The 1,153,433-nt window shown below is 46.9% G+C and overlaps 1 protein-coding gene across 2 annotated transcripts; it reads right to left on the bottom strand.

Moving 5' to 3' along the window:
• Positions 1-274,243: 274,243 nt before the first annotated feature.
• YIPF7 (Yip1 domain family member 7) lies at positions 274,244-1,021,266 on the bottom strand. 2 transcript variants are annotated; one of them, XM_069631733.1, is made up of 6 exons: positions 1,021,162-1,021,266; positions 776,281-776,397; positions 736,285-736,436; positions 591,361-591,506; positions 493,361-493,542; positions 274,244-274,513 (listed from the first exon to the last, which is right to left on the bottom strand). In XM_069631733.1, exons 2-6 carry the CDS (start codon positions 776,394-776,396, stop codon positions 274,351-274,353), a joined length of 759 nt encoding a protein of 252 aa, XP_069487834.1. In that variant the 5' UTR covers position 776,397; positions 1,021,162-1,021,266; the 3' UTR covers positions 274,244-274,350. The 2 variants fall into 2 exon arrangements, with proteins under 2 accessions (XP_069487834.1, XP_069487835.1); XM_069631734.1 differs by lacking the exons at positions 274,244-274,513; positions 493,361-493,542; positions 591,361-591,506 and adding an exon at positions 695,595-696,001.
• Positions 1,021,267-1,153,433: the final 132,167 nt, after the last annotated feature.

Raw genomic sequence — 1,153,433 nt, 5'->3', positions numbered from 1 at the left:
GCACCACAACACATGTGGTGCACTATTGGAGGACCATGTTTTTTCCAGCACCTCATTATTGCTCAAAAGCCTTCTGGTGCATGTGTGATTTTGTCACAGCTACATGGTTTGCATTTTTGTTTTCAAATTATCGTTTTCAAACCCTACTGTACCTCATTTGGTATGTAAATGCAGTTATCAACAAAGCATATGAAAAGGCATTAATAGGGGAGTTTACATTTTTTCATACGTGAGGAACCCATTTTGAAATGGAGCACTTCTTTTTGCCCAAAACAGGTAGTGTGAAAAGGAAGGCAGACGCAGACATTGACACAGGAAAAAAACCTGCAAAAGCCAGGAAGTATGATGGCACATATTTAGACCTTGGATTTACTTCCATTGTGATTGGCAGTGAAACAAGGCCTCAGTGTGTGGTGTGTGGAGCAACGTTAGCCATGGAGAGCCTGAAAACAACCAAATTAAGACGCCACTTGGAAACAAAACATGGGGATCGCATTCTCAAGAACAATGATTCCTTGCTCGCAAGTTACAATTCATCTGTCAGAAGAAATGTACATTGGAAAATATTGCTTCTACTCCAGCCAGTGCACTGAAAGCATCTTATGATGTTACCTGCATCCTTTCTAAAAATAAAAAACCTTTCACCGACGCTGAGAAAGTCGTTCTACCAGCAGTCATGGCAATGTGCATGAGAATGGGTGCTGAAAGTGTAGCGGATAAGCTAAAAATGATTCCTCTGTCAGACACGACCATCAGCCGACGTGTGTCTGAGATGGCAGAATATATCACTGCACAATTAATCACACAGCTGCAAACCAGTCTCTTTGCGTTACAGTTGGATGAGGCAACAGATATATCCCAAAAGGCTCTATTAATAGCCTATGTAAGGTACTGTGGGGCAACCACACTATTGGAAGACTTTAGAACTTTAGAAGACATCAGAACTGTTTGACATTTTAAATGATATAATGGTGCCCCTTCAATGGGTGGAGATAGATCGGGGTTGAAGGCCAAAGTGTTGGCAGTCGCTCCACATGTTGCATGGACACACTGCATAATTCACTGTGCAGCGCTTGCTGCTCGGAACATTGACAATGAACTTTCTGATGTACTCACTTCAGCTGTAAAAATAGTTAATGCCATCAAGGAACAACCGACAAGAGCACGTCTCTTTGCAATTCTGTGTGCAGAAATGCGGTCAGAACAGGATGGTTTCCTCTTTCACACAGAAGTCAGATGGCAGTCCAGGGGAAGAGTGCTGCAACGTGTGTTTGAACTCTGAAACAAAGTGCAGAAATTCCTTTTGGATGTGGACACTGGCAAAGCAAACCATCTGTGTGATCCCTGCTGGCTTGTGCTCTTGGCATAGCTTGCTAATATTTTCGATAAGCTAAATACCCTCAACATGTCTTTGCAAGGAGCCAATGCCAATTCATTTACAATGAATAAAAAAGTATTTGCCTTCAAAAGGAAGTTAGACCTCTGGAAAAGAACAATTGGAGCTGGGGTAGCAGTTCAGTTCCCATTGCTTGCAGAAGCAATTGAGGAAACAGAGTACAACCTGCTGCATGTCCTAGAACCAATCACAAGTCACCTAACAACATTAAGGTCCAGTTTTGATAAATACTTCACTGAAGAAAATGCTGGCATTAATGACTGGGCGATGCAGCCTTTTCTGGCAGAGGAGGTGGTGCATCTCCCATATGATGCCCAGCAGGAACTGATTGAGTTTCAGTCGGACACTACTCTGCAATCTGAATTTAGGAACATTGCAGTGGGTGACTTTTGGCTGAAGGTAATCCTGGAGTATCCTACATTTGCAAGGACTGCTATACAGTCTCCCTGATCCCTACAGAAGCACTGCAAGCGGCGCCTTTTTCATAATTTGCCGGGCATTTGCCCATTTGTTTCCACACTCATACGGCCTCCAAAATGGCTGCCCGGCCAGCCAGAGCGTAAAGCCCTGCCTGACTTCCTGTTGTCCCCCTCTTCGCCACGCTGATTGGGCACCATAACTACCTAAAGAGCCAATTGGGAGCCGGCCGACATAGCCGGCCTCCCACCTAAGGCCCACATACAAGACCCTGTTTGCGGTGGAATCAATAAGTGGGGCAACATCAACCTACCGTCCCTCTCATGCACCTGCCACTCGCCACCAAGCCATTCAACTGCAATGTGACTGACTACAATCATTTGTAAGTACTGTAAACCTTCCCCGCCTCCTGGATGCACTGCTTATACACTGGCACACAGGTGCTGTCTGCTGAGCACACCCATTCATCGCCTAATGCCGAATTGAGTTTGCACGCCTGTAACCGCTTACAGACCTGGGGTGAGCCAGTACTATTGGCCTCATACACCTCAGTCAGCCTTCTTCACACCATACCATAACCTTACGCCGTGGCATGTTACCTAACCCCCCCAAGTCACTAACCCGCCAGATACACCAAGTCAGTTCACAGTGTTACTGTACACGTGCGCGATCACAGTTCCATTCTGCATGTATGAGTACTGCCAGTATCTAACTTTTACTTGACTACGCTAACGTCAACCAAGTCAGCCCACTCCAATTCTGTAATGATAATTAGAATAATTTCACTCGAGTTCACAGCTACTATGTGACCTAGCCCACGTTAAAGGGAATCAGCTTATGTCACTGTGCCACCTAGCCGTGAGTCAAGTAGAAGCAGCCCACACTATCTATACTAACCGTGCTATGTGATATGTTATGTTTTATGCTTTACGTGAACATTGTGATATTTGAACTAGCCTAGCTCATTATGTTAACCAGCCCTGGGATATTTGAATTAGCCCATTCTGCCCTGCCCGTGCCACTGGGTGTACTTCCGTTGCCACCTAGATTATTATACTAACATGCCTTCCTCAGTCTAAATCTTCGCTCTAGATACACTATTCTACTTCAATACCTCCCTGGGCCCTGCCAGCCCCTACATTTGTGCCCCCCCCGAACCTGACCAGCCTCACAATGACTGCACCTGTCACTAGTCCCGAAATTCAGCATAGCCACTCTACACAGAGCCAAGCCACCTTATACCTGCAACACAAATATCAGGAATACTAGACTTAGGTCTAGACTGGCCAAACTCTTTGAACCCCTTGCTAGACTCACACCCAGCTCTAACGCTATTATTAACCACTCTCCCAACCAAAATGCAATTAACTCCAACTGTTACAACAACTAATCCCCCTCCAATATCTCCACTGAGCAGTGCGTAGATCCTTACCCCAAGACCATTGACCCCTCACACCAGACTGCAAGCAATGACTCCCATATACCGCCGCTCAAGGGGGCACTATTAAACTCCAGGTCCCTGGTAGCACATGCAACAGAAATTGCAGATCTGATCTTAGCTGATAACGTAGACTTTCTCGCAATAACCGAGACCTGGCTACATAATGCAGCAGGATCCATACTCATGCTAGCCGTACCTGATGGTTCCACTATTCTCAGACAAGATAGACTTGAGTCCCGAGGAGGAGGTATCGCTATTATTGTCAAATCCAGCCTTGCCATGAGACTTGGCCCTTTGTAAAACTTCCAATCCTGCGAAACTCTCACAGTCAAACTACCATTGGCTTAATCCCAAACCTTAACGCTACACCTGATCTATCGACCACCTGGATCAATCAGATCATTCAAAGATGATATCTCCTCCATACTGTCCAATAACCTCAAAAACTCATTGCAAGTTCTATTCCTTGGCGATGTCAAGGGTTTTGACCCATGTTGAATTATAAGACGGGGTAGATGTGGGGATGAGCTGTCGCCGCCCATCATTCTATCCCGGAACGAAACTGAATCAATAGCCTGGGTAGATGTGGGGATGAGCTGTTACCGCCCACATTCATGCCAGAATCCAGGAGAACCGCGCAGTTTGCGCACACCAAAATGGTCACCTAATCTGCCACCCACCACTGCACAGAAAGGTGGTCCTGTTCAAAATCCGTTTTATTGATGTTAAAAAGTTGCTAAAATCATGGCCACAAGACCACTCTAAAGATACAACCTTCTTGTGGGGGGTTCCACATCACCATTCTACTGTAAGGATGCCATCAAAACAATGTTAAGCAAGGGTCCTATACTATCAAACAAAAGACCACTCTATTGAAATGCATTAATTCAAGACAGATCCCAAAAATGGGTGCAGTACCAGCTTTGTCCACAAACCGGCGCTAGCGGTCTAAACTCTGACAGTAGAACCATACCTCAGGAATGCAAGAGGATCCTGAGCTAACTGGGACTTCAAAGGTTTGTTCCCAGGAGGCAGGCTGATTCAATTAAAACACATCAAAGGGCCTCTGTCCATGGGAAGCATTCACACCAGCCCTTACCAGCAACAGCCCCAGAGATCACATGGACCTGCTAACCAAATGCAGGGTGCCCCCCTGGTTTGCTGACCCCAGCCCACACAATAGACTCTTTCCTTTGAATAGGATATGCTAATTTTGAGTGTGGACTGTAAACAGAGCTGCCTAGGAGGGGAGACATGTGATCCCTGACCCACCCAAGCTTCTGGGGGGTGGGCTCAGACACTTAGTGGAATCATATTGCAGCAAATATATGTTTAGGTTAAATGCTTCGAAAATATTGTATTAAGCTTACAAAAATGTGCAATTTGGAGAACCTTAATCCAAGAAATGTCCCCACAATTCAAGACTTGATTCAACTTTGTACCATGTTCTGAGGCGAAACCCCGCTATTTATTGATATTGCAGACACTGGGTTTATGCATGAAACCTAGTAAATTACTAGAATGTGTGTAGAAGGAGGGTGTACACTGGTGTAATTTTTGATACAGATTTAACATTGGTAAACCAATTAAAAACGAAATTTAGTTGTAATATCTTAATGCAAGCCCCCAGGAAGATCAGAGTCGGACAAGCATGGACCATAAGGAATATATAATGTGTACATGTAATTTCAACAAATTGTGTATCTGGGAAATATGTATTTGGATCAGAAATAGATTTGTGTGCACATTGACAAGGGGAGTGTCTTTCTGTAAGCCATAAAGATGACACACAACCCAGCTCCCCAATCAAGGGATAGGGGAGAACTGGGCCAATGACGAGTTGAGAGGGGCAGGCTCAGTTATGCTACGCACTCACCCACTTTCTAAACGCATAAAAGGAGACAGTGCAGGACGGGTGGGGACATTCAATTCCATTTCCTTGCGGAGCACGCTGACCGACGACTTCACATCCAGAGATCCAGCACTTAGACTTCCAAGCAAGACAGAGACCCGAACTTAGAGCTCTGAGTTCCGAACTTACAGCAAAGGCCTAAACCACAAGCTGAGTTCTCTTCAGCAGGCCTCAAAACCAACCAAACTATTCAACAGCCGGGCGAGCTGTTTGAATTCTTTGCCAAGAACTTTTGCCAGAACCAGAGATCCAGACCACTGTGCAGTGCCTCTAGCAGACCCAGACCAGATCGCTGTGAAGTGCTGTGCGCAGAACCAGTCCAAGTGGCGAGAGGACCGCAGCCAATCCTGACCCGATCCGTGACAAAGTCGCATTCCTGTCCAAAATATAGTGTGAGTACCCAGCTAGGATTGTGCCAGAACTAATCTCTTAGTTTAAAATAATCTAATCCAAACTATTTTGGCCTATTAGAACTGCCTCCTAGAATCGTGTCATTCTGTCATCTTTAAAACTGAAAACTGTCATCTGTCATTCTGAGCTTGACTTTTTCTTTTGAGAATCTACCTTCACGAAATCATCCGTATCTCTTGAACCGTTTGCGATAGACGCAATATTTAACTTTCGTCTTAAAACTGAGATTCTAGGCTTTCCAACGAACATAGAACCGACTCCTTATACTTTTTCCGCAATCGCGATTTACGCACTCGCAAAAATTACCGCGATTTGCAATTTGGCCTGATTTTTTCACCTGTAAAAAGATAGCCGCTTTTGCTTGAACTGCTAAAATTCGTTTGCAACCTAATAACCATCCCTGAATCATTGTTAGGGCTGACCTGAACTGATTTAAAGTGTCTACCACTCACCCTGAACCCCCTACAGGGAATTCAAATCAATTTTAGCATCATTTCACTTCATTGCCACCACATTCAAAGCATTTTGGGCCTATGCTTTAAAATCATACCTGTTTTTCTCTAAGCTTGCTAGGGGGGAACTGCATTTCGTATTGCATGTTTGTTGGGATTCTTGAAGACTGTGTGCTCTCCTTCCATTTCTTACATTGCATGGGGGGGGTGAATTGCCAGAGAAAAGTGATTATATTATCTTTTGCTAAAATCATATCAAGTTATTTCTGTACTGCATTTCATTCCTCATTGCTTTTCCCTTGAAACCATAAAATTATTTTTGCTGCCTTATCCATCCTATACCAACTCCTCATTGATTGTAAAGAAGTATGCTAGTGTCAGATTACCCATTGTTGATCAACATTATATTCATAAGTGTGATATCAATTATTAATTTATTATAAAAGTGTGATATATATATATATATATATATACTGTTTAATTTTTCAAATAAAACCTTTTAATTTGCAAAACAAACCTACTTCTTGGCTCAGTGGGGTCAGGGGGATTCTAAGAGAGGGGTGTGATATAAGGGTTGTCATCCAGAGTACATGAAATGGACATAAAAATATATCAATAAGGGTTTCCATCAGCATCCCAGACTAGGCCTTGACTTAGCTGTAGTGTTGAATTGAATCCGTTTACAAAGTGGGGGCTCAGAGCCGGGATATTCTGGGTTAGACTTACCACTTGTGCAGCTTAATACAGTATGCCAACTGACCGGATACACATATCCGGTTAGATCACCATGCTGTTTTACACAGTGAAAGCACCCCTCAAAGGAACGCTCTAAGGAAACGGTCTGTTTTGCAAAATAAAATACAAACTTCTGTAAGTCCGGAAGGAACTCAATTTCCAGAATGACGACACTGGTAGACATCAAAATAGCCAGAGAGCACTTCTTACCTAAGATATTTGTGAGAGGTGAATGGACTGAGCAGGGACAGGATGTGTGGTTGCAGGCAATCACAAAACAGGTCACTGCAACTGGGTTAGATAACTGGAGAGATCAGGGCCCCTTACATGTGGCCCTGAGCGAACTATACATGGCTCCTAAAGCTAAAGATGAACACGACAAGATGGTTAGGATAGCGGCATATTTGTATCTATATATGGGAGCCATGCAGGACTAATGTGCTGAAGGCCAAGATCTGGCAAGTAGGCAACTCTTGGCATTAGAGAAGGCCCAATCTGACCTGGTCTCTTCTGTGCAGAGGAGCCAGGAGTCAGAAAATGATAGTAGGCAGTATATCATTAAAATAAAAGAGGAGCAACAGATCAATTTCAACAGGGCATGCACAGAGCAGGTAGCCACCCTGCAAATCCAACTACACAGAGAGAAAGAGGAAAGCAATACATTGATTTTGAAAGACCTGGATACCCAGGCAGAGTTTGATGAAGAACGCCAGAAAGCTGGTGCCTTTCAAAGGCAGAGAGACGACCTGGCGTCACAAATGCAGGCTCTTGGCCAGGAAAGGGATACCTTAGGCCAGGAAGTCTGCCATTTAAAAAGAAAAATTGAAGAAAATCATTTGGCCCTCCAGTGGCTGGGTGACCTCCAAAAAGAGCATCAGGGCTTGTTAGATCACACCAGGAGGGTGGAGGAGGCTCTGGCAAGAAAGGAGCAGGCCAGTAGGGATGGGACTCAGGAGGTAACCCTCCTGCAGCAGAGACTGGCCCAGTACTCCAGGACCAATCAGGAGGCACAGAGAGAAAATGAGGCTCTCTGCCAGCACAATGATAGGCTCCAGCAACAGGTAGCCATGCAGGAGAGACTGATAGAGTCTAGTAAGGCCTTAACTGAGGAACTGAAAGCGCGGGCTCTTGCATTGCAACAGGGAGCAGGGGCTGATAGAGATGAGGTTCGCTGGGAAAGGGAAACGCCTGAGCATAACCTTAGGAGCCCTGGTACCAGAGGCCTTCATCTCTCCCAGTCCCTGGACTCTGCCACCCCCATGTCCCCTGGCACGCATGAGCACAGGGCCACAGGAATGGCAGAATACTATCCAGCCAAAAGTATGGGGCTCATAGGCCAATACCACCCAGGAATGGATGGGCGGGCATCCGGGCATGGGCACCTAAGTACAGTGCAATTAAGTGGGGAACCCCAGGAGAGTAGGCCCACTAAGGGCATCCTGAAGGCCTCTGCCCAGTTAGGTCAGTGGGGGGGTACCCATCAAATCCTGGTAGCAAGGAGGGATCTGAAGACTCCTCTGAGCGTCACAGGACACAGGACACAGGAGACCAAGTCCCCACATTCTGCCAGCTATTCCCAGGCTTGCAGAATCCGGGAAAACCTGGAAGATCAGACGGGCACCTCTGGGAGCAGTGCTTCTGAATCAGAGGATGAATGGACCAGGGTTGCCCGAACCAAAAAGGCCAATAAGGTGAAAAGGGCCTTGCTTAAAGACCCATTAAAACAGATTAAAGCAATCAGGAGTGTTATCACGCCTTATCATAAGAACGCCAAGTATTCTGTTTGGGAACACTTGGAGCTCTATGAGCAAATGATGGAGACTTTCCATTTGAAGGACAGCAGTAGCTGCATCCAGTACGTCAAATGGACATTCTCCCCTGAATACTCCAGTTTCTTTGCTGGGCTGGAGGACCAAAACCATTCAAGATGGTCCACATATAGGGCGGCCATTTTGAAACATTTTTCTGTACATAGAAATCCCCAAGAGGCTCGCAAGGCAGCCTACAATTTGCAATGTGGGGAGGATCAGGCCCCACAAGAATTCATGCAAGAATTGAAGCGTGCCTTTGCGCATACCACCAGAAGGGTGCGCACGGACAGCAGAGAATTCATCAACACACTTTTCCATGCTCTTCCCAAGTACATAATGACCCAGCTCGTGAGAGATTTTCATGAGAAAAGATCTTTAGACTGGGTCATTGAGCAAGCCAACCGGCTCTATGAGGTGCAGAAGCCCATAGAAAATAAAAGTAATGCACAGAAGAACCCCAAAACCAACAGCACCCCTGCTGCTGCCAAGGTGGCAGAGGTAAAGGTTGCCCCGTTTTAGATTTAGAGATGGGGGGGCCTAAAATCCTGCCTGCACCAAATAATTCACAGCCCAGAAGGTCCTCGGGCCAGTCACAGACAGGGAGTCGAGGAGGTAGTCCTACAAATGGGGTCCCCCTCTCCCCTGACTATGTAAGTCCCTGCTACAAGGGAAACCGACCAATCCTGGGTTATGTGTGGACTCCTCCAGCCCAAGGGGGGGGATCCAGCCAAGCACCTGACCCACGGAACTTCCCTCCTAACTTCCCACAGGAGGGCAGAAATTCTCCAAACACTGGGCAGAACTTTTTTCCCAGGTATCCACAAGGTTTCCAGCCCCAAAACCACCCATCCTTCTTTCCCCAATTCCCTGAGCCCAGACAACCTAATCCGGGAGAGGGGAGGCCAAGGGTGGAGGGGTACCAAAATCTTCCCAAACCGGGGTATTACCAGAGAAGGGATAGCTACCCTTCCCAGGATCAGCCCAGGGGAAAAAACAGAACCCTGTATCAACCTGAGCGGGTTTCCCAACTTGAGCGCCAGGTCCAAAATATGGCACGGGATCTGGGTCACATACTGAGGGCTCAACAGAACCCTCAGATGAGCATGCCACCGAAGAATGCCCCAAACTCTGGACCTGGTGCTCCAGAACAATGACGGGGGCAGCACCCCGATAACCCACCGGTTCCCAGGGAGGAGGCACAAGGGGAAGAGGGTAGTAAAGCCTTGGAGGAAGCTTCCTTCCCAACTTGTAAACAGCCTCTGGAAAACCAGGAACCGGAAACAAAATCTCCTACCCCTGAAAGTCTGCCACGCAAGGAGCAGAGAGGAGGTAGGAGAAACAAAGGACCCAAACAGACCCACTTTGTGGAGGAGGTAGAGGTCTTCCAATTTGAGGGAGAGGGATCATCAGAGGACGCAGGGAAAAGGATCTTCTCCTTCAGAGATGGGGGAACTCCTCCCAAGGAAAAGTGGGTCGCAAGGGATTTCAACCCAGACTGGGTAGATGTGGGGATTGAGCTGTCGCCGCCCATCATCCTATCCCAGAACCAACAAAACCAAAAACCCCTGGTTCAAACCCATCCTGGTGACTGCCTCCAAAAAGGCAGGGGTGGCCCAGAACCGGAACCAGGGAAACCTAAAACCAAATCAATAGACTGGGTAGGTTTGGGGATTGGGCTGTCGCCGCCCATCGTTCTATCCCAGAACCAACAATACCAAAAACCCCTGGTTCAAACCCATCCTGGTGACTGCCTCCAAAAAGGCAGGGGCGGCCCAGAACCGGAACCAGGGGAACCTAAAACCGAATCAATAGACTGGGTAGATGTGGGGATTGAGCTGTCACCGCCCATCATTCTATCCCAGAACCAACAATACCAAAATCCGATGGGTCAAACCCATCCTGATGATTGCCTCCAAAAAGGGGGGGCGGCCCAGAACCCGAAACCATTTCCAGTTGTCAACTTTTTCTTTCAGATTCCCCAGGCTCTTCACAGAATTCTGCCCAAATCTCTTCTCTCTCAATGTCCAAAACCAGAAAGTTAGCCCACCAGTTGTCCAAAAATGTGCATTATCTGTGCCACCTTGAGGAGAAGGAGGGAAGATACTATGCCCCGGTACAAGTAAAGGGGCAGGGTACAATTTGGACACTGGTGGACACTGGATCCCAAGCTACCCTTCTGTCCAAAAGGGCCTTTGATGAACTAAATGCAGGAAGGGGGGAGAATTACCGAATCCCTCTCACCTCTCTTCCTGGACAACTGCAGAACTTTGACAGGAAGGAAATTCCTGTCGAAGGGACTGCAGACTTGGACATTAAAATTGGGCGATACAAGGTGAAACACCCGGTCATAGTAGTAACTCCAGAGGGCACCCCTTGTTTACTAGGGAATGACCTCCTGAGAAGGTTGTCACCCCTAATAGATTGTGTAAACAAGGTCCTCTGGACCCAGACTAGCCAACCAATAAAATTAAAACAGAGTGTCAACCATGTTAGTTTAAACGGCACCTGCCACATGGTTGAACAAAAATCTGACCAAGTAGAATTTCACTTCCAGAACAACCAAATTCCAGACGTGACAGTAATAGCAGTAGGACAACAGACTGGTGATGGGGGGTCCTCTCTATTTCTGAAAATCAACCTTCCTTCCAGTTTAAGGTGGTATTCCACACTGGAAGGAAATACCCTGAAATTATTTACCAATCCACAATCAGACACTCCCACTCCTATAGTCCAGAAAGATGTGAAATCAGCTCAGAGCCTGGCTGATATTCAGCAAATTGGAGAGCAGTTGTTCATCCCTGTTCAGTTAAATGATGGGAAGGACTCTGTTCTCGCTCGAGTGTGTGTGAACAACGGTAAGAGCTTCATCAGCGAAGCCATGTTCCGCCAACTCCCAAAAGATCCAGCCATTCCCACGTTCAAACTGACAGACAAATGGGAAATGGACATGGAAGCACCTAATTCCAAACATCTCCTGCCAAGCAGGTGTATGCTCAAAATCTCCATTGGCAACAAGAGCATAGTCCATAATTGTTGGGTTGTGCGAGACGTCACTGCCGCCTTTTACTTAGGCAGTGACATTCTCAATCGCTTCGCCATTAGTTTGGACCTAATAAAATTCAAAGGTTGATCCCCATTAGCGGATAATCCCATGGGCTTTGATGATCAAGAAAAAGCATTTAGGTCAGCTCAATTGCTACCTTATGCAGTTGAAATTCAGCTTAAAGAGGAAGTGACCATCCCAGAAATGACCCGACAATTCTCCCTGGAAGTGAAAGTTAAAAGAGGACAAAAATTGAAAAACCCTGATGCTTATATTCATCTAAATGCTTCTCTCCAACAGCAAGGGTTAGGGGTAAAGCCAACACCATTAGTCAACATAGAACATGACACCATTCCAATAGAGGTGGATAACAGTGACTTAAAGAGTATTACTCTAGCCGCAGGCACCATTATTGGAATGGCGGTTGATAACCGACATTTCTCCATTGATTTAGGAAATGAACTGTTAGGACCAATCCCCAAGGACTGTTTTGACAGTTTCAGTGAGGACAATACAACACCAGCAGGATTTTCACCTGGCATGGGGGGAACTTCCTGGTGTACACTTCTTGCCCTTATGGTAAGAAAGATGTGACTTGTGACTTCAGGAGGGATGAGGTGATTTTCCAGGTCCATGAGGGCTGCCTTTCCCACCTGAAGCCTCCAGTCCAAATCAGCACTCTGACCAGGGACTTCTCCACCCAGCTGGAGGAGGCCGCTGAGATAGCCAAACCAGAAGTCTTTCCAGGCTTCAGGCAGATGGTGGAAGAGAGAGTCAACCTAGCTGATGCCTGTGTGACTCTGGAACAGAAGCAAAAGTTGAAACAAGTTTTCTTGGATTTCCAAGATCTCTTTGCAGTAGACTCATATGACTGTGGTCGCACCGACATCCACACAACAACAATTCTCACGGACCCTGGCATGACTCCAGTGTTTGTGAAGCAATATCGCTTGCCTCTCGCATCCATGGAGTCCCTTACTGAAATAATTAAGAACCTTGAGTCCCGGGATTAATCCGTCCAATACACAGCACCTTCAATAATCCGGTGCTGGGAATATTGAAGCCAAACGGCCAGTGGAGACTCTGCGCCGACCTTAGGGAGCTCAACAAACGGGTCCATACTTCCCGATGGCCTCTGCCCTACATTGACCAAGGGCTGGCCCAGATTCAGGGGTCACAGGTATTCACAGCAATAGACCTGACCAATGGATACTGGACCGTGCCTGTCAATAGGGAGGACCAATACAAACTGGCTTTTACCTTTGGGGGCCAGCAGTACACATGGACCTGGACTCCCTTCGGATACCTCAACTCCGGCAATGAATTCAACATTTTCCTACATAAGGCCATGCCCAACCTGGGTGCGAGGGGTAGCCTGGCTTATGTAGATGATGTTCTCATCAAAGGTTCATCTGTGGAGGAACAAATAGCGGAGATCCGTTATGTTCTGACACAGTTGAGGGCCGCCAGAGCAAACCTTTCCTTTCAGAAAGCACAGTGGTGTAGAACCCGTGTTACTTTCTTGGGGCATGAGATTACTCCTCAGGGTCTCTGTCCCCAGGAAAAGAAAGTGGAAGCACTTCAGAAAGTGAAAGACCCCACAACTCTGCGGGAACTAAGGAGCCTCCTTGGACTGACTAATTACAGCAGAAAGTTCATTGAGGGCTACGCAGAGATCACTAGACCCCTGATTCATCTCTTGAAGGGGGGGTCAAGTGGGAATGGGGTCCAGAACAATCTGAGGCAGTGAGACAACTCAAGAGAAGCCTCTCACAAGCGCCTTGCCTAGCTTACCCTGTCAGAAACAAGGAGTTCTTTCTGGAGACAGGGTTTTCTAATACTTTCTTGACGGCAGTATTATACCAAAAGCATGACAAGGTCAATAAAGTAATCTCCTATGCGAGCAAAACATTATCCTCTGTGGAGGAAAAATTCAACAATTGTGAGAAGCCACTCCTGGCAACGGTGTGGGCATTCAAGAATTACCTCCCGTTTATCCAGGGGGAACACCTCATAGTGGAGACTCCACACCAGCCTCTGCAATATCTCCAAAGTGACAGAATCTGGGCCGGAAATGTGAGTAATTCCCGAATTACTTCCTGGATTCTGTCAATGCAAGGCTTTCCTGTGGAGGTCAGATATGGCCAAAACAAGAAGAGTCCCCTCGCGCAAGGTCTGGCTGACTTGCATGATTGTGCCAGAGAAAACTGTCTCAAGGACGAAAGTCTAAAAATCAAGGACAACATGGAGGCATACCTTAATTCCCCACACAAAGTCTTTGAAGAAGACAAGTGTGAGGGAATAACCACTGTCTATGTGGATGGATGTTCTTACTATGTTGACAACAACGGGGAGAAAGAACTGGTGGCCGGCGTAGGGAATGCATGGGTGAATGAGTCCCCAGAACCCTCCGCTGGATACAAAATTGGTCCCCGAAGTAGTCAGGTGGCAGAATTGATGGCTGTGCATCAGGCCATCCTCACTGCTGTCCAACATCAACTCCACAAACTGGTCATAATCACAGATTCGGATTATGTACGGAACGGGTTCATGGAACACCTGGTTAACTAGAAAACCAGAGGCATGTTATGTGCTAATAACAAACCCCTGAAACATGGGAAGTTAATCCAAAATATTGATGATCTGGTCACATCGAAGGGGATGACCATCTACTGGAAAAAGTTCAAGGGTCATTCCAAAGTAGAGGGACCAGACAAAACTGGAAATGACTTAGCTGATCAGCTGGCCAAAACCGGGGCCATCCAAGGAGATCTAATAGAAATAGAGTCCCTGTTGGGGGAAATCCAGGTCACTGCTATCACTAGGTCCCAGACAAATGCTCACAATGATCTTTCAACTGCACAATGGAGTAAGGAGACCCCTGATGCTGATTTGATTACAGCTCAAAAGGGGATTCAATAATTGGTAAGTTTTACCAACACATTGAGGACCCTGAGAACTTTCCCCTGACGGATACCGATTACATTGGGAAAGAGGACCTAAGAGTGTTGATGAAATGTCCAAAAAGGTTCTGAATCCAAGATGGTTTGTTGGTAAGGAAATCCGAAGCCGGCCATGATCAGTGGGTGGTCCCTACCTCATTCCGAAGCCTGATGTTAAGTCACGCCCATGATGTGGCCACCGCCGGTCATAGGGGGATTCACACAACACTGGAAATCTTAAGAGAGGTTGCATACTTGCCACACATGGGGCAGGACCTCGACCAATACTTGAAGGGGTGTCTTGTGTGTGCACAATTTCAGCCAACATCCCTCACACACCGGGCGCCTCTCCAAAAGAGGGGGATGACACTGCCATGGTCAGATTTGCAAATCGACTTCGTAGGCCCTGTAATTCGCTCATCTAGAGGAAACAAGTACATGTTGACCGTCACATGCTTGTTTACCAAGTGGGTGGAATGTCTTCCAGCCCCAAACTGCAAGGCAGAAACAGCAGCTGCCCTGATGATTAACCACATCTTTTCCCGTTTTGGTCTACCTCAAAGGATTGAGTCGGACAAGGGTAGTCACTTCACCAGTGAAGTAATGACAAAGATGTGGGAGATACTGGGAGTCAAAAGGAAGCTACATATTGCTTACAGGCCAGCTTCTTCTGGAGCAGTAGAGAGATACAACGGAACCATTTTTTGCATCTTAAAAAAGTTTGTGGCAGATTCTGGGCCAAGTTGGGATATCCGACTACCTCTGGTCCTAAAGGCCATCAGATATACCCCTTCATCTGCAACTAAAATGTCACCATTTGAGTTGATGACTGGATGCAAGATGGTGCTTCCCCAACATTTGCTCTACAGAACCCCAGAGCAAACGTTGATAAATGCCTCCACAACTCATGAGTATGTGGAGAATTTATGGAAAAAACCTCCAACATGCTTTTGCCTATGCTCAGCGGAATCTAGAAAGATCAGCTGATAGCATGAAGACCCACTACGACCTGAAAACCACCAGGAAAGTATACGAGGTGCGGGACCGGGTCTATCTATACAATTTCCAAAGAAACCAGGCCAAACAACGAAAATGTTTGCCTACGTGGAAGGGACCTTTTGAAATTATAGACAAAATCTCCCTTGTAGCCTATAAGATCTGCATCCCCAAAGGTAGGCTGGCGGAAGGGGAAGACAAGTGGGTACATATAAATCAGCTAAAGTGTTGCCATCCCAGGCACACACTGCAGCAACTGGAGGAGTCCTCTGCAATACCAGAGTGGACCGCTCCAGATTAATTCAGTTCCCATCCTACAATATCCCACATATAGTCTCTAAAATATTATGATTTGAAAAAAAAAATGTTTCATATTATATCTTGTTTTTCAAAATAAGAATGCTATGTCTCTTGAGTTATAAAATGTACATGCCGCCCCACTAGATCAATAGTGGTGGAAAAATGTCTATGAATAGGTATTGCCGCTTTTGCTTTATCATCCTAGGAGAGAGGAAACCATGGAGACTGACCAAGGAGGACGACCGGGGACCGGGAGCAGAGATCCGAGGGGCCCGGGGTACCGCCCAATATTTCCATCAGGACCGGCAAGGAGAACCGATCGATCCAACCGGATGGAGGAAAAGATGCTGAACTGTGCCATCTACGGAATTGGAAGAAGATGATGCGGACATACCAGCGCGTGGATCAAAACATCCTTTGCACCCAATTCCCCCGACTCGAAATAAAAGCGCAGTCGGGCTGTGGGGCTTGTCAAGGGTTTTGACCCATGTTGAATTATAAAACGGGGTAGATGTGGGGATGAGCTGTCGCTGCCCATCATTCTATCCTGGAACAAAACTGAATCAATAGACTGGGGAGATGTGGGGATGAGTTGTCGCCGCCCACATTCACGCCAGAATCCAGGAGAACCGCGCAGTTTGCTCACACCAAAATGGTCACCTAATCTGCCACCCACCAGTGCAAAGAAAGGTGGTCCTGTTCAAAATCTGTTTTATTGATGTCAAAAAGTTGCTAAAATCATGGCCACAAGACCACTCTAAAGATACAACCTTCTTGTGGGGGGTTCCACATCACCACTCTACTGTAAGGATGCCATCAAAACAATGTTAAGCAAGGGTCCTATACTATCATGCAAAAGACCACTCTATTGAAATGCATTAATTCAAGACAGATCCCAAAAATGGGTCTAGTACCAGCTTTGTCCACAAACCTGCGCTAGCGGTCTAAACTCTGACAGTAGAACCGTACCTCAGGAATGCAAGAGGATCCTGAGCTAACTGGGACTTCAAAGGTTTGTTCCCAGGAGGCAGGCTGATTCAATTAAAACACTTCAAAGGGCTTCTGTCCATGGGAAGCATTCACACCAGCCCTTACCAGCCACAGCCCCGGAGATCACATGGACCTGCTAACCAAATGCAGGGTGGCCCCCTGGTTTGCTGACCCCAGCCCACACAATAGACTCTTTCCTTTGAGTAGGATATGCTAATTTTGAGTGTGGACTGTAAACAGAGCTGCCTAGGAGGGGAGACATGTGATCCATGACCCACCCAAGCTTCTGGGGGGTGGGCTCAGACACTTAGTGGAATCATATTGCAGCAAATATATGTTTAAGTTAAACGCTTCTAAAATATTGTATTAAGCTTACAAAAATGTGCAATTTGGAGAACCTTAATCCAAGAAATGTCCCCACAATTCAAGACTTGATTCAACTTTGTACCATGTTCTGAGGCGAAACCCCGCTATTTATTGATATTACAGACACCAGGTTTATGCTAGAAACCTAGTAAATTACTGGAATGTGTGTAGAAGGAGGGTGTACACTGGTGTAATTTTTGATACAGATTTAACATTGGTAAACCAATTAAAAAAAAATTAAGTTGTCATTTTTTAATGCAAGCCCCCAGGAAGATCAGAGTCGGACAAGCATGGACCATAAGGAATATATAATGTGTACATGTAATTTCAACAAATTGTGTATCTGGGAAATATGTATTTGGATCAGAAATAGATGTGTGTGCACATTGACAAGGGGAGTGTCTTTCTGTAAGCCATAAAGATGACACACAACCCAGCTCCCCAATCAAGGGAGAGGGGAGAACTGGGCCAATGACAAGTTGAGAGCGGCAGGCTCAGTTATGCTACGCACACACCCACTTTCTAAACACATAAAAGGAGACAGTGCAGGACGGGTGGGGACATTCAATTCCATTTCCTTGCGGAGCACGCTGACCGACGACTTCACATCCAGAGATCCAGCACTTAGACTTCCAAGCAAGACAGAGACCAGAACTTAGAACTCTGGGTTCAGAACTTAAAGCAAAGGCCTAAACCACAAGCTGAGTTCTCTTCAGCAGGCCTCAAAACCAACCAAACTATTCAACAGCTGGGCGAGCTTTTTGAATTCTTTGCCAAGAACTTTTGCCAGAACCAGAGATCCAGACCGCTGTGCAGTGCCGCTAGCAGACCCAGACCAGATCGCTGTGAAGTGCTGTGCGCAGGACCAGTCCAAGTGGCGAGAGGACCGCAGCCAATCCTGACCCGATCCGTGACAAAGTCGCATTCCTGTCCAAAATATAGTGTGAGTACCCAGCTAGGACTCTGCCAGAACTAATCTCTTAGTTTAAAATAATCTAATCCAAACTATTTTAGCCTATTAGAACTGCCTCCTATAATCGTGTCATTCTGTCATCTTTAAAACTGAAAACTGTCATCTGTCATTCTGAGCTTGACTTTTTCTTTTGAGAATCTACCTTCACGAAATCATCCGTATCTCTTGAACCGTTTGTGATAGAAGCGATATTTAACTTTCATCTTAAAGCTGAGGCTTTCCAACGAACCTAGAACCGACTCCTTATACTTTTTCCGCAATCGCGATTTACGCACTTGCAAAAATTACCGCGATTTGCAATTTGGCCCGATTTCTTCACCTGTAAAAAGATAGCCGCTTTTGCTTGAACTGCTAAAATTTGTTTGCAACCTAATAACCATCCCTGAATCATTGTTAGGGCTGACCTGAACTGATTTAAAGTGTCTACCACTCACCCTGAACCTCCTACAGGGAATTAAAATCAATTTTAGCATCATTTCACTTAATTGCCACCACATTCAAAGCATTTTGGGCCTATGTTTTAAAATCATACCTGTTTTTCTCTAAGCTTGCTAGGGGGGAACTGCATTTCGTATTGCATGTTTGTTGGGATTCTTGAAGACTGTGTGCTCTCCTTCCATTTATTACATTGCATAGGGGGTGGGGTGAATTGCCAGAGAAAAGTGATTATATTATCTTTTGCTAAAATCATATCAAGTTATTTCTGTACTGCATTTCATTCCTCATTGCTTTTCCTTTGAAACCATAAAAGTATTTTCGCTGCCTTATCCATCCTATACCAACTCCTCATTTATTGTAAAGAAGTGTGATAGTGTCAGATTACCCATTGTTGATCAACATTATATTCATAAGTGTGATATCAATTATTAATTTATTATAAAAGTGTGATATATATATATATATTGTTTAATTTTTCAAATAAAACCTTTTAATTTGTGAAACAAACCTACTTCTTGGCTCAGCTCAGTGGGGTCAGGGGGATTCTAAGAGAGGGGTGTGATATAAGGGTTGTCATCCACATTACATGAACTGGACATAAAAATATATCAATAAGGGTTTCCATCAGCATCCCAGACTAGGCCTTGACTTAGCTGTAGTGTTGAATTGAATCCGCTTACAGCGACTTCAACCTGGGATTCAATGATCCCCTTGATAAACCCGCCTTGAACATTGCCACCGTCCTGACCGAACACGGCCTATGCCAAAAAGTCTCCTCACCCACCCATAATAAAGGAAGAGTATTAGACTGTATAGCCGACTACAAATGTCATGCTAACATCACCTCCATCTCCCCTTTAACCCGGACAGACCATTCCCTCGTGTCATTTGCTCCCTCCATCACCAGACCTCTCCCACCACTATCCTGAACTGCCCCCCCCACCCTAACAAGAAACAAAAAAACCATGACCGACGAGAGGCTCATCCCAGCCATTCTTCCTATTCTCAACTCCCTTCCTGAGAGCTCTGATCCAGCAACACTGGTCAAGGAGTACAATAAAATCATGGCAACATTGCTAGATACAATTGCCCCAATTGAGATCCAGCAAACCTTAAACTCACCTGAACAAATGGTTCACCCCTTACCTCAAAGAGCTAAGACAAAAAAAAAGAACCTGCGAGGCCGCCTGGCGCCTACACCAATCCGAAACCAATAAGATCCCACTCATCAAGATCTCTACCCTCTACAAAAAAGAAATCTGCCTTGCCAAAAAAGAATCGTACAACACCAGAATCTCCCAGGTTAATTCCAGTAAGAAGGAGTTATTCACAATCCTCAAAGAGATAGAAACTCCTAACTCTGTGCCAGACACCTGTACCAAAGTCAAAAGCTGGTGCTCCAGTATCCAACATGCGCTATCCAATAAAATAGCTACTGTGCAAACTAAAATTGCCCTAAAAAAGCATCCTTGAATTGGCCCAATAATTCCCTGCCATCCATCATCCATCCTATCAAAGCCACACATTCTAACCGGAAGACACCACATCCACCCCACCACCCTCTCATTTCAAATTTTCCAAAATATCTATCCTTGAAGATGAGAAAATCATACTTTCACTCAAACCTTCCAACTGTCAGGGTGACCCCTGTCCAGCCCAGCTCATTAAAGATGCAGCAAGGGACCTAGCCCCTTTTGTCTCCAAGCTTATTAAAGCTTCATTTGCATCCGGCACCATCCCTGCTAGCCTTAAAAAATCTTGCATGCTCCCCTTACTAAAAAAACAAACTCTTGACCCTTCAATACCTTCTAATTACCAGCCCATTACGACCGTACCCTTTTTATAAAAAAATTCTCGACAACGTCGCCTACGCACAAATCCAGAAATACCTGGAACTACACCACCTCCTAGGAGCACGCCAATCTGGTTTCCGTCCACAATATGGCACAGAGATGGCCCTCATAGACCTTAAGACTTAAGTTGAAGAATAAAGTGATGAAGGGAAATCAGCCCTCCTCCTTCACCTTGACCTCTCGGCTGCATTCGACCTTGTGGATCACAAGGTCCTGTGCAGCCACCCGGACTCAGCTGCTCACTTCTCCAGGGAGGCCTTAGTTTGGATTGAGTGATAGGACCATGCAGGTATCTTCGCCTTCAGCAGCCGCAGACCCTATCCCCATCACCTGCGGCATCCCTCAACGATCATGTGTCTCTCCCACGCTATACAACATATTCACTAAGCCCATTTTCGATGATCTGGACAGTCTTGATATCACCAACACTAACTATGCAGATGATACACAGATTCTCCTCCCACTTTCAGAGGATTATTTTAAGGATTTGGCCTTGGTCAATAGGGTGTATCTCATCATCCAGGCCTGGATGGCCAATCATGGTCTATGCCTGAATGACAAAACTGAGCTCATCATCCTAGGTACCCCCACCAACCTCAATAAACCGACTCGAATATGTCTCCTTCCTAATTAATGGCAACCTCATCAAAGTGGCCAGCGAGGTGAAAACCCTTGGCTTCTATCTCGACTCAACCCTCTCCTTCTCCAAACACGTTAACATGCTGGCCTCCACCACCGGCTACACCTGCAAACTCATTAGAACTGGTAAACCCTTCCTCTCAAACAACAGTTGCATCATCGTGGCCAGAGTCCTTATCGTGTCCCGGCTTGACTACTGCAACGCCCTCTACATAGACACTAATAAAGGAATCATCAGGAAAATCCAAACATTCCAAAACAACGCCCTTAGAGCTGCCTTCGGAGTGTCCAGAAGAGACCATATTTCGGAGATTAGACGGCAAACAATTGGCTTTCTACCAATGACAAAATCAAACTGAAAATTGCGTCACTCACCCATAAATCCCTAAACAACGCTGCCTCCAGCTATCTCGCTGAGAGATTCCATAAAAAGACCTCCACCAGACCTTCTAGACTAGCCTATAGCAACTCCCTACTTGTCCCCAGATTTAAACTATCCAAAGTAGGTGGCAATAGTTTCCCCATTAAAGCCGCCCAGCTCTGGAACTCCATGCCTCCTACAATCAGAGAAGGTCAGCCTTATCAGAACTTCAGATCCAAATGTACCATCTGGCTTAAATATTCCGATATCTAACCCTACCTTGTGTCCACTAGCCGTATAATATCTTAATGTCGACAGTAATGTAATGTATAACTTTTTGTCGCCTGCTACCCTGTGACTATCGCTGTGCACATATGTATCATATGTAGCTATATTGTTATCACATATGCATTGTTATCACATATGTATATGGATTGTTAATTTATCAATTGTGTAACCAAGCTGAGAACCTACTTGTAACCTTTGCGCCCTGATACCCTCGGGTCTGGAGCGCTTTACAAATGAATAAACAAACAAACCCTTTGTGTCTTCCTACTTGCACGAAATAGGCTTTTCAGCATTGGCTGTAATGAAAACTAAATACCGCACAAGGCTGGAAGTGGAGGACATCCTCAGAGTGGTGATCTCAAAAAGAAAGCCACCCATATTCACTTTCTGCAGAGAGACAGGCCCATCCTTCCCATTAGTACTTGCTCTGTAAAATCAAATTGCCTTCTGCAGAATATACTAATAGGAATGTATTTTGAGAAAATAAAAACCCCACTGTTTGGACTGGATGTGATTGTCCTAGTGTCTTGGAATGTCTCCCCAACTATATACCCCTTCAAAATTATGCCACTGCGCATTCTGCAGCCATCTCTATAAAAAAGAAAAATAACACCAACACAGAGGGGAGGGGGGGAGTCCCGAACAATTACTCAGGGGGGCCTTGGTATAAAATGTTTGAAGACCACTACCTAAGAGAGAGATTTGGTGTCTGTGGCCTACACATGTGCTTTCTGTGAGGCACAGTAGTGTACTCCCTGCCTATTTCTTGTCCTTGTGCTATTTCTCAATCCCTCCAATATTACAGTAAAGGCAGCCAGTTATAGAAGTGTATGCTCCAGGAAGGTTTGTTGCTTACTGTGCCTGAGCAGCACCAATAATGATTTTAATGAAGTAGAGCACTCCACCCCATCTTAATGCCCAATCCTTACTGAAGTCTGGATCCTGCAGCGGCGACTCAGCCTTTCAAGGTTAATAACGTGAATGTCGGATGCTCCTGCATAAATGTGGCCATAGAACTCAGGGTTAATGATGAGCATTGTGCACACTGATGCATATTCAGCCCCAGGGCGTTTATATTCGGCTGCAACATCAGCCGCGTCTAAACAACCCTGGCGCCAAATCAACGGTGCTGGAATGTCTTTTGTGCCGAAATACGTGCACCAAAATGGTCGCTGAGGCAAAAGAGCCATGCCAAAACGTCTCCCATCGAAAGGTTGGCCCCGAAAAGGGCTGTTCTGTGGTAGGTGCAGTGGCCCTAGTGTTCAAAGCACTCACAGCGCCCAAAACTAGCACACCATCAACCATCTTCTTTTCCTGAACCGAGGCACCTTACCTAACCACGAGGCACTTAGGAGCAGGATGACTAATCAAGTGACATTCGTGTAAGTTCCTCTTTTGTGCTTGATGAAATGGTTACTTTTTGCCTGCTCGGCAAATTTATACTGTACCTTTGACCTTTGTATATAAATAATCGTATTTGTTTTGTTTTCAAAGAGCAGCTGTATGCGTATTTGGAGACTTCTTCATGCTTGACGGAAGTCATACACAGTTTGTGAAATGAAACAGAAAAAATCAGGAACAATGAAACAGGGACGTCATTTAAGGGTCGCCACAGGTCGCTAGAGCGACCGCTGCTGATTGGCCAGCGACCTCTGTCCATCTCTTGCAACCTCTGGCATTTCATCCAATCAGAAGAGGGGGCGTGGCCACAGCTATCATCAAGTAGTGCTGCGTGCTTGGTGGTCCTCCATTGTGCACGTGTGGTTTCTCTTGCAAGACTTGCGTTGTGTGCGCTGCGCTCCTCCTGTCCAATGCCAACTTCTTCCTGAAAAACACAGTGAGTAGTCTTAGATCGGGGTGGCTGTGTGGGCGAGTCTTCTGAGGTTGGGTATGTGCGCTGCTGGGTGGGTTGCTGCTGTGGCGTGTGTGTGTGGTTTGTGCCCTCGCCTGCGGCAGCAGTGCAGACGCAGGCCCAGGGTAAGGTTGGGTGTGTGTGTGCTTTTCCTTCAAGGCTTCACACCAACGGAACTCGCCTGCGGTGAGTGTGGTGGTGCTGCAGGCCCCTGGCCCACTGGCAGTTCCAGTCACACAAGCCAGCCTCAGGGCGCAGGCGAGTTCAACTCGCCTGCGGCTGCGGCAGACCCAGGCTGACCTGTGTGCTTCAACTGCGCGAGTTCTGTTGAAGCACACAGGCCAGCCTGCCTGGGTCTGCTGCAGCCGCAGGCGAGCTAAACTCGCCTGTGGCTGACTTGTGACTTTACTGCATAAGAAGGTGTCGGCTTGACTGTTTGTGAACCACCCTCCCACCTCTATGCCCTCCGTTACCTTGTTTGTGCCCCTCATCCACCCCCATGCCGTCCGTGACCGTGATTGTGAACCCCACCCACCCCCATGCCCCTGTGGTTGTGTTTGTTGTACCGCATGAAACAACTGCAAACAGTACAACACAACACTGAAGGTAACTTGTCGAATCAGCAGAAAATGGGGTAAGTGCCAAAATCATTAAAGACTTTGGATGCCATCGATTAGAAGAATACATGTTCTCTGGTGAAATATTCTCCCTCTCCCCTTTTATCCTGTCTTTCCCCTATCCCCATACCCGCCTATCCGCCCCTGTCCCCCCCAGAATGTGATTTCACTCTGTAGTCCTGTTGAAATAACAGGGCGATCCACATAAAGAGGGAATTTGGGTTCATACACTTCCCATGGTAACATGGACCTTGACACACTGCTGCATACGATGATCCATTCTTGTATGAAATGTCACAATACAGTGATATCGCAACCATATCTTTCTTAGTGTAATGAGGGATAATGCTTTATGATGCCACTTCCTGTGATGTCACGTGGGGGTGTGGTCAAATCACATCACACCCTGTGATGTCACGTGGGGGTGTGGTCAAATCACATCACTTCCTGTGATGTCACTCTTGGGGCATGGCATTGTGATCTCGCTTCCGCTACACCTAGCATTGTGGTGAAATGACGTCCCTGAAATGAAATACAGCAAACGAATCAGAGATGGCAGTTAACATACAAGTGCACGTTCTAAAGAAGAGCCGAAAATGAATTCTAATCCAAGCAGAAGAATGGGACAAACAGAGGGGGCAGGCATCGCCTGTCCTGGGAACTCTCTGATCGAACCATCAGACACATGCCCCACCCCAACCCACAGAAGGAAAACCGCAGGCGGGGCATGGAGAGCAGGTCCATCGGCGGACAAGTGGATGCCAGGATATAAGGTACTGACTGCGCTTTGCTCCCCAAAGACAGGGTCCCTAGGAGTCAGACATGTGCAGCTGGATGGCTGCTCCTGAAAGCCTGTGTCCCTTGGAGTCATGACATATGCAGCTGGATGGCTGCTCCCGAAATGCCCGGTCCCAAGGAGTCAGACATTTGCAGCTGGCTGGCTGCCCCCGAAAGGCCGGGTCCCTTGAAGTCACGACATATGCAGCTGGCTGGCTGCTCCCGAAAAGCCGGGTCCCTTGGAGTCACGACATTTGCAGCTGGCTAGCTGCTCCCGAAAGGCTGTGTTCCTTGGAGAGACAACATATGCAGCTGGCTGGCTGCTCACGAAAGACCTGGTCCCAAGGAGTCAGACATATGCAGCTGGCTGGATGCGCTGGAAAGGCTGGGTCCCTTGAAGTCACGATATATGCAGCTGGCTGGCTGCTCCCGAAAGGCCGGGTCCCTTGGAGTCACGACATTTGCAGATGGCTAGCTGCTCCCGAAAGGTCGAGTCCCTTGGAGTCACGACATATGCAGCTGGCTGGCTGTTCCCGAAAGGCTGGGTGCCTAGGAGTCAGATTTATGCAGCTGGCTGGCTGGCTGCTCCCGAAAGGCTGGGTCCCTTGGAGTCACGACATTTGCAGCTGGCTGGCTGCTCCCGAAAGGCCGGGTCCCTTGGAGTCACGACATTTGCAGCTGGCTGGCTGCTCCGAAAGACCCGGCCCCAAGGAGTCAGACATATGCAGCTGGCTGGCTGCCCCGGAAAGGCTGGATCCCTTGAAGTCACGATATATGCAGCTGGCTGGCTGCTACCGAAAGGCCGGGTCACTTGGAGTCACGACATTTGTAGCTGGCTGGCTGCTCCTGAAAGGCCGGTCACTTGGAGTCACGACATTTGCAGCTGTCTGGCTGCTCCCGAAAGGTCGGGTCCCTTCGAGTCACGACATATGCAGTGGCTGGCTGCTCCAAAAAGGCTGTGTCCCTGGGAGTCACAACATATGCAGCTGGCTGGCTGCTCCCGAAAGACCCAGTCCCAAGGAGTCACGACATTTGCAGCTGGCTGGCTACTCCCGAAAGGACGGGTCACTTGGAGTCACGACATTTGCAGCTGTCTGGCTGAGGAATGAAAGTTCCAAGAGCCTTAGTGCCTGATTTACAAACATGTTTTAACATGGAAAAGTCCCTTTAAAAACATTTTTGTAAATCAGTCCCTTACTGTCCTGCAATGACATTCGAATGAACGCATAGAAGCACAGAACAAAGAATACAACAGCTAGATGAGTGGGGAGGGAATATGGATTATAACAGATGAAAAATCCCCAATAATATCAGCACCCAGCCACTTTGATGGCCCTAATTATGAGTTCAGATCAAATTGAATGCGTACAGCATGGGTACTTCCTGTGTTCCTATTCGGTAACTATTCTGCGCAATCCCATTGGAAAATGTATTGGTATTTTGGTAGCAGGGGGCATTTAAAATACCAGAATGTTTGTCGCCACCGCCATATTCATAAAGGAGTCTTCAGTACATGAGTGTCAGTGAGGACATGGAATATTCTGACGCCCTTTGTGCTCTTGAGCCTAGACAGTGTGATAGGAATGTGATTGGTTTTTACTGATGATTAAATTTAAAGAACACTCTCTGTTAAGCCATCCCGAACGATGATAGCACACTGAGCGCCAATTGATCCCAATGGCACTTACTGAAATAATGAACAGTTTCACGTTAGGCTGTGTTTGCAGAGAGCTTGACTGTGAAATAGTAAAGTAACCCTCAATTGATGAAAAACAGACACCGTAATTATCCTTAATGTGCCTAAAGACTTCGGAAAAGATCTTAATATACCCGGAGTCCATGGCAGCTGTAGCTGGGTTAAATGGACTGTTGAAACCATGAATTACTACAGACACATTTAGTGCAGACTGGCAACTAAAGTGCATCCTGCCTGTTCGTTTTAAAAACCACAGACTTTACAGCACAAGAGCAACACGAAGGGATTACATTACTGTGGTCATGAAAGCAACAACGATGGAGGATGTATCCAACACGTGAAATCATGAGGAACGCCTGAGAGACACGGTATGTAGAGAGAAAAAGAAGTGTGTGGATGATGATGGAGAAAAGGGGACAAAGAAGGCAGCTTAACATTTTTAATTGTGTATTCTGTCCTTGATTGTGCATCTAGTACTTGACCATCGAAAAAAAGCAAAAATCACCAAATCTCCTATAATTGTTTAATCTTTCTAAAGTCCAATTTGACCACTGGCTTAGGTGCTGCTATATAGTTGCAAGCATTATTAGAAAATTGTGCTGGCTTCAGATTTCCGCAATCAGACTTTTGCAGCACCCGCCTCTTGCTGAGCAGCAGAGCTCTTCCAGAACTATCAATGCAATACAGTATTGTGTCTACCCTTATGTAGTGGAACCCTCCATTGTTCCTTTAATCTATGCGGGCTCATGCTGGAACACTTGGTGGAATGATATTGCTCCGTCCCCTTGTTGTGCCTGCACTTACAGCCAGGACCGGAGCTGGCACTGTGATTTGCCAAAGGCATTTTGAGGGCTGCTACTTGTGCCATGGGGCCAGCCACGCCACGTATCTGGAGGTCGGAAAGCCCAGAATGTATGGTGTCAGTGAAGCCAAGGGCAACCCGGGGTCAGATTTGGGCCTAAGAGTCAAAGCATAAGACTAGGGCCCTAATTCACAGAAGCGTTTTAAAATGGCAAAACCCCATTGTAAATCGCTCTGTGAATAAGGGCCTAGCAGTCAAGGTGTTTTTTTAATGGAAATCCGGAATACAATATTATGTGAATCATACAACTAGCAATGTACTCAGTTATTACCACTGGACTGGACGGCTAGAGGTTTTATTGATGTTTTTATTTTTCAGACATTTACATCTGTCATTTCCTCAGGTTTAGGTTTTGAATCATGGGTGTCCCAAAGTGACTCCTAGATTAGCAAAAATGTAATACTCCGAACGGGAATAGGGGAAGACTGCATTCTCGGATAAATTACATCTACACCAGTGCTGTGCCCATGACTGCCCCTCCCCCCCACACTCAGTCCATGTATGCATTGATCATCCACATAACAGGGGCATGCCATTGGCTCGTTCTTGATGATGTAATTTACATTTTCCAAGTGCAAGGTATAAACAACAGCTCTGTTGCTAGATTTCAACTGCCTTTATCTGATGTATGTATAATAAAATTCGAATTCTTCTTCTTAATAAAATACTTTTATTAGCATAAAACCAATCTGACCACTTAGAGCAATCAAAACCCACTTCAAAATGGCCGATCACATTAGCTGGATGATAACTATGTGCTATTTACATTCTGAATAGTCAATATTTTTCACAGATTCTCTTTCAGGGATTTCTTCCCTACTCCACACCCACAGACTTGCGACGACCCCCCTGTCCGGCAGCACAAGTTCAGACGTGGTAAGTTTCTGATGGTCCACAGAACTTTTGGAATTTATCTGGACATCCTCTATTTTGCAGCATTACTTTTTCCAGAGCATTATTATATTAATTCTCCAGCCTATTAGTCTGGGTGCAGCTTCTGTACCCCATTGTTCACCAATGTCCCAATTGTTCTACAGCAAGGCCATTATTGTAAGGAATTTTAGTGTGCCTTTTGACATGGCTATCTACCCATATTCCCAACAGGGTCAATTTGAGGGTCCAGTTGGACTGTCCAGCACCCAACGTTGGAGAATTGACCAGAGGACTGTATCACAGAATTTACTAACTTCTGTGTATCCCCAACCATTATGATACAAATCTCCTATATCCCTTTGTCAACATAAACAGTCATGCAAGTTCTTACCAATCTTTAAGAGTATATATTGTGAATGATAAATCCTATGAAGGTATTTATATACCCTGATAGGATCCAGCAAAACATAGGGTTTGCCAAAATATTCTGTGGAGTCTATAACCTTTCCCTTCAATGATCCTCTATAAGATCCCCATGTCACCCTCCAATTTATATCATAGAAATGCAGAATCCTCAGGTCCTTCTTGCAAAGACTGCAGCACACACACAACCTCCTCATTTCCTCTCCACCCACTGCTCACACAATACCAAGCTTGCCCCAGAAGACCCCAGAGTGACTGTGTAACTGTTCTTGATGTCAGCCATGTGACATGGTCCCCTCGATGTACATTATGCCCAAGAGTACATAGGATTGCAAATGCCACACAGCTAAGCAAACAACTAAAACCTCTGTCTTACCTCTTTCATTTACAGCCTTTGTACCAGAGGTTGGATCATGCACTTTCATTTTCAACTGTTTACTTACATGTTGACCTGGGTGCTTGCATTTTGACCATGTACTTCTGACCTGTGCACCTTAATTCTGACCCATGCCCCTGTACTGTGACCCATTTCCTGCATTGTGAACTGTGCAAGTGCATCACTGACTTTGGCCTCCACATTCTGTTTGGTATGAGCACATAAGCTCACTGTGCACTTGGGATTCCTTACTCATTCCTGCCTGACCCCTATTTGCCTTATCTCCCCTTCCTATTCTATCCTGGTGCTTCACACCTTCCACAAAAATCATGCTAGCCTGCTCTCTACACCAACCTATTATACCCTACTGCCTCCCTATCATTAACTCTCTAACTCCACCATCCCCCTCCTCCTCTTCTGCTATGCTCACCATCTCATTGGCTTTGAAATGTCTAATCTCTCTTTCATAAGACTTCATTCTTCACTGAACATTTATATTCCTATAAACTAAAGTTTGTCACGGAAATGTGGCCGCACCTCCATGACACAGCCACTTGCTGCCCTCGACACAGACACTGCCACCTTCTCCTACCCCCCCCGGCTAACAGGCATCACATAGGAGTTGGCCTCATGATAAACAAGGCTAACCCAATCACCCTATATGTGAGAACTGTATTGTATTTATAAAGCACAAACTATGGAAAACACTGGGGCTTGTATATAGAGTACATACCCATGAGGTTAGAAGTATGAATGGAGGGTAGCAGGAAAGCTTGAATAATACGAGAGCAGAGGGGATGGCGTACCAGTGTGGTAGAATTAGAATTGAATGAGGGATCAGTGTTTGGGGCGATGTTCTTGGAAGAGTAAGGTTTGACATTGCACAAATCACATCCTCACGGCAACTTGAAATTGAGTCTCTATTCACTGATTATTTGTTGACAACCTCAACTCATGATCAATTGACCCCCATACAATGCAAGATATATCAAAATATAATCAGTCTAAAGAGAAATGTACTCTTCTGTACTCCATGGGCTACCAAAGCTGCCCAAAAGTAGGTCCTCCAGCAGAGGTTCCAACACTAGAATGGAAAGGAGTGGCAACAGCAGCCAGTCATGCCTTCTATACCTCCACAACTGAAATATGCATGAAATTATTCCAGTTAGTCTGACCATGGCCTGTGATTACAATCTACAGACCAAATCCAACCCTCTCTAGTAGACCACACATGAATCCCCACTCCACTGATTCAAATGCCTTTTCTGAATTGAGAGACAAGATGCTCAAGGAGTGGGCTGGAGGAGCTAAAACACGGGTGCTGGTCGGCACCACCGGAGATCGGAGGAGATTCATACGGCGGGCGGGGCTGCCTGGGAGGCGGATTCATCCCGCCCGCTCCGCCCACGCCACGGGTGTGTGTGGGCCCACTCCCAGCTCCCAGATGCCAGACCCAGGGAGGGTAACGAGGTGGGGGGCTGCACCCCGGCCCTGGCACCACTGATCATCCCCCCGGGGGCTGGAGGATTCCTGCAGCACGACAGCAACACAGAGACGCCAACACCAAAGGAGGTGATCCCTCTGGCTTGGGACATTGCAGGAGCGTGCCCGAGGCCAAGCTGTAGAGGTGATCACTGCCAGATTACTCGGGGAAATGGCCTGGATGGGCCCCGATAGTGGAAGGAACAGCCTACATGTGGCAGATGCCCCCCACCCCACAGTGGCACAAACAACATGGGGCTCGCCTGCACCACAAGAACACTTTGAAAAGCGACCTCAGGGCAACAAAGTAAGCTGCGTGTGGGTACTGGAACTGGAGTGTCGTGGGAAAGTGCCCGAGGGTAAGCTGCAGAGGAGGCCATCGGCAGATTGCTTGGGGAGGCGGCTTGAAAGGGGCCTTTACACCCAAGGGAATGGCCTATAGGCTGTGAGCACCCCACCTTCCTAGTGGCATGAACAACGGGGGGCTAGCCTATATCCTGTGAATGGTCTAAAGGGAGACCCCAGGGCAGTGAAGTAAGCTGCATGAGGGACTACTGACTGTGTAACGAAGTATGGAGATGTAAAGGCACTTAGTAAAAGGGTGACACGGATACGCACGACTCAACCGGTCATGCCAGTGCGGCAGGAGTTATATCAATGAGGGAACTAAGCTGAAGGTGACCCTTTGCCCAGGGACCATTGGAGGGACATACAAGGTTCACTGCAATACTCAGCGTCACACGCTGGACAACTTGGACGCTATGCTCTGAAGTGGATGTTGGCCTTGCAGCAATAAGGGGTGACCCCTTCGGGGTGGCATGGTGGAGCAGGAGCAAAACAGGCACCAGAGCAGTGATTTTGTCTACATTGACCTCCCCATCGTCCGTAAGAGGGGATCTGGGCGCCTAGACCGGGGGTGTGAACACTCAAGGTGGGGGTTAGGGGTTGGAGGGGACCTGCTTCACAGGAATAATATTGGCAGAGGAGGTCTCACGGTCTCAGGGGGTCCCTTCTATTCTCACAGCGGCAGCCCCCCACTCCTTCAGCAACAAACCTTGCCATCTGCGGCCGCTGAGGGGTGCCCTGAGAGACTGGCCCGCTACCCTGTGGGATTGAACTACAAACACCTGACAGAGCCGGGCAACCTATGAGCTGGAAAGAGGCCTTGGCAGGATACCAGTTCCAGGAGAGAGGAGCAGAAATGGAGTCCGGGGCACTCCCCGGGCGGCGGCAGACCTGGGCACCATGCAGAAGAACATCCAAATGATCTTGGAGGAGATAAGGGGGATGAGAACGGACATGGGGGCTAAATTGGCCAACCTGACGGCAAAAGTGTCCACGCTGGAAGATCAAATGGACGGCGTCGAGAACAACCAAATGTCCACAAGAATCCTGGAGACACAGATGGAGGCAAGATTCATGGAGGCGCAACGTAGGGAAGAGAAGCTCCGCCTCAAAGTGGACGACATGGAGAATCGCAAGCGGAGAAATAATCTGCGCCTCTTTGGATTGGTGGAAACAGAAAGCGAGACCCCATCGGGCCTGGAATGCAAGGTGCATGACATAATTTGGATCATCCTTGGAGCAGACGCTGGAGAGGAGGTCATGATAGTCCACCGGGTGGGGGGAGGAGAGAGGAGGGAGAGGCCCACGTTCAGTGCTGGCACGGCTACACTACTATAGGGACAAGGCCCGGGTCCTGGAGAAGGCTAAGAACCTTTGGGAAATACAATATGGAGACGCCAGAGTTGCCATTTTCCAGGATCTCTCTGCCCTTATGCTACTGATGAGGAAAAAATGTGGTGCCCTCACCAAGTGGCTACAATAGAAGGGGGTAAGATACCGCTGGGGGCACCCATTCTATTTGGCTTTTGAATGGCAGGGGGAGAGGCATCACCTTGTGGCAGAGGAGTGCATCCGGAGAGTCACGGATTACCTGGTTGGAGGCCGTACAGGCCCCTCGATGGAGCGGGCCGAGGAAAATCTGGACCCCACCTGAGGTCTGGGACTTGGAAACTCCCAAAAACTAAACATGCTCTGCCACCATTGGGGGGCATTAAAAGTGAGATGAGACTGCATTGCCAGTGGCCTATGCATTAAGGTGCCCTCTACTGTCCCCGTGGGGACCCAAAGAACTGAGGTATGGGGCCCTGCCAGGGCCGGTTGCCATGGTTGGCTTGTTCTTTTCTTCTTCTATGTTGATGTTTATATCGCCGAGTTTGGCGATGCGCTGTTTGGATGATTGAGCCTGTTGTGTGTGAGATGGATCAAAGAGTTAACAGATGTTACCCTGTGTGGGGGAGGTGGGGACCAGAGGGGATGTGTATGGGGGCTCCTATTCAAGGCACCTGAGACACACCGAATGTGACGGTTTTTATTCGGAGGCGGGGAGAGGGATCTCCTCTAAACAATAAACCTGGTGCAGGGGACAAGCCGCTGATGGTTCATCAATCAATCCCAGTGACTCTGGGAAATGGAGATGGATGCCTCAAAGGGGAGGGGGTGGGAGGGCGGGTGGGGAGGGGAAGGAGAGTGGAGAGGGAGGCGAGGTGTTGGGAGGGTTGGGGGTGATGGGGTGTGGGCGGGAGTAAAAGGGAAGGGGATAGACGGGTCAAGCCATGGACCCTCAGGTTACCGACGCCTTGAGCCGAGGGAGACAGATGGGAATCTTGGATGACAGGGTTAGCGACGACAATGGTTGAAGGACAGTGGGTACGCTGAACGTTAAGGGCCTGGATTCGCAAAACAAACTGTCTCTTAACAGCAACATGTTCCGTAAACAGAAATCGGTGGTCCTTTTCCTAAAAGAAACACATTATAGGCGGGGTGTTGGGCCTCCCATAAATCCTCCAAAAAGGAAGGGGTGGGAATACTCTTGGGTAAATCACTACACCTCACAGAGGTTGAGACAAAAAGGGGCTTTGGAGGATGGTTCCTGGGGATTAAGAGAACATTCGAGGGTATGCGTATCACCCTGGCCACTCTCTACATGCCCAATATGGGCCAGATAAAGTTTCTGCGCAGGGTGTTTGGGGTAATGGATGAGTGAGCAGAAGGAGCTATGGTCCTGGGCGGAGACTTTAACCTTATAGTAGAACCCCGACTAGATTGGTGGTCGGGAAAAGGGGCCTGGGGTGAAAGAACCAACTGAGGATAACCTGGCCATGAGGGACCTCTTGCGAGAATTTTACTGGGTTGACGTGTGGCGGAAGTCGTGTCACAGCCCGGGAGGTTATACTTTCTTTTCCCCCCGCATCAGACGTACACAAGATTTGACCTCTTATTGATATCGGAGGAGGGACGGGGGGAGGTGGGTGTCCCGAGCGTAAAAGCCATTACCTGGTCGGACCATGAGCTATTGGTAGTGGATTGGCGAATGTCGAGGGCCACGAAAAAATTACAGGTGGCGTTGCAATGATGACCTAATGAAGGACCAAGTATTTAAGGAATTCCTGAGGAAAGAAATGGAAGCCTATTTTGTGACTAACAACACTGGGGAAACTGAGATGACGGTAGTATGGGAAGCAGCTAAGGCCACCTTCCGGGGCCTCCTTATCGCGAAGGGGTCACGGACGAAATGGGAAATGGCACTAATTGAGAGCCGACTTTGTGAGGAATTGAGGGCTATGAGGGCAGGGCTTACCCGCAAGGATGAGAATCGAGAGATTCTCATGGGGGAAATGCGCGAGAAAAGACAGCCTCTGCATACAGTCTTTATTGGGGAGGTGATTAAAAAGTTGAGGTGCACGGGGCAGAGGTACTGCGAAAGGGGATACAAAGTGGGGACCCTGTTGGAGCATAGAACCAGAGGCAATAGGATGGAATGGAGGGTGGGAGGCATCTGAGACAAAAGGGGGAGGATGTGTAAGGAGGGGGCGAGTGTAGCGTAATGCTTTGCAGATTTCTACAAGGAACTGTACACCAAACAGGAGGGTGATTTAATAAAAGATATCCACAATTACATGGAGGGGCACCCCCTTCCGAGACTCAAAGATTCAAAACGAGAGGCCTTGGAGGGGTAGATTTCTGAAGAAGAGGTGAAGGGAGTGATTAAAAGACTAAGGACAGGAAAGGCGCCGATTTTTTTAAACAACCTCAATCTATCCTGGCAAAACCAATGGCCAAATTGTTTAACCAGATCAAGCGGAGGGATACGATACCACCGGCATTCCTCCAGGCCCTGATTGCTGTGATACCCAAACCGGGGAAGGACCCGGCAGAATGTGGTTAAGATAGTCCTATCTCCCTCCGAAATATAGACGCAAAGATCTTTGCCAGAATCCTGGCAACGCTGCTGGAAAGATATCTTCCCCGGCTGGTCCATCCGGACCAAGCAAGATTTGTGTTAAACAGACAGGGAGCAGATAGATTTCGAAAGACCATCCAATGTGCTGAATTCAATGGCGGTGCCGGAAGAAGGGGCTCTTCTGCTATCTTTGAATGCCGAAAAGGCCTTTGACAGGGTGAACTGGGCTTTCATGGGGGAAATTTTTGCATCTCTGGGGCTTGGTCCGAGATGGTTAGGCTGGATGTCGGCCCTATACTCCGTCCCCTCGACAAGGGTAGTGGTTAATGGTAATGAATCAGGGTCATTCCCATTGGCGAGCGGCACAAGACAGGGATGCCCCCTCTCTCCACTCATATACGCACTGGTGATGGAACGGTGGGCGGTATCTATCCGGGAAGAGGAGGGGCAGTGGGTTAAGGGTGGGGAACACGTATTGTAAGATCTGCCTCTTGGCGGACAATGTGTTGCTATATGTGACCAACCCATCCAAGTCGGTACCACGTGTGCTGCATAGTTTGGTACAGTATGGAAATTTGTCAGGCTATATGGTTAATCTGGGGAAATCAGTGGCGTTCGTGGCAGGAAACCTATCGGAGGCGGAAGGGAAATATGTTGAGGGGCTCCCATTTCGAATAGGGAGAGACAGGTTGTGCTATCTTGGGATTCAGGTGATGCAGAACCCTGGAGACCGCTTCACCAGTAACTTCCTCCCTTTATGGGTGGCTGTGAAGCGAGATATTTAGGGGTGGACGGGGTCGGGACTCACATGGATGGCGCATCTCAATTCAATAAAAATGGTAATCCTCCCCAAATTCCTGTTTTTCTTTCAAATGTTCCCAAAACAAATACCAAAGCCGTTCCTGGTGGAGGTTAAACAGGCCCTGCTACGCTACCTTTGGGCGGGTAAAAAGCACTGAATTTCCTATGAGGTATTGACGAGGCCAAAAGTGGAAAGGGAAGTGGGGCTCCCGGACCTAGAGATATACTATAGGGCTTCTCAGTTAAGAATTTTTTTTTATCACTTTACTCCGGGCACGGGAAAGCAATGGGTGGCAATGGATAATGAGGTTTTATCCCCAGTCACATTGGATGAGCTCCCTTTATGGGTGGCTGTGAAGCGAGATATTTAGGGGTGGACGGGGTCGGGACTCACATGGATGGCGCATCTCAATTCAATAAAAATGGTAATCCTCCCCAAATTCCTGTTTTTGTTTCAAATGTTCCCAAAACAAATACCAAAGCCGTTCCTGGTGGAGGTTAAACAGGCCCTGCTACGCTACCTTTGGGCTGGTAAAAAGCACTGAATTTCCTATGAGGTATTGACGAGGCCAAAAGTGGAAAGGGAAGTGGGGCTCCCGGACCTAGAGATATACTATAGGGCTTCTCAGTTAAGAATTTTTTTTTATCACTTTACTCCGGGCACGGGAAAGCAATGGGTGGCAATGGATAATGAGGTTTTATCCCCAGTCACATTGGATGAGCGGTTATGGGCCCCCAAAACACGCATCCCAGGTAGGGTCTTGTGACATCCTGTGTTTGCCGTTTTAAGGTCAGTATGGAAGGAGGGTGGTGACTATAGATGGCTCACTACATGGCCCTCACCTCTGAGCTGCATTTTGACTCCCCCGCTTAGGGATGGGATAGACGATCCACTTGCATTCCAACAGTGGTATGAGGCTGGTCTTAGTAGGGCTTGACTACTGCTGGTGGGAGGAACTTTCATGTCCTTAAAGGAGCTGGAGGAGGCCCTGGGCCTAAACAACCTCTCACCCTTTTGTTATTTGCAGCTAAAGCCAGATGGGGGGATCCCCTGAGGAGGGAATTAACAGACTTTGAATTATTCTTGATTTCATACAAGGGAAAAATCTGTTTACCTTCAACCAGTGCTTCAAATAATAAAGTATCTCTTTCACAACTCTGTTAAAAGAATATGATTTCCTGGTATATTCTCCTGCCAGGAATTTCTCAACTGAATCTCTAGATATTCTGCTGTACTCCCTTGCCAGGTATCTGTTTTCAAAAAAGGGCTCACAGCCTGATGTGTATCTTTCACCATGTTCCCTTTTCTTCCAAGTATAACCCAGTTGCACGTCTTCACTGTTTATACCTGATTGGCTTCTGGTATTACTGGACCCAACTTCCCCCGTATTGGCATCCCATATATGGGTGCTGTTCAAGTTCTATCTGCCAATCTCTTCTGCTTCAGCTCTTGGCTTTTGGCAATGCTTGTCCCAAGGTTACTCAAATTGACATCTCATTGACTCTTCTTTGTCTCAGTACTGGAGGCTTTCGGGGACCTGGAGTCCAAAGTAATTTTAAACCTTTTTAAGTTGAATTGCTTGATACATTTGTTTAAATAACAACCATAATAAACAGCAGAAGGTAAAGGTGATTTAGGGGTGTTACGTGGACATGGAGAGTGACAATTGTTTTGCTTTGAATGTTTAACAAAAGGAGTTTTCAAAGTGTTACCACTGATGGGTTCTGAATAATGACAACATGCCATTAGTGACTCTCACATTAAAGAGGCTTTTTCACCTGATAGAGAAGAATACAGCGTCCTCGTAAAGGAGTCACCACTTCTCTCTGACAGCCATCTCCTCCCATGTGATCCACCCCCAGGATACCACCACCAGGGCCAAGATCAAGTAGCAGTTGCCTTTATCTGGTCAAATCGGAGGAAAATTTAGGCCGGGGATGAATGTTGACTCTGCAAGAGTCATCATATCTTTTTGCGGACGAGTTATGATTCAAGCCAGTTGGTCAATGTGCTGCATGAGGAGCGTGTGCCACCAGATATGTGGAGCTTAGCGGCCAGGTACGCTGGTGTGCTACCTGTGTTGTCAGATTTGCTTTTGCATTCAGGTATGCACTTATCTACTTGGGATCAGACAGTAGGTAAACCACACTGGTCTACTGTGGTAGAAATCTATTCTATCTAACATTTCACAGTTGCTCACTGATATTCTATCATCTCGAAACAGCATATCAGCCCCAGCTATCTTCAATCATATACGGCGTGAGAAGGTGTTAAGCAGAATTATATGCAGTACCCTTTGGGAACACCACACACAATTACGACTACACGTGACAGTACAAATTCACTTTTGGTACAAGCCTGTACTACACAGTAAAGTTGTAGTGATGGTTGAGCAGCCAGACTTATCTCAAGAGTAAAGTGAGCAGTATCAATAGTTACACAAAGGACGGCAATTGCTATGATTTAAACAAACACTGACTCAAGGTTTCTGAGTAAAAGAATCTACATTTATTTACACATCAGTTATTAAACATGTCACTATTATCAAGCAGTTGAAAGATCACGCTTCTAACACACTACACCACACCCAATAGATTCTGGACAAGTTAGGGTCAAAATGAAGTGTGAGCAAAATGGCACTCCAGCAATAAAAAGGGAGGGAAAAACAAAGTTAGACAGAAGTTGAGCAACACCAACAAGTAAGTAAGCAGGGCAATCTAGAAACAGGAACTAGAGTGAGGAAATCAAATCAAGAGGCCAGTACTAAAGTCAATGGACCAAAGTCTTTGCAGAGGATCACAAAGTTCAGGGTAGTTCGTTGTTAAGTCTTTGCCAAGAGTTCAGAACGAAGTTGATTGGATGAAAAATTTACTTTAAAGAATAGAGAAGGACAAGCCCTCGGATTGGTGAAAGATTTTACACACTTTCACCGCGGTCGGACGAAACGAACAACCGGGTTAGCACAGTACCTTTAGAGCAGAAAAATGCTGTAGCTGAGGCGGACGTTCCTGGCGGGCCCTGCAGGCTCACGGATCCTGAAGTGATTGTTGGACTGACAAGAAGGAGGAAACTCGAGGGTCCTGCACTGTTAGGGAAGAAACCAGCAGCGGAGCAAAGCGACAAATAAACTGTGCCCTCCTTAAAACCCATGCAGTGTCCGTTCCTCCTGGCTATCCGGTTCACTGTAGTGGTGCACAGCTAATTCGATCAGAGGAGGGAGGCCTGGCTTGCAGTTTGGCAAACTGGTTGTTCCCACCAGCTCAAGGGGAGAAGATTCTTTGCAGATCTTCCCTGTCATCGAAGTTGGAAGATTCGGACCGGCAGCAGGGCTTCACCGGGAGGTTCAGTCGTGATAGAGGTCCTTTTCTGTCAGCTTCTCTTCCGTTCTCTCGATCCAGTGGAGACTCTGCCTTCTCAGCCCCCGAGACCTGCTTTTTATGCAGTTTTCCCCCATTCACACAGCCTGGCTGTCAATCACACAGCAGGGTGGCTGTCCCACTGGGACAGTCACCACAGCCAATCATACCAGAGTGCGCCATGGGTCTCTAAGGAGACCCAGTGCAGGGAGTCTCAAACCCCTCCCTCACATCCTGTCCCCCTCAGAAATTCAGGCGCCTAAGGAGGACTTCTGTGCAGAAGCCTGCCAAAGGTCGGCGAACAAAGAAACCTGGTTTGGCGTGCAGAGAAAAACAGGAGAAAGACTTTCACAAAAAGAAATGGCGACTAAACCCTGCCGGAACCGTCTAAAAACGTATATGGTCTAGCGGGTTTAAGTTCGAGGCTACTAAGATAGCCTAAAACAATACCAAGAATATTTAAAATAACAGCGATAGGAAAAATAGGGTAGTTACCACTGCCACCAGCCAAATCTTAATGAAAATGGAACGAAATAATGTTCCATGAGAAACAGACAAAAAGGGATAAATATTAACCCTTTCCAGAACTCTACGTAAGATAGTTTGTGCTGGGTCTGTGAATTTAAAAAGACTGATAAAGTCAATGGCAACTTTACAGGTTCTGGGAGACAGTAGTCAGTCCCAGAAAATTGAGTTTGAGTGGGAAGTCTGAAAAAAGGCAACCCTGTGTCACTGCACTAAAAGTGCTGTGTAACACACAGTAAAAAGATGCTGCCTATGGAGTAGGTAAAGCTCCACAGTCTATGAACACAAACATGTTAAACACACACAGCAAAACACATGTAAGAGTGGGAAAAAAGGCTCACACTCTTACCAGGTGAATAAAATAAATCCTAGAAATCCAGCAAAGCTGCTGAGGGACTCAGTAGGTTAGGGAAATTAGCCATTTTGGAGAATTCTCCCTAACAGAAGACTTACCAGTATTCAACACTCATCACACCTGCAAACACCTAAACTACCTATGCTGCATGCTGTCATGTCCTGCCAGAAGGGGTTAAGGATGTGCTGTAGAATTACATACATGCATTGTCAGTGGTACATATCCAGTAGAGATATGGGGCGGTCGTAGGAGAAGTGATGTGCGAGTGCTAGTTCACATGAAAAAGGTTTAAGGAGGTCCTGCAAACGTGCAGCTCCATGTCTGTTCTTTCTGTATACATGTCTGTGTCTGCTGCTCTTTCTTAACGTGTGCTTCCAACAGGTATATGACAATGAGGAATGGTTGCCTGCACATGAAATACTGAAGATAAGTTAAAAAAAAGAATCAAATTGAGGGATTCTATCTGTGCGCATGTTCATTTACATGATTCAAGCAAGCATGCACACTTCAAATTCCCCTTATGTCTGGGACAGAAGTGCAACTTGCGGCTCTACAGAGAGTGAATTGCAGGTTGCCTGCACATGAAATACTGAAGATAAGTTAAAAAAAAAGAATCAAATTGAGGGATTCTATCTGTGCGCATGTTCATTTACATGATTCAAGCAAGCATGCACACTTCAAATTCCCCTTATGTCCGGGACAGAAATGCAACTTGCGGCTCTACAGAGAGTGAATTGCAGGTTGCCTGCACATGAAATACTGAAGATAAGTTAAAAAAAAAGAATCAAATTGAGGGATTCTATCTGTGCGCATGTTCATTTACATGATTCAAGCAAGCATGCACACTTCAAATTCCCCTTATGTCTGGGACAGAAGTTCAACTTGCGGCTCTACAGAGAGTGAATTGCAGGGCATATAGTTCAAGTAACATTTAAAGTGTGTGTTGAAATGAACTGTAAGTGTTGTCTGCTCATATAGCTAGTGAGCAACACTTGACCCGTGCATTCGGACTCTTCAACACTTCAAGGAAATATTATCAAACATGCCTGACGTAGACATATCTGGAACCTAACAATCGGGGGCAGCTGCTTACCACCACCTGCTAGATTTTGACAGGTCTGAACCCAAGCATTAGGACCTTAGTGGGAAAGGTGGATACGACGCTTGGAGAAAACAATAAGAATTCATCCCATAGATTTGCCAGACAACTGTTACTCAACCTAGTAGGAGTCGAAGCAGAAGATATAATTCCCACTCTACCACCTGATCAAATGGCACCTGTAAAGGGCTAAAAGAGTGCCTCAGTGCATATTGTGACCCACAAAGGAACATTGATCATGAAAGACAAACGTTCAAAACTACCTGTCAGAATCAAGGAGGATTTATATGCATTTTTGCAAGGAGACTGGAGGGTGTCTGTTGTCATGTCACAAAAACGTACTGAAGGAACCTCTCCGTTTGGCTGCCATTCTCACCTTGGCAAGGACAGAGGCAAAGGCATGTTCACAAGCCTCTCAAATAGAAGCCGGAAAGGACATCAAAGTTGAGGTGATATTTCCAATCTCTCAGCCCTCAAAAGGCAAGTACAAAGTGAATATGAACACAGAGGATATCCATCATGAGGCATGTGTTACAGATGTGGACAATCTTTACCTCACAAAGGTACCTGTACTGCCATAGGACAGAGATACAGCAATTGTGACAAAGAAAACAATTTGACCAACATGTGCATTTCTGCACCTGCGAAGTGAGATCTGCATCCCAAATGAGAATCCACAAGCTATGTCTGCAGCATGAACGAGAGACCCCCTTCAGCTGCAAACATTGACTCTGAAGAGCAAAATTACATAATATTGTAGTTGGTTGATTATGCAGGGTGTGACATGAAAGTACTAGTAGGAGAATCATACTGCTAAATTTCTCATCGACATCGGAGCTACTGTAAACATAATGTGCCTATCCGAGTTCAAGAAGATGAACAATCAACCTGCATTGGTGTCCATCAAAACCTAGGTGTTGCAGTGGGCTTTGAAAGGTCCTGTGGTAAATCAGGCAACATTCCAAACTGTGCTTCTATACAAAGAAGAAGCTACACTCCGAAGTTCATGTTCTGCAAGGTGAAATTACAGGGGGTAATCTGCTAGGGCGCTCGACAGTGATAGCAATGTATACAGCTGCCACGTAAAGTCCACTAAACTAAACCTGCCAGGTGTCATAAATGGCTGCAGCATGAACGTGTGATGCTGAGCAGTGCGGCTAGAGTGCTTTGACTCTTTCCTCGTATATCCAGTTAGAGTGATGACGGACGGATGTAGTGAGGGACGGCGTCTCGGAGAAAAGTTATGTGAGAATTGTGTCCAGCATCCAGATCACCCAGAGCCCATAGTTGGGTGCTGAGATAAGGTGCCGCAGTGCAGTGGTGAGCGAAGGTAACCTCCCAGACCATGATAAGGTGATCGGCTGAACTCTGAACCCACTGCGCAACCATGTTCTGTTACTTGAGTAATATCACAGTGAATCTGTGTGCAAACCCCTGTAAACTATGCCTGTACCCCTTTACACTGCATTCGCCCCCCCCTAAGTCCGACCATAACCCCGACTGCGTGCACTCACCCCTAAATCCAACATTCCATCTTATCTCTGCACAGTGATTCCTATGTGCAAGTGTCTGTACGTCTGCCTTCGGTTGGCAGTTAGATTGGGAGCTTTGCAAGGACATTTCCCCAATGTGAAGTTGCACGGTCAGATCCGTGACTACAATTTGTTGTCTGCGCAGTTGTGGATGTGCGATCATCTTGCGGCAGGTCGTCCTTCAGCACGCCCACATTTTCGCTTGTTCTTGCTAATTTTGCATGTTCGGCCTCCTATTTTGGACTCTGCATGGGCCCAACCCACATTCTGCGAAGTGGTGCGTGCAAGGCGCTTGACTGCTCACAGAGGCCAACCAGACCTGTGCAAAGTCCACTTAAGTCTCAGAAACATTCTGCACAGTCGGTTCCAAGTATCGACAAACAGGGTTTTGCACGCAGAATGGCATGCAAAGTCCCGATTTTTCGCACAGCTAATTCCATGATTCAGGCCCTTTATCTTTTTGGTGGAGACTCTGAATGGGGCAAATGATCATTCTTCTACCTGCACTAATAGGAATATCCACTCACTGATAGACTATTATGTTATCAAAAAAGTTAATTGATAAGGTCACATGGTTTCAGCTGATTGACACAGAGCTTAGCGACCATAAGATATATAGTTTGCCATGGATTTGAAGAAGATCAAAGTGGGTGGGATGTTGAAACTGGACTTTTAATTAACTAATGCTGCTAACCATGTGATATGGACAGAAAATAACGTTATTACATTTAATGCTTTCTGGAAACATCCTGGAAGCAAAGTTGTTAACTATTGTTAAAATCCTTGCATAAGAATGTGTAATTAATTATATCATCTGTAACATGGTCCTTGGATTGGGGAAACACCATTACCGAAGAACTTGTGATGCTGGGATGAATAATATGGCAATTGCCAGTAGGAAAAAACAACTGAATAAGTTTATTAAAAATACTAGACACAAAGCAACATCCCAGCAGGAAAACAGCAGAGAGATTGCCCATCTAAAGACAATTTATAAGAACTGTATCTGGGCGCATAAGAGTCCCATGCTATCTGCCTGTTGGCAGATTATATTTAATGAGCTTGGATATCCAGACCCTAAGAAATTCAGGTCACTTATCAAATGGTATTCATCCCTGGTTCACATAAAAAGAGAAATGAATACGATGTAGGAATACACCTGGGTTAATTATTTACAATCCTGGTATTTTAGAGATTCCAAGGAATCATAGGTTCCCTCCTACTATGAACATCTGGTAGGAGAAGGCCCATTGGGTATTACTTTAGAGGACTTGGAATGTAAAATAAAATGTCTTAAGACCTCTCAGGATCCTGGACCGGATGGCCTAGCGAATGTGGTAATAAAGAACGATCCCTATAACTCGGAAATTGTACCATGTAAGATGTTCATCTTTGTAACTAAGACTGGAATCATACCTCAGAGTTGGAAGAAGTCGATCTTCATTGCTATTCACAAGAATGGGGCTAGGAAAATCCCTGACAACTATCGTCTATTAGCTATGGTGGATAACATGTCCAAGATATGGTCCTCCTTCTTGCTTGATCACCTTAACAGTTGGGTTAAAGAATGTAAGATCTTGAGTATCTAGCGGGTTGGTATCCATAAGGGAGTGGGCATCTTTACTGGTCTATGGACATTGTTGTACCATATTTGTAAGGCCAAGGCAAACAGATTGACCACACTGTACATGTGTTTCATAGAATATAGCAAGGCGTTTGGCTTGGTTGATCGAAACATTCTATGGCAGAAAATGAAGGGTATCGGTCTTCATCCCCAGATACAGTATTTCCTCAAAAGTAGGTACACCAATACTACGATGCAGGTTACACTTAGTCAAGATGGTATCCTTAGTCAAAGCATTATTACTAATCACGGACCTAAGCAGGGGTGCACTTTGGCACCCATTCTTTTGGTCTGTACATCTTGGATCTTGACAGTGAATTGGTTAAATGTAGGAATTGTCCACCTCCTAATAATACCAAAGCCACTGCGTGGTTAGCCTATGCGGATGACTTGGTTATATTTGATATGACTCTTAGGTTTACAAAGGAGTATTGCAACTATAAAAGAGAATGCAGAAATTAGTAACCTGCTCATCAATCGAAAAAAGACCAAAATCGTGGTCATCAATTCAAAAAGAAAATATAGTAGTTTTAGGTGGAAAATTAAGGAAGAAACCTCTGATATAGTTAAGAAATGCGTGCATCTGGGTCCCCCTCACAGATTCTCCTAGTGTTAAGCAATTGGCTTCTGATTTTACTAGTAAAGTAATTTAACAATTCAGTGTGATATGAAGATATGCTGACCATATTGGATAGATCTCATTGGAGGATATGGTTAGAATTTATAACAGCTGTACAATACCTAGTGCCCTATATGCGATGGAGGTGTTCTGTAATGATGAGGTTAAGTGGCTCACTCAATTAGAGATTAGAATCTGGCAAGCTCCCATGGGCCTTTCCTCCTCAACTCTGATCGAAGCTGGAGGATAATAGGTCTTCTTTGACATGATTGGTTTCGGAATCGATTTCCCCATAACTGCTGGTGTGGCAGCTAAATAAATAAAAACGAAGGTGGGAATTTGGGATAGAGAGATTAACTTGTGTGAAGTAGGGAAAAAATCATCTTTTATGGATTATGTAAAACAAAGTTTTACTGTTGATCAACCAACATTGTGAACATAAGATAAGATATCCCATTTTGAGAAGATTTATATTGCAGCTACATGTAGAGCAAATGCCAAATTGGCCTCGCCTAAGTGCCTGGCTTGCTATCCCGAGACAAGAAAAACTGTTGATTATGTCATCGGGAGATAGAGAATCCGAGACATTTGTTAACAGGCTGCCCCATTTTAACCGACATTTGTTGTAAAGGTTACGAAGAATTTAAATGTATAAATAACATAAGAGAAGATCAAAAGTGCACATATATTCATTCAGGCCAGAATATACACTTAAGTTACAATCTGTATTATACATGGCAGGTGATTTTTAAGAAAACTGCAAATGTGAAAACTTCACTTTTTATCCTTTTTAGTATTTTGACAGATTTATATGAATTAAATTAATGTAATATTTAAATGTTAATGCATTGCTGATGAAGAGAATAGCTTGATATTTGTATATTTTGGGTAACTTTATGAAGTGTTTAAAGGTTTGTACCTTTTTGATTTGTACTTTGTTGATTTAACCACAAACACTTTAATCTTTAATAAATAATATAGCTGTCACCATGTACACCATCAAACAGCCACATCATATCATCTCCAGGTCCCTTTCACTAGTCCAAGGACTAAAATGTCTAAAGGGAAAACCAATCACGCTTCACCTTGATGGATCTGTAGCCCCATACATCTTCAGGCACAGGTTGAAAGAGATATCCACAACTTACTAGTCCTCTCGTCTAACTGCATGGGTCTCACATATAGAGGAGCTGCCCAAAAATAGCTATCAATGACATACACTTCTGTGAAGACATGAGATATGCCAACAAATATAGAAAGGGAAAGACACACAGGCATGCATCTAGATGACATGATACGTCTGCTGAAATGTGTTCAAATATTCTCGAAACTCAAACTTTACAAAGGGTACCACCAAATAGAGTTGGATCCTCCGTCAGAATATATCATTACATTTTCTACACACTTGAGGCTATATTGCTATAAGTGCCTTAGCTTTGGCATCTCATCTGTTGCTGAGATATTTCAAGAGAGCATTTAAAAGGTCATTAAATACATCTGCTACTGTTTTAACTACAATGATGACATCATGATATTTAGAATGACTTTAGAGCAGAATGATCAAGCCCTGTTAAAAGTATGTCCATCTTTAATGTCAGCAGGACTGACTCTTAACGTCAACAAACAAGTGTGACTTTCACAAGTCACAAATTACATTTTTGGGCACATATATTCTCAAACGCGCATGAGGTCAGAACCCAGCAAAATCAAACCAATTTCAGAAATTCCTGTTGCTAAAGGTGTCAGTGATATTGAGTAATATATGGGGATGGGCAGCTATTTCTGTCAGTACATCAAGGATGTTGCTGCTAGGAGCACGTTATTGCGGGAACTTACAAAATAAGGGGCACCTTTCCTGTGGTCCTCTCAATGTGATATAGCATTCTAACATATAAAGCAAGGCATTGCTTCTGCTGATACTTTGGTAAGTCTCTGTGTACTGAGGTGACGATAGACGCTAGTCCAGTAGGGCTGTATGCCATACTTGCTCAGCACAAGCCAGGTAGAGAATCGTAAAGGCATGTCATTGCTTATGCCAGTAAGAATCTCACTGATATGAAACAAGCCTATTTCCAGCTGAAAAAAGAAGGGTTTGCTGTAATAAGGGTCTGTGAACATTTCCACATTTTTGTTATTGGAAAACCGTTGACGATAGTAATAGACAATCAAGGTTTGATTACCATTTATGGGAGGCCATGATGAAGGATGCCCTTGCAAAATGAAAGATGGGGCCTGAGCCTTCAAGAGTATGATTTTCACATCATTCACAAGCCAGGAAAGGAATCTCACCCAGCCGATTTCATCTTGTGACATCTGATACAAGCCAGGAGTACATCAACTACCTGACGCAAACATTCCCGGCTGGACAGATAACAACCTCTCTCATTTTTGAGCATACAAAGAACCCACCTTGTCCAGGAGATGGTATTTCATTTCACTGGGCACTCATCATTTTAAAGGGATCGCATTAGTTGAACTGTTAGCATTCAAGCAAGTTAAGGAAGAATTATCTAAATCCACGGAGTGAACACTCATAAGAGGTCAATTAGCATGTTGATTCCCATTAGTTTTCTGTAGGAGATTGTCGACATTGCTCATGAGTGTCATAGTGATCTAGCAGCCACAAAGCATCAGATGAGGCTCAATGTGGTTTCCCGGAATCAATGCATTGGTTGGAAACACTGTATGATCATGGACCTCATCAGAAGTTGGGCGGTATCACAGCGGTAAATGTGCTGGCATACCGCCCAACCCAAATAGCGTTACCGCAACTCAAGTTGCAACAATGCTGTTACTCGCAATTATTTTAAGAGTCCATGGCACCCTATGGGGCAGAACATGGGTGGAAATTGGCCAGATTTGCATCCAACTCAAAGCTGGAGTTAAATATCAAACTTTCCACCCAAACCCGGGATTGGGTGGAGCGGTAATGTGGCAGTAATGCTATTTCCACCACATTTTTACCAGTGCGCCCAATCTCTGATAAGGCCCCATGTAATTTATGACAATTTAGGCCTGCTCCCCAAGCAGCTGGGGAGCAGGTGTAAGTGGATCTAGGTCACCTGGCCTAAGCCTCACCCATCTGGTGCCTTCCTGGTTGCTGCTCTTTTTCACCACTTAGCAAACCCCACCCACCTGGTGCCTTCTGCTTGCCGCTCTTTTTCACCACTTAGCAAGCCCTGCCCACCGGGTGCCTTCCTGCTTGCCACTCTTTTCCCTACTTAAGGAGCCCTCCAGCCTCTTTTCCTTTGCAGCAGGGGAGCAGGTGTAAGTGGATCTAGGTCACCTGGCCTAAGCCCTGCCCACCTGGTGCCTTCCTGGTTGCCGCTCTTTCACCACTTAGCAAGCCCCACCCACCTGGTGCCTTCCTGCTTGCGGCTCTTTTTCACCAGTTAGCAAGCCCCGCCCACCTGGCGCCTTCCTTCTTGCCGCTCTTTTTCACCACTTAAGAAGCCCAGCCCACCTTGTGCCTTCCTGCTTGCCACTCTTTTTCACCACTTAGCAAGCCCCACCCACCTGATGCCTTCCTGCTTGCTGCTTTTTTTGCCAGGAGGATCCAGGACCCAAACTCCTGCTAAGACCCCTCTTGCTTCTCCACTCTTTTTTGACTGGTTACTCTCTGTCCTCTCCTCCCCTCTCCATTTTCCTATCTCCTCCCCTCCTCCCCCTACTTTCTTCTATGCACTTACTGCATCAGAATTGCCCTGGACTTAGTATGATAGCAACCTCGTCTGTCGCTCCCCCATCCCCTTACTGTTCGCCCCCCACTCCAGCAATATCTGAAACGTTGTCAGGCCTAGTACGATAGTCGCTTGTTTTGTTCCTCCCTTCCCTTTCTGCACCCCTCTCCCTCACCTTTTGTTTTTCTCCGGCTCTACCAGAAATGTTGTCAGGCCTAGTACAGTAGTCGCCTGTCTGTTTCCATTTCCTTCCCACTCTCCCCCTCCCTTCCTTATCTATGTCTTAGCCGAGTATGATAGTTCATTTCACATCCTTACTGTTCATGGCCTGTAAGAATGTCATTGTATTTTCCTTGGTTCCCTCCCTTGCCTTGAAGCTCTTTGAAACACATTGTGTATAGGCGCTATATAAATAAACTATCATATCATATCATATCAATGCACCTGAAACCTGAGAAGCCCAAACCTTTCCAAATGTCCAGATTACAGGATCAAAAGAAGAGGGAGCCGTTCCAGGGTTTGAGATAACCCACTTCTCTTACAATATTTATTTTTATTTTTTATTTTTTATTTTTTGACGGCTTGTAGGAAATTGTAGTGCTTTGAATCCTTCAACTTATATTCAATGAGTACTTGGTAAGTTCTGTATGAACTGTATATATTGTCACATGAGTGTTTTATTTTGATTATTAGAGCTGAATATCAATTACCTATCTATATTGTTTTCTTCCCTAAAGGTACATAACTTGTACTTATTCTTGATCTTTTCGACATTTGACTACCGTTCCATAAAGGTAGGAATCACTGAGAAGCGGTGATTTCATTGTTGCTTTTATTTGGTTGGTGTCACTGATATCATGCTTTGGTGTCTTTCTTTAGAATTACACAAGCTGTAGCAAACAGTACTGCATCCCGGCACTAATAAAGTAACTCTAGGAGGGGACACATCCATTTTTGAAAATCAGTGGGACCTAAAGCAATTCATCGCTTCTTGAAAAATTGAGGATATGGATATGCTAAGGCCATCAGACACCCAGCGACCCTCTACTTCTACTGGGATGTACTGATAGAGCATGTAGTAATATATTTCATAGATTGTAAGGCACAACCAGCTTTGAATCATATGTTAGTGCCCAATAAGGAGGATTGCAATGCAGATGGATGTGTCCTACTGTCTCCGGTTCCCAACTCCTCAATAGATTTCATTGCTGACTTGGGTCTTGGTGGCTATAGGTTTTGTATCTTGCCACCCTTTTATTGGCAATATATGTATTTTCTTTTTTCAGCAAGTTAAGATGAATCCAAGTTAATATTATATCTGTCCATCTTTCCCTTTGTCTCTTTTCATCAGTGTATGTGACTGCACAGGATTTGATGCTTCATTCAAGGTATTTCTTCTTGTATTCTGCTTATTAAAATGGATTTGAAATGGATTTTGTGGCATGTGAAAGGTCTCAAAACTCCAGTTAAAAGGGAAAAGGTTTTATCTCACCTCAATAGAGCCAAACCTTCCTTGGTTTTGCGTACAAAACTGCACCTATCAGCAATAGAGGCTGCTAAATTGAAGACATTTTGGTTGGGGAATTGGTGACAAGTGAGGTTGGAAAAAATAATGGTGTCATTATTTTAATTAATAAGAATCCTAGATGTAAAGTTCTATACAGTAAAACTCATGATATGGGTAGATGTATTCTTATTAAACTATCCATTAATTCCAAGGTCATTTTGTTAATGGATATTCATGGGCCTACTACCCTACATCCTTCATTTTGGTCTAATTTAAAAACAACTCTTAATGAAATGAGGTCTCCCTAATTTTCTAGTACTGTAAGATAGGCCCAAAAACCTGAAGCATATAAAAAAAATCCAATATGCCAATAAGTACATGTGAGGCAAAAAACAGAAGTTTATTACATGCAGCCTCGGCAGGGAATAATTCCAAAATCATTATTTTTTTATTTTTTTATTTTATTGTGACTAGACAATTTTTTACAAAATGTGACTCTTCTTTTGCTTGGATAAGTAGAGAAGGGATTTCTTAATTTCCAGTTTATGTATTGTTCTTTGAATTTTTTTTCATCCAGGTCGAGGCTCTGAAGGAACTTAGCTGTAGCTATGGGCAAGGATAGTTCTCCCACTCATACACCAGAACCACCAATCTTCTTCTGATAATGTCGACAGTTGGAGCCTGTATGGTTGGTTGTAAATAAGCCTGAGATGTGTGGCCCCTGTACAGAGTGTGAGAAGATGGTGGACTGTTTCAACGGCAGTAGGATTTTCGCAAAAACAACATCTGTTGCACTTTGATTGATTTCACCGATGTAGTATTTCATTTGTTTTCATAAGGTTAAGTCGAGCCCTCAAAAATCTTGTTCGGAGCCCTTTGGAAACTTTTTTTGATATTTTCTGACCTTGTTTACCTTATGCGAATCCCAGAAGAGATCCATAGATGATTTATATTCATTGGCTCTGTCCAGAGTCACAATCCAATCCCAGATTTTCATTTTCTCCTTAACTTTATCTGGAATATATTCAAGCTGCCCTTGAGAGCTGCCGATTTTGACTAACAGGTCAAGATGGTTTTTAACCCAAGTTTTAAGGATTCTTCTTTTACCAGTAGTTAGTTCGCTATAGAGTATTTCCAGAATTTTTGGTCTCGGTTGTCGTAGAATATTTCCCAGGAAGAGTAGTGTATTTCTCTCTACAACGGATTTTGTTGATGGCAGGCATAGTTCTCTTCGGATTATGGCCATGGGTGTCGAAACAGGAAGTCTTAAAACTTGCCACCAAATAAACCTTCAAGTTTGGTCTATAGTATTGGCGGTAATTGAGGCATAGCATCCGCCCCATAGGTTATTGCCGGAATAACCTTTCTTTTGAAAAAATGTATTACTGGAAGTAATGAAAGTTTTTCAAGTTTTATTTCCAGTATTCCCGCTTGGGTGGTGAGGGTTTTGGTTTTTGCGAAGAGATGTCTTGCATCGTTACTTCGGTGAAGCTCCGTGAGATTTTGACCCCCAAATAGATCAAACTTTTGACCACTCCCAGCTTTTCCGAGTTCATGTACCACTGGGATTTTCCATTGGATTTTGTGTAGTTCTTTTCAATGACTAGTACCTTTGTTTGCTGGGATTGAAATCAAAGTCGTTTTTTTTGAGGTACGATGCCAAGCTGTTTAGTTGGCGCTGTAAGCCTATAGCTGTCTGATCCATGAGTAGTATGTCGTCAGCATATAGCAACTGGGTGACATTAGCTTCCCCATTGTCCTTTATATCAGCCATATAAGCATTGTAGAGGGTAGGCGCCATAGGGCAGCCCTGCTTGACCCCCCCTTGCTGTCGGTATGGAAGAGGATAGAAGGCCTTCAGAATTTAAGCTCACTCTCATAGAAGTTTCAGAGTGTAGTGCTTTAATCGGGTCAAGGATGGTAGATGGACATCTGGCCTTCTCTAATTTTGTCCAAAGTTTCCCCCTATTGACACGATCGAACGCCTGGATCAGGTCTATCGAAGCAATGAATATTTTAGGATGGTTTTCCATGACTTTTACTTTTGGTATGCTTATCATCAAGATGTTGATTGAGGTTTTTAGATGCTTTACAAATCCAGATTGGAAAGGGTCTGATGTGTTGGACTCTTTTTGCCACACTTGAAATACATCAAGGATCAGGTTTCTATAGTTTTCCGATAACATCAAGTAATGCTATAGGTCTGTGATTTGTGGGGTCGTTCTTCGGGCCCTTGTTGTAGATTGGAACGATGTTGGCTGTCTTCCATGAACCGGGTATTTTTCTGGTGGCCAAGGACCTGTTGAAGATCTCAAAAATCAGAGAGGCCCATTGTTCTGGGTCTTGCTTTAGATGGATGTTTGATATTCCATCGGGCCCGGGTGCTCTGGAGTTGTTGAGTTGCTTTATTTTTTTCAAGATGCTAGGCTAGTCATATGGAATAACCCAAGGACCCAGAGTTTGTTTGTCCCCTTTATCTGGTAATGTAGGGGCTTGTTTGAACAATTCAGTAAAATGTTTCATCCAAGCATCTTCAATGATGGTACATGAGACTGCGGATGCTGTCGGGGCTGTTCTTTGTTTAACAATGGACCAAAAGTCTTTGGAATTTCTTTTGCAAATGACCCCATGCATTAGTTCAGCGTTTTGTTGATTGCGACTCCATCTTGACGATTTAAGCCAGTTTTTATAGTTTTTTTAAGGCCAATGTGTGGTCGATGTTTTGAACTGTTGGCACTATTGAGGATAGTCTTGATGCTTTTCTAATGCCTGCTTTTCTTTGCTTTATTTCCTCGTTATGAGTATGCAAGTGCTGCTTGTCAAAGACATTTCTTGTAGATCTCGGCCGTAAATGCGGAATCAATAATGGATAATAGTCCAGATTTAGTGATCTTTTGTCGTTTGTTTCAACCAAAAAGTTGCTCTTGTAAATAGAGGTTATTTGAATACTGTCTTCTTTAGAGATTTTTTAGCCGGGTGCCTTGGAATATTGCATCATTGAATGGTGGCGTATAAAGGGAAAAGCAATGCTGTCACATTTCATACTTTGTTTCGAGATATATGTAAATTCAAATTCACTGGCTGGTTGGTGGTTGTTGCTATATAGAGGAATTTAAACAATGCCCAGCCCTATGGTATATCCTATTCCTTGTTACCTTGCTAATGACTTCCTCTTGACAATTATCTAATAATGGGATTATCTAAGTTTCTCCAGTTTTAATTGGACAACAGACATGTTAACCTTTTGCAACTTGCACGTCAGGGTACATGTTGCATGTTAGAGAGATTTCCTTAACTTGTACTTTCTTTCACGTTTGGGTCTTTGAACTTGAATCCCAACAGTGTGTTGTGATTTTAACAACATTATAGATCCACATAAGGACTGGAAATCTGAGTTTATTTTCAAAAATAGTAAACATCACAAAACATTTTAAGATGTATTTCTGAACTATGCCTTGTGAATGCATGGGTATTAGTCCAACCTAGTGACATCAAATTCACTCACATCCACACCGTGCACTATCACATACTGATTCAATAAGTGTAGGTCTATCTATGGTTGATAAGTTGTTAGATTCACATACAGAATCTATTACAAATCTGACCATGCTCCTTTGAATATATCACTCGAACCTCCTCTTAAACACTATGGTCCTGATTCATGGAAAAGGGTGCATTGAAACCGCAAATGCTGCTTGCCGAAAATGATTATGCATGAACCATCACGCAGAAGAAAATGTGCATGCTCCTCATATTCATAGAAATATCCACACAGAACCACCCAAGGCACAGGCTGTGAGTGGAACACCCAGGACATGCCCACTTGCAAATGATGCACCTCGAAAAGATTGCCTGTGAACCCCCATCACCAAGCCTGCACTTCAGTGGGGGTGCGTGGGGTCCCCTCGAAACACACAGAGAGCCCCATCAACATGCGCAGCACTCAATGTAAATGGTAACATATGCCGGTAAATATGCATGTGAACCCTCGTAAAACACTCCTGTCCCCGATACGCTACTTATGCACACCGCTTAACTTGATCGGAATCTTGATTGCGTGCACACACCCCATAATCCGATTTGCGATCTCACCTTCGTGCAGTGAGTCCCATGCGAAAGTGCCTGTATACTGGCCTTCAGTTGGTGGATATTGATGGCTTTGCCCTGCCTTTTCCCTGCGAAGAGGTTGTGCAGTTGGGTCCATGAATATGTGTCATTCCACGCAAATGTGGCCGTGCGATTGACTGGCTGTGGGCCGTCCTTCGTAACACCCACATTTTCACAAGTTATCCCCCATTTCCAGAGTTCTGCCCCCTTCCTAACCATCTGCGCAAGCCAAGCCCACGCCCTGCTTGGTGTCTCGCGCAAGGCACTCGGTCGCTTACAAAGATGGTTAGGCTGGCGCGAAAGCCATGCAAGTCTATGGAAAGTCCTTCCCAGCCAATTCCATGTATCAACGAACAGGGATTTGCACGCAGAATGTCATGTAAATCATTGATTTTACATGCAAATAATTCCATGAATCGAGCCCTATATGTCTAATAGATGGAGATTTAATAATTCCCTATAATGCGATAATACGTTTGTAGAATATTTTAAAACATTCCAAACATTTTTTTGGAATTATATAAAAATGGAGATACCTCGGTTGTTAACAATTGGGACTTTTATAAGGCTGCTCTCAGGTGTCATATTATTTCATTTTTAGCTAATACAAAAAGAAGCTTTTAAGGTTTCTGATTCTCTGTTGATTCTCTGTTGAATATGATAAATATGGAAGACACCATCAAAAATATTTTTTTACTGTTTATGTGTTAAAGGTTTTTAAACAAATCAAACAACTTGAAACATGATATAATGCAAATCCCTAGATGATAGCATAATCAGTATTAAACCCGTTATAATCCATAGGATTCTTAATCTTGATAAAGACAGAGGTGTTCAATGGTCATCTCAATCCAATTGGGAAATAGATTGTGTAATGGAATGGGATGACAATCTATGAGGACTCATTTCACGTTTGGTGGTATTTCGGTGGTAAATCCAGCAAAATACTGCCAAGCATGATTCCTGTTAGCTCCACTTGGTCAAGTGGATTTACTGCGGGTAGTCGTATGTTTCCATTGGGATGTCGTCAGAATTAACCCCAGTAATAATTCTTCCAATGTTGTCTTTTTTGGTGGTAAGGTGGAGAATTTACTTCCAGCATTTTGCTGTAGGAAAATCCTCCACCTTGCCACCAAAATTGTAGTATGTCAGTGCAGAAATGCAGCGATAATACAGTGGTAGCAATGCATTACCACCTTTTTCCTCACACCGCCGTATTCATAATGAGGCCCAATGGTCTTGGAATAGAGCTGAAACAATCTCTTCATCAGAAAGCCTAACCCAATCTTTCCTTTTCTTTATACATTGGCCTTCCCATCTCCTACAAGATAAATCAATACCAAATGCATAACGGGTGGCCAGGTAACCAGGCGATATGGTGCATCATGACTGCACAGCATGCAATCACTATTCTCATGCTTCATTAGGTCCATGCAGACTTGACCTGGTACAATTTCACATGTACTACTAGAACATCTATGTAAATGTGTACATTCGTATCTTGCACTAATGGCTTGTGAAATCTGGACGGTGTTGCAATATATCCAAGAGAAAAAGCCGGTTCCCTTACGTCTTTGAAAAAAAGTAATGTGAATACAACGGTTTCTTAGTTTCTAAAAGCACCTCCCTAAATATTTGTCATGAATTAGTGCCAAATTATACACATAACGCTTTTTGTTCTCTCTGGCATTTTCAAAGGGAGTATTTATCAATTTGCACAGTGTACATTTTCTGGCATCCTGACACTACACGTGTTTCGTGCACCACTCTCGCGGCTCTTTAGACAATATCTGGGACATTTATTATCCAAATTTAGTCTGATAATTGCCGCACAAGTTATTGCTCATGTCACAAAAAGAAAAATTATTGTTTTTCATTATTTGTAAAAATGAAGTGAATCCATGTTAAACATAGACATAACATATAAATAAAGGTTAGCAACCACATTGCAACACATGTTATGCACATTGGGAGAAATAGATGTACCACATTCAAACAGGAATTAGTTGCTACCAGATTATATAATGAAGCACTAAATAAAAACAGTTATTACAAGCGGTTATGGTTAGAAATATATTGCATGCGTCGATTGGTGAAAAAGATTACATTTGAAATAATAAGAACACCCATTTTTGGGGTGGGGGAAAAAGAGAAAACAAATACAGAAAAATCAAACATGACAATTGGTTAGTGCATTGGAAATAAAAAATTGGCAACATTTTTTTGATTAACAGGTCAAATCCCAATAATAAACCTTTTGCTCCAAGAGTGCATCCAGAGTGCTGTTGGCTGTGTTGGTGGAGGGACTTCGTACCCCTCTGCCGCTCTGTGTTCTTGGCGAATCCCGCAACTCAGATAATTATGTTGCTGCTTATACAGACTATGCAGCCTCACTATTGGTGGAGGAGTGACCTGCTCGCCAGCAGCCAGGAAGAGGTTAAATGTGCCGAATGGCGTGCCCTCACTACAAGAGTGCATGCAGAGTGCTGTTGGCTGTTCGCTGCTTTGTCACTTGCTGTGAAGCTCTTGGAATTAAGGCAGGGTGTGTCTGGTGCTTAGCTAACTGTGCAGACAGTCACAAGGTGACACACTTTCCTGGGGCCAGTTCTCTATTTCCCAGTCCTGAAGAACTTATTAAAAGATTCAATAGACTATAAGCATTGAGCGATCTAGTGTCGCTTCTATTCCATAATGTATGCCCTTACAAGCCTATCTAAGGTACCTGACATACCAATTGATGAGCACATTTTTGCTATGTGAAGGGACTTGCCCCTCCTCGAGTCCCCGGGAGATGGAGGGAGTGATAGCATTGCTCATGCCTGTTTAAGGGTGAACATTGCCAAAACAAACTCAGCGTAGAATACCATCTACGTTAAGTCCATGTAGAACGGAGATGAGGCAGACATGGTGCAGCGGGGTGTCACTCTATTGGGAAAGCGGGACGTGGGTGATCAGCGGGAAGAAACTTTAGCAATCTACCATTACAGAGGAGGAAATCATCCGAAATGTTGAAGCAGAGGAGAATGTTGACCGCTCTCCTTTTCTAAAATCAGTAAAAAAAAAAACCTGCTGGGTCGCTTAATGGCCTCGAGGAGTTGTGGGGGTCTTGTTAATGTAGCCCACACTCTTCAAATATTGTCGGACATCGACACTTCTGATAAACTTAAGACAACATGGTGTGCCATCCAATCATAACGATGTTCAAAATGCTCAAACCGCGTTACTCTCTTTGAACTATGTAACCAGAGCAACCAACATTTCATGCCAGGGGTCAAGAAGACTAGGGACGTCTCTTCAGAAACCATTCTATTTATGTGTTTATGTATTTATTGCTAGCTTGTTGGGTGCTTATACAGCAAGTAAAATACTGTTTCAAAGCGCCCACAGGGCAAGGGGAGGGAACAAGCGAGTAAAACACATTAACACACAATATTAAAAACAGTGGAAGGAGCAGGAAAAAGGACAAATCTACTATGCCTTGTGAATATTCAGAACGTGCAAGTGCAGCAAGTAAGAGGGCAGAGGGGTAAGTGCTCGGGTGTCCGAGCTCATGGGTGGGCCACAGATGAAGAGCCTCCAGGGTAGAGGGTATGCCAAGGTAAGTTCTGAGGGTAGACAGGAGCTGAGGCAATTGGTTGTGGGAGGTCAGGGGCCATGAGGATGCATAAGGGCCCAGGACACCATTCACAGCAACTGTGAGATTAGCAGAGGACAGCTTAACTTCTCAGCCTGAAGGTTGCAGACACACAAAGCAAAATAAAAACACACAAAGTGTCGGGCATACTCTGTGGAGAGTCACTTCTCTTTGGATTTAGGGCCAGAGGAGCAATTGGACTCCCTGAGAGTTGCTAATCACGTCTCTCCAGTGTTACCAGATATCTTAGAGGAGATCGAGATCGCATCAGTGAGTGCTTCACAGGGCGTGGAATGTCCGTCCATGCCTTCTAAACCCCGCACCACTGTTTGTGAAGGAAATGGATTGCAGGGGGTAGCTGCAGCAGGTGAGATAAAGGCAAAATATAAGCATAGAAATATTCGATCTGCCATCGAAAAGACTCCCAAAGGAGCTCCGGTGAAAAAGGTTTAATAGAAACTCGCCCAGAATGATTTTGAGAAACCTGACCATTCTGGAATCCTTCAAAGCCTGTAGGCTTTCCTCAAATAAGTAAACAGTGCCCCCCCAGACCCAAATATCCTCAGTCAATGCCATGTGAGTCAGGAGGAGGATTTTGCCGTAGATAGGGTGTGTCTGTGTCCTGTGGTTCGAATCCCCCAATAGCCTTGGGCTCACACCGTGGGAAAATTTGATTCGCAGACAATCAGCGCCTTCATTATTCCCAGTACATCTGTCCAGCTGCCAGCTGAGTATTAGCTGGCAATAAACGCTGCTTTTGTGCATAAAGATAATGTGCTTTATCGGATCTTGGCTGGGCAGGATGTGAACGCTCTACATGGTCAGGGTAAATCGCTGAATTATCAGCAAAGTGTGTGTTGGAGAAGTATGTGGCCGCAGTGCAAACTTTATTGTATTCAGATGTCGTCAGGGGTCCTTGTGAACATGTCACTCTCTTGGGGGAAAAGTGAATGGCGAGTCATCTGCCACGGCTCAGAGAGGATTGAATACAAATGTGGTCCCTGTGCCCCTCGTTTGTGGTCACGATTCTGAGAGCCACTATACTCCAATCTTGAGGGGACCAACCCAACCAGACTGCACTGACTACAGCCCATCTAAGCATGATTAAATGGGAGGATAGGCCTGAACTCAGATGGGGGACCCCTATGACTCAAATTAGGCATTCGTCTACCAATGGAAGAGGGCTACCATTGGTAGAAACCTGCCTAATTTGAGTCAAAGGGATGGTCGTGAGCAGCCATTGGACTTCCCCAAAAGGTTTGTACTGGAGGGGATCGAAGCTCCTAATCGCAATGTTGTGTTGAAAGAGGGAATGCTCTCTGCTTACTATGAGACCCTGCAGCTGAGAATTATAACTTGTGGAGATATAGAAAGTGTATTTTTTCCTAGGGATGACAGGCTGGATCTTATGCAGTTGGAATTTAAATCCAACTTAGTGGTGAAAATCATCCTCAGATAAGTAGATGGTTTGAGAATGTTGGGCTACGACCTAACCCCAGTTCTGGATAATGAGGGTGGGCATGATGAGTTATAGCATGGCCTGAGTGAGGAGAGGGGGACAAGGGATCGACTCCCGATTAAGGTGACTTGCTCCGTAGGAGTTAAAGGAAATATGTCTGTGGAATTTGCGACCAACAGGGCAATCGATGGGGATGGGCCGTAGGATTGGGGCTTGCTATCAAAAACATTAGTGGGGGACTTTCGAAAGCTGGGGGATAGGAACACAGGCCTCTAACCACGATTGGGGAAGCTCATGCTTTCTCTTCCATCACCTAGAATAGTTTTCTAGGCACCCCAGATCATTTAAAGGCGATTGCGATGTATGATCTGGTGTGACTAAAGGAGGTGAGGCTTACTAAGCTTGTGACAATAGACCCCCTGGGGGCTTCATTCTAGTGGCATATTTTCAATGATATCACTCACACAAGCCTTTCCTTTGATTCCTACAAGCTGAAGCACTATTTCCTGGACCACTCAGAAAGTTACTTGAACAGCAAGTGCTACCACGCGCGATTGTCACAGTGGTTCTTTGAACTTGAAAGGCATACTGGTAAGCATTGATCGCTTCCCCCTTATAGATATCGTCAGAGATACTTTACAAAGTCAGCACTCATCAACAAGCCTATTATCTATCTTTTACAGTGCCATTTTAATAAAGTCTGACCAACATGCAGTCTCGCATTTAGAATGCAATATTAAGATAAAGTGAATTCACGCTTACGAGTACATGAACAGACAGCACTGTTTAAAACATCTCATTACATTTTTTGTTTTCTGTCTTTTTTCTTTTCTTATTTTCTAGCAACCTGTGGCACCCGGACTTATTATGGTATGTTATTATGGACTTTCCGCACTAACAATAACTGTACACTTTTGACTTTGTTGAATGATCTAATTTGACAAACATGGTGTTGTGAATCACACAAATAGGGTTTCGCCCTGAATAAGGAGTACTTAGACTCCGAAATGCATTGGCAATTGAGCCCTATATGTATTCAAGAAAATGCTGACCTCTGACTCAATAAGAAATTATTATGGGGTTGATAAACAATTTTTGACCACGACAACGACCTTGGTCTTTAATTTTGTATGAACACACCACTGTGAACAAATTCCAACTTTTTGCATATCTACTGTTTACATGTTCTCAAATTACTTATAGTAAACCCGAGGGGTACAGTCTGTTAACGACTGGTTAGCTGGATGATTCTATGACAAGACCGGAGGCGAGCATTATGCTTATTCTTCTTTAATTACTGCTAACCACAGCTTTTAAAATCTTCTTTTGTTTTCATCTATAACATTTTTTTTTTTTTTTTTTTTTACTTGAATGACAAAGAAAAAAAGGAAAATATGAAAACATCATCTTTCCAAAACATCATAAACTACTCTTCCCATGAGGCTTCTCTGTCTAGTAGTCTCCAGCCTCTTTTTCAATGTCCAATCAGTCCATCTTCCTCACTATAAACCCCTGAAACTCTGGGTCCCTTCCTCTTCTTTTTTGCTGCGGAGCCACAGATAAGTACACGCAGGAATAATCAATAATGCTGTTGTTTCTGTATTGACATAGACAATTTTAACGTGTTAGGAGCGCGCGCGCATTAAGGTCATAGCGCCGTAGCGTTTGTGCATTTTCAATCTTGACTGACGAGACGCGAATTCGCGTTCGTTTTGACCAAGGTGTTTCTTTGTCCGAGCGGCCGCCTGCCGAGCCCGCGAGTGATCTAGCGCTCGCTGCAGGGCGCAGGCAGCGGCCGCATGGCATCGCGTTTCGGGTGGTTGGGCTCGCGTAGCAGGCGAAGCAAGCCCAACCAACCCTAAAAACAAACGCGGAGCGCGCATACGCAGGAGCGCGGATTCGCGCTCAAATTTCCGTTCCGAATGAGAGAACTGCAGACCCTTTCCCCCACTCGTTTTATAACCCAGATGTACGCGAATTTCGCTATTTAACTAGCGTTTCGCCTGGGACCAGCAGAGGCATTTCTCATCTGGAGAATTTAAAAAAAAAAAAAAAAAAAAAAAAGAGAAAGCATTTATTTTAACTTTCTGCAGACCCTCGGTGTCTTTACTTGAGAAGGCTGAGTCTCTCACCCACGAGCCTTCATCGCGGCACATACAATTCCATGGCTTATAACATGGAGAAGGAGGCTTGGAGTGAGGGGAGTGAAGGAGGTCTGGAAGAAGGTATGGAAGAGGACATTGACCTTTCCCAGAGCTTCAAAAGAGTACTGGGCGATTCATTGGTGCAAGCCGTGACACTGGGAGTTAAGCCTCTGCAAGACAGGCTATCAGTCCTGGAAGAGATACTGGGCAAGAAGACTGGCACGCTCGATGATCCCGGAGAAGGGACCTCCACGCAAGATCCTCTGCGAAAAGGTGAGAAGGGGAAGAAAGTGGCCCGGAAGAGAAAATTCTCTTCTACTCCCCCGGGCGAAACTACAGGGAAGAACAATTCCCTAGAGGTGGCTGATGCCTTCCACAGGCTTAAAAGTGCCTTCCTTACGAAGACAGCCCTGCCCAACCTCGTACCCCCTACCCCAGGGGCGAAAAACATAGGGGACGCCTATTCATCATCCTCGGAGTTCTCAGATCAAGAACAGCCAGAGGAGGATGTGCGCAGCATAGGCAGAGCGAGCGTAGTCTCGCAAAAGAGCGTGGACAAACCCAAAGCCAGCAATGTGGAGGCCCTTCCGGATGAGGAAGACATATCGGATATGTTCGACCCCGATACCATAAGGCACCCCAGATCGACAGACTGGACACCTTCTCCACGCGTAGCCCTATATATGTCCCACAAAATGAGGAAGCCTATGGAAAAGGACATTAGGTTCAGACTCAAAGCAGAATGTCCAAGGCCAGAGCTGAGCGGCAAAGTGGCAGATACGCCAGAGCTCGATACAAAAATGTTGACCTTCATCACTAAAGCGGGAAAGGATACTAGGAAAGGCATGGACAGGGCGTGGAAAACATGTCAAGATAAACTGCTCGACATTGCTGGCCCTATAGCCAAAATAATGGATCTGGCTGAGAGAGCCAGAGACACGGGAGAACCGGTCGACCCGTCTACCTTGGCGAGCTGGGCTCAGAGAGCAGTCTGCATGCTGGGCAACGCAAATTGCGCCATATCTTCGGAGCGTCGCAGGTCAGCTTTATTGAAGATCGATAACAAGCTGGGGGACTTGGCCTCCTATGAAGCGGGGGAAAGCGCCCAAGGCCTTCTTTTCGGGGATACATTCGTCAAGGAGATGAATAGGTTCGTTGGAACATACACAGCGCTGGAAAAGGCGCAGGCTTCCATCAGGAAAGTATTCCCGGGGAGAGTTTTTTCAGGGGCCGGTCGATATAGAGGCCGCTCGACCGGCCGCTTCAATCATAGAAGAGCACAAGGCCCCAGAGCCCAGTATTGGGAGACCCGGCAGCAAGACGCCTTCTTCCCGAACAGAGGCCGAGGCTCGCGAGGGCGCCGAGGGCGCGGATTCTACTGACATCAAAACAATAACTCAGGTGAGAGAACACGCAATGACCTACCCCCCAGTAGGGGGCAGGACAGCGCTTTATTTGCACAGCTGGCGCGAGCTATCATCAGACGCGTGGGTCCATCAGACAGTACAAGGCTTTGTACTAGATCTGCTAGATCACCCAGTTCAGAGTCAGGCCCCGCTCAGAATTCAGATGACCCAAGCGGAAGAATCTCTTTTAGATGCAGAGATTCAGACCTTAGCGCAAAAAGAAGCGATAGAGAGAGCGATAGGGAGCGATCCTTCCTTCCTGAGCAATATTTTCCTAGTGCACCGCAAGGACAAAGTTCGTCCAGTGATCAATCTGAAGGAGCTCAACAGCTGGCTAGTCTACAAACACTTCAAGATGGAGGGGATCCATCTACTAGGAGATCTGCTCAGGAAGGGGGACTGGCTTGCGCGCCTAGATCTAAAAGACGCTTATCTTACCGTGCCCATAGCGGCACCATTTCGACGCTTCCTAAGGTTCAGATGGAGAGGCGAACTCTGGCAATTCAAATGCCTGCCATTCGGCCTAGCATCCGCCCCATGGGCTTTCACCAAGCTTATGAGGCCCGTAGCAACAGCACTCCGAGAACAAGGGTGCCGGATGATTGTATACTTAGACGACATTCTGTTCATGGCCGAAGACAAGGACCGTTTAAGGCAACAGATCCGCTGGGCGATAGAGCTGATCTCCAATCTGGGATTCCTAGTAAACAGGAGCAAGTCGGAGCTAACGCCCACCAGACGTCTAGAATTCTTAGGCTTCACCATAGATACGAAGAAAGCTACGTTAGAATTGCCGATTCAGAAGATGAGAGCTATCAAGAAGGATCTGAAAGCAGCGCTCAAACGACCGCTGATCTCGCTTCGTTACCTGGCCAGGATAGTGGGGCTGCTCGCAGCTTCCATTCAGGCAGTTTTTCCCGGCCCATTACATTATCGAGCCCTTCAGAGGTTAAAGATCAAATACTTGAGGAAAGGCTGGAGATACCATCGGCTAGTGCCCCTAGACGAAGAAAGCAAGGCCGAGCTAAACTGGTGGTTACACAATATGGAAGCCTGGAACGGCAAAGCCATTTTCGGCGACGTGCCAGAGCTAATCATAGAGTCAGACGCCAGCAGGTCCGGCTGGGGAGCGCGATGTGGTACGCTAGAAACAGGGGGAAAATGGTCAGCAGGAGAATTAGAACTACATATCAATTGTCTAGAGCTTCTAGCAGGGTCTTTCGCAGTAAAAGCGTTTACCAAAGACAGAGCGCACTGCAGCATTCTCCTCAGAATGGACAACATATCTGCAGTGAGGTATATCAACAAACTAGGGGGCACCAAATCCAAAATGTTAGCGGAACTAGCGAAGAATTTCTGGCACGAATGCCTGCAGAGACATATCGCAGTGACGGCAGAATATCTACCAGGGGCCCTGAACGCAGTGGCAGACTGGAACTCGCGTCACCTAGTGGACTACAGCGATTGGAGACTACACAGGGACGTCTTCAAGAAACTGGAAGCGAAATGGGGTCCCCTACACATGGACCTGTTCGCCTCGAGACTGAATTCTCAGCTACCAAATTACTTCAGCTGGAGACTAGACCCGGAAGCCCAGGGCACAGATGCATTTCTGCACCACTGGGGGTCACAGAGACATTATGCGTTTCCCCCCTTTGCGATGCTGGTGAGGGTACTAGCAAAAGCGCGCAGGGACAAAGCTCAGATAGTGATAGTGACGCCAGAGTGGAAGTCGCAAGCCTGGTTTCCAGTTCTGATGGAACTTTCTACGGATTTTCCACAGAGGATTGCATTCAGACCAGACTTGCTGGTGGATCCGGCAGGAGCTCCCCATCCTCTGATAGAGGATCGATCTTTATATCTGATAGCGTGCAGAATTTCAGGCACAGATGGCGATTGCCGGGCCTTTCAGAAGACGCTACAAGACTTATCAATATGTCATGGGCTCCATCTACAATCAGGAGCTATAATTCCGCATGGCAAGCCTGGGACTTATGGTGCAGGAGGAGGAGTATATCTCCCATTTCAGCACCTGTAGTACAAGTAGTGAATTTCCTAGCCACCCTTCCTGTAGCAGGGAGAGCTTTCAGGACAGTAGGGGTTTATAGATCTGCAATTTCGGCAGGGCACGAGCTAGTGGACGGCGCTCCGGTGGGGGAGCACCCAGCAGTATCCAGATTGCTGAAAGGTGTGAAGATGTCCAAACCCCCCGGAGCAAAGTATTCATCACTGTGGGATGTGCAGAAGGTGATACAGCTGTTTCAGATATGGCCGGATAATAATTCTTTGTCAGGGAAACAGCTCTCGGGCAAACTGGCTACGCTTCTTTGCTTAGTTTCTTGCAGAAGAGTTTCAGATGTCAAAGCGCTGGAGATAGATAGGAAAATGTATTACCCAGATGGAATAGCATTTACCATAGCGCAGCGTACTAAGTCTAATTCTAAAGTGATTTCATATCCATATTGGCCAAATAATAACAAATTGTGCGTAGCGAATTGCATTAAGCGTTATGAAGCAACGACAGCAGACGTTAGACCGCATGGAGTGAAGCAATTGCTTATAGCGCGTATAAAGCCATACAAAGCAGTCAAATCAGCTACTATAGCCAGATGGGTGAAGGAAATAATGGAACTGGCGGGCATAGACACGTCTAAATTTGGGGCTCATTCCACCAGAGGAGCAATGGCTTCGCGAGCTTTTGCAGTCGGAGTTCCACTGCAGGAGATCATGAAGGCAGCAGACTGGTCAAGCGAGTCGATCTTTAAGACTTTTTACTTCAAACCAGTATCCAATATAGCTGCTGCTGTGGTGGAAAGCTTTGAACAAGCATAATGCTCGCCTCCGGTCTTGTCATAGAATAAAGATTGCCCATGCGACTAGCGCAGGAAGTCTTGATTCTATTAAAGACACGGAGGCGAGCATTATCCCACCCTATGAAATACAGTGTTATGTAACGTTGTGGTCTGTATTGATTCAAATAGATTATGTATAAGTTTCATTATGGCATAAGATGACTGTATTTCCCTTCCCTAACAAGTGTTTTTCTTTTTGCATAGGAGAAGAGCAAAAGAACAGAGATTAGAGTATGGAAGGAGTCAATTCAGCAGATTTAGAGTTCAGCCAGTTGTCGAAAAAAAAAAAAAAAAAAAAAAAAAAAAAGAGACTTTTCAGTTGGAGTTTTGAGAATTTGATTGGAGTTGGACTTTGTTCAATTATTGGATACGCCGCAAAAGAAGAGGAAGGGACCCAGAGTTTCAGGGGTTTATAGTGAGGAAGATGGACTGATTGGACATTGAAAAAGAGGCTGGAGACTACTAGACAGAGAAGCCTCATGGGAAGAGTAGTTTATGATGTTTTGGAAAGATGATGTTTTCATATTTTCCTTTTTTTCTTTGTCATTCAAGTAAAAAAAAAAAAATAAAAAAATGTTATAGATGAAAACAAAAGAAGATTTTAAAAGCTGTGGTTAGCAGTAATTAAAGAAGAATAAGCATAATGCTCGCCTCTGTGTCTTTAATAGAATCAAGACTTCCTGCGCTAGTCGCATGGGCAATCTTTATTCTCATCTAGCTTCTTGCATTGCTGTACCTATAGTCCAGGTGTCTCTGGAACTTTCTCAGTCCCCTTCTTATAACACCTTTTCAAATAACCACATTTGTGGTATCAAATAATGAGTATTTCTAACAAGTGGATCACGATATATGGTGGGGCCCACCTATCTGCATTGCTGGGGCTTCATTATAGCTACCAGGAACTCAGTGATAAAGAAGATGGAAATACTCTAAGACCAAATGTATGGTCTCCTGGTAGTAAAAGTGTGTTTCCAGGTTCTGTGTCAAGAGGGTCCTGTTTTAATCGTTTGTATATACTGGAACCTGTGTGTCAGTTTGGAAGGTTTTTGATCTTAGTGGGAGACTTGAATGCAGATTGCTATGAGGCAGCTCAGGTCAAATATTTAGGGGGTTGGCACAGCGGGAATATAAAGACAATGATGAACAATGGCAAGCAATGGGGATAATTCTTGACTGTTGGAATTTGAAATATCTAATTGGGGTGATCAATGGCGATGTGCCAGATAAAGGGGAGAGATGTAGTGCATCGTCCATTGATTATATGATACTAACCCAAGACCTGTTTGACTCATGTTTGGAAATTAAGGTCTAAAATTCTGCTATGAGTGATCATAACTCAGTAACTGGCAGATTTAAGTATGGGGTGACTGAGTTAATTAATCGCTGGTGTAAAAACCTGCTATTCAATAACGAAGGGAACCGTCTTGCAAAAAGGATAATATATCCCTTGAAGTTTATGGATAAGGTCCATTAATACCATGCCTTTGGAACAGAAGTAGGCGTTAATGACAACAGATCATTTCAAAGGGTTTATTGATACTTCTGGCTTTACGCACTGTGGCAGTAAGTGTCTATTTGGGCCTCAAACTCACCAGGATGACCTGTACATACAACAGAAAAAGAGGAACCTCAGATGGAACATAAGAGCTATAAGGAAAAGGGGAGGTTTAACCCAAGAATGCAGAAAGGAGGAGCAAAGGTTGAGGTTAAAATACTTACAAACTGGTGCAAGAGGCATACATTTATCCAACTGCAGAAAGAAGATTAATCAATGTTATAGACTCTTGCAGAGAGGAACTCTTGCAATTTCTAGGCCTTGATCAATAACACCTTTAAACCCCAGGACCTGGCACAAGTTAATCCCATATCGGAAGGGGCCTGGGAAGAACTCTATGTTGCTATTTTTTATAAAGCGTCTATACAGCAATATTCCTACTCCCACCCAGAATTATCATGGGTGCTGGACTTAATGTATCCAGCATTGAGGGCCTTATTAAGAAAGCCTCAAACCCATGTGCGGCTGGACCGAAAGGGATAACGAATGCACTGATGAAAATGAACCTTGCGCTATGGGTGCAGATTTTGTTTGTTCTTTTTTACGCCGGTTTTAAGCACCAAAACCTTGCAGAGTTCTTGGAGTCGGTCGATTTTAATCCCTATTTATAAAAAGGGAGGCAAAAGTAATCTGGGTGATTACCTACCAATTTCTCTGTTAGACTCGGAAAATAACATTTTTGTCTCAATGGTATTGGGTGAGTTGGAAGCCTACGCGTCCTCTAGTGGCCGCTTGCAACCATAACAAACAGGGTTTCGTAGAGCCCTATCAACATCCCTTGATGGTTTTATTATTAAATGTATGCAGAATAAATCTTGGGGAATGGGAGACACTACTGTATTTTCGGCCACCGTTGATTATTTCTAGGATTTCAAATGTGTCAACCGCCCTCTGCTTTGGAAGAAATAAAAAATTGGAATATTTCCTCAGAGCTTTTGTCAGTTCTGGTCTGCATTTATGAGAACAGCTCTCTGCAGTTCTGCTTGAGCAGGCACGGAGCCTTGTCCACCAGCATCTCCATTTGGTGAGAATTAAGACAGGAGTGCGTCCTTGCTCCATGCCTGTTCAATTTAAATCTGGCCGACCTGGGCGAGCACTTGGGGCAATCCATGGTTTGCCACACCCAAAATAGCCCAACTTGCAGCACTGTATCTCATGTCTGCGGATTACGTAATCCTCCTGGACAAAACTCAAGTTGGATTGCAAAGACAACTAACCTCTATTCAGTGTTTCTCAAGAGAAAATAAGTTGGCACTGAATGAGAAAAAGACTAATGTCATCGGCTTTGTGAGAATCAATAGTAAGAAAATTGGGTTAAGATGGCAGGTGGGCGAACGCGCCGTGATTCTGGAAGCCTCCAATATATTTGGGTCTGTTTATCACCACAACTCTATCACAGAAAATCATGCTTCCACATACTTTGAAAAAATTGAAATTCTTGCAAAAATTAGACCAGCTGATGACAGAAATGAAAAAGATTTGCAACAAATATTGCTGCTTCTCAGTGATGTCTCTAATTACTTACTGTAACATAGAGGTAGTGCCAGTCCTTTTACATGGTATGGAAGTGGCTGCAATTACAAGAGCTTTCAATTGAGGATGGATTGAAAGCAGACTTTGGTGCAGGAGCCTGAAACTCCGAGATTGTTTGCCTGTCAACAATCGAGGTTCGAATTGGGCCTGACTTCTCTAAAGTGCCATTTGCAATGGAAGCTGTTATTCCTCTATAGAAATCTAAAGGTCCCACGGGTTGGATTACTGTATTAGGTTCTTGCAGGGGCTTTGTCCTCAGATAGGTCAATGCCATTTGCAAGTTTTAAGAGCGACGCGGAAAAGGTGTTAGTAGATTGCAATGTGCAAGCATTGGATTTGCTGGAAAACCTGGTGAAAGTAAAAAGAAATTTCTTGATTTTCACTGGTTATGTACAACAGAGGGTATGAATTCCCGTAACCACTATAAGAATCCGTTGGTTGTTAATAGGCAAAGGGGCACTGCGATGCTATACTTGAAAAGGTTCCCCAATGCCAATTGGCGTCTCAATTTCTGAGATTTTGCCTAAATCTATTACTGATGGTAGAGGTGATTTTAAAGCGTCCAGCAAGCAACGAAATCACCAGCAAGTGCGGTTAGTGTAATAAGAGAGATGTACTGCAAACAAGATACCATTTTGTAGTGAATGTGAGGCCCTACAACTGGTGAGGAAACAGGTGTGGTCAAATACGTTCATGACTTCAAGTACCTGAATGTTTTGGGTTTTTACAATAGGTTTATAAGTGACGAAGAAACTGGTTAACCTGTACTATAATTAAATTGTTCAAGGCAGCTGGGGTGATTCAATTAAGATGATAAAGATTAAAGGTCTGGGCGACTAGTTAATTTTGCCATGCACTTTAGAATTATTAATTAATGAACACATTTGAATTATGTTCAGATTTTAGGCATAGTAAGATTTGGGATTTTAACATCACATTTTTTAATTAATTTAAAAGAAATGCTGCTATCGAAAATAAGTGATTTTAAGGGTTTAGTAATTGTTGTATGACATTTTTTGTATTTTTGCTTATCTGATGAATTTGTTTTGTATAAATTGTTCTACACAACCAATATTGCAATTAAAAACACATTTGCTCTTTAGAAATATTGTTCTGCACTATTTAGTGAATAGCAAAGGTTAATGATTCTGTGAGACCCTATGTCCATGTTATCGCCCTTGTTTGTGTTCATATATACCTAGTAATTAATTGTTGTGTCTATTTCTGCCACCATATTTGTGTTTAAATAAATGCTTGATCAGTGAAAGCAGCTTGATTGTAAAGCATGTGGTCATTACCTGTTGTGCAATATAGATTCCTTGAGGGTAGGAATTCTGATACATTTCCATTTGTGTATGATATCTGTATTGATAGCAACCATATTAGTCATTTTGACTAACAGGCTGCACCTCCTTAGTTATTCATAAGTGAATTGAGTATATCATAATTCAAGCCAGACCTTCTGATTGAAACGATAGCAGTGAACTTCTTGTCCTTTTGCAAGTCCCGTTTTGTAGAGGTCCTCTGTCCTCTGTCCGGACCGCGTTAGATCGTGGCATGTAGGCGATCTTAACCATCTTTGTTTGTGTATTTTATCATGTATTGTGAATTGGTCCATGAAAATGAAAATACGACGATCTCTGTTGGAGTTGCGCTGTCCGCCGGAGATGCTGAGTTTCTCTGCGAGATAGCTGGGTGACTTGAGGGCGACTGCCTTATAGATGATGCAGTAAGACTGGAAGGCGATTTGTGTGTGCAGTGGGAGCCAGTGAAGGTCCATGAGGGCTGGGATGATGTGGTCTTATCTGCGTACAAACCTCTCACGTGAATTCAGGAGGGTTCAGTTTCATGTAGTGCATAATAGCCAAGTCATTTCCTCAGGTTACAATGAACAGGAAACACAAATTCAAATAACCACGATGCCTTGTTCAGCCATGCCATGCTAATAGTCTGAGGTTTCAGAGGGGCCATGAGTCACTTAGGCATTGATGCCTTCCACCTCTGATTTTATCTTCTGGGTTACATGGACAAGGATGCATGACTGTGCCTGAGGTATGCATGGATGTGTTGCAGAAATCCAGCTAAGGTGCATATAGTTTTTAACAAACATGTCGCAGTATGACTTTAAAAACGCAACAAAAAGTGGGGAGAAAGGTTGGCCTAATAAACAATGCAAAACATAAAAATGCGGCTGCGCAAGGTCTTGAAGGAACCAGATAGCCGTAGTTGGGAGATTATCAGGGCCAAGGCGGAAGATACATTGGCTGTAAAGACTAGGAGAGAGTTTCTGGAAAATCAAGCGTGGGAGAACTTACTCACAGTTGTTTCCCCTAATGACTCCAAAAAAAAAAGGTTTTGGGAGTTTTGCTTACAGGAGAGAGCAGACCTTGATGGAAACACATGTGGAGGCAAAGGCCTGGATGGATCATTTCTCCTCCTTGTAAAGGGGGCCTTGTTGCTAAGACCACTTCCGGGGAGCATGGCCCATCAATGCACTTTTCACTAAAGGGGGTGGAGACCATGATTGACCAAGAAGCACACAATCATGCACCGGGCTCAGATGCGGTCCCGGCGGACCTCTGCAAGGTAGTAGTGGATCTATGGGCCCCATTGTTGACAATCTGCTTTCATGTATTTCTGCAAATAGAGGAATTCCTACACCCATGCAAAAATTCCATCATCTATCCGATACGCAGATCCTCATACCACTATCTGGGAACTTTGTCGAAGACACAGCTCTAGTAAATAAGATTTACCTCCTCATTCAGGCATGGATGGCCTCTCACGGCCTCTGCCTGAATGACGACAAAACAGAGATACTGATCCTGGGTTCCAACTCTAATCTCCAAAAACTCATTCCTAGCTACCTCGCCTTCAACATAGATGGCAATATAATCAAAGTGGCAACTGAGATAAAAAAAACTAGGTTTCTACCTCGATTCCACATTATCTCTCAAAAAACAAGTCAACTCCTTGGCTTCCTCCACAGCCTACACATGCAAATTAATCAGGGCCTGCAGACCTTACCTCTCCAAAATCAATTGCATCACATTAGCCAACGCCCTATATGCGGGTGCCAGTAAAACTGTCATAAACAAAATGCAAATATTGCAGAACAACGCTCTTAGAGCAGCCTTGGACATAATCATGCAGAGCGCACATATCCAACATCAGGAAAGACCATCATTGGCTAAAAATCAGTGACAGAGTCCTCCTCAAGACGCTATCTCTCACCCATAAAGGACTGAACAACACTGCACCTCCTTCATTTCGGCTATACTCACCAGAAAATCCTCTAGTCACCACACCAGAGCCTCTAAACACTTCCTACTTGAAATTCCAAGATTTAGACTAACCAAAGCAGCGGAGCAAGCTTCCCTGTTATAGCTTCCCGTGCCTGGAATGCACTCCCTACTGCACTGAGAGCTAATCTACCCTATTCTAGATTCAGATGCAATGTGAAAGGTTGGCTCTGGACCAATGACGACTAGCAACCTGATCCTCAGCTCTAGGCAAGGTTCCCTTTATATATTTACCTGTTACGACCGAATTTGGACTATAGACTTTCACATTGCCCCCTGTGATGTGAGGTTTTCCCACTTTTTGTACCTCTTGCAGTCATGTATTGTAAATTCGTTAATAACTCATGGAATGTATCTTCTGTATGTATCCTCTGTATGTAACCTAAGCTTAAGTAATCTTGGTACTGCTGCGCCCGGCTACCCCTGGGTTTGGAGCGCATTATCAAATAAAAAACTAAACTAAACTATCTTTAAGAAAGGTGATCGCAAGAGCCTCCTGACCTATAGACCTATATCAATTTTGGACACATCATTTAAAATCTTTGGTGCATTGTAGTGGGTCACGTTGAGGAATGGATTTCGTCACACTCAGTGCTCTCAGATGTCCATTATGGTTTTAGACCGGGTGTGGGAACCTGTGAACCAATCTATCTGGCCCTCATAGACCTAAGCATCGCCTTTAACAAGTTAAATAGAGATAAGCTCTGGTCGGTGCTTGGGTCCATGGGTGTCCAACTGGGCTACTGAGGGTCCTGCAGTTGGTACACAAAGGCACTAAGGCCTGTGTTCATTAAGGGGAGCTGGGTCAATGTACCGAATAATTTAATGTCAATATAAGAGTCTGTCAGTGTTGTGTCCTGGCACCGGTCCAATTTACATTATATATAAATGGCCTCTATAGGGCCCTTGTCGACTCAAATGCAGATTACCCCTGTGTCGGCAACAAGCTGTTCCCTTTGTTAGCTTACGCTGACGATACAGTCATCATTGCTCAGACACCTAACATCCTCCAGAAACTAATTCATGTGTACACAGGCTTTCTGACAAACTTGGATCTGAAAATCAATACAACAAAGTCAGCTGTCATGGCGTGTATTGCTGAGCAAATGAAGAAAATTGAAATGCATGGGATGCATAGTAATGGCAATGTAATCCCACAGGTGGAAGAGTTTGATTATTTCTGATTTTGTTTCACAGAAAATTGGAAGGGCATGTCATACATACATAAATAAATAACAAAATTCAGTCAGACATGTGGGATAGGTACTCCGTTTTATGCAACTGTGCCAGGGGAAACCGCTTGATTTGCTAATGAGTCTATAATGCACAAACAAGGGCAGCAACCAACCAAGAGGTCTGGGGGGTTCGAAAATGTGTCTTCACTACAGACCATAGAAAACAAATTGTTTAAATGTTGGGCCTACCGTGTTCGGCACCGACCTTTGTGGTGCATGTGGAGCTTGGAGCAATATATTTGGCAGACCCCTGGTACAAGGCCCCATTAATACACTGGCTGAGCATTTGGTCCAACCCTAGAGCATTGGTAACACAAGAAGTCATCCAGGCTTTGATGTATACTGATACCTGGAGTAAGATACCTTGGCTGAAGTTTATTCATGGCTGCACGATTCAGTTAAATGCTCCTAGTCTTTTTAGTCTGGCTAATAAAGATTACCCCTGCTAACTGCGCAGGGAGTATTAATTCTATTAAAGACTAGGAGGCAAGCATTATGCTTCATCTTCCTTTATTTCTACTCTTCAGCAGTTCAACAAAACACATAAAACTTTTTTAAAAAGTGTTCAACAAATTTTTTTCTATTTTTTAACTACAACATCCATGAGTCTCTGTAGTCCATGTTCCCTCAGCCAGTCACAATCCACTTCCTGTACTTGGACTCCTCCTCTGCTTTTACTTGCTCTGAAAACTTCTTAACTTCCTTAACTTCCATAACGTCCAGAACTGATCCTCGCTAACGGTGCGACGATATCTTTAACTTGGTAACTCCACTGTCGGCGGAACTCTGCTCTCAGTATAACTCCGTTACTGTTCAGTTATTCTTCTGATCTTCTCCTAATAGAAATGACACAAATAGGAGACTTAGGGTGGAGTCAACGTAGTGTACATAGCAATATAACACAATTCAATAATATAGACTGTACACTATTAGGGTGGGAATATAATGCTCGCCTCCTAGTCTTTAATAGAATTAATACTCCCTGCGCAGTTAGCAGGGGTAATCTTTATTCTATGACAAGACAGGAGGCGAGCATTATGCTTGTTCAAAGCTTCCCCAACACTGTCCCAGCTAAACTCTCAGCTGGCTTAAAGTAGAATTCTTTAATTGTACGGTTACTTGACCAATCAGCTGCTAGCATAATTTCACTTAACGGTACACCTGCTCTTACGGCAGACAAAGCCATTGCCCCCCTCACGGAGTGCGCTCCATACATGTCACATTCACACCTGCTGCTAGCATAATCTCTTTGACCCATCTTGCGATGGTGGCTGATGTAACTGCATGATAGGGCTTCCTGCGCACTATTAGAAGCTGAGTAGTACCTGCTACCCTATACTCTGCTGTCCTACTCTCATATTCCCTAATACAACGTGCTACGCACCATTTAGTATTGCTTGGGAAATACGTGTAATGCACTGTAGTGGTCCCTTTCTTGGTCCTCTTGGCTATAGAGAAAGTCACCCCCTCCAGACAAAGCCATTGCCCCCCTCACGGAGTGCGCTCCATACATGTCACATTCACACCTGCTGCTAGCATAATCTCTTTGACCCATCTTGCGATGGTGGCTGATGTAACTGCATGATAGGGCTTCCTGCGCACTATTAGAAGCTGAGTAGTACCTGCTACCCTATACTCTGCTGTCCTACTCTCATATTCCCTAATACAACGTGCTACGCACCATTTAGTATTGCTTGGGAAATACGTGTAATGCACTGTAGTGGTCCCTGTCTTGGTCCTCTTGGCTATAGAGAAAGTCACCCCCTCCGGTCCAAAGGACCTTCTGTTAATCTCTAGTGCTCTAACGTCCGACACTCATTTACAGGAAATTAGGCATAACAGCAGTTTCCCTGATAACTGTTTAAGAGAGAGATATTTATCTGCCGGCCAACCTGATAATAATCGTAGTACCGCCGACACGTCCCATGTGGTATTGTACCTGGGTTCTGGAGGAACTCTGAATCTCGCCCCTCTAATGAGCCTCACTACTGTGGGTTGCTCTCCTACCGGGACGCCTTCTATGGGCAAATGCCCTGCCGATATCACCGACCTGTACAGTCCTATTGTACGGAAGGCTTTCCCGTTCTATAATAAGTTTGCTAAGAAATTCAGTATCTCTACCACAGGTGCTGAAACGGGATGAACACCTCTGTTCCTGCTCCAGCTTGTCCACTTCGCCCAAGCTGCGTCATAGCTCCTCCTAGTGGATGGAGCCCAGGATTCCGCGATGAGCTGTGCAGCTTGCGCCGAAATTCCTGGCAGAGCCCAACGTCTCCTGATATCCTGCACGCGGCTAACTGGAGTGTCCCTCTCACTCTCAGAGGATGAAATGACCCAGCTGGGTCCGTGAGCAGTCGTTCTCCTGCCGGGAGGACTCTGGGTATGTCTGTCACTAGCTCCATTAACGCTGGAAACCACACCTGTGACTTCCATACTGGCACTATTAACACCAACTCCGCCTTCTCCCTCCGACATTTTGCTAGAACTCTGCTCAGCATAACGAAGGGAGGGAAGGCGTAGTACGGACCTCCTGTCCACTCTTGCAGGAAAGCATTGGTTCCTTGCGCTCCCGGGTCCAGTCTCCAGCTGTAGTAGCGGCTTATCTGCGCGTTGAGCCAGGACGCAAAAAGGTCCATCTGAAAGGGACCCCATTTCGTGTTCAGCCTCTGAAACAATGCTGGATCCAGTCTCCAATCGCTGGAGTCTGTCAGGTACCGGGAGTTCCAATCTGCTATCACATTCAGTGTGCCTGGCAATTACTCTGCCGTCACCGATGTCTCTGAGCGGAAGCAGAAGTGCCATAAATCCTTAAATAGCTCTGCTAGCATCTTGGACCTCGTACCGCCTAGGTGATTGATGTATCGCACTGCTGATATGTTGTCCATCTTCAGCAGGATGCAAGATTGTACTCTTCCTCTTGTAAAAGCTTTGATCGCGAACGATCCTGCTAGGAGCTCTAGGCAGTTTATGTGAAGGCGAAGCTCCTCTTAGCTCCACTTGCCTCCGGTCTGTAGAGTACCACATCTGGCCCCCCAGCCTCTCTGGCTGGCGTCCGACTCTATTATCAGATCCGGCTTGTCCCCAAAAATGGCTCGTCCATATTCTTTAACCACCACTGTAGTTCTGTGATGGAATCTTGATCTAGAGGTACTTGCTGGTGGTATCTTAGCCCTTGTTGAAGATGCTTTATCTTCAATCTCTGCAGGGCTCTGTAGTGCAGGGGGCCTGGAAATATGGCCTGCATAGATGTTGCTAGAAGCCCCACTATCCTCGCTATTGTTCTGAGGGATACTTGCTGCCTTTCTAAGCACACTCTGATTTCTCTCTTAATGTCCCTTATCTTGCGAGCTGGGAGCTCCAATGTCGCTTTCTTGGTATCGAGAATAAACCCTAGAAAGTCTATCCTCTGAGCTGGAGTGGTATCTGATTATTCCACATTCACTAGGAATCCCAGTGATGCCAGGAGATCCTGCACCCATCTCGTCTGGTATGCCAGTTCTTCCCGATCTTCCGCTAGAAGTAAGAGGTCGTCCAGGTAAATGATCAGCCTGACACCCTTCTCCCTGATTGCTGCTGCCACCGGCTTCATCAGCTTCGTAAATGCCCGGGGAGCGGAAGCAAGCCCAAATGGCATTGTCTTGAATTGCCAGAATTGCTTCTGCCAGCGAAAAGCCAGGAACGGCCTGTACTCCTTGAGTACTGGAACTGTAAGGTAAGCGTCTTTCAGATCCAAACGCGTAAGCCAGTCTCCCTCTCTCAGGGAGTCTCTGAGCTGATGTATGCCCTCCATCTTGAAGTGTCGATATATGATCCAACCATTCAGTTCTTTGAGATTTATAACTGGTCGCACCTTCTCTTTCCTGTGCACCAGGAACATGTTGCTGACGAACTTCGGGGCTGAGTCGCATCTCTCTATCGCCTGGTTGTGGACCAGCTGCTCGATCTCGCTGTTTAGGCAAACTTGCTCTGCTTGAGCTAACTTCTGATATTGCGGTCTGCATAGCTGTACTGGGACTTCTATAAAATCCAGGCGCAGCCCTCTGACGGTCTGCCATATCCAAGAATCGCCTGAAAGCGCGCGCCAATTCTCTAAAAACATGCGCGTCCTACCCCCTACGGGAGGATATAGAGTCGCTCTCACCTGGCGTAAATCCTTGCCCACGTCCTGATCCTCTGGACCTCTGGCCTCTTGGGAATCCCCCTCTGGACGGGAAGAATGTATCTTGACTCTTGTTCTCCCAGTATTGCGCTCTGGGGTTCTGAGGTCTTCTCCCTCCTTGACCGCGACCGGCTGCGCGACCTCTGACACGGCCAGTCCCTCCAAAAACTCGACTGGGGAAAATTTTGCGGATCGATGCCTGCGCCTTCTCTAGCGAAGCATAGGTCCCGACGAATCGTCCCATCTCTTTTCCAAATGTCTCTCCAAACAGGAGTCCTTGGGCCCCTTCTCCCGCTTCATACAAAGAGAGGTCACTCAACTTTGAATCTATTTTGAGTAGTAGGCCCTTCCTTCTTTCTGATGCGATGGCACAATTCGCATTGCCTAATAGACAAACTGCCCTCTGAGCCTAACCCGCCAGGGCTTCTGGGTCAACCTCTTCTCCTGTGTCCCTCGCCCTCTCTGCGTGGTCCATAATCTTGGCGAGAGGTCCCGCTAAATCTAATACTTTCTCCTGGCAACTTTTCCAGGATCTATCAATACCCTTGCAGGGATATTTGTTTGTCTTGGACACGAAGGTCAGCATTTTCGGATCGAGCTCCGGGGTCTCTGCCACTTTCCCTGGAAGGTCCGGTCGCGGGCACTATGCTCGAAGTCGCTGCCTCACTTCCTTGTCTAGCGGTTTGCGCAGTCTTGCTGCCATATACTGAGCTACTCGGGGGGAAGGTTGCCACTCGGTGGACCTCGGATTGCGGATGCTGTCCGGGTCGAACATATCGTCCTGCTCTAGGAAATGCTTCTCCTTACGCACTCTCTTGCCCCCGCTGGGTCCAGCCCAGTCCTCCTCCTCGGCCTCCTCCTCTTCCTGCGAGGCCTGGCCCTCTATTAGCTCTTCTTCCGAGCCTGGGTCTTCTCCCATATTTTCTTCCCCTGGAGAGGGGGTCGTGAGGTTCGGCACTGCCTGCCTTTGTAAATAAGCTTGTTTCAGCTTTGCGAATGCTTCAGGCACCTCTGAGGCCTTTTCCACTGCCTCTTCCCTTGAGCCCCGGGGGTCGTCAGAGGCTTTCCTCTTGAGGGCTGTCTTACTCCCCTTATGTCCCTCTTCGGAGGGTTCTGTGGGCGTGCGCTTAAGTTCTTTGGTGCTATTACGGGGCTGCGAAAGCATGGCTTCCAATGTCTCTAGCCTCTCCTGGAGGGGCCTAACCCCTTCTGCCACTGCATCAATGAGGGAGCTTCCCAGCACTTGCTTAAAGCTGGCAGCGAGGTCCTGCGACTGCTCTTCCTCGCTCCACTCAAATTCAGACATCTCTGAAGTGCTGTGTGCCTAAAATACCTGTAATATCTTGACACGCCCACTGCTCCTTCTTGATGATTTTTTGGGTAAATCCTTTTTTTTAAAATGTATTTATTTATTTATTTTTTCAGTGGATGCACCTTAGTCTCTTATTACGCCTTCTGGCTCCTGCGAAACACTTCGCTGTCAGTGCACCAAATCCCTGCTTAATAGCAGTGTCAACAAACGCCCGTGCTCTCTACTGCACTGGGCTCCGAGAGCTGAAGCTCTTATGAGTGCTCATAAATGCACGGCGCGCGATCGTATGATCGCTGGATTCTTTCCCACAAGGATGACCTTACACCTCAGTAGCTTTGCTGAATGCACGCTGCTAACGCCGGGCACTGTCGCACTACTGTGACGACGGTGTTGCTTGATGCGCGGTCCTACGTGCCGTAGCTTCTCCCACCCGCGGGTGGGGGCTAGAGTCTCGGAGCGTTATGCTGCGCGCTCCGTTCTCCGCTTGCGGTAGCTCCGCCCACCCGCGGGTGGGGGCTGCCACTGTGAACCTCAGGACGCTGCGATCCTCGCACACGCCGGCTCCTCTTCCGCAAGGGAGGGGGCCAGGACTGGGAGAACCGACGCGTCCGTTCGGATGCTGCGCGCGAGGCTGACAAAAAACCCCTGAGGTGTCGGGTATGCAACACGGGGTCGTCCACCTCACTGGGAAAAAGTCCGCCCGAACCGACGGAACCTCCCACGAATTAACACGCGTACTTTTTCGCGCCTACCTCCGACATACAGTCTCTAATATCCTATGCGCCTGCGTGCGCGTAGAACCAACTTCATATAAAACCTATATATATACCTGATCATAAACATTATCTCCTCTCGTACTTCACTGTGCAAACACTTCTCCAGTATTAATGCATTTTCTGACACAACTCTCTCATATATTCTCAGTCAAATCGCTCAGACACACAGAGAGGGAGAAAAGGGTACTTATCTGCTTGAAGAGCAGTAAAAGAAGAGGAGGAGTCCAAGTACAGGAAGTGGATTGTGACTGGCTGAGGGAACATGGACTACAGAGACTCATGGATGTTGTAGTTAAAAAATAGAAAAAAGTTGTTGAACACTTTTTAAAAAAGTTTTATGTGTTTTGTTGAACTGCTGAAGAGTAGAAATAAAGGAAGATGAAGCATAATGCTCGCCTCCTGTCTTGTCATAGAATTTACTAAGACAGTGAGGGAGGAATGATTACAAAAGAAATTTTTGCATTTTAAGCAAAGAGAGACGAGAATCAATGGGGATCCTATTGAACTTAAATAGAAAACACGCAATTCTGACCAAACCCCACATGTCTTAAAGCAACAATCTAGTAACAATCCAGCAGACCGCGTGACAAGAGCACACTTTTATCTTTTATTTCTGCGAGCCAACACAGCGCACTGGCAGGGTTATGTCCAGGGCCCATAATGTTTTGCTGTGCTCTTATTATGTGGAAATGAGAAAGCAGACGATCATTCCGATATTGAAGCAAGCAAAATGTACCCAATGTCGTCCTGCACTAACCTTTTCATTTCCAACAGAACCACTTGTTGTTGCTTGGGCTTTCCTTACTTACTTGAGGAGGGCCTGGAGTGCAAGGAAACACTATGTGGACAATCCCACATGAGTGGGTTTTATGAGGGGGAACATTTCAGTGAGGTACCGTAGCAATGTTATATTTGATAGGACCCATGTATATGCTATTCATTGTATGAACTGTATTTTAATGTCGACACACTGCTGATATTTTGTTGTGTATAAAGTTAAATGGATGTTATACGAATAAACATATTGTTATGATTATGCAGCATACGATTCTGTGCCTGAAGTGCATTAATGAAGATGGTGAGGATTGATGGGATGTCTGCAGTAGCAATGGAGATGTAGCATGCTTTGTGTAAGCACCCCCTTATTCAGAGGTGCAGCCTGTTCATGCTCTTCAATGACTTCCAGATGGATGTGTGTCTCCTTGTCATGTGTGCCACACGCCGGCATTAATGGTAGAGAGTGAAATTCCCATGTAACATTGGCACAGTTCCATTTTATGGCAACAACACAAAGACAAAGTTGTGCCTGTATCTGTGTAGGGCCTGGAAGGAGTTGTCATGTGTCCACCATCCCATGTTTGTTGGCTCAAGTGTTGTGAGAGTCCAAGGGTGCTATTTTATACCTCTAATACCTGTTCACTGGAGTGGATGGCCATCTGCTGAGTGGGTGTGGAGACCAGGCAATGCCTGTACTTGTTCACACTGTTCTCCCAGACAAGACTGTCTCTGTACCTGGTGGCTCGGCTCCACATATCTGATGTCATATGCTCCTCACACAACAAATAGACCAACCTGCTCAAATCACAAATCGTCTGCAAAGAGAGGACCCTCAAACAATCCTTATCTTGCCCCACACCCACCCTCCGGAACTCGATCCTGGCTCAGAATGCCCCACAATTCTTCAATGTCTCAAATCTCTCAAAAATGGCCTATTGAACAACATCTGACCAAGGACTTAACTGAATGGATGCACAGACCAATGCACAGTCCTCAACTTACAGTACGGTGCTACTGTTAAAAGTGGCAAGACCTAGAGCTGGCTTCCCACACCAGGTACAGTCTGCTGCTCTTGAGGTCGGTCACCACTTTAAACAAACAAATTAAATGTAAAAATAAACATATGTATTTGGTTCTCAATGCTACTGTAATTCGGAATGGGTACACATTGGTGCAAGATATATGGGGTGCATCCGACCTATCATGACCTTTGTTCCACCCAATGTCCCTATAGAGTAGTTTTGCTGAATGTGACTGCTGGCCACATATGGCTATTTCCGTAGTGGTCACTTGCTTGTCTTATTTGTGACATAGCCTAAGTCCCAACATGGGCATGGGTGTCAGTTAGTCCAGGAGCTTCAACATGTAGAGTTTAAGGTTTCTCGTGTATGATGGATGTACATTTTTGGTATTAAGCCATCATGAAGATGGCATACATGAGAGACCCCCATGCCGAGGGACAGAAAACGCAAAGACAGGTTAAAAAACCTGTTGTACCATCTTTCTTTCACACAGACACTGTGTGATGTATATGACATTCATTCTGTCTCCTCCATCATGTGGTATTATATGGCAGCTGCTTATCCTGCTTTGATATCTCCATTAGGTTTGATGTTTCAAATCGAAAAGGACTTCTGGATTGTGTGGGTACTACCAATGCACGTGTGGTCTGCAAATGGAGTAGTTGTTTTTAACTGACTACATTTTTGTTGGCAGCATTTTCACTGGATGTCGAAAAAGGATGGCTCAAACATGCTTTCTTCTGGGCCACTTAAATATTTATATCCCATGCTTTTATCGTTGGAGATTTAAAGCACTCAAAGAGAACATTGAGAACATAGAAAAACATATACATTTAGATCCACACGTCCTTTAATATGATATGGCATTTATAAGGTGTCTATACAGTGTTTCAATGTGCAATGAGGCGGGGGGGGGGAGGAACAGAGGGAGGCCAGAGACAGCGATCTTAGGAGGCCAGGTGACATTGAGATTGTGCAAGTGCAGTGGAGGGGCGAATGGAAACGTTCGATGGGGAGAGGGCAATGCAGTACATGGGATCAAACTAAATATAATTAAAAACCAATAAATAAGAAGTACGGCCAGCTGGGGTCAAGTGCAAGTTTAAGTGCAGACATCAAGTGTCAAGTGCTGGTAGAGGACTGTAGGGATACAGAAAACAGACCCCAAGTGCAAGGTTTGCCAAGGGGGCAGTGCAGGAGTGAAACTGGCTGGGAGGGGAACTGGGCCCAAGATCAGAGGGTAGCCAGGTGACCAGTGCAGTTTCTGATACAGCCAGGGGTTCAGCAGGAGAGAGAAAGAGAGAAAGCAGAAGCGAAGCAGAAGGTCTTGAGGTACTTCCGGAACCGGAGATGGTTCTCCTCAAGTTTCAGAGAGTCAGGGAGGCAGTTCCATAGGGAGGCCCCAGCCGAAGAAAGATCTACCACCAACTCATTGCTTGGAGAAGCGACTGACCCTGGGGGATTTGGAGGCGGATGAGCGAAGAGCTCGAGAAGGAAGATATTTACGAAGAGAGAGTTGAAGGTATAGAGGTCCCAGGCCCCAGAAGGACTCGTGGACAATGCAGAGAGTTTTGAACTTAATCCTCGCAGCTACTGGGAGCCAGTGCAGGGATTTCAGTCCTGGAGAGATGCGATCCCTGGGCTTGAGGTCAAGTGCAAGTCTTGCAGTCCTGTTTTGGATGAGTTGGAGAGGGTGGAGAGTAGAGGCAAGCAGATTTAGAAAGAGGCTGTTTCAGTAGTCAAGCCTGGAGAGAACCAGAGCTCTGGAGACCATGAATTTCTGGGGGCAAGAGAAAAATTGAAGAATACCTCTGAGGAGGTGCAGCTGGTAGTGTGACTGCTTAGAGACTTCAGCGATGTGAAGAGAGAAGAAGAGTGTGGACTCGGAGATGACCAAGGTTTTTAGCTTCACAGGTGGGAGCAGGAAGAGGGCCAAGAGAGGCCGGCCAGAGAGTGACAGGAAAGGAGGTAGCAGGTGTGCTGATGAGGAGAATCTCAGTCTTACTCGCATTAAGGCAGAGATCAATGGTGGCACACAACTCCTGGATTGCACACAGACAGTCAGCAATGAGAGAAGGAGAGGAGGTAGCAGAAGGGAACCTGAAAATAAGCTGAGTGACATCCGCATAGCACTGAAAGTTAGGGCAGAGACCGGCAATGCAGTGGGTGAGAAGTGCCAAGTATTGGTTGAACAGCCAGGTAAACAGCACAGGTAGAGAGAGAGATAGAGGAGAGGAAGAACCTAAGTTGAACCTGGGAGGGTCGATCAGAGAGGTAAGAGGTCAGCCAAACCAGGGCCTGATCAGTGATACCCAGGTTATCACGTAGACGGTTGAGCAGGATGGCATGAATGGCCATGTCAAAGGCAGAAGAGAGATCAAGTAAGATGAGGACACAGGGCACATATATTGGTCAGTGGATATCTTTCTCTTCCTTAAGGGATGACCAAGTGACAAAAAGAAAGTATGACGTTTTTCCTAAACTGATTTATATTACAATACTGTAATGATTGCTTTATTAGGGCTATGTGCCCAAAAAGCATATACATAGATTAAAATAGCAAAGATCATAAGAATAGTATAAAACCATAATCAACAGCACAGCAACAATACATTACAATAACCAAGCACTGATAGAGAGTTAAATCACTGCTAATAAGTATTTTCGGGAGAACAATTATTTCATCTTATCCATAATCAAGAAAGTGCAGTTGTGTTTAAAAGTGCAAATATGAACAGTACAATATTATGGCATGGAATCCCATATCCATTATGCAAGTCCACCAATATCATTCCATAGTTCCACTGGGCATGTGAAAAATAAGAGCTGCCCCACCTAACTGCTTAGATACAATTTCCTTTGTTTAAATGCAGCAATTGAAAAGGAACAGACTACTGAGAACACTGTAAAAGAGGAGCAAGATTTCATTATAATATTGGCTTCCCTCCTAGTTCTAATGCCAAGCTGTGAGAGCAGCAGTATTAGCCATTTGCGTCTGGCCACATCATAAAAATGGCACATAATGATAACATGTTGTTCGTCCTCAATGCAGGAGGCAGAGATTGGGATGACATAGCCTTCCCCCAATGTGTGGTGAATTTTGCAAGTAGAAGAATGTCAAGAATGCCAAGACGAATTTGAGTGTATTAAAAATTCAGAATTCTTTCAACATGAAAGTCAAGATAGGGTTCCACCCCCAGGCTGGTTTTGACAAAAATATTGTTAGCTGACAGCCGTCCAGCCTGGCAGCTATCAAGCCTTATTATTAGAGGCCATTAATTGAACCGGTTCTTAGGAATAGTCTTAGTCTGGGGATCAATCATAGATGGGTCAAACCATAACTCTTCAAGACCAAGGTTCAGAAACAAACTTGACATAGTTGAACCATCCTAGAGATTTACCATCATTCCAGAAGAGAACCTCGAATAGGGCCATCCCTACAGTGCACAAGAACATCTGAGTTCTAAATGATTAGCCAGTGCAGTAGTGGCTTCAACATGATTTGCGTCTTGAGCTCTATTTGTCCCTCTTCTCGCAACACTGGGACTAAGGGGGCACTACTTGGGGCTCCTAAAAGGCATTTCAGGAATGTATTTTCCGCTGCTTGATGAGTACTGCAGGATACATGGGCCCACAATTCAGCTCCGTAGGTAATAATTTGGATAACCTAGGCCTAGTATACTGTTAGGGCAGAGGGGAATGATGTCCCCCCAAAATGGGTACAGAATACTGCTATCACACCAAAGTGTCTGACTACAATCAGAGCATTCTCGTCTATTCCAAATTGCTTGTAAGGGTTATACCCAAATATTCACAGATTCTAGCAAAAGGTTATTTACATAGAATTTTGGGGACCCGAGGAACATTTCCTGTAGGGCAGCACATAATCACCTTAGTTTGGTTAATATTTATAGTTAGGCCTTTGCTCTTGCAAAACGCCCACAAAGGCAGAGAGCTGATTTTGAAGCTCAGCAGGCGGTTTGGCAAGGAGGACAGCATCATCTGCAGAGAAAGCAGGCTCCATTTACATGTACCTAGTCTGCGGGAATCCCATGCAATTGCACTCATTTTAGAAACCATATAAATGATATACAGCAGAAATAACAGGGGTGCTAGCACGCACCCCTGCTTACACCTATGTTTATAGGAACTGGGTCTGAGAGTCACCAGCCAGATCCCACCCAATGTATGCATAGTTATCTTGGTATAAAGATCTAATTGCAGTAGGTAACCAAGCAAGAACGTGAAGTTCCTCTGCGTTCCCCACAGAAGATCTCCTGGGATTTTATTGAACACCCTCTGTAGATCTACGAATGCCAAAATGTTAGATTGGGCTTCCAAAGTCACATATTTTTGTAGAATAACTTTCAACCTAAATACCGAATCTAATATTGACGACCCCCTTCCTAAACCCGGCCTGGGCATGCAAAAGAACGGTATCATCAACCACCCAGTCTACAAGATGGCGCAATAACATTCTGGATTAGATTTGTGCTAAGGAGTTGATCAAAGAAATGGGTCTATAGTTGGAGGGAACATCTCTCACTCCTTTCTTATAAAATGGTACAATTGTTGCCCCCCTTCCCCCACTTTGGGGGGGAGCAGACGTTCTATCTATTTCATTGAAAAATTTCATAAGAAAGGGGACTTTGATGAATCTTCAGTTAGCGTCACTTCTCCCTGGAAGGGAGGCCCTTTCCATGAGGTCAGGGAGGTGCATCAGCTAACCTATGTTTACCCTGGGGAAGGTAACATGCAGGAGGACTTCATGGAGAGGAACTACCCTCCTTGGGATAAAGACGTGAGGTTGGGATACGGCCCATGTTACTCCCAATCCCTCAAGCGGACAACCACCTCTCATCCACTTGGGGATAAGAATGTGGCTTTGAGGCACAGCCTCAATAAACCCTAACCCCACAGTTCGGTGATAACATCAGGTCATGACAGGGGTAGGATTTCTCATTCTACAACTGAGCCTAACCCCTTTTTCACTCTCAGGACCCAGAAGGGCATAATGGATACCTTTGACAATATTCATCTGTATTATTTCATTTGAAGTCTCTTGATTATGATATGGATTAGACAATTCTACCCTTTCTTTTGACATCAGCAGGAAGAAGAGGACTGTGATTAAGTAGAGTCGGAACAGGCTACTGTCAAGCGGGAAGATCACAGCCCCAGCTGTAACCTATTAGAGTGGCGTTCCACAAGGGCCATTCTCACTATGAAGAAATCATACAGTAAAGTAAAGAAGGTCAACACCTGATGCCAGCCTGGCTGCTGAACCTCAGCGGACAAGGAAGCTGTCAGGTGAGGGAGATTCAAATCCAGAGAGACCAGAGGATGCAGGACGCTGACAGAGAGCTGAGAGAGTCTCCATCAGGTTTTGCAGGAGCAAAACCATCAGCAATGGAAATCCAAGGAGACGGTGGTGCTGTCTCAAGAAGGCAGACTGACGAGGTCCGTGGAAGTGCTGGACCATGGGTAACGGGAAGCTGAGAGGATGTTGGTGAAGCTGGAGAGAGAAGAGGAACAAAGCAAAGCAGACGCACGCCCCAGTGTCAGAGAAGAACAGAGATGTGCCAAGACTCCTAACCAGGTAATGAGAGGTAAGGGGAGACAGCAGGGACACAGGGATAACCAAAGGGTCTTGGCTTTAGCCCTGGCATGAGTATAATGAAACAAAAATTGTAAAATGGGTTGAGGAACCCTACAGTCAAGCGAAAGGTTTGAGCAGAGGAAATCTTCCTTCTGTCCGTGGTAGACCCAAAACCACTGACCACCAGAGAAGGGGTGAATACCCAGACAGTAAAGAGGACAATCTGTGAATCGGATGAATTCTTCCTTGTGGCAGTACTTGGCAGGAAAGTGAACCAAGTAGGCCAGTCCAAAGTAGAAGAAAAACTAGGCTCTGGGACCCAAAGCAAGAAAGTCATACAAGTCATCTTCCACGTGCCAGTGCTTGTCAGGAAAGTGAACCAAGTGGGCCAGTTTAAAGAAGAGGAGAAACCAGGGTCTGGAACCCAAAGCACGAAAGTGATACGAGTCATCTTTCTCATGGCAGTACTTGCATGGAAGTGAACCAAGTGGGCCGGATCAAAGAAGAAGAGAAGTCCTCCTAACACTTAGAATGAATGTTTTAGGTGTGAGGCACAATGAAAAGAAGACATGCAGAAGGAGTCAATCCCTCTGGTTTTAAGGAACTGATAACACAACACCAGGAGAAGGGAGTCATTTCCTGGTAACCCGGACCAGCAGAATGGTGCAAAAAGTCCTGGGGAAGGGTGTCATACTCCCAAGCTATGTGAGACCTGACATCAGGTTCAGGGAGATATTCCCCTGGCCCACAAAGAAAGCATTGTAGAACTTTAACATCAGGGGAAGGGAGCCATTCCGCCTGATGCATGAATAAGTGTTGTTTGTAGCTTTGCCATCAGGGGAAGGGAGCCATTCTCCCTGACAATGTGTAAAACACAAGACTGTTCTAAGATTTGGGAACTATTTTAACAAACCAGGAACCATAACCCAGGAGAAGGGAGTCATTCTTTGGGACCAGAGCATTACTGCTGTATCCTTTAGTTTCTAGCGTACGGGACAGAAATACGTTTTTTTTTACACAGGGCACTGGACGCTTTTGAGTTGACAGACATACTGACGGTCACCTTACCTCTATAGTTGAGGCAGGGAAGCCCTTCCTTGGAATAGGGACATAGGGTTTCTTTGTCTTTTCTATTCAATAAAAGTCTTTAGCCCCAAACATGCCATCATCTCCACCCTTACAGGACCCATATATCGGGAACTCATATATCAGGATTGCTCTTGAATAGGTCAGCTGGTACAAAATCTGGGTCTGGGGCTTTGCCGTTATACTGTGCTAGGATTGCCTGCTTCCCTTCAAGGCTAGAAATTGGATGGGCTAGGTTGTGTCGGCATCTAGCACTACCACTTCAGCCATAGCAACGGTGCAACCACTTTTCTGAGGCAAGGGTGTGTCTTGATGGTAGAGAGACTGGAAGTGCTTAAGCCACTTTTTTGGCTGGAATATTAGCTAGCTCATGGTTCTCATCTATAATGGAACCAGTCCTTTCTAGGCGATAACCCTTTAGAAATATGGGTCGCAATTGCTGCATCAAGTGCAGACCAAAGTTCCTTTGTGTGTGCTTCTTTCTTTTCCTTTGGTAGCATCTTGTACTCCATCTTAGAGAGCTAACTCTCCCCATGTTTCTTCCACCCTCATCCTTCAGTGCTGAAATATTATTTTCTTTTTCAGTATTATGGTATTTATTGAGCATGGGCCTAGCATCCGAGAAGCAACAGAGTGCCTTACCGAGGTATACAAAAGTACAGATGCATAACAGAACGCTTTTCAGAGGTAACAAAACAACAGATATACAGTGGGAGGTGGGATACAGAGGGACACAGAGGAGGGGTACAGCTGTACCGGGGGTCGAGAGGAGAGTGGCAGGGGACATCCAGCAAGACAGGTGACGCGAGGGGTGATGTGATGGCCTAGGTGTGAGGCAGAGATATTTCTTAATGGGTTAAGCACAGGTTTAGTGTTTCTACAGTCATGATCATACCAACCATGTGAGTAGTTACCTGAACTAGCTTTCCCTGCAGCCCCTCTCAATAAAGTAGAGAAGCATTCCCATCACAGAATCATAGAAAGCCTGATGCAAAAGCACAGAATCGAGTTTGTAGTAGTGTTCCAATAGGGGTATAATAATGTATGTATGGTAGAAAGGTGATCTTTGTTCAGAATGGAAGCCCACTTCACTAGTTTTCAACTCGGTGGAACCTCAGTTCTAGGATGGTTCGAAGGTAGGATGTACTTGTCCGCCCAAATTATGTTAGGCACAAAGTTCATTATCAGAGGATCAGGATCACTTTTGAGGTGCTCAAGTACCTTGAATAAAACTAACCTCCCCAGTAATCCATAGTTACCATTATGTAGTCGATTAGGCTAGATTTAGCCTGGGTGCGAAAGGTGGAATGGGCTAAGGAATCTTCTAGGATCCTCTCATTACAAGCTCTTAGACCAAAGGCATAGATGATCACTCAAATTGAACTTGCGTGGGGATAGCTAAGCAACAGAGGGACTGCTTGCAACGTCATAATTCCCTACGCCTCCTCCTCTAGTGTCAGGTCCACAGAAGACAAAGGTATGTCATCAAACTGACAATTAAAATCCCCAACCACAATCAGAACTTTGTTGGTGCCCTTCTTCATAGAAGCCTTACTTTTAGCAGGAGCATGATCCAGGGACCCAATTGCTTGTTGGTTCTGTCTTAGATATACATTTGAAATGTGTATGTTTAGAAACACCCTTAAGCCCAAGCACCATGTGTAATAAGTCTGGGGACCTGGCTATTCCGGTTCACTCCAGGTATCAATAATATATAAACATACGATCAAACAGGGTGATTCCTAGTCTAATGTACACCCATTTAACTACTCTCTGCGTGACTTGTATATCATTTATTTCATACAAGAATACACATAGAGGAGTCCATATTTATGTTTCCACATTGGTGCAATCACAACAATAACATCAGCATCAACATTTAAAGTGTGGTACATACATGTGTGCTCAGTTCGAAACTAAAAATGGAACAATCATCCAAAATTATACCACCTATTACTGGATAGGGGCTGGTTGGGTATATGTGCCTGATTCCCTAGGCTGTTAAGAGTAGTGAATATATGACACCAATTATATTCCTGACTTGGCGAAACATATGTGTTTCGTCTTTTGGAGCATTTCAGAAGAGGGAGAGACCAATTGACTCACTGGAAAACCTCAAAATCAGTATTAGGGCAACAAAGAAACATGGAAGCCTAGAGAGCACTCATGAGAACTTGAATGAATGCTCTAGTGCTTTCTGAAACCTGATTGGGCATACCCATTCAAAACTGAAGAGGTAAACCAGAAGGCATGTTAAGCCCTCCCCGGAGGAACATTGAGATGGGAAGCAGACCAGAACAAAGAACAGAGGAAGTCGTTGCTGGGGACACTGCCCTGCAAGCAGAGCTGTCCCTATCCGGCCCCCGTGAGAGACTGACCGAAGCCATAGACAAGCAAGCATCCAAGCACAAGAAGCAGCTGGAACACGCAGTCATCAGGAGATGCACAGCCTGCAAGGAAACAAATGCCGCCACCACAACACACAGTAAAGCAGCAGGGGACATGAGAGTCCTGAAAAGACACAGAGGAGAGCCTGCACCAACAGAAGAACACCGGCACGCCCCTTTCAGATACCTGGGTTGCTGGGATAGTGGACTAGGGCTACTGCAAAAAGACAAGAGATTGGAAACTCATGTGAACTGTGAACTTTTTAAGTACATATCAGGCCAAGGGAAGGGAAACTCCACTCAAGCCCCGGACAATATTGAACTGGAGAAACCTGGTCGGCTGACCCCCTGTCCATCCAGGGTATCACAAAGATACAGACAACATGGTCACTGCTTTTTGCAGCTATCTCGTACCACCATCCAGTCTGCCCAGACTCAGTCTACAAGTTTGCAGAGAAAGGCTATAGACTTATCTTTTCCAACCAATAAACTCAAGGTCCCTCCTTCAGAGGCTGCATACCAAGATACATTTCAGGAAAAACAGGAGAATGTGAGAGAAAAATCTACCCTGGTGAAACCCCTCTATAATTCCCAGGAATTGGAGACACCTGAAAGACCCAATGATAGTAAACTGTACACAGATGCAATAGTTGTAGGAGGTGAAGATGGAGACATACAATCCTCTATACCCCCATCTCCTACCCAAGACTGAAAATGCTATTCATGTGTCAAACTTGGTCATCCGACAAGAATGTGCCCCCTTAATATAAGATCACCCCACAACATAGCAGGTGACCGAAGTCCCGAAAAGATCAGGGAAATCCAAAGAATAATTCTACGCTATCTTTCACCACCATTCTTTGTGTAGAGGCCTCCACATTAACCCCAGGTACAGAAAAGAAAGGCCTAGGCTATTCTCTAAAACTAAATCCCAGAAAAAGGGCAAGAACAACTGTCTGATCACAAATGGAAATAACATCTATAAGATACTTGTCAACATTGTAGGGAAGAAGAACTTGACTGACCTAGATTGCAGAAGCAAGAGTTGTTCCATCCATCCCCAATTTCTGCCCAAAGGCTGGAAAGAAGTTTTCCAGAAGGAAGTGCAGTGTGTACACAGCCATGTCGAGACCTACCTTTGGACCAGAATACCCATGCACATTCTGGGAAATTAATGATGGCTGACTGTGGCCGTAATCCACAATAAACTGGCCCAGTTAGTTCTAGGAAGTGACCTGCACCAGTTTGACGAAAGGGTCCACCAGGCGGCACAAATAGAAGTAAAAATGTAAATAGCAATGGGTCAATCTACAACCCTGACAAAATCCTCCTCTATGAAGGCACAAGAGACTTGGCCATCTTCCTTAGAAGGGGAATCCAACGAGATACCGGTCACAGATTAAGGAGAAAACACAGGTACTGCCCGAACTGCAGCCATGCTGAATTAAGAGCAGGGGCCAATATCACCAGCTCCAATATTCCCAACAGGCGGCACCCTTTTTTTGCCATTATGGGCAATGCAGTTGGGGGCTAAAGAAGGTGGACTGGTCTGAACACTCCACTCTCCACACGAACAGCACAATCCAAACCAGGCATCATCAGCACCAACAGCCATTGAGAATGTAGCAATCACCCTTGCGTCGGCGGTCATACATGACAGGTAATTGCCTGCCAGCCAGAGCCCAGGCTAGTAGGCGCCCCGACAAGGAGAAAATAGCTAGTTGCACCCCTAGGTCCACCTGGGGTGCACATAGGTTAATCATTTTTCTTACGTGAGATGCAATCTCCTGTAAAAAGAAAACAAGATTGCCGTCGTCATAGGAAAAGAGACTTGGTCCCCTTTCTATTTCCATGGCAGTCTGAGGAGGGAGCAGTGCCGGAACCGGAGCACACCACTCCAAGGGAAAGGTTCCTTGTTGCCTCCCCACAATCACAAAAGCTGGAAAAAGCAGGTGGTACACCTGATTGGATGAGCACCCTTGCCAGGGTTAGTACGTCTGCCAGTGTATCAAATACTATGTGACATCAGTGAAATATTATTGGAATTAATATGGAAACAGTCATTGTTAATGCAAGTGAAATGTTGATGTACAAATATACCAGAGCTGGTGAAACCACACTACTACAGAAACACTTTTTTAATGTGTCTGATCCAAGCTTTCCAACAATGAAGCGATGATAATTTGACAAGTGTTGGAACTATTGTTTTGTCCATGCATCAACCCAACTATATAGAAGTCAATAAGGTGTTCATATTTTAATGGTACAAGTGCGAATAATTGAATTTTGCTCTACAGGAGTACAAGGATGAGTGAGGGTGAAATGGTCCCCTTATCCCTCACACTTCTACAAACTAAAACCCACCGCTATCATGAAGGTAAAACTGGGACAGTTAAGAGATATGCCTCCCTTTCCTTTTGTGGTAACGTTGGCCGAGGGAAGGCTGTGCTCTTATGAATGGTGGGAATGCGATCCAGTAGGGACCCGAACAACACAGTAACACAGTACAAAATAAAGGGAATGTCCAATCAAGGTTCTATACAAATGTATATACCTTAATTAAACACACCATCTTTTGTTCTTTTACTCTTTATTGTACATCAGGTTATTGATAAAAGCCTCAAGCACATTTATTAAGTCAACTTTAATAACATAACTTAGGAACCATTTTAAGAACACACTATCCACAAAAAAAACAAAACTGAAAACACTATTCAAAATTCCACGCCTGAAAGAACAGAGAGGAAGCAACAGACTGAAGAAAGTAGCCCTCTGAGCATGAGTACAGGGGTGATAGTCAAATACCAACCACGAAAGGATGTGTATTGGTGAAAGAAGGTGCTAAGGTGACATAACAAGTCTCTAGGCTCCCAGTGGACCAAGGGGGCAAATTGTGATCAACAGTACCTGGTTTCCGTTCTTTGGCGGGCTACCAGTTTTGAGCTTTGTGTTGAACTTTAATGTGAGTGGATCAAGCTAAGTTTAGACACTTTGGATCATGTGGGCCCAAGCAGCAAACTGGCGTTGAATAGGTGTGAATGTGGTTGCTTGGTGCAGTCGAAGAAGGGCTCTCCGTGATGCAGTCCAGGGTGGTCCCAGGATCTCTTTGCAGTTGGGCCAAGCTGAATTGGGCTTTGGGCGCTGGATAGGTCAATTCATGATGCTCCAGCGGTTCGAGTCGGCGGGCGATGTCAAAATGGTCATCTTGTAGACATTAACGTGCAGGTCATTGAGGTGGACGTTCAAAGGCTAGCCGGGTGGCACCGTGGTTGTTACCCCTGGCCAGAGTTGGTGTGATTCTCCAGCAGTTTAGATCGGATCCCAGCGTCGAACAGTGGATTTGGGCCTAGCAAGTTATGGGCTTAGCGAGGGCACAACGCAGCATCAAGATGGTTCAAAGTGCAAGCAATTTTTCGAATTGGTGAAGGCGTGCAAAAGCCAGCACCTATACCTTCCCTCTCATTCAAGGTGCAGTGAACACAGAGTGACCAGTTCTGCACAGCAGAGCTTCAGCTGGTCTGGTCCTCCAGTTGTTGTGCGACCCAGTCAGAGGGACTCAAAGGCAGAATGGTTCCATTCATGGTCTACTCTTCCAGCTTTAAGAGATTCTGGTGTAGAGTGGCAGGTCCTAGTTCACAGCAAAGGTTCACCTCCAATGTGCCCTGGGAGTGGGTAGGAGGCAGAACTCTCTTCTGCCTTCTGCCATGAATGAACAAGCGCTAAACAGTGCAGCTTCTGTTGTGAATGCATTTATAACAAAAAAACAGTGTTTGACAGAAAGATATTCTACAGAATATTTATTTAGATAGGGTTCTGATCATCAGATTTTGTATTTTGTCTTGTCCTCGCCTGCTTGTCTTTCTATATAGCGCCTTGATGCCTGATAGCTTTGGGGCTCTATAAATATGTAGAAAAAATAAAATACAGGGCATTAAAGTGGAAGTCTGCCTGCCTGTATTTTTTCTTAAAAAATGTATTTGTCTTTTAAATAGCTCCTTATGCCAAATCGCTGAACAAAAACACTTACAGTACAATATAATAAATAGCATACTATTAAATTCTAAACTTAGGACTGTAGTAGGTACATTTTAAGAGAAGAGGGACATAGAGTAGGAAACAAGGGAACAAAGGGAAAGTGGGACAGAGTGCCCATGATAAGGAGCAAGTATTGATAAAGAGCAGAACCATGACTAGGCAGGTCGAGGAACTGCTAAAAGAAATTGAGCTTGAGACCATAAGACACGCGAGGGAACATAAAATGACACCAGACATAAAAGATACAAGGGTGCAAGTCCATAAAGGGCTTTAAATATGATACAGAGAAAATTCAATTTGAGACATGAATGAAAAGATAGCCAACAAAGAGAACAAAATGATAAAGAAATAGAGTCTCGAGGTGAAAGTGAATATAGTATGCGAACAGAAGCATTGAAAACAGATTTCAGTGGAACCAAATGAGAGACAGGCGAGCCACAGAGTAAAGTGGATCAGTAAAATAGACATGAAAAGAGGAAAACAAGAGTTTAGTAGCACCAAACGCAAGAAAAGGTCGAGCTTCAGAATATTAAAAAGCTGATAGCGACAAGAGCGAGATAAAATCAGGATATGATTTGTGAAAGTCAAGTCAGAGTCAATGTGGAAAATTGATTTTATTTGCTCATTAGTTCATACAATGTAACCTGCCATTATAATATAAACTGCTAAAAGCCATTTATGAAACTGAAATAAATAGGCCTCACTGCAAAATACGTTTACCGCACACAATGCACAAAACCTGCTTGCTTTAGCTAAATGAGTAAGTTCAAGGAATGAACATTATACAGCTTTTGTACGTAGTTTTTGTTAGGTCATCACAGAAGTGATGTGGTTCTGCTGACTTTGATCAAGGTATTTCCTTAAAGTAACTGCAAATTGCAAAGCCTATGCAGAAATAAAGCGCCTGAAATGAACTTCCCTTTTTGCAAAGGAAAGCTGCTAGTGGTTTAAAAGATGAACTCTCACACGGAAGCACGTATAAGTAAGCGCATGCTATTTTTGATGAAGCTGCTGTCAAAAACGTATGATATGTCTGCTGACGTGCATTACCATATATAATGTCTTGACACATACAATAATTATGCAGAGTTAGTATGATGAGATGATGAATTGACCGAGGGATGTCTAGAGCTTTGCGCACATAATGTCTGAAATGTAGGTATATATACAAGACAATTTTGTATTGTCATTTGTCAAAGACTGCGATGGCTGTCAGCTATCATGGTTTTTCTGTCCCACTGAAGTGTAAATTAATGTGGCTGCACTGCAAGGCAAACTTTGAAATCTCTCTTTTGGAGTCTCAGATATCTCTTGTATTTTATTATTCCAAGAAAGGGTGAACCCAAACTGCAGCATTGTAATATTGTTTACAATTTGATATGATATGGCATTTATAATGCGCCTATACACAAGTGTTTCAAGGCGTGACGAGTCAAGGGAGGGGAACAAAGGGAGGACTGACAACGATCCTACTAGGCCAGGTGTCATTCAGATCGCGCAAGTGCATGGGAAGGGGGCAGGGACAGTGCAGTACAAGGCAAGATGATTACAATAAGTAAGTAGCGGCCAGCAAGTCGCAAGTGCATGGGTAAGGGCAGATATCAGGTGTCAAGGGCTGTGAGGGGGACTGTAGGGATCCAGAGACTGTCTCCAATTGCAGGGGTTGTCAGGTGGGCAGTGCAGGTGTGAACACTGGCCGGAGAGGACCTGGTCCCGAGATCAGAGGGTGTCCAGGTAGCCAGTGCAGATTCCAGTTACAACTAGGAGGTCAGCAGAGGAGGGGAGGAGAAAAAGCAGAAGCAAAGAGTAAGGTTTTGAGGATCTTCCGGAACCGGAGATGGTTTACCTCAATTTTAAGGGAGGCAGGGAGGCTGTTCCAGAGGGAGGCACCAGCAGAGGAAAGAGATCTACCACCAACTCATTGCTTGGAGAAGCGACTGACCCTGAGGGGATTGGAGGCGGATGAGTGAAGAGCTTGAGAAGGGAGATATTTAGGAAGAGGGAGTTGAAGGTATTGAGCCCCCAGGCCCCAGAAGGCCTTTTGGATAATGCAGAGGGTTTTGAACTTAATCCTCACAGCCACTGGGAGCCAGTACAGAGATTTCAGTCCTGGAGAGATACGATCCCTGGGCTTGAGGCCAAGGACAAGTCTTGCAGTCCTGTTCTGGATAAGTTGCAGAGGTCAGAGAGTAGAAGCAGGCAGATTTAGAAAGAGACTGTTGCAATAGTCCACCCTAGAGAGACCCAGATCTCTGGAGACAGTTAGCTTCTGGAGGAAGGAGAGGAAAGGAAGAATACATCTGAGGAGGTGCAGCTAGTAGTGTGACATCTTAGAGACATCAGAGATGTGAGGAGAGAAGGAGAGAATGGAGTGGAAGATGACCCCAAGGTTTTTGGCCTTGCAGGTGGGAGGAGGAAGAGGGCCAAGAGAGGCCAGCCAGAGAGCTGCAGGGAAGGAGGGAGCAGGTGTGCCAATGAGAAGAATCTCAGTCTTACTGGCATTAAGGAAGAGGTCATGGTTGACAGCACACCACTCCTGGATAGCAGACAGTCAGAGATAAGAGAGGGAGAGGAGGAGGCCGAGGATAGCCTGAAAATGAGCTGGTTGTGATCCACATAGCACTGAAAGTTGGGGCAGAGAGCGGCGATGTGGTGGACGAGGAGTGCCAGGCATTGGTTGAACAGACAGGGAGCGAGGTTAGACCCCTTCGGGACACCACAGGTAGAGAAGAAAAAGATGGCAGAGAGGAAGGACCGAAGTTGGACCGAAGTTGGACCTAGGAGGGTCAGTCAGAGAGAAAAGAAGTCAGCCAAGCCAGAGCCTGACCAATGATACCCAGGTTATCACAGAGAGAGTTGAGCAGGATTGCATGGTTGACAGTTTCAAAGGCAGAACAGAGATCAAGCAAGATGTGCACACAGGGGGTGTTAGAGTCAAGGTTGGAGAGCAGGTCTTCACGGATGTTCAAGAGCTCTGAAGCCAGACTGATGGTCATGAAGACAACCAACAGGCTCAGTATGGATATTAAGCTGGGAGATGGCCAGTTTCTCCAGGAGCTTGCCCAGGAAGGGAGTGATGGAGATTGGGTGATAGCCGGGCAGGAGGGGCCGGCAGAGGGTTTCTTAAGAAGAGGGTGCACAAGGGAGTGCTTCGGGGGGGTGGGATGACTCCAGTGGCGAAGGAGTCATTGCAGAAATCAGCCAGGGCTGAAGACAGGGAGTCGATGTGGTCCTTGATAGTTTTGGAGGCACAGGGGTGAACCTGTTTCAACGAGACTTTCATAGATCAGACTTGTCTAGAAACCTTGTCTGCAGAGATAAGAGGAAAGGCAGAGAAGGAGGGAGGGGAGGTGGCTGTAGAAGGGCCAGAGGAAGAGCAGGGAGTAAGGGGAGGAAGGGGATAGGAGGAGAGTGAGGTTTAGAGAAAGTGAGAAGCCAGTGCCGTGCAGAGGGCCTGGGAAGGGAAAGGAGAGGTAGACACTGCAGAAGGATTGGCCAGTTCCTTGCAGATTTTAAAGAGTTCAGCTGAGTTGTTAGATGCCGCAGAGATGCGTTTTTGTATATGAGCTCTCTTCTTGGTGAGGACGCAGAGCCGGTATTGCCTTTGCAGCTGGCGGCAGGCCAGTTTGTCAGAGGATGTACATGAAGCACGCCATTTCCTCTTGCATTTTAGGGTGACAAGGTCTGAGTCGTACCAGGAGCTACATTTGGCCTTTGGCTTCAGGCAGATTCTCATGACAGGGGCAAGTATATCAAGAGTATCAGATATAGCAGGGTGGAGGGTGGAGAGGGCTGTCAGGTTGTGAGTCAGCCAAAGGGGGAAGGGGGCGAGAAGGTGGTGGGCAAAAGCCTCAGCTGACATGCGCTTCATGGGTCGGATGACTGAGAAGGTGGGTGGCAGTGATGGAGGTGGCTTGGCCTGAGGGGTAGAGAGGGTGAGATGGGAGAAAAGGAGAAAGTGATCACTCCAGGAGAGAGGAGTGGTGAGACAGGGACAGAAAGGGGAAGGTCTGAGGAGATCAGACACCCAGAGTGTGCCCTGCAGAGCGAGTCAGGCCAGAGGGGAGAATAGTTTGTGAGAGAGAGTCGCAGAGGTTGCAGAAGAGTCCAGAGGGAGAACAGGAGGCATCCAGGTGGATGTTGAAGTCTCCAAGAAGGAGGAGTTGAGTGGTTGAGGCCAGGAGTGTGGAGGAGAGGTCAGCCCTCTCGGAGAGGATGGAGGAGATCTGACCAGGTGGCCGATAGATAGTAGCCACAGTAAGGGAATGGCTAGGGGAGAGAGAGAGAGCCTGCAGATAAGGCATTCAAAAGAAGAGAAGGCCTGCGTAGGAGTGACAGAGGCAGGAATCCACTTGTGGAAGATAAGGGCTACCCCCTCAGCAGAGCGGTAGGACCTGGGCATGGAGAGGATCTTGTAGCAGTCAGGTAGGAGCGTGTCAAAGCTGGTGACAGAGCTGGCCGTGAACCATGTCTCGGTGAGACCAAGGACATCGAGGTCAAGTTCTTCCAGAAGGCGGTAGATATCAGAGGAGGGTTTAACAGCAGAGCGAGAGTTAAGAGTGGCAATGTGGAGAAGGTTGCCATCCTTGAAGGACTTCCGGGGAGGGGTACAGATCAGAGGTATGCCCTATGGAGGTGTAGAAGGAGCCCAAGAGGGGGCAGAGAGGGAGAGGGAAGGCAAGGTAGACAAGGAAAGAGGAGAGGAGACAGCCGAAGAAGAAAGGAAGTTGATGAAATGTCTATCAAAGAGGTGAAGGTTGGCCTGAAGGCCTTGTACCAAGAAAGTCCCATTAGAGTAGATATTAATGATGACCTTAGAGAAATGGAAGGAGGCCAGGAGGGCGTCCCAATGGGTGCCACCATTAAGGGGAGAAGAGGAGAAAGGAGAGAGAACAGAGACCATATGAAGAGTCCATAAGACAAGTGAAGGCACGACAAAGAGGATGTCGGTTAGAGTTTCCTTGGAGGAGGCACTGGTGTAGGTGTCAAAGATAGGGAGGCCTGGGTTGGAAACCAGGATGTCCTTTTTAAACGTCTTCCTACCACATTTTGTGAGGAGAGCAGGATAGTCAATAGAGAAGCAGTTAGAAAAGATAGGAGAGACAGAGAGCACCATAGAGTAGATGCGAGCGGAGAGAGTGGAAGGAAAGGGGAAGACACTAGCGAGGGACACTAGAGTAGCAGAGAAGAGAGCGAGTGGCAAGCAAGTTGAGCAATAGGGAGAAGACAAGTTTGAGAGTGCTGAAAGGGGAGACAAAGGCCGAGTTTTCTGTTATGATGTTACTTAATGCATGATTATAAGCTGGCTTGGAACACTGTGAGAGCGCGTGGAATGTTTGCCTATGAGCTTTGCTCCAGAGCTCCAATGGTGTCAGTTGAGCCTGGGTGGTGGGACCCGGTGGTCTTTCTATGCTTAAGAGCTCATGTAACTTATAATAAAGATCTTACAAGTAACCTAAGAAGTCTATGAAGCAGCTTTTCAACATTGGCGACGGGGATTCTCAAGGACCTGGAGCAGAAGCAGAGGAAAGCTGTGGTGGGGGAACAGCAGAGGAAGAGAGAGAGAGACCACCGCCCCCAGGCATCCAGAAGTAAGTCCCATCACCCAGGGGCCCAAAAGCGCAGGGGGTTTGAAAGAGAAAATATAGGGGAAGAAGCTTAGCCCCAGATAGAAGAAATACCCCAATGGCAAAGCACAGGGGCCATAAGAATGATGAGGGGTCCAGAAATAGGAGTTGGTCGGGAAAGCTGTAGAGCCTAACATTGAATTGGGCTTCCATAAAGGAAGTATAAAGTTTCCAACAGGTTCCAGTCATCGACCCCAAAATGTATACAGTGAAGAAGGGATTTAGAAGGGAGAAGCAGGTGATTGAGCGCCATGGGACAAGGACCTGAAGGTGCTGCAGTAAGTCCCAGCGCTAGAACCAGTACAGTCCCAAGTCGGCATAAGTAAGCTCCAGAAGGCGGAGCGCTTGAAGTGAAATCGTAAAGGTCCCAAATGAGATATATGGACATTAGAGTGGTTGTACTGTGATGGAGCCAGAATGAGCGCCGTGGCAGTGAAGGGGCCTGTAACATTTAAGACAGAGATTGCAAGGCACTTTTTCGTGTACCTGGATAATGACCGTTGGGACATGCACATAGTGGGAGCTCCTTCGAGTTAGCAGGCACTGTTGTAAATGGTGACGTCAGAATCTGAGCGAAGGGTGATCGCGATGCAAAGGAACGTTCAGCTCCAAGGTTCGTTGTCGGTGGAATCCGGACAGCGCACTATTGTATGTGCGTAGTTAAAAGATCTGTCAGTAATATGGTGTTTAGTACTTTCAAAGCAGGGTTTGAGTAAAGGACCCCACGCCGTCACGTCGTGCGGCAGATGACGTCTCCTTTAGGCGTGAGCAAGATGTAATGGTAGGTGTAAATCTAGTGGCAAAGTAGCGTCTGTAGAAAAGACATTTGCCGCATTATATACTGTACACGGGAACGGGAAGAGAAAGTGAAGCGAACTACAAGAATTGAAGTACGCTGTCAATGAAGGGTCATGATGATGACAGCATCGGGTGCCGAAGGAAAGACAAGGTGCTCCGGAGTGAAGGGAACAGAGCATCAGTCACAAAGAATTGAAGTACGCTGTTAATGAAGGGTAGTGATGATGACAGCATCGGGTGCCAAAGGAAAGACAAGGTGCTTCTGAGTGAAGGGAACAGAGGATCAATCAAATGAGAGGTGCCTCTGTATAAGAGTTAATTTGGAAGAAGAAGTTTGCGTATGACAAGGACTCTATGTATCCTTTGCAGTAGTGTATTCTCTGTTTGGCAAATTTTCTTCTAATTGTTATCTGAAGAAGCTCTTGGTATGAAGTGCATGGTGTAGCCTGTAGTACAGGGAAGTGAATGAGGGGTATATGCAGCATGTCGGTATTTGTGAGTGAAAATACTGTTTAAGATTGCCGTATTTTGATTGTAGTATAACCTGTTGAGGAGTTTCAGGAAGGACTTTTATGGACTTCTTAAAGTGCTGCTGTATATATATAATCGTCAGAGCGTAGTTTCCTAGGAAGAGATGTGGAAGTGCCCTATGTGTGTGTGACAATTGAGCTAGAGTAACCTTTTTGAGGCATTTTAGGGTACGTTGCAAATAGCAACATGGACTCTTAGGACTATAAAGCACCATTGTTATTTTTACGGCATATAAGTTGAGTATTCAAGTGTGATGGGTCCATAGTGTGAAGTGCTTCTACATGTTTGTGGGTGAGTGTCCCTAGTGTTAGTGGGTGAATGCCACAAAGTGAAAGGAGGTAGCGACTCCGAGAGTGTGGGTGAGTGCCACAAAGTGAAAGGAGGTTGCGACTCCGAGAGTGTGGGTGAGTGCCACAAAGTGAAAGGAGGTAGCGACTCCAAAAGTGTGGGTGAGTGCCATAAAGTGTTAGGAGGTAGCGACTCCGAGTGTGTGTGGGTGAGTGCCACAAAGTATAAGGAGGTAGCGACTCCGTAAGTGTGGGTGAGTGACCCAAAGTGTATGGAGGTAGCAGCTCCGAGTGTGTGGGTGAGTGCCACAAAGTATAAGGAGGTAGCGACTCTGTAAGTGTGGGTGAGTGACCCAAAGTGTATGGAGGTAGCGACTCCGAGTGTGTGGGTGAGTGCCACAAAGTATAAGGAGGTAGCGACTCCGTAAGTGTGGGTGAGTGCCCCAAAGTGTATGGAGGTAGCGACTCCGAGTGTGGGTGAGTGCCACAAAGTATTAGGAGGTAGCGACTCCGAATGTGTGGTGAGTGACACAAAGTGTAAGGAGGTATCGACTCCAAGTGTGTGGGTGAGTACCACTTAATGTAGGAAGGTAGCACCTCCGAGTGTGTGTGTGTGGTTTAGTGCCAGAAGGTGTAGGGAGGTAGCGCCTCCGAATGTTTGTGGGGGACTGTCACCATAGTGGTCAGTGGTGTCGCCTTAGATGTTTTGAGTTGCATCATCTCTAAAAGATGCAATTTCTTTGGCATAGTTCTCTGGAGTGAATATTTCTGTGAATGCTTACCTTGGCATGGGTGTTGCTTTCTGGTGGTGTCATGTAAGGAGAGGTATGCATATGGTGGAAGTGTTCAGTTGGTCTCCAGCACAGCGCTTTTCCTTGTTAGGGTTGTCTGTGTTAAGGAGGGGTGTGTGTGTGTTGAACATCTCATGATTGTTTGTCATCGGAAAGGGAGGAGATGTGTTATGATGTTGACTGCGTTGGACATCTCATGTTTGCATTGTCATTAGAAAGGGAGATGTGTTATGATGTTACTTAATGCATGATTATGAGCTGGCTTGGAACACTGTGAGAGCATGTGGAATGTTTGCCTATGAGCTTTGCTCCAGAGCTCCAATGCTGTCAGTTGAGCCGGGGTGATGGGACCCGGTGGTCTTTCTATGCTTAAGAGCTCATGTAACTTATAATAAAGATCTTACAAGTAACCTAAGAAGTCTATGAAGCAGCTTTTCAACATTTTCACAATGCATTTTTTTTTAAATACTGATACCGTGCATATTATAGCAACACAGGGAGAAACCACCTAAGTTTGAGAATCCTGAAAGGGGAGAAAAAGGCCTAGTTTTCACAATGCAATATTTTAAATACTGATACAGTGCATATTATAAAATATGGGGAGAAACCACCCAAGTTTGAGAATCCTGAAAGGGGAGAAAAAGGGCTAGTTTTCACAATGCCATTTAAAAAATAAATACGGATACAGTGCATATTATAACAACACGGGGTAAGCACAGTCGTGTTTAGGAGTCAGAAGGTGGAAGGGGGGTAAGCCGGGGAGCTAGTGGGACTATCCTGGAAGGCAGACTGGCAACTGGCGTCCCCTGCAGACACCTGCTGACACAACAGGAGCCGCTACCATGGGAGCCGCCCTCTGCCTTAGGGGCCCTTAGCCGTGGAGCTGCCGGGCAGAGGCTGCCCTGGTAATGCTTGTAATGAGGAGGGGGAGGACATGCCAATCAGAGTGGGTGGGAGGGTTGAGAGGCAGTAAGGAGGGAGGGAACAGCAGCTAGGATCACAGAAGGGGCAGAAGGGAAGCACACAGGGGGGAAAGGAAGTAACCCAACCATTTCACAAGAAAGAAACACAGACCACAGAGGGTCGCAATACCTATGTTAGCAGCCTGCAGTCACCGGCTCGGCCCAGGTTGGAAGTGGCAAGCGCAGTGAAATGCTAGGCTACCTAGTCTGGCCCGGGAAGGCACACCAGCCAATCATTTAGGAGGCAGGAGGGAGGGAGGGAACAGCAGCGAGGATCACGGAAGGGGCAGTGGGGGCAGGGGAGCACACACGGGGTGAAAGAAAGTAAACCAACAATTTCACAAGAAAGAAACACGCACCACGGTGGCGACTCTGGTGTGACTACTTCATCAAGGATGGTTCCAGATGGGCTTTGGTCCACGGTTGACAAGGAGTGGCTGATAGCTGATGATTCGTGGAGGCCACTGCTATAATAGGAACTCAGGTAAGAAGTTCAGGGTTTACCAGCAGCCATGAAACCTCAGACCACATCGCTATACTTCTCAACATTTTGAGTCGCTATGACCGAAGTTCCCCGTCTGAGACCAACGTGACGTTCGCTGACTGAGAGGCTCCAACACAGACTGAGCGTGTGCTGATGAGATAGCTGAGAAATCCGGAGAGACTGTTTTTAGTTATTGATTAATTGGATGAAAATTTATTTTTTATAAAAACACCATGGGAAAGGTATTGCTTTTAAGGGGTTACAATCTTGTGATCACAAGGTAACACAAGGCAATACAAGCCGAGACAGGTAATTGAGATAAATTATGGGAATTGCATGTACTAAGGTGAACTGTTGTGATTTGAGATGTTGTTTGAGAAAGCGCTTCAATACCTTAGAATAGCAGCATGTGTCTACACCTCCTGAAGGAACCCCAGGTTGGGAATTAGTGATTAAGAAAGGTCTAGGTGCAGTCCTGTTTTTGCTTGAATGGCATAAGTATACCTCCAGAGCCAGTGACCCTACCCTTTGCTTTCCTATTCATGGTACTTTTAATATAGACAAAATAGCATATCTTAGAGAGACGTTGTCAGCCAAAGGAGATAAAGAGGTAAGGCAACTACAATGGGAGACTTATAAAATATGGGAAGATTATGCCAGACAGAAATCAATGAGAGAAGCACGGCTAAGGAATAAAAAGCCACAATTAGTAAAAGATAAAGCTAGAGCCTATGAGTTCCTGAAAAAGAAAGAAGGATGGGAACAGGATAATAGAGAGTGTGTGATACAAACAGTAGGAGCATATGTATCTAAATCATGTACTGAGGCTACAGCACCTATGATACACACTGATGAAGAAATTGATCCCTTATTAGAACGCCTTCTCTCCACTAAGATAACTCCCCCGCCTCCTTACCCTCACCCAGAAGTGCATGATGGGTCAAAGGAGCCCCCTCCTCCATCAGGTACTCATATATACCAGACTAGGAGCATAACTGCATCCCCAAAGGATGAAGCTAAACGCTTTGCAAATGCTTGGATAGCTAAACGGGAAGAAGGGATTAAAATAGCCAGGGGTAGTGCGCCACAAGTATAACAGCCTATGGCAAATGAAATTGTAAAATACTTATGTAGCAAAGTGTGGTTAGCCTTTAAAGAGGTTAATAGTAAACAAGAAGGGAAAAGGGAAGAATATGATCTTCCATACCACTACAAGGAAATGGATAAGAATAGCCAAGAAGGACTATTTCTACATATGACTGATCAGATATCACAGTGACACTACTAAGGTGGCTTTATAAAATTCCCTTACCCAGTCCAACATCACACCAGAACCCTACAAGACAAATGGCAGGTTTTGATAGTAACAACCCCACACATCATGTACATGCACCTCTGAATCGTATGGAACTATTATCCTTTACCAAGGACTTTCCAGATATTAGGCAGAATACAGAGCAATGGTATAGCCAAACTATCCATGTGCGAAAGACTGGACCTCTAACACTGAGTGATATTGACAAGCTATTTTCGTGTATATTATCTCCAGACATTTGGAGATAATGTAGGAAACAGAATAGTGAGGAACCTCTCATTAAATCGACAGCATTGGAAGACGAGACAGTGGCCAAATTCAGAAATGAGCAGGGGTGTTTAAACAAAACTATTCTTGCCTTGCCCGAGCACATGATGAGAAGAATAGAACAGATAGTACCCAGAAAGCAGATGAACCGGGATAAGCTTACTACCTTTAAGCAGGATGAAGGAGAATCAGTTGAGAAATATTTTGCAAGGAAAGAGCAGTTTTTTAGCTCTTTTAGCAGAATGGACCTCAGTACTACAGAAGGACAATTTGTAGAAGGATTGCTTCCTTACCTTAAACATAACATTCAAACATATGAGTCCACATGGCCAACCCGAAATGCTGCTCAGATATCAACTACAGCTTTGTATTATGCGAATAGACACAGTAAGGAAAACACTGAAAAGGAAAGAAAGCTGAATAGTTTAAAAACTAGAGCATTGATGCAACAAGCATTTCCAGAGAGAGGACGAGGAACAAGTGTGGAGAGGAAAAGAGGTGTATAGAGGAAGGGGATGAGGCTTAAGTGCACCAGCTTTCAATGAAAGGAGTGGTTCAGATGAAGGTTGACATTATTGCAAAAGGCAGGACCATTGGATCTGTGACTGCTCATTGAGGCCTAGAGGAAGAGGAAGGTCAGGAGGACAAGCTTTTCCCAGAGGAGAGAAGAGACAAAGTAATGGTGAAGAAGTTAAAACTATCCAAGAGAAGCAGAATTATTTTGATCCCAGACAAAGCCAATAATATTCAGCAAGAGATTACTATGAAGATGATACCTGTAGATGATTTTGTAGAATAGGGATGCCCAAGAGAGGGGAAAGTGAGAGTACAGATTCCAGTAGACCCCAAAGGAAAATATGTTGAGTTGTCACTTAAAGATGCAAAACCAGGAAAGATTAAGTTCTTACTTGATATCGAGGCTACCCATACATCTATCTCCCATAAATTGGTATCTACTGTGCCCCTCTCGGAAGGTAAACAAATCAGTAGGGTTTTCTAATACGCCTGTTCATAGCCCTATTTCAGAGCCTATCCAGTTTTCTATAGGATGTATTTCATGTCTTACTCCCGTTGTGCTTACTGACAAATGTACTTTGAATCTATTGGGAATGGATCTGCTTAAGAAATTGCATGCTACTATTTATTGTACGCCTGATAGTGTCTACCTCACATACATGTCTGATTACTTACAAAAAGGTTGTGCATACGCTGCTACTACCACAGGTGAACTTCCTAATGAATTACTAACTGTTGATGAAAGAGTGTGGGCCAAAGGTAAAAATGATGTACGGTGTCCACAGGTTGAACCTGTTCAAGCTACATTAAGAGATAGGGCTATCTACCAAAGAATACCCCAGTACAAAATGACACAACAAGCACTAGAAGGAATCCGCCCAGTAATACAGGATTTCTTAACTAAGGGCATTATCAAACAGATTGCAGGCAGCCCCTGTAACAGTCCTATACTTCCTATCCAGAAGAAGGTTAGTGAAAATGCAACACCTGAATGCAGACTAATAATTGATTTGCGTGTTATTAACAAAGTAGTGCTGCCCCAATTTCCAGTTGTGCCAGATATTGTTTCTCTTTTTACCATGCTCCCACCTACTGCCCAGTATTTTACAGTGATTGACCTTAAGGATGCTTTCTTTAGTGTTCCAATCCATGAGGATAGCCAGTATTTGTTTTCTTTTAACATAGAAGGAAGGTCTTATACATTATGTAGAGCTCCACAAGGTTACACAGAGAGCCCAAGTATTTACAGTTAAGCTTTAAAAGCACAGCTAGATTGCTTTTCTCTTCCTAGTGGTACAGCACTTTTACAATATGTAGATTTACTTATAGCTGCTGACACCAAAAAACAATGCATAAACTGTACCGTCCAACTATTGAATTTATTTGCAGCCTTGGGTCACAAGGCTTCTGAGAATAAGCTACAGTTTTGCCAACAACAAGTTACCTATGTAGGCCATCTCCTGTCAAAGGGAGAAAGGAGATTACATCAACAGAGAATAGAAGCTGTACTTAGTACAGTAGCTCCAACCACAAAGCAAGAAGTAAGAGTTTTTTTCAATATGACGTCTTTTTCCCACTAATGATCCCAATTCTTCTCTCTTAGCAAGACCCTTACTCAATCTCACATAAAAAGAGATACCAACCCCATTACTGTGGTTACCAGAACACCAAGCAAGCTTTGATATGCTGAAACGAGCTTTATGTAATTTGCCTGCTTTAGGGACCCCCAATTACGCTAAGTGGTTTTCCTTGTTTGTGCATGAAAAATCGGGATGCTCTTTATCTGTATTAACGCAACTCCAATCAGATAAAAACAGGCCTTGTGACAATTTTTCCTCCTCCTTAGATACAGTGGCTAAAAGGTTACCAAGATGTCCTTCCTGTCAAACAATCTGAAAGTTTAGTTCAAGGACATCCACTGTTTGTGATGGTACCTCATTGTATTGATATTCTGATGAATAAGACCAAAGCACAGCATATGACAAATGCCAGATTGACTAGATATGAATTAATTTTACTTGCACCAAACATAACGATAAAAAGGTGTAATTCCCTGAACCCTGCCACAGTGCTACCCCTCCCTTCTGATGATTTCACTGTATTGCATGACTATCTTAACAAGAGATGAGGAAACAGAGGGACAGATAGACTTGACTGATGTACCTTTAATTGATCCTGATGGAACTTTGTATGTGGATGGATCATGTTTTAAATTGCCATGCGTTAGCTCCACAGCTGCCTATGCTATAACCGCATTGAACACTGTCATTGAAAGTTACAAAATATCACAACATTCTGCCCAATCCGCAGCGATCATTGCATTAACCCGAGCATGTGAGCTCAGCCTTGAATTGAAAGTGAATATTTATACTGATAGCCAGTATGATTCGGTGTGGCGCATAACTTTGTAAGACTATGGGCTATGGTTTTTTTTACTTCTTACGGTACTAAAATACAGCATGTAATGCAATTCACAAGGTTGTTGAATTCGCTAGTAGCGCCTAGACAGCTAGCTATCATAAAATGTAGCGCCCACAAGAAAGTGAAAAATGAAGTGGGAATAAGTAATGATTTTGCTGCTAGAACATCTAAATTGACTGCCCAAGCACCTGCCTATGTATCAGTGAGTCCACCAGTGGCTACTGAATTTGATAATTCTCTCGAATGTCTCAGACATACACAAACAGATGCATCCAAAGTGGAAAATAAGAAAAAGGAATAGCAATGCTATACTTGATGGTGGTTGTTATGTATAAAAATCTGATAGGATATTATTAATGTTACCTAACAGGTATGGTCCTATGATGGTCACAATGGCACATGGACACTCCCATATAGGTGCAGATGCAATTGTAGCCTTATTGGGAGAAGTCTGGTATAATACAAAGGGGGTCATTACGACCCAGGCGCTAATTGCGCCAACATTACAACCATGGTGTAAACTATGTTTACACCATGGTGGATGGCAGATTTACCGCCCCATTCCAAGGTGAGTGGGGCGGTAAATCCCCATTTTCCCTTCCCCATTCCCATTTTTGCCCCATAGGGCATAATGGGAGTGGGGAAGGCGCTAATTACGCCACCGTAAATTACGGTGGTGTAATTAGCATCATGGCAGGTTAGCGCCATGGATTTTAACGGCTGCTAAAAGCAGCCGTTAAAATCAGAATCAGGCGTTAAGGGTTAACGATGGCGTTAACCCTTAACGCCTGGGTCGTAATGAGGCCCAAACATTCGAAAGACAGCTGTAGCTACATGTCAAAATTGTATTACTTGCTTAACACACAATATAGGAAAGAGTTCACCTACCCCTACAGACCCTCAGAACTACCTTTCAAATGGATTACATAGAAATGCCACAATGTCAGAGATTCAAATATGTTTTAGTTGTAGTATGTTGTTTAGCAAATGGACAGAAGCATTCCCTATGGTGGATAATACTGCTTTGAGAACTGCCAAGACTTTGGTGAAAGAGTATTTTCCAAGATACAGACTGCCCCATACAATCTGGAGTGACTATGGTGTTCACTTTGTTAATAAGACAATGGAACTAATATGACATGCATTGGGACTACACCAACAATGCCATTCAATATATCACGCACAAGCAGCAGGTCTTGTGGAGCGATTCAATTCCACCCTCAAGGGCAAGTTGGCAAACATCTGTGCTAGTAGCCTTCTCAAGTGGGTAGATGCTTTGCCCCTATCCCTAATGTCCATACGTACTGTCCCGCACTCAGGAGTGCATTCAATTTACGAGGTAGTAATGGGACAACCTGTAAATATATGGGGAATCCCAAGTACAAGATAACTGTCTAATGTCCCTTCTCCTGTTGAGTGATTACTGTTTGGAGCTTACTGAGAGGCTGTCTATTATCCATAAACAGGTCAAAGACTCTTTGCCTAAACCTCTGGATGGACCAGGCCACTCTATCCAGACTGTTGACCGGATCTTCACCAAAAGTTTCCAGCGATCATCCAGCCTACAGCCAAGGTGGAAAGGCCCTGTGAAAGTTCTATTGGCCACCCAAACTGCTATAAGGTGTGAAGGACATTGTATCTGGATCCAGTAACCAGACCCTGGTATCGCTCCAAACCCAAACTCCTGTTGCTTCTACTACTCCTGGGTGCATTCCTATTGGGTTTATATTAATTCCTAGAAAGATTGCTCAAGCCTTCATATTCTGCCAATACCTGTTCCATTAGCTGAAGAGTTGTATCATAAGGAACAAATGAGAGAGAATTATTTTATTTCCCTACTTCATCACACTCAATATTGTGCAGGATTCTGATTGTTGGATCTGCTTACAGCTTCCTGCGTATGTGGGGGAAGGGATGCCCTTGCAACAGATACTGTTACCTTTCCTTCCCTCCTGTTATGCGCTCTATTTACTTTTCTTACGTATTGAGATGGTGTATGCCCTTAGAAGGATGTCTTTAGGGTTTAACACCCAGTGTGGTACTGCTTTGAATCACAAAAGTACTTATTCTTATTTTGATGAACATATCCTTAAAAAGGGCCAATGTGATCTGGCGACTGTACCCAATGCTACTTTTCCTCTTTCCTCCTATTTCTGTCCTTTTACTGAAACTACAGACCTTCTTGTCCACTTTTTTCCTGATAAGTTCTGTGTGAACTCCACTACCACCAACTCGATTGCCTTCCTTAAGATAAGAAACATAAGCATCCAGGGTAGTATCTGTATAGAAGCTTCTGGGTCCTATGATGTGGGATATAGCTTACATTGCAACATGACTTATCACATGCCTGTTTTACATCCTTCTGTGGATGCCCCAATGTATGTAGAGGATTCTATTTATTTTATCTGCGGTAGCAGAGCACACACATGGCTTCCCAAGGGCTGGACAGGATGTTGCCACCTAGGATTTATCTTCCCAGCCATATCTATTAAACGCAACACTGATGTTCCAAAACCTGCCATTAAACCCCTAGCACGCTCCAAAGGGATGTGGTAAACCAAGGAGACTCTGCTGCTGATATTGCAAGTGACCTGCTGAAAGCTTTTATTGCCAGGTATGGCCCGATATGAACTCCCGTAGTATTAGGAGATTAGCTAGGCTTTTGGAGGCTACAATCACTGAAACAGCAGATGCTTTAGAAAACATGACAATTGAAATGCAAGCCATTAGGCTAGTGGCACTTCAGAACAGGATGGTGCTAGACATGATCCTGGCTGAGCATGGGGGGTATGCAAAATGATAGGGTCTTTCTGCTGCTCTTACATACCCGATGCTTCCACTTCTGTGCATGAATCTATCAAAAGGCTCCATGAGATTGGTTCCCAGGTACACGAAGACACCGACTCATGGGACATTTTACATTCCATGTGGGGTTTATGTAGCCTATGGGGCGGGAAAATAGGAATGTTGCTGCTTACGGTGGTCCTAATGATCTAAGGATGCTGCCTCTTTGTTAATTGCTTGCCAGCATGTTGCCAGTGTCTAGTCCAACTGTGTGCTCCTCAACCATGCTGTGGTTGCAGAGGCAATGCCCTCATGATGCAGGATGTTGCCATACAAGAAATGATGCAAATAGAGATTACTGAGATAGACATTGTTGGTTCTCAGCTTCCTCCTCTGCCTTTACCTCGCACTAATAGTGGAGATTGTCCAGGAAGAATAACTATATGAAAATGTTCCTTAACTGTGCTCTAAAACTCTTATTGTAGAACTAATGTTCATAAGGGTCGTTTGTGGAAGATTGATTTTATTTGCCCATTATTTCATATAATGTAACCTGCCAAAGCCACTGCAATGTAACCTGCCATTATAATATAAATTGCTAAAAGTCGTTTATGAAACTGAAATGAATAGGCCTCACTGAGAAATACATTTACTGCACACAATGCGCAAAGCCTGCTTGCTTTAGAAAAACGAGTAGGTTCAAGGCATGAAGTTTATACAGCTTTTGTATGTGGTTTTTATTAGGTTATCACAAATGTGATGTGGTTCTGCTGACTTTGATGAGATTGTTTCCTTAAAGTAACTGCAAATTGCAAAGCATATGCAGAAATAAAGGGCCTGACATGAACTTCCCTTTTCGCAAAAGAAAAGCTGCATGTGGTTTAAAAGCTGAACTCTCACACAGAAGCATGCATAAGTAAGTGCATGCTATTTTTAATGAAGCTGCTGTCAAAAACTTATGATATGTCTGCTGACGTGCATTACCATATATAATGTCTTGACACGTACAAAAATTATGCAGAGTTAGCATGATGAGATGAATTGACCACGGGATGTCTAGAACTTTGCGCACGTAATGTCTGAAATTTCAGTAAATATACAAGGCCATTTTGTATTGTCATTTGTCAGAGACTGCAATGGCTTTCTGCTATTGTGGTTTTTCTGTCCGACCTAAGTGTAAATAAATGTGGTTGCGCCGCAAGGCAAACTTTGAAATCTCTGTGTTGGAGTCTCAGATCTCTCTTGTGTTTTATTATTTCCAGACTGGGAAGAGACAAAAGAAGGGAATGTATTAGCAGAGAAAAAAATTCAGTTTTAGAAGAATTCAAAACAAGAAAGTGATCAGTTCAATCAAAATCCCATTAGTACCTGTCAGTGGTGGTGGGGCTACCTCCCAGTCAATCAGGAGCCTATCAGGAGGCTCAGAGTGGAGGCTATACCACATGGTAAAACCTGTGCTCCAAGCCTCCTAGGAAGCGGGAGGCGCCATCCTCCCTGCTGGGGATTCAAGTAAGTGCGCCACGCTGACTTCTCCCTCTTGTCCCCACTTACCTTATGCACTTTTGTCCCTCACCAGGAACACTCGGTCTTCCCAGCGCATCTCCATCACAGCAAGATCCACCATTGAACGGGAGAAGTTACTACATGTAGTTTCCTTCTCCCTACTCCATGGTAGCCATCTTTGTTTGTAGTTTTTTTTCAAGTTGATAAACGGCAAACATGTAATTTTTCAACTTGGAACAAAAATCTATTAGCATCTTGGAACAATGTCCCAGGTTGCTAATAGCAATAATGCCCACCGGGTGGGGGAATTGCCAGGTGTGGTAATGCCCCAGGGCTAACATTGAGGCCCTTGCTTAGCTCTGGCCTGTAACTTGGCCCCAGGGGCATCACCTGACCCGGTAATACCCTAGAACGTCGGGGTATATTGCTTAATTCTGAGAGCTTCAAACATGTACTTCCTGAAATACTGCTGGCCAGGCACATCTTGACAATACCTTTATAACATTTTCTAAAATATTTAGCATGATTCCATTTTACACCACTGCAGATTTCAAAACACAATTTTTCCATCACGATCTCCAATCTCATAACCAAATGCCATGACTAAACTTGTGACCACCAGACTGCAGCCGAAATCGGAATCTTGGTCATCGGCCATTTCCAAAGTCTTAGGGCCTCATTACACGGATGGCCCGTGGCTCCATGGTTCATGCCAGTAAAATACTGGCACCGCCTTGGTGGAAAGGAGAATAACCGCCCCATTCCAAGGTTGGCGGGGCGGTAATTCCCCCTTCCACCATTGCCCTTCCCCATTCCCATTTTTGGCCCATAGGGCTCTATGGGAATGGGGAAGGCGCTTATTACGGTACAGCAAATTGCGGTACCGTAATTAGCTCCACTGGTCCCTTTGCGGGTTGGTTTTTAACGCCTGCAAAAAGCAGGCGTTAAATTCCCCAACCCGCAAAGGGACCTCGTAGTAAGGCGGTAAGGATTTACCGGTACCGGTAAAATTCCGGTACCGGTAAACCCTTACCGCCATCCGTGTAATGAGGCCCTTAATCTCTGGCCAGTCAACCACATGCCTACTAATCATAATATTGACTGATCTTATCTTTGTCCACACCTTTACCACAAATGTCCTCGCAACTCCTCCACCCATTTTCAAACACGCATGTGTAATTCAAATGTCCCTATGCATTGTGAAATGTGATCTCTGTAATGAACTGTGCAGATTTGTGAAGATTATTCCATGCTATAAAAATGCCTTAACATATCTTTAGAAAATACCACCGTAATTTGGTACCAATGAAAATGAGAGTTTAGCATAAGCCAGTGTCCTTGGTCTATAAGCCCATAGATGGTTATAAGCTTTGTTTCCAAATAGTCTCAAGGTGATAGTTTGCAAGCTAAACATGCAAATAAATAGAAATAGTACAACTAAATGACATGAACACGAATCCGGGGTGGGGAACTTTATGAAGTTAGACTATTGACGTGTCAGCAAACCTCTGCATTACATGAGTGGCACTTTCGTCAGGATGAACAGAATGTCAAACTGGGATCCTGTCCATCCAACAATCTAACAGTATTCCTTTTCTCCTGCTGGGTGCATCAGTTTGCTCTTCTGGTTAGTATTGCTGTTAATCATTAAATCATTAGACTGCAGCATTTTGACACTGTATACAAATCAGTCATGTGCACGGGTATTAAGATTGTTTTATTATGATCACATTTGAAGTTCGGATGTAATCCATCCCCAAGTGTTTGCAGGCTGTATTTACTTACTTGCAAAAAGCTGCTTGAAACAGGCATATTTCTTTTAAAACTAATCGCAGAATTCCTGTGTTGCTTGTCAAAATATGGAAATAAAGAGAACTGAACACATCAATATTTATTATTTATCAAAGTCAAGCCCACGCTGGCTGCAGATTGGCACTCCAGACTAGTTTATCATTACCTACCCTGAAATAGTCAATTTCACATATTTAAATCTGCTTGCATTTTTTATGCAAATGTGCATATGTGCACTTTTTTAGTACATAAGCGATGACTCTCATGGCAATTGCTTTGCAAAATTAATACAAGAGATTCTGTTCGGGGACGTTCATAGAAAGCATGCTTCGGAACGGTAGGCATATATCATTTTGTGATTTAGGTAGCAGGATTTGCTGGATACAAAGGCCACTAATGTACTTTTGAATGCCAGTATTAGTTAAATCCAATAGGGTTAAACAAATACATTAGCAATTAAGAAAATACATTTTCACCGAGTAAGCTACAAAAGGAAGTCAGTGCTGCTTTTGATGCGTACTTACCTCGATGTCAATGCTGATCATCAAACTATGAATGTATTATATGTACTATGAATATATTATATGTACTATGAATGTATTATATGCAATATATTGTACTATATGTATTATATAGCAATGTATGGTCTGAACTATTCTATTGAAAGAAAGGATGCCCTGTAATGTTGCTGTCTCGGGCATGCTGGGCAAGAAATATATAAGAAGTGGCCCGGATGGGTGCGCCCAGAAGGAATGGTGTGGAACATGTTTGAGAGCAACATTGCAAAGCTAGTTACACGCTTTGAAGTGAAGAAGAATACAATCCTGGCAAGATATCATGTTGCCACAAGAGAACAGAAGAAGGGAGAAATCATTGAAAAATGTCTAACACTTCGGGGTTTGGCTATTAAGTATCAGTTTAGGCACTGCTGTCAGGAAGAGCATCTCAGAGACCAATTGATGATAAAGTGTGCTGATGATGAGGTGCAGCAAGAAATGTGGAAGGAGAAGGACCCGTACTTGGATAGGGCTATTGAGAAAGCCAAAAAATTAGAACATACGGCATCCTGCATCAAAGAACTTAGCAAGGAAGAAGACAAGGTGACCGGGGAGAACAATGTAGTGGTGAAAAGGAGAGATGATTTGCGATCAAATACATTCACCAAAGGGAAGGGTGATTAGAGAAACAAAGATCAGGGGAAGCCGAACAGTAGCCATAAGACTGGAAGAAATGCCCGATGTTTTGGTCAGGTAGCTAATAGACACATTAAGATGTGTTTTGGGTGTGGGCAACTGTGGTGGGCCAGAAGGAGGAGGCAGGCTTGATACTTCCATTTGAACTGGTGGTGATTGAAACAAAGGATGAAAATGCATATCTTTCCCTAAACTACTGGCTTCTCCACCTAATCAAGCTAACTGGGGTGCTCAGTCTGTGAGTCTAAAATAAATGACTCCCTTCTCCTGTGGACTGCTTTCTGAGCAACCTTTTTCAAAAAGATTTTCTTAAATAGTACTTGGTAACGCCTCTTATCAGTTCGTACAGTTCCTTAAATGGGACTTACCACTTTTCTTGTTTCCCTTGTGGTTCTCGACTCTTTGAGAAATTAGGGATTTGGTATTTTTCTGCTCTGGGTTTCTCACACACTTTATAAAGGATTTTGTCTTTCAATGTACACCCTTTCTCTTGGTCAGTGTCAATTATTTTCTCTTTATTAATATTGATTAGATCTTGTTTATAGTCTTCACTTTTCTTCCACTCTTCTGACTACTGCAAAGAGGAAGGACTACCCAATACAGATCAGTATTCTTTTTACGTCTGTATGTCTCATTGGGAAAAGTAGGAGTAGGTCCTTTGTTATGGCCTTTTAGTTCACTGAAACAAGTGTGGGTAGCCCAATCATTATATTTGCTTTGCTCACTGTAACAAGTATGAGTAGGACAATCGTTATACTGTTCTTTCCTAGTGGAACGATTATGATAATGCCATTAATGATATTCACACTTCTCTGTTACCTGAATATTACTGATACAAGTAACAATATCCCAATTATAATTCCCCTTTTGAGTATGACTGTGCCGATTATGAACAGTAACTTTGTTACGTTCAGCTCCTCTCGTGGTCTCCCACGCCCCTCGTCACCTTCTTCGGTAGGGGATAGTGTCGCCAGGTTTGCCACTTGCACAGGGTGCTCTCCGGTACTTGTCAGGCTGGCTACTTGCTTCTCTGCTTTTCTGCAGCCGGTCCTCTCTAAGGGACCACCCAGTCAGTGGTTTCGGTCTTGCTAATGGACTTCCTAGTCCACTGGGCTTGGGTCAAGTAATCATCTTTCTCTCGCTGACTCTGAGAAGCTTTTACAAAGTGTTTTGCTTCCCCCATCATTCTCGTTCTCTCACTGGTGAGTTGCTCGGTCTTACATGCCAGCTCCGTCCTCACATCAGAAGCTCTGTTCCCTTTTCTGGTTCAGCTTGGCCTTTCCAGCTGGTTTGAATCTCATGGGCTTCACACTTTTCCTGGTTTTTCCCCCTTACTTTTATGACACTGATGTGGGACTTCCCCGCTGGTGCATTTAAGTCCTTCTTCTTTCAATGATTGTATCAACTACTGATCTCAGCCTCTTTTCTGTCTCAGAACTAAACAAGTATATTGCTTTGGCTTGATTCAAGGATTCAACATGACAATAGCAAATGTGAGTGTTAGATGGTTTACAATTGGGTGGGTTAGGGAGTACCTCTTCGGAATGAGAATCCTTGTCCCCCAACGGGGTAGTCTCTCCCTGTGAAGTCCCACTTGCTCTACCCATAGGGAGGCTATGGCATAGCAGGCTCACCTCCCTAGCCTCACAAGGAAAGGCTCCCCCCTGGGGAGAAGTGACTGAATCCTGTAATTCGTCTCATACCCTTTCACTTCTTTTGTTGACTTCCCCTTTTTCATTGACAGGGAATTCCACATTCCCTTGCTCTTGCCCTTGAGATTCTCCAGAGTGACACAGAAGGGTTGGAGGTCTAAAACCCATTTCATTATGCATGCATTCGTATCCTTTTGTAGGCTCATCCAATTGAGAGCAGAATGGTCTGTGACTAATTAGAATTTTTGTACGGTGAGATAGTACTTAAGATGGGTTATGGCCCACTTGATGGCAAGTGCTTCTGACTCTACAGTAGAAAAGTCTTGCTCCCTCTGTAAGAGCTTTCGACTTGCATACAAAATATAGTGTTCTATGCCGTAATACCCCTGCAACAGGACTGCTCCAAGACCAGGTTTTGATGTGTCAGTTTGCAGTATAAATATGCAGTTAAAGTCTGGGACTTTAAGGTCCAGCTCGCTACACAGGTTATTCTATAGGCCATTAAAGATGTCTTGGCATTAGGGATGACATTGAACTTCAGAGGGGAAATGGATTTTTCTGTATCTTCCTGGGATTTACTTGGTGCAGTGGCCATAATCGAGTAATCTTGAACTTCTCAATTGAGCCTTTGGAAATTGAAACCTTGATAGTCTTCCTTCCAGTTCTGAGGAGGGGTTTTTAGATTTCTGGACAGAGTGTGCTTGTGTTGGGGAGCTGCATGGTTTTGGTGTACGGAGTGGCCAACTCCGTAGTGTCATCTGCAGCTAATTCCATAAAATGTATCAGGTAAGCTCATCAAAAAATTGGAAAGAGCATTTGAGGTTGTAATCACCATTTGTGTAGGCGCTAAGAGGCTGTATCTGAGGCCTATTTGTCACAGTTCCAGTCAAAGACTTAAGGATTGCTTTCTCGTATTTAGTATAACTTTGCAAAAGTCTTGAGATATGTAAATTTATTTTCCATCAATTAGCAGCTTGCTGTCTGTTTTATTAATACATGCCAAAATCAGAACTACTTGAGTGTAGGCTATCATTGGTCGAGTTTCTTATCTTGAGTTGTTACCCCCGGGCTTACACAGTGTGCCCTCTGAATCTCTAGAGGGGGGAGAAGGCGAATTTAATGTTGACGGAAGCCATTTCTCCAGCCAGGATTCAGGATCGTGTCCCTTGATCTTCTCCAGTAAGCCGAACACTCTTATATTGTTCCTCCTGTTCCTGTCTTACAAAATATTGACATTGGCTTCTAGCTGGCAGAATGTTCCCTGTATGTGCTCCATACCTGCCATTCTACCCAATAGAGTTGATATTCTCTCCTCTGTATGTTCCAGGCAACCATGACATTGATGTATCTCCTGCTGAAAGGACTTAACCTCATCCTGTACCTCTTGTATGCAGCAATCTATTGCAGACATTGTCCTCTGGATGTTAGTCAATTCAGCCATAGTATCACTCATTTCACTTGGATTTATTATATCTTTTAGATGGGGGGGTCAACAAGCTGTAGTGGGAGCTGGCAAAACACCTTTTCTTTTGTAAATATCAAGGAATTGTAGACTATAAATTTATAAAATCATCGGCCTGCTAATTTGGCATGCACTTGTGTTCTGGAGAAGGAGCATCATCATGAAGTACAGGATTGTGAAAGTGCCCTCTTCATTATTAGGTATGTAAAGCCTTCTTAAAGATGCCTCCTGTTTTATTCAGCCCTTCTTACCAAGATGTATAATGGTACACATACATTAGGGACTCTATAGCTCTGGGAACATGCCTCTTGCACTTACTCTACCACTTTGGGTTATGTTATATGCGATCCGATGAGCTGCTCATTCTCTGGGGCCACTGCACTGCCTGCCGTCTTTGCCACAACTCACCAGTGTCACACAATCCCCTCTAGGAATCCAATCATGTGGATTGTGGGACACAGTCGACAGGGCTTAAAAAACTAGATCACCTGCAGCTGTTGGTGATTATTTGACACTGGAATCGAGAGATTGTTGAGTAATTGGCCATCTTGAGGGCTGACAGCCACACCCCCCTTGCATTTGTGTTACCTGAAGACAAATTAAATGTGTCTGTCAAGGTTTTGGACTTTTTTTTACAGGCTTTGGTGGGTCCAAATAACAGTTGGCTGGCAGGTTGGGTTCCAGTTGACTTGGTTTTGACCACAAGTTATATTTTCTTGTTTTGCTTGCATTGAATCTGAGACAACTTTTCTCCACCCAATTACTTACTGCCAACAAACCTGAGGAAACAAATCAAATCAGATGATGAGGACACCCCATATAGATATCAAAGGCTTTGGGTGTTGTCTGTGTTTGGGTAAAAGTACATGCTACAGTTAAGAAGGCGTTGTGTGAGATGATAGAGGTAACAATACATAGAAGTGGGGAAATAGCAGCCCCTCGGGGAATGCTGCGCATGATTTTTGAAGGAGGCAATTCAAAGAACTCTACTACAGATTGGAATCTATTTTGTAGAAAGCCTGTGCTCAATGAAAGGGTTGACGCTATCATTTCAATGTGATGTCATTTGCCCGGGTAGATGGTGTGGTCAACAGTGTTGAAAGTGGCAGAGAGACCTAATAGCACCAAATCACTAACGCCATCCACCCCTGTCCTGACATCATCAAACAGGTGACTATGGCCTCTGCTGTAACCAGTACATGCAGCTTTTCTGTCATCCATAATTTGTGCAGATTCCACATGCCTGGTAAGTTGTACTGCCATGGCTGGTGAGACAGATGCCAAACACAGTCAGGCACGTCTACAAAAACATACTTTATTGGGCCTATGTCTGTACAGATCTCCAAGCCATCCTTTTTAGGGTTAACCCAATTCCCTCAGTCCTAATACTTAATATCTGTAACAGACAAAAAGATACCTTGGCCCTACAATCTCACAAATGACTGAAAAATATGGGACAGCTGCAATGAGGATAGGCAAACAATGGAAAGATCCAAACTACAGTTGTCAGTGACTCTAATTTACAATTCGAAAACTTGGTTCCCATGGTTGCGATTGCGCATGATTTCAGCTTGGACATATCAGCATTAGAAGTCCACCCCCCACAATATATGCACCGAGCATCATCAGATATGACTGATCAGTGGATCATATTGGATTGTAGTAATTGGATCAGATAGGATTGTAGTAATTGCACCAGTAGAGAAGCACAGGCTAGCCTCACAAAGGAACCTTTCCGACGTGCAACCCCTCCTTTCACATTGATTATATTCTGGTAAAAGTAGAAGAATGGCATAATATAATTAGCCGAGAAAGAGAGGGTGAGGAGGGCACCACGTCTTGTAGTAATTGCTTAGATTAAGAAAATCATAAATTCACTATACAGTACAGTCTTTTATAATGTTCTCGCCTGGAGCTGCCAATCCAAAAAACGGTCCTGTGGCACTAGGACCTAATCGAACAAAAAACTTCCAGGAAACAAAGTGACTCCACTTTGTTAGGAAAGGGGCATCACAGTTAGCCCCAATTAGGTTGCTAATATTTAATATGTTGTAGATTAGGTATCAATTTTTCGATATAAAAGTAATGAAGTTCAAAGAAATGTTTGATTTTTAGCAGGAATTGTGAAATAAGAATCTGAAGTATTTTGATTGCGTAATTCATCCATTAAGTTATCCAAGGGTGGATAACTCAAGGCCTGTGCTGGAGTATAAGCCACCATTCCATTTGTTCTCGCCTGCATTTGGAGTGAATATTTCTGCTTGATTGCTTGATAAGCCATCACAGCACTTCTTTCTGGAAGAGCAATGTTGTTGAAATTTTTTTTTGAGGCAGCCATTCCTGTGTTTTTTGGCACTGGTTGTTTTTTTGATAATTTCGTTTGGCTCACTTTCTTAACCTTTTTCTCTTGAGCCACCGGCGTGAAGATTGGGATTTTCTTTTCCACTTACTCTGCCACTATTGTCAATGATCATCAAGTCCGGCGTTATAATCTTGGTGTTTGATATTTTCTTGATGGTTGTAATGTCATCATAAATTATCTCCTCAATGCATGGTACTGCAGGTGAGATCTCTTTAAGGGTCTTAACTTGAACAATGGATTCTGAGGGCTGTTCACAAGATAAAGTGATGTTTGACATGCTACCGATAAAGTATCAACTACAAGTGTTGGATTTGGATGTTTCGTAAAGGGTATTAAATCCAAGTGAGAAGATTTGGAACTTTGCCCAAGAAGAATTTTTTGCAGGATTTCACCCTGAGAGTTTTGTTTTTGTTCGCCGGCTTGAAATTCATTGCCCAATGTTTGAAGTGCAAAATTCATTGCTTGCAGGGTCACTGCTGCCAATTTATCAGAGTGATGGATAACCACAGAAGTGTTGGTGCTGTGATTATTGGTTTGTAATTTCATCGGTGTAAGAGAATCATCAGAGGAGACTTATTCCACAACACTATGACTGTCTTCTGAGAACATCACAGGTGAGCCTGAGAGATTCTCTGGATATAGGTTATTCAAAAATACTTACTCATTGTCCTCCAAGTCAATAACTGCTTCATCCAGTCGGCTGCAGCATATGGGTTTAGGCATAGCTCCCGCAGGGGGCAGGTTATTCAACATAGCAGTGTCCGATATGGACTCATCTTTTTGAGACATTAAGAGCAATGATTCCACCACCTGCTTGGCAACTAATGCAGTGTGGGGAATAGGTTTATCCAAGTCAGGGGAAGTAAGGCTCACTAGCACTACCATTCTGACATTTGGACTTCCGTCCATTTCACCTATATTTTTTGTGCCCTATATGCAGATAGGGTGCCATTACAAAACTTCCTGATGTCTCAGTTTGCTAACACTCCATTGCTGTTAGAGCCACGCTTGGGTGTGGAGCATGCGTGACTAGCAGGTCGCAGCCGCGCGGCTAAAGGGTCTCTTGCCCTTTGTAACAGGCTTCTAATTGGCATGCCAGTTTTCAATGTTTGCAAAATCATTCTTCCAATCAGGAGACCTTATTTCTATCTAGCTATCTTGTTATTTGTTAGAAGGACTCCTATTAGAAAGGGGCGATTTATTCTAGATAACTTGCAAGGTAAGTGGCGTGTAACTATTAGCAATGTCTCGCTTAAAACATTAAAAATAAAAAAAATTAAAAAAAATGTTTGTGCTAAAGGCACGATAAATTACACTTTAAATGAAAGTATGAGCCCCTTGCATACAATATGATGACAATCACAACTCACACTCACCCACTCAGCCAAACAGCTCAACAGCTCACTTAGTCAATCACTTGAATGCGCACGCAGGATGCGCAACATCCCGTATGATATGGGTTTCCTAGGAGCTTGGGAGCAGGCTCGTTCACGCGCAATTGGTCTAGAATGGAAAGAGGGAGGGGAAACAGGGTCAATGGGCGTGCTGAGGACCAATATGCGCAAGTACTCACATAAAGCAACCCAGCCCACTTGTGTCAACCCAGCCCAGCCCAGCCCAGCCCACTTCAGAAGAGGGCATCCCAGCCCACCTATGGCCGCCCAGTTCACTTTTGGCACAGTTGTTCAAAAGAAAGGTTGAGTTCAATTACTCTGGTTATGGTAGTCTGCCAAGTCTGTTCAGGTGCAGCGTTTCGCCTCAAGCTGCAGCGCGGACCTTCCTCTCACGCATAGGTCCTCAGTCACAGCGCTGTGGCGAAAAATAGCAAAGATTACAGCCACGTCCTTGAGCATTCAGCAGCTCAACAGCTCACTTAGTCACTCACTTGGATGATCGTGATTTCTTGTTCACTTAGCAAATCAAGATCATCAAGTATCCCACAAAAGTACTTAGTTCAGTGAGCTTTATAGATAGACCAGTTAACTTCCTTGGCACTAGCAATGACTTTCCAGATGAGGATCCCCATGAGAGACTAAGGGACATCTCAGTAAATTAAGTTAAATTATTAGTTAAAAAAAAAAGGAATAGTGCCAGGACCCGTTTCGATCCTGGCAGAATTATGTATACACGAGGCCAGTATATGGGCTCCTATTAATTATCCTATTTAATTCTGACTGCACTCAGCAAGATACCCACTGTCGTGGATGACAGCTGAAATAGTAACAATACAATTAAAGGGGTGGTACCTGGCAACCACCACCCCTCGACAATTCAGGGAAAATATTAGATTTTAATGATGACATTTTCTTAGCAGTGGGCGTACCCATGATTGTTTTTAGATTGGTGAGGACCTGGCTGGATGAGAAGGAGGCGTTAATAAATCTAGCTATGAACAAGACTACTTTTTCAGCGTACACTCTGAATATTGATGCTGGGCATATATCCCTTTTGCAGCTGGAGGGTTTCTGGTTTTTGAGAATATTTGCTACTTCTAATTCGGATACTTCTTTGAAGTTAAATGCTGAGGTGGAATGAGCTATTGTTGAGTTGACCGACTGGTCGGGTTATTTGCTGCTCGTTTCTTTTCAATTTCCTGCTGCAGGGAGATTATTTTTGCACACATAGCATTTTGAATGCTAGTACACCAAGTCTCATCCTTGGAGATGATGCTTGGTGGCAGGGAAGGGGTCTCTAGTTTTCAGAGCATTTTAAATAACTCATGTGAGTTAGAGTTGGCCTTGGCAGAGAGTTGTAAACTGCTGCTTTAGCGCCGATGATGGCATGTTTGTATTCCTTGGCTAAAGTAATGAAGGCAGTTTTGGTAAGGTAAGTGGGGTCTTTCTTCCAGAAGTTTTCTGCCTTTCTTTTTTTGGAGCGCTGGGCCACGAGGTCAGGTGGGATCGAAGAGTTGATGTGAGGTATTGGTTTGGCCTTTCTATGGCCGAGCGGAGCTACTAGAGTCATTGCTTTGGATAGGGTGGTAGAGTAAATGTTTGCGAGAATCATTGGGTCAATTGAGCAAGGGTATTACCAGTTCAAAGGTGCGAGAAGTGGAGAGATAGAGTCATGAGTAATGTTCCTAGAGCTGTGGGTGAGTGACTTAGATTATCTGATAGTTGTTATTTCTGCAAGGGGAATGTGAACCAGAGGATGTGATGGTCGGACCAGGGGAAATGGGTGTTGGAAGTGATGGTGATATGACTGTTCATGTCTGCAACCCAATCCAAGGACCTTCCTTGGATGTGGGTTGGATCTGTGACCCGGTGTGTGAAGCCCAAGTCTGTGAGGGCATTTGCTACAGCAGTGGCAGTTATGTCCAATGGGTCGAGTAGTTCTAGATAAAGATCCCCCAAAAGAATAACTCTGCAGGAAGGTTTGATGTTGTCAGAGATCAGGTGTGTGATCTCTTCCTCGAAAGTCATAGAAGGGCCTGGATGCCGGTATATGATGTGGGATGTAACAGAGTATTTGGGGGAGGACATAAGCCTAGCCGACAGGTCTTTGCAGTTGGATTCCATTGAGTTATCACAAGGTATGATTTGTAGGGATTCTCTATGAATGAGGGATACGCATCTGCCTCTGGTTTCCTTTCTGTCGCGCCTAAGTATGGTGAAGCCCTCCGGGAGGGTTATGGACAGAGCTCGGTCTGAAACTTGGTGGAGCAAGGTCTCTTAGATGGCCACTATTTCTAATTGATTGGTATTGATTTGATCATTAATATCTAATGCATGTGTGGGGAAGGATCTGGCACTGACGAGGGCTCCACGGAGGAGGAGAGGGTTAGGTCAGTTGAGGAGGGAATGCTTTCGTCTGAGGTGATTATAGAGTGGGCGGTCTTCCACCGTCTATGAATCCTGTTGTTTAGCGGGGATGCCTTAGTGCTAGCTGGTGATGTGGGACAGTGAAGGCTCTTTACTAGTTTGATTAGATGGTGTGGGTGGATAAAGACTGAATGTGTTGCTCTAGGTGTGTGGTAAGTGTGCAGTGGCCCGTATCCTTATGTTGAGATTCTCGTGAATACATGCTGTCCGGTGGGAATTTGGTGCTGGTTCACATTTGTGGGAAAATTATGTGGGTTCTAGCTCTGAGATGGTGGTAAATTGTAGTGGTAGGGGCGGGCTGGGGCAGTATGCACATTTTCAATGGTCTTATACCCAATCTATTGTTCCTGAATGTTGTATTGCTTGGGTTGAGTGCATACATTTATTTTCCAAGTTGGTAGCAAGTGGTGCGAGAGGAGCTGCACAGGAGGGGAGTACGTGTGAGTAGTTGGTGGCTTGTAGGGTCACTCATTCTTGGGTTTAATAGGGGCTGTTCTTGGCATATGGGTTGACTTTTGTTTGGTTTGTTGATGGAACTTAACCGGACTGGGTTCATTGATTGTGCTCACATGCAATGCCTTTCCAAAGTACGGTCTAGACATAGTGTGGGTTGCGGGTGGCTTAAGGCCAAGTTGGTCGGGGTATCCGTAACGGCTGACTCGTATATGGAATATGAAACAGACTGGGGTGAATGGGGATGTTCTTTAGGGGGAGTGTCGCATTCTAACATGTGTGTGGCTTCTGCAGGTACCGGGGCCCTGATTGTATTATCTATGGGAGCGTTAGTGCTGGGTATATTTGTCAACGACCGTGGCCATTCTTAGATGAAATTCAATTGCCCTTTTTGCTAAATGGCATTCATTATCATACCACTTGGTTGATTTTTTGTTATTTCTCATTTCTTTGGGAGTAACAGAGATAAATGGAATCAGGTTTCTGTTTAGTTTCTCATATTCTTCCAGAATGGATCTAACACTTGAGTGCTCTTCACAAATAACTGAATTCTAGGTTCTCTCTAGGATGGATTACTGCAGGCCCCGACTCATGTCCCCCACCACCCACACCCGCACCCATCCCCGTTGACGGGCACATGCCAGCGGGCCCCCACTCATGTCCCCCACACACCCCACTCAGCCCCATTGACGGGCACCTGCCAGCAGGCCCCGACTCATGTCCCCCCACACCCCCACCCATCCCCATTGACGGGCACCTGCCAGCAGGCCCTGACACATGGCCCACCAAACAACATGTCCTAACAAAACAGACCCATGGCCCTAATGCCAAACCAAATCCTCCTTGCCCCCAGTACAAGCATGCAACCATCCACTGCACCCACTCCCAATTTGCCCATGCCATGACAGTCTTAAAAGAACCACCATGCCCATGCATAAATGCACAACAGAGCCACACAGTGGCAGCACATGACTGAGGCAATATTCATTGAGACATGCACAAAACCAATGATAGTACACAACACCAATCATAAAGTTAGAATAAATGTATTAAAAACATAATGAAATAACATAGAAAATCAAACTTGTAAATTAATAAACAATGACAGATATTACAAAAAAAAACAGAAAATCCAATGAAAAATAAAAATCCACATCATGACAAAAGAAAAGTGGTCCATCGCCAATGTCAATATGAAAAAAATAATTAAAAAAAAAGAAAACCATTGATCCATGGAAAATGTCAAAAAAGAAAGTATGTACAAGTCTTCAACTATATACAATCCATGTCCAAAGGGTCCATGATCCCCAAAACAAATGAAACCTACCAAAAAGTCCTATGAATAAAAAACTATATACATGAAGTGGAGCAAAGTCCATTAACTCAAAAAAAAAGAAAAAACAAAGGAAACCCATCACTAAAGAACTACGTACAAAGGTGGCGGGCAAGTCCAACAGCTCACTTGTTGATGTTCCGGGCCAGGGCATCATCGAACTCCACATCGATGTGCCGGAGGCGGGCCTCTTCCCTGGCCTCGAGGTCTCGCAGGGATGCAGTTATGGCATCCTCCAACTCCCTGCGAGTTGTCTCAAGGCACTCAGCCTGCATCAATGCCCTGCGCATAGAGTTCTCCGCCCTGACCATAGTGAGCCGTGCCTCCTCTGCCCAGCACCGCTCCGCATCTGTCCGCTGGCCCAACCGATGCCACACGGAAGATACTCCCAATCCAGGGTCCTCCTGCCCTCTGGCCAATTCCTGCCCCTGTGATGTTGAAGGCCCCGAGCCTTCATCGCTCCTACCCTGAGCCTGCTGCTGCCGTGCATGTGCCCGGCTTATCGATGCCTGCACAACGTCTTCTTGCTGGGGTCCAGTTGTCGGGTGGCCACCCCTGCTTGACCTCCAACTCCCGACTGTGGCAGGGATGTATCCTCCACCAGCCTGGCCGCTGGGTCAGGGGCAGCTCCACAGGGTGCCCAGGTGATACTTGGGCAGGAAGATGGCACGGAGGATGACTGGCCCTTAGGGGGTTCATTTGAGGAGGGGGTCGTTAGAACGCTAGAAGATCCAGCACACTGAGGAATCCAGCACTGGTGACCCGTCCTAGTAGGTTGACGTGGTCAATGAGGTATTTGAAATGATGTGCATTGTCCACACGAGAACTCTGCACGTCATCCTGAATACCACGTTGACTCATCCCCAACCCAGCTAGGACAGGCTCAATCCGGTCACGGATTGCCACGTCTGCAGGGAGAGGAAGGCCAGTTCTTCGCAAATCCGCTCCCTGAAAACGGATCTGGACGGCCTGTGCTGCCTCCTGTCCCTGCCCCTGGACTGCACCACTAGCACCAGTGGAATGCCCCCCTCCAGGCCCCGTGCATGGGCCTTCCACAGCCTCCTCTTCAACCAAACTCCCCACCAACCTGGATGACTCTGTGCCATCTTCCTCCATAGGCCCCTGTGGGGCTCTGCAGCCCCTACTGCTGCCGAGGAGGCCACCTCCAACCTGGCTGGGGGTTGCCAGTGGTGTCTGATGGTGTTTCCCCTGACATGGCAACCTCCGAGGCAGGTGTGGGTGGGCAACTGGGTCCTGGTTCTGGGTTGTGGAGCGATGGATCTTCAGTCGGGAGTCTTCTGTTCCAGCACCAGTGGTCACAGCAACTGGACCCCTGCAGATGGCTGACGTGCAGGCACCAAATGGCAGGGCACGTGGCCAACAGCAGATGGCAGGTGGGAGTCTGCTCGGGGCTCTGGGGGGCAGGAAAATTGCCTTCTGGGCAGGAGCGTGGTCTTCTGTGTTTTGTCGCGTGGCCAGCTTGATATGGAGTGATTTGGCACGTGAAAAAATAGCACGTCAGCGTGTAATTCGAGGAAAGGCCCTTAGTGCATAAGCGTGTCTGTGAAGTAACACGCACAGGCGTTTTCCTCAGCACGGGTGCATCCACACGTGCAAAAAAATAATGTCTGCTTGTTAATGCGTGTAATTCGAGGAAAGGGCCTTAGCACGTAAGTGACATTACACACGCGGGTGCTGCCTTCAGCACGGGTTAAAGGTGAGCGCAGGCCAGCAGACCACTGTACGTGCTCGTCGTGGAGACTAACTCGTGTGTTTACTCTGCTGGAATCACACGTGATTACTTCATAGCGTCTGAAGTCCGTACCTCTTCTTTTGGTGGGGTGTTGCCTACGCGCACAGGCGCATGTGTTTTTTTTCCACGCAAGGCAGGCGGTGAGTCGCGTACGCTATTTTTCCCACTGTGGTTCCCCCTGTGCATGCGTACCGTTTGAGGTCATAGTAGCTCGCGTATTTCATGCGTACATGTTTTTTGTGTTCCTGGGTGCCACACCGTACTGCTGGAGGTAAAATCCACGCACGTGGGCTACCGGGGTCACGTGCACAATTATTTTTTCTTTTGAATTTTCTGTTCTTATATTTTGTCAATTTTAGAATATTTTTTTTTTGGGGGGGGTGCCTGAGCGTTGCGTGACCCATCATTTTTCCCAAGGGGTCACAGCCAGCCTTGCAGAGGCACTGGGATACCTATTCCATCAAGTACCCTGCCCCCTTCTAGCCAATTGCCCAGGACAATTGTTGAGTGAACCTCCCATAGCCTATTTTCCATCGGTGCCATGGTTGGGAGGCCACCAAAGGCTAAGGGCAGCAAAGCTGGGCATCCTCCCAGGGCTGGGCGTGGTCGGGCACGTGGGCGCAGAGACCAGGGAGGACAGGGAGTCCAAGGTGGCCAGGGTGGTTAAGGGGTGGAAGAGGCAGGGGTGCCCCTCTGGGACGGGATGCGCAGCCACGTGCTGGTGCAGGCATGCCACCACCCCCTGTGGCTCCTGGTGATGCAGCTGTTGCATCACAACCTGGCACCCATATCACCCAACAGCAATTTACATCTGCTGTCACGGGCCCACCGGTGGTGGTAGCTGCAGGTGCAGCTGTGGGCACCTCCACCCGGGCTCTGGGTCAGGCAACGCATGTTTCGTTGTGTGACGAGGACTCCCAGGATGATTTCCATCTTGTCCGGAGATTGGGGTCATGTGTGTCCACTGTAGCTGTGACTGTGGCACACGTATCTGGGGCACCTATGACATCTGCTGCCCCAAGCAGCTGGGTGGTGGTAACTGCATGTGCAGATGCAGGCAACACCACTCCGGCAGTGAGTCAGACCCAAGCCAGACCTTCTGTCCTTGGTCCAGTTCACCAGCGCCACTGCCCCCACTGATCAGTGCCACATTGCCCACTCAGGGTCAGTACCACCGCCCAAAAGGAGGAAGCGTGCTCCTGCACAAGAGGCTGGGACCCCAGACACGGCTCCGGCCGCTGGCACATCAAGGAAGAAGCCTTTCTGCAAGCAGGAACTGGACTTACTTGTGGACTACGTGTCCGAACACCAACACGATATGCTTGTGGGCCCACAATGCCATACAACACATCACCAGCGTTGGTTCCACTGGCAGCATGTTGCGGATGGTGTGACATCCATGGGATTCCAGATGCGCACAGCTCAGAACTGCTACAAGCGCTGGAATGACCTCAGAAGCAGTGCTAAGAAAAAGCATGCCTCCAATTACTCCATGTCTCTGGTGACTGGTGGTGGGCGACAACCAGAGGTGGATGAACTCACTCAGCATGAGGAGATCGCTTCTGGTTGTCGCCCACCACCAGTCACCAGAGACATGGAGTAATTGGAGGCATGAACTCACTCAGCATGAGGAGATCGCTTCAGAGTTCATCCCGGAAGAACAAATCTGTGGAGTGGGAGAGAGGATGGATTATGATGCATCATCTGGTGAGTATTGATGCGTGTAACTCAATGACATGTTTGTTTGGCATGTGTGACCCGCCCAGCTCCAAGTTGGCTCTTTCCTCTCTTCAATCTCCCTCTCCACCTGTGTTGTTCACCAGAATCTGACCTCTCGGCCTCAATTTACAAAGAGCACCTGGCGGCTCTTGACTACTGCATTATCAGTTTCTTGTACGACTTCCAGTGCTATGCTGATGACAACCAACTCATTTCCTGGCTGCCCTTGGCCACCTCGTATTCCTCCCTTATTTCTGATACCCTCATTACCATTTGCTTTTGGTGTACTACTAACGGTCTCTGTCTGAATGCAAGCAAGACTGACATCCTCCTCATTGATACATCTTCACCATCCTTTCCCCTCAATCTCTGGCCAGCCCCACTTGGCCCTCCTCCTACCTCCACCAGCAAGGCCAACAACCTCAGGGTCACCTTTGACTCAACACATTCTTTTTCCACACACATTTCTGACGTTGCTTGAGATGGATTAACTTCTTGCTTCACCTCCTCAAGGGTACTGTGCCTTTCCTATCATTCACCTAAATACTCACAGTCTCAAGCTCTGGTTTACTCAAGGTTGGAGTACTGTGACAGTCTCAATATTCGACCTGCCTCCACACTCCACCCTCTACCCCTAAGCCAGTAAAGGACTGCAAGACGTGTCCTTGACCTCAAGCCCTGGGATCCTATCTTTCCAGCTCTGTAATTCCTTCATTGGCTACCAGTGGATGCAAGGATGATACTTCAGACCCTCTGCATTGTGCACAAGGATTATTTGGGATTGGGTACAAAATACCTTCAACAATCCCTCTACCAATTCTTCCCCTCTTAAGTTCTTTGTTCCTCTACCTCACACTCCCTCCAGGTCAGTCGTTAATTGAATAAATAAGCTAGGAGCAGATCTATGTGTATGGCTGGGAGCTCCCTTTAGGACAGCCAACTGGCCACGTTGAAACTTGAGCAGAAACATCTCTGCTTCCGGAAGCACCTCAACACCTTCCTACTTGCTCCTGCATTAGCCCCTCTTCTCCCCAGCTAACAGTTTCCTCTGTTGGCACTGTGCCCCTGCACACACTCTGTCCATCTGGCCAGGTACCTGCTCAACCTGCCTCCCTACTGCAGTGCCTACAGGCCTCCCATATCAATGGGCCCAGTGTGTGTACCCATGTTAGGAAGAATCCTGTGCAGTTCCCTTAGGGAGCACTACAGAAGATTAAGACTACAGGTATATGCAAGAAAATCCCCTTTGGTATCAGTCTGTACCACAAAGATTTAGTTGGTAGCTGTGGCTAAGCAGTCAGACTTATCTCAAGAGGAAGATGAGCAGTATTCAGGGTTTATATATTAGGACCACAATACTATGGAACAAGGAAACACTGACCAAAGCTTTGTATCAAAAAGAATATATATATTTATTTTACACACTCTGATGTTCACACACAAATCACTATTATAAAAGCAAGTTAAATCAGTCAAGAAAAATATACACAACTCCCTATTTAAATTGTGGACAAGTTTGAGCAAGAGTGAAAACTGAGCAAAACGGCACAGTGTAAACCAAGCAGAAAGGACACTATCAATTTCTTAAAAGGGAGGGAAACGACAAGTTATACAGGGTTATACTCTTTAATACACCAGCAACACTTCCCAAGAAGATTGTGAACAAGTTAGGCCAGTGAGTACTTTAGCATATGTAATACTGAGGTGAAAACCGAGTAAAATGGCACTTCACAAGTTTAAAAAGAGGGAAGGAAAAGGTAGTTATAAGAGTTAGGTGCACCAACACATTCCTAGGTGAGAAGCAATCTAGAGAAGGCAGGTGTAACAGATTTAGCCAGAGTCAATAGGCCTGTGCCAGAGTCAGTGGTAGAAGGCAAAGTGCCCAGGAGCAAAATGTTCTAGTAGCTGCAGTCAAGTCTTTGTTTAACGATTCGAAAAGGTGGTTGCAGAAGGTGAAAGACAATGTTAGATAATAGGGGCGGCCAACCCAGTAGGTAAGTAATGGTTGTAAAACACCTTTAGCGATACCCAATGAAATGGAAGCCCTGGCGAAACAATGTACCTTTAAAAGTAGAAGAGGCTCCTGGCGTGGCGGTAGTTCCTGGCAGTTCCTGCAATTCAGGAGATCCTGCAGAGGAAGAGAGACACTTGTCGTGGAGGAAGGTTCGAGTTACTGCACTGCCCAGGGATGTAACCAGCCGCGGTGCTGCCGACACGAATAAAAGGTACGCTACTTTAAATTGCGGTCGTGGTGGACGGGTGCCTGGCTATCCGGTCTCCGAGTGCAGAGCACTGGCAATTCGACGAAGGCAGGTCGTGGAAGGCGATTGGTGAACTGGTTGGCCCCACCAGCTCAAGGGGAGAAGACTCTTGCAGGCGAAGATCTTCGAGTCGTTGGAGAAAAGTGGTGAGGATCTGCAGGAGGGCTTCACCAGTGGTTCAGTCGTTGCAGATGTCTTCAGCTTCTCTCCTCTTCGGTTTCTTAGTTCCAGTGGTGACGTCTTGTCCTCCAGTCCTCAGGAACCTGCTTTTATGCAGCAAGACCCCATTCATACAGCCTACCTGTCACTCACACAGTGGGGTGGCTCTCCTGGCGGGAGAACCCCCCAGCCTATCAGGGCAGAGTGCGACTTGGGTTGCGTAGGCAACCCTGTCCAGGGTGCCTATTCCCCCTCCCACACATCCTGTCTACCCCAGACTCAGTGGCGCCGAGAGGAGGGCTTCTGTGCAGAAGCCCGCCAAAAGGACGAACAAAGGATCCCCAACCTGGGTTAGAATTATAGAGAAAGACACGAAAAAGATATTATCAAAGTTCTGGCAATAAAAACCTACCGGAGTAAAGTTAATGTTAAAATAAACCGGCGGTATGTTAGAGGCTGTCAGAAAAAGTGGTAGCCTCAAACAATGGGAAAATCCCATAGGGAAATATTCACGGTCGAATATTTACAGTAGTAACCACTGCCAACAGCCAGAAACCTTTGAAAGAGGGATTGTACGGTACCCCCTCGAAAATGAACACTAGGGAAAAACTATTAACCCTTTCCAGTACTTCCATAGTAAAATGGGTTGTACTGGTTTAGTTCATAATTATTGACTAGTAAAGTCAATGTGGACTTTACATGCCCTGGGAGACAGTAGTAAATCCCAGGGTATGGAGTCTAGGTTTGGGGGTCGCTACGATACCCCTGTGGTACGGCACAGAGGGTGCTTCGTACCACACATGTTAAAAAGACTATTCCTATGAGGGTGAGAAAAACCCCATAGAACATAAGCACATAAGATAGCCTACAACACACACTAGCAATCTGTCTAAGAGTGGGAAAAAGGGTCTCACTCTTAGCAGGAGAAAGAAATAAACCCTTCAAATCCAGGAAAGCTGCTGGGGACTCTATAGGTAAGGGAAATTAGCCATATAATGAGAATTATCCCTAACAACCCATACAGTCCCCCACTCTTCGTCTGCACTCATCAGATTTCTCCTTTCCAAATCATCTTGCACTTGCCACTTGATGGCTGCACTACCACTTTTTGAATGGCTATTCTATCACTGGACTTCATTTTCCTTCGTTGGTCTCCTCTGTTTGGCACATACCCCTTCCCCCCCTTCCTGGGTCTTCAACCTTTTATCCCTTCTCCATGCACTTGCATGTTCTCAATGTCACTGTGCCCAGTTTAATAGTTGTTTTGAATTTGTTTTCTCCCTTGTTCCCCCCCTTTGCTTGTTTGTGCTCTGAGCCACTTGCGTACGAGTGCAATCTTGATGAGATGTCATATCATGTCATATTTGTCCTTGGTGCAGTGTGTCTCACTCTGACTGTGCTGATGGCAGTGACTCCCCATCCACTTATGTGCACGATCATGTTCCATGTGCATTCCATGTATGCCCCTAGGTGTCCTTGACCACCTGATCATTGTAGTATTTGTCCAGGATGATCCAAGTGTCATCTCATTTGGACAGCCATGTCATGCTCACTGTAGGTCTGTGTGTCATCACGCATGACTTTAGGCTGTGCACATCTGTATCATGCATATGGCTCCCCCTGTTACAGCCCCACTGTCTCTTTTCAACTGGTGTTGTCTTCTACATGCGTAGATGTACTATGGATGGTTCCTCACTACTCCTCCATCATGTCCACTTTCATCGGCTGTAGTGACATTTGAATGACGAAATGCAATAGACGCATGCCTACACTGTCTGGCAATGCACAGTTCTGTGTAGAACATGTCATTGCCATGGAGTGCCTCCCTGCTATTGCCCAGAGGGTGGGTGTTTCACGGAAACCATGCTACATGGTGCATGCCATTTGCACATGATGGCTGCAATGCCGTTACACTGTCGTCATGTTTGAATATTGTCATGACTATGTACGTGTTGATGTTGTAAGTTGAGGGGCTACACATGCACTGCTCCGAACACACCCACTCCTGTGCCAAGTTAAGCCCTACAACATGCAAACACGATGCTGCTGTGTGATGTTGACCTAACATGTATATACCCATGACCCTCCTTTCACTGTATGGAAAGGCACTAGCGTAGGTGCCTCCTGTGACACATGTACTGTGCATAGTTGATGGTAGTTGGTTGCTGAACATGAACATGCATGTTACATGTATCATGGTGTGTTTCGTTAGATTTATAGCTGTGTCTATTTGCGTCTTCGCACATGCTTATGGTAGGTGCCATCTCTTTGTTCCCATCTCTCATTTTGGCATTGGATATATTCCTGCTAGAGGTTGCGTGTGATGCAGGTGATGTGCAACATGCAATACATGTGTTGCCTTCACATTTTGCACACATCCTTTTCTGCTTTTGGGATAGCCTTGCATTGCAATGCCACTGGATGCATGTTGGGGTTTGAGTTGCATGTGACATGGTGGTTTCATTATTTGGCTGTCCATGTTGTGAACTGTATGTGTGTGGTATGTGCTACTGACATGCGTGTCCTTGTTTCTTTATGTTGCAGGTGATGACGCACCTGCGGCAGAGGATGAAGCTGTCATCCCAGACACGGTGGTCAGCTCATATGACCAACCAGGTACAAGTGGTGGTCGTGGGGTGGCAGGCCACGAGAACCCACAGGTGCTCCAGGCCATCGTGTCCAGAGCAGACTGAGTCAGGCTTTGATGTATCCTCTGACCACTATGTTGAGCCGGATCTGCAACATGACGTGTCATCGCCGGTAGGTGATCCTGTGTTGGATGATCTTCTGTCCGCAACACCTGCAGAAGAGGGCCAGGCAGGGTCGGAATGTCCGCCTGTGGTGGTTACGGGTGCACGGTCACACTCAACACCAGTTGGCCATGTTCCTGGGGCATCAGGTCGACGGAGGGATGCGGTCCTGCAGCCGCGGGCGGCACCAACCCAGCAACGACCACGGCTACTTGGGCCCAGCAGGTGTGGTGTCCAGCAACGCGGTGGCCATGTGCCACCGGGGTCAACTGAGTGGGAGTGTTCCATGATTGCAATAGCACAACAGGGGGAGCAGTTGAGATGATTGCTCAAGGTATGGAAAGCGTGGCCCATTCCATCCTCCCCTCTGTAAGGCAAATGGTGCTCCTGCAGTGGGCTACGCAGTCCACATGCCGCTCACTCAGGCTGGGCATGGCAGCGTCTGACAGGGCGCACCGGGCTGAAATGGTGGCTCTGCGTGAAGCACTTAATGGTCAAGCAGAGGCACACCGTGAGGCCCTGAGGTTGGAACACCAAGCCCTCCAATCTACTCTGGCTGACCTCATGATGGACGAGAGTAGGCGGACAGAAGACAGGATGGTACAGCTTGAACAAACCATCTCAGCTGAACTTCATGCAAGCTGGGAGTCACTCCGTTGGTCATGTGAGGCCATGCAGGCAGAACTCTGTCTCACACATCAGTCCTTGCAGGAGGAAGCACGTGTGACACGTGAGGTAATGCACGCTGACTTAAGTCTCATTGCCAGCCAGGACCTGGCTTACCAGACCCACATGCTTGCTGCCATTGAGGGGCAAGGTGCGGCTAGGCGTGGTGAATCAACTGAGCCACATCCTCCTTCTGATTTTCATCCAGAGGGTGAGGATGACACATAGGTCGGGCGTGCAGGCACTGAGCACAGTACGTTTTTTTTTTTATCTCAACATCTACACATGTGGGTGTTGAGGTGCACCCTGTACCTCCCCCTCCTGGGTGCCCCCACTCCCCTGGGTCATATATGGGCATTTTTGATATTTTTTCTTTTTTCCTGCCATTTTTTTTTCAGCAGTTTTTTTTCTGCAATATATTCAATTTTTCATCAAAATTGTATGGTTTTGGGTATTTTTTTTATTTTCACATTTTCAATTTTACCTTATTTTGTTGTTTTTTCACAATAAATTATCTTTTTTACAATTTATTTTTTCTATTAATGTTTGTTATTATTTTGCTTTATTTTTCTTTATTTTTTACAATTATCTTTTTTTTGTTTTTCTTTTTTTAATTATTCATTTAATTTTTAATATGAAATCATTATTTGATTTTATTTTTATTTTCTGCAGATTTCTTTTTTTGCATTTTCTTTTGTCTATTGTGCATACATGTGACAGTCTGGTGCTTTGTGTCATTGGAAGGCATCCACTGTCTGTTCCAGCTGGGCCCATTCAGGCTTGTCTTATGTATGTGTTTTGCTTGGGGTCCTGACACATATCCTACTCCTTCTTCCCCTTTCCATTGGCTCGCAAGGATGGCTCGGTGTAACAGCATTTCACACATGGACATTCGGCTTCCGTCATATCTGTGGCCAGCTTGCAGTCCTACTTGTGTGTACACTCCTATTGGCTATTCTGGATGGTTTCTCAAATTCATGTCTGCACTTCACTTTGGTGAGTATTATGATGAGTGTGCATTTCATCATGTCTCTTAAGATGTTTGTTTTGTATTGACTGTCTATGTTAATGCACTTCCTGCTGTATGTGGTACCATGCACCCTTTGGCTGTGTACGACACACTGATGGTGGGAGGGGTTCATGTGCTGAAAATGTTGAATTAGGACAGTTTCCCCACAGTGATTCAGATATGCCACATGAAGGCTGCACGCAGAGTTACCCATGCCACCACGCATTTCAATAACCACCCATTCCTTGCTAGCACCACTTTGGCCATCTTTCAGCCCTGGCTGGTGTTTTGATGTGCCATTTGAGGTATGACTGCATTGCTCTTGATTTGATTGTCATTTTTGTGTCCTGGACCTGCTCCCCCCTCCCATTGGTTGTACTTGGCCCTTGTGACAATCCGGACAACCAGGATGCTTGAGCTTGCCACCACTACCAAAAGCCCACAAAGGAGGCCCTGTCTAGACCTGTCCACCAGCCTTCTGAGTCACTTGATTGCCCCCTGTCTCTCCTGCCCCTGCCAGTGTCCCTCTGTCTCCCCCCCCTTCATCATCATATCCCCTACTCTTCTGCACCGTCTGGTTTCCCTCTGCCCCCTGTGTGTGCTTTCTTTCCCCATCTTCCCCATTATGTATTTTGACCTTGGCTCCCTCCTCCCCTCTCTCCTCCCTCTCCCTCTCCAACACTCTTTACCCTCCTCCTTGTACTCTGTCATTTTCCACCACTACCCCAATTGCCATCAGCCAAGGTGATACGTAGGCGCTTGTTCTTTGCAGACATTTGCCCTTCTGCCTCCGTCCTTCCGCACCCCACCTTCAACTTTTTTAGTATTATTTTGCCACTTAATTTTATCATTAGTCCCTCCACCACTGATTACAGGTCGGTTGTTCCCCCATTCCCTTCTGTGTTTCTTCTCCCCCTCCCCAGCACTATCTAGATTCTTTGTGGGCCTACCACAGTTTGTCACTTTTTTTGTTACTCTCCTCACCTCTTCCCTCCTCTTCCCTCACTCACCTCCTTATGTGACTCCTGCACTGCGACTATTGCAGTCAGGCATAGGAATGTTGATGCTAGTTTTGTCATCCAACATTCCCTCCCTACACTCTCCCTTATTGTTCCAGGCACTTGTAATATGTACTTTGATTTTACAGTTCATTATCATATTGTAGACTCTTTGAAGGACATGTAGGAATGTACTGTTCTTCTCCCTTTTTACCTCCCTCATTGATGTGCTTTTATGAACTTTGTGTGTGGGTCGTATTATGAATTTCTATGATTCAGTGATGGGTCACTGTCTGCCATTGTTGATGTGGGGTACTCTGTACATGATATGTTCTGCTGGTCAAAGGCTGATGCAATGTTGTGCTTTATTTTGAGGTGTAAGGGGATGGGTGTGGTTTAACACACAGGGGGGTCCTTGAGTGCAATGTTCACATGTGCTGTGTACGGGACACTGGCACTCACTTCATTTCACATGCATGTATTAGATGCATGTCCCTACTGACAAATACACTTAGGAAACGCCCCCCAACTACATTGCCACCTTGCACACGCGTGCACCCAGATTGCCTTCTCAGGCATGCTGTGTCACGACAATCCATGTTCACTTCTGAGTCATTGATCGTGTCCATGCATGACAGGGTACTATTTTGTTGAATGCCATTTTTTCAGATGATGCTGAAGGGTTTTCCCCAATGCAATGCACACTCACTGTACTGTCCAGTGAGCAGTGTTTGAAATGCCAATTTGCAATTGTACAATGTGCATGGCAACAGGTATTCTGACTTTTGTTGGTTGCACCACTGGTGGCATGCATTTGTGCCACCGTTTTCATGGTCTGAGGTTTTGGTCAGTCATTTCTTCAGATTCCATGTCAGATTTAATTGTCTGGTGCCTATTTACATTTCTCATGTGGCACTTCATGACTATTGTGTCATGTGCTGTGCATATGGTTTGATGTTTTGCCATTGCATACCATCGTATGGTGTGGCAGCCGGGGTTCAGGGATGTTGGGAGGTTTTGGGTGGCATACCAGTACTTTCATGCCCTGTTTAGCAAGGGGGAGGGAAGCACCTTGCATGTGTTCACTTTGGACACATGGGATTGGTTGTGTTTAATTAGCTAGGGATGCACACAATGTGGCACTTCCGTGGACACATTCTCAGGGTGGTAAGGTAGTGACAGTTAACTGTCCCTTTCTCATCATCGATTGTGACCTGGTATGTGCCAGGCCTGTGTGCACTCTGCAGGGGTTGGAGTTTAGGTGAAAAATGTGGCCACAAGCTGGGTACGGGCTGCCTCGCCACATGCCCTTTCCCCTCCCATGTGCATTGGCCGTGCGTGTGGTTGGGGATGTGGGAGCACCACCATGTCCACCAGTACGCCATGCCATGTTGCAATGTTGTGCAGGACACATGCTGCCACAATGATCCTGCACACTACTGGGGATGCATATAGTAGCTGCCCGCCAGAGCGGTTAAGGGAGCGGAAGCATAACTTGAGCACTCCGAATGTGCGCTCCACTATGGCCCTGGTTGCAATATGGGCTGCGTTGTATCTTTCCTGGGGTGGTGTGGTGGGGTTCCGTATGGGCATCATCATGTAGGTGCTCAGAGGATAGGCACTGTCTCCTGGTAAGGTGTTAATGGTTGTCATTAGTTGGGCTTGTGCCTTTGTCTGTGTGTGACATGCATGCATGTGCATAGGCATTTGTACTCACCTAGGAGCCATGTGTTGCCATGCTTCCCAGCTTCCAGGGCCCGTCTCAGGGCAGACATTCTGAATAAGAAACTATCATGGATGGACCCAGGATAGTTTGCATAGACAGAGGTGATGATTCCTTTGGCATTGCATACCACCTGCACATTGATGGAATGCCAGTGCTTGCGGTTTCAATAGATGTGCTCAGTGGCCCAAGGTGGACATAGGGCCACATGGGTGCAATCTATGGCACCAAGCACTTTGGGGAAGTGTGCCACCATGTAGAAGTCCAGGACCACGGCCTGCCTTTCTGCAGGTGTTCTCGGCATGCATATGTGCCTGCAGACTGAGGGGTGCGCAGTGATGATTGACAACACCTGGTGTAGGCAGTGTGACTGCGTGGGCTGTGAGACACTCCCACTATGGCAGTTGTCCGCTGAAATGACCCAGAGGCCAAAAAATGCAGTACATTGAGCCCCTTCTGCAAGGGGCTCAATGCTTGGGAGCACAGGGTGGGTGATTTGAGTTCATCCTCCCACTCCCTGACCAGGTCTAGGATGCTATGAGGTGGAAACCTATACCTGCCATAGACCTAGTCATCAGGCATCCCAAAAAGGCTGGTCCTGGGCAAAAAAATGCGGGGCCTGGCTATTCTCCTCCTCCTGCGGTGTCCCACGATCACTCCTGCGAGGAACGGGACATTCATTGTAGCTGTATATGCGTGTTTGTTGTTTGCGTGCACTTTTATGCTGCGCGGGGGCACTTCCGCCTACTTTCGTGTGGCAGACGTAATTGTGCGTGTGCGTGTGTTTTGACGTGCGTGGGTTTTCCCTATTCGATTCCATGAATACGTGTAGTTTGCGTGCGTGTGGGCGTTCCGTGTACTTCCCAGCAGTACTTCCCCAGTTATGCCCTTATTTTCACATGTTGTTCCCCATTCCGTGTGTTCCGCCCCCTTTTTGATGTGTGCACCGACGTTGTGCGCTTGGGCATCGCGCACAGCGTTCAGGATGTGGAAGTGATGTGTGCGCCGGTGTGAGCCACGTGCGGATTTGGCGAACATCCCGGGAAATACAAACGCAGGGCCTTCCATGAATCGCACGCGTGCGATTTGCACGCATGCGCCAGCTTTTTCACGCTTGCGGCACTAATTTCAGTGCACATTTATTCCATGAATTACCCCCTTTATATGAATCAAGATTATTCTAAGTGTATTTAATGTCCACATCTAGGATATATATTATCAGGAACTAGAATTACACATTTGATATCAACACTGTAGTTTCACATCTTTTGGATTTTGTATCACTGGGGATGATGTTCCAGAGGGAGAGAAGGAAATATGTTGTGGGGCATTTTTGCTTGACAAATGATGTACTGCCTTATGGGCCCAATTTATTCACTGAGTGAGTAGATATGGTTAAATGCCGGTGTGATCCCAAGATAAATATTTCTTGTGAGAAGACAGCCATTTGGTTGTTTAAACCTAAGCAAGGCCTGCCTAACTTGCTACCCCAAGGATAAGCAGTGAATTATAAATGCTTACTGCCATGCAATAATGGCAGGCTTTGTATACTTAATGTGCACTGTGAGGTACAAAAGGGAGTCATATAGATGATTATGCTTGCTTTTTACACCTGCCTTTTGCACCTTGTAGAGAATTTGACAAGAATTGCACAGAGAGGACCTGTTTGCACATATCTCTGTGCTGCAGACTTGAAAAATGAGCACCAGTGTGTCTGATTCTCAAAAGAACAAGCATTACTGGCATAGCATTACCCCTGCACCCCCTGTGATGTGGCGGACCATGCTGTCCCATGTCCAGGGGGGGTTCCTCAGCACTCACTCTGACTAAAGTCAGGGCAAGGGCTGGGCTGGGGTCGAGTGCAGTGATGGCTGGTTGGTGGCATGGGATGGGGGTGCATCACTCTGGCTACCCTGCGCATGAAAGATAGGAACCAGGAAGTTCTCCCTGCTCCCTGGCATCTGTCTCTGTGGAGCGCAGGAGCCAGAGGCCTGGAGTAAAGACATAGCATCAAGTACAGTGCCCAAAGAAGGGTGGGAAAGAGGTGAGAAAGCCTTTTTTAATTTGTGTGTGTGTGCAGTGTATATGCGTATTATGCATGTGTGCGTACATGTCAAATGTGTATGTATGTAATGATGTATGTATATATTGGTGCATTCATGTGCATTGTGCATATGTATGGATGTGAGTGCACATGTCATATGAATGAGAATGCAGTGTGTGAATATTCTGGGTGCACATGTGCAAAATGAAGTGTGAATGGTCTGGGTGCATGTGTGAGTGAATGTGAGAGCAGGTGTGTGGGTGAGTGATTGTTGGGTAAATTGATTATACAGTGATTATGTATGCATGCGATATGTATGCATGTGATCTGCTTGGGCACATGGGCAGGCAGGGTATTATTTACTGGGCATGTACGATAAAGCAAGCATGAGAAATGCTATTACATGGCTAGACTGGCATTTTGGTGCAGCAAGTCTAACCAGTTCTTACTGTGGCATGACATGTTTTACTGGGCATTTATGATAAAGCAAGCATGAGAAATGCTGTTACATGGCTAGACTGGCATTTTGATACAGCCAGTATAGCCATTTCTTACATTGGTGTTACATTTGTTTACTAGGTATCTATGATCAAGCACACATGATAAGCATTATAACATGGCTAAACCAGCATTTTGGTGCAGCCAGACTACCTATAATATGTTAATGTGACATGGCATTTTTACTGGGCATTGATGATAAACAAGTGTTATGATGTATGGCCTACATTGATGCAGCCCGTTTCGACAAGTTTTCGGAGTGTGGCATGGCATGGCATTTTTATTAGCAATGCCAACAGGAGTGTGCACTAATATAAGGTATTAGCATATATTGGCAGAGCCAGCTTGTACATGTTTTCTAATGGTATCATTACTGGCATTATACACAAAGCAAACATGAGTGTTTTTTTTCTGGGAAAGCTGATATATATTGGTGCAGCCAGCATGGAAATGACTGGGCACAGCCAGTGTTAAAAGGTTTTTTAAACTGGTATATATTTTGGGGAAAGTCACCATGAAAATTCAATACGAATTGTTCCTGTTAACTGTAGATGACTTGCATCTATTGGATTTTTTCATGAGTTACCCTACAACATCCATTGCAAACTGGCTTGTTATACAAGTTTTCACAGGAAGAGTTCTGTACAATGCACCATTTTAACCCATTATTAAAATATGTTCATGGGGGAGAACGGCCCAAACTCCCTTGCTTGGTTCAGGTTCCATCTCTACACCCGGTACCTGTTTCATATTTGTGGAAAATATGTACGACCTTCCAAATAAAAAATCACCAGCCGTCACTGGTGTCTGGAAAATGTGGGTGCCAGGGGATAGACACCAGTCCCTTGTTTCTATGCAAGGTAAAATAAAATAAAAAAATGTGTATCTTTCTCCTCCTAGTACAGTGCAGGGTGTGCCCCTGCAGCAACATGACCTTACCTTAAACTGAGACTAGCATTCACTTGCGAATATCTCTGGCGTTGAAAGCAGTAGTCTTCACAGGCCCTGATTTGGATTCAGATATATTCAAGCCAGCACCAAAACCTAATTATGCGCATGCACGGTGTGCGTGCCCCCCACTATATGCTCTTGAAATCTAGTCCATGCTCCTTATGTGAACAAGCATCATAGATCCACGTCCTACGCTAGACCAGCACAGCCCAAGGCTTATACTTAAAATTAGGACCGACAATGTGCATGTCATCTGACCAAACAACTAGCACAGCATGGAACTACCCACAACCTCTACTGCCTCTCCTCCTGAGCCTCAAACCGCTCCATGCAGTAGAACAATCTTATACTCTTGCACACAGAGAGTGCAAATGGCACATATACTCCCAACCCTCATAATATCCCACCGACCTACTTCCTACCTAAGGTACTCCCCTTCGAATCTGAGTATACTTCCAACGGGAACATGATACACCACCAAGAGATATGGAACAAATCCTACACCCCTCCCCCATCAACCCCCTGCCCACTAACCAAAGAAACAAACGCCTAGCCTCCCGCACTCACCCCTTCACCACAAATGGCGCATCTATCTCGCCACCTGCCCTAAGAAATGAGGCACCCTCCCCTCCCATACCTCCAACCATCAAAATGTTCCCAAGTGAAGCAGTGCCCCTGGGCACATCAAAGCCCCTCTGAATCAGCAAACACCATACAAAGAGAAACCCCGAAAACTGAAATTGATGAAACTTAACACTGAGGACACTGCCTCTACAGGCACTTCCGTACACATTAAGGGAGCATGCATCAATGCCAGATCCCTCCCAGCCGACACCTTGGACATTGCAGACCTCATCAAGACTAATGACCTAGACATCCTAGCGATCACGGAAACGTAGCTACACCCAGCAGCCAGCCCAGCCCTTGCTCTGGCCATCCCTGAAGGGTATACTATCTTTAGGAAAGATAGAACCACGACCAAAGGGGGCATCAGAGCGCATATTGCAAAAAATAACATCAGTCTAAGAGAATCCATGGACTACTCACTCCCATCTGGATAATTGATTTCACTGAAAATCTCACTGTCTCCCACCTGCCCCCTCACCCTCCACATTGTCATTTGAAGATGACATTGCCTCCCTCCTTGCTACCAACACTAAACCTTCTTCCAAAATCATCATACTGGGAGACTTTAATCTAGGCCTGAATGACCTGACACCCAAGCAGGACATCTTGCCAACACAATCGAAGCTCAAGGCTTTACTCATCGCATTTCCCTCCCAACACACAAAAAAGGACATTCTGGACTGGCTAGCAGACATCAACTACGTCATAGAAATACTAGCCAACACCCCCTGCCCATGGTCCAACCACAATGTCATTCTCTTCTCCACCACTGTAACAGCCAGACCTGTTAAACTGACCCAATCTACCTGAACAATGCCTTCTAGAAGCCTTAATAACATCTTTCAAGACAATATGCTCTACCTGCTACTAACAATAACTAGCCTTCCACTTACTAATCCTGGCCCTATCTCCATGGTATCCATCTATAACCAAACTGCCCTAGCTACCATCAACAAAGTTGCTCCCTTAAATACCCGGAAAACCAAACCTATTGCCCATGCTAACTCCTGGTTCTCTGCAAATCTCAAAACCTTGTGCTCCACAAAAAGAACGGCCAAGGGCATCTGGAAAATAACGCCCTCATATGCAAATAAGGCTCTCTTCAACACCGCAGCTAGTGAATACAAGGAAACAACCATCAAAGCAAAGCGTAATTCTTATAATCAAAGAATAGAAAATGCCCAATCAAGCTCTAGGGAACTTTTTGCCATACTTTGGGAACTAGAATCACCTGCTCCTAGACCTGATTTTGGTGCAGCCAGACTACCTATAATATGTTAATGTGACATAGCATTTTTACTGGGCATTGATGATAAACAAGTGTTATGATGTATGGCCTACATTGATGCAGCCCGTTTCGACAAGTTTTCGGAGTGTGGCATGGCATTTTTATTAGCAATGCCAACAGGAGTGTGCACTAATATAAGGTATTAGCATATATTGGCAGAGCCAGCTTGTACATGTTTTCTAATGGTATCATTACTGGCATTATACACAAAGCAAACATGAGTGTTTTTTTTCTGGGAAAGCTGATATATATTGGTGCAGCCAGCATGGAAATGACTGGGCACAGCCAGTGTTAAAAGGTTTTTTAAACTGGTATATATTTTGGGGAAAGTCACCATGAAAATTCAATACGAATTGTTCCTGTTAACTGTAGATGACTTGCATCTATTGGATTTTTTCATGAGTTACCCTATGACATCCATTGCAAACTGGCTTGTTATACAAGTTTTCACAGGAAGAGTTCTGTACAATGCACCATTTTAACCCATTATTAAAATATGTTCATGGGGGAGAACGGCCCAAACTCCCTTGCTTGGTTCAGGTTCCATCTCTACACCCGGTACCTGTTTCATATTTGTGGAAAATATGTACGACCTTCCAAATAAAAAATCACCAGCCGTCACTGGTGTCTGGAAAATGTGGGTGCCAGGGGATAGACACCAGTCCCTTGTTTCTATGCAAGGTAAAATAAAATAAAAAAATGTGTATCTTTCTCCTCCTAGTACAGTGCAGGGTGTGCCCCTGCAGCAACATGACCTTACCTTAAACTGAGACTAGCATTCACTTGCGAATATCTCTGGCGTTGAAAGCAGTAGTCTTCACAGGCCCTGATTTGGATTCAGATATATTCAAGCCAGCACCAAAACCTAATTATGCGAATGCACGGTGTGCGTGCCCCCCACTATATGCTCTTGAAATCTAGTCCATGCTCCTTATGTGAACAAGCATCATAGATCCACGTCCTACGCTAGACCAGCACAGCCCAAGGCTTATACTTAAAATTAGGACCGACAATGTGCATGTCATCTGACCAAACAACTAGCACAGCATGGAACTACCCACAACCTCTACTGCCTCTCCTCCTGAGCCTCAAACCGCTCCATGCAGTAGAACAATCTTATACTCTTGCACACAGAGAGTGCAAATGGCACATATACTCCCAACCCTCATAATATCCCACCGACCTACTTCCTAACTAAGGTACTCCCCTTCGAATCTGAGTATACTTCCAACGGGAACATGATACACCACCAAGAGATATGGAACAAACCCTACACCCCTCCCCCATCAACCCCCTGCCCACTAACCAAAGAAACAAACGCCTAGCCTCCCGCACTCACCCCTTCACCACAAATGGCGCATCTATCTCGCCACCTGCCCTAAGAAATGAGGCACCCTCCCCTCCCATACCTCCAACCATCAAAATGTTCCCAAGTGAAGCAGTGCCCCTGGGCACATCAAAGCCCCTCTGAATCAGCGAACACCATACAAAGAGAAACCCCGAAAACTGAAATTGATGAAACTTAACACTGAGGACACTGCCTCTACAGACACTTCCGTACACATCAAGGGAGCATGCATCAATGCCAGATCCCTCCCAGCCGACACCTTGGACATTGCAGACCTCATCAAGACTAATGACCTAGACATCCTAGCGATCACGGAAACGTAGCTACACCCAGCAGCCAGCCCAGCCCTTGCTCTGGCCATCCCTGAAGGGTATACTATCTTTAGGAAAGATAGAACCACGACCAAAGGGGGCATCAGAGCGCATATTGCAAAAAATAACATCAGTCTAAGAGAATCCATGGACTACTCACTCCCATCTGGATAATTGATTTCACTGAAAATCTCACTGTCTCCCACCTGCCCCCTCACCCTCCACATTGTCATTTGAAGATGACATTGCCTCCCTCCTTGCTACCAGCACTAAACCTTCTTCCAAAATCATCATACTGGGAGACTTTAATCTAGGCCTGAATGATCTGACACCCAAGCAGGACATCTTGCCAACACAATCGAAGCTCAAGGCTTTACTCATCGCATTTCCCTCCCAACACACAAAAAAGGACATTCTGGACTGGCTAGCAGACATCAACTACGTCATAGAAATACTAGCCAACACCCCCTGCCCATGGTCCAACCACAATGTCATTCTCTTCTCCACCACTGTAACAGCCAGACCTGTTAAACTGACCCAATCTACCTGAACAATGCCTTCTAGAAGCCTTAAGAACATCTTTCAAGACAATATGCTCTACCTGCTACTAACAATAACTAGCCTTCCACTTACTAATCCTGGCCCTATCTCCATGGTATCCATCTATAACCAAACTGCCCTAGCTACCATCAACATAGTTGCTCCCTTAAATACCCGGAAAACCAAACCTATTGCCCATGCTAACTCCTGGTTCTCCGCAAATCTCAAAACCTTGTGCTCCACAAAAAGAACGGCCCAGGGCATCTGGAAAATAACGCCCTCATATGCAAATAAGGCTCTCTTCAACACCGCAGCTAGTGAATACAAGGAAACAACCATCAAAGCAAAGCGTAATTCTTATAATCAAAGAATAGAAAATGCCCAATCAAGCTCTAGGGAACTTTTTGCCATACTTTGGGAACTAGAATCGCCTGCTCCTAGACCTGATTTCTGCACCAAGGACCAGCTGTGGTGCACCAATATCCAAAATGCCCTCTCGGATAAAATCAACCTTCTCCAAAACAACATTAAAGCAAAAGAAATCGAATCTCAGCCAAGACACCTTGCCTACCAACACTCCCACAGTTTCCTAGACACTCGCCCACAAATTTGAATTCAAACTGGTAACCACCACTGAAACTATTAAAATGATCAAAGGCTTGAAGCCTTCAAGATGTCAGGGAGACATATGTCTGGCCACCCTTATCAAAGACTTTGTCAACAAGCTTGGGCCTTTCTTCACTACCTTGATCAACAACTCCTTTTCCTCCAGCAAAGTGCCTGATAACTTGACAGAAGCTTGGGTACTCCCTCTGCTTAAACGCACCTTGGATCCGAACGTCCCCACTAATTACTGACCCATCACCATGGTCCCATTTCACTTCAAAATACTTGACACAGTAGTATACCTACAAATACAAACTTTCTTACAATTCAACAACCTCCTAGGCAGCCAGTCAGGCTTCCGCCCCCGGCCATGGAATGGAAACTGCACTTTTAGACTTAAAACTCCAAGTGGAACAACTGAAAAATGAAGGGAACCTAGCTATCCTACTGAACTTATCAGCATCGTTCGACCTAGTCAATCACAAGATCCTATGCCAACACCTTGCATTAGCAGTGCAATTCTCCCCTAATGCCATTAGGTGGATTGAATCCTTCCTCTCTAACCGCATCATTAGAGTCTTCTCATCAGCTGCAGCCAAACCAACCCTGGTCTCCTGTGGAGTACCCCAGGGCTCCTGTGTCTCACCAACTCTATACAATGTGTTAACCAAGCCCCTCTTTGACCTCCTAGACAAATTGGGTGTGACATATACGAACTACGCGGATAACACACAAATACTCGTAGCCATCCCTGGATCCTATGATACCGATGCCAACCTCTTAAACAAAATCTACCTCACCATTGAACTATGTCTTAATGATCAGAAAACTGAATTACTCATCATCGGCAGCCAATCCAAACTGAACAACCTACCTCAACAATACAAATCCTTCAACATTGACTCAACATCATAATTGTAGCCAAGGAAGTAAAAACAGTTGATGTCTACATTGACTCCTCACTCACCATTACAAGGCAAGTCAAAGCCATCGTCTCTACAGAAACGTATACCTCCAAACTGATCAGAGCTAGCAGACCCGTCCTATTTGCAGACAACTGCATCACCCTAGCCAGAGCACTTGTCCGATTGAGGGTTGACTACTGCCACTCCCTCTTTGCAGGTTCCAATGGCAGAAATATCAGCAAACTGCAAGTGGTGCAAAACAACGCCATTTGAAAAGCTCTCAAAATACCCAAACATGATAACATCTCCTCTACCAAATGCAATAGCCACTGGCTACCGGTCCAAGATCGGATTAAATTCAAGACCCTCTCACTAACACACAATGCCTCTCCATTAGCGCCCCGGCCTACTTGAATTGCCAAGTTTCGAAAACACAATGAATAGACCCATCCAATCCACGCATGCGGGCCTTGTCGCTATCCCAAGATTCCAATGACAGAAAGCAGGTGGCTCCAGCTTTCCGGTGGTTGCTGCTAAATTATGGAACACCATGGCCAAGGCCCTGAGAACAGACCTTTCACTGTGGTCCTTCCAAAAAAACCTTAAAACCTGGCTCTTTACCCAAGATCTCATTTAACGCTAGACCAATGACCTCACCTGCAGCCAATAGTGGGCATCTTTGCTTTCTTATCTGATCACTAGGAACTCTTCCACTCAGCCACATGATCACATTTTTTGCCTGTAACTAATGTAAACAAACCACCCTTCAGGTGACCGGGTTCTTAACCAGTACTGCTTTTAATAAAGCACTGTAATCCTCACCCTGATACTGTTGTGACCCAATGTTTGCTGCCAATCTGTCAAACTGTAATCTACAATTGTAACCTCAACCTGACATTTTGCGTGACCTTTCTATGCAATCTCTGTAACCTAGTTATCCAAGTAACCAATGTAACCGAATTCTTTAGAAAAAAACACCTAGATGCCCATGAGTTATGCGCGCTATGCAAATGTTAAATTAATAAAATAAATAAAAGATCATCATGGTCATTGCACATGTGTGGTGGTCCAGGCCAGCCCAGAGTGTGGCGCGTCCCCTGCTTTGTTGATGAGTTTTGGGTGGGCATCCTCATGGCTCGCTGGGGGCCCCACCCATTCTGTATTATGCCAGTGACAAGCATATAGGTTGCAGGGCACTCGCCTGCGTCTCCACAGTAATTACCGTGGCATACTGATAGGCAATGGGTGTGAATGTGGTTACTCCTGTTGTTTGTCACTCCCCGGGAAATAAGGAGTTGAATGAGTACTGCTGCAGTGTTTTTTGCATCCTTCACAGAGAGGATAGTCATGGTATATTCTCTAGAGCCATACAACGCTAAAAATGTCAGCTGAAGATAAAAGTTGAAGCGATTTTTCAAATTTCAATGACAGACGCCCTATCTGCAGAGTTGAAAGTAGATAATCCTGCACACCACTGAAATAGCCTTGCATTTGAACAGTAATGAGGAAACCAAGAGGAATTTTGTCGGACAAGAAGGTCAAGTCGATGCATGCCCGGATGATGGAGAAGAGAAACAGCGGTGAGAAGCGTTCATTCATTCCTAGCGCATTTTACCAATGATATGTTCCATTCCGATTTAACTGACTTGCCAGTACCAAAATCCATTTATTCAGTTGTCATTGGAAACAATATTGGTCATTAGGTTTTGAGTCTTTGGGTTAAAATATCAAACATATGAGTACAGATACTATAAAGAAAGTGTGTGTGTGTGTGTGGCACATATCCCCTCTGAGCTGCGTTTTACTAGGCCATCCATAACGTCTTTTCCTTCGAAAAGGTCAAAACCTGATGCAAAGATCAGCGCAAACGCTTTGGAATACACTAATCTACATATTCATGAGGCGTACTTTGGCGTGGGTGAAGGTATGATTTAAAGAATCACTGGTTGAAACTAGATGCCATGTTAGATAGATGATTAAAGGCTTACACGTTCCGTTCCGTTCCGTTCCGTTCCGTTCCAATACTATACCTTCCAAAAAGCAAAACCTCAATTTAATCGCAGCTAATGCAAATCAGCCTACACCCACAGCATCTTAGAAGCGTGCGTTGATTGTTTTTATTTCGTTTAAATGCAAAGTAAACACATTTTGTTTGTCAACTCAGTAAAATATGACCTGTTTTCCGCAATGCATCGTCAGTATCACCTTTCTCTTTTTGGACATTTTTAAGCAGACATCTGTTGTCATGATGATTTTATATACCCCGGTTTTTGAGCTACTTAAACAATGGTGTAAAATTAGAGGTGCATCCGGCACCATCATTTCTTTTCAAAGTCTCCTGCAGTGCATCTTGAAATGTGCTTCCCTAATTACCATAGAAATCAAAGTGTGGCAATATGGGATATGTCACATGAGTAACCCAGAAGGGCATGCTTTAAGCAGCATGCGCAAAGGCGCAAAAAGGCATGCACTTTGTGAGCTTACCAAATGACTGCAAGCGAACAGCAGTGCACAAACAGTGCTTTTCACAGCTGGCCGCTGTAAACAGAGTCCTGGGGAATCCTGATTTCAGTCCAGCTCTTATAATAACCCATGCTAGATCCTTATACCACACAGCCAGAAGATTTTTTTGACATAAGATAAAATCCAAGCTTTGGTACCGGGTATTGGACTAGCTGAAAACATTGCACCTCCTCAGGTTGCTGAAAGTACCATCACTGAAGAGATCCCTCGAAGTAAAAATATTAATTACTCTTGATCCAACTAGACCATCTGACTGACCATTTTCCCAGCAAATCAAACATCAGGATTCCCCCATTAAGAAGCGTCAGCTGAATAAGAAATATTTCCAGAGATACAGTAGGCTAATTATTATTATTATTATTATTATTATTATTATTATTATTATTATTATTATTATTATTATATATTTTTATATGGAAAACCTACCTCTGGAGCAATGTAGCGCTGTTCAGAGGACAGGGTAAAACATTGTTAGTGAGAATGTAACAAGTCACCATGTGCTGCAATTATTTGCATTAAAGGCCAAAATAAGTAACTCACAAGACCCCATAGAGCCTACGGGGATATTATCCTGGCGCTATAAAGATCTACATAATATATCGGCCCAGTAAGTGATGAATGCACTCTCAGTGGTGGATAATACATTGCCTAGCAAAGATTTTTTCCTCGCCGGGACCAATGTTATGGATGCAATCTGCTCTAGGGTGGCACCAAAAAAACCTTAACGGAAGAGGATTTCCAATCTGTGGTTTACTCCTAACCTTATCCCTTTACGGAAAAAAGTCAGCTCGTCTTGCTGAAGTTGGCAAAAGCGGGCTACAGAAGATAATTGCATTAAAGCCAAAAAGGCAGTTACACTCTACAAAAAAGCAATTTTTGAGGCGAAATGAACATTCCTTCATAAGAAAATTAGTGACGCAGGTAATCACTCTAGAGAATTATTCTCAATTATTTCAAAATTCCATCATCCATGTATTAGTGATTTACCTATAACTCCATCTCAGGCACAGGCTAATGCTTTTAATAATAAATTCTAGAGAAAATTGTTACAATTAAGAACAACATTGCTACTCTGAGTTCTGGCCCGTCTGCCCCAGTACCATTAAGTTTTACTGAGAATATGACGGAACAAGAACAAACTATCTCTCCCCAGACACAGTTTAACTTTCACCATGTCACAGTAGAGGATATTAGTATATTGATGAAAAATCTGAAGCCAACAAATTAATGTCTATTTCCGTTACCAGCAGTAGCAGCCAAATGTATCACTGAGGAAATTGCTCCTTTTATTACATCTTTTGTAAACAAATCATTGGATCAGGGTGTGGTACCTGCAATGCTTAAACACACCACCCTGACTCCATTATTGAAAAAGCCTAGTCTAGATCCTCTGGTTCTCCAGAACTATCGTCCCATTTCAGGGATTCCTTGGCCAGGAAAAATATTAGAGAAGGTGGTGACCCAACAACTACAGGCGTTTGTTGAAGAGGAATCCCTTCTTGACCCATTGCTGTCCGGATTCCGTCCAAAATTTGGCACAGAGACGGCGCTGTTAACAGTCTATGACCAGCTGTTGAGGGTGCCTGATCAGGGCAAGCTTTCGCTTTTAGTGATGCTTGACCTGTCAGCCACCTTTGATACGATTAATCATGAGACTCTGCTGGAAAGATTGAGGTCTCAACAAAGGTATTAGGCGCCCAGGTCTGTTGGAAAAGTCTCAGAACAGGCCATTCAATGGTTTAGCTCCTTTTTGGAGAAGCGCCAACAATGTGTTAAACTGGGGGCATTTACATCAGCCCCCAGTGTGATTGACAGTGGTGTTCCTCAGGTGTCCTCACTGTCACCACTTCTCTTTAATTTATACCTCATGGAAATCCTGAGACGTCACAGAATTAGTTTTCAGTCCTATGCTGAAGGCACTCAGATTTTCATCACAATAGACAAGGTCAGAGAAACTTTTGTCAAGATTGGTGTGTGTCTGAAGGAAGTTAGCGATTGGATGGCTTCCAATCAACTACAATTGAATGTCACCAAGACCGAATTTATCTTGTTTGGCCCGGAGCATCTAATGGCCACAATAAAAAATCAACCACTTCCAAAACTTTTAGGAGTCAAACTTACATTTTCCTCCAAAGTCAAGAATCTTGGTTGGATTTGGCAAGAACATTTGGGTAGTGAAAGCTAGGTTGGAGCTAAGTTGAAAGGCATATTTTATTCCCTGAGGCTCCTTCGGCAAACCCTTCCATATATTCCAAAAGAAGACTATGCACAGGTAGTGGGAGCACTCACGAATGCCCACCTAGACTATTGTAATAGTCAATTGGTGGGCATTTTCGAAAAAACTATTTAGTAGATTACAAAGAGTGCAGAATGCAGCAGTGAGGTTGATTTATGGATTAAAGATAAGTTCCCATGTCTCCCCCTCTCGTCGACTTCTTCATTGGTTATCAGTCGAAGACTGGATAAAATTCAAAATAGCTTGTCTGGTATTCAAATGTTTGAATAACCTGACACCGGACTACCTGAAGGATAAACTTATGTATTATCAATTATCAAGATGTCTACGATCAAATGACCAAGCACTATTAATCATTCCATCATCCACATTTGTGTCTAGAGGTGACAGAGGATTTTCGGTATACATTCCAAGACTCTGGAATAGTTTGCCTAGGGAGATTAGGACTCTTGATACTCTGCTTGAATTTCGTAAAGCACTCAAAACATTCCTGTTTAAATAATATCTCATTTATTAGTATTGGTTGGAGTGCTATTTCTGTGCCAGATAAATTTATGAACTCTATTTCTGTACCAGTTTGAGCATAAATTCCATCTGCACCACTATACTTTTCAGTCCGTTCGGGGCGCGTTATAAATAATTCAAAATCAAATCAAGAAAACACTATTAGGATGAGGCAGTGCAAACGATAGCCAGAATCTAATTGTAACATGGCTAAATCTGTAGCGGAAAGTGGACGAAAAGTGATCTGTCGGGATCATGACGTGTGAACGCTACGCTGTTGGTCTTAGCGCAATTGACTGCTGCCTTGTGTGAACTTTAGCAGAACTCCAGCAGAGCGCCGACCGGCGGTTGAGTTCATCTACTGCCACCTACTGCCTCGGACGTATAAGGTGAGCTGATCTGATAAGTGCCTTAACACAATTCGTATCCTTGGCCATTGACAATAGTGATCTGTAAACTGTGAATTTTGATCCTAGCGCATTACTCCAACAGCTGGGCCCGGGCCAGGGAGACTGCGGGGGGTTGACCCCTTTGATCCCTGTGAGCCCAGTGAGCCCGGTGAGATCACTGGCCCTAGCTGACCCGACCCGGTTGGACAAACCTATTGAAAATAAAAACCTGATTGACTGAGCACATTTGTGCTCTCACGCCTGGAAAGGGCAGGCGTAGGATGTCTGCAACATATGGCAAATCCATTACTGAACAGTCGGCACGCGGGAAACAGGTGCCAAGCGCTCCAACACATAATGAGAACCAGATTTGTCATCAAACTAGATTACAGCTGCGCCGCTGGAATTCGCTAGTTTCCTCAAGCAAAACCACACGTGCCCCTGCAAGTAAGTCTGACTGCGACTGCAAGGGTGAGGGAAACAGCATAACACCTGACTTTGCTCTCGAACACGGTCTAACTACTGTTACAGACCAGGCACAATTCGGGAACCTACACTCCAAAACAGACGGTGACACCCTCATGAGCGAAAAGGAGGTTGTTGACCTCACTAACATTAATCACCAAGACATTACACACCCACATGCTGTGAGCTCAAATCGGATGGTGAGCTGCCCGGCCGACCTGTGTCCCGTCAGTTTAATTCTTGATGGAGCCCTCGAAGGAGACTCACTCTGTGAAGCTGAGAGCCAATGTGTTTGTGATCATGTGCCAGATCCTTCTGGTTCTCTCTGTAGGCCGTCCTTCAAAAATGGAGAGGGGGCGAGTCTGGCCCCTGATGCAAGTGGAACCATGTTTCCAGTCTGTCAGACCGAGGATCCCACCCGAAGCTCGCTTACGATGGGTGACGGACTCACACAAACTACCTCAAAGAGCCTCCAGACAAATGGAGAGGAGGCTCTTTGTATAAATTCCAAAAGTTGCAAAGACTTCGCGTTCCTCGATGCTTTGCCTGAGAATGAAAGCCCTTTGCGCAAAGTCAGCTCAAATGATGATGAAGTATTCCTGTAAGCCCATCACTCCACAATAGAGACTCTATGCTGCGATGAGCTCAATACTACGGGAACAAATAGACGAAACTCATTGGAGGTCGTCAATAAAATACTAAACGACATTTCCTCAATAAACAAATCACGCCGCTCTGCTATTAAAGAAAATGTGGAGGCTACGAGACGAAAGCCCAGTACCAAAGAGGCCATAACATCACGGAAGTAATGCATGAGTCTTTGAGTGTCTCGTCAATGCGGAATTGGAATAACACCTATGGGAAATGCAGGAGCATTGAAAATAGTGTATCTCCTACCCTGCCGTGCTCACAGAGGAAAGGCACGAATCCACCAGTCCTGCCAATAAAGAGTATCTTAACACCTGCTCAAATTCATAGCGGTACACAAGAAAACCATCTATCTCTTCGTCTTCATCCCCTGACTCGTTTACCTCAGATCAAAACTACATCAAATCAAGATACTCTAAACCTCGACAGCAGGCTTCTTTTCAACAAAGGAATAAGGAGTCACGTTCTGAGTTAGTGAGTTGTATAATGAAAGAGATCCACCCCATAGTGATGTCGTCGCTTGCAATTTCAATAGCTCCATTCATAAAACTCTACGAGCAAGTGGATGGGAACCTCAAAGACCTGACCACCTTGGCCGCAATGATGAATTCAAAATTGGTAGGCATGGATATGGAAATTACATTAACCAACCAGATACAGCGCTATTCCAACAAAAGAATAGAGGCTTCCTTAAACACCCTGAAGTGGGAGAATGGAAGAACAGGCTCCCACCCTTCCCCTCTCGCGCTTGGCCTAGAGGATCACGGCCTAGACACCCGCCACGAGAGGAGTTTGCCTATCTACCAGACGACCAAATACCCTGGTACAGGAACATACGGATGTGCCCACCCACCTGCCCAGCAGCCCGCCCTGTCCATGCTGACACCTGCGGCATGGATCAACTCGACTAAACCTACACGTCGTTAGAGATGCCATGACGACCTAGCCAACGGTCAGCACACCTGTGCAAACATGTACACCGGACACTCCCACACCAATCCACACGAAGAACATACTCAGTGCTATGACGTAGGCGACAGACATACCCACGGACGTGCATCTTTATTATTTTCCACATAGGCTCTCAAAATGCAGAAACGCAAGACGCATAATGAACTTATCTAAAAAGGCTTGCTCACGCTTCTTCTAAAGAACCATTTACCATAATGAAGAATATAATGGAGACACGATACTGAGGATAGAGCAATATGATACTGTCATCTAAAGCGCTCTGCATCAAATGGTTCCACCTATGCACCAGGCCCAAGTAGGCCGCAAGAAAAAGCTTCCATGAACATTGAATGAGCAAGAGCTCGGTTGCTGACCCTGCAGAATGAGCTTGGCGAAAGCACACCACCAAGGGCACGATGTTGCAATCTCGCACGCCGCAAGCCGACGCCAAGGTCGCACCTGCAAGATAAATCAGGCACACAGTGGGAAAAACAATATTAATTATGATGAATTTTGCCTCAAACACGGTCCCACCTCACGTGACAAAGCCAAACCTGACAGGTTGCCAAGCCCAGGAGGAAGGAGACGCCTGAATCCCACGTTTCAAGACACAGGCAGATACAATTAAAAGACTCATTGGACATCTGCAGCAGTGGGAGTATTCGACCTCCCAACATATGAATAAATCCTCACATTGTTTACACCTACCCATAGTGAAACATTGTTGCAAATGACAGGTGCACCGCGAGCTGGGAACAGCGATGGTCCCTGACTGGGAGGCTCGTGTGTGGACCAATCAGAACATGGGGCTCTTATCACTGACGCCATTAACATTGACCAATCCTCAGAGGTCTCCATGTAACAATTTTCATGTATCAATTTGAAGGGACAACCCAAGTATATCACCTGACTAACCCTTAACCACTAATAATGCGCTCTATATGTATGCTATACTAACCCTACCACTCGAGTAACCAATCCAGAGTGGAAATAGGTTTTTTTGCTAAACTTTCTAAGGTGACGCAAGTAGCGCGTCATACTAAGGTAAAAAGGGCCTGCGAGCCCCATGATTGTGTGTGCGTCAGGACGGACGCGTACGTTCCTTGACCCATCCCTGCCGTTTTGTCTAATAAACAGCAGAGTCACCTTGCTTCTTGTGTGTGTCTCATACTCTATCTCTTTTGGGATATACGGGAGGAGTTGGGGCCTCCCTGCCCAGAGGTCTGCGGACGGCCCGGCCGACCCCGGCAGAATTTCCCCCCGACAAGTTGGAGGCACTGCTGAGATCTGTTTAAGATCTGCTTTTTTATTTTCATTTTTTCCAGGTACTTCCGTTGCGAGGAGGCCCGGCGGCGCGACCCCCTCTGCCATTGCCTCCTTCTGAGGACTACAGGACCATCGCGGAACTGCGAGAAGACCGGACAGCGCAATCCGGATATTGGCCTTCGGGAGCCGGTTGAGAAGTATCCCGCCCGCGGTTGGCAAGTGTCCAGACGTGGTCCAGATGAGGGGAGGTGGCGAGCCGCTTGGAGGGGTGCACGCAGTCGAGCGGCCCCGCATCAAGAGAACTTGGTGAGCATGCCACGCACAACAAGCAATGTGAAATTGTGAGGGAGGGGGGAGGAATTAAATACGGGAGGTGGGAGGTGTTGTACAGGTGCGCGGCGAAGGTTTGACAATTTAGTATAGGCAATGAAATGAATGGTAGCCGAACGAGTGCGAGAGCAGTCGGCTACGTTACGCGAGAGAGGGAGGCGGGGCACGAAAACATCACATGCGGCCGCTCGTAGACACTGATTGGCCTAGGTCGCGACTACGTGTAAGGGTGTGTGTGTGTGTAGTTTCCTACGATTTGGCATTTATTGATCAATGAGTAGATGAGGATCCCTATTGTTCGAGCAAGAAACTCGATAGGTAGATGACGTTTCCCTGTAGGCGGTAGCTAGTTAGTCGCCCAATACGGAAGATAATTGGCTGGTTAAGCCCTCCTGTCGAGGGGCGTATCACACGCGAGGCGACGCAGCGTGCGCAGTCTGATTATATTATTGATTACCTTGTTCCAGGAGTGACAGGAAGACAGCTGTGAGGATTAACGGGGATAGATTACAAGTGTATTTTGGACTTAAAGAATATATGAAGAACTTACCAGTAGTTCGAAGAGATCGGTGACGTCACCAGTAGGGCTTTCATAGGATATCCCGAGCACGAGGCATCTTTCTTTCTGAGAGTGGTGGGGAAGAGAACTGTGGTAAGGGAGTGGAAACGGAGATAAACGGTAATGAGTTGATCGGGGAAAGGCGAAACGGGGGACGTGGCTGCGCACGGAGAACGCCGGCCACGGCAAGTGTAGAAGAAGGAGGAGGAGCAAATGAAAATAGGACGACTGTATAAGAACGTCACAAGGGGTACGCAGCCGCAGGGGGCTACGTGCGCCTCGGCCGCAGGGGGCCGTAAGGGTGTTGTGTAAAGGAAGAACAGAAAGAAGAACATATACAAATGTAAATACCATATTTTAATAATTTTCCTTAGCGGACTATCGCAAGTCCCCAAACTTACGGGGCCAGGTAAAGGTATAAGGCTGTGTATTGCAAGTGTTAGGAAGATAATAGCTACCAAATAGGGGAAGGATAACAAGTGAAGCGCTACTATGTCACACAGGACAGGATCGGGAGGGTGGGGGAACACCCTCACTACCCCACTGCAACACATATGTACAACACTGTCACCCCATAGGGAGAAACTGATCAAGTATAGCATAGAATGGACACAGGGGACGGACAACAAAATGATAACACCATGGCCGCCTAATGGTAGCTTCGATCCATATACCCAACCTTCACTATTAAACCATCTGCATAATACATTCAAAGGGAAGAAGTTGACACACCACGTGGAGGTGTTTAACTTATGGAGGATGTTCCAGGGGTCCCGACCAGGACCAAATGGAATGTTCACTGTGGGGGAAATACCGGAAGAAAAAGAGATTAAGGAGGAAGGAGAGAATGGGAAAAAGGGGAGTGAAGACCCAAAGAACACGGGGAACGGACAAGAGGGAGGAGAAAAGAATAATAACTCAAAAGAAAATGAAATAAAAAAGGAACAGAGCAACGATATACCCCTAGCAAAGGTAGTGAAAGCAGAGGGAGGGGGGTTGTACCCTTTAAGAGAATTAGGAGAAATAGAAAGAGGACAGTTCAGGGCGGCTGAGGGGTACTCTAACCCGGCATACAGCCCGCCACCATATGTGGCTCATGGGAAGATGCCAGCAGGGGAGGGGAGGACTGGAGAAGAACAACCTGTGGAAATAGGACATGATGAGTGGGTAGCTGCGCAGATACTATTAAAATTACGAGGTTCGTTAACAGGAGAAGAGAAGGAGGTAGTAAGGAAAATAGACGAGGATAATACCAGGGAGAGTGGAATGAGAGGGGAAGAGCTGTTACGACAAAGGGAAGAGGTTTTGGAGGAACGACTAGCAGAGTTAAGGGATGAGCAGAATGAACTGATCAAACAGCTCGAGAGGGAGGAAAGAGAGAGAGCGAGGGAAAGGAAAGAAGGTAAGAACGAATTGGAAAAAATAAGGGAACGAACTGAGGAGCAAAGGAGAGAAGCTGAAAGGGTAAAAGCAGCAGCAGAAAGGGTATCAAGAGCAGTGCTACGAGAGAGGAAAAGGGAAGAAGAAGAGAAAGAAAAAGAAATGGCAATGTGGAAGAAGAGATTACTATCAGAAACGACTAAGAAATACGAAGAAGGGAGGGTGATAAAGAGTATATTAGAAAGGGAGAGGGTGAGATGGGAAAGGAAGAAAGAGGATGAAAGGATATTGGAAAAGGTGAGTAGTGAAGTAATGGAGGAATTAAAAAGGAAAAGGGAGGAAATTGGTAGAGAGATGGAGGAGAGAAATGAAGGGGAAAGAGAAGATAGGAGAAGGGAGAGTGAAGTAAGGGGGTATGTATATAGAGACACAGAAGTAGCAACAACATCAGCGCAAAGGGGAGCGGTTGGTAAAGGAGAAAAGGGAGAACCGGACCTAATAGACTTAAAAACAGTAACAATCAAGGGGAAAAAGACAGAGTGGGGGCTGCCGGGTATGAATGACTTTTGTAGTGAGGAAGAAGAAGGAATGGAGAAGGAAGGAAGAAACAGTGAAAGGGAAAGCCTAGATAAGCTATACACCACCCGGACCAATACAGACTCACCATGGATCTGTAGGAGAAAGGATGAGCTGGAAAGAAGTGAGGAGGAAGAGCAAGGAATAGCGGAAAGACAGACACATGAAGCCACACCGCCACCATCACCCCCTCTCCCATCCCACCCTACATGCTCAACCACCTCACGCTCATTGCGTACAATCAAGCTTGCGCCCTTCACAGACGAATTGACACCCTATGCAGGTCGGCTTAGAGACCTCCCTAGACGCAGGCAGGAAGGACGATTACACCCGCCCACATTAAATACAGGAAATGATGGAAGAAGGGGTAAAGATGGAGAAGAAAGAGTTACGAGCAGGGGAAATATGGACGAAATTGACGATGTAGGGGAGAGGGAAGAAGAGGAGGGGTGTGAGGACTCGATTTTATGGAACCCAAGGGGTAAAACGAGACACAACTTAATGCCACTTCTGGAGGGGGGAGGGGTTAGACCACAGTACGTCCCTTGGAAGCATACAGACAAGGAGAATATAAAGTGCAGGCTCCCATCATTAAGTGGAGGTGCGGGTAAATGGATATATGAAATGGAAAAACACACCGCAGGACAGAAACTGGCAGTGGGAGATGTAAAGGGCCTTCTAATATCGATATTAGGGGATGCAGCGGATGACATTTGGAAGAGAGTGGGATTCCCTGGGGTAACAATAGTAAACACATCGCACGATGGGGCACCATTCGCAAACTGCAGACATGCACTATGGCAGGCACTGAGGGTACAGTACCCAGACACATCAGACATAGGAGCAATTACCTCACGCAAGATGCGTGAGAACGAAGATCCTGTTGATTATATCCAGGAAATCCAAGAGAAGTGGCGCATGGAAACTAGAGAACAATGGGACAAAACACCAGCAATATTTTATCATATACTAGTACAAGGGCTCCCAGAAGGAGTTCTGAAACAACTGAAGAAAGTAGTGGGAATGGAAGCAAAAGCATGGCCAGAAATACAACTGACAATAGTGCATCATTGCAGGACATGGCAAGGAAAAATGAAACAAAAGGAAGAGGACAGGAAAACGGAAGAGGCTAAACTAGTACAGAAAAAACTTACTAAATACACAATGGAAGGGGCACTAATAACTACACCTACAACAATGACCCAAAGCCCCACACAAGTAGTGGCTGCACAAGATCCCTCCCAAATACCACCCTCACAGACTATAACACAACAGGTGCCGCCACTCCAACCATACACGACCAACATGGGAGGAGGATACTCAATGCCAGGAGCTGGGTATTATAATTACAACAGGGGAAGAGGAGGAATTATGAGAGGGAGAGGATACGGATATAACACACAACAGCAGGTGGGAGGACTTAGAAATTCCTACCCCACCGGGCAACCAGTATACCAGGACAACACAGGAAGCTTTCCATGGCAGAGTAGGGAACCACCGGTGTGTTGGAGTTGTGGATTAGTAGGGCACATGTCACGCACGTGTAGAGTAAGACCAGGAACACCATCATGGAGCGAACAGGGACAACCAAGGCCCACACAGGAACAGCAGGGCATACAACAACAGCAGACGTTGCAACAGGGAAATGAACAGCAACAACTAATAACACAACAACAGCCACAGACATATTCACTGCCACAACAACAGGTAGCGATAACACAACAACCCCAAGCACAACAAACACAACTGGGTAGGGTGACGGTCCTGGGACACAACCCTTACACAGGAAATGGTCAATCGTTGTACCCTCAATAGGACAGCCCACAGACGGCCTTGGTGTGTCCCATCCTGTCGGTAACACCTAATAGTGCGGAGGAACCACGCATAGAGGTAACGATAGGTGACAAAAAACTATCATTCCTTGTTGACACCGGGGCGACCCGGTCTTGCATAAGGGAAGGTAAATTTAAGATGTCGGGCGAAGCCATGAACACCCAAGGATTCTTTGGGGCTAGAGGGTTGGTTCCTTTTACTGATAACATTCCCTTATCTATAGGAGATTATGACATGTCAGTACCACTTTTATATTATAGTGCCTCACCAGTAAATATACTGGGGAGAGACATCATGAACAGGTTGAATATGACGATCTCCTTTACGGAGGACGGCATAATTTGCTCTACTCCAGGAATTAACATGCTCACAGCACGACAGATTATGCAAGCATACTGCGGACAGACAGCGATTAGGGCTGAGCCAGTAGATGGCAAACTCTTTCAGTACGGGACAGACATGGCATTTGCATGGATGCCAGGGATAGAGGGAAAGATCTGGAGGAGGCCAGCAGCCTATTTGTTCACACCAGAAACACCAGTCAATGAACCAGAAGGAAAGGTGGTTCCAGTGGACATTGAGAGCATTATAGCAACAGCTGATTACATTGCTGTACATGCCCAAGACAGAGAAGGAAGAGCATGGAGGGCAGTGATAGCACTAGCAGAAGGATGTAGACTCACCCAGGTGTCAGATGAGGAGCTGTTCTCAGAAGGAAAGGAGGAAGGTGAAATGGTGTTTATGATGAGTGTGGAGATATGGCTAAGAGTGGCGTACAAACAAGTGGCACAGAAAATTACAATGGCACTTGAGGCACCCACATCCATCCCAGTTCCCTTCTTTGAGGAGGATATGACAAAAGTACCCACATCATTATGGACTACTAGCCCCTATGACGTGGGGTGCATAAAAAGTATAGGTGGAGTAAGGATAAAATTGAAAAAAGGTGCAATACTCCCCAGAGTGAAACAGTACCCACTATCAAAAGAGGCAGATGAGGGCATATATGAAACCATAACGGCCCTTATAGATAAAGGTATATTGGTCCCCTCAGAATCACCATGTAACACGGCTGTATACCCAGTGCGCAAGGCTAAAGGGGGGTCTTGGCTCTTCATACAGGATCTCAGGCCCTTGAACAACATAGTAGAAGCAGAATACCCCATAGCCGCAAACCCGGCCACAATATTGTGTGGCATTCCAGCAGAAGCATCACGATTTACAGTGATCGACCTTAAAAATGCTTTTTTCTCAATACCATTGCACCCAGACTCACAAGATCTGACAAGCTTCACTTACAGAAACACAAAGTGGAAACACACCAGATTGCCACAAGGTTACTGCGAATCACCCTCAATCTTCAACAGAGTAATACAGATGGATTTGGGTAACATTGAAGTGGAAAGCACAGTGTTGCAGTATGTCGACGACATAATAATTTGCAGTACAAATGAAAGAACATGCAGAGAGGACTCATTATAGATGCTGACAATATTGGCTGAAAAAGGTTACAAGGTAGACATGGAAAAGTTACAGTACTGTCAAGAACAGGTACTTTACATTGGTCAGCTCATATCCCAACATGGAAGAAAGATTGCACCACAAAGAGCACAGGCCATTTCAAAAACGCCAGTGCCACAAACAGTGAGGGAACTGCAGCAGTTCCTGGGTCTGTGCAACTATTGTAGAGCATGGGTATTTGATTACAGCTCATACATAGGACCCCTGCTTGAGGCGTTAAAGGAAGCTAATAAAGGGGAGAAAAAGTTGGGGTGGACAATGGAAATGAAAGAGGCTTTTGATGAACTGAAAGATGCGATATCAACTGCTCCGGTACTGGCAACCCCAGACTATGAACGACAATTTTTTATATTTTCACATTGCGACTCAGCAGTAATGAAAGCAGTGTTGGCTCAAAAAACAAGCATGGGCTACAAACCAGTAGCATTTTACAGCGGCCACTTAGATCCTGTGATGTTAGGTCATTTCCCTTGCGAACAAGGTCTCGCCGCAGCTGATTTTGCGGTAGAGAAAGCATCAGCAATCACCATGGGGTGCCCAACTACACTGTTTGTGGAACATGCACTATTTGCAATATTGAATAAACCTAAGTCCACCCTAACCACGCAAAGCGCATCAGGTTATGAGATCATCTTATCCAGAGCTGAACTATCAATTGTTAGATGTAGCACGGTCAACCCCGCAAGGTTCCTAGCAGAAGTAATTAAGGAAGGAGATTATGCCCACGATTGTACGCAAATAACTGAAATGTACTCATGTACTAGAAAGGTTGAAGAAATAGCACTAGAGGGAGGTGAGCTCCTGTTCATTGATGGGTCATCAACTATCGACCAAAGGGATGGTATAAGGAGGACTGGGGCAGCAGTGGTAAAAATGATGGAGGTACCGGTGTGTGTGGCAATGAAATGTGTATAACTACCACAGCATTATTCCGCTCAAGCAGCAGAACTAATTGCACTAATCTTGGCGTTGAAGGAAAGCTTTGACAAACGAGTGACCATATATTCCGACAGCGCATATGTTACGTCCACTGTCCACTCAGGGCTGTTGAAATGGAGAAGAAGAGGGTTTAGGAGAGCTGATGGCACTCCAGTGCAACATGCCCTCCTATTGGCTGAACTAATTGAAGCAATAAATGACCCCCAAGAATTAGCTTTGGTCAAATGCACCGCACACACCAATGGTGAAGACCACATTTCAAAAGGGAATGCAGCAGCAGATGCACATGCGGAAGTATGCTGCATATTTTGGTGAGATATGGAACCCCCCAGAGTCAAAGAGAGGGAGAGGGAGGGGAATGGCTAAGGAGATGTTGATAAGAGAAGGGTACACCCATCTCCCAGCCACACAGATAATGGAGCTACAAGCGGCTGCACCAATGGCAGAAAAAGAAATATGGGTAAAAAGAGGATGCACAATGTCACCAACTGACGCACTATGGCGCCAGGGTGACACTGGAAAGATTGTAATACCACTGGCACTATTGAATACCGCCCTGAGCCAACTACACCACCCAGCCCACACAGGTAAGGAAGTAATTGCAGCACGAATTAGGGAAGACTGGTTCTGCCCCGAGTTAAATTCTCATGTGTCAAATTTTATCAGCAATTGTCTCACATGTCAACAGTTTACGGCCGGTCACACTCTGAAGGTGATAAGAGGTACTATACCCCGGCCAGAGGGACCCTTCCGACATCTCCATATTGACTATGTTGATATGATCAACGTATGTCAAGGAAATAGGTATATGATTGTAGTAGTATGCCCATTCTCAAGGTGGATTGAAGCAGGGCCCTGTTCACACCCAGATGCATTCAGAGCAGCTAAATTCCTAGTGAGGGAGGTCTTCCCCAGGTGGGGAGTGTGCGAGGTACTGCGGTCAGATAATGGCCCACATTTCGCAAACAAAATGTTCCAGCACATCACATCCTTACTGAACATCAAGCATAAATTTGCATGTGCATACCACCCACAGGCCAACGGTATATGTGAACGCCTGAATGGCCTATTAAAGGAGGCAATTGCAAAAATACAGCAAACAACAAAGAAGAGTTGGTTGTATTGCCTTCCACTAGCCCTATTTGAGTTAAGGAATAGACCAGGTTCCGACCACCACCTCACCCCTCACGAGGTGGTTACCGGACATCAAATGCGCCTTCCCCTAACGCCAACATCAAGAGCATTTACCGACCACGAGAGTACTGCAAATGTCCTTGGCGATGAAATGTACCAATATGTGTCTTCTTTGATTACTAGTGTAGTGTTTGTGTCTCAACAGCTCGAGCGCACACGGGGCGGGTCTAACAGCGATCAACAAAAAGACACGGATAAAGAATTGGAAAAGGAAAGACTGTGCAAAGTTGCTAAAGGTGACCACGTACTACTTTGCAATTTCAACAGAAAGTGGAACAGCCCACGCTTCACTGGCCCCCATCTGGTAGAGGAGGTATCAACGAGAGCAGTAAAGCTACATGACAAACGTGCCTGGAACCACCTACACGACGTAAAGATCTACAAACTCCAGACCCGCCCCATCGCCACTGACAGGGCCACTGGAAGAACAACAACAGCGTCACCAACGGAGGAAGAAACTTCTACCACAACTAACGGCCTAAGTGTCCCCATACCCTGCCACCCCTCAGATTCCCCACAGACAACTACTAGAAAAGAAAAGGGTGATCCCCATACCGCCCACCCCATGGTTACACGATCAAAGAGTAAAGAGACTTCCGCCAGTTGAGCCCCAAACCCTCTGCCCATTGACCCCCTACCCACTGTAGTAATAACTGAACTGAAGGACATTGTCTTGCACATATACACTCATTCCTCTTGGCCATAGAACATTCAATGCCCCACCTCCAACCATACTTGCCTGCCCTAAGAGATAGATCGCTTAGATTGGCGTGGGAACAGCTCTTCGCCTGGGCACTGAATGACTACTTGATAGGGAGAGCTTAAAAACGACAAACTAACACTAATAACAAGCATATTAAGAATTTTCAGGCGGGCAACTGTAACGTCGCAAGAAGAAGCTGCCGGACTGCAGCAAGGTAAGAGCAAAATGCCGGTGAAATTAATAAAATTGATAGGGATTTTGATGATCACCGGGTTCTTGGCTGCCTCTGTATGGCAGTACCGCTGTGCTATCGATATTATTGCTGTACCCAAACCTAATACACCCCCACCCCCAGCTGCAACAGGTGTTACGTCAGGTGATACTAGTAAAATCCCACACAAGGAAAATAGAGTTAAACGCAGCACATACTCAGATAATAAAGGTATTGACAACTACATACAAGATTCAGCACACATCTCAAACAACATATGGTACCAACACATGACCCACATAGGTAAACAGACAACAGAAGACAGCTGCTACGTTTGCTCATTAATCCCATACGCCATGAGCGCTTCTCGAACATTTGTGGCCACGGAGATAGATGAAAAAGTAGCACGATGTATAATATACCTGGCACTGTTCCAAACGAAAGGAAGATTTCAAGGGACAGTGGTGCAACTGGTGTGGAAAACACGAGATACATATCCATATGAAAACAACTTCCTCAAGACTTATTTGAGTTACCACAAGAGCAGTTTACATGCTGAAGGATTCAGATACATAACAAGTGGTCCTGAAAAAGGAGAAACAAAGAAAGTAACACTACAGTACCTACCATGTGATTGGTACGCCACTGAAGTCCCTGGTAAAAACGGATGTTGGGAAAGACCACTGGTGATAATAACAGGGAAGGTGTACATGAACAACAAATGGGACACAGGAGTGGTTGGCAGCAACATGGTAACAAAAGAAAATATTTCAACTATTGATGGACACAACCATAGATGTTGGATGACTTGGATCAAGTACGTACCCATGCTCACGTGGATGGAGAAGGATGAAGACCCAATAACAATACTGCCGCTAACTGCGCCTAAGGTATGCTACCAACATAAAGGGGAGGTGGACGTAGGATACAACACCAACTGTGAAAGCGTGATGGAGTTACCTGAGGGGGGAGCAGGAACAGCAGTAGTAATGGACCATTACTGGGCCTGTGGAAAAAAGGCATACCACACACTGCCCCCTCTGTGGAATGGTATATGCACAATGGTGCACGTTAATGTACCATCACTAGTGGTACCCCAGAAACATGTCAATACGGCGAACTTCCCCAAAATGGATGAAGAGAACAAAAGGAAGAAGAGATCTGTACAACCTCAGAAGGGGCCAGAGAGCAAAACCGACGGCAATAATACTGTCCTGAATAGAAAGAAAAGACAAGGAGAACCTCTGACAGGAAATTACCTATGGGGAAGGTCGGAAACAGCACTAACTTCAATTCCACCAGCGCACAGACTATTCAGCAGAGCAGCAATGTTCTTCTCCTCGATAATACATCCAGGACTACAGGCTTACGCAAACGCAAAATGGCTCCAGATAACTCGATGGGAACTAATGATGACTATTAATTCTACGGTAAATGGGTTCAATGCAATAAAAGAGGAACTGCGAGCTGTGAGGATGGTAGCACTTCAGAACAGATATGTACTGGACCTCCTCACAGCAATGGAAGGAGGAGTTTGCGCTAAGATAGGACAATCATGCTGCACATTCATCCCTGCCAACGATGCTGACAATGGTACACTGACAGAAGCAGTTTTACAATTGACCCAGATGCACTCAAAAATGATGGATGAAAGTAAAGGTGTGAAAAAGGATGAGAGCTGGTTTTCAATATTATGGTCATGGATGCCATCTTGGCTGTCAGATGGACTGAAGATCATAGTTGGATGCATTATTTTGGCTGGAGCTGCACTGATCTTAGTAAGATTTTGGAGGGCCCGGAAGGCACGAACCACTGACGAGATGATCGAAATGGTTGGTATGCACCCCTTGATGCCAGCAGATGACGGTCAACACACAGGCATAATAATACAGGAAAGGGAGAAGTTGTGCAACCAGATCATCACCAACCACCTGGACCCACCATCTGTGAAGCTCGAAAACCCAAGAAACCCAAGGAGCTACATAGGGAAATGGGTATACTGCACTCCTGGAGGAACCTGTGCATATATGTATTGGTCATTTGAAGACCATGTTAACCACTATGGACATTTGGGAGGAATAACTAAAATATGGAGAGTAAGAGGAGATAAAGAAAAGGATATGTTTGTGGTCGACAAGTCGACCAGAGGGGGGACTGAAGTGGAAGAATGGAAGAACAGGCTCCCACCCTTACCCTCTCGCGCTTGGCCTAGAGGATCACGGCCTAGACACCCGCCACGAGAGGAGTTTGCCTATCTACCAGATGACCAAATACCCTGGTACAGGAACATATGGATGTGCCCACCCACCTGCCCAGCAGCCCGCCCTGTCCATGCCGACACCTGCGGCATGGATCAACTCGACTAAACCTACACGTCGTTAGATATGCCATGACGACCTAGCCAACGGTCAGCACACCTGTGCAAACATGCACACCGGACACTCCCACACCAATCCACACGAAGAACATACTCAGTGCTATGACGTAGGCGACAGACATACCCACCGACGTGCATCTTTATTATTTTCCACATAGGCTCTCAAAATGCAGAAACGCAAGACGCATAATGAACTTATCTAAAAAGGCTTGCTCACGCTTCTTCTAAAGAACCATGTACCATAATGAAGAATATAATGGAGACACGATACTGAGGATAGAGCAATATGATACTGTAATCTAAAGCGCTCTGCATCAAACGGTTCCACCTATGCACCAGGCCCAAGTAGGCCGCAAGAAAAAGCTTCCATGAACATTTAATGAGCAAGAGCTCGGTTGCTGACCCTGCAGAATGAGCCCGGCGAAAGCACACCGCCAAGGGCACGATGTTGCAATCTCGCACGCCGCAAGCCGACGCCAAGGTCGCACCTGCAAGATAAATCAGGCACACAGTGGGAAAAACAATATTAATTATGATGAATTTTGCCTCAAACACGGTCCCACCTCACGTGACAAAGCCAAACCTGACAGGATGCCAAGCCCAGGAGGAAGGAGACGCCTGAATCCCACGTTTCAAGACACAGGCAGATACAATTAAAAGACTCATTGGACATCTGCAGCAGTGGGAGTAGTCGACCTCCCAACATATGAATAAATACTCACATTGTTTACACCTACCCATAGTGAAACATTGTTGCAAATGACAGGTGCACCGCGAGCTGGGAACAGCGATGGTCCCTGACTGGGAGGCTCGTGTGTGGACCAATCAGAACATGGGGCTCTTATCACTGACGCCATTAACATTGACCAATCCTCAGAGGTCTCCATGTAACAATTTTCATGTATCAATTTGAAGGGACAACCCAAGTATATCAACTGACTAACCCTTAACCACTAATAATGCGCTCTATATGTATGCTATACTAACCCTACCACTCGAGTAACCAATCCAGAGTGGAAATAGGTTTTTTTGCTAAACTTTCTAAGGTGACGCAAGTAGCGCGTCATACTAAGGTAAAAAGGGCCTGCGAGCCCCACGATTGTGTGTGTGTCAGGACGGACGCGTACGTTCCTTGACCCATCCCTGCCGTTTTGTCTAATAAACAGCAGAGTCACCTTGCTTCTTGCGTGTGTCTCATACTCTATCTCTTTTGGGATATACGGGAGGAGTTGGGGCCTCCCTGCCCGGAGGTCTGCGGACGGCCCGGCCGACCCCGGCAGAATTTCCCCCCGACAACCCTGCTGGATCAAAAAAAAACTAATAGCATGGAAAAAAAGCTGCTGGCTGAAATCACGAAAGAGGCACTTAATTTATTAAAAACAAAGAAAAATTCACCTGAGCTCGCTAGAGAGGAGACTATGCTGGCCACTCCGAATCAACAGGAACTGAGTATATCGAACAAGAGAATGAGCGGTCAGGCGACTGCAAATCTGGCACCTTCCTCGAACACTGCAGCCTCCTCGCTTGAACACATAGCGTGCACGTCAGGTCGAAGTCACGAAGAGATTGACCCAATGCTGCCTCCTATAGACTTAACTAAAGATGAATCCACCAAGCAAGATAAAACACAAAGGAAAAAGCCTGGTAACTCATAAGAGAACTGAAGTACTGGATAATCCGATGGAAATCCATACACCATGCTCTACTGCACTTGAGGCTATTAGAAGAGAGGCTCCCGACCTAGAAAATATGTCTTGCTTCGAAAGTATTTTGGAAAAAACAAGATCATCAGATAATCCAGCTATGCTGGACCCACAAACACCAACTACCTCATCAGACGTGAGCAAAAGCGGAACCCTTCAAGTCAGCAATTTAATGATCCCTGAAAAAGAGGAGGCAAGAAATAATGACATCTTTCCGATCTTCAAGGGAAACACTAATCAATTGATTGATACATCTAAAATCCAAGTCAAAAAACCGTCACAATGTAAAAAGTCTAAAAACCAATGCATTAAGAACTTTCGTCGCTGTAACGACTCCATAAAGTTCTTACGTAACATAAAGACTGTAAATGTTACTGTAAATCAAAATCTAAGAGCGGAAAATCAAAAGCTAAGTGCAAAAATTCAAATCCAGCACAAGAAGAACTCCGATACGGCAACTGTAGGTGAGTTCGAAGAAAAAACACCTGTGGATGTTAATAAGGACGATGAGCAAATTAATGAATTATTGAACTTGTCCACCTATGAGGATGTAGACGAATCGGAAGCACACGAAGCTGCGCTGTTAAATGGGACATCGATAGGCCACAAGGTTCCCCTTCAAGAGAAGGAAACGACTAACACTGAGCCAAAAAACATGATTCCAACGTTGCCTCCCACTGAATTAACTCCCCAAAGAATATGTTTGCTGAAACCGAAACTGGTAAAAGCGGTAGAAGAGCTGCACTCAGAGACAAGCCCGATCTTTCTCACAATGAAAGAAAGAAAAGATAACCTCATCAAGAAAAATGCTGACAGAGAAAAATGGGAGATGGACACAACTAAAGACACCCCTTATTTAGAATGCTCGAAGGAAACTCGAGGGTTGTTATCTGAAGTCAGAAAGTTTGTACCCATTAAACAAAATGGGAAGGGGTCATTTGCAAGAAAGGAATTTGTGCCGAAACAGATGCTCGAGGAGTCTAAAACACAAGCAACATTCCAAACACAAAAAAAGTCGTCAAAAATCCTGTTGCATTTTACAAACTGAAACTAGAAAGAATTGAAAGTCAAGACGATCTGATCATGAACAGTACCAACGTACTACGCCTCTTGCACTGTGTACTGCGCCTGAGAACCATACAATCGTCTGACATTCAAACGGTGGAATTCCCGCAAGAAGGCCTGAATGATCATGTGATTCTTCATCTGAATTCAAAAATGATATTTAACATTATCCTAGAGGCAACGTCGGAGATGATGTCACTAGGGTTTGACATTTTGGAATTAACTGACAGAGACAATTATAACGAACATACTCAAGAGCACACAGAAGCTTGGTCAGCTTCGCCTGACAGGAAGAATTCATTCTACCGAGGCTCAGATATCGGGGCCAACGCAACAGGCCCCGAAGTACCAGCCAAATCGGGACTTCGAAAGTAAATACGACTCAAAAAATGTGTCATACAATGCAAACGACTTGGGGGAGCAAATCCAAATAACATTTGCTAGTCATCAAGCCTCCAACATGAAAGCCAGCACAAATGAAGCGAGAAACTCTGAGAAGGAAAGACCCGAAAACTGGGGTGGCTCGCCAAAGCCCTGAATAAGACAACTCAAAGTTAATGCCAATCGGAGCCCAAGACACCAACGATTAAGATCGGATCCTGGAATACCAGAGGATTTTCACATCTGTTTCAAGAGAGCTGGCTTTCTGAGCTGGATATTGTTTGTCTACAAGAGACGTGGATGGGCAACTGCCCTATCTCTGGAGACTATGAGATTGCATTTAATCCCGCCATTAAACAAATGCTGGGTAGACCCATGGCAGGCCTCTTAACCTTGGTGAAAAAAAGTTCTGGACACTACATTATCAAATCGGAGAATGTGTCCCACCATATTCAGGCAACCACAATTGCACAGAAGAACACAGGTAACAGGAAAATGCTTTTTCTAAATCTATACTGGAACCAAGGAACAACATGCAGCATTAGCTACATAGATGAAGTCACATCGGTCATAGACGAATGGCTAGAGGCGGATGCTGCTGCCAATATTGTGATTTGTGGAGACCTGAATATGAACTGCATAGCACCTAATAAATATATAAAAGTGAAAAAGCATAATAAAACACAACTTGCTAGTCAATGGATGTTAGAGATGGAACTAAGAAACCTGATGCTAATGAATGGAAACATTTCAGGCGACATCCCGGCCAAACCTATGTGGTCCAGAGGTAATCAGCCATCTATGCTTGAATATTTCTATGTCAGCGAGAAAGTACACCAAATGTCGATCTCACTCCAGGTGCATCACACATCCCTTACTGATCATGACTAAGTCATATTGTCACTTGCTACAACTAATGGACCCAAATGTCCAGCATGGAACTTTCCTCTATTGATCGAATCTAACAGAGTGAGATTGAGGTTAAAGAAGACGGAGGTCACACACATCATAACCTTGTATGTAGAAGAGCAAAAAGAAACTGAGTATATCCATCTCCTAGTCGATTTCAAAGAGAAACAACAGGGCTCCAAAGCCTGTGGTTTCGTCGCAAAACACAAATTTGATCTAGAGGTGAGAAAAAGGAAGAGAGAACTGAGAGCGCAAATAAGACATCTGCCAAAATTGGATCTCAACACCTACTTAAACGCAAAAAGAGTATGTAAACAAAAATATGAACATTGGCTACGAAACCACAAAGCAGCCATGTTGCAAAATGACTCAGAGCTAATAATGGAAAAGCAGCAAAACAAAAACTCTTCGGAATTCTGGAAGTTATTTAATAATGAAGGAGCGCCGCAAATGGCATTGCTGGCTAATGTTATAACTGAAGCTGAATGGGTAAAACATTTCTCAGAACTAGATAGCAAAAGAAGAACTGTAAGAGAGAGCTCACCTTCCAATCTTGAAAGCTGGAATTTAAAATTTGAAAAAAGCAACATTTAAGAGGTAATAAAAAAAGCTAGCTCCTCTAGAGCCCCAGGTCCCGACGGCTTAACAAACCACACTATTAAAGAAAATCCGGAGCAGTGGACAGAATTATGCTACGCTTTGTTTAACAGAATATCGGCCAATTGTAAAATCCCAGAATCGTGGAAAAGCGCTATAATTATTCCAATCTTTAAAAAAGGGAACCGCGCTGATCCAAAGGACTATCGACCCATTGCGCTACTAGATGTGTTGGGCAAAGTGTATGCGACCCTACTACAGCAGCAACTAGCGAAATGGGCAGCCGAATCCAAACATCTCGACCCACGTCAGACTGGTTTTGTCAAAGGAGTTGGATGCGCCTTGAATCTATTATTGATAAATTTACTCAAAATGGAATCCATAAGAACTGGAACCAAGGTGTATCTAGCCCTGATTGACTTCTCCCACGCCTTCGACAGCATAAATCGAGACCTATGATGGGACAAAATGAAGACTTGGGAGTACCCTGAAAATCTGATCGCAACCATCCGTGAATTACACACTGGCACAAGTATTAAAATCCGACTGGATCAAAAGGGCACCCTTTCTGAAGCTATTAACACCTTTTGCGGAGTTAAGCAGGGTTGCCCATTGGCTGCAATAATATTCAATCTATTCCTATCGGATATTGGAGGAGCGATTGATAACGTCCGATCGTTTTCTCCGAAAATACATGGCTCCCCAATAAGTTGGATGTTGTATGCCGATGATCTGATATTACTGGATTCCACACCAATAGGTCTGCAGCGTAAGATGGACGCCGTGGAACAGTATGTAAGAGATAACGGTTTACAGATTAACAAAAAAAAGTGTGAGGTGCTAACATTGCAAAATTTGAAGAACTCAAAGAAGAAGACATTTAAATGGCATCTGGGGAATGAAAGCCTAAGTAACATAACGAACACAAGATACTTGGGCATGCAAATCAATGCCAATCTGAACGATAGCCCCTGGGAAAAGGTCGCCAAAACCAAATGTCGGCAATCTGCTTGCCAAGGAAGCGTCTTACACAAGAAGTATGGCAAATTCTCTATAAAACCGGTAAGGAACTTCTACTGTCAAAAGGTAGTGGCTGCACTTATATACGGCTATACGGCGCAGAAAACACATTTGGATACTCCTCAGATGTTTGGTCGACTCTAGAAAACATCTTTTGGGTACGAGTCCTGCAATTACTGAAGGGAACCTCAACTGCTTGCATCAGATATGAACTAAATCTAATATCAATCAATGCACAAGTTAGTTGGAACCTGCTGAGTCTATTCCGGAAGGTGACCATGAAAGAAGTAGCCCTGCAGTTTGAGTTACTTCATAATCCAAGCAAGGGAAACCGTGATGGCCTTTTATCTCTCTGGAACAAACGTTGCGAGGACATTTTGGCCTTTTACAACATAGATCTTAAAACTCTTCACGACAATCCAAATGCAGCAAAAAGCAAGGTCTGGCAACTAGATTGGATTCTGACCGGGGATCTAAGGACATCTAACAAGCTAATGAAAGATGCCCCGCTTGAAGCCAGAAAGTTAAACAAGTTGCAGACCCATGTCGAAATGTATCCAGATAATGGTATTAGATCCTTGTATATACAGTTTCGACTTAATGTCTTCAAAACTAAAGAGTGGTTAAGAGAGTCACGTAAAACAGAAGACACCAATGCAGAGTGCAGATTCTGCAATCAGACGGAAGAAACATTAAAACATCTAACACTCTCCTGTAAAGGGCTACATGAGCAAAGATCGCTGACATTGGGGCCACAGCTATTTAAATATCAAACACCAAGTGCAGAGCATGGTGGCAAGCCTTGTTTGACAGTCGGGAGAAGCAGCTGAACTATGCTTTAATCCGTTTTTTGACACTGCTGGAAAAACTGTTGACGTAATAACTAAATGTAGAAAAAAGTGTGCAGACAGGGTACATAAGAAGGTGACAGCGGATAAATGCTAGAACAGGGTTTGTGGGCCATCGTGATGACTAGGATAGGTCGCTGAATGGATACATGAAGAACCTATGAGGGGAAAAACAGACAATTGTAATGTTGTAATGTTGTACGTGTTTCTTTTTTTAAAGGCTAATTTTTGCCAAATAAAAAAAAAAATCTGTAGCTTGATTGGTAGGAAATATATTATGTTTGGAAGGTAGCAAAATACCACATGGTCTATGGGGAAACATTATATTGCGTTCAACACATGACCAGGTTGGGTCATGGAATGGAATGGTCAATGTTAAGAAACAAGACATCTCACTGTTTAATCATAGATGCTAAATGATATAATCTTAAATATGGTAACTGCAACCCACTGTTGTCCTTATTAGCTTTCAATTGGTTGAACGTTATCCTTTAGTTGCAGATGAAGGATGCTAGAGCCCTATGAACCTGCTTAAATAAACTCATTTTATAAGATGTAAAAGGTTGGCAGATAAATAAAGGTATGATACAATTAACATCTTAATATCTTGAAACCTTTCTCTACCAACTCACACCTTTTCAAAATATTAGCTTTAAGGTGGTCCAAAATCTTACATGTGTTCATGAGCCATAGCAAAGAGACACCTAAGTATGTAATATGTTTGCACTCTAACTTTGAACCAAAATGTGCAATTGTATAAGGAGTGCACAGAATGTTAAGCAGTAGAATCGGAAAATACCAAACGCACCCTAAGATCCAACGCCAGCCTTTCTCTGGTCACTCCCTGCTACAAGAGCAAAAGGGCGGGAGGTGCCAGCTTTGCGGTTACTGCCCCCATTCTCTGAAATTCTCTACCTTCTTCCATTAGAAATGAACAATCCTACAAAAAATGTAAAAGCTAGTCCAGTTGTAACTTACTGTCATTGATTCACTGTCCTATGTATGTATTCTCTTCTTACTGTTTGTAACAAACGCTGTGATACCCCTGGGTTTGGGTATTACATAAATGACATAAATAAATAAATACAAATAAAATAAATAGAAACTTTGTTTCTGATCCATTTGATAAGCCTAAGTAAGGAGAATACTGGTCCATCTCAGTCATTATGGTGGCAATTAAGATAAAGGACTTGAAACATATAATAAAATATCTGCATACTATTATCTGGGGGTATTATTATTACCAATCTTCATACCCGGTATTTGCATGCTGAGTCTAAACATGCAAAGTAGGGGCTCTAGTGAGAAAAATAAACAAAATGGGGCCTTGTGGCATCCTTGACATTTTCCCTTTCAAAAAATTAAAGGAGATGATGAGAAGCCATTAAGCAAAGCAGACAATTTCTGACTAGGATATAGGAGTTTAACCATATCACAAATCTGTGGCCCAAAATAATAATATTTTTAAACCTAAAACCTAAAAACTCATGATACATAATTAAGGCCTTTTCTGCATCAAATGACATAAGTCCACGTTCTGCACTAAAGTTTTCAAAATTAGAAATAATATTGCACAATAATCATGTATTATCTGAAGGCAAATCATTAGTAAGGAAGTCATGCTGCTCCATTGGAATTACATTTGAATCATCTCAGTAAATCCAGCTGTCAACACGCTACCTTACATTTTACAACCATTGTTAAGGCGTAAAACTGGCCTGTATTTATTTTTGCGTGCTTGTTTTAGTTTATTAACATTTTTCACAAATTGATACATAAAAGAAAGCACAATTAATGAAATCACGATACAAAAATACCATTACAAAACATAAAATACCATGATAAGCTATTAGAGTAGTAAAAAGAACCATATTTCATTTAAAATGGATTGATTGTACTAAGTGATCATGTATTAATATCAGACCACAGTTCAAGGCAAGAGTCCAGGAAATGTGTGTATCTGCCACTAGGTAGTACCAACATTCTGCATTTAAATAGCTTTAATTGTGTTAAAACTTTCAAAACAAATTCACTGTCAGTGTCACAACAGATGTTTCATTAATTCTAAATTTGCCGGAATTGGGAAGGGATTACAGCCTCTATGATGTATGGCAAGCCCCACTATATGGGCCTCATCTTTTTAATGTCACACTAAGGTTGAAACAAAATCTCATAAATATATAATGGAATTTATAATCAGGAAATCTAACCAGAGAATGGGGAATAGAATAATACGGTCTAAAGGTATTGCCAAACTCTAGATGTAGTTTGTATTTTAGGATTTGATCATGTTGACCATGCCATTCAAATAACAGATTTTTCTTTTACTTTATCAGGGTTCTCTGAAAGAGACTGACGATTGCTGTCCACTTCCAGTAGGATATTGTCACAATCTGTTATAATGGAGTTCAAGGACATAGACATATTATTCAAAACGATTCAATTTAGATCAGCAAATAAAGAATACTTTGGAGGATCTAGAATTTTGGAAAATAGTTTCAATCTGTTTCAGGCAATAATTGAGCTCCAGGAGAGGATAACCAGTTCCTGGCATATTAAGACAGTGAGCAAAAGGAATGCAATCCCAATATTCTTTTCCGAAAATTCCCTTCCAGGGTATTTAACATATTCCAATCTGGCAGAAGAGTAATCTCAAGGCCATATAAGATTGTCGACATAAATTTACCTTCATAGACCTAAATTAAATGAATTAATGAGAATATACAGTATTTGGCCTTTATCTTCTGCATTTGCACATATATAGGGGCCTACTTTGATCCTATTCTTATCAGAATGTCTGATGTTCTGGGTTTAGCATATACTGAAAATCCCAAATAAACTAAGTTTGAAATTATGTTTAGTCGATTTCCATCAATTGTCTGATTAAAATTAGCTTGTTTATTATTATTTTCACAAATTAGAATGGTAGATTTATTTGAGTTGATTCTTAAGTTATTTATTTTCAGATATTGGTTCAAACTGTTCAGGGGACTTTGTAGTCCTATTCAGGTGTTGTTAAATAGGAAAATATTGTCTGCAAAAAAGAGTGATGAAATGTATAAGTGTCAAATTTTAGCAGGGAATTAACAGCATTTGTCTAGGTCTAACAAATATAAATGAAAAATACAGGGGGGAAGAATGCACCATTGTCGCAAACCAACAAAGGTATATACCTTCCCGCCTAAATTGCCACTATTACTCATTCATATTTGTATGGTACTTTCTTTGTACAACTATATGTTCTTTTTAAGTAAACTGACAGGAATATCCCAATTACATAGGTTTTTCCATAATCTAATCCTGTCAATACAGTCAAACGCAGAAATTTGATCAAAGCAAGGCAAATGTAAAGGTGGCTTATTTTTTTTTGGCATGCTGTGTTTGCAAGAGTCTGAAAAATAACCCATTGTGATTGGTGCCCGTTTTTCTCAGAACCCAGTTTGAAATTCAGACGGGCAGCTCCTGTCTTGTTCCTCTCATTAAGATCATCTAATCAAAGGGAGGAAAAGATCTTAGAGATCGTGGAGGGCAATTTCTCTATAGTTGACTCGAATAGAATGGTCTCCTTTCTTGTAAATTGTCACCATAAAGGGAGGAAGAATGCCCCAGATAGAAATCCCAGTGAACAGGTCCAAAAATAATCTCTGTCCGCATGATTAGGTCCCCTTTTGATAAACGATAAGGTAGGCAATCCCAGCCCATTGGCCTTGACCTATTTGATGTAACCTTTTTTGCTTCAATGTCTGAACAAGAAAAAGAACCACTACAAAGACCCTAATCGTCCATAAATATTGGAAGAGTAGCAAGTGTCTGAACAAATTCCCCATTAAATGCTTATTTGAACATGCCTGAGCAATGACGTTTTGAGAAAGGGACTGATCATTTACAAACGTGCTGTTAAAAAATGCCCAAAATAAATGGAGATAATAGTTAATGCACAATTTCAACATGTATAGGGTGTCCTTTAGCATTGTTAATAACATTTCTTATACATCTTGATATTTTCATGTGACTGCATTAGGGTCACTTTTCAAGGACCCAATTTACCTCTGTAATTATTTGTTCTTTTGGCTGACTACCAAATCAAAAATATGAGTTCTGTTGAAATAATCTTTACCCACAAGTGGGGTATTTGTTATCAATAAAGAAAAGGAAACGTTGAAGTTTGATTTTCAACACTGAACACTGAACATTTGCTTTTAATTGCTAGCGAGTTAGACAATCATGACCAAACATCAGCATCATTACACATTGTAATATTATGTCTAGATAGGACTACTTTACTCCACTTAAATGTGTCTATTTGCCCAACTGAGGTCATGGTAGTGTCAATTATTATTATTATTATTATTATTATTATTATTATTATTATTTATTTACTTACTTATTTATTTAAATTTATATAGTGCGCAAACAGCCCAAGGGCATTGAGGCGCTGTTACTTGTAAGAGCTTAGTTACAGAGGTACAGGAATGGTAGCAGTCGGTGGTACATTATAAATACTACAGACATAATTCAATACTTATAGCTTATGCAATTCGTCATTACATTACAGCTTATGCAGTGGGTCATATGTATAGTATTCATTCTGATGCGAGGGACCTTATTTGAAGAGGATGGTTTTCATAGCTTTACGGAAATAATAATAATAATAATAATCATTATTATTATTATTATTATTATTATTATTATTATTATTATTATTATATTCATTGAGCACGGATCTAGCTTTGAGAAGCAACAGAGTGCTCTACACAGGTATACACCGGCACAGCTACATAACGGAGCGTTTTACAGAGGTGTACAACATTACAGATACATAATGGAGCATGTTTCAGTGGTAACAACAGAACATACAAACAGCAGGTGGTGGGCAACAGAGGAGGGGTACAGCTGGACCGGGTGGCGGGGAGGAGAGGAGCGATATCAAGATGAAGTAGATTTCAATGAAAGTATGTTATGATCAAGTCACTGCAACCCAACCTGACTACCTAGCATAAGGAAATATGTTGATACCAAATCTAGAAAGATTTATATTTCATTTAGTATCAAGTTATACATTACTTAGTTTTAGAAAACTACCATTTCAGTACGTTACTCTTCAGTGAATTCAACTTGATATATATCTATTGAGTCAAGTAGACGCAAAGTCAGAATTAAAGTGAAGAGGGATAATAAGTTTCTCAATTCAACACTGCTTCTTCCCAATCCTTCACTATACGTTCAAACCTAATCTGATAAAGACCAGAAGCTGAGATGTACGCCTCCCTTGATAGCTGCTGACCCAGAGGTTTCCTCAGGATGGCATCACTAGAGCTCTGATCCATTGACAAGGCCCGAAGGAGCTCTTGCTTGTTTAAATGAGCCCATTTTATATCGCCAGATGATGCCAGACTATGGGTGCTGGGAGTATTAGGTCTTTTCACAACATCCTGTCCTAGCAAACATTTGTGGTGTTATTATTTGATAAAGAGACTGACTCTTGTTCTGTATTGCAGAGTTCAACATCATTTGACATGTTGCTCTCAGGAGAAACCTTGGAGAGAGAGAAATATGTAAGAATGCTAATAGATGGTTGATCAGGTAGACATCCCCCTCCTTATATTTTGTTTTCCCTTTTTAGCCAGGGGCTTCATGCTGTTTTACAGTTTTTCCCCACCATAAACATTTGGTGATCTTGTATGTCAACATTTGATTCACCCGGGAGAGACATCAGAGAATTGTGATCAGGATTTAAGGATCAAAGACACTTCCTTGAATGTCTCCCTTCATGGGCTCCCTCTATAAATGAAGTTGGTTTCTTTTTTATTTTTTATTTTATTACGCATGTATTAGGCACTTATACAGTAAGTCAATTATGTTTCAACGCGCCCAGAGGGCAACAGGGAGGGAACATGGGATTGGAAAACAATGAATAAATACAGTGGAAGATAAAGGCAAACCTACTATGCCTTGTGAGTGTTCAGAACGTGAAAGTGCAGTGAGAAGAGGGTGAGTGGGGAGTGAGGGTAAGTGCTATGCGGTCTGGGGCTGCATTGGGTAGAAAGTGCAGGCCTACAGGATTCAGGCTGGTGGGTGCTGAGGCAAATGCTGAGAGGTAGACTATGGCTAGGGTGATTGGGTATGAGAGGCCAGGTCCCCGTTGTATACATAAGGGCCCTGGCCACCAATCACAGTGACTGTGAGATTAGCAAAGGAGGGATGAATGGAAGGAGGAGGTGAAGAGGAAAGTCTTGAGGAGCTTCTGGAATTTGAGGAATTCCTTCTCAAAACGGGGAGGGAGGGGAAGGTTGTTCCATAAGAGGGAGCCAGGTGAAGAAAGTGATCCGCAACCAGCCCTCTGTTTAGTGAAACACTTTACACAGAGAAAGTTGATGCCAGAGGACCGCAGAGATCTAGAGCGAGAGTATTTAGTAAGAGAAAGTTGCAGTTAGCGTTGTCCCAAGACCCAGACAACCTTGTGGATGATGCAGAGGGATATGAATTTAATCCGGGCCGCAACAAAGAGCCTAGAGGCTTTAGGACAGGACAGATGCAGCCCCTGTGCTTAAGGCCAATGATAGGTCCTGCTGCCCTATTCTGGATTAGCTGAGGGGTTGTAAAGTGGAAGAAGGTAGATTCAAGAAGAGGCTTTTGCAGTAGTCAAGCCTAGAGAGAACAGGGCTTGGGTAAGATTGAGCTTCTAGGAGAAAGTGAGAAGGAAGAGTTGATGTTTAAGTGAGGAGTTATCGAATAAAGAAAGTGAATAGAACCGGTCTCCTTTCTTTGCACCCTCTTTCTTTTCACCTCCCGTATCTCCTCTTTTTCCTTGCTCTGGCAGAGCCGGATAAATAGATTCTCAACCTCTTCAAGTAGTGATTCATTATGGCGTGGCTGCACTGCACATTAGTATGGACACCTACAACATTTGTATCAGGTGGATGACAGTTTCTAGTCATTTTTCTCAAGTTGAGAGAGTGTTTCCGTGTCTTAGAAGTTGTGATTTGAAGTAAGGTCGAGTCCAACCAGGCATACAAGTCTTGTGCTCCAATATGTGTTGATTTTGCTGATCCGTCGTGCATATTGTACCCAGGGAAACTAGAGCAGGACATTGCAAGGGACATAACTGCATATATTTGGGGTTAGAATATGGAACTTATACTTAGTTTAGGGCATGCCACCACAAGTACAGAACTGCAGTTCGGTACCAGTACTTACACGCCTGTTCTCCATGGAGGGATAGTCCTTTTTAAGGAAAGGCTGCCTCTGATGCTCCCACAATCCAAGTCGAGGGTGCAACAAGTCAGCTCTACAAGACTGCACTTCAATGCCTGCACTTCTGCACCCACGCTCTGTGCGGGGACAGCCCTTTTGAAGGAAAGGCCACCTCTCATGCTCCCTTAATTCAGGTCCATAGTGCAACAAGGTAGCTCTGCAAAACTGCACATCGGTGTGAACTTCCACTGGCCTTTAATTAGTAAGATAGGCTCTTTCTTCGTTTTTGTATAATCACAATAAGGAAATTCTTCAAGGTTTTTGAAGTACCAGTAAGTAGTGATTAAATAAGGTATACAAATGTGTCAATAAAATATCATTAAAATATATATAATATTAAATCTGCATGGCATTGGAAAAGGGAGATTTCTTATCATTCATATTATTAATAGCCAAGCAAGTTTCCTGATATTTAATTGTCACTTTTTTCAATTTACACTTATGATGTAGAAGAATTTTAGGTAAGTTACATTGACCCCAAAAAGATACATTTGAGAGAGTGAATCAGACCTAGGTTATGAATAAAGTCTGGAATAGAAATGATAAAATGCATTAATATTTTTAAGCCATTTTGCCATTAGAATACCAAATCACAGATACCTGAGTTCTAGCACATTTAGCTTTCAGGTAACTCTTCACAATTCTGTCCCAACAATTAGCAACAACTAACTTTACTAAATCTATTACAGCGGATGGAGTTAAGTCGAACTGTTGCTTCAGGAGCTCTTGCTGAGGCCATATGTTTAGACATAACAAAACAGTTTTCAAGCTTTCCCAATATTATTATAAACATAGGGCATAATATTTATGAAAGCATTTCCTACCGAGATTTTGGAAGCATTCCAGTCGTTAAGACTAGTATAACTTATATCATTATTGTAAAAAAAATGTGACTACAGATTTCACAACAGAATTTCAAACAGCATTTGCATTCTTACTCTATCATTCTTAACATCAGAAGAAAACTTTGAAAATTCTCAAGTAATTATGGCATTGTCTAAAATACAGATAGGCTCCATAGAAGTATTACCCATTTTCTTTTTAGTAAATCACAATAAAAGGACAACAATAATCAATTCTGCAATGAGATAAAAGCGACGCCAAAAAGAAAGGAAATTGTTTAGAATTAGGCTTAAGAAGCTTTGTTGATTTTAATAGAGGCCTAAAGCCAGCCTGAGACCTAAAATTACTTAAGGACAGTCTGCCCAAATATAAATCCCCACCACCACTATTGGTTAAATTGCTATGTCTAGGATAATTGGTGTAATTGCTTTCCAAAAAAAACAGATCATCATGCCTTGCACCATATAAACAATTAAGCAGTGACCCCTGAATATCCAGTTTAACATGAATATATTGTCCTAGAGAATCATTCAATTTACTAAAAATGTTCACATTCAAAGGTGTATTAAATAATAGAAAGAAAAACTGATTTGCTCAAAAAGCTATTTCATCATAATACCTGTATCAAATTAACCTGAAAAAAATAGAACAGCATTTTGTTTTTTAATCTAATATCATACCCCTTCTATGTAAGTATATATAGGGAATGTATAAAGCAAAAACCTAGTGGGTAAACAACAGAGCCTTGTACCATTGAGGATGTAGGAGTAGCAGAGGATGTGGCATGCGTAACAGGAGCAGGGGAGTGGGTTTCTAGAAGAGGAGAAATGGGGTTGAGTGGAGCAAATAGCAATTGCCACTAGCACATTGGCCAGCACTAAGAGCATAAACATTTAAAGAAAGCAAAGTTATATTATTTGAGGACAGAACAATAAAAAGTGTTCACATTAAAACTGAAGACACAATTTCTATGAAAATGTTAAAAAAACTGATGAATAATAAAATAAATTGAAGCACAGTAAAAAAGTGAAAAACAAATGAACAAAGAAAAACTACCTGATATACATAAAAACAATGAGAGAGCAACTGATGCAGCATGACCACAACAAAAAAAGACCCACTTGCCCCAAACATGAAGTAACATATCATATCCTAAGCGTAAAATAACCAAAAACATTAATAGAAACATACAACCTGAAAACATGAGTTGCAACAATACACAATTTGTAATAAATAGATATTTTAATCCTATATCTGATTTCCAGAAACATCTTTGAATGACAGTTAATGTATTGATTGAACTTGTCTGTGTAGGGTTTAATGATGTTGATCATGATAAATGTTTGTTAATTGTATTCCATTAATGTTGAAAGGTTGATAATTCAGCCCTAACAATGAAATAAAAATTAAATAAAAAAAGAAATATCTTTTTTGACCATTTCTATTTGTCAAGCACAATTTTTCTGAATAAAGATGCAAACTCTTCCTTCAACAATTAACTTAGGGAAATATTTCACTTATCTCCTAATTGTCAACTGATTATGCCTTGTAACATTATAAAATGGCCTGGCAACTTCCATGCAGCAATTATATGAGCCTTGTTCACCTGGAATGCAGGGGAACCTTGATCATTCGCATATCAGGATTAATCTTCTCAATTTATACACCACCGTCATCACCTTGACATCTTGTATGCTGGTTTAATATTCCAAGGTTATATTGCTTCAATTCAACAAGAACTTCTTTTGGCTACCCATTTCTGGCACAATAGGTTTGGGCCATCAATTACTTCCATGCACTCAATGCTGTTTATTTCCTTTAATTTCTTTATCTGCCACCTGCATTGATTGTCAGATTAACCTTTCAAAGCTTAGCACCTGCTTGCATGTTTCAGTATTTGTCCTGTTGGCTGACACTCCTTCAATGAGTGTCTCAATGGTTGAAGCATCAAGTAGTGCAGATTTAGCTTTAACTGGAGTACATCATCCTCCCTCTTATTCATATTTGTAGGTTGATTTTCTTTTGGATGGCCATGTGAAGACATACTGAAGTTCAAACAACCCTTCTAAATGCAAAGGTGTGTGAAATAACATAAGCACTGAAGGGTCCAATTGGAGGCTATGAATTCTATAATTGCACAGCCCACAAAAACAGAAATGCCAACCAATGAGGCTAAAATCAGCACTGAAGCAATGAAATAATATGATGTGCTGCTGCTCAAAATCAATTGCAGAAGGAATTAACTCTGGGGCACTGGATGAATTGTGGTATCACTAAAAACAAAGAGCAGGAATCATATTCCCAATATCAGATGGGTTCACACAGGGCAATTGAAAGCTGACTCCCCTGGGGCACTGAGACCCTCTGCCCTTAAAATATAGCAGGCAAAATTGCAATTTATATTATTTAATACTAAAGGGCCCCAGAGGTCCAGCCACTGGGAAAAAGAAGAGAGAAAGGTTAGCGAGAGAAGTACGTTTTAAGACCAGAACCTCAGTGTGAAGTAGTAAACAAGGCAATGGTAACTTTGGGAATCTCAAAATGGCGGCTCAGCTCCCTCAGAATCTCACCTAGCCCGGAAATTGGAGTATAATGTTGGAAAAGGAGAAATACTTAAGTATTGAACTGATGAAGCTTTTTGCCAATCAGACCAATCAAAAAACAGGATATTAATGATCCTGGAAATGCCAAAAATAACAAAATAACCTGCTGAGAGGACAATGCTGTAAAAATAAGTGGTCCTTTAGTGCTGCATGCTCGAGCAGCCCATCCTCTTAACAGTCATATATTTGACAACATATAAATTACTGGTGGAAACATATTTCCCTGTACATTGTGATTGGCCTCTACTTCTTGTTATTCCTCAAAAATGTGTTAACAGTTATTTTAGATTGTTGTGAATTATTCTAGAATAAGGCATTGAGTCTACATCCATGGACCAGGCATCTATATCTAAATCCTAATACATGCTGATGTGAGGCATCTTTAAGAAGTATCATTGTGGTGTTAAAAAGGAGCCCAAGAAATGGTAGCCTATCAAGTCTATGGGTTAGGATTTGGGTCACTGTGTCTCATAAACTATTGATATTCTGCACTCAATGAAGCCTTTAATACGCTTCCAAGCAAGCAAGCAGGTAATGGTTTGCCATGGTCTTAGCATGAGCAAACATGTTCATCCATAAACCTAAGTCCCTGAATTTTGGCTGTTAAATGCAACATTGATTTTATCCAACTGTGTGAGTAGTTTGTGCATGGTATATGTATGGATAATGCCAAAACATGATAAATAAGAAATGTGTGGACCAATTCCAGAATCAGTCGTCAGTAGTAAGAGGCAGAAGGTTGCACAGTATTTGAATGGATAGGCTTTACCTGTGGGTTAGGTAGAACATTGATAGGATTTAGTTGAGTGAGGTAGAGCAATAAAGTATATACAATTGAGGGTTAGGTAAAACAATATTACTTAGTTGACAGAGTTGTAAAATAATTGCATTGACATAACCACATGTTGCATGGTTTAACAAATTGAAGAGCCTTGGCGGCTGAGACAGGTAAAAGATTATATTTGGAAAGAAAAACTCTCATAATTCTATTTGTGAATGAAAAGCCTTTTAATGGTTCTTTGTGAATAAAAAGCCTTAGAAATGTGTGTAGGTAATATGTTGTAGTCAGTGGCATTAACAGACTTGTGTGGAAAAGTCACAGAATTATTTGGAAGCAAGAGAGGTTTCCATTCAATGGCTGTAAATCAGCAGAGGTCCATTTTGGTCCAGACCAAATACATGCTGCCTGCAAAGTCTTTAATAAAAAGTCTTAGCAATGCTTTTACACAGGATTCCCCTGTCAGTTGCTCTAACTGAGTGTGTCCAATTTTGTGTGGTCAGTCCACATACTTGTTGCTTGAGTAGAAAAGTCTAACAATTCTTTAGAGGCCAGAGGTTATTTTTATTTTTATTGTGTTATGATCAAAACTGATCTTTCACCAATTCATAAAACAAACATATTTAATACAGTACATCTTATAAAAGAGAAATAAATCCATATAAAAGGTAAAAAAAATCCTTACAACCTCTACAAAATTCCTAGACCGATCACCCTGTAAAATTATAGATATATATTTCACTATGTAAAATGGACTATTCATTTTCCAGTACTTTTAAAACAACAGATATCATCAAAGAAACCTGGTTATTCAATTGATAAAATATGTGCAATTAAAAAAGCAAAATAATTGAACAATCATTTCACAGATAATAAGATCATAAAACTTTAGTCATACACAATTTACCTAACATCCTCACTCTTTCAATGCTTTAAAAAAGGTTCCTGGCCTGCATTCATTCCATCCCATATTTCTTTTATATTTGCATCTGAACGCATGCTAAAATATCTCCCCAGATATTTTGATCTTGTCTCAACCAACATAGGACATTCCACCGAAATGTGCTTCAACGTTTGGATTGCACCTTCAACTTTACAGAAAGAACAAATATTTTCACTCAAGTTCCTATTCGTAGAGCAAATGTATACAATTTCATCAGTTGCCAATAAATTCAACGGAAATCCAAGAATTGTTCTCTCATGGCAAAACAAGGGGATTGTGTCAAATATCTAGGCAGGGAACCCAGAGGTTTATACACCTTTGTGAATGTAGAATTGACTTTATAAGAACTGGTTAAGGCAATAGTATCAATTCAATCAATTTCTTTGACTTTCTTCTTTACACGTAATGAGTTATCAACGTAATTTTTCCATCCCAGTCCCCTATAATCCAGCAGATTCGATACTCTAGCCTTCATGGAGATTAGTAAATTATATGTTATATTATATATTTCTTTCTGTGATTCAGTATTAAGGGCTTTATATAGAGAGTGTTTCTGCGGAGAATACATTTTCCCATAAAGTGAAGCCATTCTTAGTATATACCAAACTTGCATTGAAGATAAACCCAACTCATACCTTAGTGAGGCCATAGGCATAGAATTTGGAAGGCCCAGCACATGTTTCCAGACCCGACACTCCAACCGCTCCCAAGGCAATTTGAGGGCTGTCGGCTCGTTTTCCAAGCCGTAACAGTGCCTTTAGGATAACCTTCCTGACATAGAATCTCAATAATGGCATGATTGAAAATTTACAATATTTGTGATAGATTTGTTTCATTTGATGGTCTATTTGGTTCTCAATTCTTTTCAGCACTATGGGTTTGCTGAGATTTTTTGTCAAATAGAAGCCCAAATAGATGGTCTCTCTCGTTTCTGTGATTTCATACCCCGGTTCAGTGACCATTTAAATCCACAACCCTCATTTTTGTGTTTACAAAATGAAATGTCATTACACTTATGGTTAATTACTAAGTCTTTCTTTTGCACATACCTACCTAATGCAGTGAGTAGCCATTAAAGTCCAATAGGAGTCCAGAAGTGCCACATCCTCGGCATATGCTAGCCAATTAATCATAAGGCCTCCTATCTTTGGCTTATCAAAGAGACCACCTGAAGTGCTTCTTTGAAATCCGCTAGATAGAGGTTAAAAGTGTAGAAAGCAAGAATGCATCCTTGCCTTAGTCATCTAGTTGTGATTATGTTGTCTGATAAATGTCCAGACAAATCTAATCTAACCTTCACCATTGTGTTTGAGTAAATATGTTCCAAGATATCTAAAAAAGAGGGCGGAATAGTCTAATTCTTTAATTTAAGCCTGATCAGTTGTCTATTGACCATATCGAATGCCTTTGAAAAGTCTATCATGGCTACGAATACGGTGAGAGTGGGACATTTCTTAGAGGACCATACCTTATCTTTTAATACTGCTAGGCTGAGACCATAAATGTTGGTAGCCAACCCCTTCCTAAATCCTGTCTGGAGATTTGAAAGAATGCCTTTCAGCTTTCCAAAATCAAGGCTACAAAAATGTTACTATCGTCATCCAACAGAGAGATGGGTTTATAGTTGCAGGCGTCCTCACAGCTACCATTCTTAAAAATGGGTATAATTGTGGATTCCCTCCATGTTACAAGTAAAGTGTGTCTCTGGCGGATAGCCCTAAACAAAATGTAAGCAACATTGTCCACATCTCTCTGTTAGATTTCAATATAGCATTAGTCAGCCCATTTGGCCTCGCAGCTCATGAAGACAAGGCCTTGCTAATTAGACATTCAATATTATCTCTCTGAAATACGACATCCATACATGATGATTAGACAATTGACCATCTTGCCCAGTTTTCCCATTCATGGAAGTCCAGTGTGTGCGCCATTGATGATTTTCAGTGAGCAAGGTGGAACACGAGTACAAGCAGGGCTTCTGGGACGAAGGCGAACCTACTGGAGCAGAGCGACAGACCAAGGGACGAAAGCAGTGGGTCGAACACCCCAATAGTTCCCTACTGGAGGTCGTTGCCTCTGACAGGCCATGAAAGACAAGTGGAGAAGGCCAGATCCAACAAATGAAGACTGCATTATGTTTCAAGGATGCAAGCGACCCTCCCGGGCGACCAGCAGAATTGGGGAGGCGAGGCCAAGCCTGTGGTACTAACCTTGACTCGTGAATTGGGAATCGCAAAACCAAGAATAGACTGGTGTGTATTAAAGTTTGAAATAGCAACGGTTTATCACAAGTGAAGCCTGCACACGTATCGATGAGATACGAGTAAAGGCAGACCTGCGAATGAACTTTGAAGTAAAAGACAGCCGCAAAATCAGAGATACCAAGTAACAGAGTGGTCAGGTGAAAAGGAAGTAGCCCACTCCAAAGTCTCTGTGAAAAAGTAAATTGTTTGAAGTGAAAAAGCAAATTAACGCCTAGAGAAGGGGAGAGTGAAAGTTGAACTGTAAACTTTGAGTTAAAGTGGCCCTGCAGTGGTCTGTAAAGAAAGCCACGCACATTCGAAAGTCTTCAACATCCAAAAGTGGTCCAAGCCCAACAGAAAGAGACCCGAAGTGAAATAAGGTTGGGTAAGGGAGCCCCCTTGCAAGTTTGTGTTGCACTTTGTTCTGGTCACCGGAGGCAGACGCCCGCCCCCCACGCCTAAGGCCCACTAACCTAAGGCCAGGTCCTGTCTGGGCCATTGTGAAATGGCCGGTGTAAGGGCAGGAGCCCCCTTGCCCCATCAGCAGCAGGAGCAACTGATCGACGGAGAAACCAGCTGATCTCTGTGCCACGTATTACTATTCACTGCAGCCTTACATTACACTACTCTGGATGCAGAAGGTGAATATAGTCACAGTCTGTAAATGAGTGGCTCTTCTTTCTGTATTCAGTCTATATACTTGTAGCTGTAATGTAAAAACATCTGTTAGCAAATGAAGGGTCTTCAAAATCCTCATAGGCAAACAGGTGTATTCAGTGGCTGTAATTGACTATGCCATCTTTTTGTGACCCTTTTGCTTATGTATTGCTGGAATTGCAAATCCTAGAATTCTTCGCAAAAGGAGGATATTTAATAATAATGATCAGGAGTTCAAAACACCTAAACCTACCAGATGAAGGCGGGGGGGTATGCTTGTAGAGGGCATTTTACATCAGTGACTGAGAGCTGATGACTAATTGTATGTGGAAACAAGTTGATATTGAATGTGCAGGTATTGTAGTCAGAGGTGGAGGTTAAGTCCAATGTCTCTGGGACTGAATGGGGAAAGATGCAGATTGCCTCTACTAGTGTGCTAATAGAAAAAACATAACGTTTAGGGGAACATGAGTATCTAGGAGGCACAGGACGCACTCTGGTGCAGCATGACAAGCCATTGCAAACAGCACTCAGCCTCAAGGAGTAGAATGAGCTGGAAAAAAAGAGCTCCCACTAATAATGAACTGATTGTGGGAGGCCTTGATTCCGAATCATCACATTTAGTGATTCTGAGTATAATGATGATGATGCACTAACAAAAGATTATGACCCACCTGAGCACTGTAAGCTACAGCACATCATACTGGAAACCACAAACATTGAGGAGGGTAATTCCATATTTATACGGATTAGAAGTAAAGGCAAATGTTTTCACCTATGTAGAGTTCTTTTCAAATGCAATCTGTAAGATCTGGAAGGTCAAAACGTGAGGAACTAGGTCACCAACGCAAGAACCATAACCACCACTCTCTCCACCTCCTTCACCATCACATGTGTGTAGTACACTAAGTGCTAGCCACCCACACAAATCTAAATTGTGGAGTATTTTTCAACCAGCGCATCAGTTAACAACATCTGGCCACCTGTTCATAGCAGAACATTCCATGGGGCTATGTGTGTGCAGTTTATCTGTTCATGCTACATTTATACTTCACACAGACTTGGAATACATTTTACAGAAAGAACATTGCACATCCTTCAAAGGAATATGTAGTGGAATGTCCAGCGCCTCGATGCCTTTGGGCTGCTGGTGCGCTCAATAAATGCAAATAAATAAATAAATAGTGTCCCATGGTTACACATCTAACACATCAATTGAAAAAAATACAGTTTCCACCACTTCTTTCACACTGCATACTGCATATGGGAATTTGTAAAGTGAATTTACTTTGATAGTTTTATCCTTCTGGACCTTCCGAAAAAAAACTGAAACTACTCAACTAAGTCATGTTCAACATTCAGCCACGATTTCTACACAGAGGGTCATCCTAAATTAAGATGACGTTATAGCCTAGCTTTTAGTATTATGTGTCATGTATATGTGCAATGTAACCATTGTTTTTTTTCATCCTGTAGAACAGTTCCCAGATGCCTCCGGGTTGGGTGCGCTATACAAATTTCAAAATAAATAAATAAAATAAATATCCGACTAGGACTCCTGTTTCGTGATCGTTAATCTTTTATCTTCCTCTTTTTAAAACAACTTTTAATTAGCATGTTTATTTTACTGTTAACGTTTTGTTGCGGATTCACTGTGGCACGGCTTGAAGTTCTGTAGACCAGGTGGCTATGGCATTCACGAGAGCTCGACAGCTACATGGTCTACTGACCATTAGCAAATGGTCATACTGTAATGAAAGAAAGATAATACGCATAAGTGCAACATGAAAAATAAACAGAACTTGCTGGCATCGATAGTACTATGAGACCTCTGTAGGTTGAGCGTCCTCTTAGGTTGACTTAAGTACAGCTCTATGATTAATGAAATGGTACTGAGAACTATAACAAGCTGAGACTTAGTATTCAAGTCCTAAAGAAAGAATCCTTTGGTGCATTGACTACCTATCATCTAGCTGTTTTTTTTATAGCAGTGTAATCTCACCACTTGTATTATGTGCAAGAAACCCCTTTCCCCATTTGATTCTGCACCATGCACAGTGGTGTGAAGAACACAGACGTCACTACTACATTCAACAACCAGCCAATCCCATTAAATACCTACAAGGTACAGAGGCTACCCTTAAGCTCCAGGTCAGTATGCCAGAGGCAATTGATCATGAACAAAAAGTGAATATATTAAATGGCAGAGTGTGTTTCTACACCACTAACCTGGTGGTAATTTTAACTAGTGACTTATTCTGTTTACTTTTGCTAACAAACCCGATTTCAGTCAGTTTATGAGTAAAATGCCGGTGGGAAGGCACAGGTCAGTACAAGAATTGGATGATATGGTACATCATGCATTAGGGCAAGCACTAATTCAGTCCGAGAGCTAGAAATTCAATCATCTTGCATTGTTAGGCTTCTCTTCCTTTTCCTTCCATTTCCTGCAAGCTCTGGGTGTGATGCCACAGGGGAGTGGTCTAAAGAAAGCCTGCTGTAAGGGATCTAGTCCTTGCTGTTGAAACAAGTGCCCTTTGCCTTATGACATCACACACATGAACGTTCTCATCTACCCACAGTACTATTTTACAACAGTTTGCATTTCATGGGATTCTTAACAGGGGTGAGTCTGTGCTTGCATTTTTGATTAGCTGTTTGCATCGCTATTGTTTAATTAAAAGTCTATATTTGTATAGACCCTTGACTGGACATTATTTTATTTTGGACTCTTGTGATATTGCTGTTTGGGTTGTTACTGCTATCCCCTCAAATCCCTCCTGATGATGTAGCCTGAGCACTGTCTGCGGTACCATAAAGGACAAGGGAGGCATTCTGTTTGGGCTGTGCCTGTTTCATCTTTTGGATTGGGATCACTGCTGGTTGAGTGGTAGACTGGCCCTGAGTAGATGATTTCGCCAACACTCATCCCTGCATCCCTGCAGCACAGTAGGCATTCCATGACACAAATAAGCATTGTGTTGCCATTTTGTAGGGCAGCAAAGATATTTGATCCATTGTCAGCAGAAAACGAGTTTAGGTTTGTATGGCACCACTGCATCCTCGTTCACCCGGATATCAAATACCCTGTTGCCTCTGCTTTGAAATCATGTTCAACGCTGCCCAGTGGCGTCGCTAGGGAGGAACTGGGGGGGGGGCGGGGCCCCCCCTGTGAAACCCTGTGCCCTCCCTTGCGCCCCCCCGACCTAAGACGAGCAGTGACCATGCTCTCCCCCCTACTTTTGTCTGTGCGCCCCTTACTTTTGTCTTTGGCCCCCTCTGTGCCTCTCCTAAATTTGATTCCTGGTGACGCCACTGACACTGCCAAGAGGGAATCATGTACCAGATGCTCTAGTAGCATGGTGATGTTGAGATTGATGTGGTGGGTGACATCGGGAGTGGGGACGTATTTGAACGTCACGCAGGTTGCATAAGCATAGTGTAGTATATTACAACACAGGAGCAGGCGCAGCGCGAGAAGTCCCATGGAGAAACACAATGGAGGGTGGGGGGTTTGTTGTGGTGATCGTGTAGTTGGCAAAGCATGGGCACAGGGTGTGGTTTCAAGGTGCCTTAGGGGGTACCATGGTAGGGGGGCTTTTGAGCAACATTTGAACAGTAGAGGAGTCATCTTTTGGTAGGCCCATGCTAGGAAAGCATTTCCGCAGACAGCGCATAATAAAAGGGCTGCAGGCTTTTTGTGACAGCAGTATGTATTTTCTGAACAGTGGGCATAAATGTTGCAACACTGAGGTTTCCCAGGAGAACGCATTCCTATCAAAGTTGCTCCAAGAGATCATTTTGAGACAAAAGTGTCTGAGAATAATCGCCAGAGAAATAGAAATGAACTAAAGTTAATTAAGATGTAGCCATGGTGTGGTACCGTTTTTTCAGACTACATTTGGCAGCAAGGTTTGAGAAGGGAGCTGGAGGCCAGAGCGCTGGGGCAGGGGCTGTGAGGCACGAGACATGGAGCCAGTCAATGGAGAGAGTTTTTGGTGTCCCTAGTGTGCAACATTGTAAAGTGTCCTAGTTGATGTCCGCAGTGTACATCATTGGTCAGACTTGGTGTGAATGCCTCGCCCCTTGCCATATCAAGATGTTCTGTCCAATTAATATGCAGTTGTTTATTCATTTGTTTATTGGGCATTTCCAACCAATGGCAAACATGTGTTTTTTGACTGATCAGCAAAATCACGTAATTGTGGGGCAGTGTGGGAAGGTTTGTGATGTCACAGGGTTGTTAATGTGATTTTGGTTCAAGAAAAGGTGCACCCAATAAAGTTCACGTATGGTACACATTCCTATAAGGGCCTGACATAGTCCCACTAATCAGCTCCTGTGACCTGCCCAGCGTCGAGAGCTCATTTAATTAAGTTCAGTTCCACAGGGCTTTCTGTACCGTATCTCCCAGCTGTTTGGGTCCAACGCACTTGTGTTGCTTCTTGCCTGGTGTATACTCCTTTTTTTGGATTACCTTTGGGATTATTTCTGCCAGAGGTCCCCTGGTACATATGCATAAAGTAGCCCACTGCTGGACTTCATGCATATGCTGCCTGCAAGGATTACTTGAGGATCTAGGCCCACCTTGGTTGATCCTTCCCCAGGCCTACCTTCCACCTCTAGCTACTCTAACTCCTCCCCACTCCCCTAGCTGTTCTATTCAAAGGAATTCCAGTGATCAGCACCCTGGTGTGTGTCTGGCTTTGTAATCTCAGTGCTGTCTCTAAAGTATTGTTCCCAGGAGGCCACCTGGGGAAGTTTCTATACCCTAGGCAAAGGTGTGTCCCTCCCCACTGGAGAATCAAAGGAGGCAACATCCTGGCTAGGAAAAAGCTTTGGAGAGTTTCTTCCTAGACACAAAAACACATTACACTGCTCACAGAGTTGACACTGGTATGAGATCAAATTGATGTGGCTTCACAATTGTGCGCTTTTTCAGTTACCATGTCAGTCACCATGCCACATGGCATAAAATAGAGAGTGCTGTTCTCAGACACTATGCCACAGCAAGACTTGTTTAAGCCACACAATATTTATATTTTATATAAAAAGGTGTGAAAGTTAAAGAGCTACCTCTGTCGGTAGTAACTTTGAGTCACAGCAGCTGTCTCTCAAAATTTGGCTTTTTCAACAACACCTGTCCAAATACTAATCCCAATGGGCACACAGACTGCAACTCACATTGCCCTGCTGCTGTTAAAAGATACCAGCTTAAACTCTGGCTAACCACACCCTTTACGGTGCTCCACTGCTCTTGAGCTAGCTCCACACTTTAAACAATAAAATACACAAATAAAACAGGTGACCATAGAATTTTCTCTAAAACACAGCAGAGCTGGCGCTGTCATGTCAGTATGGTTACAGCAATGCATCTATTTGACATGGAGCATTTTACAAGTGGGCTCTGATTAGCAGATCTCCCTTTCAGGAACAGAATTACCCACATAATATTTGAATAATCACCAAACTCATGGGCTTTTACCCCCTTTTAGTTGGCAATCCATCAGACCTCCACATTATGGTGACACATCCCGTCAGCAATGGCTGGTCTAAGATGTGCTTAATTGGCTTGGCCCAGAACATCACCTCACACTGCAACTATTGCTATAGTTCAAGAAACGTCTGCACAAAGCTCAGGTATGCGGCAAGTTGCCACAGCATCGCTTAATGATCATACTTGCCACCCACTGGAATTCTACTTTGCACACGTTGGGATAAGTGAACAATGCAGAGGCCTGATCGATTATTGCAGCAGGCTCAGCCAAGCTTGGAAATGTGCATTTGTATTTCAAGACAGTAGCCACTGCTCTCTAATGTCTGTTGTCAGCTATGGCCTTTTCAGGATGCCTTTATTCTTATGTGCAAGTGAACAGCAGAACGTAATGCTCTTGCTTAAGTGCCGAGACATGAAGTATGCAATGCATATAATTTCTAGAAGGAGCATTTATTTGATTAACTAATTGCACAATAGTGGTCGGGTTAGTTGGATTAAGTGGAGTGCAAAATGAAATTGTAAAAGCAGCTTTAAGCTTTCATTTTGCTTTCCATCTCATTTTTGTGCCTTTCCAAGGCATTGGAGGGTAGCAAAGTGAAGTTTGCATTTCGGCTTTATTTTCCTCCTCCATGTCGGTAGAGCACACTGTGAACCAAAGGATTCCTATGTTTTACACGTGGCGAATAGTAGGCGGATTTCATAGGAAGCCAACATGAAATGCCACCTGCAAAGCTTAATTTTGCAGGTGACGTTTTATTTCTCAAAAAGCAAAAGTGAAGAGTAAAGGCAATGTCACCTTCATGTACTCTTCACAATTAGACTCCGTTCTGTGAGCGTTTAGAATTGCATGCAGGTGGCCAGCAACACATAACTGCAAGCATTGGTGGTCCCCTGTATGCAATCACCATATTCATTATAATTACCCCCTAAATGTGCTAGAGAAGGATTTACATAAAAATGTTTCACTTAGTAATTCTTGAGCTTCAAAGTCAACAATATCCTTCATTTAATACATTGTATTGGACTAACTGACATATTAAACTGTGATGGTAAATCTATAGGGTTCTCGAAGTTCCAGAGACGACTTCTTTAGATGATGTTCAGAAAATAAAATGATCAACGGAAAAAGACACAGGGCTGGTCAAATTTTTTATATATAAAAAAAAAGGAAAACAAATCTGTCACTTTAATCTTCAATGGCTGGAGCAGCAATAACATTGGAGATTAGAAGCAGACACATACTAGGTCCACTGGAAAACAGTTCCCAACACGTGTGCCGGACAATTACATGTAAAGTAGGGTCGCATGTATTTACTCAATGCTGTGCATGTTGTGTGTCCAAACACTTGAGCACAACCAGCCTAATGAATGGGACATGGTATGAAAAATATATTGATGGTATAGAAATACATTCAAAGACATGCAGTTTGAAAAAAACATGTATTGTTTCACACCTTCCCCACATAGTTGCAGGTTACGTGCAACACACTGCCGTCAAAGAGTAGAAAAGCCGGCAAACATTGCTAAAACAAATTATGGATTTTAATAAGGGTAATACACTGTTTTTTCAAACTAATACATATAAGAGGAATATGCATTAGGTTTCCAAAAATTGACAGCACTGCACAGGCAGTGCCATTCATTAAATGCCAAATCTGTCATGACTATCACAATTGCAATAGGGAGAGGTTTACATTTCAGTTTGGAAATTTACAAACAGTGAGATAGCCCTGGCGTCCAGGTCAAATACCTGACTGAACCACTAATTGTATACTGTGTGTCCTCTTAGTATATTGTGTAAATTCCATGCTCTGCCAAAGAGACCTCAGTAGGATATACATATTTTCACATAGAATTAATTTAGTATTACTTGGGATTAGGTGATGAGAGTTAAACTACCTCTCACAGTGAATCCTGCTGAAAGGAAAGCAACCCAAAAAAACGCCAGGAAAAATAAACCAAGAAGGCGAAATAAGTATTGCATCTTTCTGCAAGGAGAAACAAGGTTTCTTACAAGCAAAAAGGACTCAGACGGTCCAGTGAAACGGAACTGACACAGAGCGTGTCTTCTCTCAAGACTTCACATGTTTTATAGTGGAAAAACCGCAAATGAACAATACTATACGTAATAGTGAGTACAACATAATCCCTCCACACTCATTGGCTACTGCCTTTATAACATGCTAATCCCCCCTATAATCCCTGGACTGATTGGCCAGATCTAATCTAAGCCCATTCCCCTAAACACATGGTGTCCTACATAGTCACGACCAAATCCAGGTACCTGATTGTTGGCGTCCAGATTTATAAAATAGTTACCCTCTTTTCCAATTTTTTTCCTGTGTACGCAGTGTGCAAGTATGTGGTCATGTGTTGCAAAACCGCCTTTAACAACGATCCCTCTTGTGGCCATGGCATGAACATCTTGCCTGCGTGCCCTTCACCCACTCCGCACTATACTGTCTGAGCTTAGGTGCATGCTTTGGCAATGTCTTGCACATGTGCATCAGTGGAGTAACATCCCCCATTGTGACAAGTCTCAATTGACTGTCAATACTTACCGTTGATTTACACAGATACGTTTCAGAAAAATAACATATAAAACAAAACAAATAACAGATATGAGCACGCTCCAACAGTTGCTGCTCAAAGCCTCTAATTCTCAATGATCTCAACCTATCTTTTCAGCCGGCGCCGACAATGACTAAAAAATAGATTACAAGTTTTTGGGGGTAATTCATAGAATTCGCCGCACAAGTGGCACACGCAGCTGGCGCACAGAGTGCGTGTGCGACAGTCTGCGCCAGCCGCGTGCGCCAAAACCAATTTCAGCGCACAGCGTATTCATGGATTTGAACATCATAACCAGCCGTGGTGCAGAGCGGCGCAGCGACCCTGCAGCAGCGCCAGTTACGCCCCCAACCCCGCCCAGTGCGCCAAAAACATTGCACAAATCCCCTACATGGCGCAAAGGCCAGTGGACCAGCATACAGCCTCCCAACACGTAAAACGCATTGAAAACTCCCTGTGCACCCCTCGGAATATGCGTACCCTGCTTGCGCTAGCGAAAACGCATGTAAAAGTCCATGCGCACCCCTCGGAATACACGTACCCCACTCGTGCTAGCAAAAACACATGTAAAAGACCACGCGCACCACCAGAATACATTTAACCCGCTCGCGCTAGTGAAAACGTGTGTAAAAGTCCATGCGCACCCCCGGAATACACGTACCCGCTTGTGCTAGCGAAAACGCATGTAAAAGTCCATGCGCACCCCCAGAATACACGTACCCCGCTCGCGCTAGCGAAAACGCATGTAAAAGTCCACATGCACCCCCGGAATACACGTACCCCGTTCGCGCTAGTGAAAACATGTGTAAAAGTCCACGCGCACCTCCGGAATACACGTACCGCTTCCCACGGAGAGCTCGTATGGAGCGATGGAAACCCACCTGGGACCTTCAACCCGTGGTGAGGGAAACGCCCGCGCGCACGTTACGGCACCTTTCCTCAGAATTTACGCAAACGTGCTGTTTTTCACATGCCAAATCACTCCGTATCAAGCTGGCCACGTGACAACACATGGAAGACCACGTTCCTGCCCAGAAGGACGAATTACTGCCCCCCAGAGCCCCGAGCAGCCTCCCACGAGCCATCTGATGCTGCATGCCTGACTGCTGCCACCATGCCCTGCCATTTGGTGCCTGACATCTGCCACCTGCAGTGGTCCAGTTGCTGTGACCACCCCTGCTGGAACAGAAGACTCCCAACTGAAGTTCCATCACTCCACAGCCCAGCCCTAGGACCCAGTTCCCCACCCAGACCTGCCTCGGGATTTGCCATGTCCGACACAACACCTTCCGGCAACAGTGGCAACCCCCAAGCCGAGAGGCAGAGGGCTACCAACTTCAGTGAAAATGAAGTTGGTATCCTGGTGGAGCAAGTCCTGGGTCATTATGATGCCCTCTTCACACCATTGTGCGCCGACAAGGAAGGACGGAAGAGGATCTGGAACGACATAGTGGGTGCCATAAACGCGGAGGAGGTGGCACCCTGTGACATCAAACAGGTCCAGAAGCGCTGGGAGGACTACAAATCCAGGAACCTCAAGAAGGCCCAGTGCCTCTTGGAAGCATCAGATGCAGAGGGGCGCCGGGTCCAGCTAACCACCCAGCAGATGAGGGTCCTGGAGCGCATTCGTCCAGTGCTTCACCACCAGATCCTCAGGATGCAGGCTCATCTGGAGTCGAGCGGTAAGTGTCCATGCATTCTTGTTTAAAAAAGGGCATGTTGCATTGTGCTGGTAGTTAGCTACTTGGCTGCATGTGTGACATGGGTCATGTTTGGATGTGTGTGTGCAGGGACATGATGGTGCTGTATGTGAGTCCAGTCAGGCGTGACCCACATGGATGGTGTATGTGTTACAATGCATCATGCCGAGCAGCATGCAGAAAGCACACATGTATGCATGCCTGTGTCTGTACTTTGACATGTTTGGGGTGTGAGAGATGTGTGCTGCTGTCATGGACATGCATGATGTACATGTCCGTGTGTCTGAGTAGTCTGTGCGCCATGGATGCATGACACTTGTCCGTGACAATGTGTTGATTCACTGACACAGCCTAGCCATCCTTGTATCCACTGTGTCTGGGGGTATACTGGGCCAGATGCATGACCTTCTGGGGATGTGTGTGCAAGTGAGCAGCATGTCCCCTGATGCATGTGAGTATCAGCCCACCATTGGATGCAACTACGGTGCCTTGGACATGGATGCCAATGTATGTTGCATGTTCCATGCCTGTTCCTGCATGTGTGTTGCCTGCACTGACCCATGTGTTGTGGAGGGACATGATGGAAGTGACGTTTGACAGTGCCACTCATGTGCTATTTCTTTGTGTCTAAGGGACTGTAGTTCAGTACCCTGATGCTTGTGTTCAATGTCTCCCTTTACACAGCGATGAGTGAAGAAGAGGGCGGAGACAGTACTGTGGAGGAAAGTGGCTGGGATGCCTCCACTGGCCGGTGACACAAGGCCCAGTCACCCTCCCAGGAAATTCCATCATCCGGGAGCAAGGGGAATGGTGCCGCGTCTGCCACTATGGCTGCAGCGGAAGGGGTGCATGAGCCGCCACAGGGGCTTGCAATCGTGGATGATGGTGCGGAGCCATCCATGTTGCTGGTGTGTATAGAGGAGGAGGAGGCTGATAATCCAAATAAAAGAAAACCATTGATCCATGGGAAAATTGAAAAAGAAAGTATGTACAAGTCTGCAACTATATACAATGGAAGTCCAAATGGTCCATGATCCACAAACAAAAAAGTCCTATGAATAAAAAACTATATACACGAAGTGGAGCAATGTCTGTGAACTCCAAAATAAAAGAAAATACAAAGAAAACCTAACACTAATGAACTATGTACAATGGTGGCGGGCAAGTCCAACGGCTCACTTGTTGATGTTCCAGGCGAGGGCATCATCGAACTCCATGTTGATGTCCCGGAGGCGGGCCTCTTCCCTGGCCTCGAGGTCTCGCAGGGATACCGCCATGGCCTGTTCCAACTCCCTGCAAGTTGCCTCGAGGCACTCAGCCCACCTCAATACCCTGCACATGGAGTTCTCTGCCCTGACCATAGTGAGCCGTGCCTCCTCCACCCGCCGCCGTTCCGCATTTATCCACTGGCCCAACTGCTACCACACGGAAGACACTCCCAATCCAGGGTCCACCTGCCCTCTGGCCGATGCCTGCCCCTGTGATGTTGAAGGCCCCGAGCCATCATGGCTCCCACCCTGAGCCTGCTGCTGACCTGCATTTTCCCTGCTAGTCGATGCCTGCACCTCCTTCTCTTGCTGGGGTCCAGTTGTTGGGGTGGCCACCCCTGCTTCACCTCTGACTCCCGACTGTGGCAGCGGTGTGTCCTCCACCAGTCTGGCCGCTGGTTCAGTGGCAGCTCCACAGGGTTCCCAGGTGATACTTGGGCAGGAAAATGGCATGGAGGACGACTGGAGCATAGGGGGTTTAGTTGAGGAGGGGGTCGCTAGAAGATACAGCACACGGAGGAACCCAGCCTGGGTGACCCATCCTAGTAGGCCGACGTGGTCAATGAGGTATTCAAAATGATGTGCATTGTCCTCAGGAGAACCCTGCATTTCATCCCGAATACCACGTTGACGCAACGCCACCCCAGCTAGGACAGGCTCAACCCGGTCCTGGATTGCCATGTCTGCAGGAAGAGGAAGGCCAGTTGTTGTTCGCGCATCCCCTCCCTGAAAACGGGTCTGGACGAAGGCATCCCTGCTGGTGCGGGATGATGCAGTCACAGGATCAGGGACAGGATTACACACAGGCACCTCCGCGGCGGCCTGTACGGCCTCCTGTCCCTGCCCCTGGACTACACCACTAGCACCAGTGGAATGCCCCCCTCCATGCCCCGTGTGTGGGCCTTCCACGGTCTCCTCCTCAACCAAACTCCCGACCAACCTGGATGACTCCATGCCATCTTCTTCCATAGGCCTCTGTGGGGGCTCAGCTGCCCCAACTGCTGCCAAGGAGTCCACCTCCAAACTCCACCTCTTGGACCTTGCCTCGGCATCTGCAGCCGTGGATGGGGCACCAGACTCCTCACTCTCGGAAGAGATGACAACGTAGGAGGAGAGCTGGGCCTTGCATCTCCGGCTGGCGGTGGGATCCCTGCCTCTGTGCTCCACAGCACCGTCTCTGCCCTCTTCATCAGTCGACGCTGCAGAAAGGGAGAGATAGAACAAAGGCATCAGGGCACTGTACAATGGTCGGATACACATGTCACAGTTTCACATGAGTGGCAGTGTTAAACATTACATATGCCATCACACTCCCCAACACTCATATCATTTGAACCCACACACATGCAGAATTTGACAGGAATCGCGCAGCAGGCAGCAGCATCCATATGTACACACCAGCATGAACATCCGAAGGTTGGCATGACATCACAAGCAACATGGGGAGTGCCGAACACATGCACAAACGCCAGCAGACAGACATGCATCTGTACATCTCCACTACCTGTCACAGTGCAATCATTGGCAACTATGTCGCATCTGCCAATCGGGTTCAGAAATGTCTGTGTCACATGCATCCATGTTGTATCACTGCCACACACGTGCAACCCACACATGCACATGTATTCCATCCACATACATGAAGTTGTAACCAGCATCCATCTGTCACACCCCAACCATGCCATAGTACATACACATAAATACCAACATGTGTGCATCTCCACATGCAGTTGTGGATCATGCTTTGGAACACATACACCATTGATGTGCATCACTCATGACAGGACTCAAATGCAGCACGGTCATGTTCCTGCACATACACATCCATACATGGGCCTTTTCAGACATATGTCCAAGCTGCACACTCCTTTCACACCTCAACATGCACTGCGTCCAATAAGTACGCATGGACACTTACCGCTCGACTCCGGACTGGACTCCCTCTCGAGGACCTGGTGGTGAAGCGCTGGGTTAATACGTTCTAGGACCCTCATGTTGTTGGTGGTAAATTGGACCCGGCGCCTCACTGCATGCATTGCTCCCAAGAGGCGCCGGGCCTTCCAGAGGGTCCTGGACCTGAAGTCCTCCCAGAGCTCACGGACGTGTTGTATGTCGTGGTGCTGGGTGTCCTGACCCACGTTTGGACTATTATGCTGCAACAATTGGTGCTGTGGGCTTAGGAAATCCAAGAGGGCGGAAAAGCCCACATTTGCGCCAGAATACTGGAGAACCATGCAGTTTTGCGCACAGCAAAATGGTCCCCTGACCTGCCACCCACCAGTGCAAAGAAAGATGGTTCTGTTCAAAACCCGTTTTTATTAATGTCAAAAATTGCAAAGATCATGGGCCCGGAACCACCAAACAAAAATCCAACTATGGTTGAGTGTTTTACTTTACTCTACTACAGATCCACATCAATGCCATGTCAAGCATGAATCATATACTATCAAGTAAAATCCTTTCTTTTGGAAATGTATTAATTCAAGACAGATCCCAAAAATAGGTGCGGTACCAGCATTTTCCACAAACCGGCGCTAGCGGTCTAAACTCTGACTGGGGACCTGTATTGCAGAAGCTAAACAGCATCCTGAGCTAGCTGGGACTTCAAAGGTTTGTTCCCAGGAGGCGGTCTGATTCAATTAAAACAGTTCAAAGGGCCTATGTCCATGGGAAGCATTCACACCAGCCCTTACCAGCAACAGCCCAGGAGATTACATGGTCATGCTAACCAAATGCAGAGTGGCTCCCTGGTCTGCTGACCTCAGTCAACACATAGACTCTTTCCATTGAATAGGGTATGCCGATTTTAGGTGTTTACTGTCAACACACTGCTCTGGGAGAAGCCAGACATGTGATCTCTGACTCACCAAGCTTCTGGGGGCGGACCCAGACACTTTTTGGGAATTGAATTGAATGCAAATATATGTTTTATAAAAAACACTGATAACTAATTGTAACCAGATGACAGGAATGTACAATTTGGAGATCCTTAAAATGGAAAATGTACCCTACAATTTGAGTCTAAACTCAATTCGGTACGATGTTCTGGGACCGAACCCCGCAATATGTGTAGAAAGGCGGTGTACATTTGTGCCATTTTTGGTAAACGTCCGATATTGGTAAACCAACTAAAAACTAAAATAAGTTGTCATTTTTTAATGCAAGCTGTTAGGAAGATCAGAGTTGAACAAGAATGTACCTTAAGTCATTTGCAATCTGTACATGTAATGTCAACCACTTGTGTATCTGGGAAATGTGTTTAGTTATGAAAATGATATTCTAAGGTATAAGCAAAGGGGAGTGTTCTTTCTGTATGCCATAAAGATGACTCACTCTGACTCACTGCTCCCTTCTCAAATCAAGTCAAAGAGAAATCCTTGACCTATCAAATCGTGAGTGGGTTGGGCAAAGAAAGTTAACATCCACACCCATTTTCAAAAGACGGGAGACTCCAGACTTCAAATCCATCAATCTCCAGAGACCAGAACTTTGAATCCAGACTCCAGAACAGCAGGCCTCAAAATCATTTGCAAACTATTCAACAGCCGGGCGAGCTGTTTGAATTCTTTGCCAAGAACTTTTGCCAGAACCGGTTGCAGAAACACCCAGAAAGCAGAGTTGTATCCAGAACCGCAGACCGGACCCAGACCAGATCGCTGTGAGCAGAACCAGAGATCCCAACCAGACCAGACCAGAACCAGAGATCCGGAACCAGAGAACCAGTACCAGAAACCTCCCAGAAGTCCAGTCCAACCTGACCTGATCCGTGACGAAGTCGCATTCCTGTCCAAAATATAGTGTGAGTACTCAGCCAGAACTGTGCAAAACCAATCTCTTAGTTTAAAATAATCTAATTCAAACTATTTTAACCTATTGAGAACTGCATCATAGAAATCGTGTCCCTCCTGTTGATTCAAAGCTGCAAAATTGTCATCTGTCATTCTGAGCTTTACTTTTATTTTGAGAATCTACCTTCACAAAATCCTCCGTATCTCTTGAACCGTTTGTGATTTAACTTTTACTTTAAAGCTGAGATCCTAAGCTTTCCAACAAGCTTTAAACCGACTTGCTACTCCTTGTACTTCCTCCGTAATTGCGCTCGACGCACGCGACTAAATTTGCCGCGATTTGACATTTTGCTTCATTCCAGCCACGTGTAAAAACATGTGTCTTTTGCTTCCATTATGGAATTCCGTTTTCAACCTGGTAACCATCCCTGAATCATTGATAGGGCTGGCCTGAACTGATTTAAAGTATCTCTCACTCACCCTGAACCTCTAGATGGAATAAAAATAATTTTTAGCATATTTTTCCCTTCTTTGCATACGACCTTTAAAGTACTTTGGCTGTGTTTAAAATCATCCCTGTTGCTCTCAGCTTGCTAGGGGGGGAATTGAATTCGTATTGTACTGTGATTGTATTCCTGAAGACTGTGTGTGTTACTTCCACCCCCTTACATTGCATAGAGGGGGGGTGAATTGCCAAAAGGGGAAAAGTGATTATATTATGTTTTGCTGAAATCATATCAAGTTTATTCCTGTGTTGCTTATTTTCCACCTTGCATTTCCTTGTATCATATAAAGCATTCTCAGCTACCTTATCCTCTATACTACTCCTAAGTAATTAAACCAGTGTGCTAGTATAACATCATCCATTGTTGATCACTCACTGTCATATGTCTAAGTGTGATATCAAATATTCATTTATTATAAAAGTGTGATATATATCTATTGTTTAATTTTTCAAATAAACCTTTTTAATTTGCAAAACAAACCTACTTCTTGGCTCAGTGGGGTCAGGGGGATTCTAAGAGAGGGGCGTTATATATGGGTTTATCATCCAGAGTATAACTTGTCATTAAAATATATAAATAAGGGCTTCCCTTGGGCGTCCCAGACAAGGCACTGACTTAGTGGGATTGATGAATTGAAGTCGCTTAACAGCGGGTTGCCACCCCCTCCGCATTGATGGTAACCACGATGTCCAGCCAGATCCTCTCCCGTCCATCCTTGTCGGCACATCTTCTTCTATAGAGGGCATCATAATGCCCCAGGACTTGCTGCTGAGAAGCTGGCAGCCCTCTGCCTCTCTGGCTGGTGGTTGCCAGTGGTGTCTGATGGTGTCTCCCCTGACACGGCAACCCCTGAGGCAGGTGTGGGTGGGCAACTGGGTCCTGGGGCTGGGCTGTGGAGCGATGGAACTTCAGTTGGGAGTCTTCTGTTCCAGCAGGGGTGGTCACAGCAAGTGGACCCCTGCAGATGGCTGACGTGCAGGCACCAATGGCAGGGCACGTGGCCAGCAGGCAGGCAGGCAGCAGCAGATGGCAGGTGGGAGTCTGCTTGGGGCTCTGGGGGGCAGGAAAATGGCCTTCTGGGCAGGAGCGTGGTATTCCGTGTGTTGTCACGTGGCCAGCTTGAAATGGAGTGATTTGGCATGTGAAAAAACAGCACGTCTGTGTGTAGTTTCCAGAAAGGCCCTTAGCGCGTAAGCGCATATGTGACGTGATACGCGCGGGCGTTTCCCTCATCACGGGTGCATGGTGACTCTGCACATGAAAAAACAGCACTTCCGCGTCTTAATGCGTGTAATTTGAGGAAAGGGGCTAAGCGCGTAAGTGACGTGACATGGGCGGGCATTTCCCTCAGCACGGGTTAAAGGTGAGCGGGGCCAGCAGTTCACTGTATGTGCGTTTCGTGGAGACCGACGTGTGTTGCTGCTTCCGGTTGTTTCACGCGCCATCACAACTTCACAGCGGATCAAGGACGTATCTCTTCTTTTGGCATGGGTATTGGCTACGTGTGTTTTTCATTATCACGCTAGTCTGACGGTGAGTTGTGCATGCTATTCCCCCCTGCTGGTCCCCCTGTGTATCATATACCCATTTCCGAGGTCATAGTAGCCTGCGTGTCCCACGCATATGTGTTTTTCGTGTCCCTGGGTGCCACTTCATACTGCAGGAGGTTAATTCCACACACGTGGTCTACCGGGGGTTGCGTGCACAGTTTTACTGCAGTTTTGGGGTGCCTGAGCGTTGCGTGACCCGTCACATTATCACCGGGGTCACATACAGCCTTGTGCTGTTAACATCTTGTAACATCTGTTAACATCTTGTTTCCCACTCCAGTTGCCCAGCACAATTGTCATGTACACCTCCCATTGGCACTACTACATCTGTGTCGGCACTACTACATCTGTGCCATGGTTGGGAGGCCATGAAAGGTGAGGGGCGCCTCAGCTGGGCGTACTCCACGTGGCGGGCATGGTCAGGGACGTGGCCGGTGTGACCAGGGAGTAGGGGGACTCCAGGGTTTCCAGGGTGGCTGCAGAGGGGGAAGAGGCAGGGGTGCACCACTTCGGCACGATGTTGTGCCACGTGTTGGTGCAGTCATGCCACCACCACCTGTGGTTCCAGGAGATGCAGCTCTTGCATCTGGCACTGACACCCATGTGACCCGGCAGTCCATTTCATCGACTGCCACGGGCCCAAGGGTAGGTAGTGGTAGCTGCAGGTGCAGCTGTCGACACCAACACTCAGGCTCAGGGTCGGCCAGCGCAGGCTGCATTGGCACCTGAAGAGTCCCAGGATGATTTCCAGGAGGTCAGGAGGCAAACAGTAAGTGCACGCAGGGCTGCCCTGACCGAGGCACATGTCCCTGGGGCAGTATTGTCATCTGCTGCCACAAACAGCCGGGTGTTGGCAAGTGCGTGGGTAGATGCAGCCGATACCACCATGGCTGTGAGTCTACCATCCAGGACAGTCCCGGTCAATGACCTTGGCACAGCACATGTTGCTGTGCAGGGTCAAGTCAAGGGCACCCAGTAGCCACTGACGCAAGTCAGGGCTTCTGTCCTTGTTCCACCTGCCACTCCCTCGGTTCAATCCACCAGCGCCACTGCCCATACTGATCAGGGGGGCATTTGCCAGTCGGGGTCTGGAGCACTGTCCAAGAGGAGGAAGGTTACATCTGCAGCAGAGGCTGGCACCCCAGACACGGCTCCAGCCTCCGGCACGTCGAGGAAGAAGCCTTTCTGCAAGCAGGAACTGGACTTCCTTGTGGACTATGTGTTGGGACACAACTGTAATATGCTAGTGGGCTCGAATTGTCACACTACGGCTGCCCAGCGTTTGTCCCACTAGAAGCATGTTGCGGAGGGGGTCAGTGCAATTGGCCATGAAGTGCGCACAGCTCAGGAGTGCAAAAAGCATTGGGATGACCTCTGACGCTCTGCTAAGCTAAAGCGTGCCTCTAATTAAAACATGACTCTGGTGACTGGCAATGGGCCACCACCTGAGGAAGAAGATCTAACTCCACACGAGTCAGTCGCTGCGGAGTTCATATTACCAGAATTATACGAAGGAGTGGGAGAGATGCTGGACTTTGATGCCCTATCCAGTGAGTGTTATTGAGTGTTTGTACAGACCATGTGTGGGTTGCTTGTGTGATGTGTTGTGCTTGACTGACACTACATGTTATGTGTACATGGTTCTCATGTGCGATTCACGCAATGCTTCATTGATGCGTGCCTGCTGTGCAGCATGCTGGACATGTAGAGCGGACGGGGACTGTCCTCATCACCACACCTGCACCCTGATCACATGTTAGTCACCCGGAAGCCCCTCCGGTCCATATTCCAGTTTACTGGCCCTTCTGCATGTAGCCTGGGGTGTCTTTCCACTCAGCACTGGGACTACGTCATCGCATGACTGGCGTGCAGGTGGGTTCTGCCTGCATGCGGGTGCTCCATGTAGGCATGCTCCCTTGCCCCTCCACCCCCCCTGCACCCCAATTTCACCATGGCACTGGTGGGTATCATGTTGGAGTACTGCAATGGCCTGTTCAATGCTCCTGTGTACATGCTCACTTCCCCCTGCCAACCTGCCAGACACATACAGTGGGGTGTATCCTTTGTCCTTGATGCAGGGTGTCTCATTCAGACTGTGCAGATGGCAGATGCTCCGCAGGGACATGAGTGCCCATTCATGCTCCATGTGCATTCCATGCATGTCCCTATGTGTCCTTGCCCGGATGATCATTGTAGAACGTGTACAGGATGACATACATTTAATGGCATTTGATCATCCATTCCATGCCCACTCTGGCTCAGTCCTGCATCACGCACATGTTTAGGGTGTCACAGTCTGTGTGGGGCACAGGCCTCCCCCTGTTTCAGGCCCCCTGACTCTGTTCAACTGGTGTAGTGGCTTCTGCACACATGGGGGTTCATCATGTGTCCTGCTTACTGTCCCATTCTCATCTGCTGTGTTGTCAGTTGACTCAGATGATGCAATTGACGATAGTCATCACTGTCTGCCAACACACAGTTCTCTGGTCACCCTTTCGCTGCCATGCAATTCCTCCATGAATTTCCATTAAGAGGGGGGGTGCCTGTAGCCATGCAACCCATTGCATGCACATTGCACGTGATGCCTGAACTTGCCCTTACACTGCCTTCATGTTTATTGGTTGACATCATAATGTACTTGTTCATGTAGATAGTGGGTAACGTACACATGTTGTGTACTGCATCAACCCCATTCTGAGCTGTGTTACACCGTTCTACATGCCTACTCACTGCTGCAATGTCAAAGTGACCTGGCATGTATGGTCAGATTTTCATCCCTTCACTGTCAGGAATGCCACAGGCACAGGTGCATCCTGTGACACATGTACTCAGTGTTGGGACACCCTAGCGGGTGTTTAGCAAAGTTGATTGGTCAATCTGCGGCCTATACCAACAGGTTTAGGGCTCAGATTGATTGTAGCCTGCCAATCGGGTTGTAATGACTGTGGAGCTGCCTTCACACGTATATGTGTACACTGTCAGATACTTCAAAGCAAGCAGCTTTGTAGCTGCTTGCTTTGCTGTATTGGATGCTGTTCAGGTTCACAATACAGGTGTATAGAGAAAGGGGTGTTTTTGCACACTTTCACATGTACATATACAAGCAGCTTCTACGTTGTGTAGTGCAACATTGCAGCTACACACTTATGTGTGTGTGAAAGTGTTCATTTACACATGTGTCTTCCACAGCTTTTTGGTTGACTGACCAATATGTAGTTGATTGACGTTAATGCTGGTGAGATTTCAGCATTGCGCCCATTATGTTAAACTAGTATAATCCTGAAGGTGTACTGTTGTTCAGTATGTGTACGCCCAGGCCCACTTAGCTAATATGGTGGGACTTGGCCGTGATGAATTTACACACAGAATAATGGAATAGGGCACATTCATAGCACAATGTGCTCAATCAGGCCCTGAGCAGTGTTCCGGAGGCTTCATGGCCTGCAGCTCGGACGGTACTGGGCGTTATGGTCCCTCATGCTTGGTTGCAGGCCCACTCTTTGCTCGGAACATTCACTATGTCTACATGGCCCATGACGCCCGGTACGGGCTGATCTGCAGATACATGAAGCTATATTGGTGATGATGGTTTAGTGATGCATGTGTACATGCATATTACATGTGTCATTGTGTGTTTGGATTCACTTGCAGGTGTGGGCATTTAGCAGTTCAGACATGCTTTGTTGCCATCTGTCATTTCTGCCTGTGACATGTGCCTGACAGAGGTGGTGTGTGATGGAGGTGATATACTACATTTTGTACTTGTGTAGGCTTTGCTATATAGACACATGCATTTCTCCTTTTGGGATGTGTTTGCATATCAATGCCACTGGATGCATGCCAGATTCTCATTTGTGTGTGACATGTCTGCTTCATGTGTTGGCTGTCGATGCGATGTATATGTGTGTGTGGGTTATGTGCTTCTGACATGTGTTTTTTCCACTTTTCAGATGATGACGCAATGGAGGAAGAGGATGGTGATGTCATTCCAGACACAGGTTTGCTATCACATCAGCAACCCAGCACAAGTGGGGGTTGTGGGGTGGTATGCCATGAGAACCCACTTGTGCTCCAGACCATCATGTCTAGGGCTGGCAATGAGTCTAGGCCGGATGATCACTCTGACGACAATGTTGAGTTGGATGCACGTCATGTCCATTCGTCAACGGTGAGTGATTCTGATGTGGACGATCCTCTGTTCGTGACACCTGCACTGAGGGGCCAGACGGTGGTGGGACCTCTGCCTGTGGTGGATCGGGAAGCGCGATCACACTCCACACCAGTTGCTAATGTGCCTGGGGCATCACGGCAATGGAGGAATGTAGTCCTGCATCTGCCGGTGGTGCCAACCCAACAAGGACCGCGGCTCCTTGGGCCCCGCGGGTGTCAAGCCCAGAAATGCGGTGGCCATGCGACACCGGGTTATACTGAGTGGGAGCAAGGCATGGTTGCCAATTCTGAACAACAGGGGGCAGCAATTGATAATATCGCTCAGATCATGGAATGTGTGGCCCAATCCATGCTCCCCCCTGCTAGGTAGGTGGATCTCCAGCAGCGGGCAGCACAGTCCACGGCCCGTTCGCTCAGGCTGGGCATGGCGGCCTCAGACAGGGCATGCCGGGCTGAAATGGTGGGTCTGCTTCAAGCAATTGCTGCTCACGCAGAGGCACACATGGAGGCCCTGAGGGAAGACCATGCTTCCCTCCGATCTACTCTGGGTGTGCTCTTCATGTCCCAGAGGCAGCGGACAGAGGAGAGGTTGGAACAGCTTGAGAATACCATCTCAGCTGAGCTACGTGCTTGCTGGGAGGTGTTCCAGATATCATGCCAAGCCATGCAGGAAGAACTCTGTGTACACATGTTTCCTTGCACGACCTATGTGTCATCGGCGCACAGAACCAGGCTCACCGGTCCCGCAGACTTTCTGCCGATGAGGGGCAAGCTGCGCATAGGCATGGTAAGGGTACTGTTCCACGTCAACTTTTTGAGTCAGAGGGTGAGGAGGACGACGACTTATCTCCCACACAGGTCGGGCCGTGCAGGCGTTGAGCCCATGGAGGTTTTTTTTATCTCAACATCATCGCATGTGGGTGTTGAGGTGCACCCTGTAACTCCCCCCTCCTAGGTGCTTTCCCCCCCGGGTCGTATGTGGCCATTTTTGATTTGTATAGTTAGTTTAATTAGTTAATATAGTTTAAAATTGCTTGTCTATTGTGCAGTAATGTGACGGTGTGGTGCTTTGTGGCTTTTGAAAGCATCAACTGTCTGTTCCAGCTGGGCCCTTTAAGCTTGTCTCGTGTATGTGTTTGCAGCTTGGGGTCCTGACTCACATATGCCACTCCTGCTTCACCTGTCCATGGGCTCGCAAGGATGGTTCGGTGTTACAACCATTTACACAAGGGCATTAGACTTTTCTCATATCTGTGGCCTGTCTGCTGCTGTACTACTTGTCTTAGCACCCCTAGTGGGGATTATGGATGTCTTCTCCATGGCATGTCTGCAATACATTTTTGTGAGTACGTTATTGAAATGTCCATTTATTGATGTTGATTGTGATGTATGTTATTTTCTTGCCAGTAGATGTGCTTGATGAATTTCATGCTGTAGACAGAAGCCTGCACCCTTTGCCTGTCAGAGTCACACTGATGGTGGGAGGGGGCTGGATGTTGCCAATGTCAAGTTGGTGCATGTTGAGTTCAGCCCCTGGGGATTGTGGCAAAGGAGGATGTATTAGGAATGTGACCCAAGAGGTACAAGTCAGGGTCCAGTCCTCACCTGAGATGTCCACCTATAATACTACTAAACTCTGTTCCCTTTGGATGGCATGTTGTGTCTGTCTTCCCTCTTGGACTTTGATGCTGCCTGAGGGTGCAGTTTTCCTACTGAACTACTGCTCTTTAACTTAACTTGTTTTTCACACTCGGGTGCCTTTAGTCCCTGTTCTTCTTCCTGCTGCTATCCTTGATGTAGATCGGTCTGCCTGTCTGTCGGGCTGTTATTTCCACATACTCTTACACTGCAGGTTTGCCTCTATAGAATTCTGTTCAACAGCATCTTTCTGTCACTCCTCCTGTCTTTTATCTATTACATCCATTCCTTTATGTTGGCTGTTGGCATTTACCAATGCTATTCGACTGTTGTGGCTCTTGACTTGCTGTCAGCTGTTTCCGGCTATCTCACATTATCTGTGCCTTTCAAGACTTCTGCTGTCTCTGCCTTTCTTTGTTCACACTATCTATGAATGATTGGGTTTCAGGGCAACCATCCTGTTGTGCCAGCCTCCTTGGTTATTTTTGACTCAAGTTCCAGCTCTACCTGTCAGGGGACAGAACCTGGGGTTGTGTTGGAGGAGGTGGGATGTAGGTCTCAGACATGGCCCACTGACAACCAGCATGAAGACACACACAGTAAACTTTCAATACTTGTTGATGCCTTTTATGCCCTTTCTGCAGGAAAAGGAGCATCCAGACTACCTTTGCCAGCAGACACAGGTCCAAGAAATACTAAACCCTTGCCACCTTGGGTGGGGCACATGTGCACATGCGCACGCAAGCAAAAGCACGGGGCTTGTGCTCAGACGTCCGACAGAAGCAGACATGTTTCCAGGAGCTACAAGCAAGGTGAGCAGCAGGAGGGGCCATGCCCCAGCCAACCTTCCTCCAGGCCCCTCACACATGCAAGCTAAGTTGCACCAGTGCTGGGGAGGTTGGCAAGGCATTGGGGAAGATGTACACAGTACAGCTAAGCTGCGCTGAGGACAAAATGCCAAGAAGCTTTCCCAGTTGTCAGGGGCACACGCAGGGGGCGTCAGCCATATCCTCGAGTCCACCCTGCTCCATAGAAGCTAAGTTATTGGTGCAGTAGCGTTCCTAGACACAAACTAATACAGCGCAAGGGGGGCACTCAGCACTGCACAAACTCGAGTGCAGTGCATATCATTAGCATATGCAAATTGCCACGTGTGCTACCTATGGAAATCCACAGCTGGCAGAACGCAACTTGTACTGAAGTCACACCTTGCCACAAGCGTCTAGCAGCTCACCCAAGGACTAGTCTATTATGTGTGAATCTTACCACATGGTCTTCCATTTACCGTGGGGCCACGTGTGGCTGCCATAATGCATTAACAGTGTATGACCCATCACGGGGGCGCAAGCAAGAGGATACGAATGAAGCAGCAGACAAGAGTGCTTGTTTGGGGAGGAGTCACTAAGTTTGAGGCATGAATGGTGTTATGTGTTTGGGGAAAACACACACAGAATAGTAACTCACGCTCTCTTTGAAGCATTGAACTGCTCCTGTTACTGGACCTGAGAGTGCGCAGGCAGGAGGCCAGCACTCACCCCAGAGATAAGTCTCTCTTTGTCTCGGCTTTGAGCCATTTTGTACAATGTGCATGAGGAACATGGTTTCTCTGATTGAGTATGTGTAATTGTCAATAGTAGGATTTTGTGTTTTGCCTACGTTCCCTTGCCCATCCACCTCCCCTCTACTCTGCCTCTTTCCAGTTATCCTGAATACCGATGCCTATCCAAACAACGGATCCCTGACCCTCTTTCCCCGCCGGGGTCTCGGAGGCCTGTGTATGTTTGATCTTGCAAGCGCCCATACCGCGGAGGGGGTGGTTGGTTTGTGCAACTCCTGTGCCTGGAGACCGGAGCTGTGACACTACCCATCAGTTGTTGCATCCTCATTGATTATTGTGTACTGAAAATGCTACCCATCCTGTTGATCCATTCTTCAACTGTGCTACCTTGGTAGTTCTTCTGTCATTCTGCTTGGACATGTTCTTGGCCATATTCAGCAACTTCAAGTCATCTACTGGAGACTCTCTTCCAGGGTTTTTGGTGGGCTACAGGCTTTTTCCCAGGTTTGGGAGTTTGGCTCCTTGGAGTTCTCTGCGATTTGGTATTTTTACCAGTCAAGGTGGCCTCTGAGGGGACTGGACCCTATTTCCGCGCAGGGTAGAACAAGGAAACCAAGGGGTAGGGGGATCCTGAAGCCAGGTAGACTAGAAGGAAAAAGCCAACAAACCCCAGACACAGTTCTTCTGAAAGTCATGGTGATGAGTAAATGAGGGAGGGGCTTTTGTTGTCAGACAGTACCCTTGGACAGTGTTTGGGCACTCTCTGACATTGCCATTGTGGGGTACTATGTACATGATGTGTTCTGCTGGTCAATGGCTGTTCCTGTGTTTGCTTTACTTTTCAGGTATCAGGGGATTGCTGTGGTGTGACATACTGGGGTGTACACATAGGCAATGTTCACATGTGATGTGTACAGGACACTGAGGGTCACTTGATTTCACATGCATGTATTGTGTGCATGTCCCTACTGACACACACATTTACACAATGCTCCACCACACATTCCACCACCCCTCCATGCCCACACGTGCACACAGATTGCCTTCTCTGGCATGCTGTGTCCCTGCAGTGCATGAACACTTACCATTTGGGGATCGTGTACATGCATCAACGGGCTATTTATGTTGCTTGTCCTTTTTATATGATGCTCAAGGTGTATCCCCAACAGAATGGCTGCTCACTAAGCAGTGTTTTGCAGGAGACACACAAAGCACATGGGTTAGGGATTTGCGAATTTGGCTTCGCCAATGTGCATGCCAACAGGCATTCTGTCTTTTGTTGATGGTACCGCTGGTGGCATGTATTTGTGTATGACTTTGTATGTGGGGGGGGGTTCTTGGTCAGTCATTTGACCTGATTCCATGTCAGGTGTGACTGTCTCAGGCCTGTTTCCATTTATCACATGTCACTTCATATCTAATTGGTCATGTGTTGGGCTTTTGGTTTGCTCTTTTGCTGTTGCATGCCATGTCATGGTGTGGCAGACAAGGGTGATGTGGGTTGGGAGGGTTTGGGTGACATACCAGGGATTGTCATGGCCTGTTTTGCAGGGGGGTGGTGTGATGTACATCTTTTATGTGTTCCGTTTGGTCACACTGGATTGGTTAGGTTTAAGTAGCTAGGGATGCACACAATGTGGCACTTCCGTGGCAACATTCTCAGGGTGGTAGGGTTGTGACAGTTGACTGTCTCTTTGTCATCATCGATTGTCACCTTGTATGTGCCAGGCTTGTGTGCACTGCGCAGGGGTGGGAGTTTAGGTGAAAAATGTGGCCACAAGCTGGGTCCGGGCTGTCTCGCCACGTGCACTTTCCCCTCCCATGGGCAGCACCTGTACCTCTGGTTGGGGATATGGGGCACCACCATGTCCATCGGTACGCCCTTCCGTGTTGCAACATTGTGCAGGACACATGCTGCCACAATGATCCTGCACACTACTGGAGGTGCATATAGTAGCTGCCCACCAGAGCGGTCAAGGGATTGGAAGCGTGACTTGAGCTCTCCGAATGTGCACTCCGCTATGCCCCTGGTTGCAATATGGGCAGCGTTGTATCTTACCTGGGCTGGTGTGGTGGGGCTCCGTATTGGCATCATCATGTGGTTGCTCAGGGGGCACTGTCGCCTGGGGAGGTGATAATGGTTGTGATTAGTTGGGTTTGTGTATTTGTCTGTGTGTGAAATGCATGCATGTGCACAGGCATTTGTACTCACCTAGGAGCCATGTGTCGCCATGCTTCCCAGCTTCCAGGGCCCGGATCAGGGCAGACATTCTGTATATGAAACTGTCATGGGTAGACCCAGGATAGTTTGCATAGACAGAGGCGATGATTCCCTTGGCATCGCATACAACCTATAAGTTGATGGAATGCCTGTGCTTGCGGTTTCGATAGATGTGCTCAGTGCCCTAGGTGGATGTAGGACCACATGGGTGCAATCTATGGCACCAAGCACTTTGGGGAAGTGTGCCACCCTGTAAAATTCCAGGACCATGGCCTGCCTTTCTGCGGGTGTTCTGGGCATGTATATGTACCTGCGGACTGATTGGCACGCAGTCATGATTGCCAACACCTGGTGTAGGCAGTGTGTCTGCGTGGCCTGTGAGACACCCCCAACTATGGCAGTTGTCCGCTGAAATGAACAAGTGGCCAAAATATGCGGGACATTGAGCACCTTTTCCAAAGGGCTCAGTGCTTGGGAGCACAAGGTAGGTGATGTGAGGTCATCCTCCCACTGCCTGACCAGCTCTAGGATGATACGAGGTGGAAACCTATACCTGCCATAGACCTGGTCATCAGGCTTCCCAAAAAGGCTGGTCCTAGGCAAAAAAATGCAGAGCCTAGCTATTCTCCTCCTCCTGCGGTGTCCCACGATCAGTGCTGTGACAAATGGGGCATTCATCGTAGCTGTGTATACGTGTTTGTTGTTTGCGCGCACTTTTATACTGAGCGGGTACGCTTTCACCTGCCTTCGTGTGGGGGACGTGTTTTCGCCTGTGCGCGTCTTTTGGCGTGCGCGGGTTTCCCGTATTCGATTCTATGAATACGTGTTGTCCGAGTGCGTGTGGGCATTCCGTGTATTTCCCTGCAGTACTTCCCCAGTTACGCCTTCTTTTTCATGCGTTGTTCCCCATTCCGCGTGTTCCGCTCCATGTTCTGCCCCTTTTTGGTGTGTGCGCTGACATTGTGCGCTTTCGCTGTGTGCTTCGCGCACAGCGTTCTGGATGTAACAATGACGTGTGCGCCCATGTGCGCCACCCACGGAATTGGTGCACATTCCGCTGAACACACGTGCATGGCCTTCCATGAATCGCACCCGTGTGTGTGCGCTTGATTTTTCACGCTTGCGCCAGCTTGCGCCACAGATTTCGGCACACATTTGTTCCATGAATCGGCCCCTTCATCTCTTTTTTAGCCTCATAATTTGCTCTTGTCGCTCTTCGACACTTCTTTTCAATTACAAAATACACAAATAGTGTAGTCGACTTTACACATATCTCATCATGATACTCCTTTTCTATTAGCCCCTCAAATACCCTGATTGCAGTTTGAGTCATTCCCTATCATAAACCTGTTTATGTGCTACTAAAGTACTCAGTTGGGTTTTGCAATGACTCCTTCTAAAGCTCCTTGAGCTAGGAAACTGGGCTCTATAGAATACTCCCCTTTCGAACACTTCTTGTTTACATCAAACATCCCCCTGTTACTTTTCTTTATTACCACAATCCCATCCCCTTTATTTTGCCAGCGCCCCAAATCTACTCACCATTTATTTTTCAGCTCAAGAGCTTTAGGATCGTCCCCTCCTTCAATCGGCCACCATCACCTTCGGTCCTCTCAGCGCGTGTGGAAACCAGGAGGGATTCCGTCCCACCTGTATCAATTTTCTTGCAAGAGTTCTATATTGGCCACTCTCCACAGGAAACCTCCCAATCCTCCGGCTAGAAGGTGGAGGGAGACCGATTTTGCAAAAAATTGTAAAGACCTACTCATCGACGGATACTATTGAATCACCCTCCTTCTACTACCATATGAACCTGTAGGCCTTTTAAAAGAGGTGGCGCTCTATAAGATGGATGGAGATGCAGATCTTACTCTCGCATCAATAATCAAACGGACTCAGGAAGTTGGCAAAACACAACTGATTTTAATTATAATTGTCTAAAACAGCGGGTACAACGGGCGTCAACGGACAACCGGCACAATAAGTCTCAATGATTCACGTGAAAAAACACAGTTATATAGTAAAAACCTTTCATAGGTGACGTCATACTACGTGGGAAAATAAGAAAACCTACTTGGGACTGTGTTTGGTCTAGGGGGAACATCTAGGTATACTTTATATGAGATATGGTATTGTGATTGGGTCTCTAAGGTCAGGTGGACTGCAATGCCCACTCCTAGGGCAAGTCATCTTCCATGTCATAAAAATACACAACATTTCATTGGCTTTCAAACTATAGGGCTCTTTGCTACATGGCCCTCTGCAATTGGTTGGCACAATTGTACCCTTCGGGAATATTAAATTCACTAGCAGCACGAAAGCTGGTACCCCATGGGCTAGAGGGTTGGACTTGACCATACCTCCCCATCCAATTAGCCCAACATCCATCATCATTCCTACTGTCTGTCATTCAATTAGTCATTTGAACTCGGCCTTGCAAAGGATCAATGTGCCTGAGAATAAAAGGGAATGAGAGCATGGTCTTATCTTCTGGTCTCCGTGCAGCTCACCAAAAGTCTATTTTCAAATTGACCATGTGACAGGAGACTATGTTCTGAGCTCCTTGGTTGTATTTAATACTATTAAATGAATAAAACTTGGCACTTCTAGTGTTTACAATTACACTTCAACAGGAGCCTGTCTTGCTTCTCACATTCATTGTATCTCCTCGAATAGATAACCAGTTTCTTGGCTGCCCCAACCCTTGACTTCAGGCCAGACAACCCTTCTCGAATCTTCCTTTGCGTCATCTGTTTTATTCTACTGCGCCACATTTTCAGCCCTTCTATTCATGGGGTCCACATTTGCTAAAATGGGTCGTGGAACATCCAGATTCTACACACATATATATATTTTGGAGGCACCGCCTGCAGTCTATTCACTACATATAGCCAGTCTCATGCTTACTTAGTCTACTTGCGTTTCAGCATCTGTGCAAGTATAAAATGGCTTTGCATTTTTTTCAGTGCTCTCCGTATGTGCAATCTTCATTTTGCTCATTAAATGTTGCTCAATTCTTTACTTTGCCATCAGATTCTTTAAGGTCTATGTATTCTCTTCATTGGCATCTCTTCTTGGTGTGTCATGTCTGCTTCATGTGACGCCCCCAGTCTTCTTTCTCACTCATCTTCACACTTGTCACGGAACTTTCTTCAGAAGACTGTCATTTCTTCACAGCTACATCATATAGGGTTTTCTCAAAGGATACCTTGTTTCAAGGACTTTCGCGGTATAGGTACCATCACTGGCGTTGCGTAAGCCGCAATTTCTAGATTCCAACATATAGGGGGGGGGACATTTGGTAGAGGCACTTGACTTCTCCTCTACAATTGGGCCTTGCTTTTGGCCATTTTTGGGAAATGGGGATCAGCCCAGGCCCTGGCCCTCACTGCCCACAGTTATAACTGTGTTGTCCTATATGTTGGAATCAGGCTGCGTTAACATGGTGGCAAGCCCAGAACTCCAGCTCCCCTATCTTCCTGTGAGTTTCTCTACCTTCTGTCAGAATCACTGCATGGAGAGCAGGCAATCACCACATGTGAATTTGTTGTCGCAACTCCGGCCCCCCTGTGTTCCTGTGAGCTTGTGTTCTATTCTGCATCTTCCAGCCTGTCATCAGGTTCAATGAGCAGCAGTTAGATGGGTCCAACATGAAGACGAGATGTGACCAGCTGGATGACAAGTGTCTGTACTCCATTGACTGTGTACCTCTGTACTACTTACGCTGTCTCATGAGCTACCTGAATTTGCATGAATAAACAGCCATAAAATGACTGCCACTATGAGCCGTTTCTGCATGTAACTCCGATATACAACAATTTGGCAATGAGGGGAGCCTTTGCAGCTGTGCGGGAGGGGAAACCATACCAGCAGACACCACCACCAGAAGCCATCCATCCACCCTGGCACCCCACTCTGTGAAGTATGTGAGGCAAAAGCTCCAGCACCTGAAGTGGGAGAGAGAAAAGGGGCTAATGAGGCCATCATCTGCCAGGCAAAGCATCCATAATGAAGTGAAAGGCAATTCAAAGCCATTGAGCCTGGTGTTGACAAGGATCCATTGTACCCACCGAAAGCCAGGAAAAGTCATCTTCAGAAGAGAGAAGGTTTCTCCAGAGATGGTGAGCCAGAGAGTCTAATTCTCCCTTCTGCACTGCTGCACTTTGCAGATCTCATCACTTTCAAATAACTGTGTATAAAAAGAAACCTAATTTTTGGGAACTATCATGCACTTTACAACACAGTTCCAGAACTATTGGGAGGAATTCACTTGCTGAGGTATCCTGTTTTGAAATGCACCCCATGACAACCGTTACTTAAATATGGGGTCATACAGTTGTGATCGCGTGTCAGAGCGTCATTTGATTATTGTCCCCACAGCGCCTACCTTGCAGGGCTCAAATGGTCACATAAGGGGAACCCCTCATTATAAAAAATACGATACATTGAATTAGACTTGAAACAGTTACGAATTAACACCTTTTAGTAAGCGTCAAATCTAGGAATTCAAAATGTACTGCGGTCGAATTTAGTACAAGTTAAACTAATTTACGGATTGTTAAAATTAATTCCTGAAGATGCACGATTAATGCACTGCGGCTGTGGTTAATACATGTTTTGTAGCACATAAATAATGAAGTGAATAGCCGGAGAATAAGCTTCAAACACTGATACAATAATGTACGGGCATGCCAACATATTGTGATCATGAAGGCAAGTTTTCATTTCTGCAAATACAGTCACTAATGGTGCGTGAAGAAGTTAAAATTGTAATGGTGGGAAGCTGTGATGCATTTTCTCTGGGTGTGCATAGGTGGTATGAAAGCATCTAAAATGCACAAGATGTGCAAACCTGTACCACGTGGGATAATCACCTTAAGAGTAAATGGTTCCAGGCGAATGTCAACTGATAAATGTCGTCGGGGAGGAAACTTTATTTTCCTGAATCCTAAAATAGTTTCATCAAATATTCTAGGAGGGGTGTCATTTACGATTATAAACTCCAATCCTAGAATATTTGGGGAAAGTGTTTGATTTTACTGAGGGTGCATATTGAGGTAAATGTTGACCCCTGGCGGCATTTTGCTTAACGAGCTGTTCACTGGATGGCGTGTAAATTAATATGCACATGAGTGCTATGGCTTTGGGCACGAGCACATGATGCATTAAGTCCGGATGCCACGCGCACACCGTGTATAAATTGCCCAAACGCACAATCTGTCCAGGTGTCACCGGCATACTGAGTAGTAAAGGCGCAAAGGCGCAATCTATCCTGGTGCCAGGTGCACACTGAGTATTAAAGGTGCAAAAGCCCAGTCTTGTCACGGGCACACCGCGTATTAAGGGTGCAAAGGTGCACATCCTCAAGGGGCCAATGGCACACTACATCCAGATGGTGCATAGGCCCACTCTTTTCAAGTACCAAAGGCACGTTGAACATAATCCAGCACTAGGGTGCAACTACATCCAAGCACAAGCTCAGGTTATACTAATTCCCGGTCAAAGCACACAGAGTAACACGGGTCCAAGAAAATGGCACATTCCCAAGAGAAACAGTTTTGGGTAAATTGAATGATGAAAGCAAGAGTTGAGTTTGATGATTGAGTTGACTATTGCAATATTTGCACTAAAGCAGGGGTCCTGTCTTGGTAGCTGGAGAACTTGCATGTCTCCTTTCCATCATCAGCCCTAACTTCCTTTCCAGGGGGAACCTTCCCACAAGATAGTCCCCCTGAAAGAAGTTCAGGGCCTAATCTGAACTAACCTTCATCAGTCTCCGCAGTCTCCTTGCTTGCACCCAATCTCCTGACCCTGGCATATTTGTTGGTTTGGTGTGTTCGGGGAGGATGTGTTGTATTCAGCAGCCGCCTGACTGAGGGAAACAGGACTGCTAATTGAATCCTAGCAATGTCACCTGTTGTACAAGTTCTAAGAGCAGCAGTTGGATAGGTCAGATCTGAAGGGTTTATGGTCTTTCCATCTAATGCCATTGCATCTAATGCCATTCCATAAACTTTTTTCCATCTAAAAACTTTGCATCTAATGCATTTTTTTTTATTTTTTATGGTGGGGGTCCACGGGGGATTCCCCACCAGGGGGTTCCCCCAACCCCCATGTTTTACCCTTTATAATGCACCTAAACAAAAATTAAACCTTTACCCCCCAAAAATATGCATTAGATGCAAAGTTTTTAAATGGAAAAAAAATTGAAGGGATGGAATTAGATGGAATGACCAGATACAGATCTGAAGGATAGATATGACCGGTGTCTGTACTCCACTATATAACTATATACAACTTAAGCAGTATCATGTGCTAACTGAATATGTATGAATAAGCAGCCATACAATAACGCTGCCTATTTGAGTTATCTTTGTGTGCAACTTTGATATGCAACAATTTCTCTCCCTCTGTCAGCATCACTTCATGGAGCACAGCATTCACCAAATGTTCATATGTTGTCTGCTGTACCATTTTTCTATGATACTGGGTACTTACCAAATCTTGCATGCCTGATGTGTGTTGATCTTCCACTCCTGATCAATGCATATCCCGCAGCGGTGTGCCAAACAAGGTGAAAAGCCACCTGCCTTTGCTGTAAATATAAAACACTGATTCTGGGGTCAACTTTCGCAAGTTTCTCTTTCAGGTAACATGGGATATGACTCTTGGACTAAGGGTGCAACCTTGCTTTCCCTACCAAGAAGCATAATCCCCCACCTTGACTGACAAGGGTCATTTTACTACTCTAAACAATTACTAACCCCTACGTTACAATATGTTTAGCAACCAAATCTGCAACAAAACCAGTCTTTGGGTCACGAGTGAGTGAGAGCAAAATAACAGCCCAAGGTGTTTTTTTGGTCACCTCTGTCTATATGTTTTAATTGGGACTAAATGTATATTTAAAGCACGTTTCCAATTATAGTTTTGAATGAAAATATAGTTTTTTGTGAGTTGATAAATTCCATTCAGTGCCTCAGTATTTGTAAAAGCATATCCCGAATCACCCTGTGCGTGACTCAGCAAGTGTGATTTATGTCTTCAAGGTACCAGTGCATGTGACTGACCCCTGAACAGTTACGCCACACAAATAAACATGTTCTCTCCCCATGAAAATGTATTCTCTAAACAAAACAGAAATAAAATCCCATCAGACTGTCACGGTATTGTAACAGCCCCCTGCCTAGGTATAATCCTTGGAATCACAGAACACCACTGCTTCAGAAAGCCAGTAAGAAACAAATATTCCTAAGCCTACACAAAGCTAGACTTTCATATTTGGAAAATACGAGTCAGTATTTATTAAACTATGACAATGCTTGTTAATAATTTGGAAACATGTTGGTACTTGCTGGGAGGATAGCTCCGGGGCCACGCGTTTTTCTTGGAAACCAATCAATGCAGAGTAACATTGTGAAAGCAATGACGGTTTTGCGATTACTAGTTGGCACAACTACGTTTTTCTTAACCCATAATGGATGTTTCGTATTCAGTAGTGAAAATAAGCCTGATGTGGAGACGACAAATTTGCAAGTAGTAGCGCCCAGACTCTTGTGAGAAGATGGCAGCCCCGGTGCTCCTCATGAGTTCAGCTTCACGTCGACTTCAGCTGCACGGCTCCACATCCTGCGCTATCCTATATAGCTGATCAATCACCAGAATAAGCACAACAAGAGCCAGTATCTGTTAATATGTAAGTTGGCAGTAAAGCCTCCCCATGTTACAAGTAACCTGTGTGTGCATGATCATTGAGTGGGCCACTAGATAGTTGGCCACAAGGATTCATGGACTGCCCCTGACCTTTAAAATGCAGGGAACAAGCCACCTCCACAATTCTTACAGGCCCCAGGTAGACCAGTCATTCCATGGCTTCAGTGGGAGCTCCTGTTTCAGACATATTTGGAGGCGGTTGGCACGACTGATTACCCTGTGGTATGGAAGAAAGCCATGCTGCTCAATGCACTAGGGGTCAAAGGCCAGAGGACTTTTGCAGGTTTGAATCCCGAAGCTGTGGAAGGGGATGATGACCACGCATATAAAGAAGCAGTGAGGAGGATAGCAAAAAGGTTTTTGTCCAAAGAGAACATAGTCCTACATCCAATCCGGTTCTATAGCAGAAAACAGGAGCCAGTGGAATCGGTTGATGACTATCTGGTCAAGATAGGAGAATTGCCAGCAATGTGTGCATTTGGCAGCACGTCAGGAGACATAATTTGTGACATGCACACCAACATTCACACTACAAATGAAGGAGAGATAGATGGCAGCCAAAGACCAATGAAGATAACATGGATAGACATCAACCAATTAAGTGCCTTAAGTGTGCCAGCACCACCCAATTGGTGAAAAGTAGAGATTGCTCAGTAAGAAACAGGGATTGCTCCAAATGCAGAAGGTTTGGACATTTTGCCTCAGTTTGCACATGGAGAGGGAAGAAAGCAGCGATGGTGGTGCAGAGTGAGGTCAGGGATGAGGCCTCCTCTGAAGAAGAGGTATGTCCCACAGTCATTACGGTCAACAGTGTCACAGCTCGCAGAAAAGCCCTACTGCACCATCACAGTAGACGGATGTGAGACAAGACTAATGGCAGATTTTGGCTCAGCCCTCACAATAATGCCGTTAGACACGTACAAATGCTTAGTGGCAAAGAGAAAGTGGAAGATTGCATGGCCAAGCACAATCCCACAGTCCTTGGTGGGGCTACAGTGAATTTACTGGGATACATCCATGCTACCATGGAGTTCAACGGAAGAAGCACAAAGGCCAAGATATACTTTGCATGAAGGGGCCTAGCTGTTTTAGGATGGGGTCATCTGGCCAGGCTGCAAATTAGACTGGATCCCAGTGTAGAGGGACAGGTTCATTCCATAGCTGTAGGAGGAGTGTCAATCACCAAAGAGGAATTTCCAGAACTGTTCTCTGACACACTTGGGAATATCAGGAACTACGTACACTAAATCAAACTGAAACAGAGAGCTGTACCAGTAAAGCACAAGGTGAGACCTGTACCAGCGGCAGCCAGAAGTGCACTGCAGGCGTAGCTCGACAAGATGCTACTAGAACAGAAGATTAAATCGGTAGAGTTGTCTGAATGGCTCAGTCTGGTGTGCTCATAAAAAAACAAAACACAGGGGATCTACGAATTTGTATCGACCTACGTAGCCTAAATGTTTAAGTTTGGCGGACAGCTCCTTTACCCAGCATCAATGAACTAATTCTGTTAAGGAAAGAGGCTAAAGTGTTTTTGAAGCTCGACATGAGAGACACCTACCATCAAATCAGTCTTCGTCAAGACCTCTTATAGCTTTCATAACTCCATTTGGTACATATCAATTTACACAAATGCCATTTGCCTTATTTATTTATTTATTTTTATTTATGTCTTTGTATTTATAAAGCACACAACAGCCCTTAGGCATCGCAGCGCTGTTACAGAAGTCTTGCTTAGTTACGTAAGTGCTGTAAAAAACATACAGAAACATACATGTTGCCAGACCCAGGTTGCAGGATGGCATACTTGGTTACATAAGTACTAGTAAAACATACAGAAGCATACAGTCATTTTATGTGGCACAAACATGTTGCCCAACCCCAAGGATGCTGACAGAGACCTATCTCCTTTTATTACCAAACTCATTAATGCGTCCTTCTCTACTGGTATCATCCCCACTAACCTGAAACAATCTTGGGTACTCCCACTCTTAAAAAAACCCACCCTTGACCCATCCACACCGACCAACTACAGACCAATCACTACTGTGCCTTTCCTTCTAAAAATCCTGGATATGGTAGTGTAGACACAAATACAAAAGCACTTGGAACTACACCACTTGTTAGACAATCAGGTTTCCGTCCCCAACACAGTACGGAAACTGCCCTTATCGATCTTAAGACCCAAATCGATGAGCTCAAAGATAGTGGCAAATCAGCATTACTCCTCCTCCTAGATCTCTCAGCTGCTTTTGATTTAGTCGACCATACTATTCTCTGCAACCATCTAAACACAGCAGCACACTTCTCTGATGACGCTGTTACCTGGATCAGATCCTTCTTAAATGGCAGAACAATGAGGGTCTTCTCGCCACTAGCAGCTGCAAACCCCATACCTATTACTTGCAGTGTGCCTCAGGGATCATGCGTCTCGCCCACACTCTACAATATTTTCACTAAGCCCCTTTTCGTTGATCTGGATCATCTTGGAATCGCCTACACTAACTATGCAGATGATACCCAGATCCTCCTCCCGCTTTCAAGGGATTATGAAAAGGATTTGGCCTTGGTGAATAGAGTGTACATCATCATCCAGGCATAGATGGCCACACATGGTCTATGTCTGAATGATGATAAAACTAAACTCATTATCCTGGGCACCCCTTCCAACCTAAAAAAAACTAGGATCCAACTACTCCTCATGTATAATCGATGGCAACATCATTAAAGTAGAACGTGAGGTAAAAACACTTGGTTTTTACCTTGACTCAAACCTCTCATTCACTAAAACAGATCAACTCCCTAGCGTCCTCCGTGGCTTACACGTACAAACGTATACGCACCGGCAAGCCATTCCTCTCTGATAGCAGCTGCATCACCCTGGCCAGAGCCCTCATCCTGTCACGCCTGGACTACTGTAATGCCCTTTACCTAGGATCGACTAAAGCAACCTTCAAAAGAATCCAAACTTTACAAAATAATGCCCTTAGAGCGGCTTTAGGCATCTCCAGAAGAGATCACATCTCAGAGATCTGTCGACAGAACAACTGGCTCCCAACCTATGACAAAGTCCTCCTAAAAACGTTGTCGCTTACCCACAAATCTCTCAACAATGCCGCACCTATTTACTTGGCGGAGAGATTCCACAAACAGACTTCCATAAAACCATCGAGATTAGCCAACAGAGATCGGCTCTCCATACCATGCTTCAAATGATACACAATTGGAGGCGGCCAAATTATGGAATTCTCTGCCTCCCAGTCTGAGAACAGACCAATCTTACCACAAGCTTAGATCCAACACCATCATATGGCTGAAATCTAATGACCAGTAATAATGACCTCTGCTTAGGATGCAGAACTCATCGGTTATCGCTAAAGTACCCACTATATGATATGATATCTTCATTTCTCTGTGTGTCTCCTTGTACTTATCTCTGTTCACCTGATTTTATTCTGTATATAATTCTCTCTGGAAATTGCCTGCATGTTCTTTTCCTGTATACTATGTCTGTAAATAAGCACCCACTTTATATACACTCCTGTAATTATTACCTGTACGTAAACTGTATACATTTTTGTGTGACTAAGCTTTGCATATACTTGTAACTATAGCGCCCTGTTACCCTACGTTATAATGCCCATTATAAATAATAAAACAAACAAACAAACAACAAACATGTTGCAGGGTGGCAGCAGCATACAAATGCATAGTCTTTTTAGGTGGCACAAACATGTTGCCCAACCCCATGTTGCAGAGTGGCAGCAGCATACAAATGCATAGTCATTTTAGGTGGCACAAACATGTTGCCCAACCCCATGTTGCAGGCTGCCAGCAGCATACACATGCATAGTCATTTTTTGGTGGCATAGATATATTGCCCAACCCCATGTCACAAGGTGGCAGCAGCATACAAATGCATAGTAATTTTTTGGTGGCACAGATATACTGCCCAACCCCATGTTGCAGGGTGGCAGCAGCATACAAATGCAAAGACATTTTAGGTGGCAGTAACATGTTGCCCAACCCCTTCTCGCAGGGCGACAGCAGCATACAAATGCAAAGACATTTTAGGTGGAATAAGCCTGTTGCCCAACCCTTTCTTGCAGGGCGGCAGCAGCATACAGATGCAAGGTCAGTTTAGGCAGGTGTGGCTTGGAGGAGTGGGAGAAGGGAGGAGAGGTAAACACATGGCGTTGTTGGGGGCACACGGGCACATACCGAAAACCAGGCGAACATAGAAGGGGAGAAGGGCACATACAGGCACACACAGCGACACAGGTGACCACAGGAGGGGTGGGGGGCACATACAGGCACACACAGCAACATAGGCGACCATAAGAGAGGGTGAGGGGCACACATATCATCTGCAACCTGAGTGGGCCATGATAAGAGAACATACACGGAAGAAACTTCACCTCTTTGCTAGCGCCAAGATGCTTCGGCGAGTGTGCACTTTATAAAATAAATGAACAAATTAACAGCAACCTAGGCGACCATAGATGGGGTGGGGAGCATACACAGGCACACACAGCGACACAGGCGACCATAGGAGGGGTGGGGGGCACACATATTACCAGCAACCTGAGTGGGCCATGAGAAAGGAACATATACGGAAGAAACTTCACCTCTTGTGCGGAAGTGCTGCGGCGGTGAACATGATGGTCGTGCATAGGTATCCGTATATACTAGGGAGGACTCCCCTCATGTTAGGGGGAGCAGCATCATTTCATTTGGGGCCAGGATAATGAGTTCTAAATGCAGAGATTGCCTAAGATGCCTGTTCTTGCATGGCAAATCTTCCACCTGACTTAGTCATTGCGGGCGCAACGCAGCCCCAGAGTGAAGCCGTGCTTCGTTACTAGGCAACGTGAGCCTCTTTCAAGTCACAACATCCGCCGGCAGACGGATACACCGGCCAACCTGACAAAGGCCCTGTTTGCACCCTGTTCGCGCACTGGAGTGCTGGTGCAATTCACCAACACTGAGACTACTTGCTGATTATTGGAGGTAAGACACTACCTGCCCTCACTAGGCACTACATTGCCCTCAAGCTAACTCGCCCACTACCACTTCACAGTCACGCTCAGTCTCTCCTTCGGGCGCCCTGTCATGACTATCTTCAATTGAATCCGTGATCGCATCCTCTAGACTAACACCGTGACTGTATCTCCTGTCGTCACCCCTTTCTAGGGGTTATACTATTACTACTATTACAAAATTAGACCCTGTAACTACTGTTCTAACATCTTTGAGTGATATGTTTGTGTCTCCTCTACCGTTGTTTACCGTGCTAATCTGTGTGGTGCCTAGATGCGTTGCAGCATTAAGCACACTGTCTTATAGTGCACCCATTGGCCTGTGCCTGTTATTCCCTAGGCGCTGTATTAATTTGACACAATGTTTTAATTACTATTGTACTTAAATGAATGGCACTTAACATTCCTTTGAAGAAACAGAGCTGTGTGTAATGCAAGCTTTAAAGGCAAGCTGTATAGTACCCACTATATGATATGATATCTTCATTTCTCTGCGTGTCTCCTTGTACTTATCTCTGTTCACCTGATTTTATTCTGTATATAATTCTCTCTGGAAATTGCCTGCATGTTCTTTTCCTGTATACTATGTCTGTAAATAAGCACCCACTTTATATACACTCCTGTAATTATTACCTGTACGTAAACTGTATACATTTTTGTGTGACTAAGCTTTGCATATACTTGTAACTATAGCGCCCTGTTACCCTACGTTATAATGCCCATTATAAATAATAAAACAAACAAACAAACAACAAACATGTTGCAGGGTGGCAGCAGCATACAAATGCATAGTCTTTTTAGGTGGCACAAACATGTTGCCCAAGCCCATGTTGCAGGGTGGCAGCAGCATACAAATGCATAGTCATTTTAGGTGGCACAAACATGTTGCCCAACCCCATGTTGCAGGCTGCCAGCAGCATACACATGCATAGTCATTTTTTGGTGGCATAGATATATTGCCCAACCCCATGTCACAGGGTGGCAGCAGCATACAAATGCATAGTCATTTTTTGGTGGCACAGATATACTGCCCAACCCCATGTTGCAGGGTGGCAGCAGCATACAAATGCAAAGACATTTTAGGTGGCAGTAACATGTTGCCCAACCCCTTCTCGCAGGGCGGCAGCAGCATACAAATGCAAAGACATTTTAGGTGGAATAAGCCTGTTGCCCAACCCTTTCTTGCAGGGCGGCAGCAGCATACAGATGCAAGGTCAGTTTAGGCAGGTGTGGCTTGGAGGAGTGGGAGAAGGGAGGAGAGGTAAACACATGGCGTTGTTGGGGGCACACGGGCACATACCGAAACACAGGCGAACATAGAAGGGGAGAAGGGCACATACAGGCACATACAGCGACACAGGTGACCATAGGAGGGGTGGGGGGCACATGCAAGCACACACAGCAACATAGGCAACAATAGGAGGGGTGGGGGCATACACAGCCACACACAGCGACACAGGCAACCATAGGAGGGGTGGGGGGCACAAACAGGCACACACAGCAACACAGGCGACCATATGAAGGGTGGGGGGCTTACACCGGCACACACAGTGACGCAGGCAACCACAGGAGGGGTGGGGGGCACATACAGGCACACACACCAGCACAGGCGACCATAGGAGGGGGTGAGGGGCACACATATTATCTGCAACCTGAGTGGGCCATGAGAAGAGAACATACACGGAAGAAACTTCACCTCTTTGCTAGCGCCAAGATGCTTCGGCGAGTGTGCACTTTATAAAATAAATGAACAAATTAACAGCAACATAGGCGACCATAGATGGGGTGGGGAGCATACACAGGCACACACAGCGACACAGGCGACCATAGGAGGGGTGGGGGGCACACATATTACCAGCAACCTGAGTGGGCCATGAGAAAGGAACATATACGGAAGAAACTTCACCTCTTTTGCGGAAGTGCTGCGGCGGTGAACATGATGGTCGTGCATAGGTATCCGTATATACTAGGGAGGACTCCCCTCATGTTAGGGGGAGCAGCATCAGTTCATTTGGGGCAAGGATAATGAGTTCTAAATGCAGAGATTGCCTAAGATGCCTGTTCTTGCATGGCAAATCTTCCACCTGACTTAGTCATTGCGGGCGCAACGCAGCACCAGAGTGAGGCCGTGCTTCGTTACTAGGCAACGTGAGCCTCTTTCAAGTCACAACATCCGCCGGCAGGCGGATACACCGGCCAACCTGACAAAGGCCCTGTGTGCACCCTGTTCGCGCACTGGAGTGCCGGTGCAATTCACCAACACTGAGACTACTTGCTGATTATTGGAGGTAAGACACTACCTGCCCCTTCTATGCACTACATTGCCCTCAAGCTAACTCGCCCACTACCACTTCACAGTCACGCTCAGTCTCTCCTTTGGGCGCTCTGTCATGACTATCTTCAATTGAATCCGTGATCGCATCCTCTAGACTAACACCGTGACTGTATCTCCTGTCGTCACCCCTTTCTAGGGGTTATACTATTACATCTATTACAAAATTAGACCCTGTAACTGCTGCTCTAACATCTTTAAGTGATATGTTCGTGTCCCCTCTACCGTTGTTTACCGTGCTAATCTGTGTGTTGCCTAGATGCGTTGCGGCATTAAGCACACTGTCTTATAGTGCACCCATTGGCCTGTGCCTGTTATTCCCTAGGCGCTGTATTAATTTGACACAATGTTTTAATTACTATTGTACTTAAATGAATGGCACTTAACATTCCTTTGAAGAAACAGAGCTGTGTGTAATGCAAGCTTTAAAGGCAAGCTGTATAGTACCCACTATATGATATGATATCTTCATTTCTCTGCGTGTCTCCTTGTACTTATCTCTGTTCACCTGATTTTATTCTGTATATAATTCTCTCTGGAAATTGCCTGCATGTTCTTTTCCTGTATACTATGTCTGTAAATAAGCACCCACTTTATATACACTCCTGTAATTATTACCTGTACTTAAACTGTATACATTTTTGTGTGACTAAGCTTTGCATATACTTGTAACTATAGCGCCCTGTTACCCTACGTTATAATGCCCATTATAAATAATAAAACAAACAAACAAACAACAAACATGTTGCAGGGTGGCAGCAGCATACAAATGCATAGTCTTTTTAGGTGGCACAAACATGTTGCCCAACCCCATGTTGCAGAGTGGCAGCAGCATACAAATGCATAGTCATTTTAGGTGGCACAAACATGTTGCCCAACCCCATGTTGCAGGCTGCCAGCAGCATACACATGCATAGTCATTTTTTGGTGGCATAGATATATTGCCCAACCCCATGTCACAAGGTGGCAGCAGCATACAAATGCATAGTCATTTTTTGGTGGCACAGATATACTGCCCAACCCCATGTTGCAGGGTGGCAGCAGCATACAAATGCAAAGACATTTTAGGTGGCAGTAACATGTTGCCCAACCCCTTCTCGCAGGGCGACAGCAGCATACAAATGCAAAGACATTTTATGTGGAATAAGCCTGTTGCCCAACCTTTTCTTGCAGGGCGGCAGCAGCATACAGATGCAAGGTCAGTTTAGGCAGGTGTGGCTTGGAGGAGTGGGAGAAGGGAGGAGAGGTAAACACATGGCGTTGTTGGGGGCACACGGGCACATACCGAAACACAGGCGAACATAGAAGGGGAGAAGGGCACATACAGGCACACACAGCGACACAGGAGACCACAGGAGGGGTGGGGGGCACATACAGGCACACACAGCAACATAGGCGACCATAGGAGGGGGTGAGGGGCACACATATTATCTGCAACCTGAGTGGGCCATGAGAAGAGAACATACACGGAAGAAACTTCACCTCTTTGCTAGCGCCAAGATGCTTCGGCGAGTGGGCACTTTATAAAATAAATGAACAAATTAACAGCAAAATAGGCGACCATAGATGGGGTGGGGAGCATACACAGGCACACACAGCGACACAGGCGACCATAGGAGGGGTGGGGGGCACACATATTACCAGCAACCTGAGTGGGCCATGAGAAAGGAACATATACGGAAGAAACTTCACCTCTTGTGCGGAAGTGCTGCGGCGGTGAACATGATGGTCGTGCATAGGTATCCGTATATACTAGGGAGGTCTCCCCTCATGTTAGGGGGAGCAGCATCAGTTCATTTGGGGCAAGGATAATGAGTTCTAAATGCAGAGATTGCCTAAGATGCCTGTTCTTGCATGGCAAATCTTCCACCTGACTTAGTCATTGCGGGCGCAACGCAGCACCAGAGTGAGGCCGTGCTTCGTTACTAGGCAACGTGAGCCTCTTTCAAGTCACAACATCCGCCGGCAGGCGGATACACCGGCCAACCTGACAAAGGCCCTGTTTGCACCCTGTTCGCGCACTGGAGTGCCGGTGCAATTCACCAACACTGAGACTACTTGCTGATTATTGGAGGTAAGACACTACCTGCCCCTTCTAGGCACTACATTGCCCTCAAGCTAACTCGCCCACTACCACTTCACAGTCACGCTCAGTCTCTCCTTCGGGCGCCCTGTCATGACTATCTTCAATTGAATCCTTGATCGCATCCTCTAGACTAACACCGTGACTGTATCTCCTGTCGTCACCCCTTTCTACGGGTTATACTATTACTACTATTACAAAATTAGACCCTGTAACTGCTGCTCTAACATCTTTGAGTGATATGTTTGTGTCCCCTCTACCGTTGTTTACCGTGCTAATCTGTGTGTTGCCTAGATGCGTTGCGGCATTAAGCACACTGTCTTATAGTGCACCCATTGGCCTGTGCCTGTTATTCCCTAGGAGCTGTATTAATTTGACACAATGTTTTAATTACTATTGTACTTAAATGAATGGCACTTAACATTCCTTTGAAGAAACAGAGCTGTGTGTAATGCAAGCTTTAAAGGCAAGCTGTATAGTACCCACTATATGATATGATATCTTCATTTCTCTGCGTGTCTCCTTGTACTTATCTCTGTTCACCTGATTTTATTCTGTATATAATTCTCTCTGGAAATTGCCTGCATGTTCTTTTCCTGTATACTATGTCTGTAAATAAGCACCCACTTTATATACACTCCTGTAATTATTACCTGTACTTAAACTGTATACATTTTTGTGTGACTAAGCTTTGCATATACTTGTAACTATAGCGCCCTGTTACCCTACGTTATAATGCCCATTATAAATAATAAAACAAACAAACAAACAACAAACATGTTGCAGGGTGGCAGCAGCATACAAATGCATAGTCTTTTTAGGTGGCACAAACATGTTGCCCAACCCCATGTTGCAGAGTGGCAGCAGCATACAAATGCATAGTCATTTTAGGTGGCACAAACATGTTGCCCAACCCCATGTTGCAGGCTGCCAGCAGCATACACATGCATAGTCATTTTTTGGTGGCATAGATATATTGCCCAACCCCATGTCACAAGGTGGCAGCAGCTTACAAATGCATTGTCATTTTTTGGTGGCACAGATATACTGCCCAACCCCATGTTGCAGGGTGGCAGCAGCATACAAATGCAAAGACATTTTAGGTGGCAGTAACATGTTGCCCAACCCCTTCTCGCAGGGCGACAGCAGCATACAAATGCAAAGACATTTTATGTGGCATAAGCCTGTTGCCCAACCCTTTCTTGCAGGGCGGCAGCAGCATACAGATGCAAGGTCAGTTTAGGCAGGTGTGGCTTGGAGGAGTGGGAGAAGGGAGGAGAGGTAAACACATGGCGTTGTTGGGGGCACACGGGCACATACCGAAACACAGGCGAACAAAGAAGGGGAGAAGGGCACATACAGGCACACACAGCGACACAGGTGACCACAGGAGGAGTGGGGGGCACATACAGGCACACACAGCAACATAGGCGACCATAGGAGGGGGTGAGGGGCATCCATATTATCTGCAACCTGAGTGGGCCATGAGAAGAGAACATACACGGAAGAAACTTCACCTCTTTGCTAGCGCCAAGATGCTTCGGCGAGTGTGCACTTTATAAAATAAATGAACAAATTAACAGCAACATAGGCGACCATAGATGGGGTGGGGAGCATACACAGGCACACCCAGCGACACAGGCGACCATAGGAGGGGTGGGGGGCACACATATTACCAGCAACCTGAGTGGGCCATGAGAAAGGAACATATACGGAAGAAACTTCACCTCTTGTGCGGAAGTGCTGCGGCGGTGAACATGATGGTCGTGCATAGGTATCCGTATATACTAGGGAGGACTCCCCTCATGTTAGGGGGAGCAGCATCAGTTCATTTGGGGCAAGGATAATGAGTTCTAAATGCAGAGATTGCCTAAGATGCCTGTTCTTGCATGGCAAATCTTCCACCTGACTTAGTCATTGCGGGCGCAACGCAGCCCCAGAGTGAGGCCGTGCTTCGTTACTAGGCAACGTGAGCCTCTTTCAAGTCACAACATCCGGCGGCAGGCAGATACACCGGCCAACCTGACAAAGGCCCTGTTTGCACCCTGTTCGCACACTGGAGTGCCGGTGCAATTCACCAACACTGAGACTACTTGCTGATTATTGGAGGTAAGACACTACCTGCCCTCACTAGGCACTACATTGCCCTCAAGCTAACTCGCCCACTACCACTTCACAGTCACGCTCAGTCTCTCCTTCGGGCGCCCTGTCATGACTATCTTCAATTGAATCCGTGATCGCATCCTCTAGACTAACACCGTGACTGTATCTCCTGTCGTCACCCCTTTCTAGGGGTTATACTATTACTACTATTACAAAATTAGACCCTGTAACTGCAGCTCTAACATCTTTGAGTGATATGTTTGTGTCCCCTCTACCGTTGTTTACCGTGCTAATCTGTGTGTTGCCTAGATGCGTTGCGGCATTAAGCACACTGTCTTATAGTGCACCCATTGGCCTGTGCCTGTTATTCCCTGGGCGCTGTATTAATTTGACACAATGTTTTAATTACTATTGTACTTAAATGAATGGCACTTAACATTCCTTTGAAGAAACAGAGCTGTGTGTAATGCAAGCTTTAAAGGCAAGCTGTATAGTACCCACTATATGATATGATATCTTCATTTCTCTGCGTGTCTCCTTGTACTTATCTCTGTTCACCTGATTTTATTCTGTATATAATTCTCTCTGGAAATTGCCTGCATGTTCTTTTCCTGTATACTATGTCTGTAAATAGGCACCCACTTTATATACACTCCTGTAATTATTACCTGTACGTAAACTGTATACATTTTTGTGTGACTAAGCTTTGCATATACTTGTAACTATAGCGCCCTGTTACCCTACGTTATAATGCCCATTATAAATAATAAAACAAACAAACAAACAACAAACATGTTGCAGGGTGGCAGCAGCATACAAATGCATAGTCTTTTTAGGTGGCACAAACATGTTGCCCAACCCCATGTTGCAGAGTGGCAGCAGCATACAAATGCATAGTCATTTTAGGTGGCACAAACATGTTGCCCAACCCCATGTTGCAGGCTGCCAGCAGCATACACATGCATAGTCATTTTGTGGTGGCATAGATATATTGCCCAACCCCATGTCACAAGGTGGCAGCAGCATACAAATGCAAAGTAATTTTTTGGTGGCACAGATATACTGCCCAACCCCATGTTGCAGGGTGGCAGCAGCATACAAATGCAAAGACATTTTAGGTGGCAGTAACATGTTGCCCAACCCCTTCTCGCAGGGCGACAGCAGCATACAAATGCAAAGACATTTTAGGTGGAATAAGCCTGTTGCCCAACCCTTTCTTGCAGGGCGGCAGCAGCATACAGATGCAAGGTCAGTTTAGGCAGGTGTGGCTTGGAGGAGTGGGAGAAGGGAGGAGAGGTAAACACATGGCGTTGTTGGGGGCACACGGGCACATACCGAAACACAGGCGAACATAGAAGGGGAGAAGGGCACATACAGGCACACACAGCGACACAGGAGACCACAGGAGGGGTGGGGGGCACATACATGCACACACAGCAACATAGGCGACCATAGGAGGGGGTGAGGGGCACACATATCATCTGCAACCTGAGTGGGCCATGATAAGAGAACATACACGGAAGAAACTTCACCTCTTTGCTAGCGCCAAGATGCTTCGGCGAGTGTGCACTTTATAAAATAAATGAACAAATTAACAGCAACATAGGCGACCATAGATGGGGTGGGGAGCATACACAGGCACACACAGCGACACAGGCGACCATAGGAGGGGTGGGGGGCACACATATTACCAGCAACCTGAGTGGGCCATGAGAAAGGAACATATACGGAAGAAACTTCACCTCTTGTGCGGAAGTGCTGCGGCGGTGAACATGATGGTCGTGCATAGGTATCCGTATATACTAGGGAGGACTCCCCTCATGTTAGGGGGAGCAGCATCAGTTCATTTGGGGCCGGGATAATGAGTTCTAAATGCAGAGATTGCCTAAAATGCCTGTTCTTGCATGGCAAATCTTCCACCTGACTTAGTCATTGCGGGCGCAACGCAGCCCCAGAGTGAAGCCGTGCTTCGTTACTAGGCAACGTGAGCCTCTTTCAAGTCACAACATCCGCCGGCAGACGGATACACCGGCCAACCTGACAAAGGCCCTGTTTGCACCCTGTTCGCGCACTGGAGTGCTGGTGCAATTCACCAACACTGAGACTACTTGCTGATTATTGGAGGTAAGACACTACCTGCCCTCACTAGGCACTACATTGCCCTCAAGCTAACTCGCCCACTACCACTTCACAGTCACGCTCAGTCTCTCCTTCGGGCGCCCTGTCATGACTATCTTCAATTGAATCCGTGATCGCATCCTCTAGACTAACACTGTGACTGTATCTCCTGTCGTCACCCCTTTCTAGGGGTTATACTATTACTAATATTACAAAATTAGACCATGTAACTATTGCTCTAACGTCTTTTAGTGATATGTTTGTGTCTCCTCTACCGTTGTTTACCGTGCTAATCTGTGTGTTGCCTAGATGCGTTGCGGCATTAAGCACACTGTCTTATAGTGCACCCATTGGCCTGTGCCTGTTATTCCCTAGGCGCTGTATTAATTTGACACAATGTTTTAATTACTATTGTACTTAAATGAATGGCACTTAACATTCCTTTGAAGAAACAGAGCTGTGTGTAATGCAAGCTTTAAAGGCAAGCTGTATAGTACCCACTATATGATATGATATCTTCATTTCTCTGCGTGTCTCCTTGTACTTATCTCTGTTCACCTGATTTTATTCTGTATATAATTCTCTCTGGAAATTGCCTGCATGTTCTTTTCCTGTATACTATGTCTGTAAATAGGCACCCACTTTATATACACTCCTGTAATTATTACCTGTACGTAAACTGTATACATTTTTGTGTGACTAAGCTTTGCATATACTTGTAACTATAGCGCCCTGTTACCCTACGTTATAATGCCCATTATAAATAATAAAACAAACAAACAAACAACAAACATGTTGCAGGGTGGCAGCAGCATACAAATGCATAGTCTTTTTAGGTGGCACAAACATGTTGCCCAACCCCATGTTGCAGAGTGGCAGCAGCATACAAATGCATAGTCATTTTAGGTGGCACAAACATGTTGCCCAACCCCATGTTGCAGGCTGCCAGCAGCATACACATGCATAGTCATTTTGTGGTGGCATAGATATATTGCCCAACCCCATGTCACAAGGTGGCAGCAGCATACAAATGCATAGTCATTTTTTGGTGGCACAGATATACTGCCCAACCCCATGTTGCAGGGTGGCAGCAGCATACAAATGCAAAGACATTTTAGGTGGCATTAACATGTTGCCCAACCCCTTCTTGCAGGGCGACAGCAGCATACAAATGCAAAGACATTTTAGGTGGAATAAGCCTGTTGCCCAACCCTTTCTTGCAGGGCGGCAGCAGCATACAGATGCCACAGTTTAGAAGAATCCATTCAAGAGTTTGAAGAAATACAAAATGAAAGTTGTAAATCGGCGCGAGGCACGCCCACCTTGAACGCTTCTGTGGCCTCTGTAATCATTGAAGACGTGGGGCAGGTTAGCTTAAATAAGTCACTATCACCTCCTCATCCAATCCCCCCTGAGTGCATGGACTTAGAAAGTTCAAGAGCTTCAATTATGTCTGACTATGAACAACCATGTTCCATGGACTCAACAAGACAGGACAATGAGGTTTCTTTTTCACAACCAACACCCCGCCGTTGTCTAACTTCTGAAAAGAAAAAAAAAAAAAACCCTGCACCCTCAGCCAACCCTGTCTTATTAGAAATTACCTTGGGGGCCATTAATACCACCATATCTAGCTTATTTAAGCTATTTGAATCCATAGATCAGAAAATAGCCAACCAAACTACCAAGTTAGATCATATAAGTGATTGGATGAGAAATAACTCACACAAATGCATTAAAAGTCCTTCCTTAGAAAGCCTGGAGCAAAGAGTATCTTTTTTAGAATCCTATTGGTCCCCTCATCAAGGCATGAACGAACAATCTGGTGCATCCATTATGCAACGTCTCTTGAATCTAGAAGCGTGCAACAAAGTCCCACAGACTATCAAGTCAGTCTTACTAGTATTTTCTAAAATCATTCGTCCTATTGAATGTGTGGAAGAAGTTTCGGCAACAAAAAATAATGAGTCCTGGATTAGTGTTGATTCGCCTGTGAAGAGTGCTGACCAACCTGTAGTTAATCCCAACTCTCGTGGATACTCCAAGCAAAACTTACAAAAAACAGGTTGCACATCTGCATACACTAGAAAAACAAAATCTGTTTCAACCAAGGTTATACAAAGAAATATTAAAGATTTTGTTGGTGCAAAAAAACAATCACAAATCAATCTCCCTTCAGGTGTTTTGACAACCACCTCTTGCACTCCAGTTGCTTCTATAGATATTCGCGATGATAACATAAACAATGAATTGATCTCTCCGGCCTCTGAGCCTCCCACAAACAAAGATTTGTCATGCAATCTTCCACTTCCCCAAGTTGCTCCAAAGGAGGTTCATAATTTTCCACTTAATTGTGACCCTCTGAACGAGCTGATTCATTTGGTATCATGTAAGCCTGATAATGTGCGAACAAATCAACCCATCTCTTCTGTACAAACCACTTTGACCTCATACTGTGGTGAAATCTCTGCAGGTGCTGTTAAGTTACCTTCTCCTGTTGTTTCTACATCAGGCGTTGATGATCGATTGAGCTCATTAAGAGCAATGGTAGACTCTTATCTTTTGAAAAGAATTTCGGAGGTATTGCCTGAAGCCGCAAACGTTACTGCCCAGCCTCCTCATATACACAACTCTTTTAATAATATCGATAATGAAGCTCTATCTCTTAAAACCAGAATAGATACTTGCACGAACCCCAAGCCACTTTTCTGTAATAGTCGACGTAATCAAGATCACCCGAAACAAAACACTAAGAAGAATCCTGAATCTCGTAATGTTAACACCAATTCTCACACAAATGACGCTGGTGGCGCCTTGTCAAAGAAATTCAATTTGTTTCACACCTTAATTCTGAAGTGTCGAGATGGGTCCTTTCCGAAGTACGACTTATGTCGTGCTAGTGTCTTTAATATTTTTGGAGACATAGAGGGATTGGAAGCTATATCCTCCAGTGATTTGGATCAAATTGAGTTTCTTTGTGATAAGAATCTTTCTGTTGTTCGATTATGGATAAAATCTGTAATTGTTCGCAATACTTTATGGAACGCTAGAATGGATTTATTCAATTTAGGCTTTTTATTAGCACAAGACCCGGCACGTCAACAATCTAAGGAGTTTGATGTCAATGAATCCATTGTAGGTTCTACTCCGGAACTCTCGAGTGCCTGCAATTTTTGTGCTAAAGAAAAAGCTCCAGACTCTGTCTTCTGCCAACTTTCGTTCATAACCACGAACAAATGTTCTCTCTATGGAAATTTCACTTGCTAGTTGGAATACTCGAGGCTCCTCTCATCTGCAATGGACATTAAATGATCAGTTGAATAGCTATGATATAGTAGCCTTACAAGAAATGTGGCTAATGAATCCCCCCACATGGGATGATCATGAGCTTATTTTACTTCCAGCAGAATGTGGTGGCAAAGGTAGACCCACTGCTGGCTTGATAGTTGCGGTGAAAGCGAGTAAAGGTTTTAAAAATTTTCCCTGGCAAGCTCCAAACAAATGTATGCAATTAGTCAAGATCACCCTCCATTCCCAGACATATGCAATCATTAACCTTTACCGAAATCCAGTGGGAATTATTGATGATAGCTTTTATGCTGCTCTCTCGCTTCTTTTTGAATTCCTTTCTTCTCAAGGCAATATTTCTGGAATTTTAGTAATGGGCGACTTGAACCTTTCTTGCTTTGAGTCGAACACAAGGAGCAAGAATCTTGAGGGAGCAAGATGGATTTCATTTATGGAAGATCTTAACTTAAAAATGGCAAATGGTGCGATTTTGGGTGACATCCCTCCTATGAACACCTTGGAGAGAGGTAGCTCCAAATCTCCAAATCTACAATTGATTACATCTTCATGTCTAACAGCATTTTTATGAACACCAGCAAATCTGTTGTTGTAAAACAGACAGTCAGCAATCACCATCTACTTGCTCTATTCTGGTCGGCTGAAATTCAAAATCGTTCCAAAGCTGAACTTCGTTATAAACAGACTTTATCAGTCAATAATGCCAGAAATCGATTCAAGTGGTCTACTAATAAACTATTAGCATTGAATGGTGCCATTTTGAGCAGTCAGAGGTTGCATAAGGCTGAATCTTATATAGATGTATTAAACACATTCATGAACCTTTATCCTGTCCACAACAAGCCTTTTAAGAAACATGTACATGGGTTTGATTTAGCTCTTTATGAGAGAAAGAAAGCTTATAGAAAAGAGATTAGAACCCTTCGGAAACTACCCAGGAATGTGCAGATCAAAGCTGTTAATATTGCTAGTTCTAGATATCGAAACTGGGTACGGTCAAGAAAAGCTGCATTATATCAATTAGATAGTGAACATTTTCTAGCAGCCTGTCGCAATAAAAACTCTGCTTTGGTTTGGGAGCTACTGAACAAATGTAACACAGCACCCCAAGTTCATTTGCAACTTAAGGGAGTATCTGAATCCGCGTGGGTTACACATTTTACCACACTACATGACGATTCTAAGATGACCTGTCACAATTATAACAGCAATTCAGCAAAATGTTGGTACTTGCATTGTACAAAATCAATCATTCAAGACTTTATCAAAACATCATCCTCGTCAAGAGCGGCAGGCCTTGATGGTCTTACAAATTTGATGTTTAAACAAAATATAAAAGAATGGGCGTGTATTTTGAACAATGCCTTTCATCACATTTTGCAAACCAAAAATATTCCAGACTCATGGCGCTCATCCGTGATTATTCCAATCTATAAAAAGGTGACCGTATGGATGCAAAAAGCTATCGTCCGATAGCATTATTGGACGCTCCTGGAAAAATGTTCTCTAGGATAGTGTTAAGAGACTTTGATGTCTGGTCGGCCACAGCAAGACAACGTGATCCAGCACAAACTGGTTTTGTGACTGGTTTGGGAACTGGCGTCAATTTAATTGCTTTAAATGCCATAAAACAAGCTCAGAATAAGAGACAACCAAGATATTTTATGTTTGTGGATCTTCACTCCGCCTTTGATTCGGTATCAAGACTGAAACTTCTTGATAAGTTAATCGAGGCGGAGTGTCCCTCCACCCTTATTGACATTATTTTTGCTCTTCATTCGAACACTAAGGTCTTTATAAGATTAAATGCAGAGGGTCTCTTATCTTCCCCAGTTTTCACGTTTAGAGGGCTGAAACAGGGGTGTATTTTAGCATCAGCTCTGTTTAATTTTTTTATTAATGACGTACGCTGGATTTTCAGCAAAATACTGGCTGATGCGCCTAAACTGAATGGAGTGAAAATTAGTGTTCTGTGGTATGCTGATGATCTTGTCTTAGTCTCGAAAACACCAAGTGGCTTACGCAATCTTTTGTCTGCACTCTGCTGTTACTTTAAAGAAAATGAATTGGTGGTAAATACTGGTAAAACACAGATTGTTACGTATGTCCCTAAAGGTCAACGTAAGCATCTGCTCGAATGGCAAATTGAGGGGATCCCTATAAAGATGGTTCCAAATTATGTTTATGTTTATCTGGGCCTTATTTTTGATGGTTGTCCCACATTACATTCGCATCTGAATAAAATCAAACAGAAGCTAATTATGGCGATCTGTCAAACACGATTGATTGTTTCCAAATATGGCAAATTTTCGATCAAAGCTGCCATTACATATTGGAATCAGAATGTTGTAGCAACCATCCTCTATGGTCTAGAAACCCAAATCATTCCTCCAGGATTCTTCAACTTATTAGAAGCTAAGTTCTGGCGTGCAATTTTACATCTCCCACAGTGTATTCCTGGAGTGTTGATGCGTTATGAATTAGGTCTAATTTCATTAACTGCTTTACATAATTGGCGCTTATGTGCCTTATTTCGTAAATGTTTGCTATCTTCATTCGATAACTCCACATTATCTTCCATCTCTAGTTATTTACTTAACTCACCCGAAGCATTCCCAAAACATTGGTCCACAACCATTTTAACAATTATGGTGCATGCTGATATACCACTTGATATTCTTGTGTATCACCCTGGGCGCGCAAAGAAGAAAGTAAACTTGATGGACCGGATTGACACTAGAGCTCAATGTTTAACATACAAAGATTTTGACTCTGCAATATTTAGACCAAAACGTTATAGAGACACTGCATCCTATTTATGTTTGGCTCCATCTGCTGCCACCAGAACTGCAATTCTACGGTTGCGGTTCAATATTTGGCCCACTCGTGAGGTTAAAACAAGAAGAAAGCAAATTCCCTCTGACCTTAATTGGTGCAGGTTTTGTAAAAATGCAGCGATTGTCGAACTTCTGCAACATATAATAATGGAGTGTTCAGCCGTTACGAATTTGAGAAGATCTCACTTTGTAAATCATTTTGCGTATTTTGCTCAAATTGATCCTACAAATAGATGGGTCGCTTTCTCAGCTACTGAATGTATGAGCATTAGACTTGCCACAATTAATTTTTTAAAGGCTTTGAACATGGAATGAAAATTGTGTTGCTGCTCTTAACTCTGCTATGATAAATTTGTTTGCAATCGTTTTATCTTTTCGAAATAATGTATTGAGTACTGACATCTTAACTTGTGAATTTATATGAATGTCTATTTTTCTATCTGGGATGTAAATTTTTTTTGTTTTTGACCTTTTATGCTTATGACATTTTTTACTATGTATAAATTGAAAAAGTTGATATAATTTCAACTATATTCAATAAAAAAAAAAATATATATATTCCATTTGAAATGTTATGCTATTTCTTATAATGTATTTTATTCCAACTTACATCGCGGAACGTATATGGAGTTATGTGCTCACTTTTTGGCAGCTGCCGTACATTCCGTATGCAGTAGCTGCCTACAGCTGCTGTTAGCCCATTTTAATGACTTTGCACCGCTTATAATGATTTTGCACTGTATTCACTATATGCATTAGTTGTTTACACCCTGTTCATTCACAGTTACTGTTAGCCTACTATATGGTTCTGCACAGCCTTGATTCACCTCAACCTATTTTTGTATGCATGACCCGTCATTGCCAACAGTCACTGTGTATGTACCATTTGCCATTCCTGTCTACACCCCTTGAACAGAACACCTACATTTAATGACGCATATTCTTGCGGGCGCTTTCTCTGAATGCTTGCCAACCGTACTAGTAATAAGTATCATCATCACTAATTAGCCGCACTTCTTTGAATCTAACTTATGCCAAGTTGTTACCTCGCACGCTTGCTTCTATTTCCTTTACAGTCCAGCTATATTAACACAGTATGATTGCCATCTTCCTGCTTCCTTATGAGAGATCCTCGCACCTCTCCTTTTTAACCTTCCCTAGGTAACATTGTTTGTTTACCTGATTACCAGTCTAGTTCAGTCCTTCACAATGCACTGCCCTCACTGGACATACCGTACACTGCTCCTATTACTCCCTACCACGTTAATTATAAGGTCCACTCTGATTGTCAGCACTAACATCTGGCATGCTCTCACGACTCATACGCAAAAAACATAGTAGAACATTGTTTGCACGGACCACGTCCCCAAACACATTCACTCATCTTACCTGTTCCGCCTTACCTTATCTTCACCCTTTTTTACCGCGCACTCTCACAGCTCTGAGCCCGGCATCATCATGCCATGTATTAATCATTACCTTAACTCCCCAGCCCTTTGGCTTGAGCACGTTGCTACCAGACCCACGCCCAACCAACGATGTGCTCTCCATTTTTGGAACTTCCGATTAGGATCAAGATTCAGCCAAATAACCCGACACCCATACTTCCCATCCAACATCAAACTCCTACCTTACCAGGATAATGATATATCAGCATTATCAGCACCTAATGATCCAGGTATCAACTTCTAAAAACACCTCGATCCCCCATGACAACAACTCTCACACCACAAGAGATATCATGATCAAAGGCGCACTTGGCAATGCCAGATCTATCCTAGCTGATGCGCTTGACATTGCCGACTTCATTGTAACCAAAGACCTTGACTTCCTAGACATTAGGGAAATCTTGTTACATGCAGCAGCTGGACCCACACTGTCCATGGCAATACCCGATAATTATGCCATCATCAGATGTAACAGAGACTCTAACCAATCTAAAGGTGGAGGCGTCGCATTCATCTTCAAAAGATCCCTTGAACTTAGAACTTAGAACGATCCCAAACTTGCAGTTCTACTCCGCTGAGCTACTATCAGTCAAACTACCAATATCACTCAATCAAACTGCTACAGTGCACCTTATCTATAGGCCACCAGGACCCATCTCCACATTTGCTGAGGATATATTTTCCCTTCTACCTGCCAACACCAAACCCAACTCCCAAATTATACTACTCAGAGATCTCAATCTTGGCTACCAAGATCCTAATGATCTCAAAGCCTTGGACCTAGCCAACTCACTAACAGACTTAGGATTCACCCACCACATTCAGGAGCTGACACACATTAAAGGAAGAACCCTTGATTGGCTCACCGATTTGAACTGTGCCATCAATCTGGTGACTGTTATACCGTGCATCTGGTCCGATAATCACAAGATAACCTTTACCATTAAATCTAAGCCCTAAATCCAATATTGCACCTTCTACCCACACCCGCAATAAGAAGGACATCACTAAGGAGAAACTTCTCCCTCATATCCTTCCACTTCTTAACAACGTCTCGGAATCCTGCTCTGATCCTACAATCCTAGTAGATGACTACAACCAAACTATTCTGAAAGCGCTAAATTTCATAGCTCCACTAAAATTGCAGAAGCCAAAACCCTGTGCTCACCTCAATTCGTGGTTCATACCACACTTGCAGGACTTACGCAAAGCCAAAAGAAATGCAGAGGCACCCTGGAAAGATAGACCAACTGACATTAATAAAAGTACCCTGATCACTGCCTCTTCCAACTACAAAGAAGCAATAATCTTAGCAAAAAAAGACATTTTATAATAAGAGCATGCCACAGGCTGAATCCAACTCAAAGAACTTGAATCCCCTATAGCGCCCATCAATATGTGTAACACTGACACCACATGGTGTAATAATATCCAAAATGCACGCCTTGATAAAATCTCAACTCTGCAGACTAAAAAAAAAATCAAACAATGTAGCTTACTTACAGACTCACCTTCAAACTCTTCAGCCAACAACATCTCTGCACCTGCACATGCCTTCAAACCATTCAGCTTCTCACGTCTGTCCATCTGGGAAGTGGAAAACATCATCAAAAAGATTAAACCATCTAATTGTCAAGGTGATGCCTGCTCTGCACCTGTCAAAAAGGAGGCTGCCCATGACCTAGCCCCCTTCATCACCACCTTTATTAATGCCTCGTTCAAATCTGGTATTGTCCCTGACAACCTCAAGGAAGCTTGCGTCATCTCTTTAATTAAAAAACCACCCTGTATCCCAGTAACCCTTCAAACTACAGACCCATTACCACAGTGCCATTTGTACTGAACATTTTGGACCATGCAGCCTATCTACAAATTCAGGCCTACCTAGAATCCAACAAACTCCTTGGTCTCTGTCAATTGGGTATCCGACCCAAACAGGGAACAGAAACTGCCCTAATTGACTCAAAAATGCAAATCGAGGACTTAAAAGACAAGGGCAAGCTGGCCCTATTACTCCTGCTCGACCTCTCTGCAGCTTTTGATTTGGTCAACCACCAAATTCTCTGCCATCACCTCAAAATCGCTGCCCATTTCTGTGATGAAGCCACCTCCTGGATCAGATCCTTCTTGGCAAACAGACCATGAGGGTCTTCTCACCATCCGCTTCACATGGGACTGGTGAACCTTCACCAGTCCCATGTGGGATCCCACAAGGGTCTTGTGTCTCACCCACGTTGTATAACGTGTTTACAAAAGTTTTGTTTGATATTCTTGATTCTCTGGGTGTCACCTAAACTAATTATGCGGATGACGCCCAGATACTCATCCCTATCACTGGCGACTATGTGACTGAGTCAAAAGCTCTTAATGATGTCTACTTAGTCATCCAGGCTTGGATGGCGCATCATGGGCTTTGTTTAAATGATGAAAAGACTGAGCTACTTATCATAGGTTCGCACTTTAGACCTAACAAACTGGATCTAGCCTTCAAATCATTCGTTATTGACGGGAATACCATCAAGGTTTCCAATGACACAAAACTCTTCGCATCTTTCTTGACTCCACCGTATCACTCACGAGACAAACCAATTCTGTGGTCTCAGCCGCAGCATACACATGCAAACCTATAACAGCTTGTAGACCCTTTCTCACTGCTCCCAACAGTATTATCCTTGTAAGAACTCTCATAATGGCTAAAAACGACTACTGCAATGTCCTCTACCTTGGGACCAGTCAAAGGAACATCAACATGCTTCAGGTAACCCAGAACAATGCAATGCCATTAGGGCTTCCCTCAACTTCCCTAGGAAACTACATATCTATGACATATCCTGACAAGAGACAAAGCCTTCACTGGTTCCCTGTGGTTCACAGAATATCCCTTAAAACCTTTGCACTTACTCATAAGTGCCAGGCCAACCTTGCCCCTGAATACCTAGCTAAATGCTTAATTGCCCATACTTCTACCCGACCACTGTGGTCCACCTAAGCCCATTCTCTGACCATACTGAGATTCAAGTTACAAAAAGCAGGTGGTACCAGCTTCCCTGTCCTCGCAGCCAAATTATGGCACAGACTCCCTAACATGCTCAGAGCCAAGCCTTCTTTCCACTCCTTCAAGGCCAAAGTCAAAAAATCGCTCTTCGAGCATGACCTAGCTGCTTTAGGCATATAATGCAAACCTGACTTACAACTGCAACTTGTACCTCCTGAACCTTCTACTCCACTTACTGTATTTCCTGTTGATTCCTCCTTCATTTTATTTGCCTTCTAGTAATTAATAATGCTCTCATTGACTATTATATCCTTGATTCCATTTCAATTGAGCTTCACTGTGTAAATTGCTATTACCTTTTGTATTATACTAAGTAACTGCCTACGTTATCTGTAACCTCTGTACTTATTAAAATATGCGCTCAGATGCCTCAGGGCCAGGCATGCAATATAAATAAATAAACTAAACTAAACTAGAGATGGTATAATAGGTTTGGTCTTTAGCATTATACCAGAGTTACGATAGTAGATGCAAAGTAACAGATTTGACGGCCGGACTGGATTGAAGTTCACACGCGGACATTAATGGGAGTCTTAGTTAGACCGAAGGTACGGATGGGGTTCTGCCATGAGTGCATGGCTTGGGGCAGTGCTGGTCTGTAAGACAGAGTACTTTGGGGTCCTGGCCCACGGCGAGGAAGGGGTGTTACGCTTACCTGGTCTGGAAGCGTTAGGGCTCGGTTGCAGCCCTCCCAGCAGTCAGGTTGTTAGGGTCCAAATTCGCCCTCTGCGCTTATGTGGTGACTTGTGGTTATAGGTGATGCTGCGCGGTACTGCTCCTGCATGGATAATAGGGGGCGTGAGTAAGCCAGCTTGTGTGCCTGATCCCCTTCCAGACCCCTTCTCCCAAACTGTGGTACCCGTGGGATGCGCAGTCCCTGGATAGCTCACCTGCTGATTAGTTTTTGGCGAGCAATCAGTCCTGCTGCTTCTGGCAGGGGCGCTTGGATCAAGTTCCTTTACTGGTCCCCACGTGGTAGTCCAGTCCTGCTGCGACTAAGCCACTATACTTCAGGTAAGTGTTCCTGATTGCCTTTGTCTTTCCCTGTCTGTTTTTGTTGTATTGTAAAGTTTGATGTCTTGTATTGATGTCCGTTCCACTTTTGATGTTTGCTCTTTTGCTTTCTTCCTTTGCAGGTGATGTGCCGGCCAGGCAGAAGGTGCGGAGCTCGAAGTGGCAGCCGGAGGGAATGAGGAACGAAGCTTCAGCAGTACAGTAGCTGGTAAATTGTTAACTAGGGGGCGCGCAGGGTTCAAATGCGGCACGGCCCTAGGACGGATGTTCTAACCTTGCCTTTCCACTTCTTCACAGGGTCCGAGTTTGTGGATGTGGAGTGCAGTGCTGCGGCGTCGGGATCAAGATCACTGGATGACAGGAGATGAGTCTGCAGATGAAGCGATGAAGCACTGGTTTCCTGGAGGTGAGTATGCAGGAGAACGCCTGGTTTCAAAAGTAAGTAAACTGGTCCAAGCGGAAGTGAGCGTCACGTTGCACGCAAGTGCACAGTAATGCGAAGCACCAGCCTTAAGGATGGAGCAGCTTATATAGCTGAGCTTCTGAAGCCACGCCCACCAGGTTCAGCCTGCCTGTCACACCCTGCCACACCTGAAGAGTCAGCACATGAAGACCAGACCTAGGGAGCCACAAACGATGAGTCAGCACATGAGGATGTTCTCTGGAATAAAGGCTTTCAGCTCCTGGAAAGTTCTTGTAAAATAAAAGCATTCCTGCACTGAAATAAAGTAAAAGCACTCCTGCACTGAAATAAAGTGTTCCTGCTCACATCTCTATATGAGCCTGGCGCCAAAGGTGCCAGGACTGAGTCCAGCCAGGGCCCCTGTGTTTATGGGTCCCAAAGGGACATAAGTGAGTCAGGTGACTCATTGCCCCCATCACTAGAAGGTGTGGTTTTTGTGTTCTGTGGCATGTGGCCATGACAGGGGAACGTGAGTGCTGGAAATGTGACGTGAATGGGAGAGTACAAGAGAAAGGTGTTTCTTTCAGAGGTGACAGGTTGAGATGTAAATGCCGACATTCTTACTTTCGGGTATGCTGCTCATCAGTGCAGCAGGTGTAGACAGAAAAAGACAGGGCCCTTACACACGGCCCTTCCAGATATGCCCGGCTTCGCCTCCCGGTTCGGTCGAGTCCATCGATAGATTGAATCTTGCAGCCAATCAGCAGGCTGTACATTATGAGGTGCCTCTCCAGGCATCTCCAAGAGGCCAGGCGAAGCCACAAATCTGGTGGCCATCTGCAGCATGGATATGCGGGCATATGGATCTTTTGTGGTGGAGACTGGATCAGTCTCTGTGCCCCGATGGAAGAGAGGCACAACCTCCTGCTTAGAGCATCAGCAGGGAAATACAGGGCCCTTACACACGGACCTTCCAGATAGGCCTGGCTTCGCCTCCCGTCTCAGTCGGGTCCATCGATAGGTTGAATCTTGCAGCCAATCAGCAGGCTGTAAAGTGTGAGGTGCCTCTCCAGGCATCTCCAAGAGGCCAGGAGAAGCCACGAATCTAGCGGCCATCTTCAGCATGGTTATGAGGGCATATGGATCCTTTGTGGTGGAGACTGGATCAGTCTCTGTACCCCGAAGGAAGGGGGGCACAATCTCCTGCTTAGAGCATCAGCAGAAAAAGACAGGGCCCTTACACATGACCCTTCCAGGTAGGCCCAAGTTCGTCTCCCGGCTCGGTCAGGTCCGTCGATAGGTTGAATCTTGCAGACAATAAGCAGGCTGTAAAGTATGAGGTGCCTCTCCAGGCATCTCCAAGAGGCCAGGTGAAGCCACGAATCTGGTGGCCATCTTCACCATGGATATGCGGGCATATGGATCCTTTGTGGTGGAGACTGGATCAGTCTCTGTGCCCCGATGGAAGAGGGGCATAACCTCCTGCTTAGAGCATCAACAGGGAAAGACAGGGCCCTTACACACGGCCCTTCCAGATAGGCCCGGCTTCGCCTCCCGGCTCAGTCGGGTCCATCGATAGGTTGAATCGTGCAGCCAATCAACAGGCTGTAAAGTATGAGGTGCCTCTCGAGGCATCTCCAAGAGGCCAGGCGAAGCCACACATCTAGCGGCCATCTTCAGCATGGATATGCAGGCTTATGGATCCTTTGTGGTGCCGACTGGATCAGTCGATGTGCCCCGATAGAAGGGGGGCACAACCTCCTGCTTAGAGCATCATCAGGGAAAGACACCTATCCTCTGCCGTGTCGGCTTTCCAACGCATGATGGACTTATTGCTGAAAAATATAGGGAATGTGTCCTCCTTTCAGGACCACATCCTGATATATGCTGAGGATCAGGTGATGCACGACAAAGTGCTTCACAGAGTGCTAGCCAATTTACAGGACACAGGACTTTGATTGTGCTACAACAAGTGCATATTACAGGCTACAAGATATCCAAATCAGGGATCAGCCCGAAGAAGGATCTGTTGCAGGCCATAGTGAAGGTACCCCCACCCAACAGTAAGGAGTAGTTGAGGTTGTTTTTAGGCCTGTCCAAGTACTATGCAAAATTTGTGTCTAATTTCTCTGAAACCACAGCCCCCATGAGGGAACTACTCAAGAAAGGAGCATACTATCAGTGGAGAGAGGAGCAGTCAAAAGCCTTCAAGGACATCAAGGAAGGTATCATGCATGCTCCCTGCCTCCAACAATTTTACCCACAGTGGAGAACAGTGATCACCACTGACGTCAGATCGCATGGGTTGGGGGTGACGCTAACCCAGAAGAAGGGTGACAAAGAGTGCATTGTGGAACTCGCCTCAAAAGCACTGTCACAAGCAGAAAGGAATTACTTCAACATAGAGAAAGAAATGCAGGCGTGTGAATGGGCAGTAGACTACTTTCGAACGTACGTGTGGGGCACAAAATTTCAGTTGGTATGGACCACAAGCCCTTGGTACATATGCAGAGTCCAGGAGGTACACAAAACTCCACTCCCCGCCTGACCCACATCGCAGCAAAGTTGCAAGAATATACTTATGAGATACAGCATATCACAGGTTGGAAAAATGCTCAGGCGGACTGCATGTCCGGGTTGCAAGAGTGAAAAGACACAGCAACCAGCTTCCACAAAGAAGAATGCATAGTTGCATCGCTAGGTGATCTTAGGAGCAAGGAGTTCTTGGAGATGAGTGAGAATCATTGGAAGGAGGAGGCTTCTAAAGATACCACGACAAAACAGGACACTGAATGGGTTCGGAAAGGCTGGCCGGATGAGAAGGCGGTCTCCGAAGGCCTGCGTCCATATTGGAAAATAGCTGATTAGATTTTTGAACATGAGGGGATGCTAATGAGAGGCGATCAGGCAATCCCACCAGTGACGCTGAGAAGAACCATCATGTGCAGGGCCCATGCAGGACACCTGGGGAGCAATATGATGAGGAGGCGTGTTAGAGAATCATACTGGTGACCTGGCATGGATTCGGACATAAGAGCAATAACGGAAAGATGTGACCCCGAAGGCCCTTTAAGAGAAGTAGCTCTATATGGGATGGATGAGGGTGCAGATTTTTTTCTCTTACACCAATAATAAGACTGACTCTGGAAGTTGGCAAAACATAGCTGTTTTAATTCAATTGTTTAAACAGGGAGTACAACGGACATCAACGGACGTTCACTCAAGTCGCTGATCGAGAACTCTCAAAGCATATAATAAAAAACACAATTATATAGTAAAAACTTGTCATTATTGACATCATACTACATGGCAAAATAAGGAAACCTACTTGACATTAGGATAGGCTTAAGGGGAACATCTAGGTATGCTTTCTATGGGGCATGGGGTTGTGATTGGGTCTAAGGTCAGGTGGACAGCTATGCCCACCCCTAATGCAAGTAAGCTTCGCTGTCATAAAATACTCTGCGTTTCATTGGCTTTCCAACTATAGGGCTCTTTGCAATGTGGCCCTCTATGATTGGTTGGCACGCACCCTTCTGGAATATTCCACTTCACTGGCAGCATGCACGCTGGTACCCGAGGTACTGGAGGGTTGGCTTGGTCATGCCTCCCTACACAATAAGCCCAACATCCATCATCACTCCTGCTGTCTGCCATTCGAATTGTCTTTGAACTTAGCCTTACAAAGTATCACTGCACCTGAGAATAGAAGGGAGTGTGAGCATGGTCTTATCTTCAAGTCTCTGTGTAGCTTGCCCAAAGTCTATTTTCATCTGGACCATGTGACAGGAGACCGTGTTTGAGCTCTTTCTCTCATATTTAGCACTATTAAATTCATAAAACCTGGCACTTATAGTGTTTTTCCATTACACCTCAACAGGAACTTGCCTTGCTTCTCACGTTCATTGTATCTTCTCGAATAGATAACCAGTCTCTTGGCTTCCCCATCCCTTGACACTGGGCCAGACATCCTTTCTCGAATCTTCCCTCATCATCAGCTGTTTTTCTTCTACTGTGCCACACTTTCAGCCCTTCTGTTCATGGGGTCTAGGTTGCTAAAATACGATGTGGAACATCCAGATTCTATATACAAATAAATATTGGCGCCACCGCCTGCACTCTATTCTCTACGTATAGCCAGCCTTAATGATTACTTAGTCTACTTTAATTTCAGCATCTGTACAATTATAAAAAATTATAAAAACAGCTTGCATTTTCTTCAGTGCTCTATGCACGTGCAATCTTCATTCCGCACATGAAATGGTGCTCGATTCTTCACTTTGTCATCACATTCTATAAGGTCTATATACTCTCTTCATTGGCATCTCTTCTAGGTGCGTCATTTCTTCTCCATGTGACGTCACCAGTCTTCCCTTTCATTCATCTTCACACTTCTTCCGGAACCTCCTCTAAAAGACTGTAATTTCTCTTTGGGAACATCATATAGGGCTTTCTCAATGAATACCTAGTTTTGAGGATTCTTCACAGTATAGAGACCATTATTGGCATTGTGCATATCGCAGTTTCTGGTTTCCAACATATAGGCAAAATGGGGGCAGGATTTCCGGTAGAGGCACTTGGCTCCTCCTAGACAGATGTCATGAATGCCTCAACAGCGATAGAATACTCAAGGTCAGGCAAGTTCAATTACACCTAACGGAGGTGCCGGAAGGGGTGTTGAAAAAGCTAGTATTGGACTTTATAGACCCGTCGGATTTAATGAATCTGAAACACAAGCATGGGATTGTGTTGGTAGACTACCTCTTGAAGTGGGTTGAGGTACAGTTTGTCCCGGACATCACCACACCCACTGTGATCTGCTCCTTCAAAGATGTCTTCCAAAGAGAAGGGTTATCAAGGGAATTGGTCACGGGCATTGGGATCCAACTTGTCTCAAGGGAGATGGAAACATTTCTGAGGGAAAATAATATTCACCAGATAAAGGCAGCCCTATATCATCCTCGAGCAAATGGCATGGTGGAACGCACAAACCGGGTTATCAAAGGGGCCATGCAACTAGCCACAGCAGCAGGATTAGACCCTCATAGAAAAGTTAAGGAAGCCGTGGCAGCCCACCGCCTCACCCGCATGGGATCACAAACGTATCACTTTTTCACCTCCTCAGAGGTCAGAGAGCAGCGTCCACCTTAGTCCCACCAGGGCTGTCTAAAATAAGGGAAGATGGCACAGTGGACATGGAGGAATTAGTATGGTGAATGAGGAGAAGCAAAGAGTGCATCAAAAGGTGGAACGACAAGAGGAGAGCTCCACAGTGAAGCACTGTCCAAGAGGGTGATCTCATCAAAATTAAACTACCACATAGAGACTCCATGATGGGATCCAAGTTTAGTCAATCCGTGAAAGTGTATCAGCGAGGGACCTAGCATGTGCGCACCCAAGATGGGAGAAGATGGAACCTAGAATGCTAGCTATATATCAAAAGAGAACAGCAGAAATGCACAGTCCATCAGTTCAGGACAATGATAGTGTTTTGAGAAGTTCTTGCGGTGACCAGTCGCTAACCGAAGAGTGGCCTAAACAGGAGATGAAGAAGTCTGAAGGAATTCAAGCTCAAGAAGGGAACAGTCAAAGGAGGAGTGAAGTACTGCGGGTGAGTACAGCAGAGATGGAAACCCTGCCATGCAAGGAAGATGTAGAAGGGACTCGCCCGCAAACAGAAAGGAGAAGACCCAGACATTTTGCAAACTATGTGATGGAAACACTCTTTGTTGCTCAACCAAAGGAGGTATGTGGAGTCGACAAACCGGCAAGAAGTCGCGCCCGACCTCTCGCAAGAAGTCAGCAGCCCCGGCGCTCCTCCTGAGTTCAGCCTAACTTCAACTGCAGCTGCACAGATTCACATCCTGCACCATCCCACATAGCTGATCAGTCACCAGCACAAGGACAGTAAGAGCCAGTATCTGTAAATAGGCAAGTTGGCAATAAAGCCTCCTCCTGTTACAAGTAACCTGTGTGTGCATGATCAATGAGTGGGACACTACACCTGAATATTGTTGCCTAAGCTTTGAAAGTTATCTGTATATTTGTCTTAGTGTCTTATGCTCTGGCCATTTGTACATGCTAGTATCACTATCCTCCCAGGATAAGGGTTCGACTTTCTGAGCCCCTTGTAACCTGTAAATATGTGCTTGGAAAGTAGCTTTAAAATTGGGAACACAGGCAATCAGGGACAATTAGTCAAAAAAGGGTTGTCAATGAAAATCTAGGACATTTGGTATCTCTACCATGAGTGGAACTGGTAAGGGCTGAGGGAGTTCTTGGCAATCCTTCTAATACCTGCTTCAGGGGGTCAAAACATGGGGTGGATGGCTCACTCTCACCCCCAGAGATCACCAGCCTGGCTCTATATGTGAAAAGCTGGTGACCTCATAACATGTGATACAAAGAAAGAAGGAAAGAAAGAACTGTTTTTAGAAAATGTGTAAGTCAAGTGTTCTCTGATTAGTAAGAAAGAGGATGGTATGAAGAACAGATCAAACATGATATTTTAAAAGTGCACCAGCCAAACAACAGTGTGAAATGGGTGATGGACTTGATGGATGCTGTTACCACTCTATAGCATGTTACATCAGGGGTAATATCTTGGTGTATTAGTACTCACGGTGTACCAATCTAAGTATTAATTGTCAGTTTTAGGAATCTTATCAGCATGGATTATCACTGGAGGATCTGGATGTTATTGTTTAAGGCATTGGGTTTTCAGCATCTAGGGTGGCATTATCTGTATCTTCAAGTGTCTGGGACTAAGAGCAGACATGGGTCATGGTGTGGAAGCAGTTTCAGAATGTGGACCCCTATCTGTGCTTTGCCCTCAAACCTTTGTTTTTTGAGTAGGTGGATGGAGATTAGACTCAGCTTCAATGGCCTCATGTATGTGCATGACTGGTAGCAGACATGATAATCCAAAGGTATTCTACTTCGGACAAAACATATGGTGCTGAATTGTGACCTTCTTTAATCTAAAGCAAAAGTGTGAACATAATTGTGTGAATACAATTCAGACCAATTATAAATGGGGCAGTGTAGATCTGTACACAAGACGTTTCACACCACACATTTGCAGATGTCTAAATGGTGAGTTATATATGTTCCACTATTGGGGAAAGAAACTGCAACAGTGGCAGAGGTGCAATATGCTGCTGTCTCATGGGTTGCTGCTGAAACATGTTTTTCTATATTATTTCCAAACTATAACTCCTGCACTGTTAAAAGAATATTGTTGTAAAGAAATGTTGTATTGGCTCATGAATCTAAAATTGCATAGTATGATATGATGGGTTATTTATAACGTACTTAATATCCAGATGTTTCTAAGCGCTGACCCGGAGATCGAACCTGTGTTGCTCCGTGTCCTCTTGCTTTCAAAGTAAGCACGTTGCCCCATAGCTATCCTCCTGAGACCATTGTCTATATAATATATAAATTGTATTATTTAAAATGATCAAACATACAGCAGTTGTCTGTTGTAATGCATTGAGTAGGGATTCCTAATTTTTAACTCCTCCCTTCGCCACCTTCAACTAATCCAGAGCAGGACTGCAAGTCTTATCCTTAGCAGAAAGCACAGGAGCTGCATCTCTCCAGCCCTAAAGTCTCTTTGCTGGCTCCTGGTTGCTGCGAAGATCAAGTTCAAGACCTGCATCATTCACAAAGCTTTCTGGGGTCTGGAACCCCCTACATCCAACTCTCTCTCCCTAAATACCTCCTTGCTAGAGTCCTTTGCTTGTCTAGCACTAACTCTCTGCAGATCAGATGCCTTTCCAAGCAGAGAGTGGGGGGTGGTAGATGGCCTCCCTGCCCTCTCAGACTTGAGCCATCTTCTCTTTCTTATCTTCCTTCCCTCGCCACCTCCCCTGCTAATGTCCCCTTCTGCCACTTTACTGGCTGCCTGGTTCCTTCAGAGTCTTACAAGGCACCAGGCCCCCCTATTCCAGTGAACCCATGCACTTGGTCTCCCGTTCCCCCCACCTGCACTTGCCCTTTGGACCCTTCCCTCCACACTAGCCTGGCTGGGCCTGCACCCCAGTAGCCCTTCCAGCCCTTTACCTCAAACTAAACTCATGGACCTTGCTTCCCTTGCACTCCCTGCTTTACCATGGCTCTGTTAACCTGGCATCCCCTGGCACTTGCTTTTCTCATGGGTGTTTCCGTCCTACTCCCCCCCTGCACTTCTCTTAGTACACTTAAATGAATGGAATGTCAAAAGATCTAGTAGGATCATTTTTGTTTTTGTCCTCCCTTTTCTCCCACCCTCTTGTCTTGTTGCAGCTTGTGTATAGGCGCATTATAAATATCCAATAAATAAACTAAAATCATGGTAGACTTTTGATTCGCCATAAACATGATATTTGTTTGTGAGAACATATTTTTCTCATATTACATCAATTTAAAAATACCTAAAACGTACAAGACTCCTATCAAATGAAAGGAAAAACAAACACACAAAAATGTTTCAAAACTTGTAACCAACAGTATTTCCTTTTGAAAAGCATGCATGTCAGGAATAGTTTGTCAATTGACAACATGTTTGACAAGCATCTCCCAGCCCTTCTTGTAATGTGTAAAAAGCAGCTGTAGGACATGTTTTCCTACTTACAATGTGCCTCATTACGACCCAGGCGGTAAGCTACCTCCTGGGTCGTACCTTTACCGCCATGGCGTAAACTATGTTTACGCCATGGTGGTTGGCGGATTCACTGCCCCATTCCAAGGTGAGTGGGGCGGTAAATCCCCATTTCCCATTTACCCTTCCCCATTCCCATTTTTGCCCCATAGGGCATAATGGGAGTGGGGAAGGAGATAATTACGCCACCGTAAATTACGGTGCCGTAATTATCTCCAAGGTCCCTTAGCGCCATGGATTTTAACGCCTGCAAAAAGCAGGCGTTAAACTCGCTATGGCGCTAAGGGACCTTGTAATCAGGCGTTAAGGGTCGGCGCCGTTTACGGCGCCGTAAACCCCTTAACGCCTGACCCGCAATGAAATCCAATATCTTTTGTAAGAAGCCTGCTTGAGGAATTGGAGTCATTCATTAATATGCCTCTCTAATATCTGGCCTCACCATGGTAACTGATATGTATCCGAATGGCCGCCAATAGCACTTGTATTGCTCATTGTTCAAAGAATGTTGATATCTTTTTCTAAATGCATTTCATATTAACTGTAACGGCTCTCTTTTGTATTTACTTGAACTTTATTCAATACTGGTGATCCTCTCTCTGATACTGCAGCTTGAATTTAGAGGAAATGGATATCAGAGGCTGGATGATATTAAAAAGCAGTGGAGAGAGAGACCAACCCTGAGGGACCCCACAAGAAACAGGGATTGAATCTGAGAAACAATGTCCAAGTTTGATCAACTGACTATCATTTGTCAGGAAAGAGCAAAAGCATGGTAGTGCATGTTTAGAAATACCTGCAATATCTGACAGTCTAGAAAAGAGGACATCATAATCCATAATTTCAAAGCTGCTGATAGGTCCAAAATGATCAGCATGGTGCAGGCTCCATTGTCTGCATATTGAAGTATGTCATCCCACATGGTAACTAAGGCTGTCTCTGTTCCATGAGCTGGTCGGAAGCCTGTGTGTAAAGGATCTCAAATCTGATATTTTTTTCTTGAAGTTGTAAGGAGACATAATTTCCTACAATGTTAGCTGGCCAGGACAGGCCTGCTCTTGATCGATAGTTTTGTAAAACTCTTGGAGCTAATAAGTATTTCTTCAAAAGAGGTGTGATCGCAGAAAACATCAGCGCCCCAGGAAGGATGCCTTGTTCAAGAGAAAAATCAACAAACGTCATCACAAAATAGGCCAGATAATGAGCTTGTTTCTGAGCTCCTTACCTGGGGTCAAACTTTAAATTGGTGGATTTTAACCAAGGATTTCTTCCCAAGAACTAGGGAAGAAATCAAATGGTTTTCTAGTCTGCAAAGCAGACTTAAAAGGATCATCTTCAGTATCAGAATGATCTAAAGACATCTCATTGGGCTTTAATAAATGCTCAATGTGCCTCATTATGGGTCTGGAGGTAACCCTGCCGGTGCTACTGGCGGGTTGCCACCGGACCCGTAATAATTTACCTGCACCTGACTTCCCAGTGCCTCCGGGCTATTATAAGTCTGGCGGCCGGGAAGTCAGGTGTTGGTACATTTGTTAATCTCCATTCCTACAGAGTCCTATGGGACTCTATGGGAGTGGGGACACGGGAGCCCGGGCATCATTACTAACGGTGCCGGTGCTCCCGTGACAAGAATGCCTACCATAGCCGCTGCGGCTGGAAGGGTCAGACCTGTCCGCCACAGTGGCTCCGGCAGGCAGACTTGAAGATTGCCAGTCCAGAAACAAGGGTGCCGGTGAGCTTACCAGCACCCTTGTTTCTGGACCAGCAACATTATAATGAGGCCCAATATTAGTCATTGTGAAGATACTGACATTATGGACCAGATTCACAAAGATTTAAACCCTTCTGATGGGATCCTCCTACCTTATACATGATTCACAAATCCTAAAACGGGAGCGAATGTGAAGATACTGGTAGCTCAGAGAGGCTGCAGGCATTTCAGGTTTTGCTCCAGTTTTAGTTTTTGTGAATCAGCTATAAGCTAGCAGGTGCAAATCAGAAAGGCTCACAGCATCTCTTATGAGCTCCTGGGCAGATCTTTGAGAATCAGGCCCTATGAATTAATTGTCACTGAAAGCTGGATGAAAGTGTATTAACGTGCATCTGGAAGGATAAACTATATGTAATGTGATTGGTAAGTCAGTCGGCCTTTAGCTTGCACTGACTATCAAACTTGTAAATTATATATGCACAGTCCCCGTTCTAGTATTTAATATTTCGACATACTAAATAAACAGTTCCTCTACATTAGTCACACTATATGTGGCTGTTTATTCTTTATCCCCGCCCCAATTAAAACTCAAAACCTTTTTGGGTGTTATTTATGTTCCATATGTCTCTCCACCTCCCTCATTTTGTGAGGTGCATTTAATCTGAATTGTAATGATCCCAAAGATACTCTCGTCACTTTTATTGGTAGTGCACTTAATAGTCTTGGCTTTCAGTTTATGGTGACTGACCACAACCGTAGTAAGCCACACAATCTGGACTGGGTGATTAAGTGGGACACTTTGCCTAGCAGGTTGCTGCACTATATTTTAGATCATGTGGCCATCCTGTTTGGCATCTCCTTTTATTTTATAACCCACTCCAAAGATTCCAACAAGATACTCATCGTATCTCCTTCAGAAACAAACAAAAGCTCTGTGCTCACTATTTGAACTCGCATTTCTCTTACATTAAGTTATGTACAAGGCACGACTTCTCCAGGCCAAAGTTCACTCACGCACAATTCCTTTTGTAGTCAAAATTATTAATGAGGTTGCACTTCATAAACAAAATTATTAAATCCTATTGCTATCAGCAACAAATGGTATACACACAGTTTACATCACCTGAAGATGCTCATCAAATCAGCTAAGCTACCAATTCCATTAGGTAAATATTCAAAAGCTTAAACAATTGGTAAAACTATGTGCTGCCTTTGCATTAAAGGTTCAGCCCTCCGTAGATGAACACCCAAATCCAATCCTTGTTTGGGGAAAGTCTCAAGAGAATTAGGACAAATATTAGTTGCGCATGCCCCATGATTATCGTGCAGGAAGATAAAATCAGCATCATCGGTATGGCAGAAGGAAGCGCATTCCTTTTTAATGATTGAATGAATGACCTGGTGGAATTCAAACATATCATGCTATGGAGGTTGATGCTAATATTGTTAGCCAAAATGTGACAAAATGTCCTGGAAACCCTTGTCAATCTGTGATCATCCATGAATTTGTGGACGCATTAAGCTCTAGAGATTTGATTGCCCCTCGTGCCCTAAAAAAGTATGAATGAAAAGCCCTTGCTTGAACCTGATGTCTAGGCACACTATGAACTCAAACTGTATGTAAGACTGCTGCCAAGTAGCTGCAGACCATTGCCTGCTTGGTGATTGGCAATCTGTAGGAAGCTCCTGTGACAGTTTTGCGCTAAATCAATCTGGTGTATAGTTCTGTCTGTAAACGATTCTTCAGATGCTGTAATAAGTACCAAATCGATTCCATACACAAGTTCCAATGCATTTCCATATATAGTTTAATATGTTTCTCCATCAAATGAATAATTGAATCTGATAAAGCTACAATCATATGTAACGCCCTGAATGTGTTTCGGCCCACACAGGTCTTTCTCAAGTCTGGTTATTTAAATAGCATCATCAAGTGTCAGTTACAACCATGAATTTCAGGGAACATGGTCAAAGACAAGTGGGGGAAGGCACTAGGATAACCGAGGAGAGAAGAAAAAAGGATAATGAGAAAAAATTTGGTAAATCTTAAAAGCATGAAAACAAAAATATCATAATATTGCATCTGTATTCCATCAGAAAGTGAATTCATTGGTAATAAAAGTTAAATGATGCTAGCTATACCTGAACCACAGGGGGAGAAACATTTTAAAGATACATGGAAATGCCAATACAAACTAATTGGAACAATAAGTTAATGTTCATACTACAATTGGATCATTAGGAATCATAGGTCCATCTCGCATAAATCTTACCAAACTGGTTCTTCTCAGTTATTGTTTCTAATTGATCTCCAAATGGTAGAAGAATCAATCATCCCGGGACCGTGCTATTGAAATTCCTCAATCACGCAATTCTGTGTGAAGGAGACGGAGTCAAGGGAAAAACACTCGTTATAAAGCCTGATACTGCAGGTCGTGTATTAATAAAGGGAATAATGAGAATTGATACCTTTGAGCCATTTGAATCACTTCTATGCCAAAAAATACTAAAGTGTTGTTACATGGGGTTGCCGAAATGTGTCCTCTCTAAGAGAAGGGTATGTGGGTTAGAATCCTGTGGTTGACTACTTTAAATATGGAATACTGTGAAGTATGGTGCTATAATCGGCAAGAATAGAGGGAGTTTGCTTACCTACTGGAAATGCACACGTGCTAAATCCATATATAGCCTGTATTAGGTGCCTCGAAACTTCAATGATATTAGAGCTTTTTTTAAGGGTAATTTTGCAACGAATTGATAACTGCAAATAACTTATAGGCATGACTTGTTTTCAATCCTGAATGAAGTTAAATGACCTGTGTCCTACAAATCTATAATGCTTCACCTGCAAAGTATTGGGGTGCATGGTATCTCTCTAGGAATCACCTAGGCAAACATTTATGAAATTAGAAAGGCTGTCCAAGAAAGAAATTAACAAACTTTGGGAACGTACCACTATCAGAAACTACTGAGAACAAAACAAGATCCCTAGGGGGGGCAGGATTTCGATTTTCCCAGACTTAATCAATCCAGATGATTCAAAAATTGCCCAGAAATGGGAGGATTATCTCAATCAGGGTTCCAAAATAATGATTGAATATCTGATCGAACATTCTGATCGTGAGCATATTAGAACCTTATTACAGATTGAGGCACTAAAGCTTGAGATTGAATCAATGGATGCCCCAGCCACTACAAAGGGAAAGAATGACCATGCTAAGTATAGTATTCTTAAGATCCAAAAGGACGAAATTAAAATCTGAAAGTCACATAAATTCTTTAGGGATGACAAGGACTATTGTGAGGATGGAGTATATACCTTTCAGCCTAAACACAATAACACTTACCGAATGAACTCACATGACAGAACCCTAACACTTTACCAGCAAGCTTTGATGTGGACAGTGAACCTGAAACCAGAAGAGACTTGGAAGCACAGAGTAAACACGAGACATCACATGCAAAACAGACTAAGAAAGGGATTTTTTTAGACCAAATAAGAAAGTCAATTGAAACACATTTACCAGACACGTATGCTTTCAAGAACCATCAGAAACAGATACATCAGCAAGGAAGGGGCTAAAAGAGGGAGGTGAGGAGTTACACACAGACCCGGTTCAGAACTAGACTCAGATAGAAGAATAACTAGATCAGGCTACCAAAAGAAACAGAGTCAACAGAGACACCACGTTTAGTTTTAAACCTTTCTCACAAAATCCTCACTAATCTGGAGATGGCACGCCTTAACAAAGATCTATCTTTTTCTCTGTCCATCAATACCAATTACATTAATACACAGATAGATGTGTTCACATTTATGAGGAAACTCCATCTAAAAAGGGGTTTTCTCATAAAAAGCAGAATTGAAAGAGTTCATATCTAGTTACCCCCATCAGCAATATAAACATTGATGACATAAGGAATACAAGGTTATTATGATCATTGCAAGGCAATGACAATATCTCTGAACAACAAGTGTTGTTAGACCTACACATCAATGAGGATACTTTCAGTATCCCGTAACGTAAGAGAAAATCCAAATTTACACCAATACATTCTATTGATAATGTCATTGACACTTTCAATAATCAAATTTACAATATCCACAAACTTGCAGACAAAGAGAGCACACACTCTGTGAGACTTAGAAATAATCTCAAGAGATCTGAGATACATGCACTTAATGAACTTAGGACTGATGCAGAAATAACCATCAAAGAAGCAGATGAAGGTGGCAACATTGACATACTCAATAAGATTGATTACATACAAATTGCCACCAATCACTTGAAAATCCCAGGCTCCTATGAATTACTTCAGCAGAACCCTACTACGGAAATCACAAATCAAGCCAAAAACATAATGTATAAATGACACAGAAAGGGGTTGTTGATGTATGATAAGAGATCATTATTAATTATAGAACATCCCAAAATCCTGACAATATATTTTCTGCCCAAGATCCAAAAGCATTTTTCCAAAATACCTGAGGGTAGACGAATAATGAGTGGGATTGGATGGGTCACAGAGTCAATCTCCAAATACATTAACAATGTGATCAAACTTAAGTCATCAAATTGCCTTCCTATTTAAGGAATGTAATGCACATCTTACATTCCCTAAAGGATGCTATCTTCGAATCGGCACATTTGCTTGTAACTCTAGATGTCAAAGTTCTTTACACATCGATAGTGCATAACTTGGTTTCAGAAAGTATAGATTACACCTATGCCAGAACCTCAACATCGTTCTATACACATGTTAAAATGATCAAAGAACTGTTACAGTTTTCTGTGAAAAGCAACATTTTTCTCTTTGATGGACGATATTACCAACAGACCAAGGGCACTGCCATCTGGACCAATTATGCACCATCCTTACAAATCTCTTCATGGGACTATATGAAAAGACCAATACACTTATGGGTTCAGAATTGTCCAATTATGCTACCAGTTGGAAGAGATACATAGGTGAAGTGTTCATAATTTAGCAGTTCCCAACAGATGTTCTGCAATGATTTTTCATGCACCTGCATAATAACAGATTTGGAATAGAATTGAAGTGCGCAACCCATCAAGTCACCATTTACTTCTTGGAGATATGCATTTCTGTGGAGCAGAACAGATTAGCAACACCTGCTTACCGGAAACCTACAGAGGTTAACTCCACACTACATGCAAAAAGCTGCCATTGTAGGAAGGATATTGACAACATCCCAATGGGGGAATACAATAGAGCCAGGGGAAACTGCAGTAACGATGTGGGCTTTACTAAAGAATGTAGGCTAATAGCAAAATGGTTTCAGTAAAAGTGATATCCAATATCCAAACTCAAAAAATCAGAGAAGAAGGCATTGGCGCTCAACAGACTTGAGCCGTTGACTCCAAAAAAAGGACTAGGCATGAGAACAGTGAAGCCATGAGATAGTTAGAAAATACACAAGATCATTAAAAACATTGTGTCGGATACATTGACCTACTCAGCAGAATTCCCATCCATAACCAAGCTGCACTTCAGCAGTTAACAGCAAAATGGCTACGGTGGCTACTTTGAGCACCACTGCCTTGCATCAAAACTGTGTTTTGCAGCTACAAAAGGATGGCTGCACTGTTTTGCCAAGCACCATTGGGCAAGATGGAACCGGGAGCACACCAAGAAAGGCTGCCAGGGTGTGTTCTGGTGTGTACTATATAAGCAGAGTGAAGAAAGCAGTGCTGCTTTGCTGCAAGCCCAAAGTTTCCCATTGAAAAAGGGAAATATCTTACATTCAAAATGATGTCGCTCCTTTCATCTGTTCTACATTACCCTGCTTTTATCAGATAGGCCCAGCCATGCCCATTCATATTCATATTGTGCTCCAGCAGAAGATATCCTTATTCCTGAATAGCAGGCTGTGTCAGACCGCACGGGAAGACGCTTGACTTTTGGGCTAGAAAATGTCAAAAATTACTGCTTCAAAAGAAACCCCAGCTCCAAGGGCATATGTCAATTTCAGTGGATCTGTGTCTTAAAGAGATTCCTCTATATCTGAAATTGACCAGGGTTGCAAAACAAGGTTTTGAATCCAGATGAGAGACAAGAACCGAATTTGATAGGGAAATCCCAGCAACATTCACCACGTGTCAAAATGTGTTTTTGCAAACCATGAAAAATGCCTGTTTCAAAAGTACATTGATGAATAAAGCCCTTTCCTTGCCTAGGAATGTCAGGGGGGTGTTGTGTGAAAACCTAGATGGGATGTTTTGTTTCAACAGACATGATTCTGATGCAGAAAAATAAAATAACTAAGTAAAGGAATTGGCTGCATTGTGGAACTAGCCAGATAGGTTTTCTGCTTGGGGGGGTTGCTAGAAACAGGATAGGCCTTCCCCCCAAAAGAAGCCACACTAGATTCTGGGACACCTACCTGTTAACTGCTGCCCTTGAAAACTTTGAATGGACCAAGAGAAAGAAATATCACACGCTCGTCAGACTTCTGTCTGGGCTTCAGCTTGAGACAATAAATCTGGGACACCTACGTGTGACTTTTGGAAGTGACAACCACCAGTCACTCAAGCTGGGGAAACTCCAGGACAGCCCTGGGCTGAACTGACATTTGGTGGTAGGCTGAAGAAAAAAAGGGTCCCAGTGGAGGACAAAGGCTGCCCATTTTGGCTCTGAAGACTAGTTTATTAATAAAACTTTGAGACTTTTATTTCCACAATTGGACAACGCAGAAATGCGAAGGTTTCACACTCTAGATGCAATTTTGATGGCTGTAATTCAAGACGTGGTTGACTTCAGTGGCATAAAAGGGACAGAAATGGCAAAGAATTGGATATTCTGAGGAAAGTGTATATGGTGCCACTTTGAAATTCAAGATTAACATGCTTTATGATAATATGTACACATGTATAAAGTTATAGAATTTTAGGTATGACATTTCTCACTGAAAAGGACAAAAAATTATTAGATGGACGAAACAAGTCCCAAAAACGTGAGAATTGGACTCCCATGCTCTTCATAAAATATGTAATCTGCCTATGTAATTTGCGAACGTGCCACAACTGTACAAATGTGTAATTCATGTTAGGATAGATTTTTGGCAAAAAGGACTGTGGGAAGGCTTTGCACCTCATAAAAACACAACCCCATAAACTGAGACCGCTCCTAGAGGAGGCAACCAACAATGGCTGACCTATCCAGTTCTTGGGGGTAGGACTAGCTCAGTTCTGCCCAACAATTAACCCGATGATGTCACCCGCTTTTATATAAAGGGTGGGAGCTCACAGGGACAGGACTTTCTCCTGAATGTCCAGCGCCTGCGTCTCCAGACATTCCAGATCCACCTTTGCAAGATTCCAGACTCTACTGATTCTTAATTGCATCAGACACTTGATGATGCTATTATTTAACTAACCAGCTTTGAGAAAGACCTGTGTGGGTCCAAACACATGTTGGCTGCTACATCTGATTGTAGCTTTATCAGATTTGATTATTCATTTGAGAAAATTATTAAATCAAATATGTTAATAATTTGGAACATGTGTATGGAAACTATTTTTCTGGATATCCTATTGGATGGTGTGCAACATTTCTAACCAATTTGTCCAATTCCAATTCTTCTTGTTGCACATTCCAAGGGTTTGGGTGCGGGTGTCAGCAAACACGTGATGAGGAAGTTATTGTTCCAATATTGGTTAGTGAACTTGATGTTTTTGATGTATGTGTCCAAGTTAATGATAGTGTGAACTATAATGTGGGTAGGGCCATTGTCACGTTGCTGGAAGTCCATGTCCGACCTGTAATTTAACCAGTCCTAGGCAGGTTTGTGGATGGAATAATTGATGTGGTAGTTGATGTCACTTTCCCCATATGCATAGGTTATGTAACATGTATTTATATCTAGCCAGTCTTCCAAGAGTTTTGTATTGTACCCTGTAGAGCAATAGATGAAATGGATAGTTGATAAAGCTTTAGCCTTCAGGACTTGTCTGACCACCAACTGTTCACAGAAGGAATATGTTTTAGTGGCGAGCCTGATGTAATGGCATAGATCAGGGAATACATTGGCCCTACCACCCGTGGCTCTTGTTGACCTTTTGGTGTGAAGGATTTTCTGCCATTGAAGTAGTAGGGATTCGAGAATACAGTTTGCATTGGACTAGATTTCTGTTATGGCCAAAATCATGATGTTATTTGCTTTAATGATTGAATATAGGTGATCCTCATTTTTTGTTCCAAATCATTGATCAACCAAAAGGTGAAGAATTGGTTTAGGTTAGAAGGAGGCGGTGTGGTAGTCATAAGCTTGGTGCTTGCACAAAATCTAGGATTGTGGTATGATGCGTTAGATATTTGCAGATGGTCAAATAGCAGAGCAATCCTATATATTTGAGCATCAGTTTTATTGGTCATAGCAGATTTTCTGGAGCTGATTGTTAATTAAACAAGGCTGGAGAGGTCTCTGTGCTAATTTGTTGGATAACTGTTTGAAGGTAAATATGTTGTTGGTATGGTCTATGAATCTGAGGTTTTGTTTGGGGGTACTTCCATGGCTTTCATAGTGTGGAAATGGTTAATGAGGGTTGGGGTGGTTACTTTGTGTCAAGACAGTAACATTATCATATACGTTAATGGTAAACTTTACATTGCAGGGAGATCCTGGGTGGAATTAAGTCCTTGGCCACCTAGAATGATGATGGTGGTGGTAGTGTAACAGAAGGAGGGGAGCTAGCGCTGTATATAGTGGCAGACACGTTTATTGCTGTGACCTTTTTCTCTTGTTTGATGGTCTAGTAAGTGCCCTAAGAAGGTTCTTAAGGGTTTTCCCTAAGTGTGATTTTCTTATGTTTTGTTTTGCATTGGTGGAAGTGATCTCAGGCATGACGTGAAGGTGTGGTTGCATCCAGCTAAGTGAGTGTGATAAGGAGGTAGGGAGTGGCAAAGGGAAGATTTGAAGGGGCCTAGGGAGTCATCAATCAAGAGGAGTGAGGTAGGATGAGGGGGATCAGAATGGCAAAGGATAATGTACAGGCATGTAGAGAAGAGCCATACCTTGACTCTTGGAAGTGAAAGAAGGCCATAATAAGACGGATACCCAAGTTAGGGTAGGGTCATCAGGGACTGCATATAGAATGAGAAGGCGCTGGTGAAGAAGTGACCTGAGCGGGAAGGGTGCCCCTGGCTGGGGAGTGCTAAAGGACTGGCAGATAATTATGGATTGAGAGCAGGATTGAGTCAGAAACAGAACGGTTTGGAGGTCCCTTTGCCTTTACCTTCTAGTATATGCAACATACAACCTTGAGCTAGTGCCTACTAGGTTCAAGTTAAAGGTTGATCTAAGATGGCACTGATGAACCTTTTGACATACTGGGGAGCAGCCTGTCATTTGATGTTGTAGTATTTGACTAAACATCAATGTGGATTTGAGGTGGTTCTTTCCTTCCTGCACCAGCAGAGTTCAAGTCTGCATATGTTCTTGATTCTGGATTGTAGGCCTCTGAGGATGCTGAGCTTCTAAGCCAGGTAGTTTGGGGTGCTGAGGATGGCAGTCCTCTAGATGATGCAGCAGTATGTGAAGGTAATATGTGTTTCCAGTGAAAGCCAATGCAGTTCAATGGGCGTTAGGGTGATGTCATCAAATTTACAGAGCCCTTTGATGAGTTTTTCCACACATGTAGGACACATCTATGCATGTAAGACACATATCAGTGGTGCTTGGGTGGTCACTCAAAGGTCTTCCAGCCAGGAAGGCATAGACACTAACAACAAAGCAGGTAGGAGAGGACTAAGGCATGGACAGCAGATCTGAATTTGTTTGCTGGGATGAGGGGCTTGATTTTCCACAGGATGGAAAATTGGTACCAAGCCATTTGTTTCTGTCTTGCTATGTGCTCTTTGAAGGAGAGCTGTCTGTCGACAGAGAACCCAAGTCACAGGTACAGGCGATCAGCTGAGGTGTAAATTGCTTGATGTTCATAGTGGAGAGGTAGGTCTGAATGTCAGGGTTGTTGTTCAGCAGTAGGAATTCAAACGTGGAGGGGTTGAGCTTAAAAAAGCACTGGACATCTAGGAGTAGTCAATATGAGGCATGCTTTGAGCCTGTGAATATGTTCAATGGAGGATATCTTGAGGTAGAAATGCATGTCAAATACATATTCATTAAAGTGGATGTTGTGTGGCGCCCAGAGGGTCCTTAATGGTTCCATGTAAAGTTTGAAGATCAAGGGGGAGAGGATGAATCCTTGTGGGGCTTCACAGGTGATGGGTAAAATTGGGGATCTGAAGGAATACACTTGGATGAATTGGTAGTTGTCAGCAAAATAGGATTTGAACCAGCTGTGGACGGCCTTGCTGATGTCCGTGGAATGATGTAGAAGGTTGGTTTGTGTCTGGTCGTCTGGTGGACCAATTTGAGGTATTCAGTCTAGTGCAACAGGTTTGTATATTATTGCAGGAGAAATGGGATAGTTAACCAAATAAACAGAATAATCAAGGGAAATATACCATATTTGTTGGAAGGTAGCATATAACAGAATTTAGTAATAAGCAGTATGATAATGTCTTAGGGATAGGACTCTTCATACTGCAACAGGGGTTCCTCCATTTGACATGATGAAAAGAAAGGTTTCTCGAAATAAACGGCTTCCTGGAAATGGCTAGTCTTGGAGAGACAATAGTGTAAATGTAAAAGATGTTATGAAGAGCACAAGAACATCAGGGCAAATGTAAAGCATGTTTTGACAGTAAGCTGAAGACTAAGAATGATAGAAAGATAGTCGTTTCAGAGGTTGTTAGAGTTCATGGCATTCGAAAGGTCTCAAAGGGATTGATTACCTGTATTTCCTCAGTCTCAGAGGGTGTTGAAATTGAGTGAAAATCGGGTGAAATGTGATGATTGTAGAGTGAAGCAATGAAGATATAATTTCAGGATCCTCAGGGGGAATCTTGAGAAAAGGATGATTTTATGTGGACAAAAGACTGGAGTTAGATCAAATGAGTGGAAGTGAGAGAGAAAGAGGTGTATGTGAGAGGTATGATAATTGGAGGGAAAGCAGGGTGCATCTTGAGAAAGGCAGCGGGAGTTAAGCAGAAATTAATTTTGAGGAGTCAGGAGAACGAGTACCGAAATTGATGATATTCAGAGAGAAAGTGAGGATGCGCAGAGAGAAGGAGTGGGACAAGCTGAAGGTATAAGTGAGGTAGAGCTCTGAATTCCAGTGTGATAGCTGTATTGTATTCAAAATATTGTTTTAGATCGTGTTCTATGTCAATATATTAATGGGAGACATACATGTATATAGTTTAATAGTTCATTTCAGATATAAAACTTTGAATTTTGGGAAACAGATGTGTTCAAATATGTATCGACAGAAAATACGTAGTTTCCAATGAACACTGCTGAAGGAATCATGTTTGCATAGAATGTAAGTATGCTACGTGGAATATGTGTAGGGAAGAGTTTGTTAATGGGGATTACTCCTGGCAGAAGATTACTGGTGAGGGTATTAATTTCCAATAAAAACTGAAATCTATATGTTTGCGTCAAACTCTTTTAAAAAGATCACATTTACATTGCAAAAAAAACTGTTCTATGCTCTTTGTATTCTTTAAATAATAATTGTGTGTAAGTATTAATAATGCTCGTTATTTCATCTATTTTTATAAAAGTGAAAATGTGTGGTTAGCTGGGTTTGTGTCAAAGTGTTGTTCCTTATACAATTCCACACCGTTTCACAACTCACCACATTTTGCATAGTTACCTGTTAGGACCCTCCAGACATTACTGGCTACATGACATTTGTTCACCCCACCCCTTTCCCCATGTTTCAACAAAACTCAGAATTTGTTTGTAGGTTTGTGGCTTGGCAAAGCATTGTTCCTTATACAATTCCACACTGTTTCACCAATCTGCACCAAATTTTGCATAGTTACCTGTTTGGATGCTCCAGACATTACTGGCTACATGACATGTGGACCCCTCACCCCTTTCCCTGGTTTCCAGCAAAACTCTAAATTTGTTTATGGATTTGTGGCTTGGCGAAGCGTTGTTCCTTATACAATTGCACACTGTTTCACCAATCTGCACCACATGTTGCATAGTTACCTAAGATTTGGACACCCCACCCCTTTCCCTAGATTTCAGCACCTTCGCACCTGCAATCAGCGAATTATCAATGTGGTCATAGAAGGACCGGTCTCGAGATGAGGAACAAAACTCAAGGTCCCTTGAAAATGACATTTAAAGGACCCAGGATGCATGATTTCCAAAATATTTGCACTGCAATGCACCGCAACAAACTGCACCACACCAGGGTGAAGCGACAGGTTGGGAGAGAGCACAAAAGGTCTGAGTATACAGCATCACACCAACTCTCGCCTCACCCCAATGTCTGCTCTGGGGTATGTCAGCCAGCCACACGCGCCCATTCTCAGTGCAGTTTACTTCATAAGCGAATCAGCACAGTGACCTACAGGATCATTGATTTTCAACAATTGATGAGTGTTGACATGTCTGTCTACAGAACCCGTTCAGAGAACAGGTACTTTTTGCTAGTAAAATATAAATGTCAATGTGCATCTATTAGTTGTTTACAATTTATTCAAATAACAATAACAATCTACAAATGCATATTGGCAGTGCAACTGGCAAATCCCTTGAACATAGAGATGATATTCTTAAAAATAACTTCAGAAAACTGTTAAAAGAGCAAAAAGCCCATAGAGCAAGGCACAGGGATAGGCAACGAGAAGTTGCTGCCCTTCCATGGCTAATGTAGAAATGAACATTTTGGAAGCTGATAAACTGCACCATCCGATGATCACCATGGCCAGCAGAGTTCCCAGGATCCCTCTACAAAAAACAAAAAAACAGAGGTTAAAAAAGAGAAAAATGAATAGACATTACTTTCTTGATTGGGGGTAAGCAGAGCCAGACAACGAAGAAGCTCCCTTGAATAGTAGTGTAGTGAAAAATGCAGAGCTTGCTTTAGTACATATTCAATTGAAAAAGTCCCCACTGCATGTTTCTTGAACCAGAAAAAGAGACACGAATCTAGCGTCACACTCTGAAAACTAGAACATGACCAATGTGCCCAAAAGATATCTAGATAATTTTTCACCCACAGTTCTAGCCAGGATGCAGCCTATGTTTTATTATTTGCAGAATTGCAAGACAACATGCACACAAATGTAATGAAACCGCTTATTTAATCTACAGCAGCATACCCTTGGAATTAACCTCAGTAGCATGCAATGTATGATGAAATGTTATGCTAGAGAATGCCCTTAATTTAACTTAAAAATTAAAAACACTTTTCAAACGTATTCAAACGTACATTTCATAGACTATACATTATAATTGTTCCAGGCGTTTAGTGCACATAATTGAATTTAAAGTACTCCAGTGCCACTCATATCAATTTCATGTGTTCCCTGAAATGCTGCAAGAGCAAGGATGAACGAGAGTAGCCTTCCTGGCATAAGCTCATCCCATATTATATCAGTAGAAAGAGTTTTAAGGTTGTGCACAGAGCCCTAGAGACCACACCTTCCAAGATAATGTTATCTGCGATTTAATGTGGAACTGCCCTTGATCATCAGACGTCGACCATTTCAGGTTTCCCAGCTTCTTGCACAACTGCCATACTCTAAATTTTCGTTCTAACTTGTTTCTTGCCCTGGGTAGGGTCTTCAGGAAAAGAATAGCTTTTTTTCAGCTTAGACATTATGAAATGCTCCGTAATTAACAAAATGTCTGTAACTATTTTTTTTCACGATGTAGATTACAAGGGATCACAGTAGCAGAACATGTACCAGTTCATAGTTATATTTTTAAATATATCACTTAAAAAAGCAGACGTAAGTGTGGTTGCACAGAATGTCTAATTATTTCAGTTTTTAATCTTTCATCATCAATTGGCTACCACATCCTCTCCTGATTTGTAGGATATGCAACTGGTTGTTTAAGCCCTTAACATCCGAATAGAAAATAAGGCAATTGCTAAAGTGATATGGGGCACATTACAAGTTTGGAGTTAATTGTTAACAGAAGTACCTCTTATTTTTTAAAGTCCTCCCTAATTGAATACCCAATTTATGGTAATACCTCCAACATATGCATGGAAGAATTACCACAAAAGTATGGAGTAATTACTTCAAGTGGCATTACAGCTGGAGGTAATTCTTCGATTTCCAAATAAATACATCAAAACATCAAACTAGGGACAACTCGTAATCCGGTTGTGAATTCCACAGTTACCTGTGGTGGTAACTGAAATTACGTTTGGATGAATCAGCACTGTTCATGGGCCTCAACACAAGCTTCATGATAATGTGGGCTTTTTATCTAAATTACTGCCCAACTCGTTTGCCAATGATAACCACTTGGTCAAGAAGATTTACGGCTGGGTAATGAGTGGTGATAAGGCAGTGTTGATGCTTATTTGTAAAGTTCATAGGACTCCACAGGGATTTGTGTGGGTTTTCCATGCACAGATCACAACTGGTCTGGTCCCGCCTACAATGACAATCCCAGACCAAAATCCTAAACAACTCTTCTTTAAACAACAGCATCCTTGTTGGGCATCACGAGTAAGGTGAATCTGTGTCTCTCTAGGGCACAGTGCGCAGGGGATTCAAGTGTGGATTACCATTGTAACTAGAGTAAAATCCTAAATGTTAAAAATTTGAAACATTTTGGGTGCCCCTCTACTGAAAAGGAACACGAACAACAAACCTGTTCTCTAGAATAGTTCCTGCTCAGGATGGTCTACAACCATGCTTTAATTGACTTTGCCTTTTACAGAGGAGAAATAGGTATTTGCATATCTGTCTGGTCACACCCACAAGCACAGCCTAGCATGAAAATGCTAGGCAATTCACCACGAAACACCAGTCACAACAACATCCCCAACAACATATTTCTGACTTGTTGGGCATCATCAGTAAGGCGAAGCTGTGTCTGTGCAGTTCACATTGAACAAGTGGTCCCCGTGTGGATTACCCTTCTAACTCAGGATGAATCGCCACACATTCCACATTTTCAGAATTGTGGAATCTCTTCTACTGAAGATGTATTGATGTATTTATTTAATCGGCTGCTACAAAGTGACAGAGGAAAACAAGCGTTGACAAAGCCAGTTCATGCATGCAGATTTGCAGAGGTGGGAATATGTTGAGTGGAAAACAGAAGAGGGTGAAGGAGGGGGGAGAAGAATGAATATGAATGTGAGGAATGATGAATGAATAAATGATGAGAGCATGGGAGAATGTGTCTGCAACTAGAATCTTAGATCTTCATGCTGGTGCTCTGAAATTGAATGCAAGAAATAAGAGAATCGCCCTTTTTACAGACAAATCCACACATATTTAAAAACCCTAATGGGGCTGAGGAAATAACTTCAGGAAAGGGGCTTAACAATTACTATTTTAAAAACGTTAGTCATGGCCTGCCATGTCAGTAGATATCTTAAGGTAAAGTTACTCTTAAGATGGAAAATGATTGCCCATATGTCCAAATTCGACTATATAGGCATTCAGTTTGCTTCGTACACCAGACTCATGTACATTCAGAGTACTATATGGTAGTCAATTGCAGGACTTCTATTGCCCTGGTCCCCTCTGGGTTATTACAACTCCCTAAAAGTGCACCAACAATGTCCACACATTTAGAATGTGGCTAACCACCCCTGAATATTAGGGTTTTAATAAAGTTGGCCGTGTTTCCTTAGAATGCGCAAAACCCCTGAATTCTCCACATAGGACATACCATTTCCTGAAATTTTCATCTGAAAATGGTGTAATCACATTTAAAACATCCTCGAGCAGCAGAATTTCCCACATTTGCTTATTTTCAAGCTGTCCCCTTCTGACCAGGTAGTTTAGAAAGTGGAATATTCATTTTATGGTAGGGCACTTGCAGATATGGTGAAAAAGTCTCATGGTTGCCCTAGAATTTTACATTATTTTTCTTGCACATATTTTTCATACACTTAGCCGTAACTGAACATGATAATGCTGTTTTTTAAGAAAAAATATTCTGTATAAAGTTTCCACTAAATCTACTATCACTTGCAGATTTTGCTACTAGTTGAAAATTAGCTTTCTCTGGTAAGTGTCCACACCGCCGCTCCTCAAAGGAATCTATCTCCCATTCTTAGTTTGTTGACCCCTGTTTCAAAGATATTAGTAGGAAATGGTGAATCCCGCCTATGAATCCTGAAAGGTCCCTAAAGGAGGCTTTATTGACGTATAAATAAACATCCTCAGTCCTTTGTTGTCTAGCTTCTTGTACAAGGTATGGATAAAAAGGGGCAGACAAAAGGGGGTGGACTCTGGCTGCCTCTTCCTCTGAGACACTAACAGGTGTTGCACTGGCATACATGAAACCAAGTCTACACTGATAGGACTTGTATTTCTTATAGTAGAACCCAACACAACTTTTTCAAAAGTGCTAAAACTTCTTTATTCAACACACAACAAAGTTTTCCTTTTTTTAATAATAGGTAAACAAACTAAAAGTCCACTTTCACAAATTGCATTTCCATTATATTGTATCGGCATATAATGTCAACAACACATGATTGTTAGTATAACATAGTTATCAAGTGCAATATTACTGTGCATGCACTGAAAATGAGTCGACACTCAAATGTGTTTCCAGCTATGTAACAACACAGGTGTTAATGATGGGTTGTTCTATAGCTTTCCTCAGGACTGTAAATTGAGAAGGAATCGAGTAGTCTTTCGTGTGTTGTTCTGAAAAAACTGTGGATAAGGAACAAGAAAAGGAACGTGTGTTGTTTAAAAGGTTCTACTAGATAGGTAATTAAAAAAGCATGATGCAGTGCTCAGACATACCTGTCTTCAACAGTATTTTGTCTCAGGGCAAAATGATGCATGGGGAATGGCGGATCCGAGTGTGCCAGACCAAGGAGAGATCGTTCTCTTGAGTTGCAGAAAAGGCTTCCACTACAACATATAGGACACAGCATGTTTTAAAGAAAAGTGTCCTACTTCTGTCATGTAATTTGACAACAAAGTGCACGTGCAAAAATAAGTGCTGGTGACTTATTATTAACCGGTTTAGGAATCGTGAGACAGTGTGGCTAACGGTGTAAGGACGAATGTCCTATTCGGTAATTTCTATTTATTATATGAGAACCGACAATTGCTTTTATATGGGGCCTGACAGTCAAATGTAACAAACCTTATGGTCCCAGTACCTTATGGTCCCAGTCAACACCTGTGTTGTTACATAGCTGGAAACACATTTGAGTGTCGACTCATTTTCAGTGCATGCACAGTAATATTGCACTTGATAACTATGTTATACTAACAATCATGTGTTGTTGACATTATATGCCGATACAATATAATGGAAATGCAATTTGTGAAAGTGGACTTTTAGTTTGTTTACCTATTATAAAAAAAAGGAAAACATTGTTGTGTGTTAAATAAAGAAGTTTTAGCACTTTTGAAAAAGTTGTGTTGGGTTCTAGTATAAGAAATACAAGTCCTATCAGTGTAGTCTTGGTTTCATGTATGCCAGTGCGACACCTGTTAGTGTCTCAGAGGAAGAGGCAGCCAGAGCCCACCCCCTTTTGTCTGCAGTGTAAATTTGTCCTCCAGACTCAGGCCCCTCTATAAAACACAAAGAGGACCCCCTTTTCCCTTTTCTAAAAAACCTGGATAAAAAGGGGGAAATGTTCGCTATTGTAGATTTTATGGGCCTGATTTACAAATAATTTGTCAATGGGATTGCATCATTGTAAAACACTTTTGTATATTAGGCCTTATGTCTTTTTTCATGTTCATTAGTTACTTGTGTACTCATTGTAATTGTGCTGCTCATTTTGCTTTTTGACTAGTACGTATAGTAAATAGTTCCATTATATGGCCTTTGCTCCCGTTGCAAGGGAATTAAATGTACATGTATTTATAAAGGTTTGAGTCTATTTGCACTAAAACATTTGACCTAATCACATTTGATCGAATTTATTTGACCTTTTGTTTTGGTCTAAAATGCAGGGGGAGAAACCCCGCAACCCCCACTTCCCCTCAACCTAATCTATACCCTTATCCACCTCCATATATATATTTTATTTAATTTGACTGAAAAAAAGGTCACAAAAACTCGATTAAATGTTTTAGGTCAAATGTTTTTAGATCAATTATGCTAATACCATTTATAAATAATGGCAATTTGCTGAAATTTATGTTACCGTGTCTATTCAGATTTAGGGGGTAATTCATAGATTTCAGCACAGAGGCAGCGCACGCGAGCAGCGCAGAGAGGGAGTGTGCGCCTGCGTGCGCCAGCCCTGTGCGCTAAACAGCATTCTGGCACACCACATATTCATGGAATTACTAAGCCATTTTGAGAGCTGGCACAGTGAACATCAAGCAGTGCCAGTTACGCCCCCAAGAATGCCTCTTGCGCAAGGAAAAGCCATTGAAATGGCCAATGCAGCGCAAAGGGCTGCGCTAACCCTGGACCAGCTTACAGGGCTGCCACACTGTAATCGCGTGAAAATACTACGCGTACCCTGCTCTAGGCAGCCAAAACGCGTGAAAATGTACTTGCGCACCCCTCGGAATATGCATACCCCGCTTGGGGTTGTGCAGGGAGTTTAACACGCGATAGGCCTTGGCCGAGGACGGTACGTGTATTACTGGGGTACGAGCAGGGTACGTGTATTACTGGGGTACGTGTGGAGTTTCACACGCGATAAGCCTTGGCCGAGCAGGGTACGTGTATTACTGGGGTACGCGTGGAGTTTCACACGCGATAGGCCTTGTGCGAGCAGGGTACATGTATTTTGGGGGTGTGCGGGGAGTTTAACATGCGATAGGCCTTGGCTGAGCAGGGTACGTGTATTACGGGGGTGCGCAGGGAGTTACACACGCGACAGGCCTTGTGCGAGCGTGGTACATGTATTTTGGGGGTTTGCAGGGAGTTTAACACGCGATAGGCCTTGGCCGAGCAGGGTACGTGTATTACGGGGGTGTGCGGGGAGTTACACACGTGACAGGCCTTGTGCGAGCGTGGTACATGTATTTTGGGGTTGTGTGGGGAGTTTAACACGCGATAGGCCTTGGCTGAGCTGGGTATGTGTATTACAGGGGTGCGCTGAGAGTTTAACACATGATAGGCCTTGGCCGAGCAGTGTACGTGTATTACAGGGGTGCTTGGGGAGTTACACACGCGACAGGCCTTGTGTGTGCAGGGTACGTGTATTACGGGGGTGCGTGGGGAGTTTAACATGCGATAGGCCTTGGCCAAGCAGGGCACATGTATTACTGGGGTACGCGTGGAGTTTCACACGCGATAGGCCTTGTGCGAGCAGGGTACGTGTATTTTGGGGTTGTGCGGGGAGTTTCACACGTAATTCTGCATTGTCGGCCCTCCCGGGTGTGGCCTTTCCCCCCCCCCATGCCCTGCAGGCAGACCACACCACAGGGGACTACCCCATGCCCTGCAGGCAGCCCACACCACAGGGGACTAGCCTACAACCCCCCCATGCCCTGCAGGCAGCCCACATGGTACCATGCACTCCTGAGCGCACTTGTGAGCCCCAACTCATGTCCCCCTGCACTCCCAGCCACCCAGCAGTGACGGGCACCTGCTGCAGTCCCCGACTCATATCCCCCTGCAGCCCTAGCCACCCAGCATTGAAGGGCACCTGCCTGCAGGCCCCGACTCATGCCCCCCTGCCACCCAGCATTGACGGGCACCTGCTTGCAGGCCCAGACTCATGTCCCCCTGCACCCCCAGCCACCCAGCAGTGACGGGCACCTGCCTGCAGGCCCAGACTCATGTCCCCCTGCACCCCCAGCCACCCAGCAGTGACGGGCTCATGCCTGCAGGCCCTGACTCATGTCCCCCTGCACCCTCAGCCACCCAGCAGTGACGGGCACCTGCCTGCAGGCCCCGACTCATGTCCCCCCCAACACATCATCACGATCCACACCCATGGCCACCCAAATCCCACCCCACGCCACCCCAGTCCAAACACCCAAACAAGTATTCCAACCACTCTACATTGAAATCACCATGTCATGATAGTTCCCAAATAACAAGTATGCACATCAATACATGTCCGTCAGACACACACAATATGGGGGCAAGTGAATGAGAAAACCCACATCGTGACATGCACAAAACAAATGAGAGAATAACACACAAATGAAGCATGAAATCAAAATGTATTAAATACAAAATCAACAGAATTAAAGAAAATTAATAAACAAAAGGCTGGATGTCCAAATTGAATAAAAAATATATGAATGCAGAATCCAAATAAATCCAAATGAAAATGGCTCCAAAGGGTACGTCCATCAAACCAAATCCAAAGGTCAAAAAAAATAAAAGAAAACCATTGCTCCATGGAAAAAAATTATTAAAAGAAGTCAAATCCATTCCGGAACTATATACAATGTAAAAATCCAGGATTCATGAGCCCAACAATCCAAAGGAAACCTACTAAAAACACTACCTAATAAATAACTATATACAAAAATGTGGGGCATAGTCCATGCGCCCCAAATGAAAGAAAAATAGAAAGGAAACTTTACACTAATGAACTATATACATTGGCGGTGGGCAAGTCCAACGGCTCACTTGTTGATGTCCTGGGCCAGTACATCATCGAACTCCTGTTCAACCTCCTGGAGGCGGGCCTGTTCCCTGGCCCCGAGGTCTCGCAGGGATAATGCCATGTTCACCTCCAAATCCCTGCGAATTCCTTGGAGGCATTCAGCCCGCCTCAGCGCCCTGCGCATGGAGTTCTCCGCCCTGACCATAGAGAGCCATGCCTCTTCCACCCGCCGCCGCTCTGCATCTATTTCCTTGGCCCGACCGCTGCCACATGGAAGACACTCCCAATCCAGGGTCCTCCTGCCCCTCTGATGTTCATGGGCCCGAGCCATCATTGCTCCCACCTTTAGCCTGCTGCTGCCGTGCATGTGCCCTGCCTGTCGATGCCTGCACGTCCTCCTCCTGCTGGGGTCCAGTTGTTGGGGTGGCCACCCCTGCTGTACCTCCGACTCCCAACTGTGGCAGGGTTGGGGAATGTACTGTTAATTGTAAACAGCTTTAAGTGAAACAAGCTTGAGTCAGAATAGATTGTATTATTAAAGACTGACTCATGTTAATAATGGACCAAATTGTAATGTTGTATTTTAGTATGACCGTTTTTACAGTGATGAAATATTTGTTATAATTGAGTGATTTGATGAATGGTTTGAGTATGAATGTAGTATGGTTGATGTGCGGTTTGCTGTGGTTTTAGATGGGAATGTTATATCGCATCAGTCCATAGATGAATTTGGTGGATTGGTTTACGAATTTATTGATATTGACATTGACGATTGTGTATATTGTTTATAATTATTTTTTCTAAACATGTTCATAAATAATATTGAATTGCAATTGAGTGTCGACTGGGTTGAATTTAATTTGCTTCATCCCAGTATATGGTTTTTGTAAGACACGTTTTACAACTGTTCTTTGTGCTGCTTAGCCAGTGGGATTATGTAGATAGGTAGACTGCACTGGCACGCACCACATAAACACAACAGTCCTCTGACCTTTAATGTGAAGTATTTTGTGTTCTATCCAGGCCAGGTCACAGTATTTAGATATTCCTGGTATCCCTTGTCACTCCTGTGTTCTGGTGGTCCCCTGCCTGTCGATGCCTGCACGTCCTCCTCCTGCTGGGGTCCAGTTGTTGGGGTGGCCACCCCTGCTGTACCTCTGACTCCCGACTGTGGCAGGGATGTGTCCTCCACCAGCCTGGCCGCTGGGCCAGGGGCAGCACCACAGGGTTTCCCGGTGACATTTGGGCAGTTAGATGGCACAGAGGATGAATGGCGCATAGGGGGTTCAGTTGGGGAGTGGGTCGGTGAAGACCCAGCATACGGAGGAACCCAGTGCTGGTGACCTGTTCTAGTAGGTTGACGCGTTCAAAGAGACATGCAAAATGACTTGCATTCTCCTCACGAGAACTCTGCAAGTCATCCTGCATGTCACGTTGACACAACGCCACGCCAGCTAGGACAGGCTCAACCTGGTTACGTATTTCCATGTCCGCATGGAGAGGAAGGCCAGTTGTTGTTCGCGGATCCCCTCCCTGAGAACGGGTCTGGACGTAGGCATCCCTGGTGGTGCAGGATGATGCAGTCACAGGATCACCTCCGCGGTGGCCTGTGCTTCCTCCTGTCCCTGGCCCTGAACTGCACCACTAGCACCACTGGAATCCCCACCTCCAGGCCCGTGCGTGAATCTTCCACAGCCTCCTCCTCAACCAAACCCTCCACCAACCTGGATGACTTTGTGCCATCTACCTCCATAGCCCCCTGCGGGGGCTCAGCTGCCCCTTCTGCTGCCGAGGAGTCCACCTCCGACCTTCCCCTCTTGAACCTCCCCTCGGCAGCTGTGGCCGTGGACACGGCACCAGACTCCTCACTCCCCAAAGAGATGGCAACCTGGGAGGGGAGCTGGACCTTGCGTGTCTGGCTGGATGTGGGATCCCTGCCGCTTTGCTCCACAGCACCGTCTCTGCCCTCTTCATCAGTTGACGCTGCAGACAGGGAGAGACAAAACACAGGCATCAGGGCACTGTACAATGGTCCGATACACACATGACATTTGTACATGTGTGGCAGTGTCAAACTCCACAGATGGCATCACACTCGCCAACACACATCATTTGAACCGACAAACATGCGCAAGTTAACAGGACTGTTGCAGCAGGCAGCAGCATCCATACACATACAACAGCATGAGCATCTGAAGGTTAGCCTGACATCACATGCAACATGGGGAGTGGCAAACACATGCACACACGCCACCAGACAAACATGCATCTGTAGATCTCCAACACCTGTCACAGTGAAATCATCTCCAACTATGTCACATCTTCCAATCAGCCTCCTACATGTTGGTGTCACATGCCAAATACACACACACACACACACACACGTACACAGTGGAATTACATGAAGGTGGAATCAGCATCCATGTGACACACCCCAACCATGCCATAGTACATACACTGAAATGTAAACATGTGTGCACCCCCACATGCATTTGGGCATCATGCATTTGGACACATACACCATTGATGTGACTCACACATGACTGGACTCACATGCGGCAGACTCATGTCCATGCACATAGACATCCATACATGGGTCTTTACACACATATGTCCGAGCTGCACACTCTTGCCACACCTCAACATGCACCTCGTCCATTCGGTACGCATGGAAACCTACCGCTCAACTCCAGATGGGTCTGCATCCGAAGGACCTTGAGATGGAGCTCTGGGTTTGTGCGTTCCAGGACCCTCATCTGCATGCTAGTAAGGTGGGCCCGGCACCCCTCTGCATCCGCTGCCTTCTTCTAGAGGCGCCGGGCCTTGCAGAGGGTGCTGGACCTGAAGTCCTCCCAGCGCTTCCGGATGTGTTGCATGTCGCGGGCTGCCACCCCGTCGACGTTGATTGCAGCCACGATGTCCTTCCAGATCCCCTTCCGTCCTTCATTGTCGGCACGTGAACTTCCAAAGAGGGCATCATAATGCACCAGGACTTGCTCCACCAGGATGCCAACTTCTTTGGCACTGAAGCTGGCAGCCCTCTGCCTCTTTGCCGGGGGGTTGCCACTGGTGCCAGATGGTGTTGTGTCGGACATGGCAACCCCCGGAGGCAGGTGTGGGTGGGAAACTGGGTCCTGGGGCTGGGCTGTGGAGTGATGGAATACTAGTCGGGAGTCTTCTCTTCCAGCAGGGGTGGTCACAGCAACTGGACCCCTGCAGATGGCTGATGTCTAGGCACCAAATAGCATGGCACGTGTCCAGCAGGCAGGCAGGCAGGCAGCAGCAGATGTGAGGTGGGAGCGTGCTTGGGCCTCTGGGGGGCAGGAAAATGGCCTTCAGGGCATGAGCATGGTCTTCTGTGTGTTGTCGCGTGGCCAGCTTGATACGGAGTAACTTGGCACGTGAAAAGAGTGCACGTCAGCGTGTTATTCGAGGAAAGGCCCTTAGCGCGTAAGCGTGTCTGTGATGTTATGCGCGCGGGTGTTTCCCTCGTGACAAGTGCATAGTGATTCAGCACGTGAAGAAACAGCATGTACGCGTGTTAATGCATGTAATTGGAGGAAAGGCCCTTAGCACGTACACGCATAAGTGACGTTGCACGTGTGGGCTGGTTTAAAAGGTACGTGTAGGACGCCATTTTCTCATACGTGCTTTTTCTGGAGAGCGAGCAGGTGATTCTTGTACTTCTTGTCGGTTCACACGCGATTACTTCACAAAGGTTCTATTTCGTACTCCTTGTATACTCAGACAAAGTTCTACTCTTTTATTCTTGGGGCGTTGCCAACGCGCACACTTGCGTCTTTTTCACATTCTTTTTCCAGGCAGATGGTGAGTCGCGCTCGTATTTCTCAACTGTGGTTGCCCCCGTGTGTCGCGTACCCATTCAGAGGTCATTGTAGCCAGCGTGTACCACGCGTACGCTCATTTTTGTGTTTCTGGGTGCCACAGCGCAGTGCGGGTTTTTTATTCCACGCACGTGGTCTACCAGGGGTCGCGTGCATGTTACATTTTGTTTTCGGGGTGCCTGAGCGTTGCATGACCCGTCATCTTCCCCCAGGGGTCACAGACAGCCTTGCTAGAGCACTAGGGTATGTATTCCATCTAGTACCCTACCCCTTTCACCCCAATTGCCCAGGACAATTGTTTACTGCACCTCCCATTTGCACAACAACATCAGTGCCATGGTTGCAAGGCGACCAAGCAGTAAGGGAGGCAAAGGTGGCTGACCTCAAAGAGGTGGGCGCGGTAGGGGACGTGGCCAGGATGTGCAGGGTGTCCCAAGAGGCCAGCGTGTGAAGGACCAATCAGGAACACCTATGCCCCCCCCAATGTGTCGGGGATATGTAGCTGACACCGTCCCAGCTCAGGCCTTGTTAATCCGGGCCATATTGTTAACCGAACCGGCACAGGATGACTCCCAGGCTGACTTCCGTGTCACCAAGTCAAAGCCACGTGTGGCGGTGAAAGTTGCTGTCACCAGGCCCCGTGGATCTGGGGCAGCCATGTCATCTACTACCCCAAGTAGCCAGGGTGAGGAGGCTGCAGGGGCAGCTGCAGCTCAATCCACCCCAGCTCCGAGTCTCCCAGCCGGGACAGTGTTCGTCCAAGTCCATCACACCGAGGTTGGTCCTGCCAACATCACCCAGCAGCCAATGCCTGCAGTGAGACCTTTGGTCATCGTGCCTTTGGCTACTTCCAGTGCCCAGTCCACCTGCGCGTCAGCCTCTACCAACCAGAGTGGCGTAAGCCACTCAGGGTCCGCACCACCTTCCAAGAGGAAGAAGGGTGCTCTTGCAGTACAGGCTGGGACCCCAGACACGGCTACCCACTCCGCCACGTCAAGAAAGCCTAGTTTCAATGATGCAGAACTAGACGCACGTGTGGGCTACATGTCGGCCCATGGCTACGAAATGGTGGTGACTGCAGGGTGCAAGACTACGCCTGCTCAGCGTAGGGCCCACTGGCAGACAATCGCGGACCACATTAGTTCCCTTGGATTTGTGAGGCGCACAGCTGATGATTGCTCTAAGTGGTGGAATGACCTGAAACGCAGAGCAAAGAACAAGCTGGCTTCCAATCATGGCTCTACTGTGGTGACTGGCATTGGGTCTCCACCAGAGGAGGAATAACTCACTGAACATGAGTCTATAGCTGGAGCCTTCATCACAGAGGATCATATCCCAGGCGTGGGAGACCTACCAGATCTTGAAGCAATGTCCGGTGAGTGCCCATGCATGTGTGTGCAATCCATGTGTATGTTGCTTGGGTGATGTGTTCTGATTGAGTGCCAGGTGAGGCTTTGTAGTCATGATGCTATGGGTCACCCATGTGTTCCCTCCAAACCATTCCCCGGCCTTGGGTTTGGGTTTCACAGTATCCCTTCTGACTGCTGTTAGGGAGAATTCTCCTTCTAGGGCTAATTTCCCTCACCTAGTGAGTCCCCCAGCAGCTTTGCTGGATTTCTGGAGTTTATTTTTTCCACCTGGTAAGAGTGTACATCCTTTTTCCACTCTTACATGTGTTTTGGCCTATGTGTTTTTACTCATTGTGTGATCTTGGGCACTGGAGCACACCACTCCACGGGCCCCTGTTCTTGTATGGGTTACAGAGCACCTTTAGTGCAGTAACCCAGGATTGTCTTTAAGACTTCCCTCTGACTCCATTTGGCTGGGGCTGACTACTGTCCCCCAAAGAAAAGTAAAGTTGCTATTTACTTTACATAGTCATTTTTACCACAGACCCAGTACACCCCATCTTACATGGAGTACTGGAAAGGGCTAATCTGTACCCCTTTTCTGTCTGTACCTCCCTGAGCATTGTTTCGCTCTTTTAACATTTAGACTTGGCTGGTGGCAGTGGTATCTACCCTATCCGTTCTACTACGATTATAGTAGATAAACGTTGTACTGTTCTTGGCTATTATATTAGCCTTGAACATAAACCCGCTTGACCAAATCATCTTTCTGTTGGTTCCGGTTGGGTTTATTCGCCATTTCTTTTTGTTAAAGTCCTTCTTGTGTTTTACTTTGCGCGGCAAACTAGGTTTGCCTTCTTTGTTCACCGTCTTTTGGTGGGCTTCTGCAGAGAAGCCCTCCTCTTGGTGCCTGGGTGTCTAAGTAGACTGAATGTGGGGAAGGGATGTAGTCATCCCCTGCACAGGGTATCCTAGGAAACCCAAGTTGCACTTTGCCATGATTGGCTGAGGTGGTTGTCCCGTCTGGACAACCCGCCCTGCTGCGTGATTGACAGCCAGGCTGTGTGAATGGGGGTTTTGCGCATAAAAGGCAGGCCTCTTGGGCTAGAAGTCAGAGTTGCCTCTGGAACTACAAGGAACCAAAGAGAAGTGGCGAGAACGACAGCTGTTGCAACTACCCCGTCCCGGTGAAGCCCTGCTGCAGTCCTGAGCTATCTTCCCTTCAACGGCTAAGAGGAGATCTAGTCCGGAGACTTCTTCCCTTGAGCCTGGTGGGGATAACCAGCTCATCTTCTTCAGCCAGAGATCTCTGCCGTGGTCGAAATCGCTGCACACCGCTGTAGTGGTCCGGATAGCCACCTGCTGAGCCTCTCCTGTTCTTAAGGAGCGCACCTTTTATTCGTTGTCGCTGCTGCCGGCTTCATCCCTGTGTGGTGCAGACCCCCTTCAGACGTCCTCCTTCACAACGAAGCTCCAGGAATCGTGGGTCTGTGGGAAACCAACAGGACCAACTGCCAGGGCACCAGCTGCATCGTTGGAATAAGGTACTCTGCTCTACTCGAGGAAACTGGATGAATCCCTTTTTTTCATCCTCAAGGCTCGCCCTTGTCTTCCTTCCTTCTTATAACTTTTGCTTCCGAACATTAACAATATCAAAGTACTTTTAGGCTACACTGAATCCTGAACTGTCTAACGGTGGGATCTTCGGCAACAGATCCCCGGTGTCACTTAACTCTGGCTACGACCCTTTGACTTTTGAACTCCTGTTTCTGAGTGTTTCTTTATACTGTCTGCCTAACCTAAATATTGCCTGTGATTTTTGCCTCCAACTCCCTCTGGGTATTTCAGGTGCTAAGTGTGCGTTTCCCCGGTAGCATTTCATGTCACGGATACGCGTTTATTGAGTAGACCGAACTGTCAAAAAGTGATCGCAACTGGGTCCGCGGAATCGTGTTTTGTTCGTAACACTGGTTCATTCAAACACAGGGTACTTACTGTTGGGGGTGGGTACAGCACCCCCGTGCGATGCCCGTAAGATCCCAACCTGTAAGGACTACACAGCACACGTCCTTACAGTTCGGGCTTCCTGGTCGCTCTGACGTGGCCGGGAACGGCCCGTTTATTTATACAGCACGCGGCGGCGTGCAGCGTCACGCCGCAGCGTGCGCGTCCCGTCACAGGGCAGCGCCACACTCCTCCTTTTCCAGGAGGACAAACAAATACTTTATTACTATACACTGCAAACCACACAACACTTAACAACAACATATCACACATCACTTGCCCAAAACCCCTTTATTGTCAACCACCTGGGTCCCCTTACTCAACAGTCCCTGGATTCAGGTTGATCAGCCACATGTCCCAGCACGTAATTGCTGAGGTAAGCGGGTTTCCCTCGCCCAGCCCTCTGGGGGTACCTCCCGCATACCTCCGGCATGGGAAGTCCGGCTCCAAGAGGGGTTCAGTTCTGGGATCCCCCAGCTTCTTGAAGAAACTGACATTCCGGGTGACGGCAGATCTTCCGTCGGAGACAGTCACCATGGACCCCTTTACGGCCACAACGTCCAATGGCTCCGGCTCATAGGGGAGTGAGAGTTTCCCATGGGGGTGTCTGTTGCAGATGAGGACCTTGTCTCCGGGCTCCAGCTGTTGAGGACAGAGGCCCCTTCGCAAGTTCTCCTGATCGATCCTCATCCGCCGGTCCACCTCGACCTGTTGGTTGTCAATCACCCCAGGCTCTTTCTCCCCCACTTCGGACAGCAGACCCCGCGGGCAGAGCTTGAACAGGGCCTCGGCCGGCGCCCCCCCCGTGGATGGATGTGGGGTGGTGCGGTACACCCACAGGAATTGATACAGAGCGCTTTGGAGGGACTGTCCTTGCCCTTGTGCGATCCAGAAGGTCTTATTGGGTGTCCGCATTAGTCGCTCAGCATCTCCATTTGCCCGGGGCCACAGCGCGGACACCTTCCGGTGCTGAACCCCGCAGCTTTCCATCAATTCAGAGAACCGTTTACTCTGGAAGGGCGAGCCGTTGTCCGAACACAGTGTGTGGGGGAATCCATGGGCCGCGAACACCTTCTCCACAGTCACCACCACGTGCTCGAAAGCTACAGACTCCACACACTCCACCTCCGGGCATCGGGAATACTCATCGACGATCACCAGGAAGTGGGTGCCCACGGTCGTTGACCCAAAGTCTGCATGGACCACCTCCCAGGGCCGCGTGGCACCAGAAACATGCCGCCACGAAGTCGTCGACCTTCCGCTCCAGTTCGGGGAATCAAACCTTCAGCCGCAGCCTTGCCTTGGGCTTTGCGGCACCCTGGTGTCCATGGTGGGCCAGGGTGATCACATCTTTTACCTTGGACTGTGGGACCACTATCCGGTCGCCTCGAAGCAACAGGCCCGGCGCCGAGAAGGACAGCTCTTCCTTGATCTTCCATAGCTGCTCTAGACCCGTCTTGGCCTCCTGAGTCCGTCCTGCCAAGGACTCCAGCACCGACTTCCAGGAGCCCTGCTGCATGGAGTGCTTTAGGATTTGGAAACACTCGTCCTCGGCAGCTGCTGCCTCAAGCTCCGTCAAGGGCATTGCGTTGGGCGTTGGGCGTGGCTGCCTCCACCACCATGATCCACGTCCATGATCATCAGCCTCCTCAGCACAGGTGTCATATTCCACTCCCCCAAGGGCTCCCGGATGTCGGGAGAGATAGTCTGCTGCATTGTTGGCCCCCGGCCGATACACCAAGGTGACCCCATACTACAGAAGAGCGAGCATCCACTGCTCGATCCTGGCCGGTGGCTTTGAAGAGGACCCTGCCAGAATGGGAAGCAGGGGCTTGTGGTCGGTCACCACCGTCAAACACCAAGATGTCATTACTGATGTTTAGCACACCCTCCAGATCTGCGAAGGCGCCTCGGATGATATTCTGAAACACCTCTGCAGCCGACGACACCCCGAAACTCAGTCTCTTGTAGCGATATAAGCCCCGGTGAGTGGTGAATGTGGTGATATACCTCGATTCCGGGTGGAGGACTACCTGATGACAGCCCGCCTGGAGGTCCAACTTAGAAAAGAAACGAGCCCCTTGTACCTCTGCAATAATGTCATCAATGGTGGGGGTGAGATGCCGCTCCCTCTTAATAGCCTTGTTGGGCAGCCTCATGTCTACACAGATACGGACAGAGTCAGGTTGCTTGGGCTTCCTCGCAACCACAATCGGGGATACCCAGGGAGTCGGGCCCTCGACCTTCTCAATGATGTTGAGGCTCACGAGGTTGTCCAGTTCCTTGTCCACCTGCTCCCGGAGGTGGAACGGCACCCTGCGGTGTTTCAGGGCAATGGGCTATACAGAGTCATCAATATGCAACCTCACTGGGTTACCAGTCATCCGTCCAATTCCTCTGAAGAGGGCAGCATACTTGTCGAGCAGATCATTAATGTCCTCAAGGTACACTGAATATGCGAAGGTGACCATTCCGAGAGCCTCAGCGGCGGTGCAGTTCAGGAGCGTGTTGGTACTTACTGGCGTTACATAGAATCGGGCCTTGATCTGCGAGCCCTCGTGTTCCACCTTTTCCATGAATGCGCCATCCAGTGGGATTGGTTCCAGTCCCCCAAATGCAAATATGCGAGCTTTCGGTGTCAGTAGCTTGGGGGGCGAGTCCAGAGCATCATAATGCCCCCGGCCCATCACATTGACCAATGCTCCAGTGTTTACCAGGACCGGGACTGGCGATTGATTGACTTCCACCACACACCTCGGTTGTCTCCTGTTCTTGCCCCTCAGGATCCCCACACTGGAGACAAAGAAAATGTTCTCTTCTTCTTCCTCGTCGGCCTCCTCCACGTGGACATCTTCCCCGCCCTGGTCCACCTGGGCCACGTTTGGTGGGCGGCTTTGGCGCTGAAACCCGGTCCGAGCCGGGCATCTCTGCACCATCACAGGCAGGGTTGCCTTGCACACCCTTGAGAAATGGTCAGGCAATCCGCACCTACCACACGTTCTTCCGGCCGCTGGACACTCAGTCGGGTGCGGAAGGTTGTATCCGCATTTCTGGCAAGATTCCCCTGCTCTTCCTGCTCTGTCACAGGGTCCTACCCCAGGCCTTCTCAATCCTCTACCACCCCACCACATGGCACACACCTCCTCCGATTTGACTGAGCGGGACCCTGCCTCCATCCTGGATGCCCGTGCCTCCGCCACCTCGTGGCACGGCCCAGCTCGAGGATGCGTGGTAGGGTGATTCCCGGCTCCCTCAGGACTTGCCTTCTGAGTTTGACCGAGGAGCAGGCCTGGATCAGCATGGTGGGTATCATGTCCTCCGCGTCTCCCCATGCGCATGCCAGGGAGAGGCGGCGCAGGCATCCATAGAACGTGTCCAGCGCTTCATCCTCCTTTTGTTTGGCTGACAGCATTACAAATCTCTCATAGTCCGAGTTGGCAAGAGGGAGAAAGTGAGCCAGGAGGGCAGTCTTTGCCACATCGTAGGAGCCATCCCCTGCTGGAAGCGACTCAAAAATCTCCTGGACCGAAGGCCCCGCCGAGTACAGCATTGTTGCCACCCTGCTGTCATCATCCGTCACCTGTGCGGCCCTAAAGTACATATCAAGGCGGTCAACCCACCTCTTCCACCTTGACCCAATGCTGGATGGTGGGCCCGATACGTCGAACTCCGGGATGGGCTGCAGGGCTGCATGGGCACGTGCCTGGGCCATGATGGGAAGTCCTTGCTGAGCAATTGGCTGTGCTGGAGGCGGCACCGGAGCTTGACCACCGACTTGGGCTTGAGGGAGTTGTTGTGGAGCAGCCACCTGTGGCTGCGCTGGAGGCATCAGGGCCTGTTGTTGAGCTGCTGCTTGACCACCGTCCTCCTGATCCTCCGAATCACTCATGGGCTTGAGCGCACAGGCACCCCCTCCTTGGATACTGGGGGCCGCAACTCAATCACCCACCACCTCTGCACAGTCTTGATGCCCCACCCAGGCATATAAAAGTTCAGTCGGGGACAGAAGGTGGAACCCCCACAGGGTCTGCCACTGCAGCAGTCCACCCAGTTGATGAAGAGGATGAAGATGAGGCCTCAACAGGCTGTCTGCCCCTGCAGCAGTCCACCCATATGATGAAGAGGATGAAGATGAGGCCTCAACAGGCTGATGATGAAGGGGATGAAGAAGCACCAGCCACCTCACTGTAGCAGCCCCAGTGGGTGTAGGAGTCCCAAAAATTGAGCCAAGAAAAGAGAATTGGGCTAAGCAGGCCCAGCCATTATCTCCTAGCTTACACTCGACATAGGAAGCCCAAATGTTGAAAAAAATACAAAATTCGACTGCCTGCTAGCAGTTTATCCAAAAATTAGGCCTGGATGCCACTCACCGCCCAAACCGGAGCTCAGTGAAGTTCCACGGCCTCGTAGACAAAATGGCCACCAGCCGCGTGAGTGATGCACGGCCACGGCATGAAACGAAGTGTTTGTTCGATCCGTTTCAGGAAGAAAAATTATGCATAATTTCACCGCCGGGCCCGGGCATCAGCCTCCACTCGTCGCCACTGTTGGGGGTCGGTACAGCACCCCTGCGCGATGCCCCTAAGCCCCCAACCTGTAAGGACCACACAGCACACGTCCTTACAGTTCGTGCTTCCCGGTCGCTCTGACGCGGCCGGGAACGCCCCGTTTATTTATACAGCACGCGGCGGTGTGCAATGTCACGCCGCTGTGTGCGCGTCCCTTCACGGGGCAGCGCCACACTTACCTTGAGATCTACTGTACAAAGTGAATTGGTTAGTTGTAGTATATTTAACGTGTGGTTTTGTTTAAAGTTTAAAAGAGGTGTTGTGTTTATAACTGATGGTTTAAAAATGAATGTACTTATATTTTTTACCTGAAACCTTGAGTCAGTGTTTGCTTGAGCCACAGTAATTGTGGTCCCTTTGTGTAATCTCTGCTACTGCTCATATACTCTTGAGATAAGCCTGGCTGCTCTGCACCTGCTACCACTATAACTTAGTAGTACATGCTTGTACGAAAGGTAAAACTTGTATTGCCACCTGTGGCCTTAATTGTGTGTAGTGGTCCCTAAGGGCACTGCACAGGATTCTGCCTAACAACCGCAGTTGACAATTTGCACCTGATTACTGCACTTGCCCTTCAAATGTCATCTTGCCACAACATTGTTCATACTATTTTCCTGTTCATTCTGCCTGATTGATGAAATCCTTAGCGTTTTTACCACACATTTGTGTGCCGTACTGCCCCAAATGTAACATACTTTAGTCATAGATTACACCCCACAATGGCCCACATTGCTTACCTTATTATGGGAATTATTTCACCAATCAGGCTGATTGAGTAATGTGCACCCTACACATGGCCTGCACACAATCATTTTGGGGCACTGTTTGAATGTTGAACATGACAATTGTCTTCTGTCATGTCGAAGTGACCAACCATTGATGTATCCATGTGCCTGACATCACTGCATCAATGAACACTGGCTTTGTTGCAGCGTGTGGCACATGCGTGTTATGTCACACTATTTTGCATGTTTTATTTCATGATGTCATCTCACATGGATGGGTGGCAGTACTGATTTGCTACCATCAGGGTGTCCTTGTGAAATCTGCCATGGCTATGCTACGTGCCATCTATGTGCTGGCATGTGTCATGTATGTGTATTGTCCATGCCACTCACAGGCTAATGTGTGATGCCAGTGCTATCCAGTATCCAGCATGCAGCACATGTGTTGGTTTTCCATCTTGAAGTCCTCAGTGTCTGCTTTTTGCCTCCCCTTCCAACTCATTGACAGTGCATGCATGCCAGAGTTATTGTCATGTGTGACATGTGTCATTTATGTACTGGATGTCTGCCTCATCATACCTATGTGTGTGGGCTATGGTGCTCATGCCTGTTTTCATTACTTTTATTTTATGTTTTTGCAGGTGATGAGGCACTTGATGCTGTTGAGGAGGAGGAGATGGTGCAGAGCCAGGGGGACTCACAGCCACAACCGGGCACCAGTGGAGGACGTGGGGTGGTGGTGGGTGAAAACCCATTACTCCTACAGACCATACTGTCCATGGGTGTCTCTGGGTATACCTCCAGAGACCTCTATAAATCAGGTGCTGAATCGGACATTGAGACATTTGTTCCGTTGCAGGTGAGTGGTTCAGGCAGGGATGCTGTTCTGTCCAACCCACCTGCACCGGGGGTAGACCCCTCTATGGGGCATTCAGTGTTGGAAAGTCTGCCTGTGGCGGTTACGGATGCAGGGTCACACTCCACATTATTTGCTCCTGTTCCTGGGCCAGCAGATCAAAAGAGGAATGCAGTCTTGCAGCCTCAGGCAGTGCCAGTACAGCAAGGTGCACATCACCTTGCACCAAACAGGTGTGGTGCCTGCCAACGCAGTGGCCGTGCGCCACCAGGCAATATTGTGTGGGAGAACTCCATCTACACTATAGCATCACAACAGGGGGCATCGTGTGAAATGATGGCTCAGGCAATGGATAGAGTGGCTACTTCCATTCTCCCCCCTGAAAGGCAGATGGAGCTCCAGCAGCAGGCAACAGAGTCCATTTGCCACTCACACAGGGAGGACATTTTGGCGTCTGACACGGAGCAACAGGCTGGCCTGGAGACTCTGCGCACAGCCATATCTGTAGAGTCACAGGCCCACAGGGAAGCCCTGAGGTCAGAACACAGCTCCCTCAGAGATACTCGGTGTGAACATGAGGTGTACTGGAGTACAAGGTCAGAACAGCAGCTGGAGCAGCTGACACGCACACTCTCAGCTGAGCTCCAGGCAACCCATCAGGAGAGCCGGACATCACGCAAGGCCATGCAGGCAGAAATGCATGCTACCCGTGAGGTGCTGCATGGGGATCTCCGTACCATCATCCTGCAGAAACAGACCTTTCAGACCCGCATGCTTGCTGCCATGGAGGAGCATGCCAGGGCTTTGCGTGGTCTGCCTCTCATATCATGCCCACCTTCTAATGTACCACCAGAGGGTGATGACAGCGATGGCAGTTCTCCTACTGTATTGTAGCCGTGCAGACCATGAGCCCATGGAGGTTTTTTTTTTCTCAACCTCCACGCATGTGGGTGTTGGGATGCACCCTGTACCTCGTCCCTCCTGGGTGCCCCCACCCCCCGGTCCACACATGGCCATTTTTCTTTTTTTTATTTTATTTTACAGTGTGTTGCTTTGTGTGGCTCCCGTAGGTATCCACTGTGTATTCCAGCTGGGCTTGTCCTGTCTTTGGGTTAGAAACTTGGGTTCCTGACACACACACCCCTCCTGCTTCCGCTTTCCATGGGCTTGCAAAGTGTGTGACCAAGTGACAGTAACTTACGCAGTGACTTTTTCCTTATATACATGTACCTTCTTCATGTCTTAACAAGCCTGTCTACTTTGCAGATGCAGTTCATGTTGAATGCAGTACACTGACACATTTGCCTACCAGCAACACTCTTTATTTGGAAGGGGTCGATGTGCTGCCTTAGTCAGGTTGTGACACTTGCACTACTTTAATTTTTTACTGTCATATACTGCCACTGTTTGATCCTGTAATGATGTGTTGTTTTGCTGGTAAGTATTTGTTCATGTGTGTTGTTTTTTATTCTTTACTGAGAGCAAATTGTATGTGGCCTGTTACCATTTGGGACAGTGCACTTTGTGACACTTGTGTCATGTTTTGTGCATTCATTTGGTTGCTTTCACATTGCATGCCATGGTGTGTTGGGTAGCTGAGATGGGGAGGGGTTGGGTGACATGCCACTATTTTTATGTGTTCTTTTGCAAGGGGGTAGTCCTTCATGCTTTATGAATGTGTGGCTTTTTCTGACACAGCATTGGGTGTCTTTAAGTAGCTAGGGATGCACAGAATGTAGCACTTCCAGGTGAACAATCTCAGGCTGGTATGGTTGTGACAGTTGACTGTCCCTTTTGTCATCATCATTGATTGTCAGCTGGTATGTGCCAGGCCTGTGTGCACTCCTCAGGGGTGGGATTTTAGGTGACGTAATTTGCCACAAGCTGGGTACGGGCTGCCTCACCATGTGCCCTTTGACCTCCCATGTGCAGTGGGCGTGCATATGGTTGAGGATGTGGGGGCATCACCATGTCCACCGCCAAGCCCCACCGGGTTGCAATGTTGTGCAGGACACATGCTGCCACTATGAACCTGCACACTACTGGGGGCGCATATAGCAGCTACCCACCAGAGCGGTCAAGGGAGCGAAAGCTTGACTTAACACTCCGAATGTGCGCTCCACTATGGCCCGGGTTGCAATATGTGCTGTGTTGTATCTCACCCCGGGTGGTGTGGTGGGGTTCTGAATTGGCGTCATCATGTAGGTGCTCATAGAGTAGGCACTGTCCCGTGGGGAGGTGATAATGGTTGTCATTAGTGGGGTTTTCACATTTCTCAGTCTCTGACTTGCATGCATGTGCATAGGTATTTGACATTCTGAATATGAAACTATCATGGCTGGACCCTGGATAGTTGGCATACAGTGAGGTGATGATTTCCTTGGCATCACATACAACCTGCACTTTGATGGAATGCCAGTGCTTGCGGTTTCGATAGATGTGCTCAGTGGCCCTGGGAGGACGTAGAGCCACATGGGTGCAATCAATGGCACCTAGCACTTTGGGGAAGTGTGCCACCCCATAAAAGCCCTGGACGACAGCCTGCCTTTCTGCAGGTGTTCTGGGCATGTATATGTGCCTGTGGACTGAGGGATGTGCAGTCATGATGGCCAACACCTGGTGTAGGCAGCGTCACTGCGTGGCCTGTGAGACACCCCCAACTATGGCAGTTGTCCGCTGAAATGACCCAGTAGCCAAGAAGTGCAGTACATTGAGCAGCTTTTCCAAAGGGCTCAGTGCTTGGGAGCACAGGGTGGGTGATGTGAGGTCATCCTCCCACTCCCTGACCAATTCTAGGATTATTAGTGGTGTAAACCTGTACCTCCCATACACCTGGTCATCAGGCATCCCAAAAAGGCTGGTCCTGGGTAAAAGAATGCGAGGCCTGGCTATCCTCCTCCTCCTGCAGTGTCCCACGACCATTGCTGCGAGGAACGGTATATTCATTGTACCGTATGAGCTTGTTTGTTGTTTGCGTGAACTTTTATGCTGCGTGGAGCTGCTTACACCTGCTTCCTGCTGGTGTACGTGTTTCCGGATTAGCGTGTCTTTTTTGGCGCACGGCTTTCCCCTGTTCGATTCCATGAATACGTGTTGTTAGCGCACGTGTGGGCGTTGCAAGCATTTACCTCCTGTACTTCCCCCGTAACGGCCACATTTTCACACGTTGTTCCCCATTCCGCGTGTTACGCCCCGTGTTACGCCCACTTTTCTTGTGTGCGCTACACGATGTGCGCTTTCCCTGTGCGCGTCGCACACGCCGTTTAGTGACGTGTGCACCCGCGTGCGCCACCCACGGATTTGGTGCACATCCCAGGTTTCACAAGCACAGCGCATTCCATGAATCGATGAACGGCTGCGTGCGCAGCTTTAGCACACGTGCGCTGCAATTTTCACGCTTGCACTCCACTTTTCGGCGCACATTTATTCCATGAATTAACCTGCATATTTTGTTTCGATGTCTCAAGTTTAAGGGGGATCAGCCTGAAATAAACTTAAATTAAACTTACAGTTTCTGACTACTTTTTATAAAATCAAAGAGCATTTGGTAAATATAAGAATGGCCGCAGATCTTTATATGTCACAAATATGTTGATGGCGAAAAGGTGTATGCTTGACGCTAAGTACATAATGCACACTAGGCTTAGTGCTCATTTAATTTTTCACTGCACTACCTCTAACATTCAAATGTTTGTAAATATGAACCATATATACTCATTCGTATAATCTAAGGATTTGGATGTGAGAATAAAATGGCTCTGCTATCTGTTTCCGCATTCGGATCTTAAGCCTGTCTTGCTTTTCTTTCCAGAGAATTTTAGAACATTGTGGGGTAGGTATCATTGTGAACAAGCCCCCCAGGCACCAATGCACAAGCATAAAGGACATTTAAATTCCCCTCCAGACAGGTCGGTGTGAATGCCTTTGCGTTCATTAGCTTCTCCTCAGAAAAAGAAAACGTCCACACAGATTGCTAAAGTGGCCGATGCTGCAGGGCAGCCTGCTCTGCCCAATTTGCCTGTTCCACCCCTTCCTGCTGAACCTCCCACTGCATGCTTTTACCATTTATTTCACATCCACAGCTACAGTAATTATGTTAGTTTTCCCCTAACAAATGGACGATGGGCAAAAACTAGCCTAAAGTAACCCAAACAACCAACAAACACTAGTTGTATTATAGCCACAATGTGCAGAGTATAGCCAAGTCTGTCAATCATGATAGGTTTCATAATTATATACTTTTTTGCAAAATATGAGTATTTGCGTGTTACAATTTCTGTCAGCGTTGGCTTTTATATTTTTCACCAGCATTGCACCTGCTTCTAGTTTATGTTAAAGGTGTCCGTTTTTCTTTAGTATTTGTCCCTTTCCAGTAAGTTTGATGTTTTTTTGTTGGTCGTCATTTGGATGTGAAATTTTAGTTCACAATGTTATGTTTCCTTTTTTGTGGGAGTAAACCGTTTGTCACAATTCTGTTTGCTTCAGAGTGAAATGCTACCAGTGAACTGAGGTTACCTTTCAAAAGCTGGGTAGGCCTAGCCACTAGTACGCACGCACAACATGGGGCCCAAGTACCCAGAGTAACGTGAACACCAATCTTAGAGTAGCTGAAGTGGTGTGCCCCATGTCAATGGGCAGGGGAGCACCGCACTTCTAACTTTGCAGAGCAAGCAACCATGAAGAGTTTACTAATAGAGGAAGTGTCATGATAGTGCTGTCTACCAGGGAAATGCTTGGGCATAGCATGCCTGGTGCAACCCCCAAGAAACCTATTTATGAGCCCACAATAGTTATTAATTTTGGAGACAATGGTTTGGTGGGGGCTAAATATCCCATTTGTGTCCTCACTCCCCCACCGTGGAAGAAAATAGAAGATGGCATTTGTCTTTGTTTTCCCTCCTCTGTTTAACTGATCTAAACAGCCGAGACAAAACCAAGATTCTCTGTGGGCAATCACTGATCCATGACATGGAGATCAGAAAGAAAATCCACTGTAAGAGCACAACCGCTGGATATGGAAGCAGTCAGATTATTCACGTTGGATTCCCTGAGCTCAGGAAAACGAGCAACAAACAAGCTCCTTTTATTTGAGACCGAGAATCCGGCAGACAGTGCCCTACAGCTCCATGTGGTGTGAGGTCATACTGGATTCTTGCCATAGGGGGAGTAAAATGACACAAGAATCTAGGCATTCCAGGGTTATGAAAATAAATTGGACAGGATCCCCACTGTGCCCTCATGCCCGCAAAGCAATCTGGCAGAGGGTATGCTGTAAAAATCATGAAATTAACCATTACACTGGATTCCTATGGATTCCCACTGCTTTCCACACACTAGCCGACAGGGATCCCTGCTTCTCCACTTCTGCATCAGAATACAGATATGGGTGGATGAATTTGGACTCCTCACGCAGTAAGGGAATCTCCCACTATTGCTGCTGCTCCATAGAGGGAATTTGTGCCAATGTGGTGCGGATGGAGCAAAATCTGCATAACATTTCTTTCTCAGGCTTTCACACATCTGAATAATTGTAACACCCTCATGATTACGAGATTATAAATGCCTTCATAGGATTCCCAGAACCCCATTATGATTGTGATGTTATTTCATTTTTTTCACCTGGCCTTGCACATTCTTCTGTGCATGGCTAAGAGAAATGGGTAAGACCCCATCGCTTTTCAGAATACTACCTCATAATAGAAGAACTATTTTAACATTGGCTTTAAAAGGCCAGGTAGACTATAGTGCCTCGAATGAGATAAGCAAATGGATTCCTATATTATATCCTGCGAGGAGATTTTATATTATGTTTAAGTATAGGTAGCAAAGATAGTATGCTTAAGGGCAGTACAGACTGCAATATTTAAACCAGCAACGGTAGTGTTTAGCACTGCAACAGCATAGTCAAAGCTCTTTACTACTCAAAAAGGCTCCTAGAGGCCTATATTAGCTATGTAGTGAACAGTTGCTATTGTGCAATGGAGTTTTACTAGTAATGTCTCAGACACAAGGAGAAGTGTGTTTTTGAAGTAGCATTCATTCATTTAGGTAACAATTCAGCATAGCAAGGCGCTAAGCAGCTTACCACATCATATTTATGCATGCATGCTTACATATGTAGTGAGTGTAGTTGGATTGAGCAGTCCAAAATAATGTATTCATGTATTTTACGGCCCTGCTTAGTTACATGGCAAAAAAAAATGAGCGCCTCTCTGTGGCTCTTGGTTACATTGAACCAGACAGGTGAATGTTACATTGACAGAAAAACTGAAAAATGGGCAAGGATACAGGCTCAGCAGTTCCAGTAAAAACAGAATGCCAGGGAAGGAGGAAAACCTTCCCTGGAATGGAGGAGTGAGTGGGCAGTAAGTACAATCATCCCTATGCAAACGGATAGTTATAATGAGTAGTCAGTGCAACTAGATCCACTCAAAGTTCTATTCAGCAAAATATACAGAAACTCACTTGGGAGCTAAGAAGAAGCCCCTTCTGCTGTTGAGACCTTTAGCAGAGACACCAAGGACATGTTAGATAGGTAAATCCTCTTGGAGCCATTACTGATAGTTTGACTTGGGGATTCTACTGATAAGAAAGCAGGGAGTCTAGGGGTGTTACCAGCCAATATTGTTTACCATTATCCTAAGGAGAATGGGAGGTACTTCCTATCCAGAGGCCAGAAGCTGGAGCATTCGCCCTAGCGTTTTTGGTAAGAGGGGAATTGGTTTTGTCTTCTTAACAATTCGTTCACTTAGCAAACTGTTCTACTATTGTCTGAGCTCTTGTTGTATTGGTCAATTGTCTGCTTTTGTCTAGTCCCTCTTTGTCTCATCTGCCTGCACCCCTCTCTGTGTCCTTCCCTAGTGTCTACCTCCCACCCTTCTTCATCTCTCCTCTCCCTACATACTCTATGGTGCTCTCTGTTTCTCCTATCTTTTCTAACTGCTTCTCTATTGACTATCCTACTCTCATCACTAAATCTACTAAGAAGAAGTTTAAAAAGGACATCCTGGTCTTCAACCCAGCCCTCCCTATCACTGACACCTATACCAGTGCTTCCTCCAGGCAAACCCTCACCGACATCCTCTGTGTCGTTCCCTCGCCCGACCTATGGACTCTTCATATGGTCTCTGCGCGTTCTACTTTCTCTTCTTCTCCCATTAATGTTGGCATCCGGTGGGAGGCCCTCCTGTCCAACTTCCACTCCTCTAAGGTCATCATTTATGGTTACCTGAATGGTACTGTCGTGGTGCAAGGCCCTCAGGCCAACCTTCTCCTCTTTGATAGATGCTTCCCGCGCCTCATCAATTTCCTTTCTTCTCCTGCTGTCCCCTCTCTTCCCTCCACGGCTTCTTTGCCTCCCCCTCTGTCTCCTCCTTGGCTATCTTGACCTCTTCTCCTTCCTCTCCTGCCCCCCTCTGGCTTCTTCAACACCTCCAGGGGGCATACTTCTGATTTGTACCCCTCCCCGGAAGTCTTTCAAGGATGGCAACCTTCTCCATATTGCAACTCTCAACTCTCGATCAGTTGTCAGGCACTCCTCTGACATCTGCCGCCTCCTGGAAGAACTTGACCATGATGTCCCCAGTCTCACCGAGACATGATTCATGGCCAGCTCTGTCACAAGCTTTGACACTCTCCTCCCTGATGGCTACAAGTTCCTCTCCCCACCCAGATCCAACTGTTCTGGAGGGGGTGTACCCCTGATCTTCTGGGAGTGGATACCTGCCTCTGTCATCCTACGCAGGCCTACTCCTCTTTTTCTTTTTTAAACCTTTATTTTTGGAGTTTTCAACAACTACAAATACAACAACACCCGTAGGGTATATCAACCTTTGCACCTCAGAGTTCTTCCCCTACCAGCTCCCCCATATCAGTTGCAGGCAAAGGATAATGTCTCCTCATGACAACACTTTGTTTCGGGTTCGTCTGCGAATGTGTGGACTAGCAAGCCTCTTTAGGTTACTTGTTGGGTTTGAGTTGGCAGAGTGGAGTCATCAGAAGTGGAGAGTAGGTAAGCGACATATGGTCCCCAATGTCGGGGGGGCGTGCGTGTAGGGGTAGTGTTCTGATGAATTCTGTGTCAATGTCTTGACAGTACAGTACATCATTCAGCCATTTTGCTCTGGTGGGGGCTGGTCCACGACCCCATGACATGGCGACTCTCCTGCATGCAAGCACCAGGATAGCTGCGAGTTTCCTTGTCGCAGGTGACAGATGCCTCGTCAGCCAGAGTAGGGCCAGAGCAGGGATGGGTGACGGGTCCTCTCCAATTATTGCAGCCGTTGTCTGAAGAACCTGGGCCCAGAACCGGGACACCTCGGGACAGTCCCAGGCTAGGTGGAGGAAGTCCACTGTTGGGACGCCTCACCTCTCACACGAGTCCATTGATTCCAGTTGTTGTGCGCATTTTTTTGCCAGGGTATAGTACGTTTGATGAAGATAGTTGAAGTGGATTTGTTTGAGGCGTGTGTTTATTGCCACTTTTTGAGTTTGTCGAAGGATTTATGTCCAATCTTCATCAGAAATTGTGGCTTGCAGAGATTTTTCCCATCTTGCCTTCGTGCAAGTGTTTGTGTGTGTGGAGTCCGCCAAGAAGGACCTGTATATCATCGAGACTAGTCTGCCCTCGCCTTGTGCTTGAATTGCACTGTGTAAGAGGTGCCATGTGGGTGGTTGGTGCAGGAACGTCGAGAAGAGTGTTTGGAGTGTATAGCTGAGTCTAAAATACACAAATGTGTCAAGGGATGTGTTGCTCCCTTTCTCTTTAGCTAGCTGGGGTGTTATGAATATGCCTTCCCTAAACAAGTCTCCTAGGGTCTGTATGTGTAGTTTGTCCTCCCATTGGTGAAAGACTTTCTCTGTGGTTAGGGGGACTCCTGGTATGAACTTGACTGATAGCAAGGGGGAGAACCTGGTTTGGATGTGACATTTCCGTGCCATTTTATTCCAAATCACGTATGTTGATAAGACTATATTCATCGTAGCCTGGGGCACTGGGAGATGACCTATTATGACTGCTCTCAGTAGGCTGGGGGACGCAAGGGCCTGCTCTATTTGAACGTGCGGTCTAATGAAGTGCGTGGCGTACCAGTAGCTCAGAAGAAACTGTGCCTGGGCCATCCAGTAGTACCGCTCCAGGGCAGGGAGTGCCAGCCCTCCGTGAGATGTTGGGAGTATGAGCGTTGCCTGGGCCACTCTTGCTGGCTTGCCCGCCCATAATAGTTCGAGGATTAGACTTCTGACTTTTTTCAAGAAAGATTGTGGCAGCAATAGGGGTATATTCCCATATAAGTAAAAAAGTTTAGGAAGAACCACCCTCTTAACCAACAAGACTCTGCCCCACAGTGTTAGCGGGAGCGCATTCCATCTGTGCACTCGCTCCTGGAGTGACCCCAGCGCCTTCTCATAGTTATCTTTGAATATGTTATGGTGGTTCAGGGACATTGAGATCCCCAGATATTGGACGTGGGAGTCTTCCCATTTAAACCCATGATCGTCTATGAATTTTCTGGTGCCTGGTGTCAGTGGAAATATTACTGATTTAGTTTGATTAATCTTTAAGCCCGATATGGTGCCAAACTTGATGACTTTGCGCATAATGGGATTCAAGTTTTCGCTTGGGTCTTGGACAAAGAGCACCACGTCATCGGCATAGAGAGAGATCACCAGTTTGTGGGGCCCCAGGGTGAGGCCTCTCTGTATCTGCCGGGAGTGTAGTCCTGATACCAAGGATTCCATTATTAAGGCAAATATCACTGCTGAGAGTGGGCAGCCCTGTCTGGTCCCACGTTGCAGGTCTATGTTTGAAGATTTCATACTGCCTAAAATGATGGAGGATTGAGGGCCCTTATATAGAAGGGAGATTAGCTTGATTAAGTAATTCCCTATGCCCATCTGTTTGAGCACCTCAAAGAGATAGGGCCATTTGACAGAGTCAAAGGCCGTCTCTGCGTCAAGAAGGACCGCAACCGCTTGTCGTGTGGGGTCATGTGCCTGTATGACGCCGAACAATCTCCTGATGCCAAATGTTGTACTTCGCCCAGGAACAAAGCCAGCCTGGTCGCCCAGCACCAGTCCCGGCATGAGAGGAAGTAGCCTAGCAGTGAGGATTTATGCTAATATCTTATTATCAAGATTGATCAGCGAAATTGGTCTATATGAAGCACAGTCTTCGGGGGGTTTGCTTGCTTTATGAAGGAGAATTACGTTGGCCATCCGAAGGGTCGGTGGTAGGATCCTGCGCTCTAGTGTCTCCTCATAGACGCGTTGGAGGAGTGGGGCCACTGTGGCCGTGAAAGCCTTATAGAATTCGCCGGCTAGGCCATCGGGGCCTGGGGCTTTGGTGTTAGGTAGAGTTTTTATGGCTTTCATGATTTCTTCTGTCGAGATAGGCAGATTTAGTGGCTCTCGAAGTTCCCTCTCCACCCAGCATAGTTCAGTGTCGTTTAGGTAGCCTTGTAGAGATTCGGGGTCTATGCTGTGTTTGGAGCTATAGAGTTCTTGACAGAAAGAACAGAATGCGTGGACAAATTCTTCTTCTGTGTGTACTAGCGTGCCCTGTGTGGTGCGCACTCTTTCTACATGGCTGGGTTTCCTATCTGCGACTATCAGGCGAGCTAGGAGTGCTCAGGGTTTCTGTCCTTCACCATATTGGCAGATTTGATGACCGCAGCCTAGGAATGTCAACTCACGCTCAGCTTTGGTCCCAAACTTCAGTAGCTCTTCTTTGAGTTCTGCTTGGATTTGTGAACTACTTCAGCGAGAGCACTCAAGTTCCAGCCTTTTTAGTTGATTCTCACTTGCGGTCAGCTCCCATCTGATCAGTTTCCAAGATTCCGTTCTCTTTTGCTATCAATACACCTCTGATGTAGCATTTTAGGGCCTCCCAGCGCGTGCATGCTGAAGTGACAGAGTCTTGATTAACCTCGAGAAATGTTGTGATCTCATTGCGTAGTTCTGCAGCGAACGCCGTATCGGACAGTGAGCCTGGTTTAAATCTCCAATGGGGTGTTTTCCACCTTACGTTGGGAAGGCAGCATTCAAGTGTCATGGCATAGTGGTCAGAGAAGATCCTGGGGAGGATTTGACAAGTCCCCCATTGTAACAGGCTCTGTGAGGATACCATGAGATAATCAATGCACGAGCTGGTGTTGTGGAGAGCTGAGTGAAAGCTATACTCCCTGGCTTCCCAGTTAGGGTGTCTCCACATGTCTATTAACCCAAATGCTTGGAAGGTTTCCTGAATCTGGAGGCTTGCTTTAGACGGTCGAGTGATTGTAGTCGGTGACTTGTCTTTTAGGGGGTCTATTGGTGTATTCAGATCACCTCCCCAGATAATTGTTGCGGAACCAGACCCCTCAAGTTGTGACAATACCCAATTGAAGTTATTCGCCCCGTCGACGTTGGGGGCATAGGAGTTCACGAAAATCACTTCTTTTCCCCCAAGGAGCCCCCTCACCAGGAGTGCTCTGCCTTCAGCGCCCCACTCTGATTTTATCAGGCTGAAGTTAGCTTTTTTGTCTAACAGGATGGCCACACCTCTGGGGTACGATGAGTAAGAAGAAAAGTACCTGTGGCAGCCCCATTCTCAGGCCCAACGGTGCTTGGACTCTGGGAGGAGATGTGTCGCCTGTATCATAGCCACATCAACTTTATGCCTCTTGAGGTACTGTAGGATTCTTTGAGTTTTTGCCGGGAGGTTACCCCCCTAATATTCCATGTGGCTACCTTGAATTCGCTGTGTAGGCGGCAGGATGTAGATAGTATCTACTGGTGTCAACTGCAGACAGTGATTGTGGCAAGATGATGCACCAAGAGCGTTTGATACTTCTTTTCTGATGTGGCGAGGAGATGAGGTTTGTGAGGTTTGGGGGCTGGATTGATGGGGGGCGAGGTTCCCGTAGATGCATTCCCATAACAGTCCTTGTATTCCCTCCCCTGTGTGGGCAACCACTGACTGGCCCGATTCAATATCCCTCCCGGTCTGTGTCAACAGTAACAGTGCTGTGCTTGGGGCGCTAGTGGCCTTCCAAGGTAAGAGACTCAGTTGGCTTTACAGGGTTGTGATTCTCTGGTGGTAGCGATGGCCTTGGTTATACTTGGCTCTGCACCTTGATATCATTTCACTGTGGTAGTCCCGGATTGTCATTGGGAGGTCTGCAGCCGACCCTGTCGAGAAAGGAGTTTGCCTACTCGGGCGAGTTGAAAAATTGGGCCTTCCCATCATGCTGAACTCGTAGCTTGGAGGGAAAGAGCATCGAGTAGATTATCTGATTATCTTGTAGATGGCGTTTGACTCCCATGAAGGGCCTTCTTTGCATCTGGACGGCCGGGAGGAAGTCTGGGTAGAATTGGATGTTGTCCCCATCGAACTGGAGTTCTCCCTTATCTCTAGCAAGTTTCAGGATTTTGTCCCGGTCTTTGTAGTTAAGCAGTTTGGCAATGTTTGGGCGTGGGGTTGCCCCTGGAATTGGTCTGGTAGTGGGGATCCTGTGGGCTCTCCCCACGACAAACAGTCGGGACAGTGCCTCCGCTCCAAAGAGTTTCATACATATTTTTTCAAAAATGGTCTTCCATTTTCATCTGTATCTGTTGTTCCCTGACCCCGACCAGTCTTATGTTATTTCTTCTTGAGCGTCCCTCTAAGTCTTCATTCTTCGCATTAGCTGTTTTCATTTGGCCTTCCAATATCGACACTCTAGCCATCAGTGTTGCGGTGTTGTCATCCAGATCGGACACTCTTTGTTCCACTGCATCGAGCCTGTCTGCATGTTTGTCGTGGCTATGTTGCAATTGATTCACCTAGCAGGAGAGGGCGTCTATCTTGCTGTCGAGACTGCCAATCCCAGCCTTCAGATCGAGTAGAATCTTTCGGATATCAGGAGTTTGGGGGGGTTCGTCCTCCTGGATTGCGTCTTGTGTGGGTGATTCTGGCCTGCTGCTGGATTTAGGTGTCCTGGCTGAAGTTCCAGGCTCAAAGTTTAGTTTACGTTGGGATTTGTCAGATTTCCCCATGGTAAGATCGGAAGGACCGGGAACCGGGTTCCGGACAGCTCTAGGGACGCAACGGCGTGTAGTGCGGTTAGAGCAGGATGTAATCCAGGTGGACTCCTTACCTTGACTCTCCTGGGGCAGAAGAGGATGACTGGTTGGCCAAGGTAGGCTTATACTGGATTGCAAGTGGAGGGTATGGCAGTGTAAGTGCACTGATTGGCCGCAGTAGAGTTCTGTAGAGATTCAGGCGGGTATCTGTTCTTTAGAGGTTCGGGTGTCTGCGATGTGCAGTGACCTGCGGTGTGCTGGCAGCGGGTCGCCGAGTGGCTCCCAGTGTGGACTTTACCTCTGTGTTTTGGGTGATATGAGGGAGTGCTAGGGGGGTCAGATTTCGCCTGCACAGTATTGAGGGCATTGTTCCTGGCAGTTTGTGGCCGTGATGTAGACGGTAGATTAGGGTGGGGAACTCCTATCTGGGGTCCTGCATCACCGGCTCTTCTCTGGCATGTGTGGGATGTGTGGGATGTTCATTTGCAAGATATCGGTGGCCTTCTCCTCGGCGTGTGGTGAATGTTGCCCTTTACTAGAGGCTTTTGGTACATAAACGCTGAGCAGGAGCGATCAACGTTGAAAAGTTGAAGTTGAGTCCCCCAACTTGGTGCATGCTGCTATTGCCGATGGCTGTATAGGGCACAGCATCTTATGTTTGAGGGTCCATCGGATTTTTAATGCCTGTATGTTCTACTGTCTGTCGAGAGAACCTTCCTCGCGGACTTGCTGCAGGATAACACAGTGTTTACAACACCTTGGGCGGGGGAGCGCTATGTTCTGGCCGGGTGCCTCAGCTTGTTGGAGGACCGCGCACCACAGGAAGTTCAGTTCCTCTTGTCCACGAGCCAGCGTCCGAAGCACTGAGTGTGGGGGGTAAACAATGTTCAACGCCTGCAGCAGCCTGCTTGGTCTTCCGTGGCAGCCCTTACCTCCTGGTTCACTCTTTGCTCCCTCGGCTTCTGGTCTTCCGTGCATTGCCGGTGCCATCGCCTGTTCTGCAGATCTGGGTACATGAGGCCGCGGCCTTGGGGCTGAGCAAGATTCTACTTCCCGCAGTGTTGTCTCCACTAGAATCGCCCCCGGTCCGACACTGTCTGGGCGTCCAGGCGAGTTCTTCTCATTATTCACCATTAACCGTAGGGCAGCTCAGGGAGGCGATGATGGATACCCAGCGGTGCTGTTGTTTAACCCCTCGCGGATGGTGCAGTCAGCCTCTGCTGCGGTTCTCATCTACCGCGCCTCGGAGGCCGCCGGGCCGCGTTGACATGGCTATGGTTCAGTTTCTCCCGAGATCAGCAGCAGCACGGGCACACAGGCATATGAGGTGCCAACTGTGACGATTTTGGGTTTGTTGCAGGTGTCGTCGCTCAGTGATGCTTTCTGTCAGGTGGCTGGGCCGTTTTCCCACTGGAGAAGCAGCGATCATTCTGGATTGATTCTGAGTCTCACGGGTGCTCAGAGGGGAGCCGCCATCTTGGTTGGCTCTCTAGCGCCCTCAAGAGGCCTACTCCTCTTTTGAATGCCTTGTCTACAGGCTCTCTCTCTCTCCTGGCCACTCCTTCACTGTGGCTACAATATATCGGCCACCTGGTCAGATCTCCTCCTTCCTCTCTGAGTGGGCAGACCTCTCCTCCTCCATCCTGGTCTCGACCCCTCAACTCCTTCTCCTTGGAGAATTTAACATCCACCTGAATGCTTCCTGCCCTTCCTCGGGAATCTTTTGCAACCTCTGTGACTCTCTCTCACTCTCCATCCTCCCCTCTGGCCTGACTCACTTTGCGGGGCACACTCTGGGTGTTCTCATCTCTTCAGACCTTCCCCTTTCTATCCCTCTCACCACTCCTTTCTCCTGGAGTGATCGCTTTCTCCTTTCCTCCCATCTTCATCCTGGCCACCCCTTGCACTGGGGTCTGTAGCTGTACCCATACAGCCCCCCCTTTTCTTCCTGCACTTATCAGATATACCCTGTCTGCTGCCTTAAACCCAGCACTTGCCACTTGCTAGCTGCACTACCACTGTTTGTTGCCATTATTATTTATTTATTTGTTATATTTATTTATTAACTGTTTCTCCTTTTCTCCGCACTTTCCACTTCTCCCCCCTTCGTTGCACTCTTCCCCTTTCCCTCTCCCATGCACTTGCACATTCTCAATGTCACTGGGCCTAGTAAGATCATTGTTTTGTTCTCCCCTGTTCCCCTCCCTTGCCTTGTTGCGCTCTGAAAATCTTGAGTACGAGCGCTATAGAAATACAATATCAATATCAATATCTCACCCTCTCTACCCCTCAGGCCCAGACAACTCAAGCACTGCCACCGATCTTCTTGGTTATCCGACCTATGAAGCGTGCGTCAGTTTAGGCTTTCACCACCACTTTCTCAACCCCCCTTCCCCTTTGGCTGACGCACATCCTGACACAGCCCTTTCCATGCTCCACTCTGCTATATCTGATACTCTTGATGTTTTTGCCTCTGTCATGAGGATCCGCTTGAAGCCCAAAGGCAAGTGCAACTCCTGGTATGACTCAGACCTCGTCAGCCTTAAACGCAAATGCAGGGTGTCTGAAAGGAAATGGTGTGCTTCCGGTGCATCCTCTGACAAACTAGCCTGCTGTCTGCTGCAAAGGCAATACCGGCTCTCTGTCGGCACCAAGAAGAGAGCCCACATCCAAACCTGCGTCTCTGCGGCATCCAACAACTCAGCCGAACCATTTCAAATCTGCAAAGAGCTGGCCAATCCTGGTGCAGTCTCTACCTTTCCTGCCCCTCCCAGGCCCTCTCACGGCCCTGGCTTCTCATTTCATCTCTAAAACTCAGGACATCCTGTCCTCTCTCTCTTCCTCTCCCCTCCTCCCTCTACTCTCTGGTCTTCCTCTGGCCCCCTTTTGGCCACCTCGCCTCCCTCCTTCTCTGCCTTTCCCCTGTTCTCCCCTGACGAGGGTTCTAGACAAGTCCGATCTATGAAAGTCTTGTTAAAACAGGTTCTCCCCTGTTCCTCAAAAACCATCAATGACCACATTGACACCCTAGCTCCTGCTCTGGCTGACTTCTGCATCCACTCCTTCACCACTGGATTCTTCCCTTCCCCCCAGAAGAACTCTCTTGTGCACCCCCCTCTTATGAAACCCTCAGCCAAGCCCCCCTGCCCAACTAACAATCGTTGATCTCCATCACTCCTTTCCTGGGCAAACTCCTGGAAAAGCTGTCCATCTCCCAGCTTAATCTTTGCACTGAATCTGTTTGTTGTCTCCATGACCATCAGTCTGGCTTCAGAGCTGCCAGAAGCACAGAAACTGTTCTCCTGAACATCCGATTCTAATACCACCAGTGTCCTCATCTTACTTAATCTCTCTTCTGCCATCTCTCTTCTGCCTTTCCCACGGTCAACCATGCTATACTGCTCAACCATCTCCATGATAACCTGGGTATCACCAATCAGGCCCTGGCATGGCTGACCTCTTTCCTCTCCGATCGATGATCCCAGGTCCAACCACTAGGGTCCTTCCTCTCCTCTAGCTCTCGCTCTACCTGTGGTGTTCCTCAGGGGTCTAACCTCTCTCCCTGGCTGTTCAATTAATGCTTGGCACTTCTTGCCCACTGAATTGGCGCTCTCTGCTCCAACTTTTAAGTGTTTTGCAGATGACACTCAGCTTGCTTTCAGGCTCCCTTCTGCCACCTCTTATCCTTCTCGCATTTCTGACTGTCTGATATCCAGCAGTGGTGTTCTCCCAACGATCTCTGCCTTAATGCCAGTAAGACAGAGATTCTCCTCATCAGCACGAATCCGAGTGATCTGACCGCGGCTGATTTGGCCGCTATCGGAATGTTCGCATGAGAAAGGTGTGAACTACCAAAAGTTTGCACCTTTGTCATGCGAACACACGTACTACGGGGGCTGCAGGGGGTGTCCGCCGCAACCCCCGCTCACTATACTATCAAGTATAGTGAGCGGGGTGTTGCCGGGAACACCCCCACATCCCCTGGTTTTTTTCCTTTTCTTTTTTTACGGGTGTGCTGCGGGAATGTCCCTCACAACACCCTGCTCACTATACCACAAAGTATAGTGAGCGGGGTGTTGCAGGGGACACCCCCCGCAGCCCCCGCAGTCTTTTTTTTAAAATTATACTTACCTGCAATGCTACCACCAAAGCTACGAACTTTGGTGTTCGAACCTTTGGTGGTAGCATTTTTAGAACTTTTGGTCATTACGAGCATTTGTTTTCAGTAAAATCGACCTAAACCCATCAGCACACCTGCTCCTTCCTTTCCTGTCACTCAACTGCCGGCCTCCACTGGCCCACTTCCTGTTCCCATCTGTGAAGCTAAAAACCTCAGGGTCATCTTCACCTCCACACTCTATTTATTTTCAATCTCAATAACTATATTTTCAGATTTTTCTTTTTACCCAGAATAAGGTGGGATGTAAAGTAATACAGTAACCAGCATTTAGAATTCTATTGTATTCTGCCTTAAATGTGTTTCACTTTAAATCACGAGTATTCAAACCTCAAGAGGAAGCAGGCTCCAAAATATTCCTGTTATTGTTAAGGGGAACTCAAAACTGTTGGAGAGTTCACCACCCACTAGAAACCCCAGTTTAAGAATGTAACAATACAAGACATGAAGTCCACACAGAACCATTGGTCTATTGTGCTGATGGTGGTTTCTAAGGAGGTAGCCCAATAAAGGCAGTGCCAGTGGTTTGGGGTCCTGAACTTCAAAGGAACCTGTCATAATCCCAGACCTCTCATAAAAAAAACAGTAAGCCCAGGTCATGAGAGGGTTACTGATTCTGTGCACAGCAAGGACATTCTGCCTTGACACACTAATATCATGGAAACTGAGTATGATGGGGAAGTGTCAACAGTGACATCTAATAACCAAAGTCAGCAACCGCACACTTGAAAAATTAACAGAAACGACATATATGTGCAATTTGAAAATCACCAGGTTAAACTTTAAAAAATCACAATTCTGTGATGCAAACTGTGATCGACGTGAATCAAATTGTACGTTGTAGCTAGAAGTCATATCTACCTAACCATGTAAAATTCACATAGGGTGCCACATAAAGATTAGGCACAAAATGGGAAAACCACCTATCCCTGCCATTGTACATCCTAGGGTGGCACTTTGCAAATGTAAGTGTGCGTACCGACCTACAGAGTCTACAAAGTCTTGTAATCTACATTTTATTTAATGTTGCACATGCAATTCCAGAGTTAAGACATAACTAAATTGATATATTTTCATGAGGAGTGGAATTACCCCTCGAATTTTGTCAAGGGACTGGGGAAAGACACACGTAGTCACAAGGTGGGAAGGAGTTAATCTTTCTAAAATAAGCAGGGAAAGATTGTACAGGAAATGGAATATATGGGAGATGAAGCTGGAAGGATCTTGAAAACAACTAGATGGCTGAAAAAATGGAGACCCTTGGAGACTGGTTTTCAGGCAAGCAGGCTGGAGACAGAAGCCCTTGCATATATTGAAAATTGAGTTCCATACAACCAGATGCCCTTACTGAGACACCAATTCAAGACAGAGGGAGTCCCTGATGATACTCCATCAACAAGAATCCACTTTTGAAAAGTAAGACAGACCCTCAAATGTAACTCTAAATGTTCCCTATAAAATGTCCAAGGTAAAAAAGAACTCTGCAGGAGTAGAGGGCTGGCAATCCAGGGGAATGCAAGTGGATAACAGGAACACAGGTCTAGTGTTAAATATGAATGACCTGTGTTTTCCCATTTACATTGAACACAATGTGAGATGTTATTCCCCAATGCATTTTCTATTTTGAGAGGCATAGTTTAAAAAAGATAGCATTTTTGTAAAATTAGGCACTGGTAAACAGACTTCTTGACTTACCCCGACACTGCTATAACGTCTAATGCATTGTGAATTACATATTATGTAGCGGGTGAATCTAGTCATAATTATATCTCAGTGAAAACCTATATTATCAAGAGAATTCATTATATTCATAGAGAATTGTGCAAAGTGTAAAAACATTGCAGTCCATTATCTTGAAATGCACAAGCAGACCTATACGTAATGTGACAGTGCAAGGATGCTGTAAAATTTTACATTTTGACTCAAAAAGATTATGGGCCTCATTACAACTCAGGCGGTAAGGGGTTTACGGCGCCGTAAACAGCGCCGACCCTTACCGCCTGAGTACGAGGTCCCTTAGCGCCATGGCGGATTTAACACCTGCTTTTAGCAGGTGTTAAAATCCATGGCGCTAAGGGACCATGTTGTTAATTACGCCACCGTAATTTACGCAAAAATGGGAATGGGGAAGGGTAAATGGGGATTGGGGACTTACCGCCCCGCCAACCTCGGAATGGGGCGGTAAATCCGCCTACCACCATGGCGTAAACGTAGTTTACGCCATGGTGGTAAAGTCACGGCCCAGGCGGGTCGTAATGAGGCCCTATATCTCCAGCCCAGAACTGTATGGGGACTGAAAACTACGCACAGGCACTGTGCATGTATTCATAGATTGACCGTGGCACGTGTGAATAGATTGAAAGTAGCACACTCTTGTTTAGTGAAAGTCACACACACACAGGTTCGTAGGAAGCTATACCCACTCATTGCCTACCTTTTAAATCACCACCACATAGCCAATACATTCACACACAAACAGGGGAACAAGATAGAATATGTTTATCAGAATCAATTTGATCGACCTGAGTGACCTTTCTCGGGTACCATACTTTTCTTATACTGAAGAAAATGCAATGCTTTTAACACACTTTACTCATCTTGAAATTCTTTAATTGATTTGCCTCTATTGCCTAGAAAAGCAAATGTAGAATAGAAATATTTAAAATGCGTAGGATCTTTTAGAGTACAATTTATGTATATAGAGAGAGAATTGTAATTAATGCTTGTATAGACTGATAATAGTGAGATTCATATAGGCTGGTACATTTGTTTTGTTGACTAATCGTTTTTGACACAAATAATTTTGTAGCAATCTCCATGGTGAAAAGCTGTAGATCCCCTTTGTCTAAATTGGGTCAATTCTTTAGAATACATTTCGAATTTTCAGAAACACTTTCTGTTTATTACCCAGAATTGTGGGATGGGACTATACCAGAAGGGACATTAAGTCGGGCTGTTGCAGTAGCAGAATCCATAAATAAATCCATCCATATACTTCAACAGTACTCTTGTTCAAATGAGAATTCCCCAATATTTCGGTGGGTAGGACCCGACTTATATGTACATGGATATTTTTCCTCCATGAAATGTACAGTGAGCTAAAATGTGGTTTTAGACCTCCTGAGTGGGATACATTTCATGGAACAGGATATTTGAGCCACGTTGATTCTCAGTAGGGGGGCTCTCATGATTTTACCATTTTGTAAAAGTTGTGGTTGTACCCTTAATTATTTAGGGCAATCTAGACTTGTACCCCTTACTTACTGTGCCTTAGTGAGACTTTACCTCACTGGCGAGGCCCAATAAGGCTAACAAGTGTGTCTGGGTTGATAATGGTACTTTTCTTCAGAGGAAAATTGCTTAGATTTTCATTGCTGTGGTGCTCCTGTCGGTGAGACCTGGCTGATGTGTATATTGATATTTCTCCTCTGTGAAGGGTACATTTAGATAAAACATGGTTGTAGGCCCTCCTGAGTGGAATGTATCTCATTGAACAGGCCTTTTGAACCATGTTTGTTCTAAGCAGAGGGGCTCCCACTTTTTTAAAAATGTTCATAATATAATTGTAACAGCAAGCATGGATCAGTAGCTTTCCAAGTTTCTAGGTAATCAAACTTCTTAGTTCTCAACCAACATCTCATAATCACCTTGCTGTCTTGCACACTGTTACAGGCCGATTCATGGAATAATTTGCGCGGCGCAAGTGGGCAAAAACGTGCGAATCGCAGTGGAATAGCGAAAATCGTAGTGCAAGTGCGAAAATCGCACGAAAAGCAGCGCACGTCGATTCATGCAAGTCCGTGCGCGAGAAAACCAGCGGATGTGCGATAAAAAAGTGCGCGGCGCACGTTGGCGCACAGGCCATCTAACAGCGTGCGCCAGGTCACAGCGAAAATCGCACAGGCCACAGCGAAATTCGCACATAGCGCGGCGCACGCAACTAAAGTAGGCGGAACACGGGCGTAACACTCGGAATGGGGAACAACTTGCCAAAACGTGGGCGTCACGGGGGAAGTACAGGGCACAAGTGCGCGGAACGCCCACACGCTCGCCTACAACACGTATTCATGGAATAGAATAGGGCAAAAAAGCGCACGCTCAAACCAGCGCACAGGCACAAACACGACCGCCACAAGAAAGCAGCCGGTAGCGTCTCTGCGGCTGTAAGAAATGTGCGCCAAAAGGTGCGCCAACAAATAGCACCTATATACTGCCATGATGAATGTCCTATACTGTGGCCCTCCTGGAAAAATGACGTGCAAAGGGGTACCCACAAACACGGACACCCGCTGACAAAAAATACGTGTGCGTGTATACCGGGGTGCACGGGAAGTCTCACACGCGATTTCAGCAGGGTACGTGTATCACAGGGGTTCGCGTGAAGTTTCTCACGCGATCGGGCCTGGGGGAGCGGGCTACGTGTATTTCAGGGGTTCGCGTGAAGTTATTCACGCGATCGGGCCTGGGGGAGCGGGCTACGTGTATCACAGGGGTTCGCGTGAAGTTATTCACGCGATCGGGCCTGGGGGAGCGGGCTACGTGTATCTCAGGGGTTCGCGTGAAATTTTTCACGCGATCGGGCCTGAGGGAGCGGGCTAAGTGTATTTCAGGGGTGCGCGGGAAGTTCCACACGCGAATAGCCTGGGCGCGTGTATTTCAGGGGTGCGCAGGAAGTTTTACACGCGAATAGCCTGGGCGCGTGTATTTCAGGGGTGCGCGGGAAGTTTTACACGCGATTTCAGCAGGGTACGTGTATTTCAGGGGTGCGCGGGAAGTTTTACACGCGATTTCAGCAGGGTACGTGTATTTCAGGGGTGCGCGGGAAGTTTTACACGCGATTTCAGCAGGGTACGTGTATCACAGGGGTTCGCGTGAAGTTTCTCACGCGATCGGGCCTGGGGGAGCGGGCTACGTGTATTTCAGGGGTTCGCGTGAAGTTATTCACGCGATCGGGCCTGGGGGAGCGGGCTACGTGTATCTCAGGGGTTCGCGTGAAATTTTTCACGCGATCGGGCCTGAGGGAGCGGGCTAAGTGTATTTCAGGGGTGCGCGGGAAGTTCCACACGCGAATAGCCTGGGCGCGTGTATTTCAGGGGTGCGCGGGAAGTTCCACACGCGAATAGCCTGGGCGCGTGTATTTCAGGGGTGCGCAGGAAGTTTTACATGCGAATAGCCTGGGCGCGTGTATTTCAGGGGTGCGCGGGAAGTTTTACACGCGAATAGCCTGGGCGCGTGTATTTCAGGGGTGCGCGGGAAGTTTTACACGCGATTTCAGCAGGGTACGTGTATTTCAGGGGTGCGCGGGAAGTTTTACACGCGATTTCAGCAGTGTACGTGTATTTCAGGGGTGCGCGGGAAGTTTTACACGCGATTTCAGCAGGGTACGTGTATTTCAGGGGTGCCGGGGAGTCCTACATGTGATTTGACAGTGTGGGTCCTCCCAGGTGTTCCCTGTACACCCTCCACGGCCCCTGCAGGCAGCCCACACCACAGGGGACTACCCTGCATCCCTGGTCATGTCCCGCAGGCAGCCCACCCAACATGGGCATGCCCCCCAGCAAAGGCACATGTCTCCTTGAACTAATGAACACCAACTCATGTCCCACACCACCCCCACCCCCCAGCACTGTGGGGCACCTGCCAGCAGGCCCTCACCCATGTCCAACTCATGTCCCCCACCACCCCCACCCCCCAGCACTGTGGGGCACCTGCCAGCAGGCCCCCACCCATGTCCCATCCATGCCCCCCCCTGCACCTGGGTCCCAACAATCCCCAATCATGACCGTAATGGCCAGCCTCCCCTGCCAAAAGGCCCAACCAACTATCACATCCACCCACACATCAGAGGCAATTACATGTGACACACCCAATGTAAATAACGCAAATGAACATATGTCTGTCACACACAATCGTTGCAAGTGAATGTTGAAACACCCCACATGTCATGCATGAAAGCAATGAGATGATACTACACATTGAAGGATGAAATGAAAATGTATTAAAAATCAACTAGAATGGAAAAGAAATAGAAAATAACCACAAAGCAAAACAACCAAAAGAGGAAGAATGTTGATGAAAAAAAATTCGAAACACAAAGCACAATCCTAAAAAATGGTGTCCAAAGTCACAGTCACAAAAGAAATCCAAGTGTAAATGAAATATAAAACACATTGCTCCATGTGTCCCAAAAAATAATCCTAAAAAATCCATCATCCATCCAAGAACTATATACAAGATGATCCTGGGTCCATGAGCCCAACCAAATTAAACCTAACTATGTCAACTAACTAAAAACTGAACTATATACAAGAAAGTGGCGCATTGTCCAATCGCAACCAAAAAAAAAAGAGAAAAATTCAAAGGAAACCTACCACTAACTATATAACTATATACAATGGCAGCGGGCAAGTCCTGCGGCTCACTCTGTGATGTTGCCGGCCAGGGCATCATCGAACTCCATGTCGATGTCCTGGAGGCGGGACTCTGTCCTGGCCCCGAGGTCTCGCAGGGATAAACCCATGTTCACCTCAAACTCCCTGCGAGCTTCCTCGAGGCACTCAGCCCGCCTCAACGCCCGACGCATGGAGAACTCCGCCCTGACCATGGTGAGCCGCTCCTCTTCCGCCCGCTGCCGCTCCGCACCTATCCGCTGGACCAGCTGCTCCCACACGGAAGACACTACCATCCCAGGGTTCTCCTGCCCTCCGGCCGATGCCTGCCCCTCTGATCTTGATGGCCCCGAGCCATGATGCCTCCCACGTCGAGCCTGCTGCTGCCTCCGACGCCACTGCCTCTGCCAGCACGACGGCATCCAGGATGATGGAAACCACCGACACCGTCGTGCACATGCCCTGCCCGATGATGCCGTCACATCCTCCATCTGCTGGGGTCCAGTTGCTGTGTTGTCCACCCCTGCTGGACCTCTGACTCCCGACTGTGGCAGGGATGGGATCCCCACCGAGCTGGCTGCATTGGTCAGGACAGGTCCACAGGGGGCCCTGGTGGCATCTGGGCCGGAAGACGGCAAGGAGAACGACTGGCGTATAGTCTCCACAGAGGAGGAGAGGGCCGCCAGATTGGCCGACACATGCAGGAAACCCCCGAACATGGCCGATCCCAATTGGGCCACGTCGGCACGGTGCTCTTCGTGATGACGTGCGTGCTCCTCCTGGGAAGCACGCACGGCATCACGAATCACAGCCGTGCGCATCGTGACCCCAATCAGGACCTTCTCCACACGGCCAGGGGTCCCCTCGTCCGCAGGTGGAGGGGAGTCAGATGACATGGACATCCCCTCTACCTGCGGACGGGCCTGGGACGGGGCATCCCTGCTGGTGCAAGGTGGTGCACCCACAGGTTCAGGGACAGCGACATGCACAGGCCCCTCCACGGTGACCTGTGCTGCCTCCTGCCCCTGCCCCTGGACTGCACCACTTGCACCAGCAGGGATGCCCCCACCAGGCCCCATGTGCGCCTCAGTGGCGGCCTCCTCCTCCTCTGTGGAAACCACCAACCTGGATGGCTCCTCGCCGTCTACCACCGTAGCAGGCCCCTGTGGGGGCTCACCCACCCCTTCCGCTGCAGCCGTGGGGGCATCCCCGCCGCCTTGCTCCACAGCGCCGTCTCCGCCCTCTCCTTCACTAGCCGCTGCGTAGAGGGAGACATAGAACACAAGCATCAGGGTACTGTACAATGGTCCCCTAGACAGGAAGCAATAGCAGATGAGTGCCACTGTCAAAGTACACTTCCATCATGTCACACCACAACACATGTGTCAGTCCAGGCAAAACACACACAGTGACAGTCATGGTGCGTGCCATGGACATTTCAATGCATGTCCAATGGACTCTCGAATCATACAATGTAATGGGACTCACATGCATCATGGGTCATGCCTATCACATGCACACACTTCACCTCAGTCACATCCATCTGGCCCCGTACACCCCAATCACAGTGCATACAAGGATGACTAGGCTGCATCAGTGAATCTGTACATGGTCACACACATGTGTCATGCATCCATGGCACTCACAAGTCACAGACACGCAGGTCAGGCACACAGACATGGATACCACATATGTATCTGGCATCAGCACCCATCCCTCGCCCCCACCCATGTCCAGGAACAGAGACTGCCATGCTCTCATGTGTGCAATCTGCACAGGGCTCCCCATGTCGCATTCAAACACATGCAACAACCGTGCGGTTCACACATTACAGGTCGCACATGCATTCCCATGATGTCCCTGCACACATACATGCGTACATGGCCTATGTCACACATGCAGGCAAGTATCAGACAACCAGCACACTGCAACATGCCCTGTCTCACACAGCAATGCTTGGCCACTTACCGCTCAACTCCAGACGGGTCTCCCTCTCAAGGACCTGGGCGTGGAGCGCTGGGTGTGCGCGTTCCAGGACCCTCAACTGGATGGAACTCATGTGGCCCCGGCCCCCCTCCACGAGGCACCGGGCCTTCATGAGGGTCCTGGACCTCAAGTCTTCCCAGCGCTTCTTGACCTTCTGGATGGTGCGGGTTGCCACCCCCTCCGCGTTGATGGCAACCACACAGTCGGCCCAGATCCTGTCCCGTCCTTCCTTGTTGGCGCGGGACGATCCGAAGAGGGCATCATACTGCCCCAGGACTTGCTCCACCAGGACACCAACTTCGGTGGCAGTGAAGCTGGTGCCCCTCTGCCCCTCTGGCTGGGGGTTGCCACTGGTGCCAGATGTTGATGTGCCCGACATGGCAACCCCAGGGGCAGGAGTGGGTGGGCAACTGGGTCCTGGGGCTGGGCTGTGGAGCGATGTTATCCGAGTCGGGAGTCTTCTGTTCCAGCAGGGGTGGACACAGCAACTGGACACCTGCAGATGGCTGATGTGCAGGCACCAAATGGCAGGGCACGGTGGCAGCAGGCAGGCAGGCAGGTAGGCAGGCAGGCAGCAGCAGATGGCACGTGGGAGGCTGCTCGGGGCACTGGGGGGCAGTAATTCGGCCTTCTGGACAGGAGCGTGGTCTTCCGTGTGTTTTCGCGTGGCCAGCTTGATACGGAGTGATTTGGCACGTGAAAATCCTGCACGTCAGCGTGAAAATCGAGGAAAGGCCTTTAGCGCGTAAGCGCGTCAGCACGCGTACGCGATTTCATTGGACCAAAGGCCCTTACAGCGTAAGCGCGTCTGTGACGTTTTGCACACGGGCGTTGCCCTGGCAGGGCTTGGTGATCCCGCGTGACTTTATGTTCTGTACGTGCTTTTCGTGCGGTGCGTGTGTTTTCCATCCGTTGGGATTCACACCCTATTACTTCACAGCGGGTGTTGGCTACGCGTTCTTCTACACGCAAGGCAGACGGTGAGTGGTACCCCGCTTTCACGTAGCACGCTCCCCCAGGCCCGATCGCGTGAAAAACTTCACACGAACCCCTGAAATACACGTAGCACGCTCCCCCAGGCCCGATCGCGTGAGGAACTTCAGGCGAACCCCTGAAATACACGTAGCCCGCTCCCCCAGGCCCGATCGCGTGAGAAACTTCACGCGAACCCCTGAAATACACGTAGCCCGCTCCCCCAGGCCCGATCGCGTGAAAAACTTCACGCGATCCCCTGAAATACACGTAGCACGCTCCCCCAGGCCCGATCGCGTGAGAAACTTCACGCGAACCCCTGAAATACACGTAGCCTGCTCCCCCAGGCCCGATCGCGTGAGAAACTTCACGCGAACCCCTGAAATACACGTAGCACGCTCCCCCAGGCCCGATCGCGTGAAAAACTTCACGCGAACCCCTGAAATACACGTAGCCCGCTCCCCCAGGCCCGATCGCGTGAGAAACTTCACGCGAACCCCTGAAATACACGTAGCCCGCTCCCCCAGGCCCGATCGCGTGAAAAACTTCACGCAAACCCCTGAAATACACGTAGCACGCTCCCCCAGGCCCGATCGCGTGAATAACTTCACGCGAACCCCTGAAATACACGTACCCTGCTGAAATCGCGTGTAAAACTTCCCGCGCACCCCTGAAATACACGCGCCCAGGATATTCGCGTGTGGAACTTCCCGCGCACCCCTGAAATACACGCGCCCAGGCTATTCGCGTGTGGAACTTCCCGCGCACCCCTGAAATACACGCGCACAGGCTATTCGCGTGTGGAACTTCCCGCGCACCCCTGAAATACACGCGCCCAGGCTATTCGCGTGTGGAACTTCCCGCGCACCCCTGAAATACACGCGCCCAGGCTATTCGCGTGTGGAACTTCCCGCGCACCCCTGAAATACACGTAGCACGCTGGGAGACATGAGTGGGGGCCTGGTGGAGGGTGCCCCTGGTGACTGGGGGGTGGGGGTGGTGGGAGACATGAGTGGGGGCCTGGTGGAGGGTGCCCCTGCACTGCTGGGGGGTGGGGGTGGTGGTAGACATGAGTGGGGGCCTGGTGGAGGGTGCCCCTGCACTGCTGGGGGGTGGGGGTGGTGGGAGACATGGGTGGGGGCCTGGTGGAGGCTGCCCCTGCACTGCTGGGGGGTGGGGGTGCAGGGGGACATGAGCAGGTGTGCAGGGTAGTCCCCTGTTTTGTGGGCTGCCTGCAGGGGCCGTCGAGGGGGACCCACCCAGCCTAATCACGTGTGTAACTTCCCACGCACCCCTGTAATACACGTACCAAGCCAAATCGCGTGTGATAATTCCCGCACACCCCTGTAATACACGTACCTGGCCAAATCGCATGTGAGAATTCCCGCGCACCCCTGTAATACACGTACCCAGCCGAATCGCGTGTAAAACTTCCCGTGTACCCCTGTAATACACGTACCCAGCCAAATCGCGTGTGATAATTCCCGCGTACCCCTGTGATACACGTGCCCTGGCTAATCGCGTGTAAATCTTCACGCGTACCCCTGTAATACACGTACCCTGGCCAATCGCGTGTAGAACTTCCCGTGTACCCCTGTAATACACGTACCCTGGCTAATCGCGTGTATAACTTCACGCGTACCCCTGATATGCACGTTACCCGCTTTGCGTTCCTTGTTTGGCAGCCCTGTAAACTGGTCCAGGGTTAGCGCAGCCCTTTGCGATGATTTAGCGATTTTGATGGCTTTTCCTTGCGCGAGGGCGTTCTTGGGGGCGTTACTGGCGCTGCTGCAGGGTCGCTGCGATACTCTGCGCCACGGCTGGTTTGGGAGCCTAAAATCCATGAATACGCTGTGCGCGGAAATCGGTTTTAGCGCACGTGCCTGGCGCAGACAATCGCACGCGGACACGTGCGCCAGCCGCTTGCGACACTTTTCTGCCAAATTCTATTAATTACCCTGTTAGTGTGTGGGTGTGTGTGCGTGCATGTGTTGAACTACTTCCTGCATGTTGCTACTAACTATTAACTCGCTGTGTGATGTTGGGATGTTGAGATCTTGGACACATTTCCTTTTCTAGTAACCTCTGCCTGCTGTCTCCCTTTGACATCTCTCTGTTTATAAGTGTGGCCTTAGCGATGGCTAACAATGTTAAGTGCCACAGTTTCCACTGCCTCGCATCTTGTAGCATTCTGGGATTCAGGGAGTAATAACAGATCGTTCAATTGGACATGGGCCCGATTAATGGAATCGGGTGCAGAAATGGTACAAGGGCTGCTTGCTGAGTAGGAACTAAGTATGTACAAAGGCACCAGGCTAGTCCTCCTCTGCGATCTCACTCAGCCTTTCCACCAGGGCTCAGTCCAATGCCATGCTCCCCTCTCCTCAGGCAGGCCTCAGTTGTTGCCTGGAGGGCTTGCAGGTTGTCCAGCATCTGTGTCTCTATCACACGCGCTTCCCTGCAAGTGGACTCCAGGATGGCAGCCCACCTCCTTGCACGATGCAATGTAATCCCAGCCATCAGAACTCCTGCTTCCCCTGCCCACTGCCTCTCTTCCATGATATGAACTTCATAATGCTGTGCCTCATGTCCATGTGTGTCTCCTCCCTCTCACTTCCCACCTGCCTCCTTTGGGTGGTCTTTCCTGCAATAAATAGCCTCCTCCTCATTGCCACCTTCTGCCACAGTGCCCGGCGCCTGCTACGTTGGTACTCCCTCTGAGCTGATGATGATCCCCGGGGGCATACGGCACCTGCACTGCTCATAGGTGCCTGCTGTCCCTCCATTGCCTGTGACCCTGTCGGTGCTTGGGTAGGCAGGCGTTACGCTTACCTGGTCTCTGCGGGGACGTTGGGGCACAGTTGGAGCCCTCCCTGGACTTGACTGCCCTGGAACCGACTTTACCCCCGGCTGCTGTAGTGTGGACTGCTCTGGTTGCTGGCAATGCCCTTGGGAGAAGGTAAGAGGCAGTGAAAATGCTGCGGTGGAATTGCGATCCCCCTCGAACCCCTCATTCCAAATGAGATGAGCATACGTTTTCCCATTAGATCTCACCTGTTGTTTTGTAAGATGAGCTCTCCGTCCTGCTTCTCTTCAGCAGGGGCGCTGTTGATAGACCTAGTTGCTTCACTGGTCCGTGTGCGTGATGGCTCAGACCGGCTGCGACCAATCCACTTTGGAGGTAAATGTACGTAACAATGATTATGGTCCATTTCCTTTTGCAATGTCTTTTCCCAATGATTATTGTCCGTAATTCTAATAATGTCTTCTCCCTTCCCAATAGCAGTGAAGATGGTCAGGCTCATCGCAGATTTGGAAGCGAGTCTCCACGGTGCCAGATGGGAATGAGAGGGCCCCACTAGAAGGTGAGTAGGATTTCAAGGTGGTACGAAAGGCTTAGGTGTTGTGTGGCCAAGCGTAAAATGTTTATGCAGTTTATAACCTTGTGCGTACCTTTTCTCTTGCAGGGATGGCCTGGCGACACTGGATGGAGAGCGGCTATCCGAGAACCTGCCAGCGGCTGCCAGATGGATAATCCATGAGGATGCTGGACGAGAAGAAGACTGCCGTGTAATTGAAGGCTCAGAACAGGTGAAGATGCGACGCGCTGCAGGTGATGGATTTGCAGAGACAGGTAAGGTGCGCGCAATCGATGCAGAGTTGAAGTTAGCTGCGCTTCGAGCGGTGGTGTGGCTGGATTCAGGTAAGATGCGCACTAAAGATGCAGAGCTGGAATCAGGTGAGCCGCGCTTCGAGCGATGGAGAGGCTGAAATCAGGTAGGTGCCCGCTGAAGATGATGTCCAAGAACCTGATGTGATGCGTTCTGAGCCGGAAACAGGTCAGAGAGCTTCAGACAGCAGTAAGCGTTACGCTGCACCCAGCAGACTAAAGCGAAGCGCCTGCATGTGGGTGGGGCTGGCATAAATAGCCTGATCCCAGCCACTCCCCTTTAGCCCCTCCTTGTGGCCCCACCTGCCCACTCCCACAGACTTCTGCACATGCCTTCCCATGCTTCCTAATGGCCATGCCCGGTCTGGATGCACGTGCTTTAGACACAAAGTGTGCAGAGCACACTTTCTTATGAGCCTGGTGCCAGGATTGGGTCCAGTTGGACCCTTTAGAGAATAAAAGTAATGGGCCTTGGCTAGTGGGCATGACAGCAGGGTGACCACCTCATCTGCTGTACCTTGGACTCCCAACGTAGGCAGGGATGTGAGCTCCACCAGACAGGGCATTGTGGGTGGGAATAGGCACAGGGGGCCCTGCAGTTATCTTGGCGAAAGCCACCTTGGTGGACGACTGGTGCACAGAGGAGGAAGATGGGGCGGTGATCACAGCAGTGAACAGTCCATGGAGTAGACCACGGAACAGGCATGCTGCAAACCAGGCCACAAGGCGATATAGCTCACTGTGATGATGGGCAAGCAGACTACGAGTAGCCTGCCCATCATCACGAATGACACCTGTCCGCCTCGTCAACCTGGCCAGCAGAGGCTGCACATAATCCCGGATGGACACACCAGCTGTAAAGGGGGTGAAGGTCTGGGTGGATACACCAGCCAACAAGGGGGGTTGGGTCTGGGTGGAAGCAGCCTGGCAGGCGTGCACTGCTGCCTTCGATGCCACAGGGACTGGATTTTGCACAGGCACCTCCACGGTGGCCTGCACAGCCTCATTCGCCTGGGTCTGGACTGCACCAAGCACACCCACCTCAACACCCCCACCGGACCCCATGGGCTGAGCTGCAACGGCCACTCCCTCCACCTTACCCCCGTCGAACTGGAGGGCCCCTGTGTGGCATTACCTGGCCCCACCGCTGCTGAGGAGTCCCCTCCCACATTCACCTTCTTGGACTTATCCCCAACAGCCATGCCCAATGTCACTGGTGCTGCCCCAGCCACATCGCTCCCTGAAGATGAGCTGTCACGGGGCGTTGATGTGGCCTGTGCCTCTGCCCGGTGGCAGCATCCTTGCATCCATGCTCCACAGCACTGATTCTGCCCTCTTCATCAGATGCAAATGTGGATTAGGAGACACTGAACAGCAACATCAGTGCACTGCACCAAAGCCGGCATGGCATCAGCAACATTCACAGGAACATGACTTGTCAAAGGAACAACCTTCAACCTCCACACCCACACACATGGACATGCAATCCACATCCATGCAGACACCTGTCTGGCCATCACTCCACATGATCAAATCAAACTACATGCCATTGTCACAACCAATCTATTGTGTATGCTTTACACACATGCATCAACTGCACATGTACATGTGAGCATGCCATAGCAACAAGCACATACACACGTCATGCACACACATCAACTCAGAAGGCCAAAGCAGTTCCATGACCAATCACATCAGAGTACTGTGAACTGCTATGCCTAATCGTGACTGTGGGCCTCATCACGAGTTGGGCGGTAACGCCAGTGCTATTAACGCCGGCACTAATAGCCCTACCGCCAAACGCCCTGGCGCTATTAGCGCCGGATCACAGGTTTGGCGGAAGGGTTATTGCCCATTCCCCATTGGGCCCATTCGGGAATTCCTCATTCCCCATTGGGCCCAATGGGGAAAATTTGCGCTATTACCGCCGGCGGAAATTGCGCTGAAAATCGGAAATTTTGCCACGGATTTCCCCCAGCTTATAGCTGGGGGAAAATCCGCCACAGCCATGATCTGGCGGACCCTTAAATGCAGCAGTAATAGTGCTACCGCTGCATTTAAGGGTTACCGCCAGACTCGTGATGAGGCCCTAAGTCAGACATCCAAATTCACGTGTTGCATCCAGGCGTGAGTGATGCCCAGTCACACATTCCCATTCTGGGCACATTAACATGAGCATCATGCATGCACATGATGTGGGCAACACTACCTCAACTGTCACACTTGCCATCCCGACACGTTTCACACACAAGTAACATTGCATGTGCATGGTCTGCAAGCCAGCACTACAACACACAATGCAAGTAAGACCACATTTAAAATCCCAAGATGTCTGAATGCACACATGGGGCCTCATTACGACCCAGGCGGTAATCTTCCGTCATTACCGCCATGGCGTAATGAGCGTTTACGCCGTGGGCCGATGGCGTAAAGAGCGCCTCATTACGACCCATCACGCACGAGCATTACGCCATGGCGGTAATGCAATTAACGCCATGGCGGAAAAGGCCCCTACCGGCATCGTAAAGCGAGCAAGGTGCACTTCCGCCACCGTAAGTAGCGGCCACCGTAATTAGCGGCCACCGTAATTAGCGGTGGCCGTAAAAAGCAGGACCGGAAATAGCGTCCTCGCGCCGGAACGGCAAACAGCACGTTGGCCATCTTTAAAAACACAATCCATTGCCATCCTACCGAACAACACCAGATCCTACCCTGACACCTGTCCCAACCAATCACCCACCCATCCAACTACCCAAAAATGCCTAAAGCTGTTAAGAAGGCATGTGACCGCCAGCACCAGGAAAGATTCATCCGGGAGGAACTCTGCATGCTTGCGGAGACCCTGCAAGACAACGCAGCTGTCGTTTTCTCCCCTGAAATGACCAGGACAGCGATAGGGAAAAAGAAGGCCATCTGGGCCCTGGTGGCCGAGCGCGTCAGCGCAGTGGGGACCGTACCCCGCACCCCACAGCAGTGCAGGAAGCGCTGGGACGACCTCCGCATACGGGTCAGAGCGGTCATCTCTGCGAACCGCAACCTTGCTATGGGTACCGGTGGAGGGTCGGAATCCCCACTAAAACTCCAACCGTGGGAGGAGATTTGTGCAACCACGATTGGCATGGAAGCCATTGAAGGCGTCGGAGGGATGGAAAGGGGAGCTCCGACATCAGGCGATGAAGGTAGGTGCCTCAAACAAGACATGCCATAGTCACTGCAGTCCATTCATGTGTAGCACAAGGTTGCCCTAGAGTGTAAATGCAACACATTTCCACACTGCCCATAGCCACATGCGAGCACCACCCTGTATACACTGCTGGCACCCGCATACCTGCATCCACATTCCACACTAAAAGGAGACAACCTGCATGGCCCTGCCTGAAATCTGCCTCATCTACTGACCAGAATAATGTCTATCATTGTCATTCGAAAGTCCGCAGACCCATCAATAACGCCCTCCCTCCTTTGCTCCACCACAGGCACAGATTCACACCCCGAGGACCAGGACACCCCTGCGACGAAGAGAGCCAAGAAGGCCAATTATACCGTCCCCGCACCCTCGACCTCAGCTGCAGTGAGGCAGACCCCACAACAAGCAGGACCCACTGCAAGCATACCGGACGTCCCACCAGCAAGCACCCCTGTAGTCAGCAGGCCAGCAGCAGCTGCTCCACCTCTACCAAAATTGCCTGCCACAGAAGGCACCGGGTCAGCGGCCAGCAGCAACATGGGTGAGGCAGCTGCAATAGCTGCATGTTCAGACTCAGACATTGAGGAGCACAAAGTCTGAAGCCCCACTGACCTACTACATTCCCCCTGTTTGTCAGACGCCAGCCCCCATGAGGATCACACACAGGGGCACACAGAGGTAGAGGAGTGGCCTTCTACCCCATGCCCAGTCCTCAGTCCACAGGAGGGGAGCAGCCCCTCCAACACACCACCAGCACTGGCCATGGGCCAGCAGGGGCAGCAGTCCCTCGAGGACATCACAGAACGGCAGCAACAACTGTCCACAATGCTGGCAGAGCATGCCGCGAAATGTGTGGGGGCTAGGGCAACCATTGAAAAGGCCACGGAGACCCTAAGGGCCGAAGTTGCGCAGAGCACTGCCACCCTGAGGGATGCCATGCAGGCCATGTCCAGGGACATCTGTGCTCAACTTGCCGGCTTGCGTCGTGCGCTCACTGAGCTCACCCACACCCTACAGGAGGGGCATGCACGGGGGCAGGCAGGGACATCCTCCACTGCCAGTTCTGCACAGAGCAGCCCCGTCCGACCTTCCGGACGTAACCTGCGCTCCACAGCCAGGGGTGCCCCGGGGGCTAGGAGAGGGGGCTTGTAACAGCCTGTGCCCACTGTCACAGGCATCTGTTGACACCTACATGGGGTGTGTTGGGGTGTGCAGGGGGGAGTGGGGAGGGGGTGTGTTGGGGTGTGCAGGGGGGAGGGGGAGGGGGTGTGTTGGGGTGTGCAGGGGGGGTAGGGGGTGTGTTGGGGTGTGCAGGGGGGAGGAGGGAGGGGGTGTGTCACGATGTTTCATAGTTTAAATACACTTTTTTCTTTCCCAAAATGAAATGTGTGGACATTTTCATTGCGTATGTGTGCTTTATTGGTGTACAGTCCACAGTGTGCATGTCCCAGAGACACACAGTGCCCCAAGAGCAGTCTCCATGTGATTCACACCAGCCGTGTGTGCTAGAAGCAGTGGTCGATGATACTTAGGCGCATTGCACGCCCCTCCTGTGCGTCGCCTCCTCCATGGGGTGCCGCCCCATCTGCACCCTCCTCATCCTCATCGTCAGGTGGTTGCAGTTCTGCGTCAGGGGGCAGGGGCACATTCCGTCTGACGCACATATTGTGTAGCATGACACATGCCATGACGATCTTTGCCACCTTCTCATGGTGGTACAGGAGTGCCCCACCAGACCTGCTGAGGCTTCGGAACCGTGCCTTCAATAGGCCGAATGTCTGCTCTATGACCACACGAGTACGTGTATGTGCACGGTTGTAGTCCTCCTCGTGCTGGTTCTGCGGGTTACGGACTGGTGTAAGGAGCCACCTCTTCAGGGGATAGCCTGCATCACCTGCATGTAGGCGAGAATGTATGTGTCAGTCATGTCGTCTGATCAAGAACATGATGTGCCAACATGTCTTGCATCCAACTGTTACTTTGGCTCACTTCTACATGCACTAATTGATTCACACAATGCAACCAGTATATGCTCATGGCTCCCATGGCCTGTTTTGCATGCCATCACCCAATGTATGCAGAGGGGTTGAGTGCATTGTGAGTGCCCATCCTCTGTCTCCGTTCTCTGTGTTACTCACAGCTAGGTGGAGTATGCATCATCCCCCCCCTTTCAGCCAGGTGGAGTATGCATCATCCCCCCCCCTTTCAGCCAGGTGGAGTATGCATCATTCCCCCCCCCTATCAGCCAGGTGGAGTATGCATCATCCCCCCCCCTTTCAGCCAGGTGGAGTATGCATCATTCCCCCCCTATCAGCCAGGTGGAGTATGCATCACCCCCCCTTTCAGCCAGGTGGAGTATGCATCATCCCCCCCTATCAGCCAGGTGGAGTATGCATCACCCCCCCCTTTCAGCCAGGTGGAGTATGCATCATTCCCCCCCCTATCAGCCAGGTGGAGTATGCATCATCCCCCCCTTTCAGCCAGGTGGAGTATGCATCATCCCCCCCTTTCAGCCAGGTGGAGTATGCATCATTCCCCCCCCTATCAGCCAGGTGGAGTATGCATCATCCCCCCCCTTTCAGCCAGGTGGAGCATGCATCGGTACGTCATTCACCTGCCCACTTCCATGACATTGGACTCACCGAGTAGCCAGGATCTTGGGCCTGCATGTCGCTCCATGTAGCGTGGTATTGTGGAGTTCCTCAGGACCATAGAATCATGGGTTGATCCGGGGAATCGGGCACAACAATGTGTGATGATCTTGTTGGAGTCACAGACCATTTGCACGTTGATTGAGTGGAACTGTTTCCGGTTGCGGTACGGTACCTCCATGGCACGTGGAACCACCAATTCCACATGGGTGCAGTCGATGGCACCAATGCAACCGGGTATGCCAGCTAGTGCATGGAAACCCACTTTGGTGTTTGCAATGTCCTGGGCAGTCCGTGGTAATGAGATGTGGTCGTCTGTGTGCTTGAGGAGGGCATCAAGCACTTGGATGAGTGTTCATGAGAATAATGGTTGTGAAATGCCATGCAAGTGCCCCACTGTGTGCTGGTAGGTGCCTGTGGCCAGGAAGTGGAGTACAGACACTACCTTCAGTAAGGGGGGGATGGCGGTTGGAGTTTCTATCATGCTGACGATGTTGTTGTGTATCATGTCTACGATGGCGGTGATGGTGTCCCGGTCCAAACGGTACAGGGTGTGGATCTGCTCAGCAGTGAGGTTGAATGGATTGGCTCTGATGCGTGGGATTGGGGGCTGCCTGCGTGGTGGCACTGGCTGTGCTGGTGGGGCTTGCTGGGCCTGCCTTGCCCTCCTTCTCCTCCTGCGTCTCCTCTGTGCTGCCTGTTGTTGTTGTTGCTGTTGTAGCACATGCATTGCTATCAGGTCCTCCAGCCCCAACATTGCTAGTCGTATTGGTATCATTGTGGAGTGTGACTGGGTGTGGGAAGGGGTGGGGTGTGCTCTTTTTGTACTTCCTGAGTCTGTATTGCCTTCACCTGTGCTGTTTCTGTGCACCTGTGGCAGCTGCATTCACTTTACATGGCCCTTTATGGTTGGTTCGCGATGGCGTAATTAGCACCATGGCGGTAAGGTACTTAACGGGCTGGGTGATGGCGTTAGGTGCATGTCCGCTTGGGTCGGCATTTGCGTACCTTTCCGCCATGGCGCTAAGTACGGTGTGGCCGGTCGCGTGCGCGCACCCTTAGCTCAGTTAGTGGCAGCGTTAACTACGATGCTGCTAATGGCATCGTAGTTAACGGTCACGGGTCATGATCGGACCTGGCGGAAAACGATGGCGGTAACCATTTACCGCCATCGTTTTTCACTTAGCGCCAGGGTCGTAATGAGGCTGATGGAGAGCAATGTCTTGCCTGGGGCATGCATGCAGACAATCGTCTCAGAATCATACTTGCTGCAAGCCCAAGGGGGTCACTGGCAACATGCTGGTACATGCACAAAACACATGCACCTTAGAGCAGTGCACCACATGGCTACTCACTAGTCAACTCCAGACGTTGACGGAATTCACAGACCTCTCCAGGACCTGCATGTTGTTACATGACATCCGGCACCTGAGCGCACAGTGCCCCTCTGCGGTAGCACAAGTCTGGATTTAGCACAGGACCTTGCTGTGGGTCCTGGATTTTAGATCCTCCCAGCGCTTATGCGCTGTCTTGAAGAGACGGACTGCCACCCCCTATGCATTCCAGATCTGCTGACGCCCTTCCTTGCTGCATTGCATCACAGGGTTGAAGAGGGCATGTAATGCTCCAGGACCTTCTCCACCAGGATGTCAACTTCTCTGGCAGTGAAGTAGACAGTACACTACCTCGCTGCCATGGGGTTGCCACTCTGGTCTCAGGATGATGGTGCTGACAGGGTAACCCCCGATGCAGGTGTGGACAGGCAAGTTGGTCCTGGAGCTGGGCTGTGGATTGGTGGTGGTGCAATTGCATGGTGGGAGGCCAACGAAATAGCTGAGGTGGCCACAGGGCCGGAGACAGGAGCATAGGCAATGGCTGGACAGCAGGCACTCCAAACGCAGTGCAGGTGGGCAACAAGTACACACACTGTACAGACAGCAGCAAATGGAAAGGTTGGAGGCAACACATGGCAGGAGGGGGCATGTAAAATAGCATAGAGGCAGGAGCGTGGGTCTTCCGTGTCTCACAATGAAGGCAGCCGGAAACAGAGTGAAGGGACTTTGCATGCAATAACTGCGAAAAATGTGGACACATGAAATCAGATCAGAGGAAAGGCCCTCATCACGTAACTTATGTGACACGTGCTGCACACAGGTGTTGCGCACACCATATTCGGGGATACATAAGTAAGTGTAAAAACAACTCCAAACGTGCGTGCAAAGGGGAGGAGACAGACAAGTGGAGTACTGCATATTTTGGAGTGCCATGCATTCCATTCACTTCAGTGAATATATGTACTTCTTATTTTGGTGGGGGATTTGCCTCTGCAGTATTCTTAGCTTTCTGATAGCTCTCTGGGGTTCGGGAATGCATTTTCTGTGCCTATTGCATGCCGCTTTTTTCTTATTTCGGAATCTATCCTGGTATCGTGTACACCTTTCTTTATTTTTTAGGGGTTCCTGTGCATTACGCGTACCATATTATCCACACCTGAGGTACACTTCAGCCTTGCTGGACCACAGAACTACGTCTTCCATCACATAGACTGCCCCATCACTCATATTGCCCAGGACAATTACTTGGTGTGCCTTCCATATTTCTGTTACACCTGCAACATGAGTGGAAAGGCCCCAAGAGGGAAAGGGGGCAGACCGGGCCGGGGTCAGGGGTGTGCTGTGGAAACAGCTACCCCATCCCCAAGGGGTCAGGGGAGTGCTGTGGAAGCAGCTACCTCAGCCCCACGGGGTCAGGGGCATACTGTAGAAGCAGCTGGGGGCTGGGTCATGGTGTGGAAGCAGCTGCCCCAAGGGGTCAGGGGCATGCTGTGGAAGCAGCTGCCGCAGCCCCAATGGTTCAGGGGTGTGCTGTGGAAGCAGCTGATGCAGCCCCAATGGGTCAGGGGTATGCTGTGGAAACAGCTGCCCAGCCCCAAAGGGTCAGGGGTGTGCTTTGGAAACATCTGCGTCAGCCCCAAGGTGTCAGGCCATGCCCCAAGCCACTTGTGGTCTGGCATCTGGATCCCAAAGTGGTCCCAGCCACTCAGGAGTGGCACCAACACATTGTGGCACCCATGGCAAGAAGGCTAAGCCTGCACAGCAGGAACAGGTTCAACCCCATGACACAGCACAGGACACTGGCACATTGAGAAAGAAGAACTTCCATGCTGAAGTACTTCAGATGCTCATGGACGAGGTGGCCAGTCACCAACGTGACATGTGGCAGCATCTGGTGAGCACCCATACAACTGCTCAGCGTATGGTGCATTGGCAGAATGTCACAGGCAAGACCAACGCCTTAGGGATTGAGAAGTGCACTGCTGCACAGGTAGTGAAGTGCTGGAATGATCTCACCCGTCACACCAAGTCCAAGCTGGGTGCCAACCTGGCCTCTGCTCTGACAACTAGAGGGGGATCACCAGAGGAGGAGGAGCTGACCTAGCATGATGAGACCAAGAGGCCATGAGCCAATGCATACAACTGGAGCTGGTGCAAGACGTGGGAGGCCTGGAAAATTATGAGGACACGTCCGGTGAGCGCCAACATTGTGCATCCTGAGTATGTGAAGTAATGCATCAGCAAGATGCATAATTGTGGTGCACTTCTGGCTGCATTGGAATGACTGTCCTGGGTGAAACATGTCAAGTGGTGGACTGACTCCTGTCCAGTGGGCACAATAGTGGAGACCAACCAGGTGGTGTACATCAGTGGAACATGTCCGTTTGACACTACTCATCCCCCACAAGCATCCCCCAACATCTGCTACATGATACCACTACATGCACCGTTGTGTGCTACATCCTTCATGTGGGTGGACCTCCTCTTCTAGACATGTGCATGTGTCCCAAATCCTAATTACACTTCATGCCATGCAGGGTATTGCATCTCCTTTCACATGTGTATGTATGAGCTGCCATGCCACATAGACCATCCAAGCTGACACACAACGCACCTTATAGCATGCCCTGAGTGCATATGTTTAGACTGTACACATCCCCGCTGCCCCACTGGCAATGACTCCAGAGGAAAATTGCTGTGACCCCTGCTCTGTGTTACCCTGCCACACTCAGCCAACACTCCATGTGCCCATGCCCCTCTACCTCTTGTGGGTCCTATCTACAACTCCATTAACTTACTCTCTCCATTTCACGGACCTGGCCTAGGTGTTCCTCTTACAGCCATGCATCACCTGGGACTATTAGCTGTTTCCATAACTTACGGCATCCTCTCTTTGTCTAAAGTCCCTGTACCAGGACAACACTGGTGTTGCATATGATGGATGCAGCCTTGTATGTGCATATTTGTGGCTGCCTGTTGTTATGTAATGTAATTGCACATCACAGAGACACATGTCCATGTCCATTTCATAGGTATTACTCAACAGTGTGCAGTAACATGGCCCCTAACGTGGTTCTAAACCCTTGTTGGTTAGCAATGTGTCGACTGGCAGCATGGCCCTGGACAGGGAATTTTTTGGCTAGTCTGCATATGTCAGGCTCACATTGCTTGTTGGCCAAAGTGGGTGGGTGCTGTATTTCTTCTGACTACATGCCCTGCATTTGGTTGCATGCCAACTATGTGATACATATGTTTACTGTAGACACGTTGCACATGACTCCATGTGTCTTTTTCTGTCCATGTGCAGGTGGGAGGCACCAGATGAAGAGGAGGGGGAGGAGGAGGATGAAGAAGAGTCTGTGGTGCTTCAGACCATCAGTAGAGGTTGTGTGTGGCAGGCCATGAAACCCCTCTGGTGCTTCAGACCACCCTCAGCCTTGATGCAGACTCTTCTGAATCTTTGGACTCAGCTGGCTCTGATGCTGAACCGGATGTGCAGTCCTCAATGCTGGCGGAGGTGAGTGCACCAATGGGTGGAGCAATTGGAGCCCGTGAATCTACAGGGTGTCGGGTGCCTTCACAAGGCCAGTCAGTGGTGGCCCCTCAGTCTGCGGTGGTAATGGCTGCAAGGCCACCCTCCCATGTATTGGTTTCTGGTTCTGAGACAGATGCCCAAGGGCGTGTTTCAGACCTGCAGCCACGGACAGGGGCATCACAGCAAGGGCCATGCTCCCTTCCATCAGGCAGGCGTGGGCCCCACACACATGGCAGATGTTTGAAGGCTGGGCAAACAGAGTGGGAACAGCAGATGTTGTGTTCTGCACACAGGCAGTGTGCTGCATTTGAGAGTTTGGCTGAGGGCATGGATAGAGTGGCCACTTCCATGACCCCCCCAGCAACACAGGTGGTGCAACAGCTGCAGTCCATGCGGTCCACATGCCGCTCCCACAGAATGCGCATGGAGACCAACATCAGGAGCCGACGGGCAGATCTGCAGTGTCTGCAGGCATCCCTGCTTGCAGAGGGTCATGCACACAAGGATGCCCTGAGGTGTGAGATGTTGGCCTACAAGGCTGCAATCCATGAGGAACATGCAGCAACCATAAGACTGTTCCAACAGGAGGTGTTAGCATTGAGACAGACAATCTCTGTGCAACCCGTGAGGTTGTGCATAGTGACCTCACAGCCCTCAGTCTGCTGGTGCATTCATCAGCATCACGCATGGCAGCTGCCACTGAGGACCAGGCCAGGGCACTGCATAGTCTGATTCCAGCACCACTTCCACCTGCAGACTTAACGCAGGATGAGGGTTCCAGCGCAGACAAGCTGGGAGGTCCATGAGCCCATAGAGGTTTTTTTCTGTTTGTATTTTTTATAGGACATCCACCCATGTGGATGTTGACATGCACCCTACCCCTCCCCGCTTCTGTGTGGACCCCCCATCCCCATCCATGATGGGCATTTTTTATTCTTATTTTCTTTTGTGCTCCTTTTGTAGACCCCAGGCCCAGATGTTGGCATGTTATTTTTGAGGTGCCCTTTCCAGGTTTATTTTTGGGTTAGGGGGGGTTATTTTTTACTTGAGGTGTGCAGTTGCCCTCCCAAGGCCATGATGTATGCAGTGGTGGATATGCAGGCATGCAGATTGAGGTCAACGTGCATGTTTGCATGGTGGTGCTCAGGGCGGCATGTGCAGGTAACTATGGGTTCAGTGTATCCTGACACATGTGTGCTGTGTTAATGGTATGCTTAACTATGCATGTTGTAATGTCTTGTTATAGTAATCCACAATGGGGAGGTTACTGCTATCCTGGGGGAGTCCCCCGGCACCCTTTGATGTCCATGCTCCCCATGCCCTCCGCCAGACACTGGCCCTCCTGTCACTCATTCGGAGGCACAGTTCCTGGTGAAGGTGATGCGGGATTCACACCATGCTGCCTCAGTCAGCAGGTAAGCATGAGCACTGTCTTGCATGTTCACCATGTGTCACTCTTCCCGTGCTTGCTGCATGTGGAAGTGTCCTTATATGTGCTTTGCATGCTACCATGCCAGGATGGTTTTTTAAGTGGTAATCATGTCACTGTCTTCCTCCCTCAGTCAACTCAGCTACGCCCGACCCTACTGTGGTGTAGTGCATGTCCTTGGCCACCTCCAATCCAGACAGTCAACTCCTTGATGTGTTTTTCACTTGGCGTTCCCTCTCACTGTCACTCTGTATCTCTGTTGTGCTGCACTGCACTTATGGGCAGATCACAATCTATGTCCTGTCACCCTCTTGCACCCTGTAGTCCTTCTGCAGTGGGTGGTCTCAGCATATTTTCATGCTCCAATCATTTGTTGTCATGGATGTGCAGGTTCTTTCTGTTATTACTATGCATGTCATTACATTTAGGGGATATGTCTCCCGGTGGGTTGCGTTGTAGGCAAGGCCGTTGTGTACCCTGTGCAGGTAAGTGAAGGGCATTTGCAGACACTTGTGTGGTGTTTGGATGGGAGTCTTGCATTGTGTGTGATCACTTTGGATTGACTTGTCTTGTGGGGCTCCGGTATTACTTCATGGGTGCATCTGTCACATGGTGTAGTTCTGGTCATAGGTCTGGGCATGGTGTGGTTTCTATCGATTAATGGGGCCAAAGGTTTCAGATTCCAAATTGTGGGGTGGGAGTTCCAACTGCGTGGGCCCTTCTTGGGTGGTTGTGAGTGGGTGGCAGGGACAGCTGTTTGTGGCCAGTGACAGGTGTTGATGGTTGTGCTGGTATGTGTTTCATTGCACTTTTCACATGTGTACTAAGTGACACTTTGCATCCCATGCAGTGTTTGTGGGGTGATGGTGCAACTAAACATTTGGCCGTACTCAGGGTTCCACTTTGATGGTGTGCAGCCCAAGTTACGATCCACAAATAGGGAACCATTTATGCACATTTTTGGGAAGCTATGTTATGAACAGGAACACTATGTTGTGCAGTGTTGGTGTTTTCACATGCAGTCCCATGCACGCAGCACCATGGTGTTTGCAGCTTCAAGTTGACCACTGATGGGTGCATGGTGCTTATGCATTCAATTGAATGCACAATTGAACCAATTTTATACTGTCACAATGAGGCTTGCATTGACCTCGCACTTTTCCCCTGCAACCTACCTTTTGCATGGATTTATCCTTGTTTGCAGTATCACATTGTTTTGTCATGCCTGCCTATGTCTTCCATGGCAGTTTCCTAAGTGGCCAGCCTTCTAGTCTGACATCGGCCTCTGAAATGCTGCCTTAAGCATGATCCTGCCTGGAGTGCAAGAGGTGAGTATTTGTGTACTGGCCTTCTTGTGCTTTGCATCATGGTCTCCCATAACTGTTTTCACTGCACTGTCCCAATGCTACGCTGGTGATGATATGCCTTGTCATGTCATTGCTTGTCTTCCAGGTGTGTCCCTGCTTTTTTGAGGGATCAACTATCTGCATATCTGATGTCTTCTCATTTGTATGCAGCATGTTGACTGATGCGTGTGTTGTGTATGTGCCATCGGCTTGTGAATGGGGATATGTGACATGCACATTTGCTGCATGTCATTCAGGGGGTCAGGCAGTGTAGGGGTTGTTGTTGTTTCTCAGTGTGTGTGTTTTGTGTGTTCGAATTGCATGCAGTGTGCAGGTGTTTCTGCATCTGTGCTGGGACACATGTTGATGGTTGTCTTGTGAGTTGTTTGCATGTCTCCTATGTCACTGAGGGGGGCAGGTGGGTCTTGACTTTTTGGGTGCATGGATGTGCTGGCTGCACTCTGTTTATTTTTTTTCATTGTCTGCAGATCCTTCAGTCAGGGAATGATGGCTATTTCATGTGATGCATTTTGACTGTCGACTGCATGCCCAGGGGACAGGTAAGATGTGCATTTATCTTGATCCTTATGGAATGGCTACATTAGTTGCTGCATGTCTGGATGTGGCCATTCTGATGTGTCGCCCTCTTTGTCACAATTGTAAATTACCTCCTGGTCATTGGTTCTTTTGGGATGTGGTTTATTGTGGTCATGTTGCCAGAATCTGTCACATGTGGATCTTTACTGCACTGGTTTTCAACACCCCGCAATAGGGACATGTGTGTGCGCATCATGCACATTCTCGGACATGTGTGCAGCAATATGCTGTCGAACGGGAAATCATATCATACCCTCTAGATCGTATATATATATATATATTGGCCTAGACCAAGTCGCTCTGCGAAGAAATCCGCGTTGCAAGCTCATGTCCTTAGATCTGTGTTAGCCACCATTTTAGGTTCACTCCCCATTTTAGATTCTTGCTCTAAAGTCACCCTGTGTTCTAAGATGGTGGACAGTGTCGTTTTGAATGTAACATGGGCGTCTTGACCTCTGTGTACAAGTTAATGTGTAAACTGCCCGCAGGCCAAATGTTAGGGTCATGTACTGAGACCTTGTCCTTCGTTGACATGTGTATAGAGGATTACCTGTACCAACGAAGCTAATCCATGAACATATATCGTGCACAATACTGTTTGAGCATCTAATGTGAAAACTTGTTTAACTATATTGTATAATGTGAACGAAGGCTCAATATGAAATCCAAAGACACACTGTTGCTATTGTAACTTGTTGGTGAATGTATTAAGGATAACCCTTAAATGTATAGATGCATAAATTAGGAACAAACTCGGCACAAACCCTAGATCCGAGATTAGTTAACTTACAAGTGGGTTGGACATCATGTTTTGGATTGTATAAAAGGTGCGACTATTCTGATGTACAGCCCCACTCACTGAACACACCGAACAGGGCTGGTATTCGCTGTGTTGTACTGAGGGCCTGATAGCTATCTGTTGCTTTGTCCTTTGAAACTGTTCAGTTGTAGAATAAAGATCTGTGTATCTTTTGAACCCGCGTTTGGTGTATTTCCTTTTGGGGTACTCAGCCTCGATATCTTCTTTTTTCTTTCACAGATGGTGCCCGAATAGGGACCCTCCAGATTGATGCCAGCTCGGTGAAGGTTGACGCGGCTATTGGACCGGGATTGGACGGTGTAAAAGGGGCCCCTTTCCTGAATGAGATGCGACACCTCAGCAGCGCTGCACGGCCCGATCCCTGGATGGTGAGCACGCGGTCTGAGTCGGCATCTTGACGAGGGTCCACTTATCGAGGTGGGGAGATTTGCTGAAATCACCAAACACGAGGTAAAAGTTGTTAGAAATCCGATCGGACCTCCTTAGGCTTGATCAGGTGAGTCGTGACCCGATTCTTAAGTATCCTGATAATTTGTTTTGGGGTATTGTGCTTGCAAGTACAATTATTGACCAGGTAACACCACTATTCTGACATGCCTGGGAAATTTTCTGCCTGCTTCAGGGCGTTATTCCGCGGTGACAGACAATCTTTGGAATTTAGCCATCCAACGCCACGGGAGGGGTCGCCGGCTTGTACTATGTACTGTAAGTATGGCTTTGGAAGTATAGTGTTTAATGATATTTGACACAGACAAACTAGACATGCTTCTGAACTTCAGTGGCCAATCAATGGTAGTTTTGAAATCCCTTCTATTGAGTATTTAGAATCTATATTATTAAAGAAAAAGGCTAGACCTGCAGCATTTGATGTATTACAGAATTGGAGGAAAGAAGCTTTACAGCAGCTTAAGAGTAGAGAAAAACATGCACAGCATCGTAAAACGAACGCCGAAAAAACGTTGTTATATGACCAAGATAAACAGTCTGAGTCAGCTAGGAATATGGATAAGGCTTTCTCACTTGGTATCCAGAAAATCTATCCTTCCAAAGACTTTCATGTTTCCGATGAACTTATCGATAAATTGTTAAATGAATGAAGACCTGGTGCTACTGCGCCACCTCCGTATGTTTCTCTTCCTGCTGGTTTGCCTCTTTCTGCTGTTATTCCTCCTCCTGCTCCTCCTGCTGCTCCTATCATTGCCTCTGTTGTTCCTCCTCCTCCAGTTGTTGGTCCTCCTTTTGTCGCTGCTCCTCCATCTGCTCCTCCACCTTTGCATGTTGTACCAGTGGTAACACCTCCGTTGAACATGTCTACTCTCCCTCTTCCAAGTGGTTCTATACCGCTTGTAGTAGATCAGGGAGCGGGATCAAGGGTTGTCACTCGTAATACTGTACCTCCAGAGAAGAAACGTGAGTTGATTGCATGGGCTAAGCATTGTATGGAGAAGGGTGTTCACGCTAATGTTTTTGCCAGACTTTCTAATATGGCCAATTTTCCTGAGAAACATGTTTTTATTGAGGGATTAGGGATTCATTTGTGTGTAATGTGGGACAGATTAAATGATACAGATCTCCCGCAAGGGTTGAGGGATCTGAACACCTTAGCGTTTTCTAGAGACACTGCGTAGAGAGTACAAGAGCATGTTGAGAGGGTATTTGAGTATAGAAAGGAGTTGGAAAGGTTACAGAATGAGGATGAAGATAGAGATAGTTTGGACATTATGTATGTGCAGAAACGGTTCCTCCCTTGTCGTAAATCGATATCTGAGGAAATGCGAATATGCACGAAAGACGCGATTAAATGGATCTCAGACGCATCGATAACTCCTATTGAAGTATATGACACATATAGTCAGTATACGCCAGAAATGCAGAGAAAAGTGATACAGGTAATGGTAGAATACCTACAGGATGAGTGTGTAAAAAGAAAGATTTGTTGTCCCGCAGAGTTATTGAGTATTTACAAGAGAGCTTTTTCATTTGACACTTCTTCGGCTGCTTTAGTGCTCGATTTAGCTCTGTTGCTTAGTAAGCGTTCGGAGTTGCCTATTTCTCAGTTGCCTATGAGAGAGGTTCCTCCGACATTCTTCCCAAAAGTTGAGATCCCCGCTAATGTTGCAGCGGGTACAGTTGCTCAGGAAATTCCTGCACACTATGTGTCTCAGTTTGTTCATGTCCTGACAGGAAGTGAACACCATTAGGCAATCTATTCCCGACATTAGGAAAAATCTGACAGGGTACTATAAAGAAATAGAGTATGTTTTGCAATCCTCAGTATTCATTTTAAGTGATATTGATCTGTTATTTCCCGTACTCCTGCCCGTAGATTTGTGGAAACAGGTTAGAACTATAGACGATGTAGCAGGGTTAGGAGATACATGGGCTAACATAATCAGACTCGATGTAGAAAGGCCAGCTGGTGAAAGACTGCCTCAGGTGATACTAACTTTGCCTGACAGAATATAATTCCCGAAAAAAGAATTATTTGGGACAAGCTTACTGCATGTGTCCAAGGGAAGTCTGAGGTGCTACCGAGTTCTTTAATCGGTTCGAACAGGTATTCTCGGATTTCAGTGGACAAGACTTAGGCACAGAGTCTGGGAAAAGATTATTTGTAGACAAATGTGTGTGTGGATTGCTACCTGACATCCAGTCGCAAATCATGTTTTCTGAGAGCGCTTGGCAAGCAAAGTCTCAATCAGAAGTACTGCCCATGGCTCAGTACTATGAGAATGGTTTCAATAATGAAAAGGAAAGAGTTGAAAAGAGAAAAGGGGATTTGAAGACAAAAGTATTGTTACAGCAAATTATTAGAAGCTGTAGGGGGTAGTTCACAAATTAGAGGTCAGTATGTTCCACAAGGAAATGTGCCCTTGGGTCCTGTAAACATTAACCAGTGTGCCTATTGGAGGCAAGAGGGTCATTGGCGTGCACAATGCCCGATCCTCCGACAGAGGTCAAATAACACATTTGGGAATATGGGTAGACGATCCAGAGGTCACCAGAGTGTAGGGGGCCCTGGTAGAGGTCAGTTTGCACAAGATTCACAGCAATATTTTTCACAGGATAATCAGGCACCAAGTGTGGATACTAGAAACTTTTTTGACCTTCCTTCTGCAGCTTATCTCTCTGAAGAACTTCCTTTTGACGACATTCTGTTTCGTTAGTATTGCCCGAAGCAGGGTTTGGAACCGATGCCTATTCCCGTTAATCAGAAAGGTCCCTACGTTGAAATGATAGTGGGAAATAGGAAACATATATTCTTGAAAGATACAGGGGCACAGAAGTGTTCCATTGATCATTCTCGGGTTCCAAACATTCCACTGTCAGGGCAAACTAACGTTTCTGTAGGGTTTTCTGGCACACCAGTTGTCTGCCTGGTTTCTTCGCCGGTACCTATTTCTTTGGGTCCCTTTACGACCACTCTCCATTCCGTTTGACTTGGAATTGTGGAGAGAATTTGCTGGGGTTGAATCTGTTGAAGGAATTAAATGTGGTAATTCATTGTTCCTCTAATGGGGTGCGTTTGACGATTTCACCACATCAACTTTCTGTCTCTCATTTCTTGACTAGACCTTTGCCGCCGGAATTTAGGGATGTTCTGGAGTGTTTGTGGGCAATTGACGACAATGATGTCGGTGTTTTGCAAATTGAGCCTGTTAAAATCGTTTTGAAACATGTAGTAAAGCTGCCACGTATTCCACAGTATAAGATCTCGATCGATGGTGAGCAAGCTTTGAAATGCATCGTCTCCAATTTTGTGCATCGAAGGGTGATTGAGGAAATTGCAGGTAGTTTGTGCAATGGTCCGATTTTACCCGTGTACAAAAAAGGTGATAATGCAATTCCTTTCCTTTTATAATTGATTTACGTGCCATCAATAAGATCGTCGCTCCACAATTTCCAATCGTGCCTGATGTGACGACAATATTGACTATGATTCCGGCTTCAGCTACTCACTTTAGTGTTGTAGATCTAAAGAATTCTTTCTTTAGTATTCCTATACACAAGGACAGTAGATACTTGTTCGCGTTCACCTTAGGGGGACGCTCCTTCACATTTCCCTGTGCACCACAAGGTTACACGGAAAGTCTGAGCATCTACAGTAGAGCTTTGAAAGAGCAGCTTGATACCCATGAGTTGCCCTCTACTTGTACGCTGCTTCAATATGTTGATGACTTGCTTTTAGCTGCCAACTCAGAGAGCGCTTGTAAGGAGGGCACTGTGTTGTAACTTATTCACCTGGCTAAACATAAAGCTTCGCTTAAAAAATGTCAATATTGTTGCCAGGAGGTCGCCTATTTAGGCTATCTCCTGTCAAAGGAGGGAAGAAGATTGACGCCTGAACGGATAAAACTCATTTCTAGCATGTCTGTTCCAAATACACAGAAAGAAGTTAGAGCCTTGATAGGAATGGCTTCTTACTGTAGGCAGTGGATCCCCAACTTTTAGTTAACGATTAAGCCGATGTTGACTCTGACTAAGAAGGGCATTTCTTCGCCATTGCCGTGGAACATGGAGCACCAGCGTGAATTTGATTTGCTCAAGACTGCATTGTGCTCGGCATCGGTTTTGGGCACACCAAATTATGAAAAGGCCTGTGTGTTGTTTGTGCATGAATATGATGGATGTGCTTTGGCTGTATTAACGCAGGAACATGGAGGGAAGAATGGGCCATGCGGTTACTTTTCTTCCGCCCTCGATCCTGTAGCATGCACTTTGCCAAGATGTTTGCGAGCTGTCACTGCTGCTGCTGCATCTGTAAAACAGAGTGAGGGAATGGTCCTAGGCCATGCTTTAACCCTGATGGTACCTCACTCTGTAGATGTTCTACTGAACAGAACTGAAACGCAACACCTCACTTCCGCACGGTTGACGAGATATGAATTGATCTTGTTTGCACCACACATTCAAATAAAGAGGTGTTGTGTTCTTAATCCAGCCGCACTCTTACCTTTCCCGCAAGGTACTGCTTGCAGTGACGAAGAGTCACATGACTGCCTTTACACTACCGAACAAGAGACTAAGGCCCTCATTACAAGTCAGGCATTAAGGGGTTAACGGCGCCGTAAAGAGCGTTGGCGCCGTTAAACCCTTAACGCCTGATTCACACTTTAACGCCTGCTTTTTGCAGGCGTTAAAGTCCAAGGCGCTAAGCGACCTTGGTGCTAATTACGGCACCGTAATTTACGTTGCCGTAATTAGCGCCTTCCCCATCCCCATTATGCCCTATGGGGCAAAAATGGGAATGGGGAAGGGCAAATGGTGAATGGGGAATTACCGCCCCACTCACCTTGGAATGGGGCGGTAATTCCGCCATCCACCATGGAGGAATCCGGCATGGACCATGGTGCTGATAGCACCATGGTCCACCGCCTGACTTGTAATGAGGGCCTAAGGGTAGAATTGATCTAAATGATACTCCTTTGAACAGTGCACAAGGGGAGCTGTTGTGCGATAGCTCCTGCTTCAAACTTCCGGATGGTACATCCACAGCTGCTTATGCAATCACTACATTGAGCACGATCGTGGAAACCAAGAGAATCACGCATAACTCTGCGCATGCCGCAGAGATTATAGCATTGACCCGAGTTTACAAACTTTCCGAAGGGCTTACCGTGAATATATACACTGACAGTCAGTATGCCTTTGGGGTGGTTCACACCATTGGGAGACTTTGGTCAGAAAGTGGGTTCTTAACTTCACATGGTACAAAAATCCAGCATGGCTCCCTGATAGTACGGCTACTCTTAGCGCTTGCACTCCCTACTCAGCTGGCTATCGTAAAAAGCGCAGCGCATCAAAAGATTGCAGATGATGTAGGAAGACGGAACGCTTTTGCTGATCATATAGCAAAACAGACTGCCGCTGATCTCTCTTTAGACATGTATTCTTCGAGGGATGCCACAAATGCCTGTACAATGGATGAGGGTATTGATTCCGTAAGGGATATCCAAGCCGATGCCACAGTAGAAGAGTCTAAGAAATGGGCTGAGGGCTTGGGGAAACTTGATGATGATGGGTGTTGGGTGGACAAAGTTGAAGGGAAATGGCTACTTCCGACGCGTACATTATGATGATGGTTGTTATGGCCCATGGTCCCACACATATATGTGCCCGTAAAATCACAAAAATGTCGGAAAAAGTATGGGTAAACGACAAAATCTCTAAGGTAGCTGAATGCTTTGTTCAAGACTGCATGATCTGTTTACAGCATAATGTGGGAAAGGGCACATCAACTCCTAGGGGAAGTTTTGGTCCACCTTCTGTCCCCTTCGAGGTTATACACTTTGATTTTATTGAGATGTAACAGTGTTATAATCTAAAGTATGTGTTAGTTGTCATCTCTGCTTTCAGCAAATGGGTTGAGGCTTTTCCTATTAAAGATGCTAGAGTCATGACTACTGCAAAGACTATGTTAAAAGAATACTTCCCAAGGTTCGGGCTACCAAGAGTCATCTGGTCGGACAATGGTCCACATTTTATTGCTCCTTTAATTCTGCAGATATGCGCGGGATTACAGATCGATAAATGGTTCCATTCGGCCAGACACGCTCAGAGTGCCGGACTAGTGGAAAGGCACAACGGCATCATCAAAAACAAGCTTGCTAAGATGTGTGCTGGCACCAAACTAAAATGGCCTGACGCCTTACCGATCGTGTGGTTATCAATGCGTACAACCCCTCAAACTAAGACTGGGCTCTCTCCCTTTGAGGTGGTAATGGGAGGCATGCTAATATCTGGAACAATTAAAAATGTCGTTCCTTGAGAAATGTTGAAAATGTACTTCTTTCAGATTACTGTAGCCATTTGTCTAAAAACTTATATTTGATTTATCACAAGGTGCGAGAAGCTTTACCTGTACGATACGAGGGCCCCGGTCACAGCATACGACCTGGGGAATGGGTCCTCGTAAAATCCTTCGAGCGATCGTCTTGCCTTGCACCTCGTTGGCGGGCCCCTTCCAGGTCCTACTGGTCACACAGACGGCAGTGCGGGTGTCAGGCCGGAAAAATTGGATCCATGCGACGCACACCAAGAAAATTCCACACCCAGTGCCATACGATACAGAAGAACCAGAACCCCTCATCAGTACTGCAACCAATGATCCCGAAGCAGTAACTGGCATCGAAAGTGTGTCGGGGATTCTCCCAGATCCTGTGAGGTCTGGGGAAACAGCCATTCCACCCCCACACTCTCCAACAATTTTGTTTCCAGAGGCGATCCCCAATTGTGCCTCTAACCTTACTTCTGTTCATTCGCCGCTTCCAGTGGGAGGTGACAACACGTTGTTCACGGATCAATCAGTACCAGGGATCACAAGGTACGATCTGTGTCCAAGTAAATAGACATACGGCATGGTTCGGCTGTGCGCTCGGAGAAGAAGAAAGTCATCAAGGGCTTGCTTTTGGCCCGATTAATTGTTTAAAAAGGAGATTCTGTTGGCTAGGGTTTGTGGAAGGACTAAGAAGATGCTCGGCCTGGAGGTCGCCAGCTAAAAACATTGGTGTTTTTTGTTTGAAGACTACAACGCCGGCAAACCGCTTCCGCTCGTATGGAAAAGGGAAAAGACTGTGTGACCAGCTACGGAAACGAACATTTAACTAAGTGTGCCCCGAAAACGTACTGCTGCTTTGTGATAATGTTAATTGGTTTTATAATAGTCATTGTTTTAGGCTTTTGGTACCTAGAAGAAGTACATCCACTGGAGAATTTGTTGCTGACTGAAAATGTACCTACTGTTTCTACTCCTTTCGTGCATCTGCACACTCTATCTCCTAGAGACTCTCAGCATAGACAGAGATATCATAACAACACATTATTACTCATCATGAATGCTACACATGTCATCTTTAATAAGTCCAACTGTTGGGTCTGTTTACATTTACCGCAACACGGGGATAAGTGGCTAGGTTGGTACATTCATCCTTTACCTTTGACAACTGCATGCTATGCTTCTCTTAGAGCACTATTCTTTGGTCGCTGGAACGATAGCAATCTCAAGAATCTTTGATGAGACTAATTTGAATCTGTTTTGAAAAACGTGTTCTGATTCCCTTGGGGTGCTCGCACTTTGCGAATAGGAGTAAGCCTAATGTTGCTTCTATTAGGCCTTCTGATAGACTGTCTCATCCTTTTCAATCTTTGATTTCTTTTAAAATGGCTCCTATTGGCAATAAGGATGCCACGCCTCCTTCCTACACTGTCAATCACAGCCCCGATTCAGTTTCTTTCTGCATACAGAGGAATGGTACTCAGTCAATGTGTGATTTTAAAGGTTGCGCCAACGTTGCGAATTTGACTTGGGAAGACAGACCTTTGTATGTAGGCAAACCTGTCTACTTTGTTTGCGGTAATGTAGCATTTCCATGGTTACCCAGGGATTGGCAGGGAACTCGTTATTTAGGGATCCTGTTACCCGGGGTATTCATGGCCAGTACTGTAGAGGATTCAAAGACTCGTCCACGGTGGGACGAGAATGGTGACACTCCAGCACAAGTTCTGGGAGATGTAGCGAAATCCTTTGTGCCATTTTGGGGACAAATACTGAACTCAGAAGATATCAGGAGACTAGCGAGAGTACTGGAGAGAACCATCAACCGGACCACTGACATATTCTATAATATGACTCTAGAACAGAAAGCAATAAGGTTAGTAGCACTTCAGAACCGGATGGCATTAGATGTCATCCTGGCTGAACGTGGAGGGGTATGTAAATTAGTGGGATCCACTTGCTGTGTACAGATTCCTCCCCAACTATCTTCAAGGCAATACAGAATATGCATGTCCTAAGTTCAGAAGTGCATGTTCCCAAGGGAAACTGGGATCTTAGTGCTTGGTTCTGGGACTTCTTGCGATCTTGGGGTTGGAAGGTACTTTCGGTCTTGCTGATCATTTTGGGAATTATGTTGTTCCTTTGTTGCTGTATACAATGCCTTCCAGGTATATGTTCGATGTTAGGAGGATGTTGCGCACAGGCGATGGGTACATTAGGATGCAAGGTATACGCCCCAGACAAGAACTCCAATGAATATGTGCTGAAAGAAATTCTGGTAACCGATCTAATGGCAATTGATATCTCCGATGATGATTCAGGGTGTATGGACATTGAGACGTGAAGTTATTTGTAAAGTGATTAGAAGTAGTTTAGTGCTTGGCATAGGCCAAAAGGAGGGTTTGTCGAACGGGTAATCATATTATACCCTCTAGATCGTATATATATATATATATATTGGCCTAGGCCAAGTTGCTCTGCGAGGAAATCCGCGTTGCAAGGTCCTGACCTTAGATCTGTGTTAGCCGCCATTTTCAGGTTCATCCGCCATTTTAGATTCTTGCTCTAAAGTCACCCTGTGTTCTAAAATGGTGGACAGCGTTGTTTTACATGGTCGTCTTGACCTCTGTGTACAAGCTAATGTGTAAACTGCCCGCAGGCCAAATGTTAGGGTCATGTACTGAGACCTTGTCCTTTGTTGACCTGTGTATAGAGGATTACCTGTACCAACAAAGCTAATCCATGAACATATATCTTGCACAATACTGTTTGAGCATCTAATGTGAACACTTGTTTAACTATACTGTATAAATGTGTACGAAGGCTCAATATGAAATCCAAAGACACACTGTTGCTATTGTAACTTGTTGGCGAATGTATTAAGGATAACCCCTAAATGTATAGATGCATAAATTAGGAACGAACTCGGCACAAACCCTAGATCCGAGATTCATTAACTTACAAGTGGGTTGGACATCATGTTTTGGATTGTATAAAAGGTGCTACTATTCTGATGTACAGCCCCACTCACTGAACACACTGAACAGAGCTGTTATTCGCTGTGTTGTACTGAGGGCCTGATAGTTATCTGTTGCTTTGTCCTTTGAAACTGTTCAGTTGTAGAATAAAGATCTGTGTATCTTTTGAACTCGTTTGGTGTATTTCCTTTTGAGGTACTCAGCCTCGATATCTTCTTTTTGCTTTCACAATGCCATTGGGCTTCTTGTATTTTGTGGACATGTTACTTTTGGAGGCCATGTATGGGCTGCAGCTGAGACATGATGTTTGATGAGTTTCACGATTTATCACTGCTTACACATTTGACAGGTATGTTAGTTAGTCTTGTACTCTTGTACTCTTGTACTGGAATCCTGCAGCCATTTCACCTGTCGCATTCATCGATGGCGTATTCACGACAATAGACAACTTAGTAACGACCCATCAATGCCTCGAATTTATACTGTGCGGAGTTCTCAATATCAACCTAATCACACCAAATGGAACCCCGCACCAACTCGAACAACTGGCAGGCAAAGCAGCGACATGGATGAACGAAATCAGAACGCAAAATCTTACTCTCCTAAATCATGCAAAAGATAACTCCACCCCCTTTGTCCCAACATGGAACAGAGGCCATTCAGCAGCAATTATCGACTACATATTTCTTTCGCAAAACCTTCATGAATCGGTCAAGACAGCTCTAACATTAACGTCTGACCACAGGGACCATAACAAGATAACTGTCACCTCACACACCATCAGCCAACAAAACGCAAAAGTTGCAACGCTCGAACTTACTGGCACATCCTCAAGGCTACGAATACCACAATCAGCGCTATCACTCCTGCCGATGAAACTACACGCCTCAACAAAACCAGATCTTGAAAAGTTGAATTATGAATGGATTTTGCTCCCATTTCACCAAACATTAAAAAACCGTCCGCAAAGAACTCATATACACTCCTACAACGAAGAAATAGCACAAAGAAAAAAGGAGCTAGCTAAACAGACACGCCAACTCAAGAAAAACAAAACATCAGAAAACATGACGGAGAGTAGAAAACTGAAACTTCGATACAACAACTGGAGGAAATCACAACAAGCAATCCTCCTCCAGACAGATGCAGAATCAATAATGAAGACCTATAAGGCAAATAATACAAGAGAATTGTGGAATTTACTGAACGACAACCAGCAAAAACAACACAAGCTCACAGCTAACGTACCAGAACAAACATGGATTACTCACTTCTCGACCATGTACGCAGCACACGAACAACAATCTCAAGAAAACTTCAACCTCAAACCCAAAACAAAATGGACTGTAGTCATCATGTACGAAGAGCTACTACACATGATCCAATACCTCAATCCCTCAAGAGCTCCGGGCCCTGATGGACTTTCCAATGCTGTCCTTAAACAAGATCCTGCTGCATGGGCTGAATTTATGACACAGATTTTGGAAATTATAAACAGAAACAACCGAATTCCAACTACATGGAGAACAGCCACCATAGTGCCGATCCACAAACAAGGACCACGTGACCTTCCTCAGAACTTTCGTCCGATTGCCTTGCTTGACCCACTCGGAAAAATCTTTGCAACGGCTCTCTTGAGGCAACTCACTGCATGGGCCACTTCCACTGGACGACTATCACTGTTACGTGTGACAGGCTTCACACGTAACGTTGGAACTAACATCAATCTTCTCCTATTGCACGTCATCAAGCACGAAGCGATAAACAACAAGTCCATGATCTACACGGCCTTCATTGACTTAAAGATGGCCTTTGATGCAATACCTCGCCAAAAACTCTGGGCTAAATTGAACAAATGGAACTGCCCTGCGAATATCCTAGAACCCATTATACAACTTTACTCAAACACTTCAATAAAAATTAGACTCACAAAACAAGGTTTGACAACGGAGCCTATCAACACAGCGAATGGTCTAAAACAAGGATGTCCCCTCGCAGCGACTTTATACAACCTGTTTACATCAGACATTGATCAATACCTCTTCAACACTCAAACAAACCCTCCGAAAATAAACTCAATACCGGTCCCCATTATGTCCTATGCAGACAACATCGTCTTGCTCGACAGAACACCATTTGGTCTCCAATTTTCTCTTACAGCACTAAGCGACTACATGAAACAAAATGAGCTAACAATTAACAGCACAAAAACAAAAACCATGGCTCTAACGAAATCTAAACCAAAAGCAAAAAAAACACCGGATTTCAACATCAATGGAATACGCCTGGAAAATGTCACAACATTTAAATACCTTGGCATCATCATCAATCAATCAAAGACAGAAAGAGATTGGCTAGACAACCTAGAACAAAAGGCTCATGCACTCGCACGACAGGGTTCCATCCTACACAGAAAATACGGAAAATTTTAATTTAAGCCCATTATCATGTTCTACAGACAAAAATACATTCCCATCATAACATATGGAACGGAAACAATGATGAACGCAGACCAGGTAGACTGGGTGAAATTTGAAGCAATATTTTGGCGCAGGATCTTAACCCTTCCTCAATCATATCCCATGGCGAGAATTCGATACGAAGTAGCTACCCAATCCATCGGTTCCATGGTACGATGGAAAAGACTAGACATATACCGAAAAATACTGTCGGACGACAAGACCCGGCAACCCAAATTCTGAAAACTAACTCAACTGCTCTAAATAACACAATACTACAAACCTGGAAAAAAACAATAACCAAAGAAATGGAACAAGAAAACATATCGGAAGAACTTCTAACGAAACGTCCTCAACACGCTAAAACCAAAATGCTACAAAACGATTGGATCAAAACCATCGAAAAGAAAAATACATACAAACGGACTTTGCAGTGCAACAAGGACAACAGAAAACTACATGAACCGCAACCATACATCTTGTCATTCCCTGATCCAACTATCAGATCAACCTTCTTAAGAATCCGCCTGAACACTTTACCAACTAATGATTACTTGGCATCAATAAGACAGATCCCAAAAAACCAGAACCACTGTCGATTCTGTGAAATCATCACGACACCAGAAACCATATTCCATTTGCTCATGGAATGTCCCTCTCTCACCAACCACCGCAAGCAGTTTGGGGCCTATTTTGACATGGCCTCGCAGCAAATGACAACAGATGAAAGATGGGCTGCGATTCTCAGTGGACAAAATAACAAATACACATTCGCAGCTGTCCTTTACCTTCACAGCATTCTCAAGATTAATGGAGGAAAAATGCTTTCCTAGCAATATAGACTACATTGCTGTCTATTCTTTTATCCACGTACTTCGCACGAATCACAAGATGAAAAAGTTTGAGACAAAACTAAAACATCAAAAAAAAAAAAAAAAAAAAAATAGTTAGTCATATGGGTTGTTTCTGGCGCCAAAGGCATGATTGGATTCCATATTTGGCATGGTTGTAGTGGATGGTTGTAGTGGTGTCCTCCCTCTTCAATGTGTTTCTTTTGAAAACACAAAATGGAATGTCTTTTTAGTTCCAAAGGGATGAACGCAAATTTGCACTTCCAAGGGCACTTTCTCAGGGTAGTTTTGTGGCCACAGTGGCTTGGCCCATTGTCATCATTGAATGGCACCTAGTATTTGGCTGGATCATGTGCACTCCGCAGGGGAAGGATTTTAGGTGAAAAAAAGATTGCACAAGCTGGGTACATGCAGCCTCTCCATGTGCCCTTTGCCCAGCCATATGCAAGCGGTGTGCCTGTGGGTGTGGTTGGTGTTCCACTACCATGTCCACCGGGATGCCACGGCATGTTGCAACATTGTGCAGTACACATGCTGCTGACTACTGGTAGTGCATATAGCAACACACCACCAGAGTGGTCAAGCGAGCGAAAATGGGAGTTGAGCACTCCGAATGTGCGCTCCACTATGCCCTGAGTCGAAATATGGGCAGTGTTGTACCTCACCTCAGCAGGTGCATTGGGGTTTCATATGGGCGTCATCATGTATGTCCTCACAGGGTAGGCACCGCCCCCTGTAGATGTGAGAATGGTTGTCATTGACAGTGTCTATTGGTCTGTGTGCAACATGCATGCATGTGCATGGCCATTCATACTAACCAATGAGCCATGTGTTGCCATGCTTCCCAGCTTCCAGGGCCCGGTGTAGCGGGGACATCCTGAAGATGTAACTATCATGTGTGCTACCAGGATAGTTGGCATACACTTCAGTAATGACCCCGGCATCAAACACAATCTGAATATTGAAAGAGTGGCAATGTTTCCGGTTGCGGTAGATGTGCTCTGTTGCTCTAGGTGGACGTAGAGCAACATGGGGGCAATCAATAGCAGCTAGCACTTTTGGAAAGTGTGCCATCCCATAGAAATCCTGGAACACTGCTTGCCTTTCTGCCGGTGTACTGGACATATAGATATGCTGGCGGACAGAAGGATGTGCAGTTATGATTGCCAATAACTGGTGTAAGTAGCGAGACTGCGTGGCCTGGGAGATGCCACCTACTATGGCGGTGGTCCACTAGAATGACCCAGAGGCCAAAAAATGCAGAGTACTGATCACCTTTTGCAAGGTGCTCTGTGCATGGGAGCACACTGTGGGTGATGTGAGTTCATCTTCCCACTCCATGACCAGGTCTAGCATGATATGGAGGGGAGGGGCTATACCGGCCATTGACCTAGCCATTAGGCATCCCACAAAGGCTGGTCCGTGGGTGGAAGATCTGGGTCTTGGCCATCCTCCTCCTCCTGCGGTGTCTCTGGACGATTGCTGCAACAAATGGTGCATTAATCGTGGCTGTATCTGTGTGTTTGTTGTTATTGTGTGCTTTTTATGTATTTGTTAGTGTGCACGTAGACGTTTACACCTGCTTTGCATGGCGTATGTTGGGTGTCCTGACCCACGTTTGAGCTATCATGCTGCAACATTTGGTGCTGTGGGCTTAGAAAATCCAAGATGGCCAAAAAGCCCACATGTGCACCAGAATCCAGGAGAACCACGCAGTTTGTGCGCACACCAAGATGGTCACCCAAGGTGCCACCCATTTTTGCCTATGTTGTGAGCACAGAAGGGCACAGAGCCTAAAACCATTGTAAAAGGGGCAATGCTGATTGCCAAAAGCAACCCATAACTGTTGGGAATTCGTTTTCTTCAGGTCAAACATGGCTAATTTATGGGCACAAAATTATTTTACTGCGGAACTACACCAATGCCATTTGTTGAACCTGGACAACATACTTCCATGTAATATCTCTTGTTTGAAATGCTTGAATTCAAGACTGATCCAGAAAAATGCATGCAGTACCCGCTTTTGACTGAGGGCGGCGCTAGCGGTCTAAACTCTGACAGGGAAACTGCATGTCAGGAGTTGCAGGAGAGGCCTTTACATCAAAGGCTGGGAGTTAATTAAAATCTTAACCACATGCTGTTCCCAGAAGACAATCTGATTTAATTAACAGGCCAAAGGCTGGGAAACCTCTCACCTCCAGAGATTCACACCAGGAGTCAGAATCTCACATGACCTCTTGATTGATAGAAGGCAGACTGGCTGGCAGCCTCCTGGAGACCACACAATAGGCTCTTGCACTTGAATAGAATATGCTGATGTTGCCTGTTGACTGTACACAAAGAGCTCCCAGCAGAAGACACATGTGATCACTGACCCACCCAAGTCTTGGAGGCGGACTCCAATACTCTGAGAACTGAATTGAAAGCAAAATATATATTTTACAGAAACACTGATAACTCTTTGTAATCAAATAACAGGAATGTATAACTTTGAGAGCCTTAATTTAAAAAATGTACCTTCGATTCAAGCCCAAACTCCAATTTGTGTGATGTTCTGGGGCAAAACCCCGCTATATATGGATACTACAGACTCTGTGTTTAAGCTAGAGACATGGGAATTTACTGGAGTATGTATGGACAGGCCGTGTATATGTGTATAATTTTTAATGAAAAAACAATATTGCAAAACCAGTTAAAAAATGCAAAATGTTGCCATTTCTGAATGCAAGCTCTTAGAAACATCAGAGTTTGAACAGAGTATACCTCATGTGATACGTGATGAGTGCATGTAATTTCAAACCACTGTGTATCTATGAAATATGTCTTTAGGTCAAATATAGATTTTTGGGCAAACTGACCAGGGGAGGATCCTCTGACCAATAAAACCTACAGCATCACTCTGACTCACATTTCCTTCCCCCAATCATGGGAGAGGGGAGAATTGGGCCAATGACAAGTAGAAAGGGGTAGGCTTAGCTAGGCCCTGGCACACACCCACTTTCAAAACACATAAAAAGAGCCACTGGAAGCTAGAGAGGACATTCAATTCCATTTGCTGCGGAGCATGGTGACCGACGACTTCACATCCAGAGATCCTACACTTAGACTTCCAAGCTAAACAGAGACTACAGAACTGTGAACCAAGAAGGCCCACTGCAAGCATAAGTATTTGTCAGCAGGCCCAAAATCATTTGCAGACTATTCACAGCTGTTGATTCTGGCCTAAAACCCTGCGCCAGAAAGATCCAGAAGCAGTGCTGTACCCAGAGAAAGCAGAGCAGTATCCAGAACCAGAGGCCAGAGATCCAGAATGACACAGACCGCTGTTAGCAGAACCAGAGAGCTGATCCAGATCACTGTGAAGTGCCGAGACCAGAACCGGAGTCCAGTCCAAAACCTGACCAGATCCGTGGCGAGGCCTATTTCAAAACTATATTGTGAGTACCTAGCAGAACTGTGCAGAACCAATCTCTTAGTTAAAATAATCTAATCCAAACTATTTTAATCTAACCAGAACTGCCTCCTAGAAGTTGTCACTTGTTATTTTGCAAAGCTGTCACCTGTCATTTTCTAGCTGCAAGCTGTAACCTGTCGCTTTGAACTTTAAAAATTTCAAATCCGAAAAACAACCTTCACAAAATCGTTCATAACTCCGTAACCGTTTGGGCTAGGAACTTGGTTTAAATTTCTTCTGAAAGCTTAGAATCTTACCTTTCCAAAAAGCCTAGAACCGACTTCCTCTACTTTCTCTGCAATCACGATTCATGCATTCGCGAATTTTGCCGCGATCTGCGATTTGGCCCGATTTCTTTACTTTAAAAATCAGCAGCTTTTGCCGGAACTGCTCACATTTCGTTTGCCTCTTAAGAACCATCCCTGAATCATCATTGCTAGAGTGAGCCTGAACTCATATTAACTAGATACCACTCACCCTGAACCTCCTGAAGGGAATTAAAAGCATATTTCTCACTGCATTGTCACCATATTCAAAGCATTTTGCCTTTGTTTCAAAACTCCTATTGTTGTATAAGTTGCTGGGGTGAACTGAATTACATTTGATTGCATTTCTAAGAACTGTGTGCTCTCCTCTTCATTTCCTTACATTGCATAAGGGGGGGGGAGTGGATTGCCAGAGAAAAGTGATTACATTGTTTTGTTGAAATCATATTGACTATTTTCTGTATTGCATTTTCATTCAACATTGCATCCATCTGAAACTAGATAAAGCATTCTCTACCACCTTATTCTTCTGTTCCTATTCCCAAGCGTGCTACCTCATCTTTTATACTACTCCTGGGTAATCAAATCAGTTTATTAGTAGAACATTACCCATTGTTGTTAACTGCTCATGTTCTGAAGTGTGATATTAATTATTAATTTATTATAAAGTGTGATATATATATATATTGTTTACATTCTCAAATAAACCGTTTAAACTTGCAAAACAGAACTACTTCTTGGCTAAGTGGAGTCAGGGGGGTTCCAAGAGAGGGGTGTTATATAGGGGTAGTCATCCAGGGCTCATGAACTGGACATAAAGATATATCAATAAGGGTTTCCATTCAGTATCCCAGACTAGGCATTGACTTAGCTGTAGTGCTGGATTGAATCCTCTTACAAATTGGGGGCTCGTCCGGGATGTCTGGGTTAGATTTATCACTTGTGCAGATTAATACAGTGTGCTAACTGACAGGAGACATATCCGGTCGGATCACCACGCTGTGTTACGCTGTAAAGCACTCCTCAAAGGAACGCTCTAAGGAAAAGGTCTGTTTTGCAAAAATAAAATTCAAACTTCTGTAAATCAGGAAGGAACTCAAATTCCAGAATGACGACACTGGTAGACATCAAAATAGCCAGAGAGCACTTCTTACATAAGCTATTTGTGAGAGGTGAGTGGACTCATCAGGACCAAACGGTCTGGTTGCAGGCAATCGCGCAACAGGTCACTGAAACAGGGTCAGATATATGGGGAGATCAGGATCCCCTACATGTGGCCCTGAGTGAACTATACATGGCCCCTAAGGCCAAGGATGAGCACAACAAGATTGCCAGGGTAGCGACATATTTATATTTACATATGGGAGCCATGCAGGACAAATGTGCTGAAGGCCAAGATCTGGCGAGAAGGCAACTGCTGGCATTACAGAAGGCCCAATCTGATCTGGACTCTTCTGAGCAGAGGCTGCTCAGGAGCCAGGAGTCAGAAAATGACAGCAGACGGTACATCACTAAAATAAAGGAGGATATGGATGTGCTGCAACAGGAAAAGGCGGACCAGGATACCAGATTTCTGGCCTTGCAGAAGGAGTACCAAGAAGGTTTGGACTCCCTACTGCAGAGCCAGAAAAATCTGGAGCAACAATTAGACTTCAATAGGGCATGTGCTGAGCAGGTAGTCACCCTGCAAAGCCACCTAGATAGGGAGAAGGCAGAGAGCAATAAACTGATTTTGAAAGACCTGGATACCCAGGCAGAGTTTGATCAGGAGCGCCAGAAAACTGGTGCCTTCCAAAGGCAAAGGGACGACCTGGCGGCACAGATGCAGGCTCTTAGTCAGGAAAGGGATACCTTAGGCCAGGAAGTCTGCCACTTAAAAAGGAAAATGGAAGAAAATCACCTGGCCCTCCAGGGACTGGGTGACCTCCAAAAAGAACACCAGGACTTGTTAGAGCACACCAGCAGGGTGGAGGATGCTCTGGCAAGAAAGGAGCAGGCCAATAGGGACACAGCTCAGGAGGTAACCATCTTGCAGCAGAGACTGGCCCAGTACTCCAGGACCAATCAGGAGGTACAGAGAGAAAATGAGGCTCTCTGTCAGCACAATGATAGGCTCCAACAACAGGTAGCGATGCAGGAGCGACTGATAGAGTCTAGTAAGGCCTTAACTGAGGAACTGAAAGCGCAGGCTCTTGCATTGCAACCGGGAGCAGGGGCGGATAGAGACCAGGTTCGCTGGGAAAGGGAAACTCCTGAGCATAACCTCAGGAGCCCTAGTACCAGAGGCCTTTATCTCTCTCAGTCCCTGGACTCTGCTACCCACATGTCCCCTGGCGCACATGAGCACCGGGCCACAGGGATGGCAGATTACTATCCAGCCAGAAGCATGGGGCTCATAGGCCAGTAGCTCCCAGGAATGGATGGGCGGGCATCCGGGTATGGGCACCCAAGCACAGTGCAATTTAGTGGGGAACCCCAGGAGAATAGGCCCATTAAGGGCATCCTGAAAACTTCTGCCCAGTTAGGTCAGTGGGGGGGGTACCCATCAAATCCTGGCAGCAAGGAGGAATCTGAAGACTCCTCTGAACGGCGCAGGACACAGGAGACCAGGTCCCCACATTCTGCCAGCCATTACCAGGCTCGCAGAATCACGGAAAACCTGGAAGATCAGACAGGAACCTCTGGGAGCAGTGCCTCTGAGTGAGAGGATGAATGGGCCAGGGTTACCCGAACCAAAAAGGCCAATAAGGCAAAAAGGGCCTTGCTTAAGGACCCATTGAAACAGATTAAGGCAATCAGGAGTGTCATCACGCCTTATCATAAGAACGCCAAGTACTCTGTTTGGGAACACTTGGAGCTCTATGAGCAAATGATGGAGACTTTTCATTTGAAGGACAGCCAAAGCTGTATCCAATATGTAAAGTGGACATTCTCCCCAGAGTACTCCAGTTTCTTTGCGGGGCTGGAGGACCAAAATCATTCAAGGTGGTCCACCTATAGGGCGGCCATATTAAAACATTTTTCTGTTCACAGAAATCCCCAAGAGGCTCGCAAGGCAGCCTACAATTTGCAATGTGGGGAGGATCAGGCCCCACAAGAATTTGTGCAAGAACTGAAACGTGCCTTTGCGCAGACCACCAGAAGGGTGCGCACAGACAGCAGAGAATTTGTCAATACATTTTTCCATGCCTTGCCCGAATACATAATGACCCAGCTCGTGAGAGATTTTCATGAGAAAAGATCTTTAGACTGGGTCATTGAACAGGCTACCCGGATCTATGAGGTGCAGAAGCCTATCGAAAATAAAAATAACGCGCCGAAAAACCCCAAAACCAACAGCACCCCTGCTGCTGCCACGGTGGCAGAGGTAAAGGTCGCCCCTGTTTTAGATTTGGAGATGGGGGGGCCTAAAAACCTGCCTGCACCAAATAACTCACAGCCCAGAAGGCCCTCGGGCCAGTCACAGACAGGGAGTCGAGGAGGTAGTCCCACAAATGGGGTCCCCCGCTCCCCTGACTATGTAAGTCCCCGCTACAAGGGAAACCAACCAATCCTGGGTTATATGTGGACTCCTCCAGCCCAAGGGGGGGATCCAGCCAAGCACCTAACCCAGGGAACTTCCCTCCCAACTTCCCCCAGGAGGGCAGAAATTCTCCAAATCCTGGGCAGAACTTTTTCCCCAGGTATCCACCCAATTTCCAGCCCCAAAATCATCCATCCTTCTTTCCCCAATTCCCTGAGCCCAGACAACCTAATCCGGGAGAGGGGAGGCCAAGGGTGGAGGGGTACCAAAATCTTCCCAACCAGGGGTACTACCAGATAAGGGATAGCCACCCTTCTCGGGATCAGCCCAGGGGAGAAAATAGAGCCCCGTATCAGCCTGAGCGGGTTTCCCAGTTAGAGCGGCAGGTCCAAAATATGGCACGGGATCTGGGTCACATACTGAGGGCTCAACAGAACCCTCAGATGAGCATGCCACCGCCGAATGCCCCAAACTCTGGACCTGGTGCTCCAGAACAATGACGGGGCAGCACCCCGATAACACACCGGTTCCCAGGGAGGAGGCACAAGGGGAAGGGGGGTGTAAAGCCTTGGAGGAAGCTTCCTTCCCAACTTGTAAACAGCCCCTGGAAAACCAGGAACTGGAAACAAAATCTCCTACCCCTGAAAGCCTGCCTCCCAAGGAGCAGAGGGGGGGTAGGAGAAACAAAGGACCCAAACAGACCCACTTTGTGGAGGAGGTACATGTCTTCCAATTTGAGGGAGAGGGATCCTCAGAGGATCCTGGGGAAAGGATCTTCTCCTTTAGAGATGGGGGAACTCCTCCCAAGGAAAAATGGGTCCCAAGGGATGCCAATTCAGACTGGGGAGATATGGAGACTGAGCTACCGCCGCCCATCATCTCATCCCAGAACCCACAATACCAAAATCCCCTGGTTCAAACCCATCCTGGTGACTGCCTCCAAAAAGGGAGGGACGGACCAGAACCGGAACCAGGGGAACCCACAATGGCTCTGATCTCCAGTTGCCAACTTTTTCTTTCAGATTCCCAAGACTCTCCACAGAATTCTGCCCAAATCTCTTCTCTAGCAATGTCCAAAACCAGAAAGTTAGCCCACCAGTTGTCCAAAAATGTGCATTACCTGTGCCCCCTTGAGGAGAAGGAGGGAAGATACTATGCCCCGGTACAAGTACAGGGGCAGGGTACAATTTTGGCACTGGTGGACACTGGATCCCAAGCCACCCTTCTGTCCAAAAGGGCCTTTGAGGAACTAAATGCAGGAAGGGGGGAGAATTACCGTATTCCTCTCACCTCTCTTCCTGGACAACTGCAGAACTTTGACGGGAAGGAAATTCCTGTTGAGGGGACTGCAGATTTGGACATCAAAATTGGGCGACTCAAGGTGAAACACCCGGTCATAGTAGTGACTCCAGAGGGCACCCCTTGTTTACTAGGGAATGACCTCCTGAGAAGGTTGTCACCCCTAATAGATTGTGTAAACAAGGTCCTCTGGACCCAGACTAGCCGACCAATAAAATTAAAACAGAGTGTCAACCATGTTAGTTTAAACGGCACCTGCCACATGGTTGAACAAAAATCTGACCAAGTAGAATTTCACTTCCAGAACAACCAAATTCCAGACGTGACAGTAATAGCAGTAGGACAACAGACTGGTGATGGGGGGCCCTCTCTATTTCTGAAAATCAACCTTCCTTCCAGTTTAAGGTGGTATTCCACACTGGAAGGAAACACTCTGAAATTCTTCACCAATCCACAATCAGAAACTCCCACTCCTATAGTCCAGAAAGATGTGAAATCAGCTCAGAGCCTGGCTGATATTCAGCAAATTGGAGAGCAGTTGTTCATCCCTGTCCAGTTAAATGATGGGAAGGACTCTGTTCTCGCTCGAGTGTGTGTGAACAACGGTAAGAGCTTCATCAGCGAAGCCATGTTCCGCCAACTCCCAAAAGATCCAGCCATTCCCACATTCAAACTGATAGACAAATGGGAAATGGACCTGTAAGCACCTAATTCCAAACAGCTCCTGCCACGCAGGTGTATGCTCAAAATCTCCATTGGCAACAAGAGCATAGTCCATAATTGTTGGGTCGTGCGAGACGTCACTGCCGCCTTTTACTTAGGCAGTGACATTCTCAATCGCTTTGCCATTAGTTTGGACCTAATAAACTTCAAAGCTTGGTCCCGATTAGCGGATAATCCCATGGGCTTTGATGATCCAGAAAAAGCATTTAGGTCAGCTCAATTGCTACCTTATGCAGTTGAAATTCAGATTAAAGAGGAAGTCACCATCCCAGAAAGGACCCGACAATTCTCCCTGGAAGTGAAAGTTAAAAGAGGACAACATTTGAAAAACCCTGATGCTTACATACATCTAAATGCTTCTCTCCAACAGCAAAGGTTAGGGGTAAACCCAACTCCATTAGTCAACATAGAACATGACACCATTCTAATAGAGGTGGATAACAGCGACTTAAAGAGTATTACTCTAGCCGCAGGCACCATTATTGGAATGGCGGTCGATGACCGACATTTTTCCATTGATTTAGGAAATGAACTGTTAGGACCAATCCCCAAGGACTGTTTTGACAGTGACAGTGACGACGATACAACACCAGACAGGTTTTTTACCCGGCATGGGGGGAACTTCCTGGTGTACACTTCCTGCCCTTATGGTAAGGAAGATATGACTTGTGACTTCGGGAGGGATGAGGTGATTTTCCAGGTCCATGAGGGTTGCCTTTCCCACCTAAGGCCTCCAGTCCAAATCAGCACTCTGACCAGGGACTTCTCCACCCAGCTGGAGGAGGCCGCTGAGATTGCCAAACCAGAAGTCTTTCCAGGCTTCAGGCAAATGGTGGAAGAGAGAGTCAACCTAGCTGATGCCTGTGCGAATTTGAAACAAAAGCAAAAGTTGAAACAAGTTTTCTTGGATTTCCAAGATCTCTTTGCAGTAGACTCATATGACTGTGGTCGCACCGACATCCACACAACAACAATTCCCACGGACCCTGGAATGACTCCAGTGTTTGTGAAGCAATATCGTTTGCCTCTCGCATCCATGGAGTCCCTTACTGAAATAATTAAGAACCTTGAGTCCCGGGGAATAATCCGTCCAGTTCACAGCACCTTCAATAACCCGGTGCTGGGAATATTGAAGCCAAACGGCCAGTGGAGACTCTGCGCCGACCTTAGGGAGCTCAACAAACGGGTCCATACTTCCCGATGGCCTCTGCCCTACATTGACCAAGGGCTGGCCCAGATCCAGGGGTCACAGGTATTCACTGCAATAGACCTGACCAATGGATACTGGACCGTGCCTGTCAGTAGGGAGGACCAATACAAACTGACTTTTACCTTTGGGGGCCAGCAGTACACATGGACCCGGACTCCCTTCGGATACCTCAACTCCGGCAATGAATTCAACATTTTCCTACACAAGGCCATGCCCAACCTGGGTGCAAGGGGTAACCTGGCTTATGTAGATGATGTCCTCATCAAAAGTTCATCTGTGGAGGAACACATAGCGGAGATCCGTTATGTTCTGACCCAGTTGAGGGCCGCCAGAGCAAAACTTTCCTTTCAGAAAGCACAGTGGTGTAGAACCCGTGTTAATTTCTTGGGGCATGAGATTACTCCTCAGGGTCTCTGTCCCCAGGAAAAGAAAGTGGAAGCACTTCAGAAACTGAAAGACCCCACAACTCTGCCGGAACTAAGGAGCCTCCTTGGACTGACTAATTACAGCAGAAAGTTCATTGAAGGCTACGCAGAGATCACTAGACCCCTGATTCATCCCTTGAAGGGGGGGGTCAAGGGGGAATGGGTTCCAGAACAATCCGAGGCGGTAAAACAACTCAAAAGAAGCCTCTCACAAGCGCCTTGCCTAGCTTACCCTGTCAGAAACAAGGAGTTCTTCCTGGAGACAGGGTTCTCTAATACGTGCTTGACGGCAGTATTATACCAAAAGCATGACAAGGTCAATAAAGTAATCTCCTATGCGAGCAAAACTTTATCCTCTGTGGAGGAAAAATTCAACGATTGTGAGAAGGCATTCCTGGCAACGGTGTGGGCATTGAAGAATTACCGCCCGTTTATCCAGGGGGAACACATCATTGTGGAGACTCCACACCAGCCTCTGCAATATCTCCAAAGTGACAGAATCCGGGCCGGAAATGTGAGTAATTCCCGAATTACTTCCTGGATTCTGTCAAGGCAAGGCTTTCCTGTGGAGGTCAGATATGGCCAAAACAAGAAGAGTCCCCTCTCGAAAGGTCTGGCTGACTTGCATGATTGTGCCAGAGAAAACTGTCTCGAGGACGAAAGTCTAAAAATCAAGGACAACATGGAGGCATACCTTAATTCCCCACACAAAGTCTTTGAAGAGGACAAGTGTGAGGGAATGCCCACTGTCTATGTGGATGGATGCTCTTACCATGTTGACAACAACGGGGAGAAAGAACTGGTGGCCGGCATAGGGAATGCATGGGTGAATGAGTCCCCAGAACCCTCCGCTGGATACAAAATTTGTCCCCGAAGTAGTCAGGTGGCAGAATTGATGGCTGTGCATCAAGCCATCCTCACTGCTGTCCAACATCAACTCCACGAACTGGTCATAATCACAGATTCTGATTATGTACGGAACGGGTTCGTGGAGCACCTGGTTAATTGTAAAACCAGAGGCATGTTATGTGCTAACAACAAACCCTTGAAACATGGGAAGTTGATCCAAAACATTGATGATCTGGTCACCTCGAATGAGATGACCATCTATTGGAAAAAGATCAAGGGTCATTCCAAAGTAGAGGGACCAGACAAAACTGGAAATGACTTAGCTGATCAGCTAGCCAAAACCGGGGCCATCCAAGGGGATCTAATTGAGATTGAGTCCCTGTTGGGGGAAATCCAGGTCACTGCTATCACTAGGTCCCAGACAAATGCTCACAATGATCTTTCAACTGCCCAATGGAGCAAGGAGACCCCTGATGCTGATTTGATTACAGCTCAGAAGGATGATCCAATTATTGGTAAGTTTTACCAACACATTGAGGACCCTGAGAACTTTCCCCTGACGGATACCGATTACATTGGGAAAGAGGACCTAAGAGTGTTGATGAAATGTCCAAAAATGTTCCGAATCCAAGACGGTTTGCTGGTAAGGAAATCCAAAGCTGGCCACGATCAGTGGGTGGTTCCTACCTCATTCCGAAGCCTGATGTTAAGTCACGCCCATGATGCGGCCACCGCCGGTCATAGGGGGTTTCACACAACACTGGAAATCTTAAGAGAGGTTGCATACTGGCCACACATGGGGCAGGACCTTGACCAATACTTGAAGGGGTGTCTTGTGTGTGCACAATTTCAGCCATCATCCCTCACACACCGTGCACCCCTCCAAAAGAGGGGGATGACACTGCCATGGTCAGATTTGCAAATCGACTTTGCAGGCCCTGTAATCCGCTCGTCTAGAGGAAACAAGTACATGTTGACCGTTACATGCTTGTTTACCAAGTGGGCGGAATGTCTCCCAGCCCCAAACTGCAAGGCAGAAACAGCAGCTGCCCTGATGATTAACCACATCTTTTCCCGTTTTGGTCTACCTCAAAGGATTGAGTCAGACAGGGGTAGCCACTTCACCAGTGAAGTAATGATAAAGATGTGGGAGATACTGGGGGTCAAAAGGAAGTTACATATTGCTTACAGGCCAGCTTCTTCTGGAGCAGTGGAACGCTACAACCGGACAATTGTGAGCATATTAAAGAAGTTTGTGGCAGATTATGGGCCAAGTTGGGATATCCGATTACCTCTGGTCCTAATGGCCATCAGATCTACCCCTTCATCTGCAACCAAAATGTCACCATTTGAGTTGATGACTGGACGCAAGATGGTGCTTCCTCAGCATTTGCTCTACAGGACCGAAGAGCAGACCTTAATAAATGCCTCCACTACTCAAGAGTATGTGGAGAATTTAAGGAAACACCTTCAACATGCTTTTGCCTATGCTCAGCGGAATCTAGAAAGATCAGCTGAGAGTATGAAGACCCACTATGACCTGAAAACTTCCAGGAAGGAATATCAGGTGGGGGGCCGGGTCTATCTATACAATTTCCAAAGGAACCAGGCCAAACAGCGAAAATTCTTGCCTACATGGAAGGGACCGTTTGAGATTATAGACAAGATCTCCCCTGTGGCCTACAAGATCCGCATCCCCAAAGGCGGTTTGGCAGAGGGGGAAGACAAGTGGGTCCACATAAACCAGTTGAAGTGTTGCCATCCCAGGCACACTTTGCAGCAACTGGAGGAGTCCTCGGTAATCCCAGAGGGTACCGCTCCAGAGTAATTCAATTCCAACCCTAAAAGGTCCTACATATAGCCTATCAAATTCTGTGTTTCTCAAGTTTATGTGTTCCTGTCTCTTCATTTAAAAAAATGTGCATGTTCATATCTGTTGAGTTCTAAAATATATATGCCACCCCACTATATCAATGGTGGGGGAGAAATGTCCATGAATAGGTATTGGCGCTCTTCCTTTGTTGTCCTAGGAGAAAGAAAACCTGGAGACTGGCCAAGGAGGACGATCCGGAGACCGGGAGCAGAGACACAAGGGGCCCGGGGTACCGCCCAATATTCCCATCAGGACCGGAGAGAAGAACCGATCGATCAGTACCGGATGGAGGAAAAGATGCTGAACTGTGCCATTTGCAGAATTGGGAGAAGATTATGCGGACATACCAGTACATGGGTCAAAACACTCTTTGCACCCGACTCCCCATCGACTCAGATTTAAAGTGCAGTCGGGTGGGGGGGCTTTGTTGGGTGTCCTGACCCACGTTTGAGCTATCATGCTGCAACATTTGGTGCTGTGGGCTTAGAAAATCCAAGATGGCCAAAAAGCCCACATGTGCGCCAGAATCCCGGAGAACCACGCAGTTTGTGCGCACACCAAGATGGTCACCCAAGGTGCCACCCATTTTTGCCTATGTTGTGAGCACAGAAGGGCACAGAGCCTAAAACCATTGTAAAAGGGGCAAAGCTGATTGCCAAAAGCAACCCATAACTGTTGGGAATTCGTTTTCTTCAGGTCAAACATGGCTAATTTATGGGCACAAAATTATTTTACTGCAGAACTACACCAATGCCATTTGTTGAACCTGGACAATATACTTCCATGTAATATCTCTTGTTTGAAATGCTTGAATTCAAGACTGATCCAAAAAAATGCATGCACTACCCGCTTTTGACTGAGGGCGGTGCTAGCGGTCTAAACTCTGACAGGGAAACTGCATGTCAGGAGTTGCAGGAGAGGCCTTTACATCAAAGGCTGGGAGTTAATTAAAATCTTAACCACATGCTGTTCCCAGAAGACAATCTGATTTAATTAACAGGCCAAAGGCTGGGAAACCTCTCACCTCCAGAGATTCACACCAGGAGTCAGAATCTCACATGACCTCTTGATTGATAGAAGGCAGACTGGCTGGCAGCCTCCTGGAGACCACACAATAGGCTCTTGCACTTGAGTAGAATATGCTGATGTTGACTGTTGACTGTACACAAAGAGCTCCCAGCAGAAGACACATGTGATCACTGACCCACCCAAGTCTTGGAGGCGGACTCCAACACTCTGAGAACTGAATTGAAAGCAAAATATATATTTTACAGAAACACTGATAACTCTTTGTAATCAAATGACAGGAATGTATAACTTTGAGAGCCTTAATTTAAAAAATGTACCTTCGATTCAAGCCCAAACTCCAATTTGTGTGATGTTCTGGGGAAAAACCCCGCTATTTATGGATACTACAGACTCTGTGTTTAAGCTAGAGACATGGGAATTTACTGGAGTATGTATGGACAGGCCATGTATATGTGTATAATTTTTAATGAAAAACCAATATTGCAAAACCAGTTAAAAAACGCAAAATGTTGCCGTTTCTGAATGCAAGCTCTTAGAAACATCAGAGTTTGAACAGAGTATACCTCATGTGATACGTGATGGGTGCATGTAATTTCAAACCACTGTGTATCTATGAAATATGTCTTTAGGTCAAATATAGATTTGTGGGCAAACTGACCAGAGGAGGATCCTCTGACCCATAAAACCTACAGCATCACTCTGACTCACATTTCCTTCCCCCTATCATGGGAGAGGGGAGAATTGGGCCAATGACAAGTAGAAAGGGGTAGGCTTAGCTAGGCCCAGGCACATACCCACTTTCAAAACACATAAAAAGAGCCACTGGAAGCTAGAGAGGACATTCAATTCCATTTGCTGCGGAGCATGCTGACCGACAACTTCACATCCAGAGATCCTACACTTAGACTTCCAAGCTAAACAGAACTGTGAACCAAGAAGGCCCACTGCAAGCATAAGTATTTGTCAGCAGGCCCAAAATCATTTGCAGACTATTCACAGCTGTTGATTCTGGCCTAAAATCCTGCTCCAGAAAGATCCAGAAGCAGTGCTGTACCCAGAGAAAGCAGAGCAGTATCCAGAACCAGAGGCCAGAGATCCAGAGTGACCCAGACCGCTGTTAGCAGAACCAGAGAGCTGATCCAGATCCCTATGAAGTGCCGAGACCAGAACCGGAGTCCAGTCCAAAACCTGACCAGATCCGTGGCGAGGCCTATTTCAAAAATATATTATGAGTACCTATCAGAACTGTGCAGAACCAATCTCTTAGTTAAAATAATCTAATCCAAACTATTTTAATCTAACCAGAACTGCCTCCTAGAAGTTGTCACTTGTTATTTTGCAAAGCTGTCACCTGTCATTTTCTAGCTGCAAGCTGTAACCTGTCGCTTTGAACTTTAAAAATTTCAAATCCGAAAAACAACCTTCACAAAATCGTTCATAACTCCGTAACCGTTTGGGCTAGGAACTTGGTTTAACTTTCTTCTGAAAGCTTAGAATCATACCTTTCCAACAAGCCTAGAACCGACTTCCTATACTTTCTCTGCAATCACGATTCACGCATTTGCGAATTTTGCCGCGATTTGCGATTTGGCCCGATTTCTTTACTGTAAAAATCAGCAGCTTTTGCCTGAACTGCTCACATTTCGTTTGCCTCTTAAGAACCATCCTTGAATCATTGCTAGAGTGAGCCTGAACTCATATTAACTAGATACCACTCACCCTGAACCTCCTGAAGGGAATTAAAAGCATTTTCAGCATATTTCTCACTGCATTGTCACCATATTCAAAGCATTTTGCCTGTGTTTCAAAACTTCTATTGTTGTATAAGTTGCTGGGGTGAACTGAATTACATTTGATTGCATTTCTAAGGACTGTGTGCTCTCCTCTTCGTTTCCTTACATTGCATAAGGGGGGGGAGTGGATTGCCAGAGAAAAGTGATTACATTGTTTTGTTGAAATCATATTGAGTATTTTCTGTATTGCATTTTCATTCAACATTGCATCCATCTGAACTAGATAAAGCATTCTTTACCACCTTATTCTTCTGTTCCTATTCCCAAGCGTGCTACCTCATCTTTTATACTACCCCTGGGTAATCAAATCAGTTTATTAGTAGAACATTACCCATTGTTGTTAACTGCTCATGTTCTGAAGTGTGATATTAATTATTAATTTATTATAAAGTGTGATATATATATATTGTTTACATTCTCAAATAAACCGTTTAAACTTGCAAAACAGAACTACTTCTTGGCTCAGTGGGGTCAGGGGGTTTCCAAGAGAGGGGTGTTATATAGGGGTAGTCATCCAGAACTCATGAACTGGACATAAAGATATATCAATAAGGGTTTCCATTCAGTATCCCAGACTAGGCATTGACTTAGCTGTACTGCTGGATTGAATCCTCTTACACGTAGTTGTTTCGGGATTTGGGCATGCTTTTTCGCGACCCAGCATTCCATATCAAATTCCATGAATACGTTTATTTTGTGCGCGTATAGACGGTGCGATTGTTTGACGGTAGAACACCCCTTGTAATGCTCACATTTTCACTTGTTCTTCCTCATTTCGCGTGTTCTGCCCCCCACCCTTTTTTAGAGGGCTGTGCAGGCCCAGCCCACCGTCTTCTTGGAGTCTCGCACTGTCGCAAAAGACGTTCGTCAAGTTGCAGTAATGTGGCAGACCAGCGCGGATTCCTCGCAAGTCCCAGGTAAACCCTGCGCATTGCTTTCCATGAATCGACAAACAGCGATTTGCGTGCGATTTGGCGCGCAATTATTCCATGAATCAGGTTCCAAACTGAGAGTCCAGCACACAAATTCTGGAAACACTCTAGTCTGCTCCTAAAATTGTCCTGAAATTGACTTTTTGGATAGTTTTTGCTGCAGAAAGGAGTAACTACCTCAAAGTTATTTGGTTTGTTCCCATCAATACAGGATCCTTCATTGCAGAATGCGATCCAAGTATTCCTGTATTTTGCAAGCCATAGTTATTGCTATCTTAAAATGGGTGTGGACTTAATAGGGCCTAATAGGATTTCCCAAGACGGTGCTATCTACTCATAGCTGGAATTGCTCAACTACCCTTATGGAAGGTAGGATTCCATTAAAAAAAACTTCTCTATAATACATCAAAACAGAGCATTCTCTATGAGTGAGAGGAAAAAATCTCTTTCTTTCTTGCTTTTGCATTAATTATATATACTCGGTGCTGAACCCCATTTATCCAGTTCCCAGTGGGCTCATTTTAAGAATGTCCCTGAGAACACATCTAACGTTAACAGAAACAAAAGAAACATTCTGAAAAATGAGGCATGCAATCTCTGCATATGTGTGCCCCACTGCATGCCGGTATGAAGGAAGCAAAAAAGTAGTATTTACTTTAAAATGGCATTTTAAATCATAGTTGATGAATTATATTGTTAGGGAGAAGGTTACTTTTAGCTGCCAAATAATTTCTTAGCCGCTGTAAGGCTTTGATATCTGAGCTGAAGAAAAAGATGTGGCGTGTCACATATGCTAAAGGTGGCCATGGTGCTAAAGGCAAGGCGTTGATGCATGGCCGTAGATTTAAACTCCTGCTTATGCCAAATACCAGTTAAACAGCCCATTTTTGGAGGGAGTAAGGTGCATATCAAAGAAACATGTTTCTCGCATTAGCAGGTTCGAAAAATGAAAGCTCTAAATTGTTTCGCAGATGCACAGTGGGTGTGCTGGTAAAGCAAAAAACTGTATAATTTAATAGTCTGAATAAAAAGTTCCACCAATACGAACATTGAAACTATTTAAGGCAGAAACAAGTAATAATGAACACATAAGGAATAAAGAACATGCAGGGAAGAAATCCGAGTTATGAGCTGACTTAGTACATGAAATACAATTATTGGAAATGAAAAAAGTACATACGGATAGGACGGGGACAACTTGAATCCGCTGCTGAGGCCATTTTTTCTTGGTAATTAGTTTGTAAATCGCAGGCTTCGAGCCCTTTAGAATCCCCTTTACCTGCTCCACCCTCCGACTCCCACTTCCCGATTCGCCTGTCCTCCCGCCTCCCTCCCCATCCCTGATTGGCCAAATCTCGCCTGCCCTCCCGCCTCCCTGCAGGCCTTATTCTCCACCGCGGCCCACACTTGCTTCTTTTACTACAATTGTGAGGTGAGTGCAGATTGCAGCTTGAATCCACTGCTGAGGCCATATTTTCTTGTCAATTTGTTTGTAAATCGCGGGCTTCGTGCCATTTAGAATCCCCTCTACCTGCTCCACCCTCCGACTCCCACTTCCCGATTTGCCTGTCCTCCCGCCTCCCTCCCTGCCCTCCCCATCCCTGATTGGCCAAATATTGCCTGCCCTCCCACTCCCTGCAGGCCTTATCCTCCACCACGGCCCACACTTGCTTCTTTTACTACAATTGGGAGGTGAGTGCAGATTGCAGCTTGAATCCGCTGCTGAGGCCATATTTTCTTGGTAATTTGTTTGTAAATCGCAGGCTTTGTGCCCTTTAGAATCCCCTCTACCTGCTAGACCCTCCGACTTCCACTTCCCGATTCGCCTGTCCTCCCACCCCCCTCCCCGCCCTTCCCATCCCTGATTGGTCCCAGGACCATCTTACCCAGGCCATTACCGACCTTCCTTGGGCAGCCCTCTGCCCGTTCAGCCCCCTCGGCTAAGGACCCCAAGGCAAAGGATGGCTCCAATGTCATGGCTCCAGATCGTATCTGCAGGTATCAGCAGCAGAAGCAAGAAGCCAACAATAGGTAAGTGTGGCAAGGGCAGGGACTGAAGCAATTACTTCACGCCATACTACCCTACCACTCCACCCCTAGAAACTACATTGTCCATCTGCGGTGTAGTCTACATTTAGAAAGTGCCCCTAATAGCATATCTGTGGTATAATTGCATCTAGAAAGTCTGCCCAATAGCATATCTGTGGTGTAGCCTACACTTAGAAAGTGTCCCTAATAGCATTCGGTGGTATAATTGCATTTAGAAAGTTTGCCCAATAGCATATCAGTGGTATAGTGTACTTTTAGAAAGTGCCCCTGATAGCATATCTGTGGTATAATTGCATTTAGAAAGTCAGCCGAATACCATACCTGTGGCATAATTACATTTAGACGGTCCAACCAATACCATATCTGTGGTGTAATCTACTTTTAGAAAGTCCACCTAATAGCATATCTGTGGTGTGTCTGCATTTAAAAAATGACTGTCCCTAATAGCATATCTGTGGTATAATTGCATTTAGAATGTGTGCCTAATAGCAAATCTGTGGTATAATTGCATTTAGAAAGTCCCCCTAATAACTTATCTGTGGTGTGGTCCACATTTAGAAGTGTCCCTAACAGCATATTTGTGGTATAATTACATTTAGAAAGTCTGTCTAATAGCATAGCTGTGGTATAATTGCATTTAGAAAGTCTGTCTAATAGCATAGCTGTGGTATAATTGCATTTAGAAAGTCCACCAAATAGCATATCTGTGGTATAGTCTACATTTAGAAAGTGCCCCTGATAGCATATCTGTGGTGTAGTCTACATTTAGAAAGTGCCCCTGATAGCATATTTGTGGTATAATTGCATTTAGAAAGTCTGTTTAATAGCATATCTGTGGTATAATTGCATTTAGAAAGTCCGCCCAATAGCATATATGTGGTGTCGTCTACATTTAGAAAGTCTGTCTAATAGCATATCTGTGGTATAATTGCATTTAGAAAGTCTGTCTAATAGCATACCTGTGGTATAATTGCATTTAGAAAGTCCACCAAATAGCATATCAGTCGTGTAGTCTACTTTTAGAAAGTCTGCCTAATAGCATATCTGTGGTGTAGCCTACACTTAGAAAGTGTCCCTAATAGCATTCTGTGGCATAATTGCATTTAGAAAGTCCACCTAATAGCATATCCGTGGTGTAGTCTACATTTAGAAAGTCCGCCTAATAGCACATCTGTGGTGCGGTTGCATTTAGAAAGTGTACCTAATAGCATACCTGTGGTGTAGTCTACTTTTAGAAAGTCCGCCTAATAGCATATCTGTGCTGTGGTTGCATTTAAAAACTGTCCCTAATAGCATATCTGTGGTATAATTGCATTTAGAATGTGTGCCTAATAGCAAATCTGTGTTATAATTGCATTCAGAAAGTCCACCTAATAGCATATCCGTGGTGTAGTCTACATAAAGAAAGTCCGCCTAATAGCACATCTGTGGTGTGGTTGCATTTAGAGAGTCCACCTAGTAGCATATCTGTGGTATAACTGCATTCAGAAAGTCCGCCGAATAGCATATCTGTGGTGTAGTGTACTTTTAGAAAGTCCGCCTAATAGCATATCTGTGGTGTGGTTGCATTTAAAAATTGTCCCTAATAGCATATCTGTGGTATAATTGCATTCAAAATGTCTGCCTGATAGCTTATCTGTGGTGTAGTCTACATTTGGACAGTGCCCCTGATAGCATATCTGTGGTATAATTGCATTTAGAAAGTCTGTCTAATAGCATATCTGTGGTATAATTGCATTTAGAAAGTCTGCCCAATAGCATATCTGTGGTGTAGTCTACATTTAGAAAGTGTCCCTATTAGCATATCTATGGTCTAGTCACATTTAGAAAATCTACCTAAAAGCACATCAAAGGTTTAGTTGCATGCAGTAAGTCTGCCCAATAGCATATCCGTGGTCTAGTTGCATTCAGAAAGTCTACTAATAGCATAGCGGTGGTTTAGTTACTCTCAGAAAATCTGCTTAGTAGCATATTTGTGGTTTAGTTTCACATAGAAAGTCTGCCTAATAGCATATCCGCGGTGTAATTGCATTTAGTAAGTCGGCCTATTAGCATATCTGTGGTCAGGTTGCATTCTGAAAATCTAAATAGAAACTGTGATATAGTTGTACGTAGATGCAGTGAATAATCCCACCCTGTGGTACAGTTGTGCCTAGAAACTGTGAATAATATGACCCTGTGATATAGTTGAATTTAGAAACTGAATAATCTCACCCTGTGGCATAGATGAAGTAACCCTGTGATATAGTTGAAGTTAGAAACTGTGAATAGTCTCACCCTGTAGTATAGGTGAATTGAGAAACTGAGAATAATCCGATCCTGTGGTATAGTCGAATTTAGAAACTGTGAATAATCTCACCCTATAGTATAGTTGAATCTAAAACTGTGACTAATCTCACCCTATGGTATAGGTGAACTTAGTATATGTGAATAATATCACCCCGTGGTTTAGTCAAACTTAGAAACTGTGAATAATCTCACCTGGTGGTATAGTTGAATTTAGAAAGTACGAATTATCACTGTGGTACAGCGGTAGTACAGCTAATCACAGAGAGTGTGTACAACTAACATCAGGTGGTAAAGTTGTAGTGGGAAGGTGTGAATAAAACCATCCAACGGCAACTATAACACAGCTCAAACTAATCAAACGCATGAGTCCTCCCAACCCACCAAAGTCCACCTAAAATGACCCCCTCGCACCGCCTCCCTTCCCGCCCGCCCAACCTCCCATGCCCCCCTTCACAACCGATCCTGCCCTCCACCACATACCCTACCCATCCCCTATCCAAACACCAAGCCAGAGGAGCACGATGGCGAGTCAACCATCCTAAGACCACTCCTCCTCCCATCCTCTCCTCCCACCCGCCTACTATCATCATACCCGCACTCCCCACCCCCGACCAACGGCCTGTCTAACCTCCCAAGCACTCCCATCCCCGCTACCATCCACCCCCCACTCCCCTCATCAACCCCCACTATCATCCGTCCCGGAGCCCACTCTTTCCCCTCCCTAAAAATTGCACGCCTCGCCCTGGCAAAACAGTAGCCACTTCCCTTTCCCCCTCCGAACCCCCTACCCTCTCTCACACTCCAACCACAACAAAAACACTGAAGAGAAAACGTACTTGGTCTCCCTCATTCTCTCAGTACTCATCGCCACTCCTGTCTAGACCCACCTCCTCATCCTCCCAATTCCGATCATCACCACCCTCCCCCCTGCCTCACCCTACCTGAAACCCCTCTCCCTCGAATTCTCACCGACCACAACCGAAACTCCTAACTCCTTACACCCCACCCTCAAATCCTCCGACCCAAATCCATTCAATCCGTCACACCAGTCCAACCCCTTCCCCCAAACCCACCAACTCAACCGCCTGCCTACTCTTCCCATTGACCACCATGCACCCCCCTCTAACTCCCCATTTTCCACCCCCTCCCTCCCACCTCCCTCCTCTGCAACTCCCTCACCACCCTCCTGTACCGAAGTAAATTGCATCCTTTTTAATGCCCGATCTGTAGCAAAAAACAGACACAGCATCTTTGACCTCCTCGCCTCTGACAAACCCGACCTGGTCTTTATCACGGAAACCTGGTTCTCTGGTGACTTTGCCTGATCGCCAACAAAGCCTTCCCCCCAGACTACTCCCTCATCCCACTGAACCGTCCCTCCAGAGGAGGAGGAATAGCAATCGCCTTCAAGTCTCACTTCTACACCTCAATCATCGACAACCAGCCATCCATTCTTTCCTGCGAATCACTCCTCGTAAAACTCTCCCTCCCCCCTTCATTCTCCCACAGCTTCCTAATAATCTACAGACCCTCTGGCTACGATAGACAATTCTCAAACAACCTCTGCGACTCTATTACCACCCTCCAACTAAACCATCCCAACCTCACCCTTCTAGGAAATTTCAACATATGGCTTGACATTCCCACCAACCCTATGACACACTCTCTGGTTGACGGTCTAGAAGCGATTAACCTCCAACCCCACATAAACAGCCCGACTCACTATAAAGGACACACACTTGATACCATCTTCAGCTCCCACAACCTGATACATCTAAACCCCCCAGACCCCTATCATCTGGTCCGATCACTTCATTGTCTTTTTCGCCATTCGCTCACCCAACCCGCTCCCCTTACCCGAAGCGTGAACCTCAGAATCTACGCAAATGCTGGAAGAAACTAATAATCCTTCCTGACCTAGCCAACACACTCCCTCAGTCTCCTCCCGCTACCTGCCTACTCAATGAACAACTAACCTCCGATGCCTTTGACTCATGGCTCAACACCTCACTAATGCGGCTCACACCCTCTTGCAAACCATCAGCCTGCCATGGCCTTTTCCCTAGATGGTTCACACCTGAACTGAAGATCACTAAACAACTATATAAATCCCTAGAATGCAAATGGCGGAAAGACAAAACACCCATGAGAAGATCGACTTTGGCCCGGCACCTTCATCAGTACAAGGCTGAAATCCGGAAAGCAAAAAAAGCCCATTACAACTCCCGAATCCTAAACTGTGAAAACCCCAGCAAAGAACTTCACAAAATCATCACTGAATTCCCCAAACCATCATGCATCACCACCTCCCGACCCCCTCACAATTGCTGTGCGACTCACTCTTTCTCCACTTTTACACCACAGCTCTTAAAAGAACAAACGCTCTAACCAAAAAACCAGCTCTCTTACACCCACTAGGCAATCCACCCTCCATACCAGGCAACTCACCGCCTGCGAACATTACCCAACCAACGTTCGACTCCGTCAGTCCAATATCAACCAACCAATTTCTCAAACTTCTCTCTGCCCGCAAACCATCCAGCTCTCCGCTGGACCCTTGCCCAGCCACAACCCTCAAAGAAATGTTCGCATCTACCTGCGCAGGAGAACATGCAAGGACCATCATGAATGACTCGTTTTCCTCAGGAATTTTTCCTGACACATTCAAAACGGCTTATGTCAAACCTCTTATAAAAAAAGCTTCCCTCGACCCTCTCGAGCCCAAAAACTACCGCCCCATCTCAAACACCAGATTCCTTGCCAAACTCATTGACCGAACTGCCTACTCCCAACTAAATACCTTTGTCGAAGCCAACAATCTCCTAGACCCCGCTCAATCAAGTTTCAGAGCCCGACAAGGAACCGAAACCACCCTAACCTCAATCTGGGATGACCTTAAAAATACGGCAGATTCTGCGGGATGCACCGCATTAATCCTTCTTGACCTATCCGCCGTCTCAACACAATCAACCACTCAATCCTCCTTGACCGCCTCAACTCCCTAGGAATTTGTGGAACCGCTCTAAAATGAGTAGCATCCTTCCACAATAATATGAACCAAATAACCCTACTCTTCACCTATTCCTCCCAAGCCCCGACCAGTTGACACTGGAGTTCCACAAGGAGCATGCCTATCAGCCCTCCTGTTTAACATCTACATGGCCACCCTCCCACGAATAAATTGTTCGCACAACATCCTGTGCTACAACTATGCCGATGACACTCAACTAATTCTAAAACTCCTGAACTCAAAACCCAACTGCCGACCTGACCTCGCTTCCTGCCTCCTCGACATAGATCTTTGGATGACCATAAACCACCTCTTGCTAAACCCCTCCAAAACCAAAATCATGATATGTGGGACTTCTTCCACACCCACTACCCTGGCCATCTACCATGGCCAACTCACCGACACCCTCTAATTCAGTAAAAAACCTTGAATGCACCCTAGACTCAGACCTAACCCTCTCGTGCAAAGTCAACAACGTCTCGAAGTCCTGCCACTACCAATTTAAAACTCTTAGGCGCATTTTTCCATACCTCTCCTTTCCCAACAGACTCTCTGTGGTCCAATCAATTGTTATATTAAGACTGGACTATGCTACCCCGCTCTACCTCGAAGTACACGCATACCAACTGACTAAACTACAAAGAGCACAAAACGCTGCAGCCAAACTGCTATTAGCGCTTGGTCCAAGAGACCACATCTCCCCAGCCCTCAAAACTCTGCACTGGTTTCCGGTTGCCCAAAGGGTGACCTTCAAAACCTTATGCATTTCTCACCGAGCACTGCATAAATACCGGGCCTCAATATCTTCAAGACAAACTAAAACCCTATCACCCTGCACGTATATAAGATCAAGCTCAGCCGGCCTCCTACTCATATCAAAAAACATACTCAGTAAGGTTAGGTGGATCATCATTCTCAGCCTTGGCCCCCATTCTGTGGAACGCACTCCCACCCAAATCCGACTCACCGAGGACCTCATGTCTTTCCGCAAAAACCGACCCCTAACTCAAACTGGATAACAGCAACTCAATGACATTAGCCCAAAATGCTAGATCATAAATACCAATCCAGCATCATGATCCGAGCAAGAAATCGAAAACTAATAACCTCTAAGGTAAACTAAAATGGACAAACAAAATAGAATGAGTAAAAAGCATCAAAGCAGTGGAGTGGATAAAAAGAATAAGTTGTATGACAGCAGTAAAGTGGTTGAAATTAATGAAATGGATGAAATAAATGTAATGGACAAGAGGATCATAGTGGACGAGAGGAATAAAGTGGATAACAGCAATTCAACTAGCCCAAACTACTAGATCATAAATAACAATAACATAAATAACAATCCAACATCAAGATCCAAGTGAGAAATCGAAAGCTAATAACCTCTAATGTAAACTAAAAAGGACAAACAGAGTAGAATGAGTAAAGTAGATCAAAGCAGTGAAGTGGATAAAAAGAATACATTGTATGAATGCAGTAAGTGGTTGAAATTAATGAAATGCAGGAAATAGATGTAATGGACGAGAGGAATAAAATGGAGGAGAGGTATGTGAATTGGCCCCTAGCGGTCCCTCGTGATATGGAAACAAGGCAATAACCATACACGAAAAGATGCGCCAGACACGAGGTTCAAATTCCCAATGCTAGGGTTTATTGCAAGCAAGAATAGTCCCAATTGGCCAATTCTGGTCTCACGCCCCGTGACGTGAGTTTCCTAGATCTCGAGGGACGCAAGAGAGCGAATTACGTACATCAGTTACATATGTACAAAATGCATATCATACAATCAGCTATGTCATGTTTAACACCCTCCTTTATTAAGTTTCTTTGAACTCGGAATGACGATGGACATTTCCAACGAGTATGACAATTATGACACTTTTGATGTCTATTCTAGTAACAATGTGCAATTTAGAAAGTGTGGAGGCATCTTTTAGTTGTTGAACAGAACACGGTGGTTCTGTTCTTGGAAGCAAGCTGCACACGGGGGAAGAGCCACATTCCATACTTTGCTATCTGTGAGGTGCTATTCGTGTCCTGGTAGCCGACATGCTCTACAGAGTTTTGCGAAGGGGGGCCGTAGGAAAAGCATAATTCAAGCCTTTAGCTGTTTTATTACCATTACCATTGTACGAGACTGGCTGGCAGCTGTGAAGTGATTAAATGCCCTGCAGCTCTCCCTCAAGGCTACAGAGAGGGAGCGTGGGCATTCCTTTCTGGGCTACTCATGAGGAGTTTCAACGAACTCCTCAGTCCCGCGACCTTGTCCTTTCATATTCAGACAACAATGTTAACAGTTGAGCAGAGTAAGCAGAAATCGCAAGAATTGCAAGCTGCAAAGCAGTTTTTAGACAGAAAGCAATGAGCAATGGTTAACAAGCAAAATGGCGATTCTGCTACGTTTAAAATGGCCGCTTGTTGGTCAAGCATAACACTCTATATTTCTATAATTCGGTGCATAAGACGGTTGGCCTACGGCCATCAAGTTACGTCTGTCATTCAAATGAAGGGTATTCACTTTGCCAGATTGACAAACCCTCCTTTTGGCCGTATGCCAAACGTCCTATTCATTCATTGTATCCTCCTCCGATGAGGATAAGTCTGAGGTCTGAACCTTTCATGCTATTATCAGCATCATCTTCATCATTAATGTCTATAGCCATGAATTGTTTTACTGTTTTTATTTCATCAGTGTCTCTGTTATTTTGGCCATGCGTTTGTTTTCCTCTCGACACCATGTGCATACATCCCTTAGTACATCCATCAGTTATTTCAGTGCAAACTATTGGTAAGCATTGTATGCAACAGCAACATGTTATGAATATACCAAGTACCATCATTAGTATCGAAATTAACTTCCATCCCCAAGACCGCAATAATCCCCAAAACCAGGATCCTATCCCCCAACCCCCTTCTTCAGTAGAGAGTGTGGAACTTAGGACATGTAATTTCCGGATTGCTTTAAATATCGTAGGGGAGTAATCATCTATATACACACAGCATGCAGTTTTTTACGAGTTTGCAAACTCCCCCACGATCAACTAATATTATATCGAGAGCCATCCTGTTTTGGAGTGCCATTAGTCTTATTCCTTTTTCTTCTAACGTCATATTCAATAAAATATCCGTTGTTGAATCTATTGTATTTTTTAATATTCTAGACAGTTTTCTTATACTGTAAGAATTTTCTATTTGGGACAAGAATGGTATAAATGATTTGGCTATATCTATTGCTATCATTCCATCCTTGCTACTCCTTTGAGTTCTACCTTTTGTTCGTCTGGCTACTTCTGCTGTCTCCAAGAGGAACACTCCTGGAAACAGTAGACCTAAGTAGCATGTACCTCCCCAGTTCCTAGGTAACCATGGATATGCTTTTTTTCCACATATAAAGTAAACATGGTCCCCTACGTACACGGGTTCTATTTCGTGCTTTAAAACCACTGTGTTCAGGCAGTTGCTAAACGTTCCTACTTTATAGGAACCCTTTTTCTGTAAACACAGGGGAGCAGTTTTGGGGCTGTGATCCACTGTATAGGCAGGGGGCACAGCATCTTTATTCCATTCATCCCTCATTCGAAATGTCATTACTGATGTTTCTTCTGCTGGCGGGGTCGGTCTATTCTGCCTATGTAATCTATCTAGTCTTGTTGTCTTTCGTGTATTCTTCCTCATGGGATCTGGTGAAAACACGCAAGCTTTGTGGAATATGGAACAACCCACAGGACTCATGATCACTTCCTCAAATTCATTCATATTGGTCTCATCTAGCTGACCCGTATTACTCTTGTTCCATTTCCCAAAGAACATTGCACTCAACGATACTTCACATGAATAAACCAATGGTAACGGTTGTACATACCAGCCTATCCCTTTCCCACCGTGCTGTGGTAAATAGGCACAAACCCAGCAATCTTTTTTCTTTAAAACCGCATATGTCATGTTCATGATGAGAAACAATGTATTGTTGCCGTATGCTTCTCTATGTCTTTATTCCATTGGAGGCAAAGTACCAGTGATTACATGAACCGGGCTTTCAGTAGCTGCTTTTGGCAAAAGTGTTTCTAATGGGTGCGCGTACTCCAGGAACCATAGTGTAATAGCTGTTATTGTTGGTACTACCATACTTAAGAAACACAGGACCAGTGTCCAAATCAGTACCTTATTCCTTTTACCATGCTTTTTCCCTAAATTTACAGTCTCTAAATCTATCATCTTTTCAGCAGGGGTGCAAGAGGAGGCTGAAACCGGTCTTGATTTGTTCTTCATCGTCCTTCTCCTTGCTGGCAAAGTTCGTCGCAAATGTCTCTCGTTCTCGATGCCAGAAAAGTTCAATAAAAAATGTCACAGTTCAATTCTGCCAACCCTTTCACAGCCTAGATCACCTATCTACTTCGAACAAGATTAGTTGTTCTTTCTCCCACTGCTCATACGATTTCTGAACAGTTCTTTATTGATAGAGTACTATGTGCATCCAGCTTGTCCCGCTCTGGCTTAGGACACATGTACTCTATCAGCCTTAGTACATATGTGCGTCCAGCTTGTCCTGCTCTGGCTCCTGACACATGTACTTTTATAAGCGCACCGAGGAGAATTGTCCGATTTGCACAACTCTCACACTTCTCTCCTCTACGCCCCTGGCTCCTACTCCGTCCGTGAGTGGAACCAAAGGCAAAAGAAAAGCACCAAAGATCTGTGGATCACTTTGCCTGTCGAGGCCGCAAATTATACTGATTCACTCCTGGTATTGTATGATCCGTGAATAGTGCTGTTGCACTTCCAGTATCAGGCTCAGTGTCAGCATGTGGCACAATGATGGGTAGCGATGAGCGCCGTGGCAATCATGTAGTTTCTTTCTTCGGCTTTGGTGCATTTGCAGAAACTGATGGGCGCCAAAGGGGTACACGCGTTGTTTCTGCTTGTGTTTGCAATGCAGGGTTTGTGTCGCTCGGCAGTGATGTTGTTTCTGCTGAGCAACGTTGGGGCACTTTTCGCCCTCTCCCCTTACTGGCAGCCTCCTCAGGCTCTGTTTCGAGTTTCACTTCTCGCTTGGGCTTTGTTTCAACTTTCACTTCTCGCTCAGGCTGATGCTGTGGCAATGGATTGGCAACAGTTTCTTTCGTTTCCGAGACCGTTTCCTTTCTCTGGTCGACGGAAGTTGTCAGCAGTCCCGGGAATCTTTTGGCATGTGTCGCATGGATCCATGCCTTTCGTCCGTCCACCCGGATGGCCGTTTGCGTCGCCAAAAGTACTTGGTAGGGGCTGCGCCACCTGGGTGCTAAGGCTGTCTTCCGCTCAAAGTTCTTTATTAAGACCCAACTTCCAGGCTCCAGCGAGTGCCCCCGTCCGGTGTATCACACTGGTAACGCCTCCTGCACCTGCTGATGAATTAAACGCAGCTTCTGCATTAAAAGGCTACAGTACGTGCTTAACATAGGATGCTCGACCTCACATAATCTTTTGGGCTGCGGTGCGCACCATACATTTGCCGGTCTCCCCATTATAATTTCATAGGGGGAGAGCCCAGTCTTAGCCTGCACAGACGTGTGCATGCACAATAGCGCTAGGGGTAATGCATCCACCCAACTCAACTTGCTCCCAGCACAAATTTTAGCTATCTTTGACTTTAAGATTCCGTTATGTCTCTCCACAAGCCCGGCAGAACTGGGATGCCTGGAACTGTGGAATCTCTTCTCTATCTGCAGACCTGCAGAGATCTGTAGCACTACTGCGCCCACAAAGTGTGGGCCGTTGTCTGACCACAGGACACGGGGCAACCCAAACCAGGAGAAATACTCCTTTAACATTACTTTTGCCGTTGACATGGCAGTACAGTCTTTTAAAGGATATGCCTCCACCCACTTGCTGAATGCACAAATCACCACTAACACATATTTGTAGTTCTGACACCTTTCCATTTCTATGAAATCAAAATGGACCACCTCAAATGGCATAGAGGGTGGGCCAAAACTACCTACTGGAGTCACGGTTCCCTTCCCTACATTGTGTTGCAGGCACGTAATACAATTCTGCACTAGCCTTTCTGCATTCTTTCTTATGTGCTAATTTTTCCATACTGTGGTTAAATGCTGTACCATCTTCTTCGCGCAAATGTGGGTAGGGCTATGCGCCATCGTAACTATTGCGGTTACGTAACAATTTGGCAACATCCAGTTCTTGGTCTCTTTGTCCACCCAACATCCCTCCAAATCTAACTCAGCAGAGCCCTCAGCCCACCCCTGAATCTCTTCGGTCGTGGCCTCAGCCTGCATTTCTTTGACTGTGGCAACTCCATTCTCTATCATACAAGGTAATTTCTCAGTCTGTACTGTCATCATTTTATTTCCCAAATCTGTGGCTGTTTGCTTCGCAATCCTGTCTGCAAATGCGTTTCCCTCTCCCACTTTACATGTTACTTTTTTATGCGCCTCGCACTTCACTATAGCTAGGCGCTAAGGAAACGTGAGTGCAGACAACAATTGCACAATCAAAAGGCCATGCTGAATCCTGGCCCCATGTGATGTCAAGAAACCCCTCTCAGCCCAAAGTCGGCCACAGTTATGAACCACACCAAAGGCATACTGGCTGTCAGTATAAATATTCACGTTCAAATTCTCAGAGAGTTCACAGGCTCGGGTCAGTGCTATTATTTCTGCGGCTTGTGCCGAATTGTAGGGGATTCTTCTGTTTTCTACAACACTCTCTAGGGTAGTAATTGCATATGCGGCCGTTGATGTGCCATCAGGTAATTTAAAACAAGAGCCGTCACAAAATAACTCCCCATCTGGCTCTTTCTGTGGGATGTCGCTCAAATCAATTCTTCCCTTTGTTTCTTCTTCAGTGACCATTAAACAATCGTGGGGTGGTGATTCGTTGTCACCAATTTCTGCTATATGCAATGGCATTAATTCTGCAGGATTCAATGCGCTACACCTCATAATTTGGATGTGGGGTGCAAACAAGATGAGCTCATATCTTGTCAGTCGAGCTGTGGTGAGGTGTTGCGTCTGTGTCCTATTTAATAGAACGTCTATAGCATGTGGGACCATCAGAATTAAAGTGTGCCCCAATACCATTCCTTCCGTTTGTTTCACTGACGGAGCAGCCGCTGCGATGGATCACAAACATTGTGGTAGAGCGTGCGCTACAGGGTCCAGCGCGGAAGAATAATAGCCGCACGGCCTATTTCTTCCACCTTGTTCCTGTGTCAAAACTGCCAATGCACATCCTTCACTCTCACTCACAAATAGTCTAAAGATCTTTTTATAGTTAGGAGTGCCTAAAACTGGCGCAGCACATAATGCAGCTTTCAATAGCTCAAATACTTTCTGACATTCCTCATCCCACTGTAAAGGCATCACTGCATCCTTTTTAGTTAACTTTATCATCGGCTTCACAATCAACGCAAAATTACTGATCCACTGCCGACAATAAGAGGCCATGCCTATTACAGCTCTCACTCCTTTTTGAGTTTTTGGAATAGGCATACTAGAAATACTTTCTATGCATTCTGGTGTTAATCTTCTCCCTTCTTTCGAAAGTAGGTAACCCAAATAAGACACCTCCTTCTGATTATACTGGAATTTCTTCAAACTTGCCTTGTGACCATGGGTCGCTAAGTGTGTCAATAGTAATATAGTACTTTCTTTGCAGATCTCTTTTGTGTCAGCAGCTAATAACAAGTCATCTATGTACTGCAAGAGTACGCAACCTTTGGGTAATTCTAGCATGTCTAGCTGCTCTTTTAGCACTCTGCTGTAAATGCTCGGGCTTTCTGTGTATCCTTGTGGAATGCGTGTGAATGTGAATGATCGACCTCCTAGAGTGAACGCGAACAGATATCTACTGCTTTTATCCACTGGAATGCTAAAGAACGCGTTCTTCAGATCAACTACACTAAAGTATTCTGCAGTGGCCGGTATCATTGTCAGTATCGTTATGACATCTGGGACCAAAGAGAATTGTGGGTCTACCACTTTGTTTAATGCGCGCAGATCAATTATGAAACGATAGGGTACTTCATTGCCTCCTTTCTTGTAAACTGGAAGAATCGGGCTGTTACACGTGCTACCTGCAATTTCTTCAACCACCCCCAATCTCACCAGGTCAGTAACAATACTTTTTAATCCCTTCTCACCTTCAACAGACATCTTATACTGGGGAATTTGTGGTAGTGTAACACCTTCTTTCAAAGTTATTTTTGCTGGCTCTATTTTCAAGCATCCTACATCGTTATCATGCATTGCCCACAGACAGGTTGGTACTCTACTTAGCTCTTCTGGTAACGCTTTTGACATAAATTCCGTCAACGGTGTATCGTGAGGCCACATCGTGAGGAACACCCCATCTGCCGTACAATGTATGACTGCCCCCAATTTTCTCAACAAATTTAATCCTAGCAAGTTCTCTCCACACTTTTCTGTCAAAGGAAATGGACACTGTTCTGTAAATGGTCCTATTGTAATTGGGACAGCTTCGGACATGGGGTTAATTACTGGTGTACCTGCGAACCCTACAGAAACATTATTTTTCCCCGACAGTGGGATCTCCAGAACCAAGTGGTGGTCTATCGAGCACTTCTGTGCCCCTGTATCTACAAGGAAACGGTGCTCACTATTCCCGACTCTCATTTCTACGTAGGGTCCTCTCTGATTCACTGGAATAGACACTGGTTCCGACCCCTGCCATGGGCTGTCCGATCGCAAAAATAACACATCGTCCGATGTGTGGTCACCGCTGCTGCTATAATACGTGTTTGGCTGTGTATCAAAAATATTCCCATTTCCCCCTTGGTGTCCTCCACTCTGATCATTTCTCTGTTGGCCCTGCCCGCCCTGATTTTGGGTCGAAACACTTTGGTTCAATGCCTGGTTCTGTTGCGCTTGGTTTTGACCATAGGATTGGCTCTGAGTACCTCCATTGGTATATCCCTGCTGCTGCTGCATGCTATTTCTGCTTGGGCCGTTTGACCCCTGATGTCCTCTATGAGGCCTTCTCTGACCAAACCCACCTCTATTCTGTAGGTGCGGGCATTGCGCTTGCCAGTGTCCTTCCTCCTTACAGTACGCACATTGAATTACTCCCAATGACACCCCATGCATATTATTCAAATTTCCTCTGCCTTGTGCATTTCCTCTACCTCTATTGTATCCAATGACCTGCTGCAGTAACACCCCTACTATTGTTCGCATCGCTTCTTTTCTCATCTCCAATGGGTATCCATTGCATATCTCACTTACTTCCTTTACTGACGTTCTTTTGTTCGACATACATCGCATTGTTTCCTCCACCTATACCTGCAATCTTTGTTTATCACCTATTTGTCCCGGTAGCGGCAAATGCTTTGTACCACCTGAAAAAACTCTCGGCGACGATTTTTGCATATACAACCTCGACGCCTCCTTCCTACCTTTCTTAATATACTCACTACTATATTCAGGTGTAGCAAACATCTCAGCATATCTGTTTTCAATTTCATTTTTTACTTGAATGAGTTTGTGCACATGTTTTCTTATATCCTCATCTCTTTGCTCACTGCGTGCTAACTTATTCAAATCTAACAATCGCTGTGGCGGTAAATTCCCAGGTATCTTTTTCCATTCTCCCACCAAAATGCCCCCATACATTCCAACACTACCTGTCTCTCGTCGCTTCTTCAGTACCCATATAATGAGGGCAATGCTGCCGTCCCATCATTTCCTTCTATGTACATTTCTGCCTCTTGCCGTAATTCAATCTTTCTTTCTTTGCTGATCGCGCTTCGAGTTACCTGTCCAAATCCTGTTCCTTCAGCCCCGCCTCTCGCCTCCCCGGTCTCAATTTCGACTTCGGGAGGGGCGGATGGTGCTGAATCTGTCTCTGGAGCGGGAGGTGCGGATGGGACAAGTGACACAGGTGGCATCTGTGAAGGGCCTTCCTGGGTGCTGGGAAATTGCGTGTCCGTGGTCTGCGCTTGTGGGAGGGCTCAAGCTGTGGTTGGGGCTTGGATTAATGCTTGCATGAGGGGAAGTGGTTGGGCTACGGGAGGGGGTACGAAAGCTACTGGTTGGGCCTGCGCAGTCACTACTGGCGTATTTGGTTTCGATTCTGGTTTTGGGCCTCGACCCGTGTTAGTTAACAAATGTTCCATTAATTTGTCTGCTATGTGTAGTTCCCGCTGCGGGTATACTCCTTCTATGTTCATTTGGTCACGTCTCCCTTCCCGTCTTAGACTTGCCGTCCACTCCTCTTCCTCCTTTTCTTCTGCTACATCAAGCTTCGTTTTGTGCCTACACGCATGCTTCTCTCTACTACTAAGTCGGAGAATTGCTTCCCTCCTCCAATCTTTGACAGTCTCAAAAGATGCGGGTCGCGCTTTTTTCCTAATCAGCACCCTTTCTAGGTTATCTATCCTCGCCATCTCAAAGCTACCATTAATCGGCCACTGATGGTCGGGTTGCTTTCTAGTTTTCCTATGCCAAATTTCACAAAATATTATCGCACCCACACCATATTTTGCATACATGTCATAAGCCGGCGTTCCCCCAGGCGGTGCACTTTGGCCATATTCCAAGGACTGTCTACCGCAGCTGAAAAGCCTTGGTAAAGTGGACTCCAGGCATGTTTCTTTAACCTTCCCCTTTGGTTAGCTAACCTTTACCTGGACGTTTGAATTTGCAAAATCAACACTCTACCAAAAATCAGGTTTTTATTTGAATCGGGGAATGACTCACCTGATAAAACAAGTCCTGTGTCCTAACGCAACCTCTCCCAACGTCGTGTCTGCGCTCCTCTGGCTTCTGCCTCGTCTCGGGACCCTCGCCTCCTTTGCCCTCTGGCCCGGTACGTCGATCAGGGATCAGATGTGTGCAGATCTGCGGAAGGAATCTCTCCTCACTTCTACAGGGCGCCCCGTACACTTCTTGATCCCGGCTCGATCGTCCAGTCCTCGCCGTTCTTCCGCCTTTACTCCGTTACAACGTATACGATGGGGCAAGTGGGGGAGGGTCCCTATTCGGGCGCCATCTTGAAAGGGGCCCCTGGGGTCCCTCGTGATATGGAAACAAGGCAATAACCATACACGAAAAGATGCGCCAGACACGAGGTTCAAATTCCCAATGCTAGGGTTTATTACAAGCAAGAATAGTCCCAATTGCCCAATTCTGGTCTTTCTCCCCATGACGTGAGTTTCCTAGACCTCGAGGGACGCAAGAGAGCGAATTACGTACATCAGTTACATATATACAAAATGCATATCATACAATCAGCTATGTCATGTTTAACACCCTCCTTTATTAAGTTTCTTTGAACTCAGAATGACGATGGACATTTCCAACGAGTATGACAATTATGACACTTTTGATGTCTATTCTAGTAACAATGTGCAATTTAGAAAGTGCGGAGGCATCTTTTAGTTGTTGAACAGAACACGGTGGTTCTGTTCTTGGGAGCAAGCTGCACACAGGGGAAGAGCCACATTCCATACTTTGCTATCTGTGAGGTGCTATACGTGTCCTGGGAGCCGACACGCTCTACAGAGTTTTGCGAAGGAGGGCCGTAGGAAAAGCATAATTCAAGCCTTTAGCTGTTTTATTCTAACATTGTACGAGACTGGCTGGCAGCTGTGAAGTGATTAAATGCCCTGCAGCTCTCCCTCAAGGCTACAGAGAGGCAGCGTGGGCATTCCTTTCTGGGCTACTCATGCAGAGTTTCAACGAACTCCTCAGTCCCACGACCTTGTCCTTTCATATTCAGACAACAATGTTAACAGTTGAGCAGAGTAAGCAGAAATCGCAAGAATTGCAAGCTGCAAAGCAGTTTTTAGACAGAAAGCAATGAGCAATGGTTAACAAGCAAAATGGCGATTCTGTTACGTTTAAAATGGCCGCTTGTTGGTCAAGCATAACACTCTATATTTCTATAATTCGGTGCATAAGACGGTTGGCCTACGGCCATCAAGTTACGTCTGTCATTCAAATGAAGGGTATTCACTTTTCCAGATTGACAGAATAAAGTGGAGAGGATGGAAAGATGAATACATGATACGGATGAGTGCACAGAGTACACAGAACTGGTAGAGTGTATGAAACAGATAGATGGCATGGAATGTAAGATTGCATGGTATAAATGGAATTAATAGAATAGACGATTCAAGTGCATGAGACGGGTGTAGTGCATGGGACAGATGGAGAACATAGGACGGATCGAGTCCGTGCGACAAGTGACATGAGTTGAACAGATAATGCATGATGAATGGATGAAGTGAGTGGAGCAGATGAAGTCGGTGGAGCGGATGAATGTCGGTGGAGAGGATGAAGTGCGTAGAGCGGATGAGAGCGTAGAGTGGATGAGAGCGTAGAGCGGATGAGAGCGCAGAATGAATGAGAGCGTGGAGCAGATGAGAACGTGGAGCGGATGTAGGGTGTGATGCGGATGTAGGGTGTGAAGTGGATGATAACGTGGAGCGGATGTAGGGTGTTGAGCAGATGTAGGGTGTTGAGCGGATGTAGGATGTGGCGGTGTTGATCGGATGTATGGTGTGGAGTGGATGTATGGTGTGGAGTGGATGTAGGGTCTGGAGTGGGTGTAGAGTGTGGAGTGGGTGTAGAGTGTGGAGCGGGTGTAGAGTGTGGAGCAGGTGTAGAGTGTGGAGCGGGTGTAGAGTGTGGAGCGGGTGTAGGGTGTGGAGCGGGCATAGAGTGTGGAGCAGGCATAGAGTGTGGAGCGAACGGGTGATGTATGTGACGGAACGGGTGATGTAGGTAGAAGGAACGGGTGATGTCGGTGGAAGGAACTGGTGATGTAGGTGGAAGGAACGGCTCAAGTATGTTGAATAGAATGGATGTAGAGTGTGGAGCGGGTGTAGAGAATGGAGAAAATGGGTGAATGGAACAGGGGAAGTTTGTAGAAGGAATGGCTGAAGTAGGTAGATGGAACGGAGAAAGTGGGTGCATGGAACGGATGAAGTATACAGATGGAACGGGTGAAGTATGTGGATGGAACGTGCGAAGTATGTAGATGGATGGAACGGATGAAGTATATGGAAGGAATGTGTGAAATATGTGGAAGGAACGGAGAAAATGTGAGGATAGAACGTGTGAAGTATGTGGATGGAACGGGTCAAGTATGTGGATGGAATGGGTCAAGTATGTGGATGGAACGGGTCAAATATGTGGATGAAACGGGTAAAGTATGTGGATGGAACGGGTGAAGTGGATGGATGTAACAGAATAAGTGGATGGATGGAACGTGTGAAGTATGTGGAAGGACGGGTGAAATATGTGGATGAATCGGGAGAAATGGATGGATAGAACGGGTCAAGTAAGTGGATGGAACGGGTGAAGACAGTGGATGGAACGGTTGAAGTATGTGGATGGAACGGGTGAAGTATGTGGATGGAACGGGTGAAGTATGTGGATTGAACGGGTGAAGTATACGGATGGAACGGGTGAAGTATTTGGATGGAATGGGTGAAGGATGTGGATGGAACAGACGAAGTATGGGGTCGGAACCGGGAAGTATGTGGTTGGAACAGATGAACTGGGTGGAACGGGTGGAACGGGTGAACTGGATGAAATGAATGAAGTGTGTGGACGAAACGGGTGAAGTGGGTTGAACGGATGAAGTAGGTGGATGAACGGATGAAGTATGTGGATGGAATCGGTGAAGTGGGTGGAAAGGTGAAGTGGGTGGAACGGGTGAAGTGGGTGGAATGGGTGAAGTGGATGGGACGTGTGAAGTGGGTGGATGAAACGAGTGAAGTGGGTAAACGGAAGATGTAGGTGGATGAACGGATGACGTATGTGGATGAACGGATGACGTATGTGGATGGGACGGGTGAAACATGGTGTATGGAACGGGTCAAGTATGTGGATGGATGATACATGGAAAATGACGGATAACTTGGAGACCAGATGATGAAGAGATAACATGTATAGATCGGAAGAAGTGCATTGATCAGAAGGAATACATAGAACTGATCGAACTGATAGTGTGCATAAAACTGAGCGAGTACATGCAACAGATGGAATACACAGAACAGATAGAGGGCACGAAATGGACACTTACAAAAATGATTCGGGTGCATGGAACGATCAGAAGTGCATAAAACGATCAAAGTGCATAAAACGATCAAAGTGCATAGAACGGTTTGGAGTGCATGGAATGGTTTGGAGTGCATGGAATGGTTTGGAGTGCATGGAATGGTTTGGAGTGCATGGAATGGTTTGGAGTGCATGGAACGGTTTGGAGCGCATGGAACAGTTTGGAGTGCATAAAACGGTTTGGAGTGCATGGAACGGTCTGCCATGCATGGAACGGTCTGCAGTGCATGGAACGGTCTGGAGTGCATGAAATGGTCGGAATGCATGAAACGGTCTGAGTGCATGGAACGGTTGGAGTGCATGAAACTATTGGAGTGTGGTCGATCTCAAACACCTAAGGTAAACCACCATATCACATCACCACGCTTACTCTCTTCCTTACACCACCACTCAACTAGAACACAGTGATACTATGACACCATTCGGTATAGCTGTTCTCATACCATCACTTGCCTCATACTCCCCATCATCCTAACTAAACACAGCTGGTTACACACCCTCCAGCCTAGGCATTCTCCTTAGGCCTAACGCAGCCAGAATCGGTCTGGATACAAACAGCCAGAACAAACACATACTCTTGATCTCCCAACCACCACACCTACCGCTAAGAAGCAGCTATCACACGAATGCCACACCTGCTGCATACATATCCGGTGCTCCCATGCACCTTATAACTCTCTCTCTCTCTCTCGACTGACTTGAACTTCGGTTCCCGAGCACGTTCAACCGACCAGCGCCTTGAGATCATACCAATGGTACATAAGGCGCTATATAAATGCAAAATAACATAACATAACATAATGTCGATCAGGGGTGGCAGGGATGTCCCCCCATTCCACTTGATCAACATTATGGGACTTTGGGGGTGGCGGGCCGTCCCCCGCTTCCATAAAATAGGAAAGCGGGGAAGAACAAAGTATAAAAACATTTCTTTTTAAAAGAAAGGACCCTGCCGCTCCGGTTCCCATCCACGTAATTGAAGGGAACTGGCATCGCAGGGAGAAGGGGAGTCGGCAGCACACAGCGAAGTGTGCCACCAAAGAGTAAATAATGGAGGGGGAGCAGGTTAAAAAAGCGACATTTTGGTGCGGGATGATGTTAGTGATTATTGTGATTTCGAAAATTTAAAATTCTGAATTTTTTTTTATAATTGGTTTAATTAAACCTTTACAAATACATAAGTCAAAACATATACATAGATAATACCAATAAAATTAAATTAATTCAAAATAGTCAACATACAATAAAACCAAATAAGACGCTAAAAAAATACTAAAACCTAAAGAATGATAACATGGTCTTAATAATAAAAATACATTCACATCAGATAATTCATAATCATCAAACCAGAAATAATCAGTGAGTATTACCAGATCTACGGGTTCAGGCTTTTGGTAAAGCCTGATAGGGCCAGCCCCTCATGTATATTATGCATATCCAAACAACACTTACATACCAGCTCTTCATCATACGTTATTGAGTTCACTGCTAGGGGCGCCAGATACTTAGCTCTTAAACCCTGTAGAGCTACACACTCGAGAACCAGGTGCCTTAAAGACTCCAGTTTCCCCATACAGAACCTACAGCAGGCTGCTTCTGCCAGAATTTGTGACCTCCTCGGTTGAATTTCCCTTGTACGTAACAGATTCCACCGTACCCTAAGCAAGATGCCTCTATAACATCAGTTTAGGAATTGAAGCAATATCTTCATAAGAGAGCCCCTACGCCTGTGTTCATGCACCAGGTGACTCAGGGAAGAATAGGAATGAAAGTTATCAGTAGTCTGAACCCAGTCATAGTCAAATAAGGCTTGTTTAAACTTCATAGGATTCGTAATCAAGGTTTCCAGAGTCACACCAATTTAATTAAGGGCATGCTCCGAACTCGCCCTAAGGGTAGTTAGTACATGAGGGTAGTTTAGATTTCTTCCCATTAGATGGTGCAAAGTATCAGGAATGGTAGCCTTAATTTTTGAGTATAGAGACAGGCAAGCCCATTGGACCCGTCCCCAGAGAGAGACTGTCCCCAATTCAAAACTAATGGCTGGTAAGGGTACCGCATTAGGGGCTCCAAGAATTCTCCTCCAGTTTCTGTCCTCAATTCTATTCAGGGTTTTACACATTTTATCTGATTTTAAATCCATGCCACAAATCAGTTTCGGGACAATTTTGCCTTTGAAGAACATCACTGAAGGTTTAAGGGAAAATCTTCCAAACTTACGGTCTGTTTTAACAATCTGTGCTTCCAGCAATTTCGCCTTATGTACCAAGGCCTCAGTAGCTATTTTAGAACCTTTATAGGAGGCAAAGTTGAAGCCCAGACACCTAAAAGAGTCTGAAAGCTTCAGAGGCATACCTCCGACAAAGCCAGCAGGCCCAATAATCTTTACCCTCGCTTTTCTGAAGGAAAGAATCTTAGTTTTATTAGGATTTATCACCAACCCATTATCTTTGGCATAATTCTCAAAGTTGTTTAGTGACATTTGCAGCCCGACCTTGGTGAGATGAAAGATCAGAAGGTCATCTGCATAGACAAGCCATATAATACTTTCCTTTCCTACCTTTGGAGCAACCAGCCCTTCCTTCACAATCGAGAGTGCAACATTAGACAGATATTGATTAAGAAGCGGGATGGCCAAGACACAGCGCTGCCTGACCCCCCTGTAGGATCGAATTCCCCTCAAGATATCCCCTTTCTGACTCAGACAGACTTGAATCCCACAATTTTCATAGACCCCACTAATAAGTCTCAGAAGCCCCTTAGGCATGCCCCCACTTTGCCAGTTTATCCCATAGTCTGCTCGGATCAACACAATCAAATGTGGCAGTTAAATCAATTGAAGCCATGCAGGTACATCCCTTAGTTGTTAACCAAGCCTCTTCCTGTATACATTTGAGTGCAAGGCCGTTAATGTTGGTGTAATGGCCTTTCCTAAAACCAGTCTGGAATTGATCTAGTGGGTGAGTGGAGCTTGCCCATTCTTCAAGATGTGAGAGCAGGAACGATGAGAAGATCTTACATTCGGCCTCAATAAGGGAAATAGGTCGATAGTTAGTTGAATCCATCCTGCTACCGCACTTGAATATGGGGACCACATGGGCCATATTCCAGGAAGACTGTGTTATGTCTGTAGATAAGATATCCTTAAATTCCAAATACAGGAGATTCGCAGTCATCTTTAAAGGTGCTATTCGTAAGGCCATTGGTCCCTGGGGCTCGAGATCTCTTGCATTTGGTAATCAGGTAATGGATGGTGTTCATATATAATTGGGGATCCCATATGAGAGTTCCAGATAAGTCAGGGGCCATGGCAGAGGCAATGTTAGGTGTCCCAAACCTGTCCTCATAGAACTGTACCCATTACTGTTCTGAGATTGAATTAAGTTGGGAGATTGCATCGTTAGTGGCAAAGGGCACGGACCTCTACAGTGATCAATATCCCCAGCATCAATTCAGCATCACGTTGCAGGAGACGGTGTTCCACTGATTTGCAATAGTTCTTATAGGACTGCTTTTCCTTCCTAATCAGCTCGTTGCATATAGCCTGCTCTAAATTAGTACGTTGGATAAATCTCACTTCCCTCCTCAAAGTTTTTTTAGCTTCAACTACCTCCGCATCATGGCAATGGTTATGTCTAGCAGGACCTTTCCCCCTGTTGCCAGTCCCTGCGTCAAGCCCGTAGACAAGTGTGCCGACAAATATCCAGACCTCATTTGCATTAAAATGATTAAGCTTCCACTCAAAGGTGGATTGATTGAGTGCATTTTTTACATTCGAGTTCAATTGTCGATTGTTAATATCCGTCCATCTAACGGCATTGCCAGCCACATTAACACATTAACAGTAATTCGGGGCTGTAGCTGGAATTCTCTGGAGCACAGCATCCAAACAAATAAAGCCGTTAAGATGGAATGATCACTCCAATCATTTCTCAGTACAACAAATGACAAACAGTGGTTCATCAGGAACGGGTCAACATAGACGTAGTCAAGCAGTGAGGAGCTATTACCTCTGTGCCACGTATGCCAATCCGAGACAAAGTGGCAATTAACCTTCCTTCCCACTAGAGGTTGTAACCCCCATCCCCACAGTCCTAGAAACCATTTTTGCCCCAAGGATCACTTCCCTGATTGACCAGTAGGCATCCCATCAAAATTCCACAGGGAATGGTGTATACCACAATCTGCATTCAAGTCTCCCACCACGATAATTCTCCCATTCAAAGATCTCCCAGACCACTCCTCTATGACATGGCACACCTTCTCCACAAAGGCATCGACCTCTGCAATACCTTTGTGCCAATAAATATTAATAATCATAATCTTGACCATGCTGTCTGTATTACAGAGTTCCACTCCCAGAGCCCCAAATGGCAGATTCAAAATTTTAGACCCACTAAATCCCAGGGAGTGTTTGATTGCAGTCAAAAGACCCCCCGAAGGCCTACGGCCAACACTATCTTTGGCTGTTTGGACAAAGACACTATAGCCATCCAAGATAGGTGAAGAGGTCAACCATGTCTCTTGTAGACAGATACAATTTGCAAGTCTCAAGTTATTCATACAGGACAGATTAGAGAAAAGGTGAGAGTTGCCGTGGGTGTACCAGGATTTTAGGCATAAGAACACCCCCTCCCGGGTAGTACCAAGACCAAATCGCTAATTTTAGCCACAAGGAGGAGATCATAGTAGGCCGGTCCATATCCTTCCCGCCTCCTTTAACATTCCTCTGGTTCGGTTCTCCTGAATCAATTAATTCTAGCACAGGATTTAGCACTTCTCCATTGGGGATAGTACACCCCTTGTTCCCATCCATCAGTTGAAGTAAGGATTGACTTTGTGTGAGGATAAGATCCTTAATCAGCGGGGAGACAGGTGAAAAACACTAGTGTCCACATAATCCTTCTCAGGGAACAAAACTCTCCCTATGTCTGCCAAAGCCACCAGAGCCAGCGAGGGAATCACAGAGAAAATAGATAGAATATTGGGTCGATTGAGGCAAATCTGATAATTTGGTTCCAGAGTGCTACTCATATTAATTCGATAGGGCCCATTATTATCGCCTTTGTCCTTCGCCACAGGCCCAATGGTCCTCTAGAATTAGCTGTGTTTTGACCACTGCATTGTGGATTAACTGAGATCCTTCGAAGCCCTGCTCTGTTAGCTGGCAATGCCCTCGAGGAATCCCTTGTGACATATCTAGTGGGGTAGTAAAGACGTTGGAGCAAATCCTTCATCCCTGCAGAGACTCAGTGGTAATTGGACTCAGGCGGTATATATCCACCAGGTCCTCCAAGTGCCTAGATTTGCCACTTCCACACCCAACACTCACATTGACAGAGCCAGCCCCAGAGTTTGAGATAAGCAACAATTCCTCTGAGACACCGCCCCAAATCCTTAGGAGTATCCTGCCGGCTTAGTAGACCAGCTGGTACTTCCCGAATAGGGGCTAGATGAGAGAGTTTCATCCCTCCTTAACACCAAGGGGCAAGTACTTTCCTTCCCCGTGTTTTTGCAGCAGCAGTGCTGAGGTAGACGCTCTCTCACATGGGCTCCAGATGGACTCAATACTATTAAGAATTATCCCAGGTGGGTGCACGCCCTTGGTTTCCCCACCCAATGATCTCGAGGGCAGGGGCAATACAGGCAGTTCCCTTAACTCCGGAGCATGACCCCCATCCTTTAGGCCAGTGTCCTCAACATACACCCCTCTGATCCCCAAATTAGGGGAGGCATTGGCCAGGAAAAAAGGGGCTGCCTGCTCTCTCCCGGGATCTGAACCCCCATCCTACCAAGTGGATTAAGGTCAGTTTGTACTATAGAGTCAGCCATCTTGATTTTAGGCGAAGGCTCTGGATACGAAATACTATATTCAATCACCAGGGATAGGCTGGTATAAAAAAGGGATCAATGGGCAGCTCTGAGGGAGAGAATACGATTCGTTTTAGACCCCTGTTTGCGTCTCAATAATTTCCCCTTAGCAGCATTAGCTGCTTTAGGGGCAATTGAGGGGTGCCTAGGGGCATTTAACAACTCCACATCACAGCCCATTTCTCCATTCCCCCCTCTTCCATAGATAGCTCATTGGTGAGATCAATGACTGGGGGGACAAAAACCTCAAGGCCAGGAGAGGGAAGGCTTGTTGGGATTGTACTAGGTTCCATGTCCAAGGTCAGGTTAGTAAAGAGATCATTCCCAGAGACATGGGGCCTCATTACGACCCAGGCGCTAATGGATTAACGGTACCGTAAAAGGCTGCGGCACCGTCAACCTATTAGCGCCTAATTACGAGGTCCCTTTGCGGGACCTGACCTTAACGGCTGGTCTAGGGACCTTGGTGCTAATTACGGTGCCGCCATTTGCGGCACCTTACTTAGCGCCTTCCCCATTCCCATTGAGCCCTATGGGGCAAAAATGGGAATGGGGAGGGCCATGGAGGAAGGGGGAATTACCGTCCCGCCAACCTTGTAATGGGGTGGTAATTCCCCCTTTATCCATGGCAGAGTCGGTAACTTACCGGCATGGACCATGGTGCTAATAGCACCATGGTCTTCCACCAGGGTCGTAATGAGGCCCATTGTCAGAAAGGTCAATAATGTCCGCACAGTCGCTGACCAAAGTAGGGGATGCGGGCTGTTCCCCTAATGCAGCCCCCACATCCCTTTTCCCTCGACCATATTGATCAAACGAGATATCAGCCCCAATATCTTCTAGTTTGAGTTTAACATCAGCCAGCACTGCATTAGTAGATTTTAGCTCGCCCATATATTGTCATAGAGGGAACCAAATGAGCTCAAGACCATATTTAATGCAGATACGGTGCAATGGGTCAGACAAATGCGCTCATCAATCTCCTTGAAGGTGTGATGCATAGCCGATGAATCTCCCTGGCCCCCAGAACCATACAAGGGTGGAGATTGTAGATGTCACTCCTGGGCATACCCGGGAATCACCCTGTCCAACAAATCGACCAGGGGAGTAGGTGAGCCCAGGGTGGATGCATCACATAGTTGTTGTGACCCACTATCCTCAGGTTTGTACTGGATTTCCTCCAATTCTTCCTCCACCTGGTCATCATGTTCTATGATGCTAATGTCCGTAAGATCCCTTAGTCCACAAAAATTTGGCTGTGAGGCCACAATCGAATGATCTAATATTGCTTTGTCTTTCATAGCTGGGAAGATTTTGAATTCCTTACTAGTAGACGTAGGCTTTGTGAGGTAATGGTCTGTAATACATTACTCAGAAATTGGTCTATATTTTGGAGTGGATTTTGGTGTCTTGTGCAAAACTATTGGGATGATTGAAACCGAGCTAGCTTGCACTCATTTATCATCCTAATGAACAGCGGCTTGAGTAAGCACAACCTGTGTGGGGGGACAAGCTTAGATTGTTCATCTGAAGTTAGTACCAGTGTAGGGTCTGGCCAGACTGGGCCGCTGGATAGGCTCATCCCCCCTCCCAGTGACTTAATTGCTACAGACTCATTAACTGATAAAGAGTTGCACTGAATGGTCCGTGGTTGGGGGGAACCTTCATTGTTGTGATCCTGGAGATCATGGCCCCCTAACAGTTCCACATTTGCCTGGGTGGGATCATTGACTGCCACCTGTTTGTGAGTCACTGAATCCAGTCCGGCCCGCTACGTGGTCTGGACCGCATGCTGTTTAGCGGGACTGGCACCGCTAATCCAACAAAATTAGATAGACTTTTAGCAAAATCGTTGAACTAGAAGATAGAGCCTCTCTGGGCCCTAAATCAGAACCTGGGTCAAAGGGAGAGACCAAACGGCAATGCCCAGCAGTCCCCAGGCACGCAGTAAATAGGTTTAAGCACCAGCCCCGCAACCAGTAGTTGAGAAGCTTAGTATGAAGAGTGTGGAGGATTAATAAATTAAGCAGAAATATGATGCTTAGCTGAGGAGTAGAAGCTTACCGTCTGATGCAGCTAACTGCTAATTCGCAATTTTCAGTTTCAAAATAGTCCTAATCGAAATAATCACAGACTTCCAAAATTCTAAATCTGGAAAACTCTCTGGTTCCGCTAAGCGGACCCTAGTCTGATGAGCAGCGCACTGCTAGTTGGGCTCTGCTAAACGCAGGGCTCATGTGTCTGGCTCTTTCCAGGTTACGTGTTTAGGAAAGCTGAAGACGACTCGTGTTGCAATATTACGGTACATTGGCTTTTATATATCTGTTGTAAATATAGCACGTCCTTTAAGGCCAGTTAGGAGAGGCACGATATTAATGGACAAATTAGGGAGACAACAAATTCGAAGCATTACATCTCTCTAAGAGGTTTACGTGGATCAATATTTATCGTGTGCGAGATAATGGAATCTTACTGAGCGTCCCGTCTTTGCTCGGAATAAAGAGTGCAGGCACTGAGCTACAAACCAGCAACAAAGGGACGCTGTATGTAAATCTCCCCTCGCCTGATTTCAAGTGGACGACACAGGCAGAGGGCCAGTGGCTGGGGGCAGAGGCTGTCTTGTCTCACTCGAAACCCCTGCGAAAAAAAGCAATTTAGATAAGGCAATCTGCAGATAAATGTGAAAGCCGCGAGATAAGACGTCTGCCTGAAGAAGCCGAGGAAAAGGTATTAAAAAGCGGATTGCTTGAAGTCACGGACCGTGATCTCAGAAATCACTGAGATAAAATAACGCTTCAATAGGTTTTTTATTTGTGTGCAGAAAAGAAATACAAATGTGAATAGTTGTTGAAAACATAAACATTGTTTAGAAACTAATAGAAAAGGCTAGCAGTTTTTGTAATGTTTTACTAGTAGTGTTTTATACGGTGTTTGCAATTGGATGTGTTTGTGAGATTCTTTGGGGTACACCCTTTTGATAAACCATTTTCTTCTGATTTCCTCGGATAATATGAGTGTCTTTGTTACCAGATTTTTAAAATTATGTTGATGGCAACTATATGATTTCAGGAAATATCCGTCTTTATGAAATCATTATACAAATCTTTTTTAGAACTTCAGCGCATGGTAGTGACTGGATTTCTTTTTCTTAATTGTTAAGAAACTAGTCCACACGTTGTTGCAAGCTTTATGTGCATTTGTCTTTAGTTGTCATTGGAAGCGAACGCAATACATATCAGAAATGTTTGTTTCAATTACTTTATTGAACATCACACCTTTTATTTGCTGATGTCGTCACAGGGCTCAATTATCCCTATAGAATCTAAAGCCCCGAAGAGAGAAGGTAGACCCCGCCACCCCCCCCCCCCCCACCCCTTTGACAGTTTCTGGAGACCACTAGCGCCCCCATATATGTTATTGTCATATTGATGTCAATAACCGCCCCTCAATGAGAATGTGATTGTGGCAGTGTCCTAATAACTCTGGTCAGCACCCCTTGCCACTGTTCTCGCGATTCTGTGCTGCAGAGCATGTGCGATGGGAGGTACTGTGAAACCGGGCATATTTCATACATGTCACTGATTAGGCAAGAGAGGCTCGCCTCTAATGACCGAGGACATTCATTTCATGGAATGTGTTTACTACTTCGCCTCACTTGCAAATAAAACCGAATGCCACATGTATTCCCACAGTGCAAACGAGTGGAGGGCGGGGGCTCTCATAAGGCACACGGGCTTGATTCACAACGCATGTTCATAGGGTGCATCAATCAGAGACCCAAGGGGGCGGTATTAGAGAAACATTGCACCCGTTTCAGTGAATTTAGCAGTAGGGAAATAAAACGAGTGCAAACATATGTTCTTTCAATGCCCTTTTGCACCAGGACAAAGGACTAGTTTAGGACTAGAACACTATTTTCCTGCTTTTAAAGACTATGGGCAAAAGCGTTTTACAATGGCGCAATCCCATTGAAAAACGCTTTGTAAAGCATGCCATACGTTTTTGGCAATAGGGCAATTTTTGCCCTAGACCGAGACTGTACCGTAGCAAAATGCCTGCAGTACTGTCCAGGTACGCTTTACCCAGGAAATGCCTCACCTTTTAATACACACCCCTCTGCTAAACCTCACCAAAGTGCAGTTGTGTTTGTGTCTAGAGTTGTGCTTCTTTGTTTCTGTGTGTCTCTTCATTTGCACTTAAGGTCGTTAGTAATTCTTTTCTTTTTGATTATTTGTCTTGGTTTACAAAAAACCTTTACAAAAGTAGGTATTTACAAAGTGTAACAAGAGAAAACATATCGTAGAGTTCACACCTACAATAAATCATTAAAAGCGATATTTCAATAAAAACAGCAAATCTAGAAAAATGAAAATTAGTTAGTAACAAGAAAAAGGTGGCAGGGATACAGAACGAAAAAAAAATGAACAGGGACAAATAACCAATGAATACAACCAAAAGTGAGGCCTTGGACAAAGCATGTAAAAGATCTAGCTTACTAAAGTGCTATTCGAGATTAATTAAAATCTTGTGCTTTACATGTCTCATAGATTTAAATACAATAAGAGGAAAAAAAAGCAACACATTACAGGAATGTTCCCAACAATTATACAGTAGAGTACCATAAAGCGCACTGGTGACCACCATCCGCATCCCATTGAGCTTCTTAGATAATATTTACCAGCGTAGTTAGTTATCAATATAAGGTGATTCGCCAAGGGATTTACGCTTGTGTATTTAACCTCTGAAGGAACAATCTAACTCCTTTTTTTAGTTTCAAGCCATGATTTTGGGCACAACACTACTCAGTACAGGGACACGCCCCTACTATTTCCCAAACAAGTGCAAGAAGTAGAAGAAAATGGTTTGCCAGGACCTTTGCCAGGCCCGGCAGCATTTGCTTTGAGGATGCCCGAAGGTGATCCTACCAGATGCCAGATGCAGACCCACCCTTTTCGTTCTAAATTATCCACCAATGAACGGGCCGTCAGCCAAGGAAAGGTTAGCATATTGAGATGTACAAACGACCACTCCAAGTAAGATGTCTCCAAATGCAATGAGGAGGTTAGCTGTCCCCAGCATGTCATAAACCAATCTCTCAATCTCTCTCTCTCTCTCTCTCTCTCTCTCTCTCTCTCTCTCTCTCTCTCTCTCTCTCTCTTTCTCTCTCTCTCCCTCTTCCCCCTCCCTCTCTCTCTCTCTCTCTCTCTCTCCCTCTTCCCCCCTCTCTTCCTCTCTCTCTCTCTCTCCCCCTTCCCCCTCCCTCTCTCTCTCTCTCTCTCTCTCTCCCCCCCCTCTCTTTCGCTCTCTCTCTCTTTCACTCAATGCCACAGTATTTTCTCTCTCTCACTGTAGCGGGGATTCGCCATGTCTGCTGTAAACAGTTGCTAGAGTCACCCCAGCCGTTGCTGACAGCAGCTTGACAGCAGCTTGACAAGGGGAAAAAACACAAATATCTAATTGGGGTGGAGGATGCTGGGTTTTTTTTTTTGCAATTTAAAAAGGAAAATTGTTAAATCGTATACTAACACAAAGTGTCTCTCCAAAATGTTAGAATTTCCACTTCCAGTATATATTGTAGTCATAATAAGAACATTACAGTGGACTTACCCTAGAATAACCCTATATAGAAGGTTATCATTCCATGATAGACAGTCTGGCGCACTCCTATTGTATTTTTAGTTGTTGAAACATTGAAGAGCATTTCAGAAACATCATAATCACAGATCTTTATGTGTCTATGAAAAAAGGGCCATATGCTTGATTCACTGAGTATATAAGGCACACAGGGAATAGCACTCGTCATGTTTCGCAGCACTCGCCCAACCATTTAGATGTGGGTAAAGATGAGCCATACATACTCATTCAGACATCGTAAGGCTTTGGATGTGAAGCTGAAATGGCTCAGACATCTGTCACTCCGTTGAGGTCTTAGGGTTGCCTTGATTCGTGTTTACTGTGAATTTTAAGAGAGAAATGCTGGCTCACAATGTAAGCATGCCCAGTCCCCAGTGCACAGACATCCTTCAAGAATTATATATAGGATACTTTAGAGAAACTGGGGAGCAAATAGGAAAGTATGCAGCCATGAGGCAGCCTTTGTGTGGTGCTTAACTAATCAAAAGTATATAACGGTATAAAATAAGTAAGATCCCAATATAGGCCCGTTGTTTTTTGGTTGGCATGGATAAATAAATAGACAAGGATTTTGGGCAGTGGTCTATACCAACGTTTGAACAGAGCTATGCTTGCTAGGTATTTTATGATGGAATCAATGCATGCACTGAGAGATGTGTTTTTCTCCATATTTGCTAGGATGAGTAGTTACAGATTTCTTATAGGTAGAGCAATTGGGTTCACTTTTATCTCCCAGCTGCATGTTGTTGTATAGCAATGCCCAACAGGCCAGTTTGGCAGACTTAACACTCCTGTAGTAGAGTGATTATTTGTCTGGACTACATGCTACTTAAGTCTCTCAAAAGATTACGTGAAAGTAGCACACTCAATGGAGAATTCATTGGGCCTCATTACGAGCATGGAGGTAATGAAAAAAGGAAGGCAGAATGGTATTACCGGCATCGATTACCGGTTAGGGCCATTACAAGCCGATAACCCGGTAATACCGCCACCGCCCGTACCATGCCCCTTCTTACCGGCATGCGCGCATACACGTGCCCCTTCGCGGTGGAAATACCGGGATGCTGCTAACAGGAGGACATCACAAGTAACGCGGGCATGCACTTACCGGCATCCCGAAGGCGGTAAAAAGGGCCTGCACGATGGCGGTATTAGAAGCATCGCAGAACCCCCATAAATAGCAACCTGTGGTGTAGCCATCTGCCACAGGTGCACACAATTACCACAAGTGGAGGCAATGGAGCTTGTCCCAGTACAAAAGGAGCACACCCACACGCCACACCCCTTCCTACAACAAAATGATCCCACTTACTGTTGCAATCCGGGGGCTGGCGGACATGCCTGTACTGCTACACCAGCAACAACAACTACAACTAAAACAGGCAGCACAGAGGAGACGCAGGAGGAGAAGGAGGGTGAGACAGGCCCAGCGAGTCCCATCCGTGCAGCCAGTGGTACCACGTAGGCAGCCACCAATCCTTCACATCAGAGTCAGTCCATTCAACCTAACCCCTGTGCAGATCCACACCCTGTACCGGTTGGACCGGGACACCATCACCACCATGGTGGACATGATGCACGACATCATCAGCCTGATTGAAATCTGCACTGCCATCCCCCCTCTACTGAAGGTAGTGTCTGTGCTCCACTTCCTGGCCACAGGCACCTACCAGCACACAGTGCGCCAGCTGCATGGCATATTACAACCTCTCTTTTCACGCATGCTGACCCAAGTGCTGGATGCCCTCCTGAAGCACGCAAGCATCCACATATCCCTACCACGGACTGGCCAGGAGCCTGCTGACACTAAAGTTGGCTTCCACGCACTGGCAGGCATGCCCAATTGTGTCGGTGCCCTCGACTGCACACATGTAGAATTGGTGGTCCCTCATGCCATAGAGGCAATGTACCGCTATCGTAAGCAATGCCACTCAATCAATGTGCAGATGGTATGTGACTCCAGCAAGATCATCACACATTGTTGTGCCCGATATCCCGGATCCACACATGATGCCATGGTGCTGCGTAACTCCTTGCTACCCCACTACATGGAGCGACATGCTGGACGACGTACCTGGCTGCTTGGTAAATTGCCTGACAGACGCATGGCAGTGCGGTGGGGGGGTTAAATTGGGGGGATGCATACTCCACCTGGGTGAGATGGGGGATGCATACTCCACCTGGGTGAGATTGGGGGGGATGCATACTCCACCTGGGTGAGATTGGGCGGTGAGTGGACAATGCACATACAGCTAAACACTGTTGCCCTGAACATCCCAACCTGAACATGACACATCAATGCCATATGTAAGACCAATGCTGCACAGCAATGACAATAGGCCAGACGCACGAGCAGGCCACCATAGGAATGTCAAGTGATGGATGACAAAACATGATTACACCTGTTACAATGCCGCTAGTGGGAATACATATAGAGTACCATACATCGCCAATATGGGTGGCAAGACATTGTTCCTCATCCACAGTACATTTGCATCAGTATGCAAGTGAACACCCTGCATCATCTGGACAACGCAATCCACACCAGCAGACCATAGTGCAATACACATTGCATCAAATGAACCTGTGTGCAAACATCCAAGGACATGTGCATGTCAACACCAAATAGCTGCAGCCATGGCAGTGATTTTAAATGGTGTCAGGTAAGATATTGACTTACACACACCTCATTGTTCTCCCATGCAGGAGATGGTGGCTATCCCTTGAAGCCATGGCTACTTACCCCTGTACGGAACCCGCAGAACAGGCATGAAGAGGAGTACAATCGGATTCATACCCGTACCCGTGTTGTGAATGAGCAGACTTTTGGCCTGTTGAAGGCACGGTTCCGCTGCCTCAGCAGGTCTGGTGGAGCACTCCTTTACGGGCCTGAGAAGGTGGGAAAGATCACCATACTTATAATAATATAATAAAATAATAATAATAAAAAAAAAAAGTCTTCCAAAAGCATATATGTAATTTGTTGGCTCTACAACATGTGCATCCGGAGAAACGTACCACCGCCACCTGACATTGACCTGCATGCACCGGGTGAAGATTATGAGGATGATGATGGAGAAGAAGCAGCACCCCTGGCAGTTTGTGATGCACAAGATGGCCGTGCTGTGCGCCAATCACCGATTGACGATTTCTTCTGAACCACAGGGATGCTGATGGTTCTTTGTTAGTACTACACTGGGCACTGGGATCATGTGGACATGGACACAGGGTTGTGGGGAGTTGGGCACTGTGCGCTGTCATGAATTGAATAAACACACACAAAATGAAAAATTTCCAGTCATGATATGATTTTGAACACAACGGGTGTATTGGAAATTTAACAATTTTGTTCTTTATCCCTCCACCTCACACACACCCTTCCCTCTTACGGCACTCCTCAAAACCCCCAACACCCCATATCCCCCAACACCCCATATCCCCCAACACCCCATACTCCCCCAACACCCCAAACCCCCCAAATACCCCCAACACCCCCCAAACACCACCAACACCACCTCCCCCTAACCCATTGTCATCCCACACACGATGTGCCAATCATGAATATCCCATGGTGGCAGTTAGCATATGCAGGGTGGACCTACTAGTTCCAGCCTTTCTTCGGGTCTGGGGGCAGCATGTCCGTGTGGCATGCGCTGCGCCTGGTCATGCGCACAGGGTTTGCAGGAGTCGAACTGGCAGGTGTGGTTGATGGAGTGGAGCTGGATGGCTGCGCGATCGCCAGTGCAGGTTGTTGCTGCTGCATAAGGTCTACAATCCTGCCAAGGACCTGTGTAACTGCAGCTAAACTGTCTCGGATGACAATGGTGTTGGAGTTCACGGCCATTATGGAAGCCGCATTTGTCTCCCGTTTCTCACGGCGGGTCAGTTCCCCCTCCGCCACATACTGCCGGACATGTTCAATCATACTGTCCTGTTGGGCCTCAACCCTCGTCAGGTGGGCCTCCATGTTAGTAGGGGCTGTGGAGGTGGACTGTGCAGTGGCAGGGTGGCCCATTGCTGGACTGCCCCCTCATGTGGTCAACAGATGCGGACTCCCCAGTACAACGGCATGTTCCTGCATGTTACTGCATGGGGCATACTGGTGTGCCCTGTGTGGAGTGCTGGGGGTGGGCTGGGGGCTTGGGGTATGAGGACACACCACATGGATGTTGTCCGTGTCTAGGAATTCCTCGCCGTGGACGTCTACGTCGCTGAGGGGGGAAGTGTCTGCTACCTCCCCTATGGAACTGTTGGCAGTAGACTGCGTTCCATCACCCTCTGCCTCTGCAAGAGTTGCTGACTCCGTGGTGGCAGTGTCATCGGCTGGTGTTGTCTCCTTCTCTGCTGGCCTGGGCTGTACTGCTGTCCTGTGTTCCACTCTGGGCGTTGGTAGAAGGTCCAGTGCCTTCTTGTCTGGTCCTGGATCCCTTTGTGGATGTCCTTTTGAGGCTGTTGTGGCCTTTGGGGCACGGTCCTGGCCTTCACTTTCTGCATCTGCGCCTGTGGGGGAACAAGAGATGCAGGGCATCAGTGATGGTGTTACGTGCAAGATGCATGATTTGGTGCTGTTCAGTAGTTCATGTTTCATGCATTGCATTCTTGTAGGTGTGACGCACAGGGTACTTGCAATGGGGGGGCCATATTGGCTTACGCTGTGGACTCTCCTTTCTGGACTGATGTGTACTAGGTGGCATACCGTTGTATTGCGGTTTGCATGATGTGTTACATGTGAATGATCCCTGTGTGTTGGGGGTCTGTTGGTAATGGGATTGGCACGTAGCATGCATTTCATTGTGCCAGGGTTTGGGCCACCATCTGGATATGGATCTGTATATATATGTATGATGGCCCATGCATTGGCTTGGTTCAATTTCACATCTGTTGTGCTACGTCATGCTTTGGTTCTATGGGGTTTGAGGGGACACTCACCTCCACCTGCCGATGACGGCACACCCTTCTCCATTTCTCTGAAGCCCTCGATCGATTCCATGTTGATTGTGGTGCTACATGTCTCCTCCCATTGCATCAATTTGGTGGGTGAGTGGTCCCTGCCGCCTGTAGCCATGGCCTCCCTGCGGTTGACTGATAGTATGTTGCGTACCTGGACACATAGATCGTCCCACCTTTTTTTGCAGTCCTTCACCGTGCGGGTGGTGCCAACCGCAGTCATCTTCCGTGCCACCTCCTCCCATATTTCCTTTTTGCATTGTTGGGCTGCGCGTTTGAGGTCATTGGCAAAGACCTCATTGGCATGGCCTGCCAGCGTGTCCACCAGCATATTCAGCTCCTCGTCCGAGAAGCATTTCTTGCGCAGGGGGGGTGGTCTTGCGAGTTGACTTGGACATGGTGGCTTGATTGGGGCTGCTCTCCACTCAGTACCTATGCTGTGTTAACATGATAGCAATAGATTGTGTTTTTTAAGATTGCCGCCGGCGCATTTCCCGTTCAGGTGCAATGACGTTACTTCCGGGTCCGGTATTTACATGATGGTATTGCCGGGTCTGTTATTAAGGGGTTGCGCCTGGACGGAGGCGGTATCGGTGGGTTCCGTGATGACGCTATCGGAGGTTTGGGGGGTCTTTAGCGCCATGGCTGTGCAGCCATTACCGGTATGGGGGTTCACATGTGCTTGCGCACTCGTAATCAGCTGCTATTAGCAGCATCAAGGGTGCACAGACGCACTAATATCACCATGCCAGTAATGACTGCATTTTTAGCACGATTCTCATAATGAGGCCCCTTTTGTGGAAAACCATTTAATGCAAAATCAGGCTTAAGCCCCCAGCAATAGACAGTGCACTCAGTGTCATCTTAGAGTTTGGTGAAGGGTCCCAGGAAAATGTTGAGTGGTAAAAAATAGGAGAGCAGGAACGTGTAAAGGAAAGACTCATTTTTGGTGATCAATTTAGTCAGATGACTGTCTATAAAGGGCACAGGTTCCCTCACCTCAAGAAGCCCACCTTAGAAGTGAGCAAGCTATCAATGTTTAAGCCCCTCACCAACCTCCCCTTCCACAGAAAAGACGCTTGAACATCCAGCTCCAGCAACACATCGGCAACCATCTCCCACTACAGACTTGGCTCACTGGGTTCAGCCCTAGAAATTGGCATTGCCTCCAGGATAATTGACAGGGTAACCCCTGCCCATTGTTCATCCACGGCAGGTAAGTGACGTTTGACTTTGGTATCGTGCACCTCTCTATATGCACCACTCCAAACACAGGTATTACTTAAAAATGCACCTGTTTCTCCAAATGGAGACTTCCTTCCCCCTATTATTATATTATTGTGGTGAGGTGGTGAATATACAGCAGGTTGGTTGTATTGTGGTGCTGAATGGGTGGTAACATTACTAAAATAACATACATTTCCCAAAAAGCTCCAGGACATAGGGTGACAGGGCTTTCTATGAATCTGTCTTGAGGGCTAGCAGGTAAATCAGCACTTGAAACATTTGCAGTTCAGTGAAAAGTAGAATTGTCTGGTTAGATAATGTACCCCTTCCGGATGTATTTCTCTATAGGTTATTTCCTGCATGACTAAAGGCACACTTAGGGCTGATTCTTATAACACCATAAGGCATATGGCAATTGCAAACATGTGCTACACTATTTCTTGACCGCAAGTTACTTCGACTCATTCGATTCATTCGAGGTGGGTCTCTGCATTGTAACTTTCGCCAAGTTGCTTGCAGAAAAAGCCCTGTTTTAAAAAAAAAAAAACAGTGCATATGTTAGCGGTAACTCTTGTGGGTTGATGCTATCATCTGAAGGTGTGGGTAGCTTTCTTTTTAGAATTTAACAGCATATTCTGTAAATTTCTGAAATGATGACGACATCCTCGGGAAATATCTCCTTTGTGGGATAGAGAGGAATCTGCACAGTACAAAGAGAATTCCTACATGTATACTGACTGCTAATGCCAGCAATACTCTAGAACCTTAGATAAAAATAGACCCGAATTACCTACACTCATCACAGTTCAGTAAGCGTGAGTGGTGGCCTTCAACACAGGTCTATGGTGATGATGGCCACCACTTATACGTACTGCACTATATCCTAACTATCTGCATATTTAATAAACTTTTAAATCTAATAGAATTGGAATGCATGAGGCTGAACTCATTTAGAGAACCATTGGATTATAATATGGCTTCCATGCCATAAATAATTCTGCAGAAAGGTTATAAAGGGAACAATGGGTCTTAATATGTTTCTAGGGGGCTTCTAGGAATTATGAGGGGGACAGAACCACAATGTTCTTTGTGCTGTGGGTGTTCTTGGTGCTCGACAGGGTCGAGTCAGCTTCAGAGCGCTTTGCAGGCTTCTGTGACAGAGTTCAAGACAGGAGTCAGCTGTGGGTCTCAGGCAGCAAGACGGTTCGGTGAGCGATTGCTGATAGGTGGTTCTGAAGCACTGGCCGAGATATCTCAGATGCATTTAAACAGCAGCGTCTTGACAAGGTCAGTGTTGCTGTCGGTTGCCGATCGAGAAACTCGACTGACTCGAAAATGTCCTTTAAGGTGGACGTTGGTAGACGCTCATTAAGGCACTACTCCCAGCTTCTTCAATGGTCTTGTGCCCCTTTAAGGCGGACAGCCCACAGCTGTGGAGTGTGTTGCAGGCAGCTGCCTTGTCCTTTGTTGTAGGCTCAGAGACCTTCTGAAACTTCCTATCCAGGGAGCTTGCTGCAGAGCCTAGCAGGGCATGTTGTTTGCTGGCTGGGTATCAGTTCTTGTGTGGCTGGAGGGTCCTCTGAGTTTTGTATCTCCCTCTGTTCCCTTGGAGATGTTTAGGGGAGGGATCTTGCTTCCCTCTTTGGGTGTCCTGGCTTTCCTTCACTGGCAGACTGTACCTTCAGCGAGGGTCCAAGGATTAGTTCTTCTTGCTTACTTCTTGTGACGTTTTCAGATGACCTGCCTACAGAGGGGCTCTGGCCCTCTTTTAAAGCCAAGTGGGCCTCAGTGATTGGTGTAGAAGAAATCTACCTTAATGGACCAATCCTGGGGTCCTGTACGTGTGAGATCATAACCAGAATGCTTTGTAACAGGAAAGGTAAAGGGGTGAAAACAGGAACAAGGTGTGCCTTAGAACTAAAATGGCAGAATACGTCTCTCAACAGAAAGCTCTGGCCACACTCCCTTGTGACACTAAGTCCCACCCATCCTCCTGTCTGTTGTGTTTAAAAAAGTCTCGCTGGTTAATGGTCCTCTCTATCTGGTTCCTGTTAAAGCTGCAGGTCTCCCTTGAAGCTGTGGCAAGACCAGACTCTGAGGGTGGGAGCTGGCTTAAGGTTGACATTTTGGGTTTCCTGTTTCCTTTGTTAACCTCTGCAGGCAGGACCCATGTGGGCATGTTTGAAGTTACCTTCTATTGGTATGTTAATCGCTGTCACCAGTTGCAGGGCCTAACACAAGAGCTGGGCAGATCCATTGAGTCTTTGTTAGTTAATCAGGCTGACCATGGCAGGGAGAAGGTTGGCCCACCCTCTTCCTGGAGATGACATAGTGCACTCCTGTCTGTCACATTCCAACTAAATATGACAGGGGAGACTGTGCCTTTAGGCTGTGTTCACTCGCAGTACACAGGTCTATGTGTTCGTCATGGCGTGAGCACAAGAACATGTGCGTGGATAACCCCAGTTGTTTTACTGAGGTTGGTCTACCATCATTCCATTAAATTAAAAATGTCAAAATACCAAGGTGAGCAAACACCCACCATGAGGATGGTCGAATTCCTCACAATGAGTCTTCCTACATGGTGAAGAAATGTTCCCACTTTGTAAGCACAATTATTTTTTTCTGCATTTGTAAAGTGCCTAGCAGCCCAGAGGCATCGAGGCGCTGTTTCAAGAAGGTGTCTTGGTTACATGAGGAGAGAGGCAATGCATGGGATACATATGGCCTGTGCCTTACAAGGTGGATGTGCAGGCTTCGGAATACATAGATGAGATACTAGAGATGTAGTACATTGCAATGATACTTTAGGCATAATGTGCAGATGAAGTGGTGGTAGCATGGAACGTTCGAGTTTACACAAACAGCATTGTTTTGATATCTTTTCTGAAGGCTGCGTGGGAAAGACAACTCATCATGTTGTCTTTCCCCTTGACACTAGTATAAAACTACATGCTTCAAAAATACATCATGTCCTTGCTGGCTACACAAATGCCCCTTCCCAATATGTAGGAGCACTTATCATGCTAGCTTTGCCGTTAATGGCAGTATAAAATTGTATTCTTCAGTAAGAACACATGTATTGCTGGATGCACAAATGCCCCCACCACCCACCATATGTGAGAACACTTACCATGGTGGCTTTGCACTTTAACGAGTATAAAATACCATGCCCAGTAATAAAACTTGCAATTGATAGCCGTTTTAATGCGACCCAGGCCCAATAATATAATAGCACTCATCTTGTTGGCTTTGCCCTTATCACCAGTAGAAAATGCCATGACATAATAAGAAAACATGTTTCTGCTTCCTACTGAAAGCCACTCCCCCATGTAAGGACACTCGTCAGGTTGGCATTGCCCTTTACTACTTTGTAGAATGCAATGCCATGGTAAGAAATCATGTCCTTGCTGGCTGCATGCATCAGTTCTCCCTGAGGCCCCAGCCCCTCCTGCACACATATTCATAAACATTCGAACAAGCATCCACACACCCATTCAGTGTCTCTTAGTCAATCATTCACACACGCACACAGAACATTCAGAGTACATTTTTATTCACACGCGCACTCAAACCCATACACACATTTCACAATGAATTCTCATATAGCCACTTACACAGGCAACACCTTGCATGCATACACACACAATACACTTCTGGAATACACACATACAGACATTTGATTTTTCCTTGTCTGTTTTCCAACAGATCTGGACTCAATGGGGCTCTTCAATCAAAGCCCCAGTCCCTGTGCTCCACGCAAACAAGAAGCAGGGAGAGTTTCCTGGTTCCTGACATCTGCAGTAAAGCCAAGCATCTCTGTCTTGGTGCCCATGATTAGTTCATGCAAGGCTGGAATAACAAAACAAACCAGCCTTGCATAGCCTACTGGGCTTGTGCATTGGGGAACTAAAGTGTAAACAGAACTCACATTCCTTTTACATTTTGGTCACTCCTCTAAAATGGGTGGTGGATTGCGGGTCACCCACTGTTGTACATTATAGAAGAGCATCCCATGAATATGGGGGTCTCTAGGTTGATGTGCCAATTATGTCAGTTCTCAATTATATGCATGTATTACTCTAGAATTAATAAAGAAGTCTGAATGGTTAGAGTTTATTTGACTTGTGCTGGGTCTCACAGGCAGAAGCACCCCTCTTCCTCAATCTTCCCGGATTCCTTTGTCTTGGGTCATGGGAGTAGCTTCTACATTTGATATTCAAAGTTGGTGCCTCAAGCAGGACAGTTGTGCGAAGGGACCACAAATAGGAACACCCTAACTATGTTTCTGTTCACTCATCATGCCCAAGATTCCAACGCTAAGAGAAATGGGACTTTGAGACTGATGTCCAGAAAGGTACAGAGATTTCTCCACTTCACTATTCTCATTACTCAATAACAATAATGGATTATGAAAAGGTACATTGTTAAAGCACATACATGTGTTCTCTGAAATTATGCTATCTCTACTTAAAATCTAAGAAGCCTGGCAGAGAGAAACAGGACATTACCTCTGTTGCTTATATACCTATTTGAAAACCTCAGCTATATAGTTTCACAAGGAGGTAAACCTTTCGAAGACCATTCCTGAAGAACCATCTAGGATACCTAGCTTCTCCACAGAACTCGAAAGATAATTCACCTACATCAAGGGTTCCAACTGAAGATGGCTCAAATCATACCTTGCTAATCACCACCAGTTTGTATAAAAGGATTTCCAGATGACCAACTCTACCCATAATCTGTAGAGTCCTGCAAGGATCCATCCTCTCCCACGTGATCTTCAATTGTTACATGGAACCACTCGGAACGCTCCTCGCTCAGCACATCATCCACATCCACCAATAGGCAGATTACGTGTCGCTCTACCTCAAGATATCCTCCCTCGAATACATCCACAGACCCAAGGCCTGCCTCACATTGATGCAGTCACAGATGTCCAGTGCTTACCTGAAGCTCAACCCCTCCAAGGCTAAATTCCTACTTCTGACCAACAACACAGAACACCCCGACATCCAGACTTGGCTCACTGCTATGAACCTCGAGAGCTTCACATCCCACCTGGCCACCTGTGCCAAGTGCCTGGGGTTTGACACCGACAGACACCTCTCCTTTAAACAGCACATAGCAAGAAAGACACAAACGGCTTGGTATCACCTTTCGCTCCTGCGGAACATCAAGCCCTTCATCACAGCAAACAACTTTATATCCACTGCCCAAGCCTTGATCCTCTCCCACCTGGATGGTGGCAGAGACTTTTTGGAAGGCATAACCTGGTACCCCTGAGATGTGAGATGCTGCGACATGTCTCAAATGACATAACAAATTTGACCATGTCATTCTGATCCGCATTGAACCGCACTGGCTCCTTATGCAAGCTGGTATACCTTTGTTCCTAAACCAGGCACTGTCGCCTAAGTGGCTGGTTGGTGCACAATATCTGCACAGCATGAGAACAGTGGTGTACAAGGTCAGTGTGCATAGTGGTGAGGAGGAGGGGACGAATGGCAAGTTTTATCACGCAAGGGGGTGGCCATATTGATTAGATTTCAGACTCCATAAATCCATATAATTCCCAGAGATTTCTTTTTCTCACCACATTAGCAGAGCAGAAAAATGACAGGGAATTACATTTGAACACTCGAAAGTAGAGACGGAATTTAGGAGACGATTCCTGCCTTTTATTACATCCAGCAGTTGTGTAGCTCGGGAATGTCTTCTGAAACTGACCTTGATAAATCTTTTAGGTTACATTCCATTTTAAAATTAATATGTGGAAAAGGTATTATTTTTATTGAATATTCATATTACTGCAGAACTCGTAAAGTGTTTCGACAGTGCAGAATTGAAACAAACCCCCTGTGTTTTTACCATGCAGAGGCAGTCATGATTAGAATCTTAAATTTCGAGTGGGGGATTCAGGGGTGATCGAAAGGAAGATAGATGACTGCATCCTCTGAGAACAGAGGGATTTCTTATATTTAAATACTAGCCTGATGCAATTGCTGAAGGAGCCGATAGAGATGATGGGACCAGATTTGAAAATTCCTTAAGAAACTACAGGTGAAAGAGGAAACCATTGATAGTTGTAAAGCCACCTAGAAGATTCATGTCCAAGTTTGCAGGGTTTCAAGATGAATACCTACATTAACAAGTTAAAGTTTAAGCGTTTAGGGGCGCTGTTGAGCAGCCTACAAAATAGCTGCCTAGCTGTTGAGCTCCATGCCCAGTAACCTGCCATCGGTTTGCATCAGCGGTTTACGACGACATCCCGCATTGATAATACTTGCTGCGTGTAGCGGCTGTCTCGGGCTACATCCCCATCCAACCCCGACAAAAATCGGCCATTTGCAGCCGAGTTGCGGCAGCCTGCCACCTGAACTGAGCGGGCCGCGAGGGCCTACCCTGGGCTAAACTGTATGCATCCTGAGTGCCCGTTCGTGCGCGGCAGCCTGGAGGTGCTGTCCACCCGGCCCCTGCGACGCACCTGGCTGCGGCGCCGACAGTGAACTCTCTCCTTCCTCCTCTGCCCACAAGCCAGCTCGGGGCTGCTGGGGCCATGCCCTCTCTGCTGTGGTGGGCTGAGCTCAGGCTCTGGCTAGTGCTGCTCATCACGGGCACCCCCCCTTGTGCCGGCTCCCTATCCACCTCGGGCTGCCCTGGCCTGATGTTGGGCGCGGGTGGCTGTGGACCCCCGCGGCTCCATCGGATCCCGCGCTGCCGGGGGTGCCGGGGTTGGCCTGCCTGGGCGGGCTCCTGTGCCCCGCCATGCGGCCCCTTTCCATCATACCATCTGGACTGCAGGTAAGGAGCTGGGGTGCCGCCTGATTGCAGCTGTATGCTCCCTTTTACTTGACTATATGGTCCCCTGCTCCTGCAGCCAGTTGATATTACCTCAGGGGACCTGCGCTGCTGCCATCTTCTGCGGGGTCCGCCGGCAGAGCCCAGGGGCACCAAACTAATAAGCAACATGCCCTGTTGGTGGGCCATGCATAATACGCTGCGCACTGGACACTGATTACACCCAGGCACGCAACAGCCGTAGGCTTTAGAGGGAGATCCACCCCTCCATAAGAGCCGGCGCTGTTCTGACATCAACTGCCACCTACATTGTGGCATCATCTTCCTGTGGGAGTCTCCACTCCAGGCCTCGCACCTTGGCCCCTGGCCACAGAAACTCCTCACACTTGATCAGTGCAGTTGGCTGAGCGGACCCTCAGTACCTTGCCCTGCGTGCCCCCGCTCTGCTCTATCCTTACACCTGTGTCCTACTCTGTGCTCATTCCGCCCTGTGCCCTTCGTCCGCTGCGCCTGGGGGCGGAGGAACTTCATACGGCCTCTCACCGATCCAAGGTGGTTGGGCAGTGATCCCGGGCCCTGACCTTGTGGCTGCCCGGCAGGGGCCTCCTCAGAATCCACCAACAGGTGCGCCAGTAATCTCAGACACCCAGCCGGCGCCCACGTCTTCTGCCACCCCGCACTTCTATTCCAGGGGCCTGGTAGACCTGCTCCCCAGACTACACAGGAGGCGCCTGCCTACATCTGCACGCATCATCACCCACCCTCAGGATGTCAAACTGTTCTTGTGGAGCTACTAAGGCTGGGGCTATGGATAAGTTCACCAAGACAGCACCCAGAGCAGAGCAAGGTGCCTACTTCTCAAACCATGACGACATAGAGGCGCCATCAGACCCCCCCAGCCCGATCTCACGGCAATGATGGAGTCTATGGCAAAGAAATTTGCCACTTTCCACGAGAAACTAGATTACATAAACGCGAACGTGGCCTCACTTAGGTCGAAACTAGACCAGCATGGCACCAGAATAAATGAGGCAGAAACCAGAATTGGAGCTAATGAGGAAGGCATACTCGCCCTCCAAAACACTGTCACTGAGCTGATGCGCGACATGAAGAGTGTAAAGGCCAAGTGCGATGATCTGGAGTCGAGGTCACGCAAAAATAACATCCGCATCGTGGGGGTTCCTGAGTCTGCACTTAAGGGTCGGATGGAACTGGCGGTGGAGACCCTCCTCAAAAACCTCCTCGGCGACCCTCCGCTTTCCGCATTCTTCACAGTCGAGCAGGCACATCGCTCGCTTGCTCCCCACCCCAAGCCAGGCGACTTCCCCAGGCCAATAATAGCTAAGATTCTTAGCTACAGAGACCACATACTACACCTTGCACGCGAGAAAGGTGAGCTGAGAATGGATTTGCAAACTATTAGAATTTTCCCGGACTTCTCTGTGGGGGTCCAGGCGGAGCGCAGACAATTCAACGGTGTGAAGAAAATGCTCAGGGAAAGGAAAATCGAATATGCAATGTTATTCCCGGCATGGCTGAAATTCACCCACCATAACAAACTTTACTTCTACAAGGTTCTGGACGAAGCAGTGAAATGTATTGAATCACGGATCCCACTGAGTGAACCTGCAGACGACCTCATGGACAACGACTGAGGTGGTTTGCTCCTCCAATTAGGGGGATGTCCTCCCGGGCGCATCAACGGCCACTTGTGGGAGCTTCTTCTTCCTCGAATGTTATGACAGTTCACACCACCTACACTGCTGGAAGACAGTTGCTATATACCCTTCCCCCTAGCGGGCAACACTTTTCCCCTCTTCGGCGCTGACGCTTGGATGTGGTGGGCCCCGCAACCTTTGGACCTCCCCCCCACAGCTTCTGAGTAGACAGTCATACCCTGTTAACGGCATTCTTATCTCTTCTTTTCTGCTGCCATCCGTAATTATGCCTTGTTTGTAAAACAGCGTACTGAAATACCACCGCCGGTACAGAGGTGCCTATTGCACCGCACTACTTGCAAAATTGGGTACACAGCAGTGGCGACCACCGCTGCAATTGCAATACCTGTATTGTTGGTTTGTTTTCAGCTCTGCCCCTGTTGGGCAAATGGGCTGATGTTGCCAGGTTGGGCATGGTACTCTGGCACCACTGTTCTGGGTGGGGAATGCTACACTGCTGGTTGGGGGTGGGCAGTGAGGGTGGGGGGTGGCAAAGTTGAGGGTTGTTTAAACGAAAACACCATGAGAGCGGGGGCCATGGTTACAAGGCGGTGCGACTTCACTGAGGCTGGGCGCATGGCATTGAATGGCAACAAACATTGCTGCAGCGATGTTCCTTGATACGGCACCATGTCCCTTAATATGACATGGAATGTCCGCGGGTTGAGCAACTTCACTAAAGCTCGCAGGATAACCGCTTACATCCAGAGGCACGCAATTAAAATACTCCTCTTGCAAGGAACACATGACATGGGGTGGCTAGCAACCTAGCTCCGGCCTCGGGCTCTAACAGGTACTACACAAAATACTCTACTCTGCCAAGGGGAGTGCTCACCCTGGTCCACAAATCAGTCCAATTTTCACTGCACACCAGTCATACAGACCCGGAGGGCAGATATGTAATTCTTCACTGCTTACTAGATATTGTGGATTACCTCCTACTGAACACATACGCCCCAAATCCGACGCCCCGGATTTCTTTGAAGTTACCACCGTACTCTTGAGGTATATCCGAGTCCCAATCTTATGGGGAGGGGACATGAACCTGATCCTTGGCAACGACCCGGATAGATCAGGCACTGCCCGCAGAGCAATTTCACGAACGGCCAACCGATTACATGCACACGCTGCCACACTGGGCCTTAGCGATGTGTGGAGGGTCCTACACCCACACGCGAGAGAGTATACCTTTTACTCATCAGTACACGATAGCCTATCGAGAATTGACCTCTTTCTCATATGAAGTGGGATGGTGGGTAGGACCACAGACACACAGTTATAACCACGCACACTTTCAGATCACTCCCGGTAATGCTGCGGATTGAACTGGGGATATTGTCTTCAAAGCTGATATTCTATCCGACATTAACACCTTCTTTGACTGCAATAAAAGACATGACACACCTGATGGGGTCCTGTGGGAGGCATTCAAGGCCTTCATTAGAGGGATGTGCATCTCCAGGGAGGCTGGGGTCCTCAAAGACATAAGAAATAGCCTGCAGTGCTCCGAAATAAAGCTTAAAGAACTCGAGAGGGAGTACGCCACTGCCCCTTCCCCGGTCATACTGGCACGGATAAGGTCAGAACTGGAGACCATTGAGGCCCACGCCCAGAATGAGATACAATACTATGGCTGTCCCCTGGCGGCGCGAAGATACGGTGAGGGAGATAGACTGGGGAGAACTTTATCTAGACTGGTCCGCGCGGACGGGGGTAGAACCCACATAGACTGCATCAGGGACACCGACGGTGCCCAGCACTGGTCCAACCAACGCATTCTCGAGATATTTACCGAATTTTACACAACCCTGTACGCCCCTCAGCGGCAGCACAGCATACCAGACACAAACCTCCTTCTCGATCAAATCCCCATGACCCTCCTTTCCCACGACACTAGAGATCAGCTGGATATTCCGATCACCCTCAATGAGATCACAGTTGCTATCTCGGGCCTCCCGAAGGGTAAGGCACCCGGCCCAGATGGGCTCACCTCTGAGTTTTATCTAGTGCACATTGCCATCCTAGCACCCAGACTCCTTGAGGTCTGGAATGAATCTCTCAGGCTGGCCACCTTGCCCCAGTCCATGCGCAAAGCCCTCATAACCGTGCTCCCCAAGCTGGGTAAACCACCGGACGAAAGCGGGTCTTACAGACCCCTATCCCTAATTAACACTGACATGAAAATCTTCGCCAAAATAATTGCAAATAGATTCCTCCCCGTAATGACCCACTTGGTTCACCCAGATCAGAGTGGCTTCGTCCCTGGTCGATCAACTGCCCTCAACATCCCCCGGCTGTTCAAGGTCATGTCCAGAATTGACCCCGATGCCAGGGCTGTAGCGGTCACCCTTGATGCCCAGAGGCATTTGACATGGTGTCCTGGCAATACATGTGGGCGATGCTGCATAAAATGGGGATTGGCCCCTGTATGATCTCATAAATCAAACTACTGTATACAAACCCATTGGCCAGAGTCCTAATCAATTCCCAGACCTCGCCTCTCTTCACGCTCCACAGGGGCACTCGCCAGGGTTGCCCGTTTTCCCCCATACTGTTCGCGCTGGCGGTTGAGCCTTTGGCTGACAATGTTAGAAACCGACATGCCCGAAGGGGAATATGGCTGCGAGACACTCCAGAGATAATCTCACTATACGCCAACGACGTATTCCTCTATATTAGAGACCCATCTGCCCAGCTAGACCCAATTATTCGCGACATTACCAAAATTGGCACATTCTCGGGCTTCACTATAAACTACACCAAATCTGAAATATTCCCGCTTTCCGCGGCAACCTCCCAACCATCATGTGAATTCCCTCTCCGCTGGTCCCCAGGCGGAAGCAGATATCTCGGGGTCCAAATATCCCTCTATAGACCTTTGCTACTGGCTGACAACTACACAGCCACGGCGGAGCTTGTGGATGCCCGAATGTTGAGTTGGGGCAATCTCCCCCTTTCCCTGCTGGGCAGGCTGTCCCTAATTAAAATGATAATTGTCCCTAAGCTTCTATACATCTTCGTAAACGTCCTGATCTGGCCTGGGAAACAATACTTCAAGAACTTACACACCGCATGCGCCCAATTTCTGTGGTACTCCGGCGCGGTTCTTAAGAAGTGGCAACACATGGCTCTCCCATATGAGAAAGGAGGCTTCACTACCCTTGACCTCGCTCAATATTGGGTTGCTGCACAAGCACAGCATGCTACACACTGGTATACAAACTCAGACCCCCCCCACATGTGAAACTTGAGAAACTAGCAAGCAATGAGGTCAACACTTTGTCCCTTATTCTTCATCACACTTACCGCGCTGACGCCCCGGCGGGCCCCGTGGCTGCCACAATCATGGCGTGGAGACGGATACTGCAGTCCCATCCAGACTCTCACGGGTACTACAAGTGGTTGCCCATCTGGCAGTTCCCGAGCCTCAGCCCAACTCATGACAAACTCCTCATGTGACACTGGCACGATCACCGCTATCGAGCACTGACTGACCTATTTCCCGAAGGGAAATTTATCACTCCACAAACATGGCACCCTGGGCATTCTGGCTCAGCGCTAGAACTACTGCAATACTTTAGGTTGAGGGCAGCGATCTGCGCCAGGTGGCCCTCCTACCCCGACGAACCCCCAGACTCACCTGAAATCTACTTCATAACCAACTCAGCCAGGGCTAAGGGCATAACATCCTCCCTGTATAAAATGCTGCTGGAAAAATTGGGTGACGCACCTCAGACACCGCGGGAGGCATGGAACGGCGAACTGGGCCTGACTATCACTGATGCGGGGTAGGATGTGCATACATACATGTAAGTTCTCTCTGAATGCTAGATTTCGCTGCATGCAATATAAGCTACTGAGCCGCCTATACTACACTCTGAGGGTGGGGAGATTTGCACACAACCAGGCCCATACTTGCCTGAGATGTAAATCCACAGAAGCAGACCACATTCACATGTTCTGGTCTTGTGATGCGCTGGGCCCATACTGGAAAGCCATCATAGAGGCCCTCTCTGAGATAACTGGGATTCATATTGCTCCGAACCCACTGGCCGCTCTGTTTGGACTATGGGATGGGTCCGAGTTGCGAAAGGCGTCCACATTTTTGAACATCGGTACCATGGTTGCCAAAAAATGTATACTACAGTGCTGGAAACGCCGCCCCCCCCTCTTTCGAGTTGTGGCTGAAGACTCTTACCTGGACCCAAAGGTGCGAAGAGGACTATATCAACTCTGTCCCCAGGTCCTCTCGCCCTAAAAACATATGGTCTGATTTTTGTAGCTACCTGAATAGCAAAGATGATATTGAACTGCTCCTCCCCCCTGCCAGACTCATAGGCCCTCATTACAACCCTGGTGTAAAGGGGTTAATGGCGCTGCAAAAGGTGGCGGTGCTGTTAACCCCTTAACGCCTGATTACGAGGTCCCTTTGCGGGTTGGCGATTTTAACGCAAAGGGACCTTGGTGCTAATTGCGGCACCGTACTTAGCGCCTTCCCCATTTCCATTGAGCCCTATGGGGCAAAAATGGGAATGGGGAAGGGCAATGGCGGCATGGGGAATTACCGCCCCGCCAACCTCGGAATGGGGTGGTAATTCCCCATTCCGCCATGGCGGAGTCGGTAAGTTACCGGCATGGACCATGGTGCTATTAGCACCATGGTCCAATGCCAGGGTTGTAATGAGGGCCATAGACTTGGCCACTTCCTGAAATGAGCTAAACTGCGCGAGATGTTGTCTGTCCTTTCTGTTAAACACTGTATGCATTGACATTCATGTGTCTGTAACATTATTTGCCATATGCACCGTATTGTTTGCCTGTTCTTGCCTCATGCCAATAAAGAAAGGTTTAAAAAAAAAAAAGTTTAAGCGTTTATTCACATTACTCCATTAACAATACACACAAGATAACATTAATCCACATTCAACTATGTTATTTTGACAACCGAATGAATTAACAACTCGTGTACAATCAGACAGTTACAATCGAAAGTACAAATACAAACCCCCTTGAGCGAATATTCCTATACATTTCACCCTTAAACAACCACCAGTTTACAGAGGATTACAGACATTAGTCCCTGGGCACGGTTTGCATTTTAAGCAATCTTATGTTGAAGGCCAAATCTAAGAACTTGATCATATCAAAAAGAAACTGGTGCTCAGCACAATTAAGCACTAAATCCATAGCTTCCTTACAAGATCTAATGTTCTGATCCAGGAAGTGTGGTTTTGACCATACCATTCTCTCTGCTTTATGAAATGGACAAATCAAAAGAAAGTGCACACGGTCTTCGTCCAATCCCATGTCGCACAAGCATTTTGGTGAGGCCTTTTACCCACTGGCTCTTTTGGCGAGGGGAAGCGCATTTAACCTAGTCATAATCATTAACCTCCTATCCACAGGTGAATTGAGGCCGCTGATAGGTCCAGCGGCTAAGTCCCCCTTTAGCCTCAGCATACAAAGCAAGCGAAGGCAGAGATTCATCATTGTCTGCATCCGCCACCAACGCTCTTTCTCTAAATCAACCTTTGATTGCTAATTCCAATTGAGCCAGGTTGGTCTCATGATTATCTGCCCCTTTTTTCGCTGCAAAGCTGTCCCAGAGACTGCTCCCTTTCTTATACCATGCAAATGTATCCATGCCCGGGGCAGCCTCCATCATTGCAAAACCAGACAGGACATTTGGTTTATTTGAGTACACCAATTTTAATTTTGAGAATTACATCAGGCATGTGGACTCTGCCATAGAAGAGATACACTGTAACCCTAATTCACTTCTAAGCATACTGCTCTGGCACTTGGCACCATAATTGTATCTGGGCTATTTCTAAAGGCTTGCAGTCGCTGTGTGCCCACACCTCACTGCCATATAGTATCAGTGATTACACCTTTAGCTTAAAAACTTCAATGCACTTGTACCACCTGAGAGCTCCATATTTGAAATCAAATCTCTGTAACCCTTTAAGTTTGACCTTCGCTCTATCTGCCTTATGTTTGTTATGTTCCTTCCAGAGGCTATTCTTCAGAACGTTAAGCCTACGTAAACATATGAGTCCCCTACTCAAATGGATATCCCCTTTATTTCCCACCTAAAGTGTTTCCCCTTTTTCCCAAAGATCAATATTTTAGTTTTGCTTTTATTTATTTAACTTACATTTGTGGCTTTCCAGGAAATCCATGGCGTAGAGGAGCCCATGATTAAGGCCGGCTGGGATTGACAACAAAATAACTTTGTCATCAGCATAAAGTAATGCGCTATGTTCTTTATTCTGCAACCTAGGCGGACATAACATGTCATAAGCCCTACCTGCCTTGAAGCCTGACATAAAAGAAATAAATAGCAAAGGGGCTAGTGGACATCCCTACTTTACCCCCCGGGTTGGTCTCGAAATAGGGTGTATTTACTGCTACTCCTCCATAATTTAGGGCTGCCATAGTCTGGTCATAGCACAGTTGAACCAATCTTAAAATGACTGTGTGGAATCCTTAATGCATCTAGTTTGCTCCACAATGTGCCCACCTTAATTACGTCACAAGCCTTTTCCAAATCTTAAAAGGCAGCAAACACAGATCCACAACGAAGTCTACAATATTTGTCTACTATTGTGGATAAAATGAATCAATGGTCTAACATCGAGAAACCTCGCCTGAAGCCTGACTGTGATGGATGTAAAATCTTGTTCTCTGTATCCCACTCTTACAATCTACCAAGGATACACTTGGCAAGGATTTTGAACATAATATCCAATAACGAGATTGGCCTATAGCAGCGGGGATCCTACGCTTGCCTTACTTGAATATTAGTACTATTATCCCACACCTCCACATGGAACTTTATTTGAAGCTTCACTGATTGCCTCAAATAGTTTTGCCAATATTGGCACCCACCAGTCAGCATACCCCACATAAATATCTGAGGTTAACCTATCCAGGCAAGCAACTTTCCCCTTCTCCCGTTGGTTGATGGCCATTGAAATCTCAGACTCGGTGAACGTGATGCTCTCATTGGTGCTAACCAGTTTGTACTGGTCCTCCTTACCATAGTCTACATGAAAGATCTGGAAGTGTATTACCCACCTACCTTTATCTATGTTTCACACTTGCTGGCAGACTGTATTTTCCACGCCTTTAGCTACAAGCATCCAGAATAGCCTGTGATTGTTTGTGCTCACTACTTGTGCTAAAATGTCCTATTGTTTTTTCTGTTGCCTCTTGTTTCTTTCATTTCAGTAGCGATTTATATTCCTGTTTCAGTTCATATCTCGCTCTGGCCTTTAAAGTACTGTTATTAAGTGCCTCTTATAAGGCTTTCTTCCTGGCCAGGCATTCACAGACACACAAGGGTGCATGTGAGTGTATGTTAGAAACCCTCTTGATGTTCATGTCCTATATTTTATACATTTTGTCGCAAAGGGTATTTGTAAAAGACTCAAAAGCTGCCACAATGTCTACCGCAGTGAGCTCGTTATTCCAAAAGGATTGACTCTGAATATTGATAATTTCTGAGAGGAGGCATCTCTCAATGTGTACACTATCTGGTCACAGACTGTAATATGCCAACAAGCCCAGGGCTTTTTGAATATCATGCTCATGTGTTCTGGTGTGTCTGACCATAGGGGAATGATCACTCTCTTCTATTTCCTCAACCTGGAAGTATGTCACTTTGTTGAAGAAATATCTGACCACCATTGTGTAGTCAATACAGGATGTATACAAGCCTTTGGTAAATATAGGCCCAAATGGAATGTCACTCTGTATCCTACCATTCAGTTCAACCATGGAAAATTCAGAGAGAAGATTGGCTAGGTATCTGCCACCACGATCTGGCTTACAAAGAGCTGCATTCCTCTTGGGAATTCTGCAGGTCTCTTCCAAATGTCTGCTCTCATTGCAGACTTCATGTGACCTGCCCAGCTTAACATTCCAATCTACCGTCACAAGAATGTTGCCTGAATTTCCAACAGCCATAATCTCATTCAAGCAGTCCATCAACTCCCCTAAAGGTGTTGCTTCCTTTTTGGTTGGTGAGTATACATTAATAAGGTATGTCTTGGTCTGGCAGTCACCCTCCAGCCATGTCAGACACAATATAATCAACGACTTTAAGTCAGGGTGCAGTCTGGTCATGCTCCACCTGTTCTGCACATGAGTCATGGTAATTAGACTACGTTATCAGTTATCAGTGGATACAACTAACTCTAGAATTCAAGGCAATTTTGTTGCAAGCTAAAGATTCTACCTTACATGAGGGTTTGAGCATTGCTAGGAATAGAGAGTCCCCTTATGGATTGTAAACATAAGAGTGTGAGCAAGGGTCATCTGATATTAGTGAGCAAAAGAAAGAGTGTTCTTACATTGCAATACGTGATGACAGGACAACGACAACATATCACTTAGTGAGATGAATAAAGATAGCAATAATTATCCACTTAATCAAGCATGCAATTGTTGATATAGGTGTAATTGATATGGTCATCTAACTCATGCCAAAGAATGTCCTAGAGTTAAAAACAATGTCACAATGCAGGGGAAAATAAAGTTTGAGATTGTTGAGTGGTACAGAAAAGGGTGCTGATGATGAGGAGGGTAATGAGATCATTCTGAGAGTACAAGGTACCAAACACAAAGGTCCTTGGAATAACATGGTTGTAGATTGATTAAGAGTAGAGAAATTGCTCAACTGCGGATACCTGTACATTATAATTTCCAAGAAAGTATTTCAGAGGGTGAAGAAAGCGGGCCTCATTATAAATTGGGCGGATTTCCAAATGAAAATACTTCATGAAGTAATTAATCCTATTGCATGTGCTATTTCTGGAATTCTGCCTTATCATGGAAAATCTACCAGGTTGGGAATAACAGATGTGGATTTCCAGAAATATGGCATGTGGTATTTCTGAAAGACCAGATGCATTTTTTTAAACTATTTTTCAAAACACATTTGCATCCTCATTTTGAAGTTGAAAATGGATTGTATATAGTACCAGTCAATAAATCCTCTGTACAGAAACTGTGAATGCACAAAAGCTTCACCTACACTCTTCTTTACAGTGAATGCCAATTGTTGTGAGAAGGGGCATAAAAAATGTGCCCCTTCTCATCATCTTTGGTAGCCCAATGCAGGAAATTACATTTCAAAACTTCTGGGTGTTGTTTAAAATGTTAACCTCAATTTCTTTGGTTGGAAGTAAAAATTGGTAGTGTTTTACAATGGGTTCCATGCCATTTCATCGCGGGATGTTTTGTCGATGGATTTTTTGCTGTGAATTTTTTAATGAAAAAACCCATTGAATTTTTTTTTAATTATTGTTGGGGGAGACCCCTCAAAACCCCCATTCCATTACTTTTTTTATCTATTCCCAAACACCCACATCCCATATCTATAATTTTCTAACCCCCCGAAAAAAATGTGATGGGTGTTTTTCATTCAAACATTTGCGGTAAAAAACCCAGTGAAAAAACATCCTGCGATGAAAGGACGTTGTACTTTACATTGTATGTCATAATCTGGAAGAATTTACTAAATACATTATTCCTAGGAATACCTGTGTGCAGAGAAAATTACACAAATAATAATTTGGTGAGCAGTGGAACTACTAACCATTTCACCATTACCATCATTCTCATCCTGAGGCCCATTGAAAGAGTTAGGAAAATGAGACATAAAGGGTACAACGTCCTTTCATCGCGGGACGTTTTTTTTGCAGGGTTTTTTACAGCAAATTTTTTAACAAAAAAAACAATCTAATTTTTTGGGGGGGTTAGAAAATTATATATATGGGATGTGGGTGTTTGGGAATTGATAAAAAACCAGTGAAAAAACATACTGCAACGAAATGACATAAAACCGACATAAAGTGCAAGGCATTCAAAAGAAAATAAGTCCCATCAACATTTTGGGTTGTGTGTAGTCGGACGTCAGGGACAAAGATAGACCAACACATTATAAATGCATGTGATTGAGAAGGATATCAGAAGACGCTCACAAAACCTCAATAATCGGTTATGTCTCGGGGCGGTCTCTGGCCCCACTCTTTCCTTGCTGCTTTTTATTGACTTCCTCCAACTGCTTCTTCTTTCCTTCCTTAGGCTGGGGTGTATTACTCCATCCTGCACATATGCCTTGACTATCAGCTGTAGCAAACCTTATATGGTATTCACTTAGCCAGCTACAAACATCATTATCTCCTAGGATGGCTCACTGAGAGAAGAAACCCATACACAATCTTGCTAATATGTTGTTTTGTGCAGCATTTGAGTATACATGAATATATCGGGCTAATGTGGTGATGCTTTTGTAACGGATATGGTTTATCCAAGGATTTTCACACCCAAAAAATTGTATGGAGGGATGCCAGAGCCAAAGGTAAAAAAAACCTGACTGGTCCTTATTTGTCACAATGATGATCCTAAGGCAGAATATAAGAAAATGTGTCCTAATTGAATAATAGAACCGAATGAGTTGTCAGACTGACTCTCACCTATGATGCTAGCATGCAATAGTGATGTGTCTATAAGAATGTGTACTGACTTTAGGGACCTTATTTGATGCTGGAAATGCATCGGAGGGACTGGGCCTCTGTATCCTTGTCCTTTACTGGTTTTTATCGTGTGTTCTGTTCTGTTTTCCATGCAGGAGCTCATGTGGGACTCCTGGCAGTGCAGCTCTCTTTTGGTTTGGTGTACAGACCCATGGGATACCCTTATGGCACCCATGGGTGGGGTTACAACCCTGTGCCCCTAGTGTATGTTTTTGGGCACCTCTGTGTGGCCCACAGAGCAGGCTATGGGCTGGTGGCAGCTCCATGCTGAATTTGACAGGTGCTCTGAGTATCCTCCATTTTGGGATACCCAGGCCCTTGCATTGGAATCAGTGGATTCCTGATAGGAAACAAGATGGCCCTGTGGCCTCTTGCTTTCTATCGCCTGTTACCTTGTTTTCCCAAAGTCCTGGGAAACCCTGAATCTGTCCCTTCCCCCTGACTGGCTGTTGGGTGGAAGTTCCATATATAGTGTGGTTGTGAAGTCCAGGCCAGATTGGCTGGAGCCTTCCCAGTGACTGTAGGTTGTGGGTACACCCTGTGGGTGGGACCTAGGTGAATGGAGTGTGTGACGAATATGCACTTCTTGTTGTGAATGTCTAGTTTCTCGTGTTTAACACAATGATTGAGACAGCCCTGCCCGAAACTGGTATGAATGCAGTGTGGAGTGTTGAACGGCTGGGTACTTGTCCCAATACACATAACTTGTTGTGAGTGTCTGGAGAGAAGTGAATGGCCTGAATGCACTATGCCTATTCAAACAAAAAAGGAGGGATAGAGGGGTATGTATCTCCAGCATACCCTCAAAATAAAGTGATTGACCCTTAACACTTTGAAACACAAAGCTAGTGATAATAGTTGCTGCCTTCTCTGGGTGAATCATATTCCGATACCATATTCACTTATGGTGATGAGGAAAACTACTATTTAAACACAAGTTTATAAAAAAAACACACATATTTTATTGTTCAAATACACACAAATATTAAGAATACCGTCCGGTGTATTATTAACGTGCTTCTTCAGTCTCCTGCAATAAAAGTCAAGAAGACACGTTTACAGTGATATATGCACAAGCTTAACCCCTTCAATTGGTAAGTCAGTTAGTTCAAATGCTTAGCCATTAAAGTGTACTGTGCTGTGTTGATTTTCACACTGGGCCATACCTCACTGAGCACATCTCATTCAATCCCATTCCATTCACTCAGTTCTTCATTAATTGTCACAATCTCATTCCACAACCACAACTAGCGCCCGATATGTTTCTTTCCGATTTAAGTGTCTTGTAACCAATACTCGGAAATTCTTCTGGGGCTTGTGTGAGGGGTTAGTAAGACATGCATAACATATCCGTAAACGTAATAACCTATAACCAAACGTTATCTACTAAAAGCATATCATATTTAACAATTCTTGTTAGAGTTCTAGTTGGGGCTTCTCTCCAAGGGTTTGTAGTACCCTTGCCGTCAGTCTACCCGTAAGAGAATCTCCACCTATCAAGGAGCAATAACAAAGAATAGGAGTATCAGTAACCTATTCTGCTGCTCAGCTCATAAAACAACTATTGTTCAATAACAGGAATCTTGGCTCAAAGTCTACTAAACCACCATTTACAGTCAAAAAGAATACATCTATGCATCATGAACAGGCCTAAGATTGTCGGTTCTTAAATATTTCCTATCCTCTCTACAAGGCTATGTTGGTATCTCATAAGGGCAGGGGCAGCCTCTAATCTCCCCCTTCCCGACCGGTAAAAAATGCTGGTGTACTCCACTCACCCTTTTATAAGATGTTTATCCACTGCCTTTAAGGTCTTGATATTGTGTGAAGATAAATGAAAAGGGAAGTGGTTGTCTTACTTCTGTGGGGCGTGCAATCACAGTTGGCTGAAAAAGGGGGAAAGAAAGGCCCATTAGGTACCTCATCACACAAATTATATGACTTCAGTTCGGCACGCTTTACAGTGGGTTTACCAAATTAGGCGGATTCCAATTATAAAATCTTCAACAAGTCATCCAATTTCAATTGCGTTCCGCTTGTGTTCCCGTTTCCTTCTTATCGAGCGGGTTAGGCCCATATGTCACTTGATAGGGGAATCCACATCCAAATGTCAGTCATTAATTGCCTCTGTTGGAGTACATACTTCAATAATAAAGCTAATAAAACTTACTTTATTAGCCTTGCCTCCGTACGTATAGCCTCTGTTCCTTTTCCTTCCCAGCCCGAACGGGTAATTTCACTGCTGTGTAATTCCAGTTGTGTTCGTTATATTGGGGATTTCCATCCGTACCCCTGGAACCTTTCCCGCTGTTCCTGCTCATTTCGCAGCAGTGCTTTCTCTACAGGAGAAGAACCATATAGTTTAATATTTACCCATTACGGCTGGAGTATTCTCTCTGAGTGCGTGGACACCATGCCATTCATCGTGCCCCTCCCATGAGCACAGTTTAACTACTCATTGCGATCTGATTCCCCAATTCTGAGCGAAAAGGTGAATTCATTACTCCTTCAGTGATAAGGGTATTGCTGTTCTTTGTCAAAGCCCACGCAGCCACAAAATATTCAATAAGCAGCTTCACCACCTCCAGGATGCCTGTCGCTAGTTTTGTAAATATTTGTGATATCTCTTACCGTTGGTATTCCGTACGGGTTCTGCATTCGTCCGTGGCTTGTTCGTCCGCGTCCTGTCGAACGTGAATCACTTCCTGGGTAGCTTCAGTTGGATTCAAGCACATGCAGGGTTTTGTATGTTTGCGTTCCAGAAAGGCGCCTGTGCGTTAATGCCTCGGCACAAACCATCCATCAGTGGAGATTTCCTTTGATGTGATTCACTCATAAAGCAAAGTATATCTATAGGTAAGTGTGCCCGGCTATGGATGGTATACGGTAGTTTTATCAGTACTCGTTTATGGAGCTAATGCACTCCTGGGCATTCGTAACAGCCAATCAGGGTTCATGCTTCTCACGCAGTTAGGCGAACTTGAATGTTTAGACCCACCAATTGATTTTCTCGTTGAGTCCTGTAATCATGCTGTTAGTAAGGAAAATCAACTGTTGCTCTTTTTTCAATAGAGTCTTTTTGTCTTTATTGCTATCCAGACCCGACCTTTGTTTGTATATGATGGTCCAACTGAGGTCATCCACCGTGTGGTTATGTTCAATCCACTGATCTACTAGGGGAGCATTCTGAGTTCTGTTTCTGATGCAGCTCCTGTGTTCGCCAATCCGAATTTTAATTTTTCTATCTGTTTTGCCCACGTAGATTTTTTTGCACGGACACCACACTGCGTAAATGACCATGTTTGAATTGCAGTTTGTGAAACTGTTTTGTTGCCAAAGGGTTGGTAAGCCAATATCTACTGCTGTACTTTTAAAGGTAGAGGGACAGCATGTACAGTTCCCACACTGTGTATGACCTGTCAGTTCTTGAAACCCCCATTGCTGTGGTAATGTCTTCTGTTTCATCGATTTCTTGCTGATGTCATTTCTTGCTGAGGTGTTCTTTCATGTTACGGCTTCTTTAAAAGCAATGATAGGTCTTGCAATTGGTTGATCACTTTTCTCCAGGACGTGCCAATTTTTCCCAATGATTTTTTTGGTTCCATGGGAGAGGTGATTATACGTGTTAACAAACACAAGTCGTTTGGTTGTATCTTTCTGTGTGCCCTGTTCCCTATATTCCACGAGTGCCTCTCTATTGTTGTTGTTCGCCCGTTTCCATGCGTTCTGGGTGATTTTCTTAGGATAACCTCTGCCTTAAAGTTTTTCTTTCATTTTGGGGCCTCATTACGACCCTGGCGTTGGACCATGGTGCTATTAGCACCATGGTCCATGCCGGATTCCGCCATGGTGGATGGCGGAATTACCGCCCCATTACAAGGTTGGTGGGGCGGTAATTCACCATGGCCCCTTCCCCATTCCCATTTTTGGCCCATAGGGCACAATGGGAATGGAGAAGGCCCTAATTACGGCACCGTAAATTACGGTGCCGTAATTAGCACCAAGGTCCCTTAGCGGGTTGAACTTTAACGTCTGCAAAAAGCAGGCGTTAAAGTGTGAATCGGGCGTTAAGGGTTTAACGGCGCCGCAGCCTTTTACGTCGCAGTTAACGCCTTAACGCCAGGGTTGTTGTTAGTACTATTTCTTTTTAGCCTCAAGAACTGACCCAGTGGTAAATTATCACGTACATGGCGCAAATGAAAGCTGGAGTAGTGGAGTAGAGAGTTTCTATCCATTGGTTTATTGAATGGTTTGACGTGCAGTTTCTTACTCTCAGGTTCAGAACAGATGGTAATGTCCAGGAAGTCTAGAGATTCCACACTATGTTGGTGTGTGAAGTGCAAGAATCTATTCTGCAAATTGATCCAGTTAAAGAACTGTTCCAATTCCTGTTCATTACCCATCCAGTCTTTACACCTCAATGCAATCATAGTGTCTTGTTGTCAAATATTTCTAAGATGCTCACTACCTTGGGTGTGGACAGGTGGCTTTCATACCTCAATTAAGCCTCAGCATTCCTACAAATAAATGTAGACTTCACTTAACATCATCTTATGTCCTTAGTAATGCTTCTGTGAGCACACTCCTACTACAGGATGCTTTTAAGAGCAGTGTCTGCAGCTTCTTTGTCTCCAGAAATGATACAGGGTTAATTTCACGGAATGCCCGAAGTAAAAAACTTCCACGATGACATACTCATCACTAGAAGGTTGGAAAAAGGAAAATGACAATAAGCGCTACAAAAGTTTAAGAGTGTTGATAAACAAAGGACTGACTTTGTGCTGTGTTAAGCAAAAGGGCAAGGTGGAGGAAATTACAAATGTAGGTCATACCATGAGTGCATGTGGAATTAAATTATGGAGAGAGTTAGTTGATGTTTCAGTAGAGTGGAGATTGCAGATCAAAGATCAATTACCAAAATTGTTAGGGTTTCTGGAGTAGTACTCAAAATATCGCCTTACATTTTCACACAAAAGACATGACGACCCTAATGATAAAAAAGGGTCCAGTTTCAAATGGACTGAGGAATGTAATGGTGAGTTTGATAACTTACAAAATGGCAGTGATCCAAAACTAGTTCGAAGCAGATGTCTCGGGAGAATAGCTCAGGGGCAACATGCTCGCCCAGAGCCTGCTCAGAGTTTAAAATAATTATACACTGGCCATTCTCACTATCCCTAAATAACCTAAAAACATCTGCACTACGTGTCCAATCCTAGGCACTGCCAAGTGTGGGGAGAATCATAGCTAATGTACACGATTCCAGTATTCATCATCTAGCCTCTAAACATGCCCAATAGTTCCAAACTAAGGTGATACAAATGGCACATCTTTCACTCAAACCTCATATTTTGGACTACATCCTTGATCCCTAGCCCATACAGTGCTTTCTTTATCCCTTATCCCTGTAAGCTACACTGCAGGCCAGATATCCAACTCTCTTCCTCAGCACCTGCATTTGCTCACTTCCATAACTTCCCTTCCAGCCTCCAATCATCTCCTCCAAATCCATCCAACACATCTCACACAACAGCTACCTTTTTAGCCATCTGTACAAACAATACCATACTTCCCATCCATGGACATCACCACCTGCCCTGCAAACAATTTATACAAACTTCTGGCTCATCACTCATCATTTTCTACGCATTCTGCCCCCTCTCACTATACCATGTCCTTCGAATACCTCTCCGCACCTCATCCACCTCCTCCAATTGTAACACCTGCTTGCACTCTCTCACCTGTCAACTCCCTTACACAACTTGCCCACCCGTCTGTCATCCACCTCATCAACACGTTCTGCCACAGCCACACCCATTACCATATCTCAAACTGCCATAGCATCTAACTGCATTTTCCCCTTCCCAACTATGCATATGCTTCCCCCTTGCCTTTTACACCCCAATCTTCATCCCCTTTCAATGCCCAATTCTGTTCAACTCTACTCATGCCAACTACAGACACCACATCTCTCGACTTACTTCCTCTCCCTTCTGCAGGACCTGTGCCCATCCACTCCACTTTTCAACCCCCACTGTCATCCTACCAACCCTCATACTGAATAAACACTCACCCCTTCATAGCACCCCACACGCTTTTCCTCCCGTCCTCCTCTCCAGCCCCCATACATCCAATTTCTTCACTCCCCCTTGTCTGATCCTTCCAGCAGTAACTCTTTTGTTCCAACCAAATCATGGCCATAGATTGCTCTGCTTTGCAAGCAATTCTATTCAACACTCCAATCGTCTTATCCACTTTCTCTCTCCCACACATCAAGGTCACCATACTTCATTGACAGCTTAAGTCCCTGGACCTACCACCACCTCACATACTTGTATCACCTCAGCTACTTCCCCTCTCACCCAGCTGCCCCTCTGCAGACTGACAAACTTTTCACCACTGCCTACTTGATAAACGCCTCATCATAATTGATTCTCCCTGCTACTCTCCAACTTTCCCCGCTTTCCCTTTGCAATATTCCAGGCCAAGTACTTCATCACCTTTGTCCTAACAACTACTGACCCCACTCCCAACCCTTTGCAGATATCCACACCCACCTGCCTCATCCTATCCAGCACTTCATGCCCTCTGCTTCTAACAAACAAATAAAAAGCCTTTTAAAATGTGTGGGATGTATTGACCCACTCTGCTATACTATGCAGCCTCACTCTGCTATCTATGGTGCGAGAAACAGCAAAATGGCGGCAAAACCCTTGTGCGTGTCAAAACCTCAAACTGTGTTTTTCAACAAACAAAAAGATGGCTGCACAGCCTGCCACCCATGGTGCATGTGTGGTGGAACAGAGCACACAATGCTGTGGGATGTTCTGACCCACTAGGCTCTGCTCTGCAATATCACTGTGTGCTGCTTTCATCAGAAACAACAGAATGGCCGCCAAAAAGCCCTATGTGCGCTAAAAAATCTTTGAGAAGTGCGCAGGGAAACTCAAAAAATAGGCTGCCAAATCTACCTTGCCTGTGTCAGTGGTAGAACCGGAGACCACACTGCCAAAACTTGTCATTGGGCTGCCCACAGAGTGAAATGGAACTACCTGAAAAGGCAGTTCTTCATTGCCAGGAAAACTCAGAAGTGCTCTAAAATCCGTTTTTCTTTGGCTGTTAAAATTGCAAAATAATGGTTCCCATACACCAGAAAAGATCCAACATCCTTGTTGGGCGTTAACCATCACCTTATTTAAGGAATCCCCATAAGCACAATGTCAGGAGAAGCACATTTCATCACAAAAATATCCACATTCAAAAAGGTGCTTGCCTGGGAAAAATATGTCAGATATGGGTGCAGTACCGCTCGCCGCCTGTGTCCAAGCTGTCATTACTGTTAGGCAGAATCCTGTGCAGTTCCCTTGGGGAATACTGCAAAAAGATTAAGACTACCGGAGTAAGCAGTAAACCCAATTGGTAGCAGTCTGTACCACCCAGATTTACCTGGTAGCTGTGGCTGAGCAGTCAGACTTCTCTCAAGAAGAGTAGGGCAGTATATAGAGTATACACAATAGGACTAAAAACACAGTAGAGCAAACAAACGCTGACCAGAGCTTTGTATAAAAAGTATATTTAAAACTCACTTTAGGCAATACACTAGCACTCTAAATCAAAAGCAAGTTAAAACACAGTCAGGTAAAGTATACACACCTCCCTTGATAACTATTAGACAAGTCAGAGTTAAAACACCACGATTTGTTAAACAGATGTGAGCGCGTAACCTGATAGCAATCCAATAGTTCAGTTAAAGGGAGAGAAAAAGGCAGAGCATAGAAATAAAACAAGTCCCAACACTTTTAGGAGTTCTCAGCAAGGGAATAAAGGCAGTATACACTGTAGAGCCAAAGTTCATAGGCCAGGCCCACTTTAAATGGAGCAAAGCGAAATGTGCCCAGGATCACAAGGTTTAAAATGCACTAAAAGTCTTTGCAGAATGTTCAAAAGAGGTTGGGGTGATTCAAAAAGGTAAGTTAGAAGGTCTGGGGCAACCCAATTGGAAAGCCAAGGATTTAAGGGTCACCTTGGGCAAACCGAAGAAAGGGAGGCCAGGCAGGACACAGTACCTTAAAGAGAGAGGAAGCTCCAGCGGTGGCAGTTGTTCCTGCCAGTGGTTGCAGTTTGTTGTTTCGACCAGGGGAAGAGAGGATCTCGTCGAGGAGGAAACGTGGAGTCGTTGCACTGCACAGCGGTGAAACCAGCCGCGGAGTTCGTCGATAAAAGGTGCGTTCCTTTTATTCGCTGTCAAAGTGGTGAAGCTTGGCTATCCGGCCACTGGGGTTCTTGGCACGGGCGAATCGACCAAGAGACGCCTTTGGAAGGCGAAAGCGGTGAACTGGTTGGTCCCACCAGCTCAGAGGAAGAAGACTTGTCCTGCAGGAGATCTTCTCTTGTCGTCGGGAAAGTTGTGAGGTAGTTGCAGCAGGGCGTCACTGGTGGTGTTGTCGTTGCAGATGGCTCAGCGTCTTCCCTCTTCGGATTCTTAGGTCCTGTGGCGACTTCTGAAGTTCCAGTCCCAAAGGCCCTGCTTTTATGCAGAAAAACCTGCATTCAACAGCCTAGCTGTCACTCAAACATGCTAAGTGGTGAGCTGGGCGGCTCACCACTGGCCCAATCAGAACATAATATTAAATAAAAACTAGCGGTATCTTTAACATTGCACCAAAAAGTGGTGCGTTTAAAATCAATGGGAAAATCCCAAAGAGAATATTCCGGTGGAATATTTCGCGTGGTAACCACTGCCACCAGCCAGAAACTCGACCATGGGGGACTGGACAGTGCCCCCTTGAAAACAGACCCAGGGGCAACATAATTAACCCCTTCCAGTACTTCCACAATATGATGGTTTTTACTGGTTCTGTTCACAATTTAAGACTAGTAAAGTCAATGGTGACTTAACAATCCCTGGGAGCCAGTAGTCAGTCCCAGGATATGGAGTCTAAGTTTGGGGGTCACTATGACACCCCTGTGTTACTTCACTGGTGGTGCTGTGTAACACATACACAAAACAGATGATACCCTATGGAGTAAAAGACCCCATAGCCCATAAGCACACAAAGAGTCAAAGACATACCTCAAATCATGCCTAAGAGTGGGAGGAAAAGAGTCTCACTCTTAGCAGGAGAAAAAAACAAACCCCAAAAATCCAGCAAAGCTGCTGGGGGACTCACTAGGTTTGGGAAATTAGCCTTATAAGAAAATTATCCCTAACAATGACTTATGCTGTTAGTTTAAACTTGTGCATTAAGATCAAGTTGTGGAAAAGAAGAGACTTGCCATCAAAAGCAATATAGGTTGCTACTATTCAATTTCTATGTTTTAAAAAGACTGGAATTAGAGATCTGTGTGTATACTTTTGAAAATGTAAGGTTTTGTTTTAGTAAAAGACAATTTTAAACAAAGTGTTTTAAAGTGAACTTATACCAGCCAGGGGACTTCAAAGCACATTCCACAGTTTGCTCAAACAAAGGGTGCATTCCTTTTGCTCTCTGCCCAGGAACTGTCATTTAGATGGTAATGAAAGGAGGAGGGGATTTTGCTCTGCTTTTCTGGGGAGAGACAATAGGCTTCTTGGACTGAAAGGGAATGCAAATTCGGGTGTCAACAGAAACTAACTGCCAGCAGGAAGAGGCCAGGAGTGCTCTGGACCCAGCCAAACCTTGGGGGTGGGACCAGACAGATATGTGGATCTTAAACTCTAAGAAAATATATTTTTGAAAAAGACTCACAGAGAACTGTGAAAAATTGGTAAAAATCTGTAAATTATAGGTTGTTGACATGAAAATTCTGCCCAGAGTTTGAAACTACTCTGAACTCTGTGCTATGTTCAGAGACAGGAATACAGATAATTCGACTTTGTAGCAATTGTGATGATGCAAGACATATGAAACTTTACAGGATTATGCCCAGATGTCATGCGCATTTATGTAGAAAAATGTGTACAGATCTGAAACTGGGTACCCAACCAAAAGCACGAAAAACTGTCAAATTTGAACCAAAGCTCTCACTGAGATGGAACTCAGACGGATACTTGCTCTACATAATCTGTGATGAAAATATGTATTGTTAGCAGGTTGGTGATATTTTAAATATGATTTATGTGAAAAATAGATTTAATGTACAGAAACAAAGGGGAGGTACTCCCTGGATTGTATCACTATGAAACTAGATTTCCTTCTCAAATCAGGAGAGGGGAAAGACTCTAACCAATAGGATTCCTAGAGGGTGTGCTTAGTATAATTCAGCCTACTCACCCCTTTGGGGAAATACATAAATAGGGACAGTTTAGGACTTAGACACACACAGATTCACCCATCAACTGGTTTACTGGCGAAGCGCTCTGCAGGAGAAACCAAGCTCCAAGACTCCAGAACTTTGAAAGCAGAGAGGCCCAATTTCAAAGCTGAACCCTTCTCAGCTGGCCTTTAAAATCTTGAAACCTGAATTACCCCAGACTTCCAAGGGGCACACCAAAAATGAACAGCCTGGCTGTGCTGTTTCTGCTTCTTGCCAAGAACTCTTGCTAGAACCCAGAGATCCAAACCAGTAGAGCAGAGCTGAAACCTGATAGCTGCCACCCAGAACCAACCCATCCGATCCAGTCCAGAGGACGTGCAGTGTCCATAGTGCCATGCTGATTGCAGAACCGAGTTCCTGAATCCTGTCCAGTGGGCTAGCAGAATTCCAGTCCAAAACCTTTGACCAGATCTTTGACGAGCCTATTCCAAACCATACTTGTGAGTATCTATAGCATAGAATTGTCCATAGCCAGTATCTTATCCTTAAGTAATCCTATCCAACCCAGTCTCTCATATCTAGAACTGCATTGCAGAAAATCTTTTTCGTTTTTCCTGACTCTTTCCCCCATCCACATAGTCCTTTGATAATTGTACTGATAATATCATCTTTGCGCTAATATATTTGTTGAAGAAAGACAAGTGTCTCAGCGGGCAAAAGTCAGAACAGAGGCACCGCTGATCTGGTAGCTGTGCGGCTGGGTATCTTGTATCTTCATAGCCTCCCTAGTATAAAGAAAATTCCTGTTTGTAATTCAAAAGCGTATCTTTCATTTGAAAATCATTTTAAAATATTGACTTCTTTTTGAGAAAAATCGACCTCTACTAAAACCTTCATATCTTCCGTACCGTGCATGATAGAAACGAGTGGCAAATTGAAGCTAACATCCTCGGCTTTCCAACGAACCTAAAACCGCATTCCAACTCATTGTAGTTTTTCTGTAATCGCGTTTCTCGCACGCTGAAAAGTTTGCCGCAGATTATTCGTTTGGCTCAATTTCCTCACGTGTAAAATATCTATTATTTGTATTTGACTTCAGAATTCAGTTTTCAATCTGCTAGTTATTCAATTATCATTGCTAGTGTTTACCTGAAACTATACAAAGCGGCTCCCACTAGTTTTAACTCCAATTTAGAGAATTAAATCAATTTTTCAGTGTTTTTCCAATTCTTTCCAAACCACATTCAAAAGCATTTGACCTGTTTGAAATCATTCCTGTTTCTCTCTATGCTTGCTGGGGGGAATTGGGATTGAAACTGTATTTGTTGAGTGTGTATTTTCCGAAACCTGTGTTCTCTCCTTCCATCTGTATATTGCATATTGGGGGGAATTGAGTAGTGTGCAGGGGGAAAGAGTGACTTTGCATTTGACTGAACCCACACAACGTTTTATTCTGTGCTGCATGATTTTTCTTATCCATACTCCTTCTGATTAAAGAGATTGTTGATTGTAACATCACCCATTGGTGATCCTTGTATAAATATTAAATAGCGTGATATATATATTGTTCAAATTCATAAAATAAATCTTTTAACTTTGCAAAACAACCTGCTTCTTTGTTCAGTGAGCCCGGGGGGGAGGGGGGGGATTCAAAGAGAGGGGAGTGATATAAGGGTACATCATTCAGAAATAAAAAATTATAGACACAAATATTTAATTAAGGGTTCCAGCTGCGCATCACACGCTAGGCATTGACATAGGTGTAGTTTCTGGTTGAAATCACTTATAATGCGGAAAAAGTGCCAGTGGGCTTGATGACAAGTAAACATGGAGTACAGAGGGAGAAGCAGCGCTTCGCCAGTGAAACTCCAAAATTTGCCTGTAAATGACATTTACTTTGCTGCTGAAACTTCAAAATGCCTGTACATAACACTGTCCAACACTCAAAATCTTGCTTGGCCCTAATATTCATTTAATCTAATGAAGCACTGTGAATTTACAAGGTTCTGAAATGTTTAGAGCAAAGCATTTTCTCAGCAAAACTGGATTGCCTGTGAATGACAATTCCTGTCGAATATCTGTGTGCGGCCACACTGGGCTACCTGTGAGTGACAGCCCCTGTCAAATGGGCTCTCCTGATTAAAACTTTAAAGTTGTCTAAAACTAAAGATTCTGCCGGATTAACAAATATAAAAGGACTGTTGCTGAAAGTAACACTGATCTCAGTTGTTTTGATCCCACAGGTTTAAATCTAAGCTTGTTATTTGTCTATGTCATCTGATGCAACAAGTTTGTTTTATGCTGGATTTCAAATCAAGAAATTAAGAAATTAACTTAGGCTGGCTGGGCCTGCAAGAGGTTGAAAAACAGGTTTCCACCCAAGGGGAGGGCATTCCTCTCAGCAGATGCTTACTGACACATGATAATTGTGGGGTAGGACAGCCCTCTGAAAAAAAAGAGTACATCTACTAAAGATCAGTCTAAGGTTATAGAAAAGGCAACTGTGGCAAGGAACCTGACTATAACGGTGCCGATCCGAAAAAGCCTTTCAAGAGGTATGGCTCTAAATGCCGAGTCCCAAAAGGCTCTGAATGGGGTTCCGGTGGCCATTGAGGAGATTGAGATACTGGGTGATGAACAGGAGGAGGAGAGGGAAAAGTCTGAACAAATACCCCGAGAGTTGAATCGCGGGTCCCTCACTCAGCCGGAAAGAGAGTCGCGTCTGGCATGGACAAAGCCTCATCTGTCCATGGGTCAGTTGATGTCTACGCCGACCATGAAAGGAGTTGAGTTAAAAGCCAATTGGGATAACTCCTATGTAAAAAATGGTCATTCAAGAAACCAGGCTCACCCTGACCATAATATAAGATCTCCAGTGGAACGCTCGGCTCTGGACGCATCAGTACCCTCGAGGCGATCTGAAAAAATACCAGTTTCACCAAAAAAGAGACGAGTTAGTGACATTGCAGTTGCTATGCAAAATGAATCGCCAAACAAAAAACCAGACATGATCGCTATCATGTCAGCGATGGAAGTCAACCTGTGAAAACAAATAATAACCTGCAGCTCTTAACGCCCCAGATCGAGAGAAATTCCAGCTCCAAGAACCTTATTGATACGTCGATTAAATCTGACGTGAGAGCTGGTGGTCAGGGAGCGCCACTGATAAAAGTCAACCAACTTGAGCAAACGATGCGCCCTGAGGAAAATATTATACCCAGGTCCCCAAGAACAGGGGAAGAATTCCTAGGTTGTTCGGACTTAATGAATATATCTCTACATTCAGAAATAGAGAGAAAGGAGACAAATAAGCTTCGAACAAAAGGTTTTGAAAAGACGAGGATCGAGGACCAAGATCATTATCATAGCGACATGGATAAAGTGGCTAAAGAGGGAGTTGGCCGGAGAAACAAGAGAGGTCCAACTCAGCCGGATTCCGACGAGGCCGGCTCGATGCTAAACTACACTCAAACGTTGAGGAAAAGCAGGACAAAAGATATGAGGAAAGAGAAAGAAGGAGTCCACCGAATTTCCGATTAGAACGAAATGAGGCAGATAAATGAAAAAGCTCATGGAATTATCTAGCTGAAAGAGGTGAAGTGGAGAATCATCAAAAAGAAAAAGTAAAAGACGAAACACGAGTTTTCAAATTGGACAAATGGAAATAGATAAAAATTTCTTAATATTAAATAGACCAACAGTTCTGCAAATAACACAGGAAAGGAGAACTCTGAAAAAACTCAGAACGGAGGACTTTGCGCTTGTGGAACCGTACCATAGGGAAAAGAAGGCAAAAAGCGTTCTTACACCTGAAATCTGCAGGCATCAAATATATAGACGAGTCCGCTTGCGAATAAATCGAACAAATGGGCTTTCGACTCACGGAAATAAAAAGAAATTTCGACAGAAAAGATGTTGAAGATGCAAAACAAGAAAGGAAGAAACCCCAAATCCACTACCGATCTAAAACTGAGGATCTGTACTGTCAAAATCGATGGTACAGGACCCTAGATTGGGAAAATTCGAGCAGAAGATCGCACCGGAATGATGGGTTGGAGAATCGTTGGTGTGAGGCGACAAAGCTGGACGGCGCAAAAAACAACCGAAGGCAAAATCCCAGTAATAAGGAGCAGTTTGATTCGAGATGGAAGGTGTCAAGAGCGCAAAGAGAGGTAGAGCAGCAGTCCCCTTCACGTATTGAATCAGATCTTAAACACATGGAGAACACGAAGAACTCATATGTATACAATCAAGAAAAATCAGAAGGCTCAAGACAACCTAAAGGCCCCTGGAAGTGGCTAATGTCAAATTGGAACAAAAAGACCGGCAAATAGCAACAATCAGGGTAAGCCCGGCTCGACAACAAGAGAGCTATCGAGCAACCCGCCAAGGAAAATTTTATTCTGGGCTCATGGAATACGAGAGGGCATGCTCATCTGACGCCAGCTGGAAATATCAATTTGGGCCTCTTCGACATGGTTTGTCTCCAAGAGACCTGGTTGTTGAACCAATCTGCTCTTGACGGTTTCACTGTGACGATATCAGCAGCAGTGAAAGGCCTGCTAGGTAGACCATCATCGGGTCTGTTAACCGCAATTAAAACAGGAACGGGCCAGAGTGAACCCACAAAGTGGAAAGAGTCATATGAAATGTTGGTCATGTTGACCTCTCAGGCCCATTCAAATGACAAGAATCAAAATGGTGTGTGTAACCCCTTGGCTATAGCAAATTGCTATTGGAATCCGCAGCGAATGTCGATAAAAACATTCTGCCAGAATATGAGCACAATGATAGATCAGCTATGTGTCGAATTTGAAAAAATTTAGCTTATCATCTGCAGGGATTTCAATGCCAAATGTTCGGTTCCGGTGGTCGACCAGCAAAGACCTGCCAGATTACGGGGAGGCGTAGATCTTACCGTCGAGAGAGGCAAGGCTTGGAGTGAAGTTATTGGCCCAAGAAACATTCAAAATGTCGCCATGCTGTTCCCCAATCAAACGAACATTCTGACATGGGAGCGTGACTTCTCAAAAGCAACCCTCGATTACATATTTGTCTCTAATGGGCTGATACAAGGCATGACAGGCTTCAAGGTTAAAAAAACCGTACACAGTGATCATAATCTAATGATATGCAGATGGCAAACAAGCAGAGCAAAATCAAGTGTATACGACCTAGCTATTGAAACAAATCGCCAACAAAACCTGCTACGCCTGACAGAACAAGACATTGTGTTAATCAAACGGGCCTGGGAGCAGAGGGTAAATAGCAATGTGCTGAACGCAACGAAGGACAGACCGAATTATCTGCCGCTATTACTGTCATTTCAAGTAGCGGGCAAGAACAAACTGAAGAAACCAGAACATACTAATCACACCTATGATAAAGACTTGGGGCCTCATTACACGGACGGCGGTAAGGGTTAATGGTCACCGTTAATGGCAACGGTGACCGTTAACCCTTACCGCCGTACTACGAGGTCCCTTTGTGGGTTGGGGAATTTAACGCCAGCTTTTTGCAGGCGTTAAAACCAACCCGCAAAGGGACCAGGGAGCTAATTACGGTACCGCAATTTTGCGGTGCAGTAATTAGCACCTTCCCCATTCCCATTATGCCCTATGGGGCAAAAATGGGGAAGGGCAATGGTGGAAGGGGGAATTACCGCCCTGCCAACCTTGGAATAGGGCGATAATTCCCCTTTCCACCAAGGCGGTGCCGGTATTTTATCGGCATGAACCATGGCGCTAATAGCGCCATGGTTCACCGCCTTCCGTGTAATGAGGCCCTTGGTTGCGTAAAGAAAAGTGGGCCGCAGACTAAAAAGAATAGCCAAGAAATCAAAGGCAACTGAGGATTGGGAAAAATGGCAACTGGAAAGGAAAAGCTATAACAACTGGCATAAACAACACAGGCGGTGCAATATCAAAATGATGCAGAGAACATGCTGAGTAAATTACAAACAAAAAAATCCAGCAAATTTTGGACCCTGATAAAAGGAAAGACCAGCTTCCAAAGCTCAGCCCAGTGCAATGCCGTGGCGGAGGAAAGGTGGATCAGCTACTTTACGACGGAATTTGAAGGCCCAAACTGTGATCCATCAATGAGTAATCAGGTCTCAAACACACCCTGGGAAGATCTGTCGAATGCAGAAAACATCGAAGTATCCATAAGAAAACTCAAAACATCAAGAGCCCCAGGCCCAGACGACTTGACGAACGTGGACCTAAAAATGTTCCCAAAGCAATGGTTGGAAACAATTTGCAAGATTTTTGCTGAATGTGGTAGAACGGAAATGATCCCTGAATCATGGCAGAAAACGGTGATAGTCCCTATTTACAAAAAAGGACCAAGAAGCGAACCTGAGAGCTATAAAGCAATAGCTTTATTATACATAATAGGGAAAATCTATGCAACCCATCTGCTTGAAAATTTCAGAATTTTGGAAAAAGACAGCCCATCAAAAAACCATCTTCAAACAGGCTTTCAAAAAAACGGTTGTACAACAATTAACTTAATGTTAATTAACATCTTGAAAGCCAAAGTAAAAGAAGGTGCACCAAAGGTCCATTTGGCATTCGTTTACCTGTCGAAAGCTTTTGATAGGATTGATCGGAACAGACTTTGGTTGAAACTTCAAGGTTGGAACTGTCCAAAAAAAATACTCGACCCTATAAAAGCCCTACACTTGCATACGAAAATCAGAGTGAAATTAAACTACCAAGGCACCCTATCAGAGGAAATAGCAGTGAATAGAGGTGTCAATCAGGGGTGTCCTTTGGCCCCGGCCTTGTTCATAGCCTTTTTAGGAGATTACCAGCGCTCAGAAAGTAAAATAAGATTGTTTCCTCCGAAAATTGGGAAAATGGAGATTCCACGGCTTCTTTACGCTGATGATGTGATTTTAATAGACCAGACCAAAGTGGGGCTCCAAAGAAAGTTGGTAAACCTGGAGGAGTATATTGCTGAAAACCACCTGGAGATAAACAAAACAAAGACTAAAATTCTGGTAATTGAAAAAGTAATCAGCAAATCAATGAAAAAACCAAACCGGTTTCTCGACAATACCAAAATTGAAATTGTTAAAAACATCAAATATCTGGGGGTTCAGATGGATAGTTCAAGAACAGATATAGGTGCATAAAATCAACTGTGGGAAAAAGCAAGACGTCTAACCGCCCAGACGAGCTGTTGACTCCAAGTTTGGAAAGTTTTCATTATAATCATTACATTACATTACAAGGTATTTATATAGTGCACTATAGACCCTCAGGCATGAAGGCGCGGACAACAGAAAGAGAAAGAACCAAATAAAGTCCCCTAGTGCCCTAGAAATACCAGAGCTGATATGGGTGGTACTAGAGTTAAGAATCAGAAGAGGAAGTAAATCAATTAGAAACTTCAGACTAGGAGCACGATTGCGATTCAAAAACCCCCAACCACACGCCCACAAGAGCAACAAACTTTGGCGCAGTAACAATACTCTAGCTAATCTGGCCACTGATATAGACTGCAAGCTAGCCCCCATCACCATACATGGCCCATCTCTACCATCGCAAAAAACTCCTGCAAAAGACACATTCATTAAAGCAGCCTTGGTGAATGCTAGGTCCCTATCCGCCCACGCACTAGACATCGCTGACTTCATAACTCATGAAAAGCTTGATCTCCTCGCAGTTACGCAAACCTGGCTTAATGCAGCCTCTGGACCATCTCTGGCCCTTGCTATACCAAATGACTATGCTATCATAAGATGCGATAGAAACACCAACCAAGTGAAGGGAGGCTGACCTGCCCTCATCTTCAGAAACACCTACGACATTAGAGTCATTCAGGATGCTCAAATTCCCTCTGCCGAATCCCTGTCCATCAAACTGCCACTATCATCTAACCACACAGCAACAGTGCACCTTATCTACCGACCACCAGGACACATTTCCTCATTCATAGAGGATATTGTATCCCTTGTATCCACCGACACTAAACCTAATTCACAAACTATCCTACTAGGGGACTTCAACCTTGGTTTTAATGACCCCACGAATAATAATGCCCGTGAGCTAGCTAAGGCCCATCAGACTTGGGTCATACCCATATTATTCATCAGCCCACACATATCAAAGGAAGAACATTGGACTGGCTCACCAACCTTAACTGCTCGATCGATCTTCTATCCAATGATCCATGTATTTGTTCAGATCATCATAAAATAATCTTTTCCATCAAAGCCAACACACAACACCCTGCTCCTATCATCGCTCCAGCCACCCGCACTAGAAATAAGAAAGACATTACACCAGATAAACTCCTACCGCTATTACTTCCCCTTCTTGACAATGTGGCCACCTCCGACCCCACAGTCTTAGTAGACATTTACAATCAGGCAATACTGAAAGCCTTGAATACCATCGCCCCCCTAAAATTGCGGAAACCTAAACCACAATGTCACCTGAATACATGGTTCACGCCGCATTTTAGAGAACTACGCAAAACTATGAGAACTGCAGAAGCACATTGGAAAAAGTGCCCTTCAGTAAATAATAAAAATGAACTAATTCTAGCAACTTCTAGCTATAAACAAGCTATTATACTTGCCAAAAAAGACACCTATAACAAAAGGATTGAACAAGCGGAATCTAACACAAAATAACTTTTTAAGATTCTAAAAGAATTAGAATCCCTGATTGCCCCTATTGATAAATGTGTCACAGATGCACTATGGTGCTGCAACATTCAGAAGGCACTTCTAGATAAAATGGTCCGTTTACAATCTAAAATCAATGCGAAAAAAGAAAGACCTGTTACTCGCTGACCCTGATCACAAACAACTTCCTAACAAGTCACCTACCTTTGAGCCATCCTGTAAACCATTTAGTTTCTCACCCCTCTCAATTTGGGAAGTAGAAAACATCATTAGGAAACTTAAACCATCGAATTGCCAAGGCGACGCTTGTTCTGCTCCGATTATCAAAGCAGCAGCTCATGATCTGGCACCATTCATTACTAACCTTATCAACGCCTCCTTCAAAACGGGAGTAGTGCCTGATAACCTAAAAGACACCTGGGTGATCCCACTAATCAAAAAACCCACTCTTGACCCAGCCAACCCGTCTAACTATAGGCCAATGACAACTGTACCCTTCTTACTAAAGATACTAGATAGAGCAGCCTACCTGCAAATACAGGCTTCTCTAGAAACAAACAATCTTCTGGGACTAAGGCAATCCGGCTTCCGATCTAGACATGGCACGGAAACTGCCCTAATAGATCTCACTACTCAGAATCAAATTTTAAAAGACAATGGCAAACTAGCACTGCTCTTATTGCTTGATCTGTCAGCAGCTTTTGACTTGGTCAACCACCAAACGCTTTGCCACCACCTGAAATCTGCAGCTCACTTTTCTGACGCAGCCACTGCCTGGAACAGCTCCTTCTTGGCTAACAGAACCATGAGGGTCTTTTCTCCTACTGACTCGGCTGAACCCTCACCAGTCCCGTGTGGTGTCCCGCAAGGCTCTTGCGTGTCCCCAACGCTCTATAATGTCCTTGACTATCTGGGTGTCACGTATACTAATTATGGGGATGACACCCAGATACACATTCCTATCTCTGGCGACTATGAAACTGATAGCAAAACCCTCAATGAAATATACGCAGTAATACAAGCGTGGATGGCACACCATAGACTTTGTCTCAATGACGAAAAAACTGAGTTGATTATCCTTGGTACTCACGCTAAACTAAAAAAACTAAATACTGCTTTCAAATCGTTCACTATTGATGGTAACCCCATCCCTGTCTCTAATAATATTTAAACCCTTGGTATCTACCTCGATGCCACATTATCCTTCACCAAACAAACCAATGCAGTAGTAAACGTATTACCGCATCTAGACCATTTATCTCCACTCCCAACTGCATTACTCTTGCTAGAACGTTAGTCTTGTCTAAAGTAGATTATTGTAATGCCCTCTACTTAGGCACTAGCCGCAAAAATATTCACAAACTACAAGTAACTCAAAATAACGCCATTAGGGCATCCCTCAACATCCCTAAGAAGTCGCATATCCCTGAGACTAGACGTAATCTGCATTGGCTCCCTATGGAGCACAGAATATCCCTCAAAGCTCTTGCCCTTACCCACAAAGCCAGGGCTAACCTCGCACCATCCTACATCTCTAACCAACTTACCCCACACACATCTACAAGACCACTTAGAACAGCTCAAGTTAACACTATGTCTATACCAAGATTCAAACTCCATAACTCGGGAGGAGTTAGTTTCCCAGTACAAGCCTCAAAGCTATGGAACACTCTACCTGTTCCAATCAGGTCTGTAACCTCCTTCAACCTATTTAAACGCAACACCAAACGTTGGCTTCATGACCTGGACACATTGATAGCTTAACATCTTAGAGCTTAGATTTACTGCCTACCCACTGTACATATTGTAAATAATATTACTATCTGTCTCACCTTCGCCCCAACGCCTTAATTGCAACATGTATGCTTGTACCTGTAATACCAATGTATGCATTTCTTTGTAACTGCAACTACTGTAACTGTTGCCTAATGCTTGCTAATGTAACTGTAATCTTATGTAACATGATCAAAAAACATACGGCCCGTATGCCCCTGGGCCTGGTTGCGCTTTATAAATAAACCAAATACAAATACAAATAATAGCAGCGATAACCTTCTATAAGACAAAAGGCATTCTACCGCTAACATATCTTTGTACATCCCACGCCATCTCTGGAGTAAACTAGAGGGATATGTTTGGAAAACACTTTTGGGTCTACCGAAATCAACTGCCATGCCCGCCATAAGGAGAGAGCTGGGTTTGGTATCATTAGCATCAATGGTAGACCAAAGTGCAATGAGATTATACCGGAGAATAATCATGTCGGATACATTACCCATTTTCAACACCATGAAGAAAGAAATTGAAACAGGCAAATGTGAGGCTCTGCAGAAATGGGTAAAGGCCAGAAAGGCCGACCTAGCTCAAATAGCATGCACAGAAATAGACTTGAAGGAAAATCCAGAGCGAATTAAAAGAAAAATGGAAGAGATGGACTGGATCCTGACAATAGAGAAAGTGGTGGGAAAGAGACTTCTAAGCCATTTGCCATCCACATTTAACAAATTGAGAAAACCGCTGAACTACTGCCAAAATTTCCAGACAAGAAGATGAGAATCTGTGCGATGAAGGCGGGAATTAACCTTCTCTTGACCCGTGAGATAATAACAATTCGAGGAACCACAACTGAAAAGAGATGTCGCCTATGTAAAAAGGAATCACCCATCGAAACATTAAAACACCTTGTGATTGAATGTGCAAAAACCAACGCAAATCGAAACATATACCTCCCATCGCTGGTTGGAAATCTTTGGATCTTCCAACCGGATGATCTGTGGAATAGACTGATTTCCGGTGAGAAAACGAGATGGACGATAGCACTGGTCAAACTAATTGAACTCGCATTTGGACAGATAAATTGCCTAACATCTGAGGGCGCTCTTGGCCTGGGAGGCCGACAAGAGCCTTCTTGATCAGTAGACACTTTCATCCCCTTCGACGGATCAGTAGTGTGGGAGGTTTTTATGTAGCTGGAGAACTGTTTTGTTTTTCTTTCTTCAGATGATGTGAAATTTTGATAAAACTTATTGTAATTAAGTAGAAATTCAAAGAAATAAATAAAAAAAAAATATCGACATAAAATATATTATATAATAAACTTTGAGTGTCCTGATAGTCTATTCCTCACCTTAACCTGGTTTTCTCAAGACTTACTCCCAATTGCACACACACATTCACATCCAGATAAAAAATAATTGTGCAGAGTTTTGCCAGTAGGGCAGGTGGCATTGCCGTATTCCACAAATACTCCCTCACTGCTTACCCTAAAGACACTTCTCTCCAAATTACTGATAGTGAATTCCTCTTACCTCTTAAACAAATGTAAGGGGCCATATGCACATGAATGTTGCTGCCAGAAAGATGGCTGTAAGCACTGGTCCTGTCAAGTTTGCTTCTGTTTTAGGTGACAGCCAGTGCCGATGATTATGGGTATCTATGCAGCACGTCCTTAGGCTATTTGAATATATGGCGCAGTTGTTTATTTTTCTCCAAAGACCCACTTAAATTGCAAATGGCCGAAAATCTATTTTGTCGCAAAATATAAGGACTGCCTTAATGTTCCCCGGGCTTTAAATTATATACAGAATTAGATATTCAACGGATTTATAATCCTTTTCTGAGTGCACCACTGAAGCTGTGTCTATCTTTGCAGTCAAATTCCAAAGGCCTCCTGGATAACATTATCTTAGATCACATCATGCCCCATCGATGCGCCAAAAAGATCCTGTGGTGTATCCATGTTTTAAAATGTTTAGTCGCCGGGCATGTGCATCATTTGTGGTCCTAAATTGTTGTTCTATCCAAACTGAAAATCAAACAGATAACCATGAAGTGGGGCACTAACTTTAGGGGAAATATGGAAACTGGATTACTTGATGAAGAAACATGTATAGAGTAGCAATCCATTTCGACTACTGGTATTCAGCCATACATTATTTCCACAATGCACATAAATAAACACTGGGCTTTGACTAGGCTCAGCTTTGATTTTTTGCCGCTTAACACGTGGTTTGCCACATGGAATACTCAAGCATGTTTAGCAAATAGTGGTTGCCCTTTTTACATTGAAAAGGTTAAAACTAGCTCACAATTTGTATTATTGTGCCCAAAATATGCTATTTTATGGGTTTATTATTTCCCAATCCTGAAACATATCAACATAAGGAAGCTGGTCTCAAGCAGTGAACTGTGGGTCGAACTCCGCTGTGAATACCTATTTAAGAAATGCACTCTGGTTCAGAACTGAGACATTGGCCCTCATTCCGAGTTTGGAGGTAAGTACCATCCCTTACCGGCAGGGCGCAAATAGTGTGTCCGTGCTGGCACCAGCCCGTTAATAAAGGACTTTTACGACTTTGCGGGCACGAGCTTTGCGACATGCCAGTAAGGGACATAGTGCCATGCTGCAAAAGGCCCCCAAAAAGCCCTTACCGGCATGAAGCTAGGCGGAGATTAATTAATGAACACCGCTATTTTCAGTCACCATTAAATAGCGGAACCGGATATAGCATCATCGCACAGGAATGGGTAGGAGCACGGCGGCCATCTTTAAAAACACAATCCATTGGTGTCCTCAGCACACAGGACCCCTGGGACACTGCAAATCGACCGAAAAGTACATTCTACCACCTAAGAATGCATAAAGCACTCAAGAAGGGATCTGCCCACCTCTGAAAAGAGAGATTTAGCCAGGATGAACTTCAGATGCTTGTCGACATCTTGCATGAGCATGCAGGGACAGTGTTCAGCAGCAACCTGAGGAGGGAGGCCGTGTTGTGCAAAAAGGAGATTTGGGCACTAGTTGGCCAGAAGATCAGTGCAGTGGGCAACACACCTCGCACGGTGAAGGATTGCCGTAAGCGGTGGGATGATCTGCGCCTGAGGGTGCGCAACATTCTATCTGTAAATCGTACCCAGGCCCTGGAAACCGTAGGAGGACCAAGCTCTCCCATTAAGCTCACCCGTGGGAGGAAACATGTGCAAGCATGATTGGCCCGGAATCAATAGAAGACTTAGGAGAGATGGAGTGTGGCGCCACGACATCTGCTGATGGAGGTGAGTGTCCAAAGTAAAAACTGCTAAGCCAAATCTGATGAAAGTCAATGCCAATGTCTGTCCGAAGAGTGACGCCATGGTCGGCCACACACACACTCCCTGTAAAGTATGCCGAAGCAAGTGAGACACATGCCGATGCCTGGTGCAAGGCTGTAACGTACATGACACATACTACACAAAGTAGGAAATTCCATGAGGCACACAGCGTGCATGACCTAAATTGTGAGCATGTCAGACAGCACAGTACTTGGCCAACATGAGTGATGCCGACATATGGCTTCATTTACCACCCATGTATGAAATGACGTGCCCTTCCCAACACAAATGCCTATTACCCACAATTGTGTGGATGTGCAATCGTCCCAATGTATGTATGATGCCTATCCAAACATCCAAACATCACTCATGCCGTCCCTCTCTTTCACCCCCACAGGCAGTGAGCATGACAGTGAAGAGCAAGACACCACCCCAGCACAGGCCAGACCCAGTAAGAGGTCACAGGAGGACAGCAACCGTCCGTCTAAAACCAGGGGACAAGCATGGGGGCGCCGTGCCCCAGCATGCAACTCACAACAGGGACACATACCACCTGCAACACCAAGGCTCGTAGAGGGCACACACCACCCACCCCCGCCCCTCACTGTTCTGCCTGCAGACACCTGTCCGACACCCCGTTCTGAGGAGTCCAGTGTGGCTGTGGAGGTGGCAGCCACGGCACCCCTCACAGTTGAAGAAAGTCTAGATGACATCTGGGGCACCATTGAGGATGATTCAGTGGATGTTGTCCACACCCCAACACAATTGGCATCCCCCCAGGCATCCATGAGTGATAACGTTGATACCAACACCCCAGAGCAGTCTGGGCAAGACCACACCCAGGGACATATCAGTCCGGTATTCAGTCTCGGGGAGGATGAGCAGGCTGGCATGCCAGCCAGATATCCAGCACGGCCACAGGTGCAGCTGCAGGAGCACAGCGGGCTGACCTGCTCACTGCACTCATCCGCGAATTTGTGCAGGACAACCGTCAGGCCAGGGAGGAGTGGCGCACGGAGTTGGCGGCACTGGGCCGGTCCTTCACGGACAACACAAACTGCCTCTACGAGGTGCTAGGGCACGTCGCTGATGCTTTGGGGGCAGGTCCTCCCGCCCTACAGCCTCAGCATGAGGCCACATCATCCACCAGCAGTTCGACCCAAACCAGCCCGCTCCGCCAGTCGGTCTGTGCACTGCGCCGACGGGACATGCCACCCCCTAGCTCTGGGAGTGCTGAGTGGCTGTTCTGACAGCCTCATGTAGGCTTCGTGGACTCTATGGGACTTGTGTGGGGGAGTTGTGGGGGGAGGGGAGGGGGGAGGGTGTGTGGGGGAGTTGTGGGGGGAGGGGGTGAGGGTGTGTGGGGGAGTTGTGTGGGGAGGGGGAGGAGGTGAGGGTGTGTGGGGGAGTTGTGGGAGGAAGGGGTGAGGGTGTGTGGGGGAGTTGTAGGGGGAAGGGGAGGGGGTGAGGGCTTTGTCATTCACGTTAATATTGTTACTTTCAATACACCGGTTGTGTAAAAAAAAGACCAGAGTGGACATTCATCATTGCGCATGTGTCATTTAATCTTGCACAGTGCATAGTGTACATGCACCCCCACACCCAGTGCCCTGTGTCCAACCATTATGTCACCCTCTGCTGACATGTATGTCAGAAATATTGTGCAATCACTGACTGGCGCACAGCACGTCCCTCCTGTGCATCACCACCGTGATGATGTCCTGCCACATCTTCATCATCCCCTTCATCATCATCAGGTGCTAGCAGTTCCATGTCAGGGGGCCGGGGCACGTTCCGGTGGATGCACATATTGTGCAGCATTACACATGCCATGGTGATCGTGACCACCTTCTCATGTCTGTAGAGCAGTGCCCCACCCGACCGGCTGAGGCAGCAAAATCGTGCCTTCAACAGGCCAAATGTCTGCTCGATTACCACACAAGTACGGATATGGGAACAATTGTAGTCCTCCTCGTGCCTGTTCTGTCAGTGTCAGACAGGGGTCAGGAGCCACGGCTTCAAGGGATAGCCACCATCACCTGCATGAGAGGGGAATGAAGGTAAATGTTCGCAAATTCATGTTGGACAACTGTACTAGTTTCAAACGCCTGCAGGTAATCGGTGCCCACATGCACATGTCCCTGGATGCATTGACCTCATTTCAGGTCCCTCTATGTGTCCTGTGCTATAGACTAATGGTGTGGGTTGCATCTTCAAGATGATACATGGTGTGCACTGACATCCTGTTGCACGTGCATCGTATATGCATATAGCTGTGTTGGAGTCAAATTAGTGATGTGTTGTGCTCTGTGAGATTTACTAGTAGGGAGCATTGGCAGTAGTCTGTACAATATTGGCCATTCTGCGCTGATCATTCCTATGGTGACATGCAGCACTCCTATGGGTGTTCCGACCCAGTGACACACTGTGGAATCCCTAGTTGGTTCAGTTCAATGCACTCCCAGGGATGATTGTCCTGTGTGGTGATATGCTGGAGACAGCAACATAGTGCACATGCACTGCATGGTGCAGGATGGCCTTACGGTGGGTGAGGGCCGCTGATGAGTGGTGTATGTGTTGTGGGATATGGGCTGGTTACCTGTTAGTCATGTAGTGATAGGTGTCGACCTTACTTCATCACTATGGGATTTGGGTGTCATGTACCATTTCTGATGCTTTGGGGCACAGTGTTCAGTGATGTGCACATCGTGCAGTCACATCAACATTGCCACCCAGGTGTAGTATGCATCCCCCCCATTCCCAACCAGGTGGAGTATGCATCCCCCACATTCCCACCCAGGTGGAGTGTGCATCCCCCCCATTCCCACCCAGGTGGAGTATGCATCCCCCCCCATTCCCACCCAGGTGGAGTATGCATCCCCTCCCCATTCCCACCCAGTTGGAGTATGCATCCCCCCCACCATTCCCACCCAGTTGGAGTATGCATCCACCCACCTCACAACCCCGATGCAATGCCATGGCCCAGTCAGGCAACTCACCAAGCAGCCAGGCACGTCGTCCAGCATGTTGCCCCATGAAGCGTGGTAGCGTGGAGTTCCGCAGGACCATAGAGTCATGAGTTGATCCGGGATATCGGGCACAGCAATGTGTGATGATCTTGCTGGCGTCACATACCATCTGCACATTGATGGAGTGGTATTGCTTGCGGTTGCGATACACTACCTCCATGGCATGCGGGACCACCAACTCCACGTGGGTGCAGTCGGGGGCACCTACACAATTTGGCATGCCTGCCAGTGCACGGAAGGCAACTTTTGTATCGAATATCTCCTGGGGAGTTGTGGTAGGGATATGTAGTCCCTTGTGTGCTTGAGGAGGGCATCCAGCACTTGGTTCAGAATCCGGGAAGATGAGGGTTATGATATGCCATGCATGTGCCCCACTGTGTGCTGGTAGGTGCCTGTGGCAAGGAAATGGAGCACAGACACTACCTTCAGTAGAAGGGCAATGGCGGTGCGTATTTCTATGAGGCTCACTATGTCATCGTGTATCAGGTCCACTGTGGTGCTGATGGTGTCCCGGTCAAGCCGGTACATGGTGTGGATCTGCTCAGGGGTTAGATTTAATGGACTGGCTCTTATGCGAGGGATTGTGGGCTGCTGAGGTGGTAATGGTGGCTGCACTGGTGGGGCATGCTGGGCCTGTGTCACCCTCCTTCTCCTCCTGTGTCTCCTCTGTGGTGGTGGCTGTTGTTGTTGTTGATGTTGTGGCAATGCAAGCAGGTCCTCCAGCTCCAGTAATGCTACTACTATTGGAATCATCTTGGTGTGGTAGGGGGTGTGGGTGTGCTCCTTTTGTACTGGGCCTGACTCCATTGCCTCCACCTGTGCTGACTGTGTGCACCTGTGGCAGTTTGGGACACTGCTCAGGGCTTTTTACGGCATGTCGGCGATTCCGGTATTTACGCCGTGCCGGTAAGCACTTTTTTCAGCTTCATGAGGCCGTTATTTGCATGTCCGCCTCACTTGTGATCTACTCCAGTTTACGGCATGCCGCTAATGCCGGCATGGTGGGTTGCGTGCGCGCGACCAGACCTCTATTAACTACATCGTACTTTACGATGCCGTTAGTAGCGGTCTGCTTGGTCGGAATATGCCGTAGCAGTAATCGATGCTGGTATTACTTTACCGGCATCGTTTTTCCCTTTGCATTAACCTCGGAATGAGGGTGACTGACATCTATTATATGAGGATCCCCTGGTTTCCGTCCTGTGTTTTAAAGTTATCAATATTGTATATTTCTTTTTCTATTTTTCATCATTGGTTTTAATGTTCTATGTATTTTTAAATATATTATGGACTTTTAATGAATTGAGGAGATGTAATTAGAATACATATTATGCCACTTCATCGTTTGGGGTCACATGCCCCTTAATACCATGACTCACTCACTATAAGCTAACTTAGCTAACTTCAAACCAGTGCAACTTACTCAGTTCATCAATTCATTACTCAGTTGATTGCAGCCCCCACTCACTCTGCTGGACATACCTTAGGTGGAGCAGTTGTGTCCTCCTACAACCTTGCCAAGAAGCCTCCTTGTACAGTGAGAATACTCTGCCATTTCCTCATGTGGCTCTCCTAATCTACATTTTCTCTGGACCTAAAACCCAATCCCACAATTGAAAAGATGGTAATGCCCAAAAAGATTGAATCCAAAATTTCACATGTGCAGTAAATGCGCATTCGGCAATAAAAGAACATGCCGAATCCCATTATACTGAACGGGGGTTGCAGGGGTGTCCCCCACTCCCCATTCTCTATATAATGGGAATCGAGGGCTGCTGGGGGAAGGAAGGAGTGTGGAAAGGATTGATAAAGTAAAAATGAAAAAAACCTTAAAAGAAAAAGATGCTGCGACAGAAGTTTAGGGGTAGGAGACACACTTTACAGGGGGAAGGGCAAGAGGAGGATAAGGTGGGAGAGAAAGTAAATAGCAACAAGCTAAGGTAAGTAGGAATCAGGGATCATGGGTAGGGGGATAGCAGGATTCAACATTTTTGTAATGCGAAGCTTTCCACTTTGCTATATTCCTCCTCAATCTTTTCCATCTAAGCATTTTAACGTAGATCCCTCACTGGGCCTACTATATTCCCTGCCCACCTTTTTCTGTACCCTAAACCATGTTCCTTTTTCTAATTTCCACTCACCCAGCTGGTTGTTGACACTACTACACAAAATGAAAAACTCTAATCATATCCATGAAAGCAGATGTCGTTCAGATCAATCAACACCAAATAGATTTGCCTACTGTGAGAAAGATGAGGGTATTCTCCCTCCTAAACCCCTTGGATCTTCTGTGCCGGTGACCAGGGAAAGGCCATTGCTTTTGGATCCTGACCCTTGCGGTGGAAAAGCGAGGGAGGACCATCTAGGTGGAGGTTCCTTAATGAATGGCAGTGGGGAACCCTTGGTGAGACATGGTACCCCCTTTTCCTATGGATGACAAACCTAACCCTCCCCCTACCTTTATGGGATATTATAAGCCTGTTCCCCTCACTTTCCCTCATGTGACATTTGACAGTACGTGGTTGAGGAAGAGACGACTGAGCATAATGCACACCAACATGCAGTTACACCAGGTTGGTACTGAGATGATTAAGAGGGCCTCAGAGGAGTACCATTGCAAAGACCAGGCATGTCTCACTAATAAGCCAAACTAGGACAGGCAACTAAGAGAAAGCACTCATACCTGCAACCGTTTTAAACAGAACTCTGGGATATAGCTCTGAACTGAATTTCCTCTTTCATCTCCAATAGGTCACAAATTGTATACACGTCTCCTTTCTCCTCCGCTCCTCGCCCTATCCTCCATGAGAAGCTTGTTGGGTGTTCTGACCCACGTTTGGACTATTATGCTACAACATTTGGTGCTGTGGGCTTAGGAAATCCAAGATGGCCAAAAAAGCCCACATGTGCGCCAGAATCTATGAAAACCGCGCAGTTTGTGCGCACACCAAAATGGTCGCCTGACTTGCCACACCCCGGTGCGGGTGTGCTGGGTCAGAAGAGCCATGAGTGAAATGGGGTGCCAAAGAGAAAAACACCAGTGCCTGTTCACTAGAAAGCACTTTAAAAATCACCCTTTGTTTCTCTGAAGGCAAGCTCAGAATGCCCATTTCAAACATTGCAGAATATCCAACAATCTCACTGAACACCAGCAGACATTTGACAGAATAAAGTCTTGTGGGCATACAAAATCTGGAAAGAGGATGAGCCAAAAATAATGTTCATAGCAAAACTGGCTGAGCTGTGGATTTCAGCAGTTTAAGTAAATTTGGACTGAAAGACACTAAAAATCTAAATGTTTAAAAGAAATGAGTGACCTACTTTTGAGTGTCACATAGGTTTCAATTGTTTAAATGTCATAGTTTTAAACTTAGAATCAGCATTCTAGCTGCATGTGTAAACATTGTTAGTTTATTTGAATGCAGAAAACTGGGTAACTAGAAGTGACATTAGCTGGGGCCTGGCTTAAGGAACTGAATTCTGCCTGACATCTACCCCCACAGGAGTTAAAACCTGCTCAGCCACTCTTCCCCTTGCCAAAAGGAGTTGTCACCTCTCTGATTAGATTAGGGGTGGAGCAGCTACAGGGAGTTGAACAAAGGCCTGTCCTGGGCCCAGGCAGATGGTTTATTAGGGTAGTCGTAAATGGCTTCCTTTTGAACAATGGGCCTTCCAGGGCCCAGACAGATGGTTTATTAGGGGGACCGTAAAATAGCTTCCTCTTGGCAGAAGCTGGGAGGGGCAGGGTCTCTGAGCTTGGCAGCAACTGGATAAACTGGTTTCTACACCATGTGACCTGGGAAACCACACCCCTTTGGGGCCAGAACATAAATCTAAAAAGATGGATCATTCATAGAGCGGACTTGTGAAAATTTTATAAGTGATATCATTATTCTTGTGATTTTTCTGTGCACATTTGAAGACGTGTTAGGACCCGGTGGTATGTTCAGGGGGGTTTTTAGCGGAAAAGAGGATATTACTCTAAATGTATGTATGTTAAAAATCTGACACTCCACCACCTAATGCCCACATGCTTTGCGAACATTTGTGTAAATGCGGGGACAAATCCAATATTGGTAACCCGACCAAAAAGTGAAATATGTTGCCATTTTTGAACCCAAGCCCCCAGGAAGAGCAGAGTTTGAACAGGGGATACCTCATGTGATATGTGATGGGTGCATGTAATTTCAAACCACTGTGTATCTATGAAATATGTCTTTAGGTCAAATATAGATTGTGTGTAAAGTTGACAGGGGTGGGTTCTCTGTATCATAAACAGACCTCATCATGATGACACTTCATTTCATTCCCCCAATCAAGGGGAAGAGGAGGAAGTGGCCAGTGACAAGTGGAGAGGGGTAGGGCCTAGAAAGCTAGCCTCTCCACCCACTTTCAAAACACATAAAAGCAGACAGTCAGGACAAATAGGGACATTCTATTCCATCTGCTGCGGGACGCTCTGCCGGGAAAATCCATACTTTACCTCCATCAACCTCCAGAGAGCCAACACAGAGACTCCAATCTATCCACCTTCAGAGACCAAGACTTTACTTCAGAATTGGTAGCAGAGAGGTCAACTACAAGCTAAATCCCTCTTTTGCAGGCCTCAAATCATTGTAAACTCTTCACAGCCAGGCGAGCTGTTTGAATTCTTTGCAAGAACTCTTGCCATTTGCCAGAAAGCAGTGTTGTATCCAGAGAAAGCTGTGCAGAAAGATCCAGAAGCAGTGCTGTACCCAGAGAAAGCAGAGCAGTATCCAGAACCAGAGGCCAGAGATCCAGAGTGACCCAGACCGCTGTTAGCAGAACCAGAGAGCTGACTCAGATCACTGTGAAGTGCCGAGACCAGAACCGGAGTCCAGTCCGAAAACCTGACCAGATCCGTGGCGAGGCCTATTTCTAAATATATTGTGAGTACCTAGCAGAACTGTGCAGAACCAATCTCTTAGTTAAAATAATATAATTCAATCTATTTTAATCTAACCAGAACTGCCTCCTAACTGTCACCTGTCATTTGCAAAGCTGTCACTTGTCATTTTCTAGCTGCAAGCTGTAACCTGTCGCTTTGAACTTTTAAAATTTCAAATCCGAAAAACTACCTTTATTTAATCGTCCGTATCTCTGGAACTTGGTTTAACTTACCCATGGAAGCTTAGAATTCCAGCTTTTCAACAAGCCTAGAACCGACTTCCTACTCCTCATACTTTTGCCGTAACCACGATTCTCGCACTCGCGAATTTTACCGCGATTTGCAATTTGGTTAAAAATCCAGCCACGTGTGAAAACAGCAGCTTCATTGCTTTCCTTTGCCAAAAATTTGTTTAACCTGCTAGTTACTCCTAGATCCTTGCTAAAGTGAGCCTGAACTCATCCCAAGTATATTTCACTCATCCTGAACCTCCTAAAGGGAATTAAAACCATTTTCAGCATATTTCTCACTGCATTGTCACCATATTCAAAGCATTTTGCCTGTGTTTCAAAACTCCTATCTGTTGTATAAGCTGCTGGAGGGGAATTGAACTGAATTCTATTTGATTGCATTTCTAAGAACTGTGTGAGTCCCATTCTATTCATCTCCTTTCATTGCATTAAGGGAGGGGTGAATTGTCCAAGAAAGTGATTACATTGTCTTTTGCTGAAATCCTATCAAGTTATTTTCTGTACTGCATTTCATTCCACATTGCATCCATTTGAAACCATAAAAGTATTGTTGCTATCGTATCCATCCTATAACCACTCATCATTGATTATAAAGAAGTGTGCTAGTGCCAGACTATCCATTATTGATTACTGCTCAGATTAAGTGTGATATTCAATTATTAATTTATTATAAAGTGTGATATATATATATTGTTTAAATTATCAAATAAACCGTTTAAACTTGCAAAACAGAACTACTTCGTGGCTCAGTGGGGTCAGGGGGATTCCAAGAGAGGGGTGTCATATAGGGGTAGTTAACCAGAACGCATGAACTGGACGTAAAGATATATCAATAAGGGTTTCCATTCAGTATCCCAGACTAGGCATTGACTTAGCTGTAGTGTTGAATTGAATCCTCTTACAAGCTTCAAGGTGCTTCGCTCTCTCCTCTGCTCTTTAACCTGTACCTCAACCCCTTGCCTTCCCTCATACACTTGTAGAGGAGCAAGTGGACACATTCTCCCTAGGCAACCCTCCCCCCTATCCTATTGGAATGGCAGAAGAGGAGCCACAAGTTTATGCAACATGTACAATCCACGTTGATTATATGAAAGATGATATGCACTCAGGTAGCCATCCAGAAGATATCCTCACATTTAAACAATGGAGGAAATCTACCAAGAAGGATGTCTCTTGGCGAGTTTCCGGAATGCAGCCATGAATAAAATGGCACACAACATGGATGTATGTGAAACAATACCTAATGACTTCAAAAGAATGTGCCAAAGAAGCTATATGAGTCTATGCTGAAACAATGTGAAAATGATGTAACTGGAATACTAAGAAAAATATGTTCTCCATGATGCAGTACATATAAACACAAAGAGGAATGCAGTGACCCACTGGTCAATAACTGTAAATGCGCTGAAACGCAAGTAGAAAGAATACATAGAAGCTTGCTTATGACAGGTACATATTCAACATTTTGAACGACCATTATAAAAAGATGAATGACGGATTATGTCAGTCAACCCAGTTACCTTAAAACACAAGCGCAGGATTTTACCATGGAAAGATGATGAAGAAGCTGTTTTCCCTTGCAAAATAAAGGAGTACATTGCCTTGGAACCACGGTTGCTATTTCGATAGATGGAAGAAAAGTACAAAGGGAGTCTGTGAGCAGACCATGCGCAAGGACATATTTCCCAAAGATTAGGAGGAACAAGAACCTTTATTGATGCCAAATATTGGACAATTAAAATGGCATGAAGTTAATATGGTACAGAGTGAGCAAGTCTCTAGAGACCAAGAGGAGCAACTGCACCTAGCATAATTGAATCAAATGGTGTTAAAAGCACCATCGATATGGACAATTTCATGGTCTTGTAACACTTGACGAAGAGCTCATAAACAAGGGCTATTCATTAAGCTCAAAGCTAAGATAATGATGGGTTTACACTCCCTTGAATGTCCCAAACAGTTCAGACTGACAAGGTCATCCTCCAAACAAAAGATATACCGGCATGAGGCCTACGAATGAGAGAGCGTAGACTAATTGGGGAATGAAGGGGACAGATGACGTATCTCCAAGCACCTGGGTTTCGTTACTAGGTATGTGCTGCTAGCAAGGTGGTGCAAACCAGTAATTGCGCTGCATGCGTATTCATGGGTTTTCCGAGGCATCAGAAGCCCTGGTGCAATGCACATAAATCAGCGCAAGTAGCACCCCCAACACCCTCCCGTGAGCAGGAAAAACCCAGTGAAATGCCAAATATGGCACAAGGCCCCGCGCCACCCTGGCCCAGCACACAGCCCCCCCATCGTAATAGCGTAAAAAAATCTGTGCGTACCCCGGTCGCACCAGCCAAATCATGTGAAAAGTCCTGCGCGTACCCCATTCCACATCCCAGCATAATCGCATACCCCGGTCGCACCAACCAAATCGCATAGAAAGGCCTGCACGTACCCCTTCCGCACCCCAGCATAATCATGTACCCGGGTCACACAAGCCAAATCGCGTGAAAAGTCCTGCGCTTCCCCCGTCTCGCACCCCAGCGTAATCATGTACCCCCGTCGCACCTGCCAAATCTCGTGGAAAGGCCTGCACGTACCCTGTCCGCACCCCAGAGTAAGTGCGTACCCCGGTCGCACCAGCCACATCACGTGGAAAGGACTGCGCATAGCCCATCCACACCCCAGTGTAATCGCGTACCCTGGGTACACCAGCCAAATCGTGTGGAACGACCCGCGTGAACCCCGCAATATACGCACAAATCCCCTGGAATCACACGCCTCCTGATGGGACAGCCACACCCCAGCAGCCATCAACTGTGACCATACCCAGCTTGCAGCCCACACCACATGGGACCCCCCATCACCATGACCATACCCCGCAGGCAGCCCACACCACATTGAATCCCCCCAACACCCGTGACCCTACCCCGCATGCAGCCCACACCACATGGGACCCCCATCACTCGTGACCATACCCTGCAGGCAGCCCACTGTCATGATGCCTACCCCGGGGATCCAGACCAGGTCCAGCAACCCCGTAAGCAGGCATCAAGTTATTTTGGGCAAGCCCAAAAACCCATGCTAGGGGCTGTTTGGGTGCGGTCCTGGCGTCTATGGCGCCAGGCTCATATGGAGAGTCAGTCCTGGCGCCATGAGATTTGGAAGGGACTATTTTACCTAGGGACTATTTTTTACTCAGGCGGGGCTGGGGAGGAATACTTACCTGGGACTACTTTGGAGGCTATTTAAACCACGCCCAAAGAGCAGCACATGCTTCGTGTTATTCTGCATCCAGCAGCGTAACGCTCACCATGCCTGCAAGTCTGCATCCAGCCTTCTGCCAAGCCCGCCTCGAGTTTGGAGCTCCTAGAAAAAGGGAGAAAGAAGGAGAAAAGGTTAGAACAAGAGCAATAGCTTTGATCCTTACCTGAATTCCCGATCCATCGTGCCTTCGAGCTGGAAGAAAGAAGTTATTTTATTTGCGTCACCTCGCCTGCTGCAGCGCCGCGCTGAACTCACTGGCCTTCGCAGCATCTTCACATTCCACCGCATCCTCCTGCATGTTCCTGCCGCATTCCGGCACCTAAGGAGTAGACAAGAACAGCAAGGTGAGCCAAGGGAATACACAGAGGAATATAAGTAACCCCCCCATAGACTTACCTGATTTTACCACCGGGGTACTATTCCTTTTCACGGGTCGGCGCAGCTTCCACTGCATCTTTGCCGAACCCCGGCCCCTAAGGGGAAACAAAAGGACAGCAAGGTGAAACAAAGGGACTATCAAGGGGAACCCTCCTCACCACATTAGACTTACCTGATTTCACCACCGGAGGTATTATTCCCCGAGACTTCATACTTTCTCTCAGTGCCTGAATAAGGGAGAAAGCAACAGGTTACATATTGACATTATTTATCAAAATGTGTTGGAAATACAAATCCTTACCAGAATATTACCGGTTGCCACGAGGAACTCTTCACTAGGGTCAAGCTGCAATCTGCAAGGAATCGGACAAGAGTGAAAGTCAGGCATTTGAACTCTTACAAACTACATACTTTTCGGAGTCAATATTGTTCTGGAACCTACCAATTCCTTCAAGCCAGTGAAGCAAGTGGTTATAAACGTGCGCCTGGGCTCAATGCAGAATGGAGAGCTCATCTTTTCAAACCATCAGGTGAGACTATAAGAGGGGACATCAAAGGTGATCCGTGGGGAGAACAGCAGGGGGGGATTTACACTCAACTCCACGGGTGGTTAATTCCCTTTCTCCATTTGCAGAAGAATATTCCTACAGGCCAGGCAAACAAAGCTAGGTGGGCCAGTCCAGTCCGTCATCTCGGCCCTACGTGTCACATTGGTGGAGACCGCAGCTGTCCAGATCAGATCGACGCCTCTGTGGGAGCCAGGTGAGCGTAACACCCACACCACATGGGACCCCACCATCACCCGTGACCATACCCCGCAGGTAGCCCACACCACATGGGACCGCATCACCCGTGACCATACCCCGCAGGCAGCCCACACCACATGGGACCCCATCACCTGTGACCATACCCCACAGGCAGCCAACAACACATGGGACCCCCCACCACCCGTGACCAAACCCCACAGGCAGCCCACACAACAAGGGACCCGCCATCACCCGTGACAATACCCTGCAGGCAGCCCACTGCACATGGGACCCCCATCACCCGTGACCATACCCTGCAGGCAGCCCACAACACATGGGACCCACCCATCAGCCATGACCATACCCCACAGTCAGCCCAGAACACATGGGACCCCCATCACCCATGACCATACCCAACAGTCAGCCCACAACACATGGGAACCCCCTATCACCCTTGACCATACCCCGCAGGCAGCCCACAGCAGATGCGATCACCCATGACCATAACCCGCAGGCAACCCACACCACATGGGATCCCCCCATCACCCGTAACCATAACGCGTAGGCAGTCCACACCACATGGGACCCCCATCACTCGTGACCATACTCTGCATGCAGGCTGCGCCTCATGTCCCCACCCCTCACCTGTGACGGCAACCTGTAGGCAGGCCCTGCCTCATGTCCCCACCCCCCACCTGTGATGGCAACCTGCAGGCAGGCTCCGCCTCATGTCCAACCCCTCTCCCCCAAACACACTCTGGACTGATAGACATGAATGCAGAAGATGTTAAATGAAAAGCCACCACACGCTGCACACTCCAAGTGAACCTTAACACCAATCAATTGTACATGCACACCACAACATGCCCCATGCCAATGGAAGTCAAACATGACAGATGCATGCATGTGTGCACACACATGTACAAGAATGGCCAGCATCATGGACATAGAACAGAGTAAGCAAGAGCGAAACTTGGCCTAAACCATCAAGAACAGACACCACTTTGATTTCAAATAAAAAAAATGTATTAAAAACAGTATTCAACTCATACTCATATAAAAATAATTTAAAAATTGAGCACCAAATGAGCAAATTAATAAAAGATTGTCAAAAGCAAAATAAAAGTCAAACAAATGAAGCTGAAAGCAAAGATGAGCTACATGTCCATAAAGTAGTGAAAAAATGAAAACGCAAATCCAAAGAAAAACCATTGCTCCATGGTGAAATTAAAAATATCTGTTCAAAATAGAACAATTTACAAAAATACAAGGGTCCTTTGTCCCAAAAGATTTGGGCCATGTCCATAAAGGTGAGAAAGAATGATAACACAAATCCAAAGAAAACCATTGCTCCATGGTGAAATGAATAATATCTGTTCAAAAGAGAACTATTTACTAAAATCCAGGGTCCATTGTCCCATACCATGTCCGAAAAAGAAGAACCAAAAAAACAAAGAATTATGTACAATACGTGGTGGAAAGTCACAAAACTCCAAAGAAAAAAATAACAAAAGGAAACTTAAACCTAAAGAACTATGTACAGTGGCAGGGGGCTAGTCCTGTGACTCCCCATTGACCCCCAAAATCTCAGCCAGGGCATCATCAAACTCTGCGTCGATTTGCCCTAGGAGGGCCTGTGCTCTCCCCTCGAGGGCTTGCAGGGACTCCAACGTGCCCCTCTCAAACTCCCTGCAAGTCTCCTCGAGGAACTCTGCCCGCCTCTCTGCCCAACGCAGGGTATTCTCCGCCCTGGCGATGGTGAGTCGTGCCCCCTGTGCCCGCTGCCGCTCTGCTCCGATCTGCTGGTCAAGTCACCCCAACACGGAAAACATCCTTGTTGAAAGGTCCACATGTGCCTCCTGCCGATAACTGCCTCTCCTCCATTGGAGGCCCTGAGTCCTGTCGCCTCCTATGCTGAGCCTGCAGCCACTGAAAATCCTGGTGCCTGCGCCTCCGGGACAGCCTCCGGGATGATGACAAACCCCAATGGCTGTCATGCATGTGCCCTGCTGCTTGTTGCCTGCTCTTCCACCATTTCCATATGTCCTGTTGCTGGATGAATCTCCGTGGTGACTGCTTCTGCTGATCCTCTGTCGACTCCCGATCCTGGCAGGGGTGTGGTCTCCACCAGTCTGGCCCCCAGGTTTCTGACAGGTGCACAGGGAGCCCTGGTGGTATCTGGGCCGGAAGACGGCATCGAGGATGACTGGCGCACATAGGAGGCAGACGGGGAGGGGCTCACATGGGTGGCCAGCCCATGCACCCATTGCAATAACAGGAAATGTGCCAGCCAGTTCACGAGACGGCAGACCTCCTTGTGGTGGTGTGCAAGCTCCCCACTGGAAGCCTGCACATCATCACAGAGTCTACCCGCCCCATGATACCAGCTAGCTAGCACAGGTTCCATCCTGTACCGAATGGCGACATGCACAGGCATTGGTCTTTCCGTCTGGGTGGAAGCGATCTCCACCCAGGGATGGATCCAGCCTGGGGAATACCCGCAGGTGCATACTGCTGCAGTAACAGCACCAGGGACAGGATTCGGCACAGGCCCCTCCATGGCAACCTGCACTGCCTCCAGCCCCTGACCCTGCAGCAGTCACACCTATGCCACCACCCCTGCTGGGCCGTATGGGCTGGGCTGATGTGGCCTCCTCCTTCTCTCCCTCCCTCGCCAACCTGGATGCCTCCCCACTGTCTTCCGCAGTGTCTTGCCCCTGTGCGGGCTCACCTGTCCCTGCCACTGCTGAGGAGTCCTCCACCACCTTCACCCGCTTGGATGTACCCTCAGCAGCTGCGGCCATTGACTTGGACGCAGCACCAGTCTCTTTGTTCCCAGAAGACGACAGTACCTGGGAGGCAGACTGGGCCTTGCATCTACACCTGATGGAGGCATCCCTGCTGCCATGCTCCACAGCGCCTTCTCCACCCTCTTCTCCCATCGTCTCTGTGGATAGGGAAACATAGAACACAAACATCAGGGTACTGACCACATGTGTGTTTGTCACAATACTAATGTACATCAGTGGCACTGTCAGAGGTCACAAGCATCATCACTGTCCACTACACACAGGGAAGTCCTATTCACACACATGCACAATCATGTCTCTCATTCACAACAGACATTCACATCCTTTGGCAAGGCACTGGCAGCACATCAGAATTGTGCCTCCAGCTCACATGCATCATGGGTCATACACTTCCCATTCACACACATCACCTGACAGTCATGAAGCAGGCCATGGAGATATCACGTCACGGTGCACTCGAGGGCAAATTGGCAGTGTGAGGCAATCACAAATCAAGAACTCAAGTAGCATACATCCCGGAGTGTTGGTCAGTCACACACTCACTACTCAGACATACGCACATGTACACCATGCATGTCCATGATGTTGACATAAGCACTCATGTGACACACTTCTCACATGCCCCAGTCCAGACACAGGTATGCAAACATGTGCGCGTTGTTACATTCCGGTGCACATCACGCATTGCAACACAGATACCATTGATGTGGTACACGCTTGAATGGACTCACATGCAGCACTGTCAGGGACATGCACACAGACATCTGTACAGGGGGCATGCCAGACATAAGGCCAGGGTGCACACTCCAGACACACGTCAACATGCACATGCACTATGGTGGACAAGAACACATGAACACTTACCAGTCGACTCCAGACGGAGCACCAACTCCTAGACCTGTGCGTACATCACTGGGTAGAAGCGCTCCAGGACCCTCATCTCGTCTGTGGTCAACCGGCCCTGGCGCCCCACTCGATCTTCACCAGCCTTGAGGAGGTGCCGGGCCTTGTTGAGGGTCCTGTACTTGAAGTTTTCTGAGCACTTTTGGGCATGATGGTGGTCGCGGGGTGCCACCCTTTCCGTGTTGATGGCACCCACGATGTCCGCCCAGATCTTCCGTCCTTCATTGCCAACTTGCAATGGGCCGGGGAAGAGGGCATCATGATGCCTCAGGACTTGCTCCACCAGGGTGAGAAGCTGACAGCCCACTGCCTCTCTGCTGAGGTGGCGGAGGTGTGCGAGGTGGCAGAGGCGCCCGAGGTGGCAGCGGTGTCTGGCTCATGCAAGGGGAGCCAGGCCCCCACCCAACGAGGTCAGGAAGCTGCAGGGGCATCTGTAGCATCCACCACCCAGCCTCCAGGTCAATCATCCATGCCTGTGGTGCTCCCTTGGCCCGGTTCACAGAGCTGCAGGGGCAGATGCTATCCGTGCATCGAGGGGGAAGGGAATTGCTGTGCAGCATCATGGCACCGGCACCCAGGTACAGTCACCTGCAAGGGTACCTACAGTCACTCCATCAGTGTGTGATGCCACAGCACAGACCACCAGTGCTCCATCCCCTACTGATCCAAGTGGTCGCAGCCACTCGGGGTGTGCACAGTCTCGTAAGAAGGCAAAGCGTGCAGTAGGCAAACAGGTTCAGTCCCAAGGCACGGCACAGGAGACCTGCACGGCAAGGAAGAAGATCTTTAGTGATGAGGAGCTCCAGGTCCTTGTGGACTGCGTGCAGCTACACCAACGCGACATGCTTGTGCAGGCAGGGATCACACATACGCCCGCCCAGCATATGGCCCACTGGCAGTGGGTCGCTGACCTTATTACTACCTTGGGCCATGAGAGGCGCTCAGCTGCTGATGCAATGAAGCGTTGGTATGAACTGCGGCGCCGAGCCAAAGGTAAGATGGGTGCCAACTACGCCTCTACTCTGGTGACTGGAGGTGGGTCACCAGAAGAGGACGATTAACTCACTCCACAGGAGGAGATCATAGGTGCTATGATTGATGTGGAGCAGATCCGAGGAGTGGGAGAACTACCAATCTATAAGGAAATGTCTGTTGAGTGGTGATGCATGTGTGTCCAGGTCATGTCTATGTTGCTTGGATGAAGTATGTAGGTTGTCTGGCAGTACTGGCTTCATTAGCATGACTGCAATGGGTGAACCATGTCATGGTGGACTGACACGTGCTTGTTAACCTGCAGACTGCATACGCACAATGTGCTGCACACCGCGACGAACACCATCACCACACCTGCTCACTCCTTCCATGTCACTCTGTCCAGGCTCTCTTGGCCCTCTTCCTGCTCCAACCTGTGATAGCGGATAGCCTGTCACAATCTTGCATTCCACACTGGCCTTCTCTGACTGGTCAAACTGCCAGCTGCACCTCCTCAGGGGGATTCCTTCTTTCCTCTGATCCCCCAGTAGCTCAGTGTCTCCAGAGGACTGGTCATGATTATGGTGGTGTACTGCAACGCCCTATGGCCAGTTTTTGTGCCTCTACTCTCTTCCCTCTACAGCTCATCCAGACCTGGGAAGTGGGGATTGTCCTTTTGTCTTGGTGCCAGGTATTGTGTCTCCCTTGGACTGTGATGATGGCACTCGCTCCCAGTGGCTACGACTGTTCATTGTCAATCGCCCTGCATTGTCCACAGGGCCTTATGGCTCCTGGTGCCGCAGTTCCTTCAACTCCATCTTCCTGATTGGCTTTCTTCTTAGGGTATTTGATCATCCCTTTCCTACTCCCTCAGGGTCAGTAACTTCTCTGAGTAATTAGTTGGTGGTTTATGTTTATCTTCGTCTGGGGCCTCCCTCTGCTACAGCCTCCCTGCATCAATGACACTGGGGGTGAACCTTCTCTGGGTCTGGGGGCTCTTATGATCCTTCCTCATGTGTTCAGCATTCTCTGCCTCCTCTCCCCTGCTGGAGTCCTGGATGAATGGGAGAATGCACTAGTCATCGACCCACACTATGATCTCTGACACAGGCCTCTGAGCCACCAGTTGTACCCATGCGCTGCCTCCCTGACATACTCCATACTCTGTGACTGTTAACTGCATCCCTACAACCCTCTAGCAGCTATTGACAGTTCATGTCTGTACATACACTTTCACCAGCACACCGCATTTTCATTGATGATAATGTAGTTGTATTTATATGGTATGCCATTCCCATGTTCTGCACTGCCCACTCCCACTTCCAACCCCAGGTCTCACCTTCACCATGCCTATTCACTTGTGTGATGTCAATGTGAGCTGGCCTCATGGGATGGGTCTGTCTGACTTCACTCCATTCCACCACCCTTGCTTCGTTGCACTGTGTGACACCTGTGTGTATTGAGTTTGTGATTTACATGTTATGTCATGTCACATCCATTGTACATGGCTCTGGTACAGTAGTCAGCAAGTCACATCTAATGCATTATTACAGATCAGGCATGGCTATGGTACGTGGCATATGTGTTTTCGCATCTGTGATGTTGGTGCATGAACTATGCCAGTCAGGTGCTCATGTGTGTTTCAGGTGCTATGCACCATGCACTACAGGTTGTATTTAGCCCTTCCACACAGGTCCATGGCTGCTTTCATGCTAGCCTTCACTTGCATTGACACTGCATAGGTGCGGGAGTTTGTGACATGGCAGGTTGATGTGATGCCTATGTGTATGGTCTATGGTATTTACATGGCTCTTTCTTTTCTGTCCACGTGCTGGGGATGAGGCACTGGATGCAGAGGAGGAGGTGGAGGAGGAACAGGACAGTGTGCCACGACCAACCACCAGTGGAGACCTGGTGTGGTAGCTCATGAGGTTCCACTGGTGCTACAGGCCATCAGGCCCAGACTCAGCCTGAGTCCGCCTCCGAGGAAGCTTTAGGTTCTGGTGGCGAATCAGATATGGGTACCTCTCCTCTATGGTGTCCCATGTAAATGCATCGACTGTGGGTGCTGTTGCATCCCAAACATCTGGAGGGGGGACAACCTCTCACAGGGCCAGCCAGTGTCAGGACGTCCATCTGTGGTGGTTGTGATTCCAGGGTCATGCTCCACAGTATTGACTCCTGGTCCTGGGCCAGCAGATCAAGGGAGGGATGCAGTCCTGCAGCCACAGACGGTGTCATCACATCAAGCGCCAGGTACCCTTGGCCTAGGCAGGCGTGGGGTCCGCCAACGCGGTGGCCCTGTGTTAGCTGACGATACTGTGTGGGAGCAGTCCATGTATGCTGTTGCACAACAACAGGCTGCTTCACATGAGATGTTGGCTCAGGGCATGAATAGGGTGGCCAATTCCTTGAAACCCCCAGCAAGACAGATGGAGCACCAGCAGCAGGCATTGCGGTCCACATGCCTCTCACACAGGCTGAACATGGTGGCCAGCAACAGGAACCGACGGGTGGAACTGAGGACTCTGAGGAATTGCGTGTATCCCGTGAAGTGTTGCATGGAGACCTCGGGCCATCATGTTGCAGATGCAAACATCTCACTCCTGCATGGCCACTGCCATGGAGGACCAGACCAGGGCTATGCATGGTTATCCTCCCATTCTGCTACCAAATTCTGATGCAGCACCAGAGGGTGGCAACAGCAGTGATGGATCCCCCACTCTCCATCATAGCCGTGCGGCACATTAACCCATGGAGGGTTCTTTTTTGACATCCACACATGTGGTGGTCCCTTATGGGCATTTTTGTATTTTTTGTATTCGTTTTTTGTCTATTGTGAATTTATGTGACAGTGCGTTGCTTTGTGTGGCAGCCGAAGGCATCCACTGTAGGTTCAAACTGGTCCCATAGAGGCTTGTCTCATGTTGGTGTTTGTGCCTTGGGTCCATGCACATATGCCACTCCTGTTTCCCCCTTTCTATGGGCTTGCTAGGAGTGCAGCATGTGAAAGTAATTTACACAGTGGTATTGGGCTTCCATTCTATCTGTGGGCAGTCTCAAGTCCAACCCGTGTATACACCCCTAGTGGGATTCATGGTTGTTTGTCCAGCGCACGGTTGCCATCATTTTATGTTTGTACATTGAGATGCATCCTTTGTTCATGTTCCATCTTCATGTATTGCCTTGACTGTCTCCATTGTTGTTAGCCTTCATGCTGTAAGTCCTTCTCTGCCCCCCTTTGGTTAGAAGTGCCACACAAATGTGGAAGGGTGGAATTTAGAAGGGTGGCATGTGCAAGTCAACACACATTGAGGCATATGTGCTTTTGGGCATGGTCACGGTCAGATTAACTCTTGTGTCCTGTGTTTCTGGTTTGTTGTACTGGCAAGTTGATGTTCCTGTGTACATGATTATATTGATGTGTGAGTTATCTGTGGACTTTTTAGGTTGATAGTTGCACGTTTTGTGACAGTGTTATGTGTTGACCATTTATTTCTCTGTTTAGACATTGCATGCCATTGCATGGTGTGTCAAGCAGGTGACATGAAGTGTGGGAGGGTTTAGGTGACATACCAGCATTTAGAAGTGTACTTTGTCATGCCGTTTCTGGCATACTCCATCTTCCATGTGTTCCTTTTGTGCACACCAGATTGAGATACTTTTAGTACTAAGGGATGCAGATAATGTAGCCCTTCCGAGGACACATTCTCAGGGTGTTAAGGTTGGGACAGATGATTGTCCCTTTGTCCATCATCAATTGTCACCTGGAATGTGCCAGGCCTGTATGCACTCTGCAGGGGTTGGATTTTTGGTGAAAAAGTGTGCCACAAGCTGGGTACGGGCAGCCTCGCCATGTGCCCTTTCCCCTCCCATGCGCAACCGCCGTGCATGTGGTTGGGGATGTGGGGGCACCACCATGTCCACCGGTACGCCACTCTGTGCTGCAGCGCTGTGCAGGAAACATGCTGCCACAATGATCCTGCACACTACTGGTGGCGCACATAGTAGCTCAACACCTGAGTGGTCAAGGGAGCGGAAGCATGATTTTAGCACTCCTAATGTGCACTCCACTATGGCCCTAGTTGCAATATGGGGTGTGTTGTATCTTACCTGTGGTGGTTTGGTGGGTTCCATATTGGTGTCATCATGTAGGTGCTCAGAAGGTAGGCACTGTCCCCTGTCGAGGTGACATGGGTTGTCAGTGGTGTGGTTTTTGTCATTGTGAGACATGCATGCATTTGCAGGGCCATATGTACTCACCAATGAGCCATGTGTTGCCATGCCTCCCTGCTTCCAGGGCCCGCTGTAGGGGTGACATTTTGAATATGAAACTATCTTGGGTGGACCCCGGATAGTTGGCATATACAGAGGTGATGATTCCCTTGGCATCACATACAACCTGCACATTGATGGCAGGCCAGTGCTTGCGATTGCGATAGATGTGCTCTGTTGCCCTAGGTGGACATAGGGTCACATGGGTGCAATCGAAGGCACCAAGCACTTTAGGGAAGTGCGCCACCCTAAAAGTCCTGGACCACGGCCTGCCTTTCTGCGGGTGTTCTGGGCATGTATATGTGCCTGCAGACTGAGGGGCGTGCAGTCATGATTGCCAATACTTGGTGTAGGCAGCGTGACTACGTGACCTGTGAGATACCCCTGACAATGGCAGTTGTCCGCTGAAATGACCCAGTGGCCAAATAATGGCTCAGTACATTGAGCACCTTTTCCAAGGGGCTCAGAGCTTGGTAGCACAGGGTGGGTGATTTGAGGTCATCTTCCTACTCTGTGACTAGGTCTAATATGATATGGGGTGGGAACCTATACCTGCCATAGACCTGGTCATCAGGCATTCCAAAAAGGCTGGTGCTGGGTAGAAAAATGCATGCCCTGGCTATCCTCCTCCTGCGGTCTCCTGCGATCACTGCTGCGAAGAATGGGACATTCATCGTAGCTGTATGCGCGCGTTTTTGTACGTGCGCTCTTTTTATGCAATGTTTTTGATGCACGGTGACGTTTATGCTGGATTTCTCTTGCCGGACGTGTTTCCGGATTAGCGCGTCCTCTTCAGCGTGCAGGGCAGCCCTGTTCAATTCCATCAATACGTGTTGTTAGCGTGCATCTGGGCATTGCAAGTATTTTACTGTGGTACTTCCCACATAATGCCCACATTTACGCTTGTTGTTCGTCATTCCACGCGTTCTGCCCCCTTTTTAGGTGACTGTGCTAGACGGTATGCGCGTTCGCTAGGTGTCTCGCGCAAGGCGTTCATGGTGTCGCAGTGATGTTTTGCACCTGCGTGGATTCAGCGCAAGTCTCCGGTAAGCCATGTGCTATGTGTTCCATGAATCAACAAACGGGCGCTTGCGTGCATTTTGCATGCTTGCGCCCGTTTTTCAGCGCTATTTCATTATGAATCAGGCCCGTTGTGTTTAAAACGAACAACAAAAAACAAAGAAAGAATAGCACAAATAAATACACTTTTTTTACCTTACACTTTTTGTTAAAGGATCGACGTCGACCAAAAAGCTAGAACTAGACGGAACCAAAATGGAAGTAAAAAAGACAGTTTGAAGATAGTAAAAACCCAAGAACGATATAACATTTTTTAACAGAAAGTGTAAACAAAGGAGCTACAAAAATAATGCAAACGAAACCTTGTTTTAAAAAAATAATGAACAAAGGTAGGGAGAATATCATGATCTACTGGAATACGAGTGCCGATTGATGGTGCCTACTCATATATAGTGAACTTATATATTTATTTAATTCAGAAGTAATAGAAACATGGTAATAAGTATTGACAGCCTGAATCGGCTTGTTGTAATGTAGGAAACACCTCTCACACATCTATGCAGAACACTTCCAAGATATACAGCCAAGATTATGCAGTACCATTCCGAAGAATGAGGACACTGTATAGAAGGTGAACAAACAGCCTCCTTTAGAGGAGCAGGAGGAAGCTTAGATGACGTGAGCATAAACAGTCATAGAACAATATCCTCAAGTGGGTCAGATCTTGAGGATGCGGAAGAGGACAATAGTTATACGAGTTGGGACATAATAATTTCAGATGAGGAAAGGAAAACAAAATAAGAAAGCGCAAGAAGAGGGTGCATATGGATTTTCAAGAGAATCAAGCACAGATAAAGGTTAAAATGGTAAGATGTAGAGGACCCTATTAAAAAAACACCAGAACCAATAATATATACTAAACAACCACAAGTATGATTGCATAGCACAGTGGCTGCGTCCCCACCCGATGTGAGCAGACTAAGAGCATTGCCAGTGAGAAGACAAGCAGGCAGCTGAGTAGGTGTGACAAATGATCAGGGTTTTCACAGTTCCCACTGTTAGACAAGGGGGGGATCAACCACAATATATACCATGGCTCCAGATGGATAAGGATAATTTAAATGCACACTGCCGAGTTTGACTTCCGGTGCGGGAAAATAGATTAAGGAATTGGAGAAAAGGATGTCAGGAATGACCTTAGTTATAGGCTATATAAAAGGCCTATTACCAGCCATTGTAGTGGAGAGATCTGATGACATTTGGGAAAGAGCAGGATATCCAAAAGTAACTACACAAAACACAGTGCACACTGGGGCACCATTGAATAACTGTAGAGCAGACCTTTAGCGAGAGCTTAGAGTACAATATCCAGATACATCATATATTGGGGCGATAATGAGTAGGAAGATGCGGGAGCATGAAGTCCCCATTGCTTTTATTGAGGATAGATGAATAGATGGAGTGCAGAGACGCACGATCCATGTGATAAAACGGTAGCATGATTTTACCACATATTATGTCAGGGACTGGCAGAACCAGTACAGAGGTGACGATAGGAGGCAAGACATTTTCATTTCTTGGAGACACTGGAGCGACTCGTTCCTGTGTCCATGAGGGAAAATACCCAATGTCAGGCATTGCCATGAATGCTCAGGGATTTACTTGGGAGATGAGTCCAGTTCCATGTACAGATGAATTACCCATTTCTATAGGGGAACATGATATTTCCATGCCATTATTATATTCTAAACAGACACCGATGAACATACTATGACGTGATTTGATCACAAAACTTAACATGGTGATATCCTTTACTGATGAATGCATAGTGCGTTCAACCCTGGGGATGCATTATATAAATGTGAGGGAATTTATATTAGACTTTGTAGGAAGGAAAGCCTTAAGGGGAGTCTCTCTGGATGAGGAAGTGTACTTGTATGGAGTGATATTTTTATTATCATGGTTACCCAAATTGACAAGTAAAATAATAAAGATGCCAGATACATTTTTTTGTCAGGCCAGAAATTTCCATGGATGATGAGGACATGCAAGTTATTTCTTTGGCATTTGAAGCAGCAGTGGTAAGAGTAGAAAGGATGATGCTTCATGGGACAGACGATGAAGAAAGAGGATGTAGAACTGCGATAGCCCTCAATGAAGGAGATAGACTCACAGATTTTACAGATGAGGAACGAAGGGATGGCTATTCAGATGACGAATTTGTATTTTATATAAGTCTCACTTCCTGGATTAAAATTGAACGCACAGAAACACTGCTGAGAATGGCACTGGTAAAAGCAAGCCATCATTTTTTTTCAGGAAGACGTGGAGAAGGTGCCAAGTATCTTATGCACCACAAGTCCATATGACGTGGGCCTATTGAAAAGAGAAGGAGCAGTGAAAATTAAGCTCATACCAGGAGCTATTTTGCCATGTGCAAAACAGTATCCGATGTCCAGAGAAGTGGATGAGGGGATATTTGAAACCATATCCGCTTTAATGAAAGAAGGCATTCTGGTACCATCAAATTCTCCATGAAATGCGGCTGTGTACCCTGTCATAAAATCAAAGGGGGGGTCATGGACATTTATCCAGGACCTTCACATTTAAACAATATAGTTGAGGCAGAGTTTCCTTTAGTTCCAAATACTGCAACAATATTGTGCAATATCCAGTCAACAGCTAGGTATTTTACTGTTGTTGATTTGAAAAATGCATTTTTCTCAATTCCGTTACACGAAGACTCACAGGATTTGACTTTCTTTTCATATAGAACAATTTGCCTGAAACCTACTCGTTTGCCTCAGGGGTACTGTGCATCCTTTTCTATCTTTAATAGAGTCCTTCAGATGGATTTAAGAAATGTTGAGCTCCAAAGCACCATCATTTAATATGTGGATGCCAAATTAGTGTGCAGTGAGACATAAGACAAATGCAGAGAAGGCTCTGTCAAACTTATGACAATACTTGCAGAGAAAGGGTGCAAAGTAGACAAGGAAAAATTACAGTATTGTCAAGAAGAAGTATTATACATAGGACTGTTAATCTCACATGAAGGGAAAAGAGTGACACATGAAAGAGAAGAAGCCATTATGAGAACTGTGCAGCCAAACACGGTGAGACATATGCAGCAATTTTTAGGTATATGCAATTATTGCAGGGCATGGGTCTTTGATTACAGTATATACATTCGACCACTTTTAAAAGTGCTTAAAGAGGTACAGGTGGCTAAAACTAAATATTGTGGACAGAAAAAATTACTGAGGGATTTAATTATTTTAAATAAAAGCAACTGGTACATCTCCTGTATAAAGAATTCCAAATTACAGTGATGAATTGTACTTGTTTTCCCATTCAAATTCAGAAATCATGACAACAGTCCTTTCACAGAAAATGACATTAGGACACAGTCATAAACCATTCACTTATCACAGTGGGTTTCTAGACCGAGTAATGAAAGGACATTATCCCAGCAGCAAATATTTGGCAGCTGCTGCATTTGCCATAACACAGGCTTCAAGTATAAAAATGAGGTGTTCCGTAACTCTATTTGTAGAGCATGAATCATTTGCAATTCTAGAGAAACCCAAAAGTACTTTGCCCACTGAAAGAGCATTGGGGCCTCAAACCATGCCATCAAAACTGTAAGATGTAGTATAGTGAATCCAGCAGCGCTCCTAACTGAACCAGTGGAAGAGGAAGATGATGTGCATGATTGTGTTTTATACACCAAATGTTATAATGATATTCCTCATGTTAGGGAGAATGCTCTAGGAAGAGGGGAAAGGTTTTTCATTGATGGTTCATCTAATATTGACCAACTGGGGTGAGACATTCGGGATCGGCAGTAGTAAGGGTGACCCGAGAGGGCACCTTTGAAGTATTAATGAGCAGACGGTCACCATCAACCTATTCAGCACAGGCTGCAGAATTAGCCACGCTTATTGATGTGTTACGAAGTTTTGAGGATGAGGAAGTGATGGTGTACTCTGACTCCACCTATGTGACATCAACGAAACATGCAGGCCTAGCACGTTGGAAGTGGAGGGGCTTCCTCCGTGCAGACGGCCCTCCAGTGCAACATGCGGGGCTATTGGGCAAACTCATTGTTTGTTTGTTTATTTATTGATATAGCTCTACAAACACAAAGGTATCTAGGTGCATTCCAAGTTACTCAAAAGTTATATGTTACAAGTCACGTAGTATACGATACATGAATATACAATTACAGGAAAACATGTACATAGAATTTGTACATGTTTTTAAGTCAGAAATGTACATATAAGGTTCATAAAGCTATGCAGGCAGTAGTAATGTAGTTCTGAAAGAGAAACAGAAGGTGGCTTATTGGTGCTAGCTATACAATACAATAATATACAATTACAGGAAAGTAGCTACATAGATTTTGTTTTACATGGTTTTAAATCAAAAGTGTACATATAAAGTTTGCAAGGCTATACAGCCAGTAGTTATGTAGTACTCAATGAGAAACAGAAGGTGGCCAACTGGTGCTGGTTATAGATCCCTAGCAAAAAGCCACTTTTTTGTTTTATTTCTAAAGCTGAAGAAGGATCAGTCAGATCATAAGTCTGTTGGCAGGGAGTTCCGCAGTGGAAGCCAACATTGAAGCCTTAAACTTTCCAACAACCATAGCCATTGTGAAATTCACAGCGTATTCTAAAAGAACAGATTTAGGGCTTGATTCACAGAGTGTTTTCTAATGGGATTGCACCATTATAAAATGCTTCTGTGAATCAGGCCCTTAATTTCTTGCTATAATGAAGCCGCAGACTTAAAGGCCAATCATGCCGCATATTATTCAACCATGTATGAAGATTAGTTAAAAGATTTGAAGACAGCGACAGAGCTATGCATGTTGGTTAAAGAAGGATTTAATACAACGTCTATTGTAAAGTTAATTGTAATACAAGGATGAGCATCGCAAGAAGAAAAGGAGCTATAGAAAAAGTGAGGGTGTTCTTTATCCCCCACTAAGGCAATTTGGAGACAGGAAAATACATGAACACCAGTTATGCCTCTAGCGTTATTGAGAGTAGCGCTGGAGCAGCTCCACTATCCTGCATATGTGACTCTAGCGAGTCTAGCTGCTACAATAGCAGAAGACTGGTTTGTACCAAACCTCTGTGAACATAAACTGTGCTGTGTGCCTGAAATTTACAGCAAGGTGCACCCTGCGAACGGTGAGAAGGGTAATCCCCAGACCTAATGACCCCTTTCAACATTTGCACATAGATTATGTGGATATGTTACAAACATGTAATGACTATCGACACATGATAGTTGTCCCTTTACCAGATGGATTGAGGCAGGCCCATGCATGCATCCTGATGCTGTGTGCGCTGCATAGTTTTTAGTTTGCAAGGTGTTTCCAAGATGGGTGGTGTGCAAAGTTTTGTGAACCTATAATGGACTGCATTTTGTGAATGAACTCTTTGAAAATACAGAATAACTATTAGGCATCAAGCATACATTTGCTTTGGCCTATCACTTGCAAGTCAACGGGGTATGTGAGAGAAATATATGATAGCAAAGCTTATATTAACATTATAGAAAGGATGACTACATTGCCTACCCCTTGCATTATATGCACTAAGAACCCAACCTGCTTCAGAAAACCATTTAACGCCCCATGAGCAGATGACTGGATGCCGAATGAGAACTCCTCTCACCCACCTCCAACAAGGGCAAATACTGACGCCCACAGCGTAATGAGGGCATTAGGCAATGAAATGCATAATTATTTTAAAACGATGATTCAAAGAATTTCTTTTCTTTCTCAACAGATCAAGCATCAACAGGAAAGGTCAAAGTTAAATAAAGAAGACCAGTTGCCTACCAATTTGGAAAACACATTAAAGACATTGCCAGTATATATAGGGGACCAGGTGCTAGTATGCATGTTTGTGCGTACCTGGAGTACGCCTCAATTTGAAGGCCCATATAACATGGAGGACATAAGCCCTATTGCGGTCAAGCTAAAGGGAAAAAAGGTATGGATACACATGCACAACATCAAGCCCTATAAAGGTAAAGCAACATTGCCCTTGCTTGCACCTGCCCACAGAAAAGCAAGTATCCCCAACATAGCAAATGCCCACAGTGAAGCAAGAGCAGAGCAGCAAAGGATGACCTTATGATCAATGGTCAAATACTTGGACAAAGAAAGCAAAACATTTTTAGATTAGGATTGATTTATGGATGAATTCATCTGCAGTAATCTTGGAACACCTTCCCTAGATTAAGATAGAGAAGATTATGAAATAATCTAAGAAGGAAAATATTTGCACTTTTAAGTTGCTGATTATTCATACATTCTTACTTGCTGTTTTTTCCTATATACTTCAGTCTTATCCAGCTTTACTACGAAGAACTACGAACATTGTGACATTTTTCAGAGATCCAAAGAGTGGCTTCATCGTTTATAGAATTGTTTTGGCAATCATTTTACAGTTCTTGTTATAATTTATGACTCACAGTTAAAACGATGGAATTGATATATTAAAAATAAAACGGTAAAAATGAAAATATTCCAAGAGGTGAAAACTGTAGCTCCACGAAAGAGATATACCAAACGAAAAATAATTATTAGAGCCTTTTGTGGTATTTTGATACATTGGCATTCACAAATATTATAAGCAGCGAGAAACCAGAAATGAAGACATCCCCCACTAGTCCCATTATTCTTATTTTTCCCATTAAGAAACCAAGAACCCCATTATGTTCTAACATTAGAAAACCCCTTTCCTAAGTAAAATGAGATGCTGAGGAAGATAATGAAAGATAAATCAACTTATTTAGGAAATAACTTATGGTACCAGCACATGAAAGTTGTGATGTCTGCTCCCTAATACTGTATGCCTTGAATGCGGCAAGACCATTTATTGCAAGAGAAATGTCCCAACATGATGCAAACTGTCTCAGTCATCGAGCAGCCTGCACTACGAAAGGCCAATTTGAAGAGAAGTAAGCAACTTTAAGATGGTGATCAAGACAGACTTTTCCATACGAAGATACATGCGTAAAGACAAAAAGGACGAAGGGTGGATTAGGGTGGACAAAGAAAAAAAAGTGTGTATTGTCTGAATTTGGAGAAAAGATAGTTGTTGACATGATGAGAATTAATTGCTCAGACATGACTGAAAAATCAGGGAAACCAGGATGCTGGGAAAGGACACATCTGTTGGTGTATGGGCATGTAGCAACCAGCACTGGCTTGGAAGATGCCCTTATATCATGCCCTGCACACCTGAAGAAGAAGAAATCTGCGAGGTGAAAAAGGTGAATGATAAATGCCTAGAATCATGGGCCAAGCATGCAAGACTACGAACTTGGGTTGAGAACGGAGCAGGGCCAGTGCATATATTGCAAGTGAAGAATGTGACAACCTGCTTCAAGAATGATGGCAACGTCTATGTTGGAATGAACAAAGGTTGTGAAGAAACAATTGAAGTACCAGGAATGAATGGAGGAACTGCAGTTCTGATGGATTGATATTGGGCCTGCAGAGCCAGAGCATACACGCAGTTGTCTAAAGATTGGGTAGGAGTATGCCCCATAGTAAATGTAAATGTCCCAGCACTAGTGATTCCCCAAACTGACGGCCACAGCAAAGAGTTTCTGAAAATGAAGGAATATAACAGAAGGAAGTGATCACTTCAATTTTCCTGACTACAGAGAGAGAATTACTTCTCATCAAAATCAATAGAGGATTAAGACAACATTCCTGATTAGTGCAAGCTATTCAGCAAGACCGCCATGATAATGTCATCTATATTCAGACAAAGACTTCAAGCTACAGTGAATGACAAGTGGCTCCAGATTACAAGAAGGAGGCTGTTGCAGACGATCAATGCTACAATAAAAGGATTCAATGCAATAAAGGAAAGTTGAGAGCCATCAGGCTGATGACTCTCCAGAACAGGTATGTTCTCGATTTGATAACAGCAATGGAAGGAGGTGTGTGCCCCAAGGTTGGACCTTCTTGCTGTGCATTCAAACCTTCTCATGATGGAGAAAATGTGACCCTGACAGAGGTAATAACCATGCTAATGACCCTGCACACACAGATGGAAAATTAAGCTGATGAAACACCAGGAGACGATTGGTTTTCATCGTTGATTGGATGGTTTCCATCTTGGTTGGAAAAAGCTTTTAAACTACTTGGAGCAATATTTCTATTAGTAATGTTTGGATTCTGTCTCATAAGGATCATCTTGGGACAATGACAGAAAACAGCCAAGAAAGGTATTGAAATGAAAGTAATAATTGACATTAACAGCCATACTGGAGAGAAAACACAGCCTGAAGAACATACTCAAGAGAATATAAAGAAGAGTTCTCTTGCACCTCCATGAATGGATTCATATTATCCCCAGAATTGGAAAAACATATGTGGGACAATGCATATTTTGTGCACCAGCAGGAGGTTGTCGTCTGATGACCTGGAGTGTGGATGAACATATAAAAAATGCTGGCCGCCTGAGGGGGAATGACAAAAATATGGGTTCCAAAGAAAAGAAAACATGACAAGATGATTGTAGAAGATGAAGCAGGAATTGCAGAAGAGGAGGTGAAGAGTTTGCTCAAGAATGTGACCAGAGGGGGGAATGCAGAGTAGCAATTGGACACATTCTCCCTAGGCACCACCCCCTCGCCCCTGTCCTATTGGAATGACAAACGAGGAGCCACAGTTGGGAACCCATGCACAAGTTTATGCGACATGTCCATAACATGTTGATCATATGAAAGATGATATGCACTCAGGTAGCCATTCAGAAGATAGCCACATGTTGAAACAATGGAGGAAAGCTACCAAGAAGGATGTCCCTTGCCGAGCTGCCGGAATGCAGCCATGAATGAAATGGTGCGCAGTATGGATGTACGTTAAACAATATATATTGATAGCAAAAGAAAAATATGTGCTCCATGATGCCGTACGTGTGAACACAAAGAAGATTGAAGTGACCCACTGGTCAATAACTATAAATTTGCTGAAATGCAAGGTAGAATGAATACATAGAAGCTTGATAATGAGAGGTATATATTCAGTGTTTAGGACGACCATTAGAATAAATTGGACGACGGCATATGTCAATCAACCAAGTTACCACAAAACACGAGCCCAGGATTTTAATGTGAACAGATGTTTAAGAAGCTGTTTTCCCTTGCGAAATAAAGGAATACATTGGCTTAGAACCAAGGATGCTATTTCGAGAGATGGAAGAAAAGCACAAAGGAAGTTTACGAGCAGACCATGCGCAAAGACATATTTCCCAAAGAATAGGAGGAATAAGAATATTTATTGATGCCAAATATTTGACAATTAAAAGGGCATGAAGTTATTTTTTGGTATAGAGGGAGCAAGTCTCTAAAGGCCAAGCGGAGCAACTGCACCCAGCATAATTGAATCAAATGGTGTTAAAATCATTATCGATATGAACAATTTCATGGTCTTGTAATACTTGACAAAGAGCTTGCAAACAAGGTCTATTCATTAAGCTTGAAGCTAAGATAATTATGTACCTACACTCCCTTGAATGTCCCTAGACAGTGCAGACTGGCAAGGTCAAACCTGAAACAAAAGACACTGGCATGAGGCATACCTATGAGAGAGGATAGACTGGGGAAACAAGGGGGAAACTGAAATATCTCCAAGCACCTGGGTTTCATTTCTATGTATGTGCTACTAGCAAGCCGGATGTCCAAGGTTGGGTTTGGGTTGCCAACCAATTAGAATAGCCTGCCATGCACTTTTACATACAATGTTGCAAAGTATTATTCTGCTGCCACATTCTCTGCTATGACAAGTGTTTTATACCAGGTGTATAGAAGTAGCTCAGGGTGTGTCTTACAGATAACAGACCACCAATGAGGGATTAAAACGCATATATTCTATAGGTAGACATGATCCCCTAATCCAATCTCACTCCTCAGTAGGTTTTTATAGTTTGCCACTTAGAATGATGGCATATATGACGCATATAGCATTATATAAACTAAATATAACCGGAAAGACAGTGTGATTTTGCATGAGTCAATTTGATGAGTTTTTATTTGCCCTGCTTTACTCCTTGAGATTAAAGCAGTATTTTACCATTTCCTTTGAGTCTGTCCTGTTATTTGGTCTGAAATATTTTATTGGTAATTCCATCTAGCACACAGATGCTTCAAGGTGCTAGAGCACACAATCCATTGGGTTATTCAGCTACAACTATGTCAGCGGCACCCAGCTGATCTGCAAAATCTCCAAAAGTCCTTCCTCCATCTCTCCTGATCTTGCAACTTGCCTCTCAGATATTGACTGGCCGATGATAACCAACTGCCTCCTCCCCAACCTTGGCAAATACTACATCATGCTATGTGGAAAAAATGTTTTTCCCTCAGGGGTAGGTGGGGAGCCTGCTTCTCTGCCGCTACCATGCACAAAATAATTGATTCTTTTTCCTTGAAGATTCAGTTTATTCTCATATGATAACCTACTTCTTGAATGCAATGGGGATATACGACTGCAGGCCCATTACGTCTGCGAGTAAACATTGAAAGGGTTACTATGTTAATAATAAAACACTTCAGCTGTTCAGGCTAACTAGGAGCAATTGCCAATCACCAGCAATTGCATCAGACAGAGTTACCATCAAAACTACCACATGGGTAACCCCTGTTGCCTCATGAGAGTCTGACCCGTGGATACTAAATGATGCCCTGCATATGAACACCGCCACCATTGCAGATGTCAGCGTCATCAAGGAACGCACTCAGACAGATAAAATTCATGTCATGCCACATGGAAATACTCCTTTGAACTTGCTGGCATGATAAAATCAAACTTAAGCACAAATCAATGTAATATGTTTACAAATTCCAGGTAATTGTTGAGAGTGCCTTGACCTCCATAATGAAGGTCAGTGACCTGACCAAAAATTCACTGGTGCCAGTGCGGCGTAAGATGAGGCTGCCCAAGAACCTCTAGAAGAGTAAGTCGACATAGAATCCAAAGATGCTTCTTTTGTTGCTCCATCTACTACACTGTCTTCTTCCTCCAACTCATCTCTCAGCCTGGCAATGCTTGAAATCCTGCAACTAAAACAATGAAAAGTGAATTTAGAGGAAAAGAAAATGTGCCTGAAATGAAGGAAGACCAAGAGTTGCACAAGATTCTGCTGCCAGAGAAATTCAAATGCATGTTTGTCTTGGAAGACAAGTAGAAGGATCAAGCTCATTCGGTGTACCTCAAGATTCTAGAGTTGGAAACAACAAAGGCAAAGAAATCAAACATAACATTAATGATAGCTAATTGGGTGGACTTTCCTTTCCATCAACATCTCCCAAAATATTTGGTTGTTGTGGGTGTAGCTGTTTCTGTCATGTTGTCATGGCTAGATTTTCTGCTCTGACATGCACTCGGAGCAAGGTAATTGGGAAGGATACAGGTGCTTATTCAGTCCCTTACCTCAAGGTGGAGGTGAAGCAACTCCAATATTAGTCAGAAATATATTAGCAAGACAAAGGTGTTCATGGGAGAGTTTGCGAACACTGCAACTTAGTATATTAGAGGCTTCTAGTACTTCTTCAAGACAGAGAATGTAAGTTGGGAAGCTTGGGTAGCTGATGGGATGAGGTGCTTGAATGTGTTTTTTTTATTGATGAGAAGGTGAACAGTTATCATAGGCATTGAAACCCTGCCATATTAGAACACCTTTTTCGATGCGTGCAGCGTGGATTTGAATCTGCATCTTGCATACAACAGGGTGACTGACTTCTTGCACTATCTGTAGACCAGAGGTTTACCAACAGTGAGATCCAGAAAGGACAGGAAGCTCTAAGAAAGAAGAGGACCGCCAGACACAGCAAAACACAAACTGCTTTACCGCCATCCTCTCAATGCTGATTTTGTACTTGTATTTTATTGGAGATAGCAGCAAAATAGTGTTTTGTACAAAAGAACTCAACAAAGAGCAAAGAATGATGGTCTCAATCCCACTTTTGTGCTTGTTACAGTTCAGAGTATTTATTAAACATGCTTTGGCCGGCAGGACTTTGGTGCATCAGTTTTGCAAAACATCAAAGATTAAAACCATATAAGATGCACAGAAGGGAAAAGGAGGGACATAGATTCAGGATGTGAATAGGTGCAATAGTTAATATAACTCTCCAATATTTACACTCTTTTGAACAAGAAAGGCCATTGCTGTGTGATTAATGAACCTTGGAACGCTAAGGGAAACATTATGGTGATGCGTAAGATACATGATGGCATGGCTATGTTTGCAATAGAGAAATTGGATGACTTCTACAGAAATAGATGTGTTGGCTAAAGGGTTATGTTGCAGGGTAAGTGTGACAACCGTAGCCTCAAAGTTTGCTATATATACTATGTATAGTCAACCACTATTTTCAAATCTGATGATGTATTTGCCAAGTTGTTACTAATGCTCAGGAAGTGAGGGAGATTGATTTTACCCCATCCTATGACAATACAGGCTTTATTACAAGAGGAACACCATTCCGCAATCTCTAACCTATAACCTATGACAGATTCTCAAAGTGTGTGATTTTATGAGCCCATTCCCAAGTTTCTGGTGTAACTAAGCTAGAACATTATTGCCTAAAGCTTCTCTAAGTTTGTGTCTCGCCAGCTTCTCCACATTGGTGATGAATATGTTCCTCTTATCCTGGACTAGGCCGCTTATTTCACTATTTGCGATTGCTGGCATTTGAGCTTTTCTTAGGCGAAGATCCCTGAGCATAGAGGTTCTTTGCTTCTGACCAGCAGTTCTGCTTAGACTTGTATGGGACTTTGCAGGTCCTCGCAGTTGGCCAGCCAAATTTGATGAGAATACTCTAACTCTTGTTACAGTTCAAAGAGGTGATGGCAAGAGAAGGCAACAGAAAACAAATGGGACTTGTCATGCATGAACTAAAATATGACATGTCTAACACAGTGGGAAAAGGTGGGAAAAGGGCAGGCTTTGTAGGAGGTGGAAGGAGGGAGCACCTAGAACCAGTCCAGGGAAGGAGGGGGAGGAACCAGACAAGGGGAGGTGAATAGGGGACATGCAGAACAAAGTCAGGGAATAAGGGGGAACTCACAGGCAACCCAGGGGAAGACATAATTGCATCTGGAACTAACACAGATAATGAGGGCAGAGAGGGGGCCAAGAACCAGCCCAAGGGTGGATCAGGAGAGGATAAAGCCAGCCCATGGGAGCCAGATTGTTGGGGTACTTATAACTAGTCCAGAGTGCTACTGCATCACAACCAGGGAGCACAGAACCAGCCCGAAAAGGGGTCCAGAAGGGTGGGTTGGGGGTACACTCCCAAAGTCCATATTAGAAACTGAAATGTCATCTACTAGAATAACCCATGACAGTGCATTGCAGTTACCAAGGGATTGCCTTTTCCATGTGTGCTCTGTGAGGTTAGCCGGACAAAGTAGCTATAAGTTAGTAGTTTAAGGGAAGTGCATAGATAAGTTATATGAGGAGGAGCCACTCCAGAGTCTTCCTCTTCTACCTCACTGTGGGTGCTGGGAGGGTATTGTAGAGGTTCCAGTTTGTTGGATGGAGCACCGAGACATGATGACCATGATGTATTCTAGTTTTATTGCATGTTCTTGTTATTTCTATATTTTCTTTTTTGTGGTGTTGCTTTTGTTATAACAATATTGTTTATTGAACATGTTTTTATTTGTATATTGCGTTATTGTATGGTGCTACAGTTGTAGGACACTACAGTTGCTGAAACATCTAGGTTGGTAGATAGACTGAGATGAGGCCAGCCATATGGTCAAGGAACAGACACATTACGAAATATAATATAATGGTTATCATTTTCTTACTGTGGATGCGCATGACCATCTTTCTTGTCCTGCTTTGCACTGTACTAAATCTGTAGGGTATGTATTTGTAGTAATGGGTGTTGCCTGAATTCTGTCCTGTATCCAACTGCTGCTGCAAGATATTGTGATTAATCTTCCAACCCTATGTTTAAGGTCTGCGGTTACCGACCTAAGCTTAGGCAAATGGGTTATATGTAACTGTGAATCACAAATTACACATAGCTTTTTGGAGGGTAGACAAGAATAGGAGATAACAAGTATTACTTTGAATGAAGTGAATATCCACACATATGTATTTGCACATTTAATTCATCGTGTTAAGATAAGTAAAGTTTTTGTGCAGGTAGTCTCAAGACTTGTAGAGGAGTGTTCTTAAGTGGTAACCCTTCTAGGTAGGCTTACCGGCAAGTCTACATTCATACAGAGTCTAAGGATCACTAATTTATCATAAAAAATAGATGGGGTTCTGTATGCCTATTAATTAATCAAACAGGGATTTGTCGCACATAATAAATAGTGGGAGAGGCAAGCAGCAATCTGATTTGCTTAGGGGAATACTAGTAATCATCCTTTGTGATCCCATTTAGTAAGCATGGGGCCTAAAGTAAAAAAAAGAGCTATCGTTATATAAAGAACTCTATTTCAGCAAAATCCAAGCACCTTGCTGAAGCTCAGCTTTGTGCTAAAACCTTATGTTTTGGTGGTTTTGTCAATTTCTTACTCCAGTGAACGCTTGTGTGCCAAAGAAGTTGAACGTTTGCTAGCACTGAGTGCAGTGTTCCACTGGTCCAGAAGCAGTTACAATGCAGCTGTAGATATTCCTCATATAAGGATAGCTGCTGAACTGCCGGAGAGTCTCATGTTGAAGATGAAAAACTGCTGGAGCCTGGGGTTGGCACAGTTGTCTGTTTCTTTGGAGGAGCAGCACCTGCGTTAGAAGGTGCAGATGGTGTCCATTACATACAGCTAAGGAATGATATGTATTCCTCACTGTACCAAGAATTTCTTCTGGGATGTAGCTTTTAATTTCTTGGTCCTAAGCAACTGCAGGCCTTGGTTTCTTTCATCTCTGTGGTGCTCTCTCATCTTTGTGTCAGGTCCTTCAAGGAATGGGTCACTTAAGCCTCCTTGGTACAAAGGTTCTTGAGGACTCACAAGTCAGCTGGTCCTGCTGTGACAAGAGTAGAGCACCACTTCATGCTATCACTCAACTAATGGTAGATCTGATACAGATACTGAAAAAGGGAAGAGTTTCCCCAACATGAAGGGTCTTATGAGTAGCAGGTTCAGACAGGTGCTTGCCATAATCGGTCCCCATGTCCGCATCCTCTCCATGCTTCTGGGCTCATCTAAAAGTATCACTAAAGTAAGAAAGCAGACATTTTTCTTTTCTTAGGAATATTGTGGCTTGGGACGGATCGCAGGTCTCAATCAACGGGTGACAGCCATTCAAGTGTTCTAGAAGCAACCCAATTATTGGAGGATAGTGCATTCAACTTTGGAAGCTTCTTCCCAGGCTTGCTCTCAAGTGTGGATTTTAGGGTTAAACCGAAGAATCCATAAACATAAGTGGTCATATCTTGTTGTAACACTTTTAGCCCCCACAATCTAAGGCCAGCAATCACCATTACTATATAATGCGAAATATGCATCTCACTCCATTGAAGAAAGAACAAGTGGCCGTTGAACTCTTCAATGGATTTTCACACGGTATTCACTGCAGGGATATCCCTGGGTACATCAGACATTACAAGAGTAAAGTCAGAGCAAGACAGCCCCCAAACAATAAAGCCAACAGAGTCAGCTACTGCAGGAAAGTCACACAGGAAAACAAGGAACAATGTTGCATTGGCCCTGAGGTACCTAGAGTCCTTCAGTGGCACAGTCAGGATTCTCATTCAGAAAAATCGAGTGAACCAGAACAGAATTTCAAACATACTCAGCGACTCAATCTGGACGAACAGCATGGAAAGTTCTGTCTCAGAGCATAGGTTAAACAAAAGAGGTGATGACTGTAAGGCTTAGAATTAATCTTAACCTCTAGCATTGCTCCGGGCAACCCACAAGACCATCTTTCCTCGCCTGCCAAGCCATTACAAAAGGCGAAAGACCATATGAAAATCAGGCTTGTTCTCACCCCAAAAGTGGCAGTCCAGCCCCAACTGCTTGATCACATCCCTTAATGCACGAGACCACAAGCATCCCCAGGCATGTTTCGGCCTCATTCGGCCTCATCAGTGAGAAGTAGCTTGGCCAGGCAGGAGATCCACATCTGTGCATACCCATCCCAATCAGAGTTACTACTCAAAACAAAAGAGGTGATGGCTGGAAGGTTTAGAATTAATCTTAACCTCTGGCATTGCTATGGACAACCCTAAAGACCAGCGCTCTTCACCTTCCAAGCCATTACGAAAGGGGAAAGACCATATGGCAAATCAGTATTGGTCCCACCCCAAAATGGGCAGTCCAGCCTGAACTGCCTGGTCACATACCTTCTGCAAGAGACCACAACGACTTACAGTATAGGTGGCCATTTTTTGTTTTTGCACATTTTCTATATAAAATGCCCTGCCTCCATAATAGACAAACATTTCTGAATATCTATTTTAAATTGAACTCAGCTCTCAAGTTCCAAATTCTTGTGCCTTGAAGAGGCATCCACTCTTTCCCTCAATATTACTTCTCCCTAAAAGTTCCCTGACTTACATGATAGCACTTACTGTCACCCTCTCCTGTCATCCCTCCATGCACTTCTGACTAGTTGTCTCACTCTGTCCTACCACTAGCTGTCTATTTAAGTACATCACCTTCCCCCATTACCACCAGATTATGTCTCGTCTATACAATGCTCACTACTTCTTTTCTAGGCCACCTGGCTGAGGACTGCCCAACAGACATTATGCAAATGGCCTCTGACAACCTGGTTGTTCTACTTGGTTTCTTTTGCATTCCTCTTTGGTAGCAGCTGGCTTGATGCCCTCGGAGGACAGATTTCTCATGAAGCTCTAAGATTCTCATGTCATTACAATTAAATATGTTTTTCTTCTAAGCAGAGGGAGGATCAGGTCTGATGACTTGAAAGAAAAAGAGCGTGGTTAAAAACGCCTGTTGTGCAAGGAAACAATAGAAGTATCTTAGCGCAGGAAGCTGTTTGTGGTTTGGAAATTCACCCTCATATCCAGGCATGAAAAAACAGAAAGCCAATACGCAGCTCGATGAAATATGGCGTGGCCGCATATGTCTCAGTTATCTAGTATACATTATAAAAAAAAATCTATTTTTTGTGTTATTATGCCATTGGTAGTTTCATATCAGCACTATCTTGAATTCAGATTTCAGACCTAATTCTATCGTGCAGTGCGAGCTGCAGCTGGAGTTCTGTTTGTTTCACAGTTCTGTTGATATGCATCAGAATTTACACACAGATAAGCAATTTTTGTAGTACCTATTTGAAATGCAAATACGGTTTAAGGCAGCCACAAGGTGGTGTAGAGAGGAGGTCGCATTGCTGAAATTAGCACATTTTCTCTTCAGGCGTCCTAATTAGGTTGCAGTCTTGCACACCGCCCACGTCTCCAGACCACTTGTCAGTAATCAGTACCATGAGATTGTGTTACAGAGCTAGAACTTACTGTAGCGAAAAGAACACCGCACAGCTGGAGAGGACGACCATGGGCAGCAGGCAGTAACCCAGCACGCTTGCGACGCAGCCAATTGAGACACTGGTTACACTCATCAGGTTCAGTAAAGCGTGGATTCCCAGGCACCCGAGGCTGCTCATGCCGTACACATATCCAAAGTGGACTTTTCCTGCCTGTACAAAAGCAAACAAAAAGCCAAATGCTGCAGCGTCAGAGGAATCGAAACCGTTGTAGATAGTGTACTGTGCATGTTTAATCACAAACAAAATTAATTTGCAAAAACCAGCCAAAACATGACACAAGGAATTAATTAAAAAGGCAACTATGCATGCAAGCCAAAAACAAGGACTTATCTTAAAAACATGAAGACGACTACACTTTCAGGCAAGGTTGAAGCTGATCACAAAGTCCTATATTCTGAAACATTGGTTATTAGTGTGATTGCATTCGGGAGTGAAAGGTTTTTCTGGATGATGCAGTGACTGCCTAATGTGTGGAGCAATCGAAAGGTACAGATGCAGGCCAGGGCTTCTGGAGTTCCCGTGTGACACTGTGGCTTCTGTAGTGACCCCTATCTAAGGAACATATGCAATTGTCTAGTGAGTGATTGTTTAAGAAAGAGTATCCCTGATCTAATTCCCCCCAGTACAACAATTTGACCCCACAATTTCAATATATCATCGTCGATAACATAAACAATCAAGGAATTAAAGATGATCCCCTAACTTTCAATGTGTTGAAGTCACCCACGATATATCAAATACATTCAGGCAGCTTATCGGCGTAGCTCAAAATGCCTAGCAGAAGCCACTTGGAAAAAAATCACCTACTGACATCCACAAAACTCCATTTAGAAACTCTGCCAGACAATACAAACAAGCAATCACTGCTGCCAAAGCGCTAGTCTACAACACTGGAATTATCAACGCCACCTCTAATTCCAAAGAATTATTCTGAATACTTAGAGAGCTTGAATACCCATGTTCCCTTCCAGCTTCCATAATCAAAGACAAGCAGTGGTGCATAAATATACAAAATGCAATGCTATCCAAAATACATTCCCTACAGGAGAAAATGACAGAAATCTTTTATACCACCCTCCACTACACCTCCCCCCAGCAACCAGGCAACATGCCTCACGAGACCCCAATCTTTCACTTCAGAAACATCACGGAATCGGGAACAGAGAACATACTCATATCTCTTAAGCTCTCAAACTGCAAAAGGGATATCTGCCTATCCTCCATCATCAAAGTCTGCTCGGAAGCATTAATCCATTTTATCACCAAGTTCATCAATGCCTCCTTCTCCAAAAGCCTTGTCCTAGTGAGCATCAAGGAATCTTGGGTCCTCCCCCTGCTAAAAAAACAAGCTTCTCTCAACCAATCTCGGGAGGATAGCCCAGGAGTAACGCGCTGGCCTTGGAAGCAAGACGACACAGAGCAACACAGGTTTGACACCAGGGTCCGCGCTTATAAACCTCTGGGTATTAAGCGCGTTATAAATAACCAATCATATCATATCAATCCTCCCCAATATTTACCCCCCAATAACATCAGTACCCTTCTTGCTATAAATCCTGAACAAAGCTGATTACAACCAAATACAAACTTTCTTAGAAACCAATCGCATCCTAGGTTTGCAACAATCAGGCTTCCGACCGGGACATGGTACCGAGTCAGCCCTGCTCGAATTAGAAAATCAGCTCAACAACTTTAGGGATAAGGGCAAACCCGCCCTGCTGCTCCTACTGGATCTCTCGGCACCATTCCATTTGGTAGGCCATCAAATATTTTGTCACCACCTCTCAGCATCAGCCAACTTCTCCCAAGAAGCCACCACGTGGGATGCCTCATTGCTTGAAGGCAGATCCATGAGAGTCTTCTCAGAAATAGCCAGTGCCCCCCAGCTCCCATGGCTTGTGCCGTACCACAAAGATCCTGCGTGTCCCCCACCCTCAACAAACAATTTACTACTTTCAAGATTGAGGAAATACTTATCCCCGACTCAGTAAAAACCCTAGGCGTTTACCTGTATGCCACCCTCTCCGTCACAAGACAAGTGAACGCTATCATGCCATCCTTGGCCTACACAATAAAATTGATCAACGTTGCCAGACACTGCCTATCCCCTTCTAGCTGCCTCACACTAGCTTGAGCAATCATAGGGGGTAGACTAGACTACTGCAATGCCCTTTTTGCTGGCACCTCCAAACAGAACTAGAGGAAACTACAAGTAATGTCCTACGGTCAGCCCTTGACATTCCTAAAAGAGACCAGATAACACCAGCAAGAAGGGAGGCCCACTGGCTCCCAATTCGAGAAATGTTTATCTTTAAAACCTTATCTATCACCCACAAATGTCTATCTAACACATCCCTGCACATCTCGCACAGAAAATAGTGAGAGCACAATGTGCCAGACCAGTAATTGTTGCCCATGCTCACTGCCTTGTTCAACCAAAATATAATCGAGCCAGGGCAGGTGGATCAAGCTTCCCCACAGTGGCAGCTAAACATTGGAACTCTCTTCCCCCGCCCTAAGAGCGGAGGAATCCTACTGGGTCTTCCGAAAATCCCTGAAAACCTGGTTATTTGCCCAATGATGACAACCCAGCACAGAACCTGCGATTCAGAGCCATCTGGTAACCATGTGCTCTCTAATTCATGGTCATGCAGCTTGTTATGGCCTTCTTCGCCTGTTCGAGTGAGCCCTACACAAAATTAGATTGTGGTTTTCTTTTTCTATGACTTCTCACTTGGGTCAAAATGTCCCTCATCAGAGTCAGACCCACTACTTGACCCCCCACTCCCTGTTTAAGTATCTTCTCTCCCAATCAAAAGACTGTAGGAAGATTTCCTATATGTACAACAACGGGAAGTCTCTTTTCTCTTTTTTCCTTTGCTCAACTGGGTTAATGATTATGGCTCTTTTTTGAGGAGTTGGAAAATAGGGGGTGTCCTCATGTTGTTGCTCGAAATCAGTATTTCCCCATCAACCATGGTGCTCTTGGATTACATAATCGTACCCTGTGTAGAAAGAGTTTCTTAAAATGCCCTTTCTGGGTTGCATTCTTTGTTTCTCAAGGTTAGCCAGAGTGGCTGAGTGGTTTCTCTGTTCAATTACATTGTAATTGTTGTTCTCTTAGTTCATTTTGATTTGCTAGTTGAGAGTATTTCCTCTCCAGTCCACTGACATTTGAGCATTCTCTCTGTCTGTGCTCATGCAAGTTTCTCATTCAGCTAATTGGTCATCCACCAACTTGAGGTGGAAAATTAGACCAGTGAGAGTGGAAGTCATGTATAGCTTGTGCAAGAACTTGTCTAATGGGGTTTGTTCTTCTCAAATAGTTGCTCCTACTTCATCCAGTCTTTCATTCATTCTGTCTTTCCATGAGCCAAGATCCCAAAAAGCACCCCCATTTATCTATGGAATAATTTAGTTTCCTTGCGAGTGTTTATTTGCAGAGAAATATCCATGATCTAATAACCTGCACCACTACAGTTCCATGCAGCTATCTGAGACAAGAAACAGGCTGTTTTTCATCTGAATATGTTGTGTTAGTTCAAATGATAAATCAAGGAATCAATGGTGGGCCCCTAACTTTGAGTGCTTTCTAAGTCACCCACAATATATCACATAAATACAGGCAGATGTTATAGGTCAATAAATGTAACCTTTTTTCTTGCTGTTGCCTAATACCTCTATTCCAATACGCACACACATCCATACATAGACAACAAATATGAATAAGTATTCTAGAGACAAAGAATAATACATCCCAACAATATAGACACAAAAATTGCATTTGATCGCTTGGTTGCAAAAGTTAAAACAGTTAAAACAAAGCAATTTAATTAGTTTTCTCTAATCCTATTGACAAGTATTGGCACTAGAGAACATTATTTGCTTAGCATATAGTTCTCTGATTTGTGGAAAAACTCAAATTTAAAATGTTGGACATCATCTGTGAGAAATTCTAAGTGCCTATCATGGCCATAGATGCAATTCAAAATCTTTATAGTATGTAAATGGTTGTAAATATTTTAAAGACTTGGATTCAGGAATTCTGTTTCTTTTTGGGATGCTGGGACAGCAGTGTCTAACTCACTATCCCATGGCATCAGATTCACCCTCCCACCACCACGGTTCCATGTGTTCATTAAGAAATATATTTCAATGTATTTATAGACTATGGCAGACACCAATCAACAATCAAATTACTTGGCATTTTATATTTCAATATGAGATGTCTAAGGCCACAAAGGTCTCACATTGCAGGAGAATAAGCCTTATTATGGTGTTGCTATATAAGGTTTCACTTTGAAATATAAGTCACAAAGCACATACACCTCGCATTATATTCCCACTTTCACTGATGCAGCTTGCACATAGAGTTCCCAAAATATTTGAAATTGTTATCTGGGATTTCATTCATTAACAGACATTTGTATAGATATTATGGGGTCATGTGACTACATTTTGGAGTTACATGACTCCATGTAGGGGAATCAACCAGACCGGTAGGGGTATCAACCAGATTTAGACAGCACTGCCAGGAAAGCATTTCTTTTCAGACTGTCCACCTGATACTCAATCCCCTCTCACGTAATCTGGTTCTGTGTTGGGCAAGGCCTTTAAATTCAGTCCAATGTGGAAAAGCCCCCTCAAAGAGATTTTCCATTAGCTACTCTCTTTTGGAATACCAAAATCCCAATCAGCTTTTTTTCTTCTCAGATGATCTTTCTTGCTTTTCTATTTTCCCAAAATGCTCCCTTTTACCTATGTGTTTTTGTTTAAATACCCAGAAAACTCCACCCATGTACAATATTTTAATTTGAATTTGAATTTGAGGCATTTCTAATCATGCACAAGGACGAACATAATCATATAGAGGTGCAGATGGTACACAAAGATGCAAAACAAAGACACAAGACAGTATAAGAGCCCATATTTTCAGATGGACAAATATTTGAAACCCCCAAAGTGTGCCCCTATCAGCCCTTTATTTAAAAGGGAAAGCTTTAAGGCTCTTTGAAACTGTTGGATGGATTCCAAGGCTCTAATTTCTCGAAGTTATGCTGTTCCACAATTTAGGACCACAGACAGAAAAGCTTCTGTTTCCCCTTGTGACATAACAGGATCAGGGCATTTTCAACAGCAATTGGTCCCCTAAGCATAACGTCCTAGTTGGTTGATAGCAACTAATTTATCCCGCAAATATGGAGGGAGGAACCCTTCAAGATCTTGAAGATCAAACAGGCCAGCTTAAAATTAATTCGATCTTCCACTGCCAGCCCGTAGAGGGTCCGGCGGGCAGCTTAGACATGGGCAGACCTGCTCAATCGACAAACAAATCTCACAGCAGTGTTCTGTGCCCTATGCAATCTCTGGCACTGCTTGGCTGAAATCCCAGCGAAAAGGCTGCCGCAGTAGTCGAGATGTGAAATCACTAAGGAATCCACTGCAACAGCATGATCATTGTTTGGAAGAAATGGCAGGACCTGGCAGGACCTGGCGTAACATACGCAGAGACTAGAACACTGCCTGAACCTTGACACTGACCTGGCTTTCACTGCCAAGATTGTCCTGCCAAATACACCCAAGATTTTTAATTTTGGAGTAAAATTTTAATTCAGCCCTCAGATAGCATGGGTTTCGAGGACGCTTCCCTGCAGCCAGAAGATGTATTGGTCAAAACAGGGCAACCTCGGTCTTAGCCGGTTTAAGTTGCAGTTGATTTTCTGACATCCAGAGGCTAACTTCGTTGAGACACTGTTTGACCCTAATTAATGTTTCATCAACATTCCTTATTTTGATGAACACCTGGGTGTCATCAGCATAAGAATGAAAATTAATCCAATGACTCCTCAGAATGTCCATCAACAATACAAATCAGGGGTGGAAGGGAAGATCCCCGTGGAACTGCACAGTCCAGATGAACGGGATTAAAACAGCCATTCTGTATTTGACAGAACCCATGACAGGATCACATCATTAATTCACAGTCACTAGGTTCATCTTCCTGACTTGTGTTGGCATTATATTTCTTGATGTGTTATAAGGGGATGTAAGAGCTATGAATTAACGATCCCCTCAGCATACTTGAAAATATTATCAATTGCATTATGGGATGCTTTTACATTCTGGGATTGTGGTTCTGCATTTTAATGGAGAACTCCAGGACTACAAGTCCCAGAATACAGAATGAAAACCAGGAATGGAGTAGCATCACCTAAATGGAATGGATTATGTTGACATGTATGCCTCATGAATGAGGAATCTAATTGGCCTTGAATATACATTTTTCGTATAATTACCTGCATCGACATATGGCATTAATAGGAATTATATATTCAGATGTGTATGAATATTCAGAGTCCGGAGGCATGATTTATGTTTTTGTCACTGAATGCATAAAGCAGTTATTCAATAAGCACATTTATGAATATATCACACATTGTATATGCATGTGATCTGTGTTTTGAACAAAAAACCAGTTTAATAGACTTTTTAATGGAAAACACAAAGGGCCTGATTCATGGAATATTTTGCACAGTGCAATGTACTTTTCACTGGTACAAAGTGACTTTGCACTGCCAACACACACCCTGATTCATGGAACAGTGCAAAGTGTATTTTTGCCGTGCAAAGTCACTTTGCACGGCAAAAATACACTTTGCGCTGTTCCACGAATCAGGGTGTCTTCCATGTTCATGGCTGATGGCCTCACAGGGATTTCTTGCATGCTCAGAAAACTTTGTATGTTCTGCAGGGTGCTCTAACTTCTTAAATGTTGGGAGGTCCTTTGTCCGATCTCCAGATCCATTTGGGAGAGGGGGGAATTCTATTCCACTCAGTTCCCATTTGCCTATCCCCACCGCCCCCATCAGCCCCCTGGTGTCCTCTTCATTAATTTCAATGGAGTGTTGATGTGCCACTTCAGAGATGTTTCTTTGAATAAATACAATGCTGCCACTTGCAATTAGTGTGTTCAGCTTCTCTGATTTTTTCTGAATAACACCATGCGTTGGTATCTTGCCACTCCTTAACATTCCCATCATACTCTGAGTATGGTGTCCCCTTCACTTTTACGCACAGTTGTTTCCTTACTACGCTATTTCTTTTACTTTCATTGCCCTCTTAGAGGACACATAGCCATCCTGTGAGGATCACACAATATCCACACCTTTATTCAGTCTTCCCACTCTTTTCCCCTAGACCTTTCTCCTTGTCTTATACACAACAAGTTTGCTTATGATTTGGGTAAGATTGCACCTCCCCCCACCCTGGAAGTGTACCTCGACTATGTTTTTCTCAAATGTTTGTGATTGCTGCTTTGGTTCCCCTCACTGGTAAAACCAGACGTCCAGTGCGTGTCCCGCAAGGGTACCTCGTAATAGGGCGGAGTGGGTTTAACAGCACCGGCATCATTACCGGCGCCGTTAAACCCAATCCACCAGCCTCGTAATGAGGCCCCAAACCGTTCAGAGATCAAATAAGTTAACCATTTCGATCTTTGTTAGGGAGAATTCTCTGTTTAGGCTGAATTCCTAACCTAGTGAGTCCCCCAGCAGCTTTTCTGGATTTCTGGAGTTTGTTTTTTTCATCCTGCCAAGAGTGAGACTCTTTTTCTCCCACTCTTGGACATGATTTGTGGTATTTGTTTGAATGTTAATGTGTTCTATGGGCTATGGGGTCTTTTACTCCATAGGGTCTCATGTGTTTTGCTATGTGTGTTACACAGCACCCTCCGTGCCGTAACACTGGGGTGTCCTAGGTGACCCCCACCATAGACTCCATACCCTGGGACTGACTACTGTCTCCCAGGGCACGTAAAGTCACCATTGGCTTTGCTAGATCTACATTTACTAACAGAACCAGTACAAACCATCCTATTGTGGACATACTGGTAGGGGTAATTCAATTGCCCCTGGGTCTGTTGTTCGAGGGGGCACTGTCCCGTCCCCCCTCGTCGAGTTTTGGCTGGTGGCAGTGGATACTAATTTTTTATATTCGACAACGAATATATTCCTATGGGATTTTCCCCTTGTTCAAGGCTAATACTTTTTCTATGTAGCCTCGGTCATACCGCCGGTTTATTAAAATAAAAATGAATTCACCGGTTGGTATTTTCTGCCAGAACTCGGTTTTTAAATGGCGTATGTGTTCGCCTCTGTAACTCCAAACCAAAGGTTGAGCCCTTTGTTCCACTTTTGGCGGGCTTCTGCACAGAAGCCCTCCAGAGTGGTACCATTCTGTCTGGGTACCACAGGGGGTGTGGGAGGGGGTTTAGCCACCCTGGACTGAGTTGCATTGCCAACTCAAGTCGCACTCTGGTGTGATTGGCCCAAGTGGTGAGCCGCCCCGCTCACCACTTAGCATGTTTGATTGACAGCTAGGCTTAATGAATGGGGGTTTTCTGCATAAAAGCAGGGCTTTGGGGACTGGAACTGGAGAAGACGCCACAGGAACTAAGAATCCGATGAGGGAGAAGCTGAGCCGACCTGCAACGACGACACCACCGGTGGAGCCCTGTTGAACTGACTCACCACTTCCCAACGACAGAGGAGATCTCCCTGCTGGAGAGTCTTCTCGAATTGCCCGTGCTGAGCACCCCGGCATCAAGATAGCCACTAACCACTGTACCGCGACCAAAAGGTGGTGCCTTGTGACTGAGCACTCCGCTTCTGGTCTCTTCCCTGGTGGTGCAACGATCTTCAACTTTCCTCTACGACGAGATCATCTCTTCTTCTGGCAAAGCCCCGACTTGCATCCACCACCAGGAAAAAACTGCCCCCGCCGGAGCTGTCTCTTCACTTTCAAGGTATTGTGTCCACCTGGCCTCCCTTGAACCGGTTAGCGTGAGGTGTCTTAAATCCTTACCTTTCCACTGGGTCGCCTCCAGACCTTCTTAACTTTTGTTCTTAAACTGATCCAACCTTTCTGTGACATTTTGCTACAAAGACTTGAAGTGCATTTCCACTGTGGTATTTTTGGGACATACCGCCTTGCCTCTCTCCGAGTGGGCCTGGCCTCTGAACTTTGTGATCTACAGTAGACCCTGCCTTGCTTGCCTTGCATTTGCTTTGTAAAAGTGTTGGTACTGAGTTTGTTTCATACCCTGCCTTTTTCTCTCCCTTTCTAACGAATACTAGAGTGCCATCTAGGTTAAGCACTCACCTCTGTCTGCAAATAAGTGGTGTCTTTGAACCTAGACTTGTCCAAATATTGTTATGGGATTGATATATACTTATAGTAACTATGATTGAAGTTGTTTGCCATATTAGTGCCAGTGTGTTTTTCATAGATGTGTTTTTAAATAAATAATGATATATCTTTACACCCAAGCTCTGATCCGTGTCTGCTTGTTCTACTGTGTAAATTGCCCTATCTTGTATACTCTATATACTGCCTAACTCGTCTTGAGAGAAGTCTGACTGCTCAGCCACAGCTACCAGGTAAATCTGGGTGGTGCAGACTGCTACCAATTGGGTTTACTGCTAACTCCTGTAGTCTTAAACTTTTTGCAGTGGTCCCAGAGGGAACTGCACAGGTTTCTGCCTAACAATCTTACATGTGAAAAAGAAAATAGTCTCTTTGTGCTATTTTTACTTGTAATGTGAATCTAAAAATGTGTAGATTCAACAGATTTAGCTCGAGCAGATGTTTTGTAAGAAAGCATTCTGTCTATCATTGTCTGGTAGAAGGCTAAAATTCAAGCTGAACACCTCACCATGTTCCCCTTTCATATGGCAACAAACATGCAAGTACATTTGAAAATTTGAAGGCTGCCAATATAGCATGTTTTTTTTCTGAATGTACTCTTTTGTCTAATTAACATTAAGTAATTGAGTTTTCAGTTAAACATGAACTTCTGAGCTGGCATTAATAAATGGAGAGCATTACATCCAATCAAATAATACTCTATACCCCCACCAGAATAAAAGATAATAGGCACAGTAAAAGCCATTTTAAGTTGTACTACTCTTCCAATGTAAAAAGATATGTCTTATCCAGGCCTATGCTGCAATGAAGTCCCTGGCACCACACAGCAGCCATCTCTTATTAACAATAAATATGGTCATAAACAGCACTATGTCAGTACTTTTGGTACTGTGTAAAACAAGATGGTTCAGGGGGATATAGCACAATATAAAATTTTCGGACCATGCCTTTCCTTATGATACAGATTTTAGCAAAGCCAATAAGTCAGATTTTATACACGTGAATGGTAGGAGCTTTACAAAAACACTTTCTCTCTACATTTTGAATTCCAGTCCTATTGGCTTTGCCTAGCCCTTCTCTATAAATAGGCTTCATTGTTGTGATTTTCCTAGAAGATGGTTCTTTCCCTATTGGGATAATTGTGTTAAGGTAGTTGAATAGTATTGGGTCCCAGACACTTTTCCCTAAGTTTGCGATAAAATAGCTAGCATTTTCTTTGTGTTAAGGCAAAGGTTCCTTCCTCCCCTTAACCATGATTCCCTGGTTAACATCATGAAGTGAGCTCATGAAAGGATGCTTCAAACCATTATGTATAATATGTATATTCTTTACTTCGCCAGGTGAGCAGTGCCAAATGCTTTATGTTTTTTTCTGGTCCATGATAGACATTGAATTTTACTGTTAAGGAGAATTCTCAAAATGTGTTAATTTCTATTACATATTGAGCCACCCAACAACTTTGCTGGATTTCTAGGATTTGATTTTTCTACATGGGAAGAATGAGAGCCTTTTTTCCCACTCTTCCATGTATTTTGATGTGTGTTTTACTTTTGTGTTCTTTGGTTATGGAGTTTTAAACCAACTCCAGTGGCATCATCTTTTTCTGTGTGTCACACAGCACTTTCAGTGCAGTGACACAGGGATGTCTTTCAGACTTCCCAAGGTTTAAATACCTTCTCTGGGCCAGACTACTGTCTCCCAGAGCATGTAAAGTTAAATTGACTTTACTAGTCTTTTTAAATGTACTGACCCAGAACACACTATCTTCCTATAGAGTGCTGGAGGGGTTGCCTAGCTTCCCCTGAGTCAAACACTCATGTAACACCCAAATGTTACCTTTTCCTACATTAAATGACTGGTGGCAGTGGTTTAGATCAACTACCGTGATGTTTCCCGACCGCTAACAATGGTAGCTAAAAATCAGGTCCGCCATGTTTTTCAATATGGCGCCCCAGACCTATCTGTAAAAATAGACACCGGTCATCTTTTTTCGTCATTTCTTTTAGGAAAAGTCCTTCTTGTGTTTAACTCTGCGTGCCAAACCAGGTTTGGTCCCTTTGTTGGTTGGCCTTTGGCAGGCTTCAGTGCTGAAGCCCTCCTCTCGCGTCTGAGTGTCTGGGATGGACAGGATGTGAGGGATGTGCCCGAAACTCCCTGTGCTTAGTCTCCTAGGAGACCTGAATGCACTCTGGCATGATTGGCAGGCTAGCTGTCCGGCAAGGACAGCCACCCTGCTGTTTGAGCTACAGCCAGGCTGGAATAAATGGGGGAAAACTTTTTAAAAGCAGGTCTATGGGACTTGGAAAGCAGAGTCGGCCACTGGAATGAAAGAACCGAAGACGAGCTGAAAAAAGAGGACTGCTGCAACTCCTGGCCAACCGGTGAAGCCCTGCTGCAGGTCCAAATTGCCTGAAACGCAATCAAGAGAGAAGCCCTTCATGGTTAACTTCTTGCCTTGAGTTTGGTGGGAACAACCAACTCGCAAGTCACCTGGACACATCCCCATATGGTCGAATTTTCATCAGAGTTCTGTTGAAAACCGGATAGCCAGAGGCAAGGAAACCAGCTTGTGGACTTTAAGGCACTCACACCTTAAACTGACGTCTTGCTAAAGCATTTGGCCTCATCCCTGGGCAGTGCAGGAACCTCCGGACATCCTCCTTCTTGTCCCCATGACTGAAGCTTAGGAACAGCGAGATCTGCTCGAACTGCCAGGAACAACTGCCTCAGCTACAGCTCTTCTTCATTAACAAGGTACTGTGCAAACGCGGTCCGGTTTGCTTTTCGGCCATCAAGAAAGTGCGTGAAACTTTCCGCAACTATGAAGGCTTGTCCTTCCCTAAACTTTTGTCAAACTTTTCGCCTAGTCAAATTCTTCTAAACTCTGTGGCAAAGACTTAACTGTTTAAACAAAGAGCTTAAACCTCTTCCAGAAAGGGAGTACTTGTACACTATTAACATCCACTATTTAACCTGTTCTCATACACATATCAAGTACAGATGGTTTTAAGCTTCTCTTCCAATGCTTTATATGTTTGGGAATTTTGCGTTTATTTTTTTCACAAATGTGGTTGAAAAGCTCTCTGTCTGTGTGCAACGTTTTTTTTTTTTAATGTTGTGCCTGATCAGTCAGCATGATGTGTTGTCTCATGAGCGGGAAGCTTTGTGTTAATGGGCCTCATTACGACCCATGCGCTAAGTGGTTAACAGCGCCGTAAAAGGCTGCAGCGATGTTAACCACTTAGTGCCTTACTACGAGGTCCTTTTGCGGGACCCGACCTGCACAGCTGGTCTGGACCAGCCGTTAAAGTAGGGACCCGCAAAGGGACCTCGCGGGCAATTACGGTACCACAATTTGCAGTACCGTAATTGCCGCCTTCCCCATTCCCATTGAGCCCTATGGGGCAAAAATGGGAATGGGGAAGGGCCATGGTGAAATGGGGAAATACCACCCCGCCAACCTTGGAATGGGGCGGTATTTCCCCATTTCACCATGGCGGACTCGTTACAACACCGGCACCAACCATGGTGCTAATAGCGCCATGGTTTAGCGCCGGTGTTGTAATGAGGGCCAATGTCTTTCTCCTGCGCTTAAGTAATATTGACAGAGGAACCCTTCTGATACAGAATTGTGTGTTAAATAGAGCACTTTAGTACATTGATGTTATGTTGCCTCTGTAGAGGTCTGATGAAAACTCTGTTGGAGTAGTGCTGTGTGCTTCCAAGCATGTGTCTATGTAGCTTGGGATTCATTTCTATTAATGCAGAACATTCGTCTGGCAATCGATATTAGTCACCTGTTAGGGCGTTCCTGGTATTTATTAGGGTGACTGACAGTTTCTCCAAAACACATCTGACAAAAGTTGTGATACAGGCTTGAAATTATCTATTACTTATAGAACTAGCTGTGGGCTTTCTAGGAGTGGAGTTATCATCTAATATGCACACATGTAATGGACCATGCCTGTGTACAAGTATTTTTTATTAAAGAAATATAGGTGGATAAGATCGCAGGAATGCTACTATATTCTTAGGAGGATTAGATTGTCCATGCTATAAGATAGTGGACATTCCAGAACAGCATCCCAATAGATAAATCAACAAATACCACATATTTTTCTTCCAGATCTCTATGAGGCAAGGATCAAGTGAAGAGTGAGAATCTCCTGTATTGTGTAGTTTCCTATAAAATGGAATGGGGATGGACAATACATTGTCACAGAACAATTGGAACTGTGCAGGGAAAAGGTTGTCAAAGTGGCCGGGTGTTATAAACAAACATGCCTGATGGTATTTCCAGCAGCAATATGAAGTCTCACAAAGGTTTGCTCAAAAGATGAAAGAGCGGTTTCAGGGGTATCAGCCAATGGGAAACTATTGTTACCAATAGTAGTAAAACCTCTTCTTCTATCACGGGCACTCTCCTTTCTGATAATATGTAGCGCTTAGAACCAGTCAGCAGGTAGTGACTGTATGTTGCTGTGACTGACTTGATGCTGAGAGCAAAAGAGGCAATTTCTGGTGCTGCTCTAGTGGGTATATCCAGCTCCCTGGTGAGGCATTGAGAGATGTTTCAGCAGGATTCATTGTCAGCTATTGCTTAGGTATTGTAACAGCAAGGTGAAGCTTTGGAGGAGATTGGAAGGTAAATTGGATTAGGGGACTGCACTTCAGTACTAGTGCAAAGGTTAGTTAACAGTCATCCTGACTCGGGACCCCTTATGGATACAACTAACCAGTGCACACGACTGCAAACCCTACCCTAACATCATATGACATACACACCCAACACAAACACTAGCACACATCCGAGGCACTGAGTCCTACCCATATGGTTACAACAGGCGGGGCGTCTTGAACCAACTCCAGCACAAAAGGCAATGTTCACAGACGCCAGCTCCTCCTAGTTCTGAACCTATCCTACCACCCTATCCCCACTAACACACCCATCCCTCATCTCTTGCAGAGCCACGTGAGTGTCTGGAAACTGGCCTTGGGTGGTAGCGGTGCACAGTATAAAGCAACGTAACATAACATTATTTGCCCACTTGCATAGGTATAGAAGTCATTTTAGTCCATCCAGTAAAGCCTTCTTGGAACTCTGGTCTCAGAATTCTAAGTCAGCTTAGTGCAGGTATTTTGAGAAGAAGGGAACCTCTAGTACAAGTCGTCCATATGTGAAAGGTAGACGGGGGTGTTTAGTCCGATCGTTAAGAGTAAGGAAAACAAAGAGGAGTAAATTTGCATCACCTTGCAAAGGTGAATAGAACGGTTAAGCAATGCATCTGAAGAGACATTGGGCCTCATTACGAGGAAGGCGGCCACGGAATGAATGGTGCCACTAAGGGATCGGCACCATTCATTCCGGCACGCCTCATTACGAGGTCTGCAGCGGGTCCCACAGAGGACGTCTGGTCAGACCAGGCGTCCTTGGCGGGACCCGCTAACAGACCAGGATGCTAACAATGGGCCCGTCATTAATGGGCCTGTTGTTAGCAACCTCCCCATTCCCAGCGAGTCCTATCGGGGCTAAACGCGGCATGGCTACCTGCAACTCGTAATGAGGCCCATTTATTGGTCTGGAAATTGTGATGAAGAGATCTGCATTTACTGGAAATGAGGGCATGAAAGCCCCACATATTTGGAGGGATGGGAAAGATGTGTTGATTCCACCTGAAGGGAGAAACTAAATGAAAACATTTTAAGTAATATCAACTAATAAATGCACTGTACATATTTAAAGTAAGCGGGAATCCTCGTTTGAATATTTTAACATGGCTTGCTCTATCATATATGATTTTATTTTATTTGTTTTATTTTATTTAAAACATTTATAAGCACATAACGTTTTAGAATGATTTCCAGAGTGCTTTACAACATCACTGAACAAATACATATTAATAGACATAGATGATACAATCCATCACCTCTCCTGAACCAAAGTGAAACAATATTACAATAATGTTATGGATCCAACACCTCATCGCGACCATTAGAATCCTGTTCAGAAATACCTTATAAGCAGTTTTTAATACTCTCCAAAAGGTCACCAGAGAAGGAGCTGATCGTAGGGCAGCAGCGAGTTCATGCCAAAAACAGGGATGTCTGTGCATTACAAACCCTAGGAATCTCACAGAAAAGATGTACCTTAACATGAGATACTCCATTAGTTTAGAAGCCAAGCAAAGATGTAAAGGGTATACAACATAATTTATGTAGATTACAAGATTAAAAAGATTACAAGTTAAAAAAGAAGCCAATGTAAAGATTTAAAAATAGGACATTTAGGGCCTCATCACGAGTTGGGCTATCCCAGTTATAATACTGACAGACTGTAATAGCCTTAGCACCCATCGGTCCGGCTTGATTACTGCCAAATCACAACTTCAGCGTTAACGGTAAATCCCCATTCCCCATTGGGTCCTTTGGATCCAATGGGGTATTTTCGATGCTAATGCTGCAAGCTAATACATCTAAATGGGATTTTCACCTCCAGAAAAAAACTGGAGGTACAACAGCGCATTTAGCACCCATTTCGTGATACAGCCAGCCCTTAAATGCAGCGGTAATACTGTTGCTGCCGCATTTAAGGCTACAGCCCAACTCGTGATGAGGCCCTTGGAGTCAAATGTGTTTACACCTGTGACCAAATCTGTGAGCTGTATTCAATAGTAAATAATTGGTACTGTTAAACATTTAATACAATGCATTGATTCTTCTGCAGAGCAATTTCCTTGGATGAACTGTGGACATTGCAGGATACTCAAAGAGGGATGTTGCTCTCATTAAGCCTGTAAATACGGGTGACAGCTCAGTCGAGACATCATCTCTGGACAGTGGAGCTATGGGCAAGAAAAAAAATTGGAAGTAGCAAGCTCAGGACATGGGCCCACACCACCGTTTTGCACCAGGAGCCATAGTAAACATCGTAGCACATAACAGGCTCCTGATATACCGAGATTTATGTTTTGCCTGCACAAATTATTTCATGGTAAATAAATGATACAAATTTCCAAATAAGGTACACATATATTTTTAATATAAGCAACAACTAAGGAGCAAATTCATTATCACTATCTAATGTCCATCAGGTATTATACAATTTTATAAAACCTACACAAAATACTTCGTATTAAATATCACATGCTTTTCAGTTTATCTCACATTGGCTTTATATTAGGAGACATCTACAAAAGGATGGACTATTTTGCATCTTTCGAGATTGTCGATTGGCAGGGACAGTGGGTTTACAAGCCTAATTTGATCACCATCACCTTCACATGTTTAACCCAGTTAAAATCTTCTGCGTTACATAAATTGAGTGTTTCTTTATGGGCCTACATGTATGGGCTTGTCCAAAGTCCTATACAGAATAACAGGGTCCTTATGCCGAACTTCTTTCCTACAACCATGTGGTCAAGCATGTATGGTACACATTTTTTTATTTTCTACCCTCACCAGATTCTCAGATGGCTCCCAGCCCGATATATCAGCCCTGAATACAGCATCCATAACCGCCTTCTTATTATAGGCTTCCTATGACTGTCGCTCTCAAGCATGGGGTCTGGCATGAATTCACATGCTCATGAATATTCCCCGTCGTCAGGCTGGGAATCCTCGGTAAAGAAAACAATCTGTATCAGTTTCGTTTCTGATCTGTCTTTCTTAGTAGTAACCAATCACTGGTCTCTGGGTCATACTGCCCCCAGCCAATGACTGCCCTCTCCCTAAGACCCGCCCCTGGCAGCCATCCTCAGATTTTTACCGCACGTTCAACTGTTGGGAGTCCTTGTGCTATAGCTCCTGAGCTTTTACTGCTTTTTTTAATAGATTTATCTCATTTTTTTCAGACAATCGAGCCTCAAGCTCCACCGTTTCTACTTCTGATCAACGGGGACCCGTTTCGGAATTTTCTTCGCCCCTCAAGGGCTAAGTTTTCATCGAGTTACGCTTCTCGGAGGATTCCAGAAGTTTCTGAGGCCTACCTCGTGGACATGGCCCAGGAGAAAGGAAGCTCGACACCCGTATCCAAGCTGTTTAGGAACTGCCCTGGATGCGGATTACAGAATGTGTTCAAGGAGGACGAGCATTCGAGATGCCTCTACTGCCTTCACGGAGACAAAACGCATATGGAGAAGGACTGTGCATTTTGCATGAACATGACGGATCGGACTATGAGGGATCGTCGGACCCGTCTCGCCAGCTGGCTGGAAGGAAAGAGCCCAGCAGGTGAGAAGAAGAAGAAGTCCGAGCGCTCTTCTAAGTCCTGTGAGGGCGCTCCAGCGATTGGGGCCCAACATCAGGCAAAGCACCGCGAGTCCTCGGGCACCGGGAGAACCGAATGGTCGGGCTCCTCGGCTGCCAGGCAGGGCGCACCTTCACCGGGGCCAGCAACCACGAGCCAACACTCTGGCTCGGGGAAGAGAAAGTCAGAGAACCCGGCTAAGCTTCTGGAGAGGCCCTGGTCGATCTCGAAGGAACGAGCCAAGGGGGAGCGAGGCAGTGACCTTCCCCCCAAGGTGAAGGCCTCAAGCGCACCCAAGGTGGTGAAGGCCTTGATTCACCCAGCTAAGGCCACTACCGAGGTAGTCGCGATGGCCCTGGCGAAGCCTGTGGAGGCTACCCCAGTGGAGGCGACCTCGGGCCCAGAGTTTCCCTGCCACCGCAGAGGGAATCCTCTTTTCAGCCCATCGAGAAGACGCCTGTGAAGACCCTGGTGGAAAAAGAGGGGGGGGCGGTAGCCGTTACGGACATGGACACAGCCTCCGAGGAGGAGTTGGTGGAAGTCGTGGAGGGCATCAACAGGAAGTTTGGGGAGGCCCCATCCCACCAGAGGAATCCCGACGAGGGGGACGAAGAAAGTGACAGCGGCGCCGACGAGGCTCCCATGGAGGAGGAGCAACCATCGCGCCTGTCGCAACCCGAGCCACAAGACAACTCGGTGGCCATTTTTATGACAATCCAAACCTTATGCACGGTGATAAGGATGAGATTGCCCCTACCCCCAACGGATGACCCAGCGGAACCGGGCCCGCCGGGAGGCCCTCCAAACAAGAGGAGGAGAGTTCATCCACCCCCGCCCTTCCAGCCCTCACGGCCTTCTCAGGCATTGTCTCCTTTCCTTCCCCTATCCCTAGATATGACACGGCCACGACGGGGACGGATGACGACAGTGGTGACGACGGGACGAACATCCCACCACCACCTCCTCGGGCCTCCCCGCCCGATGAAATTGGCTCCTTCCATGCCATGATTGCCAGGGCATCCGAGCTTTTCCAGCTCTGCCCCGAAGAACAAAAGAAGGAAGGATTCCTCTACCAACGGCACAAGGCCAAAAGGAAGACGATCCTCGCGGTGCCTATGCTGGATGACATCTGGGACGAGGGACTTGTTCTTCTGAAGAACCCGTCCACGACACCTGCCAGGAGGGACCGGTACGAGAAGACGTACCGGGTTCCCAAGGCCGCCCCCTTGTGCCTTAGGGCACAACCGACCCCGGATTCGGTCGTCTCGGCGGCGGCCAAGAAGAAAGCAGGGGGGGCGTCAGCCAAGAAGAGAGCAGGGAGGGCGTCAGCCTCAACTTCTACTTCCCCACCGGACGGCGAGGGAAAGAAACTGGACGCCATGGGACGACGAGTCATCTCGTCGGCAGCGACAACTATTAAGGTGGCCAATGCCCTAGCTATTGTGGCTCGCTACGACAGGGAATTGTGGTACAAGATCGCCCCCCTGCTGGACTTCCTACCGGACGACAAGAGGGCAGAGGCCCTGGCGATCCTACAGGAGGGTGAGATGGCGTAGGACCACTCCATACCAGTAGCCACGGACATTACCGACACCGGTTTCTGCCAGTTGGGCAACAGCATTTTCCTTCGACGGCAGGGGTGGCTCAAGGCGACGGATTTCCGCCAAGACGTGCAAGCCAAGGTTTTGGACATGCCCTTCGACGGGAACAATCTGTTTGGGAAGACAGCGGATGAGTCACTGCAGGCCATCAAAACCGGCACGGAGACGGCTCGGGCCTTGGGAGTTCTGCAGCAACGACGGCCACCCTTTCGGAACTCCGTAGGCAAGCAAGGTGCCTCCAAAGGATTCGGCGGCGGCTCCTCGACATTCCGTCAGGCGGCCCGCTCCTCGACGCAGGAAACCTACAGGGGACGAGGCAAGTCAGGTGGATCTCGCCGTCGTCGCCAGGGAGGCCAAGGAGGCAAGGCCGCTGGCAAGCAAGATTGAACCGGCCGTTGTGTCGGGCCCCCACCGGAGCACCCCGGTGGGCGGCCGGCTGACGAAGTTCATCAACGCGTGGGAGTCCATCTCCACCGACCTTTGGGTGCTGGATGCCCTGGCCCACGGGCATACTCTTGAATTTCTAAAGAGGTGCCCCCGCATTCCTCCCGTGGCCAGGAAGGAAAACTACGTCCCTCAACTGCTGTTAGAGGTAAGGACAATGCTCTAGAAAGGAGCCATTGAGCTCGTCCCAAGGAGGCTCTGGGGCTCCAGAGTACACTCAAGATACTTCCTCATCAGAAAGAAGACAGGAGGATGGCATCCCATCCTGGACCTGCGTTGACTAAACAAATACATCAAGGCAAAGAAGTTCCGGATGGTCACCCTCCAGCACGTGCTGGGCCAGCTGGAGGAAGGCGACTTCCTATCGTCGCAGGATTTAGAGGATGCGTACTTTCACATCCCCATTCTAAAAAGACACCGAAAGTTTCTCAGGTTCGTAGTCCAAGGACGGCACTACCAGTTCAAGGCCCTCCCATTCGGATTGAAATCGGCGCCCAGGGTATTCACCAAGTGCATAGCACCGGTGGCAGTGCGTCTGCGCCTGCAGGAGATCCACGTCTACCCCTACCTGGACGATTGGCTCATCCGAGCAAGGACAAGGGAACTCGCCGTCGAACACACAGCAAAGACCGTCCGACTGCTCATGGACCTGGGATTCTCCATCAACTTCCCCAAATCCCACCTGGTCCCGTCGCAGGTCGCACTGTTTCTGGGAGCCAAGCTCAACACAGTAGCCCGATTTGCCTCGCCGTTGGAGGAAAGGACGAAGGCCATCTGGGCAAGGTGCAGCGTCTGCTGGCCACCGGCGTGGCCAGGGTGAGGTCCATCAAGTCCCTTCTTGGAAGGATGTCCTAATGCATCTATCTGGTGCACCTGTGCAGGCTTTGGATGCGTCCCCTACAGGAGTTCCTAGACGCCCGTTGGATGCAAGTGGCAGGCAGCTTCGAGGACAGGATCTCGCTCAATGAGGTTTTCCACCAAGCAATCCGGTGGGCACGGACTTTCAGACCCTAGCACACCAGGTGACGGTGATGATGGATGCCTCCCTGGAGGGGTGGGGAGCGCACACCAGAGATCTTCGTGCGGGAGGCCTTTGGCTCCCGGAGGAGAGGCCGCTCCACAGCAACATACTGGTGCTCCGAGCAGTGTTCTGGGCCCTCAGGTCGTTCCTCCCGTCCCTCAAGGACAAGGTGGTGAGGATCTTCACCGACATAACACCACCACGATGTTCTACATCCGGTAGCAGGGAGGAACCAGATCCCCATCCCTATCCAAGGAAGCCCAGGATCTATGTCATTGGGCTGTTGCCCAGGGGATGTTTCTGGTGCCCTTTCATCTAGCAGGGATAAAAAAAACACCATCGCTGACTCACTCAGCAGGGAGCTGCGCTCGTGCCACGAGTGGGAACTACGCCAGGATCAAGTGGATCTAGTCTTCCAGCAATGGGGCAAACCCCAGATCGACCTGTTTGTGTTCTGTTTGCATGGGCGATGCTTTCTCGTTCCCCTGGGACGGCCTGTTCCTGTATGCGTGCCCTCCGTTGCCATTGCTGCTCCGACTCGTCAACCAACTCAAGAGGTCCCGGTGCAGGATGATTCTCATCGCACTGGCGTGGCCGAGACAGATCTGGTTCCCAGACCTTCTGGACTTGTCAGCGTCCCCACCAGTCAAACTGTCAACGGACGCAGATCTTCTATCCAGAGAGGGAGGCGCCATCCTTCATCATGACCCGGAATCGCTGAACTTGCAGGCTTGGCTCCTGCAGCACTAGAGTTTGGAGGGTACGATACCCCGGCGGACTGCAAGGAGGTTCTTGCAAAGGCCAGGGCGTCCTCAGCTCTCAAATGCTACGGACACAAGTGGAAGAGGTTCTCTGTCTGGTGCCATGCACAGAAGATTAACCCTCCACGGATTACGGCCCCTCAGGTGCTACCGTACCTACTGTCGCTGGCCAAGGCGGGACTAGCGCATGCTTCCATCAAGATACACCTGGCAGCAATTTCCCGATACACCAGGATTACAGGACGGCCATCCCTGTGGTCTCATCGCCAGGTGAAGGAATTTATGAAAGGACTGTTCCGTTCGTTCCCACCAGTGAAGGCTCCGGCCCTGGCGTGGGAGCTCAACGTGGTGCTGACCAGGCTCATGGGGCCGCCATTCGAGCCTCTGCATTCGGCACTGTTGAAGTTCCTTTTGTGGAAGACAGCATTTCTTGTGGCCATCACCTCCGCATGACGAGTGGGAGACATCCAGGCCCTGTCCTGCAAGCCTCCATACTTGACTTTTCACGAGACGAGGATTGTGCTCAGGACGCACCCCTCCTTTATGCCCAAGGTGCCGTCGGACTTCCATCTCAACGAGCCCAGGGTGTTACCAGTTTTCTTCCCGTTGCCTTCGTCGCCGGCCGAAAGGACTTTGCACTCGCTGGATGTAGCTAGAGCGCTGAAGTTCTACGTGGACCGCAGAAAATGTTTTCGGAAGATATCACAGCTGTTTGTGAACTTTGGACCTGTGAACCAAGGGAAGGCCCTCTCAAAGGCTTCCATTTCCAGATGGCTCTCCGGCTGGATCATGCACTGTCACCGGTTGGCAAACCGACCTTTGCCTGGCCGTCGGAGAGCCCATTCGACCAGAGCGATCGCTGCTACCACGGCGTTCTTGTCTGGTGGGCCCCTGCTGGACATCAGCAGGGCTGCTACGTGGAGGTTGACGCACACCTTCACGAGATTCTACTGCGTCAACCGGGATTCCAGGGAGGAGTCCAGAGTCGGCCAAGCAGTGCTGCGCAACCTGTTCACTTGAAGATGGGCCAGGTGAGGAGGTAAGAGCTTAATGTTGAGTTTATGTGATGCTTAATATTGATATTGAGCCTTTGCCACCTCCCGTGGTTGTGCATGTGTGTACTGCTATCTATTCTTATATTCATGAGCATGCAAATCCATGCCAGACCCCATGCTGGAGAAGAAACAAGTTACTTACCGTTAACTGTTGTTCTCCGGCATGGGTCTGGCATGGATTCACATGTAAACCCTCCCTCCTATCCCTCTGCGGCTCTTCACTTGGTCATACTGCCACTTTACGTGCTACCAAATCTGAGGATGGCTTCCAGGGGCGGGACTTAGGGGGAGGGCAGTCATTAACTGGGGGCAGTATGACCCAGAGACCAGTGATTGGTTACTAATAAGAAAGACCGATCAGAAACGAAACTGATACTGATTTTTTTCTTTACAGAGGATTCCCAGCCTGACGACGGGGAATATTCATGAGCATGTGAATCCATGCCAGACCCATGCCAGAGAACAACAGTTACAGGTAAGTAACGTGTTCCTTACGGACCTATTACGTATATTTGTCCCATATTTGGCAATCATATGTCCGGTTCTTGCAAGTAGTAAGCTACTTTTCTCCATCTGTGCACTACCTCCACCCAAGCTATCCAATCTGAAACCAAGGTAATCAAAATATTTCACTTTCACAGTTCTTAACCCTGCTACTTTGAAGATCAGTTTTTTAACCAATTCTTTTTTGGGCACCAGACCATTATTTTGGTCTTTTGCACATTTACACATAGGCCCTTCTTAGAGAAAAGCTCACAAAACCAAAATAGTTGGTTCTGGAGACGCAAAGGTGTTTCAGAAATGAGTACAGCATCCTTCGTGTATAGCAGTACGCCCACATTTTCCCTTTTAAGCTTGAAGCGCCTGCCTCTGATTTACTAATTCGCCAATTCATGCATATATAAACAAAATAGCGTAGGTGCCAGTGTACGGCTCTGGCACACACCTTCAGTGACAGGAAAATAGTCAGTCATATTCCCCTTTTGGCCATACCTTACACAGACCTTGTAATTACTATAAAGATGCTTAATACATTCTAGTAATCCAAAAGGCAGCCTGTAGATTGCAAACAATGCCACAAATCCATTCTGGGGACACTATCAAAAGCTGCCTTTAGATCTAAGAAAAGCAGGTAGACACACCACTTATTAAAATGTACATATCTATGTATTACTAGCATTATCTTAAAAAATGAACAGTACAGCAAGTACCTTTTTGGAATCCAGCCTACCTCACCCCTTCTTTTAATCTACATTGTAAACATTGTACATACATTTTACCCATGGAATCTATCAAATTTAGAAGAGAGTTGCAATTCTTTTTTTTAAATGGCATAATCTTGGCATTTCCCCATGACTGAGGTGTATACCTGCTAAGTCTTACCATGTTAAGTAATAGGCTGATATATAGAGCCCAGAGAGAAGAACTTCTCTTTGGGAAAAAATGAAGAGGGACGACTATACCAAAATGCAAGGCTAAGCCTGATTTTCACATGGTCTTTCTCCTTCTGTAATGCTTTGGCAGGCAAAGAACGATGGTCTGGTAGGGTTTCCCAGAGCAGTGCCAGAGTTTAAGATTAATTCTAAACCTTCCATTCATCACCTCTTGTGTGTTGCTATAGTTGCCCCAAGTGGGACGGGTATGCTCAGACATGGGTCTCATGCCTGCTAGGCCTACACACCCATGCTCCACTGATGAGGCCTAACAGGAAAGAACATGTCTGGGGATGCTTGTGGTCTCGTGCAGAAGGCATGTGACCTAGCAGTTCTGGCTGGACTGCCCCTTTTGGGGTGGGAACAAGCCTGATATGCACATGGTCTTTCCCCTTCTTGAATGGCTTGACAGGTGAGGAACAGTGGTCTTGATGAACGATTAAAGAATATCGAGGCTTAATACCATATAATAGGAACCACGCCAGTCACAAGGTCAAAGTATAATCTACATTTATTAAAAGGCAGCGGTCTGTCTCTCAAAACCCTGCAATGTGTGCAAGCAGACACCATGAAATGAGAGAGTGCTGCACATTTCAAAAACACAAATATTTATACAAGTTTTCCACAATCCCGGACACATCGTCCAGCCCCTCTTCGTGTAATACATTTACCTAGGGTTCATGGCCTATCCACATAACTAAGTCATGGTTAAACATCTTTGAATAGTTTGATGTTTTCCTTTAAACATTTCACATGTTTTCCAAATATAAGACACAAAGGTAACATTCCTTATTTTGCTCGCTTATATTTGTCTATCATTTGTTCTTGAGTTTAAAGCTTAGTTTCAAGGAGCGAAAACAAAGATTTCTGCAGAAAAGCATGTTCAACTATTTGTTATTTTACTTTGCTGTTTTAACAGAGAAGACACTGTTGGAACAGATGGTATCTAAATTACTGATTAGTACAGGTTTTGTTTAACTTCAAGGTTTCTCAGTGTAAGACAAACAATCAATTTTGGCAGCTTCAACATTCTTATCTACGTTGACATCATGGAAACAGTACAAATTAATTTTGCTCCGCTGGAGCCAGAAACACAATTCTAAACATGGGACAGAAAGCAAGAGGAGATCAAAATGGCGGATAACTCAAAATGACAGCATAGTCAGCCTGGTTCAGGTTCATTCAATGCAATTTATAGTGCGATGCTAATGTGCTTAGGCCAATCGTTTACTATCAGGCAGCATTCATGCAAAATATACTTTTACATTGAAGGCTGCCCAGAGAAATACCAGAGGTTAAGATTAATTCTAAACCTTTCAGCCCCGCCATCACCTCTTGTGTTTTGCTATCTCTCTGGGCTCCATTTAACTTTCTAACGCTTTAAATATAAAGTTCCACAGGGATCCTATCTGGTCCAGAGGTCTCTCTATTGTTGTGATAATCAGTACATTTCCATATTTGATCAACTGTGAAGGGCACCTCCCTCTTTGTAAAATTGCATCTCACAATTCCAGCAGCGGCCAACCTGTCCTTACTGTTGGTATCTCGATAGAGGGTACTAAAATATTGATACAGCACATCACCCTCTTCGCTAATCCTCGTCTCTAGGGGTATGCCATTCACCAGTTTCCAAAAGGTTTTAGTATCTTTATTATTAATCAGAAGAGTATTTTATTTTTAATGTAACACTGCAAGCTCTTATTCTGCTTGATAAGGCATTTAAAATCCTTTATCGCATTTATGACCAGGTCATTGTGCCTCCCCTGCTTACTTTTAACTAGATATCTAAGATTTCCTTTAAGTCTTCTGCATTGTTTATCAAACTATCAACTGGATTTTCTTTTCACTTTTCCGTTCTTTTCTCTTTATTCAAGAAATGTTTGGATTTGGTAAAAGAAATGTTTGGATTTGGTAATATATGGGCATAATGCCTTTTATTAATACATTTTAATTATACCCACCTACTTGCATACATGATTTACTACTTTTACCTCTAGATAAAGGAGAGCAATGTTGTAAAATTTGGGAATAGGATTCTGCTGTGTCAGCTTTTCCCATGTGATTCTTCTCCCTATACTTACGGGATTGTTAAAAGATGATCAGTGACCAGTTAATTTTTCTGGGCACAGCTGAGCACAGAATTCTTGGATTATGATCACTTTGCATGTGTTTCTCTAACTCAACTTTTTAACATTAGCCCATAAGTTTACATATACTAAAATATAGTCAACAGGGGAGCTCACTAGGCAGCACCAAAAGTCATTTTGACAGGACTGTCATCCTTCCATAACAGGTTCCCAGACCTATCCTAATTAGCCTTTGGTTTCCTCTCAGGCTAAGCGGTATACCTTCTTTGATTTAATAGCACCTGTATAAGGTCTGCCCCACAAAATATCCTCCTCTTCTGTTAACCCATCTACCCTTGGTATTGGTTCATATTGGAAGTTATGACTTGACTTTCCGTCACTCTGATATATTATATATCACAATCATGGTTTGAGTCTTCTAGCAATTGTATAGTGACCATGGCATTGCTACCATAGGGTTTATTGTAAATATTTACCAACAAATGTTTTAATTAATCCAGTATACTTGTAGGTCTGGATACTTTATTTCGACTTTATCAATGTTGACATTTAATTTGGCCTTTATATAAATAGTTTGACCACTCTTGGTATGCCTTGAAGTTATTAACAGCCAGTTTACAGAAATTCCTATAGCCATCTGAAGAGATATCATTCACATATTTTCCCGCACCATTATGTAACATGTCATCATTTTAATTTTCATAATTTCAGAGGCTGATTCATGGAATTAATGTGCGCTGAAAATTCCCGCGCAAGCGTGCGAAACCGTGCGAATCGCAGTGCAAGTGCGAAAATCGCAGTGCAAGTGCGAAAATGGCAGCGAAACCCACGCACATCGATTCATGGAAGTCCGTGCGCGAGTAAAATCAGGGATGTGCGCTGAAAATCTGCGTGGCGCATGCCGGCGCACAGGTCATCTAACGGCGTGCGCTACGGCCACAGCGAAAGCGCACATAGCGCGGCGCACATAACAAAAGTAGGCGTGACACGCGGAATGGGGAACAACTCGTGAAAATGTGGGCATCACGGGGGAAGTACAGGAGGCAAGTGGGCAGAACGCCCACATGCTCGCCTACAACACGTATTCATGGAATCGAATAGGGAAAAACAGCACACGGGCAAAGACGCGCACAGGCCTAAACACGTCCGCCACACGAAGGCAGGTGGTAGCGGCCCAGCGCATGAAAAAAATGTGCGCCAAAATGTGCGCTAACAAAAAGCACGTATATACAGCTCTGATGAATGTCCCATACTGTGGCCCTCTAGGACAAATGACGTGCAAAGGGGTACACGACAAAAATCGACACCCGCTGTGTCAAAAATAGCGTGTGCGTGTATTTCGGGGGTGCGTGGGAAGTTTCACACGGGATTGGCCTTGGGCGAGCAGGGTACGTGTAAATCTGGGGTTCGTGTGAAGTTTCACACGTGATTGGCCTGGGTACATGTAAATCTGGGGTTCGCGGGAAGTTTCACACGCGATAGGCCCTGTGCGAGTGGGGTGCGTGTATTTCTGGGGTTCGCATGAAGTGTCACACGCGATTGGCCTGGGTACATGTAAATCTGGGGTTTGCGGGAAGTTTCACACGCAATAGGCCCTCTGCGAGTGGGGTGCGTGTTTTCCTGGGGTTCGTGTGAAGTTTCACACGCAATTGGCCTGGGTACGTGTAAATCTGGGGTTCGCGGGAAGTCTCACACGCAATTTCAGCAGGGTACGTGTATTTCGGGGGTGCCGTGGAGTCCTACACATCAATTGGCAGTGTGGCTCCTCCCAGGTGTTCGCTCTACACCCTCCACGGCCCCTGCAGGCAGCTCACACCACAGGGGACTACCCTGCACCCCTGGTCATGTCCCACAGTCAGCCCATCCACCATGGGCATGCCCCCCAGGCAAGCCACATGTCAGCTTGCACTACTGATCACCAACGCATGACCCCCTCCACCCCCACACCCCAGCACTGAGGGGCACCTGCCAGCAGGCCCCCACTCATGTCCCTCAGCACCCCCATCCCCCAGCAGTGCAGGGCACCTGCCAGTCGGTCCCCACTCATGTCCCACTCATGTCCCCCAGCACCCCCACCCCCCAGCAGTACAGGGCACCTGCCAGCAGGCCCCCACTCATGTCCCCTTGCACCCCCACCCTCCAGCACTGAGGGGCACCTGCCAGCAGGCCCCCACTCATGTCCCACTCATGTCCCCTTGCACCCCTACTCCCCAGCAGTGCAGGGCACCTGCCAGCAGGTACCCACTCATGTAACACTCATGTCCCCCAGCACCCCCACCCCCAGCAGTGCAGGGCACCTGCCAGCAGGCCCCACTCATGTCCCCCAGCACCCCCACCCCCCAGCAGTGCAGGGCACCTGCCAGCAGGCCCCCACTCATGTCCCCCAGAACCCCACCCCCAGCAGTGCAGGGCACCTGCCAGCAGGCCCCCACTCATGTCCCACTCATGTCCCCTTGCACCCCCAACCCCCCAGCAGTGCAGGGCACCTGCCAGCAGGCCCCCACTCATGTCCCCCAGCATCCCCACCCCCCAGGAGTGCAGGGCACCTGCTGGCAGGCCCCCACTCATGTCCCCCAGCACCCCCATCCCCCAGCACTGAGGGGCACCTGCCAGCAGGCCCCCACTCATGTCCCACTCATGTCCCCCAGCACCCCCACCCCCCAGCACTGAGGGGAACCTGCCAGCAGGCCCCCACTCAAGTCCCACTCATGTCCCCCAGCACCCCCACCACCCAGCAGTGCAGCGCACCTGCCAGCAGGCCCCCAATCATGTCCCCCAGCATCCCCACCCCCCAGCACTGAGGGGCACCTGCCAGCAGGCCCCCCACTCATGTCCCACTCATGTCCCCCAGCACCCCCAGCCCCCAGGAGTGCAGGGCACCTGCCAGCAGGCCCCCACTTATATCCCCCAGCACCCCCACCCCCAGCAGTGTGGGGCACTTGTCAGCAGGCCCCCACTCATGTCCACCAGCACCCCCACCCCCCAGCAGTGCAGGGCACATGTCAGCAGGCCCCCATTCATGTCCCCCAGCACCCCCACCCCCAGCAGTGCAGGGCACCTGCCAGCAGGCCCCCACTCATGTCCCCCAGCAACCCCACCCCCCAGCAGTGCAGGGCACCTGCCAGCAGGCCCCCACTCATGTCCCCCAGCACCTCCACCCCCTAGCAGTGCAGAGCACCTGCCAGCAGGCCCCCACTCATGTCTCCCAGCACCCCCACCCCCCAGCAGTGCGGGGCACCTGCCAGCAGGCCCCCACTCATGTCCCCCAGCACCCCCACACCCCAGCAGTGCGGGGCACCTGCCAGCAGGCCCCCACTCATGTCCCCCAGCACCCCCACCCCCCAGCAGTGCAGGGCACCTGCCAGCAGGCCCCCACTCATGTCCCCCAGCACCCCCACCCCCCAGCAGTGCAGGGTACCTGCCAGCAGGCCCCCACTCATGTCCCCCAGCACCTCCGCCCCCCAGCAGTGCAGAGCACCTGCCAGCAGGCCCCACTCATGTCCCCTTGCACCCCCACCCCCCAGCACTGAGGGGCACCTGCCAGCAGGCCCCCACTCATGCGCCACTCATGTCCCCTTGCACCCCCACCCCCCAGCAGTGCAGGGCACCTGCCAGCAGGCCCCCACTCATGTCCCCCAGCACCCCCACCCCCCAGCAGTGCAGGGCAACTGCCAGCAAGCCCCCACTCATGTCCCCCAGCACCCCCACCCCCCAGCATGAGGGGCACCTGCCAGCAGGCCCCCACTCATGTCCCCCAGCACCCCCACCCCCCAGCAGTGCAGGGCACCTGCCAGCAGGCCCCCACTCATGTCCCCCAGCACCCCATCCCCCAGCAGTGAAATGGCAATCTCATGACACAAAGCAAAAGTCAACTATGTACATCAACACACGTCCACCACACAAAGGCAGGCGGTAGCGTCCCTGCGCATTAAAAAAAGTGCGCTAACAGAAAGCACGTATATACAGCTCTGATGAATGTCCCAAACTGTGGCCCTCTAGGATTAATGACGTGCAGAGGGGTACGCGACAAACACCGACACCTGCTGTGTCAAAAATAGCGTGTGTGTGTATTTCGGGGTGCGTGGGAAGTTTCACACGCAATTGGGCCTGGGCAAGCGGGGTACGTGTATTTCAGGGGCTTGCGGGAAGTTTTACACGCGATTGGTCCTTGGCGAGCGGGGTACGTGTATTACTGGGGTGGGCGGGAAGTACAGGAGGCAAGTGTGCGGAACGGCCACACGCTCGCCTACAACACGTATTAAGCGTGCGCCAAAAAAGACGCGCCAATCCGGAAAGACGTACGCCAGCAGTAGGCAGGCGTATGTCGACCCGCACAGCATAAAAGTGCGTGCAAACAACAAACAAGCTCAGAAGCCAGGATGAATATATCGTTCCTAGCAGCAGTGGCCATGGGATACCGCAGGAGGAGGAGGATAGTCAGGGCCAGAATTTTTACACCCAGAACAAGTCTTTTTGGGATGCCTGATGACCAGGTGTATGGGAGGTACAGGTTTCCACCTCACATAATACTCGACCTGGTCAGTGAGTGGGAAGATGACCTCACATAACCCACCCTGTGCTCCCAAGCACTCAGCCCCCTGCAGAAGGTCCTCAATGTACTGCACTTCTTGGCCACTGGATTATTTCAACGGACAACTGCTATAGTGGGGGGGTGTCACAGGCCACGCAGTCACGATGCCTACACCAGGTGTTGGCCATCATGACTGCACGCCCATCAGTCCGCAGGCACATATACCTGCCCAGAACACCTGCAGAAAGGCAGGCTGCCGTCCAGGATTTTTATGGGGTGGCACACTTCCACAAAGTGCAAGGTGCCATTGATTGCACCCATGTGGCTCTACGTCCCCCCAGGGCATCAGAGCACATCTACAGAAACCGCAAGCACTGGCATTCCATCAAGTCCAGGTAGTATATGATGACAAGGGAATCATCACCTCAGTATATGCCAACTATCCAGGGTCCACCCACGACAGTTTCATTTACAGAATGTCAACCCTAAACCGGAACCTAGAAGCTGGGCGGCATGGCGATACATGGCTGCTCGGTGAGTATAAATGCCACAGCACATGCATGCATGTCAGATACTGAGCAATGTCACAACCCCACTAATGATACCCATCACCACCTCCCCAGGGGACAGTGCCTACCCTCTGAGCACCCACATGATGACGCCAATTCGGAACCCCACCACGCCACCCGAGGTAAGATACAACATAGCCCATATTGCAACCTGGGGCATAGTGGAGCGCACATTCGGAGTGCTCAAGTCACGCTTTCGCTCCCTTGACCATTCTGGCAGGCAGCTGTTATACGCTCCCACAGTTGTGTGCAGGATCATAGTGGCAGCATGTGTCCTGCACAACGTTGCAACACGCCGGGGCCTGCCGGTGGACATGTTGGTACCCCCACATCCCCAACCACAAGCACGCCCGCTGCGCATGGGAGGGGAAAGGGCACGGGGTGAGGCAGCCCGTACACAGCTGGTGGATAATTACTTCACCTAAAATCACAACCCTGTGGAGTGCACACAGCCCTGGCACATGCCAGCTGACAATCAATGATGATGACATAAGGGACAGTCAACTGTCATAACCATACCAGCCTGAGATTGGTCACCTGGAAGTGTTACATTGTGTGCCCTACCTACACAAACACCACCAATGCTGTGTCATCAAAAGACACACTTCTATGCAAAAATAATTACCCCCTTGCAAAATACAACATGACAACAGTGCCATGTCACTCAACCCCTCCCCAGCACCGCCACCCAACACACCATGGCATGTCATGCTATGTAAGAGCAAACAAAGCAATCCCTAAAACATCACACAAGTGTCAAAGTACAGTGTCCTCAATGGAAACTGCCCACACACAATATGCTCCCAGTAATGTAGAACTAACAACACACATGAACAAATACTTACCAACAATAAAATGCAGCTACACAACCTCAAACATAGCATAAACATGACAGTACTAAGTTAAAGTAGTGGTAGTCTTAAAACCTGATCATGCCAGCACATCGGCCACTTCCAACTGTACAGTGCTGCTGCCACGCAAATGTCCAAGTGCACTGCTTACAACATGAACTCCATCTCCAAAGTAGACGGCCTTGTGAAGACATGAGGAATTAACCTGCAAATTAGGCGCAAGACATGGATGCACAAGCACATAGCAATACTCCATGCAGTGTACAATTCAACAACAATATCCACTAGGAATGTATACACAGTATTGACTACAGACTGTCCACACAGCTCATCGGAGTCCTACGTCACTGTGTAAGTCAATGTCACTTGGGCACAACCTTTGCAAGCCCATGGAAACAGGAAGCAGGAGGGGTGTGTGTCTCACGAACCCAAGCATCTAACCCAAACTCAGGACAAGCCTGCATGTGCCCAGCCGGAATACAGTGGATGCCCACGGGAGCCACACAAGGCAACACATTGCAAAAATAAAAAGAAATAAAAAATCAAAAATCAAAAATGGCCATGTGGGGGCGGGGGGGAGGCCACCCGGAGGTCCAAGGACAGGGTGCTCACCAACACCCACCTGTGTGGATGTTGGGAAAAAAAAAACACCTCCATGGGCTCATGGCCTGCACGGCTATGCCAATGTGGGAGAACTGCTGCTGTCGCTATCATCACCCTCTGCTGCTGCCACAGGAGGTGGTGCTGCCATAGGAGGTGGTGGTGCAATGGGAGGCAGCCCACGCAAAGCCCTGGTATGGTCCTCCATGGCAGCAAGCATGCGGGTGTGGAAGGTCTCGTTTTGGAGGATTATAGTGCGGAGATCCCCATGCAGCACCTGACGTGATGCACGGATCTCCTCCTGAGTTGCCTGCATCTCAGCCGAGAGCGAACGTGTGAGCCGTTCCAGCTGCTGCTCTGTCCTCAAGTTAGTGGAAGCCTCAAGGTCAACAAGAGTCTCCCTGAGGTGATGGAGTTCTACCCTCAGGGCTTCAATGTGGCCCTGGGACTCTATTGATATCGATTGGCGTAGAGTCTCCAGTGCCGCCCGTCTGTCCCTGTTAGATGCCAACATGTCCTCCCTGTGTGATTGGCAAATGGAGTCTGTTGCCTGCTGTAGTAGCTCTATCTGCCTGTCAGGGGGGACAATGGAAGTGGCCACCCTCTCCATTGCTTGAGCCATCATCTCAACTTATGCTGCCTGTTGGGTTGCCATACCGTAAATGAATTGTTCCCATGCGGTATTGCCTGGTGGCGTACGGCCACCGCGTCGGTGGGCACCACACCTGTTTGGGGCAAGGCGATCTGCACCTTGCTGTGCCGGCACTGCCTGAGGCTGCAGGACTGCAGTCCCCCTCTGATCTGCTGGCCCTGGAACAGGATTAGATGTTGTGGAGTGTGACCCTGCATCCGTAACCACCAAAGGCGGACTTACCAACACTGACATCCCCATAGAGGGTTCTACCCCTGGCACAGGTGTGTTGGACAGAATAGAATCCCTGCCAAAAACACTTACCTGCGACGCCACATAGGTCTCATCATCCGAATCAACACCTGAATAGAGGTCTGGGGAGGTGCACCCAGAAGCACCCCTCGATAGAATGTTCTGCAGCAAGATTGGGTTCTCACCCACCACCACACCACGTCCCCCACTGGTGCCCGGTCGTGCCTGTGATTCCTCCTGGGTCTGCACCATCTCCTCAACCTTAACAGCATCAAGTGCGTCATCCCCTGCAAAAACATGAAAGACAAAAAATGGAAACAGGCATTAGCACCATAGCACACAAATAGGCCTGACAAGCTACATGACCAGCACATGATTTACACAATTTACACATGTCCCACATGACTATAACCCTCCCATGCATGCACTGTCACTGAGTTTGAAGGGGACCCAAAAGGCAGGCACTGATGACACCTACATCGAAGAGCAACACATTTGCTGCATGCTGGGTAGCACTGGCATCACACATTGGCCTGTGAGTGGCATGTCCAATACACATACATGACACATGCCATCACACAGATGGCATGTACCATAGCCATGGTACATTCCACAAGTACATCCATATGTCAGTGAATGAATACTGTCAGCCATCCATGTGAGATGGACATGATGAGATGAAAAATGCTACATAGTGTGACAAAATAGGCATGTGCCACACACTGCAACACATCCAGTGTCCAAAAATACAGTGATTGCAGGCCGATGTATACATCAATGGTTTGTCACTTCAACATGACAGGAAACAACTATCATGTTCCAAATTCAAACAGGCCCTAAAAATTCATGTGATCAGGCCAATACTCAATTAGCCTGAATGGTCAAATCATTCATCTAACAAGGTAACACATGTGGTCCAATGTGGGGTTCATCAATGACAGGAGCATGTCACAAATGTGGCAATAGGGCTGAGGAATGCGTAGCCAAAGTGGTAGAATTGAAACAATTAGACTGAACGAACACTGAAAAATACAAACAATGTTGCAAGATGCCACTTCAAGGACAACTGCCGTAATGTTGAGCCAAATTACTAATGTGGGCAGAAGGGATACTGTCACACCCAAATCCCAGGCCGCTGAATGTTTTGGATGAAGCACATGGGTGACCCATACCACTCAGGCACACACACCCTCACCTGGCACTCAATCAGAACCCGTCACCCAAACAACATACACATGCATTACACATACATGCATGGGCACTCACCGGACAATGCTTCATAATCAGGTAGTCCTCCCACACCTTGGATCTGTTCCTCTGTGACGAAGGCCCCAGCAACAGACTCATGTTCAGTGAGTTTGTTGTTCTCTTGTGGAGACCCACCGCCAGTCACCAGAGTAGCGGCATGATTTGAGGCCAGCTTCTTCTTCTGCTCTGCGTTTCAGGTCATTCCACCGCTTGTAGCAATCATCAGCTGTGCGCCTCACAAATCCAAGGGCACTTATGCTGTTGGTGATGGTCTGCCAGTGTGCCTTACGTTGAGCAGGTGTGGTTCTGCACCCTGCAGTCACCAACATTTCGTGGCTATGTGCCAACACATAGTGCACAAGTGCATCAAGTTCTGCGTCATTAAAGCAAGGCTTCCTTGACGTGCCAGAGTGTGTAGCCGTGTCTGGGGTCTCAGCCCGTCGTGCCAGAGCACCTTCTTCCTCTTCTTTAAAGGTGGAGCAGAGCCAGAGTGCCTTACGCTGCTCTGGTCAGTAGGGGCAGAATCACCGGTGGACTGGCTAGTAGGAGTGTGGGAATGCACAATGACCATAGTTCTTGATGCAGGCATTGGTTGCTGGGTAATGTTGGCAGGGGGAACGTCAGTTTGATGGACTGGGACTGACACTGTCCTGGCTGGGAGAGTGAGTGCTGGGGCGGATGGAGCTGCAGCTGCCCCTGCAGCCTCCCCACCCTGCATACTTGGGGCAGCAGATGACATAGCCTCCCCAGATCTACGTGGATTGGTGACAACAACTTGCACCGCCACATGTGGCCTAGACTTGCTGACCTGGAAGTCAGCCGGGGAGTCATCATGTGCCAGGTCAGGTGCCACAATGGGCTGGTCCAACAGGGGTGAGCTTGGATGGTGTCAGCCACGTTTCCTTCAACCATGGGGGGGGCATGGGTGTCCCTGATTGTTCCTCCACACATGGGGGCATAGGGGCACCCTGCAAATCCCGGCCACGTCCCCTACCGTTCCCGCCACGCCCACTTTTTGAGGGTCAGCCACTTTTGCCTCCCTTACCGCTTGGCCTCCTCCCAGCCATGGCCCTGATGTTGTTGTGCGTATGGGAGTTGCAGTAAACTATTGTCCTGGGCAATTGGGGGCCAAAGGGGTAGGATACCAGATGGAATACGTACCCTAGTGCTCTAACAAGGCTGTCTGTGACCCCTGGGGGAAGATGACGGGTCACGCATTGCACAGGCAGCCCAAAATCAAAGATAAACGTGCACGCAACCCCTCGTAGACCATGTGAGTGAAAAAATGAACTCGCACTACGCTGAGGCACCCAGAAACACAAAAATAAGCATACGCAAAATACACACAGCCTACAATGACCTCTGAAGGGGAACGCGACACACGGGGCAATCACAGTTGCTAAGTACGTGCAGAACTCACCGTCTGCTTGGAAAAAGAACGTGAAAAATATGTGCATGTGCGCGTTGGCAACACCCCTGCCAAAAGAAGAATTGTACACTGTCTGAGGAGACAGGACAAAAGGAGAAGTGAACTCTGTTTGAGGAAACAGGCCCAACAAAAAATCAGAAAAGAGCTGTCAGAGGTAACAGGGAGTATGAACCAGAAACGCTGTGAAGTAATCGCATGTGAACTGACAAGAAGTACAGATTTCACCCACTCGCTCACCACGAAAAGCACGTACAAGGAAATGGCATCCTACACGCAGCTTTTAAACCGGCCCACACGTACACATCAGATACGCATGTATGCGGGCGCTTTCCTCCAATTACACGCGATGACACTCGGATGTGAAGTTTTTCCACGTGTGCTCTGTCATCACGTGCTATGAGGAAAATGCCCGCGCGCGTAATGTAACTTATGCGCCTACGCGCTAAGGGCCTTTGGTCCAATGATATCGCGTACATGTGCTGACGCGCTTACGCGCTAAGGGCCTTTCCTCGAATTACACGCTGACGTACAAGATTTTCACGTGCCAAATCACTCTGTATCAAGCTGGCCACGCGTACACACATGGAAGACCACGCTCCTACCCTGAAGGCCATTTTCCTGCCCCCAAGACCCCCGAGCACGCTCCCACCAGCCATCTGCTGCTGCCTGCCTGCCTGCCTGCTGCCCACATGCCCTGCTATTTGGTGCCTGCACGTGAGCCATCTGCAGGGGTCCAGTTGCTGTGTCCACCCCTGCTGGAACAGAAGACTCCCGACTGGGATTCCATCACTCCACAGCCCAGCCCCAGGACCCAGTTGCCCACCCACTCCTGCCTCTGGGGTTGCCATGTCGGCACATCTCCATCTGGCACCACTGGCAACCCCCAGCCAGAGAGGCAGAGGGCCACCAGCTTCACTGCCACCGAAGTTGGTGTCCTGGTGGAGCAAGTCCTGGGGCAGTATGATGCCCTCTTCGGAAGTTCGCGCACAGACAAGGAAGGACGGACCAGAATATGGATGGACATCGTGACTGCCATCAACGCGTTGGGGGTGGCAGTCCGAAGATTCCAACATGTCAAGAAGCGCTGGGAGGACTTGAGGTCGAGGACCCTCAACAAGGCCCGGGGCCTCGTGGAGGGGGGCCAGGGCAGCATGAGTACCATCCAGATGAGGGTCCTGGAACGCATAGGCCCAGCGCTCCATGCCCAGATCCTTCGGAGGCAGACCCGTCCGGAGTTGAGCGGTAAGTGGACAAGCATTGCTGTATGAGACAGGGCATGTTTCAGGGTGTTGGTAGTCTGATACTTGCCTGTATGTGTGACATAGGCCATGTACATGTGTGTGTGCAGGGACATCATGGTCATGCATGTGAGACCAGTAATGTGTGAACCACATGGTTGGTGCATGTGTTACAATGCAACATGGGGAGCAGCATGGGGAATGCACACATTAATGCATGCCTGTCTGTTATTGGACATGGATGGGGTGTGAGAGATGGGTGCTGCTGTCATGGACATGTATGGTGTTCATGTCTGTGTGTCTGACTTGTGTGTCTGTGACTTGGAAATGCCATGGATGCATGACACATGTCTGTGACAATGTTCAGATGCACTGATGCAGCCTACTCATCCTTGTATCCACTGTGTCTGGGGTATACGAGGCCAGATGGATGAAACTAGGGTGAAGTGTGTGCATGTGATAGGCATGACCCATGATGCATGTGAGTTTCAAACCACCATTGTATGTTTCAAGAGTCCCTTGGACATGTATGCTAATGTTCATAGCATGCGCCATGCCTGTTACTGCATGTGTTTTGCCTGCACTGACCCATGTGTTGTGGAGGGACATGATGGAAGTGATGTTTGACAGTGCCACTCATCTGCTATTGCTTCTTGTCTAGGGGACCATTGTACAGTACCCTGATGCTTGTGTTCTATGTCTCCCTCTACACAGCGGCAAGTGATGAAGAGGGCGGAGACGGCGCTGTGGAGCAAAGCGGCGGGGATGCCCCCACCGGCCGGCGACGCAAGGCCCAGTCACCCTCCCAGAATTTACCATTGTCCGGGAGTGAGGGGACTGGTGCTGCGTCTGCCACTACGGCTGCAGCGGAAGGGGTGGGTGAGCCCCCACAGGGGCTTGCAATGGCAGAAGATGGTGTGGAGCCATCCAGGTTGGTGGTTTCCACAGAGGAGGAAGAGGCCGCTACTGAGCTGCACATGGGGCCTGGTGGGGGTGGTACCACTGGTGCAAGTGGTGCAGTCCAGGGCCAGGGGCAGGAGGCAGCACAGGTCACCGTGGAGGGGCCTGTGCATGTCGCTGTCCCTGACCCTGTGACTGCACCACCATGCACCAGCAGGGAAGCCCCATCCCAGGCCCGTCCGCAGGTAGGGGGGATGTCCATGTCATCTGACACTCCTCTACCTGCAGACGAGGGGACCCCTGGCCGTATGGAGAAGGTCCTGATTGGTGTCACGTTGCGCACGCGTGACATTCGTGATGACATGCGTGCTTCCCGGGGGGAGCACGCACATTATCATGAAGAGCAGCATGCCAACGTGGCCCAGTTGGGAGTGTCCATGTTCGGGGGTTTTGTACATGTGTCTGGCACTCTGGCGGCCCTCTCCTCCTCTGTGGAGACTATGCGCCAGTCGTTCTCCATGCCGTCTTCCGGCCCAGATGCCACCAGGGTCCCATGCCTGCCACAGTCGGGAGTCAGAGGTCCAGCTGGGGTGGACACCACAGCAACTGGACCCCAGCAGATGGAGGATGTGCCGGTATCGTAGAGAGGGCAGGTGCACGACAGCGTCGGTGGATTCCATCAGCCTGGATGCCGTCGTGCTGGCAGAGGCAGTTGCATCGGAGGCAGCGGCAGGATGAACGTGGGAGGCATCATGGCTCGGGGCAATCTACATCAGAGGGGCAGGCATCGGCCGGAGGGCAGGAGGACCCTGGAATGGGAATGTCTTCCATGTGGCAGCGGTTGGGCCAGGAGATAGGTGTGGAGCGGCGGCGGGGGGAGGAGGCACGGCTCACGATGGTCAGGGCGGAGAACTCCATGCGCAGGGCGCTGAGGCGGGCTGAGTGCCTCGAGGGAATTCGCAGGGAGTTGGAGGTGCACATGGCATTATCCCTGCGAGACCTCGGGGCCAGAGAACAGGCCTCCCTCCAAGACATTGAACAGGAGTTCGATGATGCCCTGGCCCGTGACATCAACAAGTGAGCCGTTGGACTTGCCTGCCGCCATTGTATATAGTTCATTAGTGTTAAGTTTCATTTCTTTTTTCTTTCATTTGGGGCGCATGGACTATGCCCTACATTTTTGTATATAGTTATTAATAAGGTAGGTTTCATTGTAGGTTTCATTTATGTCGTTGGGCTCATGGACCCTGGATTTGCTATTTGTACATATTTTTAAAGTGGATTTTTCTCCTTCATCTTTATTTTTCTTCACCATGGAGAAATGGATATTACGCTTTTCTTTCCCTTTGGATTTGCTTTGTTGGACGGTGACTTTCGACACATTTTCATTTGGATTAATTTGGATTCTCATTTTTTTTATTTATAATTTTTTGGGACATGCTGCATTTTCATTATTATTGGCATTATTGTGTGTTTTTATTTCATTCACTTCATTTTGACTTGATTACATTTTTGTTTCTTACTTCAATGTGTGGTCTTCTCTCATTGGTTTCATGCATGTCACAATGTGGGTTTTCTCAGTCATGTGTTGCCATTGTGTGGGTCGGACAGACTTGTACTCATTCGCATACTGCTTATTTGTGATCTATCATGTAATGGGGATTTCAATTTGGAGTGGATGGAAAGCTTGTTTGGGTGTTTGGACTGGGGTGCTGTGGGGTGGTATTTGTGTGGCCATAAGAGCCAGGGATTTGGATTGTGATGACGTGTTGGGGCCTGCTGGCAGGTGCCCCTGACTGCTGGGGGTAGGGGGGCTGGGGTACATGTGTGGGACATGAGTGGGGGCCTGCTGGCAGGTGCCCTGCATTGCTGGGAGGGTGGGCGTGCAGGGGGACATGTGTGGGACATGAGTGGGGGCCTGCTGGCAGGTGCCCCTGACTGCTGGGGGGTGGGGGTGCTGGGGGACATGTGTGGGACATGAGTGGGGGCCTGCTGGCAAGTGCACCTGACTGCTGGGGGGTGGAGGTGCTGGGGGACATGTGTGCGGGCCTGCTGGCAGGTGCCCCTGACTGCTGGGGGGTGGGGGTGCTGGGGGACTGCTGGCAGGTGCCCCTGACTGCTGGGGGGTGGGGGTGCTGGGGGACATGTGTGGGACATGAGTGGGGGCCTGCTGGCAGGTGCCCCTGACTGCTGGGGGGTGGGGTGCTGGGGGACATGTGTGGGGGCCTGCTGGCAGGTGCCCCTGACTGCTGGGGGTGGGGGTGCAGGGGGACATGTGTGGGGGCCTGCTGGCAGGTGCCTCTCACTGCTGGGGGGTGGGTGTGCTGGGGGACATGTGTGGGGGCCTGCTGGCAGGTGCCCCTGACTGCTGGGGGGTGGGGGTGCAGGGGGACATGTGTGGGGCCTGCTGGCAGGTGCCCCTGACTGCTGGGGGGTGGAGGTGCAGGGGGGCATGAGTGGGACATGAGTGGGGGCCTGCTGGCAGGTGCCAATGACTGCTGGGGGGTGGGGGTTCAGGGGGACATGAGTGGGACATGAGTGTGGGCCTGCTGGCAAGTGCACCTGACTGCTGGGGGGTGGGGGTGCTGGGGGACATGTGTGGGGCCCTGCTGGCAGGTGCCCCTCACTGCTAGGGGGTGGGGGTGCTGGGAGACATGAGTTGGTGATCATATTGCAACCTGAAATGTGGCTTGGCTGGGGGGCATGGCCATGGTGGATGGGCTGCCTGCGGGACATGACCAGGGGTGCAGGGTAGTCCCCTCTGGTGTGGGCTGCCTGCAGGGGCCGTGTTGGGGGTATAGGGGACACCTGGGCGGACCCACACTGCCAATTCACGTGTAGGACTCCCCACGCACCCCTGAAATACGCGTTCCCCGCTCTGACAGCAAAATCGCGTGTGAAACTTCATGCGCAGCCCAGTAATACACGTACCCTACTCCAATCGCGTGTGAAACTTCCCGCGCACCCCTGAAATACACTATCCAGCCCAATCGCGTGTAAAACTTCCCGCGCATCCCTGAAATACACGTACCCAGGCCAATCGCGTGTGACACTTCCCGCGCACTCCTGAAATACACGTACCCATCCCAATCGTGTGTGAAACTTCACGCGCACCCCCGAAATACACGTACCCAGGCCAATCGCGTGTGAAACTTCACGCGCACCCCTGAAATACACGTAGCCAGGCCAATTGCATGTGAAACTTCCCGCGCACCCCTGAAATACATTACCCAGGCCCTTTCGCGTGTGAAACTTCCCGTGCACCCCTGAAATACACATACCCAGCCAAATCATGTGTGAAACTTCACGCCCACCCCCGAAATACACGTACCCAGGCCAATCGCGTGTGAAACTTCCCGCGCACCCCTGAAATACACATAGCCAGGCCAATCGCATGTGAAACTTCCCGCGCACCCCTGAAATACACGTACCCAGGCCGATTGCGTGTGACACTTCCTGCGCACCCCTGAAATACACGTACCCAGCCCAATCGCTTGTGAAACTTCACATGCACCCCCAAAATACACGTACCCAGGCCAATCGCATGTGAAACTTCCCAGGCACCCCTGAAATACACGTAGCCAGGCCAATCGCGTGTGAAACTTCCCGCGCACCCCTGATATACATGTACCCAGGCCCTTTCGCGTGTGATACTTCCCACGCACCTCAGGAATACACGTACCCCACTCGCACAGGGCCCTTTCGCATGTGAAACTTCCCACACACCCAAGGAATACACGTACCCCACTCGCACAGGGCCCTTTCGCGTGTAAAACTTCACACGAACCCCAGGAATACACGTACCCCACACGCACAGGGCCCTTTCGCGTGTAAAACTTCACACGAACCCCAGGAATACACGTACCCCACACGCACAGGGCCCTTTCGCGTGTAAAACTTCACGCAAACCCCAGGAATACACATACCCCACTCGCACAGGCCCTTTCGCGTGTGAAACCTCCCGCGCACCCCTGTAATACACGTATCCTGCTGAAATCGCATGTGAGACTTCCCGCGCACCCCAGTAATACACGTTCCCCACTTGGCGTTTGCTGTTTGGCAGCCCTGTAAACTGGTCCAGGGTTAGCGCAGCCCTTTGCGCTGAATTGGGAATTTTGATGGCTTTTCCTTGCGCGAGGGCGTTCTTGGGGGCGTAACTGGCACTGCTGCAGGGTCGCTACGCCACTCTGCGCCACGTGGAGGCTAAAATCCATGAATACGCTGTGCGCGGCAATCGATTTTAGCGCACGCGGCTGGCGCAGACATTCGCACGCGCCCACTGTGCGCCAGCCACATGCGCCACTTTTGTGCAAAATTCTATGAATTACCCTTTTAATGTGTTATAAATGTCACTGGATGCTGATGTACCTGTTTGGTTAGTTATTGTGGGGTGGGACGAAGATTGTAATTTGGTGATTCCTTTCTGTCCTTTACTGATGTGACTAGCATCCCTCAGTTGCCCTCTATGTTCCTGAAGTGTGTCTATTTTCAGTTGCCATTTTTGACACAATATTTCAACGGCTTGATATAATTTTCCAGTGCAATTGCCTTTAATTGATTTGATGATCCTGTCAGGGGTAGAGCTCTATACTCTATACATAAGAGAACGTCTGCCAAATTAGGGTCAGCAAGTCACAGTTTAACATAATCACTGTTCTGATTAGTTGAGGGCACACGTGAGGCTTGGAGAATATCGTCTCTCACAATCGAGCAACATCCTTTCAAATATCTCAAACAGTGTATAATTGTGTTGCTTTGAGATTCATTGTCCTCATGTGTATTCCTCGTTATTATTGGCACATTGAGCATATAGATGATATTTTCCTGCATTGATGATCTATTCACTTGTGTTAGTCAGGATGTTTGTGCAGCGTTACTATGTTTATCCTTAGACCTCGGTGAGCACTCTTGTGAGTTTAGCCTATTGTGAGAGCTGTTACCCTGCTAACTCATGAAGCTCCTATTCACACTTTATGTATTCCTAATATCTCGTGAAGGATGGTTTGCAGTTGGCCTATCTGACCATTTTTGGTCTACGGGCAAGTTTGATGTTTTTATAGCTTGTGTGGTTGGGTGGTTTGTTGTATGCATATCAATTACTTTCCTCAATGCATTTGTATTTTCAGCCATGTTTATAGATTATTGGTTGAAGGAAGCATCCCCAAATGGCTGCATTTATTAGGCTAATTTGGTGCAATCTTCAATGGTCGGTAAAGTGGCCAAAAAACCTAAACCACATGCCCTCACCCAAACCCACCACCCATCCTCTCCCCCATTTGCCATTTACTTTCAACCCACAACCCCCTTTGCTAACCCATCCTGCACATCACACATACACACATACACACACAGACACATATATACATGCATGTAAACATACATACACATATAGACGCACATAAACAAACACCTACTTTCCGAGCAGCATATTCTGTATTCCTGGTTGCTCCGAGGTCAGGCCTGTCAGTCCTTGCATGCACTGTTGTGAGGCATGGGGAAGGGCTCAACCTCTCGGCTTCCCTTCACGGTCTTCCTTGCACGTGATCTTTAGATGACGAGAAATGGACCATGAACCAGATTTTCATTTAAAATGCCCCTCCTATTCGTATTTTCACCTTATCCTGCTGCACTCGCCATTCCACCCACCACTAAACGTGGTTGGGGCTGATACTTCTTTTTTCCTTTTGCCTAATATCTCTCCATTTGGTCACCTCTGTTTTGACCTAAACTATGTCTGGTCTTAAAGACTCCATAAGTTACCTAATTGACATCAAAATATTAACAAAACAAATACACTTTTTCCCAGATGAGACATCTGCTTTTTTTTAACGTTCCCTAGATCGTATGATCCATTAAGCTTATCTTTAGGTGAGATTCACAGTGTCACTTAAAGGTGTGAGTCTATTTGAAAATTCAACCTCCTTTACTATCTAAAATGTTCCCTCATCCTCCTGTCTGTCAATATGGATCAGAGACATCCTTTCAGTATTATACTCTATAATTGATGTTGTTGTATTGCTATGCACTTTTACTGTGTAGCTTAATGTCCTCTCCCCAATTGTCCCACAGCATTATCAATTTCATATTTAGCAGTATAATCTTTCTCTGGAGGTTGGATTTTAGACTCAATGGCTCCATGTATTTATTTGTTTTCTTCAAGAGGTCGATCTTCCCTCACAGTTGTTTTGGAGACAGGGACCACTATAGTGTCCAGTTGCCTTCCACCTATATTCTGTAGCAGCACCTTACTCAAGCCTCTCTACTCTTGCCCTGTTCATTGGCACACAAGATTAATCAAAGCATGCAGACTGGTTTTGTGGATGGTCTTGCGCATATGAAACTGAAAAATGGCATTTAGCCACTGCTCGCAATGTGGCCTGTTCATCAACAAACTGATTTAGCATTACCCCTTTCCTTTCCTGTGTGCTTCCACTAGGATTTCCTTTCTTTTGATAAATGAGTTTTTGAGAGGCAAATAAATATGTCATACATAGCTCCTTGCCCTCCCCCCATTCATTATTTCTCAGGTGAGAAGCGTTACTCACTGAGACAACCTTACCGTCTTTATCCCAGGCTGGTACAGCAGGAGATGGACATAACCTAAAGCTGAAGATTTGCTGAATGCATTAGACACAAAGCAAATGTGCACTCAACATGAAGAAGGCAAACACTAGGCAGCACATGCATTTAGACATGAACAATATTAACATAGCATCCAATAAAGAATACTATCATAAGCTGAATGCAACATGAACGACACGCGAATATATCTCACTAACATAGAAATGAAAGAGTATTGAGCAGCCATCTTTTCCAAAATGGAAACCACAACACACTTCTAAGTAAACAAAAGGCCTCAATGCTTCACAAGAACTAAAAATGCTGAATCCAAATACAGATCCATGTAGAGCTCAGACAGTAGCTAGCGGCACAAGCCAAGGTTACCATGAGTAAGGGAGCATAAGAACTTCTTAGAGAAAGCACCAGATAACGATTCTTAAGATGCAAGTTATATATTATCAGATGCATTAGGAGTGCAACCAGCTTTTGGAAGCCAGGTGCAGAACAACTATAAGCCAAACGACTGCATGAAGAATAGTTCAAGAGTGTCCCCAGTGGTAAAAGAAACCATAACACTTAATATTAACTACATTTCCAATAAATGCAGGGTGAAATAATACCAAAACAAAATGTCATCACACGTGACCCATGATCGAAGAACACTGTCTATTCATTAGCAACAAGCACAGATAAGACACTTGCCTTACTCCTTACACGTATCCCCAGACATGAGATGCCAGACAAGGCCAAATACAAAGAGATCGCCCTGGCACATAGCATAGAAATGAGGCATGGTATCTTCTTTAATTGAAAGGAAAGCAGTCTGTGGACCTTTCTCCCTCTACTCCTGTCTGGATCAAGTCTTGACGGCCTGTCAGTTGTCCAAGGTTGGTCAGTAGAAACCCAACCAATCAAAACCCCTGATGATAGGCCACCTGTTACGTATTATGCCAACCAATAGTTCATTATAGCGATTATGTCTTTTTATTGTCAATTTAGAGGTGGTTTCAGGAGGAGCCATCAGACAAGCATTACTCTTTCAAATGTATATGTAATCACCACTATTAACCAATCCCGGTAACCCATAGGTTTTGGTAACTACGATTACAGCATGATGTCAGTTAAGTTAAGTATTGAATATATAAACTGTTGTTTTTGATAAGCATGTCGATAGTTTCAAGATGTGTATGCTTGTATACTGTCCCTGCTTTATTTTGATGATAATAATGCTGGGTTTTGCCTTTCACTTTTTCTATTTCTGTTATTGAGTCCAGTTTGATCTGGCTCCAGAACATCTGTGTAATTCGGGATTTCCCAGGCCGTTTTAAAAGGGTCCATAGAGGAGCCATCTTAAGGTATGGCTCCTACCAATGGACATTCAAAGGTCTGCCATGCAATCCATTTCTAAATAAATGCCATGCCTGCTAGTCTTTAAGGAGAGCGCTAAAGGGTCATCCTCTTACCATAGTCTAGAGCTTAGCTTCATGTCCATATCTCTATTCCAGGCCCCAGCTAACAAAATATAATCACTAATGGACTGCCTTGCACTCACCACACATGTTTGTTCATTGGGTGAGTCGAACAGTACTGACAATGAGGAAGTGGATTGTGATGCAGGGATCCGTCTTCCATGTGACACACAATGCATTCCAATGACCAGTGTCCACCACCTCGCAAACTCCTCCCAGCATAGTTGATGCACACATAGAAAGATCTCATTTTGCCTGTTCCCTTTTTTCTTTCACTACTGAAATATCAAATCCATAGCTTGACCTCTCTACCACTCTACGCTTTCTTGGAAAAGATAGATATCTATGTAAGCTACAAAAGACATCTTGTTGATATCCCCTGCTTTCTCCACAACCCTGCCACTTTCAAGCAGAGTTGCCACTTTTAAGGAGAATCAGCTCTGTTTGCTCGGGGTATAGCTGTCCCCGGACATTAGGATCCGATAAGCAGTGCTAATAAATGTACTAATATACTCAGAGATGCCAGCAAATATGTTTCTTTGTACAATGAGTTTTATGAACACTAAAAGATTATATTTCTGGAGGCAAAGCTTCCTCTCTTCACAGGATAAACAGGTTTAGTTATTATATACCCAGAAGAATACGGTACAAATTGTGAAAGTGTTCTAGAGAGCACACAGTACTGCAGTAGTAGCAGAAAATCCTGAGCCTTTAATGGACGATGTGCGCGGATTACGCATGGTGCCTTGTTGTCTAGATACTTAATCATTATAGATGTTGCACATGGTTCAATATGTCAGGCTCTGTTCAACATCACATGTAGGCATTTTTTTTTAAGTATGCTTGCCAGTGCTTTCAACTGTTATTCGATAAAAAGGAATACTGGAGCGCTGCTCTGAAGACAGGTACAGTGCACTGTTATTCCCATTGCTTTCTTTTGGCTTCATGGGGTGCAAAGGTATAATTACAATTATTGCACTTAATGAAGACTAAAGAGAAACATTTTCAATTAGCTTCAGTAAGATTGGTTCTGTTTTACAAGCAAGCATTGGTTTGTTTGGCCAGATCTGATACATTAAAATATATTAAATGGGTGTGGCCTGGGTGTTGTTGGACTGTAGGCGATTTCACGCTTACAATCATTACTTTGCTATTTTGATTTTCATTGCTTCACTTGGCAGCACTCTTTCATTGCAAATTGGCAATATCTGACCATTGCCTGAGGTGGTGAAATGTAATAATGTGAAACATTGTAATTTTCTTCGTCGGCATCCAGGAGTGTACACTGCATGTGTGCCCTACATTTTGTGATAATTAATTGTAATTATACCTTTGCACCCCAGAAAGCCAAAAGGAAGCAATGGGAATAACAGTGCACTGTACCTGTCTTCAGAGCAGCACACCAATATTCCTTTTTATCGAATAACAGTTGAAAGCACTGGCAAGCATACTTAAAAAAAATGCATACATGTGATGTTGAACAGAACCTGACATATTGACAGGCAGAGTTTATCACAGATATGGGCACTATAGATCAGGGAGTTAGACCCTATGCTGTAATAATGAAGTATGGAGGGCTAAGGGGGAAGGGAGTCTGGAGCACAAACTGATGTCTATACACACACAGATGTGTGTATAGACACCGACTGGACCGTATTGCAGGTTATATGAGCCCTGCGGTAGGGTAGCCTGCGAAGTGACCCACCACGGCTCTCCCCTGTGGAACCCAACTTTGATATTGACTTTGCATACGTTTTAACTCCAATGCTCGCTTGTGCTTGAAACTACCATTGTGGCCACTCCTACAAGGTGAAATAGATGCTGAGATGCGCACTGTGACTGGGGTGGGTCACTGCGTAGTCGTGAGTGAATGGGGGGAGACCGGTCCACCTCAGATCTTCCTGTGAAAATTCCACAGTGGTTACAATCACTTTGTGTCCTTGAATAACACGTTCACCAGTTAAGCGTTTCCTGTGTCTGCCCTGAAGAAGGCCTGGTGTTCCCATAAGAACTGTATACACCGTATGGTTGAAACTCGAGTTGGCACTTTTTTGTATTCCTACTTGAAGGATGAAGTATTTTTTGTTGTGCCATTTTCTTCAAATACAGTGCCGTAAAATGTACCATTTAAACACATTATATTAAACATTCATTTTTTTATGGGGTTGGTGAACACTCCTACATTGTTCTCAGTGATTGTAGCTGAGCCTCATGAAAGTAATTTACTGTGACCATTTCTGGCATAGATATATTGGCACCACAGCCTCAGGCAAATGATTTGCTGTGATTGTTACTGACATAGTGTAATTGTGGCCAGAACCTAAGGCAAGTGATTTACAGTGACCATTTCTGGCATAGATTGATTGTGGCCGTATCCACATGCGAGTTATTTACACTGACCATTACTGCCATAGATTGATCATGGCTGCAACTTCACGCACATGAGTTACAGACTGTATATCTCTTTCATGAAGTGGTGGCCACAAATTACAATCCATCTATGTTAGTAATTGTCACTGTTTTATTCTCATGACTGGCATAGATTGATTGTGGCTTCAGCTTCATTAAAATGTTGTAAAGTATCCCTGTGTACTGTTGGTGGCATTGCACTCATTGGATTTGTTCATGTGTTAACCCTAGAAAACCAAATGAAAATTGAATTGCTTTTTGCCACTTATTTTCAAAAAACTGTCTGTATTTAAATAAAAGGTTTCTCTTTAGGAGGGCAACCCCAAATGATTTAGGATCCCTCGCTATGCTTGTTGGCTTGCACGAATTTAGAGATATATTTAGGCCCCTCCACCAGGAATATGCACCAGCCATGATTGGCCATAAATCATTTAGGGTTCTGGCCCCCTCAGTGGCTCATCGTCTGGCACCAAACCGTGTGACTGCATGACATTTTTTTTATTTGGGGTGATTTGGGGTTTCTGGTTGGTACTACTAAGTATTTCAGACATGTCTATTTGTAAAAGTATGTCTTTAACTTTACGCATGTTTTAATTCAATCAAACATCACTGTGGCAGTGTGTGTTTGTGAGAGAAAATGAAATGTAAGCATTTACATTGACCACAAAATATGCGTGATAAGAATATTGATCTTATTGCAATATATATCACAGAAAATGGTTTCATTTTGCATTCGCCTGACAGAACAAAAGATCTTTTTTTCTTTTTCTTTTTTACATGTATCATCAACCTTCTTTAATATATAAACTCGAACTGCCAACAAAAGATGACTTACAGGCTGATTCATGGAATAATTAGCGCGGCGCAAGTGGGCAAAAACGTGCGAATCGCAGTGGAATAGCGAAAATCGCAGTGCAAGTGCGAAAATCGCACGAAAAGCAGCGCACGTCGATTCATGGAAGGCCGTGCGCGAGAAAACCAGCGGATGTTCGATAAAAAAGTGCGCGGCGCACGTTGGCGCACAGGCCATCTAACAGCGTGCGCCAGGTCACAGCGAAAATTGCACAGGCCACAGCGAAATTCGCACATAGCGCGGCGCACGCAACAAAAGTAGGCGGAACACGGGCCTAACACTCGGAATGGGGAACAACTTGCAAAAACGTGGGCGTCACGGGGGAAGTACAGGGCACAAGTGCGCGGAACGCCCACACGCTCGCCTACAACACGTATTCATGGAATAGAATAGGGGAAAAAAGCGCACGCTCAAACCAGCGCACAGGCACAAACACGACCGCCACAAGAAAGCAGGCGGTAGCGTCTCTGCGGCTGTAAGAAATGTGCGCCAAAAGGTGCGCCAACAAATAGCACCTATATACTGCCATGATGAATGTCCCATACTGTGGCCCACCAGGAAAAATTACGTGCAAAGGGGTACCCACAAACACGGACACCCGCTGAAAAAAAATACGTGTGCGTATATACCGGGGTGCGCGGGAAGTCTAACACGCGATTTCAGCAGGGTACGTGCATCACAGGGGTTCGCGTGAAGTTATTCATGCGATCGGGCCTGGGGGAGCGGGCTACGTGTATTTCAGGGGTTCGCGTGAAGTTTCTCATGTGATCGGGCCTGGGGGAGCGTGCTACGTGTATTTCAGGGGTTCGCGTGAAGTTTCACACGCGATCGGGTCTGGGGGAGCGGGCTACGTGTATTATAGGGGTTCGCATGAAGTTCCTCACGCGATCGGGCCTGGGGGAGCGTGCTACGTGTATTTCAGGGGTTCACGTGAAGTTTCACACGCGATAGGGCCTGGGGGAGCGGGCTACGTGTATTACAGGGGTTCGCGTGAAGTTCCTCACGCGATCGGGCCTGGGGGAGCGGGCTACGTGTATTACAGGGGTGCGCGGGAAGTTCCACACGTGATGGGCGCGTGTATTTGAGGGGTGCGCGGGAAGTTCCACACGCGAATAGCCTGGGCGCGTGTATTTGAGGGGTGCGCGGGAAGTTCCACACGTGAATAGCCTGGGCGCGTGTATTTCAGGGGTGCGCGGGAAGTTCCACACGCGAATAGCCTGGACGCGTGTATTTCAGGGGTGCGCGGGAAGTTCCGCATGCGAATAGCCTGGGCGCGTGTATTTCAGGGGTGCGCGGGAAGTTCCACACGCGAATAGCCTGGGGGCGCGTGTATTTCAGGGGTGCACGGGGAGTTCCACACGCGAATAGCCTGGGCGCGTGTATTTCAGGGGTGCGCGGGAAGTTCCACACGCGAATAGCCTGGGCGCGTGTATTTCAGGGGTGCGCGGGAAGTTCCACACGCGAATAGCCTGGGGGCGCGTGTATTTCAGGGGTGCGCGGGGAGTTCCACACGCGAATAGCCTAGGTGCGTGTATTTCAGGGGTGCGCGGGAAGTTCCACACGCGAATAGCCTGGGCGCGTGTATTTCAGGTGTGCGCGGGAAGTTTAACACGCGAATAGCCTGGGCGCGTGTATTTCAGGGGTGCGCGGGAAGTTCCACATGTGATTTGACAGTGTTGGTCCTCCCAGGTGTACCCTGTACACCCTCCACGGCCCCTGCAGGCAGCCCACACCACAGGGGACTACCCTGCATCCCTGGTCATGTCCCGCAGGCAGGCCACCCAACATGGGCATGCCCCCCAGCAAAGGCACATGTCTCCTTGAACTAATGAACACCAACTCATGTCCCCTTGCACCCCCACCCCCCAGCACTGTGGGGCACCTGCCAGCAGGCCCCCACCCATGTCCAACTCATGTCCCCCACCACCCCCACCCCCCAGCACTGTGGGGCACCTGCCAGCAGGCCCCCACCCATGTCCAACTCATGTCTCCCACCACCCCCACCCCCCAGCCACCAGGGTCACCCTCCACCAGGCCCCCACTCATGTCTCCCACCACCCCCACACCCCAGCAGTGCAGGGGCAGCCTCCACCAGGCCCCCACTCATGTCACCCACCACCCCCACCCCCCAGCCACCAGGGGCACCCTCCACCAGGCCCCCACTCATGTCTCCCACCACCCCCACACCTCAGCAGTGCAGGGGCAGCCTCCACCAGGCCCCCACCCATGTCCCCCTGCCCCCAGGTCCTAACCATACACAATCATGGCAGTAATGGGCAGCATACCCAGCACAAACACCCAGGCAAGGATTGCATCCACCCACATAGTGAATGCAATTACATGACACAACCCCAATGGCAAGTATGTAAATGAACACATGTCCGTCACACACACATACACAATGGCTGCAAGTGAATGTCAAAACCCATATCATGACATGTATGAAACCAAAGACAAAATAAGACAAGTGGAAGTAAAAATAAGAAATGTATTAAAGATTAAAAATAAGTAAACAAATCAAACATACAACTATGTGGATAATAAAATAAATGGTCCATGTTGGAGAACAAAAGTAAAAATCAAAAAACGAAAAAGGAATACAAAAACAAATGTTGACCAAAGCAATATCAAGTAGAAGCAAAAGAATGAAAAACCATTTCCACATGGTGAACACAATAATGAAAAAAAGAAAATGTTCCTTCAAAAAACAAACTAAATACAGGAATGTACCAGGGTCCATGAGCCCAACACCATAAAGGAAACCTACTACTACCTAATGAAAAAAATATATACAAAAAAGTGGCCATTGTCCGAGCGGTCCAAAATAATAAAAACAAATAAAGGAAACCTAACACTAACTAACTATATAACTATATACAAAGGCAGCGGGCAAGTCCTGCGGCTCACTTGTTGATGTTGCTGGCCAGGGCATCATCGAACTCCATGTCGATGTCCTGGAGGCGGGACTCTGTCCTGGCCCCGAGGTCTCGCAGGGATAACCCCATGTTCAGCTCAAACTCCCTGCGAGCTTCCTCGAGGCACTCAGCCCGCCTCAACGCCCGACGCATGGAGAACTCCGCCCTGACCATGGCGAGCCGCTCCTCTTCTGCCCGCTGCCGCTCCGCACCTATCCGCTGGACCAACTGCTCCCACACGGAAGACACCACCATCCCAGGGTTGCCCTGCCCTCCGGCCGATGCCTGCCCCTCTGATCTTGATGGCCCCGAGTCATGATGCCTCCCACGTCGAGCCCGCTGCTGCCTCCGACGGCACTGCCTCTGCCAGCACGACGGCATCCAGGCTGATGGAAACCACCGACGCCGTCGTGCACGTGCCCTGCCTGATGATGCTGTCACATCTTCCATCTGCTGGGGTCCAGTTGCTGTGTTGTCCACCCCTGCTGGACCTCCGACTCCCAACTGTGGCAGGGATGGGATCCCCACCGAGCTGGCTGCATTGGTCGGGGCAGGTCCACAGGGGGCCCTGGTGGCATCTGGGCTGGAAGACGGCAAGGAGAACGACTGGTGAATAGCCTGCACAGAGGAGGAGAGGGCCGCCACATTGGCCAACACATGCAGGAAACCCCCGAACATGGCCGATCCCAATTGGGCCACGTCAGCACGGTGCACTTCGTGATGACGTGCGTGCTCCTCCCGGGAAGCACGCACGGCATCACGAATCACAGCCGTGCGCATCGCGACCCCAATCAGGACCTTCTCCGCACGGCCAGGGGTTCCCACGTCCGCAGGTGGAGGGGAGTCAGGTGACATGGACATCCCCTCTACCTGCGGACGGGCCTGGGATGGGGCATCCCTGCTGGTGCATGGTGGTGCACTCACAGGGTCAGGGACAGCGACATGCACAGGCCCCTCCACGGTGCCCTGTGCTGCCTCCTGCCCCTGGCCCTGGACTGCACCACTTGCACCAGCAGGGATGCCCCCACCAGGCCCCATGTGTGCCCCAGTGGCGGCCTCCTCCTCCTCTGTGCAAACCACCAACCTGGATGGCTCCTCACCGTCTCCCACCGTAGCAGGCCCCTGTGGGGGCTCACCCACCCCTTCCGCTGCAGCCGTGGGGGCATCCCCGCCGCCTTGCTCCACAGCACCGTCTCCGCCCTCTTCTTCACTAGCCGGTGCGTAGAGGGAGACAAAGAACACAAGCATCAGGGCACTGTACAATGGTCCCCTAGACAGGAAGCAATAGCAGATGAGCACCACTGTCAAAGTACACTTCCATCATGTCCCTCCACAACACATGGGTCAGTCCAGGCAAAACACACACAGTAATAGGCATGGTGCATGCCATGGACATTTCCATGCATGTCCAATGGACTCTTGAAACATTCAATGATATGTAACTCACATGCATCATGGCTCATGCCTATCACATGCACACACTTCACCTCAGTCACATCCATCTGGCCCCAAACACACCAAACACAGCGGATACAAGGGTAATTTGGCTGCTTCACTGAATCTGTGCATTGTCACACACATGTGTCATGCATCCATGGCATGCACAAGTCACAGACACGCAGGTCAGGCACACAGACATGGCTACCATATATGTACCTGGCATCAGCACCCATCCCTCACCCCCACCCATGTCCAGGTACAGAGACTGGCATGCTCTCATGTTCAAAATCTGCATAGGGCTCCCCATGCGGCATTTCAACACATGCAACAACCATGTGGATCAGACATCACTGGTCGCACATGCATTACCATGATGTCCCTGCACACATACATGCATACATGGCCTATGGCACACATACAGGCAAGTATCATAGAACCAGCACACCGCAACATGCCCTGTCTCACACAGTAATGCTTGGACACTTACCGCTCAACTCCAGACGGGCCTCCCTCTCAAGGATCTGGGCGTGGAGCGCTGAGCGTACGCGTTCCAGGACCCTCATCTGGATGGAACTCATGCGGCCCCGGCCCCCCTACACGAGGCGCTGGGCCTTCATAAGGGTCCTGGACCTCAAGTCCTCCCAGCGCTTCTTGATCTTCAGGACGTCGCGGGTTGCCACCCCCTCTGCGTTGATGGCAACCACACAGTCGGCCCAGATCCTCTGCCGTCCTTCCTTGCTGGCGCGGGACGATCCAAAGAGGGCATCATACTGCCCCAGGACATGCTCCACCAGGACACCAACTTCGGTGACAGTGAAGCTGGTGCCCCTCTGCCCCTCTGGCCTGGGGTTGCCACTGGTGCCAGATGTGGAAGTGCCCGACATGGCAACCCCAGAGGCAGGTGTGGGTGGGCAACTGGGTCCTGGGGCTGGGCTGTGGAGCGATGTAATCCCAGTCGGGAGTCTTCAGTTCCAGCAGGGGTGGACACAGCAACTGGACCCCTGCACATGGCTGATGTGTAGGCACCAAATGGCAGGGCACGGTGGCAGCAGGCAGGCAGGCAGGCAGGCAGCAGCAGATGGCACGTGGGAGGCTGCTCGGGGCACTGGGGGGCAGTAACTCGGCCTTCTGGGCAGGAGCGTGGTCTTCCGTGTGTTTTCGCGTGGCCAGCTTGATACGGAGTGATTTGGCACGTGAAAATCCTGCACGTCAGCGTGAAATCCGAGGAAAGGCCCTTAGCGCGTAAGCGCGTCAGCACGCATACGCGATTCTATTGGACCAGAGTCCCTCAGCGCGTAAGCGCGTCTGTGACGTGACCCGCACGGGTGTTCCCCACTCAGCACGTGATGACGGGGCACACCTGGAAATACTGCACGTCAGAGTGTCATCGCGTGTAATTGGACAAAAGTGCGCGTACACGCGATTGGCCTATGTACGTGTATTTAATGGGTGCGCGGGCACTTACACACGCAAGTACGTCAGCGAACCTGTATCCCGTGGTGCGTGTGAATTTCCACACGCTATTGGACTGGGAACTGGATTCCAGGGGTGCGCGGGTCACACGCTGTATCCCGTGGTGCGTGTGAATTTCCACACGCTATTGGACTGGGAACTGGATTCCAGGGGTGCGCGGGTCACACGCTGTATCCCGTGGTGCGTGTGAATTTCCACACGCTATTGGACTGGGAACTGGATTCCAGGGGTGCGCGGGTCACACGCTCGCCTACAACACGCGCAAAGCATAAATTTGCGCACTTTAACAATAACAAGCTCAGACGCCAGGATGAACATACCGTTCCTAGCAGCAGTGGCAGTGGGCTACCAAAGGAGGAGGAGGAGGATAGTCAGGGCCAGAATATTCACACCCAGAACCAGCCTTTTCGGGATGCCTGATGACCAGGTGTATGGGAGGTACAGGTTTCCACCACACATTATACTGGACCTGGTGAGTGAGTGGGAGGATGACCTCACATCACCCACCCTGTGCTCCCAAGCACTCAGCCCCCTGGAGAAGGTCCTCAATGTACTGCACTTCTTAGCCACTGGATCATTTCAGCGGACAAGTGCCATAGTGGGTGGGGTGTCACAGGCCACCCAGTCACGCTGCCTACACCAGGTCTTGAACATCATGACTGCACGGCCATCAGTCCGCAGGCACATATACCTGCCCAGAACACCTGCAGAAAGGCATGCTGCCGCCCTGGATTTTTACGGTGTGGCACGATTCCCCAAAGTGCTAGGTGCCATCGACTGCACCCATGTGGCTCTACGTCCCCCCAGGGCATCTGAGCACATCTATAGGAACCGCGAGCACTGGCATTCCATCAACGTGCAGGTAGCATGTAATGCCAAGGGAATCATCACCTCAGTATATGCCAACTATCCCGGCTCCACCCACGACAGCTTCATTTACCGAATGTCCACCCTAAGCCGGGACCTAGAAGCTGGGCGGCATGGCGATACATGGCTGCTTGGTGAGTATGTATGCCACTGCACATGCATGCATGTTGGATACTGAGCAAGGTCACAACCCCACCAATGATACCAATCACCACCTCCACAGGGGACAGTGCCTACCCTCTCAGCCCCCACATGATGACGCCAATTCGGAACCCCACCACGCCACCCGAGGTAAGATATAACACAGCCCACATTACGACCCGGGGCATAGTGGAGCGCACATTCGGAGTGCTAAAGTCACGCTTTCGCTCCCTTGACCGTTCTGGCGGCCAGCTGTTATACGCTCCCCCAGTAGTGTGCAGGATCATAGTGTCAGCATGTGTCCTGCACAACGTTGCAACACGCCGGGGCCTGGCCGTGGACATGGTGGTGGCCCCACATCCCCAACCACATGCACAGCCGCTGCGCATGGGAGGGGAAAGGGCACGGGGGGAGGCAGCCCGTACACAGCTAGTGGCTAATTACTTCACATAGAAATCACACCCCTGTGGAGTGCACACTGCCCTGGCACATTCCATCTGACAATCAATGATGACTCAACCTGACCCTGAATGTCTGGAGAATGAACCGTGAATACCATACCAGCCTGAGATTGTTCACCTGGAAGTGTCACAATGTGTGCATCCCTACCCACACAGACACCACCAATGCAGTTTTGTGAAGTTACACATTCAAGCAGCTAAAATGATTACCCACTTGCAAAATGCAACAAGAGGACAGTGCCATGTCAGCCAACCCAACCCCAGCACTGCCACACGACACACCGTGCCATGTCATGCTAATTGCAGGTAAACAAAGTAATCCCCACAACATGACACTAGTCTCACTATGTACAGTGTCCCTATTAGAAACCTGCAACACCTGAAATGCTCACAGCAATGCCGGACCAACTACATACTTGAGCACGTAGTACCATTAACATGATATCACAATTGTTACATATTTGTAGTCTCACCACCTGGAAATGCCTGCACTCCCACCACTACCAACTGTGCAGTGTTGGCGCCATGTAGAGTTGTAGGTGCACTGCTGCCAACATGGACACCATCTCCAGACTAGAGGTCCTTGTGTAGACATGAGGAAGGGACCTGCAAATTGGGAGGTAGACACAGAAGATGAGTTACACATCAATGCAACATGCAGTGTACTACACAACAGCAATATGCACTAGGAATGTATACACAGTATTGACTACAGACTGCCCACAGAGCTCATGGGAGTCCAACGTCACTGTGTAATTCACTGTCACTTGGGCACACCCTTTGCAAGCCCATGGAAACGGGAAGCAGGAGGGGTGTGTGTGACTCAAACCCAAGCATCTGAACCAAATACATTACAAGCCTGCATGTGCCCAGCCACAATGCAGCGTATGCCCACAGGAACCACGGAAGCCAACAAATCGTCCCAAAAAAATAGGGAATAAAAGAAATAACAATAAAAATAAAAATAAGAAACAATCAAAAATGGCCATTGATGGGCCCGGGGGGGTTGGGGAGGCCACCCAGGAGGTCCGAGGACAGGATGCACACCAGAACCCACCTGCATGGATCCTGGGAAAATAAAACACCTCAATGGGCTCATGGCCCACACGGCTACCCTGTTGTGGGAGTATCACTGCTGTCGCTATTATCACCCTGTGCAGCTGCATCCGGAGGTGGTTGCACTATGGGAGGCAGCCCACGCAAGGCCCTAGTCTGTTCCTCCATGGCTGCAAGCATGCGGGTGTGGTAGGTCTGGTTCTGGAGGATGAGTGTGCGGAGGTCCCCATGCAACAACTCACGGGATGCCCGGACCTCCGCCCTCGTTGCCTGCATCTCAGCTGAGAGCGTACGGGTGAGACGCTCCAGCTGCTGTTCTGTCCTTTGGTGTGTTGAAGCCTCAAGCTCAACAAGAGTCGTCCTGAGGTGAAGGAGCTCCTGCCTCAGGGCTTCCCTGTGGCCCTGGGACTCAATGGAGATGGCCTCCTGCAGAGTCGCCAGTGCCGCCCGCCTGTCCCTGTTGGACCCCAACATGTCCTCCCTGTGTGACTGGCAGATGGAGTCGGTTGCCTGCTCTAGTCGCTCCATCAGCCTTTCTGGGGGGACAATGGAAGTGGCCACCCTATCCATGGCCTGAGCCATCATCTCGGATGATGCAGCCTGTTGGGTTGCCATACCGTAAATGGATTGCTCCCATGCGGTATTGCCGGGTGGCGTACGGCCACCACGTCGGCGGGCACCACACCTGTCTAGGGCAAGGCGAACTGCGCCTTGCTGTGCCGACACTGCCTGAGGCTGCAGGACTGCATTCCCCCTCTGATCTGCTGGCCCAGGAACAGGATCAGATGTCGCGGAGTGTGACCCTGCATCCGTAACCACCGAAGGCGTAGCTGCCAACACTGACATCCCCATGGAGGGTTCTGACCCTGGTGCAGGTGGGTGAGACAGAACAGAATCCCTCCCTGGAACACTCACCTGCGACGGCACGTAGGTCTCATCCGAATCAACACCTGAGTACAGCTCGGGGGAGGTGCAGCCAGAGACACCCCTTGAGAGCACGACCTGCAGCACTTGTGGGTTCTCCCCCACCACCACACCACGTCCCTCACTGGTGGTTGGTCGGCCCTCGGACCCCTCCTGGGTCTGCACTATCTCCACAACCCCAGCAGTATCAGGTGCGTCTTCCCCTGCAAAGACATGAAAACAAAGAAATGGAAACAGGCATTAGCACCATGGCACACAATGAGGGCTGAGAAGCAAGAGAACCAGTACTTGATTGACACATGTCCCACATGACTAAAACCCACCCATGCATGCACCCTCACTGCGTATGAAGTGCAGGCAAATGGCACACACTGATGACACCAAGATGGAAAATGAACACATTTTCTGCATGCTGCCTGGCAGTGGCATCACACATTGGCCTGTGATTGCCAGGTGAAACACACATGCCATCACACAGATGGCATGTACCATTGCTATTTAGTGAAGATGGAGAGGAGGGCAGCACCTATTCATTCAGTCCAGTTCCCGCATGTAATTGGTTTTCTAATTCTAACAGGTCAGATTTTTCACCTGGAGCTGCCAGTCTGAAATGGTCCAATTGCACAGGGACATGTGTGTACAAATGATATCCAGGTAACAAAGTCACTCCACTTCACCATTGCCATGTCAGACATGTGACTAGTGGACAGCGACATGGCTAGTAAAAGTGGGGGAATGCAAACAATCTGACTGAATGAACAGTGAAAAATAAGCAACAATGTTGTGGCAAGGTGACACTTCAAGGGCAACTGGCATGCAGTTGGGCTAGATGTCTACTGTTGGCAGAAGGGATACTGCTCTGGCCAAATGCAGCTGCGCAGGAAGTATTGCATGAAGCACATGGCTGACCCATACGACTCAGGCGCACACACTCTCACCTGGCACACAAACAGAAGCCCTCACACACACACCATGGACATGGATGACACACACATGCATGTGCACTCACCGGACAATGCCTCGTAATCAGCCAGATCTCCCACGCCTTGGATCTGTTCCTCCGTGACGTAGGTCCCAGCGACTGACTCATGTGGAGTGAGTTCCATGTCTACTACTGGAGACCCACCTCCAGTCACTAGAGTTACGGCATGACTTGAGGCCAGCTTACTCTTTGCCCTGCGCTTTAGGTCATTCCAGCGCTTATAGCAATCATTGGCTGTGCTCCTCACGATTCCAAGGGCACTTACGATGTCCGCAACGGTCTGCCAGTGTGCCTGGCGTTGTGCAGGTGTGGTCTTGGATCCTGCAACAATGACCATCTCGTTGTCATGTCCGGACACATACTCGACAAGTGCATTCAGTTCGTCATCCGTGAAGCTGGGCTTCCTGGACGGGCCGGACTGTGTAGCCGTGTCTGGGGCATCAGCCTGTGCCGGACGAGCACTCTTCCTCTTCCGCTTGGAAGGTGGTGGTGATCCTGAGTGTCCTGCGCCGCTCTGGACACTAGGGGCAGGAGCCCTGGTGGACTCTGTATCAGGAGTGTGGGATTGCACACTCAGCATGGGAGTTGGTGCAGGCATTGGCTCTAGTGTGATGGTGTCAGGGGGAATGTCAGCAGCATGGACTAGGACCGACACTGTCCTGGCTGGGTGTGTGAGGGCTGGGGTGGATGGAGCCGCAGCTGCCCCTGCAGCCTCTACGCCCTGCCTCCTTGGTGCAGCAGATGACCTTGCTGCCCCAGATCCACGTGGCATGATGGCATCAACGTGCACCAGCGCACGTGTCGTAGCCCTGCTGACCTGGAAGTCAGCCATGGAGTCAGCCAGGTCTGGTGCCACAATGGGCTGGTCCAACAAGGGCTGAGCATGGATGGTGTCAGCCACATCAGCCTCAACGGGAGGGGGGGAGGGGCGGGGGGATTATGGGTGCCCGTGACTGGTCCTCCACACATGGGGGGACAGGCTCACCCTGCAAGTTACGACCACGTCCCCTACCGGATCCACCACGGCCACCACTTGTGGCTCTTCCACCTTTGCCACCCTTACGGAATCCTCGCCTCCCAGCCATGGCACTGATGTTAATGTGCGTATGGGAGTGGATGTAGACTATTGTCCTGGGCAATTGGGGGTCAAAGGGGTTGGGTACCAGATGGTAATTGTACCCTAGTGCTCTAGCAGGGCTGATTGTAACCCCTGGGGAAAGATGACGGGTCACGCAACGCACAGGAGGCCCAAAAAAGGGAGATGACGTGCACGCAACCCCTCCTAGACCACGTGTGCAGAAAGAAAAACCTGCACTACGCTGTGGCACCCAGTAACACAAGAATGAACGTATGCGTGTCACACGCAGCCTAGAATGACCTCTGAAGGGGTAGGCTACACACAGGGCAAGCACAGATGTTAGATACGTGCGTGACTCACCGTCTGCCTGGTAAACGAGCGTGTAAAAGGAGCACGTTTGGTTGGCAACACCCCCGCCAAAAGAAGATTTGTACGCTGTCTGAGGAGACAGGACAACAGTAGAAGGGAACACTGTTTGAGGGAACAGGCCCAGGTAAACCAGAAAAAGAGAAAAAAGAGAAAAAGCTGTCAGAGGTAACAGGGAATACGAACTTGAAACGCTGTGAAGTAAATCGCGTGTGAAACGACAAGAAGTACAGAATTCACCCACTCGCTCTCCACGAAAAGCATGTACAAGGAAAACGTGTTCTACACGTACCTTTTATACAGGCCCACACGTCCAGCGTCAATTACGCGGCGTGTAAGCGCTAGGGCCATTTCCACCATTTACATGCTTTGTCACTTCTGCGTGTAGGGCCATTTCCACCAATTACACGCTTTGTCTTACATGCTTTGTCACTTCTGCGTGTAGGGGCATTTCCACCAATTACACGCTTTGTCACTTCTGCATGTAGGGCCATTTCCACCAATCACACGCTTTGTCACTTCTGCGTGTAGGGCCATTTCCACCAATCACACGCGATTACACTCTGACGTGCAGTCTTTCCACGTGTGCTCTGTCATCACATGCTGTGTGGGAAACACCTGTGCGGGTCACGTCACAGACGCGCTTACGCGCTGAGGGCCTTTCCTCAGTTTTCACACTGACGTGCAGGATTTTCACGTGCCAAATCACTCCGTACCAAGCTGGCCACGCGTACGCACACGGAATACCACGCTCCAGCCCGGAAGGCCGAACTACTGCCCCCCAGAGCCCGAGCACGCTCCCACCTGCTGCTGCCTGACTGCCTGCTGCCCCTGCACTGCTGGGGGGCGGGGGTGGTGGGTGAAATGAGTCGGGCATGAGTGGGGGCCTGGTGGAGGGTGCCCCTGGTGGCGGGGGTGTGGGGGTGATAGGGGACATGAGTGTGGGCCTGGTGGAGGCTGCCCCTGCACTGCTGGGGGGTGGGGGTGGTGGGAGACATGGGTGGGGGCCTGGTGGAGGATGCCCCTGGTGGCTGGGGGGTGGGGGTGGTGGGAGACATGAGTGGGGGCCTGGTGGAGGCTGCCCCTGCACTGCTGGGGGGTGGGGGTGGTAGGAGACATGGGTGGGGGCCTGGTGGTGGGTGCCCCTGGTGGCTGGGGGGTGGGGGTGCAGGGGGACATGAGCAGGTGTGCAGGGTAGTCCCCTGTTTTGTGGGCTGCCTGCAGGGGCCGTGGAGGGTGTACAGGGAACACCTGTGAGGACCCACCCAGCCTAATCGCGTGTGTAACTTCCCACGCACCCCTGTAATACACGTACCAAGCCAAATCGCGTGTGAGAATTCCCGCGCACCCCTGAAATACACGTACCCTGCTGAAATCGCGTGTTAAACTTCCCGCGCACCCCTGAAATGCATGAGCCCAGGCTATTCGCGTGTGGAACTTCCCGCGCACCCCTGAAATACACGCGCCCAGGCTATTCGCGAGTGGAACTTCCCGCGCACCCCTGAAATACACGTAACACGCTGGGAGACATGAGTGGGGGCCTGGTGGGTGGTGCCCCTGGTGGCAGGGGGGTGGGGGTGATAGGGGACATGAGTGTGGGCCTGGTGGAGGATGCCCCTGCACTGCTGGGGGGTGGGGGTGGTGGGTGACATGGGTTGGGGCCTGCTGGCAGGTGCCCCACAGTGCTGGGGGGTGGGGGTGGTGGGAAACATGAGTTGGGCATGAGTGGGGGCCTGGTGGAGGCTGCCCCTGGTGGCTGGGGGGTGGGGGTGGTGGGAGACATGAGTGGGGGCCTGGTGGAGGCTGCCCCTGCACTGCTGGGGGGTGGGGGTGGTGGGAGACATGGGTGGGGGCCTGGTGGAGGATGCCCCTGCACTGCTGGGGGGTGGGGGTGGTAGGAGACATGGGTGGGGGCCTGGTGGTGGGTGCCCCTGGTGGCTGGGGGGTGGGGGTGCAGGGGGACATGAGCAGGTGTGCAGGGTAGTCCCCTGTTTTGTGGGCTGCCTGCAGGGGCCGTGGAGGGTGTACAGGGAACACCTGTGAGGACCCACCCAGCCTAATCGCGTGTGTAACTTCCCACGCACCCCTGTAATACACGTACCAAGCCAAATCGCGTGTGAGAATTCCCGCGCACCCCTGAAATACACGTACCCTGCTGAAATCGCGTGTAAAACTTCCCGCCACCCCTGAAATGCATGCGCCCAGGCTATTCGCGTGTGGAACTTCCCGCGCACCCCTGAAATACACGCGCCCAGACTATTCGCGAGTGGAACTTCCCGCGCACCCCTGAAATACACGTAGCACGCTGGGAGACATGAGTGGGGGCCTGGTGGGGGGTGCCCCTGGTGGCGGGGTAGGGTGGGGGTGATAGGGGACATGAGTGTGGGCCTGGTGGAGGATGCCCCTGCACTGCTGGGGGGTGGGGGTGGTGGGTGACATGGGTTGGGGCCTGCTGGCAGGTGCCCCACAGTGCTGGGGGGTGGGGGTGGTGGGAAACATGAGTCGGGCATGAGTGGGGGCCTGGTGGAGGCTGCCCCTGGTGGCTGGGGGTGGTGGGAGACATGAGTGGGGGCCTGGTGGAGGCTGCCCCTGCACTGCTGAGGGGTGGGGGTGGTGGGAGACATGGGTGGGGGCCTGGTGGAGGATGCCCCTTCACTGCTGGGGGGTGGGGGTGGTAGGAGACATGGGTGGGGGCCTGGTGGTGGGTGCCCCTGGTGGCTGGGGGGTGGGGGTGCAGGGGGACATGAGCAGGTGTGCAGGGTAGTCCCCTGTTTTGTGGGCTGCCTGCAGGGGCCGTGGAGGGTGTACAGGGAACACCTGTGAGGACCCACCCAGCCTAATCACGTGTGTAACTTCCCACGCACCCCTGTAATACACGTACCAAGCCAAATCGCGTGTGAGAATTCCCGCGCACCCCTGTATTACACGTGCCCTGGCTAATCGCATGTAAGACTTCCCGCGTACCCCTGTAATACACGTTCCCTGGACAATCGCGTGTTGAACTTCCCGCGTACCCCTGTAATACACGTTCCCTGGACAATCGCGTGTTGAACTTCCCGCGTACCCCTGTAATACACGTTCCCTGGACTATCGCGTGTTGTACTTCCCGCGCACCCCTGAAACACGTACCCTGGCACCGTGGCTAATCGCGTGTATGACTTCACGCGTACCCCTGATATGCACGTTACCCGCTTTGCGTTCCTTGTTTGGCAGCCCTGTAAACTGGTCCAGGGTTAGCGCAGCCCTTTGCGATGATTTTGCGATTTTGATGGCTTTTCCTTGCGCGAGGGCGTTCTTGGGGGCGTTACTGGCGCTGCTGCAGGGTCGCTGCGATACTCTGTGCAACGGCTGGTTTGGGAGCCTAAAATCCATGAATACGCTGTGCGCAGAAATCGGTTTTAGTGCACGTGCCTGGCGCAGACAATCGCACGCGGACACTCTGCGCCAGCCGCTTGCGACACTTTTCTGCGAAATTCTATGAATTACCCTGATATTTTAGATGTTTTGCTCTCTCGAAAATGGGATTAATTAACATGATCTCCTTCGCGTTAATCATTGATGACTAAATTGCTATTGAAAAACGGTACATGGTTAGCAATTACATCGAGGTTGTGCTTAATGCTGGAAAATTAGAAGGAACAGATACGATCTCATGAAAAAAATGTAAATGATTGTTTCATTTCATTTACCTTAGATACACTAAAGGCTGGTAAAAGAGTTCACTCGCTTGAAGCAACTGCTGCAGACATCTGTGTAATCTGAGGGTTCAGCTGAAAACTGGAGTGAATCAAATTGGCCTTTCTTCATATGATATGATATGATATGATATGGCATTAATAACGCGCCTATACACAAGTGTTTCAAGTGTTTAATAAAGAAAAGCCTTTCCGAACTTTGGCAGTTAGAACCACCCTTTCCCAAACATGTTTACAAGAATGAAGGCAATTCCAAGAATAGCCCCTTCTTTATGTTTGAAATTATTGTATTATTTTCTTCCCTCCCCTCCCAAAAATGCCACCTAAAATAGCAGAAATTGCATTTTACAAGACTGCTTTACATCATAGTTTATTTCATTACATAACATAAATGGCTAATACACAGAATCCTTGTTCTGTTTATTTTCTGTTCTCTGCCGAGCCAACATTCGTGTAAAATCTTCTTTGTAAAACTGTATGCCCACAACATCAAAGATTCATCACACTTGGTCTAGCATTCCATGACCAGTCCTCTCTAATTCAGGAATATCCAGATGACAACACTGAAGTAAATAGCGATCCTCAGTAAAGTAAGTGGTGAACTGCCAAGGACAATACCCTATAAGAAGTCCTCTATCATATTAGGATTAACCGTAATCTCCGAATTTTGAATGAGGGGCAGGAGGATCTTTTTAAGAATCGTTGTAAAGCATTTAGAAAACGGATCAATTCCGAGAAAAATAAATGACTGAACGGTTCCCTTTTGCATTCTCACTAATTTGTGAAACCTAAAAAAACTTTAATTTGCGTTATGTTATGTTACTTAGCATTTATATAGCGCTCTATATATCATTGGTATGAATTCAAACCGCTGGTAGGTTGAACACCCTCTGGAACCGTAGTTCTGGTCAGTAGAGAGAGGCAGAGACGTAGGTAGGTGTGTGGGTGCACTAGATATGTGTGCAGCTGATGTAAAAGCCGGATGGAAGCTGCATCCTAGCGTTAGGTGTGGTGCTGAAGATATCAGTTGGATGTGTGCAGTCTGGTGAGTGGACACCCAGACTGGGCTCTGGCTGCGTTAGGCCTGAAGGATGCATATGTGAGCAACAAGGCCGAATGTGCTCGGCAAGCTGCGTTTTATTAGGGAGGTGAGGTTTTCATGGGGTCGTATTCGTATGTGAACAGGTAGGCCGAATTAATCAGGGGTATAGCTGTTTTCTAGTTGTATGATGGTGTATAGTAGGGATTAAGCGTAGTGATGTGATATGATGGTTATTTTTAAGGCGCCTGAGACCAGGCACGTGAACAAGATGGCAGGGAACACAGCGACACAAGGACACAGAGACAGGGGTTTGGGCTTACAGCACCAGGAGGGGGGATGCGGATATAAAGCAACAGCATGGGGAACAGGAAAGCAGGGTACACAATGATACACAGGGGCATTGCTAACATTCACAATCCTGTCTGGGTCTGGCGTGGGCCAATGTTCAGAATTCTTAGCAAGTGCAGCATTGCTAAAATTCATAGTCTACTATGGATCTGGGCAGGCTAATGTTCACAATCCTATCCAAGTGTGGCACATGCTGACATTCATATTCCTATCTAGATGTGACGCAGGCTAATGTTCATGATTCCATCTAAGAGTGGCACATGCTAACATTCACAATTCCTTCTAAGTGTGGCAAATGCTACCATTCATGATTCCTTCTAAGTGTGGCACATGCTATCATTCACACATCCATCTAAGTGTGGGACATACTAGCATTCACATTTTTATCTAGATGTGATGTAGGCTAAAGTTCACGATTCCATCTAAGTGTGGTGCATGCTAACATTCACATTTCTATCTAGATGCGACGCAGGCTTATGTTCACAATTCCATATAAGTGTGGCACCTGCTGCCATTCACAATTCCATCTAAGTGTGGTACATGCTAGCATTCATATTCCTATCTAGATGTGACGCAGGCTAATGTTCATGATTCCATCTAAGAGTGGCACATGCTAACATTCACAATTCCTTCTAAGTGTGGCAAATGCTACCATTCATGATTCCTTCTAAGTGTGGCACATGCTATCATTCACACATCCATCTAAGTGTGGGACGTACTAGCATTCACATTTGTATCTAGATGTGATGTAGGCTAACGTTCACGATTCCATCTAAGTGTGGTGCATGCTAACATTCACATTTCTATCTAGATGCGACGCAGGCTTATGTTCACAATTCCATCTAAGTGTGGCACATGCTATTATTCACAATTTCATCTAAGTGTGGCACATGTTATCAATCACAATTCCATATAAGTGTGGTACCTGCTGCCATTCACAATTCCATCTAAGTGTGGTACATGCTAGCATTCATATTTCTATCTAGATGTGACGCAGGCTAAGGTTCACGATTCCATCTAAGTGTGGCACATGCTATTATTCACAATTTCATCTAAGTGTGGCACATGTTATCAATCACAATTCCATCTAAGTGTGGCACTTGCTATTATTCACAATTCCATCTAAGTGTGGCACATGTTATCAATCACAATTCCATCTAAGTGTGGCACTTGCTATTATTCACAATTCCATCTAAGTGTGGCACTTGCTATTATTTACAATTCCATCTAAGTTTGGGACATGATAACATTCACATTTCTATCTAGATGTGACACAGGCTAAAGTTCATGATTTAATCTAAGTGTGGGACATGCTAACATTTATATTTCTGTCTAGATGTGATGCAGGCTAAAGTTCACAATTCCATCTAAGTGAGGCACGGGCTACCATTCACAATTCCATCTAAGTGTGGCATATGCTATCATTCACTATTCCATCTAAGTGTGGCACTTGCTATTATTTACAATTTGATCTAAGTGTGGGACATGCTAACATTTATATTTCTATCTAGATGTGACACAGGGTAAAGTTCATGATTCTATCTTAGTGTGGTACATACTACCATTCACAATTCCTTCGAAGCGTGGCACATGCTATCATTCACAATTCCATCTAAGTGTGGCACATGCTACCATTCATAATTCCATCTATGTGTAGCACTTGCTATTAATCACAATTCTATCTAATGTGGTACTTATTAACCCTCAATTTCTATTTAATTGTGGAACTTGCTGACATGCACGAATATGTTTAGATGCGATGCAAGACAAAATTGCAATCCAGTCTCGGATAGGCATAGGCTGATGGTTACAATCCTATCTAATTATGAAGTTGGCCTGGCAGTCTATGTTTTGGTAAGATAATGGATAGTGGCAGCGCTTTCTGGAGTAGAGTGATTGCTTTACTCCCCACACATGAAACACTTACTTTTTTAGTTGCTGTCAGTTGAAGGTTGGCCACTGGCTTCCCATGCTGACACCTGCAGACACTGGAGCCGCCAATGTTGGAGCCGCCCTTTGTCTCCGGTCCTTAGCCGCAGTGGCTGCACGGGCAGTGGGCTGCCCTGGAGTGGTCAGTAATCACATTGACGGGGAGCCAATCAGGGACCGTGGGCGGGCAGGGAGGTGGGAGATAGAGGAAATCAGGAAGGGACAACACCAACGGGATGTGGGGCCTGGGGGCTCAGGGACGTTTTTTAAACATAAAATATGGCCGAAAATGGACACCAAACACACGCGCTGCACTCACCTGCTTGGTAAAGAGGCTGGCAAACTTACGAGTCACTACACTCAAACCAAAAGTAGGGGAGCCAATCAGGGGGCATGGGCGGGCAGGGAGGTGGGAGGTAATGGAAATCAGGAAGGGACAACACCAATGGGATGCTGGGACAGGGGGCTGAGAAAATTTTTTAAACACAAAATATGGGCCAAAATGGACACCAAACACACACGCTGCACTCACCTGCTTGGTGGGAGTAAAGAAAATGGGCCTCATTATGACCCTGGCGGTAGGAGGTTAACGGGGAGCTGCTGGCCCATTAACACCCTACCGCATCATTACAAGGTCTCCTCGCAGGACCCGAATGCTAACAATAACGGGCACGTTATTTGCATCCTCCCCATTCCCATTGAGCCCTATGAGGTCTCAAATGGGAATGGGGATGTACCGGGTCCGGGTTCCGTGAATAGGGAAATACTGGGCCCTCCAAAGTCAGAATGGCCCGGTGTTTCCCCATTCCAGGAACCCGGACCCGGTTCCCGGTACCTGGAATAGAGGTAGCCATGCTGGTAAGAACGGCATGGCTACCTCCTGCCTGGTAATGAGGCCCAATGTGTGTAGAGAATCCGCTCTTTTATTGTGTGGTGAAGAACCTTATGTGAATGAATGGGACTCATTTTCGTAGTCCCCAAAAATTAGGCAGAGGGGACCCATTACTTTTGCACCTTGATGTACACACGTCCCCCTCGCACAAAATTCAGCATTTGCACAGCAGAGTGCACAAATGCAGTCTTAAGAGGTGGTTTACGCATGGCAGGAAGGGTTTACAATTGATTCCCATGAATACGCCTGCTTTTTGCTGATGTAAAAAGCAGGGGGATTCATTAGCGGTCCTCAGCATTTGTGCATGCATGAAAATGCATGCCGGTGCAAATGCTGAAATATTTGTGTGTCAGAGAGGAAGGGCGAGGTGGAATGGAAACTTACGATCTGCCCTTCCTCTCCTCCATGCAAATTGTTGAAGATGAGCCGAAATGTAAATCAAATGCATAAAAGCCTTACACGTTTTATTTATGTTGTGACTCAATGAAAAGGAAACCCAATGTGTTTCCCGTTGTCAATCATGTATCTTTGTTGTTTATTGTGTATAGTCATCAATTAGGACAGTTGTTTTTAGAATGTATCCAATTCGAACTAACCATTGTGTAATATTACGTCAGTAAGGGGCATAAAAAGTGAAAACGAGGGTATAAAAGGGGAGGTATCAATGGGGAAATGGAAGGAGTGTATATGGAGTGTGGCGTGATGAATATGGGTGACGCACCCATTTTAAACAAGGACAAAGAATGATTCTCAAAACAAGAAATTAAGAGCCAACATAGCCCTTTATTCAAAGGGAAATTTGAATTTGTGTATATGTTTAGTGGCAGCCCTTTGACAGGTTAGAATTGAAAAAATGAAGCATGGCATTATGCTTGGCGGAAGGGTCGTTGGGGGAATAGGAGGATTCCTTCTTAGAGGTTCACAATATTAATGGTTAGGTCTTGAAGGAATCTGTTCTTTTTGTGGGGGTAGGTGCCAGTCACTCACAGCCACAGAAGGGATTTCCTCAGGTGGAAGAGTCATTGGGGAGGTCGCTCAGAAGTATGAGCGAAAGTTGGACTGAACATGGTGGATTTTGATATGTTATTTATAACACGCCTGTACACAAGTGTTTCTAGGCGCGACAAAACAAGGGAGGGAAGAAAGAGGGAGGACAAGATAAATAAGCTTACAAGGCCTTGTTGCATTTAGATCATGCAAGTGCAACAACACCAAGTGCAGGGGGAAGGGAGAAGGGGAAGTGTCAGGGAGAGGGAAGTAGGAAATGCAATCACGACAGCATTGCTCAGGGTAAGTGCAAGGAGACAGGAGACTATAGAGATACAGTTACAGCAACTAAGTGCACAATAGGTCCGGAGGCAGTGCAGGTGAGACTGATCATGGTGGAGCTTGATACCCAGTGAGACTCTGAGGGTAATCAAGCAACCAGTCAGCGATGCAGACAGGAAGTCAGCAGAGGAGGAAGAGAGAGAAAGTGGAGGAGAAAAGGAAGGTCTTGAGCTGCTTCTGGAACATCAAGTGGTACGGCTCAAGTTTGAGAGGGGCAGGCAGGCCATTCCAGAAGGTGGAATCTGCAGAGGAGAGAGACCTACCCCTCACTCTCTACCCGGAGAACCTTCTGACCCTCAGAGAGTTGGAGGTAGCTGAGCGAAGGGCTCGAGAAGGGAGGTATTTTAGAAGAGAGAGCTGTAGTGTGGGCCCCAGTCCCAGATAGCATTTTGGACGATACAGAGGGTCTTGAACTTGATGCTTGCAGCCACCAGGAGTCAGTGGAGAGATTTCAAGGCTAGAGAGATACAGTCCCTGGGCTTGCAGTCCTGTTTTGGATTAGTTGCAGAGGATGGAGAGTAGAGGAAGGACGTTTGAGAAAGAGGCTGTTGCAGTAGTCCAGCCTAGAGAGAACCAGGTTTAGAGGCAGTGAGCTTTTGGGGGAATCGGAGAAAAGGAAGAATACCTCTGAGGAGGTGCAGCTGGTAGTGGGCCTTCTTGGCAAGGTCCGCAATGTGTGCAGAGAAGGAGAGAGTGAGTCGAAGATGACACCAAGATTTTATGCCTTATAGAAAGTTGAAGGAAGAGGGCCCAAGGAGGGCGGCCAGAGTGAAAGAGAGAAGGTGAGAGCAGGGGTTCCAATGAGAAGGATGTCTGTCTTACTGGCATTAAGGTAGAAGTCATTGGAGGTGCACCAATCCTGAATCGCGGATAGACAGTCAGGAATGAGTGAGAGAGGAGACGAGGCTGAAAGGAGCCAGAAGGAGAGCTGGGTGTCATCTGCAGGACACTGACATTTAGAGCAGAAGGTAGATATCAGGTGGGTCCAGGGGGTCAAGGAGACATTGAAGAGCAAGGGTGAGAGGTTAGAGCCCTAGGGAACACTATATGTGGAGAGAGGGGTGGTGGAGACAAAGGACCTAAGCTGGACATGGGAGGGTCGGTCGAGGAGGAAGTAAATCAGCCACTCCAGACCCTGATCCATGATGCCCAGGTTCTCACGGAGTCGCTTGATCAGGATGGAGTATTGACCATGTCAAAAGCAGAGGAAAGGTCATGGAGGATTAGCAATGAAGGAAGGCTGGAGTCCAGATTAGAGAGCAGATCTTCACAGGTGTTCAGGAGAGCAGTTCCTATGCCTTTGACTGCTCTGAAGCAAGACTGATGGTCATGGAGGAGTGGAAGGAGGCTAAGAGGACGTCCCACTAAGTGCCACCATTAACGAGAGAGGAAGAGATAGCAGAGAGGGCTGAGACCCTATGAGGCATCCATCCATCTGGTGAGGGACAACAAAGAGGATTTTGGTTGGAGACCAGGACCAGGTTGTCCCTCTTGAACAACTTCCTTCCAGATTTAGTCAGAGGGATAGGATAGGAGATAGAGTGGCAGTAAGAGCTGATGGGAGAAACAGAAAGCACCATAGAGGGTGCAAATAGGAATGTAGGAGGAGGAGGGGGCGAAAGAGAGAACGAGAGATGCACAGTCCTGCACCACACACCAGAGATTAATGTAGCATTGAAGCAGTTGTAGGAGAAATTACTGCTAAAAGATGGATTTCCACTGCAACCTGGAGGAGATGGTGGGCAAGAAAGAGGGGGCAGGGCTGGCAATGGATGGTTTGTCACTACCAAAGTGAGAGGAGAAGGAGGAGTAGATATAAGAAGCAGGATAGATAAAGGAGGGCCTGCCAACTCCACTGGAGGAATAGACATTGGAGGAGGAGGTGGAGAAGGCAGGCTCTTAGGATGAGACCATGGAATAAGCTGGCAAAGTGGCTGGCAAATGAGAGGCCCTAGATGATTTTTTTGCAAGAGGAGGGTGTTGTAGCTGTGGATACATAAAAGTTGTTTCTGAGGTTAGAGAGAACATTGTGAATCCTCACTAGGGTGAGGATACAGCAGCCTGGAGACAGATGAGAACTGTGTGCAATTAGGTGTGCTGCAGGACATGAAAAGTGACTCTGAACCTGTGTCTGCCCATTTTGATTGGGCATGGCAGAAATAGATATTAATTGATAGGTTTCAGGAGGGGCAGGAGACATCATGACCCTGAATAATGCCCACCTCAACATGTTCCAGTGCCAACGTATCTTGTCAGAGAGAAAGACTGCTTGAGGAGGACAGTGTAGTGATATATAACCAATGGAAGACACTAGTGATTTGGTGCATGCCAAAAGAGGGTTGCTCTTGGCATCCAATGCAATGCACAAGCACCTGAAACTTAGGCATGAGCTGACTAGTCCTAATGCGCTCAAGTCAGTTTCCAGCAATCCCTCATCCAAAGAACCGTCCAATGGCATGGACAGCGATGAGGGTGTGTTTGAAGGTGCTTCAAAAGAGGACAGACATGCTTTTGTCTGGGCACACCACAAAAGAAAACTAGATGAAAAGACGTGTATTGCTATGCACCAACCCTCAGTGCACTCCAGGGGGAGAAAAATCCCAAAAGTATTAGTGTAGCCGGTTGGCAGGGTCTAGGATGAACCCTGCCTCCTGCAGTATTTGATATGTGTATTGTGTTATTACTTGATCTCTTTATAAGGAGTTAGTGTACTTCAGTCTGCGAAAGGAAATGTCCAATCCCAGGCTCAGTAATGGTTTGACTGAATGCTAATCTGTATAGACGATATCCATCTTTCAATTCAAAACTTTAAAGTTTCTCTATTCAACACATGTATGCCCAATGTTATCAAACAAACAGATCCGTGATACAATCTTTTATGAAGGGAAAACAAGGCCCTCTGGGGATGGTTTTTAGTCAATTAGAACACCAACATATTGTAAGTGTTTTCCAACAAAAAGAAAGTACATTAGCACCATTTTCATTACAAAAATTAAATTACAAAGTGGAAAGGACAATTCTTTCTCAAAACATAACATAAGGCAACACAGTTTTTCTTTCCACACTTGGCAGATGTTCACATTGTCTACTTTTGTTCGTCATAAGAACAAAAACACAAAAAAAGTTTTTTTGGTTGAAAGTCACCAATCCCAATTAGCACCAATTTTCTACTGTGTTGCCAATGCGTTTTGGACCATACAGAGGTCTATCCTCAGGGCAAGTACTACTACTGGTTCCAAAATATAGAAATATCCACACCTTCAATCCCTAAGGTGGAATGCAGAAAAAAGTCCAGCTATTAATGCTGCTTTCAAACTCAACTTCAACTATACACATTTAGATAATTGCACATAACCCACCTTGTATTTAGACTGATGAGATCTCTACCTCCAGTTTTTAGACACACCCTTGTAACAGGACGTGACTACGCACATACACACCTATGTGCGGCAGTTTCCACCTCAAGCAGGCCCACTCAGAAACGACTTTCTAAAGTAAAGGCAGAAACAAGTGCAGATTAGTTGTTGCTTGGGGAAACCTAGGCACCTAAATAAGCCCCTATGTAATTTATATCCAGAGTCTTAACAGTGTTAGTGGGAGACCAAAGTCTTCCATCTAACCTTCCTTAATGGATAAATGGCACGTGTACAGCGGATCGAGAAATTAAGCAAATCTAGTGTATTCTCCTAAGCGGTGATGTCCAGTACAAAAGAAACCTTCATTCCCCCAGCCCACTGAGCCTGCCCAAGCACCTCTGCACTACAGACACAATGCACCAGTGGAATGTCTATAAGCTGTGTCTGGTTTCTAGCATCACCACCACTGTAGTTTGCTGGTAGTGGTAACCCTTTGGGTGTGTCGCTATGTGGGCAGGCACAAAGGGACTGTATCAAGCATCATGCCTGGCCGCACTGCCTATAATTCCAAATGGCTAGCCATAATGGGGAGCATATCCCCACCGAACAGGAGGATGCCAAGAAGAGACGTATGCTAATAACACCATAGCTTTGTGACAGTGACTAAGTGGGAAAGCGGGGTGGGTAAAGTGCAGGTGCCCTTCATGCGAGACGGATAGTCCCGAGAAGTGACTTAATTGTGAGAGTGTAATAATGAGCTTTCACAGTTCATAGCTTTGTGGAAAAAATAAGCAAGCATACTCAACACTAGAGTTCAAAAGGGAATGCAAAAGGTTGAGAAAAAATTAAGAAGATAGAGTCAAAGAAGCTAATCTAGAATAATATGAATGGATCCCATTTAGGCCAGTGATTGCTCAAGGTTATGAAGGTGTGTCTTGCGATAATGTCATGAAATCTTCTGAAGCCAGACATCCAATGTGTTATCTTCTATCTGTTCTTAAATATGTACTGTTTTCATCTGCAGCAAGCAAAACTACACCATCTAGGAATGGGCCCTTTCCATTTTTCAATTTTCTATCATGGATGAAAAAAAGCACTGGGGAGAATTCTGGAATATACATCAAGCTGCCACTTACTGTACTGCCAATATTTACTGCGCTGACCAAAGTATAAGCCAACTATATACAACTCTGAAGAGAATATGAGGTGATAATACACAAGAAATAGGTAAGACTGCTTGAACCTCATACTTGATATATTCTTTGAGATTGCCTTATTGTCATTGATGGCCTGCGGCTGATTGTGTGCAAGCAACTGTTTCGATATTTGCAATTTTGAAAGTGCAAAGGAAAACATTAACATTATGGTCGAACCCTGTGGATCAGGGAGGAAAGATTGGTCTTTACTACACATCTCCTCAAAAGTCATCAAGCAACTGCTATCAAAAGAGGAAGAGAGCTTAGGGGCACTAGGGTATGTCCTGACAGAACTACAACCGACCCAGGAAAAAGCACTGCTTGGGCCAACCAACCGAACCAAGAAAGCAGCCGAATCTTTAAACCTGTTAGAGCAACACACGGGTGTTGAGCGAAGGGTCCCCCGAAGAAGCAGAAAAGAAACGCAAGCCAGGGACTCGTCACTGAGTGACAGTGACTCAGAAACGTATCAACTGAAACACAGAAAACTTTCAACCTATCACCATCATGAAAAAGATCACAGATGGCGAGCGGAGAAAGAGACAGATGACGTATTCCCAGACACAAAGAGAGATGTGAACCAAAAGACCTGAAGGCCCACGACGGCAGATACGCAGGACCTGAGTGTCAAGATTAAATCCTGACAAGGAGACACAAACACCTCAAAGAAGGAGAGCTATGACCTTGGCAAAGTCACCAGAACATTGGACGTGGACTAAGGCACGAAGAATCTATGACTGTAATAACTAGCCACCATCTACGAGAACAGCCAAACAAGATTTTTTTGCCAGGGTAGACATCCCCCCTGGGAAACTAAGGGCTTGATCAAACCTTACTATGGGGTGTTGGAACACCAGAGGTTTCCCTCCCCTACTGACTAGAAGCAACGTCAACCTGGGGGCATATGATTTACTATGCCTGCAGGAAACGTGGATGACCAAGAAACCGCAGTTGGATGGATATGTACTGGTCTTTACCGAAGCACAAAAAGGTCAGAGAGGGCGCCCATTAGCAGGCCTGTTAACGGCCAAACACTCAGGCTGCGGTTTAGACCTACAGGAAGTAATTCACTCATCACACCTAATTCAAGCGGCTATCATAAACTGGACTCGCCTAGAGGGGAGCCCTGAAAAGACACTGAAGGAGAAACTCCTTGTAATCAACACATACTGGAACCCAGAAGCAACCACAAACAAAGACTTTCTGAGAGAGATAACCAGAATATGGGATAAGGCACTTGCAGACCATCAATGGCCTTATGCCATAGTTAACTGCAACTTTAACGCAGCATTTACAGGTGTAGGAACCGTTAGAAACCCTGGACAAGAGGACTCACCTTGTGATATAAGAGGCAACTTACTGGAAACCTTTGTGGCAGACGAGACATGCACTACCAATATTGGTTAAGGAAAAAGACCAATTTAAAGACCCCGACATGGCAAAGAGGCAACCAACAGAAGACCAACGGCCACATATACGTATCAAAACACTTTTTGATGCATATGGAGGCTTTGCAAGTGATCTCAACAGAAAACAGTGACCACAACATCCTAACGGTAACATGGTCTGCTTCACAGAGATGACAACTGTACGCAACTTCGGAAACTGAATTGGGATGTGGGGGGTCACGTCTGAAACTTACGGATGGTGCAATCCAAAAAATATTAGAACAGTACAAGAGACCAAAAATGGAAAACCCCATGAATTACACCACTGGGGAAGAACGTTTGGACTATGCCCCTCTGTTTACAAGATACATCAGGGTAATGGGAAAGAAATTGGAAAGAAATTGGATAATTCAGCAGCGTCATATCTTGTATCTTCGTCTCCTCACGAAGCAATGGTGGACAGAGTGCTGCCATTGGACATAATCCTCTCCTGGTGACTCTCTGCAACTAGCATGTTCTCTTGTGCCCTAAAAGGTATACTCAGTTACATCCACTGGCTATCTGCCTGCTTCATAAAACAAATCCGGGATGCTCTTGTTTTCACCCTTACAAAAATGTCATGTGCATTTGCAAGATGAAAGGTGGTCACTGACATGGAGTGACCGGTAGTCACTAAAAGATGCCCTATTCTATTTTAATGATCTACCACTCCCTCAACTAAATCTTATTTTAATTGCATCCTTCTCCATCAGATAAATGACATGCCTATGCTAAATGCTATTTTACGTGTCTACCGATCCCTTAACTAAATCCTATATTATTTTTTTTTCTCATAACATAACCTCTCTCATAACATAGCCCTATTAATGTCCTTTCTCCCTTTCACCCAAAGGCAATTGCTTTAACTACTCCAGGAATCTCCTGGCTCTCTCTAACAAGGCAGTTCCTGAAATCGAACAATACATGCCCTAATTACACTATATTAGCCCATTCGACGCAGAACTGTCTGTCTGCCTCCAACGACAATGTTCTTAAAAGCTTGATTAGGCAGAGGTGGAGGAAGGGCTGGCTGTGGGCGCAAGGGACAGGCGGGAAGTCTATTTGTGCATACCGAAGTGCGGTGCGTGTTCCTGACAACTAGGTATGCACTAGCTAACTTACCCCAAATGTGTGGCGGTATAGAGTCAGTCCATATGATCTGGGGTCAGTTCTGAAAGTCAAATTGTGGTGATGTCTTTTAAATGGGCTCGGCTGTCACTGCAATTACAGTTTTTTACATGTGCACTCCTGATTCAGCTCTGTGACTCTCAATGCTATTTTTAATTCTTCACATTTTCACTAAGCTTCAGTGGAACAAAAGGTATGAAATGTAGACGTGCTCATATTGTAAACATACTATACCTTCTGTCAGTGACGGTGAAATTCAGACAGCCCAGTGTAAACCTCTGTCTGCATTAGGATGTCCTCATGCCTGGCTTGCGAAGTGGAGACCCGGTGCAAAGGGAAACAGTCAAAGGTGCTGCTGCATCCCTGAATACACCTTCTTCAATGGTTGTATACTAATTGACCTTTTCACAACTGACCTCGGGAGAATTGACCTCGGCACAATTGAGCTAATTTAGAAGGTCAATTAGGACATATATGTGAGGGGAAACCCCCCGCAACCCCTCACCCAATCCAAAAAACCATGCAACCCCCCCACCCAATCCCCTTATATTATTTATAATCCAAAACCAACCCAATACACATATAAAATAACTAAAATAATATAAAGGACAATTATGCAGAAGGTCAATTAGGACCACTATAATTAGGTCAATTGTGCAAAAGGTCAATTGTAAAAGGTCAACTTGGGTGATACCTCTTCAATGACTCACAGATGTTATCTGGGATGCAACAACCAGTTGGGCAGTACTTTATTTGCGTTAGTGCGCCCCTTCTGGAGGTATTACTGCTGTATCATGGGTTGGGTGCTAACCGTTACTCCCCATTCCCCATTGGGTCCAACACAATGGGGAATTCTCGGCACATTAACAATGTGGTAATACCTGTGGCAGTAATTGCACCGAAAATGGGCATTGTTCTGGGATGCTTACCCGCAGCTCTGATCTGGCGATAGATACTCCAGACTCGAGATTGGGCAGACCCTTAAATGCCGCAGTAACACTGTTACCACCGCATTTAAGGGCTACTGCCCACCCCGTGATGAGGCCCAAAGAGCTACGGCGGTAGAGTGTAATGTTTGTGTCGCTATGTGAGCACATTTAGCACATGAAAGTATGCAAACAGCTGTATGAATTTGATCCATTATGTGCACAATATGTTTTATCCCAGATTTCAATATTAACAAGTACAGGTGCATTTGGAGGAAATCACTTTAATAGGATATACCAATTAACATATTCCTGATGATTCAGATATTTAATAGTGAAACATGGGTTAACAACCATTAACCCTCATAGTTCTAGAGTGCATTCACGACAGGAGATCTCCACCACAGTGTTTCCTCCACTCCCAGTCTCATGTGCTGATCATTTTGTGTTCCCTTTGGAATGGAAACTCCCCGTGCCAGCCCCTGTTAAAAAAGTCCAGCCTGATGCTCATCGCAACTGGCGTTCTATTCCTCCTACTGATATTGCTGCTCAGCTGGCTTCTGCGTGTGAAGGCCACCCTATTTTGGACTTGCACTACATCTCGCAGGCAGGCTTGGACACTGATGATGCCCTTGCCCCTCTTAAATACACAAAACCTAGACTTTGCAGCTCTGAAACTTGGTTCACTGATCAACTCTGATCTCTTCGACTTCCAAAGCATCAAGCTGAGCGTGAATTTCATAGTATGTATGGTCTGGAAGCTAAATCTCTCCTAAATCAAATTTCCTCTTTGTACCACCAAAGCCAAATTTACTTACTTCATCCATCAAGTGGAAATCTCACCTAATAAATGCTGTTCTGCACTGTCTGCTTGCTCTCCTGTCTTCCAACTGGGGCCATTGACCCTTCACAGTCACTATGAGACTCTTTGGCTGCATTTTTTGTTGAAAAATGTAAAACATCCAAAAAAAGATCTGTTCCTCGGGCGCCCTGAGGGTCCAATTACCTTCTACATCTCTTGTCTCTGAGCCACCTTTCCAGTGGTCCGCCTTTCTGTCCTTTTCCCCACAGGATATCATTGTGGCCTCTACCAGGCTTAGCTCTGCCGCTCCCCTGGACCCGATCACGTGTTGAAGGAAATCATGCCCTTGGTCACCGCCCTGTTTACGCAGACAGTTAATCTTTCCTTCAGCACCAGCCTCATTCCGGCCATCCCAAAACATGCCATTGTCATTCCACTTCTCAAGAAGCCTTCCCTGGATCCACCCGTGTGGGCTAATTTTTGCCCTATATCGCTTCTCCCTTTTTTTAATATAAATTGTCAGAGTCACTTGTGGTTCCCTGCCTTAGTTCGTTCTTGAAAAGCCCCTCTTTCTTCGACTCCCCTGAGTCTGGCTTGCAACCGTGGTCACAACACCAAGGCTGTACTTGCCTTGGCAGTTGATGATCTGGTGCGGTTGCAGGACCAGGGCGGCATGGGAGCTTTCATTTTGCTTGATGTCTCTTCCGTTTTTGACACCATCAATTACTCGATCCTGCTTGAGTGCCAGGACGGGGTTGACATCTCAGGTGCCGTCCTTTCCAGGTTCGGTTCCTTTCTATCTGGCTACACTCAGTCTCTTTCTCTTCCTCCTTTTTGCTCTGCTCTGTGTCCCCTCACCTGTTTTGTCCCCCGAGGGTCTGCCATCTCACCCATCATGTTCAACATCTATGTTCACCCTCTAGCCAGACTCATATCCGCCCATGGATTTTTATGATATTCATAAGCCAATGACACTCAAATCATGGTGCGTCTGGACCTCTCCTCGTCTGAAACTGCACCCAGATTCCAGGCCTGTCTTGCGGCCATGGGGGAATGGACGAGGAGTAACTGGCTGATGCTGAACGGCGATAAAACTGAGATGCTGGTGGTCAGCCCCCTGCTGCTGCCGTTATGTGGACCCCCCCGGTTCTGGCCTCCCTCCAATGGTCCTTTTCCTACCCATATCTTGGCTCTAAAGAACCTTGGAGTCAAGATCGCTGACACCCTGTCTGCTGAGTTGCAGGTTAGTGCGTTGTGCCAGCAAGCCCACTATTGGCTACAAATTCTCAGAAGGGTTTTTCCTTTCTTAACATCAGAAATTAGGGCTCTTCTGGTCGGTGCACTGGTCCCATCTGCCCTTGATTAATGTAATTCACAATTTCTAGGCCAGCCTGATTATCTCATCCATCGGCTGCCCCCCGTTATACTCATCCTACCCCATCCCTTGTCAACTGCACTGGCTTCCTGTTGCCAAACAGGTCTCCTTTAAGTATAATATACAAGAAGGCGCCTGGCAATTCCCTGATGTATCCAGGTTATCATATATATTTGTATGGTTCTTAGGTTGTCGACACAATGTGTTTGGGCCTTTGAGAGCAGTTGTAAAAATGAAATAGTTGAATCAGCCTTCATCAGGTCGGTCACTTGGAATGGGATCTCATAGAATGGGGTATCCTGTGATGATCTGCAGGAAACGTATATGAATATGTCAGTGAAGGGGGTAGTGTATTTGGGTACCTGTAAACGGTGTTCACTCCTCACATTTTTGTTGATTAACTTACTTTTATGATTGTTTGTAAATTGTAGGAAGAATTTTTGTTTCGCTAATATATTTTTGTTCACCTTCCTGTGTTACGCTCTTTTAAATATATCACATCTGTTACATTTCCATGTTTATTGTCCCCATTTAGGCAACTACATTAAAATAATTTCTGGGTTATAGTATTTTTGGCCTCCACCCTGATCAATTGCTTATTATATAATATGTATATATAGGTCTTCTTAAGTCCATCTGCCTGGTTCATCGTGTCTTCTATGGGAATGCTGCAGAATACATCCGGAAGAAATTCTGTCGTTACGTCCCTACCCAGGCTTTACGCTCGGCCCATGCCTGCCATGTAGTTGTCCCTCACGTTAATTTTATGCATAAAAGTGGTCAAGCTTTTTTTGTGGTGGCAGCTAAACTGTGGAGTTTGTGCCCTCTGTCATTGAGGAAAAACAAGGACTACCTGTCCTTCAGGCAAGAGCTGAAAACGTTCCTATTCTAACTTCTTGCTCCTGGTTGCTCTCCCCAGTATTGTGTAGCGCCAAGAGGCCTTCGGGCGAACGATGAGCTCTAAAAGTACAATATATACATTCTGATAAAACTGCATTTATTTCATTGGTCATTTGAAATGTAATTGGTTGTTTACATTGTGCCCAATGCTGGATTCGTAGAGCTTTTAAGCTTAAGAAAATGTATCTGCCTTATGTTACTTGGCATCAACCATCATGTTCCCAAGGCAAGCGTGTTGTCCCTGAGCTATCTTCCTATCCCATAAATATTGTTGCGAGAATTACCTCAGGTTTAGCAGTACTAAGATAAAAGTCATAGAGGGTCATTTTAAATTGAATTGTACATTGTAAGGAGGGGCCCCTCAATACTAAAGGTCCCTGGCATGAAATTTTAAAATGTTGACACACCAAGTGATAAAGGGTAAGACACATGCGAAAGCGTCTTTCCACCTTCGTTTACCATCACATGTTAAAAAAAGGTGTGATGGGGTAATTTCCCAAAAAGTAGAAATTGCATGAAGGCAACTGCCCACATTACCACTTGCATGCTGTGCCAATTCCGTGCAATTGTGATTGTTTGCAAAACATAGTGCAAACAATATTCATGATAGTTATAATTTATGTTATTGTTTAAATTAAATTGTTATTTATTGTTTATTTACTGTATTGTTCAAAGTGCTAAACAAGTTTGAGAGCAGCGGAGTGTTGTACAGGGTGCGGGTACCCAGCGTTTGGCTGCCGTCACTCAATACTGCAGTACTGTGAGTTGCGGTACATGCATCAGTTTGGGTCTGGATTAATCCTTGGTCAGGTATTATGCATCAACAATACGTTTGTGGGGCACTCCATTTTCAAAATGTTGAAACGTTGCATGTCATTTACACATGGTAGGCAGCATTTACAATGCTATCCTATGGAAAGAGACTGCTTTTGGCACTTGCAAACGGGTGTATTCTATCGGAATCCACCAGCAGGAAAATCACATGTTGACCACAATGCAGCCAGATTGGTCAGGCAGAGCAAGAAAAGCTTGCATATATATTAAATCTGTCCACCACCCAAACTCCGACTTGGCAAATGAATGAAAATACAGCAGATTGGTAAAAACGGCAGCACAAGTCTAGCACCATTTTAACCAACACCTTTACCGATCTGCGGGAATTAGTATATGACGCCTTGTCAATCGAAATGTAAAAATATCATTTTTAAGTTGGGTAGTGGTCTGACAGACAATGTTGATGAAAATAGGCCTGGGATGCTACTATAGTCCAATTTGGGCTGGAAACACTTCACTGCCTTGAAAAACAATCATTGACAAAGCCAATAGGTTTGTTGTTTGCAGAGCACACAGGTGTAAACATTCAATGAGAAAAAGAGTGATGGTATAAGCCGCAGAGGATGCCATTGGGAGATGATTAACTACAGGTGGTCTGAGCAAGGTAGGGTAAGAGTAGGAGGAAAAGTGACAGAGAAGGTATAAGAGTGGAAGGAGGTGAGAGAAAGTAAGGGTGTAAATGAAAATGAGAGAATGAGAAGATGTGATGATGGAGCAAGAGGGCAAGAAAAGAAGAGTACCATTGCTAGAGGGCGAGTGATGGAGACTCGAGGTACATAGAAGGTAGAGTGAGCTTTCATAGAGTGAGTCAGGTGGCAAAAGGTGAGTGAGGGTCTGAGGGAACTGCAATACATGCCAGGTCACCAACAGCAGACAGGGGAATGTTGTACTACCATGTCAAGCTGAATGTGTCCAAAGAAACACTCAGGCCTTTCTCAAAAATGGTCATAATCATTGCCTTTAAAAGAAAACACGCTACCTGTTCCCAAACAGGGGTGGACTGGCCTATTGGGAACGCTGGTGATTTCCCGTTAGGCACCAGCACCCTAGGCCTCTTTTGTGTGGTAACATATTTTATTTCCAAACCCTCACAGGGAAAGGGTTGGGCTTGCTCAAACTGTGTAGTATGGGGCCACTTTGAAAACATTTTCCACGGTGTCTTTTGGTTCCCAGTCCACCACTGTTTCCAAATATATGTGAGTACTGCCCCTACAAAGCAGGGGTCAAGTCGAAGGTACACGTAGGTGGACAGAGGGTGGGCTCAGTCCCCAGTGTCTTCTTTGGATTTCTGAATTAATGCCAACCACAGGGATCAAACTGCAGTTATCAGGTTCTCAGCCTGGACACTTCAAAACTGCAGTATATAGCCTGAAGAAAAAGAACAAACCGCTAAAGCTGAAATGTCCCATTGAGTTACTGCATGTTCCAGGGACAACATTTGTATTGGTTCTTTAAAACATGCACAACTTTTAACGTTTTCAAAAACACTATTACATTAAAATGTCCTCTCTGTGTGTGCTGATTTTATGAAAGGAAAATGCCATTCGTCCTGTGCAATTTGGGTGGTTATGCAAAGCCAATTTAATGAAATGTGCACATTTTGCCTTGATATCCTAATGTCTGGCAACGTCACATCCCATTTCGTTTGTTGATGAGTCCCCCACTTTAATTTTAGGACTTGACCCCTGCTGCAAATCATGTTCATGTCAGCTATTCTATTTTCCATGTTAGCTGTGCTTAGTATTGTCACTGTAAGAATGTTCTTTCATGCTAACTGGTCTTGATGTATGTCAGTAATTTCCAAAGTATGTTTGTGCGGGCTATGCCCAATGTATGGCTACAGTGCCACTGTAAGAACACATGTTCGTGCTTGCTGATGAGCCATGATCTGCTAGTATTGCCACTTAACAAACACACGTTCACATTCATTGTGCCTATTATATATGCCAGAATGCCACTGGAAAAACATGTTCATGCCTCCTCCCCAGCACACATATACAAATATGCATGTGTCCCGCACACACACATATGCATGACCACAGTCACTCACCCACACACACACATGCATACGCCCACATGCCATTCGCAACACATGCACACACAAACTCGTATTGGAGGAAGCATGTGGAGGGATCAGGACACTCTGGGAATCGGGGGGGGGGGGGGGGGGGTTGTAGGGGGGCAGAGTCTGGAGTTGAAAGAAAATGAGTCACTTTGTGACACACGCTCTAACATTGCCCTGAACAGGTACGAAGATTTTGGAGGCGCATGAAGAGGCAAGCCCTTCCACCGGAGCAGGACATGCAGAATGAGGAGAAAGAGCTACCAAGCTGAGCACAGACATGGGAGAGAGGAAAGACTCTTTAGACTTTGGCATATGGATGGTGACAGGAAGCAGTTCAGCATGTGCAGGCCTGCTCCGTCCATTGTCTGTCACTGCAGTACGGGCAAGCAGGCGTCTTTTCATAAAAGCAGGCACATCAGAAAAGGTTTCATCAAAATACGAAAGAGCTTTCCCTTGGGCTGTGTGAATGGTCTTCCTGAGCTGACTGTCACCCAGACGAAAGCAGGGATTTCTACAGAAAAGCTTCCCAGGTGCTATTGACCACTGCAAAACATGCTTTGGCCTTGCAGACAGTGCCTGTCGTGGGGTCCAGATGCGGCATGCATGCTTCTCCAGGCACCACCTCACAAGAGCCTAAAAAGAGTTCACACACATTACCAGCAAACAACCTCGGTACATCCTAACTCTGGATTGGCACACATTCAATAAAAACAACCCTTAGTTGGTTATCTGGGTTTAAAACACAAGAATCAGGAATCATTGCAAATGTCAATACATGCCCCAAGCATTGCCATTTGTCATGCCAATTAAATAATCCACTTCTCAACACCTCTTCTCTTCTTTCATCTATCTGTAGCATTATTCTGGTTTCAAAGTGATGCAAAAGAGCCATATTTCCTGCCAAAACCATAAATATTTTCAAGGACTAAAATATCCATACATATGTACAAGGATTCCAAGAAATCACTACTTGCCGAGGTTACAATCATGCTTTATTTTGCAGAAATATATACTGTTGTTTGAGCAGCTGGAGAGATTGTAGTGGGAATTTGAGATACACTAAGTGAAGTTCGAGGTAGTTCCCGGTTCCCATTACCAAAGTAAATTAGCTCAGTGGGAGATTGAAACTCGTTTAGAAACTTGTGTACAACCCAAGTGTAACCCAACATAAAATGTAGGGATATCTAGGCCATTTATGCCCATGGTGTAGTAAATTCAACATGGTAGTGCAAATGGTATATTATGCTATTACTATGTTATCTGCAAATATGACTGAGCCACTTTGATATGCGAATGGAATTCACTTTAGTTTCATGCATTTTCACAGTGGGTGTATATGTAATCCTATGTTCTGAATACATTACCTGTTGATTATAAAAAACATTTTCCCTGTGGAACAAAACATGCAAACACTGCCACCATTTTAGATTTCACAGTTACTCACCTGACTGGCCATTTCACTTAATGTGTCTCCCGTGGTGTGTCCATGCAGGGTAACACATGCCCTTACCGGAAGAGATCCTAGCAGAAGAGATGCCAATCCCTGGGGGACAGAACAGAATGGTGCGGGCCGCTGGCTCTAAAGAGGGATTGACCCTCCAGAAATTCAAAGTGCTCTAGAGGGGTCCAGGAATCAGAGGAGGACTGTTAGAACAGACAGTCCCTATGAACATACATTAAGTCCTTCCCTGCGCTTGTGCGCCCTACATGTTTCGCCCTTGCTTACCAAGGATCCTTTCAACTACCGATGCTCCCATGTGGAGCATACGAAGAGAACGAAATAAAGTGAAGACCATGGCTGTCTCAGGGACGCTCCCTGTAACTGTAGGCAACGCCGCTGAAAAATGCCCTCTTTAACACCCCATTCTTCCAGCACTCTCACATTAAGAAAAGGGAAGGATCCACTGCATCGACACTAGGAGGCACGCTTTGTAAACGAAGCCTTATAGAAATGAACTAGGCACCAACCCGTATCACCCTCCCCTAATGTATCACCTGAGAAGAGAAAGAAATAAAGTAGGTACATCAGAAAGAAAAAGACACTGAACCGTAGCACCTTCATTCTCCGTACCAGTCCACTGCTGAGTCTCTTCTGCTGCCCTGCTCTTTGGGGCTTTACTTTAAAGAGAATAAAACCACAAAGAGGAGATAAATATTGCTGTGTACTTGGGGAGGGAGCTAGTGGAATAGTAGTGACACCTAGCTCTTCCCCCCACTACTGGATCCCTTCATAGAAAGAAAAGTGATCAGAGGCCTCAACCCAGCATGCCTCTGCAGTCCTCTGGCTCTTGCCATAGCGCTAAGCGTCCTGCACCGAAAAAGAAGAAAAGAACATTCTGGCCAGACAAGCCTATGTGGTCACTCAGCAGGAGACACCAGATTCACTTTCAAGGGACATAAAGTCCACCAAAGAAGATCTGCAGCTGGACACTAACTAAGCTCTGCTGTCCTCCATGAGCAACTACATCCAGAGCCAAATCAGACTCTGGAGCAGCAATATGAGCAACTTGCCACAGAGTTTGTAATCTGGGAGATACAAACACTTGTGTATAGGCACGTTACAAATGCCATATCATATCATAACAACAGCCTATGCCAGAGCGATGAACTCCACCCAAAGAAAATTGGAGGGAAGAAGGAATCCGGCTAACGATCTGCAATGGCCTCCACCAAATTTCCAAAAGTCCAGCATCGCTGGGCACTACCCAGGCAGCATGTGTCACAGAAGGACATCTAGGCATGCTTATGCATCCTTATTGTTTATTTGGGGGCATCCTGATGATTTTTCTTTTGTTATTTTGTTTTTAAACAGACTGCTGCTGTTCTTTAGGTACAGAAAGTCTTCAGCTAGGCTATTTGTATTTTTAGACCTCACCCAAATTCGTTTGCCATGGTGGCTCCTCGATATTGGGCGTTGTGGTGCCAACACACCAGCACACCCCATCATTATGAAGGAGCCGAGGAGCTAGACCAGCGTAAACACTGAGCGCACGCTCAGCTGCTTTTTGCATCTGATTGAGCACTCCTGTGCTGACTGAACTGTCAAAGGGACAGTTATGTTCCCGAGCCATGCATGTTCAATTAGTCATGTCCTTTTGCTTCCACAGCCTTGCATAGCACATTTGGACTGCTGGCTGGGGAACTGCATGTCTGTATGTGCAAGGGGGTGCTCCTGTGCGTCCCTGCACATACAGACGGAGCGGGGAGAATCCTTACGGGGGCCATTCAGAATCCTTATGGGGCCACTTTGAAAACATTTTCCACGGTGTCTTTTGGTTCCCAGTCCACCACTGTTTCCAAATATATGTGAGTACTGCCCCTACAAAGCAGGGGTCAAGTCGAAGGTACACGTAGGTGGACTGAGGGTGGGCTCAGTCCCCAGTGTCTTCTTTGGATTTCTGAATTAATGCCAACCACAGGGATCAAACTGCAGTTATCAGGTTCTCAGCCTGGACACTTCAAAACTGCAGTATATAGCCTGAAGAAAAAGAACAAACCGCTAAAGCTGAAATGTCCCATTGAGTTCCTGCATGTTCCAGGGACAACATTTGTATTGGTTCTTTAAAACATGCACAACTTTTAACGTTTTCAAAAACACTATTACATTAAAATGTCCTCTCTGTGTGTGCTGATTTTATGAAAGGAAAATGCCATTCGTCCTGTGCAATTTGGGTGGTTATGCAAAGCCAATTTAATGAAATGTGCACATTTTGCCTTGATATCCTAATGTCTGGCAACGTCACATCCCATTTCGTTTGTTGATGAGTCCCCCACTTTAATTTTAGGACTTGACCCCTGCTGCAAATCATGTTCATGTCAGCTATTCTATTTTCCATGTTAGCTGTGCTTAGTATTGTTACTGTAAGAATGTTCTTTCATGCTAACTGGTCTTGATGTATGTCAGTAATTTCCAAAGTATGTTTGTGCGGGCTATGCCCAATGTATGGCTACAGTGCCACTGTAAGAACACATGGATCAAACTGCAGTTATCAGGTTCTCAGCCTGGACACTTCAAAACTGCAGTATATAGCCTGAAGAATGCTGCAGCTCCTGCACGCATGTGCAGGAGCCAGGAAAGACTTGATATGCAGGAGCTGGAACACTGGGAGGAAACTTCAGGACCAGGGCAGAAGGTACGTTTGTGTTAATTTAATCATTTGTATGGATGCGTGTACGCTTGTCTTATGAGTGACTGTATGATGATGGGTTCAGGTGTGTGTATGCTGCGTGTGAATGTTGTGTAAATGGTAGTGTGTGTGTGCTGGCTAAGGGAGCTAATTTTGGCAAGATGAGGTTGGGGTTGTACAACAACATTATTTAAAAAATGTATTTGTTGCACAACTCCCCTCCCCAGGGGCCAAAACCAGCTCCCATCCTGAGGCGCTGGTGGGTTTCCAGGGAACAGGGATGGTGTTTTATTTTTACTGGGCATCTATGAAAGATGTCTAGTAGAAAATACCATGCCTGATCCCTGGGCCTCCCAAGCACCTCAAATAAACATAATCACTGATTATGTGCACATGCAAGGCGCTGGGGGGCAGAGGGGTCAGGCATGTTATTTTGTACTGGCCTTCAATGATAGATGTCTAGAAAAAATACCATGCCTGCTAATGGGACCCCCAGAACCTCGTATACACACATAATCACATTGATTGTGTGTGGGTGTGTGTGTGTGTACATTTATTGGGTGCGAGTGTGAGGAGCTGGGGGAAAAGGGGGCAGGGATGGGATTTTTTGGTGGGCATCTCTGATATCTTGTAAAAATGTCATGCCTGTGCCCTGGGGACCCCCATAGCCTTGCTTACAGACATCATTACATTGAGTGTGTGCTTGTGAGGTGCTGGGAGGCCAAAGTGACAGGCATTTTTTGCTGATTATGCTCAGTAAAGCATGCCATGTCAGTTCCCTGGGATTCCAAATGCCTCACATGCAATGCCATGGCTGATTCCTGAGCCCCTCAGCTCCCTGCATGCAGACATAATTGATTATATGCATGTGCTAGACGCTAGAGCCCAGGGGGAAGGCATGCCATTTTCTAATGGGCATCTATGTTAGTAAAACAAATGCCATGCCTGGGCCCCAGCTCCTTGCATGCACACAATTGATAAGGTTTGTTTGTTTGTTTGTTTGTTTGCTTGGTAATGCGCACCAAACCCTCAGGTAGCTGGGCGCAGCAGTTACAAGGATATTTGAAGCTTAGTTACAACATGTAGGTAAGTACAATGAACACAATTGGGGGTACAAAGGATAGTGAATAGCTCCTTGGTATTGGAGTTAGCCTTACTGATTCTGTCACTAAATGTGTTCCTTTTGGTGAGGATTATGTCTTTCTTGTACATATTGGCGAAGTTAGTTAGTAGGACTTTGTTCTCGTCCCTAAGGGAGTGTCGCCAAACAGCTTGGAGCTTTCTTTTTTGGAGTCATAATTCTTTAAGCTGGGGCATCAATCAGGTATTAAGGTGGGACTTTTGTTTACTTTTACGTAGTTTGACTGGCGCAATGATGTTGAGGGCCTTGGCAGGGATTTAAGTGGGGTAAGAAATCGAGGGGGGGCCCTCATTTGGGGGCGTGGCTTGTGGGAGGGGCGTGGCCTAAAAAGTACGCAAATCGTAGGGTATGCACACAAATATATATGAATGTTATATATTTGTGTGCGTACCTTACTATGGTTTGTGTACTATGCAAGCCATCTTTTCTAAACATAGAAATATATAACATATTTCTACCTTTATAAAAGATGGCTTGCAAAGTACACAAACCATAGTAAGGTACGCATACAAATATATAACATTTATATATATTTGTGTGCATACCCTACGGTTTGACTAGTTTTCAGGCCATCTTTTTTAAACATTTCGGGTTTATAAAAGATGACTTTGAAAGTACACAATTCAATTCATCTTTCATAAACCTCAAAAAATGTCGAAGAAACCCCAGGTTCGCAGAGGGTGAAAGGCGACCTGGGGAAACAAAGGGACAGTAACTCCCTCTGGTGAACTCTCACGCGAGGGGTCACCAGATGCAGTTACTATGACTGACAGAAGTGGCAGCCAGTCACAGCGTCGCTGTGGCTGGCTGCCACTTCTGTCAGCATGCCTGACTTCATTGCAGGCGCATCTCCTGTCGCGGCTGCGGCCGCAACGGGATAATGCATCCTGCGATTCCTGGCAATGTTGCGGTAGGACGGGGGCCCCGTCAGGCCCCGGCCCACTTTAAGCACTGGGCCTTGGTCATAGTGTTATTAAAGATCTCTACTAGTACGTTTGGGTCAGAGTTGTTGGTGAGGGAAGAGAGGGTAGGGAGGAGGTAGGGAAGTCATTTTTTAGCAGTGATATATTTTTTGCTTCTGGGGGGGAGGGAGAGCTGGTACCATGTCTGTGTTTTTGTGCTTTTGGGGCTCTATTGTGGAGGAGAAGCCAATTAAGTGGTGGTCTGTCCAAGGTTGTAGTATTATTTTGGTGATATTGATAGAGCAGTTCAAATTGGCTACCCAGTCTAATATTCGCCCTTGCTGTAAGTGGGGGCAAGGATATTTTGGGTCAGACCATGTTCAGTCAATATGGTTTGGATAGCTTGGGGCTGTTTGTCATCAGGATCATTGAAGCCCAGATTGAAGTCTCCTAGCAGTAGAAGCTGAGTAGTGTCCTTAGTGTGGTTGGTGAGGAGACTCGAAAGGTCTGTGTGTCTGCAAGGCGCTGGAGGGGCCAGGGGGCAGGCATGGAATAATTTCCTAGGCATTGTAAGCGTGCAGAAGTAAGGCTTGTACAGAATGGATGCATATTTTTGGGTATAGACTTTTATTAATCAAGAAAGGGTTGGAAACATAGCTCTCTATCCCTAAAGGTAGGAAGGATTTCCCCACCTCAAAGAAAACTAGTTTGATTGTCAGGAAGTCCAAAATTAAAAAAGCCCATCACTGTCATGTCTCAATGCTTACCTCTGTCCCTAACACTAATAACTTAAAGAAACTGTGCAAGGATTATTTATTTTCCAAGTAAAAGTGTTTGTGGTAGCTCCAACCACCAGAAAAGTTCCCAGGCTTTCTGGTAATCAAAAGTGATGAAAATAAACAATATTAAGATTCCACTACTAGGGTTGTGCTCCTTTCCCCTAGATATACCTTATTTTCATAATATATCACTGAACCACTTACAAGGATATTCATCTTAAATACACAGTTCTTCATCCCACCAACTTAGCACACTCTGCTACCAAGCGTAGGATTCCTTTCATCATTCCAGGGTTCTTGGCCCTCTTATTATCAACCTCTCATGTGGCTGCAGGGCCCAGACTCGCAATATTTGGCACAGCTTTGTTCACTCACCTGCCAATAAAGTATCCTCTCATGGACTGTCTCTCTTTCTCTCACAGGGTCCCAGACCTTCTTAATCTTCATCACTTTAAACTTTGGTATCTCATATAAGTGTGGGTACCAGGCTCCCAGTGTATTGTAATGTCTGATTTGTTTGTTTTGCTGCCAGGCATACAACACTTTCTTGTCTAATTCTTGTATCTCAGGGTCCCAGACCCTCTTATTCTTAACTTCATATTTGGGTGTAAGTCCTAGACTCGCACTGTAGCATTGTATCTGCTTGGTTCACTTTCACTTTGTGGTTTGTTTCTTTTGCAATCAGGGTCCCAGAACCTCTTATTCTCAACTTCTTATTTGGGTGTGGGTCCCAGACTTGCACAGAGGTGCTGTATTTACTTGGTTCTCTTCCCTGCCAAGTATACAACTCTTCCTGGTTTGTTACTTTCACATTCAGGGTCCCAGTCACTCTTGTTCATAACTTCTTATCTGTTTCCTGATCTCTGACCCTCTCCTTCCAGTTTCTGTGTTCACACCTTACTCCCCAGACCTCTCGGGTAAGCCACATAATTGTTTGTTTCTTTCTTGCCGGTATCAGTGTTTCCCATGCACGTGCGTCCCTTGTCGAGGTTCCAGTAGCATTCCGGTAACCTGTGGCGTCTGCAGCGGCTCAGAAAGACTTTTGACTCTTCGCAGCTGTGCTTTCTCTCTCTCTTGTGCTTTGCTGGTTCCTGGGGCTGTCAAAGGATTTGTTCATCAGTAAACCGAGTAGTCCTTCCATGCTGTACCACGTTCGGGTTCTCCTGTTCCTCCGATGCAGGGCTCCCACTGTTCCTCCTCAGAGGATCATTCTCTCCCCAAGCGTCCCATTGGAGCTTCTTTCAAACTCTTGCATGGGATTGTTGTACTGCTTTAGGCCAATCACTTACCTTGAGAAGCTAAACCGCTCACTCTGGTTCTCCAGAGTGATCTTTGGACTCCTGGTCATCTTCTTCTTCACTGTACAACTATCAAACCCATATGCATGATACTTTGTACTTCCAGTTCTTTCTGTCTTGCCTTGTATGTAAGATTGAATGACTTGACAACAAAATACATTTGGCCCGATTCATGGAATTATTTGCGCAGAAAATAGGGTACTTTTGCGCCAAAATGCGTGAAAATCCATGTTTGTCGATTCATGGAATCGAATGTGTGGTACAAAGAAGTGGGCATTACGAGGGACGGCCCACAAAAAATTCCTTGCATGCCCACCAATGAGTTGCATGACACGTATTCATGGAACCACCCACGAAGCCTCTTGGCATAGTAATGGCCACGCAAATCACTTAATCTATATGCCACCCAAAGGCAAGCATAAGTACACTTGAGCATAGGAATCATGTTGGATATAGGGGTGCATATACGCAACCAGGGTTCTGATCTGACTTAGGAGTGCTCGTACGCAGTTTAGTGGGGTGTGCACGCAGATTTCCATACTAATTACAGAGTTATGATTTTTCCTATGCATGTTGTCGGGGTGCTGGCAACAGTTAGGGGGAACCTGCGCATGGTCCCTGAGATGCAGGCCTGCTTGCGGGGGACCCTAAGCACTGTTTGAAGGGTGTGTGTATTCATATCCAGGGGACTATTTATGCTTTGCGTGTGGGCATGTCGGTGCCGTTCCGGGCGGCACTTGCGAATACGGTTACTTTGCGCAGTAAATTCCATTGCTCGTCAGCTGCAGACCTGTTCAGACATGTACTGTCAGCAGGATTGAACCCGGATATTATATTTACCTCCATTGTATCACAATATCTTGGCCTCCAGATACAGCAGTACTAATGCGCTAATAATTTGTTAATAAGCAAGCCCTGGTTTGAAAAAGGCAATGATTTACTTGCCGAAACACGTGTCACCTATGGGCTAAAAACATGATTAATAGTTTTTTGTGTTATGATCATTAAAAAAAATATACCTATTTTGAGTATACTTACATTTGTGTGGCGCCAAATCATTTTTTCGCAAGGACCATTTCTTTATTCATGTGAGGTGGGGCTTTGACCTCTGTCCTTTTTGATTCTGCGACTCATAGATTTTCTTAACGGCAAAGAAACATTTTTGGGCGCAAAGTGCAATCTGGTTGGTGCCATTTCCCCCATTCTTTTGACAAATATTATTGCTAGTGTGAAAAAGACTTTTATTTGTGACAAATGGGTGGAATTTACAAAGGCAGCTTATAAAAAAGATTCTATTAGTTTTTTGAAGTTTATTGCATATAACAATTGTGAAAATCGTAAAGCACAGTTCTGCAATATTCGAGAATATGTATGGTACGAAAATATTTCGGACAAAATCCATTCAAACAGATTTTCGTACTATGAGACTAGTAAAGTTCTGTCCTTTACAAAAGAAGAAGTATACTTGTCGAGAAGAGTTGCAAGGCGCCTGGTCTTAATAAACACCTGATTGATTGGCTGAAAGCTGAGCCGCTGATATGAGTGCCTGTTTTTGCTCTACTATTTCATAATGCTGTTCAAATGTCAAGGATACCAGATTCCTGGAGGAAGACTGAGATCGTTCCAATCCATAAGAAAGAGGATCAGAACAATCCAATATATTTCAGACCAATTTCGCTGTTGGATACTACTGGTAAAGTTTATGCTAGAGTATTGTTCGACCCTGGATCGATGAAAATGATGTAATCCCTCATTTACAATCTGGGTTTTGGCCTTTGAGGTTGAATCTTTAATCCAGAAATATTTCATTTTAAGGAAAAGGTATGCATTTGCTATATTTATTGATTTACAAAGTGTCTTCGATGAAATCCAGAGAAGCAAATTATGGGAGAGATTAAAACTTCTGGGGTTCCCCTCCCCACTGTTCCATGCGCTTAAGTCATTTTATTATTGTAAAGAATCTCTTGTCAGGTGGGGCTTGGATGGTTGAACAACTACCTCCTTTAAAGTGGAAAAAGGTGTGTGCCAGGGTTGTGTCCTGTTGCTGACACTATTCCTCCTTTATATAAATGGTGTCATAGAATCTCTCCTCTCAACTGCAACCAATGCACCCTGGCTAGGGTTAGACACATTTCCAATCATGATGTTTGCAGATGATGCTGTATTGGAGTCTCCGACTTTAACAGAGGCAAGGGAACAGTTCAAGTTATTTACCACGTTTTGAAAGAAAAGTGGTCTTGAAATAAATCATGATCAGACAAAATCCATGGTATTGAAAACAGTTGTGAAAAAACATCTGAAATTGAATCTGGAAATTGGTGGGTCATACATTGAACACGTTTAGACAATTGGCTACTTGGGCCTAAGGTTCATAGATATGGGAAGCTAGGCTCAGCAAATTGAACAATCAAATCTATTTCTATCTAGATATAGTGATGCCATTGCGAGATATGTGAGAGAACATGGCAATGGTGCAACAAGGCCACCTTTAGCATTATATAAATTACAGTCCTGGCAAACCACATTTTATGGCCCTGAATTATGGGGAAACTTTAATGCAAAAAAGTTGAAGGCAACTGAAACACATTTTGAAGAATATTTTGAGCCTCTCGAGATGTACCCCCATGATTCCTCTTTATGAAGAATTAGGACTGAGTTATGCCGGAAGGAAGCAGCATTTAAACCCTTATTGTATTGGATTCGGCTCTGGAATACCCCCATGCTCTATACATATAGGGAAGCACTGAGAGATGGAATCCACCAAGAAAGAAATACCAGTTTACCATGGGTGAAACATGGGAAAGAGCTAGCTGCTTAGGTTGGTTATACTAACTGTTGGACTCTTGCGAACGCTATTGCTTCTGACATTAAAAAATCCTTATGAATAGAATTAGGGCTAAAGGAGGTTGAACAAAGCATTGATGAAAGTATGTCTATGTCCACAGTCAGTATTTATTGGAACCACAAAACAGAAATTAGGTACAGACACCATCTAGATATGATTAAACCAAATCTAGCGTAACCCTTTTTTTTAAAGTTCCGATGTGGCATTTTAACTTTGAGCACTCGCACTTTCGTTTGGGGCATAATGTTAACTAATTGTTGCCCCAAGGGTATTGATCATAATGAAACAGAGATCCATTTCTTTCTTATCTGCCCTTTGCACAATAATCTCAGAAGATTATATTTGAAACCTATAATCTTAGAGTCAGCACAACTTGACTGCGTAATGAAGGATGTGGTCAGTGCCCTGCACGGCCAACGCCACCCATTGTGAAGTTACACAGGACAGCTGGTAGGCTTTGTGGCTACTGCCAAAGGAGAAACTCCTTCGGGGAAACCCCTTTAAGTGTCAGTGTCGCCAGGATCCAGGTTAAGGTACTTCAGATGATGGAAACGTGGGCTGGAAGCCAGAGTTTCTAGGATCTGTTGTCATTCATGGGAAGAAGAGGTGGGGGTCAAGAGAATCACATGGAAATATACAGAACGGTAATGAAAACCAGCAAGAGCAAAAAAAAAGACAACCATTAAGGAGGCAATGAAAGAGTAGACATACGGCTGTAAAGGAATAATAAGCTAACCTGAGCGTTACAACGGTGATCCCTTTATCCGCTACTCAGGTATGCTCCATCGGTAGCACCATCTTGAAATGATGTCACCTTTGCAACTTCTCTCCTGCAGCATCTTGCAAAGGTCATTGTGTTACATAATGGTGGCTATCTTTGTTTGGGCATGCAAGAGGAATACAGTCATGGGAAGGCCTGTGCTTCCACCATCGCCATAGCGAACATCAGGGGTTCATGAGAAGAATTATTCATACTACTTTAGAAGCTGGAAGAGCCTGCAAAGGCACTAATTATGGTGCGTATGTATTTACAGTGGCTACATTATTATATCATACTGGGATTTGCAGAAGAAAAGTTATGGACGATAGCAATTAATTGGTCTTTTTTGTGATTATATCGAAGATATTATGGTAGAATACAATATAAAATTAGGGTAATCCTATAAGGCTATCTTAGTGATTGAGCTTCTTTTAACCGTGTCGGAAGGTGGGATGTGGTCTGTATTTTTCTATCTATTGAAAATAATATTTTGGCGTGATCTTCTTTCTAAACTGATGCACTTTGCGCTAACCTGGAGTTTATGGATTTGTGAATTGATGCTGCATTGAGGTTATTTGTATTTCCTTATGACCTTATAAGTGTTCTAATCTTAAATTATTTTCTTATGCTTAAAATATTATAACTGATTCTTGGACATTTTAATTGTGTATCATGGCTTTTTAACAAAATAAAGTATGTTGATTGATCGATCGATCGATTTATTGATTAAAACACCCCTAAAGGGTTTTAAAAACACTACCACTCTTTTGAGTAGTGCTTATTTGATGCCGGCAATTGATGTTTTATCATTATTGCATTGTCTTATTATGAAGACACTGGAGGTAGTAACAGTTACCAATTGCAGTTGAGGCAGAAATGATTCCATACATAGGGTCCTTGCTTGACCCTTGAAGGCACACACCTGATATGTCCTTGATCCCAACAAAGCCCAAGAACTCCAGGTCCCTCAATGAGTGGTGCAACCCTTTTACTGTTTCCATTCTACTATAAAGGTTGATGTCACTAAACATCTCATAGAGCGCCACTGCGCTGGTGGTTCCCCTTGGCCTGACTGTTATAGTACCAACAGTTGCACATAGATCGCAGGTTAGAGTGCGGAAATTAGGATTCACTTGTAGTTACTTGTGATATAAGAGTTACGAAGAAATGTCTGCAGCAGGTCCTTTAACCTACTGAGCTGTTAAGAAGGAATGTCTAACCGTATAACGCAAATCAATGTATCCTTCCTTACTTGAACTATTTTATAGGAAAACTAAGCGGGTTAATGAACCCAATGCAAATGTTTGACATATGTCTACATGGCCAGCTCAGAATAGGGTAGAACTGTACTATTACGATTTCACCTGCAATGCGCTGCCAGCTCACTTTGAGCAAATAATTATTTGATCGTTGGGACCAAGACCAAAACTCGGGTATTCATGAAAGACAAGCTACAGAGAAGCACCAGGTTTCTCTTTGCCATTCAACAAATAAAATAAAGCAAGCCATACAACAATTTCTTGATGTTTCAGAAAGTAGAACACGTATAGTTTGTCCTAATGTGCTTTAAAGGAGATTCTGCTTTGCGTACTTGTCTGGCACCATTTTTGCGTTTAGTTTGCTTATAAGAAGTTCAATAATTATATTTGTTTAAATTGAGAAAAAAAGGATGAACACATCACATCAAATTTGCCAATGCTTACCAGTACAGCAGTATACGCAAAAAATGCATGTAAGGTTTTTTTAATAAACAACAATTCAAGCTTGCATACAATACCAGCAGTAGTGTTGCCCCGAGTGCCAAGCAGAAGAACATGGGGCCGGTGAGATCTGTTTCGTTCATAATGCTGCCATCTGCTGGTCTCAGCGGATTCAGAACCGTTAAGGTCTTTTGCCAAATATGATCAAAATTGATGCCCAATTCTGCAACACAAGCATGTTACCATTGTTAGCAGCCTGGAATCAACAGAGCAACTCGTGAAATATGCATCTGGAGGTGAGTAACATGCTAGTTTTCGAACAGCGATTCCCTAAATTCTTCATTCTGTCACCAAGTTTCCGTCAAATTGCAAATAATGGTTTTCAAATTTCACTTTCAGTCTCTCCCAAAAGATAGGCCAGTGTTTCTTTTGTGGTCGCCCTTTGAATACCTAGCACCAACAGTAGTCCACACCCTCGGCCTGTTTAGCTAAACTTATCACACCGTGTTGCACCAGTTGCTGTAGGCATCGGATGACACATTTACACATCAAACAGGAGAAGAAGAGTGTGTAACCATCTGCTAAACCAGGAGAACATGGAGGCCTACCTACCTACTAACTAAACCTGAAAAGAGCATGAACAGGGCTGTTATTATTGTGACTCCTCTGCTGCATTGCCTAGGTACACAAGTGTCATGCTGCATGCTTAATAGGGGACCTATCAAGGAAACCGAAATTCCAAATACAAAACAGGTAGGGAAAGTCGGTTGGAGTATAAGAAGGGAAGGGAAAGGGCTGGCACAGGGGCTTCCCCGGTTTATGATCAGGAAAAACAATACAAAAAAGTTAAAGATACACCAAAATAAAGTAAACCGAAAAAAGACCTCATGTGAAAAGCATACAAAACTGCAAATATCCATCGATAGATGTACAACCCTCCAGTCATTAGTAATAAAATTCATGCGTAGGGACGCCACATAATCCCTTCCAAAGAACAACCCTACTTAAAGGGTATAAGTTCTAGACAAAAGACAGCATGTGTAGAAATTCATTTGTTTTATTCATTAATCAAACATAGTCATAAAAAACATTTACAGAAAATCGCATAAAACACATTAATACCACTTCTATAAAAAGATTTTTCCAAATATAAACAAATCAATAACTCAAAAAATACATATATCACACCAACAGAGAGCTCACATCTCATACATCATTTCTCACATCCTCTTTCATCCCCATTCATACAAAACACCACTCGTACTTGTGCAAAGGTCGCAGTTTTGATAGTTCTGTTCTGTAGTCAGAACGCCCCATATAATTAGGTTTGTACCTTATTCACTCAAAATAGGTCGATTTAGCAATATTTTTGAAAAACAAGGGACAGGGTAAATCTTACAAGGTGGTTGCTCTTGAACATATGTCCATCTACCAAATTTTTTCTGTATGAACCCAAGTTAGAGCCAACTCTGGGAGGTGTTGGCTCTATGGTAATGTCGACTCGAGCTTCGGGCACCAGAAACGGCCTCAACAAATTCCGTCTGGTGCACCTCATCAGGACATATACAATACAAAAACAAACAGTTCTTCTTATGATAAATCAAGTCGGTGTGCATTAAACATTGTCCATTATTCAGTGTACAATTTCTTCCACTTTTCAGGGTATCACATTTCTGTAAAAGATGTTTCCAGGCGAGCCACCAGATTATCTGATGCTGGCTTCCACTACACAGTCTTAATGCGGTTCTATCTGAGCCACACCAGATGGGAAATTCCTTCTTATTGCTGCTGCTATTTTTCTCTTGCAGTTGTGTCACTTGTTATCCATGCATTGTCCTCTTCAAGACAAAAGAAATACATGCAAGCCGAATAATTCTAGGGGGTGTGGACATCGGTGCTAGAGTCCCTCAGTGGTCTGACAAATTAGTATGTAAACATGTACTTCTGTTTCACACTATTAATGTTATCAAGCATTTATAGATTCGCCAGTATTCCCGAACCACCGTATGCGGTCTGAGTTCGTCTGAGTATGCCTGGTCCTAGTTGATGATCAAAATTGATGCCCAATTCTGCAAAACAAGCATGTTACCATTGTTAGCAGTCTGGAATCAACAGAGCAACTCGTGAAATATGCATATGGAGGTGAGTAACATGCTAGTTTTCGAACAGCCATTCCCTAAATTCTTCATTCTGTCACCAAGTTTCCGTCAAATTGCAAATAATGGTTTTCAAATTTCACTTTCAGTCTCTCCCAAAAGATAGGACAGTGTTTCTTTTGTAGTCGCCCTTTGAATACCTAGCACCAACAGTAGTCCACACCCTCGGCCTGTTTAGCTAAACTTATCACACCGTGTTGCACCAGTTGCTGTAGGCATCGGATGACACATTTACACATCAAACAGGAAAAGAAGAGTGTGTAACCATCTGCTAAACCAGGAGAACATGGAGGCCTACCTACCTACTACTAAACCTGAAAAGAGCATGAACAGGGCTGTTATTATTGTGACTCCTCTACTGCATTGCCTAGGTACACAAGTGTCATGCTGCATGCTTAATAGGGGGCCTATCAAGGAAACCGAAATTCCAAATACAAAACAGGTAGGGAAAGTGGTTGGAGTATAAGAAGGGGAGGGAAAGGGTGGGCACAGGGGCTTCCCCAATTTAGGATCAGGAAAAACAATACAAAAAAAGTTAAAGATACACCAAAACAAAGTAAACCGAAAAAAGACCTCATGTGAAAAGCAAGCAGCTTTGCCGTAGGAGTGCAATAGAGGCTGGAATGCTTGGTGGTGCACCTCAACACGCTGCCTTTCCTCTGTGTCTGATGTGTCGGGGTCTTCTGAGACGCCTCTCTTGACGACCCTACTGACTTCAAAGTATGGTTTATTCCGGATTCCTCTTTAAAGGTGGCCTGCAGCGCATTTTGGGAGCGGTGTGCGTGTCCAGTTTACACATGGAATCGATATTTAACATCTCCAAGACCACATATAGAAGTAAGACATCAGCTTCCAGGTGACTATGCTTCAGGCTCCATAATTACATGGCATACTGGGGCCGCCTCGATTTATATCCAAGAAGACATGCCTATATCCTTCTATAAAGCATCTATTGCAACACTGCCGCTGACAATGTAAGTCGCAGAGCATACTGTTATCAAGAGAAGCTGGAGGTACAAATAAAAAGTCATTATTGTGGGCATATGTATGTAAGTATGTATGTATGTGCTGGGGCACTGTACAACAATAGAACACAGTAACACGATACAACAATATCAATACAAATAGAAGGGTCATTTATGAAGGGTACTTTTGTATCCTGAGGGACTGCAGTTGTGAGCGGAAGTGAGTGAATGATGCCATAAATGGAATAATGCATGGCACCCGGCCATGGCAACGGTGTGCGAGTTCTATGTGTGTCAGTTGATGCTGGTGTAGATTATCGGGCCAGGACTGCCTGAAGGTAGAGGGGTCGGAAGTCAAGGCACAAATCAGCTATGACAGTTGAATAAGATACATGGCCGTATTGGGTTTTTAAGACCTCTTTTTCATAAAACGGTCAGGCATTAGGCTCTTTTTATGGCTCTCTTTCATTCGTCCCTCAGCTCAGTTTCGCTCACTCCCCCCATGGTGGAATCAGTTACAACATTAATTCTGAAACCAAATAATGAGGCATCTAAGTGTGGTTCCTACCACCATAACACTGCCAAATATGGGTGCTTAAATAGTTTCAGAAATTGTAGCCACCCACCTAATGAAGCCCTTCCTTTATCGAGCGTGATCAAATGGGTTTAATTTCTCATCGAAACACAAATGAAAATATCAGACTGGTAATCAGACTGATTGAAACCAGTATGGTTTCTGCATAGCCAATGGGGATGTTGGCTTTAGATGTCAATAAGGCCTTTGATAGGGTTGACTGTTCTTTTAGTTTTGTGATGTTGTTAAGGCCTTCAGATTTGGTCTGAATTTTAGGAGCTTATTTAGAGCCATAATCCTTTGACCTCCCACTAAGATCTGTGTAAACAGTTTTTATACTGATTCCATAGCTAGCTGTAGGTGATCCATTAAGGATGCCTGTTGCCCTACTTCATTTTTGCTTCTTCAATGGAGCAATTGGACCGGAGAATCTGTCTATTGGATTATATTTTGGGAGGACAGCGGGTGAGAGAAGATTATCCACTGGCTCTTTATGGTGATGAGTGGATTTTCATTAATGATTCTTTGAATACTCCTCCAGCCTTGATGGAGGAGCTGAGCACATGGGAAACCTCCTCAGAATTTTTGATAAGTAAAATGTATGAGACTTAACATCTTAGACTCCTCGTCCATGCTTAACATATAAAGGAACGTGATCCTTTGTCTTGGACCGATGAGGCCCTGGGCTACCTGGGGATCAACATTTCTTCCTCTGTTTTGCTTTATTAGCCTTACCTTATTTAGCCAGGTAACTGTGACTCTTGAGAGGTGAAACAAGCAGGAAATCTCTTGTTTGGAGAGGATTGTTACAGTTAAGATAATTGTACTACCAAGACTTATTTACTCATCAAGATCCATGAATCTTCATAGGCTTGCCACACCTTGTGACAAATCAAATTCTGGGGCACCAGTGCTCCAGGGATGAATATCGGTTTCTAAACCATCAATCAGCCCCACACCTCTAGTACATCAGAAGGGATCTGACCAGATTGGAAACACAAGTAAATTGTAAACCTCCTTGTCCAATTTTGGTAATGTGGACAGAGCAGCAGGCTTATGTCCACAAGATCATGGACCGTTGGTTAGTTGCAACACTCCAAAAATACAATTATTATCCAATGATAAAAGGGACTGTGCAGTCAAGGTTGTATACAAATATCTACTTTATTATTACAACAGGTAGTTATAGCACACTACAGAATACAGCCCACCCTGTAAATGAGCACAGAGGATAGATAGTTTCACGAAGGAAAGGGATGCTCTCTGGATACTGACAGGAGGGTAATCGGTAAAGCAATCAGTCTTAACTGTTCAAGGTTATTTGGTTTCAGCAGCAAGGGAGCAAGGTGTTGAAAATGTCACTAGGGGCCTTCAGAGAAGGATCTCGGGGACAGAACCACAATGTACCTGGTGCATGAGATGATCTTGATGCTCGACAGTATCAAATCGGCTCTAGGATGCTTTGCAGCTCCTGTAACAGAGTTCAAGATGGGAGACTGCTGAGGGTATCAGGCGGCAGGCAGTTCGGCAAGCAAGACTGGATAGATGGGCGCAGGCTGGTCTACACAGCAGTTCAGGGTCAGGAATTGTTGTCTCTGTGCTGATTGGCAGATTTGGAATGCTGGTCGAGACGTCTCTGATGGCTTTAGTGACTGCAGCATGACAACATTCAGTGGTGCAGCCGGTTGCGGTTCGAGGGCTCGATTGCCTTGAAAATGTCCTTAAAAGATGGACACGGTTGATGCTTGTTGTGGCACTCCTCCTAGCTTCTTCACAGGGCTCATGTCATCCTTTGAGGTGGACGGCCCACAGCTAAGGAGTGTGTTTGCAGGCAATGGCCTTGTCCTTTGTTTAGAGACTCTCTGACACTTCCCACGTAGGAAGCCTGCTGGCAGAACCCAGCAGGGCACGCTGTGTGCTGGCTGGGTACCGTTTCTGGAGCTGCTGGATGGGTCCTCTGAATTCAGTATCTCCCTTTGTTCCCTGGAAGATGTCTAGGGAAGGGAGCTTGCTTCCCTCTTGGGGGTCATGGCCTTCCTTCACTGGCAGAAGATGTAAGGCAGACTGTATCTTCAGCCAGGGGCCAAATGTTGAGTTCTTCTTGTTTCTCCTTGCAAAGTCTTCAGATGATCTGCCAAAAGCTGGATACAACCCACTTTCAAATCCAAATAGGCCACAGGGATTTTGTTGGCTAAGCCTACCATAATGAACCAATCCTGAGTCCCCACCAACAAACTCCTCTCTGCACAAGGTCATGAACAGAGTACTCTGCAAAAGAGCAGGTGAAGGGGTGAAAACATGCAATATTAATTCCCACCCATCTTCCTGTCTGTTGTGGATCAAAGAGTCTCTCTGGTCAACGGAGCTCTCTATGGTTCCTGATGAAAGCAGCAGGACTCACTTGAAGCTGTGGCGTGACCAGACTTTCTGGTGCTGTCAGTCCACATACTCGTACCATCTGAATGGGGTTTCCTTGCTGGGATGTGTTACGCTCACCTGGTCTCTGCGGAGGCATTGTGGCACGGTTGCAGACCTCCCTGAACTTGAATCACCCCCTTCAGGCCTCTCCCTCAGCAGAAAAGCTGTGAGCGGTGGTACGTGGTGATACTGCTCCTGCGTGGAGATAAGAGTGTGAGATTGCATCGTCAATCTGTGATTGTTGTACCTCTCGAACCCTTCACCCCAAAGTACGGTTTCTGTGAGCATACGCCGGCCCATAAAGCTCACCTGTGAATTATGGAAGATAAGCTCTTCATCCTGCTACTTCTGGCAGGGGTGCATCGAATGGGATCTAGTTCCTTCACTGATCCATGATAAGGATTAGTCCAGTCCAGCTGTGACTATGCTTCTCCTTTTGATTGGTAAGTCTTTCATGAGCTCTTGTGATGCTGTTCGTTCTGTTTAATGTCTTTATATGTTGCTCCTATTTATGCCCGCAATAATGTCTCTCTTCTGTTTTCTTCCCTCAGATGGAATTGCAGCCTCAATGCAGCTGTGAGACGCGAGACGTGGCCGGATGGAAGATGGATGCTACCGCAATGTTCGACAGCAGTTAAGTGATGGTTTAAGGAAAGCGCGCAGTATGGCAAAGCGCAACCTTAAACTGACTGTTTTTTCGATGTCGAACCTTGTCTTCTGTTTTTCCTTCCAAAAAGTGTAAAGATGAATACTTGGTTCGCCAAAAAGATGTACAGGTAAGAACACCTTCCCCCAGTTGGTAAGCATGCTGGCAGGAAGCAGGATGTCCCGGAAGCAGGATCTTCAAAGGTAAGTCTGACCTCAGGCGACGGTGAGCGTTATGCTGTTTGCAAGTGCAGAATAACGTGAAGCGTCTGTCTTGAGGATCGGGGCAGCTTACATAGCTGAGATTGTGGGGGCCGGTTTACCAGCCACACTCTGCCACTCCTAGAGAGTGAGCATGTGCAAAGGCAATCCATTAGCAGCCACACTGAAGAATGCACTTGGGGCTGCTTAATGGATGGAATGTTCAAGGGTAATGCATCTGAAGTGCTATGTCCATAATAAAAGCTTTTTGGTGTTAAATGGATGTTCTTGTTTACTTTTGTTCATGTGCCTGGCGCCAAAGGCACCAGGACAGTGTCCACCCAGGTCTCCTGTGCATGCAATCCCTGACTGCCTGTGCCCCTGACTTCATGACCATGACAGGATGATTACTGTAATACATGCAGTCCCAGACATGACATTTCACTGTCAAAGCGATAATGAAAGCGGGTGCTGGCTTCAGGTTGACACTTTGCATCTGAAAGGTTGTTAGGGTTTCTGGTCCCTTTTGTTAGCCTCTGAAGCCAGACCCCATGTGGGCCTGGTTGAAGTACAATCTATTAGTATGTTAATTATGTTAATCTATCTATAGGGCTAAAGAAAAGGACAGGCCGGATTCATGGAGCCTTTGCTAGTTAATAAGTCTGGCATGGCAGGAGGAAGGTTTTGCCTTCCCCCTTCGAAAATGACATGGTGTAATCCTGGCTGTCATATCCCAACTAAATATGACTGGGGGAGGAACTGCACCTGTAGGCTGTGTCCACCCAGAGAACATGGATCTATGTGTATGTCATGCGGCGAGCATAGGAAAATGTGTGCGGATTAGCCCCACACATTTTCCAGAGGTTGATCTACCGTCATTCTCAAAAAAGCCCAGGTGAGCGTACACCCACCATGCGAATAGTCGAATTCCTCACAGGAGGGTCATAAGGTCCATCAGGTAATGTAAAACGAAGGGGTCCCTAAATTATCCAGTTGTAAACCTGGGTGACACAATTTAGCTATTTATCAAGTACAGGTCCTTGGTGTCATTCTTTCTCATTTACTTATGGCATCAAGACTGGCTCTTGCCCAGTGTTGAAAGAACCCTGAAGGGATTATTCTCACTATGTATTGATGTAGTATTGATGTACTATTTGGGACTCAGTAGCGATAAAGAAGATTACTGTTTTACAGTTAAATTGTTTCTGAAACATATGAGAACGTGGTTCCATTTTATCGACTTCTATGAAAATAATGTTCACTGTACCTTTAAATCAGATGTGATGCTTTGCTTTTCTTTGATTTCATATGTTTTTCGAATGGGAGGGTGAATTTAGATTGGGGGTGCGATAGGCCATGAATATAGAGGATGTCATTAGATTTTCTAATCATGTTGTACGGTAACCCAATTTTGATACGTTTATAGTAACCATCTACGCCTTCATTTTAAATCCGATTTGTATTGGTCATAATTTCTTCATTTGTCTCCTACCCTGTGAATTTCAATGAAGAAGATCATGACATTTATTTCCAGTAAAAATGTTGGTTCATAGCCTAAAGTCATTATCCTCTAGGAAGAGGCTATACAGTTGCCAAGGGCTCTTTCCCTCCATTCCTAAACCTATATTTATCTCGATTTCTAGTTCAAGCTAAATAAGATCAGTTAGTATCATCGAAAATATCTTTGGTGAATTACACTAAAACTCTGATTTAATCTCTTGAACAGGGATGGCTGGTTATTTTTTAAATTGGGATGTTCATAAATGTTATGCATGAGTGACTAACACAAAAATTGGGGTCCCCTTACAAGCCCTGCTGAGGGGGTCGCTGCAACACCAAGCTTCTCAAAGAAGCAAAGGGCATGTCATCATGGGGCCCCCTGCATTACGGGGGCTGCAAGGGCCTCTGTTACACCAGTGGAGGAAGCCCAAACCTACCAAATGGGATTCGCGAGAGGGTTTCCACCCACAAACATATTAAAAACAATGCATTAGAACGGTGGATTGTACAGCGCACTTGCTGTGAAAAAGTGGATAAAAAGCCACACAGTTTGAAATCGGTTTTGTAGGGTAAGACATGAACAAATACATTAGATGCAAGTCACCAACAATGCACAGGAGCATTCTCCAAAACATTTGGATGATGCTTTTTTCCCTCAATATATGTGAGTACATAGAACATTTTCATGCTGGTTTTGCCCATGCAAGTCCATTTATTTTTTAATTTTATTTGAATTGTTTAAAGCGCGAACCTACCTCAAGAGGAGCAAAGCACTGTACAGAGTGTAGGTAGGCTGCGTTTGGGCTGGCATTTTTTAACAGTAGTGCAGTACTCTGAGTTAAGGTCTTTATGTTGGTATGTTTCCTTGTAGGCTGCAGTAATATATGCCAGTACTCCCAAACTCCTATTTGCTTTGCACATATTGCCACTAATGATCCTTTAGGAAAACATGTTCATGTTTGCTCTACCAGTTATGCCAGTATCCCCACCTAAGAACATACTCATATTGGCTTTGTTAGTAAAAATGCCATACCACACTAAAAAACATGTGCAGACTGGCCGCACCAATTTAGGCCAATTTAGGCCAGTTTGGCCATTTTAGTACACTCATCATTTTACCATTACCTTTCATGCCCAGTACAAAATGCCATGCCACAGTCAGAAAACATGCCCAGACTGGCTGAACCGATATAGGCCAGTCTAGACACACAACAACACACATCATGCTGGCATTATCCTTGATGTTAGCAATAAATGCTGTACCACAGTAAAACATTGGGCCTCATTACTGGTCTGGCGGTAACCCTGCCAGTGATAACGCCGGGTTATTTCCATACCCGAAGAAAATTACATACAATCTCTCATTCACACACAAACGTATAGACACAAATCCACTCATAATGCATACACACATACATTCAAATTTCTTTCTTACATGCAGCCCCTGTCTGTACTTTGATCAGCCTCACACCCTCTGTCACGAAGGCCCTCTGTCTCCTGAACAGCATGAAACAGGAAGCAGAGAGACCTACTTGGTTCCTGCCCATGCATGTTGAATCTGGAGAACCTCCAACACACTAGCACAGGCCCTCTGAATGTGCAGGGAGGTGCAAGAGGGCCCTAACAGACATTCATCCCAGCAGTATTCTAGCCTGCATACCCAATGGGCCATTGGCCAGAGGTACTAGAACAGTCAATGGGAAACCAGGTTTCCCTATACTGTCGCCCCATTGCACATTATGAATAAGTAGCCCCTGCTCTTGAATACATTTCTCCTCCGACTCCATTTTGCCCTACTCATTGCAGATTGCACCCCCTGATTCCAATTTTGCTTCTAAAAAAATGCTAAAATTGTATAGACAAGTGTGTTTCCTTTAACACATTATTGTAGCATTCAAATATTACATACATCCTATGGTTGGATTACATTTCCTATTATTCAAACCGTTCACATTAGGAAATTATTTTTTATCATTATGAGAGTCTTAGGATAATGTTACCTGGTTGTTTATTTCATTATTTTTCCAACTGCCTTTTATCTTAATTTCTTTTGTCACCGCACCTCTTTGTATTTTGATTTTGAATTGCCTCCAAAATCACCTGTCCCTCCCCTAGTGTAGAAAGGCCAATACCTCAATACCGCCTTCCTCTTTGAACCTATTCATGTTGCAAGGCTTCCAGTTTCTACTGTAGATTTAGTTCCTATGCCACATTATGATGGGGAATTGTTTACTGGCAGATGCTATGTCTTTCAGCCATGTGTGCATGTTCTTCTTTTGCAGTTGTTTTCTCCCCCTCCTTTTACAAACTTAGTTTTCTTCGAATTTATTAAGAGGCAATTCCTACATATTGTATTCCATTTTATCCTGATACATTTCAATTTAAAGACTGGATGTTTTTTAAATATGCAATGATCGTCTCCAGACAATAGCAGATCTAAATGTTCTTTTCTAGAGTAGTTTTAACTTGGTTAGCATCAACTATTTAGCTCCAGCGACCCCTGTAAAAATTGAGGAATACATAGTCACATAGGTTTTTTGGATATTACCGCTTCATAGTTTAAATCTACAAAAGTGTCAACAGGGAAACCCCCTACCCTTCCTGATGTCTCATTCATCTATACATCTTGAAAATGTGTCATAACTGTTCTAAAGTGGCTTGGAGTATTATAGTGCTAAAACGTTTCTCTGTGAGTGTTGGCAATAGTTAGATTATGTAAAAGTCCCCTTAAAACCAGATTGCATAATAGTTCTTGAAAGATTATGCCTAACTCTTCTGTTCACTCAGACTTCTCAGGAATCCCCAAATTCTCAAGATTGGCTCTTCTAGAGTTATTTTCTAAATCTTCATTCCTCTCTTCTTAAGTTTAAGCAGTTACAGTGTGTCCAGGATTCTTTAAGGCTCTTTGTTACGGTCGTCTAATTCCAAAGGTTGCTGTTCAACCTCTGTTTTTTTATTTTGAATGGTCAGTAATCTTCATCCAATGATCCAATGTTTTCAGCTATTGTGTCCATCATGTGCATTTTCATCACTTGGGCTAATGTGATCTTAATAATTTCCTAAAGGATACATTTTGACATTTCCTCCAATGAATCAGATATTGTGCCTTCTTGTTTTTCAGCTCTCATCTAACTCTTTTTGGATTTTCTCCTTGTTGCTCTGTTTTGTGCTTGGACATGTGGCATGTCGCAGATGGTGAAATCTTTCAGACAATGCCAGTTGCAATGGTTGTCTAGTTTATCCTAATTTGGAATAAGGGCAGTCTTTATTCTCACTCTCACCCAAGAACAAGGACAATTGAAAATCTTCAGGGGCATTTCATTTATCTTTTCTCTGAGTGCTTTTATTTGCCACGGAAAAGGTTGAGCTTGTGTATTTATTTTGTTCCTCCCCATTGACCAATGTTTTCTATCTGCCTGATCGTCTTTGTTTCATAATGGTAAAAGCTGAAGACTTCACAGTCTAAATTGCACAACATGCTGTTCATTTGTGTTGCCCTTACTCTCAAACTTACTTTGATGAACTTTCAGATTTTACTCATTCCAGTTCTGGCTCTTTCCCTCCCCGCCTTTGCATTCGAGGTCCAGGAAATACATCCCAAGGACTAGGTATCTTTAACTTTATTGTCTGATCTTCCTCCGCTATTGGTGTGGGTGTTATTAATGTTGTTTCACCCTCTGCCTTCCATTCAAAAAGCTTATTTTACCCTCTGAGTATCTTCTTTCGCATGAGTTACTGTGTTATCCATTTTGGGTCATAGTATGGCCAATTGCAGCAAGGGGGGCACAATCCCAGATGTGTGTTCCATTGGTTTATTTGAACATACCCATGTCTCCTTGTGTACAGAGAAAATGAGCTGCAAGAATGTCCTTGTTTAAAGATGGTGATAGGAGTGGAGGGATTCACTTGAGGAGATCTCAGGCTCTGTTTTTTTCCTACAACAGCCCTCCTCTCTTTTCAAGGAAACCTTGTATTTTCCAACTCACTGTTTACTTAGCGCCACGATAACACTGACTGATTTTCAAATTACAACTCTCAGTCACTACGAGCATTGCAAACTCAGACACCCACACACCAATGTACCAAACTTCCCATCTGCACTTGAATCTACATGTCATCCCACTGAGTGTCCCCTCAATTGCACCATTACAGACTAGCAGCCTCCCAGATTGAATCTGGGTGCAAAAATCTCAGCTATGCTGTTACTCTATGCAACCTCAGAGAAACAGTCCCACAAAGCATACCAGCATCTCAGAGTCTTCAGTTACAGGTCATGGAGTTCATCAGGAGGAGGGGTGTTTCCACTGCAATTCCTGAATAGTAGTGATCTGATCTAGCAACCCTTTATGGGAGATAATCATGAAGGCAAAGAATTCAAATCATTCCTGGTAAGTCACAATAACATTTTACAATAGTGCCAAGTGCTGGCTGCTGAATGTTGGTCATTTCAAAGTGCTGCAAGTGGCAGTTGATAGAATTTTCCATCTCAATGGCACTTATGTATATACGTTAGAAGGATGGTTGGGCCAATCCTGTCGGGATTTAATCCTTTGATCTGCACTTTTCACACAGATTCCAGTAACCAGGTCTTAATTTACTGAGCTATTCTACCACCATAATTAGTAAGGGATGTATTACTCCTTGGGCCTCATCCTTCCTTATTGGCAATTGTATGGCAAAATATGGTATTTGGTGATGCAGGAAACAAGTGGTGGCAATTCCATTACTATCACTTTTTTGGTGCTAACGGAATAAAAGATGGTTTTCCCACACCACCGAAGTATAGGTTTTTGTGAATTTACTGCGGCTGGAATGCTAAGAGAGGAAGGAAGGAAGGAAGGAAGGAAGGAAGGAAGGAAGGAAGGAAGGAAGGAAGGAAGGAAGGAAGGAAGGAAGGAAGGAAGGAAGGAAGGAAGGAAGGAAGGAAGGAAGGAAGGAAGGAAGGGAGGGAGGGAGGGAGGGAGGGAAGGAGGGAAATGTTATTGTGCTGGGGGAGGAGGGGTGTTTTAATTGGTTAATTGGTTAGTGACCGTCCGTTGTAGGCACCGTCAGCTTGTGCACTGAACAGACTTTGTAGATTAGAAGATTGTTTCTTCCAGGTGGGTATTATCAGTGCTGCATTAGGTTGGCTATCAATGTTCAGGTTCTCCTTCTTCACTTCTGCCTGCTATCAATACTCACTCAATCATCCAGCATGTACTTGGTACCATATACTCATATCTCTGCAAACCCCGCTTGTTGGAACTGTCTTGAGGCAAGGGCAGTAAAACATAATTCTGTGACACTAGAGTGGGCTGGAACTCAATGAGCAGTGAAAGTCATGATTTTCAGTGTCACCGTGGACTTAGTATCAGCAGTCAGGAGAGTGGATGTTCAGTGGAATATCCGTAGATTATCTGACTGTGCTTTGACACTTAGGGGTGGGCATGTCTTGCCTATGTTTGGCATAGGTTTTTGTGATGGGCCCACGTCTGTATATTTCCACTGTGGACAGTCTTTGTCAAGGTTGCTATAGTAAGTGCCATGCACTTCAGTTCTCCGCAAGACGTGTTATTAAATGCCCACGTTCAAGCTGTGCAATATTAGGCACACTTGCAGGACACCAGATAACGTCAATGATGCAATGGTTTTGGAAATTCCCTACAATGAGGCATGATGGGCACTGGTTGGGAATGGGATGCCAATTCCTCTCTGCATGCAGAAGTGCTTCCGGATGACTGCATGACTTCCATGTCTTCAGGGCATATCAAGAGAAGTGCATCCTGATGTGACCACTGCTGTGGCAGTGCTCCTCTCTGTGTTTGCAAAATGGGAACTGCAACCAGAGCTTTAACTCATTTTGACTGTCACCTGTGGGGATGAGAAATATGAACGTTCAGTTTTCCTATGGGGCTCTCCTCCATTCGATCAGCTTCGCTGCTTCCTTTCTTTTTCATCTAGTAGCACATGTTCTCTGTAGCTAGGTGTCTACGTTTGTGAACACCTGTCTATATTTTAGTGTAGATTATCAATCAATCAATCAATCTATCTATCATTTTATTTTAAATTAAGGTTCACACACTCCATGCGGAAGTGTGGCTGTAAGTGCAGTCTGATGCAATAGCTGTGTTTCCAGTAATTTGGTGTACCACGAGATGTTTATTTGCTACCCAATTCGAAACCCAGGAAGGGGAGGGGCTTACATTACATAAGCTGCTTCCCTGAAAGCAGCGTGGAGCGGAAGTGCAGCTGTTAGTGCAGTCTACAGTAGCCTCTGGCTGGTGAAGGCTGCCAAAGCCTTCGAGCACCTTGGACATCAGCAGCACTACTTGTTAACGTGAGCTGTGCGGACAGGGGCAGCATTGCTGGGTTTGAATTCAGCCTCGTGACAGGACGAACATGGTAAAACAGAATTTGTCACTTGGAAGGTGTATTAGCATAGCTCCCAACTCACACGCTTTTGGCGGGTGTCACCTGCCTTGTAAAGGGCTGACTCACCCGCCAAGCCTCGTGCATGCCCACTCATTCCAATAGGAGTCTCACCCGCCAAAAACAAAATCGGGTGATTTCACCTGCCTTTGCAACACAAATGGTTGAGAGCTATGTATTAGTGTAAACAGAGATTAATAGCACCTAAGATCCCTGATCCTCATGTCAGGGTTCTTCTTGAGGGTGCCAAGTCAAGCTACAGCATTTCCTTATGGACCATACTTCACGTCTGTTGTTAGCTATTGGCTCAGGCTCTAACTCAGTGCTAATTGTATCTGAAACTGGATATAAAGCAGTATATAATTTAAGTAGTGTCGCGAAAATCACCCAAGATACAAGCAATGCACCAGAAGCCCTCTCATCTGATTCCATAAATACAAATAAGCGCCAGAGATAAAAACAAAGATGATACTTCTTCCTTTGACTCATGTACAACGACGTTGGGAGATATGTCTAAACTAACAGCCATTGGCAACAATTTGCTATTAAGGGGCCGATTCATGGAACAAACGTGTGCCGAAAATCCCAGCGCAAGCAGGTGCAAGGAGGCGCAAGAGTGAGAAAGTAAGCACACGCGCACGCGTGCGATTCAAGGAAGGCACTGCACTACTTTCCCACTGGTTGTGCGCCAAATCCGTGCACGTCGCACGCGGGCACACACGTCATCAAATGGCGTGCGCTTCGCGCACAGCAAAAGTGCACATAGCGCAGCGTACACAACAAAAGTGGGCGGAACAGTGGGCGTAACACGCGGAATGGGGAACAACACGTGAAAAAGAAGGCGTAACTGGGGAAGTACTGCAGGGAACTACACGGAACGCCCACACGCACGTGAACAACCCGTATTCATGGATTCGAATACGGGAAATCCGCGCATGGCAAAAGACGCACACAGGCGTCAACGGGTCCGCCACACGAAGGCAGGCAGAAGCGTCCCAGCGCACAGCATAAAAGTGTGCGCAAACAACAAACACGTATATACAGCTACGATGAATGCCCCATTTGTCGCAGCACTGATCGTGGGACACCGCAGGAGGAGGAGAATAGCGAGGGCATGCATATTTTCACCACGTACAAGACTTTTTGGGATGCCTGACTACCAGGTCTATGGCAGGTATAGGTTTCCACCCCATATCATCCTAGACCTGATCAGGGAGTGGGAAGATGACCTAACATCCCCCACCCTCTGGTCCCAAGCATTGAGCCCCTTGGAGAAGGTGCTCAATGTCCTGCATTTTTTGGCCACTGGGTCTTTTCAGCAGACTACTGCCATAGTGGGTGGGTTCTCACAGGCCACACAGTCACGCTGCCTACACCAGGTATTGGCAATCATGACAGCGCGTCCCTCAGTCCGCAGGCACATATACATGCCCAGAACACCCGCAGAAAGGCAGGCCGTTGTCCAGGACTTTTACAGGGTGGCACACTTCCCCAAAGTGCTTGGTGCCATAGATTGCACCCATGTGGCCCTACGTCCACCTAGGGCCACTGAGCACATCTACCAAAACCGCAAGCACTGGCATTTCATCAAGGTACAGGTGGTATGCGATGCAAAGGGAATCCTCACCTCTGTCTATGCAAACTACCCTGGCTCGACCCATGACAGTTTCATATACAGAATGTCCACCCTGAGCCGGGCCCTGGAAGCTGGGCAGCATGGCGACACATGGCTCCTAGGTGAGTACAAATGCCAGTGCACATGCATGCATGTCACACACACACACACACACACACACACACAAATACACAAACCCCAATAATCACAACCATTATCACTTCTCCAGGGGACAGTGCCTACCCTCTGAGCAAACACATGATGACACCAATCCAGAACCCCACCACACCACCTCAGGTAAGATACAACGGGGCCCATATTGCAACCAGGGCCATAGTGGAGCGCACATTCGGAGTGCTCAAGTCACTCTTCCGCTCCCTTGACTGCTACTCTATGCACCCCCAGTAGTGTGCAGGATCATTGTGGCAGCATGTAACCTGCACAATGTTGCAACACGGCAGGGCGTACAGGTGGACATGGTGGTGCCCCCACATCCCCAACCACAGGCACAGGCACTGCCCATGGGAGGGGATAGGGCATGTGGCAAGGAAGCCCGATCCCAGCTTGTGGCCAGATTTTTCACCTAAACTCCCAACCCTGCGGAGTGCACACAGGCCTGGCACATACCAGGTGACAATCGATGATGACAAAGAGACAGTCAACTGTCACAACCTTACCACCCTGAGATTGTTGCCATGGAATTGCCACATTGTGTGCATCCCTAGCTACTTAAACACAAGCAATCCTGTGTGACCAAAAGGCACACATGCAAGTTGTGAATCACACAGACCTGCAAAACAGGCCATGACTATCACTGGTATGTCACTCAAACCCTCCCAAACCACAACATGACATGGCAAGCAATAGCCATACACCAACACAGTACCAATAAGGTACACATTGCCATGTGAAAAATGTAAATGGGAATCAGCCAATGATGCCTGACATGGAATCAGATGAAATGACTGACCAACAACCTCCCACCCAAAATAAGTCATACCCAAATGCATTCCAAAAGTCATATTTGAAACATAACAATGAATGCCTGTCCACATGCACAATGTGCATTGCATAATCAACACTGCAGCTACTGTGTGCCATGTCCACCTCCTGCAACACACTGCTCAGCGCACAGCACAGTGAACAGCCATTGTGTGTGATGCACACCCTGAGCATCACATCTAAGCGACAAACTACATAAAATAACAAAATTAGGCATGTACAGGATCCACAAATCGTCATAGAACATTCGCTTCAGAGACACAGTGGGCACCAGAAGGCAAACAGAGTGTACACGTGGACATGTAAGGGTGGTTGTACATGTAGTGGATCATAGTGCGAGTGTGTGGGTCAGTAGGGACATGCACTCAACATATGCATGTGAAATCAAGTGACCATCACTGTCCTCTACACATCTCATGTGAACATTCACCATGTGTATACCCCAGCATGTCAAACCACAACTATGCCCTCACACCTGAAAGGTAAACACAACACATGAACAGGCATTGATGAGCAGAATACATCATGTACATAGTAAAGCACAATTACAATTTCAGGGTGCCCATCACACTGCAGGGCAAGGCAACTATCAACAACAAAACACCCTCCCTCCCTCACAAATCACCACAACCCACTGAACAACTGCATCTGGGTTATTCATCCGACATCCTTGAATTCCACCTGGCCACAGGATCACCCTTCCCCTTTGTCACCATCTCCCACCTTGTGTGTAAAAAGTTGCCAGCACCCTCAGAGTCCACCTAGATTTGCAAAAGCACAAAATCCAAGAGAACTCAAAGCAGGACAACACAGAAGCCAAGCAAATACCCTACAGGCAGTAAACCAAACCAGATCAGCCTCCAGTAGATGACTTCAAGTAGCAGTACGCCACAAAGGCCAAGTACTACCACAATGATGTTAACAACCAAGGTAGCACAGTAAAACAATGTCACAATAGGATCTGAACCATGTGTGGTACATAACATAGAATGATGCAACATGAACGGATGTCTACTGTCACAGCTCCCGTGTACAGGCGCAGGAGTGGCACAAAACAACCACCCCCACTGTGGTCTGGGTGCCTGCAAGGTCTAACTCACACAGGCCTCTGAGACCCTGGTGGGGAAGGAGGGTCAGGGATATGCAATCGGCACTGGCATTGGCATACTGGATAACCGGAGTGAGGGGCAGGAGAGGGGTGTAGGATTGACACGGGAAAGTAGGGAATGCACCAAAATGTAGTACACACATTAACACATACACAAATAGACCAAACTTGTTCACATGCACATAGCAGCAAATTACTCAAATGGAAGTCAAAGAGAAACTTATCTCTGGGGTGAGTGCTGGCCTCCTGCCTGCGCACTCTCCGGTCCGGTAACAGGAGCAGTTCAATTCTGCAAAGAGAGCCACAGTTAATAATCTGTGGATGCCCAAAACACACAAACACACCACCAAATAAGCCCCAGAGTAACAAAATACTCTACAAACAGTCAGTCTTGTGTGGATGCTTCCTACTCATACGTAACATTACCCCTGTGATGGTTCATACACAGTCAATGCATTAAGTCAGGCACTGGTGGGTGCATGGCAAATGGAACACCAATGTGTCATGATTCACACAATATGCAATGTTCCCTGGGTAAGCAGACAGACGCATACAGCAAGGTCTGACTTCAGAACAAGTCCTGTACCACCATGACCAAAATAAAGTAGCCAATGCATGTATCAAATTCTACTTGGAAATGAAATGCACTGCACCCGAGTCTGTCCCTTGCTGTCTGTCCCTGTGAGCTGCTTAATTCCATGTCTTGCAACGCTACATGGCTAATACAAGTGCCTCAATGGACCATGTTGGAACAGAGGGTATGTGCCACTGCCCATGCAGGTGCCCCAGACAACTTTCCCATCAACTAGCCATCAGTCCACCAACACATCTGAGCTGTATTGTGCGCTTCAACACCAATATTTGTCCAAGCTCACCGTCAGTGCTGCTTCTAAGCATGCATGTTCAACTGGTCAGGTGGAAGGTTTGCTGTGTTGTGACCCCCCTGTGCTGCTCACCTTGCCTGGAGTCCCTTGAAACACGTCATCGTTTATTGGATGTATGATTGCAATCCCTGTGCCTCTGCTTGCGCACACATGCGCATGTCGGCACCACCAAACGTGTCCAGATTCCAGACGTCCAATGGCCCATGTCTACTGGCAAAGGTGGTCTTGAGGCTCATCCCCCTGCAGAAAGTCCATGAAACACATGATTAATGCTTAATATTCATCTGTGTGTGTCTCTTCAGGCATTACATGAGTGGACCATGTCAGAGACGTACATCAGAAATCACACCATCAGTCCGTCTTTCACCGCAACAGTGTGGAACACTCTATCTACGGCATGATTTTCAACAAGCACATGTTCATTAAAGATAAGAAACATACTACACAATGCATAGCAATGAATGTACACATGAATCATTAAACACCCCATCTAGCAAAAGAAGAACAGTGGTCAATTACACCCCAATCATCCCCACTAGGGGTGTTAACACAAGTTCCACAGCAGCAGACATGCCACAGATATGACAGTCCATTGCCCTTGTGTAATAGGCTGTTACACCGAACCATCCCTGCGAGCCCATGGATAAGGGAAGCAGGAGTGGCATATGTGAGTCAAGGACCCCAAGCAGCACACACATACACAAGACAAGCTTGAAGGGCCCAGCTGGAACAGACAGTGGATGCTTTCAAAAGCCACAAAGCACCACACCGTCAGATGAAAGCACAATAGACTAGCAATTTTAAACTATATTAACTAATTACACTAACTATGAAAAACCTACTTTACCTATTTAAACTAACCATCAAACAGAAACTTAACTAGCTAAACTAAAAGAAAAATCAAAAATGGCCACATACGACCCGGAAGGGGGGGAGGCACCCAGGAGGGGGGAGGTACAGGGTGCTGCTCAACACCCACATGCGATGATGCTGAGGAAAAAAAAAACCTCCATGGGCTCAACGCCTGCACAGCCCGACCTATGTGGGAGATAGATTGTCGTCCGAGTCTGGCTCTTCCTGGAAAGGAGGACGTGGCACAGGAGCATGACCACGCCTAGCCGCAGCTTGCCCCTCGTTAGCAGCAGGTCTGCCAGATGGGTGAGCCTGGTTCTGTGTGGCGATGACATGTAGGTCTGCATGCAGAACCTCCCGTGATACACGTGCTTCCTCTTGCAAGATAGCACGTCTAACACTGCCTGGCTGGACAACCGCTGCACCACCCGGCATGCATGTAGCTCAGCTGAGATGGTACGCTCAAGCTGTGCAAATCTCTCCTCTGCCCGCTCCCTCTGGGACATCAGAAGGACACCCAGAGTGGATCTGAGGGAAGCATGCTCCTCCCTCAGGGCCTTCATGTGTGCCTCTGCGTGAGCAGCAATTGCTTGACGCAGAGACGACATTTCAGCCTGGCGTGCCCTGTCTGAGGCCGCCATGCCCAGCCTGAGCGAGCGGGCCGTGGACCGTGCCGCCTGCTGCTGGAGAAGGACCTGCCTAGCAGGGGGGAGCACAGATTGGGCCACACGCTCCATGCTCTCAGCGATGTTCTCCATTGCTGCCCCCTGCCGTTCAGAATTGGCAGTCATGTCTTTTGCCCCCACTCAGTATACTGTAGTTGCACGCGGCGACCACGTTGCTGGGCTTGACCCCTGCGGGACCCAAGGACTGTGTGTCCTCATTGTGTTGGCACCGCCCGCTGCTGCACGACTACATTCCCCCGTTGACGTGATGTCCCAGGCACATCAGTGACTGGTGTGGAGGGTGACCCTGCGTCCCGATCCACCACAGGCGGAGGTTTCAAGACTGTCTGACCCCTCAGTGCAGGTGTCACGGACAGAGGAGTGTCCACATCAGAATCACTCACCCCTGACATATGGACCTGATGCTCATCCAACTCGCCATGGTCGTCAGAGTGTTCTTCAGGGCTGGACTCATAGGCAGCCAGAGACAAGATGGACTGTAGCACTTGGGGGGTTTCGTGGCCTACCACCCCACTACCCCCACTTGTGCTGGGTTGATGTAGTGATAACAACCCTGTGCCTGGCATGACAACACCATCCTCCATGCAATTTGGGTCATCATGGACTTGTGTAACAGTGACGATCCAGTCATGGACACATATGGGCATGCGTGGAATGCACATGGAACATGAATGGGCACTCATGTCCCTGCGGGGCATCTGACCTCTGCACAGTCCAAGTGAGACACCCTGCATCAAGTACTAAGGATGTACCACAATGGATATGTCTGGCAGATTGGCCGCTGGATGTTAGAATGTACACAGGAGGCATGACCAGGGAAGTAACCAACGGCAATATTGTAGCAGACCAATGCTAGGATGGAATTGGGGTGCAGAGCAGGGGGTTGAGGGGCAAAGGAGCATGCCTACATTGGCTACCCCCTTGCAGGCAGAGGACACATGCACGTCAGTCATGCTATGCATAGTTCCTGGGCTGAGAGGAAGCTCACCCCACGCTACATGCAGAAGTGCCAGTGAGCTGGAACATGGACCGGAGCGGCATACTGGTAACCAGCATGTGACTACGGTGCAAAAGTGGTGATGTGGACAGTCCCCGTCCGCTCCACATGTCTGCCATCCAGCAGAGTAGACATGCATCAGGGAAGCATTGCATTACTCACACATCATAACCATGTACACGTGACATGTAGTGGCAGTCATTCACAACACATCACACAAGTAAAACACACACGTCCTCGACAAACACGCATCAACACTCACCGGACTGGGCATCAAAGTCTGGCATCTCTCCCACACCTTCGACCGATTCAGATGGTATGAACTCCGCAATGAGTGACTCATGCGGAGTGAGGTCTTCCTCCTCCGGTGCAGGCCCACCGCCAGTCACCAGAGTCAAGTTTTAATTTGAGGCATGCTTAGCCTTAGCGCTGCGTTTGAGGTCATTCCAACGCTTTTTGCACTCTTGCGCTGTGCGCACCTCATGGCTGAATGCACTCACATGTTCCGCAACTTGCTTCCAGTGAGTATCACGGTGGGCAGCCGTAGTCTGACAATTAGCACCCACTAGCATGTCACGGCTGTGTTTCCGCACGTAGCCCACAAGGAAGTCCAGTTCCTGGTTGCAGAAAGGCTCCTTCCTCGATGTGCAGGAGGTCGTGGCTGTGTGTGGGGTCCCAGCCTGTGCTGCAGGTTCAACCTTCCTCCTCTTGGATTGTGGCGCAGACACTGGCTGGCTGATGCCGCCCTGATCAGTATGGCCAGTGGGACTGGTGGATTGAGCCAAGGGAGTGGCAGGTGGAGGGACGACCAAAGGGCTGACTTGTGTCATTGGCAGCTGGGTGCCCTCTAATGGACTCTGCGCATCAACATCCGCTGTGGCAGGGTCATTGAACGCAACTGGCAGACTCACAACCGGGGTGTTGTTGGCTGCATCTGCCCCTGCACTTGCCAACACCCGGCTGTTCGGGGCAGCAGATGACATTGCTGCCCCAGGGACACGTGTCTTGGTCAGGGCAGCCCTGCGTGCCCCTACGGTTTCCCTCCGGTCCTGTTGGAAATCTTCCAAGGGCTCTTCAATCGCCAACGCAGCCTGCGCTGGCAGACCCTGAGCCTGGGTGGTGGTGTCCACAGCTGCACCTGTAGCTACCACTACCCTTGGGCCTGTGGCAGTCAATGAAACGGACTGCCGGGTCACACGGGCATCAGTGCCAGATGCAGAAGCTGCATCTCCCGAAACCACAGGGGGTGGTGGCATGACTGCACCAACACATGGCACAACATCGTACTCAAGTGGCGCACCCCTGCCTCTTCCCTCTCTGTGGCCACCCTGGACACCCTGGAGTCCCCCAACTCCCTGGTCACCCCTGCCACGTCCCTGACCACGCCCGCCACGAGGAGTACGCCCAGCTGAGGCGCCCCTCACCTTTGGTGGCCTCCCAACCATGGCACAGATGGAGTAGTGCCGGCACAGATGGAGTAGTGCCAATGGGAGGTTTACACCACAATTGACCCGGGCAATTGGGGTAAAGGGGGTGGGATGCAAGATGTTAACAGCCCCCCTGCACCTGCAAGGCTGTATGTGACCCCGGTGATGTAGTGACGGGTCACACTAGGTTCAGGCACCCCAAAACTGCAGTAAAACCGTGCACGCAACCCTGCAGCCTACGTGCGTGGAATCAACCTCCCGCAGTACGCGGTGGCACCCAGTAACACGAAAAACACATATGCGTGGGACACGCAGGCTACTATGACCTCGAAAACGGGTGCGATACACAGGGGCACCCGCAGTGGGAAAAATAGTGTGCGCGACTCACCGTCTGACTAGCGTGATAATGAAAAACACACATAGCCAACACCCCCGCCAAAAGAAGAGATACGTCCTTGATCAAAGTGAAGATGTGATGGCGCTCGAAAGAACACGAAGCAGCTACACACTTCGGTCTCCACGAAAGGCACGTACAGCGAACTGCTAGCCCAGCTCACCTTTAACCCGTGCTGAGGGAAACGCCCACGCGCGTCACGTCACCTAAGCGCGTAGGCCCTTTCCTCGGATTACACGCATTCACACGCGGACGTGCAGTTTTTTCACGTGCGCTGATCCACTATGCCCACGTTACGATGATAACGCCCACGAGCGTAACATCAGAGAAGCGCTTACACGCTAAGGGCCTTTGGTCCAATGAAAACGCGTACGTGTGCTGATGCGCTTACGCGCTAAGGGCCTTTCCTCCAATTACACACTGACGTGCAATTTTTTCACATGCCAAATCACTCCGTATCAGGCTGGCCACGTGAAAACACACAGAAGAACACGCTCCTGCCCAGAAGGACCGAATAATCTGCTGCTGCCTGACTGCCTGCTGCCCACATGCCCTGCCATTTGCTGCCTGCACGTCAGCCAGGGGTGCAGTTGCTGTGACCACCCCTGCTGGAACCGAAGACTCCCGACTGGGATTCCATCGCTCCACAGCCCAGCCCCAGGACCCAGTTTCCCACCCACTCCTGCCTCTGCGGTTTCCATGTGGAGCACAACATCATCTGGCAGCACTAGCAACCCCCAGCCAGAGAGGCAGAGGGCCACCAGCTTCAGTGCCAGGGAAGTTGGTGTCCTGGTCGAGCAAGTCCTGGGCAGTATGATGCCCTCTTTGGAAGTTTGCGCGCCGACAATGAAGGACGGACCAGGATCTGGATGGACATCGTGACTGCCATCAACGCGGAGGGGGTGGCAGTCCGCGACTTACATCATGTCAAGAAGCGCTGGGAGGACTTCAGGTCCAGGACCCTCAACAAGGCCCGGAACCTCGCGAAGGCAGCGGATGCCAAGGGGCGCCAGGGCCAGCTATCGGACCACCAAATGAGGGTCCTGGAATGCATATGTCCAACGCTCTACGTCCAGATCCTTGAGAGGCAGACCCGTCTGGAGTCGAGCGGTAAGTGTAGATGCAGGGTGATTGGACGCTGTGCGTGTCGTGGTGTGCCAGTAGTGTGCAGGTTGCACATGTGTTTTTGTAGGGCCATGTAAGGATGTGTATGAACATGGGCGTGAGGCTGCCACATGTGTCCTCTCAGGTGTGAGACACATTGATGGTGTATGTGTTGGTAAGCATGCTGGACAAATGCAGGTGTGGGAGCACACATGTTTGAATTTCTGTGTATGTACATTGGCATGGTTGTGGCATGGATGGTGGTTCCTAATGCATGTATCTGCACTGTGTACATGTGCATGTGTGTGTATTTGACAAGTGTGCAACTGTGATGCAACATGGATGCATGTGACACTGATATGTAGAAGGCGGAATGGCAGATCTGAAATGTATGGCGATCTCATCACTGCAACAGTTGGAGGAGATGTAGACATGCATGTAAGTGTGGTGGTGTGTGTGCATGTCCACTGCACTTCCTGTGTTTCATGTGATGTCTGGCTCACCTTTGGATGCTCATGCTGTTGTATGTGTATAGAAGGTGCTGGCTGTTGTGATATGGCTGTGGAATTGCTCATGTGTGTGAGTTGAAATGACATGCGTGTTGGGGATTGTGATGCCATGTCTGAAGTTTGACACTGCCACTCATGTGCAACTGTCATGTGTGTATCAGTCCATTGTACAGTGCCCTGATGCCTGTGTCCTATCTCTCCCTGTCTGCAGCGTCAACTGATGAAGAGGGCGGAGAGGGTGCTCTGGAGCACAGCGGCAGAGATCGCACCGCCAGCCGGAGACGCAAGGCCCGGCTCCCCTCCCAGGTTGTCATCTCGTCGGGGAGTGAGGAGTCAGGTGCCACGTCCCAGGTCGCAGCTGCCGAGGGTAGGTCCAAGAGGCGGAGGTCGGAGTTGGACTCCTCAGCAGCAGAAGGGGCTGCTGAGACCCCACAGGGTCCGACGGAGGAAGATGACACGGAGTCATCCAGGTTGGTGGGGGGTTTGGTGGAGGAGGAGGCCGTGCAAGGGACAGACACGGGGTCTGGAGGTGGGGATTCCACTGGTGCTAGTGGTGCAGTGCAGGGGCAGGAGGCAGCACAGGCCACCGCGGAGTTGCCTGTGTGTAATCCTGTCTCCGATCCTGTGACTGCATCATCCTGCACCAGCAGGGATGCCTAAGTCCAGACCCGTTTTTAGGGAGGGGATCCGCTTACAACAATTGGCCTTCCTCTCCCTGTGGACGTGGCTATCCGGGACTGGGTTGAGCCTGTCCTGAGTGGGATGGCATTGCGTCAACGGGGCATGCAAGGTGACCGGCAGTGTTTTCGTGAGGACACTGCACGTCATCTCGAATGCCTCATTGACCGCGTTGACCTACTGGGACGGGTCACCAGGTCCGGATTCCTCCGTTTGCTGGACCTTGTTCCAACCCCCTCCTCACCTGAACCCCCTATGCGCCAATCATCCTCCATGCCATCTTCCCACCCATGTATCACCTGGGTACCCTGTGGAGCTGCCTCTGACCCTGCGACCAGGCTGGTGGAGGACACATCCCCACCACAGTCGGGAGTCGGACGTCCAGCAGGGGTGGCCACCTCAACAACTGCACCCCAGCCGGAGGAGGATGTGCAGGCAGCAAGAGCCAGGGTACAGGCAGAGGCACAGCAGCAGCAGCAACGAGGTGGGAGCCATGATGGCTCGGGGCCATCAATATCGGGGGGGCAGGCATCGGCCAGAGGGCAGGAGGACCCAGGACTGGAAGTGTCTTCCATGTGGCAGTGGTTAGGCCATGCTATAGATGCGGAGCGGCAGCGGGCAGAAGAGGCACGGCTCACAATGGTCAGGGAGGAGAACACCATGCGTAGGGCTCTGAGGTGGGCCAAGTGCCTCGAGGCAATTCGCAGGGACCTGGAGGTCCACATGTCATTGTCCCTGCGAACCCTCGGGGCCATGGAAGAGGACCGCCTCTGGGACATCGAGCAGGAGTTCGATGATGCCCTGGCCCGGGGAATCAGGAAGTGAGCCGTCGGACTAGCCCGCTGCCATTGTAAATAGTTTTTAGAGTTAGGTTTCCTTTTCCTTTTTCTTTTATTTGTGGTCAATGGACAATGCCACACACATTTGTATATAGTTTTATTTTTATGTAGTTTCTTAGGTAGGTTTCATTTGTTTGGTTGGGCTCATGGACCCTTTACATAGTTTGACAATGGATTGATTTGATTTATTTTTTGGATTTTGCACATGGATTCATGGATTTTTCTTTTGGACAATGGATTGTGAATAGTTTGATCATGGATTAATTAGAATATTTTTTTTTCATTATTGACATGGAGTCATGGATTTTTTTTTTGGGACAATGTATTGTAAATAGTTGGACTATGGAATAATTAGAATTTTTTTTTTCATTATGAACATGAAGCAATGGATTTTTTTTGTTTACCTTTCCTTTGGATTAGCGTTGGTGGAGGGAGAGTTTGGACTGTTTTTCTTTCAAATTTTTTTGGATTGGTTATAATTTTCATTCACTCATCTTTTGCACATGCTTTTCATTTCATGTTTGCTATTTTTGTATGATTTCATTTCATTTATTTATTTTTGTACATAATACATTTTGATATTTTACTTCCATGTGTGGGATTCACTCATTGGGTTGATGCATGTGAAAATGTGTGTTTACACAATCAATGCCAACCAGTGTATCTGTGTGACGGACATGTGTTGATGTACATAGTTGACTTTTGGTTTGTGTCTTGAGATAGGCATGTCAGTGTGGGGTGGATTGGGAAATCATTGCATCTCAAGAATGGGGTGGCGTGATGTGTTTTTTTGGTGTAGAAGTGGCCCATGATTGTGCTTCTTTATTTTGTGTAGGGGGGACATGAGTGGGGGCCTGCTGGCAGGTGCCCCTCACTGCTGGGGGGTGGGGGTAGAGGGGGACATGAGTGGGACATGAGTGGGGGCCTGCTGGCATGTGCCCCTCACTGATGGGGGGTGGGGGTGCAGGGGGACATGAGTGGGACATGAGTGGGGGCCTGCTGGCAGGTGCCCCTCACTGCTGGGGGGTGGGGGTGCAGGGGGACATGAGTGGGGGCCTGCTGGCAGGTGCCTGTCACTGCTGGGGGGTTCGGGTGCAGGGGGAAATTAGTGGGACATGAGTGGGGGCCTGCTGGCAGGTGCCCGTCACTGCTGGGGGGTGGGGATGCAGGGGGACATGAGTGGGACATGAATGGGGTCCTGCTGGCAGGTGCCCATCACTGCTGGGGGGTGGGGGCTCAGGGGGACATGAGTGGAGGCCTGCTGGCAGGTGCCTGTCACTGCTGGGGGGTGGGGGTGCAGGGTGACAAGAGTGGGACATGAGTGGGGGCCTGCTGGCAGGTGCCCCTCACTGCTGGGGGGTGTGGATGCAGGGGGACATGAGTGGGGGCCTGCTGGAAGGTGCCCCTCACTGCTGGGGGGTGGGGGTGCAGGGGGACATGAGTGGGACATAAGTGGGTGCCTGCTGGCAGGTGCCCCTCACTGCTGGGGGGTGGGGGTGCAGGGGGACATGAGGTGGTGATCACTAGTGGAAGGTGACATGTGTGCTGGCTAGGGGGCATGCCCAGGGGTGCAGGGTAGTCCCCTGTGTTGTGGGTTGCCTGCAGGGGCCGTGGATGGGGTGGAGGGCCACTTCACTCAAACCCCAGTAATACACGTACCCCACTCACACAGGGTCAATCACGTGTGAAACTTCACGCAAACCCCAGTAATGCACGTACCCTACTCGCACAGGGCCAATCGTGTGTGAAACTTCCCGCGAACCCCAGTAATACACGTACCCCACTCGCACAGGCCGTTTCGCGTGAGAAACTTCCCGCTAATCCCAGTAATACACATACCCCACTCGCACAGGCCGTTCGCGTGTGAAACTTCCCGCGAACCCCAGCAATACACGTACCCGACTCGCACAGGGCCAATCGCGTGTGAAACTTCCCGCGAATCCGAGTAATACACGTACCCCACTCGCACAGGGCCAATCGCGTGTGAAACTTCCCGCGAACCCCAGTAATACACGTACCCCACTCGCACAGGGCCAATCGCGTGTGAAACTTCCCGCGAACCCCAGTAATACATGTACCCCACTCACACAGGCCCTTTCGCGTGTGTAACTTCCCGCCAACCCCAGTAATAAACATACCCCACTCGCACATGGCCTATCGCGTGTGAAACTTCCTGCGAATCCCAGTAATGCACGTACCCCACTCGCACAGGCCCTATCGCGTGTGAAACTTCCCGTGAATCCCAGTATTACACGTACCCCACTCGCACAGGCCCTTTCGCATGTAAAACTTCCCGCAAAACCCAGTAATAAACGTACCCCACTCGCACAGGGCCTATCGCATGTGAAACTTACCGCTAATCCCAGTAATACACATACCCCACTCGCACAGTCCTTTCGCGTGTGAAACTTCCTGTGAACCCCAGCAATACACATACCCGACTCGCACAGGGCCAATCGCGTGTGAAACTTCCCGTGAATTCCAGTAATACACGTACCCCACTCGCACAGGGCCAATCGTGTGTGAAACTTCCCGTGAACCCCAGTAATACACGTACCCCACTTGCCCACTTGCACAGGCCCTTTCGCATGTAAAACGTCCCGCGAACCCCAGTAATGCACATACCCTACTCGCACAGGGCCAATCGCATGTGAAACTTCCCGCGAACCCCAGTAATGCACGTACCCTACTCGCACAGGGCCAATCGCGTGTGAAACTTCCCGCTAATCCCAGTAATACACATACCCCACTCGCACAGGCCTTTCACGTGTGAAACTTCCCGCGAAACCCAGCAATACACGTACCCGACTCGCACAGGGCCAATCGCGTGTGAAACTTCCCGCGAATCCCAGTAATACACGTACCCCACTCGCACAGGGCCAATCGTGTGTGAAACTTCCCACGAACCCCAGTAATACATGTACCCCACTCGCACAGGGCCAATCGCATGTGAAACTTCCTGTGAACCCCAGTAATACACGTACCCCACTCGCACAGGCCCTTTCGCGTGTGTAACTTCCCGCCAACCCCAGTAATAAACATACCCCACTCGCACATGGCCTATCGCGTGTGAAACTTCCCGCGAATCCCAGTAATACACGTACCCCACTCGCACAGGCCCTATCGCGTGTGAAACTTCCCGTGAATCCCAGTAATACACGTACCCCACTCGCACAGGCCCTTTCGCATGTAAAACTTCCCGCAATCCCCAGTAATACACATACCCCACTCGCACAGGGCCTATCGCATGTGAAACTTCCCGCTAATCCCAGTAATACACATACCCGACTCGCACAGGGCCAATCGCGTGTGAAACTTCCCACGAATCCCAGTAATACACGTACCCCACTCGCACAGGGCCAATCGTGTGTGAAACTTCCCGTGAACCCCAGTAATACACGTACCCCACTCGCACAGGGCCAATCGCGTGTGAAATTTCCCGCGAACCCCAGTAATACACGTACCCCACTCGCGCAGGCCCTTTCGCGTGTGAAACTTCCCACGAACCCCAGTAATAAACATACCCCACTCGCACAGGGCCTATCGCGTGTGAGACTTCCCGTGAATCCCAGTAATACACGTACCCCACTCACACAGGCCCTTTCGCATGTAAAACTTCCCGCGAACCCCAGTAATACACGTACCCCACTCGCCCAGTCCTTTCGCGTGTGAAACTTCCTGTGAACCCCAGCAATACACATACCCGACTCGCACAGGGCCAATCGCGTGTGAAACTTCCCCGCGAATCCCAGTAATACACGTACCCCACTCGCACAGGGCCAATCGCATGTGAAACTTCCCGTGAACCCCAGTAATACACGTACCCCACTCGCACAGGGCCAATCGCTTGTGAAATTTCCGACGAACCCCAGTAATACACGTACCCCACTCGCACAGGCCCTTTCGCGTGTGAAACTTCCCGCGAACCCCAGTAATAAACATACCCCACTCGCACAGGGCCTATCGCGTGTGAAACTTCCCGCGAATCCCAGTAATACACGTACCCCACTCGCACAGGCCCTTTTGCATGTAAAACTTCCCGCAAACCCCAGTAATACACGTACCCCACTTGCACAGGGCCTATTGAGGGTGAAAGTTCCTGCGAACCCCAGTAATACACGTACCCCACTCGCACACGGCGTATCGTGTGTGAAACTTCCTGCGAACCCCAGTAATACACGTACCCCACTCGCACAGGGCCAATCGCGTGTGAAACTTCCCACGAACCCCAGTAATACACGTAACCCACTCGCACAGGCCCTTTCACGTGTGAAACTTCCTGCGAACCTCAGTAATACACGTACCCCACTCGCACAGGCCCTATCGCGTGTGAAACTTCCCGTGAATCCCAGTAATACACGTACCCCACTCGCACAGGCCCTTTCGCATGTAAAACTTCCCGCGAACCCCAGTAATACACGTACCCCACTCGCACAGGGCCTATCGCATGTGATACTTCCCGCTAATCCCAGTAATACACATACCCCACTCGCACAGTCCTTTCGCGTGTGAAACTTCCCGCGAATCCCAGTAATACACGTACCCCACTCGCACAGGGCCAATCGTGTGTGAAACTTCCCATGAACCCCAGTAATACACGTACCCCACTCGCACAGGGCCAATCGCGTGTGAAATTTCCCGCAAACCGCAGTAATACACGTACCCCACTCGCACAGGCCCTTTCGCGTGTGAAACTTCCCACAAACCCCATTAATAAACATACCCCACTCGCACAGGGCCTATCGCGTGTGAGAATTCCCGTGAATCCCAGTAATACACGTACCCCACTCGCACAGGCCCTTTCGCATGTAAAACTTCCCGCGAACCCCAGTAATACATGTACCCCACTCGCACAGTCCTTTCGCGTGTGAAACTTCCTGTGAACCCCAGCAATACACCTACCCGACTCGCACAGGGCCAATCGCGTGTGAAACTTCCCCACGAATCCCAGTAATACACGTACCCCACTCGCACAGTGCCAATCGCGTGTGAAACTTCCCGTGAACCCCAGTAATACACGTACCCCACTCGCACAGGGCCAATCGCGTGTGAAATTTCCCACGAACCCCAGTAATACACGTACCCCACTCGCACAGGGCCTATCGCGTGTGAAACTTCCCGCGAATCCCAGTAATACACTTACCCCACTCGAACAGGCCCTTTTGCATGTAAAACTTCCCACGAACCCCAGTAATACACGTACCCCACTCGCACAGGGCCTATCGCGGGTGAAACTTCCCGCGAACCCCAGTAATACACGTACCCCACTCGCACAGGGCGTATCGCGTGTGAAACTTCCTGCCAACCCCAGTAATACACGTACCCCACTCGCACAGGGCCAATCGCGTGTGAAACTTCCCGCGAACCCCAGTAATACATGTAACCCACTCGCACAGGCCCTTTCACGTGTGAAACTTCCCACGAACCCCAGTAATACACGTACCCCACTCGCACAGGGCTAATCGCATGTGAAACTTCCCGCGAACTCCAGTAATACACGTACTCCACTCGCACAGGGCCTATCACATGTGAAACTTCCCGCTCTCCCCAGTAATACACGTTCCCCGCTTGCCGTATGCTGTGTGGCGGCCATGTATACTGGTACAGGGTTAGCGCAGCCCTTTGCGCTGGATTGGGGATTTTGATGGCTTTTCACTGCACGAGGGGCGTTCTTGGGGGCGTAACTGGCGCTGCTGCAGGGTCGCTGCGCCACTGTGCGCCACGGCAGGTTTTGGTAGCTAAAATCCATGAATACGCTGTGCGCGGAAATGGACTTTAGCGCACGCGGCTTGTGCAGAGATTTGCACGTGCACAATTGCGCCAGCCGCGTGCGCCACTTGTGCGCTTAATTCTATGAATTACCCCCTAAATCTTTGCTACTCACTACAATGCAAGGTCAATAGATTATCTGCGGTTAAAATAACGTCATCTTTGGAGACATCAATGGCACAAGAGGAATGTGATGCAGTGCCCGGGGGACATGCTGAGGGCACAGCTAAACGCTAGTCTGACAGTAACGCCAGATTTGTTTAATAGCCATGACGCACAGGAGGCACTCATCAGTACAGTGGTTTTGTCTGGAAGTTCTGTGCTTACTGCTTCTTGAACTGACACAATACATTTTGCATTAAAGATCTTGTTACAACTATGCAATAACATTCACGAGGGGGAGAAAGAACAAATTACCTTATTACAAGGTATTGTGGAAACCAAAGGTGCTGCACTCACGTGGACTGAAGCCAGGGATTGGGGAAGCAATTGCATTGGTAATATCCCCATCATCAACCTGGTTAGATCGGTCTCGCGTATTACGCTACCTCAGCCTGCTGAAAACACCATTAAAAATATGCTGTGATGAGACCTACATGTTGATGGGGTGATGTCAGAGTTGCTAGTGTATGGAATGCAGCGGTTTCCAAATTCTAAAGGGACGGTTGGGACTTGAATGAGAGAAGGTGACTAATGGGTGTGGGGAACCCAGTGTCCTACGTTTGTACTCATGTCTCTGTCTACCTACCTATCCTACTGTTCTATGAACCCTGAATGACCACTGGACCAAGGACAATAAAAAGTACTGTAACTTAACGCAAGGTGGAAGCCTCCTTTAATTTTTTTATTTTTTTAAAATGTATTATTGCTTTAGTTGCAATACAACTTTTTCAATGAATATGGTTTCTACATATTTCTGGAGTGTATAATTAACATTTAACACACTTGTATACAATTTAGCAGACATTAGATGAACAAAAGTTTAAAATCAGAGTAAGAGTCAATCATTGTCTGTAAAAATGGTGTTAAGGACCAAAAGTAAAACTCTAAGAACATAGAAGGCAGTTTTGCAAATGTTTGACAAAAGAGAATTGAAGATCAAATTTAAGAACCATTCATTTGATTCACTGCAGGCAGCCGACGCGAAGTGAGAAAGGCCATCCGGGCCCTGCACACCTCTATTGGTGGCAACTAGGCCCCCAGACCCCCGGCGCATCCCTCTCCCACCCCGCACCCTCTTCCCGGGTCCCGCTCCCCTCCTGCCTCCCATCCCGCCCATCCCCGCTCTGATTGGGCCGTGAGCCCTGGCTGAAAGGGTCTAGCGACCCTCCTCGCGCCGGCCCCTGCATTCACTGCAGACAGCCGACGCGAGGTGAGAAAGGCCATCCGGGCCCTGCACACCTCTATTGGTGGCAACTAGGCCCCCAGACCCCCGGCGCATCCCTCTCCCACCCCGCACCCTCTTCCTGGGTCCCGCTCCCCTCCCGCCTCCCATCCCGCCCATCCCCGCTCTGATTGGGCCGTGAGCCCTGGCTGAAAGGGTCTAGCGACCCTCCTCGCGCCGGCCCCTGCATTCACTGCAGGCAGCCGACGCGAGGTGAGAAAAGCCATCCGGGCCCTGCACACCTCTATTGGTGGCAACTAGGCCCCCAGACCCCCGGCGCATCCCTCTCCCACCCCGCACCCTCTTCCTGGGTCCCGCTCCCCTCCCGCCTCCCATCCCGCCCATCCCCGCTCTGATTGGGCCGTGAGCCCTGGCTGAAAGGGTCTAGCGACCCTCCTCGCGCCGGCCCCTGCATTCACTGCAGGCAGCCGACGCGAGGTGAGAAAAGCCATCCGGGCCCTGCACACCTCTATTGGTGGCAACTAGGCCCCCAGACCCCCGGCGCATCCCTCTCCCACCCCGCACCCTCTTCCTGGGTCCCGCTCCCCTCCCGCCTCCCATCCCGCCCATCCCCGCTCTGATTGGGCCGTGAGCCCTGGCTGAAAGGGTCTAGCGACCCTCCTCGCGCCGGCCCCTGCATTCACTGCAGGCAGCCGACGCGAGGTGAGAAAAGCCATCCGGGCCCTGCACACCTCTATTGGTGGCAACTAGGCCCCCAGACCCCCGGCGCATCCCTCTCCCACCCCGCACCCTCTTCCTGGGTCCCGCTCCCCTCCCGCCTCCCATCCCGCCCATCCCCGCTCTGATTGGGCCGTGAGCCCTGGCTGAAAGGGTCTAGCGACCCTCCTCGCGCCGGCCCCTGCATTCACTGCAGGCAGCCGACGCGAGGTGAGAAAAGCCATCCGGGCCCTGCACACCTCTATTGGTGGCAACTAGGCCCCCAGACCCCCGGCGCATCCCTCTCCCACCCCGCACCCTCTTCCTGGGTCCCGCTCCCCTCCCGCCTCCCATCCCGCCCATCCCCGCTCTGATTGGGCCGTGAGCCCTGGCTGAAAGGGTCTAGCGACCCTCCTCGCGCCGGCCCCTGCATTCACTGCAGGCAGCCGACGCGAGGTGAGAAAGGCCCTCCGGGCCCTGCACACCTCTATTGGTGGCAACTAGGCCCCCAGACCCCCGGCGCATCCCTCTCCCACCCCGCACCCTCTTCCCGGGTCCCGCTCCCCTCCCGCCTCCCATCCCACCCATCCCCGCTCTGATTGGGCCGTGAGCCCTTCATCACTGGTCCTCCCAAGGCAGCCCTCTGCCCGGCAGCCCCAGCGGCTAAGGGCCCCATGGCCAAGGGCGGCTCCAACAGAGGCGGCTCCAGGAAGTGTCAGCAGGTGTCCGCAGGGGACGCCAAGGAAGCCAACAACCAACAAACACCACCAAAGCCGTGAGTGTGGTATGGGTAGGGGAGTAGAGCCATCACTCCACTCCAGAAAGCCCATGCCACTCTATCTTACTAGACGGAATTGTGAAAGTTAGCATGTCCACCCTAGAACTGTGAAAGTTAGCATGTCCACTCCTAGACGGAATTGTGAAAGTTAGCATGTCCACCCTAGAACTGTGAAAGTTAGCATGTCCACTCCTAGACGGAATTGTGAAAGTTAGCATGTCCACCCTAGAACTGTGAAAGTTAGCATGTCCACTCCTAGACGGAATTGTGAAAGTTAGCATGTCCACCCTAGAACTGTGAAAGTTAGCATGTCCACTCCTAGACTGAATTGTGAAAGTTAGCATGTCCACTCCTAGACGGAATTGTGAAAGTTAGCATGTCCACCCTAGAACTGTGAAAGTTAGCATGTCCACTCCTAGACTGAATTGTGAAAGTTAGCATGTCCACTCCTAGACGGAATTGTGAAAGTTAGCATGTCCACTCTAGAACTGTGAAAGTTAGCATGTCCACTCCTAGACTGAATTGTGAAAGTTAGCATGTCCACTCCTAGACGGAATTGTGAAAGTTAGCATGTCCACCCTAGAACTGTGAAAGTTAGCATGTCCACTCCTAGACTGAATTGTGAAAGTTAGCATGTCCACTCCTAGACGGAATTGTGAAAGTTAGCATGTCCACCCTAGAACTGTGAAAGTTAGCATGTCCACTCCTAGACTGAATTGTGAAAGTTAGCATGTCCACTCCTAGACGGAATTGTGAAAGTTAGCATGTCCACCCTAGAACTGTGAAAGTTAGCATGTCCACTCCTAGACTGAATTGTGAAAGTTAGCATGTCCACTCCTAGACGGAATTGTGAAAGTTAGCATGTCCACTCTAGAACTGTGAAAGTTAGCATGTCCACTCCTAGACCGAATTTGCGAAAGTTAGCATGTCCACTCTAGAACTGTGAAAGTTAACATGTCCACCCTAGAACTGTGAAAGTTAGCATGTCCACTCCTAGATGGAATTGTGAAAGTTAGCATGTCCACTCCTAGACGGAATTGTGAAAGTTAGCATGTCCACTCTAGAACTGTGAAAGTTAGCATGTCCACTCCTAGACGGAATTGCGAAAGTTAGCATGTCCACTCCTAGATGGAACTGTGAAAGTTAGCATGTCCACTCTAGAACTGTGAAAGTTAGCATGTCCACTCTTAGACGGAATTTGTGAAAGTTAGCATGTCCACTCTAGAACTGTGAAAGCTAGCATGTCCACTCCTAGACGGAATTGTGAAAGTTAGCATGTCCACTCCTAGACGGAACTATGAAAGTTAGCATGTCCACTCTAGAACTGTGAAAGTTAGCATGCCCACTCCTAGACGGAATTGGGAAAGTTAGCATGCCCACTCCTAGACGGAACTGCGAAAGTTAGCATGTCCACTCTTAGATGGAATTGTGAAAGTTAGCATGTGAAAGTTGCATTTAGAAAGTGTGCCCTACAGCCTCTCCGTCAAGCTTAGAAATGTGCCCAATAGCCTCTCTGGTAAATTGAATTTAGATGTGTGCCCAAGATCCTCTGTGAAAGATGGATTTAGAAGTGAGCCCAATAGCCACTCTGTGAAAATTGCAATCAGTAGTGTGCCCAATAGACACTCTGGAAAGCTGCATTTAGAAATGTACCCAATAGACACTCTGGAATGCTCCATTAGAAGTGTGCCCAATAACCTCGCTGTGAATTTAGTAGTGTTCCCAATAACCACTCTGTGAAAGTTGCTTTCAGAAGTGTGCCTAACAACCCCTCTGTGAATTTAGAGGTGTACCCATTAGCCGCAATGAGAGTTACATCTAGAGGTGTGCCCAATAGCCTCTCTGGTAAATTGAATTTAGAAAGTTCCTAATAGCCTCGCTGGAAAACTGAATTCAGAAGTATCCCCAATAGCCTCGCAGGAAAATGAAGTTAATAGTGCGCCCAGTAGCCTCTCTGTGGAAAATTGAATTTAGATATGGGCCCAATATCCTCTATGAAAGCGGCATTTAGAAGTGTGCCCATTAGCCACGCTGTGAAAGCTGCATTTAGAAGTGCTACCAATAGCATCTGTGAAAATTGATTATAGAAGTGCATCCAATAAACACCCTGGAAAGTCTCAAGAAGAAGTTTGCCCAATAGCCTCTCTGGAAAATTGAACTTAGAAATGTAGCCCAGTAGACGCTCTGTGAAAATTTGCATTTAGAAGTGTACCCAATAGCCTCCGGGAATGTTACACTTAGAAGTGTGCCTAATTAGCCTCGCTAATAAACTGAATTTAGAAATGTTCCCAATAGCCTCTGTATGGAAAATTGTACTTAGAAGTTCGCCCGGTAGCCTCTCTGGGAAAGTGATTTTAGAAGTTTGCACATTGAAAGAGCATATAACCATTCTTACCACACCCCACGCTTACTCTCTCCTTTACATCACCACTCAACTAGAACACAGAGATACTATGACACCATTCGGTATAACTGTTCCCATACAAACATCCACCGCTTACTCCACATCATTCTATGTAAACACTGCTGGTCTCACACCCCCAGCCAGGCGTTTTCCTCAGGCCTAACGCAGCCACATCCGTTCCGGGTAAATCCTGCCAGAACGAACACATTCTCCTGATCTCTCAACCACCACACCTACCAATAAGAATCAGCTATTACATGTGTACCGCACGAGCTGCACACATATCCGGTGCACACACGCACCTTTTGACTCTCCCTACTCTCTCTACTGATCTGAACTTCGGTTCCCAAGGGCGTTCAACCTACCAGCGCCTTCAGACCATACCAATGGTATATAAGGCGCTATATAAGTGCAAAATAACAATAACAATAACAATTTGTCAATAAAAGATTGTGTTAAAATCTGTGGATCATAGTCTAAAAACATTATAAAAGCAGCATCAGTATAATCTAAGTACAGTTCTCTTGATAATGAAATGGTAAAGGTTTGTAGAGGTTAAAAGCAAGCTATTGTTAAAGGAGGATGGTATTGGAAAAAATAGCATTGTTTCTGATGGTCAAATAACATTTATAAAATGAGATAAATGGGTTTACTGTTACTAGAGATCGGTTAAACAACAGCACATTCATTTGATAGTTTCAATATTAATAGAAATCTAACTGTTGCAATATTTAAAGACACACTAGTTGCATCGAAGTTTGTTATCCACATGTATTCTTTTGTCAGCATTTTGAAATCACTTAGAAATTTAAAGAAACAATCTTTCCACAGTTGTAACAGAACAGTACATTCAGGTCTAATGTACTTTAGTGTTTCTTGGTGCTCAATTATGTTGCACAATCTACATTGTGTGTCTACATTTAATAATTTATTATAACAAACTACTTGGGTTCTAGTAGGCCATATGTTTAAGCGAAGCCTTAAATTTGACTCAACATATTTAGGGTCTGGGAATTTGATTAGGTGTAATGGCATCTCGTGAAGTGGTTTAATTACAAAGGCACCCAAACGGAATAATGATTATATATTGCAAGTTTCCCAAGTGATTCGCCTGTCCCAGTGCCAGAGTTTCAACATAGCTTTATCAGGGAACTCAAGCAGCAATCGTATTGATATTTCAGCATCATTTAGAATAATGGCACAATAAGTCTCCCATGATTTTAAGGGGCTATTGGATGAATTGTTCATGATCAATTTTATAACTGCCAGAAGAGTGTTATTGCCAGATACATTGATAAGACATTTCTTATAAAATGACAGTATCTGCCATGCAACCATGGCTGAGAGAGATATGAGACCAAGTTCAAATCTAATGGTAGCGATTGGTGTACTCATGGGAAAGGATAGCATAGTGTTCTAATAAAGTTTGTGCTCCATATGCAATCCCTGGTACGACTTTTTGTTTAAAGACTATCTTTGACGGTTGGTATAAACATTTTCCATATTTGGTTTGGATGACTTTCCCTTGGACTGTTAGCAATTTCATCTTTGTGATTAATTCAAGCTTGTACGGTAGGTCCGTCATATGGGTGTTAACATTTATCCCAAAATATTTGTATTGTGATACATGATACAAGGGAGGCCTTCGCAAGGGTCCAATTGAATTTATATTTATTTTTCGATGATTTATGATAGAAAATCATGGCATTCGATTTCCGGGCATTTATGGTCAAATTATTTTTTAGAGGCATACTCATATAGTGCTGGAAGTTTTTGTTGTAACCCTATATGTGTTCTATCCAATATGAAAAGATCATCGGCATATAATAGTCATGATATTTCCATTGGTCGAAGCTTGGGTGGAAATGATCGCAGAGATTCAAAGGCTTTGTTGATATAATTAATATAAAAATGACATTAAATTGAAGCTAAAATACAGCCTTGTTTTAACCCTGAGTTGGTAGCAATTTCATTTGTAAGCGGACCATAATTTGTTTGTTTTACTTTTATAGTGGTATTAGTATAAAACTGATGAATTAGGTTAAAAATATAAATAGCACAATTTGCATTAAAAAGTTTCTCCCATAAAATATCTTGTGACACGGGGGGGCGTGGATCGGAGGCACGCCATGCGGCTGTGTTTCCCATGAGCTCCACAATAAGACACCCGAATCAGGAGATGTAGCCACAGTATTTTCGAACTTTTTGCCCAATTTTCATCAATGGGGTCCAGCTGAAGGAGCGGCACTGACGACTTGCGGCCTGGGTCACTGAATGCCTCATAACCAAAGAAATTTCTTGTTTTGAAGCGCGCTTGGGTGAAAAGATGGTGGCGCGCGCTGATGAGCCTGACCGTTGTTGGCAAATGCTTGGAGGGTTTGCCTGGGAAAGTGGGCTCTTAACGCGGAGGACTGCTGCGGCACTGCGGGAGGTGAGTCGACTTGGTGTCCCCCGCTGAGGCTCTGCGGGGAGACGTGGGGCACGGAACACAGTGTTTCCCGCTGCCCCTCTGAAGAGAAGGGGAGGAGAGGCGGGACTCCGATCGGAGCACCCCGGGGCTGTCGTGTCGCCTCGCCTCCTACACCGCATCCGGGGTGGACCCTCCGGACAACTGGCTATGTGCTGAGCTGTTACGGTGAGGACTGGAGGGAACAGACAGTGGCACTTGACTGGGACCAGGGACTAGAGGGTGCTATGATATGATATGATATGGCATTTATAATGCACCTATACACAAGTGTTTCAAGGCGTGACGAGGCAAGGGAGGGGAAAAACAGTGGAAGACAGACAACGATCCTACTAGGCCAGGTGTCATTCAGATCGTGCAAGTGCGAGGGTAGGGAGAAAGGGAAGAGTGCAAGGGGAAGGGAAAGTGCAGTGCAGTACATGGGGAGGAGGGGAGGAGGGGAGGTTCTTGTTAGTCGTAGCTAAGATAGATGGGCGTAAAATCACACTGGTCTCTATATATGCTCCGAACGCCAAACAGGATATATTCTTTGCAAAATTGTCTAAAGCCTTGGTTGATCATGCAGAGAGGTAAGTAATCTTGGGTGGTGATTTTAACGCTGTAATCAACCCTTGAGTGGATAAAACCTTGCCCCCAACGGCCACTGATAAAAATAACTTTAGAGCACTCACCTCATTGCTGCATGAACACTCCTTCATTGAGATCTGGCGATATTGCCATCAAGACGAGCAAGACTACACTTACTTTTCGGCAGTACATGGGGGGTTCTCCAGACTGGGTATGTTTTTTATCTCAGATTCACTAGCCCCGTCGGTGATTGACGTAGACATCCTCTCAGAAGCTCTTTCAGATCACGCCCCACTGAGCCTTACAATTCCGCCACTTCAGGCAACTCCGCCTCGTAAGTCCCCCTGGAGATTGAATGATTTCTTACTAGAAGACCCGTCAATTCGCACTCACATAAGGGAGGCCATGGAATTGCATTTCAGTGAAAATGACACAGGGGACATGAACTGGAGCAATATATGGGATGCAATCAAAGCAGGAATCAGGGGGCATTTGATCGAACAGGCGGCTCAAAGAGGGAGAGCTAGGAAATTGCTGCAGGTACAGTTAGAGAAGGAAGCCCGCAAACTCGCGGAGATACATAAAGAAAAGGATTCACGACGCTGCTTAAGAGATTTGAGAATAGCTAAAAAGGCGCTTGAGGCACACCATATGGGCAAGGCAGCCTACTCTATGATGCTCACCAAGCAATATTTTTACACGAGGGGGAATAAAGCTAATAAATTATTAGCGGCGAAACTAAAATCACAGGCAAGACAAAATAGGATAGACATTTTACGAGACGATGGTGGAAGATACATCTCCTCGGAAGATGGCAGGCTCCAAATTATGGAGACATTTTTCAAAGAACAAGCATCTCCACACGTGGGCGACTTACAAACCTCTAAAGATTTCATAGTGAAAGCAAACCTGCCACAATTTTCTCAGGTCCTGCGAGAACCTTTGGAGGAACCGATAACTGCCCAAGAAGTTGAATTGGCAATCAAAGCCCTCCCCCTTGGTAAAGCCCTTGGACCAGATGGGTTTACAAATAAATATTATAAGACCTTTTCAACAGCGCTCACACCCCACCTTACAAAACTGTTTAACTTTTTATGGGAAACAGTTTCAGTTACACATTCGATGGCTGAATCGGCCACAACACTAATTCTAAAACCTGGGAAAGATCCAACTGAGCACAAGTCCTATCGCTCTATAGCCTTGCTTAATACTGATGCAAAATTGTTTAGCAGAATTATAGCTCAGCGACTCGGGAAGGTTCAACCAACAATGATAGATAGAGATCAGACTGGGTTCATTCAAGGCCACTCGGCCCATGACAACATTCGCAGGGCAATAGACCTCATTGCTCTTGCTCCTATAACCCCAGGTCCTCTCTCACTACTGTCCCTAGACGCTCATATGGCTTTTGACAGCATGTCTTCGGACTACCTGGGTTTGGTGTTGGGGGGTTTTGGTTTTGGCACAACATTTTCTAGATTAATCTTGTCAAACTTTCAGATCCCCTCAACCCAAATGCGAGTTAATTCACATTGGACAGCGCAAATTGCCTTGGGTAAAGGGGCGCGACAAAGCTGTCCCCTCTCCCCATTGGTATTTGCATTAGCAGTGGAGCCCATAGCTCAGCAAATCTGTCTGCATCCGAGGATTCAGGGATTTGAGATGGGAGGGCAATGCCATAAAATTGCGTTATACGCAGATGATGTTCTCTGCTTTTTGAGGGAAGTCCAAACCTCAATCCCTCCTCTTATGGACCTGCTCGCCCAATTTGCATCAGTCTCGGGATTCATAATAAATATGGCCAAATTGAAAGGCTTGAATCTGTCGGATGCCCCCGACACTCTGAACACCTTGCAGAATATTTATTCCCACAGCTGGAAAAGTAAAACTATTACATACCTCAGAGTACATCTGACCCCAACCTTTAAGGGTCTGATGAAGGCCAATATCCCCAGCCTATTGAAAGCATCTAGAGAATCTTTACAGAGGTGGTCCTCACAAGAAATATCCTGGCTTGGGCGCATCAGTGCAGTTAAAATGGTCCTCCTCCCTAGGCTGTTATACACGTTTCAAGCCCTTCCTATGATGATCCCTGAGCAAGATCTCCTCGATTTACAGACGGAGATAGGCTGCTTCGCATAGCAGCGGAAAACACCAAGAATCCAGCGAAAGCTCCTAACTCAGGGAAAGTTTCTGGGAGGTCTGGGTCTCCCCTCTATCCTAAGATACTATAGGGCAACCCAAATTGCTGCTGTTCTGAGCTGGTCCAACCCAATAAAGCCCCCAAAATGGCAGCATATTGATCAACACTCTATTTGGGCCCCTCTCTGTCATCTGCTCTTTCTTTCACAGGAAGTACGCACTTATCAGGGTTCCCTACTTCCCTCCACAGTAACTACACTTAACTATTGGGATAGAGTCTGCTTGCAGAGAGGATGTCCACCCCGTCTGAGCCCACTTTCCTCTGTCTCGCAGAATCCAGCCTTTTCCACTGGGCTCCAATCCAACGCATATCAGCTCTGGTCAAACGGGAATCCCTTGAGACTGCGAGACCTATATATATCCGATTCGTCCCTGACCTTTGTCCAGTGCAAGGAGAAATGTAATCTCCCAGAAACTGAAAGGCTTAGGTATATACAACTCCGCCATTGGATATCTAACTCAATTATAAAAAAGACAGCCATTAGACCTACCACAGGGTTGAAACTAACGGCTGCTGAAGGCCAGCATGCTCACAGAATAGCTACTTGTTATCATCTTTTGGAAGATGTCCTGGGGGAAGAACAGCTACCCTATATGTCAGCATGGGAGAGCGATCTGGGGATCGTTGTCCCCCAGGAGTCCTGGCGAAGGATTTGGGGGAGGGCTCACAGGTCTTCAAGGTGCACGACTGTAAGGGAATGCGTGCTTAAGATCTGCTTTCAATGGTACTTTTCCCCACAGAAACTACATGGGATGAATCCAGCCTATCCTGACACGTGCTGGCATGGTTGTGGAAGGAGGGGGGATCTGGGTCATATGTGGTGGCATTGCCCTGTTATTCAATCTTTCTGCCTGGAAATTAGATCAAGGATTAAGGATATATGCGGAGTGCTATTCCCCATGAACCCCCTCGTAATGCTGCTGGGTGACGCACCTGATGATGGGTTATACCCGCAGTCGGGATCCAGAGGTGACTTGATTACTCAACTGCTTATGGCAGCTCGACTTACGCGGGCCCGATTTTGGAAAGAGGTAGAGGGTCCCCATGTATCCTATTGGTGGGTGAAGGTTTGGGAGCTACTCGGAATGGAAAAGCTAACGGCCACAATAGAGGGCAAGACATCCAAGTTCTCCAGAATCTGGGGTCCATTTCTGGAACACATGGCCGAAAGGGAGCATATGTGTTTTCAACCTAAACTGATTAAATACCTTCTTAAACCATGACAAGCCTTGGCTATGGACTAACTATTTCATGTGGGAAACCTGGATTTTTGCGGAATTTACCTCCCATGAGGGCAATGTTGGTAATAATGTTGTAAAGGTGATGGATGTGAGGTGTGTTTTTTTTTCTTTTTTTTTTCTTTTCTTCCTTCTTGGTAGTTTTAGGTAGTGTTAAGTCAAGCCTCGTCCTAGAGCGTGTTGATGATCTTAAGAAGAACAGATGACTTGTAACGAAGTTAAAATTAAATTTTGAAGTGTTGATTGAGTGGTATGATTTATGATATATTTGTCTTATGCTACACGATGAATTTCATGTGTATGGTTAATGAAATATCTCTGTCTTATGCTACACGATGAATTTCACGTTTGATGTTTCAATAAAAATATTTTGACAAAAAAAACATCTTGTGACACAGAATCACAAGCTTGCTTAAAATCAATAAATGCTAAAAGTACTGGTTGTTTAAGAGAAATAGCTTTTTTGTATAGCTGCCAACATGGTTAGATAAAAATGTTTTCCAATTCCTTTTATAAATCCTGATTGGTGAAGATTGGCAGAATTTCGCCACATAGTTAGATATTGTAAGAGAAGTCTTGCAAAAAGTTTTCCTGGTACATCAGAGGGAGCAATCAGTCTATAATTTGTAGGTTCACTTCGATTTCCCTTTTTTAAATATAGGTATTTTAACGGAATACTTCCAAGAAGGAGCAATAAGGACAGTGTTAATCTCGTTCTTAAATATGATTTCTAAAATGGTTGCCCATTCAGTTGATTGTGTCTTGAGAGTTATATTAGTTAGGTTATCTAGCCCCAGAGCTCTAGATGAACTAAGTTTCTTTATAAGTAGTTCAATGTCTTATTGGTCAAAGATTAGAGTTTGAAATCTAGTTGATCGTAAGCTAATAGATTGTTTGAATTGGAGTTTTATTAAGTATAGAGAAGAAATTTGTGGTCCAAGTTTGTTCACTTACAGGATTTAGTAATAACGATGAATTAGCTGATTTGTTTTTTTCGTTTAGAAGATTCCAAATTTGAGATGCAGATTTATTAGTTAGTGCTGTCATAATTTTGGCTGCATTTTCTTGCACTGTATTGACTTTAAATTGTTTGATGTATTTCTACGTATAGTTTTTAAGCTGATTCTTTGTTGCAAGTGTGTCAGGGGTGATCGTTTTCTCAGAGCTTGACACAGAGTTGATCTAAGAAGTTGAATGCGAGCATCATAAGTATGCTTGTGTTTAAAGATTGGACAATTAAAAATAGAGAGTGTTTCATTGATTAACTTTAAAGAGTCTGTATATTGGTGATCAACCTGGAGGCATTTCTCTTGTGTTGCTACAATGAGGTGAGTCTTTAATAGTTGTAGTATGTAGGCTGACCATATTAGACGGTTTCTGCCTTGGTTTAATACTAGTGATGTCTTATGTTTCTCAGAGGACTGTGTTATAAATGGTACAAAGCCTATTTCCAAAATAGTTTGATCACTTGCCGAGTTCGACACAACTCTAAATGCTGTGATTTGTTTCATAGCATGTGAAGTGATGAATTCATAGTCCAAGACTGAATGACCAGTGCCTCTCGACCATTACGTGCTTCCATTAAAGCCATCCATTTGTAAGCTCTAGATAGATGTTGTTTTGGCGTTTGTTATAATGCCGTTGGTATTTAAATATCCAGCTATTAGGAATTGACATGGGGGTCTAAGAGAATGAGGTCTAACATCAATTCAATATGAGACAAGAACTCATTTTCATCAGTAGCAATCGGATTCCAGTACATATTCAACAATGCTGTGTGGGGATGGAGTGGGTGATGTGGATATTTTAGTACCAGTCTTACTAGTTGTATGCCTGGATGAGGAGAAGCCCAGTTTTGAAGATGAATTTGTGATTGCATTTTGACTACTGCTAATAAGCCAGCTGCAGGACGGCCTTTTGCAGCTTGTATTGCAGGCACCCAAGTGATTTGGAAATTTGCCCAGACAAGCTGGCTAGTAATCCAAGTATCTTGTAAAAGTATGATATCATACGAGAATAGAATTTTGGCTTTAGGGGTCATAAAATGGGAAAATCCTCTTGTGTTCCAGATTGTCCTGGTGCAGGTATGAAGATGCCATTCGAGATTAATCCAATGTTCATCTTGTTGATTGTTATTTAATATGGCATCAGATAGCCATGTGCATTTAGATTCTGGGTTATCGAGAGGAGGCAATTTCAAATGAGTATGTATAGGTGTGTTTTGATTACAATTACATTTGCAGCAAGGATTGGAAGATTCAAGTTCTTGTTTCGAAAAATACTTGAGCTGATTGCGACTTAGATTGATAGTTATTCTTTGTAGCTTTATGAGATGATTTCATTAAATGGTCTTGGTTTGAAGGATTTTTTTACAAAATCAATGACTGCTTTTGAACTTGGAGATCAAATCCACACATTTGTAGTCTCTCTTTTGTTTGCCATATTAAGTTCTTGACACTACGAGATAGTATATTTAGTTCTACTGAATTAAGATTTTGCATGTCAGTGAAACTGATGTGTTTGATATCATTCGATCAGATGTGTTCAAGGACTGGGATAGAATGAAAGGCGGTAAGTAAGGAAGTTTGGTTGGGGAAAGGATCAGTTTTAAGCCTATCATTGTCAGGATCAGTTTGTCAGAATCTAACAAGACCATCTTCGCAGAGTCGGACATATTAGTATCCACATCAGGTGGTTTGTTTGAAATGTTTTTATTCATAGTGGGCAGACGCGTTAAGCTGTTAGATGAAGTCAAGGCTTCATTAGTTTGCAGTTGCTTTGTTCTAAGAGTGTTTTTGACATTGTATGTAATCTTTTTTGTTAAAGTGTTCTGAAATTTAAAGATTCCACATTTAGGTTGACATATATTAGTTGATGAGATGTATTTGCTGTGGTTTTTGGGACTCTGTTGTACAATGTCTATCTTTGGAAGGGAGGTAATTGAGTAAACTGAGGGCTTCATAAATTCTTCATTGGCGTTAAAACCAGGTATAATTTCATCATTTGCAAGTATTGGATTATCATTCGGTACATTAACATTCAATAAGGAATTATTTAAATTACCTTGAACTTCTGCCAGTGGACTTCTTAGAGGGAGGGCAGGTTGTTGTGACAATTGAGGTTGTTCAATATCCATATTCTCTTCTTTAAAGTGACCACTGGGCTGTATGTCAGATTGATTTGAATTAGTCGGTATGGATAGACCATCAATGAATTTTTTAGATTTTTTTTTAGAGGTTTTTTTATTTTGCACAGGTAGATTTTTGGATTTCCTTTGCGCTTGCATAGTTGCTTGACCATTTTGCTTTCTAGATTTTTTCCTCCTCTTATGTTGTGGTTGAAACAATTCAAAAATCGGAGTTTCGGTAGTGTCAACTGTGATAACTTCAGGGTTGTCACTACGTAATGGGGATAAATCTAGATGATAAGGAAGAGATTGAATTATTGTTACCAATGGTTATCTAGAGGGGCTTGGAGGGGGCAAACTGCACTCTGTCTAGGTCACTGGCAGGTTCAGGTTAGCTAGATTAGCGGACATGAATTCAGATTGCGAGTTAGTTGGAACTGACTTCGTAGTGTGTGACTGGCAGGTGGTTTCCAAAGCAAGCCTGTCAATTTTGGCTACACGAGATTGTAATAAAGAGTTATGATCAGTAATCTTAGTTTTAATTGTCTCATAAAGTTTTGTTAAAGTAAGTATACTAGTATTAACAGCAGAAAGTGCGGTATCAAGTGATGGAAAAACAGAAGGTGGAAAGCCAAAGGACGGTCTCAGAGTTGGTTTGGAGAAAGATGCAACCATAGAAGTTTCAGAAAAGGATGAGGAAATAGTTTGCAGTATGTCCTTGTTGGAGTATATCTTAGGGGAGATTGTTAGCTGAGTTGGTGAGCTGATAGTATCTTGTTCATGTTGCACAGCACAGCTTGCATGAGTGGGAGGAGTAGGCAGAGCTTGTGTTGAATAGTGTGAGGAAATTCAAAAGACGCTCTAGTGTATAATGGTTTGGTAGGAAGTACATTTTTAAAGGACTTTCCAGCGCAAATGCCCTGGACTACCTGTGAGTACAGTGGGGGGATTTGCAAAGAATAGTTGCATCTCATACATCAGTCTTTAGATTGCTATTCACAATGGTTAAATCAGAGGGACAAGAAGTTTGAAATGTGTGTGCCGCGAGTGGAGGGGCATTCATATCACTCACTGATGTAATTTTAGAAGGATTGATTCTGGTCTCAAGACAATATTGTCTGATGTCAGATCCTCCAACATGCACACTCCTCAAAATGTTTGTGCAGTGTTCAAAGGTACTAGGAAAGTTAATATTCAAAGCGAATTGTAGCTTCAGTTGTTTGTTAAGTCATAGTGATGCTTGTTGTGGCATGCCAGACGTGAGGCAATAGGCAGCCATGATGGAATTAGCTGTGTTATTGCAAATGCATGGAGGAGCAAGTTAGACAAATTGAAAGATCAAAATAAGTAAATATAAGAAGGAGGGCAGTGTACAGTGCACCGGGTAGCGATCAGCAGTCAGCACTTTCCCGTGCAGTCCCCGATGTGTGGGTGCAATGCATGCTCGTACTGGTTAAGTAGAGGATCACGTGATTAGGGGGCGTGACCTAATCTAAGAACCAAAGAAAAAGCTAAATTAACTGCTTGAGGATGAAATATCAAGTAAAATATAGAATATATCTTGCAGAAGTCCATATACCCAAAGGTAGTCTGGGTGTTGAAGTATTTTGGTGAGGTTTGAATAACGTCCAGGAGCGTGTTGATTTCTAGGGACAGTAGTAAAGGAGCCAGCAGGTTCAGCAGTCAGCACTTGCCCGTGCACTTCCCGATGCGAAGCCTCCTTTTATTACACTGACGAGGATTACATTACACGGTAGAGGACTTGATGAGAAGTTAGTCCCTACACCCAGGAAAAGGACAGAGAAAGAGGTGTACGCCAGCACATACTGTCTCCATTTACAGCAGACAGGATCAGCGAACCAGTTGGCTGCGACTTGCAGTAGCAAATTGGTGTGCGGCACCTAAGTTCGGCGGCTGAGGGGCATCCCGGTCACAGTGGCAAGGGGTGGGCTGCCCTCTAGTTCATCCACCTTGTGGCGGCTCCATTGCAGTAGCCAACTGGTGGGACGGACTCGGCTTCAGCGGCTGCAGAGCATGGCCTAAGTGGGAGAGCAAGGGGACCAAGGAGAGACCATCCACATTCTTTGGTGTTCTTGTCTCCCGTCGGCAAGAGGACTTGTCCAGGAGAGAGTAGGCAGTGTGCCGGTGACGAGTTGCTCAGAGGATCCACCCACGATTCTCTGACATGGTAGTTCTTCTCCGCGAGGAAGTGTTCCTCACCAGAGAGGGGCTGGATACATATCTCCACTGAGTCGAGACCAGCATTTGTTGCTCACCTGATGGGCAATTGGTGCGTTTGCAGCTGTTGCCCTATGCACAGTGTGTTGGAGGTGATCCCTCCCAGTATGGCAGCCGGAAGAGTTCTGCTTTCCGGTTTGTTCCCTGTTTCGAGCCCCAGGGCGGGGGAGGAGGGGTGACAATACCTGCGTATGGTGTCGATTGGATCACGCTTTGGGAAAGTTTGTGGATCCTGGAGGACGTGATTGAGTTTAGGATCTATGGGTAGAGGTAGGTGAGTGCTGGGCCTGTTCTATTTATGTATTTTTTGTTTTAGTGTGTGTGTCTTTCTCATTGTGGCCCACAGTAATTCGGTTTAGGAGCATTACTTGGGTGGGTTTGGGATGTTGTGTTGAGGCCATTGTTAGTTTCCTGTGATGTGTCTGTGTTGTGGCCTCATCCCTTATGGTTCCCGGGGTCTTCCGCATTTTCCTACGAGTAAGATTAGGATGTTCTAATGTATTTTCCGTGCAGCAATTTAGAAGTTAGAGAAACGTTGCGGTTTTGTTTTTCCTGCGATTGCCCATTTTTCTGTTGGACATGAGGGCAGGGGTTTGTTTTATTGGAAAGTTGCTGTGACCATTCAAGGAGCGGAGCAAAATTAATTGCACGTTCTTACATACTGTGCATGTTTTATTTTTTGAAAAAAGAAGGAAAGTAAAATGTGCATATAATGTAGTTAACTGTACGTGTAACATGCCAGGGTTATGCATGTATTAAGCAGAGTTTCCATCTTTTCATTTTGGACATGAGGGTGGGGTGTATATGTTTAAAGGGAAAGTTAACTGTGCAAAATGAATTGCACGTTCTAACAGGCGTTGGTTGCGCATGTATCGAGTCTCCATTCTCTTCAGTGGAGATGCGGGTGGGGGGCTCTTATGTGAAGTTAACTCTGCAGCTAAATGAAAAATATTAACTCTGCAGAACGAAATTGAGTTCTCCTACATGGGGATTAGTGCGGTGTGGGAGCAATGTGTTGCATATTCGCATGCGGTGTGAGAGCAATGTGTTACAATTTGCATGTAGTTATGGTGCGTCTTGTTCTAGCTAGATGAACATGTGTGTATCGTTGTCTAATTGGTAATGTCGTTCCTGTGGGATGAGATGTTTCATTATGTTTCCGGGTGTTCATGCATTTACCTAGTGGCAATGTCTCCGGTGTGTCTCCGGTGTGTGTAAGCGAGTGCATTGCAATTGAGTTTACCTAAGGGAATGGCTCTGCTGGGGAGGAGTTGCAGAACTGGAGAGTTCATGTTTATTGGTGGAGAGGAGTGTTAGAGGTTTTTATTTTGTGCGGGTGAGGGGCATGAGTGCTGTCGCGTTTGTTGGCTTACTGGTGGTTTGAACATTTGAATTACTAGGATTAGTGACAACTGGGTGTTACTGGTAGGGTGTGCTAGGGTAGGCACACATTCCGCATTTGTGGATGTGTTTTTGCTTATTTTTGGCGGAAGCTGCAGTGAATCGATCTTTGTCAGGTTCATTTTTGTGCAGTTTTGCCCATGTTTTTGGTTTAAGAGAACTGCATTGTGCTTTGGACAAGTTTACTTTGTGCTGTATTTTACCGGGTACTACCTTCTAGGGTATGTAAGGCAAGTAATGTGACTGGGTTTTCCATCTATGGGGTGGATTGTGGTTTAGGTGTGGGGTATGTGAGGTGCCAGTGAGCATTATGAAATTTTGTATTTTGCTTGTGCTGTTTTTCTCTGCCTGTGGTGAGATTTTACGGGTTGGCCGATGAGTTGTTTTGTGCTGTGTAGTTTCTCGCAGTTGAGCAGTTTGTGCTTGGGTGTGGTAGGCCCGAGGCTCTGGGGGGCATCCCAGTGTGGAAGGTGTTGGTGCATTGGTGGACATGTTAGTTTGTTGAAGTGTTGCTTGTTACGGGTAGTGGTACGCCCGGGTGTGGCAGGCATGAGGCCCTGCAGTGCAACTCAGGCTAGGTGGTTGTGCTGTTTTTAAAACATTTTTGTTCTCAGGGGTTTCTTGTCGGTCCTCGGTTTCGGTCCTCGGTTTGTTTTAGTGGGAAACATTGATGCCCCTTTTACCAATCAGTGTTTCTTTCCAGATTTTGTGATTGTTAAGGATGGAGAGGAGTGTTGTGTTAGCGGAGTGATAGCAGAGTGTTGGTAGAGTTGTTAGCAATTAGGTGCAGCATGCTGGCATTTTCATAGGGTTTAGATTTTGGTTTGGTGAGAGGGTGTGCTTTTTTGCTTTTCCATTGTACTTTGGCTTTCCCCATATAGTTGGCCACTTTGTGGGAAAGGTTGGAGTGTGTGTCCTATGTGCTTTAGATAATGTCAACTGTGTGGGTCATTGCTTCATTTCACGTGTTGTGGTTTGTGTAATCTGTACGGTGGGAGACGTGTTGTAATGACACGTGCGTGTTGATGGGGTGATGTCAGAGTTGCTGGTGTCTGGAATGTAAGGGTTTCCAAGTTCTAAAGGGACGGTTGGGTCTTGAATGAGAGAGGCTGGATGGGTGTGGGGAACCCAGTGTCCTACGTTTGTACTTGTCTCTCTCTCTCTCTACCTATCTTACTGTTCTATGAACCCTGACTGGCCACTGGAACAACAACAAAGAGTACTATAACTTACTGCAAGATGGAAGCTCCAGTTATTACAAAATACTCAGCTAATAGTAACGATTGCTCCTCAGGATGTGTCTGGACCCTGGTACTGAAGAGATGTTTGACAGTACTAGTGATATCTATATCTCTAGACAGGAACAACTCAGACTGAAGCGGCAAAACATAATGAAGGTGAAAAAAAGACCTAAGGAAAGGAGGAAAGAAAAAGGGAGCCTAAGGCACCCTCAATCCTTGAAGATAAGGTATTTCCTTCTGTCAATCCCATCCCTAAGCCATCCACGAGAAAATCAACAAAAAGTGTGAAAAGACAACAAAGTGACGTGTCAGCTTGGATCATGAAACCGACTACTTCCTTGCATAGATTGGACACCTGTAATGCTAAGAAATGAGTTTGGCTTCCTCAGACAGCACACAGTTGACCCTTAATGTTAGGTTGTGTACAAACAAGAGCAGGAGCAATAGCGATGCAGTTAAAATGGCTCCGAAATTACTAATGGATGTGCCAATAGTGTTTGTTTGGACCGCCCCTGGATGTACAATAGCACAACAAAAACGACAACATCAGTTACTGTGCTTTGCACTCTAGGAGCAGGCTCCAGATGCTTTATCACAGTCTCTTGATATGCAGTCATCTTTCATTATATGCAACTTGTTTGCGGATGACTCTGTCTATCCGATGAACCGCTCCTACATTTTGAACCTGTTTGCCTGCACATATTCCTCCTTTAAGATTGCTGAGCTCCAAGGATATAGAATATTTTGAATTCTTGGAGCAGGCACCTGTGCCCACTACACAAGTGCATTGGGTTTCCCTGATCATTACCAACATAATAAAATAACATCTCCAAAGCTTTCCCAAGCTGGCATATGACCTTAACAGTCATGGCCAACCTATGTTTTAAGGGTTCTGCACAGAGAATAGAAAAGGACTTGAACATCACAACCTCCAACATAGCACGAGTAGTGAGTTGTAGAGCAGAGGAACGCAATATGGCATTAGCTACACAGGATGGGGATCATATCTGGGCTTGGTTGGACAGGTTTCTTCATACCAGCAGCAGGGGGCACAATCTTTTGAACAGGACAGATGTATTCCTTGTGCAGGAAAGTTGGCTTACTGATGGTAGGAAGTACATTTTTAAAGGACTTTCCAGCGCAAATGCCCTGGACTACCTGTGAGTACAGTGGGGGGATTTGCAAAGAATAGTTGCATCTCATACATCAGTCTTTAGATTGCTATTCACAATGGTTAAATCAAAGGGACAAGAAGTTTGAAATGTGTGTGCCGCGAGTGGAGGGGCATTCATATCACTCACTGATGTAATTTTAGAAGGATTGATTCTGGTCTCAAGACAATATTGTCTGATGTCAGATCCTCCAACATGCACACTCCTCAAAATGTTTGTGCAGTGTTCAAAGGTACTAGGAAAGTTAATATTCAAAGCGAATTGTAGCTTCAGTTGTTTGTTAAGTCATAGTGATGCTTGTTGTGGCATGCCAGACGTGAGGCAATAGGCAGCCATGATGGAATTAGCTGTGTTATTGCAAATGCATGGAGGAGCAAGTTAGACAAATTGAAAGATCAAAATAAGTAAATATAAGAAGGAGGGCAGTGTACAGTGCACCGGGTAGCGATCAGCAGTCAGCACTTTCCCGTGCAGTCCCCGATGTGTGGGTGCAATGCATGCTCGTTCTGGTTAAGTAGAGGATCACGTGATTAGGGGGCGTGACCTAATCTAAGAAACAAAGAAAAAGCTAAATTAACTGCTTGAGGATGAAATATCAAGTAAAATATAGAATATATCTTGCAGAAGTCCATATACCCAAAGGTAGTCTGGGTGTTGAAGTATTTTGGTGAGGTTTGAATAACGTCCAGGAGGGTGTTGATTTCTAGGGACAGTAGTAGAGGAGCCAGCAGGTTCAGCAGTCAGCACTTGCCCGTGCACTTCCCGATGCGAAGCCTCCTTTTATTACACTGACGAGGATTACATTACACGGTAGAGGACTTGATGAGAAGTTAGTCCCTACACCCAGGAAAAGGACAGAGAAAGAGGTGTACGCCAGCACATACTGTCTCCATTTACAGCAGACAGGATCAGCGAACCAGTTGGCTGCGACTTGCAGTAGCAAATTGGTGTGCGGCACCTAAGTTCGGCGGCTGAGGGGCATCCCGGTCACAGTGGCAAGGGGTGGGCTGCCCTCTAGTTCATCCACCTTGTGGCGGCTCCATTGCGGTAGCCAACTGGTGGGACGGACTCGGCTTCAGCGGCTGCAGAGCATGGCCTAAGTGGGAGAGCAAGGGGACCAAGGAGAGACCATCCACATTCTTTGGTGTTCTTGTCTCCCGTCGGCAAGAGGACTTGTCCAGGAGAGAGTAGGCAGTGTGCCGGTGACGAGTTGCTCAGAGGATCCACCCACGATTCTCTGACATGGTAGTTCTTCTCCGCGAGGAAGTGTTCCTCACCAGAGAGGGGCTGGATACATATCTCCACTGAGTCGAGACCAGCATTTGTTGCTCACCTGATGGGCAATTGGTGCGTTTGCAGCTGTTGCCCTATGCACAGTGTGTTGGAGGTGATCCCTCCCAGTATGGCAGCCGGAAGAGTTCTGCTTTCCGGTTGGTTCCCTGTTTCGAGCCCCGGGGCGGGGGAGGAGGGGTGACAATACCTGCGTATGGTGTCGATTGGATCACGCTTTGGGAAAGTTTGTGGATCCTGGAGGACGTGATTGAGTTTAGGATCTATGGGTAGAGGTAGGTGAGTGCTGGGCCTGTTCTATTTATGTATTTTTTGTTTTAGTGTGTGTGTCTTTCTCATTGTGGCCCACAGTAATTCGGTTTAGGAGCATTACTTGGGTGGGTTTGGGATGTTGTGTTGAGGCCATTGTTAGTTTCCTGTGATGTGTCTGTGTTGTGGCCTCATCCCTTATGGTTCCCGGGGTCTTCCGCATTTTCCTACGAGTAAGATTAGGATGTTCTAATGTATTTTCCGTGCAGCAATTTAGAAGTTAGAGAAACGTTGCGGTTTTGTTTTTCCTGCGATTGCCCATTTTTCTGTTGGACATGAGGGCAGGGGTTTGTTTTATTGGAAAGTTGCTGTGACCATTCAAGGAGCGGAGCAAAATTAATTGCACGTTCTTACATACTGTGCATGTTTTATTTTTTGAAAAAAGAAGGAAAGTAAAATGTGCATATAATGTAGTTAACTGTACGTGTAACATGCCAGGGTTATGCATGTATTAAGCAGAGTTTCCATCTTTTCATTTTGGACATGAGGGTGGGGTGTATATGTTTAAAGGGAAAGTTAACTGTGCAAAATGAATTGCACGTTCTAACAGGCGTTGGTTGCGCATGTATCGAGTCTCCATTCTCTTCAGTGGAGATGCGGGTGGGGGGCTCTTATGTGAAGTTAACTCTGCAGCTAAATGAAAAATATTAACTCTGCAGAACGAAATTGAGTTCTCCTACATGGGGATTAGTGCGGTGTGGGAGCAATGTGTTGCATATTCGCATGCGGTGTGAGAGCAATGTGTTACAATTTGCATGTAGTTATGGTGCGTCTTGTTCTAGCTAGATGAACATGTGTGTATCGTTGTCTAATTGGTAATGTCGTTCCTGTGGGATGAGATGTTTCATTATGTTTCCGGGTGTTCATGCATTTACCTAGTGGCAATGTCTCCGGTGTGTCTCCGGTGTGTGTAAGCGAGTGCATTGCAATTGAGTTTACCTAAGGGAATGGCTCTGCTGGGGAGGAGTTGCAGAACTGGAGAGTTCATGTTTATTGGTGGAGAGGAGTGTTAGAGGTTTTTATTTTGTGCGGGTGAGGGGCATGAGTGTTGTCGCGTTTGTTGGCTTACTGGTGGTTTGAACATTTGAATTACTAGGATTAGTGACAACTGGGTGTTACTGGTAGGGTGTGCTAGGGTAGGCACACATTCCGCATTTGTGGATGTGTTTTTGCTTATTTTTGGCGGAAGCTGCAGTGAATCGATCTTTGTCAGGTTCATTTTTGTGCAGTTTTGCCCATGTTTTTGGTTTAAGAGAACTGCATTGTGCTTTGGACAAGTTTACTTTGTGCTGTATTTTACCGGGTACTACCTTCTAGGGTATGTAAGGCAAGTAATGTGACTGGGTTTTCCATCTATGGGGTGGATTGTGGTTTAGGTGTGGGGTATGTGAGGTGCCAGTGAGCATTATGAAATTTTGTATTTTGCTTGTGCTGTTTTTCTCTGCCTGTGGTGAGATTTTACGGGTTGGCCGATGAGTTGTTTTGTGCTGTGTAGTTTCTCGCAGTTGAGCAGTTTGTGCTTGGGTGTGGTAGGCCCGAGGCTCTGGGGGGCATCCCAGTGTGGAAGGTGTTGGTGCATTGGTGGACATGTTAGTTTGTTGAAGTGTTGCTTGTTACGGGTAGTGGTACGCCCGGGTGTGGCAGGCATGAGGCCCTGCAGTGCAGCTCAGGCTAGGTGGTTGTGCTGTTTTTAAAACATTTTTGTTCTCAGGGGTTTCTTGTCGGTCCTCGGTTTCGGTCCTCGGTTTGTTTTAGTGGGAAACATTGATGCCCCTTTTACCGATCAGTGTTTCTTTCCAGATTTTGTGATTGTTAAGGATGGAGAGGAGTGTTGTGTTAGCGGAGTGATAGCAGAGTGTTGGTAGAGTTGTTAGCAATTAGGTGCAGCATGCTGGCATTTTCATAGGGTTTAGATTTTGGTTTGGTGAGAGGGTGTGCTTTTTTGCTTTTCCATTGTACTTTGGCTTTCCCCATATAGTTGGCCACTTTGTGGGAAAGGTTGGAGTGTGTGTCCTATGTGCTTTAGATAATGTCAACTGTGTGGGTCATTGCTTCATTTCACGTGTTGTGGTTTGTGTAATCTGTACGGTGGGAGACGTGTTGTAATGACACGTGCGTGTTGATGGGGTGATGTCAGAGTTGCTGGTGTCTGGAATGTAAGGGTTTCCAAGTTCTAAAGGGACGGTTGGGTCTTGAATGAGAGAGGCTGGATGGGTGTGGGGAACCCAGTGTCCTACGTTTGTACTTGTCTCTCTCTCTCTCTACCTATCTTACTGTTCTATGAACCCTGACTGGCCACTGGAACAACAACAAAGAGTACTATAACTTACTGCAAGATGGAAGCTTCAGTTATTACAAAATACTCAGCTAATAGTAACGATTGCTCCTCAGGATGTGTCTGGACCCTGGTACTGAAGAGATGTTTGACAGTACTAGTGATATCTATATCTCTAGACAGGAACAACTCAGACTGAAGCGGCAAAACATAATGAAGGTGAAAAAAAGACCTAAGGAAAGGAGGAAAGAAAAAGGGAGCCTAAGGCACCCTCAATCCTTGAAGATAAGGTATTTCCTTCTGTCAATCCCATCCCTAAGCCATCCACGAGAAAATCAACAAAAAGTGTGAAAAGACAACAAAGTGACGTGTCAGCTTGGATCATGAAACCGACTACTTCCTTGCATAGATTGGACACCTGTAATGCTAAGAAATGAGTTTGGCTTCCTCAGACAGCACACAGTTGACCCTTAATGTTAGGTTGTGTACAAACAAGAGCAGGAGCAATAGCGATGCAGTTAAAATGGCTCAGAAATTACTAATGGATGTGCCAATAGTGTTTGTTTGGACCGCCCCTGGATGTACAATAGCACAACAAAAACGACAACATCAGTTACTGTGCTTTGCACTCTAGGAGCAGGCTCCAGATGCTTTATCACAGTCTCTTGATATGCAGTCATCTTTCATTATATGCAACTTGTTTGCGGATGACTCTGTCTATCCGATGAACCGCTCCTACATTTTGAACCTGTTTGCCTGCACATATTCCTCCTTTAAGATTGCTGAGCTCCAAGGATATAGAATATTTTGAATTCTTGGAGCAGGCACCTGTGCCCACTACACAAGTGCATTGGGTTTCCCTGATCATTACCAACATGATAAAAGAACATCTACAAAGCTTTCCCAAGCTGGCATATGACCTTAACAGTCATGGCCAACCTATATGTTTTAAGGGTTCTGCACAGAGAATAGAAAAGGACTTGAACATCACAACCTCCAACATAGCACGAGTAGTGAGTTGGAGAGCAGAGGAACGCAATATGGCATTAGCTACACAGGATGGGGATCATATCTGGGCTTGGTTGGACAGGTTTCTTCATACCAGCAGCAGGGGGCACAATCTTTTGAACAGGACAGATGTATTCCTTGTGCAGGAAAGTTGGCTTACAAAGCTCTTTGATATGATGGCTATAATAATTTTCAAAGGTTAGCCCTACAGGGCGAAATGGGCCACCCTATGAGGAGAATGATGATTGGCGTATGCAATCACTTTGTGGCCAGGCAAATTGGGCTGACTAATGATAAAAACATAATGGTCCTAACAATACAGAAATCTGAGGGAAGTAAAGGAAAGCTACTGCTTGTGATCCCCCATAATCTCCCTGGTGTCAGTGAAACAGGAAGAATCATGATGGAACTGTATGAGGTCCATTTAAATGACTGTGACATGAAGGAAGGGTAAAACATCTACCGTGTTCTGACCTCTGCGCCAGACCCATCAATTGTATGCAAAGTCAAAATTGCTACAGAAACGTATTCATTTTGTTTATTTTTATTTTTTATTTTTATTTATTTTTTATTCATAGACAAACAATATCTATAATATATAAATATATTTTTTATTTATACACAAACAATAATCAATGGCTTTTAACACTTATAACATGAAGATATAATAACATGCACACTAAAATATTGAGCAGAATAATAAAAAAATGTAAACTACACAACAAATAAAATAGGGACAAAATAAATGAATGCATCACAAACATCACCAAGTCAAAAACAACGCTACATTGCAAAATTCATCAGGTTTGAGTTACTAAATCATTTTCTGTTTTTTTTTCTCGCGCCCCTAAACCTAGTTCTTTTAAAACAGCAACAACTTCAAAAGTCAGAAGAATTTCATTGCCTGATGATAATCTGTTCCAAAAAATATCAGCCACCTTATATCATAGATACATTTCTGAAATCTTGTCACTCTTAAGGCCCACGTGCCTGAGCATTTTGAGAGTAGATGGTAAAGCGACTGATTCCTCTTGTCATCACATTTGTCACAGATTGCAGTTGGATACTCCTCTTTATTTCTTATTGACAGGATTTCCAGCGTAGGAAGTAGATTTAATCTAAATCTTAAAAAGATTGATCTAATGGTTGAGTCAGATGATCTGCTTAGATATTGAGGCAGAAACGATCTTGGTTTATCTGTTCTTGTATGCGATGCTGATAACTTTTTTCAGCCTCATTTTGTCAATTGGCCGAATCCAGTCCATTCGCTGCATACCAACATTAACTTTCATTGGGTTCTAGATAAGTAGTATCTTTGAACAATCTGAGTCAGATCAAATATCCTGGCACTTTGAACTAAGGTTGTTAACAAAAATGTTCACACCTCTTTCTTTCAGCACTGCCACATCTTCATAAAGAGACCCTGTAGGCGGGTCCAAGATTAATCTCAGCATTCCATCATTGCCCTAAGAGAGCTCAAGCCCAGTTCAAACCTTAGGCATGCAATAGGTACACCGTTAGGCAAATTTAAGGACCTTTTCCATAGTTTGCCTTTGAGTTTATCCCAGTCTATATTCATCGATAAGGGATTACTATCTAGGCTAAAACAACATGATCAGAACTACCTTTCCTATGTAAAAACTCATTAAGGGTTGGATGGAAAATGTGCAACATTTTAGATGGAATATTTTCATCTGAGCCCCCATATTGAGGACCTTGAGTTTAATCACTGCAAGAAGGTGGCCCATAGTCGGAAAGGCTTCAATAGTTGCACCTAGCTAGATGATCTCAGAGACTATATCTATGGGACGCTTCTCCAAGTCCTAAATATTTGGCTTAAAGATCTTGTTTGGATGTGTGAAAACAAGAATCTTGGATTTATTTGGATTGATTATTAAATCATTGCATTTAGCATAATCTGCCAAAGCTGAGAGTAAATGTTGCAACCCAACTTGTGAGTGATCTAAAACAACTACGTCATGGGAATAGGCCAGCCAATTTGTTTTAGTGTCACCAATCTAGGGAATGCTTAGGCCTTTATCTTGCAGCCATAAACTCAAGTCAGATATAAAGAGAATAAAGAGGAGGGGGGCAATCAGACAACCCTGGCGCACTCCTCATTCAATCTTAATTGGGCCTGACAGAGCATCCGCTCTGGAAAACCTGACTCGCATAGATGAATTGTGGTGAAGTTCGATGAGAATGGATAGAAGATTGGACGGAACCCCCAGGCGCTCAACATTTTCCAGAGGAGATGTCTGTTAATAGTGTTGAATGCCTGTGAGAGGTATATCCATGCTCCAAAAAGGGGAGTGCCACCTTCTCCAAAAGATTGCACACTAAGGCAAGTTAGAACTAACCCATTAAGGGAGGTTGACACTCCCCTTCCAAACCCTGTTTGTTGTTTTGGTATAATGCCCAACGAGTTGGCCCAACTCTCCAACTCTGCCAAAATCAGGCCAACAAAGATTTTGATGTCAGCATCTAAAAGGGAAATAGCACGATAGTTTGAGGCTGCTAAGCGGTCACCCCTTTTATATATTGTATTACCAGAGATGATCTCCAAGAGTCTGGTAGGTTTTTAGACAGCAAAATAATATCGAAAAGGCATTTTAGGACCCTCGCCCAGAGAGTAATTGAATTACTCAATCCATTGGGACCGGCTGCTATTGAAGTGGACGACTTCTTAATCAGATCTTCAATCCACTCACAGGAGAAGGACAAGGACCAAAGACCCTTTACCTCCGTCTTAGGGACCAAGGTATCCGAACATCCATAAACCTTAGAGAAGTTTCTGATCCAAACCTCTTCCTGTAGTATAGTTTCCTGACTGTCGAAAAATTGATTATCCAAGGATCCCACTAGAGCCCAAAAATGTCTAGAATTTTGTAGAGATAGGGCCTTCAACATCTTGTCACCATCTTGCTTGTATATCAGGTACCTATGAGAGCGAACCCAGTTCCTATATATGTTGTTCAAAGCTCTAAGGTGCTCTTCAAGGAGCTCCTTGTCAAAACCCCCCTTCTTTAAGCTGGCCCTGTGATGAAGTTTCAGCCTCTTTTGTTCTTGAATTTTGGCATTATATGAGTGCTTGTGTAACACCTGTTTTTTTTTAACAGAGTCAGCTTGGGGGTTTAGCTCACATAGAAGAGCCTGAAACCTGGCTGGTTCACAACATAAAGAAAACTGGCAACCAGACAACTGTTCAACTTGTTCATTCAAATTGTTAATCATTGTCAAGCCCCCTCTATCAAATGTCCTTAGGCGATTACCAGCAGAATTTACTGAGACGTCACGAGGATAAAGAGTTGAAACATGAATAGCCTCTTGAAAAAATTTAGCAATCAGCATATCATGATCATCTGTGTTCCCCTCAGTGATTAAACATTTCGAACATCTATCAAAGATTCTTCTGGTTACAAAGATATAATACAAAGTAGAGAAGATGCCCCCCTGTGTGAAGTGGGTTCACTCGTACGGTCGCCAGCCACATTCCCATTAAGCATCCAGAGGTCCCTTTCCCACATGAATTTTAACCACATTTTACCATACTTTGAACTAGGTGTAGTTTTGCCTGAGATCTTATCCTTGTCATAGACACATTGAGAGTTCAATTCTACTGCAATTATAATTTCTTCTGAGGCAAACAGAGATGCTAATTCAACCAGACAATCAGACAGATCCTGCAAAAACACAAGTAAATTGGAGGCCTGAAGATTCCAGTATAAATTAATCACTAACCAACACCGATCAACCTGACAACCCGTTACCCCAATCTCACTATCAAGATGCCCTATTTCTCTTTAGAAAGCAATTCAGGGAAAACAAAGACTTAATTTTTACAAGCAATGAGGAGACCACCCGCCGGTCTTCCCCCTCGCAAATGAGTAGCCAACTGTTGGTATGTTGTGAACCCATCAATTCCCACTACAGGCATGTTTCCTGAAGAAAAGTCAGGTCCGAGTTCTGTACAGTCAAGAATCACAAGTAGACTGGAGGACTATGTGACCGATAACCTATACCCAATTATGAAGCGCTTCACACAAGACGTTAATCATTGGGTTACACTGCCACTGACCCTACAAGGAAAAGCAACATTCTTTAAAATGCTAGCTCTGCCCCGCTTCTTGTATATCCTGCAAAATGCTCTTCTGCACATTTCCACAACTTAATTTCGTAAAGTGGATAAGACACCACGGAAACTACTATGGGGGGGGAACACCCAAGAATACCACTGACCGCGCTCCAATGATCCATATGGGAGAGAAGGATTGGGCTCCCACACATGCAAATATATTACTAGGCAAGCCAGATGGCTGCTGTAAATGACATAGTACACGGGGACCCAGAATTGCTACACATATGTGCAGAAAAAGCAGCGAGACATGACAAACCTCCATTTGTGAGCCTGTATAAGGTGATGTGCCGTCCTCCCTCTCGCACAATAACTACCCACATGACCCAAATCTGGAGCGAAACACACAGACATATAGGATGGGGAAGTAAAATCACCCCAATACAACCCCTCTGGAACAATGATTATCTCCCAGAACTCCACAAACTACCCAAATGGCCAAACTGGTTAACAGTGGGGATACAAACGATCCAACAAGTGATAAAAGACGGTAGAATCATATAATTTACTGAATTATCGGCCACGTATGGTCTTCCACCCACTGACTACTACCACCACACACAGTTGTCTCATGGACTCATTAAACATATGCCAAATCTCGCTGACCTCCCAGAATGTACACCGATAGAGAGAAATATTGTGTTAGACAGTGTGAATGCCAAGACTACGTCAATAATGTACAGTGTAATCTCTTCCTTTGCCACGAAAGAATTGTGCAATTTGAAAGCAAAATGGGAGAGAGATGTGGGTCCACTGCTGCCTGAGGAATGGACCATGACCTTAATGTACCCCAGAGAAACGGCAATATCAGCAAGAATACGGCTAATCCAACTGAAAATATTACACAGAATATACTACCCACGAACAACACTATACAACCAGGGCAAGACCACAGATGCCATTGTTTGCGCTGCAAACAAGAAGAGGGCACGTTCTTTCATATTTTATGGCAATGCCCACGCATACAATACTTCTGGCAAAAATGCTGTGACAGGCTGTCACGAGTAATAGGTCGGACGATCCCAAAGGAACTAAAACTCTTGCTATTAGGGATCGAGGAGGAGGGAGAAATGACCCACTTTGAAAAACTCTTGATCTCAACAACCACAGAACTGGCAAAGAGAAATATCGCACAACTATGGGGTTCAGAGACCACCCCCAGTACGTCCAGTGGGTGACAGACGTGGACACTTGCATAGCGATGGAACATCATGTCTACACAGCCAGAGGCTGCCCTGGGAAAGCTGGTAAAATATGGCAGAAATGGGAACAAACTATGTGATGACCAAGAGTAAATTGTGCGATCCTGGAACGCAACAACCATGCAATAACTATACAACGTGGAGATACCTCAAGCATTGTCCTGTACTGACTGTTGTAACTTAACTAATTATGGAGACTGGTCTCAGTGTCTTTGATGTATGAATGGAAATTTTGTTTGAATGTTATAAGTTGTTGTCTTGCAGAAAAAACTATAAAATGTGATATTAAAAAAAATTGAATCTTCTATGGTTTGCGGTAAGAGATGTAAAACCTCTGGAATTCCGAAAAAGTAGATTTAGCTGAGTATCTACAAGAGTCTCTGTTGGTGGATACCCATTTTATGAAGAACTTGGGAGATGATCTTCGGGACCAAATCCCACGTGTTCGTTGGAGAAGGCACAATTTCAACAGTATCTAGAGAAACAGTATTTGGGCCAAGGTCAAAGGGTTTAAATGAGGGTATTTCTTGACTCTGAGGACAGAGTATCGCGGCCAACCGGCCCCTCTGCTCCCAGGCCTCTTACCCGCAAAATTGACTCTTGGCCAAGTCTTGATCTCAAGAGTACTTCCACTAAATCGGTGTCAGAGCTAAATGGACAGCTCACGAGTTCAATATCTGAGGACGAGAAATACTTAAGAGAAGGAATAGATTTAATTTCCATTAAAATAGTTGAGCGATTCAATGGTGACTTTCCAATCTTCTTCTGAGTTTTTCTTGAGAAGTACACTTTCAACCCCAGGTCTTGCACAAACCTATTCGAGATTGGCTGCCGATTGTCCTTTTAGATTTACTTTTTGGACAAGGGTTATGGCTAGATTTAATTAACCAAGACCCACTGTTTGCAGCCCCCAAACTCTGTAGGGGAATAGATGTAATTCTGGCATTTTCTGGAATATGCTGATCGTTTCTAACAGGTTGACTTGGTTCGCATGTCACCAATTTACTTTGATCCAAGTCAGACTGGTCTGACATGCTTAGATTTTCAAGCCTTGATGTTTGCACTCCTTTCAGAAAAATAGGTGCAAGTTTTAACATTGGTTTGATCTGTTTAGCTTTAAGAGGAGTTTTTAAAAGGATAGGAGCTATTTTCCTGGCAGGAAGAATTGGATTGGTTTGGATTGCCACTGCTATTGTCAATTTCGCACCATCCTCAGGAAGCACTTCCTCATTTTGCTTCCCAATTTTAGAGGAGTTTTTAACCTTTTTACCTTTTCCAGCTTTTGGCACTTTAAGGCCAGATGTATCAAGATCCAAATTGGGCTTCTCTTTCAGTTTTTTTTATAAAGTGATTAGTACCTGATATCCGGTTTTTCTGTCTTATTTTCTCTGGTTTATTTCCTGCTATAGTTGGAGGTTCAGATTGAACCTTATTTGCCTTTTTCTTATGCTTCTTGGTCTTCCCATTAGAATTCTATTTGTGTGGCTGCATCAATAACTCTGCATCCTGAGAAGGATTAATTTCCACCACCTCGACAGAGGTGTCACAGGTAGGAGCCATCTCGACAACTTGTGCTAGACACACGCAAGAATCCTCCATTACTGAGGCTTATAGGGGAGTGTCACCCATCTCATCAGCCTGATTGGTCATTTTTGTCAGGAGGGGGCTAGCTTCAGTTGGTTGTTGAGGCAGATGATCAAGTTTCTCAGATAAGCACCTGATCTCTTTCTTAGCCTCTATCCACTGTTCCATTAGCCTATCTAGTTTTGATGACTGGGCTATAGATGTTGAGTGCACCTCACCCAAAATGTCGAAAACTGACTTGTTAAAAGCTGTTTTTATTGCAACCAAAGTCAATTCGCTCAGTTCCAATTCTTTCGTAATTTCTAATAAAGTACCCGATTGATACTATACTTCGAGTTTAAGATTTTCAAATACTTTAACCAATGAGTTTAAGACAAAATTAAGAGCCATTATTGTAAGAGGTGAAATGTCATTTGTTTTTTTCCCTCCCAATGGATTTACTTTTATTGGTGGGCTTCTTGCTCTTGCCGGGGATTGGACATGCAGGTTTCTAAGCATGGGGTCATTTTCCCAAGTTGTTGATAAAGTATTGAGTTCATATGATGATTCGATCAGAGCTCGTCTTTCCAATTCCAGAAGTTCTTCGTCGAGCAAATCAATATATTTTTTAGCCTTTTCTAGCTATTCCCCGGACTGTGGTGAGGGTCCAAGGTTCTTATTAGGTATTCCCTTTTCAAGGTCAGGCAGATTTGTTGGATTTATTGGGAACAAGCTTCCAATAGTATTCTTCATGATGGACGTCATTAATGTGTAGTTTAAATTGGCTAGGAGCAGGTCACATATGGGGTGACTAAGTGGAGTTGATACTTCCATTTCAGTTCTTTTAGAAGGTGGAGCGCCAGGCAACCCCGAGATGGTGGGTTGTAGAAGATCTGTGGGATAGACACTTTGAGGTGGAATAAAAACGCCTCCCCCAGACTTATAACTTTTAAAGGTGCCCTTCTCCACCTGGTTCTTCAGGTTAGTTAGCGGTGTAACATTGTCTAGAGTTAAGACAGACATGCCCAGGTCCTGAGGAGCACTCCGCAAATTATACATTTCTCTTTTTTCAAAATAATTTACAATTCCACATTTCTGTTTGGTAAGCTGCACGTGGGTCAAAGGCTTTTATTCCATAGTCCCCACGTTTCCGTGCTAAAGGTAAATTAGAGCTTTATGCTCTCAGCAAAAACATTTGTCGGATCATGAGTGAAAATTCACACTATCTCAAAGTTCAAGGCAGAGTCCGCGCTCCATGGTAAAGGAAAATGCAGGCTCCTAAAATGCCAGCCATTTAAAGCCCATCCCCGATATGGCCACAATCAGTTAGCCAGAAAGCAGAAGAGCACAGACACCCACAGAGCTGGCCGCCACCACGCTGGGCAATCCGTATAAGGCACACGCCGACCACCGAAGATAAAGCGAAGCGAGTCACACACACGGGACAGCATGATTCACCCCCTCAAGGCGCCCTCAGGATGGGCAACTGTCAAAAACCCACAGTGCTCTAGACTGATTAACAAAATGGCAGCGCAGATATCATAAAAATTGAAACAAAGTACTTAATAGTTTTAATAGTACTTTATAGTCACCAAGAAGCACTGCAATGGAGGAGAGGAGCTCAATGAGCCAGAGCAGAGCGTAGTACCCGCTCCCATCTGCGTCCCGTCCACATCGAGCCTGGTGTCTCTAGAGGCTAGAGGAAAGGATCCACACAGTTCAACACCACGTGTCAAGCTGCACTGAAAGGTAACAGGAAAGCGAATAAGAGGAGGAGACAAGTTTCTCAATTAGGCGCTTCCGATACTCTCTCTATCTGGGGAAACGTATTAATACAGTAAATCTATTTTAATTTCCTATTCATATATGGACATCACCAAAATGTGTTTCGACCCCAAACACAAGGGTCTTCCCCAGGGCTTTGTCCACCACATAACAGTTCCAATGTATAAGACCAATATAAATCAATTAAAATTATATACAGACCAATCGCAAGCCAGGGATGCATCACGCCGTAGGGGAGCGAGAAAGCAATAAATGTATATTACATGAAGAAAAAGAAAAGAGAAAAGAAAAATACATTTCAACTGATGGTTCACAAGTCTATTAGGTCCTAACATTACATATATACATTTGAACCATTCTAGTTGCAAATTTATTAGGATATAGTTAATAGTTATCTTCACCAAAAGCTGTGTCATTGTCCACCATCAACACTCTGTCTATTAATAATAAGAACTTATCCTGCAATCCACTATAAAGATCCCAGTATATAGTTACTCAAATAAACCAAAATTACTTTTTGACTCTCTTTCTTGACAAATTTCCAATCCCTCTATCGTGTTTTTTTCATTTATTCTGCTAGTTCATCTAGTATCAGACTTGCATTCTGTGAATAATTGAATCTAATTTTAATAACGCACAAGTCATTAGGTACATTGAGATTCTCAAATATAATTTCATCTTCCTTATGAAGACTATTCTTACCTAATGTTTCCAATTTCAAAATACTGTTGTGTATAGCCAGCAATCTTCACAAAATGTTCCACTTCTTATCATCTAATCACAAAATATAAAGATCCTCAAATCATCTTTCAGTTACCCTACCAGGTCCTATTGTGTTATAAATGAATGGTTTGTCCCAGTCCTTACCTAATCGTTCAGCTCCTCAAATCTATCACTGGTATCATAGGCTCGGATCAATTCATGAAGATAACATCCTTTCTCATCAATCCTGAAACAAGATTCCCGCTGTCAGTCCATTGAGACTCTAACTCATTCAAATCAGCCACGTGCAACTCATAGCAACAGCTTGGTTTGGAAATTGACTTCAACAGAAGCATTTACTACTAATACCATAACAGGACTTCCTCTGAGGCATAATCTACACAATCAATCCTGTATACAATATATTTCCCATAGTTATGACCTGCTCTAGGGGGGGCGTGGCCGACCGCCATGTGAGAAAGCCGCGCTTCGTAGCAGCTCCGTTGATGCGCTCATCATTTTGCCCACAACCTGCATCCACCTTAAATGAAACTACACCTGCGACCCGAAGATCGCTTCGGTACAGTCGGCTGACCTTCCGACGGTGTTTTGGGGCCGGTGCGTGGCCTCACCGAGGAGAAACGCCGTGGTGTAGGAGGAAAGCGCACGACTCAAAATGGCGACCGCTTGCTGACCGCGGAAGAGACGAGCGCCGGATCGCGCCCAACACAGAGCGGAAAAGGAGGCTCGCCTCGGACTCCGGCTACCAGGGGGAATTGGCCCAGTCGACCGACGGCCGGAGACTGCATCTGCCCCGTGCGCCTCCCCTGCGGTAGAGGCGCACAACGAAGGGCTCAGACCCGGTAACAGCGCTACGAGGTACGGAGTGGGAACAGGGCTGGGGGGACATTCGGCTCGTCGACCGAACCTGCTGCATCATCCCTGAGAGAGGTTGCACTCTACCACCGGCCCTATTGGAGGCCGGGGCGCTCCGGAAGCAAGGGTTTGCCGAGATCATAATCCTCGCCCCCCAGCACCCCAACCCGCCGGCGCCCCCCATTCCAAGCCCGCCCGCACAAGAGATGTCCGCAAAAGGCCCCAGGAACAAGCACAAGCAGACAACCATGGAGGCGTTCGCAGCCACTGGCGCCCTCAAACCAGATGCCGCCTCGACGACCTCGGAGGTAGGACCCTCTGAACCCACGAACTCGCAACTACTGGAAGCCATTACGGCGCTCCAAAAAACCATGGAGGGCAAGATAGATGCCATGGCCATCGACTTAAACCTACTCAGACAAGATGTGCGCTCCATTGCGGGCAGAACGGAGGCATTGGAGTCCCAGGTTAAAGAAAATACTGACGCCAAAACTCGCCTCTTAAGAGAGGTAGATGCCCTAGCCCAGAAAGTCAAGAACCTCGAAGACAGGGCGGACGAGGCGGAAGGACGGGCACGCCGCAATAACATAAGAATTATCGGATTGCCGGAGGGGACGGAAGGGAACGACCCCACGAACTTTGTCGAAAATCTGCTGCTGCAAGAGGTCGGTGCCGGCAAATTGTCTCAGGGGTTCACCATCGAGAGGGCGCACAGATCCCTCACTAAGCGCCCACCACCGGGGAACCCGCCAAGGCCGATAATAGCTAAAGTCCTCAATTACAAAGACAGAGAGACTATCCTGGCCCACTCACGGAATGGGGGCCACATTGAGTCTGGCTCCGCCAAAATCGCAATCTACCCGGACTATACCCTCCAAGTCCAAAGGAGCAGAGCCCAATTCGCCCACATCAAGGCCAGATTGAAAAATGCGGGCTTGCGATACATGCTACTATACCCGGCCAGACTTAAGATCATCCATAACAATCGAACGCACCTCTTCGAATCACCGACAGATATAAATGAATGGATGGACAGGGAGCAGATCCCTGACATAGAAGGAAGGCAACGGAAAACAAGAGAAAACGGCACCCCCAAGGAAGCCTAATGAAACCACTTTATCGGGACGTATGCGAAGTAATCTCACCTTGCAGATTGTGGCACCATCGAGTGTCTTGGAGCTGACCGAATGGCACCGCTTGGTATCGGACACTACCAAGGGGATTGGCCCGCACCCCCGAATCTCTTTGGGTATCTAACCCGCCCGTAGGGCACCAGAGGACCGTAGGTCTAATGGAGCAGAAACGGGGATGTCAGGATGGGGGGAACCCCGTTAGACTAGTTCTGTTATTGGCTAACGCCAAGTTCACTGTTTGCAGGGTCGGGAAATTGCCCGTTAGCATCCCGTCCCAGTTAGTTAATGGGAAAGTCCGGAACCACCTTGACCACCACACATCACCACTTCAAACTAGTATTGTTAAGTGCCACCGCCAGAGCAGGCCACTGAACCATACACTGATAGGCCGGGGGGCGACACCACAGGGCAGCCCACCCACGTCCTCACACTCACGCTACACCCATGACTAACGTTGTTAAAGTCATGTCATGGAACGTTAGGGGCCTGAACAGCTACATCAAACAACACAGGGTCCACACCTTCCTCAAACGCCACAAGATAGGAATCGCCCTATTGCAGGAAACCCACCTGAATGCACAGAAACTTGCGGCACTGGCTAAGAGATGGAGAGGAACCCTGATAGGCACCACGTACTCTAACTATGCACGGGGAGTCCTGATATGGATTGCCCCCACCATTCCCGTCAACCTCGCATGCACCCACATCGATAACGAAGGTAGGATGGCCTTGCTCAGAGGCACCATAGACGGCAGAGAATTCTGCCTAGTAAACACCTATGCCCCCAACCATGATGCGACGGTCTTCTTCCGCTCCTTATACACCCGGCTTAGCCCGGACAGAGACGGCACGCTCATATGGGGTGGCGATCATAACTGCACCCTTGACCCGCGTATGGACAGATCGGATAACAAACATACCCGCCCCTCCCCTCCCGCTAAAATACTGAAAGCCCTCTTACATCAATACGCCCTGCTAGACCTCTGGAGGACTCAGCACCCGGAAGAAAGAGGCTACTCCTTTTACTCACCCCCTCACGCGGTCTACACTAGAATCGACAGCCTACTGGTGAGCGAGGAACACTTAGACACATTTGTAGACACGCAATACCTCGCTAGAGTGCTGTCTGATCACTCCCCCATAGTAACCTCCTGGACATTAACGGCACCGCGACCCCCCATACCCACATGGAGACTCAGAGGCGAAGCACTGTTAGACAAGGCTTTCCAAGAACAGATTAGGCAATGCACGGCGAACTATTGGCTGACAAATAAGGACAGTGTCCAACATGTCAGCACGGCATGGGAAGCTTACAAAGTAGTGATTAGGGGGGAGGCGATAGCCACTATAGGGGGGGCCCAAAAGTCTATCACAGCTAAGTTGGCTATTGCTGAAAACGAGCTGCAGCAACTAGAATCTTTGGCCTCCTCAGACCCAGCCCACGTACATAGCATAATCGAACTAAAGAAGGCCTGTCTACAACATTGGGAGGCCCTCGGGAAACTCAGCTACACGAAATACATCGAAAGAAACCACGCCCTCGGTGACAAACCGGGCAAGCTACTAGCGTGGCTCTGCAAGCGGGAAACCCCTAGAATACCTATCTGCCACATGCGCGATGATGAAGGCGTAGACACGTACTCACAAGCAACCATAAACCATATATTCACGAAGTACTATCAGGCCCTCTACACCGACCCCTCACAGCCAACAGACACTGAAATAGGGGATGTATTGGACATCATTGATTTACCACACCTCGAGGAACACGCGGCTGAATCCCTGGAAGGGCCAATAACCCCCGACGAGGTCGCAGTGATCATTAGAACGCTCCCCGCAGGGAAAACCCCAGGTCCGGATGGGCTCCCGGGCGAGTTCTATAAGGCCTACGAAGCCGAACTAGCCCCACTACTTGCCCAAGTCTTCAACGAGGCATACGACACAGGCCGACTACCCAGCACCATGAGAGAGGCAACCATCATACCCCTCTTGAAACCTGATAAAGATGGCGCAGAGTGCGGCTCGTACAGGCCGCTATCCCTACTGAACACAGATAGCAAGATTCTCGCAGCAATCCTGGCCATGAGGTTACGCAGAGTCATCCCGTCCCTGATCCACCAAGACCAGACAGCATATGTGCCCGGTAGAACCATTACGGAAAACCTACGCAGACTGCACCATGTTATCCACAGCACTGAAGGCAGACGGACACAATGTGCAGTAGCATCCCTTGACGCCTCTAAAGCATTTGACTCAGTGCGCTGGAGATGGCTCCTGGCCACCATGTCTAAGATGGGAATAGGGCTCAGCTACATAAAATGGGTCACACTCCTTTACACCAATCCAGAGGCCAGAGTACGCACCAACAGCACCTTCTCACACAAATGGGAGCTTTCTCGAGGAACTAGGCAGGGATGCCCCCTATCACCCATGCTGTATATTATAGCTATAGAACCCGTGGCAGCATATGTGAGACAGGAATACGGGGATGGAGGCATACTAGTAGATGGGGTGAACCATGTGATTTCCATGTACGCCGACGATATGCTCCTCTATCTAACAAACCCCACACACATACTGCCCTACATACTGGAAACCTTAGATAGATTTCACAGATACACGGGGATCCAGATCAACCGGGACAAATCATGCCTATTCCCCCTCGCCGCCTTGAGCGGGAAAATGGCCGGTCAGCTCCCCGATCTTGCCCTAAACTGGGAACCCTCCTCCTTCAAATACCTGGGCATCAGAGTGCACAGAGACCCCAAGACTGAGCACGTACTGAACACAGTGAGGGCAAAGGAAGGCCTGGCAAGGTCAATGGAGTTCTGGAGCAGGCTGCCGCTATCGGTAGCGGGCAGGGTGGGCCTGCTGAAAATGGTGGCGCTTCCCAGACTGCTGTATTTCTTCACCAACGTACCACACAACATACCACGACAATTTTTCAACGAACTACACAGACTGTGCAGAACATTCTTGTGGCAGGATGGCAGGCGTAGGGTCGCCCTCGAAACGATGCAGAGACCGTATGACAAGGGGGGCCTCAGAGTGCCCAACTTCGAACTGTATTACCTGGCCGGACAATTGAAGCACGTGATACAATGGATGGCCGACGAGGCCACTACGGACACTCGCTTGCTACAGCCGCAAGTCCCGCAATTGCTCCTCAGGGACCTGCTATGGTCTGAACCCAAGTCTAAACAACCTCACTCATACCTGATTCTCTTGGGCGTCCAAATCTGGCGGAGGGCCTGCAAGGCTGCACTGATCCCTGACCCCTACTCTCCTCAGATCCCTATAGCCGCCATCATGGCCAACAGACCGGGAAGCCATAGGATAATAAGAGACACTTGGGAACCTTGCGGCGTAGCTACCCTGGGCGACCTGGCGGATGATCAGGGAATCTTAACCTTCGCGGAGTTACAAAAAGTCTCTGGTATCCACACGGGACAGTTCTTACTCCACAATGCAGTGATTAGGAAACTGGTGACCCGCTGGCCACCAACGGATCCGTTAAATACTGGTCACGAACACATTGAGGACCTGCTCGGGGCGGCCGAGGGTGGCCATGAGACCTCAAGAATATATGACACACTGCTAGACAGCGTCACCCAACGAAACCTCCAGTGTAAGGCGGCGTGGGAACAGGAACTAGGATCACAATTCGAAGACAATGAATGGGGGGCCATAATGGGATACCACAGGAAAGTATCCAGGAACGCCAGGTTCCAACTCATCCAATTCTACATTACGAATAGAGCGTATCTCACACCAGACGTCATCTCCAGATTTAGTGGAGCTGTGACCACTGGGTGCCCCAAATGCAACGAAGCCCACGCGGCGATGATACATATGTTTTGGGGATGCCCCGCCATTCAGTCTTTCTGGGCCCAGGTCAAAGCCAAGGTGGCCGAGGCGAACATCACCCTAGAAGTTCATACGCCAAAAGCATGCATCCTCGGCATATACCCCAGAAGCAAGAAGAACAGACCACTCAATAAACTAAAAGACCTAATGTATATACTGGCGAAGAGACGCATTGCAATGAATTGGAAGCGCCCGCGGGCCCCCTGCTTGTTGACTTGGTGGCAAGACCTCCGCAAATGGACGAACGCAGAGACAGCGGTCTGGGAGATGGCGCAGTGCCAACAAAGGCAGGACACCTCAGACGACCTACTACAATGGGTGGAGCTAACGGTTACGCTGTTCAGCCCCAACATGGGAAGCTCCTCTGGCGATGACACAGATGACCCACAACAATCACGTGGATGAACTGGTGGTGTAACACGTTTGGGCCCGGACAAGTTGGGATAGGGAGGGGGGAGGGTGGGATGGGTGTGATTGCACTTTGTTTTTTGTGTATGTTCACGTTGATGACACAATGAAAATAATAAAACAGATTAAAAAAAAAAAAAAAAAAAAAACTCAAAAAAAAAAAAAAAAAAAAAAAAAAAAAAAAAAGTTATGACCTGCTCTAATCTTGCAATTTCATTAGGCAATGTTCCGCGCAGCACAAGCGCATCATTTTGGTTTTGGCCTCATTTTAAAGTCTCCACACGCAACCTGTCACTGCGTGAACCTGCCTGTTGTTGCCATAAGTCAACACTCTCCTTAAAGGAGTGTCTTGTTTTTGACCACAATAACATTTCTTCCACGATATAAACAATGTCGCCTCTGCTATCAACATTCCAACCTTGTTATCCATTTGATGACACTTTTTCCAATGTTCTGCCAGTGGCAGTCACGCTTCTTCCTTATGCAATGAATTCATATGATCTCTAATCCTTACTTGGATTTCGCGTATTCTGCTCCCTACATATATGAGGCAGCATAGACACAATATTGCATATACTACGAATTTGCTTTTTGCAATTGATTAATTCTATAATCTTAACTTCCTTATCAATGTTAATCTTTAAACTTTTACATTCTAAAGTGTATTGACACATACTACAATTTCCACATTTGAAAAAAAACAGAAAACAGATTCTGGGTGTAGCCACATCCTAGTTTGTTTTCATGTTTGCATAAATGATGGACTTGGTGTATTTTTCAGTCAGTACTTTGTTATATACTACATTAGGCCTATCTTCTATATAATTCACCAGGTCAGGGACTAGCATCAATATTTTCCAATTTTTTTGTAGCTCCTTATAGAGTGTTCCCATCCGTCAAGAACTGGATTACCATTCTCATTTTTTCCAAGGAATCTTTCTGAACCCTCTCTCTTGGTTTGAGTAAGTCAACTTGATTCTTAAACAGACTTTTCTCTCTGGTTTTTGGTATCACATCCATGCATAACCTCTCTCCTTAAATCTTTTATTCAATTTCACTCAATTTATGACAACTGGTAGCTAGCAGGACAGAATTGACTTCCGCCGGTTTCTATATATTTTTGACATGATCCTATTTCCTTCCATGTACAGACTGTTATCAAGTAAATATATCTCGCTTGCATGGTAAAAGAACTGTTTGGCTAACATTATGACCTCCATAGTCAGGGAAATGACACATAGTCGTTTTAGGGCATCACTGACCTGTCAGAGGTCTGGGGAATGCCTGGGTAGCTTTGGTGACTGTGCAGGAAGGCAGTAGCACAGGCGTGTAGGGAAAAGTGTACTTTTATGTGAACATATATTTTCCTTTTGACGGGAGGTATGTTGGCGTCTATCAGATTTAGCATGTCCTTGGTGATGAGCGTGTGCAGGCTTTTCTGCTTAGTGTACTGTCACAGCATGGTCGCTATGGGAACTTTCCAAAGCTGTGTACAGGGGCCATTATGGGGATGTCTGCTGGCGGTCTCTTTTGATCCACTCCTTCAGCTTCCAGTGCATGGACTGTAATCTAGTCCAATTGTTCGCCCTGAGTGGTGGTCGTTTAGGGGCACACCACCACATAATAGTGTGTACTTTAGTTTTCTATTTGGTGGTGTGGACTATGATGATGTTCTTTGCAGCATGTTTTCTGTAAACAACTCCAGGACACAACAGTATTTTGCATGGCATTGTTAAAGAAAACACCATTAATTATTTTTTACAAATGATTGTAATGTACTCATTTGAATTCCAATAAAACACTAAGCACAGGAGATGGTCAAGGTGGAGGAGGGACTGGCTTTTAAACACTACATATTATGATTTTTTTTTTAAAACAAGGTATATGACTCATTTATTACAGTGAAGTCAGCTGGGTTTACTTTGTCTATATGTATTATCTTTAAAAGTAGAAGAATGCAAATGGTCATCATACTCATGAATGTGTTTATTTACCTCTTCATTTCAATTCGTCCCTTGAGTTAGTATGTCTGAGTTATTGTTTCATAGAGTACATCTTAATGTTTAGTTGTCTTTGATGACTGTACTTGTCTTGACAACTTTAGTTTAAATGAATGAGCAGGTGCTCCACGCACTGCAGTCTCGGGTTAGAGCATATGTGTCCTAGCATGTGCGTTGGGTGATTATTTGCGTGGGTTATGCACATTCAACTTGCTTCTTTGTTGGGGTTTTCTGTTTGTGTGGTTGTGATTGTTGGTGTCCAACCATTACCACTGGCTCTGCTTCACAGCAGTAGACACCCTTACCCGTCGAAGTTGCAATTCAAACACAGCGTTCTTCACCCACCACCAGGGTGTATAGGGACCACCGGCAGTCAGCAGTGGAAAAAATAACGAAAACTCATAATGTCGATGCTGGGAGACCAGGGGTTGCGGGGCTGTCTCCCGCTCCCCCTGATCGACATTATGGGTATTTGAGTGTTACAGGGGTATCCCCCGCTTCCATACAAAAAAGCAGGGGACAAATATCATTTTTGTAAAAGAAGGAAAAAAGGAACCAGCGGCAGAAGTTCTACCCCTCAATGGGGAGGCGGAACTCACGTTGCAGGGAGAGCACAGCGAGGATGGACAAAAGGTAAGTTTGGCAGCAGAGGTAAGTTTAAGATTTAGGGGGGAAAGGGAAAGGGGAAGGAGGATAGTGGGCAGGTTGAAGTGTATAATTATAGCGCGCTGGACATTTCGAATTCGAAATGTTCAGATTCTTTTTTTTTTTCAAAAGTTTCACATAAACATATGTACATAAATATAATATCATGCACTAAACACATCTAAACTATATACATCAGAACCCTCCCCCCGCGGAGTCACAATATAATCAATAAACAGGTCTAATACAATAAAAGAAATTTGCCCCAGATCTTATTAAATAACGCATCCTTCTTTTCTCTCCGATACAGCGCTCTCTCCATATCCGCTAGAGAATGCATCTCTGCAATCCATTCCTCAATAGTAACAGGGGTAGACGTTTTCCAATGTCTCAAAATTAGCTTCTTCCCCACCATTGCTCCACGAAAGATCAATTTCTTCTGAGAAGTAGTCAGGTCGTCCAACAAATCTCCACTACCTAGCACTATGGTCTTAAAGTCCATATGAACCTTCTCTCCAAGAATGTTCAGATTCGAAATATCCGGCTGTGACATAATCCTGTGCATCCAGTCTAATCACCGGTCCACCAGCACTTTTCATTGTGTTCTTTGCGCTAAGGTTTGCAATTTCAGACATCTTTCGTCGCTCTGTATGGCAATTTGGCAGGTGCCTCCTATATGGAACCCCTTGGCTTACACTATATGTGTATTCATGCTGCTGACACTGAACGGCAGAAGGAGGATTTATACTGATAAAATGCAGGACGCTCCTCAAGATCAAGCGACCAGGAATTGTCCTGAGAGGATGAGGAAGTAGTTCAAAGATCGGAAAGCTAAAAAAGGAGAAAGCTGGCCCGCCCATCATTTCACTGCGGGACGCGGATAACTGTGGGAGCTATGCAGTACAGGCACAGAGTTTTTGAGTGGGCAGGGAACGTGTTAATCTACTTACTAGAAAAGGGGGACTACATCCTAGTATGGCCCGGGAGCCACGCAAAGAGCTTGAAGCCGATGCGCTTTGGTAGTGTAAACAAACAATATGCTGAATCGGGGGAATAATATGGGCGCGTGTGGAGGAAGCAGAGAGCAGACAAGCGGCACCATAGCGTGCATGAGGTTGGAAAGGAACTTTGCCGTTATGCCGTGTGCTGCTGTTAACCAGGACCTTTATGCAAATCATGACCTAGGAAAACCTTGGGCCCAGTTGTTATTCTGCAGGCTGCTGTCTTGTACTGAAATAATTTCACAATGCCTTTGCAGTTAACGTTATATACCGAAATGCTCTGGTGGTTGAAATTAGTTTCTAAACAATTTATGATAGGGCTCTTTTGTTCAGATTTATAACATAAAAATCTACTCACTATTTATTGTCGCTTTCATGGAGCCTACTTTCCAGGCAATAAAGCGCGTTTATAGCTGATATTTCAATGTTTCTATCGTTTATATATGGCTGACCTGCTACGTTAATGTTGTGGTATGCAAATAGAAGAAAAAAGATGATTCCAAAGACAAAATCTTTTGTTCTAGAGCCATCTAGTGGTAGCTCGATATATGACCAATGTGTTATAAAATGTAAAAAAAAAAAAACCCTCTATGTACCGTGAAGATGAAATATTTCGTCTTCAAAATATGTTCCTGTGTTTCAAAAACAGGATCAAAACTCTATAGCAGATGCTTCAACTTTGTCAATTAGATAATGAGCCCCTTCCTCCCCCGCCCCAATGTGTATAAAGCCATTAGCATATAGTGGTAATAGCAATATAGGTGTTCGAGTTGAAGGGGTGAATTAAAAACCTTACTTTAATCGTGAGTAAAGAAAATACACAACACGTCGTAGTCAATTAAATGTGGATATTTTTGGTAATATTTAAACAACAAGGTTGTCTTGATAAGGTAAGCATTTAAATTTCACACTTTTAACATGAGCTTGCATTAGAGGTAATGTAAATGTGAACTCTTTCCCAAAACAAAAAGTAAAAGCATTGCCCCAAGTTCACTTGCTCTCTTTGGTGCATTAAATTGGATGCTGTCTCTCACTCTGAAAGTATAGTGAAAAAGGGAGGGCCCTATTTATGCATTTGGCACTGCGGAAAAAAGTGGCAGTAATTCAATTACCACCACCATAACACTACTTTTATGCACCGCCAAACCTTTATGCGCCACCACATTCTGAGCATGGTGGTAAAGTGGATGAGATGCCTCCAGCTCTTGGTTAGAGGAATCTGTACCACTTTGCCAGCATAGACGGGAGCTTTAAGCTCAGGCGGTAAATGCTCATACTCCCCCATGGAGCATTATGGGCTGATTGTGCCATTCCACCACTCATAAACGGGAGGATTTACCACCAGAACGTGATGAAAACTGTAAACACACTGGGCCTCGTTACGAATACGGAGGTAAGCATGGAGCTAATTCCGTGGGGCAGAATGACCATTTGCTTCTCTGTGAACATCAGAATCAATCTGATGGGTGTCTCAACCTTTGGTGATAACAGTCATTCTGATGGTAATTCCCCCACTTCTCCATGGAACTAGCACTACCACCAGTGAAATTGTGATGATAGCAATATACTGTAGATCACTACAAATGTGATTGCATGCAATCTGGAGATACATTTCTCAGGACAGCCCCTGGCCACATGGTCAACCAACACCCCCTGTGATCACATGCAATCCATAAACATCCCGCACCATGAAACACACAGTGAAAGCACCCTAGCCAAAAGCTAGCAAGATCCATGTAAGCAACACATGAGTCATGAATCTGCCCTTGAGTTGCAGCACAAATGCCGGCAGGTAAGCATGTTTCCATGCCCTACTCCAAACATGCCATTGCTGTGTGTGGCCCATAAAACCTACTCCGTCCAAAATGGTGCAATAGCATGCATACTCCCCAAAGCTAACCACAAGCTGCACTTGTCAACAAAAACCCAGAGATACCAATCGCCATTGTGAGTCCTGCAAAGCAGTGTGCCTGCAGAGGGAACACGTAGCAATGTTTGAATAGTATTTCCTCTGCATTTCTGCTCACCCATTTTCATTTGGCCTTTGGTTAGCATCCACCAGAATGCATGAGGGTCATGATCAGCAATATTCCAGTCACCATGATGACCGGCTGCATGTCATTAATCCTCAAACAGGTTCATAAGTTACCCAGGAAGAGGAAGGAGGGTTTAGCATGACTGGGTCAACACATCCTGCCACTGACATCACTGAGTTGTGCTCCACAAACCAATGGCACACAAACCACTGACCGTGCTCTCCATTGTCATGGTACCTGCCAGAAGGCCCCAGGCAAGAAAGCACCTGCCACCGGCAGCTGCAAGGCAGTTGCACGCAATAGCCAGAGATCCCCCCACACCAGCAGTTATGGCTATTGACAGCAGCACCACCAATACTGCTCCTTGTGCAGTCGCTTCACCTGCCACACTCACACAGTCAGCTGTCATACACTCCACCAGCCACCAATGGGATTGCACTGCAAACCATTGGCATGTCTGAAGATGCGGCCAGTCTGCTGGACCTGTCTGCCCCTCCTCACCTGCTTCACCTATGCAGCGACATCCGCATCACAACACTAATACAGGAATGTTTGATGATGATGCAAAGCAAAAGAGGTCATGGCTGGAAGGTTTAGAATGAATCTTAACCTCTGGAATCGCTCTGGGCATCCCTCCATACAATCATTATTAGGCCTGCCAAGCCACTACTGAAAGGGAAAGACGATATGCACATCACGGTTGGTCCCACATCAATAGGGGTAGCCCAGCCCTTACTGCTAGGCCACACCCATTGAGCACAATACCAGAAGCGCATTTTCACAAAAATGCTCTTTGATTTTTGCCACAAATGTCAAGCGTACCGTCTTCTTGTTTTTAGTGTTCACATTTTCACTTATACTCCAGCCAAACAGGAAATATGAACTTTAGAAAAAACACAAATGTATCCATTTTTATGTACTATATAACAAAATATATATGAGACATCTTCAAATGTATCTGAGAGTAACATTCACTTGACAATGCACCCTTTAGTATGCAGTACTATTACTACGAGGATTCACTGATGTAAAAATGTGAATAAATATACAAACTATACACAAAAGACCTTGAAATATAAACAACCCCACTGTTTCTGCACAATGTACTACGTGGTATAATTTAAAATACCATTAGTTTGACTAATCACTCTCAAAGACGTGTAAAACGTACACGATGTATAAAAGACAACAATATATGGCATTCACTTCACCTTCTTCCCTTCGCTGTGAAGTAGCTTCAAATAGTAAGAACAATCACTTCAAAAATGTACAAAAGAACAATATTTGCATGCATGATCTAAGCTTCAATTACTATTACTAAGAGCAATTGCTTGTGCAAAAATATATTTAAAAAAAATCAAACATTGGCCAAGCAAATAGACTTGGCATTTGTAGTTGCTCATTGACAAACACATGGTTGTACCTTCATTTACTATGAGCAATCATATGTGTAGAAATGTACAAAATAACAAGCAGTGGCAACGCCGCTACTTTACAATACATCACTCTGCAGAGATCCATCAAATAACAAGCAATGGCAACGCCAATAATTATACTGGTTGAAGTTGCTTATTGACAAACACATAGTCCCAGCCTTTTATCTTGTTTTGCAGGCTGTGACATTATTCTCATGCATAGAAAAATAGAACAGTAATATTCATCTTACAAGCATTGACAAAGCCGGAATTGTAGGCATTACTAGTTGTTCATTTGCAAACAAATAGTTGTGGCCTTGTATTTTATTCTGTATGGCAAACAAAACCCTACCCCACAATATGCTAAAAATGCACCTAAGCTTGGACCGAAAAGAACAATACATTTCAGTGCAAATGTATGTGACTATAAAACGATTACTCTACAAATATTGGAACTAGCCACATTAAAGTTACAATAAACACTGAAGAGTTACTATGAAAGTGTAAGTAATCAATATTTTAAAACCATACAGAAATAAAAATTAAATTTACTATCTAACTAAAAAAGTAAACTCTATAAACATTGGCAATACAACGTTAAAGTAGAATAAATGTAACATTCATAGTAAACATAACATAACATACAATAAAAACATTGAAATCAACATTGTTGGTACCTTACATCACTTTCACTAATATCAACAAAAACATTTAACATTGTTGTGATTTAACAAGCTGAGTGTTGCATGTGGTGGCGGCCTGTGAGAATGTAGCAAAGTAAACAAAAACCTGATGAATAAAAACCTAGGGTGATACAAACGTTTTACCGTTGCACTGCACTGTAAGGCACTGTTTGCAATGTTAAAAAGTGAAGAATTAAAACGTGAAACATAGTCCACTCCTCCAGTACTCATAGTCCGAAGGACTGATTAGTTTCCCCATAACAATGTGCAAAAGGGAAGTGAAGCTGAAGCAGTTAATTCCCTTCAAAAAGACAGGAGAAAAATAGAGCAAAAAGAATGGGTTCCATAGGCAATTATGGAGGGGAAGCTGCAAAAAGAGAAACCTTCCTAACACCAGGCTCACATCCACACAGAGCCAGTAGAACTGTAAGTGCCTTAAAAAAATACACATATGTTTTACTTTGGTTTTCTGCAAATATGTCAACTCTCTTTTAAATGATCTGTATAATTTGCTTTCAAAACTCCCGTTATTTTCTTTTTAACTCAGATTGAAGCCTACTCGTTGGCATTGCAGTCCACAAATCATGCATGTGTGCCAATTTGACCTTTATAAAATATTTTCTAATGCCCAACATGCATTATATATACCTTTGGCTCAGTGTAATGATAAACATGTTATTAAATAGGAATGTCTGTGAATATCTGACTTAAGCACTCCATTTGTTTGCCCATATATAGCACATGTGAGAACCCTTATGAATACACTAAAGTTTCAGCATTCCCCTCTGTACTAATTTGATCTGTTTTGGTAATGGATGTATTTATAACACAGAAATATAGTCTGACCCAAATGTACATGTTAGTTTACACAAATTACAAAAATGTATCAGATATGCAGCCTTCCTTGTCTGTGAATGGCAGTCATCATTGTCATGGATTTCTAAGGAATCCTCCTACTTTTTGCAGGTTCAAAAAACATGTGGAATCCATAGCACCCACATCAAAATTGCATGCAGGTGGAGAATCTCTCATATTTTGTGAACTGGAGTGAAAGCCCTCGCAGGACAAGGCCACAGTTTTGAGCAACGCAGATACGCAGGAGATACTGTCTGATTATATGTAGCACGCTTCGTGACATCCATGCTTCCGTGCTTATAAGAACCTAGGTACGGAGCCTCTGCGGCAAAGCCCTCGCAGGACAAGGCCGCAGTGTTGAGCGACGCAGGTGCGCAGGAGACGCTGCCCGATTATATGAAGCATGCTTCGATACGTCTGCGCTTCTGTGCCTATAAGAACCGAGGTACGGACCCCCTGCGGCAAAGCCCTCGCAGGACAAAGCCAATATGTTGAGAGATGCAGGTGCGCAGGAGATGCTGCCCGATTATACGTAGCATACTTCGCTACGTCCATGCTTCCATGCCTATAAGAACCGAGGTACGGACCCTCTGCCGCAAAGCCCTCGCAGGATAAGGCCCTTTCCACTCCTCCAAGACATCATCATTAATGTCTACCTAAACCACACCTTCTTGGTCCAAGGCCCTCAGGCCAACCTCCTCCTTTTTCATAGATGCTTCCTGTGCCTTATCAACTTCCTTTCTTCTCCTGCTGTCCCTTCATTCCCCTGTCTGGCTCCTCTGCCACCTCCATCCTCTGCCACCTCTACGGCTGCCACTGCTGCTTCTCTGGCCACCCTGTTGCCTTCTTCCTCCACCACCCCTCTGACACCCACCTCCTCCTCCCTGGCTACCCTGCCTTTCTCCTCTGCCCATCCTTGGGCACCAGCAAAACTTCCTCAAGGCATACCTCTGACCTATACCCCTCCACAGAAGTCCTTCAAAGGGGCAACCTGCTCCACATTGCTGCTCTCAACTATCACACAGCTGTCAAACACTCCTCTGACATCTGCTGTCTCCTGGAAGAACTCAATTTGGATGTACTCGGTCTGACCGAGACTTGGTTCACGGCCAGCTCTGTCCTGAGCTTTGACGCTCTCCTTCCTGATGGCTACAAACCCAGAACCAACCGTCTCAGTAGGGGTGTAGCCTTTATCTTTCCGGAGTGGATCCCTGCTTCTATCAATCCTACGCAAGATTACTCCTCCTTTGAATGCCTGGTCTGCAGGCTCTCTGTCACTCCTGGCCTTTCTCTCACTGTGGCTACGATCTACAGGCTGCCTGGCCAGGTTTCCCCTTTTTTCTCTCTAACTGGGCGGACCTCTCCTCCTCCCTCCTCGCCTCTACCTCTCAGCTTATCCTCCTTGGAGATATTAACATCCACCTGGCTGCTACCTGCCCTTCTTCAGGACTCTTCTACAACCTATGTGATTCTCTCTCTCTCTCTATTCTTCCTTCTTGCCCGACTCACTCTGCAGGGCACACCCTGGATGTTCTGATCTCCTCAGATCTCCCCCTCTCCAACCCTCTTACCACTCCTCTCTCCTGGAGTGATCACTTTCTCCTTTCCTCCCACCTCTCTCTACCCCTCAGGCCAAGCCGACTCCATCACTGCCACCTACCTTCTCGGTCATCCGACCCAAGAAGCGTGTGTCAGCTGAGGTTTTCATTGCTACTGTCTCTCCTCCTTCTGCACCTTTGGCTAACTCACACCCTGACTCAGCCCTGTCTAACCTTCATCTTTCCATCTCTAACACGCTTAATGTACTTGCCCCTGTCATGAGGATTCGCTTGAAGCCCAAATCCAAGTGCAAGTCTTGGTACGACTCCGACCTTGTCACCCACAAACGCAAGTGCAGGTTGGCTGATCTGTCCTCACTAAAGAAGAGAACCCACATCCAAACCCACGTCCCTGCAGCATCTAACAAATCGACTGATCGCTTCAAAATCTGCAAGGAGCTAGGCGATTCTGCTGCAGTCTCTATCTCCCCTATACCCTCCCAGGCCCTCTGTATGGCCTTGGCTTCTCATTTCATCACTAAAACTCAGGCCATCCTGTCGAGCCCCTCTTGCTCTTCCTCCTCCTTCTCCACTCCTTGTCCGGTCCTGCCTTTAGTTTCTGCAGAGGATGCTGAGCCCTACAGATCCCTCAAGAAAGTTTGATCAACAACTGAACTGAAACCCAGTTGAAGAACTAACACTCCCAAGGGAAAAGGGGAAGTGGAGAAAATAAAAAATGACAGACTCCTACTCCTTGACTGGGGTAATCGGTGGAGAAAAAAATAAAGATTAATATTGATCTGATCTTAACCACTTTCCCATTTTAAAATTCTCTTAACTTATCACCTTTCATTACTCATACCTGTCTAACCTCCCTTTAGACTTGGAGGTTAATATGTAGTTTTTCTTCTCTTTTTTCTTGTTTAGAGAATTGTGTTATGACTCAGCTCTAGCTTGACAATATTCAAAATCTATTTGTTTGTCGAGTATGTTACAATAAATAGTTCCCTTCAAAAAACTTCCTCCACAGAAAGGACTCAGAAAAATGCTCCATATAACTGTAATTGTTCTTAGAGTTCACTTCTAACAGTTCATAGTTGTAAATGACTAAATTTCCTTTCTCAAAGCACTTGAACTATTAAATGTCTTTTCTTTTGTTTAATGTTCAAACGCCTTTTTTTAATAAACATGCACTCCTGGTTCGAAGTGCGCAGAACTTAACCAAAACACTGTTCCTGTACGCGTGTGAAACTAATCCCTCTTCGGGGAATAGTGTTCCAATGCATAACCTTTAAATACTGTACACATGTGCACTGTCATACCCACTACAAGAGCTAATGTACCAAGGCGAGCTCTACCTGGCACACAATGGGCATGCGCAAAACTAACTCAGTTTCTAGGAGTCAGCGTTCCGCATCAAAACACATTCTCTGGATTCTTTAAAACCCAGCACAACATTTTGCATCTGCCATCAGATTTAAGTTTCTCGCCCCAATCTCATTTATAACTTGAGAATGAGCATGGAAACGAGCGCAACAACACCCCTACTAATCACTCGCGCATGCGCGAGCAACGGAAATTGAAAAGCTCCTCATACGCTACTCCTTTACTACTGCACGGTAGCGTCTTTTGACCAAAAACATTTAAGGTTAAGTTGCAAATCTGAAATGACAGCTATACTGCCGCACAGCGCTCTCTTATAAAAGCCAGCGCCATCTAATACAGGTTAACTAACACTTTTAACTTGTTCCAAAAAACACTCCTTTTAACATGTGGATGTTGACAAGTCTCTGGCAAATTATGTAACTATTGTACACTGTCAGTAAACGATTCTCAGCAGAATTGGATTCAAAAGTCCCTCAGAAATTATCCTAAATACCTTAGTAGCTAAATACCTAATTCCTTGACAAAAATGACATTCATTCCTCTCCTGCTTAAAACTCGCAGCGCTCCCACTAAATGAACAGCTGAGCTTGTCATAGTTCCACAGCAGTCAAAATATTCAATGTTTCTTCTTCCTGAATTATTTTTCTTAGGGCATAATTTCAGGGACTCAACTTAAACAGGACTTTCTCTCTTGAAGGTGAACAATGAAAGGCAGTTTAGAACACTGGCAAAGTCTGAGATTCGCGAGTCGTCCATTCAGAGACCAGCACCACTTCAGCCATGATGGCTTGGGGAGCTCTCACTCTGAATAATGTTTGTTAAGATCAATAAATAAAAAGTATTTGAATACAACATCACACTGATCAAATAATTATTCATCCATCCTATATTCAAAACTATGAAACATTCAAATATAAAAAACAAACTCCCCCATCCCTACCTAATCACCTATTACTCAGACTCATCAGACCTGACACTCCTGGCCTGCCTGTGGCTGTCTCTCGTCCTCCCTTTTCCTCCTTTCACTGGTTCACCCCAGACAATGTTTCTAGAAAAGTCTGATCTATGAAAAGTCCTGTCAAAACAGGTTCTCCCCTGTTCATCCAGAACCATCAAGGACCACATAGACACCCTTGCTCCATCCTTGGCCAATTCCTGCTATCACTCCTTTGCCACTGGAACCTTCCCATCCCCCCTTAAGCACTCCCTTGAGCGCACACTTCTTAAGAAGCCCTCTGCGGATCCTTCCTCTCAGGCTAACCAGCGCCCAATTGTAAAGACTGGAGGTGGGTATCTGTACTCCTGCTCTCTATATGACAGAGTAGAAGCACAGAGCACCACAGCCAAGATTTATTTGGTAACGTTGGATGAGCAATCAAGGCTTAAGCTCTCAGGAGGTGATGCAGGCTGGTTCTTAAGTACAGTGTAGTCCCCAAGACCCACAAAGGAGTGTCCAAACACTATGTTAGTGTTAACACAGTTCTTTATATAAATAAGGTTGAAGTTATATACACATACAATAACATACTTTGTGCTCAGGCAATTCTATAATGATAAATGTAACATTTCTATGTGGTACCACAATTTCTCTTTAAAATGCACCAACTGCTGACAGTTTCAAATGGCATACAAATCAATAGCAAAAGGCATCCACCACAGACTTGGGAGGAAAACAAGTTGGTTAACCAATTGGCAGAATAGTGAGCCCCTACCCCTAGGCACAGTGCTGTGTGAGGATCCCCCCACCTGAGCAACCTGTAAATAAGATAATAAACAAGCCCAGTCCACAAATTGTTTAGCAGAGTCCTATTTCCTTCTACAAATGTTCTACTACCCCAATGTACCCGGTGTAGCAGAGTTCGACGTCGGGTCGTCGACGGATCCTTCTTGAGTCAACTCCCTTTAAGGCAGGAGCCACAGATCGTTGAGATCCCTCGAAGGAAAGGGTGAACAATGGCATTGAGGCAGCAGCTCCGGTCCTGTAGGTGGACGTCCTGTGAAGATGAGGTGTGCAGTGCACCTCGACACCGATAGTTTGTTGCCGCAAAGAGTCAATGAAGAACATAGGCCGAGCAAGGGCGGTGGGTCGTCAGCGTCTTTGTGGACTTCTGGTGGCGGGAAACCCACCAGCAGATTCTCCTCGGTTCCTCGGCGACCTTGACTTTCTCCGGCGGGACAACGCGGTTGACGGTGATGAGTAACGGAGTCCTTGATTCAAATTGTTCTTAGGCAATGGAGTGTTGCGGCTTCGGATGTCGGCGGCACAGCATCAAGCTTTCCCTGCTTCTGGGCAACACAGGGCTCGAGCGGTTACGGCGCTTCTCTGAACACTGGTCGACAATGATGGACTTCGATGGCCTCGATGTCCGTGTGCTGCGCTTTGAGATTCCTCAGCGGTCCCCATCTTTGGAAGGCAGCCTTTTGAGGACTGACTTCCAGGGAGCCTTGGGGAAGGTTAGCTGGTGCACAATGGTGCCTCGTAGCTTGGGAAGAGTTCTCCTAGCCTGGTCCTCTCTTGGATCAGTTTCTTGAAGGCACAGCAGCTTTCTGATTGCGTCGACTGGAAAGAGCAGTTAAACTTCTTCTTCCGGCTCGGCTTTGAGATTGAGCATCAAGTTTCGACTTAAGCTTCTGAACAATTCCCATCAGTGAGAGGTCCCCAGATATACTGTTCGGTCTCTCATTCACTCTGCTGGGTTACACTCAGGCAACCAATCAACCAAAATGGCATTCAGGCATGCAGGTAGCCAATCAGGCTCATAGTGGATTCAGGCCATTCTTCTCCATCCAGACACTCACAACAAGGAATGTGGATTGGGACAAGCACCCAGCCATTCAGCACTCCACACTGCATTCATACCAGTTTCAGGCAGGGCTGTCTCATTCATTGTGTCACATACTAGAAACCAGACACACATAACACTAAGCGTATACATACCCACAACATACAGTCATTGGGAAGGCTCCAGCCAGTCTAGCCTCGGCTTCCCCACAATACCATATATGGAACTTCCACCCAACAGCTAGTCAGGGGAAGGGACAGAGTCAGGTCTTGCCAGGACTTTTGGAAAACAAGGTAATAGGCAATAGAAAGCAAGAGGCCATAGGGACAATCTTGTCTCCTATCAGAAATAAACTGATTACAATGGCAGGGCCTGGGTATCCCAAAATGGAGGATATTCGGAGCACCTATCAAATTCAGCATGGAGCTGCCACCAGCCCATACCCTGCTCTGTGGGCCACACACAGGTGCCCAAAAACATACACTAGGGGTGCAGGGTTGTAACCCACCCATGGGTGCCATAAGGGTATCCCAAGGGTCTGTTCACCACAACCAAAAAGAGGAAGAGCTGCACTGCCAGGAGTCCCACATGAACTCCTGTGCAAAAAATAACACAGAACACACATGATAAAAGGACTACAGGACAAGGACATGGAGGCCCTGTCCCTCCAATGCATTTCCAGCATCACACCGATCTACATCGCTACTTTCCTGGGCAAGCTCTTGGAAAGACTGGCCATCTCCCAGCTCAATCTGCACACTGAATCTGTTGGTTGTCTCCAAGACCACCAGTCTGGCCTGCCAGTAGCACGAAAGGTGCTCTCCTGACCACCCGTGAAGACCTGCTCTCTAACCTTCATTCTAACCTTCCCTCTGCTTTTTATATGGTCAACCATGCCATCCTGCTCAATCGCCTCCGTGATAACCTGGTTATCACTGATCAGGCCCTGGCCTGGCTGACCTCCTTTCTCACTGACCGACCCTCTCAGGTCCAACTTGGGTCTTTCCTCTCTTCTATCTTTCTCTCTACTTGTGGTGTTCCCAAAGATCTAACATTTCTCCCTAGCTTTTAAACCAATACCTGGTACCTCTTGCCCTCTGCATCGCTTCTTTCGGCTCCAACATTCAGTGTATGCAGATGACACCCAGCTCTCTTGCAGTCTCCTCTCGGCCGTCTCTTTTCCTTCTCTCATTCCAGACTGTCAGGCCGCAATTCAGGAATGGTGTGCTGCCAATGATCTCTGCCTTAATTCCAGTAAGACTGAGATCCTCTACATTGGAACTCCAGCTCCCCCCTTTCCTCTCTCTCTCTGGCCGCCCACTCTGGGTCCTCTTCCTGCTCCTTCCTATGAGGCTAACAACCTTGGGGCCATCTTTAACTCCACCCTCTACTTCTCTCCTCACATCTCTGACGTCTCTAAGAAGTCAAACTATTAGCTGCACCACCTCAGAGGTATTCGGCCTTTGCTCACTTTCCCCCAGAAGCTCACTGTTTCCAGAGCTCTGGTCCTCTCTAGACTGGACTACTGCAACAGCCTCTTGCTAAATCTTCCTGCCTCTACTCTTCAACCTCTACAACTTATCCAGAACAGGACTGCAAGACTTATCCTTGGCCTCAAGTCCAGGCATCATATCTCTCCAGCTCTGAAATCTCTTCATGGGCTCCCAGTGGCAGCAAATATCAAGTTCAAGATCCTCTACATCGTCCACCAGGCTTTCTGGGGTCTGGGACTGCACTACCTCCAACTCTCTCTTCCTAAACATCTCCCTTCTGGAGCTGTACGCTAATCCATCTCTCTCTTCAGCTGGGGTTCCCTCTGGAACAGCCTCCCTGCCTCTCTCAAACTTGAGCAGAACCACCTCTGGTTCTGAAAGCAACTCAAGACCTTCCTCTTCACTTCCGTTTTCTCTCTACCACTTCCCTGCTGATGTCCCGACTGCTCCAAGCACTGGTCATCTGGCTACCCTCTGAATGTGAGCCCAGGCACCTGCATGTCCAGTTGCACCTAGCACTGCCTACCAGCTCCCCCAGCACTTGTGTTCTGTATCTGAAACCCTACAGTCCCTTCTCTCTGCACTTATGAGCCACCCGGTTGGCTGCACTTCTTGAGTTACCTGCACTGAGCCACCCATTGGCTGCTCTTTGTGTTACCTGCACTACTCCCCTTCCTCTTCCCTGCACGTGAGCGTTCTGAATGTCACAAGGCCTAGTAAGATCGTTGTTTTATCCTCCCTCTGTTTCCCCCTCCTTGTCTTGTCATGCCTAGAAACACTTGTGTAGAGGCGCCTTATAAATATCATTATAAAGAGAGTGGTGGGAGCGTACGTTTTCATCCATGTCCTTGATTCGCCTCACAAATACATTGAAAGCTCCTGGTGAGTAAAAAGCATATGTAAAACATTTTACACATTGTTTTTTAGTCCCCATGCGATATACATCCAGCGGGAAAATGAGCCCCTTTGTACTAAAGGCACTTGGAAGGTGAGAAGGCATATCCAAATCGCGCCTTGAAACACTTGTGTATAGGCGCGTTACAAATACCATATTATATCATATCATTAATGTACCCATCTTGTGCAGATTAATCCCTGGTTTCCTTTAGTTTTTCTGGTTAACCCATGAACAAACATGACACAGATATGCATCTGGGAGGAGCAGAGTGGGGGCATCGTCTGAGCTCAAATATACCTAATAAATATAAAATTGTAGGGTTCATAGCCACCATGTCCAGAGAAATCCCTGTGCCTGGTAATTATTTTCTCATAATACAAGGCATATTTCTTGACAATGGCAGAGTCTGTCAGCGATGATCCAGATACAGCATTCATGAAGACCCCATGGGGTTCCCATAACACAGCACACTTTATCTATGTATCCATTCATTTTTATTTACTGAAAATTACAGGGAAACAACGCCTTTTTGACACAAAAATGCACACACAACCTTTTAACATGGATTTACAGAGTGGAAGACCACTGTCCTTAGCAATGGGTGAGATGAAGTGGATATAAGATCAGATGATGCAGGGGAGGTAGAAACAAGAACCAGGGGCAAGGACAGTAGAGGGTGACATAGGAAAGGTATAGTGGAGGAAGTGTTAAGTTTTAGGATGAAGAGGTGAGGGATAACTGCCGTACAATTGTCGGAGAAAGGTAGGGGAAGAGGAGATGTGGCCACGTACAATACTATGCAAGTGGTTCTTCAGCAAGGAGGAAGGATAGGAGGTTGTATTTAAATAGAGATAGAGTGGGAGAGGAAGAGCATTCCAGTTTAAGGGAGCGAGGAGAGGAAGAGAGCGGAACCTAGAGGGAGTACAAGGGGCTCGAGGGGTGGCAAGGTGGTGAGCCGAGGATGATCTTAGGGAGCTAGGGGGAGAGTAGGGAGCGAAATGGGCTGATATATAGGAGGGGCAAGTCTGTATATAGTTTTGAAGATGAGAATGAGTTTATACTTTGCCCTCTGTCTCATAGATAAACAGCTTAACTGACAACGGGCTATGGAGGTGGAGGTGAAGTGGAGAAGGTTGAAGAGTGTATGGACAGCTAAATTGAGGACGTTGTTGAGAGATGAAAAAGCATAGTTGGAAAAAAAAATAGAGTAGAGTGGCACAGTAGTCAGATCAAGTGAGTACTAAAGAAGAGATTTGGTGCCTAGTAGTGTTGAAGGGAAGAAGATGTCCTATTTTTCTGATGTTGAGTCTGGCCACAGTGGCAGATTTGTAGATGAACAGCACAAAGTTGCGAGATGGGTCGAACACGGCACAGGTTGCGAGCAGAGTCAGAGTAGATGGGAAGATAGTCAGGAGTGAAGAATAGAAGAGGGGGAGAGGAAGAGTCAGTCTGTTTGCATGGGAAATAGGGAACGTCAGTCTTAGTGAAGTTGAGGATGAGTGAGATGCCATCCAGCCTTTGATGGCAGAGAGACAGATAAACATTTATGACCATAGCTTTTAAGATGAGGGAAAGGAGACGCTCTGAGTGTCATCAGTGAAGAGTTGATAGGAGAAGTCATTGGGGGAAATCAAGGTGCCAAGAGCAGAGGTATAGAGAGGGAAGAGAAGTGGACCCAGGACTGACCCTTGGGGAACACCAACAGTAAGCGGGTGAGTGGGGAGGTAAGGCTGTTCCAGGACACCTAGTCATGTCTGGGGGTCAAGATTTGAAGCAAACTATGTACAAGACTTGTACCTGATGCCTCAGAGAGATTGTGCTGAGAGAAAGTCAGAAGGGGTGATGGTATAAAAAGCAGCAGCGCGGTCGAGAAGAATAAGAATAGATTAACGGTTAGCGTGAGCAGAAGAGATCTAGTTGCTGACATTGAGGAGGGCTGACTCAGTAGAGTGCAGAGGTCAGAAGCCAGATTGAAGAGGATCCAGCAGGAGCTGCAAGTCAAGGAACTAAGTGAGTCAGTTGAAAACTATGTACTCTAGTGGCCTCATTACGACCCTGATGGAATGGGTTAACGGGTGCTGCAAATGGATGCGGACCCGTTAAACCCATTCCGCTTGATTACAAGGTCCCCTCGCGGGACCCAGTAAGGACGCCTGGTAAAACTAGGCATCCTTACCGGATCCTGTGAGGGGACCAGGGGGCTAACAACGGGCCGGTCGTAATCGGCCGTTGTTAGCTCCCTGCACCCATTCCCATTGAGCCCTAGGGGGAATTACCGGGCCCTCCAAACTCGGAATGGCCCGGTAATTCTGCATTCAGGGAACCTGGACCCGGTTTTGGTGGCAGCCATGCCGCCAATAGCGGCATGGCTACCGCCAAAGCCGTAATGAAGCCCTAGGACTTTGGAATAGTGAAGTAGAAGAGAGACAGGATGAACGTTGGCTGGAAAATTAGGATCTAGGCCAGGTTTCTTAAGGATAGGCATATCAGTAGCTGACTTGTAGGATGATGAAAAAAGTGGCACTGTCAAGAGAGGAGTTAAAGAGGACAGTAAGATATGGAGCAACACTGGGAGCTATGAGTTTCACTATGTGTGGGGATGGACAGTCGATGGGGGCACATGAAGAGTTATCTCTGAACAGAAGGTCAAGAATCTCATCACGGTTAGTGGGGGCAAAATAAGATACGGACGCAGGAGAGGAGTGTAGAGGTGGAGGAGAAATGTGAGGAGGTGGGGGTTAGAAGGTAATTTGCAAGGGTATTTTGAATATTGGAAATTTAAGTAAAGGGTTAGATCGTTATCAGAAAGAGTAGAGGAGATGGAGGAGGGTTAAGGAGGTGGGGGAATTGAGAGATTTTCTGTGGCGCCTAGGTTGTGAGGATTGAAACAAACTGAGAGGGAGATCTAAGTCAAGTTTGGCAGAGTCAAGAGCAGAGGAGTAGTTTTGAAGAGCAGTCCGGTATCGTTAAAGGACCAAGGAGCATCTAGATGTTTACCAAGTGCAAAGGCTTTTCCATATTGTTGTGTTGAAGGTGCTGATGGTAGGTGTAATCCAAGACTGAGCAGGAGAGGATTTAGAAGTGAATGTAGTAAGAGGGAAGTGAGAGGAGAAGGAAGCATTAAGAGCAGTGTTAAAGTTAGTGACGCCTTTATCAGTTTATGCAACATTTATTTTTGCTTTGGTGAAGAGAGAATGGTGTAGGTCAGAGAGGTAGGTAGGGGATATGGAGGAGGCAAACTTGGTAATGGAGGTGGTAGATGGAGAAAGTGGGGTGGAAGTAGGAGTGGAGATTGAGGCAAAGACGATGGAATGACCAGAGAGAGAAGGAGTGGTAGAAATATTACAGGCAGAGAGTTGAGAGAAGATGAGAATAAGATCAAGGGAGTTGCCATTTGAATGGGTGGGCTGAGAGTAGTTAGACGAGAATGAGCGGTTAAGGAGAAGAGAGCTAAAGTCAATGAATAGAGTAGTTGGAAGCGAGGGGAGTCACACAGGCAGTTGACTGAGATGTCAAATAGGAAGAGGGACAGAGCTTGTAAAGGTTCACCACCAGGGAAAGTAACCTGTAGAAATCATTCCAGAGTAGTTCCAAGGAGAGACAAGAAGGGAAGGATGTTCCTTTGTTCCCCATGTAGAGGCAATGACAAATTCAAAAGAGATGCTGGGATGGTGAGCAGTGGTTGTGACAGAGAATGTAATCGTAAGTCAGTCTCTCTCCATAAAGCGCATCACTGACAAAATGTTGTCATTTCCTGAGGGTGAGGCAATGGTTTGTAAACCACAAGTTACACCTGAGTATGTGTCTCAGGAGAGGATAAATAGATCCTCAAACACGCGCTCCATAAAACCATAACGGTTAAGGTCTATGAAGAACCATGAGCAGTATGGCCCAGCTAAATGCCCACTGTGTTTTCCTCCCATGAGAGAGGGCACTGTTTGCACAGCAGGACTCAGGAGGACCATCCAAAGCAGACTTGATTGCCACACTCCTCATGGATGTGACCCTTAACTTCCAGTGCCCAGTTTAGGAGGGTTAAACCTGCATTTGCAGATAAAAACTCTCAGGCTCCTGACCTTTCTGCTCCAAAGTGGGTTTTACCTTTCTACTCCTGCATGAGTTGTATCAGTGTTTCCTGCACTTAGAGCAGACCACCCTGGGTTGGCCCCAGAACCTAAATCCTTTCCACTAAGGGTCATGTTGATTGGAAATGAATTGCAATTCACCATAGGTCCAGACCTGGCTGACATACACCAGACCCTATGAGAGTAGGCTGCCCTAGATAGAGATGGGCACTCAGCTTCAGCTTCTCATTGCACAGGGAGACATCAGCACTGGTAGAGATAGATGATTAAGTAAAGAGTCTGTGCCTATCGGACAGGGAACCATACCCACATAACACCTGGAAACTGTTTCCTCAAATTATCCCTATAGTTGCAAAAATACAGACAGCACAGGGTCCTCTAAATGGACATCCCATGGTAAATACAGTTGGTCTATTTTGTCTTTCAATAGGTAGACTACCCCTTGGAATGGGTGTTTCCCTCAAATTAGTCTCTGAGGCTTTTAATCTAGGGTGAAAAGAGAACTCTTGGGGCAAAAACCTCAGAGAGGACAATGTTAGGCCCAGGAGGACTTTCCTGTCAATGAACTGGGCAACTGCTCATTGTCCTCTATGAAGAATGCAAGGATAGAGACTTCAAGAGAAATGTCAAGACATGTCAAGAAAATGGGGACAGGAATTGCCTGTCATTTTTAATTCACCTCCTAATGGATGGTTGGGGCACCTCTCCATTGGATTGACAAAGACCATTCAGATTTATGATTAGCCGGACTAGTTCCCCCAAAGTTCAATGAACCTCATTGATACAACCTGAAAGAACATTGACCACTGGGATTGTGAAATGAAACTTTCACCCCACACTCCAGGTGCATGTATACTTGGCTCTCAAAGGCTACAAGAATGGTGTTCGTTCATGGAGGTTAAGGGGTACTACAGAAGAGAATCAATCTTGAAAGTTCTCCTCTGAGGGTTGGCCATATTAAAGTTGAGCCTCCTGTGCGAGCACAGTAACTGCAGGATCCATTCTATGGGACTGGATGGAGACATTGGTGCAGAGCTGAGTGGGTGGAGGGCAGAAATATGGGGGCAGGGGGCAGAGTCAGACAGTATCTGTGAGCACAGTGAGGCAGCGCTTACATTGACGGTTGCACCTGAACCACCACAGAACATATATTATTGCTAGCTAGAACCCCAGAATTGGGGTTCCCCAAGTAAAAAGAGATTTTACTGCTGGCAGGGTTGAATGCTGTTAGGGCAGATCAAAATGTAACACTGATATTTATCCTGGTTCCCTATTCGGTCCTGGAGACTAGAATTCTAGCATGTACAACTGATTTAATATACATGTGTAAATCATTGCATTACCCACAAGTCTATGGAAAAGGGACTGTGTTAAGTTACAGTGTACTCTTCCTTTCCTCTCTTTCCCTCAGAAGCTTATTGTCTCCCAAGCTCTGATTCTCTCTAGGTTGGACTAGTGTAACATCCTCTTTCTAAATCGTCCTGCCTCCACTCTCCGCCCTCTTCAACTAATCCAGAATAGGACTGCGAGATTTGTCCTTGGCCTCAAGCCCTGGGATCGTATCTCTCCAGCTCTGAATTCCCTTCATTGGCTCCCAGTGGATGCAAGGCCTCAATTTAAAACCCTCTGCGTTGTCCAGAAGGCTTTCTGGAGCCTGGGTCCAAAATACCTTCAACTATCCCTCTGCAAATACCTCCCCTCTCGAGCCCTTCGCTCCTCTACCTCTAACTCCCTCAGGGTCAGTTGTTTTTCAAAGAAACGTGCTGGGGATAGATCTCTGTCTTCGGCTGGGGCCTCTCTTTGGAACAGCCTCCCTGCCACCTTTAAACTTGAGGAGAACCACCTCTGGTTCCGGAAGCACCTAAAGAAATACAAATAAATAAATAACAAATAATACATACATAATAAATACAAATACAAAATACCTCCCTCTTTGCTTCTGCCTTTCCCACACTTCTTCCCTGCTGATCTGTTTTCTCTCTCGGCACTGTTCACCTGGCCACCCACTGTCCTTCGGGCACACGTACCTGCTCACCCTGCCACCCTCCTGCACTGCCTCCTTGCCACCTTCTGCACTGGGGTCTGTATCTGTACCCATACAGTCCCCCACCCACTTCTCTTCTGCACTTATCAGATACACCCTACCTGCTTAACCTAGCCCTTGCCACTTGCTGGCTGCACCACCACCTTAAATTATTTTTATTTATTTATTCTGTTCCGCACTTTACTTTTTTCCCTTCCATGCACTTTGCCCCTTTTTCCCCCTGCATGCACTTGCACGTTCTCAATGTCAATGGGCCTAGTAAGATTGTTGTTTTTGTTCTCCCCTGTTCCCCTCCCTTTGCCTGGTTGCGCTCTGTAACGCATGTGTACAAACGCGAAATAAATAAAATATCATTTCATTTCATCACAGGTGGGTATTTTGCATCACTGGACTTCCAGGAATGTGTTCTGGTATTGTAAGCCTATAAGTATTCAAACTAGTTTCAGCCTTTGGGTCTGTTAGGAAAGTAATACCCGATTTCTTTCTTTCTCTAGGTACTGTATCTAATACATGGTTGTGATGAATTGCCAACTGGCAAGTGTGTGAAAACCCTGGCTTTTTTGATTTGTATTCATTACTAAAATAATGTGGTTAATTCCATCTCTGAAAGGGTATTCCGCTGTTCAGATTCCCCTTTCATAAACTCCATCTCCATGCCAAAATTGTAGTGTGTATATCTGTGTCCTGCTGCACCAGTGTCCTTATCTGCGGCACCTGCTCTACCGGTGGCACAGAGCAGGTTCAGAGGTCACAGTTGCCCATTTGACAGCTGCAGTGACAGGGTAAACTCTAAATATAAGCTATGTCTGAGTTAAGGCATGTTGCATGGCACTACTCATGATCATTAGAGTGACATGCAATTTAATATCACTTATAGTCAGCGTCTGTGAGCCAGCTCTACTGTGGAAGGTGATGTGTATTCTAGCCAGACAAGCTGATCCTGCCAAGTGACAGGACAGGACTCTGAATGGCCATGCCTCATCTTTGATCTCTGTGTGAGTGTAATTAAGCCCCTCCTACAGTTACATACGCACAGGCAGCAGTTCTGGGTCCAGGCGTAAAAGGAACACATCCACTCAAAGGGAGTAGACTCACATCAGGGTGCTGCATTTCTAAAGGCCTTTGTTCCTAGTGAGAAGGAAAGAGGTGGGGTTAGTGTAGACAGGAGACCTCTGTACAGTTGTGAGGCTCCCACCATCTTTTTTCTCTCTGCCTCTCTCTCTCATTCCTGTCCCATCTACTTCCTCTAGAGCAAAGCACTTTGGGTGTTATGTCAGAAGGGCAAAGTCCACTTCTTTCAAGAACAGGGATTGGATCACTAAGGCAGTGCAATCAGGTGTGGCCTTTTACCTTTCTTTGGACTCCAGCCCGTAAGCAGTCCTTTTCAGAGTGCCCAGTTGTGAGGTGAATGCAGCTATTCCAAAACAGAGGAGAGCTCTGTCCCCTCACCATCCCAAGGGACCATTAGGGGTGACCTGCCTCTGTGCCAGCTATAGCGGTACCAAGGACCTCACAGTGTTGGAGGACACCTACAGTTGTGTGCCAGCCTCCACCGGCTTGGGAGCACAAGAACAAGAACCCATCATGTCCCTGGAGTAAGCCTCATAGCATCTGAAAGCAAGCTTGTACAGGACTTCTGTGTTTTGGCCATCAAACCGCATCCAGCTGCAATTGAAGCATGTTTGACACTCTTCGAACCAGCAGGACCCTCTTGAGCTGCCTTTGACACTCATCATTCTTCAAACCGCAGTTCAGCCATTCAAACCAGGTGGTCACCGCGCCAGCTGAAGTGCATTGTTTCCTCAGCTTGAACCACAAAGTACCACTGCCTTTATATTCGCTGAAACTGCTTTCAAACTGCCATGGCTTCATAGCTGCTGCCACAGTAAATCAATCGAACCTGGTGTCTCTGTAATCACGACCTTCAAACTTCAGCATTAACCAACTTACCTACGTATCCTGGTACCAGGTCACCGCCATCTAGCTGTGACTGTGTTTGACCCCAGCTCAACACCTGCTCACTGCTGGATCACCACACCTGCTGCATCCTCAAACCGAAACTTCAAACTAAAACTAGAAGCCCGGCACAATGTTGGTTAACCACCAGGTGCCTAGAGACAGGATAGGTAATTTTAATGCCTTTTGCAACCTCAAAAAGTATCCTTTTTGAACGAGATGGTGGTCTTTAGTTGCCTTTTCTTCTGCTGTCTCATTACCCAAAGTGCTCCATCTATTTATCTTTGCATATTCTGTGTTCCTTATACTGGGAGGGTTTTTTACATTGTTTTTAGTTAGGTATTTATTGTACATGGTGTATTTTATTAAAGTATATATTTTTTAAGAACTTGATTGGACATTCCTTTATTTTCGACTGTTGTACTTTTCTGTATGGGTTGCTACTGAACCACATTCATACCCCTCTTGAGAGCATAGGCTTCCATCTGCCCACTTTTCCACAAAAGACAAAGGCGGTATATCTTCTAAATGTGGTTGTTTTACCTTTATGAATTTATTTGTTCTTGGTTTATAGAAGTGTCAGGGTTGAGAAGGAGCTTACGCCTCTGCTCATTCTTGTACTCCTGCATGGCAGAAGTCAATTTGTCACAATGGTCTACCTGTGTAATAGTCTTATGGTGTACTAGATGTTGTGGTGATTGCTGTGGTAATTCATGCTTTGGCAATTCAGGTCCTGATCATGCACTTTACTGTTGCCTCAGGTTTCCTTTTTCTCCCCACCCCTTAGCCTTATATGATCTGTGCTCAATACCAGGTATTGGGAATACATTTATCATAGAAATTAATAGGGTCTGCCTATGGCCTTTTACTGTTTTTATACATACAATTGAGTCTTATTATGGGTGATATCCAACACAAAGAGCTCAAATCTATCTGAAGTGCAATTTTATAATACCGTTTTCATTTTTCAAAATACCTGTGTGATGTATTATCTGCAGGTAACAATTGGAACTCACTGTGCCTCTCTATCATCCTACCACCTCCATTGACTGAAGCTTGAATGCTACTCCAGTGCTACGCTGAGAGAGAATCATCTAACCTTTGGTTGGTGTCCCTATCTTTCCAGTGGTTCAGGTGGTTTTACAGCCTTTACTGTGGAAAATTCTCCTTAGCAGTTGTGATGTCGGAGAGTCTGGGTGATCCCTTTTCCTACAGTGGCCCTGAGACTGTGTCAAAGGGATATCCAGGATACATGTGAAGGCCTACATGCTTAGTGCAATAAAAGATGGACTTCATGAATAAACCGGGAAACCTAAATTCGAGGACACACACATGACAACTAGATCTCATATCAATGGAATGATAAGGCAGTAGAGAGTTTTCGCTCCGTTTCCCATCTGTGGTGATGGATTGAAATCTGCTTTGGGAAGCCTTCTGAGGTTTTCCAAATTTTAGGAGCGCTGGGGGATGGATTTTACATAAAAGTTGGCCTGCTCATCAGCCTCACATTCATAAAAGGATATGTGTCTTAAGGAGTGCTATTACTGGTTTTCTTCCTAGGTTGGTTTGCTGACCAATTGGTTGCATAACTGAGTCACTAACATCCATTTATAGACAGAAATGTATACTTTCTACTTTGCCTCCGCACTGAAAATCCAGCAGCAACATTCTTTAATGAAGTTACATACATCAGTGAACTGTTATTGCTGGACAACAGTGTCCCTCAACTGCCTACTGACTTTGGGAAGTGGCATTCATATTAAATAGCTGTCAATTGGTAGCCCTGAATGTAGTAGCATCAAAGATATCAATCAGAGAAATGATAATATTACTCCAAGCAGGATGCTGTTTATGAACTGGTAATGCGCATCCACAAGGAATTACTCTTTGGTGTGTACATAACTACAGAAGATATGGCCAATTTCATGTTTCTCATTTTAAAATGCAAAAATGTGCCTGTCTGTTCTTGAAGATCAGCTAGTGTGAAGATGTATCCCTTTGAATACCCCGTCTTTTGGTAGGAACTGTATGCTTTTGAAAAGCAAATGGTGATGACGATGGATGTATGTATGTGAATTAGGGTGAATTTAAGACAGTAGAGGGAACATGATTTTGTTTGGTCTAGAAATATTGCCATATTGCCATGTCAGGAACAGTAATGTCTCTGGTGTAGGCTGAATTTTTTGATGCTTTAATGAAAGTGGATGATGCCGTGGTTGTTGTTTGTATGAATGCATCCACTCATCAGTGGCAAAATGGTTGTTGCGGAATATGTCGTAATTGTATGTTACTTATCAAGGTGTACTTTATGGGTAATGTTAATATGTGAGTGATTATTGTATTTCAGCAAAGGACAGTTACGTTTCCATTATAGGATGAGTTTTCATGGTTTTACTACCTGCAGTGTTCTTAATCATGCCACAATGTGTACACAGATAATAACAAATGTATGTAACATGCTCTTATGCATTCAACCATACACTATGTAACCTCTGTGTAGCCTTATCACCCTTATGTAAGACATCACCATGTACCCCACTATGTGCAATATCTGTAAATGTAACTAAGTTTCCATGTAACAGCGCCATGAGGCCTCAGGGCTGCCTATGCGCTTAATAAATGCAAATAAATAAAATAAATAGATAAAAAGAAGCACTGCAGGGGGGGTTTGTGTTAGCCTGTATCTCCTCCCCAGTACACAAAAGCTGACCTTTTGTTTAGGTTTGAATGCTCTTGCGGCAGTGGATATTGTTTTTATGACTGTGGGCCCATTACTGGCATGGAGTAAGTAGCGGGTCCGTGCTGGTTTGACGCCACTAATAGCGGCTGATTATGAGTGCGCGAGCATGCGTGAACCCCCATGCCGGTAATGGCCATACTGCCATGCCGCTAAAGGCCCTCCAACACCCCGATAGCGGCATCATGGGACACGCCGATACCGCCTCCGCCTAGGAGGCACCCCTTAATACTGACCTGGTAATAACATCATGCTAATACCGGGCTCGTAATACCAGACCCGGAAGTAACGTTATTGCGTCGGAACAGGAAATGCGCCATCTTTAAAAACACAATCCATTGTAATCCTCCCAAACCACCAGTGTTGCACAGGAGAGACCAGGGCCTTTCAAAACAACATGTCTAAGGAAACCAGAAAATCCAACCCACGCCTGCGCAAGAAGCGTTTCTCTGATGAGGAACTTAACATGTTGGCGGACACCATTGCTGCCCATGCTGATGAGATTAACACCCATAACCTCAAAAGGGAGGCACAGCAGAAGGAGATATGGGAGGAGGTAGCCTGCAAGGTATCTGCAGTCAGCACCACCCTAAAGACCATGGGCGTATTATAGGGAGGGACAGGGGTGTTTGTCCCCCCTAACTTTCATGGCACACGATTTTGTCCCCATTCATTTGGCTGGGGCACCTTTTCTTCGGATGTCATGTCCCCCCCACCATTTTCACCAAAGTTACTCCACTGCCACGGACAGTCAAAGACTGCAAGAAAAGGTGGGATGACCTCCGCCTTAGGGTCTGCAACATCCTGGCCAGCAATGGGGGGAGGCCAGGGCCACAGGCGGGGCTGCCCACTCCCCGACCAAACTAATACGCTGGGAGGAGGCATGCAGTACTACCATCCAGATGGAGTCTATCGAGGGCTTCGGGGAGATGGAGACGGGTGCCGCAACATCTGGAGATGGAGGTGAGCGCCCCTGCAGACCCCAGTAGGGCAAACCATGATGTAGCACAAGTGATCTGGAATAGAGCCTAGGCAAGGCAATGCATGTCCCAACACACACACATCAACATATCCATGTCCAGATGGAGGCCCAAACCCTGCCACACTGAAATGCATGCTGAGTGCCAATCCCATTACCAACAGACAGCCAACACACAGGGACCATTCCCATGTCATACATCAGTCAAACCCCAACCACCTGGCATGCAGCATGTCTGAATTGAGACGTCCCGGCTAATGCCAGAATGCCTCCCTTCAAAGTACCCTGTGTGACACACCTGTAAGATATGAATGTATGATAAATAAAAATCTCCACAGCACCATATAATGCATCTTGCATGTAACACCATCACTGATGCCCTTCATCTCTTCTACCCCCCCAGGCACCGATGGAGAAGATGGCAGTGAAGATCCAGCCACAAGGGCATCCACGTCCCGGGCCAAACCACCTGACACTGGCAAATCCACCTCCGGGGCAGCCTCCTGGCCCACACTACAAGCCAGGGCGGGTGCACAGGCCATGCCGGCACATGAGGGCCCCACAGCTACGAATGAGACCGGAACCACAAAGCTGGAAACACCAGTGGAAGGGGAGGCCAGTGGCACCCATTCTGCTGCAACAAGTTCCGTGGGTGAGGCAGCAGCCACAGCCCCAGTGAGCGACATTGACATAGGAGCAGAGGAGTACGTGGACCAGGAAGGCCTAATCCAATTGGCATGTCCACACACCTCAAGCCCCCGTCCACCCCCAACCCCACACTCAGGCCAAACTCTCCAACACCATTGCGGATCCTGCACTGCACAGTTCCGACCTCAGCCCCACCCCGAGGCCAGCCCTGCAATTGCACGCCCCGCCGCAGCACCCTCAACCTCTGCTGCTCCCACTGACTTTGAGGCACGGCTATCAAGGGAGGAGGCAAGGCAGGACTCCATGCCGGAACTTGTTGCTAATATGTGGCTGAGGGAGAGGACACAAGGCGAGAGATTGCGCAGGCCATTGCAGGGAACACTGCCACCATAAATACCTCTACGGTCATGATGCGTGACAGTCTGGGCGCTGTCACGCAGGTCCTGACCGCAATACTGCAACACATGCAGCAACAACCGGCGCCAGCCGTTCCAATCACTACGGCATCCACCCCAACCACCACACCCACATCCTCAGCACCCTCCAGCCCTGTGCGACTGACAAGGTGGAGTGCGAGGCAGTCTGAAATGCCGGACACAAAGAAAGCACAAAAATAGTGTGGGTCAACAATGGGAGTTGGGGAGATAGTGTTGGAGGTGTATAGGTGAATAAGGGGTGTTCATTGGGGAGTATGGGGAGTTCATTGGGGGTATGGGGAGTTCATTGGGGGTATGGGGAGTTCATTGGGGGTATAGGGAGTATTGGTGTGTTGGGCGGGAAGGTGGAGGCACTTGTCTGTAGTTTACAATAATACACCCGCTGTGTAAAAAATCATTTAATGCCTAGACATTGTTCATTTCGTGTGTATTCATTTTATTCATAACAGTTCACAGTGCCCAACTCCCCACATAACCTGTGTGCATGTACACATGGACCCAGTGCTCAGTGTAGCACTGACACATATCCATCAAAGTCCCTGTGGTTCAGAAGTATTCGTCAATCAGTGATTGGCGTACAGCACGGCCATCTTGTGCATCACCTACTGGCAGGGGTGATATGACTCCTCTGTCTTCATCCTCATCATCCACACCCGGTGCATGCATGTCAATGTCAGGTGGCAGTGGTACATTTCTCCACACGCACATGTTGTGCAGCATGACACAGGTCATGGTGATCTTTGCCATCTTCTCAGGCCTATAAAGGAGAGCTCCACCAGACCTGCTTAGGCAGCGGAACCGCGCCTTCAACAGGCCAAAGGTCTGCTCAATAACGACACGGTTATGGGTATGAACCCGATTGTACTCCTCTTCATGGCTGTTCCGCGGGTTCCGCCCAGCGGTAAGTAGCCACAGCTTCAAGGGATATCCTCCATCACCTGCATGGGAGTACAAAGAGGTCTGTGTGAGTCACTCTGAGCTGCCACCTTCAGGATTCACAGCCATGGCCACAGCTATTTAGTGTTAACATGCACGTGTCCCTGTACGTATGCACAAAGATTATTTAGATGCATTGTATACTGCAATATGGTGTGCTAGTCTGGATGGCGTTGAACAGATGATGCAGGGTGATTACTTGCATGCTGATGCGGATGTACTGTGGATGCAGAACAATGTCTTGCCTCCCATGATTGCAGTGTATATTACTCTGTGCATAATCACACTAGCCACATTGGCACAGTTGCAATCATGTTTGGTCATGTATTGCTTGACATACCCATGGTGGTCTGGTTGTGCATCTCACATGTTGTCATTGATATACGGCATTGGTCCAATGTGTGGCAGTGATGTGTCATGTTCGGGTTGGGAGGTTCAGGTCAGGAGTATTTATCTCTGAGTGCATTGTCTGCTCACCGCCCATTCCCACCCTGGTGGAGTATGCATCCCCCCACCTTACAACCCTGATGCACTGCCATGGGCCAGTCACACAACTCACCAAGCAGCCAGGCACGTCATCCAGCATGTCGCTCCATATGACAGGGTAGCGTGGAGTTATGCAGCACCATGGCATCATGTGTAGATCCGGGATTTCGGGCGCAACAATGTGTGATGATCTTGCTGGAGTCACATACCATCTGCACATTGATGGAGTGGTATTGCTTGCGATTGCGATACACAGCCTCTACGGCATGAGGGGCTACCAATTCGACATGGGTGCAGTCGAGGGCACAGACGCAATTGGGCATGCCTACCAGTGCATGGAAGCCTACTTTGGTGTCTGCAATCTCCTTGGCAGTCCGTGGTAGGGATATGTGGGTGCTAGCGTGCTTCGGGAGGGCATCCAGCACTTGGGTCAGCATGCGTGAAAAGAGTGGTTGTGATTTGCCATGCAGCTCGCCCACTGTGTGCTGGTAGGTGCCTGTGGCCAGGAAGTGGAGCACAGACACCACCTTTAGTAGCGGGGGGGTGGCAGTGCATATTTCATGTATCATGTCCACAATGGTGGTGATGGTGTCCCGGTCCAACCGGTAGAGGGTGTCGATCTGCTCAGGGATTAGATTGAATTATCTGGGTCTGATGCGAGGGATTGATGGCTGCCTACGAGGTACTACTGGCTGCACTGGTTGAAATTGCTGGGCTTGTCTCACCCTCCTTCTCCTCCTGCGTCTCCTCTGTGTTGCCTGTGGCTGTGGCAGTGGTTGTTGTTGTAGTTGCCTACGAGGTACTACTGGCTGCACTGGTTGAAATTGCTGGGCTTGTCTCACCCTCCTTCTCCTCCTGCGTCTCCTCTGTGCTGCCTGTGGCTGTGGCAGTGGTTGTTGCTGTAGTTGTAGCAGTATAGGCATGTCCTCCAGCCCCATGATTGCAACAGCTAGTGGTATCATTTTGGTGTGGGAAGGGGTGTGGTGTGTGGGTGTACTCTTTCTATACTGGGACAGGCTCCATTGACTCCACATGTGGTGATTGTGTGCAGCTGTGGCAGTTGCCTTCACTGCAGGTTGCTGTTTACAGGTGGTCCGCGATGCCTGTATGGCCGCTGTCGTGCAGGCCCTATTTACCGCCTTCGGGATGCCGGTAAGTGCATGCCCACATAACTTGTGATGTCCTCCTATTACCGGCATCCCGGTATTTCCTCTGCGAAGGGGCGCGTGTACGCACGCAAGCCGGTATGGAGGGGCACGGTACGGGCAGTGGCGGTATTGTCGGGTCGTAATGGCCCAGACCCGTTAACGATGCCGGTAATACCATTTCGCCTTCCTATTTTTATTAACTCCATTCTCGTAATGAGGCCCAATGTCTTTCTGCAACCCATAGAAATAGGCAGTTTTAAATTCATTGGAATTGGGATCAAAAGATACATCAAAGCGAGAAAAAGCTCTTTTTAAGTCTTGCAAAAACTGGCGAGGGGACGTATTTGGCCCAGCTGTAATCGTATATGCAACTTTCTTTGCCTCCTGTAATGACTGGAATGGAGAATAATGACGTCTAATCTCTTTTTCAAACTCTGCCCATGTCATGTTCTGCTGTTTATTTAATCCTCTAATGATACTGGCTGTGGGAGCGTCCAGAGTTAAAGGGATGGTTTGCCCAACATTTTTTATTTCAAAAATAGATAGGCAATATTTAAAAAAATCGATTGCCAATTTTTTTTTCCAAGTCCCTATATAACATTTTTCGCAAATCAAGCTCAAAGAAAGCACATGGGGGCATCCATTTTGTGAAATGGATGCCCGCCGCTGTGCTCGCTTTGGCTTTTGCGGCACCAATGAAGGAAAAGCCAGCCAGCTGTAGTAAACAAAATCTACCAATGGGTGGCTTTTCCTTCATTGGTGCTGTACGCAGAGGACGGGGACCGGAGACTACAGGCAGAAAAGCTGCAGCTGCATCTCGGTAAGTGCTGTTATTTTAATAAAAAATAAAGACTAGCAGCTTTAAAAGCGTTGTATTTATGTTTGCGGTAGCTTTTGAAGGGACCGCAAACATAAATACAACGTTATTGTGTTTGAAAACGCTGCGGTTTTTCTTTCTAAGTTTCTCAGGCTCCTCCGGCTCGGAGGAGCCTGAGAAACCTAGAAAGAAAAACCGCAGCATTTTCAAACACAACCGCGTTGTGTTTCTACCTGCCGTGGCTATCACTTTGGGTCTCCGGTGCTCCCCCACCAGAGCACCGGAGACCCAAAGTGAAAGCCAAGGCAGGCAGAAACACAACACGGTTGTGTGTACATGCCGCGGTGTTTCTGCCTACAGCTGATTTCCCATTTGGGGCTCTCTGGCTCCCCACGGCCGGCCCGAAAGCCCCAAACGGGAAATGCTAAATGCTGCAGTGTTTCTGCCTAAATCTGCTTTCCCATTTGGGCAGAAACACTACACAGTTGTTTTCTGCAATGCTAAATGCTGCAGTGTTTCTGCCTAAATCTGCTTCCCAAATGGGAAAGCAGATTTAGGCAGAAACACCACGTGGTTGTGTTTGAAAACGCTGCAGATTTTCTTTCTAAGTTTCTCAGGCTCGGAGGAGCCTGAGAAACTTAGAAAGAAAAACCGCAGCATTTTCAAACACAATAACATTGTATTTATGTTTGCGGTCGCTTCAAAAGCGACCGCAAACATAAATACAACGTTTTTAAAGCTGCAGTTTTATTTCTAAGTTTTCCGGGCTCCTCCAGCCCGGAAAACCTAGAAAAAAAACTGCAGCTAGTGCTTATTTAAAAAAAAAAAAAAAAATAGCACTTACCAAGATGCAGCTGCAGCTTTTCTGCCTGTAGTCTCCGGTCCGCGTCCTCTGAGTCCCGGCACCATTGAAGGAAAAGCCACCCAGTGGTAGCTTTTGTTTACTACAGCTGGCTGGCTTTTCCTTCATTAGTGCCGCAAAAGCAAAAGCCAGCACAGCCGGGCATCCATTTCACAAAATGGTTGCACCCATGTGCTTGCTTTTGCAAATTTTGAGCTTGAATTGCTCAAAATTTTACATAGGGACTTGGAAAAAAAAATGGCAATCGTTTTTTTTTAATATTGCCTTTCTATTTTTGAAATAAAACATTTTGGGCGAACCATCCCTTTAAATGAAAGTATTGTCTGTATTGTTCCTTAGGTATCTGGAGGGCTTTAAATATATTGTGCACCGCTTCTAAGTGGTCTTCTATGCGGTGGTCAGTCAAAATCTCGAAAACAAAATCTCGAATGACAAAAAGCACGAAACAAAAATATCGAAAAAAAAAAAATCGAATTTTTTATTTATTTATTTATATATGTTTTTGGGGTCAGGTAAGTAAAATAAAGGGGTAAAATAAAAAAAAAATGAAAAAAGGGGGGTTGGGGGGGAACCCCCCCCATTTTGAAAAAAAACGCATTGAAAAAAAAATTCGATATTTTTTTTTTCGGCCTTTTGTTTTCGAGATTTTTGTTTTCGAGATTTTTTTATTCGATATTATCACTATGAACCCTTCTATGCAGCACTCCCCTCCTTTTTTGAATGGTTTGATTAGGGCCTTGATTGATTTCATTATTTTGATAGGGCTACTTATTACGATACTTGTGATTGAACTACTTTGTGATTCAACCCTTGTTTCAGGTGTATGGGATTGGTGGCGGCCCCCAATGGGTGTGTCAAATTCCCCAAGAGCGCTACAACCAAGTTCAGACACCGGCACAGCCACTGGGGCAATATCTCTCCGTGTAGAATAGAATTCACCTCAACTCCATTGAATGTGGTGCCCTGTCGTTTGTCCTGGGACCTGGAAATGCATATTTGCTGTTCCAAATCCTTGCACTTTTTAAGGAGTCGATCTGCCTCCTTACGCAAGTAATTCTTTTCATCACCCATCTTATTAATCACATTTTGCATATCGCTCATTTGCATTTGGCATTCATTGAATTCTTTGCCTCTCTTGTCTCTTTCTTGAAACATTTTAACTATCTCTTGTTCAGCATTTTGAAGATCACTTTCTTTCTCAAAATGTTCTTTTTGTAAAATCTGCATTTCCTAAATAACCTAATGTTTATCTTGTCTAATATGATCTACCAACCCTTTCAAGTGTTTTAATTCTTGCTCACTATCCTCAAACTGTTTCTTTCTTTGGGACAATTGAGTGTCAAGATCACTACATTTTGACTGCATGTCCTTTTGACATACCTCTAGTTCTGCTCTTAACTGTTCCTCGTGTTCACTAGCTCCATCCAGTTCAACTTGTAATCTGCTAATAAGCTTGGCATCATTTTCTTGTATTCTCAAAGACCTATTTAAAATGAACCATGTCTTGGCACATAGGCGTATCAGACAATCTTTCTCTGCATGTTTATCAGCAGCATTTAATAATCTCAAAAGACAGACCTGGATAATGCTACCTTCTGCAAAACGTTGTCCAATGGTTCTTTCTGCACTTCACCATAGATACGGTCATGCCACTCTGTGGCGTTATTTGATGACCATGTCCCATGTGCATATAACTTTGCCTCCAGATATTGCACTAACTCTGGGAATGTGGCCTCCATTTGAGACATTCACTTCTAGTGTCACACTGCTCTCATAAAATGGCCTCCCTTTAATGCACATATGGTAGTGTTAGACACACTTGCCATGCCCAGTAGGTGCTCTACAGTCACGTTCCCTGCCAACGCACCATTATTTCTAAGATATTTTGTCTTATTGGGGTAAATTTGGGATTTGGTGGTATTTTTGTACCATAAAAATATTGGCAGTAATTTGGTGGTAAATTAGTCTTGCATTTAGATTGGGTTTGGCATCACATTATTTAAGTGACCATACCTTGTTAGCTTATATTGGTGGTAATTTTAGTGGTATTTAGTTTTGTGGTATTTATTCCTGTGGTATAGTGGTGAGCATGGTTTTCTTACTTATACTATAACCCCATCATAAAACAAAACTTTCCTTTCTATTAGATACCCCCTAGTTGTCTGTAGAGAGCTCCAGACCTATGCACTTTATAAGAACCCAATGATTTTATTTAGAGCGCCACCTTTAGTTTGTGGCTGGTATCACTTGCTTATATACATCCAGTAATCTATGTATTAGATCCTTTCCCATCAGCATGCAAGGAAAGAAACATTCATCATAGAGAACACAAATCTTCTCTTGTTTGTTATTTTTCCTGCAATAGTAAATTGGCAAATGCACTACTGAACAGATATGAACTTCCCCTGTATACTTCACTCATTTTTGTATCTGTGAATTCATTTATATGACACCAAAATCCCATTTTTTTTCATATACACTCATTATATGACATCTTATCCACACATCATTAATTCTTACCATGGGTACATTGCATCGTCACCTGGAATACAAATAAGTAAGCAAAACAGAACAAGCAGGTCTTTTGAAACATGGGTTAATGTTCCCACATTCTGAACATGACGAAAAATAAACATGCAGTGACTTCCTGCCCTGTAATAAACCTCAGCCACTCATACAGCCCTCACTTGGCACATCTCTTACCAAGATTATTATTTCTTTGAAGTTCCCAGCACGACCTTGCTATTTTCGCAAATGCAGGCCCAGTGTCAGCGCGAAATGCTTCTGTAATCTTGTGTGGGGAGCACAGCGAGATATCTCTCACAGCCAGCACTCCGACCCCTTGAAACTCCATCAGTATTCTCAGCCTGAACTAACTACTCTCTGCATTTTTTGTCATCAAGAAAGCTCATATCCTTCCCCTTTTGATGTGGCATGTCTGCCTATAATTTCCCCCAATCAGGTTAATAAGAATGTGTTCTGTATCAACCCTCATGTTCAGCACAATGAAAGCTTCAAGCCTCCCTGTATTCATGTTTCATTCTGTTTCCTGCTGCAGCATTCTTTCTGCTCTCCACAAGCTGAATAAAACGCCAGTGTGCATTTAAAAATTAATTTCAGTAGTGCCACTAAAACATGGTTTTTCACCTCAATTTGCATATGAGACTACATTATAATGCTAAAGAGGTTAGAATTAGTATTTTAGCAGTGTTAATTATGTTAGTCAGTTATATAATTTAATGTAGTCTCCATGTATGAGGCATCAAAAATGGTGCACTTCATGATTTTCTATGCATGCATTTCATTATCTGCAGTTTCAAGTTGGGCTTGCCTGTGTTGTAAATTCTGTACTTTGCATACTGCCAATGAGGAAATATTATACTGGCTATAAAAATGCTATATTACTGCTGGCAACAAAAATGCCACTACATTTTGCAATACAAAATGCCATTACATTTGGTAAAATGCTATAAAAAATATGCTATACTACTGCTGGCAATAAAAAAATGCCACTATATTTTGCAATAAAAATGCCATTACATTTTGTAAAATGCTATACATCTCCTTACAGTCCCCCTACCTCTTATCATGATTTAACCTGGAAAGGAATAGATTTATAGCTTAGTGGTGCCACTCCCCGAGATCCCCTGTGATACCCTGTACACCACTTTATATTGTCCTCTCCCTAAAAATGTACACATCGTCCTGTCAAATGAGTTTCCTGCAGTAGTATCAACTCTGCTTTCTAATCCTGTATATAACATTTCACCAGTCCCCTCTTAAAGTTGTCAATAAGGCCATTGACATTCCACGTCAAGCACTTCATTGTTCTGTGTTCCCCCATCAGTCGTCCTGTATTTTACTTACCTAGGGGATTCAGTGCTAGTGCTTGCCAATTAATTGCTGTGAGGGTGCTTGATACGTCTACAGAATCCCAATTTAACCTGCAATGATTAGTACTAGCTCTAACGGCAGTAGTCTCAACTCAGAGTAAAACACGATAGATCGACTGCCTTCACAGTCACAGTTCTCATTAATGCAGAATGGTCACTGTTAGATCACATCTCCACTTCCATTTTGGATGTGTATGGCCAACCTGTGATGTCTTACATAATATAATCAAAATGGGAGCTGGAGGTGTTGGTGCAGCAGATTCTTTGCCCTCAAGATGACCATTACATACTCTGATGCCTACACTATCTAAGATGGTTGTCATTCTGAGAGCATGACAATGTTGGCAATGAGGAAATGGCGCCTCAAGGATATCATAGTGGTCTGCAATGCTTCTGGTGGTTAAGTCATCTTCACAAATGATTGACATACATCCTTTTCTGTTGAAAATGCAATTAATTAACTTGTTGTGGCAAATGAACAGTGTCCACGGTCCTGCAATAGGGCTAAATTGGCTAGGACCAGTGGCTTGGTTGGACCTGGGGCATGGCTGAAGGGCATGTCCTGGAAAAAGTGTCCACTCACCATTGTCATACACCATAAAGGGGCAGGTACAATGGACGCAGGCCAGGCCCAGTGACTTCTTCAATGGCTTGGCAGTGACTACAGTAAGTCAGAAGGCCATACCTGAGACAGAGCGGTAACTGGCCAGTGGATCAGAAACCTGAAAATGGATAAAGTGGCCTGTGGTGTTGGCAGCAATGTTAAAATAGCCATAAATACTTTAAACCAGACTTTAACAACGAAAAATACATAATTTAAAAAAAAAGATGTATTGTATGTTCATATTTCATGTGCATGCCAAGCGAGCCATCCTAACTGCAAAAATGTAATAATTAAATGCAAAACAAGATTTGTCTGTGCAAATGCCATGCAGAGAGCCATTCATTAGAAGCAGTGCCATGGGCAGAGTATGGTTGTTTTACAATGGCAGTGGTGCAGTTATCGTTGCTTTCGGGCCTATAACCTGCACACTTTTTAGATATTTATTGTTTTGTTCACCAACCATATGTTTCACTAAAAATTTTAAACTCATCAATGGATCTACACCACGTTTGGTGAGCAACTGACCATGCCCAATCCGATGCTGTATGCCACATTTCCTAAATGATTCACAAATGTATTTAAATGTTATGATAACTTGGAAAAAGCATCATTTTTCATTTGCTTGTAATGGGGATATTCAAAGGGAAATAGATTTTCAAACACATTTTCTCAAAAAGGACTGCTTTATTTGTCGTGACGTGATGCAGCAATGTGAACTGCTTTTAGGGGAACCATGTGAGCAGCTGGGAGCCCTGTCAGGAGGGCATTTCCCCCATCAATGTGCAATACCACCAGGGCCTAAACTATGGCCTTTGAAACACTTGTGTATAGGTGCGTTATAAATGCCATATAATATCATATCATATTAAATCCTATTTGGTCCAGAAGTCCTGCAGTGGAGTAAAGGGTTTCATTTCTTTTGGAAAGGGCAGAGATTTGGAGCAAGGCTGTTTGGGCCTTCTTTGCTATACATTTCTGGAATGACAGGCTGCTGCCAAGGGTGACGACCAAGGATTTTGCTGAGTGCGAGAGTTGTGGATCAAATCTTTCTAGGCCATAACATTGAGCCATTGTTGGACAAGTTGTTGTTTAGCGAGGGGACCGAGGAGGACTAATTCAGTCTTGGATGGGCTAAGTTTGAGGTAGGCATTTGACATCCAGGACTGGATGATGGCTAGGTAATTGCGGAGAGGACTGATGTCCTGTGGGCTTTTTATTCACAAGTACAGCTGAGTATTGGTCACGTATTGGTGGATGACTATTTTTGGATCTTTGAGAAGTGTGCCCAGGGGCTCCATGTAAAGATTAAAAAGGATTGATGAGAAGATGGCATCTTGGGGGACTCCTCAGAAAACTAGGAGTCGGTTAGAATTCAACAAGTTCATCTGGATGATTTGGTGTCTGCTTGAAAGGTAAGAGGTAAACCAATTCAGGACAGTGCCAGAGAATCGTATCTGGCAAGTGAGCAGGGAGATTAGGATGTCGTTGTCAATGGTGTCAAATGCAGCTGAGAGTTTAAGGAGGGTAAGGAGGCAACTTCCCCCTTTCCCATTATTTGGAAGCCATCGTCCACCACCTAGGTGCTGCTATTGGGGCAGAACCCTGACTGACACTGATTTAGGAAGTGACGTTGTTCAATTCTGGCGAGTAGCTTTGAAGCACTACTTCTTCAGCGATTTTACTAATAAAAGGTAGATTCGTAATGGGCCTGTACTTGGCTAGGTCGTCTGCATTTAGGGTTGTTTTTTTCAAAAGAGGTCATGTGAGATCATTCTTGAGGGTGGCCAGGAATTACCTTTCTGTGAGGGAGGCATTAATGATGCTGATGAGCGCACTGAGTGCCGGGCCATCAATTGTTTAATTATGGGGGCCAGGATTTTATTGTGACAGTAGGAAGTAGCTGTGAGGGAAGCAATCATGTTTAAGAGGTCTGGGAGGAGATCAGAGAGGAGAGAGTTCAGTCCAGAGGGGCAGTGTGTGCAGGGTTGCACAGGGTGCTAATGGTGTGGGAGGTTGATTCGATGATCTCTCAGATTTTGTTTTTCAGAAAAAAAAGTTGTTGATTCCGTCGTATTTATCCTGAGTTGCTAGTACCTCAGGGTCTGGTGAAGGTTTGGTACAAAACTTCACTACTTTAAGAATCCCCTTCATTTGGGGACTGCCACGTTGGTGCCTGAGGTAGTAGCAAGCAGCTTTGGCCTTAGTTATCAAAATGCTATGCTTGCAGTCGAGAGATTTGAGGTTGGTGAGGTCTCCAGGGTTACAGTTTTCGTGCCACCATTTCTCCAGGGCTCTGACAGGACATTTGTTGGAGGCAAGCTCGGGGTGTAACAAGGGGGCATATGTTTTTTTTAGGGGGGCATGAGTGTCCACCATTTCCATAGAAGAGTTGTTGAGGACTGAGGCATTCCCTGTGGTGGGACACCTGCAAAGTTTGCTTCTAGCTCATTGACCGGGAAGGTTTTTAAGTAGCGACATGAAGTGAGGGGGCGTTTAACCTGACCTTTGTCGGCTGTAGTCGAGTTGGTTACTGATAGTGGGATGGTGACGTGATCAATTCTGCATAGGTTATCAGGGGTGAATTATCTAAATACCAACTCTAGGATGCTGCCTTTGTTGTGCGTGGGGAGAGCACAATTTGCTAAAGGTCCATGGATCCGAACCGTTTATAAAGCATGCTTCAGTTGTGGTTGTTGGCTTGAGACTTAGGGACATTAAATCTCAGAAAATGACATCATTAGCGTGTGCTATTTTGGCAGAGGAGAATGAGTTTGAGATGTCTGCAATGAAATGCTCGCTCCTGTGAGATGAGGTCGAAGGTGATGGATTCCTTGCGAGATAAAGGGAACCGGCATGTGAGGGATTCGAACAAGCTTGTTCTGTGCGAGAGAATGATGGTGCATAGCTAATAGCTCATGTGGATGATTGCCACCCCACCTCCTGCCCTTCCTCGCTGGTCGGCATGTTGGATGCAGTAGCCTTGGGGTAGTAGGATGTCAGAAACATGGGGGGGAGGATGGAGTAAACCATGTTTTAGGGATGAGGTCCGCGATATATGCAGCATGAGTGACTGCTGAGCGAACATTGATCAGCATTAGAGATGGTGTGCGTGTGGTCCATTGGTGTTGGATGGGGCAATGGTGATATTTAGGAGGTTTCCTAGCGTAGCTTGCCAGGGTGTAAGTAGATGCCTGGAAGGTGTCTAAAGTGGTGGAGGGTGGAACAGTTGAGTGGCAGTACCTTGTTACAGGTTCAACAGCCTACTCAATGGTGTCTGTTTGAAGCTGGCCTACATTCCTTAAGTAGAAGACTGGGAGGTGCGAAAACTGGTGGTGTGCAGCGCAGCTGAGTGGCAGGGCCCATTCACCTGACCAGCAGCCTATTCATTGCTGTGTTCCTGATACTGGCCTACAGTTCTTAGGTAGATGCCTGGAAGGCATGTAAACTGGTGGTGTGTGGAGCAGCCGAGTGGCAGGGCCTGGTCACGGGACCAGAAGCCACCTCAGTTTTTACCACAAAGGTAAAGCTTACTATCCCATTTGGAAAAACTCACACGTAATTGATATATCAAGTACAGAAGAAATAGAAATATATCTATATTTTTGTCATGTACATTTGAAAAAATAAGACTAGAAAAAGGTAAAACTAATGTACGAATTGCATGTATGAATTCATAAATAAACCTTTCTCTCTGACATGCTGAAAATACATACTGATTAAAGAATACAAAGCCATTCTGTGTAAATCTGTACGAATTTCAGCCCAACATGCTGAACAACATAAGAAATAAAGAATCAAATTCAAATCGCCATTAAAAGGGTTTCAAAGGTCTTCAAGAAACATACAACGTTCATACAACGCGCACTTTAAAATACATTCAGTTTTATCAACATCTGCATTAATAACACACTTCATCCATCTGTGCATGCCCAGCTAACAAATGGCAAACAATATTACAACCCTACAGATAGCATGAAATAACATTACTACAAGAAAAATGACATTGATTTACTTAGCTCAGAACAAACCTACACATGTACTTCATCCACCAGTGAGTTGATATATAGAACCTGCTTAAAATGAGTACACACCTTAATTTACTGAAGATAGTTCACTAAACCAAATATAAACTGTGGGCACTCAGCTTAAAGTAACACTGCTAGGCTTTACAAGCTTCCATACAGCAAGAGTTTATTACATCTGACACAATATGTCAAATAAACATAAGTTGTGTGAAAAACGTGGTGGATTGTATTACAAAGAACAAGAAAGATGTACTAGGACAATACTACACATGTTAGTAATAGACACAAGGACAGTTGTACAATACATATTTCCGAGGCTTCACGAAATACCCAATGTGGAGAATAAAAACGAAATATTTCTTAATGCTTCCACTCGTGTCAGCATTTTACCAGTGTGTCAAACATATTGTACTTCACTTGATAGAATGCTGTTGTGTTTAACTATGGACATTAATCATGATGGTGACTAATTCTTGTAATGTACTCATTAACATGTGCACAATATCTAACAATTCAATAGTTATGCATGGTTATGTTTAGCCACATTCTTTGCACTCCCATGCTGGAAAATATGAAATGTCAATGTCAGTATTTATGCATAAAAGATATAGGGCCTGCTTCATGGAATATTTGCCCAGTTCAAAGTGAATTTGCACTGCTGAAAAGTGAATTTGCACAGCCGACACAAACCCTGGTTCATGGAACTGTGCAAAGTGTATTTTTGCTGTGCAAGTCATTTTGTACTGCAAAAATGACTATGCGCTGACTTCAGACTTTGCACTACAAAAATATCCTTGGCACGGTTCCATGAATCAGGGTTTGTGTCTGCAGTGCAAAGTCACGTTTCAGCTTGCAGCTACTAAGATAGAACAATACAAACACATGGGGCCTCATTATGAGTATGGAGGTAGCCATGGTGCTATTAGCGCCATGGCTGCCTCCATACTGGGCTCCAATACCGGGGTCTGTGAATGAGGAATTACCGGGTCATTCCGACCTTGGAGGACCCGGTAATTCTTCATGCACAGAACCATTCACCATTCCCATTTGAGCCCCCATAGTGCTCAATGGGATGGAGCTAATAACGGGCCTGTTTGTAACAGGCCCGTTATTAGCTCCATTATATCACAGTTAGTCGTGAATTTGATTGTGACAAGTCCCTTGAGTGGATTGTGCACCAAAGTACAAAACTATATGAAGTGCTATATTGTCAAGGTAAAGAGAGTGATAAAAAGAAAGATACTAGACCAAAATCTAAAGAATCCTCGGCAGCAGTAATGGAGATCAGGTCAGCTAAAATGTCACTTATGTCCGCTCAAAGTCCAGGTAAAATAATGTGATACCCAAACATAGGGGTAATCAACAGAGGTTGTCGCTCCCTGCACCGATGTTTCAATCACATGATCCTAGTAATAGGGAGAGCTACATTAGCCCTAGGTACTTAGGAGACAGGCCCCGGGCAGGATATCAGCCTGATATGTCAGGTATGAACAATAATCAGAGACAAAGCCAGGATCAAAGAAATAATGGTCCCTACCAGACATTGGGGACACAGAACAGATTTGACCCAACACTATGATATATGGTAATGAGGACAGACCCCGATATGTGGATCGATTTACTGAAAATGGGAATCAGCATAGGGGACAACACTCACAAAATGAGAGACAGGACATGAGACACAGTGTGAATTATGCCCCACGTCAATACAATCAATCACCGCCACCGGAGGGCTACAACCAAAGGATAGGTACACCCCGCTCCCCGCCCCACATGAATCAAGAGTTCAGAAACAACCCCAATAGAAATCCCTCTCCTGAGAGATATCAGAATAGATTAAATCAGGGGGAAAACAACCTATATCGACATAGGCAGCAGAGAGAAAATTCTAGAGAGATGGAAAGATTCCAGTGTCTCGAGGCCCATTTGAAAATGTTGGCTGAACAAATAGGAAAACTATGTACGGTTCAAAAACAGTCATCAAAGGAGGGGGCAGAAGGCCATAACAATGACCGGGTGGGTTCTGATAATAAGTGACTAAATATTCATGATATTTGCACTGCTAAAAAGACAGATTGCCCTGATCTGGTTTTGCATAATGACTCTGAGATGCTTAATGATTTAAAAATGAAAATACTGGCAAATGAACATGGGACAGAAATTGCAAATACATGTAAAAAGGAAGTTTGGTTTAACCTGGAGTTAAATCAAACTTTGGAGATTTGCACAAATGTAAAAGGAAAACATGAAATTCCAAAAGAACAAAGAGACAGATTTAAGAAAGACAGCTCATGCATGGGTAATACAATTGATTAGGGAGTAAGTGGGGATGTTAGAACGCTATCCCTAGACAATCAAAACACTAACAAAATACAGGCAGGAAGAATAAGTACTCAAAAGGAGGGTACAAATCAGTCACCTGAAGAGTTCTTTGAGCCACAGATTTTTGAGGAAGTTCAAAGGATTGGTATTGTGCCAAATACCTACAAATGCCCAGAATTAGAAAGTGAAAAGTTATCAAGTAATGTTTCTACGCACATTCAGTTGGAGGATTGTAGTGTGAACTCTGATGATCCCCGGATGGAAGGGCGAACAGTGGCCACACTCCAAAGGACCTCTGAATATGGGGAAATGAGTAAGGTTTCTCAAACGGAAATGGACAGAAAGGAGGGAAAAATGTCCTTTCATTTACCAATGTGCTTAGCCAAAAGTGAAAAAGGTCAGAGAAAAGTGAATCCTGAAATCAGAAAGAATTCACACTTTTTGTGAGTGTTAGAGGAAGTTGAAGACAGATATTATGGTCCCATTGCTGTGGAAGAAAAATGCAATACATTTGCCATGATTGACACAGGCGCACAGGCCACAATTATGCCCAAAGAATTGGTAAAACGTATCAATGAAGGAAGATCTCCACAGAATCAGATCACAGTGAGACAGAGTGAAGGCCCAGTGCATAACTTTAACGGTAATTAGGTGCCTATCGTGGGTGTTACCGAGGTTGACATAAAGATAGGAAAACACAGAATGAAACAGGAAGTGTTGATCACATCTATTTGTGAAATTCCATTCCTAATGGGAACAGATTGCCTAAAAAGATTGTCTCCTCTCATAGATGGGGTACTGTGGTCCTTAACCAAAAAACCATTAAGACATAAGAAAATATAGTACCAAAACAGCAATGTAAGTGAATGCCATACTGTTGCCAAAACGAATGATGCAGTGGAGGTATACCTACAGAATAGCTGTGTGCCTAGTGTCACTGTCATTTTGATGTGTCGGGATAAAATGCAAAGTGAATAAGAAAAACAATCTGTGCAGATTTATTTGGATCCTAGGAAGAAATGGCAAACTGAAATAGATGAACACATTGCGCTTCTATTTAAAAGAGAAGAAATGCAAACAGAACACTATTCCTATAGCAGACACAGAAAAACACATCACCACCCTTGCTTAAATACACATGGAAGATGAACAGCCATGGATTCACATTGGTATAAATGGCCATTCTAAGCTACGTTGGCGCTTGAACAGGAAATCAATTTTATTAATAAGAAATTACTGCAGAGGATAATGGAAAGGGAGGAGATCCCAAAATTTAGAATTGGAAACCAATATGTCTCTGGTTTGGACAATACACATTTTGAAAATCGAATTGCAGGAAGGTGCATGCTAAAGATTAACATTGGACAAAAAACCATCTACCACAATGTGTGGATAGTGAGTGGAACACAAAATGATTTTTACATGGGCAATGATATCATGCACAGAATGTGTATGGTGCTAGATTTTCTTAACCAAAAAGTATGGTCCCAGCTAGGCGGGCCTGCACCTGAATTTGAAGATAAGAGAAAGGCTTATCATTGTGCACAATTGGTACCATATGCAATTGAATTACAGGTGAAGAAGGATATTACTATTCCTGCATTCACCAAGCAGGTTGCTATAACACTAAAGTGCCAGAATGGACAGCAAATGAAAGATTCTGATGCATTTGTGTGCTTGAATGAATCCATGAAACAGGAAGGCCTGGATTATGAATGCACCCCATTGATAGATGTTGGAGAAGGGTCTGTCAAAATTATGGTGAATAATAAAGGATGTCAGGCTATTCATTTAGAAGAGAATTCTTTATTAGGAATGGCCATACAAAAATCACATTATGCTGCCGATTTCAATAACATGGTGATTGGAAATATCCCTGAGAGATATGTAGATGCACAGGATGTGTTGCCAGAGTATCTGGATTCTCAACCGAAAGGGATCTTCAAAATTCAATCTGTGTACCCTTATGATTCCAATGAGACAGTGTGCTGTCACATGGAGAATTGTATAGTATTTAAGTTGAATGAAAATGAAACAGAAAATCAGCGCATTGAAATGGAAGCTGATATGCCAAAATATTTAGAAGTGGCAGCTTTACAGAGAGATACAGCCACACAGTTGGAAGAAAGCACAGAAGTTCCGCCACTGGAGGATTTCCCTGAATTTTCAAAAAGGGTAGAGGAGCAGATTCTGTTAGCAGATGCATGTGATAGCGAAGAGGATAAGAATTAATTGAGAAAAATATTTATGGAATTTAAAGACGTTTTGCCAAAGATGCATATGATTGCGGCCTAACTAATTTACATGTTGCCACATTACCGGAGGGATGTTGTAGAAATCCAGTATTTGTGCGCCAATATCGATTGCCACTGGCATACTTAGAGTCATTGGCAGAGATAATTAAAAACTTGGAGTCTCTGGGAATTATCAGGCCCATTCATAGTACCTCCAACACTCCTATTGTGGGTGTGTTAAAGCCAAATGGTCAATGGCGTCTGTGTACAGACTTGAGAGAGTTAAATAAAAGAGTGTCAGTGTCTGGATGGCCACTGCCATTCATTGATCAAGGCCTTGCTCAAGTGCATGGGTCAAAGGTGTTTACCACATAAGATCTCACATCTGGATATTGGTGTGTGCCACTGGCAGAGGATATTCAAAATTTATTTTCATTTTCATTTGATAAAACGCAATACGCATGTGCTAGAACCCCATTCGGGTATGTCAATAGTGGGAGCGAATTTGGCATATTTTTGAGAAAGACTATGCCTGATGTAGCAGAAAGAGGAACTATAGTTTATGTGGATGATTTCTTGATAAAAAATGAAAACTTGAAAAGCCATTTTGATGAAATTAGACATGTACTTGACCAATTGCAAAAGGCGGGTGCCAAAGTATCTTTGCAGAAAGCCCAATGGTGCAAGAAAAAGGTGAATTTCCTAGGCTATGAGGTAACTGAATATGGGCTAAATCCACAAAAGAAAAAGGTGGAGGCCATACAGAAATTGAAAGATCCTACAAATGTGAAAGGTTTAAAAAGTTTATTAGGAATGACAGGATATAACAGGAAATTTATTGAAAATGATGCTGAAATTACTCAACCATTGACTAAACTATTGAAGCTGAATACACCCTGGTAACGGGAAAAGGAGCAATCTGAGGCAGTCGCTAAATTGAAGGAATGTCTCATAAAGGCACCATGTTTAGCGTATCCCATACAAAACAGAGCTTTCTTTATAGAAATAGGTTTCACTGAACATTGTATGTCAGCAGTGTTATCTCAAAAACATGATTTGAACCACAAAACCATTGCTTATGCAAGTAAGGCATTTTCCCAGGTTGAGACCAAATTCAGTGAATGTGAAAAGGCCCTTTTGACCACTGTGTGGGTGTTGCAGCATTTTCACCCCATTGTTCAAGGAGAAAAGGTAATCATTGAGACAAATCATCAACCATTGCAGTTTTTACAGAGTAAAAGGATTAGGTCAGGCAATCTAGCACAGTCCAGAATTACTTCATGGACATTGGCATTGCAAGGCTTTCCTGTAGATGTGAGGTATGGCCAGAATAAAAGAGCCCAGTTGCTCAAGGATAAGCAGATCTACATGACTGTGCATCTGAATGTGTATCAGACGCAGTAGAGGTGGAATCTAGCTTGCAGGAGTTTGAACAATCACCACACAAAGCTTTTGATTAAAATACATGTAAGAATGAACCAAATGTATATGTTGATGGATGTGACTTTCATATTGAGAATGATAGCAGTAAACAGTTGGTATCAGGGATAGGAAATGTATGGTTGAAATGTGAGGACATTCCTAGTATAGGGATGAGAATTGGGTCTGGGAGTAGCCAGGTAGCAGAATTAGCAGCCATTTATACAGCAATTACTACTGCAGTTGATAATAAATTCAGTGAAATTGTCCTGGTGACTGATTCTGATTATGCACAAAATAGTTTTGTAGAATATTTGACTGGCTGGAAAGCAAGAGGCATGATCACATATAATAAAAAGCCCCTCAAACATGGAAAGATTATACAGGCTATAGACAAATTAGTGTCAGAGAATGATTTAACAATATATTGGAGAAAAATTTGTGGACATTTAAAAACTCCAGGAGAATATAAGGAAGGAAATGATAAAGCAGACCACTTAGCCGAGATTGGGGCTGTTATGGGAGAATTGTTACCCATTGAACACTTAATTGGTGAAATACAAATAGATGGAGTTACACGCTCTAAGGCTCCAAAAGAGGTAGAACAACCAGTAGTGCAATGGAGTTATGATACACCAGATCAAAATCTGATTAAAGCGCAAAAAGAGGATCCAATATAAGGGATCTATTATAACCATTTGATGGACCCTGAACAAAACCTTTAACTGAAAATGATTGTACAGGGAAAGAAGAGTTGAGAGTGTTATTAAAGAATAAAAAATGAATTAGACTACAGGATGGATTTATGATCAGGGAATCCATAACAGGACAGATACAGTGGGTGGTACCCCATTTCATTAAGAGGGCTAATGCTACACCATGCACATGATGCAATAACTGCAGGACACAGAGGTTCACAAAAGACTTTAGAAATACTGAAAGATTATGCTTACTGGCCACATATGTCCCAAGATGTGGAATTATACACTAGGGGTTGCCTGGTATGTGCCCAATTTAAATTCCGCTTCACCAATGCATAGAGCTCCACTGATGAAAAGAGGCTTGACTCTTCCATGGTCAAATTTGCAAATCAACTATGTAGGGCTTGTAAAAAGATTGAGTAGGGGGAACCGTTATCTTTTGACCGTGGTTTGTTTGATGTTGAAATGGGTAGAGTGCATCCCTGCACCAGATTGCAGTGCACAAACAGCAGCTACATTACTAGTAAATCATGTATTTTCAAGATTTTGATTACCACAAAGAATAGAGTCAGACAGAGGGAGTCATTTCACAAGCGCCTTAATGAGTAAGGTCTGGCCAAAGCGACAGGTATCAGTCCTCATGAGGTGTTGACAGGTAGGAAAATGGTACTGCCATACCATTTATTATACAGGACATATGAGCAGACACTTGTGACTGCATCTACATTTCACGAATATGTGGAAGAACTGAGGAAGCATTTACAATATGCATTTGCATTTGTGCAGCGAAATTTGGAAAGAGCTGCTGACAGTGCAAAGTCATATTATGATAGAAAGACTTCTGTGAAAGAGTATAATGTAGGGGATCAGGTATATAAATTCCATTTTGGAAAAGGTAAGCATAAAAATTCTAAATTTCTTGCAGACTGGCAAGGGCCACTTCGAATAGTGGATAAGGTGTCCCCAGTAGTTTACAAAATATTGAAGACAGAGGGTGAAATGGTGACAGAGCAATTTGTTCATGTTAACCAAATTAAGCCCTGTTACCGAAACATGAAATCAGGAGACTTGAGCAAGTTGAGACAGCTGAGTACATGTAGAGAAAGACACGATGGCTGTCTTCATAGTGTCCCACGCCAAATATATAGATATGTTTATTGTAGAGATAAATGTAGATGAAAATACCATAGGTGATAAACATTGATATAAGGTACTGAATCAGGTTGAATTACTATGGTACAATGCTGAAATGTTCTACATGAAAATTGTTTTGATGTATGATGTCATATGTTTGTTATTGTTTCTCTCTAACATGTGCTTAGTTTCAGAAATCAGAAGACTCAAGCGGAATGTTTTGGACTACATTTTGTTTTTGTGTGGTAGAAAGGGTTAAATTGGTGTTGTGATATGTACTTAATCTGTCTCTTTTCTATTTAATTTAGTAAAAATAATTGATCTTTGATTGGGGTCGAAGGTCGCAGGACCGGAGGACACGAGAGATGACGGAGTCTTGGAGTCCGCTGGAGGAAATTCCAAAAAAGCCCCAGGCGAGGGCGAAGACCAAGTCTGCAGGACGGATAACATTGATGATGGCACCAGCAACATGGTTAACGATTATTATGGTTGCAGGGAATCTTAAAGCCATGGAAGCACAGGTTATCATTGAGCCCAGACCAGCATCTGGTATTACAGTGGAGGAAGCGCCTGGGTTTATTATGGGCAATAGAAGAATGATTTTCCAGAATATATATATACCCATGAATCCTGATAATTTGATTGAAAAATGTATTAACAAAACTGGGATCATAACCGACCAGAATAAAGATTGGCTAGAATTGAGAAAAGAGGACGCTAAGCAGACAATAAGAGATATGTTAATGCAATTAGAAAAGACATTTGTGAATTCAGGGGATATAAAGAAAAGGAGGGGAAAGAGAGGGGCAGTAATGCTTGTGGTCTCCTTGGTAATGTCTATTATTGGAGCTGTAATAGGTACTCCGATGTCAACAGCTAATGCCATTTCAGTAGGGACATTGAGTGCCAAAGCACAACAATTGAATTACGATCTGGAAATGATCCAACAGACCTTGGATGGAATTAGGGGTGGATTGGATGAGCAAGTGAAATTTATTAATGAAACTGTGGTGTTACTAAATGAACAGGCTGAAATCCTACAACATTGTACCAAAGTGATAATGTGATGCCAAACCCAATCTAAATGCAAGACTCATTTACCACCAAATTACCACCAATATTTTTACGGTAAGAAAATACCACCAAATCCCAAATTTACCCCAATAAGACAAAATATCTTAGAGGACGTTATTAATCGCTAATGTGTATGCCCCTCCACCACTACAAACAGCTATACTGGCAGAAATACAGGAAGCGTTGGCAGAACACGGGGCTGACCTCACCATAGATGGAGGGGCTTTTAATGATGTCCTAGAGAAGGGAATGAATTGGTAGTCGCAAGGGCTGGGGAGACCCAGGGGAGAGCCTCGGACAAAGTGAGAAACATTCCAAGAAGCAACAGGACTGCAAGATGTGTGTACAGACCTACACCCTGATCAGTGGCATTTTTCATTCTACTCAGGTGCCCACAATTCAATGTCCTGGCTGGGCTACTTGTTGCTGCCCTGTATATTGCTTGGTAGTGTAATGGTGGCAAGATATTTAGCCAGGGGGTGCTCAGATCATGCCCTGTTATATATTTAAATTGAAGAGAACGAAAAGGTTATGTTTGGAGAGTGAAGACTTAATGCATATTGTGCAGGAAACGACAAAATACAGAAGGAACTCTTGGAAGGGACTTAGGAGTACGTTGATCTCAATAGGGGTACAGTGAACAGCAGTGACATGTTATTGTAAGCATATAAGACAATAATTAGAGTGAGGATGCAGGACACGATAGTGGTGCATGAAAGTGAGAGATGGTAGAAACTACAAGTGAAAGAGGAAGAGGTAGCCGAGACGAAGAGGGGCCATGTAAAAACACAGAATATAGAATCAAAAAGGGCGTTGCCAAAAAGCTTCTGGGGAATATATGGTGGTTGAGACAGGCTACACAAGCCAGGGTATATGAATTACAGGATAAAATGGGGCGGATGCTGGCTTGGCTAGAGAGGAGAGAGGAAGGATTAAGGTGGGTGAGAACCATAAATGATGGGATGGGAGTGGAATCCTCCGAAGTGGACGAGATCGCCCAAGATAGATAGATACGAGATGGGCATCACCCTGTCAAGCCTGAAAGAAAAGTACCCAACTAGAATTAGACCAAAATATAATAAAAGAGATTTTAGCAGCAATAAACAGTCTGCAACCGGAGAAAATACCCGGACGAAACTGAATTCCTGAGGCATTCTGGAAATGTGTGTGGGATAAGGTGGGTGTGCCCATCCTGGAAATGTTTCAAGAGAGTCAGAAGAAAGGGGAATTTCGAAAGACCTGAGGACAGCCACCATTGTGATTTTAGAAAACAAAAGCACACCAGTGTTCATCCCCTTCACTTTGTGTCCCAATTGTTTCTCCTGATCTGGAATACATAATGCACAAACAGCAGAACCACCTGCTGATGAATGGGGTGCTATTGCACTCCTAGGTCCAACACCTATTGATTGTTAAAAGACCAGCCATCCATTTTGCTGATTTTCAAAAAATCATTTTTAAATAGTGTTCAGTATGGACTTTTGAATTTTCCCACAGTGGTTTTACATATTAATTGGAACAAAAATCATATTTGTTTATCCAAAATTTCCCCATATCACAGACATTACATGCACATGTTTTGATCTGTTAAGATCTTTCTCGGGTGGCTAAACAAATCATCAGTGCAAATCTCACTCGATAATCTCCAACAGTAATCATATAATATGCAGAGTTCAAAACATATATTGCCTGCTTTGCACACCCTGCAATGAATGCACTTTGCTGCATGCTATTATTAGCAAGCTTATGACTAACACACCAATGTGCCCAACAAAATCTCTAATGATCCACACACTCATTACAAAATAACTCAATATGTGTCATGTAGTGCCCAAACTAAATACGCTTTCCCACATGCTGTTATTGAACGTGTGCACATCACTAACACCCCAATGTGCCCAACAGATCATTTGGTGATCCACAACATCGTTTCAAGATGACTCAAATGTGTCCACATGCGCCACTAATTCACAACATAACCCCAACCCTAAAAGAAACCGCTCCATCCACAATGCTTGGGCCGGGAGGATAGCTCAGGGGCAACAGGCTCGCCTTGGAAGCAAGACAAAGTGGAGTAACACAGGTTTGATCCCCGGGTCTGCACTTAGAAATCTCTGGCTATTAAGTGCGTTATAAACACTCAATTACAAATTACAAATGCTAAATGTAACTTGCAGCTTCCAACAGACCTGATGCTCCATCATGACCATGTTGCCTAATATTACACATATTCATGATAAACTGTTCCCATGCTCCCACACGCCACTAACCAATATGTACACCAAGAAGCGGCAGTCCCCACTCGTGAACAGTACAGTGCCACTCAAAACTACGATCAAAGTGTGACCGCATTTGACTTTCCAATGCAGTTATGAGCCTTCATACATCCATTGTGGTCATTCAAAAAAGGGGAGGCCTCCCAGCGAATGTCCATCATGTCAGCCCTTCTCATTACTGAATGTGGAGGTGACAATATTGGCGAAGGTTATGGCAAGCACACTTCATCCAGTGATAGGTCGGTTAATACACTCAGATCAATGCGCCTTTGTGCCTGGGCGAACTACCCGGATGAGCTTGAGAAGGATACACATTGCATTGGTGCTCTCAGAATTACTCGGTGATGGTACTAGATTCAGAGAAAGCCTTTGATTCTGTAGTGTGGAATTGCCTCTGGGAGGTAATGGCCAAGAAGGGATTTGGACCCAACTACTTGGGGTGGGTACGGCTACGATACGCACGACCACTGGCTCAGGTGATGGTCAATGGTCACATATCTTGCATGTTCCTGCTGCAGAGAGGCACCTGACAGGGATGCCCACCATCAACCTTGTTATTCCTTATGGCAATTGAACCATAAGCACAGAGAATCAGACTGGACCCTCTGATCGAGGGTTAAAATGGCCCAGGGACTGGGAGGACAAGCTCTCCTTCTATGCAGACAATCTCCTCATATATTTGGGGGACCCAGAAAGATCAGGCACGAGAATAATAGAAACATTGCGGGTGTTTGAGTGACACTGCAGACTCAAAATTAACTGGGACAAATTGGTAATAAAGCCAGTAATAGGCAGGAAATCTGAAATACAGATGAGCTGTCTCCTTCGGGTGGATGAGGAAAGGTTCAAATACTTTGAGATACAGTTGTACCGGGAAGCAGGGAAGTTCTTGGAAGGCAACCTTGACCCATTAATCCACCGTTTAAGAGAGGGCGGCAAGCACTTGGCTGCATTGCCAGTGACACTGATAGGGAGAATGAATGTTCTCAAGATGCTGGCACTTCCCTGGTTGTTTATATATCGTACAAAACACTCCAGTGCGGATACCCAAGACACAATTTGATGTGATCAATGCCATGAGGAGGGGGGGGTTATATGGTGTAATAAGAACCCACAAATAGCCATGACCATACTGACAAGATCTGTATGGGAAGGAGGGATTGAACTATCTAACATTAAAAAGTATTTCTGGGAAGCCCACCTGATGGTTGCAAGTGAATGGTTGCTCGGGGTGAGGAATCTCTCCCACACCAGACTTGAGCTAGTATCCAAGCAAGGAGTAGACCCAATGCAAATACTCTACGGGGTCCCTGGGTGGCACCATTTACCCCCAGCGGGGAAGAGACTGGATACAGGAATAAAGCACAATAGCTATGGGATGAAAGAGAAAGTCACTAAGTGATGAATCCCGGGACTGTGATTGGTTAGGGTGGGAATGAGTAAAGTGGGAGATGTGATTGAAAACGATGGGCTGATATTATTCCAGGCCAGAAGAGAGAAGTATGGCCTGGCCCCAGAAGAAGAGTTCACATATCTGTGATTGATACATGCTATAATGGTATAATTTTGGGGTAATTTTGACCTCCTGGAGAAAAGTCCCCTGGAAGTCAAACTCTTCATGGACGAGCTGTAGGAGAAAGTGATTTCCACGCTATATCAGGTCATTAATAATTTCACTGCCTCCCCACTGACTCAATTGAAGGACCCATGGAAAAGGGATCTCAGGACCTTAGAAAGCGAGGAATGGGTGGAGGAAATGTTGTTGCAGACCACTGTATCCTCACGGATGAGACTGAAAACGTACAAGATATTGCACAGGGTGTATTACTCGAGGGACAGGTTGAACAGGATGTGGAGAGCCGAACGTAACATGTGCCTTAAGTGCAGGCATGCAACAGGCACCTTTTACCACCTGCTCTGGGAGTGCCAATTTGTATCCGAATAATGGGAAAAGGTCCTCAATAAACTGTCAAGGGCGCAAGGAAGCACAGTACGTAAAGATCCCAAGATGCTACTATCACACACAAGTGGGGAATATGAAGGGAGCAGATGGGAAAACAAACTGATTTCAATAGCTGCAATGGTGGTTAAAAGGGACTTCGCGGCAAAGTGGGGATCCAGAGAAATGCCCAAGATGGAGGACTAGAAGACAGGTATGGAACATTGTCGTAGCATGGAGGAAATAACATATAGGAACAGAGGTTGGCCAGGGAAGTACCTGAACATATGGGGAAAGTGGGAGGAGGTGATGAGGTAAGGAGGAGGGCAAGACCCTCCAATAAAATGCAGACATGGAGTGCTGGAAAGGCAAGACTGGATTTGGGAATGAAGGGGAGTGGGTCAGGTTGGTTGCGAGAAGGAAGGGTAGCATGGATCAAAATTTTGTATGATTGTATTGTTTTGTTGTTTATTCATGAACATGTCAATAAACAGAGTTATAAAAAATAAATTAATTGGCAACCAACCCCTTTACTTGAATCTTACTCTTTTTGACAAGTCAGGCCGACTTGTGTTTTATATCAAAATCTAGTAAACTCCATTGTCCTTATATTTCCCTGCACAGAAAGCTAATAAATGAAAATAGTAGTGTTCGCAGAGGGTAGTTTGACAAGGACTGGAGGCAGGTGAAAAATGATCTTATTAATGGCTTAAGATCTCTGAAGCTAGCCGAATGCACTTAAATAGCAAAAACTAATTATTTCTATTAAGCTCTTTGTTGTCAGAAAGGAAGGTGCACTCACAACACAACTAGGAGCATTTCATGTCAGCAGTAGACCCACAATCTTCTTGACGGATTACAAATTAAGGTGACTCTAATATCAAATCCTGTCTCCAAATATGCCTGTAATAGAACAACTGTATTTTTACAAAGCAGAAATATAAAACCATACACAAACAGGTGAAGGAAGAAAATAAGGATCAAAGCAAACAGAGAGTCAATTAAGAGACAGATAGGATTGAAAGAAGGTGAGCTTGCAATGAAAAGGAGAGGATGAACCAAGGTGCTTAGGTATAGAGAAGAGGTACAGTGATCGAGAACAGAGAGGGGTATGGGGGGGGTAGGAAGAGACCAAAGAGAAGAGGTAAGCTTGGGCAAGGCCAAGTAGACTCTTGAAAACAATACAAAGAAAGTGGAGAACATAAGAATGGGAGTATGAGGCCTCATCCTCATTCCCATGAGACTGGTCCTTCACCATGACACCATCAGAGCCTGGAACCACAGACATACTACTGCATAAATGTTGCATATCGGAGACACTCTAACCCTTTTCCCAGGGAAAACCTTCTACCAGCGATTTAAAACTGCAGAGGTTCTTGCGGGTTCCATTAGAAAATCGCATTTCATAAATGATTTTGATTTATAAAATTGTCATGTATTAATTATTTGCTGGCGGAACCTGTGAGCTCTAAACTGGGGACCTTGAAAAATAACAACCACTGTATGCTTCTCTTAATGCTGGCCTGGGATCAGAGACTCTGCACTAATTTACCAGCTGCAGCGGCCTTTGCCGCGAACAAAATGCTCAAACACGTTTAAAGCAGAAGGAAGCTTTTAGGGCCTATTTACTGCGTTTCACTCTACCACTACGCAATATTATACTTACCTGTGGTCCAGGATTTATGGATTCATTTTATTAAGCTTTTATTTTCACAGATATCAGAAAGAGCCCCCTGCCCTTTTACAGTGCTACTCTCACAGCATATAAGTGCATTCCTTCATACTTTGCTGAACTTTCTTTTTTATTACAATCAGAAAAGAAAGAAAAGGACAAGCACGACAAAGTTCGTAGCGATGAAAATGACAGATGCATGCAGTGTTGGTTATATGTGAAGAGAAGACGAGGGAGGAGTCAACGATCACGCTTTAGTCTTACGTCTCAAGACGAAAAAGAAAAAGGGATAATAGTAGGTGGGAAGAAGAGGCCAGTGGGGGGAGAGGTGGAAGGTGGACAAAAGGAGGCAAGAACAGGATTCCTGTCTTGGAAGGGTTAAGGTGGGGAACGTAAGAATAAATGTAGCACTACGTGGTTGTCAAATAGGATGATGCAGAGGAATTAGAGGGGGCAGGAAAAGAAAGAGACGGAAATTTGGATTGAGCATTTTAATTTGGTATACAATAACAAAAAACCTTGAGATGGCCTAGGTGCTTGTTCACCTTCACCCATGGTGCTTGATGAAACCTCTAAAATCTTTGTTTTCACCATTTCTGAGGTAGGTCAAGCTCTAATGTCCCAAAAGTCTGCCAGGACTCCTGGCTCATGTAAGCTTCCCATAGATGTATGTGTATTTAAGTATTAACAATAAATGTGGGTTTCTTTCTTACCGTTGTAATCTAACGATTTTAGCACAGGCGAGTATATTCCAACTAAATGGCATTTAGCTGAAATTATTCCTATTTCTATGTTAAACCCAAAAATTAACAAACCATTTCTCTAATAGACGGGTTGCCTAAGCTGTATGGGAATTTTTTAGTGCCACGATTCATGGGATGATTTGAGTCAGGCCTGGCTGATGCCCAGGCAGTATTCAAAAAGAGGAGGTCAACAATCGATAAGGGATTCTTAGTTTCAATGATAGTGCAAAGCTTTTGTGTTCCATACCAAAAGCACGTTGTATTTTGCCTTCATTGATGCAGAATGGCATTTGACAATATTGATTGTGATAAACTGTGTGAGGTGTAGATGGATCTCCCAGTTCCCATTACGGCAGCGGTATGCCGGGGGTGCGTGTCAACCCGAAGGTTGATTCTCCAATTCATTAATGAGTTATCTGGGAAAATTTCCTATCCAGAGGCAAATGCCCTGTGCGTAGAGGGCCTAAAGTAAGGGATATTACTTTACACTGATGATGCCACCATATCATTCAAATCCCCAATGGGATTACGTCATCTGCAGTGAAATAATTAAGAGGACAGGCTGGTGCGTCTCTGACTTTTGCCAATGGTTTTGTGGAAAGAGATATTACTGCAACAATGCAAGTTTATAATACCCAGGCTCATTGTATGGTGCAGAACTGTGGACCCTTATTCCCATTAGAAAACTTGAATGGGAATAATGAATGAATTTTTTTTTTTTAAGGAAATGTTGCAACTCCCTTGCGTTACTCATTCCATTCCTCTTCATTTACAACTGGGGAAGCGTGATTTTATTTCACAGGATGCTTAATTCAAGATGTTATTTGTTTCGCTCCATATACAAAGTAATTATGGCCAATGCTCAAATATTTTCTAGCACACCCATAACATATCAGGACAGGTAACATTCCACTCACTGTTGCCTCGACCCACAGCTCCTCACCTCAGTGTCAACATGTATGGGATTAAAGCTGCAACTCCCACTGGCTCATTGGGTTAATGGACGTACTGACTATGGCAGATATGTGATTTTACAAATTCCAATCAACTTGACATAAAATATTGTATGTTTCTTGATATGTGACACATGTTTAAGTGTGTCTTCAAACACAAACATTGTTAACATTCTTTTCTGATTTTATAGATGTTTCTTGGGTGACTGACACCAAATATTAATTGAACTGAGGCTGAGACAGTAAGTTCAGGGGGCTCCGAAATAATTGCAAGGGCTGAACCCTGGCAAACACCCCCACAAATTAAGCACTGACTTGATTATTTTCAAATCTGATGTTTGGGATTTCTGTTAGGGAGAATTCACATAAATGTGCTAATTCCCTTCACCTTAGAGACCCCCAGCAACTTTGCTGGATTTTGAGGACTTGATTTTTTTACCTGGAAAGAGTGTGAGCCTTCTTTCCCAATCTTTCATGTATTTTGATGTGTGTTTTACCTTTGTGTTCTTTGATTATGGAGTTTTAAGATAACTCCATAGGTATATTTTCATGTGTGTTACACAGCACCCTCAGTGTAGTAACACAGGGATGTCTTTTTAGACTTCCCAAAGGTTTGAATACCTTCTCTGGGATGAACTACTCTTTCCCAGAGAATGTAAGGTTAAATTGACTTTACTAGTCTTTTTAAATTCCTAGACTCAGCCCACACTATCTTCCTATAGGTTACCTAGTATCCCCTGTGTCTAGGAACGCATGTAGCAGTCAAATGCTACCCTTTCCTATCAAAATGGTTGGTGGCAGTGGTTTTACAACAAACTACCATGATGTTTCCCGACCGCGAACATCGGTAGCTAAAAATCGCAGGAGCCATGTTTTTCAAGATGACACCTTAAGCCCCTTTATTTAAATGGGTCCCGTCTTCTTTTTTCGCCATTTCTTTTTGGAAAGGTCCTTCTAGAGTTTGTCTCTGCATGCCAAACTAGGTTTGGTCCCTTCGTTTCCATGCCTTTGGCGGGCTTCAGGACTCAAGACCGCCTCTGGCCTCTGAGTGTCTGGGGTGGGCAGGAAGTGAGGGATGTGCCCGAAACTCCCTGTGCTTAGTCTCCTAGGAGACCCAAATGCACTCTGGCTGATTGGCTGGCTGACTGTCCGGCAAGGACAGCCACCCCACTGGGTGAGTGGCAGGTAGGCTGGAATAAATGGGGGAAAACTGTTTAAAAGGTGAGTCTCTTGGACTGGAAAGCAGAGTCGACCACTGGAACGAAGGAACCGAAGACGAGCTGGAAGAGGACGGCTGATGCACCTCCTGGACCGTTGTTTTGCCCGGTGAAGCCCTGCTTCAGGTCCAAATCGCCAAGTTCACCTCGACAGAGAAGCCCCTTCAAGGACAACTTCTTCCTTTGAGTTGGTGGGACCAATCAACTCGTAATCCACCTGGATACCATTCTTGGAGCTGGTTAGGATTAACCAGGGGGAAGGACACCAGCTTGTCTGCTTGACGACAGCTACTCGAACGGAAGATCTTCCATTTTGCCAGCTTTTTTGACCCGTCCCCGTGCAGTGCAGGAGTCCCCCGATACCCTCCGTCTTGTCCCCACAACTCAGGCTCCGGAACAGCGAGATCGGCAGGAACTGTCAGGAACCAACGTCTTCAGCTGCATCTTTTCTTCATATTAAGGTTCTGTGCCAACCCGATTGAGAGAATTTACCTCTTGCAGTGAAAGTTTGTGAAACGTTCCCAACTTGCAGGCCTAATCAGCTTGTGACCCGACATATGATTCTTTTTCGTACAAACTACTTCTGAGAACTTTGGCAAAGACTTTACCGTTTACTACAAGAACGGCTCTTTCCCATCCAAGACACTAGCCCATTGATTTTGGCCTAGGCCTATTGAACTGAATCGAGTCCTCTGGTGAACTGAAACTATTTGCACTGCCTAAGAAAGAATGTGTGATCTATTCTATTAACATGTGCCTTTTTACTTCCATTCAAAGTAACTGAAATGCCATTTTGCTCCTATTTCAGGGGAGCCTAATTTACCCTGAAACGTATTGGTTTGGTATAGAAGTGTATTTGTGCATAATATTAAGTTGCCTCCTGCTAGCGAATGTTTTCTAAATGATTGTGTAATAAATTAATAAGTGTTTTACCAAGAAACCTTGAGTGTAAGTGTCTACTTGAACCACTGTGATTGTAAGACCTCTGTGTAACATCATTGTACTGCTCACATTCCCTCTTGAGATAAGCCTGGCTGCTCAGCAACGCTACCACAAAACTGTATGGTACAGACTTATACCAAAGGTTGGTTTTGCTTACACCTGTAGTTCTAATTGTATGTGGTGCGGCCAGAGGGTACTGCATGCAATTCTGCGGAACAATTTCAAATCAAGAGGCAGATGCCCCATGCATCATCATTATGCAGATGTTGCAGCTATATTATGCAAATCCCCACTGCGATTGCGTAAACAGTTCACTAACTCATTATTGATGAACGAGGACGGGACATTAAGCTCAAAAAAGGTAGTGATGGCTGGTCATGGAAGAAAAGCAACACCAATGAAATGATAAATGGTCTTCAGCTACAACAGGTCAGTGAATATGACGACGTTGGCCTCATATTTGCCTCATATTTGGTCAAAATGGTTCATGGAAGTAACAAGTTATCTGCAGTGAAATCATTTTGAGAAGACAAGCTGATCTGTCTCTGGCTTTTGCCAGCCATTTTAGAAGCAGAACAATTACTGCAACAACAGAAGTATATCATTCCTATGCTTATTCTTTGGTCCAGACGTGAATGATGAAACAACTTTGGGAAGCAAATGTTGCTGCTCCCCTGTCACTCTTTGTGATCCCTCTTGATGTAGAGCTGGGGAATGAGTTTACTGTACACGAGGCTCCACACCCCCGTTAATTCTGAGTTCACTGTTGTCGAGCCGCAGCGCGAGGATTACGCCGCGCGCGCAGGCCTCGCTGCAATAACACGCGGGAGCCAGGTATGCACATAACCTTCCTTTATTCTCCTATGGCGGCAACTGCCGAACTCCCTTCCCGTCCCTCCCCTTCCCCTGACGTCACGTCCTGGACGTCACTACGTTACAGCCGCAATGGCGGCCGGCCCCAACACAACGATGCGGGTGGGCTGACATCTCCCCCTTTTTAACATGCAAGATGCTCCTGTCTCCTTACCCCATTTCTTCTATAAGGCGGAGCGGCTTGATGCGGCTCCTCTGAGGGCGTCTCGCCCCGCCCGGTGTCGCACAGACTCTGACAGGGGTTGCGCTGTCCCTTTCTGTCTCCGACTCCTCGGCGTCTCCTTGGTAGGGTTCCTCTGACGGACCACCCTCGTCACTGTCTTTGTCCCATTCCCACCTCTCTCCGTGGTGGGGCCTTACCCGCTTAAACTGTAAGCTATTTCGGGTTATGGACGCGCAGTCACTTCTTTGTACTGTGACCGTCGTTCCTTTCTTATGAGTGACGACGAGAGGAGTGGGTGCGAAGGTTGCTTCTTCTTTTCTGTGTTTGGGTTGTCTGACCCATACTTCGTCACCTGGCTGCATGAGGTTTTCTCTTTCTGTCCGTTGCTTCCTTCATTTGCGCTTTGTTCCTTTCATCATTGACTCTTGCTTCTTGTTCAAGGTTGGTCGCGCCCTCGGGTCTTGGGTCCTCGGGTAGACTTGTGGTGATCGGCCTCCGGAATAGCAGGTCCGCCGGGCATATGCCGGTGGTGCTGTGTGGCGTGTGACGATACTCTCTGAGCAGTTGATTGAGGGCCTGCTCGAAGTGTTTATTTTGGATGTGGGCGATCTGTAGTGTTCTCTTGACGTTGGTCATGAATCTTTCGACCATGCCATTTGCCTGAGGCCATCTGGGTGTTATCTTTTGATGTTGGAATCCCATGTATCGTGCGAACTTTTGAAACTCGTGACTTATGAAGGTGGGACCGTTGTCTGACTTTATGATTTTGGGGATCCCGTACGCTGACAGCATCCGGTCGAGGGTGGGAATAACGCTCGATGTTGCACTGCTTTCCACGATCTGGGTGTCGGGATATCTCGAATGTTCATCCATGAGTACCACGACGTGCGTGCCATCATTCAATGGTCCGAACAGGTCCACTGCTAGCTCCTCCCATACTTTAGTGGGGAGCGGTGACATTTGTAACGGATTCGGGTGTGGCGGCGGAGCTACCCGTGCGCAGATGTGGCATCCCCCTACAATGGTTTCTACTAGGCTGTCGAGCTGTGGGAACCACACCTTCTGCCGGAGAAGTCGTTTCGTGGCCACTACCCCGCGATGTCCTTCATGGGCCAGGTGTATCGTCCTCTCCCCGAGTGTCCTTGGAATGACGACTTTGCACCCTTTTAGTAGTAGCATGTCCTCCACCACTGTCAATTCGTCACGGACTAGATGTAGCCCTTTAACCTCTTCTTTGACTTCGTCCGCTTCCGCCTTCACTTGCTGCCTCATGAGGGCCCTGTTGTCTGTTAGTAGGCAGTGTCTAACGATGTGTAGTGCAGGATCCGATTCCGACTGAGCTGCTATTTCTGCCCATCCTATGGGCAGCGGTTGTAGGTGGTGAATGACGTAGTTAATGTACGCGTCCGCAATGGAGGGTTGAGACACCGTGGATGTCGCGGGGTGACGGGAAAGATAGTCGGCCGGATTGTCCTCCTTTCCGGGCTGATGTTTTACCGTGAATTGGTAGTCTTGTAGCCTCAGGCCCCATCTGGCTATCCTTGGTGGCATAATGGCTTTAGGGTTTCCGTAGATGGTCAGGAGGGCCTGGTGATCCGTGACTATTGTGAATCTCTTGCCGAAGAGGAACAGGTGAAAGTACTCACAGGCCCATACTACCACCAAGCTCTCCTTTTCCGCCTGGGAGTATGCCTGTTCTGTGGTTGTTAGACTCCTGCTGGCGTATGCGACTATGTGGACATTTCGTGGTTCTTCCGGATCTTTTTGTGTCAGGATGGCACCAAGGCCTACCGGGCTGGCATCTACGATCACCTCGGTGTCTCGTCGGGCATCAAAGTACGCCATGTCCTCTGCCTGTGAAATGGCGCTCCTGATGGCTTTGAACGCCTCTTGACACTCCTTCGACCATACGAACGGTGTGTCCTTGCGCGTGAGCAGTCGGAGGGGGTTGCTGACTGTGGCATAGTCTTTTAGGTATCTGGAGTAATAGCTAGCTAGGCCCAGGAACGAGCGCAGATCCGTTGTGTTCACGGGCGGGGTGTCAGAGTTCAGAGCTTGTACTTTTTCCGGGTCCGGCCTCATGCCCTTCCCTGAGAATATGTGACCGAAGAATCTCAGGGATCCCTTGGAGAATTCACACTTCGCCTTGTTTAGTGTGAGGCCGGCCTCTTCCATCGCCTGACACACTTTGTGGAGCACCCTGTCGTGTTCTTCTTGCGTTTTGCCATATACCAGGACGTCATCTGAATAATTCAGACAGTTTGGGATGTGCCGAATAACTTTGTGAATCTCTTCTTGGAAGATTTCAGCCGCTGAAGAGATGCCGAAACTGAGTCTTTTGTATTGAAATAACCCGAGGTGGGTAACGAACGTGGTGATATATCTGGACTTGGCTGCGATTTCGATCTGGTGATACCCTTTCATCAGGTCCAGTTTTGAGAAAACTCTTGATCCGTGTAAGAGATGGATCATATCTGTGATCCTGGGCACCTGGTGTCTCTCTCTCTCGATGGCGGTGTTTGCTCTGCGCATGTCGACGCACAGACGGATGGACCCGTCCGGTGTCTTCTTGGGGACAGGGACGATGGGTGAGACCCAGGGGGTGGGCCCCGATACTGGTTCAATAACGTCCATCTTGATGAGTTTATCAAGTTCTTCTTCCACTTGTCTTTGAATGTTAAATGGAATCCCGCGGTAGTGTTGGGCTACTGGTTTGGTGAGTGGGTCTATATGCAGGTGTACTTTCCGGTGTTTCAGTTTTCCTAGGCCGTGGAATAGTTTAGGGATGGTCTATTCAATAATCTCCGGTTTGGCGAAGTACTTGTGGGCCATCAGCTGATAGAGAATGTGTACCAGGCCCATTTCCACAGCTGTCCTGAAGCTTAGGATGCAGCCGCTATCGGCTTCCGTTCTGAGGATATGTAGCGGGATTCTCGCGGAGTGGTCTTTGTGGGTGCACCATGCTGTTATTGTGCCTTTGCACGGTAGGGGAGTCGTGGATCCATATGGGTAAATGTCTATCTCGGCCTTCTTGATTTTGGGAGGTGGAGTCAGTGCTTCCTAGGTTTGTTCGTTAATAATATTCACCGTGGCCCCGGTGACTTTGAGAAACTTCACTGGCGTGTTATTTAGGTTTAACGTGAGTATAGGGCTGTGCTGTGTGGCTGCCGTGTTGGTCTTGTCGGCCCACACGTAGCCCTTTTTCCTCTGGTCATCCCCTGAGGACGGGGTGTCGCTGCTGGTGGGGGATCGCGTTTCTATGTATCGGACGTAACGTCTTCAGTGGGAGCGCCGCGTGTCCTCCGACGAGCGTCTGTCGTCCCGGGAATAGTGGCTGGATCTGCTGCTGTCTTCTCTTTTCGTCGGCTTCCGGTCACTCTCTCCTCTGGATCTGGGCGGGCTCTGCCGACTGTATCGGCGCCTCTCTTGTGTCCGGGGTCTGCCATGTGCGTGCACTGGGGCGTTCTTGCACATGGCCCTGAAGTGCGCATTGTTGTCCCAGGGCTGGGCACTCCCCGGCGTGCGGATATTCGTATCCGCACTTGTAGCAGGTGGCCTCTGTGCGCCTCCCTCCCTGGCTGGGGTTTGTGTGGAGTTTGTTGACAGATTCCGTGTGTTCTCCTGGCTGTTGTATGGAGACTTTCCCCAGATTGTCTAGTTGCGAATCTACGGCGGCCTCCATGCGAGCCAGTGCTAGGATTTCTTCGAGTGACCTTTGTTTCTGCAGGAGTTGTTTGCAAAAAGGTTGCGAGAGGCATCCCGCGATCACTTGCGATCTGAGGGCTTCTTCGTTTGAATATTTGTGGAATTCACAATGCTTTAGTTTTATGCGCAGGCGCATAACGGAATTGTCTATGGATTCGCCCTTTTCTTGCCTGGTCGTGTGGAATACGTGACGTTCATAGTCAACGTTCGTGTGTGGGGCGAAGTATTCAGATAATTTGGCATGGAGTTCGCCGTATGTTACTGTGTCGATGTTGAGTAGCTCTCCGGCTATGTCCCTCACCGCTTGCCCAACTGCCATGAACAGTGTGTTCTTCAACCTTGCGTCATCAGTTAGCCCTATCGCTCCCGTGTAGAATTTGAAGTCTCTGAGCCATATGGTCCATCGGGGTCCCAGATTTGAAGTGTCTCTAATTTCGAAGGGGTTTGGCATGTGCATCACCTGTGCTGCTCCTCCTTCCGTGTGAGTAGGCAGATTGTTGCCTTGATTTCCATCTCCACCTCCTGGTGAGGCTGCTGCGGTGCTTGCCCCTCCCGTGGATGAAGCGGGCGTGCTTGCAGTGTCCGACATCTTGAACAGCTTTTCGCTGACCGACGTGCCCCTGACGGTGAGCTTGTCCCCGTGCTCCTGCGTTGGGGCTGTGCCTGCCCGTGTGGTGTGCCCCTCCCAATGTCGCCTTGGGGCCTGTTCCTTTCTGGGGGCGGGCGCCTGTACTGTTCAGGTGTCACGCCGGGAGGTATGTAGAGGAGCGGGCGCTCGTTCCCCGCGCCCCTCCCTTCCTTTGTAGTCCGGCGGCTTGTGGGCTGCGCCGTGATGTGTGTGCTGACCTGCAGTCCGGGGGGGGGCTCACGACGTGGTCCGGAGCGCTTCTCTCCCCGCTGCAGTCGGACGCCGGTGGCTCCCAGCTGTCGAGCGTTGTGGAGGTGCGCCGACGCGCTGAACCGCACGATTGCGGACCTCAACATTTGATCTGGTTCATTGCAAAACTGGAAGTGGTTGTGCCCCATAAAGCAAATGCACCTAGGTCTTAATCTGCTTTATTTAGTGGACTAATTGCAGTGTCCCTAACGTGGACCTCCCAGACAATAAAACTGCATATAATGGGCTCCACGTTGTGAGTTGACCATTGCCACTAGCAATGGACTATTAATTTCGGCAAAATCGTCATATAATTCATAACTTCCATCCAGAAGTTATTTTATTTTCATTTCTGACCGAATGGCCTTCCTTCTCGCATCCATTAACAATTGGCGCGACACAAAGTCCTTAAAGTCTTTCTATTTTTGCACATTGCGTGAAGAAAGTGATCTTCACTTTGTTTTTTTTATGGCCGCTGTACTCATATTTCAGGAATGTTAGGGATATTAGAACTCCGAATGTAGCTTCACTTTGTAAATGTCTCTCTAATTTGTTGCTTTTTCTGTCTTTTTGGTTATGTCTGGAGACATTGTGCTTGCTAAATGAGACATGTTTTCAATTATTTATTTGGGATTTAACTGTAGATATTTGATTTACTTGAATATCATTTTAGTGATCTATTTTCCTTTAATGTATTTTATGTACTGTTTCACGGCTAATAACCCAAAGAAAAGAAATAGGACTTAAAGCTTGTGAATTACTGGGGACTCTTGGATCCACTGGTTCCAGTGTTTTGTGTTGAGCATGAGAAGACTGTGGCCACTTTGCCTGCAGCATGCCTTGGCTGGGGCTGGACGTGAGGCCCTTTTACTCCAACTGTGCCCAAAGCCTCTTCAAGCCACCATAAATAGCTGTACTGAGTCCATTGGCCACTTTACTACATTTCAGGCCATGGGTCACTGGCAATGGAACTAAGTTAGGTTATGGCCTTCAGCCATGACCCATGCCCCACCAAACCACCAGAAGATGTCAATGGGCCTGGATTGCAGCCACAAGGGGCTTCCCAGAGGCCTCAAAATGCCACTGTTCCATGTCAGGCATAACCCCTTCCTCATCGGGTACAGAGAAACACAAAGTCATTATGGTATTTAAACCCAGCTTTTTTAGACCAGGCTTACCAATTCAAAGGCCTACAACATGATGGATTATACTCCCTATATACAAGCCTTATGGAGGCACAATTCTAACATGTGGATGACTGTGTCACCACATATCTATCTCACAAAAGAATCAGCCAGACATATGGCTTGCGCTATTTCAACTGGGCACACATTTTAGAAGCATTGACTGGAAATGTGACAGTTTCAATAGCCTTTGAAATATAATTCTCCAACATGTGGCTGACTGTGTTTACTATCGCTGTCTTAAACATAAAAGGGCATAGTAGGCAGCAGACATTTTGTTACAACCAGCATTATAAGGCCTCCACCACTTTATCAACAGTCAATCCTGGATAAACATCTCTATTAACATCTGAAATAAAGCCTTTAACGCCTTTAATCCCATCAGGCTCAATCAACCAATCTCCATGCGGATAAAATAAGGTCTAATTTAGGACACACAGGAGTCATTAAAAAAGGCTCTTTACTAGGCTTGCACATATATGAACATTGTTTTCACCTCAGCAATGGTGGCGGCCATCGCCAGTAACGGCCTGCCAGACCGAATCAAGGCAGGCCCAAGCGAAGTGAGGACCTCAATGAGGGTTGCGGGAAGTTACCGGCCATGGCCACAGGGTGAAAGCCATTCGCACTCCTGGGTTTATCTAGGGTGCACATTTTTTTCTCTTCTTCTGGAGATTGCCAGCACAAGTGATGCCAAACTCCAGAGGGAAACAAATAACAAGATGGCCCCTGACAAAGGAAAAAGGGATTACATTCCTTTTCCATTTCTATGGCAGCCGGAGGGGGATATGCAGGTAGTTGGGAATGGGAGCGGGTGTGGGGAAGAGGTTTGATTTTGTTTAAGGTAGTGCCTCCCCACATTCAAAAAGAAAAAAGAAATGACGTCAACCGAGTAAGGGCCTTGAGGGGCTAGAAACAGCTTTTCCAGCCACCTGATTGGCTCAGCGCCCTTCCGCGGGTGCGAATATAGGAATATACTGATATGGCTTATATGTAAAAATTTGCTTCCTTCTCCCCCTTCCACAATATGTATTTCTCTCACTCTCATTTTGGATTTATTGGGGAAACAGGAGAAGTGCTCGGAAACAGAAATGCTGATCACAGGAATACATAGTGGTGAGATCATCAACTGTACCGAGTGTTTTGCAAAAGGACTGACAGGTGTAGAAGTGTATTTAGATCCAGGTGGTGGTAGATGACGATAGAGGTAACAGGGAATTAGGACAAAGAGCAGGGACAAGGACAATATAAATGATGTACATTAAATACAAATAGCCAAATATGTATATACAGTCGAGAAGCATGCTAAATATATAGGGAATAATTTTAAGAAGTACATTGCACAGAGAGACCGTGCATGTTTGCACTTCAATGCAACTAAGTCTCCTCCATGCAATTATCGTCATTTGCACTAAAAACAGCAAAAACGTTCTAGAAGAGGCAAAATCACCCTAGCCCTTTTTTTCATTGTTACACATGCAGGAATACTATACAATGGACTCCAATGCAATTCACTTGCTTTGATAAGGTAGTAAAAACTGGAGGATTCCATAGGAATCCATTGGCTTTACGTTGGGGTGGAAATGGCAAGCTAACGTTAAACCAAGTGGTGTTTGGAGGGGAAGGGTCAGGGGCATGGATTTATGGAAAATAATTCCGTTCCCCAGCTCCACCTGCAAAAACCATGAAAACGTGCCAGAGTGCAGAAAAGTGGCACTAAACTCAGCGTATAGGCGATGCACCTTTTAACATCACTTTGGGCAATGAGCCTGCATAATATTTACACTCAACGGGAGGTACGTGTACTCCGCTGTGCTGCAGTATTCCTCATTAAAAGAATCAATTGCTTTTTACTCGAGATTGTGGTTTTTTTTAATTTATTTATTTATTAACATTTATATAGCGCAGAAACCCCTGACACAAAGGCTTAAGGGCGCTGACAAACAGATGAGAGAAGTGATTGAGCAAATAGAAGGGTAAGAAAGAGATCAAGAAATTAGTAAACCAGAGGTAGATTATTTAAACAAATGTGTCTTCAAACCTTTTCTAAATACACAAATGGAGTTTTCTGATCTCAATTTCAAGGGCAAGTTGTTCCAGGCCACAGGAGCTGCAGAGAAAAAGGCACCAGCCTTGGTTTGCGATAGTTTACATACCGGAAGCATAAGATGATATTGTTTGTTGGATCTGAAATTATGTTTGCTCACTTTAGGTCGTAGTTCCTCACTGAGATAACTAGGGCCTGAATGTTTCAGGCAGTTAAAAGAGATAGATAAGAGCCGAAAGAGGATACGTTCCCGGATAAGTTTCGTCCATTTTGACATTTGAAATGGTCATATATGAATTTGACATCTTAGACTTTCGTCTTTATGTTTCACTGTCTTTTCTATGCGAAATAACTTTACCAAAGTAGACACTCTCATTCTAAAATTAGACAGCTTTATTTTGCTCAGAGATAACGAATACAGGACGTGAGGAAGAGTCCCATGAGGTGCAAAACACATGTTCACTAATATTCCTAAAAAAAAGGACCTCACGAAACAGCAGGGTATGATGGGGTGTGTTACCTATTGACTGATGCTGTATGGCTATTGCAGAAGGGATCTACTCACAGGCTCGGGAGGATAGCTCAGGGGCAACATGCTCTCCTTGGAGCAGAACAGGTTCGATCCCCGGGTCCGCGCTTAGAAACCACTGGGTATTAAGCGCATTATAAATAACCTACCATATATATATATAAAAGGCATACGGAAGAGTAATGTACACATTGTTATTACTACAGGGTGGATGCCACCGAGTTTTAAGCTGCAAAGCTCCTCCATCAGTTGCACGGTTTTCCATGGACATAACATCTCTTAAGTTTGAAAAATAACATCTTCTTTCAAGCATATTCTAAAACTCTAAGATTTCTATTGGATTGTGTAATGTTGAGAGCCCGCACTGGTTGTAAGGGGATTCAATGTGCGTGAATGCAGGATCAAGACATGTGCATATAACCGCAGGAACACTGAGGTGTACTCACCTTCCAGCAAAGGAGGTTCGTCTTCCAAATGATCAGGGTTACCAGAATAAAGGGGAGCTGATGGCTGGAACATCTGCTCCGTGTATTCTGGAGGGAGTGCTGTGCTTTCTGGTTGGAAGTATGCATCTGTCTGTGGACCACCTGGCCAAGTTCTGAAAAATGATCACAGAACCAGCGTAAGTATTTCATCTGCAACTTCATTCAAGCATCATTTCTGGGAATAATCATCACTTGTGAGTAGTGATCACTCAGCAATATTAGTGTTAAAAGGCACTTTCTGTTATAAATATTGATTAATAGTGATTTACAGAAAATGTTCATCACTGAGTCTGGTATCAAAAGTGTAGAAATGCATTAGACCCCTTGTTTACCCTGAATCTTGTTCACTTTGCCAGTACCATTTTTAGGACATTGACTATAGGCATTGATCTGTCCGCCAGGCTCCTTTCTTGGCTCGGCAGTGCCCCCTTTACCTTCAGCTCGGAGACCTGTTCTGTGGAACATGCTTACTCTCTGCATGGCTCCATTGCTGCGCATCATGGACGGGATCCCCGATACTGAGACGTCTCATATTAATATGGAGTGTTTTCTTTTTGGGGCAAAGTCTGTATGATGCGCATATCAGACGCTCTCTGACCTCACCAGTGCACAAGGCAATTGCCAGGACCGATGCAGCCGGAACGATTGTGCACAGTGCAGGGGGCCATGTGTAAAAGTGGTGTTAGTGCCGAGAATGCACTATGTTTGCTTGAGACACTTTATGGAACGTGGAGAGAGCTGCAAAGGTGGCTTGCACATATGGGGGGTTGGTGGGGGAGGGGGGGTCATTGCACTAGAGCAAATGCTTAAAGCACGTTCCGAGCACTAATGTATGACAGGCCATCCACAGCACAGTGATCGGCCATTAAAGGCTTGTTATTGTGGATTGGGCAAAAAAATTAAAAGCAAATCAACAAACAGAATTACAGTTTCAGAGGGCCTGGGCTTGGGCAAGAGGGACAACAGTGGTTCATACCCGCGCTGTCACGCATACAAAACACATGAAAGGGTAACCATGGATACTTTCATGCATTGTGCTTTGCCCTGCTCCTACTTCAAACATGAGCAGGGGAATGCATATGGTTTTGGCTCATTTCAAAGCACAGCCCATTTATGAGTTTAGGATGCATTTTGATTGGCCAAAAAACGTCCCCTTCCATATCCTGCCTTGCACATTTACATTGGAAACAAGGGCAGCTTTCTGTGTGTATCTGTAATGCACACATTCTGGTGTCCACTGTGAACAGGGCACATCCTTTTCTAGCGCAAATGATTAGGATGCACCACCGCATATTTTATTTGCACCCACATTTTTTTTGAGAATAGGGCTTGATTCATGGTATATTTGCCCGGTACAAAGTGAATTTGCACTGCCGACACAAACCCTGATTCATGGAACCGTGCAAAGTGTATTTTTACCGTGCAAAGTCCTGGCAAAGTCAGCGCATAGTCATTTTTGAAGTACAAAATTACTCTGCCCGAACTTTGCACGGCAAAAATACACTTAGCACGGTTCCATGAATTAGGGTCTGTGTCGGCAGTGAAGTCTCCTTTCAGCAGTGCAAAGTCTAAGGGCCTCATTTTGAGGCTGGAGGGAATGGGTTTACCGGCGTTCGTAATGGTGCCAGTGCCGTTAAACCCACTCCGCCATATTACGAGGTTTCTTTGCGGGACCCTCTTTGGACATCTGGTTTTACCAGACGTCCATAGCTGGTCCTGCGAGGGCACCAGGGAGCTAACAATGGGCCTGTTATTAACGGGCCCGTTGTTAGCTCCCTCCCCATTCCCATTGAGCCCTATGGGGGCCCGAGTCGGAATGGCCCGGTATTTCCCCATTCAGGGAACCCGGACCCGAGTTTGGAGGCAGCCATTCCCTTATTAAGGGCATGGCTGCCTCCAAACTCGTAATGAGGCCCTACAGGTCCTCCAGCTTCCCCCACTAAGAATGGTGGGTTCGTACCCTCCCCACCGAGGATATATAGGTTTGCAAAGGCTCAGGAGAAGTTTTTGGGGAACCTTCAAACTCAGTCAATGTCTAAGAAGTGTTGGCAGCCTAGAGGGCTGCTGCCAGATACCACTGCAGCAATAGCTCGATTTACATACCAGCGGTCCGGGACGTCTTCTGCACTGTGTACAGACTTAGTGGTTGAGAGCTGTAATCAGACTGATAAAGCAGCACCGACGGGTCCGGTGCGATTTAACGAGAAGAACTGTGCATTAACAAATGTCTTAAAAGATAATCTGGGGGAGAGAAGCTTCCGTGAAGGTCAAAGGGAAGGAAATTCCTCTCTTAAAAGGAGAGCAGATCCCTCAGCGGATTCTTAGTTCCATTTATTTAAAAGATCAAAGATGAATTCAAAAGACGAAATAGGGCCCCAAGACAGGGCCTTGTTTCCACCACAAAATTGTCCAATCACCAATGAAGACCTCCTACTGGACCTGGCGGTGGCGCAGGTTAAAAACCAGGCCCCAAAACAGCCGCCTATTTATTCAGGCTTAATTGCAGCTTTGTATATGACTATGGCCCATGTATGAAATTGCACGAAACAATGAGTGAACAAATGAGGAACCAGTCCACCCTTATTGCAATGCTGCATACCAAGCTCCTTTTTCTTGGAGGGCTTTGTAACAAGAATTCTAGGAAACTTAGACAAAAATAAGGAAGACATTACTAACATTTTGAAATTGATTATAACAATGGCAGAAATACAGAAGACTAAAAGAAGGAGTGAACTCCCCACGAAATCTCTGCTTAGAGCACCAATAATTAACTTACCTGTACTCTCGGCTGTGCCCCAGTCAGGGATTATCGAGGATGATGACACAATTCAAATATTAGAGGAGCAGGAGATGAGACCTTCACCGGTACAGACCCAACTGGCTACCGTGGAGTCGAGGAAGGAAGTTCCCCGAATTATGGGCGCTCAACCCAAATTATCAGAGAAATTGGACATAAATGCAATATCTATACCTCTGTGTGGGGCTCAGGCAGGGGCAGAGACGGGGTCAATTACTCCGGGGGCATGTGGGCCTCCTAACGACCCAAAAATATATGACATTTCTTCACAGCTCACTCCGTCTGACAATGTTAAGAACAAGTCCCCCCAAACAAAGAGAGAAGTATTGAAGAAGAAATTGACCAAAGCCAAGATTACAGCAAAGATCACAAAGAAAGCCATTGCCTACAAGCACACGACCCTAGATGGGCTATCATCGAGTGCAGGAGGTGGCACTCAGCGATTTACCAGAAATATACTACCAATTATGCAGCTTGAGCAAGATGGCACTGGTAGAAGGACTGCGCAGGTCGCTTTTAAGTTGTACACACCTTCATGCCCTCAGAGAAGAAATGTACAGAGTTCTTCTAAGCCGTCTATATTACCATTTCTACAGGGTCCACAGCCTGATGATAACTCAAAATTGGAAGACTCAATGGAGGAGACTTCGATTGACCTAATAAACCTCTCTACATATACGATTGAGGAAGTTTACACCTCGTCCGTAGAAACAGTTTCATCCATGAGCAACAATCTATAAGAAATGAATGCGAGAAGGAGTTTTAGAAGCATGAGAAACCTTTCCTTAGAAGTGGTTTCTAAATCTATGGAACCCCCAAAATACCACTCCTCTGGACCAAACATGGACCACTGTGAACCCTGCAAAATGGAGGAAGTGACTAAGGAAAAAGTGGATGTACACAAGTTGGTTTTGGAGAGAACCTTGATAATCTAAGACAAATTAATCTTAAATAGAGCAAATGTCATGCGTTTGTTGAATTCCATTTTGACCTCAAACCAAATAACAACTAAGGACATATTGCTGGTGGAATTTCCTGAGAGTCATCGTACTGATATTTTTATAATGCATTTTGCCACTGCTAGTAAGACAAATATCTTACTGAGTCAGGAGGCAAGATTTCCACCATTGGGCTCAGTACTTGGGAGTGTGACCCGGCAGTTCAATTCACAACCAACACTCTCAAACTCCAACATTTGATGATCAGCAAGGAGGGCCTTCCTTCCACTGCTAGATTAGCCAGTTTAACCAATCTCCTGGGCCAATACGAATGAGGAGGGAAGAAACAGCTTTGCTAAACCATGCCCCATTGCCACTGTCGTCTCGGCTAGCACGATCTGATCAGGCCCAAAATTTCAGGCCGAGCAATGACTATCGACAACAGGGTTTCCAGCATAACAATAGGGGCCTGGAGGATTGGAGCTGGTTGGACAGCGCTTTGGTGAGGAGTAATAAAAGCTCATAGCCTGCCCCCGTGGGGGGGTTTGAGCGACAGTACAACTTAAACACACAAATTAAAATCTGCAGTTGGAACACCCGGGGCTTTCTGCACTTGTTGGAAGAGGGCAAATCTGCCTGAATTAGATATTATCTGCCTCCAGGAAACATGGTTGAGATCTGCGCGGCTTTTGGAGGGCTTCACCATAATTTTCTGTGCTGCCAAAAAAGGCTGGAATGGTAGGCCAACAGCTGATCTTTTGATATCCCCCAGAACTTAAAGGGGTTACGACATTGTCTCTGAATTCCAGCCATCCTCACTGATAGAGGCTTTACTTCCCCGATTGGGTGCTACGGCAAGCAGAAGTGTTAAGCTGATTCCACTGATAAATGTATATTGGAATTTGGCGTCAAAGTTGGGGGAGACATTTCTGTAGACAGCCGTCGCACAGATTGACAATGTTAGAGCTGATTACCCAAACTTGTAGATCTTGCTCAGTGGAGACCACAACATTCTTTGTTTTGATGGTGTGAGAGACCCTATTAATGACATGCCTTCTTTCCCATCCCAACAAGTTAAAAGAGGCCTATGTTGGTGCCAAGAATTGCTAGAAAGGAATACCCTGATGGTAAATGGTCAGATCACTGGGGACTGCCCTCCACGGGCAACATGGAACAGAGGACCAGACTCAAAGATTTTAGACCATGTATTTGTCTCAGAACTCCTTCTACAAGATCTACTAAGTCTGGAGTTCCGGGATACAAATAAAAGCTACCACCTTTTGTTGGTGCTATCAATTGCAAACTGGCATACTATGACCCGTAAGCACCAAGTGCAATCGTTGGAAATTGAATCAGGAAGAAATAGGTTGAGGTTAACTTTACCTCATCCTGTACGTAAAGTTTCCACAAATTTGACATTTATCAAGACCGGGGACTGCGTTACATTTAAAACCTATACCCCTATCTTGGGGATACTGAATAAATCAGGGTTCACTATGCAACACAAATTTGACTCTGAAGTGGCCAAGAGGAAACAGGCATTGAAAAGGGTGCTAAAAACAAACTCCACAAGCCTTCGACCAGAGGCTGTAGAACATGGAAGGAAACTTAAACAAGCCTTCCAAAATTGTTTGAAGATGCACAAACACCTAATGTTGAAGAGAGAGGCTGAAAGTATGCTACTTCACGTATCCACAAAAAATACAGCTGAGATATGGAGATTTATTAATCACTTCCACGCACCACAAGAAGCGCTGCTACTAAATCCTATAGCAGCAGAAAAATGGAAGCTGCACTTTGAAACTGATTTTGCTGGCCCTGATTTGAGGGTGTCCCAAACTATCAGGGTTTCAGAAAAAAAATGGTTGCTCCCTACATCAAAAAGTGACAAATATGCCTCAATACATAGGGCCAGTAATTCCATAGCGGCTGGTCCCGACGGCATGACTATTTTGAATCTGAAACAAGTTCCGGACTTCTGGGCCTCATAATTGGAGTCGTGGTTCGACCATATTAAAACAACCAAAGAAATACCAGCTTCTTGGGCTAGTGGAACTATTGTACCCATCTTTAAAAAAGGGGACAGGACAATGCCGGCTAATTATAGGCCCATTGCCCTCCTCGATGTCAGTGGTAAAATGTTTGCCTCTCTGCTTCTTAAAGCTTTATCGTCCTGGGCTAAACCAACACAGCACTGTGATCCCTGGAAAACAGGGTTCATTAAAGGTATGGGAACGGTGGTCAACCTTTTCATTCTTAATATTCTTAAAACAAAGGCGAAGGCCAGGAAGGGATCAGAACTTCATATCAAATGACTTGGCGCAAGCCTTTGACACCATAGACCGTTGGCATCTGTGGGCTAAATTGGAAAAGTGGGGCTGCCCGAACCACATCAGAGAACCTTTGACACTTTTCCATTCTGGAACTTCATTATGGGTACGACTAAATCAAAAAGTTGACCAACCCTATTGGAACATTTAATTTCCTAAAACAAGGATGCCCGCTGGCACCAGTGGTCTTTAATTTGTTTATTTCAGACGTAGAGGTGGCCTTCGAAGACGTCAGATGTTTTCCACCTTCATTGGAAGACTGCTCTACACAGACCCCTGATCCTCCTCGATCAGACTAAGGTGGGTTTACAAAGGCAGCTGAACGCCTTGGAAAAGTAGGTTGAACTTAAGATCAACATTAAAAAGTCCAGAATTCTAACCTTTGGGAAAGGAAAGAGGAAGGGCGAGCATTCAAAGGAATGGTTCATTAATGGTGAAAAAATCATGGAGGTATCGGCTCTTACTTACTTGGGACTTTGTTTGAACGATAGTGCAGTAGATGTCCAAAGAGAACAAGTACTGCGCAGTAAAACAAAGAACTTATCTGTGCAAGCTATCATCATAAAGAACAGATACTGTAAATTCTCCCTGATCCCTGTGATCCAGTTTTTTTGATTAAAGGTGTCCCAGATTTTAACGTATGGAGCTGAAACGTAATTTTCACTTTCTGCACTGATTGGGGGAAACCTGAGGGGATTTTTTGGAGGAGGGTATTACACCTGCCGAAATGAGTCCCAATCCAGGTAATAAGGGCTGAATTAGGGCTGATCTTCCTGTATTCCATTACGATCTGGAAGACCCTCTTCCTTTTTAGGAAATGCAGTGAAGTGGGAAGTGAAGGAGGTTTGGCTGCAATTCGTCTGGCCATGCCTTGTCCCTCGGAACCTCTATTGGGTGCTGGAGTCCATTATGCAATGACATCTTAACGGATCTGGATGAAACAACTAAATCGCTCTTGCAAATGCCAGCTCGAGTTAAGAGAAAAGTCTATGACTTGGACTGGATTCAGTCGATAGAGTCCAGAGCTATATAAAAAATGTACGGTAACAACTTTATGGATAGAAGAGCAAGGGATCGTTGCCTTCGTATATGTCCACATTCCAGTGTAAATTCCAAGGGGAATTAATTACATTAATATTTTAAGTTAAATAGGGTAAGGATCTACACAGTTTAGCCCATCTCCCTAGCCCACTATAAAGGGAAAGGATTCAAGACCAGTAGATTCCCCCTTCTTTTGCTTAAAAAGGGTACAAGTCAACTTACATTGAAAACCTCAGTTTAAACTTCAGGACAGCCAGCTACATGTCAAGAACCTCTGGAAAGATGGGGCAGGGGTCTGGTCACTCCACTCTCAAGGATGGCCTCCCGCTCTCCACCATAGGACCCAGTATTCTGTTAGGTCTTCCTATGCTCCACCCAAAGACAATTGTTAGGGAGAATTCTCCAGAATGACCAATTTTCCTTACCTGCTAAGTCCCTTTAGGATTTATTTTTTTCACTCTTACATGTGTTTTGCTGTGTGTGTTTAACATTTTCTTGTGTTCGTAGACTGTGGAGCCTCACCTACTCCATAGGCATCATCGTTTTACTGTGTGTTACACAGCACCTTCAGTGCAGTGACACGTGGTTGTCTTTTTCAGACTTCCCAACTCAGACTCCATTTTCTGAGACTAACTACTGTCTCTCAGAACATGTAAAGTTGCCATTGACTTTATTAGTCTCTTTTAAAACTCACAGACCAAGTACAACCTATCTTACATAGGGCCTCATTACGGGCTTGGCGGTAGCCATACCCTTAATAAGGTTATGGCTGCTTCCAAAACCGTGTCCGGGTTCCCTGAATGGGGAATTACCGGGCCATTCCGAGTTTGCAGGGCCCGGTAATTCCTCCCTCAGAAAACCAGGGCCCGGACCTTCCCCATTCCAATTTGAGCCCCTATAGGGCTCAATGGGAATGGGAGCAGGAGCTAACAACGGGCCGATTACGTCTGGTTTTACCAGGCGTCCTTACTGGGTCCCGCAAGGGGACCTCGTAATATTGCGGAATGGGTTAATGGATGCCGCTAATGGTGGCGGCACCCGTTAACCCATTCTGCAATTCTTGTAATGAGGCCCATAGAGTTCTGGAAAGGGTTAATACTTACCCCTTATTGTCTGTTTCTCTTGCAATATTGTTTCGTTCCCTTTTCATTAAGACTTGGCTGGTGGCAGTGGTAACTACACTATTTTTCCTACCGCAGTTTTCTTAAATAGCCCTGGTATTGTTTTAGGCTATTTTGGTAGCCTCAAACTTAAACCTGCTGGACTGTTGGGTGTCCTGACCCACGTTTGGACTATTATGCTGCAACATTTGGTACTGTGGGCTTAGGAAATCCAAGAGGGCGGAAAAGCCCACATTTGCGCCAGAATCCAGGAGAACCGTGCAGTTTTGCGCACACCAAAATGGTCGCCTGACCTGCCACCCATCAGTGCAAAGAAAGATGGTTCTGTTCAAAACCCGTTTTTATTAATGTCAAAAATTGCTAAGATCATGGTCCCGGAACCCCCAAACAAAAATCCAACTATGGTTGAGTGTTTTACTTTACTCTACTACAGATCCACATCAATGCCATGTCAAGCAAGGATCATATACTATCAAGTAAAATCCTTTCCTTTTGAAATGTATTAATTCAAGACAGCTGTCAAAAATAGGTGCAGTACCGGCATTGGACACTGACCGGTGCTGGCGCTCTATAAATCCTGACAGGAGAGCTGTCTTGAAGAACTGGGCAGTGAACAGAAGGGAGTCTTATGTAATTAAAAGTTCAAAAGACTGACCTTTCCTGAGAACTCTTAACACCCCAGAGACCCACACCAGGAGGCAGGATATCACATGGCCCTGTTGATTGAGAGTGAGGGGACTTCCCTGCAGCCTGCTGGACCCAACACAATAGACCCTTTCAATTGAATGGAGTATGCTGATTTTGGGTGTGGACTGTAAACAGAGCTCTGCCTGAAAGGAGAGACATGTGATCCCTGACTCACCCAGTTCCTAGGGGCGGGCCAGACAGGACTGTGGATTCATATTGCAGCAAATATATGTTTAAGTTAATTGCTTCTAAAATCTTGTATTAAGCTCACAGAAATGTACAATTTGGGGATCCTGAAAATGAAAAATGCCCTCACGATTTGAGCCTAAATTCCATTTTGTGCGGTGTTCTGGGACCGAACCCCGCTATTTATTAATATTGCAGACACTGTGTTTAGGATAGAGACATAGTAATTTCCAGTAATATGCCCAGCGAAGGGGTACAGGTCTGTGTAAATTTTGAGGAAAAACCAATATGGCGAAAGTCACTAAAAAGCACAAAATGTTGCCATTTGTGAACCCAGGCTCTGAGGGGGATCAGAGTTGGGCGAGAGCGTATCTTAAATTAATCTGTGAAATGTGTATCTAATTTCAACGACGTGTGTATCTGGGAAACCTGTTAGTTATGGAAAATTAATTTTCTAAGTAAAAGCAAAGGGGCGTTTCTTCAATAGACTGTAAGACTCTGACTTACTCTGACACACTATCCCTTCTCAAATCAGGTCACAGAGAATCCTTGACCTATCAAATCATGAGCGGGTTGGGCATGCAGAATGAGACGACCCACCCACTTTCAAAACACATAAAAAGAGACTGCTTGGACAGGCAAGACATTCACTTTCCACTTTCTTGCGGTGCATTTTGACGGACGACTTCACATCCAGATTTCAGAATTTACATCCAGAGATCTAGAACTTAACTCCAGAACTTAAAGCAAAGGCCTAACCCACAAGCTGTTAACTCTTCTCAGCAGGCCTTCAGAATCCAGCAATACAACCAAACTATCCTACAGCCGGGCGAGCTGTTGGATTCTTTGCCAAGAACTTTTGCCAGAACCAGCAGACCCAGAAAGCAGTGCTGTATCCAGAATCCACTTGAACCAGACCAGCAGAACCGCAGACCAGACCGCTGTGAAGTGCTGACAGCAGAACCACAGACCAGACCAGAACCCGAGATCCAGAACCAGAGAACCAGTACCAGAAACCGCCCGGAGTCCAGTCCAACCTGATAACCAGACCCTGACGGCCTATTTCAAATTCATAGTGTGAGTACTCCGCTAGAACTGTGCAAAACCAATCTCTTAGTTTAAAATAACCTGCCCAGAACTGCATCATAGAATCGTGTGTCCCTTCTCCGATTTTAAACCTATAAAGTGTAATTTTGCCATTTTGAATCATTATTTCATTTCTGAAAAACTACCTTCATAAAATCGTCCGTATCTTTGGAATCGTAGGTGCTAGGAACGTGGTTTAACTTTCATCTTAAAGCTAAGATTCTAAGCTTTCCAGCAAGCCTAAATGCTACTCCTTATAGTTCCTCCGTAATCGCGATCGACGCACTTGGAAAAAAGTTCAGCGAATTAACAGTTTGCTTCATTTCAACCACGTGTAAAAATAGCTGTCTTTTGCTTCCATTACTGAATCCCGTTTTCAACCTGATAACCATCCCTGACTCATTGGTAGGGCTGACCTGATCTGATTTAAAGTATCTCTCACTCACCCTGAACCTCTAGAGGGAATTAAAAGCATTTTCAGCATATTTTTCACTTCCTTGCCACCACATTTAAAAGGATCTTGCCTGCTTTAAAATCATACCTGTTTTCCTCTAAGCTCGCTGGGGGGAACTGGAAATTTGTATCGCATTTGTATTCCTGAGAATTGTGTGCTCTCCTTCCATCTCCTTATCTTGCATAGGGGGGGAGGGAATTGAAAAAGTGATCATATTATCTTTTGTTGAAATCATATCAAGTTTATTTCTGCGCTGTATTTTTCTCTCATGGCTTTCCTTGAAACCATAAGTATTTTTTGCTACCTCATCCTTCCTGTACTAACTCCTCATTGATTGTAAAGAATTGTGCTAGTGTCAGATTATCTATTGTTGATCAACATTATATTCATATGCCTAAGTGTGATATCAAATATTAATTTATTATAAAAGTGTGATATATGTATATTGTTTAATTTTTCCAATAAATCTTTTAAATTGCAAAACAAACCTACTTCTTGGCTCAGTGAGGTCAGGGGGATTCAAAGAGAGGGGTGTCATACAAGGGTTTATCATGCAGGGTATAACTTGCTATAAAAATATATAAATAAGGGTTCCCTTGGGCATCCCAGACAAGGCACTGACTTAGTGGGATTGCTTGATTGGAGTCACTTGACAGATTAGGGGGCTCGAGCCAGGGATTTTACATTAGATCTATCACTTGTGCAGATTAATACATTGTGCTAACGGACAGGATATATAAATTCTGTTGGATCACCACGCCGTGTTACACTGTAAAAACACCCCTCAAAGGAACGCTCTAAGAAAACGGTCTGTTTTGCAAAATAAAATACAAACTTCTGTAAGTCAGGAAGGAAATCAATTTCAAGAATGATGACCTTGGTAGATATCAAAATAGCCAGAGAACACCTCTTACATAAGCTATTTGTGAGAGGTGAGTGGGCTCATCAGGACCAGGCGGTCTGGTTGCAGGAAATCGCACCCCAGATCACTGAAACGGGGTCAGATATATGGAGAGATCAGGGTCCCTTACATGTGGCCCTGAGTGAACTATATATGGCCCCTAAGGCTAAGGATGAGCACAACAAGATTGCCAGGGTAGCGGCATATTTATATATGGGAGCCATACAGGACAAATGTGCTGAAGGCCAAGATCTGGCAAATAGGCAACTGATGGCATTAGAGAAGGCCCATTCTGACCTGGTCTCTTCTGAGCAGAGGCTGCAGAGGAGCCAGGAGTCAGAAAATGATAGTAGGCAGTATATTATTAAAATAAAGGAGGATATAGATATCCTGCAACAGGAAAAGTCTGACCAGGATACCAGATTTCTGGCCTTGCAGAAGGAGTACCAAGAAGGTTTGGACTCCCTACTGCAGAGCCAGAAAAAGCTGGAGCAACAACTAGACTTTAACAGGGCATGCACAGAGCAGGTAGCCATCCTGCAAAGTCATCTAGATAGGGAAAAGGCAGAGAGCAATAAACTGATTTTGAAAGACCTGGATACCCAGGCAGAGTTTGATCAAGAACGCCAGAAAGCTAGTGCCTTCCAAACGCAAAGGGACGACCTGGCGGCACAGATGCAGGCTCTTAGTCAGGAAAGGGACACCTTAGGCCAGGAAGTCTGACAATTAAAAGAAAAAAATGAAGAAAATCACCTGGCCCTCCAGGGGCTGGGTGACCTCCAAAAAGAGCACCAGGACTTGCTAGAGCACACCAGGAGGGTGGAAGATGCTCTGGCAAGAAAGGAACGGGCCGGTAGGGATGGGACTCCGGAGGTAACCCTCCTGCAGCAAAGACTGGCCCAGTATTCCAGGACCAACCAGGAGGCACAGAGAGAGAATGAGGCTCTCTGTCAGCACAATGATAGGCTCCAGCAACAGGTAGCCATTCAGGAGAGACTGATAGAGTCTAGTAAGGCCTTAACGGAGGAACTGAAAGCGCAGGCTCTTGCATTGCAACAGGGAGCAGGGGCTGATAGAGATGAGGTTCGCTGGGAAAGGGAAACACTGGAGCATAACCTCAGGATCCCTAGTACCAGAGGCCTTCATCTCTCCCAGTCCTTGGACTCTGCCACCCCCATGTCCCATGGCGCACATGAGCCCAGGGCCACGGGGATGGCAGATTACTATCCAGCCAAAAGTATGGGGTTCATAGGCCAGTACCTCCCAGGAATGGATGGGCGGGCATCCGGGTATGGGCACCCAAGCACAGTGCAATTTAATGGGGAACCCCAGGAAAGTAGGCCCACTAAGGGCATCCTAAAAACTTCTGCCCAGTTAGGTCAGTGGGGGGGGTACCCATCAAATCCTGGCAGCAAGGAGGGATCTGAAGACTCCTCTGAGCGTCCCAGGACACAGGAGACTAGGTCCCCACATTCTGCCAGCCATTCCCAGGCTCGCAGAATCCGGGAAAAGCTGGACGATCAGACGGGCACCTCTGGGAGCAGTGCCTCTGAGTCAAAGGATGAGTGGACCAGGGTTACCCGAACCAAAAAGGTCAATAAGGCAAAAAGGGCCTTGCTTAAGGACCCCTTAAAGCAGATCAAGGCAATAAGGAGTGTCATCACCCCTTATCACAAGAACACCAAGTATTCTGTTTGTGAACACTTGGAGCTTTATGAGCAAATGTTGGAGACTTTCCATTTGAAAGGCAGCAGTAGCTGCATTCAGTATGTAAAATGGACATTCTCCCCAGAATACTCCAGTTTCTTTGCGGGGCTGGAGGACCAAAATCATTCAAGATTGTCCACCTACAGGGGGGCCATCTTGAAACATTTTTCTGTTCACAGAAATCCCCAAGAGGCTCGCAAGGCAGCCTACAATTTGCAATGTGGGGAGGATCAGGCCCCACAAGAATTTGTGCAGGAGTTAAAGCGTGCTTTTGCGCAGACTACAAAAAGGGTACGCACGGACAGTAAAGAATTTGTTAATACGTTTTTCCATGCCTTACCCAAATACATAATGACCCAGCTCGTGAGAGATTTTCACGAGAAAAGATCTTTAGACTGGTTCATTCAACAAGCCACCCGCATCTATGAGGTGCAGAAACCAGTGGAAAATAAGAATCAGCCCAAAAACCCCAAAACCAACAGAACCCCTGCTGCTGCCAAGGTGGCAGAGGTAAAGGTTGCCCCTGTTTTAGATTTGGAGATGGGGGGGCCTAAAAACCTGCGGGCACCGAATAATTCTAAGCCCAGAAGGCCCTGGGGCCAGTCACAGACAGGGAGTCAAGGAGGTAGTCCCACAAATGGTGTCCCTCGCTCCCCTGACTATGTAAGTCCCCGCTATAAGGGAAACAGTCCAATCCTGGGTTATATGTGGGCTCGTCCGGCCCAAGGGGGGGGATCCAACCAAGCACACAACCCAGGGAACTTTCCTCCGCACTTCCCCCAGGAGGGCAGAAATTCACCAAATCCTGGGCAGAACTTGTTCCCCAGGTATCCACCCAACTTCCAGCCCCAAAATCATCCATCCTTCTTTCCCCAATTCCCTGAGCCCAGGCTACTGAATCCGGGGGAGGGGAGGCCAAGGGTGGAGGGGTACCCAAATCTTCCCAACCCGGGGTACTACCAGAGAAGGGATAGCTACCCTTCCCAGGATCAGCCCAGGGGAGTAAATAGAACCCCGTTTCAGCCTGAGCGGGTTTCACAGTTAGAGCGCCAGGTCCAAAATATGGCACGGATCTGGGTCTCATACTGAGGGCTCAACAGAACCCTCAGATGAGCATGCCACCGCAGAATGCCCCAAACTCTGGGCCTGGTGCTCCAGAACAATGACAGGGGCAGCACCCCGATAACCCACTGGTTCCCAGGGAGGAGGCACAAGTGGAAGGGGGGTGTAAAGCCTTGGAGGAAGCTTCCTTCCCCACTTGTAAACAGCCCCTGGAAACCCAGGAACCGGAAACAAAATCTCCTACCCCTGGAAGTCTGCCACCCAAGGAGCAGAGAGGAGGTAGGAGAAACAAAGGACCCAAACAGACCCATTTTGTGGAGGAGGTACAGTTCTTCCAATTTGAGGGAGAGGGATCCTCAGAGGATCCTAGGAAAAGGATCTTCTCCTTCAGAGATGGGGGAACTACTCCCAAGGAAAAATGGGTCCCAAGTGATTCCAACCTAGACTGGGTAGATGTGAGGATTGAGCTGTCGCCCCTCATCATTCTATCCCAGAACCAACAAGACCGAAAACGCCTGGTTCAAACCCATCCTGGTGACTGCCTCCAAAAAGGGGGGGGCGGCCCAGAACCGGAACTAGGGGAACCTAAAACCGAATCAATAGACTGGGTAGATGTGGGGATTGAGCTGTCGCCGCCCATCATTCTATCCCAGAACCAACAATACCGAAAACCCCTGGTTCAAACCCATCCTGGTGACTGCCTCCAAAAAGGGGGTGCAGCCCAGAACCGGAACCAGGGAACCCAAAACCGCATCAACAGACTGGGTAGATGTGGGGATTGAGCTGTCGCCGCCCATCATTCTATCCCAGAACCAAAGCATCAAAATCCCCGGCTTCAAACCCATTCTGGTGACTGCCTCCAAAAAGGGGGGGGGGGGCGGCCCAGGACCAGAACCAGGGGAACTCGAATATCCTCTTTCAAGTTGCCAACTTTTTCTTGCAGATTCCCACGACTCTCCACAGAATTCTGCCCAAATCTCTTCTCTCCCAATGTCCAAAACCAGAAAATTAGCCCACCAGTTGTCCAAAAATGTGCATTATCTGTGCCCCCTTGAGGAGAAGGAGGGAAGATACTATGCCCCGGTACAAGTACAGGGGCAGGGTACAATTTTGGCACTGGTGGACACTGGATCCCAAGCTACTCTTCTGTCCAAAAGGGCCTTTGATGAACTAAATGCAGGAAGGGCGGAGAATTACCGTATTCCTCTCACCTCTCTTCCTAGACAACTCCAGAACTTTGACGGGAAGGAAATTCCCGTCGAGGGGACTGCAGATTTGGACATCAAAATTGGGTGACACAAGGTGAAACACCCGGTCATAGTAGTGACTCCAGAGGGCACCCCTTGTTTACTGGGGAATGACCTCCTGAGAAGGTTGTCACCCCTAATAGATTGTGTAAACAAGGTCCTCTGGACCCAGACTAGCCGACCAATAAAATTCAAGCAGAGTGTCAACCATGTTAGTTTAAACGGCACGTGCCACATGGTTGAACAAAAATCTGACCAAGTAGAATTTCACTTCCAAAACAACCAAATTCCAGACATGACAGTAATAGCAGTAGGACAACAGACTGGTGATGGGGGGGGTCCTCTCTATTTCTGAAAATCAACCTTCCTTCCAGTTTAAGGTGGTATTCCACACTGGAAGCAAACACCTCGATAGTCCAGAAAGATGTGAAATCAGCTCAGAGCCTGGCTGATATTCAGCAAGTTGGAGAGCAGTTGCTCATCCCTGTTCAGTTAAATGATGGGAAGGACTCTGTTCTCGCCCGAGTGTGTGTGAACAATGGTAAGAGCTTCATCAGCGAAGCCATGTTCCGCCAACTCCCAAAAGATCCAGCCATTCCTGTATTCAAATTGATAGACAAATGGGAAATGGACCTGGAAGCACCTAATTCCAAACATTGCCTGCCAAGCAGGTGTATGCTCAAAATCTCCATTGGCAACAAGAGCATAGTCCAAAATTGTTGGGTCCTGGGAGATGTCACTGCTGCCTTTTACTTAGGCAGTGACATTCTCAATCGCTTTGCCATTAGTTTGGACCTAATAAACTTCAAAGCTTGGTCCCGATTAGCGGATAATCCCATGGGCTTTGATGATCCAGAAAAAGCATTTAGGTCAGCTCAATTGCTACCTTATGTAGTTGAAATTCAGGTTAAAGAGGAAGTCACCATCCCAGAAAGGACCTGACAATTCTCCCTGGAAATGAAAGTTAAAAGAGGACAAAAATTGAAAAACCATGATGCTTATATTCATCTAAATGCTTCTCTCCAACAGCAAGGGTTGGGGGTAAACCCAACACCATTAGTCAACATGACACCATTCCAATAGAGGTGGATAACAGTGACTTAGAGAGTATTACTCTAGCCGCGGGCACCATTATTGGAATGGCGGTTGATGACCGCCATTTCTCCATTGATTTAGGAAATTAACTGTTAGGACCAATCCACAAGGACTGTTTTGACAGTGACAGTGATGACAATACAACACCGGACCCAAGGACTGTTTTGACAGTGACAGTGAGGACAATACAACACCAGACAGGATTTTTACCCGGCATGGGGGGAACTTCCTGGTGTACACTTCCTGCCCCTATGGTAAGGAAGATGTGACTTGTGACTTCAGGAGGGATGAGGTGATTTTCCAAGTCCATGAAGGCTGCCTTTCCCACCTGAAGCCCCCAGTCCAAATCAGCACTCTGACCAGGGACTTCTCCACCCAGCTGGAGGAGGCCGCTGAGATAGCAAAACCAGAAGTCTTTCCAGGCTTCAGGCAGACGGCTGAAGAGAGAGTCAACCTAGCTGATGCCTGTGTGACTCTGGAACAGAAGCAAAAGTTAAAACAAGTTTTCTTGGATTTCCAAGATCTCTTTTCGGTAGACTCATATGACTGTGGTCGCACCGACATCCACACAACAACAATTCTGATGGACCCTGGCATGACTCCAGTGTTTGTGAAGCAATATTGCTTGCCTCTCGCATCAATGGAGTCCCTTACTGAAAGAATTAAGAACCTTGAGTCCCGGGGAATAATCCGTCCAGTCCACAGCACCTTCAATAATCCGGTGCTGGGAATATTGAAGCCAAACGGCCAGGGGAGACTCTGCGCCGACCTTAGGGAGCTCAACAAACGGGTCCATACTTCCCGATGGCCTCTGCCCTACATTGACCAAGGGCTGGCCCAGATTCAGGGGTCACAGGTATTCACTGCAATAGACCTGACCAATGGATACTGGACTGTGCCTGTCAGTAGGGAGGACCAATACAAGCTGGCTTTTACCTTCGGGGGCCAGCAGTACACATAGACCCGGACTCCCTTCGGATACCTCAACTCCGGAAATTAATTCAAAATTTTCCTACACAAGGCCATGCCCGACCTGGGTACGAGGGGTAACCTGGCTTATGTAGATGATGTCCTCATCAAAAGTTCAACTGTGGAGGAACACATAGCGGAAATCCGTTATGTTCTGACCCAGTTGAGGGCAGCCAGAGCAAAACTTTCCTTTCAGAAAGCACAGTGGTGTAGAACCCGTGTTAATTTCTTGGGGCATGAGATTACTCCTCAGGGTCTCTGTCACTAGGAAAAGAAAGTGGAAGCACTTCAGAAACTGAAAGACCCCACAACTCTGCGGGAACTAAGGAGCCTCCTTGGACTGACTAATTACAGCAGACAGTTCATTGAAGGCTACGCAGAGATCACTAGACCCCTGATTCATCTCTTGAAGGGGGGGTTAAGTGGGAATGGGGTCCAGAACAATCAGAGGCAGTACGACAACTCAAAGAAGCCTCTCACAAGCGCCTTGCCTAGCTTACCCTGTCAGAAACAAAGACTTCTTCCTGGAGACAGGGTTCTCTAATACGTGCTTGACGGCAGTATTATACCAAAAGCATGACAATGTCAATAAAGTAATATCCTATGCGAGCAAAACTTTATCCTCTGTGGAGGAAAAATTCAACGATTGTGAGAAGGCACTCCTGGCAACGGTGTGGACATTGAAGAATTACCGCCCGTTTATCCAGGGGGAACACATCATAGTGGAGACTCCACACCAGCCTCTGCAATACCTCCAAAGTGACAGAATCCGGGCCGGAAATGTGAGTAATTCCCTAATTACTTCCTAGATTCTGTCAATGCAAGGCTTTTCCTGTGGAGGTCAGATATGGCCAAAACAATAAGAGTCCCCTCGCGCAAGGTCTGGCTGACTTGCATGATTGTGTCAGAGAAAACTGTCTCGAGGACGAAAGTCTAAAAATCAAGGACAACATGGAGGCATACCTTAATTCCCCACACAGTCTTTGAAGAGGACAAGTGTGAGGGAATGCCCACTGTCTATGTGGATGGATGCTCTTACCATGTTGACAACAATGGGGAAAATGAACTGGTGGCCGGCGTAGGGAATGCATGGGTGAAGGAGTCCCCAGAACCCTCCGCTGGGTACAAAATTGGTCCCCGAAGTAGTCAGGTGGCAGAATTGATGGCTGTGCATCAAGCCATCCTCACTGCTGTCCACGAACTGATCATAATCACAGATTCAGATGATGTACGGAACGGGTTCGTGGAGCACCTGGTTAACTGGAAAACCAGAGGCATGATATGTGCTAATAACAAACCCTTGAAACATGGGAAGTTAATTCAAAAAATTGATGATCTGGTCACCTCGAACGGGATGACCATCTACTGGAAAAAGATCAAGGGTCATTCCAAAGTAGAGGGACCAGACAAAACTGGAAATGACTTAGCTGGTCAGCTGCCCAAAACCGGGGCCATCCAAGGGGATCTAATAGAGATTGAGTCCCTGTTGGGGGAAATCCAGGTCACTGTTATCACTAGGTCCCAGACAAATGCTCACAATGATCTTTCAACTGCACAATGGAGTAAGGAGACCCCAGATGTTGATTTGATTACGGCTCAGAAGGGGGATCCAATAATTGGTAAGTTTTACCAACACATTGAGGACCCTGAAAACTTTCCCCTGACGGATACTGATTACATTGGGAAAGAGGACCTTAGAGTGTTGATGAAATGTCTAAAGATGTTCCGAATCCAAGACGGTTTGTTGGTAAGGAAATCCCAAGCCTGCCATGATCAGTGGGTGGTCCCTACCTCATTCCGAAGCCTGATGTTAAGTCACGCCCATGATGCGGCCACCGCCGGTCATAGGGGGTTTCATACAACACTTGAGATCTTAAGAGAGGTTGCATACTGGCCACACATGGGGCAGGACCTCGACCAATACTTGAAGGGGTGTCTTGTGTGTGCACAATTTCAGCCAACATCCCTCACACACCAGGCGCCTCTCCAAAAGAGGGGGATGACACTGCCATGGTCAGATTTGCAAATCGACTTCATAGGCCCCGTGATTCGCTCCTCTAGGGGAAACATGTACATGTTGACGGTCACATGCTTGTTTACCAAGTGGGTGGAATGTCTCCTGGCCCCAAACTGCAAGGTAGAAACAGCAGCTGCCCTGATAATTAACCACATCTTTTCCCGTTTTGGTCTTCCTCAAAGGATTGAGTCAGACAGAGGTAGCGATTTCACCAGCGATGTAATGACAAAGATGTGGGAGATACTGGGGGTCAAAAGGAAGATACATATTGCTTACAAGCCAGCTTCTTCTGTGGCAGTAGAACGCTACAACCGGACCATTGTAAGTATATTAAAAAAGTTTGTGGCAGATTCTGGGCCAAGTTGGGATATCCGATTACCTCTGGTCCTAATGGCCATCAGATCTACCCCTTCATCTGCAACCAAAATGTCACCATTTGAGCTGATGACTGGACGCAAGATGGTGCTTCCCCAGCATTTGCTCTACAGGACCCAAGAGCAGACATTGATAAATGCCTCCACAACTCATGAGTATGTGGAGAATTTAAGGAAACACCTCCAATATGCTTTTGCCTATACTTAGGGAAATCTAGAAAGATCAGCTGATAGCATGAAGACCCATTATGATTTGAAAACTTCCAGGAAAGCATGTAATGTGGGAGACCGGGTCTATCTATACAATTTCCAAAGGAGCCAGGCCAAACAGCGAAAATGTTTGCCTACATGGAAGGGACCTTTTGAGATTATAGACAAGATCTCCCCAGTTGCCTACAAAATCTGCATCCCCAAAGGTAGTTTGGCAGAAGGGGAAGACAAGTGGGTCCATATAAATCAGCTAAAGTGTTGCCATCCCAGGCACACTCTGCAGCAACTGGAGGAGTCCTCTGCAATACCAGAGGGGGCCGCTCCAGAGTAATTCAGTTCCAACCCTAAAATATTCCACATATAGCCCATAAAATTCTATGATTCTTGAATGCAAATTGTCTCCTGATTAAAAAAAATGTATATGTTCATGTCTTTTGATTTATAAAATGTATATGCCGCCCCACTATATCAATAGTGGGGGAGAAATGTCTACGAATAGGTATTGCCGCTTTGCTTTGTCATCCTAGGAGAAAGAAAACCTGGAGACTGACCACGGAAGATGACCTGGGGACCGGGAGCAAAGATCCGAGGGGCCCGGGGTACCGCCCAAAACTCCCATCAGGACCGTTAAGGAGAACTGATCGATCCACCCTGATGGAGGAAAAGATGCTGAACTTTGTCATCTGCGGAATCGGAAGAAGATGATGCGCACATCCCAGCGCGTGGATCAAAACATCCTTTGCACCCGACTCCCCCTCTACTCGAAATCAAAACGCAGTCGGGTGGGGGGGCTTGTTGGGTGTCCTGACCCACGTTTGGACTATTATGCTGCAACATTTGGTGCTGTGGGCTTAGGAAATCCAAGAGGGCGGAAAAGCCCACATTTGCGCCAGAATCCAAGAGAACCGTGCAGTTTTGCGCACACCAAAATGGTCCCCTGACCTGCCACCCACCAGTGCAAAGAAAGATGGTTCTGTTCAAAACCCGTTTTTATTAATGTCAAAAATTGCTAAGATCATGGGCCCGGAACCAAAATCCAACTATGGTTGAGTGTTTTACTTTACTCTATTACAGATCCACATCAATGCCATGTCAAGCAAGGATCATATACTATCAAGTAAAATCCTTTCCTTTTGAAATGTATTAATTCAAGACAGCTGTCAAAAATAGGTGCAGTATCGGCATTGGACACTGACCAGTGCTGGCGCTCTATAAATCCTGACAGGAGAGCTGTCTTGAAGAACTGGGCAGTGAACAGAAGGGAGTCTTATGTAATTAAAAGTTCAAAAGACTGACCTTTCCTGAGAACTCTTAACACCCCAGAGACCCACACCAGGAGGCAGGATATCACATGGCCCTGTTGATTGAGAGGGAGGGGACTTTCCTGCAGCCTGCTGGACCAAACACAATAGACCCTTTCAATTGAATGGAGTATGCTGATTTTGGGTGTGGACTGTAAACAGAGCTCTGCCTGAAAGGAGAGACATGTGATCCCTGACTCCCCCAGTTAATAGGGGCGGGCCAGACAGGACTGTGGCTTCATATTGCAGCAAATATATGTTTAAGTTGAATGCTTCTAAAATCTTGTACAAAGCTCACAGAAATGTACAATTTGGGGATCCTGAAAAGGAAAAATGCCCTCACGATACGAGCCCAAATTCCATTTTGTGCGGTGTTCTGGGACCTACCCCCCTATTTATTAATATTGCAAACACTGTGTTTAGGATAGAGACATAGTAATTTCCAGTAATATGCTCAGGGAAGGGGTGCAGGCCTGTGTAAATTTTGAGGAAAAACCAATATGGCGAAAGTCACTAAAACGCACAAAATGTTGCCATTTGTGAACCCAGGCTCTGAGGGGCATCAGAGTTGGGCGAGAGTGTATCTTAAATTAATTTGTGAAATGTGTATGTAATTTCAACAACGTGTGTATCTGGGAAACCTGTTAGTTATGGAAAATTCATTTTCTAAGTAAAAGCAAAGGGGCGTTTCTTCATTAGACTGTAAGACTCTGATTCACTCTGACACACTATCCCTTCTCAAATCAGGTCACAGAGAATCCTTGACCTATCAAATCATGAGAGGGTTGGGCATGCAGAATGAGCCGACCCACCCACTTTCAAAACACATAAAAAGAGACTACTTGGACAGGCAAGACATTCACTTTCCACTTTCTTGCGGAGCATTTTGACGGACGACTTCACATCCAGATTCCAGACTTAACATCCAGAGATCCAGAACTTAACTCCAGAACTTAAAGCAAAGGCCTAACCCACAAGCTGAGAACTCTTCTCAGCAGGCCTTCAGAATCCAGCAATCCAACCAAACTATCCTACAGCCGGGCGAGCTGTTGGATTCTTTGCCAAGAACTTTTGCCAGAACCAGCGGACCCAGAAAGCAGTGCTGTATCCAGAATCCACTTGATCCAGACCAGCAGAACCGCAGACCAGACCGCTGTGAAGTGCCGACAGCAGAACCACAGACCACACCAGACCATAACCCGACATCCAGAACCAGAGAACCAGTACCAGAAACCACCTGAAGTCCAGTCCAACCTTATGACCAGACCCTGATGGCCTATTTCAAATTCATAGTGTGAGTACTCAGCTAGAACTGTGCAAAACCAATCTCTTAGTTTAAAATAATCTGATCCAAACCATTTTAACCTGTCCAGACTGCATCATAGAATCGTGTGTCCCTTCTCCGATTTTAAACCTATAAAGTGTCATTTTGCCATTTTGAATCATTATTTAATTTCTGAAAAACTACCTTCGTAAAATCGTCCGTATCTTTGGAATCGTAGGTGCTAGGAACGTGGTTCAACTTTCATCATAAAGCTAATATTGCTACTTGCTACTCCTTATAGTTCCTCTGTAATCACGATCGACGCACTCGGAAAAAAGTGCCGCGAATTGACAGTTTGCTTCATTTCAACCACGTGTAAAAATATCTGTCTTTTGCTTCCATTAATGAATCCCGTTTTCAACCTGATAACCATCCCTGAATCATTGGTAGGGCTGACCTGAACTGATTTAAAGTATTTCTCACTCACCCTGAACTCACTCACCCTGAACTCTAGAGGGAATTAAAATCATTTTCAGCATATTTTTCACTTCATTGCCACCACATTTAAAAGGATCTTGCCTGCTATAAAATCATACCTGTTTTCCTCTAAGCTTGCTGGGGGGAACTGGACATTTGTATCGCAATTTGTATTCATGAGAATTGTGTGCTCTCCTTCCATCTCCTTATCTTGCATAGGGGGGGAGGGAATTGTCAAAGAAAAAGTGATCATATTATCTTTTGTTGAAATCATATCAAGTTTATTTCTGTGCTGCATTTTTCCCTCATTGCTTTCCTTGAAATCATAAAAGTATTTTCTGCTACCTTATCCTTCCTATACTAACTCCTCATTGATTGTAAAGAAGTGTGCTAGTGTCAGATTATCTATTGTTGATCAACATTATATTCATATGCCTAAGTGTGATATCAAATATTAATTTATTATAAAAGTGTGATATATATATTGTTTCATATTTCCAATAAACCTTTTAAATTGCAAAACAAACCTACTTCTTGGCTCAGTGAGGTCAGGGGGATTCAAAGAGAGGGTGTCATACAAGGGTTTATCATGCAGGGTATAACTTGCTATAAAAATATTTAAATAAGGGCTTCCCTTGGGCGTCCCAGACGAGGCACTGACTTAATGGGATTGCTTGATTGGAGTCACTTGACAGGACCATATACGTTTCTATACGGTTCGCTTGGTTTATTCACCATTTCTTTTTGTAAAAGTCTTTCTTGTGTTTTACTCTGCGTGTCAAACCAGGTTTGGTTCCTTTGTTCGCTGTCCTTTCGAGGGCTTCTGCACAGAAGCCCTCCTTAGGTGCATGTATGTCTGAGGGAGGTACGATGTGAGTGCGGGGTTTAGGACTCCCTGCCCAGGGTCTCCTTGGAGACCCATGTCGCACTCTGATATGATTGGCTGTGGTGACTGTCCCGGCGGAACAGCCACCCTGCTGTGTGATTGACAGTCAGGCTGTGTGAATGGGGCAAACTGCATAAAAAGCAGGTCTCTGGGTCTGGAAAGGCAGAGTCGCCACTGAATCGAGAGAGCCAAGGAGAAGCTGACAGAAGAGGACCTCTACAACTGCTGAACCTACCGGTGAAGCCCTGCTTCAGGTCCAAATCTTCAAGCTTCAACGACAGCGAAGATCTGCAAGGAATTTTCTTCCTTTGAGCTGGTGGGAACAACCAGTTCACCGAACTGCTCGCCAGGCCTCACTTCTCTGGTCGAATTTGCTGTACAGAGCTACAGTGAACCAGATAGCCAGGAAGAACGGACCCTTTTTGCGTTTAAAGGAGCGCACCTTTTATTCGTCGCATTGCTTTGCTGCTGGTTTCTTCCCTGGGCAGTACAGGACCCTCCAGTCTTCCTCCTTCTTGTCAGTCCGACAGTCGCTTCAGGAACTGTGAGCCTGCAGGATCTGCCAGGAACATCTGCCTCAGCTACAGCATTCATCTGCTTTAAAGGTACTGTGCTAACCCGGTTGTTCGTTTCGTCCAGCTGCGGTGAAAGTGTGTGAAATCTTTCGCCAATCTAAGGGCTTGTCCTTCTCCATTCTTTAAAGTAACTTTTCATCCAGCCCACTTTGTTTTGAACTCTTGGCAAAGACTTAAGCGTGAACTACTCTGAACTGTGTAATCCTCTGCAAATACTTTGGTCCATTGACTTTGGTCCAGGCCCCTTGGTTTTGATTTCCTCACTGTAGTTCCTTTTTCTAGATTGCCCTGCTTACTCACTTGTTGGTGCTGCTAGATTTCTGTCGAACTTTGTCTTTCCCTCCCTTTTAAATTGCTGGAGTGCCATTTTGCTCACACTTCATTTTGATCCTAACTTGTCCAGAATCTATTGGATGCGGGGTAGTGTATTAGTAACGTGATTTTTCTACTGCTTGATAATAGTGACATGTATAATAACTGATGTGTGAATAAATGTATATTCTTTTACTCAGAAACCTTGAGTCTGTGTTTGTCTGAATCATAGTAATTGCTGTCCTTTGTGTAACTATTGATACTGCTCACTTTACTCTTGAGATAAGTCTGGCTGCTCAGCCATCGCTACCACTTTACTGTGTAGTACAGGCTTGTACCAAAGGTGAATTTGTACTGTCACTTGTAGTCCTAATTGTGTGTGGTGTTCCCAAAGGGTACTTCATATAATTCTGCCTAACACTGGTGTACAGCGGTGAGGATCAAGTATAGCGATTACACTTAGAGTGCTGCTATTACCTTGGATGAACTAACCACAAGGCTAAATATCACTAAAAAGCAATATTAATCATATCTGATATGGAAAGCTACAGTCAGGAGACCCTTCTTAGTTACACTGTGGATTATCTGAAAAATCTGTGTAGAGAAAGGAATCTATCTGTTAAAGGCAAAAAGTCTGAATTGATTGAGAGGTTATTAGAGAAACAAAGTCTGGAGGGTGGGTCTGAAATACCTGCCCCCTCAGCAAATGTGGAAAATAATGAGGATAATAATGTGTCTATTATTGATAAGTTAGAAGAGGCAGAGGTGTCTCATAATGTAGGCCTCACCGCTCCCTTATCTGCTCAGCACCCTAAACCTTTGTCCACTGCGACCCCTACAGTTCCTACACTCAGTCCTGAATTCATTGCTCTAGAAAAGATGAGGCTTGAATTGGAATTTAAACGTTTAAATGCTCAAACTGAACAAAAGCATCAAGAACTTAAGCTTAGAGAAATGGAGATGAACCATGCCTTAGAAATGAAAAAGTTGTCTATTGAAAATGCTTCTCTCCCAGAGTCTTCTTGGTCTTCCAGTCCTAAGAGACCCCGTATGCCTAAATAAATTTTGGGTATGTATGAGGCTAAGCTTGATATTTTGGATTGGTTGGAAATGTTTGAATATAACCATGGGATTCAAGACATTACAGGGAATCAGTTGCATCCTTGGCTCTTCTCTAGGCTACCCACTGTTGCATCTGATGTTGTGATGGAGTTGGGGGAGGTGGATAGGATGGATGTGTGAAGCTTGCTTTAATTGTTAGATTTGGGAAGACCCCTTCCCAATACCTTAAGATGTTTGGACCCTCAAAATGCATGATGGTACCCCTTGAGCTACCTGAGTATGTGTATGTGAAAAAAACAGACAGCATCCCGGCGCTACCAACAAGGACATCCCCAAGATTGTCCAAAGTCACACCTGTGACTACTCCACCTGCTGAGGCAGAGTGTGAGATACAACCCTGTGTAGTTGATCCAGTTTCTAAACAGTCAGATCTGGTGGAAGACACTGTTTTGGTTGGAGATCTTGACCCTGTTGACCATCCTGAGCTGCAGTCTTTACTGGCAGAAGGTGGTATGATATGATATGATATGATATGATAGGATATTTTTAACTTGCTTAATACCTAGAGGTTTCTAAGCACGGACTCGGGGATCGAACCTCTGTTGCTCTGTGTCAACTTGCTTCCAAGACAGGCACATTGCCGCTGTGCTATCCTCCTGACCCAGGTGGACCCAACAGGACAGACTTCATCAGAGGACAAGGAGAATGTCCTACTCTCGAAGGTCTTCAACAACAGGCTGCTTCTCCATTTGTTGGGCAAGAAGTTGGAAAGCATAGGTTGAGCTGGAAAGATGGCCTCTACTATAGTGAACCGACTGAGTCTATCCCTGGGGACGGCAAAATAATTGTAGTGCCTCTTGCATACAGACTAGAGTTCCTACAGTTGGCCCATGAGATACCTTTGGCTGGTCATTTGAGCTGCAAAAAGACCAAGGAAAGGCTCTCCTTATACTTCTACTGGCCTAAGATGGGTTCAGAAGTTGACAAATTCTGTAGGAGCTGTCATACTTGCCAAACCTCTGGCAAGAGTGGAGCCAAGAATGTGCCTCTCCCAGTGGTGGGAGTTCTTTTTGAGAGGGTGGGCGTAGACGTTGTTGGTCCCCTTGACCCTCCCACATCTTCAGGAAACAGGTTCATCCTGGTTGTAGTAGATCATGCTACTAGGTATCCTGAAGCAATACCTATGAGGAGGGTTATGGCTCAGGCAGTGGCTAAGGCTCTACTTGGTATTTTTACCAGAGTAGGGTTTCCTAAGGAAGTGATATCCAACAGGGATCCAATTTTATGTCTCGCTACATGCAAGCCATGTGGAAGAACTGTAGTGTCACTAACAGGTTCTCTACAGCCTACCATCCACAGACACATGGACAGGTAGAGAGGTTTAATCAAACTATGAAGAGCATGATAGGTGCTTTAGAGGAACCCCAAAAAGAAAGTGGGACCTTCTACTGCCATGCCTTCTCTTTGCTTATAGAGAAGTCCCTCAGCAGGGAGTTGGTTACAGTCCCTTTGAACTTCTCTATGGCCATCCAGTCAGAGTTCCATTGTCCCTGATTAAGGAGGGGTTGGAGAGTTCTCCTTCCCCCAAGCCAGTTAGAGTGACTGACCATGTGATAGGTCTCCGGAGGAGAATATCACACATGATGGCAGAAGCTAGTGATAACTTAAAAGCAGGTCAGGCTCTGGTCAAACATTGGCATGACCAGAAAGCCATCATGGTTGAGTTTACTCAAGACCAGCTTGTATTAGTTATGGTGCCAAAAAGGCAGAGGGCCTTGCAGGACAAATGGATAGGACCCTTCAAGGTTGTAGGCAAACTTGAAGAGGTGAACTATTTGGTGCATGTCATGATGCCTACCCCAGGGGACCCAGACCACGTCCAGCAACCCCGGAAGCAGGCATCAAGTTATCCTAAGCAAGCCCAACAACCCCTGCTAGGGGCTATTTGGGTCCAGTCCTGGCGCCTATGGCGCCAGGCTCATATGGAGAGTCAGTCCTGGTGCCGTAGGAGAAAAGGCTCATAGATTAAAACTTATCTGATGCAGACCATGCTGCAAACTTACCTGATGCAGACCATGCTGCAAGAGCTCCAAGCCAAAAGAGGCTTGGAAGGGACTACTTTACTTGGGGACTATTTCTTACTCGGGCGGGGCTGGGGAGGAATACTTACCTGGGACTATTTTGGAGGCTATTTAAACCACGCCCGAAGAGCAGCACACGCTTCGTGTTATTCTGCATCCAGCAGCGTAACGTTCACCGTGCCTGCAAGTCTGCATCCAGCCTTCTGCCACGCCCGCCTCGAGTTTGGAGCTCCTAGAAAAAGGGAGAAAGAAGGAGAAAAGGTTTGAACAAGAGCAATACCTTTAATCCTTACCTGAATTCCCGATCCATCGTGCCTTCGAGCTGGAAGAAAGAAGTTATTTTATGCGCGTCGCCTCGCCTGCTGCAGCGCCGCGCTGAACTCACCGGCCTTCGCAGCATCTTCACATTCCACCGCATCTTCCTGCATGTTCCCGCCGCACTCCGGCACCTAAGGAGAAGACAAGAACAGCAAGGTGAGCCAAGGGAATACACAGAGGAATATTAGTTACCCCCCCATAGACTTACCTGATTTTACCACCGGGGATACTATTCCTCTTCACGGGTCGGCGCAGCTTCCACTGCATCTTCGCTGAACCCTGGCCCCTAAGGGGAAAACAAAAGGACAGCAAGGTGAAACAAAGGGACTAACAAGGGGAACCCTCCTCACCACAATAGACTTACCTGATTTTAACGCCGGAGGTATTATTCCCCAAGACTTCATACTTTCTCTCAGCTCCTGAATAAGGGAGAAAGCAACAGGTTACATATTGACATTATTTTATCGAACTGTGTTGGAAAATACAAATCCTTACCAGAATACTACCGGTTGCCACGAGGAACTCTTCTTTAGGGTCAAGCTGCAACCTTCAAGGAATCGGACAAGAGTGAAAGTCAGGCATTTGAACTCTTACAAACTTTATACTTAACGGCGTCTTGCCGGGAATCTAGGAGTCAATATTGTTCTGGAACTCACCAATTCCTTCGAGCCAGTGAAGCAACTGGTTATCAACGCGCCCCTGCGCTCAATGCAGGATGGAGAGCTCATCTTTTCAAACCATCAGAAGAATATTCCTACGGGCCAAGCAAACGAAGCTAGGTGGGCCAGTCCAGTCCGTCATCTCGGCCCTACGCGTCACATTGGTGGAGACAGCAGCTGTCCAGTTCCGATCAATGCCTCTGTGGGAGCCAGGTGAGCATAACAGTGCACTTAGGCAGACCTAAGGAGGCTCCCAGAGTCTTTCACACCAACCGTTTGAAGGCATATGTCTGGAGACCAGAAGTGGGAGTTTTGCTTCTAGCTTCAGCTCAAGAGGAGGAGGAGAGTGAACCTCTACCTGATCTCTTCAGTGGCCGACCTTTGGATGAGAACATAGGAGTGAATCTCTCTTCTCAGCTGACATTTTAACAACAGGAGAAATGCAAAGTTCTGTTGAATCAGTTTGCCTCCCTGTTTTGACTTTCACCAGACTTGACCCCCTGGGGCCAGCATGATTTTCTCACTGGCGACTGTTTACCTGTGAAAAGCAGAGGTTACAGAATGTCAGAACATGTGAGATCTCACATCAAAGGAGAGGTCAACAAGATTTTTCTGGATCTCAGGTTTATAGAGCACTCTACCAGTCCATGGTCTAGTCCAATTGTTCTAGTACCAAAAGCAGGATCCAAGGAGTTCAGATTATGTGTGGACTATAGAGCTCTAAATGCAGTCACAAAGACTGATGCCCATCCTTTGCCAAGGACAGATGAACTGGTGGATAGACTTGGTTCAGCCAAGTACCTCAGTACATTTGATCTGACATCAGGCTATTGGTAAATAGCCCTGACAGACCATGCCAAGGAGAAAACTGCATTCTGAACCCCAGCAGGCAACTACCACTTTAAGGTTATGCCTTTTGGACTAAAGAATGCACCTGCTATATTCCAAAGGATGGTCAATCAAGTTCTGAATGGGATGGGGGACTTCTGCATGGCATACTTGGATGACATTGCAGTGTTCAGCCCTACCTGGAAAGAACATGTTGATCACTTAGGATATGTGTTGCAGGCTCTTGAGCAGGCCCATCTGACCATAAAGGCAAGCAAATGTCAAATTGGTCGGAGCAAAGTGGTCTACTGAGGAAGGATGAGGTGAAATAAGGCCATCGCCTAGCAAGGTACAAGCTGTAAAAAACTGGGCCACCCCTACTACTCAAACCCTAGTAAGAGCCTTCCTAGGTCTCACTGGGTACTACAGGAAATTCATAGAGAACTATGGGACCATAGCTTCTCCCTTGAATGTGATCTCCTCTCCAAAATTCCCTAATAAGGTCAGAAGGAATGAGGAGTGCACTCAAGCCTTTGAAAGCCTTAAGTCAGCCCTTTGTCAAGCTCCAGTCCTAAGAGCTCCTGATTATCACCAACCCTTCATTGTGTAGACAGATGCATCCAATAAAGGTTTAGGTGCAGTCCTTAGTCAACTGGATGAGAAAGGTAGGGAACACCCCATTTGCTTCATCAGTAGGAAACTGAAGGAACCAGAAACAAGTTGGGCAACCATAGAGCGTGAATGTTTTGCCATTGTATGGTCTTTGAAGAAGTTTAACCATATTTGTATGGATCTACTTTTGTGATTCAAACTGACCACCAACCCTTGAGATAGTTAATGCAAATGAAAGGGGAGAACCCAAAGCTACTAAGAAGGCCAATCTGCCTGCAAGGGTTTGATTTCACCATTGAGCACTGAGCGGGATGTCACCACCGAAATTCTGATGGTCTCTCTAGGATGTTTCTAACTGACTAGAGGAAGAGATTCATCCAGGAGTGTATTAAATCCTCTTGTCCCTTAGTCTGGTGGGGGGGGTCGAGTGTTAGGGAGAATGCTCCAGAATGGCTAATTTCCCTTACCTACTGAGTCCCTCAGCAGCTTTGCTGGATTTCTAGTATTTTTTTTTCACCTGGTAAGAGTGTGAGCCTTTTTTCCCACTCTTACATGTGTTTTGCTGTGTGTGTTTAACGTGTTCTTGTGTTCATAGACTGTGGAGCCTCCCAACTCCGACTCCATTTTCTGAGACTGACTACTGTTTCTCAGAACATGTAAAGTTGCCATTGACTTTATTAGTCTCTTTTAAAACTCACAGACCCACTACAAACTATCTTACATATAGTTCTGGAAAGAGTTAATACTTACCCCTTGTTGTCTGTTTCTCTTGGAACATTGTTTCGTTCCCTTGTCATTAAGACTTGGCTGGTGGCAGTGGTAACTACCCTATTTTTCCTACTTCTGTTTTCTTAAATAGCCCTTGTCTTGTTTTAGGCTATGTTGGTAGCCTCGAACTTAAACCCGCTGGACCATATACGTTTGTATACAGTTCTGGCTTGGTTTATTCGCCATTTCTTTTTGTAAAAGTCTTTCTCGTCTTTTACTCTGTGCACCAAACCAGGTTTGGTTCCCTTGTTGCCGTCCTTTCGCGGGCTTCTGCACAGAAGCCCTCCTTAGGCACCTGTATGTCTGAGGGAGATAGGATGTGAGGGAGGGGTTTAGGACTGTTTAGGACTAGTCCAGGCTGTGTGAATGGGGGAAAAACTGCATAAAAAGCAGGTCTCTGGGTCTGCAAAGGCAGAATCACCACTGGATCGAGAGAGCGAGGAGAAGCGGACAGAAGAGGACCTCTACAACGACGGAACCTACCGGTGAAGCCCTGCTGCGGGTCCGAATCTTCAAGCTTCGGGGGAAAAACTGCATAAAAAGCAGGTCTCTGGGTCTGGAAAGGCAGAGTCACCACTGGATCGAGAGAGCCGAGGAGAAGCTGACAGAAGACGACCTCTACAACGACTGAACCTACCAGTGAAGCCCTGCTGCGGGTCAGAATCTTCAAGCTTCGACGACAGGGAAGATCTGCAAGGAATCTTCTCCCCTTGAGCTGGTGGGAATAACCACTTCACCAAACTGCTCGCCAGGCCTCTCTTCTCTGATCTAATTTTCTTTACAGAGCTACAGTGAACCGGATAACCAGGAGGAACGGACCCTGATTGGTTTTCAAGTAGCATACCTTTTATTCGTCGCTTTACTCTGCTGGTGGTTTCTTCCCTGGGCAGTGCAGGACCCACCAGTCTTCCTCCTTCTTGTCAGTCCGACAGTCGCTTCAGGAACCGTGAGCCTGCAGGATCTGCCAGGAACATCTGCCTCAGCTACAGCATTCTTCTGCTTTAAAGGTACTGTGCTAAACCGGTTGTTCGTTTCGTCCAGCCGCGGTCAAAGTGTGTGAAATCTTTCGCCAATCCGAGGGCTTGTCCTTCTCCATTCTTTAAAGTAACATTTCATCCGATCCACTTTGTTTTGAACTCTTGGCAAAGACTTAACTGCGAACTACTCTGAACTGTGTGATCCTCTGCAAAGACTTTGGTTCATTGACTTTGGGCCAGGCCCCTTGATTTTGATTTCCTCACTGTAGTTCCTTTTTCTAGATTGCCCTGCTTACTCACTTGTTGGTGCTGCTCAATTTCTGTCTAACTTTGTCTTTCCCTCGCTTTTAAATTGCTGGAGTGCCATTTTGCTCACACTTCATTTTGAGCCCAACTTGTCCAGAATCTATTAGGTGCGGTGTAGTGTATTAGTAACGTGATTTTTCTACTGCTTGATAATAGTGAAATGTTTACTAACTGATGTGTAAATAAATGTATATTCTTTTACTCAGAAACCTTGAGTCAGTGTTTGTTTGAATCATAGTAATTACTGTCCTTTGTGTAACTATTGATACTGCTCACTTTACTCTTGAGAAAAGTCTGGCTTCTCAGCCATCACTACCACTTTACTGTGTAGTACAGGCTTGTACCAAAGGTGAATTTGTACTGTCACTTGTAGTCCTAATTGTGTGTGGTGTTCCCAAACGGTACTGCACATAATTCTGCCTAATAACAATCTCTGCAAAATCTCCTTTTAGTGTTTCCTAGCAGCTGTCAGATAGTACATTTCAGCAGCTCTGTCCCTTCCTCATTAAGCATTCTACTTTATATAGCAGCGATGACACCATCAAGTTTACAATATTGAGGGATTCCCCTGCAAGAGTTCTGGCAAAAATGATTGGACAGTTACCCTTCTCTCTCCTCCCAACTCCAGCCCATCTCTACGGATCGTCTTAGGATTCTGGAGCAGACATATGGCAGCTTCTATTTGAAATCCCCATTTGTTCTCATGTCAACATTTTGGCAAAAACTAGTTATGTGTAAAAATTTCATCATTTTATTTATAACTGCCATAATATACATATGTTCTGATTCAGCTAATCACAGGAATTAAATAAGACGAAAGCACCAATGTTGCACGGCCATTTGGAAATTTTCTGCAGTTTTTACCAATGGTTTGGAACATGTAATTTATTACCCATATTACTAATTTTACCCTACATCAGCACGCCAACTCTCACATTTGGAACATTCTCAGATAGTGAGCTAAAGAATCTGGCTAAGACTCAAGAAACCAGGCCTAATGGCCGGTAGAGGGACTGTCAGGACCCCCCTTGTTTCCGCATAATTAAAGTAACTTTGGGTCGCATCCTAAATTACTAGGATGATCCAGACATTGACCGCTGGCTCACTGCTCTTAGAGAGGAACAGCTCCACCCTACTGATGAGATCCAACCAGACCAAAACATGTGTCTGGAGTTGCTGTTGGCAGTGGTGATAAGAGGAGAATTGAGTGGCATATCGGTACTGGACTGCACCAGAACAGCAGCACCCTACTGATTAGGTCCAACCAGACTGAAACACGTGTCTGGGGTTGCTGTCCGCACTCTGTTTCAGAGGAGAATTGCCTGGAATTTCGGTGATGGACTGCCCCAGGGCAGGACAAAGACTAATATGTTATGAATATTCTCCTCTGTAAAAGTGATAGTGAGCTAAAGAATCTGGCTAAGATGCTCGAAATCAGCACTAATGGCCAGTAGAGGGTCTTCCAGGAACCCAGCCTGTTTCCACATAATTAAAGTAACTTTGGGTCTCACACTAAGTTACTAGGGTAATCCAGACGTGGACCTCTGGCTCACTGCTCTTAGAAAGGCACAGCTCCAGCCTACTGATGCAGTCCAACCAGACTGAAACATGTGTCTGGGGTTGCTGTTGGCACTCTTGTTCAGAGGAGAATTGCCTGACATTTTGATGCTCGACTGCTCCAGTGCAGGACAAAGCCTGATATGTTGTGAATATTTCTCCTCTGTGAAAGAGACAGTGAGCTAAAGAATATGGCTAAGACTCCCAGGGCCCCTCTTTTTTCCTCATTTTCCGATCAGTTAGAAACACATCTTAGAAGGCAATTACAGTTCCTTGAGTCACAGGTGGATGAATTTTATTTCACCAAAATCGACTGCAAATTATCTAAGCAATGAAACATACATTTAGTCGGTAGATTTATGGTTGCTGAGAAAAAGTTCAAAGTTAAAATAGTCTGTTTAAAAAATCTTCATGTTGGACAAATGGTAGCTCTCCTGCCTCCAGGCCATTTGCTCTCACTGGGCCAGTGGTTTTTATTAGTCTCTTTGAAGTTGATTTCAGCTCATAAATACCTGGGATGCACCAGCAAGATCATTTGGCCTGCTCAGAACTGCCCTATCAGAGACAATAAGTCTAGGGAAATTCTATTTTTTGACACATCTTAGCAACCACACTTCATTGCAATTGTAAGCAGCTAGAGGTATATAAAAGCCAGGCTTCAAACGGGGGAGTTCTTTGTGATGTTTGCCCAGAGCCCCACCATTTGCTCCTAGCTGAAATCGAAGTCACAGATTGAAATTTCTAAACTCAGGCTTTATTCTTTGACATACAATGTGTTTTACTGATCAGAATTCACTTCGCTTTTGTGCTGAAAGTGCACAGCTGTTTCTTTCAGTCATAAATAAAATACACTTTTTATTATCTGCTGTTTGTTTTTCTGCTAAAATGGGGGGTCTGAATCGTCACAGTGTACCCCCTTTTGATGGGTGACAGTTGCATTGAAAAACTATGTATTTATTTCTCAGCCAGCTACATGATGTGCTTTTCCAATCTGCAATCAGATTACATTTTTGTTTTTGCTTTCTTTGGCTTTCCCTTGCAGAAAGACACCCACATTGTCTGCCTAAATAGGCCCAGAGGAATCTTTCATGGCAACCAAGCGGGCTTTTCTTTTTAAGTGTGGTGCTGGTATTTTTCAGGTGAAGCATAATCTACCTTACATTTTTTCAGCACACACACCATGTCTTTTCCCTGACATCTTTATTTAAGCTGGGGAATAATTTTCTCATGCCTTGCTTTAACTTTCACCCACACATGCAAAGCCTTTTTTGTATCACTATTTACACATCCTGTTTTTCATGTGAAATGGGCCTTTGAATTACAAAAAGGTGTGTTTTTCACTTTTTGAGCACAGCCCAAACTGCTGGACAGATTTTCACTAAAATGAAAACAAGTTGGGCACAAAGCGCTAAAAGGAAATCCTTTGTGGATTTGGCCTAAACCTGTCCTGTAGCCAGTGCCTTAAGTGGCACTACAAATCGAGCCGGGGCTCATCGAGGGGGCGTGGCCTAACAGCGGGGGTCCTGCTGGCCCGTGAGGCCACGCCCCCTTGACAAGCCTCGGCTCAATGGACTACTGGCACCCCTGCCAGGCAGCCTTTTGTAGAGATCAGCACCCTCTCCCCGTGGGGGAGAGGGTGCTGATCTCTGCATTTGTTTTCTATAGGCTTGCCTGGCAGGGGACAGCGCCTCGCCTATTCAGCCTTAATGGTGGCGCTGCCCTTCGCCAGCTGGTGAGGGGCAGCGTCACCATTAAGGTTGAAAGGGTGAGGCCGCTGGAAGCAGAGGCCTTTTTCCTAAATACTGAAACTCCCGCGAATCCGCGGGAGCTTCAGTATTTAGAAAGCAAGGCCTCTGCTTCCAGCGGCCTCACGTTTTCTCTATAATGGTGGCGCCGGCCCACAGGCATCCCTTGATTAAAGGGATGCCTTGTAGGTGCGGCGCCACCATTATGGCTGAAAGGCATTTTTTTCTGAAGCCTGAAGCTCTCGCACACGAGCGAGAGCTTCAGGCTGTAGAAAAAAAGCCTTTTCGTGTAGTGGCTGGGCCTGCAAGGGGAGATTAGTGGGCCCCGGCAGGGCCCCGCCTCAAATCGAAATTTCGGAGCCTGCCGGGGCCAAGCCCCGGCAGGCCCCGGCCCACTTAAAGCCCTGCCTGTAGCTATTTTTAATTTGGCAGAGAGTGGAGTGTCCCTGTGCACAAAATGTTAGTCATATCTGCGATGATGGATTTCTGGACCCAAGGCTTTTCATTTCCCAAAAACCACCATTATGATGATCAAGATTCAGATCTAGATATGTTTCCAGAGCCATAAGAAAGAGTAATTACTTTACAAATATAAAGAGAATTACTTCACACATATTCAAATGTGACAATCACAGAAGTTAAAGATAGAGGACCATTTTAAGTTCATTTAGGAAGCAATCATTGTTTTTATTATTAAAACATTTACAGAGATGTCTTCCTAAATTAACATAACATTTTTGGAAGAATGATATTAGGGAGCTATTATTGTTCATGTGTTGGATTTGTTTTAAAAGCCTTATTTGTTTCATGACATTACATAGAAAGTGTGCAACAGGAGCTCAAGGGGTCCTGATGCATGTTTTCAATAGCCTTTATTTTGATTGGACAAGCTTTTTACATGACTTAACAGTGAAGGCAAGTCACTAGTGAGGATCTGTCCATTGGCCAAAATCCTTCTTCCTCGTACCAGTAGCACAAAAGTAATCCATATAATTAACCCCAAATCCCTCTTCCTTTTCTCAGTACCCCAATTGTAATCCTTGCCATTACGCTACACCCCTATTACTCGTCCCAGTACCTCATTGGTAATTTATGTCATTACCCCCACATCCTGCTTCCTCATCCCAGTACAATAGTTATCTATTTCATTACCCCCACACCCTTCTTCCTCGTCCCAGTGCCCAAAAGTAATCCATGTCATTATCTCCACATCAGTCTTCCTCGTCCCAGTGCCCTGATAGTAATCTATATAACTACCTCCATATCCTGCTTCCTTGTCACAGTACCCCAAGAGTAATCCATGACGTTAACCCACACCTCTCTTCTTTGTTCCAGTGCACAAATAGTAATCTGTGTCATTACCATCACATGCCTTTTCATTGTTCCAGTGCCCCAATACAAATCCAAGGCATTACGTCCACATCCCTCTTCTTCCTCCAAGTACCTCAATAGTAATCCATGTCAGTACCCCCATATTCCTCTTCTTTGTCTGAGAACCCCAATAGTAATCCATGAAATTTCCCCTCAGATCCCTCTTCCTCCTCCAAGCACAGCAATATTAATCCATGGCATTACCCTGACATCCCTCTTCCTCATCCCAGTTCCCCATTAGTAATCCATTATATTATCATCAACTCCCTTTTCCTTATACTAGTACTCCAGTACCCCACCTAACTCCTCCTGCTCCCAGTACTTCATTAACCAACTTCTCTCTTTCTTGTCCCAGTAAACCATTAGTAATCTATTACATTAACCACACTTCCTCTTCCTCCTCCTAGCACCCAATTACCCCACCTTTCTTGTCCTCTTCTGACTTCTACATTACCCCACCACACTGTTTTTCCATCACAATGCCCATTATTTAATTATTACACTACTCCACCTCACTGTTCCTCACCCAGTACACCATTAGTAATCCATTGTGTTAGCCCAATATCCCCTTTCCTCCTCACAGAACCTCATTAGTATTCCAGTGCATTATGCCACCTCCCACTCTTACATACCAGTACAATAATAGTAATCTAGTCTCATCTAGTGGACAATAAAAAGATGAAATACTTGATAAACCCCATTTTGCATAGCTGAAGAACACCTATTGATAACAAAGAATGTGACATCAGTTATGTTATCAGAAGAAAGCAATTGCAGAATGGTGGTGGGAAATATAGCATAATAAAACCCTTGAAATCCGGTGAAAACAATTTAGTTAAGGGAAAGTTAAGGTGAATACATTTGGTGCAAGAAAATCTTCGAAATTCAGTGAAAAAATCTTTAAAGTGATGTTAAGGGGCAGATGTAATGCAGCAAAACCACTGAAATTTGGCAGATTTTAGAAGTTATGCCACCTTATCTATGAGGCCCTCAATGCGCAGCCCTAATGCACACTGATGACATCACAAATTACATCACTGATGACATCACTTGACAAACACCACCTAGGACCTCCTCAATGGCCTTACTGGTAAGTACTCGACATGTGGAAATATGTGTGAATATATTTGTAGAGTGCATTCTAGCACAGCATTTTATGAGGCCCCAAAAACATCAGTTGATCATAGTAAACAAAGTTAGGAAAACTATAGAAAGTATTCCTTTCACATAGGAATCTACATTTTCAGATGCTATACAGTAGGAGTCTGCAACCTTTGCATTTCCAGACTTTTTACATTACAACTTCCGCTAGCCTTAACCAGCAAAGGCAATAGTGAGAGATCATTGGAGTCATAGTCCAAAACACGTAGTGAAATCTAGACTTCAAATCCTAGCACTAAAACAATTCCAACTATCGACTGTTTAGTACATTAGTTATTCTAGTCCTAACAACCCTGTGTCTTTGCAACATCAAAGTGTTTTTCAACATGATTAACATTTGAAGGCCACCTGCCCTAGCCTTTATTCACAAGGCTTACCTTTTAATTTGTTATACTGACTGTACGCTGTCTGTCATATGTAGATACATTGATTTTGGAAAGTTTTCCTTCTCTTATATGTTGTATTCTCTGGTGGTCTGGGGAAGAGTCATAATTGACCTACCCAAATGTTTACTTTGCATAAGGGACCGATTTTAGAATAGAGTGATACATGTACTGGAGTATCTCATCATGGTAAATGCTCATGAAATACAGAGTAACTGATGTGTAAGAATAGCATGGTTGGAAATGGACATCCATGCTATTCTTATCTTTGCACTTGAATTCACACTCATTTGCACAAACACGCTTTTTAAATATTGCCTCTCTCTTACTTGCACACATGATCTGCAGTACCTGCGATGTTTGCACTAAATATTACAAAGCATCTATTGCTTTCCTGCTTAGAAATCGTGCATTGCGCTGCTGCAAATGTACAGCAATGAGGCCCTGGAGCAGTAATGCATCATCATACCTCCTTGCAGCATTCTTTCCTCATTATAGTATATACATCAGACTTCCACAAATTACATGCATGATCAGTGTAGTCAGTGTAAGTAATATTAAGTTTGGCGTCAAATCTGCACCACTCCATGGGCCTCATCCGCGCAACTACATAAGCACCAGTGTACATGACGTGCACTGCATTTTTACTGCTATTACCGCAATTGTGCAAGCACAAAGGTTGTTTGTGCATACACCACACGTATTCATGCTTGCCCTGATGCACTTGGTGGAATGAGGTTCAAGCAAGGGTCTTTCCAAAATCTTCCTCTTGGGAATCAGGATGTCACTCTTTTCTCAGTTTGTAAATGGGTGATTTCTAAAAAGAGTACATGGGACCATTTGGACTGAGGTGGAACTCAATGGGCCACCAATGCCAACTCACACATGTCCAGTAAAAGGCTAATCATCAGAACCACATTGAAGTACATTTATTGCGTATATTATTTTCTCGTTTCTCCTGTACAGTTTTGACATTCCTCATAAAGATTTTTTATGACACTCATTTATATTTGTTCCCTGGCAGTGACAGTGAGATTTACTGTTGCAATAACTCTTGCTTGCATGCAAGACACTATGACACAGTGTACTTACGTGTGGCTGTGATAAAGATCTTGACCGCTCCCAGAGTTATAGGAGGTTTGCTCTTGGTCACCAATAAAATAATGTGATTGGTAGAAGTCCGAATTAAATGGTTCCGCGTGTGACATTCTGTTAGCAGTGAAATAAAAGAAAAATGTATTGTCAGTGAGAGCTGGCGGAAAAGGTCCAGAAGCACAATTGGAACTGTTGCAGGAAACAATGACTCTGTAGCCAAATAAAATGCTATGCTAAAAAGAACAAAATAGGTATCACGGAATGAAGGGCTTGTTTTAGAAAATAAATGCTGTATAAAAGTTTAAACACACATTTCTTGTTACAAACAGTTGTTATAAAGCAGTTCCTGATGTGCATTAATGCATAGCACATATGGTGCCTGAGATCAATTGTGTAGTGTGTATGCATGTTGAAAATGGTATCCTGTGGCAATTAAATGGTATGTCAAAGCTGACATTATGGCAATGTAGACCAGTTCTTCTTTAAGGTTGGTGCTACCACATGCAAATGCCCAAATTAGCTGTGCCAATGTTTGATTTTGTTTTGTAGCTGTGTAACTGACATGATTGGAGCAGCAATGAACATTGGGTGATGTGGTATGAAGCAATGTGATTATCACTTTGTGCAAGAGAGCCTTGTGATGTATAGGGATGGATTAATACTATCTATGCCTTTATATGATCCATCGTCATAACAATGGCGATGAAAAGTTCAGATCATTCGATTTGGGAAGGACAGTGATGCTGTGTTTGACTCTGCCCCCCAAGCCCCGCCAATGCCTTTTTGAATTGCCCTTTTTCAAATGTATACTGGTGCTTTGTTTTGATGTCCTCAAGCAAAAAAACAAGAAAAAAGCACAGAATATAAATACTTGTTGCAGACTGCGGGCCTGATTAATGGAAAATAGGGAACTTGCACATCCAACTGCGTGCGTAATCCTGTTCATCGATTCATGGAATCGAATGTGCAGGATTATCCTTTGAACTAGAAATGTAGGAGGGATGATATTCCTATGTGCCAACCAGAAATCCAAAGAGGTAGCGCTAGTGTTGATTTCACGATTTTTGTGAGATTGAGGGATTTTTTTTGTTAGTGATTATTTGGTAAGTCTATGTTCTAATGACATTCTGACAGAATTCTGTTGCCAAAAAAATGTAGATTTTCATTTCAAATAATTTTCTATTCTTCAATTAATCTCTCTACACGTGTTTCACCATTTTGAGATCAATGGTTCATCAGGAGAGATAACTTAAATTGTTTCATAAATCAATTGTTCCTGGAATGGTATTTCCTAGTACATCAAATAGGTCATAATTTTGTTCAACGCTCTTCAGTTAGGACGAATTACAGACTTGTTTGTCAACTGGTTTAGATGGTAAGCCTTTCAGTGTCCTGATGCATCCTGTAGGATTATCGTTTGACTTGCGTGGATTTTGCAGAGGCCGGCACACCCCTCCGAGCAGTCGAATGCCTTGCGTGGGACACAACGCAGAGTGTGGGTGTAGCTTGCGCAGAGGGCTGGGAAAGGGGCGGAACACAGAAAATGGGGAAGAACATGCCAAAAAGTGGACGTTATGAGGGACGGCCAGCAGGCAGTCCATAGCACGCCCACAATTGCATGAAACAACACATATTCTTGGACCCACCCACAGAGCCTCTCGGGAGGGAAATGACCACACAAAACCCTCATAACATTCCCCACCCAAAGGCAGGCCTAGAGGCACTTGTGCATAGGAATCACTGCGCAGAGGTTGGATTGCATGTTGGATTTGGGTGTTTGTGTTTACGCCACCAGGGTTACAATCTAAGTTAGGGGTCAGAGTATGCAGTGCAGCGGGGTGCAGGAATGAATTTTACCCAAGCTACGAAAAACCATACACATGTTGTCGGAGTGCAGTTGACAGTTGCGGGGGACCCCAGGCACTGTTTACAGGGCGCATGTATGTGCACCCGGGGAACACGCAATGGTAGCTGTTTTGGGCTATTTTGGATTTGCGTGGGGGTGTGTCAGTGGCGTTCCAGGCACGTCTTGTGTAGCCAAGTAATTTGTGCAAACAATTGCGCAGAGTTGGTCTTGGTGCGCAGGCTTTGCGGGATACATGCACACTTTTTCATGATTCGGGTGTACTTGCAGCAACATGAAACGTTGCGGTACCGTTGGTCAAGTAGTTCTTCACACTGACTTGCTAGCTGGAGAGAGTCTCTCCATGCAGTCAGATGCAAAGGGATGGTTTGAAATAATCCCTCCAGTGAACTGCTTCACCGACAATGTCATATTAGATTTTGGGTCAAATATGAATAATCACTGCATTGTTTATTGTGTCATCTTGACATGTGTGCTACAATTTGGACTGCCTTATCCAATTGCGACCTTTCTGAGATTACCTTTAAATTTGGTTTTGGTGGCTATTTTGGTGGAACTATTACCCTTCTCCAGGGTGCTCAATATTGCTTCTGTTTGCAACTTGCTCCTTTTCAGATAGGACCCAGTTACTATCAGGTGTAAACTGCTGCGGGAGGAGGGTAGAGTGAACAAGGCAAGAGCAACTTCAGCACATTTGCACATCTATCGTCATCGTGCAGACAGCTCATGGAGAAATAAGCTCTTGTGTTTCGTGTTTCCTGGCCAGCACCAGACCATGGAGAGAATGAGGAGTCCTCCTGTCTCGTTGAGGGAGGACTTGGATCGAAGCGAAAGGAGCATTGCATGTTGCTACATTGCTGTTCCAGATAGTGTAGCGTTGTAGATTATGCACCTGTGCCAGAACACAAAACACATCAGCATGATAATTCACAAAGCTTTCATTGCTCACATTCTTGAATTTGCCTATGGTGCATCGTCAAAATATAGGGCCCAATTCACAAAGAATTATGCTTTTACCCAGTGGGTCTACTTTCTATGATTCCTGATTCTCTGAAATGTACAGGTCACCTTATTCACAAAGCTGACCAAATCATTTCTCAGGGTCATGCACCAACACACATGATGCCCTGGCTGGCCTTATTGAATACTTTATTGTTGGGTGTCAGTGACTGATACTAATCCTACAGATTTCCAGCACCCACATCAATTCTTAGAGCATATTTCACGGATCTGCGTGAAATAACCGAGTTGAAAAGTCTGACTATCAAAAGTCTGTTTCCCTCCATTTCTTCGTATATGTATATATACATATATATATGTGTGGGGGGGAGACCCCCCATGGCCTCCCCACCTTACGCCTATACATTTTTATTAACTTTACCCCCTCACATATACATATGCGAACAAATGGGGGGTCGGACTTTTGGCACTCAGACTTTTCTACCTCTGTAATTTCATCCTATTCCTATTTCACTGTCACAGGCCCTTAAAGGAAATGTCATTGTAAAATAAATTAAAACCAGGAAAATATAAATTTGTAATGCTGGTTATACAATCAGGGCAGCAGTGGTTCATACTGCTACTAAATCAGTAAAACAAAAATGCAGAGCAAAGGGGTCAGAAATTACCTTTCTGTGCAGCGTACATCGCCTATGCCTGTTGCAAGCAGGCAGAGGAGGGTCCTTTACTTTTTTCAGTATTCTATTTGTGAATCGGGATGTGCTTTTAATACACATTCAGAGGCCTTTCATGAATCAGGCAGACATGTTTGTCACTGTAAGGATGCACTAGCACGTCTCCTCACTATCACGTTTTGTGAATTGGGCCCTTCAAGTTTTTGATTCTGACAAAATGTCTCACATACCCAGACGCAAGCCCCAGGCAGGAAACATACTTGTAGACACATTTCTTTAACATTTAAAAAGTGATGTTAAAAGATTCTATAGCGGAATATGCTAAAAAAATAAAAGTAGTCTTCACATGTTTGCCTCGGTTGCAAACCTGTAACATGACTCTAAAGGGGTAATTCATAGAAATCAGCGCACAAGTGGCGCACGCAGCTGGCGCACAGTGTGCGCGTGCGAATCCCTGCGCCAGCCGCGTGCGCCAAAACCCATTTCCGCGCACAGCGTATTCATGGATTCCATCCACCAAAACCAGCCGTGGCGCACAGTGGCGCAGCGACCTTGCAGCAGCACCAGTTACGCCCCCAAGAACGCCTTCCGCGCAGGGAAAAGCCATCAAAATCCCCAATCCAGCGCAAAGGGCTGCGCTAACCCTGTACCAGCACGGCAAGCGGGCTACGTGTATTTCAGGGGTTCACGTGAAGTTTCTCACGCGATCGGGCCTGGGGGAGCGTGCTACGTGTATTTCAGGGGTTCGCGTGAACTTTTTCACGCGATCGGGCCTGGGGGAGCGGGCTACGTGTATTTCAGGGATTCGCGTGAACTTTTTCACGCGATCGGGCCTGGGGGAGCGGGCTACGTGTATTTCAGGGGTTCGCGTGAACTTTTTCACGCGATCGGGCCTGGGGGAGCGGGCTACGTGTATTTCAGGGGTTCGCGTGAACTTATTCACGCGATCGGGCCTGGGGGAGCGGGCTACGTGTATTCCAGGGGTGCGTGAGAAGTTCCACACGCGAATAGCCTGGGCGCGTGTATTTCAGGGGTGCGCGGGAAGTTTTACACGCGATTTCAGCAGGGTACATGTATTTCAGGGGTGCGCGGGAAGTTCCACACGCGAATAGCCTGGGCGCGTGTATTTCAGGGGTGCGCGGGAAGTTTTACACGCGATTTCAGCAGGGTACGTGTATTTCAGGGGTGCCGGGGAGTCCTACATGTGATTTGACAGTGTGGGTCCTCCCAGGTGTTCCCTGTACACCCTCCACGGCCCCTGCAGGCAGCCCACACCACAGGGGACTACCCTGCATCCCTGGTCATGTCCCGCAGGCAGCCCACCCAACATGGGCATGCCCCCCAGCAAAGGCACATGTCTCCTTGAACTAATGAACACCAACTCATGTCCCCCACCACCCCCACCCCCCAGCACTGTGGGGCACCTGCCAGCAGGCCCCCACCCATGTCCAACTCATGTCCCCCACCACCCCCACCCCCCAGCACTGTGGGGCACCTGCCAGCAGGCCCCCACCCATGTCCAACTCATGTCCCCCACCACCCCCACCCCCCAGCACTGTGGGGCACCCTCCACCAGGCCCTCGCCCATGTCCCATCCATGCCCCCCTGCACCTGGGTCCCAACAATCCCCAATCATCTCCGTAATGGCCATCCTCCCCTGCCAAAAGGCCCAACCAACTATCACATCCACCCACATATCAAAGGCAATTACATGTTACACACCCAATGTAAATAATGCAAATGAACACATGTCTGTCACACACAATGGCTGCAAGTGAATGTTAAAACACCCAACATGACATGCATGAAAGTAATGAGATGATACGACACATTGAAGGATGAAAATAAAAATGTATTGAAAATCAACTAGAATGGAAATGAAATTAGAAAAACCACAAAGCAAAACAACAAAAAGAAGATGAATGTCCATGAAAAAAATTTACAAGACAATCCCGGGTCCATGAGCCCAACCAAATGAAACCTAACTATGTCAACTAACTAAAAACTGAACTATATACAAAAAAGTGGCGCATTGTCCAATCGCAACCAAATAAAAAAAAAATAATTAAAAGGAAACCTACCACTAACTATATAACTATATACAATGGCAGCGGGCAAGTCCTGCGGCTCACTCTGTGATGTTGCCGGCCAGGGCATCATCGAACTCCATGTCGATGTCCTGGAGGCGGGACTCTGTCCTGGCCCCGAGGTCTCGCAGGGATAACCCCATGTTCACCTCAAACTCCCTGCGAGCTTCCTCGAGGCACTCAGCCCGCCTCAACGCCCGACGCATGGAGAACTCCGCCCTGACCATGGTGAGCCGCTCCTCTTCCGCCCGCTGCCGCTCCGCACCTATCCGCTGGACCAACTGCTCCCACACGGAAGACACTACCATCCCAGGGTTCTCCTGCCCTCCGGCCGATGCCTGCCCCTCTGATCTTGATGGCCCCGAGCCATGATGCCTCCCACGTCGAGCCTGCTGCTGCCTCCGACGCCACTGCCTCTGCCAGCACGACGGCATCCAGGATGATGGAAACCACCGACGCCGTCGTGCACGTGCCCTGCCCGATGATGCCGTCACATCCTCCATCTGCTGGGGTCCAGTTGCTGTGTTGTCCACCCCTGCTGGACCTCTGACTCCCGACTGTGGCAGGGATGGGATCCCCACCGAGCTGGCTGCATTGGTCAGGGCAGGTCCACAGGGGGCCCCGGTGGCATCTGGGCCGGAAGACGGCAAGGAGAACGACTGGCGTATAGTCTGCACAGAGGAGGAGAGGGCCGCCAGATTGGCCGACACATGCAGGAAACCCCCGAACATGGCCGATCCCAATTGGGCCACGTCGGCACGGTGCTCTTCGTGATGACGTGCGTGCTCCTCCTGGGAAGCACGCACGGCATCACGAATCACAGCCGTGCGCATCGCGACCCCAATCAGGACCTTCTCCACACGGCCAGGGGTCCCCTCGTCCGCAGGTGGAGGGGAGTCAGATGACATGGACATCCCCTCTACCTGCGGACGGGCCTGGGACGGGGCATCCCTGCTGGTGCAAGGTGGTGCACCCACAGGTTCAGGGACAGCGACATGCACAGGCCCCTCCACGGTGACCTGTGCTGCCTCCTGCCCCTGCCCCTGGACTGCACCACTTGCACCAGCAGGGATGCCCCCACCAGGCCCCATGTGCGCCTCAGTGGCGGCCTCCTCCTCCTCTGTGGAAACCACCAACCTGGATGGCTCCTCGCCGTCTACCGCCGTAGCAGGCCCCTGTGGGGGCTCACCCACCCCTTCCGCTGCAGCCGTGGGGGCATCCCCGCCGCCTTGCTCCACAGTGCCGTCTCCGCCCTCTCCTTCACTAGCCGCTGCGTAGAGGGAGACATAGAACACAAGCATCAGGGTACTGTACAATGGTCCCCTAGACAGGAAGCAATAGCAGATGAGTGCCACTGTCAAAGTACACTTCCATCATGTCACACCACAACACATGTGTCAGTCCAGGCAAAACACACACAGTGACAGTCATGGTGCGTGCCATGGACATTTCAATGCATGTCCAATGGACTCTCGAATCATACAATGTAATGGGACTCACATGCATCATGGGTCATGCCTATCACATGCACACACTTCACCTCAGTCACATCCATCTGGCCCCGTACACCCCAATCACAGTGCATACAAGGATGACTAGGCTGCATCAGTGAATCTGTACATTGTCACAGACATGTGTCATGCATCCATGGCACTCACAAGTCACAGACACGCAGGTCAGGCACACACACATGGATACCACATATGTATCTGGCATCAGCACCCATCCCTCGCCCCCACCCATGTCCAGGTACAGAGACTGCCATGCTCTCATGTGTGCAATCTGCACAGGGCTCCCCATGTCGCATTCAAACACATGCAACAACCGTGCGGTTCACACATTACAGGTCGCACATGCATTCCCATGATGTCCCTGCACACATACATGCGTACATGGCCTATGTCACACATGCAGGCAAGTATCAGACAACCAGCACACTGCAACATGCCCTGTCTCACACAGCAATGCTTGGCCACTTACCGCTCAACTCCAGACGGGTCTCCCTCTCAAGGGCCTGGGCGTGGAGCGCTGGGTGTGCGCGTTCCAGGACCCTCAACTGGATGGTACTCATGCGGCCCCGGCCCCCCTCCACGAGGCGCCGGGCCTTCATGAGGGTCCTGGACCTCAAGTCCTCCCAGCGCTTCTTGACCTTCTGGATGGTGCGGGTTGCCACCCCCTCCGCGTTGATGGCAACCACACAGTCGGCCCAGATCCTCTCCCGTCCTACCCTGTTGGCGCGGGACGATCCGAAGAGGGCATCATACTGCCCCAGGACTTGCTCCACCAGGACACCAACTTCGGTGGCAGTGAAGCTGGTGCCCCTCTGGTCGGGGGTTGCCACTGGGGTCAGATGTGGATGTGCCCGACATGGCAACCCCAGGGGCAGGAGTGGGTGGGCAACTGGGTCCTGGGGCTGGGCTGTGGAGCGATGTTATTCGAGTCGGGAGTCTTCAGTACCAGCAGGGGTGGACACAGCAACTGGACCCCTGCAGATGGCTGATGTGCAGGCACCAAATGGCAGGGCACAGTGGCAGCAGGCAGGCAGGCAGGCAGCAGCAGATGGCACGTGGGAGGCTGCTCGGGGCACTGGGGGGCAGTGATTTGGCCTTCTGGGCAGGAGCGCGGTCTTCCGTGTGTTTTCGCGTGGCCAGCTTGATACGGAGTGATTTGGCACGTGAAAATCCTGCACGTCAGCGTGAAAATCGAGGAAAGGCCCTTAGCGCGTAAGCGCATCAGCACGCGTATGCGATTTCATTGGACCAAAGGCCCTTGCAGCGTAAGCGCGTCTGTGACGTTTTGCGCACGGGCGTTGCCCTGGCAGGGCTTGGTGATCCCGCGTGCATTTATGTTCTGTACGTGCTTTTCGTGCGGTGCGTGTGTTTTCCATCCGTTGGGGTTCACACGCTATTACTTCACAGCGGGTGTTGGCTACGCGTTCTTCTACACGCAAGGCAGACGGTGAGTGGTACCCCGCTCCCCCAGGCCCGATCGCTTGAGAAACTTCACGCGAACCCCTGAAATACACGTAGCCCGCTCCCCCAGGCCCGATCTCGTGAGAAAGTTCACGCGAACCCCTGAAATACACGTACCCCGCTCCCCCAGGCCCGATCGCGTGAGAAAGTTCACGCGAACCCCTGAAATACACGTAGCCCGCTCCCCCAGGCCCGATCGCGTGAGAAAGTTCACGCGAACCCCTGAAATACACGTAGCACGCTCCCCCAGGCCAGATCGCGTGTGTGACTTCCCGCGAACCCCCGGAATACACGTAGCACGCTCCCCCAGGCCAGATCGCGTGTGTGACTTCCCGCGAACCCCCGGAATACACGTATCCCGCTCAATCGCGTGTGTAACTTCCCGCGCAACCCCGAAATACACGTGCCCCGCTCGCACAATTGCTGTATGTTGCCACTTTTGTAATGCGCAGGGACGCTACCGCCTGCCTTCGTGTGGCGGACGTGTATCGGCTTGTGCGTGTCTTTCGCTGTGCGTGGCTTTGCCCTATTCGATTCCATGAATACGTGTGGTTCGGGTGCGTGTGGGCGTTCCGTCTGCTTCCCTGCAGTACATCCCCAGTTACGCCCTTGTTTTCGCGAGTTGTTCCCCATTCCGCGCGTTACGCCCCGTGTTCCGCCCACTTTCTGGTGTATGCGCCGAGGTTGTGCGCTTTCACTGTGCGCATCGCGCACGTCTTTTGGGATGTTGCAGTGACGTGTGCGCCATGCACGGGTTTGGCGCACATCCCGTGGTAAACACGCGCAGGGACTTCCATGAATCGCACGCGTGCGCGTGCGCCTGTTTTTTTCCGCTTGCGCCTGCTTGCGCGAAGATTTTCGGCGCACGTTTGTTCCATGAATCGGCCCCTTAATGTAGGTGTGCCCCTCGTTTGCACAACCTTTCCTTGGTTACTTGGATTACAGTCTTGTGTGCCACTCTTTGAAACTCTTTTGTGAGCTTAAGCTAGGGTTAAACCTTCTCCTTTAGTCCCCACTTATATCAGAGCATTCATCTTGCTAATAAAAATGCAGAATACACCTGCTGGCATGGACTGAGCCGTTGTGAATAGAGAAGAATTAGTTTGAGATGTCACGTGGACGCAGAGTCATCCAGTTAATAAAAGGTGCGCCATGACTCCTGCCTGAAGTACATTCTTGCGCCGCGCACCAGTATCACAGTATTCATAATTCGCCAAACTTTTTTAAAAAATTATTTAATGGCGTTTGGGCAACCAGATTCAGCTTGCCGAACAATCATCCACCTTGCGGAGGTCCTCAGCAGTGAGTGGCAACCTCTGAGAGAGAAAGTGGGTGCTGGCTGTTGTGCACGAAAGCTAAATTTAAGGAGAGGATGTGCGCAGGTTTTCGGAAGGGAGCTTTATCCCAAACATGGCCGAGTTGAATTCATGGAATCAAAAATCTTACTGTATTTTTTATTGTTACTTAGTTTACATGAAACTTCCACAATTAAAATACACAGTCTCAAATACAATTTGTAAATATCATAACACAATTTAAGTACAATCAATAAGAGTTAAAAAACGAACACGTGATAAAACAAGAGCTACATTTTCACCCCATATCATTCTTGCCCACAAGAGCTCTTCAGAACTATCTGTGGAGAAACAGTCCCCCTCTTTTGCAAAACAAATAATTTGTGTCTGAGTTAGCGAGAGGCAGTCCAAAATCAATGTCTTGCCATCTGTATTGTTAGGTCACCCTCTAGCCTGGCTATATACAACCAATTGTGACACTAATTGCCTTCTGTTTGGTTGTATTCTGTATATAAACTATCACTTGTCACTATAGGTGGTGGATATACACAAATTTCAAAGCACAAATCTGGTTTTAGCTTTGTATAATTAAACTTTGTTGCCAATTCATTTACTAAAGGTTTTTTAATGCAAGAAACAAACCACCCTTATTAAACTGGATTCCCCAAAAAAAATCAAAAAAGAAAAAATGCATGAACACCTAAATAAATAAAAGCTGTATTTATTTTCTATTTTTGTCTGCGCTTTCAATTGCCTGAGCACTATTACATACAGAATAAAGTGGAATGTATGTTACATGACAGAATAGCTGTAGGTTTAGAGCAATGAGAAAGTAAACCGTACAAATACAGTCGTCAGGACAACCCTCCTTGTATCTTGCCATCTCCATTCTACTGGAAGAACTACGAAAACAACAAGATACTTGTAAAACATCCACACCCCAGTGTTGGATCCGCTCTTTGGACATGATTTGATTAAGTCTAAATTGCATCTAGGTATTGCGGACTTTCGAGCATGGGAAGCATTTGAGGTAGTTAGGTAAATGGCCAAACCTTCGCAGAAACCTAGCATATTCCTGATAAAATGAAAGTGATTCCAACCCCTCAAGGGTCAGACGCCAAACATCCCTGAAAAGCTTAGTTTACACAGATTCCCAGTTTGCCACCAATTCTGACTCAGATGGTCCAATAGGATCCAAGAGATTTTCCATCATACCCCTAAACAAACTCACAGATTTCACAGAGTGGTTTGTTAGAATCTGATTGTAATCCTCAAAAATCGAATTATGTGGGAGAGAGAGGAATGTCTGGAAAACTGACAGTTGCTTCCACTGAAGGCAAACATTAGAGAGATCAGATTCAATTCTCGCCTAACGATAGCACAGGGAATGGCACATGAAAGGCCACTACTTTTGTCCACACCATGGCCTGGATGGAATCCAGACAAGGGTCAAGGGTCACCAACACAATCTAAGAAAACAAAAAGAATAACATGCTCAATCTTCCCCATATAGTGCTTAATCACTGGGAGGCAAGAAAAACCACATAACTTCCTAAAACACCCTCTGCATGTGGGTCAACAAGGGTGCCATCTTGGTGTTCAGCAGGCAGCTCCACATCTGAATGGAAGAAGTATTGGTTAGGTTATAACCTAGATAACTTAAAGAAGACACCTGCTCCACCCTTTCAGTCCCCAGAGACCTCCACATCGTTTTGGGCTTTCTTTTAGATGAAAAAGTTGCCACCTTAGATTTAGAGTCGTTCTCCTTAAGGTTATTCTCTAAGGTACACCTGAAGAAAACTTCCAGTTTCATTTGAGACCCTGCGGACTGCTATCAAAAATAATAAAATCATCCGCCAAGGCCAACCCCTGTAATTTGAGATGACTCCGTTTTACCGAAATGAAGGTGCCCAAAGACCACAATTCTTCAATGTCCTTTAGATACAAATTAAAAAGAGTAAGGGCCATAGAAACAGCCCCTTCCTTGGTCAACATGACCCTCAGCATTGAATGTTGGTGGAATAGGACAATTAGCTGCACAAATTCTCTCAGTATCCCCGAAAACATCATTTTACTCCACATCCGTTGACAATCGAAACAGTCAAATACTGATGACAAATCCATGGAAGCCAAATAAATATTCCCTCCCTGGAATCCCCTCACCATGTGCATCAGATGTTTTAATACTGTTGCATTTAATGATATGCCAATTAGTCTACGAAATCCCACCTGAAATCGGGACAAGTGTCATTTTCAGTCAGAAAAGCATTAAGGTGTCTTAGTAGCAAAATTTAAAAGACTTTGCTCGACGAGTCGATTAAGGCAATGGGTCTGTAATTTCCTGGATCCATAGGATCACCCTTTGTGAATATTGGGATAATAATAGTCTCTGCCCAGGACACCAGCAATATATATCAGATGAATAAATCACATCGAAATGAGGTTTTTGAAAATGGGCCCAGGCACTCAGATCTTTCCTCAGCAAAAAAGGTGGAAGGCCATCAGGTCCTGGAGCCCTGGCTGGCATATATGATGTCCTCTATTCCCCAAAACTAAATTTGTTGACCCCTCTGAGGTGTGGGGATACTCTGTCAGAATAATAAATTTGATGGAGTAAAAGGACACTCAAGTATGTTCTTGAATAGGGCTGTCCATTCTGAAAACAGCCTCCCCGGAGATTTTACTAATTTGCGACGAGAATTGCCTGGAGTCTGCCATGATCAAAGTGCGAACATTACTTGGCCATCTATCAATGCAAGCTCGAATTTCAGAGATTTCACTAGGTTTCTGTGGCAGTGACATTCCTCACATTTTGTTTTGCAAAATGGTACTCTATAATAGGCAGCTCCCTTTTCAGCAATTACCAGATAACCTGGTGTTTTAGATTGTTTTATTTTGGAGTTAAAGCAATGGGGGTATAAAATCCCAATCTGGGTAGCCGTACTAACAGAAATTAGCCGAATACCCTCCATAATACTTTGATTCAATGGTCTACAAAGAAACCGGAAAAAATTAGTGCACCCCCTCAAATCCACCTGCAATGTGCGCATGTCAGGCTGGAACAAAACATGATTAGTTTAGCATATAACCTACTTTATTTACATTTCATATTTTTTCACAAAACTATGCAAACACAGAACACTAGGAAAATAAAAATGGGTTTTACTCGGAAAGCAACATAAATTAAGGTGAATGTAACTAAAATGAACAACAGCAAAGAATGGTTTACCAGCAAGAGCAAAATCAAACAACAATTGAACGTTTTGCCTAAAAATGAACTGGGCATCCTAATTATTAAAAAATATTAAATTATGAAAAAAACGCAATGACATTTCCCTGACTAAAGTAACAAAGATGTCCCTGCATTAAGATACAGTTAGATAGCTGTCTACGCTCCCTCCAAACTTTGTCAAAATGCTCCTTTTAGTAGCTGGATCCCGTCGGCCCTGCCTCTTCCTTTAGCTATTTTCTGGGTCCTTTTCCTGCTCCAATTCTTGTGCAACTTCTCAAAGTGGGGACTCATGTTATCCCAGAGACTCACCCCAATCTAGTGGTTGATCCCACATGAATTTGGGACTATAGTGAAGGGCGGTTCAGCCAGGCCTATTATTGATGCATGTAAACAAAAAAAAGGAATAAGAATACATCTGCAAAGACATCCCTGCATTAAAACATAATCCTCAAATCAGAATTTTTAAAAATCGTGTTTAAATAACAGAGTACAGGAGAACATGGCCATAAAGTCTGTGAAGGTACGTTTAGTCTGATGTTTTAAAAGGGCGACATCTAATTCGGGGGATCTTTCCACCCACTCAAAACCAGGTGTGCACAATTTAACTCTATTTATGAACCTGGGAACCACAATTTAACGTATTGATTAAACAAGTTATGCATCCATAAACTTCCATTGCCAATGATGAAAACTGATCAATACACTAGTCATCCCAGTTTCCAATGCTGGGGTTATAAAAATAAAGCCTTTTGTAAAACACACATCACCGTATGTGTAGCTATACATTTAATTCACCCTGACCGCGTATGCACCATGGATTAAAATTGCACAACCCTCCTAGATTAATCTTTCATTTGTTAAGGCACAGTAATTCAAAACATCCCTGCCTGCCTAATTCTCTCTACATCCCCTTTATTGAAAATAAATGCCCCCATCCTTTCTCAATAGACATATCAGAATTTCAGCAGCATTCTAGAAAACTCAATTGCAACAAGCTACTGGACCTTCCTGCATGTAAATTGCTTGTAGAAAGGAAAATATATGTTCAAGATGTATGCTGGCTAAATTCCCTTCATTTGTGTTTATATTTCATTAATGGGTAAAAGTGTTACTTTCTCACTTTCAATGAGCAACTTAAAAAGTGTGGGAATGGGAAGTGAATAATCACCCTCTGCCTTTAGTCTTGATCGAGACAGCATTAATAAAAGTATTCTGATTGATGTATATCTGGGAATTACTTAAATTATATTCTTTTTATAGTTATGCACGCAGTGAGATTTCCATTTGACTCCTTTAATACTTGTTCCATGCTAGGCGTCTTTGTACAGAGGAGTGAGGGGATCTTGCTGTATACACAACATCAAGCCTAGTCTATCAATATATACATCTAGAAGCACATACAGTTCTGAAATGTTCCCTAAATTGTCAATGTAAATATTCCCACCCCTCAGTGTCTACAAATAACACGGGTCAAAAAGTAATCTAATTCCCTTCATAGTATCACTCCCCTCAGGGTTACATTTCCTTTGGATCATATTCACATATGAATTTCTTTTGTCTGTCTCACAGATGGGTGGGAACCCTCTTAAGCACTTGTTCAATCCTCCCCCTCTAGGAACAAATGGGTATCAGTCAGCAAGATAAGATCAGCTTTCCTCCACAGCTTGTCTACTGTTTCTTTTACTGAAGAAGGCCAGGGACTTTAACTCCTGGAAGGCTTCAATCATGGTGCTCTGTGGTCCAAAAGGAGAGCAATCCATTCCATCTCTTTCCTCTTGTTGTCAATTCTCCTTTCTCTCCTTCTTCCTCGCCATCATTCCCTAAGTGAACAAGTGAGTCTGTTGGGGTTATTACGACCCAGGCGGTAAGTACACCAACTTTACCACCATGGTGTAAACTACGTAAACTACGTTTACACCATGGTGGATGGCGGATTTACCGCCCCATTCCAAGGTGAGTGGGGCGGTAAATCCCCATTTCCCATTTACCCTTCCCCATTCCCATTTTTGCCCCATAGGGCATAATGGGAGTGGGGAAGGCGCTAATTACGGCACCGTAAATTACGGTGCCGTAATTAGCACCAAGGTGGTTTAGCGCCATGGATTTTAACGGCTGCTAAAAGCAGCCGTTAAAATTGGAATCAGGCGTTAAGGATTAACGACGGCGTTAACCCTTAACGCCTGAGTTGTAATGAGGCCCTGTGTCCAGAATCTATGGCTTTGACCATTTATAGAACAGAAACCACTCTCCCTTTGAGGTGTGTATAATTTCTCTAATCTAATTTGTCAATATATGTGACTGAACAGTGTTCCAAAAGTGACATCACATTAGACCTACCCTCTGTGGCCATTGGGCATATTAATAAAGGTAGAGTCAGTCTGATGGTAATAACTTCCAAACCTCTTCCTTTTGATGTGAGGTCATCTTGGGGATTTCTGAATTAAACAATAGTATCTTTCCCAAAAGAGCATATTCCATAATCATGTTACTAAAGAAGTCACCAGATTTCCCTCTCTGGCACAAATTAAATGAAGCAGTTTTTATGTCGATAGGACTCACAGTGGATGAGTTTCATATTTTTGCTTTTAACTCACTTATACTTTTATACACAAATTATCTTGCCCTCTCAAGGCTCACCAATACGCACGCCTGGATATGCAAACCAATGACATGCACTCTTTCTGCGCAACAAAATACAAATGTGCCCAATTTACATAATGAAAATGACATCAGAAATGTTTTGTTTTGGGTTCATCTGGTAGATATTTTCAAGCTGAGCATTGTAAAATAAATTGCTCTCTGATTTTGTTTTTCAAATTTATCAACAGAAATATGAATGTTATGCATTTTTTAAATTTATAGCTAGCAAAATTTGTAACCATTTTCCAAAAGGGTTCTGTAGACAGAGATTACAACACGCTCATCAATTGTTGAAAATCAATGATCCTCCAGGTTACTGTTCAGATTCGCTTATCACTTGATGTGCTTTGCCCCTGAAGTAAACTGCACTGAGGATACACGCTTGTGAATGGCTGATATACTCTGAAGTAGATGTTTGGTGGAGGCGAGATTTGGTGTGCTGCTGCATACTGGGTTATTCTGCGCTCTCGCCCCACATGTCGCCTCACCCTGGCATGGTGCAGTTTGTTGCAGTGCATTGTGGTGCAAATATCTTAGAAACTGTGCATCCTAGGCCCTTGAAACATGGTTTGTTCCTCATGCTGAGACTGGTCCCTCTACGACTACATTAATGTTTCGCTGATTTCAGGCAACCGTCTCATGTGTGAAGGTGCAGAAATACGGACAAAGGGTGGGGTGTCCACATTTCATGTAGCCAGTAATGTCCGGAGCATCCTAACTGGTAACTATGCTAAATTTGGTGAAGATTGGCTGAAAGTGTCGAAGTGTATGAGGAACAAACAAAAATATATAGAGATATCTTTGTCAAAGCCTCTGTCCCTTGCACTGGAGTCCTGTCTAAAACAAGCATTTGCAAAGCCAGCAATTTTGGCGGGCACTGACATCATATGCCCAGGTGATCACACAGTTTCCCAGCTGTTCCCATATTATGGTCAGGTGTTACCCTTATGGCAGTGACTGGCAAATACCTATCCATGCCTAATCAAAACCCCAAGCTGTTGGCTTTGCCAATGCGCTTTGGTTTCAGTTTGTTTCCCTATGTAAAAGTGTGTATGCCTGGATGTGGATGTCTTGTTTGCTATGCCTAGGGAAACAAGCTGCACCTCACTGAGGTGGTCCAACAAGGCCCTACCTGAAAATGACAAGCATAGGATGGCAAGCATGGAACACATTCAGATCTTCTTCTCAAGCGTGCTTACCAGTGGGGTTCCGACCTATGTAGAACGCATATTTTTCTGGAAGGGTTGCCTGAACTGCCAGGACTTTTCATGATTCAAACTGAATTGATAACCTCCTACTGTTTGAATAACTTTGCAGTGTTTGTATGCAAACAAAATATATCATGTATATTGTGGGTCTTGTTTGGAAAGTATAATGAAAATCCTGCGTGCTGGATGTTTAGGCAGTGTCAGAAATAGAAATTGTTTGCTGTGGGACTCCATCAGTGATTGTGGTAGGGGGATGGGAGGATTGCTCCCACCCCCACTAAATCTTTGCCTCTCAGAAAATGAATCATGAACACTTGGAAAATAACACAAGAGAGGGCGTTTCCTATAATGTTGCTCGCAAAATATAAAATATTAACATCTTTTAAAACAAAAATACAGTATTTAAATGTTTCCTAAAGAGTGCAATCAGAGGTGGATTTCACATATGGACAAGGGACAACTGGCCATGCCCATTCTCCCTGCTTTGCCTCTCTCCCCTCAAACACAGTCAGTGCTGCAAAGGCCCTCCAAGTGAGGTCTTATCTTTTTAATGTGTCTCAGAGGCAGATTATTTACAACAAGAAGTGATTAGAAATGGAAAAAGGTAACTGGCAGTGACCATTGCTGTGGCAACTTTTTCTTAAAATTATATACGGTGTGATTGTTGGGTGATAAGAAATTAAGGGGTCGATTCATGGAATTAATGTGCGCCGAAAAATCCAGCGCAGAGTTGCCAAAACGTGCGAATCGCAGGAAAAGTGCGAAAATTGCAGTGCAAGTGCGAAAATCGCAGGAAAAGCAGCGCACAGCGATTCATGGAAGTCCGTGCGCGAGAAAAACATTGGATGTGCACTAAAAATGTGCGCCGCGCACGCCGGCGCACAGGTCATCCAACAGCAGCGCCACGGCCACTGCGAAATCGCACATAGCGCGGCACACATCACAAAAGTAGGCGGAGCACGGGGCGTAACACTCGGAATGGGGAACAATGCGTGAAAATATGGACGTCACGGGGGAAGTACAGGAGGCAAGTGCGCGGAACGCCCACACGCTCGCCTACAACCCGTATTCATGGAATCGAATAGGGCAAACCAGCGCACGGTCAAAGACGCGCACAGGGCCAAACAAGTACGCCACAAGAAAGCAGGCGGTAGCGCCCCTGCGACTGAAAAAAATGTGCGCCAAAATGTGCGCTAACAAAAAGCACCCATATACAGCCATGATGAATGGCCCATACAGTGGCCCTCTAGGACAAATGAGGTGCAAAGGGGCCCCGACAAACTCGGACACCCGCTGTGTGAAAAATAGCGTGTGCGCGTGTTCCTGGGTGCGCGGCAAGTTCCACACGCGATTAGCCTGGGTACGTGTACTTCGGGGTGCGCGGGAAATTCCACACGCGATTGGCCTGGGTAGGTGGGGGTGCGTGGGAAGTTCCACACACGATTGGCCTGGGTACGTGTACTACGGGGTGCGCGGGAAGTTCCACACGCGATTGGCCTGGCTAGGTGGGGGTGCGCGGGAAGTTCCACACGCGATTGGCCTGGGTACGTGTATTCCGATGTGCGCGGAAGATTCACACGTGATTCCTGCAGGTTACGTGTATTTCGGTGGTGCCGGGGAATGCTACACGTGATTTTGCCATGTGGGTCCCCCCAGGTGTTCCCTCTACACCCTCCACGGCCCCTGCAGGTAGCCCACACCACAGGGTACTACCCTGCACCCCTGCTCATGTCCCACAGGCAACCCATCCACCATGGCCATGCCCACGAGACAACCCACATGTCACCTTGCACTAGTGATCACCAACACATGTCTCCCACCACCCCCACCCCCAGCCACCAGGGGCAGCCTCCACCAGGCCCCCACTCATGTCCCCTATTACCCCCACCCCCCAGCAGTGCAGGGGCAGCCTCCACCAGGCCCCCACTCATGTCTCCCACCACCCCCACCCCCCAGCCACCAGGGGCAGCCTCCACCAGGCCCCCACTCATGTCTCACACCACCCCCACCCCCCAGCAATGCAGGGGCAGCCTCCACCAGGCCCCCACTCATGTCTCCCACCACCCCCATCCCATAGCCACCAGGGGCAGCCTCCACTAGGCCCCCACTCATGTCTCCCACCACCCCCACCCCCCAGCAGTGCAGGGGCAGCCTCCACCAGGCCCCCACTCATGTCTCCTACCACCCCCACCCCCCAGCAGTGCAGGGGCAGCCTCCACCAGGCTCCCACTCATGTCTCCCACCACCCCCACCCCCCAGCAGTGCAGGGGCAGCCTTCACCAGGCCCCCACTCATGTCTCCCACCACCCCCACCCCCCAGCCACCAGGGGCAGCCTCCACCAGGCCCCCACTCATGTCCCCTATTACCCCCACCCCCAGCAGTGCAGGGGCAGCCTCCACCAGGCCCCCACTCATGTCTTCCACCACCCCCACCCCCCAGCAGTGCAGGGGCAGCCTCCACCAGGCCCCTACTCATGTCTCCCACCACCCCCACCCCCCAGCCACCAGGGGCAGCCTCCACCAGGCCCCCACTCATGTCTCCCACCACCCCCACCCCCCAGCAGTGCAGGGGCAGCCTCCACCAGGCCCCCACTCATGTCTCCCACCACCCCATCCCACAGCCACCAGGGGCAGCCTCCACCAGGCCCCCACTCATGTCTCCCACCACCCCCAACCCCCAGCAGTGCAAGGGCAGCCTCCACCAGGCCCCCACTCATGTCTCCCACCACCCCCACCCCCCAGCAGTGCAGGGGCAGCCTCCACCAGGCCCCCACTCATGTCTCCCACCACCCCCACCCCCCAGCAGTGCAGGGGCAGCCTCCACCAGGCCCCCACTCATGTCTCCCACCACCTCCATCCCACAGCCACCAGGAGAAGCCTCCACCAGGCTCCCACTCATGTCTCCCACCACCCCCACCCCCCAGCAGTGCAGGGGCAGCCTCTACCAGGCCCCCACTCATGTCTCCCACCACCCCCATCCCACAGCCACCAGGGGCAGCCTCCACCAGGCCCCCACTCATGTCTCCCACCACCCCCACCCCCCAGCAGTGCAGGGGCAGCCTCCACCAGGCCCCCACTCATGTCTCCCACCACCCCCACCCCCCAGCAGTGCAGGTGCAGCCTCCACCAGGCCCCCACTCATGTCTCCCACCACCCCCACCCCCCAGCCGTGCGATTTGCCTGGGTATGTGTACTTCGGGGTGCGCAGGAAGTTCCACACGCGATTGGCCTGGGTATGTGTACCTCGGGGTGCGCGGGAAGTTCCACACGCGATTAGCCTGGGTACGTGTAATTCGGGGTGCGCGTGAACTTCCACACGCGATTTGCCTGGGTACGTGTACTTCAGGGTGCGCGTGAACTTCCACACGCGATTGGGCCTGTGAGAGTGGGTTACATGTATTCCAGGGGTGGGCGGGAATATTTACCCACGACTGTGCCTGTGAGAGCATGCTACGTGTATTCCTGGGGTGGGCGGGAAGATTCACACGCTCGCCTACGACGTGCAGAAAAATGGTCCAATCCTGAGACACGTACGCCAGCATGAAGCAGGCGTACGTCGACCCGCGCAGCATAAAAGTGCGCGCAAACAACAAACAAGCTCATACGCCAGGATGAATATACCATTCCTAGCAGCAGTGGCCGTGGGTTACCAAAGGAGGAGGAGGATAGTGAGGGCCCGAATTTTCACTCCCAGAACCAGCCTTTTTGGGATGCCTGATGACCAGGTGTATGGGAGGTACAGGTTTCCCCCACACATAATACTGGACCTGGTCAGTGAGTGGGAGGATGACCTCACATCACCCACCCTGTGCTCCCAAGCACTCAGCCCCCTGGAGAAGGTCCTCAATGTACTGCACTTCTTGGCCACAGGATCATTTCAGCGGACAAGTGCCATAGTGTGTGGGGTGTCACAGGCCACGCAGTCACGCTGCCTATACCAGGTCTTGAACATCATCACTGCACGCCCATCAGTCCGTAGGCACATATACCTGCCCAGGACACCTGCAGAAAGGCAGGCAGCCACCCTCGATTTCTACGGTGTGGAACAATTTCCAAAAGTGCTAGGTGCCATTGACTGCACCCATGTGGCACTACGTCCCCCCAGGGCATCTGAGCACATCTATAGGAACCGCAAGCACTGGCATTCCATCAACGTGCAGGTAGTATGTAATGCTAAGGGAATCATCACCTCAGTATATGCCAACTATCCAGGGTCCACCCACGACAGCTTCATTTACCGAATGTCTACCCTAAGCCGGGACCTAGAAGCTGGGCGCCATGGCGATACATGGCTGCTTGGTGAGTATGAATGCCACTGCACATGCATGCATGTCAGATGCAGAGTTATGTCACTACCCCACTAATGATACCCATCACCTCCTCACCAGGGGACAGTGCCTACCCTCTGAGCACCCACATGATGACACCAATTCGGAACCCCATCACGCCTCCAGACGTAAGATACAACACAGCCCATATTGCAACCCGGGGCATAGTGGAGCGCACATTCGGAGTGCTCAAGTCACGCTTTCGCTCCCTTGACCGTTCTGGCGGGCAGCTGTTATATGCGCCCCCAGTAGTGTGCAGGATCATAGTGGCAGCATGTGTCCTGCACAATGTTGCAACACGCCGGGGCCTGGCCGTGGACATGGTGGTGCCCCCACATCCCCAACCACATGCACGCCCGCTGCGCATGGGAGGGGAGAGGGCACGGGGTGAGGCAGCCCTACGCAGCCCGTACGCAGCTGGTGGCTAATTACTTCACATAGAAATCACACCCCAGTGGAGTGCACACAGGCCTGGCACATACCATCTGATAAGCAATGATGACTCGACCTGACAATTAAGACGAACAAAGGGACTGTCAACTGTCAGAACCATAGCAGCCTGAGATTGTTCATGTGGAAGTGTCACAATGTGTGCATCCCGACCTACACAAACACCACCAATGCAGTGTCATGAAAAGACACTTCCATGCTGCAGAAATGAATACCCACTTGCAAAATACTACATGAAAACAGTGCCATGTCACCCACCCCCTCCCCGGCACGGCCACACAACACACCATGACATGTCATGCAATGTGAGAGGAAAGAAATGAATCCCCACAACATGCCCCAAGTGTCAGCAGCTACAGTGTCCCTAATGGAAACATGTCCACACATGAAATGCTCACAGTAATGCAGGACCTACAACCCACATTACCAAATACTTACCAAGAATACTAATCACCTACACAACCTGATGGAGTCGGTTGCCTGCTGTAGTCGCTCCATCAGCCTTTCGGGGGGGACAATGGAAGTGGCCACCCTATCCATGGCCTGAGCCATCATCTCTGATGATGCTGCCTGTTGGGTTGCCATACCGTAAATGGATTGCTCCCATGCGGTATTGCCAGGTGGCGTACGGCCACCACGTCGGCGGGCACCACACCTGTCTGGGGCAAGGCGAACTGCGCCTTGCTGTGCCGGCACTGCCTGAGGCTGCAGGACTGCATTCCCCCTCTGATCTGCTGGCCCAGGAACAGGATCAGATGTCGCGGAGTGTGACCCTGCATCCGTAGCCACCAAAGGCGTACCTGCCAACACTGACATCCCCATTGAGGGTTCTAACCCTGGTGCAGGTGGGTCAGACAGAACAGAATCCCTCCCAGGAACACTCACCTGCGACGGCACGTAGGTCTCATCACCCGAATCAACACCTGAGTACAGCTCGGGGGAGGTGCAGCCAGAGACACCCCTTGAGAGCACGACCTGCAGCAGTTGTGGGTTCTCACCAACCACCACACCACGTCCCTCACTGGTGGTCGGTCGGCCCTCAGACCCCTCCTGGGTCTGCACCATCTCCACAAACCCAGCAGTATCAGGTGCGTCTTCCCCTGCAAAGACATAAAAGAAAACAAATGGAAACAGGCATTAGCACTATGGCACACAATGAGGGCTGAGAGGCTACAGAAACAGTACTTGATTGACATGTCCCACATGACTAAAACACTCCCATGCATGCACCGTCACTGCGTGTGATGGGGAGGCAGATGGCACACATTGATGACACCAAGATGGAAGATGAACACATTTGCTGCAGGCTGCCTAGCAGTTGCATCACACATTGGCCAGTGATTGGCAGGTCAAATACACATGCCATCACACAGATGGCATGTACCCTAGCCATGAAGTGAAGAGGGAGAGGAGGTCACCAATTGTTCATTCAGTCCAGTTTGTTCATATGATTGATTATTGCATTGTAATGGTTCAAAGTTTTAACATGCAGCTGCCAGTCAAAAATGGTCCGATAGCACAGGGACATGTCCAAACTAATCATGTCCACGAAACTGAGCCAATCCACTGTACCATAGCCATGTCAGACATGTGACAATAGGACTGAGAAATCCTGAGTAAAAGTGGTGGTATGCAAACAATCTGCCTGAATAAACAGAGGTAAATGAGCAACAGTGTAGTAGCAAGATGACACTCCAAGGGCAACTGGGGTGGTGTTGGGCTGGATGTCTAATGTTGGCCAAAGGGATGCTGCTATACCCAAATGCTGTTGGCAAGAATGTTTAGGAAGAGGCACATGGGTGAGCCGAACCACTCAGGCACACACACCCTCCCCTGGCACCCAAACAGAAGCCCTCCCACACACACCATGCACATGGATGACACACACATGCATGTGCACTCACCGGACAATGCCTCGTAATCTGCCACTTCTCCCACGCCTTGGATCTGTTCCTCCATGACGTATGTCCCAGCAACCTGCTCATGTGGAGTGAGTTCTATGTCGTCTGCTGGAGACCCACCTCCAGTCACTAGAGTTGCGGCATGACATGAGGCCAGCTTATTCTTTGCCCTGCGCTTCAGGTCATTCCAGCGCTTGTAGCATTCATTAGCTGTGCGCCTCACGATTCCAAGGGCACTTATGATGTCCGAAATGGTCTGCCAGTGTGCCTGACGTTGTGCAGGTGTGGTCTTGGATCCTGCAACAATCACCATTTCGCGGTCATGTGCGGACACATACTCTACAAGTGCATTCAGTTCGGCCTCATTGAAGCTGGGCTTCCTTGACGGGCCGGACTGTGTAGCCGTGTCTGGGGCATCAGCCTCTACTGGACGAGCACTCTTCCTCTTCCGCTTGGAAGGTGGTGGGGATCCGGAGTGTCCTGCGCCGCTCTGGACACTAGGGGCAGGAGCGTGGGATTGCACACTCAGCATGGGAGTTGGTGCAGGCATTATCTAAAGTGTGATGGTGTCAGGGGGAATGTCAGCATGATGGACTTGGACCGACACTGTCCTGGCTGGGTGTGTGAGAGGTGGGGTGGATGTAGCCGCAGCTGCCCCTGCAGCCTCCCCAGCCTGCCTACGCGGGGCAGCAGATGACCTAGCTGCCCCTGATCCACGTGGCCTGATGACACCAACGTTCACCGGCGCACGTGGCCTAGACCTGCTGACCTGGAAGTCAGCCATGGAGTCACCCTGTGCCAGGTCTGGTTCCACAATGGGCTGGTCCAACAAGGGCTGAGCATGGATGGTGTCAGCCACGGTAACCTCAACCAGGGGGGGGGGGGGGGCATGGGTGTCCCTGACTGCTCCTCCACACATGGGGGGCTAGGGGCACCCTGCAAGTCACGGCCACGTCCCCTACCGGATCCACCACGGCCACCACTTGGGGCTCGGCCACCTTTGCCACCCTTACGGCTTGTTCACCTCCCAGCCATGGCACTGATGTTATTGTGCGTATGGGAGTCGATGTGAACTATTGTCCTGGGCAATTGGGGGTCAAATGGGTTGGGTACCAGATGCTAATCGTACCCTAGTGCTCTAGCAAGGCTGTATGTCACCACTGGGGAAAGATGATGGATCACGCAACGCATAGGCACCCCAAAAAAGCGAAGTAAGGTGCACGCAACCTGTCCTAGACCACGTGCGTGGAAAAATAAACCTGCACTACGCTGTGGCACCCAGGAACACAAGAATGAACATATGCGTGTCACACGCAGCCTAGAATGACCTCTGAATGGGTACGCGACACACGGGGCAAGCACAGATGTTCGATACGTGCGCGACTCACAGTCCGCCAGGAACAAAAGCGTGAAAAATATGCGCGTGTGCGCGTTGGCAACACCCCCGCCAAAAGAAGAATTGTATGCTGTCTGAGGAGACAGGACAACAATAGTAGGGAAGCTGTTTGAGGAAACAGGCCCAGGAAAAAGAGGAAAAGAGAAAAAGCTGTCAGAGGTAACAGGGAGTACGAACTGGAAATGCCGTGAAGTAAATTGCGTGTGAACCGACAAGAAGTACAGATTTCACCCACTCGCTCTCCACGAAAAGCACGTACAAGGAAATGGCGTTCTACACGTACCTTTTATACACACGTCACAGACGCGCATACGCAATGAGGCCATTTCCACCAATTACGCGCTTTAACACTCGGACGTGTATCTCTTCATTTTTACACGCGCCATTCTCTACGGCCATGCGCGTGACGTCACAGCTGCGCATGGTGGCCTTTGGGCCAATGAAATCGCATATGCGAGCACACGTGGTAAAACTGCATGTCCGAGTGTCATCGCGTGTAATCGGAGGGAAGTGATCGTACACGCGATGGGCCTCGGTACGTGTATTTCTGGGGTGCGCAGGAAGTTCCACACGCGATTGGTGGAAATCCACGTGTGCTCTGTCATCACGTGTAATGAGGGAAACACCCGCGCACATCACGTCACAGACGCGCTCACACGCTAAGGGCCTTTGGTCCAATGAAATCACATATGCGTGCTGACGTGCATACGCGCTAAGGGCCTTTCCTCGATTTACACACAGATGTGCAGGATTTTCACGTGCCAAATCACTCCGTATCAAGCTGGCCACGCGTAAGCACACAGAACACCACGCTCCTGCCCAGAAGGCCTAACTACTGCCCCCCAGAGCCCCGAGCACGCTCCCACCCGCCATCTGCTGCTGCCTGACTGCCTGCTGCCCACGTGCCCTGCCATTTGCTGCCTGCACATCAGCCAGGGGTGCTGTTGCTGTGACCACCCCTGCTGGAACCGAAGACTCCCGACTGGGATTCCATCGCTCCACAGCCCAGCCCCAGGACCCAGTTGCCCACCCACTCCTGCCTCTGGGGTTGTCATGTCGGGGCAAACACCATCTGAGACCACTGACAACCCCCGGCCAGAGAGGCAGAGGGGCACCAGCTTCAGTGCCACCGAAGTTGGTGTCCTGGTGGAGCAAGTCCTGGGGCAGTATGATGCCCTCTTGGGAAGTTCCCGCGCCGACAAGGAAGGACGGACTTGGATCTGGACTGACATCGTGACTGCCATCAACGCGGAGGGGGTGGCAGTCCACGACTTACAACTTGTCAAGAAGCGCTGGGAGGACTTCAGGTCCAGGACCCTGAACAAGGCCCGGCGCCTCTTGAAGGCAGCGGATGCCAAGGGGCGCCGGGGCCACTTGTCGGAAGAACAGATGAGGGTCCTGGAACGCATATCCCCAGCGCTCCACGTCCAGGTCCTTGAGAGGCAGACCCGTCTGGAGTCGAGCAGTAAGTGTACATGCATCCTGATTGTGAGCTGTGCGTGTCATGATTATTCAGTAGTGTGCAGGTTGAACATCTGTTTGTATGGGGTCAAGTATGGGTGGGGGTGTACAGGGCCGTGGGGCTAACACATGCGAGGGCTGGAATGTGTGAGACATGGATGGGCTTGTGTGTGTAGGCTTGCATGCCAAATGCAGTTGTGCGGGCACACATGTTTGGATGAATGTGTATGTCAGTAGACATGTCCGTGATGTCACGCATGTATGTTGTTTTCAGCTGCATGTATCAGCACTGTGTACATGTGCATGTGTGTGTATTTGACAAGGGTGCAACAGTGATGCAACATGGATGCATGTGACAGCGGTATGTGTAAGCCTGATGGGCAGATGTGACATGGATGCCCATCTGAACACTGCGACACTTGCCAGAGGTGTACACATGCATGCAAGTGTGGTGGTGTGTGTACATGTGTGGTGCACTTCCTGTGTTGCATGTGATGTCTGGCTCACCTTTGCCTGCTCATGCTGTTGTATGTGTATGGATGGTGCTGGCAGTTGCGATATGGCTGTGGTATGGCTCATGTGTGCGAGTTGAAATGACATGTGTGTTGGGGTTTGTGATGACATGTCTGAGGTTTGCCAATGCCACGCATGTACAACTGTCATGCGTGTATGTGTCCATTGTACAGTGCCCTGATGCCTGTGTTTTATTTCTCCCTGTCTGCAACGTCAACTGATGAAGAGGGCGGAGAAGGTGCTGTGGAGCACAGCGGCGGGGATCCCACTGCCAGCCGGAGATGCAAGGCCCGGCTCCCCTCCCATGTTGTCATCTCGTCGGGGAGTGAGGAGTCCGGTGCCGCGTCCCAGGCCGCAGCTGCCGGGGGGAGGTCCAAGAGGCGGAGGTTGGAGTTGGACTCCTCGGCAGCAGAAGGGGCAGCTGGGACCCCACAGGGCCCAACGGGGGAAGATTGCACGGAGTCATCCAGGTTGGTGGGGGGTTTGGTGGAGGAGGAGGCCGTGCAAGCAACAGAGATGGGGTCTGGAGGTGGGGATCCCACTGGTGCTAGTGGTGCAGTGCAGGACCAGGGACAGGAGGCAGCACAGGCCGCCGCGGAGGTGCCTGTGTGCAATCCTGTCCCTGATCCTGTCCCTGCATCATCTTGCACCAGCAGGGATGCCTACGTCCAGACCCGTTTTCAGGCAGGGGATGAGCTCACGTCAACTGGCCTTCCTCTGCCTGCGGACGTGGCTATCCGGGTCCGGGTTGAGCCTGTTCTGACTGGTGTGGCGTTGCGTCAACGGGCCATGCGAGGTGACCTGCAGTATTTTCATGAGGAGACTGCACGTCATCTCGAATGGCTCGTTGACCACGTCAGCCTGCTGGGACAGGTCACCCAGGCCGGATTCCTCCATATGATGGGGCTTGCTCCGACCCCCTCCTCAACTGAACCCCCTAAGCGCCAGTCGTCCTCTGTGCCATCTTCCCACCCATCAGTCACCTGGGTGCCCTGTGGAGCTGCCTCTGATGGTGCGGCCAGGCTGGTGGAGGAGGCATCCCTGCCACAGTCGGGAGTCGGACGTCCAGCAGGGGTGGCCACATCAACGACTGCAACCCAGCCGGCGGAGGATGTGCAGGCAGCAGGAGGCAGTGCACGGACAGAGGCACAGCAGCAGCAGCAACGTGGTGGGAGCCATGAAGGCTTGGGGCCTTCAACATCGGAGGGGCAGGCATCGGCCGGAGGGCAGGAGGACCCAGGACAGAGAGTGTCTTCCGTGTGGCAGCGGTTGGGCCATGCCATAGATGCGGAGCGGCAGCGGGCGGAAGAGGCACAGCTCACAATGGTCAGGGCGGAGAACTCCATGCTGAGGGCCCTGAGGCGGGCCGAGTGCCTCGAGGCAATCCGCAGGGGGTTGGAGGTGGACACGTTGACGGCCCTGCGGACCCTCGGGGCCATGGAGGAGGACCTCCTCCGGGACATTGAGCAGGAGTTCGATGATGCCCTGGCCCGGGACATCCACAAGTGAGCCGTCAAAGTAGCCCGCTGCCCTTGTACATAGTTATGTAGGTAGTGTTAGGTTTCATTTTGTTTAGGATTTATTTTGGACCTTTCGGACATTGGCCACATTTTCGTATATAGTTTATTTTATTAGTTAGTGTAGTTAGATAGGTTTCCTTTCTTTTGTTGGGATAATGGACCCTGGCTTGTTCGTATGTACATAGTTCACTGTTGGATTGTATTTTTCTTTCACATTTTAACCATGGAGCAATGGCTTTCTATTTTATTTCCCATTGGATTTTGTTTTCTGGACAGTGACTTTGGAAACCATTACTTTGGATTTTGATTTTTGGTTTTGCTTTTTTTCATGGACATGCTTCTTTTCATTTATGTACATTCCCATTTCTGTTTCTTTATTTTTGATTCTATTTATGTTTCCTTCAATACATATTTTTTTATCAAACTTCAATGTGTAGTATCATCTCATTGGTTTAATGCATATCATGATATGGCTTTTGAGATTCACTGACACCCATTGGGTGTATGTGAGGGAAATGTGTTTGTTTCGGAACTTGCAATTGGTGTTCTGTCATGTAATTGCCAATTATGAGTGGGTGGATGCAATACTCGGGTGGGTGTTCTGCATTTGGAGGCTGACCATAGGGACCAGGGATCTAGATTGTGATGACATATTGGCTGGGGAACATGAGTTGGACATGGGTGGGGGCCTGCTGGTAGGTGCCCCACAGTGCTGGGGGGTGGGGGTGCTGGAGGACATGAGTGGGGGCCTGGTGGAGGCTGCCCCTGCACTGCTGGGGGGTGGGGGTGGTGGGAGACATGAGTGGGGGCCTGGTGGAGGCTGCTCCTGCACTGCTGGGGGGTGGGGGTGGTGGGAGACATGAGTGGGGGCCTGGTGGAGACTGCCCCTGGTGGCTGGGGGATGGGGGTGGTGGTAGACATGAGTGGGGGCCTGGTGGAGGCTGCCCCTGGTGGCTGGTGGGTGGGGGTGGTGGTAGACATGGGTGGGGGCCTGGTGGAGGCTGCCCCTGACTGCTGGGGAGTAGGGGGTGGTGGGAGACATGGGTGGGGGCCTGGTGGAGGCTGCCCCTGCACTGCTGGGGGGTGGGGGTGCAGGGGGACATGAGTGGAGGCCTGGTGGAGGCTGCCCCTGCACTGCTGGGGGGTGGGGGTGCAGGCAGACATGAGTGGGGGCCTGGTGGAGGGTGCCCCTGACTGCTGGGGGGTGGGGGTAATAGGGGACATGAGTGGGGGCCTGGTGGATGCTGCCCCTGCACTGCTGGGGGGTGGGGTGGTGGTAGACATGGGTGGGGGCCTGGTGGAGGCTGCCCCTGCACTGCTGGGGGGTGGGGGTGCAGGGGGACATGAGTGGGGGCCTGGTGGAGGCTGCCCCTGCACTGCTGGGGGGTGGGGGTGGTGGGAGACATGAGTGGGGGCCTGGTGGAGGCTGCCCCTGGTGGCTGGGGGGTGGGGGTGGTGGTAGACATGGGTGGGGGCCTGGTGGAGGGTGCCCCTGACTGCTGGGGGGTAGGGGGTGGTGGGAGACATGGGTGGGGGCCTGATGGAGGCTGCCCCTGCACTGCTGGGGGGTGGGGGTGCAGGGGGACATGAGTTGGACATGAGTGGGGGCCTGCTGCCAGGTGCCCCACAGTGCGGGGGTTGGGGGTGCAGGGGGAAATGAGTGGGGGCCTGGTGGAGGCTGCCCCTGCACTGCTGGGGGGTGGGGGTGCAGGGGGACATGAGTGGGGGCCTGGTGGAGACTGCCCCTGCACTGCTGGGGGTGGGGGTGGTGGGAGACATGAGTGGAAGTCAGCCATGGAGTCACCCTGTGCCAGGTCTGGTTCCACAATGGGCTGGTCCAACAAGGGCTGAGCATGGATGGTGTCAGCCACGGTAACCTCAACCAGGGGGGGGGGGGCATGGGTGTCCCTGACTGCTCCTCCACACATGGGGGGCTAGGGGCACCCTGCAAGTCACGGCCACGTCCCCTACCGGATCCACCACGGCCACCACTTGGGGCTCGGCCACCTTTGCCACCCTTACGGCTTGTTCACCTCCCAGCCATGGCACTGATGTTATTGTGCGTATGGGAGTCGATGTGAACTATTGTCCTGGGCAATTGGGGGTCAAATGGGTTGGGTACCAGATGCTAATCGTACCCTAGTGCTCTAGCAAGGCTGTATGTCACCACTGGGGAAAGATGATGGATCACGCAACGCATAGGCACCCCAAAAAAGCGAAGTAAGGTGCACGCAACCTGTCCTAGACCACGTGCGTGGAAAAATAAACCTGCACTACGCTGTGGCACCCAGGAACACAAGAATGAACATATGCGTGTCACACGCAGCCTAGAATGACCTCTGAATGGGTACGCGACACACGGGGCAAGCACAGATGTTCGATACGTGCGCGACTCACCGTCCGCCAGGAACAAAAGCGTGAAAAATATGCGCGTGTGCGCGTTGGCAACACCCCCGCCAAAAGAAGAATTGTATGCTGTCTGAGGAGACAGGACAACAATAGTAGGGAAGCTGTTTGAGGAAACAGGCCCAGGAAAAAGAGGAAAAGAGAAAAAGCTGTCAGAGGTAACAGGGAGTACGAACTGGAAATGCCGTGAAGTAAATTGCGTGTGAACCGACAAGAAGTACAGATTTCACCCACTCGCTCTCCACGAAAAGCACGTACAAGGAAATGGCGTTCTACACGTACCTTTTATACACACGTCACAGACGCGCATACGCAATGAGGCCATTTCCACCAATTACGCGCTTTAACACTCGGACGTGTATCTCTTCATTTTTACACGCGCCATTCTCTACGGCCATGCGCGTGACGTCACAGCTGCGCATGGTGGCCTTTGGGCCAATGAAATCGCATATGCGAGCACACGTGGTAAAACTGCATGTCCGAGTGTCATCGCGTGTAATCGGAGGGAAGTGATCGTACACGCGATTGGCCTCGGTACGTGTATTTCTGGGGTGCGCAGGAAGTTCCACACGCGATTGGTGGAAATCCACGTGTGCTCTGTCATCACGTGTAATGAGGGAAACACCCGCGCACATCACGTCACAGACGCGCTCACACGCTAAGGGCCTTTGGTCCAATGAAATCACATATGCGTGCTGACGTGCATACGCGCTAAGGGCCTTTCCTCGATTTACACACAGATGTGCAGGATTTTCATGTGCCAAATCACTCCGTATCAAGCTGGCCACGCGTAAGCACACGGAACACCACGCTCCTGCCCAGAAGGCCTAACTACTGCCCCCCAGAGCCCCGAGCACGCTCCCACCCGCCATCTGCTGCTGCCTGACTGCCTGCTGCCCACGTGCCCTGCCATTTGCTGCCTGCACATCAGCCAGGGGTGCTGTTGCTGTGACCACCCCTGCTGGAACCGAAGACTCCCGACTGGGATTCCATCGCTCCACAGCCCAGCCCCAGGACCCAGTTGCCCACCCACTCCTGCCTCTGGGGTTGTCATGTCGGGGCAAACACCATCTGAGACCACTGACAACCCCCGGCCAGAGAGGCAGAGGGGCACCAGCTTCAGTGCCACCGAAGTTGGTGTCCTGGTGGAGCAAGTCCTGGGGCAGTATGATGCCCTCTTCGGAAGTTCCCGCGCCGACAAGGAAGGACGGACTTGGATCTGGACTGACATCGTGACTGCCATCAACGCGGAGGGGGTGGCAGTCCACGACTTACAACTTGTCAAGAAGCGCTGGGAGGACTTCAGGTCCAGGACCCTGAACAAGGCCCGGCGCCTCTTGAAGGCAGCGGATGCCAAGGGGCGCCGGGGCCACTTGTCGGAAGAACAGATGAGGGTCCTGGAACGCATATCCCCAGCGCTCCACGTCCAGGTCCTTGAGAGGCAGACCCGTCTGGAGTCGAGCAGTAAGTGTACATGCATCCTGATTGTGAGCTGTGCGTGTCATGATTATTCAGTAGTGTGCAGGTTGAACATCTGTTTGTATGGGGTCAAGTATGGGTGGGGGTGTACAGGGCCGTGGGGCTAACACATGCGAGGGCTGGAATGTGTGAGACATGGATGGGGCTTGTGTGTGTAGGCTTGCATGCCAAATGCAGTTGTGTGGGCACACATGTTTGGATGAATGTGTATGTCAGTAGACATGTCCGTGATGTCACGCATGTATGTTGTTTTCAGCTGCATGTATCAGCACTGTGTACATGTGCATGTGTGTGTATTTGACAAGGGTGCAACAGTGATGCAACATGGATGCATGTGACAGCGGTATGTGTAAGCCTGATGGGCAGATGTGACATGGATGCCCATCTGAACACTGCGACACTTGCCAGAGGTGTACACATGCATGCAAGTGTGGTGGTGTGTGTACATGTGTGGTGCACTTCCTGTGTTGCATGTGATGTCTGGCTCACCTTTGCCTGCTCATGCTGTTGTATGTGTATGGATGGTGCTGGCAGTTGCGATATGGCTGTGGTATGGCTCATGTGTGCGAGTTGAAATTACATGTGTGTTGGGGATTGTGATGACATGTCTGAGGTTTGCCAATGCCACTCATGTACAACTGTCATGTGTGTATGTGTCCATTGTACAGTGCCCTGATGCCTGTGTTTTATTTCTCCCTGTCTGCAACGTCAACTGATGAAGAGGGCGGAGAAGGTGCTGTGGAGCACAGCGGCGGGGATCCCACCGCCAGCCGGAGATGCAAGGCCCGGCTCCCCTCCCATGTTGTCATCTCGTCGGGGAGTGAGGAGTCCGGTGCCGCGTCCCAGGCCGCAGCTGCCGGGGGGAGGTCCAAGAGGCGGAGGTTGGAGTTGGACTCCTCGGCAGCAGAAGGGGCAGCTGGGACCCCACAGGGCCCAACGGGGGAAGATGGCACGGAGTCATCCAGGTTGGTGGGGGGTTTGGTGGAGGAGGAGGCCGTGCAAGCAACAGAGATGGGGTCTGGAGGTGGGGATCCCACTGGTGCTAGTGGTGCAGTGCAGGACCAGGGACAGGAGGCAGCACAGGCCGCCGCGGAGGTGCCTGTGTGCAATCCTGTCCCTGATCCTGTCCCTGCATCATCTTGCACCAGCAGGGATGCCTACGTCCAGACCCGTTTTCAGGCAGGGGATGAGCTCACGTCAACTGGCCTTCCTCTGCCTGCGGACGTGGCTATCCGGGTCCAGGTTGAGCCTGTTCTGACTGGTGTGGCGTTGCGTCAACGGGCCATGCGAGGTGACCTGCAGTATTTTCATGAGGAGACTGCACGTCATCTCGAATGGCTCGTTGACCACGTCAGCCTGCTGGGACAGGTCACCCAGGCCGGATTCCTCCATATGATGGGGCTTGCTCCGACCCCCTCCTCAACTGAACCCCCTAAGCGCCAGTCGTCCTCTGTGCCATCTTCCCACCCATCAGTCACCTGGGTGCCCTGTGGAGCTGCCTCTGATGGTGCGGCCAGGCTGGTGGAGGAGGCATCCCTGCCACAGTCGGGAGTCGGACGTCCAGCAGGGGTGGCCACATCAACGACTGCAACCCAGCCGGCGGAGGATGTGCAGGCAGCAGGAGGCAGTGCACGGACAGAGGCACAGCAGCAGCAGCAACGTGGTGGGAGCCATGAAGGCTCGGGGCCTTCAACATCGGAGGGGCAGGCATCGGCCGGAGGGCAGGAGGACCCAGGACAGAGAGTGTCTTCCGTGTGGCAGCGGTTGGGCCATGCCATAGATGCGGAGCGGCAGCGGGCGGAAGAGGCACAGCTCACAATGGTCAGGGCGGAGAACTCCATGCTGAGGGCCCTGAGGCGGGCCGAGTGCCTCGAGGCAATCCGCAGGGGGTTGGAGGTGGACACGTTGACGGCCCTGCGGACCCTCGGGGCCATGGAGGAGGACCTCCTCCGGGACATTGAGCAGGAGTTCGATGATGCCCTGGCCCGGGACATCCACAAGTGAGCCGTCAAAGTAGCCCGCTGCCCTTGTACATAGTTATGTAGGTAGTGTTAGGTTTCATTTTGTTTAGGATTTATTTTGGACCTTTCGGACATTGGCCACATTTTCGTATATAGTTTATTTTATTAGTTAGTGTAGTTAGATAGGTTTCCTTTCTTTTGTTGGGATAATGGACCCTGGCTTGTTCGTATGTACATAGTTCACTGTTGGATTGTATTTTTCTTTCACATTTTAACCATGGAGCAATGGCTTTCTATTTTATTTCCCATTGGATTTTGTTTTCTGGACAGTGACTTTGGAAACCATTACTTTGGATTTTGATTTTTGGTTTTGCTTTTTTTCATGGACATGCTTCTTTTCATTTATGTACATTCCCATTTCTGTTTCTTTATTTTTGATTCTATTTATGTTTCCTTCAATACATATTTTTTTATCAAACTTCAATGTGTAGTATCATCTCATTGGTTTAATGCATATCATGATATGGCTTTTGAGATTCACTGACACCCATTGGGTGTATGTGAGGGAAATGTGTTTGTTTCGGAACTTGCAATTGGTGTTCTGTCATGTAATTGCCAATTATGAGTGGGTGGATGCAATACTCGGGTGGGTGTTCTGCATTTGGAGGCTGACCATAGGGACCAGGGATCTAGATTGTGATGACATATTGGCTGGGGAACATGAGTTGGACATGGGTGGGGGCCTGCTGGTAGGTGCCCCACAGTGCTGGGGGGTGGGGGTGCTGGGGGACATGAGTGGGGGCCTGGTGGAGGCTGCCCCTGCACTGCTGGGGGGTGGGGGTGGTGGGAGACATGAGTGGGGGCCTGGTGGAGGCTGCCCCTGCACTGCTGGGGGGTGGGGGTGGTGGGAGACATGAGTGGGGGCCTGGTGGAGGCTGCCCCTGGTGGCTGGGGGATGGGGGTGGTGGTAGACATGAGTGGGGGCCTGGTGGAGGCTGCCCCTGGTGGCTGGTGGGTGGGGGTGGTGGTAGACATGGGTGGGGGCCTGGTGGAGGCTGCCCCTGACTGCTGGGGAGTAGGGGGTGGTGGGAGACATGGGTGGGGGCCTGGTGGAGGCTGCCCCTGCACTGCTGGGGGGTGGGGGTGCAGGGGGACATGAGTGGAGGCCTGGTGGAGGCTGCCCCTGCACTGCTGGGGGGTGGGGGTGCAGGCAGACATGAGTGGGGGCCTGGTGGAGGGTGCCCCTGACTGCTGGGGGGTGGGGGTAATAGGGGACATGAGTGGGGGCCTGGTGGATGCTGCCCCTGCACTTCTGGGGGGTGGGGTGGTGGTAGACATGGGTGGGGGCCTGGTGGAGGCTGCCCCTGCACTGCTGGGGGGTGGGGGTGCAGGGCGACATGAGTGGGGGCCTGGTGGAGGCTGCCCCTGCACTGCTGGGGGGTGGGGGTGGTGGGAGACATGAGTGGGGGCCTGGTGGAGGCTGCCCCTGGTGGCTGGGGGGTGGGGGTGGTGGTAGACATGGGTGGGGGCCTGGTGGAGGGTGCCCCTGACTGCTGGGGGGTAGGGGGTTGTGGGAGACATGGGTGGGGGCCTGATGGAGGCTGCCCCTGCACTGCTGGGGGGTGGGGGTGCAGGGGGACATGAGTTGGACATGAGTGGGGGCCTGCTGCCAGGTGCCCCACAGTGCGGGGGTTGGGGGTGCAGGGGGAAATGAGTGGGGGCCTGGTGGAGGCTGCCCCTGCACTGCTGGGGGGTGGGGGTGCAGGGGGACATGAGTGGGGGCCTGGTGGAGACTGCCCCTGCACTGCTGGGGGTGGGGGTGGTGGGAGACATGAGTGGGGGCCTGGTGGAGGCTGCCCCTGCACTGCTGGGGGGTGGGGGTGGTGGGAGACATGAGTGGGGGCCTGGTGGAGGCTGTCCCTGGTGGCTGGGGGGTGGGGGTGATGGTAGACATGGGTGGGGCCTGGTGGAGGCTGCCCCTGGTGGCTGGGGGGTGGGGGTGGTGGTAGACATGGGTGGGGGCCTGGTGGAGGCTGCCCCTGCACTGCTGGGGGGTGGGGGTGGTGGGAGACATGAGTGGGGCCTGGTGGAGGCTGCCCCTGCACTGCTGAGGGGTGGGGGTGGTGGGAGACATGCATTGTTGATCAGTATTGCAAGGTGACATGTGGGTTGGCTGGGGGGCATGCCCATAGTGGATGGGCTGCCTGCGGGACATGAGCAGGGGTGCAGGGTAGTCCCCCGTGGTGTGGGCTGCCTGCAGGGGCCGTGGAGGTTGTAGAGCGAACACCTGGGAGGACCCACACGGCCAATTCACGTGTAGTACTCCCCAGAACCCCTGGAATACACGTACCCTGCTGAAATCGCGTGTGGAACTTCCCGTGCACCCCTGAATTACACGTACCCTGCTCGCACGGGGCCAATCGCGTGTGGAACTTCCCGCGCACCCCTGAAATACACGTACCCTGCTGAAATCGCGTGTGGAACTTCCCGCGCATCCCTGAATTACACGTACCCTGCTTGCACGGGGCCAATCGCGTGTGGAACTTCACGCGCACCCCTGAAATACACGTACCCTGCTGAACTCACATGTGGAACTTCCCGCGCACCCCTGAAATACACGTACCCTGCTGATTTTGCGTGTGGAACTTCCCGCGCACCCCTGATGCACGCGTACACAGGACAATCGCGTGTGGAACTTCCCGCGAACCACTGAAATACACGTTCCCCACTTGGTGTTTGCTGTTTGCCAGCCCTGTGAACTGGTCCAGGGTTAGCGCAGCCCTTTGCGATTATTTGGGGATTTTGAAGGCTTTTCCTTGCGCGAGGGCGTTCTTGGGGGCGTAACTGGCGCTGCTGCAGGGTCGCTGCGCCACGCTGCACCACGGCTGGTTTTGGATGCGAATATCCATGAATACGCTGTGCGCGGAAATCGATTTTAGCGCACGCGGCTGGCGCAGACATTCGCACGGGCATGCTGTGCGCCAGTCGCATGCGCCACTTTTGTGCGAATTTCTATGAATTACCCTGTAAGGTGATACAGAACAAGCTGTGTGAAACAATGACCTTGTATGAGATTTTTTTTATAAATTCTCATTAATTTCTTGGCTTGAAGGGGAGTATACCAGGTCAAAGAACCTTTGTGACAATTGGTTCTGCTTGGGCTTGAGAGTATACCGGAACAGTGTCTTGTAGTAGTAGAAAACCTGGCATGAGAGTAAACCAGTGGAAGTTCATGAAATAAGTACTGAGGTGGGGCAAAACCTATGAAGTAGTTAAAGAATCACGAAGTGGTTTGGTGAAGTAGTACTGAAACTAAAAGGCGTGTCAAAATATCCTGACAAAGACATTTGTTTTGAACTTTATGAAGTACTGAAATATTATTTGTTGATAACAAGATACTATTTCAAGATCCTTATGGAAATATACTGTTCATGATAACAAGACCTCAACTACAAATTGAAAGAGGAAAACCTTGTTCAACCAATTGTTAAGGATCCTTGGAATACAAGTTGGAACTTTGTTTTATCTGATTGGAGCAAAAAGAGAAATGACTTGGAACATTTTAATACAGGATTTCCCTATCCTTTTTGAACAGTTAAACAAATGCCTGTTTGAATCTGGGGAAGGGAAATTTGCCCAGATTATCAGAAGAAGCATATACTGTGGTGTGAATGCTACTGTTATATTTCATGTTATTGAACTGCCATACATTTCCTTGCTGATTGTATGTAATTGTAAGTGTGAGGGACAGAACATTTTTTGTCACACTGTTTCCTTTAGTGTATTTTAGGTAGTGAAATCCTTATCAGGGTAGGGAGAGTGAGGCATTTATACAGCCTTTTCAGTTAATAAAATGGCCTCTTTCGAAAAACCTTCACAAAATTGTCTGCCTCACATTTCTGGCTCCTGTCATGATGCCTACCCCCGGGCATCCGGACCCAGCCCAGCAGACTCAGGAGCAGGCATCCAGACATTTATTGAGACCCCAGCAGCCCCGGCTGGGGGCTATCTGGGTTCAGTCCTGGCGCCTTAGACACCAGGCTCATAATAGACATCAGTCCTGCCGCCATAGGCGCCAGGCTCATAGACATTACTTATCTCCTGCAGACCATGCTGCAAATGAATCAAAGCCCACGTGAGGCCTGGATGGGACTATTTTATTACAGGGACTATTTTTTACTCAGGTGTGGTTCTGGGGAACTTCTTACCTGGGACTACTTTGCAGGCTATTTAAACCACGCCCAAACAGCAGCCCATGCTTCGCGTTATTCTGCACTTCAGCAGCGTGACGGTCACCGTGCCTGCAGCATCCAGTCCTCTGCCACGCCCGCCTCGAACCTGGACACCATCCTAGAAGAAAGAGAAATAAGAACAAGAACTTACCTTTTAATCTTCATCTGTTCCCGAATTCGCCGCACTTCAGAATTGGAAAAGACACGTCGGAAACAAAAGCATTGCTTCGCTAGCAGGCGCTCCGCGCCATACTTACCAGTCTGCATCTCCACGGTTCAGCGCTGCAGCCATCATTTCATCACTGCATCCGTGGAACCTGGAAGGGACAAAGAGAACCCCTGCTTTTAGGAAACTACTTTTACGAATCAAGCAGACGAAGCTAGGAAGGCCGGTCCAGTCAGCCGTCTCTGCACTACGAATAACGCTGGTGGAGACCTTAGCAGTCCAGTTCCGATCGACGCCCCTGTGGGAATCAGGTGAGCGTTACACTCCTCACAGATAGTAATCTCTTTTTTTACTTGGACTTCAACAGCATAAGGCAACAGCTGTGCTGACTGAAATGCTCTCTCAACATTGTCAAAGTCCATTGGATTTCCCCGCATTCTTGACCAAACTTTGTCATTAATAAAATCGAAAATAATTGCAAATCAATCTAGAATATCACTGCTGAGATAAAATTCAGAAGTGAATTCTCTAACAATCCAACAATTATTGTCAATAGTTTTATTGCCAATTTAAATGTTTAACATGCACCTACTTGGTAGTACATGATTTGAATCTTGGGTTTCCAGATCAGCTTCCCATTTATTTGTCAAATTAAAAGAGGGAATTATATTTTCAGAGTTGCTGAAACATTGCTTCTTTTATGAAGCTATTTCCATTGTTTAGACAGACTCTGGCGAGCCCAGGATCTTTCCTTCCATTTATCTGAATGGGGAAGAATGTACGTTTACCCTTTTTTGGAATGTCGCTCAGATTGGGCATATATTTTTCCGGACTCTTTTCAGGAGAACTTTGGATTTCTTTAGGTTCCTTTTGAATATAGAATTACAATGTAGAAAATCATTTGTTGATTGGCATGGGGAAAAACATTTTTAGGCGTTGGGATGATGTCCCCACAGTAGCCTGTGCTCCTATTGAGATGATGGTGAACTCGGGAACATGATTATTTTGAAAATGAAGTTCAATTTGATTGGGGGGTCCCTAAATCAAGAGACAAGTACAATTCAGGTTGACATAATTGGTAATTTCCTTCAGCTTGATGGGGTGGTTTGTCTGGGTCCAGAGAACCAGGTTCACTCAATCGATCAGAGGGGACAGCATCTGAAGGAAATCAAGGTGAGCCCTCTGGAATCATGACCATCACCAGATAATTCTGATGGTGTCACCCAATTTTGATTTATAGATCTACTATCCCATTGACAGAAATATCCTTTCTCCAAGAATAGGTTTGAGAGAAATTTGTTTTGAAATCAAGGTCATCCATGAACCTGTGTCTACTGTAGCTGATAAATCACACTGGCCTTGTCTGGACAGGAGAATAAAACTAACCTTCTTTAGACTTGAGTTTACAAAGAAAGTGTGATTTATTAGACAGCGCAGCATTAATTTTTATGATGTCATTAATATTTTGCACCTGACCTTGGGACTCCACCATGTATGCACTTCCTTTTTTCCTCGCAAACACACATTTGGAGATTAGATATGCAATAGGTGTATTCCCATTTTTCACCACCTCTTTGTTGTCTTCCCTTTTCAGAGGACAATATTCAGAATCCTTTAGGACGGAGGTTTCTACTGTTTCTGGACATTCTTGGTTGATAATATCTTTTTGATCAAATTGGCTTTTGTGTGTAGGGGTTCCTTTGCACCTTTTGGTCTCTTTTTCTACATTCTCAGACTCAGGATCTTTCATTTTTACCCACTTTTCTTTAGGAGGTGTCACTCCATACATTTTCTTTTCTGGGTTTTCTGTGTTCTCCACTGTCTCGATGGTGTTACGCTCACCTGGTCTCTGCAGGGGCGTTGGGGCATGGTTGGAGCCCTCCCCGGAGTTGGCTACCTCAGGTCGCTTCTCTCCCCAACTGCTGTCTTTCCGTGGGTCCGGAAGGCTGGACCTGTTCCTGTGATAAAATGAGAGGCAGTGAGGAAAGCGTGGTGTAGTCGCAGTTCCCCACTGCCCTTTCATGCCAAAATGTAGTGTGTAGAAGTTTACCCATGCAAGCTCACCTGTTTGTACGTAAGGATGAGCTCTCCATCCTGCTTTCCTTCAGCAGGGGCGCTGCGGATGGACCTAGTTGTGTCACTGGTCCAAATTGTGGAGGTCCAGACCGGCAGTGACCATTCCGTCTTGACGGTAAGTCTTTTATGATTATGATTGTTTTTTGTATTCTTGTAACAATACTGTCCCAAGGAATATTGTTTGTAACGGTATATTGTTCTCTCTCCCCTGTAGTGATGAAGATGACCGAGGAGGGCATGATGGAGAAAAGAGTCTGCTCCGGATGCCCCCACCACTGGTAACTAGAAGCTGCACCAAGTTTGTGAGTAGTGCCGCTTTAGCGAGTTAAAGTCTATGTGACCGCTCACCTTGTGTCTTTTATTCTCTTTGCAGGCACGGCAAAGCGGCTGGAGAGCGGTTTCCGACTCCTTCTGGCTGCTGGAGATGAAGATCCACGTGGAGGCTGCACCCGACGAAGGCCCCATGTTGGTGGAATTCGGGACAGGTAAGGACGCTGGGCGGTACCCGCAGAGGATTCCAGAAGACAGGTAAGATGAAGGCAGCTCGGCGAAGTCGGGAGCAGATGACAGCGCTTCCAGCAATGGTGTGGCCTCAGGTAAGGCGTGCGCAGTGACTGCAGAGTGGAAGCTGATGGCGGTGCTCTGGTGATGGTGTGGCTTCAGGCAATGCGCGCGCAGCAACTGCAGAGTGTGAAGCAGATGGCGGTGTTTCCTGCGATGGTGTGGCTAATTCCAGGTTAGATGGTCGAGGTATCTGGAAACTGGAGATGCACGTGTTGAGCCAGGTAAGTGCTGGAAGGTTCCGGGGACTGAAGGCGCACGTGCTGAATCAGGTAAGAGTCTTCTGAACGGCGGTAAGCATTACGCTGCACTCAGCAAACTAACGCGAAGCGCCAGTATGCGGGTGGGGCTGGCTTATATAGCCTGATCCCAGCCACTCCCCTTAGGCCCTGCCTTGTGGCTCCACCTTGCTCCTCCTTCGGTCTTCTGCACGTGCCTTGCCTGTGATAATAGGGCCCCGCCCGGCCTTGCAGCACGTGCCTTCGGTGTTCTGTGTGCCATGCACGCTTTGAAATGATCTTGATGCCATAGGCGCAAGACTGGGTCTATTGGGACCCTGCATGAAGTGAAGCACTGGGCTCCTGCCCAATGGCCATGACAGATGGTGAGTATTATATAATTTATTTTTGGAATTTCACTCTGTCTCTGTTTTTTTGGTTCTAGCTCACAGCACAAAGAGTTGTTGCTAATATGTTCTTGCATTTATTTTTTTAATTCATGGGTTGATGTATGGGTCAAAAGGAAGTTTCCCTTATTGCTTGGTATGTCTTTTCCCCCATATCCCCTTTTTCATCTTCCACTAGGGCACACGTAGATAGTTCACCTCTTGTGATTGTGCCCCTGGGGCACCTGACCCGGATGTTGGGGTTTTTTGAGGACCACTGGGAGATTGAAGGTTCTGTTGGGCCCTTTACATTTGTCCAATGCTCTCATTCAATTGCTTGACCTGTAGCAAAAGTTGAGAGATCTTTTCTTCTTCCTCAGAACCGTAGGGAGGTCTTTGGTCATACCTTTGATGCTCCTTGTAAGAGTGTCTATGCCTCCTAATCAAAATAACTGAGGTATGGTTGAAAGTTAGTAGTGTACCTGGATTTCTGTGTCTCCACTCGACTTGATACTGTGCTCTATTGTCCTGGAATCAAGGAGGAGGAACATTGTTTTGAGAATTTTGATTCAGAGGGAGTTTGGGATGTCATTCCTGTGAGGAATTCTGATTGGGATTTCCCTGGGTAATAGCACTTTATTTTGATTCCCCACTGTTGTGGAGAGTGTATCTGTAGCCCACGATGGGCCTTTAACCCATGTGTCATGGACTTAGTGTCAGAAGGTTCTGTATTTTGGAAGACTGGTGGAGCATCGCTCGATTGGGACTGGGTAGAGGGTCTCCTCTGTTGGTCATTCAGTTTGGTGATAGGAGGAGTATTCTTTGAACCCCCTGACTCGAGATCCAAGGGAAGGGCCCTCTTCAGCAGTGCTACTTTCACAGTGGCAGGTGAATTCTATGGTTGGGAGTTTTGGGATTGTTTTTGTTTTCTGTAGGCTTTTGGAACTCATAAATCCTAGTAGCTTGTGAAATGACGCATTCAAGACTTCGCAAATCAGCCAAGTCCCTCACTAATTGGGTGACCATGTATTTAGGAGGGGTGTGAACAAATGCAGTAATGGACTCCCTATGTTGATATTTACCCAGTAAGAAGTCTGTCTAAATGCATGCTTCAAATCTTGGTGAATTCTCTTCGAGATTGGATCTCGCAACACACACCATGTTCTATGCAGCTTGTGGGTTTCTATGGGTAGACTTTTTTTTTAAATGGCAGCCTTATAAGTAGACCATTTATGATGGATTTGGTCTTCCAGCCCTGCAAAGAAGCTGAAAAACACAGGAGAAAACATCTATTTTGCATACTCCATGTTATTAAAATCATCCCTTATTCCAAATGAGGACATCATTTGATCATACAACTCTAGATGTTCTCACGCAGAATATTTGTCATTTTGTGATAAGGGGTCATAAACCTTTTGATGTCTTTTATTTGTTTCATAGTGTCTTTGATAAAACTCTTTTGGGCTCTGCCCTTCTTACATCTCAGAACTTAAGAAGTGATTATTGAATTAGAGTCCACTCTCCCCAGAGTCAGAGCTACTTATGGAATGTGATTCCCTATTTCCATCTGGTCCCTCCCTACTGTTCTGATTTCAGTAATGCCTTCTAGATACATGGGACACAGGCTCCTCCCTTTGTTCTCTTTTCTGGGATTTCTCAGGGTTAATTTTCTAGGATACCTTTTTAGAGGTTGGATAATATTGGGTTTCTACATCTGGATGACCTAGAAGTATATCCCCAGTCTCCGTGATTGGAAGAGGCTTTTAAAATGCCCTTTCTAGGTGGAGGCTTTTGGCTTTCTATGTCAGCCAAATGGGCTAAAGGATTTCTCTGCAGGGGCAGTTTCTTCAGTTCTAGATCTCTTAATCCTTCTTGATATTTTTCCTCAGGTCCAGATGTATCTTCAATTCAACTCTTGTCCCCTCCTGACATTTGGAATATGGAACCGCTTCTTGCTGATCAAGATGAAAAGCCACCTATGCATGATAAGGAATGCTCTCCTTTCTAGTCAAAAACATTTGGGAGAGGGGATGTGTGATGCTGGAAATGCCTTATGGAGGAACAGGCCTCCTAGTCCTTGTCCGACCGCTTCTCTGTGTGTGTTTTCTCTATGTTTTCTGGCACTGAGGTCCAGTTGGACCTCTGGCAGTGTAGCTCTTCATGTTTTCCTTTTGGTGAGCAACACTCATGGGATACCCTTATGGTACCCATGGGTTGGAGTACACCCGTGTACCCCTTATGTGTGTTTATGGGCACGTGTGCGTTGCCCACAGAGCATGGTATGGGCTGCTGGCAGCTACATGCTGACTTGGCTGTGGCTCTGAGTGTCCTCCATTTTGGGACACCCCAGCCCTGGCATATGAATCAATGGATTCCTGATAGAAGGCAAGATGGCCCCGGTGGCCTCTTGGCTTCTATTGCCTTTTACCTTGTTTCCCAAAGTCATGGGAAGCCCTGTCTCTGATCCCTTCCTCCTGAGTGGGTGTTGGGGTGAAACACCATCTATGCCTCTGTTCCTTTTCTTCTGCCTGGCTGTTGGGTGGAAATACCACATATGGCTCTGGGGCTGCCTCCTGGCAGACTGACTGGAGCCTTCCCAGGGGCTGTGTGTTTTTGGTATACCCTAGAGATGGGATCTGTATGAATGGAGTCTGAAGTAAACTTGCATTCTGTGCTGTGGGTGTCTGGATTCTGTGTGTGTGACACCATGGTCAACTAATACAATAATATCATGCGTACTACTATGGACAAAGTCGCCCCACTCAAAATGCGAACAAGCAAACCCAAGGCACATATAAACAAGTGGTTCACGCCAGAAATTAAAGCCCTGCGCTTAACCAAAAGAAAATGTGAATCAGACTGGAAACTCTGTCCAACTGAGGAGAACAAAGTTAACTTAACTAACATCTCTCGGCACTACAAAAACAAAATCTGGCTAGCAAAGCATAACTCTTACAATGTTCGCATTGCCAACTTTAACTCAAGCATGAAGGAACTCTTCTCCATCCTGAAAGAACTTGAGTCTCCCATTGCCACACCAGATACCTGTATTAAGGACCAGACCTGGTGTACAGATATCCAAACTGCCCTAGCAAACAAAATTACCACGCTGCAAAACAAAATCCAACTAAAAAAAGAATCCTTAAACCTCCCAAATAAGCCGCCACTCAACGACACCACCAACGACCCTACCAACAAATTCTCCTTCACTAAAACTACCACCTTAGAGGTAGAGAAAACCATCCTTTCCCTCAAACCTTCAAATTACAAAGGTGACATCTGCCCAGCACAACTAATAAAAGATGCTGCCAGAGACCTCACCGTTTATTTCCAAACTGATAAACGCCTCCTTCACCACAGGTAACATCCTGGCTAATCTAAAACAATCATGGGTGCTCCCGCTTCTCAAGAAGCAGACTCTGGACCCCCTCATCCCCACCAACTATCGGCCCATTACTACGGTACCTTTCTTACTGAAAATACTAGACAAGGTTGCCTATACACAAATTCAAAGACACCTTGAACTACATAATCTATTGGGAGCTAGACAATCTGGTTTCAGTCCACTCCATGGAACTGAAACTGCCCTCATTGATTTAAAGACCCAAATAGATGAACTGAGAGATCAAGGTAAGACAGCACTCCTCCTTCTACTTGATCTCTCAGCTGCTTTTGATCTAATGGACCACAAGGTCCTTTGCAAACACTTGGACACTGCTGCACACTTCTCCACCCATGCCACTAAATGGATTGAATCCTTTTTAGCGACAGAACAATGAGAGTCTTCTCCCCTTCGGCAGCTGTCGACCCTTCACCAATCACGTGCGGAGTCTAACAAGGCTCTTGTGTCTCACCGACCCTATACACCATATTCACTAAACCCCTCTTCGATGATCTGGACCTTCTAGGTATCACCTACACTAATTATGCAGATGATACACAGATTCTCCTCCCGCTTTCTGGGGGTCACAGTAAGGCCAGGGAGTTGGTGAATAGGGCGTACCTCATTATTCAGGCATGGCTGGCATCCCATGGCCTCTGCCTGAATGATGATAAGCCCGAGCTGATTCTCCTGGGCACGCAGGCCAATATCAACAAGTTAGGCAAGGACTACTCCATGTTTAACATAGATGGCAATAGCATTAAGGTTTTGAGAGAAGTAAAAACACTAGGTTTCTATCTTGATTCCACCATGTCTTTCACCAAACAAGTTAACTCCTTAGCTTCCACTACAGCGTATACCTGTAAATTAATAAGAGCAGGTAATCCCTTCTTATCTAACGATAGTTGCATGATCCTAGCGAGAGCCTTAATAATGTACCGACTTGATTATTGTAATGCCCTTTACAGTGGTGCTAATAAAACTATCACCAAAAGGCTACAAATCTTACAAAACAATGCCCTCAGAGATGCTCTAGGCATAAACAAAAGGGAACATATCTCCTCTATCAGAAACCAATACAAATTGTTCTCCACCGGCAATAAAATCCATCTAAAAATTATCTCCTTGACGCATAAAGCCCTCAATAACGCTGCTCCTAGCTACCTGATGGACAAAAAAAAAGAAACATCTCCAGTAGGCCTACAAGAACTCCCAACTCCAACTGCTTGGTAATTCCTAGATTTAGGGCCTCATTACGACTCAGGCGGTAAGGGGTTTACGGCGGCGTAAACAGCGCCGACCCTTACCGCCTGAGTACAAGGTCCCTTAGCGCCATGGAAGTTTTAACACCTGCTTTTAGCAGGTGTTAAAATCCATGGCGCTAAGGGACCATGGAGTTAATTACGCCACCGTAAGGGTAAATGGGGATTGGGGACTTACCGCCCCTCCAAACTCGGAATGGGGCGGTAAGTCCGCCAACCACCATGGCGTAAACTATGTTTACGCCATGGTGGTAAAGGTACGACCCAGGCGGTAACTTACCGCCTGGGTGGTAATGAGGCCCTTAGACTTGCTAAAATTGGCGGCACCAGTTTCCCCGTGCTAGCCGCTAAATGGTGGAATGCCCTGCCACACAACTTGAGAACAGACCAACCTTTCTCACACTTTAGAATGAATCTTATCAAACACCTCAATGACAAAAATATGTAATGTACTGCTAGACACTTGTGTTATGCTACTTTATCTGAATGTATATATGTATTATTAGAGATATATCACAAATGTAAATAATTATAGTAACATTGTATATAACTGACCGCCTCGCTTTATAGAAGCCTGATTGGTTTCCTGCGGGCATGAATGCCCTTCTGTGTGATTGGCTGACTGAGTGAATAGGGAACAGATGTGTATATCTGGGGACCTCTCACTTACCAATTTGTTCAGAAGCTGAAGTCGAAGCAGAAGAAAGAACAAACTGTTCCTTCAAGCCCAGCTGGAGGAGAAGTCTGCTGCTGTATTTCTTCATGTCCAAAAGCTGTCGTGTTCTTCCAAGGACTTATCCAGACAGGTCCTGCAAAGGAGACCTCTCCGGAGCTACGAGGGACCATTGTGCAACCTGCTACTCTTCTTCTGAAGTGCCCTGGAAGCCAGTCCTGTGTGCCTGCCATCCAGAGAAGGGGTCTTCATGAGTCCTGAAGAGGAGTACCCGGATAGCTCACATCAAAGAAGTCCATTGGTGTCTCCCATGGTCCAGAGGTGCGTTTCGAGACCGCTGGAAGCCATTGCTATCTACCGCCCAGAACAGGGGGTATACTGGCATAGTGCTACTGGACACCCGGATCTGTGAAGGTTCCAAATCGCCTAAGAACATTTCAAGGGACATCCTTGCCATCATCACGGGCCACTTTTTCTCACCGGGGAGAGTCCAGAGTTGCTGAGTGGTGAGAAAGGTCTGTCCGTGGGTTTCCCACCACCAGAAGCTAACAAAGATGTCTTGAGGGTCCAAACTTGGTGAAGGTCCGTAGTCCACTCCAGTGGTTGTGTCCAGGTCACCGGAAGCCATCCAGAAGTCCATGCTGCAGCTGCAGCACCGAAGAACCGAAAGCCAGAAAACCGTGATATTCAGAAACCCGACAGCAAAAGTGACCTATGCACTCTTCGCTGCCAGAAGTCATTGAAGGGTCCCAGGGGTCTTACTCTCATCTGCCAAGCCTTTAAGGAGCCTGCAGTTAGTTTCAACTTCACAGGACGTCTACAGTCAGAGAAATTGTTCACCAAAAGAGAGACCCACAAAGAGAAAAACTGCTGCAGTTCAGAAAGTCTTTGGTTCGATTTTTCCCATGGACTCAGCACCTCAGTGGCTTCCTCTTCCAAGGGGGGGTCAATGCTCAGAGGGAATCGAGTGAAACCGAGAAACTCTGCCACTTCACCTGCCAAGGCACGAAAGGTAGTGTGACGAGGAAGAGCATCGTCTATCCTCAGGAGTCAACCGCGGGTGCCAGATTCCTCTTGGATGCTGTTCTCTGATGGCTCTCAGGTACTTTGAGATGGAAGAACCTCTGTCAAAACCTTTCATTCTAGTACCAATTATTTCCCTTGTTAACCACAAGTTTAGGTGGATATTATCACATGGGAAATGACTTAAGTACTTTGGTAGTGAGTTTAAAGCTCATTTCATGGAATAATTAGCGCGGCGCAAGTGGCCAAAAACGTGCGATTTGCAGTGGAATAGCGAAAATCGCAGTGCAAGTGCGAAAATTGCACGAAAAGCAGCGCACATCGATTCATGGAAGGCCGTGCGCGAGAAAACCATCGGATGTGCGCTAAAAAAGTGCGCGGCGCACGTTGGCGCACAGGCCATCTAACGGCGTGCGCCAGGTCACAGCGAAAATCGCACAGGCCACAGCGAAAATCGCACATAGCGCGGCACACACAACAAAAGTAGGCGGAACACGGGGCGTTACACTCGGAATGGGGAACAACTTGCCAAAATGTGGGCGTCACGGGGGAAGTAAAGGGTGCAAGTGCGCGGAACGCCCACACGCTCGCCTACAACACGTATTCATGGAATCGAATAGGGCAAAAAAGCGCACGGTCAAACCAGCGCACAGGCACAAACACGACCGCCACAAGAAAGCAGGCGGTAGCGTCTCAGCGCCTGTAATAAATGTGCGCCAAAAGGTGTGCCAACAAATAGCACCTATATACAGCCATGATGAATGTCCTATACTGTGGCCCTCCAGGACAAATGACGTGCAAAGGGGTACCCACAAAGACGGACACCCGCTGACTGAAAAATAACGTGTGCGTGTATTCCGGGGTGCGCGGGAACTTTCACACGCGATTTTGCAGGGTACGTGGATCTCAGGGGTGCGCGGGAAGTCCCACACGCGATTTGGCTGGGTACGTGGATCTCAGGGGTGCGCGGGAAGTCCCACACGCGATTTGGCAGGGTACGTGGATTTCAGGGTTGCGCGGGAAGTTCCACACGCGATTTGGCCGGGTACGTGCGCGGGAATTTACACACGCGATTTGGCTGGGTACGTGGATCTCAGGGGTGCGCGGGAAGTCTCACACGCGATTTGGCAGGGTACGTGGATTTCAGGGCTGCGCGGGAAGTTCCACAAGCGATTTGGCCGGGTACGTGCGCGGGAATTTACACACGCGACTTGGCTGGATACGTGGATCTCAGGGGTGCGCGGGAAGTCTCACACGCGATTTGGCAGGGTACGTGGATTACAGGGGTGCGCGGGAAGTTCCACACGCGATTTGGCCGGGTACGTGCGCGGGAATTCACACACGCGATTTGGCTGGGTACGTGGGTCTCAGGGGTGCGCGGGAAGTCTCACATGCGATTTGGCAGGGTACGTGGATTTCAGGGGTGCGCGGGAAGTTCCACACGCAATTTGGCCGGGTACGTGCGCGGGAATTTACACACGCGATTTGGCTGGGTACGTGGATCTCAGGGGTGCGCGGGAAGTCTCATACGCGATTTGGCAGGGTACGTGGAATTCATGGGTGCGCGGGAAGTTCCACACGCGATTTGGCCGGGTACGTGCGCGGGAATTCACACACGCGATTTGGCTGGGTACGTGGATCTCAGGGGTGCGCGGGAAGTCTCACATGCGATTTGGCAGGGTACGTGGATTTCAGGGGTGCGCGGGAAGTTCCACACGCGATTTGGCCGGGTACGTGCGCGGGAATTTACACACGCAATTTGGCTGGGTACGTGGATCTCAGGGGTGCGCGGGAAGTCTCACACGCGATTTGGCAGGGTACGTGGAATTCAGGGGTGCGCGGGAAGTTCCACACGCGATTTGGCCGGGTATGTGCGCAGGAATTTACACACGCGACTTGGCTGGGTACGTGGATCTCAGGGGTGCGCGGGAAGTCCCACACGCGATTTGGCAGGGTACATGGATTTCAGGGGTGCGCGGGAAGTTCCACACGCGATTTGGCCGGGTACGTGCGCGGGAATGTACACACGCGATTTGGCTGGGTACGTGTATTTCAGGGGTACGCGGGAAATTCTACACGCGATTTGGCTGTGTGCTCCCAGGTATTCCCTGTACACCATCCACGGCCCCTGCAGGCAGCCGACACCACAGGGGACTACCCTGCACACCTGCTCATGTCACCCAGCACCCCCACCCCCCAGCATCCAGGGGCAGCCTCCACCAGGCCCCCACCCATGTCTCCCACCACCCCCAGCCACCATGGGCATCCCCCACCAGGCCCCCACTCATGTCTCCCACCACCCCCCCCCACAGCAGTGCAGGGGCAGCACCACCAGGCCCCCACTCATGTCCAACTCATGTCTCCCCCCGTCCCCACCCCCCCAGCCACCATGGGCATCCCCCACCAGGCCCCCACTCATGTCTCCCACCCACCCCCACACCCCAGCCACCATGGGCAGCCCCCACCAGGCCCCCACTCATGTCTCCCAAGCCACTCCCACCCCCCAGCCACCATGGGCAGCCCCCACCGGGCCCCCACTCATGTCTCCCACCCACCCCCACCCCCCAGCCACCATGGGCATCCCCCACCAGCCCCCCACTCATGTCTCCCACCACCCCAATCCCCCCAGCAGTGTGGGGCACCCTCCACCAGGCCACCACCCATGTCTCCCACCACCCCCACCCCCCCAGCCACCATGGGCAGCCCCCACCAGGCCCCCACTCATGTCTCCCACCACCCCCACCCCCCAGCAGTGCAGGGGCAGCACCATCAGGCCCCCACTCATGTCCAACTCATGTCTCCCACCACCCCCAGCCCCCCAGCATCCAGGGGCACCCTCCACCAGGCCCCCACTCATGTCTCCCACCACCCCCACCCCCCAGCCACCATGGGCATCCCCCACTAGGCCCCCACTCATGTCTCCCACCACCCCCACCACCCAGCAGTGCAGGGGCAGCCTCCACCAGGCCCCCACTTATGGCCCCTATCACCCCCACCCCCCAGCCACCATGGGCATCCCCCACAGGCCCCCACTCATGTCTCCCACCACCCCCACCCCCCAGCAGTGCAGGGGCAGCACCACCAGGCCCCCACTCATGTCCAACTCATGTCTCCCACCACCCCCACCCCCCAGCCACCATGGGCATCCCCCATCAGGCCCCCACTCATGTCTCCCACCACCACCACCCCCTAGCAGTGCAGGGGCAGCCTCCACCAGGCCCCCACTTATTGCCCCTATCACCCCAACCCCCCAGCCACCATGGGCATCCCCCACCAGGCCCCCACTCATGTCTCCCACCACCCCAACCCCCCAGCAGTGCAGGGGCAGCACCACCAGGCCCCCACTCATGTCCAACTCATGTCTCCCACCACCCCCACCCCCCCAGCCACCATGGGCATCCCCCACCAGGCCCCCACTCATGTCTCCCACCCATCCCCACCCCCCAGCCACCATGGGCAGCCCCCACCAGGCCCCCACTCATGTCTCCCACCCACCCCCACCCCCCATCCACCATGGGCAGCCCCCACCAGGCCCCCACTCATGTCTCCCACCCACCCCCATCCCCCAGCATCCAGGGCACCCTCCACCAGGCCCCCACTCATGTCTCCCACCACCCCCACCCCCCAGCCACCATGGGCATCCCCCACCAGGCCCCCACTCATGTCTCCCACCACCCCCACCCCCCAGCCACCATGGGCAGCCCCCACCAGGCCCCCACTCATGTCTCCCACCACCCCCACCCCCCAGCATCCAGGGGCTCCCTCCACCAGGCCCCCACACATATCTCTTCCAACACCCCCATCCCCCAGCTACCATGGGCATCCCCCACCAGGCCCCCACTCATGTCTCCCACCACCCCCACCCCCCAGCCACCATGGGCAGCCCCCACCAGGCCCCCACTCATGTCTCCCACCACCCCCACCCCCCAGCATCCAGGGGCACCCTCCACCAGGCCCCCACTCATGTCTCCCACCACCCCCACCCCCCAGCCACCATGGGCAACCCCCACCAGGCCACCACTCATGTCTCCCACCACCCCCACCCCCCAGCAGTGCAGGGGCAGCACCATCAGGCCCCACTCATGTCCAACTCATGTCTCCCACCACCCCCACCCCCCAGCATCCAGGGACACCCTCCACCAGGCCCCCACTCATGTCCCCCTGCACCCAGGTCCTCACAATCCCCAATCATGTGCGTTATGGTCAGCCTCCACAGCCAAAAGGCCCTACCAAGTAACCCATTCACCCACATGGAAATGGAAATTACATGTTAACCCCCAATGTTCATAAAGCAAATGAACCCATGTCCGTCACACACAATGGTTGCAAATGAATGGGAAAACACCCAACATGACATGCATGAAACCAATGAGATGATACCACACAGTGAAGTATGAAAACAAAATTGTATTAAAAAAAATTGAATGCAAATGAAATGAAACAAACTACAATGACAATGAAAAAAAGATAAGCTGCATGTCCGTCCAAAAAAATCAAAACTACAAATCCAAATCCAAAAAAATGTTGTTCAAAGTCACATTAAAAATAAAATCAATCCGAGAGAGAAAAATAAATGCAAAGACCATTGCTCCATGGAGAATAAATCAAAAATAAAAAAATAAAACAATCCAATGAAGAACTATGTACAAAACATCCAAGGGTCCATGAGCACAACTGAACAAAGGAAACCTACAAAATACCCTAACTAAAATCCAACTATATACAAAAAGTGGAGCAGTGTCCGTCGACTCCAAATCATAAGAAGAAACAAAGGAAACCTAAAACTAAAGAACTATATACAAAGGCGGCGGGCAAGTCCTGCGGCTCACTCCGTGGTGTTCTGGGCAAGGGCATCATCAAACTCCTCGTCTATGTCCCGGAGGCGGTCCTGTTCCATGGCCCCGAGGGTCCGCAGGGACGACGCCATCTGCTCCTCCAACCCCCTGCGGATTGCCTCGAGGCACTCGGCCCGCCTCAGGGCCCTCCGCATGGAGTTCTCCGCCCTGACCATCGTGAGCCGCGCCTCTTCCGCCCGCCGCCGCTCCGCACCTATCTGCTGGCCCAACCGCAGCCACACGGAAGACACTTCCTGTCCTGGGTCCTCCTGCCCTCCGGCCGATGCCTGCCCCTCCGATGTTGATGGCCCCGAGCCATGATGCCTCCCATGTTGACTCTGCTGCTGCCTCCGACGCAACTGCCTCTGCCAGCACGACGGCATCCAGGCTGATGGAATCCACCGACGCCGTTGTGCACATGCCCTGCCTGATGATGCCGGCACATCCTCCATCTGCTGGGGTACAGTTGCTGTGGTGTCCACCCCTGCTGGACCTCCGACTCCCGACTGTGGCAGGGATGGGATCCCCACCTAGCTGGCTGCATTGGTCAGGGCAGGTCCACAGGGGGCCCTGGTGGCATCTGGGCCGGAAGACGGCAAGGAGAACGACCGGCGTATAGCCTCCACAGAGGAGGAGAGGGCCGCCAGATTGGCCGACACATGCAGGAAACCCCCGAACATGGAAGATCCCAATTGGGCCACGTCGGCACGGTGCTCTTCGTGATGATGTGCGTGCTCCTCCCGGGAAGCACGCACGTCATCACGAATTGCACCCGCGCGCATCGCGACCCCAATCAGGACCTTCTCCATACAGACACAGGTCCCCTCGTCCGCAGGTGGAGGGGAGTCAGGTGACATGGACATCCCCTCTACCTGCGGACGGGCCTGGGACAGGGAATCCCTGCGGGTGCATGGTGGTGCACTCACAGGGTCAGGGACAGCGACATGCACAGGCCCCTCCACGGTGACCTGTGCTGCCTCCTGCCCCTGCCCCTGGACTGCACCACTTGCACCAGCAGGGATGCCCCCACCAGGCCCCATGTGTGCCTCAGTGGCGGCCTCCTCCTCCTCTGTGGAAACCACCAACCTGGATGGCTCCTCACCATCTTCCGCCGTAGCAGGCCCCTGTGGGGGCTCACCCACCCCTTCCGCTGCAGCCGTGGGGGCATCCCCGCCACCTTGCTCCACAGCGCCGTCTCCGCCCTCTTCTTCACTAGCCGCTGCGTAGAGGGAGACATAGAACACATGCATCAGGGTACTGTTCAATGGTCCCCTAGACAGGAAGCAATAGCAGATGAGTACCAGTGTCAAAGTACACTTCCATCATGTCCCTCCACAACACATGGGTCAGTCCAGGCAAAACACACACAGTAACAGGCATGGTGCATGCCATGGACATTTCCATAAATGTCCAATGGACTCTTGAAACATACAATGATATGGAACTCACATGCATCATGGGTCATGCCTATCACATGCACACACTTCACCTCAGTCACATCCATCTGGCCTCATACACCCCAAACACAGCGGATACAAGGGTAACTAGGCTGCATCAGTGAATCTGTGCATTGTCACACACATGTGTCATGCATCCATGGCATTCACAAGTCACAGACACGCAGGTCAGGCACACAGACATGGCTACCATATATGTACCTGGCATCAGCACCCATTCCTCACCCCCACCCATGTCCAGGAACAGAGACTGGCATGCTCTCATGTGTAAAATCTGCATAGGGCTCCCCATTTCGCATTTAAACACATGCAACAACCATGTGGTTCACACATCACTGGTCGCACATGCATTACCATGATGTCCCTGCACACATACATGCATACATGGCCTATGTCACACATACAGGCAAGTATCAGACAACCAGCACACCGCAACATGCCCTGTCTCACACAGCAATGCTTGGACACTTACCGCTCAACTCCAGACGGGTCTCCCTCTCAAGGATCTGGGCGTGGAGCGCTGGGCGTACGCGTTCCAGGACCCTCATCTGGATGGAACTCATGCGGCCCCGGCCCCCCTCCACGAGGCGCCGTGCCTTCACGAGGGTCCTGGACCTCAAGTCCTCCCAGCGCTTCTTGATCTTCTGGACGTCGCGGGTTGCCACCCCCTCCGCATTGATGGCAACCACACAGTCGGCCCAGATCCTCTCCCATCCTTCCTTGCTGGCGCAGGACGATCCAAAGAGGGCATCATACTGCCCCAGGACATGCTCCACCAGGACACCAACTTCGGTGGCAGTGAAGCTGGTGCCCCTCTGCCCCTCTGCCCTGGGGTTGCCACTGGTGCCAGATGTGGAAGTGCCCTACATGGCAACCCCAGAGGCAGGAGTGGGTGGGCAACTGGGTCCTGGGGCTGGGCTGTGGAGCGATGTTATCCCAGTCGAGAGTCTTCTGTTCCAGCAGGGGTGGACACAGCAACTGGACCCCTGCAGATGGCTGATGTGCAGGCACCAAATGGCAGGTCACGGTGGCAGCAGGCAAGCAGGCAGGCAGGCAGCAGCAGCAGATGGCACGTGGGAGGCTGCTCGGGGGCCTGGGGGGCAGTAATTCGGCCTTCTGGGCAGGAGCGTGGTCTTCCGTGTGTTTTCGCGTGGCCAGCTTGATACAGAGTGATTTGGCACGTGAAAATCCTGCACGTCAGCGTGAAATTCGAGGAAAGGCCCTTAGCGCTTAAGCGCGTCAGCACGCATACGCGATTCTATTGGACCAAAGGCCCTCAGCGCGTAAGCGCATCTGTGACATGACCCGCTCGGGTGTTTCCCTCATAGCACGTGATGACGGAGCACACGTGGAAAGACTGCACGTCAGAGTGTCATCGCGTGTAATTGGACAAAAGTGCGCGTACACGCGATTGGCCTATGTCCGTGTATTTCAGGGGTGCGCGGGAAGTTTCACACGCGAGTACATCAGCGCACGTGTATACCGGGGTGCGCGGGAATTTCCACACGCTATTGGCCTGGGTACTGGATTTCAGGGGTGCGCGGGAAGTTTCACACGCGAGTACATCAGCGCACGTGTATACCGGGGTGCGCAGGAATTTCCACACGCTATTGGCCTGGGTACTGGATTTCAGGGGTGCGCGGGAAGTTTCACACGCGAGTACATCAGCGCACGTGTATACCGGGGTGCGCGGGAATTTCCACACGGTATTGGCCTGGGTACTGGATTTCAGGGGTGCGCGGGAAGTTTCACACGCTCGCCTACAACACGCGCAAAGAAACACGTACGCCAGTAGGAAGCAGGCATACGTCGACCCGCGACGCATAAATTTGCGCGGAAAAAAAATAACAAGCTCAGACGCCAGGATGAATATACCGTTCCTAGAAGCAGTGGCCGTGGGCTACCAAAGGAGGAGGAGGATAGTCAGGGCCAGAATATTCACACCCAGAACCAGCCTTTTCGGGATGCCTGATGACCATGTGTATGGGAGGTACAGGTTTCCACCACACATAATACTGGACCTGGTGAGTGAGTGGGAGGATGACCTCACATCACCCACCCTGTGCTCCCAAGCACTCAGCCCCCTGGAGAAGGTCCTCAATGTACTGCACTTCTTAGCCACTGGATTATTTCAGCGGACAAGTGCCATAGTGGGTGGGGTGTCACAGGCCACGCAGTCACGCTGCCTAAACCAGGTCTTGAACATCATCACTGCACGCCCATCAGTCCGCAGGCACATATACCTGCCCAGAACACCTGCAGAAAGGCATGCTGCCGCCCTGGATTTTTACGGTGTGGCACGATTCCCCAAAGTGCTAGGTGCCATCGACTGCACCCATGTGGCTCTACGTCCCCCCAGGGCATCTGAGCACATCTATAGGAACCGCAAGCACTGGCATTCCATCAACGTGCAGGCAGTATGTAATGCCAAGGGAATCATCACTTCAGTATATGCCAACTATCCCGGGTCCACCCACGACAGCTTCATTTACCGAATGTCCACCCTAAGCCGGGACCTAGAAGCTGGGCGGCATGGCGATACATGGCTGCTTGGTGAGTATGAATGCCACTGCACATGCATGCATGTCAGATACTGAGCAAGGTCACAACCCCACCAATGATACCAATCACCACCTCCACAGGGGACAGTGCCTACCCTCTCAGCCCCCACATGATGACGCCAATTCGGAACCCCACCACGCCACCCGAGGTAAGATATAACACAGCCCACATTGCAACCCGGGGCATAGTGGAGCGCACATTCGGAGTGCTTAAGTCACGCTTTCGCTCCCTTGACCGTTCTGGCGGGCAGCTGTTATACGCTCCCACAGTAGTGTGCAGGATCATAGTGGCAGCATGTGTCCTGCACAACGTTGCAACACGCCGGGGCCTGGCCGTGGACATGGTGGTGGCCCCACATCCCCAACCACATGCACGCCCGCTGCGCATGGGAGGGGAAAGGGCACGGGGGGAGGCAGCCCGTACACAGCTAGTGGCTAATTACTTCACATAGAAATCACACCCCTGTGGAGTGCACACTGCCCTGGCACATACCATCTGACAATCAATGATGACTCAACCTGACACTGATCCTGAATGTCTGGAGAGTCAACCGTCAAAACCATATCAGCCTGAGATTGTTCACCTGGAAGTGTTACAATGTGTGCATCCCTACCTACACAGACACCACCAATGCAGTTTCGTGAAAAAACACATTCATGCAGCTAAAATGAATACCCACTTGCAAAATGCAACATGAGGACAGTGCCATGTCACCCAACCCATCCCCAGCACCGCCACACGACACACCGTGCCATGTCATGCTATGTGCAGGTAAACAAAGTAATCCCCACAACATGACACAAGTGTCACAATGTACAGTGTCCCTAATTGAAACTCGCGACACCTGAAATGCTCACAGTAATGCAGGACCAACAACACACTTGAGCAGGTATTTAGCAATAACACTTATCAGCTACTGACCCTCAAAACTACCATTAACATGACATTACGAATGTAAGGAATTAGTAGTCTCACCACCTGGAAATGCCTGCACTCCGACCACTTCCAACTGTACAGTGTTGCCGCCATGTAGAGTTGTAGGTGCACTGCTGCCAACATGGACCCCATCTCCAAAGTAGAGGGCCTTGTGTAGACATGAGGAAAGGACCTGCAAGTTAGGAGGTAGACACGGATGATGAGTTACACATCAATGCAACATGCAGTGTACAACACAACAGCAATATGCACTAGGAATGTATACACAGTATTAACTAGACTACCCACACATGTAGTGGGAGTCCAATGTCACCATGTACGTCAATGTCACTTGGGCACACCCTTTGCAAGCCCATGGAAATGGGAAGCAGGAGGGGTGTGTGTGACAAAAACCCAAGCATCTGAACCAAATACATGACAAGCCTGCATGTGCCCAGCCACAATGCAGCATATGCCCACAGGAGCCACAGAAGGCAACACATTGTCCCCAAAAAAATAAAAATAAAGATAAAAAAAAAAAAAAAAAAATGGCCATTAATGGGCCCGGGGGGGTTGGGGAGGCCACCCAGGAGGTCCGAGGACAGGGTGCACACCAAAACCCACCTGTGTGGATCTTGCGGAAAAAAAACACCTCCATGGGCTCATGGCCCACACGGCTACCCTATTGTGGGAGTATCACTGCTGTCGCTATTATCACCCTGTGCAGCTGCATCTGGAGGTGGTTGCACTATGGGAGGCAGCCCACGCAAGGCCCTAGTCTGTTCCTCCATGGCTGCAAGCATGCGGGTGTGGTAGGTCTCGTTCTGGAGGATGAGTGTGCGGAGGTCCCCATGCAACAACTCACGGGATGCCCTAGTTGCCTGCATCTCAGCTGAGAGCGTACGGGTGAGACGCTCCAGCTGCTGTTCTGTCCTTCGGTTTGTTGAAGCCTCAAGCTCAACAAGAGTCGTCCTGAGGTGAAGGAGCTCCAGCCTCAGGGCTTCCCTGTGGCCCTGGGACTCTATGGAGATGGCTTCCTGCAGAGTCGCCAGTGCCGCCCGCCTGTACCTGTTGGACGCCAACATGTCCTCCCTGTGTGACTGGCAGATGGAGTCGGTTGCCTGCTGTAGTCGCTCCATCAGCCTTTCGGGGGGGACAATGGAAGTGGCCACCCTATCCATGGCCTGAGCCATCATCTCTGATGATGCTGCCTGTTGGGTTGCCATAACGTAAATGGATTGCTCCCATGCGGTATTGCCAGGTGGCGTACGGCCACCACGTCGGCGGGCACCACACCTGTCTGGGGCAAGGCAAACTGCGCCTTGCTGTGCCGGCACTGCCTGAGGCTGCAGGACTGCATTCCCCCTTTGATCTGCTGGCCCAGGAACAGGATCAGATGTCGCGGAGTGTGACCCTGCATCCGTAACGACCAAAGGCGTAGCTGCCAACACTGACATCCCCATTGATGGTTCTGACCCTAGTGCAGGTGGGTGGGACAGAACAGAATCCCTCCCAGAAACACTCACCTGCGACGGCACGTAGGTCTCATCATCCAAATCAACACCTGAGTACAGCTCGGGGGAGGTGCAGCCAGAGACTCCCCTTGAGAGCACGACCTGCAGCAGTTGTGGGTTCTCACCCACCACCACACCACGTCCCTCACTGGTGGTCGGTCGGCCCTCGGACCCCTCCTGGGTCAGCACCATCTCCACAACCCCAGCAGTATCAGGTGCCTCTTCCCCTGCAAAGACATAAAAGCAAACAAATGGAAACAGGCATTAGCATCATGGCACACAATGAGGGCTGAGAAGCAACAGAACCAGTACTTGATTGACACATGTCCCACATGACTAAAACCCTCCCATGCATGCACCCTCACTGCGTATGAAGGGCAGGCAAATGGCACACACTGATGACACCAAGATGGAAGATGAACACATTTTCTGCATGCTGCCTGGCAGTGGCATCACACATTGGCCTGTGATTGCCAGGTGAAATACACATGCCATCACACAGATGGCATGTACCATTGCTATTGAGTGAAGATGGAGAGGAGGGCAGCACTTATTCATTCAGTCCAGTTCCCTCATGTAATAGCTTTTCTAATTCAAACAGGTCTGATTTTTCACCTGGAGCTGCCAGTCCAAAATGGTCCGATTGCACAGGGACATGTGTGAACAAATGATATCCAGGTAACAAAGTCACTCCACTTTACCATAGCCATGTCAGACATGTGACTAGAGGACTGAGAAATGCCTAGTAAAAGTGGTGGAATGCAAACAATCTGCCTGAATGAACAGAGAAAAATAAGCAACAATGTTGTGGCAAGGTGACACTTCAAGGGCAACTGGCGTGCTGTTGGGCTAGATGTCTACTGTTGGCAGAAGGGATACTGCTATGGCCAAATGCTGCTCCGCAGAATGTATTGCATGAAGCACATGGGTGACCCAAACGACTCAGGCGCACACAACCTCACCTGGCACACAAACAGAAGCCCTCACACACACACCATGCACATGGATGACACACACATGCATGTGCACTCACCGGACAATGCCTCATAATCAGGCAGATCTCCCACGCCTTGGATCTGTTCCTCCGTGACGTAGGTCCCAGCGACTGACTCATGTGGAGTGAGTTCTATGTCTTCTACTGGAGACCCACCTCCAGTCACTAGAGTTGCGGCATGACTTGAGGCCAGCTTATTCTTTGCCCTGCGCTTTAGGTCATTCCAGCGCTTATAGCAATCATTGGCTGTGCGCCTCACGATTCCAAGGGCACTTACGATGTCCGCAACGGTCTGCCAGTGTGCCTGGCATTGTGCAGGTGTGGTCTTGGATCCTGCAACAATGACCATCTCGTTATCATGTGCGGACACATACTCGACAAGTGCATTCAGTTCGGCATCCGTGAAGCTGGGCTTCCTCGACGGGCCGGACTGTGTAGCCGTGTCTGGGGCATCAGCCTGTGCCGGACGAGCACTCTTCCTCTTCCGCTTGGAAGGTGGTGGTGATCCTGAGTGTCCTGCGCCGCTCTGGACACTAGGGGCAGGAGCCCCGGTGGACTCTGTATCAGGAGTGTGGGATTGCACACTCAGCATGGGAGTTGGTGCAGGCATTGGCTCAAGTGTAATGGTGTCAGGGGGAATGTCAGCAGGATGGACTAGGACCGACACTGTCCTGGCTGGGTGTGTGAGAGCTGGGGTGGATGGAGCCGCAGCTGCCCCTGCAGCCTCTCCACCCTGCCTACTTGGGGCAGCAGATGACCTTGCTGCCCCTGATCCACGTGGCCTGATGACATCAACGTGCACCAGCGCACGTGTCATAGGCCTGCTGACCTGGAAGTCAGCCATGGAGTCAGCCAGGTCTGGTGCCACAATGGGCTGGTCCAACAAGGGCTGAGCATGGATGGTGTCAGCCACATCAGCCTCAACCAGGGGGGGGGGGGATTATGGGTGCCCTTGACTGGTCCTCCACACATGGGGGGACAGGGTCACCCTGCAAGTAACGACCACGTCCCCTACCGGATCCACCACGGCCACCACTTGTGGCTCGTCCACCTTTGCCACCCTTACGGATTCCTCGCCTCCCAATCATGGCACTGATGTTAATGTGCGTATGGGAGTGGCTGTAAACTATTGTCCTGGGCAATTGGGGGTCAAAGGGGTTGGGTACCAGATGGTAACTGTACCCTAGTGCTCTAGCAAGGCTGAATGTGACCCCTGGGGAAAGATGACGGGTCACGCAACGCACAGGAAGCCCAAAAAAGGGAGATGACGTGCATGCAACCCCTCCTAGACCACGTGTGCGGAAAAAAAAACCTGCACTACGCTGTGGCAGCCAGTAACACAAGAATGAACGTATGCGTGTCACACGCAGCCTAGAATGACCTCTGAAGGGGTAGGCTACACACGGGGCAAGCACAAATGTTAGATACGTGCGTGACTCACCGTCTGCCAGGAAAAAGAGCGTGAAAAAGAAGCGCGTTTGGTTGGCAACACACCGCCAAAAGAAGAATTGTACGCTGTCTGAGGAGACAGGACAACAGTAGAAGGGAACACTGTTTGAGGGAACAGGCCCTGGAAAACCAGAAAAAGAGAAAAAAGAGAAAAAGCTGTCAGAGGTAACAGGGAGTACGAACTTGAAACGCCGTGAAGTAAATCGCGTGTGAACCGACAAGAAGTACATATTTCACCCACTCGCTCTCCACGAAAAGCACGTACAAGGAAATGGTGTTCTACACGTACCTTTTATGCAGGCCCACACGTCCAGCGTCACTTCCGCGTGTACGCGCTAGGGCCATTTCCACCAATTACACGCTTTGTCACTTCCGCGTGTACGCGCTATTTCCACCAATTACACGCTTTGACACTCGGACGTGTCTTTCATTTTTTTAACACATTTCAAACGTGTGCCATATTCAACGTGCACGTGACATCATAGACCCGCATACGCTAGTGGCCTTTGGGCCAATGAATGTACAGACGTGTGCTGAAGCGCTTACGCGCTAAGGGCGTTTCCTCGAATTACACGCAGACGTGCTGGATTTTCATGTGCAAAATCACTCCGTATCAAGCTGGCCACGCGCTCACACACGGAAGACCACGCTCCTGCCCAGAAGGCCGAATTACTGCCCCCCAAAGCCCTGAGCACGCTCCCACCTGCCATCTGCTGCTGCCTGACTGCCTGCTGCCCACGCGCCCTGCCATTTGCTGCCTGCACATCAGCCAGGGGTGCTGTTGCTGTGACCACCCCTGCTGGAACCGAAGACTCCCGACTGCTTTTCCATCGCCCCACAGCCCAGCCCCAGGACCCAGTTGCCCACCTACTCCTGCCTCTGGGGTTGCCATGTCGGGCACTGCAACATCTGGCACCAGTGGCAACCCCCGGCCAAGGAGGCAGAGGGGCACCAGCTTCACTGCCACCGAAGTTGGTGTCCTGGTGGAGCATGTCCTGGGGCAGTATGATGCCCTCTTTGGAAGGTTGCGCGCCGACAAGGAAGGACGGACTCGGATCTGGATGGACATCGTGACTGCCATCAATGCGGAGGAGGTGGCAGTCCGCGACTACGAACGTGTCAGGAAGCGCTGGGAGGACTTCAGATCCAGGACCCTCAACAAGGCCCGGCGCCTCCTGAAGGCAGCGGATGCTAAGGGGCACCGGGGCCACTTGTTGGAAGATCAGATGAGGGTCCTTGAGAGGCAGACCCGTCTGGAGTCGAGCGGTAAGTGTACATGCATACTGATTGTAAGCTGTGCGTGTGGTGTGCCAGGAGTGTGCAGGTTGAACATGTATTTTATGTGGGCAAGTAGGGGGGGGGGGGTGTACAGGGCCGTGAGGGTGACACATGCGAGGGGTCTCATGTGTGACACATGGATGGTGCTTGTGTGTGTGGGCTTGCATGGCACAGGATGTAGAGGAATGATTGTCAGGTGTGACATGGATGTCGATCGGAACACTGCGACAGTTGGCGGAGGTGTACACATGCATGCAAGTTTGGTGGTGTGTGTGCATGTGTAGTGTACTCCCTATGTTGCATGTGATGTGTGGATGACCTTTGGCTGCTCATGCTGTTGTATGTGAATGGATGGTGCTGGCTGTTGCAATATGCCTGTGGTATGGCTCATGTGTGCAAGTTGAAATGACATGTGTGTTGGGGATTGTGATGCCATGTCTGAGGTTTACCAATGCCACTCATGTATGACTGTCATGTGTGTATGAGTCCATTGGACAGTGCCCTGATGCCTGTGTTTTCTTTCTCCCTGTCTGCAGCGTCAACTTATGAAGAGGGCGGAGAAGGTGCTGTGGAGCACAGCGGCAGGGGTCGCACCACCAGCCGGAGACGCAAGGCCCGGATCCCCTCCCACGTTCTGATCTCGTCGGGGAGTGAGGAGTCCGGTGCCGTGTCCCAGGCCGCAGCTGCCGAGGGGAGGTCCAAGAGGTGGAGGTTGGAGTTGGACTCCTCGGCAGCAGAAGGGGCAGCTGGGACCCCACAGGGCCCAACGGAGGAAGATGGCACGTAGTCATCCAGGTTGGTGGGGTGTTTGGAGGAGGAGGAGGCCGTGCAAGCGACAGAGGTGGGGTCTGGAGGTGGGGATTCCACTTGTGCTAGTGGTGCAGTGCAGGATCTGGGACAGGAGGCAGCACAGGCCGCCGCGGAGGTGCCTGTGTGCAATCCTGTCCCTGCTCCTGTCACTGCATCATCTTGCACCAGCGGGGATGCCTACCTCCAGACCCGTTCTCAGGGAGGGGATTGGCTTACAACACCTGGCCTTCCTCTCCCTGCGGATGTGGCTATCCTGCACCAGGTTGAGCCTGTCCAGGGTGGGGTGGCGTTGCGTCAACGGCCATGCAAGCTGACCTGCAGTCTTTTCATGATGAGTCTGCACGTCTTCTTGCATGGCTCGTTGACTGCGTTGACCCACTGGGACAGCTCACCAGGGCTGGATTCCTCCGTTTCCTGGACCTTGTTCCGACCCCCTCCTCCACGGAACCCCCTATGCCCCAGTCGTCCTCCATGCCATCTTCCCACCCATGTGTCACCTGGGTGCCCTGTGGAGCTGCCTCCGACCGTGCGGCCAGGCTGGTGGACAACAGATCCCTGCCACAGTCGGGAGTCGGACGTCCAGCAGGGGTGGCCACATCAACGACTGCACCCCAGCTGGAGGAGGATGTGCAGGCACCATCGGACAGGGCACATGGACAGCAGCAGCTGCAGCAGCAGGAGGCTGTAGGTGGGAGCCACGATAGCTCGGGGCCTTCAACATCGGAGGGGCAGGCATCGGCCGGAGGGCAGGAGGACCCTGGACGGGAAGTGTCTTCCGTGTGGCAGCGGTTGGGCCACGCCATAGATGCGGAGCGGCAGCGGGCAGAAGAGGCGCGGCTCACGATGGTCAGGGCGGAGAACTCCATGCGGAGGGCCCTGAGGCGGGCCGAGTGCCTCGAGGCAATCCACAGGGAGTTGGAGGTGAACATGTCGGCGTCCCTGCGGACCCTCGGGGCCATGGAACAGGACCGCCTCTGGGACATAGACGAGGAGTTCTATGATGCCCTGGCCCGGAACACCACTAAGTGAGCCGCTGGACTGGCCCGCCGCCATTGTATATAGTTATTTAGTGATAGGTTTCCTTTATAGTTTATTTTTATTTGGAGTCGACAACACTGCTCCACCTTTTGTATATATTTTTGGTAGGTTTCATTTCTTCTGTTGGGATGATGGACCCTGAATACTTTGTACATAGTTGGACTTTGGATTTGGATATTTTTTTACGATGGATTTTTTTTTCCATGGAGCAATGGTTTTCATTTTCTTTTTTCCCTTCATTTCCTTTTTATGGACTTGAACTTTGGAAGAAATTTTTTAGGATTATCATTTATTGATTTTAATTTGAAAAGGGACAGCCAGCTTAATTTTTTTTTTTTTTTACTTGTGTATTTTGTTTCATTATTTGGATTTTTTAATTCTTCAATGTGTGGTTTCATCTCATTGTTTTCATGCATGTCATGATATGGGTTTTCAGGTTCACTTGCAACCATTGTGTGTGTGTGAGACACATGTGTTGATTTACATTGTTTCCATTGGAGTAGTATCATGGGTGCATGTAATACTTGGTTGTGTCTTTGGGCTGTGGTGGCTGGCCATGAGGCCCATGCTTGAGGATTCTCAGGGCCTGTGGGCAGGGGGACATGGGTGGGAGCCTGGTGGGGGCTGCCCATGGTGGCTGGGTGGGTGGGGGTGGTGGGAGACATGAGTGGGGGCCTGGTGGAGGCTGCCCATGGTGGCTGTGGGGTGGGGGTGGTGGGATACATGAGTGGGGGCCTGGTGGAGGCTGCCCATGGTGGCTGGGGGGTGGGGGTGGTGGGAGACATGGGTGGGGGCCTGGTGGAGGCTGCTCCTGCACTGCTAGGGGGGTGGGGGTGGTGGGAGACATGAGTGGGGGCCTGGTGGGGGATGCCCATGGTGGCTGGGGGGTGGGGGTGGTGGGAGACATGAGTTGGACATGAGTGGGGGCCTGGTGGTGCTGCCCCTGCACTGCTGGGGGGTGGGGGTGGTGGGAGACATGAGTGGGGGCCTGGTGGGGGCTGCCCATGGTGGCTGGGGGGTGGGGGTGGTGGGAGACATGGGTGGGGGCCTGGTGGAGGCTGCCCCTGCACTGCTGGGGGGGTGGGGGTGGTGGGAGACATGAGTGGGGGCCTGGTGGAGGCTGCCCCTGGTGGCTGGGGGGTGGGGGTGGTGGGAGACATGGGTGGGGGCCTGGTGGGGGCTGCCCATGGTGGCTGGGGGGTGGGGGTGGTGGGAGAAATGGGTGGGGGCCTGGTGGAGGCTGCCCCTGGTGGCTGGGGGGGTGGGGGTGGTTTCAGACATGAGTGGGGGCCTGGTGGGGGCTGCCCATGGTGGCTGGGGGGTGGGGGTGGTGGGAGACATGGGTGGGGGCCTGGTAGGGGCTGCCCATGGTGGCTGGGGGGTGGGGGTGGTGGTAGACATGGGTGGGGGTCTGGTGGAGGCTGCCCATGGTGGCTGGGGGGTGGGGGTGGTGGGAGACATGGGTGGGGGCCTGGTGGAGGCTGCCCATGGTGGCTGGGGGGTGGGGGTGGTGGGAGAAATGGGTGGGGGCCTGGTGGAGTCTGCCCCTGGTGGCTGGGGGGGTGGGGGTGGTGGGAGACATGAGTGGGGGCCTGGTGGGGGCTGCCCATGGTGGCTGGGGGGTGGGGGTGGTGGGAGACATGGGTGGAGGCCTGGTAGAGGCTGCCCATGGTGGCTGGGGGGTGGTGGTAGACATGGGTGGGGGCCTGGTGGAGGCTGCCCATGGTGGCTGGGGGGTGGGGGTGGTGGGAGACATGGGTGGGGGCCTGGTGGAGGCTGCCCCTGCACTGCTGGGGGGGTGGGGGTGGTGGGAGACATGAGTGGGGGCCTGGTGGAGGCTGCCCATGGTGGCTGGGGGGTGGGGGTGGTGGGAGACATGGGTGGGGGCCTGGTGGGGGCTGCCCATGGTGGCTTGGGGGTGGGGGTGGTGGGAGACATGAGTGGGGGCCTGGTGGAGGCTGCCCATGGTGGCTGGGGGATGGGGGTGGTGGGAGACATGGGTGGGGGCCTGGTGGAGGCTGCCCCTGCACTGCTGGGGGGGTGGGGGTGGTGGGAGACATGAGTGGGGGCCTGGTGGGGGCTGCCCATGGTGGCTGGGGGGTGGGGGTGGTGGGAGACATGGGTGGGGGCCTGGTGGAGGCTGCCCCTGCACTGCTGGGGGGGTGGGGGTGGTGGGAGACATGAGTGGGGGCCTTGTGGGGGCTGCCCATGGTGGCTGGGGGGGTGGGGGTGGTGGGAGACATGAGTGGGGGCCTGGTGGAGGCTGCCCATGGTGGCTGGTGGGTGGGGTTGGTGGGAGACATGGGTGGGGGCCTGGTGGAGGCTGCCCCTGCACTGCTGGGGGGTGGGGGTGGTGGGAGACATGAGTGGGGGCCTGGTGGGAGTTGCCCATGGTGGCTGGAGGGGTGGGGGTGGTGGGAGACATGAGTGGGGCCCTGGTGGCGGCTGCCCATGGTGGCTGGGGGGTGGGGGTGGAGGGAGACATGGGTGGTGGCCTGGTGGGGGATGCCCCTGCACTGCTGGGGGGTGGGGGTGGTGGGAGACATGAGTGGGGGCCTGGTGGAGGCTGCCCATGGTGGCTGGGGGGTGGGGTTGGTGGGAGACATGGGTGGGGGCCTGGTGGGGGATGCCCATGGTGGCTGGGGGGTGAGGGTGGTGGGAGTCTTGGGTGGGGGCCTGGTGGGGGCTGCCCATGGTGGCTGGGGGATGGGGGTGGTGGGAGACATGGGTGGTGGCCTGGTGGGGGATGCCCCTGCACTGCTGGAGGGATGGGGGTGGTGGGAGACATGAGTGGGGGCCTGGTGGAGGCTGCCCATGGTGGCTGGGGGGTAGGGGTGGTGGGAGACATGGGTGGGGGCCTGGTGGGGGATGCCTATGGTGGCTGGGGGCTGGGGGTGGTGGGAGACATGAGTGGGGGCCTGGTGGAGGCTGCCCATGGTGGCTGGGGGGTGGGGGTGGTGGGAGACATGGGTGGGGGCCTGGTGGAGGCTGCCCCTGCACTGCTGGGGGGTGGGGGTGGTGGGAGACATGAGTGGGGGCCTGGTGGGGGCTGCCCCTGCACTGCTGGGGGGTGGGGTGGTGGGAGACATGAGTGGGGGCCTGGTGGGGGCTGCCCATGGTGGCTGGGGGGTGGGGGTGGTGGTAGACATGGGTGGGGGCCTGGTGGAGGCTGCCCATGGTGGCTGGGGGGTGGGGGTGGTGGGAGACATGGGTGGGGGCCTGGTGGAGGCTGCCCCTGCACTGCTGGGGGTGGTGGGAGACATGAGTGGGGGCCTGGTGGAGGCTGCCCATGGTGGCTGGGGGGTGGGGGTGGTGGGAGACATGTGTGGGGGCCTGGTGGAGGCTGCCCCTGCACTGCTGGGGAGGGTGGGGGGGGGGTTGGAGACATGAGTGGGGGCCTGGTGGGGGCTGCCCATGGTGGCTGGGGGGTGGGGGTGGTGGGAGACATGGGTGGGGGCCTGGTGGAGGCTGCCCCTGCACTGCTGGGGGGGTGGGGGTGGTGGGAGACATGAGTGGGGGCCTGGTGGGGGCTGCCCATGGTGGCTGGGGGGGTGGGGGTGGTGGGAGAAATGAGTGGGGGCCTGGTGGAGGCTGCCCATGGTGGCTGGTGGGTGGGGGTGGTGGGAGACATGGGTGGGGGCCTGGTGGAGGCTGCCCCTGCACTGCTGGGGGGGTGGGGGTGGTGGGAGACATGAGTGGGGGCCTGGTGGGGGCTGCCCATGGGGGCTGGGGGGTGGGGGTGGTGGGAGACATGAGTGGGGGCCTGGTGGGGGCTGCCCATGGTGGCTGGGGGGTGGGGGTCGTGGGAGACATGGGTGGTGGCCTGGTGGGCGATGCCCCTGCACTGCTGGGGGGTGGGGGTGGTGGGAGACATGAGTGGGGGCCTGGTGGAGGCTGCCCATGGTGGCTGGGGGTGGGGGTGGTGGGAGACATGGGTGGGGGCCTGGTGGGGGATGCCCATGGTGGCTGGGGGGTGGGGATGGTGGGAGATATGGGTGGGGGCCTGGTGGGGGCTGCCCATGGTGGCTGGGGGGTGGGGGTGGTGGGAGACATGGGTGGTGGCCTGGTGGGGGATGCCCCTGCACTGCTGGGGGGGTGAGGGTGGTGGGAGACATGAGTGGGGGCCTGGTGGGGGATGCCCATGGTGCCTGGGGGGTGGGGGTGGTGGGAGACATGAGTGGGGGCCTGGTGGAGGCTGCCCATGGTGGCTGGGGGGTGGGGGTGGTGGGAGACATGGGTGGGGGCCTGGTGGAGGCTGCCCCTGCACTGCTAGGGGGGTGGGGGTGGTGGGAGACATGAGTGGGGGCCTGGTGGGGGCTGCCCATGGTGGCTGGGCGGGTGGGGGTGGTGGGAGACATGATTGGGGGCCTGGTGGAGGCTGCCCATGGTGGCTAGGGGGTGGGGGTGGTGGGAGACATGGGTGGGGGCTTGGTGGCGGCTGCCCCTGCACTGCTGGGGGGGTGGGGGTGGTGGGAGACATGGGTGGGGGCCTGGTGGGGGATGCCCCTGCACTGCTGGGGGGTGGGGGTGTTGGGAGACATGAGTGGGGGCCTGGTGGAGGCTGCCCATGGTGGCTGGGGGGTGGGGGTGGTGGGAGACATTGGTGGGGGCCTGGTGGGGGATGCCCATGGTGGCTGGGGGGTGGGGGTGGTGGGAGACATGAGTGGGGGCCTGGTGGAGGCTGCCCATGGTGGCTGGGGGGTGGGGGTGGTGGGAGACATGGGTGGGGGCCTGGTGGCGGCTGCCCCTGCACTGCTGGAGGGGTGGGGGTGGTGGGAGACATGAGTGGGGGCCTGGTAGAGGCTGCCCATAGTGGCTGGGGGGTGGGGGTGGTGGGAGACATGGGTGGTGGCCTGGTGAGGGATGCCCCTGCACTGCTGGGGGGGTGGGGGTGGTGGGAGACATGAGTGGGGGCCTGGTGGAGGCTGCCCATGGTGGCTGGGGGGTGGGGGTGGTGGGAGACATGAGTGGGGGCCTGGTGGGGGATGCCCATGGTGGCTGGGGGGTGGGGTGGTGGGAGACATGAGTGGGGGCCTGGTGGGGGCTGCCCATGGTGGCTGGGGGGTGGGGGTGGGTGGGAGACATGAGCGTGGGCCTGGTGGGGGATGCCCATGGTGGCTGGGGGGGTGGGGGTGGTGGGAGACATGAGTGGTGGCCTGGTGGATGCTGCCCATGGTGGCTGGGGGGTGGGGGTGGTGGGAGACATGGGTGGTGGCCTGGTGGTGCTGCCCATGGTGGCTGGGGGGTGGGGGTGGGTGGGAGACATGAGTGGGGGCCTGGGGGGGGATGCCCATGGTGGCTGGGGGGGTGGGGGTGGTGGGAGACATGAGTGGGGGCCTGGTGGAGGCTGCCCATGGTGGCTGGGGGGTGGGGGTGGTGGGAGACATGGGTGGTGGCCTGGTGCGGGATGCCCCTGCACTGCTGGGCGGGTGGGGGTGGTGGGAGACATGAGTGGGGGCCTGGTGGGGGATGCCCATGGTGGCTGGGGGCGTGGGGGTGGTGGGAGACATGAGTTGGACATGAGTGGGGGCCTGGTGGTGCTGCCCCTGCACTGCTGGGGGGTGTGGGGGTGGTGGGAGACATGAGTTGGACATGAGTGGGGGCCTGGTGGTGCTGCCCCTGCACTGCTGGGGGGTGTGGGTGGTGGGAGACATGAGTGGGGGCCTGGTGGAGGCTGCCCATGGTGGCTGGGGGGTGGGGGTGGTGGGAGACATGGGTGGGGGCCTGGTGGAGGCTGCCCATGGTGGCTGGGGGATGGGGGTGGTGGGAGACATGGGTGGGGGCCTGGTGGAGGGTGCCCCACACTGCTGGGGGGGTGGGGGTGGTGGGAGACATGAGCAGGTGTGCTGGGTAGTCCTCTGTTTTATGGGCTGCCTGCAGGGGCCGTGGAGGGTGTACAGGGTACACCTGTGAGGACCCACCCAGCCTAATCGCGTGTGATTATTCCCGCGCACCCCTGTAATACACGTACCCAGCCAAATCGCGTGTGATAATTCCCGCGCACCCCTGTAATACACGTACCCAGCCAAATCGCGTGTGATTATTCCCGCGCACCTCTGTAATACACGTACCCTGGCTAATCGCGTGTAAAACTTCACGCGTACCCCTGTCATACACGTACCCAGCCAAATCGCGTGTAAAACTTCCCGCGTACCCCTGAAATGCACGTTACCCGCTTTACGTTCCTTGTTTGGCAGCCCTATCAACTGGTCCAGGGTTAGCGCAGCCCTTTGCGATGATTTAGCGATTTTGATGGCTTTTCCTTGCGCAAGGGCGTTCTTGGGGGCGTTACTGGCGCTGCTGCAGGGTCGCTGTGATACTCTGCGCCACGGGTGGTTTGGGAGCCTAAAATCCATGAATACGCTGTGCGCGGAAATCGGTTTTGGCGCACGTGCCTGGCGCAGACAATCGCACGCGGACACTCTGCGCCAGCCGCTTGCGACACTTTTCTGCGAAATTCTATGAATTACCCTGCAAATCTTCGCAGCTTCTTTTTTGCACTTTTATGCCTACCCATTAGAGTGTCCAGTGATATGCTTGCCACATTGAACCAATTCAGGCAGACCTCCTTCCATCCCGACATTAGCCCTGGTTGTGGGTCCTTTAATCAATGTTCTTGTCAAGGGTAGAATGGAGTCAGGTTGTCCCATCAAGATTTCTTTTAAATAGGGTTAACAATGGCTTCTTTACTATCACCAACAAAGAAAGCAGTCCCAGCTCGTAATGTATGATTTGGATCGGGACCCCCACCCCTGGTAAACCTAGAACCTTCTTTCAAAATTGCCCCTCAACCTTATTCCAGTCCAGCTTTCCCAGGAATAATTTACTTCCACTCCATACATTAAGGTCGTGACTACTTTCTGTTTGTAAAACAACATCAGTAGTTCATAAGAAAATCTTCTGATATTTTTAATGTAAAATTAGCCCCTGTGAAGCCACTGTAATTGTCTTCAATTTTAATTCATTTCAAAACAGGGGTTCCACCCATTTATCATTTGCAACAATCCCTAGATATCTATACTGCTGCAGCCTCAACAATTCTCATAGTTAAAGTTTGTACTTTTTTTTAAAAATCTTGGCTTAAAAATCAGTATGTCCGATTTTTTAATGTTAATTGCGAACACGATTTCCTAAAAATATAGCTCTAGCTTTGTTAGCTGCCTCTGGATGCCCACGGACATCTGGTCCACAAAGACCAGATTGTCCGCACACAAGAGCCATGGAATTACATACTGTACCAGTTTTGGTGGAAATGCTCTAGCCTTCCTCAAATCAAGCCCTTTGTTCGCTGTATGGAAATGTACAAAACAGGGGCTAAAATAAACCCCTGCTTTAATCCTCTGAATGTCGAGATTGATTTACACTATTGACCCTGGTGGTTTAATCTGACATGCATAGATGTTCCTGAGTACAGGTCCTTTATTATCACCAAGAGACCTCCCCCTTTACTCAATAAACATGTCAGAATTTCAGCAGCATTCAAGAAAACTCAATTGCAACAAGCTTCTGAACCTTCCTGAAATTAAAATTGCTTATAGAAAGGCAAATATATGTTCAACAAGTATGGCGAAAAATCACCCTCTCACTTTTGTCTTGGCTGACTCAGCATTAATAACAGTATTCCGCTTGACGGTATACTCCGGAATTACTTTGATTATATACTTTTAATGGGCATGCACACAGTGAGGTGTCCATTTGACTACTCTAATTCTTCTTCTGCACTAGACATCTTTGCACAGAGAAGGGTGAGGGGATCTCGCTGTATACATACCATCGGACCATCAGACCTAGTCTATCAAATATATAATTCCAGAAGCACATACACTTCCAAAATGTTCCTAACTTCTCTGGATGTATAATCAATTCATGTATTACCACTCTTCAGTCTCTACAAATAACAGGAGCCAGGGTTTAATCGAAATCTCTGTATAGTGTTGCACCCCTCAGTATTACTTCACCTTTAGATTATACTCACATACAAATTCCTTTTGGCTCTCTCACAGACAGGTGTATGCCATATTAAGAACTGGTTTACTTCTACCCCTTTAGGAACAGGTGGGCATCAGTCAGCAAGATGGGATCAGCTTTTGTCCACAGCCTGTCTGCTGTATCTTTCATTGGAGAAAGCCTGGTAATTGAACTCCTGGTAGGCCTCACTTACAGTGACCTGTTATTAATCTGAAATGTCTAAAAGGAGAGCAATCTATGGCATCTCCTTCCTGTTTCTATCAATCTTTCTCTCCTTCTTGCTCTCCATTAATCAGTAAGTGAGCAAGTGAATCTGTGTCCAGAATCCATTGGTTTGACCTTTTATCATACAGAAGCCACTCTGTGTGTATAACTTCTCTTATCTAATTGGTCAATTTATGTGGTTAGACAGTGCTCCAAAAGTCACAACACATTAGACCTACCCCTCTGTGGCCATTGGGCATATTAATAAATCACCAGAAATATGAATCCAATGTATTTTCCCCAATACATGTGTTTCTTTATACAATATTACATGGCAGTGTTTGACTTTTCTGCCTGGCAACCAAAACATCTGGTGTCCATGTGTTAATTCAGAGATGGAATTTTTATGGCTCAGAGGCCTGTCAACATGGTAATGTCTTCTGTAATCTAAGTTGCTGGGTCTGCTTATGATTTCAGTCTCACCCCCTTGGAGTGGTCTCGGGCCTGGCTGGTCTTAGAGAAGTTATATATAAACAATTGGTCTGGGCGAACCAACACTTCTAAAAGGAATAATGCGCCTGCAGCTGTTGTCTCACTAACACGCAATGTCCATGCAGAGGACCTCATTGAATTCTCACCATACTCCACTTCCTGCGCACATGCAGGGTGTACAATAATTTTGCTGCATCTCTACGCACGGACATTGACTGTGCCCTGGAAACGCCATCTGTTTTGGTGCTATCATCCTAACACCCTAACATCCTCTGCAGAAGGACATGCATTAACTACGCCACATATCCACGCACAGACGTTGACTTTGCTTTGGAAACACCACCTGGTTGGTGGGATTAGCTTAACTTTCCATGCAACGTGATTTCAGCATGATACATACCACAGGCTGTGAGGAACCGATACCACAATTCATGTCCTGATGAAGGCTGCTAAACTAGAGCTACCCAAATGCAATAGGCCGAAACACCATTGTGTTGACTCTTGTTTGTCTTAGTATGCCGATTTGGCAGAAAACACTCTATGTTTAACTCTATATCCTGAAATCCCGTGGAAAATACAAGGTTGTGCATTTAAGAACTCACCAGACGATTGAAAAGTGTACCAATTGCAGTAACTGTTTGTTCTTTGTTATGAATGTGTAAGGTTCGTTATATGTCTTCATGGTATATCATGCTCATTAATTTATTTGTATAAACACACAGAAATTACTTTTTGTGTTTGAAAAAGACTACTTAATGGTCAGTTTGTTTTTCACTGTGGTTCTGTCCAGGATCGCCCTGACCAATTGTTTACATATACCTTGCAGTACCTGGAACGGTCAGGGAAAAGCCAGGTGCCCCTTTTTATCTTACACATGGTCTTAAATAAGACATTCAGGCCCTCAATAGGAAGTTGCTGGTAGGCCGGCGGTAGCACTGGCAACCTTGGCTTACCGTTTCTGCCACCCCATATCCTGGGAATACCGGGATATTGCGGACAGCGTCAGAACTGTAAGTTCCCATTGAATTGGAACAATGAAGCATTGGCACTGATGTTAACGGTGCCAGTGCTTCAGTGATTTATCTGCTGATAGGGGCCCGAACTACCAGCAGGTCAGGCATGCCGGTAGTTAATAGTCCCTACCGGTAGACTCAGTGTGAGCCGGTCCGGAAAAGGTGCAAATAACATTGTCACCGACTCCTTATTTCCAGACGGGCTCACTTATAATGAGGGCCTCTGTCTTCCCAGGTATTAGATTCCTTCCTTTAGGAAATGCCTCGTGATTGAAACATCATTGAAACATCATATTAGATGAGAAATACCCACAGGCCAAGCAGAAATCCTTGTTTTTTTAAGATTGTAAGTCCAAGCATAGATGCATGCTATAAAGTTAACACTTGGACTTAATTGTAAGGCATGCCTTACTGGGACCTAGTTCCAGTGACAGTCATTATCATTATTGCTCAACTTCAAAAGGAGTTTCATTTCCTTGAGAGGGCATGGCATCTCTTTTCCCATCTTGTTGCTGGAGGGTGTGATTTAAAAGGAATACCATTAGTAGGAATACCAGTTTTGTAGGATGTTGAATCGGGTGACATCTGAACTAAAACTAAAAATGTGGCTCTTTGAACAATACCTGCCGGATGAATAAAAATACCTCTCTCCATCAACATTACTGCGTTACTGTATAAAATGCCAAGCCCAATTCTAGCACTATTCTTTTGTAAAGCACTCCACTGCTCTTGAGCTAGGTTTGCGCTTTAAGCAATAAAATGTAAAAGAATTATAATTTGTCAGTTCACTCCTAGATTCATAGAGATTGACCTCTTTCACAATTGCATCTTTTAAAGTTACATTTTATGTTCCCCTTGATTTGACTTTTTCACAAAACCCAGCAGTTTATACACTGTTTTAGCTTAGCAAACTCATATCAAATGTCCACATTTTCAATATATGTAGGTTTCATAATCCTGCCTCTTTATTTCTGTAAATGAAAATAGACACAAGCACCAGAAGAAATTCAGTTCCAAATTCGTTTATGTTCTGTCACTTTAAAATGATGTGCTTTTCACTTTGGATTGAGCAGATCTCCATTAAAATAAGAGTTAGTCGCAGGATACTTTCTGGTACTTGGACATTTTTATCTTGGGCCTTGTCAGTTATATTTTTATTTTAGAGGAGCTGCAAACATTGTGACTTTCCTTGCATATGTGTTTTTTTGATGCTGTCTGCATGCCACAGCTCACATGTTTTTTTTAAACTGACGGTTTTTGTTTCTGTGTATACTTTTCCTCAGTGTATAATTGCCTAAAACTTCATTTCATTTGGGATATAATGAGCATCTGAGAATTTATGAAGCAGTGTAATATGGCAACGTGCCAGGTAAGGCTTGAAGAAAAGAAATGGTTTAATGGACCATACATGGCCATGCACAACACCACAAATAATCTAATTTGCCAGATGAGGTAAACCTGATCAAAGGCTGAATTAATTTTGATTGTCTCTTCTTTTGATAAGCTGACCAAAAATATGCCTTAAACATCTAGGATGTGTAAGTGATTATATCTATTTTGCATATTTACTGGTGAGGTGTCTCCTGATCTAGCATGCCATACCATGACAATCACACTGCACAATTTTGGGCCAATCTGATTTTGATCTGAATATTCTGTTTTATTAAAACAATTCAATGGAAATCAAAAGTGATACTCCATCTTTTTGCTGGAGAAATCCTCCACAATATTCCATTAAGTATAGACAGCCTGCCTTGGACGAATTGAGGGAATTTGTCCTTTATCCCCAAGGAGAAGCCCCCCCATTAGGCTAGGGAGGGGATGCCGCTCTGCAACACTCTCCATAGGGGTAGAGGCAATCAGGATCTCACTGGGAGAGACTCCCCCTGTGGGGACAAGGACTCCCATTCCTGTGAGGAATTCACTAAAGGGTATCGCATTGTTTTGCCAACAGGTGTTTTTTTCAAAGTAATTTTCAACTAAATAATTACTTTGATAAAAATAATCTAAATATATAGGGCAGTAGGCGGTTAACGGGGGTTGGGGTAAAGGTAATCATAAAGGGAAGGAGGGCACATAGGGGGGAGAACCCCCAAAAACAAAAACAAAAGTAATGAGATTTTTCAAAGTAATTTCTTCAAAAATAATTGCTTCAAAAAACAGTTGTTGGCAAAGAGACACTCCTCTGTTACTATTTCAGACATATTCTATCAAAGTTTATATGAGGAAAGAGCAGGGATGTGTTATTGCAAAACAGAAACTGGGACTATCCCTTTAAATGGAAAAGATCATTTAACTGGGACATGGAGTTATTAGCATAATAATGAGAAGCTTCAGCAAGCAGAGAGAGAGAGAGAGAGAGAGAGAGAGGCCGAGGCCGAGACAAGCCGGGAATGCCCCACAGCTACATCATAACTGAAAGGGGAGGCGAAAGAGAACTCCTAGAGGCCCACGAAGTTCAAATTGTTTTCATCTAACACATATAAAAAATGTTCAGAAGAATATCATCTAAATAATTACACATGGTGACACTGGACAATATCATTATTATTGCCCATGTAACATACACCATCTGGTCAAATTATGAATCTGTTTATACAGATATTAGATAGTGTGCAGGGGACAGGAGTTCCCCATATTGGGAACATCCACCTCTTTTTTTCAAACTCTGTTCCTTACCCACTACCAGAGCACATTTGGAGTGAAGTTTGCTGCTGCACCAATACCTGCCTCTCTGCCAACCACACTGCTACCCAGGACCTCATCGTAATGAAGGGCTCCTGACTGTGTGGGACTGACTGCCTTGCTGCCCGATAACTAGCAATTAACTTGTCCCTGAGACCCCAAAGTGGGACTCACAGCATCCAGAGAGCAAAGACAACCAGGATCCATGCTCTTCAACGCATCAAACCAGTTCAACTTCCTTTGAACCTTGCTCAATGCATTTCAAACCTCAGAACCTGCTGGTGCTGCCTTTGGCACTCAACCAAACTTTGAAACCACCATGCTTGCAACCTTGAACCAGCTTGTCGCTGCACTGTGTCCTTGCACAGTCCATTACCTGCTCAGCTTAAATCAAATGTTCATCACTGGAACCGACTCAAACTGCTGGAGTGTCATTTATTGACTAGAACCAGACGTTACCAGAAGACTCAACCAGGTTCAACCTGGAACCGTTCTTTTGCAGAGCCACACACCAGAGCAACAGGATCATTGTTTCAAACTGTTGCAAATCCTCATCTCGAACTACTGGAATGTCACAAATCAGCCCTTCCTAGCAGTAACAATCTGTCTCGAACCAGCACAACCCTGAACAGATCATTGTGAGCACCACAACCTGCATTGCCGAGTACAGCCCTCAAACTGCTCTAAGCTACCGCATTCCATCAAACTCGATGGCTGCCTGCTGCTTGGGCCAAAACGATCCACTGTACCCAAACTGAGCTTGATCCGCTCGTACCACAGCTTGAAGCCTGGTTAGCTCACTTGTGCACATTTTCCATCAAAGACATATCCTTTAAAAACAACATTGTGTTCATTTAACTACCATTTTGTCCTGTCTCACTACCCAGAGTGCTATATCTTTCTGTATATTGCATATGCTGTTTTCATTCCACAGGGGTGGGTTTTTGTAAAGAGTTTTCTATTTTGTTTTGTGCAGATGGTGTGTTTATTTAAAGTATATATAGATGTGTATAGACCCTTTATGGAAATGTCCTTTATTTTGGGTTTTGTTCATTTGCTGTTTGGATTGCTACTGCATCACATTCACACACGCCTTTAGAGTATAGCCTTCCCTGAACCCACGTTACCACACACGGCAAAAGAGGTAATATCTATTAAAAGTTTTTGTTTTACTGTTAGGATTCAGAACACTTTTTGTAGCAGTTTCAGGGCCGATTAGGCGCTTTAACCACTGCAAACAAGTGAACTCCTGCAGGGCAGATGCCCTTTCATCACACACATACAAGGGAGGAAGAACATCCATTGGAGGGCCACCGTTTTCAAATAAGCATTTGCACTTTAACACACAAACTGCAAGTCTAAAACACAAAGCCAAAACAGTCCCTTTACTCAATGCAGACCAAAAGACCAGGACACTTAGGGAGGCAGGATGCCTGGAGAGACCTCAGTACAATTTAGTTTCAGGAGGAGGTTGCAAAAAGGAAAAACAACTCTGTGTGGTTCTATCAAGGGTGCCTCCAACACAAAAAAAGTCAAAGGCATTACCTCTTGCACATGTCTTTGCATAACAACCCAAGAAAGGGCAGCTGAGCATGTGTTCAGCCATTTAGCAATGATCAGGCTGCAGGACTGCTTCATCAACATGACCAGTTTCTCTGAGCTGTTGCTATACATGTCAAGCTGTATGAGTAAGCCTGTCAAGCCACCCTGGTTCACAGCCATCCATGCTGATATAGAGCACGTTGAACCGCTTGCCACCTGTGAGATATCTGTATGACCAGTCGAACACACATGTAGGCACATAATCCTTCCTTTCAACTATGCAAAATGTTGACAAGTTATAATTAGAATATCTTTGACATGAAAATGCAAATCATATGTGCACTCTGGCATGCCCCTTCCTTCATAAGTGCAGTGCTGTCATTATTTGAAAGTAAATGCTGTGAGGATACGGAGATGCACATCCAGCTGTGGGGTATATTTAGGGGGTGAATCATGGAATATTTGCGCCGAAAAAAACGGGATTTGTGTGCCATTCTGCCAGCAAATCCCCATTTGTTAAACAGGGATTTGCGGGCTGAATGGCGCACAAATCCCGTTTTTTTCGCCGTAAATAATCCATGAATTACCCCCTTAATGTCAATGGAACTCAGTTTATTGAACCAAACATGGTGTGCTTAGCTTGCTCACTTCTATCATGTAGAAACCTCACCAAGGTTACAGGCAGGCATATGTTAATAGGATGCATGTTTATTTTGCACAGCCCTGTTGCACTAGAATAATGCAACACATATATTAGAAATACCAAATGTGTAATCTTTCCCTTAAACACTCCATAACTTCTATGTGCATTGATATGATATGATATGACATTTGTAATGCGCCTATACACAAGTGTTTCAAGGCGCGACGAGGCGGGTGGGGAACAAGGGGAGACAGACAACGATCCTACTAGACCAGGTGTCATTCAGATTGCGCAGGTGCAAGGGTAGAGGGGAAGGGAAAAGTGCAGGGGGGAAAGGTAGTGGGAAAAGTGCAGTACAGGGTTATAGCATACAGGATAAATAACAAGGGCCAGCTGGTGGCAAGTGCGAGGTAAGTGCAGACAAGTGCTGGGAAGGGGGGGCTGTAGGGATACAGACACAGTCCCGCAGTGCAGAGGTTGCCAGGGAGGCAGTGCAGGGGAGAGTGGCTGGGCCAAGGACCGAGAACGGTGAGTGGCCTAGTTGCAGATTCAGTGCAGTTTCAGTAATTTTAGAAGGAAGGGGGAGGGGGGTAGAGAACGCGGAGGAAAAGAGGAAGGTTTTGAGGTGCTTCCGGAACCGGAGATGGTTCTCCTCAAGTTTCAGGGAGGCAGGAAGGCTGTTCCAGAGGGAGGCCCCTGCAGCGGAGAGAGATCTGCCCCCAACTCGTTGTTTGGAGAAGCGGCTGACCCTGAGGGAGTTGGAGGCGGATGAGCGAAGAGCACGAGAGGGAAGATATTTAGGAAGAGAGAGTTGAAGGTATTTTGGCCCAAGGCCCCAGACGGCCTTGTGGACAATGCAAAGGGTTTTGAACTTGATCCTCGCAATCACTGGTAGCCAGTGTAGTGATTTCAGTCCTGGAGAGATACGGTCCCTGGGCTTGAGGCCAAGGACAAGTCTCGCAGTCCTGTTGTGGATGAGTTGTAAAGGGCGGAGAGTAGAGGGGGGCAGAGTCAGGTAGAGGCTGTTACAGTAGTCCAGCTTCGAGAGAACCAGGGCTCTAGAGACAGTGAGCTTCTGAGCGAAGGAGAGGAAAGGAAGGATACCTCTGAGGAGGTATGGTTTTTCATGTCTGTGATATGCAGCTAATTATCAGTGATGTCATCAATGACATTTGTGATGTCATCTTTGATGTCCTGGGTGTTAGTCTTAGCAGTGCACCGTGGTGGCGCGAGTTATGGTTGCTTAGCTTACCATAACTGGCGAATTTCAGGGTTTTTTTGGTTTTACTTGGAACCATAACGTCCCTTTAACAAAGTTATTTTACTGAATTTCATAGGTTTTTAGTAGCACAGCTTAACAATAATATTCCTGACTTTATGTGCATGTAACATAGAACATACTGAACCCCCGCTACCGAATTTGATGTCCACAAACTTTTCCTATGTCCGCGGACAGGCGCGGACAACAGCAGCACTACTCAAAAAGTCTGGGGGGTATCTTAAATTGTTATATCATAACATATGAACACTGCACAAGTTCACAAACCAGCACACATACACATTATATGTAGTCATAAATAAGAAGTGTAACCCATATATGTAATACATCAACCATTCATTTAAATACAATGGGCCTCATTATGACCCTGGCGGTAAGGGGTTAACGGCGCCGTAAAAGGTGCCGGCGTCGTTCACCCCCGTACCGCCTCATAACGAGGTCCCCTCGCAGGAACCGGTAAGTAACACCTTGTCAAACCAGGCATGTTTACCGGATCCCGCGAGGGGAAGAGGGAGCAAACAACGGGCCAACTCGTAATGGCCTGTTGTTTGCTCCCTCTCCCATTCCCATTCAGCCATATGGGGGCTGAAATGGGAATGGGGAAGGACCGTGTCCGGGTCCTTGGAGGGAGGAATTACCGGGCCTTCCGAACTCGGAATGGCCCGGTAATTCCTCATTCTGTGGACCCAGACGCAATAGCGGCATGGCTACCGCCGAGATCGTAATGAGGCCCAATATGTTCTAAAATGGAATATACCAAAAGAAGAAAGATAGGCTTCCAACATGATTACCTCACAGAAACTGCACAACTAGTAACAATATCAGAGCTACAAACCAGTAAGAACACACCTTACCAGAAGCTAGTAAGTGTACTTCATTTTACTCATATATTTCTAATATTTCTGTAATAGATACAAAAAAAGTGATACATTTTTTTTTCTCACAGAAATGTCTAGTACTCTGGAGTGTCTAGAGGAGAATTTCCCACGTGAGGACATTTCTGAAGATAGTGAACCTAATGGTAGACACTTTTCTATATAAACCAATTAATAAATATTATTGTATATACATTTAACATACACATTTTCTTTTTGTACAGACCATACAAACCTTGAAAATAGTACACAAAAAGAAATGTTGGGTAAGACTCTCCAGCGCATGGAAGAAAAAATTGACATACTCATGGCAAATTTCAACAATTAGAAAAACTTTGTGGAGGATCACTTGAAAGAAAAAACTAGACACCATTGCCCCACATGTACCTGTCCCCCCTCACCATATCCCAGTCAATTATCCCCAAAACCCTCTCCATGAACAAAAACGTTTTGATGAGACTTCCATCCCTTCTTCACCTCATATGAATCCTCTTGAAACCCCCAATTCTCCTGTGTTTGTCTCAGTTTCTGCTTCACCTTCTCTGTCATAAATTTAACATCTATATATCATAAAGTAAAATGATTATATTGTGTCCCAATTAATTTCTTGCTTTTTTAATTTTTTAAAAGCAGTTGAGGTGTCCGCGGACAGCGCGGGTGTCCGGAATGTTCGTAAGCAAACGAAAATGGGGGCATCCTAAGGACACTATACCTGTCCGTACTGTTCGCAGGCAAGTTGTAACTGTTCTAAGAACAAACCTGGTGTTCGGGATGTCTGTAATTAATCAAAATGGAGGTGTCCTAAGGACACTCTGCCTGTCCGGATTGTTCGCATGCAAATTAGAACTGTTCTAAGAACAGAAGAGGTGTCCGTGATGTCCGTAATTAATCAAAATGGAGGTGTCCTAAGGACATTATACATGTCTGTACTGTTCGCTTGCAAGTTGAAACTGTTCTAAAAACAAAAGAGATGTCCGGGATGTCCGCAATTAACCAAAATGGAGATCTTCTAAGAACATTATGCCTATCCATAATGTTCGCAAGCAAGTCAAATCTGTTCTAAGAAAACATTCAGTGTCTGAGATGTCTGCAATCAAACTAAAATTGCGGTGTCCTAAGGACACAATACCTGTCCGTATGGTTCGTAAGCAAGTTGAAACTGTTCTAAGAACACAAGAGGTGTCCGGGATGTCTGCACTTAACCAAAATGGAGGTGTTCTGAGGACACTCTACCTGTCTGTGATGTTCGCAAGCAAGTTGAAACTGTTCTAAGAACACAACTGGTGTTTGCGATATCCGTAATTTATCAAAATGGAGGTGTCCTAAGTACACTATACATGTCGTACTGTTCGCAGGCAAGTTGAAACTGTTCTTAGAACACACTCGGTGTCCGGGATGTCCAATTAACCAAAATGTAGATGTTCTAAGAACACTATTCCTTTCCGTACTGCCTAAAGAACATCTATGCACATGCGCACCACAACCGTAAGTTCTACGAACATTGCCCCTGTCCGTTACTGTTCGCGTTGCTTGTGTCGCACTTTTAATTCATTTCAGGACCCGACATTGTCCGTAAAACACCCGCATGCATGCACACAACCGTTCCCGTGCAGCTGATGTCCTGCGAACACCTCTTCCGTTCGCGGACATGTTCGCGGCGCCATCATGTGACCGCACCCACGCTGAGCGTGTGTCCTGAATTGCGGACACTGTCCGGGTCCCCGAACATTTTAAAAGTACCTTTTTCGGGCAATCCACACTATTTTATACTAGAAATACACCATAGAACATGTCTCAGACAATAAATCTGACTTTCCACATATTATTTAGAACTTTTTTGAGCCCTTGTGGGGTGTTCGTTCTGTCCGTGGACAGCGCGGCTGTCCGCAAACTGCGCACCAGCACCCCTATAAAAGGCTACACCCCAGCGCTCATCCTCATTGTGTTTCTGGCTACCTTACAGAACACAGTGCATTTTGCTGCCAATTTTTGAAGATTTTCTTCTGAATCCTGATGACATCCATGGCTCCTCTACTGCCACCTGGTGCTACATCTGCCTCAGCACCACCCCCACCCCCTCCACCACCACCACATCCCCAAGGGCCTGAAGAGGGGAACAGGAGTGAGGATGCAGAGGAGGATGAAGAGGATGAGGTAGTGGAATTCCCTACTACCAGCACTCGCCGTGAGTCTTGGGTGTGGCGGTTATTTACCATTCATGGTAACGTACCCAGGGCGTGTGCGAACCAAGTCACCTGCAACAAGTGCAAAATGGTACTGAGTCGCGGGAGGCCTGGTTCGTACAGCTTTGGTATGACTACTATGAGGCATCACCTAAAGTCATTCCACGGTAGGGCTGTTTGTAAGGTTGTACCTTGCAACGAGCGTAGTAGGTTGAGTTCCTCTACTTCATCCTCTGTTTCCGCTCCTCTTACCACAAGAGACACTCCTGTAGGAGAGTGCATCCCTCCAGCTGCCTCACAGGCCATTCACAATGCTGATGACCCTTACCTTTCGAGGGTCACAGTTTTGTGTATGTACTGCGACGCAGTACTCTGCAGGGGAGAGAGACTTCGAAGTGCTTTTGAGACTCTGGTCTCAGAGCACGAGAAGACTTGCTCCCTACCTAAATAAGGCCCACTCTACATCTTCCTCTCTCCACCTGCCCTTTCTTATCCCTGTAGTTGGTGTCTCCCCCTTACCCTCCTTTCCCCTCCTCTCCTAGTGTGTCATGTGTAAAAAAAAAATAATAATACAAAACAACAAAAAATCCAAAAAAGGCTCTTTTCAGAGCCGCCTTTCACAGTCAAAAAATAGAAGTGGGAAATAAACTGAGCAGGCTGATGTTTTTTTTTTTAGAAGTCCGCATACAGTTCGCAAACATCAAAAAAATTGGAGTATTGCCCTATCAAAATTATTGGACTTTTATTTGGGAGGAAGTGGTGGCTCTGAAAAGAGCCTTTTGTGGTATTTAAAAAACTTTAAAAAATCAACTCCTACTGCAAAAAAGCTGGCTATAATTCCACAAAAGGACGCAATGCATCTTGTACATTTCTCAGAAAAATCTGATTACCAGCATAAGTAAGATGGACTCCATCTCTACCAAAAATGTTTGTGCTACGAAACATAATATTTTCATTGTGAAAAGAGGACATGCCAACATCTCTTAGAAAGGCACAAACAGCCTTATTGACATTACGCCTCGCTTTCTCCATTTGTGGACCAAATGAAGAAGAACGCAGCCACATTTGTCTTTGTGCAATACGAGAAAAAATCACTTGGGAATTTGTAAACATATCCATCACCTTCCCAAGTCCTTCTTTCATCGCAAATTGCAAAGAAATTCCTAACACATGTCCCAAACTGTTCCCTCCACAAAGAATTATAATTATGTCTGGATGATGCTCTGTCTGCAAGCAAGCACAGAGAGGTAGCAAGTCTAGCCACTTCATTCCACGTACTCCATGTCAGTGCACTTCCATATGAGGGAATCCAAGATCTGCAGCTACTCCACAGCGTTGTGCATGAACCTCCAACCAATGTATCCATGAGTCTCCCAAAATCCAGACAATCTGTTTTCTGAAACACACATCCATAGCTAACTGTTCTTCTCTCAGGAAAAAGACCTTCTGACAAACTGTCTCCTTACACAACACACCCACCAAACTTTACTGACCAATCAATTCCTCTGCTCATTCTCATTTGCATGCCTCTCCACCCCAAAATCCCTGTCTGTAATTTGCGGTGTCCGCGGACTTCCGTTATGTCCGCGGACAAATCATAATCTTCTACCATTTCCACTTCACTCTCTGTGCCATTCCCTCATTTGATACAGGTAAACCGCCACACAGCCATCCATCAATCACATTCAAGACCTCTACATCTAACTGCATCATCAGAGTTCAGCACTTCAAATGTACTGTAGATTACTCTGAGTACAAGTTTCATATAATTGGAAAGCACCTACTACAAAAACTACTGCACAGTCTCCAAGATTTCTACTTGCAGCTGTATGCATATCCACATGCATGAATGCAAACAACAGGTATGCATTTTTTCTTCCCAGTACAAATACAAATCTTATGAATGCATATGAACAAAGTAACTGTCACTTAATCTGTATAACCTACAAAATAAACTTACTGTCATTTTTCCCATCTACTATAATCAACTGTCACTTCCAAACCTGTCTGCTAAACACATTTTTAAACACACAGCTATCTAAAAACTTACACACAGCCAGGATAAGGTCAAACACCTTCAAACACTAACACAGATAAACACTAACATTGAAAAATTCCCAATTGCAATAACACCACTACCTGTACATCACACCCTTGTGATTTATTACACACACCTTCACAAATGCATACATTCCATGCTTTTCTATAAAGTATCTGCCATTTACCTTATAAAAATTACAAAATAAGTATATCATTATTTCTTCTGTTTCCTAACATCCAATAAGACAGCCTTAAAAAACCAAGCGTGTTTCATACACTTTATATTCTACTTATTTGCATAGCATGTTGAACTAACATAATGTAAATAAAATATGAAGGCTGCACATAGTCAAAGGAAACTACATACTATGTACACACAAAATTGCTAACTTCTTTCCTTTACAATTACAGTGAAGAGCACTCTCCTGAAAAGCAGCAGAATCCGAAGTACAAACAACAACTCAGAAGAAACCTAATCTTTCCACACAAAAAAATGAAGTACAATACTCAATACTGCCATAATATTCTTACTGTTACTCAAACACACTGTGCGGTTGATTCATGGTATTTGTGCATCAAAAAAAAAGATAAGAGCACCATTCTGTCCGCAAATACCCATTTGTTAAACAGGAATTTGCAGACAGAATTCTGCACAAATCCCTGTTTTTTCAGAGCACAAATGACATAAGTCAGCCTCTAGAATGTTATTATTGCAGAACAAAGTATTGTTATAATCCTGTACCGTTAGATTTAGTATTTGTGCTTCTCCTCACCACTAGCTTACTTTCTACTGTCATCTGAACCCCAGTATAGTAACACACAAATAGAAGAATAGCCTCCACACACCATTTCATACATCTCTACCATCATACTCAGACACTCACGCACACAGCACACAAGCATTGCAGAACAACCCAACCCATGTCTCCTTTATTTTTTTCAACAGACCCCAAAGAAGGCCTACCAAAAAGTAAGTCCGTAGAAAACAACGTAGAAGTAGAGCAAATGATAAAAGAAGTATCCAAAATAAGCATCCATCTCTAGCAGAATTTGTACAAAAAGTTCAAACAAAACAGCTAATACAGTCATTTAGCAAAACTAAACATGTTTCCAGTTCAGAAACTTTGCCTCCTCTATCAAAATGTAAAAGGAAACAGAAAACGATTTTCAAGAATTCAGCTACCACTGCTGCTAAAACTACTCCTATAAATCTTGATATAATGGCAAGTAAAAATATCCCAAAAAATATTTTAGCAAAAGTGTTTCGCCACAGAGTCCTTCAAAATCTTATAAAAACAGGAGAGAAATCATACACAATCCTTAAAACCTACCGTAGAAAATTAATATTAGAAGCCTTGATAGACAGTGCAATCCTACTCAAAAGAAAATTATTTATTTTAGTGTTAAAAAGAATGAAACCACTAACCAAACTAATTAGTAAATTACAAAAAAGACTTCTCAATAAACGGAATGTCAACAAAAATAACTTCTTAAATATCTGTGGAGGTGAATGGAGTCACACCCCAAACACAGAACCATATTTAATGAAGAAGCATATAAACAAAAGCAAACAAGTACGATTGCTATAGATAGCAGTGGACGAGGTTATGAAAAAAAAAATGAATAATACCATAATGGAACAAGAAATACTGCTTACAAAAATATCCCCTGAAAACACAGAATTACCTCTCCATTCGACTGGATGAAAACATCCAGTATACAAATGGTCATGCAGGTCAATGTGTAACATTCCCAAAAAATATTTGAAATCTTTATGCCAATTTCTCAATTAATATGTGAAAGGCAAAGACAAAATCAAAATGCAACTGCTGCAAAATATGGATACCTGTCCAGTACGTAAATACACAGGGCTACAAGGACATTTATTAGCCTGCATTTCAGGACCAATTTGCAAAAGCACCTTCCATCATATCAAAATGATATGAACTCATCATCCAAGTATAAGAAATCTAGTCTATAAACTGTACTATGCCAAAAGTCCTGCATTAGCACTAGCCAATTTAAATGGCAATCTTCTACATGGTACAACCAAATAACTACTTGAAGAAATTGGCCATATCCAGGAAAAATATTTTGGAGGTGAAAGCCACTTAACAAAACGCAATACCTTCACAATAAACTACCAACAATTGTACACATGGCAACCTTCTACTACACACATTCAAAAAAGAAATACTAAAATTTAAAAGTACATCTGCTGAAATACCAAACCATGTGTGTGTGTGTTGCCGCAGAACATTTTACAAAACTAACCCAAAAACTATAGACATAGCATACAAAATAGATGACAATGAAGATTCTAAATGGTTTGAATTAGCTTTCTATCTTATAGCAGAAAACAAATATGAAATAACCGATCCTTTAATACTTTGCAGTTACTGCACTACAAAACTTGACAACAACCAAACTCCTTCACATGCTATCACAAATAATTTGGAATTATTTCCACTACCAAAATCCCTGCAACAACTCAATTTATTTGAGAGCATCATAATTCAAACAGTACACCCATTTCAACCAATAATATGTCTTCAAACAAAAACAGCAAAATTACCTCTCTCAGAATTGGTAAAAGGTATTTGTGGCAAAGTATTTTATTTAGCATTAAATCTGACAGAAAATGTACACACTCTAGGAATGCAACGTCCAATAGAACAATCTTTAATTATCTTAGTAAATGGTGTACCAACAAAAGACAAAAGACAAAAAAATGTGGCAACAACTTGTCAATTTACATAAAGTTAGAGAAGCCTTGCAATATTTAAAAGACAATAATGAGTACTACAAAGAAATAAATATTGAAGAAAACTTAAGTGGAACAACTGAAATAATTCAAGAGTCACGAGAAACTGGTCAATTTGAACTTCTGGATACCGATGCAGTATCCAATATTTTAGACCATTATACAATTCATTCATTGCACTCTAAAGACAGCATAGATGATGCACTAGAAACGTACCAAATGCTACAAAACAAAGGCTCACCAATGAGCATATGGGAAAAAAGTATAGAAGCATGTGCTTGTCCTCTACTGTTTCCTAATGGCAAAGGAGGAAGATACGATGACAGAGCCACTCAAATAACAGCATCAGAATGCCGCTCATCACAAATGTATTCTGAAGATCCCAGATTCAGACAAAATGTGGAATACATATTCCACCTACTCTTTGAAAGTTAACTAGCAACTCTATGTTATGGAGTTGCACACATATTGAAATCAGCAACACAGTTTCAAAATATGTCGGCTGCACAATTAATACAAAAAGTGCAAGAAAAAGATGAGGTTTTACAATCAAGTATTACAAATCTGTTTGCAAACATGCGTGGTATGAAAGAATACTGGTTCTGACATCACGGAGATGTACGTTGTAGGATCAGAACCTTGGACCACCCACTTGGTTTTTTACATTAAGTTGTGCAGAATATGCATGAGAAGATTTACATGATTTCCTACGCATATCAAACAAAAACAAAACAAACATAGATATACTAACACCTGGAGAACTTTGCTCTTTAGATTCTATTAATGTTTCATAATATTTCCATCATAGTTTCATTGCTATGCTACACTTAATTTGTAATAAAACTGTTCCTCCACTTGGAGAAGTGCAACACTTCTTTTGGAGAAAATAATTTCAAGCCAGAGGAGCACCACATATCCACATGCTTTTATGGATTAAAGATGCTCCTAAATTTGGTCAAGACAGTGATACCACTGTTTTGCAGTTCATCCAAAAATATGTCACTTGTGAAATCCCTTCACAAACAACAAAAAGTGACCTTCATGCACAAATTGTACAATTTCAAAGACACAAATGTGGCCAATATTGTCGTCGCAAATACAAAAAGAATGGGAAATACTACACCAAATGCCGGTTTGGTTTCCCTAGACCAGTTACAGAAACAGGTGAAGTAAACAACTTCATGTCTTCATTTAGACATAATGTTAAAGGTATATCACCTAAGAACACATATTACATAAAAAGAAAAGAAGAATCAAAATATATCAATGATTACAGTGCAATCATTTCCCACTTATGGAATGCAAACATAGATGTGCAGTACATTGCAGACAATTCTACTGCAGTTGCACGATATGTTACAGTATACTTAACAAAAGCAGAAAAAACAGAGCTTCAAGACCTCTGGAATGACCTATCATCAGACAAAACACTATCTCAGAAATTGTACAGTTTAGGAATAAAAATGCTCTTTCATAGAGAATGTGGTGCCTACGAAGCTGCAGATCGTTTAACCGGTACTGCTTTGTATGGAAAATCTGAAAATATAGTATGGCTAAGTCTTGGTCCTGCCAAATCTAGAAAAAGAGTTCTCAAATCATATGACAACATAGAAACAATAGCCAAAAATTATCCAAACAGCCAAGACATTTTGAAAAACAATTTACTAGACACATACTACCCAAACAGGAGTACCACTGTAGAAAACATGTGTCTATACTACATAGCCCAAAACGGTGCACACAAAAATAATATAAAACCCGATGAAAGCAAAGGTAGATATACAGTGACAGATTGTGAAGGCATCTTAGTAAAACTTACTAAACCAAGTTTAATTAATCATATCAAATTGTCATTAAAAACTCCTCAACAGAAAGAACTATATTACATGTCCCTCCTACAACTTTTTTAAACCATGGAGAAAAGAAGAAGAGTTACTAGATAACTATGACTGCTACGAAGAAGCTTTGAAAGCAAATGAAAGCACTATCACCGATCTGAACTTTATGCAGTACAAAGCAATGTTGCAAAATGAACAGCAACATGAAGAAGATCTCCAGGCCCAACTAGATAAGGATACTCCCGACAGTAGTCAACCTTCTATAACAGGAAGCCAAGAACCACTGGGACAGCCACTTATAGCAAATGAGGCAGAATTAGCTATGACAGAAGTATGAAACACCATGTTTCACTTTGAAGAAGATACAGAAGACTTAACTGCACTACAATCAAAGCTAAACAAAGAGCAGCGCACCATTTTCAAAGAAGTAACATAACAAATTGCACATGGTATACAACACGAAAATAAAGAATGTACCTGCCAAAATTATAAACCTATACTACTAAACGTCAGTGGTGAAGTTGGTTCAGGTAAAACATTCTTAATCAAAACCATCAGCAAGTTCCTTCAACAATTGACAAACAACAAACTGTCAGCTATTGTAACTGCCCCCACAGGTTTAGCTGCCCACAACAAAGGCAGTATCACTTTACACCGATTACTACTCCTTCCAGTAGAACACCGAACAAAATTAGATTCTTTCAAACTTTCTACAGAAACTGCAATGGAACTATGCAGAGTTTAGAAACAAATGAAAATGCTACTAATAGAGGAAGTGAGCATGGTCTCCAACCTCATGTTGGCTTTGATTCATCTCAGATTGTACTTAAAACAAACTACGAAGAACTCTTTGGAGGAAAACACATTATTGTTTTTGGAGATCTTCTTCAATTGACACCAGTGAAAGGTGAACCTATTTTTAAAACCTTAGGACTCAAACTCTGCCGTAAAACTATTGGCAGCATAGGAAATGTCAACCTTTGGCAACATTTCCAATACAGAGAATTAACAGAGAACATGCGCCAATCTACAGACCTCACCTATGCCAACATTTTAAAAAGTATTAGAGTTGGTGTAGAAGCACAAACAATATTAAAAACCCGGCACTTCCATGCACTTTATGGGATAACTCATGTGCTACTGATGTTATGGAACAATTAGCACACAAAAAATGTCAATTGTATGGCCTTAATGCCAACTCTTGCAAGCTGTTCCAAATTCAATGAAACAATGTTAAAAAAAGAAATGCAACCAATAATTGAAATTTGCTCCGCAGACAAACTGGACGTACATGGCATTACACTACCTATGTGTCAACAAGCCACAACAAGACTAAATACCTTAGAAAATTCAGTCTCAAACAGCTGGCTTGGAAAAAATATTAAAATTATCCTTAAACTGTAGAGTAATGCTTAAACGTAACCTGGACGTGGAGCAAGGACTAGTTAATGGAGCACTGGGTACAGTTGTTAGCTTTCAAACATACCCACATGACAACAACATTCAGTTTGTCAATATACTCTTTGACAAACTTTCAGAAGTAAAAAGGATAGGGTGCTCAACAGCTCGATTCCTTCTCTTCAAAGACATGTATGTACGTAGAGAACAATTTTCTCTAACTCTAGCATATGCAGTCACCATTCATAAATCCCAAGGTCTTATCCTAGACAAAGCATTAATAGATATTGGTAACACAGTCTTTAAAGAAGGCATGAGCTATGTAGCACTATCATGCTTACGTACGCTTGAATGTCTATTTCTAATCAACTTTGATGCAAGTAAAGTCAACGTTGATATTCCTTGCATTCTAGAATACAATAGACTACGTTCACTATACACCCCCAATCTAAACGCATATCCTGTTCCACAAAAAATAAAGCGTAAAAGAAAACTAATTCAAACAGAGATGCAACAGAATCTGACTGCAAATCCTCCAAAGAGCATAAAAGAAGCTAATACTTCATCATTCACAATAAGTATAGAAGAGCCTATTAGTCAAAGTAACTTAGGTACTTCTTCAGAAAGGCAACATACACTCTGAAAAAATGACTTGGACACAGAACTCCCTGGTCTATTCAAATTTTCAAATGTAACTGGTGTAAGTTGTTACGCAAATGTAGCAATTAATATTCTATTTCAATTGCCACCAATTGTTGACAACATTTACTTATACAGTGCAGACCAACTGTGTTTGCAAATGTTAGTCCTTCATAGAAATGCAAAAAACAATCCTGACAACACGTATAGTGTTCACGGAATAAGACAAAAGCTGGACTGCTGTGCTGGAATGGTAAAATTTACTATAAACTCACAAGAAGATCCACAAGAATTTCTAATGTACTTAGTACAAGTATTGGAAAACAAAAACATACCTATAAATGAAATCTTCCAGAATTCATACATGTGGAAACATACCTGCACTCTTTGCAACAATGTTACATAAGAAGAAATCCCTAACGAGCGCTTTGTGTGTGTATCCATACCAAATTGTGAATCCATTCCATTTCAGCAACTTGTAGAACATGCGAACCATGGCAGATTGTGTATTATGTACTAACTGCAATTCAGATAATCGCTCCTCCTTACTAATACAAACACAAAAAAATAAACATAAACAAACAAACATAGTAACTACGTAATACTAATGCTTATACCTTACAATGCAGATGGTACCAAAAACAACTGCAAGCTGAATGGATTCACACATGGTGAAGTATCACTTGGTAGAAAAACCTTCACAACAATAGGTATAATCTACCACGCAGGAGCCACAACCAATGCAGGTCACTACACTGCATATATAAAAAAGAAATGTGGATGGTTCGAATGTAATGATAGTACCATTACTCTAAAGCAGAGATTACCAGCAAATCTTACAAATGCTTATTTAATCTTCTTAAAACCAAAATTTTATAACTAATCTGTACTTAAACATTAACAAAACTTCAATTAGAAAACTATAAACTATTACAGTGTACCAACAGGTATACTAATACCGCAAGATTCTATAACAACCAAACAGATAAATCAATACCATTAAATGAAAAAAAAAAATAATTAAAGTTAGAATACGCCATCAGGTATCTAACTGCTTCAGAAATCTGCAACAAAAATGTGGATGGTTACTCTAAAGCAGAGATTACCAGCAAATCTTACAAACGCTTTTTAATCTTCTTAAAACCAAAATGTAATAACTAATCTGTACTTCAACATTAAAAAAAAGTTCAATGAAAAAACTATAAACTGTTAGAATACGCCAAGAGGTATCTAACTAGCCCAAGATTGTATAACAACTAAAAATAGACAGTTACAATACGCCATCAGGTATGTAACTGCTTCAGAAATCTGCAACAATCCAACAGATTGAACATTAACGAAAAACAAAAGTAAACACTGAAAGGAAACAAACAAATAGACTGTAGCAAAACAAAAAAACAATAGGTATAATCTACCATGCAGGAGCCACAACCAATGCACGTCACTACACTGCATATATAAAAAAGAAATGTGGATGGTTCGAATGTAATGATAGTACCATTACTCTAAAGCAGAGATTACCAGCAAATCTTACAAACGCCTATTTAATCTTCTTAAAACCAAAATTTAATAACTAATCTGTACTTAAACATTAACAAAACTTCAATTAGAAAACTATAAACTATTACAATATACCAACAGGTGTCCTAATACCCCAAGATTCTATTAGAACCAAACAGATAAATCAATACCACTAAATTAAAAAAAAATATTAATTAAAGTTAAATACGCCATCAGGTTTCTAACTGCTTCCGAAATCTACAACAAAAATGTGGATGGTTACTCTAAAGCAGAGATTACCAGCAAATCTTACAAACGCTTTTTAATCTTTTTAAAACCAAAATGTAATAACTAATCTGTACTTCAACATTAAAAAAAAGTTTAATGAAAAAACTATAAACTGTTAGAATATGCCAATAGTTATCTAACTAGCCCAAGATTGTATACCAACTAAAAATAGACAGTTACAATACGCCATCAGGTATATAACTGCTTCAGAAATCTGCAACAATCCAACAGATTGAACATTAACGAAAGACAAAAATAAACACTGAAAGGAAACAAACAAATAAAAACAATAGGTATAATCTACCACGCAGGAGCCACAACCAATGCACGTCACTACACTGCATATATAAAAAAGAAATGTGGATGGTTCGAATGTAATGATAGTACCATTACTCTAAAGCAGAGATTACCAGCAAATCTTACAAACACTTATTTAATCTTCTTAAAACCGAAATTTAATAAATAATCTGTACTTAAACATTAACAAAACTTCAATTAGAAAACTATAAACCATTACAATATACCAACAGGTATCCTAATACCCCAAGACACTATAACAACCAAACAGATAAATCAATACCACTAAATTAAAAAAAAATATATTAATTAAAGTTAGAATACGGCATCAGGTATCTAACTGCTTCAGAAATCTGCAACAAAAATGTGGATGGTTACTCTAAAGCAGAGATTGTCAGAAAATCTTACAAACGCTTTTTAATCTTCTTAAAACCAAAATGTAATAACTAATCTGTACTTCATCATTAAAAAAAAGTTCAATGAAAAAACTATAAACTGTTAGAATACACCAATAGGTATCTAACTAGCCGAAGATCATATAACAACTAAAAATAGACAGTTACAATATGCCATCAGGTATGTAACTGCTTCAGAAATCTGCAACAATCCAACGAATTGAACATTAACCAAAAACAAAAGTAAACACTGAAAGGAAACAAACAAATAGACTGTAGCAAAACAAAAAAGGGTTTTTTAATCCGACAAGGATTTTTTTTTCCCACAGACCCAATGATTTCAAAAACAACACAGAAACTGAGCAAAATGCACAGTACACTGGTTTGTAAACCAAATATGAGGGTCAACAAAAAAAAAACTGAAATATGTATTCTGAAATGTAATAAGTCTTTATAGAATACATACACTAACATTCTCTTTTCTTTTATCACAGAACATGAAAAAGAATACTTCCTCCAGGTACCAAACTCATATAAAAAAATGTATCGAATGTCAACAAATCATGCAGTAAGTATAATTGAAACCATTTGAAAGATAATCAAATCCATAGGTATGATCTATGGCTGTGATATGGTGCAATGGTTGTGGTCAGGACCTAAAGTATTGAGTATACAGCCTACAGCCTACAACCTTCACACATGCACCCTGCCACAATCACCACAACATATCACACCCATAGTAGTTTATAACTTCAGTACTTACAACTTCAGTCTTCAGTACATTCGTGCCACAACTCCAAAATATTTCACACCCATACATCACACCAATGTTTGATTCTATGGGTGTGATCTATGGGTGTGATATGCTGGGGTGGTTGCCACCAGGGCCTAGAGTCTTGGGTGCATGGCCTTCGACCATGCACCCAAGACTCTAGGCCCTGGCAGTAACCACTGCAGCATATCACACCCATAGATCACACCCATAGAATAAAACATTTTTAAGTATGATCACACCCATACAATCAAAAATGTTTAACTAGGCCTCGTGGCATTTTTAATTTCCGTGGACACCTTGGATGTCCTTAGAACAGTTTCTACTTGCCTGTGAACAATACGGACAAGCATAGTGTCCTCAGGACACTTCCATTTTCATTTATTTGAGGACATCCCGAACACCACGTGTGTACTTAGAACAATTTCAACTTGCCTGCAAACAGTATGACATCCCGAACACCACGTTGTTCTTAGAACAATTTCAACTTGCCTGCGAACAGTACGGAGAAGTATAGTGTCCTTAGGACACCTCCATTTTGATTAATGGCGGACATCCCAAACACCAGGTGTGTTCTTAGAACAATTTCAACTTGCCTGTGAATAGTAGGACAGGTATAGTGTCCTCAGAACACCTCTTTTTTCATTTATTTGCAGACATCCCGGACAGCGCGCGTATTCCAAAAACAGTTTCACCTTGCCTGCGAACAGTACGGACAGGTATAGTGTCCTTAGGAAACCTCCATTTTTTTTAATGGTGAACATCCCGAACACCAGGTGTGTTCTTAGAACAGTTTCAACTTGCCCGCGAACAGTATGGACAGGTATAGTGTCATAGGAACAACTCCATTTTCATTTATTTGCAGACATCCCGGACACTGCGTGTGTTCTTAGAACGGTTTCAACTTGTCTGCGAACAGTACGGACAGGTATGGTGATCCCAGAACACCGCAATTTTCATTTATTTGCGGACATCCCGAACACTGCGTGCGTTCTTAGAACAGTTGCAACTTGCCTTCAAACAGTACGGACAGGTATAGTGTCCTTAGGACATTCCCATATGGAACGATTGCGGACACCAAGGACAGCGCCACAATCCGCGGACACAATGAACACAACAGCGGTGCCTACCACCTAAATACATACAATATTTGAAAAATCTCTTACCCCCCACCATCCCCAAACAGTCTTACAAAACAACACACTTGCCAAAATTGTATTTCCCCACCATTTGACACTGCGCTGTCCGAGGATGTCCGCGGATACAAGATGGCGGGTGTTTCCAAAAATCTGACGCACTTCACGCTCTTCACCATCCAATCAGCGAACACGTTGCATGTCCGCAGACATGACGCAAGCCGATTAGCCAATCAGGACACTGTCCGCGGACTGAACAGGGAAGTGTGTCCGCGGACCGAACATAGATATCACTAATTTTTGTTGACCTACTTTTTGGTCATTTTAAAAAAAACTACAGTCGGATGTTCACCAAATTTACAAAAGCACGCTTTCGAGACCAAGCCGCTGCTCCTGGTCCAAATTTGGTGAAAATCCGTCCAGCGTTTTGGGCTGTAGGCGTGAGCAACGTTTTTTCCCCATTCAGTCTATGGGAAAAAAAGGCATTTTGGGACCCCCCTATAACATTGCCCCCCCCTGGACCAAACCTCACCAACCTTTGCAAAAAAATTCAAAGTGGACTATATTGCAAAGTTTGCTGAGGATTCGTCCAGCGAGCGCGAAGTTATAAGCCGCCCAAAAAGTGCTCTTCCTATATCACCATGGGCCGTGTGATATGTATATATATATATACTTTGTTAAAGGGACATTATGGTTAAGATGCTCTAATAAGAATCTATCAAATTCAGTGAAAAAGCATTCTTAAAGGGATTTTATGGTTACAAGTAAAACCAAAAACCCACAGAAATTCGCCAGTTATGGCAAGCAAAGCAACCATAACTAGCGCAACCAACGTGCACTGCTAAGAATAACACCCAGGAAATCAACGATGAGGTCACAAATGTCATTGGTAACATCACTAATGACATCACATATAACATTAATTTTGATGAAAAATCTCTACAAGGGGTTGTGTTTATAATGTTGGTCACAAGATGCCAGGGGTTATCGGGAGACCTATTATTAACTACTTAATGTATCAAAGAATGTACTAATCTAAATGACAAATAAAGAGGCCGATTCATGGAATTAATATGCGCCGAAAATTTCAGCGCAAGCGTGCAAAAGCGTGCGAAAGTGTGCGAATCGCAGTGCCAGTGCGAAAATCACAGCAAAACCCGCGCACAGCGATTCATGGAAGTCCGTGCGCGTGGAAATCCATGGATGTGCGCCAAAATCCTGTTTGGCGCACGCTGGCGCACACGCCTTCAAACAGCGTGCACTAAGCACACAGGGAAAGCGCACATAGCGTGGCGCACACAACAAAAGTAGGCGTAACACAATATACCAACAGGGGCGTGACACGCGGAATGGGGAACAACGCGTGAAAATGTGGGCGTCACGGGGGAAGTACAGGAGGCAAGTGCGCGGAACGCCCACACGCTCGCCTACAACACGTATTCATGGAATCAAACGGGGCTAACGCGTGCGCCAATAAAGACGCGCTAATCCGGAAACACGTTCGCCAGCAGGAAGTAGGCGTACGTGGACCCGCGTAGCATAAAAGTGCACGCTAATAACAAACAAGCACAGACGCGCCAAGATGAATATACCGTTTCTAGCAGCAGTGGTCGTGGGATACCGCAGGAGGAGGAGGATAGTCAGGCCCAGAATTTTCACACCCAGAACCAGCCTTTTTGGGATGCCTGATGACCAGGTGTATGGGAGGTACAGGTTTCCACCTCACATAATGCTCGACCTGGTGAGTGGGAGGATGACCTCACATTACCCACCCTGTGCTCCCAAGCACTCAGCCCCCTGGAGAAGGTCCTCAATGTACTGCACTTCTTGGCCACTGGATCATTTCAGTGGACAAGTGCTATAGTGGGGGGGGGGTGTCACAGGCCACGCAGTCACACTGCCTGCACCAGGTGTTGGGCATTATGACTGCATGCCCATCAGTCCGCAGGCACATATACCTGCCCAGAACAGCTGCCGAAAGGCAGGCTGTCGTCCAGGATTTTTATGGGGTGGCACACTTCCCCATAGTGCTAGGTGCCATTGACTGCACCCATGTGGCTCTACGTCTTCCCAGGGCATCTGAGCACATCTATAGAAACCGCAAGCACTGGCATTCCATCAACGTCCAGGTAGTATGTGATGCCAAGGGAATCATCACCTCAGTATATGCCAACTATCCAGGGTCCACCCACAGTTTCATTTACAGAATGTCAACCCTAAACCGGGACCTAGAAGCTGGGCGGCATGGCGATACATGGCTGCTTGGTGAGTATGAATTCCACAGCACATGCATGCATGTCAGATACTGAGTAATGTCACAACCCCACTAATGATACCCATCACCACCTCCCCAGGGGACAGTGCCTACCCTCTGAGCACCCACATGATGACGCCAATTCGGAACCCCACCACGCCACCTGAGGTAATATACAACACAGCCCATATTGCAACCCAGGGCATAGTGGAGCGCACATTCGGAGTGCTCAAGTCACGCTTTCGCTCCCTTGACCTTGGCAGCTGTTATACGCTCCCCCAGTAGTGTGCAGGATCATAGTGGCAGCATGTGTCCTGCACAACGTTGCAACACGCCAGGGCCTGCCGGTGGACATGGTGGTATCCCCAACCACATGCACGCCCGCTGCGCATGGGAGGGGAAAGGGCACAGGGTGACACAGCCTGTACGCAGCTAGTGGCTAATTACTTCACCTAAAATCACACACCTGTGGAGTGCACACATCCCTGGCACATACTAGCTGACACTCAATATTGATGACATAAGGGACAGTCAACTGTCACAACCATACCAGCCTGAGATTGGTCACCTGGAAGTGTTACATTGTGTGCATCCCTACCTACACAAACACCACCAATGCTGTGTCATCAAAAGACACTTCTATGCTGCTAAATTCATGACCCCCTTGCAAAATACAACATGACAATAGCACCATGTCACCCAACCCCTCCCCAGCTCCACCACCCAACACACCATGGCATGTCATGCTATGTGAAAGCAAACAAAGCAATCCCCAAAACCTGACACAAGTGTCACAAAGTACACTGTCCCTAATGGAAACTGGCCACACACAATATGCTCCCAGTAATGTAGAACTAACAACACACATGACCAAATACTTACCAACAATACAATGCAGCAACACAACCTCAAACATAGGAAAAACATGACAGTACTAAGTTAAAGTAGTCGTAGTCTTACAACCTGAATATGCCACCACATCTACCCCTTCCAACTGTATTGTTGCAGCCTTCCAAATTTGTCAGTGTACTGCATAGAACATGAACTCCATCTCCAAAGTAGATGGCCTTGTGAAGACATGAGGAATGAACCTGCAAATTTGGAGGGAGACATGGAAGCACAAGCACATATCAATACACCATGCAGTGTACAATACAACAACAATATCCACTAGGAATGTATACACAGTATTGACTACAGACTGCCCACACAGCTCATGGGAGTCCAACGTCACTGTGTAATTCACTGTCACTTGGGCACACCCTTTGCAAGCCCATGGAAATGGGAAGCAGGAGGGGTGTGTGTCTCACAAACCCAAGCATCTAACCCAAACTCAGGACAAACCTGCATGTGCCCAGCTAGAATACAGTGGATGCCCACGGGAGCCACACAAGGCAACACACTGTAAAAAAAATTAAAAAATCAAAAATCAAAAATCAAAAATGGCCATGTGGCCAGGGGGTGGGGAGGCCACCCAGGAGGTCCGAGGACAGGGTGCGCACCAACAGCCACCTGTGTGGATGTTGGGAAAAAAAACACCTCCATGGGCTCATGGCCTGCACGGCTACGCTGTTGTGGGAGAATTGCTGCTGTCGCTCTCATCACCCTCTGCTGCTGCATCAGGAGGTGCTGGTGCTATGGGAGGCAGGCCACGCAAAGCCCTGGTATGGTCCTCCATGGCAGCAAGCATGCGGGTGTTGAAGGTCTGAATCTGGAGGATTAAAGTGCGGAGATCCCCATGCACCACCTCACGGGTTGCATGCATTTCTGCACTCATGGCCTCCCGTGATGTCCGGATCTCCTCACGTGTTGCCTGCATCTCAGCTGAGAGCAAACGTGTGAGCCGCTCCAGCTGCTGTTCTGTCCTGAAATTAGTGGAAGCCTCAAGGTCAAGAAGAGTCTCCCTGAGGTTATGGAGTTCTTCCCTCAGGGCTTCCCTGTGGGCCTGGGACTCCATTGAGATGGATTGGCGCAGAGTCTCCAGTGCTGCCCATCGGTCCCTGTTGGACGCCAACATTTCTTCCCTGTGTGATTGGCAAATGGAGTCTGTTGCCTGCTGTAGTAGCTCCATCTGCCTTTCAGGGGGGACAATGGAAGTGGCCACCCTCTCCATTGCTTGAGCCATCATCTCAACTGATGCTGCCTGTTGGGTTGCCATACCGTACATGGATTGTTCCCATACGGTATTGCCTGGTGGCGTACAGCCACCGTGTCGGCGGGCACCACACCTGTTTGGGGCAAGGCGATCTGCGCCTTGCTGTGCCGGCACTGCCTGAGGCTACAGGACTGCATTCCCCCTCTGATCTGCTGGCCCAGGAACAGGATCAAATGTTGTGGAGTGTGACCCTGCATCCGTAACCGCCAAAGGCGGACTTACCAACACTGACATCCCCAAAGAGGGTTCTACCCCTGGTGCAGGTGGGTTGGACAGAACAGAATCCCTGCCAGAAACACTTACCTGCGATGGCACATAGGTCTCATCATCCGAATCAGCACCTGAATAGAGGTCTGAGGTGGTGCACCTAGAGACACCCCTGGACAGAATGGTCTGCAGCAAGATTGGGTTCTCACCCACCACCACACCACGTCCCCCACTGGTGCCCGGTCGTGCCTGAGAATCCTCCTGGGTCTGCACCATCTCCTCAACCTCAACAGCATCAAGTGTGTCATCCCCTGCAAAAACATGAAAGACAAAAACTGGAAACAGGAATTAGCACCATAGCACACAAATAGGCCTGACAAGCTACAGAACCAGTACATGATTTACACATGTCCCACATGACTATAACCCTCCCATGCATGCACTGTCACTGAGTTTGAAGGGGAGGCAAAAGGCAGACACTGATGACACCAAGATGGAAGAGCAACACATTTGCTGCATGCTGGGTAGCACTGCCATCACACAGTGGCCTGTGAGTGGCATGTCCAATACACATACATGACACATGCCATCACACAGATGGCATGTACCATAGCCATGGTACATTCCACAAGTACATCCATATGTCAGTGAATGAGTACTGTCAGCCATCCATGTGAGATGGACATTATGAGATGAAAAATGGTGCATTTAGTGTAACAAAATACGCATGTGCCACAAACTGCAACACATCCAGTGTACAAAAATACAGTGATTGCAGGCCGGTGTACACATCAATGGTTGTGCACTTCAACATGACAGGAAACAACTATCATGTTCCACATTCAAACAGGCCCCAAAAATGTATGTGATCAGGCCAATACTCAATCAGCCTGAATGATCAAATCATTCACCTAACAAGGTAACACATGTGGGCCAATGTGGGGTTCATCAATGACAGAAGCATGTCACATATGTGACAATAAGCCTGAGGAATGCGTAGCAAAAGTTGGAGAATTGAAACAATCAGCCTGAATGAACACTAAAAAATACAAACAATGTTGTTGCAAGATGCCACTTCAAGGGCAACTGCCGTAATGTTGCGCTAAATTACTACTGTGGGCAGAAGGGATACTGTCACACCCAAATCCAAGGCCGCTGAATGTTTTGGATGAAGCACATGGGTGACCCATACCACTCAGGCACACACACCCTCACCTGGCACTCAATCAGAACCCGTCACCCAAACAACATACACATGGATTACACACACATGCATGGGCACTCACCGGACCATGCGTCGTAATCAGGTAGTTCTCCCACACCTTGGATCTGTTCCTCTGTGACGAAGGCCCCAGCAACAGACTCATGTTCAGTGAGTTTGTTGTCCTCTGGTGGAGACCCACCGCCAGTCACCAGAGTAGCGGCATGATTTGAGGCCAGCTTGTTCTTTGCTCTGCGTTTCAGGTCATTCCACCGCTTGTAGCAATCATCAGCTGTGCGCCTCACAGATCCAAGGGCACTTATGCGGTCCGCGATGGTCTGCCAGTGTGCCCTACGTTGACCAGGTGTGGTCTTGCACCCTGGAGTCACCAACATTTCGCGGCTATGTGCTGACACCTAGGTCACAAGTGCATCAAGTTCTGGGTCATTAAAGCTAGGCTTCCTTGACGTGCCGGAGTGTTCAGCCGTGTCTGGGGTCTCAGCCTGTTGTGCCAGAGCACCCTTCTTCCTCTTTTTTGAAGGTGGAGCGGAGCCAGAGTGGCTTACGCCGCTCTGGTCAGTAGGGGCAGAAGCACCGGTGGAATGGGTAGTAGGAGTTTGGGAATGCACAATGACCATAGGTCTTGGTGCAGGCATTGGTTGCAAGGTGTTGTTGGCAGGGGGAACGTCAGTTTGATGGACCTGGACCGACACTGTCCTGGCTGGGAGAGTCAGAGCTGGGGCGGATGGTGCTGCAGCTGCCCCTGCAGCCTCCCCACCCTGCCTACTTGGGGCAGCAGATGACATAGCTGCCCCAGATCCACGTGGCTTGGTGACAACAACTTGCACCGCCACACATGGCCTAGGCTTGCTGACCTGGAAGTCAGCCTGGGAGTCATCCTGTGCCAGGTCAGGTGCCACAATGGGCTGGTCCAACAAGGGCTGAGCTGGGATGGTCTCAGCCACGTTTCCCTCAACCATGGGGGGGGCATGGGTGTCCCTGATAGGTCCTCCACACATGGGGGTATAGGGGCACCCTGCAAATCCCGGCCACGTCCCCTACCGTGCCCACCACGTCCACCTTTTGAAGGTCGGCTACCTTTGCCTCCCTTACCGCTTGGTCGCCTCCCAACCATGGCACTGATGTTGTTGTGCGTATGGGAGGAGCAGTAAACTATTGTCCTGGACAATTGGGGGTCAAAGGGGTAGGGTACTAGATGGAATTCGTACCCTAGTGCTCTAACAAGGCTGTCTGTGACCCCTGGGGGAAGATGACGGGTCACGCAACGCACAGGCAGCCCAAAAACAAAAACTAACATGCACGCAACCCCTCAAAGACCACGTGCGTGGAAAAATGAACCCGCACTACACTGTGGCACCCAGAAACACAAAAATAAACGTACGCGTAATACACGCAGCCTACAATGACCTCTGAAAGGGTACGCGACACATGGGGCAAGCACAGTTGGTAAATACGTGCGCGACTCACCGTCTGCCTGGAAAAAGAACGTGAAAAAGAAGCGCGTGTGCGCGTTGGCAACACCCCCGCCAAAAGAAGAATTGTACGCTGTCTGAGGAGACAGGACAAAACGAGAAGTGAACGCTGTTTGAGGAAACAGGCCCAAAAAAATGAAGAGAAATGAAAGCTGTCAGAGGTAACAGGGAGTACGAACTAGAAACGCTGTGTAATCGTGTGTGAACCGACAAGAAGTACAGATTTCACCCACTCGCTCTCCACGAAAAGCACGTACAAGGAAATAGTGTTGTACACGTAGCTTTTAAACCGGCCCACACGTACACATCACAAAGCGTGTACGCGGGCCCTTTCCTCCAATTACACGTGATGACACTCGGACGTGCAGTTTTTCCACGTGGGCTCTGTCATCACATGCTATGAGGGAAACACCTGCGTGCGTCACGTCACAGACGCGCTTACGCTAAGGGCCTTTGGTCCAATGAAACCACGCACGTGTGCTGACGCGCTTACGCACTAAGGGCCTTTCCTCGAATTACACGCAGACGTGCAAGATTTTCAAGTGCCAAATCATTCCGTATCAAGCTGGCCACGCAACAACACACGGAAGACCACGCTCCTACCCAGAAGGCTGAATTACTGACCCCCAGAGCCCCGAGCACGCTCCCACCTGCCATCTGCTGCTGCCTGACTGCCTGCTGCCCACGTGCCCTGCTATTTGTTGCTTGCACATCAGCCAGGGGTGCAGTTGCTGTGACCACCCCTGCTGGAACCAAAGACTCCCGACTGGTATACCATCGCTCCACAGCCCAGCCCCAGGACCCAGTTGCCCACCCACTCCTGCCTCTGGGGTTGCCATGTCGGGTACAACATCATCTGGCACCACTGGCAACCCCCAGCCAGAGAGGTAGAGGGCCACCACTTCACTGCCACCGAAGTTGGTGTCCTGGTGGAGCAAGTCCTGGGGCAGTATGATGCCCTCTTCGGAAGTTCGCGCACCGACAAGGAAGGACACACCAGGATCTGGATGGACATCGTGACTGCCATCAACGCGGAGGGGGTGGCAGTCTGCGACTTACAACATGTCAAGAAGCGCTGGGAGGACTTCAGGTCCAGGACCCTGAACAAGGCCCGGCGCCTCTTGAAGGCAGCGGATGCTAAGGGGCGCTCGGGCCACCTTTCAGAACACCAAATGAGGGTCCTGGAACGCACATGCCCAGCGCTCCATGTCCAGGTCCTTGAGAGGCAGACCCGTCTGGAGTCGAGCGGTAAGTGTACATGCATACTGATTGTACGCTGTGCGTGTCGTGGTGTGTCTGTAGTGGGGAGGTAGCACATGTGTTTTTGTATGGCCATGTATGGATGTGTATGTACAGGGGGGTGATGCTGACACATGCGAGTCCTCTCATGTGCGAGACAAATGGATGGTGTATGTGTGGGTAAGCATGCAGGCAAAATGCAGATGTGGGAGCACACATGTTTTGAAATTCTGTGTATGTACGTTGGCATGGTTGTGGTGTCACACATGGATGGTGGTTCCTGCTGCATGTATCTGCACTGTGTACATGTGCATGTATGTGTATTTGACAAGTGTGCAACTGTGATGCAACTTGGATGCATGTGACACTGACAAGTAGAAGGCTGAATGCCAAATGTGACATGGATGGCAATCTCATCACTGTGATAATTGGTGGACATGTACACATGCATGTAAGTGTGGTGGCATGTGTGCATGTGTTGTGCACTCCCCGTGTTTCATGTGTCGTCAGGCTCACCTTCGGATGCTCATGCTGTCGTATGTGTATGGATGGTGCTGGCTGGTGCGATATGGCTGTGGAATTGCTCATGTGTGTGAGTTGAAATGACATGTGTGTTGGGGATTGTGATGCCATGTCTGAAGTTTGACACTGCCACTCATGTGCAACTGTCATGTGTGTATCAGTCCATTATACAGTGCCCTGATGCCTGTGTTCTTTCTCTCCCTGTCTGCAGCGTCAACTGATGAAGAGGGCAGAGAGGGTGCTGTGGAGAACAGCGGCAGGGATCACAACGCCAGCCGGAGATGCAAGGCTCGGCTCCCCTCCCAAGTTGTCATCTCATCAGGGAGTGAGGAGTCCGGTGCCGCGTCCCAGGCCGCAGCTGCCGAGGGTAGGTCCAAGAGGCGGAGGTCGGAGTTGGACTCCTCGGCAGCAGAAGGGGCAGCTGAGACCCCACAGGGTCCGACAGAGGAAGATGGCACAGAGTCATCCAGGTTGGTGGGGGGTTTGGTGGAGGAGGAGGCCGTGGAAGGTACAGACACGGGGTCTGGAGGTGGGATTCCACTGGTGCTAGTGGTGCAGTGCAGGGGCTGGGACTGGAGGCAGCACAGGCCGCCGTGGAGGTGCCTGTGTGTAATCCTGTCCCCGATCCTGTGACTGCATCATCCTGCACCAGCAGGGATGCCTACGTCCAGACCGGTTTTCAGGGAGGGGATCCGCTTACAACAACTGGCCTTCCTCTCCCTGCGGACGTGGCTATCCTGGACCGTGTTGAGCCTGTCCTGAGTGGGATGGCGTTGCGTCAACGGGGCATGCAAGGTGACCTGCAGTGTTTTCGTGAGGACACTGCACGTCATCTCGAATGTCTCGTTGGCCGCGTTGACCTACTGGGACAGGTCACCAGGCCCGGATTCCTCAGGTTGCTGGACCTTGTTCCGACCCCTTCCTCACCTGATCCCCCTACGCACCAGTCGTCCTCCATGCCATCTTCCCACCCATGTATAACCTGGGTACCCTGTGGAGCTGCCTCTGACCCTGCGGCCAGGCTGGTGGAGGAAAGATCCCTGCCACAGTCGGGAGTCGGACGTCCAGCAGGGGTGGCCACCTCGACAACTGCACCCCAGCCATAGGAGGACATGCAGGCAGCAAGAGCCAGGGCACAGGCACAGCAGCAGCAGCAACAAGGTGGGAGCCATGATGGCTCGGGGCCTTCAACATCGGAGGGCCAGGCATCGGCCAGAGGGCAGGAGGACCCAGGACTGGAAGTGTCTTCCATGTGGCAGCGGTTAGGCCATGCTATAGATGCGGAGCGGCAGCGGGCGGAAGAGGCACGGCTAAGGATGGTCAGGGCGGAGAACTCCATGCGTAGGGCTCTGAGGCGGGCCGAGTGCCTCGAGGCAATTCGCAGGGACCTGGAGGTCCAGATGTCGTCATCCCTGCAAACCCTCGGGCCATGGAAGAGGACCGCCTCCGGGACATCAAGCAGGAGTTCGATGATGCCCTGGCCCGGGAAATCAGGTCTGACTAGACCGCTGCCATTGTAAATAGTTTAGGTAGGTAGAGTTAGGTTTCCTTTTTCGTTTTCCTTTAATTTGTGGTGAATGGACAATGCCACACAAATTTGTATATAGTTGTATTTTTAGGTAGTTTGGTAGATAGGTTTCATTTGTTTGGTTGGGCTGATGGACCCTTTTCATTCTCCAACAATGGATTGATTTGAAATATTTTTTTGGAGTTTGCACATGGATTAATGTTTTATTTTTTTTCCACATTGGATCGTAAATAGTTGGACTATGGATTCATTTGAATTTTTTTTTTTCATCATGGACATGAAGCAATGGATTTTCTTTTCCTTTCCTTTGGATTTGCGTTGGTGGAGGGAGAATTTTGCACATGCTTTTCATTTCATTTTTGCTATTTTGGTATGCTTTCTTTTCATTGATTTATTTATGTACATGATACATTTTCAAATTTTAGTTCCATGTGTGGGATTCCCTCATTGGGTTGATGCATGTGAAAATGTGGGTTTACACAATCAATGCCAACTAGTGTATGTGTGTGACGGATAGTTGACTTTTAATAATAATTAGGCTTTTATATAGCGCTACAAACCCTCAGGTATCCGAGCGCTGCTTATTATTACCCACGGTGTGTGGTGCTCATTTATCGACCTCGGAAGGATGAAAGGCTGAGTTTGGCCCCGCCGGGATTCGAACCTGCGTTAACAGGCTCTGCACGGGTGTCAAAGCGAGCGCTCTACTCGCTGTGCCACTTGACCGGCTTTTGGTTTGTGTCTTGAGATAGGCATGTCAGTGTGGGGTGGATTGGGAAATCATTGCGTTTCAAGAATGGGGTGGCGTGAAGTGATTTTTTTTGGTGTAGAAGTGGGCCATGATTGTGCATCATTATTTTGTGTAGGGGGGACATGGGTGGGGGCCTGCTGGCAGGTGCCCCTGACTGCTGGGGGGTGGGGGGTGGGGGTGCTGGGGGACATGGGTGGGGGCCTGCTGGCAGGTGCCCCTGACTGCTGGGGGGTGGGGGTGCAGGGGGACATGGGTGGGGGCCTGTTGGCAGGTGCCCCTAACTGCTGGGGGGTGGGGGTGCAGGGGGACATGGGTGGGGGCCTGCTGACAGGTGCCCCTGACTGCTGGGGGGTGGGGGTGCAGGGGGACATGGGTGGGGTCCTGCTGGCAGGTGCCCCTGACTGCTGGGGGTGGAGGTGCAGTGGGACATGGGTGGGGGCCTACTGGCAGGTGCCCCTGACTGCTGGGGGGTGGGGGTGCAGGGGGACATGGGTAGGGGCCTGCTGGCAGGTGCCCCTCACCGCTGGGGCACGGGGGTGCAGAGGACATGAGTGGGGGTCTGCTGGCAGGTGCCCCTGACTGCTGGGGTTTGGGGGTGCAGGGGGACATGGGTGGGGGGCCTGCTGGCAGGTGCCCCGCACTGCTGGGGGGCGGGGGTGCAGGGGGACATGGGTGGGACATGGGTGGGGGCCTGCTGGCAGGTGCCCCTGACTGCTGGGGGGTGGGGATGCAGGGGGACATGGGTGGGGGCCTGCTGGCAGGTGCCCCTGACTGCTGGGGGGTGGGGGTGCAGGGGGACATGGGTGGGACATGGGTGGGGGCCTGCTGGCAGGTGCCCCTGACTGCTGGGGGGTAGGGGTGCAGGGGGACATGGGTGGGGGCCTGCTGGCAGGTGCCCCTGACTGCTGGGGGGTGGGGGTGCAGGGGGACATGGGTGGGGGCCTGCTGTCAGGTGCCCCTGACTGCTGGGGGATGGGGGTGCAGGGGGACATGGGTGGGGGCCTGCTGGCAGGTGCCCCGCACTGCTGGGGGGTGGGGGTGCAGGGGGACATGTGTGGGACATGAGTGGGGGCCTGCTGGCAGGTGCCCATGACTGCTGGGGGGTGAGGGTGCAAGGGGACATGAGTTGGTGATCAGTGGTGCAAGCTGACATGTGGCTTGGCTGGGGGGCATGCCCATGGTGGATGGACTGCCTGCGGGACATGACCAGGGGTGCGGGGTCGCCCCCTGTGGTGTGGGCAGCCTGCACGGGCCGTGGAGGGTGTAGAGGGAACACCTGGGAGGACCCACACTGCCAATTCACGTGTAGGACTCCCCGCGCACCCCTGAAATACACGTACCCCACTCGCACAGGGCCTGTCGCATGTGAAACTTCCCGCGCACCCCTGAAATACATGTACCCCACTCGCACAGGCCTATCGCGTGTGAAACATCCCGCGCACCCCTGAAATACACGTACCCCAATCGCACAGGGCCTATTGCGTGTGAGACTTCCCACGCACCACAGAAATACACGTACCCTACTCAAATCGCGTGTGAAACTTCCCACGCACCCCTGAAATACACTTACCCCACTTGCACAGGGCCTATCGCGTGTGAGACTTCCCGTGCACCCCCGAAATACACGTACCCTGCTCAAATAGCGTGTGAGACTTCCCGCACATCCCCGAAATACACGTACCCTGCACAAATCGCATGTGAGACTTCACGCGAACCCCAGTAATACACGTACCCTGCTCAAATCGCATGTGAGACTTCACGCGAACCCAGTTATAAACGTACCCTGCTCAAATCACATGTGAGACTTCACGCGAACCCCAGTTATACATGTACCCCACTCGCACAGGGCCAATCGCGTGTGAAACCTTCAGCGCACCCCTAAAATACACGTACCCCACTCGCACAGGGCCTATCGCGTGTGAAACTTCCCGTGCACCCCTGAAATACACGTACCCCACTCGCACATGGCCTATCGCGTATGAGACTTCCCGCGCACCCCCGAAATACACGTACCTTGCTCAAATTGCGTGTGAAACTTCCCGCGCACCCCTGAAATACACATACCCCACTCGCACAGGGCCTATCGCGTGTGAAACTTCCCGCGCACCCCTGAAATACACGTACCCCACTCGCACATGGCCTATCGCGTATGAGACTTCCCGCGCACCCCCGAAATACACGTACCTTGCTCAAATTGCGTGTGAAACTTCCCGCGCACCCCTGAAATACACATACCCCACTCGCACAGGGCCAATCGCGTGTGAAACCTTCAGCGCACCCCTAAAATACACGTACCCCACTCGCACAGGGCCTATCGCGTGTGAAACTTCCCGTGCACCCCTGAAATACACGTACCCCACTCGCACATGGCCTATCGCGTATGAGACTTCCCGCGCACCCCCGAAATACACGTACCTTGCTCAAATTGCGTGTGAAACTTCCCGCGCACCCCTGAAATACACATACCCCACTCGCACAGGGCCTATCGCGTGTGAAACTTCCCGCGCACCCCTGAAATACACGTACCCCATTCGCACAGGGCCTATCGCGTGTGAAACTTCCCGCACACCCCTGAAATACATGTACCCTGCTCAAATCGCGTGTGAGACTTCCCGCGAACCCCAGTAATACACGTTCCCCGCTTGCCGTGTGCTGTGTGGCAGCCCTGTATACTGGAACAGGGTTAGAGCAGCCCTTTGCGCTGGATTGGGGATTTTGATGGCTTTTCCTTGCGCGAGGGGCGTTCTTGGGGGCGTAACTGGCGCTGCTGCGCCACTGTGCGCCACGGCTGGTTCTGGTAGTTAAAATCCATGAATACGCTGTGCGTGGAAATGGATTTTAGCGCACGCGGCTGGCGCAGAGATTCGCACGCGCACACTGTGCGCCAGCCGCGTGCACCACTTGTGCGCTCATTTCTATGAATTACCGTGTATATTGGAGTGTTGTGTTAATACAGGAACCTAATCATATATACACATAGGCTACAATATTTTTAATCTGGTGATTTTGGATAGTAAAATAAAAAATGCTAACTTATCAGAGTTTTTAGTAATGTTAAACATGTAATAAATAGGTAACAATTCAAGAGTTACTACACACTTGTGTTCGTACAAAGAATACATGTGAAGACCCACAATGCATACAAATCAGAGGCACTTATAGGGAAACTAAAGTAAGGCAGAAAGAAACAACAGCACCAGAAAATGTCAATAACATTAAAGTTAATTGTTATAAATACAAAGGAATTGTGTGTTTGAGGACTGCTTATTGCCCATTATATATGCATCATGAGCTGAGACCAAACTGTAAGGAAAGTACTTTAAGAGCATACGACAAGGTTAACGTGTAGATATATAGCACCTTTTGAATTTCCATATTCTGACTGTCAGTAAACAAAAACACGACCTAAATATGTCAGTGAACAAAAACAAGTGGTCTAGATAATGATATGATATTCCAGTTTTCTAGGTGTGACAAGACAAGGAAGGGAAGACAGACGAAACAATGATCTAACTAGGCATTGTGCCATTCAGATCACGCAAGTGCAAGGGGGAGGGAGAGGGAGAAGTGCCAGGGGAGGAGGGGGGAAAGGGGGAGAGTGCAAAGAAGTGTGTAAGTGCTGCCAGGAAGTTGCTCTTAAGTACAAGGAGTCAAGGGTCTGTAGGATTGCAGAAACAGTACCTAAGTGCTTGGGGGACTGGGGGCAGTGCAAGGGCAAATGTTCAGGCAGGAGCCTGGTCCTGTACGTTCAGTGGGTTGCCAGGTAACCGGTTTGCAGAGTAGACCGCGGCATCAGCAAGGGAGAGAAAAATCAAACGTGAAATGGAAGGTCTTGAATTGCTTCCTGAACCTTACGTGGTCCTGTTCAAGGCTGAGTGAGGCAGGGAGTCTGTTCCAGAAGGAGGCCCCAGCTGAAGACAGGGATCTACCTACCACTATCTGCCTGTAGAAGTGTCTGACCCTCAGAGAGTTGGAGGTGGATGAGTTAAGGGCTTGAGAAGGAAGATGGAAAGTTGGATGTAGTGTGGGCTCGGGACCCAGAATGCCTTGTGGATGACGCAGAGGGTCATGAACCTGATCCTAACAGCTACAGGGAGCCAGTGGAGAGATTTCAGGGCTGGCACGATTCTTGGGCTTGAGACCAAGGACAAGTCTTGTAGTCCTGTTCTGGTTTAGGTGAAGAAGGCAAAGAGCAGAGGCAGGCAGATTTAGAAAGAGGCTATTGCAGTAGTGCAGCATAGAGAGAACCAGGGCTCTGGAGTCAGTGAGCTTCTGGGGGAAAGTGAGAAAAGGAAGAATACTTCTGAGGAGGTACAGACATCACAAATGTGAGGAGAGAACGAAAAGATGGATTTGAAGATGACACGAAGTTTCTTCGCCTCACATGAGGTTGTAGATAGAGAGCCCAGGGTGGGTAGCTAGAGTGAGAGAGGGACTGCAGGAGCAGATGTCCCAATGAGGAGGATCTCAGTCTTACTGGCATTAAGGCAGAGCTCGTTGGAGGCACACCTTTCCTGAATTGCAGACAGACAGTCAGGTATGAGAGAAGGAGCAGAAGAGGCTGAGGGGAGCCTAACAGAGAGCTGAGTGTCATCCACATAACACTGGAATTTAGAACAGAAGGTAGAGATGCGCTAGGACAGAGGTGCCAGGTAGTGGTTAAAGAGCCAGTAGGTGCTTTTTTGTGAGATATTGCCATGACATATTTTCATATTGAAAACATTACATTTGATATTGTCAACATTTTTCGAAGAGATAGAGTGCATCTCACTGATGTGGTCAATCAGATTTTTCTGGAAAACATTCAAAATGCATTGAAGCAGTGTCTGTGAACACATAAAGTATGGAGTGAAGTATTCTTTATAAATTGTTTTCAACACAATTGCAAAATATTTCAAAAAAATTAGCAGCAATTTCTGCGAAAGTTATAAGAAATATTAACAGTTTGTAGAAGTTCTGTTACTTTAGTACATTAAATGTAAAAATAGAAAAAAATATATAAAAGTCAATAAGACAAAAAAGAGCCACAATTTTTGCATTAAAGACTATTAAAATGATTTCCATTCCCCCACCCCTCATCTGGAATGTTTCCACGGACTATGCAGGATGCAAAGGGGTCTGTGAGTTTTTTTTCAGTTCTATCTTTTAACTGTGAAAGGTGGCTCCCAAAGGAACCTTTTTTGTGGGTTTTGCATTTTGTATTTGTGGTGGCTTTTTTGGTGTTTTTCTAGGAAAGGCAAGGTAAGGTGATGGAGGGAAGGGAGTGAAGGGGCACCAACCCCCGGGAGGATAGCTCAGTGAAAACGTATGCACCTTGGAAGCAAGACGACACAAAGCAACACATGTTCGATTCCTGGGTCCGCGCTTAGAAACCTCTGGGTATTTAAGCGCGTTATAAATATCCAACTAAGACAACAACAAACAAACAAAAACATTCTGTAACATCGCCTTGATGCCCCAGGGCTGTGTGAGCGCTTTGAAAAATGCAAATAAATAAAAAATAAAATAAACCACAGAGATGAAGGGGCAGGTGGATAGAGGAAGATGTTGGGTGGACCTTAAATGTAGGTTAGGTGGCAGTGTTTCTCATGCTCCTTGACCACTTCTTCCAGATCACTTTGGAACTGCTCCCCCCTACAGATCGGTGCTTCTCAGTACAAACATAGCACTGTGACCCTCGAAAGGTAAGGGTCAGCAGTTTTCTGAATGGCCTAAGAATCGGCAGCTGGCATCCTCTGCCCCAAAGGAGTATTCTTTGTAGTAACAGGAGCGTTTGAGGAAGGTGAGGTAGAGGGTGTCAACCTACTTCTTCCTGAGAAAAGAACCACCTTTCGCAGGGCACCCGGGTAGTTGGATCTGGTGTGGTGCCGCATGGAGGTTGTCCCATAGGAGTACAGCCCAGGTCTTCTGCGACTGAGTTCAACCTTGCACTCAGTGAATCTTGCCCGAGCCTTTGGTACATCCCCCACGGTAGTGAAAAACTGCCACACACAGGACTCACTCTGGGTGCTGGAGACAGGGACTTCCTCTACTGCACCTATATCTTCCTCTTCATCCCTATCTGCATCTCTGCATCTGTTCCCCTGTGCAGGCCCTCCACTTGGTGATGGTGGTGGTGCTGGGGTGGCTGTGGGGGAGGAACGGCCATAGCTGATGCAATTCTGCAGGAAGATTGCAGCTTTTCCAAGTAACTTTGCAAGGTGCTCTCTCCTGGATAGCCAGATTAAGACTGATTGAAAGTAAGGGTGGGTCCCTTCAAAGGAGCTGTCTGCAGACCGTGCAACTGTCCACGGACTACCGCATCAAAAATAGGCAGTGAAAAGTTGTAAAAAGTTGCCAGATTAACCAAGAATAACCAAGGTCTAGGAGCTCTGGAAGGGTAAAGTTTCAACTTGAAACACCCGAGATTGGCTGAAAATGCAGCTTTAAACTGTCTGTGTCCATGGACACCATTGGCGGACAGGCCATCACTCTGCATGGGTGCGGTCTCACGATGACATCCAGGAACATCCGCGGCCCTGACACTAGTCCACGGACACCCATCAGGCGCGAACTGCAAGGCGCATGCACATGGTTGGCCACAGAACAGGGGTGCTGTCCGCGGACTAATTAAAAGTGCATCATGTAAAACCGAACTTGTCTGGACACTGCACCTGTTTGGGGGCACCTCCATTTTGTGTGTAGACACCCCGGACATTCCGGTGTCTGTGGACTACTGTTGGGTGTTTAAAAAAAATGACAGAACAATATGAAAAAACATGTATTGAATAAAAGATAAATTTATTTACGAAAGGGGTATCGGTATGGGAAACATAAATTGGAGAATTAGGCATTTCTGTACAATAATGATCGGGGTAGGAAGGGAGTGAGGTGTCATCAAAGCGTTTTTCATTTACATTTTGGGCATTTGATGGGGATGATTGCTGGGGACCAGGGGGACATGTGAAAGAAGGACAGTGAAAATTAACATTTTTAATCACATGATTTTTTACATAATTTAAAAGTTCTTTAAAGTCATTACTGATTTCATCAAATTTTGCAGACAACATCATAATTTCATTATGTACAGTTGGGGATAGGGCTTCTCTTTCAGACTCTGCATAATTACATTGTGGTGTTCTTTCTTCGTGATGCATTATAAGAAAAAAATAAATGTTTATTTCAGTGAGGTATGTATACATTACATTATTGATTTATAATATAATATGTATTGTATACCATTACATTTCTTCTTTTGGGACATTTTCTTTCAACCACTCAAGTGTGTTTGTCATTTCTGTAAAAATAATAAAAAAAAGTGCTTGTTGCTTATAAGAAATGTTTATATAATGAATGGTAATAATACAGAAATAAATGCAGTGTACATACTATTTAGTAACAGCTTGTTTTCGAATAAGTGCCTTGTGCATGTGAGTCTGTATGCAGAGTTGTACTGAGGTGATAATATGAGGTGTACAGTTATAGTTTGTGCTTGGTGAATTCCATTACATTGTGTGCTACATGAAAAAGGAATTTGTACATTTTCAAATGATCATTATGTAGAAAAAGCTATATTTTGGTGTTGTAAATGAATATAATGTTGTTTTATGTATCTGTGTTTGTTGGTTGAAGGGTACAACATGTTTTGTTCATGCAGACTTTTGTACTGTCTGCGTACTCTGCAGCTGCTACACTGGGGGTGAGCATAATATAAAAACTTGTGGCAAACTAAGGGTGCGCTGGTAAAAACCTATGAAATTCACTGAAAAAACATTGTTAAAGGGATGTTATGGTTAGGTTGCACTAATAAAAACCTATCAATGGTTACAAGTAAAACTAAAGAATCCCAGAAAATCGCCAGTTATGATAAGCGAAGCAACCATAACTCTCACATTTCATTGATGACATCACTGATGCCATCACATATCTAGGCCACTTGTTTTTGTTCACTGACATATGTAGGCCAGATGTTTTTGTTCTTTGACAGTTAGAATGTGAAAATTCAAAAGGAGCTATATATCTACACGTTAACTTTGTTGTATGTTCTTAAAGTAGTTTCCTTAGGGTTTGGTCTTAGCTCATGGTGCACATAGACGGAGCAATAAGCAGTCCTCAAACACATAATTTGTATACATGAAGATGAACTTCAATGTACTTTACAATTTGTGGAGCTGTTGGTTCTTTGTTCCTTACCTTAGTTTCCCTGTATGGGCCTCTAATTTGTAGGCAATATGGGTCTTCATATGCATTGTTTGTACTTTAACAACTGGTGAATTTCTTTTTTTTCCGGTTTTACTTGTAACCATTGATAGGTTTTTATTAGTACAATTTAACCCAAACGTCTCTTTAACAAAGTTTTTTCAGTGAATATATATATGTATATATATATATATATATATAGAGAGAGAGTGAGAGAGACAATACCACATAAATGAGACAGTTTTCATCGTCATCAATCACTTTATTTCAGTAAAAAGAATTTACCATAAAAGCCATACATATACATTATAAAAATAGAATCAAAATACAAAATATGTACACGTTACATACAACATAATTTACACTCAAATTAGAACAAGATAGCAATACCTATTAAGGATAGCTAAACCCTTAACATGCAAAAAGTGCTTCAGTGCATACTGTGAATATGTTTAACATGTTCCTTGAGCAGAAAGACATCCAACAGGGTGGAAAAATGTAAGCACCAGGCCAAATCATGGTTTGTCAGTCCAACAGTGGTCAGAGGTGATTTGGGTGCATCAGTTAACACAAGATTATGCTATCACGGGAGACGATTACTCATCTTTGTTCTCCTGAACTAGGCCTGAACCAAAAACCAACCCATTGTGAATGTAGCGAGAGAAACCTTGGCACTCAGGCAAAGAGCAAGTGTCCCATTGACTGTTGAAACATGTAGTTGGATAAACAGATGCCTTAATGACATATTTTGTATGTTTCCTTATACATGGGACAAAGGAACAGGAAATTAATACGATCTTCCCTCACCGCTGGGGAAAAAACGACAATCGGGTCTTACGCTTGCATTCCATTGTGCCTTGATCTATGCTAAGGGTAGAATGTCAAAGCAAACTTTAAGGAAGAGAGAACTCATTACCTTGGGGCCTTCACAGCCCTGGACCTGTTTGAGGGCCCACTAGTTGCTGAACTGCTGAGACATAGCCATTCTCTCCAGTTTCGCCTTCGTTCTCGCCCCATTGATCGCATGCAAGATTTTGTCTTTTGTAGATGCTTTAATAGACGTAAGGTTAGTCCAGAGCTCCTCCAGGTTCAGAGTTGTCAACTCAGACTCAACATGCTGCACCCACGAGAGTGATAGTCCCCCCTCCTGTTCGATTACATCCTTTAGGGCTGTCCGATATTTTAAAAGGTTCTCGTTTTTCCACAACCTGATCCAATAGAATAGTGGCTTTGCTCTACATATTTGTCTAATGGGTTGGATATTTAATTCCAGAAGGGTCTGGATTGTTGAGGCACTTGTTGGACATCCCAGAACACATTTAAGAAAACATCTTCAACCACTGACAATTGAGCAAGATTTGTCTAACCCCATAGCTCGGCACCCAAGTAGCCCACCTGGCATGAGCCTTGTAAGCCTCTAGTGTCACAGAAACAGCACCACCCCCATGGATTTTGTCAAAGTTGGCAATGGAGCCACCATATCTGGCCAGGGGCAGCACAGCCTCCAGCAGCAGTTTTCATGTACTATTATACATAAATAATCATATTTGTTCACATTCCATTTAGAGTCAGGTGCAGTTTCTGATGCTTTTTCCCCTGGTTGTACTTAAAAACCATTGCCTTTCTTTTATCAATACTGATTGACAAGCCATTTTTTTCACAATAGGCATGGAAAATCTCCAGCTGGCTACAGAATCCTATGGGTGTTAGGGACAGGAGTATAGCGTTGTCAGCAAACACCAGGACTGAGATTTTATCATGGGCTAGTGTGGGGGCATCTGCAGCAAGAGATAGCAATACACACATGACACCATTTATAAACAAACAAAACTAAATTGGTGCTAAAATGCATCCTTGACGGAAGCCTATTTCAACACTTTGTAGGCTAGTTCCCCACCCATACCATAGTGAATTCTGGCCCCATTTGTATGATATAATATCATGATTCCTCTAAGAAGGGTTGATGTATGCCCAGGTTCAAGGGGATGGTCCACAGCCTGGATCTGGGGATAGTGTCAAAGGCCGCCTAAAGCCCGAATCAATGGCCATTTTCCTTAGCTTGACATATATGTCACAAATCAACGAGAGACTTAATGATTGGTCAACAGTACTAATGCCATTCTGGAAACCTGCCTGCAGGTATCTAAGTGTATCCGTCTCAGCAACCCATGATTCCAAATCCACCAAGAGTGTTTTTGCAAAATATTTCACCCAAGCATCAAGAAGGGAGATAGGCCTGTAGTTGGCTGGCAGGTGTCTATCCCCCTTCTTGAATATTGGGACAATAATAGCCTCCGTCCAGGAGGTTGGAACTCTCCTGGTACATAGGACTTCTTTGAAAAGTTTGGACAAATAGGGGACCCATATCAGTGGGAGTCGAATTGGGCCCGGTGGCTTTTCCCCCCTTTTAGTAGCACAGAGCAGTCTTTATCCCAGTTTCAGCTAGGGTTAGGCCTGGATCTGATGTTTCTTTAGAAATATTTTCCTCCCAATTCCTGGACTCTCTATATAGTGTTCCAAAGTGAGCAACCCATTTGTCTTTACAGATCGCCCCCTGCGTTATGTTTTGCAATTGAGGTTGTCCCCTGCTAACTAGTTCCCAAAAGGTCTTGGTATCGCCCTTTTTAATAGCATCCAGGTGAGAAATCTAGAGAGCTTCACAGTAATGATTAATCAGATTTCTTTAAATTCATCATCCGTATATACTGTTTACGTGCCTCACAAACTGGGAATATCCCCTCTATAGAGGCTTTTCTTAATTCATCATCCGTATATACTGTTTACATGCCTCACAAACTGGGAATATCCCCTCTATAGAGGCTTTTCTTACTTGGGTAATCAGAGTTATCTTGGCTCTGCGTCAGTCCCCATCATACCATGGGTTCTTACGAACAGCCTGTCTCTTTGTGGCTTTTACAGATTTACAACAAAAGCAACCCACCTTACTCATCAGTTCACTATGTTTATGGACAAGATCCCTGGCCCCCTCTTCAGAATCTTCAAAGAAGGGAGTCAGTTCTGGTAAAATTGAGTCATAAATCAGGGGCACGATGGTTTCTAAGTCCACCCGATCCCACTTGAGAACTTTCCTGGTATGACCAATGATGTGCACCTCAACTCCAGAAGACAATGTCACATCCCCCAGCAGGTCAAGAAAGGCAGGCAACATCTCGAGCAGGAGGGGGTTATGATCGCTCTCAGTTTTACTTGAGACCCTAAAGTCCTTAACGTAATGCCAGGTTTCAAGATTCACCATTATATAATCAATTAGGCTAGAGCGGTTTCCTGATTGGAAGGTTATATGGGCTAGCATATCCCCTGCAAAACGCCCATTGCAGGTTCGGGGATTACTGGTAAGGAGTGTCGCTGCCACTAGCTCTGCATTCTTATAGTTCCTCTTGGGGTAGGAGCTACCCGCTCAGGATTCCCCCATACCGTTTTCATTGAGTGTGATGTGCTGATGTGTATTTTCTCTGATACCAACACTTATCATTGATTTTGGAGAAAATAAAATGGATTAAATTATCGGCAGTTAGCTGAAAGCTTATTGTATATGTCTGTCTAGAAAATACAATGCAGGCAGGCTATATGTTACTGTAGCCAAGTGGTCTGTACTTGTTAGAAACGAGCATTGTGGGTGACTTCCCCAGCATGAAGTTAGCAGGCCATTTTTGGTTGATTCACTATTTTAAATGAAACAATACTGCCTGTTTATTGTCACAGAATATTTGGGTGAGGTTCTTTGTGATAGGGGATGTTAGATCATGGAATGCCAACTCCACAAGTACAATTGTAAAGCTATATAAAACTCCAGGGTAAGATGGCTTTGTCCCAGTCAGTTCTCAAACTTCATGTCAGGGTGAGCACACTGAACCTCACTGAAGGAGCCACTCTGACCCAGCTATCCTTACCATCCACGGCCCAAAACCCCTTCTATGAATCTCTGAGTTGGGACAGCAAAGGGAATGGGACAAAACACAAACCATCAATATTACTCTTAGCCCTCGGTTCGGTCTCTAATAAAAGGTGAAAAAATACCACAATTCTTAGCGTGAGCACTGTTCAGTGTCCTCCTAGATTTCCTCACCCTAGAATCATACACACATGTATATCTGTCCTGTAAATCTGGAGCAGTTTGTCATTTAGTCGTACGAATTCATGCAAAGTTTGCCCATGTATGCCTCTGAAGACTTCAGATGACTGGATTGGCTACTAAGGGTCTTGTTTATCTAGCCAATAGAATGAACCCTCTAAATAACGAATCTATTCTAAATATCTAACAATTCTTGGCCTAACTAAATTCTTTAGGATTGTTGATGTGAGGAATACTCTAAATTGAGTGTGCCTCACGGAGTAAGGAAGGAAGACTATCTGAGGGATGCTCAAGTCAATGTAACTGAAGCAACCCAAGAGCGAAACGCTCTATTATTATTATTATTATTATTATTATTATTATTATTATTATTATTATTATTAGTTTTATTATTATTATCATTATTGTTATTAGTAGGGTATTTATTGAGCATGGACCTATCTTCGGGATGCAATGTAGCCCAATGCAAATCATAGGAGGAATTACACAGTGAGTGAAGGTCACAAGGGATCAATGCAAGAGAGCAGGGAATTACAGCAAGGAGGGGGAGGGCAGCTAATTAAGGAGCAAGAGATATACAAGTGACCAGGGCAGGAAACAGGGAAGATCTCTTAGGTAGGTGGGCAAAGGATTGGGTGTGGATATATGTATAAGGGGGGAGCCATTTATTGAAGAGGGGGGTCTTGAGCTTCCTCCGTAGATGATGCTTTCTCAGTGAGGTAGCTATGGGATTTTGTACATCCATGCCTTTGGTCCGCCTCATCTGCTCCCTCAGCTTCAGGGGCTACTCTTATGCAGATAACTGCCAGATCGTAGTCTGATTCGTTGAGAACCCGGCGGAGGTCTCATCGAGCTTCAGTCAGTGCCTGGTTGCGTGGGGGACTGGATGGGTAGGAATTGGCTGAAGTTGAATGGGGACAAGACAGAGGTCTTATTGGTGGGTTCCCGATCTAATCCTATTTAGTCCCCATATTTCTGGCCTGTGGCACTGGATGATTTATCTCTCCCTGTGTTGGTGGTTAAAAATCTGGTGGTTATTTTATCATCCACACTCTCCGTGGCCGTTCAGGTCGAAACAGTGTGTAAGGCTGGCCACTTACACTTGATGATCTTACGTAGGATGCTCCCTTTTCTGCCATGTCAACTCAGACCTTTGTTGGTCGCCACTCTGATGATGAGCTGTATAGACTATTGTAACTCCTTATTTTTGGCTCAGCCAGCAGGAGTGATCCAATGGCTACAGCTGCTGCACAATTTGGGAGCCAGGGTGGCCACTAACACTCCTTACGGCACCCATATTACTCCAGTCCTACGTTCCCTCCACTGGCTTCCTGTCACCAGGCGTATATCATTTAAGGCCCTTTGTTTAGTTCATCGGCCCTTCTATCGCCAAGGTGCAGATTATCTATGGGACAAATTCTCCCCATATCTTCCAACCCGTGCTCTTCACTCTGCAAATGCCTGCTTGATCTCTATGCCCAGAGTCTGCATCTCAAGAGATGGCAGTCGCTCGTTTTCGGTGGCGGCCGCCAAACTATGGAAAGCACTTCCTTTTCGTCTTCAGAGGTAATCCAAACCATCTACAATTCAGGCGTCTATTGAAAACGCTCCTCTTCTGAGGTATAGCGTACTGTGTAGTTGTGCTTCATGCTTTAGCGCCAAGATGCCTTTGGGCCTACAAGCGCTCTATAAAACTTTTTTAACATAACATACACTTAACCCGGGGGCTACACAGGGCAGAAGAAGAATGATGACAATGAGAAAGACAAATGTATCAATCCCTACTGTCCCTTTCTCTTTCTGTATCCCAGGTCCTATTGTCATATCCAGAGAGGTCAGGCAACATGTTAACACCGGAAATGCGCCAGTTTGCTCTAAAATTAGAATCTTGTTTCATATCATTCACCTTCATGAACGAAACTATGAAATGTGTCATACGCATAACCACGTCAGAAATGACTGTCTGCTCTTTAAATTTACATGTGCCTTATGATTCAAGTAATACATTAGACTAGCGTTTATGAGGATTGGGCTCAACCCTGCTGAGCTGGCACCCAAATACTAAGAATGTGGGCAGCTGCAGAGGTCAAACGTCATGACTGTAGCCCCAGGCACAAAATAGAAACCAAGCACGGTGGTGTCCTTAGCCTCATGCGGATACACCCCAGTATATACGTTTAAAATGTCCTTATTCAACAATAAACAACAGCAATCAATATCCAATAGGATGTCACTTTTTCTTTTTTCATTGAACTGTCAGAGTAGTGTGCCAGCACGTGTTTCGACCCTCGCACTGGGTCCTCTTTAAGGCTACCATAGTCATACAGATTGATTACATTTACAATTTTACAACGGCAAACCAGAATCAAATATTACCACACCCATTTACATCATTGGGTGTGTTGTAATGACATCATTTGAAAACGTAAGACTAACCTGTAGATATTAAGGAGGGACTTTAAAAAAAATACTTTTTCTACCTAGGCATGTTCAGGTTCAGAAGAGTCAAATACGTGTCTTCAACATTTTCATATTTGAGATCTGTTGAATTTGATTATGAATGACATTCAATTGGTTTCAGATCTTCACCTCAGACATATGTGCTCAATTACAACTCCCTTATTCTCATCATGCCATCATTCTGATTTTATTTTCACTGTATTCAGTTATTGAAGCCATTTATATTCAATTAGCATATCTGTAGCGCTTAATTGTTGCCCCTGTTTTTTGGTGTGTGCATATTAATTCTATTTTGTTATGTGTCCTAAATTAGTTCATGCTAACTTCAACAATGTTTGAAAGAAAAATCATACAATAAACTAATTTATTTGATTATTAAATTACTAGTAATATTATTATTAGTAGTAATGATTACATTACTACTTTTTGTGGTCAGTTGTAGCTCCTTTTTTGTAGTACATGTTGTCCACATGTTTCATTAGTAAATATAATTATTATATTACCGAATGAGTGATAGTATAGATAATGTTACAGGACACTTTTCATAGGAAATCGAAAAAACATTTTCCTCTGTAATATTTGAAATTTCACCAAATTTGGCAAGCTATACATCTGCTGCATTCAAACAGTAGTGCCAACTTTGGTGACGTTCCATGAATGCTTTCATGTAGAAAAGGAACGTTGGAAACATTTTGCTTTTACACATCACAAACACTACCATTTTGATCTTACAATTGTCAACATAGTTTTTTTAGATTTTTGACAGATTATTGACAGACACCTGGCCGATACCTGTGCTTGCCACAAAAATGTAAAGGATCATATTTTTTAAAGAAAACAAAATGTATCGATATAAATGCACACTTTCCAAGTATATCCAGAGTGACATCAATAGACACAAAGAACTTTGCAGGCCTGGACTGACCCACCGGGACACCGGGAGTTTCCCCGGTAGGCCTCCAGCACATTGGGCCTCTTTTCTTGGGGGAAGGACACATGATTAATGCCTGTGTATCTGCTCATCCATATTTGTGTGCTTTAGTCTGGCCCTGCAAGGCTTCTGATGAGCAAAGGCTGCAGGTGTGCACTCCCTCCGCCTCAGTACAGCTCGTGCACAGAAGACTCCCTCACCCATAGATAGTCGGCCATCACCTCCTCAGCAGGTTACCATGAACAGCGGTGCATGCCTGGCTCTACTCACGCTGCTCGCAGCGGCCACGGATCCCTCCCGAGGTAAGAATGGAAGCATAGCTCTCAACTCACACGCTTTTGGCGCTTGTCATCCGCCTTGTAAACAGCGGACTCACCCGCCAAGCCTCCTGCATGCGCATTCGTTTCAATAGGCCTCTCACCCGCCAATAATCAAATCGGTTGTTTTCACCCGCCTTTGCAACACAGATGGTCGAGAGCTGTGCGGAAGACTACAAGTAATCTCTGTCCAAGCGTTACCACAGTCTTTACAACTAATAGCACCGTAGGTTGGCATGTGCCCACCCATAGCCCCGTTTGCAGCAGCCCCTAAGAAAATCTCAAACACTCGTGGGTGTCAATGTGCAAAGATTGAACCCGACAGCAGCCAAAAACAAAACAAAAAAAAAAAAAGTTCGCGCAGGCCGGGGTTCCTAATTTGAATGCGTTCAGTTGCTTATTGTCCGTAGGATGGAAAAGAGTAACCACTAGAGTCAGGCTGGTTGGAGAGTGCCTGTATTTTCCCCTAAAAATGTGTAGTGATTGTAACTTGTGCTGCACTTTACATACTGTTTCGCACTGTAGTAACTTTGCGGATAATACGGGTTTATTTTAAATCAGGGAGCAGATAGAAAAATGCAGAATAATTTTGACATTACGTTTTTGTAGCGCTACATTCTATACCCTCCCGCCTACGGCTTCTAGGTGCTGGTACAACTAGTCTTATTATCAAATATAATTGTACAATGATTTTGGAGTCCACAGTGCTACAAAACTTGTTAAATAAAGATTTATCAGCCTGACTGGTAAATAATTGACTATTATTAAACTGTGTGGGATAGGTTAACTAAACAACTTCTCTGTCTCGGGTGATGCATCTGCACCAGAACAATGTCATGAATGAATATGCTCTGTCATGCCCTGTCCTGGACAACCTATTTGCGATTTGGATTTTGCACAGGTGCAGTGCAATTTTAAACCTTTGTTGTGCTATGCCCATACATAATGACCTCAAGCAGTAGAATGCTGCCCTGCTGCAGAAGTGCCAACATAAGGACCAATATCTTCATTGCTGATACAAGAGCGCTGAGAGGCATAAGCACAACGCAGTGCACAAGGGGGTCACTGGAGACCCACCAGCCTCAGCTGAGCTCACCCGCTCCTACTGCGCTATTTCTAAAACCACCCTAACCACTCATTAATGGAATATTTTTTAATATTCCAATCATTATATAGTAAATGATTGCCTAAATGGAGCCATGTTACTGGTCCAACCAATGGGACTTTCATAAACTAAAAAATAGACATTTCATTTTGTGTGGTAATGTATCTTATTGTCAGTGTTCTCATAGACAAAGAGTTGGGCATGCTGAAACTTTGAAAATGAGTTCCAGGGCCTGGTTCCCAGTCCAACCCATGTGATTTAAAAACTGTTTCACCACTTGATTATGCCATATAGCGGATGCGTGCAACACCAGGGGTATTCACCAAATGGTTTTGGGACGTTGGTTCATCGCATGCATGGGGTGGGCTGGCCTATAGGGAACTCTGGAGATTTCCTGGTAGGCATCTGCACCCTGGGCCTCTTTTGTGTGGTATTTCCACATTTCCTCAGAGGAAAAGGGTTGTGATTGATGAAGATGTGTAATATGGGGCCACTTTAAACATTATTTCCAGGGCCTCTTTTGGTTCCCAGTCCACCCCTGACAAAGAGAAATAAACACCATTGTATGTAATAAACCTATGAAAATGCCATAGACCCGAAGTGACGCGAATAAGTGCCCACGTATAAGTGCCCACGTAACAAATCATCAAAGTCCACAATAAATGGATGAAAACATCATAAGTATTTTGGTGGATGAAACAGAACAACAGGTAAAAAGAATGGAAGAAAAGTTCACAAATACATGAAGACATTTGTTGCATGAAATAGTACAAAATACCAAAGAATGAAATTAACAGAATAAAAGATCATGTACACATATGAAGACATTCGGCATATGAAAATGAGCAAAATACCACAGTGAGAAATGAAAGGATGAACGCACTACAAACAGTGCAGTGATCAATCTAGTACTCTCAAGATTAGACTCAGCCAACAGACTGTACCTGAGCTCCTGGATTACTTAACAGGCTACCAAGAGCCCCAAACGTGGCAGGTAAACGTCTTCTGGGATGCCAAAGATACAAACATATTACCCCAGCCCTCCAAACACACCAATGACTCACGGTCAAATGGAGGATTCACTTCAAAGCTCTACGCATTGCCCACCATGCCCACCATGAAAAAGACATACTTTCTGTCACTACAAACCAGCAAGAACGCTTTGATCAAGCAATCCAGTACTGTAGAAGAATAGCACAACACCGTCAACGAGCAGGAGACAACGTTCATTATCATTGATCAAACAGACTCCTCTGCCAAAAATGGCATGAATCATGCCAAGATTATGAGCACAGCTGTCTGTCAATTCCATGAGAGATGCAACTTTTTCTGGTCTGTTTCCCTGTGGCGACCTAATAGAGTCAGATCAAAACTCTCTTGCATACATGAAATGAGCAAGAACAAAAGGTTCCGGTCAGGACAACAGGCTCTGACCCATTTGGGTTGCTTTCCCCGTGCCCTAGAAGTAGAAGCAGACAGAGGTTCTTGTGAAACAGCAGTGGGCCAGCACACAAGGCGCCAGTCAAGAATCACAGGAGATTGAACTCATTTGTGTTGGTGTCTGCTCTTCCTTTATACCAAAATGTAACAGCAAGAACCATTGTTAGTGGAGATGATAAGCAAATACCATAAAAACACCGGACCAACAGCCTTGAACCAAAAAAAATGATTTGCATATGGTCTTTCCCCTTCTGTAGCGGCACTGATGGCTGAAGAACAATGGTGTGGAGGATTGCCCAGAGCAACTGTCAGTGGTTAAGATTAATTCATAACATTCCATCTTTCAACAGGCAGTTTTGTATTTGTCACCCTCAGTGGTACCAGTATGGCCAGCCATGGGTCCTCGGCCTGGTGTGCTCCTGAGTCTTGTGTGCCTAAAAGCACAGAATACACATCACTGATGATGCCCAATGACACCAAAACATGTGTTGGGTTGCTTGTGGTCTTGTGAGAAGCGATGTGGCCTAGCAGCTCAAGCTGGACTGCCGCTTTTGGGGTGGGCACAAGCCTGAATTGCATTTATCTTTCTCCTTCTGTAATTACGTAGCAGACTGAAAGTCACTGCCCTAGAGGGTTGCCCAGAGCTGATCCACTTGTTAAGCCTCATTCATAACCTTTCAGCTTCCAGCCTCTAACTTTGTATCTCTGATTTCGTTCGACAAAAAAGAGCAAGTTTTCTCTCTTATCTCAGGAACCGGCAGAGGCGAAAGCAACATTTGAAATCTAAGAGCAATTGATTTGAGGAAATGATATCTTTGATATGTGTGCTATAATTGAAGGTGCACATTGGTGGATAAAAAGGTATAAATATCTAGGGTGATTATGGACTATAGAAACAGAATGGATTACTGGTATGATTAAGCCCTGGTAAATCCACCTGCTAGATGTTTTAATTGGGAGATAACACATATTTATTTCGTTTAGATGTTTATTTATATGAAATTATTGTTCTTGACAAACATAGGAGGTACACAGAATTTGAGTTGTCTCTAAGTTAAGATGTGCTACCGGGTGGTCACCTATCTGTATTACAGAATTTTCCCATTTTATTCTACACAGAGTTGGGGCTTGAACTTGTTGCAACGTGTTAAAGATGTGTTACAATTGTGTAATCCAATAATCTTCCGATTTAAATAATACCCAATGTGTTGTTGCTTTGATGTCTATTGGGTATTTTCTTTACCACATTGTATCTGTCAAATTGCACCATGCTCCTTTTTTCACTGAGAAGTAAACTGGAATGTTTATTTTCATCAATTGTCTGGTATTGCTTCATTGTTGTATTTACATTGTTTTTATGTTGGATTGTAGGCCACTATTCTGGACCCCTTTTATTGTTGTTTGTGTGATGTCATCTGCCAGCAATTCCTCTGTGGTCAATCGTACCAAACTTCATCTTCCATCCCTTCCGCTTATATCCTATATTTAAACGATCATATGATATCGTTGCATGTGTGATATGGCTTCTTGTGAGGTTTTTTAATTTGGCTAGCAAACCTATTATGATAAAAGGTTTTTGACCTGGTCCACGTTCAAATCGTTTGGACAAGTCGGATCTAGCTGATGAGATTACACTTTCTGAGACTGTAAAATATTAATTTATAATTATGTAATTCACTCATTCGGGTGAAATCATAAACTGATCAAAACCATAGGTTTTAGCCGAGCATAAATATGATGATCAAACCCGTTTATAAAGCAGCAAAGGTATTTGAAGGTTTTGCGCAATGAAGTAAAATCCCAATTTACTATAATTTCTTTGCTTCTCATCATAACACACAGATTCGCCTTTCTTGCCCTTTTTTCTCAGCCTTCCTCCTAAAGCTTAGCACTCCCACTCTAAGTTCTCAGACCCACCGTATCCCAGCTGCATTCCTTCCCTTATTCCAAAGCTAACTTCACCGACACACTCTGTTGCATATCCATACTTTTCCTTTTCTTTCCACCACGTGTTCTCTTCTTTGATTTTATTGTTGAATGAGATGCAAGGGTAACTGACATTCTCATGGCACAACTGGCTAGCAATTCTAACTTCCTTAAAAGATAATCTCCATTGTTTCTTCTTTTCAACTGTTATTTACCTTGATTGAGGAAAGGAATGTTTAAACACTTGTATATAAATGACTTAAAAAAATGAAACCCAAGACTTCAAGCCAGAAATGTTAAGGTACTTTGAAATGTTATATTGATAAATCATTTTGTTGAAAATTAAATCAAGTGCAATGGTTAAGATTCGTTTTTGTTATTATGTATTTTCAAAGCCCTAGTCTATATTTACACAAGAGCGCACATAATAAAGTCTGAATCCTAACCACAATAAGTCCTCTTCATATGTGTACCCTGTGTGTAAATAGTGAATGGTATTTCTCACTGAAGATTAAGAGGCTAAGAAAGTTAGAGGCTAACTTCCTTAAAAACATGCCTGAAGCTCATCCAGAGTTACCTACAGCCTATTGCATAGGGTTCGAGCAACACAGAACAGTGTTTAACTTATAAAAACTGTGACCTCTCTTGTTTTTTAAAGTAGTCAGAATACCTTTACTTGCAAGAGAGTCACGTGTACATGTATATAAAATGTTTTTTATCCTGGAAATCAATTTAAATATCTATGTGTTGTCAGGGATATCGGTCCACACACCAATTCAATCCAACTATTGTCTAAGGGCCTCCCAGAGATGAGCAGCTATTGTGAGAAATCGAATTATGTATGTCTGAATGTTTTCTAAACCTGCGTTATGTGGTTTAGAAATGTCTAACATGGCTTGGCATCAGTGCCAGATTGAAATGCCTAGTCAGAAGGCTAAGAAAAAAGACACATGATTTGTGAGGGTGCATGGCTTCATGTTATTTTTTTTAGGTAATGAGTATGGAGATCAGTGCGATAATTACAGGGCCATATTCTTTGGTAGGGCTTGTGCAGCTATCTTCCCATGATGAAAAAGAGGACATGCTCGCATTTTCAAAGACACATAACATATTAAGAATGCCATGGGTTTTCTGACTTATTTGTAAGGCACTCTGAAACAGTATATTCTTATTGTATAAGCGCCCAACACGCAAACAATAAAATAAATAAATAAAACATATGCCAATAGCCATGTATTACTTCACCTAAAGTGTGCTGTCTTGTAATTCAGTTACAATTCCAGAATTACTAATTGGTCCCCCATTGCCTCACTCTCAGCAATATTACACATTTCCTATGCAAAGACGATGGGAGAACACAAGCAAGAACATCCTAAGGGTACATAACCAAATGTGTTAAGATTAAATGCATATTTTTTTAGTTTTTTGTTTTTTTGCCTTTATCAAATAAATGATTTTGCAAATGTTCTTTTGATGACTTCTTTCAATTATTTTTTTCTCCTTCTCTTAATTGTCACTTGTGACTTTCTTTCATTTCTTTTTTTTTCTTTAGTGTCTTTCTTTAATCCACGTCCTATTGCGTTTTGGCTGTCTCATAGACCGTACTCGCTGTGAGTTTAATCTTTTGCTTGTTTAGAGCATTCGTCCAAGGCTGCCCTTAAAATTTTTGCCGTGGCTAGGGACCAGGAAGTCTTTGAACCACTCAGAAGACGGCTCCACCACCCTTCTTCTTCAAACAGGCAGCTTGATTTAATTAAGGGTCCAAGGAACGCTCTTCTCCATTTGATGGTCTTTGTGCAGCTTAGCAGGAGGTGTTTCACCGACTCCCTTTCTGAAACGATTTTGCATAGGCGGCAGTGATTTGTAGTTGAAAGCCCCCTGATGGCCCTGATTTCATTGGTTGGCAGTAAATTCAGCCTTGCCCTTAGGAAAATGAGACGCAAGGCTCTGTCCGGAAACCTTCTCACGATTTCAGTCGTGAAGTGCAGTTTTTTAGCATGGAGAGCTAGATGGGACAATAGTTTGTTTTTTCCAACTAGGGCTTGAGTTTCGATCCAGTCTTCCTGGTCCATTTTGCGTTTAACTTTTGTTGGATTCTGGATCAAGACTTCGTCCGTGCATGCAATATTAGCCAGACTCGCTCTCTGTTTGGCAACCCATGCTGTTAAAGCCTTGCAGCTGTCATACTTCATTTCCTTTTTTATCAGGTTATACAATGGAGGGGATTCAGACATGAGCACTTTTCTGAAAAGAGCCATTTCTCCAGCGTCTTTTGCTGCTTTCAGAGAGAGTAGGCCCAATTCTCTTCGGATGGCTGCGATGGAAGTCGAGTTTGGAAATTGTAGAACCTTCCGCCAAAAGTATCCCTCCAATTTTTGCCAAATTGTCGATGGAATCAAGGGCATTGCTTCTCCTCCATACACCAGGCTCGGCACAACTTTCCCTTTGTAAAATCTTAACACTATTAGCAGTGAGAAGCGTCCATATTTCCTGTCTATTACACGTGCCTGGGTTGTTAGTTTCCGTATCTTTTCCCACAGATGTTTTTGCATTGTTACTTCGGTTTTGGAGTTGTCTACCATCACGCTCAGGTATTTGTAATCTTTAATTACCTCAATGGTTGAGTTTTCAATGTGCCAGCTTTGGTTTTTCAACTTCTTTTTTGAGGGTTTTTCCAGGATCAGGATTTTTGTCTTCTCCTTGTTTATCTCCAGGTTGTTTTCTGATATATATGTGGCCAGAATATCCAGTTGTCTTTGGAGGCCAATTTCAGTCTGGTCGAGGAGGATAATGTCGTCAGCTTATAAGAGACGGGCCAATGGTGTTTGGCCAATCTTGGGCGGGAAAAATCTAATTCGGTTGGTGCTCTCTTTGTAATCTCCCAGAAATTATATAAACAGGGCTGGGGCGAGAGGACAGCCCTGCTTTACTCCTCAGTATGTTGGTATTTCCTCGGATAGTAGGCCTTTTTGATTCAGTTTGACTCTCATCGTGGTTCCGGTATGAAGGGCATTGATTGGCTCAAGTATTGCATTCGGACAGTTTCAGTGAACCAGTTTCGACCATAGCATCTCCCTGTCAATTTGGTCGAATGCCTGGGTGAGATCTATGAACGCAAGGAAAACCTTTCCTGATCCTTCCACGAGTTTGTTTTTATGATACTAAGGATCATGATGTTCACTGCTGTTCCACAGTTCTTCATGAATCCCGCTTAAAAGGGGACGTTACACGGGGCGGTTTTTGTCCATGTTTGAAAGCTCCTTTGAAGAAACGAGCCGTAAATCTTCCCGATCGTGTCTAAGAGCGCAATTGGGCGATAGTTGCCAGGTTCCGCCCTGTCTCCTTTCTTGTAGATTGGCGCGACCATGGAGGTGGTCCAAGAGCTAGGGATTGATCTAGAAAGGCTGCAATTTTTGAAAACTTGGCTGATGAAAATAGCCCATTCTGCCAGGTGATATTTCAGGTCGATGTTAGTAATTCCATCAGGACCAGGGGCTCTTGAGGATTTGAGTCTTTTTATGGCTGTCTCAATGTCGTCTATATCTGAGAAGTCTTCCCAGTTGGTAGCTTCGGGAACCTCTTCAGTGACGATGACTTTCGGAATGGGAAGCTGAAAAATGAAGGAAAAATTAGATTTCCAGCTTTCCTCCGCGACACTGTTCGATGCTGTGAGTGTCGGGGAGATTGCCAATCTTTCTTATCAGTTGCCAGAGAGCTCCAGAATTTTTGTCTGCCAACTTTCTCAGCATTTCCTCGGCGTCTTGCTGGTAGAGGGAGTGTCTGTGGAATCTTAGCCAGGACTTATAACTCTTTTGTTCTTCCAGGTAGGCTTTCTTAGCACAGTTTGAATTTGAGTTTGCCGCCTGTCTCTTCAGTTTCCTCAGGTTTCGCCGTTTCTGTACCAACTCCTTGTTATACTCGTGTAGCGGTTGTAAGTTACCCCTATCTTTTTTCTGTAAATTTGAGTAGTATGGAAGTAGGAGAGGTTGGTAGTCCGAAGAAGGTATAAGTCCTCCCTCTTTTTTGTAAGTTCTTTAATCCTTTCAGCCGTTAGTCTGAGGCGATTCCCTTGGGCTGTTGACTCTGTTTCTTCAAACGAGTGGAGCCTCGGGCTGCTCTCCGAGTTCCACCCAATTTTCAAGATGTTGTGGTCACTGGCGTCAGTCCGTATGACATCAAAAGATGTGATCCGAGTGAGCATTTCTTCCGATGTAGAAATGTAGTCAATAGTCCCGTTTTGTGCGCCTCTTTCCCAAGTAGGAATATGGCAGACTGGTGAGAGAGCCTCCTCGATGTTGTGGAGGTTTCTTGAATTCATAAGTGATTGCCATAGCTGTCCACAAGATTCTTCCTGGAGATTGGGGCGCGAGGGGTTGGTATTTGGAACATATCTCGGGCATTTGGCGTTTAGGTGGCCACTTATTATTATTAGTGTATCGTCCTGCGCTGCAATAATTCCTTTGATCTCTGATTCAATGGTTTTTAGGAATTTCTTGTCTGAGATGGTCTGCAGATTCCAATACGTTATTATTGCTAGCCAGGAGGTCACCATAATTTGGGGGGAAGAAGCAGATGGTCTCTCCCACTTCACAAGTACAGCTAAGTGGCACTGGGTTGCAGCAAGGCGTTTCTTAATAGTCAGACCTGATCCCAAACGGACTGCCACTAAGAGACCGGACGACGGACGGCCCAAATGCCCTTTGATGGCTGGTGAAACCATTACAGAAAAACCGTCGATTCCTGGAGTCTCAAGAAGCCACGTTTCTTGTAATGTTATGATGTCATAGTCCCCTATGTTGACTTCTCCAGGTCTTGTTAAGTGGCTGTATCCTCTAGTATTCCAGGAAATCATTTTGAGGTCTGGACTGGATTGAGTCTTCATTCTGTAGCAGTCAGTTGGTACTGTGGAGTGGGTGCTTTCCTTCAAAGATATATTAGTTGATGTTAATTGCTATTTCTTCGTTAGAGTCGTAGGGGCTTTTGGCAACCACGCTAGAAGTTATTTAATTGGGGTGAATGTTGATGCAATCTTCCGGGGAGCTGAAGGTGTCCGATATCCTGGAGCTTCTTGCTCCTTCTCGCCCGGAATTTGGATTGTCGTTGCAGATTCTCCATATGGCTCTGGACTGAGATCTCTACTTCCTCTTTGCCAACTCGTAGAGTTTTGGATGTCTTTCCTGTTTGCGTGTTTGGTCTCAGGTCGAAAGGTTGGAGAATCAGGCGTTAAGTGGCTCGTTGGTTTTTGGAGTTGCGACGGGTTCCACTAAGAGGCCGCTGTTTTGGGCCTTGGCTTGGGGTTCTCGCCCAGAGGGCGACTGACCAGAGGAGTAGTTGTTAGCTCCTCTGTTGATGTTCTCCTCTCTGTGATGTAGTAGCCACGCTTGAGGAAATCTCCTTCACCTTCTTTTGACCTTCCTCCTAGAGCGTTCACTCTAACGTGGAGAAAGGCCTTTGGTTTCAGGATTTTCAAGACTGTTCCCCTGTTCAAGGTTATTACCTCAGAGTTTTGTGGGATCTTTTCTAACTTGAAGATGATGGACGGAGTCCGACGACACTGGGTTGTGTGTTTTTGGGAGGTATCCTTTAGCCTGTGGGGACTGCTCTGCTTTTTCGTTCGAATTTCTCTTCGGTGGCTGTCCGGACTTCTTCTTTTTCTGGGCTCTGCTTTGTCCCGGGTAGGTAAGCCCGTGCTTTTATAGTGCCTTTTGGGAGATATCAGATGATTTCTCAAAAATGCAGGACCTCTCGGGTATCTGGACTTGTTTACTTGGTTCTCTTCACTGCGGTTCCCGCTCAGTCTCCTACGTTTTTTTGAGACTGGGGAGACTGTGCAATTGGGTTTAGTGTACATAGTTTGCCTGCCCTATTTCCACTTTTGAGGGTCAAAACTACTCAAAGGGGATGTACGGAGGGTTATGTTCATGAAGTTTTCGTCTGCCATAAAGTCCTCTGCTGTGATCGGCGATTGTCGTAAAGGGGCCTGAGGAGAATTCCTGGCGGACTCTGAACACTGCAATAGGAACCTCGGGGTCCCACTTTCCTTAGGGGCTTTTTCTTTTGGCCTGACCGTAGGTCCTGTTTGTTGGGCGACCCCTTTTCTTGCTTTTAGGTCGATTTGTTCTGGTGCTTTGATGGTTTGTGGTGGAATTTTTGGTTTCTCAGCCAACTTGATGGAAGGTAGTGAGCCTACCTGTGTTGCCGGGATTTTCATGGTTTCAGGTAATGCCGTTGGTGTCCCCTTTAATTGTAGATAGGGTTTGGAAGCCCCCCTTTGGCAGCCTGCAAATGAAAATAGGTTGGTTGAGTCAATATTTCCAGTGATTTGCTGTTTCTTTTCTTGTTTTTTTTGTAGGTCTGGAGAGTTTCCAGAAGGCTTCGTTTTTCCTGCCACTTGTAATTGGGGGGCCGACCGCGTTTCTTTAGTGTTGCTGAAGTCAGTTTGGGAGGCATGATCGGTTGAGTCTTTGATGACAATAGTTCTCGGAGTTGGAGGGTCAATTGTTGGCCCAGATCTAGGGGGGGCCGCCAGGATTTTATTAAACAGTTCGCTGTCCAGTTTTTCTTTGGCTGTAATGTACTCCTCCAGATAGGTCAATTTGGTGTGGGTCATTGCGATTAACGTTGTTTGGTCCTTTAGTGTGTCACTTATAGCCTCATACAGTTTTCCGAACGGGGCGAGCGCAATTGTTATTGCAGACATTAAGGTTGTTAGGTCGAGCTTTTTTGTTGGAGTGTCTTTCTGAGTGTCGTCAGAACTATGCATATAGTTAAAGTTTACCACATGCACGGAGAGAGATCTCACCCATTTACAGTGATTGCAGATCAGAGTATCTCATTGTGTAGTGTAACAAACTGAAATCAGCAATTACTTTTTAGGGAATTTCTAGGGTGGCAAAATCATGTAGGACAAAAGACAAAGGGGCCTCTTTTCTACTATTCAGGCTTCTCTGTGCTACACTACTTCAGCTCTCATTAGCAAAAGCTAGTTTCAAATGAAAGGACCTTTCGTCTCCTCTCATTTTGTCAAAAATCACTATAGTCTTTGGCTGTGTTACTTAGTGGCCCTACTCAAAAAACGGATACACCCGTGCTGTTACCATACTACCTCCATTCCGGTACACGAGCAACTGCCCCTCTCCAAAATGGCCGCCCACTGTTTCATGGAACCTCTTCTGCCTACCCAGGCTCCCAGCATAAGCCATTGCCACCCGCTGATTGGCTACTGACCAATCTTATTGTCCATTGGGCGCCGGCAGGTGAAGCCGGCCCACGTTCACCAATGCCCAAAGGAACTAAGGCTGTTGCCTGTTTTATGCCTGTTCGATGCCGATCGTATGCTGGACCCCATTCAAAGAGGTAACCTTTCTTTCCACCCTAGCTCGTCTACACTCAGTCAAGCCATGCACACCATAGACTGCGCGCCACACATCACAACTTGCACTGCTGTGCTATGATCATTCAGCCTGTGCACGCCATCCCCTTAAACTGGGCCAACAACGTGACCTGACTGCCCTCTGCTTGCTTTCCTCGTACCACCTCCGAGGCACCCATGCCCAGTGTTTGATCACCCTAAGCTACCCCCAGTGGATCTAAATATGTCCATTTGGATTCCATCTGCTGCCAAAGAGAACTTACCTACGGTACACCGCTTAGCCCTACTTTTCTAGCATATGCTATACTGTCAGTAAAACGAATCTGCACATATTTGTATGCTCTGTAGACAATTGAAGTTGCCTTAATTTGCACACTGTTTAGAAATTCGAATCTGCACATATTTGTATGCTCTGTAGACAATTGAAGTTGCCTTAATTTGCACATTGTTTAGAAATTCGAATCTGCACATATTTGTAGGCTCTGTAGACAATTGAAGCTGCCTTAATTTGCACACTGTTTAGAAATTCTAATCTGCACACCTTTGTAGGTTCTGTAGACAATTGAAGCTGCCTTAAGTTGCACACTGTTTAGAAATTCGCACCTACCCATACTTATATTCTGCCCCGTCACGCCTCTTGCCTGCGACACATTGCCTTAGCAAACCTGATTCTGCCCTGCCCGTCTCCACAATATCTCTAGCATAGAGTGCCCAGTTGTGCCCGGTTGTATTTCAGTAACTAAGTTTCACCTTCTAGAATGACCCTCTTGCCCTAAGTGCCACTAACTTTGGTGCTAAAACATCACCATAATTGTACCGTAGTCCCTACCGGATTAGTTTAATATACCACCCATTGTGTCACTCTCGCCCATTATGCACACATTACAGGCTTGCCGTCTATACACATCCTGGTCCATAGCCTGGACCATCCTAACCATCACCACTATAATGGCCCTCACCAATACCACCCCATGCAATCTACAAGAGAGAAACCTGCGACTTAGAGCTAGGCTGCCCCGACTTTATGACATTAAAAACAAAAGAACCAGTCCACCAGCCCCTACACGCACCGCCACTAATCCTGATCTCCCGGCCTCAGTGACGATAAATCGTCCTGAACTACAAGGTGACCCATATCACAAACAGAGGAGACCCAACTACCTCAGTCTAAGATCTGTCAAAGGCACCACTACAACTCCCACCTTATCAGGAGCCCTTATTAATGCTAGGTCCCTTATAGCTCACAATACCGAAATAGCTGATTTACCGGGTATGGACAATTTAGATATCCTTGCTGTTTCCAAAACTTGGCTCCACGATGCAGCTGGCCCTGCCCTCATGACCGCCATACTGGACAATTATAATATCCTAAGAGTCGACCGGCCTAACACTAAAGGAGGCGGCCTGGCCATCATAACAAAAACTCAGCTAGCTGCTAGACTTACCCCACACCCAGCAATCACATACTGCGAACTTCTCTCAGCTAAAATACCAATCTCTAACAACAGCACACTAACGATACTCCTAGTGTACAGACCTCCAGGCCCACTAGGCAATTTCGAGGAAGACCTATCCAGTCTCCTTACTAACAGCATTAAAGACTCCACCCAGCTCCTTTTACTAGGTGACTTCAACCTAGGCTTTAACGACGCTGAGGATAAACAAGCCCAATCTATCCAAACCATTTTAGTCAATCATGACATTACCCAAAAAGTCCTAGCTCCTACTCACATAAAAGGACGTACACTAGACTGGATAGCCAACCACAACTGTGACATCACCATCTCTAGTATTCTACCACAAATATGGACGGACCACTATCTTATATGCTTCACAGCCAGCATAGAGCCCCCCAAACCTAATTATAATATAATAGTACCCCCCCATGCCAACGAAAAGAAAAAAAGAAATCACGGCTGAAAAACTTCTCCCACTACTCCTACCAGCTCTCTCTGCCAGTGCCAGTGAATCTAACCCTAGTGAGTTAGTTGAGGCATTTAACAATTCCATGACCGAAGCTCTAGACTTGATTGCCCCTATCAAACTCCATAAAAGTAAACGTGAAGCTCACCTTAACTCATGGTTCACCCCCCAACTCAAAGAAATGCGTATCCAAAAACGCAAACTCCAAACTATCTGGAGGCACACTCCCTCTGCTGACAACAAAACCACACTTGCCAACTTTGCAAAAAGTTACAAGAAGGAAATAATTCAAACTAAAAAAGACTCATTTAATGAAAGAATTAGTAAAGCCAACTCGAACTCTAAAGAACTCTTCACTACTCTCCGGGAATTGGAAAACCCAATTGCCCCCACAGACAATGTCCCCAAGGACAAACCTTGGTGCACTAGCATCCAAAATGCCCTAGCTAATAAAATTACAACCCTTCAATCTAAAATTGCAAAGAAAAAAGCCTCACTGAGCCCTAGTGGAACTCATACTACCCCACTGAAAGCGACACCCGGTATATCCACCCAAAGCAATAGTAATCCCTTCAGGTTTACTAACATCTCTATACTGGAAACTGAAAAGGTTATTCTATCGCTTAAACCATTGAACTGCCAAGGCGACAGCTGCCCTGCGCAAATCATCAAGGATGCAGCCAGAGATTTAGCACCCTTCATCTCGAAATTAATTAACGCATCCTTCAATACGAGTACTGTACCTACTAACCTCAAAAAATCCTGGGTACTGCCCCTACTCAAAAAACAGACACTTGACCCAGCAATCCCCATTAACTACAGGCCCATTACTACGGTCCCATTTCTCCTTAAAATCATCGATAGAGTAGCATACCTCCAGATCCAAAACTATCTGGAGTCACACCAGCTATTAGGCTCACGGCAATCGGGCTTCAGACCACTTCACGGCACTGAAACGGCCCTAATTGACCTCAAGACCCAAATCGAGGAGTTGAAGGATAAAGGTAGAACAGCTATGCTCCTCCTCCTTGACCTATCAGCGGCCTTCAACCTGGTGGATCATGCAGTATTATGCAACCACTTAGCTTCCGCCGCTCACTTCTCAAGTGAAGCTATAGCATGGGTACAATCCTTCCTAGCCAACCGTACGATAAGAGTGTTATCCCCTGTAGCTGCAGCGGACCCAATCCATACCACTTGTGGTGTCCCACAAGGCTCATGTGTCTCCCCAACTATGTATAATATCTTTACTAAGCCACGCTTCGACAAACTTGACAGATTAGGGGTAAACTATACCAATTATGCGGACGACACGCAGATTCTCATACCTTTATCAGGCAATTTTGTCGAAGACACAGCTCTAGTAAACAAAATCTACCTCCTCATTCAGGCATGGATGGCCTCCCACGGCCTCTGCCTAAATGACGACAAAACTGAGATACTGATCCTGGGCTCCGACTCCTCCCTAAAAAAACTCAGCACCAATTATCGCAATTTCAACATAGATGGTAATACAATCAAGGTGGCGACCGAGGTAAAAACACTAGGCTTTTACCTCGACTCCACTCTATCTCTCTAAGCAATACCCTGGCATCCTCGACAGCGTACACCTGCAAATTAATCAGGACTTGCAGACCTTACCTCTCTAAAACTAACTGCATCACGCTAGCTAACGCGCTAGTAATGTCGAAGCTGGACTATTGTAACGCCCTCTATGCAAGAGCTAATAAAACCATCATAAATAAAATGCAAATCCTTCAAAATAACGCTCTTAGAGCAGCCCTTGACATACCCCGTAGAGCACATATTTCCAACATCAGGAAAGACCACCACTGGCTAAAAATAAGCGACAGAGTCCTCCTCAAGACACTTTCTCTCACACACAAAGGGCTTAACAACACAGCACCTCCCTACATCTCGGCCAGACTGACTAGAAAATCGTGCAGCCACTACACCAGAGCTACTAACTTCTTCTAGCTAGAAACCCCTAGATTTAGACTATCCAAAGCAGGCGGAGCAAGCTTCCCTGTTAGAGCTGCCCAGGCTTGGAATGCATTGCCTTCTGCATTAAGAGCAAACCTATCCTACTCCAGCTTCAAGGTAAAAAACTGGCTCTGGTCCCACGACAACTAACCTTGTTGCACCTAACGGTCGTGATATTCCTGAAATCCGGTTCCATGACCACTCGGCCCTTACCTTCCTACCTCTCTGCATACATGTACCCTTAAACAATGTAAACTTGTTAGTTATCATCTCTACTGTTGTACTGACATATATGTATTGTTTTGGATATGTTTCCTATCGTCCATATGCATGTAACCTAAGCTTAAGTAACCTTGTACCTGCTGCGCCCGGCTACCCCTGGGTTTTGTGCGCATTATCAAATAATAAACTAAACTAAACCTACATAAAGCAGCAGGTTTCCTCACCACATTGAAACACTTTACAAAAGTTGAAGTGCAAACCTCCAAGAGTTATTGTATTTCTCTGGTCCTTCATAACCATAGTAACCCATGTCTTTGGTACCCCTCTGGTGTTCACAGGTTTATGCTACAAAGCTCTCACAACTGAGGGAGTGCCTCTCATCATAAATGTCACCTTACTTTTATTAGATGTCATTGGTAGGGTTTTGACTGCTTGTATGGGGATGGCCCGTTGAAAATACGTGTAAGACTGCAGCCAGTGACACTGATGTCCTTTGTCAGCCAGGCAAATGGGTGGGCTGCTGCCTCCGCCAGTCCCGCTGCAGAGCCTCCTTGGATTAGTGCACTGCTGCTACCCCGCTTGGGAGAGCAGCGCTCCGGGTCAGAAGGAGCGAGAGTTTTCCCAGCCTATGGCAGGGGCTCTGACGACAGACCCGACGCCGGCTGAGTCGTAAGCAAGTCCGCTGCTCTCTGGTGCACTTGCCGGTGTGGGTCTCTGCACTCAGCAGCGCTGCCACAGATTATGCCCAAGCCACAGACAGTCAGTCTCGCGCTGCTCTGCTTCACCCGCACCAGTGCTAGTCAGCTGCCATTTTCAGGACATCTTGAAAGCGATACAAGAGGCGAGGACGCCACTGGAACACAGGATAGATGCGGTGGTCATAGATGTGTGGCTCTGACAGGACTTGGGAAAAGAGTTCAGGAGGCCGAGGACCGCATCTCAGTAGTTGAAGACACACTCACACCACTTCAGCAAGCCACCCAAGCTATGCTGAAGAAGATGGAGATCTTGGAAAACTGAATGGAATATGAGGAGGTACGCAAATCCATGTCCCTGCAGGTAAGCAAGGTAGTTAGGGATGGAGGGGATGGTATGTGGGAATCACAGGGGTCCTTTGGGGGAAACAGTCCTCATTATTAGCACCTACAAGCCTCAACCAATGCAGGCAGACCTCCTGATAGAATTACAAAGACTGCTAGTGACCTACGTGGTGGAACTCACACTGGTGGGGGGTGATTTCAGCAACATCTTGGAATGGGGTATGGATCGATAGTCCAGGGGAGCGATGTGTCCCGGGGGTGAGGGGCGCACCAATCTTGCTTTCCTGGTAACAACTGGGTTACAGGACGCATGGAGAGACCGCAACCCTAAACAAATACACTTTTCCAGATGCACATGACTCTTATCGAGGTTGGACTACCTTTTGGTGCACTGTATGGCACTGGGCAGGGTGGTGGAAGCACAGTACCTGCCCAGGGGACTATCTGACCATGCCCCACTCCTGATCTGTTGGGAGCGGAAAGAGAGAGCAGGGGAAGGGGAATGGAGGTTGAACGCATACCTCTTGGGGAACGAAACGATTAGGGAGCCATTCGGAAGGATCAGAGGAATACTTCAACTTGAACACAGGGACGGTGGAAAGTGGGGACACGTTATGTGAGCGTATAAGGCAATGATAAGGGGGACCATGAGATGCGCAAGTGGAGCACATCAAAGGGAGAGTCTATGGGAAAAAAAAGCAGAGACATGAGATACCCACGCACCCTCAGTGGAAACCAAAAGGGCACTGGCCAAGGCCTTAAGGGAGTATATAAGGGGTGGTGACAGATGAAGCCCGGCAGGCTTATCTGGACCCGAGTGTACGACCTGGGTGTGAAAGGGGGACATATTCTTGCATGGCTGGAGAGGAGGGAGGAAGTGGCAGGATGGGTTTGGGCCATAGCAGATGGGAAAGGGGGAACACACAGAAGGCGGGGGGCATCCCCCAAGGTTTTGCAGACTATTACCATAATCTGTATACAAAAATCCCGGGTCTCCCGACCTTGGAGATGGATAGGTAATTGGCCAACATAGCCCTGCCGCTCTTGGGGGAGGAGGAATGCTTGGGGTAAGAGGTGAATATAACCAGAGAGGAGTTTCTGGGGCTCATTCATGGGGTTGCAAGCTGTGAAATCACTGGGCCTCAATGGGTTCTCAGATGAATTCTGGAGGTGCGTCTCGCATAAAGTGGCAGACCCCATGCTGAAAATGCTGCGGGCAAGCCAGGAAAATGGCCAGCACCCGGAAGATCTTAGATTGGCCAACATAGTAGTCATTCATAAAAAGGACAATCCCCCAAAAGTGTGTCCCTCATACCGACCAATCTCGTTATTAAATGTGGAGGCCAAAATCCTAGCCAAAGTCTTGGCCAATAGACTGCTCCCATTGATAAGCAGTCTAATACACCTGGACCAGTGTGGTTGTGTACCGGACAGGGCTACCCGAATTAGCCTGCAGAGGATTCATAATGCCATAGTGCTCTCTGACTCACTTGATGGGCTCCATGTGGTCAAAGCACTGGACTTCGAGAAGGCCTTCGACTCGGTCGGGTGGGCTTTTCTCTGGGTGGCAATGGGCAAGATGTGGATAGAGCCCCAATACATGAGCTAGGTCCAACTGCCAATGGCCCGGGTCAACGATCGCAGGTCCCGTCTGTCACCCCTGTTGTTCCTCATGGGAATAGAGCCTCTGGTGCAAATTATTAGAGCTGAACAATCTATCTGGGGTTTTGTATGGCCCGGTGGGGGGGGGGCAAAATCTCCTTAACCGCGGATGATCTTGTAGTGTACCTGGGGGTTCCGACAAGATCGTGCAAGAGACCATACGAGATACTAGAAGAGTTCCATTGGCATTGTGGGCTAAAGATTAATTGGGAGAAATCGGTCATATTGCTGGTCGGGGGGGGCAGAGGCCATATCAACGGGCTTCCTCTAGAGGTGGCAGCGGACAGTTTCAAATACCTAGCAATATATATGCTGCAGGACTCAAAGACTTTTTTTGGAACGTGATCTCGATCCTATATTTAATAGATTGGGGAGGATGCCAGGCACTGAGCCACCCTTCTAGAGACCCTACTGGGGAAAATAAACCTATTAAAGATGCTAACACTCCCCTGTCTATTATATGTGCTACAGAACACCCCAGTGCGGCTTCCAAATCTACAATTTAACGTCGTTCAATGTCTTTGTGATGAGGGGCGTGATATGGGGGTATAGAAACCCCTGCATTGCAAAGCACACTCTGACCAGATCATTATAGGAGGGGGGAGGGGGCGGCAACCTGACCTTAGGCAATACTATTGTAGAGCGCAACTGATAGTAGCAAATTAATGGTTGTTTGGGGTGGGCAACTCCCACACCCAAGGCTGGAATGGATTCAATGAAGGGCACAGACCCACTACAAGTGCTGTATGGGAGCTAGGGTTAGAGACGATTACCCAGGCAGGGTAATGGTTAGTGAACATCCGGGAGGAGGCCACGCAGGCGATTGGATGGAAAGGGAGAATCACAAGATTATAATTGCACTTACAAAGATGATCATCCTGCCCCGTCTGTTATAACACTTGACTAATGTGCCATATGTCTTTTTCAAAGGCGATGAACCTTGTCCAAGAAGAATCTTAATATTACTTGCTATTGCAATGACCATTAGGGGAATTCAGCTTTCCGGCAACAACAGTATCCAAGGCGTTCTCCCTTGGATACTGTTGTTGCCGGAAGGCTGAATTCCCCTAATGGTCATTGCAATAGCAAGTAATATTAAGATTCTTCTTGGACAAGGTTCATCGCCTTTGAAAAAGAGCTTTGCTCGAAACACGTGTCAGGCTGTGGAATGGAATTATAAAAACACAACTTAACTGTTACTGTATTTGTGTTGATTGGCGCAGTTCACTGATTGCATTTAACTTACTTCACACTGAGGGTTCTTGGTCCGGGCACCCTCACAATTTCATGTTGAACGCTGCCTTTTTCACATTCTTATAATTGAGCATTTGCGCTGGTTGATCACATAGGCCTTTGGACCACCTTTTTCACTGTTAATGTGCCATATGCCATGCCATAGGCGATCCTTTCCAGCAGCCATTCTGCAGCTGAAGGCCACAGGAGACTCCTCTGGGAACACAGTTGGGGAATAATCAGCTTAAACATCAGAGAGACTAACCGCTGATTGACTAAACGATCAAGTGATGACAGCATGTGACATACCTTGTGAACCCCAAAGGGGCGTCCAGCCAGGAGCATCCCAGTTAAATGTTGCAGAGTAAAGGACCAGCCTCTTTGCCTCTTCACCTATGAACCTTTGCTTTGCTATGTCCTGCTACTTGTCTGTAAGTACCAATTATTGCTTCTTCTCAGCTTCACCCTCATCATGCATTTCTCATGATATTTCTTCTTTTCACTTCTATTTCCTGCGTCACTCTCCTTTGCTCAGAACCATCTCAACACTCTTTCCATCCCTACCATCTCTTCTCCTCAAGGCCACCTCGCTTCTCCCTCCTCTACTGTCTCTATTCACAAAATCTACTTCAGTCCTAAGTTCAATTACACTTCCTCTTCTCACATCTACCCCCAGTGTCTCTATATTTCTCAAACTCAATGTTGCTATGCTTCTACATCTCACTCTCTTTCTATTGTTCTTTGGAATTAACAGCATGTCTGCAATAGAACCTCCTTTACTGCTGACTTCTTCCATTCTCATTCTCCTTCTCCTGGCCTCATAAACCTTACTGAAATTTGGATCTCACCCTCTGTCTCTGCAAACCTTGCTACCTTTTATGACCCTTCCTACACCTTCACTCACTTGCCCTGCCCCACTGGTAGGGGTGGGGGTGTCGGACTGCTTTCAGATTCCAAACTTCCTTTCTATCCTACTCTTCTATCTCCCGCTAATTCTCCCCCATTTAAATACACTATCTCCACAGTCACTGCCCCCTATGGCATACATATTATCAATAACTCTTTATCAGCCACCTGGTCCGGTAGGTCAATCCTTCTACCACATCTCCCAACTAATTGAATCTGTCGCTTCCAATCAACACCTCATTGGTGACCTCAACCTCCCCTGTCTCTCTGCTGCTCTATCCACTGACTTTAACTCACTTCAATTTAACCACTCACACTCTTCTGTCCACTCACTCCCACCCATTCAAATGGAAACATCCTTGACTTTATTCCTATCTCCTCTCAACTCTCCACCTCTAATCTCGCCACCACTGCTTCTCCCTCTATCATCCTTTCCCCAATCTCCACTCCCATTTCTTCCCCACTCTCTCAATCTACTACAACTATTACTAAGTACAAGTTTCCCTCCGCAAAATACCCTGACTACCTCTCTGACCAACATCACTCTCTCTCCTGCTATGCCAAACTCACCTTTCCATCTACTGAAGGAGACTTCAGTAACTTTAAAACTACACTTTATGCTCCCTCCTACCCTCTTACTACAGTCAATCATAAATCCTACCCTCCATGGCCCTGGTTTGCACCTTTCATCCACACACTGAAAATAGCAATGCAGAAAAATAAATTTGCACTTGGAAAAGATCAAGAGATTCCTCGATCTCCAACTCTATCTCACTACCCCTCTACACTTGACTTGGCCAAACGTGACTTCTATATTTCAATTCAATCCTCCCAATGTAGGTGCCTCCGAGAATCTCTAAACTCAATTCTCTCACCTCCTAAGCCCACCTCAATCTCCTCTATTCTTTCTACAAATGATCTTGCTCTCTCTACCATTCATAATACCCTTGCTAATTACCTTCTATCGCCTCCTCCTGCTCACTTTTCTCCACCACTCGTACCCTTCGCTCCTGTTACTATGCTTTCCTTTGCCCCCACCAACCCTGATGAGATTATTGCCCAACCCCTCAAGGCTAACCCTTCATATGCCCTCACTGACCCACTGTCCGTGCACATTGTGAAGCACATATCCCTCAGTGTTGCTCCACATCTTGCTTCTCTCTTCAATTACTCTCTTGACAATGCCACTTTCCCCTCAACCTATAAGAGAGCTACTGTCTTCCCTCTCCTTAAGAAACTGGCCCATATCCTTACTGCCCTGCCAACTTTCGCCCTGTATCTCTTCTACCAAACTATTCAAAAACCCTAGAGCAAGTAGTATTCACTCAACTCACTGAGTTCCTTGATACTCACAACCTCCAGGACACTCTTCAATCTGGCTTCCGACGACTGAATTGCCAGGACAGCCACCCTGCTGTGTGATTGACAGCCAGGCTCTATGAATGGGGGAAAACTGCATAAAAAGCAGGTCTCTGGGACTGGAAAGGCCGAGTCGCCACTGGAGCGAAAGAACCAACGAGGAGCTGATGGAAGAGGACCCCTACAATGACTGAACTGCCCGGGGAAGCCCTGCTACAGGTCCAAATATTCAGAATCCGATGACAGAGAAGATCCTCCAGGAAACTTCTTCCCTTGAGCAGGTGGGACCAAACAGTTCACCCAAACTGCATGCCAGGACCCCTCCCTCTGGTCAAATTCGCTGTACAGAGCTACAGTGGGCTGGATAGCCAGGAAGGTCGGTCCCTGGTTGGGTTTTAAGGAGCACACCTTTTATTTGCTGCTTTGCTCTGCTGCTGGATTCTTCCCTGGGTAGTGCAGGACCCTCCAGTCTTCCCACTTCTTGTCAGTCTGCCTCCCTGGGCGCAGATAGGGGGGGCCTCACCTCATGCATCCCTCCCTGGGGTCAGATGCCCCTTCCTAGGAGCAGATATCTGCCCCCAGGGAGGGTTGCATGAGGTGGGGCCCTCCATTTGGGGTGGGGGGGGTTGAGGGCCACCCCCCGTTGCGGTACATCATGCGCTGCCAATTTAGGGTGGCCCTCAGCCCCCCCTAAAAAGCAGCCTGTGGTTTTGTATATTTTTTTTTGTTTACCCAACTTTGCTTGGTGCAGATGGCCACATTAGTGTGGCTATCTGCCCCCAGGGTGCCCAAACCCTACTGCCCCATCTATTGGGGGTCCTGCCCCACCTTTTGGGGTGGCCCTCTCCCCCCTCACTCCAAATGGAGGTGGGGTGTACCTCACGCAGCCGTTTGGAGGAGGCCCAGGGAGGCCTGCATGAGGTGTGTCCCCCAGCCATTGGGGGTGGGGTGGGGGGGCACCCCAAAAGGTGGGGCAGGACCCCCAATAGATGGGGCAGTAGGGTTTGGGCACCCTGGGGGCAGATAGCCACACTAATGGGCCCATCTGCACCAAGCCAAGTTGGGTAAACAAAAAAAAATATACAAAATCACAGGCTGCTTTTTAGGGGGGGCTGAGGGCCACCCTGAATTGGCAGCGCATGATGTACCGCAACGGGGGGTGGCCCTCAACCCCCCCCGCCCCAAATGGAGGGCCCCACCTCATGCAACCCTCCCTGGGCGCAGATAGGGGGGGCCTCACCTCATGCATCCCTCCCTGGGGTCAGATGCCCCTTCCTAGGAGCAGATATCTGCCCCCAGGGAGGGTTGCATGAGGTGGGGCCCTCCATTTGGGGTGGGGGGGGTTGAGGGCCACCCCCCGTTGCGGTACATCATGCGCTGCCAATTTAGGGTGGCCCTCAGCCCCCCCTAAAAAGCAGCCTGTGGTTTTGTATATTTTTTTTTGTTTACCCAACTTTGCTTGGTGCAGATGGCCACATTAGTGTGGCTATCTGCCCCCAGGGTGCCCAAACCCTACTGCCCCATCTATTGGGGGTCCTGCCCCACCTTTTGGGGTGGCCCTCTCCCCCCTCACCCCAAATGGAGGTGGGGTGTACCTCACGCAGCCGTTTGGAGGAGGCCCAGGGAGGCCTGCATGAGGTGTGTCCCCCAGCCATTGGGGGTGGGGTGGGGGGGGCACCCCAAAAGGTGGGGCAGGACCCCCAATAGATGGGGCAGTAGGGTTTGGGCACCCTGGGGGCAGATAGCCACACTAATGGGCCCATCTGCACCAAGCCAAGTTGGGTAAACAAAAAAAAATATACAAAATCACAGGCTGCTTTTTAGGGGGGGCTGAGGGCCACCCTGAATTGGCAGCGCATGATGTACCGCAACGGGGGGTGGCCCTCAACCCCCCCCCACCCCAAATGGAGGGCCCCACCTCATGCAACCCTCCCTGGGCGCAGATAGGGGGGCCTCACCTCATGCATCCCTCCCTGGGGTCAGATGCCCCTTCCTAGGAGCAGATATCTGCCCCCAGGGAGGGTTGCATGAGGTGGGGCCCTCCATTTGGGGTGGGGGGGGGGTTGAGGGCCACCCCCCGTTGCGGTACATCATGCGCTGCCAATTTAGGGTGGCCCTCAGCCCCCCCTAAAAAGCAGCCTGTGGTTTTGTATATTTTTTTTTGTTTACCCAACTTTGCTTGGTGCAGATGGCCACATTAGTGTGGCTATCTGCCCCCAGGGTGCCCAAACCCTACTGCCCCATCTATTGGGGGTCCTGCCCCACCTTTTGGGGTGGCCCTCTCCCCCCTCACCCCAAATGGAGGTGGGGTGTACCTCACGCAGCCGTTTGGAGGAGGCCCAGGGAGGCCTGCATGAGGTGTGTCCCCCAGCCATTGGGGGTAGGGTGGGGGGGGCACCCCAAAAGGTGGGGCAGGACCCCCAATAGATGGGGCAGTAGGGTTTGGGCACCCTGGGGGCAGATAGCCACACTAATGGGCCCATCTGCACCAAGCCAAGTTGGGTAAACAAAAAAAAATATACAAAATAACAGGCTGCTTTTTAGGGGGGGCTGAGGGCCACCCTGAATTGGCAGCGCATGATGTACCGCAACGGGGGGTGGCCCTCAACCCCCCCCACCCCAAATGGAGGGCCCCACCTCATGCAACCCTCCCTGGGCGCAGATAGGGGGGGCCTCACCTCATGCATCCCTCCCTGGGGTCAGATGCCCCTTCCTAGGAGCAGATATCTGCCCCCAGGGAGGGTTGCATGAGGTGGGGCCCTCCATTTGGGGTGGGGGGGTTGAGGGCCACCCCCCGTTGCGGTACATCATGCGCTGCCAATTTAGGGTGGCCCTCAGCCCCCCCTAAAAAGCAGCCTGTGGTTTTGTATATTTTGTTTTTGTTTACCCAACTTTGCTTGGTGCAGATGGCCACATTAGTGTGGCTATCTGCCCCCAGGGTGCCCAAACCCTACTGCCCCATCTATTGGGGGTCCTGCCCCACCTTTTGGGGTGGCCCTCTCCCCCCTCACCCCAAATGGAGGTGGGGTGTACCTCACGCAGCCGTTTGGAGGAGGCCCAGGGAGGCCTGCATGAGGTGTGTCCCCCAGCCATTTGGGGTGAGGGGGGAGAGGGCCCCCAAAAATGGTGGGTCAGGCCCCCCCAGTGGGTGGGGCAGTAAGGTTTGGGCACCCCGGCGCCAGATTGGCACACCAATGTGACCCTCTGCACCAAGGGGAGTTGGGTTACCAAAGGAAAAAAATGAAAATGGTGGTACGCTTTTTAGGGGGGGCGGTGGGGCACCCCAATGGGTCAGGGAATTTTCTAATGGGATGGGGCGTTGACCCCCCCCCCACCCGCAATGGAGTGGGTGCCAAGTCATGCAGCCCTTCCTGGGACCAGATATCTGCTCCTAGGAACGGACGCCTCAGCCCAGGGAGGAGTGCAGGACAACCCCCCCCCCTATCTGCCCCCGGGGAGGGCTACATTTTGCTGGTGTGACCATAGGTAACACATGTTCTTTGTTTTGTTTACAGCTTTTTCTACCCGAGCAGCTGCAACGTTATGTGAGTACTGTTTTTTATTATTCTATGGTTAGGGCCCACTGTCAGTGGGGTGGGTGAGACTGGGGCTGGATTGTTGGTGGTGTGGGTGGGAATGGCCCGTCTGGGCAGATCACCTCCAACTGTCCTGGAGTTGCGGCTTGGCTGCATTACAGCTTTTCCCTTCGGGGAGGTATTGGCACACTGCCGAGACTCCTTGGTGGGGAGAAGCTGTAACGCAGGGCAGCCAGGGCTCCAGCAAAGTCGGCGGTAATATCCCTGGCCTTGGGCACCCTTCTCCCATGTGGGTGTTTGCTGGTGGTTCTGGGTATTACATTCTGGGCCGATTTGCGTAAGTCAGACCTCTGTGGATTCCCACGGGTGTCCTCTTTTGGGAAATGCATGGGGTTCCCTGTTTCCCTTGCTGGCTGCGACACCCTAGGCCCAAATCTGTAGGTTGCCCACATGAACAAAATGGGCAGTGGCGAATGGCTTGGGGTTCCCAGTTGGTTACCCTTTTCCTTTTGCGCCCCCGGTAGGTGCACCCACACATGTGAGGTACCGTTTTCATCGGGACACCTGTGGGAACGCGGGACGGTAGGCCATGTGTTGTGGGGGGCGCGTTTCGATGGGTGCGGCGAGCGAAATGTGCGGAAAAAGCGTTTTTTTCCCCACATTTCCGACTTTGCAGGGCTGTCTGGGTAAAAAAATCTGGGGCGATGGGCGCAAATCACACCTCTGCGGATTCCCACGGGTGTCCTCTTTTCGAAAATGCATGGGGTTCCCTGTTTTCCTCGGTGGCTTGGACACCCGAGGCCCATATCTGTAAGTTGCGCCGGTCGGCAGAATGGACAACAGACTTGGGGTTACTTGTGTTTTAGGCTTTCCCCTTGGCGGCCAGGTAGGTGCACCCACACATGTGAGGTACCGTTTTCATCGGGACACCTGTGGGAACGCGGGACGGTAGGCCATGTGTTGTGGGGGGCGTGTTTCGATGGGTGCGGCGAGTGAAATGTGCGGAAAAAGCGTTTTTTCCCCCACATTTCCGACTTTGCAGGGCTGTCTGGGTAAAAAAATCTGGGGCGATGGGCGCAAATCACACCTCTGCGGATTCCCACGGGTGTCCTCTTTTCGAAAATGCATGGGGTTCCCTGTTTTCCTCGGTGGCTTGGACACCCGAGGCCCATATCTGTAAGTTGCGCCGGTCGGCAGAATGTCGGAGATTTCCCTCTGACAACAGACTTGGGGTTACTTGTGTTTTAGGCTTTACCCTTGGCGGCCAGGTAGGTGCACCCACACATGTGAGGTACCGTTTTCATCGGGACACCTGTGGGAACGCGGGACGGTAGGCCATGTGTTGTGGGGGGCGCGTTTCGATGGGTGCGGCGAGCGAAATGTGCGGAAAAAGCGTTTTTTTCCCCACATTTCCGACTTTGCAGGGCTGTCTGGGTAAAAAAATCTGGGGCGATGGGCGCAAATCACACCTCTGCGGATTCCCACGGGTGTCCTCTTTTCGAAAATGCATGGGGTTCCCTGTTTTCCTCGGTGGCTTGGACACCCGAGGCCCATATCTGTAAGTTGCGCCGGTCGGCAGAATGGACAACAGACTTGGGGTTACTTGTGTTTTAGGCTTTCCCCTTGGCGGCCAGGTAGGTGCACCCACACATGTGAGGTACCGTTTTCATCGCGACACCTGTGGGAACGCGGGACGTTAGGCCATGTGTTGTGGGGGGCGTGTTTCGATGGGTGCGGCGAGCGAAATGTGCGGAAAAAGCGTTTTTTTCCCCACATTTCCGACTTTGCAGGGCTGTCTGGGTAAAAAAATCTGGGGCGATGGGCGCAAATCACACCTCTGCGGATTCCCACGGGTGTCCTCTTTTCGAAAATGCATGGGGTTCCCTGTTTTCCTCGCTGGCTTGGACACCCGAGGCCCATATCTGTAAGTTGCGCCGGTCGGCAGAATGGACAACAGACTTGGGGTTACTTGTGTTTTAGGCTTTCCCCTTGGCGGCCAGGTAGGTGCACCCACACATGTGAGGTACCGTTTTCATCGGGACACCTGTGGGAACGCGGGACGGTAGGCCATGTGTTGTGGGGGGCGTGTTTCGATGGGTGCGGCGAGCGAAATGTGCGGAAAAAGCGTCTTTTTCCCCACATTTCCGACTTTGCAGGGCTGTCTGGGTAAAAAAATCTGGGGCGATGGGCACAAATCACACCTCTGCGGATTCCCACGGGTGTCCTCTTTTTGAAAATGCATGGGGTTCCCTGTTTTCCTCGGTGGCTTGGACACCCGAGGCCCATATCTGTAAGTTGCGCCGGTCGGCAGAATGGACAACAGACTTGGGGTTACTTGTGTTTTAGGCTTTCCCCTTGGCGGCCAGGTAGGTGCACCCACACATGTGAGGTACCGTTTTCATCGGGACACCTGTGGGAACGCGGGACGGTAGGCCATGTGTTGTGGGGGGCGTGTTTCGATGGGTGCGGCGAGTGAAATGTGCGGAAAAAGCGTTTTTTCCCCCACATTTCCGACTTTGCAGGGCTGTCTGGGTAAAAAAATCTGGGGCGATGGGCGCAAATCACACCTCTGCGGATTCCCACGGGTGTCCTCTTTTCGAAAATGCATGGGGTTCCCTGTTTTCCTCGGTGGCTTGGACACCCGAGGCCCATATCTGTAAGTTGCGCCGGTCGGCAGAATGTCGGAGATTTCCCTCTGACAACAGACTTGGGGTTACTTGTGTTTTAGGCTTTCCCCTTGGCGGCCAGGTAGGTGCACCCACACATGTGAGGTACCGTTTTCATCGGGACACCTGTGGGAACGCGGGACGGTAGGCCATGTGTTGTGGGGGGCGCGTTTCGATGGGTGCGGCGAGCGAAATGTGCGGAAAAAGCGTTTTTTTCCCCACATTTCCGAATTTGCAGGGCTGTCTGAGTAAAAAAATCTGGGGCGATGGGCGCAAATCACACCTCTGCGGATTCCCACGGGTGTCCTCTTTTCGAAAATGCATGGGGTTCCCTGTTTTCCTCGGTGGCTTGGACACCCGAGGCCCATATCTGTAAGTTGCGCCGGTCGGCAGAATGGACAACAGACTTGGGGTTACTTGTGTTTTAGGCTTTCCCCTTGGCGGCCAGGTAGGTGCACCCACACATGTGAGGTACCGTTTTCATCGCGACACCTGTGGGAACGCGGGACGGTAGGCCATGTGTTGTGGGGGGCGTGTTTCGATGGGTGCGGCGAGCGAAATGTGCGGAAAAAGCGGTTTTTTCCCCACATTTCCGACTTTGCAGGGCTGTCTGGGTAAAAAAATCTGGGGCGATGGGCGCAAATCACACCTCTGCGGATTCCCACGGGTGTCCTCTTTTCGAAAATGCATGGGGTTCCCTGTTTTCCTCGCTGGCTTGGACACCCGAGGCCCATATCTGTAAGTTGCGCCGGTCGGCAGAATGTCGGAGATTTCCCTCTGACAACAGACTTGGGGTTACTTGTGTTTTAGGCTTTCCCCTTGGCGGCCAGGTAGGTGCACCCACACATGTGAGGTACCGTTTTCATCGGGACACCTGTGGGAACGCGGGACGGTAGGCCATGTGTTGTGGGGGGCGTGTTTCGATGGGTGCGGCGAGCGAAATGTGCGGAAAAAGCGTCTTTTTCCCCACATTTCCGACTTTGCAGGGCTGTCTGGGTAAAAAAATCTGGGGCGATGGGCGCAAATCACACCTCTGCGGATTCCCACGGGTGTCCTCTTTTCGAAAATGCATGGGGTTCCCTGTTTTCCTCGGTGGCTTGGACACCCGAGGCCCATATCTGTAAGTTGCGCCGGTCGGCAGAATGGACAACAGACTTGGGGTTACTTGTGTTTTAGGCTTTCCCCTTGGTGGCCAGGTAGGTGCACCCACACATGTGAGGTACCGTTTTCATCGGGACACCTGTGGGAACGCGGGACGGTAGGCCATGTGTTGTGGGGGGCGTGTTTCGATGGGTGCGGCGAGTGAAATGTGCGGAAAAAGCGTTTTTTCCCCCACATTTCCGACTTTGCAGGGCTGTCTGGGTAAAAAAATCTGGGGCGATGGGCGCAAATCACACCTCTGCGGATTCCCACGGGTGTCCTCTTTTCGAAAATGCATGGGGTTCCCTGTTTTCCTCGGTGGCTTGGACACCCGAGGCCCATATCTGTAAGTTGCGCCGGTCGGCAGAATGTCGGAGATTTCCCTCTGACAACAGACTTGGGGTTACTTGTGTTTTAGGCTTTCCCCTTGGCGGCCAGGTAGGTGCACCCACACATGTGAGGTACCGTTTTCATCGGGACACCTGTGGGAACGCGGGACGGTAGGCCATGTGTTGTGGGGGGCGCGTTTAGATGGGTGCGGCGAGCGAAATGTGCGGAAAAAGCGTTTTTTTCCCCACATTTCCGACTTTGCAGGGCTGTCTGGGTAAAAAAATCTGGGGCGATGGGCGCAAATCACACCTCTGCGGATTCCCACGGGTGTCCTCTTTTCGAAAATGCATGGGGTTCCCTGTTTTCCTCGGTGGCTTGGACACCCGAGGCCCATATCTGTAAGTTGCGCCGGTCGGCAGAATGGACAACAGACTTGGGGTTACTTGTGTTTTAGGCTTTCCCCTTGGCGGCCAGGTAGGTGCACCCACACATGTGAGGTACCGTTTTCATCGGGACACCTGTGGGAACGCGGGACGGTAGGCCATGTGTTGTGGGGGGCGTGTTTCGATGGGTGCGGCGAGCGAAATGTGCGGAAAAAGCGTTTTTTTCCCCACATTTCCGACTTTGCAGGGCTGTCTGGGTAAAAAAATCTGGGGCGATGGGCGCAAATCACACCTCTGCGGATTCCCACGGGTGTCCTCTTTTCGAAAATGCATGGGGTTCCCTGTTTTCCTCGGTGGCTTGGACACCCGAGGCCCATATCTGTAAGTTGCGCCGGTCGGCAGAATGTCGGAGATTTCCTTCTGACAACAGACTTGGGGTTACTTGTGTTTTAGGCTTTCCCCTTGGCGGCCAGGTAGGTGCACCCACACATGTGAGGTACCGTTTTCATCGGGACACCTGTGGGAACGCGGGACGGTAGGCCATGTGTTGTGGGGGGCGTGTTTCGATGGGTGCGGCGAGCGAAATGTGCGGAAAAAGCGTTTTTTTCCCCACATTTCCGACTTTGCAGGGCTGTCTGGGTAAAAAAATCTGGGGCGATGGGCGCAAATCACACCTCTGCGGATTCCCACGGGTGTCCTCTTTTCGAAAATGCATGGGGTTCCCTGTTTTCCTCGCTGGCTTGGACACCCGAGGCCCATATCTGTAAGTTGCGCCGGTCGGCAAAATGTCGGAGATTTCCCTCTGACAACAGACTTGGGGTTACTTGTGTTTTAGGCTTTCCCCTTGGCGGCCAGGTAGGTGCACCCACACATGTGAGGTACCGTTTTCATCGGGACACCTGTGGGAACGCGGGACAGTAGGCCATGTGTTGTGGGGGGCGTGTTTCGATGGGTGCGGCGAGCGAAATGTGCGGAAAAAGCGTTTTTTTCCCCACATTTCCGACTTTGCAGGGCTGTCTGGGTAAAAAAATCTGGGGCGATGGGCGCAAATCACACCTCTGCGGATTCCCACGGGTGTCCTCTTTTCGAAAATGCATGGGGTTCCCTGTTTTCCTCGGTGGCTTGGACACCCGAGGCCCATATCTGTAAGTTGCGCCGGTCGGCAGAATGGACAACAGACTTGGGGTTACTTGTGTTTTAGGCTTTCCCCTTGGCGGCCAGGTAGGTGCACCCACACATGTGAGGTACCGTTTTCATCGGTACACCTGTGGGAACGCGGGACGGTAGGCCATGTGTTGTGGGGGGCGTGTTTCGATGGGTGCGGCGAGTGAAATGTGCGGAAAAAGCGTTTTTTCCCCCACATTTCCGACTTTGCAGGGCTGTCTGGGTAAAAAAATCTGGGGCGATGGGCGCAAATCACACCTCTGCGGATTCCCACGGGTGTCCTCTTTTCGAAAATGCATGGGGTTCCCTGTTTTCCTCGGTGGCTTGGACACCCGAGGCCCATATCTGTAAGTTGCGCCGGTCGGCAGAATGTCGGAGATTTCCCTCTGACAACAGACTTGGGGTTACTTGTGTTTTAGGCTTTCCCCTTGGCGGCCAGGTAGGTGCACCCACACATGTGAGGTACCGTTTTCATCGGGACACCTGTGGGAACGCGGGACGGTAGGCCATGTGTTGTGGGGGGCGCGTTTCGATGGGTGCGGCGAGCGAAATGTGCGGGAAAAGCGTTTTTTCCCCCACATTTCCGACTTTGCAGGGCTGTCTGGGTAAAAAAATCTGGGGCGATGGGCGCAAATCACACCTCTGCGGATTCCCACGGGTGTCCTCTTTTCGAAAATGCATGGGGTTCCCTGTTTCCCTCGGTGGCTTGGACACCCGAGGCCCATATCTGTAAGTTGCGCCGGTCGGCAGAATGTCGGAGATTTCCCTCTGACAACAGACTTGGGGTTACTTGTGTTTTAGGCTTTCCCCTTGGCGGCCAGGTAGGTGCACCCACACATGTGAGGTACCGTTTTCATCGGGACACCTGTGGGAACGCGGGACGGTAGGCCATGTGTTGTGGGGGGCGCGTTTCGATGGGTGCGGCGAGCGAAATGTGTGGAAAAAGCGTTTTTTTCCCCACATTTCCGACTTTGCAGGGCTGTCTGGGTAAAAAAATCTGGGGCGATGGGCGCAAATCACACCTCTGCGGATTCCCACGGGTGTCCTCTTTTCGAAAATGCATGGGGTTCCCTGTTTTCCTCGGTGGCTTGGACACCCGAGGCCCATATCTGTAAGTTGCGCCGGTCGGCAGAATGGACAACAGACTTGGGGTTACTTGTGTTTTAGGCTTTCCCCTTGGCGGCCAGGTAGGTGCACCCACACATGTGAGGTACCGTTTTCATCGGGACACCTGTGGGAACGCGGGACGGTAGGCCATGTGTTGTGGGGGGCGTGTTTCGATGGGTGCGGCGAGCGAAATGTGCGGAAAAAGCGTTTTTTTCCCCACATTTCCGACTTTGCAGGGCTGTCTGGGTAAAAAAATCTGGGGCGATGGGCGCAAATCACACCTCTGCGGATTCCCACGGGTGTCCTCTTTTCGAAAATGCATGGGGTTCCCTGTTTTCCTCGGTGGCTTGGACACCCGAGGCCCATATCTGTAAGTTGCGCCGGTCGGCAGAATGTCGGAGATTTCCCTCTGACAACAGACTTGGGGTTACTTGTGTTTTAGGCTTTCCCCTTGGCGGCCAGGTAGGTGCACCCACACATGTGAGGTACCGTTTTCATCGGGACACCTGTGGGAACGCGGGACGGTAGGCCATGTGTTGTGGGGGGCGTGTTTCGATGGGTGCGGCGAGTGAAATGTGCGGAAAAAGCGTTTTTTCCCCCACATTTCCGACTTTGCAGGGCTGTCTGGGTAAAAAAATCTGGGGCGATGGGCGCAAATCACACCTCTGCGGATTCCCACGGGTGTCCTCTTTTCGAAAATGCATGGGGTTCCCTGTTTTCCTCGGTGGCTTGGACACCCGAGGCCCATATCTGTAAGTTGCGCCGGTCGGCAGAATGTCGGAGATTTCCCTCTGACAACAGACTTGGGGTTACTTGTGTTTTAGGCTTTCCCCTTGGCGGCCAGGTAGGTGCACCCACACATGTGAGGTACCGTTTTCATCGGGACACCTGTGGGAACGCGGGACGGTAGGCCATGTGTTGTGGGGGGCGCGTTTCGATGGGTGCGGCGAGCGAAATGTGCGGGAAAAGCGTTTTATTCCCCCACATTTCCGACTTTGCAGGGCTGTCTGGGTAAAAAAATCTGGGGCGATGGGCGCAAATCACACCTCTGCGGATTCCCACGGGTGTCCTCTTTTCGAAAATGCATGGGGTTCCCTGTTTCCCTCGGTGGCTTGGACACCCGAGGCCCATATCTGTAAGTTGCGCTGGTCGGCAGAATGGACAACAGACTTGGGGTTACTTGTGTTTTAGGCTTTCCCCTTGGCGGCCAGGTAGGTGCACCCACACATGTGAGGTACCGTTTTCATCGCGACACCTGTGGGAACGCGGGACGGTAGGCCATGTGTTGTGGGGGGCGTGTTTCGATGGGTGCGGCGAGCAAAATGTGCGGAAAAAGCGGTTTTTTCCCCACATTTCCGACTTTGCAGGGCTGTCTGGGTAAAAAAATCTGGGGCGATGGGCGCAAATCACACCTCTGCGGATTCCCACGGGTGTCCTCTTTTCGAAAATGCATGGGGTTCCCTGTTTTCCTCGCTGGCTTGGACACCCGAGGCCCATATCTGTAAGTTGCGCCGGTCGGCAGAATGTCGGAGATTTCCCTCTGACAACAGACTTGGGGTTACTTGTGTTTTAGGCTTTCCCCTTGGCGGCCAGGTAGGTGCACCCACACATGTGAGGTACCGTTTTCATCGGGACACCTGTGGGAACGCGGGACGGTAGGCCATGTGTTGTGGGGGGCGTGTTTCGATGGGTGTGGCGAGCGAAATGTGCGGAAAAAGCGTCTTTTTCTCCACATTTCCGACTTTGCAGGGCTGTCTGGGTAAAAAAATCTGGGGCGATGGGCGCAAATCACACCTCTGCGGATTCCCACGGGTGTCCTCTTTTCGAAAATGCATGGGGTTCCCTGTTTTCCTCGGTGGCTTGGACACCCGAGGCCCATATCTGTAAGTTGCGCCGGTCGGCAGAATGGACAACAGACTTGGGGTTACTTGTGTTTTAGGCTTTCCCCTTGGCGGCCAGGTAGGTGCACCCACACATGTGAGGTACCGTTTTCATCGGGACACCTGTGGGAACGCGGGACGGTAGGCCATGTGTTGTGGGGGGCGTGTTTCGATGGGTGCGGCGAGTGAAATGTGCGGAAAAAGCGTTTTTTCCCCCACATTTCCGACTTTGCAGGGCTGTCTGGGTAAAAAAATCTGGGGCGATGGGCGCAAATCACACCTCTGCGGATTACCACGGGTGTCCTCTTTTCGAAAATGCATGGGGTTCCCTGTTTTCCTCGGTGGCTTGGACACCCGAGGCCCATATCTGTAAGTTGCGCCGGTCGGCAGAATGTCGGAGATTTCCCTCTGACAACAGACTTGGGGTTACTTGTGTTTTAGGCTTTCCCCTTGGCGGCCAGGTAGGTGCACCCACACATGTGAGGTACCGTTTTCATCGGGACACCTGTGGGAACGCGGGACGGTAGGCCATGTGTTGTGGGGGGCGCGTTTAGATGGGTGCGGCGAGCGAAATGTGCGGAAAAAGCGTTTTTTTCCCCACATTTCCGACTTTGCAGGGCTGTCTGGGTAAAAAAATCTGGGGCGATGGGCGCAAATCACACCTCTGCGGATTCCCACGGGTGTCCTCTTTTCGAAAATGCATGGGGTTCCCTGTTTTCCTCGGTGGCTTGGACACCCGAGGCCCATATCTGTAAGTTGCGCCGGTCGGCAGAATGTCGGAGATTTCCTTCTGACAACAGACTTGGGGTTACTTGTGTTTTAGGCTTTCCCCTTGGCGGCCAGGTAGGTGCACCCACACATGTGAGGTACCGTTTTCATCGGGACACCTGTGGGAACGCGGGACGGTAGGCCATGTGTTGTGGGGGGCGTGTTTCGATGGGTGCGGCGAGCGAAATGTGCGGAAAAAGCAGTTTTTTCCCCACATTTCCGACTTTGCAGGGCTGTCTGGGTAAAAAAATCTGGGGCGATGGGCGCAAATCACACCTCTGCGGATTCCCACGGGTGTCCTCTTTTCGAAAATGCATGGGGTTCCCTGTTTTCCTCGCTGGCTTGGACACCCGAGGCCCATATCTGTAAGTTGCGCCGGTCGGCAAAATGTCGGAGATTTCCCTCTGACAACAGACTTGGGGTTACTTGTGTTTTAGGCTTTCCCCTTGGCGGCCAGGTAGGTGCACCCACACATGTGAGGTACCGTTTTCATCGGGACACCTGTGGGAACGCGGGACGGTAGGCCATGTGTTGTGGGGGGCGTGTTTCGATGGGTGCGGCGAGCGAAATGTGCGGAAAAAGCGTTTTTTTCCCCACATTTCCGACTTTGCAGGGCTGTCTGGGTAAAAAAATCTGGGGCGATGGGCGCAAATCACACCTCTGCGGATTCCCACGGGTGTCCTCTTTTCGAAAATGCATGGGGTTCCCTGTTTTCCTCGGTGGCTTGGACACCCGAGGCCCATATCTGTAAGTTGCGCCGGTCGGCAGAATGGACAACAGACTTGGGGTTACTTGTGTTTTAGGCTTTCCCCTTGGCGGCCAGGTAGGTGCACCCACACATGTGAGGTACCGTTTTCATCGGTACACCTGTGGGAACGCGGGACGGTAGGCCATGTGTTGTGGGGGGCGTGTTTCGATGGGTGCGGCGAGTGAAATGTGCGGAAAAAGCGTTTTTCCCCCACATTTCCGACTTTGCAGGGCTGTCTGGGTAAAAAAATCTGGGGCGATGGGCGCAAATCACACCTCTGCAGATTCCCACGGGTGTCCTCTTTTCGAAAATGCATGGGGTTCCCTGTTTTCCTCGGTGGCTTGGACACCCGAGGCCCATATCTGTAAGTTGCGCCGGTCGGCAGAATGTCGGAGATTTCCCTCTGACAACAGACTTGGGGTTACTTGTGTTTTAGGCTTTCCCCTTGGCGGCCAGGTAGGTGCACCCACACATGTGAGGTACCGTTTTCATCGGGACACCTGTGGGAACGCGGGACGGTAGGCCATGTGTTGTGGGGGGCGCGTTTCGATGGGTGCGGCGAGCGAAATGTGCGGGAAAAGCGTTTTTTCCCCCACATTTCCGACTTTGCAGGGCTGTCTGGGTAAAAAAATCTGGGGCGATGGGCGCAAATCACACCTCTGCGGATTCCCACGGGTGTCCTCTTTTCGAAAATGCATGGGGTTCCCTGTTTCCCTCGGTGGCTTGGACACCCGAGGCCCATATCTGTAAGTTGCGCCGGTCGGCAGAATGTCGGAGATTTCCCTCTGACAACAGACTTGGGGTTACTTGTGTTTTAGGCTTTCCCCTTGGCGGCCAGGTAGGTGCACCCACACATGTGAGGTACCGTTTTCATCGGGACACCTGTGGGAACGCGGGACGGTAGGCCATGTGTTGTGGGGGGCGCGTTTCGATGGGTGCGGCGAGCGAAATGTGCGGAAAAAGTGTTTTTTTCCCCACATTTCCGACTTTGCAGGGCTGTCTGGGTAAAAAAATCTGGGGCGATGGGCGCAAATCACACCTCTGCGGATTCCCACGGGTGTCCTCTTTTCGAAAATGCATGGGGTTCCCTGTTTTCCTCGGTGGCTTGGACACCCGAGGCCCATATCTGTAAGTTGCGCCGGTCGGCAGAATGGACAACAGACTTGGGGTTACTTGTGTTTTAGGCTTTCCCCTTGGCGGCCAGGTAGGTGCACCCACACATGTGAGGTACCGTTTTCATCGGGACACCTGTGGGAACGCGGGACGGTAGGCCATGTGTTGTGGTGGGCGTGTTTCGATGGGTGCGGCGAGCGAAATGTGCGGAAAAAGCGTTTTTTTCCCCACATTTCCGACTTTGCAGGGCTGTCTGGGTAAAAAAATCTGGGGCGATGGGCGCAAATCACACCTCTGCGGATTCCCACGGGTGTCCTCTTTTCGAAAATGCATGGGGTTCCCTGTTTTCCTCGGTGGCTTGGACACCCGAGGCCCATATCTGTAAGTTGCGCCGGTCGGCAGAATGTCGGAGATTTCCCTCTGACAACAGACTTGGGGTTACTTGTGTTTTAGGCTTTCCCCTTGGCGGCCAGGTAGGTGCACCCACACATGTGAGGTACCATTTTCATCGGGACACCTGTGGGAACGCGGGACGGTAGGCCATGTGTTGTGGGGGGCGTGTTTCGATGGGTGCGGCGAGTGAAATGTGCGGAAAAAGCGTTTTTTCCCCCACATTTCCGACTTTGCAGGGCTGTCTGGGTAAAAAAATCTGGGGCGATGGGCGCAAATCACACCTCTGCGGATTCCCACGGGTGTCCTCTTTTCGAAAATGCATGGGGTTCCCTGTTTTCCTCGGTGGCTTGGACACCCGAGGCCCATATCTGTAAGTTGCGCCGGTCGGCAGAATGTCGGAGATTTCCCTCTGACAACAGACTTGGGGTTACTTGTGTTTTAGGCTTTCCCCTTGGCGGCCAGGTAGGTGCACCCACACATGTGAGGTACCGTTTTCATCGGGACACCTGTGGGAACGCGGGACGGTAGGCCATGTGTTGTGGGGGGCGCGTTTCGATGGGTGCGGCGAGCGAAATGTGCGGGAAAAGCGTTTTTTCCCCCACATTTCCGACTTTGCAGGGCTGTCTGGGTAAAAAAATCTGGGGCGATGGGCGCAAATCACACCTCTGCGGATTCCCACGGGTGTCCTCTTTTCGAAAATGCATGGGGTTCCCTGTTTCCCTCGGTGGCTTGGACACCCGAGGCCCATATCTGTAAGTTGCGCCGGTCGGCAGAATGGACAACAGACTTGGGGTTACTTGTGTTTTAGGCTTTCCCCTTGGCGGCCAGGTAGGTGCACCCACACATGTGAGGTACCGTTTTCATCGCGACACCTGTGGGAACGCGGGACGGTAGGCCATGTGTTGTGGGGGGCGTGTTTCGATGGGTGCGGCGAGCGAAATGTGCGGAAAAAGCGGTTTTTTCCCCACATTTCCGACTTTGCAGGGCTGTCTGGGTAAAAAAATCTGGGGCGATGGGCGCAAATCACACCTCTGCGGATTCCCACGGGTGTCCTCTTTTCGAAAATGCATGGGGTTCCCTGTTTTCCTCGCTGGCTTGGACACCCGAGGCCCATATCTGTAAGTTGCGCCGGTCGGCAGAATGTCGGAGATTTCCCTCTGACAACAGACTTGGGGTTACTTGTGTTTTAGGCTTTCCCCTTGGCGGCCAGGTAGGTGCACCCACACATGTGAGGTACCGTTTTCATCGGGACACCTGTGGGAACGCGGGACGGTAGGCCATGTGTTGTGGGGGGCGTGTTTCGATGGGTGCGGCGAGCGAAATGTGCGGAAAAAGCGTCTTTTTCCCCACATTTCCGACTTTGCAGGGCTGTCTGGGTAAAAAAATCTGGGGCGATGGGCGCAAATCACACCTCTGCGGATTCCCACGGGTGTCCTCTTTTCGAAAATGCATGGGGTTCCCTGTTTTCCTCGGTGGCTTGGACACCCGAGGCCCATATCTGTAAGTTGCGCCGGTCGGCAGAATGGACAACAGACTTGGGGTTACTTGTGTTTTAGGCTTTCCCCTTGGCGGCCAGGTAGGTGCACCCACACATGTGAGGTACCGTTTTCATCGGGACACCTGTGGGAACGCAGGACGGTAGGCCATGTGTTGTGGGGGGCGTGTTTCGATGGGTGCGGCGAGTGAAATGTGCGGAAAAAGCGTTTTTTCCCCCACATTTCCGACTTTGCAGGGCTGTCTGGGTAAAAAAATCTGGGGCGATGGGCGCAAATCACACCTCTGCGGATTCCCACGGGTGTCCTCTTTTCGAAAATGCATGGGGTTCCCTGTTTTCCTCGGTGGCTTGGACACCCGAGGCCCATATCTGTAAGTTGCGCCGGTCGGCAGAATGTCGGAGATTTCCCTCTGACAACAGACTTGGGGTTACTTGTGTTTTAGGCTTTCCCCTTGGCGGCCAGGTAGGTGCACCCACACATGTGAGGTACCGTTTTCATCGGGACACCTGTGGGAACGCGGGACGGTAGGCCATGTGTTGTGGGGGGCACGTTTAGATGGGTGCGGCGAGCGAAATGTGCGGAAAAAGCGTTTTTTTCCCCACATTTCCGACTTTGCAGGGCTGTCTGGGTAAAAAAATCTGGGGCGATGGGCGCAAATCACACCTCTGCGGATTCCCACGGGTGTCCTCTTTTCGAAAATGCATGGGGTTCCCTGTTTTCCTCGGTGGCTTGGACACCCGAGGCCCATATCTGTAAGTTGCGCCGGTCGGCAGAATGGACAACAGACTTGGGGTTACTTGTGTTTTAGGCTTTCCCCTTGGCGGCCAGGTAGGTGCACCCACACATGTGAGGTACCGTTTTCATCGGGACACCTGTGGGAACGCGGGACGGTAGGCCATGTGTTGTGGGGGGCGTGTTTCGATGGGTGCGGCGAGCGAAATGTGCGGAAAAAGCGTTTTTTTCCCCACATTTCCGACTTTGCAGGGCTGTCTGGGTAAAAAAATCTGGGGCGATGGGCGCAAATCACACCTCTGCGGATTCCCACGGGTGTCCTCTTTTTGAAAATGCATGGGGTTCCCTGTTTTCCTCGGTGGCTTGGACACCCGAGGCCCATATCTGTAAGTTGCGCCGGTCGGCAGAATGTCGGAGATTTCCTTCTGACAACAGACTTGGGGTTACTTGTGTTTTAGGCTTTCCCCTTGGCGGCCAGGTAGGTGCACCCACACATGTGAGGTACCGTTTTCATCGGGACACCTGTGGGAACGCGGGACGGTAGGCCATGTGTTGTGGGGGGCGTGTTTCGATGGGTGCGGCGAGCGAAATGTGCGGAAAAAGCGGTTTTTTCCCCACATTTCCGACTTTGCAGGGCTGTCTGGGTAAAAAAATCTGGGGCGATGGGCGCAAATCACACCTCTGCGGATTCCCACGGGTGTCCTCTTTTCGAAAATGCATGGGGTTCCCTGTTTTCCTCGGTGGCTTGGACACCCGAGGCCCATATCTGTAAGTTGCGCCGGTCGGCAGAATGTCGGAGATTTCCCTCTGACAACAGACTTGGGGTTACTTGTGTTTTAGGCTTTCCCCTTGGCGGCCAGGTAGGTGCACCCACACATGTGAGGTACCGTTTTCATCGGGACACCTGTGGGAACGCGGGACGGTAGGCCATGTGTTGTGGGGGGCGCGTTTCGATGGGTGCGGCGAGCGAAATGTGCGGGAAAAGCGTTTTTTCCCCCACATTTCCGACTTTGCAGGGCTGTCTGGGTAAAAAAATCTGGGGCGATGGGCGCAAATCACACCTCTGCGGATTCCCACGGGTGTCCTCTTTTCGAAAATGCATGGGGTTCCCTGTTTTCCTCGCTGGCTTGGACACCCGAGGCCCATATCTGTAAGTTGCGCCGGTCGGCAGAATGTCGGAGATTTCCCTCTGACAACAGACTTGGGGTTACTTGTGTTTTAGGCTTTCCCCTTGGCGGCCAGGTAGGTGCACCCACACATGTGAGGTACCGTTTTCATCGGGACACCTGTGGGAACGCGGGACGGTAGGCCATGTGTTGTGGGGGGCGTGTTTCGATGGGTGCGGCGAGCGAAATGTGCGGAAAAAGCGTCTTTTTCCCCACATTTCCGACTTTGCAGGGCTGTCTGGGTAAAAAAATCTGGGGCGATGGGCGCAAATCACACCTCTGCGGATTCCCACGGGTGTCCTCTTTTCGAAAATGCATGGGGTTCCCTGTTTTCCTCGGTGGCTTGGACACCCGAGGCCCATATCTGTAAGTTGCGCCGGTCGGCAGAATGGACAACAGACTTGGGGTTACTTGTGTTTTAGGCTTTCCCCTTGGCGGCCAGGTAGGTGCACCCACACATGTGAGGTACCATTTTCATCGGGACACCTGTGGGAACGCGGGACGGTAGGCCATGTGTTGTGGGGGGCGTGTTTCGATGGGTGCGGCGAGTGAAATGTGCGGAAAAAGCGTTTTTTCCCCCACATTTCCGACTTTGCAGGGCTGTCTGGGTAAAAAAATCTGGGGCGATGGGCGCAAATCACACCTCTGCGGATTCCCACGGGTGTCCTCTTTTCGAAAATGCATGGGGTTCCCTGTTTTCCTCGGTGGCTTGGACACCCGAGGCCCATATCTGTAAGTTGCGCCGGTCGGCAGAATGTCGGAGATTTCCCTCTGACAACAGACTTGGGGTTACTTGTGTTTTAGGCTTTCCCCTTGGCGGCCAGGTAGGTGCACCCACACATGTGAGGTACCGTTTTCATCGGGACACCTGTGGGAACGCGGGACGGTAGGCCATGTGTTGTGGGGGGCGCGTTTAGATGGGTGCGGCGAGCGAAATGTGCGGAAAAAGCGTTTTTTTCCCCACATTTCCGACTTTGCAGGGCTGTCTGGGTAAAAAAATCTGGGGCGATGGGCGCAAATCACACCTCTGCGGATTCCCACGGGTGTCCTCTTTTCGAAAATGCATGGGGTTCCCTGTTTTCCTCGGTGGCTTGGACACCCGAGGCCCATATCTGTAAGTTGCGCCGGTCGGCAGAATGGACAACAGACTTGGGGTTACTTGTGTTTTAGGCTTTCCCCTTGGCGGCCAGGTAGGTGCACCCACACATGTGAGGTACCGTTTTCATCGGGACACCTGTGGGAACGCGGGACGGTAGGCCATGTGTTGTGGGGGGCGTGTTTCGATGGGTGCGGCGAGCGAAATGTGCGGAAAAAGCGTTTTTTTCCCCACATTTCCGACTTTGCAGGGCTGTCTGGGTAAAAAAATCTGGGGCGATGGGCGCAAATCACACCTCTGCGGATTCCCACGGGTGTCCTCTTTTCGAAAATGCATGGGGTTCCCTGTTTTCCTCGGTGGCTTGGACACCCGAGGCCCATATCTGTAAGTTGCGCCGGTCGGCAGAATGTCGGAGATTTCCTTCTGACAACAGACTTGGGGTTACTTGTGTTTTAGGCTTTCCCCTTGGCGGCCAGGTAGGTGCACCCACACATGTGAGGTACCGTTTTCATCGGGACACCTGTGGGAACGCGGGACGGTAGGCCATGTGTTGTGGGGGGCGTGTTTCGATGGGTGCGGCGAGCGAAATGTGCGGAAAAAGCGGTTTTTTCCCCACATTTCCGACTTTGCAGGGCTGTCTGGGTAAAAAAATCTGGGGCGATGGGCGCAAATCACACCTCTGCGGATTCCCACGGGTGTCCTCTTTTCGAAAATGCATGGGGTTCCCTGTTTTCCTCGCTGGCTTGGACACCCGAGGCCCATATCTGTAAGTTGCGCCGGTCGGCAAAATGTCGGAGATTCCCCTCTGACAACAGACTTGGGGTTACTTGTGTTTTAGGCTTTCCCCTTGGCGGCCAGGTAGGTGCACCCACACATGTGAGGTACCGTTTTCATCGGGACACCTGTGGGAACGCGGGACGGTAGGCCATGTGTTGTGGGGGGCGTGTTTCGATGGGTGCGGCGAGCGAAATGTGCGGAAAAAGCGGTTTTTTCCCCACATTTCCGACTTTGCAGGGCTGTCTGGGTAAAAAAATCTGGGGCGATGGGCGCAAATCACACCTCTGCGGATTCCCACGGGTGTCCTCTTTTTGAAAATGCATGGGGTTCCCTGTTTTCCTCGGTGGCTTGGACACCCGAGGCCCATATCTGTAAGTTGCGCCGGTCGGCAGAATGGACAACAGACTTGGGGTTACTTGTGTTTTAGGCTTTCCCCTTGGCGGCCAGGTAGGTGCACCCACACATGTGAGGTACCGTTTTCATCGGTACACCTGTGGGAACGCGGGACGGTAGGCCATGTGTTGTGGGGGGCGTGTTTCGATGGGTGCGGCGAGTGAAATGTGCGGAAAAAGCGTTTTTCCCCCACATTTCCGACTTTGCAGGGCTGTCTGGGTAAAAAAATCTGGGGCGATGGGCGCAAATCACACCTCTGCGGATTCCCACGGGTGTCCTCTTTTCGAAAATGCATGGGGTTCCCTGTTTTCCTCGGTGGCTTGGACACCCGAGGCCCATATCTGTAAGTTGCGCCGGTCGGCAGAATGTCGGAGATTTCCCTCTGACAACAGACTTGGGGTTACTTGTGTTTTAGGCTTTCCCCTTGGCGGCCAGGTAGGTGCACCCACACATGTGAGGTACCGTTTTCATCGGGACACCTGTGGGAACGCGGGACGGTAGGCCATGTGTTGTGGGGGGCGCGTTTCGATGGGTGCGGCGAGCGAAATGTGCGGGAAAAGCGTTTTTTCCCCCACATTTCCGACTTTGCAGGGCTGTCTGGGTAAAAAAATCTGGGGCGATGGGCGCAAATCACACCTCTGCGGATTCCCACGGGTGTCCTCTTTTCGAAAATGCATGGGGTTCCCTGTTTCCCTCGGTGGCTTGGACACCCGAGGCCCATATCTGTAAGTTGCGCCGGTCAGCAGAATGTCGGAGATTTCCCTCTGACAACAGACTTGGGGTTACTTGTGTTTTAGGCTTTCCCCTTGGCGGCCAGGTAGGTGCACCCACACATGTGAGGTACCGTTTTCATCGGGACACCTGTGGGAACGCGGGACGGTAGGCCATGTGTTGTGGGGGGCGCGTTTCGATGGGTGCGGCGAGCGAAATGTGCGGAAAAAGCGTTTTTTTCCCCACATTTCCGAATTTGCAGGGCTGTCTGGGTAAAAAAATCTGGGGCGATGGGCGCAAATCACACCTCTGCGGATTCCCACGGGTGTCCTCTTTTCGAAAATGCATGGGGTTCCCTGTTTTCCTCGGTGGCTTGGACACCCGAGGCCCATATCTGTAAGTTGCGCCGGTCGGCAGAATGGACAACAGACTTGGGGTTACTTGTGTTTTAGGCTTTCCCCTTGGCGGCCAGGTAGGTGCACCCACACATGTGAGGTACCGTTTTCATCGGGACACCTGTGGGAACGCGGGACGGTAGGCCATGTGTTGTGGGGGGCGTGTTTCGATGGGTGCGGCGAGGGAAATGTGCGGAAAAAGCGTTTTTTTCCCCACATTTCCGACTTTGCAGGGCTGTCTGGGTAAAAAAATCTGGGGCGATGGGCGCAAATCACACCTCTGCGGATTCCCACGGGTGTCCTCTTTTCGAAAATGCATGGGGTTCCCTGTTTTCCTCGGTGGCTTGGACACCCGAGGCCCATATCTGTAAGTTGCGCCGGTCGGCAGAATGTCGGAGATTTCCCTCTGACAACAGACTTGGGGTTACTTGTGTTTTAGGCTTTCCCCTTGGCGGCCAGGTAGGTGCACCCACACATGTGAGGTACCGTTTTCATCGGGACACCTGTGGGAACGCGGGACGGTAGGCCATGTGTTGTGGGGGGCGTGTTTCGATGGGTGCGGCGAGTGAAATGTGCGGAAAAAGCGTTTTTTCCCCCACATTTCCGACTTTGCAGGGCTGTCTGGGTAAAAAAATCTGGGGCGATGGGCGCAAATCACACCTCTGCGGATTCCCACGGGTGTCCTCTTTTCGAAAATGCATGGGGTTCCCTGTTTTCCTCGGTGGCTTGGACACCCGAGGCCCATATCTGTAAGTTGCGCCGGTCGGCAGAATGTCGGAGATTTCCCTCTGACAACAGACTTGGGGTTACTTGTGTTTTAGGCTTTCCCCTTGGCGGCCAGGTAGGTGCACCCACACATGTGAGGTACCGTTTTCATCGGGACACCTGTGGGAACGCGGGACGGTAGGCCATGTGTTGTGGGGGGCGCGTTTCGATGGGTGCGGCGAGCGAAATGTGCGGGAAAAGCGTTTTTTCCCCCACATTTCCGACTTTGCAGGGCTGTCTGGGTAAAAAAATCTGGGGCGATGGGCGCAAATCACACCTCTGCGGATTCCCACGGGTGTCCTCTTTTCGAAAATGCATGGGGTTCCCTGTTTTCCTCGGTGGCTTGGACACCCGAGGCCCATATCTGTAAGTTGCGCCGGTCGGCAGAATGGACAACAGACTTGGGGTTACTTGTGTTTTAGGCTTTCCCCTTGGCGGCCAGGTAGGTGCACCCACACATGTGAGGTACCGTTTTCATCGGGACACCTGTGGGAACGCGGGACGGTAGGCCATGTGTTGTGGGGGGCGTGTTTCGATGGGTGCGGCGAGTGAAATGTGCGGAAAAAGCGTTTTTTCCCCCACATTTCCGACTTTGCAGGGCTGTCTGGGTAAAAAAATCTGGGGCGATGGGCGCAAATCACACCTCTGCGGATTCCCACGGGTGTCCTCTTTTCGAAAATGCATGGGGTTCCCTGTTTTCCTCGGTGGCTTGGACACCCGAGGCCCATATCTGTAAGTTGCGCCGGTCGGCAGAATGTCGGAGATTTCCCTCTGACAACAGACTTGGGGTTACTTGTGTTTTAGGCTTTCCCCTTGGCGGCCAGGTAGGTGCACCCACACATGTGAGGTACCGTTTTCATCGGGACACCTGTGGGAACGCGGGACGGTAGGCCATGTGTTGTGGGGGGCGCGTTTCGATGGGTGCGGCGAGCGAAATGTGCGGAAAAAGCATTTTTTTCCCCACATTTCCGACTTTGCAGGGCTGTCTGGGTAAAAAAATCTGGGGCGATGGGCGCAAATCACACCTCTGCGGATTCCCACGGGTGTCCTCTTTTCGAAAATGCATGGGGTTCCCTGTTTTCCTCGGTGGCTTGGACACCCGAGGCCCATATCTGTAAGTTGCGCCGGTCGGCAGAATGGACAACAGACTTGGGGTTACTTGTGTTTTAGGCTTTCCCCTTGGCGGCCAGGTAGGTGCACCCACACATGTGAGGTACCGTTTTCATCGGGACACCTGTGGGAACGCGGGACGGTAGGCCATGTGTTGTGGGGGGCGTGTTTCGATGGGTGCGGCGAGCGAAATGTGCGGAAAAAGCGTTTTTTTCCCCACATTTCCGACTTTGCAGGGCTGTCTGGGTAAAAAAATCTGGGGCGATGGGCGCAAATCACACCTCTGCGGATTCCCACGGGTGTCCTCTTTTCGAAAATGCATGGGGTTCCCTGTTTTCCTCGGTGGCTTGGACACCCGAGGCCCATATCTGTAAGTTGCGCCGGTCGGCAGAATGTCGGAGATTTCCCTCTGACAACAGACTTGGGGTTACTTGTGTTTTAGGCTTTCCCCTTGGCGGCCAGGTAGGTGCACCCACACATGTGAGGTACCGTTTTCATCGGGACACCTGTGGGAACGCGGGACGGTAGGCCATGTGTTGTGGGGGGCGTGTTTCGATGGGTGCGGCGAGTGAAATGTGCGGAAAAAGCGTTTTTTCCCCCACATTTCCGACTTTGCAGGGCTGTCTGGGTAAAAAAATCTGGGGCGATGGGCGCAAATCACACCTCTGCGGATTCCCACGGGTGTCCTCTTTTCGAAAATGCATGGGGTTCCCTGTTTTCCTCGGTGGCTTGGACACCCGAGGCCCATATCTGTAAGTTGCGCCGGTCGGCAGAATGTCGGAGATTTCCCTCTGACAACAGACTTGGGGTTACTTGTGTTTTAGGCTTTCCCCTTGGCGGCCAGGTAGGTGCACCCACACATGTGAGGTACCGTTTTCATCGGGACACCTGTGGGAACGCGGGACGGTAGGCCATGTGTTGTGGGGGGCGCGTTTCGATGGGTGCGGCGAGCGAAATGTGCGGGAAAAGCGTTTTTTCCCCCACATTTCCGACTTTGCAGGGCTGTCTGGGTAAAAAAATCTGGGGCGATGGGCGCAAATCACACCTCTGCGGATTCCCACGGGTGTCCTCTTTTCGAAAATGCATGGGGTTCCCTGTTTTCCTCGGTGGCTTGGACACCCGAGGCCCATATCTGTAAGTTGCGCCGGTCGGCAGAATGGACAACAGACTTGGGGTTACTTGTGTTTTAGGCTTTCCCCTTGGCGGCCAGGTAGGTGCACCCACACATGTGAGGTACCGTTTTCATCGGGACACCTGTGGGAACGCGGGACGGTAGGCCATGTGTTGTGGGGGGCGTGTTTCGATGGGTGCGGCGAGTGAAATGTGCGGAAAAAGCGTTTTTTCCCCCACATTTCCGACTTTGCAGGGCTGTCTGGGTAAACAAATCTGGGGCGATGGGCGCAAATCACACCTCTGCGGATTCCCACGGGTGTCCTCTTTTCGAAAATGCATGGGGTTCCCTGTTTTCCTCGGTGGCTTGGACACCCGAGGCCCATATCTGTAAGTTGCGCCGGTCGGCAGAATGTCGGAGATTTCCCTCTGACAACAGACTTGGGGTTACTTGTGTTTTAGGCTTTCCCCTTGGCGGCCAGGTAGGTGCACCCACACATGTGAGGTACCGTTTTCATCGGGACACCTGTGGGAACGCGGGACGGTAGGCCATGTGTTGTGGGGGGCGCGTTTAGATGGGTGCGGCGAGCGAAATGTGCGGAAAAAGCGTTTTTTTCCCCACATTTCCGACTTTGCAGGGCTGTCTGGGTAAAAAAATCTGGGGCGATGGGCGCAAATCACACCTCTGCGGATTCCCACGGGTGTCCTCTTTTCGAAAATGCATGGGGTTCCCTGTTTTCCTCGGTGGCTTGGACACCCGAGGCCCATATCTGTAAGTTGCGCCGGTCGGCAGAATGTCGGAGATTTCCTTCTGACAACAGACTTGGGGTTACTTGTGTTTTAGGCTTTCCCCTTGGCGGCCAGGTAGGTGCACCCACACATGTGAGGTACCGTTTTCATCGGGACACCTGTGGGAACGCGGGACGGTAGGCCATGTGTTGTGGGGGGCGTATTTCGATGGGTGCGGCGAGCGAAATGTGCGGAAAAAGCAGTTTTTTCCCCACATTTCCGACTTTGCAGGGCTGTCTGGGTAAAAAAATCTGGGGCGATGGGCGCAAATCACACCTCTGCGGATTCCCACGGGTGTCCTCTTTTCGAAAATGCATGGGGTTCCCTGTTTTCCTCGCTGGCTTGGACACCCGAGGCCCATATCTGTAAGTTGCGCCGGTCGGCAAAATGTCGGAGATTTCCCTCTGACAACAGACTTGGGGTTACTTGTGTTTTAGGCTTTCCCCTTGGCGGCCAGGTAGGTGCACCCACACATGTGAGGTACCGTTTTCATCGGGACACCTGTGGGAACGCGGGACGGTAGGCCATGTGTTGTGGGGGGCGTGTTTCGATGGGTGCGGCGAGCGAAATGTGCGGAAAAAGCGTTTTTTTCCCCACATTTCCGACTTTGCAGGGCTGTCTGGGTAAAAAAATCTGGGGCGATGGGCGCAAATCACACCTCTGCGGATTCCCACGGGTGTCCTCTTTTCGAAAATGCATGGGGTTCCCTGTTTTCCTCGGTGGCTTGGACACCCGAGGCCCATATCTGTAAGTTGCGCCGGTCGGCAGAATGGACAACAGACTTGGGGTTACTTGTGTTTTAGGCTTTCCCCTTGGCGGCCAGGTAGGTGCACCCACACATGTGAGGTACCGTTTTCATCGGTACACCTGTGGGAACGCGGGACGGTAGGCCATGTGTTGTGGGGGGCGTGTTTCGATGGGTGCGGCGAGTGAAATGTGCGGAAAAAGCGTTTTTCCCCCACATTTCCGACTTTGCAGGGCTGTCTGGGTAAAAAAATCTGGGGCGATGGGCGCAAATCACACCTCTGCGGATTCCCACGGGTGTCCTCTTTTCGAAAATGCATGGGGTTCCCTGTTTTCCTCGGTGGCTTGGACACCCGAGGCCCATATCTGTAAGTTGCGCCGGTCGGCAGAATGTCGGAGATTTCCCTCTGACAACAGACTTGGGGTTACTTGTGTTTTAGGCTTTCCCCTTGGCGGCCAGGTAGGTGCACCCACACATGTGAGGTACCGTTTTCATCGGGACACCTGTGGGAACGCGGGACGGTAGGCCATGTGTTGTGGGGGGCGCGTTTCGATGGGTGCGGCGAGCGAAATGTGCGGGAAAAGCGTTTTTTCCCCCACATTTCCGACTTTGCAGGGCTGTCTGGGTAAAAAAATCTGGGGCGATGGGCGCAAATCACACCTCTGCGGATTCCCACGGGTGTCCTCTTTTCGAAAATGCATGGGGTTCCCTGTTTCCCTCGGTGGCTTGGACACCCGAGGCCCATATCTGTAAGTTGCGCCGGTCGGCAGAATGTCGGAGATTTCCCTCTGACAACAGACTTGGGGTTACTTGTGTTTTAGGCTTTCCCCTTGGCGGCCAGGTAGGTGCACCCACACATGTGAGGTACCGTTTTCATCGGGACACCTGTGGGAACGCGGGACGGTAGGCCATGTGTTGTGGGGGGCGCGTTTCGATGGGTGCGGCGAGCGAAATGTGCGGAAAAAGCGTTTTTTTCCCCACATTTCCGACTTTGCAGGGCTGTCTGGGTAAAAAAATCTGGGGCGATGGGCGCAAATCACACCTCTGCGGATTCCCACGGGTGTCCTCTTTTCGAAAATGCATGGGGTTCCCTGTTTTCCTCGGTGGCTTGGACACCCGAGGCCCATATCTGTAAGTTGCGCCGGTCGGCAGAATGGACAACAGACTTGGGGTTACTTGTGTTTTAGGCTTTCCCCTTGGCGGCCAGGTAGGTGCACCCACACATGTGAGGTACCGTTTTCATCGGGACACCTGTGGGAACGCGGGACGGTAGGCCATGTGTTGTGGTGGGCGTGTTTCGATGGGTGCGGCGAGCGAAATGTGCGGAAAAAGCGTTTTTTTCCCCACATTTCCGACTTTGCAGGGCTGTCTGGGTAAAAAAATCTGGGGCGATGGGCGCAAATCACACCTCTGCGGATTCCCACGGGTGTCCTCTTTTCGAAAATGCATGGGGTTCCCTGTTTTCCTCGGTGGCTTGGACACCCGAGGCCCATATCTGTAAGTTGCGCCGGTCGGCAGAATGTCGGAGATTTCCCTCTGACAACAGACTTGGGGTTACTTGTGTTTTAGGCTTTCCCCTTGGCGGCCAGGTAGGTGCACCCACACATGTGAGGTACCGTTTTCATCGGGACACCTGTGGGAACGCGGGACGGTAGGCCATGTGTTGTGGGGGGCGTGTTTCGATGGGTGCGGCGAGTGAAATGTGCGGAAAAAGCGTTTTTTCCCCCACATTTCCGACTTTGCAGGGCTGTCTGGGTAAAAAAATCTGGGGCGATGGGCGCAAATCACACCTCTGCGGATTCCCACGGGTGTCCTCTTTTCGAAAATGCATGGGGTTCCCTGTTTTCCTCGGTGGCTTGGACACCCGAGGCCCATATCTGTAAGTTGCGCCGGTCGGCAGAATGTCGGAGATTTCCCTCTGACAACAGACTTGGGGTTACTTGTGTTTTAGGCTTTCCCCTTGGCGGCCAGGTAGGTGCACCCACACATGTGAGGTACCGTTTTCATCGGGACACCTGTGGGAACGCGGGACGGTAGGCCATGTGTTGTGGGGGGCGCGTTTCGATGGGTGCGGCGAGCGAAATGTGCGGGAAAAGCGTTTTTTCCCCCACATTTCCGACTTTGCAGGGCTGTCTGGGTAAAAAAATCTGGGGCGATGGGCGCAAATCACACCTCTGCGGATTCCCACGGGTGTCCTCTTTTCGAAAATGCATGGGGTTCCCTGTTTCCCTCGGTGGCTTGGACACCCGAGGCCCATATCTGTAAGTTGCGCCGGTCGGCAGAATGGACAACAGACTTGGGGTTACTTGTGTTTTAGGCTTTCCCCTTGGCGGCCAGGTAGGTGCACCCACACATGTGAGGTACCGTTTTCATCGCGACACCTGTGGGAACGCGGGACGGTAGGCCATGTGTTGTGGGGGGCGTGTTTCGATGGGTGCGGCGAGCGAAATGTGCGGAAAAAGCGGTTTTTTCCCCACATTTCCGACTTTGCAGGGCTGTCTGGGTAAAAAAATCTGGGGCGATGGGCGCAAATCACACCTCTGCGGATTCCCACGGGTGTCCTCTTTTCGAAAATGCATGGGGTTCCCTGTTTTCCTCGCTGGCTTGGACACCCGAGGCCCATATCTGTAAGTTGCGCCGGTCGGCAGAATGTCGGAGATTTCCCTCTGACAACAGACTTGGGGTTACTTGTGTTTTAGGCTTTCCCCTTGGCGGCCAGGTAGGTGCACCCACACATGTGAGGTACCGTTTTCATCGGGACACCTGTGGGAACGCGGGACGGTAGGCCATGTGTTGTGGGGGGTGTGTTTCGATGGGTGCGGCGAGCGAAATGTGCGGAAAAAGAGTCTTTTTCCCCACATTTCCGACTTTGCAGGGCTGTCTGGGTAAAAAAATCTGGGGCGATGGGCGCAAATCACACCTCTGCGGATTCCCACGGGTGTCCTCTTTTCGAAAATGCATGGGGTTCCCTGTTTTCCTCGGTGGCTTGGACACCCGAGGCCCATATCTGTAAGTTGCGCCGGTCGGCAGAATGGACAACAGACTTGGGGTTACTTGTGTTTTAGGCTTTCCCCTTGGCGGCCAGGTAGGTGCACCCACACATGTGAGGTACCGTTTTCATCGGGACACCTGTGGGAACGCGGGACGGTAGGCCATGTGTTGTGGGGGGCGTGTTTCGATGGGTGCGGCGAGTGAAATGTGCGGAAAAAGCGTTTTTTCCCCCACATTTCCGACTTTGCAGGGCTGTCTGGGTAAAAAAATCTGGGGCGATGGGCGCAAATCACACCTCTGCGGATTCCCACGGGTGTCCTCTTTTCGAAAATGCATGGGGTTCCCTGTTTTCCTCGGTGGCTTGGACACCCGAGGCCCATATCTGTAAGTTGCGCCGGTCGGCAGAATGTCGGAGATTTCCCTCTGACAACAGACTTGGGGTTACTTGTGTTTTAGGCTTTCCCCTTGGCGGCCAGGTAGGTGCACCCACACATGTGAGGTACCGTTTTCATCGGGACACCTGTGGGAACGCGGGACGGTAGGCCATGTGTTGTGGGGGGCGCGTTTAGATGGGTGCGGCGAGCGAAATGTGCGGAAAAAGCGTTTTTTTCCCCACATTTCCGACTTTGCAGGGCTGTCTGGGTAAAAAAATCTGGGGCGATGGGCGCAAATCACACCTCTGCGGATTCCCACGGGTGTCCTCTTTTCGAAAATGCATGGGGTTCCCTGTTTTCCTCGGTGGCTTGGACACCCGAGGCCCATATCTGTAAGTTGCGCCGGTCGGCAGAATGGACAACAGACTTGGGGTTACTTGTGTTTTAGGCTTTCCCCTTGGCGGCCAGGTAGGTGCACCCACACATGTGAGGTACCGTTTTCATCGGGACACCTGTGGGAACGCGGGACGGTAGGCCATGTGTTGTGGGGGGCGTGTTTCGATGGGTGCGGCGAGCGAAATGTGCGGAAAAAGCGTTTTTTTCCCCACATTTCCGACTTTGCAGGGCTGTCTGGGTAAAAAAATCTGGGGCGATGGGCGCAAATCACACCTCTGCGGATTCCCACGGGTGTCCTCTTTTCGAAAATGCATGGGGTTCCCTGTTTTCCTCGGTGGCTTGGACACCCGAGGCCCATATCTGTAAGTTGCGCCGGTCGGCAGAATGTCGGAGATTTCCTTCTGACAACAGACTTGGGGTTACTTGTGTTTTAGGCTTTCCCCTTGGCGGCCAGGTAGGTGCACCCACACATGTGAGGTACCGTTTTCATCGGGACACCTGTGGGAACGCGGGACGGTAGGCCATGTGTTGTGGGGGGCGTGTTTCGATGGGTGCGGCGAGCGAAATGTGCGGAAAAAGCGGTTTTTTCCCCACATTTCCGACTTTGCAGGGCTGTCTGGGTAAAAAAATCTGGGGCGATGGGCGCAAATCACACCTCTGCGGATTCCCACGGGTGTCCTCTTTTCGAAAATGCATGGGGTTCCCTGTTTTCCTCGCTGGCTTGGACACCCGAGGCCCATATCTGTAAGTTGCGCCGGTCGGCAAAATGTCGGAGATTTCCCTCTGACAACAGACTTGGGGTTACTTGTGTTTTAGGCTTTCCCCTTGGCGGCCAGGTAGGTGCACCCACACATGTGAGGTACCGTTTTCATCGGGACACCTGTGGGAACGCGGGACGGTAGGCCATGTGTTGTGGGGGGCGTGTTTCGATGGGTGCGGCGAGCGAAATGTGCGGAAAAAGCGTTTTTTTCCCCACATTTCCGACTTTGCAGGGCTGTCTGGGTAAAAAAATCTGGGGCGATGGGCGCAAATCACACCTCTGCGGATTCCCACGGGTGTCCTCTTTTCGAAAATGCATGGGGTTCCCTGTTTTCCTCGGTGGCTTGGACACCCGAGGCCCATATCTGTAAGTTGCGCCGGTCGGCAGAATGGACAACAGACTTGGGGTTACTTGTGTTTTAGGCTTTCCCCTTGGCGGCCAGGTAGGTGCACCCACACATGTGAGGTACCGTTTTCATCGGTACACCTGTGGGAACGCGGGACGGTAGGCCATGTGTTGTGGGGGGCGTGTTTCGATGGGTGCGGCGAGTGAAATGTGCGGAAAAAGCGTTTTTCCCCCACATTTCCGACTTTGCAGGGCTGTCTGGGTAAAAAAATCTGGGGCGATGGGCGCAAATCACACCTCTGCGGATTCCCACGGGTGTCCTCTTTTCGAAAATGCATGGGGTTCCCTGTTTTCCTCGGTGGCTTGGACACCCGAGGCCCATATCTGTAAGTTGCGCCGGTCGGCAGAATGTCGGAGATTTCCCTCTGACAACAGACTTGGGGTTACTTGTGTTTTAGGCTTTCCCCTTGGCGGCCAGGTAGGTGCACCCACACATGTGAGGTACCGTTTTCATCGGGACACCTGTGGGAACGCGGGACGGTAGGCCATGTGTTGTGGGGGGCGCGTTTCGATGGGTGCGGCGAGCGAAATGTGCGGGAAAAGCGTTTTTTCCCCCACATTTCCGACTTTGCAGGGCTGTCTGGGTAAAAAAATCTGGGGCGATGGGCGCAAATCACACCTCTGCGGATTCCCACGGGTGTCCTCTTTTCGAAAATGCATGGGGTTCCCTGTTTCCCTCGGTGGCTTGGACACCCGAGGCCCATATCTGTAAGTTGCGCCGGTCGGCAGAATGTCGGAGATTTCCCTCTGACAACAGACTTGGGGTTACTTGTGTTTTAGGCTTTCCCCTTGGCGGCCAGGTAGGTGCACCCACACATGTGAGGTACCGTTTTCATCGGGACACCTGTGGGAACGCGGGACGGTAGGCCATGTGTTGTGGGGGGCGCGTTTCGATGGGTGCGGCGAGCGAAATGTGCGGAAAAAGCGTTTTTTTCCCCACATTTCCGACTTTGCAGGGCTGTCTGGGTAAAAAAATCTGGGGCGATGGGCGCAAATCACACCTCTGCGGATTCCCACGGGTGTCCTCTTTTCGAAAATGCATGGGGTTCCCTGTTTTCCTCGGTGGCTTGGACACCCGAGGCCCATATCTGTAAGTTGCGCCGGTCGGCAGAATGGACAACAGACTTGGGGTTACTTGTGTTTTAGGCTTTCCCCTTGGCGGCCAGGTAGGTGCACCCACACATGTGAGGTACCGTTTTCATCGGGACACCTGTGGGAACGCGGGACGGTAGGCCATGTGTTGTGGGGGGCGTGTTTCGATGGGTGCGGCGAGCGAAATGTGCGGAAAAAGCGTTTTTTTCCCCACATTTCCGACTTTGCAGGGCTGTCTGGGTAAAAAAATCTGGGGCGATGGGCGCAAATCACACCTCTGCGGATTCCCACGGGTGTCCTCTTTTCGAAAATGCATGGGGTTCCCTGTTTTCCTCGGTGGCTTGGACACCCGAGGCCCATATCTGTAAGTTGCGCCGGTCGGCAGAATGTCGGAGATTTCCCTCTGACAACAGACTTGGGGTTACTTGTGTTTTAGGCTTTCCCCTTGGCGGCCAGGTAGGTGCACCCACACATGTGAGGTACCGTTTTCATCGGGACACCTGTGGGAACGCGGGACGGTAGGCCATGTGTTGTGGGGGGCGTGTTTCGATGGGTGCGGCGAGTGAAATGTGCGGAAAAAGCATTTTTTCCCCCACATTTCCGACTTTGCAGGGCTGTCTGGGTAAAAAAATCTGGGGCGATGGGCGCAAATCACACCTCTGCGGATTCCCACGGGTGTCCTCTTTTCGAAAATGCATGGGGTTCCCTGTTTTCCTCGGTGGCTTGGACACCCGAGGCCCATATCTGTAAGTTGCGCCGGTCGGCAGAATGTCGGAGATTTCCCTCTGACAACAGACTTGGGGTTACTTGTGTTTTAGGCTTTCCCCTTGGCGGCCAGGTAGGTGCACCCACACATGTGAGGTACCGTTTTCATCGGGACACCTGTGGGAACGCGGGACGGTAGGCCATGTGTTGTGGGGGGCGCGTTTCGATGGGTGCGGCGAGCGAAATGTGCGGGAAAAGCGTTTTTTCCCCCACATTTCCGACTTTGCAGGGCTGTCTGGGTAAAAAAATCTGGGGCGATGGGCGCAAATCACACCTCTGCGGATTCCCACGGGTGTCCTCTTTTCGAAAATGCATGGGGTTCCCTGTTTCCCTCGGTGGCTTGGACACCCGAGGCCCATATCTGTAAGTTGCGCCGGTCGGCAGAATGTCGGAGATTTCCCTCTGACAACAGACTTGGGGTTACTTGTGTTTTAGGCTTTCCCCTTGGCGGCCAGGTAGGTGCACCCACACATGTGAGGTACCGTTTTCATCGGGACACCTGTGGGAACGCGGGACGGTAGGCCATGTGTTGTGGGGGGCGCGTTTCGATGGGTGCGGCGAGCGAAATGTGCGGAAAAAGCGTTTTTTTCCCCACATTTCCGACTTTGCAGGGCTGTCTGGGTAAAAAAATCTGGGGCGATGGGCGCAAATCACACCTCTGCGGATTCCCACGGGTGTCCTCTTTTCGAAAATGCATGGGGTTCCCTGTTTTCCTCGGTGGCTTGGACACCCGAGGCCCATATCTGTAAGTTGCGCCGGTCGGCAGAATGGACAACAGACTTGGGGTTACTTGTGTTTTAGGCTTTCCCCTTGGCGGCCAGGTAGGTGCACCCACACATGTGAGGTACCGTTTTCATCGGGACACCTGTGGGAACGCGGGACGGTAGGCCATGTGTTGTGGGGGGCGTGTTTCGATGGGTGCGGCGAGCGAAATGTGCGGAAAAAGCGTTTTTTTCCCCACATTTCCGACTTTGCAGGGCTGTCTGGGTAAAAAAATCTGGGGCGATGGGCGCAAATCACACCTCTGCGGATTCCCACGGGTGTCCTCTTTTCGAAAATGCATGGGGTTCCCTGTTTTCCTCGGTGGCTTGGACACCCGAGGCCCATATCTGTAAGTTGCGCCGGTCGGCAGAATGTCGGAGATTTCCCTCTGACAACAGACTTGGGGTTACTTGTGTTTTAGGCTTTCCCCTTGGCGGCCAGGTAGGTGCACCCACACATGTGAGGTACCGTTTTCATCGGGACACCTGTGGGAACGCGGGACGGTAGGCCATGTGTTGTGGGGGGCGTGTTTCGATGGGTGCGGCGAGTGAAATGTGCGGAAAAAGCATTTTTTCCCCCACATTTCCGACTTTGCAGGGCTGTCTGGGTAAAAAAATCTGGGGCGATGGGCGCAAATCACACCTCTGCGGATTCCCACGGGTGTCCTCTTTTCGAAAATGCATGGGGTTCCCTGTTTTCCTCGGTGGCTTGGACACCCGAGGCCCATATCTGTAAGTTGCGCCGGTCGGCAGAATGTCGGAGATTTCCCTCTGACAACAGACTTGGGGTTACTTGTGTTTTAGGCTTTCCCCTTGGCGGCCAGGTAGGTGCACCCACACATGTGAGGTACCGTTTTCATCGGGACACCTGTGGGAACGCGGGACGGTAGGCCATGTGTTGTGGGGGGCGCGTTTAGATGGGTGCGGCGAGCGAAATGTGCGGAAAAAGCGTTTTTTTCCCCACATTTCCGACTTTGCAGGGCTGTCTGGGTAAAAAAATCTGGGGCGATGGGCGCAAATCACACCTCTGCGGATTCCCACGGGTGTCCTCTTTTCGAAAATGCATGGGGTTCCCTGTTTTCCTCGGTGGCTTGGACACCCGAGGCCCATATCTGTAAGTTGCGCCGGTCGGCAGAATGGACAACAGACTTGGGGTTACTTGTGTTTTAGGCTTTCCCCTTGGCGGCCAGGTAGGTGCACCCACACATGTGAGGTACCGTTTTCATCGGGACACCTGTGGGAACGCGGGACGGTAGGCCATGTGTTGTGGGGGGCGTGTTTCGATGGGTGCGGCGAGCGAAATGTGCGGAAAAAGCGTTTTTTTCCCCACATTTCCGACTTTGCAGGGCTGTCTGGGTAAAAAAATCTGGGGCGATGGGCGCAAATCACACCTCTGCGGATTCCCACGGGTGTCCTCTTTTCGAAAATGCATGGGGTTCCCTGTTTTCCTCGGTGGCTTGGACACCCGAGGCCCATATCTGTAAGTTGCGCCGGTCGGCAGAATGTCGGAGATTTCCTTCTGACAACAGACTTGGGGTTACTTGTGTTTTAGGCTTTCCCCTTGGCGGCCAGGTAGGTGCACCCACACATGTGAGGTACCGTTTTCATCGGGACACCTGTGGGAACGCGGGACGGTAGGCCATGTGTTGTGGGGGGCGTGTTTCGATGGGTGCGGCGAGCGAAATGTGCGGAAAAAGCGGTTTTTTCCCCACATTTCCGACTTTGCAGGGCTGTCTGGGTAAAAAAATCTGGGGCGATGGGCGCAAATCACACCTCTGCGGATTCCCACGGGTGTCCTCTTTTCGAAAATGCATGGGGTTCCCTGTTTTCCTCGCTGGCTTGGACACCCGAGGCCCATATCTGTAAGTTGCGCCGGTCGGCAAAATGTCGGAGATTTCCCTCTGACAACAGACTTGGGGTTACTTGTGTTTTAGGCTTTCCCCTTGGCGGCCAGGTAGGTGCACCCACACATGTGAGGTACCGTTTTCATCGGGACACCTGTGGGAACGCGGGACGGTAGGCCATGTGTTGTGGGGGGCGTGTTTCGATGGGTGCGGCGAGCGAAATGTGCGGAAAAAGCGTTTTTTTCCCCACATTTCCGACTTTGCAGGGCTGTCTGGGTAAAAAAATCTGGGGCGATGGGCGCAAATCACACCTCTGCGGATTCCCACGGGTGTCCTCTTTTCGAAAATGCATGGGGTTCCCTGTTTTCCTCGGTGGCTTGGACACCCGAGGCCCATATCTGTAAGTTGCGCCGGTCGGCAGAATGGACAACAGACTTGGGGTTACTTGTGTTTTAGGCTTTCCCCTTGGCGGCCAGGTAGGTGCACCCACACATGTGAGGTACCGTTTTCATCGGTACACCTGTGGGAACGCGGGACGGTAGGCCATGTGTTGTGGGGGGCGTGTTTCGATGGGTGCGGCGAGTGAAATGTGCGGAAAAAGCGTTTTTCCCCCACATTTCCGACTTTGCAGGGCTGTCTGGGTAAAAAAATCTGGGGCGATGGGCGCAAATCACACCTCTGCGGATTCCCACGGGTGTCCTCTTTTCGAAAATGCATGGGGTTCCCTGTTTTCCTCGGTGGCTTGGACACCCGAGGCCCATATCTGTAAGTTGCGCCGGTCGGCAGAATGTCGGAGATTTCCCTCTGACAACAGACTTGGGGTTACTTGTGTTTTAGGCTTTCCCCTTGGCGGCCAGGTAGGTGCACCCACACATGTGAGGTACCGTTTTCATCGGGACACCTGTGGGAACGCGGGACGGTAGGCCATGTGTTGTGGGGGGCGCGTTTCGATGGGTGCGGCGAGCGAAATGTGCGGGAAAAGCGTTTTTTCCCCCACATTTCCGACTTTGCAGGGCTGTCTGGGTAAAAAAATCTGGGGCGATGGGCGCAAATCACACCTCTGCGGATTCCCACGGGTGTCCTCTTTTCGAAAATGCATGGGGTTCCCTGTTTCCCTCGGTGGCTTGGACACCCGAGGCCCATATCTGTAAGTTGCGCCGGTCGGCAGAATGTCGGAGATTTCCCTCTGACAACAGACTTGGGGTTACTTGTGTTTTAGGCTTTCCCCTTGGCGGCCAGGTAGGTGCACCCACACATGTGAGGTACCGTTTTCATCGGGACACCTGTGGGAACGCGGGACGGTAGGCCATGTGTTGTGGGGGGCGCGTTTCGATGGGTGCGGCGAGCGAAATGTGCGGAAAAAGCGTTTTTTTCCCCACATTTCCGACTTTGCAGGGCTGTCTGGGTAAAAAAATCTGGGGCGATGGGCGCAAATCACACCTCTGCGGATTCCCACGGGTGTCCTCTTTTCGAAAATGCATGGGGTTCCCTGTTTTCCTCGGTGGCTTGGACACCCGAGGCCCATATCTGTAAGTTGCGCCGGTCGGCAGAATGGACAACAGACTTGGGGTTACTTGTGTTTTAGGCTTTCCCCTTGGCGGCCAGGTAGGTGCACCCACACATGTGAGGTACCGTTTTCATCGGGACACCTGTGGGAACGCGGGACGGTAGGCCATGTGTTGTGGGGGGCGTGTTTCGATGGGTGCGGCGAGCGAAATGTGCGGAAAAAGCGTTTTTTTCCCCACATTTCCGACTTTGCAGGGCTGTCTGGGTAAAAAAATCTGGGGCGATGGGCGCAAATCACACCTCTGCGGATTCCCACGGGTGTCCTCTTTTCGAAAATGCATGGGGTTCCCTGTTTTCCTCGGTGGCTTGGACACCCGAGGCCCATATCTGTAAGTTGCGCCGGTCGGCAGAATGTCGGAGATTTCCCTCTGACAACAGACTTGGGGTTACTTGTGTTTTAGGCTTTCCCCTTGGCGGCCAGGTAGGTGCACCCACACATGTGAGGTACCGTTTTCATCGGGACACCTGTGGGAACGCGGGACGGTAGGCCATGTGTTGTGGGGGGCGTGTTTCGATGGGTGCGGCGAGTGAAATGTGCGGAAAAAGCATTTTTTCCCCCACATTTCCGACTTTGCAGGGCTGTCTGGGTAAAAAAATCTGGGGCGATGGGCGCAAATCACACCTCTGCGGATTCCCACGGGTGTCCTCTTTTCGAAAATGCATGGGGTTCCCTGTTTTCCTCGGTGGCTTGGACACCCGAGGCCCATATCTGTAAGTTGCGCCGGTCGGCAGAATGTCGGAGATTTCCCTCTGACAACAGACTTGGGGTTACTTGTGTTTTAGGCTTTCCCCTTGGCGGCCAGGTAGGTGCACCCACACATGTGAGGTACCGTTTTCATCGGGACACCTGTGGGAACGCGGGACGGTAGGCCATGTGTTGTGGGGGGCGCGTTTCGATGGGTGCGGCGAGCGAAATGTGCGGGAAAAGCGTTTTTTCCCCCACATTTCCGACTTTGCAGGGCTGTCTGGGTAAAAAAATCTGGGGCGATGGGCGCAAATCACACCTCTGCGGATTCCCACGGGTGTCCTCTTTTCGAAAATGCATGGGGTTCCCTGTTTCCCTCGGTGGCTTGGACACCCGAGGCCCATATCTGTAAGTTGCGCCGGTCGGCAGAATGGACAACAGACTTGGGGTTACTTGTGTTTTAGGCTTTCCCCTTGGCGGCCAGGTAGGTGCACCCACACATGTGAGGTACCGTTTTCATCGCGACACCTGTGGGAACGCGGGACGGTAGGCCATGTGTTGTGGGGGGCGTGTTTCGATGGGTGCGGCGAGCGAAATGTGCGGGAAAAGCGGTTTTTTCCCCACATTTCCGACTTTGCAGGGCTGTCTGGGTAAAAAAATCTGGGGCGATGGGCGCAAATCACACCTCTGCGGATTCCCACGGGTGTCCTCTTTTCGAAAATGCATGGGGTTCCCTGTTTTCCTCGCTGGCTTGGACACCCGAGGCCCATATCTGTAAGTTGCGCCGGTCGGCAGAATGTCGGAGATTTCCCTCTGACAACAGACTTGGGGTTACTTGTGTTTTAGGCTTTCCCCTTGGCGGCCAGGTAGGTGCACCCACACATGTGAGGTACCGTTTTCATCGGGACACCTGTGGGAACGCGGGACGGTAGGCCATGTGTTGTGGGGGGCGTGTTTCGATGGGTGCGGCGAGCGAAATGTGCGGAAAAAGCGTCTTTTTCCCCACATTTCCGACTTTGCAGGGCTGTCTGGGTAAAAAAATCTGGGGCGATGGGCGCAAATCACACCTCTGCGGATTCCCACGGGTGTCCTCTTTTCGAAAATGCATGGGGTTCCCTGTTTTCCTCGGTGGCTTGGACACCCGAGGCCCATATCTGTAAGTTGCGCCGGTCAGCAGAATGTCGGAGATTTCCCTCTGACAACAGACTTGGGGTTACTTGTGTTTTAGGCTTTCCCCTTGGCGGCCAGGTAGGTGCACCCACACATGTGAGGTACCGTTTTCATCGGGACACCTGTGGGAACGCGGGACGGTAGGCCATGTGTTGTGGGGGGCGCGTTTAGATGGGTGCGGCGAGCGAAATGTGCGGAAAAAGCGTTTTTTTCCCCACATTTCCGACTTTGCAGGGCTGTCTGGGTAAAAAAATCTGGGGCGATGGGCGCAAATCACACCTCTGCGGATTCCCACGGGTGTCCTCTTTTCGAAAATGCATGGGGTTCCCTGTTTTCCTCGGTGGCTTGGACACCCGAGGCCCATATCTGTAAGTTGCGCCGGTCGGCAGAATGGACAACAGACTTGGGGTTACTTGTGTTTTAGGCTTTCCCCTTGGCGGCCAGGTAGGTGCACCCACACATGTGAGGTACCGTTTTCATCGGGACACCTGTGGGAACGCGGGACGGTAGGCCATGTGTTGTGGGGGGCGTGTTTCGATGGGTGCGGCGAGCAAAATGTGCGGAAAAAGCGTTTTTTTCCCCACATTTCCGACTTTGCAGGGCTGTCTGGGTAAAAAAATCTGGGGCGATGGGCGCAAATCACACCTCTGCGGATTCCCACGGGTGTCCTCTTTTCGAAAATGCATGGGGTTCCCTGTTTTCCTCGGTGGCTTGGACACCCGAGGCCCATATCTGTAAGTTGCGCCGGTCGGCAGAATGTCGGAGATTTCCTTCTGACAACAGACTTGGGGTTACTTGTGTTTTAGGCTTTCCCCTTGGCGGCCAGGTAGGTGCACCCACACATGTGAGGTACCGTTTTCATCGGGACACCTGTGGGAACGCGGGACGGTAGGCCATGTGTTATGGGGGGCGTGTTTCGATGGGTGCGGCGAGCGAAATGTGCGGAAAAAGCGGTTTTTTCCCCACATTTCCGACTTTGCAGGGCTGTCTGGGTAAAAAAATCTGGGGCGATGGGCGCAAATCACACCTCTGCGGATTCCCACGGGTGTCCTCTTTTCGAAAATGCATGGGGTTCCCTGTTTTCCTCGCTGGCTTGGACACCCGAGGCCCATATCTGTAAGTTGCGCCGGTCGGCAAAATGTCGGAGATTTCCCTCTGACAACAGACTTGGGGTTACTTGTGTTTTAGGCTTTCCCCTTGGCGGCCAGGTAGGTGCACCCACACATGTGAGGTACCGTTTTCATCGGGACACCTGTGGGAACGCGGGACGGTAGGCCATGTGTTGTGGGGGGCGTGTTTCGATGGGTGCGGCGAGCGAAATGTGCGGAAAAAGCGTTTTTTTCCCCACATTTCCGACTTTGCAGGGCTGTCTGGGTAAAAAAATCTGGGGCGATGGGCGCAAATCACACCTCTGCGGATTCCCACGGGTGTCCTCTTTTTTCGAAAATGCATGGGGTTCCCTGTTTTCCTCGGTGGCTTGGACACCCGAGGCCCATATCTGTAAGTTGCGCCGGTCGGCAGAATGGACAACAGACTTGGGGTTACTTGTGTTTTAGGCTTTCCCCTTGGCGGCCAGGTAGGTGCACCCACACATGTGAGGTACCGTTTTCATCGGTACACCTGTGGGAACGCGGGACGGTAGGCCATGTGTTGTGGGGGGCGTGTTTCGATGGGTGCGGCGAGTGAAATGTGCGGAAAAAGCGTTTTTTCCCCCACATTTCCGACTTTGCAGGGCTGTCTGGGTAAAAAAATCTGGGGCGATGGGCGCAAATCACACCTCTGCGGATTCCCACGGGTGTCCTCTTTTCGAAAATGCATGGGGTTCCCTGTTTTCCTCGGTGGCTTGGACACCCGAGGCCCATATCTGTAAGTTGCGCCGGTCGGCAGAATGTCGGAGATTTCCCTCTGACAACAGACTTGGGGTTACTTGTGTTTTAGGCTTTCCCCTTGGCGGCCAGGTAGGTGCACCCACACATGTGAGGTACCGTTTTCATCGGGACACCTGTGGGAACGCGGGACGGTAGGCCATGTGTTGTGGGGGGCGCGTTTCGATGGGTGCGGCGAGCGAAATGTGCGGGAAAAGCGTTTTTTCCCCCACATTTCCGACTTTGCAGGGCTGTCTGGGTAAAAAAATCTGGGGCGATGGGCGCAAATCACACCTCTGCGGATTCCCACGGGTGTCCTCTTTTCGAAAATGCATGGGGTTCCCTGTTTCCCTCGGTGGCTTGGACACCCGAGGCCCATATCTGTAAGTTGCGCCGGTCGGCAGAATGTCGGAGATTTCCCTCTGACAACAGACTTGGGGTTACTTGTGTTTTAGGCTTTCCCCTTGGCGGCCAGGTAGGTGCACCCACACATGTGAGGTACCGTTTTCATCGGGACACCTGTGGGAACGCGGGACGGTAGGCCATGTGTTGTGGGGGGCCCGTTTCGATGGGTGCGGCGAGCGAAATGTGCGGAAAAAGCGTTTTTTTTCCGACTTTGCAGGGCTGTCTGGGTAAAAAAATCTGGGGCGATGGGCGCAAATCACACCTCTGCGGATTCCCACGGGTGTCCTCTTTTCGAAAATGCATGGGGTTCCCTGTTTTCCTCGGTGGCTTGGACACCCGAGGCCCATATCTGTAATTGCGCCGGTCGGCAGAATGGACAACAGACTTGGGGTTACTTGTGTTTTAGGCTTTCCCCTTGGCGGCCAGGTAGGTGCACCCACACATGTGAGGTACCGTTTTCATCGGGACACCTGTGGGAACGCGGGACGGTAGGCCATGTGTTGTGGGGGGCGTTTTTCGATGGGTGCGGCGAGCGAAATGTGCGGAAAAAGCGTTTTTTTCCCCACATTTCCGACTTTGCATGGCTGTCTGGGTAAAAAAATCTGGGGCGATGGGCGCAAATCACACCTCTGCGGATTCCCACGGGTGTCCTCTTTTCGAAAATGCATGGGGTTCCCTGTTTTCCTCGGTGGCTTGGACACCCGAGGCCCATATCTGTAAGTTGCGCCGGTCGGCAGAATGTCTGAGATTTCCCTCTGACAACAGACTTGGGGTTACTTGTGTTTTAGGCTTTCCCCTTGGCGGCCAGGTAGGTGCACCCACACATGTGAGGTACCGTTTTCATCGGGACACCTGTGGGAACGCGGGACGGTAGGCCATGTGTTGTGGGGGGCGCGTTTCGATGGGTGCGGCGAGCGAAATGTGCGGAAAAAGCGTTTTTTTCCCCACATTTCCGACTTTGCAGGGCTGTCTGGGTAAAAAAATCTGGGGCGATGGGCGCAAATCACACCTCTGCGGATTCCCACGGGTGTCCTCTTTTCGAAAATGCATGGGGTTCCCTGTTTTCCTCGCTGGCTTGGACACCCGAGGCCCATATCTGTAAGTTGCGCCGGTCGGCAGAATGTCTGAGATTTCCCTCTGACAACAGACTTGGGGTTACTTGTGTTTTAGGCTTTCCCCTTGGCGGCCAGGTAGGTGCACCCACACATGTGAGGTACCGTTTTCATCGGGACACCTGTGGGAACGCGGGACGGTAGGCCATGTGTTGTGGGGGGCGTGTTTCGATGGGTGCGGCGAGCGAAATGTGCGGAAAAAGCGTTTTTTTCCCCACATTTCCGACTTTGCAGGGCTGTCTGGGTAAAATAATCTGGGGCGATGGGCGCAAATCACACCTCTGCGGATTCCCACGGGTGTCCTCTTTTCGAAAATGCATGGGGTTCCCTGTTTTCCTCGGTGGCTTGGACACCCGAGGCCCATATCTGTAAGTTGCGCCGGTCGGCAGAATGGACAACAGACTTGGGGTTACTTGTGTTTTAGGCTTTCCCCTTGGCGGCCAGGTAGGTGCACCCACACATGTGAGGTACCGTTTTCATCGGGACACCTGTGGGAACGCGGGACGGTAGGCCATGTGTTGTGGGGGGCGTGTTTCGATGGGTGCGGCGAGCGAAATGTGCGGAAAAAGCGTTTTTTTCCCCACATTTCCGACTTTGCAGGGCTGTCTGGGTAAAAAAATCTGGGGCGATGGGCGCAAATCACACCTCTGCGGATTCCCACGGGTGTCCTCTTTTCGAAAATGCATGGGGTTCCCTGTTTTCCTCGGTGGCTTGGACACCCGAGGCCCATATCTGTAAGTTGCACCGGTCGGCAGAATGTCGGAGATTTCCCTCTGACAACAGACTTGGGGTTACTTGTGTTTTAGGCTTTCCCCTTGGCGGCCAGGTAGGTGCACCCACACATGTGAGGTACAGTTTTCATCGGGACACCTGTGGGAACGCGGGACGGTAGGCCATGTGTTGTGGGGGGCGTGTTTCGATGGGTGCGGCGAGCGAAATGTGCGGAAAAAGCGTTTTTTTCCCCACATTTCCGACTTTGCAGGGCTGTCTGGGTAAAAAAATCTGGGGCGATGGGCGCAAATCACACCTCTGCGGATTCCCACGGGTGTCCTCTTTTCGAAAATGCATGGGGTTCCCTGTTTTCCTCGGTGGCTTGGACACCCGAGGCCCATATCTGTAAGTTGCGCCGGTCGGCAGAATGGACAACAGACTTGGGGTTACTTGTGTTTTAGGCTTTCCCCTTGGCGGCCAGGTAGGTGCACCCACACATGTGAGGTACCGTTTTCATCGCGACACCTGTGGGAACGCGGGACGGTATGCCATGTGTTGTGGGGGGCGTGTTTCGATGGGTGCGGCGAGCGAAATGTGCGGAAAAAGCGGTTTTTTCCCCACATTTCCGACTTTGCAGGGCTGTCTGGGTAAAAAAATCTGGGGCGATGGGCGCAAATCACACCTCTGCGGATTCCCACGGGTGTCCTCTTTTCGAAAATGCATGGGGTTCCCTGTTTTCCTCGCTGGCTTGGACACCCGAGGCCCATATCTGTAAGTTGCGCCGGTCGGCAGAATGTCGGAGATTTCCCTCTGACAACAGACTTGGGGTTACTTGTGTTTTAGGCTTTCCCCTTGGCGGCCAGGTAGGTGCACCCACACATGTGAGGTACCGTTTTCATCGGGACACCTGTGGGAACGCGGGACGGTAGGCCATGTGTTGTGGGGGGCGTGTTTCGATGGGTGCGGCGAGCGAAATGTGCGGAAAAAGCGTCTTTTTCCCCACATTTCCGACTTTGCAGGGCTGTCTGGGTAAAAAAATCTGGGGCGATGGGCGCAAATCACACCTCTGCGGATTCCCACGGGTGTCCTCTTTTCGAAAATGCATGGGGTTCCCTGTTTTCCTCGGTGGCTTGGACACCCGAGGCCCATATCTGTAAGTTGCGCCGGTCGGCAGAATGGACAACAGACTTGGGGTTACTTGTGTTTTAGGCTTTCCCCTTGGCGGCCAGGTAGGTGCACCCACACATGTGAGGTACCGTTTTCATCGGGACACCTGTGGGAACGCGGGACGGTAGGCCATGTGTTGTGGGGGGCGTGTTTCGATGGGTGCGGCGAGTGAAATGTGCGGAAAAAGTGTTTTTTCCCCCACATTTCCGACTTTGCAGGGCTGTCTGGGTAAAAAAATCTGGGGCGATGGGCGCAAATCACACCTCTGCGGATTCCCACGGGTGTCCTCTTTTCGAAAATGCATGGGGTTCCCTGTTTTCCTCGGTGGCTTGGACACCCGAGGCCCATATCTGTAAGTTGCGCCGGTCGGCAGAATGTCGGAGATTTCCCTCTGACAACAGACTTGGGGTTACTTGTGTTTTAGGCTTTCCCCTTGGCGGCCAGGTAGGTGCACCCACACATGTGAGGTACCGTTTTCATCGGGACACCTGTGGGAACGCGGGACGGTAGGCCATGTGTTGTGGGGGGCGCGTTTAGATGGGTGCGGCGAGCGAAATGTGCGGAAAAAGCGTTTTTTTCCCCACATTTCCGACTTTGCAGGGCTGTCTGGGTAAAAAAATCTGGGGCGATGGGCGCAAATCACACCTCTGCGGATTCCCACGGGTGTCCTCTTTTCGAAAATGCATGGGGTTCCCTGTTTTCCTCGGTGGCTTGGACACCCGAGGCCCATATCTGTAAGTTGCGCCGGTCGGCAGAATGGACAACAGACTTGGGGTTACTTGTGTTTTAGGCTTTCCCCTTGGCGGCCAGGTAGGTGCACCCACACATGTGAGGTACCGTTTTCATCGGGACACCTGTGGGAACGCGGGACGGTAGGCCATGTGTTGTGGGGGGCGTGTTTCGATGGGTGCGGCGAGCGAAATGTGCGGAAAAGGCGTTTTTTTCCCCACATTTCCGACTTTGCAGGGCTGTCTGGGTAAAAAAATCTGGGGCGATGGGCGCAAATCACACCTCTGCGGATTCCCACGGGTGTCCTCTTTTCGAAAATGCATGGGGTTCCCTGTTTTCCTCGGTGGCTTGGACACCCGAGGCCCATATCTGTAAGTTGCGCCGGTCGGCAGAATGTCGGAGATTTCCCTCTGACAACAGACTTGGGGTTACTTGTGTTTTAGGCTTTCCCCTTGGCGGCCAGGTAGGTGCACCCACACATGTGAGGTACCGTTTTCATCGGGACACCTGTGGGAACGCGGGACGGTAGGCCATGTGTTGTGGGGGGCGCGTTTCGATGGGTGCGGCGAGCGAAATGTGCGGAAAAAGCGTTTTTTTCCCCACATTTCCGACTTTGCAGGGCTGTCTGGGTAAAAAAATCTGGGGCGTGTTAGGCAGAAACCTGTGCAGTTCCCTTGGGGAACACTGCAAAAGATTTAAGACTACAGGTAGAGCAGTAAACCCCTTTGGTAGCAGTCTGTACCACCCAGATTTACCTGGTAGCTGTGGCTGAGCAGTCAGACTTCTCTCAAGAAGAGTTAGGCAGTATGCAAAGTATACACAATATGTACCAAAACACAATAGCACAAGCAAACACTGACCAGAGCTTGGTTTCAAAAGAATATAGTTATTTATTTAAAAACACACATAAGTAAAAACACTCTAACACAGTTATAATGAAAGTAAATTCAATCCTTTCTCCTATCTAGACAACTCTAGGTTAACACCACTTAATTAAAACAGAGGTGAGTGCTTAACGTTAGATGACACTCTAGTAGTTTCCAAGAAAGGGAGAGAAAAAGCAGAAATAGGTTAGACACACCACTCTAAGGTCCAGAACACTTGCAATAGGCTTAAAGAAGAATAAAGTCACAGGTGAGCAAAAGTCACTAGGCAGGGCCCACTCTTAGAGTAGCCGGAGCGAAAATGTGCCCAAGATCACACTGTTAGTTAGAGATTCAAAGTCTTGCAAAGAGTCAAAAAGAGTTTAGAGTGGCTCAGAAAGTTTAGCCAAAGTGTCCCAGGCACTCCCAGGTTCGAAAGCCGGGGACTAAATCTACCCCGTACAGTCGGTAGCAAGGGAAGCCAGGCGGAACACAGTACCTTAAGCGGAAAGGATCCTCCAGCGGGGGCAGTTGTTCCAGGCAGTGACAGCAAGGCTCGACGTCGGTCAGGGGAGAAGAATATCTCGCTGAAGAGCAGAAGAGAAAGGTCGTAGCACTGCCCGGGAAGAAACCCGCCGCGGAGTCCTCCGGTTAAAGGGTTGGTACCGACTTTCGCGGTATGGGGGTAAAGTGTGGTATTCCGGATGCCGGGGTGCTTGGCACAGGCAAGGCGGCCACGAGATACCTCAAAAGAACGGAAAGAAGGCGAAAACTGGTTGTCCCCACCAGTCAAGGGAAGGAGCCACTCCGTTAAGAGTTCTCCTCGGTCGTCGGGAAAAAGTGGTGAGACGGTTCAGCAGGGCTCCACCGGGTGGTGTCGTCGAAGCAGGTCGGCTCAGCTCTTCCCTCGTCGGATTCTTGGTCCTGTGGCGACTTCTGAAGTCCCAGTCCCCAAAGCCCTGCTTTTATGCAACAAGCCCCCATTCACCCAGCCTAGCTGTCACTCAAACATGCTAAGTGGTGAGCCGGGCGGCTCACCACTTGGGCCAATCAGGACGGAGTGCGGCTTGAGTTACCAAGGTAACTCAGTCCAGGGTGCCTAAATCCCCCTCCACCCCTCCTAAGTACCCCAGACAGAGTGGCACCACTTTGGAGGGCTTCTGTGGAGAAGCCCGCCAAAAGTGGAACAAAGGGCTCCACTTTGGGTCAGAGTTACAGAGGCGAACACCAACGCCATTTTAGAATCAAGTTTTGGCAAAAAGTCCCAACCGGAGTTATAAAAATAAATATATAACCCGGCGGTATGTTTAAGGCTACCGTAAATAAATAATTAAATGTGTTAGCCTAAAACAATGGGAAATCCCATAGGAAAATATTCGCGGTCGAATATAAAAAGTAGTTTCCACTGCCACCAGCCAAAACTCGATCAGGGGGGACGGAGACGTGCCCCCTCGACTAACAGACCCTGGGGCAATCGAATTGCCCCAGCCAGTACGTCCACAATATGATGGTTTGTACTGGTTCTGTTCAGGATTCAAGACTAGCAAAGTCTTTGGTGACTTTACATGCCCTGGGAGACAGTAGTCAGTCCCAGGGTATGGAGTCTATGTTGGGGAGTCCCTAGGACACCCCTGGGTCACGGCACAGAGGGTGCTGTGTGACCCACATCACAAAAATACATGAGGCCCTATGGAGTAAAAGACCCCATAGCCCATTCAACACAAGGTTTAACCAAGAAAACACACTTCAACATGTCCAAGAGTGAGGGTAAAAGAGTCTCACTCTTGTCAGGAGAAAAAAATTAAACCCCAGAAATCCAGCAAAGCTGCTGGGGGACTCACTAGGTAGGGAAATTCAGCCTAAACAGAGAATTCTCCCTAACACTCGCCCCCCCCAGACTAAGGGACAGGAGGATTTAATCCACTCCTGGATGAACCTCATACCTCTAGTCGATGATATACATCCTAGAGAGTCCATCAGCATTTTGATGGTGACACCTTGACCTATGTTCAATGGAGAACTCAAAGGTTTTCTTTTGCAAGCTAACGGACCTACAGACCCTTTGAGGAACATCAGTCTTTTTGTTATAGGGGATCTGGTTGACCAGTCCCTCAGAAGTTGGTACAACTTCTGAACCTATGTTAGGCTTTTTGAAGGGGTCCTTATAAAGGATTCCCTTAGATCTAGAGGGGCCTCCAAGGTTCCTCACCACCTCTCTTGTGGGAGCAGGTTGGGTCTTAGGCCTCTTGGTTGGAGGGGTTGGGGTTAGGCAATGTACCTGCTTCCCCTTCCTCTTAGATCTACCTTTACCTATTTTAGGAGTTTCCCCCCTAATATTAGGATTGGAGTTGGGGTCTTCAGTAGAAGGTCCAACAGTCCGAAGGTTTTTGGCCTTAGACTTTTCTTTTCTGGTTTTCCACCAGCACTGAGAATTACCAGTTCTCTCAGGTCCAGATAGGGGCCTAGTTGGTCTATCCACCTCTTCCTCAGAAGCAGGGGGGGTCAGAGACTCGGAAACTAGGGGAACAAGGGTGGAGCTTGGTTGGGGCTCCCATGTTCCTAGCATACTATCCTGAAATGTGCCTGGGTTAGAGGTCAACTTACTAACACCAGGGCTTGTAGTGGGGTTCTCAGTAGAGGGTCCCACAGGCTTAGAAGGGTCCTTCAAGGTAGCCTGTCTAGCCAATTTGGTTAAGTTCTGCTTCTCCATACTGGGAGGCCTGGGGGTATGTGACACTACTCCTAGAGTTCTTAGGTCATTCCCCAACAGGACCTTCCCAGGTACCTCAGTCTGAACACTGACAGGGATCCTCACTGTCATGTTGTTACACTGAATGAGGGCTGGTAGAATAGGAACCATTTGGGCAGGGCCTCCAGACATTTTAGTGGGACCTTTGGGTGCTTTGGCCACATCCTCAGGTTGAAAGAAGCTTTCATCCACTACTGTTCTGCTGGCCCCAGTGTCTCTCCTGGCAGGAGTATCCTGGCCATTGACAAGAACACTGTCCACATAATACACCTTAGAGTTAACAGGTAGGGAGTTATACACAACCCTATTCTGGGGACTAACCAGACCCATAGGCTCTAAGTTTACAGTTGCTTGAAGACCCAAGGGTTCTTCAGCAAAGAGTTCAAAGTGGGCACTAGCCATCTGTACTTCATCCTCAGGAGTGAAGGCTAAGGAGACTGTGCTGATCCCTGCAGGTTTACCCTTGCACTTGGGATCTCCTTTGATATGGTCAGTACCCTGACAGACATAGCATTGTCCAAATGCTCTCTGGAAGGGTGGCTTGTTCTGACCTCCTTCTGGCTTGTGGCCAGAAGGTACAGTAGCCTGACTAGGTTTCCCATGTGGCTTACCCTGGTTATTTTGTGTTTTGGGGCCCTCTTTGGGATAGGAATTATTAGAATTCTCTTTGGAGTCTTTTTTTGGCTGTTTCTCCCCATCCTTCTTCTGAGTTACCCCAGAATCCTTGTGAGTGGCCCTGTTGGCAACCCACAAGTCAGCAGCCTTAGCTAGTTTCCGGGAATCCAATTCCTTGGAATCAGCCAAGTGTTGTCTGAGCTCAGGAGAGCAGGCATCATAAATAGTCTCCAACATAAACAAATTCTTCATACCTTCATAAGTGTTCACCTTGTAACCCTTAATCCATCCCTCTAAGTTTTTCAAACATTCACTCACCCAGGTAGCCCAAGGGGTACCATCATGCTTTTTGAGGTTCCTAAACCTCTTAAGATACTGGGAAGGGGTCTTCCCAAACCTAGCTATCAAAGCTAGTTTCACACATTCATAGTCCTTCCTATCCTCCTCCCCCATCTCCATTACCACATCAGTTGCAACAGGGGGAAGCCTAGAGAACAACCAGGTGAGTAAGTCATTTCCTGTGATGTTCTGGAGCCCATGATTATATTCAAACAGAGACAACCAATCCAACACATCCAACTTAGGCTCATACATACCAACCAATTCTTTAGGCATCCGGGGTCTTTTAGGACTGGAACTTCTAGAGGAGCCAGAGAGAGAAACATTCTCAACAGATAATTTCTTCATTTCTAAGTCATACTTGAGCTCCATTTCCCTTAGCCTTAGTTCTTTGTCAGTTTGAGCATTAAGTTTCTTATACTCCAATTCTAGCTTCATTTTCTCCAGTTCAAAGTACTGAGGACTAAATGTGGGACCTGGTAAAGGTCCAGTAGGTACAGCAGGTAGAGCAGGCAGAGGCCTAGGGGGGACAGTTACAACAGCCTCACCCTCCTCTTCTGACTCTTCCTCAGAATCATCAACATTTTGCTCCATGTTAACTTCAATACTGTCATCTACAGTTGCTGGAGTGGTAGGCTCCTCTGAACCATCACCCAGACTTTGGTTAGCTAACAATCTTTCAATCAGCTCCCTTTTCTTGCCCTTAGTCAGGAGATCCTTATGTTTACAGAGCACTCTTAAACAATCAGCAGTTTTGGCTGCAAGGGACTCTTGACTATAGCTTTCTATAACTGACATGTTAGAGGTTTTACTTTTTCAGTGCTAAGCTTTGTGGTTAGTTGCACTAAGGTATCTAAAGCACAATAAAATGTATACTCAATACAAATCCCACCGCTGTACACCAGTGTTAGGCAGAAACCTGTGCAGTTCCCTTGGGGAACACTGCAAAAGATTTAAGACTACAGGTAGAGCAGTAAACCCCTTTGGTAGCAGTCTGTACCACCCAGATTTACCTGGTAGCTGTGGCTGAGCAGTCAGACTTCTCTCAAGAAGAGTTAGGCAGTATGCAAAGTATACACAATATGTACCAAAACACAATAGCACAAGCAAACACTGACCAGAGCTTGGTTTCAAAAGAATATAGTTATTTATTTAAAAACACACATAAGTAAAAACACTCTAACACAGTTATAATGAAAGTAAATTCAATCCTTTCTCCTATCTAGACAACTCTAGGTTAACACCACTTAATTAAAACAGAGGTGAGTGCTTAACGTTAGATGACACTCTAGTAGTTTCCAAGAAAGGGAGAGAAAAAGCAGAAATAGGTTAGACACACCACTCTAAGGTCCAGAACACTTGCAATAGGCTTAAAGAAGAATAAAGTCACAGGTGAGCAAAAGTCACTAGGCAGGGCCCACTCTTAGAGTAGCCGGAGCGAAAATGTGCCCAAGATCACACTGTTAGTTAGAGATTCAAAGTCTTGCAAAGAGTCAAAAAGAGTTTAGAGTGGCTCAGAAAGTTTAGCCAAAGTGTCCCAGGCACTCCCAGGTTCGAAAGCCGGGGACTAAATCTACCCCGTACAGTCGGTAGCAAGGGAAGCCAGGCGGAACACAGTACCTTAAGCGGAAAGGATCCTCCAGCGGGGGCAGTTGTTCCAGGCAGTGACAGCAAGGCTCGACGTCGGTCAGGGGAGAAGAATATCTCGCTGAAGAGCAGAAGAGAAAGGTCGTAGCACTGCCCGGGAAGAAACCCGCCGCGGAGTCCTCCGGTTAAAGGGTTGGTACCGACTTTCGCGGTATGGGGGTAAAGTGTGGTATTCCGGATGCCGGGGTGCTTGGCACAGGCAAGGCGGCCACGAGATACCTCAAAAGAACGGAAAGAAGGCGAAAACTGGTTGTCCCCACCAGTCAAGGGAAGGAGCCACTCCGTTAAGAGTTCTCCTCGGTCGTCGGGAAAAAGTGGTGAGACGGTTCAGCAGGGCTCCACCGGGTGGTGTCGTCGAAGCAGGTCGGCTCAGCTCTTCCCTCGTCGGATTCTTGGTCCTGTGGCGACTTCTGAAGTCCCAGTCCCCAAAGCCCTGCTTTTATGCAACAAGCCCCCATTCACCCAGCCTAGCTGTCACTCAAACATGCTAAGTGGTGAGCCGGGCGGCTCACCACTTGGGCCAATCAGGACGGAGTGCGGCTTGAGTTACCAAGGTAACTCAGTCCAGGGTGCCTAAATCCCCCTCCACCCCTCCTAAGTACCCCAGACAGAGTGGCACCACTTTGGAGGGCTTCTGTGGAGAAGCCCGCCAAAAGTGGAACAAAGGGCTCCACTTTGGGTCAGAGTTACAGAGGCGAACACCAACGCCATTTTAGAATCAAGTTTTGGCAAAAAGTCCCAACCGGAGTTATAAAAATAAATATATAACCCGGCGGTATGTTTAAGGCTACCGTAAATAAATAATTAAATGTGTTAGCCTAAAACAATGGGAAATCCCATAGGAAAATATTCGCGGTCGAATATAAAAAGTAGTTTCCACTGCCACCAGCCAAAACTCGATCAGGGGGGACGGAGACGTGCCCCCTCGACTAACAGACCCTGGGGCAATCGAATTGCCCCAGCCAGTACGTCCACAATATGATGGTTTGTACTGGTTCTGTTCAGGATTCAAGACTAGCAAAGTCTTTGGTGACTTTACATGCCCTGGGAGACAGTAGTCAGTCCCAGGGTATGGAGTCTATGTTGGGGAGTCCCTAGGACACCCCTGGGTCACGGCACAGAGGGTGCTGTGTGACCCACATCACAAAAATACATGAGGCCCTATGGAGTAAAAGACCCCATAGCCCATTCAACACAAGGTTTAACCAAGAAAACACACTTCAACATGTCCAAGAGTGAGGGTAAAAGAGTCTCACTCTTGTCAGGAGAAAAAAATTAAACCCCAGAAATCCAGCAAAGCTGCTGGGGGACTCACTAGGTAGGGAAATTCAGCCTAAACAGAGAATTCTCCCTAACAGGCGATGGGCGCAAATCACACCTCTGCGGATTCCCACGGGTGTCCGCTTTTCGAAAATGCATGGGGTTCCCTGTTTTCCTCGGTGGCTTGGACACCCGAGGCCCATATCTGTAAGTTGCGCCGGTCGGCAGAATGTCGGAGTTTTCCCTCTGACAACAGACTTGGGGTTACTTGTGTTTTAGGCTTTCCCCTTGGCGGCCAGGTAGGTGCACCCACACATGTGAGGTACCATTTTCATCGGGACACCTGTGGGAACGCGGGACGGTAGGCCATGTGTTGTGGGGGGCGCGTTTCGATGGGTGCGGCGAGCGAAATGTGCGGAAAAAGCGTTTTTTTCCCCACATTTCCGACTTTGCAGGGCTGTCTGGGTAAAAAAATCTGGGGCGATGGGCGCAAATCACACCTCTGCGGATTCCCACGGGTGTCCTCTTTTCGAAAATGCATGGGGTTCCCTGTTTTCCTCGGTGGCTTGGACACCCGAGGCCCATATCTGTAAGTTGCGCCGGTCGGCAGAATGGACAACAGACTTGGGGTTACTTGTGTTTTAGGCTTTCCCCTTGGCGGCCAGGTAGGTGCACCCACACATGTGAGGTACCGTTTTCATCGGGACACCTGTGGGAACGCGGGACGGTAGGCCATGTGTTGTGGGGGGCGTGTTTCGATGGGTGCGGCGAGTGAAATGTGCGGAAAAAGCGTTTTTTCCCCCACATTTCCGACTTTGCAGGGCTGTCTGGGTAAAAAAATCTGGGGCGATGGGCGCAAATCACACCTCTGCGGATTCCCACGGGTGTCCTCTTTTCGAAAATGCATGGGGTTCCCTGTTTTCCTCGGTGGCTTGGACACCCGAGGCCCATATCTGTAAGTTGCGCCGGTCGGCAGAATGTCGGAGATTTCCCTCTGACAACAGACTTGGGGTTACTTGTGTTTTAGGCTTTCCCCTTGGCGGCCAGGTAGGTGCACCCACACATGTGAGGTACCGTTTTCATCGGGACACCTGTGGGAACGCGGGACGGTAGGCCATGTGTTGTGGGGGGCGCGTTTCGATGGGTGCGGCGAGCGAAATGTGCGGAAAAAGTGTTTTTTTCCCCACATTTCCGACTTTGCAGGGCTGTCTGAGTAAAAAAATCTGGGGCGATGGGCGCAAATCACACCTCTGCGGATTCCCACGGGTGTCCTCTTTTCGAAAATGCATGGGGTTCCCTGTTTTCCTCGGTGGCTTGGACACCCGAGGCCCATATCTGTAAGTTGCGCCGGTCGGCAGAATGGACAACAGACTTGGGGTTACTTGTGTTTTAGGCTTTCCCCTTGGCGGCCAGGTAGGTGCACCCACACATGTGAGGTACCGTTTTCATCGCGACACCTGTGGGAACGCGGGACGGTAGGCCATGTGTTGTGGGGGGCGTGTTTCGATGGGTGCGGCGAGCGAAATGTGCGGAAAAAGCGGTTTTTTCCCCACATTTCCGACTTTGCAGGGCTGTCTGGGTAAAAAAATCTGGGGCGATGGGCGCAAATCACACCTCTGCGGATTCCCACGGGTGTCCTCTTTTCGAAAATGCATGGGGTTCCCTGTTTTCCTCGCTGGCTTGGACACCCGAGGCCCATATCTGTAAGTTGCGCCGGTCGGCAGAATGTCGGAGATTTCCCTCTGACAACAGACTTGGGGTTACTTGTGTTTTAGGCTTTCCCCTTGGCGGCCAGGTAGGTGCACCCACACATGTGAGGTACCGTTTTCATCGGGACACCTGTGGGAACGCGGGACGGTAGGCCATGTGTTGTGGGGGGCGTGTTTCGATGGGTGCGGCGAGCGAAATGTGCGGAAAAAGCGTTTTTTTCCCCACATTTCCGACTTTGCAGGGCTGTCTGGGTAAAAAAATCTGGGGCGATGGGCGCAAATCACACCTCTGCGGATTCCCACGGGTGTCCTCTTTTCGAAAATGCATGGGGTTCCCTGTTTTCCTCGGTGGCTTGGACACCCGAGGCCCATATCTGTAAGTTGCGCCGGTCGGCAGAATGGACAACAGACTTGGGGTTACTTGTGTTTTAGGCTTTCCCCTTGGCGGCCAGGTAGGTGCACCCACACATGTGAGGTACCGTTTTCATCGGGACACCTGTGGGAACGCGGGACGGTAGGCCATGTGTTGTGGGGGGCGTGTTTCGATGGGTGCGGCGAGCGAAATGTGCGGAAAAAGCATTTTTTTCCCCACATTTCCGACTTTGCAGGGCTGTCTGGGTAAAAAAATCTGGGGCGATGGGCGCAAATCACACCTCTGCGGATTCCCACGGGTGTCCTCTTTTCAAAAATGCATGGGGTTCCCTGTTTTACTCGGTGGCTTGGACACCCGAGGCCCATATCTGTAAGTAGCGCCGTTCGGCAGAATGTCGGAGATTTCCCTCTGACAACAGACTTGGGGTTACTTGTGTTTTAGGCTTTCCCCTTGGCGGCCAGGTAGGTGCACCCACACATGTGAGGTACCGTTTTCATCGGGACACCTGTGGGAACGCGGGACGGTAGGCCATGTGTTGTGGGGGGCGCGTTTCGATGGGTGCGGCGAGCGAAATGTGCGGAAAAAGCATTTTTTTCCCCACATTTCCGACTTTGCAGGGCTGTCTGGGTAAAAAAATCTGGGGCGATGGGCGCAAATCACACCTCTGCGGATTCCCACGGGTGTCCTCTTTTTCGAAAATGCATGGGGTTCCCTGTTTTCCTCGGTGGCTTGGACACCCGAGGCCCATATCTGTAAGTTGCGCCGGTCGGCAGAATGGACAACAGACTTGGGGTTACTTGTGTTTTAGGCTTTCCCCTTGGCGGCCAGGTAGGTGCACCCACACATGTGAGGTACCGTTTTCATCGGGACACCTGTGGGAACGCGGGACGGTAGGCCATGTGTTGTGGGGGGCGTGTTTCGATGGGTGCGGCGAGCGAAATGTGCGGAAAAAGCGTTTTTTTCCCCACATTTCCGACTTTGCAGGGCTGTCTGGGTAAAAAAATCTGGGGCGATGGGCGCAAATCACACCTCTGCGGATTCCCACGGGTGTCCTCTTTTCGAAAATGCATGGGGTTCCCTGTTTTCCTCGGTGGCTTGGACACCCGAGGCCCATATCTGTAAGTTGCGCCGGTCGGCAGAATGTCGGAGATTTCCCTCTGACAACAGACTTGGGGTTACTTGTGTTTTAGGCTTTCCCCTTGGCGGCCAGGTAGGTGCACCCACACATGTGAGGTACCGTTTTCATCGGGACACCTGTGGGAACGCGGGACGGTAGGCCATGTGTTGTGGGGGGCGCGTTTCGATGGGTGCGGCGAGCGAAATGTGCGGAAAAAGCGTTTTTTTCCCCACATTTCCGACTTTGCAGGGCTGTCTGGGTAAAAAAATCTGGGGCGATGGGCGCAAATCACACCTCTGCGGATTCCCACGGGTGTCCGCTTTTCGAAAATGCATGGGGTTCCCTGTTTTCCTCGGTGGCTTGGACACCCGAGGCCCATATCTGTAAGTTGCGCCGGTCGGCAGAATGTCGGAGTTTTCCCTCTGACAACAGACTTGGGGTTACTTGTGTTTTAGGCTTTCCCCTTGGCGGCCAGGTAGGTGCACCCACACATGTGAGGTACCGTTTTCATCGGGACACCTGTGGGAACGCGGGACGGTAGGCCATGTGTTGTGGGGGGCGCGTTTCAATGGGTGCTGCGAGCGAAATGTGCGGAAAAAGTGTTTTTTTCCCCACATTTCCGACTTTGCAGGGCTGTCTGGGTAAAAAAATCTGGGGCGATGGGCGCAAATCACACCTCTGCGGATTCCCACGGGTGTCCTCTTTTCGAAAATGCATGGGGTTCCCTGTTTTCCTCGGTGGCTTGGACACCCGAGGCCCATATCTGTAAGTTGCGCCGGTCGGCAGAATGGACAACAGACTTGGGGTTACTTGTGTTTTAGGCTTTCCCCTTGGCGGCCAGGTAGGTGCACCCACACATGTGAGGTACCGTTTTCATCGGGACACCTGTGGGAACGCGGGACGGTAGGCCATGTGTTGTGGAGGGCGTGTTTCGATGGGTGCGGCGAGCGAAATGTGCGGAAAAAGCGTTTTTTTCCCCACATTTCCGACTTTGCAGGGCTGTCTGGGTAAAAAAATCTGGGGCGATGGGCGCAAATCACACCTCTGCGGATTCCCACGGGTGTCCTCTTTTCGAAAATGCATGGGGTTCCCTGTTTTCCTCGGTGGCTTGGACACCCGAGGCCCATATCTGTAAGTTGCGCCGGTCGGCAGAATGTCTGAGATTTCCCTCTGACAACAGACTTGGGGTTACTTGTGTTTTAGGCTTTCCCCTTGGCGGCCAGGTAGGTGCACCCACACATATGAGGTACCGTTTTCATCGGGACACCTGTGGGAACGCGGGACGGTAGGCCATGTGTTGTGGGGGGCGTGTTTCGATGGGTGCGGCGAGCGAAATGTGCGGAAAAAGCGTTTTTTTCCCCACATTTCCGACTTTGCAGGGCTGTCTGGGTAAAAAAATCTGGGGCGATGGGCGCAAATCACACCTCTGCGGATTCCCACGGGTGTCCTCTTTTCAAAAATGCATGGGGTTCCCTGTTTTCCTCGGTGGCTTGGACACCCGAGGCCCATATCTGTAAGTTGCGCCGGTCGGCAGAATGTCGGAGATTTCCCTCTGACAACAGACTTGGGGTTACTTGTGTTTTAGGCTTTCCCCTTGGCGGCCAGGTAGGTGCACCCACACATGTGAGGTACCGTTTTCATCGGGACACCTGTGGGAACGCGGGACGGTAGGCCATGTGTTGTGGGGGGCGCGTTTCGATGGGTGCGGCGAGCGAAATGTGCGGAAAAAGTGTTTTTTTCCCCACATTTCCGACTTTGCAGGGCTGTCTGGGTAAAAAAATCTGGGGCGATGGGCGCAAATCACACCTCTGCGGATTCCCACGGGTGTCCTCTTTTCGAAAATGCATGGGGTTCCCTGTTTTCCTCGGTGGCTTGGACACCCGAGGCCCATATCTGTAAGTTGCGCCGGTCGGCAGAATGGACAACAGACTTGGGGTTACTTGTGTTTTAGGCTTTCCCCTTGGCGGCCAGGTAGGTGCACCCACACATGTGAGGTACCGTTTTCATCGGGACACCTGTGGGAACGCGGGACGGTAGGCCATGTGTTGTGGGGGGCGTGTTTCGATGGGTGCGGCGAGCGAAATGTGCGGAAAAAGCGTTTTTTTCCCCACATTTCCGACTTTGCAGGGCTGTCTGGGTAAAAAAATCTGGGGCGATGGGCGCAAATCACACCTCTGCGGATTCCCACGGGTGTCCTCTTTTCGAAAATGCATGGGGTTCCCTGTTTTCCTCGGTGGCTTGGACACCCGAGGCCCATATCTGTAAGTTGCGCCGGTCGGCAGAATGTCGGAGATTTCCCTCTGACAACAGACTTGGGGTTACTTGTGTTTTAGGCTTTCCCCTTGGCGGCCAGGTAGGTGCACCCACACATGTGAGGTACCGTTTTCATCGGGACACCTGTGGGAACGCGGGACGGTAGGCCATGTGTTGTGGGGGGCGCGTTTCGATGGGTGCGGCGAGCGAAATGTGCGGAAAAAGCATTTTTTTCCCCACATTTCCGACTTTGCAGGGCTGTCTGGGTAAAAAAATCTGGGGCGATGGGCGCAAATCACACCTCTGCGGATTCCCACGGGTGTCCTCTTTTTGAAAATGCATGGGGTTCCCTGTTTTCCTCGGTGGCTTGGACACCCGAGGCCCATATCTGTAAGTTGCGCCGGTCGGCAGAATGTCGGAGTTTTCCCTCTGACAACAGACTTGGGGTTACTTGTGTTTTAGGCTTTCCCCTTGGCGGCCAGGTAGGTGCACCCACACATGTGAGGTACCGTTTTCATCGGGACACCTGTGGGAACGCGGGACGGTAGGCCATGTGTTGTGGGGGGCGCGTTTCGATGGGTGCGGCGAGCGAAATGTGCGGAAAAAGCGTTTTTTTCCCCACATTTCCGACTTTGCAGGGCTGTCTGGGTAAAAAAATCTGGGGCGATGGGCGCAAATCACACCTCTGCGGATTCCCACGGGTGTCCTCTTTTCGAAAATGCATGGGGTTCCCTGTTTTCCTCGGTGGCTTGGACACCCGAGGCCCATATCTGTAAGTTGCGCCGGTCGGCAGAATGGACAACAGACTTGGGGTTACTTGTGTTTTAGGCTTTCCCCTTGGCGGCCAGGTAGGTGCACCCACACATGTGAGGTACCGTTTTCATCGGGACACCTGTGGGAACGCGGGACGGTAGGCCATGTGTTGTGGGGGGCGTGTTTCGATGGGTGCGGCGAGCGAAATGTGCGGAAAAAGCGTTTTTTTCTCCACATTTCCGACTTTGCAGGGCTGTCTGGGTAAAAAAATCTGGGGCGATGGGCGCAAATCACACCTCTGCGGATTCCCACGGGTGTCCTCTTTTCAAAAATGCATGGGGTTCCCTGTTTTCCTCGGTGGCTTGGACACCCGAGGCCCATATCTGTAAGTTGCGCCGGTCGGCAGAATGTCGGAGATTTCCCTCTGACAACAGACTTGGGGTTACTTGTGTTTTAGGCTTTCCCCTTGGCGGCCAGGTAGGTGCACCCACACATGTGAGGTACCGTTTTCATCGGGACACCTGTGGGAACGCGGGACGGTAGGCCATGTGTTGTGGGGGGCGCGTTTCGATGGGTGCGGCGAGCGAAATGTGCGGAAAAAGCATTTTTTCCCCCACATTTCCGACTTTGCAGGGCTGTCTGGGTAAAAAAATCTGGGGCGATGGGCGCAAATCACACCTCTGCGGATTCCCACGGGTGTCCTCTTTTCGAAAATGCATGGGGTTCCCTGTTTTCCTCGGTGGCTTGGACACCCGAGGCCCATATCTGTAAGTTGCGCCGGTCGGCAGAATGGACAACAGACTTGGGGTTACTTGTGTTTTAGGCTTTCCCCTTGGCGGCCAGGTAGGTGCACCCACACATGTGAGGTACCGTTTTCATCGGGACACCTGTGGGAACTCGGGACGGTAGGCCATGTGTTGTGGGGGGCGTGTTTCGATGGGTGCGGCGAGCGAAATGTGCGGAAAAAGCGTTTTTTTCCCCACATTTCCGACTTTGCAGGGCTGTCTGGGTAAAAAAATCTGGGGCGATGGGCGCAAATCACACCTCTGCGGATTCCCACGGGTGTCCTCTTTTCGAAAATGCATGGGGTTCCCTGTTTTCCTCGGTGGCTTGGACACCCGAGGCCCATATCTGTAAGTTGCGCCGGTCGGCAGAATGTCGGAGATTTCCCTCTGACAACAGACTTGGGGTTACTTGTGTTTTAGGCTTTCCCCTTGGCGGCCAGGTAGGTGCACCCACACATGTGAGGTACCGTTTTCATCGGAACACCTGTGGGAACGCGGGACGGTAGGCCATGTGTTGTGGGGGGCGCGTTTCGATGGGTGCGGCGAGCGAAATGTGCGGAAAAAGCGTTTTTTTCCCCACATTTCCGACTTTGCAGGGCTGTCTGGGTAAAAAAATCTGGGGCGATGGGCGCAAATCACACCTCTGCGGATTCCCACGGGTGTCCTCTTTTCGAAAATGCATGGGGTTCCCTGTTTTCCTCGGTGGCTTGGACACCCGAGGCCCATATCTGTAAGTTGCGCCGGTCGGCAGAATGGACAACAGACTTGGGGTTACTTGTGTTTTAGGCTTTCCCCTTGGCGGCCAGGTAGGTGCACCCACACATGTGAGGTACCGTTTTCATCGGGACACCTGTGGGAACGCGGGACGGTAGGCCATGTGTTGTGGGGGGCGTGTTTCGATGGGTGCGGCGAGCGAAATGTGCGGAAAAAGCGTTATTTTCCCCACATTTCCGACTTTGCAGGGCTGTCTGGGTAAAAAAATCTGGGGCGATGGGTGCAAATCACACCTCTGCGGATTCCCACGGGGGTCCTCTTTTCGAAAATGCATGGGGTTCCCTGTTTTCCTCGGTGGCTTGGACACCCGAGGCCCATATCTGTAAGTTGCGCCGGTCGGCAGAATGTCGGAGATTTCCCTCTGACAACAGACTTGGGGTTACTTGTGTTTTAGGCTTTCCCCTTGGCGGCCAGGTAGGTGCACCCACACATGTGAGGTACCGTTTTCATCGGGACACCTGTGGGAACGCGGGACGGTAGGCCATGTGTTGTGGGGGGCGTGTTTCGATGGGTGCGGCGAGCGAAATGTGCGGAAAAAGCGTTTTTTTCCCCACATTTCCGACTTTGCAGGGCTGTCTGGGTAAAAAAATCTGGGGCGATGGGCGCAAATCACACCTCTGCGGATTCCCACGGGTGTCCTCTTTTCGAAAATGCATGGGGTTCCCTGTTTTCCTCGGTGGCTTGGACACCCGAGGCCCATATCTGTAAGTTGCGCCGGTCGGCAGAATGTCGGAGATTTCCCTCTGACAACAGACTTGGGGTTACTTGTGTTTTAGGCTTTCCCCTTGGCGGCCAGGTAGGTGCACCCACACATGTGAGGTACCGTTTTCATCGGGACACCTGTGGGAACGCGGGACGGTAGGCCATGTGTTGTGGGGGGCGCGTTTCGATGGGTGCGGCGAGCGAAATGTGCGGAAAAAGCGTTTTTTCCCCCACATTTCCGACTTTGCAGGGCTGTCTGGGTAAAAAACTCTGGGGCGATGGGCGCAAATCACACCTCTGCGGATTCCCACGGGTGTCCTCTTTTCGAAAATGCATGGGGTTCCCTGTTTTCCTCGGTGGCTTGGACACCCGAGGCCCATATCTGTAAGTTGCGCCGGTCGGCAGAATGGACAACAGACTTGGGGTTACTTGTGTTTTAGGCTTTCCCCTTGGCGGCCAGGTAGGTGCACCCACACATGTGAGGTACCGTTTTCATCGGGACACCTGTGGGAACGCGGGACGGTAGGCCATGTGTTGTGGGGGGCGTGTTTCGATGGGTGCGGCGAGCGAAATGTGCGGGAAAAGCGTTTTTTTCCCCACATTTCCGACTTTGCAGGGCTGTCTGGGTAAAAAAATCTGGGGCGATGGGCGCAAATCACACCTCTGCGGATTCCCACGGGTGTCCTCTTTTCGAAAATGCATGGGGTTCCCTGTTTTCCTCGGTGGCTTGGACACCCGAGGCCCATATCTGTAAGTTGCGCCGGTCGGCAGAATGTCTGAGATTTCCCTCTGACAACAGACTTGGGGTTACTTGTGTTTTAGGCTTTCCCCTTGGCGGCCAGGTAGGTGCACCCACACATGTGAGGTACCGTTTTCATCGGGACACCTGTGGGAACGCGGGACGGTAGGCCATGTGTTGTGGGGGGCGCGTTTCGATGGGTGCGGCGAGCGAAATGTGCGGAAAAAGCGTTATTTTCCCCACATTTCCGACTTTGCAGGGCTGTCTGGGTAAAAAAATCTGGGGCGATGGGCGCAAATCACACCTCTGCGGATTCCCACGGGTGTCCTCTTTTCGAAAATGCATGGGGTTCCCTGTTTTCCACGCTGGCTTGGACACCCGAGGCCCATATCTGTAAGTTGCGCCGGTCGGCAGAATGTCTGAGATTTCCCTCTGACAACAGACTTGGGGTTACTTGTGTTTTAGGCTTTCCCCTTGGCGGCCAGGTAGGTGCACCCACACATGTGAGGTACCGTTTTCATCGGGACACCTGTGGGAACGCGGGACGGTAGGCCATGTGTTGTGGGGGGCGTGTTTCGATGGGTGCGGCGAGCGAAATGTGCGGAAAAAGCGTTTTTTTCCCCACATTTCCGACTTTGCAGGGCTGTCTGGGTAAAATAATCTGGGGCGATGGGCGCAAATCACACCTCTGCGGATTCCCACGGGTGTCCTCTTTTCGAAAATGCATGGGGTTCCCTGTTTTCCTCGGTGGCTTGGACACCCGAGGCCCATATCTGTAAGTTGCGCCGGTCGGCAGAATGTCGGAGATTTCCCTCTGACAACAGACTTGGGGTTACTTGTGTTTTAGGCTTTCCCCTTGGCGGCCAGGTAGGTGCACCCACACATGTGAGGTACCGTTTTCATCGGGACACCTGTGGGAACGCGGGACGGTAGGCCATGTGTTGTGGGGGGCGCGTTTCGATGGGTGCGGCGAGCGAAATGTGCGGAAAAAGCGTTTTTTTCCCCACATTTCCGACTTTGCAGGGCTGTCTGGGTAAAAAAATCTGGGGCGATGGGCGCAAATCACACCTCTGCGGATTCCCACGGGTGTCCTCTTTTCGAAAATGCATGGGGTTCCCTGTTTTCCTCGGTGGTTTGGACACCCGAGGCCCATATCTGTAAGTTGCGCCGGTCGGCAGAATGTCTGAGTTTTCCCTCTGAAAACAGACTTGGGGTTACTTGTGTTTTAGGCTTTCCCCTTGGCGGCCAGGTAGGTGCACCCACACATGTGAGGTACCATTTTCATCGGGACACCTGTGGGAACGCGGGACGGTAGGCCATGTGTTGTTGGGGGCGTGTTTCGATGGGTGAGTCGAGCGAAATGTGAGGAAAATGCGTATTTTTTCCCACATTTCGGACTTTGCGGGGGTGTCTGGGTAATAAATTCTGGGGCGATTTGGGCATATTATACCTCTGCGGATTCCCACGGGTGTCCTCTTTCCGGAAATGCATGGGGTTCCCTGTTTTCCTTGGTGGCTTGGACACCCGAGGCCCATATCTGTATGATGTGAGAGTGTGACATTTCCGGTGTGAAAACAGACTTGGGGTTACTTGTGTTTTAGGCTTTCCCCTTGGCGGCCAGGTAGGTGCACCCACACATGTGAGGTACCATTTTCATCGGGACACCTGTGGGAATGCGTGACGGTAGGCCATGTGTTGTTGGGGGCGTGTTTCGATGGGTGCGTCGAGCGAAATGTGCGGAAAAAGCGTTTTTTTCCCCACATTTCAGACTTTGCAGGGGTGTCTGGGTAATAAATTCTGGGGCAATTTGGGCATATCATACCTCTGCGGATTCCCACGGGTGTCCTCTTTTCGGAAATGCATGGGGTTCCCTGTTTTCCTCGGTGGCTTGGACACCCGAGGCCCATATCTGTACATTGTGCCGGTCGGCAGAATGTCTGAGTTTTCCCTCTGAAAACAGACTTGGGGTTACTTGTGTTTTAGGCTTTCCCCTTGGCGGCCAGGTAGGTGCACCCACACATGTGAGGTACCGTTTTCATCGGGACACCTGTGGGAACTCGGGACGGTAGGCCATGTGTTGTGGGGGGCGTGTTTCGATGGGTGCGGCGAGCGAAATGTGCGGAAAAAGCGTTTTTTTCCCCACATTTCCGACTTTGCAGGGCTGTCTGGGTAAAAAAATCTGGGGCGATGGGCGCAAATCACACCTCTGCGGATTCCCACGGGTGTCCTCTTTTCGAAAATGCATGGGGTTCCCTGTTTTCCTCGGTGGCTTGGACACCCGAGGCCCATATCTGTAAGTTGCGCCGGTCGGCAGAATGTCGGAGATTTCCCTCTGACAACAGACTTGGGGTTACTTGTGTTTTAGGCTTTCCCCTTGGCGGCCAGGTAGGTGCACCCACACATGTGAGGTACCGTTTTCATCGGAACACCTGTGGGAACGCGGGACGGTAGGCCATGTGTTGTGGGGGGCGCGTTTCGATGGGTGCGGCGAGCGAAATGTGCGGAAAAAGCGTTTTTTTCCCCACATTTCCGACTTTGCAGGGCTGTCTGGGTAAAAAAATCTGGGGCGATGGGCGCAAATCACACCTCTGCGGATTCCCACGGGTGTCCTCTTTTCGAAAATGCATGGGGTTCCCTGTTTTCCTCGGTGGCTTGGACACCCGAGGCCCATATCTGTAAGTTGCGCCGGTCGGCAGAATGGACAACAGACTTGGGGTTACTTGTGTTTTAGGCTTTCCCCTTGGCGGCCAGGTAGGTGCACCCACACATGTGAGGTACCGTTTTCATCGGGACACCTGTGGGAACGCGGGACGGTAGGCCATGTGTTGTGGGGGGCGTGTTTCGATGGGTGCGGCGAGCGAAATGTGCGGAAAAAGCGTTATTTTCCCCACATTTCCGACTTTGCAGGGCTGTCTGGGTAAAAAAATCTGGGGCGATGGGTGCAAATCACACCTCTGCGGATTCCCACGGGGGTCCTCTTTTCGAAAATGCATGGGGTTCCCTGTTTTCCTCGGTGGCTTGGACACCCGAGGCCCATATCTGTAAGTTGCGCCGGTCGGCAGAATGTCGGAGATTTCCCTCTGACAACAGACTTGGGGTTACTTGTGTTTTAGGCTTTCCCCTTGGCGGCCAGGTAGGTGCACCCACACATGTGAGGTACCGTTTTCATCGGGACACCTGTGGGAACGCGGGACGGTAGGCCATGTGTTGTGGGGGGCGTGTTTCGATGGGTGCGGCGAGCGAAATGTGCGGAAAAAGCGTTTTTTTCCCCACATTTCCGACTTTGCAGGGCTGTCTGGGTAAAAAAATCTGGGGCGATGGGCGCAAATCACACCTCTGCGGATTCCCACGGGTGTCCTCTTTTCGAAAATGCATGGGGTTCCCTGTTTTCCTCGGTGGCTTGGACACCCGAGGCCCATATCTGTAAGTTGCGCCGGTCGGCAGAATGTCGGAGATTTCCCTCTGACAACAGACTTGGGGTTACTTGTGTTTTAGGCTTTCCCCTTGGCGGCCAGGTAGGTGCACCCACACATGTGAGGTACCGTTTTCATCGGGACACCTGTGGGAACGCGGGACGGTAGGCCATGTGTTGTGGGGGGCGCGTTTCGATGGGTGCGGCGAGCGAAATGTGCGGAAAAAGCGTTTTTTCCCCCACATTTCCGACTTTGCAGGGCTGTCTGGGTAAAAAACTCTGGGGCGATGGGCGCAAATCACACCTCTGCGGATTCCCACGGGTGTCCTCTTTTCGAAAATGCATGGGGTTCCCTGTTTTCCTCGGTGGCTTGGACACCCGAGGCCCATATCTGTAAGTTGCGCCGGTCGGCAGAATGGACAACAGACTTGGGGTTACTTGTGTTTTAGGCTTTCCCCTTGGCGGCCAGGTAGGTGCACCCACACATGTGAGGTACCGTTTTCATCGGGACACCTGTGGGAACGCGGGACGGTAGGCCATGTGTTGTGGGGGGCGTGTTTCGATGGGTGCGGCGAGCGAAATGTGCGGGAAAAGCGTTTTTTTCCCCACATTTCCGACTTTGCAGGGCTGTCTGGGTAAAAAAATCTGGGGCGATGGGCGCAAATCACACCTCTGCGGATTCCCACGGGTGTCCTCTTTTCGAAAATGCATGGGGTTCCCTGTTTTCCTCGGTGGCTTGGACACCCGAGGCCCATATCTGTAAGTTGCGCCGGTCGGCAGAATGTCTGAGATTTCCCTCTGACAACAGACTTGGGGTTACTTGTGTTTTAGGCTTTCCCCTTGGCGGCCAGGTAGGTGCACCCACACATGTGAGGTACCGTTTTCATCGGGACACCTGTGGGAACGCGGGACGGTAGGCCATGTGTTGTGGGGGGCGCGTTTCGATGGGTGCGGCGAGCGAAATGTGCGGAAAAAGCGTTATTTTCCCCACATTTCCGACTTTGCAGGGCTGTCTGGGTAAAAAAATCTGGGGCGATGGGCGCAAATCACACCTCTGCGGATTCCCACGGGTGTCCTCTTTTCGAAAATGCATGGGGTTCCCTGTTTTCCACGCTGGCTTGGACACCCGAGGCCCATATCTGTAAGTTGCGCCGGTCGGCAGAATGTCTGAGATTTCCCTCTGACAACAGACTTGGGGTTACTTGTGTTTTAGGCTTTCCCCTTGGCGGCCAGGTAGGTGCACCCACACATGTGAGGTACCGTTTTCATCGGGACACCTGTGGGAACGCGGGACGGTAGGCCATGTGTTGTGGGGGGCGTGTTTCGATGGGTGCGGCGAGCGAAATGTGCGGAAAAAGCGTTTTTTTCCCCACATTTCCGACTTTGCAGGGCTGTCTGGGTAAAATAATCTGGGGCGATGGGCGCAAATCACACCTCTGCGGATTCCCACGGGTGTCCTCTTTTCGAAAATGCATGGGGTTCCCTGTTTTCCTCGGTGGCTTGGACACCCGAGGCCCATATCTGTAAGTTGCGCCGGTCGGCAGAATGTCGGAGATTTCCCTCTGACAACAGACTTGGGGTTACTTGTGTTTTAGGCTTTCCCCTTGGCGGCCAGGTAGGTGCACCCACACATGTGAGGTACCGTTTTCATCGGGACACCTGTGGGAACGCGTGACGGTAGGCCATGTGTTGTTGGGGGCGTGTTTCGATGGGTGCGTCGAGCGAAATGTGCGGAAAAAGCGTTTTTTTCCCCACATTTCGGACTTTGCAGGGGTGTCTGGGTAATAAATTCTGGGGCAATTTGGGCATATCATACCTCTGCGGATTCCCACGGGTGTCCTCTTTTCGGAAATGCATGGGGTTCCCTGTTTTCCTCGGTGGCTTGGACACCCGAGGCCCATATCTGTACATTGTGCCGGTCGGCAGAATGTCTGAGTTTTCCCTCTGAAAACAGACTTGGGGTTACTTGTGTTTTAGGCTTTCCCCTTGGCGGCCAGGTAGGTGCACCCAGACATGTGAGGTACCGTTTTCATCGGGACACCTGTGGGAACGCGGGACGGTAGGCCATGTGTTGTTGGAGGCGTGTTTCGATGGGTGAGTCGAGCGAAATGTGAGGAAAATGCGTATTTTTTCCCACATTTCGGACTTTGCGGGGGTGTCTGGGTAATAAATTCTGGGGCGATTTGGGCATATCATACCTCTGCGGATTCCCACGGGTGTCCTCTTTCCGGAAATGCATGGGGTTCCCTGTTTTCCTTGGTGGCTTGGACACCCGAGGCCCATATCTGTATGATGTGAGAGTGTGACATTTCCGGTGTGAAAACAGACTTGGGATTACTTGTGTTTTAGGCTTTCCCCTTGGCGGCCAGGTAGGTGCACCCACACATGTGAGGTACCGTTTTCATCGGGACACCTGTGGGAACGCGTGACGGTAGGCCATGTGTTGTTGGGGGCGTGTTTCGATGGGTGCGTCGAGCGAAATGTGCGGAAAAAGTGTTTTTTTCCCCACATTTCGGACTTTGCAGGGGTGTCTGGGTAATAAATTCTGGGGCAATTTGGGCATATCATACCTCTGCGGATTCCCACGGGTGTCCTCTTTTCGGAAATGCATGGGGTTCCCTGTTTTCCTCGGTGGCTTGGACACCCGAGGCCCATATCTGTACATTGTGCCGGTCGGCAGAATGTCTGAGTTTTCCCTCTGAAAACAGACTTGGGGTTACTTGTGTTTTAGGCTTTCCCCTTGGCGGCCAGGTAGGTGCACCCACACATGTGAGGTACCGTTTTCATCGGGACACCTGTGGGAACGCGGGACGGTAGGCCATGTGTTGTTGGGGGCGTGTTTCGATGGGTGAGTCGAGCGAAATGTGAGGAAAATGCGTATTTTTTCCCACATTTCGGACTTTGCGGGGGTGTCTGGGTAATAAATTCTGGGGCGATTTGGGCATATCATACCTCTGCGGATTCCCACGGGTGTCCTCTTTCCGGAAATGCATGGGGTTCCCTGTTTTCCTTGGTGGCTTGGACACCCGAGGCCCATATCTGTATGATGTGAGAGTGTGACATTTCCGGTGTGAAAACAGACTTGGGGTTACTTGTGTTTTAGGCTTTCCCCTTGGCGGCCAGGTAGGTGCACCCACACATGTGAGGTACCGTTTTCATCGGGACACCTGTGGGAACGCGTGACGGTAGGCCATGTGTTGTTGGGGGCGTGTTTCGATGGGTGCGTCGAGCGAAATGTGCGGAAAAAGCGTTTTTTTCCCCACATTTCGGACTTTGCAGGGGTGTCTGGGTAATAAATTCTGGGGCAATTTGGGCATATCATACCTCTGCGGATTCCCACGGGTGTCCTCTTTTCGGAAATGCATGGGGTTCCCTGTTTTCCTCGGTGTCTTGGACACCCGAGGCCCATATCTGTACATTGTGCCGGTCGGCAGAATGTCTGAGTTTTCCCTCTGAAAACAGACTTGGGGTTACTTGTGTTTTAGGCTTTCCCCTTGGCGGCCAGGTAGGTGCACCCACACATGTGAGGTACCGTTTTCATCGGGACACCTGTGGGAACGCAGGACGGTAGGCCATGTGTTGTTGGGGGCGTGTTTCGATGGGTGAGTCGAGCGAAATGTGAGGAAAATGCGTATTTTTTCCCACATTTCGGACTTTGCGGGGGTGTCTGGGTAATAAATTCTGGGGCGATTTGGGCATATCATACCTCTGCGGATTCCCACGGGTGTCCTCTTTCCGGAAATGCATGGGGTTCCCTGTTTTCCTTGGTGGCTTGGACACCCGAGGCCCATATCTGTATGATGTGAGAGTGTGACATTTCCGGTGTGAAAACAGACTTGGGGTTACTTGTGTTTTAGGCTTTCCCCTTGGCGGCCAGGTAGGTGCACCCACACATGTGAGGTACCGTTTTCATCGGGACACCTGTGGGAACGCGTGACGGTAGGCCATGTGTTGTTGGTGGCGTGTTTCGATGGGTGCGTCGAGCGAAATGTGCGGAAAAAGCGTTTTTTTCCCCACATTTCGGACTTTGCAGGGGTGTCTGGGTAATAAATTCTGGGGCAATTTGGGCATATCATACCTCTGCGGATTCCCACGGGTGTCCTCTTTTCGGAAATGCATGGGGTTCCCTGTTTTCCTCGGTGGCTTGGACACCCGAGGCCCATATCTGTACATTGTGCCGGTCGGCAGAATGTCTGAGTTTTCCCTCTGAAAACAGACTTGGGGTTACTTGTGTTTTAGGCTTTCCCCTTGGCGGCCAGGTAGGTGCACCCACACATGTGAGGTACCGTTTTCATCGGGACACCTGTGGGAACGCGGGACGGTAGGCCATGTGTTGTTGGGGGCGTGTTTCGATGGGTGAGTCGAGCGAAATGTGAGGAAAATGCGTATTTTTTCCCACATTTCGGACTTTGCGGGGGTGTCTGGGTAATAAATTCTGGGGCGATTTGGGCATATCATACCTCTGCGGATTCCCACGGGTGTCCTCTTTCCGGAAATGCATGGGGTTCCCTGTTTTCCTTGGTGGCTTGGACACCCGAGGCCCATATCTGTATGATCTGAGAGTGTGACATTTCCGGTGTGAAAACAGACTTGGGGTTACTTGTGTTTTAGGCTTTCCCCTTGGCGGCCACGTAGGTGCACCCACACATGTGAGGTACCGTTTTCATCGGGACACCTGTGGGAACGCGTGACGGTAGGCCATGTGTTGTGGGGGGCGTGTTTCGATGGGTGCGTCGAGCGAAATGTGCGGAAAAAGCGTTTTTTTCCGCACATTTCGGACTTTGCAGGGGTGTCTGGGTAATAAATTCTGGGGCAATTTGGGCATATCATACCTCTGCGGATTCCCACGGGTGTCCTCTTTTCGGAAATGCATGGGGTTCCCTGTTTTCCTCGGTGGCTTGGACACCCGAGGCCCATATCTGTACCTTGTGCCGGTCGGCAGAATGTCTGAGTTTTCCCTCTGAAAACAGACTTGGGGTTACTTGTGTTTTAGGCTTTCCCCTTGGCGGCCAGGTAGGTGCACCCACACATGTGAGGTACCGTTTTCATCGGGACACCTGTGGGAATGCGGGACGGTAGGCCATGTGTTGTTGGGGGCGTGTTTCGATGGGTGAGTCGAGCGAAATGTGAGGAAAATGCGTATTTTTTCCCACATTTCGGACTTTGCGGGGGTGTCTGGGTAATAAATTCTGGGGCGATTTGGGCATATCATACCTCTGCGGATTCCCACGGGTGTCCTCTTTCCGGAAATGCATGGGGTTCCCTGTTTTCCTTGATGGCTTGGACACCCGAGGCCCATATCTGTATGATGTGAGAGTGTGACATTTCCGGTGTGAAAACAGACTTGGGGTTACTTGTGTTTTAGGCTTTCCCCTTGGCGGCCAGGTAGGTGCACCCACACATGTGAGGTACCGTTTTCATCGGGACACCTGTGGGAACGCGTGACGGTAGGCCATGTGTTGTTGGGGGCGTGTTTCGATGGGTGCGTCGAGCGAAATGTGCGGAAAAAGCGTTTTTTTCCCCACATTTCCGACTTTGCAGGGGTGTCTGGGTAATAAATTCTGGGGCAATTTGGGCATATCATACCTCTGCGGATTCCCACGGGTGTCCTCTTTTCGGAAATGCATGGGGTTCCCTGTTTTCCTCGGTGGCTTGGACACCCGAGGCCCATATCTGTATGATGGGAGAGTGTGACATTTCCGGTGTGAAAACAGACTTGGGGTTACTTGTGTTTTGGGCTTTCCCCTTGGCGGCCAGGTAGGTGCACCCACACATGTGAGGTACCGTTTTCATCGGGACACCTGTGGGAACGCGGGACGGTAGGCCATGTGTTGTGTTTGTGTGGTTTTCATAACGTTTTGACCCATTTGCTGGAGCCCTTTGTCTCACAACCCTTTCTTTTCCCAAATGTGACCTACATTTAGTCGCTGCTTTAGCCACCATACACTTTTGTAACCTGCACAAGTCACCTACCCTTGAAAAGGTCTGCCTGTGCTCTTTCAAAAAATGTATGGCTGCCGTTCCTCACCACATTGGTTTTCCCAATTTACACATGCTAAGTGCGTCTGGTCAGGCCGTGAGCGTAAAACTCCTGTGTACCATGGCTCAGTGTTTGGCTTGTGGTATTGCTTGTTTTGTACAAACACTACAAAAATGGTATGCTCTCCTAACTGCAAGAGTCGGGGGAATGTAGCGGAGCATTGCTTTTCTCAAAATTCATAGAAGCCATTGCCGTACCAAGCCAACCATGTCCAACACATACCTTTTTTTTCAGTCATTTTCCCGCTTTTCCCCCATTCGATGGCAGTTTCCCCTACCTAGTTGTTGCCTGACCTATACAAATCACCCCTTCCTAAACTTGGAATTTTGTCTACTTTTCAGAAATATATGCCTTTCTGTCCTCCAATTTGGCTTTCCTGCCCTTTTCTTCCATTCCGTCCATGCATGTCCAATTGGCAAAAATGGCAAAAATCGCCTACCTCTCACAAAACGGTTGATATCCCCATCAAAATAATTTTTTTCCATTTCCACTCAACCTGTTCCTGAAAGCCAACACATTGGGGAACTCAGCACAGCAAACCATTTGTTCCTAGCTCTTACAAGGAAAAAACCACAGGCTTCTTTGTGCATCATTTTATTGGCATTTTTTGAAAAAACCCAAAATTTTCGCACATTTTCCTTATTTTCTCTCACCCCCCTACAGCAACCTGGGATTCCTGGGTGGCGTTACGACCGCCTACATGTGGGAAGAAAAGGAGCCAAATTTGGCCGAGATATCTCATGTAACAAAAAAGTTACAAGCCATTGAATGGCCACATACCAAAATCACCAAAAAAGGCTCTGGCACTGGGGAGAAATACCCATGGCACTTAAAGGGTTAAAAAGCGCAAAATGTTGTCATTTTTTAATGCAAGCCCCCAGGAAGATCAGAGGCGGACAAGCATGGACCATAAGGAATATATAATGTGTACATGTAATTTCAACAAATTGTATATCTGGGAAGGATGTATTTGAATCAAATATAGATTTGTGGGCAAACTGACCAGGGGAGGATCCTCTGACCCATAAACAGACTTCATCATGATGACAATCCATTTCCTTCCCCCAATCATGGGAGAGGGGAGAACTGGGCCAATAACAAGTAGAGAGGGGCAGGCTTAGCTAGGCCCAGGCACACACCCATTTTCAAAACACATAAAAAGAGACTGCTGGGACAGTAGAGACATTCAATTCCATTTGCTGTGGAGCATGCTGACCAACGACTTCACATCCAGAGATCCAGACTTCAAATCCATCAATCTCCAAAGACCAGAACTTTACTTCAGAACTTAAAGCAAGGGCCTAAACCCACAAACCCAAAACAATTTATATTGTGAGTACCTAGCAGAACTGTGCAGAACCAATCTCTTAGTTAAATCTAATCCAAACTATTTTAACCAAAGTAGAACAGCCTCCTAGACATCGTGTCATCTGTCATTTGTAAAGCCGCACAACTGTCACCTGTCAATTCTGCAGCTGCAAGCTGTCACCTGTCATTTTGAGTTTTACTTTAAATCCAAAAATCTACCTTTATTAAATCGTCGTATCCCTGGAACCGTTTGTGCTAGGAACGTGGTTTAACTTTATACTTTTTCCACAATCACGATTCACGCACTCGTGAATTTTGCCACGATTTGCGATTTGGCCTGATTTCTTTGCCTGTAAAAAGATAGCAGCTTTTTGCTTTCCTTTGCTAGAAATTCGTTTGCCTCTTAATAACCATCCCTAAATAATTGCTAAAGTGAGTCTGAACTAATACCAACACGCATCTCCCACTCACCCTGAATCTCTAGAGGGAATTAAAATCAGTTGGCACATTTTCCCATCCATTGCCATCACATTTAAAAAGCATTTTGGGCCTGTGTTTCAAACTCCTACCTGTTTCCTCTAAGCTTGCTGGGGGGGAACTGAATTTCGTATTGTATTTGATTGCATTCCTGAGAACTGTGTGCTCCTCTTTCCATCTCCTTCAATTTCTTACATTGCATAGGGGAGGGGCGTGAATTGCCAGAGAAAAAGTGATTATCTTATCTTTTGCTAAAATCATATCAAGTATTTCTGTACTGCATTTTATTCCTCATTGCTTTTCCCTTGAAATCATAAAAGTATTTGTGCTACTTTTATCCATCCTATACTAACTCCTCATTGATTGTAAAGAAGCGTGCTAGTGCCAGATTACCCATTGTTGATCAACATCATATGTCTATGTGTACTATCAGATATTCATTTATTATAAAGTGTGATATACATATTGTTTACATTCTCAAATAAACCTTTTAATTTGCAAAACAAACCTACTTCTTGGCTCAGTGGGGTCAGGGGGATTCTAAGAGGGGGGTGTTATACAAGGGTGGTCATCCAGAGTACTGAACTAGACATAAAAATACATTAATAAGGGTTTTCCTCAGCATCCCAGAAAAGGCATTGACTTGGCTGTAGTGTTGATTGAATATCGCTTACAAAAGTGGGGGCTCGGAGCCGTGATATTCTGGGTTAGATTTACCATTTGTGCAGATTAATACAGTGTGCCAACTGACCAGATACACATATCCGGTTAGATCACCACGCTGTTTTACACTGTGAAAGCATCCCTCAAAGGAACGCTCTAAGGAAACGGTCTATTTTGCAAAATAAAATACAAACGTCTGTAAGTCAGGAAGGAACTCAAATTCCAGAATGACGACCTTGGTAGATATGAAAATAGCCAGAGAGCACTTCTTACATAAGCTATTTGTGAGAGGTGAGTGGACTCATCAGGACCAAACGGTCTGGTTGCAGGCAATCGCGCAACAGGTCACTGAAACAGGGTCAGATACATGGGGAGATCAGGGTCCCCTACATGTGGCCCTGAGTGAACTATATATGGCCCCTAAAGCCAAAGATGAACATAATAAGATTTCCAGGATAGCGGCATATTTGTATCTATATATGGGAGCCATGCAGGACAAATGTGCTGAAGGCCAAGATCTGGCAAATAGGCAACAGATGGCGTTAGAGAAGGCCCAATCTGATCTGGACTCTTCTGAGCAGAGGCTGCTAAGGAGCCAGGAGTCAGAAAAGGACAGCAGACAGTACATCACTAAAATAAAGGAGGATATGGATGTGCTGCAACAGGAAAAGGCGGACCAGGATACCAGATTTCTGGCCTTGCAGAAGGAGTACCAAGAAGGTTTGGACTCCCTACTGCAGAGCCAGAAAAAGCTGGAGCAACAATTAGATTTCAATAGGGCATGTGCCGAGCAGGTAGTCACCCTGCAAAGCCACCTAGATAGGGAGAAGGCAGAGAGCAATAAACTGATTTTGAAAGACCTGGATACCCAGGCAGAGTTTGACCAGGAGCGCCAGAAAGCTGGTGCCTTCCAAAGGCAAAGGGACGACCTGGCGGCACAGATGCAGGCTCTTAGTCAGGAAAGGGATACCTTAGGCCAGGAAGTCTGCCACTTAAAAAGGAAAATGGAAGAAAATCACCTGGCCCTCCAGGGACTGGGTGACCTCCAAAAAGAACACCAGAACTTGTTACAGCACACCAGGAGGGTGGAGGATGCTCTGGCAAGAAAGGAGCAGGCCAGTAGGGATGGGACTGAGGAGGTAACCCTCCTGCAGCAGAGACTGGCCCAGTACTCCAGGACCAATCAGGAGGCACAGAGAGAGAATGAGGCTCTCTGTCAGCACAATGATAGGCTCCAGCAACAGGTAGCCATGCAGGAGAGACTAATAGAGTCTAGTAAGGCCTTAACTGAGGAACTGAAAGCGCAGGCTCTTGCATTGCAACAGGAAGCAGGGGCGGATAGAGATGAGGTTCGTGGGAAAGAGAAACTCCTGAGCATAATCTCAGGAGCCCTAGTACCAGAGGCCTTCATCTCTCCCAGTCCCTGGACTCTGCCACCCCCATGTCCCCTCGCGCACATGAGCCCAGGGCCACGCAAATGGCATATTACTATCCAGCTAGAAGTATGGGGCTCATAGGCCAGTACCTCCCAGGAATGGATGGGCGGGCATCCGGTATGGGCACCCAAGCACAGTGCAATTTAGTGGGGAACCCCAGGAGAGTAGGCCCACTAAGGGCATCCTGAAAACCTCTGCCCAGTTAGGTCAGTGGGGGGGATACCCAGCAAACCCTGGTAGCAAGGAGGGGTCTGAAGACTCCTCTGAGCATTACAGGACACAGGAGACCAGGTCCCCACATTCTGCCAGCCATTCCCAGGCTCGCAGAATCCGGGAAAACCTGGAAGATCAGACGGGCACCTCTGGGAGCAGTGCCTCTGAGTCAGAGGATGAATGGACCAGGGTTACCCGAACCAAAAAGGCCAATAAGGCAAAAAGGGCCTTGCTTAAGTACCCATTGAAACAAATAAAGGCAATCAGGAATGTCATCACTCCTTATCATAAGAACGCCAAGTATTCCGTTTGGGAACACCTGGAGCTCTATGAGCAAATGATGGAGACTTTCCATTTAAAGGACAGCAGTAGCTGCATCCAGTACGTCAAATGGACATTCTCCCCAGAATACTCCAGTTTCTTTGCGGGGCTGGAGGACCAAAATCATTCAAGATGGTCCACCTACAGGGCGGCCATCTTGAAACATTTTTCTGTTCACAGAAATCCCCAAGAGGCTCGCAAGGCAGCCTACAATTTGCAATGTGGGGAGGATCAGGCCCCACAAGAATTTGTGCAGGAGTTAAAGCGTGCTTTTGCGCAGACTACAAAAAGGGTACGCACGGACAGTAAAGAATTTGTTAATACGTTTTTCCATGCCTTACCCAAATACATAATGACCCAGCTCGTGAGAGATTTTCACGAGAAAAGATCTTTAGACTGGGTCATTGAACAAGCCACCCGCATCTACGAGGTGCAGAAACCAGTGGAAAATAAGAATCAGCCCAAAAACCCCAAAACCAAAAGCACCCCTGCTGCTGCCAAGGTGGCAGAGGTAAAGGTTGCCCCTGTTTTAGATTTGGAGATGGGGGGGGCCTAAAAACCTGCCTGCACCGAATAATTCTAAGCCCAGAAGGCCCTCGGGCCAGTCACAGACAGGGAGTCAAGGAGGTAGTCCCACAAATGGGGTCCCTCGCTCCCCTGACTATGTAAGTCCCTGCTATAAGGGAAACAGTCCAATCCTGGGTTATATGTGGGCTCCTCCGGCCCAAGGGGGGGGATCCAACCAAGCGCCCAACCCAGGGAACTTTCCTCTGCACTTCCCCCAGGAGGGCAGAAATTCACCAAATCCTGGGCAGAACTTGTTCCCCAGGTTTCCACCCAACTTCCAGCCCCAAAATCATCCATCCTTCTTTCCCCAATTCCCTGAGCCCAGGCTACCGAATCTGAGGGAGGGGAGGCCAAGGTTGGAGGGGTACCCAAATCTTCCCAACCCCGGGTACTACCAGAGAAGGGATAGCTACCCTTCCCAGGATCAGCCCAGGGGAGAAAATAGAACCCCGTTTCAGCCTGAGCGGGTTTCACAGTTACAGCGCCAGGTCCAAAATATGTCACGGGATCTGGGTCACATACTGAGGGCTCAACAGAACCCTCAGATGAGCATGCCACCGCAGAATGCCCCAAACTCTGGGCCTGGTGCTCCAGAACAATGACAGGGGCAGCACCCCGATAACCCACCGGTTCCCAGGGAGGAGGCAAAGTGGAAGGGGGGTGTAAAGCCTTGGAGGAAGCTTCCTTCCCAACTTGTAAACAGCACCTGGAAAACCAGGAACCGGAAACAAAATCTCCTGCCCCTGAAAGTCTGCCACCCAAGGAGAAGAGAGGAGGTAGGAGAAACAAAGGACCCAAACAGATCCACTTTGTGGAGGAGGTACAGGTCTTCCAATTTGAGGGAGGGGGATCCTCAGAATATCCTGGGAAAAGGATCTTCTCCTTGAGAGATGGGGGAACTCCTCCCAAGGAAAAATGGGTCCCAAGGGATTCCAATCCAGACTGGGGAGATGTGGAGACTGAGCTACCGCCGCCCATCATCTCATCCCAGAACCGACAATACCAAAATCCCCTGGTTTAAACCCATCCTGGTGACTGCCTCCAAAAAGGGGGGGGCGGCCCAGAACCGGAACCAGGGGAACCCACAATGGCTCTGATCTCCAGTTGCCAACTTTTTCTTTCAGATTCCCAAGGCTCTCCACAGAATTCTGCCCAAATCTCTTCGCTAGCAATGTCCAAAACCAGAAAGTTAGCCCACCAGTTGTCCAAAAATGTGCATTATCTGTGCCCCCTTGAGGAGAAGGAGAGAAGATACTATGCCCCGGTACAAGTACAGGGGCAGGGTACAATTTTGGCACTGGTGGACACTGGATCCCAAGCTACCCTTCTGTCCAAAAGGGCCTTTGAGGAACTAAAGGCAGGAAGGGGGGAGAATTACAGAATTCCTCTCACCTCTCTTCCTGGACAACTGCAGCACTTTGACGGGAAGGAAATTCCTGTTGAGGGGACTGCAGACTTGGACATTAAAATTGGGCGACACAAGGTGAAACACCCGGTCATAGTAGTGACTCCAGAGGGCACCCCTTGTTTACTAGGGAATGACCTCCTGAGAAGGTTGTCACCCCTAATAGATTGTGTAAACAAGGTCCTCTGGACCCAGACTAGCCGACCAATAAAATTAAAACAGAGTGTCAACCATGTTATTTTAAACGGCACCTGCCACATGGTTGAACAAAAATCTGACCAAGTTGAATTTCACTTCCAGAACAACCAAACTCCAGACGTGACAGTAATAGCAGTAGGACAACACACTGGTGATGGGGGGGTCCTCTCTATTTCTGAAAATCAACCTTCCTTCCAGTTTAAGGTGGTATTCCACACTGGAAGGAAACACCCTGAAATTCTTTACTAATCCACAATCAGAAACTCCCACTCCTATAGTCCACAAAGATGTGAAATCAGCTCAGAGCCTGGTTGGTATTCAGCAAATTGGAGAACAGTTGTTCATCCCTGTTCAGTTAAATGATGGGAAGGACTCTGTTCTCGCTCGAGTGTGTGTGAACAACGGTAAGAGCTTCATCAGCGAAGCCATGTTCCACAAACTCCCAAAAGATCCAGCCATTCCCACATTCAAACTGATAGACAAATGGGAAATGGACCTGGAAGCACCTAATTCAAAACATCTCCTGCCAAGCAGGTGTATGCTCAAAATCTCCATTGGCAACAAGAGCATAGTCCATAATTGTTGGGTCGTGCGAGACGTCACTGCCGCCTTTTACTTAGGCAGTGACATTCTCAATCGCTTTGCCATTAGTTTGGACCTAATAAACTTCAAAGCTTGGTCCCGATTAGCGGATAATCCCATGGGCTTTGATGATCCGGAAAAAGCATTTAGGTCAGCTCAATTGCTACCTTATGCAGTTGAAATTCAGATTAAAAAGGAAGTCACCATCCCAGAAAGGACCCGACAATTCTCCCTGGGAGTGAAAGCTAAAAGAGGACAAAAATTGAAAAACCCTGATGCTTATATTCATCTAAATGCTTCTCTACAACAGCAAGGGTTAGGGGTAACCCAACACCATTAGTCAACATAGAACATGACACCATTCCAATAGAGGTGGATAACAGCGACTTAAAGAGTATTACTCTAGCCGCAGGCACCATTATTGGAATGGCGATTGATGACCAACATTTCTCCATTGATTTAGGAAATGAACTGTTAGGACAAATCCCCAAGGACTGTTTTGACAGTGACAGTGAGGACAATACAACACCAGACAGGATTTTCACCCGGCATGGGGGGAACTTCCTGGTGTACACTTCTTGCCCTTATGGTAAGGAAGATGTGACTTGTGACTTCAGGAGGGATGAGGTGATTTTCCAGGTCCATGAGGGCTGCCTTTCCCACCTGAAGCCTCCAGTCCAAATCATCACTCTGACCAGGGACTTCTCCACCCAGCTGGAGGAGGCCGCTGAGATAGCCAAACCAGAAGACTTTCCAGGCTTCAGGCAGATGGTTTAAGAGAGAGTCAACCTAGCTGATGCCTGTGTGACTCTGGAACAGAAGCAAAGGTTGAAACAAGTTTTCTTGGATTTCCAAGATCTCTTTGCGGTAGACTCATATGACTGTGGTCGCACCAACATCCACACCACAACAATTCCCACGGACCCTGGAATGACTCCAGTGTTTGTGAAGCAATATCGCTTGCCTCTCGCCTCCATGGAGTCCCTTACTGAAATAATTAAGAACCTTGAGTCCCGGGGAATAATCCGTCCAGTCCACAGCACTTTCAATAATCCGGTACTGGGAATATTGAAGCCAAACGGCCAGTGGAGACTCTGCGCCGACCTTAGGGAGCTCAACAAACGGGTCCATACTTCCTGATGGCCTCTGCCCTACATTGACCAAGGGCTGGCCCAGATTCAGGGGTCACAGGTATTCACAGCAATAGACCTGACCAATGGATACTGGAACGTGCCTGTCAGTAGGGAGGACCAATACAAACTGGCTTTTACCTTTGGGGGCCAGCAGTACACATGGACCCGGACTCCCTTCGAATACCTCTACTCCGGCAATGAATTCAACATTTTCCAACATAAGGCCATGCCCGACCTGGGTGCGAGGGGTAACCTGGCTTATGTATATGATGTCCTCATCAAAAGTTCACCTGTGGAAGAACACATAGCGGAGATCCGTTATGTTCTGACGCAGTTGAGGGCCGCCGGAGCAAAACTTTCCTTTTAGAAAGCACCGTGGTGTAGAACTTGTGTTAATTTCTTGGGGCATGAGATTACTCCTCAGGGTCTCTGTCCCCAAGAAAAGAAAGTGGAAGCACTCCAGAAACTGAAAGACCCCACAACTCTGCGGGAACTAAGGAGCCTCCTTGGACTGACTAATTACAGCAGAAAGTTAATTGAAGGCTACGCAGAGATCACTAGACCCCTGATTCATCTCTTGAAGGGGGGGCTCAAGTGGGAATGGGGTCCAGAACAATCCGAGGCGGTAAGACAACTCAAAAGAAGCCTCTCACAGGCGCCTTGCCTAGCTTACCCTGTCAGAAACAAGGAGTTCTTCCTGGAGACGGTGTTCTCTAATACGTGCTTGTCGGCAGTATTATACCAAAAGCATGACAAGGTCAATAAAGTAATCTCCTATGCGAGCAAAACTTTATCCTCTGTGGAGGAAAAATTCAACGATTGTGAAAAGGCACTCCTGGCAACGGTGTGGGCATTGAAGAATTACCACCCATTTATCCAGGGGGAACACATCATAGTGGAGACTCCACACCAGCCTCTGCAATATCTCCAAAGTGACAGAATCCGGGCAGGAAATGTGAGTAATTCCCGAATTACTTCCTGGATTCTGTCAATGCAAGGCTTTCCTGTGGAGGTCAGATATGGCCAAAACAAGAAGAGTCCCCTCGCGCAAGGTCTGGCTGACTTGCATGATTGTGCCAGAGAAAACTGTCTCGAGGACGAAAGTCTAAAAATCAAGGACAACATGGAGGCATACCTTAATACCCCACACAAAGTCTTTGAAGAAGACAAGTGTGAGGGAATGCCCACTGTCTATGTGGATGGATGCTCTTACCATGTCGACAACAACGGGGTGAAAGAACTGGTGGCCGGCGTAGGGAATGCATGGGTAAAGGAGTTTCCAGAACCCTCCGCTGGATACAAAATTGGTCCCCGAAGTAGTCAGGTGGCAGAATTGATGGTTGTGCATCAGGCCATCCTCACTGCTGTCCAACATCAACTCCACGAACTGGTCATAATCACCGATTCAGATTATTTACAGAACGGGTTTGTGGAGCACCTGGTTAATTGGAAAACCAGAGGCATGTTATGTGCTAATAACAAACCCCTGAAACATGGGAAGTTAATCCAAAACATTGATGATCTGCTCACATTGAATGGGATGACCATCTACTGGAAAAAGATCAAGGGTCATTCCAAAGTAGAGGGACCAGACAAAACTGGAAATGACTTAGCTGATCAGCTGGCCAAAACCGGGGCCGTCCAAGGGGATCTAATAGAAATAGAGTCCCTGTTGGGGGAAATCCAGGTCATTGCGATCACTAGGTCCCAGACAAATGCTCACAATGATCTTTCAACTGCCCAATGGAGCAAGGAGACCCCTGATGCTGATTTGATTACAGCTCAGAAGGGGGATCCAATCATTGGTAAGTTTTACCAACACCTTGAGGACCCTGAGAACTTTCCCCTGATGGATACCGATTACATTGGGAAAGAGGACCTAAGAGTGTTGATGAAATGTCCAAAAATGTTCCGAATCCAAGACGGTTTGCTGGTAAGGAAATCCAAAGCTGGCCACGATCAGTGGGTGGTTCCTATCTCATTCCGAAGCCTGATGTTAAGTCACGCCCATGATGCGACCACCGCCGGTCATAGGGGGTTTCACACAACACTGGAAATCTTAAGAGAGGTTGCATACTGGCCACACATGGGGCAGGACCTCGACCAATACTTGAAGGGGTGTCTTGTGTGTGCACAATTTCAGCCATCATCCCTCACACACCGTGCGCCTCTCCAAAAGAGGGGGATGACACTGCCATGGTCAGATTTGCAAATCGACTTTGTAGGCCCTGTGATTCGCTCGTCTAGACGAAACAAGTACATGTTGACCGTTACGTGCTTGTTTACCAAGTGGGTGGAATGTCTCCCGGCCCCAAATTGCAAGGCAGAAACAGCAGCTGCCCTGATGATTAACCACATCTTTTCCCGTTTTGGTCTACCTCAAAGGATTGAGTCAGACAGGGGTAGCCACTTCACCAGTGAAGTAATGACAAAGATGTGGGAGATACTGGGGGGCAAAAGGAAGTTACATGTTGCTTACAGGCCAGCTTCTTCTGGAGCAGTTGAGAGATATAACTGAACCATTGTGAGCATCTTAAAAAAGTTTGTGGCAGATTCTGGGCCAAGTTGGGATATCCGATTACCTCTGGTCCTAATGGCCATCAGATCTACCCCTTCATCTGCAACCAAAATGTCACCATTTGTGTTGATGACTGGACGCAAGATGGTGCTTCCCCAGCATTTGCTCTACAGAACCCAAGAGCAAACGTTGATAAATGCCTCCACAACTCATGAGTATGTGGAGAATTTAAGGAAACACCTTCAGCATGCTTTTGTCTATGCTCAGCGGAATCTAGAAAGATCAGGCGAGAGCATGATGACCCACTATGATTTAAAAACTACCCGAAAGGAATATAAGGTGGGTGATCGGGTCTATCTGTACAATTTCCAAAGGAACCAGGCCAAACAGCGAAAATTCTTGCCTACATGGAAGGGACCGTTTGAAATTATAGACAAGGTCTCCCCTGTTGCCTATAAGATCTGCATCCCCAAAGGCAGTCTGGCAGAGGGGGAAGACACGTGGGTCCATATAAATCAGCTAAAGTGTTGCCATCCCAGGCACACTCTGCCACAACTGGAGGAGTCCTCTGCAATACCAGAGGGGGCCGCTCCAGAGTAAGTCAGTTCAAACTCTAAAATATTCCACATATCAAAAATATAGTAACGTAATGCAAATGTGCCCTGTTATATATTGTTTTTAAAATCAGACTGCAAAATGCATTTGGATGTATAAAATGTACATGTTCGCCACACCATTAATAGTGGTGGAAAAATGTCTAGGAATGTGTATTGGTGCTTTGCTTTATCATCCTAGGAGAGATGAAACCATGGAGACTGACCAAGGAGGACGACCGGGGACCGGTAGCAGAGACCCGAGGGGCCCAGGGTACCGCCCAATCCTCCCATCAGGACCAGCAAGGAGAACTGATTGATCGACTGGAGGGAGGAAAAGATGCTGAACTGTGCCATCCATGGAATTGGAAGAAGAGGAGGCGAACATCCCAGATCTTGCGAGTTCCATCAGCAAAAGGACAGAATGGCCACCGCAAGAGGGGGGGGCTTGTGGGATGTTTTTACCCATGCATACAAGCCCTACCATAAAACTGTGCAGTACTGGCATGGAAAACATCATGATGGCCAGAACTCCCCAGAGAGTGCACAGGGAAAACGTGAAGAATAGGCTGCCACCCATTTTTGCCTATGTTGTGAGCACAGGAGGGCACTGCCTAAAACCACCATTGGGCTACACACACAGTAGCCTGAAACCATTGGGAATGGCAATGCTGATTGCCAAAAAAAGCAACTCAGAACTGTGGGGAATTCATTTTCTTAATCCCAAAAATGGTTGCATTACCAGTACTCACCACTATCAGAAAGCCGGTGTTTTAAAACCACCAGACTTTTGTGTAAAACTGCACAAATGAAACAAAACCAGACCAAGGAAAGACTTGCTAAGAGGTGGAAGAATGTAAAACCATATTCTGAAATGACTTGAAGGAAGTAATTATTTAATGTATAGGTACAAATTGTCAGTTTGATTTGAATGTAGAAAACTGGGAACAAAAAGTGACATTGAGCTGAAACCTGGCTTAGTGAAACTGGATTCTGCCTGACAACTACCCCCGACAGGAGAAACCTGTTCAGCCACTCTTAGCTGCATCCTGCTGCCCCTTGCCAAAAGGAGTTGTCACCTCTCTGATTAGAATAGGGGTGGAGCACCTGGGAACTGGAAGGAACAGAACAATGCAACTCCCTTGACTCAGACAAATGTTATATTGGGGGCGTTGTAAAGTGGCTTCCTCTTAGGGGAAACTGGGAGGGGCAGTGCCTCTGCTAGCAGCTGAGCTTGGGGGAAGTGGATAAACCAGTTATTCCACCCTGTGATGTGGGAAGCCACACCCCTTTTTGACCAGGGCATAATTTTAAAAAGATAGATAACTCATAGTGCGGACTTGTCAGAATTATATAAGTAATATCATTATTTTTGTGATTTTTCTGTGAACATTTTGAGAGGCGTTAGGACCCTGTGGTGTATTCTGGGGGGTTGCTAGCGGAAAATAGGTTCTCACTCCAAATGTCTGCATGTTAAAAATCTGACACTTCATCAATTAATGTCCATACTCCTTGCGCACATGTGTGTAATTTTGGGTAAATGTCCGATATTGCAAAACCAGTTAAAAAGCGCAAAATGTTGTCATTTTTTAATGCAAGCCCCCAGGAAGATCAGAGGCGGACAAGCATGGACCATAAGGAATATATAATGTGTACATGTAATTTCAACAAATTGTATATCTGGGAAGGATGTATTTGAATCAAATATAGATTTGTGGGCAAACTGACCAGGGGAGGATCCTCTGACCCATAAACAGACTTCATCATAATGACAATCCATTTCCTTCCCCCAATCATGGGAGAGAGGAGAATTGGGCCAATAACAAGTACAGAGGGGCAGGCTTAGCTAAGCCCAGGCACACACCCATTTTCAAAACACATAAAAAGAGACTGCTGGGACAGGTAGAGACATTCAATTCCATTTGCTGTGGAGCATGCTGACCGATGACTTCAAATCCAGAGATCCAGACTTCAAATCCATCAATCTCCAAAGACCAGAACTTTACTTCAGAACTTAAAGCAAGGGCCTAAACCCACAAACTGAGAAGCAAACTATTCCACAGTTGAGCTGTTTGAATTCTTTTGCCAAGAACAATTGCCAGAGACCAGACCAGTGATCCAGAGTGACCCAGACTGCTGTGAGCAGAACCAGAGAGCTGACCCAGATCACTGTGAAGTGCCGAGACCAGACCGGAGTCCAGTCCAAAACCTGACCAGATCCGTGACGAGGCCTAGTTCAAATTTATATTGTGAGTACCTAGCAGAACTGTGCAGAACCAATCTCTTAGTTAAAATAATCTAATCCAAACTATTTTAACCTAAGTAGAACAGCCTCCTAGACATCGTGTCATCTGTCATTTGTAAAGCCGCACAACTGTCACCTGTCAATTCTGCAGCTGCAAGCTGTCACCTGTCATTTTGAGTTTTACTTTAAATCTGAAAATCTACCTTTATTAAATCGTCCGTATCTCTGGAACCGTTTAACTTTCCTCTGAAAGCTTAGAATCTAAGCTTTCCAACAAGCCTAGAACCGACTTCCTACTCCTTATACTTTTTCCACAATTTTGCCGCGATTTGCGATTTGGCCTGATTTCTTTACCTGTAAAAAGATAGCAGCTTTTTGCTTTCCTTTGCTAAAAATGTGTTTGCCTCTTAATAACCATCCCTGAATCATTGCTAAAGTGAGCCTGAACTAATACCAACACGCATCTCCCACTCACCCTGAATCTCTAGAGGGAATTAAAATCAGTTGGCACATTTTCCCATCCATTGCCATCACATTTAAAAAGCATTTTGGGCCTGTGTTTCAAACTCCTACCTGTTTCCTCTAAGCTTGCTGGGGGGGGAACTGAATTTCGTATTGTATTTGATTGCATTCCTGAGAACTGTGTGCTCCTCTTTCCATCTCCTTCCATTTCTTACATTGCATAGGGGAGGTGGGTGAATTGCCAGAGAGAAAGTGATTATCTTATCTTTTGCTAAAATCATATCAAGTATTTCTGTACTGCATTTTATTCCTCATTGCTTTTCCCTTGAAATCATAAAAGTATTTTTGCTACTTTTATCCATCCTATACTAACTCCTCATTGATTGTAAAGAAGTGTGCTAGTGCCAGATTACCCATTGTTGATCAACATCATACGTCTATGTGTACTATCAGATATCAATTTATTATAAAGTGTGATATATATATATTGTTTAAATTCTCAAACAAACCTTTTAATTTGCAAAACAAACCTACTTCTTGGCTCAGTGGGGTCAGGGGGATTCTAAGAGGGGGGTGTTATACAAGGGTGGTCATCCAGAGTACTGAACTAGACATAAAAATACATTAATAAGGGTTTTCCTCAGCATCCCAGACTAGGCATTGACTTGGCTGTAGTGTTGATTGAATATCGCTTACAGTCCGCCTCAGTTACAGCTTCCTCTCCGTTTTAAGGTACTGTGCAAATACGATTGTTCGTTTCGTTCAGCCGGGGTGAAAGTGTTTGAAATCTTTCTCCAAACCAAGGGCTTGTCCTTCCCTTCTCTTTGAACTAACTTTTCTGCCAACCAACCTCGTCCGGAATTCGTGGCACGAATTTTACCGCGAACTACCCTGAACTGTGTGATCTTGAGCAAAATACTTTTGACCCAGTGACTATGGCCCTAAGCCTTTTCTGCCTGATTCTATCACTGTAGTTCCTATTGCTCAATTGCCCTGAGTACTTACCTGTTTGTGTGGTTCAATTTCTATTAACTTTGTTTTTCCCTCCCTTTTAAATTGTTAGAGTGCCATTTTGCTCCCACTTCATTTTGTGAGCTTGACTTGTCTGGAACTTATTGGGAGTGGTGTGGTGTATTAAGAGTGTGATTTTTAAACTGCTTATAATAGTGTAATGTTATACAACTGAAGAGTGAAATAAATGTATATTATTTTACTTGAAAACCTTGAGTCAGTGTTTGCCTGAATCATAGTAATTTTTGTCCTTTGTGCAACTATTTGATACTGCTCACTTACTCTTGAGATAAGTCTGGCTGCTCAGCCATCGCTACCACTTTAACTGTGTAGTACAGGATTGTACCAAAGGTGAATTTGCACTGTCACTTGTAGTCTTAATTGTGTGTTGTGTTCCCAAAGGGTACTGCATATAATTCTGCCTAACACTTCCTTACTCTGCTTCCGCGTGTAACATTGGTGTCATCTTCGACTCATCACTCAACTTCTTGCTCTTCCTCTCCAAATCTGCCACTACAGCCAGACTCAACCACCTCAATATTAAAAAAAGCTGTAATTTTCTTCCGTTCAATACTGCTAAACAGCTAATCTCCTCCTTAATCCTTTATAGATCTGACTACTGTACCAGTCTGCTCTATGGCCTTCCCAGCTGTGCTTTTTCACCTTTGGACAAAGTCCTCAATTTTGTGATCCACACTTTTCGATCTTTCTCGCTTTTTCTCTACCTCCTCTGCCCCTCACCAGATTGGCTGGCTATCAATTAAACAAAGGGCAAAGTATAAACTTCATATCATCTTCAAAACTATCCATGAATTTGTATTCCCTACCTATCTGCTCACGGTACGACGTTCATTCATCACCTGTTTTCTTTCCGCTGCACTTTTTCCTGAAAAAACCCATCAAAAAATATGGGCAGGGAGGGCATATAAGGGGCAGTGTGGGGTGGTGTTTAAGTAATAAATAATAGGGGAGGGGGCAACTGGAGGGACTACCCCCACCAAATAAAAACTACATTTGATGGGTTTTTTCGGCAAAACATTTTCAGCAAAAAAAGCAGCAAAAAGATAGAATGGGTTTCAATGAACATAGAACCCTGCTCATCTTCCTCCCCACTCTCCTCCTCACTCATTATGATCGTCCCCAGCACGTTTCCGTCCGCCCTCCATCCTTAATTTAGCACTTCCTCCAGCATCAAGTTCCTTTGTCATTTAGTCCTGTCCTCGTCCTTGATTGATGTTTCCAACTTCCCCTGTAACATCTAAACATCTGGTCTTCAAGTCACTTTCTCTCCCTCCATTGCAAAGGGCACATGTCCTCTCCACTCTGTTATCAATGGTACATTCTGCACGCGTTTATGTGCCACAAATGGATTGCTTTAACTGTGATTCAAATAAATAAATTAAATGAAAAAAGAAGGAAAAATCCTAAAAGTACATTCTGTAAGTTAGTTATCCTGATACAAGAGATACTATGGGTGAAGGGTCATAGGAGAGTTTCATTAACAACACTGCAATATACATTTCAGAATGGCGGCCTGCAGGTGCCAGACATTGAAGCCTATTATACAGCTGCCCAGCTACAGTTTGTAATGCAATAGTTGTCTGATGAAGAAACTCCTGAACTGCCAGTATTAGTGGGATCGGTTAGTCGCACTATGCTGAAAGAACTACTGTGGCTTGCAGTGAGTGATAAGAAGCGGCTGCCTATGATAGATCTGGGCGAAAAAATCTGGGTAAGGGCATGTAAAATAACTGGTCACACACCCGTACTCCCCTAATAATGCACTGGGTATGAGTGCGTAACAATGGAGTGCACCGACTAGGAAGCTGCTGCAGAAATAGGAGCGGACAGGATTGTCGGTCTAGGGGATGTATTTGCGAATGGACAGCTATTAGCACACTCTGAACTTTGCAATAGATAAGAGATAGATAAGGGACATTTTCTATACCATGTTGGGTTCCCGGGAAGGTTCAAGGTTTGGACTAGTTTGACAGAGGAATCAGATTGTAGTCCTTTGTTGGCATGCCTTCAAGGCATGGATGAGAGGAAAAGGCCTGTCTCCACGATATGCAAATTGATAATGGGGAGGAAAAAGAAGCCTGTTCTTAAAATTAATGGTAATTGGGAAACGATTTGGGAATGCCTTCAAAATGGTGAAAATATGCTTGTACCCGAAGTCAGTGTCGTGTAATGCACGGCTGAAATTGGTACAATACAGTGCAGTACATGAGACATATCTGATGCCAGTAAGGTGGCATAGAATTAAGCCATCCAGAGATGTGCATTGTCCAAGGTGCGATGAGGTGGAAGCTTTGTTTATTCACTTGATATGGTCCTTTGCGCGCCTGCCTCAATTAAGGTGTCTTACCCAATTCAGGCGGTGGTGGACAACATTCATACCATGGGAGTTACATGGATAGCGTTAGTGCCATTGTCGTGCTTGTTAGGACAATACCCCCGGGGTAAAGATAGGACGCAATTGAATGAAATGATTGATGTAGCCCTCGCATTGTCAAAGAGAGGCATTGCTATGTTCTAGTCTAAAACAGATGGCCCCAAGGTTACAGACTGGGGTAGAGACCTACTAAAATGGACCAGTGCTGAACTCGTGGAATTGGCCAGAATGGAAGCGATGTATGCTAATGTGGGCATGTCAAATCGAACAGACTGGGCAATATTGCTGGAGGGTTTGCGGTACCCCTCACATATTGGGCCCCCTTGAGAAATTCATTGGTTGGTTTTACAGAATATTGGTGATGTGATATGTGAACTTAGACGTCTCAATATGGCGGATTAATAGATGACCCAACACTGAAAGAACGGCACAGACCATATGCTGAAATAAGAGGTGTATTAGGGAAAGTGGGTAGGGAATTGGGTGGGTTATTGTGGGGGGTTCTGGGTTTGATTGCATTTTTCATGTATAACGACAATAAGTGGTTGTAACATTGTATGACAGTTTATTCTAAATACTAAAAAAACAAATTAAAAAAAAATATTTCATTGTTTGCTTAGTCTCTAAACAGATGTATGACTCACATCTGTACTTTCATCAGACCCCTGCCTGTGAACCTGACAGGCACTGAGTCTTTTCATCAGTGAATCTTCAATGTCTGATGCTCTTTCATCTATTCTTCTTGCAACGATCTGTTTTCTCCACCATTGATTTTTTTGTCAGAGGATACTACAGATATATTATGCCCAAGCAATCTGTCACAAATTCTCCATCGGCTTTCAAGAAACTGATCTTGGCTGCTGCCTCAGCAGTCTGCCTTGCAAGTGTGAAAAAGCTCTGTTGCCAACCGTGCTCTGTTTTAGAAAGCTCTTATGCGGCCCAACAGATCTTCACATGTCTTTGCATGTTTTGTAAATAATGCTGTTTAGACTGCACTCCTTGCAGACAGCTACCTGTCAACCCAGGACGTTTGTTTAATAGCAAAAACATATGTGGGCCTATTAACTTTAAATACACAACATTCATTAACCATGTTTAGTTCGGCCTGGTAGCTAATAAAGCCCAGATTAAATTTGGCCATAACAAAACAAGTTCAAAATCACAATTGTATTATTATGCGCTAAGCCTGTGGTATTGCTGTGGACCCCCTATTTGGAGCATTTAAGTAACACCCTTACATATATTTATTGTTTACATGATATTAAAGTGCAATTTCAAATATCTCAGTAATGCTATTTAATCCCCTTTTGCATGTCAAACATACCATAGGTAAGGCACTTCCCAACATGTGCAGCTGTTGCCATCATATACCAAGTGCACACTCAAGTGCACCCGTAAATACCATCTAATGCCATTCAATTCCTCATATGTCTGATACCTTTACCAAATGAAAGGTACATTTCAGCAAGTCCTGGTATCAAAGTGTGCCAAGTGTGCTTTCAAATATCTCAGTTAATGCCACCCAATGCCTCATACAGATGTCACGGCAATCATATATTAGGTATATCTGCACATGTTCAGCTGCCATCATTTGCAAATGAGGCCTCAAATTGCCTCTGTAAATGTCATATAATGCAATTTAATAGCTCATGAGTCAGATCAATTCACTGTCTGTAAAATGCAAGCTCATATGTCCAGCTGCTGCCATCATATGCAATGTTCTGCCTGAAGTGCCTCAGTAAATGCCAGGTAATGCTTTTTAATGAGATGACATAGCTTGGTCAGGGAGTAGGCCCTACTGATAAAGGCCCATCACTCATGTTAAGGGCCTGAGCAAAGTAGAGGGTGCTCATTGAGGGTGGTCCCGACGTTACCTGTAGGATCAGCCCCCGGGCCAGATTAATATTCTCAGTAGCACCCGCCATGTGAAAACCCAGGGGCTAATGTGGTACTGTATAACATATTTTTTGAAAGTTGGCATGGTACAGATTCCCATTTCACTTTCTATTGTAGTCTTCACTGGAAGGAGGGTGGTGGTGAAAAATGGTGGACAAGGACCAGTGGTGCAGGAGCGAGGTAAATGGGGGAAATGTGCCACTGGCAGGCAGATGGGAATGGGAGATGCAGGGGAGTGAGTGCTCAGACCAGTGCAGGTGAGATACCTCCGTCTTGTACCATTGAATAAAGGTTGTGTTCTCTCACCCCCGATTCGTCTAACGGTCCTTTCAGGATGCTATATGCCTGGAAGACTCCCCATATCTAAGGTACTTACTCAAGTGCATTGTGCACCCTCAAAGCCCAGGCCCTAGTTCCTCGGGATTTTAAGTGTCCCATCACCCCTTCAGCTCCCTGTTTACCTATACACTGCCTAGTCCACTGAGCTGTTTTGATGTGGTCACTCATTCCCAACTCAGAGTTTATAAGATAAGCAACACTGGGCTCTAAGAGGAGACATAAGCTTATTCTATTTCTGCAGTTCACCCTCTTCTGCTTGCTCTCACTCTGCAATGTGACATCCCTTGTTCCATCCCCGGCTCTTCAGCAGCCATTAGATTGCTACTCGGCACGGGAACCAGGGGACAATGGGTGTAAACTACAGAAAGTGAAGAAGGCTTTGAAAGTCATCTTTACTTTCTGTTTGACAACATTGCTAATGCAGTATGTGGTCTCAGAGGCAGCGTTGCTAGACACAGAAAACAACTTGGTGGGCTGCGTGGTGACCATTCGAATGTATGTTGGACCACTGTGAGGAATTGCCATCTGGCAAGGGTGTAGTAGCTCTGCTTTTTATTTCATATTAAATAATACAATTATGTAGGTAATTCTCTATCTGCAAGGATAGTCTGCTAACCAGACCCCCTTTCATTAAGCTCCATGCCAAAACATAGTGACACATGTGCCCTGCTGTATCAGTCTCTTGATCTGCAGTATCTGCTCTCCAGTGGCAAAAAGCACGGTCAAAGTTCAGAGGTGCCCTATTAACAGCTGTTTGACAGCCAAGTAACTTCAGCACAGAGGATTAATTTAAAGTCTGCATCTCTGACCCTACACCATATAATTATGAGAGGTACCATCCTGGTGGCAGATTAAACTTTAAACATAAGCCATGATAACATTTGTAATATAATGACTGTAATTCACATAATTATTAAAGCCATATCTGGTCTATATTGTACATGTGTCAACGCTGTGAGCCCATGCCAGCTGTGGAAGGGTTATGTGTATTCTAGTCAGCCTGACGGTTCCAGCCAGCAGGACAGGAGACTGAAACACTATGCCTCTCTTTTGATCATCTGTGAGGTCAGGGGCTGGGATGCAAGTGCAACGTCCCAAACATGAAAGAAGGTTCAGACTGCAGAGATTCTATTAGCAAGGAGAGGTGGTCAAAGTGTTGACCTAGTCTGTGGTTATACTTGACCCGTTTAGAAGTGCCAGGTCCATTAGAACTACACGTGTCAAGGTAAATAGAGCAAATAAATCCGAGAAATGGATCCTCAAGAGCAGTGTCTCGCTATGTTTTTTATAAAGCCACCTGGTTCTCGAGAGAGATGGGGAAGGATGTGCACTAGGAAAGTAACATCTTCCAAGATGAATGTCGCAAGAGGTGTTGAAAAAGAGTACAGCTGCAAGGTCAAAGAGCCGTTTGGGTTTGCCAAGTTGTCTGCTCTCATGAGAAAATAGTATTGTGTCCACTACATTACCAGACTTCCTTGTTCACACCCGCTCATGATTCGGTCTCTTCGAGGGGCATGCACATCAAGAATTATCTGAAGTTGTTTTGACCAATAAGGAAAGTCCATAGTTGCAAAAAGTTACCTGAATATAATGGACCAATCAGAGCAAAGTATTTTTTGCTGACTGCACAATTAGGTAATTCGCAGGGGGCTGTTCATGTCGCCACGGATACTTAATTGACCAATGGGGTAGTAAAATGTAGGTGATCTTTAGATTTTTATATAGGGGATAGCCAGTAGGAAATGTGGGGTTAATATGTATTGGATACATGTTGCCAATGTAGTTCTTGTGGTTTTTGTCTTTAAGAGATGTAACTAACATGGGCATGTCGAGTGAGTTCTCAGTTTTTAGTTCTATGGAGAGGACTGAGCCTCCTGGATGTATTTGCATGTAATAAGCATGTTTTCCTTGCGAAACGTGTGCTCTTTATTGAACCATTGCATTGTTTTTTATCAATCATTTCTTGGGCCTACCTTACACAGGAAATGCCTCCTTCCAGCAAGACAGCCCCTCATCAGGAGCTATGCTTTGTAATGGGAAACAAAGGGCACACCCTAAACAAAATGACTAGCCTCATACCAAGATGTTACATGCCAAATGGTCTCTGATGCTTATGGTTTGAGCAGGGAGCAAAGTTAGCATAGTCAGAGGGAGCTAGGCACACTTGGAGAAGTATTCCAGCATCGTGTTTCTCTCTGTACCCCTCTTTCCTTCCTGTCTCCTATACTTCCTTAAGCAAAAAGCACCTTGGGTATAATGCAAGAATGCAAAGACTACTTGTCACAAGGCCAGGGATTGGATCCCTTAAAGCAGTCATACTTTTGTACAATCACCTGCTGACCTTGTCTGTAAAAGAGGGGGATTCACCTTTGGACCACCCAGGACATATGAAAGAATTAATGTGGACCTCTTTTATTGAGGTGAAGGAGTCTTCCAAGGCAGAGGCAAACACTTCTCACTTCCCACTCCTATGGCAAATTGGGGGTAACTCTTGCTGAGGAGCAGGCCCTGCCACTCTGCACCAACCCTCCCTAGGCTGGTAGAGTAGAACCTGAAAGGACTCCCCCTGTCCTAGAGCCCATGCGTTGAGTCTCACAGCATCTGGAGAGCCAGAACAGCCAGGATTCCTGTTGTACCGCATCAAACCAGTCGAACTGCATTCAAACTGTGTTCGCTGCACTCGAACCAGAGGGAACTTCAAACCACCACTGATTTGCATTCATGAAAAAGGCTTGCTGCTGTATCATGCCAAGCAACGTGCATCACCTGTTTGAACAACCCATTGACCACTGTGGGAAAACTCGATCCGCCACCTCCTTGGAAAATGCATAGTATCGCCAACGTCACAGCATCGATCCAATAGAACTGGACTCAAACTGTTGTAGCAACATAATACTCATCATCTCAAACCAGGGGTTAACAACATTTCGAATTGACTAGACCCTCGAAGCGACAATAGTGAGCCTTCCGAACTGCAAGACCCAAATGCGGCACTCGATTACACCAAGCGCCCGCTTCGAAGTGATTAGAGGCCAGCTCACTGCTTGTGCCAGCATGGCTCGCTGCAACCAAACCTGGTTTGACCCATAATGAAGCACAGACCGAAGCTGGTTCTAAGCTATTGGACTGATGAACAGGGGAAGACCTAGAACTGACCCTGTCCCCCTGGTTAACATTTCCTGCCTGTTTTCCTCCCTGCTGAATACCCAGAGTGCATGTCTCTGTCTCTCCTTTACAGGGGTGGGTTTCTATATAGTGTTTTTGACAGTTAATTGTATATTTTGGCGTGTTTATTTAAAATATATATATTGGTATAGAACCTTGCATGGACTGTCCTTTATTTGTGGACTGTTGTCCATTGCTGTTTGGGTTGCTATTGGCTCACATTTGCACCCCTTCTGAGAGTATAGCCTTCCATGGTTCCACGTTACCACAAAACGCAAATGAGGTATAACCTTTTGCGTGCCTGTTTTACCTTTATCATATGGATCCCTGTTGGTTTGTAGAACTGTGGGGCTGAGTGGGCAGTTTAGCCGATACTCATCCATGTACTTCTGGAGAGCAGAAGCCATTTCATCACACTGGTGACAATGGTGGGATTTTAGACAGACTGCACCTACAGATAAGTCTTCCAAAATAAACGTTTTGCACTTAACGTTGTAAACACTGACAGGCAATTTTGCTACCATGGAATTGGGCATGAGTGCCACAGAAAGCTTGAAAGCAGGCAAACAGTGCAAGCTCTGTCAGTAGATGGGACTCCATCATGGCAGTGTGGTGAAGAAAGCTGAACTGATAAAGAGACTTCAGACTTTTGCTGAAGCTATGGGAATGGAGGAGTGTCAGGGAGGCAGCAGCGATCTGGTGCTCTCAGCTCAGGTATCCCTTACTCTGGGAGGTATAGAAGTGACACAGGACAGTGATGAGGAAAGCAGTTCTCACCACAGCCCCAGAAGGGCAGGGAGTGAAGCCTCTCACAGGTCCCAGAGTTCTGTTGGGTCCCATGGTTCGGATAGGTCCCAGGATTTTCTTAGGTACAGTGCCTCTGCCCGGCTCCATGGTGATCCCTCTCAGTGAGAACTGACTTAAAGGCAAATCCACCTAGAAGAGCAGAGGGTGGCATTCGAGGAAATGAAACAAAGGGACTTTGTGATTCTACATAAAATTTAGCAGGCAAACCAAAAAGAGGCCTGACAAAGTAACTCCAGTGGTGGCTCACAAGGAAGGTTTTTCATCCCCAAGGACTTAGGGCAACCATATGAGATGGGGAAGGATATGATCAACTGGTTTGAAACGAGTTAGCTTTCTGCTTCCAGAAGGTAGAAAAGGAGTTGTGGGGATCAGCCCTGATGAGCCACCTACTGAGGGTGGGCGCTGATACACTCAGTCAGTTGACTCCCGAGGAAAGGCCCACAATATATCCTCCTGGTCTTTTGAAGAGCTCAAAATGAAGGAGCGTCTTACCTTTGAGGTATTTGCACATCAGTCCTTGAAATATCTGAATGGATGGGTCACAGGTATCAAAGTTGAAATGTTTGATGTAATGTTTTAGTTGGTTCCATGCAAGAATATCCTTGAAAATTATGAGATGGAGATACATCAGCATTTAAGTGCCATGAGACTCACAAAGTCTAGGGAGCTGGGGAAGGCTGCGGATACGTATGCGAGTACTGGAGTCCAGATAAGGGTTCAGGCAAATCCATCCAAACCATATACCAAGGCATCTGATAATAACAAACATCTTTCTCCCAAGAAAAGTTCACAGAAATATGAGGGAAACCCCGTCCTATGGTTGGTCATCCCCCACATAAAAGAAGAGTGAGGGAACCTCTAGCACTGAAGCACCCATCGGTTGTTTTTTTGTGTAGGGAGATAACACATAGCAAGGGAAATCCAGCGTGCAATAGGAGACCCAAGGAGGCCACTGTGATTGCCAGTATGGACATCTTAGCAGATGTAGCCCCACTAGACCAGGGAGTGGCAGAAAGGTCCCTAACTCTGAGTGAGAATTGTACCAGATCCTTTGAGGGGGCTCCATTTCCTGGCATGACTGAGATATTTCTGGATTGTGTGTCCATAAATGGGAACAAATATCCAGGCTTGCGTGATACTGCTGCAAGTATCACAACTCTCGGGCAGCAATAGGTCAAGGAAGGTCAAGACATACCAGGATTGATCCAGATGGACGGTAAGGAGGTTTGATGATGTTACATACTCTCCCTTGCCAATAGTAGTGCTTATTTTGAGGGCTAAGTGAAAGACTTAATTCCAGTGGGGTGCCTTCTGGGAAATGACCTCCTAGTATCTAGAGAGTGAGCTAGAGAGTGAGCTCTATGTGCAGCACTGGAGGAAGCACTTGAGGGCCTTGGCTCATAGTCTTTATCAACTGGAGAGTGCAAGAGACCGGTCTCACTGGTAACTCCCAATCCAGGTCTGAAGTCCACTGAGGCTCCTTCTCTTGCCAGAGAGGCTTCTGTGGCCACTGAGGTGATTGTGGAGTTGGCACCAGATTCAGTGATCTCAGGGTCGCCGAGTGGCATAGTAAAGGAACCTGTAGTGTAGCTCAGGAGGTCAGGTTGACTTTTGCCAGGTACAGAGGGACTGTGCCACTCTTGCAGATCTATCGAGGCAGACAGAGGGGCAGGTGCAAGGCAGATGTCCTAAACCACTCCAGAAAGGTAAACAGACCTAGCCTATTCAAGGCAGATGTCCTAAACCACTCCAGAAAGGTAAACAGACCTAGCCTATTTCAAAACAGTGAACTGGTGCAAGGCAAAATCTTTGACCCATTCAAAGACAAGGAGCCCACGAATTCTGAGGAAGAGCACAGCCAGGAGTTGGTTGTTCTCTGAAGCCTCAAGAGTTTCGTACTGGACTTAGCTTCTTACACCCTTGCTGGTCATTTCTATGTGATCGGGACACCTGAAAGCTTATAAGATCATCTTTACAATCACCAGGTGGATTTAAAAATGGAAGAAGCCATGCACTCAAGTCAAGTCGAGTTAACTCAAGTTTATTTTGGGATAACAACAGTTTTCTGCAGAATCATTATACATAACGGTTGGTTTGTAGACGTTTGGGGGCTGAGTAGGTGGTTTAGCCTCCACTCATCCTTGTACTCCTGCGGGGCAGAAGTCATGCCATCACAACACCCATGTAAATCAGACTGTGACAAGCACAGACCCTGACAGCGCTGCATTTATGTTATTAGGGTATCAAGTTACAAAGACCGAAATAAATGCTGTTTCATTGGGTAATATCAACACCCAACAGGGGGGGTGCTTAGAACCAGGAGGAGTCCCGCATTAACCAAAATATGGAATTCTGGTTTTCTCGTCATGAATGACTTGCATGTTTATTTCATCATTGTGTCTTTTTTTGCGTTTACAGAAACACATATGTAGATGTTTTGTTTGTACAAAATGATAGTTTTTTTTGTGTTTTATGTGTCCTTGTGCCAGTGGGGGACGTTAGAAAGAACATTTTATTTTGATAGGCGACCTCTTGCATAGGTTGCCGAACTTAAAACAATTAGATATGTGTGACGATAGGATGGGGAATAGAACAAATGTAGTAGTACACTATGCAGGCTTTCTGTTACATGTTTGCATTTAATCGTACGCATTGGTATTGTCGTGTAGCGTAGCGGGCGGCGGTTACTCTAGTATTGTGAGTCAGAAGCAGGTGTCAGAAATAAATGACCGTATCAAGATCAGCAATTTGGCCACCAGACTAATTCGAATGCCTCCGAGTTACTTTGCCTGATGTAAATAGTACTGGCACAAAATACATCTTATAAACTCAAATGTACACCAAATTATGACGTAATTAAAAAAATGTCTAGCTCTGCATCAGCGTGGGTCTGGACTCCAGACTCTGGAGAGAAGAGCAACCAGCAGACGAGTTCCGAGCTGTAAGCAAACACTCGTTGCAAGGCGTGCGGCAAGTGACCAAAACAGGCAACAGACACGCCGTGTGTTGAAAGCTCAGACAACAGCAAGAACTGATAAGAACTGAAGCTTGATGAAGGAGTCGCTGGCACATACCTGCACGATATCCGGTGTGATAAAGATCCTCGGTACACAAAAACAACAGAGTGGAGTACTCTCGGACTACAGGCAACACAGAAAGTGCTGTCTGCTATTTATATACATCTAAATGTGTCCCCTGAACAGATGTACAGCGCGAGTTGCAAGGAACTGACAGTTCCGGCGCTGCCTATTGGCCACGATACCGGTCAGCAGACAGGGGTCAGCAGAGACAGGGGTCAGCAGTGACAGGCACGAAGCAGAAAGAACAGTTACTGGGAATGGGGGATCTGTACAACTGAGAAACCGGAGAGCCATGTAGTACCGCACTCGGGTAAGCAGAATAGATATGGCACACATAAAAAGGCAACATGTTAGAAGGGGCGTCTTTAAGTGCAAACTAAAGGAAGTCATTTAAAGACAATTGTTCAGGGTATCACAATGTTTCATTACATAAAAGAATATCATTTGAATATCATTTGAAAATGACCTTTCTGGCAGATCAAACAACATGAATGTGCTGTCTCTGAAGGCAGAGTATGTTATAAACCCACCATACAAGAATGCTAAAATCACTCACTGGTTACCCTGCTCACCCGAGCGCCTGCTGTAACCCATCATAGACCTGCAGCAGTAAGGATGAGCTACCCCAACTGTTGGTGCTTCGAGCGCGTTGTTCCCCTCCAACTCCCCCTGCAGCCACTTCCAGGTCCCCACTCCCTCCCGCCTCCCATCCCGCCCCCCCCATCTATCCCGCCCCCCCTCTGATTGGTGGAAGCCGTTAGTCCCTCAGGACTACCTGCCTGCTGCTCTCCCCGCTCGCTTACTTGTTTGACGAAGCGGGTGTGAGCAGTTCAGTGCCTGGGCCTGCAGCAACATCTAGCTCGCAGGATTTCAGCCCCGTCCTCGGGGCCTCCATTTAGTGTATTTGTGTTATTTTTTTCCCCAACTGTTGGCGCCTCGAGCGCGTTGTTCCCCCTCCTTCCTCCCCCTGCAGCCCCTTCCTGGTCCCCACTCCCTCCCTCTTCCCCTCCCCCTTGGGTGCCCATCTGGTCTTAACTGACGCTCCTGGGCAGCCCCTGCCCAGCAGCCCAACTGCTAAGGGCCCCTAGGCAAAGGGCGGCTCCCTTTAGGCGCTCATGGTTGTGTCTGCAGGTGACCGCAGGGGACGCCAGTTGCCAGTCATCACCCTGGTCAATGTTTATTCTTTTACTCCTGTCTATTTAAAACTGCATCACTTCAATATTTAAAATGTGCACTGCCTCGGTATTTAGAACTGCTTTGTGAAACCTAATCCTTTCTCCATCTATTCATTCTATTATTTTTCTCCAGTCTTAGAGTGTGCATTTGTACGCTCTTAATCTTGAGTGTTGTCATTGTGTCCTATTGTACAACCTGCTTGCCTCTGGCTGTCTACTGCCTACTCAAGTGTCCTTCTTCTCTCTCCTCTCCCACCTACTCTATGCTGCTCTCCGTCTCTCCTATCTTTTCTAACTGCTTCTCTATTGACTATCCTGCTCTCCTCACTAAGTCTGGTAGGAAGAAGTTTAAAAAGGACATCCTGGTTTCCAACCCAGACCTCCCTATCGCTGACACCTATACCAGTGCCTCCTCCAAGGAAACTCTCACTGACATCCTCTTTGTCGTTCCTTAGCCAGAACAATGGACCCTTCATATGGTCTCTGTGCTCTCTCCTTTCCCCTCTTCTCCCATTAATGGTGGCACCCGTTGAGATGCCCTTCTGGCCTCCTTCCATTCCTCTAAGGTCATCATTAATGTTTACTTAAATGGGACCGTCTTGGTCCAAGGTCCTCAGGCCAACCTTCACCTCTTTGATAGATGCTTCCCGTGCCACATCAATTTCCTTTCTTCTCCTGCTGTCCCCTCCCCCCCTCTCTGCCCCCTCTCGGGCACCCTCTACACCTCCGAGCAGCGTAACTCTGATCTGTACCCCTCCCCGGAAGTCCTTCAAGGTTGGCAACCTTCTCCATATTGCCACTCTAAACTCTCGCTCTGCTGTCAAACACTCCTCTGATATCTGCCGCCTCCTAGAAGAACTTGACCTTGATGTCCTCAGTCTAAAGACTCTGGGTAAGTCTCTCGTAACCAGGACTAATGTCTGGCAGAGGGACTCCCAGGAACCCCTTTTTAATTTGCATATTTAAGTAACTTTGGGTCTCACCCTAAGTTACTAGGGGAATCCAGACGTGGACCCCTTGTTCACTATTCTTAGAGATGCACAGATCCACCCTACTGATGAGGCCCAACCAGACCGAAACACGTTTCTGGGGTTTCTGTTGGTACTCTTGTTCAGAGGAGAATTGCCTAGCATTTCAGTGCTGGACTGCCCCAGGGCAGGACAAAGACTGATATGTTTGGGATATTTCTTCTCTGTGAAAGATAGTGAGCTAAAGACTCTGAGTAAGTCTCTCATAACCAGGACTAATGTCTGGCAGAGGGACTCCCAGGACCCCCTTGATAATTTGCATATTTAAGTAACTTTGGTTCTCACCCTAAGTTACCAGGGGAATCCACACGTGGACCCCTTGCTCACTATTCTTAGAGATGCACAGATCCACCCTACTGATGAGGTCCAACCAGACCGAAACACGTGTCTGGGGTTTCTGTTGGTACTCTTGTTCAGAGGAGAATTGCCTAGCATTTTGGTGCTGGACTGCCCCAGGGCAGGACAAAAACTGATATGTTTGGGATATTTCTTCTCTGTGAAAGATAGTGAGCTAAAGACTCTGGGGAAGTCTCTCGTAACCAGGACTAATGTCTGTCAGAGGGACTCCCAGGACCCCCCTTGTTAATTTGCATATTTAAGTAACTTTGGGTCTCACCCTAAGTTAGTAGGGTAATCCAGACGTGGACCCCTTGCTCACTATTCTTAGAGATGCACAGATTCACCCTACTGATGAGGTCCAACTGACCGAAACACGTGTCTGGCGTTTCTGTTGGTACTCTTGTTCAGAGGAGAATTGCCTAGCATTTCGGTGCTGGACTGCCCCAGGGCAGGACAAAGACTGATATGTTTGGGATATTTCTTCTCTGTGAAAGATAGTGAGCTAAAGACTCTGGGGAAGTCTCTCGTAACCAGGACTAATGTTTGTCAGAGGGACTCCCAGGACCCCCCTTGTTAATTTGCATATTTAAGTAACTTTGGGTCTCACCCTAAGTTAGTAGGGTAATCCAGACGTGGACCCCTTGCTCACTATTCTTAGAGATGCACAGATTCACCCTACTGATGAGGTCCAACCGACCGAAACACGTGTCTGGCGTTTCTGTTGGTACTCTTGTTCAGAGGAGAATTGCCTAGCATTTCGGTGCTGGACTGCCCCAGGGCAGGACAAAGACTGATATGTTTGGGATATTTCTTCTCTGTGAAAGATAGTGAGCTAAAGACTCTGGGTAAGTCTCTTGTAACCAGGACTAATGTCTGGCAGAGGGACTCCCAGGACCCCCCCTTGTTAATTTGCTTATTTAAGTAACTTTGGGTCTCACCCTAAGTTACTAGGGGAATCCAGACGTGGACCCCTTGCTCACTATTCTTAGAGATGCACAGATCCACCCTTCTGATGAGGTCCAACCAGACCGAAACACGTGTCTGGGGTTTCTGTTGGTACTCTTGTTCAGAGGAGAATTGCCTAGCATTTCGGTGCTGGACTGCCCCAGGCCAGGACAAAGACTGATATGTTTGGGATATTTCTTCTCTGTGAAATATAGTGAGCTAAATACTCTGGGTAAGTCTCTCGTAACCAGGACTAATGTCTGGCAGAGGGACTCCCAGGGCCCCCCTTGTTAATTTTCTCACTCTCACCAAGACATGGTTCACGGCAAGCTCTGTCACCAGCTTTGACACGCTCCTACCTGACGGCTAAAAGATCCTCTTCGTGCCCAGGCCCAACCGACTGGAGGGGGTGTAGCCCTGATCTTCCCGAGTGGATTCCAGTCTCTGTCACTCCCACGCAGGCCTACTCCTCCTTTGAATGCCTCGTCTGCAGGCTCTCTCTCTCCCCTAGCCATTGCCTTACTGTGGCTACTATCTATTGGCCACCTGGTCAGATCTCCTCCTTTCTTTTTGAGTGGGCGGACCTCTCCTCCTCACTCCTGGCCTCAACCACTCAACTCCTCTTTCTTGGAGACTTCAACATCCACCTGGATGCCTCCTGTCCTCATTCTGGACTCTTTCGCAAACTTTGCGACTCTCTATCGCTCACTATTCTCCCCTCTGGCCCAACTCACTCTGCAGGGCACACTCTGGATGTCCTGATCTCCTCAGACCTTCCTCTCTCTGTCCCTCTCTCCACTCCTCTCTCCTGGAGGGATCACTTTCTGCACTTCTCCCACCTCACCCTCCCTACCCCTCAGGTCAAGCCACTTCCAGCACTGCCACCCACCATCTCAGTCATCCGACCCATGAAGCGCATGTTATTTGAGGCTTTCGCCGCCACCTTCTCACCCCCTGCACCCCCTTTGGCTGACTCTCACCCTGACACAGCCCTCTCCACGCTCCACTCTTCTATATCTGATCCTCTTGATATCCTGTCATGAGAATCCGCCTGAAGCCCAAGGCCAAGTGCAACTCATGGTATGACTCGGACCTCGTCACCCTAAAACACATGTGCAGGGTGGCTGAGAAGAAATGACGTGCTTCATGTACATCATCTGACAAACTGGCCTGCCGCCTGTTCCAAAGACAATACCGGCTCTCTATCCAAACCAAGAAGAGAGCTCATATCCAAGCCTGCATCTCTGCGACAACTAACAACTCGGCTGAACTCTTTATAATCTGCAAGGAACTGGCCAATCCTGCTGCAGTCTCTACCTCTCCTGTCCCTTCCCAGGCCCTCTGCACGGCACTGGCCTCTCACTTCATCTCTAAAACTCAGGACATTATGTCCTCACTCTCCTCCTATCCCCTCCCTCCCCCTACTCCTTGCTCTTCCTCTAGCCCCTCTGCAGCCACCTCTCCTACCTCCTTCTCTGCCTTCCCCTGTTATCTGCAGATGAGGTTTCTAGACAAGTCCGATCTATAAAAGTCTTGTCTAAACATGTAAACCCCTGTTCCTCCAAAACTATCAAGGACTAGATTGATTCCCTGGCTCCCGCCCTGGCTAATTTCTGCAATCACTCCTTGGCCACTGGAGTCTTCCCATCTGCCCTGAAGCACTGCCTTGTGCACCCTCTTCTTAAGAAACATTCTGCCGACCCTTCCTGCCCATCTATCATCCAATCTCCATCACTCCCTTCCTGAGCAAGCTCCTATGTAAACTGGCCATCTCCCAGCTCAATCTCCACACTGAAGCTGTTGGTTGACTTCATGATCATCAGTCTGGCTTCATAGCTGCCAGAAGCATGGAAACTGCTCTCCTGAACATCCGTGAAGACCATCTCTCCAACCTTGATGCTAACATCCCCTGCGTCCCCCTCCTGCTTGATCTCTTTTCTGCCTTTGACACGGTTAACCATGCCATCCTGCTCAACCGTCTCCGTGATAACCTGGGGATCACTGGTCAGGCTCTGGCGTGGCTGACTTCTTTCCTCTCTGACTGACCCTCTCAGGTACAACTTGGGTCCTTCCTTTCTGCTATCTTTTTCTCTACCTGTGGTGTCCCCCAGGGGTCTAACCTCTCTCTCTGGCTGTTCAACCAATACCTGGCACTCCTTGCCTATCGCATCGCCGCTCTGTGCCCCAACTTTCAGTGCTATGCGGAGGACACCCAGTTCATTTTCAGGCTACCCTCGTCCTCTTCCTCTCCTTTCCTTATCTTCGACTGTCTGTCTGCTATCCAGGAATGGTGTGCCGCCAATGACCCCTGCCTTAATGCCAGTAAGACCGAGATTCTTCTCATTGGCACAATGGCTCCCTCCTTTTCTGCAGCTCTCTGGCCGGCCTCTCTTGGCCCTCTTCCTGCTCCCACCTGCAAGGCAAAAAACCTTGGTGTCATCTTCGACTCCACACCGTCCTCCTTCTCCCCTCAAACCTCTGACATCACTAAGAAGTCACACTACCAACTGCACCTCCTCAAAGGTATTCTTCCTTTCCTTCCCCCAGAAGCTCACTGTCTCTAGAGCTCTGGTTCTCTCCAGGCTGGTCTACTGCAACAGCCTCTTTCTAAATCTGCCTGCTTCTACTCTCCGCCCTCTGCAACTTATCCAGAACAGGACTGCAAGACTTGTCCTTGGCCTCAAGCCCAGGGATCGTATCTCCCCTGGACTGAAATCTCTGCACTGGCTCCCAGTGGCTGTGAGGATTAAGTTCAAAGCCCTCTGCACCGTCCACAAGGCCTTCTGGGGCCTCAATATCTTCAACTCCCTCTCCCTACATATCTTCCTTCTCGAGCTCTCTGTTCATCCGCCTCCAACTCCCTCAGGGTCAGTCGTTTCTGCAAGCAACGTGTTGGTGGTAGATCTCTTTCTTTGGCTGGTGCCTCCCTCTGGAACAGCCTCTCTGCCTCCCTGAAACTTGAGAACCATCTCTGGTTCCGGAAGCACCACAAAACCTTCCTCTTTGCTTCTGCTTTCTCTCCTCCTCTCCCCTGCTGAATTCCTGACTGAAACTGCACTGGTTACCTGGCCACCCTCTGATCTAGGGCCCAGGTCTCCTCCCCCACCAGTTGCATATCTGCACTGCCTCCATGGCAACCCCCGCACCTGGGGACTGTTGTCTGTATCCCTACAGTCCCCCTCCCAGCACTTGACAGCTGATGTCTGCACTTACCCTTGCACTTGCCACCAGCTGTCCATATCTTTTTTTATTATTATTGGTCTATTTATTCTATGTATCCCATGTACTGCACTGTCCCCTCCCCTTTTCCCCCTGCACTTTTCCTCCTTCCCCCTTCCCTTGCACTTGCGTGATCTGATTGACACCGGGCCTAGCAAGATTGTTGTGTTGTCTCTGTCTTCCCTCTGTTTCCCCTCCCTTTCCTCGTCGCACCTTGAAACACTTATGTATAAGTGCGTTATAAATGCCATATCCTATCATATCATACCATGCTGTGTGTGCATGTGTTTTGCAAAGTGTGTGTAGTAGTGGAGAGTGGATGGGTGTGGTTTTGGGATGTGTTTCTTCTTTTGAATATTTGGGTGTTTGGTTGTGTGGTTTATATATGTGTGGTTGTGTTACTGTGTGTTTATAGTTTTGGAGAACTGGGCAAAGGCTTCCTGCAGCCAAATGCACCCTAAGCAAAGTATTGCCCTCATACGGCCAGCTAAGCCCATGACATTCCACATGCTGCCATAATGTATGGCAATAACTGGTATATGCTAGGAGTATCTGGAATTATAATGGCACTTTGTGAATAACATCTACTAAAATAAATCATATAATACCTTGCAATAAACAGCAATATGGAAAATATGCAGGGATCAGTCCTGAGCTAAGTCGACAATTGCAACAGAATAATATATTTATAGAAATACAGATGGATCTATCTGCCAAATCACTTGATAAAACTCATCCAACCAGTCCAAAACTGGTTGGAGTAACTAAACTCATATTTGGCTTGCAGATACATAACCACATAATAGCAGCTCTAAAATCCTTTAAAGGGCTGCCAATAGAAGAAAGACTCCACAAAAATCCTTCTATTAAAAAATAAGCAATACTCAACTATTTCTCAAACACGGTTGTATCAAGGCAACTAAAAGAGCGTTCAGCTCATTTAATGAAAACTTTTCCCCCAACTTCCATAGTAGCTCTGGCTACTTAGTGGACTATTCTGTGACAAAGTCATCACCATGATGCACATGGCCATGAGGCATAGGAACTATTCATTTATGAGGCACAGACACAATTCATTTACCAAGCAGGGTAGACTAGAGGAGCCCTTAAAGACAGCCTTCTACAATTTTCCCACAATGTATTCGGTAACCCCGGATTCAATAAAAGAACTGATCCTAAAGCAGAGCTACAATCACAATCCACTTAGGCATGCGCCGCAGAGCAGCAGATTGGCCCCCGGGTCCCACTATTATGTAGCTGCAAGAACTGGGTCAGAGGTGAAACCTAAAAAGCTTAAAAACTGGCCCTTCTCAAAGGCTAAAGGACCTTCCATACCTTCCGACCTCTCTTGTACATGCCAGAAGGACAGTGCCTGCGCTAATGCAGAGCGGCTGCAGGTGGGTGAGGACTATGATGAGGCAGAGGATTAAGATGAATTGGGAGTACTTCAGAAGCAAGACCTTCTGGAGAAGTGTAACCCAGGTCAAAGTTATAATGAAGTACAATTGTAGAAGTAGAAGCCCAGGGCCTATATAACTGAAGCTGTGAAAGTGGGCCCTGCAATTTATGAATCATTGCAGAATTGTGCCAGTGCAAACAGTTATTCCCACAAAATGTATTTGCACTGGCGGAATTCCTTTTACGGGTGGAAAATTGCACTGCACCTTTGCAATTTGCCGTGTTAGGGCACCAAGAGAATACTTTGGAAGACATTGTTGATAGATCTTTCCCAGAGCACAATTTTACTCAAAACGTGTCTACTTTAATGAAAAAGCTTTCTGCTTTTGATAACGCATTTTCTGGGTTCATTGCGCGGCTGCTGATTCATTAAATTATTTGTGTCGAAAAACGGGGATTTGTGCGCCATTCTGACTGTAAATCCCCATTTGTTAAACAGGGATTTGCGCGCAGAATGGCGCACAAATCCTCGTTTTTCGGCGCAAATAATTCCATGAATCATATTTCTTCGTGAACAACACAGGCATTTTACCAAGTTCCCTTCACAGGCGAGTTCATTGAAAATATTAAACTTTGCTTCTTGTAGGATCTGCTGTCCTTGAAGAGCAGCACATATCTGCTTTATGAGCATTTACTTTTTTATTTTTAACAGAACTTTACAAAACATCTGAAATGGAGACTTTATGTGCCTGGGATTTGCGGATTGTGTGACAGGAATAAATTAAGTTCCATTGTCTGATCATTTTGTACGCAGGGAGAGGGAAAGAATTCAGAGGTTATCCTGCTCCTGTAAAGTCAGAACTGTAGATAATGGCCCTCATTCTGACTCAGGCGTTAAGGGGTTTACGGCGCCGAATCTTAACGCCTGATTACAAGGTTCCCTTTGCGGGATGGCTTTTAACGGCTGCTTTTTTGCAGCCGTTAAAATCCATGCCGCAAAGGGACCTTGGCGATAATTACGGCACCGTAATTTACGGTGCCGTAATTATCGCCTTTTCCCACTCACCTTGGAATGGGGCGGTAAATCCGCCAACCACCATGGCGTAAACATAGTTTACGCCATGGTGGTAAGGGTACGACCCAGGCGGTAACTTACCGCCTGGGTCGTAATGAGGGCCAATGACTTTTGAAAGCAATTCCTCATCATTTTGAAATTGTAATGAATGTCCTCCCTGCCATGAAGGATTCGTAGAGTTGTATGTTCTCCTCAAACTGGAACTCAGGTTAACAGAAGGCTTGATGCGGTCACACAAATACAGCAATTAATCTTCTGTGAAAAAGCAGACCCACCAGTGGCTTTTTTCATTTGCAGATATCAGTTATCTTCTTCAGTGTGGATACAACTATGGAAATGAAGGAAAAGTCCCTGAATGCTCACAACGATGAAGAATACAACCCGGTACGGAAGAAAGGCCCAAGTTGATCTTGTAAGGATAACCAGTTTTAATCTCATACACAGATGAGCACAACAGCAAAGGACTCTGCTGCCAAGAACGTTCTGCTGAAAAGTAATACAAGCAGAATCGTATAAAGAAAAACATCATCACTTATGATGCAACATTCACAGTAGAAACCTGGGTGGCTGGTTGGTGTGCACCTATACATGATCCGCCTGCTCCATAAGAGATGCCAGGTCATTGGTTCCAGCCCAGTTCGTCCGTGTTCTATAACGTGGGTGCTGCAGTGATCCTCTTCTTCTCACGTCGAAGGTCGAAAAACGAATTAACTACACTCCTATCACAATGCTACTTTGTCATTATACTCTACACCTGACAGATTTTAGGGCTGGCTCAAAGGAGGTTGTGGGCCCCCCTGACCGCCACACACACACATCTCACTCACTCCCTTTCGCGCCAATCGGCTCCAATGTCTCTAACCTCGTTTTGAATTATAATTTATCCCTCGCGGCACCTCGCAATACAAATCACATGATTGCATTTCAAAGACATACAATGTCCGTACTCTCTGAACATCCAGGACTTGTTACTTTTAGGGTTGGTGGTCAGAGCACACCTGCTGCCATGGAATTCTGGGGTGTCAAGGCTCAGTCGGTTATATGGGCTATAACTCGTGGTCGCTTGGGGATGAGCTGGGTCATGTTTTGGCCAGTGTGAGATAACATGCACACCAGGCACCGGTCTCTGATCGCGGCCTTCTAGGGCACATTTCTCTTGAGTTAAAAACACATCTGTGCAACACTGTTAGAACAATGAAGAGGTGCTGTGGCAGTTGGGGGTAGGGGCTGTCCTCATGGGAGCCCGGGCATGGCTGCAGATATCCCTCATCTCGCAATTTGGTCCTAATGCATGCAATGCCGCATTTACTTTGCAGGCCTTGTCTTTTAACTAGGATTACTAACATCTATGCAAAAATAACAATGTTGTTTGCGCCCTACGCTAATCTATGTGGGTTGATTATATTTTATTATATTGAGCAGGGGTCGATTACATTTGGGGGTGGGCCTTTCACCATCACCCCTCCCTACTGGCCCATCACAGTGTTTCGAATTCATCTCACCTCACTCTAAAGCGCTTATGGGGGGAAGGCTACCCCCTTCTCAATAGAAACCACACTTAAACAAATGAAAACAAGGATTGAATGTGGTATATTCAGAGTTTAAAGGGGTAACCCAATTTAAAATGACACACATTAGGCTGAAAGGAAAGAAAATGGAATTTACAGGATGTGTCTAAATAGTTGGAAAACTCTTCTGTAGAATGTAAAACGCCACAGGTAGGAACCCCCGTAAAATCCTCTTGAAGCTTACATCCATCCCTTCACAATCCTCCAAGTCTTCATTGGAATTAAATAATGCGTGGTTTTGGGAATCAGAATTGGGAACAGCAGGTATGCAATGATGTGTCCCACCTCTTACCGGATCACAGTTATTTAATTTCTTAATTTTAGTTTTATTTATTTTATTGGATGTTTTATAATGTGCATATGCCCAAGGTGTGTTTCAAGGCTCAACAAGACAAGAGGAGGGGCGGGAATGAAGAAAAACTAAAAACTGTCCTACTAGGCCTTGTGACATTCGGATTGTGCAAGTGTAGTAAAAAGAAGTGTAGGGGAGAAGATAGGGGGGAAGTGCCAGTCAGGGTGGAAGGACAAGTGTGTTAAGTGAGTGCCAGTGGAGGTCAGGTGGACAGGGCAAGGGGAATACAGAGAGTTTATGGGGAAAAAGGTCCATGTGCTAAGTGCGAGGGACGGGGCTGGAAGGGCTCAAGGGGAGTAGGCCCAACCAGACTAGTGCAAGAGGAGAGAGTCCAGAAGGGCAAGTACAGGGGTAGACTGGTCGAGGAGGTCTTGCTGCCCTGTAAGAATCTGAGGGAACCAGGCAGCCAGTCAAAAGAGGCAGAGGAGGAAATTAGCAGGGGAGGGGGAGAGGGAAGGAGGAAGAGAAAAGGAAGGGTATTGAGAAGATTCCCAAACTTAAGGAGATCCAGGTCAAGCCTGAGAGGGACAGGGAGGCCTTTCCAGAGGGAGGCACCAATGGAGGAAAGAGCTCTACCCCCCACTCTCTGCTTGGAAAAGTGTCTGCTCTGCAGGGAGTTGGAGCTAGAAGGCCGCAGAGCTCTAGCGAGGAGGTATTTAGGGAAAGAGAGTTGTATTTAGCGGGGTCCCAGGCTGCAAAAAAGCCTTGTGGATGATGCAGAGGATCTTGAACTTGATCCTCACAGCAACCGGGAGCCAGTGGAGAGATTTTAGGGCTGGAGAGAAGTGGTCCCAGGGCTTGAGGCTGAGGATAAGTCCTATTCTGGATTAGTTGAAGGGGGCAAAGGGAGGAGTTAGGCAGATTAAGGAAGAGGCTGTTACAGTAGTCCAGCCTGGAGAGGACCAGAGCTCGGGAAACTTTGAGTTTCTGGGGGAAGGTGAGGAAAGGGAGTATGCCTCTGAGGAGGTGCATCTGAAAGTGGGACTTCTTGGCAAGGATCATGATGTAAGGAGAGAAGGAAGAGAGGAGTTTAAGATTTTTTGCCTCACAGGAGGGTAAGGGGAGGAGGCCCATGGAGAGCGGCTGGAGTGTAGAAGGCAAGGAGGGAGGTGGGGTCCCAATGAAAAGGATCTCAGTCTTACTGGCATTAAGGCAGAGATCATTAGTAGTGGACCATGCCTGAATAGCAGACATACAGTCAGGAATGAAAGAGGAAGAGGAGAAGGCAGAGGAGGGAAGCTTGAAGAACAGCTGCCTGTAGTCTGCATAACACTAGAAGTTACAAGAGAAGGCCGAGATCAAATGGGGTAGAGGGTCAAGGTACATTTTGAAAAGCCAAGTTGAGAGGATAGAACCCTGAGGGACACCACAGATGGAGAATGAGATGGAGGAGAGAAAAGTGCCCAGTTCAATCTGAGAAGGTGGTCAGAAAGGAAGGAGGTCAAACAATCCTGAGTCATGTCAGTGATTTCAGATCCCCATAAGTTTTATTTTTTCAAATTGTTTCGGTCAGGTCACTGCAGGATCTGATAAGAAATATCAGTGCAGTGTATAGTGCCTTGTCAAGGATTAAGGTACGCTGACGCTTACCTGATCTGGTGGTTCCCGTCAATGAGAACCAGGATGGATTAGATGTATTAGTTTCACAGGAATGCCACCCTTTGCCTGCCGCCCGATTGGTCAAAAACACTTTGAGGCATTCACCAGGGCTGTTCTCCCTGTACCATGTGGTACAAGGACAGTGCAAGACACTGTACGGGGGTACCACTATGAGAAGGTCACTCATAGATCTCAGCTGGCTAAGGGAAGGAAGGCAAGGTGGGGTGAACAGGTAAACCCTGTGGCACCCAGAGATTACATAGGTTGATGAGACATGGCCCATAGAGTGGGTCCCTTTCTGCAAATGTTGTATAACTTTTATACAAAACCTGAAAACATTATACAGGAAGCCTTGGTATAATCCCTGAAACCGACACTTTTAGCCTCAAGGAATCCCTTTTATTGTGGCAGAAATAGCGTCATAAAGTGGCAATACTGTTTGTATCCATATTCATTGAGGCTTTCCTCTGTGCACTGACCTTGTCGCATCAGACTGTGTTAAGGATTTCAATCAGGCACACACCCAGGTCTCGCCTTGCATTTAGTGCGCATGAAATAATTATTTATTTGTCTCTATAAGTACAATATTCTGAATGATATCAGTCTAGTTTGTAAAGGCAAATATTTATTTATTTAGTTAATATTGAAATGACACATACATTTAATATATAAATATATGGGGCAGCAATCACTAAGCAGTGACAATACAATTCAAAATAAGTAAAGCAATTGAATTCACTTATGATAATGCAGAATACAAAACACAGGAAAAAGAACATTTTTGGTTTGTGAACAGATAGCGTTTAGGTTAATAGTTCCCGCTGCAAAGTACTTTAAGGTACAAATGAGCAATCCTACACATATTTACTTTAGTTACGCAAATACACTAATGACATGTGGTTTTGTAAAACAGATGAGAAAAATCAGCGCAAGAATGGTTCTGACAATACTAGGGTTCTGAAGTTAAAGATGGGAAGGGTTGAGATAGGGATAAGACAATGCAAGTAGACTATGGGTCACTGTTCTTCCTATTGATACTTACAGTCCCATGTGATTAAAATTGGACTGTCAGGGTTCTGGTCATTGGATCGAATCAGGTCTACCGGCAGCAGGGCACCTCTGGCGGGATTGGATCAGCAGTGCGGTTCTGGTCAATTTTGACGGCACTTCAGACTGGATTTGGATGGGCCCTTTTGGTCACTGGACATGGCAGATAGCGGGATGCAAGTTTCAGCGGGCAAGGCTTAATGGTAGCAAGCAAGACTGAATCAGAATTAAATCCCCTCAAGTTTGGGATGGTTTAATTTGGGTCTAGCTGGAAAGAGTTCAAAAATGCTAAAGTCTGGATTCTGCAAAGAAATCTGGAATCAGCTGCAAGATGAAGAATTCTGGATAGGATGAAGAAGTCAGGAACAAAGCATGGTGCGGAAATCTGGATGTGTTCAGGAAGCAGTGTCTTCAGGAAGCAGTCCACTATGTGTGGTGAAGTTCCTATATTTATCTACCAAGTGACATCACAAAGTTTATGGTGTGGGCAGAATTTCAAAACACACCCCCAAGGCTGTGAGTGGCCACAGGCACTTGCCTTGTTCTGGTTGGCAGTCAGAACAGAGCTGTCATCTTTATGATGGGATTTAGGAACTCCCACACTGATTTTGACCAAAACTTAACTTTGCACAAATGTACATTTCTAAAATTATGTCCCCTAATAAAATCAGACACATATATCGTGTATTTGATGGGTCATGGTAAAATTCAATCCCCATCTCTGTGAGAGCTGTCTTTGTCATTCTATAGAATTTTATCAATTTGAACCATAACAGTTTGGACTAATAATTTCTAATTCAGTAGATATCTGGGCGACTATCACTGGAGCATAAATATACAATCTTAGACTATTAGCATCAAGAGTTTTCCTACAATTAGGTTTTTCCTGTAACTTGGGTTCCTTAGGTAGTACAGGGTTCATTAATGTCTTCAAAGCAAAAGCCTAAAATTGGTTAACATCTGCCAATTTTTTGATTTATCCTCTTTCAGGTTGCAGTTAAAGAGTTTCAAATTTAATCACAGATAAAGATTTAAACATCAAAAAGTTCCAGCAGTTTTTTTTCTTCCTTTGTAACTCCCCTTCACAGGCAACAGCTGTCACAGTCCTTTGATCAGGCAGGTGTGTCCACTTCCTGGAGAGGGAAGCTCCCCTGTAAAGCTCAGTAGGCAGCTTGCCATTGTTCTTGGCTCAGCCACAGACGAAAGTCTGATGAGTCCATTGTGCTCCTTGTTGTCAATATGCGGGAACAATTAAAGCTTCCTGTAACAAGGGAGTGTCCATTTTGAAGTGTCAATCTTTCCCAGGCTAGCACTGTCAGGTCAGAATTAAGTATTTTCTTAACTCCAATACTGGGTTGCTTTAAATTAAAGTCTTTTCATTTTACACATATAAAAATAAGCACCGTTTACAAGGGAATTGACCAGTTAAAAGAATTAAGCCTTTCACAAACATGCTTTAAATAGGCGAATTCTGCAATTTCTTAAGGAAAAAGAAACACTTTTAAACTGGGTTTGACATCTAATTTTCGTATGCAGCTGTCAGTCAGTGATGCCCGGCTTTCTCTGAGCCACCTAGAGGCTCTGTGATTTCAGCACACTTTTCATTTCAATAGCTCACTGGGAAAATGACTGAAATGAGCACCAAAACAGCACTTTGAAGGTTGCAATTGATTAGGAAAACTGTATTTTAAAGGAATATTCGGATTTTAGCCCACTTCTGTGGCCTTGCTTCATGTGACAGGTGACAGTACCCACTGACATGCAGTGAGTCCTGTTCTTACACCAACTTTGACTGTGTGTGGCAGGGTGTGCAGTCTTTTTGTGATTTGTGAACAATGCACAGTTTTGCAGATTTGGCGCACACAGGGTTTAGCACCTCCATTTTTGGCAGTTTCCTTTCCCCCATTGGCAAAGGGGTGTAATGGGGCACACACTGGCATGGGTAAAAATATCCCACATATCCCCCCCGACTTCAGAGTGACGTCCAGTCATGGGGGAGTCAGGCACATGTTTTTTTTTTCTTCGGTCTATGTGACGAAATCCAGTTGATTCTCCCGTCAGCGATGGATGCAACACGCTCTTTTTGCTGGTTCTGGTTGGAAGTGTGGAGCGACACTCCAGAACATTTGTTTTTTTTCCTCCCTGTCCCCGAGGAGGTCCTCCTTGGTGATTAGGTGGATTTGGTTCCAGTAAAAAACAGAACATAGCACGGTTATGGACATTTTCCCCACTACTGTTCCACGGGAGACTACAGCAGTGGGACAGATGCATGCATTTAATAACAATTGACAATATTCCCCACATTTATTCAATGATACTTTAATAATTTTTCAGATGTCTGGATTTTCCCCCTCTGGGTTTCCGATGGGCTCTTCTATTTGCCCCAAAGTATGCCTGGGATGGCAACTCTTTAGCTGGTTTATGTGGACCCACTTGTCTTCCCCTTCTGTCAAATTTCCCTTGAGGATGGGGATTCTGTAGGCGACTGGTGAGATTCTGTCCACAATTTCAAAAGGACTCTTCCAACTTGAGAGAAATTTGCACTCCTTTGCTTGGTTCCTTTGGAAATTGTACAAGTAGACCCTGTCTCCTACTTGATATTCCTTTTTAGTTGTCTTAAGGTCATAGTGGGTCTTCATACTGTCTGCAGATCTTTCTAGATTCTACTGAGCATAACCAAAAGCATGTTGAAGGTGTTTTCTCAGATTCACAACATAGTCATGAGTTGTGGATGCATTTATCAAAGTCTGCTCTTGGGTTCTGTAGAGTCATCAGCTCAAATAGAGACATTTTTGTTGCAGAACAAGGGGTAGATCTGATGGCCATCAGGACAAGGGGTAATTGAATATCCCAACTTGGCCCAGAGTCTACCATGAACTTTTTTAATATGCTCACAATAGTTTTATAGTACCTCTCAACTCCACCTCTAGAGGACCAGCGGTATGCAATGTGTAATTTCCTTTTTATCCCAAGTATCACCCACATGTTTGTTATCAATTCGCTGGTGAAGTGACTACCTAGGTCTGACTTAATTCTTTGGGGTAGTCCAAAAAGCGAGAAGATGTGATTGATCATAAGGGCAGCTGCTGTTTCTGCCTTGCAATTTGGGGCGAGGAGACTTTCCACCATTTAGTAAACAAGCATGTTACGGTTAACATGTACTTGTTCCTCCTTGAGGAGTGAATCACAGGCCCAATGAAATTGACTTGCAAATATGGCCAAGGCAGTGCCATCCCCCTCTTTTGTAGGGCATCATGGTGTGTGAGTGATGTTGGCTGAATTTGTGCACACACAAGACACCCTTCAAGTATTGGACGAGGTCCTGTCTCATGTGTGGCCAGTATGTAACCTGTCGCAAGATTTCTAATGTCGTATGAAACCCACGATGACCGGCTGTGGCCGCATCATGGGCGTGACTTAGCATCAGGCTTTGGAATGAGGTAGGGACCACCCACTGGTCACAGCCAGATATAGATCTCCTCACCAACACACCGTCTTGGATTCAGAACATTTTTGGACATTACATCAACACTCTGAGGTCCTCTTTCCCAATGCAATCGGTATCAGTCAGGGGAAAATTCTCAAGGTCCTCAATGTGTTGATAAAACTTACCAATTATTGGATCCCCCTTCTGAGCTGTAATTAAATCAGCATCAGGGGTCTCCTTACTCCATTATGCAGTTGAAAGATCATTGTGAGCATTTGTCTGGGACCTAGTGAAAGCAGTGACCTGGATTTCCCCCCAAAAGGGACTCGATCCCAAGTAGATCCCATTGGATGGCTCCGGTTTTGGCCAGCTGATCAGCTAAGTCATTTTCAGTTTTGTCTGGTCCGTCTACTTTAGAATGACCCTTGATCTTTTTCCAGCAGATGATCATCCCACTCGAGGTGACCAGATCATCAATATTCTGTATTAATTGTCCATGTTTTAGTGGTTTATTGTTAGCACATAGCATGCCTCTGGTTTTCCAATTACCTAGGCGTGGCTGTGGAAGGAGACACCTAAGCACTACAGGAGGCTATTTAAACCACACCCGATGGATGAATCTTGCTTTGCGTTATTCTGCATTCCCTGCAGCAGAACGCTCATCGTGTCTTCTGCTTCTGATCCTGGGCCTAAGGGAACAAAGGCTTACCATCCTGGAATCCAGTCTTCAGCAGCACCTGTAAAGACAAAGAAAGAACAGGTTAGCATTACGGTCTTCAGTGACAGCGCTTCTCTTACCTGGTCCATCGGCTGTCACCAACGCCTCGCGCTGCATTCTGGCATCTGAAAGACAAAGGCTTACCTACTCTTCGCATGCTCCGGAGGTCTTCGCACTGCATTCCGGCATCTGAAAGACAAAAGCTTACCAGCTCTTCGCACGCTCCGGAGGCCTTCGGCGCTGCATCCCGCATCTGAAAGACAAAAGAAGGTGCTTTTAAAGACATTGGGCAACTTTATTACTCACGTGCCATTACTCCTTCCCACCCCGAATCCAGTGGGTATTCCAGCACCATTCAGCTTCTCTAAAGCTCCGAACTTGTACCTGCAAGACAAAAGCGACAGTTAGTGCACATCGTGAAGCAGGCTACAAGCGCTTACTTACGTGCTTCCAGGCGCTTCTATTCCTCACGCGGGTTCGATCCTCAACTCTCATCAGCCCGCCATCCGCCATCGCCGGAACCCTGCAAAACAAGAGATATCATTACAAAAGACTTTTAAGACATTTGAACTGCCCAGAACTTACCGTTCGTGCAGTTAACGACGGACAGCAGTCCTCTGAGGTCAAGAGGCCTGCACCCTTATCCAGTGAAGAAACTGGTTACGGCACTCTGCCCCGAGGCAGATGGAGAGCTCGGCGTTCACTTACCTAAGGTGAGGGCGTTAACCTTTGGGGTTCTACAGGAGAAGAGAAAGGGAAGAGGAGAGAGGCACCCAATAACCCCAGTTCATTAATCCCATATTTTCTATCTGCAGACATCTTACTCTTCGAGTCAGACATACAGTGCACAGAGGTCCAGCCCAAAGAGCCAACCGTGTGTTACACATCACCTTTGACGATACGGTATTCGCCCAGTCAAGACCGGCGCCTCTGCGGGAATCAGGGGAGCGTTACAGAACGCAAAGCCTACCGCAAAACTCCCGCCCAGGCGCTATGGAAACCTCGGATACCGACCAGCTAGCCCAGTTACTTGGGGAACTAAGAGCAGAAGTGCATGCAGCCCGTCAGGAAACGAACGCTCTAAGAAGGGAACTGATTATTTCCAAGGAGCGAACAGACGATCTCGCTAGACAATTGCTACAGTCACAAGCCGGACAGACCCCATTACCCGCATCAGGGGCAAATCTTCCTTCAACATCCTCTATGAATCCAGTGCAAATCAACCTACCTGGGAATGTACCTCTGGCTCCGCCCAAACGATTTTCTGGTGACCCAAAGAGGTTTGCAGTATTTTTTAATCAGTGCCGGTTGCATTTCTTATGCCGGCCAGCAGCCTTTCCAACTGATCAAGCTAAAGTAGCTTTCGTGCTTTCGTTCCTTAGTGGCAATGCGGCAGAGTGGTCGATCCCTCTAGTTAATCAAGATGATCCGGTTCTCCATGATTTTCAAGCTTTTCAGCTCAGTATGGAAAAACTGTTCGCAAGACATTCACAGGGGCAGGCCTTGGACAATGAGCTTCTTTCGTTGCGACAGGGTAATCAAGACCTTTTGGCTTATATTGCGTCATTCAACAGACTGATAGTGGAAACTCAATGGCCTGAGGACAAAAGGATTACGCTGTTTTATAGAGGTCTACGTGGAGAGCTCAAAGATGTGTTAGCCCAAGTAGTGAATCCCCCGCAAGACTGTTCGGACTATATAGACTTAGTCGTCCAAATAGATCACAGACTGCAGAACAGGAAGGCCGATCGTTCCAAGTTTGATGCTCAAGTATTTTCCAAACCACCAACTCCTTCCAAAGGAGTAGACTCCGGGGAACACATGCAAATAGGGGGCCTGAAAGGACCACTAACACAAAAGGAGCGGGAAAGGAGAAAACAGTTGCAATTATGCCTCTATTGCGGAAACTCAGGGCACTTTCTTCGAGACTGTCCGGTGAAACCAGCCAAGAAGGCAGTAGGAGCTGCAGTTACCAAGGTAACAAACTCTGAGCAGGGAAACGACCTCGCCCGACAAGAATAGAGGTCCTCTTGCCGAGCGTTAAAACCAGTTCCGTGACCTTGCATTTCGTGATACCTAACGTCCTCATTAGCCCTGATCATCCGGATCGATTACATGCGATTGAAGCTTACGTCGACAGCGGTGCCATCGGCAATTATGTGGATCATGAAATGGTTTTGAGGATGAATCTAACTCTTTGTCCCAAGGCTGTAAAGGACGTCATTACTACGGTGGATGGTACGGAGATAGCCTCCGGACCAGTAACGCATACCACTCAAGAAGTGACGCTAGTAAGTCAAGATGGACACCATGAGAAGATCGTGTTCGACGTGATCAAGGCCCCTCAGTTCCAGATTATTCTAGGAATACCTTGGTTAGAGAAACACAATCCTCAGATCGATTGGCGAGCAAGAACGGTTCAGTTTCCAGAATGTGTCTCTACTTGTCACCCTCCACCTGGTATTGCACTGGCAGCAATTTCTTCGGAGACTCCCCAGTTACCTCCCGAATACCTAGAATTCCAAGATGTTTTCCGGAAGGATCAGGCTAACTCGCTACCTCCTCATAGGTCTTATGACTGCCAGATAGACCTGATACCTGGATCTACTCCTCGTTGTAGTAGAATTTATGCCCTCACCGAGCCTGAGAACCTTCACCTCCGACAATACCTGGATCAATACCTAGCGAATGGGTTTATTCGTCCTTCCAAGTCCCCTGCTTCTTCAGCTTTGTTCTTCATTCCAAAAAAAGAAGGGGACCTTAGAACTTGTATAGATTATCGTGCCCTGAACCAGATCACCGTTAAGAATAGATATCCGTTACCTTTGATCCCTGAACTCCTGGACCAAGTCAGAAAAGCATGCATATATACAAAGCTGGATCTTAGAGGAGCCTACCACTTGGTACGAGTAAAAGAGGGCGATGAATGGAAGACGGCCTTCCGCACCAAGTATGGGCTATTTGAATATCAGGTCATGCCCTTCGGACTTTGCAATGCCCCGGCCGCCTTTCAATAGTTTATGAACGATGTCCTCAGAGAGCTCATAGATGTGTGTGTTGTTGTTTACATTGACGACATCCTTGTTTATTCTTCATCAGAATCTGAACATCGGAAACACGTGAAAATGGTCCTCGATAGATTGCGTCAACACAAACTTTTCGCCAAGTTGGAAAAATGTGTTTTCAACGTGACTGAAGTTGAGTTCTTGGGATTCATATTATCACCTAGCGGAGTGCGTATGGATTCAAAGAAGGTCGATGCAATTCTCAAATGGCCATCACCATCCTCCGTAAAAGGTGTTCAAAGCATGTTAGGCTTCGCTAACTTTTACCGCAGGTTTATCCCCGAATTCGCTCGAATAGTCCAGCCCATCACCGCCTTGTTAAAGAAAAACAAACGTTTTGAATGGTCTACCGAGGCGGAGCAAGCTTTCCAGAATTCGAAGACTAAATTTATCTCTGCACCAATTTTAAAACATCCTCGCCCAGAACTCCCCTACATCGTTGAAACTGATGCTTCGAGCCTTGCCATGGGGGCAGTTCTATCACAAAAGGACCCAGTAACCAATCAGTTGCATCCCGTGGCATTTTGGTTCTGCAAATTCTCGCCTCCTGAAATCAATTACACTATTACTGATAAGGAACTTCTGGCTATCAAGTCTGCCTTTAAGGCTTGGCGGCATTATCTTCTGGGGGCCCGACACACCGTTACTGTGATTACGGATCACTGAAACCTGCAATATTTGAAAACCGCAAAAGCACAATCCTCTAGACAACTCCGCTGGGCACTATTCTTTGCCAAGTTTGACTTCATAATTACCTATCGACCTGGTACAAAAAACGGTAAAGCTGATGCCCTTTCTCGGATGGGAGTGGAAGAACACTTGATCAACCCTAAACCTGTACCTATCATTCCCGAACAAAGAATTCTGGGTGTAATTGCCACACAATCCATAGAGGAAGTTAAGGATAAAGCCAGGCAACTTGTAACTCCAGCAGACATACAGAATTGGCATCTGCAGGGAAAGGACTTTGCAGTGAAGGACGACTTATTGTATTTCCAAGAACGATTATACCTGCCCAGCACAGATTTAGAGAAAAAGGTAATCTCTTGTTATCACGATTCCTTAATGGAAGGACATCCCGGTATGGCCAAAACCTCAGAAAAGATCAAGCGCTACTTCTGGTGGCCGTCTTGGAAAAAAGATATCAGAGACTTTATAATGTCCTGTGGAGTATGCGCCCAAAACAAGAGTCAAAAGGAAAAACCAGCCGGCCTCTTACGCCCTATTGACATCCCACCTCGCCCTTGGCATACGCTTTCTGTGGACTTCATCAGCGATCTACCTCCATGCTCCAGATACAATACGATCCTAGTAATCGTGGACTTATTCTCCAAGATGGCGCATTTCATTCCACTTAAAGGCTTGCCAACAGCAACAACTCTGGCCCGAGAATTTCTCGAAAACATCGTCCGACTGCACGGTTTTCCTTCAGTTCTAATTTCAGATCGAGGTAGTCAATTTACTTCTCATTTTTGGCGAAGTTGCTGTCAGTCGGCTCAAATTGATGTGAGGCTATCGACCAGTCACCACCCTCAAACCGACGGAGAAACCGAGAGGACCAATCAAACTCTGGAACAGTATTTACGCTGCATGCTGAAACAAACTGAAAAAACTTGGAAAGATATCCTTTGGATAGCCGAATATGCCTACAATAACTCTGTCCACTCGGGAACTGGGAAAACCCTGTTTTTTCTTCTATACGGCAGTCACCCTCGAACCTAGGAGTTGGATCCACTCCAAGATCTTGGAACACCAGCAGTAGACTACCTGCATTCTATAATCACCCAAGCCTTTAAGGAAGCCGTTTCTCACCTTCAAAGGGCTAAGGAACAATACAAGAAAGGAGCAGATCAACATCGGAAGGAAGCCCCCCAATATCAAGTAGGAGATCAAGTCTGGTTATCCACCAAATATCTACCTCTAAAAGGACCACGCACATTCAACCCAAGATACCTTGGTCCCTATTCCATCACTACCATAGTAAACCCAGTAGCGGTCAAGTTGGACTTGCCCTCCCACATGAAGATACATCCGGTCTTCCACGTCTCTCTATTAAAACCCGTGCAACCTCAAACCCGACTAACTAAATCTCCAAAACCTATCCTAGTTGATGGAGAACTCGAGTTTGAAGTCAAAAGCATCCTGGACTCCAAGATCTCCAAATCTAAACTATTTTACCTAATTGACTGGAAAGGCTACGGCCCCCAAGAAAGATCCTGGGAACCTGCAGAATATGTCCACGCTCCTCGTCTAATCAAAAGATTCCATCAAACATTTCCTGACAAGCCCAAACCCCCGGAGAAGCCCGGATTGGGAGGGGCCTTGAGGGGGGGTGCTGTCATGATCTCTGCTTCCAAAAGGTCAGGACTTACCCAACTCCCTTGGAAGCAGACCCATAACCCAGGTTCTGAGTGCCAACCAGTCCCAATTGGGACCTTTTGGAGCCTGTCCTGGCGCCAGTGGCACCAGGCTCATAAATATGCCCAGTCCCAGCGCTGGAAGCGCCGGGCTCATAATGCTTGGGTGGACTTACCTGCAGCAGACCATGCTGCTTACTTACCTGCCAGTTGAGCCTCTAATCCTCTTCTGTTTGGGACTACTTTTCCTGTTGGGTGGGGCAGGAGCCACTCCCTAGGTTCAGAACACTGGAACTCTTCTGGAAAGCAGGAACTCTTTTCTTACCTAGGCGAGGCTGTGGAAGGAGACACCTAAGCACTACAGGAGGCTATTTAAACCACACCTGATGGATGAATCTTGCTTTGCGTTATTCTGCATCCTCTGCAGCAGAACGCTCATCGTGTCTGCTGCATCTGATCCTGGGCCTAAGGGAAAAAGGCTTACCATCCTGAATCCAGTCTTCAGCAACACCTAAAAAGACAAGAAAGAACAGGTTAGCATTACGGTCTTCAGTGACAGCGCTTCTCTTACCTGGTCCATCGGCTGTCACCAACGCCTCGCGCTGCATTCTGGCATCTGAAAGACAAAAGCTTACCAATGCTTCGCACGCTCCGGAGGCCTTCGGCGCAGCATCCCGCATCTGAAAGACAAAGAAGGTGCGTTTAAAGACATTGGGTAACTTTATTACTCACGTGCCATTACTCCTTCCCACGCCGAACCCAGTGGGTATTCCGGCACCCTTCAGCAGCTCCGAACTTGTACCTGCAAGATAAAAGGACAGTTAGTGCGCATCGTGAAGCAGGCAACAAGCGCTTACTTACGTGCTTCCAGACGCTTCTATTCCTCACACGGGTTCCATCCTCAACTCACTTCAGCCCGTCATCCGCCATCGCCGGAACCCTGCAAAAAAAGAGACATCATTACAAAAGACTTTTAAAGACATTTGAAATACTCGGAACTTACCGTTCGTGCAGTAAACGACGGACAGCAGTCCTCTGAGGTCAAGAGGCCTGCACCCTTATCCAGTGAAGAAACTGGTTACGGCACCCTGCCCCGAGGCAGATGGAGAGCTCGGCGTTCACTTACCTAAGGTGAGAGCGTTAACCTTTGGGGTTCTACAGGAGAAGAGAAGGGGAAGAAGAGAGAGACACCCAATAACCCCAGTTCATTAATCCTATATTTTCTATCTGCAGACATCTTACTCTTCGAGTCAGACATACAGTGCACAGAGGTCCAGCCCAAATAGCCAACCGTGTGTTACACATCACCTTTGAAGATATGGTATTCGCCCAGTCAAGACCGGCGCCTCTGCGGGAATCAGGTGAGCGTTACAGATTCTTGGCTCTTCTGGAGCCTTTGCTCTGCAGAGTCCAGATTAGTTTGGATTTTCTGTAGTGTTTCCCCTTGCTTCTTCGCCAGAACTATGTTTTCTACATGCTTTTCCTGTATTATTCCGATGTGGAGGTACAGGTAGGCCGCTATTGTGGCAATTATACAGTGCTCCTCTTTTATTTTGGGGCCATGTACAGTTCACTAAGCGCTTGGTGTAATGGGCCCTTGTCCTGCCATGTATCTAGGTCTATGGCAGTGACCTGTTTTTTGATTTCTTGTAGCCAGATCTGCTCATTCTGTTCTGGCCACTCAACCCTGCCAAACAGTTTGTGCAGGTAGTGTTCCCTAGCAATATTAATCTCTACTGGGATCGCCATTTTGGAAATATCAATTTCCTTATGACTTATTTTAGAGTTAATTTACTTTTACCAACAAGCCCGATTATTGGAGTATTTATTTTGAGAGATGCTTGTACAGTGTAGCACAGTACCGCAACCCAGCAAGGTGTATGTACCCTGCAGGCTAGTATGCTGTGTTAGACTGTCACTGGTGGTATCTCAAATTCAGAATCACGGCACGAGCCCCCAAAATATGTTAAGGATTTCTATCAGGCACACACCCAGGTCTCGCCTAGCATGTAGTGCGCAGTGAAATACTTTTTTATTTGTGTGGATAAGTTCAATATTCTGAATGATATACCACTCATATCACACCCGTCTCAAAATACCCCCCAGGTCACACTGAACCAGGAATCAGGCTAGTTTGTAAAGGTAAATATTCATTTATTTAGTTAATATTCAAATCACACATACATTTTAATATATATATATATATGGGGCAGCAATCACCAAGCAGTGACAATACAATTCAAAATAAGTAAAGCAATTGATTTCACTTATGATAATGCAGAATGTAAAACACAGGAAAAATAACTGTTTTGGTTTGTGACCAGATAGAGTTTAGGTTAATAGTTCCCCCTGCAAAGTACTTTAAGGTACAAATGAGCAATCCTACACAGATGTAAGTAATCAGCAGGTATTCAGGAATAAAAGACAAATTGGGCCTCATTACGAGAATGGAGGCAATGAAAAAAGGAATGTGGAATGGTAATACCGGCATCATTAACGGGTCTGGGGCATTACGACCCGACAACCTGCCAATACCGCCACCGCCCGTACCTTGCCCCCTCATACTGGCATGCGCGCATACACACACAACTTCGAGGAGTAAATACCGGGATGCCGGTAATAGGAGGACATCACAACCCACACGGGCATGCAATTACCGGCATCCCGAAGGCGGTAATCAGGGCCTGCATGATGGCAGCCATACAGGCATCGCGGACACTGGTAAACAGCAATCTGCAATCAAGCCAACTGCCACAGGTGCACACAATCACCACAGGTGGAGTCAATGGAGCCTGGGCCAGTACAAAGGAGTACACCTACACACCACACCCCTTCCTACACCAAAATGATACCACTAGCTGTTGCAATCATGGCGCTGGAGGACATGCCTATACTGCTACAACTACAGCAATAACAGCAACTACAACAACAACTACAGCAGCAACAACAGGCTGCACAGAGGAGACGCAGGAGGAGAAGGAGTGTGAGACAGGCCCAGCAATTACCACCAGTGCAGCCAGTAGTACCTCGTAGGCAGCCACCAATCCCTCACATCAGACCCAGTCCATTCAATCTAACCCCTGAGCAGATCCACACCCTGTACCGGTTGGACCGGGACACCATCACCACCATAGTGGAAATGATACACAACGACATTGTCAGCCTCATAGAAATACGCACTGCCATCCCCCCGCTACTAAAGGTGGTGTCTGTGCTCCACTTCCTGGCCACAGGCATCTACCAGCACACAGTGGGGCAGCTGCATGGCATCTCACAACCACTATTTTCACGCATGCTGAACCAAGTGCTGGATGCCCTCCTGAAGCACGCTAGACTCCATATATCCCTACCACGGACTGCCCAGGAGACAGCCAACACCAAAGTAGGCTTCCATGCACTGGCAGGCATGCCCAATTGTGTTGCTGCCCTGGACTGTATCCATGTAGAATTGGTAGTCCTCCATGCCGTAGAGGTGGTGTACTGCAATCGCAAGCAATACACTCCATCAATGTGCAGATGGAATGTGACTCCAGCAAGATCATCACACATTGCTGCACCCAATTTCCCAGATCAACACATGATGCTATGGTGCTGCGTAACTCCACGCTACCCTGTCACATGGAGCGACATGCTGGACGACGTGCCTGGCTGCTTGGTGAGTATAGGGGGTAGTGATGTGTTGTGATGCATACTCCACCTGGGTGTGAATGGGGGGATGCATACTCCACCTGGGTGGGAATGGGGGGATGCATACGAGAATGCACGCAGAAATAAACACTCCTGACCTGAACCTCCCAACCCCAACATAACACATGACTGGCACACATTGGACCAATTACGTATATCAAGGACAACATGTAAGACGCAGAACCTGGCCACCATGGGTATGTCAAGCAATGCATTACTTAACATGATTGCAACGGTGCCAATGTGGCTAGTGTGACCATGCACAGTGTAGTATACACAGCAAAAATGGGAGGGAATGCATCATCCTACAACCACAGTACATCTGCATCAGCATTCAAGAATTCACCCTGCATCATCTGTACAATGCCATGCAGACTACCACACCATATTGCAGTATAGAATGCATCTAAACAATATTTGTGCATACGTACAGGGACATGTGCAGGTCGACAGCAAATTACTGTGGCCATGACTGTGAATCCTGAAGGTGGCAGCTCAGAGTGACTCACATAGACCTATCTGTATTGGCTTGCAGGTGATGGAGGATATCCCTTGAAGTGGTGGCTACTTACCCCTGTGCGGAACCCTCAGAACAGCCAAGAAGAGGAGTACAGTCGGGTACATACCCGTACCCATGCTGTGATTGAGCAGACCTTTCACCTGTTGAAGGCACGGTTCCGCTGCCTAAGCAGGTCTGGTGGAGCACTCCTTTATAGGCCTCAGAAGGTGGCAAAGATCACCATGGCCTGTGTCATGCTGCACAACATGTGCATCTGGAGAAATGTACCTCTGCCACCTGACATTGACATGCATGCACCGGGTAAGGATGATGAGGATGGAGACGGAGGAGAAGCAGCACCCCTGCCAGCACGTGATGCACAGGATGGCCGTGCAGTACGCCAATAACTGAGTGACGAATATTTCTGAACCACAGGGACGCTGATAGATATGTGTCAGTGACACATTGTACTCTGGGTCCGTGTGGACATGCACACAGGGAATGTGGGGAGTTGGGCACTGTGCACCATCATACATTAAATGGATACACACGAAATGAACAATGTCCAGGCATTGAATGATTTTTCACACAACGGGTGTATTGATACCAACTGCAGAAAGGTGCAAACCCCTCCAACCCCCAGTGAACTCCCAAAACCCCCCAGTGAACTCCCAAAACCCCCAGTTAACTCCTAAAACCCCCAATGAAGTCCCCCTAATAAATCCATTCACCGCCAACACCATCTGATCCACCCCTATAGTTCTCCCACACAATTCCCTGGACTTGTTGATGTCCGGGGGCAGCATTTCAGAGTGCCTCGCACTCCGTCTTGTTAAATGCACAGGGCTGGAGGGTGCAGAGGCAGTGGGGGCAGAGGAAGCAGGTGTGGTGGAAGCCGTGATGATTTGCACAGCTGGTGCAGGTTATGGCTGCTGCATGTGCAGCCAGGGCCATCTTAACAGTTTTGGGGGCCCGGGGCACAGACAGCCTTGGGGGCCCCCTCCACCCCCCCGAAACCGATGTTGCCCCCCAAAACCCATGTCCTACTCCCACCCCCCTCCAAACCCATGTCGCCCCCGCGACACGACACCCATGCCCCCTCCATATCTCGAGTCTAATTCAACAGATACTCATCTAAGCTTTAAATGGATTATCTAGTTGTTAATAAAATATAAACATTATACATCTGTGATCTGTTTCCCCAATAGGATGCTATATTAAGGACATTTCACTTTGTTTTTCTTTCGAATAATATATTTTGTAAGAAAATAAAGGAAAAGGATTTTAAGCAAGCATTTATTAAACAAAATGAAAACCTAACAGCTCAACATGAACTTTTTTGCCTGTATGAATGTGTCCAAAGCACTTGGAAAAACATGAAATAAATAAGGCAGTACAGAAATGACAAAAGCATGACAAAAGCATGTAACAAAACATCAAAATTCACTTGGCATTTCAGTTCATGCCCACACAGCAAACAAATTCAAGTAATCCTAGAAAGAATGAGATGACAGTGAGGATATGCTTTCTACACCACCCACATTAAACTATGTGTTTCCTTCTAGATTTGCGTATTGCAAAATCCTTAATTATGTCTGAAAATTCTATCTCTTGAACCATTTCAGATTCAATGCTTAACAGAGCCAAAGAATTCAGCCTGGCTTGAAGCATACGATTTCGTAGCTCACTTTTTATCAACTTCAATTTTGAAAATGAACGCTCCCCACTGCAATTTGTCACCATGATAGAGAGGAATATTCTTAATGCAATTTCTAGATTTGGAAATGCAGGGCCAAGCTTATCATTGTTTATTATCTTGTAAATACACGAAAGTGACATGGTTTCTTTCTTTTCAAATGTATAATGCTTAAATTGTTGGCATTCAGAAATTAGGTTGGATTTCTCAAGGTCTTGGTGGTAGTAAGAGGCCAGCTTTATACAATGTTCACTCATTTCTTTTCCATCCATGTCTCTCAGGTTCACGAGGAATCCAAATCTATTGCTGATATCTTTGTATGCTTCACCTCGTCTTGTTAACCCATTAATTATTGAGTCCATGATTGGCAAGTATGTTTCTATGTGAAACTTCTGCCGTCCTTGAAGGACCGTGTCACTAGCAGCTCCTTCAAAGCCAGTTAGACGAGAGCTTCGCTGTTTCACACGTTTACCTTGGTCACTGTAATCTGCCTCTGGCGCTTTTGCCTTTGCCTTGACTTCATATTCATTAAATTTGTCTCTTATTTCTTGTACATACAACTTCAATGACTGGATGATATTAACTGCAACAGAGAGGTTGATATCTTCTTTCTGAACAGTTTTGCTTGTTTCATTGAAACGTAACAGAATGTCATTCCAAACAATGGTTAGAAAAATGGTTTCCAGCTTCTCCATTTTTTTAAGAAGACTTAGTGCATCGTGTGCGGTGTCTTTTGTTTGTGTGTTATCACTACTCAGTGAATCAAGAGCAGCTTGAATTCTTTCATAGCCATCACACAGAGCATTAACTGCATCTGCATGAGCTGACCATCTAGTGTCAGACAAGCGCTTCACAATCTTGTGAGCTGGACCTACAGAAGACACCAACACATTCCAGCGATGAGTAGAAGCAGAGAAAAATGTGTACAAATGTTGAACAAAGTCAAAATAAGATACTACCTGCATGTTGCACTCAGCAGCCTTGACACCAACTAGATTCAAGGAATGTCCTGCACAGGGAACATAAACAGCAAATTTGTTGATCTCTTTTATCCTTGCCTGCAAGCCTGAGTACTATCCTGCCATATTGGATGCATTATCGTATGATTGGCCACGGCAATCTGATATGGGGATCCCTGCCCCTTTCAAGAACTGGACGACAACATCTGCAAGGTACTCTGCTCCATGGCCATGAATTGGGAGAAACTCCAGAAATCTCTCCTTTGGAGCATCATCCTTTACATATCGCACCGTAAAAGTCAACTGGTCAATGTGACACACATCTGGAGTGGAGTCGACGCTAAGTGAATAATACTTTGCTTCTCTCAGTTCTGAAATAATAGCAGAGAAAACCTTTTTGCTCATCAGTGTGATGAATTCTTCACAAATATTTGCTGACAGATAGGATGGATTTCCCTTACCAGCATTTCCATATTTTTTGATGTGTTCGTCCAGGAAGGGATCAAATTGGCTGATCAGCTCCAAAATCCCTAAATAATTTCCATTGTGCTGTGATCCTATAATCTGATTTTCTCCTCGGAATGCTAGACCCCGCGATGACATGAACTTTACAACTGCTACAACTCTTTTAAGCACATCCTGCCAGTAGGTTTGTCCATGTTTTAACTGTTCAGCTAATGCTGAGTCAATGCGGCCAGTTTCCTTTTGACGTTTCCAAAGTATTACATTGCACCTTTCATGTTCAGGAGCATGTTCATGTTCATGAATGTGGGAAGATGCATGCTTCCAGTCATTAAAACCAGTTGTACTGAATGCGGAATCAGTGCTAGAAAACAAACGGCAGACAAAGCAGTAAACTGAACCTTGTGATGGGGAGTATAGCAACCATTCGCGGTTTACAAGTTCGCCATTCCGCATTTTTCGCTTAAATAATGCTTGTGTTAAGCATCTTTTTATTCTTTTGTCACCAAGTACATAAACACGGGTTGACTTGGAAAAATTGCTATTGAGGTTTTGACAGGCTGCCGAACCTTTTTTAATCCAATAGTACCGCAATTCGTTTGTGATAGGATCCCATAGTGCGGGATCTGTGGAAGAACATGTGACGCTCACTGATGCAGTTTCCAATATTTCTGCAGGCTGGTTGTCATCTTCTTCTCCTCCTGGTGCAGGGGAATGCTGCTCAGCCACTATTTGTAGATGACCACTACTGCTCACTGATGCAGTTTCCAATATTTCTGCAGGCTGGTTGTCGTCATCTCCTCCTGGTGCAGGGGAATGTTGCTTAGCCACTAGTTGTAGATGTCCACCGCTAGGTGAAGTGGGAGCAGCAAATAACCCCTCAGTGGACTCTTCTATGGACTCAGCATGAGCCTCAGTGTGCGCACTTTCGCTTTGTGGTTGCTCCTCAATAGAAGTATCACTACTAGATGGTTTTGGCTGTACAGAGAAAAAGGAAGACAGTTTTTGTTGATTACCATGCTTCTCTTTTCTTTCTACTTTTTTCCTTTTGGCAGCTCCACTTTCATATGAACGCCTCATTGTGAGATCATGTATTGATTGGCTTTTTTTTCTTTGCAACTTAGCAGGAGCAGAGCCTTTCATTCAGAGCATTTCATTCAGATAGACTTGAAAACCGCTGGCTTGTGGCATCCTCTTTTTGTGGATTGTGAACCTGAAAAGGCAGAGTACAAGGAAATAATTTTAGTACTGTACCTTTGAAGTTTAAAACATGACATGAATTAGAATATGGCAATACTGGCGTACATTGGCACATCCAGCATTACAACACCTTGAAGTGGTGGTATATGCATTTTACTGAGGGTCCACTCCACAGGCAGTGTAGACAGTGCATCAGAGCACAGGGAGGGGAGCCCTGCCTCTGTGCACTGCTAGGTGGTCAAAGGTGTGAGGGCAGAACCTGCAGACATCTGTTATCAAAGCAGGTACCAGCCCTGTGCATTGGCTGACATGCTTCTGGCTGACACAGGCTGCCAGGAACTACTGCCAGCGATCCCCAGCCGGAATTGCAACCAGAGCCAAACCTCATTTGCTTTCGAGGCCAAACGCTTGGAGTTTATCTCCAGCCGAAATGTGTCCATAATGCTAAATTCCACCCTCTAATTCACCACACAGACACACCAGCACCCGTTTGCCCATGCCCACTACTGCAGGGGAGGACTGGTGCACTGCCAAGCTGTCATGAGTGTATATATATTTATGCATACACTTTCATACTTGACAGAATAGGTGCAACCTCACATGTCCAGGTGCTGCCGGAATATGCCAAGTGTGGCATCAGATGGGGGAGTCGAGAGCTGAAATGTCATGTAAAGCCCCATTTGCCAGGTACAGGAAAAGGTTCACATGTCCAAGGACTCCATCATATGTTCAGTGAAGCCTCACATGCCCTGCACTGATCTACTATGCCACATACAACGGCATATAGAAGGTATAGCTATGACCCTATAAGTCCAGATGCCCACTGCATCGTCAAATACTGAAATGCTACCATCACAGACGAAAGGAGGATAGCTCAGGGTCACCACGCTCGCCTTGGAAACAAGACGACACGAAGCAACACAGGTTCGATCCCCAGGGTCGGCACTTAGAAATCTCTGGGTACTAAGCGCGTTATAAATACGCACTAAGACATATTCAGGGAACAGCGCCTCGATGCCCCCGGGCTTTTTAAAAATGCAAATAAATAAGTGCAACATCGTACGCAATGCATTGCCGAAGCAGAGTCTAGCCCATTTTAGGAGACCCTTTCTGCCCCAGCCCTTCTAGGTTTTCAGAGGTTAATGAACAGCTGCCAAATCATAATTGCATTTTTAAGTTGCATTGTGATATCGATTATGTAGGTCACTCAATAAGTTACAGTACTGGTCACCAGTCTGCCAAAGCAATTCTGCAGCGTTCAGAGTGAAGGCCGAATTCCCAGGCAACCCAATTGCCACTATACAATTCATAGCATTAGATGGACATGCGAGGCTGAAATATACACATGGTGAATATATACCGGACAAGTAGCAACAGCAGCAGTAATACTAATAATAATGTATTGTTTATATCACAGCGTTACAATTACAATCAACACAACATATCCAAAATAGAGAAAATATTAAAAACACATAAAGGTATGTATAAAAACTGTGCAGATAGCTGAAAGGGACAACATAGATGTGATCTCACAAGACACACGCCACTGTAGTGGCACATACATTGGGCCGAAGAAAAAACATTGGGCTGTGGTTTTGCTGCTCAGGTGGTCACAGCTGTCTTCACTCAAATGCAATGTAATAGTTGCTAAGAGGATTACAGCGTGGAATGACACCCAGGGCCAAAATAAGCCAGTTCCCTGAAGCTGCTTCTGGGTGATGTAGCTACTCGCCTTCCGCGACTGATCCCTGCAGTGGTGCCAAAAAGCCTCTTTCCAATGAGTCCTTCTCTCTGGGCGACCCTACAAGTGGCCCACATCCAGACACAAACTCCAGACACTAATATGCCTCATCCAAGCGAGTGACTGAGCACCCTGAACAGTTCGAGCTCCTCAAACTGAATCACTAGGCTCAAGTCACTGTCTAATCCAATCCAAAAGGGTTCCAGAAGGTCCTCCTCGGACCCCAGCGGGATCCCCAGCTCCGTCTTCAAGGAGGAACTGGGGTTCCTGAACCTAAGCTCAGAAGGCATCTCAAGAAGACTTCCACATCACAAACTTGCTTGAGTCAAGGAGCGAACCCCCGTAACTCCACCCCATATAGTGCCGCAGTGATGACCTCTAGGGGAGCTTTAACAGAGATGGAGAAGATATGGGCATTCAGTCTAAATGTCCCTGGATGACCGGTTGAGTTTGCCCTGTTGGCATTCGATCTTTTGTTGTGCCGGCTGCCCCCATGTGGGAGATGAGCCCTAGACTCGAGAGATGTCCACCCAATGAGAAATTAACTAGCATTTATTCATTCATTTTTTATAGCGCTTTTCACCATAGTTAAGGTCCCAATGTGCTATTGGAGGGACCATTACATGTTAGAAACCCTTTATTTACTAGCATCGGCACTGCGGGTCTGAGAGATTCGGAGCTGAGCATTCCTAGTGCATCCCATCCCAACACTCTTTTATAGGTTTTAGATCGTATTGTGGAAAATACACGGCCTGCCAGAACATTCCACGGCGTCAGTGAGCGCGGGGGGCTCAACGTTCCAGATTGAATGCGTGCATTTGAGCTTCCTTCCGCGTGAAGGTCGCGGGCTTCGTTAGCGGATAGATAAATAATAATAATAATTTAGCATTTATACAGAGCTACGAACCCTCGGGTATCTGAGCGCTGCTTTTTATTACCCATGGTGTGTGGTATTTATTGACCTCAGAAGGATGAAAAGCTGAGTTTGGCCCCGCAGGGATTCGAACCTGCGTTAGCAGGCTCTGCACCGATGTCAAAGCGAGCGCTCTACTCGCTGTGCCACTTGACCGGCTTGATAATCTCACAGCTGCAGAGGGGAGCGCCTGCTTAATGTATCATATCTCTGTGCTTTGAAGCAGACGAGGTCAGTAAAGAAGCGCTCCCTAAACATTCTCACTGGAAGAAAGCAGCCTGACTCCTCATGCTGTGACAGTGTGTGAAGGGTGCAGTAGCCGCACACTCTGTTACTTTTCTTCAGCTTCCAGTTTCTCTCGCTGCAGAGCTTCAGCCGAAATGGTTTCAGGCGACTCCGCTCATATGGCGGGTGCGTGCGTATTACAGAACCCTCAAGCTCTGCTTTTACTCGACACGAGGCTGCATTTGCAAAATGATGGCAGCAACTGCACATATCAGCGTGTACCTTTCTTATTGCAACCATATACCAGGTGTATGATGACGTGGCAGTAATGGGCCATGCTAGACTGCGCTTGTCATGTAAAAGCAACACAACACTTGAACATGTGATTCTGTAATTTACAGACTATATGGCTAGTAATACCGCATGTGAATTCCCAGGACTAGTGACTATAGCGCCATTGTGCAGGGGTTTGAATCCGTGTTTACCAAAGTGCATCGGGCAAACATCTCCAAGCTGCACAGGGGAGAGGTGCCGATGGGCCCTCCTGCCCCCCATTCAGAGCCGGTGGGCTCAGGGCTGGGCAGGGGCGGGCGCATAATCTCCCTGTTCCCCACGTACGCCCAGGGGCATGCTGGGAATTTCAGGTCAACTGGGGACTATAGCGCTGTATTTTAAAGAGCCACATGTTTGCGTTTACGAGCAGGAAAATGAATTGCTTTGTGAAATACACTATAATCATTCAAGTAATGCAATAGCATAACAAAGCACAATTTGAACTGGGTTTCAAATTAATTTCTTTTTTTTCACTTGTTTCAATCGAGTATGTGATGTTGTATTTCATTAATTAAGTTAGTTTCTTTTTTATGCATGAAGTTTTATATGTTGTACATTATTGCTATGACTTTTATGATCTATTCTGGATCGAATTAAAGTTTAACAAACTAAAAAAAAAAAAAACACTAAGCACAATACAAAGGAACCCATTTAAAAGGGCATAAGGAGCAGTGGGTTAGCAAAGATGCATTGAAACGATAGCAGAGGTACAGATTCAACTTAACCAAAAAGTAAATAGAATTTTTAATTCATGAAAGGAATTCTGAATATGAGGCTAATTGCTTGCCCCCTCCCTGCCCTCCCCCTCTTTGTTTGTGGTCAGGTTATGAAGAGTGTGTGTAACTCGGGCGGAAATTACAGTGCAGTAATTATATGCACTACTGGGAACACTACCCAGGTGCAGATACACAGGAAGATTTTTACCATAGGTCTCTGAAAGGTCAACAGGAATGGGGAACAGTACAAACTACGATGACCAAATGACTCCATGTAACAGGGGCACAAGTCTCACTCCCAACCATGCAATTTAATTTAACAAACGAAACTAATGCATTCTCGGTGTTGTAGTCTTGGTTAACTCGAAGTGGACACATTTATGTACACCTGATATGAGCGATTTTCAAAAAGGAAAGCTGGGACTGGGGATAATGGTGTCTGGTGATTGTGTTCAGTCACTAAAACAAACAAAAAGCGACAGCCCGTATCTTTGAACCTTCTTGAATGAAAAGGATTGTGGAGTAGTAGACAGGGTTGTAGGGAAGCTGACTAACGTGTGCAAAAAGGGGAAGCAAGGAAGAGGAAATAGGCTGAAAAGGTGCACTTACAAAAGAGTAATGAGGCGTTTTTGGGGGTGCCATTCCTCATTTAAAGATACAAAAAAATGCAACAGGAAAAATACATGATCGACAAAAGAATCGCCATATTGGCCATTTTGTGAAAAAATAGCATTCCCCCTTGTGACACACATCCTCGTCTGACATGAAGTCACCTGATCGCCCCAGTCCCATCTTTTAGTTGCCAGTTTCAGATTTGGTCATCACCTCGGTCAAACGTTTCTGCACATCTCGCATTTGCTTAAAGCCTGACCTCTCCACTGTATATTCCCTGGTGCACAGAGTGTGAAGAGACAGGAGACACGAGTTCCACTAAGTCCTATACTGAAATAAGTCCATTGCTCTGCAAATCCATAACAAAATGGCAACTAGGCGCCATGTGTAAGAGCCACAAAACATAACACACTGACCTGGAGAAGCGTGCTCTGGGAAGCTAGCCACACAATTTTAGCCTCGGAAGCTCAGTCAGCACGTGTCGCGACGCTGCCTGCTGCTGGCTGGCTTGTTCTTCTGAGGAGGCTGCCTGCAAGCTGCGCAGCAGTGCCAGTGCGCACTCCCAGTGGCACGTGCCGTATTCCCTGTGGGGTGGGGGAGGTTGGGAGGGGAACGCACGGCTCGTGGTCCTGCGTCGTTCTCCTCCCCCTCCCCCACTTGTTGTTCAGTCAAAATCAACATTGCCATTGGGAATCGAAACCACGGCTTCACAGGTCACAGAAGTGTCAAGATTCAGGAACAGGGGCCGGGGCTGCACTGCAGTGCAGCCTGCACGCACATGCACATAAATTAAAAAAATAAAACACAATGTGTTCAGCACTGGGGGCCGGGGGCCCCCTCCAGGACCACCAGGATGGGGGGCCCGGGGCACGTGCCCCGTTTGCCCCCCCATAGAGACGTCCCTGTGTGCAGCAGGATGGAGGTGAGGACCTGCGTGATGGCCCCCAGACTGTCTCTCATCAACAATGAAGAGGCATTGACAGCGGCTGTGTTCACCGCTATGGCGGCTGTGGTCCCCGCTATGGCCTGGGCTATCTCACCCCTCCTGTCCTCCCCATCCACGACATATTGTCGGAGCAGGTCCAACATAGAGTCCTGTCTGGCCTCCACCCTCGCTAGCCGTGCCTCAAGGTTGTGGGTGGGAGCAGCAGTGGTCGAGGGTGCTGTGACTGGGCCTGCATTGGCAGTGCTGTCCTCGGGGAGGCTGCTGAGGTCAGAATCTTGCAGCAAGGGATCCGCACTGCTGCAGGTGGGTGAGGGCTGAGTGTGGGATTGGGGGTTGGACACGGGGCTTGGGGAGTGTGGACTTGCCACATGAGTCAGTCCATCCTGGTCCACATTCTCCTCCACTGCAGTATCAGTGTTGCTCAGTGGGTCAACGGCCTTGGCTTCCACTGGTGTAGCCAGTTCAGTGTCCACGTTGTCAGGCACCCTGGGTGTTGGTGTGGGCTGTGAGGCTGCCCGGAGGTGGTGTTGTTGGTGGCTGTTGTCTTTGGCTGGGACGTGGATTCCCTTGTGGTTGTATCCTCGCTGGCATCTTCTCAATCGGTGCCTGGGGGGTAGAAGAGATGCAGGGCATCAGTGATGGTGTTACATGCTAGATGCATCATATGGTGCTGTGGAGTATTTCATTTATCATGCATTCATATCTTACAGGTGTGTCACACAGGGTAGCATGAAGGGGGCATTTTGGCATTGGCTGCATGGCAGGTGGCATGCCGTTGTATTGGGGTTTGTGTGATGTATTACATGGGCACGGTCCGTCTGTGTTGGCTGTGTGTTGGTAATGGGATTGGCACTCAGCATGCATTTCAGTGTGACAGGGTTTGGCCCTCCTTCTGGACAAGGATATGTTGATGTGTGTGTTGGGACATGCATTGCCTTGCCTAGACTCTCTTCCACATCACTTGTGCTACATCATGGTTTCCCCTACAGGGATCTGCAGGGTCACTCACCTCCAACTGCAGATGTTGCGGCACCCGTCTCCATCTCCCTAAATCCCTTGATGGATTCAATCTGGATAAACGTGCTTGCCGTCTCCTCCCACCGTGACAGTTTGGCAGGTGAGTGGGGACCCCCACCTGTAGCCATGGCCTCCCTCCCGTTGCTGGCCAGGATATTGCGAACCCTGAGGCGGAGGTCATCCCACCTCTTTTTGCAGTCCTTTGCTGTCCGTGTGGTGGTGCCGACTGCCGAGACCTTGCGGGCTACTTCCTCCCAGATCTCCTTTTTGTGCTACTGCACCTTCCTCTTCAGGTTCTGCAGGTTGATCTCGTCTGCATGTGCGGCAAGGGTGTCTGCCAGCATGGTCAGTACTTCATCTGAAAAATGCTTTTTGCGGAAGCGGGGGTTTGTTTTCCGGGTAGCCTTTGACATGGTAAAGGGATTGTCACTGGTCTCTCCTGAACACAACTGGTGGTTTGGGAGGATTGCAATGGATTGTGTTTTTAAAGATGGCCGCCGGTGCATTTCCCGTTCCGACACGATGACGTTACTTCCGGGTGGGGTATTACGAGCCCGGTATTAGCATGCTGTTATTACCGGGTCGGTATTAAGGGGTGCCTTCTAGGCGGAGGCGGTATCGGCGGTTCCCGTGATGGTGCTATGGGGGGGGTTGGAGGTCCTTTAGCGCCATGGCGGTATGGCCATTACTGGCATGGGGGTTCGCGCGTGCTCGCGCCCTCGTAATCACCCACTATTAGCAGCGTCATACGAGCACGGACCCGCTAGTTCCTCCATGCCGGTAATGAATCCGTTTTTACAGCGCTTCTCGTAATGAGGCCCAATCTCTACAGTTTAAATGCAATCTTCCTTCCCCAAACAAGAGAGAAAACCGTTTTTGGAAATTAACACTTTTAAAAATGACAGGTGAAAATGGCTTTTTGACACAATGCAAAAGGGTCCAAAAATGCTTAAATGGAGAAAAATTCTCAGGAAAGCAACACTAAACAGGTCCTAACACACATGAGCTACAAGATAAACAACAGTACACACTTTAGATCAGGATGGGATTTTAGAAACACTTTGGATGGGAAAAAGACACGTGTAACCTTTGTAAAAATTGGTAATTTGCGGCAAAATTTAACTATGTGATTTTTGATAAAAACGGGTCAAATACACGGTTCCGCGATTTCCATGACAGCTATGGATCAGGAGCAGAAGCACGGCGGCAGCAGAGGGGCTGTCGCCACCAAAGAAAAGATGTCAATTGGGGGGGACACAAATAAAATTCAAGATAAGGGAGGGTGGGGGAAGATGGCACTGTGAGCCGGGGAAGCAGCCTACAGTTTCCATGGAACACGTGCTGAGATTAGGGTTTTCAGCCCGCGATACAAGGAAGCCGATTGGCTGCTCCCGCCACCCCGGGTGCTAATGTCAACTACTCTCAACCCCTTAATTATAAGTCGGTTAGCTAAACAGGCTTTGATACCAAACACATTACCTTTAATTTTTGAAAATGTATACTACACTGTGGCTTCCCATCATGAGGATCAGGAAAAATAAACAGAAAAAATAAGACTGGCGGATTCACTGAGAACTTTTTAAGTTGATAATGTTCCTCCATAATACTGCAATGGTTAAAGTGAGATTAAATGTTTGGGGGCTATTGCTAAAGCGTTGACTATGGAGAAACAGTTAATGAAAGGCTGTGTTTTAGCACCCTTGCTAATTATGCTTTTTATATTTAATAAAAATAAAGCCCCAAGTTCAGTCAGAAATGTTCCCCAAAAATAGGAAACAAACACCTGGTGTTAAATGATTTCGTAGATGACGACGTGCTTTTGGATTACAGCCATTGTTCTGCAGAGAAGTACAGTTTTAAGGTATTCCAAGGAGCGGCACCTGGAATGTGTTGTGAATGTCAAAATAGTCTTAGTTTCAGTCAATGAGATGAGCAAAGAGATGTATTACAATTAGCCCACTAACCTGCCCCGCCCCCCAAGTTTGCTACTTTAATACTATTCAAACGCTTGATCCCACGTTATCAAAAGGCACTTTCTGGGCCCTTCAGTACATTATTCTCACCGGATCATGAGCCGGCGTGAGCACTGCCAACTGTAAACGCAGCCAGCGCTATTACAGCTGGCGCTATTACTGCCAGCGTTATTACAGCTGGTTAAACTACAGCTGGCCATTCGAGGCGCAAACACAGCCACATCACAAGTCCATGGTCAACGGTATAAGTGCTGTAAACCGGGGCGCTAATACCTCTGAAAACACGGCGCAGAAGTAAATGAATACAGTTTCCTGAAATGAAGCCACAGGTTACCCAATCCACCCCAGAGTTCTACATAAGGTACACCCCTACCCCAAACACTTTTTTCCAACACAATGCTGCCACTAGCCACTCTGTGCTGGGAGAGGCAGCTGCTCATGCTGTGCCTGGAAGTATAGAGGCAGGACAACCAGGCCAGGACACACAGCATAGAAGGGGGAGTTGGAATGGTAGGAAGAAGGGAGCCCAAGCAAGGCGTTCACCGATCCCCAGTGTCAGGCCCGACTCTGGACTCTCACTGACAGCCAGTTGATCACCATGCACAGCCTCAACAGGGAGACGATAACAGAGCTGGCCACCACAATACAGGCTGGCATAGGGAGCAGTATGAACATCCGGACAGCTGTGCCCCCACTGCTGAAGCTCGTCTCTGTCCTACAATTCCTCGGAACTGGTACCTTCCAGCACTCTGTGGCCATAATGTACGGCATGGCACAGCCCACATTCTGCATAGTGTGGGCCATGAGCTTGAAGCTCTCCTGCGGCAAGTGCAACGCCACATCTCACTGCCTACCACCCCAGCCCAGCTCAATTTCATTTAGATTTTTATATTTATACTGCACATATCCCCAGAGGGAGTCTGGCAGCTAGCTGCCTCTGGGCCCAGATGGAATTATAGTTGAACAAACAGCAATTTAACTATACCAATTGACTCTGAGAATTACTTGAACAAATACGTTTTCAATTGCTTCCTGAAAATATTTAGAGATTTAATTTGCCGTAGCTGGAAAGGAAGGGAATTCCAGGCACGGGGGCCTACAGAAGAGAAATGTTTGTCACCCAAGTGGTGGTTCTGGAAGGGGGATTACTAACATGCCCTTTCCCTTGGACCGCAATGTGGGAGTGGGGCGATGACTTACAATCCTAGATGTCAAATAGGTTGGAGCGATACCATGAATACATTTAAAAACAAGGCACAGAATCTTAAACTGTATTTGTTGCTGCACAGGGAGCCAGTGAATACCTTTCCGGAACTCTGAGATCAGTGTTTTTCGTGATAATGAAAACATCAATCACACCACTGAGTTCTGTATAACCTGATGCCGCTGAAGTTGGTATTTATGTATAACAGCCAACAAGGCATTACAATAGTCCAATTAGGTGTTAGTAAGATCTCACACCACCATTGGGCAATCTTTCTCAGAGGTAAGCGGGAGTCGGGGTTTCAGGAGTTTTATCTGAAAATAACAGGCCTTGATAATTTGGTTGACCTGTAAGTTGCAATTCATGCTAGGCTGCCAAATACAGGCCATATTTTTCACTGGGTATATTTAGCAGCCATTCCAAACAGGGTTGGGCAGGGTACCAAGTCCAGCAGATTGATCAGTTTCTTTTTTGGACCAAGGACAATAATCTGCATCTTAGAAGTATTTAATTGGAGTCTATTGTCCAGCATCCAGGATTGCATTTTTTGGGCGCATTTTAATATCTGCTCCACTTTCTCCAAAGGTTGCTTTAGGTGAACATATATCTGCTCATCGTCTGCATATGAATGTTAATGGAGTGCCATGGTCATGAAGTCAGGGGCACAGGCATGCAGGGGTTGCATGCACAGGAGACCTTGATGGACACAGTCCTGGCGCCTTTGGCACCAGGCTCATGAACAAACGTAAACAAGAACATCCATTTAACACCAAAAAGCTTTTATTGAGGACATAGCACTTCAGATGCATTAACCTTGAACATTCCATCCAGTAAGCAGGATGCATTAAGCTTGAGCATTCCATCCATTAAGCAGCCCCAAGTGTATTCTTGGGTGTAGCTGCTAATGGATTGCCTTTGCACGTGCTCACTCTCTAGGAGTGGCAGGGTATGGCTGGTAACCTGGCCCAAATGGGCGTGCCCAGGATCTCAGCTATATAAGCTGCCCCAATCCTCAAGACAGACACTTCACATTATTCTGCACTTGCAAACAGTGTAACGCTCACCATCGCCTGAAGTCAGACTTACCTTTGAAAATCCTGCTTCCTGGACATCCTGCTTCCTGCTGGCATACTTACCAAATGGGGGAAGCTGTTCTTACCTGTACATCTCTTCGGCGAACCTAGTGTTCATCTTTACACTTTCCGGAATGCCGGAATCTTCATCCAGGCACCGCAGCACGACACGCTCCATCGTCGACAGCAGCGCCAGCAAGGAAAAACAGAAGACAAGGTTAGACATTGTAAAAACAGTCAGTTTAAGGTTGCATTCGGCATACTTTGCGCTTTCCTTAAACCATCACTTACCTGCTGTTGAACATCGTGGTAGTATCCATCTTCCACCCGGCCGCGTTTCGCATCTCACAGCTGCATTGAGGCTGCATTTCCATCTAAGGGAAGAAAACAGAAGAGAGACATTATTGAGGGCATAAATAGGAGCAACATATAAAGACATTAAACAGAACGAACAGCATCACAAGAGCTCAAGAAAGACTTACCAATCATAAGGAGAAGCATAGTCGCTGCTGGACTGGACTAATCCTTATCAGGGATCAGTTAAGGAACTAGATCCCATTCGACACGCCCCTGCCAGAAGTAGCAGGATGGAGAGCTTATCTTCCATAATTCGCAGGTGAGCTTTATGGGCCGGCGTATTCTCACAGAAACCGTACTTTGGGGTGAAGGGTTCGAGAGGTACAACAATCACAGATTGGCTCACTCACACACTCTTATCTCCACGCAGGAGCAGTATCACCATGTACCACCACTCACAGCTTTTCTACTGAGGTAGAGGCCTGAAGGGGGTGATTCAAGTTTAGGGAGGGCTGCAACCGTGCCCCAACACCTCCTCAGAGACCAGGTGAGCATAATATGGAGATAGAATTGAGTAGTGGGTGGGTATATAAATTAAAACAATATCAGAGAAAAGGATGAGCCCTAGGGGACTACGCAATTTACCGGCAAGGCTTCAGACAGCTATGATCTTGCCTTAACCTGTTGAGAATGGTTGGACAAAAAGATGTGAACCACTGAATAGCAATATCGGACATAAGTGCCAATTATGATAGTCTGGTATTAAGTATGCTGAAATCCACTGTGTTGAATGCTGCCATTTTCGGCAGTCTAAAGAAGATCATCCGAGATGGTGAGTAGGGGGTCTCTGTGCCGTGACCTACTCTAAATCCTGATTGGTAGTACTCTAAGATGTTGTTTTCCTTTTGGAAGCCCTGTAACTGGGTAGTGACAACCTTGTAGAGGAGGTCCTAGACTTGCTAGGCCCCACCACCCCCCGCTCAACCTGAATGCAGATAACTTGTCAGGCTGATCAATAGTTCCAGTATTTCAAAAATTGGAATTGTAGCGCTTTTTAGGCCAAAAAGCACATTTTATGGGGATATATATTTTTTAGGGTCAGAATGCCTTACGCAGCGGAAGGTATCTCAGGTAGTACACATATATCATGACTATCAAAAATCTAGTCTGGGAACTGAACAGAAAATAAGTTATGCTCAAAAGTAGGTTGCCATTTGGTAGAAAGGCCAAATATTCAGACATAGTTTGATTTTAAAATGGCTGCCGGAGAACAAGATGGTGGGGGAAAAAAGCATAGTCATGCAAAGATAATTAAATCATTCTTTAACAGCAGTTCAATGATAGTTCACTGCAGCTGTGGTTTATATTTAGAATTTCTTGGCAGGAAAGCATGGTTTAGCCTGCCAAAAAGACTCTGGTGATCTGGTAAAAACTGCTCCTTTAAAGACATTAAAGGACTTATAATAAAGGTCAGTAGGATCGCAAACAAATTTTATTAGCTTATGTGTCAGTCAAGTGAGGCTTGCCAAGAGAAGTAATGTGGGCTTGGTGATTGACAAGCAAGCCAGCCAATTGAAGGATGGGAGGGCTCATATGTTAGTTAAGAAAGTCAATTGAAAATGTATCCTGTATTTGCATGAAAAAATGAGGTCATTTATATTTGCCTATATCCCGGTGACTCTGGGAGCTCATTGCTGGTGTCTTCTTGGAATCCTGTGATGCATTAAAGATGACTTTTGAAACTAGCCCGGGTACCTGTTTGCCTCCTTGCCTTATGTCCAGCCTCTGCTGCCTGATCCATACAAGTCAATGCCCAGGGAGTATATTGGGCCCTCCTCTTCAACCTTCTCCAGGCTTTTTGCAGGCCATGGAAGGCCCGCAATGGGGCTAAAGTTAGATAGTGTATTCTGGTCTAAAGTAGGCTTTTTTAGCAGTGGAGTCAGATAGGATTTATTTAGTTCAACAGGTAGATGGCCTTGACAATTGAGGCATTCACCACGGTGTGAATAGGCTTGCTGAGAGCATAAGCATTCTATTTGGCCAGGTAGGCCAGCATAGGGTTGTAATTATGAGTAGTGGGTTTTGACTGCCAATTAGTGACTTGATACTTCTGCTGTAACTAGTAACAGTGTTAGTACAGGGAGCTGTTATTTGGCCATCAATACTACTTCTAATCAGTTCATTCTTTTCTGAAAAATATTTATTAAAATCATTGACCATCTTTTGAGATGCCGGTAGGCTAGCTTGTGTGCAGATGGGACTAGAAAAATGTATAATGACCCTAAACAGCGCTGTGGGCCGATTATCTGAAAGGTTGATCTCTTTTTGAAGACATTGAGCTTTAGCTAGTAGGGTATTCTCCTTACATGTCCTCAATGCGAGCCTGAACCGAGCATGATCGACATCGGTGCTGGTCCTGAGCCGTTTCTTCTCAGCCTTCCAATATAGTCTTTTGAGAGTTTTCATCTTTCCATTGTACCATTGATTTGTTTTTCTTATGCACTATTTACATTTATTTTGTGGGGTCTGTATTATCACAGCTAGCCTGCAGCTGTAGCATCAGTTTTGTACATAACGCTGCACAAATAATACCAGTTTGTGCCATTGTTGATTGAACCAGCAGCTCGTCATCTGAGACACAATGCAGATTGTTTTTCTGACAATGCAGTTCTGAGGTTATAGGTAACTTCTGTCTGCTTGACAGATGGTTAATGGACATAACAAAGGACACCATAAAATTATCTGGCCAGCTAACTGGCATATTGTCTTTATGACATAGATTAAGGCCTCTAGACAATATGGGATCTAGACAATGCCCACTTCTATTTGTTGGTGACAAGGATAGGATGCTAAGATCATGAGATTCGACAATATCTCTCAAATGTTTACAATCAGCTTCCTCAGGCCCATTACACCATATGTTTAGATCACCTAAAATAACTATCTTTGAGTGACAGAGTGCTCCTGTCCCAAGATAAACCTCTAGGGCATCTAAGAAAAGACTGGCTGACCCAGGGGGTCTATAGCACATAATTAATTGACAAGTGTCATTAGGAAAAAAATTGACAAGTGTAGGCCAGTACCTGAGATGTAGTATCCCAATTCAAAGTATGAAAGTTATGCAAAACTAGAGTGTTTTTGTGCAATGTGGCAACTCCCCCTCCTTTACAGTATTCTCTATTGAACCACTTAATCTGGTAGTTGTCAGGTACCAAAAGATGGAAGGAAGTTGTGCAGGTATAAGTAAACCAAGACTTGTTATAAAAAAGACATTTAGATTAGTAGTTAAGATAAAATCATTTATAACAGTAGCATTCTTAATAGCTGTTCTAGCATTAATTAAAGCCATTGTTAGTTTAAATACAATGTTAGAGAGTGCAATACTCATAGGTTGAACGTTAGAGATCTCAAGGGACCTAATTTTATTCAAAGCACAGAGTGATAAGGTGCCTTGCTGTAGGTCGCTAACAGACAGAAGTGTATTCCTGGAGTAATACTTTGGCATAGTAGTCTCTTGAGAAGTTCCTCTATTTAGCCTATTGCCAAAGAAATTAAATGATGCCTCTATAAGGTGTTATCAATTTTATAATACAGAGGCGGTACAGAGAGACGGATAGAGACTTACCTGGCGAAACCGCTTTGAGAAGAGTACTCTGCATACACCCGTACACCACATACCACCACAGACCAGCTTGTCGGTGGGGTGCCGGTGCTGTCGGGCCTGTTGGGCAAAAAGTACAATTCCCTTGGGAATTGTAGTTCTTTGCTAGCGAAGCGTGTGCGGCAAGAAGGCTGCACATTCAGTTATCTACGAGATTTAGGCACAGTCTGAAAATCAAACCTAGGCAGACTCGTGGAACGAATGCAATAAAATCTACAATTCTTCAAAAACACAGTTTTTGTAAAATACTTGGTTCATAATAATGACTAAGCTGATCTAAAAGCACAATGCGAGCAGCACAATAAAGCGAACAATTTAAACAATTTAAAAAACCTCTGCAACTAATAATCTGAATAAAATTACAAGTATAGTATATAGCAGCACCATGCAATGCACTCACTAGCAATGGTACAGTTCTATTCCATTGCCCAAATGGCACTTGTGATCTCTGCCCTGGACTGTACCCATGTTGCACTGGTGGCCCCCAAGGCATATGAAGCAATGTGCCCAAACTGCAAGCAGTACCACTCCCTGAATGCGCAGGTGGACTGCAACCCCAACCTGCACATCACCCACTGCTGTGCCCGCTACCCTGATTCCACCCACGATGCCATGGTCCTACGGAACAGCACACTGCCAGAATACATGGAGAGGCACAGAGGGCAACGGACCTGGATAGTGGATGAGTAGAGAAGCCAGCACACATGCGCCACCAAGCACATGCCCAAAAGGGGAGGGGGGGTTGAAATGACTACACAAAGGTTGACATGACAAGTGAATGGGAAATCTGTACTACACCTTCTCCCGCACCATCAGCACAGTACAGGCCAGGGAGCATGCACATGTCAGACTCACCTGCATGGTGAAGCAGCCGTACACATACAGTAACAACCATATAGACCATCATGAGTACAGGTACCACAATGCAACATGCGCCTACCAAATCAATGCTGACAAATGTCCACATAGTCCCACACAACAACTCTGCCAGTACCACAACCCTGCACCCATGTGCACCCAGCCCACAATAGCTACCCGTTGGTACCAGATGCCCGGGGAGGGCCCATGGGGAACCCAGCATGCTACATGCACAGTGAAAATACACAGCCACATGACAGACACCTTATGTAACATATGCTGCAAGGGAACAGGGTGCATGTGAAGCACCAACACTGCATGACACGAGTGACATTGCATGCGCAGACATGGAATAGACACATGCCATGAAATTAAGGTCCATATGCATGCACAAATAGTATATTGAGCTGATATTTTATAAGTCCACCCCACACCCTACACTGTGTCTAATGTCTGTGGCTTCCCCCATGCAGGTGACTTTGGATACCCACAGCTGCCCTGGCTAATGACCCCTGTGCATTATCCACAAACACTGCAGAATATTGCCTACAACCACACACACAGCAGCACCTGTTTCCATTGCCTTGACTGTATACACCAGAGAAAGTGGGTAAAAATGTGCTTGTGTGTGCCATGCATAACAATATCTGCCTGAGGAGAAATGTCCGACTACGCCCTGACGTGAACATGCCACCCCCAGATGATTAGGAAGCAGTGCCTGTGGTTGAGGCAAATGCTCGCATTGCCAGAGATGATGTGAGTGGTTGGAGAATGGAATGCCAGGTACTGATAGACAATTTCTTTTGACAATTTCACATGGCACAAGTCATGCAGCACTGTGTGACACCACCCAAACAATAAACACAACAAGGGCACAATCAGGAATGTCCTCGCATTGATGACGTTTATCGGTTTTTATGTCATGAAGTGACCACCAACTCCCCATCACACATCACACAACTCCCCATCACACAATACCCCTCCACTCTCCAACTCCCCATCACACAATACCCCCTCCCCTTCCCACCACCAACTCCCCATCACACAATGCCCTCTCCTGAATGCATTGGAGCCACATGAAGGAGTGTGAACATCCAGCTCTGGTGTCGAGTGCGGTGACCGCATGGAGGACTCTCTGGGGATTGTGGACCTTCGGTAGGTGCTGACACCAGACTGGTGTCCCCCTGTGGTTCCTCAGTCACCTTGCCAGCATGTGTGGACTCAGTGTCTGTGCGTATGGCTGCAGGTGTGAGTGCAGTGTGCTCAGCACTGCTCTAGGTGGCCTGCGGCATGGGGTTGCATTGGCCCTGCTCTGCTTTTGCATTACGCACCAGGACATCTGCCTTGGTGTGGCCTGTGCCAACCTTTGGGGGTGGTGGTGGTAACAGACCTTGAGGGCCTGGAAGCTCCGCTCACTGATGAGCCTGCATCATCCTGCTCCTCCTCTGATGCCTCTGACGATGCGTGAGTGCCTGTAGGGGACATAGGAAATGTTGTCAGGTGTGGTTCCTCCACTTGTGTTGGCATGCACAACACAATTGCTATGGTACAGAGTGTGACCCCATGGTTTTTCATGGGAGGATGCATGTGGACCCAGCATCATCGGGTTGCTTGTAGCGATGGGTGTGTGACGCATGATCTGTCGGTCATTGGCCTGTTTTTGGGTATGGCAGGGTGTCCATGCTGGGACAGCTTATGTCTGACATGCATGCTTGTGATCCTTCATGGCCCCACATATCCTACCCGGGTGTCACTCACATGGTGGGGGGTGGCTTGTTCCATGACACTACCAAGACTCTATGGGGCACTGCTGTGCAGCCAGCCGGGCTGTACTGTGGCGCACAGTGATTGTCAGGTTGGGCACATGTTGTTGTGTGGGATGTGTGCTGTGGCTTGTCTGCCTTGCCATCATGGGGCTGGTCAATTGGACCCGCAACATGCTGGTGTGACTGCTGCACATTGTTGTGGTCATTCACGCACCTCACTCCCACTGGCATAGGGTGTGCCAGTGTGGGTGTGGTGCGCATGCCATTTGTTTGGTTCACTTGACTGCCTGTGCCATTGCTGTGATGCTCATGGCTGCCTGTGGTGCCCTGCCCCATGGTGTCTATGGAGAGTGGCTGATGTGCCACCCTGTCACCCTTCCTTGTTGGCAGGCCCAGCTTCTGGGTCTGCTGACTTGAGTCCCTGTCCACTGGGGCATCTTATACTGGGATATCATTTGTGCATGCATTTGTTGAGGGGGTTCAATCACCTCCTGCCTTCTTGCTGCTGGGACCTGCCTCTGCACTGCTGACTACCTCTATCCCCTTGAGATGCAGCACTGTGATACATTTCTCCTCCCAGGCAGTGAGGACCAGTGGCTCATCAGTGCCTCCTCCTGTCGCCAGGGACTCCCGGCGGTGTTCGGACAGCAATCCCAGCACCTTAACCCTCAGGTCGTTCCACTGCTTGCGGCACTTCTCTCCATCACGTGGTACACTGGAGACTGCTGTCAGCTTCTGGGAGAACGAGTTCCAGATGGCGCTGCGGCACTGCCCACTGGTCTTCGGTTGGTGGCTTCCATGGAGTTTCTCACAGTGGGCAATTACCTCATCTGTCAGGACCACCAGCTCGCCCTCGAAAACCTTTGGTTTTCACAAGCAATGTTCGGTCCTCTTGCCTCTTGTCTCTCCTGGGACATTTTCGCTGCTTTCCAGGACTGGATGGCTGCAGGAAGTGGATATATTTAATGGATCATGTTTTTCAAAATGGCCACCAAAATGCTTCCTGTTCTGGCGGTGATGCAATTTTGGACGGCACTAATAGCACTGAGTTTGACAGCGGTAGCACTACAAGCACTGCTTTTTCTGCGGCCGCCCTTATTCAGGTGCAATTAATGCCAGGCGCTAATAGCATTTTTTGCCAGAGACAGGGGCGCACTCATGCCAGGTTGTGATGCAGCACTGATTCCGCTAAAAACCTGGTGGTAACGCTATTAGCGCCCGGCAGTAATTGCACCAGTTTACCATCAGACTTGTGATGAAAGATATTTTAAGACCCAAACTGATTTGGGGAAGTACATAATAATATGATATGATCAAGTATTATTGCAGCTTCAAGTTTAATAGGAAAAGCATTACATTTAAAGATTGCCCAAAATGTATTTATGGTTGTGCATTGAAAGCTACCTATTAATTTGTTTTTTTAACATGTTATATACTGGAGAAATAAAATCTCATGTCAGAAACTAGATCCATTTTCAAGTAGTTTCTAAGAGGGAGAGTTGCTAACCTATGTTACATATGGGTTTTTGTGCAGCTGCTGAAAAGTTATGGATATCAATTAGATAGACCGCCGCACAAACAACGCGTTTTCCACCGACAAGGGGTTTGTTCACATGCAGAGAAGTACTGCTTAAACTTTCATTTATGTGCATGTCAAAAATAGACTAATGGTTGACCCTTTTCTCTCCCAGTAAACTCACAAGCCACCCTGTGATACATCCACAAAGGAACAACAGTGGCCGTGATGGATTACAACAAACATAGCATTTCATATCAAATAATCATTCACTCAATATTGGAGACCCGTTGGCCTCACAAAATGCATATATGTCATGCACAAGATAAAGTCTGTAGTGCTTTTGATTTCCAGGACTCAAAAGGAATCCACAATTATTAATTGCCTTAAAGTGCCAAATGCATTTTTTAATAAAGTGGCAAGTGTGTGAAACAATCCAGTGATGATAAAGTGCATCTACATCCATAGAAATAGATAATGATGCCATTTGATGCTGACAGAATGAAAAAATATGATGTACTGTAAAGAATACACAGTGCAGGTTATGCCCAAGGATAAAAAAAAAAATCGAGGAGGATTAATTGGAATTGAGGTACAACCGGAAATGATTAATTGTAATAAGGTGCCATGTACAAATTACAATAAGCTTCTAAGTGCATTTCACAAAGGTGCATGTTGGCATAGTGGCTTAACAAATGAAAATGCAAAAATGAAAACAATACATACTGACGTGGTTCCTCATATTTTAAGTATCAGACAGAAATGCCCAAATAGGTCACAAGATACATGAAGAAAAAATAAATAATGATAGAGTGCAAAGAGCTGCACACAATTTAGTAGATAGCTCCCTTACTTCGAGTGAGGCAGTAATACAAATTCCTCTAAAAATAAAATTCATGAGAGAGAAAACAATGTACTGTCAATAGCAGATAAACTCATTCTACCACCCAAAAGAGTTGCCAATAAGGGGGCCTTATGTGGCGAAACATAACCATTGGAAGAAAAGAACATATTGGAAGTATTATCACTACATCATGATAAAAACATTTAAAAGAACTGCAATAAAGAGTACTGAACAGTACATCGTAACACCCGCTGACCTCTCTAGATATAGTAAATGTAGTGCATATGTTTATCGCATCCATTACAAAATAAGCATGTTGTTTTGGGGGCAGGTTGAAGATAGAGACACAATACACATTATGTACCCAGAAATGTGTGTAGATCATCATTTTTGTGTCCCTTAGGGCCTTAATTTTGAAAATCCAAGATGCATTTTGGTCTCGAGCTGGTGTAACCTAAGTGCCTTGTCTACACCACGGGGATGCTGCGGAACATGCATAATGCCATAAAAGCCTAGGCCCTCCAATTTGCTAGCATGAATTTCATAGAAGTGTTTTGCCATAGGATATGTAAAGTCAGCATTTTTGATAGCACAAATATGTTGAAGAATACAGTGTTTTACTACCAACACACCACTTATTGCATGGACCTGACAACACATACACAACACATACACCACATACTCAGTTTCACAGGAAATCTTGTGTTCAATTGAGAATGATAATCTCAAAATATGATAAGTATAGGTGTCACATGGGATGGTTTACAAACAAGCTTTACATCTAGTACATTTAAAAATGTCAGTCCCCAGTTTTGTCAAACAAACAGAGCCACTGCTGCCTGTCTGTTTGGGCTGTCGAAAGCTAGACCTTCATTTGTCTTTTTGTGAGGGTCCCCTTCAGTAGGTGACACATTATTATTATTAATGTTATTATTATTATATTTATTGAGCGTGGACATGGTTTTGAGAATCAATGGAATGCTTTACAGAGGTATACACCAATACAGATACATAACGGAGCGTTTTACTGAGGTATACAACAGTACAGGTGCATAATGGAGCACTTTTAAGAAGTAAACAACAGAACATCTATACATAAGAGATGTGCAATACAGAGGGGCACAGAGGAGGGGTACAGCTTTACCGGGTGGCATGGAGGAGATGAGCCAGGACCCTCTGATCGCGGGCCCTGGTCTCCTCCCCGCCAGTTGCACACCTGCACTGCCCCCTGGCAACCATTGCACTCGGGGGCTGTTTTCTATATCCCTCCAGCCCCCTCCAGCTCTTGATACCTGATGTCTCCACTTACCCTTGCACTTGCCGCATTTCTTATTTATTTTATCTAGTTTACTGTTTATCCTATGTACTACACTGCCCCCTCCCCATTCCCCATGCACTTTTCCCCTCCCCCTCCCCTGCACTTGCATGATCTCAATGTCCCCTGGCCTAGTAGGATTGTTGTCTCTGTCTTCCCTCTCTTCCCCCTCCCTTGCCTCGTCATGCCTTGAAACACTTGTGTATAGGCGCGTAATAAATACCATATCATATCATATCATGATGTGCACAATGCCCCACTCTTCAAAAGGATTGGACTTCTGACGTTAGGGCATAATTCTTGTGACTTGGTTCCATTATACAGCATCACTTGCATACCTTCTTTTGTTGAATAATGTATTCAATGCATTCATAAAAACCTATGATGACTGTATAGGTGTTTATAATAGAGTGGTGTGTACTATTATCACTTACTTATTTAATTTCCTAGTGTTTGTTTTGGGCCTATAATAAATATAGCATTTTTGTACTTACCTGTCTAAATTGAATTGTTGTGTGCTTCACTGTGTGGACTCATTGTGGACCTCTGACCCACTCACACTCTCCTGAGAATAGCCTTGGATGCTCTCCACCGCTACCTTGATTGGGTTTTTGCTAACTCACAGAGTTACCCTGTTAACTACATTTGCCTCTAAGGCCAGATTCTTAACAGGGATCAGTGTGGGAGAGGCAAGTCTTGGCACTGTTTCATTTTTCTAGGTGAGGGGGTGAAAATGACGCACCCTTTGCTTTCTCTGTTATAGCAGAAAAAGGCAACAAGAGAATCACTGATGTAGACCCAGGGGCGCAATTGTGACGATAGGAAGGTCAGATCATAAATAAACTCAAAAGCACATAGCTTCTATGGGAGCATCACTACGGATTATAATGGTTCTTGTATAATGCACTTAACCAGCAAGTGGTTTCTAAGCGCGGGTTTGAGATTCAAACCTCTGTTGCGCTGTGTAGTGTAGCTTCCAAGGCAAACACATTACCCCTGAGCTATCCTTTTATGGCTTCACAGCTCAGTTTGCACTATATAAAATCCGGCATATGCACAGACATATAGCCCATATCCCTAAACCTAAGCTTTAACATTAAACCACCCAGCCTGCATGTTGCAAGGATCTGAAAGTACTAGGGTCATTATGTGCAGCTCTCAGCCTGTAACTACATTTGAGTGCATACACATGTTTGGTCTAATCTTCCAGAGCTACAAACAATGTCCCCAAAATGTGAGAACATGTGTCAAATAGAGCATATAAATGATTTGAACAGTTCAATGAGCTTCCAATCTAAGACTACACCATTATTCCTGAGTGTCAGATCCCCAAATGGGATCTGATGTTGGCCCATCCTGCCCATTCTTTTTTTGATCTGTTTCCATGATGAGGTCTTCCAGCCAGCCAGTCAGCCCAAGACCTACTGGATAGCCGTTGCTACCTTATTCTGATGAGAGCTTTATACCTGACATGATGTGTGTTCCCATGACCATTCAGGATCTATGATATGATATGATAAGTTATTTATATGCCACTTTGTCCGAAACCCCTGAATAGTACTCTACAATAGCCTATTCTAACGTTCCTAATCAGTCATATTTGTTTCACTTTCCTCACTCTGTTTTGGTCATTTTCCCTTAACCCTTTGTAGAATGAGGATCCACCAGCCAAGGAAGAGTTGAAAGTTGGACTTCTTGGCAATGTCCTGAATGTGAGGGAGGAAGAAAAGTGAAGGGTTGAAGATGACCCCCAGGTTTCTGGTTTCAATAAAGATTAGAGTGAGGTTTTATCAAAGCGTTTTTCATTTACATTTTGGGAATTTGATGGGGATGATTGCTGGGGGCAGGGGGGACAGATGGAAGGACAGTGACAGTGAACATTTTATATCACATATTATTTGACATAATGTAAAAGTTCCTTAAAATGATTACTTTGTTCATCAAATTTTGCAGACAAGTTTACGATTCGTACTGTCCATGGACCCTACAGCTGCTACACTCGAGCATGAGTATAATATAAGGAATGTGTAGGAAATTACGGGTGTACTGGTAAAAACATCTGCAATTCTGTGAAAAAATGTTGTTAAAGGGATGTTATGGTTAAGTTGCACTAATAAAAACCCTTGAAATTCAGTGAAAAAAAGTTGTTAAAGGGAAGTTATGATTACAAGAAAAACCCAGAAACCCCAGAGGTTTGCCAGTTATTACAACAAACCTGCACAACGAGCAACAGCAAGAACCTAAATAAGGCTTTGGAAATCTGTCTTATGTTTTATTTTTGTAAAATGTAAGAATGTAAGTGGAAAAACTAGTAATGTAAACTTTGTGTTTGAGGGGGCCTGGCGCTTGGCAAATGGAAATGTCTACTCTGATTTGCTCATTGGGGAATGCAGCATGGCTGAAGCCCATGCCCCATGGATCTGGAGACTGGCCATGGCTAAAAGCCATGAGTGCTGGAGATTGCTCACATTTTTAGGGTTTAGTGGACACTGAGCTAGGATGCAGGGTAGGTGCAGTGAATAATAGTGGTGGTTTGGTGGAGCTAGGATCATGGTTGAGCCTCATGCTGTTCTTAATGCAGCGATGACGTTCAGTTGCAGAATGTGCTGCTGATAATGATTGCCATACATGTGAGTTGCAGAAAATAGGCTTGTTAAAGAAGTTTTATATTTGTTTTATATGTATAGTAAAAAAGGAATTATTAATAATGTATATACAGTGATGTAACAGAACAAAACATTTAGACTTATTAAAATGTATTACATTGATAGAAAACAACTTTGTTAAAGAAATGTTATGCTTAGGATTAATTCCACCTTTGGGACCGGTCTGCGCCACCAGTTAGCCAGCGGCTTCTCACTTTGGCATCCCTTGGTTCTTTCCTCCTGAGCTCCGATGAGCACTCCTTACCTCCCATGAGCACTTGGCCATCCCTATTGCCTTTTCTATTTATACACTTCTCTCACTGCACAATGCATATGTGCATTTGTTAAGTGGCAGTTGGTGTGTGCAAGTTTAATTTGTTGATAGGGTTATATGAAGAGATTTTGGAAGTGATTGGTGGATGGTTGTGTGACTGTTCCATAATAGGCAATGAGGTAGTGTTATAAATATAACTTTTATAGCTTACAAGGTATGTGGTCGGATCTTCTGCCCCACAGGATTGGCCTGTGTGGTGGCCGTAGCAGTTGAGAAGGATGAGCTAGAGGAAGAGAGCCTACAAATTCCTGAGAATGGTGCAGCCTTTCTGAGAGCATCCCGATGGTTGGATTTTGTGTGGCGTTTTAATTTAAGCCCTGATAAATGTGGTTTAGCTACCCCTTACCACAGAAACCGGTCGGCTATGAAATGACCTGACCTAGAGGACAATAAGATCAACCAGAGTCAGTGCATTTGGACTATGGATCCCCAAACCAATTAACCCTGAGGGTCCCACCTTTACGAAAGAATCGAGAGAGAAAGATTCACCGAAGAATATCCTTTTTTCTTCTTTTTGAACACTCCTGCACCTGCCTGACAGAGAACACCCATTAAAGATTCCAGTTCTTTTCATCTAGAAAGAAGCAGACACATGGCCCACTCTTTATGTGGCCCAACATGTGTTTTTTAGAACGACACAGTGCACTCACATATGCTTGAAAGCCAAGCTAGAGACACGTGCTCACTCGAATCATGAATTTTAGTAAGCCAGGACCCATGGAGAGAAAAGGTTGAGAACTGCGTTGCAGCAAGAATAAGCTGAGATTGTGGAAAAGGATGGCAAAGCTGTCTGGCATGGTACAAAAGCTGAAGCAAGCCATGGTCGGTTATCTATTCTAGAAGGCAGTGATAGTGTGAAGCTGAATCACCCCTTGTTAAGGTGCAAAGAAAGAACAACAAAGTGTCAAGTTATATTCATTTAAGACACTCCCATATATTCCCTGAGACAAGAATACGCTACAAGGCGAAGTTCAAAGACCATATTCATGGCAGAAGGCATGGGTGATGAGAGATGATGGGCTAATTGGCTGGAGAGGTAAAGTCAAGCCCACCTCCTGGCACCTGGGTCTGAGCTTACGTGCTGCTAAGTGAACCGAATGTTCCAGACATGGCACGAGCATGTCAAACAATTATACAGGGCCGTATAGCAAAAGGCATTATAGTTATAAGACCAATGATATACGATGTTGAAGATGTTTTAGAGGTAAGCATAAGTTGTCCACCTGACCGTAGATCTCCAATCACAATCCCACCCCCTATAGAAAGTACACTTAGATGTTCCCCTTGAGCCTATCACAACCCCTTGTAAGTTTTTCTTATTTGCCCTGTAGTATGACATCACCTATAATGAATATTTAGTTTATAAATGTGTTTTTATGAGAAATTCACTGAGAGCTCCAGCGAACGTCTGTTAATGTCCGTTGTAACACCCTGTTTTAGAAAATTGTTAATAAAACAGAAACCTTTGCCATCTTCTTCAGTTGGTTTAATTATTTGGTGTCAGAGTTATTCTGCATCCCCATCCATTGCATGCCACGTAACCCAAAGGGCCTTACACTCAGAAGGGCACAAGAGAGGGTAAGTAACAAATCAGCAAATTTCAAAAACCGAGTCAGACATTTTAGCAGCACATTGAAGGAAATGTGTGCTAAAGGCTAAGAAACTCTAATAACAGTATAGAAATATGCACCTTTGGTATTTTTTATGCTCATCTGCTGAGGGATTTTCAATGTAATCATGTGTTGTACTCATTGACTCCAACATCCCCGTGCACCTTATTTAAGTGGTAACAAGCAATTGCAGAAGAGAGGTTCCTAGTTACTGTAGCAGGAACTCAAAATGTTATACCTCTGAGCATTGCTGCTATTGACATAAAATGCACATATAAGTTATTTTCTTCAACTGGGCTTCATATAACAACTCCGTGAGGCTCTTGTTGAATTTTGTCTAGGCTGTGGTGAGGAAGGGTGGGCAAAACTCTAGGCTATATAATGTACCCTGTCATATCACTTCCTAAATCAGGATTACACGCAGGGCTCTGATAGGATTTTGCTCCCTACTTGGAGTCGAATGATTTTTTAGGGAGAACAAAAGTAATTAGCTCTGCCAATAGGGATACTTTATTTTCATTAAAAGATGTTCTTTCCCCTTAGACTTCATCTTGAAATCAGGCAATAATATTATTAGAGGTCCCTCCTATGCCACAGCTCTGATGGACACTAATAAAAAAAATAACAGTGGAGCTTTGGGGGTAGAAACACGGGTAGGCTCCTATGTGTTCGTTGTTTCCCATTTTTGTTGGGCACATTTTTCTTTTTTCATGGGCTGGTTTTGAAATAGTGTTATCACAACTCACAAGACAATGTAATGTGGATAGTAAGCAGAGGCCCAGGAATTTTGATAATCATATTCTGTGGTGCTGTTATTCTGCTGCAATTATCTTTACATACATTATAAGAGATGTGCTGTCCTGGCCCTTGAATTACTTCATTAAAGTTTCAACTGAACTCCTAGTGGCATGTTTTCTGGCACATTCCTTTTAGATGCCATTATTCCACATGCAAATATTGTATTCTGTCTGAATTATTTTTCAGTATCTAGCAATACAGCCATGGCCCCCTCCCCAATGCCTCCAACAACACAAAATATCTCTGCAACCCATAGGATGTGTTTGTCCCCGGCACAAAATCCGACTGGTCTGCCCGGACCATAAGCGTGAGAAGCCAACTTGGACCTTAGCAAATATTTTGTTATCATACATTTAAGAGAGAAATCGGCTGATACGACCCACAGTCTTTTGCAGGTTTGCCTTTTTTTGTGTATAAGTGTAATTCTTGCTTCCCTAAGGGTTGAAGGAAAGGATCCAAGCACCAGGGATTCTGCAAACATATGCAGGAGTAGCGGGGCTAGGAGGGCTGCGTAGGCCTTCTAAAACTCACAGGAGAGGCCATTGGGCCCCGGAGCCTTAGCCCCTGGAAGGTCCTTGATGACCATGAGTATTTCCTCCAGGGTCACTTCCCTATTAAGCACCTCCCGTTGGGAGGGGTCCAACCAGTAGAGCTCAATGTCCACTAAATGCTGCTGTGTGGAGGCAACGCCCGAATTGGACTGCAAAGCATATAGATCACTGTAGAACTCCCTGAAGGTCTCCAGCTGCCCTCTGATCAGTATGCCTGCTTCCTTGGTCATATATGTCCCCTGTATTTAGCACTTCAGACTCTCCCACACCGTTCTGTGTGACTCAATGGAGCTCACATTGTGGCCAATAAAGTTAGAGATCTCTTCCCGGATCTCCCTATGGAAAACTTCATCGTTAAGGGCCTCTGATTTAAACCTCCAGGGTCTCATGCCAATCGTCCTAACTGTAACAGAGCACTCCAGGATGACTGGGGAGTGATTTGAGATGGATCTGGGAAGGATTTCACACTGTCATATCTAAACTCCCTGGACCCCGGTAATGAACAAGTAGTCTATATGGGTGGCCGAGCCATACACCCATGAGGGAAAGGTGTAGCCTTGCTCCATCAGGTGCCGTAATCACCAGACGTCGACCAGCCTGTATGTAGTACAAATGTCGAACCCTCACACACTCATTTTGGACTGTGGCTGTGTGCTTGTGTTGGATCAGTTCATAGTCGTATGTAGCACTGTGTTTAGATCCCCCCCAGATTATGGTGACACCTTTGCAGTCAGCAAACTTCACAGACACCCAGTCAAAGAAGCTCGGATCATCAGTGTTAGGGGCGTATGTGATGATCAGGAACCCCTTGATCAGTAAAGCTCTCCTTTCCTGGTCTCTAACTATCACTGAGAAGTGGAATTTAAGAGAGTGGTGAATAAGAATCCTTACGCCCCTACATTAAGCAGGGTGTGAGGAGTAGTACCTATGATAGCCCCCTGGTGTCGCCCACCTGCCTTCCATGCCTGGTGTAAGATGCGTCTCCTGCAGGAAAGCAAGTCTGACTCTATGCCGCTGCATGTACAGGAGAATTTTGTGCATCCGACCGGGCAGATCGCCCCCTCTAATGTTCCATGTTATCGCTCTGAAGTTTAAGGCCGAGTTTCATCGCAGCCACCCCATCTAGCACATTCACCCCGGGCCTGAGGAGTTTTGTGTGATCAATAAAGACCCTATACAGTTTTCATCCACGTATTCTCGGTACTTCAAACAAAAATAACAGCCCCTCCCCCACAGGAACCCCTCTGTCTCCACCCCCTCGAGCTACCCCAATATGCCCGAAATGCCCCCCTTTCCAATATTAGACAGCATGAACAAAGCCGTGCACAGGGCATTAGTGCCAAACCCAGTGTAGGCCAGCCCAAACCAACATAGGATGAACAAAAAGTTGTTGCGTCATTGAGTTTCCCAAGCCCGCTAGACAGGCCAGCCCATGGCTGGCGGATCCAACGTGGCAGCATCCACCGTGCAGATCAACTCAGCTCCATTAGTCATTCAGGGGTCCACCTGACCCTCCAAGCAGTGGTTCCTAGCACCGTCACTGAGCCGTGAGTTGTTCCACTCCTTCAAGAAAGGTGATGACAGATTCCAGTCATGAAGAAATTAGTTTGCCCCTCAAGTTGGATTTGGAGCTTAGTGGGGAAAAGCATGGAATACCAGATATCATTGTTACATAGTCTGCAATTCACTCCCGCAAATTATCTCCTGGAATCTTGGGCATTTGTCAAAAATTCTAGAAACTGCTGCAATTTATCACAGTCATAACGTTCTCTGGCTCTTTCTGTGCGGTTGGGCTGCCACGGAAGGCTTTCATCCTTTGCGACCTGGTCTACGGGTTAGTCAACTTCTGCCTAAACGGGGCATCGAGCCATTTCTCTGCAATTGACAGAGCTCCTTAAAATTCATGAGTATTATGAGTAATACTATAAATATTACATCAGACTAAGTGAAGTAATTATGCGCTTGTTACCCCCTCATCAAATAAATTCGATTTTACTATGGAGGACATAACCATTCCATGTGAACTCCAGGCTAAGGAGGGACAACCCATTAAGATATGACTACTAAACACTAGGTTCCTGGATAAACATGCTATTAATATCTCTGATCACGTCTTGGATGAACAAATAAATATTATGTGCGTCACTGAAACGTGACTCAGAGACTCCAGTGGGCCCAACATCAACCCTACTACTCCTGATGGATACACATTCCATGCACAACACAGAGAAAGTGACAGAGGAGGAGGAGTGGCAATTATAGCTAAACAGGGGATTTTTTGCGGGCACATATTACATGCACCGGATTTGAAATTATACATATGAAAGCTATAATTAACCCCAATGATTGTCTAAACCATATCCTGAATTACCGCCCACCAACTGAGATGTCCATGTTCCATGAGGAGAAATCGGCATCTTATTGAATTTCAATAAACCCCATAGCCACACTATTATACTTTGTGACTTCAATACATGGTTAGGGAATCCTAAAGACCTAGAAGCAACTGAATTGGAGCAATTATTTCATAGCCATGATTTTTCTATACTGAGTAAAAAACCAACACACACACACACGCACACATGGTAATGCCCTCAACAGGGTTTCTGCTAGAAACTTACACCTACAAATGCTCCACATCGAACCATGTATCTGGTCAGATCATCACACTGTGATCTTTGACACTATTCTCCCGAAAAAGGCTGCCACTGGGATTAACAACCTACAAAAAATAACAAGTAGACATTTTAATTAAATTAAATCTAATGACTTGCAGATATGCGTGAATGAGCCGATGACCTCTACATATAATCAAGATTCATCCTTTCACTGGCATCTAGTTATGTTCAATGTACTCACAAGATTCTAAACCAGGTAGCACCTCTGAAAGAGAAGAAATTCAGGGAAAGAGAAAATAACCAAAAATGGTATACTCTGCATCTCGCCTCTCTGAAGCAAGAAAAGAGGAAGGCTGAACGCTTATGGATAAAAACGCAATCTCAGGAGAGCAAAGAGAAATGGAAATACATTGAGAGAAACTACTGGATAGAAATCTTTCTCGCAAAAAATAGCTTCTTTCACTCTCGAATCTCGAGTTCTGCAAATAATACTAAGAAACTATTTAAGATCCGCAGGACATTAGAAAAACCTAAAGCTCAGACAAAACAAATTACTCCTCACAATTTAGACTGAGAGGAAGTGCAGAAAGACTTTGCTGACAAAATTTATAAAGCACAGTACAGCATTGCTAATAGGAAAAAAGTTAATGAAAAAACGACCTCCCAAAGTTTTGTCTTTGAATTCAAAGCTACAAAAATTCCTCCTTTTTCGTTCAAAGCTATTATTGTGGACGCCGTCATCAAAACCCTTAAGGAAATGCACCCTACAACTTGCAAAACAGATGTCCTTCCTTCTAAAATTGTTTTAGAACAGCCAGATATTTTTGCATCTTTCCTGACTCGTTTTATAAATGCCTCATTCTCTGATAACGATGTGTCTGATCTTTCACCACACTACTAAAAAACCTGACCTGGATACTGCAGCTTAGTCCAATTTTAGACCCATCACTAATGTTCCTATTTTGTTGAAAATAGTTGACAAAGTACCTGCTACCCAATTCCAGAACATCTGGAGAAGTCAGGCATTTTACACCAACGACAATCAGGCTTTAGGACTTCACATGGGACGGAGACCACAATGCTTTATCTGCAAATGGAAATGTTGGACATCATGGATGAATGCAAATAGGGGCAGCTGATGCTTTTAGATCTCTCAGCGGCCTTTGAACTCATAGATGATTCTAAACTCCTAATGAGAATCGAGGAAATCGGCAACTGTTCTGCAAACACAGTTGAATGGTTGGCATTTCTTAGCAACACGATGTCCAATTTTGTCTGGGGAAATGCTTTTTCGAATCCAGATTTTCGATCTTAAATTCTATTGGGGTCCACTTTACTAATTATTCTGACAACACTTACCGTATCTTTAGGCTGAGTGGAGATTATGCAAAAGAATGCATGCTTCATTGCGCCCGTATATGAAAAAATACGGACATGGATGGCAGAAAATAGGCTATCTCTTAATAGCAAGAAGACTGAACTCCTTGTCTTTGGATCAGCCCATGCAAGAGAAGAACTAGGAACAGCCTGTGCACATTTTTCTATAGACCAACATTCTATAAAAACAGTGAGCAAAGTAAAAGCACTTGGTGTTGTAATTGAGGCATCACTTAATGCTGATGCCCAATTTGCGAATGTTATGAAAAACGTGCAGGACTACTTAAGGCTTCTGCGCCTGGTGAAACTTTTCATCTCCGACATAAACTGCATCACCCTGGTCAGAGCCTTAATCACGTCAATGCTGTTTTATTATAACGCCTTGCTAGGAGGAGCCAGCAAATCATGTGTCAAAAAGCTGCAGATTTTCCAGAATGATGCTGTTAGAGTCATAATAAAAGTCCCGAAACATGAGCACATATCACTGCATAGAGGGAAACTGCACTGACTCCTTGTAGAAGCCAGAATAGAATTTAAAATCAAAACCATGACCCATAAATTTCTGTTTGAAGATGCACTCAAATATTTGAAAGAGCCATTCAGAACTCCACTAGGACTACTAGATCGAAAGACTCTATGCGACTAACATGCCCTAGATTCAGACGTGCAAAGGGGAAAAGAACGGTACTATCCGGTGAAGGCTGCCTTGGCATGGAACAAATTACTTATAAATCTGCACTGTGAAGGAACGTTGACTGCCTTAAAAAAAACCTAAAGACCATTTTATTCTCTTAAGTAGTTATATCTGCCTTATGAACTGCTACCACCCGCTGTCCCTTTCTCTCATCTCTTATTAATCGGTCTCCTCCACGTCCTGATGCCTACAGGCTGCCGTGCATAAGAAATACGCAAATAAATAAATTAAGAAAGAAATACATAAATAATAATAAATATTGTAATCCCCTTTCTGCCAAACCAACTGAAGAATGGTGTCAAGATCCCTATAATTTAGGAGGCGCCCTATGATGGGTCGCGGGTGAGCCCCCGGCACTGGCCTCCTTGCGGGGACTTGTGTGCCCTCTCTACCAAAAACAGAGGAGATAGATAATTTCCACCAAACATTGTTTTGCAGAGAGGTTCTATAAATTCTTCCATCCTATACTAGCCCTGGAATTATCTCATACCAATCAGCCTAATGTTATTCCTGCGGTTATTCCTGCGGGCCCGACCTTTCAGATCTTCGTTCTAAGCTGAGACTAATTTAAACTGGACTTGCAATGCTGACACCATTTTCACCAATGATGTTGTGTTGTCCTCGAGACCCGACACTCTATGCTCTACCTTGTCAAGGCGGTCGCTATGTTTATCCAAGCGGTGACGCAGAATATCCACCTTGGATGAGAGAGAGTCTAACTTGGAGTCCAAGCCGCCTATGACAACCTTCAGCTGCAGCAGGATCACCTTGATGCATGAGTCCAGTTCCTGGGCCATGTCATCTAGGTCAGTCCGGGACCTGGCTGCAACAAGGCTCTGACCCTGCTCGAAGGAGAGCTTCTTCTGAAGATTATCCATTTTCCCCATCTCAGGCCTAGATGGTCAACCATACTCCAGGCCCAGGAGACCTCCCCCAGTCCTCAAAGCAAGCGTGCAGAGCGATATGGAAGTCCAATGTAACCTGCCCATGGGTGGTCCACCACAGTGCAAGCAACATGGTCTCAATGGGGCGGTTCAATGCAGTCCAGCCAACCTACAGCCAGCCCTCAGCCACCCCCTGGGTCAATAATCTGGCGAAGCCTTGGTCCACAATACCAGCAGCCCCCTCTGTGACCCCATGGGTCAGCTTAGCCATCGAGGTGATAGCTGCTGATGAATACAGGATCTGCTCACTTCTCCACCATAAATTCAGTACTCCTGCCAATACAGTGTGGGCTGAGGTGGGCGCCGCTATCAGGTGACTGGTGTGGGCATAGCAGCCATCTCACTGCAGATAAACTGCCTCTCAAAGCACAGGAAAGGGGGAGGCATTGGCAGCACCACACCAACCTGCCACAGACGTCCAACCGCAATCTGGGTTAATCTGTCGCAGCCTGCACTGCCAGTGAACTGACAATGTGCTGCACCCTACGCCACCAGCGTGGGCATTCGACTGCAGGGACCCTGCGCTACAGTTTCTCCCAACAGGATCAGCTGTGCAGCATCAGGCCCCAGCCACCCACTGTCTTCCAATATGCAGCCTCCTGCCAGCCCGGCAGGGCTCACTCCCGGCCAGCCACCGAACCCTCCACGTGCCGTCCCTCCGGCCCGCACCGTCCAAGGGCCCCTGTACGTAATCAGGCCCAGCAGAAGCTCCCAGCCCACGGATCGACCAGAAACTCTGCTACCAGTATGCCACGACCTACAAACAGCCGTGAGCACCCCTGGGAAACTCAGGCCAGCCCAAATGCCTCAGTGAATCAGGATTAATATGGGATGGTATTCAGAGCTCACATGGGGACCGCCACACTCTGTCTGGCTCTCTAGTGCCACCTATGCAGCACTGGATGGATGGTGTCCTGATCCCTGCCATGGCATACGCTCTGAACTTTGGAGTTCCGAACATAATCAGGGAATGTCATGGGAAGCACATGTGTGATGCAACAGTCTCAATCACATGCAACGAGTATGCTCTTGGCTATAACCTACTGGTCTTCGATCTAAGACCTTGCAACACAACAGCAGGTCATTTCAACCTCCTGAGGAGCAGAAACCTATGTGATGAAATAAAGTTTGAAAGAAACCTAACCATCATGCACTTGCTTCTAGAATGTAATGTTTTAGATAGTGTTCTCGAGATCAAGGAACAAAGAAAGATACTTTTTGATATTCAATGGATACTCTACAGATAAAAGGATTTTTGCATAAGCAAATACAAGCTCAGAAAACATTTCACAGTATGTATGTCAGCGATACATGTCCCAAGTGCCTACCTAGAAATCGTTCAGTTAGCCTGATGGTGAATACTGATCTGCAGGCCAGTGATGGAATACATTGGATAGCTTTGTGGTTGGAGGGGGATGTGCTAACAGTGTTTGACAGTTTGGCGCACTTCCCGCAACACCCCATATCCGCCAGAGTTTTAACAGATTATGTGAAAAGCCTCACAAAGTATTTACATTATACCATTGTGCCGGTTCAAGACTCTAAAGCCGTGACCTGTGGTCAGCACTATATAATCTTTGTCAGTCAAATGTCTGAATGGAGATCGCTGTCTGCTGTTTTGAAAATGTATTCGAACAATCGCAATCAATATGATCAAATAGTGGCCAGATTCATTAACAAGAAGTTACCTAATGTGTATAGCTATCGCAAAATGTTCACAGTGTATCGAAAATGTAAATGCGGGTAATCTATCTAGTGAAACACGTATCAATAAAATAACTTTTTTTTAAATTCAACAAGCAGTGTGTGTTATTATACATATTAAATAAGACAGTGGCACGCACTGGAGAAAGTCCTGGTAAAGTCCCTCTTTGCCGCTATACGCTGCACTCCTGTTCCTGTGGATTCAATTTTACTGTGGTGCTTTTGAACTGTGGACAATACTACAGCTACCAGAAGGTGAACTTGTGCACAAGCACCCACATTTACATATGACGTTTACACCGAGTATGTACGGACTTATTTTAACATTATTTTCCTTTCTTCATGCAGCACTGTGAGAAGTGTGGGCGGCACTATAAAACTGTGAACGCGCCCACATTGTGGCCAATAAAGTTAGAGATCTCTTCCCGGATCTCCCTATGGAAAACTTCATTGTTAAGGGCCTCTGATTTAAACCTCCAGGGTCTCATGCCAATCGTCCTAACTGTAACAGAGCACTCCAGGAAGACTGGGAAGGATTTCACACTGTCATATCTAAACTCCCTGGACCCCGGTAATGAACAAGTAGTCTATATGGGTGGCCGAGCCATACACCCATGAGTGAAAGGTGTAGCCTTGCTCCATCAGGTGCCGTAATCACCAGACGTCGACCAGCCTGTATGTAGTACAAATGTCGACCACTCACACACTCATTTTGGACTGTGGCTGTGTGCTTGTGTTGGATCAGTTCATAGTCATATGTAGCACTGTGTTTAGATCCCCCCCAGATTATGGTGACACCCTTGCAGTCAGCAAACTTCACAGACACCCAGTCAAAGAAGCTCGAATCATCAGTGTTAGGGGCGTATGTGATGATCAGGAACCCCTTGATCAGTAAAGCTCTCCTTTCCTGGTCTCTAACTATCACTGAGAAGTGGAATTAAAGAGAGTGGTGAATAAGAATCCTTACGCCCCTACATTAAGCAGGGTGTGAGAAGTAGTACCTATGATAGCCCCCTGGTGTCGCCCACCTGCCTTCCCTGCCTGGTGTAAGATGCGTCTCCTGCAGGAAAGCAAGTCTGACTCTATGCCGCTGCATGTACAGGAGAATTTTGTGCATCCGACCTGGCAGATCGCCCCCTCTAATGTTCCATGTTATCGCTCTGAAGTTTAAGGCCGAGTTTCATCGCAGCCACCCCATCTAGCACATTCACCCCGGGCCTGAGGAGTTTTGTGTGATCAATAAAGACCCTATACAGTTTTCATCCACGTATTCTCGGTACTTCAAACAAACATAACAACTCCTCCCCCACAGGAACCCCTCTATCTCCACCCCCTCGAGCTACCCCAATTTGCCCAAAATGCCCCCCTTTCCAATATTCGACAGCATGAACAAAGCCGTGCACAGGGCATTAGTGCCAAACCCAGTGTAAGCCAGCCCAAACCAACACAGGATGAACAAGAAGTTGTTGTGTCATTGGCCCTCATTACGACCCTGGCGGAAAGTGACTGACCGGACCGCCACAGCGTAAATAGCGTTTCCTCCATTGCACGATGGAGCAAAGTGCGGCCCATTCCGACCCATCGGGCACGAGCACCACGGCATGGCGGAAGTGCAAAGTCCGCGATGGCGGAAATGACCCCAAAACGGCCCACACCGCCGCCGTACGGCGCCCTAGGTGCAATACCGCCACCCATCACAGCGGACCCCGCAGTGTGCGCCTACCGGAAAGTACGGTGACCGGAAATATACGGAAACGGAAGTTAAAACATGGGCCCGGAATGGGAAACATCCCGCCGTACACCTATAAAACCACTAAAACCACACAACCACTAAAAACACTACCCAGAGACACACCCCAACCCGTCATCCACCCTAGCGAAACCAAGAAAAATGGGAAAAGTAGCGAAGAAAGCGTGCGACCGCAAGCGGCAGGTCCACTTCTCCCGTGAGGAACTCACCGTGCTAACAGAGACCCTCCAGGAGAATGCTGCCGTCGTCTTCTCCACGCAAATGACCAGGACGGCACTTGCAAACAAGAAGGCCATATGGGCTCTGGTGGCACAGCGGGTAAGTGCTGTGGGGACCGCACCCCGCACCCCACAGCAATGCCGAAAGCGATGGGACGACCTGCGGATACGCGTTCGCAGCATACTCTCTGCCAACCGCAACATTGCCACAGCCACCGGGGGAGGCCCTGATTCACCCATCAAGTTGACCCCCTGGGAAGAAATCTGTGCCTCCACCATCGGAATGGAGAGCATAGAGGGAGTCGGAGGGATGGAGAAAGGAGTGCAGACATCCGAAGATTCAGGTAGGTGGGCCAAATAAAACAATGCCAAATCCACAATGTCCAATCATGTGAGGTACCATGTGTCCACATAGTGCAACAGAAACACATGTCCAGGAGAACGTCCACACACATCGGCCTGATAGCGCACGTTAAAACCCACAATAAATACATAAATAATTAAAAACCCCTAAAAAACGCACTACACGTGCAGCAGGCACACCCTAACTGCAGGCTGCCAAACAACTGCACCCTCACTCCACACACAAATGAAAGCACCTCCAAGGCCCCGACCCAAATCACCCTCAGGTACCACCCCAATGCATGTGATACAATGCCATTCCAATACCCACAGACCCATTAATAACCCTCGCCCTCCTTTACTCCACCACAGGGTCCGATCCAAACGACGAGCATCAGGACACCCCTACCAGCACACCTGCAAAGAGGGCCAAGACCAACGGGCAAAGACCTTCCACCTCAGCTGCACGCATCAAGACACGGCAGCAGCACAAATCAGGTGGCAGCACAGAGGAGGGAACATCAACAGGCACCCCAGCAGCCAGCATGCCCACACCACCACAGGTCCCCCCAACGGATGCCACAGAAGGCACTGCCTCTGGTGGCAGCAGCACCATAGGTGACACCCCATTGATGGCAGCATGCTCCGACACAGAAGACGGGGATGTCGAAGTCAGATCCATCCATGACCTGTCCCAATCCCCCTGTCTGTCCCATCCCGTACAACATGAGGATACCACGCAGGGGCACCCACAAGACGACGACTGGCCATCCCCCACAAGCCCTGTGGCAAGGCAACATGAGGACAACAGCCCCTCTGTGACACCCCCGCAAATGGCCATGGCCCAGCAGAGGCAACAGTCCCTCGACCAGTTAATCGTGCAACAGCAGCAACTGGCCACGCTCCTCAAGGACCATGCCGATGAATGTGGGGGCACTAAGGCAGACATAGAAACATCAACTGAGACACTTAGGGCAGAAATGGAGAGAAGTACAGAGACACTAAGGGCACAAATGGAGAGTAGCACCGAGAGCCTGAGAGTACAAATGGAGAGAAGCACCGAGAGCCTGAGGGGGGAACTGCATGCGACGTCCAAAGACGTATGTGCCGAACTTGCCGCAGTGCGCCGTGTGCTCACTGAGCTCTCGCAAACCCTTAGGGACATGCATGGACGTGAGCAGGCAGAGACATCATCCGTTGCAAGTTCCGTCCAGGGCAGCCCCCAACGTAGATCTGGGAGGAACCTGCGCTCCACAGGCAGGGGTGCCCCTGATACCCGCAGAGGGGGCTTGCAATAGCGACTGCCCACTGACAATGAGCATCTTTGGACACTGGTGTTCGGGGGGGAGGTAGGAGGGTGGAGGGGGTGTGTTGGGCTCACTTGGGTGGCGGGTCGATAGGGTGTTCAATATGATATCACATATGCCATAAACAGTGCACGATCAACCAATGAGATGTGTGGACATTGATCTTTGTGTACTATGCCATCATAGGCGTACAGTCCATATCGTGCATGTCCCAGACACACACAGTGCCACGAGTCCCGTGTCCATGTATCAGCCACCAGGCGTGAGTGCTAGAAGCATACATCAATGAGATGCTGACGAATGTCACGGCCCTCCGGTGCCTCGCAGACTCCTTGAGGTGCTGCCACATCCCCACCCTCATCATGACCATCATCAGGTGCTTGCAGTTCTGCGTCAGGGGGCATGGGCACATTTCTACGTACGCACATGTTGTGGAGCATGACACATGCCATCACCATCTTTGCAACCTTCTCATGGCGGTACAGGAGTGCCCCGCCAGACCTGCTGAGGCAGCGGAAACGACCCTTCAGTAGGCCGAATGCCTGTTCGATGACTACACGGGTACGTGAGTGGGCATGGTTGTAGTCCTCCTCATGCTGGTCCCGTGGGTTCCGGACTGGTGTGAGGAGCCATCTCTTCAGTGGATATCCAGCATCACCTGTATGTGGACGATAAACGTATGATGTGGAATGCCATTGCTACGTACGCCCCCCCCCCCCTTCCTGCCAGGTCATTGCCGAATCACATACCCCACATTATCATGCATGTAATGTGACTCACCGAGTAGCCAGGATCTGTTCCCTGCGTGTCGCTCCATGTAGCGTGGTATTGTAGAGTTCCTCAAGACCATAGAATCATGGGTTGATCCAGGGAATCTGGCACAACAATGTGTAATGATCCTGTTGGAGTCACACACCATTTGTACATTCAGAGAATGAAATTGTTTTCGGTTGCGGTACTGGGCCTCCATGGCATGTGGGACGACCAATTCCACATGGGTGCAGTCGATGGCACCAATGCAACCCGGTATGCCGGCAAGTGCATGGAATCCCACTTTTGTGTTGGTAATTTCCTGCTCCGAGCGTGGTAGGGAGATGTAGTCGTCTGCGTGCTGCAGGAGGGCATCGAGCACTTGCAATAGTGTCCGTGAGAACAGTGGCAGAGAAATGCCATGCAACTGTCCGACTGTGTGCTGGTAGGTGCCTGTGGCCAGGAAGTGGAGTACAGACACCACCTTCAGTAGGGGTGGGATGGCGGTTGGGCTATCTATCATGCTGACAAGGTCAGCCTGTGTCATGTCCACAATGGCGGCTATGGTGTCCCGGTCCAGACGGTAGAGGGTGTGGATCTGCTCATCAGTGAGGTTGAACGGATGTGCTCGGAGGCGTGGGATTGCGGGCTGCCTGCGTGGTGGTAGTGGCTGTGCTGGCGGCCCTTGCTGGCCCTGCCTTGCCCTCCTCCTCCTCCTGCGTCTCCTCCGTGCGGCCGGTTGTAGTTGGTGTTCGTCTTCTTCTTGGAGTTGGAGTACTTGCAGTGCTATCATGTCCCCCAGGGCCAACATCGCGAGTCCTGCCGGTAGCATTTCGGTGTGGTTGTGGGAGGAGACTGGGTGTGCAATTTATGTGTTTTCAGGCTGTATGGCCTCCACCTGTGGTGATTCATTCCACCTGGGCAAACTGCTCTCCCCTTTGGCCGAGCACGTGCCGCACACAACGCTGCAATTCGAGGAATGGCATCTTGCTATTGCAATCATGTATTTGTACCCGATGGCCGTGTAACATTTGTTGATATGTACATTCGGCTATGGTCCCATTGTTTCACATACTATCTGTGCAGTCCCGAACAGACTTGTGAAGGGTCAGTGGAACGTAGTACTCGAGTAACGGTGGGCCCTCATGCATCACTGTACCGAGTTGCAACGACGGGCGGGGCGTCCCATTTGTGGGTGAAGGCAGTTGCCATTTTCACACACAGCCGCACTCGATGGATTAATTAGTGATTCCAAACGGCCACAGATGCCTCTTCGACGTGATGTTGCAAATGAGGAATTCGAAGGGCGGCGCTTTCGGTTTTCAGCTAGCGGCGAGGAAATGCCCACAGGTCTGACTGCAAATATAACGTTCTATTGTTCAATGTCCTTGAGACAGGGGCCATGGCGAGGAAGCAATGATTGATATGAATAGTTTGGGATGCGCAATAGCGACGTGGGCGATGAGGCCGGACGCTCCCAAATACATGTTACTTCACAACACTGGAATTACGGGCTGGGGCACTGTGGATTTTGCAGGCTGCATAACGCACAGACTCAATGGATATTTCTAATGTTATGTGAGTAAATATTCAGGCGTTTTAATCCCGGGATGAGGGAATGATGAATGGATGCATGGGCAGGTGATTTGATACAGAGTTTGCCATGTACAGGGCTTCTTGGGATCTATCCGCCTCCCCTACGCTATGTGATGCAGGGCTGCCATAGTGGGACCATCGTCTATCTGGCCTTGTTGAGCCCTCCCTGTCTCGACGCGCCCTCAGACACTTGTGTCCATGCACGTTACCAATCCCATCTGATGGATTCTGTTTTGACAGACGCATGCACAGGTACACTCGTTTGTGATGGTATTTACACCTCGATATAGATAGTTATGAGTCGCAAGTGGTTTTTGGGTGGTGATGAACCTTTGGAGTGGGCTAGCATGCATATGGCTGTGGATTTAGTGTGATCATTGAAGTGAGTTGTTGGAATGTAGTTCTGATGGCCATTCTGTTCTTTTTCTTTTCTTTTGGTTGACAGGTATCTCCTCCCCTTTTGCCACTGCCATCTGTATGCCACTCCTGCAGATGGGTTTTACTCCCGACACCTGCTGCTTCGTGTTAATCAGTGGAGCAGCATTACGATCTTATGGGACGATCGCCAATGGGCCACATGCCCTTACGCAGTACTGGTGGCTTGGAGCAACATTTCGGCCTTTCAGCTGGACTAGTGCCTCCCCATTGGGACGGCCCTGCGGTTCTGTGCGCTTCCATGTTGCCTTTTCGTACGTGAATGTGGCTCTGTGTACCATGATGGAACATGGCGTCACACAAGTAGTGGCTGGTCATTTCTTGCGGATGCAGCCCACAATGGTGAAATGTGTTTTGGAGTTCATGGCCTGATGGCTGTATGGGCTTGGTGATTTTGTTGTGCATTAAATTTCTATTCTGATTTGGCCCGTGTAGCGTTCTTCTTTGCAAGTGATGTGGCATATTCCTATTTGGGGAGCGATGTATTGTGAGGAGATCTGCATTGGGTTCCAGCTTCGGAGTTTAGTTGCGTGGTACTGTACTGGGCGCGTTTGCCTACGAAGCCCGTGAGGTCAGGGATGGGGGCTGCCAATGTTGTCATGCTCAGGGGCGGGGGATTGGGTTTTGTGTAACAGATGCCGATCAGCCAGGTGGACTGGTGGAATGATGTGATTTTCGGAATATTGCTGGTCACAGGTGCCTGTGTTTGCGTGCGTTTCTTGGTGGGGGACTGTGGTCATGTCCATTGGGATGGCTTCTGTATTCGTGCCATCTGTGCCCTGCAGCTCCCATTGGCCCCTCTTGTGTTTCATTTGTTCGTTGGCATGCATGGGTGACTTGTACATTTCACTGGTTGCATTGTGACTTCATTGCACCTACGGGGAGTTGTACTTTGTGGGCAGGGAGCGGTGTACAGGCACTCAGTGGGGCCGTTTACTGTTGATTCGCGATGCCGTACTTCTCACCATGGCGGAATGGTACATTCCGCCATGCTTGATGGCGTTAGGTACATGTCCGCTAGGGTCGGAATTCGCGTACCCTTGCGCCATGGTGGTGTTTACGGTTTGGCATGGCGCGCGCGCGCGTGCTTGGTGCAGTTAGCGTTGGCGTTCACTACGGTGTCGCTAATGGCTTTGTACTTTGCGGTGACGGGTCATAGTCGCACCGAGCGCTATTCGATGGCGGTATTGCATTTCCGCCATCGTTTTTCGATTTCCGCCAGGGTCGTAATGAGGGCCATTGAGTTTCCCAAGCCCGCTAGACAGGCCAGCCCATGGCTGGCGGATCCAACATGGCAGCATCCACCGTGCAGATCAACTCAGCTCCATTAGTCATTCAGGGGTACACCTGACCCTCCAAGCAGTGGTTCCTAGCACCGTCACTGAGCCGTGAGTTGTTTCGGTGAGCCGCCCTACCCACTCCTTCAAGAAAACTGATGACAGATTCCAGTCATGAAGAAATTAGTTTTCCCCTCAAGTTGGATTTGAAGCTTAGCGGGTAAAAGCATGGAATACCGGATATCATTGTTACGTAGTCTGCAATTCACTCCCGCAAATTATCTCCTGGAATCTTGGGCATTTGGCAAAAATTCTAGAAACTGCTGCAATTTATCACAGTCATAACGTTCTCTGGCTCTTTCTGTGCGGTTGTGCTGCCACGGAAGGCTTTCATCCTTTGCGACCTGGTCTACGGGTTAGTCAACTTCTGCCTAAACGGGGCATCGAGCCATTTCTCTGCAATTGGCAGAGCTCCTTAAAATTCATGAGTATTATGAGTAATACTATAAATATTACATCAGACTAAGTGAAGTAATTATGCGCTTGATACCCCCTCATCAAATAAATTCGATTTTACTATGGAGGACATAACCATTCCATGTGAACTCCAGGCTAAGGAGGGACAACCCATTAAGATATGACTACTAAACACTAGGTTCCTGGATAAACATGCTATTAATATCTCTGATCACGTCTTGGATGAACAAATAAATATTATGTGCGTCACTGAAACGTGACTCAGAGACTCTAGTGGGCCCAACATCAACTGTACTACTCCTGATGGATAGACATTCCATGCACAACTCAGAGAAAGTGACAGAGGAGTGGCAATTATAGCTAAAAAGGGGATTTTTTGCGGGCACATATTACATGCACCGGATTTGAAATTATACATATGAAAGCTATAATTAACCCCAATGATTGTCTAAACCATATCCTGATTTACCGCCCACCAACTGAGATGTCCATGTTCCTTGAGGAGATATCGACATCTTATTGAATTTCAATAAACCCCATAGCCACACTATTATACTTTGTGACTTCAAAACATGGTTAGGGAATCCTAAAGACCTAGAAGCAACTGAATTGGAGCAATTATTTCATAGCCATGATTTTTCTATACTGAGTAAAGAACCAACACACACACACACACATGGTAATGCCCTCAACAGGGTTGCTGCTAGAAACTTACACCTCAAATGCTCCACATCAAACCATGTATCTGGTCAGATCATCACACTGTGACCTTTGACACTATTCTCCCGAAAAAGGCTGCCCCTGGGATTAACAACCTACAAAAAGTAACAAGTAGACATTTTAATAAAATTAAATCTAATGACTTGCAGATATGCGTGAATGAGCTGATGACCGCTACATATAATCAAGATTCATCCTTTCACTGGCATCTAGTTATTTTCAATGTACTCACAAGATGCTAAACCAGGTAGCACCTCTGAAAGAGAAGAAATTCAGGGAAAGAGAAAATAACCAAAAATGGTATACTCTGCATCTCGCCTCTCTGAAGCAAGAAAAGAGGAAGGCTGAACGCTTATGGATAAAAACGCAATCTCAGGAGAGCAAAGAGAAATGGAAATACATTGAGAGAAACTACTGGATAGAAATCTTTCTCGCAAAAAATGGCTTCTTTGACTCTCGAATCTCGAGTTCTGCAAATAATACTAAGAAACTATTTAAGATCCGCAGGACATTAGAAAAACCTAAAGCTCAGACAAAACAAATTACTCCTCACAATTTAGACTGAGAGGAAGTGCAGAAAGACTTTGCTGACAAAATTTATAAAGCACAGTACAGCATTGCTAATAGGAAAAAAGTTAATGAAAAAACGACCTCCCAAAGTTTTGTCTTTGAATTCAAAGCTACAAAAATTCCTCCTTTTTCGTTCAAAGCTATTATTGTGGACGCCGTCATCAAAACCCTTAAGGAAATGCACCCTACAACTTGCAAAACAGATGTCCTTCCTTCTAAAATTGTTTTAGAACAGCCAGATATTTTTGCATCTTTCCTGACTCGTTTTATAAATGCCTCATTCTCTGATAACGATGTGCCTGATCTTTCACCACACTACTAAAAAACCTGACCTGGATACTGCAGCTTAGTCCAATTTTAGACCCATCACTAATGTTCCTATTTTGTTGAAAATAGTTGACAAAGTACCTGCTACCCAATTCCAGAACATCTGGAGAAGTCAGGCATTTTACACCAACGACAATCAGGCTTTAGGACTTCACATGAGACGGAGACCACAATGCTTTATCTGCAAATGGAAATGTTGGACATCATGGATGAATGCAAATAGGGGCAGCTGATGCTTTTAGATTTCTCAGCGGCCTTTGAACTCATAGATGATTCTAAACTCCTAATGAGAATCGAGGAAATCGGCAACTGTTCTGCAAACACAGTTGAATGGTTGGCATTTCTTAGCAACAGGATGTCCAATTTTGTCTGGGGAAATGCTTTTTCGAATCCAGATTTTCGATCTTAAATTCTATTGGGGTCCACTTTACTAATTATTCTGACAACACTTACCGTATCTTTAGGCTGAGTGGAGATTATGCAAAAAAATGCATGCTTCATTGCGCCCGTATATGAAAAAATACGGACATGGATGGCAGAAATTAGGCTATCTCTTAATAGCAAGAAGACTGAACTCCTTGTCTTTGGATCAGCCCAAGCAAGAGAAGAACTAGGAACAGCCTGTGCACATTTTTCCATAGACCAACATTCTATAAAAACAGTTTGCAAAGTAAAAACACTTGGTGTTATAATTGAGGCATCACTTAATGCAGATGCCCAATTTGCGAATGTTATGAAAAACGTGCAGGACTACTTAAGGCTTCTGCGCCTAGTGAAACTTTTCATCTCCAACATAAACTGCATCACCCTGGTCAGAGCCTTAATCACGTCAATGCTGTTTTATTATAACGCCTTGCTAGGAGGAGCCAGCAAATCATGTGTCAAAAAGCTGCAGATTTTCCAGATTGACGCTGTTAGAGTCATAAAAAAAGTCCTGAAACATGAGCACATATCACTGCATAGAGGGAAACTGCACTGACTCCTTGTAGAAGCCAGAATAGAATTTAAAATCAAAACCATGACCCATAAATTTCTGTTTGAAGATGCACCCAAATATTTGAAAGAGCCATTCAGAACTCCACTAGGACTACTAGATCGAAACACTCTATGCGACTAACATGCCCTAGATTCAGACGTGCGAAGGGGAAAAGAACGGTACTATCCTGTGAAGGCTGCCTTGGCATGGAACAAATTACTTATAAATCTGCACTGTGAAGGAACGTTGACTGCCTTAAAAAAAACCTAAAGACCATTTTATTCTCTTAAGTAGTTATATCTGCCTTATGAACTGCTACCACCCGCTGTCACTTTCTCTCATCTCTTATTAATCTGTCTCCTCCACGTCCTGATGCCTACAGGCTGCCGTGCATAAGAAATACGCAAATAAATAAAGAAAGAAAGAAAGAAATACATAAATAATAATAAATATTGTAATCCCCTTTCTGCCAAGCCAACTGAAGAATGGTGTCAAGATCCCTATAATTTAGGAGGCGCCCTATAATGGGTCGCGGGTGAGCCCCCGGCACTGGCCTCCTTGCGGGGACTTATGTGCCCTCTCTACCAAAAACAGAGGAGATAGATAATTTCCACCAAACATTGTTTTGCAGAGAGATTCTATGAATTCTTCCATCCTATACTAGCCCTGGAATTATCTCATACCAATCAGCCTAATGTTATTCCTGCGGGCCCGACCTTTCAGATCTTCGTTCTCAGCTGAGACTAATTTAAACTGGACTTGCAATGCTGACACCATTTTCACCAATGATGTCGTGTTGTCCTCGAGACCCGACACTCTATGCTCTACCTTGTCAAGGCGGACGTTATATTTATCCAAGCGGTGTCGCAGCATATCCACCTTGGATGAGAGAGAGTCTAACTTGGAGTCCAAGCCGCCTATGACAACCTTCAGCTGCAGCAGGATCACTGTGATGCATGAGTCCAGTTCCTGGGCCATGTCATCTAGATCAGTCCAGGACATGGCTGCTGCAACAAGGCTCTGACCCTGCTCGAAGGAGAGCTTCTTCTGAAGATTATCCATTTTCCCCATCTCAGGTCTACAGGGTCAACCATAGTCCAGGCCCAGGAGACCTCCCCCAGTCCTCAAAGCAAGCGTGCAGAGCGATATGGAAGTCCAATGTAACCTGCCCATGGGTGGTCCACCACCTGCAAGCAACATGGTCTCAATGGGGCGGTTCAATGCAGTCCAGGCAACCTACAGCCAGCCCTCAGCCACCCCCTGGGTCAATAATCTGGCAAAGCCTTGGTCCACAATACCAGCAGCCCCCTCTGTGACCCCATGGGTCAGCTTAGCCATCGAGGTGATAGCTGCTGATGAATACAGGATCTGCTCACTTCTCCACCATAAATTCAGTACTCCTGCCAATACAGTGTGGGCTGAGGTGGGCGCCGCTATCAGGTGACTGGTGTGGGCGTAGCAGCCATCTCACTGCAGATAAACTGCCTCTCAAAGCACAGGAAAGGGGGAGGCTTTGGCAGCACCACACCAACCTGCCACAGACGTCCAACCACAATCTGGGCTAATCTGTTGCAGCCTGCACTGCCAGTGAACTGACAATGTGCTGCACCCTACCCCACCAGCGTGGGTATTCGACTGCAGGGACCCTGCGCTCCAGTTTCTCCCAACAGGATCAGCTGTGCAGCATCAGGCCCCAGCCACCCACTGTCTTCCAATATGCAGCCTCCTGCCAGCCCGGCAGGGCTCACCCCCGGCCAGCCACCGAACCCTCCACGTGCCGTCCCTCCGGCCCGCACCGCCCACGGGCCTCTGTACGTAATCAGGCTCAGCAGAAGCTCCCAGCCCACGGATCGACCATAAACTCTGCTACCAGTATGCCACCACCTACAAACAGCCGTGAGCACCCCTGGGAAACTCAGGCCAGCCCAAATGCCTCAGTTAATCAGGATTAATACAGGATGGTATTCAGAACTCACATGGGGACCGCCACACTCTGTCTGGCTCTCTAGTGCCACCTATGCAGCACTGCGTAAGGATGGTGTCCTGATCCCTGCCATGGCATACGCTCTGAACTTTGGAGTTCCGAACATAATCAGGGAATGTCATGGGAAGCACATGTGTGATACAACAGTCTCAATCACATGCAACGAGTATGCTCTTGGCTATAACCTACTGGTCTTCGATCTAAGACCTTGCAACTCAACAGCAGGTCATTTCAACCTCCTGAGGAGCAGAAACCTATGTGCTGAAATAAAGTTTGAAAGAAACCTAACCAACATGCACTTGCTTCTAGAATGTAGTGTTTTAGATAGTGTTCTCGAGATCAAGGCACAGAGAAAGATACTTTTTGATATTCAATGGATACTCTACATATAAAAGGATTTTTGCATAAGCAAATACAAGCTCAGAAAACATTTCACAGTATGTATGTCAGCGATACATGTCCCAAGTGCCTACCTAGTTAGCCTGATGGTGAATACTGATCTGCAGGCCAGTGATGGAATACATTGGATAGCTTTGTGGTTGGCGGGGGATGTGCTAACAGTGTTTGACAGTTTGGCACACTTCCCGCAACACCCCATATCCGCCAGGGTTTTAACAGACTATGTGAAAAGCCTCACAAAGTATTTACATTATACCATTGTGCCGGTTCAAGACTCTAAAGCCGTGACCTGTGGTCAGCACTGTATAATCTTTGTCAGTCAAATGTCTGAATGGAGATCGCTGTCTGCTGTTTTGAAAATGTATTCGAACAATCGCAATCAATATGATCAAATAGTGGCCAGATTCATTAACAAGAAGTTACCTAATGTGTATAGCTATCGCAAAATGTTCACAGTGTATCGAAAATGTAAATGCAGGTTATCTATCTAGTGAAACATGTATCAATAAATTAACTTTTTTTTAAATTCAACAAGCAGTGTGTGTTATTATACATATTAAATAATACAGTGACACGCACTGGAGAAAGTCCCGATAAAGTCCTGCTTTGCCGCTATACGCTGCACTCCTGTTCCTGTGGATTCAATTTTACTGCGGCGCTTTTGAACTGTGGACTATATTACAGCTACCAGAAGGTGAACTTGTGCACAAGCACCCACGTTTACATATTACGTTTACACCGAGTATGTACAGACCTATTTTAACATTAATTTCCTTTCTTCAGGCAGCACTGTGAGAAGTGTGGGCGGCACTATAAAACTGTGAACGCGCGGGCACTGCGCGCGCGCACTGGATAAAGTCGCGGTAAAGTCCTGCTTTGCCGTTTCGCCGCAGTGATGTGAGCAAAGAGTGGGAGAGCAATTTATTGAGCAATTGTGACTGGGGGCTTGCTTTGTTCTCCGCCTTAATCATTAAGAAAGGAATATTTATGCGCTTTTGCCCTAATACTCTAAAAACCAACATGCCCGATGCTCTGAGCGCCTCACTCATCACCTCCTTAACAACTCCTAAACAAAAGAAACTATCCCGTATTTCAAAAAAATCAATCACTTTGACTCCAATTTTAAGAACCCCCCTGGCTAACAAAGACATTCGTACCTTCTGCGCTAAACGCAAGGAATGTATGCCAGGTGAATCTTCTACCATGCCGCAGATCTCTGACCCAACAATGCCTAATTCTGTGAGTACAGGTACAGGAAATTTGAGCTGCCTTCCCATTGTATCGGATGCCACTATTTTGGCCAATGCTCAATCTGATTCAGTGTGTCAGGAAGTGAGAGTTGTTTTGCCTAAGGTACGTTCTCTAGCTACAGTGATTGAAGATTCTGCTCAGGTGTCTGATGTGTCTGATGTTTCTAATATTTCTATACATGCAAGTGACGGGAACTTAAGTAGATCTCATGAGGATCATCCGTGTGAAGAAGCAATTCAAAGTATCATGGGTTCTACCATCCGCTCCATTCATGATTCCTTCTTATTACCTACACCTCGGCGCTGTTTGCCGATTGACACCTCTGCAAACCCAATGGAAAACCTGGCACTAATTGAAATCACTTTAGCAGCTGTAAATACAACACTATCCAGCTTATATAAATTATTTGAGTCTCTTGATCAAAAAATATCATCACAAGCTTCCCAAATAAAACAGTTGGCTGAAGGGTTTGTGAAATTGCCTGACACCTCTTTGAGTATACCAAAGTCCATTTGTAAGGTAGATGTGGCGGTGGGCTCTGATCACCCTATTATTGAAATACATGGGGATAAGGGCCCGCTCAGCTTAAACCCAGTATTACCTGCTTTTTCTAACATTATTCGTCCTGTTACGTCCCCCCTTCTTGATTTCTTGACTATCAATGATTCTTGGATTAATCTAGAGAGCAGCCCAAAAAAAAGTACCTATGCTGCCAGACAGTCTAATTTTACTATGCAAAGAGCATCAAATGTTCGGGGTGCAAGAGTGATCAAATCAAAGGCTAAAGTTGTGCCCAGAAAGAAGGTTGGTGCGGCATGCCAACCGCAGGCAGCACTGCAAATTCCAGCACCTTCGTGCCCCCCTCTCATTCCAACAAGTATGTCTCTACCCTCCTCAGCAAGAATTCAACTCAATCCTCCCACTATTCCTATTGATAGGCCGATCTCCTCTCTGAGCTTAGCTCCATCTAGCCATCCAATCGAGTATGCCCCTTTAACGGAGATCATAGATTTAATTGATCGGCCTATGCTTAGGAATCATTCTTTTCCTCAAATGGACAAGTCGCCTTGGGTTGTCCGGTGTCGGGGCCTTCTGCAAACAAACTTGACTTTCAAGAGCGACTAATTTCTATAAAGGCGTCTGTAGAGGCCTATTTAACTGAGCGTGCTGTATCTTGCCCTACTGCCAATTTCCTAAGTGGGTCAAATCCTAGCCCTCAGGCAAACACGCCTTCAGTCTCTTCTAACATTAACAAAATGGGGCCTGATCATAATCCATCAAATGAGCTGCCTAGTGCTTGGAAGAAAGTCAGCTTTGCCCCTGAATTGAAAAAAGATAACCAATCATCAACACCCGCAATTAAAAAGACGGGTTTACGAAATCGCAAACAGACGTGTAGCAATTCCTTTGCTAATTGTCACTCTCTGATCCTCAAATGTAGAGAGGCTCCCTACGAACAATATGATCTATGTAGGGCAAGTATTTTAAACATTTTTGGGGATGTGAGCAATTTGCAGGATATTGCTTCAAGTGATATCGACCAAGTCGAATTTGTGCGTGACCAAAACCTTGCAATTGTTCGTTTGTGGATCAAATCTGGGCTAGTCTTGAACTCGATTTGGAAGTAGAAAATGGAACTTTTTAAAATGGGTTTCTTGATTGCCCAGGATCCCGAACGTCTAATAGCGGAGGCTAAAGAGTGTGACTTATCTCATCTCTCAAACCCTGTTCCTAAAGGCCCTGCAGTGTGTACATGTTCATACTGTGGGCCAGTAATAATTCCCTCCAAGTCCACATCTGGCACTCCCCAAGCATAACCATTAACAGAATGTCCTCAAGAAACGTATTCTTTGGTTTCTTGGAACACTAGAGGCCACTCTCATCTCCAATGGTCCTCAACCTCAAATATTAACAAGTATGATATCGTAGCCCTACAGGAAACTTGGCTTGTTTCAACTCCAGTATTGGATGACCATGACATCATCTTGGTCCCGGCTTTAAAAGCATCTAGAGGGAGACCAACATCCAGCCTTTTGGTGGCGGTAAGAACCAGTAAATGACTAAGCATCACTAAATGGGCCTCACCTAGCAATTTTATTCAACTGGTCAAAATCACTAGCTCCACTCAATCCCTTGCACTGATAAATCTATATCGGAATCCGTTGGGGTTGACCGATGACAAATTTTATAAAGATCTAACTATGATACTAGAACTGATATCTTGTGATCAGTGTATCAATGCCACAATTATGGTTGGGGACTTAAATCTTAATTGTATTAGACCTAAAACAATCTGCCAAAAGCGTGAAAGTGTGAGATGGCTAAATTTTGTCAAAGACCATAATTTATACATGACCAATGGAGCAATTGTAGGTGACATCCCCGCGAAGGTGACATGGAAAAGAAGCAATTCCGACTCAATCATTGATTACGTGTTTTTCTTGGATAGCCTCTTTCATAGAGCCATCAAATTGGAAGTCCTGACTCAATTTATCAGTGATCACCACATGCTGGTCTTTGAATGGCAGGGAAGTCATGATCATACACTGTTAAAACAACGCTGGTCAAAGCAGGTTCTAAGTGTGAATTCTGCTAGAACGTGTATTAAATGGACTGATGCCTCTTTACATGCTCTCAATCTCGCCACTCAAGGGTTATTCTTTTCGCAGCGTGATTTTTATGCTGACATCCTCCCGTCTTTTGGCTCCTTATACTGGCAGCTTTCTCAATGCCCTGACCCATTAGCACCAATATGATCAAACACTGCAACAAGTAAGACGCACCTACAGGAAAGATATAAGAGCTACACTTAATCTCCCTTTAAGTATACGAGAATGTAGTCGCCAAACAATTAAATGTAAATATCGAAATTGGTGTCGAGCAAGAAAGGCCATTCTCTACCAGCAGGATGGTGAAGCCTTTTTAGCTGCTGCAAGCAATACAAATTCTGCCCAAATATGGTCATTACTTAACAGCGTAACGACTCAAGCCCAATTTACTCATCAATTGTGTGGTGTAACTGAATCACAGAGGCTTGAACATTTCCTGAAGTTATATGCAGATACTAAATATGCTGATTTTGTGTATTCTCCTGTGTCTCAAGAACAGTGGAGCTTGGAATGCTCACCTAACATAGTTGAAAATCTCAGAAAGAAATCTTCTTCTTCACGTGCAGCAGGGCCTGATGGCTTAAACGATCTAATGTTCAAACAGAACCCATCTGAATGGGCGATGATATTGAATGATCTATTTCATCAGGTTATTTGATTAAAAAAAATTCCCACCTCATGGCAGTCCTCATTACTTGTTCCAATTTTTAAAAAGGGTGACAGGGAATCCCCTGCAAGCTATCGTCCAATTGCTTTGCTCGACGCGCCAGGGAAGATCTTTGCTCGATTAGTATTACGGGATTTCTCCCAGAGGACTGAGAGCAATAAACAGCGGAATCCATGTCAAACGGGTTTTGTGGCCGGGTTGGGCACTTCCATCAATTTATTGACCCTTAATGCTTTAAAGGCCCAAGCCCTATCAACTAGACAACCCCTTTATTTTGCCTTTGTTGATCTACACACAGCCTTTGATTCTGTTTCTAGAATCAAATTGATGGAAAAACTACATCTGGCCAATTGTCCTGCAGCACTTTGTGATATCATACATGCCCTGCATTCATCAACTACTATCATGGTCCGGTTATCTGTTTCAGGTTTATTGTCTGCGGCAATACCCACATTTAGGGGGTTGAAACAAGGCTGTGTGTTGGCATCTGCCATCTTCAACTTTTTAATTCATGATGTAAATCAGACCCTTCTACATGTAGTTTTAGACTCTCCAAAAATGAATGGTGCCCTCATCAAAGCCTTATGGTATGCAGATGATTTGGTGCTGGTCTCGAAAACACTGAAAGGCCTCCAGAATTTACTTTCTGCGCTACATGAATATCTGGAAGTCAATGAGCTAGTAATTAATCTAAACAAAACACAAGTTGTTGTTTATGCTCCCAAGCCTTCCAGAAGATCGCAATTTGACTGGAAAATAGATAACAGGATGGTGGAAGTGGTTCCAACGTATCTTTATTTAGGAATTTTGTTTGATGGCTCACCCTCCATTGATTCACACTCTAGGTCCTTAGACCATAAGATCATGTCTGCCATTTCTCAGACAAAAATAATTTTGTACAAATTTGGGAAGTTTACCATCAGGCCAGCTATAGCCTATTGGAGACAAACAGTATTACCAACCATATTATATGGTCTGGAGACCAAAAAAAAATGTCTGCCCAAGCATATTGCAAAAGCTAGAGGTGAAATACTGTTGAGGTGTATTACAACTCCCTCAATGTGTCCCCGGCCCCTGGCTAAGACTTGAACTAGGTCTGACATCCATGAGTGCAGAATATCACTGGAGGCTTTGTGCATTGTTTCACAAGTGCCTCATTCATGTAAAGCCTGATAACATTTTGACTATACTATCCTCTTACATACTGACCTCTGATCACTCATTTGTTAAAAATTGGACTTCACAGATTCATAACATTCTAGCTAGAGCTGATCCGTCTCTGGAAACTCTTATTGTTAATCCGACTAAAGCAAAGGAGAAATTGTTCAGATCAGATTGGATTAATACGAGAATGGTGTGACTGTCATATAAAGATTTTGGGGCTTTGACCTTTGAACATAAAAGTCTTGGAGTCTTGGCTACATACCTAAATCGATCTCCTTCTCCACAAGTAAGAACCACCATTTTACGTCTGCGATTCAATTTGTTTCCAACTCGCGACGTTTTGGTTAGAAGGAAGTTGTTGCCGACAAACGAGAATCATTGTACCTTTTGCATGGTTTTGGCGGTTAAAGAAACCCTCAAACACATTATCACCGAGTGCCCAGCGCTAACTGAATTGAGAAGGAAACATTTTGAATCCCACATGTCTTATTTCAGTGCATTAACCCCTGAAACCCGGTGGTCGGTGCTACTTTCTACCAACTCAATAAGTATTTGCATCGCCACCCATAACTTTTTGATGGCTATTATGTTGAAATTAAATTTTGTGTCTTCCCTGGAATAGAATTATAAGGGTTTATAAGCCTGGTGTAGTGCGAAAATATAGGAACAGTTAAAATCTGGATGGGCCTGACCACGATTCAGGTTAATTATTATTGATAAATAATGATGAGACTTCTATTATGTAATGAGGTTTGAATGGCATCATGAGTCTAATTCCATGATTTTTAATATTGTATATGAATTACCATATATTTTTCTTTTTAGCCAAGTCTCTCAAAAGTCTGGCCCTTCCCAATGATTTCAACATTTTTAAACATTTTATGCTTGTATGCTTTCTTTTTTCTTTGTTGTTTCAGTTTCATTTTGTATCATAATGTATTTGAATTTTATTTGACCTTCTGTTGTATTTAATATGTAAATGAATTTTGTTTGAATATTGAAAAAGTTGATTTATTCAGCTATATTCAATAAAGAATAAAAAAATAATAATAATAAAACAGTGTAATATAGAACCAGTCAGTTTTATGATTTGAAAACAAACATTTTATATTTACAAAAATAAAAAAGCAAACATGCCATAACAGAAAAAAGAAACATATACATTCAGACAATGATGGTGTGCACATGAATCGGATAACCATATAACGCTGTTGCGACTACGGCGAGGACTAGATGCATCAGTGGTACGGATGATGGGAGCATCATAGATTTTTGAGGAGGTAGATAAAGATTCCTTATACCAGCTGCTATTCCATGCCTCTTTGGGACTGGGGGTATGGAGGCTGTTCATAAGGGTATCTAGAGGGCTGTGTTGTTAATGAGGAATAACGGGTGCATCCGTTTTAAGCCACTCCAAAAGGCGCTGTTGGGCAACGTTACCCACAACGGCTGTCAGGGTATATAAATCAGTCAATGCTTGCATAAACTCATTCCAGCCAATAGGGCATTCATAATAGACGTGGGGCGTTGATTCATAACAAACATACTAAATTGTGCAGGTTCTAACCCTTTTACAACCCTGCCTCTGTAAATAAACTGCTCATATCGGTCCAGCCAGTCATATCCTTTGCAAGCTCCATCTTATGTAGCAAAAGTTCGGTTTATAGTGTTGTTTAAGAGTATATAGAACGTCCACCACTAGTGGATCTGGCCCTGGTGGAGCTTTCACACCGCTAGATTCTTCAGGCGGCATGTATAAAGTTAGTTGGCTTTTCTCTGCATTGCCACACCGGGCGTTTTTTAAATATTTATGCAAAATATCAGTATATAAGGCCTTGTATCATGCAACGTTAAATCAGGTCTGTTTAAAACATCTCTGAGACAAGATGCATAGTGGCAACCTTCCGTATATCGCAATCCGGGGGGTTGTGGGGGATGTCAGACTTTCTAACTGCTGCTTGTCCACCAAATACATTTTATGGGTGTGCTCCATCACTGCCCACAAAGCAAGCTGGTGGTTAGCAATAGGGCTATGCCTATCAAAGATCCTATGAATCTACCAGTCTTTGAGACCACTTTTCTTTTAGCCCTTAGCGATATTCGCTTATTGATCAGCTTCTTGATGACCTGCTTTTTCTTTTTCAACACGGTTATTTGATGGTGTGTTATGGGATACGTGTTCCTTTAAAATGTTCTGAGCAATCTCTGAAATAGCAGCCACCAGATCGTCAGAGGCCGTGGGTAGAATGGCCTTGCGTTGTTGAGGGGTAGCGTATACAAGCATTTTGAGCAGCTTGATGTTTCTCTGTATGCATTTCGACATGGGGAAAGCATGACCAGCTACTGATGTGGTAATGTGATTAATGTTATTTTTTCGATTGCTTTTTAGGAATATAAAGAGCAGGTAACCCCGGTGGGAATATATCGATGCACAATCTATAACCCTGTTGAGTGGTTGTTTGTAAATCAACCAGGAGATATCAGAAGTGCTTACTGATCGCGTTTTCAAAAGCCTCCATAAAGAAACACGTTTTGGACTGATATCTGGCACGTTATCACAGCTAGTTGTTGTTTATCCAGATCTGTTTCTCTTGCCCTTGTTGAACAAGTTCTGCACGATGCAACAAGTACATAGGATGTGGTAGTGGGAGTATTCAGTAAAGGCTTTTTCTAGCTCTGTGTTCTGGCCCCCCTCCTTCATCAAATCGTCCACTTTGGTCATATTCACCATGCTCGGCAGAAGTAAACTATCGTCAATAAGACTGTCGGACATACTCTCTACAAACTCAAGGTGCTTAAACTACTGTTGCAAGGTGGTATAAAGAGGTTGTCAGCAGCTGTGGAACCAGACAATATTACCAGGATTGTGTGTCATTGCGGTGTTGGTGTTTTCTAGAGTTTTCTGTCAAAATAACTCTTACGGCAGCTGGAAGGCCCTGGCAACACACACACCAATGGATGTTGTAGCCTGGTATCCATAATGACAAATACTAGAGCATTAGCAAACCTTGTACAGATATCTACTTGTGAACACCCCAGGTAAGGTTAAATCACAGTAGGTGGTTAGCCTTTCAGCCGTGTAGGTGCTGGTAAAACAGACATGGCTTAAGTGCCAAGTGTAAAAACTACAAATAAAATGCATAGCCTTCTCTTGCTTACCTATAAGTGGTGAATAAAAACATGGAACATGCTTTTGCTTATCTGTTTCAGAACCATTTTTTTAACTTGTTTATTTATTAAACAGCGAACAGGAGCAAGCATGGTAAACTTACATTTGTTACAGACAGCATGTGACACTTGGAATGCCCGCCTCCCCCCAACCTTCGCGCCTTCAGAGGGCATTGTTCCTGGGCCTCATTCTGTTCAGCAAGGCGGCGAGGTGTCCCCAATAGAATGGAGAGCATTCACGATCAGGCGCGGCTTAAAAGTGAGCGCTGGATAGTTCTGGTCATAGTCTAGGACCGTGGCCCAGATGTCAGAGAAACGATGGAGTCTGCCCGCCTTGGCTGCTGTGACCTTTTCAGCTATCAAAATGTCCCAGAGTTTAATCCACCATAGGGGGATAAAGGGGGCCTTCCACAGTTTTTTAGGTGCGGGCTACCGTGATTTTGGCAGCCAACAAGAGTTGAGTGATCAGCGTGGCCCCCTCCCCGTTCTCGGGTAAGCGTCTGGGTGTGGGATCCCTAGAAGGACCTGTTCGGGTGTTAGCGGAATAGTCACTTGGGTGATGTCTTTTATAGTGGCGAGGCATTGGGTCCAGAACTCCTTTACCTTAGGGCAGGTCCACCACATGTGGAAGTAGGATCCTGAGTGGCCGCAAAGACGCCAGCAGTGAGGGTCCAGGGCTTGTTGGAAGTGGTGAAGACGCAAAGGGGGGTAGTACCATCACAAAAGCAGTTTGTGGGCGCATTCCCGGTTGGTAATGCAACGGGATGCCGTGCACGTCCTGGTCCAGACATCCACCCAGGATTGGTCCTCTATGGCATGACCCTGGTCCGCCTCCCATAGGGAAATGTAGGAGGGTTTAGAGAGGAGGGGGTCGTCCAGCATTAGCTTGTAGAGGGAGGAGATCTTCCCTCGGGCAGGCAGATCTGCCGCTGTGAGTTCCAGGGTAGTGAGGGGCCGAGCTGCCGCCATTCGGGTCTGGGGGTTGGAGCACCAGTGTCTTAGTTGGGCATAGAAGAATCAGTCCGTCTCCGCTAGCTGAAAGGAGGATTTGCATTGTTTGAAGTTGAGGGGGGAGTCTCCTGCAAAGAGTTGTCCCAGCGTTTCGAGGCCTCCTGCGACCCAGTTCCTGAAGTTCGCTGGATGAGCTCCTGGGGAGAAGGCCGGGTTGTGGAAGATTGGGGAGAGCGCGCTCAGGTCGCTTGGGATCCCTCTGTATCTGCGGGCCCACTCCCATGCCTTTATCGAGTTTTTCGTGGCCATCAGCACATCTGGCCAGCTCTGGCGCAAGGCGTTAGGGAGGAACGGGAGGAAGCGAAGAGGCAGGGGCAGGCAGGATTGTTCGATTTCCACCCACTTTGGGCAACCTGAGGCCAGTCCCCATGCCTGGAGGTGGGCCAGCTGCACTGCTATATGGTACTTGCGAAGGTACGGGACCCCCAGCCCTCCCAGTCTGGCGCTGGCTATCATTGTTTTCCACGGAATCCTCGCTTTGTTGCCCTTCCATATAAAGTCAATAATTTTCTGTTGAAGCTTCTGGATGGGAGGAAGGGGGATCAAGACGGGAAGGGAGGCGCAAGCGTATAGAAAGCGGGGAAGGAGGTTCATTTTGCAAGTCGTTATACGACCCAGCAGGGAGATCTCCTGCGACGGCCAGCGAATTAGGTCTTTCTCCAATTCCTCGAAGAGTGGGGGGAAGTTGGCTTGGTAGACTTTTTTTGGCTGTGCCGGGATCCAGACCCCCAGGTATGGAATTGCTTGGGTGCTCCATTGGAACGGGCTTTGCTTCTCCAGGACGTCCCTCTCATCCGGACTCAGGCCCACTCCGAGTGCTATTGATTTTGAGAAGTTGATGGCGAATCTCGCTACCTCGTCGAAGCTTCGGAGCTCCGCCAGGGCCGCCCTCAGGGAGGATTGGATGTTTGTGACGTTAGCAGGACATTGTCCGCGTAGAGGGCGATCTTGTGCTGGGTGGCGCCTATCTTCGGGCCGCTTATCTGTTGGTTTGCCCGAACCCGTTGGGCCAACGGTTCCATGGCCAGGGCGAAAAGCAAGGGGGACAGGGAGCTACCCTGTCTCGTTCCGCAGGTAAGAAGGATAGGGTCCGACAGGCGGCCGTTCACTCTAATCCGGTTTTTGGGAGCTTGATAGTTTGCCAGGACCATTTTCCTGAAGGTTGGGCCAAAGCTAAAGGCTTCGAGGGTAAGAGTGAGAAATGGCCAGTCCACCTTATCGAAGGCCTTGGTCGCATCCAGGGTAAGTAAGGCCAGCTGCTGAGAGTTTTGTGTGGCCACCTCTATGAGGTTTAGAGCCCTGTGAATGTTATCTTTCATGGACCGGTGGCTAATAAAGCCGGTTTGGTCTGGGTCTATGATGTTCGGTAGGACCGGTGCAAGGCGGTTAGCCAAGATCTTAGAGTAAATATTGGTGTCCAAGTTGAGCAGGGAGATCGGTCTGTACGAGCTGTTCTCAAGGGGGTCCTTTCCAGGCTTTAAAGTGAGCACAGTGATGGATTCCTGCATGGACGGAGTGATCGTTCCGGTAGCCGCAAATGAATTGAAGAGGCGGGTCAAGGGCGCCACCAATTGGGGACGAAAGAGTTTATAGAAATGGGTGGTGAAACCGTCCGGGCCGGGGGCCCTAGGCTTCAAGCTCCTTATAGCCTCTTCCACCTCCTCGTCCGTGATGGGCGTTTCCAGCTCCTGGCTAGCTTCCGGGGTCAGGCATGGAAGGGCAGCCTTTTGGATGTATGCGCGCTGCGCATCTAAGTCCCTCGGGACCGCTGTCAAAGTCTTGGATTGATGGGCAGCGGCTAGCCGTATTTTCTCTTGGTCTGCATAGTGAACCGTCCCTTGTGGGTCGCGAAGCCCCAGGATGGATGTCCGAGTCTTCTCCCTAGCTAGCTTGCTGACCAGGAGCTTGTTGGCTTTGTTATTGTGGACATAGTACCATTGTTTGGTCCTAGCGAGCAGGTTCGCAGTGGTGTCGGCGTGGAGTGCCTCCAGCCTTTTCCTCGCCATTTGCAAGGCTTTGTAGGATTTCGGGGACCAGCCCTTCCGCTTGTGGATCGCTTCAGCTGCACAAACGTCGGCCTCCACGGCGTCCCGGATCACCTTCTTCTGTTTGTGAAACGCGGCACCTTGGGCAATCAGTTCCCCTCTGAGCACAGCCTTCATGGCGTCCCAGGTGTTAGCAGGGGACGTGTCCTCGTTACGGTTCTCAGTAAAGAAGTTTTTGATTGTCCTGGTGATCGCATCTCTCACCGTCATGTCCCCCAGGATAGGGTAATACAAGGTCCATTTGCGACGTGGAGGGGGATCCGGGTCAAGGACTCGGAGATAGAGCGAGACCGGGGCATGGTCCAAGAGGATCCGGGGGCCGATCGTGACGTCATCCGTGAAGGCCAGGATCTGAGGTGAGGCCAACAGCAAGTCGCTTCTGGAGAAAGTGCAATGTACTTATGAGTAAAAGGTGAAGTCCCTCTCCTCTGGGTATAGCACCCTCCAGGTGTCGACGACATTAAGCGTGCGGAACAAGTGGAGCAGGGCCAGAGCTAGCTTCTGATCCTTGGAGGTTGGGGGGTGAGATCTGTCTTTAAGGGGGTCCGGGGCCCCATTGAAATCACCTGCGATGACAAGTTGTCCCTCAGTGAACGGAAGGAGGATCTCTTCCAGGTCCTGGTAGAATCCTTCTTGGAACTGATTCGGGGCATACGCTGAAACGAGTGTGTAGAGTTGGCCGATTATGATGCATTTGACAGCCACAAAGCGACCCTCTCGGCATCGCAAGACGTCGAGGACCTGGGGGTTCAAGCCCGCAGCAAGACGAATAGCGGTACCACCCTTTTTGGTGCCATTGGACGCTAAGAATTGCATGGGGAAGAGCCTGCTTCGGAGGCGGGAAAAGTCAGATGGAATTAGGTGTGTTTCCTGAAGGAAAGCGATTGAGGTTCCGTCGGATTGCAGCCTGTGCAAGATGGATTCTATCTTCGGGGGGAGTTCAAGCCCCTAACATTTAAAGTGGTGAGTTTCAATTTCTGGTGTGGGGGCTGGCTGTCTGAGGTCATTTGCTGTGGGGGGGGATTGAGAGGGGGCTAGGTTAGCCATAGCTGCGAGGTGTCAGCACCTTGATTGCTTTGGCACAGCCTCAGCTGTATGCCCTCTGATAATGACAAAACAATAACCACCGTTACAGGTCCTTGGGCTCTCAAATAGCGGCATCGTCCAAAACCCCAGCCACTTGCCGATATAATTCCACGGTGTGGACAGCACCTGACAGAGGTGTCATGTGGGGTAGAAGAACCAGTATATGGTATTTTGTAAAGAAAATAAATAAAAGGGCCATGAATCTCATTTGTTCAAAGTGGAGACATCTGCATGCGTGAAATCAAACCAGTCGATTAGGTTCGCAGGAGAGACATTGGCGGGGTACCTACCTAATTGGTAGCAGTAGCTCCTCAGCTGTATACCCCGTTCCGATGACAAAGAAGTGGGGCTACCACTATCCACCTTGGACTTGTGGATGGTGACAGAGTCCAAAAACCGTGCTCTCGAGACATTTCCACAACACTGGTTGCTGATGCCCCTTGAAGTACCCCAAAAGCCATTCTCCATTCTCCCAGGCCTTTGTGGCTTGAAGCCCCCTAAAAAACAGCCCCTTCCAGTGACACATTCCCCAAATCCTTGCTATGCACATCCCGCCTCGATGATTGCGTGAACCCGTCAGTCATATCCATGGCCAACCATAGATCCATGGTGTCAGCGTTTGTTGGTTGTGAGGGTCCATGTTCCACATCCATGGGGATCCCTAGATCCATACATCCAACTGGTGACGCTTGTCAGTTGGCACATGCCATTTTTTCCGAATCTGCCTCCTGCAACATCCAGTTGTTGGAAGACATCCCGGCTCTAAATAGAAAGAATATGGAATCAGAATAGGCCATCTTTTACACAGAAACAGTCCTTCAATAATACATAGCACCTCACCAAACCCTCAAGCCCGGTACTTGACACCCTTGAAAAAATCCACCATTCCAGCGTTTTCTCAAAGGTGTGATCTTTGGCACATGCTCAAATCCACTACATCTTGGGGTGTGTCAATATTATATAAAACATGCAAAAGCTAGAACCGTATTTTAAATTGCTAGCATACAATTGCTGCTTTAAAACATTTAAAGATGTGGTCCAGCATTCTGCCCTTCCCTTGCAGACAGAGAATGGACACATTTTGTTTTACTTTGTGCCATTCTGCACACAGAATACAATTAATTGTAGCCCCTACTTGGAAGTAGAAAACGAATACAGCTGGTGCAGTCATGAAAACTTAAAAGAAGCAGAGTTTTGCACATCACCAAAGATCTCAAGGCCAGTATAACACCCTGTTACCTGCCACCCTTTACATAAATCCACCATTCTGGTGTTATTTTATTAAATCCAACATGTGTGATCATTGGCAAATACTGACTTCACATTGCACCCATTTGAATACAATCTGATTATTTCACACACTAAAATATGTTATCAACTTTATCAGCACTGTGAAACAAAAACACTGCATTATATACATGCAAATATGCCACATCACAAAAAGAAAAGTGCACCAAAAGTGCAGTTGGGGTTTATTTCATGCAAAGAGTTTGGCTTTTTTTTAAATGAAATGTTTGGGTTGACTATAAGGGCGGCGGTGAGCACAGCAAAATAAATAAATACACAATGAAATATTAACTAGAAATGCATTCTTTGCAGAATATGAAAATGTGTTCACCATCAGAGACTCAGAGAAATTCCAGATTCTGACTACTGGGTCACTGACTTTGCTGTCTTGGCCTCACACTTTCCAAGCTTTAATATTGAAGTGTATGATTGATTGTGTAGCTGCACCATAAACCCCAAACACTTACAAAACCCTCTATGCCTTTTCAACTTGTTCCCAAGCGCTGTAGTAAAAATCTCAAAAACAACACACAAATACAATCCGGCACTACGAGCACCTTTGCGTTATCCTGGCTGACATGTAAAACCACAGAGCATTCTAGGCAATCTGTACATTTTTAAACATGTAATTAAAAGCACAGAGCTGTTTAGTTAAAAAAATACACAGCTTAGTGCCTCTGAGTGCATTCTAAGCGCTATAACACATCTGTAATCGGCCTGGCTCATAGAGGGTATGAATATCAATAAATAAAGTATCACACGCCCTTAACTGCATACTTAAATAAAACTACACATATTGTATATTTTTAGAAAAATATACAAACCTGCCCCCCGTGCTCACCTTTTTAATGTTGTTGAAACCAACTGGGATAAACACCAGGCCCAGTTTCCAATTAAAAGGCTTTGCTGGTGTCTCCCAGAACTACAATCCAATACAGTTCAAAATCAAGTTATAATCAGCTCTTCCAAGTTAATTAGTGTCACCACAGGGGATAATCCGGAAATCACTCTGACAGAATTTCCAAGCTAGGCAAAGGGATAGCCTGATGAAGTCTCCGCTTTTAACAGGTGAAAACACAACCCCTCCCTGAGCAGTTTTCTTATCAACACATACAGATTTCCTGAACTCATTTATTTTGTGCTTAATTTGCAGAAATGGGGTTTTGTAACAAATCTAATTTTAGCAGTTTTGTGGTTGCAGGCTGTTTCCAGGGTCCAGAGACACTGTCCATTATCAACAAAGCGCAGCATTCTATTTCCTGCATACTCTGCAAGTGTTAGCGAGTGGCGCTGGACCCAGGAAACATCTGAAATTAAGCTCAGCCTGCGGCTGATTCCTATACCATCCTTCCGTCAGTTGGGTTTAGTTGATAAACAATGTCTGTGTGTATTGTCCTGGGGTGTGTTTACACAGCTGTCGCAGAACATCCTGTATTCTGGTGACCTAAATATAAAGTCCTGTCTGTGTTTTCTGCTGATGTGGATAGAATGCTGCTCTGTGAGTGACCGCATTCCTGGGATTCCACAGGCCTTGTCATAGATAAAACTCCACACACGTGCTGTTTTCTGGGTCACAGAGCGGCAGAGGGACACATGTAAGCTGAGCACGAGATGCTGTAGATTCAATAAAGGCAATCGTTTTTCAATAGTTAAAAGAAAGACTCCTTGTCAAAGGCAATAGTTGGAATTTTGAATTTTGTACAGGCTCTTGGATGCACACTTTACTTATAAAGTGAATTCATGTAGGGCTACAATTTGTCTCTATTTATACTCTATTTATACTCTGTATCAAAGCCAGTTCATGTAACATTGCTGTACATTTTAATACACAAATTGATTGAACATTTTTTATATTATATTTTGGGGAACATTATATAAACATGGTATACACACTTTGTACATAAAAAATAGTAATATGTATATACATGTCTATATCAAATATGATTTTTATATTGATTTTTTATAAATGTCAGCAATAATATTTGTTATATCAATTTCTATATAAATTTTTGTATTAAAATATCTATTTTTTTATTAATTGTTTAAATATTAAAAAGATATCAAAATTGCTTGAGATCATTTTCTGCTTCCTATCACATCGGGCAGAGTCCCTCTGCAACGTCATCACTGCGTCACTCTCCAAAACCCTAGATTCACAGTCCCCGTCTTTGGAGCTCACTTCGCTCTCAGCACTTGACAAGCAACACTGCCACCTCTTGCTCCCATCTTTATATAGATTTTATATAAAAAAGATTTCTAAAACATGTTAACATCCCACTTCCTGTAAAAATATACATCTGAAATAAAATCGATATAAACAATATTTGATATCTTTTTTAAATCAAATGTATATTAAGTTTATATCAAAGTGTATCACAAGGGGGCATGAGTAAGACCGAAAACAGGGGGCATGGCCATGTGTCATGTGTTTGATGGAGACAAAACGGTGATCGTTGTACTAGTACTCAGAACCAATTATAACGCTGGACCCAGGGCGTGCCAAAATGCAATTGCCTGAACCTTTCATGGCACTTTATATTTCACATAGGTTTTACATTTCATGTGTCTATTCACCTAGGTGGTACAGCAGAGGTGTGCCTCATGCACCAGCCACTATGTTTCAAGCAATCTTTCTGACCTCATGAGTCACTTGGGTTGCACCACTCGTTACCTGTAATTTTCTGGCTCGTCTTGTAAATACTGAGGCTTCAGAAAAGCTCTCAAGTGGGAATCCATGAAGTTCAATGAGCTTGCTTCTGTGTGCTGTCTACATATTGCCTTGCAAATGTACCTGATGGGAGTCGATCTAAGTGGAATTGGGCTAGGAGGTAGTAGAGGTGAGCCTCCGTGGGTACTTCAGTCTTTTTCCATGCAGGCTTTGTGTGCTGTACATAGAATTTTGAAAATAATATTCTGCTCTCCTTGAAGCCATTTGAGTGCTTGAATCTGCTTGCCGTCTGATCCATTCTCAAGTTCTGACAAAGTAATGTTGTTTCGTTTTGGACTCACTCTTGTTTTCTTGTTTCCATCATGGGAGTGTTGTGTCTTGACTGTCGTGTAGTCAGAAGAGTTTGTGGGCGCATTCCCGGTTGGTAATGCAACGGGATGACGTGCACGTCCTGGTCCAGACATCCACCCAGGATTGGTCCTCTATGGCATGACCCTGGTCCACCTCCCATAGGGAAATGTAGGAGGCTTTAGAGAGGAGGGGGTCGTCCAGCATTAGCTTGTAGAGGGCGGAGATCTTCCCTCGGGCAGGCAGATCTGCCGCTGTGAGTTCCAGGGTAGTGAGGGGCCGAGCTGCCGCCATTCGGGTCTGGGGGTTGGAGCTCCAGTGTCTTAGTTGGGCATAGAAGAATCAGTCCGTCTCCGCTAGCTGAAAGGAGGATTTGCATTGTTTGAAGTTGAGGGGGGAGTCTCCTGCAAAGAGTTGTCCCAGCGTTTCGAGGCCTCCTGCGACCCAGTTCCTGAAGTTCGCTGGATGAGCTCCTGGGGAGAAGGCCGGGTTGTGGAAGATTGGGGAGAGCGCGCTCAGGTCGGTTGGGATCCCTCTGTATCTGCGGGCCCACTCCCATACCTTTATCGAGTTTTTCGTGGCCATCAGCACATCTGGCCAGCTCTGGCGCAAGGCGTTAGGGAAGAACGGGAGGAAGCGAAGAGGCAGGGGCAGGCAGGATTGTTCGATTTCCACCCACTTTGGGCAACCTGAGGCCAGTCCCCATGCCTGGAGGTGGGCCAGCTGCGCTGCTATATGGTACTTGCGAAGGTACGGGACCCCCAGCCCTCCCAGTCTGGCGCTGGCCATCATTGTTTTCCGCGGAATCCTCGCTTTGTTGCCCTTCCATATAAAGTCAATAATTTTCTGTTGAAGCTTCTGGATGGGAGGAAGGGGGATCAAGACGGGAAGGGAGGCGCAAGCGTATAGAAAGCGGGGAAGGAGGTTCATTTTGCAAGTCGTTATACAACCCAGCAGGGAGATCTCCTGCGACGGCCAGCGAATGAGGTCTTTCTCCAATTCCTCGAAGAGTGGGGGGAAGTTGGCTTGGTAGACTTTTTTTGGCTGTGCCGGGATCCGGACCCCCAGGTATGGAATTGCTTGGGTGCTCCATTGGAACGGGCTTTGCTTCTCCAGGACGTCCCTCTCGTCCGGACTCAGGCCCACTCCGAGTGCTATTGATTTTGAGAAGTTGATGGCGAATCTCGCTACCTCGTCGAAGCTTCGGAGCTCCGCCAGGGCCGCCCTCAGGGAGGATTGGATGTTTGTGACGTTAGCAGGACATTGTCCGCGTAGAGGGCGATCTTGTGCTGGGTGGCGCCTATCTTCGGGCCGCTTATCTGTTGGTTTGCCCGAACCCGTTGGGCCAACGGTTCCATGGCCAGGGCGAAAAGCAAGGGGGACAGGGAGCTACCCTGTCTCGTTCCGCAGGTAAGAAGGATAGGGTCCGACAGGTGGCCGTTCACTCTGATCCGGTTTTTGGGAGCTTGATAGTTTGCCAGGACCATTTTCCTGAAGGTTGGGCCAAAGCTAAAGGCTTCGAGGGTAAGAGTGAGAAATGGCCAGTCCACCTTATCGAAGGCATTGGTCGCATCCAGGGTAAGTAAGGCCAGCTGCTGAGAGTTTTGTATGGCCACCTCTATGAGGTTTAGAGCCCTGTGAATGTTATCTTTCGTGGACCGGTGGCTAATAAAGCCGGTTTGGTCTGGGTCTATGATGTTCGGTAGGACCGGTGCAAGGCGGTTAGCCAAGATCTTAGAGTAAATATTGGTGTCCAAGTTGAGCAGGGAGATCGGTCTGTACGAGCTGTTCTCAAGGGGGTCCTTTCCAGGCTTTAAAGTGAGCACAGTGATGGATTCCTGCATGGACGGAGTGATCGTTCCGGTAGCCGCAAATGAATTGAAGAGGCGGGTCAAGGGCGCCACCAATTGGGGACGAAAGAGTTTATAGAAATGGGTGGTGAAACCATCCGGGCCGGGGGCCCTAGGCTTCAAGCTCCTTATAGCCTCTTCCACCTCCTCGTCCGTGATGGGCGTTTCCAGCTCCTGGCTAGCTTCCGGGGTCAGGCATGGAAGGGCAGCCTTTTGGATGTATGCGCGCTGCGCATCTAAGTCCCTCGGGACCGCTGTCAAAGTCTTGGATTGATGTGCAGCAGCTAGCCGTATTTTCTCTTGGTCTGCATAGTGAACCGACCCTTGTGGGTCGCGAAGCCCCAGGATGGATGTCCGAGTCTTCTCCCTAGCTAGCTTTCTGACCAGGAGCTTGTTGGCTTTGTTATTGTGGACATAGTACCATTGTTTGGTCCTAGCGAGCAGGTTCGCAGTGGTGTCGGCGTGGAGTGCCTCCAGCCTTTTCCTCGCCATTTGCAAGGCTTTGTAGGATTTCGGGGACCAGCCCTTCCGCTTGTGGATCGCTTCAGCTGCACAAACATCGGCCTCCACGGCGTCCCGGATCACCTTCTTCTGTTTGTGAAACGCGGCACCTTGGGCAATCAGTTCCCCTCTGAGCACAGCCTTCATGGCGTCCCAGGTGTTTGCAGGGGACGTGTCCTCGTTACGGTTCTCAGTAAAGAAGTTTTTGATTGTCCTGGTGATCGCATCTCTCACCGTCATGTCCCCCAGGATAGGGTCACACAAGGTCCATTGGCGACGTGGAGGGGGATCCGGGTCAAGGACTCGGAGATAGAGCGAGACCGGGGCATGGTCCAAGAGGATCCGGGGGCCGATCGTGACGTCATCCGTGAAGGCCAGGATCTGAGGTGAGGCCAACAGCAAGTCGATTCTGGAGAAAGTGCAATGTACGTATGAGTAAAAGGTGAAGTCCCTCTCCTCTGGGTATAGCACCCTCCAGGTGTCGACGACATTAAGCGTGCGGAACAAGTGGAGCAGGGCCAGAGCTAGCTTCTGATCCTTGGAGGTTGGGGGGTGAGATCTGTCTTTAAGGGGGTCCGGGGCCCCGTTGAAATCACCTGCGATGACAAGTTGTCCCTCAGTGAACGGGAGGAGGATCTCTTCCAGGTCCTGGTAGAATCCTTCTTGGAACTGATTCGGGGCATACGCTGAAACGAGTGTGTAGAGTTGGCCGATTATGATGCATTTGACAGCCACAAAGCGACCCTCTCGGCATCGCAAGACGTCGAGGACCTGGGGGTTCAAGCCCGCAGCAAGACGAATAGCGGTACCACCCTTTTTGGTGCCATTGGACGCTAAGAATTGCATGGGGAAGAGCCTGCTTCGGAGGCGGGAAAAGTCAGATGGAATTAGGTGTGTTTCCTGAGGAAAGCGATTGAGGTTCGTCCGAATTGCAGCCTGTGCAAGATGGATTCTATCTTCGGGGGGAGTTCAAGCCCCTAACATTTAAAGTGGTGAGTTTCAATTTCTGGTGCGGGGGCTGGCTGTCTGAGGTCATTTGCTGTGGGGGGGATTGAGAAGGGGCTAGGTTAGCCATAGCTGTGAGGTGTCATCACCTTGATTGCTTTGGCACAGCCTCAGCTGTATGCCCTCTGATAATGACAAAACAATAACCACCGTTACAGGTCCTTGGGCTCTCAAATAGCGGCATCGTCCAAAACCCCAGCCACTTGCCGATATAATTCCACGGTGTGGACAGCACCTGACAGAGGTGTCATGTGGGGTAGAAGAACCAGTATATGGTATTTTGTAAAGATAATAAATAAAAGGGCCATGAATCTCATTTGTTCAAAGTGGAGACATCTGCATGCATGAAATCAAACCAGTCGATTAGGTTCGCAGGAGAGACATTGGCGGGGTACCTACCTAATTGGTAGCAGTAGCTCCTCAGCTGTATACCCCGTTCCGATGACAAAGAAGTGGGGGCTACCACTATCCACCTTGGACTTGTGGATGGTGACAGAGTCCAAAAACCGTGCTCTCGAGACATTTCCACAACACTGGTTGCTGATGCCCCTTGAAGTACCCCAAAAGCCATTCTCCATTCTCCCAGGCCTTTGTGGCTTGAATCCCCCTAAAAAACAGCCCCTTCCAGTGACACATTCCCCAAATCCTTGCTATGCACATCCCGCCTCGATGATTGCGTGAACCCGTCAGTCATATCCATGGCCAACCATAGATCCATGGTGTCAGCGTTTGTTGGTTGTGAGGGTCCACGTTCCACATCCATGGGGATCCCTAGATCCATACATCCAACTGGTGACACTTGTCAGTTGGCACATGCCATTTTTTCAGAATCTGCCTCCTGCAACATCCAGTTGTTGGAAGACAACCCGGCTCTAAATAGAAAGAATATGGAATCAGAATAGGCCATCTTTTACACAGAAACAGTCCTTCAATAATACATAGCACCTCACCAAACCCTCAAGCCCGGTACTTGACACCCTTGAAAAAATCCACCATTCCAGCGTTTTCTCAAAGGTGTGATCTTTGGCACATGCTCAAATCCACTACATCTTGGGGTGTGTCAATATTATATAAAACATGCAAAAGCTAGAACCGTATTTTAAATTGCTAGCATACAATTGCTGCTTTAAAACATTTAAAGATGTGGTCCAGCATTCTGCCCTTCCCTTGCAGACAGAGAATGGACACATTTTGTTTTACTTTGTGCCATTCTGCACACAGAATACAATTAATTGTAGCCCCTACTTGGAAGTAGAAAACGAATACAGCTGGTGCAGTCATGAAAACTTAAAAGAAGCAGAGTTTTGCACATCACCAAAGATCTCAAGGCCAGTATAACACCCTGTTACCTGCCACCCTTTACATAAATCCACCATTCTGGTGTTATTTTATTAAATCCAACATGTGTGATCATTGGCAAATACTGACTTCACATTGCACCCATTTGAATACAATCTGATTATTTCACACACTAAAATATGTTATCAACTTTATCAGCACTGTGAAACAAAAACACTGCATTATATACATGCAAATATGCCACATCACAAAAAAACAAGTGCACCAAAAGTGCAGTTGGGGTTTATTTCATGCAAAGAGTTTGGCTTTTTTTTAAATGATATGTTTGGGTTGACTATAAGGGCGGCGGTGAGCACAGCAAAATAAATAAATACACAATGAAATATTAACTAGAAATGCATTCTTTGCAGAATATGAAAATGTGTTCACCATCAGAGACTCAGAGAAATTCCAGATTCTGACTACTGGGTCACTGACTTTGCTGTCTTGGCCTCACACTTTCCAAGCTTTAATATTGAAGTGTATGATTGATTGTGTAGCTGCACCATAAACCCCAAACACTACAAAACCCTCTATGCCTTTTCAACTTGTTCCCAAGCGCTGTAGTAAAAATCTCAAAAACAACACACAAATACAATCCGGCACTACGAGCACCTTTGCGTTATCCTGGCTGACATGCAAAATCACAGAGCATTCTAGGCAATCTGTACATTTTTAAACATGTAATTAAAAGCACAGAGCTGTTTAGTTAACAAAATACACAGCTTAGTGCCTCTGAGTGCATTCTAAGCGCTATAACACATCTGTAATCGGCCTGGCTCATAGAGGGTATGAATATCAATAAATAAAGTATCACACGCCCTTAACTGCATACTTAAATAAAACTACACATATTGTATATTTTTAGAAAAATATACAAACCTGCCCCCGTGCTCACCTTTTTAATGTTGTTGAAACCAACTGGGATAAACACCAGGCCCAGTTTCCAATTAAAAGGCTTTGCTGGTGTCTCCCAGAACTACAATCAAATACAGTTCAAAATCAAGTTATAATCAGCTCTTCCAAGTTAATTAGTGTCACCGCAGGGGATAATCCGGAAATCACTCTGACAGAATTTCCAAGCTAGGCAAAGGGATAGCCTGATGAAGTCAGTCTCCGCTTTTAACAGGTGAAAACACAACCCCTCCCTGAGCAGTTTTCTTATCAACACATACAGATTTCCTGAACTCATTTATTTTGTGCTTAATTTGCAGAAATGGGGTTTTGTAACAAATCTAATTTTAGCAGTTTTGTGGTTGCAGGCTGTTTCCAGGGTCCAGAGACACTGTCCATTATCAACAAAGCGCAGCATTCTATTTCCTGCATGCTCTGCAAGTGTTAGCGAGTGGCGCTGGACCCAGGAAACATCTGAAATTAAGCTCAGCCTGCGGCTGATTCCTATACCATCCTTCCGTCAGTTGGGTTTAGTTGATAAACAATGTCTGTGTGTATTGTCCTGGGGTGTGTTTACACAGCTGTCGCAGAACATCCTGTATTCTGGTGACCTAAATATAAAGTCCTGTCTGTGTTTTCTGCTGATGTGGATAGAATGCTGCTCTGTGAGTGACCACATTCCTGGGATTCCACAGGCCTTGTCATAGATAAAACTCCACACACGTGCTGTTTTCTGGGTCACAGAGCGGCAGAGGGACACATGTAAGCTGAGCACGAGATGCTGTAGATTCAATAAAGGCAATCGTTTTTCAATAGTTAAAAGAAAGACTCCTTGTCAAAGGCAATAGTTTGAATTTTGAATTTTGTACAGGCTCTTGGATGCACACTTTACTTATAAAGTGAATTCATGTAAGGCTACAATTTGTCTCTATTTATACTCTATTTATACTCTGTATCAAAGCCAGTTCATGTAACATTGCTATACATTTTAATACACAAATTGATTGAACATTTTTTATATTATATTTTGGGGAACATTATATAAACATGGTATACACACTTTGTACATAAAAAATAGTAATATGTATATACATGTCTATATCAAATATGATTTTTATATTGATTTTTTATAAATGTCAGCAATAATATTTGTTATATCAATTTCTATATACATTTTTGTATTAAAATATCTATTTTTCTATTAATTGTTACATATATTTTTATATTAAAAAGATATCAAAATTGCTTGAGATCATTTTCTCCTTCCTATCACATCGGGCAGAGTCCCTCTGCAACGTCATCACTGCGTCACTCTCCAAAACCCTAGATTCACAGTCCCCGTCTTTGGAGCTCACTTCGCTCTCAGCACTTGACAAGCAACACTGCCACCTCTTGCTCCCATCTTTATATAGATTTTATATAAAAAAGATTTCTAAAACATGTTAACATCCCACTTCCTGTAAAAATATATATCTGAAATAAAATCGATATAAACAATGTTTGATATCTTTTTTAAATCAAATGTATATTAAGTTTATATCAAAGTGTATCACAAGGGGGCATGAGTAAGACCGAAAACAGGGGGCATGGCCATGTGTCATGTGTTTGATGGAGACAAAACGGTGATCGTTCTACTAGTACTCAGAACCAATTATAACGCTGGACCCAGGGCGTGCCAAAATGCAATTGCCTGAACCTTTCATGGCACTTTATATTTCACATAGGTTTTACATTTCATGTGTCTATTCACCTAGGTGGTACAGCAGAGGTGTGCCTCATGCACCAGCCACTATGTTTCAAGCAATCTTTCTGACCTCATGAGTCACTTGGGTTGCACCACTCGTTACCTGTAATTTTCTGGCTCGTCTTGTAAATACTGAGGCTTCAGAAAAGCTCTCAAGTGGGAATCCATGAAGTTCAATGAGCTTGCTTCTGTGTGCTGTCTACATATTGCCTTGCAAATGTACCTGATGGGAGTCGATCTAAGTGGAATTGGGCTAGGAGGTAGTAGAGGTGAGCCTCCGTGGGTACTTCAGTCTTTTTCCATGCAGGCTTTGTGTACTGTACATAGAATTTTTAAAATAATATTCTGCTCTCCTTGAAGCCATTTGAGTGCTTGAGTCTGCTTGCCGTCTGATCCATTCTCAAGTTCTGACAAAGTAATGTTGTTTCGTTTTGGACTCACTCTTGTTTTCTTGTTTCCATCATGGGAGTGTTGTGTCTTGACTGTCGTGTAGTCAGAAGAGTCCTCTGTCCACAAGTGCCGCACAGAGAGAATCTAAATCACTCTCTGTACAACCTTTGAGGCCACAGGTGGGAGATGATCTTCTGGAACCGTGGACCTCTGGGAACCCCGAACCACTGTAAAGAAAGCACTGGTTAAGTAACAAGCCTAAGACAGCAATAACAAACCAGACAACAAGGAAGTGGAACGGTCTTACCAAATAAGTGGCCGTGGAATATCTGCTGCACCTATAGAGGAGGTTCCGGGACCCAGCAAAGCTGTTTCCTTTTGCAGGGCAGTAGATGTCACTGAACTGTGTGTGCCGGGCCCACCTGCTGTCAGAATTCGGACAAAGAAGCTGAGCAGAACGTAGTACCAAAGGATTAAGGAAGTAGAATGTCCAGAAGGTAGTCCGTGAATCGTAGCAAGCAATCCAATGAAGCAAGAACCAGAAGCCAGGGGAAATCCAATAGCAGTCCGTAGAGTAATCCGAGGTCAGTGTCCAAGTAATCCGAAGGAATAAGTGTAGCGCCGAACAGGTGTCCAAATAAACAGCTGTGAAGCACCGAAGTGTTGCGATGTGGCTGTCGAAATACCGGCGCTGCCTATTACCTTCCGGTCACATGAGTCGTAACCGCATCACGTGAGCGTAACTTAGAAACACGTGAGTGAGAGATGCTGGTCATGTGACGTGGAAGAAGCCGGTCTACCAATCGCCAAGGAACACGCCAATAGAACGGGCATCTCCGCGAGTAGGCAGCATGTCGAACCATGCGCGGTGGCACATTGGAACTCGGGGAAAGCACAAGTGAGTCCCGGAACCGGGCAAGAGGACGGGATGGGGTGGAGGTGTGAGAACGGGCAGGGGGAACACTGGTAACACTGAGGGGTGAGGGTGAGTGTGTGACAGATCCCCCACCCAAAGGCCCACGACCCCATGGGCACGAAGGATTGTCCCTATGGAACCAGACAGGGGGCATTGACATCAGCAGCAGGGACCCAGGACCTTTCCTCCGGGCCATACTCCGACCAGTCCACAAGGTACTGAAGACAACCCTTACAAACACGGGAACCCAGGATAGCAGAGATCTCAAACACATCCGGGGCAGACAGAGAGACCGGAGCCGCAGGGACACGAAGCCGCGTAGGAGCGGGACAGGGCTTGAGTAGGGAGACATGGAAAACTGGGTGAAGCCACCAGGATCCCGGGAGGTCAAGACAATAGGTCACAGGGTTGATAACACGGGTGACTATATAGGGTCCTACAAAATGAGGCAAAAGCTTGCGGCAACCCACCAGCCGTAAGTGACGAGTAGACAACCAGACAGGGGACCCCACGAAATACAACAGGGCCATCACCCGTTTCCTATCCGCCTGTGCCTTCATGGATGCCTGAGCCTCGACGAGGTGGGTCGAGACCTGCGCGTGGATGGAGGACAGGTCCCTAACACAAGCAGTGGCAGCGGGTTGACAGAGGATGGTAGATCCATGAAGGGTAAAACACGGGGGTGCTGACCATACAGGACAAAGAAGGGGGAGAAACCCGTGGACGAATGCACAGCGTTGTTGTATGCAAACTCCGCGAGATGCAGCACTCTCAACCAGGATGTTTGCATCTGCAAGGTTAGACAGTGTAGATACTGCTCCAAGGTTTGGTTGAGCCTTTCAGTCTGGCCGTCCGTCTCGGGGTGATATGCTGAGGAGAAGCGGACATCCATACCAAATAGTTTGGTCAGAGCATGCCAAAAGTGTGATGTAAATTGGGAACCCCTATCTGAGATGAGAACCGAAGGAAGCCCGAAGAGACAGAAAACGTTCTAAAAAAACAGCCTAGCCAGTGTAGGAGCGGAGGGAATGCCCTTGCAGGGAATGAAACGAGCCATCTTAGAAAAGGAATCAATGACCACCCACAATGTATCAAAGCCCTGGACCCGGGGCAAATCGGTGACGAAATCCATGGTCAAGGTATGCCAGGGCCTGGGAGGGACAGGTAAAGGAAGCAGGAGACCCACAGGGCGACCCCTACAATGTTTACATTGTGCGCAAACCGCACAGGTGTTGACATAACATTCCACGTCCCTCTTCATGGATGGCCACCAGCACCATCTTTTCAGTAACGCCAACGTGCGTTTCTGGCCGGGATGTCCATGAACAGGGGCATCGTGGGACCACTACAAGGCCATGTTGCGAGTATCTGCAGTGGGCAAGAATAGGCGATCAGAAACAAAGGGTAGTCCATCATGAATCGCAAGATCCCATTCGGACAACTGGTCTGGGTGTAGAGTGACCCAGCTCCGAACAGCTTCGAGTAAAGGCAATGTCGGTGTACACAAACAAACTACCTTGCTGACATCCAGAAGAGTATCCGGAAACACCGGCAAGGCCACCCCCCCACCCCAGGGGAACGCGACAATGCATCTGCCTTGCCGTGGGTTGAACCCGAGCGATGCTTGATAACAAAATCATAAACCGCAAAGAATAAATGCCATCTGACCTGCCTGCTGTTGATACATTTCAAGGATGCTAGAGCCTGCAGGTTCTGATGATCTGAACAAACCGTGACCCGGTGCTCAGCACCCAAGAGATGGTGTCGCCAAACATGGAAAGCATCCATGACAGCTAGCAATTCTTTTTCGGTCACAGTGTAGTGGGATTCGGCATCAGTGAATTTCGGGAGTGAAAGGCCACAGGGTGAAGACGACCGGTGGCAGAGCAGGTCTGTGACAAAACCGCACCCAAGGCGAAGGAAGAGGTGTCAGCCTCCATGATGAACGGGGTCCGGATGTTGTAGGATAGGGGTGGTAGTGAAGGCCGTTTTGAGAGCCTCAAAGGCTCGTTGGTGTGACTCTGTCCACAGGAAGGAAGTGCGATGACTCGTCAAGGAAGTAAGGGGCACCACTAGAGACGAGAACCCAGAGATAAAACGCCTATAGAAATTAGCGAAGCCAAGAAAAGACTGAAGTGCCTTCAGGGTTTTGGGGACCGGCCAGTCCAACACCGCCCGCACCTTGGATGAATTCATGGCCAACCCCCCGGACATTATATGAAAACCAAGGAACTCCACAGAATCTGCATGGAACTGGCACTTCTCGGGTTTGGCAAACAAGGAGTGTCTTTGTAGATGAGAAAGCACTTCCCAAACATGTTGTACGTGATCCTTCATATTCTGGGAAAAAATCAAGATGTCATCTAGATAGACCACGACAAACACGTCCAGGATATCGGAAAAGATGTCATTCATGAATTTCTGGAACGTGACCGGTGCATTACATAGACCGAATGGCATAACCGTATACTCATACAACCCGTAGCGGGTCCAAAAGGCGGTCTTCCATTCATCTCCAGGGCGCACACGGACTAGACTGTAAGCACCACGGAGATCCAGTTTATTGAAGACAGTTGCGTGTGTGAGGCGGTCTAGCAGAGGTGTGATTAGAGGAATGGGGTAGCAGTCTTTTTTTGTGATGGCATTAAGCCGGACGATAGTCCACGCACGGCCGCAAAATGCCCTCTTTTTTGGGGACGAAGAAGATAGGGCTAGCTGCTGGAGAAGTGGAAGGACATATATGGCCTAGGCGGAGGGACTTTTGGATTTAATCCTTCAGGGCTATGGGCCTCATTACACGGACGGCGGTGGACCAAGGTGCTATTAGCACATTGGTCCATGCTGGTAAAATACCGGCACCGCCTTGGAGGAAAGGGGAATTACCGCCCTATTCCAAGGTTGGTGGGGCGGTAATTCCCCCTTCCCCCATTGCCCTTCCCCATTCCCATTTTTGCCCCATAGGGCATAATGGGAATGGGGAAGGTGCTAATTACGGCACCGCAAATTGCGGTACCATAATTAGCTCCCTGGTCCCTTTGCGGTTATGGTTTTTAATGCCTGCAAAAAGCAGGCGTTAAAGTCTCCAACCCGCAAAGGGACCTCGTAGTAAGGCGGTAAGGGTTAACGGTCACCGGTACCATTAACGGTGACCGTTAACCCTTACCGCCGTCCGTGTAATGAGGCCCTATGTCTTCTGGAGGAGAGAGAGAATAAATCCGGCCTGTGGGAATAGCACTACCTGGAACTAAGTCTATTGGGCAGTCGTAAGAACGGTGTGGAGGAAGGACTTCAGATGAACCACGATCAAACACCCCTGTGTAATCCTGGTATTGGGTGGGAACAAGTGTGGATATCAGTCCTACTCTATACTGTTCTGTTGGGGGAATCGTAGAATCCTCTATGGTCAAGTGAGCAATGGCTCCCAAAGCCTGAGCGGGTGTGTTGTTGCTAGTGGTTGCTGGTAGACAATAGTGTTGGCATAGATCAGATTCGAAGTGCACAGTACCTGCTTTCCAATCTATTAACGGATTGTGCTTCTGGAGCCAAGGTATCCCCAATATTAAGCCAAACTGGGGCATCGAGATGAGATCAAAACTCAGGGTTTCCTTGTGTATAGCCTGTATGGTCAGGAGCATTGGGGCTGTCTGCTGTTTGATGGGCCCAGAAATCAGAGATGTACCATCGACTGCCTGCACTGGTTCTGGCCTGGTTTTAGTTAGCAGAGGTAGTTTCAAGGTTTGAGCAAGCGTGATGTCAATATAATTACCCGTGGCCCCTGAGTCGATGATAATAGTAACCGGGTGTGAGACATCAGGCGTGGGTTGAAGAATAGCCTGTACATGTATGGGCCTGATGCGACCAAATGCAGGAATTAGATTCGGGGTGTAACAAGGAGCGCTAAACCCAGCCCCCGGTTCTAGGGTCAAGCACCATGAAAACCTGATGACTTGAGCTTTGGCCGGCGGGGACACTCCTTCATGAAATGACCAGTTACACCGCAATAATAGCATGCATTGTCCACCCTCCTGTGTTCCCTTTCTATGGGTGTGATCGGGCTCCTTATGCCCCCAACCTGCATTGGTTTGTGACTGGTGTTGGAGGCAGCAGGGGTGACGGATGGGTTTGACATATGAGCAAAACCGACCTCAGCTCTGCGTTCAGAATGCCTGGCATCCAACTGTAGGGTCAGGTCAACTAAGTCTTGGTAAGAGGTTGGCAAGGAGGGAACAACAGCAAGAGCATCCTTCATAGCGTTGTTTAGGCCTCTATAAAACACAACGGCCTTTTTACTTTCAGGCCATGAGGTCTCGGCTGCAAGCTGATTGAACTTTGTTATATACTCAATTAAGGACCCTCTCCCTTGTCCCAGTTCCAGGAGTTCCAGATCTTGGGACTGAACCTTGTGACGAGTGTCGAACACCCGGGACATTTCCGTGACCAGTAAATCAAAACCATAAAGTGCTGGGTTATCATTTTCCAGGAACGGGTTAGCCCAGGCAACGGCTGTACCGGCTAAATGTGAGAGGGTGAATGCTGCTTTAGTGGTTCAATCTGGAAAGGCTTGGGGCCTACACAAGAAATGCAATTTGCATTGATTCAAGAAAGTTCTAAACTTACTAGGATCCCCATGAAACCTCTCGGGGGTAGCCAATGGAAAAGGTGAGGAGACTACCACGGTTATGGGATTCGGAGGGGGTGGAACAGGAGGCTGGGCAGGGTGTGGGGCTGATGACGCTGGTGAAGCATCCCCAAACTCAGCATCTGGAGGCAGGGGGTGTCTAGTGCTTTGGATGTTGTCTAAATGTTGGTGAATGGCAGTGTTTGCTGTGGCCATATCTGCACATAACACGGTTATGGCTTGGACCATAGTGGCCAAGGGGTCATCCGCGGCTCCCTCCATTGACTACATGACAGGATGGCTTCACAGTCTGTTGCGTCTTGACTGTTGTGTAGTCAGAAGAGTCCTCTGTCCACAAGTGCCGCACAGAGAGAATCTAAATCACTCTCTGTACATCCTTTGAGGCCACAGGTGGGAGATGATCTTCCGGAACCGTGGACCTCTGGGAACCCCGAACCACTGTAAAGAAAGCACCAGTTAAGTAACAAGCCTAAAACAGCAATAACAAACCAGACAACAAGGATGTGGAACGGTCTGACCAATAAGTGGCCGTGGAATATCTGCTGCACCTATAGAGGAGGTTCCGGGACCCAGCAAGGCTGCTTCCTTTTGCAGGGCAGTAGATGTCACTGAACTGCGTGTGCCGGGCCCACCTGCTGTCAGAATTCGGACAAAGAAGCTGAGCAGAACGTAGTACCAAAGGATTAAGGAAGTAGAATGTCCAGAAGGTAGTCCGTGAATCGTAGCAAGGAATCCAATGAAGCAAGAACCAGAAGCCAGGGGAAATCCAATAGCAGTCCGTAGAGTAATCTGAGGTCAGTGTCCAAGTAATCCGAAGGAATAAGTGTAGCACCGAACAGGTGTCCAAATTAACAGCTGTGAAGCACCGAAGTGTTGCGATGCAGCTGTCTAAATACCGGCGCTGCCTATTACCTTCCTTTCAAATGAGTCGTAACCGCATCACGTGAGCGTAGCTTAGAAACACGTGAGCGAGAGATGCTGGTCATGTGACGCGGAAGAAGCCGGTCTCGCAATCGCCAAGGAACACGCCAATGGAACAGGCGTCTCCACGAGTAGGCAGCATGTCGAACCATGCTCGATGGCACATTGGAACTCGGGGAAAGCACAAGTGAGACCCGGAACCGGGAAAGAGGACGGGATGGGGTGGAGGTGTGAGAACAGGCAGGGGTAACACTAGGAACACTGAGGGGCGAGGGTGAGTGTGTGACAGGGAGGCCCCATGACAGAAATAGTAAATGAAACAGCACTGTGAAATTCCATAGGCAAGAGCATTGAGAGTGTAGGGCTATACTGCCAAAATACTTGTTATGGTTCTTTCGGAATTCCTATAGTTGTTCGGAGACTGGAATTATGGATTTGGTAAATCCCGATTCACTGGTTCATTCTCCAGGTGAGCTGGTTCGGAGTGATATTGTTTTAAATTTGTAATTGAACATAAGCAGGAGATTGGAGGCAGATGGAGCACTAACTTAGTCCACACCACACGGGGTGGCAGTGGCCCGTGGATACTGGAGCCCCAGAATACCTGCCTCTTCTGTTCACCTGGCCTGTGCACACTTCAAGGGGTAAGGCAGGGTCTGATAACATATTAATTGCAGACGGGCGAATGCACTGCGTTCCAACACCAGGGTTGCCCAGAGCTTTTGATTTTAGATCTGGGGAACAAGGTTTAAATAATAATGTTTACTGGGGCCTCACATTTCAGGAATAACTCGGATGAAGAGCAGTTGCAGGAACACAATAAAGCCTGGCCCCCATTCTACAATCACAGGAAATTGGCATGGATATGATGGAAGCTGTAGGCTCCTGAAGAGGAAGTATACTCACAACCCCCTAGTGGACAAGTTGTGTTCTGCTCCCTTAGAAAAAGGCTCTCACAATCATATTACCTCAAGCTTGTAGCAAAGAAAGATTGAAAATAACAGATAGATTGCATGAAGGATAAAAGGACTTGATCTGGTGAAAGGGTCAATAATGCAACAGATGAAGAAAGACAGGTGAATGCGCATGACAATTCCTTACTCTCCTCTGATTTTCTTATTATCACTGAAGGAGGAAGCCTAGTTTTGCTTAAGAAAATGGGGAATTCAGATTGCATTGAGGGTCACATTTTGAAGGTAGCGATGCAGTATCGCTATTCGCTAAGCATCCTTTAACAAATGTGAGGGTGCAGCGTCAACGACTCATTGTGGCCGTTTCCCTCTCTTATGAACAGGATACCGACTTAGTTACCACCGTAATTTGTATGTGTTCTCCTTTTGTGTTACTTCCGACTGCATTTGGATGGTGATTACTGACGCATTTCCGGAGTTGCTTGGGGATATTTCCTGCTAACCGAAAGGTAGCTGTTATCCATCTTTTATGACTGGGCTTGTGTTGATACACTTTTTGCAGACACCCCACCAAAATATATTGTACTGCTAGAGGAACATGCTGACCTGCTAATTGTGAAGAATGTTTTTTATTGCATAGCTGGTTTCCTGAATGTGATAGAAGCCTTCAGCTGCACTCACTTCAGATTGGTGCAACCCAAAGCATATGAACAGATGTTTTGGAACAAAAAAACGGCACCACTTAATCAATATGCAGATCACCTGTTAAGGAGCAAGACATTGCTTATTTCGATACATGCATTATGTATTCTCGTCGCTTCTGACCTACTCCACACTGCCCCAATTCCTTATAGAACCCAATGACTGTGAGTGCCTGCTCCTACCTTGGACGCACCTCCATAGGTGGTGCTGTTGAGCCACCTCTAGAAACTCTCATAGATTTCTTGCGACCAGCTTCCAGACATACCCCCATATGTCATGCCAGCACATATGTATTTTGGGTCACCTTGTGTGATGTGGTTGCCTTCTGAAAGATGGCTCTCCAAACATTGTTGCACTGGAGGAATGGTACTTTGTGTCTTACTGGGCCCAGAGAGCATGCTGCCTCCTTCACAACACACAGGTTGTGTAGGGCTGCAGAGCAACGTGGGGGTGAGGGGACATTTGGGCAATGTGGGTGGCAACTGCGAGGTGTGTGGGCCTTCAGGGATAATGGGGCCTCCACAGTATAGTGTGGGGGTGGCAGGGCAGTGTGGGGCAGTAGGGCAATGTAAATGTTAGCAGGGTAATGAATGCTCTGGCAGATGCCCAATGTGGGGGCATTCAGGTGTCAGCCTTTGGGAAATGTGACCTGTGTGGGCACCCCCTGTTTTATGGGGCCACTTTGTGAGGCCCCTCAGAATGGATGTGTGGCGTAACGCACTATTTATTGTAAGCAGTCAATTTAGGCACAATTGAATGCAGACATGGCGTGGTACATGGTATTCACATGCAGCATGTGTGCCTTGCTGTAATGCCGGATGCTGATTGTCAACGCGTTCCTATTGGTCCACTTCAGGAATCTGCATACGTTTTCTTAATGGAAATGAGGCGTATATGCCTCACGTGGACTGAAATCGACATAGTGGTGTGTTCCTGGGTGCTAAATGCACGTTCAGGACCATGGCCACCATAGTCATGTATTTTGGAAGCCACAGTGTGGTGGTGCCTCTGATTGATTATCTATTACATGAGGTCACACTGTGTGATGATACACTGTGCTAATTGCTCCTGCCCCTAGATAGGATCTGGAATACTATCTTGCATGCTCACACTTTGTGTCTGCTCTCATATGGCTGTCTGCACATTGCCATTGTGGGAAGGTGCGTCCTCGGTGGTATTATGGTAAATGGAAATCACATTGGCATAAGTGACCACATGAGAAACAGCAGCTACCACTTTGCAGCACGATAGTGCATGGCCTGCCTCAGCTCTGTACCCTGAGATCATGGCATTGTTGTCTTCTTCACCATCGATGTGGTCTACTCTTCCATCATTTGCAATTGCATATATTGTGAATGCTGTATTGTTTACCACCAACAACACGTGTTGGGCCTGATTGCTGGCATCCTTGCTTATGTCTTTGTTAACAGCTGCAAGGCCATCATCAACCAAATTCTGGATATCACCAGAATCATCGTCTGTGTTACTGAAATCAGCATGCAAAGAAAGGGAGCTATCATGTATTAATCATTCACTCACTATTACTTCCCCACAAAAATACTTGTTGCTAAATTAACATAAAATGAAATATAATATGTCACACTTCATTTTATTATACCACAATTTGATATTTACATTTTCAAAGCACTAATGTCCCACACAAATCGTGAGAATAAAATGTTGATGTTTCAGTTCATGCTGCTAGTGGCAACGCATGTTTCGATCCGTTCCGATCCTCTTCAAGCCTGCATCAATCAATACAAACTCTACATTCCTATCTTTGATACCACAAAGTTGACTCATTATTCACTCTTATCATTGTATCCTATTACATTTATCATAAGCAGCATGAGTGAATAAACCAATTGTAGCAATTTTAAGTTTCTCTAATACATGTCACCAACACTATAGAAATTGGGCCCTTAACATCATTCAAAAAAGTCCTATCTCATGTTCATGTTTCAGTACATTTATAACCAAATTATCCACACTAATACATAGTGGGTCATTGCAGTGTAAAATGTAAGAATACAATTCTCTTCAATAAAAGTCAAAACTGCAGTTATGGCAACTTTAAAGGGGTTGAGAAAGTGGACATCTATGATGCCTGCCCTCTTAGCAACCCCCACATGTATTGCATAAAAGGGTCTGAATTTTCTTTTCACAATATTGTGTGCACCTTTATTGTACACTTTTCTTTAACACACTCATTATGAGGGTGAAAATATATAGAAAGAAAACACAGCAAGTGGTATTTCTGTAATACTGTTGGTGATATTCCATGAACCCCACTATTGTTACCAGTGCACCAGTGGTAAACATGTAATTGGGTACATATTTGGAAATATCTCTGGCAGTAGTGTTAAGTACAACTCGTGGTTGTATATGGCCCAAATAATCTGCCCAGAATGTAATGAGGGCCTTTTCTTAACGTACTTTTACCACCAATATAAATGTTTATTTTTTACATTAATAACAAAAAATGTACATGTTGCATTTAATTTCATGTTCAGACTTAGTATTCCATAATAATGTTGAAAAACAGGTTTTTATCTCTCTAGCAATGTGTACCTGTGTGCCCATTAGACACAAACTTTCCTGTGTTTCCATTACTTGCTCTCCCATAGAGAACTGTTTTTCCTTTTTTATAGTAGTCCTACTCAGAGATCTTATTTAGAATATGATCTTTATTCTGGGTTATGCCCTGTCTCATCAACATGTTCCTTTCCAATCCATGCATTATCTGTGGGACATTCATCAGAATGTACTCTCCCTTACAATGCAATTGTTCTGTTTTGGTACCCATGTGGAGTCTTAAAATCTTTATATCCATTCTCATTGCTGGAACTCTTATTATTGCTTCTCGTCAATCCTTACTCTGAATTGAGCGCTTGTATCTTTTCTCTCCCCTGTGTCTTCTTGGGTCCATAGAGTTATAGGGTTGTCGAACAGCACTGCCTTATCTCCTACATATTTAATCCGAAATGTACACCATCCCTCTCTGCCTGAACTCTTCTGAGCCAGTGATTCTGCAGCCAAGGACCATGAATCCTGACAAACTTCACTTCTTCTGGTCAACTTTCTCAGGCCCTCCCAAACCTTAAGTCTGAAACCTGGGAGCGACCCTCACTATGAACCTTTCTTTTGTATCACAAGTGAATGCTCTTACTACATCCGCTCTTAAATGTCTAAAGTTAATTTGCAGGATCCTCCCATTTCTTCTATTGACTCAAAGAATCCAACTGGTCCTCTCTGGTCCTGGCGTTGTCATGTACTGACTGGATTACTGCAGTGGTGTGCATATCTGCATCTATATGATTTACCCCAAAACTTACAAAATATTGAATCATTTCTTTGCTGACACTGGGATCAATCTAAATTGAACAGCCGCGCTCCCACTAGCAACGGCACCCCTTTTTCAGAGCGCCCACATCCAAGATTGCCCAAATAGCCAGTATTCCACCATTTGTCTCCACGAGGCCTGCACCTTTAAAGATGGCCGACCGCAGATCTGGATAACCATCTGCAGCACACTTCCTGCTTCCACCATACCAGGGTGGCTCATGATTGGCTGCTGGGCCGTTATATTCGCCCAATCCAAACCGGCAGGCGAGTGCCGGCCCTCCTCCACGAAGGCTCTACCCACAAAGGCTTCCCCTGTCCGAGTCTGTCAGAGCCGAAGGAGCCTGGAGCCACAAAATGCTGCCCGTGCCCTGCCTGCAGTAAGCGCCTGCACACCGAGGTCCAACACTCCCTGACTTTGCCAAGGTAACAACTCTGCTTGCACTCTTCAAACGTGTTAAATAGAGTATCATGACTTTTTAATCCTTTCGGCAAATTTGTTTCACACATATACCATACTGCTTGTAATCAGGTTTCACGCTACCCAATGTTTGTGATCACCCTGCACCCCGCCGACCGCTAACCTCAACCTGCCAGTTCCTAATATAAACGCCTAATACCCAACCTCACAAGTCTAGCCTACACCATGCACAACTGAACTGAGCTGATCTCAACACTTATTTGTAAACCACATAACTTACCTCTATCTTAGCTGTCTGCCACTGGCTAGCATACGCTCACTCTGCTGCATATGTTCTATATATATGGTCCAATGCCAAAATGCCATAACTGTTCGACTACTAAATTGTTTGCCATTGCCTATACTGCTGCAATTCATAAGTCGTTTATACTTGAACTGCTGAAATGTATACTGCTCGCCACCCTCTAACAGATAGCACCCTCTTCAAATGAATGTTGCCTTCACATAACCACCTACGGCCCACCTCACACTAAGCCTTAGCTCAGCCTAACTCAGTCCTAGCTACCAACCACCCACATCCATGCAGTAGCCCCAGCGCCTACCATGCCTTCCACACTCACACTCCCACAACGTACCACCCACACCCTTCCTACCAGCACTACACATAGCCACTCCTACACTAAAAAATACTCCTGCACACACAACCCAAAAGCAGACTCACAATAACACAGCTTCCAGCCCTCACTACTGCTCACTAGTCAAATCATATGCCATGGAGCTTCACATCAGAAACCAAAGACTAGGCTCCAGATCTGCCCACTGCACAACTACCCCTAAAACACACCCAATAAAACAACCCCACCACCTACCTCCACCGACAGCCGACCCCATGTCCAGCACTGCCACAACCTGTACTCCTAATAGCATCCCCACTAAAACAAAACCACTATCAAATAAGGCCAGCCTATTCCAATGTGCTCTCATCAACACACATTCCTTACCAGCTCATGCCACAGAGATCCATGACCGCATTACCGACTTAGACCTAGACATCCTAGCCATCACCGAAACTTGGCTACACAATGCCATGGGCCCAGCCATCTGCCAAACCCTACCGCCAGGGTACCTCATCCTGTGCCAAGACAGAACCTCCAGCAAAGGTGGAGGGGTAGCACTAATCCTCAGGGAATCTATTAACGCAAGGCAACTAAAAACTACTGAGACGGACAACTTTGACTTGCTTTCAGTAAAAATATCACCCTCGCCAAATGATACCATAACACTCCACATTGCCTATCGTCCTCCAGGACCAACCGACGATTTCCAACCCAAAATTACCCACATCCTAGGGGACAACCTTAAAACAAATACAAAAGCTGTCCTATTAGGTGACCTCAACTTAGGCTTCCAAGACCCCAAAGACAAGAAAGGCAAAGCCCTCGCTAAAGCCCACCTAGACCTAGGCTTCACTCAACTAATCAACAACCCGACCCACACCAAGGGTCGCACACTTGATTGGATCGCGGACCACAACTGTGCCGTTGACCTCATCTCCAACACCCCTCTCCCATGGACGGACCACCACCTGCTACACTTCTTCATACCATCTAAGCTAACAGTAAACCCAAACCCTCCCGCACCAGCTACACTGGCCAGATCCAAGAAATCACTCACTGCAGAAAGACTCCTCTCCCTCATTGAAATCTCTGCGCTCATCCACCCTACCTCCAGTGATCCTACGGAACTAGTCAATACTTATAACACCACGCACAAAGAGTTACTAGACACAATCGCTCCATTGGGAAAAAAAAACAAGCACACTCTCCATGCTAACTTATGGTTCACCCAAGAACTCCTTGACGCCCAAACCGCCAAAAGAGTAGCATTAACCGCCAGGCAGAAAAACCCCTCCACCACTACTAGAGACTCTTACCGCTTAGCCACCAGACTCTACAAACATGACATCTCGAAAGCCAAAGCAGAGACATACAACTCGATAATTGAGAAATCAAATTCACAATCTAAAGAATTATTTGCAATTTATAATGAGTTGACCATCCCTCCTACAGTCGCACAACCCACGGACAAAAACTAAACTTGGTGTAACAATATCCAACACACCATGCTAAACAAAATCAAAACACTCCAGAACAAAATTAAGACCCAATTTGTCAACCTGCCCAAAGGTACTCTATCCACCCATAATCCCTCCCCCGCCCCACCAGCTACAGACCATCAACAGGGTACTAACACACCCACACCATTTTCATTTAGGGAAGTAACCATCCCAGAAATCCTGCTAATCATGAAGCGCATCAAACCATCGCTATGTAAAGGGGACACATGCCCAGCCAACCTTGTCAAAGACAGTGCCACAGCCTTAGCCCCATTCATCACCACCTTTATCAACGCCTCCTTCACCAACAGTACCGTCCCACCCACCCTTAAGGAAGCATGGGTGCGCCCACTCCTAAAGAAACCCACCCTTGACCCAGACGCCGCCACCAACTACTGTCCAATTACTACAGTGCCCTTCCTGTTGGAAATCCTGGATAAGGCTGCATACCTACAGATTCAGTCTTACCTAGAAACCCTCAACATCCTAGGGAAAAGACAATCCGGTTTTGCCCTCGTCATGGCACAGAATCAGTCCTCTTGGACTTCAAGAATCAATTACTTGAAGCCATGAACAAAGGCAAATCCTCACTCCTCTTACTCTTGGATCTCTCGGCAGCCTTTCATCTGGTTCACCACAAGCTCCTGTGCAAACACCTCAAGGACACCGCCCACTTTTCCCACAAAGCCACCGCCTGGATAACCTCCTTCCTAGAAGGCCGAGCGATGAGGGTCTTCTCCGATCAGGCGTCAGCCACCCCATCACCCACTTGAGTGTGAAGCACCACAAGGATCCTGCACCTCCCCCACTCTATACAATCTCTTCACCCTCCCACTGTTCAGTGACCTAGAAGAATTCGGCATAGCTTTTACCAACTATGCCGACGACACATAAATTCTTCTGCCCCTTACTGGGAACTATCAACAAGACCTTAGCACACTCCAAAAGACTTACGCACGCATCCAGGCCTGGATGGCAGCCAACGGCCTCTGCCTAAATGGTGAAAAAACTGAAATCTTACTGATAGGCCCCAAAGTCTCCCTAAAAAAACTGAATGACAAGTATAAATCCTTCAACATTGAGAAAACGGTTATCACAGCATCCACTGAAGTGAAAACTCTTGGGGTATACCTTGACGCCACGCTATCAATGGACAGGCAAGTCAGCGCCATCTCATCCTCAGCTGCACTCACTACAAAAATCATAAACGCAGTAAAACCGCACCTGTCACCAACCAACTGCCTCAACATCGCCAGGGCCACCATTGGCGCAAAATTTGACTACTGCAACATCCTTCTCTTGGGCACCTCCACCAAAAATATTAACAAACAGCACAAAACAACGCTCTCAGAGCAGCCCGCAGCATACCCAAGAGAGAACACATCTCACAAGCAAGAAGAGATGCCCACTGGCAACCTATCAAAGAGCGCATTACATTTAAAGCCCTCACAATCACTCACAAATGCATTGCCCAGACAGCCCCTGCCTACCTGTCGGAAAGAATACACCTTGCCCCAGCACACAGACCAAGGCAGGACCAATACTCCCAGCTATTATCAGTTCCAGCTGTCAATAGAGCCAAAGCGGGCAGTACGAACTTTGACGTACTAGCCCCCAAAGCTTGGAAGGCATTCCTGCTCAGCCTACGCCACGAAAAATCTCTCACAGTCTTCAGAAAGGTGCTAAAAACCAATCTATTCAACTAACCGAAATCTCTACAACTGCTTTGTAATGTGCCTGTACCAAATGAGTATGATGCAATGTACCTGAACTAAGTGAATATGCTGTAACAGCGCCACGATGCCTAGGGGCCACTGGGCGCTTTATAAATTCAAATAAAAATAAATATATTAAAATGCTGCACAACTTATAGAGTACAGAATTATGCAGCCTGCTGCATTTTCTTCCTAATGAACCTGAATTTCACATTCCAACCAAACAACAGTTACTTTAGGAGCCTTTGCCTAGTCCATAAACCTATTTGTGGTCCTTTTACTTCACCAAAATGCTACACTGTACCAGACCACTGGCCCTAAGTTTGCTTTTTCAAAGAAGTCTGAACCTGCTCCTCAGAGTATCTGGATGCAGGAGTGTGCCCCACGGTCCCATCATCCCTTTCTCCGTCTTGCTCTCTTACTTCTAGCTCTTTGAAGCAGCAGTGCTTCAGAGAAAGGCCCAATCGAATACATAATAATCTTATTAGTGTAATCATATTTATCTTTGCAAGAAACGCAGGGCTTTTAAGGCCAAATACCTCTGTCAAGGCCACTGTCCAGCTGCAGATTTTAACAGCCCATTGCTCTGACAGCGGAATTCATCATTAGCAATGACAGATAACTTGAGTAAGGTGATACTCTGTCCATACTTGCTGGTCAACACATTGTTGCTAGTGACAGGTACACCTGAAAGCAAAGCCAAGCACACAGAAGCAAAATACAACTTTAAATGTGCAGAATTCCGCCCCAGCTACGGTCTCTCCACACGTGACCAAGCCGACCTGACAAGGTGCCAGAACCACGAGGAAGAAGTCGCCTGGGTCCCACGTCTGGGACACAGGTTGCAACAGTGAAATGACAGGATGGACACCTACGGCGATGGGAATGGCCTGCTCTCAGGCCTATGAATAAACCCACACATTGTCTGCACAAACACATAGTTACACATTGTCGCTAGTGACAGGTACACCGCGAGCTGGGAACGACGATGGTCCCAGACCGGGGGCTTGCGGGAGGACCAATCAGAACATGAGGGCACTCATCACTGACGCCACTAACATTAGCCAATCATTAGGGGTCTTCGTGTAACAATTTTCAAGTATCTAATAGAAGGGACAACCCAAGTATACCACCTGACTCATCCTTAACCACTAATATTGCTCTCTATATGTATACTATACTAACCCTACCACTCGAGGAACCAATCCTTAGTGGCAATAGGTTTTTTCGCTAACTTTCCCAGGTGACGCAAGTAGCGCGTCATACTGCAGTAAAAAGGGCCTGCGAGCCCTACGAATTTTGAGAGTCTGGACGGACGCGTACGATCCTAGACCCATCCCTGCCATTGTTTTAATAAACAGCAGAACCGCCTTGCTTCTTGTGTGTGTCTCATACTCATTTTTGGGAAGCACGGGAGGAGTTGGGGCCTCCCAGTCCGGAGGTCCGCGGATGGCTCAGCTGACCCCGGGATAACCACCCCGACAAGTAGGAGGCACTGCTGAGATCTGTTTACGATCTACCTTTTCATTTTTATTTTTCCAAGGCCTCTCGTTGCGAGGAGGCCCGGCGGCGCGGCCCCCTCTGCCGCTGCCCCCTTTTTGAGGACTACAGGACCATCGCGGAACTGCGAGAAGACCGGACAGCGCAATCTGGATATTGGCCCTCGGGAGCCGGTTGAGAAGTATTCCGCCCGCGGTTGGCGAGTGTCCAGACGTGGTCCAGACGGGGGAGGTGGTGAGCCGCTTGGAGGGGTGCACGCAGTCGAGCGGCCCCGCATCAAGAGAACTTGGTGAGTATGTCACACCCAACAAGCAATGTGAGATTGTGAGAGAGGGGGGAGGAGTTGTAATAAGGGCAGCGGGAGGTGTTACTAAGGTGTGCCGCGAAGATTTGATCAATTAGTGTTGACGGTGAAGTGAGTGGTAGCGGGACTGGCGCGAGAGCCGTCCGCTACAACGTCACGGAAAAAGGGTGGGTGAAGCAAGAAAGCACCAGGTGCGGTTGTTCGTAGACACTGATTGGCCTAGGTCATGGCCACCTGTAAAGGGGGGTGTGTGTGTGTGGCTTTCCTACGAATTGGCGGGTTTTGATCAATGAGTAGATGAGGATCCCTATTGATCGAGCAGTGAAGCTCGATAGATAGATGACGTTTTCCTGTAGGTGGTAGCTAATTTGTTGCCAAGTACAGAAGATAATTGGCTGGTTAAGCTCTCCCGGCGAGGGGCGTGTCACACGCGAAGCGACGCAGCGTGCGCAGTCCGATTATACGAGCGTATTGTTGGTTACCTTGTTCCAGGCGTAACAAGAGGACAGCTGTGGGGATAATGGGGACAAACAGTTAAAACTCGCTCTCTCTTGAAGTGTAAAAGATCTTACCGGTAGTTGTTGGAAGAGGTCAGTGACGTCACCCGTAGGGCTTTCATAGTACACCTTGACCACACAGCATTGTTGAAGGGTGGTGGGGAAGTGAATAGAGGACAGGGGGGGCGCACGGAGATCGCCGGCCACCCCAAATACGGGACAGGTGGAGAGGGGGAAGTGACCACGCACAGAGAACGCCGGCCACGCTGAGTGAGGTGGAAGGAGGAGCGGAGGAGATCAAGTGGGACGGCTGTATAAGCACGTCACACAGGACACGGAGCCGCAGGGGGCTTCGTGCGCCGTGGCCGCAGGGGGCCGTAACGGCATTAAGGAAGAAAACAAACACAGGAAAAGACAGTATATTTGCAATTGTTATATTTGGCTGTTTTCTTTTAGCGGACGGTCGCAAGTCCCCAAACTACGGGGCCAGGTAACGACAACTATACTGAAGGGAGCTAAAAACACAGTGTAACCATGTCATACGGGGTAGAATTGGGAGAGTGGGGGAATACCCTGACTACCCCACTCCAGCATATTTGTAAAACACTATTGCCCCACAGGGAAAAACTGATCAAATACAGCATAGAATGGACACAAGGGACAGACAACAAAATGACGACACCCTGGCCGCCTAACGGCAGTTTCGACCCGTACGTCCAACACTCACTACTGACACACATACACAACACGTACAAAGGGAAGAAGTTGGCGCATCACGTGGAGGTGTTTAACTTATGGAGGATGTTCCAGAGGTCCCGACCAGGACCAACCGGGATGTTCACTGTGGAGGAAACGAAGGAGGGGAAGAAGATTAAGGAGGAAGAGGGAAACGGGGAACAGGAGGTTGGTGGCGCACAGTGCACGGGAAGAGACAGAAAGGGGGACAAAAAGCTTGGCAGCGTAAGTGAATTAGAAGTAAAGAAGGAAGGGACCGACGACATGCCCCTAGCGAAAGTAGTGAAGAAGGAAGAAGGGGGGTTATATCCTGTGAAGGAACTACGAGAAGCAGCAAGGCAACAACTAACGGCAGCTGAGGGATATTCGAACCCCGCGTACAGCCCACCACCATATACAGCCACAGGTAGCTACACAGGGGGGGAGGAGGTGACAAGCACGGTAGGCCCAACTTGTACGAAGGTGCATGCAAGGGAAGGGAAGAACAGTGAAGAACACATCCCAAATATAGGACATGACGAGTGGGTAGCAGCACAGGTGCTGTTAAAATTGCGAGGGACACTAACGGGAGAAGAAAAGGAGGTGGTACGGAGAATGAACAAGGACGACGAGGGTAGCACTGAAATAAGAGGGGACGAAGGTAAAACGAGAGAAGGGGAGCTGTCATGAGAAGAAGAGGAGATGTTGGAGGAACGATTGGCAGAATTAAGGAATGAGCAAAATGCACTGATCAAACAGCTCGAGAAAGAGGCACGAGGGAGAAGGAGGGAAAGGAAGGAAAGTAGGGATGAGTTAGAGAAAATGATGGAACGAGCTGAAGAACGGAAGAGGGAAGCTGAGAGAATGAAGGCAATAGCAGAAAGGGTATCCCGAGCAGCACAGCGTGACAGGAAAAGAGAGGAAGAAGAGAAAGAAAGGGAAATGGAACTATGGAAGAAGAAAATACTCTCTGAGAGCACTAGGAAATACGAAGAAGGTAAAGTAATAGAAAGCATACTAGAAAGGGAGAGAGAGAAATGGGAAAGGAGGTGAGAGGAAGAAATGATATTAGAGAAGGTGAGTAATGAGGTGATGGAGGAATTGAAAAAGAAAAGAGAGGAAATATGTGGTGAAATAGTGGATAAGAGGGAAGAGGAAAGACGAGAGAGGAAAGGGGGGAGTGGGGTAAGAACATATGTACGTCGGGATGCAGAAGTAGCCACGACATCAGCGCAAAGGGGAGCAATTGGTAAAGGAGAACAGGAAGGAACGGATTTAATAGACTTAAAAATGGTCACGAGTAGGGGGAAAAGGACAGATTGGGGGTTGTCGCTCCTGGATGAATTCTGCAGCGAAGAAGAAGAAGGAATGGGGGGAGAAGGAAGAGGGGGTGGTAGGGAAAGCTTAGACAAATTGTACATCACACGCACCAACCGGGAATCGCCATGGGCATGCAGAAAGAAGGAAGAAGTGGAGGGAAGTGAGGAGAAAGAACGAGAAGTGGCGGGAGGGCAAACACGTGCAGTCACACCCGCATCTTTCCGCCCAACATGCCCACCCACACCCGCTCCTGAACACACCCCATACGCCGGCTGGCTTAGAGATCTCCCGGGAATTAGGCAGGAAGAACGGACACACACACCTGCATTAAATAATAAGTAATAGTAAATAGTAAAGTAATAAGAGAAGGGGGAGAAATGAAGGGGAAGCTACAACAAGCAGCGGTAATATGGACATGACAGATGATCTAGTTGACACAGAAGAAGAGGAGGGGTATATGGACTCCACACCGCGACAACTGTGGGGACAGATGGGGCACAATCTAATGCCGCTATTGGAGAGGGGGGGGTTAGACCACAATACGTCCCTTGGAAGCATGCCGATAAGGAAAATATAAAGTGCAGGCTCCCATCACTAAGTGGAGGAGCGGGAAAATGGATATACGAGATGGAAAAACACACTGCAGGACAGAAACTAGCAGTAGGAGACGTGAAGGGCCTATTAATATCAATATTAGGGGATGCGGCAGATGACATCTGGAAGAGGGCAGGATTCCCCGGGGTTACAATAGCGAACACATCACATGACGGGGCGCCATTTGCGAATTGCAGGCATGCATTATGGCAAGCACTGAGGATACAATACCCATACACCTCAGATATAGGAGCAATTACGTCACACAAGATGCGTGAGAACGAAGATCCTGTTGATTATATCCAGGAGATTCAGGAGAAGTGGCGCATGGAAACTAGAGAGCAATGGGACAAGACACCGGCAATCTTTTACCACATACTAATACAAGGGCTTCCGGAGACAGTACAAAAACAATTGAAGAAGTTAGTGGGGATGGAAGCCAAGGCCTGGCCGGAAATACAATAAACAATAGTACACCATTGTAGGATGGGGCAAGAAAAGATTAAACAAAAGGAAGAAGATAGAAAAGCAGAAGAGGCTAAATTAGTGCAGAATAAACTGACTAAGTATACCATGCAAGGAGCACTAATAACTACAATGACACCAAACCCCACGCAAGTAGTGGCTGCACAGGATCCCTCACAACTGCAAATAGCACCACTACCACAATCACCACGACTTATAACACAACAGATGCCACCACCCCCACCATACACGGCTAACGTAGGAGGAGGGTATATGGTACCAGGAAATGGATATTATAACAACATCAGGGGAAGGGGAGGAATGATGAGGGGAAGGGGATATGGCCAACCTGCACAACAGCAAGGGGGAGGATTTCAGAGTTTCTACCCCAATGGGCAACCAGGGTACCAAGATAATACAGGAAGTTTCCCATGGCAGACCAGGGAACCACCTGTATGTTGGGTTTGTGGGATGTTAGGACACATGTCGCGTACGTGTAGAATGAGACCCTCCCCACCAGCATGGGGGGAACAAGGACAACAATGGCCTATGAGGGAGCAGCAGGGTTAACAGCAACCACAGGGAATATAACAGAGCAGCACACAGCAGCAATTAGCAACACAACAACAGTTGCAGACATACTCACCACCGCAACAACAGGTGGCAATAACACAACACCAAGTACAGCCAGTGCAACAGCTCACTCAAATACAGGACCATAAGTTAACCCCCACCTATACACAGCTACAACAAACACAATTGGGAAGGGTGACTATCCTGGGACACAACCCTTACACAGGAAGCGGTCAGTCATTATACCCACAATAGGACAGCCCACAGACGTCCTTGGTGTGTCCCATCCTGTCGATAACACCTAATAGTGCGGAGGATCCACGCATTGAGGTAACGATAGGTGACAAAAAATTATCATTCCTTGTTGACACTGGGGCAACCAGGTCTTGCATAAGGGAGGGTAGATTTAAAATGTCAGGTGAGGCCATGAACACCCAAGGATTTTCGGGGGCTAGGGGGTTGGTTCCCTTTACTGATAACATCTCCTTATCTATAGGAGATTATGACATGTCGGTCCCACTCCTGTACTCAAGGGAGTCGCCAGTGAAAATACTTGGGAGGGACATAATGATCAGATTAAATATGACAATCTCCTTCACGGAGAATGCCATAATTTGTTCCACTCCAGGAATAAACATGCTTACTGCATGACAAATACTGCAAGCGTACTGTGGCCAGACGGTAGCTCGAGCTGAGCCGGTGGATGGCGAACTGTTCCAGTACGGAACAGACATGGCATTTGCATGGATGCCAGGAATAGAAGGAAGCCATCAGCATATTTGTTCAGGCCTGAGACTCCAGCCAGTGAACCAGAAGGGAATATGATTTCGGTGAGCATCGAGAGTATTATAGCAACTGCTGATTATATCGCAGTACATGCCCAAGACAGGGAAGGGAGAGCATGGAGGGCAGTGATAGCCCTGGCTGAGGGATGCAGGCTCACCCAGGTGTCCGATGAAGAGCTCTTTTCAGAAGACTGGGAAGAAGGAGAGATGGTATTTATGATGAGTGTAGATATCTGACTAAGAGTGACGTATAAGCAAGTGGCACAGAAAATGGCCATGGCACTCGAGGCACCTGCATCTACCCCAGTTCCATTCTACGAGGAAGATATGGCTAAGGTTCCAGCATCACTGTGGACCACCAGTCCCTATGATGTGGGCTGCATAAAGAGTATCGGAGGAGTAAGAATAAAGCTGAAAAAGGGTGCAATTCTACCTAGAGTGAAGCAATGCCCACTATCAAAAGAAGCAGATGAGGGCATATACGAAACCATAACAGCCCTGATAAATAATGGCATATTCGTACCTTCAGAATCACCATGTAACACTGCCGTGTACCCAGTGCGCAAAGTTAAAGGAGGGTCTTGGCGTTTTATCCAGGACCTCAGACCCTTGAATAACATTGTAGAGGCTGAATACCCCATAGCAGCAAACCCAGCCACAATATTATGTGGAATTCCGGCAGAGGCCTCACGGTTCACCGTGATTGACCTCAAAAATGCCTTTTTCTCAATACCTCTGCACCCAGATTCACAAGACTTGACAAGCCTCACATACAGGAACACAAAATGGAAACACACCAGGTTACCACAAGAGTACTGCGAGTCACCCTCAATTTTCAACAGAGTAATACAGATGGATTTGGGAAACATTGAATTAGAAAGTACGGTGCTGCAATATGTTGACGATATAATAATTTGCAGCACAACCGAGAAAAGGTGCAGGGAGGACTCAATGAAAATGCTGACAGTGTTGGCTGAAAAGGGGTACAAGGTAGACAAGGAAAAGTTACAGTACTGTCAGGAGTAGGTACTATACATTGGTCAACTAATATCCCAGCACGGAAGAAAGATTGCACCACAAAGAGCACAAGCTATATCCAACACGCCACAACCACAAACGGTGAGGGAATTGCAGCAGTTCCTGGGCTTATGCAACTACTGTAGAGCATGGGTTTTTGACTACAGCTCATACATAGGACCCCTGCTTTGAGAGAAGCACACAAAGGGGACAAAACATTGGGATGGACAAGAGAAATGAAGGAGACGTTTGATGAGTTGAAACACGCCATATCCGCAGCTCCGGTACTAGCCACCCCAGATTATGAATGACAGTCTTCATCTTTTCACATTGTGACTCAGCAGTAATGAAAGCAGTATTGACTCAGAAAACCAGCATGGGACACAAGCCAATAGCGTTCTACAGCGGTCACTTGGACCCTGTCATGCTAGGACATGCTAGGACATTTCCCTTGCGAACAGAGTCTCGCCGCAGCTACATTTGCGGTGGAGAAATCATCATCGATTACAATGGGGTGCCCCACCACACTATTTGTGGAACATGCGCTATTTGCAATATCGCATAAGCCTAAGTCCACACTAACCACACAGAGGGCGTCAGGTTATGAGAGCATCTTGTCTGGACCCGAATTGTCAATTGTTAGATGCAGTACAGTTAACCCAGCCAGATTTATAGCGGAAGTTATTGAGGAAGGTGATTATGCTCACGATTGTACACAAACTATCGAAACATACTCATGCACTAGAAAAGTTGAGGAGGATGCACTTAAAGGTGGAGAGATTTTGTACATTGATGGTTCATCAACAATAGACCAAAGTGATGGGATAAGGAGAACTGGGGCAGCTGTTGTAAAAATGACAGAAGATTTGATGTATGTCCCGGTGAAATGCGTGCAGTTACCACAGGATTATTCGGCTCAAGCAGCGGAATTGGTTGCACTGATCTTGGCGTTGAAGGAAAGCATTGACAAAAAAGTTACCATATATTCTGATAGCGCATATGTCACGTCAACCGTCCACTCGGGGCTGATAAAATGGCAGAGAAGAGGGTTTAGGAGAGCTGATGGCACCCCAGTGCAACATGCTCTTTTATTAGCAGAATTAATTGAAGTAATTAATGATCCCCAAGAGATAGCTTTGGTTAAATGCCCGGCACACACTAATGGAGAAGACCATATCTCGAAAGGGAATGAAACAGCAGACGCACATGCCAAGCATGCAGCATACTTTGGTGAAATATGGAACCCCCCAGAATCAGAGAGAGGGAGAGGGAGGGGAATGGCAAAACAGATGATGATGAAAGAAGGGTACACTCATTTCCCGCAACACAGATAATGGAATTACAGGCAGCCGCACCAATGACAGAAAAGGAGCTATGGGTAAAAAGAGGATGTACGATGTCACCAACTGACGCACTGTGGCATCAAAATAACACCGGAAAAGTGGTCATGCCATTGGCCCTGTTGAACACCGCCCTGGCACAGCTCCATCATCCAGCATATACAGGAAAGGAAGTAATTGCAGCAAGAATTAGGGAAGATTGGTTCTGCCCCGAGTAAAATTCTCATGTCACTAATTTCATCAGCAATTGCCTCACATGCCAACAGTTTACGGCTGGTCACACGCCGCAAGTGATAAAAGGTACTATACCCCGGCCAGAGGGACCCTTCCTACACATTCATATTGACTACGTTGATATGATCAATGTATGTCAAGGACATAGGTATATGATTGTAGTGGTATGTCCATTCTCCAGGTGGATCGAGGCCGGACCCTGCTCACACGCGGATACGTTCAGAGCAGCTACATTTTTAGTGAGAGAGGTCTTCCCCAGGCGGGGTGTGTGCGAAGTGCTGCGGTCAGATAACGGCCCACACTTTTCTAATGAAATGTTTCAGCACATCGCATCCTTGCTGGGTATTAAGCATAAATTTGCATGTGCATACCACCCGCAGGCCAACGGCATATGTGAACACCTGAATGGCCTATCGAAAGAAGAAATCGCAAAAATTCAGCAGACAACCAAGAAGAGCTGGTTGTGCTGTTTTACGCTGGCTCTATTTGAGCTAAGGAATAGGCCAGGGTCTGATCACCACCTCACTCCCCACGAGGTGGTGACAGGACGTCAAATGCACCTTCCTCTAACGCCTACATCAAGAGCATTCACGGACCATGAAAACACTGCAACTGTTCTTGGTGACAAAATTTATCAATATGTGTCTTCTTTGATTACTAGTGTAGCGTTTGTATCTCAACAGCTCGAGAGCACGCGGGGCGGGTCGAAGAGGTCTCAACAAGAAGACGCCAACAACGAACTGGGAAAGAAAGGACTATGCACACTTGCGAAAGGTGACCATGTGCTACTCCGCAACTTTAATAGAAAGTGGAACGGCCCACGCTTTACCGGCCCTCATGTGGTAGAAGAGGTAGCTACCAGAGCGGTGAAATTGCAGGATAAGCGCGCCTGGAATCACCTACATGACGTAAAGATGTACAAACTCCAGACCTGCCCTAGCGTTAACGACGGGGCCATTGGAAGAACACCGTTATCAATAGCATCGGCTACAGAGAAGGAGATATCGACCACAACTGACGACAATAGTGTGAATAAACTTGATCACCCCCAAGATTCCCCAGAAGCAACAACTGCCATAGACGTTGGATGCTTGCCCACAGCCCATCCCATGGTCACGAGTTCAAAACGTAAACAAACTTCTGCCCAATCGAGCCCCAGCCCCCTCCCCTCTAAGATCACCCCTGATTGAAGGACATTGTATAACAAACTTGGGTATTGCACAAACATATAAAACACTTGTATGTTTTCTCTTTTTTCTCTCGCACATGCAGGTACCGTATATAATTGTATTGTTTAGAAAATAAGTAACTAACAGTGTGCTCTGCCCAGGAGTAGATGCTGCTCCTGGATGATAACGACCCTGAAGCCCTATCACACCAATTTGTATATCATATAGGAAGACCAAAGTACCTAAAAAGAAGAAGGGTATGCATATATTACACTGCATTTGTTTTGGCCATAGAACAATCATTTCCCCATCTACACGAGCACTTACCGGCTCTAAGAGATAGATCACTAAGATTAGCGTGGGAACAGCTATTCGCCTGGGCAATGAACGATTATTTGGTAGGGAGAGCTTAATAACAACAATTAACAATAATAACAAGCATATTGAGGATTTTCAGGCGGGCACCTTTAACGTCGCAAGAATAAGCTGCCGGACTGCAGCAAGGTAAGAGCAAAATGCCGGTGTGTCATGATCTCTGCTTCCAAAAGGTCAGGGTTTTCCCAACTCCCTTGGAAGCAGATACATAACCCAGGTTCCGAGTGCCAGCCAGTCCCAATTGGGACCTTTTGGACCCAGTCCTGGCGCCAGTGGCACCAGGCTCATAAATATGCCCAGTCCCAGCGCTGGAAGCGCCGGGCTCATAATGCTTGGGTGGACTTACCTGCAGCAGACCATGCTGCTTACTTGCCTGCCAGTTGAGCCTCTGATCCTCTTCTGTTTGGAACTACTTTTCCTGTTGGGTGGGGCAGGAGCCACTCCCTAGAGTCAGAACACTGGAACTCTTCTGGAAAGCAGGAACTCTTTTCTTACCTAGGCGTGGCTGTGGAAGGAGACACCTAAGCACTACAGGAGGCTATTTAAACCACACCCGATGGATGAATCTTGCTTTGCGTTATTCTGCATCCTCTGCAGCAGAACGCTCATCGTGTCTTCTGCATCTGATCCTGGGCCTAAGGAAAAAGGCTTACCATCCTGAATCCAGTCTTCAGCAACACCTATAAAGACAAGAAAGAACAGGTTAGCATTACGGTCTTCAGTGACAGCTCTTCACTTACCTGGTCCATCGGCTGTCACCAACGCCTCGCGCTGCATTCCGGCATCTGAAAGACAAAGGCTTACCTACTCTTCGTGCGCTCCGGAGGTCTTCACACTGCATTCCGGCATCTGAAAGACAAAAGCTTACCAACTCTTTGCACGCTCCGGAGGCCTTCGGCGCTGCATCCCGCATCTGAAAGACAAAACAAGGTGCGTTTAAAGACATTGGGGAACTTTAATACTCACGTGCCATTACTCCTTTCCACATCTAACCCAGTGGGTATTCCGGCACCCTGCAGCCGCTCCGAACTTGTACCTGCAAAATAAAAAGACAGTTAGAGCGCATCGTGAAGCAGGCAACAAGCGCTTACTTACGTGCTTCCAGGCGCTTCTATTCATCACACGGGCTCCATCTTCAACTCACTTCAGCCCGTCATCCGCCATCGCCGGAACCCTGCAAAACAAGAAACATCATTACTAAAGACTTTAAAGACATTAGAATTACTCGAAACTTACCGTTCGTGCAGTAAACGACGGACAGCAGTCCTCTGAAGTCAAGAGGCCTGCTCCCCTTATCCAGTGAAGAAACTGGTTACAGCACCCTGCCCCGAGGCAGATGGAGAGCACAGCGTTCACTTACCTAAGGTGAGAGCGTTAACCTTTGGGGTTCTACAGGAGAAGAGAAAGGGAAGAAGAGAGAGACATTCAATAACCCAGTTCCT

The sequence above is a fragment of the Ambystoma mexicanum genome, chromosome 6q (assembly GCF_040938575.1).
Source record: "Ambystoma mexicanum isolate Mex_15411 chromosome 6q, UKY_AmexF1_1, whole genome shotgun sequence".
In the NCBI taxonomy this organism is placed as follows: Eukaryota; Metazoa; Chordata; class Amphibia; order Caudata; family Ambystomatidae; genus Ambystoma; species Ambystoma mexicanum.
Note: the sequence above shows the minus strand (reverse complement) of the source record. Positions and strands in the feature narration are given on the sequence as shown.

Excerpts from the sequence above, each read along its gene's own strand:
- YIPF7 (XM_069631733.1), bottom strand. The coding sequence starts at position 776,396 with ATGTCACACGCGGAACCATTTAATTCGGACTTCTACCAATCACATTAT. Across the intron at positions 736,437-776,280 it reads GATCTTTATCACAGCCACAC|AACTTGGCCAGGTGGTCCAC; the intron begins GTAAGTACACTG and ends ATCATTTTTCAG. Across the intron at positions 274,514-493,360 it reads GCGGTGTTCTTTTCGCTACA|AGGGATCCTGGGAACTCTGC; the intron begins GTAAGTTCTAGC and ends TGTTTTTTGTAG.